This window comes from Aphelocoma coerulescens, chromosome 5, assembly GCF_041296385.1.
Source record: "Aphelocoma coerulescens isolate FSJ_1873_10779 chromosome 5, UR_Acoe_1.0, whole genome shotgun sequence".
NCBI lineage: Eukaryota > Metazoa > Chordata > Aves > Passeriformes > Corvidae > Aphelocoma > Aphelocoma coerulescens.
In genome coordinates this window covers 29,691,965-30,592,476 of record NC_091019.1, presented here as the reverse complement: position 1 = coordinate 30,592,476, position 900,512 = coordinate 29,691,965, and the positions used below count along the sequence as shown (strand labels likewise).

General features: G+C 41.7%; 21 protein-coding genes across 57 annotated transcripts; 12 read left to right on the top strand and 9 right to left on the bottom strand.

Annotated features, from left to right (window-relative positions):
* Positions 1-1,363: 1,363 nt before the first annotated feature.
* On the bottom strand, positions 1,364-26,013 carry GANC (glucosidase alpha, neutral C). 3 transcript variants are annotated; one of them, XM_069017433.1, is made up of 24 exons: positions 25,937-26,013; positions 24,774-24,836; positions 23,180-23,288; positions 22,518-22,645; positions 21,802-21,984; positions 20,922-20,967; positions 19,411-19,477; positions 17,975-18,071; positions 17,193-17,373; positions 16,214-16,367; positions 15,592-15,827; positions 14,492-14,618; positions 13,481-13,560; positions 12,456-12,599; positions 11,959-12,055; positions 11,478-11,579; positions 10,792-11,035; positions 9,027-9,091; positions 8,409-8,485; positions 7,118-7,192; positions 6,593-6,706; positions 5,937-6,049; positions 4,348-4,451; positions 1,364-3,461 (listed from the first exon to the last, which is right to left on the bottom strand). In XM_069017433.1, exons 1-24 carry the CDS (start codon positions 25,963-25,965, stop codon positions 3,352-3,354), a joined length of 2,745 nt encoding a protein of 914 aa, XP_068873534.1. In that variant the 5' UTR covers positions 25,966-26,013; the 3' UTR covers positions 1,364-3,351. The 3 variants fall into 3 exon arrangements, 2 of the variants coding, with proteins under 2 accessions (XP_068873534.1, XP_068873535.1); XR_011151381.1 differs by lacking the exons at positions 1,364-3,461; positions 4,348-4,451; positions 5,937-6,049; ... (1 more) ...; positions 7,118-7,192; positions 10,792-11,035; XM_069017434.1 differs by lacking the exons at positions 1,364-3,461; positions 4,348-4,451; positions 5,937-6,049; ... (6 more) ...; positions 11,959-12,055; positions 12,456-12,599 and adding an exon at positions 12,600-12,683.
* Positions 26,014-26,083: 70 nt separating this feature from the next.
* TMEM87A (transmembrane protein 87A) lies at positions 26,084-50,428 on the top strand. Its single transcript, XM_069017436.1, has 20 exons — positions 26,084-26,312; positions 27,765-27,822; positions 31,339-31,436; positions 32,244-32,360; positions 34,005-34,058; positions 34,163-34,219; positions 35,792-35,909; positions 36,619-36,680; positions 38,599-38,782; positions 39,585-39,684; positions 40,404-40,497; positions 41,387-41,459; positions 42,502-42,606; positions 43,750-43,808; positions 44,026-44,129; positions 44,481-44,554; positions 45,745-45,806; positions 46,785-46,840; positions 48,067-48,097; positions 48,436-50,428. Exons 1-20 carry the CDS (start codon positions 26,181-26,183, stop codon positions 48,475-48,477), a joined length of 1,680 nt encoding a protein of 559 aa, XP_068873537.1. The 5' UTR covers positions 26,084-26,180; the 3' UTR covers positions 48,478-50,428.
* A 2,160-nt stretch (positions 50,429-52,588) lies between these two features.
* LOC138112054 (uncharacterized) lies at positions 52,589-53,226 on the bottom strand. Its single transcript, XM_069018742.1, has 2 exons — positions 53,135-53,226; positions 52,589-53,093 (listed from the first exon to the last, which is right to left on the bottom strand). The coding sequence occupies exons 1-2, from the start codon at positions 53,224-53,226 to the stop codon at positions 52,589-52,591; spliced, it is 597 nt and encodes a 198-aa protein (XP_068874843.1).
* Positions 53,103-78,433, top strand: VPS39 (VPS39 subunit of HOPS complex). The gene is made up of 25 exons (XM_069017430.1): positions 53,103-53,297; positions 55,044-55,109; positions 56,346-56,410; positions 57,165-57,207; positions 58,231-58,325; positions 59,546-59,644; positions 60,312-60,404; positions 61,918-62,101; positions 62,623-62,743; positions 63,103-63,223; positions 63,990-64,119; positions 65,297-65,439; positions 66,815-66,958; positions 67,531-67,672; positions 67,933-68,019; positions 69,999-70,072; positions 70,667-70,765; positions 71,020-71,137; positions 71,614-71,742; positions 72,215-72,317; positions 73,271-73,316; positions 73,673-73,822; positions 73,980-74,114; positions 74,673-74,764; positions 76,028-78,433. Exons 1-25 carry the CDS (start codon positions 53,225-53,227, stop codon positions 76,101-76,103), a joined length of 2,628 nt encoding a protein of 875 aa, XP_068873531.1. The 5' UTR covers positions 53,103-53,224; the 3' UTR covers positions 76,104-78,433.
* Positions 78,434-82,100: 3,667 nt separating this feature from the next.
* Positions 82,101-106,379, top strand: PLA2G4F (phospholipase A2 group IVF). 3 transcript variants are annotated; one of them, XM_069015977.1, is made up of 20 exons: positions 82,101-82,211; positions 86,521-86,593; positions 87,898-88,034; positions 89,357-89,485; positions 90,931-90,971; positions 91,556-91,598; positions 92,783-92,849; positions 93,138-93,307; positions 94,982-95,095; positions 95,609-95,646; positions 96,572-96,707; positions 97,418-97,554; positions 98,650-98,872; positions 99,427-99,541; positions 100,723-100,860; positions 101,335-101,442; positions 102,344-102,538; positions 102,872-103,038; positions 104,072-104,258; positions 105,498-106,379. In XM_069015977.1, the coding sequence occupies exons 1-20, from the start codon at positions 82,101-82,103 to the stop codon at positions 105,725-105,727; spliced, it is 2,559 nt and encodes an 852-aa protein (XP_068872078.1). In that variant the 3' UTR covers positions 105,728-106,379. The 3 variants fall into 3 exon arrangements, with proteins under 3 accessions (XP_068872078.1, XP_068872077.1, XP_068872080.1); XM_069015976.1 differs by having other exon boundaries at positions 98,641-98,872; XM_069015979.1 differs by lacking the exon at positions 105,498-106,379 and having other exon boundaries at positions 102,901-103,038; positions 104,072-104,155.
* A 12,087-nt stretch (positions 106,380-118,466) lies between these two features.
* Positions 118,467-139,062, top strand: LOC138111508 (cytosolic phospholipase A2 epsilon-like). The gene is made up of 21 exons (XM_069017429.1): positions 118,467-118,493; positions 118,792-118,875; positions 120,766-120,838; positions 121,645-121,781; positions 122,587-122,718; positions 125,649-125,689; positions 126,118-126,160; positions 126,480-126,543; positions 127,814-127,980; positions 128,122-128,214; positions 128,578-128,615; positions 129,776-129,911; positions 131,311-131,447; positions 132,448-132,670; positions 133,331-133,445; positions 134,427-134,564; positions 135,034-135,141; positions 135,592-135,783; positions 136,309-136,475; positions 137,331-137,511; positions 138,633-139,062. The coding sequence occupies exons 1-21, from the start codon at positions 118,467-118,469 to the stop codon at positions 138,869-138,871; spliced, it is 2,535 nt and encodes an 844-aa protein (XP_068873530.1). The 3' UTR covers positions 138,872-139,062.
* Positions 139,063-145,292: 6,230 nt separating this feature from the next.
* LOC138111507 (cytosolic phospholipase A2 epsilon-like) lies at positions 145,293-179,080 on the top strand. 2 transcript variants are annotated; one of them, XM_069017428.1, is made up of 21 exons: positions 145,293-145,386; positions 145,821-145,856; positions 151,928-152,000; positions 156,130-156,266; positions 156,965-157,096; positions 157,692-157,732; positions 164,118-164,160; positions 164,608-164,671; positions 165,988-166,130; positions 166,278-166,367; positions 167,078-167,115; positions 168,752-168,887; positions 170,749-170,885; positions 172,057-172,279; positions 173,159-173,273; positions 174,052-174,189; positions 174,461-174,568; positions 175,365-175,482; positions 176,125-176,203; positions 177,239-177,425; positions 178,284-179,080. In XM_069017428.1, exons 1-21 carry the CDS (start codon positions 145,360-145,362, stop codon positions 178,490-178,492), a joined length of 2,274 nt encoding a protein of 757 aa, XP_068873529.1. In that variant the 5' UTR covers positions 145,293-145,359; the 3' UTR covers positions 178,493-179,080. The 2 variants fall into 2 exon arrangements, with proteins under 2 accessions (XP_068873529.1, XP_068873528.1); XM_069017427.1 differs by having other exon boundaries at positions 145,294-145,386; positions 175,365-175,556; positions 176,034-176,203; positions 178,284-179,079.
* Positions 179,081-181,712: 2,632 nt separating this feature from the next.
* Positions 181,713-206,462, top strand: LOC138111506 (cytosolic phospholipase A2 epsilon-like). The gene is made up of 20 exons (XM_069017425.1): positions 181,713-181,780; positions 183,697-183,769; positions 191,161-191,297; positions 191,597-191,728; positions 192,076-192,116; positions 192,874-192,916; positions 193,463-193,526; positions 194,905-195,065; positions 195,294-195,386; positions 196,030-196,067; positions 196,747-196,903; positions 197,361-197,497; positions 197,968-198,190; positions 199,354-199,468; positions 200,170-200,307; positions 201,145-201,252; positions 202,357-202,548; positions 203,017-203,183; positions 204,616-204,799; positions 205,644-206,462. The coding sequence occupies exons 1-20, from the start codon at positions 181,754-181,756 to the stop codon at positions 205,880-205,882; spliced, it is 2,469 nt and encodes an 822-aa protein (XP_068873526.1). The 5' UTR covers positions 181,713-181,753; the 3' UTR covers positions 205,883-206,462.
* Positions 206,463-209,551: 3,089 nt separating this feature from the next.
* LOC138111503 (cytosolic phospholipase A2 epsilon-like) lies at positions 209,552-245,594 on the top strand. 8 transcript variants are annotated; one of them, XM_069017418.1, is made up of 20 exons: positions 209,552-209,632; positions 211,423-211,495; positions 224,342-224,478; positions 227,801-227,932; positions 229,022-229,062; positions 229,500-229,542; positions 230,282-230,345; positions 231,051-231,214; positions 231,475-231,567; positions 232,079-232,116; positions 232,736-232,871; positions 234,920-235,056; positions 235,528-235,750; positions 237,189-237,303; positions 237,817-237,954; positions 240,980-241,087; positions 241,994-242,185; positions 242,592-242,758; positions 243,911-244,097; positions 244,309-245,594. In XM_069017418.1, the coding sequence occupies exons 1-20, from the start codon at positions 209,606-209,608 to the stop codon at positions 244,515-244,517; spliced, it is 2,424 nt and encodes an 807-aa protein (XP_068873519.1). In that variant the 5' UTR covers positions 209,552-209,605; the 3' UTR covers positions 244,518-245,594. The 8 variants fall into 8 exon arrangements, with proteins under 8 accessions (XP_068873519.1, XP_068873520.1, XP_068873518.1 ...); XM_069017419.1 differs by lacking the exon at positions 209,552-209,632 and adding an exon at positions 209,659-209,737 and having other exon boundaries at positions 237,880-237,954; XM_069017417.1 differs by lacking the exon at positions 209,552-209,632 and adding an exon at positions 209,659-209,737.
* Positions 245,595-252,110: 6,516 nt separating this feature from the next.
* Positions 252,111-306,496, top strand: LOC138112053 (uncharacterized). The gene is given in 42 exon segments (XM_069018741.1): positions 252,111-252,659; positions 253,899-253,988; positions 263,108-263,180; positions 266,386-266,522; positions 266,999-267,130; positions 268,199-268,239; positions 269,620-269,662; positions 270,464-270,521; positions 270,930-271,096; positions 271,212-271,298; positions 272,262-272,299; positions 274,147-274,294; positions 275,159-275,295; positions 276,243-276,465; positions 277,909-278,023; positions 278,816-278,953; positions 279,888-279,995; positions 281,834-282,025; positions 282,795-282,961; positions 284,258-284,444; positions 285,596-285,838; positions 289,535-289,623; positions 290,276-290,359; positions 293,013-293,085; positions 294,019-294,155; positions 294,558-294,689; positions 296,157-296,197; positions 296,884-296,926; positions 297,556-297,628; positions 297,823-297,992; positions 298,133-298,213; positions 298,929-298,966; positions 299,628-299,763; positions 300,448-300,584; positions 301,002-301,224; positions 301,915-302,029; positions 302,349-302,486; positions 303,698-303,805; positions 304,338-304,529; positions 305,001-305,167; positions 305,549-305,735; positions 306,288-306,496. Coding segments are annotated over 42 exon segments (5,646 nt in total).
* A 13,885-nt stretch (positions 306,497-320,381) lies between these two features.
* On the top strand, positions 320,382-352,489 carry LOC138111500 (cytosolic phospholipase A2 epsilon-like). 8 transcript variants are annotated; one of them, XM_069017415.1, is made up of 23 exons: positions 320,382-320,438; positions 320,556-320,657; positions 321,001-321,087; positions 325,530-325,605; positions 334,095-334,231; positions 335,040-335,168; positions 335,833-335,873; positions 336,446-336,488; positions 336,904-336,967; positions 337,364-337,458; positions 337,912-338,079; positions 338,204-338,293; positions 339,039-339,076; positions 340,232-340,367; positions 341,835-341,971; positions 342,287-342,512; positions 344,056-344,170; positions 344,589-344,726; positions 345,631-345,738; positions 346,793-346,981; positions 347,882-348,048; positions 348,784-348,970; positions 351,805-352,489. In XM_069017415.1, the coding sequence occupies exons 2-23, from the start codon at positions 320,631-320,633 to the stop codon at positions 352,113-352,115; spliced, it is 2,709 nt and encodes a 902-aa protein (XP_068873516.1). In that variant the 5' UTR covers positions 320,382-320,438; positions 320,556-320,630; the 3' UTR covers positions 352,116-352,489. The 8 variants fall into 8 exon arrangements, with proteins under 8 accessions (XP_068873516.1, XP_068873509.1, XP_068873510.1 ...); XM_069017408.1 differs by lacking the exon at positions 320,382-320,438 and having other exon boundaries at positions 320,564-320,657; positions 321,004-321,087; XM_069017409.1 differs by lacking the exon at positions 320,382-320,438 and having other exon boundaries at positions 320,564-320,657; positions 325,533-325,605.
* A 3,304-nt stretch (positions 352,490-355,793) lies between these two features.
* EHD4 (EH domain containing 4) lies at positions 355,794-385,891 on the top strand. Its single transcript, XM_069017416.1, has 6 exons — positions 355,794-356,036; positions 363,804-363,980; positions 368,339-368,436; positions 375,437-375,849; positions 378,689-378,853; positions 381,324-385,891. The coding sequence occupies exons 1-6, from the start codon at positions 355,801-355,803 to the stop codon at positions 381,858-381,860; spliced, it is 1,626 nt and encodes a 541-aa protein (XP_068873517.1). The 5' UTR covers positions 355,794-355,800; the 3' UTR covers positions 381,861-385,891.
* Positions 385,892-395,898: 10,007 nt separating this feature from the next.
* Positions 395,899-487,155, top strand: SPTBN5 (spectrin beta, non-erythrocytic 5). Its single transcript, XM_069015975.1, has 67 exons — positions 395,899-396,009; positions 398,590-398,757; positions 399,280-399,399; positions 399,855-400,012; positions 400,907-401,135; positions 404,040-404,671; positions 405,658-405,796; positions 407,181-407,413; positions 407,850-408,003; positions 408,491-408,691; positions 409,846-410,052; positions 411,192-411,383; positions 412,112-412,264; positions 412,803-412,933; positions 413,605-413,856; positions 414,407-414,694; positions 415,344-415,590; positions 416,425-416,564; positions 417,534-417,633; positions 418,186-418,356; positions 418,447-418,611; positions 419,365-419,591; positions 420,151-420,337; positions 421,542-421,742; positions 422,754-422,870; positions 423,432-423,595; positions 425,343-425,475; positions 426,297-426,442; positions 427,620-427,734; positions 429,665-429,775; positions 430,928-431,107; positions 434,500-434,703; positions 435,942-436,091; positions 446,905-447,009; positions 448,033-448,218; positions 452,238-452,393; positions 453,029-453,220; positions 453,842-453,937; positions 456,637-456,755; positions 457,399-457,513; positions 458,177-458,290; positions 459,558-459,679; positions 460,315-460,477; positions 462,340-462,528; positions 463,309-463,386; positions 464,824-464,996; positions 466,054-466,144; positions 466,780-466,926; positions 468,509-468,646; positions 469,360-469,616; positions 469,819-470,005; positions 472,422-472,634; positions 473,000-473,196; positions 473,771-473,975; positions 474,678-474,872; positions 476,012-476,167; positions 476,666-476,883; positions 478,517-478,706; positions 479,483-479,659; positions 480,541-480,645; positions 481,635-482,255; positions 483,228-483,299; positions 484,844-484,930; positions 485,335-485,426; positions 485,595-485,680; positions 486,181-486,316; positions 486,902-487,155. Exons 1-67 carry the CDS (start codon positions 395,899-395,901, stop codon positions 487,074-487,076), a joined length of 11,679 nt encoding a protein of 3,892 aa, XP_068872076.1. The 3' UTR covers positions 487,077-487,155.
* A 1,578-nt stretch (positions 487,156-488,733) lies between these two features.
* On the bottom strand, positions 488,734-519,847 carry PLA2G4B (phospholipase A2 group IVB). Of its 2 annotated transcripts, XM_069017403.1 has the most exons (21): positions 519,823-519,847; positions 513,889-513,961; positions 512,718-512,894; positions 511,952-512,088; positions 511,156-511,287; positions 509,913-509,971; positions 508,122-508,164; positions 506,865-506,928; positions 506,289-506,416; positions 506,056-506,166; positions 504,879-504,916; positions 503,861-503,996; positions 502,786-502,922; positions 502,304-502,526; positions 501,580-501,697; positions 500,374-500,511; positions 499,081-499,185; positions 498,434-498,619; positions 495,246-495,412; positions 494,543-494,729; positions 488,734-492,280 (listed from the first exon to the last, which is right to left on the bottom strand). In XM_069017403.1, the coding sequence occupies exons 1-21, from the start codon at positions 519,841-519,843 to the stop codon at positions 492,042-492,044; spliced, it is 2,619 nt and encodes an 872-aa protein (XP_068873504.1). In that variant the 5' UTR covers positions 519,844-519,847; the 3' UTR covers positions 488,734-492,041. The 2 variants fall into 2 exon arrangements, with proteins under 2 accessions (XP_068873504.1, XP_068873506.1); XM_069017405.1 differs by lacking the exon at positions 512,718-512,894.
* A 21,322-nt stretch (positions 519,848-541,169) lies between these two features.
* On the bottom strand, positions 541,170-550,744 carry LOC138111498 (acyl-coenzyme A thioesterase 1-like). The gene is made up of 3 exons (XM_069017406.1): positions 549,204-550,744; positions 547,663-547,865; positions 541,170-546,626 (listed from the first exon to the last, which is right to left on the bottom strand). The coding sequence occupies exons 1-3, from the start codon at positions 549,655-549,657 to the stop codon at positions 546,024-546,026; spliced, it is 1,260 nt and encodes a 419-aa protein (XP_068873507.1). The 5' UTR covers positions 549,658-550,744; the 3' UTR covers positions 541,170-546,023.
* Positions 550,745-550,827: 83 nt separating this feature from the next.
* Positions 550,828-559,691, bottom strand: JMJD7 (jumonji domain containing 7). The gene is made up of 8 exons (XM_069017407.1): positions 559,609-559,691; positions 558,873-559,026; positions 557,721-557,974; positions 557,164-557,220; positions 556,662-556,757; positions 554,337-554,413; positions 553,109-553,268; positions 550,828-551,451 (listed from the first exon to the last, which is right to left on the bottom strand). The coding sequence occupies exons 1-8, from the start codon at positions 559,673-559,675 to the stop codon at positions 551,363-551,365; spliced, it is 954 nt and encodes a 317-aa protein (XP_068873508.1). The 5' UTR covers positions 559,676-559,691; the 3' UTR covers positions 550,828-551,362.
* Positions 559,692-559,803: 112 nt separating this feature from the next.
* MAPKBP1 (mitogen-activated protein kinase binding protein 1) lies at positions 559,804-662,657 on the bottom strand. Of its 4 annotated transcripts, none has more exons than XM_069017399.1 (31): positions 662,613-662,657; positions 661,448-661,785; positions 633,424-633,515; positions 609,323-609,385; positions 608,694-608,751; positions 605,458-605,628; positions 602,432-602,569; positions 601,624-601,806; positions 600,307-600,467; positions 597,924-598,113; positions 596,788-596,934; positions 595,694-595,878; positions 595,492-595,583; positions 594,998-595,123; positions 593,253-593,323; positions 592,684-592,805; positions 591,728-591,803; positions 589,092-589,203; positions 588,463-588,526; positions 585,309-585,434; positions 578,722-578,870; positions 577,969-578,018; positions 577,194-577,430; positions 576,067-576,236; positions 574,303-574,448; positions 573,737-573,907; positions 572,809-572,887; positions 570,940-571,250; positions 569,070-570,131; positions 565,783-565,868; positions 559,804-564,792 (listed from the first exon to the last, which is right to left on the bottom strand). In XM_069017399.1, the coding sequence occupies exons 2-31, from the start codon at positions 661,562-661,564 to the stop codon at positions 564,499-564,501; spliced, it is 5,049 nt and encodes a 1,682-aa protein (XP_068873500.1). In that variant the 5' UTR covers positions 661,565-661,785; positions 662,613-662,657; the 3' UTR covers positions 559,804-564,498. The 4 variants fall into 4 exon arrangements, with proteins under 4 accessions (XP_068873500.1, XP_068873501.1, XP_068873503.1 ...); XM_069017400.1 differs by having other exon boundaries at positions 569,220-570,131; XM_069017402.1 differs by lacking the exon at positions 569,070-570,131.
* Positions 662,658-679,699: 17,042 nt separating this feature from the next.
* Positions 679,700-738,869, bottom strand: MGA (MAX dimerization protein MGA). 10 transcript variants are annotated; one of them, XM_069017389.1, is made up of 26 exons: positions 738,534-738,869; positions 728,401-728,530; positions 726,962-728,103; positions 720,729-721,659; positions 720,306-720,393; positions 720,075-720,170; positions 716,310-716,438; positions 714,851-714,949; positions 712,814-713,451; positions 711,804-712,161; positions 710,670-710,893; positions 709,678-709,818; positions 709,193-709,268; positions 707,308-707,828; positions 705,512-705,809; positions 703,166-703,798; positions 702,282-702,581; positions 699,162-700,861; positions 692,354-692,478; positions 690,972-691,023; positions 689,134-689,319; positions 688,331-688,442; positions 686,610-686,840; positions 685,765-685,941; positions 685,172-685,324; positions 679,700-684,194 (listed from the first exon to the last, which is right to left on the bottom strand). In XM_069017389.1, exons 3-26 carry the CDS (start codon positions 728,023-728,025, stop codon positions 682,894-682,896), a joined length of 9,633 nt encoding a protein of 3,210 aa, XP_068873490.1. In that variant the 5' UTR covers positions 728,026-728,103; positions 728,401-728,530; positions 738,534-738,869; the 3' UTR covers positions 679,700-682,893. The 10 variants fall into 10 exon arrangements, with proteins under 10 accessions (XP_068873490.1, XP_068873489.1, XP_068873494.1 ...); XM_069017388.1 differs by lacking the exon at positions 738,534-738,869 and adding an exon at positions 731,030-731,113; XM_069017393.1 differs by lacking the exon at positions 738,534-738,869 and adding an exon at positions 731,030-731,113 and having other exon boundaries at positions 703,166-703,213.
* Positions 738,870-751,519: 12,650 nt separating this feature from the next.
* Positions 751,520-793,091, bottom strand: TYRO3 (TYRO3 protein tyrosine kinase). Of its 2 annotated transcripts, none has more exons than XM_069017386.1 (19): positions 792,687-793,091; positions 789,203-789,386; positions 787,048-787,148; positions 782,877-783,047; positions 780,127-780,213; positions 776,050-776,165; positions 773,021-773,198; positions 772,418-772,560; positions 771,006-771,150; positions 766,699-766,828; positions 765,764-765,864; positions 764,737-764,832; positions 762,927-763,007; positions 761,176-761,268; positions 760,337-760,458; positions 759,920-760,029; positions 758,325-758,484; positions 756,838-756,974; positions 751,520-753,969 (listed from the first exon to the last, which is right to left on the bottom strand). In XM_069017386.1, the coding sequence occupies exons 1-19, from the start codon at positions 792,772-792,774 to the stop codon at positions 753,594-753,596; spliced, it is 2,619 nt and encodes an 872-aa protein (XP_068873487.1). In that variant the 5' UTR covers positions 792,775-793,091; the 3' UTR covers positions 751,520-753,593. The 2 variants fall into 2 exon arrangements, with proteins under 2 accessions (XP_068873487.1, XP_068873488.1); XM_069017387.1 differs by lacking the exon at positions 792,687-793,091 and adding an exon at positions 791,415-792,193.
* A 4,036-nt stretch (positions 793,092-797,127) lies between these two features.
* On the bottom strand, positions 797,128-819,829 carry LOC138110785 (transmembrane protein 151B-like). The gene is made up of 2 exons (XM_069015974.1): positions 819,673-819,829; positions 797,128-800,396 (listed from the first exon to the last, which is right to left on the bottom strand). Exons 1-2 carry the CDS (start codon positions 819,760-819,762, stop codon positions 798,966-798,968), a joined length of 1,521 nt encoding a protein of 506 aa, XP_068872075.1. The 5' UTR covers positions 819,763-819,829; the 3' UTR covers positions 797,128-798,965.
* Positions 819,830-843,468: 23,639 nt separating this feature from the next.
* Positions 843,469-883,246, top strand: RPAP1 (RNA polymerase II associated protein 1). 4 transcript variants are annotated; one of them, XM_069017381.1, is made up of 25 exons: positions 843,469-843,508; positions 846,458-846,734; positions 847,660-847,808; positions 848,347-848,439; positions 850,405-850,585; positions 852,661-852,837; positions 855,674-855,877; positions 859,361-859,476; positions 859,892-859,990; positions 860,450-860,551; positions 861,375-861,542; positions 863,882-864,064; positions 865,777-865,911; positions 866,090-866,269; positions 868,242-868,399; positions 869,722-869,892; positions 870,657-870,858; positions 872,784-872,893; positions 874,744-874,939; positions 875,866-876,015; positions 876,450-876,592; positions 877,831-878,635; positions 879,382-879,558; positions 880,236-880,292; positions 881,049-883,246. In XM_069017381.1, the coding sequence occupies exons 2-25, from the start codon at positions 846,545-846,547 to the stop codon at positions 881,202-881,204; spliced, it is 4,302 nt and encodes a 1,433-aa protein (XP_068873482.1). In that variant the 5' UTR covers positions 843,469-843,508; positions 846,458-846,544; the 3' UTR covers positions 881,205-883,246. The 4 variants fall into 4 exon arrangements, with proteins under 4 accessions (XP_068873482.1, XP_068873484.1, XP_068873483.1 ...); XM_069017383.1 differs by having other exon boundaries at positions 843,479-843,508; positions 846,510-846,734; XM_069017382.1 differs by lacking the exon at positions 843,469-843,508 and adding an exon at positions 844,745-844,763.
* The last annotated feature ends 17,266 nt before the right edge of the window (positions 883,247-900,512 follow it).

Below are 900,512 nucleotides of genomic sequence, written 5' to 3'. Positions count from 1 at the left end.
CACTTCTAATGGTGAAAAAGGTGCTAATTTGATGCTACTGAGGTCAGGTACCTGCCAGCTGGGTTTGGTTCCTCTGGAAGAGCAGCTTGGCAACACTAAGATTCACCTGCTAGTAGCTACCTCCCATGAAAAAGGCAACTTTTTTTGTAGGGGCTGAAAAGTTTATAAAGAGCCTAGCATGGAAACTGGGCCACTTGACACTACATTGCAGGACAGTTTGGCAGAGCCATGTCACTCTTTGCAGCATATGCAAGTAGTGAGATGCAAGGGCCTTTCACTACACAGCTACAGCAAAAATGCTCATTTTGCTGCCTGTGCATATGTTTTTTTCTTTCATATTCTCCCTTTCTACCCAGTATAACAGTACATCTCTTATATCTCATATACAGAGCTCTGTTTCTAGAAGAATTGTCAATAGTAGGGGTAAAACATTTGACAAACTCTTTGCAGGCTGCTGGGGAGGATGAAGTGAATGATCAGCAGTGGGTTTTGTTTTTTTTCTAGTGGGATGGTCAGCAAGTGCCAGGGTACGACCTGCTGCTACTGCTATAGCTAACAGATCAGCCAGTGCCTGCATATGGAATGGAAGGTGGACATGCACTTCTCACTTCTGAGCCAATGTAGAGGAGTTACACCTGGTTAAAATATAATTTCTCCTTTTCTTATTTCTTACTGGACAGATGGGCTTGTTATGTAAGGTTTTTTTTAACAGGAGTTGCTAGCAAAAGACAAATGGTGTCTTTAAATAAACACAATTTTCCATAGAGAGCGGATGTGCTGTCTAATACAAACAACAAAATAAATTCTCAGGAATTAAATCCCATAGGCAATGGAATTTACTGCAAGCAGAAGTACCCAAATAGCTGACCTGCTCAGACAGAGTAACAATGAACTAATCTTTAGTGAACTAATCTAAAATGTTAATATTGCTATTTAATTTGTATGAAGGATTCTCTCCAGTTGTTTTCACTAATTAAATTCAATTATTTCTTTTGTAAAGATATACAAAACATTTATTTCTTCATTTGTGGCACAAATATGTGGAACTACATGTGAGTGACTACAAATAGCAATGTCAATCATATTATTTGAAATTTATTTTCTCAGACCTAAAGACACAACTGCTAATATTTTCAGCAACTAATTCCTACTGAAATCCATAGAAGTTAGGAATTTCATACCATGGAAAATTTGACCCATGAGTACTTACTATAGTGCAGATATCTTACCAAGGGCCAGAGAATAAAAGCAAGTCATTTGCTTTAACCAGATACCCTTGGAAGAATACTCACTAGTGATTCTTAACAGTAGAATGAATGTTGGAGGAATAAAGTTGAAGGAAAGAAGGAATAAGACATGTAACTTGCTTCATTATCACTTTATTTTACTTTCCAACTTGAGAAATAGCAGTTAAATTATTTCATTAAATTGCCTCAGATAATAACTATATCCTGTCAAAAGCACTGCTATGCTTAAACATAGGAAGACATCAATCAAAGCTTAGAAGGTGATAGAAAAATAGGGTCTCTCTCTCTTTTCACAAATGTGAAAGATCTGTTTGCTGCTGTTCTACATGGATTAACATGTCTGCATTAAGCACAACAGTATTTATGCTGCCAGTTCCTGGAGTGGAGGCTCACACTGTCTCCTGGAAGGTGCTGACACATAGCTCTGCAGAATAAAAAAGCAGGAACCTAAGGGTCTGGTGGGGAACAAACTACGCTTGAGTAGTCAAGAGCAGAGTACTCACAGTTTGCTCTCACACTTGCTATTCCCAGAAATCTGCTCTGAGAGGACAAACAGCAGCAGGTGGGAATGACTGACTAAGCTCAGGGGGAGATCAGTAATGTTACGTTACCTTTAGCTGGCAAAAATGGTGACCATCCTTCTCAGTTTCCTACGAATGAATTTCCTGACGTTTTTAGAAAATACTTCCTTATCTTACTATAAGAAATTAAATGAACTAGAAATCCAGAAGAACCAGAAATCCAACTGATGGCATGTTCATGTTTGACTCAAAGCAGAACTGGTTTTAAAATAATAAAGCTGACAAGTGTAGCAAATGAAAAGGGTAAACAAACTGTGGAGCAATGGCAGCCTGTGAAAAGAGGTGCCTAATACGGAAAGGCCTGAGGGAACAGGCAGGTTGTAGTGGATCTGCGACTCAGAATGTCTCTGTTTTGCAAGGGAAGCAAGCATGAGGACACACCAGTTCTGTTTGCAGAGATGGTGGAAAAAGGAGGCAAGGGAACATCCGGCTGAGTTGTAACAGAGTGGAGGAATAAGCATAAAGTGGGATGCCTAAATGCAGAATCAATCCTATTAAAATTAAAACTTGCTTCATAAATGCCTTGCTCAAATCTCAGCCAGATACTAAGAAGTGACATTAGTAAAACTTGTGTAAAGGATGCCAAACCTTGGCAGGACTTGGAAGATGTGGAAAAGCATAGCTCATTCACTGGGCTGGCTTAAATCAATGATGTTCCACCATCAAAGCCAATTCTTTCCCAACATAAATTTTTTTTTAAAAGTAGTACTTGCAGATGAAACGGGCCAATAACATGGAAAATGTTTCTGTGCAAGTACAGCTGCCTAAGCCAGTACTGCGCCTATGAGGACCTGTGCCTTACTGAAATCCAAGTTTCAGAGGTGGCTGTTGGAGAGCTCTCTGCACTGCCACATTACCATCTTCTACTACTGCACAACTGACTGGCACAACCTACCCAAACCTCACCTCCAGTGCCTGAGCTGTTTGCAAAGCCTGCTGTTTACTTTCCTGTGCACACCAGCGACTTTTGCATTGTCATAAGGACTGGAAAGCAGAAGTGTCTGTGATCACACTGGGTGGCTCCTGTGTTTGTTCTCAGAAGGCAGCTGGCGGGCAGAACTCTGGTGATAACCCCTGTGTCTGTCCTATCTGCTGATGCTGCTTGTTGAACTGGCCCAGATCTCCTCAAGTGCTCCAGTCTGTCAACAGTGGGATTTTCAAATACTTATATTAAGGCCCGTGCCAACAAGCCACAATCTCACCCCATCAATTCATGATTTTCATTGCAAGTGAAGGCAGAACTGAAGCTTAATGCTTAACTGAAGCTAGCCTAATGCAAATAGTATTTATCTTATTTCCCCAAAGACACAATCCTAGCGCTATTACTTTTGCTGAACAGAAAAGTTATCCAAGTTCAAATTAGTGCTTTAAAAGAAAAATTGTAAGAAATGTTAGTTTGGGTGTGTTGGTGGAAAATTAAGTTTGTTGATTTGACTGGATTCAAGTGAACATCTGAAGTCCTCCCAGTTTATTTCTCCTCAGCCTCTCAATGAACAGCTTCTCTGAAGAAGTTGGGTCTCCTTTCAGCTGATACAGATCTCCCAGTCAGCATCAACACTCAGGGCTAAGTTTTCCAGTGTCATCGCAGAGGTCTTTGTATCGTATGTGAAAACCACTTCCTTTTTTTTCCCATCTGAACAGGACAAGAGAGTTTTCTATTTAATTTAAGAAGAACCCTTCTGAAACACAATTACACATGACTCTACAGTTTTTAGTTCTGACTGTCCCTGCCACTGGCAGAAAGGATTAATTAAAAAAGAAATAGAAGTCAAATCTTCCCAGCACACACACAAGAATGCAGTGGAATAAGAAAGTAACTTTTTTTCCCCCTGATCTTTCAAACTATGGTACATCAAACTACGGAACTACTCAAGGATTTTTCTGAAAAAAATCACCCTGGTTTGTGCACAGGTTTTCCCCCAAGCACCCTTGACAGATGAAGGCAGAAAGTCCATTTCCCCATGACTCTCAAAGTGAAGGGACATGCTTGGAAAGCAACCAGAAATCATAAGCTCTTTCTGTAGATGCTACTGCCTATCCATATGGGATCCCTCGCGACTTCTAGAGATCCCCATATAGTCAGGAACTCCAGAGCTTTTGGATCAGCATAGAAACAGAAGAGTAAATCTGGGTTTGTCTGCAAGTTTCCTGTTCTAGAGTAGGCAGGTTGACAGACCTGAGCAAATGGGCCTTCATTTGAAATGCCATCTCTGCTCGTGTTCTGTGCAGGAAAACGTTGCCTGAACTTGTTCATTCCAAACCACTTTTACTGATATATTTATCACCTTACAAAGCCAGTGATCTTCAGTTCTGCATGTAGTATCAATGGTGAATAGCTGCTGCCTCCCTTCACTAAATTCTGTCCTTAATATCAAAGAAGTAGCAAAGAAAACTAAACAAAGAGGCTTCCTATGCTGTAACACTTCCTTTACAGACCTGTCAGTTTGACACCTCTAGTGAATGGCAGCAGAGCAACAGAATTTCAAAAAACTGTAGTAAAATAGATGTCAATTCATTACCCTTGGAACTGGCTGTCACAAAAGTGGGTTGCTTTCCAAATCCCAGAACTATCACCCGTTCAACTACACATGTGGTGTGGTACTGTCCGCTTTCATCTACACAGCTGAAAAAAGGAAATTATTTCATACACATTAATTTCTTTCCATCAGTATAAGTTCAGTATCACACAAATATTACTTCAGTCTCATCCTGAAAGCTTCCTATGTTGGTTTCCTTTCCTCTATTAACTTTTCTCTTAAAAACAAGTAAAACTTTCTTCCATTGTCAGCTAATTTCTCACTGCATATCAGATTTCAAAGTCAGAAGAAAAACAGTTTGAGAAGCTATCTTATAGAAAAAAGCATGGCTTTGACAACCAGAAAAGTTCTGGATTTTCAGAAAACAGTAGAGAAAACTCATAAATATAAATGTAGAGCTAATTTTAACATTTTTTTCAAGTAAGGTATTTCAATCTGAGACAAAATTATGTTTAATTTTGTAACTAATTTAATTTTCATTAAAAAGCTCTCAAAATGAAACTTTTTTTGTAATGTACAGAATATTATATCATTCATCTCAAAATGACTTTTTTTCCAACTTCTGGATTTGGTAGCTATTTAGCACCCTTTTTCTTTCTCATACTGAATTTTTAAGCTTCCCAGATTTCATATTCCAGATAAAGAGATCTGAAGTATACTTTTAACAACATTATACAAGCTAAACTAGTTTTGCTCTCTATTAAATTTTGTAGCATTTAAGACCACCTCCTATTTTTGAACCTTGAAGGACTAAAGAACACCTGTAGAATCACCATTTATGCACTACACAGCCCTATGTGCAACACACCTCAATAGTAAAAGTGTTACAGTGACATATTTGGCATCTCGTTCCTTACAAGCAGCTAAGGATCTTTTTGGCTTTTAGGTGTTGTCACTGAGCCTTTGCAGGTGGTACCCCTTGTGCCTCCTTTCAAGTGCTTCTCTTCATGCTAATTATATATGGTGAATTTGTTGATTACTTTGGAAGACTGCAATGGTGTGGTTTTGGTTCCCAGACAGAAGCACTGAACATCTCCAGTTGGAAGGGACACATAAGAATCAAGCCCAACTCCCTGCTCCTTGTAGGACTACCTAAAACTAAATCATGTGACAAGAGCATTGTCCAGATGTGCTTTGAACTAGGAAAGGCTTGATGCCTTGACCACTTCCCTGGGGAACATGTTCCAGTGACTGACCACCCTCTCAGCAAAGATTCTGTTACAAAATGCAAACACTCAAGGTGTTGCCTACTTGCAGATCTCCCGGTTTATCTTTTTTGTCTCTCTGATAGGCTTTACCCTTTCTAATGACTTTCTTTATATTTGTGTCAATCTGCAGAATCTCGAGTTTGACTAGACTGCAACAATATGAGGCAACTCAGTATTTCATATGTTACTGCCCTCAGACTTATGTAGAACACTTCTGCAGTTTTATGACAGATTCTGCACACTGGGACTTCACTAAGCAATAGATGAGACTAATACTGCTACATTTGTATGAAGGCCTCATGAACTAGAACAGGCATTTCCAGTGACAGTGTGTTGGTGACTTTTGTCCATGATTGCTTTTACCTGGAAGAGAGAATGTTCTTGTGGAAAGTGAATTTCCGATACAGGAACTGCTTCTTGTGGAGATATTGAAATGAATGCCCATCATCTATGTAGAGCTCACCTATGGCATAGGCCTGTGCAACACACCAGATAGAGCACAAATTAACAGCAGCATCTAGTGTTGAATAATGAAACTAAAATGTCTCACTATATGTTATGCTTCATATTGAAGGTGTGTGTTTATTTTTCTTTAGCACCTTGTATCCCTGGAAGGCTCAGGCAATCCAGCTCTGAGACTGCTGGACATCCTGGTTTTGTAAATTGATGCAGGTGCCATGTGTCACCTCTTTACTAGCAAAGACAGTTGTAGGAAGTTCCCTCTCTGTGCCCAAGAGGAAGTCTGTGGCCTGCTCATGCTCTGTTCCTTCCTCCAAGGGACTAGACAAGGGCTGAGAAAGGTCAGAAAAATGTTCTGCCTCTGCTATGCTCAGATAATCATGTTTGGAGGGAACAGTGGGGGAGAGGCGAGAGTCCCCTCAAACAGCACAAGTGGAGAATAGCCATTGGGCACTCAAATGTAGATGCCATTGTGCTGATCAAACAAGCAGCAAGGGCCTACAAGGGTCTGGTGGAGTAGAAGATAATCGTTGTAAAAAGGGAATGCTATCTCAGAGTACCTCTGTGTCTAAGGCCACGTGGAGTTCATACGAAATATCTATCATCCATTCAGTGGATTTTCCAGCTGTGGTCTTTAGGGGTATCACAGTGCCCCCCCGCTGGAATACCGGAATCTGCAAAACACAAAGCCAGGGCAGAGAGGCTCCTGTGCTCTGATAATGTAATTTTAACAACGATCAGAGATGACAGAAGTTTGCTCAAAACTTAGAAATGAACTTTTACCACAAATATATAAAGATAATGATTCAACTAATAATGGGAATAGTAGTAACTTTATGTATGTATATAAGCAAAATACTTTTGCTTGTAAAAGCAACCCTTTTATCATGTCACTGCACCACCAGGATACAGCAGTGTTCAATCTAACAATAAGGAGATGGGACTTTTATACAAAAGCTATTTTAGATTACATTTCTGCAAGGAAATTGAAATGTCGCTTTTCTGATTCTGAATAATGACATAACAAAAGCTTGGGTTTTTTTCTTCTGCTCAATGCAAGTATTATTTTAGAAGAAAAAACATACATTCTCCAGTGTTACTGGGATCTTCACTGTGCCTCCATCTTCCATTCGCTTAAATTTTCTGAAATCATACCAAATCTAGAAAAAATGAAAAAAGAATGATCGTAACACATATGCCAAGATCTGTTCCCTCTGCAGATGCAGTCCTTCTTAGCCTATCACTATTCCTAACAATGTATTTGATATGGAAGAAAAAGTATTTATTTTTAAATCAAATGGCCTTCTGGATGAAAAGAAAAAATTATCATTTCTGAAGCACAAAAAGAATCTGACCCTTTTTACAGTCTGCATAATGTCTTGTATGTCTTAAAGCATCTGGAAGTGCGGAACAGTGAAACACTTTCTAATTTTTTTTTTTTTTTTTTAAATCTAATTCTTGAAGAAGCATATTTATATTGAAGTGAAAATTAACAAAATTGCTAATACTGGGTGACAAAAGAGAGCTGCATCTGAATCTCCCATGCACGACACTTGCCAGAAGGTTTAATTGCTTTAAGTGTGCCAAGCAGTCAATTGCCACAGAGATCTTGATAAAAGTATTTTCCTTAACTTGTCTGGAGAGCCTAGTCTGTTTTTCTCCTTATACTGAGAAGAATTCTAAGCATCCTCAGGTGCATTAGTGGAGTCACAAGGCTCTGCATGGTTTCATACACTCCCTTTGCTGCTTACTCTCTAGAGTCTCAGGCTTTCCCTTAGCAACTCTTTTCCCCAAATAATTTCCCTTCCTCCACAGCTGCTGTCACCAAATGCTCTTCGTAGGAGTGGACCACTGTGCCATCCTGTGGATAAATACCTTTACTTCGGAGAGGAACTGCTCTCTGTATGTGTCAGTCTTTGCTATACATGTCCCAGGCTAATGAGGCTTGTACTTCCTTGTTAAAATTTCCCTCCCCACAGTTTCCCTCTGATTTACTTATGATCTTTCTCCAAAGTTCCCTTTTTCCCAAAATAAAATGCGAAGTTTAACCCAAAGAGAAACACATGAAAGAAGGAAATTGACAATTTAGCTGTTTCATGGTGATTGATAAGAAGCAGCAAGCCTTGAGGGGAGATTTAAACTGTAGGTGACTTGAAATTTGCGCAGCAGCTCTTGAAAAAGCAAGGAAGTAAATTTACTGTGAGCCAAGCAAGCAAGGCATCAAGATGGAAGGAAGGGTTCAGAGTGGCACAGCATGGCCAGCCAAGACTTGGCACAGCAGGAGTGCTCAGCAGTTCTGAGATGGGGAGCTGGGAAGGTTTCTGCATAAAGTACTTCTTTGGGCAGAACAGTTGAGCAATTCATGTACATCCTTACCTCCTCTGACCCTGGAAACAGAACTGTCACTGTCTTGGCCTCTTTTTCTGTGACTGGATGCACCAACAAGGCATTTCCTGGAGAAAAACAAGCATGGCTGTGGTCCTCAAGGCTGCATCTCTCCAGAGCAGAACCTGTGTGCTCTGGGGCTGTCAGCCTCCTACAGCCATTTTAGGAGCTTGCTTGGGCACGTCATATGCTTAGGTTCACTTCCTACTGAAAAAAAGGCCTGTGTAGGGAGCTGATGGTTGACTGACTTCAGCAGCCAGCCATACCACAGTCAACACCAATCATGTTTCCGTGGTAGTTGTTTGCTATGCCATTTTTGAAGGAGACTGATTTTAGCTGCTCCACTGAACTTGATGTTTCAGGTCAAAACCAATCATGTTTTTTAAAGTGACTAGTGAGATAAAACTCAGTTTTTGCATCTCCTATGTCATCTATTTTTAAAGTGCAGTTGAAACTAGGTCCCTCAAAGAGGTCTCAAGTTCTATATTCAATAATTCATATAATTAAGTGTAATTTTTAAAAATCTTGAGTGTTTTTATGTTTTCTTTTTGTCATGCAACACCTCAGAAATATTTAACTCATATTCCAGAGAACAAGATACCTGCTTACCCAGCATGTACTCATTTTCCACGTCAAAAGTTTCCATTTTCTCTGGAAACTCTATCCAGAGAGACCTGTAGAAAAGAAAGATAATGGAATTCAGTTACACTTTTCCTCTCCAATCAACCTGTTCAAGTCCTTCTGGTATTTTCAGGCTCCATTTTCTCCCTCTCTTTACAAGGCACAGTTATCAAGAACTGAAGATAGGGCAAGATCCTCTTTTTGTGTCAGTGACTCAAAGTAGCCCTTTGATTCACTGATTAGAGTCCCCAGTACAGCATGAGTGAAGACACTACTGTACACCTAGCTTTACATCCTCATTTTCTCCCCTCCTGCCTTCTTCCTTTCAACCCTGCACTACATCTGCCTTCCTTCTATCAGAGGACAGATGAATGAGCCTTTGTGTCCCAGTCTACCAGCAATGCTGGCACCTGATGAGCTAGATCCTGCAACACAGTCCTTCCTGTTCTCAGCAGCTCACTGCTGCTTTTATAGCAAGTCTCCTCCTGGTCACGCCTGAAAAACCTGCACCAGAAGCTCATTTTCAGTCTTACTCAAAAAAGGGTAGTAATAACCATCTGGTTACAGAACAAGAGTTGTATATTTAAAGTCTGAGACATTATGACAGTAATAGCTTGTTAAGAGACAGGGTCTGGGTTCCCTTACACAAAAGCCTGGCTCACCTGCTCACTCACAGACACCCACTTGTTCACTGTAGCCCTACTGCTCATGTGCTTGCTAATGAGGCACACGTTCCACTCTGCTCGTCTCAGTGAAAAAAATATACTTCCTCTCTAATTCTGTACCTACTGCAGCAAACTTAACACAATAGAAGTGTGGTTTAATACTGTGGGCAGTTCACATGTCAGCAAAAGCTTCATTTCAAGAAAGACAGAAACCCACTTTCTATGTCCGTGCATAAAACAGATGCATTTACACGTACATATGTGCAGACAGACACACTATGTCTGTAATGCAAATCATCTTCAAAACTCAAACCACTCAACCCTTGTCAAAAAAACCTTTGTGTTTTTAAAACTTATGAGATGTATCTGCATAACAAAAAGTAAAAGCCAACGTGTGCAAAAGAGCAATTCTAGGACAACCTCAAAGACACAGAAGTCAATACCAGGGAGATTAATGACACTCATCTCTTCCTGAAAGTGCTGCAGTCAGTTCCATAGAGGTACATTTTTAAAAGGTTAGACAGCAAGAGAGCTAATATTTATTTTCTAATTTAATTTCCGTTCTAGATTATTAAATTATCTCCTAAAAGAAACATTATAAGGAATATTGCATAAATAAATGATAAAACTATTAATGTGAAATAAGATTTTATTACAGTAACAATTAAGCAGTAGCAAATATTTTCATGAGAGGCAAAATGGCATTTACATTTCTAGGTCAGTAAGTTCAGAGTCCATTAACACTGTTTTATGTACTGGTTGGACTACTATGGGATGTTCTTTATCATGATGAAAAGTCTGAAGTCCACACTACTTTAAAGGGTTTAAAGAATGTGATGTGTTTATTGAATTAGTGTGTTCCAGGTGTCATTTGGGAAAAAACTCAAAACATAATTTTCCTCTGAGAGCCCTAACAAAGCTTGCAGAATGCATGAAAATAGAATTCAGTATTATTAGAATTTTTGTGTGGTTTTCTCCCTTTTAATAGTCAAATAAGTAACTACAAAAGTAAGAGATGGCAATTTAACTTCCCTTCTCCAAGTAAGTTCCTGCAGATAACCCCTAAGCCTCCTGACTGATGCTCTTACCTCATGACGGGTTCAGCCGCCGTGTGTGCCCGATAGAACAGAGTGTATAAGTAGGGCAGGAGGACGTAGCGCTCTCTAATGGCTTTCCTGATGATCTGGGTGCTCTTCTCCCCAAAGAGCCACGGTTCGCGCCGTTTGCTCTCCATGTTAGAATGACCTCTGAAGAAGGGCTGGTAGGCTCCAGCCTGATACCAGCGAACAAGTAATTCTGGTTCTGGATCTCCAATAAACCCTCCCACATCAGCTAGATATTGCGCAGACAAATAAAAATACACAATTGTGGAGATTGCTCTGGAAAATGTGAAGCTCTCCTCTAACAAACATTCCAAGTGTATAAATCCATGCATTTCACAATTTGTTCACTGTTCTGCTGTTGGGCAGCTGCTTGTCCAAAATCTCAAGACAGCTTTTGAAGGCTGAGTGACTTTCCCAGTGACAGAGGACTGTCACAGTGATGCTACAGAACACCACCTGAGGACTGCTGCTCCAGATGGGACACAAACACTGCACAAAAGTTAGTGGAGACATGATGGTGAGAGCCAGGTTTCAGGCTTCTGAAACCAGACTAATCTGTGAAACTGCCTGGAAAGGCACAGGGCTGTTGAGCTTTCCACCGTCTGTGTTGAAGTCTACCTTGGGAATACAAGCTTGGTGGCACCATTTATGCACAGTGAGAAACACATTACCTCCACAGAATGAAATCCCTGCCATGTTGATGGTAAGAAGCATTGGAATAGATATTTTCAAGTAACTCCACTCTGCTGTGTTGTCTCCAGTCCATACTGCCCCTGGAAATACCCAGTTTCAGTATTATGCAGGAAAATTGAATGTATACCTCAGTTTATGCTTGCAGTTAAGGAAAGAAGACAAGAATAATCATGAACTACTTGTGAATTGCTGTACATTGCAACTTTTCTTTTCTTTATACATGCATGCTCCTGAAATAGGCAGTAACAGCAGGTATTGGTTTGTCACAGGACACAGGCTGCTATTCTCCCTTTGACTTGTACACACCTTGCCAGCCTTTCCTAATTTTTTAATCACTTGCACTCTTATGAGCTCAGCACATCAGTGTTTACAAGACAGTTTCTGTCCTCTCTCGACTACTATCCATCAAACTTAATAGAACAAAGCAGCAAGGAAGGCATCCAGCTAATCCTTACTTACCATACTTCTGTGATCCAGCAAAGAAAGATCGTGTGAGGACAAATGGTCTCTCTTTTCCTGAAGAACGTCTGATGAGTCCTTCTGCAGTTGCCATTTGCTGAAAATCATGAATATAAAAGTCAGGAGGACAAACTCTTTAATTAGGGTACTTTCTACACTGTCTTTTTAGCCATTCTAAGGCAGAAAAATTAAGAAATCTGTACCCGTAAGTAATACCTATTATTAAATAACACATTCTTATTAGAATATACATGAACAAAAAAAGTTATTGATGTTGTACAGTCACAACCAATGTAATTTACATTATTATGGTAGAAAGGCACAGATGTTGTCACATTTTCTTGAGACCAATCACAGTTTATTTCAAATATTGCAACATCCAGCACAGCGGAGTTTCAGTCCTTGATGAAGGTTACAGAATACCTGCTACTGGGTAAAGTACCACATCAGACATACTCCATGAGAATAACTGCTGTTTGTGCCTCCAGATACTCTACCTGATAGAATCCGTAGAGGTTGTGTACTTCCCGATGCTCCCAGTTGTTGTAGTGCACAGCATCTTTCTGCATTGTTAGCTCTGCCCCCTTGAAGACTGAAGGCTCATTCATATCATTCCATACAAAGAGGATATTAGTGGATGCCTGTGACACAGGGATGCAATTAGGTCATGGCAGAGCCGATCCTGTGACTTAAGAGTGTTTATCTCAAGTGGGTGTCAGACCAGTCTGGGGAATGAGCAGAAACAGCAGCACAAAAGCAAGACTTGGTAATTACACTTTTCAGGTCACTTGAAAGTCCCCAGTTCCAGTCATTCATCTCATCCCTCCTAGAGGCCCTTCTAGTCAGGGTAGCAGCCTGCAAGCCCACTTGATCTTTGCAATTCTTACAAAACTCAGTAGGCACTTGCTATTCCTGCTTCCTGGTGAGGGAAAAGAGGCAGGGAAAAGAGAAGCATAAAACAGCCACGAGGCAAAATCAGAGAAGGCCAGAGGTGAAAAGCTGGAGAGGAAAACCAGCATGGGAAGTATGTACTATGCATGTCTGCTAGGGAAGTGGTTTCAACAACTCTGCTGCAAACCAGAACTTTAGGGCAGGGTGAGGGGAACTGGAGGTGTTCAGCAATGGTCACCCAGACACTTTCAGCACTAGGCAGGAAGGTCAGTATGAAGTGACTGAGCTGTGAGAATGCACTCCCACATCGCTCCTTGTGTGCTATCAAGTTAGTAAAGGCTGGAATGGCAGCAGCTGTTTTAGATTATGGGTTCTTAAAATGCCTGCAGTTTGTCCCTTCTACTGCTGCAACTGAGTGAGCATGTTCTCTGGTCACAGATGGGTTCCAACTATCTTAGTGAACATACGTCTATGGAGAAAATCCTTCTATGGTACTTCAGCTTACCAAGATATTTTCCTATACACTACAATAATAGAGCTACAAAGGCCAACAACTTGCTTAGACAGTATCTTTCTTTTCTCCCTTTTCAGGCTTTCTGGGATATGTAGATCAGAGCAAATAAATACAAACCTTGTATGTTTTGAAGGCAAATTGATCTGCATACCATTTTCGCACTTCAGGATTTGTGAAATCCAGGTAACAAGAGGAACCTGTGGATGTGGGAGATCCCAGTCATCTACCTAATTTTATGAACATTGTCTTTGCACCTAAATACAATGGCCTAAAGCTACAATGCTTTTCATAGGCAGCAATAATGTAGTTGCTATTTTTTTTGAAATTAAAGCTCAAGAGCAAATTCCAGGCTGACTTGGAACTCAGTACACCCCTTGCCATGTTCCAAAGGTCAACTCACAGAGATTCTGGAGGTCTGAAGCTCAGTACCATTTAAGGATGACTGCCAGCAGTTTGATATATGTTCACGTGTGAACAAGAAGTCAGGGAAACACAGCATTCCCGGTATTCTGAGCTCAAACAGGGAAGTGTCACTGAGAAGCTGAACAACTACATCCTGCCATGCAACTAGAAGTTGTAATATGTCCTTGATTTTTCCCATAATCATTCCTTTGCCAGGACTGTGGGCTTCCTTTCTGTAAAGAAGGGGGACAACATCCTCTGCCTCCCTGCAATGAGATTGCCTCAAGAAAAACATGTCAAATCACTGTATTACTATTGAATCAAAGTCTTCAGGATCGGGGTTCACTAAATTTCATCCAGCCTACATAAGCTGTGCTCACTGCAACAGACCAGACTGCACTTCTGCATCCAAGACAAGCTGGGAAGAGGAATGGCTGTTCTCATCAACAAATCCAACTCTTTTAGTTCTAGGCACTGGGACTATATGCAGATCCAGTACATATAACAGAAGTAGCTATACAGCTGAGGCAATCAGAACACGACTATACCAAAACCCCACATTATTATTAATTATATTAACTTTTAATTATTATTATAATTATTAATATTTACAAAAAATGCAAGGAATATAATAATTTAACTCTGCTTCCATGGATCTAAGTTATCCTTTTCTGCAAAATTTTTAAAATAAACAGCTTAAAATATATAGAGAGAATGGTTTCTTACCTGGCCAACAGATCCCCTCAAAATCTTGTCCACTTCTGTCTTTCACAAAATAGCCCTTGTCTTTTGCCTGTGCATACAGGGTATATGAGGGATCAACCTTAATATGAGGATCTACGATGACCACAAGCTGCCAGGGTAAGAAAATAAAACACATCATTAGCATCAGCTGTGCTTAATAAAACAGTACGAGCTCACTTTTGATGAAAGGCAGAGAGACTTCATCTCAGGTAAAGAAGAGAGCTATGTCACTAATTTTAAAAAGCAGACACCAGTTTTTTATACACTGTGCTAGACATACGTACAGGACCTGAATTTACAAGGAGTGCATGAACTCACCCGTCTGAAATAAAGGACAAAACCCATGGTTTCAGATAAAAGCAAATACTCCAACCCCTAAAACCATTATGTTTAATTCACTGCTGTATTCTGTGAATGCAAAAATATCTGACTTCTGTGTTCATGTGCCTGCTTAAAATCATATGCCTTAAGACATTTAAATTCATTTTAGTTTGTGTGGCATACAACAGCAACAGGTACTGTATTTTGCAGTTACACTCTGCTGCTTTGCTGCAGAACTGAGAAAGTACTATAGCTCCAATTGAGAGATTATAAAATTTGAATGCTATTTCAACAATCCCCAGTTCACTGACTTTTGGCAAAGATCAAGCATTAAGCAATTCTACAACTCAATAATTCCAAGGAAAACATTTTAGCTGTAAAAATAGAAATACAGAAACTCAAAGAAAAGCTGAAGCAACCACAGAAACTATCAATGGTGAAAGCTCATGTTAAGAAGAAAAATTTTCTGCTGTGTTCATCAATGACAACACCGAGCTGCTTCTGTAAGATGGGATTTCCCATAGGTCAAATTTAGCTGCATCGTCAGGATACAGAACAAACTACTAAATAATAAAATGATATGAGGAACTGAATTAAACAAGATAGCTTGCATGCTGGAAGCATCACCGTATGGCAACACAATCTAGTTTACTGTGTTGTAGTTAACCTGTTTCCAGTATCTGAAGTACCCTGGTTAAAGCAAGATTGGGTAGATTCACACTACAAAGAAATCTTTTCTTTCTTCCTGCAATATTATTTACCTTGCGTTTTTTCTTCCTGAGATGTTCTTGCATCTTTCTGGGGTTCTGGAATTTCTGTTTATCCCAAGTAAAATACCTCTTGCCATCTGTGTGCTCTATATCCAGCCATATGACATCATAAGGAATGTCATGTGCATCAAAGCCAGCATCCACTGCCTTGACATCTTGCTCATCCTCGTAATTCCACCTGCACTGATGGTAGCCCAGAGAAAAAAGTGGGGGCAAGGCTTGAGTGCCTAGAAAAGAGTATATGAATGAAGATAAAACAATCAATAAATTCAGTCTTTCCACGTTATAAGGTGGCCTGTCTTGATAGTGACTGGCAGCTCTAGCTCCTTGTGTTTCACCTCTTCATCTAAGGGTGCAGATTTAGATAGCAGTAATTATGCTGGCTTCTCAATTAGAGCCAAGTTTGGCCAGCTGTAAATGCCAGGGAAAACAAGGATGGAGGCCTGTCTTCACAAAGCATGAGCCTTTGATCTACACACTGCAGTTTGGGAACAACTGGCCTCCTGCACACAATGGGCTAGGTAAATATTGACGCACTCCTGGGTACAGCGTGTTCCTCAGAGAATCTCCCGGGTAAGTGTGCCATTCTGACTCCAATTATGTGAGTTAGTACCTGTCAGTTGTGCAAACTGCTTGAAGATATCAAATGCAGTGGGTCCCATCAATAGGAAAACATCAATGATCCCACTTTCTGACATCCAGCGTACATCGGTTAGAGGCACTGCTCTCTGCTTAGCAGTCTCTGCAGCAGATCTGGACGGAGTGTGCTTAGAGAGAAAACAAGTTAAAACTGAATCTCTCTCTCTAGCAAACTTTTATTCAATGAAGGATCAAAGAGGGAAACACTAAATTTACTAACACTTACCTGGAAGCTATTAGGAATACACACTGAATGTTTCTTATATATCCTTCACAAATCCTTTACCTTGTATACCACTTAGACAAAGTAGAGTAACAGGTAATGAGAAAAAATGGGTAATGAGTGGCAAAATAATTAAAGACTATGCATTTTCTGTAGGATCTTTGAGTAATACCTATATCATAACTAAACTTAAAAAAATTTAACCACATAATGCAGTGCTGGAAAAGCAAGATTTGCTTTTTCATCATTGTTTCAATTTTAACAGAATTCATATGTTCATGTTTCAAGAGTTGAGTGAGTTCCTTTCCTGAACATTTTATGTTTCTTCAAGGTCAATTACAGTCCACAGAAGAATGTGTGGCAATTCCAAGAATTTAAACAGTCATAAAAATTCCTCAAATCCAAGTGATTGTCAAGATTATTGTTCACCATTTTTTCTGCTTGCTACATCCACCTGTGTAGATTTTTTCTGGGTATTTTCTCTCTGCCTCCTCCTGTAGACTGGTTAAGATACAAGATCTATAACTCGGCTCTTGAAAGGAGTCATCTCTTTGTTCTTTTCATTTAATACAACAAATTTAGCAATAGGGAGGACAGGAGGAAGAGACTAACAATTCTTCATTAGTGAGCAAAAGATAAATCTCCAACAGTGTTGTTATATTCCTGTTGGCCCTGTCCTGAAGTGTTTTTCTTTAGTTATTTAATTCTGAGGAAAGTGAATAACTCTCACCTCAGCTACTGCCTTTGTACTAATATCCACCAGTGTTTCTGAAGAGTTCAGCCAGAAGATCCCTGAAGTTCTGTTAGGCTTGTGTGCTAAGAGAAGGGGCACTGAACCATAAATGCCTATTTTTTCATGTATCTTGTGGCCGAAAATATCCAAATTATAAAGCCGGTAGGCATCGCCATCACTAGGACAAACAAACAGATGTGTTTGTTACATGTAAGCATCTTGCACTAGGCCAGTTTTAACTCTACTGCTGCGCCACTAAACTTGGTGAATATTCAGTGAGTGCTCTGTGTTCTGGTCTTTTGTTTAGCATCCAGAGCTGTCTAGATAGCATCCAGACTGTCTAGATTACTGCTTCTTTGCTTTGTTCCTCACTGTCTGAAACAAACAAGATTTTTGCTGACAATGAGACTACTTTGCTTTAAATCCTAAAATATGGTTTCTGAACTCTCCCAACTTTCCATGGAATTGCTGTTTTATGAGTTCTACTGAAACATGACTGATCCAGCAATTCAGAAAAAAACTGCATGGAAAATTGAGAGAAAACAGAAGGGGCCATTCATGAAATTGCACACTAGGGAAAGCAAAACACCTTACTCCACATGGATAGGGGCTACAGTTCAGTTTGCTGTATCATTAAACTAAGATATACACTATTTGATATACATATCTCAAGCTGTTGTCTGCATTAAATTATTAATACAATGTCATAGCTCTCCTTTACAAAAAAAAAAAAAAAAGACACTGCATTCACTAGCAATCTCACACCTTGACGCCTTTACCTGGTGTTTTTGAGGACAAGTGTTTCTGTGTGTTGTGGTATTCCATAAACATGGTCATATCCATGTAAAGAGAAGTCCATGCCTACAGAACTAGGACCTGCGGAAATAACATTAAATGATGGGAACGCAGAGTTCCATTCTTAGGCTTATCTGAAAGGAATAGAGCACAGCAACCTAACTGGATAAACCAAAAGAAAATAGGTTTTAATGTTTCAATAATTAACTCTTTCATGCTTCCTTTTAACTTCACTTCCATTATTCTGTTCTATAGAGGTAATGTTTGAAACCGATTTTATTGCATGTCTTCTGATTTTAAACTTCTTAAGAAGATTAAATGAATCACTTTAACAGAAAAAAACCAACCCCAAATCCATGTAATCACGGGTCACTTCTTTATTCTGTAGTGAAACTGCATAAAATTATCTCCTGTTTCCCACTGGTCTTCTCTGCAGCCTCAGCCAAGGGAGTAGCATGCACAAGAGTCCCTACCAGTGATATCATCCTGTCACACTGCTGAATCCACAGCAACTTTTGGCAGGCAACCAGAGATCCTGCAGACTGACAAGCAGCAGCTTCAGGATCAGAATTTGACCATATGGACTTAATTCCTCTGACAGAGAAAACAGAAAAACAGGGTGCTGGCCTAAGACATGAGAAACAGCATGAAAAACAAGGGCAACAGTTTCCTGCCCTCTATGTCTTGGCTGTGAACTGAAGAAGTTTCTCTCGCCAGAAGGAATTGCTTTCAGACTTCCCTCTTCCCACTGCAGCTGCTGGGTAGTGCTGGTTGCTGTAATAGTCTGCACGATAATGGTAATGGACAAAGCTAACCAACTTAATTAATATAGAATACAACAGGATGGACAGCAGATCATCATATATTTTGGTAATTGATAGTTTAAATTGTATTTGAGCTACTGCTCTCATGTCTATAACCTTCTTCTTATCACTTAAGATTGCTTAGTATTTCCTTTTTCAGTCCACACTTCAAGAAAGTTTCTTTGTGACAATTATTAATGCTTTCATCATGATTTCTTATATGTAAGGAGAACAAACTACAGGTGAAGTCAATGTTATGTACTAATACTAATAAAAAAAGAAAAGAAAAAGGAAATAATATATGATATACATGTACAGTCAGACAATGCAGATAGTGTTAATGCTGTGTCAGAAATGGCACTCAGTGAGTTGATGAAACGGGCCACATTTAATGTGTTCCCTCTTAAACAAAGATATAATGAATATTTGCAGAGCTTTTGTCAAATTGTTACCCATCACTGCTTTCTGATTAAAAAAAAGTTAAGGCAACTGAAAAGCAGGAGCGAGCGAGACATTGATAAACATTAAACAGCTAAACAGAAAGCAGACAGAAAAATGAATAAACATGGCTATATACAAAACAGTAAAGCTGTTTTCAGAACTGGACTGAGACTTACCATGAGCTTTGATGTCTAAGAAACTGCCAAATTTCTCTTGCCAGAGACCTAGATCCTCTTGTTTTTCCTGTACAAATAGAAATAGCTAAGCCTAGCAAATGAAACTGCTCACGTAATGTATTTCTAAGAAAAATGTTTATTCACATGAGATTTATACACTGTTAACTGCTTTTTTTTTGCCACATATGGCCAATATAAATAAATCAAAACCACAAATCTGATTCAGCTGCAGGAATTTACACTGAAGAACTGATGTGCACGTTGTACACAACCAGTCTGTGACAGCATAAAAGCGATATCTGATGTCTTGAATAGAATCACAGAATGATGGAATAGCCCAGTTTGGAAGGGACCGCAGAAGATCACCTGGTCCACCCTTTAATGGTAAAGGGAGCTTTCATGAGATTATCTAGAGCAGCCTGTCCAAACAAATCTTGAAAACCTCCTGTAATAGGGCCTATACCACATCCCTGGGCAGGTTGTTCCAGTGAGTGATTATTCTCACTGTAAAAAATGTGTTTCTCCTTGATGTTGAATAAATTTATGAAATGCATGGGTAGAACCAAACAGAAAAAACCATACAAACAGAAACAAACCCACTCCCCCAAACAGTAAAGGTCAGACAACAAAAAAACTCTCCAGACACTCTGGAATGTCTGTAACTGATACTGTTAGCCTCCTTGTGTCTTGTAATTCATTGTCATAGAATTTACACTTCTTGCAGTGTCTTTCCTAGTTTTCTTTTCTACATTCATCCCACAATAAGTGGACATGGCCTCTTGCAGCTGTGTGACTTCCCTGGCAGCAATTAGAGTTCAGACATAAGTATGTTGAAGGCAGCACAGCTCCTGCCCTTTATAACAGGACAGCAGAGTCAGCAGCCATCTGCTCTGCAGGAGGCTAAAATTATATCACGGACACAACTCAGCCTCCTGGGAAAACTGCTATGTGCCTCTATGCACTGCCAGGACCTGGTCTATTTTAAGAGAGAATTTTATTTCTGTATTAAGCCTGAATGTATGTGGAGGCACATTTTTTTGACTTATAAAAAAAGTCTTGTTCTTTTGAAACTCTCTCTGCAATGAACAGGGAGTTTGAAAATGACAAATGTCACAAAACTCCCTTTTACACATCTACTCCAGATCACATAAGAGACCAAAAGAGAAATAAATAAATAAATAAAATAATAAATAAAATAAATAATAAATAAATAATAATAAAATAAATAAATAATAAATAAAATAAATAAAGAAATAAATAAAAGGCTAAAGAAAGGCTACAGATCTAGCTTTTTGTGCTAAATCTACCTAACTGATGCCTTCTATAGACTTTGTAAAACACATAAATCTTTCTCCAACTATGAATTTGTAAAATATCTCAATATGTTATACCAGGTCCTTTTTGAAAGTGGGTAGACTGTATTTGTAAACATAGTATGGGGCAAAATGAAATGTGATTTTAATTTTCTTTTACAAAATACTCATACTGGAATTGCAGTAAGCATGGGTTACCTTAGAGGAATCACTTGTTTCCTCCTCATTTTGTGCTGTAGGTTTTCTAGTGAAAACATATACATAGAAACAATCAGTTTATTGTTAAATTAAGCAAGGATTTAAAACAGAAAATTAAAATAGCATCATGCATTGCTTTATACATTATGTAAGAGTTTTGGTGGAGAATCATTGCAAATCATTTTAATATTCAATGCCTTAAAATAACCTTCACTCAATACTTGAGTTAGGTTGACTTCTTGGCCTTTCATGTTTATTTCTATCTGCATCAGCATTTTACGCCCCCAGAAGCTCCTCACTTCTTTATCATTCCGCTAAGGGCTCTCTGTTAATTTCAATGTTTAAAATAATGCTCTATAAGAGAGATGCTTGCTATGCCCATTTTTTAGTCATGACATGTCCTGTACTGAGGTTTCTCATCCTTCCAGCACTTTGTAGTGTGATTAATCTATGAAATCTTGCAGCTAGATGGCACATTGCAAGTTGAACAAATCTTGACTTCAAGTGCTTATAGAGTGAATAGCACTTACTTAAGGAGTAAATAGAGTGATAAAAAAGATTAAAGTAATAACCTCATCAAACTACTGTAACTCATTCCCAAGAAAGACAAGGGTACCAGGATACTTTAGTGTTTTGCAGAACTGGCCATTAAATGAGGTTAGCATCTTGCACATAGCTGCTGCAAGGGGTTAAAACAGTCTGCAGCTAATTGATCCAGAATTTGTTTGTTAAAACTTCACCGTGTATTTACTGTACATATGAAGTAAAAGAGAAGACATGATACAGTGCCCAAGATCTTTCAGAAATTGCAATTCCATAGACTTATCTCCAGCTACAGCACAACCAGTATATACAATGATGTGACAGACAGATACTGTACCTATCACTGGGAGGTGGTTGTAGGTGCTCAAAATACAACAGCCCATTGGAATTTATGCTCATAACAGTCTCACCCTTGGACTGCAGCTCAACCTGGAAGGGGTTTGCTGTGACTTGAAGTTTGTAGTCCTCATTAACACTTGATAGTACCAAAATACCTGCCTCCTTGTGGGATATGAAGAGTCTGGCAAATAAAAGCAACAACAGCTTTATATGAATCAGCAGCACATAAAATCCACTGTTAACTAAATAACAATTTGATACAAAAAATGGGCTAAGAATATCTGCATACATTACACAAACCTCAAGGCTAATGTTGAGCCAAAGAAGGCCAGAAACACATGCTGTGCTCAGAGTTCACTGCATAGTGCAAAAAGTGGCTACAGAACTGCCATGAAAACTATCCTGAGCTTGCATTCCTTTCACATTAACAGGTAATGCCTTAGGTAGAAACGATGCATTGAAACAAGTAGGTTATTTTCTGATTGGGTCAAACAGGCTCAGGTTTCTTATGTGTATGATAAAACTTTCTCCTATGTATTTAACATGATTTTTTGAAAGTAAATTAACCACATGCCTTTTTTTTTTCTCTTCCTGTAACAACTCTATATTGTAGAGAGACAACTGTACTGTAACATAAAGGAGGGAGAAATGAAACGAAGCTGTATAAATTATTAAGATGCTAAATCATCATCCCTTAAATCACCCATCACTTACCTCTGGGTGGTAGGTTCCTTTATAAGAACATCAGGAACTTTGTATCTTGCTCTGAGAGGAGATGCCTCATCAATTTTGAGCCTGAAAATATTGCCTTCTATTTCATAAATTTCTACTTGTAGAAGAACCTGTGAGCAAACAAACAGATAAACTGGTAAGGATGAAAAATACCAACTTATTTTTAACCCAGCATCACCAAACACTTACTGGCTGGAAAAAAACTGAAACATGCCTGCTTTCTGATTTAATGTTCTTTAGCATTTTTGAGTAAAAATCATCATCCGTATAAATTTACACCAGCTCACTCTACTTCACCCCTTTGAAGAAGCAACACCTTTAAAATGAACTCTTTATCTTCAAGTCTCTGATATCTAGCATTACAGAAAATGAATTTATTATTCTGAAATAGTGGAGAAAACTATGAATGAAAAATATTTTTCAGATAAAAAGAGTTCTAGTCAGAACCCTCTTTTTTTGTAAAGCCATTAATTTTTTTTTAAAGTTAAATGCTGACCAGAAAGGACATAGTTCGATTGATAGTTTGCATTATCTCTCAAATATTTATCACTGAAGAATCTCAAAACCTGCAAATATTATCAGTCTTTTTGACAATATTCACTGCTCTTTCTGTAAGCACCCTCTTATGCTAGGTGGTATCTCACCTTATTCTCCTCATGAATAATTTGGAATTTGACATTTTCATCACTTAATGTGACTGAATCCAACAATACTCGATACAAGGATTTTCCAGGATGTAGAAGTTTCTGGCGCCTGTCAAGACAGAAAATTATTTTTGGTCTCCCCAGCTTTTGTGGCTTATATCATAAGAGAGGAACATAATATTGTTAGAAATGTTTACTTAATAATTTTGTATTCAATTTTTCAAATACAATTAGCACTTCAAGTCAAATGGAAAAAGAAGGAATATAGTTCTGAGCACACCTGAATGCTTATGAATGAGATGTTAGAGGGGTTCAGGAGTTCACCCATCACCACTCTACAAGGTTTTTTAAGACAGTAATAGTCTTAATCCAAGTGTCCAATGCTTAGCTGTACAGTTACATTGTTGTTCTTTCATTTATCCCTGAAATTTCATGTGAATAATCTGTTTTTCATCTTCTGTCATATATCCCCTCAACTCCCCGATGGACAGCTCCTACATTCTGGGGTGATGAAATAATGTGTGTTTGTAATTTGAAACTGAATTCTCCATGCCAAGCCCAGGTTTTATGAACTATTTGAAGATAAATGTCTTGGAGGCTAACTTAAAGAGAAATTTTTTCATTAATAAACCCAGTATGTAAGTGACTAATTGGTGTAACAATGGGCAATCATTCTTTTCAGTCAGCACAGGATAGAACATAATGGAGGATGGGAGGAAAAAAACCAAGGTCAATAGATAGCACAGTTAGAAATGGGATGAGAAATATGACTTAGCATAAGGGTAGCTTTAAGGGGCTAGTTAGCTAGGATTTAGATTTGACACTGAATTCTGGCCAAGGTACTTGCTCAAGAGGACTATAATCACATACGCTATTGTCACAGACTAATGGTTTCTATTGAGTGTTCTGCTGCTTTGAACTACAGATAGAACCATCCATGTCAAGGGAACAACCTGCATCTGAGTGCACCTATAGTTAAAATATTGCTGGGGCTTTGTCAGATGAGAGGACTTGTAGATGCTAAAGAGGCTGGCAAAGAAATTTTCCTATTTTTACAGCCACCTGGGGAAAGTCTCCTTTTTCCTGCTAACTGGCTGGGAAAACGGTTTGAGGTTCTGTAAACTATATTGCAGGTGTAAGCTGTTTGTGTTTTTGTTTTCCACACTAGGAAAAATATTTTGGAAATGGGTGTTATGCTGTTCAGCCAATCGCTCTGGGAGGCAGATGGTCAAGCGCCCAATGGTGTTATGCCACTCTTGCGAACAAAGCTATATAAGCTGATTTATATAATTAAATATATAAAGGCCAGACATTTCTGGCTTTAGAACCCGATCCTGAATTTGTGTCGTTCTTCGCACCGTCCTGAGGACAACTGCGACAAGGACTGATCCTTTTGAATTTTAACAGAAGACATTTTGGATGCAAGATTACACATTTTAAAGTATGCTGATTATTGCTTGCTGACAGGTGAGTAGAATGCTCACCTATGAAAGATAAATCCTGAAGGTAGCAGACTTGCTGTGATTAAAAATCAATGTGGAACTACTTCCTATATCTTGTTTAAAAATAACCACCACAATACAATTCTCCATACCTGTAAAAAGCAATCTGGTTGCATTTCTTAAAGTTGCTTTTGTCCACAGCCTCATCTTGGACACTAGAAAGAGCAGATAAAGTGTTTAAATGTGTTTAAATGAGTACATCAAACGCCTGCTGAATGATCAGATGGTGGGTGTCCTATTCAAGAGTGGTCAGGATTAAAGACAGTGCAGAAAACTCTGGTCCAACATAAAATGTGATGGACTTTGAACTACTGTGTTTAAATATGGGAAGAGTTTCTTATACATTTAGTTTCATGTTGAACCATTTCCTTTTAAACTTTGAATTTTTGAGAAATGATTGAATCTATCAATCTATCTGACTGACAGAGCTAAATTTTAGCATGGCTGAATTCTTGGGGGTTTGCATTTTGAAGCCAGACCTCCCTCTGCAGTCCTTGGAGTTTATTATTATTTCCCAGTAATAAGAATGGAGAAATGGGGAGTACTGGCAGAAAAGAAGAAATCCTGCACCCTTTTCTTCAACCTTCAGTGGGACTGATAAAGGAGGGAGGCTTCTGATGGTCCTGCTGCCAGCTCTATGTTGTTTTAGGCTTGACACAACTTCTGGATTTATTAGATAACAGTAAATGTTTTATTTGCCTGAAAAGAAATGGGCTGTCAGTAGTGTCTTATTATGGAAATACTTCCCAGATCGTGCTGGGTTCAGACACACATGGAAGAGAACAAGGTATTAGTTCTGGCAGATAGAACACTGATGGTTACAGAATACTTATTAATTACATGCATGCAATATAGACAATGCAGACGCCACCCACTGAGGCTCAGTCCAATTACAAGTCCTGGATTATTTTGTGAGATCTCACAGTGACCATATATTTAGATCACTTAGCCCTTCCCATTTTTTGCTTGAAGACACGTACGTCCTTTCGGGCTTTGCTCCAAGTTCGTGTGCCTCTGTTGGCGCATTTAACACGGTGCATCTCGAACTACCCCTCGCTGCCCCGCTCTGCCGCAGGAAGGCTGTGCCCGGGCAGGGCGGCGGGGACAGCACGGACACGCCCGCCCCCCACCCCCGGCCCGCTTGATGGGGCCGGGTCCGCACCCCGCCGCTCCCCGCGGAAAACGGTGGAGCCACCCCGGCAGCAGCGAGAGCGAGGACAGGGCCGGCCGAGGAGCGCCCACCGGGCTGCGTTACCTGACTCCCCCCGGCGTCCCCGCTTCCATGGCGGAGCAGCCCCGAGCCACCCCGCGGAAAGAAAGAACGCCGCGGGCGCCGAGCACGACCGGGCCGGCAAGTGACACCCGGGGGCGGTGACAGCCCGCGCCGAGCCGGGGAGCGGCTCCGCCCAGCGCCGCTCTCGCCGGCCCCCGACTGCCGCGTCTCTCCGCGGAGAGCGGAAGAGGCGCGGCCAGCGCGGCGGCAGCCTCCGTACGGCGGGATGGCGGCGGCGCCGCGTTCCGGGGGGCGGCGGCGGTCTGGAGCCGTCCTGCTGCGGCTGCTGACGGTGCTGCTGCTGGCGGGCACGGCGGGCGCCGGGCAGCGCTCCAAATGGCGGCTGCCGGTGTTCCTGGTGAGTGCGGGGAGCGGGGCTGGGCCCGTAGCCGAGGGGCTGGCCGGTGTGGCGACGGTCGGACGAACGTGTGCGGGCGGGAGGCCGCGGCTGCTCCGCGCGTCCTCCTCGGCGGGACGGCTGCGGTCGGGGGCGTCCCTGCCCGGGCCGCGCCTCTGTGGAGCCGCACTCGGAACTGGTGTGGGAGCTCGGGGCCGTGGCTGCCTCCTGCGCCGCTTGAGCTCTCGCTGGCGGGGTCGGTGGTGGCGGCAGGAGCGAGAAGGCTCGTGCGGGAAATAGTCCGATGGGCGGTGGAGGGAGAGCCGCCCCTGTGAGGCCCGTGGGAAGGCACGGAAGGAGGGAGGGTCCTCCCCAGCTGGTGCCCGGCCTCGGTGGGCCCTGTGCGGGGGAGGCCGCCCCGCGCCCCCCGGGCGGCCGGGCTGGCGGCCCGCACCGTCGGGTATCGCCGTGGCCTGGCCTCGGCAAAGCTGGGCCGCTGCAGCGCTGGACTGAGAGAGGTGTGGGCCTTAGGAGAGGTGAAGGGATTTCAGCACTTCTGATAAACCCCGCGTGCTTGAATTTGTGTGAAGGAAAGCTGTTCTGCCTCAAATTCGGTCGGACTTTATCAGGCAGTGAGAGTAATGTGCACTTTCTGTGAGGATTTTGAGCTTCAGGAACAAAACTGAAGGATCGCGGTGAACACTCCTGTTGGTTCTTAGAACAGAATTTTTTTTTGTTGGATAGTACAGGCCATCTCATCAGCAAGAAAATAGTAATAATTTCAACAAATGTCACATGAAATTGGTTCCATTTGCAGATCAAAAAGCCTCAAGCCTCTCGAAGCATCTTTAAGAGCACGTTGAAGGGTGGTGAAGCATGACTGGAAAGTCCAGTGCGTCTGGCTCTAGATTTAACACTTGCTTTCATTACTGTATTGACTTAAAACTCAGAATGGAAGATTGTTTACTTAAGCTCAGTGACATTAAGCCTGATGCTAAAAGATTTTTACATTTTATATGTTTTTCATATATTAGTAGCTCTCTAGACTATTATTGTATAGTTATATAGTTTTTTAGCTAACTTCTCCTACCCTGTTTAGACAAACACGTTCCTAGAACCGTATGATAATCTCGCTTCTTCAGGGAGCCAAGGACATTTCACTTTCCCATGTATTTAGACATAAACAATGCAGGGCTAGAAGCAAGGGGGAGGCTTCCGTAGGGGGCTGAACTGAGAGAGGAATTACTTCGTTAAGTACTTCTAACTGGGGATTCTCGTCAATTATGCTAATTTGCTAAACTTACAAAAGCGTTGAAGCCCTATATCATGTGTGCACTCTGCCATAAGTGCACCTGGAGGACTTTCAGTAAATGATAACTGCTTTTTATAATTTTTAACTTGTTTAGCGTGTGATTTTAGGGCTGATAAGGCACCAAGCCCACTAATATCTCTTCCTTTTTTGTGCCTTTTCAGGGGAAGAAGTTTAGCTTTGGGAAGATTCTCTTCAGCAACACCACCATTTTCCTGAGATGTAAGTGGTTACAGAGGATTACCTGGTCTCTCTGCTGTTTGACACCCTGCCTGTTTTTAACATATGGATCTCCAAACGCTGTGAAGTGTTTAACTGCACTGGCTGCAGTGACAGCTAATCTAGCACTGTATCAAAGCCATAGCTCTGATATGGTTGAGTCTGTTAACAGCCTTGGAGCTTCCCAGTTGTGATCTGTTTAGGTTGTAGCAGAAATGAATGGCTCTATTCATGCTTTTTTTCTGGAGAGGGCAAGATGGGCGATGGGAGCACCACTTTGTTTCAGATAGTGGATGGTCAGGTGTGGGATGTGCTGCACTCTACTGTGAGGTGTGCTTTTCCTATCTAAGATTTGTTAAATTCCTGTGTCTGGGAGATCTGATGCCAGCTGGACAGGGGCTGTTTGTATTGTAGGGTGACTGATGCGAATAAAGAAGGCAATGCTGTTTGAAGCCTTGTTCCGTTTTGCTGAGTGCTTCTGGGAGTGGTAAGGGAATGTTGCAGACTATGGTGGAGCTCTCCTGAGAGGTGTTTTGTCTTCCTGATCCCAGTGTGTTGAGTGTTCTACTGAGCAAACATGTTGGCAGCCTTCCCATTGTTCTGTGTATTGCTCTTTGCTAATCTGGCCAGGTTTATGGGTTATGTAGGTTACTGCTCCAAGGAAAGTTGTTGTGAAATACCCTCTTACCTGTGAACATGAGGACAGCATCTAGATGGCAATAAGATGTTATAGAAGTGACTAGCTGATTTAGAAAGGTTTTAAATCTTTGCCATGCACTTTGAGAACTTTAAAGTGGTTGTTTTTACCATGAGGGAAAGCTGTTTAGTCTCTCTCTGGTGTCTGTACTTACCTTGTTGTTTTTTGGGTTTAATTTTCAATACATGCCCTTCTTGGGACAGTGTTCCAAGCAGAGTCGAAGTGCCTCTGTTGATCCCACATGAATCTGAAACAGGAGGCTAGGATTTGAATGGTTATTAGTGAAGGTCCATCACTTCAGGATTAGGGCTTTCCCACTTGACAAGTGTAGCTGAGACACTGAGGTTCACATCTTACAGTGAGACAATTGCAAGTGTACAGCTGCAGGATCAAAATTAGAAATCTGCTGCTTGGGAAAAGGAGGAGGGGTTGAAAGGGCATTTTGGTGCTTTGGTAGGTTTTAGGCTTTCTTGTCTAAAGTTTAATAGAAATAGCGTACTTGTAGTGACATGGCATGTAAGATATGGGTCTCTGAAGTGTGTGGTAAATCTGCTTGTGCCGAAATAACCAAGAGAGGGAACTAAGGCATGGAAAAAAATTTTATTTGTTGTAAGGCAGATCTGTAAGTAAGAATTCAACCCTCTGGCTCCTGATGTGGAATTGAATTACACTGTACTGTCAACCTTTAAGCAGGCATTAAGCCTTAAAATTCCTTAGTGAAGACACCTGTTTTACACACCAGTGTGATTAAAAGATTTACATGAATTTGGAAAATGAATCACTAAAAGAGGAAGGAACAAAGGCTGTGAACTTACTCATTTTCTCAGCCTAGATGAAACTTAAACTGCATCTGATACTGGGAAACTTCAACTTTGTGTGGTTTTTCTTTTCTGCCCATGTCTCTGTGCAAACTGGTCTCCTTTTGATTCCTGTGTGTTGCCTCTTCCACCTGCTGTGTGATGTTTGTGGGGACAGTATGACAAACATGATTGCATGGGTTGTTCGTGGTTTCCGTGAGCACCTGCATCTCCTTATCTCCTTTTTTTCCCCTCTTCTTGGTTTTTGATTTTTTTTTTTGGTATCTGTATGGCATCTTGGTGTCTGATGCCTTCTGCTTCTGACTGGGAAGACTGTTGCTGGCATATAGTATTGTCGATAATGAATTTATTTTTATCTACTTTTCTGAAGTGCTGTTCTGGAAGGCATTTAGTTTCTTGTATAGGATCATGATAGAAATCCTGCTCTCTGTAAATGAGTACAAAGACTGCATTCAAATGGAATGTTTCTGGCTTTTGTTTGAAGGCTGAGGAACTTAGATTTCCATATTGCTGAATTCAGTAGATGCCATGGATGCTTTTTCTGACTTTTGGAGTACTTCCTTTTCAAGGTCTCTGTAATTTTGATGTTTGCAGATATTGTGGATTGTTCTAGGGACCAGTTTTACCTTTATGGGCACTACTGCTGAATATATGGTTGCTTATTTATTTTTCACAGACAAAAAGATATTTAAAAAGGTATTTTTGAATCTTATTTTTTGCTAGCACTTTTTTTGAGATACTCCTCATTTGATCAGTTATATTAGAAGAGCCTATATCATCAAAGAATTTGCCATCTGTCCATGTCACTGCAATGCTTGTGCTGCCTTTTAGTTTCTTTGTTGTGCCCTCTGCAATATCTAGGGCGATGTGGAACATGTATGCCTTGTTTTCATGCTTACTAGGTGTCATAAGGAAACTATTTTTCAGTGATTTTGCTTAAATTTTTGGTTTTAGAAACTTGGTTATTGAGTTTTTAGCTGTACATATACATGCTTTAGTAGTCATGAGGTGTAAAGTGGGATTAGTCAATTAATTCTGTGGCAGAGTTTTCCTTCTAATTGCTTTATCTACCTGTAGTGGTCCTTATGCAAACATTCATTAAAAGTGTGCATGTAACAAAGTTGTGGCTGCCTCCTCTGAGATGAATGTTGCCTGTAAAGTTGTGGGAACTTCTTAGCCAAGTATTCTGTTAACTCAAAAGAGTTTTGCCATTTGGTGTCTGGGAAAACACAAACGTAATCATCTAAATGGCTCTTCCAAAACTCTAAATAGTCACTGCTCATTTTATTTAAGGGTTGAGCTTGCCTTCTTAATGTCAAATTCTCTTCATGGGGCTTTAGTTTATGAGATTTGAAACACAAAAACCTTTCCTTAGCAGGGGGAAAGTCTTGTGTTTCATTTTTCATGCATGTTATTCTTTAGTAAATTAAAGTGGAAAGTCGTCTTTTTGCTGTTTTCGGTAGCCTTGCAGCTTTGACAGCATGGGCTAATGTACAGATTGTCTTTGGGGGGTGGATGTTGATGGGCAAAATCTTACCTTCATTTTCTTGGTGATGTTTTTGGTATATTTAAATTATATGTGGAAATTGCTTAGTATTATCCTGTTCCTAGCTTTCTCTGCCTGTTACGTGTGCCCCTATCTCTGAAAGGGAGGCCCTTTTTTGTGTTGTAGTCACTGTGAGGCACTGCTGTTCTCCTTGTTTGGTATTTGCAGTTGCTAAAACATCCTTGATTGTCTTCAGAACCAAAAGTTTCTAAATGATCTTCTGCTCTTTAATAGAATTGTATAATGGTGTAATGGAATTCTGTTCGCATGCATCTTTCTTTCACTGAACAGTAATGAATTACTCAAGGAAAATATTTTTCTATTGTTTTGCTTTCAGTTTCATGTTTAAAATTTAATTATGATGGTTTTGCACAGAATGGGAGGAAAAGACTGGAAGGAGGATGGTGTCTTACATATCTCATGTTTGATTTTTTTGGTTTGTTTTGTATTTTTTTTAGTTGAAGGGGATGAAAAAGCTTGTGAACCCTCCGAAAGTTTCAATGTTACTTGGTACTTAAGATATTCTGACTGCTACAATGAAGTCTTCAACTTTGGGGTAAGAATTGCCTGGAAAAACATAGGTTATGATTTTTAGGGGTAAGCAGACCTTGGGAGGAGGGGATTAGAGATGTCTCCCTTGCATTCACGTTATGATTTGGGGCTGCAAGACACATTCTTCCACTGGAAGATAACAAATTTCTGGAATAGAGTTGAAATGATCAACAGCTTGCTGCAGTTGCTGACTTCTTTTGGGCTTTGGGACAGATGGAAGTGTTTGTCAAAATTGTTTTAAACCCAGGAGCTTAAGTAAGTACATTGACTCTAGAATGAAGCGTGCGAGTTTATGGTAGTTGAAAATATTTGCAGTAATGCTTAATGACAGTTAATAGAAAAAAATAGAATATTTACATGTTAAGTCTAAATCCTGTTCTTTATGGATGCACATTGCAAGTATTAGCAATTTGTACAAAATGTATAGTGTTTCTATCAAATGTGGTAGAATATAATTGTGCTTTCTGTGGTTAATATTTTTCCGTGTTTACTTGAACTATTAATTATGACACTTATAACTACTAACCTAACACAGGACTGAGTCTTCACTCTTTAATATAATAATGCAGAGTTTGTTTGCGTAGACTGAAGTTTATGTTGTCTGCTGCACTTCCACTTAATAATTCTTACTCAAAGCCCGTGTACCATCATTTTTATAGTCTCGTGTGGTTTTGATATCTTTATTGTATTAAATTTGATTCAAGAGTGTGTGCAGAGTGAAGCTGTGGAGCTCTGCAGGTCTTGCAGCTGTCTACTGAGATAAACCATTTGAAATACTTGATGCTAACCTACGTTCTCCTCTGTTTGGCAGGATGAACAAGCAGATAACTACTTTGGGACTACGGCTGAAGAGCATCCGGGTTGGTCAGGATACTATGCCACTGCTTCTCTCTCCTTTAAAAACTGCTCTGAGCTCTTCAGGCCTCAGGTATGGGTAGAAACCTCAGAGTTTGTTCTGTTGTCTTATACAATATGTAGAGAAGGTGGTAATTCCTATTAGATCTGTTAGCATCCTATGTAAGTATCAATGTAGGTTAGGAGGTACTTCTTTTTGTCTGTTTGACAAGCAAGCTGTGATGATGGTTTCTTAGTTTTGCTTCACTTCTGGCTTGCAATTCAGCATTTTGCTCACGGTGGTGAAAAAACCCCAACCAAATCATTGTAAAGTGCAGTGCTTCTTTTTGTTTGTGGTTTTCTATTCTGAATTTGTTTCATTTACAGGAGGCTACTGCTAGTTGAGTAGAAGTGGCAGCAAAGTAAAGATCCCACTAAACTTGAATCAATAAAGGACTGGCATTTATTACTTAATTAATGTTCATTAAGAATAATGGAAATGAGTGTTGAAAAATGAGTTACTTAAGCACTGATAGCAGCTTAAAAATGAAAAATAGTAGTGCTAGAACATATTTGGAACAATTCAAGTGAAAGTGAGAAGACAATGCAAAATTAGGGTAGGGAACTAATGTGCTGACATCAGCTCTACACCAGCTGTATATCAGCAGGCTGATGACAGTACCAGTATAATATGCTGTCTTTCTTTAATGATACACTTAAGAATTGAAGGCAAATTATGGAGTGTTGCATCTGTGTTCAGTCATTCCTCATTTAGACAAAAGATTATGGATAGAAAATACTGGGAAATCTCATAATTATTGAACCTAGTGTTTCGGGTTGCTTTTTGGTATTTTTGGTTGCATGTTTTTTTGATTAAGATGAAAGACTAATGTCTAAAAATGACTTTTAATAATCTGCTTGCATGTTGCTTATTCCTTTGATGTGTGAAAATGGCTTGAAAGGTTTTTAAAAAGAAAGAAAAAACTGTGTGCTGCCTGTTTTTTGTGTTTAATAATAAAGAGATGTCAGTTCTACTTTTACTTGGTTTTGTAGAAGAGATCTTGTGGGTTTAGCTGTATAACGTGAATTTGGGCATCCTAACTAAACATGCTTGTGAAAGTCTTTAAGGTTTTAAAAGTCTTTAAGTAAATTTTCATCCAGTTCCTCTGAAAAGTCTACTGAATTTTAAACAATATATTCTTCTCAGATACTAATTTCTGAAATTTCATAGAAATTTCTCCTCTAGATAGTTCAGCTTTTTTCTTGTGGTATAGCAGTTTCACTAGATTTCGAGTCATCATAGTTCGGGAGAGTTAGCAAAATCTGGATCTCTAATAGGAACTCACTGGTCTAGGGATTTATTTTTGCACAGATTAAGGCAGAAATATCAAAATTCTGTATCTATTTGTGTAGACTTTGTCTAGTAATGGGGATACCCAACTGATTCATATTTCAAAACCAAAATTAACTTCACTACTGTCACGTCTGGTTTCTAAAAATAGATACCTGTTATTTGAAGGGAGGAAAAGTAACTCTCAAATTACAAAACATTAAGTATTCAAGACTCTCTGCATAAATGGACAGTTATTTGATTTAGAAAAATGAAAGCTCTCTAATACAGCTGTTCAAAGAATAATCAAGTTTATTGGAAGCTGTCGTGTTAATGTGTGAAGTGCCTGTAAGTGTTGAAGTGCCTATAAAGTGTCTATAAATGCTTTACTTTTCTTATATCGTGCAGATTTTCTATAAAGAATTTGTTCATCCAGAGCCTCTCTCACCTGAGAAACGAGAGGTAATTTTCCTTTCCTTCTAATGAGTGAGTGTAGTCATGGAAGAGGTAATTTTGGCATATTTATTTATCAATTTTTCTGTGGTTTTTTTTTTCTTCCCCCTAAGGGCTTAAAAGATAAGAAGGAGATTGCAGGAAATCACACGATGGTGACAGATAAAACTGTATGTATATTGAATTGAAACATGTCTTGTAATCCAGCAGTTTTGTTTTGGTATGCTTTTTAAAATTTATATATCTTTGTTTAAGAAATTGCTGGTAGCCTATTCTATGGTTTTTTGACATCTGGAATTTTTTAGCTTGAAACTAGATAGTGCTGTGTGGAAAAACAGAAAACAGAGTTAACTGCTTCTTCTATATGTGAATTATAGAGCTGATAGCATTCAAACCAACAGTGTAAATTAAAAAATAAATTTACTTTTTCCAATGTAATTGAAATTATCTTCTTTAAATGATGACTAAATTCTTACAGAATACATTTGGTTTTATCTTTAGTCAGTTTTTTGAAACATTGTACCTAAAAAGTTGACTGATTACTTTTGATTTTCAAATCCCTTAGTATTTTTATTACATATTATGTTCAAGACTTAACCAGGAACAATTTTCAAAATAACTTCAAATTAAATGTCCTGGATGCCAAGAAAGAAAATACATTTCACTCCTTGTGTGCTTAAATGGTCTTTTACTTTAAAGCTAAAGCATAAGTTGCAGTGTGTACAATTGTGAAGTAAGGAATCAATGCAGCAAGAGAAGGTGATATTTTAAAGGCAAAATTTGTGTATATAAATTTATCCATTTTCTTTTAAGTTTACTGTGTTTCTAACCAAGTTTTATGTTTAGTTAATATTAGCATAAACTCTTTTTTTTTTGTACATACTGTTCTATTTGCTTTAGGTCTTGTAGTCAAGAGGTTTCTTAAAAGAAATGCATGCTCTTAATACTGAATTTCTCTTGGAGAGGCTGTTATATAAAAAAATCTTAGTTGCAGTTCTGCAGTAATCATGTGAGTGGCATACATGTAGATGGTCTTAGTTTTAACTTTATAGCTCTTAGTAAATATTGCAGTTTCTGAGATGGCTAGAGATTCCTCAGTTGTGGAATTAACAGTTTTTTATGCTGCAACTCAAAGAGATCTCTGATTTGTTTTATGGTGCAAATATTTATCTGGACAAGGTTCCTCTGTTAGTTCACTGTCAGGATTTGAGTCTTGCAGGTATGAGAGCTGTTTCAGGGACTGTAGTAGTAGTTTCCACAGGAAATGACTACTGTGGAAATCTTTTCCTCTCAGCTACTTCTGTCTTACACTGTAAAACTGAGCCTTCACCAGGGAGATGAGTTATTTGTAACTCTGCAGTTTCCAAGCAATTGAATTCAGCAGGAATCTCTGTGGTGGTCCTAACGGTTCTAGACTGGAAAGGAGTATGATGCTTTCTTGAATTCTTCGTAGCTTTTGCAGTACCTTTGAGTGCTTGTCCAGTAAGCCAGTATTAAATTTGCAAAAAAAGACCTGATCACCTCCGAGGTCTTTGAGGATTCTTCTGGAATCAAGCAACTAAATTTTAAGTGTTATGTCTAATAAGTACATTTAAAATTTACATATCAGATATTTATTAAAATGTTTTAGGTCTTGGAAGAGATGAACTTTACATGGAAGATACCACCCATATATGACTACTTCTGTCTTCTTCTTGTCTGCTTGACTGTGCACTGTTTACATGTAGATGTTTGGTTTTCAGGCAATGAATGCTGTTATCAAAACTTGGCGAGATGGGCCATATATATTTATTGTGCAAATTGGAGTTAAAAGAACTGAAAGAACAACACCTTCCTCATATGAAAACAAGCACTTTACAAGTAAGATAGCTCCTTTATACAGTAAACTGAAGATACAGCACCATTTTTATGTATTTCCAGTCTAAGTATTCCAAGGTACTCTTAGTATATGCTGTATGGTTCAATTTCATAAGATACTGTCTTTCACTTCACATAGGTAGAGATATTACTACAGCTCTTATAAGAAAAGATGTGATTGCTTGTGTCTTGAAGATCCTAAGACTGTTCTGTCAGTTTACTGGTGAAAATCAAGAAGAGTCAATCCCAAGCATTTCAATTTTGATGCTTGGTCTTTTGTTTCAGAAATGTGCAGACCAATGCAGTGATTTATATTAATAAGTCAACATGTAGAAAAAGATCGTAATTATCATCTTGATATTATATTATATTTAACAGTGCATTGATAACCTATTCGAACTTTAGAGAAGTTTAAAAGTCCCCCTAAAAAGTGAACTTATGTGAATTTCTGAATTTTCCCTATTATACATGAATCTCCAGCAAAAATTACTCTTAAGTACTGCCATGAGTTACTTGGTAATGGGGTGTGTAATTTTAATTGCGTGCTTTTAGCTGAGTATGTTATGAGTTAACTTTCTTTATTAAAGTGCAAGTTAGATTTAAAGGCCATGTGAAGGTGTGGAATTTCTTTACACTTAGTGAAAATCAGTTAAGTCCTGACTTCCTCCTTTTGGTTCTTGTTCAATTTGGTTATTGGATTGTCTTTTGACAGTGACAGTAGAACTGAAGGGGCCGTATGAGTATCTCTCACTTGCAGACTACCCTCTGATGATTGTAAGTAAATCAGCTTTTCTTTGATCTATAAAATTGTCAGTTGATTTTAATGTCAAGTAAATACTCTGCTGTCATACTTCAGGAAACACAGAGCCAGTGTCTTAGGAGAAAAAGTTACTTAACCGAGGTTTTTTTTCTGTTTGATGGGTTGTTTTTGTTTGGTTGGGGTTTTGTTGGTTTGGTTTATTTTGTACTGAGTACAGGGTAGGGAAAACAGACAGATTTCAGTTGCTTGCATGTGCTGTCAATACTGTCCTTGTCTGGATTGTTTGAATTAGTGGTTGTTTATTTGTAGTTCCTGAAATTATCAGTATTATTAGCTCTAAACTGACAAGTTTTACTGGTGCTTTTATTCTCCTTAGCTCATATCTTAGAAAATTTGCTATTCTATTCTTTTGTTTGCAGCTACCCTTTCATTTGTCACTGCTTTCTTTGTTCTTTTACAGCTTAATCTTCCTTCCTCCACCAGCTGTCTTACACCCCATGAGGAGGTCTTTAATACTGCCTAGCAGTGAAAGCATAATTGAGCTACAAAGAGCTAATCCCCTTTTCATTCAAAGTGTTATTGACTTGGTTTCTAGTTTCTTCTGTTGAGAAGGCTAAACAATAAAGGAACTTAAAGTGTTTATGTAGTGAAGACAGACTTTAGCAGGGGATCAATAACAAGTAGGTCTCTAGCCTGACTGTATTGGCAAGAGCAGCCTGTCAATAGTGGAGCCTGGCAGCATTTCTGAAACACGCGTTTTACTTCCTGCAGAAGCAAAAAGCCTCCAGCAGCTCTATTGCAATGTAATGCACTGGTGGGAATATCCCATGTGACTGGATTAGAAAAGAATCTGTATCTCTAAATGTTTCCATAATGGAGCATCTGCATGTGGACTATCTTGCCTAGGTCCTTACCATTTGAACTGTGTAGATTAGTCAGGTGTGAAAATGTGCACAGATCAGTAAGCTATTCTCCTAAGGAAGGTGTTTTCAGTTTGTTAAAGTTTTGATGGATTGTGCAGCTAATAACCAGCATTTGCTTGGTTTTAAAAAAAAAAAATCTTCCTTCTGAAAGAGGAGGCTGCTTGATTATTGCTGTCCTATGCTTTGGCTAACTACTTCTTGCCATTCACTTAATGTTTTACTCTCTCCTAATTCCTCTTCTTAATCTTGGTGTCCTTTTGAAAATTTTAACTTGGCTTGGTATGATTAGAAAATTCAGTATTGAGTAACATTGTCAAGCTTATTGTTTGCTGTATGAGACATGCCATGAAAAGTTCTTCTGAAGCAAGTAACACTGAACCAAACAAAAATCACAAAATGTTAATATTTAAATGAATGTCTGGATTTCTTTCTCAGCTGCAGGTTTTTTGCTAGCCAAAAACTTGGGAAACCGAGTTTGCTGGAAATGAACTTTTGAGAAAAGTTGTCAATTTATTTGAACAGAGGGCTTACAAGCATTAGTTGCTTATCTTTGTTCTGTGGAATGGTGTGTAAAGGTGGCCTGTAAGTTTATTTGAGGAATAATGTAAATGTATGATGAAGTTATTAATAGAACAGTACATGAGAATGGAGTTTCTAGTACTTGATGATTTGCTTGAATTCTTATCTGGGTGTTTGAAATCTAGTAGCATGTACCTTCCTTAGAAGAAAATGCCAGTGAATAAATTGGCAGACTACTCTTCAAGGGAGAAATTGCGCAGAAATTCAATTACTCTGATTCCCTTTGTTGGCAGTGAAAAATTAGACTATCACTGTTAAAAGAGTCCAAAGAAGACAAATGAAACAATGCTTATTTCTAGTCTATTTAAAAACTTCCAAAGCTGCTATACTTGGGAAGAAAATAGAGTTGTCTTACAGGTGTGGAATGGAAACAAGGTAATTCTTTTTCCGGGTCTGAAGCTCCTGTTTCTTTCTTTTTTTTGTGTAATAGTTTTTCATGGTGATGTGTATTGTGTACGTATTCTTCGGGGTTCTGTGGCTTGCGTGGTCAGCCTGTTACTGGCGGGATCTCCTGAGGATACAGTTCTGGATTGGTGCTGTTATCTTCCTGGGAATGCTCGAGAAAGCTGTTTTCTATGCTGAGTTCCAGAATATCCGCTACACAGGGGAAACCGGTAGGTCACAGTTGCATCATGAAGTTTAACTCAGGGGCATAGCACTAATGGCTAATGCTAAATTGGGGTGGCAGGTACCTAATTAACTATGGGATTACTTGAGGATTGTTTCAAAACAAAGAACAGGGAACCAGAGTTCTGTATTTTTTATGTTGTAAACATCATGCTCTGTGTTCTTCTAAAGCTAAAGTGCTGTTGCTTTCTCTGACTCCTGGATGTAGTGTCTTAGGTACATAGAATGCTACATTCTGCGCTGCAGTGCTGGCTTTAAGTTTAAAATAGGACTTGGTCAGCGTAGCTTGTAATTAATTTCTCACAATTGGTATTGGCCTTGGAAAGATACTTTGAAACTCCTTGTTCAACATGACAGCATTGTAGATAACTCTTAGTATTCAACCCATAGCCTCATAATCCATCTCAAGAGATTCCCTTTATGTAAAAAGGAATCTCTTTTCCTTCTACTTTGGTTTTGAGTTTTCAGGCTGGATGCATACAAATGAAACTCTGCAAGTAAAATATCGTTATGACTTTGCTAACTGGCCATACCCATGGTGCAGAAGGTTTTGCTGGTTGACTTGTTTGGAAGAGTATCCAGGCTGGATATAAAATTTTTCTGTAGCTTTTTTTTTTATGCCAAGTGACCTATCTTTTCTGAAAGCTAACTCCAGATGTAGGTAATAGATTATATACACTTTAATAGCCTGCTTTCTGTGTCTGCTCTCATACTACAATTGCATGCAGTAGTTAATAAAACAGAAATTATATTTTAATGACCCAACTTCCTCCTCTTTGCTTTTGGTAGTTCAAGGAGCAGTAATACTGGCAGAACTTCTTTCTGCTGTGAAGCGCTCGTTGGCTCGAACTCTGGTCATCATAGTCAGCCTGGGATATGGGATAGTCAAGTGAGTAATTCTGTTACGTGTTTGTTGTGTTCTGTTTAAAGGGTTTTCACTATTGTTTTTTAAGAATTTAGGATAGTATTCATCTCCATCTATTTTACTTGTTAAAAAGTAAGTACTTTGGTTAAGTGCTCTGAAGATCTAGACTTCTTTACTAGTAAACAGAGATGTACAGTTCCATACTGTGATTACTTTTCTTTCCATCTACTTCTGTGTGCTACTGTAGGGTGGATTTCTGAGTCATTGTTGAGATGCTCCTAAGTGGAATGGGAGCTTTATGGGCCTGCCTTCTGGGTGAGGGGGAGCTTTTATAAATGGGGTAGGTCAAGAGTCACTGATAGGGGAGGGGATCTGCTTTAGTAAGATTGTGGCTCATTTGTCTGTCTACAGCTGTATTCAATGCTAAAAACACGTGCTAGGTGGTAATGGAAATTTTTGGCTAGTGTGGGTTTGCTGGGGGGAATGGGAGACTTAGTGAAATGGTCATAAAAAGCTAAACAGGTTAACTAAGAAACAGGACTGTTGCCAGTCTCTCCCATAGTCATACCATAAGAGAAAATGAATAGTAAGTTTCCAGCACCATAATAATATTTCTGGATCTAGATGTGGATTGTTACAAGGACCTTTTATTCATACACTTCATACCTTATGTTTAGATTCAAGTTGACATGACTTCACTTTTTGTTTCCCACTTAATCTGAATTTCACTTTGTTTTCTACAGGCCTCGCCTTGGAGTGACTCTTCACAAAGTGGTTATGGCTGGAGCCCTTTATCTATTATTTTCTGGCATGGAAGGTGTTCTTAGAGTCACAGGGGTCAGTAATAACTGCTTGAATTGTCCCATATGCAACAGACACTACTGATTGTATTTACTTGTGTGAACAGCTGTTTCCCCCCCTCCCCCCAACAACAACCAACCCAAATTCCCACTGCTCCAGTTTTGGAGGCTGTGCCTGGGGAAGTGTGTGTGAGTGGTGCTGCCACTGGATTCGTTAAGTGCATCTCAGGATGTAGATTTCTGTTATCTGTTTCTGGGATGAAGTATTTAACCTATCGTGTATTTGGTACTTTTCCAGTTTTTCTATGACACTGTGGCTCTGATAGCAAACTTGGCCCTGTCCATGATTGATGCCTGTATTATTTTGTGGATATCCTTTTAAAAACTGCAGAATGCATGACCTTATTCTTAGTTTATTATTTCTGTCTTAAAAGGAGTAAAAGGTGTTTTGCTTGTTTCTGTTAGGACTTTGATAAGTTTATGATGTACACGCAAAGGCAAGTTTTGCCTTTTTAGTCAAGGTCATGGTTGAGTGGAGCTTTCAGTTTGTCCATGGATAGTGTAATAGATGTAATTAATACATCTCTAACAAGCTAGTTGCTAGTTTTTTGTGATGGAAGTGGCCAGAGCAATTAATGACAGCAATTGCCTCAGCAGAGACTCCTTTTAACAGTGCTAGATTGACTTAATCTGGAAAACTGCTTCTTGCCTTGCTGGTGGAGAACTGAGAACTGACAATGTGGTATTGTCAGTTCCTCTCTGTGCATTGGACTAAACTCTTGGTTCAAGCCCTCTGTTTCTGTAGCAAAACTTGGAAGTGTTGTGGTGGCGTATTCGTGGTTTCTCATAAAACAGCCTGACCCTCCTCACTTCTCTACTATGTTTTCTTTTCAGTTTGTTCTTATTGGCTCTCTCTTTGTCTCCAGGCCCAGAATGATCTTGCCTCCTTGGCTTTTATTCCCCTGGCTTTCCTAGATACTGCCCTGTGCTGGTGGATATCCTTCACTGTTTTACTTGATGGGGTGTGTTTTCTTTTGAATTTGTTTTTTTCAGTCTTTTCTTGGCTGAACTTTTTTTTTAAAGTAAGATGCAAGTATGTATTTTTTTCTACTTCTGGTAAAGGTTAGAGAAGTTCTGTAATTGAGTGTTCAGGTAAGCTTCTGCTGCCTACTGCTTACTTAGTTTTTGTTGAACTGGATGTGTCTGTGTAAAGCTGCTCCAGAATATAGTCTGTGTGTTATCAGTGTCTCATTGTTGAGTATGAAGGTAATTTGTTCTAGTGTAGCATGTTACAGTACCATAGCAGCAGCCTTTGAAGAAATGACTCAGTTCATGTTTTGGAGTGAAGGTTGTTTAGCATCACCAAACCTAAAAGTCTTTCTGAAAAATTTGAACTAGTCTTGAAGTAAGTGACAAAATGAGGCAGTGTTTATTTTTTTGGTGTCTTGACATACTCATTCCAAGCAACCATAATCTTGTGTGACTTTAGCAACTGACATCAAATGCTGAACTTGTGTATAGCAAAATCCCTGTAAAGTGGTCTTAGTGAAAGCCAGTCACAAAAACTCTATTTAAAATGTGAATAGCTTGCTGCCCAGCTATGACAACCACAGTTCTCCCCTATGATGATGTCTCTCCTATCCACTTGTTTTGTCACTGTGGAAAAAAAAAAGAAATTGTGAAGGCACCCATGTGCATTAAATAGAGTTTAACTAATTTCTAGTTCAGATTTTACTTTTCATTTATCAAAAGCACAGCCGACACTTTCCTGAAGGAATGGGCTATAGTCCAAAATAGAAGTTTGGATACCATCTTTGTCTGACAAGAGTTACAGGTGTAGATAAATAACATGAAAAGGACAGGTTTTGCTAACTCTGGTACCTTTGTCATAGGATGAATCCTTCCTTCTACTGAGAATGTTGTAATTTTTTGGAGGGCCAAGTGTGTGATTGAGAGAGCTGTTGATCATAAGGTCTGTGTCCTCCTAAGTCTGTGACCAGCTTGTCCCTTCAGAGACTTTTCCTTGACTTTTCATACATATTCATCAGCTTAACTCAAACAATGAAGCTGCTAAAACTTCGAAGGAATGTTGTGAAACTCTCTTTGTATCGGCACTTCACCAACACACTCATCTTGGCAGTAGCAGGTAAGCAGAAAATTATTCCAGTTAAGTAAAACCACTTTTCCTTTCCATATAGGGCTTGATTTGGTCGCTAGAGCAAGGTTTTAAGTTTGGTGACCTTTCTGTAAGTACAGTCAAAATTCTTGGTATTTCTAACATTTGACCCATTTCTAACAGTGGGTCTTTTCCCAGTGTTATGTCAATATTTCAGAGACAGTGGATTGTTAGTCCTGATGTTAATAAGATCAGTAGTTCTATGCAGCTCCTCTAACAGAGCACTTTAGTCCCACTTCAAGCTGCCGGGGCAAAAGTTCATTATTATCTTATGCTGTTAACTTCACAGAGATACTGCAATTTTGCTGAAAAGTATCACTGTATACTATGGGATTTTTAAGATATCTGAAAATCAGAGTGATTCTTGGGAAAACTGTATTCTTAGATTTGTAACATAATACCCTCTCTATTCTGGAAGAATACAGATTGAATTTCTTTTTCCATTTATAGTAGTGATGAACTGAACTTCAAGAATAAATCTGTTGGTAATTCCAGGTACTCCTCTATCAATACAGTGAGCAGAAAACCTCTAGACTGTGCTTTTTTATTTTAAGAAACAAGTGAAAAAGTACATTTCTTTTGAACAATAGCTCTGATGAAATTCCTTTCAGCACCTGGTTCTTAGTCATCTTAAAATACTTTAGTGGAGGGAAGTCTCTTCTAAAACTGTGCTAAGAGCATAGTTTGAGTGTTGGAACTGTTGTGGATCAAGATCTGAATGCTTAAGGCATTCAAGCAGCTCAGGTTGTTCAGTTACTTCAAGGTCAGCTTTACTTGTCAAGTGATAATGAAACCATGGTTTGAAGGCTAGATAAAAGTGATATAGGAATAATGAATAGGAATTAGGAGTTGGGTAAATACTTCATATTTGATTTATGCGTTGTCTGTGAAGAAACAAGAGTAAAAGATACAAGAGTAAAATATATGCCTAAATTTCTGTCTTAAGGTTGGTGCAATAGATCCATCTCTTGTTTTCCAAAACTATTAAATTGAATTTCAAGACTTCAGTATTCAGGTCTTTGATCTTTGTTTGGGAAACACCATCCTGTTAATGGGGTATTTGAATTGGCATCTTTTGTAGTGATAAGCAGCTTGTTTGTTTGAATATTGCAGCATCTATTGTATTTATCATCTGGACAACCATGAAGTTCAGGCTGGTGGACTGTCAGTCGGTGAGTTTATATGAAATGCTTTCTACAGTTGCTGCCTCTTGATAAGTTTATATTTGGCAATGAGATTTGCCATAAAGCATCACATGCTAAAATTCTCACTGTTGTGGGTAATGAGCCTTTTTGACAAATGCCTATAGTTCAGCCTTGGAAAGAGATGAGGACATGAAATTTCTTGCTTCACAACATTTTTCATTTGTGCTGCTGTTTTTTTTGACAGGACTGGCAAGAGCTATGGGTGGATGATGCCATCTGGCGTTTATTGTTTTCAATGATCCTTTTCGTTATCATGATTCTGTGGAGACCATCTGCTAACAACCAAAGGTTCAGCTTTTCTTACCTCTTCCTAAAAATACTGGATTTTAGGAATGCTTGTTTATTCAAAAAGTACTGGTGGGTGATTTTTAGTTGCTGTACACTGATCAATAAGGATACTAAGCAGTTTGTGTAAGGAAAAGTAAACCTAGAGAAGTCACGTACATAAAATCTAGTCTGTTTCTGGTGGTCAACTTATTTAAAAAGAAGCGACTTAAACTTTGATCATGTAGTTTAGCATCAGTCTTAAAAACAATGAGCTTCACAGAATAATCAAGCCATGTGCACGTTGGGGTAATGGATCTCTTGGGAGACAAGAGATAGAGTTCTAAGACAGCTTTCATTCTTTCACTTCTAAAGGTTTGCTTTCTCACCGCTGTCAGAAGAGGAGGATGATGATGAGCAGAAAGAGCCAATGTTAAAAGAAAGCTTTGGTAAGAGAAAAAATTTTTCCACCCAATTCCATTGTTGAAGAAACTTCTGTGGAGGGAGGTGTCCTGCTCTCTGGCAAAAATGTTATTACTGCAGGAAAAGCAGAGTCAACTGCCATTGATACACGGAGTTCTAAAGGAAACACTGGCTTTATGTTTAGTATTTATATTGCCTGTTTAATTCTGGGGTTTTCCATTGACACTGAAAACACTGCTACTGCTGTGGTTGCTTTGCCATGTCCAGTGGACTTGGATTAAATATGTCAAGTCTTAGGTTTTAATCCAGTCATGATGACAAGGGTCTCTTGGATATTGTTGCTAGGCAGTGGTTTAGTGTGCAATTCTCTTTTAAAATCCCATTTAAGAATTTTCATTTATTATCTGTTCTCTGAACTCTGAAATCTTCTTCATTTTCTACGTTAGGGCCTAGCATAGGAATGTCCAGTGTAAACACAGGCGTTAATATGTTAATTGATGAAATTGTCTGTTGTAACACCTCTCTTTATAAGCTGTGTAAAAGGTAGGGTCACATGCCTACTGCTGTCTGTCCACAAATCAGTTATGTTGGGATATATCAGTGCTATTTGTCTTGTTTAGGAGGTGAGGAGAAGTGTGTCATCCATTAGGTGCATTTGGCAAAGCAGCGCTATCTGGCTGTCTGCCAGGCTGGGAGATGCACATTTCTTCTCAGCTTCTAAGTCAACCAAGTGGCTGGTGAGGAGTCAGTAGGTAAAAAAAACTTTGGGAGTTGCCTGTGTCTCAGAATGGTTGAGGCTGGAAGGGACTTCTGGAGGTCATCCTGTCCAAGTCCCCTGCTCAAGCAGGGTCACCCAGAACAGATTGCCCTGGACCATGTCCAGATGGCTTTTGAGTATTTTCTAGGATGGAGATTCCACAGCCTCTGGGAACTATGTCTGAATTCTATGCTGCTGATGTCTGGCTTAAATAAAAGGACTAGAAATTTATGTTTTCTAGGTAAAATTGTAAAAATTCAGGAAAAACTAGGTACTCCCCCTGTCAGGAAAAATTACTATAAGCCTTTCAAAGGGAAAGCAGTCTAAATCATTAGCTTGGCTAACTCTGTCTCATTGAATCTGAGGAAATATCCTGAATGAACACTCAACACTTTCACTTACAGTCTGTGAATAATTATGATTCAGTTACCCAAATCTTTTTTCTTCTTTTGGCTTCAGAGGGAATGAAAATGAGAAGTACAAAGCAAGAACCAAATGGGAATGTAAAAGCAAACAAAGTTGTGAGTATGACCTCTGTACCTCAAATAATATAGATTCATTTCTTCTTTGTTTACTGCCATTAGTAGCACACAAATATGCCAAGTTTTAAGCCAATAAATGGATGCTTTTTGGTTTGCTTCAGAGTGTGAGTGAGTCAGAGTATCATAAGATAACACAGTACTTCTGAAAAGAAAGTAAATTTGAGGTTTCTCATGAGATTTCCTGTAAGTACAGTGGTAACTTAAGAGTTCAGTCTGTTCTTTAGGAAGGTTTCTGCAATTCAGTATAGATAGAACTGTATAGTACAATATTCTGATAGGGATTAATACATTATTTTAACAAGTTTTTCAGTCTGAGAGGGAGGCTGAGCCATGTTTTAAATAAATTGCCTTCTGTTTTTGAGATTTGTGATTCATTACATGAATGGGATGATGTGTATATTTTTATGTACCTACCTAAATACTTTGGGTGAACGTGCATTTTTTCCATGTGACTTATAAGCAAGATATTTTCACTTTCATCAAGGAGGCTGAAAATATGTCTTGGAATCTTTTCATAGAATTTATGCATAAATTTAAAAGTGGAAAGAAGCTGTAGGAATTCATTATAATAGCAATCATATTTTTGTCATTAACATTGTTTTTCTCAAAGGTTGGTTGCAGCTGTATACTACTTACCTGAGGACAGATAACATGAAAATCAAACTCTTCTATTTTGGCGGGGGGAGGGGGCTGTGTGTGATGGTGAGGACTGTTACAGAGTTCACAGAAAGTGGGTGGGTTTTTCTTTACTCTTTTTTTTCCTCTTGGAATGTGTTTTCTCTAATCCAGAAATCAAATTGAAGCGTTTTTCTGTTTGTTTGTTTGTTTGTTTTTAATTTTTTAACTGACATTATAGATACATTGGTTTTTGTCAAGTAGGTTGAGAAGAAAAAGGCTTGCATATTTGACAGCATTGTGGGAAAACTTTTGTGTTCTGTTTAATTTCTGTACTTGTAGCAAGAGGATGACCTGAAGTGGGTAGAGGAGAACGTTCCTTCATCAGTGACAGATGTGTGAGTATTTTTATAGTCACAATAAAGGCAGGTTCCTTGCCCACAGCAATACATTAGAAGGCCTCATAACTTGTATGCTGCACTTCCATGAGCAGAGGTTGGGTTCAGCCTGGCACTGGCCTCTGACCCCTCGGTGTGATTACACTTGGCTGTGTTCAGTCTGCTGGGGTTGAACACAGTCTGACTTAAGGAACAGTCTCTTGGAATGTGAAACCATAGACTGGTTTGCACTTTACTAAAGGTAAAACAATATAAATAAATCCAGGAGACAAGGAACAAATAAACACTCTTTCTAGTACTCTGGAAAGACCTTTGAGTATCTTGCTGACTGTAAACCATGGCATAATGTAATCCAGTTTTGAGCTTTATTTGGAACATCTGTTGTCATTTTTGTGTTTATGGTAATGTAGTCAGCTGTATACACTGTCTGTATCTCTTCTGCTTTTAATAACTTTTACATGCTAAGAGTGTCAGTGCCTGTGTCTACATTTTTCATAACAAAACCAAAGTTCATAGATTAATTGTGTTCACAAATTTGAACAGGTAATTTTGGCAGAGGATCTGGATTGAAGTACAAAGCTTTGCTTGAACTTAGGTAAAACAAAAAAATTAGGTGAAGTTTTAAGAGGAAAAAAAAGTGCATTTTTTCAGTTGAATTTGGTTTTCCCAGATCTAATACTTAGGTTTTGAAGACTGATAGGATTCCTTAAGAGAAAAAGGACTAGACCAGTGTAAGCTAGGAAAGGGCACTTTGAGGTAATCTGCTGCAGTTTTTTCTGTTTCTGAGAGTGTGATCAGGGTTTTGAATAGCCAAGATCCCCACAGATGGAAGATCTATTGTAGCTGGGAAGGCTGAAGTGCCAGTGGAACTTGTTTGACTTCTGGGACATGTTTTTACAACATGGTCCCATATTGTAAATGTCTTCAGGGCAGTTCATCAGTGTTCCTGTATGAACGAAGCAGTTTATTTCATGGCAACTTGGAAATTGTTCAGTTGATAATGAAAAGCATGACAAAAAAGAATTTTAAAACTGTAAAGGTCATTGAGGATACTCCTTGGGCTCTTCCTTTTTTGTGTGTCTTTCTCTAATTTCTGCTAAATGGAAAGATTTGCCTTCACTGTTTCTTTTCTGTGCCCTAAAAAGCAGCATAAGGTTGAAAATGGTTGTCAATATGCTCTTACTATGTGCTCTAATTATTTTAACTTTTTTTTCCCCCCACTGCAGTGCTCTTCCAGCTCTTCTGGATTCAGATGAGGTCAGTAAAGAAATCTTGAGTTCAAATTAGTCTTTCGACATGCCAGAGGAGTCATGAGTCAGATGATAAGGTCTTGGCTTATTAGAACTGGACTCTGATTGTGTCAGTGCAACAGCAAAATGCTACAAGGGGGGAAGGATAGTGGGAACAACCATGATACAACTTGGTAGAATACAAATATATTTTAAATATGTATTCTAAAATAAGTGGTGCATCTGCTGTGTAAGTTGGACTCCTGATTTAAAATGCATATGAGTGTCATTTGTTGTGAATGTGCATTTTCTGAGTAATGTAAACCTACTGGGGAAAATTACAAGATTGGGTATTTTATTTTCCAGGAAAGAATGATTACCCACTTTGAAAGGTCCAAAATGGAATGAAGGAGTAGCTTTTTCTCTTGGAAGCAGAGACACTTCTTTTAAAGTCGCTTGGTGGAGCAAGTGCATCCTGCTGATTTGTCTCTTGATCTCAGCCTTGAAAGTTTGATGCTTTAATGTCATGGAGGGTGTCTTGCTGTGGAAGAAGTTCACAAGGACATTATAAACCTTTTGGAAATTTGAATTTAAAGTTGCTGCAAGTTTGGATTTTTAAGCAATTTACATGTATACTATTCCAGCACCTTCTGTAACTTTTCAAATATTTAATCTGTGAAACTAAAATTCCTAATGTCTGCTTGAGGAGTTTATATTTCAATGTTACAATTGACATTTAGAGGTGAACTGCCTGTACCTTTTTGGGGGGAGGGTGGGGACAGATAGAAATAAGCACTGAAGAAACAACAGACCCGTTTTCTGGTAGATACAACTGCTGTTGTATGTCATGTGTCCAATGTGCATGAGAGAGTTTAGAGAGAAGCTCCCGTCAATGAAGAAAATTAAGATGCCAGGAGGGAAATATTTGGAAAAGTTACAGTGATATGAGTTTTTAACAAAATCAAGTGCAATTTTATTCATAACACTGTGTATGAAAGATTTTCTATTTTAAATGCCATTGACCTGTAGGTAACAGCTGCCTAAAGCTAACATTCGCTGTTGTGGCACATCTCATTGCCGGCAATGTGGTGGATGCCTGGAAAAAAGATTTGCCCCTACCTTTCATATGTTGCATGATTTAATTTTTAAAAATACCCCAACAAATAAAACAACCAAAACAAACATCACCAGAGCCACTCCTGCAGTGCTCCACACGTGCTTGACTACACATGTTAAGCAGATGCTAACTGGATGTTTCAGTAGAACTCTTCTCCCTTTACATGTAACATCTCCCACCAAGAAGCTGGCACTCCTCCATGAGAAGAGGCATTGCTTTCTAGGGGTGGAAGCACTGCCTACCTTACTTGAAAGAGGATTTATGGGGAAGTCCACAGTGCTGGGATAGTTCTGTTCCCAGTGTCTGCTTAGAATCGCTTCCCATGTAAGTGATTTGATGGTGGGCTTTCTTGTCCCATCTGGTCACTGTGGCCAGGAGGTACTCTGAGATCACTGTGTTTCAGTCAAAGTTGCAGGTTTCTATTCTATATAATTGCATTTTGTTTCTCCTTTTGAAATGAAAAAGAGCTTTTGGACAATGTTCTGTTTTTTGCTTGGCTGCAACAGCTAAAGTTGCAATAACTTCCTCATGGAAACCTGTTGTGGACTGTATGACAAAAGCTCTAATTTGGGTTCATAACCATTAAAACTGATGATTAGGAGGCAAGCAGCAGCTAGATATCTAGGAAGCAGATGTGGCGGCTGCTGCTGGAACAGCATAGATCATCAGATTTTCTTGTTCTTCTCTCATAGCTATGTCAGCAGAAGTGAACGTGTGCCTGTACTTCATTCATTCCACTGTAAGGTCTGGTAGCTTAGCTGTAGCTGCTCTTTATCAGCAATTCAAGCTGAAACACAGCACTTTACAGTACAGTTGCTGAGGCACAAGGACATTATATCTTCTGCTAGCTGTGCTGTGGGGGCGGCAGATGGACAGAGAAAAGAAGCTGTGGCTATAGCACCTCACTGCTTCTGCAAGAGTTGCTGGAGCTCTTCTGCCACCCTCTTTAGGCCACAGATAGAATCTTTAATTAGAAAACACTTCTAATTTGCTATGCTTAATGGATATAGGTGAAAAAAGTATTACCTCCATGTCCTTTTGGGGAGAGGAAATTTTGTGAAATAAAGCTACACAAAGCTTGCTATTTAATGCTTTTTTTTGGTGGTTCTGTTTTAATTTTTAAAAAAATCCTATTGTTTTGGGTTGTTTGGGTTTTTTGAAACAAATAGGTAAAAATGTTCTCTACTGGAAGCACAAAAGTTTGTATGTACTATTTAATAAAGGCTAGGCAAAGAGTAGAAAGGCTTACATTGTGTCCTTCCACTTTCTTACTCCCTGTTCTCTCACAAGTATTACCACCTTCACAAAGCTGCCTGATTTTAGCATTTTAGTCCATGGTATATATAATGCAGTTACATCCAACAGTTCTTTTATTTTTCTTTTTAAGATTGAAGATAAAGTGGAAGTCTGTCATTTGAAAAGCTAATGGAGATAGGGCAAATCATAAATTTCTGAAAAAAGTAAAAGAACTAAACAGTTTCCCTAACTGTATTCATAGTTTAATTAATAATTTAAAAATAAAATAAATGTAATAGCAGTGTGGTGCTTTCAGCCTCTGACTACTGGTGGTCTTAGGCAATCCTTGCAGCTTTCTACCCTTCCATTCTTGGACTCACTTCCAGCAGTATTTGAAGTTGTCGAGAATTCCGTGGGGAGCTTGTTGACCCCTTAGTTAGCAATTTTTGTTTTTTCACTTGTTTAGCAGAGTTTCTGTATTGTTGGAAAGTAGCATCTGCTTCCTAGCCAAGAGCAGGCATGTGCTGGGACTTGTTTGCAGTCTGTGGGAGAAGTGTGAGAGCCCAGCTCCCACAGAATTGTGCAGGCTATGGCATTGTCATTGCAGGAGAGATGGCAGTGGATGAGATGTGAGTGGGAGCAAAGGGCGTGTGTGCAGTGTTGCAGCAAGGTGGCCTCTCCCTCAGTAGCACGTTTGGTCAGGTACATTGGTTCTACTGAGGGATCTTTGCCTTTTCTGAAACCTGATTTTGCTCCTAAAGACGTGTTGGCTCCATGGCTTGAAAAACACAGAAAAGCTTCAGCAAGCTAGCTTGCTAGAATGCTTGTAACCAAAAATCCTGCAGGTTGTTACCATTCACTATGTAGTCAGGGAAGACAATTCAAATTTATAACCATTCTTTCAAAAACAAACGATGCAAAAGGGAGAAAAGATCTGCTCTTAGGTCTGAGATCAGCAAGAGGTTTTTAGGAAGCTGTTCATAATAATGTTCTACTTGCAGAAGAACTAAATGTCTGATAGGAGTTATTTTAGAGCTCTTGTGCCTGGTTAGTTCTGTATGGATTTGTTTGTTTTATTTGTGAGAAGTAGCTGTTGGAATTGTAGTATATATGTGCATACCATATGGAAAACTGGAAACAGTGAAGAAGATGATGGTGACAAGATGTCCCTGCTAGGAACTCCAAAGGAGAGACTGAGTAAGAGATCACATGGAATGGTAAAGAAACACAAGAGGCTTGATAGGCACAGAGTGAGTCAGGATCATAAGACCTAGGGAAGGTTATGTTTATCTTGTTCTGCAGATGTAGGGGTGTGTGAGTTTGTGGGCTTTATTTATCCTCGTGTTTACTTTATATGGCATTTTATGTTGTATGCTACTGCTTAAGATCTGAAGAGGGTAATGCTTCACAAGTCATTTGCTCTCTGGACTACAACCATATGAAGTCATTATTACCCAGTGTTACTGAAACTTAGATTTCACTAAATCAGTGTCACGTTCCTTTTCCTTATGTAGGGATCCTAGGTCGGAGAGACCAGCTACATGCTTGAGCCATAACACCTTTGGCAATTTGCAGTTTTGCTATGTGAAGGGGGATGTGACTTGGCACAGTTTTGTGCTTCAGCACAAAATGTTCATTCCTGAGCAGGAAAGAAGTTGGATGCAAGAATGCCATGCTTGATCTCCCATTCCTGTGTTTTGATCTTCCAGCAAAGAGCATCCTCAGTCCCTGTTGTCTAAAAGTGGTCTCTGTTGGCAAAGATGCTTGGAGAATTTGGTGAATGTTGCACCTCTCCATGACAAACATAAATGGAACTGTGGCTGATTCTGAAAGGGACAAACTAACAAGTAAAGATTTTCTCCTGGAGACTGAACTTCACTGGCCAAGTTTATAGGATAAATGAATTGCAGTAAAACTTACGACCTCAAAAAATAGACTTTGGCTTGCAAGATATGCCTTGCTGTTCTCATCTGGTGGCCGTAGCTTATGCAGGTCAATTTTTGCCGTTGTATCGCGGGTGACTTTCCTACCTTTTCTGGTTTCTGGTAGCCAATGGCAATCGGACACTTTCTGTAGTGACGTTGTGGGAAGATGAGTGTTTCCTACAGGTTGTCCCTGGTTTCTTACAAGTGTCGCCTTTTCGGGCTGTATGAAGATGCACAAGGGTTATGTCAGGGTCTCCTCGGTGCCGTGCCGACCCGCGTTTCCCGTTCGTGCCCGAGCCGCCGGGGCGGGCTGTTTGATGTCACGGGGAGCCCGGTTTGTCGGGCTGGGACAGGGCCCCGTTCCTGCTGGAACGCCTACGGACAGTGCCAGCCCCCTCGCGGGGTTCGCGGGGCGCCGGAGGGACAATGGGGGCGAGCTCAGCGCGGCGGCGGGGCGGTGCCGGGACAATCGGGGCGGACTCAGCGCGGCGGCGGGGCGGTGCCGGGACAATCGGGGCGGGCTCAGCGCGGCGGCGGGGCGGTGCCGGGACAATGGGGGCGGGCTCAGCGCGGCGGGGCGGTGCCGGGACAATCGGGGCGGGCTCAGCGCGGCGGCGGGGCGGTGCCGGGACAATCGGGGCGGGCTCAGCGCGGCGGCGGAGCGGGGCGGTGCCGGGACAATGGAGGCGGGCTCAGCGTGGCGGGCGGGGCCGCGGTGCGGAAGCGGCCCCGGGCGGGCGCGGGCGCTGCCGGAAGGGGCGGGAGCCGGGGACGCTTTCGTCGGGACCGTTCCCGTCGGGGCAGTTCCCCGGCCCCGCCGGTGCCGCCTCTCCCTGGGCCGGGCGCTGCGGCAGCCGGGGCCGGAGGAGCCGCCGCCATGCACGACGCCTTCGAGCATGTGCCGATCCTGGAGAAGCTGCCGCTACAGATCGACTGCCTGGCGGCCTGGGGTGAGCCGGAGGGGCCGCGCCGCAGCCCGAGCCGCTCCGCTCTCCCGTCCCGGGCGGCGTTCTTGCGGCTGCCCCGCCCTGCCCTGCGGCGGGCTGTGGGTGCCAGCGCCGCCCGCGCCCGGCCAGCGGCACTCGGAGCGGCCGCGGCCCTGCCGCCTCTCTGGGCCGGGCCGGCCGTGCCGGGCCGCGGGAGCCTCTTCCCGGGTCCCGGCAGTGCCGGTGCCGGGGGCTGCCGGGCCGAGCTCCGCTCCCGGGGGTGCTGGCGGTCGCGGGCCCCCCTGCCCTGCCCGCCCGGCCGCAGCCCGGCTGTGAGGAGGCTGCCAGGGCTCCCGGGGCTGTAACCCTGGCCGGCTACTTTCTTGCTAAAAAGCATTCCCTATGTTTTGACTTAAATTTATTTTGGAGGGCTGGTGGTGTCTTGAAGTCTTAGATTTCGGATATGTTTGCACGTGTTAGTGATCTATGATTGAGGGTTATATTTTTGGGCATACTTGAGAGTCAAGATTTTGGTCAGGTGACTGCACCAGCTGTCCTAATGATTAGGCTTGATAAGGCCTTTCAAAGCCCTGAGCAGGTACCATCAGATGTACTCCCGTCGTGCAAAATCGGCAATTAAAAAAGCTCCACACGTTATAGTATTGTGACCCTGATTAATTGTTTTAAGAAATTGTTTTAAGAATTATATCCTGAATTATAATGCCTCAGTTATACATGGATTGTTTATGACAGAGTTATGTACTGGAGAGGATGTGAAGAGGATAGTTTATTCCTGCATTGCAGCTTTTATCTTTTTCTCTCTTTGAAAGCATTTATTTTGCTGAACTAGGAAAAAAAGCCTAAACATATAGACTTACAGCAGTATGGTTTTGTAAAAGACGTGCAACTCTATCTCTACAATGTTTTTTTCTACCAACTAGTAGAAGAAAGGTTTTGCAGGAAACAAGATTTTACTAAATGCAAATTGCTTGGGTGATGAGGGAGTACTAGATGTAGAAAGAAATATTCTTGTATGCTGCTTTCCTCTATGATAGTCAGTGAGGAAGAAATTCAGTTATATTTCGTGACCCTTTAAAAATTCTGTGGTTTTTGTATGGTGTAAATGCTGTAAAGAGGAAGAGTCTGAAACTGCCATAGAGTTTGTATATAAAGGCCCTCTTTTGTAAATCTTGAATGATTCTTGGTTGTCCAAGCAATCCAAATGTCACCTAAGCAAAGCCGCCACTGTCCTTCCAAACATAGCTGACTATTTCAGAGAGACACTGTAAAAACCTATTAAAAAAACTAGCAATCTAACCCACATAAACTCCTTGTTTTTCTTTCTGACAGTACTTCCCATTATGTAGCACTGTTCCTCTCTGAGAGATAATAATGTCTGAAGAATAGTTTATTGCCTCTTTTGATTGCACAGAAGATGCAGTGGTTTGCTTCTTTACCTTTGTATAAACTAGTGGAATGTGATGGCCAGGCTGTTTATTCTGTTTTACTGCCTGATCTTTGCCTAGCCTCTCCTGAGAGTTAAAGCTATTTCTGTGCACTTCCACTGGAGAGATGATAGGAGAACTGTGTAGTCACTGCAGAAAGTCCTTCTTGGTGTTTGAAGCAAGTTTCCGAGTGTTCTGATAAATGTAACACAGCCCCATCATAGGCATTGTGAAGAAAATTAACTCTAGCCCAGCCAAAACCAGCACAGCTGTGAAGGGTAGTATTTGTTGAACTAATTAGCCTCTTTTTCTCCTGTCTCTGTAGAGGAATGGCTCCTTGTTGGTACCAAACAAGGGCATCTTCTGCTTTACAGGATCAAGAAAGATGTAGGTAAGTTGATTTTAAGAATGGCACAAAAAGTTGATTATCTTACTTTTATTTTCTGCTCTTTTGGAGGCCGTAGTCATTTTAACACAAGTGTGATTATTTGCTGATTCTCTCCTATGTAGCATTTCCTGTATGTAAAATATGTTTTATATCAGGTTTCTCTGTGTTTAAATTTATAGTAAGCTACTGTAATTTTTATGATTACAGTGCATAAATATGTGTAAAAGCAGTGCATTGTGCCAATTGCCAGACTTTTGATGTGTGTTATCTTTTAATGAAGGACTGGATTAGTGAAAGAGCAAATATATTCAGTGGGTCCATGAGCATCATAGATGGGGAAGAGGGATACCTGCCAACTAGTTCTGTCATGTATTTACTCTTTCCCTGCCTCTTTGACAGTCTTAAGTGCTCATAGTCTATTCTAGGAATGCCACAAATAGAACTATTCTATTTTTGGTTTAGTTACAATTGGTTTTCACTAAAGAGGTTGTATTTCACATTACCAGCTATTATGTAGAAACTGATGTTGTTGATGCAGGGATATTGTGTAGCTTGGCACAGGAAAGTAAACACCAAATGTAAGTTTCCAGGCTCATCAGCTCTTGGAAATATGTTCATTTGTAGCTACGTGGGTTCTAGAGGCTGGGTTCAGCTTGATTTTTCTGAAACTTGCAGGCTGTCTGTCCAATTGGAGCATGCTAGTCTTGAGTTGCTAGTGTTTTATCTCACATGGTAAATTTCTCTCCTTTTTTGCATCAATGCCAGGAGAGGTTATGTCATCAGAAAGTGTCTGTAAGTCTTTCTCCCTAAAACTCCTTTTAAACCCATGTGATGTAGTGTTTATTCCTCGTCTATTTTGCAGTGATGTGCATCCTAGCAATTTAAGTTACTGATATTTGATTAGTGTGGATAAAATGTTTAAGGGTATCTTTGTATCTCTGGGTTTCAAATTACTTAAATATAATGCTTGTAATGTAAAACTTGGGCAAGGCAGAAATGTAACTATGGTTGAGGCTCTCAGCTGGGTACAAGAAGTGTAATTTACATTTTCACCTGTGTAGAAGGTCCTCTGATGCATTTAGGTATGATGTAAAAGTTAGCCCGGATATGTTAAAGTGTCATTCTTCCAGTGTTAAGTGGCCAAGTTTGCTTTCATAATTATTTGTAATTTACTTGGTGTAAGATATACACAGTCATGAGCAACTTCAGTTGACATACTCTCTTCAATTTGTCTGATAGGTTGCAATAGGTTTGAAGTGACACTAGAGAAATCCAATAAGAACTTCTCAAAGAAGATTCAACAGGTAGGAAATACCATCTTCTTGGTGTGGGGACAGTTTTCAGCCAATAAATGAAATATCAAATGTACATCTGCAATCTCTGCTATGCTTAACAAAGTTTCCCAAAGCTGTAGATTCTCCTGGGGTGTAACAGCCAGATGTTTTGCCCTCTCTTCCCATAACAGGAATAAGCTTGGTTTGATTGCTAAATCAGAAACCAAAGAATTGGAACCTCCAGGTTTATTTTTGGCTTTTGTTAGCGATAAGTCTTCAGTTGTTCTGACTGAGAATATTTGTAAAAGTGATGGTAATACACCAACAGGCTGCAATGTATTATTTGACTCTCAGATGAAATCCTATAGGAATGTGAATGTAATTCCACTTACTTGAAATATAGAAATAAAGTAACTGTCAGTTTTGCTGCTATTTTTTTTGAGAACTTGCACTCAATGATTATATTGATTCCTGGGAAAATACCTTAAAGATTATGCATCCTCTTTCAGGATGCAACACTCTATGTATCCTTTAAAAGTACTTTTGTACTTGTAACACACCAAATGTTACAGCTTTTTCTACTAGCCTAGGTTGCTAGTGCTGTGTGCCAGCTTGTGAAAGGTGAGTGTAACTGAAAAGAGTTGCAATAGGTGAAGGAAGGTTGTGCATGGGAAACTGCCTTGCTGTTCTCATTATTATGAGATTTTCTTAGACAATCTATAATCAAGCCTTGTTCAGAGTTTTAGTTTATGATTGGAGTCACTAACAGCATTCTCCCTTTCAGATCCATGTTGTTTCTCAATTTAAAATTTTGGTCAGTCTATTAGGTAAGTAAAGAAAAGTGTTTTAATATTTAACAAGCTCTTCTTCATGCAGTTACCTGTGTGAATGTGGCACCCTTTCCACACACCTGTATAATAGTCTGGTTGTTGAGAAGTCGTCGTGTAGAACTTAGCTTTGCATTTTGCAGAGGAAGCATTAAGTAGCAAAGATAGAGAAGCAGCTTTGCTTGTTGTAAGCCAGCTTGGAGAAGAAAGCTTTAATGCTGATTTGTGACTAGGAATGAAGAAGTACATGCATGCTCTAGAGTGCATGTATTATGTACATGTATTATGTCTGTGTAAAATACAGGTTGTATTGGCATCTGTATGTACACGAATATGCATGCATGTGTGTGCACTGTATGATAGGAACTAAAACTTCTGACCAAATTGCTTGGTGTATCAAACATACTGTTGATGTCTTACACCAAATTCACTTTATATGTAGATGTGGTCTTTTACTGTCTTGTAGAAGACTTAAGTTTGCTTGGCTCTGGCTATCATTTCTTAACTTACTATCTTCTAATATCTTTTTTTGCTTATGTTACTAGTCCCTTCTTTATCATCCTCAAGTCCTGGCTTTTCCAGCTCCAGCATGTGTAGCTTTCTGCTGCTTGCTTCCTCATGCCTACAAAAACTTGACCACAGTACCCTCCATCTTCAGCTGCTCACTTTCCACTAATTTCAGGAGCCAGTTCAAAATAGTCTTTGTTCATGCAGTCTTCCATCTTGAACTTGCTCTGTTCTGGCCTGCTTGCTGTCCCTTCCACTCTGCCTTCCCCTGCTTGGTTAGCAGTACCTTCCTGTCGTTCTACCAGTACTGGTGTTAGTCATCTTTTCTGCATTTATTGTATTTGTATGTGCCCTAGCATTTTTCAACTTTTGGGAAAACACTTCTTTTCCTTTCTTGCAGCTCTTAGTTTCACAAGTTCTTTTTATATAAACATAAAATACAATAACTTATTTGAATTAGCAATGACTCTACATGTATCAAATATTAAATAATAATTGGAATTTTGTTTAAAACAGAAAATAACATTTACGTCCATGACCTGTTGACATTTCAACAAATCACCACAATTTCCAAGGCAAAAGGTGCATCTCTCTTCACTTGTGATCTCCAGGTAAGGGGAAGAATACAGCTGCACAGATGTCCTTACTGTTTGTAATAAGGATTCCTTTTTCATGTTGTTGTATAGATTAGGTTTGTTAATTTTGTGTTAGATGAAGATTTTTTGGGTACTAATGCTTTTTAAAAGTAGTACCTACTGCATTTGCTTAAGGCAACAATTTTTAATTATTTTTCTTACACTGCTTGATAAGGTGTTTTCCTGTGCCTGTTGTGATTGTAATTTTGACATAGAACTTTCGATACAAGACTTCAAGGCATTTTTGTCCTATACTAACTCTGGCTGTCTTCTGTTTTGAAAGGTCTGCTTAATATAAAAGCTGTTCCCTTTCCTTGCATTGCCAGTGTACTAGCTCATCGTGTTCCCTTCTGCAAGCAACTCTGTCACTGGGCTTTTTTATGTTTTTGTTTCTGTTTGTTGGCCCAAGGAGTCCTAGAGCAGTTGTGATAGATTCAAGCCATAAAATGGTTCTGTAAGGTGTAACAGTTCTCTGCTCATATGCTCTGGTTTATTAAGTCACTCATTTCTATTTAAGTGAGTTTGTCGGCCTGCATAAAAGACACCTTTTTTGTAGTCAGAAGAGATGGTTTAGTGCTCTTCATAGTTTTTTATCTTTTTGCCCTGTTGGATCTTGGTGTTAAATAATTTTCTAGGAAGTACTTAGGGTTTTCTAGACATAAAAAGTAATGTCTTTCCAAACACCTTTACATCTGGTCATTGCAAAGTGGCTTGTTGTTTGTGTGTCCAGGCACTTAGCTTTCCTAGTATTTCTTGTCACAAAACTTCCAACAGGTTAGAAGTTATTAACTGTTTTATCTGTTAGTATAACACATTCATTGTGTTATTCCATCTCCTCACCTCTCCTATACTGCATAGAGTTCCAACTATTTATCCTAGTTTCAGGGTTGGACTGATAGCTCTCTACTTATCTTCTGTTTGTGTGTGTGTCAGTATGCCTTTGGTGCTCTTTTATTTTCTGGCTTTCCTTGATGTCACAATCCCTGTCAAAGTTAATTTTTAAGTATCCTGCCACCTCTCCTGCCTCCTTCCTCCCCCTCCCATGCTTCCTTTTTAGGGAATGCCCTTCTGGCATGCATGAACAAAGCTGTTCTTCAGTGGACAGCTTTGCTTCTAGCAGAGGCTTCTTTTGGCCTTGTCTTATCTTACTTGCCTCTTTGTGGGTGCCTGTGAGTTAAGCCTGTCTGTTTTCACAGCAATCAGATACAGGGGAAGAGGTGCTGAGAATGTGTGTGGCCGTGCGTAAGAAGCTACAGCTTTATTTTTGGAAGGACAGAGAGTTCCATGAACTACAGGTGAGTTGTGTTCTTTCTGTAGCCAGGATGTCTCAGCAGGGAGGGGAGTTGCTCTTTAATGTTTGCTATGCAGTCCCTGTTAGTGGGCACTGCTGACTTTCAAAACATTGATGGTTGGTTCTGCAGAGATTTAACAGTGAAGCAGCAAATAAAAGTGAAAATACATATTTGAAATCACAGTTAATGGCATTAATACAGTTAAAATTAAAGTAATGGCTGTGTCCTATATTTTAACATTCTGGTTGTAGTACTTTTTAAGTCAGTGAAATGTATAAGAATGAATACCTTACAAAACCATTATGGAAGTGGGTGCACTTCTACTCAAAATTTTTCAAGTATGTCATTAAGGCAGAAGATAGTTACTGACAAGTGTAGAGAGCTGCAGTTGTGAATACTGGAATGGGAAAAAAATAACAAAGTGAAATGGGTAGAGGCTTTTTCAGCTACAATGCCCTACTAGAAAATGATCAGCTGACTCAGAGCACACCTCTTCACTGTGCATGAGCCTAGCCTTTTAGCTCAGTACTGCCATTCTTTGAGCAGTAGGTGTTGGGAACAGGTGGTGGGGAATATGATGTTGACAAGAGAGCAGCCTGTTACACTCTGTGTTGCCAGATTTGACTTCTGCTTTTTGTTCATAACAACCAGTTTAACCTGTTTTCCTCAGGGGGACTTCAGTGTACCTGATGTACCTAAGTCTATGGCCTGGTGTGAAAACTCCATCTGTGTAGGCTTCAAGAGGGACTATTACCTGATACGGGTAAGATGGGGCTATGTAATAGTGTTTTAAGAAGATTTGGATAGCAGTGGACACTATGGAGGCTGCTCCTGTGTTCAGGAATTTAGCTAACAGATTTATGACAAACAGCATCTGCTACTCCTGCTATTTGTGGTTTTGAAAGGGGCAGTCTAAGCCTGTCCTTTTAAACTGATATTTTGTCAGGAACTGATCCTCTGTTTGTTGCTGTTGAGACCAGTGTTCACAGCTCTTGCAGAAAAAAATGAATTGGAGAAGATACATTTTGCTTTGGCAAGAGTTTGTGTAAGCTCAGTTTGCATTTTATTTAATATATTAAGATATCAGATTAGTTCTAAAAGGAAAAAGAGGAGACCAAGAATAACTCATCTGGTATACAGAGCAGCTTAACTATTCTTTAATTTTTCATTCTCTAGCTGAACTGTAATAGTTCGTTTGAAAGTCTTTGAACTTACTGTTAATTTAATATTATAGTTTCCACTTAGACTTCATTTACAGCTATAGTTTATTCTTTTTTGTGCCTTTACAATTGGCTTCTGCAGATATTATAGGAAAATAAGGTGAAGATGAGGTGCACCACACGTACATGTACGTACATGAGTGGCAACACTGCTCTGTAGTCAACAGGAAAACTGCACATAATTTTTACAGTCACTTGAAACTGATGCTGCTCACAAAAGAAGGGATGCCTTTCTGCAGTGGTCTCCTAAATGTTGATTCCTGCCATTCTAGTGATAGGAGTTGTGCAGCTGCCCAGGCAACCAGAGTGGAGACCAGCTGTTCAAGTGTTTACTGTGGGTTGGCTCTGGTGCTTGGCTGACCTGTCCTTGAATAGCTTCATTTCACTAAATAGGCAGGAAAAGTACACATGTTTTTATGGTGGTGTTTTCAGGTGGCTAGCTGTTGATATGTTAAATGATTGAGCTGTAATGCAAGGGAAGCAGTAGAAGGGAAGTGTAGCTGGAGTTGAAGAAGGATTCTCTGTTTTGGTGGCATTGGGTTGCTACTATATCAGCTCATGAAGCAGCAATTTTTTATGTGTTCAGTTCCCACTATAGCATGTGGCCAGAAGAATGAGCGACTAGGACAGGGGAAAAAAGGCTGGGCAGGTTTCTAGGCTTTTAGTTAGTTTTTTTATGTGGCAGTGCTCACTCATGCCAGAATAAAACAGTGTTAAAAGTTTTGGCCTAAATGAGGTGCTTGGACGCTTCAGCTGATTTTGCTGCTGTGCTATTATGCATTTTATAAACTGGTATGAGTGATGTGCTCAGCTGCTATTGCAGTAGCAGGAGTACATTATCTCAGACACAAAAGTAATAATTTATTTCAGAATTATGTATAAGCAGGATAAATTAGGATATCCAGAAACTTTTATTGATTCTCTTTAAATTTGCACTTGTCCTGTTAGTGATTATCCTGGGCAAATCCCTCTAGGGCTTTTTGCTTTAGTATTATGCAGCTTTGAAATAAAAGGTTATTTTGCAAAACATTTGTTTTTTGTTCCTCATTATCCTAGGTGGATGGAAAAGGATCTATCAAAGAACTGTTTCCCACAGGGAAGCAGCTGGAACCATTGGTAGCTCCTGTAGCAGATGGAAAAGTTGCAGTTGGCCAAGATGATCTAACAGTTGTGCTTAATGAAGAAGGGGTCTGTACTCAGAAATGTGCCTTGAATTGGACAGATATTCCTATAGCCATGGGTGAGGAGTAGCAGTTTGGTTTTGGTTTTTTTTAAACTTTTATTCTTTACTCTTTTGTATGTGATAAAATCATTATATTCCCAGTATTTTGAAACCAGCTGGATTTGGAGTGTGACAGTTTCTACAGTATTCTAAGTTGTACTCTTGGGAAGGTTTCATGTGTTTGTTTTTGCTTCTTAGCCTTCTTTGCTTGTGGTCTGTGGGCCTCTCTCCTTATAAAATAGGTGTATTCCATGTCTTTTATAAAGGGACAAGGTCTGAAATGGAAGATAGTGTGTTAAAACACTAGTTCTGGGCACCTGGGTGCCTCAGAATTTCCTTATGTTGAAGTATTAGAAAAAGGCTTGGTAGTAGTCTGTTAGCAAATTGCTGTCAGTGTCAGGCATTGAGTTTTGTTTTGAATACGAAAAAGGGACACTTTTCAAGGGGATGAAAAATTGAAGAGAAGCCTTAAGTCATGGCTTGTTTCAAGGAATGCTTGAGAACAATCAACCTAAATTTTTCACTTGTTTCCTGACTAGAACACCAGCCTCCCTACATCATTGCTGTTCTGCCAAGGTACGTGGAGATCCGCACTTTCGAACCCCGGCTGCTGGTGCAGAGCATCGAGCTGCAGAGGCCACGCTTCATCACCTCTGGAGGGTATTGATCCAGTTCATTGTCACTGCTCTCAGGCTGGCTGGCTGTATGTAGCACTCTGAAAAACTGGCAGGAGAGCAGCTTTTCTAACTCTCACCTTAAGATGTACCATTGAAGCAGCCTGCTGGGCTTTTCATGGAGATTGGTGGAGGCCATACCTTGAGGAGTAAAGGATAGAGTTGAGTGTCTTTAAGAATTTGTGACACTGGAGCTACAGTCTTCTTTCTGCTTTGCAATAATGCTCCAGTTGCTCTTGGATTGATCCATGTGTGTATTAACCAGGATTGGTTTTTTTAAGATAGGGTATTGCCTCTTTCTCAGCACTGAAACTTAATAATTGACATTTTTTGTCTTGTTTACAGCACAAACATTATATATGTGGCAAGTAATCACTTTGTTTGGAGGCTCATTCCAGTGTCCATAGCCACACAGATCCAGCAGCTTCTGCAGGACAAACAGTTTGAGTTGGCTTTGCAGTTGGCAGTAAGTACTCAAAAACTTGAGTTTGCATTGGATGCAATTGTGCAAAAGTACACAAAAGGATATTTGTCATCTGCTTGACTGTAGTGAGTCCACTAATCAGGCAGTCCGTGTAACCTCCCAGCTGTCCACTTCGCACAAACTGGTAAACTCTAGACTTTTTTAACTGAGGTTTTAGTTTTGTGCTGCCATTATTCCATATTAATTTATTGTGGTTTAGATTTTGAGAAATCATCTTGTATATGAAAGATTATCTCAGCTGTTAAATTGGTTGCCTTCTTTTAGATTTTGAAGTCAGTTGGACTTCAAGGTCTTCAGACTGCATGTAAACAGCTTGGAGTTGTGAGTTTTGTTTTGTCACATGACTTTTTTTTGGTAATATTACTCCTGAAACAATAATCTGATAGAGATGCTGATGCAGTATCTCTAATTATACTGCTCTTACTGTGTTAGGATTTTTTGATTTCTGGAAACTCCCCTTAATTAATTGCATTTTGAATTGCTGACTTGAAAAAAAAATTGAAAAGGCAAATGAGTGAAGAGCCATTTGCTGTGACAGAGCAGGTATATAGGTAAGCAAAAGTAGCTCTCAGACCTTCCAGGTTATCTCAGTGATAAAATAAACACAGTCACCATCAGTGTTCTCTTTGAGAGATTATCTTTTTTCTTCCTCTCTCCATAGGATAATGTTCCTCTTACTTCTCTAGGGTGTTTCTCTCTCATATGAGGCCCAAGAGTTTTTAATGTTTGTTAATTTGTATGTATGCAGGAAATGAAAGATGATTCAGATAGTGAGAAGCGACAACAAATTCACCACATAAAGAACCTCTTTGCCTTCAACCTTTTCTGCCAGAAGCGTTTTGATGAATCCATGCAAGTTTTTGCCAAGCTTGGTACAGGTAAATGCTTGGGTTGGCAGTTAGGAGGAATGAAATCAAACTCGGTGGCTATTTTATGGGGTTTTTTGTTTGCTTTCTGTTTTGTTTTAGTTTAAAACAATGCTATCTTGTGCAGATCAGTCACCTGTGAACAGCAAATAGCCTAGGCAGCTATTTATTTATTTTTTGGTGGAGCTGGTAATTCATTACTTAATAACTTAATGAACTATACAATTAAATACAATGAAATATGTAATTAACTGCACTTAGTAAATGAAATCAAATCAGGAGTTTGCCCTTTTTACAGAATGTATTTGTATTCTAGGGTATTTTAAAGCATACATAGCATGTGCACAGACCCTTTGAAGTTGAATGTTTCAGCAGCTGCTAAAAGCCTACTTGTAGCTTGGAATGAAAAGTAAGGAACATCTGTAGATTTGAAAAATCGCTGGACTCAGATGCGGCCCCTTAAGCCTTGGGTTAGCCAAGATGCTGAAACCAGGAAACTTTTCTGTGCTTTTGGAAGTCACAATAGTTTCTGGTGCTGTTCCTCTGAGTCGTACTAGGGCTATTGGAAGAATACTTGAAGACTGAACTGTGTCGTAGAACAGTGCTTAAGACTGAGATTCTTTTTACTGGTGACAGACATCTCATGTGCATTTAAACCTAGAACTTATTTTCATGACACTTATAATTTTTACTTAGGAAAACTACAGTGAAAGACAAGGACTAAGAACTCAAAATATTTTGAGCTTGAATTAGAGGATAGTAATTTTGAATTTGCTTAAACTGGAAACAGTTTTGCATTAGTTACAGATGGTACTATTTAGTTCTTTTTTCAAAAGCACAGTAAATCTTCTCTTAAAACATTGCTTGTTCCTAGAAATCCTGTCTTACTGCCAGAGTGGTTAATAGTAGAATTCTGCAAGAAGAGCAGTAAGATTATTATAATGGCTTGTCCTCCAAGCGTGCCAAATGCACAGATTGGAAGTTCCCATGCTTGGACTTGGAAACACATTTTTCTTTTGCTTCTTTTGCATTGTACAGCTTCTTTTCTGTAATGAGCAAATTTTGTTTAGGCTCTAGAAACTTGTGGATGCACCAGTAGACTACAGACCTCTCTGTTAGAATGATAAGCTTGCTCTAAGTTTGCAAAATTAATATGAATGGTTACTAATACTAGTTATTTTTTGCATAGATCCCACTCATGTGATGGGTCTGTATCCTGACCTCCTGCCCACAGATTACAGGAAACAGCTACAGTATCCCAACCCCCTGCCAGGGCTTTCTGGGGCAGAGCTGGAGAAGGCACATTTAGCTCTGATAGACTACCTAACTCAAGTGAGTGCTCCTCTACCTGGTTTTAGAGCAGGGTTATTCAGTTCTAGCATGCTTTGATGGTTATCTTTTATTACAATTGGCGATGGGTCAGTAGCTCTCACCGAGGAAGAGGTGACTGGTCTGGAGAGATGGTCCCGAAAGGAATCGCCTTCCCGAGGCTCAGTGTCTTCCCTCAGCTGCTGGCAGGAGGGCCCGTGCAGAGACTGTCAGCTCCTTAGTGATTCTCAGCTCGTGATTCCAGCTCAGCTCTGCAGGGCACCTCCAGGCCAGACCAGGGAGAGAGATGAGAGGCTTGAGTAGCTGGTTCCACACAAGGAGCTTTATTATCCGTACTCCGGCGAAGGGGAGCTACGGGTGAGCATCTCAATCTCGCAGGGGCAGAGGGCCAGCTTTTATAGGGATACAGGGGATGGGTCTCAGAGGGTAAAGGCCAATGGGTTACAAAGGATCTGCATAGGGTCTCCCAGAGGATTCTGGGTCTGTCTTTTCTCCCAGTGACCAAAGAAGTGGTTGTCTTTCCAGGGAGTCCTGCTGGCCGATTGTGCAATCTCCTTATCTCAGCAGACATCCCTCCAGGGCAGGGGCTGGGTATACCCCACAATCTTTGATGAGCAGGAAGCAGTACCCCTACTCCAGCTCTGTCATGTTAGCCTTAATGGGTTGTCTTCATGGCTGGAAAATACGGCAGCAGCTCCTGAGTAAGCAGGGGAAGTGGAACACGTGAGATACCCCACAGATATGTGGAAAACATCATGTGTGACTGGACAAAATTTACTTATGGATCAGATCTGAATACGAGTCCAGTATTTTATTCCTCTTATCCTTCTGAAGAGGACCTGAGCATTTCATTTTTTTGTTTTGTTCAGTGATTATTATGAAGGGCACTCTCTCCAGGAGATAGGTTGAGGGCATGCAGTAAAAGGTGGAACAGGAATTAATGGGTACTGTAACTTCCTGCCCTCTTTCCTTTGTCATAACTGGAACCTGAATTGCTTGGTTGCCATCCTTACCAGATGTGTCTGAAGGAGGATAGGTTTTATGCCTAGTAGTGCAAAATCTAAATTGTTTTCCAAATGTTTCCTGACTTCTCTGAAGTGTCTGTTGAGGTTAACAGAATTTCCTTCTGACAATTTTCTCAAGACTCTGGACATTTTGCAAAACTATAAATATGCAAAACAAGTATATACACCTGCCTGTGGTTGTAAAGTTTGTGTTGAATAGTTAGTAACAATAAAATTCCTTGGGAAACAATTGATTAAAACAAGTTATTAAATTGGCTTAATTTAGTCTTTGTAGTTGGTACATTATATGTACTGAGGTGAGATGTAGAAATCCATGGCCTTTTCCTGTTAAAATTTCATTTGATGTCCTGCAGAAAAGGAGTCAGCTAGTGAAGAAGCTAAATGATTCTGATCATCAGTCCAGTACCTCACCCCTCATGGAAGGAACACCCACGATCAAATCCAAAAAGAAGCTGCTACAAATCATTGATACCACTCTGTTAAAGTGTTACCTGCATGTGAGTTTCTCTGTGACCTAGAGGTTTTGCCATGTGAGCTCCGTTGGAATTTCAGACTGAAATATTTAAGAAGGAGGATAAGGAGCTACTTCAGAAATTCTCCCACAACTGTCTGTCTTTGATCTAGAAATGAATTGTAAAATTTGAGTTTTAACTAGTTTGCTCACTGGTCAGGAAGCAGTTTCATGGAATGAGACAGATGTGTCTGTTCCTGGTTGCTGCCTCTGTCAAAAGAAAGTGGCTGTGGTTTTGTATTTTGAAGTTCTAATGAATGCTTTTATTGCCTTGTACTATTAAATGCAAGAAAGTACGATCTTGGCTCTTACGATGTTTTTCAAAGCCTGACCTCTGTTCTTAAAGGGGAGTAGCTTTGATATGTTGTTTTCTTTCTGTCCCCAAAATTATGGAAATTAACATGGACCTTACTGTAAGGTGTTAAACTGTCATTTCTTACTTTTCTTATACTATGAGGCTTCCTTCCTCCCCTGTCCCCACTTCTAACTTGTACTTTGTACTATAGACTTAGAAGGTGCACTTCCAGTGAAGTTTAAGTGCTCCCTTTTTGCTTGCAGACAAATGTAGCACTGGTGGCCCCACTGCTACGTCTGGAGAACAATCACTGCCATATTGAGGAGAGTGAGCATGTGCTGAAGAAGGCACACAAATATAGTGAGCTGATAATACTGTATGAGAAAAAAGGTCTGCATGAGAAAGGTAAGTATGAGGTTGGGAGAGGAGGAGGAGTGGAAGCATCATGTATTCTTTGTATTGTGTTTTGACTTGTCTTCGAGCAGGCAGTATTCTGAAGAGAATGTTTAATTGCTATCTGGTGATTAAACCTGTTACAATTTGGTCTGTATGTTCAAAATAAACCTTGGTTTTTTCTTCAGTAGCATAACAGGAAAAATGCACTTTTTTGTGGTTCATGTTGGAACTAGCAGTTACAAAGGAATGAATTTCTTTTGTTTTGAAAGCATTACAGGTACTGGTGGATCAGTCAAAGAAAGCCAACTCGCCTTTGAAGGGTCATGAGAGGACAGTGCAATATCTGCAGCATTTGGGTGAGTGTGAGGAAGAGCAGTATTTTTGTGAAGTTGTCATTCTTGTTGGGCTTAGTGGTTATTCTACTGTTTGGCAGCTTTTTGGAGGCTGTCAAGCTGAAAGGGTATCCTTGTTATCTTGTTTGGTTTCTTTCATAATGCAACCTTCAAATATTAGCTCAAGGGTTTCAGATTTTGTTGAAATGTAATTCTTTTAGGGAAACACATTCCTTATTTCTGATTAAAATATCTACTGGGAGAAAATGGGCCATAGTAATTTGAATTTTCTTCCAGTGATGATTTATCATTCCGAGTGAAGTAGAAACTCTTCTTTAGTTGACTGTTTTCTATCGATATTTGGGCATTTAATGAAATATTCTTAGATGGTTCTCAAGTAATTACAAATTCCTCCAGGCTTGTAGCTATGGTCTTTTAAGTCATCAAGTTTGTATTACTTATGTGTAGTTGATACTTGCCTTGTGTTAATGGAATAAGCACTTATTGTTTATTGCATTAAAGCAAATATTAATCATTAATTGTGTGATCAGCCATCAAATATATGCTTTATCAGTGTGCAGGAGAATTATGTATTTGATGGGGTGGTAGATAGTTTTCTGTGTTGCATTATTCTTTTATCTTTTAAAATAGTGTTATGCAGGACTTTTTCCTATTATAGCTCATATTTAAATGAAGGATTTGTTGCTGAGGCAGTTTAGAAATTCCCTGCCTGTGACCTCTGTGAAGCCCCATGCAGATAAATGTTATGTGCTGAGGGAGCCAGTTGTTCTGTTTTGTGGTGCAGTGATGTTGACCTTCTAGTAAAATGATCAGTAAGGTTTAGTAGTTATTTAATGACCTCTTCCTCTCCTCCTGACATTTTCACTGTTTTGAGTAGGTTTTAACTTCATGTTTGATTTGCTTGCGATTTCAACAAAGGCAGCTTGATCAGTGCTTTGGCAGGGAGCTATTGTAATTAATGTCACACTTCTTTATAAGGAGTTAAGACTCTCTGTTTTACATGAGAACTTACTTCCATGATTGTCCTGTCCTTTTTTAAAATTTTCTCTGTGAGGCCAACATGCCCTGTAAATTCAGAGAGAGTTAATAGAGTTCTGCAAAATTCAGACCCACAAGTTTATTGCCATTTGCCAAGTCACACTTTTGTTTCTGAAACTTTGAGATTGGCTCTTCTGGGGACTTTTTCAATTGTTTTACTTCACAGTGCACATCATCTGCATTTTTTATTTATTTATTTAATACCGCTAATATGAAGATGCTGCTTTTTTAAAATATTGTGGGATGGAGAAGAGCAAACAATGCCTGCCTTTTTACAGGGTTGCTATAAATTTCTGTTTCTTCTATAGTTGTTGCCTTGTTCGGGCAGTGAACGCTTCAGGAGTTCTGAGCAGGAGGGTGAGGGGAAAGTCATGTTTTCCTAACATGTTTTATTAGTATTTAGAACCAGATTGACCAAACAATAGTATTCTTTTTAAAGGGGCAAGTCCTACATTTTGCTAAAAGCTGAGAAGCTGTTACCTGTCATGTAGTTTCTATGCTAGCTACTTCAGTACTAGGATGGTTTCCTACTTGTTATAAAGTATTTGACCATTTGCTATAGAAGTCATTAGACTGACAGGCTGGAAATGGACTAATGAAAGTTACACAAGTGAAAAGTACAGTGCTTTCTCTACCCTAATAAAAACAAGCTGAAAGGGAAGACTTTTGGAATGTGGTTAAAGCAACCAATCTTGGTTTTGGGCTGAATTCTTTACATTTGATGACACTTACTATTTGAGTTATCTTTGTTTCTGTTTGAAATCATGTTTGTGAAGCAATGAAATTGTGGCTTTAACTTGGAATGAGTGATTTGCTTGACTTGAGCAACAATTGGATTCTTCATGTAAATTAAGCTTTGCTGGCTCTGAAAGCATCTGCTTGTGTTGTGAGTAGATAGATGTTTAGGATTTTAACAATGAGCACTGCTGCTTTTTGTATTCCAGGCACAGAGAACTTGCATTTGGTATTTTCCTACTCTGTCTGGGTGCTGAGAGATTTTCCTGAAGATGGACTGAAGGTAGGTGTGGTTGAAAGAGGCACCTTGTAATTGAGATTCTTAGTACAGTAAATGGAATTGGGATAACTCATTGTAAGAAGCTGATTAATGCTAAATCCAATTAAAGACATAATTTGTATTTTCTGTGTTTAGTGCTGTGCTAATGTTAGCAGTAGATAGAGCAGGTCAATCTTTCCCTTTTTCTTACGCTCTTCCATTCTGGGAGCACCTTATATTGTAATAAATAGCTAGGAACCTTTGATACAACACTTCATGTTACTGATGTCACACTTTTGCACAAGAGCCTAATGGAGTATTTAAATGTCAAATGTTGATTTGCTTATAAAATTGACTCCCTGTATTTGGGAGGTGTTGGGCTCTGTAAGAGAAGAGTGTTCGCTAAGGCAGAAGTGGGGATGTTTGTTAATCTTTTCAGATATGAAATAACTTCTCAGTGCCTGAGTAAGCTGCTCAGTTGTTTTTTATACATCTTGTGCTTACTCTTTGGACACATGATGATATGCTGGGCTTCAGTGCCTCAGAGAAAATACACTGTGGCACTTGAAAAAAAAAAAAAGAAAATCACCATTCTCTGAATAAAATTTTATTTAACAGATATTTACAGAAGACCTCCCTGAAGTGGAAGCTTTGCCACGCGACAAAGTGCTCAGTTTCTTGGTAGAAAATTTTAAAAGCTTGGCTATTCCTTACCTGGTAAGAGCTCAATCTCTACTAGTGCATTGTACATTCAGTACAAAATGTTGCATGTAAGATTTTAGTTCTCCAGGAGTTGGAGCCTGATGCTGTCTCACGGAGTACTAGCTGTGCCATAAGTTGTGCAAAGAAAACATAATTAAAATACACGAAATCCTGAAGTCAAGCTTGGTAAAGGCAACCATGTTGCTTGCTTATAATGAATTACTTCCCAGAGGAAGTGTCTACAGCTGAGCCTTAACATGTATTTACAGGAACACATCATTCATGTCTGGGAAGAAACCGGTGCGGACTTTCACAACTGTCTGATCCAGCTGTACTGTGAGAAAGTTCAGGGCTTAATGAAAGAATATCTCAGTTCTTTCCCTGCAGGTATGTTTAGCCTTTTCTGGTGGGAGGATGAGGGGTATGGGACAGCACAGGGGAGCCTTCATATTCCATATTTTTGTAAGCCTTCCCTGTTGACATCCAGCATAAGATACCTAAGTGATGGAGGGAGCTGGAAAACAGAAGCTGTGGGTTTGTAGGGCAGTCTAGTTCATTGCTGGTTCAGAGATCTTAAGGGATCAAGCAACGTTTTGTTCACAATTAAGTGGACAGCTACTGCTCTTTGACTTCTGTGTGTTAAGGGTAGGGAAGGGTTTTGAATAACTTGAGTATTGCTTTAACCAGCCACTTGATGTGTTTTTAGGAGCTGAAGTTAATTTGGCAGGTGCACAACAGTCCCAACCCATGTAACAGTTCTCTCACCATTTAGTTCCCCTTCATAGTGATTTGTTTATCTTCTTCTGTGTACTAGTGTAGTGAAATGATTGTAATAATTTAGCCTATGTTGTTTTTTTATATAGATAGAGCTCCAGTGCCTGCTGGGGAGGAAGGAGGAGACTTGGGGGATTACCGGAAAAAGCTGCTTCTTTTTCTGGAGAAGTCTAGCTGGTATGAACCTAGTCGACTTATTAGTGACTTCCCCTTTGATGGTGAGTTCTGTTTCCATAGGTTAATTAAACCCTAGCTTATTGCATTGTACACCAAAACTTCCTCACTTATCATAGAATCATGGTAACTAGAAATAAAGAAGATGACTGTAGCTGTAGTTGCAGGCCACTGGTGTGTATACCATCTCTGTGTTTGCTGGCACAGCTGGGTTTACCAGTTTCTGCAGGATTCCTGTAACTGTTGACCTAAGACCTTCTGGTATCTCCCAGCTATTTAGCCAAACTTTTTGATGAGTCTGAATTACTTAATAGATCTGAAGGTTGTTGTTTCTTAAGGTTACTTAAGAATTCATAAAAGGTTTCTGAGAAGACTAATGTGAAATACAGACTTACAGTCTCAGTGTGACTTAAACTGTAGCCTGAGCACAGATTAATAATTCCTTCTGTTAGTATGGTCACTAATTTTGTCATTTCTCTGTGTAACTATTGATTTAATCCTTCATGCTATCACTAGGTCTCCTAGAAGAACGTGCTCTGCTCTTGGGTCGTATGGGGAAGCATGAGCAAGCTCTGTTTATTTATGTTCATATTTTGAAGGACACCAATATGGCTGAAAAGTAAGGACTTAAAATTTTTTTTTTTTTTTGCAAGACTTAGTTTGCTTACTGCCATATGGATAGGATGTGTAGTGTATGGATAGGATGTATGTGGAGCACAAACAACTTAAGTCTTCGGGATCATCCAGGTTTTCATATTTTCTTGACTTCTAAGCTCATTTGGGTATCTGTTTGTTACAGATGATGCTGCTGTCCCTTGAGGTTTGCCTTTTCATGCTCTTCTGTTGTTGTGCTTTAGAGCAATATGACCATCATCAATGAGTTACTACTTTCCACCTGTCCTTAGTCTGTGAATTTGTGTGTTGTTTTGCTTCCTTTCTGTTTGGAGAGACATTCACTGGCCCACGTTAAAAAGCATCCTCTTTAGTAAAGATACAGCATTTTTCTATGTGTAATGTGCTAGGGAACCTCCTGAGTGAATCAGAAGTACTCAGGTAAAAACAGAATTACCCAACACTGGCAGGTATATCTGAAAACTGGGGCCTGTTTGACATAGTTGTTTTTAAAGCTTTTTCAGCAAATGCTTGTTAGAGGGAATTCAGCCTTGGTGTGCAGTGTACACTAATGAACAGCTTCTCTTTGTGATTCAGATACACTAATTAGATATATCCACACATAGGTTTTTATGCTGTAATGTGTTGGTTGGAGAGATCTTCCCCCCCCCCTTTTTCTCACACAGCTGAATTAAATTTGGCTTCTGCATTAAGGCTTTTTAAGTTGACTGGAAATGGAATGCTTGCACAAAACTTTGCTTCTCTCAGCACTGTAATGCAAAGTAAAGGGTGTAATCCTGCTGTGCAGTTTGATGAATTGATCTGAATCAGATGTGCTGTCACCAAACTTGGATGACTTCAGTAGTCAGAGCATTTAAATGTTAATTTCCGTAAAATGATTCATTGGGTTCTATAACTGTTTCTGTATTTGACTTGACTCTTTTCTGTTGATTCTTCTAGCTACTGCCATAAACATTATGACAGAAACAAAGATGGCAACAAAGATGTAAGTAGCTTCTTGTTCACTAAGGAAGTAGAAGGCTATTCATACTTTGTTCAAGACTTGAAAGTTGTTGCTCTGTATAGACTTTTCCAGGGTTTGTGTAGTGTATGGGAATTTACGTATAATCTCTTGGAATTTAGGGATTACTGGATGATTGTGGGGTGTTTTTTGTTGAGAGTGTTACAGTGGGTTTTGTTGAGAGTATCAGTGGATTTTAGCATATATCAAGAGGTGTTCAAATCAGCAGTTCAGAATTTTGGATGGCATGGGTACAACTTAGTACCATTGTTGGGTTCTACCAGCCCTGCCAGTTGTGGATACGTGCAGTGGTTTCAGAGCTTTCCTTTCGTGTGCTGCAGGTCTATCTGTCCCTGCTCCGCATGTATCTCTCCCCACCCAGTGTTCATTGCCTGGGACCGATCAAGATGGAAGTGCTGGAGCCTCAAGCCAATCTGCAGGCTGCTCTGCAGGTTTTGGAACTGCACCACAGCAAATTGGATACCACTAAGGTAAGTCAGGCCTGTAAGTACTCGGTTTGTGCTGTTGGCAGGAGATTACGGAAGGCACTGGAGTAGGCAAGTGAATGGATTTTGTCAAGCTAAGTGTGTCAATTTCGATTCTATTTTGGTCTCTATTCCTTTTTAACTATTCCTAACTTTGTTCCAGGCTATAAACCTACTCCCAGCAAATACACAGATTAGTGAGATTCGCATCTTCTTAGAGAAAGTCCTTGAAGAAAATGCTCAGAAGAAAAGATTTAATCAAGTGCTCAAGAATCTTCTCCATGCAGAGTTTCTGAGGGTAAGCATCCCCTGCCTGTTATTTAATGGAATAGTGTTTTAAAATAGGTTCAATATTTGAATGTACTGTTCCTTGTAGGGGATGGGTGTCCTCTAGGTGGTGCTGTAATGCACCTGAAATTAAATGGGAACCCTGTAGCTTGAACATCTTTTTTGCCGGAAATGGTGTGCACTTTCATTTTAGTTTGGATGAGGTATTTGTCTTTGCTCTCTGTGCTGTGGTGTGCAATGCAGAATCATCTCAGACAGCCTGGACTGGATTTCTTTCAAGTGAAGAGAACCAGAGGAAGCAGTTCAGTAGTTCACCCTAACACCCCTCAGTGATTAGAATGCCTTAGTCTGTGGACTAAGGTGAAAGTAAAACCTTGCAATTCATATAGTGTGGGTATTGGGTGTTCGATACCATCTGCTCTACTCTACAGACCTGCTTCTTGTGTGCTGCACAACTTGGTAATGTAGATGTGGCCACTGACAGTTAAACATTGTGATGGTTTGCAGTTTCATCAGACCAAGGTGTGGCATTGCTTTTTGAGCAGCTTGGATTTTTATTCTTCTTTAGGTCCAGGAAGAGCGGATCTTACATCAGCAAGTAAAGTGCATTATTACAGAGGAGAAGGTGTGCACTGTTTGTAAAAAGAAGATAGGTAACAGGTGAGAGAGCTGGGTAAACTGAGTCAAATATTAATCTGGTACACTTGAACTAAGAATGTTGGAAAACAGAACGTTTATACAGCCAGAGAGAACAGCAGTATGAGGGAGCCATTTGAAGAGTGTTTGAATTACAAATTACATTAATCAGTTGGATCATTAGGGAGACCTCAAAGCTTTGGTCAGTGAATTTGCTGCAATAGTTTAATCCTCCTTTCAACAAAGGAGTATAAAATCTCTTCGGAAACTCCTAAGAGTTCTTACTTCACGACTCTAGAAGGCATACAATTACCTCTCATACTGAATTTTGAAAATTTCATAAGAGCACTGCCTTTCTAAGAACCTGCTTCTTAACTAGAATTAAGAAGGATGATATGAAGAATTTTAAGCTAAGATACAGGTGTAGTTTTCTATATCTGATGGCTTTATGGCTCCCTGACTGGTTTGTTTTGTAGTCTACATATGAAAGGATGTTTAAAAGTCGAACTAATTTGCTTGATGATTTAGGTGCCAATGACCCTGAGATGAGCTCAGTTGGTTAGAGCATGGTAACACCAGGGTTGTGGGTTCAATCCCTGTACTGGCCATTTACTTAAGAGTTGGACTCTTATCCTTGTGGGTCCCTTCCAACTCAGAATATTCTGTGAATCTGAACTTTTCTTCTACCATTCCTAGTAGGTAGTTTTGGGTTAATATAGAATGCAGATTTTATTTGCACTTGGTTTTTTGGTCTTTCAACTGGAGGGAAATGCTACATGACTTAGTCATTATTTTCTTCTTGATGTGAGCCCATCTGAGATATCAGTAGCATTAACAATGATAGGGAAAGGTTCTTTTCCCAAAACATTTTAATAAACATATTGCTATGCATATTAAATATTTTGCTCTTAGCATGCAGCATGTAGCATCAGAATTGAAGTTTGCATATGCAATATTGTTTTGGCTGTCTAGAATTTTCCTAGTGCTGTTAAGTTCAACAAGATTTTGAAGGGCAAGCATGTCCCCCAGTCTTTAACTTGTTCCCAGTGACTTCCAAGTAAAGTGTGCCTACAGAAATGAAAACAGATTTTAAAAAACCCTAAGCAAACTTCTTACAAAATCCATAGAATTCTTTTGTCTGTTTCCTCTTAGTATATTCAGGCTGTAGTTTTTAAAAGTGTCACTATCATGTGTCTCTCTTTGATTCTGCACAACTTGGATGCTCTTGTTCAAATATGGAAAACTGTTTGTCTTGACAGCTGATGTTTGTGTTTGTTCTCTTTACAGTGCATTTGCTCGATACCCTAATGCAATAGTTGTGCATTATTTCTGCTCCAAAGAAGTCAACACACTGGACACCTGACCTTGTCATGGTCAACAATCCCAACATTCACATGGAGTTCAGTACTGATGACTAAAGAAGTTGATGTGTCTGAGATTTTTGAGGCTTGTTGCTAGGTTTTCTTACACTGGGTAGAAGTCACTTGTATCTGTGCACTGACCCATCAGTATTGATTTACTAGAAAATGACTTTAACCATGTTGTTACAGTGCTGGCAACTACACTGGACCTCTCAGTCCTCAGATGAAGAACAGAAACTTACTTTGGTAGTGAGTTTTGTAATACACTCCAGCCTTGCAAATGAGCTGTTAGACAACTATTGGACATTCAGCACAAATCAAGTTTTACAATAAAGCATACTTTCTTAGGGTGGCAATGTTGTGATTTGGCCTTGTATGTAAATATTTTTTTCAAAAAAAGAAAATTCCCTGAAAGTCTTTGCAGTTATATCAGCATTGCCTGGAGATCACCAGGTCTTTGTTGTAGAGGAGGCTTTTGTGTCTGTTTCTAGACATGGGAAGTGTAACTTTTGTCTCAGTGACAGAAATGTTTAATTGCTGGCCAAAGGACTCTCTATTGATATTCAGTGGTTTTGCCTGACCTTCTGATAAGTTGTTTCACAGGAGATTGTCAGACAAATGATAGATACCACTAAGAAGCTTTTTTTTCTTTTTATTTTAGTTTGAGAGCTAGAAATTGAATTAATTTGTGTGTTGTTTCACTGATTGTGTTCACTCGTTGTGTGAGTGGAAGCTCAGACTATTTGAAGAAGTTCACATCTGTACTCACAGCAAAAAGCAAAGAACACCCTGTAAGGCAATTTCTGGAAGGAGTGAACTCTAGTTATTGCTTGAGCTTCTGAACTATGCTTGAGACTTTTGTATATAAATTCTTTAGTCTCTGGTTCACTTTCCAACACTGAAGTAAAATCCAGACTGTTTCAACATCTGTGTCTTTTAAATGCTCTAGAACTGCATTCTGCTCAGGCTGGTACTGTTCTTAAATTACTCTTGGGCCAGAAGTCTTAACACAAGAACTATATTGTATCATACTCGCTGTAGACTGTAGTATTTTTGTCTTAACTTATTTTTTCAGAAACATTAATCAGTAGCAGATTGGTATGAGGGACAAAATGTTTGTTGCAGAAAGAATCTGTGGAGTGGTAATGAAGAAGCAGCAGCAGCAAATAACCCACCAGAGTGGCTGTTTGACTCCCAACATCCTGGTCTAGCAATACTTGTAAATCTGCCATTATTAAGTCATATGGAGCATGACCTGTAACTACCAGGTATCACATCTTAATGGACGAGCTGATTAGTAAGTCTTGTCTGCCTAAGGTGTAGCTGAATCTCAGTTAACATCATAGGTTTATTTAAATCATGTGAGTGTTTTTTAGGAACAGATCTGCTGTAAGCTGACAAGAATCCTAATTCACTTTCATTTGCCAGTGTTAATAGTTTCCCTTGCTAACTGTTTTTTCCTTTTTCATATGCATTTGTATTTATTGTTCATGCATTCTTCTGGATTTCTTGGTCCAGTATTTTGCTACTTCTGACTTGGATGTCTTGGGCAGTATCGCTACTGATTTCTTTCTGCAGAGGCTGCGTAGAGGGAATCTGTGGTGTTAATGTTTTTAAACCTGTATTTCTTCTATTTGAAGAAGAGAGCCTAAAAATACTTACACTAGATTTGCACATTCTGTATAGATCTTTATATACTAGTTCAGGTATGGAGGGAAGATGGTTTGGGAGAGTTGTGTTTACAGGTCATAGAGAATGAAGAGAGGGTATTTTAAAAGACCCTGCATTCTTTGTATACAGATATAACAATACTACTCTGATTTTTACCTATCTTATGTTTAGTGCTGGTAGTATGATTTTTATTTACCTTCATTATCTCTTACCAGGAGAGCTGTACTCACGTATGAGGATCTTTATTGTGCTCTTACTTACAAGACTAAAGTTGTGCCTCTGTTCATCTCCACTGCATACCTTTTACAGAGATGTGGTTTGTGCTGTACATTTTTGTTGTTTCATATAATGTGCTTTGGGTTTACTAACCATACAGCAGGTTTATCTAAAGCAATAGGTTGTAATAAATATCGTGAACCAGTGTGTGTTTCAGTCATTGTGCAGTTAAGCTTCCCTGGGCTGATGTAGATTTTATTTTTAATTTGTATGTTAGACTTCATCTTCTGGAAGACCCAATGCAGTATCTCAGTATCCCTTTTGCTTTAGTATATGTAAATCAAATGTGGCCATGTCATCAATTCTTAATGTAGGTTTTTAAATCTACAAGTTTATTCGTGCTTGTGAATGTTCTCAAAATCCTAGTAAAACCACTTTTATATTATCTCTTTGAGTAATGTTTTTGCAAGTCTTACACCATTATACCATTAAATATGTACTTACTAGAGAACACTAAAATTACTGACAAATTTTTTTTTGACTGGTGATTCGCTATTTTGGCCTAGGGAGGGATGTTAAACTCTGTGTGGCCAAATCAGGAAATGTTTAGATTCACAGGTTTGCAGTTGCTTGGGCTGTAGCTCATAGAGTAGTCTGGTGTTGGAAGTAGAATATAGATCCTCAGTTTCCCATTCTATAAATGTGGGAAGTACCAGCACAGAGGAAGTCTTTTGTCTTCATGTTCACAGAATCACAGCATGTGTCAGGTTGGGCGGAACCACAGCGGGTCGTTTGGTGCAAGCTCCCTGCTCAGGCAGGGTCATCCTGGAGCACGTGGCACAGGATTGCTTCCAGATCCTTCTTGAATATCTCCAGTGAGGGAGGTTTCACAACCTCTCTGGGCAACCTGTACCCGTGCATGGCCACCTGCACAGTAAGGAAGTTCTTCATTTTCAGGTGGAACTTCCTGTGCATCAGTTTCTGTCCTTTGTCCTATTGCTTGACACTACCAAGAAGAGCCTGACTCCATCCTCTGACACCCTCCCTTCAGATACTTAAATGCATTGGTGAGGTCCCCTCTCAGTTGTCTCTTTCCAAGGCTGAACAGGCCCAGCTCCCTCAGTCTTTTTTGTTAAGAGAGATGTTCCAGTCCCCTCATCACCTTCACAGCCCCCCACTGGACCTGCTCCAGTCTCTCTTGTACTGAGGAGCTCAGAATGGGACACAGCACTCCAGATGTGGCCTCCTCACCAGGGCTGAGTAGAGCAGAATCACCTCCCTGGACCTGCTGGCAATGCTCTTCCTAATGCACCCCAGGACACCATTGGCCTTCTTGGCCACGTGGACACTGCTGGCTCAGGGACAGCTTGTTGTCCACCAGGACCTGCAGGTCCCTCCAGCAGAGCTGCTCTCCAGCAGGTAGGCCCTCAGCCTGTGCTGGTGCCTGGGGTAATTCTTCCCCAGGTGCAGGACCCTGCATTTGCCTTTGCTGGATTTCAGACAGTTCTTCCCTGCCCATCTCCCCAGCCTGTCAAGGTTCTTCTGAAGGGCAACACAGCCCTCTGAAATCTCAGCCACTCCGCCCAGCTTTGTGTCATCAGCAAACTTGCTGAGGAGGCCTCTGCCCCTTCATCCAAGTCACTGATGAGTAAATTGAACAACTAAGTATATTGGTATTTGTGGAGAAGACTTAAAAAAACCCCAAATCAAATCCTATCCTTGATTACATCCATTCAAATTTTCATCTCTTCTAGTTACATACTGCATTTCAGCTCTCCTCTTAGTGCTGCTAATGGGACAAAAAGGGGTCCCTTGTCATATCTACACACATTTTAAATAATACATGGTATAGTTGATGATGGCATTTCATGCTTTCTGACAAAAAAAACCAAACCGCAATGTAGATACACATCTACCTTTACCCCTGTGGGCATGTGAATACAAGCAGAAGTAAAATTACCAGGTGGGAGGCTTTCTTTTCTTCATCTTTTGATACCATTTTGCTTGCTTGTTTTCTTAGTCTGCTGGGAGAGAACAAAACCAAGTAGTTTTTCTTTGGCTACTAAGTTTGCTGACAACAGTGTCTGTAGATGGCTAAAACTGTGCAAAACCACTGCTAACGGGTGATCTGTTGTTGACTATGAAACAATTCGTAAGCATATGTTCTAAAAAGCTTTCAGTTTTTCTTGAGAAATTTGAGAGAAATTCTGTAAACATGAGATCCCTGTGCTGAGTGAGATTTCATTGGAAGAGGAGAGAGTGTCAGAAGGCAGGTAAGCCTAATTTATATGCAGTTGGGCACTCAAGACAAAACAGAGTGTTTATACACTGCCTTTAATAAACTAGAAAAAATGTGATTTCTCCATGCTCTCACTGTACTGTGAGGCCACCTAGATTTTCCTTGTAATTTATAGTCAAACTGTGTTAGATTAAACGTAAAAAAAAGAACACTTCTGGTTCTGCATTTTTTTGGAAGATAAATAAAACCTAACGTGATAATCATAGAATGGTTTGGGTTGAAAAGAACCCTGAAGATATTCTAGATTTAAGCCCCCTGCCATGGGCAGGGATGCCACCCACTGCATCAAGTTCTCAGGGCCCCAACCTGGCATTGATCACTTCTAGAGATGAGGCTTCCACAACTGTTCTAGGCAACCTGTTCTGGTGCCTCACCATGCCCTAAGTAAAGAGTTTTTTCCTGACATCTAATCTAAGTCTATCCTCTTTAAAACCATCCCACCTTGTCCTATCACTATCCACTAGTGTAAAAAGTCACTCTCCCTCTTTAAAAGCCCACTTTAGTGGAAGGCTGCTGTGAGGTTTCCCTGGAGGCGTCTCTTATCCAGTGTGAACAGCCCCAGCTCTCTCAGCCTTTCTTCATAGGAGCAGTGCTGCAGTCCTTCACTTTTAGTGCAGTGGTAAGTAGAAAAGCAAAGAAATTGCTTTTTCAGCCCAGTTGTCTGCTGCACCATTTAGTAGGACACGAGAGCTTCATGGCAGTGGGTGGCTGTTTCACAATGGCATTATGTTTGCATTTTGCCCATGTTGACTCTTCGTTTTGTGAATTCACCACCTAGTGCTGACTTGTTTGTGTTTGAAATGTCCAAGCTTATACTTTTATTAATTTTCTTAAATTCTAGTCTGGTGACTTACACTAATGACAGGAAATGATTAAGGAATGGGACCTTGCTGAGAATGTGTCACATTCTCATGTTTGCATGGAGCTAATGACATGCTGCATTACTGGCTTTCATACATTTTCTGCCACTTCAATTGTTGTAACACTAAAGTTTGGTACTTGGTCTGCAATTTCAGTTCATAAATTTCGGCTCTTTGATAAAAGGCTCCAGCAGGACAACTGTCAGCAGGTGCTAATAAGCTAATCACTTTTAGTAAACTCTTTCCTTCACTACTTAATTATTTTTTAAGGCATGATAGACCCCTAAAAAAATCTGTTCTGTCTCTTGTACAATTTTTTGAGAACCCTTGGTGGAAAAATCAAGACTGTACTACATGTAAATGAGGAAAAATGGGAGACTTGTGCAGGCCACTCATAGTGAGAGGGGAGATATGGTGGGGAATTGATATTCCCTGAGGCATCTTGTGGCAGACCAAACTGTGGTGTTGCTGCTGTGGCCTCCCTGAAACTGAACAGCTGCAGTCAGTGACAAATTTGATTTTACTTCAAGCCAGATTCTTTCTATTTAAAAATATTGGTAGATTGTGCTGAAGCTCTGGAAAGGGTTTAAAATGGCCATAGTTGTACATCAGGTTGCTGGAACTCTCCAAGAAAATCTGGACTGGGGATTTTGATGTCACGGCTGGATCACAAAGCAGTGCTTCCTCCTCCCCAGGGCTTCCCAGTTTGGTGCTGCTTCGCTGCCCTTATCTTGTAGCAATATTGGAAAAACCTGCCAGCGAGGTTTTGAGCTGGCTTGTTTGGCAAGTGTGGGCCACACCTCCGCTTCTCACAGCTGGAGCACAGCCCAGCCCTGCGCAAAACTTCAGATGAGCCTGTGGCAAAGAGCGCTTCGCAGCCCGGCGTCCGGGGACTCTCCTTCTTCTCCGGGTTTCCCTGTCAGATTTTCTGCAGACGGCAGGACGTTTCTCCCATGTTCCATGAGGTGCTGCGGGGCCCATTTCCACCCCGAGTGCTGCCTTTTCTGGCAGCGGTGCTTTTCCAAAGGAAGGAGAGGAAAGAGACTGGGTTCTATCATTGGCGGGTAAGGCAATTCGCGGTGCTGTCTTTGAGATGGCATTCCTTAGCTGATGTGCTTGGGAGTGCCTTCCTGTTGCTGCACGTGGGGAAAACCAGTCCTGCATTGCACAGGAATTAAAATATTTATTGTTATCTGGACTTTTCCCTTAATGATAATGGAGATTTCAGACTTTTATTAAATTTAGGGTCTGCGTGAGGAAATCCAGAGCAGGTCTGTGTTTTGTCAGGTTTTGGGGAGCAGAATGACGCTAATGCCAAGTACTTTTTTGGGGGGAGAGTACAGAATACTCTTTTCATCAGTAGAGACAAACTCATGCTTATGTGTTTTCTTGCAAAATATCCTTGATTACAGTTGCCTTCTTTTCTCCTTTCTATCTTGTCCTACAGAGATTAATGATCTGAAGTAGACAAAGACTAATGATGGCTTCAGCTCCCGTTCATAATGCAGTGCAACCACAACAGATAAAGTGGTTTTGACGTGTTTGTCCCTGGAGTGAAACGGTTTCATTGTATAGGATGATTGGGCCAATAATGTCAATTTTGTCTTAAGATAAATGTTTGTGAAGGAGCCTTTGGCTGGAGATTCGATCTATAAGCTGATCACCCTTGTTGTGTCCTATCATGCCAACCCCTCAATATAATACTTAAAACTGAGGTGACCATTAGTTGTCACAAGACAACTTGCTGCTTGTATACCTTTCTGCACTTCTGCTTGCTGTGTGAGAAAAATTATCTTTTTGACTTTTTAATATTATTGTTTAGTACTTGGGAGATCAGGTTAGAAGAGACTCGTGCTAGCCTCCATTAACCTGCAAGCCACTGGATATATTTTTCCTCAAGCACTCACTATTTAAATAAAAAAATAATTAACATTGCTTATAAAAATTTTGCTGGCCGTAGGGAGAGATTTTTGTATTGACTAACTGATAGTAATTGAGCAAGGGGTGGGGCAGCAGATCAGCCTTTTGGCTTTGTAGGTGAATTTAACATGATCAGATCTCTAATTTTCTACAGTTTAGCCTCAGTTTCGCTTCTAAAGGCAAATGACAATAAACTGAGAGTGAGCCTGGTGTTTGCCACTGCTGTTGTGTTACTGAGCTGCTGGCGCTGCTCATCTCCTGGCTAACTGTAAATCCTGCCTGCTAGAAGGCTGTGGTTCTTAGGCTCCTTTCATGATTGCAGATGCATACTCCTGAGGGAGGAGGGACAGTGTAAGGGGTGCCTAGGAAAGTCAGGGGTTTGCTTTGGGGTTTAAAGGCAAACTTGTGATGCTTTGGCCACAAGGATGGGCAGCAGTGTTTCTTTGGGAGCAGGAACAAGATGGGGAGAAAGTGCTCCACTGGTAAACTGGACATTTCTTTGAGCTACCTGATTTTCCCAGTAGCTGCGAACACGAAATATGTCTTAGAAGTTATGTTTTTATTTGCTCTGACAACTTTTTTGTAATGAGTCTGGCAGGCCTATGGTGAGTCCTCTGCATGCACTGAGAGCTGTGGAGTGGATCCCAGCGCTTACATGCCACTGTATAAGGGCAGGTATCCTGGACTATATGAAAGTAAAGACTACTTGGTCCTGTAGCTGGAATGAGTTGTTTTACAGTCACTTCCTGCTGCATCAGCATCTTCAGTTTAGATGAAAGGTACAGACAGTTGTAAATTAAGTATGTGAAAATTCAGCCTTGTACCATCATTTTAGGATTTAAAGGGGGCTTTTCTTTTTTTGCTTTAGATGCACTCCTGAGCTCTGGAAAAGCAGTGATTCTGAAAAATCATTAAAATGCAAAGCAGAAGTTAGTTGCTTGCATCAGTCACATACATTGGTGTGCTGTCATGTATGCTGGTACAGGCAGAGCTGTCATCATTATTCCTTGCCCACTTCCCATACAGATTTCTTGCCTGCCTTTTCCCTGATCATTCAGATAGAGCATAGCTGATACTCCCATGCTTCCTTACTCTGTGAGCTTACCTGGCAACACTCTGTGACCTTGCTGTGCCTTTGCTGAAAAATAAGTGCAAACAGTGTAAGAGAAGGTTCTGGCATAACTGATGGCACAGGCTTGGGAGCACAGTGGAATTTCTGTGGAGTCATATGCCCTTAAATTATGATCTGGGTGTGGAAAATGTATCCTCATCTGTGTAACGACTGGCTGCAAATCAAAGGTGTTAGAGACATTTGGAAAGGACTTTTTTCTTGAGCATGTAAGTACATTTTTGACAGATGGTGTGCCATAAAAGAGGGATAGGCTATCTTCATGGTGCTCTGTGTTCCCTCTGCTGATAGTGTCTGATTTCCAGCTGATAGCCAGGCTATATGAGTGAGGATTGCTTTCACAGCCATGGGGGTGTAATTAAGTAGCTTCATGTCTCAACAAATTGAAGAGTTGCAGCAACTTTAGGAAGCTGGTGAGAATAACATACGCAATCTTGAATTTCTCTCTGTAATCCATTCACTCTGTAATCCACTTGATGAAGTGGAAAGGTGGTCAGCCTTTGCCTGAGAAACTAGTGTCAGGGATCGAATAAAAGAAAGGTGATTAGGAAAGGTTTAAAGAGGAAAAACTAGCATCTGAAGGGTGGAACTCATGGTGAAATTCGATGTGAAGGCATGTCTTGTTCACAGAAACAAATAAAGGAATGAGCATCTTCAATATGTCAATTCTGCAAGTAAGTGGCCCTTAAGATTAGTAATAACTGGATTTTATTTGCACAAGTTTAATTGGTATCTGTGTGTGAGATATCTTAGGTGACTCATGTAGTTTTTGCTCTTTGCTTGTTGGTCAGGGTGAATGGTTCTTACTTAATACAAAAATGTTCAGTATACTATGTATGCCTTGGTTTTGTTGTGTTGTTCAAAGCCTGTTTTGCAAAAGCTGGCAAGTATCTCCAAGAGATGAAAAATAAGGAAAACTCACCAAGGATGTGACTGCTTAACAAACGTAGTATAATTGTATTTATCAGATAAGGAACATTCGAGAAGAGTTTAACAAATCAGGATTCACTGGATTCTATGACATCCCAGTTAGTGATATGCAGTGCCTACATTTTTTATATAATATTTCAAGAATAATAGAATTAAATAATGGTTTGGGTTGGACAGGACCTCGGACATCATTTGGTTCCAACCCCCTTGTCACAGGCAGGGACACCTTCTGCTAGACCAGGTTTCTCAGAGCTTCATCCAACCTGGATTTGAACACTTCCAGGAATGGGGTATTCACAGTTTCTCTGGGCAACCTCTTCCAGTGCATCATTTTTCAATCTGCAGTATTTTGTTGTAAGTGAAGATCCTGTTGAATTTAATTGTAAGTGAATACTTAGCGTATCTAAAATTAAATTTTGGTCTCAAGCCAGCCATGTTGAAATTACGAATGTGAAGTAATGAACATTTGTGCAAAGCATTTTGAAAATGTGATTTAAGAATAGGAAAAGTTCTTAACTGGCCAGGATTGTGTCATAACTGATGAAAATGAGGCAGAATCCCATTCTGTTCCTGAGCCTTATAGAATTACTTCTGTGCAGTCTCTGTACTAAATGACCTCAAGCTGTTCTCTTTTGCCCCCTGCCCTCCCCCCACTTCTCCTTCATGATATTCTAGGATCTAGTCAGACTTTTTTTTCCACTTCAAGTCCTGACATGTAGATACTAATACTACTTTCTAAAAATAATCTCCCAGAAGCTTTCAGGAGTAAGGATTACATTTTTATCTATGCTGGTAAAGTGACATGCATATTTAGAGTGCTGATACCAGTAACAGTCCAGAATGAAAATGGATTTAAATTTTGTTGTTTCTTACTCAAACTGCCATAAAGTGTTTTGGCAAGAAAATGTTTTGTTTTGGAGTTTTTTTCTCATTGTAAACAGCATATACCTTCTATGACTTCAGACCCTGCTGTTACGATTCTTGCCACGTCTGCTTTTACTCAAGCATTACTGTGCCCTTGGCCAGTACTCTTAAACTAGCTGTCGTGAATGTATTTGAGCAACTTTAGCTCACCAAGAATATACTAACAAAGCAATTAAAAACTGATCTATAATTAGAGGAATTCCTAAATAAGGACCTTGTTTTCTGAAGTCCATGAGGAGTTACTGTAAGACATCCCTCATTGCGTTGCTGAAAGGGAATTGAGTTTCCTTCTAGGCTCCTTTAGTCGTCCTCCAGGACACTGAAAGTGTCACATGTGTTCCTAAACTGATTCATTAATATCTTGTTTTGGGCTGGCTGGTTCTGATCCATTTCTCTGGTCTAATACTAGTGTAGTTACAGAATAGGCATTGCAATTGAGCTAAATGCTGAGCTTGTTTCTCTCTTTTCAGCGGGAAAAGCACCCTTATTACAACCTAACAGTAAAAGTCCTCCGAGCCAGAAACATCAAGGGTACAGATGTGTGTAAGTATTTACTCAAGGTATTACAAAAACATGTCGGTTCCTCGATGCATACCTCTAGCACAGAGAGCATTGTGGGAAGCCTCTTCCCTATGCACATTGCACTGCCTTTGTGTCTCAACAAAAGCTTCTCATGGAAAGCATTATATCTATAACATAAAGAATATTATATCACATCACATCAATTTTAAAACTTTATGTGAGGCCAGTCTGCAGATTAAGCAGTTGCAGAACAAGATCAAATAAGTCCTGGAAGTGTTTTGCTTCCCTGCTCCTTTACCTGTTCTACTGTGGCCCATTCTGTATCCCTTTCTCTGGATTCAGCCTTCTGGTTATGGCAAGTTTCACCCTGACTTCTGCTGAACAGTCTTCCTGAACCTGGAAGTAGAAATCTTTAATTCCAGCTTTCAAAGGTTTATTTTCTCAGTTGTAGCAGTGCTTTATTTCATGTACCTTCTATTTGTTTGTCATTGCAGACTCCAAAGGAAGTAGGTGGTTGACTGATAAACTGCTTTTTATCTCTTCCTGGTTTTGATAGTATGGTATATATTCCCTTCCATTTACACACCTGTGTAAAGATCTCAGGGCTGAATGGGGCATTTGGATCTTTGAAAGTCATTTATATTAAATTACTTCAGATTAAATCGAGTAAGGTAGTCTGCCTTAAGTTTATATCTGGTATCCAACATCAAACTACTTGGAATGCCAAATAGCTGTTCAGGGAACAGAAAACCCTCCTGAGAGGCTGAGGGCCAGAATTATGCTGTGAAGAGTTCTTCTCTATGTCCTGTCTGTTCAGCTGGAGTGAAGAATGGTCCCCATACTTGCTTTGTTGAAGGGGCCCTAAATGGAAGAAAGAAGGACTCTCGGACAACCATTTATTTTCAGGGAATGGAAACAGTCAGCCCAGCTCCTGGCCAGAATAAACCAAGGGTATAGGAGTGGTGGATGTTGTCATGTTGGACTTTACTAGGCTTAGGCTCTTTCAGTGGTGCCCAGTGACAGGACAAGAAGCAATGGGTCTGGTATCAGCAGTAATCTTTTTTTAAAAGTTGATCTTCCTCATTTTAAATAGTATCCTTTTTTATTAAGGGATTTATGATTTGGATGAACCAGAAAAAAGAAATATAGGCACCTAATACTCAATTTCCTTCTGTTTAAAGACATTTACTTCATTAAAGTATTTTGCTTTAGAAGTCCAGCCTTAAATTTGCACTTTTCTATGATGCAATCAGATCTAGAAAATGAGGGAAGGAGTATGTTTGAATAAAGTTTTTCTGGTGCCTGTCTCTCACTCTCTGCTCTAGTGTCCAAGGCAGACTGCTATGTGGAACTAAAGCTGCCCACTGCATCTCCCAGAGTCTCCCGAACTCAGGTTGTTGACAACTCTGAGAACCCAGAATGGAATGAAACTTTCCAGTACAGGATCCATAGCGCTGTCAAGGTAAGGACACTTTGTGGAGCCGGCTGGACTAGTTGTGTTTTTGTACTGGCTTCCTTTTGATACTGCCTTCCTTGGATACTTGTGTTTTTGTACTGGCTTCAAAACCAAGGCTTCTTTATTACCCTCAAAACTAGTGTTGCTTGTAAGGTGTCAGTTGTCCTCAGTGGTACAAAAAGCTGTACTGTGCATGTCCAGTGATACAAACTGCTGTGGTTAACTGCACTCTCATGTAAATTGCAGCTGGAATTTTCCATAAACGTCCTTGTGATGCAGCTCGGAAAGGGAAGTTATGGCACTACCTGGTGGAGTTCAAGGAAATTCCTTGATTAAGCAAGTTTCTATTTCATGTTTGCTGCTTCTTTCACAGGAGCTAAATTTCTACTCACTGCCACTTAGTTCATTCAGTCAAGTTTTTCCATCAGTTCCTATGATTGAGAAAACCAAATTCACACTCTTGGATAGAGACTGTACATCTACTATCTATGTAGGACCTAATACAGTATTTTTAATAATTGTCATCATTCATTCTCAAAGTAGACACTAATGGTAGGGGGGAGGAAACTGTACTTTAAGAGATCAGTTTTAGTGGGGCACTATTGCTTTGAATAACATCCCAGGCTTTGGAATAAGGTGTCTGTTAACAGGAAAATATCCCCCTCACTGGAGTACACTTGGTGTACTTCAGTACCATTTGTCACCATTTTGGTTGGTGACAAATGTGGAATGGTAGTTGACTTGACTGGTAAGAAAACTGAAAGCTAAACATCAGAGTGTGGGATCGTTTTCTTTCCCTCCAGGCTCATGAGACCTCAGCCTGGTTACTGCTGGAGACTGCCAGCACAATTCTAAGTTCAGTCTTGTCTCCTTGAGAACTAGTTGCTGCAAGACTATTATTTGGGTGCCGTATGCCCTCATTGTGTATATTTCAGTTTCTCTTGAATTTACCAGCTCTGAGACAGTGCTGAGCAGGAAGCAATTGGTCCCTATGACATCCTGGACTGAGTCATCCTGAAAGAGTGGAAACTGCTATTGCTTCCTCAGGCGAATCTGTGCGTGGAGCTTGTGGAGAATACTGCCACGGTTCAGCTGGGGCCTCCCTCTAGCTGGGAAGCTGAGAAAATACTTTGGCTAAAGGGTGTCAACTAGGAGCATTTTTTGCTTAACTATGCTGTAAGCCCTGCTGAGAGTACTTGATTTTCCTCAGGACTGGGAAAGGGGAAGGGTGTTGATTAATGCACAAAGTGTCTATTGTATACAGCTACCCAGGTTTGTCAGTGTTTCTGCCCCTTCCTCTTAGGCTTCTTGTTTCTGTTTGCTTTTAGAACATTCTGGAGTTGACCCTCTATGATAAGGATGTCCTTGTGAGTGATGAGCTCACCTCTATTGTCTTTGATGTGGGGGGCATGAAGCCGGGTCAGCCCCTGCTGCGCACCTTCAGGTTGAACCCCGAGGTGAGTCCCTGGCTCAGCTGGGAGTGGCTGCAGCTCATCACTGCACAAATCTGGCAGTGCCTGCTGTTGGATTTATCTGTGTTGGAGAAGACAGAAGGGAAAAATGAATCAATGACTGATGACAGCACATATGGTTTTACTGTCAACTGAGGTGTTTCCAAGTTCTTTAGTAACTTTATGTGTGTGTTTTCCACAGTCTTTGGGATGCTCCAGCTAAATAGAATTTGGGATTACTGCTGTCTTTCAGAAATGTTAAAACATCTTTAAATGGGATTAGTTTTTCATGAGACTTAGAGGAGCATAAGCTGGTTTTAAAATGAAAGGCATTTGCAGTCCATAATCATTGTGGGGACTGCCTTATTTAGTTTTTCATCATCAGTTTGCAAAAACCAAGTTCATTGCTGCAAAGGTTACCACTATATCTAATAAGTAAAAAGCCTGAGAGAAGCTTTTTTCATCGGGATTATGTTTAGTACATTTAACCTCTGCTTCATGTGGATGACACTGGTGTGTATCAGCTGCTCTCAAGCCCTGTGCCCCTGTTTATGGACTTAGAAGACAGCCTGTTTTACATGGGTAAAGCCACATCACCAGACTGATCTATTTTGTAATGCCACAAACACATTGCTACAATAGGTCTGGGTTAAAGGTGAGCTAATGATGTGTTTTCTTGAGAAACTGGGGTTCAGCACTGCTGGTGTGGTCAGAAGCAGACTAACTGGTGTGCAGTTCACAGGGAGGTGTTGGACAGTGCCACAGGCACTCCAAATGATCTATGATCATGGAAAGAGGCTTAGTAACTCCCTTGTTCCCACTAACTCTGTCCATTTGCTGAATGCTTAAGTCATCTTGATCTGTAGTTAAGGGACTGAAAATTTCAACTTCCCCAAAGAAAATAACCCAAATTGGCTTCTACTTTGTTATTTTAAAAGCTGTGTTAGGTCTGATATCAAATATTTGCTGTATGCTATGGGAGGAGAAAAGACTTTGGCTGGAACAAAGTCTGTAGAGGACAAAGACAGCGAGGAGCTAAGAGTGCAGGCTGCTGAAATAGGAAACGGGAGGAAGCCCAAAGCCTCACGCAGAAGCTGTTTGCAGAGATGGTGCTGCAGTGGTTCTTGAGCCAGAGGAGGATTTGTTCTCTCATTAGCAGAGTAATGGATCTGAGAGCAAACTCTCACTTCTGTGTGCTTTTGTCTTCAAATATAGGTGTGTCTGGCCATATAGGACGTGTCCAGAGGGAGAGGGGTGTTTAAATAACAAAAACGAAAGGCTAAATTTAACCATTTCAAATTTTAGCTGGAGCTTTTATAAAAGGGAGAAACCCTGTTATTTTAACAGGAGGTTACTATAACTATGTAACAGGAGAAAATCTCAATCTCTTGGAAAAATGTCTCATATATTCAGGATCAAGGGTCACCAATGTCTGACTTTTATTTTCAAAGGCTAATGAAGAGCTGGATGTAGAGTTTTACTTGGAGAAATGGTGAGTCTTACCTGAAGAGCTGAATGAACTTGTGCTCTGCAGATATGTTGTCAGTTGCATTTTCTGTGCAGGGACAGCCCATAAAAAGGCTAATGCTTTATAGTTCTCTGTGGTGTTTGAGTTGATTCACTAATGGCTGACCGAAAGTATCCTTAATGCTCCAGATACCAAAATTTTGGGGTACCAAAAAAGAAATAAAATTTTGCTGGACTTCATGGGAAGTAAGTGAACACTTAATGGATTAGTTATTTAGGAGGGGAAAGTTTTCAGTTAACCTTGCAAAATACACAAATGAATATTTTATCGATCTGATAGTCTATCTAAGTTCAGTTTTTCTCTAGGTTATCAAAATAACTGAGATGGGGAGATCTTATAGAACATGCTTATATTTGCAGATGAATTTTTTTCTTCAGTTTTTCCCAGCCCCCATTATTTTGTGAAGGGAAATATACTTGGTGTTTGTCTGCATCTCCCACACTGAGGACCTTTTCACCCCACTGCTTATTCAGCCAATTAGTTTGTGAAGTAGGATGAAGCAAAATTAAAACCAGTCATCACTTACAATAAATCTCTTGCTTTCACAGCTCAGATGCCCCTACAGAGGTACTGACCAATGGAGTCCTTGTGGTGAGTACATGGAAGCGAGAATTATGTGTGTTGTGATTTACTCCTGAAGATAAGTTTTTGGTAGCAAGAGGAGAAGGATTGTTGAGAGTTACAATCCTGCTTCCAAATAGCTCCTATTCTCTCCAGGATCTACCTCTCTCTTTTTTAAAAATTTGTTGGTATAAAAATCTTCCTCCGTTTTTAAACTTGATACCAACTTACAGAAAGGTGCAGGGTTTTTTTTTGAGGTCTTTGTTTGTTTGTTTGTTTGTTTCCCTGTAAGGCTGCTATAAAAATTGTAAAAAATGTCTTTAGGAGGCAAGTGAGTCTTGACAATTGTACTGTGTTTTCTAGCCTAGACCCTGGCCAGGCAGAGTCCCTCTTGTTTTAACACATATTATTTCTAAGCTTTTATCAATGCCATTGTTAAGTAGGGGATCACTCCCTGTTCTTTTTGGTTAATCAATCTAAGAAAATCAGTGTGTTATACATTAAAAATACAGATGTTACTGCCTCTTTTCTCCCTTGAAGGAAAAGGGACTGGAGTCATGTTTTTTTGTAAGAAGAAAAGGATAATGGTTGCAATGTAGAGTTTCAAATTTTTTCTCCTGAAAAATTGGTGGCATTTAACAACACAGTTCTGAAAACTATTTCATAGGAAGGAAGCTTTTGTGTTCCAATTTCCCTTAGAAAATCAGTCTTATATTCAAGCCGTGGAGTAGTTTCTTATCTTTTAGGGGAATTGTGGCCAATTAAATATCTCATCTACTGTCCTAGAGGGTAAGCTGATGGCTCAGTGGTGTAAGAGACTGAATTTCATGAGGACATAGACAAGGTGGGACAGAAATTTATGAAGTACTTGCTTGGATCTGAACAGATTCTGAATAGGTACTCATGCATACATTAATAAAAATTAAAAAACCAGAAAAAACCCAAGGTGTAACTTGTAACTATGAAGTATTGCTTGTATAAAAAACCCCCCAGTACCTGAACGAAAAGGGTGGTTTTTATTTTGGAACAAGAGCAAATAATCCTGTCCTACTGAAACAAAACTTGGTCTTTATTTGAAATAACAAAACAATGCTTAATGTTTTTTTGAACAGCTTGCAGCTGTAAACCTACAACTAATGTAGCAGGTGAATTAAACTTCAACAAAGAAGTGAGCTAGAAGTTGTATAACCAGAGCTGGTTTCTTTTTTTCACAGGTTCATCCTTGCTTGACACTGCAAGGCACTGTCAACAAAGAGGAAAACACAAAAGAGAAACAGCAAGGTAGGGCTGCTTGGAGAGTTTAAGTCAGCACTACTCTTCAACATGTTTGTTCCTTGAGAGAGAGGGGAGACTTGATTCTCTGTCTATACAGTGCATTTCAACTTACTGACTACAATATTGACTTTTAAAGTAATTTTGCTTTTACTTTTCAATAATTAATAATATTGGGTATTTTCTACTGGGTACCACACAATAAAGTTTTTGCTTGTGTTTTCATAGTCTCAGCTACACTTAATAAGTACATGATTTTCAAAAAATGGCTCCTAAACATCTTTTTGTAATGCGCAGGATGCTGTGAGGTCAAGGTGTCTGTCCCAGGGGCATATCAAAAGCAGTTGTCTATTCCTTGGACACCAGACAATGAGAAGGATTATGGAACCTCATTTGTCTTTCATGTGGATAAGGAAATGTGTCCAGAACTACAAGTGGAGCTGGAGCAAACCATATCTGTCCTACAGGTAAGCATCCATGCTGATTCCACAAAGTTTACAGAGAGAGAAGTTTTTCTCTATCATTGTTTTTTACATGCTACTATTTTTTGTTTGTTTGTTTTAAAAATGTCAGACTGTGCATTGGATCTTTGACATTGTATAAGGAGGTGAAATTACCTTAAGAGTATGCCCTCCCCAAAATTTTAACACCTGTTCAAACTCAGGGATTAAAAAAATCTGACTCTGCACATGCTTGCTACATGAAGACAACTTTCATCTTTTTAGGTGCTCTAGAGGAAGTCTTTTCTATTAGAAACTTGTAGATCAGTTGCCACTTGCAGAGTTTTATTTAGCTTTGTCTGTTTCTTTGCAGTTTCTCCAGGTACCCATGTAGTGACTGAATATTCACTCTCCAAAAATGACAGCAAGGAAACTCTTTATTCTATGACATTTTTTATCCCCACAGCAGTTGGGGTAGCATGATTGCACATGGTGATCTTGACTACTCTAGAGGCAGCTGTGGAGAAGAGGACACAAAGAAGGATATGGAAGAATAGCTTTGCCAGGGGGTTTGTTAGGCAGCAAACATGAGCAGAAGAGAGAGAGCTGGACTTGAGTGGTGAAAAACTCAGAGCCAGGCAGGCAAAAACACTGTAGAAGTCAACCATGGAGATTGCCCCATGTGGTGAACCTCAGCCAAACCACCCTGGTAACTAGGAGAACATACTCCTTCAACAGCTGGCATAGAGCACACAAGTCTTCAGTCTTTTCTCTCTTATCAGATGTAGGATAGTGCCAAGAATGTGGTAGTGTTGCTTGCCCTGCACCTAAATGCATGTCATGCAAGTTAGGAAGAGGAGAGTGAGCTTAGAGGGACATTGGACTCAGGACAGCAGTTACTGGTCTGAAGACACCTGTGGGTAGTTCCTGGTTTGACTTCAGTTTGTGGTGTGAGAAGGGTGACAGCCCATTTTTTCTCTAAGGTGCAGTGTCCTCCTGAGGACTGAGCCCTCTGTTTGGTGTGGGGGCTCCAGCACAGCTGGAGGCTCTGTGTTACCCTCTGATAGGAGGGGTTTTCAGTATCCCTCTTTACATTTAGGAGTCTGCACAGAGCTCTGTATTAAGAGATCTTACCAATTGCTACATGGCAGAAAACTCAAACATTTCCTGGCAAACTTTAATTTACTCTGCTTTTGAAGACTCTTTAAAAATTACATGCTGCCACATGTCCCTGAGGAGATTATCTTATTTCCTATTTTGTGGTGTTTTTTATGTATGTCTAATAATGTTGCCTTTTTTGGTATCTTTCCCAAATCTTGCTTTGAAGACGGAACACAAGTTTGTTTGTGAGTTTTCTGACGCATGCCAGAACACAGCTATTCGTGGGGGAAATTTTGTACTTGAAGATTTTTTGGTTGTGACAGACAGGTATATTAAAAAAACCCAGTAACAACAAACAAATAAAACCCCCCTAAAACTAAACCAACCCAAACAACAAAAACAACAAAGAAACTGTTTGAGTGGAAGAAATACCCCTGCAAAGACCTGTCAAGCAGAAAGCAGGATGCCCTTGAAAAGCCTTGGACTTTTCATAAAGATTTAGCTATAGTGATATTAAGAATTGCTTGCTGTTTTGACACATGGAAGTCATAACTTTCACTTTTTTCTGTGAATCTCAAATAAGATTTTGGTTTTTGTTAGGATGGCGTGAACCCTGATATTGAAAAGCATACTACAGTTCTGGGACTGGGGACTGTACCAGTTAATTCCCTTCCTATTGGAGAAAAAGTTGATAGAATCGTTTCTTTGGGAGAGGTAATGTCAATATTTTGCTCTTGCTTTAACATGCATGAGATAACCTTTTCCTCCATTGCCTTTAGGTGTCTGGAAAGTTAGGCAACATGGGATTCTCAGGAGTGCTGTTTTTTTGGATGTCTAGAATGAAGTAATGAGATTACCCAGTGAAATTCTTCCAAATATGTTTTCATGGTTGGGTCTTGCAAAATAAAGTATAAAGTTCATCACTTTCCAAAGCAAAAAGCCTTTTCAGGGTGTGAAAGAAAAATATCAGAGGAGGAAAAAAGCAGGACACTTGTAGAAGAAATAATTTTCACACTGCTCTCTGAGTATGTTTTTGCTTTCTGCGGAGACCAATAAAAATGTCTGAAATAGGTGCAAGGGAAAGGTGTTCCAGAGATACAGTTTTGTGGGTGAGGGTGCTGTCAGTCTGGATAGTAAATGGTGACTCTGTTGATGTCATAACCTCCATTTTGTAGTTCCACCTGTGTAATTGCTATCAATTGCAAGATGTGTTCTCTCTTTTCACAGGGAAGAAGTTTGGATATGAGTTTGGAAATTGAAGAGAGGTGAGTGGGAACCCCAAATTCCTTTGAAAATCAGGAAAGGCCTTTATTCTCATAGTAAAGGAACTGAGTGACTCTCCTTGCTGTTCTGGGAAGGTCTGTTCATTGATCTCTTGGGACAGATTAAAGAAAAATATCTTTGATTATTTTTCTTCTGAAGGCTGCGACTCTTCACTCTGCAGATACTGTCTAATGGACTGGTGTTAATCCTGCTGAGATCTGTACAAATTTTGTGTTCCTAATACTTAAATGTAAAATAGCTGTTGGTGTAAATATTAAGTAGTTTTGTCAGGCACAGATATTTCCCAGAATATGTACAGTGGTGTACTGACAGATAGGAAAGGACATCTCTGTGTGTGAAGAGCTTGAACTACAAAATAGATAAAGGGTGCAAGAAAGGAGTAAAAAGGAAAAATTACAGAAAACCAAGCAGTTGGCTTGTAAGTTGATAGGGTCATTTGGTATCCAGTCATCAACTGAAGATCCTACTCCTGTTTTACAAACTCATAAGAAGTTAATTGGTATTCAGTTGTCCCCTTCCACCTCTTGAGTTCAGAAACTTCTGTTTTAAAATGCTCTGCCCCTCATTTCACTGTTCATGTCGATCCAGTGATTTCAGTTGCTCCTCATACAATCTTCTTCACCAAGAGTCTTTTCTTCCTTTGTGAAATTCCTGAAGCTTAATCTGAGTACTGTTTGACAGAAGCTTTGAATTTAAACATTAAAGGAGAAATACAATATGGAGAATTTTAATTTTTAATTCCAAAACTTGTTGTACAAAATAACTGATGTATACTCTAAAATTTCACCTGAGAGTGTGATCCAATTCAGATCAGCACCTAGACTGTGTGTTCATAAAAATTGGTTTTCCATGCTGATTACAAATCCTCCAAATTTTCAAGGTGTTTTTTCTTAACTTCTATTTCAGCACTTGGGATCTTGATATACGTCTGGGTTTTGATCTCTGTAAGGAGGAGAGAGAATTTTTGGACAAAAGGAAGAAAGTAGTTTCTGAGGCACTGAGGAAGACTCTCGGCTTAAAAGAATCCCCTCCAAAAGATGAGGTATTGGGCCCAGTGCTGTGGTGAGATTGGTAGAATCCTTTACACTTGGCTGATAATTAGGCAGTGCAGGAATCCTTGCCTGTAACCAACAGAAAACATGGTTTTCATTCACTATAATGTGAGATACATCCCCGGTACATTTCAGTTCTGGAGTCTCAAATGTTGTTATATTTCTTAAATTTTGAAGGGGATGTGTATGTTGTGGAACACAAAATGCTAAAATTTCAGAATGTAAGTACTTTACTTGAACTCTTGTATCTTGGGCTTTGGGCTTGGAATTGTGATGGGAAAGTCTGTTTCAGAATGTTTAAAATGAAACTCACACCACAGGAATAGATTCTTAATTGCTTATTTGAGGATACTTACATCTACATAGCCTGATACGTTGCTCGGTGGTATTTGGCTGCTGTTTTAAGAATAATTGCCTCTTAAATGTGTATTGTATGAAAGTAAATGTGTGATAATATACATAACAATTTCAGTAAGCCACTGTCCCTAAGATGACCCCTCTATGCTTTATAGTAAGCAATATATTTCAATTACAAAATAGAGAAAAAAGTTATGAAATCAAGCCTGAAATTGAAATGTAAATAAAAGTAGAGATTTTTATCTTGATTTTTTTATTCAAATGAGGCTGAAATTGGATTAGTTCTGCAATTTATTGGCAATCAGAAGTCTGTGGTTGTGACTCCTGAGTTTGCTGTCTGCAGGTTCCCGTCATAGCGGTACTGGGGTCTGGAGGTGGGATGAGAGCACTGACATCGTTCTATGGCAGTCTAGCTGGGCTGCAGCAGCTGGGCCTTCTGGATGCTGCTATATACCTGTGTGGGATTTCTGGCTCTACTTGGTAAGCTACATGCAGTGTTGATTCAGAAACTTAGAGGTGAAGGTAGTAGCACTGATGCAAAATAGAGCCAAAATTACATTTGTGCCATCTGTAGGCAGACAGCAAGTCAAGTATTTTACCAGTTTACACCTGTGAGTTCTGCTGGTGATCCTGAGCAGTCTAAGAGATTCATGTCCAACCCATACAGCTACTGGCTAAATTTATGAATCTGCTGCTTGTGCAAGTCTGACAATTGAATATTAGCATGTATTACACGAATGAAACTTTTGTGTATTACTTCAGAGCACTCAAAGAGCCTTCCTCATTCCCCTGCTCTTGCTGAGAAGATAACTGAGGTGGTGCAAGTTGCTGGAAGCATGTCCATGCAGGCCACTATGCCCTCACCTTCCAAAATGGTGTAAGTGGCTGAAGAGAGGCAGAGCACTGTCTTGCCCTTTGGTGGACTGGAGCAATGTGCTGCAATATTAGACGTGGCTAGAATGTTTCAGTCGCTTGGTTCTTGGAGTTTGTGATGAAGTCATCCCTTGTTTTTGGAAACAATTTCATAGAGGAGTTGTGCAACCTGACAGTATCCTGAAGGAAGGAATCCTTCCTTCCAGAGCTTTGTGTGGTAAATTAACCCCTCTGTGCCTGATTCTCCACCCCTTTTGATTCAGAGACACTTCCACAGAAATGTAGGCATCTGTTTGGATGGATAGTCAATGGTCCAAACTAGCTGCTCCTTTAATCAGACCTGTGTTCTGACGAAGGCTATGACCTCTACTGCTGCATGCTGCACCCTTGCTATCAGCCAGCCTATCATGGTTGTTATGTTCTGGAGTTAACATATGTTTATGAACTGGTTCATGGGTGCTACCGTAGCTAGCATGGCTTCCTGGAACATCCTTAGAAGGGAGGTTAGCAATCAGAATGAAGATGTCCTGTAGGTGTCAGGGTTTTCAGCACATTTTAGAGTTCAAAGATCCTTTATTTATGAATTCTTTACTCTTCTTTTAGCTAGACTTCTCAAGGGCTGCAGCAGTAATTACAACTAGCTAAAATTATTGTTTACGCAAGGGTCTTTATTACTGATGATATTAATAAAAGCATTTTCAGGTGTTTATCGACATTGTATCAAGACCCTGACTGGTCACAGAAAGACCTTCAAGATGCAATCAGAAGAGCTCAGAGTACTGTGTCCAGCAGCAAAGCAGGGGCATTTTCCCCAGAACGACTGAAATACTATTTTAAGGAGCTGAATGCGATGGAGATCAGTGGACGGAAGGTTTCCTTTACAGATTTGTGGGGCCTTATTGTGGAATATTTCCTACAACAGAAGGTAAAAGAGTTCATGTTTGAATGTTTACTGCTGCGTCTCTTTCAAGTGGGAATCTACCCACACACATGTTTAGAGTCAAGAAACCAAATACTCTCCACCTTTGCGAGCTGTTTTGGTATAAGCAGTGCTGTGGAATAAACATAGTATCTTCTTTAGGAAAGAATTTTTAATTCATATGGATCAGTGTTATAGAAAAATACAGAGTTTATTTGGAAAGATTCTTATTAAATTAATAGCTTTTGTACTGGGCAGGTTAAACCTGACAGAATGATGTGGTTTTGCAGAATGAAGTTACTGTGCAGTATTTTCTATGTAATTGAGATTGGAAATTAGAAGGGTAACTAGTTTATTAATAACATTAAACGTTCTAAATATGCAGCTGCAGAAATATTTTGGACAAATCTAAGCATATGTCTGAACAGTGGAGGGGAAAAGGGATTTTGAATTAGTAGTGTTGTTAATCAGAAATGCTAAGCAACAGCTTCCAGTTATCAAAGTATGGGTACAGAACTTACCTGACTTGAGTGTGCTCCTCCTTCCTTGCTTGTGTCCAGGAAGATCCATCAAAGCTGTCTGATCAGCAAGAAGCAGTGAAATGGGCTCAGAACCCTTATCCTATCTATGCAGCTGTCAATGTGAGACCTAATATGAGCAGTGGTGACTTTGCAGGTATGGACATGGAAATTTATTTTTGTTTGCTAAAGTCCATAAATTCCTTTCATCAGTTCCTTGGGTAGTGAGCAGATGATAACAGGAGATACAGCTCAAGCAGCAGTTGGTACTGCAAGAGGCAATAGGAGACTGATTGGCAGAGTATTATCATTCTGATAGCAAATGTCTTAATTGTGGCTAAAATGCAGAAATGAGATTCAGAACTGTTGGCCACTCCATGTTTTTCTAGAAACTGCCTGAGATTTTCAGGAGCTGAGAAGGTTCCTGTAATACATGTATCTCTGTCTGAATCAAGGAATTAGAGTCCTTGGTGGTAAGGAAACCACTTTCTTCTATAATCTCAGACATAATATTTGTGCAGGATTCGTGTAAAGTGATGGATTGGCCACCTTGTAGTATGCATCATCAAAATTGTATGTTTTAGTGGCCTGAGTTCTTACCGTAAAAATATGAAGACCAGTCCTTCATTGAAACTTTAAACATGATGCAACAAGTGGGGAGAGATGAGTGAGACAGGAACACAAATGCTTGTGTCCATCTGTGTACCAGTATGGGATTTGTTTGTTTGTTTTATTCGGGAGGAGTGTGTGTGTATGGCAGTGAATTCAATTTGATCCAACCTGCCAGAGTTCAAGAAGCATTTGGATAATGCTTGCAGACACATGCTGTGTTTTGTCAAGTTGTTCTGTGCAGGCCCAGGAGTTAGACTGGATGACCCTTCTTTTTCAGCTCTCTGTGGAAATCTTTCAAGCATGAGGGGACACTTTGATAAGCAGACAATGAAGTCTGACACAGTGGGTCAATGGAGTTTTCAAGTCAGTACTGTAGGAGTTTCTGGGAAATGGTAGGCAGTGCAAAGAAAAGCTGAGAAAAATAATGTAGCTTCCACTTTGGATGGAAAGGGAGCCATCAAAATGGTTTAAAGTAAAAGTAGAATAGGCAGGTTATCTCCATAGTAACAAAGTCAAGATGGAGCAAGACGGAATTAAAGCCTTCGTGAGAGTTTTTGTTAATCATATGTACATAGAGGCTAGAGAAGAGGGGCAGGGAAATCCATAGTGATTGTGAAAAGTGGAGGGAGAGTTGCTTCTTTCTCCCTTGTGTGAACAGATATCAGGTAAATATTTTCACTCATGTTTACCCTGAGATGAGTAAATATCCTGTTGGCTTGTTCTTAGAATGGTGTGAGTTCACTCCCTATGAAGTTGGATTTCGCAAATACGGAGCTTTTGTTCGAACAGAGGATTTTGACAGTGAGTTCTTCATGGGACGGCTTGTCCAGAAACATCCAGAGCCCAGGATTTGTTTTCTACAAGGTATGATCTTATGGTAATGCTTAAATTTTCATTTAAGGAGATGGAAAGGAACTTTGCTGCTTTGGGGACTTATGAATGCAAGTCCATGCCTTTTTTCCCTTCCAAAAGAACTTGAAGAAGTGAAATATGTCAAATCTTTCTCCAGAGCTTTAGGTGTTGGTTCATAATGTTACAGTCTGATGTCCTGAGTCTGCAAGATGACTCTGTTGTAGCTGCCTGTCAAGAATGTCTGCTGTCGGTCTTCCTGTTCTCTTGCTGTATTTTCTATGCTTTTCTCTTGGAAAAATTTCTGCATTATATTGTAACATCATAATTTGTCATGTGATTAATGCCAAGATTTTAACTCAAACTGTTAGAATAGTAGGGATCAAATGGCAGCCCTCTCCCATGAAAAATGGCAGCTGAATTACAGGCCTTCTGGTTATACCATGAAAAACCTTTTGAGTGTTAAATTCTGCCACATTTTCCCTGCAGGAATGTGGGGCAGTGCCTTTGCTGCAAGCTTGGATGATATCTGCCTGAAGGTGGTTGGTATAGGACTGAGCTTTCTAGATTCTTTCAAAGATGTTATCAAAGTTGTAGGTAAGAACATCCATGAAAATAGTTGGATTTTTCAAAAGATTGCTGGTTTTGTAGTGATCACAGATATGATGTAAAAGTGTGCTGTATGTAGTTTTCAAGATTAGCACAAAGGGTGGATTGGGACACATCTTTTTTACTGTGTGTTATTCCCATTGATCATACTTACAGTGAAGAGAGAAATTGTTTCTTTAGTACACTTTGTCTTCCTTTTTTTAAAAAGAATTTGTTTCTGACTTTGAGTATAAATTTGGGCTAGTTCTGGGAGCTGTCTTAAACCCATTGAAGTGCAGGCATCGTAATCCTGAGAAGAGGAGGAATAGAAGCTGGATTGCTAAGCAGGAGGTGGAAAAAGAGGCTTTCAGTTTCCCCCTGCTTTTTGTAATATTGGATAAGATGGTTGTATGTTTATGAATTGATCTCCATTTGTTCATTGCAGAGAAAAAGAAGTGTTTTAGAGGCTGAGACTTGTTCATGTGCATAGTTACAACCTTACAGTAAATAGCGGAAGAGGAGATTTTTTTTTCCCTCTGCCTTTCCAGCCTTGGTTCCCCCACCACACCCCACCCCACCCTTTTTGGTTTTGTGTAATATAAATGCTATTGTGTGTGGTTGACTGATGTCTTATGTGACAGAAGTGGTTGTCACTTGGTAGCAAGTGTTTCTTTGTGTGGGTTTGAAATTAATAGGGCAATGCTTCATGAGTAATGCTCTTCCTGTTAAACAGGGCTAGTAAATCACCCAGCTATGGAATATGCAACTCATTTAAATTTCATTACAATACCCTTATTAGAGGACAAATTCAGCCTTAGGACAACTGTCTAAATGTTGTAGGAAAAGGTCTGATTGAAATGTTGGAGCTGGCATTTTGTGTATGTTCTGCATCCTTCTGTGACTGCTGCAGATGACTGCCGAAGATTCCATTTCCGAGACCCAGCACGACTGAAGACTCGCTTGGTTATACCTGGGGGCCCCTTGCTACAAATTTTTCAGGATTTCTTCAAGTCCCGGGTCACATGTGGAGAGACCTTCAACTTCATGAAGGGATTGTATCTTCATAAAGATTATGTTAACATCAAGAAATTTGTGACTTGGAGAGGTAAATGAGTCTATACGTATCTGACTATCATAAAATATTAACACACTATGTAATATCCCAATGTCATGGAACATAAGGGAGCTTGACTTAGTTCTGCTGAAGCCAGGGAATATATCCCTTCCTACACCGTAGCAAAAACTTAGATGAACTGTATTTGTTCTGTCATTTAAGGCAAGATCATCATCAGACTTTCCAGGTCTGTCTCAGATGAAGGTGCATGTTGGAATGTCTTTTTTCTTCTTATACCACTTATAGGAGCTTTGTTTATTTCTTCTACAAAGACATGTGTAATGAATCAATATAGTTACTTGTGTACCTTGGAGTGTCTTACAGGTACTCACCTGGATGCATTTCCCAACCAGCTGACTCCCATGGAAGAGAGCTTGTATTTAGTGGATGGTGGCTTTTCTATCAACTCTCCCTTTCCTTTGGTACTTCAGCCAGAGAGGGATGTGGATGTTATCTTGTCATTCAATTTTTCCTGGGAAGCTCCATTTGAGGTGAGAGATGTAGCTCAGCATTATGACTGAACATAAAAGCACAGAATCATGTTCACAATGGCAGCAGATCAGTTGAAGTTGAATACAGACACTAATGGACAAATGAATGAAAATAAATCCTTACGTCTTTCATGGAATCACAGAATGGTTTGGGTTGGAAAGGACATAAGGACCATCTCACTCCAACCCTCCTGCCACGGGTGGGGACACCTTCCACTGGACCAGTTTGCTTAAAGCCCTTTCCACCCTGGCCTTGAACACTTCCAGGGATGGGGAGTCCACAACTTCTCTGGGCAACCTGTTCCAGTGCCTCACCACCCTCACAGTGAAAAATTTCTTCCTAATATCTAAACCAAACCTACCCTCCTTCAGCTTAAGTATATTTCCCCCTTGTCCTATCACTACATGCCCTTGTGAAAAGTCACTCTCCAGCTCTTGTAAGCCTCTTTTAGTACTGGAAGGCATTGTAAGGTCTCCTTACCGCCTTCTCTTCTCCAGGCTGAACAGCCCACCTCTCTTGGCCTGTCTTCCTATGAAAGGACATTTCAAACGTTATTTTGCTATGCTTTTTCCTGTGAAGGTCCTGAGAAAATAGAAAGTTGACAACTGTAGGAACATTCAAAAATTTTCAGAAGCCTAAACAGATTGCTAAGTAAAATAAGAGGATTTGTTTGGTCCATAAGATCATTGTTACTTAGATATATGCTTCTAAAGAAAGTGGCTATTGGTGATTTTCTTCATGCAAACAAGTTATATTCTGTATATACAAGTGTTCATTTTTAAGTGCAAAAACGTCAAGGTGAGTAGGTTTAGAGTAGGAAAGGATAAAAAATTTCAGCTGCAATCTGTTGATGTTTGTTGCAGTTCTGCTCTTCATTCTTCTTTATTACCACCCAGAGAAATTGTTTCTGGTGATTTGAAGCTGAGTTTCTGTCTTTTTTTTTAAAGTCTCTTCCCCTTTGAGGACTGTAGTTAGATGATCTTAGAAGTGTTGCTGGTGTTCTACTGCAATTATCTATTTTCCTGATAACAGGTTTTAGAGCTGACTCAGAAATACTGTGAGGAGCAGGAAATTCCTTTTCCGAAAATCAAATTTAGTGAGGAAGATGAAAAGAAGCCAAAAGAGTGTTACATGTTTGTGGATGATGATAATCCGAGGGCTCCTATTGTACTGCATTTCCCACTGGTGAATGACACCTTCCAGAAATACAAAGCTCCAGGTAAGAAGGCTGCATTTTAAAGCATTCTTCTAACAATTGTTTGTGTGTGCTGATGGAAAATTCAGTGAAGGCAGTCCTTTTTTCATTCTTCTTAATATTACTCTGTAATTATTAAATTGTTATTTACATTTAAGGCAGAATCAGTTTCCACTAGTTTTTTTGAAGCACAGGATGAGAGAAGAGGCTTACAAACCCGGCCCCTCCTCCCCACCCCCTGCTATCCAAAGTCTGGAAGAATCAGAATTAGTCTAAATTTTGGTTCTTTCTGAACCTTTCTGCCCTGATACCTGATTCTATTACTTCTGATTACTCTGAATATATGGGAAAAGACTATTAATCAAATTAAATAAGAAGATAATTTGTTTTTTGAATATGAATAAACCACTAAGCAGTGACGTGTTGGGGACCAATATGTGTCAGATCATGTAACTCAGTGTTAAGTGGCCTGTGCCCTTGTAGTATGAGATAACTGATAAATGATCCTTGCTTCATTTAATGTGATTAAAATAGACTTTAAGACCCCCCTCAGTCTATGAAGCAACAGGGAGACCTTTAAGAAGACACAGGCAAAAATCAATGTCCTTTTTCTTCCATGTGGGGAGGAAACAGCATCCTGAACAAGACCTTTGTAATAGGTAGAAAAGAACATGCAGGACTGGTGGAGGGGGATGTGAGGCATGCTGTTAATTTTATCTGTGTTAATGCTGTAGTGATTGCCTGGCCCTGGCTGCATATCCTCATTGACAATAAAGTGTTTCGGTGAGCTAGGCTTGAATGTGACTCAAGACTGCTATTTCTATGGCAGCAACAAGCAAAAGTGTCTGTAGTAAACTACTTTAATGTTGATCTTTCGAGACTGGTATTTAAGTGGCAGGGTGCTGCTAAGATCAGTTGAACTCAAGGTGTGACCTTTATTTCAGTGTAGAATAGCACTTCCAAGAAGAATTGAGCTTTATATTTCCTATTTTGAGCATAATAATTGCGGATGAACTAAACATTTTATCACAATGAAAATGTATTTTAGTACTGTATTTTGGTGGAAATGGAAAGGGTAATAATACCTTGACTTCAGCCTGAAAATATTTTGGAAGGAGCTGAAATATCTGAGGAGGAGCTTTGGAGGAAAAGTTAAGTTTCAACAGAATTATCTGTGATATCCTCCTAGCAGAATTCAACTAAAATCATTCTACCCCAGCAGAAGGATTTTTGTGATTTTTTTTTCTTTCTTTCTTGCTGCAGGAGTTGAACGTGAGTCAGAAGAAGAGAAATCCTTTGGTGACTTCATCATTGAGTCAAAAGATTCCCCTTACCGTACACTAAATTTCACCTTTGAGCCTTATGATTTCAGCAGATTAGTGGAAGTGAATCGCTACAACATTCTGAACAACAAGGACACTCTCCTCAAAACCCTAAACTTGGCTCTGCAAAGGAGGAAGTTGAAGAAAGTCATCAATAAGTCAAATGCATGAGCAGTTTCTAGGGCTGAGGATTCAGAGAGGCAGCAGTGTACAAAAGCCGTGAGATTCAAGACAGAATACTGAAAGTGAATAGCTGGAAACTGTCCTCTTGGAGAGGGAGTAGCACACCTGCTGACACTGAAAACTCCTTCCAGCTTATGTGCTCTGATGAAAACTCAAGGGATGTACAGTACTACATAGATGTTGCTTCCTCGTGTGGGGGAGAGTGAGGAATTACCTAGCTCAGTATCTCAAGTGACAGTGGCTGATTCCAGATGATTTGGGAGGTGTATTCAAACTGCTCAAGCATCTGGAGAATAATCTTCCAGACTTTACTGAGTGATGCACTTTTTTTTGTCGAAGGTGTGTTGGTGTTCAAGAAAACAGATTCCTTCTGTACTTTTATCTCTTGCTTTTGAACCTCACGAACCTTTATGATTCACATAATCTTACACAGAACTCCACAGATAAAAATTACACACTGAGAGAGAAAATGTCTCCTTTTGCTTTCAAGTTGCTACTGGCTGATGCCCATGTACTTTCAGGACTGAACAGTCATTACCTGCTTTCCATTTCGCCATTCACGGTTTCAGTTTCCTTCCTACCCTTCTCAAGGATTTTAGTGGCTTTTAGTCTTCCAGAAATTCAATACTGAGTAGCTTATTTTGGTAAACAATTTGTTTTTGAATTAATAAATAAATAAAAATAAATGGTTTTTATATTTGACAATAAAAGCACATTGTGGGATTTTGTTACTACTTCCTACAGTTTGATCATCATGAGATGATGAAAATGCCGTAAGTTGCACCTTCCTCTTTCTGTGTAAGAGGAAGGAAGGCTCCTTTGGAGGGTTTGAGTTAGATATCTTTTCCTTACACTTCAGCTTGTAATTCACCCAGACCGTTGTTGAAGGAATTTTTGTGTCTATGTAATTTAGAAACGTCAACAGTCATGAATGTGAATTAATAACAACTTATGAATGTGAATTAATAAAGTAATGTCAGATGCTGCTGTGCAGTGGGATGGGATTCACCTTACCTTGCATAAAGCCCACAGGAAAGTACTGAATTATGCAGTTGAAAAATATGTAATGCAGAATAGTGGCAAGCAAGCACTGTTACTTTTATGGCTTTTACATCGAACTGAATGTACCGATTCTGTATTTAAAACTGAGGACAGGAGGTTTGTCTTATGAAAGGATGTAAGGGCTTATAGACGGGTATGATTCTTTATACATTTTTTTATGTGTTCCTCTTTTCATAAATATTAGTTTTGCTCACATGCTCTTCACAGTTTTTCCTAAGTACACTTGTCAGAGACAACTATGTTGACAGCTTGTGGGTGAAAAATCAGGGGCTGAGCCAAGAAAGAAAACCTCATATTTACTGTTTACTACAGACCACCCAATCAAGGGGAGGATGAGCAAGATAATACCAGTTACTTCCTAAAGAATCTTAAAAATGTGGAAAACTCATTTAAACTGATAAATCAAAAGTGACAAAGTTTCCAAGGTCAAGAACTGTGGTTTTTGCAATCTTAGTAAGAGTTGGGAGTTGTGCTGGTGAATTCAATTGACTCACACTGGAATCACAATCACCTTGCTTTAACTGTCCCTACAATAGAATAATTTTAAAAAGAGTTTATAAAAACCTTTGGGTTTTAAGGTGGACTAAGTGAATTAACCAGGTGCTTCAGCCTCTGATCTGGTCAACTGTGATTACCCTAGAAAAAGAGCACACTGCCTGCATCTGCAAGACCAAGTACTCACATCAACAGGTACTACAGATAAAGTAGTCTTCCATTTGTGGGGTTGCTAGATTGTCAGGGATAAAGCTCATTTTTCGTTCACAATCATACGGATTTCTTTTCCTCTGCAGATGATGACCATGTTCTAAGTGAGTGATAAGCTTCTCTAGCTGAAGCTTCTTTTCAGCTAAGTGCTTAGCAACTAAGATCTTGCAAAAGTTCACTTGCTGTTGATGCTGTTGTATAAGGAAACAATTGTTTAATTTTTTCAAAGAAAATACTTTGGAAGATTTTTATAATAATTTCTGTTTTGGATTTTTGAATCCTGAAGTAGTGAAGGAACAACATAAAATGGCTAACAGGATATCATTCTCTCATAAGAAAACAGGGACTTCATATGAAAATATCTGCTTTTTTGTCTGCCCTTGCAGTGTCAAAGGCAAACTGCTGTGTGGCAGCAGATCTTCTGACAGCATCTCCAGTCACTTCCTTAACACATATGTTATATCTGCAGTGATTCCAAGAGGAATGAAACTTAAAATTCAAGCACCATAATGCTGTGAAGGTAAAAGGTGTCCTTCTTTGTTAGGTTGCTCAGGACAGCAGCAGATAAACAGGAAATCCAGGGCAAAGGAGGGAGCAGAATCTTGTGATAGGGTAGCAGAGAGGGCAAACCCCATGTCCCCTGCTGTTGAGTGTGTTTAAGCCAGCTCTGTGGAACAGAAATCTTTGTAAAGGTCTCAGTGTCCTAGAAAAAGCATTGCCTGGGAACATGCAGGAGCACAGAACAAAAGGTTGCAGTGTTTTCTTAAGGGTGCTGTACTTTGGAATAGGATGGTTGAAGAAATTTTTCCATTTCTCCAATAAATTTGTTCATAGCCAAGCAATGCTGTTACGTAAAACTTTACTTCTTTACAGTTCTGTGCAAAATCTTCAGAGTTTATTTCTGGGTGTGGTTTATCTGGAGCCACACCTAGAAATCTTAAACTGGGACTATTGCTAACTCTATTGCTTTCGATATGGCAAATATTGCACCAGGCTAGACTTTTAACACACGTTTGTGCTCAGTTGCTGGTTGAGGCACTTTAATCAGCAAAGAAGAACAAATACAGGAAGCAATGTTTGATCAGAAATGTTTAAAGCAATGTTTAATGGTATTGATATGACTTGGATTTGAAAAAGGTAAGGAGATCTAGAGGTGTTGGAGGTTGAAACATTTCCAGTGGAAAAAGGGAAATACTAATATTGTCAGACAAAGAAAGTTCTGAGATGGTTTTGTATATAACAGTTTTATGTTGACTGGTCACCCATGTTTGAGGAAAATTAACTCATAGCAGATGTATGGGTGAAGGGGTATGTATGGGAAAGGGAAAACCTGGCATTTGAGAGGACACTGGATGACTGTAGGTTAATTTACTTGTCATGGCAACAGTTGAGACTGGACCTGGCTGTTCTACATGAAAGCAACCTAGAGAAGGGAGATAAGGCTAGAGGACCAGTGGTGGTGTGAGAACAAGTATGTTAGGGAATAAACTGAGGCTGAACTTGAAAAGAATGTTTCAGAGTTTTGTGAAATCTATGGAAAACTTGGCAATAGTTAGGCTAACTTATTGGTGGACATCTAAAGTAGAAGCTGATGAACTGATAGAATAAATGATTTATGCAAAGGTATGTCAATGTAATTAAGAAGAGTTCTTTTGTTTCACATCTCTGTGATCAGGGCTCAACAACCTGTAGGAAGGGAAATGCTGGTATCTCCTTAGGCTCCATATGAGCAAAGGGAGCTTGTATTGTTTTCCCCTTAGAATAAAATCTACTGCAGGAGCTGGAGTACAGTCTGTGCACTGGCACACATACTTGGGTGTTTTTTCATACTAATCACATTTTTCAAATCCTCTAAGGGTAGTAGTGTCTTCTTACATGACACTGCAATGACTCTCCATCTCCTCCTCAACAAGGCATCACTTGCTGCATTTATAACCTTAAAATATCATAAGACAAGACCTTGAGCTAGAGTAGACTGCTGCATTTAGCAGGCTTGCTATGAAATGGTATTTGGTACTAGCTTATTTCCTGCAAATGTATCCAACAGACTTTTCAATTTCAGGGCAAAATACGTCGGTTAGAATTGGGGTTATTAATAAGGGAAAATATGGGAACATGTTTTGTTAAAAATTAAAAGATTTGTAGATTATTATTATTACTATATAAATAATATACATTATATAGATAAGACATGAATAATTAATTATTTGTCATGTACCCCATCTTTCCTTTTGTAGTTTTGTGGGTTTGTAATCATGCCGATGTTTTTGACTATTGCACTTTTTTATCCATGGTTGCAGATAAGCTCAACAGTGCATCCAGGTGGTGGATTTTGTGATTGTGGTTGTTGTTTTTTGTTTGTTTTCTGAACTGGTTATTGCCTTGCTGATCATCACAGTTAAGTCAGCTAAGAGTTGTATGTCACACAAACCAGAAATTGTGTTGAGAATTCCACAGCAACTATGATTCATGCTTTATGTGCTTTCAACCAAGGGTGTTGATGGAAATATCAGGCTGAGTTTACCTTAGGGGTAAACACAAAGAACTTCAAAGGTTGATTAGCTAGGTGTGGTTAAAAAATGCTGCTCAGAAAATTACAGTCAAAAATTTAAATTATTTTCTCTTAAAAAAGAAAATCTCACAATATCATAGGTAATTAAATTTTAAATGAGACCTTCAGCTATAAAACAAAAAACCAAATCATGACATAACCCCAATGGGGGAAAAATATCTTTATAAAAGGCTAATTATGATTGCTGTCCCTGCCCAATTTGACCATCACAAGCATTTCCTTCTACTTTGTAACAAGTAGAAATTAAAGTGGGTTTTTGCAGTACTGCTGTGAAGTTACCCAGGCTCTGTACCTTTGCAATATGTTCTTTTCCATCTCTAGTGCTAAAGGTTCTTATTGAAAAGCAGCTGTACACCTCTAAATCTAAACTGTAGTGTAACCACTGTACAGCTGTAGCAGTGCTGTGCCCTAGTCAGAATTAGTAGACTCATTGCAGGCACATCCATGATTTAAATGTAGGGTGTGGGGATATTTTTCCTTTAGCATTCCACCACAGTGCTAGTCACCAATGTGGCAGAGCAATGGAGGTTCCATGCTGTTAAGATTATTTCCCAACTCACTGGGGTTTTTTTGTTGTTGTTGTTTTGTTTTTTTAAGGATGTGTTTGTGGTTTTTGTTCTTGTTTTTGCTCTTTTGTTTTTTGTGTGTGTGTTTGGTTTTTTCCTGTTAGAAAATTGTGGCAGTTGAAAAGCAGAGCTGGAACTGAGAAGCTTGGCTGAGATCAGAGTGCATGGGACTGTATTTTTCAAGTGCTTTGTGAACGCTTTGCTTGCAAAAGTTAGCCCCTCTTTGTAATGAGGTGTGCTGGAAAATGGCATCTGGACAGCTGCCTTCACTAGTCCATTGTGAAACATGGCAAGTTTAAGCAAGTTTTATCGGCAAATTTCACCTTGGGCTTTTCTGTGGAACCATTCCTGGAATCTGCATAATGATGCATATGATGCTTTAAGGATTATATTACACCAGAGGTTGATTTATAATGTGTCAACAGTATTAAAGCAATATGTCAGGAAGAAATGAGGGTGAAAAAAGTCAGAAAAACATGTATTCTGGTTGAACCCAAGCTATTCTATGATTTTATGATATTTGGGGTTACATGTGAAGGTCGTTGTAGAGTTCACAGTATGCATCAGGAAATGGAAGTCAGCTGCATTCAATTTGCAGCTATTTCAAGTTTTCTCTCCTTTTGCTATTTTCTATCTGAGTCTCATAGGGTATTTATTATTTGGTCAGGCATTGAAGGCAAAATCCCCTATGTCTCTTAACTGTCAGAGAATCAGGTACTGGCTGCTAATTGAAATGTAACTATTATAGAGACATAATTGTGTCTGTATTCCAAGAAGCCTTATTTTGTTAACTCTGTTTTCTTTAGGAAAACAGTTAGGATTATTTGGAAGAATAAATTTCCAAGAAAACGGTAGTGTTTTTTTCTCTTCTTTTTTCATGGTCTTTTTTTTAAGGCATCAAGACTTAGGAGATCTTATTCCCTATGTATGTGTATCCTACTCTAATATTTTTTTAACCTGTGGCTAATACCAACAGATTTTGACTTACTTATCAAAGAAATATACTTAGAGGTCTGTAAAAAGAGATAGCTGGGTAGACAATTGAGGTTTTTATTAGTGCCCTTCTCACTCATAGTGACACACACCCAAGCAGAACACCATGGTCTTTGCACCATTCTGAAATACTGGTAAATCCACTGATTATCATTTTTTTTTCAACCCAATGAAATCGCTTCATTAATTATTTAAGTAATTCCGTAGGATCTCTGAGGCCCACAGAAATCCTTGTTGTGTTTCTGAGCGCTCTTTCTCTTCCTACAGTCAGCCCTTAGGGGGCAGTGGCACTCTGTCATGGAGAGTTCTGCAGGTACCTGGGTACCTGCACCTGAGCTCCATGCTCGACACCACCCTGGAGGCGCCGCTTTCTGTTTGGAAGTCTGGCGCGCCTGCTTGTCCACAGCATCTGGTCCAGATGCTCCTCCTCTGTAGTCTCCTTCAGTTCTGTAAAGCTGGGGTATTTGGTGATCAAAGAGATAGAGGTTTGCCTCTTCCAAGAATTATTTAAGAGAAAAGTGAAATTAATGAGTTGTTACAGTGTGACTTCATTAAGGAAACTCCGGTTGATCTGGGGCTGAAGCATGGTAATCCTTTAGCAAATGAAGAAAACACGCTTCTGTAATTGGAAAGATTCTTTACACAGAAAAGGTAAAATGTCATTATCTGTTATGATCCCATAGAAACTTATGAACATACTAAACACTTCCTATTGCTTAGTGGAATCATGGGAAAAACTCTGTGGTATTTTGGAAATTCTCCACGGCTTTTGTGTTTTTGCAAGGTGGAATTGTAGAACTACTGGAGTTTATCTGAAAATCTGAATTTTTTCTTAAGTCCCACTTTTATGGGACCTATTCCATTGTGGTAGAATTTAAATTGGTCAAAGCCACTTTTTTACTTTAAGGAGATATTCTAGGGTGCAGTAGAGGGATAGTAATGGAGATAGATCAGTTCATGGAGGTCATGGCTCCTTGCATCTGGAGGACTGACATCTCTCAGCTTCCTTGCACAAAGAAGGTAAGTACAACCCAATGTTTCCTTCTCCCTTTGGTAGGTGCAGAGCAAAGTTCTGCAGGTGTGGGCAGAAGGAGTGGTCCTTCTCACTGGCAGCTGTTTTTTGTCTGAGGAAACAAATATGGTGCACTGTAAGGATTACTTTGACAAGCTACTTCTTGTAAGTACAATAACCCAGACTAACAGACCAGGTACTCCAGGCTTTTTGCATGACTTTTGAATGGAAGAAATATGCCAACAACTGAAATTAGTACTGTAAGACTTGAATCTTCCTGAGTGATGTATTTTCTTCATTCTGACCTAAAGCAGAAGGTCTAAATGTTCCAAGTCATAATTCCCTCTGTTTGAGACCATGACCAACCATAGTGCAGTTGAAGTATCAGGCCTACCTGAGTACTGCTACGAGATTCAAAGTCTTGCTTGCAAGGTCAGCTGTCTTAAGACCATGTAGAATCATAGAATAACTTAGGCTGGAAAAGACCTTTAAGATCATGTGGTCCAACTGTTAGCATAATGCATCCAAATCCACCACTAAACCATGTCCCTAAGCACCATGGCTATGTGTCTTAAATACCTCCAGGGATGGTGGCTCAGCCACTTCTCTGGCAGCCTGTTCCGGTGCTTGACAACCCTTTCAGTGAAAATCTTTCCTAGAAGCCAATCTAGACCTGCCCTGGAACAACTTGCAGCCATTTCCTCTTGTTCTGTTGTGTGTTACTTGGGAGAAGAGTCTGACCCCCACCTTGCTACAACCTCCTCTTAGGCAGTTGTAGAGAGCAAAATGGTCTCCCCTGAGCCTCCTGTTCTCCAGACTAAACAATCCCAGCTCCCTCAGCTGCTCTTCATCTGACTTGTGCTCCAGACCCTTCACTACCTCTGTTGTCTTTCTCTGGACCTACTCCAGCACCTCAATGTCCTTTTTTTAGTGAGGGGCCCAAAACTCAAGGTTTGGTCTCACCAGAACCAAGTACAAGGAGGCAATCACTGCCCTGGTCCTGCTGGCCACACTGTTTCTAATACAGGCCAGGAAGCCTTTGGCTTTCTTGGCCACCAGGGCGCAGAACCAGTCATGCATATGTAAGTGTCCAGATAAAGCATGTGAACAGTTAGAGCATTGTTAATGGGCATTTTTAGACACTCTGTAGACATAATAGCTGCCTTCCTTTGCTGCACTGTGTACAAGTGCTTTCCAAAAAAAAACTGGACAAAAGAATAATGCTTCTAACTGTAAATATCTGTCAGAGTGGTGTAGGATGATAATCATAGTCACTGGAGAGAGCTGGGCCCTTCCAAAGGGCAGTTCACCCCTTAGGTGCTATCAGAGAACCTTTCAGCCTGGTTCTTTTCATGAACTAGGGATGGTGACTCAGCTGCAATTACAAACTCATACTCAATACTTACCTCTGTCTTCCCATGTCTTTGTAGGAAAACCCCACAACTGTAATTAAAAAAGAGTAGTAACAGTGAGTGCCTATAAAAAAAAAGCACTGGAGATGTCTTGAGGTCTTTTCTTCTTTTGCTTCAGGACCATGATAAATTGCATGGCCTGGAGGCTGTTAACTCATGCACACAATCACATGCTTGACTGCTGGTGTAGGTTTAACTCTAGAGCTTCTAATGTGATAGAGGTGATATCTTCTGGTCTGAGCTGAAGGTCAAAGTGGATTCTGGGTGCTGTGACTTGACATTCCTTCAGGGGTTCTTGGGGTCACCCCAGTAGCATCGTTTCAGAGGAAGATGCTGTTGAGTAATTCAGTCCTTGGGAGTTGTCTCCTCAGCAGTAACACAAAGCAGCTCGTTCGTTTGCTGTTGTTGTCACTCGTGTCAACTGGCCTCAGATTGTGCTGATGTACTTACGGAATAACCTGAGAAAATTGACGTAATTGCTTTGTAAATAAGGCCTACATTTGCAATGTGAATGTGAATATTTTTAATAGCCATACTGAATCAGGTATTAGAACAAAACTTTAACAGGATATGAGTACTGTGAGAAATGAGACAACTCTTAGTTAAAAATTAAAATAATTCATTAAAAATGGAAAAATTGAAAAATTACAAAAATTAGCAAAATATGAAAATTTGGGATCCTATGGCTCGAGAGATGGTATGCCCCAGGAGTGCAGGAATTTTAGATCTTCTGGCTGAAACAGCACCGGACCTCAGGTAGAGAAAAAGGGCTTACAGTACTAGGCTGGCTTTTGGCTGGTCCAAAAGAAAAAAAAAAATATTTCTAAAGGTTCCTTAATAGGAGTAGGCTTTCCCAGCACTGACCTCCACCTCAGCAAGGCTGGAGAGAAAAGGGGCGTGTCTCTGGCTGGCCCGTTGTTTTATAGTGCCTTTGCTCCGCCCACAGCCCGCCCCTTCAGTTTAAAGTGATTGGTGTTTTCCCTTTGACAGATTATCTCTGTCCACCAATGGCTCATCCTTGCCAGAGGGGTGGTATTCGTTGAGATAAGGGTCATTAAAATTCAGGTTGCTATGGAACTTGCCTACAGGATAATGGCTATGGGGCTGGGCTGTTTGTTGGAACTGGGGTTTTGAAATTTGCCTTGGAACCAAAGTACAAGTAAAAGCACCTAAAAAAAGTAGTAAAATACATCCAACATCTTAAAACACTTGTAAAAGTATACAGTAAACACAGGAAAGATAACTCTTATGGTGTACAAGTGATTAATGGAACTTGATTTTTGGTACCTGGGCTGATGGGTTAATTTTAACATTCAATTTAAAAATACTTAACTCAAAATTAATTAATTAAAGCACTTAATATGCAAAGACCAAGCTAATTAGGGATTTCATGTATGACAAGTACAATTGTGCAACTGTTGTACAGCAGACAATATTAAGTCAAACAGTTTGTTATCATCTCACTAGAAAGATGTTTCCTGTGGAATTTTCTGTATTATCAAAGCAGGAAATGCAGTTTAATGCCTCTGTTCTTCATTTTACCCAAACACTTTATACTGAACAGTGCATGAAGATTTAATTTCTTAAGGATTTAATTTGATGTCACTTCTGCTTTTGTCAGAATCTAGGTCAAAAAGGATTATTATTAAGGTTTGGGATGGCTTATTTGGGTCATGTAAATGAAGTCTGATATTTAGAGATGGTGCCCAACAGCTTTGCTTTGGCAGGTTATGAAGAACAGAGCACAAGTATTTTTAGAAATGAAGTTGGACCCTGTGACTCCAGTGGTGCATCAGAGCTCAGATCAAGAGGTCTCTTTGCCATGGCACCTTTCTCTCAGAAGTTACCGGACTTGTGAGGCTTGGGAGCCAGACTCTGAAGGCTTTTCCCCCTTTTCTTTATATTAGATATTAAATATTTGATGTCAAATTACTGTAGAAAGCCTGTGAGAATTTGGAGAAATGATTATCAGTTTCCATTTTCTGTGAGAGGAAAGTGATTCTGAGCCTGTGTAAAAAGCCATCTGGGATCCTGGTGGCAAATGGGCATCTCCAGTGCTTGTAGCTGCCTCTCAAGAGGGTGCAGAGCCTGTGCTGGTCCTGCTGCAAGCTTCTGCTCCTCTGCCATCCCAGGCACCCTGCTGCAAGTTATGTGGCCCAGCCCAAGGACCTGTGTGACTCCAGACCTCCTATCACCACACAGCCAGTACTGCTGCGGGCTGCTGTTGTTATGAGGGCACTGGTGAAATACCACCTTGTCTTCCTGTGGCTTCCTGACTGTGATTCACCTGCACCATGGTTTGTGATGCACATTATCAAGTCATTTACTATTATTGCTGGGCTACATCTGCTTTTGGGTAAGAGAGTTCTTTAGCTGGATTCTTTTTTTCTAAATATATGCAGAGTAAGCAGGGGCAGTGTAGTGACACAGCAGCTTCAGCAGTTAGTATTGCTTAATTTGATTTATGAAATCCACAGAAGGCCCAAGTGTGGACATTGTGGAAAGGGTTCATGTTAAGTGGGGAGCATGGCATGTTATCTAACTGGCTCGCTGACTTTTGTCCCTAAAGAGCTGAGGAGAATCCACTGTCATTGAACTGAGACATAAAATGACTTCAGAGCCTCAGCTGAGTGATGTAATGGCTATTGTGTTCAGTCTCTTGTAACCTTGTGAGCTGAATCTCTTGTTTTAAATTAGAGTGTTACTTCAAAAACGTTATTACATGAACAAAGTTAAATAGTTCTCTATTGTAATAACTGTTCCACAATAGAACAAAACAGCCCAACAAAAACCTTTTTTGCATAAGTGGTAGGACAACCTAAAGCAGAAACATTCATGCATTGAATGCTTGAGTCTATGAAAGGCAAGACTAATTATAATAATAATTTGAAACTTTATCTAAGGCAGTTCTCATCTAAGGCAGCTCATCTCTACAGCACAGTTTGAATACTCAAATACTTTCATTAGAAATGCTTGAAAAATGAGATTTTTATTTTTTCCTAAGAAGTCCTGCTTTTAAAAAGGGTTTTCAGTCTGACTTTGAAATTTGAGAATTCTAAAAAGTAAAGTTTTAAAAAAACTTATTTCAACTGCAACTTCTTAGTATTGCATAACACCTATTTTTAGTGATTTTAATAATATTTATTGCAATAGCTGGCTTCTGTGCTATTTTTGTATTTTAGTAATAGTACTAGGTCCTTTTGTTTTTATGTGTTGAGTGCTGTTACAGAAAAATAATGGGGAATTATTATAAAATTAAAAGGAAATCAGACTTGACGATTTTAACAGGGATCTTTAAAGACTGAAAAAACCTGTAGGTAGCTATTTTTCTTAAAGCTTCTGAGATTCTAATATCATTTAACAGAAAGCAGCACTTTAGCTAAATGACATTTCCATAACAAAAATTCCGGCTGGTTCTGCTGACCTCTTAACATCCTCTATGCAATGGAAATAAAAGAGAAGAAAAGCTACAAAGTGATTTCTTTAACTATTTGCCAATGCCTGTGAGATCCAGCCTCCACTTTGTGGCTGTAATTTGTAGTGAACTTGGTGAAAATCCTTGCAGTTGTGCATCTGGCTGAAGAAGTTGGTGGGGGCTGGAACTGCCCCAGGACATCCCTCTGATGCCTTGACGGGACTGCCTGAAAACAGAGGCTAGACAAAATTGAGAGGATAAAAGCAGGTATTTATTGAAGGGCCTTCAAGGTACACTTTGGGCAGTCAAAAGCTTTCAAAGAGGCTACACCCACAATGGATGACAGGGTCATGGGTTTTTCACACTTTTGTAAGTTTGATCCATTTAATATTGGGGTTAATTCTCCAGTTACAATTTCAGGTAATGAAGTCATTACCCCAAGTTTGTTCCCCCCCTTTAGAGACTTTGTGTACATATTTCGGGGCCTGAGACAGTAAGGTTTCCTTGAAGTCCAGGCCTAGAGAGGATTTGTTTTGTCTGACCAGAATGGGAGAACAGGAGCTAATAGTCTATATGGAGTCTTAGAGATACACACTAAAACATTACAGGATATGAAAAATATAAAAGCTAAAATCCTAATAAAAGCTAAACACCTCTGTGTGTACTTATTCAGAGCTTATGGTGGTGGATAATGACTTCATTCTGGGATTAGCCTATGATAAAATGTTTGACCCATCTCCTTTTTCCCCCTAAATCACTGTGGTGTTAAAAAGAAAAAAAAAAAGAAAAGGCAAGTCTTCATGTGGCACAGAACAAGTGCATCATCTGTGCTTTTGAAATCAGTGGGAGGTGGAGCCATGAGTCAATCTATACAACTCTTCTTCCCTGCCACAGCTGCTTGGAAAATACTGTGGTCCAGGAGCACCTACCAGCTGGGAGACACACAGACTGGAGTGTTACTGTGGTGCTTTTTATGAAACAAAGATACTGATGGCATCATCGGCCTGTTCACCTTTGGTAAGAGAAGATCAGTGGCGGGGCAGAAGAATCTCTTCGGCTTGATTTGAGATTCATCAAAAGGAAATGCTTGGGAAAAATTGATCCTAAAATTTCAAATGTGTCTACAGTAGGCAGATTTATTAGTAAAAGCAGCAGGTAGATGGTCTCTGTGAGATGGATATATCTCATCATGAAGAGGAGAAATGGGAGAAGTGCTAGGGTCTCCTGATACTGCTGTGGTGAATCTGAGTAGAAACTGAAAATCACTGACTGCTGGGTTTCATCACTGGCCCCTCTTTTGACTCTTTGTCCCCAGGATCGGTTCATCCAAGCAAACCTGCACAGGAAGATTGGAATCAGGAGGAGGGATCATGAAAGACCATGCAGCGCTGAAGATGAGGTACTGTATAGAGGGCAGCTTCTGGATTGCAAGGAGAGAGCTGCAGGGCATAAAGGATGGCATTGTTACCTGCAGTCTTTGTCAGCCTTTCCAGTCTCTCCCCAAGCTTAACTGTTACTGTGAGAAGTGACATTTATTAACAGTTAGTTAAGGGAATATTTGCTTCTTCTGTGAGTGTGCTCTCTAGAGTGCAAAGCATTCACTGTGACTTAGGGTTTGGGAAGATGATGAACTTGTGGTTTAAATGCTAGGCAAGGAACTGGGAGAGCTGGATTTTAGTCTTGGTTTACTGTGGTATGATTATATGATGGTAGTCATACCTCATAACACCCAAGGCTTAGTCCTTAAATTGTTTTTCCTTTACTTTATGGAGGCAGATCAGCAAATAAAATGGCTTACTCCAATGTCTGCCACTTCTGAACCCTGATTTTTATGAAGATGAACTGGTTTTGGAAAGTACTGAATATGGTACATACAAGATATGTTACAAATTTTTCAGTTTTATGAGTAATGGCTGGTTGAAAAGATATGTAGTAACTTAAAAATGAAAATAGTATGATATGTTTTTTCTCCCCTGGGTTTTCTCAATCTGTTTCCCAGCTGTATTCAGTGCAAAAATATGAAGCTAACTCTTTCTTAGATCTGGGAGACCAGTGAATTAACTAACTGCTAGCACTATGGAATAATAATTGTGTTTGTGTCTTTATAGTTGCTTAGTACTTAAGCCGTCTCATGAATAAGTTTTCTTTAAACTCATGGATATAGATGAGGATGAAAAATTAATCCTCTGTATTTGGGATGAAATGTTGAGCTTGCAGCAATTAGGACCATGTTCTTCTTTCACTCTCCATCTCCAGAAACACTTCTGCCAAAAATTGTGCTGAGGTTGATGGGCTTCTTTCAGACCTTCTGGTTTTGTTCAAAGGACGCTTTCTGAGAGAAAAGTGTTGGATTGAGAATCTTTTCAGTAGGCTGTAAATAACATTTGGCTTGGTGACTTATTGATTTCTAGATGTTCAGTCTGCTTCTGTCTGTCAGGACAGTGGTGTATCAAAATAAGAGGTACACAAGCAGGTCCTAAGCAGGCAGTTTCTCAGAAATCATGATTCTTTGGAGATTTAATTGCTTCTTTCAATTTAAATAATGGAGATACTGCTTCTGCATGTATTATTTTACTTTTGATGTTCTTCAACACTGTCTTGTTTTTCCTGTAACCACATGTAGGGTTGCATGTAGCTGTGATGGGGAGTGGAGTGAGAGCAGAAAAAATGGAGAGAGTTGTGGAGCCTTCAAGCTACTCCCCTGTAGAACCCTACACTATGGGATGTCAATATTGCTATGCCTCAGTGCATCTCCTTGGTAGATCAATCAGGTCAGCCTAAGTTTGTCCTGATTAAGCAAAGACATTCTGAATCACCTGTTTGTGCCTTTGTGCCTTTGTTTTTTTGTGTATGTGCATTCACATACAATTATAGCTTTTCTTGCTTATTAGTGTTTAATTACATAATCTAACACACTGCCAGTTTTACTTTGTGTTCTCAGCTTTCCATTTTCTTACATTGTTTAGAGCTTTATTTAGTGATTCCTGCTTTCTTCACTCCTGGTTCTTTTAAAAACCCTGGTTTATACACACATATCCATTCTGCTTGCTGTGTTAATGAGGTTTCATTTTGATTAATGTAGAGCCTAGTTATGAATGACAGGTCATCTTTACACAATGTCAAATCACAAGGAAGTATTTACTCTCAGAAAACGTCTCAAATAGTTAAAATGAAAGCATATTCACTGTGTTAATGACAGAATGCCCTTTGTGGTGTTATAGGATAAGCCATGTTATTTATATCTGAGTTAATTGCTAATAATTAAGGTATTTTTCCCATTATTCTGCAGCCAGAAGTGCCTCAGTTGTGCTGGCTTTCTGTAAAAATTATAAGCATGAGAAATCTCCACAAAGCGGATCTGTGTAAGTATCACTGCTGGCATATTTATAGCTTAGCAAGAAAATTACTGTCACCTGACTTTATTACTCTTGTACACCTGTTGCTTGGATTACAGTAATATTTCAGGAGGTTTTGGGTGAAGAAGTTGTATTTATTTTAATTTTCATTTAAATTCAAAATAATTTAGAAAACACTTAAAACCAGAAAGGAAATAGACTAGAAATTCTGTGTTGGAGAAGAAGTTATCCTTCCCTTTATCAGCTGCTCTGTCGTATTTCCCTTTCTTCTAATTCTTCAGTGCCTCTTTTTCCAGGTTGCCCAATTTCCTTCTGAAAGGAGCATCTTTGTGAAAGATACAGGAAAAATCAGTAGTTGCTTTGGATGCTGCTGTGTTTGTGTCTTCATTGTTCTGTCAGTGTGGATGGCTTGTGCATTACAATTAGAAGTAAAACTAAAATTTCCATTTAATTTTAAAAAGTGACATTTCAATAAGTGAAGTAGTATATGAATTTTTTTGGAAACTGCCAAATATTTGAAAACAGGAGTTAAAAAATCACAAGAGCCAGAGTACTTAGTTCAAATAAAATACTGTTGAAATAAAATACTTTGGCTCTTGTTATCATACAGAATTAGTGGTTTAAAATTGACTTTGTTTGAAACAGATATAAATCTAAATAGAAAAGTTAAATAACTCTAAGCTCAGAATATTTTCCTTTGGGTTTAATGAAATATTTAGGACTCCTCAGAGGTTAAGCTTTTCTTTCCCTGACTGGGAAAAAGAAATAATAACAAAGTGCTGCTGTACTAATTATGCAACTTGTTAACACAGGGAGCCAGACTGATTGCTATGTCAAGCTGTGGCTGCCAACAGCTTCATGTCGGGAAGCCCAGACAAGAACTGTACGCAACTGCAGAAACCCCGTCTGGAATGAAACTTTCCACTTTGTGATACAGAGGGAAGTAAAGGTGGGATCTGCTGCTGTGACAGTGAGCAGGTGCTTGCTAAAGAGGGCATCTTCACCTGCTGTGTGCAGGCTCTTTATGAGAGGCTTGAGGCTCACAGAGACCTTGAACTCAGTTAACATGACTGAAAGAAGTAGTTTAAACTCAGAAGGTAGTGGAGTATCTGGAATTAGGTTGAATGCTTCTTCCTGTCCCAGAACAGAAATAAAAAACTGTTAAAATGTTTATAGAGTTAACAGAAATAGATGAGCAGTCAGAGTGCAAGTGATACCAAGTCTAGACTCTGAGTCAACTTCTCATGGTTTAATAGTGCTGCATCTTCTCATGCTTCCATGGGCAATTTGAGCCTTAAGGAACTGTGAGAGGAATTGCTATAATTCAGATCTGGTTAAGAAGTTGGTAGTGTGATTTAACTTCCATTTGTAAAGGGCTAAGAATTTCCCCTTTATTATTACTTTTTGATGAAATGCCAAAATTTCTCAAGGTAGTAATTTTGAATCCACAAACGATCTGAGGAATAGCATGTGTAACTCTGCTCTGCCTGGTGCACGTTACCATCATACATGTCACTTATATTTCCTCTTCTTTTGAGCTCTTTTTGGCTGCCAGATCTGATGATTTACCTCTGCTAGGGTTAGTCCCTGACTCTGCAGTCTGAGCCACACGGGCTGTGAGCTGAGCTCCATGCTGTCACAGGAGTCTGTCCACATGAACAACATGAGGGGTGAATGCTGGCTCTTGCTGGACCTTCCTTTTGGGCTCAGTAGTGCCAGAATGTGTCATTTACACCCTTCTCTGCCTCTCTCAGAACATCCTGGAGCTGACAGTCTGCGATGAGGATACTTTTACACCAGATGACCAGCTTATGACTGTTCGCTTTGATGTGGCTAAAATCCAACCTGGAGAAAAAGTTCGCCTGCATTTTGAGTTGAATCCAGAGGTGAATGGATAGAGAAAATAATACTCTTGTTTAGAATTTTGTCTCAAGTTACTACCTTTATTAAACATTTAATTAGTGTCACACACAAAGACTTTGTTAAAAAGGATGTTACTAAAAAATGCTTGGGTTTTAGGAGAGGGGTCACAAACATCCCCTGTTGTGACTGGAATCAGATGCAAAATGCTTCTCCTATTAATTTTTTTCCCTTTTTTTTAATATTTCAAAAATATATTTTGAAAAATCAGAGAACAAGAGTAAAAAATTAAGAAGCTGATGTTTAGAGGGTCTCATCACTTTTGTAGGAGACTGGCAGAGCAAGGGTGGGAACCAACCTGCTCCCCTTTCCAGGCAGTTGCCCTTACCCTTTGGCGCGTAGCTCATAGGGGTATCTCCTCTCAGCTTCACCAGGGATTTTGGCCAGTTATTTCAGATAATGTGCTTTCTTAATGAAGCATTTCATTCTTGTAATAATATATTAGGGTTTTTTCCTCCTCTAATAAACAACTTTAAGAAAAAAAAATCTCAGCAAGTCTGCTTATGCTCCTTTGTTACAGCATTACAAATTTATTTTAGAGGGGCTGAGCCAGCACAGAAGGGGCAGGCCTTGACGAATATCATCAGTATTTTATTTTTTTCTAAGTGACTGTATGACCTAAGAGTTTTATTTGCTGCATGCATCTCAAAGAATATTGTATTTGGTTGTATTAAAGAGGAGATAAAGAGTATCTTATGAAACACTGAGTGGATGAAGTTGCTGAGAGGAGAGGTAGAGAAAATGCACTCGTCTTCAAAGAGAGCAGAATATGTACTCAGATTACTTTCTGCAAAATGTAACACCACCTCTGTTTGGAGGGTGTAGTAACAGAACTTCAGGGCTTTTTCACTCTTCTGCCAAGGGCTTCAATCTACAGTTCCCAGGAACTGATATGCTCCGTTTATTTCTAAATCACTGTGTCAGACAGGCTCTTTGGGAAACACTCTTGTCTGTTTTTCATATTATTACTGCTTTGGAGAGTGTTTATTAGCTACTCTTTTAGAAGGCCAATCCTTACTAAGGACTGCTTTCTAAACCTGTTCCAGCTGGCTACAGCCTTCCTCAGAAAAAGCCTCATGTGACTGAGATAATTCCAGGTGTGATTCAAGCCCTGAGTTTGCTCTGAGGCATGTGCAGAGCTGTCTTAGCCTATTAGCAAGGTGGAAGTGGTGGAGGTCAGACCAGGTGAGCTGTTTCTCAGGAACATCCTGGTCAAGATGCCCTTCTTTGGTTTGTGACAAATCAGGCACCCATGAGGCATCACAGATTATGGTCTGTACATGGATTTTTAGAAGACATAAGGTTTTTTGTTTTTTGGGTTTTTTTTGAAAATTACTTAGTAATGCAACAGGCTGGGCAATCTTAATAATAGGCTGTAGAGCCACCTCTGCCCATAATGATTTCTTTAATCTACCAAGGTATCTCAGAAGGAGGGCTGAGGAGGTCAGATGGGTGATGTCAGAGCAGCAGGATCGCTTTGCTGTGCCTCCTGTTCTCTGTGGCCTAACAAGTATTTCCATTGCTATGCTCTGGGTTTTTCACCCACAAATATGTGAGTGGGACTTAAATATAATATGTGTGAGTGTAAAACAGCATAAGAAGGATGGGAACATAAGGCAAGCACAATTAGGCAGATGCTATGAGCCAGGTTGTTCTGAACCTTGTTTCTGCTATTCTTTGGACAAAGGTGGAACAGGCCATCAGATAGGGTGGATAGTACAGTCTGGGCACAATCAGATATTTGATACAGTCCGTCTTGCATCTTGTGAGGTGACTGCTTTCTAAAATCTGTGCCTCAGCCTTCTATTACAATCTTATAACCACTGTAATTCTCATGAAATAAAGACTTTGGGAGAAATTAGCAAGCAGAGCTACCTACTGCTGGGTTACATGCCACAGATGCAGCTATAAGAGAAGCCATCAGAGATGTCTTATTTACTGATGTGAACTAGTAAATACAAAATTGCTCTTCACTTTTACTATAACGATGAGTTTACCATGGCAGCTGCATTGTCAGATTTGGCATGTTTTTCAAAGTCATTTCACAAAGTTAAAGTATGATGTGCAGCCAGACAGAAGTGATATTTTTCAGTGAATGTTAGTTATTCCGAATATGAAAGAAAAAGTATTTCATCACTTGGCCGAAAGAGATTTATATCATCCAATAACTAGTGTTTTCCTCCCTGTGGGTGATTCAGAAGATCTCTTTGATATACTTTTTTTAGTGTGGTATTTCCTGGATTATCTGTATCCCACAGAGCAGCAAGTGGCTGAAGCAATACAGTTATTCAGTCTCTTTTATATGTTGGTTTGCTGCTCTGTTGCTGTTCTCATTCTTATACTTTTCCTGTCTCTTTTCCTCTTGATTTGTCTCTCCTGAGCTCTTTCCCTGATTTCCCTTCACAGCTTCAGTCTTCTCTCTTCTTCCCTTCACCCTGACAGTTTTTATTTTCTAAGTTTGTCCCTTCTCCCACCCTTTTTTAATGTTTAATCACTTTACTTTGCAAGTTCTTTTGTTTTAACCAAGGCATACTCCCTATTTATTCACTGTACTAGGTCCATTCATTCTTAAGTATGTTGTCCTACATCATTCACCTGCTAGTCTTCCCTTCCTCAGCATTGATTGGCCCATGTCTTATCATACTAATAAATAAATAATAGGACCCTTGCTCCCTATTCTATGATACTTAATCTTCTCTTTCTTGGCGAGGACAGCTGGTTTGTAAACAGCAGAGCAGTGGAGAGGTGAAATCAAAGGGTGGCCACAGAAAACTGTATCCATTCATATTATGATGTAGAGAGTGTGGGAACAGAGAGCATTTTAAAAAACTTGTCAGAATTGTATCAGAGGAAAATGTTTTTTCATTCATAAGTTAAAAATAAATCCTATTTTCAGAATCAGGAAGAACTAGAAGTGGAATTTCTGCTGGAAAACATGTAAGTAAAGCCTAAATGTTACAGAGTTTCTCATCAGAAAACTGTGTTTTAGAAGGAGTGGTAATGCAGCATTGGAGAAGTGGCTCCATGTACCTGCTTTCAGATGTCCCACCTCGACATCTTCCCCATTGTTGCTTTTCTCGCCTGAATTTGAGTGACAGTCTCACTGTTTCTGGCTGAGAATGGGTGTTTATTTTGTGATTCAGCCTAAGCAGAGATGATACTCAGTAGGACCAATAAGAAAGAAGGAGAATCCTTGGGAAGGTGTGGGACTGTGATCTGGCAGAGGCTGCAAGACAGAGGGGAAAGATAGAAGTGCTGATGGTACTTGTCAGCTAGAAAAACTGAGCTCAGAGAACTATTGGCTTTTGGAGGTTTATTGCTTATATATGCACTTTTAAATAAACCTTTTTGGTTTTGCTTTTCAGACCAGGTGTATCTGAGAAGATAATTACTAATGGCGTACTAGTGGTAATTATAATTTTTTTATATGCCAATCTTACAGTAAGGCAAAACTGAAGGATGTGGTTGGAAGATAGGGAGAAAAATTTCTTGTGTTAACTGTTGGGGACTGAATGGTATTTAAATGTAATGACAGATCCCCAGTTATTCTGGCGTTCTTGACCACAGTATTATTCACAAGATTTATACAAGATAATCAGCTTCTACAAATTCTTCATGTCCACAGACCATCATGGCCAAGCATGGTGTTTCTACAGGACCCCTACAACCTCAGTGAGAATCCTGAACTGTTTCTGTGACCAGTGATTTTACTGCTTCTCTCTTCCAGTCTCGTGAAGTTTCCTGTTTGGAAGTACATGTGAATGAAACAAAAATGAAGAGTTCTCACAAAAGTGAGTTTACGGATTTAAATTGTTTGTCACTGCTTTTTTGTGCTATGGGAAATGCAGCTGAATTTGGATAAATATTTGGTCTGGTTTAGTCTATCAGGGCTACTTGGGGTTTGAAGGGTTTCCTGAATTACCTACTTGCTAATAGTGAGAATCCTCAGAAGAAGGCTTGACTGTGTAGCTTAAGAGAAACTGTGAAGGTGGCTGGGAGACTTGGAAACATCACTGCAGTGTGATGGAACTGAAGTACCTTTAGCTCTGTTTTCTGGTGAAAACAAAAAGTAAAAGAATGGAGACATAACTCTCAGGAGGAGAAAGACTTCAGTGAGAGCTCAGGGGATGTGAATGCTGCTAGTGGCATCCACTGCTGTAACACACACTCTCTGTCACCAGGCAGGGTGTCACAAATGGTTCAGGTCACTTAAAGAATCCCTGGCAAAGACATCAGCAAATGTAGATTTAATATAAATTTGTAAAAGTGTGACAAAGTCTGATGGCAAGGTTCTATCTATTATTTACTACATACCTGAAACATACAAAGAAAAATCAGATTAGAATCAATCTAGAATTATTTATGTGGAGACTGGGGATGCAAAAAGATAAAGATGGAAAAGGAAAGGGTACCAGGAGTGGAGGAGATCCTCACACTGAGCTGTGAGTTTCAGGGTGGACCCTCTTGCCAAACTTAGCCTCAGACTTGATCGTTTGTCTAAAGGATTCAAAACCACTTAATCATCATGTAATTTAACATTTACAAAGTGATTCAGTGGGATTTCCTATAAGCACAACAATAAGTAACTTAATTAGGGATGTAAGATGGTCACATTCATACTACACCTGCTATGGGGTATTCAAATCAATTCCCACATGCTTTCACACAAAGAATTATGCACAAAGGTGCCTGCTAAAAATTCCCCTCAGTTTAATTCCCCTTAATTTAAGTTGGTGAAATACTCACAACAGATGCCTTTGCATTTCTCAATGGATGAAGGGTTGAGCCTCGAGGAGTCAGGGATGGCAGTCCAGACTCTGCCATTGGCTTTTGGGATCAGTTCTCTGAGTATCACAAACTTGAGAGCTGGTCAGTTCTGAGCCCCTGCAGTCCAGGGGAGCTCAAGGGCCAGGTACTGCACACTGGTCACAGGGGACAAAAAACACTGTGGTCCAAATTAACCTTAGTTAAGGCTGCTGGGCTTAATTTGGGGCACTTTTATTTGCTAATTTCAGGGCTAAGTGCAGTTAACCTCTCCCTGCGGTTTGCTTTTGTTCTTAGGGAGAGATTTCACATTCACAATGAAAGGATCTTATGAAGAAATCCAGGATATTTCCAAAGGTCCTCATTCCAGACCGGGAAGCAGTGAAACCACCAGGTTCCACTATATCAAGCACAGTCAACCCAGACTGCTCATGACTCTGCCAAAGGAGCATTTTTTCTGTTGTGTATGTTTTGCTTATGGATGGTGATAACACCTAACATAAATTTTGGGAGAAGAATCATGAGTTAACCCTTATCTGGTGTTTTTGTGTCTAGGGTTTATAAATAATATTCTCCTTATAACATTTTCCCCCTCTTTAAATCAGCCTGGCTCAGGTAGGAGGGAAATGGATGTGAGTAATCCCCTGGCTGTGCCTCTCCATTCTCTGGACTTGGGAAAGAAAGTGACAGTGATGAGAGTGAGTATCCTTTGACAGTACTTGGAATCCTTTCAACAAGGTAAACTGTATGTATGTGATATCTGGTCATGTATTAATTTTGTTACTAAAAATGCATTAGCGAGTTATTTGTATGCTTAGCTCTGCCTACATTTAGAAACGTAACTATGATTTGGGGGAAAATAGGATATTCAGAATTTCTGGCTGCTTTAAAAGTAGTTTAAAAGTAGGATGTTAGTGAGGATTGTGTGCTGGAGGCCTGAGAAGAGACCAAAAATTTATCATTAGACTATATATGTGAATAATTGCTAGTACTGCAGAACTTGCTTTTACAAAATTTCAATTCTATTTAAAATTTATGGTGTTTTCATTCTTGATTTCCAGGGGGAATCTTATGAGGTTTCTGTGAATGAGGAAAATAGGTAAATCTTTTATTGCTTTTGAATGATTACTTGGGCCACCTCCTTTCATAGTATCATCTTTAGATGAGAGGAAGCTACATCTTAAAGTAGATCATTTCAAAACAGGGAATAAAGATGACTAAAATATGGGGAATGGTTAATAAAATGCTTTAAAGTTTTTAAAGCTTTTAAATTGGTTTGTAAGAATTTAGAATGGAATAGATACAATAGGTAGCTAGTTATGGGGTATAAACCATCACAATGTTTTTCCTACTGTTGACACTTTGTAATTTTGATACTTAAACATCCCTGTCTTGTAACATTTATCTATAATACATGCACGTTTATGTGTACTACATTTCTAATATGTTTCTAACAGTGTTATGCATTTACAAGACATGTACAGGTCATTTTTCAATGAAACACATGGGCAGTAATTAATTTTTTGACTGGCTTGTAGAGATTTTCTGAAGGGCAACATTACCCCCTGTTGATGAGTTAGCTTCATTGCAAGCCTTAGTTGCAGGTGAATGATAAATCAGAGGTTTTTACTGAATGATATTCAGAGAAGATACTGAGAGCTTTTTTTTTTTTCCTTTCTCTTCTGAAAAAAACCTCTGAAACAGGAGCCCTGTGAAAAAAAAAGGTTATAGAACGAATCATGCACATGATTTTTATAATAATGTACAGAAGGGATAAATTTAAGAGACATCTTCTCACTCAAATAGAGCACAAATTCTTTGTAGAGATAAGCCTAACTTGGTATTAGGGTCCTTTTAACTAAAGTGTGTTAAGTTTAAATAAGTACTTAAGTCCCCTTTGTGCTTCAGGAAACAAATGCATAGCAAGAGAATGTGAAGAGGTGTCCAAATACCAGAGTTCAATGTGAAACAGCTTGAATCCAGCTTGTTTGCTTGTTTTAAACAAGCAGAATATTTTATTTATGTAACTTCCTTATCGTTGTGTGAAATTGTTCAGGACATAATTCTGGTCTAAAATCTCCACAGGAAGGCACAAACATAGGGTCTGGGAAGTGCATACACCTGCTTTCAATTGCGTGGGGGGACTTTCATGTATATGGAAGCATAGTTACTTTAAACTGGTTTACTGTTGTTGGTTTTGCTGAATGTCTCCAGCAGAAATGGCTACAGGCAATGCTTTGTCCTGTTCTTATCCTCCAGCTGTAAGAATTTAGATTTGCGGTTGGGGTTTGATCTGTGCGCAGAGGAACAGGATTTCATCGGTAAAAGGAAGAAGGTGGTTGCTGCTGCTCTGAAAAATGTTCTTCATCTAGATGAAGACCTGCAGGAGGATGAGGTATGTGGGACAGCATCTTGGGAACCTGAAGTATTATGACCCACTTTGGGACAAGTGGATGTGATGTACTTGCATGACTGCCCATATAGCTCTTCCACATTTCTAGACTAAACTGTATAGGCCAGGTTGTCATTTGCAGCTTAGACCATATCCAAGTTTTTGGCACAGAGGATGAAAGAGGAACCGTCAGTAGGTCAGTTATAGCTCCTTTATTCTCTGCCAACCTCTGTCCTCACTCAGGGGCACCCAAAAGCTGTATTTGTTGACGAGCTGGTGTGTATAACCAAGCCTGGTGAAATCTGATGGCTCAGACTGAGACCATTTCTCCTCTTTGGCACCTCTTCTCTGATACCACAAGTCTCACAGGGAAGGCTGCAACTCTCCCACAGCACACTGGTACAGTAGTATCTGTCTTGTGTGGTTTTGGTGTTACCTCTTGCTTCCTCCTCTCCTGGGGATCCCTGAACTCAGAGGTAGCTGCTCCATTACTGGTGGACAATAATCTGTTATGGACTGTGGTGTTTGGAGCAAGAGTCTGGGACAATGTGCCTGAGTGGTGTTTCCTCTACTGCTCTGTTCAGCTCCCAGCACATCCAACCCTAGATGCCGTGTGTGCAGGACAGCCTTTGTCAACCAAATTAAAGTGCTCATGAACTTAAATAACAAGTAGAATAGGACTTGTTGTTATTAAATGAGAATAAAAGGGTTTTGAGCCATAATAATCAAAAAAACCCCAAAGTAGATGGTAAAATACAGTAAAGACAAGATTAAAGATAATGGCATCCTATATTCCTAAAACTGAATATTTGTTTTATCAGTTTTTAAGTGCTGCCTATACATAAAAGGGAGGATGGATAACAGGATTGCTGCATCCCTGAAGAACGTAAAACCAAATTATATATAGCACTGATATCAGGGAAGGTAGAGGTAATCTGGGTTAGAAAGGGGGTGTTAAAATAGATCTATAATGCTGGGCACCATCTGTCTGGGGAATAGAAAGTCTTGTATATATACTTAGAGGAAGAAAAATTATGCAGGCAGGTTTAGTGCTGCTCTTCTGACCTTAGTTATACTCAGAGCTTTAAAATGTGTTTTGAGGGAGACAGCTGAGGAAAAATTAAATACATTGAGAAAATCTGAAAATATGTTTTCACATACAAGAACATTACTTACAGCTCCTGACTTTCCAAAGCATCACTGATCAGGAAAATGCTTTTGGCATACACTAAATTCCACCAAAGTTTACACAACTCAAACACACACCTAGGTACTGCCCTGAAGAGGGTGAATTAATCAAAACCTACCTGAATCAGGTGTTGCTGTTACTTTTTGCTGCATGGCCATCACTCATATGTTTCTTCTGGTGATGAGTGACTCTGTGCCTTTGTGTATTGAGCAGGTGCCAGTGGTGGCAGTCGTGACTGCAGCAGGGGGAGTGCGGTCCATGACGGCTATGTTTGGCAGTCTTCTGGCTCTCCAGGAGCTGGGGGTTTTGGACTGTGTGTCATATATCAGTGGCTTATCTGCCACAACATGGTAAGGAGAGTTGGGCTTGTGCTTGCCATTTGTGTTAGCAAAGTGATAACCTGGTGAACAATTTTGCCTTACTGATGAATTTACTCAGCTTGATGCTGGCACTTGGCTTCCTTTTTGGCGCTTTTTTTGTGGGACCACTCAGAGCTGTCCTCCTAGAAGAAACAAATCTAATGGGAATTACAGTATTTCTATAACTGCACTGAAGTGTTTGCAGAAACAAAAAGAAAAGAGCACAAGCCGGGATGGTTTGCCTGTAACTTGTTATTTAGTTGCATGCAACACTTCAAAAGTCCTCTTGTAATATTTTTCTGGCTCAACTCTTACACATCTTTGAAAAACAGACTTTAAAAGAACAGCCCTGGGAAACACAGAATGTCATTCATCCACTCAGTGGTGACTGCCTTGCACAAACCTGGAGGGGTCAAGGGATTTAAAACATTTTGCCTCTGAAGGGCTGCTCTAAAAGTATGTGAGAGAGAACAAGTGGGGTGGGGATGAGAGGGGATGACTGGAGTCTGCTTGAGCTCTGGGAACTGACAGCTCAAGCCTGCCCTTCTGTATGCCAGGAGTCTGAGGTGACCCACCTGCTGCACGCCCAAGGAGGGGGCTCTCTCACTTGCCAGGGCAATATTTGCTGCTAAACTCCAGCTTAACATTTCACACAAGGTCTGACCCACCTGAGGGAACTGGCCTCAGACAGAAGCTGTGGCTTGGACAAATGGTAATTCTAGTAAAAGCTTGAGTTAAGTTATCAGTGTTGCTTTATTACTCTTCTGATTCTGAGAAAAAACAAGTTAGGATGATTTTGAATGTATCTGTGCAGAAAAAAAAAAAATCATTATGAAGTCTAAATTCTGCCTCAGCTTTGAAATGCTCTTCCAAGGTAAAAGTTGGAGGGCAAGAACCTCATGTAGCCTGAAACAAAACACTTACGTGTGTTACAAGCCAAATGAATTGTCATGGGCCCTGTGATGAACCACAGTATCTTTCTTTTATCCAGGACCATGTCAAAGTTATATGAAGATGCAAATTGGTCACGAAAGGATCTCAGTGGGCCAATTGGTGATATCAGGAAACACGTGACCAAGAGCAAGCTGTGCTGTTTCTCTTTGGATCATATGAAATACTATGAAAATAAGCTTTGTGAGAGAAAGCAAGAGGGGCACAAGGTGTCCTTTACAGATTTATGGGGACTCTTCATTGATTGTATGCTACATGATCAGGTATTTTATATTCTCTCTCTCTCTCTTATTTCAGAGGGTTTCTAACTTCCCATGTCTAAGGTTGTGGATTCAGTTAGAGAAAAGGCTCTCAAAATGTCTGAAGAACTTATTGTTTGGCTTTTTAGAACAAAGGTAACAAAGTAACACTAAAATGTAAGCATCTGGAGGAGATGTCTGAGCATGTAAAAATTCAAGATGTTAAGGAAACCAATTTTTCGTCTTTAATTTTGGGTCAGGTGATCATTCTAGTAACACACAGAGGAGAGAAGGCTCTGACAGAGCTAAGTTCAGGCATAGCAATATATACCCATAAGATGTGTTAAAGGAAGTGGATCTGGGCTGACTTTTCTCTGCAGCATCTCCAAGACAGCTAAATATCTTTCTTTCCTTAAAGCAAGTCATATCCCTGTGACTGTACAGACACGTTTCTTGCATTTTTGCCATGTCCCCCATGCCAAAACTCCCATAAGCACAATGCCTTGGCGAGGGCTCATGGCAGATAACACATGAATGCATTTGTGTGACCAAACAACTAAAGCACACAGAACAAAACCTGCTGAGGTTTAGCAGATACTTCATTGATAGTTCGTGTTTAGATACTGTAATAACTCCATGCATCATGTTAATCTTTTAACAATGACTTCTGCTCTTTGTAAACAGGAGAGTTCTTACAAACTCTCGGATCAGCAACTAGCAGTAAATCAGGGGCAGAATCCACTCCCCATATACCTGTCCCTCAATGTCAAGGATGATTTCAGCACTTTGGATTTTAAAGGTACAGATTATCATATACCCTCCTATAACCTGAAGAGTTTCCTTTTAAGGCTGATTGATTGCCAAAACTCTTTACTGTAAGTCCAAGCCAATAAATCTTTTAAATAATTTCTCCTGTTTTCATATCTGCGTTCTGATTTGGATGAAAAACATGCATCCTAATACTATGGAACTACCAGTGCTGTAGATACTGCTCGGTGGGGGGATGGAGATGTCTTTTGCTGGCAGCTTTTAGAGCCACTACTTTTCTCACTCATCCCCACCTACTCCCCACAGCCCCTTTCAGCTGCTGGGTCTTCTGCCCAGGAAGCAGTAGTCCAAGAGAGCTGTGAAGAGTGGGGAGGAGGGCAAGGAAGGGAGGAGAAAGGAAAAGATGGAGAAGGGTGAGAGCAGGAGTCAGCTCCCTGCAGCCAGAGAGGGATCTGAGGAGGGGCAGTGCCCTGTGCCATGATCAGCGACCCTGATCACTATTCCCATAGTGTTTCCAGCACAAATGAAGCAGGATGTCCTGCAACTGAACCTGGTCATCTGCTCCTAGGCACAGTTGCCGTCCCAGCGCAACTAGCCAAGGTTTCTGTGTGGGGAGGGTGTTTGGTTGGGTTTTTTACCCTCTTGGCAGTGATTAAGAGAGTCTTAAGAACAAATAGTAGCTGGTGTCATTGCTGACTCAGGGGAACTAAAAATGCCACACTATGTGCAGGGCCTTTGCAATCAGTGGACTTTCAGCTCCAGGTTTGGCTTCTTAGTGCAGAAATGGACCTGAATCCCAAGATGAATGGATTTTGGTGGAGGAGATGAATTTGGCTTTTGCATTCATGTATGCTGAAGGGCACCTGCTTGTTTCAAAACACGGTGGTTTGAACTGGCTGTCACCACCATGGTGAAGCTGTAGGCCTTGTTTTGCCAGCTTCTGATTCTCTAAGCTGATTTTTACATGTGTTTGGGTGGCTGCAATAAACCCACTTTGATGCCTTATTTGCAGAGTGGGTGGAGTTCACACCTTACGAGGTGGGTCTCCTGAAATATGGGGCCTTTGTTCGTTCAGAGGATTTTGGTAGTGAGTTCTTCATGGGTCACCGGATGAAGAAGATCCCAGAATCCCACATCTGCTTCTTGGAAGGTAATTCATTATCTCAAGAAAACATGACCTTAAGAGCTGGCTACACAGAGGTGCTCTGCAAGTTGGAATACTAGTACACCACAGAAGGTATCTGATGCAATTTCAATCTCAAACGAACCAGCCAAAAGTGACAAAAGAGGAAATGAATTCTTGAGACAAATGTGACTAATTTGCTGAATGTCTTAGGTTAGACCTAAATGGAACACACACACACACACACACACACAAACTGATCATCTGAAGTATTTAAACTCACAGCTTGACTTTTATAGACAGCCAAGATTCAGAAATGGCCTGGTTGTAAGGCAGATATTGTGTGGAATGGCATGGCATTTGATATTTATATGAAAATTCATAATATTTCATAACTAAAACAGAGACTGGATCCAAGTATGTTGCCATAGCTGTGCCCTAAGAATTCAAACTAATATTAAGTATGGCACCTTTTCTTTTTTTCTACACTTTCAAGGCACATGGAGCAATATATTTTCCCAGAGTTTTATGGATGCTGTCTACCTCTCAGGTCATTCAGAACACTTTTGGCACAGATGGACTCGAGACACTGAGCGTGACATTGGTTAGTTCTTTAGATTACTTTTCTCTTGCATCTGTATTTTCTTCACACCTCTCTGAAATGTGAAACATGACATTTGGTAAAGAGTTTGTTTTTGTGCCCTATTTCTGGCTTAGGGGACACCAAGCCCTTGAGAATGAAGGAAAAGCAAGAGACAAACAGTTGTGCTGTAAAACAGGAAAATACATTGTGCTGCTTGTCGTGCTGCTCATTGTGCGACATCCCTGGGGAGTTTTGTTAGTCATGAGAGGGTTACCAGAGCCCTTTGGGGAGGGAGAGGCCAGACAGGGAACAACAAGGTGGTGGTGTGATGCTGAAACCCACTGCCCAGAACACTCTGCATGCACTCAGTCACAGATGGGGCTGGAGGCCACGGTGATTTGGTTGTTACTCTTATCAGAGAAACACTCTGACCAAATGCAGACATATACCCTCTTCTTGTTCTTCCTGCAGGGGACCATCCTGCTCTGCCCGAGAAGCCTCATGAACAGACAACCTGCTTATCCATTCCCAAAGGTTACTTTTCCAAAAATCTTCGAGAGATGTTGACTGGACGGCCAGTGGTTTCAACTTACCATAATTTTCTCAAGGGCTTGCAGCTACATAACAAATATTTGGACAATGAGAGCTTTTGCATGTGGAAAGGTAATTGCAAATTGCTTTAGATATATCTTTGAAGGAGATTTGGGTGCTGATACTTGCTGAGGACACGTATTTGATAAGTTTTATCATAAAGGCAAAATTTGACTAATATTATCTGATTAACATGTTTGTGGAATGGGTTTTGCCAAGCCCCAGATGATTTACTCATGGTCTCAATTCTGTCTTGGAGAAAGCACAGCAGCCTTGCTTAAATTCTTTTCTTCCTAGGAAAACCCATAAAAGAGTGATTTGAAACTTCCATGGAAATTAAATATCCACAAATTTACATGTATTGAAAAAGCAGAGTAATTTATCACTTTGGATGAAGCTGAGTTTCAGAACTGCTCCCTCTTACTGATATCAGAGTTGATCTGTAGATACTAAAATTGTGTCAAATACTTAACTGTGGGCTTTGTGTCAAGCACTAATATACATCATCTGTCTTTTCTTTCTCCTCTTGTTACGCTAATTCTGAAAAAAATTGACTTGATCCTGCAGTAATTAATAATAAAAGTTTTTTCCTTTCAGACACAGTGCTGGATTCTTCTCCCAACCAGCTGAATGAAATGAGTGACTATCTCAAGCTGATAGATACAGCTTTCTTCATCAACACCAGCTGCCCACCCATTCTGAGGCCAGAGAGGAAAGTGGATGTCATTCTCCATTTAAATTACAGTGGAGGATCACAGACTCTGGTGATGTTTTGAAGAAGTGATTCTTTATCTGTATGACTCCAGCAGCTGAATTGCCACCACAGCTGTCTATCTCTCTCTCTCTCTCTCTCTCTCTTTTTTTTTTTCTCTCTAGAAAATGGTCTGGTTTTTATTAAGTTAAATGATCGTATCAATGATACTATTCAATGCTGTGACCATGATGTCACTGCCTTCATCAGGGCTGTTTCAGTGTCTGTCTGGGACAGGCATATGAGCACAGACATATAGAAGATGTCCTGTTCTATGTATCTGTCATCCTGGTACCAAGATCCTCAACAGTTAGTTAAATAACAATGTACAATGTAATTAGTACATGACACATAATTTTGAAATTTTTGGAATGAAAAGTTTTGTTTTTACGTTTGACTCTTGGTGTTGGCATGAGTTTTAGTCAGGATTTTTTTTCTGCATTTGAAGAAGCCTTGAGGGGCTCATATGATTGAAATTAATGTAATTTATTTGTAAGAGGACATGAAGACATAGACAGATGCACTGAATGCAAATATTTAAGAACCTTTGATCTGAGAAGCCACACATAATCAAAGTTTCTTTATCCAAATCCTCTACTGTGCCCACTAAATCACAAAAATTATCTGCATGTCATATAAATTTCAGTAAATAGTAACTTTGCTTTAAAGTGTTGGCAAATCAACCAAATTTCTATTGCCCAAGATATATTAAAATTAAGATGGTATGTTTGTTCCAGTGCATAGTTAGTGCATAGTTTATAAACATATGAATCAATCTCAGATTGTCTACTGCAGCAAAATATTATGGGGCTTGGTGGTCTCACTTCAACCTCTCTTTGTGTTGCATCTCTCTTCTCTGTTGAGCCAGCCACTGGACCTATTCTCAGAGTACTGTTTGGAGCATGGGATCCCATTCCCCAGCACAGAGCTGAGCCAGGAAGACCGGGAACACCTGAAGGAGTGCTATGTGTTTGAGGATAGCTTAGAGGCACCAATCTTGGCCTATTTTCCATTGGTGTGTGATACCTTCCAAAAATACAAGGCACCGAGTAAGTTGACAGCATTAATAATTTTTTGAGATTGTCTCATCCAGTTTATCCATGGAATTTTTTCCTCTTCCAAAACAAGACACTGGCAAGCTTCTGAGTTGGCTAAGTTATTATATTCCCAGTCCTGTAGTGATGCATATAGTATTGGCCAGCTAATCAGGGATTGGAATGAAGAGGTTTAAAAATAAAAGCATGTATAGCTGTACCTTGAGGGAAACCCCCTCTGGCACTTAAAACAGGTCATGTACCTTTGCTAATAAAGGAGAGGAGACAGCTACTAAGTTATATCCACTGGTAGCTAACTCCATCACCTAACAGTCTCATAAAGAGATAAAATGTTTACTTGGTTAACAAATCTAGAATTCTCCAATTACTTTTTTTACATGAAAAAAAATTGAGAATAGAAAGTGCTGAAAAAACATATAAAGAAGCAAAGGCTCTGCCAGGGTAACAAGGCTGATTGAGACCTGTAATTTTTAACAAGTTGCCAGATTGTTTTCTTTAGTTTAGCAATAGAAGAAATGCTTGTTTCACCAGAAAAAAAACCTACTTGGAAAATTGAGTTTCAGTTTACAAATACTTTTACATACATCAACTCCAATTTTTTTATTGCTAATTTTGTATGATCCAGGAAACTTTCCTCAAAAAAGAACAAAAATCCATGAACAATCTTATTGGAAAAGACCTCATGCTGTCCATTATCTTATTTGTTCTGCTGCACATGCTTAAAATCTCAGCCGCCTGATAGAGAGGATTCCCAATCCAGGAGCTCTCTGGTGTAATTTTCTAGCAGCTGGTAGATAAGGAGCTGTCATCTCAGAACTCAACTGAAAAGCTGAACGTACAAAATTCAAAATCTTAAAAAATGAAATATTCTGATGCATGACCTTAATTTAGAGAGGAAAGCATTTTGCATGGAAAGTTGTTCTGCCAGTCAATTCTGGACTGCAGCCAAGCAGCGAACTAGTGGATTTTATTAGTGCAGCTGACATAGTTACTATACAGTAATTAAATCTTGAACTATTTTCAGGGGATAATTCATCTCCTTGTATCTGTAACTGTGTATTTTGCACTGCAGTCTTCCACCTCAATCCCATTGCTGTGCTTTGCTCTGATTTCAGATGTGGAGCGTGGTCCCACAGAGATGGAGCAGGGAAGAGTAGACGTGTCTGCCTGTGCTGCTCCCTATGGCACTGGCCTGCTTACATACACTGAAGAGAATTTCAACAAACTCCTTAACCTGTGCAGCTACAACATCCTGAATAATAAACATTTAATTCTTCAGGCTTTGCGAACTGCAGTGGAACGAAAGAAGCGACTTAAAAACTATTCATCGCTTAATTCAAGTAAACACTCTTAGAGCATGTTTTGAAAAATCTCATCAGAAGGAGATACACAAATGCTTTGGTACTGGACTAATAAATATTCGCCTGCTGCAAGCTCACAGATGTTTGTGATGGCAACAGAATTTGTGATACCAACTCCTTTGACTTCTGTAAGAGTGAGATGGTCAGTGTGTAGCTGCTGCTACAATTTTATTCCCCCTGCCATCCGAATAACCGACAGGGTAGTGTTCATGAGATTCTCATACTTGTCTTAGAAAAATGGTTGCTTAAGAAAGTGTATTTAACTGGTCATTTTTAGATCTTATTTTCTTATTGTTGTATGCAACAATATACATGCAGAGTAGTAGCTACTGTTCAAATACCAAGTACTCATGCATAATCTTATTAAAAATAAGAATTTTAGAGTTGAAGTAATTGAAGTATGGGGGTTTTATTAAGTTCTATGGACTCATGTCAGCTAGTGAGTTGTTTGGGAAAAAGTTATGCTTGCTTCTGATATCAAGAAATCAAATATCGAGGGAACAGTGAGCTTTGTTAATAACCTTTGAGGACGGATGAAAGAAAAGCTGTCATTTCAACTGTGGAAGACAAAAACTGGAAGGAAACTGCTTTCCTTGAAGGAAAGGAAGGAAACTGGAAGGAAACTGGAAGGAAACCTGCTTTCCAGTGCAGGTGACTGGAATGATAACACAGGAGATAACATTATCTGGTGTTACCTCTAAGACAGTCCTTTTCTGTGCATCGGTTCATTTAACAGGAGATAACACCAGCAGTATCTGTCAAACTTTGCTGCAATATGAATCAAACCAGTAAGTCACCCTTCATAAGAGGAAACTGTTGGCAGTAACCTTTTTATCTCCTTTTCATGGATCTAAAATGGTCAAGTCTAACAACTTTCCTTTTTCTCAGTTACTGATACTCTGTTTCACCAGCCCTCTTAAGCAGAAAGCCAGTTTTTCACCTTCTTTCCTGGCCCTTGGTTAGGATAATTTGATGTTATGTGTCACCAGTAAGACTGCAATAGTTTTCTGTTAGTAAAGAAGAAAAGAAAGATGTCAGTCTGACAGCTCAGTTATACTCATAAGTCTATTTTTAAACAATAATGAAATGGGGTTTTTAAGATGTGATTATTTTCTTTTGCAAAGCATCTCTTAAGTATTTTAAAGATTTTCAAGTCTCACTACTAGAGCTCCAGGAAGATGGAATATAAGCAGTTCAGTGTGTGCCTGGTGTATTCCACCCACTGGTGTTTGGTGGTTGCAACACTTGGCATTGGGCCTTCAGCTTTACTCACCCAAGGTGTGGTGATGATGTGTGTTTTTGGCAGCAGATCTGGAAAATTAGGATGGCTTAGAATAAGTTGTGGAAAGGGAGTCCGTTTTCAGAAGTCAGGGCGTATTTAGAAAGCTTAGGTTGCCTAAATAGTCTAACTTAGCAGCTCAACATTTTGACTTAAGTCAGACAAATGCTGGTGTTTGTGTTGGGATCTGGCTCCAGGCATCTAACACTGCATGAGACTAATGCTTTAGCTGGGAGAGCCAAGCTTAATGGTTTTGCCATGATGGCCTGTGAGTTTTCTCCAAAATGGACTCATTTTGTTTCTTGTTTGGAGAAGGAAAGCTTCTTTTTCCATTCTACGAAAGACCATTGATGCTGTTCACATTGCAGCCATACTTCAGAATCTTGCCTGTGATGTGATGGTGAAAGGCAGCATAAAAGGACAGGGGAAGAGATGTTTGTTTGAGTGGCTTGCCAGTTATTCATCAAAAATAACAAAAGAGACACATTCATTACTGCTGGTGATATATTTTAAGGATGGAGCTGAGGCTCATGCTCAGTGACGTATCAGCTGGATTTTTCTGAGTGATTCAACATTGATGCAATTGTTCTATTTCAGATCCAGGTAGGCTAGCAGCAATTTTTTTTTTGAAAACACCTGTTTGTCACCTGTCACACAAGCTCTGTTAAATGTAATGTCATGATCCTGGAAACAATTAGCTGTGAATCTTTGTAGTCCCTATTAGGGCTCAAGCATCTCTCAGGCTGACCGCAGATGAAGTTACCCCCTTAATTAGCTGGTAATATGAGGTGACTTCCTGATATTCTGAGAATTGGTTCACGTTGAAATTCACTCTAGATTTCCCTGTAAAGGTCCTGGGCCATGTGTCTTGCCTAATTATTGGATAATTAGCTGACACATGCTGGTGCTGGTATTCCTCACACCTGTGGTCTGATGGGGTTAGGGCAGTGAAATAGCTGCTTGAACAGTGCCTGAAGTGTTGAATGAACCTGGAAAGGTCAGGCAACCTCAGAGTGCTCCTGCAAAGGTAAAGAGAGGTGCTGTTGGGTGCTCAGATCTACAGAACGCAGGGAGGGGCAGAGATAAAGGTTTTGAGCTACTGCTTTTTTAGATGAGGACTGCATTTGAAATTCTGTTGCAACAAATCTGAAGGCAGGGTTGCATATATATAACAGATGGGCCAACACTTCAGTGATGATTTTTTGAAAGGTAAAGCGCCCAATTACTTCATGTGAGTGAGTAGGAGTGAGATTTTATCTCTCCAAAACATATCGAGGGCATGTGGAGTTGTTTTAATGCAGTTTCTCAATAGTCTTTTGAAAGCAGAAGCCCTTCTTTGTCTATGTCATAATCAGAATAGTGTCTTAAGCAAAAATGCAACCCTCCCCCCCCCTTCGGCTAGTGTGAGCTGTCTCTTCAGTGACTGAGAAAATATTGTAGAGTTTTGAAGAACAGGTGTTTTGAAGGTGTGGTACATAGAAACATAAAAATATAATGCCAACATATTAACGTGAACGTTCTCTCTCTCTATATGGGGGGGGAGGGGGGGGATATTTTTGTTTGGTTTGGGATTTGGGTGTTTTTGTTTGGTTTTTTTTATACTAAAGAGCTCCTTAAAATTAGTGGCAGGCCAAAAAATACCAAGCCAAAGGTCAGTTTTTCAGAGTCTGAAATCTGACACCTTGGGGTAGGAAAGTGACACTTTTCATCCATTGTAAACCTTGTCTGTGGAGATTATTGAGTTTAGGTCCTTTGTGTAATCAGAATTTGGCTTGAACTGCTTGCTCTTGTTTGACTGGCAGGATGACATCTTTGTAGATTTTGTAGCTTGTGGAAACATTATAAAAAAAGAAGGAAAACAAACTGAAAGGCAATGCCCAGGGAAAATCCCCAGCTACAGATCTGACACTACGTTTGTTAAATTGCTTAATTGGTTAATACTGAGTAATTATTTTCTAAGGTTACATCTGGCTATCATTTTTTAACACCTCTAGCATGTGCTTTGAATATTTACCCTTCTTGTTATGTTCAGGCTGTGTAAATGATGACCACTCCCATTGTCATCCCAAGGGTGGTACAAGGATACTCTTCTCTTGCAATATGATGAAGTCCCCCATTAGTCATGCATTTCTGTAGTCCTGGATTATCAGAAGGTGACAGAATGGTATATAAGGTAATTGTGGGGTATTGAAAGCAGCTGTTACTCCTACCTGCAACCTTTTGCAGTTAGGTATACAATTATCTGAATGTCATGTTGGGGAAACTAGTGCTTGCAGCAGGCTAGTTTAGATCAGAATGATATATTTTCTCCACTTTACCTTAATTAATACATAAATGTAAAATCATATGCATGTAAATGTGCACTTGAAAGTGCAGGAAAAGCAGAGGAAAATTACACCTTCCTTTTTACTCTCCTTGTTATTGCTCAGAGCTTTAAAGAGACTGTTGAGTGTTCCCTCATCAGTTACCCAGTCTCTCTAATCTTCAAAAATCCAAGTATGAGTGCAAGTAGTACATATATGATGATCTCTGGCAACTTAAAATTATTACTCTGGAAATATGATTGCTAAAAAGAGTCAGTATATGGCTCTTTAGACATTGGGTAACTTCAGACATGAATTTTCTCAATGCATGCTTTATGGTTGTCTTTGAAATTGTCCTTGACTTGTGGAAGAACTAATGAAAATCACAAAAAACTTGATATAATACATGAGTCCTGAAGCAGTAACCTTTTTGAAATGATAATCCTGGGGACACATTTCTACCTCTAAAAGTCCAGTGGGACAAACTGCAAATTCATTATTTTTTATTTTAAGCAGGCGGTGTAGTAGACGTCAGTGAACAAGCCATCAAGTGTTCTCAGTGCTGACAAGGACTTACTGTTACAGGTGTTGTGAGCATTCAGTGCTTAGCTCTATCACATATTCACTGCATGAATGAGAAACTGTTGAGATGGTTATTCTTGGCTGGCACAAAGATGCCAGGTCTTTAAAAGATACTGTGTTCCAAAGCCTTCTTGTGTGACTTGGACAGGTAGTCGTTAAGGGAGACAATGCCAGGTACAACACTTGATGATGGTCATGAGCAGGAGAGGGAGAATTATTAAGGAACATATTTTGGGTATGGCAGTGATGACATTATTTTGAGATGAGGAAAACAGTCTGAACATCAGGAAACCACTCAGAGGGTAAGATGCACTGACTCTGGAATAATTTTATAAATAGTGAAGTGCTGTCTCGCTTATGGATCTTAAAAGTGTGGGAAAGAGAATGTAGTGTCAGGGAGTCTTGTACTGGCTGTGAAGCAGCTGGGATGGTATAAATGTGTATAGGTGTATCTATCTGCTGGGACAACTAGGCAAAGTTGAGCTGGATAGCCTGCCTTCTTCCATTTGATAGAGGAGGTTTTGCAGATGTTTTTAATGAAAACAGATTCCTACTTTAAATTTTAATACTGGAATATTTCCAGGGAAGCACTCTTCTTTCAGAAGCTGGAAAGAACTAGTTTTGTGAGAGTGCAAGTAAGTGGTTCTCAGGTGTGACTGCTCCACCTGAATTTGTTCCTAAGCGTTTAACACAGATATAAAGTAATAAAGTCAGAAGTTACAGGAGATATTTTGTCTTTGGGGTAGAGATTCACATGTTCAGTGGAAGTATCTTTCGGTCGTTCCTTCAAGGAGTATTTCAGATGCTGTAGATTCACATTTAGGTGCCATTTCCCTTTGATTCTGAGAAGACAGTGTAAAGTGTGCCTATGGAGCAAGCAGCTAGCCATTAAATACTTCACATGGAAACCACCAGAGAGTACCACTGCATATTTTGAATAAGATCTTCTGAAGAAGCATCACGTGTATCACACAGACACCAACATAGAAGGAAGCAACTTGTATGTAAAAAGAGGATTTTACTCTAGTGACATTCCTTAGACAACACCTCCTCTCTTCCTCTGTGCAGAATTGATACCAGCCTCCATGGCACAGGGGAGTGCACTTAGGTGACATCCACTGCAGTTTGCAAGGTGACTTTCTTTGCCTGCCTCAGGTGAATTAAACACCGATATAAATAAGATTGATTTAAAATAATCACTTCAATTTCATGATGCAAGAGTGAGTACTTGCTGTCTCCTATCATCAGTCAGAGAGGCCAGAAAGAGTCTGGCAGAGCCAGAGTCTGATCTTGCATGCTCCAAAACCTACCAGCCTGCACATGTATGCTAGTTTAGGGCTACTTTAATACACTTTATGGGCAGTGAGTCACGACACATTGGTGTGAAGAGCAGTCAGGGAGGGTTTTGTGTCCCGGAGTTTCTCACAGGGTGTCTGCTGGGCTCACTGTGAGAGCCAGCGCACACAGCACCCGTTGAAGTAAGCTCTGAGGATGAGTGAAGTGCTGTGCTCTCTGGGCCCATGCAGGAGAGCACAAACCTTTCTCCTGCCTCACCCTTCCACTCCCAAGTTTCACCTGCTGCCTATAGCTCCTCTCTTCCCTCTTGTTTGATTTAATATCAAACTGCAAGATTTCTGGACATGGATTAACTTTTTTCCTGTATATACAATGAATATCCAGGCAAAGAATACTCAGCATGTGTTGAGGTTGCTAAATGCAGCACAGAGATGCCCAAAGTAGCTTCAGGGGAGTGTGGGTGCTGCAGCCACTCAGTGGTGGCAGTACAATGGAGTTACCTTGCTGAACTGCAGGGCTTACCTACCTGAACTGTGCTGCTATGGGAAGACTGCTACAGGTATTTGAGTTTATGGTTTGGAAAGAAGCTGTTGGCATCTCTCTCTATTACCCTGCAGCATCATGGTGGCAGTGTAGAGATACTCAGAGAGCTGTGATTTAATTAGTCAAAAGCACTTTGCTTGGGGGCTAGAGCCGCTGCATAAACGCAAAACTTTTCATTACCAGTAGTATTTCAAGAGAGCAATGCCTGGGCTCAGAAAGGGGCTTCAGCATTCTCCCCAAACATCACAGTGGGTGAGAAAAGGAATTGCTCTTCATTCTGCTGACTCAGTTGAGGTGCTCTAATAGGCTGCAGGAAGCAGGGAGGGGACTGCCTAATGACTGGAAATAATCAGGGGGTGGGGCAGGAGAGCGTCGTCATAAAATCCCTATTTCTCCACCCCTAACCTGCATGAGGAGTTCCTGCCGGCCGTACGACTCGGTAACTTTTAACATTGGATTACATGCAACTGGGGCTGCAATGGGATCAAATTTAAGTACAAGTGAGGTAAGCAAAAGAAGGTGATAGCAGGTGTAAAGTGGGTAAAATTGTCTGGTATTCCAGTGAAGTTGATCACAGAGGAGAACGAGTGGTTTGAGTTGTATGGACAGTCCAGGGAAATGGAGTTTGCTGTTCCTCAGATCTTGGTGCAAGGATGGCTTTCCTAGTCTAGGCTTCTACAGAACCTCATGGCATGCCTGTATTTTCAAGCTACCTTTTAGGGCTAACAGTGCTGCTTATTGTGCTTCCCTCTAAACATAAAAGGAAAAAAGAAGCTGGCAGAGAGCTGTGATGGTGATTGGTAAAGCACCTGGTGATGTCGTTAAAGAGCATAGCTCTAAATATGTCCTTGAACGTGAGATGTTTTGACTATCTACCTAAAGTAAGCATTTAACATGTAGTTTAGTTTTCTTAACTTTGCCTTGTGTTGTTTTTCCTAGACTTTTACGAGCACCTCAGCACCAGCGGTGAGAACGGTAGGTAGCAATTAGCTGGCCCTTCATTAAATGCTGTCCAGTGCTGAATGTAGATTACCAGAAAAAATTTTAGGAATTCAGTGGCTCGGGGGAAAACTGTTGCAGAGTTTACTGAGCATTGAAAAGCTGAGCTGCGACTTCAGCTCTGTAGATGAAATATTGCCATGGCTTTCCATAAGCTCTGAATAGTCTGGCCTCTGTTGGTGTCTGATGCTTATGCTGTCAGTGTTGCACTTTATCTGGGCTGGTTTGTATTTCACCTATATTAATTTTTTAATTCCTCCTTTCTTTTGTGTTTTGATTTCTTTGGGTGAAATACTCCCTTTTCTTATATTTTATTTCTTTTTAAGAAGAACTTTTAAATTGGTCTTTCAGTTGTTCTTAGTGCTCTGGTAGTCCTTGCAGCCTTTCTTTGCAGTGTAATGATCAGTCCTAGAGCTTGCAATTCTCTGTGCAGCATGGTGTTTACAGGTAAAATTGTGGAATAAACGTGGTGTGTTCAGCCTCCTGACAAGCCTGATCTTATCAGCCTAGTAGGAGTGGGAGTAGTGCCCAAACTCCTCTGAAGGTGAAAAAAGAGCAAAAGGTGTTTTGTAAAGGCTGAATTGAGAATTAATTCTTTTCACAGGCCAATGAAAACTTGCTGGGCAATTAGCAGACATTTATGTTAAGAGGTATTAGCATAAAGGAAAATAATCAGATAAGCTGCTATGAGCCACTGAATGGGAGCAATGGCAGTGGCAGCAGGATAGGGCTGACACTTTTCTGACACTTGCAGTGGGTTTGGGGCTGCCAGTATCAGTTGCAAGTCGCTGGGGATCTGGCTTTTGCCCCTCATTCAGTGATGTGGTGGTTTCCCAGCTTTGCATCCACGTGGGGAAATTAGAGTGATACGGAGAATCTTTTAAATGGTAGTAAATTCAGTTTGCCTTGTGAAAGTTTGCTGTTATAAATAGTATCTGATGCCTGTTTGTGCCTGAGAGCCACTTGTTTTCTCTGTTCAAAGTGAAATGCTGTGGTAAAGACTTCGCAGAATTTCTTCAAATGCTAGCTTTTAAAATGATGTTTAGGTCTCTGTGTATAGTCATGCAGCCCTAAGAGATATGCTAGAATCATAAAAATTCTTAATTTGAGTCCTAGCCTGTGTTTAGAGAATCAATCTGGGTTTTTTTTTATCCGTAGTGCTTTTTACATTGCTAGTAAGTCCCTAGGTGTGAGACCTGTACAATTGCATGGCTTTAGATTGTTACTCTTACCTTTAGGGTATTTAGGGTGGCAGAACTGACCTGAACACAGTATCTACAATTTAGAGCAGGACCAAGAGACCCTTTTTTCTTCCCTGAATCTCCAAGGTTCACAGACATAAAATGCAGGAAGGACTTGAACTTTTTTCTTCTTTTTTCCTTTTTTTTTTTCCCCATGAGAGTTGATCTTTATGGTAAGTAAATAAGCCTAGTATACCTGAGTTGCTTTTTGTTACTCAGTGGCTCAGTTAAGGAAATGAATTTTCATTGTCAGAGTGAGTTTCAGGGCAACTGATAGGATGTGTGGGATTTCAATTTGAGCAGCTTTATTTGGTGAGAAAAAAAATAATTTCTGAGAATAAAAATTTGGTGAGAAAATTTGGGTGTGCCCTCATGCTGAAAGTCAAAAAAGTAACACTTTTTAGATCACACAAATTACTGTACCATATCAAACTGATAAAGGCTGGTGTGGTCTTGAGGAAAAAAGCCATGCTGAATGGTGGGGATACTTGACCTGGTTTCTCTTATAAGATTTGGATTCGTTCTAACACACACATTCAGCTGTGGAGCTGCAAACAGGAAGAGGGGAAAAAAAAAAGCCCCACATGAAAATTGCAGTCTGAAGCCACAGAAATTTTGCATAGCTCTTGGAAAGGAACAGCCATCGAGTCAGTGCTGCTCCATTTGTTTTTATTCTGAAACAAACTCAAGGACTTCTACTGACTTAATAAGACCCAGCTATGGGGTATTTTAAATGGGTGAAATAAAAACAAAATAGCAGTACAAGGAAAAGTGTTTCTTATGCATTTGACCTTGCCTGAGGTGGTAAACATAGTAATGTAATGAAATACTGCCTGCCTTTGAGGCTCCAAAACACTTTGAAGTTAAAAGGTGCCACATACCTGACCCAGGTCAGAAGCAAGGCAGTGATCTGTGTTTTAAAGCCCTGCCACTCTTTCTGACAGGGTGAGTGATTTCTTTGTTGTTTTTCACCGTTTTTAAAGTAATGAGAATTCTATTCCTTTTTGATGAGAAACTTAAGGGAAGAGTGCTCTGCCCCAAATGGATACTCGCTTTGATAACTGCCTTTTCTCTTGATGTAACTTGGGAATGTTGTATGAGTTTCACTCTCGTCTCCTCAAGAAAAAAATTCTTTGAAAGACTTTAAGCTTGGAATTTTACTTAAATAGAGCCGGTTTAAGAGACCAGTTATATAACTCATTCATATGGATGAGTAATCATATATGTGGACACTCCTACTGACTTCCCTTGGACTAGATATGTGAGGATTGCACAAGTGTGCCACAGGACTTAATTGAATTTTTATCTGACGTAGGACAGTGTGACCAAGTCTTGCATTTGCAGCCTCATGTATTTAAGTAGTTTCAAAAGTGATTATTAAAATGCCTGGCTTGTGTTTCCGGTTTATGAGGTAAGAATCATGTCTCAGATGAAATAAATATAGAAGCTGAAAGTTGAAGTGTATGTAATAACTGGCCTGGGAGGCTTCTGGCCGCAGAACTCACCTAGCCTGTGATATGGACATCATCACATTAAAGGGAAGGATGTGGAAGTCCTTGCCAATTGCTGGCAGATTATCATGTTTAGGACAAGTTTTTCTGTGTGACTTTGAGCGAGTCACTGACAGCTAGACTTGGTAAAGCATTCAGGCACCTAAAAAAGTTAGAAGTTGTGAGGTCTGACTTCCAAGACTCTAGTATGGGAATGAACTCCACAACCCAGAGTGAAGCAATGAAGATTGATTCTGTAAGTTTGGAGAGTAGGATATGCCAGAATGGAATTATAAGAGCTGAGCAAGGAATTGCATAAATAAGTACATCCAGGTAACAGGGACAGCTGAGAACAGAAACAATTTTCATACTTGCTATCTCCATGTGGCACTTGGCTGCAGGGAGATATCAGTATCGCTTGAGATTCACAAAGTAAAGGTCTACATGTTTGTTTTCCAAGAGCTGAGCCAAGGTTATTCCTTTAAAATGGTGCCAAGCCCAGTAACTAATGGCATTTCCATGGCATGGGGAACTTCTGCTCAAGTCCATTCTTCTGTATTCAAGGGATACAACCCACCTCCTTTCTGGATAAGAGAGATGTTCCACATCTTCTGAAATAACACTTCTGAGGTCAAAAACATTTACAATTTTTTGGATGGGGAAAGCAGAGACCAAGCATAAATGTAACAAACATGTCAGTAGATTTGTCAGACAAGCCTCAGCTGTAGGTCCCTGTGTCTAGGAGCGCTTCTCTCTTTTACATATTTCTGTTTAATTCATATAGAAAAGCAACTGTAGCACTTCAGCTGTACAGTCTGGGCATGGTATCTTTTGGTTGCTTTTGATTGGGGACTGTAATCTTTTTGTTTGTTTGTTTGTTTCTTCCCCCAAAGAACTTTTTGCTTTCAAGGTGCATCTATCTGAGTTATCCTTTGTGGACGTGTTTCGAACAATGGAGCATATAGAGGTGTGATACAGTCTTTGTGACAACTGAAATGTCCCACACCTGACAAGGTCAAGGGACTGCAAACTGTGCTCCATAAAACTGCCCTGTGCAAGAGTCTGGACAGGTCAGATAACGTAGAAGAAATGTGCCCCAATCAGTGACTTCTCTGACCCTCCTGCTGCTGTCTCACTGCCCTTCAGCTCTGCCCTTGTCAGGCCCCTTGTCAGCTCAAAGGGAAGCACAAGAGGATACTCTAGGGATTACTCAGGTTATTTCTTGGAGGCGATTTGTGTTCTCTGCTGCCTTTTCAGAGGTGCTGAGGTTTTCATTGGTGAGGACAAGGACCTCCTTTCATTACATTGAGTTATTGTCCAATGTCATGTCACGGTCCCAATTGCTTGACACTCTGGCAAAGCACTGTGAAGCACTTCAGGATAAGCCTTGTGATACTGCTGTAAAGACAAATGATTTGGCAGAATGTATAGCCTGTATGAAGGAAATAATAGCAAGGTACATTTTATTAGTTGACATCAGTGTATAATTTTTGCTCTTGCTGCTTTATGATTAATACAGGCACTTCTGATGCCTATATTAAGCAATAAAGCCCATGTGTTTGTGTTAGGACACTGTATTAACTTTATGAGGGTATAGTGTTTCTATGAAAATTAGAGTGAGAGGGTTTATGGATAGAGTTAGAATCACAGAATATTCTGAGTTAGATGAGACCCACAAGGACCATCAAGTCCAACTCCTGGACCTGCACAACACCATTCCCAAGAATCACACCATGGGCCTGAGAGCGTTGTCCAAACTCTTCTTGAACTCTGTCAGTCCTGGTGCTGTGACCATTTCCCTGGGGACCCTGTTCCAGTGCCCAACCACTCTCTGGGGGAAGAACCCTTTCCTAATATATAGCCTAAACCTCCCCTGACTCAGCTTCATTCCATTCCCTCGGGTCCTGGCACTCGTCACCAGAGAGAAGAGATCAGTGCCTACCCCTTCCCTTCTCCTCATGAGGAAGCTGCAGACTGCAATGAGGTCTCCCCTCAGTCTCCTCCAGGCTGAACAGACCAAGTGACCTCAGCCGCTCCTCATATGGCTTCCCCTCAAGGTCCTTCACCATCTTTGTACCTCTCCTTTGCACATTCTCTAGTAGTTTAATGTCTTTCTTATGTTGTGGCACCTAAAACTGCCCCCAGCACTCGAGGTGAGGCCACCCCAGTGCAGAGCAGAGCGGGACAATCCCCTCCCTTGCCTGGCTGCAAAGCTGTGCCTGATGCCCCCAGGGCATGGTTGGCCCTCCTGGCTGTCAGGGCACTGCTGACTCATGATCAATTGGCCATTGCACAGGACCCACAGGTCCCATTCCGCAGCGCTGCTTTCCAGCCTCTCATTCCCCAGTCTGTATTAGTATCTTGTTCTTACCAGCTGGTACAGATAGAAAGATTAGATAAGTTTTGGGCACAATAAAACCTGTTTCTGTTCTAAAACAGGACCAGTAAGTGCAAAGCAAAGTATCAATTTGAGCAAGTGTTGAGAGAAATGATATCTGTACATACATTGGCTTTAAAATGAAAGATGGTATATATGAGAGAGAGGAGACAGCGTGTGTGAGAGAGTAAGATGTTAAACAGTTATCTGCAAGGTGAAATGGGGAAAAGCTTAATTTATAGCCTGGGGAATATGAAGATTCATTAGTATGAGCTGTGGAGGATATGAGTTATTATAGACTTAATGTATCTGAGCCCAACGTTTCTGATATCTAGTGGAGTTGTGAGTTAATCCCCAAGATCAGCTCTGGGATGATTTTTGTAGCTTTCTGCTGGGGATCAGAGCTGAAGATCAGAGGTCCACTGGAGTCTTCATGAGAAGTAGCTCATTGCTGTCAGCTGCGTTTCTGGCTTTTTTGGCTATGTGCAGGAGCTTGTGCTGGTGCATGGCAGACAGCTCTATTTCACAGCTCCTGTGACAGTGTTTGGTGTCCCAGAGACAATCTGTTCCACTGCAGGCAGTGGTGTGTAAGAGGTGAGGACACCCACATGTGTGCTGTAGGGGTGTTTATTGTGATAATAAGGGAGCAATGATAGGAAGAAGTGATCTTTATCAAATCAAACTCTTGGCACCTATTGTCAGCTCAAGTGATTTTGAAATATGTTGCTTCTACTTCAGGCCCGAAAAGAGTTCTGTGCCAAAAATTTGTATAGATTTTTGACTGTTCCACTTGGTTTGATAAATTGTATTGGCTCAACCTTGAAAACCTTGTTCTATCTACGTCCTTAGAACTTCAGGGTTACAGTAGTCTGTGACTACAGACTATAATAATAATGTCATCTTTTTCTTCCTTTTTTCCTTTTCTGAATTTTTGTGCAGGCACCAGTATCTCCTTTCAACTTGCTCACTGTAAAAATACTAAGAGTGAGGAATGTCCGGAAGGCAGACTTGCGTGAGTACTTATACTATTGTTGGGTGGTTCTCATAATTTTTTAAAGAAAATATTTGGGCAGTGTTACTGTTCTCAAATTGTGCAGGAATAAAATCATGTATTGCTGTAAGCTTGCAAGAATTATTTTTATTTTGATGCTGAAGCATTGCTGTCTCCTCTTAAAGAGATTGACTCAAGCAAGGTGATGCATTTGACATCTTTTTTTCATATCTTCCTGTATGAGATATATTTCCTACTCTTCTGATATCAGCTGCTGATCTGAGGTCTGGTCTGTAAACAGTGAAAATCCCTGTATTTTTAGTAAGAAACCTGAGTATTTCCTGCAGAATTTCTGGATGGAAGAAAGGAGGAACTGGTAATGCAGATGTAACATCAGCCATAGCAGGAAAGCCTATGAAAATAACAGAAGTACAAGCAAAAACATTCTATTACTTCTGCAGACTCTGGACATATGCAGGAAGTAATGATAAAATCCAGTCTGTCTTGGAATTTATTTAACCTACAGAATGGAGCCATTTAAAAGTCAGAAAAAAATTAACAGAGCACTACTCTCAGCGCTTGACAGAAGTTTAAGTGAGGGATAGTGAGGGGAAGTGAAGAAGGGCTATCTAGAATACAGATTTCAAAAGAAAAGTGTCATGGCCAGATCACAGAACAGGAGTTAATAGTGAGAAGAGCCCAGGACAGTAGAAATCTCTGCAGTAGGGAAGTCTACTGAGTCTGGTGATATCCACTTGAGGAAGCCCTGTAACAATTCACCTTCTCTGCCTCTGCAGACTTGTGGGCAACAGCTCGTTGAACCAGAGTGTGTGATAGCAAATTTAAAATTAATATCCTCAGAGGGAGAATGAGACTTGAAAAAGATGGAAAAAACCAGCTTGGTCACTTTTTACATCTGACACTGACTCACCCAGGGGAGGAACTGGTTTAATTTTCCAATTCACTGAAGATCTTCCTCACAATTTCCATTCCACAGATGTGGGTCCTCAGTAACCCACTCTTCTATCTAGGTGCACTGAGACTTGTTCAGGTGCCTTTCAAAATGCAATTATGCCACTGAATTACTTTCATGGAGAAATACGAATGATGAAACATCTGTTTAAAGAGGTTGGAAAGGCATGAAACAAAAAGGTGAAGTAAAGACAAAGAGAATAAGAAAAGTAAAGCCTAAAGACCACATGAATAAATCTAAAAGACATAAAACAAAGAGAAAACTTCCACACTATGTTTTCCAAAATCTTGCTGAACATGGCTCAAAATAAATTTTCTTTTGGTAAGCTCAGAATTTCATGCAGCACATCATAGTTCCTAACAAAATTTTAGTTAATGTAATCTATATTGTGAGATTTTTAACTTGTGTGATGGATCAAGAGTAGAGGGAAAACTTACCAGAGGCTGGATTTGGTGGTTTCTGGCAGGAGGGATGTGGTTAGATCACATGGAAGTTGTGCTTAACAACAGTATTTTTGAAAGACTGATTACTATCAGGCAAGAAATCCCTGCTGCACTTACCTGTAGTATTCTGGGTTGCTTAAGCATCTTCCACAATGTATTACTACTGTGCTTATTTCTCTTTTTCCTGTGGTTCATTAGACAAAGTGAGATCACCTTATAAGGTGTAGAGCTAGGAGATTCTTAAAGTCCTATTTTTATGTACAGAAGCACACATTCTGTGAGCTTACAGTTGTATGCACAACTTTTTATTTATCAAAATCCAAATTATAAAATACCTAAATGGTGTTTTGCACCAGCCAGATACATGCTCTGACTAGGCTACCAGTGCAGCTGCATCCACATGAACAACTGAGTGTGCATTTCTGTCTCCCTGTACTTCTATACTGCCTGTTTGTGTTTAATTTCCTTGTGGTTGTCCTTCTCGGGGCAACTTGCCCACAGTCACTCGTTATCACAGTGAATCATGAGGTGTTTTTTTTTTTTGCTAAACCTGTTGGCATGTCTGCCACACCATATGGCTTTCTTACTTGGTGTTCTGGTCTCAAGAGCAGATGAATATCATATCTTGATCCCCTTGAGATGCCCCAAATTCAGAACTTGGGCATCACAATAATTTATTTAAAGTGTATCTGGCAGAGAGATTTGTAAACTTTACAGAAAGCGTATTTTCTTAACAGAAAATTTATTGTCTGAAGAAACTGATATTATTGTGAAAAAACTGTCCATTTCTTTGCCTGCAGTGCGAAGGCTATTTCATGCAGTGTTTACTTTTTCTAAGGCATCAGAACTTCAGCTAGTTTTCCTTGAAACCTCAGTATTTTCAGCTATGGGAAAATGTCCCTTTTTGACCTGTTTCTAATGGTAAAAGTATAATGCTTGCTACAATTCAGAGCTAGCATTTATTTCCTCCACTTGAGATTTCCAATTTTACTGGTTAAATCTTGCTGTTCCCTTTGTATGTCAATTTATTTTTTTTTCCCCCATGCATTTTCTCATTATTGTTTTTGCTTGATTTATTGAAGTGAACCTTTCTTCTTGTTCATTGACTCTCATGTTCCTATTTACTTTACCAGTGAAAAATAAAAATACTTTAGAAGTATTCTTCCCTACTGGTATTTCAGAACCAGATAATTTTAATAGAATTGAGTAGAGACCTAAAAATCTAGACCATGTTTTGGATCCTGACATTGAGTGCATTGTGGGATCTGGGGCAAAGCATAGAATCATAGAATGTTTTGGGTTGGAAGAGACCTTAAAGTTCCGACCCCCCTGCCAGGAGCAGGGACACCTTCCACTAGATCAGGTTGATCAAAGCCCTGTCCGGGGTGGGGGATGGTCTTGAACAGTTCCAAGAAATTCAAGTTTTCTCAAGGTACTTATTTGCGTAATCCTTATATTGCCACTGTGAAGTAATCAGTGTGTCTAATCCTCTTTGCAAATGGAAACTGTAGCATTTAATCACCATTAACTATTTGCATTTTTATCTGCTTACGTTTGTGCCTCTGCTGAACATCTGATCAGTCACAGTCTTCTGATCAGGTGTGGCTTAGACCTCTTTCTGGAAAGGCTTTCCTTCCCACGTTGTGATAGCATGGTTAACTACACAATAAAGGCACAATTTGGCTGGTAGGAAAACCTAAATCTGTGATTGTTACTGAAAGACAAAGAGGAAATACATGAAGTAGTTGTTCTTAATATGATGTAATAACACTGTTACACATTTTGAGCATGATGCAGGGATTGACTATGAACTGAATTATTTGGCTCCTCTGATTCACGAGGTTGTTGTAAGAACCAGGTGACTGGTTGAGCATTGCTAATGTGAAATAGGGAGATTGAATTACAGGTGTGAGAGAAAGGCCATCAGCACCTGTATCATGCTTCTGTTAAGTCTCACTCCCTGGCATTCTCCCTCCAAACTTGAGGAGTCAGAATATAGGAGAAGCTGATGTCTTCATTGGCACTCATGGCTTCCTTCCCCAGATACAAGTGGCAGCAGCATCCTTCCAGTCTGGAGATAAAATAGTAGGAAGGAATTGAACAATTAGTAATTTAATTATGGTGATGAAACTGATTTTGTTTTCTGAAAGAACTGCTGAGAAAGACACAACTTCTAAAAACTTTGTCAAATAAATGAATGAATAAGGAATTGGCACTTTCTGATTTGTGATAAGGAAATCAAACTTTTCAGCTTTGATGGGAGAACACCTTTTGTCAAAAAAAATCTGTTGTTCTTCACTTAAGCCAGCACTTATTAAAGGCTTTCTTTAAGTTAAGACACCAAATCTGAGGAAGAAATTATAGAAGACAAGTCTCTCTATAGCCCAGATTGAAGGATGTGAGGTGTGTTGCCTGTCCCAGCCACTTGGATAATCATGAAGATAAAGCTAAATGCAGCATGTACTGTATGTGGAGGACAGTGCCATTTCAAACCTAAAGCAACATTAAAAAAAAAAGTATGTCTGACTAAGAGTGAAAAGGTGGAAATGGGCATGGCAAATTTGTGAGGATGTCTGTTTCCCTGTAAGTGCTTCATTGTATTATTTACTCCTAATCCTGTGTATTTTAGGAAGAAAGCCCCAGCTGTGCTATCTTTGTCTTATTAGGGTTAAATGGGCACTGTGCAGTAATTCTCTAGATATGTTTTAACTGCGCTCATCTTCTCCCTGTACAGTCACCCTTTCAGATTGTTATGTGACACTGTGGCTGCCTACTGCCTCAGCTGAGAAGGTTCGGACCAGGACCATCAGGAACAGCAAAAACCCCGTTTGGAATGAAGCTTTCTGCTACAAGATCGACCGCCGTGTCAAGGTAACAAACATCGATTGTTTTCACCATTTGGTGTCTGCAGGTCATCATTAGATTACCCAGAGCCACAGTAAACCAATACATACACAGCCAGTTTTAAGCACTGAAGGTGTTAAAGATTCCTCAGGAAAAAAGCCCTGTTGCTTACATCCTCATTAGTTGTTCTATTCCTGTTATTTGCTACTTAAACATCTATACTGCAATAAGAAGGAATTAAATGCCCTTCAGAATACAGCCTTACTATCCTATCCCCAGTCTTGACATACAAGTGAAACCCAAGAAAAAGATTGCATAAAAATAATAGCAAAATCTCTCAGTTCTGCATATTGTGAAAATCCTTTAAACCATCTTTATGTATCTGTGACTGTTTTATACACTTAGAACCAAAGGCCATAAAATAAATGTAGAAGCACTTAATGCAGTTATTTATCACAAATGCATGAATGTTCTGCACGACCTGCTTGTCTTGTCTGCCTGGGGAAATGAAACAAGCCTGCTTCTTTTTTGTATATAGAGTTAACAGTAATGTGACATCTAATAATGCCAAATCTCTTGCCCTTTTCTCTTCCCCTTTCTCCTTTTCCCTCCTTCCCATAAAACTGGAGGAGCAAGGAAAGAAATCCTGGTCTTGAGATTTTCCTGCCTTATAGAGCTCTTGGATATAGTAATAACTCCATTATATTCTTAACCTCTTTGTGCAGAATGTGCTGGAGCTGAAGGTCTGTGATGAAGACACGGTCACCAGGGATGATGAACTCTGCACAGTTCTCTTTGACATAGATAAACTCACTGTAGGACGTACTGTCCGCGTCAAGTTTCAGCTGAATCCACAGGTGAGCAATGGAATTGGTGAGAACAAAAGTAAATTCTCTCCTTCCATCTCAGTAGATCCTTTTACAGTGTCTCATTTTAGGAAACATCTACTTAAACTGTATTTTGCTGCTGTTCTAAGAAAGACTTCAATGCTTGCTTTATACTAGCTTTTGTTGGGAACAAATATCCATGCTAAAAATCTAGGATGGAACCAGCTAGAACTAGTTATCCAGAGTCTTAATTCTGAATATTTCTGGGATGTTTGTTGGCTCTTGGTGTAAATTCTGAATTTTCAGCCCCTTTTAATTGTAATGGTATTAAAGAGGCTAATTCTTTTTGTGTTGGGAATTAAAATCTGAACAAATGTCTGTTTCAGCAGAATAGCAGTTCTTAAGCATGCAGACATGCTTATAAAGCATTTAGATTTCAAAAAACTAGTTTTAGCAACTGCTTTTTCAATATATTAAAATTCAATATCCTCAGCTGACATTATGGTTTTCTTACATTCTGGGAATTTTCCTAAGTTCTGTTCTAAATGCATATTTTGAAAATTATATGTAAGCTGTGAAGAAAAATAAGTAATCAATCTTTCTTTTTTTCTTCTCCTCTCTTCAGGCACGTGAGGAGCTGGAAGTGGAGTTCACATTGCAGAACACGTGAGTAGAGTCCTAAATTCTTAATAAAGTGTTAAATTCAGTATAAAAATAGTCTGAAAAGCTGGTTCATATATGATAGTGCTTCTTAAACCTGCAGTCTTTAAAAGCAGTAGCTATATGTTATCATTCAAGTCTAGTAAAATGGAATTTTAGAACGCATATTTTTAGATTTCAAATATATGAAATGTGATTTTTTTTCCCTGTTTGAATTCTGCCTCTTGGGCACCGACTTCTTCCTGTTCTCTTTTTTCTCATTGAATCAATGAGATACACAAGGAAGTAGGAGGACAATGACAATATTCAGGAAGTTTTGACCCTTAGGAGGAGTGCCAAGCCCAAGTGCCTTAATTACCCCCTTCTTGGGGAATCTGGTTTTTCAAATCCATGGCATTATAAAACGCACTTCCATAAGCTGATCTATTCAATTCATCTGGCTACACATGGGGAGCTGTGGTAGAGAAAGGAACCAAATATTCTGCATAAAGTAAGGTCTGAAGACCACTGTGGGAGTCTGAGGACTGAGGAACCAGGAAAGCTGGAGGAGCCAGCAGTAGCTTCACTTGGTAGGCTTGAAAGATGTTGGTGGAGTTTTTACTGTTTGGAGGAAGTGTTTGTTTCAGGTAATTCATGCTGTGAGTCTGGGAAACTGCCACCTGAACTGGAAAGAGAATCTGTTGCAGGACCATGGGTATTCTAGTCTGTCTCCAAAATACGCTTCATGACTCTGAGGAAGACACTTGAAAGGATTTCTGTTACCAATTCAATCCATGTTATTGGACTGAATGTATCGTTAACCTTAGAGAAGGTACTGCTCTTAGATGGTACTGCTGGAACCTTCTGAAGGCATTTGGGGCACTTCAGGAGGCCTAGCAGGATAATATGTGGGTGGTCACCTTGAATTCCTGACAGCAGCGGAAATAAGAACTTGCTAGTGAAAGGACAGTAGCTCAGTGTTAAGAATGGAGAAGGAAAGATATCACAGTGTTCACACACAAAACAGCTATCAGAGCTAAAAGAGTCTCCGAATCTCTTACGGAGAGTCATCAGGGTGGATTGTTTGTTGTTTACTGTGCACCAGAACTGGCAAAATGCCCAGCAGCATGAAGGCAAATGGTGCCTGTCACACCTCAGGAGTGTCACAACATCAGTAATGGCAATGGGCAAACTCTAGTAGGCATCCCAAATATCCTTTCTAGGGTCCTCCTTCCTTTGCAGGTTACAGGATGGCTTATGGAGTTGGTACATAAAATCTCGATAATCCTATTTTCTGATGGGGGAGATCGAGGGAGGTTGTCTGGCTTGGATGTTGTGCACAAATGGGTTTGCATACGGGAATGGAGGCTGGAACTTGTCTTGGAGCATGTGTGCCATCAGGTCTGCACCAAACTCTTCGGTCTGACCTTGCAGCCAAGTGCCTTTTCTTGGAGTTGTATTCAATATAGTCAGAAATGGGACAATTTTTTCAAGTGATGCCTGAGTAGGAATTCTACTGGTTGGAAGATGATGGTTGGAGCTGTACCAATAAAAAGGATGCTTTGCAGTATCAAGGAAGATGTTTTTAAAAGCATGACAGTCATGGCTCAGTTGCTGCAGCAAGAAGGTGTCTGATCTACTTTTTTTCATTTGTAGTATGATTCCTGAGTGACCAATGTAGTAGTTGTGGCCTGAAAAACTCCACATGCAAAGGCAGGAAGTTGCTGCATTAGAAGTGAGGGAATGTCCCTGTAAGGTCACAGTAGGACTGAGAAAATGGGCTTCCTGTGGGAAGGCAGACAGACCTTTCTCCTACTATCCCTCATTCATACTTCTTGCATTTGTGGGGTGATCAATGCTGTTCTGCCCATCAGCTGAGTCTGGAATAATGGTCTAAGCACATCTGAATTGATTAAATATTGTGATATGGGTAGGATATTGAAAGGGTGTTCTTTTCCCTCAGTTTGGAACGTGTGATATCAGGAGTAAGTAATAAAAGGATTTGTCCATTAAAATTGTAGACAATGGATTGCATAGATAAACTAGAGAGCCCTGGAAGGGTCTGAACAACTGAGGTGAAATAGATGAGATGGATCACCAGAAAGCTATGGACCCAAACCAACCTCTCCATGTTGAACAAGCTCATCAGGTTTTGGCAAGTTTTTTTTGTCATTGGTGGATGGGAGAAGTGTTGACAGAGTTTAGAGATAATTGGCAGAGGGAGAGAGCCCTCTGATAACAAGGAGTACAGCATGTGGGATAGTTTCTAGAAATCCTGTATTGTGATGGGAACAATAAGAAAGTATTTGGGGGGGGGGGGTGTGGGGTGTGTAATATGGCAGTTTATTTCTGAAATGAATAATTAATCCCACGAGCAATTTTTCCTGATACTATTTATCTGTAATTTTAAATTTCTTCCTCATCTTCATTCTAGATTTTACTAATTGCAAAATTTACTACTTTAGCTTGTTCTTTCTTTCCAGCATTTAAGATGAATAATATCACACATGAAGTGTAACCCCAGGTCAAGAATGTTTCCTGGGGTGCACCTATAATAGTGGCTTTGCCACTCCTATTTTTGTTTGCCTGTAACCTCACTGCAAAGGTTGTGTTTTGTGTTACTTTTACCAAAAAGAATGTTATAAAAATTACCTCATGATACATTGGAGGGCTTGTACAAAATTTTTTCCTGCATCCATTCCCATTACATTTTATTTAAAATGAAAGAAAAGCTTCGTTTTGGTAGTGGGTTTCCACAACTGCAAGGTGAATCCCTCTGTAGTTTTGCCTCACCCTTACGCCACTGCTGCAGTACCAGCAAATGCTCGCCTCTCTGCTGCAGTGGCAGGCACTGAGGGCCAGATGTTTGATCCTAACGACACAGAGAGGAGGGCATGCTCCTTCCTCCAAGTGCCTTTTCAACAGCAACCGAGCCAAGGGATTGCAAATGCCTGCCCAATGTTTTCTGGGCCCATAACATGAGCCCAGCTGGCGTGAGAGCCGCTGCACTTGGGCAGCAGTGACAGAAAAGGTAAGGCCATTGTACACAGGTTACTGATTCATGTGCTTTAGTGCTTTTTGTGTTATTTTCTGGTGACTATCAGTAGTAACCTGGGCTTTCTCCCCTGTGTCTCCACTGGCAGAGTTCAGCATCAGAACGAGCCCATCCGTGTTGCTACAGGGACGGGGTCCCGCTGGACTCGGTGGCTGCGCTCGCTCAACATCCCTCTCCCCTCTGACTTCTACTGAAGCCCACACCTGACACTGGGGGGCCACAAAGAGGCTTCTGGTGACCTGCAAGGTAATTTAAGTTTCCAAGGAAAGGTCTGAGAGCCCCAGCGTATTTGCTGTACCTGCTGATTTTCTTTCTGGTCTCTTTTATCTTTCAGATGTCTCAAGCTGAGGAAATGCATCTCTAACAACTCTTAGAAGAATGAAGGACCACTCTTACAAAACCTTTCATCTCCACTCCCTCTCCCTTTTTTTTTCAAATGTGAAAGACTATGTTTAAAACAAAGCCCAATTAACACAAATAAATGTAAATAGGTGTACAAAAAGCTGTATAAAATATTAATTATTGAAATATGGCAAAAGCAGGATTTTTAGAAAATAAAAGTATTTTTTTTCCTTTCTGTAGTTCTGCTGTGTTATTTTGAGAAATACCCCTCATGTGAAGGGGAACCAGCAGACCATGATAGCCATTTGGTTTAGACACTGCTGAGAAACCCTCAGGCTGAGTCTCCACCCATTGAGGGCCAAATGTACTGTTTGTATTTCTGTGTGGAGGAGCACTGAAGGCAGAAGTTTTAAGTTGAGAAAGAACCTTTGAGGTGAATACAGATTTCTTTACTGAAACAATACCCTCCCCCATGCTTCTCTTGGGTTGTCAGAAAGCTCAGAATAGTAGCCTGCATCATTATGGAAGCTACCAAAGGAAGGGAAAGCTGGATCTGACATGAAAGCTACCTATCTACATATTTTGTAGATAGGTATCAAAAAATACAGATTCTCTGGTGAAAGGGAGCACAGTTGCCTATTCTAAATGAGAACTGCAATATGAGAACCTGTGTGGCTGTAAGTTCCTATACAAAATTGCCCATTTCATTTTAAGTCAAGCATAATCCAAAAAGAAGGCAGCAGTTTGATGTATACCAGGTGTTGGGAAATGATCCTTGGGCTCATAGAGTCCACTGCAGCCTTAGGCACGCCTTCAACAGACTTTTAGTGAGGACGGATGCCCAGAGTCTCTGTCTTTCCCTGCTGCAGGCCGTAATATGCTCCCAATTCTTAGTGAAACTGAGGTCTGCAATAAAAAAAGGCCACAAATCACAAACTGTAATGGAAAAGAGAATGGGAGCATTAGTGTGTGTAATGAGGGCTGTCTGAGGTTGGTTGTTAGAGAAATTGTCAGCTAATCCCAACAAGTGGAAGTTATTCAGTGCTCCAAAGATAGGCAAAATATTCAAAGGTCCTTGACAACCTGAGCTGTTCTGCACCCAGCTCAGCTATATTTCTAGCCATGGCTGATTTCCTAAAATTCAGAGAAAGATGAGTGCCCTTGCTCTTCTTAAAACAAGGGTATGGATCACCAGGTTGAAAAGAAGTTAAAAAATAAAGCATCTGTCTTTTGCTGTGACCAGCAGAAGCCTTAGAATTTGGGATAAAAAAGTTAAAGGAGCAGCATGGGGAGTAACAAACAAGTGGCACCAGCTGGGCTTCCTTACAGTGGTGGCACCAGAGGTGACAAACCAATAGAGACATCTCAGCCATTGGTCCTTAATGACTGAGGTGTCCTGGGTCTTCCCACGAGCCTTCCAAGCTCTGTTCTGTACAACAGTGCAGTTCTCCCACCCTGTTTGAAGGTCATGCCTTGAATCTCCTAACTTTGAGCCTAACTTTATACTTTGCTGATACCAGTACCTCAAATAATACTACACTTTACTGGATGTTTACCTCCCTGAAGAGATATCTTTACCTGTCTTTGCACTTTCATTCCCTCAGGCTGTCTTTTAATATCTATCATGCTATTTCTTGCTTTCCTTAATTTTTTAATGAAGTATTTTGGGGATGGTGACACCATATGTCCTGTAATGTTACAACTATTTGGCACAAAATAGTAATTAAGTACAAAAATTTGTGTTTGAAACAAAATTTGAGTGGCACTTACACCCTTTACCTGTGTGCGGGTGGAAACACTGAGTATATTTTTACCAATTCCTGACCAATGTTCCTTGAACTCTTTTAAAATAAATTTCAAAAACAATCTTACAAAATTTTTAAGTGTGTAACTGGGTTTTTTCGACAAGAGGTGTTTGCTTGAGTTTTGTTGTTGATGTTTTCTTATAATGGAAAGTTTTCCCTGAATGTTCTGCACTGTATTTAGCCAGTTCATATTTTTCTCTTAAAGGAAAATACTGACTTAGAAACAAAACTTTAAACTGTTTAAGAGCTTTGCAATTTTGAGTGAGTACTAGCATGTATGTTTATGCTGAAATCTAATTGTTGTGATAAATTTTCACTCTAAGTGGATAAAAACAATGTCATTTATCTAATTTTGAAGGAATTGTAATGTCTGGTTTCAGCTGAGATAAAATACATACATCAAGTACAGAACTAAATGAGACCTCAAAATGTGTAATCCATGGCTTGTAAAGTTTGAATAAATAGCTCATACTCTCTGCAGCAGGTTGGGGAGTCAGTGCTCAATCCTTGTGAAGTTACATGTATATGTATTCCCTTTGGAGTAATCTGAGTTCTTGAGACTTTATATGAATTTACATCTGTAATTTAATGAAATGGTAAATTATAAGATATCCTTAATGAGACACTGCTTGATTTTTCCAATGGGAAAATAGTTTAGAATATAAAAATTGTTGGCTTCAGTATATGAATTCACCCCTGCCCTTAGATGTGGAAACACATCTATACATACAGTGATCTGTTACAATCTCATGTGTGATTTGCAGATCATTTAATAGAGATAAGTACAATTTCTTCTGCCATGATGGTAATTTTTTTATAAGTTGTGGAAAGCTAGGGAGTTGTATTAGTTTTTGAAGTACAAAAACTTGGATAAAACTCTGTAATGCTTAAAAGAATCAAGATGGATTTAACAGCTGCAGCTGTTCTCAAACTCAGTATGTCACTCATTGCATGGTTTACTAAAGCAAATGTTTAAGACAACAGGAGTAGAAATTCCAGCTTCATGTTTAGCATGAGTGGATGGAAAAAATTGCAACTCAGCTCATCACCTAATCCTATGCTTTTAAGTATTTTTGAGTGAGAATATTAAAGTCAGAGATGTCAAAGGTGATGGGGGGGGGGGGGGGAAAACTAATGTGTTAACCATAGGCTTAAATATTTGTCTGAGTTTTCCCACCCGTGACATTATCTTCCATTTTTTTTTTTCCAGTCTGGATTATCCTGATGGCATTATTACAAATGGAGTACTAGTGGTAAAATATATATTTATTACGATCTTTCTTGTGTCTGAGTAACAAGTGTTCATGTTTCTAACTCTGGAAACTTTGAGCTGTGTCCCAAAGCCAGTACTGCCACCTACTTTCTTCTATAAACCCATAGGCTCAGCACTATCAGGAGTTAATGAAGAAAGTGTTACAATGCTCATAAAAACAGTCCCATATCTTAAAACACTCATTAATTTGAACACAGCTCATCTTTGCTTAACTGTCTCTCCAAGTTCAAGCAGCTCATGAGTTGTTCCTCTTCATTTCAGTTTTGGAAAGAAACACCCTATCATTATTGCCCTCATGTTATCTGAAGACATAGATAATAATTGTCTTGCTCATTGATCAGACAGAGGGGTTGGTTGGGAACAGTATGAATCACTTGCAATGACATCTAAACTTCTCTCAATCATCATTTATCCTCTCTTCCTGCAGGCACGTGAGGTTTCCTGTTTGGAGGTTAGAGTGGATACAGGGAAGCTGAAGCAGCAATCCACAAGTGAGGTTATTGCTTCATTAGCCTATTGTTCTTGTGTTGTGATTCAGTCATTATAACAGACATTGAAAAAATTAATAATCTGTTGTGCATGTTGCTCTGTGTCACATAATACTTAGTTTTGCCATGCCCCACCTTGCAGAAAGATTGTATCTGTCAAAATTCAAGTTTGTCAAGTATTTAGTTATGAGGCAAATCTTAAACTGATGCAAAAATAGAGCCACGCATATTAGAATGAGAAACTTGGAAAAATTACATTGGTTCTCTTTGTTTATCGCTTGTTCAAAACAAATTTTTCTAACTAAGTGGAATCTTTTAAAATTATCTTATAACTCATATGTAGAAATCTTATCTCATATGTTTGATTTGGGCTTGAGCACGTACAAAGTTTCTGCACATTTAGGGTTCTGAAGGAGGCTCTTTCTTTTGCTTCTTTAGCAAAAGTAATACACCTAAGTTTAAATGTAAAGTTGTATCACAGGGGTCTCTGCAAATTGTAGGAAAGTACTCTGCTACCATAGGATCACCAAAACAGTACTTTGTCTATAAAATGTAGCTCTAACAAATACAGCGGGATTCTTCACTAGTTTTTAAGTTGATTCAAATGAACAGTAGCTTGTGTAAAGCTGCTCCTGAGGCAAATCTCAAAAACTCATGACTCTTCTGAGTTAATTCATGGATGGAATTCTATGAGGAAAATGGTAGCAATGATTGAGTTGCATTATAGGAAGTTTCAGACTGAGATGTAACATGGAGAGGAAAGGTTAGCGACCTAACATTATATGTCTTTTGGCCCTGATCTTGCAGTAGAACAGCATATGATCTCTCTGTAAACATAAAGGCTTTTCTGTACAAGAACACAGCCTTCAGGTTGTTTCAGTTTTGGTGACATGAGGGCACATGCCAAGTAGTCTGCTTGAGTTTTGGGTTTATAGAATTATTTGACTATTGATCTTAATATTACAAAATGTATACTATGAACCAGAACAGACTGCCATCAAATAAATGCCTTTAAACTGACAATCCTTTAAATCTAAATCTTGGTTTAATTTACTAATGGACAGCATCTAACAAATGGCAAGCTACAGTATTTTAAAAATCTATGAATTCTGTATATTGATTATTTACACAGATTCACCAAGATATTTTATATCAGTTTTCAGTCTGTTTTGGCTACCTGAAGTCTACTTAGTCATTGTGGTATAAGGAAAATTCAACAAAAAAGTGTGCAGAATAGAGGTGGATTGGGTTTTTTTATTAGATATGTGTGTTTGCTTGTAATAGTTAAAATTCTGCTTGTTTCTTGCCTCTCTGTTTAGACCCTGAGCTCACATTTACAGTGAAAGGATCACATGAAGGAAGCCAGAAGATTTTGCTGGACTCTGGCCCCAGCCTTCATATAATCATATTTCACTGCATCATAAATGACCAGACAAGACTGGATGTCCTATTGCCAGAAGAGGTAAGTTCTCCTTCTGTCTGTTATTATTCAAAATTAGAACAAGAAGTTAATAGAACCAGTAAACTGAACTAGCCTTCTTAGTGGAGAAGTTCTAGAGATTATAAACCTTTTATATGTTAATACGCAATGCTTTTTACATTTCTTCAGCTGGCTGATGGAAATGAAACAGAGAAATCTGGGGTCCTTTCCTTCCCTCTGAATTCACTCCCTTTGCAGAAGGAAATAATACTAGAAGAGGTGAGTATTTTTAAAATGTGCTTAATATTGTCCCACTGGAAATGAAGTTACCAAGTAAACAAAATCACTGTATAAAATTGTACAGCTATTTATTAGAAATGTTAAAAAAAATTTAAGGTTGTCATATTCACTTTTAAGGAAGAAGGTGTTAACAATTACTTCAATAATACAAAAATCGTTGCAAACCTGCATCCCACAGTTAGGATTACATGGATTCAAGGTACAAAAAATGACTGTTATATGCACATGCATTCAAAATAACTTTTTTTTTTTTTTTTTTAATATTGGTGTAATACTGGAATGGCTAACAACTGAAAAAAGACCAATCCAGATCATGAGCTTAGTTCAGATTTTAGTTTGTCTAAATATTGATATTGGGGGTTCTTTTGTGTGTATTTTTTAAAATTTTATTCTAACAAGGTAACTTCTCTCACTCTTGTTCCCCTTCTAAGTGTGCACACTGGGAACTGGTGTAAACATGCAAGCTTGTGGCACGCTCTCTGCCCCAAACACACAGGCTTATTAGAGAAGAGAAAATTTGATTCCAGGGCAGGGAGTGAGGCTTCAGTTAATTGTATAAAAATAATGCCCTTAGCCATATGATTTATTATTTGAGAACCACCTCTCTTAGTCTGAGCATTGCCTGAGCTTGAAGGAAAGAAATGTTTTAAAATTTGGTGGTAATTAGCTTCACCTTTCTCATTTTCTAGGATAATTCATTTCACTTGTGCTTGACAGCAAGAAAATGGTAAGATAGCCTCTTTTTGTCCTATCATCCAGGACTACTGTAAACTAGTTCTGTAGGCTTTTTCTGTGATAGGTGGAGAGATGAACACATGCCGTGTGAGTGCTTTGTGTTGTGCTCACGTGGTGCATGAGGTAAGTGCAAGTCAGCTGCAGTTACGGGACCGTGCAGTTCAGCAGGAGCTCGTGAGCCTTCATGCAGAGTAAATGAGCCTGTTCTGTGCCTCTTGGTCTCAAATACGAATAAAACTGTACTATTCACATACTAATTTTATTTTCCATTTATGCCACTAGTCAGATCTGCACAATGACTGAAATAAATTCTATCAGTTTTTAACTTTGCAAAATCACCAAAACAAACATAGGGTAGCCTGGCTTCTGCCCCTTCTGCTTCACTGAGCAGAATGGGAGCTGAAACCTGACTAGCTGCACCTCTGCCAACCCCCTTGCAGGGACAGAATTGCACCAGTGATAGGTAAAGTTGAAGACAATGAGGTTTTATGGTACAGCTGAAAACTTCCTACGTTTCACAGCACCCCCACTATTGGGTGATATACAGAAGGGAAGCAAGGTGGATTTTCACAGCATGGGAGAGCTTTGTGTAAATGGAGAGCTACCTGTACAGCCTCAGCCCATAACAAAATATATTGACATGTAAATTTAACAGACAGGGATATAGAAAGAAAGCAAGAAAAATTTTAATCTACTGCTAAAAGAGTTGTTTGGTTTTTGTAACGTAAATCATTTGACCTTATTCTGTTTTCAAAATGACACTGTGTGATAAATCAAAATTGCTGGGGAACAGAGGTTAGTAGCATTAATCCTTGAAACATTCATATTTGTGAAATATTGGTGAAAATTATTTTCAGGACAGAGTTTGCAGCCACCAGAGGGTGATGTGACCCAGAAGATTTGGTCAATATTTAGTGTTCTTCTCACTGATAAGGGTATTTATGTTGCTGAAGGCACATAACATTAGCTGCCATTTGATTGGGTTTGCACCTTTTTCCTGAATTTTTTTTGCTTGTGCTTCACACTTCTCAAGGGAAAAAAATAATATGTGTCTGCACACGTGAAAAAAAGAAGTGATGGATATTCTTGTGTATTTGCAGGATGAACCTTGCAAATGCTTATCTAGGAATCCGGTCAGGCCACAGGTGAAAGGCTGGATTTCCCAAGGCAGAGAGTGACCAGGGCATGATGCTTGATTTGAAGGTCAAGCTCCATCACATAACTCATTAGAACTCTCACTTTAAATGCTGCTAGTGGATTGTCAGAACCTGAGAACAAGTGGTGATGTCATCACTTGAATTTTCCAGGATGTCATAGTGTAAACAGGAATGGATACAGAAAAAAGTACTTCTGAAATTACTCCTTTTGGTGATCTTTCCCTGACTTGTGTGTCTTGTCTTTGACTCCATGTTCACAAGAAATCTAAAGTACCTTGGAAACTCCTCTTCATCCTCACTGCTATTTCTTGCTGGCAGTAGAAATATTTGTTTTTCTTCCTTCCTTTATCAATATGCAGACTTGGAAATAACTTGTTTTACAGATTATTTGTTTTTTGATTACCTGTCCTACAGATCTTGAAATCAGCTATAATTGATGTGTGCATTGATTTGTCCCATTGTCTGTTCCAGCTCAGGAGACCTGGATGTACGCTTGGGGTTTAGCCTGTGCGTGGAAGAGCAGGCCTTCCTGCGGAAAAGGAAGAAATATGTTGCTGCTGCTCTGAAAAAGATTCTTAATTTAGAGGAGGATCTGAAAGAACATGAGGCAAGCCAATACAGTCCCTGGTAGCAACTGCTCTCAGGGTATCAGGGCCTGGCTCACAAATTCAAACAAATAAAATCCCAGTTTAATTAATCCTGCTGGTGTGGGCCAGGCCTGGTCACCTAGGGCAAGGGATGAGCAAGAGAAGCAGGGGCCTGTTAATGTGGCAGAGCAGGGGAGGCAGGATAATGTCTTTGCATACCCAAAAACTTCTCAACAACTCCTCAAACTGTCCATTCCTGTTTATTCTTGGTATTGCTCATAGGAGGAAAATTTATAGTGGGCAGACACGGAACAGCTGGGGGATGCTTTCTGGGAAACAGAGGGCCTTAACTCAGTGACAGAGACATGGTGGCCATGGCACATGTGTAAAGGGTTTTGAGAGGAAGAAACAAAAGTTTTCACACAGACATCTGAATAAAAATTCTTGGAGGGGTTTCTGCAGCAAAAAAGGTGTATTGTTGGGAAAAATGTGGGATAGAATAAAACCATCAAGCTGGCAAAGAAGAGTGGTTCTACAGCATCACTAGTTGTAGATGAAATAGCTGATTTTAGTTTAGCTGTATCACTCTAGACCCTGTTCCTGCCTCTGTAACTGAGTAATAAGTTTTGCAACTGCTGATGCCTGACTGGGTTGCTGACAATCAGAAAAGTACAAACATACCAATAACAATAACACTCTTTAGCTGACAGTTAACAAAAAGGAGTTATGTGGAAAATATTATTCAAAAATATTAGTTTGGATTTCAGAGCAGAGAATAGTATGGGAAACAGAGTTTTCAAGAAAGCTGGAACAAACATTTTTACACAGCTGTCTGAGATTCTCCTCGCACATAGAAAACTGTTTTCTTAAAAGGTCTAATTACTCTGGCTCTCCTGTTCATGTGCTCAACTTCAGAATTATGGGTAAATATCCCTTCTACCTTGTTAGCTGACTTATATTTGAACTGAAAAAAAATCATTAGAGTTTTAACTTAAAATAGATTAGAAAATGTAAACTCCAGAATATAATTTTTGGAGTTTATTTTGATCTTAGTTAAGATTATGAGATTTTCCTCATTATTATTTTATAAAATTTCTTAGATTTAAGATCTTAAAGAGTTTAGGGTAGGAACAACATCTGTTTTCTGGGTTTTCTGTGCTTTTGTTTTTTCGTAGAACAGGAGAATTATTTTCTTCATGGTCTATTCATTGACTTTAGAACACAGATTCCTTTATGAAATTGGAAGCAAATACTTTAAAGGTATAAATAGACCTTTTCCATGGGGCGTGTAAGCATCCACACTCTGGATGCCATCGGAAGCAAAGGGTGTACTAGATCAGGAAAAGATTAGGAGACAAATAGTCTGTCTCTTCAATTACACTTGGACGGTGGAGGGGGAAACCCTACCAATGACTGTGCTTCAGGACACAAAGTAATTAATGGCCTGGGGCCAGGAAGGCTTTGGCTATTGTGTGGTCTGGCTGATTACAGGGTGCTGTGTGTTCCTCTGTGACACTGGTCATTGTTAGAGGCAGAATCATGGATCCATAATCTGCTCCGGTGTGGTAAATCCTGTATTTTCTATGACGGCTTCTAATAATACACTTTGAGAAAAATTCCAGGGTGGTGAGGTTGATTTCCAGTTATATGTTAAGTAAGCAGCTTCCCACCCCATCTGAGTGGGCAAGACATAAGTCTTCCCTCTTGCATCAATCAGGTAGCAGCAAACAAGCTTTTTGCAACAATCACATCATTTTCATGCCAAGTAGCATCCCTGCTTGTATCAATGCCTGCAACCTGTTATCTGATTTCTGCAGTAAGGGTTGTTTGTGTCTAATACATGCACGGCTTTTGCTCCTTCTGCCTTGCTATGTGGAACAGGTGCCAGTGGTGGCCATTACGACAACTGGGGGAGGAACGAGATCACTCACAGCGATGTATGGCAGCCTGCTGGGCCTCCAGAAACTCAACCTGTTAGACTGCATTTCCTACATCGGAGGTTTATCGGGTACCACATGGTGAGAATGACCCAAACGAGCTTTATGTGTTCTCTGCTCAATATTGCTGGCTCTGTACAACACCGTTAGCTTATATGGCACTTAGCAAAGAAAAAGCATTCCCATTCTCCCCACAATCTCCTCTCTGTCCACCTGGAGCAAAGAAACAAAACATACGGATTAAGAGATAAATCACCACATTCATTAACTGCTTTTGCCACCCCACTGACTCAGTCTATGCCTGATATTTTCATCTAAATGCTCTATTGCCTTTTCATATTTTATCAATTATACCTTAGACTAAATGCAATGAATTTGTCTTTAGACTGGAAATTGAAGAAAGATGGGAAGAAGAATTTATGCCTGCCATTTGCTGGTTATTCTCACTTCCATTTTGGATTTACAGTGCATCTCCCTCTGGTAAAAGATGTATTTGGGGCTAGTGGAATTAATACTATCACAGAAAGTCCAACAAATTACATCAAGTTACTGACCTTGGAGAGACTGCAGCTATGGTGGCTCGTTGTGAAGTGCACTCTTCCCCCAGTGGGCATAGAGCAGATTATGTCATACTTAAAATAAATGAAGTAATTAATCAAGTAGGTTCTAGGTACCTCCACTCCTCTACACCTGTTTGGAAGAGGAGAATTTTTTTTCACTGAGGTGTGTGTCACTTTATGTAAGTCCAAACTTTAATGGTAGGTTTTTCCTTTAACTTCTTTGTTTTATGTGGAGATCTGAGTGTGTCTGTCTGTGTTATGATTTCAAGGAGACAAGTAACAATGGTCATAAAAGGACATGCCCAAAACGGCACAGTTTTCTTGTTGGCACAAGCCATTAGCAGACATATGGGAACAAATGCAGGACTAGAGCAGAGTAGTAGTGACTGCTCCCTAGAATTCTCCCCACCTTCCAAGAAACGGATTTGATGAATAATTGTGGAACCTTGTTATTTAATAGCCTTGGGTCTCCTTTTCTTCTCTCCCTTGAATTTCAAGATAATTTTTGAGCCCATTTTATCATATCCAAACCAGCAAAGCTTGGAGGTTTTGTTTGCTCCTGAAATGAGCCTATTTTAAGTGTGTTTACCTTTTAGTTGTGAACCCTGTAAGAATTAAGTTGCACAAAACTTTTCTGAAAACAAACCACAGCATTACTCCTCTTTCATTATTTTCTTCTAATGTTTCTTCAGGACCATGGCAAACTTATATGAAGATGCTAATTGGTCACAAAAATATCTGGAGGACGCAATCAAGGAAGCTCGCAAGCAAGTAACCAAATCCAAGATCTGCTGTTTTTCTTTGGATTGTCTGAAGTACTATTATAATGACCTGATGGAGAGGACTAAAGAAGGACATAACACTTCCTTCATAGACCTTTGGGGTCTTGTCATTGAATCCATGCTACACGATAAGGTACTCCTTTCTTCCATATAACTGCTGAGCTTCTATAGCTACAGTGGAGAAGAAAATAAATCCTGGCATGCCATTCAGTACTACTAATGCAAATAATTAGTTTAGCAGTTGATTAAATATTATATATTCAGATCCATCATTAAAACACTGCTCTGGATTTGAAGAGAGCTTGATGAACTGAAGGAACCATGTCATACCAGTCAGAGGTATTCTTCCTCCTTAAAGAAAGAAGTACCCTGAGAAAAAATACTTTGAATTGTAAATAAATCACTTTGGGCATAAAATATTCTGACTAGAAGAGGCACTTAAAAGTTTGAAATAATTTACTTCTCTATCATAAATGAAGACAGATATTTATAAAGTGACCTAGGTATAGACTGCATATGGAGATGGTTCACATAGTAAGAAAGACCATTTTCTAAATATGGTATAAAGTTTTAAGAAGTTTTATTACTTTAAAAATAGTGTATCTTAAGTAGTTTCATTCTGGTTTAAGTTTATACAATGAAGTTTTAAATTGTCATGTGCAATAGAATATATTCATGAAAATGCAAAATACCTTAAAATATTATCAATTCTTTGCAAAGACCCAGCCAAGGAAAGAACTTTACTGTTCACTTAGCTGCATAATCTTTCCTGAAATGTTTTTTTTTTTTTCTTGCTGAATCTACAATCAACTTCTCTGCATATCTCAAAATCTGAGAACCCATATAAGGTGCAGCTGCTTCTTATGGGATACTTGCCAAGTTTGGAATATCCCATGCAGATATTTCTCAACAATCCAGTGACCTGGAATGGATAAGGCTGATAATTCACATTATAGTATTTGAAGTGCAAGTTGTTTTTCTCATTCCATTAACCCTTTTTAATCAAAACCAGAAAGATGAGCACAGACTCTCGGACCAACGGCAGGCAGTGGATAATGGCCAGAACCCACTGCCCATCTATGTGGCCATCAACCTCAAGTCCAATTATAGTGCCCAGGCATTCAGAGGTAATGGTTATGATTTAGATTTCTTAACAAATTTATAATTTCAATGGTCTAAACTAAGATGATATAGATACAATCTTTAATAATAAAATAGTCTTTTCATTCTAATTGCAAGTAACGCCCCAATAAACCATTATGTTTTCAGATAATAGTGACTGAAACAAACAAACAAAAAAAAAATCCAAAGTTCTCTAGTGTTTAGAATTTGAGTTCTTCATTTTTCTAGAAGTGGAAATGTAATTATACCACAAAACCTGTCAAAGTCAGTTTATCCTGTTGCAAAAACCTTGTAATGAAACAAATTCTTACAATGATTCCACGTGGTCTTATTTTAAACAATTAAAGAAAAGACTTTGAATTTTTGGGTCCAGGGTCAGGAAAATCACTATTTCCTTTACTATTAATTTTCACAGTATTTGTTTAACATGAGCAGCTAAGTACATGACACCAAGTGAATGCTAAGCTCTCTGGCACTAGAGCCCTAAAGGAAACAAGTTATGCATGAGCAACACATACTTTGGGGTAAGATTAACTATATTGAGGGAATGCTTGTGGTTTCATTCAGACCAGGGCTTTTTTGCTGGAGGTTGCTGTATCACAGCCTGGGACTGCCCTGCCATGGTGTGGAAGGACCTCATATCGTTGATACTGCCGGCAGTACAGATACAGCCACGGCTGGTGAATGGCATGCTATGAATGAGCCAGTGTTTGCTTCCTGGATCTCTTCTGTTTAGTGCTAGCTAACATGGTATTGCTTTTTCATGATCTGCTGTTGCCATAGAGTGGCTGGAGTTCACTCCTTATGAAGTTGGTCTCCTGAAATATGGAGCATCTATTCGCGCAGAACACTTTGGAAGTCAGTTCTTTATGGGAAGGATGGTGAAGAAGCTCTCAGAGACTCGGATCTGCTATATGCAAGGTGACTATTGCCTAGGGGGGAAGGTGGTCTACTGGAGAGACAGCTGGCATGGGCGAGTACGTGGTCTGTGGTGGACAGCACTGGGAAGACACTGACAGGTTGAGCAGGTGTGAGTTTACATTAGCAAGGACATACCTACTAAGTATGCCCACAAAGGCATCCATACAGACAGAAAGGAAGTATCCAATGGGAAGAACTGAAGGTATGTATCAATTAAGATTCTTCCAAGGCTACTCCATCAATCAGCTTCTCTTCCTCTTTCACGTTGCAGGCATGTGGAGTAGTATATTTTCCATAGATGTGATGTATGTCTGGAATTTGGCTGCTGATTCAGAAGATTTTTGGTGCAGATGGACCAGAGACAGAGTAAAAGATATTGGTGAGATTTTAAATTTTTTTGCACCACTGGTATATATTGCTTATGTTCTGTGAAGATGTCTAATGCATAAAGAAATGCTGTCAAAGTGAGAAAGTAAAAGATGAGGAAAGTAAAGCAGAGATGTCAACTAAGAATTTTTTTCTGCCTGATTTAAAACTAAATTGTGCTTCTTTGGAAAAGCTGTACCTTTTTCTGAAGGTCAGACAGACAACAAAACCAGTCTCCAGAAGACATATAAAAGTCATGTTATATCAAGAACACATCTTAAGATTGTTAAATTAGGATATGGTCCTCCTTGGCCAGTAATGACACGGGTAGAGAAAATAGCTCTTGCAGAGGGCTGTTTTCTCCACTGAACTGCCCATGGAGAAAGCTTGCTCTTGCTGTTAATTGCACAGGGAACCTGGAGTGACTGGTCTCCTAAATAAGCTGGTGTTGCTGCTGGGTGGCACTGACATGCATTCTGAAGGTGTCCTGTTGAAAGGCCAGTGCTGTCCTCCTGTATGTGTTGGGACTTGTCTCTCCCCTCCACCACATGCTACTGTAGAGGTTGGGCATCATTTGAGGAAGCTTAGAGTAGAAGGTGGTGCTTACTGCCTGGCAGCCTGCTGCCTGCAGGTAGCTGTCATTTAATTCACTGTCTAATGCTGAATTTTATTTGGTGGCATAGACCTTAAGGGCTTATAACTGTGTTTGGTTTACCTTTGGAGTGGGGGATGGTGATACTCCATTTTTTAAAATATTGATAATTTCAGAAAACTATCCTAAACATAAATTTCTTCTTTCCATCTTGCAGCAGAAGAACCCTTTCTGTCTGTGAATCCCTATGAGGTAGACACATGTCTATGCACTCCCTCAAGTGTCCTCTCCTCTACTCTGCGAGATGTCTTAACAGGACGCCCAACAATTGCACAGTATCCTAATTTTATCAGAGGCTTCCAGCTGCATAACAAGTATCTGGAGAGTGAAGGATTTTCTACCTGGAAAGGCACAGTAAAACAGCCTGTTTTCAGTAATATTCTAAGGAGGTTTGGGTTTTGGAATTCACTTAGGATTTCCAACAAAGAGGAAGAGACAAGATTGACTTCTGAAGTGCCACTTCTTCCTTGAAAAATGGAAAACATTAAAGCCAGATTTGAATAGCATTTCCATCTTGGTGGGGGCTGTTGAGGGGTGAAATTGTATCTGGTGATCTGGGAATTGTGTTCCTGTGCATAAAGTGAGCTCAGCCTAAGGAAGCAGGAGAGATCTCCCCTTTAGGGCTAAAGCAGTCTGCAGTGCCCAGGAAGAAGGGAAGAAAAAAGCAGTAGCATGTCACTTACTGCTGTAAATAAATGCAACTAGAGTGAAAGGAAGACAGGAACAATAAGGGGCAAAATTCTCCATACTTCACTCTCTACCTTCCTTCAGAGGAGAAATCAATCTTGTGCTTTATTTGTTGTAATGAGAAATAATTTTGTTTCAGACACAGTGATAGACTCCTTCCCAAATAAACTGATGGAAACAGCAGACAATGAGCTCTCCCTTGTTGATACTGGCTTTTTCATTAATACCAGCTACCCTCCACTTTTAAGATCAAAGAGGGAGGTGGACGTCATCCTGCATTTGAATTACAGCGGAGGGTCCCAAACACTGGTAAGAAAAGCCATGGTATCTGAGATGTTTTTCCTTCATGGTCTCTTGGTCTCTAGCGCTCGTCAGGTAAAACACCTAATTTTTCAGTACTGGAATGATAATTGGATTATTGTTATCTAATTTATTATTTAGGTCATTAGGTGATTTATTTCTCAGTAACTAAGAAGGATATTAGAAGAAGATGATGGATATAGGCATTTTTAAATCATCATGGTCTTCACAGCAGTGGATTCAAGAATTTTGAAAAACTGATGGATTATATTCTGGATTATATTATAAAATGATAGAGTGTTCTGAAACTCTGCTACTGATTTGGGTTATCCTTGTACTGAACAAATTACAAAGGCAATGGAAAGTCCTGAAAATATTTTAACAGATTAAATGAGAAAACCTGTGTCTTGGCCTTTATACCTCATACCAGTCTTAGGGAAATGTAGTGGCTAATGCCAGATTGATTCATAATTAAAAAGAATATGATTAGTCTTGCATATATAATGATAATAATATAAAATTAAACATAGGTTTATAGTAAATATAGCTGTTGAAGCTTTTTTTTTTATGAGGTCATAAGATATGTTGATAAGTGTATTTGTTAATAGGGAGTCATTATCAGGCAACACGAATTATGCAGAGGACAGAAAGATCGGGAGAGTGGTAAATAATGAAGAAGTCAAGACAAGGATGCAGAATAATCTGGACTGATGTGTTCCTTCTCCATTCTTGCAGTTTCTTTGCCTTACCCTTCTGAACCAGTTTCAATCGAGTTATAAAATTAGACCTGTGTCTCTTGGATTCATTTTCAAGTTCAGAGAAAGTGACTATTTTCTTGTTTTGCCTAAAGCAATGTGGAAAGTAAGATAAGTTGCAATGTCTGGTGTGGTTATGATTGTTTCCATCTGAAATGTAATGTCTTTCCAGAGAAAGATTCAAACCTTAGAATATTCCTGTTAACTGCTGGAGTTTAAAATATCTAGGTCTCTGGATCAGTTTTCATCATTATAGTAATTTTATATGTTTTTTTTTTCATTCATCTAGCCTCTGGATCAGATTGCGAAGTACTTCTCAGAGCAAGAAATTCCATTTCCCAAAATTGAGATAAGTGAGGAAGACAGGGAAAACTTGAAGGAGTGCTATGTGTTTGAGGAGGCTGACAGTCCACAAGCTCCAACAGTGCTTTTTTTTCCCCTAGTAAATGACACCTTCAAAAAATATAAAGCTCCTGGTGAGTCATCTTTGATAGCAATTTTAATAAAAAGTTGTTTTCCTAGTGAATCCTTTCCATTTCATATCTAAAGTATCACTGTCATCTCTGACCTTTCCAATGCCAGCATGGATCTCATCACTGACAAACATAACTGGTCTGTGTCGGCATGTCTGAACTATATGAACTCCAGAATCTTTTCTTAAAGCACTTGAGATGAATATAGGCACTTATTTCACAGGAACTACTAGAGACAGTATGAAGGCAAAAATTTCAGTATATGTACACCATGACGGGTAGGTTCTCAGGCTGTTTTACTCTACAGACATGGACTTGTTATGCACTCCTGCTTGCCAACAAAGATGAGGAAAAACCTTCTGCTGATTTTGGTGTTAAGTCCATTCATCCAAGTTTTTTTCCACATATTTAAAAGTGATCTCCCAGGCTGAGGCCTGAGATCTTTGGTTTTAATTGAATAATATCCTCTGAGTGACATAATTTCTCCTGAACTTTCAGTGAGATGGTTATTATTTTGTCTAGTTCAAGAGTATCTGGTTTCCTTTCTGCTTGTGCTTTTCTAGTTTGGGTAACAAAGACTATGTTGTCCCAGCAGTGGTCTGGCATTGCTGCTGCTAATGTTGTTCTAACTTCAGGCTGTTTGGGTGATGTAAATGTCAAATTATGTAAAATCATATTTGGACAAAGGCTTGGTCCAGATGCTGAAGAATACAGTGCTACTAGCACAGAACTTTTACTTCCCTCTGGCAAATTATATCTCTCCTTCCTTCCTTTTCTACCTATAATTATGTAAATACTGATAGGAGCCACATACTGCAATAAAACCTTATTGGTGAGTCTCCCTGTGGTTTGTCCCCTTAGGTGTGGAAAGGAGTCCTGAAGAGATGGCTGAAGGCAAAGTCGATGTCTCCAGCATCCTCTCCCCATTTACGACGAGGGAGGTGTGTTTCAGTGAAGAGAATTTTGACAAACTGGTGAAACTGACTGATTACAATGTCCTGAATAACGAGAAGTTGATTATTCAGGCCTTGCGCTTGGCAGTGGCACGGAGGAAGCAGCGGAATTATTAGCCACCACACACTAGCTTCAAATTTCCATGTGGTATTTCTTGGGTTGTCTATGTTTCAGTGAGGTCAAGACGTTTGATTCTTATCGGTGATACTTGCAGTAGAAATCACATCGTCCTAAGGACATTCTGGACTCCACCCTATTTACATGGCTCTTCAGACAAAAGGATTGGAATTTACCAGTTGTTTAACCCAAAACAAACTTCAAAGCAGCAAATTCGTTATTAGTTTTGTTACCAAGTTACTTTACCAATTGCTATACATATTCAATATAAATTATTACAGTGTTGTGTAAGATAATAATGAAATATGTGGCACATTAAAATTTGTATCAAAATAGTATTTATGTGGTGGGTTTTCTGTGTGGCAGAAAAACAATCCCTTGAAATGAAATTTCTTTGATGAAAAACTAATCCACTGTGCTGGTCTTGTTTATTTAATTATTGAAGGTTATCATCTCTGATTTGATTGTCTGTCCACTATGAGATTTTTATTTAACTGTCTTCACAAATCTTTGAAAATAAGCTTCTTAAGTTAGCATCAATGTTGTAAAAAATTTATACAGTTTTCACCAATAATAAAAAAATACCCCTGAATTAGGTCATCTTTGTTTCAGGAGATCAAACATATCCTCTCTGAGCTGCTGTTCACAGAACCATTTATATTCAGCCTAAGTAGTAGACATGTTGCCCAACTTTCCTTCACTTTTCTCTTGGAGTTTCTGCTGACTGTGCTGTCTCACTCATCTTTACCTGCCTTTACTGTTCCTGAAGGATGACCTTGTGATTTCTCCCAGTGTTTCATAAGACGGGAAGTGGCTGCTAGCTGTCTGCATAGAATAGGGCAAAGCAAGAGACTCTTTAGGGATCCTTTCCAGACATACCTTTTATACCTGTTCAACACTTACAGGCAAATGGTCTTTGCAGGGATTGTCCTGAGAGATTGCTTTCTCATTATCAAACATCCTAGAGGTCTTCTGGGGGACAGTAGTAGCCAAAGGCTTCTCTCACAACTCTCCACTGGGCAGGTCATAAGCTCAGTCTTTCACAACATCAGCCTTGCACTGTGGAGCTGTGATTCATAAAGAGATTAGTCACAGGAGCTCAGAAAATGTTTTGGATTATCTTACTTTTGTTAATGAAAGACTCCCACCATTGCAAGGAAATGCAGACAGAGTCAACAGGGCAGAATTAGTGTTGAGATCAGGATAGTCTTACTATGGTCAGAAGTGACAAACTTGTTTGCATGGAATGAAGTTCTAGGTAATGGATGGAAGAAAAGGATTTTTTGATTTTTTCCTAAAAAACACCCCCAGCTGATAGGGCATCTAAGAGCAATTTGGGTGGAGGAGGAGAAGGGGTGGGCATGCTCACTTATGAGCATGTTCATTGTGTTCATACACCTGAAACTCTTGAAAGAGCATAGTGTAACACTGTAACAGGTACAATATTGTATGTTTAAATCTAGATTTTTGTCTCTCCGTATCTGAGGCAGCTGTAATTAAGGTTCTGCTTCAATACACTAGAACAGCTAACTCATGGGGTGCCCCTGGCTCCTTTCTAGAGATATATTTGGGTTTACTGTCATGGTTTCCTAGGCCTTTTTGCCAGGAATGAAACAGAGTAGGATGGAGGATGTTTCACTCTATTTTACAGGGTAAACATACTCAACAATGGGATGGAAAAAAGCCAGGTAGGTGCAATATGCAGCCTGAACCTGATTAACACTGCTTTTCATTGTGTCCTGCTGGCTGATATGGCACCTGCCTTTCCCTTTTTGAGAGTTCCTACCACTCTCAAGCTCTTCAATTTCCCCAGTGTTTCAATATTGTCTTTTTGAAACACAGTACCAATAGTGATTGTTTTATATATATATATTTATTTTTTAATTTCAAGATATTCAAGATCACTGATAAAAGCATGCAGACTTGTAACTGAGCTTTTGCCATCCTCTAGGAATATCTTCCTTTTGGGTTACCTTCCTTTGACTACTGCTTTTTGTGATCTTTTAGTTACTCATCTTTAATGTGTTTAAAGTTTGTCTGGGTGACATTTGTTGGAGCTAGTTCTTAGGTTAGAATGTCTTAAAATGCCAAATATTTTAGGAAATTAAAATTATATCATATCATTGAAATTACCTTTATCAACTTGTTCTCAGTTCATTGCAAAGAGAAATGAGATTATTTTGAAATTGATTGATCTGTTAATTTTTATAATAGCAAGGATTATTTTAAAAAGACAAAACCAAAACCCAAACTCTCATTTTTTTACTTCTTGTGTACTAATTTTGTGTACTGCCTCAATGAGGCAGGGACCACCTCACATGATGTGTAGTCTCCTGTGCAGTGAAGTCTTATAAATGTGAAGACATAAAGAACATGTGAGAACATGAGGAGTAATTAACATTGATTTCAACATTAATTTCACCCTCCCTAATATGTCCTCTTAGAGGTTGTTCACTGTAGCATCTTAATTCAGATACACAAAGTAAAAAATTTTTGAGAAAGTGAGTGAGCTTTTAAAGCTTTTTCTGTACAAGGGAAACTCTCTTACATGTTCTACAGGTGACTTGGGAATTGTTTCATGTGATATTTGTTGCTGCAAAATCTGCTTGGCTGAAAGACAATTTACTGCCTGAATACAGCAGAATAGAAGGTGAGATGGGGATAACAAAATTTCTTTCAGATGTGTCTTTACTTAGAGACCACGTACCATCTATAAGCAATAAAAGCTACAAAAAGGCTTTTGTATGCACATTGGTCTGTTTGGATGCCCTTGGCCAAAGAAGTCTTGGGCAACCAGATGGTCCCTGACTGCTGCCAGTCACCTCCCCACAAGGCACTGCAGTTTGACAGCACACCTGTGGGAAAGAGCATTGTGGCCTCCTCAAAAAGTGATGAGGATGCTTGAAAGTGTAAAACATTTGCTTGGTGCCTATAACCATGAAGGGAAGATCACTTTTCAGTCTTCACTTCCCTCTAACCACAACTGCAAAGACCATCCATCTGCAGTGTCAGAACCTGGGTGCTTTGGAGCAGGTGTGCAGCCCGCACTCAGCTCCCGGGCAGCGAGGAGGAGGAAGAGGAGGAGGAGCTGGGGATTGCTCAGGTGGCGGTGGCGGGGTGAGGCTGCGCTGAGTCAGGCACTCACACACCTGCCTGCCGGCTCCTGGCCACTTAAAGCACAAGGAGCTGCCCGGCTGAGACTCCTCTGTACACATCCACTACCACGTTTCACACCTGGCTCAGACAGGGAAAAGACCACGATGGGGCTGTTCTACAGCAAGAGCCAGGTAAGAAAAGGCAAGAGGAGAGACCCTGCAATGAGCTGAGCAGGCTGCCCTTGAGAACAGAGGGGACCTGCTGTAGGAGCTGATGTTCCACCTGTTGTATCTTCAGCTCTGAGAATTAACCCTGACCATGAAGAGTTTCTTTCAGACTGAGTTTTGTGACTGCTTTGTGTTTTCACTTCAGGCATGCAAAAACTTTAGTGATGTAGTAATTTACTATTTTGAAAATTCCCAATTGAAAAAAAAAACAAACCTTTTTGCTTCCATCCAGCTGGGTTAGGCAAAACAACACACTGAGGAAAAATAAGTAATTATCACTAATGTCAATGAATGCATAGGGAGAATCAGGAAACTAATATTATGTGAGGTGTTAAGTATAGCTCTCTCAAAAATTGTGGCAGTTTTGGGGCATAGGGGAATGAATGGTAACATATTGTTTCATACTGATCTATGTATTTGTTGCAGTGATACTCCCTGCTCTATAGGTAGTGTGCATGAGGTGTCTCTCATATGTGCTTGTTGCATCACTACTCAGTTTTGCTCTTTCCCTTTTGCTCCTCTTGGTTTTTGGTGTGCTTTACTGGGAGGTTTTATGGGATTTGTTTGTCTGTTGTTGGTGGGATTTTTGGCTGGGGTTTTGTTGTTGTTTGCTTGATTTAGGTGGTGGCTTTTTGTTTTTTTTTTGTCATTTAGAGCATTAAATGTGTAATTTTTCCTCCTTTTATTCTTTTAAGAAGGCAAATTACCTAGGGAAAAAGTACCTCAACTTCAGTCCCTACACATTCAGTACCATGTTTGTCTGATCCTTGCTTAAGATGAGAGGATGACAAAATCAAACCAGTTTCCTCACAGGTTTGTTAAATATCTTTGGTAACCACTTTTAGGTTTAGGTGGTTTCCCAAAATCATAGAATCTTAAAAAGGCTTGGGTTGGAAGGAATGTAAATCATCTAGCTCCAACCCCATCCCCAGGGACAGGGATATCACCCACTAGGCCAGGTTGCTCAAGGCCCCATCCAACCTAGCCTTGGACATTTCCAGGGATGGGGCATCCACAACTTCTCTGGGCAACATGTTACAGTGCCTCAGCATCCTCTGAGTAAAGAGTTGCTTCCTAATATCTAATCTAAATATCTTCTTTTTTAGTCTAAAACCATTCCCTCTCATCCTATCACTAGCTGTGTAAAAAGTTGCTCTCCATCTTGTTTATAAGCCCCCTTTAAGTACTGGAAGGCTGCAAATATTTCCTTTGATACATTCCTGAGAGTTTTACTTAAACGAAGATTGAGTGAGCTGAATTATTCACAGAGAAATAATTACAGAGTTATGGCTTTCACTCACTCCTCCTGAGAAGTTTGGGATAGGTCTCTGGAAGGCACTTTCCAGGTCATTGTTTTTTAAAAGCCAGCACTTCTTTATATCAGACATAAGAATGTAATTATGTAGCTATAAATCAACTGATGAGCAGCATCATTACACCATGATATCATTACTAATTCCTGCCCTGCTAGATAGTTTGCTGTTTGTTGTGAAATATAATGGATATATATGGCATCCTGTGAATTTTCACAGACCAAGATGTGTGTCAGTTGTATTAATAACACAGCAAGGTTCTCTATCACACATTTCTCTGAGGCTGGGTTGCAAGAGTCAGATACTTGAGGGCTGAAAGAAGTTTCCTCAGTTGAGGGTTAGCACAAGTTTCCTCAGAATGAAAAATGGAGGACATCAGAGGTTTGATCTGTGGCCATGCCTGGCTAAAAACCTTCTGGGAAGAAGACAATGCAGAAGGAGGAAGCTCAGTTTAGAAATGTTTTTGATGGTTGGAACTGAAACACTTAATTCAATTCTATCTCTGATTGTGCTTCTGTTCTTCCTTTTTGCACTCTCATCCCATGCATCTTGTGTGCTGTTCAACAGACAGAACCATCGCCATGCAACTTGCTCACCGTAAAAATCATACAGATGAAAAATGCCAGGAAGGCAGACTTGTGTGAGTATCTTTGCTGTATACCCCTGGAGCATCCTCAGGCTTGTAAAACTACTCTGAATATATCAAGTGTCACAAACACTACAGACTATTTATAAAAGGAGAGAGATAGAAGATGTGTGATCCTGGTATGCTGAAGATGAGGTAACACAGTTAGAAGATACTATTTTTTGTTTTATCTTTGTTGATATAACACTGAAGTCTAGCCACCAGTTGTAATGCAGAACATGTTTTTGTACAGAATGCATAAAATATTTCCCACCTGAATCTGTAAATAAATGTTCTTCTAGTCACAGGAAAGATTGCAATAAGAACTTTCTTTCTATGGTTCCTTCTTAAAGTAATGTCTACCTTGTCCATTGTGTAACCCTGCGCCTATCAAAGACTATTTGGTGTGAGCTCAGGAGTGCACACTTGACATCTCTTACAGATTATCAAATTTGATTTAGCAATAGGCATGGCTCACAGTTAGCTTTTCCTATTCTTAAATATTTTTACAAGCTGTCCAGGAATTATAGTTACACAAATATTTATGAATGGTCCATAAGTACCTGAACTGCAAAACATTAGAAAAAACAGCTTGAATGACAACCATCTCCTCGTTTATACAAATACAAAGACAAAGGTCTGAATGCAAAAAGTTTCTATATGAACAGGACCAAGCTAAAGTTGTTCACATAAAAAGATCCAGGACAAGAGATTTTTGTGCCTTTCCAAAGTTATTTGCTTCGAGTTCTGCAACAGTTTGTCTAGAGACCAAAGGAATGTGAAGAAGCGTTTCTCACTGATTTTTATTGAAGAGCAGTAAGATGCTTTGTTGTTGATGAATGTATGGGGAAGAAGAATCCATATCAACCTTCCCACTGGACGACTTCTACAGTGTGGAAACCATATTTGAAGCTCAGTTTTCATCTGGAGAGAAATCCCTTCCTAGAGCTGAAACCTATTTGAATGTACAAATGTGCACGCTGAACTGAAAAAAGAAGTGTGGAAAACGGCAACCCTTAGATATCTCCCTAGATAATGATGTTTTATTAAAACATCTGCATGATAATGAGTTTACCAAACTTCCTCTCTAACTTTTTCTCATCTAGATCAATGATTTTCATTTTCATCTTTAAGCTAGTTTTGTTCTGAATGGAGTTTATTATGTTTTGATGCTGTCCTATTCAATACTATAAAGTTTCTCAGGCACGGGACTGGTAGTGAAATGCTCAGCCTTTTCTGCTTCTCAGTCCAAGCTGTGTCCTGCCAGCCCATAAAGCTTTCTAAAGGAGCACTTTGAATGACAGAAGTGATTTTGGAGGGGAAAAAGTTTTGCACGAAAAAACCAGGACAAATACTTGCAAAAGGTGAATGCTTTGCTTTTTTGTGGACATTCATCATGCAGGAAAAGAAAATCATATCAGTCAGGCAGCACTGCCTTGCTTATGTTTAAAGGTTGAATCTAGTTTTGACTGACAGCTGCTTAATTTCAGTAACACTTGATTTTACTGAGTGTGACATTTGTCAGCTGTATTTAGCAGAAAGATTTTCTTTTAAACTGTTTGAGGACATATTTTTCTATGCAGACAGACTTGTAGAAGTCACAGATTTCAATGACAGGCTCTTTATCATATAAAAGAAATCTGTATTTCGAAAGTCTAAATGAATTAATTTAACCTCTGCTTAACTTTGCTGACAGTGTAAAAGCTAGTGCAAATTGCATGTTTGTAACTTTAGAGGCCTTCCACTGAGAAGCAGCAAAATGGGAGTCTTGAGATAAAAAAAAAAATGAACAAAATTTTGCTGGTTTGTGTAAAACCAGGGCAGCATTGTTGAATTGATTCAGTCATCTTTACAGTTCCCTTAAGATTAGCTTGACACAGCTTTACAAACTCAGAAGCATGTGTCCTCCATCACCAGCAAAGTAGACTTCTGTATAGGACCATTTTTCTAACACTGATTTTTTTCTCATTCTTTCTTTTCTCAGCCCTGTTGCTATTACTTTCTTTTTCCTGCAAACTTTTATAGATAGAACAAGTTGGCAAGTGTCACCTATTTTTTTTTTACCTTACTGACTTTTGACATTTAAAATCAGCTGCTTCTATCTCTTGCCAATTGTGTCTAACCTTGCACTAGGTTTCTGTAGAGCTTTCAGATCACTTTGTCTAATACTCATCTAGTGCTTGAAAGGTCTCCCAACGTGGTGCTGCAGGTTAACTTCATTATTAGTCTATCTGCTCCATTTTCCAGGTAATGGAGATGGGAAAATTAATCCAGAACAAGAGAATCTCAAAACCTCGCTAATATCTCTTATGCAATATATAGTAAAAGACCTTTAATGGGAGTTCAGTGCATAAGAGAGCATTTTTAACTAAGACAATTTAAAGTGTTTAATTCTGCTTTTTAAACCCCAAATCTTTCTAATGTATCCTTCCCACTGATCCTTCAGTGTGTAATTTATAACACTAACTTCCAGTCATGTATTAATGCATATCTGATATCCTTGATAACACATGTGAATTTAGTGCCTTGTTTGTGTTCTCCACATTCCCCTTTCTCACTGAACACACCCACATCCTCATCAGGCTCACTGTGCCTCTTGATACTCCTGGACCTGTGATTGCTTGCCAGTTCCCAGATTTGGGTGTGTCCCCCATAAGCATCCTGACACCCTAATGGGGTAAGACTTGGATGTGTATCAGTCCAACCCACCCTTAAAAACACAGCTTTGTCTGCTGAGAATTTTCAAATTTCAAGATCAACTGCTCACCTTGGGCAACCACCATAGCTCCGGAACAAACAGAAGGACATGGCTTTTCCCAGCATGAGGTTCAGCTCGGGAATTCCCCATGGCAGGAGACAATGAATGCCAAAAGTTTATGCAGGTTTCAGGCAGAGTCCGGACAAGTTCAGAGAAGAAAAAAATATCATGTTAAAGTAGGATCAGGAAGCGTGTATCTTAAATTTTGAGGGCGGAGAGAGCATTAAATGATGTTTTCCCTCTTATACTCCCCTTAGACACCCATCTCTAAATGTGATGCATAATGTCCTCTGGCACTGATGTCCTTCCTTGATAAGACCAAAAGTCTTTACCAAAAAAAAAAAAAAAGAAGTCAAAGAGACTAAAAAATAAGATACTGCAGAGAAGTTAAGTGTTTATGTGCAACTAACAAATGGAAAAGCAAGGAAACAGAGTGTTAAGGGTTAAACAATGTGAAAGTATAGAGTTAAAAATATTCTTAATCATTTGCTTAGTAAGACTATGATACTTTTTAAGCTTTTACAATTTTTTTTCAAACTATGCTTTTTAATTTTGGAAACTTCAAATTTTGGATTTTTTATATGAGACAAATTTGGGAACTATCCTTTATAAAATTATTAACTACGTTTTATATTTTTAACAAAACTTTTTTTTAATGGAATTGCAGTAGCAATTCTGCCACATGTGAGATCAATCCATGTAAAAATCCCTTGAGATCCTGAAAAGAAATATAGTCAGTGAAATACATTATTGCTTGAGGAACTGTTTCACTACGATGCTTATTGCAGGAACATGCAGACTTCCTCTGGTGTTCTGTCCTCGCACTGTTGTTATTGTTTCATTGTTATTTATTGCTTACTTCACCATTTAAGCAGTTGCAATTACACACCAGCAGCCTATTGTTCTAGGTGCTGCATGAAATACGGTTATAAAATCAGAGGATGTGGACTGATGAAGGCCAACAAGGAAGGTTGTTTAGCAACATCTCAACAAAGGGGTGTTTTAGGGAGGGATCTACATAAGACTACTAATACTGATTTAGGGATACTTGTAGGGTGCTCCACCCAGTGTGAAGGGCTGGGTGGGAGAAAGTGTGAAAGCTTTTTCTTGAAGTTTACCTATTAGAAGATTAATATTGAATGCTCCCCGGGGACAGGAACTGATCTCCTTGGATAGAATGAATTCTGATAATCTGACTGTAAATGGCCTTTTGGAAGGTCACAGAAGAAGCCCACGTTCTTATTTAAAAAAGAATATAAGAAGTTTCAATGACATCAATTATCTAATATTCTACCCTCTAGAAGACAGCAATGCTGACCTATCCACCTGCCCTCAGCCAGATATCTACTCAGCTATGAAGTGGGGGAAAAAGAAGAAAAGTACTTCTCTCAACTGGTGTTGATAGCTTGTATTTTGTGGCTTTGCTGGGTCCAAGTGCAGGGTGACCAGGTCAAGGAGATGCTCTGGACAAACAGTGTTTGAGACCATATTCTTGGTTCAGCACAACAAGAAAACACTATACCATAAGTGTCATGAATAATCTACCTCCCAGAAACAGTGAGGAGCTAAAGGCAGTCCATGAGGAGAAGGATGCTCAAGGCTTCTGCCCAGGTTACAGGTGGGCTGAAGGTTGCAGCTGTTAACATCAAAAAACGAGATGGAATTAAAATCTTTGGTTTAGCCCTGCTTGAATCTGAGCTCTCTATGAGGCAGGTGAGATTTCAGCTCGAGCCAGACAAGCAGATGCTCTGCTGTTTGGGATGCAGCATGGGGCTATGGCTGTGGTGTTTTTTAGCATGGGTCATGTTGTTGTAATGCTTCCTAATGGTAAAGCACAATTAAGATCCAGTCCTGCCTGCTATTATCCTGGAAGATAATTAGACACTTAGTGTAATAACTGGACGAAGAGACTGTGCTTTCATAAATACCTGCTGCCACACCTGCTTTTGGCCGGATATTGCCCCACAGAAATACCATGGCTGCCATCCCAAGCATGTTTGACAGCTGTTCACGTGTCATGGTTGAGGGGAGAGACCCAACAGGTCACTGGTGTGATACTGTGCTGTGTGTATCTTGTGAGAGCGTAGTTGCTGAAGTTAGGTGGTGGTTAGGCTTACGTACCAGGGTGATGGGGGTTTGCTTGCACGTGGCTGGCAACGGGAACCTCATACGTGTGCATGAACAGGCAGTGGGATATTGCAGGGAGACCGACCAGGCAGGGCACAGGGTAGGTTGAGGAGTGCCATTTCACACATACCTGCTTACAGCTGGAGGTGGTCAGGCAGAATACTGGCCTGAGGTATCAGAGATGTGTAAAAAAGGTTCCTGGGTGTTGTAAACGCCTCCCTCTTAACACCTGGAAAATACTTTAAAAACAAGAGGTAATCAGCTTTCAGAGGACATTACTGGAAGTGCAAAGGGAATCACCAAACACATTTTGAAGATGGGAAGAGGGAAGCACGCTTGTTTAGTGGCTGTGTCAGAAGTCTCCCTGAGAAAGTCAGAGATCTAAATGAGAAGTCAGGGCTCTGCTGTCTGACAGGTAGTTATTTCTTAAAGGTGTATGATACAATGCGGTAACAGACAGTGATTACTTACAGAGAAAAAATAATTGATGGAGTTTCCAAATAAGACTTTGTTCTTTGCAACAGATGAAGTCAGAGCATGTATTACTAACTGGGAAATGTCAGCAAAATAAGCTTTTGTTCACCCATAGACCTACCCATTTGGATCCTTCTGATCCTTCTCCTAGTGGGGACAAGAGCCAACAGCAATCTGAGCTGATATCAGTCTGGGCTTCCCAAGAGCCAAAAGAGATTTTTATGTGGACATTTCCTGTATGCACGCAGAATTTTGGAAGCTATTAGAATTGTTAACAGCTCAGCTGATTTCTATGTATTTTGATGGTTTTTTTAGAAATCATATCTCTTAATATGACAACTACTTCATCAGTCAAAGTTACCCTTCTTCCATTCAGAGTTACTCAGAAAAGATGACTTAAGCCTCAGAGAAGTCAGAGGAGTAAGTAAAGGTTGATTTTGTTAATCCTTGAGTTACACGTGGGGAGTCAATAATGGGCCAAGTCAATTATTTTGTGTTTCCCGAAGTCCAGTCTGCCAGTAAAACTGAGTGTGACAAGACTTAGGCCTATTCAGGTGCTGTTCAGATGAAGGTGTGTCTGCTATGTGATGGCAGGAATGGTTGAGTACATGGCATTACAAATAGAGGAAATACAATTCTACTAATGGGATTGGCATTTATGGCAATACTCCCCAGTGCTATCTTTGGCACTTGTGTAGGTTGTCATCCCTAACTAAGAGATCATGTTCTGTAGGGTGATCATCCCTGACTTTTGAGTGTGGGTCTACAAGCTTGTTAATCTAATGATTCATACTTGCCTTTTATTTCCTAGTAATGATGACAAATGTATTTGCAGGTAGATTATTCTGACCTCAGAATGAAAGTGCTTGTTGATGACGCAAGCATTGCAGACTGCTGCTAACCACTGTTTCCCACTAAAGCTCCTACAATGGATTTGTAAAGCCACACTTTACAACTGGCCTCTTCAGCTGAGAAAGGAAAACAAAAACACTGAAGCTGCCCTCCCTACATCTGGAAACATTAGAATTCATAGGTGAAATTTATGACCTGAACACACCTCAAATTTGGAAACCGCAGAGCAATGCAATTTTGTGCAAAGAAGCCATGTCAGCTCACTCTGTGATGGGAACAGCAGACAAGCTTTCACCTGCACATGAAGTGTTGCAAATACCTTTGCCACCCTGGCTGAGGCACAGAGATGCAGGTGAAAACAGTGACATTAAGCAATACCCTTTTTTAATACAGCTTCATTGCTGAAAACTGTGCCCCAGTATAGCTGCTTCTCAAAGCAAATGTTATCCATCAAACTGTTCAACCTTTCAATGCTTTTCTTATAATCTTCTTCACAGAAGATTAAATTCAACTAATTTCATCTCCACAGGTGATTACTCTTTTCTTGATTTTTTTTTTCTTTATATTTTTTTTCTTGAAAAACTGTGTTCTTTAACTTTCATAAGGGAAGAAAGTTAACTGAAAGCAGATGCCTTTGTAAATGTGCCTTCTGTAACAGCAATTTGGCTTCATGGCAACCTTCAATGCAATGAGCTCTTACCTCCTCCGCATTGGCAGCCAGAGGTCCTAGAGAAAAGAAATGATGCACAGAAAGTAGACAAGATAGAACTTACAGCCAGAGTTATTCTAGACATATAAAGGCATGTTCATGCTTACCTGTAGAAGCCCAGTGTGTAGTAGCTGGGCTCTGTCCATGTGCAGCCCCTGTCACAGCTGCTAATGTCCACGGTGCCCAGCTCTGTGAGGCCACTGTGTTTATGTGCCCCTATGTGTATGGATGGCTCTTCAGCAACACAACTGAGTATTTTGAGTATTTTTTTTCCCAGGAATTGAAAAAAAAGTAGTTCTCAAGAAGAGCACACTGACAGGCATTCACAATAATAAAGCAAGATGGTTGTCTAGCAGCAGCTTGATGGTACTGAACTCTGTGTATTGCTTTGTGTACAGAGCTAAAAATGCACATAGAGCACCACCTGACAGGGAACTAGATTGTTTCATTGGTCTATTGCTTTCCTGCTTTCCCTGTCTTCAACAGTAAGTCAGTCTGATTGCTACGTGAGCCTGAGCCTGCCAACAGCTTCAGTGCAGCATTTCCGCACCAAGACTGTGAAGAACAACAAGAACCCGACCTGGAACGAGACCTTCCATTTCACAATTCAGAGCCAGGTTAAGGTAAGAATGCAGATACCTCCAGCAGCTATTCTTACCAAGCATACCATATAGTCCTTCCACTCCACGGGTCTTTCTGAGTTCCCTTGTGAAGTATTCACACTCACTGTACCTATTTAGATTTTCACGGTTTGGTAAGACTGTATCTGCCTGCATATAAGACTGTCAAATAGAGTACACAGAGACCAACTGCAATATTTTATTTTTTCCTTCTGGAGCTTCTTTCCCAAGGTTCTTCAACTAAAATGAAACATCTGTAACATGTTGTATTTGTTAAACCTTTCATATTTATTTTTCCCCAGAACATTCTAGAGCTTAAAGTGTGTGATGAGGACAATGTAACTCAAGATGACCATCTTCTCACTGTTTTCTTTGACGTCTCCAAAATCCAGCTTGGAGAAAACATTCAGCTAAGTTTCCAGCTGAATCCACAGGTATGGATGAAAAACAAGGACAAAGCAAAGAGGGTGTGGTCAGTGAGAATATGCTTATGTGGAGAGCACACCAAAAGGGAGCAGCCACCAAGAGGCCCTGCAGTACGCATTCCACTTGTCCTGCAAGGCCTACACTAGGAGTCTGCTAAATTAATGGATAAGACGGTAGAAGAATATGATACTAGAAGTATAACAGATACAACATGAAGGAAATTAAGTCTGTGGCATGTGCAGTAACAAAAGGTGGACACTGGTTTATAGAGACCACTGAAGAGCATAGATTCCTGTATGGTATCTCTCTTCACAGGAGACCAACCTGCAGTGACTGCCTTTATTTTCTTTTGCAGGGAAAAGAGGAGCTGGAGGTTGAATTCACAATGGAGAGCAGGTGTGTAAGATGAAATAGGCAGAGGTATAAGATGGAAATACAAGGTTACTACTACAAATCAATTCACACTTGCAGCCCCCTAACACTGTCTGAATAAAACAGAAGCAAGCACAGGTGCTGGTGGGAGCATAGAGACATCCCTGATAGCAGCTGCTCACCAAGCTGAAAAGCACATTCTACACAGAAGGAAGTTTTAAGTTTCCCCTATTGTTCCTTAGTATGGGATCCCAGATGTTTACTCTGTCATAAGAATATTTTCTTTCAGTGTTTCTTTGCTGACTGTACAGTTAATGGAGAGAATTAGCATGTAGATCAGTTCTAGTGCTGCTGTGGATTTTTAGGGCAAATGGTATTTTTCTCCTTTTTTTAATGGCATGTTGGATGAATTCACCAGCTTTTTAGCTCTGATGCCACAGGTTTGAACTGAATAATTTAGGGCAATAATGTAATTATGCCATTCCTGTGTAAATTTTCTTCAGTGTGTCAGAAAATGATCCTGTCTGATACAGTGATGAGTTCCTCTGTTTAGCAGATGTCCACAAACATTTTAAAGTCCAGACTCTAACCTGTGAGAGGCAAACTGGATTGAATATGCTGGAATACGTGGAATTTCTGATGCTGTTTGTCCATGCTGCCTGTCCAAAGATGGACTTTTAAACATAAAGATAATGCAATGATGCTTAAAGAAGAATCAAGAAAAGGAGAAAAATAAGAATGTGCTGATTTTGAATTGATTGTTTTCCATTTTGTCTTTCAGTCCAGATCCTCCTGAAAACATTGTTACTAATGGAGTTCTAGTGGTAATTTTTTATTTGATAATCCTTTCCCCCACTGTATAGGAAAGCTTGTTGCAAAGCTGGTGTTAAAGGTACCAGGCCATGTGGTGGCATGGAGGCATTGACCAAGACACAGCTGGTGCTGGCATTGGCTTTCCCCTGTGGTCCCAGCTAGAGACTCACACTGGGAGAGGTGAAAGCTGTGAAGACTGTGAGCTGCCGCCAGTGCTCACCTAAACTGAGCTGGGCTCAGGGGTATGACTTCCCTCCCTCTGCTCAGGGAGAGCTGGGAAACCTGTTTGAAGAGCCTTCTCTTGTGGCTGATCCTCCCTCACGCCCTTGCAGGCAGAGCGAGAAGATCCCTTCTCTTTCCTCATCCCTATGCATTCTGCTATTTCCCATGGGAAAGTCCAATCCCAGCTCCCTAGACCTAGTAGTGGGATTGCAGGCTGGCAACACCTGTCCCCTGAGGTACAGGCCCCAAGACCCTGTGGGCATGTGTCCAGTGGATGAGGCAGAGCTCTCCTGATAGTGAATGCCTTTGTCTCTTGCCCTGCTTGTCTCTTGCAGTCCCGTGAGGTTTCCTGTTTGGACGTGCAGGTGAACGATGGGAGGCTGAGGAAGGACACTATGGGTGAGCATTTCACTGACATATGGAGCAAATCAGGTTGCCATTTAATGGCAGAAACACTCAGTGTTTTACACTTGAACATCCTGGTTTAAAATTATTTATGATACAAGAAAAAATCTGACTGATGCCAGTGGCCTGTGCAGGGGGGTGTAGGTGATAAAAAATATACAGATTATTCCTGAATGTGGTGAGATAAGCATGTGGTATAATTTCCCCACAAAATATTTTCCTCTGCAGTAACATCTTGCCAGATACTTACAATTTTCCAAAGCATTTGTGCAAGGAATTGCACAAGGAATTGTTTATTGGGTCCTAAACTGAAGCTAACTCCTGTTGTTTCTGGATTCTGGGACAAAGAAAATGGTCAGAATGAGAACTGGGCCTATTTTACCATCTAACTTCATAAAATTTCTTTAAGTATAACAATATAAAAATGCCATTAGGTGAAAAACAAGACACAGTATATTAACAAAGACATTTGCTGCACACTTAAAGCAGTGTGTCACTGCCATGTCAAGCCCATACTTGTGGAACTGTGTGCCTCCTAGGCAGTTTTTAAAGTGTCTTGTTCTGACATCTCATGATGACAACAATCCAGCACACTGCTTAAGCACCTGGATGATCCAGTTGAGCTCAGCTGTCACAGAGAAAAAGTTTGCTAGATGTGACTGAAAATGTTTAAGTCAGGTAACTCTTCCGAAGGCTGATTACATAGTTTGGAGTGTGTATCTTTATAGAATATATTTCACCTTGAACCTTGTGGGTTGATATCTTTCTATATAAAGACCATTTTTAGTTACTTGAACAGACATACCTGATGCTTTTTACATGAAAGGAAAAAAATCACTAGACATGACTTTTTAAGTGCCAGAAGTATTTCAAAAGAAATACTGCAGGTTGAAGGGAAGAGAAACATGACAGAGGGACTGAGATTTAAGTGATACCAAAGAGAACTGCGGTCTGATACAAAAAACCCATGTTTTTCCCAAAAGTCCAAAATTTTCAAAGTATCTCACAATATGTAATACTAAAACATTATTCTAGTGTAATAATAAGGTATTCTTCACATTTCAGACTTTCAGAAGAGAGTGTCCCCCCAAACTGTTATTGGCTGTGAATCATTACCTAATGATCAGAGCCGTAGTCTCAGCTATCAGAAATATGTCTAAGTGCAGTGGTACTATAGCAACAATCACTATATGGCACGTTCTGTACACCATCTCTAAAACTGAAACCCTCAGATAAGTCAGTCTATTTATTCTTCCTATAATTTGCGTATCAAAATGACATTGTTACTTTAGAAAAACATACATGACATTACTGTGCAAGCAAATTTTCCCCACTTTTTGGAGAACTTAAGTTTGAAACACCTTTGCTTCAGAGAGGAAGTTTGCACTGACTGTGGAGGGGTCGTACGAAGGAACCCAGACGCACACGCTGAGCTCCTGCCTGTGCGCGGCGTCCCCGGCCAGGTTCCACTACATCAAGTACAACCAGTCGGCGCTCACTGTGGCTCTGCCGCGGCGGAGGCGGCTCAGCAGGGTACGTGAGCACCCCTGACACGGGCTCTGCGGTGTGCATCCCACTGGGGACCTCTAACGCCTGAGTGTGAGTGCAGATCTGTGTGTGCTGGGAAGTCCTAAGTGCATGTATGTATGTGAGACAGGAAACTTTCACCTTTTTTTCCTTTTTTACCCTTTTTTAACTTTTTTTTCCTCCTTTTTGTAGAAAAGGTAACTTGTTTATTTTGTGTCTTACCATTTTTTTCAGTCTATATCAAGTCAAAATGAAAGGGATATGAATGAATCTGTGATTCTACCTCTGAACTCGCTTCCTATACAAGAGAAAATAACAATAGGAGAGGTGAGAACAAGTCTTTCTTAACAGTAAACAGCCCAACACACATTCAGTTTGGTGGATGATTAGTCTTAGAGCTCAGTGATTCAGTTCCTGTCAGACATGAAGCAGTGTAAGGTGTGAATGACAGTCACTCTGCAACTATGCAATAGTTACTTTTTCTTTTGTTCCGCACGTGGTTCCAGGCATGCTCTGTGCAACCCTGTTCTGAGTTTAAACTAACTTCCTGAGGACATGTCTAATATGTAAGTTCATCACATAGTGTGCAAGCTAACAGTAATGGATATGACAATTAGGAATTACATTTGCAAAAGGAATGTCTGAAGTAGAAGATAAAACAGAGATCATCCATATGTGTGTGGTTCAGATGCCCAGCTTTCAACAACCTTCCCAAATAATGAATGTTAAGCTATTAGAAGCTGAAGGGCCCTAAACCCACCTAGCTTATGTGAATGGCTTACTTTTATTCAACCCAGACTCTGCTGGAACTTGTGAAAGTCTCTCACAGTCCAGACCATTGCTGGCCAGATTATCCAGCCATGTTGCTGAACTAAAAGATAGTGAAACTCAGACCCTAGATGGAGTGGGGGAGGAAGGCGCAGGAGTAACGACCTGAGCATGCTTACACTGTTTGTATTGCGATTTTCAGGACAGGACAATTGACTTGTACACAAAGGCAAATGAATGGTAAGTGAGTCTCCAGCAAGGCCTGATCTTGTAACTGGGAGGCATCTGCTCCTACACAAAGCTCATTTGAAATCAGCAGGGGTCAATGCAGGCTCAGTTGGGAGCAGATGTGTGAGTTCATTATTGGGTTGTAGGCTTCTATTTGTGAGGTTCTCCTTTTAAATTGATGGCAAATTCAATCATGGATCTCCTGTCCTCCAAATATCCAAGCTGCTAGTGCATCTCAGCAAAAGGTCTTGATCTGTGTGCACTACTATGCCCACAGATGGAGAGACCAGCTCCACAAAGAAATCACATTTCTGAATTATACAAACAAAATAACTTCAAGGCATAGGTAGCTGTTTTTCTAATCTCCCAGCTGCAGTGCCTGTTGACAGTGGTTATGTAGTTACAGGATGCATGGCAGCACTACTGAAACTTGAAAAATTAATTATATGAGCAAATAAAACCAGAAGTCTGTTGTAGATACCATAACAGGACAGTGTGTTGTGATCTGCTCTGCCTTCCCATTTGCATCCTTGTTTTCAGCTACAGCAATTAGCAGAGGCCTGTCTGCGCTGTTGTTGATTCTCATTTATTACATTATACTGTCCCCAAACTGGTCTGTATATACACATAAGCACAGCTGGAGTTGTCCACAGTGACTAATAATATAACAATATCTGTGCCCTGGTCTCAGGACTCAGGGTCTGTGTTTCAGGCCAAGAAACCTTGATGCCCGCCTGGGGTTTGACCTATGCACAGATGAACAGAATTTCCTGCAAAACCGAAAGAAGGTAGTTGCTGCTGCACTAAAGGATGTTCTTCATCTGGAGGAAGATCTGCAGGAGCATGAGGTAACCAGTTAAGGGCACTGCTGGAGGATTTCTCTCTCCTTTCCCTCAAGCCTGGAGATGAGGGATGATTTTTTTTACCTCTATCTGGATAAGGAATGAGGACTGCTAATATCAGCTTGTCCTCCAGGGCACTTTGCTGCTCAGCTGGAGAGTTCAACAGTCTGTTTAGATGAGCAAAATCTCCGTTTCCACTCAGCTTACAAGTGAACCATTTGAAGATGTTTCAAACCAACAGTTTGGACTGTGTTTCTTAAAAATCCTCCCTGAAGTGCCAAGACCTAGTATACTCCACAGGGATGTATAGCATAGAGCAATGTTGTTTTATCTCTTAATTTATGTGTTTTATTTTACTAGTGTCTGGATGCTGTTTTTGTGTTTCTGTAATATTTTGACATTATTTGCACCTTAATGCCACTCTTTCATCTATGATTTCTGCTCTTTTTTTTGCGTCAAACAGGTGCCTATAGTGGCTGTGACCACAACAGGATGTGGCATAAGAGCACTCACTGCCATGTATGGCAGCATTTTGGGTCTCCAAAACTTGCGTGTTCTGGATTGTGTTTCATACATCAGTGGTTCATCTGGCACAACATGGTGAGGAGTCATTTTGATACTGTTGTTTGGATCTTGTTGTGTTAAGAAAAGCCCATGTTTTATCTTATCTTATCCGAAAGGGTAAAGGTGATCAAGGGAGTTATTACTTCCATCTTTGGGCTATGAATGCCAAGATTACCTGTGAAAGGACTACTGTGCATCATGACCTATCCCTAACCAAAAGAGGAGACTTTGTTGGAAGTGTAAACATCCTTAATCCTATGCAAACTGATCCTTTATTGTTATTTACTGTTTGACAGAAAGAGTGTAGCTGCTTTTGTTGGATCTCAGATGAAGTGATTTTTGACTGGTTGCCTTTAGACTTGTATTTCTGCTCAAAGAAAGCTCAAAGAGGAGAGCAACTAAAAGATAAAATGATAAGTGCCCAAAACTCTGCAAAGTGTATTCTCTGAGTTTCAAAAGCATCCTGTTCATTTTTCCCTGCATTCCATCATGTTTCCTGTCTGCAGGACAATGACAAAGCTATATGAAGATGCTGATTGGTCACGTAAGGATCTTGGGGAACTCATTATTGAAGCACGGAAGCAAGCAGCCAAGTGCAAGATGGGGGCTTTTTGCTTGAAAAGTCTGAGGAATTATTACAGAGAGCTGAGCCAAAGGACCCAAGCAGGACATAAAACATCTTTCATTGATCTGTGGGGGCTCATGATTGAAGCCATGTTAAATGACGGGGTAATGTCTACACATCTTTCTTCTCATAAAGTTGTTGACTTAATATTTATGACCACTGGAAGAAACTAGAGCCCTAGGAAGAGACCCTGGTCAGTAACACTGTATTTGGTCCACAGCAGAACACCACTTATTGACATTAATAACTTGGAGACACAGTGTTATGTCTACACTGGAGCCTGAAGTGTGATTGAATGTAGCAGAAATGCTCAGGCTAGCTCTAAAGTAACCAGAATGATGATTAATACTACAGCTGTGCAAGAAATTTTTAAGGTTCTTAGGTGTTTTTTATAGCCCTATGCTTTTATCTCTCCACTGCAGCATTATTTGCACAAGCTGCACTCGTAACTTGAATGTACTGCAGAGGTACCCTTTACATCCAGCCGTTTGTGACTTAGTGATAAGGAAGTATACAGATCCAGAGCTGGTGAGATATAATAGCTGCAGTGGGTGCTTTACAGCTACTTTGAATTTGATCTCTCAGGATTTTCAATTTCTAATTTTATTGTAATGATACAAGCAAAAACTTTCTGGATTTTCTCCAGACTGATAATAGCTGGAGAAAAAGCTATTTTATTTCAAATTTCTGTAAGCATGGTTTACGTTTTGCCTAGATGAAACAGAAAAATTAAACATTCTCATATCATATTTCACACAGTGTTTCCCGCCTCAGTGCTACATAGCAAAATTTGCTAGAATTTAATTTGGCCAAAGTATACTCAAAATCTCCATTTCATGTGTATGTTGTTAGTATTGGACAGCTCAAGGACTTTTCCTCTGTGGATGCTAACTTTCAAAGCGGTATTTAAAAAAAGAAATCTTGATTAGAAGGGTCATTAACATGCTGCCTTGAAGAACTCGTATGATTAACAGATGAAGTATATGGTAACAGCTGAATTACCCAGATATGCCGTATATTTTAACTTACATTTAACCATACAATATTAGAACAAAACATGAAGTGATTCATTGCTGTCATTGTATATTGAAAGCAGAACATGGCTGGTTATCTTAACAGAAATGGTTCCTGCTTTCTTGTCCTGTTATTCAAGCACATGGAAGTAAATTTAGGAGCAAATTCAGGAAAATTGTCTTAGACTTTATAAGACAATGTCTTTAAAGAACTGATTATAATCTAATTCTTTGTGGTTTTTTTCCAAATCCAGAAAAGCCACCACAGACTTTCTGATCAACGTCAGGCAGTGAACCAAGGTCAGAACCCACTGCCCATCTACCTTGCCCTTAACGTCAAGGACAAAGTTGCCACCAAAGACTTCAGAGGTAATGTTTGAATTCTGAAAAAGAGCTATATTTTCACCCAGGGGGATACATTGTGGGGACACATCATAAATAATGATGAGTTGTTTTAAATTCTCACTCCAAGCCCAGAGAAGTAGTGTTCAGAAATGTAAAGAGTAACTGGGCTGGCACATGATACATGTCAACAGTTCAGTATTTTATAAGATCTCTTGGCATATGGTTGTGTATTTTCAGGTATTTACTTCAGACTAATAATACAATATAATTCTGTGGCACAGTCTCAGAAATTATATGAATTCTTAAAGAAAGTGATTCATTAGATCTTTAAGTTTACTTAATATATGTTTTGGTCCATGATGGGAGTGGGATCTACATGATTTTTTAAGTCCCTTCCAATCCAAACCATTCTATCATTCTGTTTTTCATAGTCAGCTAAAGGCAATAGAAGACAATGTGTGTTTTAGTCCACCTTCCATGAGAAAACTTTGTACTCACTAGACAAAAAAGAAAAAGAATTTAAATTTTCCCCAGCCCTGACATTGTTCATTCACAAACCTGTGCACAGTGTGATAGCTGATTCAGCAGTGGCTGTTGGCAGGGTTTGCTCAGGACATGTGCTAAGCCAGTTTTCTTGTGAGAGCCAATGCCTGAAAGGCTTATTCCAAGCCTGACAACCGGACTGTTTTCTGTAGTGGAGTTAACCTTGGTGCATGTATTGGCAGAGTGGGTGGAGTTCACCCCGTATGAGGTGGGCTTCCTGAAGTACGGCGCCTTCATTCGTGCAGAGGATTTTGGCAGTGAGTTCTTCATGGGTCGCTTGATGAAGAAACTCCCTGAGTCACGAATCTGCTTCATGCAAGGTAACTCACCAACCTGGGGGAGTGACAAGATTTTAACAGAAACATTAATGAGTCACGAACTCACCCCCAGAAACCTGCTGTCAGCAAGAGGCAGCAGAGGTACTGGGTCAGTCAGCTGACGCTCCCCAGGGAAGTGGTCACAGCACCAAGCCTGCCTGAGATCAAAAAGAGTTTGGACAATGCTCTCAGGCACAGGGTGGGATTCTTGGGGTTGTCCTGTGCAGGGCCAGGAGCTGGCTTGATGATCCTTGTAGATACCTTGCAACTCAGGATGTTCTATGATTCTGTGTTTCCTGAGACTCATTCAACTGCCCTTGCCGGCAACGGTGGTTTTATCATTTGGTCTAAGATAAAAATAAACTGAAATGACAAAGAAGTTGTCATGTACCTTTGTGACTGCTTTTGAAGCATCATCATTTCCTGTAGCCTGCAAAAACTTTTCAAAGTTGGAAATGTATGACACTCTATGGAAGCCAAATAAAAAGTTAAAAAGAAATCAGTGGGACAAGAGAGAAGGGAACAGAGAAGCAGCTGGCTGAAAATATTTCTTTATCAAAGGAAAAAGGAAATGAAAATAGGAACATGAAAGCTGAAAATAAAATTTTTAAAAAAAGTTCCAGGTAACCAGGTAAAACATGGTGAGAGGGAAAAGACTGAATTTTATTCTGAAATAAGTTCACCTTTGGAGTCAACCACTGAAATAGATGCCTGAACTTCTGCAAAAATTGGATAGAAATATGAAAAAGTTAGAGAAGAGCTGGGGAAGGAGCAGAAGGCAGTTTTAAAAGAACTTGTGTTTACGTCTTCATTGCTTATTATACCTCTCCCACTGTCTAGGAATGTGGAGTAGTATCTTCTCCAAAAATCTCTTGGATGCCTGGCACGCAGCTGACAATTCAGAGGACTTCTGGAACAGGTGGACCCAAGACAAAGTGACTGAAATAGGTAAAGCAAAACACCTTCCTCCAGGCCCCTCTGACAGGGTAACTGCCCTCACATTTCCCATTTTTTAAGCTTTTTTGTCATCCTGTTTCTCTCAGTCTCTGGGTATGGGACATACCAGAAAAATTCAGTTATTTGATTTTACTGAATAGGCAGTGGTTCGCTAGTGAGATTGTGACAAGAAGGAAAGGCACCATCAGACAGGCCTTGGTGTAAAGGAGATAGGGAGGGACACATAAGATGGTCCCTAAAGTATTGTGTTTAGAAGGCTTGGAAAGAAACACTTCTGTCAAAGCCTCATGTCATCTGTTTGTTAGAAGAAAGAAGCTTCACTGTTTCCATTTCAACATCTCCTTGCCCTGAACAGCACGTCTGTCCCTCAAAATCTGACTAAACTGAAAGGCTTAGTAGACGTCAAAGTCAACATAGTGGAGATCTTACACCAGCTGAGAGAAGCAGCTCTGAACTGAAAGACCATTCCTTGAAAATACTCATGAGCATCTTCATGATAAAATTCAAGAAAAGCCAGTGAACAGACTTGGGTCCCATTTCTGTGGACTATGTTTTCAGAAAAAACCCGCCAAAGTCTTATGTTTAAGTTTATATAAGTAATTTGCAAGTTTTATTGAATTCAGGTGTCTGCACCTGAACCAAATAGAACAAACTGGCTTTTTAAAAGTAAAAATATTTAGTTTGAAAGCAAAATGCTAAAATTTTACTATGCTTTTCAAAATAAGCTTTAAATTTAACCTACATGGAATCTAAAAGCAGTAATCCCTTAAAATGTATTAATAACATTATTTACCCTGTTTGTTGTTTTCTTGGAAAAGTGAATTACTTCAGTGTGTATCCAAATCATACAGTTTTATGAGAAAAATGTTCTTTTAGTCATGTGTAACCAATCAGAGTTTAGAAACACAAGTAAGTTTATACTTTTGTCATGAAATTAACTGGAACTCATAGCAGATCATAGGGAAAATAATGCAATGCTGAGCTGCGAACACATGATTACAGAAGACTCATTGACCCTTTCTCCTCTTTGTGTCTTGCCTCTTCTTGATTATGGTTGTAATTCAATGTCATTCCATTTATGCTGTGTATCTCTAGAGGAACAACCAGACCTGCCTGAGAAGCCATATGAAATGGCTACATGTGTTTTCACTCCTACAAGCGGCCTCTCCACGACGCTCCGGGATATCCTGACGGATCGCCCTGCCGTTTCCAAGTACCACAACTTCCTAAGGGGCTTCCAGATGCACAACGAGTACATCCAGCACGAACATTTCATGAAATGGAAAGGTGTGGATGGCTCTCCTGCTTACATGTCTCATTGGGGTAGGCACAGGGGCTGGGAATTAGCGAGGGACGTTTGCATGTCCTGAAGAGAACTAAGCAAGTTTTGTGGTTACCTGTTAGTGTTCACTGAGAGGAGGGAGAATGAAGGAACTCCTCACACCTTTCACTTTCACTAACAGAAATGTTCAATTATTGGGTCATTGGGTATTCAAAGTCCTCACAGGAACAAAAATTGCTACGGTTTGGGTTCTGCACAAAGTCAACATCTGCATAGGTTTTGGTGCAGTTCATGGGTTTAGAAACACCAACAAAATATGAGTGGAGAGGCTGAAGGACCTTAGGATTGCTGCATACTACCCTAAAGCCAAGGGGAGATACTGCATGGGAGGGGAGCTCACCTTCCTTTTGCTTTCCAACTTGACAGATACCTTTCTGCAGTTTGCTAATCGCTCTGAATTTTCTACTCTTTAGACACTTTGCTAGACGCCTCTCCTAATGACCTGAGAGGCAACTCGGAACACCTGGAGTTGGTGGATGCAGCTTTCTTCTTTGAAACCAGTTACCCGCCCCTTATGAGACCAGAGAGGAAAGTGGATGTCATCATACACCTAAATTACACAGGTGGATCGCAGACGTTGGTGAGAAGTCTCAAAACTTTTTTTTTTTTCCAACAGCTTTTGCTTTGCTTTGCACAACTTTCAAACAGAGGTCTGTGAAACATGGAACTTAGTGGAATTTAGTAACATTCTGTTTTCAAACCTTAGAAGAAAAAGGGAAATTTCTAGAGGGGAAAATATGTCTATTTTTCTCAAACTACTTTGGAAATATTCCTAAGTTCTTCACCAGTGAAATACAGACAGGCAAAGTGAAGTTAAGAAAGTCAAGCTGCAACATCTATTATAGTCTTATATATAATATTTAATAGCACAAATACAGCCAGGAAACTTTTGTGATCCAAGTGCTGAATTTAATCTGCATTTTGCTTTTAAATGCAAGATTTTTTTGCTTTTTTATTTTAATATTGATTTTCTAGCTGTCCAGGAACAGCCTAGTGAGTAACAAATTTCTTAATCTTTATTTTTATCTCTCTTAATAAATATATTCTTTCTCCTTAAATAGTGGACTTGGAGCAAGCTATCAAATGCATTTACTATGTTTGCAGAAATCTGATTTGATTAAAATGGTTATATAGATTTTGAAAGCAGTATTTACCACATATATAGACAGTTTTAGACCTCAAAATACAGACTTGAAATTGTAAACCTGTCCCTGTGGGACACCCCAAAACCCACAAAGTTCAGTGGTTAAGGTTCTCTCCGTTTTTCGAGTGGAAGACGCGGCAATGGTGCAATTTCACATGAAAAATACTTGTCTTTGTACTGCAGTGGAAATGATAATATCTTCTACTATATTTCTTTCTAGTATTCTGAAATCTTTTGGAAATGCTTAATTCAAAATGAGGTGGTACTTTTTTGTTAGATAATTTAACAAAATTGGTCATCACGAATGAGCTTTCTGGTGAATGTTTTTAGTGCTATATTTTGAGGTCTAAAATATGTTATTTGAAAATCTCATGTTATTTCTAAAATTCAAAGTTACAGATATGGGTAGGTTGGTCTCTAAACCCTGCTGAAGTTTATTGAGGTCAACTCACAAGTTATCCTGCTATATAAACAGACAATGGGACTGGGAATCCTACTGTCTTGGACTGCAAATTTAGTTTTGTTTACATCCGCATTTTTTCTGACTTAGTTCTCCTTTAATTAATGGTCTATAACATGGTTTGAATTTATCTGTTCTGTTCCTGTATCATATTCCCATTTTAGAGACATGCCTTAGTACAGATTTAAACTCTCTTTACCATCTTGATATTAGGCATTTTCCTGGAAGACTATTTCCAAATGGCTCCTCAGGCAACTGAAAAACAGTCCTTGGGTCTGCAGGTGCCCGCATTATTTCTGGGTGTCTGCCTCTCAGTTGTTTTGTGCAACTTTGCATGAACTACTGGGCTTTGGCAGCAATCTGATCTTGGCTATCTTTTCTGTTCCCTGTGCTGCTGCTCTTGACCAGCCCTTGGAGCAGGCTTGCAGATACTTTGCAGAGCAGGAAATTCCATTTCCCTGCATTGGACTGATGGATGATGAGAAGAACCTGAAAGAGTGCTACATGTTCGATGGTGCGGACACCCCAGGAGCTCCTCTGCTGCTCTATTTTCCATTAGTGAATGACACTTTTCAAAGATATGTAGCACCTGGTAAGTTAACAGTACCCAGATAACTTTATTGACTCAAGGAACAATCCCAATCCCACTCCCTGGGTGTTTTTTCCTCAACCCAATACAACCCCCCTTTGTTTGTTTGCTTGTTCATACTAGTGAATAGATTGCAAAACGGGATGATTCAAACTGTTTGCAAAATCTGGTGAAGTCTTGTGCATAATTTTGTGTCTTGGTGCAATTCAGGGAAAGAAGAAATGTGTTCCTCAATTAGAGGAATGGAAACCAATCTCTTGTAATTTCCAGAAGTTTACTTTAGTGTGTAGAAAAAGCATATTTTTCAAATTATGTGTAGTTTTATGACAGTCAGATCTAGGTGAGAATCACAGTGTAGAACAGTTCTGTGGAGGGTCACTGTGCCTTCTATTTAGACCATTGATTATGCTGGCTGAATATACTGGAATATCAAAGCAATAGTACATGAAGTGTCCTTCTGGATTAGTATTTGAGATGGAGGCTTTGCTTTTAAGATCATTTCCAAGCCTACTAATATTCTGCTTCCTCCTGTCTTATATATCTCTATTCTTACTGGTTTGTGTTGTACTGAAGAACCTGTCTGGTAAGACTTGAGCACCAGTGACCATACAAAATGATGTGCCATGAGCTGGCCAGTAGACGGTGCTGATTGCAATGGAGATGACATTTAGCGACTTGTTTTTTATTCCAATAGGCTTTGTTCAGAAGTAGATTTTTCAAACATCATAGCACTGCACTTATCTTTATAGCAATTGCATCTGTGATCTCTCCAAGTTATTCTTGACCTATTCTATCAAAGTATCATGTGAGGGACTATACAAACACATTTCTTATTTCCTCTTGACAGGCATGACACGCAGTGCTGCTGAAATGGAACAGGGCAAGGTTGATATCTCCAGTTTCTCCTCTCCATACTCAACCAGGGAGGTCTCACTGAAAGCAGAAGATTTTAACAAGCTTCTGAAGCTAACTAATTACAACATAATGAACAACGAGAACATGATTCTTCAGGCCTTGCGCATGGCTGTGGCACGAAAGAAACAAACCCTGAGCCAGCCAGCATCACAGGCACAGCCCTCTGCTTGAACAGCATTATTCTCTCCCTTACTAAGTATTTACCAAGACAGCACATACATGATAAACACTTCACCATATTGGCAGGGGCCATATCTTTCTAAGTAACCTTCTTAATCTGATCCAGAGTTGTGGTATTAAACTCAGCAGTTTCTGTTGTTAACACCATCTCACTGTTCAAAAGATGAAGATTCAGCTGTGTGTGATAGGGAAACAGCATTAGCTCTCTTTGGCTGCAATCTCTTATGGTCTTGGTGGCTAGTTGCTAATATTTTTTCATATGCAAAATATTTTAGCATTTCACTGGGACTATTGGTAGCAAATCCATAAAGCCCTCTTCAGACACAGAAGGTGATGACCATGCAGTATCAATTTAAGACATTTTACTTAGTTTTGATAACCTGAATTAGATGGCCTTCTACCTTTAAAGATTTTGTTTCCCAGGTGCTTTTTTTGGTCATAAATTGTCATGAAATAAATATTTTATGAAGGATGTTTGATTTTTCATATTTGTGTTGGATAACAGAGATATGGATCAGTAGCCATTTAGGTCTTTGATGACATCTGTGCTTATCAATTCAGTTGAGTGTACAAATTTGTTTTGAAGGACTACTGCTATTTCCTCTCACAACCATGTCCTGTCCCAGATCACATATGTGTTCTGCAGTTATCTCCCCAAAATGCAATCTTGCTTTAGCATCATCTGGAACTTGTCCATTATAGTGTATTGAACCATTATGAAAACAGAGAGCATGTGAAAGGGATTGCAGGATGTATGGTAATTGAACACTGGGTCATGCAGTAAGATACCACTTTCCTCTTCACTGCATCGCAGTGTATCCCCTGCTCAAACAAACTTAAGGTCAAAAAAGGTCCAGCAGAGAGAGACGTGGAGCTTCTGTTTCTAATATGCATTCTTCCTTAGAGGTGAGTAACTGGAGAGAGAGAGAGAGGTATTCTTTTCTATATCTGGAGCTGGTTAAGAGGTTGGTTTTTGCTGGTTTTAGGTAGTAGCCCCACAGAAGCATTGCAAAAGAAAGGCAGATGCTGGCATCTGGGAGTTTGTGAAGGGTCAGCCAAGATGAGACTTACAGGAGTCCCTCAGAGCCTGGCCTAAAACAAATAGGGAAGAGCTATAGGAGAGTATCTTCCTTCCACAAATTTTTCAACAAGGTACACAGACAATTTCTGCCTTATATTCTAAAATCCCGTCCACTGTTTTATCTGAGCAGCCACTCATGAGCTCAAACTAAGGCACCTGAACTGCTGAAATGGGTATCGTGACTGACTCCTTAATGCCTGCCAGGGAGGGTATCATTATATTTGTCAAAGTCCTCCTCTGATTGCAAAGTTCTGGGCATTCCATCAGCTTTGCAAAGTCTGCAGGCTCCCTGAGGAAATCTGGTCCAGTTTTGCTTCTCAGTTGTTGCTCCCTCTTGGGGATATTTTAGTCAGGATTAGATACTCTGACTTTGCCTGTGAACTTTTTAATAGTAATGGTGAACATCTGCTCCTTCCTAGTTTTACCAGCCTCAGACTGGTTGGAAAACACATATTCCTGAGACAATGGAAACAGTTCTCCTGAAGATGTCTTGTATTGCTTGCTTCACCTTCTGTATGTTGCGTCTCAGATTTTGTGATGCACCCTAAAATCTCAGATGATCCCAAGCAAACCAGAAATAGTAGTTTCTCAGCCACTGGCATGGTGTTTCATATGTTCACACTAGATGTTTTGTCCCAAGTGCCTTTTCTGGCACTACTACTAGATTCTCTTCAAGCAGAGGCAGTCGAGAACCAGTGCTTGGGATACGGTCTCTCCAGCTCCATGCCCTGCACCACTTATTGTGGAGAAAATTCCTGCAGAGAGAGCCCTTGGGTAGGAGAGGTGACAGAGGCCTAGAGACTGGCCTTCCATTTTCTTTCCTTGTACTAAGCTAAGGCAGTGAACACATTTTTTGTATACTTTCGTTATTAATATTTCTGCTGTTACTATGTGTTTGTTTTTCCATCGTTTTTTGCTTTCAGTAAATTGTTATCTCAACCCATAAATCTCTCCTTTTGTCCCTCCCTTACTGGATGGGAGGGGGGAGGGGGAGTAGTTTATTTGGAGTTTAATTTCTGGATGGTGTTACACCACCACAGGGTGGCCCAGTCATTCCCTACCTCCACTGAACACTGCTGGGTTAGGTCTGCATGGCCAGGTTTTGGTAGCAGGGGTCTACAAGGGTGGCCTGTGTGAGAAGCTGCCAGAAGCTTCCCCCATCTCCAACAGCATCAATGCCAGCTGCCTCCAAGATCGACCCACCTCTGGCCAAGGCTGAGCCCATCAGAGACAGTCGTAGTGCCTCTGGGATAATGTATTTAAAAATAGGAAAGAAACCTCTGCAACACCAATTGCAGTGGGAGAGAGGAGAACATGTGAGAAACAGGCCTGCAGATACGAAGGTCAGTGAAGGAGGAGGAGGATGAAGTGCTCCCGACTTTGGAGCTGAGATTCCCCTGATGCCTGTGCTAAACAATTGTTAAATAACTATTTAACTGGCTGTTAAATGACCATGGTGAGGCAGGCTGTCCCCCTCAGTCCATGCTGGCCCATGGTGGAGCAGATATTCACCTGCAATCCCTGGGGAACCCCATGTGGAGCAAGTGGATGCCTGAAGGAGGCTGTGATGCTGTGGGAAGCCTGTGTTGAAGCAGGTCCTGGCAGGACCTGTGGGCCTGTGGAGAGAGGAGGCCACACTGGAGCATGTGGGAAGGGTGTGTTTCTGACAGACTGCACCCTAATGGAAAGGACCCACACTGAAGCAGTTTGTGAAGAAGTGCAGCCTGTAGGAAGGAGTCAGGTTGGAGAAGTTCATGGAGGGCTTTCTGAGTAGCCTTCTTAATCTGATCCAGAGTTGTGGTATTAAACTCAGCAGTTTCTGTTGTTAACACCATCTCACTGTTCAAAAGATGAAGATTCAGCTGTAACTGAAAGGTTATTGCTCCACGATTTTCTGCCAGAAATTTGAAGCCCTTGCTGTCATTTTTACATCATAATTGGATGGCACTGCATTATGCTTAAAATATCACAATGTTAACATTTAGAGATGAATCAATATGTGCCTTGATTTGCAGAACTTGCGGGTTTTTTGTCTTGGTTTCCTTAGAAGTTTTGTGTTTGTGGAAGGCTTCTGAAAGCAGGAAAATGTATATCCCTCTGACAAATACACAAATTAAATTTTAGAAACATCTATCAGTAAGCAGCTCCAGCCCCTCTGTCTCCAAGAAAAGGAGAATAAATACAATTTTGTTGAAGAAAAGGCCTTCTAAAGTTATTTCATTCACAATACTTTTGTTTTCTGATTGGAGTGCTGTGTGCCTATGTGTAGCTACTATTATCTTCTCTGGTTTGTTCCTTGCTAAGGCTGCTAGAACATAGATATACATGCATAAGTGCTATGTGTTATCACTCCCTTATCTTGAATTGCTGATGAATCTTGGCATCTTGGTTTGTACAGCCTTTCCCTAACATACACCTCTGGCATTTAGCTATCAAACCAACTCTGCAAACTCCCTCCCCTCCTCTCTTCATACTTTCGCTTTCATGCAATGAGGAAGGTGGAGCTGGGATCAACCACTTGCTTCTCAGCAGGTGCCTCCTTAAATTTTGCAGAGGTAGTTTGTGAATCACAGCTGTTGCCTCTAACAGTGAAGTGACAATCCACCTCTGAATTGTATGCAGCTGGGAGCAGGATGGGCTCATACTGGAGTGCTCGTCAGGTAAGGGTGTGAAAGCTCTAGGAGCTAGAGATGGCCTGGGGTGGATTTGTAGCTGGGATTCTGGTTGGGAGAAGAGGATTTGTGAGCTTTTATTTCCAATTTCATGTATGTATTTACTTATTTATGTAAGGATGACTTTACTGGTATTAATTGCCTTGGGGCACTAATGGTAGTGAAGGCACTCTTGGTAGTGAAGTGCAGCCACAGGGGGTGATTCAGAGAGAGGCCGGGAAACATTCTGAAGTGCCTAACAGGAGCTTTCTGTGAATTTGGGCTGAATCTGTGGTTTGAATCAAGCATTAGGTAAGCTGTGCTCTTACACAGTGCAGCATATGCCAGCTATGACTATAAACATATGTGGTGCCCAGGTAGGTGTGCTAGCAGACACCTGCTAGTGATGTACATAGGAAAGTCACTGCCTAAAAACAGTGATTAACAGTGAGGGTCCTAGTTCTATATTTGTGCATGACTGAGATTTGTTTTGTGCATCAATCTGTCTGGGAAGTTGGCATTTTTCATGTGTGTGTTTGTTTGTTGTTTTTTTGTTCTGTGGAACATAAGTGGAAGGGAAAGCCCTAAAACTGTCTCCTGGGTTCCAGGGAATGCAAATACTCTGTCTTCTTCTCAGTTCTGAAATTAATCTTCAGTTTGCTATGAGCGAGCTATTTGATTATTTTGTGCCCTGCTTCCCTGGTTATAAAATGGAGATTTTAGAGCTCCTCTCAGTAACATGGATGTGTGTTAACATAAATGTGCATCGATGCTTGCAGATCTCAAATGGGACATCCCAATGGCTTAAGAAATAACACACAGGGATGCCTGATCAATCTGGTCAAAGAAACACTAAGGATCTACAAGTTCATGCTTCTGAACAGAACCTGGCAATGGTTTTTGTGTGGAAAGTATGCATACAAAACAAGGAAAGAGACTGTCTGCTCTTCCCTTTGCCCTTAACCACTGAAACAGCATCAGGAGTAAAAGCAGAGGTTTCTTAGAGATAGGGGGGTGAGGGGAGGGACAGGAGACTTTTTCCACCCAGAACCTAAGCCCGGACAGAAGACATAAAAACACATCTTTCTGTTTTGGAGTTAGACATAAAAAACAGACCAAAGTCAGCTTATCATAAATCCAGAATGATTGGAGAGTTGGTAACTTCTCACCTCAATATATTCCTAACTGCAAAAAGAAGAGGAGTGATGTAACTTCCTTAAGGAATTTGATGCAGTCATTTTGCTAGCAAAGAATGGGAGAGCAACTAGGTAATGCTTCCAGTGAAGCAATAAGCTTAAGTTTTAGGTACTAAAATCTGCAAGAATTAATAATAGTTTTGAGTAAGGTCTGTTATTTGTCTTTCCTTCTGCACTTGATATTTCAGCTGATGATCCTTTCGCAAATATCCAGCATCTGGTTTGGGTGAGGAAATTTTGTTAACATCTCTTCCAAAGCTGTTTTCTTGCATCTGCTTTCTTTCATGTTCTGCTGCATTGTGCTGATGGTGCCTCACTCACCAAACAGTTCCACAAAAAAATTATTTCTTCTGTCAATGACATATATACACAGCAGAATATTCCCTCAAGTTATTTTCATTTTTTTAACTCTACGTAGACATGATTTTAACTTCCAAAGCAGTACAAGCAGTTCATCTTCCAATTTTGCTGCACGGCTTTGAAAATTGCAACAGGAATTTGTGCATGTTTTATAAAGCACAGAACATGCACATAAAGTATGTTTTATGAAGCATAAACAATTCCACATTAATGCAGGTAACAAACTTTGTCATTTTTCTGCAGAGTGACGAATGCCCTTGCTGTTCATTCTTTGTGAAAATCATAAGAATGAAAAATCTGAGGAAGGCAGACCTGTGTGAGTATTGCAGTCTTTCTTTGCACTCCCTAGTAGTTCAATTCTGAATGCAGAGAACATGTGCTTGCTACCAGCACTGGAACTGGTATCTGTGTATGAAGTGACACCTTAATTCAAATATTGATGCATATTTGAATTTGGACTATGCTTAGAGTACAGTTTAACATAAACAATACCTTTTGGTTTATAGCATGTTCCTATTGTTAGTGGAAACATCAAAGGTCTACTGTGGTGTACTGTAAAGTACCTTAACTGCTTACAAGGTTCAGAGCCAGCTTTGATGAACAAATTCAGGTGTTAATTCTCAGTTTCTGTTTTTGAATTTCTTTTTGCTTTAAAGAAAAGATAGAAGGAGCATTATATATCTTATTGTCAAACAACTTCTTTTTCTTTCAAAACTTCACTGAAATGTATTCAAGGTAGACTTTTCAGGATAAACAAGTACCATTGAAACGTTTCTGAGGACTTGGTGGAATGGGTGAAAGTGGAAATGAAGAGAAAAAAAATCCCAGCAGTTACTCAGGTAGGAGAAAGAAAGCTCAATATCTCAAATATCTGACTCAGAAAGAAAGAACAAGTCAGGAAAAAAATGGAAAGGAAGTGAATATGAAACTTTGTGTAGCAAATAAGACCAAGTGAACACAGGAAGTATATGTGCCTCTATGGAGATTACTACTAAATTCTTGCTTTTCTGCCATGGTGTCAAGCACGGGGTATTGCCTTTTTTGAAAACAGCCAATCTTCAGAGAAAAGCGAAAGGATGTTTCAATTCCCTCTCTGTCATTTCTATCTCAGCTGAACTGTTTTCTGGCATAAATGTTACCAGCCCAAGGGAATTTCTAAGTTGCCCTGACAGGCAATAGCATCAAGACAACCATTTGCAGAGCTGACAACCAAATGTGTGCCTCTGGCCTTAAAATTAGAAATGTTTCTCTCTTTTTCAGCATTTTATAATGGTTGGAAATTATGATCTTTACATTCTTAAGGACAATAGAACTTCCAGAAATCCATAACTACTTATCTTAGCTGTTTATCTTTTATTAGTCTTTATCCTGTATCTTCATTTTGAGCAGATGATTGATTACCTGACTTCAGGTTTGAAGCTGTAACATGAGATTTGCTTCCAATGCCAGATGTGGAGGAAGGTCTTTGCTAGCAAGAGCCAGAAGAAGCAGTGCTAGGTGACAGGGTGTGAGAGGAGCTGCTTCTTCCATTCCCCATTCCAATTGCCTTTCATTATTGTGTGGTATGGAGCACCACATTTTATTTTCCCTCTGAGAATCAGGACCAAGTTACCAGTGTCAGAGCAGAGAGTCAGTGAGTTTTTATCTCCCCTGTACCCATATGCTCTCTCAGAGCAAATAATTTTGCTGGTGGAGCCATGCCACATGGTGTCATACACAGCACAAGAAATGAGACTGTGTTAAAAAGCATTACATTGAATGAAAAAAACAGTGTGAGAGTGTAGTACAGTTTTTATGTAGCTCACATTTATTTGTTTTCATTACTATTTCCATGTGATTTAAAGTTGCTAAGAGAGACAGAGACGAGGACAGAGTTGAAAGTTGGCACAGAAATAATTCCAGCTGTAAAGAGCCATTGGTGCTCTGTTGGAGTCAAAATCTATTTTTGGAAGACTGCCTGTCAAGCATGAGTACACTTTGCTTTCCTTCAGCTGTGGCATTGCACACATAATGGGCCCTCTTTGTGCAGAGGGACCACGACCTGCAGTGTCCATGTCTCCCGACACCTTGCACATGTCATAGAACATAGGACTTAATTTTTTATTATAGGTTAGCTGTGGCAATCACCTGTAATCATCATCTCTTGACCTTTCCCTTTGTATCAGACAAAAGGTTGTGTCTCTACATGGTGTAAGTGTAATAACAAGAATTAGGCTACTAATATACGTTTAAGTCTGTTAGGAATAAGGCTTACTCATGAACCAGAAGGAATTGCTCATTCATTATGTAGGTTATCAGGTAACTATAATCTGAGTAGTACATATCATGAAGACATAGCTGTTGCAATTTCTAGGCATCTTTGAGTTTGGCTAAATTTTCCTTGTGAAAATTTAAAAGAATAGTGATACCAGACCGGATCAAAATCTCATTTGGATTGAGACTATGTCCCCAGAACTGACATATAATAAATACTTTGGGTCACAACAAATAGTGAACCATGCTTTTCCCTGCCCCATTCTCCCAAGAGCTCTGTGGTTCTTGACGTCTGTAGCTTAGAGATCTGGCTTCTGAGTAGTGTTTGCATATAATTGTTATATCCCAAATTATTGGCTTCTGGAGGCCATTAGGGGATCTTATTTTGATACTTGTCATCTCACTTTGCTCTGGACAGGAACCCAGATACTCTTTTTCAGTGTCACAACAAAACACCATTCCCAGTTTCAGGATGTTATTCTTTGGGGAGGTCTGTGTGGTTATATTGCTACCTAAATAGTTACTGACATTTCTTTTTGCTCTTTGCCTTGCATGGGCAGCAGAAAAGCCTGCATGAGAAAACTTGGTCCTTTTCTGGCTGGTGTGAAAAGGTCTTTTTTGCATATTAGATATATCAGCTCTTACACCAAGACAACCTCCCCCTTGTATTTATTTCAAGAATTGCAGAATGCTAATCATTATATGACTGCCTCTGTCTCTGGTTTTAAAACTGAGTGACAGCTTTGTGGCTGTCACAAATCTTAAAAAAGCAGCGTTTCTGCAAAATCTGCCTGGAGGATGCGATTTCTTTGCAACTGTCCAACAGGGTTTGCTTGGGACACCAGCAAAATGGGGAGTCAGTGATAGCATCATGAGCAAAAGTCACAAGCTGAGGTGCCTGGGCTCTCCGTGTTTTTGTTTTCCACCAGACAAGATCACTGGAAGAGGGCATAGTTTTTATCTTCATGTCACACAATTATTTCATAGAAGCCAACTTTATGCAGGGCTCTGCATTTCCACCATTTAACCATAGCACAGTTACTTTCTGGAGAGACTTCTCTGCTGCCGAAGTACTACTGCATTTCACCCCATGTGCTGTTTATAACAAGAGCTAGATGGGTGTTGTGTAGATTCCCTAGAGCAGATCTTGTTTACAGCGTGGCTGCCCAGACCTGCCTTGTTGTGCACAGTCCCATTGGAGCATGCCTGGCACTCACTGATCCCAGAGGCTGCCACTGCAGTCACAGCAGGCCATGGGCTGGCACAGCTGGCAAATCTGGTTTTACATGCCGCTTTTCCCAGTGGTTGGGTTCACTGATCTTCCAGAAGATAAAATATCTTCTACACTGCCAATTGACATCTATGGAAGAGAAACCTGTTTGCTTCATGGGCTACAATTAAAATATAAACTTTTGTACACATGTGTATTTAACACAAATACCCCATTCAGGAGACAAAAAATGTCTTTAAATTTAGTTACTTGTCCTATGTGGTATTTAGAAAAGTCCAAGGCTACAAAAAGTTTTTATGTTTCTTTTCTTTAGTATTGAAAACTAATCTCAATTAGCATTCTCCTTAGATAAAGCTTTAGGCTTCTCTTTAGCTATAGTACTAAATCTGGGCCTGGTTAAATCTGAGCATGTTGCTATGTAATTACATAGCAAGCTCACAATGCTACACTGCCTATTGATTTTAAAAGTTGGAAGGTAGTAGTACCAATGTTTTTCCTTGTATCACCTAAATCCTGTGTAGCACCATCAAAATAACAAAACCCCTTTCAATGCCATGTTCTCCAAAGGAAACTGTTGTGTGTGGAAAGTACTGATTGAAGACACGATCACAACATGCTGTGTATACTTCCTTTTACTTTACCTCTGACTGTAGCACTGGTGTGAGGGGGTAGCAACAGTCTTTGTGCAAAGAGGGCAGTCAGGCACCATGGGCAGTGCCAACAGGCAGCTGCCTGGGCTGGCCGGTGCTAATGGAATATTCACTTTGGGGTGAAATTGCTTCCCATGGTCATTGATGTTTGCAATGGTTAAGAGTAATCTTGGGACGTGGTCCTTTCAAAAAGAGCCCTGGTGTTTTTTCAGGGCACGTCATTTAGGTTCCTGATGTCACTACCTGCTCAGACAGGCTGCTTCTGCATTAATGGAGAGAAATCCTAAAAGAGTCCAAGACAAATGCTTGGCAAGAAGAATCTGCATAAGGACTGAGAAGTCATTATATGGATAAATGCCTGCACAAGGACTGAGAAGTCATTATGTGGATAAATGCCAAGGTGCAACAATCCTGTAAACAGGGATTTCCTAACTGGTTAAGAAACTGAAACAGGTATAAAAGCAGCCAGTAATCACAAGAAGATCCTCCCTGTGATGTCATATCCCGGAGCAGAGCTTTTCTTACTGTAATTGTAAGCAGATTAGATCAGTTTCAAGAAGTAATTGCATAACTACTGAGGTACCTGTTGAAATGGAGGCCTGGTCTTGACTGATGTTTATAATAAAGTCATAACCACAGTTAATAATAGGAGTAACAAATGAATGGATAATCTCAGTGAATATTATGTGAATCAGTTTCATAGCTGCATTTCTTAACAACCTCTGTTTCTTTCTATTTGATCTTCTTTTTGGTTTCATCCACTCATGCTAACAAAGTCTGCTCATGCTCTTCCTCAGTTTATTGTGACCAAACACATACATAAACCTAGTTTCCCTCAGGTTACCTGTTTTGTATTCTCTAGTCTACAAGATTAATTACATTTTTTCCCTTTCTCAAGTCTTTGATAGCCATGATGGAGTGTAGCGTATATTGTATTGTATACAATTTTCCTGTGTTGTATTCATGGTAAATAGTGTGGAGACAAAAAGCCTCCTTCTGTGCCTTGATAGCAGCATAAGCTGCCACTAAAAAGGACAATGCTATTTATAATCAAAGAGATCCTTACTTGCTCTGCACATTCCCTTACAGCCGTGGAAATTATTGCATCTCTTCTGCTAGATATCAGTGGGTTGTATGTAGGTGTACATGCATCACCTTGCAGCCATGCTGGCTTCTGCGTGCTTCTGTGTGCAAGAATTGAAAGTTGTTCTGGTGGTCAAAGGTATTGTGTGTGATGCTCCTCTCCGGCTTCCTTTAGATTCTTGCTGTAATCTTAAAGAAGAAGAGTTTCTCAAAACCATAGCTCCTCATTTCCAAAGCCAGGGCTTCAGCAAGGACACTAGGAGCCTCACATAGGCATTAGGAGGTTGAACTGATCGCTGACTGAGATACTGGTGAAAGTAAAGAACCTTAGGTAAGTGGTAGGCTCATCTCTGCCTCAAAAGCAAAGGTGAGAGCAGCTACTGTGCTCTAATACTGTACCAGTGCAGGTGGCATTGCAGCTCTTGTCCTTCATTGAACAGGTATGAACTTAAAGACTGCTGCGATGGTGCTACGTGCTCCTAGTAGACTTCATTATCCTCTTGTTTAGTGGGGGCTTCTAGTTAACAAGTGGTTGAAACAGCTTTCAAAATATTTTATAATATTTTAAAATGTCAAAACCTGTTTTAAAACAGGTTTGAAAAGGGTGGAGGCAATGGAAATGAACAAGGGAGAAGCTTGGGTGGAGAAGAGAGGCTGGAATGAGTAGGTGGTGATGCCAGCGATGTAGAACCACACGGTGCTTTGAGAGGACACAGGTCCACGTGGTGGTTCAAGATCCTTCATTCCTCCTCTGCCATTTGGCTTGCAGAGTTAAAAGGCAGTGGCAGACTCTGCTCAGGAAATACCTTTCTAGTTTGGACTCAGAAAACAGATACTTATGAAGAAGCATGTTCTTTGATTCCTGAATAGGATTTCTATGTTTGCACATTTCCTTGGGCTGAGCTGTGTAATGACTTCTCACCATTTAAACAAGTGAGCTGAGCATTGCCTTTCCACATGCTTATACTCTGCCACATCTTCTTTAAAGTTATTGTACATTGGAATATTTGATCATCCTTGATAAGGACCATATTTTACTCTATATCCTGCTTACTGTTGCACAATTTTGTGTTGAGTTTAAGACAGAAGTATACTTTGCTGGATGCTAAACCTGAACCACAAATTAAATATCAATACATCTGTGTTGACAGTACTATTAGTTGCCATTTGGACATTCAAAGAATTCATAAATAACATGAAGATTGGTAACAAAAGTTTACTCATTACAGGAATTGCTTCAGGATTTTTTGAGGTATTTGTTTGATGGTTTAGGAATGGTACTTTCCAACTTAATGCTCCCACTAATACTCTCCCAACAACTTGCTTCTCCCCTGAGCAGGCTGGAGAGGAGAATTGGAGGCACAAAAGGTAAAGATTACAGGTTGCGATAAGAACAATTTACTGGAAACAGCAGAGAGATAAGAAAGGGAACAGTAAGAGCAATAATATTAATGAAGAGACTCCCTTTGCCCCTCTCCCAGCAATAACCTCTGGGTCCTGACCATGCTGCTCTTGGCTACTGCAAAAATTAACTCTGTTCTGGCTGGAACCAGGACAGGGTGCGAAGGTACAACTTCTCATGTTTGGTGTTTTATTGTGAAAAATACATTTAAATACCTTTAGATACATTGAATCCCAATAGATTTTCTCACACACCTCAGTGCCTGTCCTGGTTGTTCTGGTTTCATCAAAACAGCAGTATCTGCTTTTCATCCAGTTATGCATTATGCAGTGTGACTGATATCTGTCATTAGTGATTCATTCTCTCTCTGCCCTCTGAGCAGAAACCTGTTTTATTTTATGCATCTGTCTCTCTTAGCGTCCTTACCAATGGATGTAGACGAATGCTGCTGAGGTGAATGGTATGATAAAAGCACAGTGCAATATGGCCTTCTGTATACCTTGGTCACTGTGGAGGTTTTGAAGACCTGGAGTAGTGCCAGGGAAAGCCTTGCCCACAGGCAAGGTTCTCAGAGCTTGAGGACCTTTATCAGTGATGGTCTCTGGAGCTTTGGGCAACCTTTCTTCTGAACCAAGGACACTGATTATGTTGTAGATAAGGACCAAGAACCCAGATGGGATTTGCTATTATGTGGGAGGTCAATGCAAAGTAGAGAGGCTACATTTGGCACGGCTGTGATGATACATGAGGGTGTCCACATGGGACTGTGGCTCCTCTCTTGGGCACTTTCTCTGACTGTACCCTCAGCAGGAGACAATAAAGTAGTGCTGCAGTAGTAGCCAGTGAAGGTTGAAAGTAAGGTTCACTCAAAAGTTTTGGTGCTTTTGTTTGCATCATATTCTGCTAATAAATTGACCATATTTCTGAATATCTTCCTGAAAAAGGCGTTCATCTTTTCTTACTTGTTCAGGACCAATCTTGACTATGTTTTTTTAGGAGTTCCCTTTCAGTTCAAGAATGAAAACTAGACAAAAGAAGTCGAGGTATGAATGTTTCTTGTTACTCCAATATATCTATTCTTAATGTTTTCATTCATTCTTATTCACTGTAGACTGTAGGCTTCTAGACCAGTTGTGAGTCCTGAAGGACTCCAGCCAGAATATAAGATCATTTAATTTCATTGTAAAAATAGGATTAGTTGTGATTAAAAAAACCCAAAAACAAACAACAAAACAACAGTTTGGAGGCTGTGTGTTTTTCTGTGGCTTACTTTGATGTGAAAGAAACTGATGGCGACATCTTCGTAGAAAAGATGTGTAAAATATGGAGACTTGGCTGTCAAAAACAAAGTGCACATTGACAAATGCAACTAAATCATAGCATTTACGTCAGGATGACCCACTGCTGCAGTGGAAGCTTTTAATCCAGGCTGAATGGAATATTTTCTTATCACGTAAACCAAAATAATCAAATTTTGATTTTCTCCCCTGTGTTATGCCCAGCAGGTCCAAAATTTAATTCACAAAATGGTGACTGACATTTACAGACTCTAGGCAGAATTCTCAGGCACACAAGGACCTATTTACACAGTGGGGTAAACACTCCTGCTTCCTGTGAGTTGTTTCAGTCTGTTATGGCATTTTTCTCACCAAACTGATCTATCAGCATCAGTGTCTTTACCTTCATATTTATTACTGCAAACCATCCTGAGAGAAATGAGGTGGCATATTGCATCCTATTTTTGTTACTTAGTTATAATCATGTGCCTTATTATTTTCATGCTGTTTCCCTAGGCATAGCTCCTCCATGTTCACCATAGAAAAAAAGAACATCTCAAAGTGTCTATTTTTATTTATGTGCACAGTAAGCTCCTACAGCCCATCAAAGCTAGCTTCTTCCTGTAAATGAGATTTTGGGATATTTTAAACCTCACTCATCATATTTGTAAATATTTTCTGGTTTTCAGAGAGATCAAACACAGCGAAAGGAGAATACCTCATGCCAGTCAGCCAACCTTGTCCTCACCATTATATTGAGCTACAGCTTTTTGGTAACTTCTATTCAGCACCAAATTTACTTTAAAGAAAAAATATCTTGAAGAAATGTCCCTGAAATAAAGGTTATTTATTCAGTAGCAAAGTTTTTGTTTCAAAACTTGAGTCTCAATAGATAAGTTCAAATCAGAACTCCTGCTTCAGTGCACTGTCAGTGCTGCAGCTTAGCGTCAGTCCTGCATAAGATTACATCTCCCATGATATATTGCACCTGTTTTTCAGAAAAAACCCTGGAAGAGAGTAAAAGTACCATAAGTACCTGTTTTTATTAAGCATGTCAGAGGCATTTCTGTGTCAAAATAATGATACTTAAGGAAGCAAAAGGTTTTAGCTACACCAAAAAACAGTTTTGTTTCTATTCCCTTACTGGGTGAACAACATTCTTGTGAACAGTTTCTGAAAAAAAGAAAATCTGTGAGTGTTGATTTGGTGGTTCAGCTCTTTCTGGTATTGATTTTGTTAGCACCCCTGTTTTCTTTGAAATCCAAGGCATTTGTGTGTACTGCTTGCAGCCTGTTTCCAAGTCTGTTTCTACTCTGTTTTCTTTTGATAATGGTTTCTTTAGATGCTGTAACTACCCTCTGTGTCTGCATCAACAGTGTTGATGTCTGACCAAGACTTAGATTTTGGCTAGTTTATTTTTAACAGGAAATGGAAGAACCTTCTTAAAAATCTTATCTAGTGATAGAGCTGAGATTGCACCACATATGACCCCTAGATGGTCTAAGGTAGAACAAAGAAAATCTGTTTGATAATACCTCCTTTCCAAAAATATACAACTTTTTGGGTCCTAGGGGCTGATTATCTGAGGGTGGGAACAGTGAAATAGTGGTAAGGCTTTAAAAAAGTCTAAAAAGAGTATGCCTATGGAAATGCATGGTTTGTAGTTCAGCTGTGCATGGGATTCTCTGCATTACATTGTGTTGCTTTTTGTGTTGTTTCATTTTGATGATTGTATTGTATGGATTTAGGCCTCATTCCTCAGACACTATACCTGTTTGGAATGAAAAGGTGGCAACTCTTCCAAGGAACTTCCAGTTTTATTTCATATGTGTCAAAGAAGGAGGTTTGGAGCTGTTTTGGAGACAGCACCCAGCTATCTGGTAATTGATCTCTTGGCCTGGTGTACCATATAAGTATATCCTATCACTTCTTTCCCTGAGACTCAACCCTGGCAGGGAAATGGCTTAGTTGTTTTCCATGCACTGTAATTGATGTGACATGATTATCCTGTTTTCTGCCTTCCAGCGTAAACATGGCAGCAATTCCATATGACAACCTTGTGGGTTCACCTGGGCTGGTCCTCATCTCCTGAAGCAGGATGAAGTTTAGCTTGTCTGTCACTGTTTCATGCACGTCTGGCTACTAATACAGTCTGAAATGAGTTACCTATAAAATTTACCTTTTCTAGTTGCCTAGAAAATGTATAAAATCACTTTTGTTAGAGGAAATCCTCTAAGAGCTGGAGCAGTCTTCTAATTTTTCCCTCTGGCCACACAGAACCACAGATCATTATCCTCTTTGTATCAATCATTTGGACATTACAGAATTGACTATTTGACTATCTTTTTTGGTGTTGTTTAATTAGCAAACTCAGGTCTTTCAGCTCTTTTTCATATGCCAGGCTGCCTAAATCAATCCTCTTCAGTTTGGGTATGTTTCATAGCTGGTAACAGTTAAAGCATTTTATGATGGAGGCAGGAAAAGAGTGGAAGAGAATGCAACATGGGAGACACTGAGTGAGCATCCGCCTGTTCCTCTCCAGGGCTAAAAGTGTATGCAAAAGGATGTCAGTGCTAAATCTCACCACCTGCACTTATGTTTAACATTGTGTATTTGGGATCTGGTCCAAAATGTAATTAAATTTGAGTTGTATAGGTAAGTTGTCAGATGCATCCTGCAATATTATAGTTCTGGGGTATAATTTGTTATTCTTTGTGCAGTGTCCTGCCTTTAATTGTTTGTTTTCAGAGTCGGATATCTTTGTCTCTGTCTCCATTCTTGTCTTAGGCTATGTTGAGACTGAGACCTCACTGGTTGCTAACCTAGTTGGTGTTAAATGTGGATCATCATATTGTGGGACTCTGTTTTTGTTCTTATTAAGGGTGATCAGCCTTGCTAAAGACTAGACTAGCCTCTCAGGTTGGGTGTAGGTCTATTGTGTTCAGAGAGGATGAAGAACTGAACCTACCACAACTCTATCTAGATACATGAGTTTAAGTCACAAGTTTAGCACTTCTTTGATACTCTAAAAATAATGAATGCCTTTCTTCTAAATCAGGAGTCATAGCTTGTAAGAAAAAGATATCCCAGACCATAAATGAACACATTCTCTAAAACACACATACATCATTAGTGCATAACTGCAGATACAGCTGCTGAAGAAACAGCCTGCTTCTCTGGCACCATCTGAGGAACTACCTATGCAAAGTTAGTATTATCTTTTTCAAATGTTAAAAATCAATGAAAGAATTTTAAAAAATAGTGTGTGGGAGACAGATAAACAAAATGTTTTCTTACCAATAAATTGTTATCAAACAGATATATTGCATATATTCTATATTTTAAAATTGCAAATGCAGATGTCTGTAATTCTTGCATGTAATATTAGGATATTTTTAAACTTATTATTGCAATGTTGAAGTAATTTCTTACCTACTTTGGGCAGTAAGGGGGAAACAATCAAGTGCATGCTGAAAAAATGGAAGATGTTTCATGTTCAGACAGTATCAGAAGACTTGAAAGATAAATCATACATACCCTGATTACACAAATTGCTTTAAGCAACACCTATTCTTTGCAACATGGTTTACCCCACAAGTTTAAAGAAAATGTGGAATGAGAACCAAGAGACTGGTAGAGAAAGAATAATATAATTACTGATCAGACACTCTCTTCCTGGGTCACATCCAAGCAGATTACAAAAGAGGAAAGGAGGGTTATCACTGTTTTATGCATGGGGAAATGCAGATGGAGAAGCGAGATAAATTTAAATTAAACCAATTGCCCAGAGTGACTTAGCAGTCTGGAGCAGAGGTGGGACTGGGGCCAACATGTCATGAGATGTTTTCCAGCAGGTTACCTGATTGGTCATACTGCTTCTCAGCATTTATCCCACAGTGCCAAACTGCCTGTTATTATACCCAAGTCTGAGCTATACTGTGAATACACAACAAGTTCTTGAAGCTGGAAACATTGAAGACAGCTCCAGTTGTCCAGCAGACAGAAGAAATGTCCATTCTCTAGAAAGGACAGCAGATTTGCTCAAAATGGGAGGGCTGGAAAGGGTGGATGACAGTGTAGAGAGACAGTCCCACCATTCTTCACTATATTGTCAGGGTGTCAGTTTGTTACCACAGGTTCACTAGGCATAATTCTTTTATGCTCTAAGGAGCAAATGCCTTGCATTGCTGCCTGTTAAAAAACAATGATCTTCTTAGCAGTATCAGAGAGATTCCTAACCACCACCAAATACTCTACATACATCAGACTGACACACAGAAGGAAAGTTAGTTGCGCAGATATGCAAGTACCCAACCTGCCTCTCACCTGAAAACTCTGGCACCCCACAAGAGACAATTCATCAACACCCTGTGGCAGTGCCCAGCACACAGAGCAACCTGGTCTAGTGGGAGGTGCCCCTGCCCACAGCAGGGGGGTTGGAACTAAGTGGACTTTAAGATCCCTTCCAACCCAAGCCATTCTGTGATTCTGTGGTAGCTGTGATCACCAAGCTAGGTCTGGGTGTGGTTTCTGGGAGACAGAGCAAACCCAAAGTAACTGCTGTGTATTAAGATTTAATGCCATTCTTGTAGCTAACTGTGTGACATTACCACCTTTATCTGTTAACTTACCACCTTTATCAGAAATTAGAATTTTCTTCTCTTTCAGGGGTCAGAATTTAAATCACAGTAAGATAAAAGTGCACCCCTATTTTTGCATATTGTTTTTCATGGTAAAGGGATGTGATCACGTGTTGGGTGAGACAGTCAGCTCATTACATGGACTGGATTACAGACATGTGGGGGCAGCAGACCAGATGGGGAAGATCCTCTGTACCCATACCCTTTTGAACTCTTCTGTTCCCCTCTCAAAAGCAAAGAACAAAGTCAGCCTCTTGTGTAAGTGCTCAAAGTAAGTCTTTTACCCTTGGAAAAGGTTCTTTTAAAATGTGTAGGCATTTTTCTTCTCTGTCACAGAAATCTCTTGAATTGCAACCAACAGGGGACGTAGCACTAACAGGTTTGTTAGTAAAACTAGTTCTGTGTACTCTTTTCTTACCAGTTGCTTGAATCTCCATTAATGACCCGAGATCCCACCTGCAGGAGGTAACAAATAGCAGTGAATGCTATTGAATAAGGAGCTGTCAGAAAACTTACAGAAACAACACCTCCTTTTTGCAATGTGCTGTATATATTCAGTGCTATAAGGCTATGCTTTAAGATATTTGTGGTAATTTGTTAGTTACAACACATCTTTTTAAATACAGTTAGCCAAACTGATTGCTATGTAAGCCTGTCCTTGCCCACTGCTTCCCCGGAGACTGTCCGGACCAAAACCATTAAGAACTGCAAAGATCCAGTGTGGAATGAAACATTTTGCTTCAGGATCCAGAGCCAAGTAAAGGTAAGATGCAGAGTGTGCTTGTTTTTCTTTTGGGGCAGAGATGTCATTGTGTGATCAATACTTAGGGTAAAATAGAAATAAATATGTGTGAAGGACTACAGGGATATGGTTTAAGGGATTTGGAGTAGAATGTAGCAGCAAAATTAAATTTAATTTTCTGATACATTAAAAAAACCCAAGATATTTCATAACTATTCATATAGTGTTCTTTCGCTTTTTGCTCCCCTCCCCTCCCCTCCCCTCCCCTCCCCTCCCCTCCCCTCCCCTCCCCTCCCCTCCCCTCCCCTCCCCTCCCCTCCCCTCCCCTCCCCTCCCTTTTTTCATCACTGCTTTTCAAGAAAAAATGTGAAAATTTCAGGGTAGATTGAATTGTGAAAATATACATATGAGCTAGGTAGTGAAAGCATCACAGGGCTTTACTCTTTTACTATTCCTTTATAATGACCAGAAATACAAAAAAGTCACAAAGCAACAGTTGAAGTTTGAAAAGAGAACTTGATGAACTTTTATCATGATGATGAATGTTAAAGCTTAAGAAGATTTGCGAGTCCCATTATCTTCTCCCTCCAAAAGACAGCATCAACATCAGGGTTTAGGAATCCACAAAGATAAGTGGTAGGCCAAGTGAACCAAGCTTACTTCACACCAGGGGCAATCAGTCTCTGCTTTACAGCTTGCACCGTTCATTTCCTAGTGCTGGTGCCAGATCAGGACTCTCTCAAGTGACAAATCAGCAGGCCAGTCCCCTGGCTCTCTCAAGCATTGATAAATTCCTCCAAAAGAGCATTCAGAGTAGCTCAATGTGCTGCAATACCACAGGGTCTCCAGTGAACAATCCCTCTTGCCTTTGACTGCAGCAGTTTCCCATGGTAGGTGTTCTCAGGCTTTCTTCCACTGTTAGGTGGTACTGGCCTTGCTTGGTATAGCTTTCAGCTTTCACATGTCTGCCCATTTGTGGCCTACAGCCAGTGCTTTCCCTGCAAACCTAAAAGAATTCTGACTTCTTTCAAAATGACAGTGAGGCACAATTTCATGAAGCCCTGAAGGTTTATCAGAGAGGTGAAAGGCAAGGGACAAACATCTCAGCATGGGAACAAACACTGATCTGCAACTCTTGCACACGAGCACCTGCTCCTCCTGAAAGGATTTTAAAAACTGCAACACCACATAGAACAGCTAAAAAAATATCTTGGCCGCAGAAGCTGCTTGAACTAGTCCTTCAGGGAGTAGTGTTTGGGAAGACCTTATGTCTACTTTCAGTAAATTTGCAGCAGGAGACAAGACATGTGGCATTAGCTGCAGTAATTTTCAGTGTGTGGCAACAGCAGCATGGTGGTGGTGGCTGTGGCTTGAGTGTGGGCTGCAAAAATGTATCCTGGGGATCTGGGACAGCTAAAGCTCAGCAGTTAAGGCAAGGCTCTCGCAGGTTTCTCTGTACACACTGCAATTCCTCTTGCTCATTAGCCTCTGAGCAGAACCAGAGTCTGCTGGTCTGGTTATTTTCTCCTTTCCTGTCTTGTGTTTTGTTGAAGTATTAATCTTCCCAAATCCTGGTAGCCAGAGCTCAGTAAAACCACATCATACACTCCCATTGGGGAAGAAAAGACCAGTTTGGGCATGTTTGTGCTGGTTCTCACCAGGAACAACAGTGTTTACTGACAGGCATTTGTTTTGATGAATGTCTCACACACAGTTGGCTAGAAAGGGCTTCCCAGGCTTGCACTGTGGGCACAACTCCCACAGCTGCAGGAGGGTTGACCCTTCCCAGAGCTGGTGGCACACAGCCCTGCCAAGGGCTGGCTCTGCTCCTTACCTGGCTCCCAGTGATGCTGCTCTCATATCCTCTGTCAGGAGAGATAGATACCGTGAACTGCCCAGACACCCCTGGCTGCTTCCCACACAGCATCCCAGTGGCACAGCCAGAGATCTCCCTTGGCCAGCCAGCACCCTGTGCATACCTCTCCTGGCTGGCTGGGAGTAACTGGGACTTCGAATCAGTTGGTCACTCAGAAAATAAGTCAGTCATTTTAGCCAGATAAGGACATTCTCTTGCAGTATCACAGCAAGGTAAATTGATCTGCTCTTCAGTGCAAGCCCGCCTTCTACTAGCTGCAGACCATTGCTTTTAAGCATATCACCTCCATCACCGTCCATAATCCTTTACAAGCTATTTATGGCTAGCCTGTAAACCAAGTTGCTGTGGCTGTTTGTCTCTGCCTCTTGACAATATGTTTCTATTAGCAAGTGCCATGGACAGGGCTGACCACAGAGCGATGCATTTACATAGGTGGCCTTATAGATCAGCAGTATTTCTGTCTTCGGACAATAAATTGCAAACTCAAGGTCATTTGCCATCTGGAGTGTCTTCCTTTCAGTGTATTTGTCTAGTCAATAACTCATCACATTTAGGTATGGACCTTTCTGAGACACATTATGAACGTCTAAGACAGCAAAGTTCATGCACTCACTCTGTTTTATCTGTGTGTTTGTGTGGAGACCATGAGCCTAACTGTGTGTCTTTAATAAACATCAAGCCTCTTAGCAAGTTCCAGTTAAATCTGATGCGTAAGTAAGAATCGGAGATAAGCGCTCCCTGTAATTTACATGAAAATGAGCTGCTGAATACATTGAGGGAGGCCTGAATTATTGCCCCACTGAGAAAACAGCAGTTAAAGTTCACTTGCTCAGCACTCTGGGAGGCATCTCTGAGCCAGCCCATGTCCAGCTACCAATCAGGCACAGGAGAGGTTGTTACCCTCTCCTGTCCATCCAAACAGACACATGACAGGGGAGAGAAAAGAGGAGATTTATTTAGTGGGATTTGTGCAATTTAACAAAAGCATATCCCTTTCTGTAGATTCCATGGTAATTATCTGCATGTGATCTGTTTAATAATTTACAGGATAAAATTATGCAACCATGAAGTAATTATATGGTGCATCCTAATGTATTTTAATTGCTGCTAATATCCAACGATTTCTTATTCTATCAACAGCAACAAAGTCCTGACCACTAGAAGGTTTCCTACAATTCAAAGAAAACTGGTGACCTCAAACCAAATTAGAGGCCAAACATGTTTTTCAATATTCAGTGATTCTACTAGCCTTGTTCATTTAATTTACTTTGCAGGACCATTCAGCAACAAACCCAACTCTGTGTTAAGTTCAGTATATCTTTCTTCCTCTCTGCATGGATGCAAAGTTGCACATGCTCTCTCACTTCTCCCCATCCTTTCTCTGTTTTCCTTAACATGCTGAGCACATCATCTTGTGCCTCTGTAAGGTCTCAAAATAGGATCCTCATTCTGTACCTCTGTTCACAGAATGTTCTTGAGATGAAAGTCTATGATGAAAATGCAGTCACTAAAGATGAGCTCCTCTTCACTGTTCTCCTTGATATTGCTAAAATCCAGCTTGGAGAAACTGTTCACTTGACATTTCAGCTAAATCCAAAGGTGAGTGATAAAACTGCCTTGGCCACAGGAAGAAAATACGTTTTTTGGTATTACCTCCTAAGTAAGTTCTTTTAAAGCAATTGTAGGTAGGAGAGCTTGTTTCCTCTTGGTATGCACTTCATATACCCTGTAAAGAACCTTCCAAACCTTAATCAGCAAAGTAGACAAGGACATGATCCTGAAGGATTTTGCTAGCTCATCAAACTTCTTAACAGGTGTTTTTTTTCTGACACCAGAGTTGCTTTTTTCCCCTCTTTCTTGACTCTGTTGCTCAAATAGGTTTTGTTGGACATACAAAACTTGGTCACCATTGCACAAAGTTTCTCTGTTAGAATTTCCTTTTCTGGCACAAGCACTTAGGAGTCTGGGCATACTCTAGCACAGATGTTACTGTATTCACTGATTCCTTGCCCTGTGATTCTTTTGAACATACCTGAAAATAAACCCAAAGATCCATACTGAGGTGCTAAAACCAGTTGATAGCCAGTTGCTCAAACTGTTTCATTATTTCAGTGTGCCTGAATACATCCATGATGACTTCAATGTGGGACGTGGGTATTCAATTTAGATACTTCTATAGATTTGCTATTTCACTGACTTGTCTTATAGGGGGTATGTGGGTATTCAGCTCCACAGTGCTTTCGGCAGGCAGTCTACCTTAACTTGTCTGGGCACTGGTCAATGTACTGTCCATGTTATAGGAGTCCTTTTGATCAGAAGAATTGAGAATGCCCTCTTCTATACAGCAGTATCAATCCTCTGATAACATTATACAGTAAAACTCCAAGCCTTTAGACAGGCTTAAGCCAACAGTTATTGCAGGACTTAGGACTGCCTGCCCTTCTACTCTTCCTCACCACCAAACAGAACAGGGCAGTTGGCCCAGGGACTGATGGTTAACAAAGGAGGGAGAAGACTTCCAAAATCACTCTAACTCAAATGCTTTCTCTCCTCGCACTATACCTTGGAGTAGGAAGGAAATTTGATTTGATTGAAGAACTCTTTCAGGAGCCAGAATAATAACTGACAACCATAGCCAATGAGAAAGAAAATTAATTCATATGCTTATAACAAATTAATCTTTTACAGACACAGGAGATGCTAGAGGTTGAGTTTACATCGGAGAGCATGTGAGTAACATCCACATGGAACTGTAGAAGTGTCCCTTTGCAAGGAGTCAAACACATGCTAGCATTAATATAATATAGTTTAAAATGCTCAGCACAACAGCAAGAGCTAGTGTTGGTGAAGTTAGTTGCATATTGGCTAAAACTCTGTCTTCCTTATCTACCAAGAATCATCCTAGTTATTAATTTATCCTATTACTTGCTGGAAGAGGGAAGATAATAAGAACTGCAGTCATCATACTTATCACAACTATTGTTTACCATTTTCATTAAAAAAAAAAGGGAAAACACATTTCAGATGTCTCACATTTCAGATCAGTGACATGTTTGAGACTATGCTGGACAAGACAAACATCAAGGAAAGCATTTTTCCTTGGTGTTAATTTAAGGATGTATTTAGGTGATACTAGTTCTGACTGCATTTTTTTTTTCTCTTTCAGTCCAGTCCCTCCTGAAAAGCTTGTGACTAATGGTGTATTAGTGGTAATTTTAAACTATTGCTCTTTTATCTTTTTTTTCATGATAGTGATGGGAATCGTGAATGTGGCAGGTGCCCCAACACCTCACTGCAGGCAGGGCTGAAGGGGAGGGAGATGGGGGTCAGACACAGGTAGCCATCCTGTTGCGCTGATCCCTGTGGGAGGATGTGTTAGGAAAGAACGTGCACAGTCATTTGGGATGCCCAGAAACCTGTTCACCACCACAGGCTGGTATCAAGCCTATTGACAAAGCCTGAAGTAGTCTTTCACTGACTTACTGCTGCTGTGTCATTCCTTTGGGGAACTTCTTTTGTACTCCCTCATGGCCATCCTGTTTTCCCCACTTCCACAGGATGATATGGAAGTTTCTTTCTCAGCTGCTTTCTCATTATTTAGAGGAGTTGCACTTGACTGTCCAGCTTCACCAAAGCAGGGTGGCAAGGACAGCCCCGTGATTTGGTCAACCCATCAGTTTACCCTCAGGAGGTCTCAGCACACTCCCACTGCTCCTGTGTTATTTCCCTCCTCTTCCCAGTCCTGTCCAAAACCACCACCATTTTTCTTTCAGTTGAAACCTGTCACATCTTCAGAGTGCCAAAATCTTTCTCTTATCAGCCTAACAAACACAGGGTGGACTGTTTTCCAGATCCCAGGGACTCGGGTGACCAGACAGGTAGCAGTGAAGTGACTTGATATTGCATGTTTTATATACTTTAATCTCTCATTGTTCATCCCTGCTACAGTCTCGTGAAATTTCCTGCTTGGAAGTCCTGGTGGACAACAGATGGACAAAGAAAGAACCTTCAGGTTAGACCCCAAAGTAGAAACAAAACCCCCCTTATTTTATGGTTAACTGATTTTTCCTCGGTTGGTTGGTTTGGGGGGGGTTCTTTTTTTAGGGTTCTTTGGGGTTTTTTTTTGGTTTTTTTTTGTTTTTTTTTCCTTGTTGTTGTTGTTTGTTGGTTTTTTGTTTGTTTTTTTTTTTTTTTTGCTTGTGGTTTGTTTTGTTTTGTCATTTTCATATCTGGTATTTTCCTACTTTGTTCTTACAATTAGAGGACAGGAACTGGGTGATTAGGAGTGTATACACAGGTTCACAGATCCAACACAGTGTGTCTGTGCTAACTAACTGTAAAAACTGGACTTTGAAATTAAAGGGAATGATTAGAATGACAATGAATCTTATAAATGCTGTAAAGTAGAAGTAAATATATATTTCTCTCTCAACTTACATTTTGTCCAATTTGCCTGTATGTCTGATTTTTTTAAAACATCTACTGCAACTTTATAAGCTTTTTGGGGTTTTGTGGTTTGTTTTTGATTTGCTTGTCTGCTTTTCTTCTCCTCCTATTTCTTGTAATGTTCTCTTGTTGGATAAATAGAGTTTGGAAGCTTTTAAGCATTGTGGAAGGGTTTATATATAAATTTCTGAAAGACCATTTAGTGTTCCATTTCTGGGATCATAGTCACTAATTTCTCTGTATATTTTTGATGTTTGGATTCTTTTTTCAGAAAAAGACTTCTTGTTTTCAGTGAAGGGATCGTACGAGAAGAGCCAGACCCTGTCGCTGGGCTCCTTCTGGCAACCTGTGAAGCCCCTGAACTTCCATTACATCAAGTACAGCCTGTCAGAGCTGTGCATGGCTCTAGCAGAGAAGAAGCCTCATTTCTGCTCGGTATGTGGTCATTAGCTTGAGCAAGCACAGTAAACTCATGGTTTTCTACACTCGACTGAGGCAAATAGAAAGAGTTTGTATTTTTAATTAAGAGCTACTTCAGCTCTGAAACAGCATTGTTACCTCTAAGACATACAAATATTAGATGCCAACTTGAATACTGCTGGACAAGGATCCCATTTGAAAAAAGTAAGTTGGAGACAGTGCTTTTTTATGGTGTATACGTGAAATATTTTTCTACATCATAATTTATTTTTCAGTGTACTTCAGGTGAAGAGAAAAAAGATTGCCATGCATCCCTCATTATTCCTCTGGATTCACTTCCATTCAGTGAGAAGGTGGAAGTAGCAAAGGTGATTGATACAAACTTCTTAGAATAAATATTAAGCTATAGACTAATGATCAATGGGCATGAGTTAATTAGATCCATGTGAAGTAGGGGTTTATATATATAACTGTTAGTGCCCTTTGATTCCTAACAATTTCTAGCATTATAGACATGTACATTTTCATATGAACCAAACAGAAAAGAAAAATCACAGCCAAACACATGACAAAGGGATTTCTGTGATCACCTGGGGGACTAATGCAAATCAGAGCAAATGTAAATGATGAGGCAGAATGGAACACACTGGCAGAGCTGGTGTTGGATTTTGCTGCATACTGCTCTCTTTATCTTTAGTATAAAACAATATAAAGAAAATAAAGTGGACTTGGAGAAGTTTTAAGATTTAGATGGATTCTCTGATTCTTATGGCTTTGTAGCTTAATGTTGCTTTTAGAAAAAGAGAAGGCTTTCAGAGCTGATGGTAAAGAAAGAACATAACGTAATCTCCAGTGCTTATATTGTGGTTTTTTTCCTAGGATGAGACAATCAATTTACATGTGAAGTCAAATGACTGGTAAGAAATTCTGTCTTCAGGCTTTGTGGTTGTGAAAAAAAGATGCTTTTTTGCCTTCTTACCTATTTCTGTATCTAAGGGAGAAAGTATTTTGTCAATTATTATATTTACCTATTCACCCTATGGTCATTACCCATGTCCAGAAGCTGGTTAACTCTGTGCTAGGTGAATTTTCCTGTTATGCTGCTATATAGGAGCTCAGTTTAGATGGGGAGAATAATGTTTTTCTGGTTGCAACATCTGTAGAGCTATATATTTAGAAAAAGATGTGTTTACACTTCACTTTCCTTACTTGTGAAGTAAGGAAATTATAAAATCTGGAGGTCCTGAGGCAAGAAATCCTAAATAGTCCACTGTTTATAGTATCCATATATGGATTGCAGTATTTATGTTAAACACTTCCTGAAAATTATTGTAGTAATAAAGAATATTTCTTTCTGTAAGATTTTGCTTTTTGCATTTTATCAGCCTTTTCTCTACTTTATCTATACCATCTGTGATGTGCTTTTGTGGGGCCAGAGTAGCAGCTTTTCTAAGCCTAATAATAGAGTTGCAACTTGTAAGCAGACATTAATTTTAAGATTGTGCACACCCTATTTAACCCTGGACTTTGTTTGAGGTCCAGAAACTTAGATGCTCGCTTGGAATTTGATCTGTGTACGGAGGAGAAAAATTTCCTACAGAAAAGGAAGAAGTTTGTGGCTTCTGCTCTGAAAAAAGCACTACATTTAGAGCAAGACCTACAAGATCATGAGGTATGGGGAAGCACCACAGGGACTGTAACATGCTGTGTAACAAGAATATGTTATGTTCATAGCCTTTTGCATATTGTTTCTTAACTAGCCCTGATACATTCATTGCACCATGTAAAGCATTTTCTACATTTTGTACTTTAGATGAAGCAATGTGAGAGCTAGGGTTGTATCTCTTGCGTGTATCCTCTTGATACACATTTTTCCAGAAAACATAATGCTATAAATCAGCATTTGTTCTCTATTTCTTTTTCATCTGTGCATTATAGACCTGGTTAGTCTGACTGTTTTAGCTGATCATTCAGTCACCAAGACCCCATAAGGTATTTTATATTATCAGATTTTTGGAGGGACAAAATCTAACAATTGAAGTGATGCATAATACTGGCTGATGAGAAGGCGTCTTATTATAGACTCTGTCCTCTGGTGCTCATCATCTCAGCTGTAGTTCCTCAAATAGAACAAAGACATTCAACATTTTTTCTCTCATCTGCTTGTCTGAGTTAGGGTTTGTAATGTCCATGCTGGCATGGGGATGGTTGGTGCTTTAGGGAGGGAGAATGGTCTGTGATCAGGAACTTGAGAAAGGAAGAACCAACTTGAGAGTTTGTGGGATATGCCCAGCCCTTGCCCTGGAGGGATCTCTGCTGAGACGAGAGATTTCGCAATCGCCCAGCAGGACTCCCTGAAAAGGCAGCCACTTCTTGGTCATGGCGAGGAAAAGTGGACCCACAATCCTTTGAGAGACACTATGCAGATCCTTCTGTAACCCACTGGTCTGTCCCAGACCCTCTGTAACCCATTGGTCCCCTGCTGATCCCCTGTATCCCTATAAAAGGGAGCCCCCTAGCTCTGTGAGGGAGAGAGCTTGTCCCTGGCTTTCCCCTTCGCCGGAGGGAACCAACAATAAATCTACCTCTGTGCGGAACCAGCCACACGGGCCTTCTCGTCTCTCTCTGGTCTGGCTTGGCCTGGAGGATGCCCTGCAGAGCTGAGCTGGAATCACGAGCTGAGAATCACTAAAGAGCTGATAACCTCTGCAAGGGCCCCTCTGCCAGCAGCTGAGGGGAGACACCGGGCCTCGGGAAGGCGATTCCTTTCGGGACCATCTCTCCGGACCAGTCACCTCTTCCTGGGTCAGAGCCACTGACCCCACCACCAGCTGTAATAAGAGTTGGTTAATTTTTTCTCACCTGTATTTTCTCCTTTGTCCAGGACAGGTGGGCCAAAGGCATATTCGGTAATACATGACAGCATGGTTCTAGACATTATAAATGATATCCCTGCTCACAAACTGATAATATTACTACATTGTTTCTTACTGGCACAGTAATTTCTTAAGTATAATAATTTTTAGGGGAAGTACTTCTAAGTATTATTTTCAAATTTTCCACCAAGAGAATATTTCCTTATAGTCAGGTAAATCCAAATCAGAATACTTTGCTTTGACCTGAAATGTTCAATTTGAATAAGGAAACTGTTGAGTATTTCTTTGATGCAATTTCCTGGAAATGTGTGTGGAAAATGTCAATTGGATCATCTTCTCTCAGTGGGCTCCTTAGAGAAATTTGTCTTCCGGTAACATAATTTACATTTCCATACAATTTGGCTTCATCACTGCAATTATATACTCTAGGTACTTTGTAGGAAATGTAATCTAGCTATTATGCTTGACTTACAGAGAGGATAAGCTCTGCTCATTATCAAAACAGAGCTCTCATGAGATATTTTGCTAAGGACAATGCAGTGTAATATTGAAATGCCTTGAAACAATAAGTTTTGAGCTGCTTTGATAAGCCAGCATGTAAGAATTTACAATGAAAAATGATTGATTTTTATCAAAATCCTCAAAATCCTCAAAATCAGTTAGTTACTTTTTTTTTTTTCCTGTGCAAAATACACAGTTTTCATTTGTTTTTCTTCCCTGCCTGGGGAAATGGTGAAATGTTGGAATTTTTTGTGGGACTGAAATACTACATTTCACTCAGCTCTGATCACTTGTGCTGGTAAACAAAGTGTTGCTTACCACGGCTGTGTTGATGATTAAACAGGTACCAGTTGTAGCAGTGATGACAACAGGAGGTGGCACTCGGGCACTGACATCTCTGTTAGGCAACCTGTTGGGTCTTCAAAAGTTGGGTCTCTTGGATGCTATTTCATACATCACTGGGTCATCTGGTTCAACATGGTAAGGAGATCCTGAACATGACTCATCACCTCTATAGTCTGCTGTGTGAGATATTTCTTCTCTTTATTTTGGTAAAGAAAGGCACACTGCTTCAGTCTCAAGGTTTCTTTATTGCTGCATTAGGAGCACATTGCCCTAGCCAGTGTATGGCCTAGGTGCTGCCTACAGGGACCAAGATTTTCCTTGATTCTTTGTTTCAGGTCCAGGATCTTTCCTACAGAGTCACCTGGGTGCAAATCACATCCTTGTGCATAAACCTTAGTAGCAAGGAGGGGCTTTTTGCAAGTCCTCATGCTTCACTAGTGATTTTGGAAAGTCCTCTAAATCAAAAAATCTTTTACATAATAAACTAAGCCCAAAAGATGCTTTTAAAGAACCTCAGCTAGTTAATTTGATGTGGACCTTAAATCTAAGTCTGAAAAGTGAAAGTTTCTCTAGCATATGACAATGCACTTCCTTTCTTTTCCCCAGGACTTTGTCACATTTGTATCAGAGTGCTGACTGGTCGCAGAAGGATCTATCAAGACCGATTGGTGAAGTCCGCAGACATATGACCAAGTGCAAGCTAAGCTGCTTTTCCCTGGAAAGCTTGAAATACTATGCAAAAGAGCTAAAACTGCGGAAGCAAGAAGGATACCAGATCTCTAGTGTTGATTTTTGGGGGCTTCTGCTGGAAAAAGCATTAGATGATGGGGTAGTGTTTTCCCTACATTTTCTCTAACAGCTACTGAATACTATTGTATGGAAAATGAACCTCCAAGGACAAATGCCTGAGAGCATGCCAGCATTATCCAGCAGATGATTTCTGCTTACTAACAAAGGGGTTTTAGAATTGTTAAGGTTAGAAAAGACCTTTGTGTCCATCCATGATCACTATCATGTTCACCACTAACCCATGTCCTCAGGTGCCACATCTACACAAGTTTATAGATCATGATTCCACCACTCCCCTGGGGAACCTGTTCCAATGCTGACCAGCCTTTCAATGAAGAAATTTTTCCTAATATTCAATTTAAACCTCTTCAAGCACAACTTGAGTCCATTTCCTCTTGTCTTATCATTTGTTACTTGGAAGAAGAGACCAATCCCCACTTGTCTACAACCTCCTTTCAGGGAGTTGTAGAGATTGATAGGGACTCCCCTGAGCCTCCTTTTCTTCAGGCTAAACAACCCCAGCTCCTTCAGCTGCTCCTTGTAAGACTTTTTCTCCAGATCCTTTCCCAGCTCCATTGCCTTTGCTCCATGTCCTTCTCTGGACATGCTCCAGCACCTCAATTTCTTTCTTGTAGTGAGGGGCCCAAAACTGGACAGAGCACTTGAGGTGTGGTCCCACCAGTGCCAAGTACAGGGGGTCAATCACTGCCCTGGTCCTGCTGGCCACACTAGTGCTGATCCAGACCAGGATGCCATTGGCCTTCTTGGCCACCTGGGTGCACACTGGATCATGTTCAGCCACTGTTGACCAGCATCCCCAGGTCCTTTTCTGCTGAGCAGCTTTCCAGCCTCCTTCCCCCAGCCTGTAGGACTGCCTGGGGTTATTGTGACCCAAGTGCAGGTCCTAGCCCTTGGCCTTATTGAACCTCATATGATTTGCCTTGGCCTGTTGATCCAGCCTGTCCAGATCCCCCTGCAGAGCCTTCCTGCTCTCCAGCAGATCAACACTCCCACCCAGTTTAGTGTTGTCTGCAAACTTGTTGAGAGTTTTATCCCCATGTGTCTCTTAATGCATAATTAGCAGCCAAGGGGCTTCTGTAGACCAGAAAACCTATGTCTCCTTCTTCAAGTATGAGTACCTGAGTACCTAACTAAAGAGCCATACTGTTGGTTTATTTTCCTGTGTTCATCCCTGTGAGAACTTAAATTTCCATGTAAAGTGGATGTATTTATGAGAAAGAACAGGAGACCATTTTTTAAAAAAGTGTCCTACAGCTGTACCTGTAATTAAATAAGCCTATGTAGATATGTAAATGTTTAGATCACTCCTTGGTTAAAAAAATGTTTGGACACAAAATGAGTCTAGAGAATGATGAAATTAAGAGGGAAACAGGTATGTATTTTGCTGTATTTTGGAAGTCATAGAGTATGCCAAGAGGGTCCCTTGATTTTGCTCTTTGTCTTTTATCAATTCACAGAAAAATAACCACAAACTCTCAGATGAGCAACAGGCATTGAGTCAGGGTCAAAATCCCCTACCTATCTACATGATCCTCAACATCAAAGAAGATTACAGCCTTTCAGAGTTCAAAGGTGATGGCAAAAATGGGCTCATTTGGTGTTTAAACTATCTGCATTATCAAGACTTCAACCTCTTGTACAGCTGACCCATAGCATTAATTAACAGTTTCTTTTCCTCCGTAACTTCCTTTTCCATTTCCAGACTTTGTGCCTAGGTTATGGGAGGAATTCATCTTCTATGGGGCAGGAGAAATCTTGGGGAAGTGTTTAAGGACATCCAAGGTAGTCACAAGCCTTAGCTCCACATGTGGGGTAACGTAGGCTGACCCCTCTTCATATAAACTTCACTTATGTTCTCTCTGGAGAGGGTCATTGGAAAGTTTTGAATGAACAACACTGTAAAACATTACTGAGTGAGTGGCTGACACCAGCTGAATGATAACTCCCTACCCCGAGGAAGGCCAGTCTGTGGTCATCTTGCAGATAGGGCTTATCCTGCAGCTGCCTTTTTGCCTTTTTATAGCTCTGCCAGCAGGGAAGTAGGGATAGGATTGAGATTTAAAAGTTTGCTTTATGTCTCTGCAGAATGGGTGGAGTTCACCCCTTATGAGGTTGGGTTCCTAAAATATGGTGCCTTCATTCGTGCAGAGGATTTTGGCAGTGAGTTCTTTGTGGGTCGCCTGATGAGGAAACTTCCTGAGTCCCGAATCTGCTTCATGAAAGGTGATGTGCTGCATTGCAAAAATTTGAATTGCATTAAAATGTGTTTTATTTTTAATATAATAGAAACCCTGCATATTACAACCAGTGCCCTGCATCATGCATTGGACTGAAACCAATTTTACACCAGGGTGTTCTCACCTCTGATTGAATTCCTTAGACAATGGAGATGGGCTAAAAGTACTGAGAGGAAATTTCAAATCACACTATTCATTGTTGCTTTTGTCTTGAATAGTGATGCTCATCCCTGAAGTTTCAGGGCTGCTTGAAGAGGTTAGGTTCATTTTGAACCAACCAGCAGCAGAGTTCCACGTGAAAACTTTGTATTTTGAAACTGATCTTACAATCAAATTTGTCTATGAATGGCATGATCTGAGAAGCCAAAGTAATGTTGTTACTGAGTTTATTACAAAATACGGCAATTTAGAGTAGTTTTGTGAACTGCTACTGACACTTTTTTCAAGTTTAATAGTATTCTAAATCCTTTTTAATTTTGCTACCATGACAAATCATTAAAATTTATCATTCTTAATTCAGTAAATAGAATAGCATCCAGTAATATATGAAAAATAGCTTTCCAGTTTTTATTCAATTGTTTTAATTTTGCTTAATACTGGAACTCTCTACTACAACCCTTGTATGTTGGTTCTCTGGGGTAAAGTTTCTGCAGACAAGTCTGTCTGCTCTTAAACAGATGTTTGACATGTAAATGAGCATAAGACACAACAGGACACCAAGGATACGGGTCAAAAGTTGTTAATTTCTAAGGTGACAAATCCATGCAACCAGCAACACCACATGGTACTCCTTATTTGGTGTTCAGAGAAGCTGTGAATGTCTGTATTATGCAGGAGGAGTCCAGAATCATATTGTTCAAAACATGAGATAATAGTTAGGCATAAGAAAGAAAAGACTGTGCTTAGTCACACAAGCACTAAATCTCACAGCTTTATTAGCTGTGCTAAGAGCTTTTAGTGATTTCATGTGTTAAGGAAAGAGAAGTCTGAGAGAAAAGACTCAAGAAAACACGGGATCCAAGAGTATGAATAGAACTGCAAATGGCAGGAGAAATTCATGCAAGGTAAATCCCACTGGTGGCTCTGAAACCCAGTACTACAGATGCAGCCACCAGGACTAGAAATCCCAAATCCAGGAGCTTGCGATGCTGGAGAATATGCTGAAGAAGAGATACCTTCATTCTTCCCTTTTTCTTTTACTCTTCCATTAAGCACTCTGTTAGAGGTAGGTCACAGAGCTAGGTGAGACTACAGAGCCTTCTTCTGAGAATGTTGTGCCTCTGTTGCAGTTCCTCAGTAGCAGTGGGGTAGTGTGTTCATACCGGAGGTGGCCAGGTAGCAAGCACACCCAACATGTCCAGCCTGCGCTGAGCTCTGTTCTCAGCCTTAGTGCCTGAGCCTGGTGATCCCGCAGCCACGGGTGTGTCCTTGAAAAGGATAAGGTGGCGAGTTAAAGCAATGTTGCCATCTAGTGATGCCACATGCAATGCCCTCTTGGGTTACTGTTAAAATGTACTGTTAGTTACAGCATGATAGTTCAAGGATAAAAGCAAGGTGTCATTCGCGGGGAGATGAAAGGCCTTTTGTAAGAGCAGTGGCTAGAGCTGGAAAGACTGGATGAGCTTATGGGGATACAAGACCCTCATGTTTCCAGAAGAAAGTCTGGGGTGCATGAGAGCTTGTCTGCTCTTTTCAACTCTGTCAGCCTAGTGAAAGACACCATCCCTCTTCACAGTTCTTATTTCAGCCAATATAGGTACAAAGAAAATTCAGTGCAAGAGGTTAGGGCAACACTGCTATATAATTATAAACAAGTTCTGAGGACACAACAGTGTTTGAAACATATTAAAATGCAGGAACAGCGTGTTACTCCCAGGGCTGAGGGAACAGGAAGTTACAGAGTGAAAAGACACCAAGAGAAGACAGGAGAAACCAGAGGAGTTGCCTTCTCACAGCAGAGTTGGACAGAAGCTTCTCAAGCTGCTGGGAGATAAGGTTTTCTTGACAGAAACTGGCCAGTAATTATGTGCAAATGAACTCTGGTAGCCAGCTAACTGTAAATCCAGAGAGCCCCCACTGATTTCTTGGTTATGCATTTCTAACATATCTTAAGTGAGTCTATTCTTACAAGGACTTCCTGTGAAGCAGAAGGCCTTTGGCTTTCTGTCCCACTCTAGAAACACGCCAGGTTTAAAAGGGAACTGTATTTCTGTTAATAATTTATGGGATGAATAACTATTTTATTGTGTAACTCAAATTATTGCATCCTGTACAATGTATGGCTTTTGCAAATCTTTCACTGGTAGAGATTTTCAAGACAAAGCACAGCACTGCCTACTCTGATCAAGTTCCTCTTGTTGCCTGTGACAGAGCCATGGAGGAAGAGATACTTTTCAAGATCCAAGGGACTTTTGAAGATTTCTGCACTGTGGAAACATTTTTAGATGTTCTTTTACCTGGGATGGCAAAAGTGGGAGAAAGACTGTAGGAATGAGAACAACAAATAGGAGAAGAGTCTCCTTCAAAAGTCCTTGTGCAAAGTGAAATCATAGAGGGACAGCAAAGACGTCTTGTATTAGAGGACTTTGCTGCAGACTGTCCCAAACTGTGGTCTAACCATTTGATTCTTGACTGTCTAGGAGCAGCAGCCAAACCTTTAACTGAGTATCCATTTGCATATGACATATTTTGTGGAGCAGACCCTTGTTTTATAGGAAATGGCATGGTTTTGCTTACTTATGACAGTTGATTATAGGATGGAAAATGTTGGTTTGTATGTGGCAATGAATTACAGTGGCTGAAGGCCTCACACAATGTTTTAAACTATTTAGGCTCCTCCTTGAGGACAGAATGCTAGTTGCTGAAATGAACTTCATATAGTTTTGGTAATAATTTGGAAACCTTGAGGCTTTCCAATACCCCTTGCAAAGCTGAGAAATTATTTTTTTTAAAGGGATGTTTTCCATTAAAATGTTTCTGAAGAAGTTTCCCTGTTCTCTACCATTGCACAGGCCTATGGAGCAATGTCTTTTCATACAACCTCTTGGATGCCTGGCATTCGTCAGATCCTACACAAAGGCGCTCACTGAGGTGTACCCAACACAGCACTGTTGATATTGGTTAGTTATGTTTCTGTTTTACCTGTTGCCTCATAAATCCAGAGGTTTTATGTTGTCAGCTGTATCTAACTAGGTTTCCCCTCTGAATTTATTTGCAGCAATATTATTTCCATTAATCTCTCTTAGACTGAATTTATGCAAATATAAAACTACTGAAGGTTTTAAACAGACTGTCTTTGCCAGGGGCCCTTCAGCAAACCTCTATGTTGTAACAAACACCCCAGTGCTGTATTCTGTGTCTGCCTCAGCAGCTGGTACTTTTCATACATTGTTATTGAAGACCTGGATATATCAATTACGTGCAACTCCATTTCAATTTTCTTTGCTCTTGTTGCAAACCTGTCTTTTTCTAAGAGGCCTTGGTTGTTCTTCCTGTGTTCAAAGTCAGTTAGTGAGTTTGGTTTATGGGTTTCTATCACTTTCTCCATGGAAGTGTTGCAAAGCCCTAAGCTCAATAAATGCCTGTGATAAAAAGTCATTAGCCCTCTTTGCCAATCTCATGAGGTGCTGTTTAGCACAACTCTTTTTCTCTGCTCTTTTATGGATGTCTAAGTGTCCTGACAGCTTTCCCTTTCTCTTTTTTTGCAAAGCTGATTTTTATTAATTTTGAAAGGAACAGGTCCAGATTCTGACCTTCACACAGGGAATCAATCTGTGAGTTCTATCAAAAGAGTAGATCACTTTTTCCAGCTTTAGCAAGTTTGTTGCCACTCTGTTTCTCATGGAATATGCTTTATTGAAGATTGATTTTCTTCTTATTCCTATTTTGACATCGATTTATTTGTATGCTGCAATGCCTTATTAGGATCTTCTTTTCCCTAGCTAATATGAGATGTCTTCTGTTATTTTAAGTATTGCAAAGAATTGTATCAAAACAACAATTTTTTCACCTCCTCTATCTTTCAGGAGAAGAGCCTTCTCCATCAGACAGGAGACATGAGTTGGAGACTTACTTGGTCACCCCTGAATGTGGCATCATGGGCATCATTCGGCGGATCCTGACGGAGCGGGTGTTGGTTTCAAAGTTCTACAACTTCCTGAAGGGGTTCCAGCTGCACAACGAATACCTTCAGAGCAAAAACTTCTGTATATGGAAAGGTAAACATCCTTGAATGTAATTTTTTACCTTCTTAGATGGTTGGTGTTTTCATCAGTAAAGAGAAGGCAGAGGATGAATGTTTGGAAATGGATATTTCAAGATTAACTATTTAAATTTCATGCAGTTAAATCAGCTTCAGGAATTCCCTTGACTCCAGGACAAGAAAACTACTTCTCATTTGGGGTGGAAGAATAGCAACATGAGAAATGAAGGAACTCTTTCTACATTGAAAAGGTCATTCTTTTATGTGTGAAGGCTGAACTTCTGTAGTGTGTCAGGGTCTTGGAAAGTAAATGTAATGGAGAGCCAAGAGGCATTTTTTTCCCCAATTTTTCCTTATTAGTCAAACAACAGATATACTGTTTCTTCAGTGAATCACTCATCATAACAAATATTTCCTTCTAGATACCGTACTAGAGAATTTCCCCAACCAGCTGACAGAAACAGCAGAGTTCATGTGCCTGGCAGACACGGCAGGATACATCGATATAAGCTATCCACCGCTCATGAGGCCAGAGAGGAAAGTGGATGTTGTCCTGCACTTAAACTATTCTTCTGGATCACAGACCTCGGTGTGAAAAACACTCGATTTTCTTTGATAAACAACTGCTGCCTTTTAGCTCTCCTTAACTCCTAAAGATTTAGAATAATTTATGTAGAATAAACTGATTCTGGGAGAAAAGGATCCTTGGTCTACAGCTCCCTATGCAGATGGCTAGGTCTTGCAAGTGATGCTGGTAAATCCCCTGAGAACAGACGTACTATCAGATTTCTAAATATTTTATTTGAATTAACCCTCTAACAGCTAAATGCTAGACCTGTGTGCTCCTGTGATCTCCATTTGGCTATCCAGACTACACTCATATGGCATGTTTATCTGGTACTAGTTACCACCACTGATGAACTCATTTTGGTTGTGTTGTGATATTCATATAAAGTTATCTACATGCAGTATAATTAGGAAAAATTTGTCCAGCTGTCTTTAGAACAGTAACTGGATTTTTTTGTCATCGTTCAGAATTGTGGAAAAGAATTGTCCTTTGACAATCTGCTGTTTCAAATGCCAGCTAATAACCTGGTCTATAATTCCTGTTACTAGATATGGATAAGGCAGAAATTTTTGAAGACTAAAATTTTTATACGTGCCAACCAGACTCAGGAAGAAAAATCATATTTTCAAAAATTGCTAACACACCTGCAAGGTTAACATTCCAGTTAAGGTGATGTTTGCTCCCAGATCACTGTTTGCTTACATCACTTTTCAGAACCATCCTAAGGCATCTAAGACAGAGGCTTTTAAATACTTTATGCCAAATCAAAAGAATATTTGTAATTTTGCATTTAAAAACTTCACTATTTCAGATTCTTGTCCATTCCACTTGTTTCAGGATTTTCTTCAGAAGAGATGTATTTCTGTATCATAAGCTGCTAGGCCACCCTTCCCATAATCATGGACATTTTACTTATCTTGTAGATAAAGGCTAATGAGGAGAAGGTAGAACAATAATCAGGAGTGCAAGGTGGAGACTTGAGTCTTGAATCGTTGTTCTGTTAATAGCTAGTAGTTAATATCTCACATAAGAGACAAGGACAGAAGAGATACTGATAGCGAACCCTGCTCCCATATCTTTGTGAAGATCTTTCAATGGATGCATTGTACATTAGGAAAAGTGGTGGCATGTGGCAGAATTTCTGACCTTTTCTTTTCTTTTGTCTGAATTCAGCCTTTGGAGGAAGCCTCCAAATACTTTAAAAAGCAGGGAATCCCATTTCCCAAAATCCACATGAGTGAAGAAGAGAAGAAAAATCTAAAGGAGTGCTACATCTTTGAAGACACAGAGACTCCAGAGGCACCGACTGTGGTGTTTTTCCCCCTGGTGAATGACTCCTTCAGAAAATACAAAGAACCTGGTAAGACATAGGATGATCCTCCCACCACCTGGCAGCCCTTTGGCTTTGGGATGGGAGACATGGTGTAGCGTGATCTTCTCCCTCCCCTGCTGTGCCTCCCATGGGAGAGAATTGCAAATGCCAAGGGAGCAAGGAGTAACGTTGTGCCCCACCTGGAAAGTGGGAGGTATCTATATCTATACCCCACTGATGATTTTTCTTTCTTTGTCAGGTGTGGAGCGCAGCCCTGATGAGTTGGCGCAGGGTAACGTGGATGTTTCCACCATTTTTTCCCCCTACTGCTTAAACAGCTTTACCTACACAGGGGAGGAGTTTGACAAGCTGATAGAACTGACCAGCTACAACATTCAGAACAACCAACATCTCATCCTTCAGGCTTTGAATTCAGCCATAGAGCAGAAGCGACAGCACAAAAAATAAACATTCTCCTGAGTTTCAGAAAGAAATCTGCATGATTTGTTTTGGTTTGGGTTTTTTTTTTTGATTCTTCTCTAGAGAAGAATCAAGACCTGTCTGTAAACGAGCACAGTAGACTGTGGAAAGTACAGACTTGTCTCAGCCTGTGGCTCCTCTCTACCACATGGTAGAGAGATCAAACAATCAAACAAAATAATGATTAGACTTGTGCTTTATTTATGTTGGGTTTCACTGCCAGTGAACTTTTTTTCATGTATATACATGTATATGAAGTAAATTGAAGATCAGGAAAGATGAGGTTTATTGAGAAGTTCTTAAATGCATGAATCTGGGACAGTAGTACAAATTCCTTCCAAATTTGTTATACTACTAGAAGTTGTATGTGAAGTAAAGACAAATGAGCTATGGATATTTAATTTATTTCAAATCTAGTGCAGCAGGAAAATACATAATAAATGTGGACAATTTCAAAGAACATGAAATCTACACTTTCCTATAATGTCAGCAAGAAATTTTGCTAGAAATAACCTGCCAAGCGAAGGATAAAAGAAAATCTGAGACTTCACATGAAAAATACACATTTTCTATACTTCTGAATTTAGAAGTTTTATTACACCAGCAGTATGTAGTTTTTGAAAATCTCTTGGAAATGACTGTTTCAAGCCATACTGTGAATCGGGATCAGCTCTTCCAGTGCAGGTATAACTATCTAATCCAGGGTTCTACTTTTCAGTGAACATTCATGGTATTTAGAGGATCCAGCTCAGTATCCACATCCTGTTAATTTCAGTGGTTTTCATAGTATTTCTTGTTATTATAAGATGGGATGCTGTGAGAATTAAAACATCAAAAGCGGGGAGAGAGATTTTGTGGTCAGAAGGCAAGCAAAGTGCTTTACACTGATATCCATGGGTAATTCATGGGTAATCACATGACTTTGTCAGCCCCTGCCTGTCTAAAAACAACATAGGATATACGCAAGTACTATAAATAGCACAAGGTAATTTGTTGAAACTGTTTCTTTTTGAGTTGAAGACCAAAATAATTACTTGTTTTAGAAAAGATTTTAATAAGACAAATACTATGTAAACCTGTTTCATTACAACAAATATCCTAATCTAAAATAAAAAGATACAATGCTTAAGTCAGTATCAGTTGCCCTTAATCACTTCAGATTTAAATAAAACAAAGCAGCTTGTCTGTGCTGAAGTAACATGTATTGGCAAACACAGAGCTATGAATAATGTATCATAGCCAAAACCGAAAATGAATTCTTAATTCAAAATGAAATATGAACTTCTAAAAGGCTGAAAAATTCTCTTCCCTCTTGCTATCATGATCTCTCATCCTTCAGTGATTCCTTTATGCCTTGTCTTCCTCTATCCTTTGTTGTCCTTAGTCTCCCATGCTCACCTCGGATGACCTCAGCCCCCTTAGGGGTGCTGTGTCCTTACCCCAGCTGCTCTTCCAGGCCCTCACACCTTCATCCAATTTGCAGCCTGGGTTCAAACCTCTAGTGTGCTGAAATGGCTGTTTACTTGTTGGTGCTCATCAAAGGCTCCCCTCTTTGTGATCTCCATTGCCGAGTCATCTGGTCCCTCTCGGCATTTCCTCTCCTCTGTCCCAGCTCTAACTCCCTCCCAGGCTTCCCTGGTTATCATTATGACAACCCCATTTGTGTGACACATGTGTTTGCTACTTCTCCCAACTGCCCATCTTACAGCTGAGGTTTCAGGCAGCTTCAAGAGCTGCAAATGAAGTTCCTACCCCTGCCATCCGAGTCCTTTGATGACACCAGAGTTCAAGAAGCCTGCCTCTCTCTTCCCATCCCCGCCTTTAACTATACCCCTTTGCTTCTCTTGATGTTTTCTTGTTTTCTGGTTTAACAGTGGGAAGCCCCATTTACTTTCAGTGTGCCACTGAGGCATTCTCTGCTGCACCTGCCAGGGTGTTTGTCCCACCTCCCAGCAGAACACTTGCAGAAGATCCTTGTCATCTGTTCTTGAAGGCCAGCAGGGAAGTTTTGTGTGGCTTTGTCTGTGGGCATTTTTTCTTTCTGGTTCAGCTTTTAATGGGGTATATTTCCTATGCTCTGACTCTGGGCTGTACTGAAGCATTACAAGAACGTAGGTAACAGCTGCAGACGTGGGCATTTGAAAGTGCTTTTTGGTTTTGCAGGTTGGGAGTGTCCCTTTTTACAGGAAAGAGGAATGATTTAATGGAATTATCCCTTCAAGGAAGGAAACTAACTAGAGGGGAGAGAAGCACTGCAAAAATCTAGGTCCATGCTGTATCATGGTGTTAGCACCAGCAGGAGTTAACCTGATTTTTCCTAAATGTTTTATGAGATAGAGCTCTTGGTAGATGTGGTAATAGGAGCTACAAACACTAACATGCTGACCTCCTTAGTTGTAATTAATATGTTTTGCATCTTTTCTGTGTCTGCCTTTTCCTTCTTACCTATTCATTATCTATAGTAAGTGAAGGGATTAGCATGCAATTGCACCTGTGCCCCAGCCCTTCCGATTATCACAAAGGTGCATGAAGAACTGGGCAGCTCAGTGAGCTGACTCAGACCACACGAAACTAAGGAAAGCAGCAGTGGGATTCTTTAACTCCTCACAAGGTGTGTGAGAACTCGGACAGTCCTACTGGGTGAGTGCCACTGAAAAACAGGAGCTAATGGGATGGTTGGCAGCAGCACTTTGTGCTGCTCTGTAGCACAAAGAGTGATCAAATGAGATTATTGCAAACATTCTGAGGGAAGTGAGCTAGTCATCCCTGAGACTACAGGTTGCACCATGTGAGTGATGGGAAATGTGTTTGCCATAGCAGATACAGGAGAACGTGAGTGGTAGAACAGGGCTCCTGTCTTAGAAACCCTGTGCTAAAACCTGCTCACATGTGTGCAATATCCACTGTCTTACTAGAGTGATAATACCACAGAGGAGGCCATCAGGGCCTTATTTCCTCATGCCCTAGTCAACAGTTAAAACAGCTGAGAGTTCTGTGTCATTCATGCCACTGAAGCTTTGTACCTTTGAGTTCCTCCTGAAAGTCTCCCCCTTGTAGGGCTCCCACTGAAGCCCAGCACTCCTGCAGTGTTCATAAAGTACTTCTCCAGCATTCCTCCCACACCTCCAGCTCATGATATCAAAACTCTGGGATATGATGTCTTGTCATGTCTCCCATTTTTTCCTCCTTGGGTCCTGAGGTCTCCTTTGCACTCCCTCCAACCCACTATTGCTTATCCCCTTTTCTCCATGCAGCTGGACATCTCATCCAGATGTCATAGCCTGATCCCAGCTGCCCTAATGCTTGTAGTATCCATGCTTGTTCCAAATATGACCAAACCTCCACCATTCAAACCTGAAGCTTCTGGAGGCACAATTACAATACAAAGGCAATATGAGACAAAGGGGAAAGATTAAGAATGATTAAGACAGATTAAGATGGTATGAAACGCAAGGAGGGAGAAACAATAGAAGGAAAAAACAAATTATAATACCTGAGAAAAAGTGAAAAATGGAATTTTAGCTATGATGTATTCAGATGAACAAAGAAAGAAAACACACACTTTGAAACTCAAGAAGTCAATGGTAAAGAAAATATGTCAGGGAATGGAAAGAGGAAAATAAAAAGGAAATTGAGAACTAAAAGGTGGTGGAGATACTTTATCTCCATTTTAAATATATATATCACTCTATTTTTTTCAAGCAGTTTTGATAGGCTGGTCCTTTAAAAAGAATAGCAACTAAAAATCTCTAATCTAGAAAATGTCATGGCACTAAGTCTTAATGCTGAGGTTCTGACCATCTGGGCTTACAGATATCTGATATGCACACTGTGAGTACTTCCTAGCTGTCAGCTCTTCTTTTTTTCTGCCCTTAAATACTGGGAAAAGATGGTTCCTTGGCCCCTAGCAGTCTAACTTCCTGCCAACTACTGCTTATTGCAGCCTTCTCTCTCTCAGCTAATAATCTGTATATTAGTTTGCTCCCTTCCTATTTCCTTTATTCTGCTGAGAAAATGGAGCCTCCTTAGAGACTGATAACTATCAGGTAAGGAGCTGCAAGTTTCTACATATATTAATATGTACTCTTAAATCTTGAGCAAGTTGTTTCTTCAATTTTGCAATTTCTGCTATTCAGCTGGATGACACCCAGTCATAAAAGCAAGTCATGCTCCAAATTTCTCCTTGAGCTGCATTTCTTTTAACTTAATATCTACTTTGTAAATATAGGCTATAACTTGGTTTTGACATTTAATAGATGATATGATAGCCTAGAATTTGTTGAAGATTAAATGCTTTGGTCCCACATACAGAAAATAATTCAGAAAATCCTTCACAGATGCTTAACAAACACCTTTTCTGGTCATTCTTAATCTCTAGTCCATAATCTCTGCAGGAGCTGATGGCCTGTAACCCACAGCTGGGTTTGGGCACGAGGAGGAAGGACTGTGGTGGTCATATTGCACTTGTGCTGGTTTTCAGCTCATGGGGATATGATAAACTTGCATGTAGTCTGCAGAAATGTGGATAATGAACAGTGATGCAAAAAACTTTGGGAACTGCTCTTGTAGAACTGTAGTCCTGGGAAATTTTCTCCAAGTACAGAACAACATCCCATAGTGAGAGATCTCCAGGCACAGAGGACTTTTTCACTCTACAGGTAACCACTGAGGGCTGTACATTTGCAACATGCATAAAATCTGAGAGAGATAAAACAAGAGTATAAATTTACACTTTGATTAGGCAGCTCTAAGAGTGGTATGGTAAGTTCTGGGCTTTATCCAGTGCATCAGTAACTGTAACATGAAAGAAATGTATACAGGTATTTAACTGTGAGCACAATGATGTACAAAGTCATTAATGATGGTAGCCTCTCTACTGGGACAGGAATACCTCTCAGTATCAGAGGTTTGTTCTAGTTATATGCTAGATGCATACAAATGCTGGTGCATCTATACAATGGATATAAAGTATGATCTTAACAAGAATACATTCTAGTACTTTTAAACTTTTTGGTTTAAAATTCATTTCCCAGAAGATTCATGCTTACTTGTTTCAGGGGTAAGATAACCAACAGCAGTAATTCCCCTGTCTCCTGTGAGTTTTCCCTCCTGCTCCACATCTCCTTCCTTCACTAACTGCACAAGTGATGGCCTAAGACACCACTCCTCTCCTGCAGGAAGAGGACATAGCTGAGCCAGAACTCCCATCTGACTTTGCTCTCCAGTGCTGGTTTTTTGTATAGAAGTATTTATATGTCTGAGAGTAGGGAGGTGGCTGCAGCCAGTCCTGGTTGTGCTTCCACCTTTTTAGAATAATCTCAGGCTCACTTTGCCTGGCCTGTTCAAGGCTGGGCAAACATATATTGTTGCAAGGCATTTAGCAGTACACTGGTTTTCAATGGTTTTGGTCCAGTCCAGGACTGGGATTAAAAGGAATCACAAAGCTACATTTGAACTTGTTGAAAATTTTAAGTTTGTAGTGTAGCTCCATTTTTCTACAGCTTGTCTCTGCAGTCAGATGTAATACAGGTACCTCTGCCAAGTGAGTGATGCTTCTTCAAACCACATTGTAAGATGAGTAAGAAACAAGCAGTAGAGGAAGTACAAGGTTGTGCTGGTTTTGGCACATTCTGTGTGATAAGCAGGTAAGACTGTGATACCACTACACTAAAGGAGTAGTGTGCAATTTGCTGCTCGGGCAACTACATCTACATCTTTGAAACAGCTGGGTGATTTTCCTTCACCTATCCTTAAATGACTGAAACACGTAATGTAACGAAAATATTTCCACTTGAAGCATCTGCTTTTCATTGTCCAAGTTGAAACCATGCATCTTCGTACATTGAGATTTTAAATGAGATAGCACTAGGTCAGTTGTTAATGAGAACCTTGCAGTTTTCTTTCTTTATGGTGTTCCCTGTGGAGTGACTCAGATGGGAGCAGAGCACCTTGATTTAGCTGAAGGCTGTACAGATCATTATAGATAGCCAAGTGTGCCTGTAATGGGGAATTCACTCTGCAGACATGGAAGTCTGTACACAGAATTAATCTTTCTTCTCCACAGGCTTCCTTGAGGACAGAGAATCACAGCTTTCTTCAGGTTCACCAACTTTAGAGGGATTTCTTTCACTCATCATCAGTTATGCTAATGGTTCTCTGAACTAACCAGCCTTGGAGAAGTTGTTCTGCTCTAATGACAGGTATCCTGGTATTTTTAGTATCCCATGGCAGGTCTTCCAAGGTCAACCAGGTCTTCTGTTCTGACCAGATTAAAAGAAAAAAAGAAAAGAAAAAAAAAAAAAAAGATGCTTGTTCTCTAAATTAATCTGCAAAAGGAGTTCTCCAGGATGTAGCTCAGAGTGTCCGTGACCTGAGGCCAAAAGATGCTCCTGTACTTCCAGTGTGGGCAGAGCTACTTTTCATGCTGGGAATGCAGATGCTATGACACAGCCTACTGTTACTGGAGCTTCTAGTTTGTTATTCATTTGTTTTTCTGTGTTTGAAGATGGTAATTTTTACTGGGTAAGCCTGAAGATGTTCATCTGCTCTTTTGTTCATGTTCTTTGGTTGAACAAATCTCTGTAAAATAAAAGTGATAAAACTTAACCACTGGATACTGTATTCCATTCATCTTGACAGGAGTTTCCCACAGTTGTCATTTAAAGTCCAACTGCCTTTCTCTGGAAAATAACTCTTATCTGCTTTGCACAGCTATTACATATTTTCTTGTGCCTTTCTTGCCGTATTTAAGGTACTGCTGGGTGCAGCAGTAATCCTGGGTCATGCCTCGAGCCATAGGCACTGACTTCAAGACTTCTGTTACCCTCTGCAAGCATCCACCTCCTTCTTCCCTGCTGTCTTATCACACTCAATCCAGTGCTGCTGCTCCCAGCACATCGATCACCTCCTCTACTTACAGCTCACCTTTGCAAAATGAAGCCCCGGCCCTGTACCCACACCTTGGCCTCTCTCCCCTGGGAAGAAGGAACGGAGCAGCCCAGGAGGGGCTGGGAGCTGCATGTCCATGCAGTGATCTGTCAGGTAATGGGGATGGCCCTCTCCAGGGGTTACTCCATGGCACAGGGCACTGCCCCTTTGCAGGCACTGAGCTCAGGTTCCCCCACCTGTGAGGAGGCTTTCACCAAAGTGCACAGGGCTGTGCCAGCACACAGGAAAGTCACTGCCAGTTATTTACATGCACAGGCCTTTTTCAGGATCCAGTTTCCCACACAGGAGATGTCCCTGCTCAGGGCAGGGAAGAAGTGGGTTTTAAGGAGCAGGCCTCAGTGGCAGTGCCCTCCGTGCTGGGACTCTGCGCACACAGAAAAGGGTGGCAGCAGTGCAGGACCTGTGGGGCAGGTGCAGGCTGGGAGAGGTTCCCAGCCAGAGGAAGGCACCACATTCCTTCTGGCTGTTGTGCTTGTGCTGTAAGGTCTTCCCTGGAGCAGTCTATCCTTGGTGCTCCACTGTCTTTGGCAGTGGGAGGGGAGTCCTTCACTTAGAGAGATGAGATGGGTGGGGCCTCAAGTCATTTTATAAAATAACAAGTCATTGACTCCCACAGGAACACATCCTGCAAACATGTCTTGGGAAGTGCTGCCAGTGGAGGTACCAGGAGCAGATACTGAAAATGTGTCTCTAGATCTGCTGCCTACAGAGGTGCCACGAATAGATCCTGAAAATATATCTCTCGAATTGCTGCCTGTGGAGGTGCCAGGAGTAGACCCTGAAAGCATGTCTAAAGGATTCCTGCCCGTGGAGATGCCAGGAGTAGATCCTGAAAGCATGTCTAAAGGATTCCTGCCCGTGGAGGTGCCAGGAGTAGATCCTGAAAGCATGTCTAAAGGATCCCTGCCCATGGAGGAGCCAGGAGTATATCCTGAAAACATGTCAAAAGGATTCCTGCCCATGGAGGAGCCAGGAGTATATCCTGACAACATGTCAAAAGGATTCCCGCCCATGGAGGAGCCAGGAGTATATCCTGACAACATGTCAAAAGGATTCCTGCCCATGGAGAAGCCAGAAGTAAATCCTGCAAATATGTCTCAAGAATTGCTGCCCATGGAGGTGCCAGAAACACTTTATTACATGAAATCAGGAAAGACCATGATGCCATCAGATGCACTAGAGGTAAGAAAAAAAGCTTTAAAGTTTCGCTTAAGGTCCTCTGCATTTGAAAGAAAACAAAATCCTGCTTTGTGGGTGTGTTTGTATTCAAGCTAGCATACGAATTTTCTGTCTGATGGAACTATACAGCAGTTCCTCTACCTGAAGGAGTTTAAGGTGACATTTTCGCTACAAGGCTGTCAGTGGCAAAAGTCCTCCTGAATCCACTGGAGCCAAAGATCTCATCTTCATAGACAAAATGAGAGAAGTCAGAGTAGTATGGGGACAGAAAAAGATAAGAAAGGGGAAAAAATGAATGGGGAGGGAAACTTGCTCTGGGGGACTGAATTATCAGCCTTTTTTCTTCTGCACTTAAATATTACTTTTATTAAAAACTTCGTATTTCTGTATAAATAGCAAGATTTTGACATGTATAATAATGTGTCAAACCCATTTTTTTTGCTATTGAAAATGGGATAAGGACAGGATAGAGACCAGGAATAGAGAATTGAATTTCACCTACACATTCCCTTTTGGGTTCTGAATTTTTTCATTTTGCTTTGCATTCTCTGTATTGTTTCAAGATTTGCATTTAGTTTTAGCTGTAGTACATAATGCATTGTTCTGTGTGCTCCCTGACTGGATGAAGGTGCACCACTTCAGGAAGTGCTTTGGAAACAGAAACAGAATATTTTCAACATTTTCTTGGAGAAACTGTTCTTTAATGGTGCTCTACAAAGTGCTTCAAAAGGGGGCACCCTAAATTGTAGAAGTATTTTGGAACTTCTCTTTCCTGAAAAAGATCAAAACATTAGATCTAAAATTTTGCAACTGCAATGTTTCACATTCTATGTTCAAACTCACAGAAGATACTCTGGGGTATTTTAAACCAAGGTTTAATATTGCTAAGAGCAGGAGCAGATAGCCAAAAGAACACATTCAAAAAAAAGGCAAACCTTTTTCACAGAATAATTGCAGAGACACCTTCTGGGTATTTTACAGCTGTGATGGTCTTTCTTCACTGACTTATTGAAAGGGTACCCCTTGGGTACACATGGATTTTGTGCCAGTGTGCCCCAAAACATGTGGTGGTTTGTTCATTAATCTGAGTGCGATAACACAGCTGGGTGTAACCAACAGCCCTTCTAATCGAGGTTTCATCAGAAATTGTTGCAAGTAGAAATTAATTATCTATTGTGATTATGCTGCTGCTGTTGTTTTAGTGTCACCAATTATTGTTTCTTTCTTTCTTTCTTTCTTCAGGATGAAAACTCAGGCTTCAATCCCTTGGGAGATGGTGAACAGCAAAAAAGGAGCGATGACAGTACTGTGCCAGACCAAGGTGATTTCAAGGTATTAAGAACAAGAGAATTTAGAACCAAAGAGTGCTAAGGGTTTTGTTTTTCTCAAAAGGGGAGAAGGCTCATGTAGATAAAGAATGATGGCAGCAGCTTGAGTGTTGCGAGGGAAACGCCCCTAAGTCTATTGTTTGAATCATTTTATTCCTCTTACGTTTATGATTTTCATAGAATCATAGAATGGTTTGGGTTGGAAGGCACCTTTAAAGGTCATCTTGTTCCAAATTCCTGCAATGAGCAGGGACACCTTCAAGTAGACCAGGTGGCTCAGTTTCCCTAATTGCTTGTTTTATTTCTCTGTTACATTTTATTTGGAGCAGGCTGAATAGCTAGTATTTTAATCTCTCACTTACTTGTAAAGAAATCCACTGGTGAACTTTCTGTTCCACAATACTTTTTGTAACTGAAATGGCCAAAAGTGACAGTGAGGCATGCCCTGCTGCAATGGCTTCAGTAGCGTGATCTCCATCCTCGCAATTTATGAGGAAGTCCTGCACTATTGAACCCTGATCCTTCACCAATTCTGTGCTCCATCAGGAAAGAAACTGTAGTGGGATTTGGTAAAAGGAGTGATGATTGTGATGCCATGATGATTTTTTGCCATTTCTTTTATACTCCTTTTTTACTGTTTTATAACTTCTGTATTCTTAGTGGGTTTTTTTTGCCTACATTCTTGGACTTGTTTGTCAAGCTAGGAGACTAAACATTTTAGAAGCTTCATAGTTAGGGATCAGAAAGCCCCAGACCCCAAGGTCCTCTCCAGAACACATTCTGTAAACTGAGATAGAACCATCCAGGGGAAGGTTCCTTGGGGAGGGGGGCTCATTCAATCCTCTCATTGAGGAATTTTAGATAAATATGCTAATTAGTAAGACCTAGAATGTTATACTCGATCTATCATGGGTGTGCATTGCAGTGTGCATTTCAGTGCATTCGACCTGGATGTGTGCACCTAAAGATCTTTAAAATAAATACTGAGGTAAAACCCCTTTTCCCCTTCTACCCATGTTTGATTCTTGATTTTAAGACCTGGAAAAGGCATCACTTGAATGTGCTAGGGCTATTTCTTGTGCATGAGTGTCAGTCAAAGATTTTTTTTTTGTTAGAAATTACTGGTTTGGGTGGGAGTTCTCATTCTGCTACTGTGCAGTGAGTCTGGGCATTATTTCCTATCTGTCAATAGAGAAGTTCAAGAGTGATTAATATAAAAATTTTGTCCCATGAAGTACCTGCTTCTGAGGCAGAGAGTTCTGTGAAAAATTCTTGCTATAATCCATGCAGACAAGTTCTACTGAGGCAAAATGAAGCTGAAAAGGAGCTTTATCTGAAAGTTGAAGTCATATTGGGAACAGGCAGACAGGTGAGCTTTGTGGTAAGCTACTTACCAGGTAGTTCTGCTGCAATTTGGGTGCTCACAATTAAACAAATTTTTATTCATATTCACAATACTTTTTGTTTATTCACATGCACTCTTCAAAGTTTAGCTGTTGTGTTTTCCCAGCATTAGGATAATTATTATTTAAAAAAAAAAATTATTGGTTTTAAAAGATTATACTGTATTTTCACAGGATATATCCTATAATAAGTCTAGGGTCTTTGTGGCATTTCATCTTGCAAATATTTAGGTTACAATGTCTAGTACCTACAGCCTGGGGAGATACTAAAATTCTGGACCATGTCTAGGATGAAGAATTCTGTAGGTAGGATGAAGAATTCTGTAGGTAGTAAAAGCAGGCTGAAAAAAATTATTGATCCATTTTTTGGTATCATATCTGTTCCTTACAAGGAGTCAGGAACTTAAAAGCATGATGAGAGAAAGAAAAAAGATTTAAGCTCCTGGGTTATAATTACTTATGATAATTATACATATGAGAAGTAATTTCTTGTCTCCATTTCCTAATCACACACAGTGATGTGTTTGTTTTTCCTTTGTGTGCTCAGGATATAGACTTAGATCAAAGACATGTAAGGGTCAGGAAGTTTCAAGGGGACAGGCAGGACAGTAGTGGACCAAAATAATCATCTGATATATTCATAACCTTCTTCTAGACCACTGTATTGCCCCTGTCTCACACTGAAGGATTATTTTTTACATTTTAAAATTCCAAAATTCACGACAATGCCTTGGTGATGGACTGAGTTGCTCTTGCATGTGGTTACAGAGGCACTGTTTTTGTCTGTGTTTGAATACCACACACTGTCCTAGGCACTTGCATGATCATTACTTGACTACATCAACAATCATATGTTCATGTGAAGGATGCAGATACATTTTTCTCCCCTCCTAAATGTTTCTCAAATATTAATTCTTCATCACTGAAACTACCAGAAGACTTAAATATGGGGGTCTCTGCCTGCTCAGAGGGATTGTCTGTGAGAAAACTATGACAGCATTTCCCAGCAACTGCATGTGTCTTTACACCAACATGCTGATTTTTATCTGCATTAAGAAATCTGTGTTATTTGGGCCTTGGCTGGTGCTTAGCCCCATGCTAAAGCAACAGGCAGAGCCAGCTCTGGTGTTTCAAACATCAGTGTTTATCCCAAAATATTTGAGGATTGCAGCAGGTCTCGTATAATAATGCATGTGAGGGAAGGGGAGGGGAGCAATTGGATGCATAGTTCTAAATTCATCATGACCCATGTTTTAATAAGGCTAAGATGCATCACATATCAGGTCAAGTCATACCTCATTTCCCTGCCAGACATGGGCTTCTTGTTCTTTCAGGGTTTGTGCAGGTGGGAGAGCTGCAGACCTTTAATGGAAGAGGTGCAGGCTAAGCTCTCACCCCTGTGCAAAGCAGGAGCTCAGGCTTCTGCTGGGTTTTGGAAGTTGGAAGCAGCTCTTGAGATCATGGAAAGAGTGGGGAGCTGCCACACTGTAGAGCAAGATAAGGAGCAAGTTGTGACATCTGCTTCTAGTGCAGGTCGGGCTCGGTAATGTGAACAGGAGCTGAGGCAGGCAGGAGGGCTGGGTCCCCGCTGGCACCAGGCTCTTTGGCATGGGCTCCTTGACTGCCAAAAGGGCCAGAGCCTGCTGTCAGGAACAGCTCCAGCCCCAGGCTCAGCAGCAACTGGAAAGGCAGGAATCAACAGTTCCTGAGCCACCCCCAGCCCCACAGTGCTTGCAGCAGCATGGCTCCAGCAGCAGCTCTGCTCACCTGCAGAAGCTGTTCTGAGCCCAGGCACCTCCTCTGCCACCCCGAGTGGTGGTATGGAGATGCCTAAAGTACAGACTGCTGGAATTACATGTTCCAGCACACCTCCCACTTCAAAAATGAACCTCATAAAATCAAATGAGGCCACTTCCCATCAGGTCAAAACTTTGAAATATGGTTTGTCTAATCCATATTTGACATCAAAAATGCAAAACATCTGTACCTGAGATAGAGATATGTGCCCTTGAGAATCAGTGGTCAGAAACAGAGATTTTCAGAGTGTGATGCATGTCCTGTGGTAACGTCTACCTTAGGATGAGAATCCAGAAATGTTCAATAGCTGTCAGATGTATACATTAATTTTACAGCTATCTGGAATTAGGTGTAAAGAGTCTCAGCCCTCAGGTGGTTCATGCTTAGATGGTTCTTTCTGTCATATTTGTTCTGCTTGGAGAGGGCAAAACACTACAAAAGGGCACTGGGTTTTTTTTACAGATGGACTATCCTATTGCTCTGGATATAGTTTTGCATATGGAAATAATTTTGAACATGCAGTTGAACAGTTTAAGTTTTCAAATAGACCTATTTTTCAAAATCTGAAGAAGTCTGGTTGTCAAACATCTGCAAACACTAAAAGGTGAAGGTAATGTAAACAGTACTGAAAGGGCTATGCACGTAGCCTGAGTTATCAAACAAATAAAACATCTCTGCAGATTTATATAATAAGTAATAGAAATAATAAATAAATAATGCATGTATTTATTCATTAAATATAATTATACATCTCTGCATTGATGGGATCACGTTGCAGTGAGAGTATCCATGTTGCGTTGATCACAATTTGAAGTTTTGCTTTTTGGAAATGTCTGTCAACCACAGTATAATGTGCACAGTCTCATTTCTCAAAAGTTTTCTGAGTCCCATGATGGATATATGTATGAAGAAGCAATTACCTGAAGGATACAATTCTTGTGACCTTGCATATACCTGTCATGCTCCTGTGGACACGGAAAAATTTCCCCTGCTGGAACCAGGGTTACTGTGGCTGTATCCCTGAAAGGGGCTTTTCCATCTGGATGTGGGCATTTTTAATTCATCGATATCCAACCAAGAATTCTGCTAATCCTGGTGAAAAGGTGGTCAGATTAGAAGAAGAAGATATGCTACTAATAAAACCCATGAAACACACAGCCTGTGAAAATCACCACTGTGGCAGCAGTGATCACCAGCATCCCCAGCTCACGCACAGCCCCACAGCCCTTGGTTGAGGTGCCCAGCCCCAATGCCTGGAGGAGGTGAAGGAAGGAAGCAATTAGAGCATCTTTTCCATCATGGGGCCTGATTTTGTCAAGAATGAGGAAGCTTCAGAGAGGTGGCCAAGGGCAGCAGGTCTGGGCAGCCTGCCATGGGGGATCCCGGCACATCCCACAGCATCCCATGGCTGTAGCAGGCTGTGGCAGGGATTGGTGAGTGATGTTCACAGCCTGAAGCATCCTGACTGCAACTGTAAAAACCTCACACACAGTCTTCAAGGAGACCTGACTCTCAGACAGCTCAAGGTAGACTTTCACACACCACCAGCTCTAGATGCACCATCGGCAGGGAATGATTTGGTCCCTGGCCACCATCTAGTTAAATTAGCACCTGGAGATGAAGAAAGGAGTGCCCTGCAACATCCTGGGAGTGATTTCATCTCAGCAGAATCCTTCTCCAGGCCAGGAATGCAGGAGTACCTTAGACAAGGCAAGGAAGCTATCTTTGCCAGGAAAGGCTGCTGAGCTAGTAGATGACATAGAAACACAGAGGAATTATTGCGTGATTGCAGGAAAAATGTGGGGATAGAGAGGAAGTTTTTTTTTATCACATAGATAACACACATTTTTTCAGGTTGGTCTGTAGAAATGGCTTTTTCAGCCACCGTAAAAATAAATTGACTGTCCTAAAGGTATTTTTGAATCTTGTCTGATCTTTGCAGGATGGTGTCTGGAATAGTATGCAGTGCAGTTGCACTGAAATAGGTAATGGTACCAGAGACTGTGGCACATAGTTTTCTTTGCTTCTTCATCACAGTTTTGCACCCAGCATGACAAAGACCATCTACTCATGAGACCAGATGGAAGACACTCCACATTTCATGTAGAAAAGCAGCAGCTGAGTATCTGGTTGGAGGACAGCTGCTTATGGATGATGATACAGTTTTCATACACACAAACTGAATATGATTTTCAGGATCTCTGCATTATTCTTCTGTTAGTTTATAACTGCTTTGGAATAAATACCAATCCAAAAAGAGCAACAATCAAGTCTGAGAATGTGTTGACTGCTCCTGAAGGTTTAAGAGTAAATTCTCCTCTCTGGATCAGTGTTGTTGGATGACTGGTCTCTGTTTTGGGAAGGCAGCTACAATATTCTGCTATCTGATGGAGCATCTATGCTAAACCAAGCACCTAACACTAAAAAAAAAAAAAGAAAAACATTCATCCAGCACACATTTGACTACCACTGTGGAATTGTGTGACTGGGGTAGTCTACAGTAAGTGAAGGGGTGAATGTTCATACTATTGATATCACAAGCTGGAAAGATGTAGCTAGCAATTGTCCATGCTGGAAGAGTCTGTTAGATGAAGAAGCCTGAAGGCTGAAGAAAGAAAGATACTTAGACAAAAGCAAGTAAAAAAAAAAAAAAAGGTAAAGAAGTAGAGTCACCCACTGGTTTCATGGACTCTTGCCTCATTAAGCAGTCCTGCCATTTTAGAGCCACTTGTGATGTGACAGGATGTATTATACAGCTAAACTAGTGGAGTAATTTACAGCAGTGCTTCTTGAAGTGGATGCATGCCACACATACCTGCATCTGAATATGAGCATGACTTTAAAGAGGGCTGGGATAGACCTGCAGAGGCACAAATGTTCCAGGAATGCAGACAGCCTGCATCACCAGAGTACTCATGACAGAGAAATTTCTGTTGCCCAATTCTTACTCCTCAGCTGGGAGAAAGTGGGGATCATTCAGATGACAGAGGAATCCCTTACTTACACCAACATTGTAACTTACTGCCAATTATCATATCATGTTGTTCTTTTTTATGGGAAGCACAATAAAATCAGAAGAAGAGACTATGAGGTCTGTTCTACGTTAGATGGAGCTGCTGTTTGGAAAATCACAGTAAAACTTCATTTCCCTGGGACTTCAGAGAAACTAGCACTGTACACCCTGCTCATGCACTGGCGTCTCAGAGTGCTGTACCACATGCAGCTGTGTTACACACACAGGAGCACAAGTTGGGAAGCACCAAACTGAAGACAAGCTGACAAATTGACAGTTTGCTGTGGCGGAAACCTCTCCATATATGGAACATCATTACATGGCAGCAGCGGTTTTTTTTGTTAAAGATCTCAGGTGTTAAGTAAACAGAATAGCAGAACCTCCGTCTTTTGTTTTATACATGCATGACTGCTATTTTCTTTGTCTCTATAACTAGACCCTAGTACCTAGTCACAGTTGCTATTTAAATAAATTTCTTTTGTTTAAGATGTTGCTGGAATTAATTAAAATAGCAAATCCTCCTGGGAGCAGAAGAACTAGCAAGGCCTGATCACCAGGTGAATTCTACTCTCCCTATTGTCTTTGCTACTGCCACTGGCAGGTGCTGGGGCTGCCAGGACAACTGATGCCTGGCTCCTGCCTTTTCCTCGGGTAACTGGCTGGTGGCATCTGCATCCCTAGTGCAAGCACAGGTCCTGATTTCTGTAGCTTCCGTTAAGCCACTGATTTTTGGGGGTTTTTTTTTGGGTTATTTTTTGGGGGGTTGTTTTTTATTTTTTTTTGGTGAAATTTCAGTAAATCCTTTTGTGAATGCTGCATCTCTGAGAATTGATTTCCCCATGCCACATAGGGAAAATCTGGCTAACATGTTAGAAATTCATTGCATGGGAACCAGGAAGAAGGTGATCAGATGGCAGAAACCATCTAATACTCCTTAAAAAAATCCCAACCCACCTTTTCTCCTATCTAAGAATCTCAAATTGCTTTGCAAATAATAAATTCATTGGTTCTCACTCAAGCAATGCCACTTTTCAGAGGAAGCGTTGCTGGAGATGATCCAGGAGCTGGCAGCACCCTGTGCAATCTCTGGAGACAAATGCCTTCGAGAATTTCCCCCATGTTTATGCAGCTCCTAAGGACCAATGAGTTTCTGCCTTCTAGGGCATATGCTGAGGTGCCTAAGCTCATTCCTAACATGTGAGTGTGGTGATCCACCTTTGCTAATTACCCAGCTGAAAAGAAGGGTAAATTAACAGGGTGTAGAACTGTATTAACATGGTTATACTGTTTCTAAACTCTGAACCACTGTCATTGCACGGGGTAGCTCTGAGGACATATCCTTCCATCAATTGTTTGCAATTTTTGTGGCTTCTGTAAGGTTTTTTCTATTTTGAGAACAATTGAAATAGAAGGTAAATAGATTTCATAGGTTGAATTTCATGAAGAAGCACTAAAAAAAGAAAAAAAGCCATAGAATTCTCGAGATACATTTAAGAGCAGTGGAAACAGCACTGGAAACAGCACTGGTTTTTAAGAACTCTGTAAAAAGATTTTAACATAACATGATATGTTAGAGGAGAGAATAGAGTATTCTAATCACATGTTGGAAAAGTAATTTGTTGTGACGAAAGAGGCATAATTATCATTCCATCTGTAAACAAGGCCCTTTTTCTCTGTTCTCTTGAGAAAAAAAAATTGGTTTTTTTCCAGCTTTTCTACTGTCTTAACATCTATTTCATCTGCTTGTTTATAATTGTTATAGGAAGTCTCTGAAGTGCTATAGAAATAGAAGGATGCTCCTAAATGAGAGGAAACCTGTTGATAAAAATAGTAGTTATCAAAAAGAATGATTTGTGGGGCTCTGCAGTAACCGCTTTTGCAGGTGGAAATGTTTCTAGGAGTGTGAGGAAATAACCATGTGTCACAGCCACAGGAAATGCTGATTTATTTATTGGCTTGGTCAAAATAGTCTTTTGCAGATAGCTCTGAGCCAGAGACAGGTTTATGGAATGAGCCAGCAGGAAATCATCTTCCTTAGATGAAGGAACTCCATTTATCTTCTAATAATAAATAGGAAGAGGTCCCTGCAGCCACAAAACCTGGAGAGACTTGTTTTACAGAAGACTAAGGCTGAGATGTTCAAAGGGAAAAAATGAAGTTAAGCACTTTCAATCTTCAGGGTTTTTTTGGAGGAAGGTGGTATGCTTTATTTTTCTCCAACCCATACCTAACTCTTTAGATCCTAAATCCTCTGGAAACAATTTTCAGCCATTGGCTTATCTCACAGTTGTGATTTACAAAAGCTCACATTACTGTTACTCTTTTCCCCGTACAGTTGTAAATTGAAGGAAATCTATGTTTTTGAAGCAGAAGGCAAAAGCCCCTCTTAAAGAGTGGTGCTTCAGGTTTATCCCATGGGGGTCCGCAACAACTGATATTCTCCACAGCACTTTTTTCAATGCTATGGGACCTCATGGGTGGTTACTAAGGAGATTGACTGTAACTTTGACTAAGACTGATGGCATTTTGACAACTTCATCATGGTGTTCACCAGTGCATTTACTCTGTTCAAGAGACTTACTGTAGTTACGTTTTAGACTAGACTCAGCAGTTTCAGAGCAAGAGGTTTTGCAAGCATCTCACAGGCTGTGTAACTTGTCAGGGATTTATCCCTGTTTTTTTTGCTCTGATGAGCAATCTGGAGTCCAGAGTAACAAAACAAAAAGACAGTGAAATATATAAAATGTTAAGACATTTTTAACAGCAGAAGCTTCATCTGCAGAATAGTGAGATAGCTGACCAAATTTTACCAACTGTATTTGTGTTTTGTGGCACCTGGTTAGTTTGAACATTTGAATTTTTTTCCCACCAAAGGCTTATTCAGACCCCCTTCTCACTGTTCTTCTCCAGATAGAATCCTCTCCTTGTTTCCTGTTGACCGTAAGGATCATCCGGATGAGGAATCTCCAGCGAGTAGATGCATGTAAGTCTTAGTAGATGCATGCCAGTCTTAGTGGTAACTCAGAGAACAGGCAAATTATATCTTTCATAATTTTATAACAACCTTTTCTTAGTGTTTCTGAAATAACCCAGTGTTTATGTAAATTACTTGTTATAAACCAGGTCAGTCCTTGCTGCTTGCTGCTGTTTCATTGTTCTCCCTGTGCTTTCTGACTGGTTTCAAGACTTGAATGTATTTCTGGAGATAAGTACTTTCTCTCAAAGAAAGGAGAGTTTCTGACATAGGTAGATGAAGAAAGACTGCATTCTGTATTTTCAAAAACAAAGGGTAATTCAGCTGGTGGGTTGTAACACCTTGGGAAATATGGCTGGGAGAAGCAAACGTTATCAACCTCCTCAATCTTGGTTCTGACAAAGATGAATTGAAAAGGAAAAAGCTTTTTACAGTCATTACCACCAGGCTAATGCCATCATTAATTACCCTGAAACAACAGTAAAAAAACCAGGCTAACTGAGGGCTGGATGCTTGGTCCTTTCTAACGCTCCTGCAGCAGACTTGCAGTTGTGCAAGAGTGTGAGTCACATGGCAGGAAAGTGGTGGGAAGGGAGTAAGTTGGAAAGGAAAACACCACTGTTTTGTAAAAGAACATGGACTATCCACATGTGCACTGAGGAGAGGTGGTTCACACAAAATAAGACAAGTCAACAGTTTGTTTTGTTTGAGTAACTAGAGCTACGTGACTACCTGTGAAAGGATGCTGAAACTAGTTCGAGAGTGAGCATGGAAGGGAAATTATGTAACCCTCATGATTCTCATGATTCTCCTGTTTCTCTGTAAGCAGCAGTGATTGGCTCTATAATGTCTTGCACAGGAAGAGTCAGGAAAGATTTTCTGAGAGACAAAGATCTGGATTTACCATGCAGTACCATTCCCGTCTTACCCTGTGGTTGTCACATGTTTTTCTGGAAGGTGTATCAGAGGAATTCCCCATGTCACAGCTCTCAGTGAGATCATGTCGCTGGGCTGCATGCTCTGCACCTCCCTGCTGGTCCATGGCTGTGGCACATGTGTGATGATGCAAGAACACAGAAAGGTCTCATCAGGGGCTCATCTCAGATCTTCTGTGTGTCAGGCAACAAGGCAAATAACGAGGCTGTAGAAAGAGATTGTGCAAGCAGAACTGAGGCAATATTTTGCATTAAATACACAGCTGACTAGTTTGGCTGCATCTATTCATATAATTAAGGATTGCTTGATATGCTTTGTATCTTAAAGATACAAGAATGATGAATCACATCAGTAGAATAAAGTACTTGCCAGCCAAACAGCCATCAGTCACTGATCTCCAATGATAAATCCAAAGTCATGTAGTAGTTAAACAAAATCACTTTTAATGCATTTGAAAATCAGTAGCATTGCTTCTAGGTTCTCCAAATATATTTGAATACATATTTTTACAGTTTCAAAATTCTTCAAAGCATTCTTGTCTCCCTGGAATTTCCCAGATTGAAAAAAATAAATAAAAACATTTGAGGAAACAGAATAATGACTGAAACAACTTTTACATCCAGAGGGACTGAATAGGCTACAGTCCTTAAGAGTGGAAGTTAAATTATTTAGGAGGACATGGAAGCTCTTGCTATAAAAAGGAAGAGGCGACAAAGGTGAATAAGGAATCATTTTTCACAATTTTTCAGAAGGAGGCTGAGACAAGAGTAGTGGGAAGGTAGAATTAAAGCAGATGATATTATTCTACAGAAGAACAGTGAAATTGTGGTCAGAACCTTATTTTTAAATCCAAACTAAGATACAAAATGTGAAATAGAGTAGAAAATGAAGAAGGCTAGGGCCTACTGAATATTTTCCAAAAAAACTTTTCCATCACAAGAATTATTTTTTAAATCAGTAGGAATATGATGATTTCTCCACAACTTTTTTTAGAAAAAAATTGACAGAATTAAACTTTTTTGTTGTTGTTTCCACATTATAATGTTAAAAAGTAGAAAACCTATAATTAAGGTGTCTATTGACCTATCATAATTCATATGTCATTTTTCAAGCAGTTCTGAATTTCAGTTTTTCCCTCTCACTTGGACAGAAAAGCAGCAAGGCTTCTTGAACACTTTCAACAGCATAAAATGCAGCCTCCAACCACTTTGAGACAGTCAGTAGCTGTAGGGTGACACTGGGCAAAACCTGGTGGAGAAGGAAAGAAAAGAAGAGAAAAAGGCCTTGTTGCAGACAGGAAAGATTTTGCTTTTCCCCACAGGTCAATGTACAAGCTCTTGTTCCCTTCTCTGCCTGCAAACTCCTTATCTGCTGCTGAAGGATCATCTTCATTCACTGCTGCCATCACTTGTCTCTCTCAAAAGCCTCACATCACAGGACATCCATTCTCAAAGCTAGTTACCTTTTGCATGACATAATATCTGATCTTTTTACTGTTGAAAACAGTGTCAAGAAAGGTTTTCATGGTGCTGAATTACCTTGCATAACCTTCAAGAAGAAACACAGTAAATGGCATTTTTGTCTGTGGCTGTTTGAGATATGCCTAATTTAGGTGCCTATGAGAAAGGGGATGTAAAATCCTTCACTAACTTTCTCCTGGTGCCTTTTGGGAGAAAGACTTGGTCCCTTTCTTCCCGGAGGTGGCAATTGGTTAAATTTCAATGTCTAACTCAATGAGCTCCTTCTGCAGGAAGCCTCTGCCATCTCATACAGCAGGAGTAGTTCTGCAGCTCCTTTCACAAACCCTCACAAAGAAAATCACTGAGGGCAAGGCAGAGATGAAGACCTTTTGCAGTTGTTCTCAAAAAGTGGAGGAGGATCCCAGCCCCTCTAATCAGACAGCAGCTCAGGGTTAGTGTGTGTGTGCATGTGTGTGTGCATGCACACATGAGCACAGGAAAGCTTGTTGGCTGAGAAACTGAAGTGTCTGACTAGAAGAAAAAATGCTCACCCTTTTATTTTAATACACAATATCACTGTTGTCTGTAACTCATGCAAGGAAGAACAGAAACCACCTTCTCTTCTAGGCTATCTTGTGGTCTGTGCTTTTCCCCTCTCAGAAGGGAATCTTAAGGAGAGTTACATTGCATCAGACATTTCTATTTTTAAATAACTTATGCTTATTGTTGGTACCAGTTGCTGCAGTAACCTTTCCAGTGTCCTGCAGCACTGCTGCCTTTGCCATGTTGGCACTAGTTTTGCCTCTCCCCCTCCCCAGTAAGCCAGGCTGATTGCTACGTGTCCTTGTGGCTGCCAACTGCGACGTCTGAAAGGTCGCGCACTAAAACTGTGAGAAATTCCGACAATCCAGTGTGGAACGAAACCTTCTACTTCAGAATCCAGAGCCAGGTCAAGGTAAGGAGCCAAAGTTGTCTGCTTGAAGCAGCCTGAAGATTTTGTATATGTATCTCCTGAACTGTGCCCAGGAATTGTTTAAGAGACAGCACATGATAAAGACTGCTCAAAGCATTGAATAGCAGAGGTGACAGAGTTCCTATGTCTGTTCAATGGTGCTGCATAGGATGGCCAGAAAGTGAGCTCAGTTTTGAAGTTTTAGGGAAATGAGAGACTCTTATGAGTCAGTGCAAGATGGATACAGAATCTGGGAGTTACCTAAGCTGTTGTATACGTATAGCCAATGTATTTTGTTACAGCAATTAAAATGAACTCGGCAAGAATGAATATGCTGTTCAAGTATGTTTTACTAAAGGGGGATGATATTTAATTTCTCAGCTTTTCTTCTCAAGCACATCCTCAGCAATACTTTTTGCCTGGAGCTAATGATGTCCAGCCTGAGAAACTATAAAAAACTCTCCTCCCTGTTTTTACAGAACGTGCTGGAGCTCACAGTGTATGATGAGGATTTTGCTACTCCAGATGACCATCTCCTCTGTGCACTCTTTGATACTGCTAAACTTCCACTTGAAAGGACGGTGATCCTGTACTTCAAGCCTAGCCCAAATGTGAGAGCAGCTAAGCAACTAAAGCAACTAAGAAACCAGTGGAGAGTTACAGAACACTTTCAAAATCTTTCTGAACCTGCCATGGATTACTTATCCTAATAATGAGTACATGAATTGCCATTCAAATTACAAGCACAAAAATGTGGTAAAAAATCTGAATTTGAGAGTCTGAACCCCTCTTTCCAATATTTTATAAATTATTAAAGACCATGGTACTGAAACAGTGCAGTAGGTAGGGGAGGGCTCTAATTGCGAGCTACCTCTGAGCAATACCAAGACCATACAGCTGTTGTAGGGTGAATAATCTGTACATTTTTTCCCTCATGTATTTCCTAACGTGAATAATTCCCATAGTTCATAACCCCTTACCCCTTTGCTTGTGTCTACTTTTGCCCCAAAAGGGAAAGATGAAGATGTCCCTATGTGTGTCCCACTATGAATGGAAGATGATTCACTCTGTTTACCAGTTTCCCATCTATAAAATGGGGAAAATAATCTTGATTCCCTTTGAGATCTAAGGATGAGATCAACAAAATATCTCATATGCAACTTCTTGCTACCAGGGACAGATTCTGGTACCCAAACTAGGTCATTCACAACCAGCTCATACAGATCAACACTGCCTGGGGTTGCATAACAGCAATTCTGAATCACTCACTTATACTGTCCTCTGTTTATTACAGAAAAGTAATGGGTGTAAAGTTTGTTTAATTTCCAAGATAATAGCCAGTACAGTAAGTCATGGCAGGACAGTGCCAGGAATAGTTGGGAGAAAAGGATGGAATTCAGAAAACAAAGGAAGTTGCAAGTTGTCTTTGTGCAGCAGCTTCACACTAAGAAATAGAAGTATAGGTTGTTTTGATGATATCTTGAAGACAGAAGGAGATGAGGCAGGAATCATTTAATGATCTGGCTGAAATGTTGATTCAGACCACCCACCCTGAAATATTTATCACAGGCTACTCATTGCAACCAATAACTTCAATATTGCCTATCAGGGACTCGTGTTTAGACAAGGGACAAAGTATTATGCAGCTACTTAATTTAATATCTTGTTCTTGCTTTCAGGCCAAGGAGGAGCTAGAGGTTGAATTCAAATTGGAGGTCGCGTAAGTGATACAGAGACTATTTTAAAAATGCCAAAATCATTAATGATAAAACAAAGAAACAGTATTAGAAGTCATGATTTGTGATATTTCTGTTTAAAATTGCCAGCCTTCTCCTAAATCATTGCTGCAGTCTCCAACACCATACTGATTAGCTTGTTCTGTAGCTTAGCTGCTTTCAAAGACACACATACAAGTTACCCAGAGACCTGTGGATGCCCCATCCCCAAAAGTGTTCAAGGTCATGCTGGATGGAGCTTAGAGCCTGGAATAGTGGAAGGTGTCCCTGCCCATGGCAGGGGATTGGAACTAGATGATCTTTAAGGTCCCTCCCAATCCAAAATATTCTATGATTCTATGACTTGTCTACCTGGGGACATTTCAGAAGGCTTTCTGAGTGTGCAAGCATTCCTGCCTATTCATTTTTCCTTGCCTATTTCAGGCTGTGTATTGGACACACTTCTAGTGTTGAAACATACTGGTTAGGTTTCCAGTTTATCTCCAATTCCTTCAGTTTTCCCTTGCAGTACTGTTTGAATCCTAGTAGTTGTGTTTTCCTTCTGCCTGGCACAATCACAATGTGATGGAAACTCTTGTAAGGATGTAAGGCTCTTTCTCCAGCACAGCCATCCTGCCATCCATGAATCACTATTTTTATCTCTGTGTTGCCAAAAGGTTGCTAAGGCATGGCAGAAATAAAGTGACCAGCCCAAGATCAGCTCTCATACTATTGGGGAGCCAAGGCCAGAAGTCAGGTCACTTCACACCATCTCCTGACTTCACCTGAATGATCTGGGAAGCTTTTTTTTCCCCATGTAATTGGTACCCGTTGCCCTGTGCCACTTTGAAACAGGCTTCCGGGGGAAGTGGTCACAGCCCTACCAGAGTTCAAGAAGCCTTTGGACAGTGCTCTTAAGCACATGGTGTGACTCTTGGGGTTGTCCCATGCAGGGCCAGGAGTTGGACTTGGAGATCCCCATGGGTCCCTTCCAACTCAGGATATTTGCATGCCAGCAAATACATATAACTGGCTTCCCAACAAGGATATGCTGGTTTATCAGCATGTTACTGCTGCAATACATTTATTTTATGTGTTACAGTGAGAAGAATTTGACGGCCTAACAGTAGATTCCATTTCAGATGATCATGAGATTGCACTGTAAAAAAATAGCCATGATACACAGTGCTCAGCTTTGGTACAGAGATGAGTCCCCTCAGAGCAGTGCTCAGTCCAAGCAAGCAAGGAAAGGAGCTTGTTATGTACCTGATGGAGTCCCTCAGACTGTTGTTTTTTTAAGCAGGAAGAAAGGGCAACATCCTGGGTAAAGATGAGTGGGATTTGTTTAACTTTAAAAAATCTATGTTTTTCATTTTGTTTCCCAGATCTGGTCCTCATGAAACAATTGCTACCAATGGAGTGCTGGTGGTATGTGTCTTTCCCAAGATACTTTCTTTAAGTGATTGCTTAATGTAAAGGGAAAGGGAGGCTGGGGGTTAGGGAAGCCAGTAGGCAAGTTCTTTATCTTTCTTTCCTCTTTCCTATTTAGATACTTTCAGAATGGGATATTTTATTTACCTCTTCATTGGTGATATCCCATTTGTCCTATAATTCACCACACCACACACCACACACATGCACAATTTTCTTCTGGTACCAGTACTTCAAAAAACATTATCAGAACACGATGATAAAAAAGCTGTGAAGCCACTTATTGATAATCTACCTAGCCCTTTCCTCCCCTTGGAGATGAGCCATGCTCTGTCAGTAAGTTCTGTGTAAAATACTGACTTATCAAAAATACATTATGTGGAAGAAGAGTGACTGCCATAAAATAAAATCCACCCCCAAAATGCAAATAGCAATGCTTCTTCAGAAAGCCCTGCCTACTGCTGACTCTTCATCTCTCAGTAATATATCTTTATTTATTTATTTCCTAGTTTAACCCTTTGTATTTATGCTATTATCCTGAAAACAACAGGATTGATTTTCTTCCTTTGTATATTCCTCTCACTGTGCCAAATCTTATGTCATTGTCACACATGGGATGCCTGTAAGTCCCTCCAAAGCTTTGCCTTTTCTTTAGTCAGTGGCTAATGGGAAAATGCCCAGAGATGCCAGGGAATCCAGAACTCCAAGTGGCTCCAAGCTGAGGGGTCCACAGCTCCCTATAATGAGGATGGGATGTGATGATCTTTCTCACAAATTCCTGCAATCTGTCTTTCACAGTGTCGTGAACTTTGCTGCTTGGAAGTTGAAGTGGCAGAGAAGACGAAGCAAAAATCAAGTAAGATTACCACTTTATTATCTATTTACCAGTAGTTGCATGCTTACTGATGAGAAGATGCCCCTTTCATATAATGTGTTAGTGTAATAAATAGTGCTTACAATATTCAGTGAAGTTAATGTCAGGTAAACACATTAGGTTATTGGAGACTCCAATGACCTCATCTAGATATATGTTAATAAGGCCTATTAAATGCACAATAAAGTTGAAATCCCAGTTCTGTATCACAGCAGGAATATTCAGAGTCCCCTTTCAATCAAAAGAGTGTCCACTTGCTCCTTTCCCTTCAGTGCCAGCACTTCCCACTGGGCAAAGCTGTGCTACCTGCACCTCATTTTTAATCAAGCCAGCACATTTTTCTGGTTAATCATATTAACATTTCTCATGATCTATGTTTTGCTACTTTAGAGAAAGAGCTTTCCCTCACTGTGAAGGGCTCCTTTGAGGGGACACAGGATATTGTGCTGGGCCCCAATGGAGTCGTCAGCCCGTCATGTCCCACTGAGTTCCACTACATCAAGTATGCAGAGCCAACGCTGGATGTCATGCTGCCAAAGAAGAGGCACTACCACCCTGTATGTTGGAGTGGCCTCAGTGATGGAGGGATTTTGAGTGTCTCTCAAAAAGTGGGAGGAAGGAGAGAGGGTAAACCCGTTACTGGTTTTGTCCTAAAGCGTGTTGTTTTCCCAGTGGTCCTGTAGGTACAGTACAGAGACGGGCTCCCCAGTTGTGATGCTGAACTCGCTGCCCATGGGAAGGAAAACGACCATTGCAGAGGTAAGCATCACTTCCAGCTCTTGGGAATAAAAGGTCACTCTAATAGAAACCACTCCTCGTAATGTTGTCTCAGATGGCTGCTAAGAGTGTCAGAAATGTTGATTTTTTATTAGGCTTAGAGAAAACAGGAGCTTTGTTTCTCCAGATGTTTTCTCCACAGAGGCAGATTGTCCCTGAATTACTCTCCATTACATGCCAGTAGTGGAGACAGAGACCTACAAGGATGTAAGAAAATATCATACTTCCTTCAGTACATCTCTCCCTGTTTACCCAAAGATTCACTGACTCCTCCTTTGCTTAGAATCCAAACTGAAAATTGCTCTTCGGGCACAAAAGAGGAAAACACCAATAAACCTGCCCTTAGTCAACCATATGCTTAAGAGGCCAATATATTGAAATATGCTGAAAATATTAGTCACAAAGTATGTATTTGAAATAATATAACGAAAATATTACTTTAAAAAGACCATTAAAACATCCTCTCAGAACAAAACACATTTTGTCACTTAATATGAAGATTGAAATAATGATTTTTAAGAGAGGATAAAGTATTTGCAGAAGCAAATGCAGACTTTGCAGTCTCTTCACTGTGAGACTATGGCCAGGATGTCAAAGATGTGCTGTGTACTAGAGCATAAAGAATGGAAAACACACAAAAAATGGTAATTCAGGATGCCACAGAAAACTTGAGTAGCACAGGAAATGGGACTTACTGCATGAGTCTCAGGAACCTCCTACATCAGGATGCTTATGGTTTCTGCAGCCTGGAAGGATTTAGGATCTGTAGATACGGATGTTCCATTAATGATAAGTGAATGCTTTTGGAATTATGTGCCGAGATCTCAGACATTTAAGTTTGTGATTGGCAGACCTTGCTGGGGTATAAATCAAGCTCTGACTCCAAGACAGAAAGGGAAAATATAAAATTTAAAATAAAAAAAATGACACATTCTTGTTTTCCAGGAGAAAAGATTTGATTTGAATGTGACAGCAAAAACTTGGTAAGAGATTTTCTTCTATTCCTTAAGACTTGGTTCATTGATTTTGCTGTTGTTTTAGCCACATGGAAATGACACAAACAAGCCTGAAAACTAGAGTGTGCTTATAATAAAACATAAAATACATGCACAATGTATACTACATAATTACCCTTAGGAAGATTTGGCTTTAATCAGTAAATATTGATAAAGCATTAAAATAAACGTGTTTATTTCAGCATTATCCCTTTCCTTCTGACTACATAATTTTTTTTTGGTTAATGTCAGTCTCTGAAATTCACAAAGAACAAAGCTAGCCAACAACAACAACAAAAGAATAGTCAGAAGTAAACATTAAATCTAATCAGAAATTAAGAATTTTTTTTTCTTTATTGTCAGTATTCAGTGGCAATAAAACTTGTATTCTGTTAAGTCCAGTTGTACTATATATTGAGTAGAAACTAAGGTGAATAAGTTGGCTTGTGGTTTGACATCTATAGACAGGCTCATTAACACTCATAAGTAAACATGGAGATACTTCAGGTTATCTGTAGCTGTGTGGAACACACAGAACTGGGCAAACTGGTATTTTTGTGTGTGTGCCTGATTAAGAAAAAAAGGAAAAAAAAAATTTAATTCAAACAGAGTTTTCTGTTATTCATTTCAAAATGGCAAGTGGTTGGTGATAACAGGAAAATCAGTGTTATTCCACAACAGGAAAAACACCACCTGCTTATTTATTTCACTTTCAGAGCACTTTTGAAACAGTTTGTTTGTGTCTTGATTTACAATGGAAACTGGCTTTTGCAGCTCCAATTACCATTGTGTATCTTCATTTACAAATAAGATCATAATAATTTGGCTGATTTTATCCAAATCTGGTGGTGGAGAAACTCATAATTACATTTCTTTACTAGTTTCATTGAAATTATGGACCCAGTAGAAGAGAGAGGTTCTGTCACTGGAAGAAAAAGCAAATCCCTGCCATTTGACAATGCCTGGCCAGGTAGCTCTGACCAGACCATGCCCATCTCTTGCCTATTGGTGTTTTGTAGGAGCAGGGCAGGAAGAGCCAGGAGGGAGATTAGTGAGCAGAAGAGCACAAATGCCCAGGGAAATAAACTACAACCGTGGGGTCTTAAGGAATGACTTAATTCAATTTCAAAAGAGATGCCAATGAAACCTTTCTCTGGGGAGAAGTTGTGCCTTACAATTTTTGAGTCAAGGTTGATAGAACTTCCAGGTTGATAGGAGTAGAACTTCCAGCATTGACCCCTGAAATAGCCTGTGCAGGTGTAGACACAACAGAGCAGCAGGGGTGGAATCCTGCCCAGTGACCCATCTCTGGCCATCCAGGAGCTGGATGTCACTGAGGTCTCCCCAGCAAGACGGGCTCCGTGGCCACCCTCCCCAGCGGTGCTCACCGCTAGAGGGGGATGCGTTCCCACTCCAGTTGCTGAAAAGGAGAATTTTCCTCCACGTTGAAAATGCCAACCTTTGAAAATCGGGTGTTATTTTAGATTTCGAATGAGAAAATAACCTGTGAAATAGGAATCTATACTTTCACTTTTGACCATTTGCACGGATTTTCTAAACTTGGCAGTCTTTTAGTTGTAGAATATTTAAATATTTTGTTTTATTTGTAAATACTGTACATTGTTTCTTCCAGTTAGCAATAATTGGGCATAATGCCACTAGTTAGTCTTACTAATTAACATAATTTTCTTAAATAGTAAAATTATTCTTTCTTGCTCCTGTCAAATTGCATCGTCTTGTTTGAAGGGAAGGGTGCTGTAGATTATCTTTGATCAAAGTCCCAAGATTGATATGGGTGTGTTAATATTTAATATATGTGTCTGTTTTTATCTTAGCAATTGTTCATGCCACCAAGACCTGGACATGCGCTTCGGGTTTAACTTATGTTCTGAAGAGATGGCTTTCCTGGGGAAAAGAAAGAGATATGTAGCAAGTGCTCTCAAAAATGTTTTTCACCTACCACATGATCTGCAGGATCAAGAAGTACGTGTGTGCTGAGGGGATAGAGCTTGAATCTCTAGTGCTTTCATGTACTCCTGTAAATGAGTGGTCAGCAAAACAGGCCACACATACCTGCTGTGCAGGTACAAGCTTGTCCGTGTGTCTTAAGTACATTTCCTTCTGCTGGCAAGGTTTGTTTTACCGAAAACACTGGTTGCAGTCATCATGCTTCATTACTATCAATTTGGAATTTGTCATGGTTGAGGTGTGTTCATTCCTGCCATGCTGAGCTATAACTGGCTTGGTTCAGAAATACTGAATACATTACACAGCAAAGATTTTTTTCCCTTGTTCCAATTTCACCACTTTGTGAGAGTTTAGGACAAACATCTCTGAGTGCTTCTTATATGTTCTGTTCCTTGCAGTTTTGAAATTCCTTAAAATAAATATAATTTAATTTAAAATAACTTCAAGATACAGAAGAATAACTGAGGGTAGCTTAACAACATTGGCTGTGAATGGAGTGCATTTCTTCATTAGATTATCACACAGGTTTTCATACATTAGTAGTCAGTGTGTGAAATAAGAAGAGTGGTGGAGTGAGAGATGTAGAGAAAATACATCGTTGTTTCCACAGAAGGTTTCTTCTTATTCATCTGTGCCCCTATTTGCCCTAGAGATGGGTAAGAACCCAGGTTTGGCCTAATCTCTGAACCCACGTTTATCCAAAGGGAAATAAGTGGCAGTAGCAGTTGTTGCTTGGTTTTGGAGTCTTTCCTTCTGAAAAGGGACCTGGGCTCAGAGCTCAGGACCTGGGCTGGCTGGGGTGACCAGACCCCACTGCAGTTTGGGATGCAGTGTTGAATGCTGTCAGTGTGAATGTCCCATCCTCCCTCTGCCCAACAGGTCCCTGTCGTGGCTATCATCACGACAGGTGGAGGACTGAAGTCAATGACAGGATTGTATGGCAGCCTCATGGGACTCAAGAAGTTAAATCTCCTGGACTGTATAACATACATCAGCGGGCTGTCCGGCACCACATGGTAAGCCAGCTCAAGCAGGAGGCCTGACCAGGCCTTTTGAGGATCACATTTCTGCTGAGGGCAGCTTCTAACAGCAGACAGGATTGGGAGATTTTCTTCAAGCATCATATAAACAAGTTTCTCAGTAATAGGCCATTAAAGATTAGCTTGACTTGGTGCACACTTTTTCTATAAGCAATTCTTTACTGTACCTATCAACTCCACATGTGCAGCAGTTAAATGTGCATATGACAATCACACTCATCAAGATGCTTTCTAGGTAAGTAGTTAGTGTGGATTAACTGTGGATGCTCATAGCGTCATGCCTCTTCCTTTCTCCCCTGATGTCCCAGCTGTTGTGGTTCCTATTAACTTCTGAGACTGGCTGTGATTTCTAACTGGAAAAAACTGCTGGATAGTGCACACTTACCCCTGCAACCTGCCAGTTTTGTGTTCCCCTGGCCAGTGTTATTCCCTGCTCACAGGACTACAGTTGCCTAATGTCTGATTGTCCCATGTAGAAGAGGTTGGTAAAATAGAGGATGATGTTAAAACAAAGCATAGTGATATCATAAGATTAACACTAAGTTAATCAAAGCCAAGAGACAGCAGCTGATACAAATGAATTTAAGGTTCCGAAAAATAAGCAAAGAAATTTTATTATCATTTTCTGCCTAATTTGTGCTTCACAAATGTACCTATGTTTGCACCTGGCAGTTTTATCCCTTAAGCTTCTGCCAGTTCTGCTTAAAAAAAAAAGGTCAAGAACAAAAACTGCACTTCATTCTTCAGGGCAATCTGAAGTGACAGAAACTCTGGAGTGTTCATTCTGCTGAATGGAGTAGCTAAACCAGAGTATGTGTGAGCAGAAGGAAATGTCTAAAGGTAAACCTCTGTTCTGAAAGCACAAAATTTCCAGCCTATTTTTGCTCCTTTTGACTTTTGCTGTCTGTATTGTCTTTCTCCAGGACCATGGCCAACTTATACAGAGATGCCTACTGGTCACAGAAGGACCTGGACTCACATATTGGTGAAGCCCAGAAACAAGCAACGAAGTGCAAGATGGGCTGTTTCTCAATGGATCGCATGAAGTACTACAACAAGCAGCTTTGCCAGAGGAAAGAAGAGGGATACAGGACATCATTTATAGACCTTTGGGGTCTCATGATTGAGTACTTACTGAATGATGGGGTACGATGTATATTCCATTTCTTAAAGAACCATGTGTTTTTCCCTTAGTGGATGGAGAGGAAACTAGTCCATCATTTCAGAGAATGTACCTCCAAGCAGTGTGTTAACAAAATACCAGATTTTTAACACTCCTTTAATAGTTTTCCTAGAGAAATGCATCCTATATGCTAATAAATTAGATTGTGGATGCAGCCATTTGAACTCTGGCTGCTATTTAAATGGAAGTGAAGGCAATCTTGGGAAGTGCATCTAAGATGAAAATTACTCATGCAAAACGAGTTCAAAATGCAAAGCAGAGTGAAAACTATCTCAAGCAACCCTGAAACAGCTAGAATGTTCAGTGAATTGCCTCCACTGGCAGGTAACTTGATCTGCAAGTACACTGGAGGCAAGTACATATTTTACTTTTGCTCATAAGCACTACTCATATGGTTTAAGTGATGCTAATTTTTGTAAGTAATTACAGATCTGCTTCTCTGTTACCTGGAGGGGTTTCTACCCCTACAGTAAAATAGCCCGCTTCCTTGTCTCCCCGTGTGGATCACAGTTCCAGGATGTGTGCTTTGGCACTTGGAAAGTGGGAAAGGGTGAGTGGTTGAGGATTGAGCAGAAGTGTCCTCCAGCAGGGGCAGAAGTGCTACAGTTGTTCTACCATTCATTAGGGATTATTTTTATATAAGTACATGTATAGCATTATGTATAAGTAAACAGAACATAAATGCATACAGAGAGGAATAACAGATGTTAAATAAAGGTGTGAGCTAAATAGATGCCTCTCTTTTAATCTCGGATAGATGAGGTCCCCCTCAGAATTTAACCAAACATTTTCCCCTTTGAGCAGTGCTGACTACTGCTATGTAACCATTAACTCTCCCTAATTTTCCAGAACTAGCTGCTGTTAAATTTTCCAGTAGTTCATGAGATTGCATGTTTTTTTATAAACCTCTTCAATGACAATAATGCTTTTTCAGAAAAGAAAAAGTGGGTGGGGTGCAAATAATTTGCTGCCAAATTTCAGTCCCCTTGCAAGGCTGGACTGTGATAGCTTTGTGTGGTAGGAAAGGAATTTAAGTATCAACATGCTCAAGGGCTTCCTTCAGATTCAGGAGAGACAAGGATAGCTCACTACACTCTTCAGCACAAGGAGCAGACCACCCCTCCTCCTACATGTCAGGGCAGTACTTCCTAGGAAATACAGATGTGTGAAGAAATAGTTGCCTCCCTCCTCATCTTTTTGTGAATCCATGCACAAAGCCAGGCTGGAGCCTAGGACCTGTTCTGTGCTGGTTGGGGGGCTACCTGCAGTGCTCTGTGTGATGGAGCTGCCGGGGTATGTCCTGCATGCTGGGGGTGGAGCTGCCCGGCTCCTCCAGCACTGGGGCCAGTGAATTCACCATGTGTTGTTTCCATCTCCTCTCACATAACACTTTTTCTTCATACCAGAAAGACCCCCACAAGCTTTCAGAGCAGCAGGAAGCACTGTGTGATGGCCAGAACCCACTGCCCATCTATGTGTCAGTCTGCGTCAGGGACAGTTACAGTACCAATGATTTCAAAGGTAAGGATGTTGTTTTGGATCCTTTGAGGCTGAAATTGGCAGCTGAATTCCTGTCATCACTCTTTTCTTCTTGGTAGCACTTGGAGAAAACAATCCTGATGTGTTAGCTGCTTTTTGGAGAAATAACCATCACCTCCGTGCCTTACAATTTTAATACAAGGGTTTTGGGGAGCAGCATTTCACTGTCTAGACATACACACTAGAAATTCTGCCAGAAAGGCCATTTTTGAAGTATCATCACATCCACCTAGAATGAGAAGTATTGGAATTATCCAAGAATTGCTTTTTCTCAATGGCCAGGTATTGTTTCTGTATGAAGAATGACCACGTGGTTATCGTACAGTTTGGGAAGGCTTTCAACTTTCCAGTCTCCCAACTGAATCTGTTGTTTTTCTCATTGTCCTCTTTGTTTGGGTTTTTTTTCTGTGGAGAATCAGATGGAAGAGAAGGGGAAAAAGAGAATTCAGATCAATTTTTTTGTTGTTGAGGCAAGAAAATGAATCATTTCTGAATGGAAACAAAATTATGGCCCATGAAATTTCTGTCCCGGTTTTCATTCACACTGCAGTTATATCAGACAACTGCACTTCACTTGGAGAGGATATCCAAGAAAGCCAAGAACTAGTTTTGTCTCCATTAGTACCACACATAGCATACTTGGTCTTAAGTTATGAGTGAGGCTTTGCAAAGGCAAAATATTAAACATAACTCAGACCAATGTATACCTGAGCTTCCACTCTCCCCACACCTGCCTGGGAACCCTCTAAGTGTCTCGTTGTGGCTGTATTGCAGAGTGGGTGGAGTTCACTCCCTACGAGGTGGGACTTCTGAAGTACGGCGCGTTCATTCGCACGGAGCACTTCGGAAGCGAGTTCTTCATGGGCCGCTTGTTGAAAAAGCTCCCCGAATCCCGCATCTGCTACCTGCAAGGTGATGTATAGCATTGTCCTGGCACAGAGGCACTTTGGAGGGGTGTAATGCTGTTAACCAGTGGGTAGATAGTTCTGTCCTAACGTACTGAACACTGTCTGCTGGGAAATGGGAGTGGTAGTTTATCCAAAAGAATACAGTAAAAAAACCTGCATATTTTTTCAATTTCTTGTCACTGTCTTGGTAGATGAGTTGTCTGTGTCTTAGAGGTGGAATAGATGAGGCTCCTTAATTCTTTCATTGTAAAGTAATAGCTCCCACTTCTTTGGTTATTCTTCTGATTCCTCTCTGAACTCCAACTTAAGTCCAATTGTGATAGTCATATTTAAATTTACAATGACTGGTGAAATGGTGGCACTCTGTTTTGTCAACAAAGCCACCAGTGCCCCTGTGGGGAGGCAGAGAGGGGCAATCCTGGATGGAGAAAAGAGTGCACAGTGGAGCTGGAGCCCACTGCATGTATAAGCCTTTACAAGCTGTGGTGTGAAATCTTGTCCTACAAACCAAACATATGAAAAGCCAGTTCATCCCCTTTTGAAACAATTCAGGGTGTTTGAAAGAGTTACTGATCAGAGTAAGTGCAGAAAAAGATAAGCTGGAGAACGGAAGATGGGGATGGAAAGGAAGTGTTTGTGATGTGTGTTTTATCTGAATTCTTTATTTTGCCTGTTGAGTGAGTGGGTCTTTTTTCTTCTTGTCTCACATCCTTTTCTTTCCTTACCATGTGGCAGAGCCATGTAGTAGGCTAGGCACAAAGTTGATGGTAGCATGAACTGAAACAATGACACAGAAAGCTAAGAGAAATTTAATAGAATGGAAGTTTAGAAATATTTGCATTAAGCCCATTAAAAAATTAAGCCAGGAGGTCAAAACAGAAGAAAATGGGCATTTTCTTGTTAAAATGTGTCCTTGTGTTCACTAATTCCTTTTCCAGGTATGTGGAGCAGTATATTTTCTGTGAACCTGTTACAAATATGGGGACTGTCCCACAGTTCAGAGGACTTCTGGAAGAAATGGACACAAGACAGAATAGAAGAAGTTGGTGAGAAATTATTTAGCCTTTCATTTATGGTCATTTATTTTCCTGTATGGCTTTTGGCATCATCTTGTCAACTTTGCTGAAGCTGGTATTGACACTGAACCATGCTGTAAATCAAATTCCTCCTGATGGGAGAGAATTTTCTAAAAGTCCTTGCAAGGAGTTTCAAAGATAAACTGAGACTTTTCCTGGAGTTTCAATGCTTCCAGATCTTTATTAAGTCTTATCAGAGGAACAGAGCCACTAGCGTGACCCAGGTACAGCATAGAGCACAGAAAGCAGGAGAGAAGTCTCTCATTATCAAGATTTGCACAGCCTTTTAAAGATAATTTAACCAATAGTTACTAAAAATGTATATTATTTTCACTTTCCTACCAATTATTCAGTAACATGGGCAGGAACTGAGGAATTCTCTATCCAATCATTCCAAGCTACTTTTACTGCAGAACATGGAGTAGTAGAAGAAGGAGAAGAAGGTTTAGAGAACAACAATCCTCCATTTTGATATTTTTTACTCTTATCTATTTACTACAAAGAGAAGCCCAAAACCTCTAAATTTTTCACCCTGTGACAATCTTACATAGTAGTCTATCACCTAATTCACACCACTGTATTTTCTAGTTCTTGTCTGACCGTTGGTAATTTTTTCCAAGGTTGGAGGTTAAAACAGTGTTGTTCAGGGGGGTAAGAACCCTTCAAAATAGGCAGAGAAATATTCTCAGCACTCTGGGTTCCTACATGGTATCAGAGGATCTTACTAAGTGATAGCAACTTCCCCTCACACTGTATAGACTAAGAGGAAGAAAGTAATCAGGGAAAGGCTGCTGTAGTTACAACACTTACTAAAGCTCTACTGGTTCCTTCAGAGGATGTTTTAGAGGGGTCAGATGTTTCTCAGGAAGTGTTTTGGCATTACCGTTCTCACTTATCCATATAGAACCAAGAACCAACAGCAGAGGATATGGTAATTTTTACTGCCTATGCAGAGAATAAACCTTAGTATCAATTGGTTAATCAATATTTCCTGGGTTTTTATTTTATTACTCAGTACAGTAATCACTGCATTGGATTCATACTGATACAAAGATAAATGAGGCCCAGAGGGTATTTTCTGAAGCAATATAGAAACCATGATTTTATTGCTAAATCACTTAATATGATTGTAACTATAATTACAGACATCCTGAAAAATGCAGAAATACATCTGTGCAATCATGGAAACCACCAAGTCTCTCCTGCTGCACTCTCAGCCTCTTGGGCTGGCAAAGCAGATTGTCATTTCTAGAAACCACACCTTGTGCCATTTCTGCTTTTCACCCACATGCCATCTATCCACCCCCTAAACTACCCATAGTTTCTGAATGTGAATGTATGCCCCAGGTTTTCCTGGGGTGTTCTCACTCTGCTGATTAAGCGTATGCTCATGTAGTGATTATTGGGTAGCAGCTGTCACTGTTGCAATAGACCCTGTTGTTGCTGTTGTTGCCCATCTGACTAAGCAGTAGCATATTTATCAGCCCCCTTTTCTCCATGCTTGCATCTGTTTCATGCTATCTTCCTGTGAGGATATTTAATTTCTGACTGAACATTTTCTGAATTGCTTGATTTCCTCAAGGTGTCCTTTTCCCAAGACTAAAGATTGCTTCTGATGAACTGTCTTCAGGCCAAAGCTTAAGACCATCAGCAGAGCTTTGTCCAGCAGCCACTCCTTTCCTTCAGAAGAGTTTGTGTGTGTTTAGTGAATCATCCAAGAATAGCCCCTGAGAACTCCTTTGCACCAGGGCAACCAACAGGGAATATTAGTTAACAAGCAGTTCAGCATTTTTTCTCCCCTCCTCTAGATGAAGACCCAGTGTTGCCCACAAGACCCCACGAGCTGAGGACTCGCATGTACACCCCCCCTGGCCCCCTGTCCAGCGCCCTTCGGGGAGCACTGACCGACCGCTTCTCTGTCGCCCAGCACCACAATTTCCTGAAGGGCTACCAGCTGCATAACAACTACATGGAGAACCAGCACTTCTGTCGGTGGAAAGGTGATGGCAGCTAATATTTAACTGGCATCATTTTCAGGTGCTTTTGGGGTGGGGAATTTAGGAAAGAAGCCTGTCCGGCTTGGCAGGGGATAAAAATCCTCCCGAGAGAACATTTATTTTCTGAATAGAGAGAAGACACTAAGACTTCAGTGTTGCCAGGTATTTAAGACTTAATGTTTGTATTCATTTGCTTCAGCTGAGACCTCTGCAGTCCAGACTGAGAGGGTAGACTTGAAGCTGGCAGAACCAAATTTAAAGTGGCAGAGAGCAGAGTGAACATGGGAGGAGGCTTAATTTGGCAAGATTATACCTCTAGCTTCAGAGGCACCTGAAATATCCAAGAAAATATCACCTATAAGAGAAAACTGGAAAGGAATGGGGCTTTCTAGTCCAAAGAAGTGGGGACTGAGTGGGAGGCACGAGTCTGAATGTATAAAGGGTTGAAAATATTTCGTTCTCCAAATCAGTGAGAGAAGATGAAACAATGACTGAAATGAAGTAAGGCGGATTTAGGTTAATTATTAGACCTAGCTGACTGGCGCTAACAAGCATGACATCTTAATGGAATGTATTGCCTGCAAACTCAACACAGATTTTTCAGAATAGGAGCTTAGGTGTTTTGCAGTCCTTCTCATGCCTGTTTGACAATCCAGTAGTGTGGCAATTAAATTAGACCAGGCCTCTGGAGTGGTCAGTTCCACCTTACACTTCTTTTTCCAGTCAAATTATCTGCAGATCTATTCTTACTCAAAAAATGTTTTCCTTTTAGACACTGTGTTAGACTCACGTCCCAACCAGCTAATGCAAAATTCTGATCACCTGGGCATGATAGATGCTGGATTTTTCATCAATACCAGCAGTGCACCACTTTTAAGGCCACAGAGGGAAGTGGATGTCATCATATATCTAAGTTATACTACTGGATCACATACATCGGTGAGGACGTTCTTGTTACCATGTGTTGTGTTTCCTTTTACTTGTAAATGCCCAGCCTGTAGCATCTAGAACTGCTGGTTTTATCAGCTGTTCAGTTTATAACATCTTCCTTCTCCTACATTTTTCACTGTAGTGATTAATATTTTTCCTATTTCCTGGACTCTTTCTTGCTGGTTTATTCAAGGGGGTGTCAGCATGATCTCTTCCAGAATGATGGGAGGAGCCTCTTCTGCTTTATGCTGAATCAAGCAGGCTTCCAGACCCTGCACAGGAATATTCATAAAGATGAGGAAGTGATTTCTTCTGACTCAAGTTAGAATATAAAAAGGGTTAAGTGGATATCAACAGCAGATGATTTCTGGGCTGACAAATAAGATGCTACGAGTAAAATTCAGTGATGAGCATCTTCCTGCAGAAACCCCATTTCATGGAGATAAAGTTAATTAGCTGTCTATAAGGGTTGGCAGAAAAGAAGTTTGGATCTTTTTATGTCAGAAACTGAGATTAGTTGAAAACTCACTATTAAGTACTTTGGCCTGCTTAAGTAGAATTACATTTTGAGAATGAGAACAGCTGTGGTAATGCTAATAAGCTGTATGTTGCATGAGACAGATGTAATGAAGTTTTATTTCAGCCTCATTCATTGTCTAGATAAAACTTACAAAAAAAGGCTGCTACCATTTCAAGTACTTTAGTAGAAGCCTTTTTCTGCTTGGTAGTGTTCACTCTTAGGTGGTGCAGAGTAAATAACACAGTGCATATTAGGACATGATATTTTATTAAAATTTCAGGGAAAAGATATAGCATAGCCCAGTACTTCAGGCTTTCTCAGTAGAATATCAGGCTCAATTAACACTGTGTCATAATGCCTACACAAGCAGAGACATAATTGCACATCCAAACTTAACTTTGTTATCTCCTGGCTTCCAAGCACATAATAAGATACCTTAAACATTTTCTTGCTGTGGTTTTCTTTTCTGTTTAATTCTAGACAATATATTAAACACAGGCTCTTTCATTTGCTGAAACTCATGCTTTACCCTAAACTTCTGAAAATTGTTTCAATTTTTTTAAAAAAGCAGTGTCCTGGGTGAATTCTTTAATTCTGCAACTGGGTTTACAGCTTGTGATTAGCAATGTGGTTACTATGTGTGGTAATTATGTGTAGAGTAACCCTTGATAAGAAGCAACTCACCCTATGGATCTGAGTCACTAAACCTTAATAGTAGATGACAATTTGGGGTCTTTAGACAACGAAGTTGATTTCCAGTGCTGACCATTTTTGTGATCCTCCAGTCTCTAGATAAGGCATGTAAATACTACTCAGAACAGAAAATCCCATTCCCAACAATTTCTTTGACTGACGAAGATAAGAAAAATCTGAAGGAGTGCTACATTTTCCAAGATTCAGATTTGCCAGGATGTCCGATTGTGATTTTTCTTCCCCTTGTGAATGATACCTTCCAAGAGTACAAAGCACCGGGTAAGTTACAAGAAGTGGCAAAACATTAAACAAAAGACACCACTGCTTCCCTGACTCAGCCAGAGCTTCTTCTTTGCTGCTGGCCATCTTTGCTGGCTGGGTTCATGGGGGAGCACTTTAGCTAATTAAACTTGTTTTCCCCATCCCTGCCAAAGCTGTTATGTTCAGTCATGTCTTCCTCGTGGCCCTAAGAGAATAGACACAGCCTGTGTCTTTTGGATGGTGTTTACCTTCACCTCTCTCCCATTTGTTAGTTGAAGTGTTCCTACCTAACTGAAAAAGCTTTTTTTCCTGTGAAAAGTATAGCTCTCTCAGATTATTTCCCCCTGAATATATTGTCTATTGTCTGGGTATTTAATTCTACGCTTGAGGAACCATAGTGTCACGTATGAATGGTGGGGGAGCGAGAACCTGCCTTTCAGGCTGAACTCCTGCAATGTTAAGATCAGTGTGTCTCATTTTGGTACAGCACCAGCCTGGGGATCATTTTATTGACTGGGCTGTATTCAGGGCCTGTCACTCTTTTTCTGCCAGGCCACCTGCTTTGTATTCCTCTTCTTTACTGCACGTTAGTAGGATGCATTTGCTCTGCTCCTTGGTAGCAGGGAGGTTAAGTCCAAAATTCTGCTGTTGTGGAATTTGCGTGACACAAGAAACAGAAAGGCAGAGATGGATCCTGTTGGCAGGTGCCCTGCACCTTATTCAGCATTGCAAGAACTCTCAGTTTCCACGTTTCTATTGCTCCTTTCTTGCTTAAATTCTATTCTCTTACTAGCAATTAATCTTCCTCAGCTGAAGTTCATAGAAATCCCAGCTGCCCATGACAAGACCTGCAGCACATTGATAGTGGCTTTTGGAGTGCCCTTTCAGGCTGACATCCTTGCCTGATCCATGGCTTTAATGAGACAGATGTTTCTGAGTAAGCTGTAGATGAACATTACAATGCCATCCCTCACTTCTCCCTTGTGCCCTCCTCACTTCAGACCCACAATGTTCTCTTGACTAGGGTGGCAATAGATGACCTGCATTGTGCATTTAAACCTTATGAATTTTCTTCAGGAGAAAAGTCCCACTCTTTGAGCTTTTGTGGACAGTTTGACACTGCTTGAGATACACATCGTGTCACGGCAACAACAACTCTTTCCCTCCAGGTGTCAAGCGCTGTTGCTCAGAGATGGAGGAAGGCCAACTTGATTTGACCAGCCGCTGTTCCCCGTACTGCATGTTCTCAGTCAGATACACCGATGAGAACTACCGCAAGCTGCTGAATCTCAGCGAGTACAACATCCTCAACAACTCTCAGATGATTATGCAGGCCTTGCAGACAGCGATGCAAAGGAGAAGGCAGAAAATGTGCTGATTGCCTATCCAACTGCCCTTATCTTCTCAGAGGAGTTTTTCATGCTCTAGGACCCAGAAGGGACACAGCTTTTTCAAACACTGGCCATTCTGCACTGCAGAAACTACCCCAGCTGGTGCAGTGACTTGCTGGGGTTTTTCCATTCCCAAGAAGTGGTCTCTATAAGCAAAGACATTGTGTGGGAAATTTTTACATGTTTTGTTCCATAAGTTAAGGTTGTCTGTAGAACACTCTTTGCCTAAAATACTTGTTAGATTTATTAAATAGCATGATTTTAAGCCTAACTTATTATAATACATGACATAAAGGACAATAATTTTTTACCACCACAGTGCTACAGTTATACAACCCAGCCAACACACCTACAGGCCATAAGAAGGGAGTATAAACTTCTGCTCCCACAATTCTGCTTTGTGGAACACAAGGTGCAACCAGCCCTGGAAAACAAAGAGGATCTGAAACACAACTGGAAGCTGGTATCGGATCCCTGGGCCAACTCTGTTTTGCAAGTGTCCCAAAGAGCAGCCACAGAGGCTGGAAATGTAAGAGGGACAAGTGTGTGCACACAACCAGCCCCATCATTTGCATCCACATCCTGGGCTCTCTTGGGCTGTGAATGAATCATATGTGATGGGAAGGAGCAACTTAGGGGGAAGTGGCGTAAGACTTTTCACATAAATTTTTTTTTTAAAGCAAAGGGTGTTAATTTGGGCACATATCAAAATTCTGTGTTAATTTATGTCAGTTTTAATTGGTTTGTACTGAGACAGTATATAAAACCTCAACACTTTAATTTGAAGCTTTCAAAATAAAACACCCTGGGTCCTTTTCCCCCTGTTATTTCTTATAATAAAATACCATTCTTAAATTTAAAAAAATAAAAAAGTACTTGAAAATATTTTACTTCCAATAGACAATGAAAACTTTGCTGTCTTACTCCATGAAAACAGTTTAGGTCATATGCCTATTAACAAAACTTATTATTTGTTTGGTTCTGTCTGCACAAACTGAGCAGAAGTGAGTCAGTAGTCTGCAACAACTAAGACCATCTTAAAACAATCCAAAGACCATGCATGGGATCTAGCACAAAACCACCAATTACATTTGTTTGGGCTTGCATTTTTAAACTTCCTTCATTTTTCATTTTATTGAAAGTGCCTTTTTTAACTGTTCTGAACTGTGCTGAGGGTGAGCTGTAAAAATTATTTATAAATCCATAACAACTTTTGCATTCCAGGAGCAAGTCAAATTGAAAACACGCTTTATTAATAAGTTTTACATCCTAAAGACAACTGGGAAAATTTTGAAGAAAGTGTCTATTCAGTCAGAAAAACATCTATCAACTAGATATTATAATGTGGGACTAAAATAAACCAGGGAAAATGCTTGGGTAAGTTGAAACATTTCATGTTAATATTTTACAAAACATCTTTGTTTTGAAACATAACTTCTTTTTAATAGACTGCCTACCTCGTCAGCCCAGGGAACCCAACCTGAAAAGAACAGGTTTCATTCACAGCCAAATAACATGTTTGGCTTGTTACAGAATGATGCTCTGAGGATGTTCAAGGAGAGATGACAAATTATCTTTACAAATTGATTCACAATGACTTTTCCAACACTTCAGTCATTTATTATATCAAAACAAAACTTGCCTTTTTGTGCAACTGTAGCCTAATGTTGCAAGCCTAAAGATCACAGCATAAATATTAACGTTTGAAAATCTTTAGGTTTTGAACAACTGTGCACTTCTGCTGATATTTTTTTGTTTGTTTGTTCTGTGGTAGTTTCGCTAGTCATGATCAGAAATATGACACTATGTGCTCTGCATATAATCCTGGGAATTGCCTCCATTTTTACATGAAAACCCTCTTGTGAAAAAACTCCGTAGTTTTTAGTGTTAAACTCGTGCCGCCTCCAGTTCTGAAGAAATGTTATTTATGTGTAAAAATTGTGTGTATACACTACCAGACAATAAAGGCTTGTTTGCAAAATGAACATTCTGCCTTGCTCCGCATATTCAGGCATTTCAATAATATGCTTCAGGTTCACAGTGTGTTCCTTGTTCCTGGAAAACAAAACTGTTTTTATCTCTGCAAAGAGCATACCAAAGACTTGCTTGTATCATGGATAAAGGAATGTCTCAAGGGACAGATTGCAGGAGTACAGAGTGAGCCATGGTCCCTCCCTCCTGCAAGGGCTGTCTCTGATGTAGATTGCAAATGATGTTCATGAAAATGAGAGTTTTTTGGCCACTGGCACTATGGGAGTGAAAGCCTCAGAGGGCCCATCCTGGTGGACAGTCTGGTTTATAGCTTTGCCCTCTAAGCAGATGTCATAGTAAAGCACTGTCTTTAAACATGACTGACAGATGCCAATGCTGCCAATTTTCTGTGACCTAATGCAAAATGCATTGCATCAAGCTACATCATTGCAGCTGGCACACAGGCGAAACTTGCTAGAGTGTAGACACAACCCTTCATGGTGTTATGAAATACCGTAGCCTATGGCAAAAATTTATTCCACCAAGTTGGCTGTGATGACTGTTGATATTATTTTCCAAGGGAATGTGCAGAGGGGACCTGTGCTGGCCGGTGGCAATGTTTGACCGGTAAGCTCAAGAATGCTCAGGGAATGAGCACTTTTTTGCTCATAGACAATGTACTGGGGAAGCAGGAAAGCCAAAGGAATCCCTTTCCCCAGAAAGCTAGATATGTTATGATCTGTGGATGATGCAACAGTCTTTGGCTGCCTTTTCTAATCCTCTTCCAGTGAGCTGTGAGCTGTGCCAGTTCTGATGGCCCAGGCGTCAGCTGTGTGTGGACAGGGGCAGGTGTTCTGCCCCAGGAGTGGTGTCACAGTTGTGCTGAGGACTTTGGAGAGGTCAGGGTGTGTGGGGACAGTGTGAGGTCAGGGCTGAGTTCTGCATCTGGCTGGCAGGTTTCATTGGGTCAGACAGGAGCACTTAAATGCAGCTTGTTTGCAGCCAGAGTCAGTCTGAGCTGGAAAACCATGCAGAAGTATTCATGGGGGTGGAGCTAAGCTAAGGAAAGTCATTGCTTCAGGACTCCAGATCTAAACACAAAAATAATAATAACAAGCCATAGGAAAGAAGAGAGAAGGAGTACAATGACTTGAGGAGATACCCAGCCCTGCTGGACCTTGGCTGAGTAGATATAAACCACCAAAGGAGTGTGCTGCTCTGCATGCCTAGACCTGGGACTATAGGGGCATGTGGTTCAGAAAGCCTTAAACTCTTTTTTGCAATAACCAGGTTAGTCTGAGAGCAATAGTGTTGTGTCTCTCATTTGGTTTTTTTTTCTTATTAGCTGTTTTATTTTATCTGCTTACCATCACAGTTAACCTAAATTCAATTTATATACTGTTGCTGTATCTTATTACAGAGTATGTATTTCTGTGGGCTTTGAGGGCTTGCTAAGTTGAAAGTTCAGTGCTCAGGTAAGAGGGCATCCTTCTCTAATGTTTAGTTATAGACTTGCCATTGGCCAGTGTAGAGCAAAGTGACTCAAACACAATACTTCCACCTGCTATATAGGCAAAGGTATTTTTTCCTACTTATTTGACCACAGGGTTCAGCTCCCTACCATAAGAAAATGGGAGGGGAATAACTGGTTTTAAGAAACCAGTCAGAGGTGGGGCTCTGAGTCAGTTTATAATATAGTTGCTCACCTGCATATGAGACATTTTGAACTCCTGGTGTCTGTGGAAGCTAGGAGATGTGAGATTGCATTGCCACAGATAACACTGGACGTGTGTGTGAACGCGAGCACGATGGATCAAGATGGCATTTTGTCTCAGGTAAGAAGGGTGCAGAGCAAAGCAAGGCATCTGGGATCTTAAGCAGTTGTGCTGCATGTAGTGCAAAGATGATACTACTTTCTTGACCTACCATTGACTATAATGTCTCTACACAGGATGAAGGAAGTCAAGGCTTCAAGACCTCAATATCAAAACTTTAAAAATTATAGTAAACCACAGGAAGAAAATGCAAGCTTCTTGGGGAGCAAGAGCTTATTTACAAGAGGAGCATTTTGAATATTTAGAGAGTTTATTAATTTCAGAGACATGATATACGCAACTTATAGAATAAGTATTAAATAACATGGAGGTGTACTTCAAGGCGAAAGATTAATGATAGGGTGTGTTTATGGGAGACAGGTTTGCTGTTCCTTTAACAGCCAGGGCCAGGACCTGCTTCCCCTCCCCGTGTGTCATGAAGGGTGGACCTTACCTGGCTGCTACGCCTCTGCTCAGGCTTACTGGGGCAAGCACAGCCCAGGCAATGGCACCGGGCACTGCAGGAAACCCCAGTTCCTGCCAAGGCTCTACAGCCAGCACTGACCATGGGCTCCTTGTCCCTGTGGCTCTGAAATTCCTAACTCCCAATGAGGACTGCCTTTAAGAGACATGATGGTTTTTCCAGGGATAAGGTTGGCCCTTCTCGTTCCAGGACCTGATCTCCCAAACCTCTCAACAAGGAGACGGAACTATGCAGCTGAATCCTGATGGGAAACAGAGGACTTCTCTTATAAAGGTACCGCAAAGGAAAATTTCAAAAGGAAACTGTAAAGGGGACTTTCCTGCTGGGTGGCGGCTGGGTGAAAACAGATAGGGTTCAGCATCTGCCAAACAATGTAATTAGCTACTGTAACCCATCCAGCTCCCTCCATGAAACACTGTCCCGCTTATTGTTTTGATCATCCCACTTACATAGTCTTGCTTCACGTTACATTCTTAGTGTGGTTTCCTGTCCTTGGCACATGGGGAACAACCTCTGTTTAAACAAGACTAATATCTTTAAAAGGATGGTCTTCAATAGGCTTTCTCTACATATGTCTTGCTAAAGCACAAGTTCAAGTTTACTGCCAGTGTACATGGCAAGAGCTAGGAAATTATGCCATTTATTCTTACAATAGTATGGCAGAATCTTAAAGTTGATTTTCAACACCTGATTTCCTGAATTAATCTCTCTTCTGGCCTCTAGTAAAAACTAGTAGATTCCCAGGAGACTTCAGACATGAAATCTTTCCTCTAGGAAATGAAAGGACTAGATGTGCTAGAAAAGTTTCTTTACTCTTCCTCTCTCTAGTTTGAAGCCATTTAGTAATAATTAGGAACTCTCCCTTGTTCTCCTTTGTGATGAGTAAAGTTGCTGAGCAGCAGGCATTGTGCTCACAGTTTAAGGAGCAGCCAACCTTTTCTTGATTAGCTGAATGGAAAACCCAAAGATGAGAAAATATACCCCCAAATACAACTCTTCAGGGGTCACAGCAGTTTCAGAAGAACACACCAAACACCTCAGATATTTTAGGCAAAACTCACAAAGCTGACAGGATTTTGGTCATTTGTTATTTATAGCTCTGTGATGTCTAAGCCAAGGCTCCTTGGTCAGGAAAGGGCACCTCCACATGCCTGAGTATTTTATTCAATCTGCACTGCATTCTTGGCACATTGGGATCACCATGAAGGTGGCTTCAGGGAATCTGATCCATGAAACTGAGTTAAGCCCTTCCAGGAACTGCCTTTTCCAAAGCCAGCCACTGGCAGCATCAGTTATTGGTTCTGTAATTACTGAGCACTTTCTGTACCTGCCTCATTTCTGTGCCTTTAGGAGTTAGGATTTAGACATGAATTCAAGTGTCCTTGGTGGTCTGATTCACAGCTACTCTTGGGACCCTTTGCAGTGGTTTGACATCCTTGATTTGCACATCCAGTGACCTGCTGTGCAGCTGAACAGTATGAATGTTCTTGGTGCCTTTTCCTATAACAGGATACTTTGGTTACCTGGAGACTGATTTTACCTGTTTCTTCATTAGCCTATTTGCTAACTGCCGCCAGTCTCAACAACATGTATTCACTAGCCCTGGTTGCCTGCATTGATACACTCAGGTTAAACATTTGGAGTGACATCACATGGACATATATTCCATTAAGCCTATGAATGCTGATGCACTTCACTTTTTATAATACTATTAACACAGTACACACCAAACTGTTCTGCTCACAGTCCAACTAAAATTCTTGCTCTCCTTTCCTGCAGTACCTGTGTCACACTTTTATCTCAGTGGGTTTAATGAAGTCAGTGTCATGCTAATGCCACTTCAGGGCTGGCAATAGTCTTTCATTGTCATTTTGCAGTATAGGTGGAGTCTCTACCTGTCCATGGCCCCGTAGTTGTGCTAAGTGACTTTTAGGTCTTTTGGAGCAAAAGTTTCCTGCTGATTTATATTCCAGCATGTTGTATCTTTCCCCCCCCTATCCATGGTGGTAGAAATAAAAGGTTATATGGAAGTTATTTATTTGTTTATTTCATGGTAAAGGGAGAGCAGATACGAGCTCATGTTTGGACTCCAATATAAGATCAGAGCAGCAATATGAGAGGCTAAGAAGTCATGCATGAGGTCAGAAACATGGGCTAATATGAAAGAGGGAAGCCAAAGGGAACAAACAAGAGTTTCTTATCAGGTGTAAAACATTGTTTACACTTCTTATGCAAAACAGTGCAAAGAAACTTGAGATGTGAAGAGTTTACCTACTTCAAAATTAGAGATAAACTTTTCACAATAAAAAAGTCAGAGGTGACCTTAGCTCACAAGGGCAGCCATATGCCTGTAAATGAAAAACACATGAATAGTAAGTAGCATGGAGGAAGTGCAAAGCAGCAATCTCTTTCTCTGATCCTAAAATCTGTTTTGGGATCGGAGGTCAGCATTCAGCTCTGCAGAGTACTGTACATTTAAAAGAGCAGGAATATGAGAAAATCATATCCCATAACCCAGGAGACCAAATGTATGTAATGACTGGATAAAAGTAATCACCACAATAATACTTTTATCACTTGAAAAAGGTCTGAAGCATCTCTTCATTTTCTACCTTGGAAATTTAAAAAAGCTGGGACTGAATCTTAGCACTTTGTGCAGTAAGATTTTAGATTAGAAACAAATAAATGCCCTAATAAGATAAATCCTCAAATCATGCTACAGAATAAAAGAACTATTTCAGTCTAGTCTTGATTTAGATATTAGCAGGGAAATAAATGTATTGGCCCTTTCATAATCACATAGAAAATTCAACTAAATTGTTCCTGATTTGGGTGTTTATCTCCCTTGATCACTTCTGTCTTCTAAATATGCTGTCTAACTTTAGCATTCATTCCTGTCTTTTGTACGTTTTTTTTTTCCCTGCAGATAGAATCCTCTCTATGTTACTTACTGACTGTAAGAGTCATAAGAGCAAGAAATATCCACCAGGCAGATGTCTGTGAGTATCTGCAGTGCACTATATAGTCCCTGTCACCTCCATGGGCTAATAGCCAGTCCTGCTCCAAGAAAAGGTGCTTTCTAGGTTTCTTCCAAGAATGGAGAAATTTCCATCATTGGTGTGCTGGTTCCAGCAATGAACACAGTTTCCTTCTTTGCATCAGTCCTTGTTTTGTGGAGAGGTAACTCCATAAGGTCACAGCTGTGCCTATCACACACATTTCTCTGTGTCCCCAAAGGGAGCAGTAAAAACTCTGCGGTCTGTTGAAAGCAAAAAATGGGGAAAGATCTCCCATGTTTTCCTCTGGAGTATATTTATGTAACAAAGAACACAAAATGGTTGCACTAATTTAGTAAATACTGAAAGCTGAGTAGCCTTATCTCAAATTTAGCTTGTACTCAAAGCTTTCTCAATGCTAAGTAATCCAAACTACCATACCCTAATTCTCTGTGTGCCAGCATTCCCAGATAAAAGCCCATCAGATGTTGTTACATTTTGTAGCTCCTCATATGCCGGCCTGGAACAAAAATATAATAGAAGATTGTATCTTTACTCATGCAGAAATCAGGAAGCTTTTTTTAATATTCTGTTTGGCTAAAAGAGAAGATACCACTTTGCTTCCTTAACACTTGCTGCATTTGTCCTGGATTTTTTTTATCCTTGGCTAAACTGATTGTTTGATGACAAAGAAGGAGGAGAAAGCCCTTCCCGTTTAATGTATTTATTATATTTCTCATCCCATTTATTTAAAGAGTCATGTCACCCTTCTTTTTTCTCCATTCCTCCTACCTAAATGGTAATGTTTATGTTGAACAAATATGCCAATATGTATCATAGTGTCTCTCTTTGAAAACAAAACTTCATATTGTTCAATTCATTCCTTCGTCTAGAGCAAATTCTCATTTTAGAGGTGTTTGTGTTTTTAACATACAGTGAGCCATACTGATTGCTACGTGAGCCTTTGGCTGCCAACTGCTTCAAATGAAAAATTTCAGACTAAAGCCATCAAGAATTGCAAAGATCCAGTCTGGAATGAAACCTTCTACTTCAGGATCCAGAGTCAGGTTAAGGTACTGAACTGGGACTTTTCTGGTAACTGACCTAGGGAGCAACTGAGAGGTTTTATCCTTTTGCAAAGGGACATAAGCAGTTTTCTCAAGAGGCAAGGAAAGATGCAGAAAGATGTGAGAATAACTCATATCCTCATGATGGTTTTCCATGCCATGAAAGAAGATTTTCTCCCTCAGGCATGGACAGAATAAGGCATTTGAAATGTCTGTGATTTCCTCTCATTCCACCCCATAGGCTGGTGCCAACACGCAGTTGATTTCCTCTCCATTTCCTTCCCTTCCTGTTCTTTTTCTTTATGTCCTCCCACTTCTCACAGCAGCTGACTAAAACAGTTGTCCCCAAGATATCCTGCTTCAAATAAAACCTGACACATTCCTAAACTCTTTTCTTTCCTTTCCCAGAATGTGCTGGAGCTGGCACTCTATGATAAGGACGTGGTTACTCAGGATGACCACCTCTTCACAGTGTACTTCGACATAGCCAAACTTTCCCTGGGAGAGGAAGTCTTCATGCACTTCAAGTGTGATTCACAGGTGAGGTCTGAAATAAAAATGGAATAGCTTGGCAAGAATGTGTTTGTTAGCTTTTCTGTCTAAAATACTACTTGTAAAATTTTGCCTTTTTTCCTTCTTGCGTGTCAGCTGCATAGCCACATAAAAGTAAGTTGTTTTTCTCCCTGACATGGGAAAACCTCTTCACACCTGGATCTGTAGGCACATGGAAGGGTTTGGTGTTGGCCACAGAGGCTCACAAATTTCAGGTGTCTTGGCCAAATTGTCACTTTGCTGAGCCTGCCCCCATTGAGGGTCAAGGAGGGTGTCCATGCCTGTACCTGATGCTTTTGTCATAACTTATTACTTAGCCTAATAATTAGGAAGCTAAAACTCTGTGATCAGAACTAAATGTCAAACCAGACTAGTTGCTAATTATGGACTGTGACATGGATGTTGAAATAAAGTCTAAGCCATGCCACCCAGCTTGGCAGAAAGAAATAATCCTATTTTGAATGTTCAGGGAGACTGAAAGTTGTACATCCCACCTCCCAGCATGTTCTATCATTCTCCTTTTCCATTTCCCTTCTAGTTTCTTGTGCATCTGTCGTGCACCATTCAGTTGAGGAATTACCTTATCTACACACACCCAAGCTCCACACTGCAGTTCTTTAAATGCCTTATTTGACAATTTCATTCCTTGCAAAATACCTAAGCAGTGTGCGGACTTCCACTAAACTCTGGTGAAATTAAAACTTTGGCTAGTTGTAACCCAGCTGATTACTTTGAGTGGTTACAGGTGTCATATCCAAGCCTTTTCTTATTGTATTTGCACAGCTACAACAGTTAGAGCTCATACCCTTCAAGCCTTTGTAATTTTTTTTGTCCTGTATTATTAACTTTTTGGTGCCTTTAATTCAGTGGGTAATTTGAGCAACTAAGTAGCCTACAGCATGATCTCACTTCACTGTTCATCACCCCTTCTGTCTCCACTTTTGTCTTCCTCTTACCTGTGCTTTCTTTCCCCTGGGGATTATACTCTTTTTCACCACTTCACAGACCAGGCCTTAATGTCAAATTTACATTTGTCTGTCCCAAAGCCCTCAACTTGTTGCCAGACAAAGATGTTCTCCTCTTCCACAACTGCTTTGCATGTCACCATTTCTCCTCCTGACACCAGAAGGCTTTGACTCTCTCCGTCAGCAGATCCCCTTTCTCTTTGCTGGCAGACTTGGAATGAGACAGCATCTCCTCTGAGGTCTGTCCTTCAGGCCCCTGCAGAAGCAGGCAAGCCAAACAATTTCTGTGTTAGAAACTGCTATGACAGCCATCCACAAGCTTCCTATCAGTAAAGAATCTTGAGGTTCAAGATGTGAGGTGGTGTGTGCCTCTATTTTAAATGCTCTGCCTGTCACAAACAGTGCACACATACCTAGATTGTGAGAATGAGAACTTGCATTATGAGAACTGCCAATAAACCAAAAACATTTTCCTTTCTTTATTTTCCAGAGACAAGAGGAGTTGGAGGTGGGATTTGCCCTGGATAATATGTGAGTAAACATGAAATGCAACATAACCTGAAGCAAAAAGAAACAGCAATTCAGAGGCATGAAAGAATCTGGTCTGATTGTCCAGAGTGCATCATTCCCAAGGAATCTGTGCTATGAGCTGTGTCGACAAATGGGAGCATGCCAGGATGACCTCCCACGAACTTCAGGCAAACAGGGAGAACATCCTAAATCCTTTTCTTTGTCTACTGTAGTGAACATTATTTAAGACCAGAATGTTGCTGGTTTGTTATGCATTTGTGTTTGAGATCAGCAAGAGGGTCCACCCCTTCGAAACACAATATGGAATAATGCACTGGACTTGTGATCCAGAGCCCTTATTGTTCCATCATTCAATGAACTGTGGTTTTTTTAAAATTGGATTCTATGTAACCATCCATGGCCTCAGCTTGGGACTCAGCATATAAACACTACATGGTTTGGCCTCAGAGCACCTTTGGCATTTTTTTTGCTGAGCTCCAGGACTGAATGAGCCAGTAGGATTACAATTGTTCCCTGACATAGTAGAGTGAGGAAAGTTGTTCAACAGGTTTCCTGGGACTTTTCTTTCAAATCCAATATGCAGCTAAAAATATGCAAGAGGAAAATCAGGAGAAGGGTGGGGCTTAGGAACTATACTGTAATTTTAATGAGTTATTATAAATGTATTCTTTCTTTCTGGGTCCTAGTTCAGGCCCTCCTGAAACCATCATTACTAATGGAGTGTTAGTGGTGAGTGTTGTATTTCATCATCTTTCTTGTCCTGCTGCCACACTTGTTTCACTTGACTCACAGTCATCATGACAACATACCCCTTGAATGAGAAAGCCAGCACTGAAACATTGCCCTTTCCCACTTCACCATGACACATCCTTGTGGATGGCACCTCTGGAGAGGCTGTGACTGGAACAGCATGGACATCCCCCATCCCAAAACCCCTTTGCTGTTGCAAAGGAAACATGTGGAAGTGGTTTAGGTCTGAGACATCAGTGCAGCAGTGAATTCTTCCTTAGACATCACTCCTCCCAAATTCCCATATTGCTGAAGTGAGAGGGTTTGTCCTATCCCATGCACATATCATGTCCTGCATTCATAACTGTGGATTTTACACAGCGACTTCTCACCCCTGACATTTTCTCATTTATTATTTTTGTTTGCTCATGAATTTTTTTAATATCAGTCCTCTGCATCTCTGGGACCCTGAAAGCACTTTGTCCTTATCTTCTCCCTTCTGCCAAGCCATGTTCATCCACACTGCACTCCCACCTTGCCCTGGTTGTGTCCTATTTAGACTAGGAAACAGAATGTCACATCAGAAAATTCCCTGCCATGAGGTATTTTACTGTTCATGTCTCTTACAGTCTCGAAAAATCTGCTGCTTAGAAGTTCAGGTGGTTGAGAAGAAGACAAAGAAGAAAAAGGAGAAGAAATCAAGTAAGGTTATTTCTTCATCAGCTATTTTTAACTGATGTGCTAATATTATGAACACAATTGGCTTAATGTAAGAATTAAAAAACCCCAACAAATCCAAAACATGGGAACAGCCTTGTGATAGACTCTGTAAGAATTTTTGTTTTCAGTTTTGATGAGAAAACTAATCTGTGTCTGCTTTTGTGTCGTTTCTTTAGAAAAAGAATTCTCCTTTAAAGTGCAAGGCTCTTATGAAGGCACCCAGGACATTATGCTGGGATCTAATCTGGTCTTCAGCTCCTCCTCTCCTGCTAAATTCCACTATGCCAGATACAAGCAGCCAATGCTGGATGTTACACTACCAGGGAAGAAACGACCTCCCTCCTCAGTATGTTACAACTGAGCTTTATAAAATATAATAATGGCATGTAAAATATCAAACACCACAAATAGTAACATTAATTTGCATTGTGGGCAGAGAGTAACGCTCCTTACAATATAAACCTGGGTTTATTTGTATTTTTTCAGCAGTCATATGTGTATGATACAGGTTCTCCAAATGTGGAACTTCATTCCATTCCAAGTGGAAAAAACATGATCTTAGCAGAGGTGAGTGCCTTTTTGTGGGAGAGGCTGAGAAACCTGACTGTGGAAGTCTGCATCCCCCTGATGATTGCCATGGTACTTTCTGACAGTGAAAGCCTGCAGACAAAAACACCACAGTCTAACAGTAGGTCATTCAGCAATTGAGCCAGGTTGTGCCTTGTTCTCTTTGAATAGATGTGGGTACATGGGGCATCTTGCTGCTCCATTTGAAGCTCTGCTCTTGTCCTTCTCACACACCAGTGGGGCACCTGAACTGACCGAGGTAGCGTCAGACTCCTGCTGATGCTGACCATGCTTTACAAAGCACTTTCAGACTCATGGTTAAAAAAATCCATATAGAATGAAAGGATCATGACTGTTGTGGGGTATAAGCCACAGAAACGGGGGAACAAATGCTGCTGTGTAGAATCATAGCGTGGCTGGAGCCTGGCTGGCTGCCTAAGAGGTACTGTCAGTAGAGACAGGTAAGGCATAAATTATCATTACTCTGTAAACAGCACTTATCCTCAGATGTTACATTTACTAGAAAACGTTAGAAATTACTGAACAACTTCCCTTTCAGTAAAACACAACAGTCAATTTGCATAGGCTGCAGGATTATTCAGAGCTCCTGATTTGTACCCACATTGCTAGGATGGCACAACCTAAAATTCCTCCTCAGGCTGCATGGAAGAAGCATGTTGTCAGCACTCACATTGCTCACATTCTTGCTTTCCAGGGTAAAGGATTTGATTTATATGCGAAGGCAGAAGACTGGTAAGAGACTTGGCCCCTCTTGGAGGTTAACTTGTACTTAGTTGAACTCATCTCTCTCTAGGCTCTTTCCTGGGGAGGAGGCACTCACAGCAGGACAGTAGGTCGTGTGACCAGGTGATGTGGTATTCACATGAGCTGGAAGCAACTGTATGTAGTGTAGTGTAACACATGTACATAACCTATACTGAGACATGAGTAATGAAAAATATCCATAAAATAGAAAAAATAATACTACAAGCCAATTATGCTACCCAGTGTTATGCTCAGCACAGTCTTTTACCTTTTCTTTAACAATGGGCAAGATCACCTGGCATTGTTGATTATGAAGTAGGAAAAATTTCTGCCTAATTCAAGAAAGTATGAGAAGTTTTTCCTACAGCTCTCAGTGCACACTAAAATATGAGAGAATCCAGAGAGCAGGTATCTCAGAAATTAGCTGCACGAATGTCTTCCCTTTAGGTTTTATTTTGATAGCTGCTTAGAAATTTATCAGTCCCTTTTTCTATCCTTCTTTCATGTAGCATTGTATACCTGCTTGGGAGTGTAGGAAAGGGACCTAAATGTATTTTGTGGATCAGGTTTATTTTATTGCATTGGAAACTCTGAGCTTGTCTACCAATAATAAAATGGAATATTCTTTTTTTCCTGATCTCTGCTCCAGCCCAGACCACCTTGATGTGCGTTTAGGATTTGACCTCTGCATACAAGAGCAAGACTTTCTATGCAAAAGGCAGAATTATGTTATTCCTGCCCTTAAGAAGGTCCTGCAGCTGGAACAGGATCTGCTGGACCATGAGGTCTGTAGGGAAAACATTTAAAACATCTCACGAGTGCTTAGCATCTCACTCGTGAGTGAGAGCATAATGGCATAATATGACCTCTTTTTCTTCACAGTTAAAATTTTTCTTTATCTTTCCTCAGCTTAAAACTTCTGTATGCCTCCAGTATTGCCCCATCCCTCCAAATTCACCCTGCTGTTTGTGTCCTTTGCAGTTGCTATCCTGATTTTAACCCTTTTCCTGCTACACCTTCCTTGGAAGCCAGACTAGGTATTCCTTATACAGGAATGGATTCTTCCACAGTCTTTACCCTATTATTGTTATCCTTGTTGATAGTCCCTCCTCTCTCTGACCTGTGAGATTTCTTTTTAATTCCTGCTTTTTCAACTGATTGTTTTCTCTCTTATTGTCTCTTCCGGTTTGAATTAATGCATTTTTATTTGTTTCATACCAAACATCTGTGTTGAACACAATGGAAACAAGTGTCAGACGTCTACGCAAAAATTGTCATTGCTTCTATTCCTGTTCTCCTTTATAAAATAAATGGTAGCTTATCTTTCAGTAGAAATAATTTAGAAAGAAGCCTGTGCCTAGGCAGACATGGTGGTGTCAGGCTTTATGTATCAGGAGGCCTCTGCTGAGAGCCACAGTCGGGTGCAGCCACTGTGTGATGCCGGCCCTTTGTGTCCCTGTGTTGCACAGACCCCGGTGGTGGCCATCATGACCACGGGAGGAGGGATGAGATCCTTGACCGCACTCTATGGCAGTCTGAGGGGGCTCAAGAAACTCAATGTCTTGGACTGTGCCACGTACCTGACTGGCTTGTCTGGTACTACATGGTGAGTAGGACCAGGCAGCCCTTGGCTGGAGTCTCCCTGATGACACCGACGTGCTGAAGGAGGCTGGGGCTGACATACAGTAGTCTACCTATAATAACTTCTCAGCAGTCCTACTTTTTGATCTTATTCCAAAATTGACAGAATAAAGTCTTTCCATGGGGGGAAAGTCACATAATTTGCAACTACATGAAGACAAATGTTTTTCTAAGAATGGTTTATGGAAAATTGTTCAAGCTGTTTTGGCAGGGATAATGACTGGGACTTCAAAGGGAACATGACAGTTTCATAGGGAACTGAAGACAGGAAACCTTAATTTCAAATCCAGAACTTAAAATACAAACATAAGATGTAGCTATTACCTACCTCAAACCCTGGCATGCTTTTTTTGCCTCTTCAATATGTATTTCCTCTTCCTAGGACCATGTCAAACTTGTACAGAGATGCTGACTGGTCACAAAAGGATCTCGACAAGCAAATCAGTGAGGCTCGAAAACATATGACAAAATGCAAAATAAATTCATTTTCCTTGGAATATCTGAAGTATTACAAAAAGCAGCTGTGTCAACGGAAAAGAGAGGGCCGCAAAACGTCTTTTATAGATCTCTGGGGGCTTGTCCTGGAGTCTTTTTTGCATGATGGGGTAAAGTATGTCATAAAGCAGCATTTACAGTGGCTTGCCAGTTCCTGAAAATTTATTTCTGGAGAAGATATTTATCTGTTTGCTCTGAGAAAAGCAGTTTGTTACGAGACGGTGCATGCAAATGCACAGCCATTTCCAAAACATTTGGTGCCAGCCTTGTAGATACTCATCCATGGTGGAAATCAGCATGCTTGGTTGTGAAATTTTGAATATGTTTTTCTGAGAAAACTCCAAGACTAACATTTTGAAACAATATTACAGTTTAAGAATTGTTTTTCATATTCTGCAAGTTACTTGTTTAGAAATAACAGAATTGCAGACATTATGCATGCCCATGAGATGTTAACAAAAGGACCTGCAGACTTTTGAAAGGTATGAGGTCTTACATAAAGTTGCAGCATAATGCAATAATGTGTTTTATATCAAAAGTATTGCTTTCCATTCTTTGTTGTTTCTTTCCATTTTCATCTTAACGCATCATCAAATAATCTGGCATCAGATTGGATGTCTGCAGGTATTTCAGTAACAACACTCACGGGAATTTTGAAAAATATGGAATATTTCAGAAGATAAGCCAAGCACACGTTATACATTAGAGGCAGGAATTTTTCTGCCCTGCAAGCTTAGATGAAGAGAAAATATTGCCATGCTAATTTTTGTCTCAGTGTAACCATATTTCTGGAATCACAGAAAGACAACCACAGACTCTCTGATCAGCAACGAGCCATTGATCATGGTCAGAACCCACTTCCTATCTATACTGCAGTTAATGTCAAGAACAACTATAGCACTATGGATTTCAAAGGTAATTAGGAGACTTCTGGGAGTCGTTTATATTTATGGTGGTAAATCGTGGAACAGTCTTTTTAGACAGCCTAAAAAACCCCCTCTCATTTGAGGACCATAACCTCAGCTGATGTGTATTCATATAATATCCTTGTGGTCAGGTACAAGTTAGACTGTCTATGCAAGACCCAAAAATATTCCAAAGCCTTTTCATGTTCATGAGTTTTCATCTGCAGCATTCTTATAACTCACTGCTATTAGTCCAAAATATTAGACACAAAAATGGTTTTGAGGGCTGTAATAAAACATTGCTCTCTTCTTCATGTTGTTTTTTACAGAATGGGTGGAGTTCACCCCATATGAGGTTGGATTGCAAAAATATGGAGTTTTTGTTCGCGCTGAGGATTTTGGCAGTGAGTTCTTCATGGGACGATTGATGAAGAAGGTCCCTGAATCCAGGATCTGCTTCTTGGAAGGTAAGCTATTAAAAACAGCAAATTATTTTATTGCTTGTTCTGTTTTGAGGGCTTTGGTTTGGGGGTTTTGTTTGTTTGTTTTTTAACATGAGCTTTATAAACTACACATGAATAAAGTATGGTGCAGGACTAACAGAGCAGTTTCACCAGAGAGGATAAGTATCTCTTTGTTGAATTATTACTTACTATAATGGATTCAGTTTACAGTAAGGAAGAAAATTCAAAGGGACAGTCAAATAGGTATTTACATTCTTAAACCCAGTTTTGAATTAAAATATAGTATGGCCTCCAGTACAACAATAAAATTGAGGTCTCTGGGAATCCATGGTTCAGCTCATGCTATTCCAGAAGGCTGAACGTCCGAGCCTATTGCCTGTCTCACAGGTAGTCAGTATTTTGTATGCTCCCTATAAACACTTTACATGAGCCTTCATACTGACCCTCGTCTGCATCAGGGTGTGTTTGAGCATGCCAGGTCCCCCTGCTCCAGTCTTTAGGCCATGTGTCACTGGCTCCAGTTTCCACACTGCCCAGGCAAGGTTGGGGGGAAAACAACACAGCCATCCTTGAAACATTTTTGTTGTTGACTGAAGCAGAGCATGGATATGTGTTTTCCTGACAAAGAGAAAGACTGTCAGAATCATGACTGATTTCACTTCTCTTTGACTGGCCACTCCACTGAGCAGGAAGGAGACACTGTACTATTTTAGCCTGAGTCTGTGATGGATTGTCACACATTTGCACTCCCTGAACTAAAAAACAGTGAGAACTTGAGCCCTAATAGATAACCAAAGAAATTGCTTTTCAAGCTCAAAAATGCATGGTCAAAACTGATCCCTTGGTTTGTTAACAGGCTTATTCTCAAAAAGGGAATCCTACAGAAACAGAGGCTGTAAGGTTATGTTGTAGTTATGCCCTTGTCAATATAATTCCACATCAAATCTCTTGGATTGCAAGCTTTCATCCTTTCTTTTTATACAAGCTTCATGATACTTGGGTTTTTTTCCCTAAGTACCTTCATCCCTAAGTACCATAAGACAAAAACTGGATACCAAAAATAAGGTTTAAAAACCAGCAGCCAAATTAAAATGACACATCATGTTTTTAAAACAAAATAACAAAAAACAAACTTCAAAATTTCATCTCATTATAACAGTTTTGAGATTCATGATATGTGCATGTTTGAGTTAGAAATCTCTTTCCTTTTCCAGGCATGTGGAGTAGTTTATTTTCATTCAATGTGTTATATATCTGGAATTTGTCCCATTCCTCGGAAGATTTCTGGCACAAGTGGACCCGGGACCAAATTGACAATATAGGTAAATGACCATACTTCTTTCTCACTGTGTATTTATTGTTAGATGGAGTTAGATGTCTCATACTGCAAAGTACAAATCAATAATTTAAAAATCTCTGGTCCTGTGATCTGTCAGGGGTCAGCACTGATGTTGGTAGATAATTAAAATGTTCATAAAGAATAAGACTGATCTGTAAATTATTAATAAAGCAAAATGATTTTGACTGCTTCAAGTGGGAGCTACAGTAATACAAAGGAGCACAACAGCTGTCCTTTTCCAAAGCCTGCATTCAGTCTGTTCCACAGATGATGTTTGGAGCAGACTCTCATTGCTGTTTGACGCTGTATCTTGGGGGCTTTTATCCAAGCCCAGACTGTGTAAGGAAATGGTATTTGTCTAGTAAGAGTAGCTTCTTATTTTCTGTTTTGTTTCGTCTCTCGTGCTTGTTGGTCCTTTTAAAAAGAGAAAGCATCAGGGTTTATTACTTACCTTGACTTCTTGAGGGCTGACGCTGCTCCAGGCAGGTGGAATTTACTCGCTTTTCCCCGGGCAGAGGAGGAGCCCCCGCTGCCGGTGAAGCCGCAGGAGCTGCGGACGCGGCTGTTCACGCCCCCCGGGCCCCTGGGCAGCGCCCTGCGCGCCGCCCTCGCCGACCGCGTCTGCATCGCCCAGGAACACAACTTCCTGAAGGGCTTCCAGATGCACAACGACTACCTGGAGAACCCGCACTTCTGCAGATGGAAGGGTAACAGGAGACCTGTGGGCCTGGGGAGAGAATAAACAAACTGAACAAAACAACCCCCCAGATTTGATATTAAACCCGTTGTCTGAGCTTGGAGGCCAGGTTTGGGCAGGATCTCTGTTAGATCGATCTGTGATTGATCATGCTGCAGGATATAGCATGGCGTGGTGTTGAGCTACGTGTCAGTGGTTTAGCTGGTGGCACACACCTCCTGAGGCTGGGCCACCCGGTCCTTCCTCTCTTCAAAGACACACTCAGTGGGGAGGCACAAACCCCCTTCATGAATGTTGTTCCTGCAGGTCCAAAACTGCATGTGACTGGAGCTGAGAGGGCGGAAGAGAAGGCATATGGCAAATCTCCCTTCCCCAAGGACTGTAACCAGTTACAGCTCTGTGGACATGGTGTAAGGGTGGAAAACAGGCTAACAAGTTTTTCACTATTGCACTTAGAGCAAGAAAAAATTTTTTCTTTCAGATACTGTGTTAGACACATTTCCCAACCAGCTGACACAATCAGATGAATTCCTGTCTCTGGTAGATACTGGATTTTTCATCAATACAAGCGTCATGCCACTTTTAAAACCAGAAAGAAAGGTGGATGTCATCCTGCATTTAAATTACAGCGCAGGATCCCAGATACAGGTGACAGTAATTGAAACAGTCTTTATTTCTTCTTCAATATGTGTATACCTAAAATTTTTTAACACTTAGGTGCTTTTTATATTGGTCCTACTAAAAGTCTTAACCTTTAACATTTTTATCTTGATGATGAAGTGTGATACATCATTTGTAAACTGCACGTATTCTTGTTTGTTCATCTTGTACAATAAACTGTATTGTGCTAAGACTCAGCAAAAAAATAAAACAAAAAAACTTCAGTGACACAGTGCTTTCCATCAGGGGTTTAAGAGCTTTTGCACAACAAGCTTAGAAACTGTCCACTTTGTTACTGGACTCCAAGAAATCCTGAGCCTTATTTGAATCTTATTTTAAGTCTTACTACTGCTCTGTTCCCTGATCCAGGCTTTGGACCAGACCTGCAAGTACTGCTCTGAGCAGGGAATCCTTTTTCCTAGGGTGGACTTGAGTGAAGAAGACAGGAAAAAGCTGAAGGAGTGTTACTTCTTTGATGGTGCTGAGACTCCAGGAGCACCAGTGCTGCTATTTTTCCCACTAGTTAATGATACCTTCCAAAAATACAAAGCACCAGGCAAGTATTCAAACATGTTAAAAAGAAGGTTTACATCATGGACAGCCTATTAAAAGGAATATATTTAATACTCCAGCTCTTAAATTTCACTGTTGATTCTTTTCAGTACATCAAACCTTTCTGTTGCTCAAAGTTAATTTTTTTTAACCATGTCAGATTTGATGCCAGGGCTGTGATGTTTCAATCCCTAAGCTAGTTATCTTGCAGGTAATTAGTTTGCAGGTAACTTTGATGTATCTACTAATATGTACATCCATAGATACATACTGTAGGTACCTTCAGGTACAGCTAAGAACTACACTGCAGACCCATGTAAGAATAATCACCTTTTTTTCTCCCCTCATCCTGTGAAGCCGGTGGTATCCACTTGAGCCAGGGACTGAGCTGTCAATTTGAATAAGGAACTATTTGGTTTTTTACAAAGAGAAACCCAAACGGGTAATTGTGAGCTCTCTCTGTGGAGAGATACCTCCCTTCCTTCCTCTGTTAAGAGTTTGCTTGTTTATGACCAGAGTGATTTCTCTCAGCAGTGATTTCTCACCCTCCTCCTAGGTCAGAAGCGCTCGGAGTCAGAGATGGAGGATGGCAAAGTTGATCTCTACGGCTGCTGTTCCCCATATTCAACATATTCCCTCCAATACACTGAGAAGGCGTATGACCGCCTGGTTCAGCTGGCTGAATACAACATCCTCAATAATGAAGATCTCATTATACAGGCCTTGCACACAGCAGTGGCACGGAAAAGGCAGATAAAGAAATAATGTCAGATGAGAGGGTGCTTTTATGTCCCTTAACCTGCCGAGAGACTGAAGGTCTCTTTCTATTAGCCAGCAGGCTTCAAAGCACTCCTGCTCAATCCTACTAAATGGTGATCTCAGGTGAACAATAAAGACTGAAGAAAAACTTTTTCTCCACAGACTTTCACTGCAGCAAGTCACTGCAATTCAGTTACAACAATGGAGTACAAATCATTGTATGGTACAGAGGATGGGCAGCCACAAAGAAGAAGGTGCTAAAATGATAATAAATATGGTGCTCGTTGCCCTGAAAAAGAGCTTTAAGTGTTTAAGCTTGACATCTTCAGGGCAGACCACATTAAAAGCATATTTTATTAACTCAGCTTGTGTTTTGTATTTGCGAGGTGGCGGTGAGACAAGCAGCAACCTTTGGGACGGGTTTGTGACTGGGATCATGGCACACTGCATGCTTAGAGAAAAGCACATGCTGTATGGAGAATAGCACTGTGGAAAGGGACCTGTGGGTCCTGGTTGATGGCAAGTTGGATATGAGCCAGCAGTGCCCTGGCAGCCAGGAGGGCCAAGTGTGTCCTGGGGGGTATCAGGCACAGCTTTGCCAGCCAGGCAAGGGAGGGGATTGTCCCACTCTGCTCTGCACTGGGGCAGCCTCACTTGGAATCTTCTGCGTGGTTTTGGATGCTACAATGGTGACAAGAAAAATATTAAGCGATGAGAGAGTTGAAGGGCATTGAAGTTGATGAAAAGCATTGAGGGGAAGCCATATGAGGAGCATCTGAGGTCACTTGGTCTGTTCAGCCTGGAGAAAAGGAGACTGAGGGGAGCCCTCATTACACTCTGCAACTTCCTCTTGAGAGAAAGAGGATGGACAGGCACTGATCTCTTCTCTGTGGAGACCAGTGACAGGACCCGAGGGAAGCTGAGTCAGGGGAGGTTTAGGTTGCTGTTGCAGTGCATGAGGCAGTGGCCACAGCAGCAGAACACTCGGAGGACTGATGGACAGGCCTCCAGAACACCAAGGTCTAATCCTCACCCCCACGGTTATGGCAAGTTCCCATGTTCCTAGTGGTTCTTAGTATGCATGTTTTAAGTTTATTGGTTCAGGAGTTCTCCCCCCAGTTTTATGTATAAGTTTATGTTTATGTATTTCCCCTAGTTGCTTATGTATTAGTTCTGGAAAGTTCTCCCTTCTTCGACGCCCCATTGGTCTACTCATGTAATTCCCTCCCTTAGGTTATTCCTATTGGTTATTCCCCTGTTATCTCCTCCTCCTCAGTCGATCCCCATTGGTTGTTTCCCTTTGTTCCACCCCCATATAAAAAACCGTGTTCTCTCTCACTGCCTTGTCTTTTGTCCCTGGACCCTCCAGTGACGATGAACCAGCTGGAACCCATACAAAAGACCCCTCTCTCATCCTTCGCCTCTGCCAATGATTTTACATGTTCTTTGTTTGGGGCTTGCTCCTTCCAAAGGAGCCAACTTTCCCTCCTTGCTGCAGCTGACAGCTTTCCCTCCTTGCTGCAGCCAACCCCTGCCTGCTGCAGCTGACACCAAAGATGTCTGCAGCTGGATGCTGTGCTGCCTCAGGCAGCCCCAACAGTGTCAGGTTGCATATTAGGAAAAGGTTCTTTCCCCAGAGAGTGGTTGGGCACTGGAGCAGGGTTTCCATAGAACTGGTCACAACATGAAGCCTGACAGAGTTCAAGAAGCAATTGAACAATGCTCTCAGGAGCATGGTGTGATTCTTGGAGTTGTCCTGTGCAGGGCCAGGAGTTGGACTTTGATGATCCTTGTGGGTCCCTTCCTACTCAGGATATTCTATGATTCCGTGCCATCCTGTGGGTGCAGATCACCTCCAAGGGAGTCTTTAAACAGAGGCAGAGGGGACATGGGCCGTGGGTACCAGATCAACCAAGAAAGCAGGAGTTTTGATGAAGTTTTTCCCTGCTTGACTATCAAGTTCCTCTGTGCACTTCCTTACTACTTCTTGGCTATTCATCCCTCTTCCCACTCCTGGTGTGAGTTGTAGTAGCATAATAACTGGACATATAAGCTGAACAGAACAACTCTCTGTTCGCTTTAAACTCCCTCAAAACAAGAGCAATGATGTGCAGGTCCTTGAATTCATCAGCTGTGCCTGTCCTTGCTTTTGGATGGGTCCTGCATGAACTCAGCACCTGCAGAATTAGGAGCACCCACATGGGGGAGAAAGGGTTTTACGTGGTCAGTGTGAGAAGGAAGATTTTGTGTTTTGCAGTAGAGCATCCTCCTTCTGGAGGATATCATATCCTGCTCCAGAAATATTATTTTTCCCTCTCGAGATAGCAGAAATTTATTTTAACTATAGTGTTTCTGTTAGCCTGGTTTGATCCAAGAAGACAGCAAGGACGGTGCAGATCTATAAAGATCCCAGGAAGTTCTGGAAAGGTTTGCTATACCAAGGACATCATTCTGGATGACAAGCTGCTACAGGATGATCTGTGCCTCCTAAGATGTAATTTCTCTCGGACTGTCTCTTCATCAAACCAGCACAGATATGGACATATGTAGCAAAATTTGCCTTTTTGGACCAAATGTGCCATAACAAGAGGTTGTCTAATCTGGGATTCCTCACTCTTTTCAGGAGGGAGGACACAGAAGAACAGTTTATTTGCATCTGTAGCAAAGATCCTCCAGCCTCTCACAAAGATCCTCTGCATGCCTCTCACTACCTGCTTTATTCCTTAGGGTTGAAATGCTTTACTTGTTCATTAAAAAAACCACCACCAACAGTGGAGAAATAGTCTCATGAGATTAAAAGACACATAGACCTGGATCACACACTCACAGCAAGTATACAAGAACATTTATCTCCAAACATATGGATACACTTATTTTGATGAAGTTCACTGCAGGTAACCTACGGCCTACTTTGAATCAAAAACATAAAACACATGAACACTTCACAGACCGAATCAGTTACTTTATGTTTCTCTCAGACCATTGATTTCTCAGTTATTAACAGATGGTAGAAATTCCCTAATTCTTTGTAAATATCTTGTTGGTTTGTCAGCTTTTGGGTTGGTTTGTTGGTTGGTTGGTTTTTTGTGGGTTTGTGGATTTTTGGGGTTTGGGGTTTTTTTGCTGTAGGGCTTTTAGAAGGTTAGGTTGAAAGGTTAAAGCTAGGTTGTGTTGGGTTTCTCAGTGTACATAGCAGTAGACTATCTACAATTTGTAGCCTACTAAAACCACCTGTGATAACATTTAAAATTCTTTGGAATGCAGAGGATATAGAATAGAATATGAAATGCTGTGCTCGATGCATCCCAGGATGCCAGTGCACACTGCTGGCCCATACTGAGTCTGCTGCTGACCAGCACCCCCAGGTCCCTGTTCTGCAGGGCTGCCCTGTTCTCCAGCCACTCCCCTCCCAATTTATACTTGTCTCTGGAGTATCTGGTGTCTCTCTGTGTTGGGTTTACCTGGCAGTGTTAGTAGCAGGTTGGGCTGCTGCTGGGGTGGCCTCTGTGGCTGCCAGCCACATTTCAAGGCTAATATGGAAGATTTTATCTCTGCTTTCCAAACAAGTAGATAAAGATATCCACAGTGTGCTTGGCTGAGTCGTGTCACTCTGAAGCATTAAATAGCATCATCAGTCTGGCAGAGGGAGCAGGACACGGTGTTTCTGCAATGACAGGCCAGCCAAGGACAATAGTGCTCTGTGTGCAGCTCTCAGTTTTAGAATACAGAGGAGAAGAAGTGTCAGTGACAGGGAGGGGTGCCTGTGAAATACCTGCCTTGTTCCTGAAAGGGAGCTCTCTGGATATAGTCATGCTTTTATTTCTGTACTGCTGGAAAGTTGTAGCTTGCATAGTGTGGTTTGTCCAGGGTAGATTCTTGGAAGATGTTTCTTGTGGATTATGAACAGGTTCTGTTTCTCAGCAATTCTTGGCTTTGCACTTATACTTCCAGAATTGAAGTCTGAGAATTGGTGGTGTAGTCGGGCTGAACTGATTTTCTCATGACCAGTTCACTTTCTTTGCACAGTAAGTGTGCACATCTCAGGGAACGGTTCTTACAGCTACAAGCAGGGCAGATGTAATTTCCTTACAGAGTATCACTAATGCTTCCAGCTCCAGCCTTTCACAACCCAGTGGGGAGCTGGGTGTTTCATATGCAGCTCTGTGCTTGCCTTTTCTTCTAGGATGCCCATCAAATGGATAGGCTTTTTGAAATCATTGTGGTCATTTAAAAAATGTCTCATTTTAAACATTTTCTGATAGGCCTAAGATTCAGCAAGTTTGAAGGAGGATTTTTACACCTTTCATTCAGCAATGTAATAAATAAAGCTGGAAGGTCCTAGGAGAGATGAAGAAGGCCTGCAAAGCTGTTGGATGTTAAAGCTAAACTTGGAGGGATATCTAGCTTGATTGCATCCTTTGCCTTTGCAAGCCTTGTTTGCAAGTACACAGTAAACATTTAGCAGAACATTGAGGGACAGTTTTCTGGGCTTTCCCACTCTTGCTTGCTAAATGGTCCTACCAGCTTGCACTTCTTTAATAAGTCCATGTCATAACACTGTACAGAGCTATTAAATTGTTTAACCCTGGTGAATTGCTATTAGGCCATGGAAGAACAAATAAAATAGCAAGTGAGCTTTGTATTGTACTAGATTATTCATCTGATTTCTTTCCATGACTTATAAAAGCCAGAAGTACCATCAGATCATCTTCATAGACTTGTTAGATGTCAGACTGTTATCTGCCATACCGTTGCTGAAATGTCAGTCTTGGTCATCTGTGACTGACCAAAGTCTATCTTGAAGAAAAATGATCCCTCTTCTATTATATCAGGAATGGTGAAGTCACCATATTTCATGGAGCTATATTGTGGTCAGTGATCATCTTCCAGCAATGAGCATGCACCTTGTTTCCAGCCTTGTTTAGTTTGGCCAGAGCCCAGACATTAGCACATTACCTCTTTTCCTAGCAACTTAAAAGCCATTGCATAACCACTGTTTCTTTATGAGGATCAATTTTATAAAATATACCTAGTTTACATCACAGTCTTCTTTTTGTCAAACCAGTAGATACAACCCCTCAAATTCTGGTTATAAACCCCCCTTTATTTGATGTATTCAGCTGTATCTCTTCTCTCGCACTCCCTCCAAGCCTTCATTGTCCCTCTATCAAATGCAAATTCCAGTACCCTTCCCACTACTGCTATACACTGAGATTAACATTGCTTTGTTATTCTTATAGTCTTACATATAAATGAGTTCCCAGTTTCTATATATAGAATCCAGTTGTCCTCATAGGCCTTTAGAGACTTCCCATGTTTGTCTTCCATAAGGTGGTGGGTTAGTTTTTCCCACACTCCAGTCCTCCCTTTCATATGGGGGAGTAAATTGTAACATACATTTGGCAGTTCTTTAATCAAAACTCGCACTCCAGTGTGTTGGATTTTACCATAGTTAATCAGGCCAGTCTATCAAGCAGGTCTGATCATTCTTTATGATTGCCCTGTCCTTAGCAGTACTCCATCAATCTGTTCTACTTCAAATCTGGCAAATCAGGGTGCCTTGTTTATTTCCAAAGTATTCATGAGAATGTTCAGCAGAGTTTGAGACTGGTAAACTTTTTTAAATTCCTCAAAAGAAAACTTTTCAGTGATATTTATCACTGAGGACTACTTCTGAAATCAGTTACAAAAAATGTTCTTTACCTTCCTAATATATACTTTCTTTTCAGTCTTTGTGTTAAAAAAACCTTACTATCTTTGCACAATAGACTAAAAAAATGTGATACTGCAGAACAGAAAAAAATCTGTTTCTTCATTTTGAAAAACACTATTTCCTACAGACTGGCTTCCAGAGACAGCTCAGGGCTCACCAAAACTGCTCGTCACCTCCCGGGGAACCTCTGGCTAATGCTAACCCCAGAAAGATCTCTTCTCCATGCAGTTACCTTGCATCACCCTTTTGCTATCGCATGCAACTTTCTGGGAGGACATCCTGTAATTGCTTTGACAGTCTTTGCAGACTTATTGCTCTCTGGCCACTTAAAGACAGCTTCAGTAACCTGCCGTGTGAGACCAGTGCATCCATAGGACAGGGCACATTTTGGTCTCACAGTGGCATCACCTCTGCAACATACCTAAGATAAGGAAATTAAAGAATTTCTGTGCACAGTACAAATATAAGTAAGACTTTTGCAAAGTTTAATAAACAAAGAAAAGGAAAAAGAAAAAAAGAAAAAGAAGAAAAAGAAAAAGAAAAAAAGAAAAGAAAAAGAAAAAGAAAAAGAAAAAGAAAAAGAAAAAGAAAAAGAAAAAGAAAAAGAAAAAGAAAAAGAAATAGAGAAAAAGCACAGTTTTATCTCTTTATAAGTACCAACTTCCAACAGCTTTCCTGTCCTTTTTCCCTGTTCTTTTATTTCCCACATGGCTAGGCATTCAGTTCACATACAAGTGGTATAGGTCCCTTACTAGGCCTTCATGCAAAGTATTTCAAACAAATTTTTACTCCAAATCTCCCCAGGTGTTTTATACACACGCGCGCACACACAGACATATATATGGAATCTGATTGGGTGGAACCATCTGCTGTCCAGACAGTAAATTGTGCAGTTAATGACTGTCCTAAGGACAACTAATTACACATCAGCAATCTTTTTTTAGAAAAACACTCCCTTGTGTGGTGGAGTGCAGTTTTCAGTGTATAATTGCTTTGTACGCTGAAAGTTATATATACTATAAATATGCATACATTAACAAATGCTGTACAAAATGTATGAAGCATAAATGTAAAGAATTTATGCAACTTGAAATCAACTCTTCATTTAAAAGAGGTATTTCTATCAAATACTTCAGGGATGATGGAGCATTTGGTGTGCATGACTACCATTCCACATTTTGAGGAATAGCAAGAGAACTAAGAGTCGTAATATATGATAATTGATTTTTAATTAGTCAGATATTGTGTTCATTGGGGCAATGGCAGCCAGGATAAACAAATAAACAAAATACTGGCACATTACTACATCCCCCTTGCTATTTTTAAAAATTGGCACAATATTTGTATTTTTTCTGTAGTTCTGCAGTATACCAAGAATTAAAATAGCTGAAGCACAGATAGTCAAGAATCCTAGACTGTGTTTTAGGAACTAATTGGTAAGAATAATCTCTGTTCTGTCTTATTACATGTTGTATGACTATGTGTTCATTTTCATTATTCATTGATGAAACACGTAAAGTGTCTTGTTTTCAAATATAGAATACAAGTGTTTTATTATCACCCCTGCTTTAGCTGCATAATTAGTAATTATTTTGCTTTTTATATGAAGTAGTAAGTCCAAACCTTTGACAGCATTTTGCTTTCTCTTTATATACATTTCCTTTTTATTTGCAGATATGAGCTTATCGTTGTCTTGGACTTATGGAAATGAAATAATTCATTTTCCTTTCATGTCGTATCTGCGCAATGTGATCTGAGTAGGTTTTAGTTGTTACATCACATAGGGTCAAAATATCAAACCCATGTGAGAGTTTATGCAAGAGCTATTTGGACAGGTTTCCACATGCTTTAGTAACGTGTGGCTCCCTTACATTTATTATAATGGCTATTCAGCAATGTTTGCCGCTAAGAATTTGTTCTTCTTTAATCTGTGTTTTCTTGACCTGACCTAAGAGTCGTGCTTGACTTTGATGTCTGTGAGTTTTAGCACAGTATAATGTTGCAATGGTGATTTAATTTAGCATGTAATAGGATGTACTTACATAGTTGCCTATCTCGATCTCCTGGAGAATGTTTCTTTCCTTACGCATTTGTGAAACACTTCCTTAAGATGTTTTGCAATGGTTTCTTTAAAGTCTTTCCATACCTAGCTGTCAACATAGTTTAATCTTTGTGATCAGCCCTTTTGTGAGTAAGTGGCCACACTAGATTCCTGTACAGATTTGTATTTTATTCAGCTAGAGCATGTGGAATGATGGTGAGACTCTTTTGCTTACCAGTCCCAAATTCTCCCATACTTGGCTCCACAGACAGCTGTGAAGCCTTTTGGAGTCCCCAAGAAATGGCATTGTTTTGTTAATACCCATGTGGAGTCATGTATGTAGCATCACTGAGACCCCATCCCATGGGCAGCTGGCACAAGGCACGGGTGATAGCTCAGATGGCACAAAGGGCAGCTTTGACTCCCAACAGAGCCTGGGTTTGTTAAGCACTGCTTACATGACCTACCAGGTGCCCTGGAAAGGCTATCACTCCATCTTCCCAGTGACAACATGCTGTATATGGGGCAAGATTGGCTGCCATGCGCACCAGTTCAGGTTGCACAACGAATGAACAAGGCTTCAGTACATGAGGGAGATACTGGATGCAAGAGCTTCTGCAACAGCCAGGCCTTTCTCATACAGGGAAGAGGCACAAGGAATTTCAGCACTGCAAGATGAGCTGGAGTGAGTACATCACCTAACCCCGTGCTTCCTTTTCCTCTTCAGCCTGCAAATGGGATGGGAAATGCCCATGGTGGATGGCAGCCTTTCCTTATCTGGGTATGCCTTACCTAAGGATGTCCTCTTCCCATAGCTTGTGTTTTCTCACCAGGGCTCTCATACCAGAGACATCTGCATCAGATGTGGGCTGTGGTCTCATAGTGCACTTCTTATTATCTTTTGTAACATAGAAAATGACAGAAAAGTTAGGAATTTCGTTATACCAAATCCTGAGGCATTAGGAAAGCAGTCTCCTGATGTCTCCTGAAACGTGCTGGCTGTACATCTCTTGGCTGAAGAGGCAAGGCACTCAGAAAGGTGCTGTGGCCACTTTTACACTGAGGAGGTAAAAGACAATGGGGAAGGCTTTGAGGAGCTGCCAGAATCAGTGTTGAACTTGTCACCCCTTGGTCTTGCCTGGAACTCTCAAATAACAGTTCTCATGGGAAATGGCATTTTTCTCTCTGTAGTCAGGAAATGCACTCTAGTAACCAACAGATTTATGCATGAACTAGTTTTTTTGTAATGTACTTTATCCCTTGGAGCTAACTGCAATGAACACTGGAAATTTAAAGCTGATGATAGCATATGATGTCACATATGTTAGACGAGGATAGTAAGCTCAAAGGCATACCTCTCCAGCAGTTGCTGATTTTATTAAGATAGCAAGATACCATGAACTTAACTACAGCTGAAAAGGTTTGAAGCCGGTTATTTCTGCATAAGCAGCTTTAGCAGTCCCAATGTCTTCTAGTGTTTGATGGGATACTACGGTGATGCTGGTAAGAACTAGAACACTCAAGGCAGGGTATGCCTTACAAAGACTAATTTAAGAAATTGATATATAAGCTCCATAATAAAGAGGCACTGCATTTATGCATATGCACAGGTCTTCTATGTGTCAGATCAGAAGAGAGATTATGTTCTGTGAAAGAATAAACAGACCAAATAACCCTGCAAATATGAGGTACTATCAGTATTTGTCCAGGACATTAAGAACTTCTTGGAGACTTTCTGAAATATTTTCTGAATACTCATTTTTTATGAGTCTGAGTGAAGTTAGCATACATGTAACAACAAATATCTATACTCCCTATTTGTCATGGGGAGGAGCATACAGAGACCTTTTAAAAGCAATTTAATATTTCTAGTGGACAGAAACACTCCTTTTTCTGCTGATTTTACTTTATGGTCCAAATTTTCTCAAGCCATTTCACTTTTTCTATCCTAATGCCTTCATAGTTTAGTGGTAGACTCGGCAATGTTAGATTAACAGTTGGTCTCAATGGTCTTAGAGGTCTTTTCCAACCTAAAATATTCTATTAATCTAAATTTGCACTACAGATAAGTATGTTTATGTATACCTTTCTCATTATGACACGTATATCTGTCTTGTTCAAATAAAGAGTGTATGGGTCACCAGCAGCAACTGTGTGGATCAGGCAAGATTTCACAGCCATTGCCATATTAAAGCCTGATTCTTGTGAGTGATATCCAGCATTGCCCTTGTGGGGATTGTTATGACCTCTTGATTTCTGACTTGGACTTGAACATTTTTGCTTTTATTCAGATGGGCCACAATGTAATAATACTTTTAATGCCTGAAGCATCACACTGATGCACATTAGCTGCATTTTCCTGTATCCCTGAGTAGAACATGGCTGTTTCTAGTAAAGATAATAATCAGAAATAAACCAGGAGGGCTTTCTGTGAGGCTCCCTTTCTCCTATGTTCAGAAAGGTGGTCTGAAAAATCTGAGACGAACATGTGCTGAAGCACCTGATATCAAAAGCCCATGGTATAAGGATGAGACATAATGAAGAGTCTGTAGACTGCAGAGAAGCTGTAAAGGATGGGAAAGAGACTGAAGAGAGCAGTCATGAAGAATGATTGACAAAAGTGGAAAGAAAACACAAAATCTATCTGATCTTTTATTTGTCTGTAGCAGTCACTTTAATAAATCTTTGAATAATTAAATCTGACCCAACCCATGTCTTTGAGCATGTTGAATTCCTAACTCAGTTGTAGTTGTAGTTGTAGAATGTGTGTATTGTAGTCTTAGACACCATCAGACTAGTCAGGAGAAAAAAAATCATTGCAGAAAAAAACCTTAAATGAAAATCATTTCAAGGCAGAGCAACTTTGGGTGAACTATGTCTCCCCACTAGCTCATCAGCTGACAGGCAGACCCCAAAATTGCCATAAGTGTGGTATCTAGGGATGGCCCAGCAAAGCTTCTCTGTTCCTTGAGCTGCACTAAATGCATCATTTGACCACTGGGTCTCTGCCCTACAAGTCGGGAGTGCAGTTCCTCAGAGAGTTGTTGCACTCCTCTCCTGTCAGTCTTTTCCTCTGACATTTCCCATTTGTCCCAAACTTGTCTCAGATGCTTATAAAGCTGCTGCTGAACCTCCACAGATTGCAGCCTGGGTTTTCACAGGAAACCCAGCTTAATATTAGTCCCTTAATGCACCTGGGCATGAGCTACTGCTGCACAGCCTGTGCTTTATGGACAGCAGTCCCAAGTCAGGCTGCTCCACCACCACGGGGGCCTTTGGTGATCCTGAAGATGAATAGGGCTGGAAGTTTGTACTGGTGATGCCTTAGGATTTTAGCTTCTATATTTTTCATAGGTCTGTAATCCTGCAGTTCTTTAGTGTATAACTCTAAACTCCACATAGACTGTTAGCTGCTGTTCTCCCATTTTGGTCAGACAAAACAGTTCCTCTCTAGGTCTGGGAATCAAGGACACCTTACTGTCTCAGGCCCCAAGAAATGTAAACAAAAGTGAGTTGATGGGGAGCAAACTTGGGGTAAGTGACTTCATTACCTGAAGCTGTAATTGGAGGATTAACCCCTGATTTGCAAATAGACCAAACTTACAAAAGTGTGAAAACCCATTACCTGTCGTCCATTTTTGGGTGTAGCCCCTGGGTGGGTCTGCCCTAAACATACCTGAAGGCCCTTCAGTAAATATAACTGCTTTTTATTCTCAATTTTGTCTAGCCTCTGTTTTTAGGTAGTCCCACAAGGCATCACTGGTACTAGCCACATTGAATTTTGCATTCTCTGCTACCTTGGTAATCACAAAACCTCTTCTTTGTTATTTGATTGGATACCAGAGAGGATTTTTAATTTATATGCTAATAGAACTTTTGCCTAAGGGTGTTTTGCAGCTTCGCATTGCACCAGGGTGAATCATGTGCTAACAACAAAACCAAGTTCCTCAATGTCAGGTTCCCTCAGCATCAATAACTGTGGAAACAAGTGACTAAAGGGGACGCACTGATTACCCAGGGTGGGATTCATCTCAGCTACCTTCAGACATTCAGAAGTTAGGTGTCTAGTGTGGTCTGGACGTTTAGACTTCTCCAGAAAAATCCAGTACAGAGGTGTTTAGTCACTACTTGCAGTTGCCACGCTCTCTTTTTCGTCCACTCAATACAGAGAAAACACAACCAGTTTCTAGTATAACTTTTAGATGACTTAGGATGTGTTTGCCTCAAAAGGAATAGTCCTTCATAGCAAAAAACAATTTTGAACTTTGATCTAATTTAGGAAATTCAATACCAGTGTTGTCTTTGAGTCAAAGGTACCTTTGGCTACCTCTGACTTGAGCTTAAAGAACAGGTATTTCATATAGGGACGGCTTGAGTCAGGAAAGAAAAGTTAGTTGTTGGGCAACAAGCAACTCTTAGTCAGCTTCCTAAGAGATGCTGAAGGCTTCTTCCCCCACTTAATTTCCTTTTGTCTTAAAAGCAAAGGTGCAATATGACAATGTCAATGAAAACAGGATTTCATGCAAAAACCTCACACCCCTTAGCTTCCATATACTTCAGAAGCAAGACCTCTGTCTGACAACCTCTGTGTGGCACAATTACAAAGAGGTTGTAACAAATGTTCTCATTCCTTGGTTGTGGTACTGAAACTCTTCTAGACACTTCAACCATGGATACAGGTAGGTTGTAGCAGAAGAAATAGAAAATGTGTGTGTTTTTGTGTATAGAGTTAGTTTTTGTCTAAACTGTTTCATGTCACCATTCTCACAGAAAAAAAGATTCTAAAATTTTTTTACAGAAATTCAAGTTCTCACATTAAGTAAAGCATCAGCCAAGGAATGGGAGAGACTTGTGACTCTCCTTAACCTATTGCTGTAGATTATTTAATTCTGGCTTCAATTAATCAGTACCAGAAAGTTTAAATACAATGAAGGTGAGAAAGGAAGTTAAAAGCAAACTTCTCACTTGCATTTTGTGATAAAATAAATGTGCTTATTTCAAAAAGCAACAACTAAAAAAGATAACGTAGATAAAAAATTAAACCTAGGAATTCAAACTTTTGGAAATATGGAATATTGCATGTAAGATGATTGGATTGTCTTAACTTGTTCTTCTTGTAAGGACAACTTTTCATATTGATTCCTCTGTTTGTGTAAGAAAAGTATGTCATGAGGCTTCTAGAAGTCATTGGGTTTGTGTCTAGTTTCTGTCAGTCAAGGTCCCCGTACAAACTCATACCACAGTCAGAGTGGCTGTGATTTCACACGTATGCCCATCTCTAAGAGGAAGCAGGATGCTTTGTCATCCTATTAATCTCAAGTTCTTTCATAAGCACTAATTTTAATCATTCAGGAGGACCTTCAGTACAAACGTATGTGCCCAATAATGCTTGCATAATGTCTTAGAAAATTTAATCACTGAGCTTCCTAGAGGTGTGCTGAACCATGCAGATCGTCATTAGATTAAAAAAATCCAACAACAAAATGTACAGGATCACTCCATTAAATTCCAATAATCTGCTAATAGTGTCCAGCCAGATGATGATTTGAATATAGTTGCTCAGAAATCTGACTACTTTTGCATCAGAAAATAATATTGTAGTTTGTGGAAACATTTAATGATTTTTCAAGATGAAATGTTTGAATCTCATTTAAATTTGTTAAACTGCATACTGTATTAAATGTGAAGCCCAGAAATAAGTAAGACATTTCAAATGGAAAAGTGATACAATGTGGTTTAGAGAGCAGAGAAATGTTGCTTATCATACCTTCTTTAATTTCTTTTGAAATAGAACACTACAAGAAAAACAAATGATGCAACAGCACTTTGCAGGGAAAAATGTTCCTTCAGAAGAATTCTTATTATCTTCATATGTAAAGGTCTTCATTCTAATTATCATCTCCATATCTGTTTTTTAAATTTATTTTTTATTATGGATGCAATTGTGTGTGGAATTCAGGTGTTTGCATGGAGAAAATATGTTGATGTGTTTATTAGGCTATTGCTATCCTCACTTCTAGAATATCACTGTAAGGCTATCTTGCATAGATGATCTCTATCATGTCATCAGTCAGGTTACAGCAGCTACTGCATTTCCTCGAGCCCCAGGTGGGAACGATTTGGTCCCTCAGCACGCTCTGCTCAGCCACAAGACCTGCTCACACCTTACAGCAGCTGCTCTTTGGACAAATAATGTGGGTGGGAAATTTCCCTGTTTCAGAAATCATGGACGGGTGGAGCTCTGACTCAGTGTAATAAAACACCTGTTCAGCAGCTTCTGACACTTCTTCAAGATTGTAAATTTGTTTCAGGAGGCACTGGCACCTGTGGAGCCTGGTACTAAGGTTCCATTTACAGCAGCTGCTTTTAATGTAGCAGTGAGCTCGATGGCATCAACCTCTTCCTTACCTCAGGTAAGTGGAAAACAGAACAACCCTGGCAGGAATCTCTTGAGTTTTTGTGTTAGATTTTGCTGTGAACTACAACAGGTCAAGTCCCCTGTTATCTGTAGGACATAAATTTCCAGGAAAACAAGATTGCCCTTTCTTGGATATTTGCACTTATCAGGACCTGGAGTCAGAATCTTTCCATATAGCACAGATCGTGCTGCCACATTCCTGACACATTCATTTTATTCACCACAATCAGGAGGTGCAAATTGCCTGTTCCACATTGGAATGTTACACTGAGGAATTGAAATAAGTAAAAAAAATTGATCTTTACTCTCTTTTTCATCCTCTGTTCTTCTTCCCTCAGCAGCATTCAAGCAGAAAATCAAGCCCCTTGGAAAATGAAGAAAGAAAATGGATGATGCACTATGTAGCCCCAAGTGATGATGCTAAGGTACCAACTTCAACAAAGTAAAAATATTGGGGACTAAACCAGTGCTTTTTTTAGCAGGGTAGGACTTTCCCTCCCAGATTTGATTATTAAAAATTCACATGCTTATATAGAAATAGGAATATTTAATGAAAGAAAATTTTCTTTAGATGCAACATCTGCATAGTATTAATTTTTTATTCCTTTATCTATTTACACAGAATGTGTTACTTTAATGGTTTTATTGCTTAGAGAAATCCCTTAGTGAAAATGTTCTTGATTTTTTGTTAAAATGAGACTGACTTCGGCCTTCTTGCAATGCTATTTATTGACTTAGTGGAGCTTTAGCCCAGAAAGAATGGGAAATGCTGGCAGAGTCGGAAAGTCAGAGCATGGTTGTTGGTGAATCTTTGGGGTTTGGTCATTAATGCTAGTTTTCAAAACAAATGCCCACTTTGATCTCTGTGCACCTCTTTACAATGCAAGAACAACTCCAGCAACTTTTGCAGGGCCTCTGACAGAGATATAGTGGCATCAAACACGTAGCACCTCTATCAGTGATGAGTTTTACAGCTGGCATTGTGTCAAGCTGCCTCAAAGTAAAACCTGGGGGCTACAAACAAAAAGAAGTACTTTTGATGAGATCTTAAATGATGAGTGATTCAAGTGCCAATAGCTCATATATGGTTTTTTGTTTGTTTTTTTTTTATGGAACCAGACTTCAAAATGAATAGAAAACTACAAGCATTGTTTTGCCTATATATGTCACAACCTTATCAGACTGATTGAGCAAACTGATCTCTTGTTAAGCATGCTGGCAGCTCCTAAAAATGGATGTTAGTGTACAAAAAGGTGACAAACTACCACTGGGGAGTGAAACTTGCTGTAAATGGCAATGTAACATAACCAAATCTGACATGGCATTTAGGTGTTCCTCATTTGCTCTGTGTGTGTGCTAAAGCTCAGCAGGAGAATGTACTAAAGCAGGAAAAGCAGCTATTGGGGAAAACAATGACCCAATCTCCTTAGCAGTTTAGTAATGATTTAATGTGTTCAGACTGAAGTTGTGTTTTGGTTTAGAATATCCATGGCTAAAAGCAACCAACCCTTCTTTACCACTGACATAGTTACATTTACATAAAGATTAATGAATCCAGCATATGTTTTAGAACATACATGAAGTAATATTAAAAAAGAAATCCTGTGGCCATAAACTCCTGCATATAGGGGGCTATGGGACCCTTTCCACAGCTTCAATTCATTATTCATGCCATAATTTCTCCCTGCAAAATGAACTTCTGAAAGTTGTGTTTGCTGTCCACAGGGGTTTAACGACGAAGATATTCTCAGATACTCTTTATTTACCTCCTGGCTTTGAATATGTCTTCTCTCCTCTGTAGTAAATCTTGGCAGAAAACTGGCGTTAAAGGCACAGACTTGTCTCAACTGGCCAATTTCTGCCCCTTACTGCTCCTGGGTTTCCTGGGTAGCTTTTGGTAATTGCCTCAATTTTTGCAAGTCATAGCTTGCCATCTTCAACAGGAGGATAATCATTAGTAGAGAGCTATTAGAAAGGATAACATGCTTGTAGCAGACCTTGAGTTCCAGAAGTAAACAGGTATAAAGCTTTCCTAAATGCAAGTGCTCAAACATTTGCTTAAGTACTCGTTTCAATTTGAGAGGACTTTGCATAGCTGTGTGATAAACTGAATAATTACTAGATTTGGTTTAGGAAAACATGCCTGGGGCTGTGCATGGAATTTAGCTGTTGCCTACATGTAGTGCAAAGCCAAATATGCTCCACTGCTAAATTTTCAGGAAAATGTAACAACAATTCACAATTTTGTGGAGCTGGCTCAGCCTGTGTTCTGATAATGCTGAGATCTTACCTCCCCTCTTTAGAACACAGCCATGTTTTACACATCCTGTGTTTTACATATGACTGAGCAACAGGGATTAATTTATTTTTTAGATTTGGAATACACCCACCCAGAAGCTGAGATATTCTATTCTTTGTAGCCTGATAAAGAGAACTTAGCCCACTTGTTGTTTTGGATGTGCTGCTTCTGCACCTCACAGCAAAAAGTGTTAGCATTTTAACCAGTCATCTCACTGAAGATATTCTGATATGATTCCTTGTCACAAGCTTGAGCTTATGGGCAAGCCTTGTGGTTATATTAGGCACTGGCTATCTTCTATTTAACATGCCTTTCAATTACCCAGCATTTTATAAAGGCATCAATCTTGCCATTTTATTGGACAACTTCGTAGCCTGGAAATTATTGCATTTTTTGTGCAATTTCCTTTTATGACCTTCATGTCTTTCGTTCTTATAGAGATGGAAATTATTTGAGAGGTTAAGCTAAATTTGTCATGATGGATTCCCCATGGTCCAGCACTCTACACACTTCAGCTGATGTACTGTCTTGTCTCACTGATTTCTTATACTTCAATCTTTTTATCAATCTTTGACTTTTGTCACAGTAGCAGCACCTCTGTATGTGCTTTCTCTTATTTCACTCCAGAGTTTCTCCCTGTAATTTTAATTGAAGTTTCTCAGAAAATAGATAACGTCTCCTAATTATTTCATCATCTTCCAGCAGCTCTCCACTATTTCACTGCAGATTATCTTTTCCAGATTTTGGTCATTAGCTTTCATGACAGCTTCTTTCTTTGGCCACCCCTTCTTGTTGATGATGTTTCATGTTGTGACTTTACTGAGAATTAGTGATCTGTTTGTCTTCTGCCATTATCTGAACTTCTCCTAGAGCTCTTTCTGAATAACAATGACCACCTACCTACTGGTCACTGAAGTGGCCACCTATTGCTTGATCCAATATATACTGTGCCTTCAGTATTATTTGTCAGTGTCTTTTTGCAAATACACAAATGGCATCATAACAAGTTTGGCCATTTTGTAACTTCCACAGACCCTTGCTACTAGAACTGCAAACTAACACTTCCCTGTTCCTAAATCTGCCTCATTTTAATGCTGTAGTATTTTGTTTTCATTAATGCTTTGCTCAGAAGTCCTTAAAAAATTCCTTATTATTTCATAGCCTGACTGACTCAAGGTGAGTTTTTTATATGCCTATTATTTATAGATATACTATTTATACCTTCCCCTTTTATTGGAGATACCCAGTTCAGGATCTGCTGATAACATCTTTGTATGCAGATTAAAGCTCTTCACGGAGCAGTAGCAGTCAGACCTCAGGAATTGAGAGTTTGCATTTTCTTTCCAGTGCAAAGCCCCATCCTCAGACATTCACTGCAGTCATTTTATGTTACTCCTTCTATCTAACAAGACCTGTTACTACTGTAATCATACATCAACTCCAGAACTTATTAATGCAATCTGAAATTTCTGAAATTCCTTCTTTTCTTCTGCTTCTGTCCCTAAACAGTGATAGAGGGAGCCATCCCCAGTGCTCATTTACCCTTTTCATTCAGTCTCTTTAGTCCAACCATGATGCAACTCTCTCTCCTTTCTATAAGCCTCAGCTGTTTTGATAAATTTTTTTGCTACTCTTCCCACAGTTGGGGAATCAATATAACCATGTCTGCTGGAGCCATAGTAAGCATTGTCTATTTTCTCCTTGTTTTTGCTGATACCCTACTTGCTCTAGCTGCTGCTTGGGAACCTGATGAGCATGTTCTCTGAAGATGTAAAATCCATCAAGCACAATGTGATTGTCACAACTTTTACTGACCCAGATGGTCAGGCCTGGCACCTTCAACAAGGAATTGGAGATAGCCTTCTTTGAAATTAAGGATTTTAGTCAAAACTATTCCATGTCTATCGATCAGATAACCATCCTTGGTAAGGAAAACCTGTGCTCCCAAAAAGCAAGCTAGGAGTGTTTGTCCAAAGCTGTGTGTTGTGTAGTCCTGAGACATTCCCTAAGGTGCTAACACTCATCCTTAGTCATCTCTCTCTCATGGAAATGATTCTTTTAAAAACAAGCAAGAAAACATAGAAATACCTATCTTTTTCCCCCCTTCTCTCCAATTACCCAAGCACTGCATTAAAAGTGGAATCTTTTGTATAGGCCTTGATTCTATCTACAGCACAAAAGAGGCTCTTGGTCAATAGCCAACCAAATTTGAAGCATCTCTTATTTCTGGATTCATTGAATTTTGTCTTCATATTGGCTGCTGATGGTCATGTGTACGATTTAATGCTACTGGCTAAATGAACTTTGTCAGCTTATTTACCCCATCTTAACTTTCCTATTCATCTTCTCTTTCCACACCTTCTCTTTGTGTGCTTAGATAACTACAGGCTTTTGGGGTCACTGAAGTTTGTGGGGAAAAGTGCATTTTGCTGCCTATTTTTGCTGTGATGCCAGCTGGAAGAGACAACTTCAGCAGAACCTTCATTCTTTTCAGTGTTTGATTGCATTACAGTCAACACACATATTCAAAACTTTAAAATACATCTCCTTTGTTATTTTTTTTTTCAGCAGGAAGAATTGACACCTTACTCCTTGCTTACTGTAAGAATCATAAGGCTGAAAAATGCTCATCAGGCAGATTTTTGTAAGTACCAGATTTTCTTATTGATGTTACACCATTCTCAAATTACTGTATCAGCCCCTGCTTGTGCTAGATACTGCACAAATACAAAACACCAAAGTCATACTAGCTAAGAAATCACAGTTGAAGGCAATTTATGCCACAGAATATTTAATTGCAATTTCAGGGGTTTATTGGGTTTTTTCCCATTATTTATCTGACAAGTTGGCTTTTTAGGGGTTTGAAAATATCTTAACATGAGTTTTAACACACAGATGTTTATATAACATGTCCATGACAAATGCATAGAATATAGAGCTGAAATACTTACACACCAGTCTGTCCTGATTCTTTGGTTGTCCTGAGCATCATGACATCAGCTGACTCTTGCCCACCAGTGAAAGATGTCTAACAGAAATCTTTTTGGTACATGGTATGTTACAGCTTACATGCAAAGTGTTCTGAAAATTTGTGATATTTGGCCAGCCCTTGCCTGGTGGCTCACATTCACAGAGGTTTTTCTCTAGAGAATTTTCTCCTGCTGTTCCTATGTGTGTCTCATGAACTTGACACATCACTAATAGCACCGTTTTGCATTTCCCTTTACCGTACTGTTCTTCCTTCTCTTGTTTTGCATTTTCTTTCCTTTTTGGGAAATCATGATGAAGTTTGCTGAATCCATAATATCTTACAAATAAAATTTCTCCCCATCTCTTTGTATTTCACTCACTTTGGTGTTTCAAGAGCATGGATGTCACCCTTGTCAGTTTTCCAATCAAGTGGAGAGAAGGGTTCAGTTCATGTTGTCTGTAATATTGGTTTGCAGAGAATAGAAAAAATACTATAGTATAACAAAGAAAGTCGAACTAATTTTTGTTCCTTTTGAGACCTGTGAAACACTGCATGTGTATGCAAGACTTCACCTTCATTCCTTTGAATTGTTGATTTAACTTCTCTTAGTATCAACTTTGATCTAGAATGGAAATTGAACAAGAAGATAAGAACTATGATTCAGCTGCTTATGCAAAGGGATTGCATGAAGCAAAATGATGCTGCAGTTTCAGAAAATAGTGTTACAGTTGTGACCTTGTCCTCCATCCTGAGGACAGGGAGATTTCTGAGAAGTCTCACTTAGTGAGATGTAGACATTTTGAAAATTCTGGTTATCACCAAATTGTACACCCCTGAAGTAGAGCTCAGGATATGTGGGCTCAGTTTTTAGCCCTTCACGGACTTGTTGCATAAGAAGTTTAGGCAAATTTATGCATCCAAACATTCTGTGCCTCTGTTGCCCTGTCTACAAAGCATAGAATATCTTCTCCAACACATTTGGTTTCTCTCTTATCTATTTAGATGATGTGCTCATATTGAATCTCCTACTATTGTAGAGAGATTTTAATTTAAGATGTGAGGTAAGGCCTAGAAACAGTGAGAAGTATTCTCAGATTCTTTTGTTAATTACCAGTAAATAAGACCTGGGGACCAGCTGGTGAAGAAAAAGATGTCTTTTCTTTCTGTCAGTAATTCCCAATCTGCTCTGTGAGCCTGTTTGAGCCTCTCTGTTAAGGATGTCATAGAATGAAGCACCGTAGACCAGGATGCTGTTGAACAAGGAAGACAAATACCAGATAGCTCTTTGTTGACTGAGCAGCAACCTACCTCTGCTTTCAAAGAAGTTGGAGTCTCACAGGAAAAATAGTGTGACACATTGTGATTTAAAAACTTCAGGACAATTCAAGAAAGATATATTGTACCTATCAAGTGCTTGATTTTGCACTGCTATTGATGTTCTTTTAGCTTAGTGTTTTGCTTTTAACATTTGAATGCATTTGAAGTATCAGAAAACTAAAATAACTACACATGCTAGCATGTGCTAATGAGAATAATGAAATTATGTTTATTTAGCCTTTTCTCAGCAATATGATCTTCCCCCTGGAAAACTGATCATAAGCATCTGATACAGATGCTAACTGACTGTGAGATATCTGTAGAGGACTGACAATTTTTGTAATAACGTATTTCAGACTTCCCTAGATTTTCATCCTCCCTGTATCAAATCCAGGAGCAAGCCACCTTTTTAATCAACTGCAGACACTTCTATGACTTGCTTTTACTGCCTGCATTCTGGCTTCCCATCTTTTTCAGTATGTGCAGTGCTCCATTCCACAATTTTCTCTCAGTTTGTTGCAAGTGCAGTTACACCAGTTTATTTGGTCATAAAGTTTCTACATTTTTCCTTGACTTACTTGCCAAATCCTGGCTTCAGGGAATACCACTTCTGTATATTTCCACTGATGTTCCTCACTGTCACGTGCACCCAACTTAATCTTGGCTGTTTTTTTTAAACTTGCACCTCAGGATCCATGGGATGTGTGTTTCATGAGCCTTGGATGAAATCCAAGCTTATCCTGAAATCTGATGTCACACCTTTGCCTGTAGACAACACATGATGGTGGAGCTTGGCACACAAAGAAAAAAATTAAACCGAAAAGAAAACAGTCCACTCCTCCTCACTGGATCAATTGGCCCCTTTGATATCCCTGCTGTCACCCCACCCCTTTTGTGGTCTCTTCTATACTCCAGTGATGTTCCTCTCCAGCATCTGCTTCATGCTACATATAATTGGTTTCTGTCTTGTCTTATCTTACCATGCAAATGCTCTTGACAGACCTGGGCTAATTATTTTCCACTGTGCTCCTAACTAACCTTTATGCCAATTAGTAATCATGGGTCAGACTCAAACATTTCTGGCACTCCCTGATTTCACTGTGGGCACTGGAGAGGGCACCCAGATAAGATCACTCACACTCATCCTGCTGCCCTGCAGGCACTGAGTGTCATCACCAGGCTCCAATGCTCTATGCGGTTTGGCTGTGAAGGTGGTGGGGGTACTAGAAAGGAATAAATTCGATTAAAGTTTGAGTCTCTTGCAGTCTGGCACCTGTTTTGCAGTGGTATTCCCCTCCTCAGTCCAAGACTGCATGCAGCCCTGGGTAAAATAATGACTTTTTGGGTCATTGGTGTGTCTGTTTGCTCCTTTTCAGCTGGAAGTCACTGCTAGTGCTTTTACAAAAGCTCGTCTTTCCTAACTTTATTAATGGTGCCACTTCTTTTACAGAACTCCCTATGTGTGGCACACATATCTGGTCAGGATGAGATGGCAGGGAAAATGGTGTATTAGCTTCTTTTCTTGCTGCTGACACCCCTTCCAGTGACTGTTTCTCAAAAGAATGGGAAAGGAGCTGGGTGATGGGAGAGGAGGGCCATGGTGGCACAGACTCTCCAACACCTTCCAGCTGCTCTCCTTAAACAAGTGAGTTATTGGGTGGCCACACAGAGCTGCATCAAGCTCCCAGCCTGGCCCACTTTCACCAGCATTAGCACTTACTTGTTTTATGGCAGCCCCTAAACCCCACAGCTGAAGCTGACACCTTACCTTGCTCCATGGACAGACAGAGGATCCGTGAGGGGATCTGCCTCATCTGGCATGCCTGGAGCCCAGGCACCAAGAGAGGGGATTTGCCCTGAGGCAACACAAGTGGAAGCAAACTTCTTTCAGTTCCTTAGCACAGGTGACAGACCTGCAGTGGTATCATCTCTGCACCACTACTTAGTGCCATGTGAAAGAGCAAAACTCTGCTGGACTCCACTGGATCTCACATAATCCTGAAGACCTGAGTAAAGAGGTCTCTGTGACAGCACTGCTCTCTGAAACTGTGGCAACCTGCGTGGGTACCAGCTGATTCCACATTCCAAGAGCTGACCTTTGCTGCTGGAGTGCAGGTTCAGGCTCATTAACACAGATGAGGAGAAGAGTGGTGGTGTCAGGCCTGGCTTGGCCTATTTGGCCTCACTGGTGCTGAGTGTTTGCAATGCTCTTCCTGGACTGCACAGGTGAATTTGAGCTCTGTCCCCCAGTGAGAAATTACTTGGAGTGAGCTTCAGGCTGACAGGTGTTTTTTTTTCTAGGAGATAGTAGCTTCTCTGAGAAGATCTGTCTTGCCAGATCAAAAAACTGTCAGAGCTGAGGTAGGAAAGTTAAAGTCTTGAGTTAAAATGTGACTGCACTTATCAGGTATATTTTCTACTGTAGAAAACAGGCACATGTGGAAACTTTTTCAGCTGTAGAAACAAACCTATTAGTCTTAGCTGGGTTGTCAGAACAATCACTTCTCTCCCTCAACTCTTTCTTTTGTTTTCAGAACTTCCTTTGGTTTTCCACCTTTGGATGAAAAGAGACCTTATATTTATAAAAGAGGAGCTCAGAGACTTTGTCCTCTAAGACCTTACAAAATAATTTTCTGGAAGCTTTTGTATTATCCCTTCAGAAGAAATGAGTCAGTTCTGCAGCAGTACACTTGGAGTCTTTACAAATCAGAGTCGTTCTCCAGAGACATTAGGGGTTATTTTTGCTACAGAAAATAAGTGCAAGCAAATTAGGGAGAGTACAGCTAGTGCTGGTGGTACTAATGGTCCTGTCCCAGGAAAGCAAGTGGTGCCGGTGGGAGCACAGTGGAGCAGGAGCAAGAGGTGACTCAGGGTGTGAAACTTTGAGCTGGGATTGCAGCAGGTACTGCACCCACTGAATCTTCTCCAGGGAGAAAATCCTTTTTTGCCACTTGACTTAAATGGCTGGACTGGGTGAAGGGCTCACTCACACGGGGACTCCGTTCATCCCTGGTCAAGGACATCACTGATTAAGCATGGTAGATCTATGAGCTTTTGTTATTTGCACAAATAGCAAGCCACAGAGAGTAATATTGTGCTTACAGATGGGTGTTGCACCTGGATGCTGGTAGAGACCTGAGCCAAGTTCAAATAATCTCTTAGATAAACAGCAGTAGGAGGTAAATTCTTAATACTGTTTGTATTGTACTAAGCTGGTGAGGGAAAATGTTCCCAAATATCATGTCCAACAATTGAGAAATGAGAGCGGTGAACTGTAGTAAACTAGGATTCAAGGAGAACCTGTCTGTGCAGGTGGAGAATATTTCACTAGAAGAAAACTATTTCTTCGTTTTGGTGTTACGAAATGCAGTACCAGGACAGGTGGGATTTTGTAGTTTACATTCATTTTTCTTATGAGACTACTTTTTCATATATGCTTTGGTTTTCAGTGGTGAAATTTCCTCCTTACCTGTGATGCAGATGAGTGATTTTAGCACATTATGGTTCATTTCAGGTACATCTTACAGGACTGTACAGAGTAGCACACATGGCTGAAGTTCTGAACTACTTCTTTTGGTCTTGTATTTTATCCCCATCTTTAGCTCGAAAACAGAGTTGAGAAGCAGTCTCACCATCATACAAATTAAATCAGTAGTTACAAATTGGAAAAGGACATCAGGGTCACTTAGTGCTGATTTTCAAAGAGACTGAGTTCAGATGTCTCAGTGTTCACATGACGTGACATTATGTCATCAGGGAAGTTGCAACACTGAAATAAGGGCCTGGCATGGCATGAAACTGCTAACAAAGCCCAGCAACTGCATTAGAACTAGAGAATGAAGAAAATGTAAGTAGATTTTTTTTTTGTATTAGCTCTCAGGTAGCAATGAATAAACTGGGACATTTTCAGTAGCTCTCTTGTACACTGTTTTCAGGGGTAAGAGGGAGCAATGTAAGCTGACTAGTCATTTCAAGGGCTGCCATTCCCATATACAGGTAATCGTCATAGTATTCAGCAGACATTCAACTGTCCTATTTTTATTTGCCTCACAGTTTGGCCTCGCTTCAAGTGAGCTGCCACTTCTACAGAAATACATAAGCTCAGTTAGAGTCCCAGCATGGGGATACTCTCTGTACACTTAAAGGAAAACAGAAAATCATAGGAATCCTATGGAAAACAATAACCTCTCCACATTGGTAGGGACTGTAGATGAATTGTGGCAAAACCACATGTGGCATAGTCCCCTTTCTTCACAGGAAGGGAATGTATTTTGTCCTAGTGGTATCACCTCACCCCATCTTTAAGGTGAAATTTACATACAGCAGGAGTTACTGACACTACTGTGTAATTTGTCTGTGACCACTGGCCTTGTTACAGCAGTCACACAAAGTGGCTGAGGTGTAAAGGCACTTCTGGAGATTGTGTAGTCCAGACCTCTGCCCTAAACAGGATTCGCTTCAGCAGGTTGCTCAGATCCATATCCAGTCAGGTTTTGAACATCTCCAAGGGTAGAGGGTTCACAACCTTTCTGGGCAACCTGTGACAGTGTTTGACAGTGTCATGGTAAAAATGAAGTTTTTGCTTATGTGTCAGTGGGATTTCCTGCATTTTGGTTTGTGTCCATTGCCTTTTACCTTTCACTGGGCACCACTGAGGAGGGTTTGACTCAGACTTCTTTATTTTTCTCTCCCATGATCAGGTATTTACACAAATTGATATGACCCTCTAAGCCTTGTCTGCTTCAGGCTGAAGAGTCTCAGCTCTCTCAGCTTCTCCTCAAAGAGCAGATGCTCCATTCCCCCATTTTCTTTCTGGACTTTTTTGTTCAGCTCCCTTCAGCACATCCTTACCTCTCTTGTACTGGGGAGCCCAGAGATGTGGCCTTGTCAGTGCTGAGCAGAGAGGAAGGACCACCTTTCCAGCTGCTGGCAACACTCCCGATGCCGCCTAGGAGGCTGTTGGCCTTGCTTGCCACATCACTGGCCTGTGTTCAGCCCCGTGTCCACTAACATGAACAGGTGCCTCTCTGCAGAGCTGTTGTCCAGCTGGTCAGCCCTCAGCCCATCCTGGTGCTGGGGTGTTACTTCCTCATGTGAAGGGGTTTTGCATTTCCCTTGGTGAACTTCATGAGGCTCATGTTGGCCCTGCTCCCCCACCTGTCCAGGTCCTTCTGAATGGCAGCACAGCTTTCTGGTGTGTCAACCACTCCCCCGAGTTTTGCTCCACCTGCAAACTTGCTGAAGCTGAGCTCTGTCTCATCACTCACATTGTTAATACAGATGTTAAACAGCATTGGCCCCACTATCAGCCCCTGGGGTGCACCAGTAGTGAGTGGCCTCCAGCTGTACTTTGTGCTGCTGATAACAATCACTTGATCCTGGTAGTTAGACCAGTTTTTAATCCACCCCACTTTCCATTTATCTATCCTTCATCAGTACTTCATCAGTTTGACAAAGAATTGTCAATAGCTGAATTTTGCATAAATATTTATGAAATCAACACACACACTGAAAAGTAATTTTAGAAAGTAGCCTCACTAAGATATCTTGTCAAAGAAAACACTCCCAAAAATCAGTAAATTCCAGCTAAAACAGTAACAAAAGACATTCATAAATGCTGCACCTGTCCATTCATGCTTGGCTCAGAGATTTAGCAGTGCCAGCTTTCTCAGTTATATAACAAGTCTTATTTTATACAGTGTGTGATGGAAAAAATTGAATTTAAAATAAGAGCAAAGCATTTTTGTTTTCAAGACCACTTTGATTTTCTTTAAGAAGAAGAAAGGAAAAGGATATGCCTTTGCAAGTACAACAGAAATATGGAAATGTATCCTTCCTGCGCCATATGATAACTAGACACTAAAAGGAAGAGAAATTATGTCTTAAATCAGTTTAGAAATGTTGATTTCTGAATTACATCCCACCTTATCCACTTTGGCAATTTTGGGGAGGCTGGATTCATGTTTCTGGAACACTTGAGATAGGCAGTGGTACGTGCATTAACGAGAGGAGGATGGTCCAGATGCCCTGAAGCCACATGTAGTTCTTGGCTATTGTACAGGCTCTGTAGCTCAGAGGCAATGACACCATTTGTCAGGACGAGTACATCATAGCTCAGCAGCCTCACTCCACTCCCTTCATCCACAAGATGCAACTCCTTTCCGCCACTTGACTTTTCCTGAGAAGAGATGTGATGAAGGGAATTAGATTCCAGGTCTTTCAGGCATCAGCAAAAGCCAGGAAAAGGCTGCAGCTCCTACTGACCTCCTGAAGCAGCAATTGTGCTGCTGGTAGGCCTCTCCCTTCCTACCCCGCCTAAGGAGACAATGATCAAGGTCACTGGAATAATTAATTTTCTGTCATAAAAAGTTAATAACCAGGTATGTCAGTCATTTACTGTCTGAATCAGACTTAAACCTGATTCTTTTGATGTTTCTCACAAAGTTAAATTGCTACAGAGACAATTTATGTACAATCCCTCTCAGGGTCTGAAGCTCACGCTGTGCTGCCTCTGTCATGGTTTTGCGTTCCAGATTTTGTTGATATGGAGCAGTACAAAACTCCTGAATATACACACTGTTCTATTTTCTAGCTAGGATTGTATTTTTCCTTTTAATGTATAAGATTATGCATAATTGTTTGAATGCACTGCTTATTAAAAATAGTGTTGTGATGAACAACTTAATTTTATCCAGCTGTGTGATTTCTATCTTCCTGATTTGGCCAGTGTTTATCAGAAAGAACTGGCCATCTCTCACCCACGTTGAAGCTGTAGAGCATTTCAATGTCTCCACTGCTTGTATCATGCTTCCTCTGCCAGATATTTTGTGCCTATGTTTCTACAGTAAGCCAATCTGATTGCTATGTGAGCCTCTGGTTGCCAACAGCTTCAGATGAGATATTCCACACCAAAACCATCCAAAACTGCAGAAATCCTGTGTGGAATGAAACTTTCTATTTCCGGATACAGAGAAAAGTCAAGGTAAACAAGCCAAAAACTCTTTCTTATCTCATCTCTACACGACGTCTTTCAGTTTAGCCCCAAACCCCTAAAATAGAAATGTCTTCTCGTGCATTTCTGGGTTTACTTAAAATTCCCCATGCAAGCTGAAGCAAAACAATTCTGGCTTTGCTGGAATCCAGTTTGCTCCTAACAGATATTTGTTATTTATTTATGGGTAAAGAGAGTCTGACCTCCTTGGGGAAGGCTGATGGAACCCATGACAGTGACAACACAGAGAAACTGAAATGAAAATATAAAATTACAGTATAACAGAAAAATACATCTTCTTCTGAGAGGACATGAAATAATGGCAGGAGATAATGCTAGGAAGCTGCTAAATTCTAGTATGATTAAGATCTTTACTCAGTTTGCTGCTGATAACTGCACTACACTCAAATACCTATGAACAGGTGGCTGAAAGCAGAGTGTCCAAGGACCTAGAAAGATGATGATTGATATGAAGTGTTCTCTATTGCCCGTGCTGATATGAAACAATATAGGACTTTTGGCAATCCATATTCCTCCCTAGAAGACTGCATTTTTTATGAGACCTACTTAAAAGCATAACAGCTGACCCAAAAGAGATCTCAGTTCAGCTTTAATTGCTGAGACTAAGAGCTGGTTCTTTATACTCACTTTCTTACTCTTCCTTCTGACACTTTTTCATCAATACTTTTCTATTTCCTCTCTGTAAAGCAGACACTAAGCCTGGAAGAGCTGCAGAATGTCATAGTTCTTGTATGTCATGCATGCTAGTGAATTGGATGTTTTTCATTTTTTTTCCCAGAATGTTCTTGAAATTACTGTTTCTGACGATGACGTCATTCGTGATGATGACCGTGCAATTGTGCTTTTTGATGTAGCTAAAATCCCCCTTGGGGAAAGAGTTTTTACATCATTCCCACTAAACCCAGAGGTAAGAGCTCGGTCAGACATTTAGTGCAGCTTGGTGTCCATTCTCTCCCCTCTGTTTAAGGAGGTGTACTGTCTCTTCTGCTTTTTTCCACTAGGACCAGCTTGGTGGTAAAAATGTAGCAAAATTTATTAATATCCTGGAAACTGCATATCAGTGACAAAATAGATGGCCTTCTCAAATTCCTGTTGGTTTCCTCTGGCACAGATCACAGCCAAGTTCCCAAGCCCCAGAGTAGATGCAATTTTGGGGAAGTTTTGCACTTTTAATAATCTGATGGAAAATGATAGTTTATCTAATCCTCACAAAGACTATAAAAACCTAAACAGTGCAAGCACAGGGAAATGGCCTGTTTCCACAATATTTTCCTTAACACTAAACATTAACATATCATGTTCAGCTGGCAGAAAAGAAAGTGTGTTAGTTAGGGAGAAAGGTTTGTTAGGGAGATTTATAAGCACCAAACACCTTTCGTTCTGTGAGTACAATTGAGAACTTTTCCTTGGAAAAGAAACAGCTGCCTCTGTCATTTAATGCTGATAATAGCAAGCACAAACCAGAATATTTTTGCTTACTAAATGTAAAGGACACTGTGCTTGCAAAAATTAAGATCACTTTGAAAACCTCTGCACGTGCTAATTGAGGCAGCATTTTGTTTTATTTTCAGGGGAAGGAGGAGTTGGAAGTTGAGTTTGTATTGGAGAGCATGTGAGTAAAACCCCATTATTATTGGAGTAGTGGCTTGGAGTTATGCATTAGTGCAGGGAAACCTTTTGTAGATGCAGTATTGCCTCAATAGCCAGAAACAAGTTTTTCCAAACTTAATATGTGCATTAAAAAATCATTGTATGAAAGGAAAAAATGGCATGATGTGGAGAGGAGTTGAGAATTTTTAATTCTGTGACTTTCTCTTAAGATTTTTGTATTACATAGTTCAGAGTTGGCTGGCAAATCCCACTGCGGGAAGTCTACAGATTTACTGGACAGTATTCTCTGGGAAAGTCATGGCTGAGGCAAATGTTGCTACCCAACTTGTGTTGCACCATGCCTGTGCTACTAAGGCTGTTGCAATGACTTTCCAGGTGCCTTATGGCAGTTCAATAATTTCTGCTGGGTCATTATGGGGTATCTAGTGTAAAGGGAACATACTTACAGAAACAATAAGATGGAGCAAAGAAAATAATAGTAATAAAAATTTTGAGAGAATAATATGTCCTGTTCAGGACGGTATCCAGAACATATTGTTTATAAAATACATATTTTTTGTTCTTGTTTTCCAGCCAGGGTCCTCCTGAAACCATCATCACAAATGGGACAATAGTGGTAAAATAATGTTTTGTTCTTTTGTGTTCTTTCCCACATCATTCCTTACCATAGCTGACTATAATGTCAGTGAGAGAAACACTGCAAATCTTTATTCTTCAGTGATACTTTCTCTTAGGAGCTTTATCTTTAAGGAGGCCAGCATGATCTTAGAGGAGCCTTCTGACTATTTTAATTTCCCCATGTTTTGTCTGCATCCATTGAAAATTACAATGTGTTTAGCATAGCACCATCTTCCCATGTGACAATAAATTAGTTCTCACTTTCACTGTGTCTGGCAAAATGTCCAACACAGCTGGCTCCCACATTTAAGCAATGGCCTTTCGTACAATGACTCTTCCAACATCTGCCAGCACTGGTGGTGAGACAGTGGGATGAGTTATCTAATTCTCTGTCCTCATCACACCAATTGTAGTGTCGTGAAGAAGCCTGTTTGGAAGTTCACTTGGACGGCAGAATGCAAAAGAAGCGTTTTTCAGGTAAGATTATAAATTCTTAAAATTAATGTTAGTGATTTTACCATCCCTAACAAGGCCTGGACATTGCATCATCAAAGTACCAAGCTTTAACTGATCGCATTTAAGGTGATTTGTAAAAAATTTGCAGTAGGGAATGCCACCAGTCCTGCAGCAGGTATAGGTTCAGGGTTCTGACTTCATGGATAGTCTTGTGCCAGACTAGAAATGACTAGAATCAGATGCTTATACAGAAGGTATCTAAAACGCAAGCTGAGATTCTGCAAACCTCTGCTGCAGTACTGCTAAACCCTGAAGAAGCTTAATTCCTCAGGCGTTGTAGTCCATGGTGTTAGCTTTGCTCAGGATCTCTGTCACTTCGACTTATGCATATGCACAGAAACACCTCGTTTTTTGCAGGGGTTAGCCACTCAGCAGCTGGCTCCTGCCTGACCCTGGTCAAGATCCAGAATCTAGAAGTTCCTCTGCCCACATCCCCTGAGGGGCTGGATCTGGTAGGCAATCTCAGAGCATGCGTAACACACTCTGGCAGGATTAGCTAAGCTGTTTATATAAATAGGGTCATCTGCTGCAGAGTCAGATCTTATTTTAGGGGACTGAGAACTTCTTCAGCTCATTATTTGTCCTGGGATGAGGATGATTTACCGTGCAAAGTACCTGGATATATTCACTATGTCATGATGCAACTGCAACAGGAAAGCAGCAGTCTAAAATTCCGTGCCATTTATGTCACATTCCCATCTGACTTCTTGCTCAGCACATTGTAATGATACAGTCACCTGAAATGTTTGTGATTTGGATCACTTTTAGAAGATAGCTTTCCAAGTACAAATGAAGAGGAGAAGGAATTTGCTCAAAGCTACCTTTTGCTTCTTTTTTTTCTCTCTCTCTTTTTTTTACAATTATAAGTAACTTTGTTGTATGCATTTTATCTCATTGTTTTAGAGAATGAGCTAACATTTACAGTGAGAGGATCCTTTGAAGAAACCCAGACAGTTTCAGTGGGCTGTGACTCCCGCTCCCCTATCCCAGATCCCACTTTCTTCCACTATGCCAGATACAAGCAACCCTCCCTGGATGTTGCACTCAGAAAGAAGAGGAAGCTTCCCGCCTTTGTACGTTACCCCAGAACATGGTAGACAACACAGACAGTCCTATGACCTGACATTTACGTGTGAGTAGGCAGCAAGAGGAGAACATTTCTGTTTTAACCAAAAAGCACTCCATGATCCCTTTCAGTGTGCTTGCATGTCATGTGGAGCAAGGAGAAGTGTCCCTCTGACAATCCCTCTGAAGTCACTCCCCTCCGAGCAAGAAGTAGTTGGTGAGGTGAGTGCCTGCTGGCCATGGGGAATCCTTTGCAAGCTTTTTGAAATTTTTTTCTGATTTGCAAGAAGCAGAAACCAAGGGCCACTTCTCTTTATACAGAGACAGCTTTTTTCTAACCTCCCTCCAATATAGGGCAATGCATCGTGAAGTGAATTATTTGGAGCAAAATAGAATGGGAAATCCAAGGGAGAAGGGAGAAGAAGAAAAATGTCTAAACTGTTGCTCATTATCCTTCTACTGTGCATGCACTTAACCAAGCTGGAAGTGACTGGGTGCCACTGGGACAGAGAAGTGAGGCTGCAGCCTGGGCCACTGCCACGGAAGGCAAACCTGAGCCACACGGATGGGGTGCTCTGTCTCTCTGGCTTCCCCTTGTATCTAACATTGTTACGTGAGAGGCTCTGGTTTCAACATCTATCTTCAGTAGTGGATCCTGCCAGAGAGCTGAGCTGTAGCACTGCAGCTCTTCTGGTATTTATTTGTGTAACTAACTAGTACCAGGCAAGCTACACCTGAGTTTTGTGAGAGAGAGATGTGGACTATAGATGATAGTACTAAAGTCTTAATCTATTAAATCAGTGCACATCTCTGGTTACTGTTGAAATACTGAGAAGGAATCTCAATTTTTTGAGATTTGGAGTTTTGCAGGTGTAATGATGACCCAAAAGATCTATGTCTGAGTGGGAGAAAGGGACTGTTCTAAACAAAATATTAATATTCATCATTTTACCTTTTCAATTTTCAGCACAGAAAATTTGATTTACTCCTTAAGGTGAAAAAATGGTAAGACATCTCTGGTTTTCCCCTTGCTTCTTTGTATTTAGATAGTTGTCAGACAAGTTCCAATCCCTTTGTTACTGCCTTTGTCCTGAATGCTGGTCCATCCTCATTTCAGACTACAAAATAAAATGCATTCAGTACATAATGTGAAGATTTTCAGCAACCAAGTTTTTGTAATAGGACAGGAAGTTAAGAAATTATGAAGAACACACCAATTTTCTATTCATATTATGCTGCAATCAATATTACATGGTAAGGGCCACTGTACATACTCCAATACCTCTACATTTTGCTGAAAAATGCAGATTTTCAATAAAAGCAACATTTCAGAACTAATTGAAAAAACCCTTTCTGTTTCCCAAAAGGTCTCTTTAACTATATTCTTTCACTAAAAGATCAAAATCAGAGCATCTGGGTACTTTAGGATGGGAAAAAAAAAAAAACAACAAACCTGCTCTTATGGTTTTAATGTCTGCTGAAACAGATAAATGCAAATAAACTCAAGTGACTGACCATTTCTAAACCAAGGAAACACACTGTGTTTTGGAATATCAGGCCTTAGTAAAATTTATAAGGTGAATATGTTACATTATGTACCATATTGTAACTGGAGAGAACTTCCAGAAAAGCAGGTGTATCTGCTATCATGCTGTTTATTTTCAGTAAATATGCTATGAAATACACATAGTTTGCAGCTGTCATTTAAAAACTTCTTCCTTAGAACGCCTATGCAAGATTTTCATAGCAGCTTTCAAACCCCATATGTAGTGCTATAAACATCAAAAGAACATCTGATCATGTAAATCTACAACTTCAGTTGAACGTTTCGCGGTATCAGCGGAAGTTTGCAGAACTTTTAAAAGCCACCTTTAAAACACTGCCCTCTGCAGGCGTCTGGATTTATGTCTGAAAAGAAACGACTGTTATTTGCAGCTATATTTAATTCCAGGCATCTTTAGCAGGGAGAAAAAAAAAAATTCCTTTCAGTTCAAAGGCAGAGGGACTGTTTTTCTCCAAGAACAAACCAGAACATTTAATATCTTCCTGCTTTGCTTTATATAGACCTGGTAGTGAAGGCATGTCTATTTATGAGGTAAAGCAATTAAAATGCTGGCTTAGACTACAGATGTGATGTATGATACCTGATCCGTGTTCCAGCCAGGATGACCTAGACGTACGCCTGGGGTTTGATCTGTGTGTCCAGGAACGGGATTTCATTCGAAAGAGGAAGAAGGTAGTTGCAGCCGCTTTGAAGGACATTCTCCACCTGGAAGAGGACTTGCAGGATGATGAGGTATCTGAGACATAATTATTCTCTGCTTTCTGCACAGTTGAGTGTCCAAATATAGCATTGGTGGTTACATTTTCCTGGAAACCTTGTAGTTTCATGTACAAACTATAGCTGAGTTCTTTTCTCTGTGGCTGACTTCTCTATTCCAGGGTAGAAATGAGTATTCATCAGAAACATTAATAAAAAGGCTGTAGCTCTGAAGCTAAAGAATCTAGCCTTGTGTTCAGTAGTAGTTTGCATCATAATGCAGAGAGAGGCTAGGTGCTCTCAGAACCAAAGCCAAAGTTTCTTTTACGCCAGATCTAGCCAGTGGATTCAGCGCTTCATTCCCTCGCGGCTAAAACTGGACTTTATTTTGTTTGTCCTTTGTGCCACCGCTTAGGTTCCCGTTGTGTGAGCACAGCACACTGCCAGTCTGACTTTGTCTGCTGTAGCATGTTCTTGCTCAGCAAACAGGTTTGATAACAGAGGTTTAAGGGCAGGGGAAAATCAGGTGTTGGTTGTTTTTTTTTTAATTAGGCACCCATGACTGCAGTGTGAAGGCTTAACTCAAATGCAATCAGGATAAATTTTGCTTGTTTTGACCTAAACTGAGTTCAGCTTTTTTTGCACAGCTGGACCTTTCAGACAGAAGATCTTGCCTTTAAATGCCAGCACTAAGCCATGGGTTGTTCCCTTCCCCTCAGGTGTATAGCCACCCATACTTTCCTGCAGAACAATCTCTCTAGATTCTCCTGATGATTTGTACTTGACATTCCTTCACTCCAGTGTAGCTGTGTTTACTGTTAAAGGAGCCAATTCATATTCATGAATTAATTCTTTTTCTAAGACTTCCAGTCCCTGGATTTCTATATGATCACAGAAGCAAATAATTGCAGCTCTCTTGCATACCTAGTACTGTATATACATATGTGGTAGGTGGAGTGAGCATGGTTCCTCTTTTCCTCCAGCAACTGTAAAAGGGAATGGTGTCACCAGCTGGTTTCAGGGATTCTGAACTGGCCCGTGCTCTTAAATCCATCAGTCATGACGTTTCTAGTATGGCCTGTGAATTAACTGTACAATAGTTTCAGCAAACTTCAGGAGAAAGGAGGTTATCACTGCTTGCATGGAAACTGTGAGACAGCACTGATATTTTCTGGTCTATTGTATCTGATAATAATCTGATTCAGATGAAAGAGTGCAATTTCCTCTAATTTTTTTGCAACTTTTTGTTACTGGTTTTGAAATAGAGCACTAAAAATATGATAATGGATTTCATGTTCTAATACAGAGTTGCTTGACAGAGGTAAATATGAAGTATTTCTTACTCCTTATATGCCCCATTATTAATTCATGTTTTTCTTCACATTGGACTGGTGGCATTTTTTTATTACTTTATCAGTGCTGTAACTTTCTCCTTCTAATCAGAGCTGTCTCTCTGCTTTCTCAGACCATGTCACTAAATGCATGTATTTTGGGATGGAACAGGTACCTGTGGTAGCAATCATGACAACGGGTGGTGGAACCAGAGCTCTGACAGCCATGTACGCTCACCTCCTCAGTGTGCAGGAAATGAAAGTCTTGGACTGTGTCTCATATATCACTGGTTTGTCTGGAACAACATGGTAAGACCAAGATAAGTACACAGGAATTTTCCATAGATGACATCAGGAAGTGATCTTGAGTTGTGTGATCTTGAGTTGTATGGTCTTAACTATCAAGAAAAGGCTTTCTTTTTCTGCTGTGGTTTTTTGTTGTTGTTGTTTCTTTTAGTTGGTATTTTACCACATTTGGAATTAATTAAATATGTGGATAGTACCAAACACATGGTGTTTTTTCATGTAAATGAAGACATAATACACAAACCTTCATAACTTCCCAAAGCTCTGCTTCAGAACTCACACTTTTCCTTGTGGTTTTTTGTTTGGTTTTTTTTTTAGGACCATGTCAAACTTGTATGAAGATCCTGACTGGTCCCAAAAGGATCTCAAGGAAACACTCAATGATGTCCGAAAGCATGTACTTAAAAATAAGTTTGTTACTTGTTTTGCCCCTGATCGTCTGAAATACTATTTGAAAGAGTTGTGCCAGAGGAAGCAGGAAGGACATCAGCTGTGTTTCACAGATCTCTGGGGACTCATAATTGAAAGCATGTTACATGAAAAGGTACAATAACAGCACCTTTCTCTTCAGATTTGATATCTAGTGAATATAACAGTGAGGAAAGACATTAAATCCAAAAAATAGTTGAGATTGGAAGGGACCTCTGGAGTTCATCTTGTCCAAGCAGGATCAGGAACGGCCAGCTACCCTGACCTATGGGCTTTGAATATCTCCACAGGTGAAGACTCCACAAATTCTCTGGGCAACACATGCCAATGTTTGGCCACCCCTATACCAAAGAGGTTTTTTGCTTGTTTGTTTGTTTATTTTTCTTATAGATGCCTAAAGCATGTGCCTTGGCAGTACCATTCATTATGTTTGTTGGCTGTGTTATACAGATTTTAACATCACATCTGGTACAGAAAGTATGGGAATGAAAATAAGTAATAGGAAACTTACAGTATGAACAACTTTTAGTTTATTCCTCACAGAATCTAAAAGAGGCTTACAAGAAGATTTGAGAGGGACTATTCACAAGGGCATGTAGTGATAAGACAAGGGGGAAATGGCCTTAAACTGAAGGAGGGGAGGCTTAGATTTAGGTATTAGGAAGAATTCTTCACTATAAGGGTAGTGAGGCACTGGAACATGTTCCCAGAGCGGTTGTGGACTCCCTATCCCTGCAGGTGTTTAAGACCAGGTTGGATGGAGAGCAACCTGGTCTTGTGGAAGGTGTCCCTGCCTATAGTAGTGGGATTGGAACAAAGTGATTTTTAAGGGCCCTTCCAACCCCAATCATTCTGTGATTCTGTGAATTCACACAGAATTCAGGCTCTATTTTAATCTTCATGAATATTTCTTCCCCACTAGGCCATTTATACTTTGGAACGAGTAAACATTCACCCTGTAATATAAATAACCCCACACACATCCACATTTCTACTTCCTCGTCACAGCATAGTGGTAGAGACTCCCTGGGACTCTGTTCAGGAGGGAGCTGCAAGTGTCCCCACAGCCCTGTCCCCTGACCAACAACAGCCCAAGGGAAGCCTGGTGGCACAGCCATCCTTCCACAGGCTGCTCTGGTGAGCGGGAGCACCTGCAGCTCTGCTTGTAGGATCACACAAACCTTGGTTCTGCTCCCAAACCATCCTGCCCTTTCCACCCTGCCTGAGCTCTGAAGCAGAAGGGCCAAGGCTCGCTGAATCTTAACTTTTCATGAGCCTTGTTTCTGTCACAGGTCTGAGGAAAAGGTGTTTTTCTGGGAAGTCAGGGATGGGTTTGCACTTTCATAATGAAATATTTCCTGTCAAGAGTGCTTTTCAAACGTTTCCAGACATTTTTTCTGAAATAAAAAATGTGGATAACAGCATTTTCTCCTTACCATATTCTTTCAACATGAATTTGGGATTATTTGTGTACTGAAGGGTTGGGGCAGGGGAGGGGCAGGGATAGGGATGTGGCAGCACCTTTCAGAACTAAACAAGTGGGGAGCATCCTAGTTGGAGTCATGTGTGCACTGCATTGTCAGAACCCACGTTTAGATGAAGTGGGAGGCTCTTTGTGTCATCCAATTGTCCTCAGCTACTGTCATTCTTCAAAACAGGAGGACTGCCATAAGCTCACAGATCAGCAGCAGGCACTAAATCAGGGTCAAAACCCCCTGCCCATCTACCTCTCTCTCAATGTGAAGGATAAAATCAGCGACCAGGATTTTAGAGGTAACAATACTCCAGAACTGTATTTAACATTTAATCCCAATTGGAGTCAATTTAGGATTAGATAAGGATATCAATTCAGTGTACAAATACTCTGAAAGGCTAATCCACCTTAGAGGAGAAATTTAATAGTTAGTATTTTGAACACCTGAGTGTAATGCAGTATTCAGGATCTAAAGCAGGACAATGGAAGACATTATGCACTTCTATAGAAAGTGTCAGAAAGTTTACAGAGATATATAGATTTAAGAGGACAATTTGTTCTGCATATTCACCACTGCGAAATGTACAGTAAATAAATGCTTGCTTCAAAGCGTGTCAATTAGAAACCAGTCTGCCTTAACCTGGCCAATATCGTGTTTTATTCAAATAATTATTCCTCTGCTGCTGTAATCAGTCTCTCTTATGCCTTTTCTTTTAGAATGGGTGGAATTCACCCCTTATGAGGTAGGATTTCCAAAATATGGAGCCTTCATTCGTGCAGAAGATTTTGGCAGCGAGTTCTTCATGGGTCGCCTGATGAAGAAAATCCCAGAATCCAGAATCTGCTTTTTGGAAGGTGATTTGTTGTTCTGGGAAAATGTAATATAATATAATATAATCTGCTCCTGCACTCTTCTGAAATTAAACAGTTAGTGTGGTTTTTATCTGCCTGGAGCAGTATATGATAAAATACTAGGACTGGTAACAGGTCACTATCTGCAGGATTTTTTATTTTCTCTGTGATCTTACTCATCTTAACAGATTTATTGATTTCATCTATGGTTATGCTTACTGACATGAGACCTTCACAGTACTTATATATCTTTGTCAGCAACAAAAGTTGTGTATCATTGGTGCTGAGTTAAATCATCAGTTTCTTTTGCAGCCTGAGTCTCTAAAATACACCTTTTTATCTACAAAGTTCCTGCTCCTTCTTGCCCTGAGTAATTCTTAAGATAACATTTCCATTTCAGAGTGCAAATAAGTCGTAATGTTTATCTTTTTTTCCATCTTGCATTAAAAAAGTGAAAGCAGTAAGGAAATCTTTCTTCACTTTGCAAAAGCAATCTCTTGCCTCATTGTTCTTTCTACTTCCACCAACTGCATAAAGGAAAAAGGAAGTTTCAGGGTTTTTTTTTGAGAAGTTGAAACTTTTTGCTTGTGTGGAGATTTCACTACAGCTAAGGGTGAGGTGTAAGGAAGCAACTCAGAATCTCTCTGTCCCTGGCTGCAATTTCAGATAGGGACCCAGGTCTTCCCTTCTGTGATCAGAAGTGCTGTCAGGTCACCAGCCCCTTTCTACACCTTGGCACTTTCTTCCTACCTTCTCTAGAGTGATGCAGGGACATTTCTGTCTCTGTTCCCTGAAGTGTCCAGTGACACAGTTATTCAACAGCAAATGTATTGCAAATTTAGGTTTACAGCAAATTCCTTTGTACCCCATTTATTTTCAAATATGTCACATATATCCTATGGCACAGGGGTCTGGAGCAGTGTATTTTCCTTGAATCTCATGGATGCTTGGTATATATCTGTTAATTCAGAAGACTTCTGGCACAAATGGACTCGAGACAAAATTACTGACATAGGTGGGTTATTCTTATTATTTGATTATTTTGTTTTATTTTTTCTTTTTTATTCTTTTCCTCTGTGCTGCTATTCTCTTACTGAATTTTACAAAGCCCTTATGGAATGTTCTCTTCAGGGATTTCCATTATCCACATATAAACCATAAGGAAATTCATGCCATGTATTACATATGGCAATTATTTCAGTTGTATGTGAAAAGAACCCACAGGATTCATCACAGAAAAATAAAAGAGACAAGGGCTCTCTTATGAGATGTTTTCTGAGCACAAGGGTAAAACTAGAGAAAAATATCCCCATAGGTGGAAGATGCTCATGTAGCATTCCACAGTCTTCCAGATCCTCTCTCAGAAGTTGAAGCATCAGGGAAACAAGAGCAAACAACATCTTTGCATCTCTGAAGTCTACAAAGCATTGACACAAACTTCAGCACTGTTGGAAGTCATTCCAAACTAGTCCTGAGGATGAGATTTGCAAAACATAGTAGAAAATTAGGAAAGATCTGCAGGGTCAGATTTGAAGGACAAATACACAAGACAAACACATTACAAAGAGAAAAGATGGCAAAGAAGAGAAGTATTTTGAAAAGGCTTATTTGTTTTATCTTCTAGCACTTGTAAGGAAGTAATTTCTGGTTGTTAAAACAAGGAGTCTGTATTTTCTAGTAAGGAACATTAATTATGTTTGTGTGGCTGAGAGATTGTTATTGTGTGGCTTTTCATGTGTCTGAGAGAGAAAGTGTGGCATGGACTAGCAAAGGAAGACAGTTAAGTGCAAGATATTTAATGGATAAAATCATAGCAAAGCAAAGAAATTTCTGGTAGGTGAGGTGAACTCTTTGCAGTACAAACAAAGCCTTTATCACTGTGAAGTGAGAAGAAGAAAGGGATTTTTCAAAGCTTAGCTAAAAAAAAATTGAGATTTGTGAAAATCCTGGAAGTAAAAAGAGAAAGAAGTCCAAGTTTTCCAAACATATTAAACCAAAGGATGACTGCACAGATTGACTTCAACAATGAAACAAACCACATACATAAACTGCTTTTCTTTCTTCTGCAGATGATGGAGCCCTATTCCCAACGAGACCAAATGAGCTGGATACTCGAGTGGTTTGTCCTACTGACAGCTTTTCAGAAATTTTCCGAGATGTTGCAATGTTACGTCCAGCAGCCTCAGAAATCCATAACTTCCTGAAGGGCTTCCAGATAAACAACAACTACCTGGAGAGCGAGTTTTCCAAGTGGAAAGGTATGGTGACAGCACCCTGCTTTGAGTTACAGTTTAAACCATCCTTGTGAAAAAAACCAATCCTTAAAAAGTTATCAAGCTAACTGCTTTTTTTGTTTCATTCCGATGTTCTGATAGTATTTGATGCTGTTTGTCACTGAAAGCTAAAATTAAGTAGCAGGGGAGGCTTCAAAACAAGTTTTTAAAAACAATTCATGAAGTCTCACAACTGATAGATGAGAAAAATCCCAGTTAGTCACCCAGCACATCTGCTGCTGTGCCAGCCAGCCAGCCTGCATGCCTGCAGCAGGGCACTGGTGCTAGCGTACACTTATCTCTTGCTCAGCCAATACTCAGGGGATGTGGGAGGGAACTTTGGTTCCTGTTACATTTTTACTTCTAAGTAAGCTGCAACCTTTGTAACACTATTCCCTGTTATCCAGGTAGGGAATTTTTTTGCTCAGTCTGGCACCAGATGTTCCATGTACGATTGTAGCTGTGGGGCCACTCTCACAGTGAGCAAAGCACACAACATATTTAGTCTTTAGTGTGTTGACAGAGAGAGGTGCCATTTAATTTGTTTCATATTAACAACAACAAAAGAAAAGAAAAGAAAAAAAAAGAAACAAAAAAAACCCCCACTCCAACGTGATCAGAGTCACGCACAAGATGAATTAAGTCTATTCTCCTGAGCCCCAAGTTAATTGCTTTTAGTCAGAGGAAAGCCAAGGAAATTGCAGAGTAAAGATGAAAAGGGGAAGCCAGATGAGGAACTGAGAAATGACTGAACTGCAGCCATCAGCTATATAGGTAGGTCTAGGAGGCAAGAGAAGCTGACGTCTCTTTTTGTTAACAATAGACTTTCCTCAGCACTTCCCTTGCGTTGGGCACCTCCTCTGAAAAAATGTGCTTCTTTCCTAGACTGTGAGCTGGACTCCCAGCCCAACCACCTGACAACAGCAACAGACTACCTCATCCTGATTGACACTGCATTTGCCTTTGCTACCAGTTACCCACCCCTTATGAGGCCAGAAAGGAAGGTGGATGTCATTTTGCATTTCAACTACAGCTCAGGTTCACAGACAGGGGTGAGTCTTGCACATTCTTCTTTATTGATTTCTCTGTTTCATCACTGAGTTGCCAGAATGGCTGATCCTCTACTCATAGTAACTTCTGTTTTTTCCGAATATCTGGGAAGTGTTAATAAGTTAACAGTCTACTGTTAACTGGGGGTCACATATCTTTATGGAACACTGCAAATGTTATCAGGAAATAATAAGTTAGTAAACTCTATCTGCCCATTTTTACATATAAGTCATTTTAGTTGATTTGAAGGCAGTCAGATGTGGAATGAATGAAGCTAATTGCCTTTAAACACTGTCTAATATTTCTCAATGCAATCATACATATTCCTATGCAAGGAAAAATGTACCTTCAGGACAATATAACTGCAACAATAGAAGGGTTTGATGCAAACCCAGAAGACCAGATACGCAAATAAATGCAACAACAGTTTGTGTTTAGGAATGTTAAATTCCTTAGGAATAAAAAGTTGTCTAAAGGCAACTTTTTCATAGCCAAATGTGGCATGTAGATTTTCGAAGACAGGCACATATACTCAGATCTATCTCACTTAACTCTGGCCTTCCAAGCCTTGGCTCCATAAACAACCTACACCTAAATTGGGTATGTACCATAATCTGCCAGAACCTGTCACTTACCCCACAAATATTCCCAGTGAAATTAGGTTTTCGTCAAACTCAAAGTTCTTCCCATATGTTCTGATGTTTTCTTTTGTTTTGTTTTCCTCTTGTGGCAACCAGCCCCTGAAAGATGCCTCTAAATACTTTGCAAAACAGGGAATTCCTTTCCCTACAAAGGTGCCAGATGATCAGGAAACTCCGCATCTGAAGGAATGCTACATTGTTGGTGATAAAGAGAGCCCAGAAACACCTATTGTGATATTTTTCCCTCTAGTAAATGACACCTTCAGGGAATACAAAGCACCTGGTAAGTTTATGGTTACCCATCACATTAACAGAGGCAGCAGCCACTTTCTTTCTGTTTTTTACTGGGATAATAACTGCTCTTCAGATCATGCTGTAATAACAGACTTGAACCCTCTTTGCTTAGATCTGAACCAGATAAAGAAACCTAAAATACGCGATTTTTCCTAAGCAGTAGAGAAGCATCTGGGATCAGCCTTTGGCAAATATTTTCCTCTTCAGATTTTTTTTTGGCTTTTCATAAGCAGACTATAGTTAATTGAGGAAAAGAATATTCTGTTTATCTGCAGTAGCAGAAATTAGCAGCAGTAATTTCCTCTCACACTTGTCATCCTCTCCTGTTAGAGAATGATCTGAGGAGCCTAAGGATTTCATTGTTTGAAATAATTTCCAGGCTAACAGTTAGGCAGATAACCTTGTAAAAAAAAGCATGCAGAAGCAAAGTGATGAAAATGTAACATTGAGGCATAGCAAAGTGATGAAAGTACAACACTGAGCCATTCCAACAGTGTCTGTTCACTTTGAAATTTAAAGAGTTTCAATTTTTTAAAGAGTTTCAACATTGCCAGTCACTTCTAAACAGGTGAATTCTAAGTTCTGGTACCATATCCCACATGTCATACTACTCTGTTGGCACCAAAATCTCAGTTACTCCTTCTCCAGATGCTAAAATTCCTAACTCAGATTGTGAGTTCACTTCAAAGCCCCACAATGTACTTGAAAGCCAGAAGTTCTAGGTTGGTACACAGTACATTAAATTTAAAACCAAAACAAATGCAGAAACTATTGTCCCAGTTGTATCAATTCTTATCCTTTTATATTAAGTAAGTTGTAAAAAATAATATGGTACTTTTGCTTTGTTGACTGAGCTCATTTCGTGTTTGAGGTGTACAGCTGGGGTTTTGAACAGGACTCAAATAGACCAAGGGTATTTATGCAGGTACACACACCATTCTACTCCAGCTCCTTACCACTGATCAGATAACCAAAAGGTTACTTTCTGCAGTTGCCCTTTGTAGAGAGAATTAAAGAAGAAAGAAGTACAAGAAGAGCTGAGAATTAGCTTCTGTACTGCTCTTCTATACTGCACTGCTCTTTTGTACTGCTCTGTGAGGGAGTTTGCCTGCCTTCTTTCCCTCAATAATTTCCAGACACGAGGGATGATGTGCGTAAGTCAGTTATCTACTATCAGGTGTATCTTCTATCAGGTGTACATCAGATAATGTGCAGATGTTAAATGTGAACATATATTATCAGGGAGTCTAAAAGGGGTGTTTCTAGGTATGAAGAAAATTAATTTGAATATCTGCATGCTGTCTGCATATTGCATACACTTGAGGCAAGCTTGTGTTGCCCAACCGGTTCAGCTGGTAGCTGCACGCTGAGATTAAACAGGAAAAGAAGGGGTTCTCCTTGTCCTCCTCAGGCAAAGTGTCAGCTGAGCTGGCATGAAAGGGTTCTGTCCATGCAGCTTTTTGGGAGAACTGACACCTCACAGCTGAGACCTGGCCTCCACAGCAGCAGGATGGATGCCGCAGAAGGTCCTGTGAGGCTGGAAAAGGATGTCTGCCCTTTGTTAGTCACAGGCAGAGATCAGCTTAATTTATAGTGCTTCAGTACCATGCCCTAGCCCAGATCTAAATTGTACAGCATGTGAAATATTAGTACAATCACATGAACAGGCAGGTTTTTCATAGGCAGCTCATCCATCAGCTCATTCAGAGGGGAATTTAGAGTCTGAGCAGTAAACAAGTAAAACTGACATATTCAAACTGGTTAAATTCTGTACTGTTAGGCTATTCCATGATCAAATAGAAAGAGGATTCTCTGTGTAAGATTTACTCTGCTTCAGTTGAGTGGTACCAGTTCACTGTAACTCTGTCTGAGAGGAGTACATCTTTTGGACTCAGACAAACCCTTCAAGGAAAATCAGAACCCTTTCTTCAATGTTGTTGGATCCATGTTGGCAGAGAAGATTCCCCGAATGCATGAGGTCTTATCAGTGAGATGCTGACTTTTCCCAGTGCCTAACCCCTGCTATGGTTCAGGTGATGCAGGTTATCTGTGACTGTGGAGGGCAATGTGATGGTCTCACTGGAGGCTGACAGAAAAATTCTCATGTCTCTGATACTTTCTCTGACAGTTGCCTATGATTTCTGGGTTGTTAATACTCTCTTTCCCTCATGCCAGCTGTCAGAAAACCAAAGGGTCTGTGGAAATGATGAGGAAGCATAAAAATGTATGTGAACCCTCATGTCAGGCTGTCCTGATTTCATCTGGGAAAGAGTTAATTTTCTTCCTAGCAGCTAGTATAGTGCTGTGTTTGGGATTTAAAATGAAAGTTATGTTGTTCTTCCTTTTCTGTCCCATTAAACTGTCTTTTATCTCCACCCACATTTTCTCCCTTTGCTCTTCTGGTTCTCTCCCCATCCCACTGGTCAGGGTGCACTGAGCAAGCAGCTGTGTTGCTTAGCTGCTGGCTGGGGTGAAACTGTGACATGGGAGTACAGACTAGCACACAGCGGTGGATCTCTGTGTCTTCAGGTCTCTGCCCCAGACAGGGATCTTCAGCCATCCTGTAGCAGTCAAAGGCATATAAATCCAGTAATGTTCAGCATCCAATGAAATTAATTGACCTCTTCCCTTCCAAGAACCTGTTTATTCTATATACTAGCAGATAGATAGAAGTTCAGCCTGCTCATGTGCTGTGTCTCATCGGTGCAAAGTCGAACAAAAAACTAATATAGTTTAGGGTTGTGATGCCCTATTTGTGACTGAGAAACACCCAGAACCTAATTGTTCTTTTGCAAATTAACCATGTCACTGCTTGTCTGCTAGGTGTGAAACGTAGTCCCTCAGAGATGGCAGAGGGTGAGGTTGATGTTGCCAATGCCTGTGGCCCATATTACATAAACAATCTGAGCTATTCAGAGGAAAATTTTGACAAACTGGTGAACCTCAGTTACTACAACGTCCAGAACAACAAAGATTTGATTCTTCAGGCCTTGCGTACTGCTGTGGAGCGGAAAAAGCAGCGTAAGAAAGAGCAAGCACTGCAAAAACCACCCGATGGCTGTGGCATGCGTGTGCCTGACAGAGAGGGAACCCAGCACTTGGCTGACTGCCCAGCACCAGGGAATATGAAATAAAGTCTCTATGAGTCCTGTCGATGAAGAAGGAAAGGAATTTTATTAAGAAGTGAAGAAAAGCCAAAGAATGCTAAGAATAGCACTTCATTTGTCATCAAAAATGTTAAAGCCTGTCTGTCAGTGGAGGGAATAAACTCAAAAAACCAGCTCTTCCTTAATGAACGAATGTGCTTCCCTCATTGACAACCTTAGGAGGGCAGCGAGGTGAGGCTGTGCTCCACTGTACTTGCAGAAGTGACCTTCCAGGCCAGGGCCAAACTGCGTGGATAAGGAAGCGTGAGGAAGTTTACACTGACTGTATTTGTGTTCTACCTGTGCTATAAAAACAGAGGATTGCCAGTCCAGAAATGCAGCAGAGAACAAAATCCATTGTCTCTAAAACAAAATCAAAAAAACCATTTGTGAACTAAGGAGTCTTTATGTGAATGTAAATAAATATTAAATTTGTATAATACACCACTTCTTTTGAGTAGGAGTTAGAGCAAATAAACATTTTTCATACCAAATACATGTTAAAGCCATTTATTTTAGGTGCTTCTTCCTCTACTAGCAAGACAAAGACAACATCCAAACATTTCATAGCTGCTGAAAAATTATTGAAGAAGAAAGTATATCTGCTCCACACCTAGATGTAAACTGCTCTGGGATCCTGGGACCCCTTGAGCTTAGGATTACAACTACGACCCATCTCTACAAGAACCAACTCATGTTAATTTATTTTAGCAATCTGGGTTTAAATGCTATTGATAATACCAAATGTTTTTTAATATTAATAATATTAAAGTCTTTGAGACTATTACATAGAAATGACACAAGAAACAGAGAAAGCAAAACTAAAATTGTATACCTAATATCATTCATGCAAGCGTGATTTTTTTTTTTTTAACTTGCTGTAGAGTATGGCAACTGAAGTAAACAGAACATCAACTTTCAATTTTCTGACACTTTGGTTGTGACATTAACATGGCTTCTTTCCAGTAAGCAGTCTGCGTTTTTGACAGATGGAATCTGTAAAAGTCTATATTTATTCTTCTTTTACATTTTTTAATTCAATGCTATTGGTTTACTTATTAGACAGCTTATGTCTACAAGCTCCTATTTCCTACAGCTTTCCCTGCTCCTCAGTTCTGCTGTAGTATTCTTTGTCAAGAAACCCTGTTATTGTGGGCCAAAAATGGAAGTCTTACAAATTCCTTTGCCCTCAACGTTGAGGGTCTCCTCCTAGGTGGTGCACAGAGATGTAATCCTTCTGTTTGCCACTTAGGTCAGTGAACACTTTACCTGCACCCTACAGGAGCCCATAGAGCTCCTGGACTGTATGGCCAGAGTTTATCTCCCATGGGAACGAGAGAGCAAAGACAGAAGTCCTGCTGATGATTGCTGGATCTCATCACAATATGGGACGGGATGTAGCCAGAGGGCACAGCCAGACCTGGGAATTTGGAAGCACTCCCAGGTTCCCATATACAGTTAGAGCTTTGTTGTCTGAAGGGCAAAAATTATTTCACCAACAGCAGGAAGCATCTAGGCAGGAAGTCTGAAGACAAGCAGACTGAGGTGTGTGAGTGCAAACACTTCCCTGCCCTTCCTGCTGCTTTCTAGCAGACACGAAAGGGTCATGGAGAACAATGAACACTTTACCCCATTTCAAAAATCTTGCATGGAATCCTTACTCAGTATCTCAGTTTTCTCTGTTCAACAAGAAGACAGAGGAAAATGTCAGGCCTGATCAAGGAGGTGGAACTGCTTCCACACAAGGCACAAATAGATAAAGAATCTGCACCCTAGAAAAAGCACAGGAGGAGTGAAAGGCAGAGAAGAGAGAGATGCACAAAGTCAGTGCACCTCTCTTTTATCACAAGACCTGGAGGGGATCAGATGAAACTAGCAGGCAGTAGGTTTAAAGAAAGTGAGGTAGTTCTGCACACATGTAATTAAGTTTTCTTGTTGATAAAATTTTATGCATTCAAATAACTGATTGATGCAGTCACTGGAAAATTTTTGGGGACTGAAAAAATACAATGCTTCTGCATCTGCCTCAGTCCTGCACTGAATCATAAATTCCCAGAGACTCAGAGGATAATCTGAGACAGTATTGTACCTGCCCTGTGAGATATGTAAGGTTCTCCAGTCACTAAATACTGGATGTAGCACCACAGACAAGGGGGAAAGGAACCTCACTTCACACTGCAGTACTTAGGTTTTCCACAGCTCAGATATTTTTGCAGATAATTAATAGGAGCAGTCAGACCTCAAAAGTTGAGGTGATACAAGACTAATTTAAAAGAAATTACTGAAGTAACATAGAGAAGGTGTAAGTAACTACAAGGATAACTTAATTACCTATGAATTAATCCACGGAGAAAAGTAATGACAATTAAAAGAATACAAAACCAAACTACGAAAAGGAGATTTTAAAAAATGAGGAAACCAGTCAGCAAGACCCTATGTGAAATGGTATAAAATCTTTAGACTCAGCATGGAAATTGCAACAAAAGAGTTGCAAAACATATGTGCAGCCTTAAATAAAATGCAAAGCAAGGAACCAAGAAAAGGCAAAGTGGTTAAATGCCCAGAACTGAGTATTGCTAAAGTCTAACATCTGTTCTTTGAGGAACAGTGTAGAGAGGAAGGAGATGAAAAGAGCGCATCTAAACCTGCTGATTTATTTAGAAAAGACCTGGACCATACTGAGAAAATGAAGTATTCAATATGGAAATGAGGAGGAAGAAAGGTACATAGATAAAATGTGAAACAGTAGATGTGCTGGACCAGCAAGAGGGGATTTAAATGATACGGATGCTGAGAAGGAGCCATAAGTGTGTAACACAAAAGATACATTTGTAAATAGGGTTTAAACGCAGTTTCAGCAAAAATTTCCACTCTTTTTTTTTTTTTAACTGAGATCCCAAGTTTTTTATTTCTATGTAGTTAGTGAGCACACATTTAATGTCAGAGGATAAAAAAAAATTTGTTTTATTCATTTTCCCAAGGCTGTAGTGAATCTGGTATTATACTCCACTAAAACCTCCTGTAAAATCAATGGGCAATGTTATCCTCCTACGTGGCTTAACACAATGCAGGACCTAAGGTTAAAACTAATGGCCGTACCTGCTACACGCGTCTCGCAGAAACATTTCCATGTTATGCTAAGATTTTTCATTGTGTTTAAAACGGTTGCCTGATGTCGTAGCTAAACACCACGGCATCACACACTTCTTTGGCATCCAAAGACATCAACCATCATCAGAAAAACACGGAAAGCATTTGGGCGATTCTATGTTCAGATCGGAGCTGTCAAAGTGTTTCCGGATTTCATCGCAAGGGGTTGAGATTTTAGCGCAGAGGAGCAGCAGGTACAATTAACCTCCAGAGGCGGACTTTTGGCAAAAAAAAAAAAAAAAAAAAAAAAAAAAAAAATTAAATCCTCGTATTCTGAAAAAAAACCGGACCAACTTCCCCTTCAGGAAAACCCCAAACCCACCAGGCTCCGAGGGTGTGTGCTGCATGGAGAGGGCCCCGCCCGGCCCCGCCGCTGAGCGGAGCGCGGCAGCGCTGCTGGCACCGCCTCTCGCCGCGCCGGGCCGGGCCGGGCCGGGGCGGGTCCGCGGCGGCGGCTGCGTGTGCGGGAGGCGCGGCGGCGGCGGCGGCAGCGGCAGTGCGGCGGGACGGCAGCGGCGGCGGGATGTTCAGCTGGCTGGGGAAGCAGGGCGGCGGGCGGGAGCGCAGCGGCGGCACCGACGTGGTGCAGACGGTGACCGGCGGGCTGCGGGACCTTTACCTCCGCAAGCTGCTGCCGCTGGAGGAGCACTACCGCTTCCATGAGTTCCATTCGCCCGCCCTGGAGGAGGCCGACTTCGAGAACAAGCCCATGGTGCTGCTGGTGGGGCAGTACAGCACCGGCAAGACCACCTTCATCCGGTAGGTGACCCCCGGCATGCGCGGCCCCTGCTCCCGCGGCCCCGCTCGGGGAACGCCGGCCGGCGCCCTGCCCGCCTCGCCCCCGCCGGCCGCTCGGTCATCCTCGCTCACCTCCTGCCCGGGGTGGTGCTGCCTGCGGTAAATCCCTCCCACGCTCTGGCGGCGCAGCCCGCGGCGAGCCCGCCCGTGCGGGACAGCGCTGCCCCGCGGGTGCGAGCCGAGGCCGGGCAGCGCCGTGCCGGTGGCGGGCGGCCCCGCAGTGGGGTGACAGGGCTGGCGCCTGCCCGCGGCCGGCGACCCTCCCAGCCAGCGGGGCTTACCGAGAGCCTCCGTGCTGTGTCGAGTGGTGCCGCTCCCGACCCTGTTACACGCTCTGTAGTTCGCCGCTTGCTTCCTGTTCAAGAATATTATCTCTATTTCATGTTCTGCTGATAAAGCGTACCCTCGTTGTCTACTTCCTCTTAGTTCTTTTAATCTCTAAGTTATTTCAAAGGAAAACCAGGAGCTTCGTGTTAAAACGGTATGACTGCACCGGCCAGTAGGGATCATTTAACCTTACCTCCTCCCCATTCTTTCCCGAAAGTAGCTTAATGCACAGATCGGATGTGATGGTAAAAGTGTAACGTGACAAGAGTTTTGGGCAAAAAGCACGTGCTATCTGGAAAGCCTCCCCTTCCATGTGCCTTTATTTTGATCAATTACATTGAAGAAGCAGTATCACTACTAAGGCAGCTTAACAGTGTTGTCCCTGTTGTAGTATTTTCTGTCTTTCCTTTGTTCCTTATTTCTAAGTTTCTTAGTGACTCATTTTCAGGAAGCTGAAGCACATCTCGGGTAAGCACAATATTATAAACCTGCGAATATTTTGCATATGTTTGAGTTTCCCTCTCACATGCACCTTGCAAATCAGTCTAAGGTTGTGCCCAACTCTTCAAAAGACACTGAGTGGTCACTTGGTTCACATTTTGATGTGCTTATATCTGAAGTTCATTATAGTCCTTCTGTAAAATTTTAAAATATTTCTTTCAGTTCCAAAGACTACCGGCAGCCTTGCCATAACAGTGTTTTCTTCTTGCAGTGCAAAATACCTACCTCCCCTCTCCACTGAAGAGCAATGTTTACCTTTAATCACCTGAGAGCTTTTCAGATGTTTGCAGAACTAATCATGTGTCTTTTCTGGTTTTACAACTAGCTAATTGAAAGCTTGAAGCTGAACATGGTTTCTTTACTGATTATTACTGAATTCCCACAAACCCATAAAGAGGTGTTGCTCAGAGGAATATTTTTAAAATAGAAACAAGACTGTAATTAAAAGAAAAGAAACTTAGTTTCAGGATCTCCACCGACAGTCACAAGGTGGTGTGTGGGGGGGGGTGTTTGATTTGTATTTTTCTAACATTTCTCTAGGCATACTCATTATTTTCTTCTTTAAAATTACAGTTGCCTTGTTAGTCTGTATATATTTCCAGATAAGTGTTACTTGGCTTATGGACAAGGGATGGGGAGAGCGTGGGTAGTACAAAGGGAGGCAGAAAGGTCCCAAATATGTGCATACCAGAACTTGTTCTGCCTGTCAGCAGAGTTGTTCTGTTATTTGCAATTCATAGAAAACTTTATTTCTCCCCTCCTGTAAGAGTTTGCCTTGGTTGAGAACACTCGTTCTTGATTTATGGGCATCCAACTTTTCTGTCCTTTATAGCTGCCTGCATTTGACTGAAGTGCAAGTCAGTATTGTGCTTAAAAACATTAATATTCCTTGCAGTGCCTTATGTGTCTTTTTGCTACTGTTGCTTTGTGAGTAACTTATTATCACTGTAACAATAAAATACCGAGCAAAAGGTTGACTGATACTAATGTACAGTCGGAAGGAGAAAAGACCTGTAATTTATCACACCTCTTTCCAGCTTTTATTTTAGCATTTCTTAGTACTGGATGAAGATGCCCAGACAATTTTGACAAAGATGACGTTTTCAAATATGGTTTCTCATGTGTTGAATTAAAATACCTGACTTGATGCAGGAGGTGGCTTCTACTGTGATGTACCCTTCTATTCACCCTCTTACCCCTTCCTCCTGTCCACATTTTAGGTAGCTTGCAGAGCAGTTTAATCTTATACAAGGTATTGAAGAAGGCAGGTATTGAGTGTTGAGCCCAAATCAGTGGCAGAATATCTGTTATTGCTTCTAAAGGACCTCACTATGATCAACATTCATTACCTCAGTGTTCTCTATAGAGTAGATAATAATTGGTTGAATCAGCGTGAAAAAATGCTCCATTGAAGATGGGCAGCAACTTAGACAATAGTGTCACAGTGACTGTTACTCAAAATCCAATTTAGAGGAGAAAAAGAAGGGCAAAAAAAGAGAAGTTCTCGTATGCTGTGTGCAAACTTAGAAGAAGACATGGGAAAATATTATAGTGTCCAGATCAGCCAGAAATAAATTTCCCCTCTAGTAGGCTGAATCTCCTATGGAAAAATATCATGCCCTTTCAAGATTGTTTTAATTCTATCTTTGTTGTAGATTATTTTTTCTTAGAATGAAGTAGCACTACAGGGTTTTTATTCCTGCAAACCTTTTAATAAGCAAACATTATTTTAAATCTTAATTAAAACTGCTTTTTGTTCACATTTCTCCACTTCATCGTCAGGAGGGTATATTAGGTCTGCCTAAGTGTTTACTACTGGGTTTATGTGTGAACATAACAATTCTGTTTAGCTGCCAAATATTCATTTGGGATTTGCTTTAATTTAGACATTATCGTGAGAACTTCACATTTTCATACCTCTGACACATCCATATCCACCCAGTTCCTTCCACTAAGTCTTTATGGAAAGCACTGATCTACCAGTGACTAAAGGTCCCTGGGGATTAAGATATGCAAACAAACACTTCCAGGTTTCTTTCAGCTCTTATGTTTTTTCACTCAGTGCTGTTTATCCGCTTTGGCACTTGGAACAATGCAGTGAAACCTGTCAGTTTTGCTGTCTAAGGTGTAGTGTGGTGATAGTTTTATTCGAGTATTTGACAATGCTGATGATTCAAGCAAATATATCCCAGTGTGAATGCTTGTCCAATTGTGTTTAATGAAGTGGGAGCATGGTGAGAGCCAATTGCTTATCTTACTCTGAGCTGCTTGGCCTTGCAGCTTCTGTAATTGTCTCAATTTCTCATGCCTGTTTTGGAAAAGAAATGGGGAAAGGAAGGGGAGGAGAATTGTACTGTATGAAAAAAAGATAGGAGGTAGTCAATGCAAATAGATAGTTTCTTTTCTTCTAACAGTTAATTAAACTTCTAGTCTAATAGTGTTTAACTTGTCATTTATTTTTCTATTTTAAAAGTGTAGGAGACTGTTGGTTTTTTTAAAGAACTTATCAACATGAGACAAACCAGAAGTGAATTCCTCAGAGTGCCAGGCTGTGCTTTTACTTTGCTTGCAGGTATTACTCAGAGGTTAAAAATTGAAAACTTCCTGTGATTTAACTCAGCCTGACTTTTATGAAAGCACCCTTTTGTATGCATAATGTCTGGAGTCTGCAAGTGGGTGCAATTGCTTGTGCAGCTGCATCTGTTTCTTCGGGGGTGAAGTGGGGAGTAGGTCCGTCTTAATTTCTTTGGGTGAAAGCTGTATCTTCTTTGTTACATGAAAGCTTTGACTTGTTTAGAGCAGAATTCTTACACTAAAGCAAACATCTGCTAGTTTTGCTGTTTAAAAAAAAGCGGAGTGTTTGGTGCAGTATGTAGCGTGGAGGTGAGCAGCCCTGTAAAGGAGCCGTGAGTTTATCTCCTGATGCATCACAGGGTATCCCCGTTCAGTGCTGCTCTGTCCAGCTCACTTGCATTTGTGCATTAGCGTGGCCTAGCTAATGCATTTAGACTTCAGATGATAATCAGTATTTGCAACTGTGAGTAATATTTTCTGTCTCTGGAACTTTGTAAACTGGTTTCCCATAGTCTGGCTATACATCTTGCAGAGGAACATAGATGAATGTTTATTGGCAAAGCTGAAAGGTTATAGCCCAGGTAAAAACAAAGGGAGAAGAATCAACAGGATGTCTGTTGTTTGATCTAGACTGTCTTTGGGGCATTGGCTATTTTTAAGCATTCTTCCTGTGAACCTTTTTGAACTCCTTCTATGCTGAAAATTCCTGAGAAGAGCATGTAGTTGCCAATGCTGAAAATCCAGGTATTTTCCTGTTGCTAATGTAGCATTTGGTACAGAAACATTGGCAGCTTTTCAATTTACAGTCGACTGCTCTTACCTTTTGTGTGGGTAAGTAAAACTGTTTATTCATGCTGAGAAGTGTGTTGAGGCTTAGCTCACCCCACAACTCCAGCTTGCAACCAAGCACCACACAGCCACTCACACCCTGCACAGTGAGATGGGGGAGAGAATCAGAATGGTAGAAGTGAGAAAACTCATGGCTTGAGATAAGGACGGTTTAGTAGGTACAGCAAAAGCATCACAAGCAAGGCAAAGCAAGGAATTCATTCACTCCTTTCCATGGGCAGGCAGGTGTTCAGGTATTCCCAGGAAAGCAGGGCTCTGTCGTACACATGAGTGACTTGGAAAGAGAAAATGCTATCACTTCAAGTGTCTCTGTCTTCCTTCTTCCCCTAGCTTTATATGCTAAGCACGTTGCCATATGGTACAGGATATCCCTTGGGTCAGTTGGGATCAGCTGTCCCAGCTGTGTCCCATCTTAACTCTTTGTTCACCCCCAGCCACTTGCTGGTGGGGTGGGGTGAGAAGCAGAAAAGGCCTTGATTCTGCGTAAGTGCTGCTCAGCAGTAATGAAGACATCCCTGTATTGTCAACACTTTTCAGCACAGATCCAAAACACAGCCATATAGTAGTTATTGTCCCAGCCAAACCCATCACACTTGAGCACAGCCAGTGCTCAAGAACAGGTTTATTTTAGTCTGTACTAATTCTTGATGTGCAATTGTGAGCCAATCTTAATGGAAAATACCTGTGTTGCAAAGCGATTGGTGTGTCTGTTGAATAGTTGTACCAGGCAGAGCATTGTGACTGTTGGGTGGGGCTTGGTATTTGGAAGGAGGTCTTGCCTTCCTGGATTGTTATCGCTGTAAAAGCCTGTTTTTTAAAGCTGCCTTTATGACATTAACTTGGAAGTATCATTGCAGTTCAGTAGCACTGTATTCTGGTTTAGTCATTTCAATAAACAGCTAATCTGAATTTGCGCTATCAGAGCAGCAAATAGAGATGTTGGAAATCCTGAAAGTACTCTGTACTTGTAACTCTTTAATTTTGCAAGTGTTACATGTGCAGCAAATTCATGAGCAGGCCATGAGATTACTTTTTTAGGCATCTAAAAAACTGAATGTCATTATTCATGCCATGATTTATGAGCTTATGATAGATGGCAATTATCCTGTTATCCTGGAGGTGTCTGCTCCTGTATTCAGATCCCACAATGTAGTTTTCCTTGACCTGGGATGTGTGACTTCACTCCTGGGCATTTGATTCAATATATGTTCTTTACTGCTGCTCTTGCACCATCTTCTTGTATGTGTTGTCTGTCACCTTATGAGTTGCTGCCTCTGTCAGCAGAAGCCTGGGAATGAGAATTTGTATCAAGAGAAGAGCTTATTTACGAGTTCTTAGAGATCCCTTTTAAAAGAAGGACAATGAGAAAAAGCAATGTTTGAAGTAGAACATTTTATCATGGCAGGTTAAAAACCTTTTTTTAAAAGATGAAAGTGTAATCGATCTTTCAGAATCAAAGCCATGGATAACTCCAATCTGGAAAATTTTAGTGGCTCTTGTGAGTTAGCCTTGGCATCCTGTTTTAGAGAACTCTGGTTTGCAATGATGCTCTGTGAAGAGGCAGGAACACACTTTCGTGTTTCAGGTGTTTGCCACAACACTTGAAAGTCCCGGATTTCCATGAGAGGTTCAACTGGTGAGCAATTAAAGGAGTTTTGTCTTCATTTCATTACATGATCTAGTTTGTACAGTGAGGGATCTGCTGCATTTTACAGATCTGTGTGGGCAGAGAGGTTTGAGTGTTCTTTCATTTGCTTTTGGAGAGGGGTCAGTTTTATTTCCCTGTTACTGTGCATTAGCTGCAGCTTATTCTAGAGATAGAACAGATTGGCATGTTCTGGCATGATTGTTCTTATGTTCCTCCTTCCTCACAAGTTTTAATATTGGCATTTTTTAAATTTCTTTTTTTTTTGGAAGCAGAAATCTGCAGGAAATCTCATGTAAATAACTGTTCCATGCTCCCTGGTCATAGGTTGAGCTAATTGGAGCCAGTTTGCTAAGGCTAGTGGAAAACAGTCTTTAAAATATGTAATATATATTTAGTTCCTTAAAATCAGCTTCTGTGCTCTGATCTATGAAGTTTGTGAATGCTTGGATACTTTATTTAAAGACAGAGATTGTTCAGCAAGTATAGGTACTATGTAAAATGTTTTTTGCAGCAAAAGCAGCCAGGAAGTCCTCTCAAATCAGTATTGATTTAGGAAATTATAGCTGAATAGGCATAGCACTGTTGGATTAAATAAAGAATAAAACTTTATTAAAAGAGCAGCATTAATATAGATGCACTAAAACGTAACTGTAGTTACGTGCTGTAGTTGTATGTAGGACCACCACCTGTGCCTGAAGAAGAATTCTTATGTAAATCCAGTTTTGATTATTTAAATACTTAAATTGTAGTTGATTAAAATTGTGGTGGTTTTTTTTTTAAGAACGGCAGGGTGACATTGTTTTAGTCTTGAGTGCCAAGATGGTGCTGTTGTGACTGAGGACAATAACACTCATGCTTTAAAGTTAAGCAGGGTTGTCTGTGTCTCTCTGAACAGTGCCAGTTGTCATAGAATGTGGCTTGCTCGAAGGACTTGGGGCTGCTTTTACTTCACACTTGCCATCCATGAAGGGATGCAGACAGGCTTTTTTTTATGTAAATAAATGCCTTGGTTCCATTGTTTTAATACTTAAATATGCACTTAATTAATTTCAAACCTTGTTGTCTGGAAAGTCAAGGCTTGGTCCCCTGAGTATGTGCTGTCTGTGTCTTCTGTCAGTAGACTACTCAAAGGGAGGTGCAAGATGGTTTCTGGTGGCATAGCACTGCCTGACTTGATGCCTTTCGGAAGTTCTTTACTGTCAGGCCTAAAGTTCTGCAGATCTGACTTAGTTAACAATTACTTTTTGATATGCAGGTCAAAAGAAAATAAAAATTTCCCAAACAGCTGTAACTTTACTGTCTCATAACAGCTCTCTCTGCCTCTGGTAGGATGAGTTAAAGTTCATGAGATCATACCAAGTTATTAAAGGGTTAGATCTGTCAGCCAATTGGGTCTGCTCACATGCAGTTTCAAACCATTCCCTTTTTGTACCAGCAGCACTGGTATAGTCTTGAAAACACTCAGAAAAGCAGCCATGTTTTGTAGTGTAACCTACAGCACCTGGATCATTGATAGAAGCATCCACTTAAATGGTTGAGGCATTTGAGGGAGTACTTTCCACACTGTCTTTGTAAAGGGATTTACTTTATCCTTTTACCTAGATGTTGTGATAAATGAATGCAGTTCTCTTCCTCCTTCCCCAGTTAACAGAAATAATAAAATGCAGGAAAATGTAATCTTCTTATAGAATGTACATATCCTTGGAAATTTTCAAGCAAATTATAGGTATTTGCTTTTGCCGTGGATCCCAATCATTCATTCTTTTGGAATATTTATGTATAAATATAGTTATTATGTATAAATACATTTGTGTATTCTCCACGTCTAGATATCTGCTCGAGCAAGATTTTCCAGGCATGCGGATTGGTCCAGAGCCTACCACAGATTCCTTTATTGCTGTGATGTATGGAGAAACAGAAGGAAATGTTCCTGGAAATGCCCTGGTTGTTGATCCTAAGAAGCCATTCCGGAAACTCGGCCGCTTTGGAAATGCTTTCCTGAACAGGTGAGATCATCTTGCTTTCTGTCTTCTGATGATTCAGTTTAAATTCTGGCATGTTTTGTTTTGAGCAGCATGGAATAAATATTCAAACAGAAGCAGGAGTGGTGGCAGTTCAGGTGAATTAAATAAAAAAAGGCACTACTAGGTAGGGTGGCATTAGGATAGAGATATTCAGTTACCTGAATAGAAAATAGTTGTTAAAACCAGTTCACAGAAAACTGTAGAAATGATCCACTGGGCTACTTGTTTGTGAGGCATTACGCCGGATGGAACAGTTCAGGATCAATTTATGCAAAAATTCTGTTCAATAAAACTGAGAGGTTAGTACTATTATTAAAAATTACCATTCAAAAAAAAAAAAAAACAAAAAAGAAAGCAAATATTTTCCCTTTGATGCTGTCTTGATCCTTTCCACTGATTTCACTGGATGTCTTGGTATAGCTGTTTAAAATTGTGAATTGTTGGGATATGTAAAAAGACCTACAAGAATGGAAAAGATTCAAATGTTCCCCATGGATAAAATAAAAACTCCAGCTGTTAAGTGTTTAATATCGACTACCTGGTGTTCAAGTAGTTCCATAGACCAGGGAGATAGTGTTAGCTTCTGCTGTGTATTTGCAAAAAGGGAAGAGTTGTTCAGGGGCTGTGAATATTTTCATAGGAAACTTGAGTAGCATGCTAAATATTTCCAGTTGAGAGTTAGTTACTAATAACTCTGTTCTTATTGTCCAAGCAATCACCTTGTTTTCTTCCTGTATTTGATGGTAGCTTGACATGGAGGCCTCAATTTGCAAGCCAATTAATCTAAATTGGTTCTTTTTAACAATAAACTTTCCTGTTTGGCCGATAAATACTGGCATGCGTGTGAGAAGTTCATCATGTACAGTTTTATCTCTTGCTGTGCTTACTCAAAGAAGAAAGTTTATAGCTGCTTACAGTTGGCTTGGCTATTGCTTTGCAGAGATAAGAATATGTGCTCTGGGAAGCTGTAGTCAAGTCCCTTTTAAATAACAGTTTTGAGATTATTGGCTAAGTTCTGTCTTCCAGATCACTATTCTGTTTCTCCCTTTCCTCACCATTGCGCTCTGTCTACAAAAAATTAATATACTGTAAATTGTATTTTGCTTAATATTCAAATATTTGCACAGACCATTGCAATGATACGTATTAGGATGAGTGGCGATGTAATTTTTTGCCTGACTATTATGAAAGCAAAATTATTGGATGGCTAAAGAGATGTACTTTCAAAGTAACTCACTAAATTATTCCAGTTCTTTTGGTGACCGTGATATGGCTATATTGAAGTGCTGTGAGCACCCTTATCTTCCCCAACAGTCACTCTCACTCTTTAGTTATTCAGCAGAGATCTAGGTGCTTATCCTTTCCTGAGCATTTTTCAAAACTTACCAACTCCTTTCTCTTTATGACTTCACTTACTGAAGCCTAAGACAATTTCATCTATCTTTGAGTTCCTACTAGGTTACCTGTAATCATACTACATATTTTACTTTGCCTTTTCTTGTTTGCCATACTGACTTTTCTTTTTATCTGATACTATGTTTTTCACTCCTGCCTTAATAGACTTTTCTCTACTTCCCCCCACCCCCCTTATTTTTTAAGTGGTTTCCCAATCCTAGTGTTTTGTTTTGTGGAGGAACTTAAGTCTATGAACACTTAGACGATTGAGTGCCCTTTTCATTCAAGTGTAACAATCCAAATGACAGGAAACAGGGACTGAGGTAATGGAAAAAATGAAACAGACAATAACATGGTATCACAATCAAGGCTTGTACTTGGTAATTAGCTGCATTAATTTATTGATGTTACCTTGCTTTTGTCTTTTTCCATGACCCTTTCTGATTGCCCCCTTTATCTCACTGCTTGTGAGAGATTTTCCTCTGGCAGTCTCTTATTTCTCCTGTATACTTTTAAAAGAAGTTGGGGAGGAAAGGGAAGGGAAACAGGACCTAGTGTGCCCCTGGGTGCTGGTGAGGGAAGAATATTGCATTATACCAAAAAAGCATGTAAATGAATTAGTGCTACTGAGAAAAAATGCATGGTCCTGGTCTATTCTCATGTGTCATAAGCAATTGCAGTCATCTCATTCATACAACTGTTTTTGTAACACTTTTTTTTGGTTTAAGTCTGTTTGTCATTTGGGTGGATAGTATATAGTTCTGCTTTTTATGATGCAGCACTGTCATGACCTGCATGAAGTGGGATGTTAAGAAATAAGTCTCAGTGTTAAAAAGAGATATTTAAATACCACTATCATTACAGTTTTAAGTTGTCTGAAATATTAGTTTGAGGCAAGATTTTTAACCCATCTGTCATCTTTATCTTGCAGGCGTACTCTAAAAGTTAACAGCCAGTTAATTCTGAGTTCATGCTTCTATTTCACATGTTTATCATGTACTTTTTTCCCCCCATTGCCACTAATGACTCTGCAAAGACTGCAGTGTCTACATTTCTAGGCCTGTAGTTCTCTATTTTCTTGCATGGTCTTTTCCAGCAGTCCCAGTTTGGGTGGTGCCTGCGTCATGACACTGCTGTATTGTTCTGCTGGCATAACAGTGTCTTTCTTCCCATAAGACAGGTCTAGAAACATCTTGGTGATACTGAACAAGCACTGGGCTTTCTAAGGTTGAAGGAGAGTGATAAGAAAAAATATACATGAAAATTTAGTCTTCACACTTCCAAATTTTTGAAAGCAACTTCATGCTGTACATACTAGTGATGTACATAATTTTGTAACAGTTCACATGATTAAATGTATTTTCTTTGTCACTTATGCACATCCACTATGCTTCCACATAATGTGTTTGCTTTGATATAGCACTGCCTTTCGGTTTTGGCAAGTTCAAATAATGTAATTTTCTCAAAGAGTACCTCACTGCTCTTTCAAAAATATTTCTCAAGCTAGTAGGAAATTAGCCCTAATGGAAGAGTTTCCTTAAGGTATGAGGTATTTTCTATAGCTGGTGTCCCACTAAAACAAACATTTTACATTATGTTTTACAGACCCTAAGGTTCTATCAGGCTTAGGTGGCTGCTGTTTCCTTATGCCCTCTTGGGTTTCAGAGAGAGGCGTAGGAGATGCTGCCATTTCTGTTTCATCCAAGAAGGGACACTGTGTGCTTTTGTTAAAGGCTCATTGCTACAAGGTCTCTTGAAGAACAAGGTGAAGTGAGGTGTTAGGACTTCTTTTCCTCCCAATTTCCTTTGAATAATTTATATTGTATAAAATATCATCTAGATTTTGATATAGTTTGCATTTTGTATCTGATGTTTGACTGGCTGAACTCTTCCTCACTCATATCATCTCTGGCCTTAAAGGTCTTGTTTGACCTTGTCACAGCTACAATTTGCTGTGATACCCTGTGTTTTAAGGAAGTGTGCTTTGTGAACCCATAGGTTGACATAGGGCAGCCCCATCTTAGAGCCTGAGGCTACAGCTTAACCCTGTGTGGGGTGGCCTTGCAGGAGGAGGGTGGGTTACTCTCTGTGCTCATTAGTATCTTCAGCTGCTCCCTGATAAGAAGATTAACCTCTTATGCAGTCTCTTAAAGGCAGGTTATGATGAAGGGCAGTGAAGTTCTTCAGTCATGAACTATCCCAGAAGCATCAGAGTAGCTTGCATGTAACACACCAAGTGTTCTGCACAGCTCTGAGTCCTCGTGAATTATTTATTTTTCCATAATACCACCATTGAATTTGTCTCCTGTTGCAGGGGCAGGAGGTTATTGTTTAGAGCATACTATGTGTAATTTGAGCTCCTGATTCCAGCAGCGTGATAGTTTTGGCTGGGTTTGTGGGAGAAATACTGGTGGTTTTCACTGGTGCCCCAGCTGAGGAGGGTGGTGGGTTAGGGAGTAGGAATCACTCAAACTCTGCTGGATCAGGCAAGGGGGAGATATGGCAGGGACTGAAGCATATTGTCAGTATGCCTTTCTGCATGCTCCCCTTTTCAGTCTTTGAGTTTGGGCATAAGCTGGAATACATGAAGAATTTTCTCTTGTGTGTACTTATTTTGGTCCTAGCAAAATGCTGGTTTGATGGAATCTTTTTAATGTTGCATTTAAGGCCCAAGTTGTCAGCTCTTGTAAAATTCAGAGTCTTATCAGCACTTAGACATAGAGTTTTACAATGTTTCCCTATGTTTTCTTTTTTGAGACACTCTCTTTGTATTTTTTCTTAAACATGTATGGTTGCCAAACATAGAGGTTTGTCAGGATTCAGCAACTTTTTTGAATCTCACTTGAGTCTTTCTAAAATCAGGTGTATAATTGGGAGCGCTCAAGCGACAATCCGTATGTGAGCAAGAGCTATTTTGAATGGGTTTTTTCCCTCCTTTCCTGCAGGTTCATGTGTTCTCAGCTACCAAACGAGGTCCTGAAGAGCATCAGTATCATTGACAGCCCTGGCATTCTCTCTGGAGAGAAGCAACGCATCAGCAGAGGTGAGTTGCAGAGCTTTACAATAACCAAACTTACTAAATTTTTTCTGCTCTACTGGACAAATTAGTATCCTAATCTTTAGGGAGCCTGTTTTAGTGATAGTGTATGGTGATCTGTCCCATACTTTCTTACTGCAAGCCCTGTACAACCCATATTTTATGGCTGGATGTAGGGTTTGGAATTTTTTCTCTTGAAAGCTGGTGGGGATTGGTACTTCTGTCATCCTGCTGCTGTGGCTGCAAATGGCTACAGTTTCATGGTCCATTGACTAATTAGTGCTTTGTCACTCCTGAGAAAAAGCCTTATTTTCATTGTTTTAATTGCTTTCCGTGAAGTAATAATGACTCATATATACCATTGAAGTTCATGAATGAAGAAATGTTTCGTAATAGTTATAGGTTGGTCATGTCTAAAAAATTCGGGGGTGGGGCTATAAATAAGGTGGGTTTATTCTGGGGACAGCTGCTAGAGTTGTTTCTTAAGGTTGTTCAGTCATGCCATAATGTAATTCAGTCAAAAGAGGAAGTCAAATAGTAGAAGGAGGAAGAGCGAATGAGAATATTAATACTATGAAAATTCTGCAGAGACCTGAACACGGTTTATAAGCTGTTTTAAACATTAGCCTTTCTTGAGAAACTATTTAAACAGAACAGTGTAATGTAAACAACTTTCTTCCTTGCAGTCTTCAACTGTATTTAAGTGCATGTCACTTTTCTGTGGAGTTGTAAATGGTGGTGATGCAGGGTGTGGCTTATGCTGCCCTCTGTTTTCAGACCTTTGCTTAAGAAGTGGAAACTTGTGTTTCATGCCTCTGTCAGAGGAAATAAACAATTCTTTAACATATCACACCTGGGATTTTTTGAGGAAGTCCTGGTACAAGCACGATATATGGCAGCTATGCAATAATAGTCTTGTCTTTACAATAAACTGACAGAATAATGGACTAACTTCTTAGGACTGTAAATCTAAATTATGCTTACTTAGTAAACTGGTCTACCAGATGCTTCTGGATTCTTTGTTCAGTGATGTTTTGTCCTCTTTATTACTCATAGTCATGTAAAGCATTCATCATGGGCAGAGTGCTGGACTTTCCTTTATGTGATGTGTTGGTGAAATAGTAGAGATGAGCAGCATGAGAGCTCTATGTCTCTGCAAGCAAAGGCTGTAATGTTGTGAAACCAGAAATAAAACAAATGCTGCCTGTTGGCACTCTTATTTTAGACAGAAAAAAATGAGTGTATAACTAATGATTTTTAGTCCTGAAAAAATCTTTTCATAAAATGCCCACTAAATATTTAGGTCCCAGTTTTCAGTTTTCACAGTCTGATAAAATGAGCAGTGGTCTGCTTCTCCACTGCAGATTCCAGCTCCCTTTTTCCTCCTCAAGTTAAAACTAGGCATCTTACCTCTTCTTTGCTTGTTAAATCAAGAGAAAATTATGTTTGGCAGCATTCAAGTATCTGTTGCCACTTTTGTACCAGTATGGAAGGGAACATGAAATAAGCAGAAAACTAGAGTATCATATTAATATACCACTGAAAAAGTGAGCAGTTGTGTAACCAAATTCAACACCATTAGGGAATGCTGTGGAAGTCTCAGACTTCCAAGTGCAAGACAGAGTTGTGTTTCTTGCCAGGTTATGCTTCACTGGTAGTCCTGTGTTGCCTGAAGGACCATGACTCTTCACTACCATCTAGAATTGCTCCTGTGGTTTAATAAAACATGGCTCTTGTCCCCTTATTGTTCAGAAACTCCTTGTCTTGATGTTATGTGTCTTATCAATCATTACAGCCTTGCTGGCCTGCCCTTTGATATGATAGACTTTCACCTAATTTCACATGGCTCAGTGATAACCTCAAACTCTTACCTGTTTCATGGGCTTTAACTTGATTAGATTCCATTTCATGAATTTTGTGTCACTTGTTGAAGTGTCACTTGTTGTAGTTCTTTTATCAAAGTGTGATTCTCCTGTATGCTGTTGGGTTTAATCAGTGCGGTTGTACCAAATATGAGGTTTTGGGAGTTGGCTTTAGAACACTATTCTCTCACTGTTCCAGGCTTTCAGGGCAGGTTAAATAAAGGTTTCATATACTGAGGTATCAGCATACATGAAATTATCTACAATGACTATGGATTTATTGCATGCACCTATTCCACACTATCATGATTAGGAAATACTACACTACCTTTGGCTGAAATATTGCATAGTCAGATACATTTCCTGTAAATGGCTTTTGGGCTGCTTATGCAGTTTGCATATAGGTGGTTTTGTGGAGCACAAACTTGACTTGTCCTGTGATGCTGCACACAGCAAGGTTTATCTGACCCGCTTCCTGAAAGGGTCAATCTGACTTAAACATATTTATGCTATAAGTCTAATTTAGCATGTTTTGCAGTTTGAGTTGCTTTGTTGGCTTTCTAAATTATTGTGTGCAAATGTAAGCAGGACTGTACAAGGTATTTTCTGCTGTTCCTAAATGTGTCTCTGTCAGAGAGGGTTCTGCTTTCTAAAAGTTTAGTTTGTGTTTGACATTGGTAAGCTGCAGCTTTTCTTGTTTAAAAATGTTTGATGGAAGAATAATATTACAGGGCCCCGGTGTAAGACCTTGTCTCTTTGTTGTTGGTGTTTTTTCCCATCTTCTCACTAGCTGCTGCTTAATAATTTACCTATGAACGAATGTAACATCTGTATAATATTCAAATTTGACAGGTATCACTAGGAGTAAATTGAAGCCTTCTGAGACCATGAGAGGACTCAAATGTTAACTCTCATTTTAACACACAGGAAAACCATAAAGGGACTATATAGAGAACATGCACCATTTCCCAGCATGCTCTATTTTTAGCTCTGGAAAGCATCCAGCTCACAGATGAAGGAGCTGATTGCTTGAAGGGTCAAAAATATGCACAGAGTGCGACATTCAGAGAAGTCTCAAGACACACCTTTCCCGCTCCCGTTGTTGGCAGGAGGATGTGCCAGAAGCTTCCTGCCTGTCAGTTCAGGGTCTGTGTAAGTGGCTGGAGGAGAATGTACAGACGTGTGCCAGCATTGTCCCCTGGCCAGACAATGCCTGTCCCTGTGCCACTTCTCCAGCATCACTGGTGATGTTCACAGTGCCCTTGGCAGACAGCAATGTCTGTGTGGCCTGCAATATTTGGAAGGAAAAATGAGTGTCTGGCAGGATGTGGGGAGGGGGTGTTTGGTTTATGATTGAGTGGTGTGAAGGCAAGTGTTTCAAAATGTATGGGGAAAGAGTTCCGGGGAAAATGGATATTAGTTAATTTGCATTGTTTAAAACTGGAGTTACTTAAATACAGTTCATTTCCTCAGTTCAATTTGCTTGTAAAAATGTAGTTATGGATTAAGTAAAATGGTATATATTTGCAGCCTTGTGCCAGGCTTTCCCTTGTAGTGAGATATTGTACATTCTCCTTATTAGTCCACCAACAGGAGTGTAATAAGATTGTTATCCAGGAGTGCTGGAGTGAGACAGGCTTTCATTAACAGAGCTGGAAACTTGCACTCCTGATAGCAGAAGGTTCATCTTTCTGTATGTGACTGAGCTCTGTTTGAAAGAGTAGGATGTTTAGAAGCTCATTTGGGGCGTTAGAAGAACGCCAGATTGGGCAGGGAAGAAAGGCTGCACTCGTTCATGTCCAAGTTGTGTTGCAGCCTTGGTTGTGTGGTGCCAAGACAACAGTGGCAGATGAGTGCTCCAGCACCCTGCACACACCTGACTGACCTTTTAAGTGGGTGCTGTTCCCTGAGCCTAGAGGCTCCTCATTGCAGCACTCACCCGAGAGGTACCTCTGCTGCTGTGCCAGTGTCATCAGCCCCAGGGGTGTAAGAACTGGGCACTCTGCCTGTCTGTGCTAAAAGAGGATGGGTGGAGCCCATCAAGCCTCCCTAATTGTTTTCTGAATTGCAAAAGCTTTGGAAGATATTAGGGCAAGTCAGAAATTATTTTCCTTGGGCCCACAGGGAAAGACTACCATTTGTTTAAGTCTGTGTCACTGACTGGCACAGACCACTGGCCAGTGCTCATACTGTACGACTGCAGGCTGTATCTTTGAGTATGGCTGGTGGCTGCCAGGCACAGGGCTGATGCTCTGCTCTGTGCTGCTGACACATGATAGCTCATGATCAGTGTTTCCAAGGCTGGTAACCACGAGCAGTTCCTTGTCCAACTTTTTCATCTCTTCTGCACTGTTTCAGTTTGTTCTCCTCTGTGGTCTCTGCTCAGCCCATTACTGGTGCCCAACAGTTACACCTCTGTCAGAGGCACCAGCTCACTCCCTGCCCACAGCCTGGGACAAAGTCAAGAGCTCTGTAGTGCTGCAGTGTCCCTTAGCTGGGTACAAGGGTGACTCGTGACTTTCTAATATACATTTGCAAGTAGGTGTTGCACCTGGTGACACATAGGTCTTCTCTCTGGATATGGTTGTTGACATCAGTCATTGGGAACAAACCTTTGAAAAATTTTGAGAAAATAGCAGTTAGAGCAACCAGAGGCTGAGAAATATCAGCACCAAAACGTTTTTGGTCAAGTTTTCCAATCTGATCAGTGTTGACCTAGTACTGCTCAACTTGGAAAGGCCTGATCCGTACACCTGTATGGAAATACTTAACCATATATTACTTCTCTGTAGTTCAGATACACTCTAATGGAAAACTGCTGAATTGGTAGATAAATGAGGTTCACTTCTGATGACAAATTTTCATTAAAATCATTATATTTTCAGATTTTTTAAGTCTTTCTTAGCCATTTTCAACAAGCGGACTGTTCTTTCTCAAAGCAAATGCTTCATTAATATTTAATGGTCATCTAAAAGAAATTCATTTTATTATACACTTATTGGCTGTACAGTTGTTTTTTCAGTTCACAGTCCAGATGTGTGGTGGGAACTTATATGCTTATGTAACCCAACTTTTAAGTCACCTTCTTACATAGCCATTTGTGTAAAAACTTAGTAAAATTTAACCTGCTTCAATTTGCAATTTTATTTAATTTCGACCATATTTCCTTTTATTTGAATGAAATCAGAACAGGCTATTTTGTAGCTCAGTATTAGTGCCCTTTTGCAACTATGCTGTGACATGCAAATGACATTGGAGATCTTACTTCTCCCTTTCTTTCTTGCTAAATTTTTATAAATTACTCATACTGACTTTGATTAGATTCTTAGGGTAAAGTGAGAAGACTTCTCTTCCAGAGATGTTCTGTGCAGCTTTCCTCCTTGTCCCCTCACATTGCATCTCACATCCAGCCCTTCAGGAGCTGGTCACAGGAAAGAATTTATGAAAGCCTCAGAGCAGCATTATCAGCTTTTTAACATACCCCCTCCTTTCAGTTTGATGTGTCTCTGCTGGAATTTTAGCGGCGTTTTATGACTGATTTTGTTTTTTTGGGGGGGGAGGGAGGCAGGTAATGCAGGTAATTGGGGATATTTTCTTACTTTTAACTAGAATTTCTGGATTTAGTATCATATGCTATTTGTAATTTTTAAACAAAAGGTTTAAGACTGAGTTAGTTCCCATGTTGCTAAACATGCACGAGTATGTTCCATGACAAATCTGGAGGGTTGTTTTTCCTGTTACATTCGTGTATGCCTGCTTTTCTTGATGTTGGCACCAGTCAGTTTCTACTGGAAAAGAAAAAAAAAAAAAAAAACCAAGCAAACAACCAGCTGATTTGCTTTTGGCTTCCCTGTTGAAGACCAGCAACTTGAAGGTATAATGAATAATGACTTGACTGAACCAGCATTAAGAAAAGCTAAGCAACTTTACAATGTTCCCTCCTACACCCTTTTATTTACACTGGTTAAAAGATGCTAGGGAGAATGAGGAGTGGTGAGGGGTCTTTTGCTTGTATCTGGAGCAGGTGTATGAAGTGTTTGTTTCTTGTATGAGTAATCTAATTGGGTTTTCTTGGTTGGGGGATTGGAGATTTAAAGATTTATCTTGCACAGATGAGAAATAATCAAAGACACTGTGGACGGCTTAGTGGTGGTAACTGAGCTTTCTTTGCTGTTGGCATTTAAATACATGCTGCTGGGATATATTAAATTGTTGATTCTGTGTGTATTACTTTATACCAGTCTTTGAATTGTGACTGCTCCCTCTTTCAGGTCTGATCTGTTTCTGAGAGGAAGAGGAGGGGTGGGATATCAGCTCCCAGTACATCCTTTGCTGTTCCTTACTCATTCTAGATGAGTCACATCCACGCCAAACCCAAAGCTGCATCACCAGTGGTGACTCTGTGGATTAGATGTGTCACTTCTGAATGAGGAGTTCCTGGATACTGTTTGTTGTGTGGATTAGGTAGCATCTGAACCTGTAAAAGCATTTAGACAGGTGCTATGAATAGGCTTTCCTTCAGAACGTGATAAAGCTTGTTTCAGTCAATCAGAAAGGTCACTGCTCATGTTCTGTAACCTGCCATGTCCTCAAAACCATCAGCAGTGCAGTCACGTTACTTGTAAATTGTACGTCTGAGTCTGCTGTGGCAGAAATAACAGCAAGTGTTCCAAGATAAGGAGAGATGAGTTTGAAAATGGTTTTAGGATCCAAATATTTCTGGTTGCTGACTTGCACTGGAATGCTGCACCTGCACCGTTTTCCTTGTTAATTCAGATAAGCAGTGCTACAGAAGTGACCAATATGAGCAGTGATGAAGAGAGATTGTGATCAGAGCCCCACAGTCCTGGTTAGCTTGGGTGCTGTGCTGGAACCAGACTCCTGGGAAGAGACAAATGTGGATGTGAGACAGAAAAAAGGGCAGTGATAAAAAACAAAATATGTTAATAGTGAGACTGGTCTAAGGAAATGCAGGATACAGTTTTTCTGACCTCAGTGTCCACAGATACTATCGTCTGAGTGATCAATCTCCTCTTTGCCCCCAGATAGAGGCTATTATCCCCTTGTTCTCTATCCCCAGCCCTACCCTCTCCAAGACTCAGGTTTCTGAATGGTAAGACTGTAACAGTGTGTTCTTCCTTCAGGCTACGACTTCTGCCAAGTCCTCCAGTGGTTTGCTGAGAGGGTTGACCGAATCATCCTCCTTTTTGATGCCCACAAACTGGATATATCTGATGAGTTTTCAGAGGCTATTAAGTCATTCCGGGGCCAGGATGACAAGATTCGAGTGGTGCTTAATAAGGCTGACCAAGTGGACACACAGCAGCTGATGAGGGTCTATGGTGCACTCATGTGGTCCTTGGGAAAGGTGATCGACACGCCAGAGGTCCTGCGGGTCTACATTGGCTCCTTCTGGGCCCATCCTCTCCGAAACACAGACAACCGAAGACTCTTTGAAGCCGAGGCACAGGATCTTTTCAAGGATATCCAGAGTCTCCCGCAGAAGGCTGCTGTGAGGAAGCTCAATGATCTCATTAAAAGGGCAAGACTTGCAAAGGTAAGAAAAGATAAGAAAATAAAATTAAACGAGCAGTCTCTGCTGCTCTTTCAGTGTGTCCTTTCTAACCCTTCCCAATTTTTCTCTTGCTATAAACCGTGTCATTTTAGCAAATGGATTGAATTGTAACTTTTTCAAGGAAAAGATAGCCATTTGGGGTGAAAGCTGTTGGTAGCAGACAGGAATTCTAATTTCCTGTGCAGTTATCAGACAAAGTGCATTTGCCTTGAAACACATTTTAATGTGAACTCCTAATCAAAAATGAAGAGGACTTGCAATCCCATTGGTATATGAGTAGTTGTTTGGGGATGTGTACAACTTCCTATGTTGGCTTATTTAACTTTCTGAATATGAAGATAGACTTCTGGGGGTTTTTTTTGGTGGGGGTTTTTTTGGGTTTGAAGGGGGGAGTGGGAGGGGCTCTTTGGGAGTTTTTTGTGGTCTGAGCTTTAGGGCACCCTGTAGAAGTTGCTTCTTTGAAAATTCCTTTTAAAATCACAAAGATGTTGTGTTAAATGTTGCTCTGATCCCAGAGCAACCTCAGATCCAGTCTGTTTTGTAAGTGTTCATAGCATTTTGTTTTCATTTGTTACAAGCATTTTGGCATTGAAGGAGTGTCAGTTGAATAATTTTTAGATATTTCTATGAAATGTAAAGTAAAAATGGATCTTTATCCATTCTGTAAATACAGAACACAGTGCTCTTAGGGATACATTAGACAGTCACAGAAGGGGAATAAACTGTTTATCTGCAGGAAAGCAGCAATGTAATCCAGTGTTGTCTTTCTGCCTTCCAAACTGATCTCAAAGTACTGACAGTCAAAAATCACTTTTTTACGGCATTGCATGGGGGCTTTCTTTTATTCTCTTTTTCTTTGCTACCCTCTTCTTAATCTCTTCTAAAGCATTTACAGTAACTAGAAACAAACACGAACTCTTAACATGCTGTCAAATTTGGGCATTAGGCTTTTTTCTTTTTTTTCTCATAAGTCCTGTGACTCACTATGCCATTTTGAAGATGGGGACTGTTCTTATCTACAAGAAACACATGTGCATACTGGCAGACCTTAGGCCACTTAGAATACACATGTGAAACTGTTAACACTTGTGAATTATAAACATACTTTTCTGGGTTTGATAGAAGTATTATTTTAGACATAAGATCCATAAAATTACTTACAATTATTTATAAACTTTCTTAAAAATACCGTTATTGAATCCATTCTGTAATTTTGGAGAAAGACTCATATCTATACTCTTAGAAAATGTCATGGGTTTATGCTTCTTTATGCTCGATTTTTTTTTCTCCTCTATAGAAATGTAAATTTATTTGCAATTAAAATGCATATACTCTTTTTAGATATAAGGAAGTGTTCTTGTGTGAAAGTTGTGAACTTAAGATGTGCACATAAAAACTGGTTACATGATCTCTCCTTTAAAAACAAAGATTTTTTTTCCCAGTGTCCTTCTTAATAAGTAAGGAAATTAATGTGGAAGCAATTGCTGTGTGTAGATTGTACAAGGTTTGTATAGAATGCTATAATGCACATTCTGTCATGGTTTGGTAGGTAATAAGTATTATACTGGCACAACACCGAAGCAATAACTTGTTTTACTGATGCTTTTTAATGGTAGTTTGTCTTCCCCCAGTCTTCAAAATTTCACCTGTTTATTGCTCAACATACCTAATTTTTAACTCCTTTTTTCTGTGTATGTGAAAATTGTAACTTCTGTTTTGTGGACAGCTGCATTCTTTTTAAATGAACAAGGACCTGAGTTCTGTAACGACATCCTGTTGTGGGGGTCATTTGTCTGCCATGGTCCTGGCTAGGTCAGAGCTTAGGACAGCAGTTTGATAACATCAAGTTGTGATAGCCATGTATTACTTCTAAAAGAAGGCTGCCCTGGTGCCTTCCCTCTTGTGTGCAAAATGAGTATCAATGTCCACACAATGAGCTGGATAAGTGAACTGACCTCAGTTAGGAAGTGCAGCCACTGTTTCTGTTCAGGACCTGATCACTTGCTCTGTGGCCAAGCAAATCCTTTTGGTGGGGAAAGGTGATGGGAGAGTAGCAAGGGGGAAGAGATGAATGGTTCAGAATAAAGATGTAAGGAAGGTGGCATGGGCAGGATGGATATTTTGATGGCAATGCAAGAACCAATGTGTTTAAAGACTTGTCATCCTAAATTAATGTCTTTCCTTATAAGCTGAAAAGGCTTTACTTCTCTCCCTAAGGCTTCACAACGCAGCCATGGCATGCTGTTCCTATTGGAACTGGCTGCTTTTTCATCTGCATAGGTGGCTGCATATAGACTACAGGTACTCACTTTTCAGTGAGTAAATAGGTAGGAATGCAGTGTCACTTCAAATAGATAGCCCTGCCACTTAGCATACTTAGATTACTGGAGGAATTATCCCATTGATTCCCACAGTGGTTGGTGAGGCAAATGAGTTACAAATCATATGGATGGACCAGTATGGCTGGAGCTCTGTGTATTGTGTCAGGACATGGGCTTGGGGTCTTGCTTTTTCTCTTGCTGTTGGTAGTCATAGAATGCTGTACCAGGCTTCTCCTTAAAGTTGCAAGTGTGCATCTGTATTTCTATGAAATGTGTTTCCTTTCTCTCTGCCCCTCAAAGGAATGCTGAAAGCAGCAAAAGCTAATAATAACTAACTGATACCTAACTGTTCGTGTAAACACAAAGTTCCAGAAACAGTAGTTGATAATATCTTTTCCTTAGGGAAACATATTTCTGTTTCTTTTTATGACCTAGGTGAGGAACACTGCTGTTAAGTGTCAGTAAACAGTAGTTTTGATTTCAGTTTTGCTTCTTTTCAGGTTCATGCTTATATCATCAGCTATCTGAAAAAAGAGATGCCCTCTGTATTTGGAAAAGAGAACAAGAAGAAAGAACTGATCAACAAATTGCCAGAGATCTACATCCAGCTGCAAAGGGAATACCATATCTCAGCAGGTGACTTCCCTGAAGTCAAGAAAATGCAGGTAAGATGGTAGATTACCATTCCACTGAAATAACTTTGTAACAGGATTGCCAAATTGGACAAGGTAGAACAGAGTATCTCAGCGTTATAGCTTAGGGTCTTCAGCAACAGAGCAGTTGAAGTGACAGTCATTTGTCTGATATGAGATTAGAGTGACTTGGAAGTGGTACAGCCCAAACCAAAAAAAATGGTAACTTGCTTAGTGTGCATTCACTGATACAGGACTACATAAAGAATATGAAAATAAGGAATCTGACCTTCTGTCCTTTTAGTCAGTATTTGGTCCCTTATGGCAGGCTGTGTGCAAATAAAATGGCAGTGAACACTCACAGGTTAAGGGGCTTCTTGTTTTGAATCCTAAATGTGGTTATATTTATCATTTTTGTAATGGTATCAAATATTTGTGTCGGTGAAGATATTCTTAGTCATAAAGATATTCACTTTTACTCTACTCTGTTCCTCTTTCTAATGGTAGTGTTAGCTGGTGAGTAATAAAGGCAATGTGTTACTTGAAAAGTCCAGCTTAAAACCTTTTGCTTCTTTCCTGTCCTGTTAAGATTATGTTCTGTGAAGGAGAGAGAAAGAAGTTCTTGGTTTATACTCACAACTAACTTTTAAATACCTTTTGTCTCTTCCTCTTTTGGACTTTCTGCAGTCTTTCAACCAATTTTCTGTCACTTTCTTGCCTGTTTATTTCTGTTCTCTGATTTGAGATGAGTTGTTTAGAAAGTATCCTAGGGAAAAACAACTAATATTGTGTTAGCAGTGATTTCAACTTTATTACTCAAGCCTCAATTGGCAATTTTTGGATCTCAGATCATAGGCTTCTTGAGTGGCCTCTGAATTAGAGGATAATTCAGCTTGGAAGCTGAAGAACAAGAGATCAGGAGCGTGCAGTTTTCTCTGACTATGGACTAGTCATGAGTGGGATGGAGGATGTTTTCCAGATGTATCGTTCTGACAGTATATGTGGTACACTTGAATGGCTAATCACCAAGAGTGATGATTGGCTGGTTATCTACAGGAAGGCACAAGTTTCTTTCATGAACTGAACTATTTAACTTGGGAATCAACTATTGGCATGAGATAGCAAATCACAGATGAAGCACAAGATGTATTTTAGCTAAGTTTTCACAGACAGGATTGTTGGAAAGGTTTAATGAGTTAGGCTTTGAAAGGGGACTTTGTGGCAAAAGCTGTCTCTTTCTTCCCTTGCTGCTTTTGTTTGGAATGCAAAATGAGAGAATGAGAGATCTGAATATTGAAACAAAATTTGAATGAAACTTTTCCGAACTTATAGTGCATGTCAGTTAAGCCTCAGCAGCAGATGGCAGCAAATATGTACAGGAGAGATCAGTCACTTCTGATGAGTGAGTCACTTCTGATCCTCACTAAAGAGGAGCAAAATTGTGTGAAAACAAAATTGTGCCAAAACAGATCGCAAGTTGACCTTTGCTTCCTGAGATTTATTGCACAACATATTCTGATCAGGTGCTGTAAATCAGGTGGTTGTGTATAAATGTTACCTGAACAGAGTTGCTGCTTGACTGTTTTTACCCCATGGTCCAGGTTTGGGTTCATGTCATTATCATTTTGATATGTATAGGAGCAGCTCCTTCAGGTGATAGATGGGATTTGTTAAAGCAGTTTAACATCACTTTACGGAAGGTGGGAAGTGGTAGTGGTGGTGGTGGTGATGTTTGAACAGTTTCCACTGTAACTTTTTCTTCCTGGCAAGCATTTTGCATGTAGAAATAATTTAATAATTGCCTAAAGCATTTTTAATTTTCGAATGCTGTGATGTAAAACATGCTTGGGCTTGTGTTGGAATAGTACATATCACCTAGGTAAACATCTCTCTGAGGTTAGTAGGGTGAAAACTGCACAAATTCTGCAGGGACCATCTGACTTCATGAGTTCTGGCAGCACTGCTACAAAACCCTGCTGCTGTTATGCCAACTCAGCATTTCTTCTGTGGTAAAGGACACCTCTTCCTGACCTAACCACAACCAAGAAGTTTAATCTATAGAATCAGATCAGTCCTGCAAACATTTGATTTTATTTTTAACTTTAAACACTTGCACAAGTGCTAGCAGGACTGAGGACTTACTTGCATGCTTTCTTTGACATTTGGAAGAAAGTCATCAAATGGAAAGTTGCTGGGTAACACTCATCAGCTGCTGTGGTTTAATCCACTGCATTTTGAAAATTGTATTGTAAATGTAATTTAATAGTCAAACTCATACACTGTTGCAAAATTGTCTTCGTGTGTATGATCAAATATATTGGTTGTATGGTACATATGTGTCACTTTTGTTCCTCCTTCACGAGGAGTTTCAACTATAGAAAAAGCATGAAAAGATACTTATTTTAATTGAATTATTACTTGATTATTTTAATTTGAAGCCCATTCTTTAAACTTTTCAATGTATTGGAATAGTTTTTAACTACTGTCACTGCGTCATTCACAGGAGCTGCTGGAGAATTGTGACTTCACTAAATTTCATTCTTTGAAACCAAAGCTAATTGAAGCTGTGGATAACATGCTGGCCAACAAAATTGCCTCCCTGATGAACCTGATCAGTCAGGAAGAGAGCAACATGCCCACAGAGATGGTACATGGTGGAGCATTTGATGGCACCATGGCAGGACCTTTTGGCCATGGATATGGGGAAGGTGCTAAGGAAGGAGCTGATGAAGAGGAATGGGTTGTTGCCAAAGATAAACCTGCTTATGATGAGATTTTCTACACTCTGTCACCAATCAATGGCAAAATATCTGGGATTAGTGCAAAGAAGGAGATGGTGACTTCTAAACTACCCAATAGCGTCTTGGGGAAGATCTGGAAACTTGCAGACTGTGATGGCGATGGGATGTTGGATGATGAAGAGTTTGCATTAGCAAAACATCTCATCAAGATTAAACTGGATGGATATGAACTGCCTGGCACGCTACCTTCCCACCTGGTGCCACCATCTCACAGGAAACCTTTCCAGACAGCAGAATGAACAATACAAGGAGAAGAATGAGGGTTTTGAAAATCCCACAGGAAGTTGAAAATACCAAAATTGGAAATGAAGCTTAGATCCTTAAACCTCACAGCACATTTCATGCAAGCTACTGAAGTTGTAAGCATGGCAGCAGGGAAACATTAATGTAGCTGTCCCTGCTGACCTTCACTCAGACATGCTTATCACAAGTGCCTTATAATAGCTCTGTCATAAGGTGAAAATGTTTTTGTAGTCCTGTGTCTGTGTCTCACTGCCTTTACAACCATAAAGCAGAAAAGATCATGCATAAAAATTGCTGACCTTCACCAGACCTAAATACTTATCAACCCCAAGCTTCTCCAAACTATTCTAAATAGCACACTGAAGCTCAAAATGTTAAATTCACTTGCCTATGCAAGGAATATTTAGATGCTAAAAATGTACTTAAGCCATTGAGGGAATGTCAGCATCTCTATAGACTAAGAAAAGGCTAATATAAAAGGAAATTTTATTTTTGTTCTTTTTATTATGTAATTGGAGTTAGAAAAAGAGTGATGAGGAGAGTCGCGTAAGTGCTCAGAATATGAGCAAACTTGTTTTAAAACTTAAGATTCTAGCTATAACTGCAAAATACTAAAATTATTTTTTCAATCTGTCATTGTGTCTTATCTGAAGAACAGCTTCTTCAGTTTTACACAGCACTATATATTCAGTATTATGATTAGAAGAACTGAGATCTTTGTTTCTTGAATTTAGTTTTCTTTGTGGTTTAAGCTTAGCTTCTCTGCAGACAATGAGTTCCCGAATGGTTCAGAATGACAGCAGAATGGTTTCTTAAGCTAAAAACCCCATGTTTGCATTGAAATTAAGCCTCACTTTCTGTTCAGAAAAGGTGTGTTGCTCAAAGTCAACCTCTTCAAAGCACATCAAATTGTTTTGGGATATTTTCATTGCTATTTAATTTCTATTTACAGCTAATTATACAGTTACATCTGTGTATTTTTTAATATATAATATATTTAAGAGAAGTTTTTAACTCTTCCTTTTGCCGACATGTAGCTGACAACCACAAAAGAGAGATTCAATTCCCATGGCGGCAGAATTGAAGGATGGGGAGGCTAACAGGAACTGTTACATTGACTGTAATAAATGATAGACTCATCCCTCCAAATATTACTCCTTTATTGAAAACAATCCTTGAAAAGAATGGATGCTCAATAAACATTTATTTTCCAACAACACACAATCAAAGTTGACCCTACTGTCTGCTTACAACTGATTTTTATCAGTACCTTAAAAGTAGGCAAGTTTTTGGCCCTGTGAACTTGAGTCTTTCAGGGAGGGCCAGTTCTTCCTAAAATCAAATTTGGCAGTCAGTTCTGGTCTATGTGTATGAGCAGGAATCGACTTGTATTGCATTTGTAATAGGATATACCCTACACATCAAAGGTACTGTAGTTCTGAGCACTTTTTTGTTAAGTCTCAATAAGTGGCAGCAGTAGTGCCTTCTGAGACAGAGCAAGCCAAAGAGTGCTTTAACGTCCTTGCAATGGGGGCGGGGAGGGAAATAGTTTGGATATTGTCTTCCAGTTAAGGTTTTAGTCAAAATTCTGTCTTCGGTTCTGTGGGTGATCTAAGAAAAGCCTCAGCTTCTTTTTTCAAATCATATATTTGTAGGTTGTCAGGTTTAATACTTCACATCTTTCTGGACCTCTCATCTTTCTGCATCTGTTCTATTCTGAGGTGCGATTTCCATGAACTTTGTCAGGGCTCTCCCATGGGAAAACTGTGATGCTATTTTAAGTAATGGCAGAACACCACCTTTACCTTGCCTGGTTTCTGGACCTGTATCAAGGACGTCCTGGCATAGCTAAATTGTTCTGAGGACTTGATTTTTTTTTTTTTTTTAATTCTTAGGTATTTTTCCTATCATTCAAGCACACCAGCTTTATTTCTGTTAGACCTAAATTAGGAGCCAAATTAACCTTAGTGCACCTTTGTGCACTAGTAGAGCTGTGAAACTTGACCCTGAGTCTACCTGTGTGACTGTATATCTGCAGAGTAACTATTTTCTATGTAATTTATTTTTGATTGAACAAAAAGTAGTCTATAGACATTGCAGGTGTTAAGGAAAAGAAAAAAGGCTGCAGAAGTAGTAATGTGTGGTTTTTTGTGGGTAGTGTCTGCAGTCAACACCACTTTATACACTACTGACCAGCTTAGTACTAGTGACTGGCTTAATCAGGAAAGCCACCAGGAGGAAGAATGCTACTGTAGTGTAGGCAAAGCTGAGAGGATCTGGGAAGCTGCTGATCTTCTGACTCTGCCTTACCTTGCTGTGCAGCAGCACAGGGCTACAGGGGTGGATCCGTGTTTGAGTTCCCACCACATGTAACTTCCAGGGGTGATGCTCCAGACATACTGGAGCCATGTGATCCCATGCCATTAGAAATATCCTCCTTCAGTGAGAAGAGCAGGATAGTTTTGGTGGTTTTATTTTTCTAGTTTTATTGGTAGTAAAATGGAGAACACAGCCTTTTCCTCAGTCTCTGTGACAGTATGTTAACTTGGTCTTAAGGCAGACAAATTGAAATGCACCATTTTGATAAGTTAAAATATTTTGTCTAGGTGGGGTTGTAGCATTTTGCTTTGTGTTCCAGTAGAATTTGGAAGATGAATGCATGAAGCATCTATAGCAGTAGAGGTGGATTTTCTCTGGCTGTCTGGAGGAATAGAAGTGTTCCATGGGCAGCATCCACAGCTAAATAAATGTATTTCTAGGTATGTGGTACAGTGAACTAGCATCACAGTTAGATGATAGGAATAAAGTACATTTCATATGAACTTTAAACGACAGCTTCTTGCACAACTAAACTGGTGGAGTGGGTTGATGTTGCCCAGGGAAGGGGATCTCTTCTCACTGTGTCCTCACAGGTCCATGGACCTCCCCCATTTGCCTTGCTGGCTGCAAGCACATTCAGTTAGTTACACCAGCCACACACAACTGTTTGGATGATGTTCTGTGGAGTTAGTGAATCTGTATGTTAAATGCATGAGAAGTGAGCAGGATTGCCTTCTCTCATGATAGTATGCTCTAGTTAGTTATTGATAACAGCAGCATGAGGTAATCTTTGGTGTTTAGTTTGTTGCTAATATCAGCTGAAGAGAGGTGAAGATGTTGGATTTGTTGAATGTTTTATGCCTAGGATGCTAATAACATTTTCTGCAAGAATGTTCAAAGCGGTCTGTAATTTATCCTGTGAAATCTGTGCCCACTGATGTTGCCTACTGTCTTAAACTAAAGTAGAAACTGCTGCTTTTTATCTTTTCTCCAGCTATTCCACAACACAGTTTTAATTGGCAACTCTAGTTCTGTTCCTTCAGAAGTTATGAGGTTTTGTTGTAGATTGGAACTGAAAATGTGGGGCTACCACTCATAACCACAATACAGGACACCAAGAGACTTAAAGCTGTGACAGCTTGAAATTGGAGAGTTCATGAAGATTTTTAAGTCAGGGTGAGGTCCCATTTGTTAGTTGGGTATGGTGTGGATTTGTGTGGAACCTGGTCTCAAAGCAGCAGGTATCTGGTCCCTGGCTTTCAACATTGTTTATTGCCAGCTCTTGAAATGCACCCTCTTTTTGTCACTTCCTTCCCTTCACAATGTGCACTCATTTTGATGGCTCTTTATATTGATGGATCTCAAGCAGAGTTTGAAGTGTATGGTTTGATGGATATGTGTAACTTAGCACTGAGAGAATGAACATGAACTTCATTTTCTATTTCACATGCTCACCTTTTCTAATATTTTTGTTAAATACTGGTTTCATTTCAAAGGCACTCTGATTTTTGAGGAAAGGCTTGATCTGTGCAGTGTGCTTCAGTTTGTCCCACTAGGCAAACAAAGTTTTAAGTTCATTATTGTTGCACTTTTATTACACAGTAAATTCTTTGCAGATACTGTAATATATTTTAATATGCTTTGTAATCATTTTTAGAAAGCAGTGATAAAAATTGCTGATTTAATAAACTAATATTGAACTACCTGAGATTTTGGTTTGTATGCTTCTTTCTAGAAGATAATCTTTCAGTGACTCAAATTTTGTCATCCTGCCTACTTAAGGTTCATAGGCAGAGTAGCTATTTGGCAAGCTGCTGATTTTCCCACCTCAGTTTATGTGTCCATAATAGGTTCTGGCTATTTCTTTTCAGTGCCCTTGAACTTGTTGCTGAAATTACTGCTTGTGGCAGGGCTTGATTTCAGAATTAAATTTATCTGTAAAGAATTTTAAAAAACTCACACAAACCTCCAGCACCTCTCTGTAATTAGCATGTTATAGCAGAATGTAATTTTGGAGCTTCCTAAATGTGGAAGTTTTGTAAAGTCCAAGTGTGGAAAACAAATCTAAAACTTCCTGTGTGGATTGAAAGTTTGAAACTTGAACTGAGAGGTGGTACTATTAACTTCAGTGGGGGTGCTAACCTTGAAATGTAAGAGTAGATTAAATAGCACCTTAGCAGAAAGCACTTTGATGTGTTTGTCCCAAACAATCAAAAGACATCTTCCACACCCTGCTGCCAACTACCTGAGATTATCCAATTGTATCAATAGAATATTAATTGTAACATTGTGTTTAAATGATTTCCTCCTGCCCCTCTCTTTCTCCTCTATGCACGCATCTTACTTGAGGCATTTTCAAAGATAGTGTGCACCATCAGGATGCTACGGTTTAGCTATTGCTCCTACTGTGGTCAAATGTCAGCTGCTGTGGAGTTCATAGGTAGCAGTGTTGGCAAACTGGGCTCTTTGGCTCCTGGTGCCATATGTCCCATGAAAGCAAGTGTTTCATGTGCAAACAACATGTGGGGGTTCCTGGAGGCTACATAGCTCTTGAGCTGCAGCGACTTGCTGAACTGCTCCTCATGAAAGTGAAAAATAATCTGAAGGTGAGGTTTTAGTGGGGTTTGGAGGTGGGAGGGGTGGCTTTTTGGGTTTTAGGGTTTTTTTAATAGAATGTTGTTTTACATGCTCTGCATATAAGACATTTCAGACTTTGGAAAATTTACAGCACACTTCAGCAGTTGTTCTCTCTAATCCTTAGTTTGTATTTGGATAGCATGAAAAGTAGATGAGTGTCCATGCTATCAGTTTATAAGTTTTGCAGTAATTGTTGCTTCTAATATTTGGCACTCCTAAACTGTGAAACATTTATGTTTTAACTCTGGTGGCAGTACTCACCTTGATAAATAGGAGTACTGGTGTGCTGCTTAGTTTCTCCAAACCTTATTTGCTCCCACGTCTGGTGCATTTGTAAGGTCTTTGAAGCAGACACTGCTCTGGGTTTCTCTGATCTCGCCATGCTGCAAGTCCTAACTGGGAGTGCAGAGGACCTTTTGAAAGCTTGGCCCTTGGGCTTGCCTGCCTGACCTGGGGAGGAAAACACAGGAGAAAAAGTTGTCTGCCTTGCCCTGCTCAGACAGGTGAAAAAATGCATCTGCTGAAAGTGCCTTCCATCCCTCAGGGACCAGAGCAATGAGCTGGAAATAAATATCCATACCCAATAAACACCTGTTGTGATCAAAACACATCAGGAGGATGAGGTTGTTTTTCACCAATATGTTCAGAAGTCCTGAATCTATGCAGCTTTTCTGACCTGAGGGAAAAATATGGATGGAAACCATGGTTTTGAGGCATACTCCTCTCCTTTTTCCCATTGGAGGACTTCATGCTAGCACAGATTTGTACCTAGTGATAGACTGTGGACTCTCTTTCTGGCCCAGTGAATACTGGAAGCTCACGAATACGAGGTTTAACTTATTCTCCTACCTATTCTTTTCTCTGAGATGGAGCTTGTCCATGTTCTTTCCAAAGTCTTGCTAGCTCAGCAACCCATATTCCACTTCAGTCTGGAGCCCCAAAGAATTCATTGTAGTGAAAGTAGCTCGTGAATGGTATGTACCTCGCACCAGGTGCTGTATTTCAGAGATACTGTAAGATTTCTATGTTCACCACTTTTAAATTTTGTAAACAAGGAGCTGCTGAAACATGCTGCTCATGCTTAGTGGTTTTCTTTTCAGATAATTCTGTGGGTTTTTCTCAAAATGCATTCATTTTGTGTCTAGTCTGAAAGTAAGAAATTAACAAACAATGTAAGTATAACTGGGAAGCTCAGGGCTTGGCAATTTCTGCCTACAGTGGAGAGTAATTGCCATTTTTCTTTATTTTGTATTACCATGTCTTAGCTCTCATCTCCTAAAATTCGCACCTCTAACTGTTGATATGGTTTTGTTAAACATTTATACAATGTTTTTGCCAATGACCTTCAACCATTCCACATGACCTTCACATGGAAACTGGGGTGGCTGGGCTGGTTTGCAGTCAGTGATCTGCTGCTCAGGGCAGTGGGGGACCAAAACCTGAGAGCACACCATGGTGTGCCCTGCTCCTGAGGGTAGGTGCAGTGCTCTAGCACTAAGGGTGCTGGGAGCCATTTCCATATGTGAATCCCACAGTTTTGTTTCATCAGTAAATGGAGCTAAATGCTTTATCAGCCCAGTATACAAACAACCCCCTACAATAAATACAGCTGTGAAGAAGAAGTTTCACCCTCATGCAAGAATCATCCTCAGTAGCAATAAAAATAAATGGAAATATTGGAATTAAATTATAAAAATACACTAGTTAGATCTAGCATTGCCAACACAGTGATTTCTAAGGCCCATTTTCAGTTTGATGTTCAAAATATTAAGGATATACTGTCACTTGAAACCTTTTATTTATGTTTGTATGAAATGGAAAGAGACTGAAAGTCCTTTGTTCCATGTGTTGATCTCAAAAACCCTTTGAAGCTCTTATGTTAACTATTTGAGGTTCAGAAACAGAAGGGAAATTTCAAGATAATATAAACAGCTCCAAGGAGAAAATGTCTTTAACTCATGACTAAACAAGCAAACATATATTTTCTGTTTCAAAAAGATGGCTGAACTTCTTCATGCCAGGAAAAATAAATCCATCTGATTTTGCTTTAAGCTGTCTTCTTTTTCAAATGCAGCGAGGGGCTCCAGTTCCTTTGGATGATGTAATTCGACTGTTCTGCTTGAGTTCTGCTCCCTGTTGATGTCATGTCGCTGCTAGCCAACTATTCAAAGAGAAAAGCAACTTCTAGTTTAGACTAGAGCATGAGGAGGCTGAGGTTTATAACAACCCAGCATCCTGGGATGCCGGGTTAGATCCTCCCAGGCGGAGCTCAGCTTTAAGAGGAGCTAGGGCTCCATCCACCGTGGACTCCCCTGCCTGCAGGTGGGTGGCACCCCGGGGTGGCTGGTGACAGCAGTGCTCACACAGCAGGTATGTAGGGGGCAGGGAAAGGGGGTGCCTGGGGGTGGTGTGCTGAAGTCCTTCGGGGAAAGAAGCTGAGAGAAGTATGTGGCTATTTTGGGACAAAGTTCAGCTGAGAAGCCTGTGAAAGCAGGGAATCTGTGCAGACTGAGCTGGAGATTGCCATGCCTCTCCTCAGCTGCTTTTGACTAACTCCTCCCAACTTTTCTTCAGCTCTAGTATTCCATTCCCAAATGAGTGAACAGCTTCTTGAATAACTTACTGTCTGCTCCTCTCCTTGTTCTTGATATCCAAAGTATATTGCCTCTGTGCCACAATGACATCTGAGATTACGTGTGAGTGCATGGTTGGGAATGTGGTTAGATGTGGTTAGGAAACATTCTGGGATCATGGTTCGGCTCACCTGTGTCCACACTACGTTGCTGAGACTGAAGATCAGCTGTTTGCTGGAGCTGGGGAGGGAGGCAGAGGGAAGGGCCACCTGTGGGGCCCAGATTGCTGGCCCCAGGAAGCAGGATAATTTCTGTACTTACTTGGCACATTGTGGGCTACAGTCTTGGGAGGGGGCTGCCTTTATACCCCGTAGAGTCAATGTCCAAATGTTTTGAGACTCTTACATGTGGAAGTAACATGGCTGGAGACACAGTGGGAGATAAAGGGCTGAGCTGTCATGCACGTGTTTACACTTGACATGCTTATTTTCTTTGAGATTTGGGGAACTCTCTCCTTAGCAGGGATCAGACAGGATTTTCATGTACCTTCAGAAAGGTGGGTATGCAAAGCATACATAGTGGAGGGTGATGGGCTGTGCCAAAGCTTTCACCTGAGCCATGTGAATAGACTCAGCCCCCTGCAGCAGCAGGCATGAGTATGGTCACATGGCTTTGAAATCGGAGCTGGCTTTGCTCGGTGGTAGCGCAGAGCATGGCTGTAGCAGCTTGGTACAATGAAGGGCTCATGGAGCTTGGAGCTACAGGACTGCCAGCTACAAATGGCCTTAGTGGGGGTGCTTTGGCCCAGGAAGGCGTCTGCACCCTGCTGTGTACGTATACTCGTCTGTGGCAGATCCTCCATCCACGTGGGCAAGGGCAACGATGAGGAGAAGACAGTGCTGCTGCCTGGAAAAGCTGCCCTGGGAAAGCTCATGGTGATCAGCCCTCACTTGAGGTCAGGGGTGGGAGTAGGAACAGCAAACTCAGCATCTGCAACCCTGTGACTGTCACTTTTATGCTTTTTATGGCAGGGGAATCAAACATTTCTTCCCATCTTGGAGAGGAGCTGGGAATTTACATGCATGTTATGAGAGGAGGACAATGATGATATTAAAAAAATTCAAATAGATAGAAATAAGCATCACGTCCCTCTTTGATTTACATGGTGTTGCCACGAGTGGAGGAGCAGTGGGGGAGGGCTGGGAACTGTGGAGTTTTGGGGCTGCAAGACAGGCTGCTTGTTCATGAGATCTGTTTGATCTCCATAGTCTCCGTTTTCCTCTTAAGCAGAACAAGATTGTGGGCAGATAAGAAAGGGTGTTAAAAAAAATCCTAACACATCCTACTGACAGCTATTTTGCAGAGGGAGATCCTACATCAGGATCCTTCCTGTTAAGAAACAAAGAAACACATCTTCCATCATGGAAAACCACTTCAGGCAAACAAGACAAGGGAAGGGTACTCTTTAGGCCCTTCTCCTTCCTGAGGTCTGTGGCAAGGCTTCCCGTCTCTGCAAAGGCAACAAGAGAGGACCCATAATTAGCCTAGAGGGGTGATTTTTTCCTGATCCCTCCAGGAAGCTGCACACAAATATTGTTATGCCCTTCCTCTTACTTTGTTAGGACATAAATAACTGAGGAAATGGCTTTATTTATCGGTGTCACATAAGTGTCCACCATTTAACTTTGAACCCTAGATAGATATTCAGGAGTCAGTGAAATTTTATACCATATCTTTGATTGCCTTGTATCATCATAAAAAAACAAAGACAGTGATTTGAGCATTTAACCATATAGATAATAATTAACTTGCAGTAGGGAGAAATGCCTACATCCAGGACCAGTTCACCCACTGGTCCTCTGCCTTCTATTTGAAAGGAGCAACAATGTTTTCTCAACACACATAACCTAGCCAACCTGTGCCAGATTCAAACCAACAGTTTACAATCCTACCTTTTTAAGGATGTGGGTAAAACTAAAAGTTAATAGTGGGTATTTTCTACCTTGACTTCAGCAAGGCTTTTGACACTGTCTCTCACAAAATCCTCATAGACAAACTCAAGAAGTGTGGGGAATGGACATTGAGATGGATTGAAAACCAACTGAGTGGAGGATTTCAGACAGTTGTGATCAGTGACACAGGGTCTAGTTGGAGGCTTGTCATTACTGGTGTCTCCCAGTGTTCACTACTGCACCCAGTGTTGTTTAACTTGTTAATCAGTCACTTGGATGAAGGGGCAGAGGCCTCCTCAGCAAGTTCACCGATGATAGAAAACTGTGAGAAGTTGTCAATACCTCAGAGGGCTGTGTTGCCCTTCAGAAGGACCTCGACAGGTTGGAGAGATGGGCAGGGAAGAACTGTCTGAAATCCAGCAAAGGCAAATGCAGGGTCCTGCACCTGGGGAAGAATAACCCCAGGCACCAGCACAGGCTGAGGGCTGACCTGCTGGAGAGCAGCTCTGCTGAAGGGACCTGCAGGTCCTGGTGGACAACAAGCTGTCCCTGAGCCAGCAGTGTCCACGTGGCCAAGAAGGCCAATGGTGTCCTGGGGTGCATTAGGAAGAGCATTGCCAGCAGGTCCAGGGAGGTGATTCTGCTCTACTCAGCCCTGGTGAGGAGGCCACATCTGGAGTGCTGTGTCCCATTCTGAGCTCCTCAGAACAAGAGAGACATGGAGCTCCTGGAGTGGGTCCAGTGGAGTGCAGTGAGGATGAATGGTCAATTGGAGCATCTCTTTTGTGAGGAAAGACTGAGGGAGCTGGGCCTGTTCAGCCTTGAAAAGAGACAACTGAGAGGGGACTCATCAATGTCTATCAGTATCTGAAGGGGGGTGTCAGAGGATGGAGCCAGGCTCTGCTCAGTTGTGCCAAGCAACAGGACAAGAGGCAATGGGCAGAAACTGATGCACAGGAAGTTCCACCTGAACATGAAGAGACATTTCTTTACTGTGTGGGTGAGCGTGCACTGAAACAGCTCCCCAGAGAGGTTGTGGAATCTCCCGCACTGGAGATCATCTGGATGCAATCCTCTGCCCTGTGCTCTGGATTGATCCTGCTTGAGCAGAGAGGTTGGGCCATTGGACAAGATGATCTACTGTGGTCCCTTCTTACCTGACAGATTCTGTGAAAAACAGCACAGAAAAGAGCAGAATTACAAGAAGGAAATGAGTTTACAGAAGAGACAGTTGCTGAATTTGTATCTCTATTTTCCGGCCATCTTATTTGCATTTAATGATGTTTAAGAATTACATTGTATTAGTTACATTGTATTTAGATTACAGACATTGTGATACAATATATTGCATTGTGTTACTTGGCTAGTCCAGGTCATGAGCCAAGGAATTTGGAAGGAATATTTTGAGAAAATATAATATAAATATTCTTTTTTTTTTTTTTTAGCAGTTTTGTGTGACATTATATATGACATTTCTCTAGGGTGCATGTGAAGACGCAGATTTTACTGATCAAAGTTTTATCTGTCCTGAGTTTGCAGGGGTTCTTAATTTCTTCTTGTGCTTCCTCCTGTCCCTTTTGGGTGCTAGTTAAACTACACTCGCTAAAAGGGAAAAGACTACTATTCCCTTACCTCATCTCTGAGCTTGACATCTTTACTTACAGCCCCTGATTTCAGATGCCTGCCCATTTTCTAGTACTGATTCCCAGCAGCAACTCTGATTTCTGGCAATGATGCCAGGTAAAGGTGTCCTGTGCATGTGTGACCTCGTAAAGGACAGAAAGGCCTCATTGCTATCTATATAAGTCACCAGAATTATTTCCCCTTTTGTTATTAAAGAAAAGCCCATGAATGATAAACTTTGGAATCAGCTGGCACTGCCAGCTTGACCCCAGTTTGCCCTGCCAGCAGCAGGTATCTGTGCACAAAAGCTTCCTCGAAGCAGTGCTGAGCAAATTCCTAACGCTTCACTGTTTCACCTTCTCATTTGCTGTATCCCAGTTTAATCACTTGGCTATTACTCTGATCTTTGTACTCTCTACTGTGTTTTCATTTTCAGACTCCGTTGTCAGGTTCAATTTTCCAGGGAAGAATTCCTTTAGAAGAGCAGAACCTCCAGTGCAGTTGTGCAAAATGTTCTTTACCAAAGCATCAGAGCTATGCATGACTTTTCAACTGGTTTATAGCAATTTTGGTGAGGCTCATATACTAATTTTGAACATAAGAATTTAACAAGGCCTGTGACGACCTTTACCCATTGTGATGGGTTAGCTTCTCTCAGATCAGGTGAAAGGTTCATAGGTACATCATAAATACTTGGTCTCTGTTCCTGAAAACAAAGGTCGCTTTGCATTAAAGCAGTGAGGTGAATGTAGGAGTGGATCTAGTGGAAGTCATTCTTCAGAAAAACCAGCTACTGAGTGTTAGAAAGGACTTCCTCCAAAACTGGGTAAGTCCCTTTTTTTTCCACTTTCTTTGATCTTTTCTTTGCTTGTGATGAAACAATTATGACTAGTTTTGGCTCTTAGCACTGTTTATGCAGCCTGCAAATGCAGATAATCTATTACAGATCTGTCTTTAGGTAATCGTCTACCCATAAAGGGAGAATTTCTAACTTCATGAAAGAGGTGAGCTGTTACATGAGGCAGTAGCTCAACAAATAAGCTTCCTTTGTACCTGAATGAAACCAGTTCCATCATTATTCAGGGTGACTGCAGCGTTTGGATAGCAATCCTTAAAAAAAACCCTGCAGATGTTCTGATAAGCATTTGGCAAGCTCAGAAATGGCATTATGATATGGGTTACCTATATGGGTTATTACATGGGAGTGAGTTAATATCACCTCTCCAGCAGGGAAAGGCAATTCTTTGAATATCTGCTCTTCAAATGGAGAAAGTAGGCAGCGCTGAACTAGCCCACAAGATAAGAAAATATTGTGAGGATGTTCTCCACAACTCTGTGTCAAACTTTGCTAAATTCTTCCTTCCATTAGGCTTTCATCTACTGTCATGATCTACATGACCCACATCTTCCCTGTGTTGTTGCTGAACCGTCAGGCTTCAATGCTGTCCCTGTTCCAAGGAATTCAAGCACTGAGGGTTAAGAAATATCTGCCCCAGAAAGAAATAATAAAAATGCAGTAACAAATCATTGCTTCTGCACTTTCCACTCCTTTTAACATTGTAAAATGGCAATTCTTTTTATACTAATCAGGGCATGGAAAATTATCAGGCAAGGGATTCCCATTTGCAGTGGCTGCTGTTGCTGGTTCCCTATTGCTGTCTTCTCATGCTAGGACAAAGTCTTCTTTCCCAGTATCTTATGTTTTACGAATTAAATGGGTACAAAGCCCATAACTGTTCAGAACTTCACCTTTGCAAAACAAACATCAAATTTTGGGAAGTAGGTCACCCTGCTCCACGTCTCAGAGTTTCTCAGATGTTTCAATTTTTCAGTCTCTTCTCCCTTTTTAGTGGGTTGATAGCAATAGACACCTCTCTCCTCTCCCATCACTGAAATAATTTTCTTGGTTTCCCAGCCAGGCTGATACCCAGGTAATACTTATAATTATGACAGTAGTTCAAGCAGATGATGTTTGGTCACTAAAGGTGTCTGTAGCCACAGATCTTACACTGATTTTTCTTTTTTTTTTTTTTTTAAGTGATCCTCTTGCCTTCATAAAAGCAAGGTCACTGCTGTTACAAATTTACAATGTAATCCAAGTGTCTTCAAATGAACTCGTCAGTTGAGCTGAAATCCCTTCACAGACTGTAAAGGGAAGGCTCCTCCCTTCTATTCTTTCTGAATATTCAGCTTGGGTGCTGTGAGGAATTACAAGCCTGACTTTTCACTGGTATGGATGAGGTAGACAAGAGTGGGGAAGAGGAATAATGCTTCCTGACACCAGGCTGGGACCTTGTTCATGTGATTATGGACCTGTGTAACCATCCTTACTGTGATAGATGTGCAAAAACTGAACCCATGTGAGGAAAGAAACAGCTTGGTTCCATTTCCTTTCTAAACAGTTATTTGATTTTTGTTGGGAATACAGTGGTCTGAAAGCCAACAACAACATCTCAACCAGTCCTCAGAGAATATAACACATTTTCTTTTTGGAAGCAATTTGCCGATTCCTCCTTCTGGCAGTGTCTAAGACCAGTTCCCTGTGATGTGCTTTCAGCACACACATGGAAGTTACTGATGGCTTTCAGGTAGTGGTGGTCCTCATGAGATCAAGGAGTCTGGGTGGAGACTGAGAACAAGAAAATAAAGCTGCATAGATACATGTCACATTTTCATCCTGAAGCTAGAGATTTGTTTTAAAAGGGTCAGCTCAAGTAGGTAAAAAATAAAGTTGGTGAAATTAAAGTGCAAAGTGCAAGAAAAAGGAAATTCAGGTATTACACTGGGTGTGGTATTGAATCTTGTACCTGTTTCCTATAAACCTTTGGGTTTCCTATATGCACTGGGCATGTGACTGTTTTTTGTAGGTGGCCTGGCAGATCTTTTCAGCACTCAGCAGCCCACTGAGGTTTCTGACTTCCTAGATGACCATGGATACTGAATATGAAAAGGATCATATCAAAAAGCTGCAGGAGCAGCGTATGTCCATGCAAAAGAAGACCTTCACCAACTGGATGAACAACGTCTTCTCCAGGAATAATGTAGGTAGCTCCTTCAATTTGGAGATTTTTTTCCTGGGGTTTATTTTATTTTATTTCACCCACTGTATCCTTTTTTAAGTTCTTTTTAACGTATTTTTTTCTGAATGTTGTCACATGCAAACGAGGAAGGCTTTGACTAACCAGAGTGCTCCAGCCTCTAACCTCTACCTCACAGTCCTCTCTGAAATCAAGGTTTACTTTGTAGATCCATCATATTGTAATGTCCATTGTACACTGGAGATCCTCTCAGAGGAAAATCCTTATTTGCTTCTTTTTCCTGCAAGTAAATTTTCTGCAGATGTCAGGGTTTCCCCAAGAGATGCTCAATTCTTAACTGCCTGGCCAAAAATTCAGACTTTGTGCTTTGCCTGATCAGTTCATTTTGAGTTGCTCTGAAGGCTCTGAAAAAGTTGCCTTAATTTTAGCAATTTCAGGCATACTGCCATGCAAGTACAGACCAGTTTGCTTTCATTACCTCTCAGACTTCAGAGCTAGTGTGCAGTTGATCTGTGTGTGCAAGGTAACGCCAGCATATTCCAGTCTCCAGATTTACTGAAGATAAAGTTTCAGACACAAATGATGTAGCTGTAGCAGAAGAGAATGACATCATCCAAAGCCAATTCAATTTTCTAGAGTCTGTAGTTGATGGTAATGAAAATGGACATTGGGGGCACCAAGAAGGACCAGGCCATTGGGTCCATTGTAGCTCATCACCGTGTTTCAGTGCCAGATGGCTTTTTTCAGTGTAACATTTTAAGTTTGTGATTCATACAAAGGCAGCTGCAGAGCACAACAAACTTTCAAATTTATTTTTCTTAGCAGGAGAGAACAAATGCAAAATACATTCGCATTTTGCCACCTGCAGAAGGTTAGGTTTCTATGGTGTAGGAAATGAGTTCTGTTTAGCTATAGACATATGCTTTCTCATTTTAAAAATGCCTTCAAGTTCAAAGATAAAAATGTCAGTCTTAAGTTCCTGCAGTGTAGTTGCTCGTGAATCATAAAAGCCTTGGGAGCAAAGCCTGTGAGAGCTTTCCGAACCATATACGGTAGAGGCAGCAGAGCTGGACAGCTTATCTAGGTCTGCCTGGCAGTGTAGTCCCAGCTTTCCAAGGCATGCTTTAAGGTGATTGGATCGTAATACAGGGCACTGCAGTGCTCTCAAGTGTACCCTTGACCACTTCAAGTCTAGTACTAAGGATGCTATTGGATTGAGTTTGTTAAACTATCTGTGAGTGGTATCTTTATGAGAAGAATGAGGCAACAAAGCTATTAAAACAACAGCTGGGTGAGACATAAAGCAGATAAATGAAGTCTGCCTTTTTACGAATTCAAATTGAACTATTCTTCATTTATAGAAGTATCACAGAATATAACAGCTTTAATTTTTTTTTATTTTAGTACACCATGGGCAGAATTTTAAGTTTTATTTAATATGCAAAAAGAAATAAAGTTGGCAACGAAACTGGGAGGTTTTTTTGTGGAGGTAAACAGTAGAGCATGTTGTAAATCCTTGTTCCATGCACAGTACAGACTTAAAGATTCTCTAAGTTGCTTTTACACCTTTAGTGTTTTTTCCTTTCTTTGGAGAAAAGATCTCTTAAGCTAATTAGTAACTGATCAGAAATTAGAAGGTGCATGCCTATTGTCTGTCCTTTTTCCTCTTAATATTCCCTCAATTAAAAATATACTGTCTTAACTTTCTTCTTTCTTGCTCTCTCTCTCTCTCTCTTTCTCTCTTTCTTTCTCTCTCTCTCTTTCTTTTTCTCTCTCTCTTTCTTTTTCTTTCTTTCTTTCTCTCTCTTTTTTGTTTTTTGAAGAAAAAAATATTATTTACTGTAATTTCAAAATCACTGTAAATTATTCTTAGGTGTGTGATATGGTTTTAATGTCACTTCTAGATGGTAAGTGGCATAAGGCCAAAAGGAAACACCCAAGGCAAGTTCTTGTTAGGTCAGAGTACAGACTGTGTCATGTTGTATCACCTAAGCACTGGGTGACCTCATTACTGGCAGCAATAAAACATATTTTGTAAATGATCTTAACCTTTCACTTAGTGTGAGACTCTGGCTGAAAATATGGAGACTTTGGGTGGTAGTGCAGGCCTAAGCAGGATATGACAAACTTTGTTGAGACTATGGAGTAAAAGATGAGTCATTGAATGGGATTATCAGCTCAACTTTGAAATGAAATGCATTGCTCAGAATAAAATTATTCTGATAAAATAAAAGATTCACTTGAATTGAAATAAAAAATGTCAGCATTTCCAAAAGGTTTGATTTTGAAAATGCTCAATTTTTTTTATTTTTCAAAATCCCCTGCTTTTTTCTTTTTTTACTCCATTGTGGGTTTGCATTTTTGCTTTGTTGTTTTTTTTTTTACTTCAGACTACTTTCATAAATAATGTCAGGCCTCCTGCAAATCCATTTGTTCTGAATTAAGACTTACCATGTGTAAGTATGTATCATCATAGAGAAGACTCAGTGAAACATCAAGAAGGTGTTGTTTAGTTTTAAAAGTAGAGGGTTCTCTGTGCCAAATGTTAAGCTGGAGTCTGTACTGTCTGGCTGGTCTTTACAGGTAAAGATTGAGATAGAAGATATTTACACAGACTTGAAGGATGGCATCTCTCTCATGAAACTCCTGGAGCTGCTCTCTGGAGAAGCTTTGCCCAAACCAAGCCGGGGAAAGATGAGAGTGCATTTTCTGGAGAACAACAGCAAAGCCATCACATTTCTGAAATCCAAGGTATGTTAATGCTGATATTAGAGATCACAACTGCTTATGTATGGTACTAATTAATTATAGCATCATACTCATTGTAGTTTCTCTGTCTAGTACACAATAACATATCCTCTGAAAGCAGGCCAGGGATTTTATTAAAAGAAAAAAAAAAATTAATCAAATCTTAATATCTTTGTTATTTGAGTAATATGTTTTAGAAACAGCTAATGTTCCTCTCCTTTGGAGGAAAGGAGCACTGAAATATGTTTCTTTACTCTCTCTAACCACCAGTTTTCAGAATATATATAGGAACTTTAAATCTTTGAGGCCACTATCCCTTTGTCAAGCATTTGCAGACAATAGGATATGCAGATAATGCAGGATAATGCAGATATAGGAGCTTGCAGGTCTGTGGACCTATGAAAAGGTGTAAACATAAAACCTTTTTGCTTAAGAAAACAGCCTGAACACCCTCTCCAGTAACAGTTTTTTACACTGAGAGCTGGACATGAGTGCTTTTATGCTGAACAGGTACTGGTTTATTAGCAGGTACAAGTAAAAGTTATTGGTCCTGAGAATATTGTAGATGGTGACAGAACCTTAATCCTGGGCCTTATCTGGATCATCATACTTCGATTTCAGATTTCATCTATCAAACTTGATAAGGTAAAACTGTATCTTTGTCTTTTTGCTTGTGCAATTGAATCCATTTTCTTTTCTCGAAGAGACAAAACAGTGACTTGGAGATAGAAAGTACATTTATGTTCTTCACCCTCTTCTACAAATATTTTACAGACTTTTGACTTCATGTCGAATTTCTCTGTCAACAGTTCTCTCTAGATTTGAGTCTCATGATGCTCCTTTGCTCTTTCTCTGAAGAAGCATCTGCTTTTTTAAATTATTAACATATACTCTAAGAATATGAAAAACAAGATTCTATAAAGGTATTATGAAATCAAAGTCAATAACTTCTAATAGCACACCTGAATACATCATATTCAGGATCTGTGAATTGGACAAAAGTAAGACAAAGTGATCTTTGGGAACATAAGCATAAACTCACGGATACTACTTTCATATATTGTTGACACCGATTTTTCTTTTCCCTGCTCTCTCTACAGGAAGAATTTGGAGGCAGAGCTGATGTTCTATTTGCCAATGAAGCCTTATTACTCTGGTGTCAGCATAAAACTGCCAGCTATTCCAATGTGAGTGTGAAGGACTTCTCCAAAAGTTGGAGTGATGGGCTGGCCTTCAATGCACTCATACATGCTCACAGGTAAGATCTGATGGATCAGTTCAGGCAGAGTTGCTCATTGCTGTTTCTAGCTCTGACACGAGTTGTTCCAGGGTCTGAATTACAAGTTTTTGTCAAGAAAATGTCAGATTCTCTCTGCCCTTTCTCACTGAAGACTCTTCTTTCTTAAGTGGATATTCTCTCCTTCTTGGAAGGAAGAACCAAAAGCTCCTGCTTGGTAGCTTCTTTAGCTGGATATAGCTTTGAATTTCCAGGGGAATATCACATATGTGAACAAAGCTGCCCATTTGGTCTTAGCCCCTCAGTCATGTTCCCATTGCTCTTATTCTAAAATTGTTCTTTTAGGCACTGGTTTTATTGTATGAGCTTTGTGAGCATGTATATCTTCCTGTTCAATTGGAATAGAGTAAGCAACTTGTCAGTCTCTTTCTTTCTCCCTTCTCTTTTCCCTTGAAAAAGTGTGACAAAAGCAGCCAAAAGCAGGAGAGAGAAATGACCTGTGGTAACCTCAAACACTTCTTTGTCCTCAACAGTTCTGCTACATCTTATACAGGATACCATAGTGGGATTTTGTAACTTTCCAACCTGGGAGTAACCTCACTTTTCTGGAGGTGCCTCTCTAGTGGGCTTTGGCTTTCACCCATCAGGGAAGAGGAGAAATAAGAGAAGGGCAGAGATTTGCTGGGAGTAGTAATTCAATTGCATAAAGGACAATTTTCTTCCTGCTATGCAGGCAAGGGGCAATGCTCTTGAATGAAGTTGAGGGTCAAAGTAATTTCAGCATTAATGTCACATAACATTAACAGTTACATGACTATTAACTTAGCCTCATAAACAGTTTATGGTTTATGATCTGAAAGAACTTACTGCAAATATAAATCTTCATCTCCCTGCTCGGTTTTTCTCCCTGCCCAGGCCTGATCTTATCCACTATAGCTCACTGCGGCAGGACCAGCCTATTAAAAACTTGAACAATGCTTTTGATGTTGCTGAGAAAGAGTTTGGAATCAGCAAACTGCTTGATGCTGAGGATGTGGCAGTGCCCTATCCAGATGAGAGATCCATCATGACTTATGTGTCCCTCTATTACCACTACTTCTCCAGACTGAAACAAGGCCAGACAATACAAAAGAGACTTACCAAAGTAAGTGTGTGGCTATCTTTGGAAGGTGGAAGTTAAAAACTTAATTTGGAAGTGGGGGCGGTTTTGTGCAAGCTCAACTTCAGGATCATTTGAACTGAATCAAAAGGCACAGCCATCTGAAAGACCTTGTACCTTGAGACTTGTACCTGGAGCCTGTACTCTCTGATCTCCAAGAGGGTTGCAATTATCTCACTGAAAATCAATCCCTTTTTGACCTCAGTTTCTGTTTGAGAACTGATGGGGCTCCAAGGAAGCTTGAGGCATACAGATCTCAATAATATTGGGAGAAGATTAAGACTAGGCAAAAGCAGACCTAGTCAACGATTTTCTCATTTAATAGGAAAGATGATCCCTTATTCTGTGGAACTATGGATTTTGATTTCCTATGAAAATCCTCATCCTTTCTAACTCCTTAAGTAGAAAATGAAAAACAAAAAAAAAGCAACAAACAAACAAGCTAAACAAAACCAAACCAACTCAATACCACCACCAATAACAACAACAAAGAAACCTGAGAGAATGCTAGCTAAATTAGTTAAATTTTTTAAGCATTTTTATAAAATGTTTATTAAATTTAGCTAAGCTAAATTTTTTTCTGTTTCCATATGCACTTCACCTCACTTAAAATTGTGAGTTATATTAAAAATTACTTACATCATGCTGATGGAAAACTAAAGGAATTTTGTAGTTGTTCCACTGATAATGACTTCCCTTGAGAAAATTTCTATCTTCAGAGAAATCTGTTCTTGTTTTGAGAAAAACACAAAAGAAATAGCCTGCAAAAAACCTACACATCCCACATGAACATCTGGACTCAGAGATCTGCCTGTGCAGTTGAGAGGGAGGATACATTGCTTAATGGGAGGCAAAAAATCCAGATGAGGCTTCCCTGGTGGTGACAAGGTGAAAAGGTTTTGCAAAGCAGGGTTTGGTGAGCTAAAAATGTGGTCTGGGGCAAGGATTAGATGATCCTGTAACACGGCTCCTCATAGCACCAATGATGGTGTTGAGGGAATGTCTGGAGGATGGTCTTTGTCAGAAGACTCAGTGTTAGGTAGTCCTGCAAGGAGCAGGGAGTTGGACTCGATGGTCATTATGGGACCATCCAACTCGAGATACTCTAGGATTCTATGTATTAGAACAGCATGTTCTCCAAAGAGATGCATTAGATGAGAGCAGGACTTGGAATTCAGTCAAAGTTTGGGCATCAGTGAGGAGAGTGGGCAGTAGGACTTCACTGCCCTACACGAGTCACTGGATTTTGGCCAGGAGAAATTATTTATCTTTTGATAAACATGAAATGGTCCTTGAGCCCACAAGCATATATTAGAGGAACTATAAGGAGCAACTAGGCCATAACTTTTGTATTTTATGAATAAACAGTTTGCTTACTCTGTCATTTTTCAATTCTCTTTGTGCTCCACTGCTTTTTTCCATTTTCTCATAGTTATATTTATTCTTTCTTTTCTTTCTCTCCACTTACCTACTTCTTTTTCTCCCTTCGACTCCTTCCCTATTTTTAGCCTGTCTCTAATATTGCGTTCCTGTCTTCCTGCATTTCTGACACACACAAACATTCAGAAGGAGAAGGAAACAGATGTTAATCTCTTCATGTCCTTAGTCCCCTCAAATAGGCAGCTCTGAATTTACTAATAGGATTGGGAGGGAAGCCTGAATGTATCAAGGAAGCCTTTGAGTTCAGACTAAGTGTGTGACCAGGATGGCAGAGAGAAACAGCTCGGGGAGGCAAATCTCCTTTCCCTCTCCCATCTGAGGTGACCATGCATTTGCTAAGATCTTTCAGCAAGAACTGGCTACGATGGCAGAAAATACAGAAGGGAGCCCTGATGTCACAGGGCTGCTTTTCCTGCACTAAAGGCTGGTGCTATTTTACTCCTATTACAAGACTGCAGCACTTAGTCATTGCCAAGTGCACTTTCTGGTAGGCAAAAGCAGATTACCACTTGGAAAGTCTGGGTCTTTTCTCACTGCCATCTCGCTCACTAATCTGCCTGGCTGGGGCAGGCAAACTCAGCAGCATGATAGAGGCAGGCAACATTGTTCAGTACTAAACCTGACATTTGCAGGAGTAACTTTACTAAGTTAGGGTAAAGAAAAAAATAAAAAGAAGTAAAAAGACAAAGATGGAAAAAGATGTAAAATGGAAAGAAAGAATGATTTCATTCTAACACCTTTGATTTTATTAGGGATTTCATTCTAGATGTTTGCTCCAGTATTTACCTGAACTTGAAATAAAGGCAGGTCAGGCCCCAAATGAAACAGGTGAATGTCTTGGACTTGAAAAGTTAGTGTTGAATCAGAGTTAACATCTTTACCAAAGCCCTGTTTGGCCATGAAACATTTTCTAATAATTTTTATAAAGACAAACAGTTCCAATAGAAGAGATTGAGAAGGGGCTGTTTGACCACAGTCTGCTGTGTGCATGTGAGAGAACCAGGATCTTGTCAGATGGTCTCCTAAGATCCTAAGTGGTGAAGCTAAGAGGGTGTAATTTCGTATTAGGATAAAATTGTTTGGGGTTGAGGAATGAGACTGGGAAAAAAAGTCTGGGTTTTTCGATTGTGAAAAAAAATCTGAACCCTCAGTTTGTGATTCTTGCTTTCTAGTCATCCCACACAGGAATTGCTAACAGTCTCCACATACATGCTGTTAATTCCAAAATTAATGTTTTCTTAAATAAAAACTGATAATGAGACATTATATGATATTTATTTATCTGTGTTTTATGGAAGGCTGTTTTAGGGTTTCACTTGGCCTCAGACGTGACAGCTATCACCACATCACTATAAAAATGTGACCACTGCTGAAGATGCTGCTTTCTGTTCACCCACCTTGCTTCATTCTGTTCCTTACGTGGCTTGTAACTTTATATTCCCACTACAGATTGTGTTCTTCCTGGAGGAGATAGATGACTTGAAGCTTCAGTATGAGCAGATGGTCTCTGACCTCCTGAAATGGATTAAACAGAAGGTGGTGGAACTGGATGACCGTCATTTCCCCAACTCTCTTCAGGAAATGTGGCTGCTCATGGCCAACTTTAAAACCTTCCGCACTGTGGAGAAACCCCCCAAATACCAAGAGAAGGGCATGATTGAAGCTCATCTCTTCAACATCAGGACCAAGCAGAGGGCCAATAATCAACGGCCATACTTGCCCCCAGAGGGGAAGATGCTGCAGGATGTGGAAAAGCACTGGATCATCCTGGAAAAGTCAGAGCACAGCCGAGGAAAGGCACTGCAGAAGGAGATGCTGAGGCTAGAAAGGCTGGAACAGCTAGCCCAGAGGTTTCTGAAGAAGGCAGCCCTGCGTGAGTCCTACTTGGAAGACATGAGGAAAGTGATCGGGAAGCAGGACTTCTGGCCAGAGAGTGTGGACAGGATGGAGGCTGCCAGTAAGAAGCTGGAAGCCATTGTGGCAGATGTCCTGCCCAGGAGGGAACGCTTCACAGCTTTGGATGAAATGGCCACCATTATCAGCCAGGAGAACTATCATGGCAAAGATCAAATCGTGCAGAAGTGAGTGACGGTTGTGAGATTTTGTAGTGGTGGAGGTGAAAATTAGTTGAAATTCTGTGGTGTGGTGGAAGAAAATTAGTTATAACTGTGAATCTTGTCTCTGCTCCTCATGAGTAGAACAGTCAGGAATTTCTTCTACCTGTGAACAGTTTCAGCAGATAAGGCAGACGCTTCATCTTCTTCAAAATTCTGACTTTTTTCCTTGAATGGTCAAGTCCTCAGACTGATTTAGGGCGAGAAATAATTTTGGGTATTTTTGTTATATATGAGAATATACCTAAAAATCTCTACCAAATATTCTATTTGCCATCAAAATGCTTAGAGAGATACTATTTTTTTCCCAAAATCAACGCAGTTCTATTTCAGTCTGCAATTTGGGGAGATACAGATTGATTAAGGCACAGTATTCTCAGATTTATTCCATTTTGGAGCAAATATTGAGAAATTATAAATTCTCTGATTATCTCATGTTATTATGTAACCTGATTTGTCAGTATCTAAGGATGCCATATGAATAACTTCTCTTGTGGCATTTTAGTGGTTTTCTAAATTAAGACAAAATCAGGACCTTCTGTGAAAACTCAGAAAAAGAGTTATAAAAGAGTAAATCAAACTCTGAGATCAGATTGGGACTTATGATGTGGTTTAGGTTGAAGTTTTACTTTAAGCAGCCATTTCAAGACCACTTCTTTGTTTCCGAGCCTTTTCACTGCATCAAGGAAAAGCACTGTAACAAAGAAAAGGATGTTTTATGAACATTCTTAAAAACAACGTCTAAATTTTAAAAAGTCAATGACACTTGATGTGCCAGTCAAACCTCCTATAACAACATTGCTTTGACCTATGTTTATGGCCTGTCCTCTTGCACTGATGTCAAGAGCCGTGTGTGTTCATTTAGCTCCTCTAAAGCCGCAAGCACTGAGAATCCTCCAGCACTGCCCAAAGTCTTTGGTCCAAACTGTTAATTTCTTTCTCTTCCTTTGTAGGCAAAAGAGCATTTCAAAGCAATGGCAGGATCTCCTGGATCAGCTGCAGAGAAGAGAGCAATCCCTGGGAACAATGCAGGAAATTCTGGGCCTCCTGAGGGACATAGATGCCATTACAGAGGAGCTGAAAGAGCTGCAGGTACAGAGCCTTCTCCACCAGCACATAACTTGCAGTACTGCCAGTGTGTGTCCCCATGTTCCAGGGACTGTCTAGTGACAACAGGAGATAAGCCTATCAGCTATAGAAAAAATACACTATTTTTACCTAGATGCCTAACTGAGCATTTCAGTTCATCATCACAGGTAACTACACAAGAAAAAAACAGGCTTTGCTATAGAGAGTTTCCCTAATCAGAAAGCCAGGTATCCTACTACATGGAATGCACTACAGGTTTGAGTTATACAGTAAAATAAAGATGGGAAATAATATTTTCTAAATTTACAAGTGCAAAAGCAAAAGTGGAATAAAACCATCTTCTGTTTCCATTCCACATAATTCTTCTGAATTAGCTTCTGGAAGTACCTGCAGTAATTACACAGATGGGAATTAGCTCAGGCTTACAGGTATATAAGATCATGAGAAAGGAAAGTTCCACTGTAAATGCATAGTGATTGCTCTTAGAAAGTATTTCCAACTGTTACCAGAGTGTCAGAGCGCAAATCTTCTCTTTAGCATGAGAAATAACTGGGTTCATATTTATTTTGTAATTTAAGGAAATATGTATACATCCTTTGCCTTGAAGACAGAAAAATCCTTATGACTACAGGTTGCCTTGTACCCAAGCTGAAAGAGTAACTGTGCTATATGAAGTTGTGAATTTCGAATTAAAGATAAGAGCTATCTCTTAGTTATAAATATTTCTGTCCTAGTGTTAGGAGACAAAGAACATCTAATGGTAGTAGTGTCGTTGGAATAACAATAGCCTGAGAATATGGGAAAAGATTGGTATGGAAAGATAGTACCCTAGGATTAGCAGTTGTATCCATTGATACAAGTAGAAAGAAGACAGACTGGTAAGAGGTTCTCATCAGTCACCAATTAATTACTATAAAGTACTTATTTTCATTATTTAGATAGACAAGTAAGCTCCTCAAATAAAAGAACATTGCAGTTATGGCATACCATAGAATGGGATATTATAGAATTCTTCAAATACAAACTGTGAATCAATCCGCCTACAGATGGGTCTGTAGCAAAGGGATATTCATTGTGTCTGCAAATTCTGAGGCCTTGAGTGCTTAATCAGAAGAAATATCTTAGGTGCAAAACCAGATGCTTATTTGATGAGCCTTTTACTTGCACTGAAGCAGATAGAAACTCTGGATTGTTGCCATTAGCTTGTGGAATTGAAAGAAGAGTATAATTTCTCTATATAGGCAGCATTTTAGCTTTACCTAACTGACATTCTTGGACATTTAGAAGCTATGAGAGAAAATAGGAACCTTTCATCTGATTTATTTGCACTGAGACCCTGGATGCACTGTCTGAAGACGCCTTTTTTTTCTTCTCACTTTGTTTGTAGGTGCTAGTGAATTCCCAGGACTGTGGGAAGCAGCTCCTGGAAGTAGTAGATTTGCTGCAGAATCACAACTTGGTTGACTCGCAGATCTCTTCCTATGATGGCAGATTGTCACACATCACCCAGAGGACGGCAGAGATCAGCAAGGACAGCACAGTTAAATCAGAATTGCTTTATGCAAAAGTTCAGATGCTTCGTCAGCTGTACCAGAAACTTACAGCTCAGAGCAAGTCACGGTAGGGCTGTAGTTGTGGCTCTGTTCTTCCTGATTAGGTTGCCCAATCCTAATTCTTTAATCAGAAGGCACAGCTCGCCAGCATTTGAAAATTTTTCATTTCTCTAATTATGAAGACATAACAAAAACAACTTGATTGTCTTGACTGCAATTGACTGAAAGGATCGCTCACTTTCATAGATGAAGATTAGCTGAATTCTCAGCATTTATTAAAACTTGCTTTATGAGAAGTCTGAATAGAAAATGATTATCTCCTCATCTCCTGGAGAAAGAAGGAAAAGTAATTTTGTATCTGTCTTATTCCATAAATATGACATAGTATATAACAAAGAGGAACTGAAGGCATTCAAATTCTGGATTTTTAAATTTTTATTTGATTATTCTACCACTGTCTTCATGGAATCCTAATTCTGACTGTCATACACTGTTTCCTTCAGTAAATCTCAGCTAGAAGAGGCTTTGAAGCTTTTTGAATTCTTCCGTGACTGCAAAGAAGAAGAATCATGGATCTCTGAGAAATGGAAGCTGGCAAGGATGACAACATTAGGGAAAGATGTCAGCCAGATCACAGCCTCTATTCAGAAGAACAAGGTATTGTGCTTTGCTGCTGCTGCCTTGTCTTTGTATTAAAGCGGGATTTTAGAACATCAGTGTTTTTCAGTTCAGTCAGTGCAGCACTTATAAGAAAGCTGTCACACTAATCCTTATCTCAAGTGTCGTGACCAGAGTTTTGAATTTTAAAAAAATGTATGGGGTAGGGATTTTTTTCCGAAAGAGGGGAAGGAAGGGGTAGAGGAGGACTATGCTCCATACTGGACTAGAAGTGGGCCTTCTTGTGAAGACACTGGCTTCCATATTAGCTAACATTTGATGGGCGAAAAAAAAGGTTGCTTGTTTCCATGTTTTTCACCTTCTTTTCCTGGCCAAGAGAGATGAGCGTAAAGAGAGAGACGGTGAAAAGATAAGACGTGGGTCTCTTGGAAATGTATGCATGACAGTAGCAGAGAGTAGGATCCACTCTTTTCTCTTGGCTGGTAGGGAATGAGCTGTGCTGACATGTTTCCTGTCCTTGTGCTAGGCTCTTGAAGCAGAGTGCAACTCACACAGGGCCATATGTGCAGATGTGATGAGGAGGGGCTGGGAGCTGAGCCAAAAGAACCCCATGCGCCAGGACGATATTCTGAGGCAGACAGACAACCTCCAGAAGCTGTGGCAGCAGCTCCAAGATGAGGTGGCTGACCGCAAAAGCCGCCTACAGGCAGCAGCCCTCATCAAACAGGTAAGAGGGTTCTGCTGGGGTGTGTGGTAGGGGGCACATGGGTGTGGCTTAGTTCTGCCCCATGCCCTGACCTGGAAAGCAACAGAGGCAGGAGAGCCTTCACCTGTTGGTCTACAAAAAGATCTCTGGGAGTGAAGTCTCAATCCTCTTGCAAGCCAGGCAGGCAGGAGATTTGAGCAGCTGGGAATTGCTCTAAAGGTAAAAGTGCTAATAGAAATAACTCACATGATAGTGCTAATGCAGAGTCTTTTTAGAGGGTGGGATCAGGTAGCTGTGTGACATATTTCTAAAATGAAAAAAAATTCCAAAGACCACCAACAAAATAATGTGTTGTAAGACTTAGATTGACCATGAACTTCACAAATCCTGCAAAGCATTTGACACTTCCATTCTGACCAATGATTTTATTCCCACAAACATTCACACATCTGCAAATAAAGAATTTGTATAAAAGCAGTGTTCTTAAATCTTATCACATTATCTCAGGCATTCTCATTCTCCCCTTCTTAAGATGATTTTGCTCAGTATGTTGTTTCCATGAAATGTTTGAACAAAACTGAACAGCTTTTTTCTTGAGAAAGTCTAAATTTTCTCCTCTCTAGCAAGATTAACACCATTATGGTGTTTTAGTTCTTTCTTTGTCCATCATTACTACGTGTTTTCATTTTTTTCTGTTGTACCTTTATTCTATACCTAAAAACCTTGTTTTACTTTTCTACAACCATAGCCAGGCAGACTGCAAATTATGGAAAATAGTAAACTTCTGTTGTAGACCAAATTCATTGCTTGTTCCTTAAACATTTAGAAAATATCTGTTGGTATTACATCGTGCCTACTAACATCATCCATTGTTATGTATGATGCTGCTGTTATGCACCATGAAGTTTTAGCTAGTTAGGAGTTTTTAAAGAGCTGTATAGGCAATCCTTGAATCTCTTTACTCACTGTGATTCTGTGAATTATCTGTGTTGTGAGCATGAAATACCTCACAGGTTTAGAGCTACCTTATCCATAGCTTTCACAACACCTGGAAGTAGCCTTACAGCTACAGACCTAATGGTGTTTCTCCTTATTCATAATTTTACAAAGAGGAAGGAGCTGGATATGATACTTTCAGGATGAATCCAAGTGTTTTCTTCCCTGTGTTCCATCAGTACTTTGCTGACATCGATGAAGCAAACTCCTGGTTGCGAGAAAGGCAGCCCCTTCTTGCCAGCAAGGACTATGGCAAAGATGAATCAAGTGCTGAAGCACTGTTGCACCGTCACTTGCGCCTGGAGAAGGAGATTGCAGCCTATTCCTCTGAGATGAGGCGCCTCAAAGAGCAGGCTGACGTTGCAGCACAGCAAGCTCCAGCTGCAGTAAGTAGATGAGGGATTGTGTCACATTGTGTTGAAGAATGTAAACAAAATGGGTTTTCAATTATTTAGTTTTTATTTATTTTGCCAAAATAGAATAGTCCAAGTTAAGTTTTTTATTAGAACTGAGGGAAATTTTTAGGTGACGAAGAAGGTCCTTGTCTGCTCATAAAACACCTAGTTAGTATTCTTTGAAGCTCTAGAAATATTCTTATATATATTAGTTCCCTCTACTGGTCCTCATAAATACATTCTCAATCTGTATTCTCATAAAATTACTAATTTCAATAATCTTTAAAAGCAGACATTTAACCAAAACATCCCAACAAATTCTTTTGGTACCCTAATGTAGTGAAGAGCTATCCCACAACTCCAGAAGCAATTCATACCATCCCTTATTTTTAAGGCAGATGAGATGAAATCAATCTCTTCAGGTGCCCCTCTTTTTCACTGACTAGAAAGAGAACTTTTGACTTGAGATCAGCTCATTTAATAACAGAATTCAGGGAACATGAATGAATGAATGGCATATTTCATAGCTTGCTTCTTTTAAATGTCTATATTCACTCAATGTTTAGCCCAATAAATTTGAGAGCAGTGGGCATCACTTGTGGTCTTTCCTTTACCTCATCAATCCAACATTAATTTTTATTAGAAAAAAATTGTATTACTTTGCTATGAAATGTGAAAAAGCACATGACAAGATGGTGTTGATGCACAAATAGAAGTATTGATTCACAGGTTTTGAAACTGGAAGTGTTCAGGTACTAAAACATCACCACAAAGAGAACTATGAGCATAGTCAATTGTCTTGCTTTGTTGGCACTTCTAAAAATAAAAAAGAGCCCTTACAACCAAGCAACTTTGATTTGGGCAGAAAATGAGAATTTTTACTCAATCAATATATTTTAAAATGAGCTAAATGAAACTTCTTTAAACAAAACCAAAATGTTTTTCAGTTTTTTGATTCATTTTTTCAGAATAGAACAGTGGAAACAGTTTCCAAAAAATACTGGAAATTTTTGGTTTCAAGGGTCAGAATGTTGTATTTGAGCTATCAAGTCCAAATTTTCCTTCCATGTGAAATTTTTATCCAAATCAGAAATTTGCATCCATTGATTTTGTTAACATTTTCTTAACAGATGACAAAGAGGGAAGCCCCAAGTGACTTAAATCAAAAGACAGCTAAGCTACCATTCAGTCGAACCTGGGCAACATCTGAAACTGCATTCACTGGAACCTCAAGTCCAGATGATCATTTTCTTCCAGAGAACATCTGGAAGACCCAGGAAGAAATAGATTCACTTTATGAACATCTACAGAGCATGGCTGAGGTATAATATCCCCTTCTGCTTTGCAGTTCATGGAAAAGTCAAGTCCAAATCAATTCAAATTGAAATTAAGTGCTGTGCTGGCTTCTGCTTTTCAGTTTAATAATGTGCCTCATCCTGTTAATTCCTGTAGGGTTTCAAGGCTTGAAATTATAATTGAAATTTTATATCAAAACACAATTTATGTCAGCAAATTTCCCATTTACATTCCAATATTTTTGGTCCATGAAGAGAAGATTCTTTTGTATAATCTTCCCTCCCACATACACCCCTTAATGTTTGCTTGCTGTAGCTCCTAAATCACTGGGCTGTCTTGCCTGACACCAGAAAAAATAAACTGTAACCTGCATTTTCAATTTGTTACTTTTCTTTACCAGCTGCTCTAATCATGCCCTAAAGACCAACACAAACATGCTGTATGTGACTTTTACATATTCTAGAGACCGCTGCCTTAAGTCTTCAGCCAGCAGCAGCAAGTAGCACAGCAGCCTCCCTGCCTGTCCAGGGGCTGAGCACTCTCCAAAGTATACTCTTATGCTTTTAAACCTCTGTCGCTCTGGGAAGAAGAACTGTGATCTTAAAATTTCATGTTCTATTCTCTCCCAGTAGTGTCTGGGAAAACTACAAGCTACCACCTGTGTATTGTAGCTTAAATGCAAGGATTTTTTTTCTGTTGCTTCAAAAGGTAAGGAGTTATTACAGCAATAGTTAAGTCTTCATCTGTTCTACAGAACAGAAAAAAGGCTCTGGAGGAGATGATTGGATATTATCGCTTCTGTAGCTCTTGTGAAGAATTTCAGTCATGGATGAGAGATAAAGAGAACATTTTCCAGACTCTTCAACCTCAAGCAGACAATGTGGAGGTCATGCAGCAGAAATATCAGGTACCCCTTTTTCCTCTTCACAGATGACACCTTTTAAATCAAATTGGCCTTTAAGAGAAAAGATGAAGTTGAGAAATGATGTTTTGAGAGCCTTTTCATTAATTTCAACTTAGAGAGTCCTGCATAGATCAGATATTTCTTTTGTACAGACTATGCCAAATTACTGAAGCTGATGTGACTCTGTCCCTTTATCTTCCTGTGAACATGGTATCCTATACAAATATCATGGTACAAAATGATTCTTTCTGTGGTTTATCTTACATCATTTAAAAAAAAGTACCCAATTATGAAAAAATCCATCAGTGCACTTGTGTCCCAGTGGAGTGGGACATATGTTCACAGATGTAATGTGCACACCAGGGAGGTCAGGGGGCTGCATGGGACTTGTGTGCACAGGTGTGCATGGAGTCAGCAGGCAGGCAAATGGAGAAGCCAACTGTGAAAGTGGGACATGAGTGGATATAAGAGATTATTGAGAATTGTGTCCACAGAAATGGAAAACCCCTGAGTTCTTCATTCTTGTATTTTTCCATTTTAGAGATTTTTAACGGAACTGGCTGCAGGCAAAGGCCAGCTGGAAGACATTGAAAACTTAGCTTCTAAATACAGAAAGATCAGTCCCAGCAAATATTTTGAGATCCAGACTTGGATGGAAGAGATCAACATCAGGTAAAAGTGCTACAGATAAGTAGAGGATTGCTCATGGGGGCAATTGGAGAGCTGACCATTCATGTCCTTTCTAGACAACAGTGCCACCAGCAGGAAATGGGCAGCCCTCAGCTGTCTGTAGTCTGGCCCTGAGCCCAGTGCCATGTCTTCAGGACTGAGGAGTGCTCCTAGGACCCTGACACCAAGTCACTTAAACTGTAGAAATTTGTGTGTGCATGTTAAAGCACAATGTGAATTTGTCCACGGGTGATAGTGATGTATTCAGAGTAGTTCTGCAGCACTGCAGCTGATTTGGTTACTTAAGCATCAGGGTGAGGACACACTTCACAAATCATGAAAGGAACATCAAACCATGTTTGACTTCACCAGGAGTATTTAGTACCTGTTGTGAATGCATTCCTGGCACCCTGTCACTCAGTGGGCACAGCCAGGGCCTGATTTTGACCATAGTTGTTTATTGCATCATGTTCAGAGTGTCCTGGCCACCTGAGCACGGTCCCCTTGTTTGAAATGGCACTGATATGAACTTTGCTGTTGTGAGGGAGTGCTAGTTTTCACCCCCGCCCAGCCTACTCAAGTCCTGATGAAATCTTTATACAATACTTTTTCTGAACAGAAAACAGATATCATTCATGTATAGCAATGGCTATAAATTTTTATCTGTCTTCAAGATGGCAATGCATGGAAACTCTGAAGGAGGAGAAAGGCTCTGAGCTGATTGGAGTGGCTGATGTGAGGACATTTCTTCAGGACTGTCAGAGCATAGGAGTGCTACTGCAAGACAAGATGGTCCAACTCAGGGATCTGGAACCAGGGAACACTCCTGCTGGACTGGAGTCAGACAAGCGCAAACTGTACACAATCGAGAGAGAGGTCTTGGTGATAGAGAGGAAAATTGAATACTTGAGGAGTGTTGCAAAATCGTAAGGAACATTCTCTTTGTTTCCACTTTCTTTGCTAGTTCTCGAAGATCATGCTGTAAATTATGGCTATGAAGAGAATGAGTAGCTTTTAAAGTTTTTCTTTCTAGAAACCCAAAGAACTCACTTGCCTGCTGGATTGAGCTGATTTCTCTTGAGTGTGGCTGGGTGACTAGGGAGGTGTTTGTTTCCAGACTTCACAGCTGTAAGAGGATGAATACCAAAGGATTGTTTATGTCTCTAAAAAATTATCTCTACTAATGTGAGTTACCTAATTCAAAATGTGGAGGTATCACTTAGGTCTCAAAAGAGGGTAATCAGGGGAAGTAAGGGTGATGGTAGGAAAAGAGCAGATAACTGTGCACAGGAGTTCAAATTTGAAATATTAAAGATTTTTACTTCTTTAAGTTTTCTGTACACTCACAATGGGAATATGTTGCTTTAGCTGACTTTCTTTTTAATGGAACTGTTAATATCCAAATCCATTCATTTTAAAGAGTACTGGTTCAAGCTCTAAATAAATGTTCATACAGTTGAATGTATTTTATTGAAGGATCAAGGACACCAACCCTGCAGAGAGCAGGACCATCACTGAGCAGGTAGAAAACATGGAGAGGCTTCTGGCAAAGCTCAAGCTGGAAATCCAAAAGAAGCGGGACATTGTGCAGTGGGCCCAAAACCAACAGTCCTTCCTGCAAGACAGCCGTAGGCTCCTACTATGGGCAGAGGGCATTCGGGAGAAACTGAGCAGTGAAGAAATGGGTCTGGATGTGGGATCTGCAGAGCAGCTGCTGAAGGAACATCAAGACCTGCTGATAGAAATTGGCTCTCAGAATGAAAGGTAGAGAGATTCTGTCAAGGTGGGCAGAGTGGGGTGATATGACAACAGTACTGTGAAAATGAAACATATAAATCATGTATATAAATTGTGCATGAAAGTGATACCGAAATTTTATTCACATGCACTTGAACTTTAGTGACAAAAGGAGACTGCAAACACAAAATCCCGTCAGCTTTTGCATACTTATCCTGATGGCTGATGTAGGGGGAGGGAGGAGCTGTATGTTTGCAGGGGTAGAATTCCACAAACTCTCCTGACGCTCTCAGAGAGTACCATTTGTACTTTATTCCAGGTCCCCCATTTCTTCTCAGGCCTTATACTTCCATTTGCCATCATTTTCAGTTCTTCTTTTGCACTGTTATAGATTTCCAGATACTGTTGGCCCTCTTTTCCCTTTTAGCATGAAAATCTGCTTATGTGGGCTTTCAGTCCAGATGGGGAAATCTCGCTGCCTCCAGCATGTATCCCTGAGCAATAAAACAGCTGTATTTTGTGGTGCTTAACCAACAGGAAAAAAATAAAAGGGAGGGAGGGAAACTTGGTGTATAGGCACTGCCAAAAGAGCAAAGAGCTGTGATGAAAGAGAATTCATATTCCCTCATGCAGTGAGGTCTCTTTTTTTTTTTTTTTTTTTTTTGACTCTGGGAAGATTTCTGCAACTGGAAGAGCTTGGGCGCACTGTAATCCACCAACAACCCAGTAACAGTAGGACCAGAGATGTCCACCAGACCATGGAGAGGCTTGCCAAGGAGAACAAAGAGCTGGAAGAAATGTGGGAGAAGCGATGGAAAAAGCTGCAGGATGGCCTGGAATTGCAGAAGTTCAATAGGGAGGGAGACCGTATCAACGCAGCCCTCTCTGGCCACGAGGCCTTTCTCCGGGGGGATGACCTTGGGGTATATACAGCAGCTGATCTTGTTTTCTCCTACTTCTTCTCCCTATCCAGGGAGTAGCAACAATCTTCTTTATTTGATTGGCTTCTTCATTCTTCTGATCACAGCGTTTCCATATTTGGGAACCTGATTTTCAGGATCTTATTAACATTCTTATGTTCTTACTCATCTTAATGAGAAGAAAACTCATTGTCCCTCAAAAAAAAAAAAAAAAAAAATTAAAAACAGCTAGAGCTGCGATTTGTTGCTGTTTGTACGTGTCATATGGTTTATATAAAATTGACTCATCCATGGAAAAACAAGGTTTCAGCTTGAACACAGTAATTTTTTTTTCAAGTAAAAATGTAGCCTTTTTTTAAATAAAAGCTTTTCCTTTCATTAATTTAAGAACATTAAAGCATACGAAGTGAAAAAACAAATGCAGACAATATTCGCAAAATCATTGAAGAAGGAGGTTGTTGTCTCTCACTGCCTATGTTTTCAGCTGAACCCAAAACATTGATACCTTGGGATCAACTGAGCAGAATAAAGTTTTGCTAGTTAGTCTTTTGTATTGCTCATCCCTAGATGGGCCAGAGTGCTGGCATAAATTTAGAATGCAGATTTTCTTAAAAGGTGAAAATTGAACCATAATGGAAACCTAGAACAGAGAAACCAGATATGTTACAAACCTGTGCTTGTTTGTAGCCCTTGAACATCCTTGGGCTCACGCAAAATGTACACTGCATGTCCTGCCTGAAAGAGAAGTGGGAAAGTAAGGTGCAATTTTTTTTTTCACTGCTACAGAAACAATATGAGCAAGAAAAGTCTTGATCAAATTTTCTTTCTCAAATGCAGGACCATGTAGATGCTGTTCGAAACCTGCTGAAGCAACATCAGGAATTTGAACAACTGCTGATGGCTCTGAGGAGACGACTGGAAGCACTCAATGAAAACGGGGCGAACCTGCTAGAGAGCAGGCACTTTGCATCTCATGTGTGAGTCCAAACCCACTCCTTTTTTATTTAGCTTTAATAAATGATCCAGTGTGATCAGGGTGAAGGGGAAAACTTTCTCTGAGGAGAAATTAGTTGACTTCCAATCCACAGTCTGATGGATGAGGGGGCAAAGGGAACTTTTTTAAAAAAATTAGACTTCTTGTGCTATCAGGAAAAATAGGCAAAATGCTTTAGGTTAAAAGTGGCATTTGGCAGACACTAGAATAATTTGTCTTGTATCATAAATTACAGTGATAAAGCTTTCTTAAAGTGAACTCATTAGATGCCTGTAGAAAAAGAATTCCTTCATTCATCAGTATCGTATATTAGAAATATTGTTTGCTTTTAAAAAGTTACTGAAGACTTCACAAGCAAAACTCTTCAGGAGCAGCTCCTTTGTATTTTTGTCAAAGTTGAACTGTTACCTGTAATTCCTTTTTCTGTGCTAGAACCACTAGGATCTAGTAAGGGGACCCGTTTGCAAACAAGAATTAGAAATAGAGTATCAAAAGACCATGTTCTTGTGGTCATAAGTGATAATGTTTTGAACACTCCCTCCACAAATTTATAAAAATGCCCTTAAGATCTGATTTCTTGCCAGCATTACTACCATCAGAAAGCCATTCCAAAATCTTATTGCACTTACAGCAAAGAGGAAGTTATTAGTTATTTATAACTGATATAACAATATTATGGAATATTAGGGGCAGAGGGAGGTTGCAGTGTTTCAGTGTGTGACTGCAATTCACTAATGTGACACAGCCATACATGAGGAAAATCCAGAGCAGCTGGTAAGAAATACCTGCTCTCCAGGTAAACCCAACATGGTGGTGGGACAGGGCCATATATCCCTTCTTCCTGTCAGCAAAGTTGTTGAAACTAGATTACATTTATATCACAGTCATGGCTGCAGCATAAGCAAGGGGAACCAATATTAGTACAGCATTGGACTTCCTGTTTTTCTTGTAGTATTGAAGAGAGAATGGTCACTCTCCGGAGAAGGTGGGAGCAGCTGATACAAAGCAATGCCAAGAGAAAACAGAGGTTGTTGGATTCCCTCCAGCTACAGGTAACTGATACAGCACATTCGGTTGGGCATCTGTGAATTTTGAATTTTACCCTTTGTCTTAATATGAGACAAAAACTGCTGAGCACTCCTACCGCAGCTCACTTTCTTTTTGGCTGTGGGACAGAGTTTCGTTCTCCAGAGAGCAGGTGATGCATTGGTGACAAAACTTTAAAAGGTATAACCATAGCAAAATTACAAAACAAAAATGGAGATTTTGAATGAAATATATCAACAGAATGTTTTTTCTACTGGATAAGTTTATTCTGTTCATTACTTATTACTGATCTGGGCCTTAGTACAGTTGCTCTAAATTTTGGCACCAAACATAGCTTTCAGTGGTGAGATACAAAGTTGTGCTGGAGGATTGGTCCTCTTCTGGTTAAAGTATTCTATCCATGATGCAAACCTTCACTGACAATTACAGGCAATAGATTAGTAAATGTGATAAGAAAGGGATCAAGAGATATTATGATGTCTTAAAACCTCATCTGTGGTTCAAGATCATACTTCTTCACTAGTTAAATCAATTTAATCCTGTTTCTTTTCTGTAAGGAGTTTAATCGTGATGCTGCTGAGCTTTTGATATGGATGGAAGAGAAGTACAAGATAGCGTCAGATGAATCCTATCGTGATCCTACAAATGTTCTACGCAAACTGAAGTGGCATGAGGCTGCTGAGAAGGAAATGTTGGCTAACGAGGAGCACTTTACAACACTGATAAAGGTGAAGGCCCTCTGGAGCTAAGTTTTCCATTTTTTCCCAGAATTCATAAATGCTGATCTGCTAATAAATTGATGCACTGTGTTTCTCCAGAAAGGAAATCAATTGATTCAAGACAACCACTACGCTGCAGTTTCTGTCCAGAAGAAGATGTCAGAGCTTCAAAAGAACTGGAAGGAACTGTATGGCAAGATGATAGAGCGAGGTGACAAGCTGAGACAAGCTGGACAGCAGGAACAGCTCATGGAACTGCTGCAGGTCAGGAAGTCTTGAGCAACAGAGGGGAGGAATGGTCTAGGAGCCTGATTCCTCTATTGTGTGTACACCACATAACAGAGGAGAATATTATCCTGATAAAAGTGGTTTTTAAGGTCTCCATTTTGCCTGCAGTCCCAGGAAAGAAACCCCAGTATTATGCCATCCAAGCTCACTTCAAAGTTATGATCATGGTAACAGTGCCAGCAAAGCATCAGGCTGTTGAAGTCGGGCTCAACACTGCATCTTTTGTGGCCATCCAGTACCGGGAAAACAACCCAGACTCTGTAGGGGTCAATGCTGTGCAAACATAACTGCTTTCCTGGAGGCAATCTGGGGCCTGCAGGGATGGCACTGTATTAAGCACATGGTCATCTGGTCAATTTTTTATAACAAGAGCAGTATGCTGTGAAGCTGTTTTGAGACCATTATGAATGGAACTGCTGTTGTGTTATAGCTACAATCTGAAGTCTTCGAAGATTGTTCGACTCCTTTATATTATCTTGCTGAAGATATCTCAAAGAGACTGTTCTCAGTGATGTGCTTTAGTGTCTCAGAGAGAAGAATACTCCAAAATAGTTTGCAAAACAAAATATTCCCAGAAGATGTCTCTTAGAGACATCCAGCCATCGTATTACCAAGAAAGGACAATTGGATTTAAAAAACTGTGTCCAGGAAGCTGTCATAGGAGGGAGTGAGGGAAAGAAAATGTTGTTGAAAGGACAGTATGAGTGTGTTGTCATCTTTTCCTGGCAGGATGCCAAACAGAAGATAGAAAAAATTGAGAAAATTCTTCAGGAATCTGAGACAGGCCACGATTTGCGCTCCAGCCGTGATCTACTCAAGCAGCACAGACAGCTGGAAAATGAGACACGTGAGCTGGCAGAGAAAATGAATGCCATTGTATCTCATGCAAGGAAAATGGCCACCACTCACTTTGACTCCCAGAGGATTCTGGAAGAAACACAGAAATATCTGAAAAGGTATGGTGTCCCTCTGTTTTTTGTCTCCACCCACCTCTAGTGTCAAATAGCATTTTTTATTCTACCTTCTGAAAACTTCTCTTGGTTGATTAAGTTTAACCCATACTCAGGAATGATTTCTCCTCCCAGCTGGAGCATAACTATGCTTCGATCTGCACCTACACAGCTGCCTGTTGACCCACCTCAACCTCAATGACTGAACATTGCTCCTTGCTAGCTGCCCTCCTCCTCTAGTCCCTTTCTTATGCACAGGTCATCCACTGCTTTGGAAGAGGTACAGTGATCCAGCATTCAATACATCACTGGACAAGCCTAGGACTTTAAAAGTGTAAATAATTTTTTCTCTGCTTACATTTAGTGTTATCATATAGGTCTGCTTGCCAAAGGTAGCCTTCCATAGAAGTGCTCCTTATATGTGCAGCCAGTACTAATCACTGAAATTTAATTGCGAAGAAGTGTCCAGTGTTTCGAAATCTCCCCAATGGTATCATAGCCTAATTCCCTTGGCAGAATGAGGACAAAGCTTTGTTTTAACATATATTTAATGGATGATCCATAGGTTTGAGTCTTTGCAAGCACCTCTTTATGAGAGGCGTAAGCTGCTGGAAGCTGCTGTGGATCTTTACGAGTTCTACCATTATCATGACATGGAACTGAACTGGATCAATGAGCGCTTGCCTATTGCCCATTCCACCAACTGTGGGAAGTCCTTGGATGTGGCTCAAAACCTGTTGCAAAAGCACAAGGTAACTCCTTTAATCAAGTGCATTATAGCATGGTGGCACACTGCACTTCACCTCAGCCTGCAAACCTGCACCTGCACAGTCAACACTTCCAATGAGTACATTCACTGATTCCAGCTCTAGCCCAGCTAAAATGGTTCAGTGGGTCGGCACAAATCAGCAGTGAGGTGATGGTTTTCAGAACAAATACAACATTCCTGTGAGAACTGCAAAAATTTGTCATATTATAGAGTATTATTAATCTGAGAAATTGCATGACTCTTCCCATTAAAAGAGGATAAAAAGCTAGTGTATCTGACACTAAATAGAAAAAAAAGAGGGGTCTTCCCTATGTAAGTTGAGCTGGGCTGAATATTTTGACTGTAGCATACTCATCCTATTGTAGTTTTTTGCTTACTGCTTCATTATACATGCAATCTTGAGGTTTGTCCATAGTGGATTTTGTAGAAGAGCATATAATAGGCATTTAAAAAATATTTTAAATCTGTACTGCTTTTAAAATGGTTTGAACAAGATACAGTGACTGTATTTATAAATATAGGTTAATACTGATTTCCGGGGAGTTTGATTCTTTGTAGCAGTTCCTCACGGCCAGAGGGGCACCTCAGCTGTCCTGCACCACAAGCAGTGCTGGATTTTTCAGCACCTTAATTGCAAGTTTCATGAGAAAGGTTGTAAGACTAGGGGGGAGGATTCATGGAGCAGTAGTTCAATAATTTTCATGGTACTGATGACAATGTCTCTCTCTGCATCATCCTCAAGACTCTTCATCTTCTTGGATATTTTGTTTTTCCATCAGCAGCTCAACACTCTTTTCCGATCCCCCAGCTTTGTGTCTCACCCTGTGATCTGCTCCATCTACCAAACCTCCCTGGCTGCTGGACAGGGGAAGGAGCAGATGCACAGTAAAGAGAGGACACCAGGAGGACTTTGGTGTGGGGAAGTTAAGGGATGTGTGCTGCTTCCTTACGTACCCTTCCCTCCTCTCTCAATGGCAGTACCAAGAGCAGAGCATTATGTGAGTGGGGCTGGCACCAGTGACCAAGGTTGCAAATGTGGTAGAAATAAGACAATCCTGGTGTCCACTTGCTGTACTCTGCTCACTGTCACCAGCTGCCAGTTTTGCTTAGGATTAGGAGCACACAGAATTTATTTGTCCTCACATTTCCTTCCTTTATTCCTATTTTCTCTTTCATCTCATTCCCAGGAACTGCAGGCAGAAGTGAATGCTCACAAACAGCAAGTCCAACGGGTCCTGGATAAAGGAAAGACAATGATTTTAGGCCAGCACCCATCAGCTCAGAAAATAAGTGAGAAATGCCAGGAGCTTGTGACTGCCTGGCAGGGCTTGGAGAAGTCCTGTGAAGAAAGGATGAAGCAGCTGCAGCACTCAGTTGGCTTCCAGGAGGTACAAATTAAAGCAAAGAGTTTACACAGTAGCTTCTTCAGCAAACAGGAGGACCAAAGTGTTAAAGTGAATAAAAAAACCAGCTTTGCTGGGCCTGGTATTCTCTTCAGTTGCTTGAGTCCAGACTCATGGGAATGAATGAAGGGCTAGATTGCATAGCTGAATGTAGCCCCCACTCCAGCCCTGCTGCCCTACAGGCTTCCCTTGGGTTCTATACCCAGCTTTTCTCCTAGTAGTAGCTCCTTTCTCTGTGTCTTTATACAGTCTCAGGCTTTGACTTAATTAATGTAATGGATCCTGTACTGGCCCTTCTAACTGGAGAATCATAACATGGAAATCAAAAAAGGGGGTATTTCTTGTGCTAGCTGTTCTTTACCTGTTTCAGGCAACAATGTTCAAGGCAATAAAGTGTTACTGAGGAACACATAACGTTCATTTACTGTCAGAGCAAGTTAGGGATTTTGGCTCTATTCTTTTCTATGAACTTCTGGACCTTCATGCTTAGCTTGTGTAAAAAAAAAAGCATGCAAGTACTTATCTAGATAATCCAAATTTTCTGTCATCAGTGGGTCATGTAGGAGTGCAGTTATTCAGATAGCACATGCAGTTTTGTAGGCATAAACAACATTTGCACAGAGTTCACAGGCCCAGCTAAAGTATGTTCCCTGGGATATTTGATCATCTGGCCCTTATTTCCTCTATCCGTAAAAACACTTTTCAGTACTCTAGACTTTATGAAGCCGGGTTCTTATAGTGAATTGAACTTCTCAGGCAGGGGAAGGAGAAATGTAACCCTGATATTACACACTTCGTTATCCTGCACTGAAGTCTTTCATCTGTGACCCCTTCATTGTTTTATGTTTTCACAGAGAACAATGAACTAAATATTTAATAAAACGTTGCAGTAAACTTTACAGTGCACCATCTATTTAGAATTTATTAGGTAAAAAAATAACATGAGTGTTTTGAAAGTTGAATTAAAAGCTCACTTCTTTTCTCTTTAACTCATAGTTTTTAATGAATACTTCAGATCTGGAGGCTTGGATAGCAGAAAAATATCCACTTGTGACAAACAAGGACTATGGTAAAGATGAAGATGGAACACTGAAACTCATCAAGAAACATAAGGTATTTCTCTGCTTAAATTCTGTAGGCTAGCCTGACCTTTTGGTCTCTCTGCTGTCATAAAATTTTTTGTCTCATTGGTAGTTGAGTGCCCAGCCATCTACAAGATATTTTGCATTGATATATGTCTACAGATGGATAGACTGATAGAAGAGATCAGTGCAGTTTACTAACATGTTTGGAAAAATGTAGTTTGGGGAAAAAGGAGGATGGTGAATATTCTTATCTTTTTCTGAGGCCAAAGCTGAGTATCTGCTTTTCAGTTTCAACAGATGCATGCAGAAGCCTTATAATATTTTCCTAAAATCAAAGATACAGATAAAGTATTAATCCAGGAATGCTTTACTTTTATTTGTCTTAATCCATCTAATTTATTTTGATTTCTGTACTTCTTTATTTTTTTATGTTGCTAGAAAATAGTCTAAAATTGATCAAGTCTTGGAGATGCCACATCCTTCCCAAAAGTACTTCTCTTTCAATGGCTCAATCACTACACCCTAGGCTGTTCACTAATAGTGGATATCTTGGGCATCTGGCTCTCAATTCACTGTTTTTCTTTGTCAGGCACTGGAACACGAGATTGCAATTTACCAAGATTTGTTGAAAGAACTGAGTGAAAGTGCCCAAACTCTTCCTCTTGGGGGCTCCATCCAGTATGTTGAGGTTGATGCACCCAAAGAACAAGTTCATTCAAGACTTCAGGAGTTACAGCAGTTAGCAGCAGCAAGGTATAAAATAGAACTGCCCCTTGGATCCTAAATTAGATTCAAAGCCCACTGAAATCAATAAGGGATATCTCCAGTTACTTCACTGGAATTTATATTCACTATATTATAAATAATTTATTAATTATAATTATAATGTTTTTGTTATTAATAATTACAGTTTTATAATTAAATTCTATTAATTATCTCCTCTTTTTTCAATTTTATTTAGGAAATTGCTTGTTTTTATATTATAATTCTGTACATTTATGAGCTTTTCATTTAAGCAAGACCTCTACATTTTATTCAAGGAGTTTTGCTACATATTAAGAATTTGATACCTACAAATTTCTTCTTTAATCACCCTCCTGTAAAGTGAGTTGAGGTGCCAGATTCTGACTTGCGTTTGTGGTATTTAGACTCTGCTATCAATGGGAAAAAATATTTTAGAAGGTTCCCTTAATGCTACTTGAAAATTATTTAATTTTTACATATCATAAGGGAGACAATAATGGATACATTTATTTATATGCTCAGTGACTGTGCTAGTATAGGAAGGCTTTTATTCTTGAATGAATAATTCTTGAATGAATAAATATTCTTGAATGAATGAACTTTTCATTTTGCTTTCTTTCATTTATTATTACAGCAAGATGTTTACAACAGGAGAGTTGGCTTGTACAGAGGGTTTTAACACTTCTAGTTTGTTGTCAGAAAGGAAAAAATGTCTGAACAACTTAGATTGTTTCCCCACAAGTATTTCACTCAGCAAAGGAATGGGGCTCTGCAAGCAGAATAACAAATAAATTAATCTGAATACTAGAATAATCAAGCCTAAAGAAAGTGCTGGTGTTTCACCTTTCATTTTTATTCTTGTTTACATTTGAAAAAGTAAAAGCATCAATAGAAAGCCCTGTGAATGTCAGAAAAAGAAATAATCTAGAAATATCAAAAACATTTGTGTGTGTTGAACACAGAAAGGTTTTGTTTTCATTCTTTCTAAATGTTAAGCTGGGTCTCATGGTGCCTTATTGGTGCTCTGGTTTGTACTGCTGGTCTGCGTTCTCCTTGGGCTGGACTCTTAACGGGTTGCATCTCTTGCGATGAACATTTGGGATTCAAACTGGAAAGCCAGGTTCTTCTTTCCTGGAGTATTTGCACAATGGCCAGGCAGTGCTAGCAGATGAAAATTTGATATATTATTTGTTGTGGCAGCCCTGTAATATGTCTGGTTGAATTATAAAATTATCTAGACCATTGGAAATATGTAACAGGTTGCAGCGATTCTGCCAAACAGGCAATATGAGCAGAATTACAGCAAAAGGCTTTCATAGCATCTGCTTTCCTGATGCACCACCCTCAGAAACATTTCCTTCTCGTTTTCATAAGCAATTCAATTATCTTTAGAAAGACAGATCAGGACAGATCTGGAAAAAAAAAATAAATAAAGGGTATTATTTGTCATGGGAAGAAAAAAGCCAGCAAAAGCAACAACAAACCCCAACTGAAATCAAAAACAGAACAGGGAAAGAGCTTAGATAGGCACAGTGCTCTTCTGGGAAACCCAGCTAATGAGATGAGCATCACCTGGCTGACATCTGTCATCCTACAATCATAATATCCAATTTTGAGAAATAGTCAGCTCTTTCATTAAAGAGAATGAGTCGTGATGATGAGAGGTTTCAGGGATTCATTGGAAGAAAGCTACTGATTTCCGTTCTCTTACATTGTTTTGGTCTAATTATATTATCTTGTCTCCTTCCCCCAACAGAGGGAAGAAGCTTGATGAAACTCTTGTCTTGCATGAGTTTCTACGAGAATATGAAGACCTGGAGGACTGGATCACTCAGCAGAAACAAACAGCCAGCTCTGAAGACTGTGGAAATGATTATGAGCATGTCTTGGTGAGTTTCTTGAGTAACAGATCAAAAATCAAATGAATTGCATGTAGTGAGACTGTAAACAGATACCAAGGTTGTTCTTGAAAACATAAAAGACAGAGTAAGGAGTAAATATAAATAACTGAAGGACGGGAAGAGATAAGGATGAAGACTGGGTGGGAAGGATTGAAGAACAGGCAGCACTGCATCCTGTTATCATGAGGGCTGAGGTGTCTGAAACAACTGCGTGCTAAAATGTCTACACCTTCGGAGAGCAAATCTTTTCTATTTTTAATAAGCAGATATTTCAGTATGGTATTCATTTAGGATTTTATTTTTTTAATTGTGATTGCTGATGTACAGACATCTCTAGGTATACCTTTTCACATGGCACAGAAACCAATCTAGTGTCAGCCTGTTACAAATCAACAGCCATTCAGAATCTTCATTCTTATAATTTATTTCAAAATATCTTGTGTCCTAAACCTTAAAATCAGACTACATTATCCATTTACAGTATTGAATACACATTTGCATTCGTTAAGTGAAAACACATAATTTAATAATTTAAATTCATCGTACATAGAATGTTTGTTTCCATTCCTAGTAATAATGTTTCTGCCTCCCATCTGCATAACAAACCTCATCTTTTGCTAAGAATTTGAAGCTCCTCACGGTCTTTGAAGGTAGAATCCAATCATTCTCTGCAGTTTCTCCATCTCTAAGTATTATCAGCTTATTACCTGGTTTTGGCTGTGCTGTGGCCTGATAGATGAGCAGGTGTGTTTGGAAAAAGAGAGCACTCAAATGAGTTTTTTTGGTTATTCTTGTTTTCCCTTCAAAAGCAACTTTGTGCCAAATACGACACATTCCGACACCAGTTGGAAGCAGCTGGGAAAAGAGTTGTGGCTTTCCAGCAGCTGGCAGACAACTTGCTGAACCAAGGGTATTCTGAGTCATGGGAAATTCGGCAGATGCAGAAACAACTAAGGTAGGAGCCTTGTGTTAGCTCTAAAATGCTTTGCTCTTTCCATTTGCTCTTGAGGAGGAGGCAGTAACAAGAAACTAGAAAAGGAAAAGTCATGTCCTCCTAATTCTCTAATTGCAAACTATGTGGTTGTCTCACTGGCACAGAGCTGCTGCCAGCCTCACTTAAAAATAAACATCATCTACTTGCTGTTTTGGGTTCTTCTAAATTGCTTTGGAGGTGCTTTACAAATAAGGATGAGTGAACTTCCTTTGCCCTTTGAAACGGGATCACCAGCTGAAAGACTTGGAGTTTAGATGCTTTTTATTGCTTCTTATTTTTGAGTTTGAATGCCATGACTGTTCTGCAGAATAACATTAAAATGCTCTGAGCTTCTTAGTTCTGGTATCAGTCCAAACTGGCCCAAAGGAGAAGTGTGTCTGCCGGCAGTTGTGGTCACCACAATGTAAAAGACTTATTAAGCTATTAGACAGCGTCCAAAGGAGGGCCACGAGGATGATGAAAGGGCCTTGAGAGGAAGCCATATGAGGAGCGGCTGAGGTCACTTGGTCTGTTCAGCCTGGAGGAATCTGAGAGGGGACATTGCAGTCTGCAACTTCCTCATGAAGGGAAGAGGAGGGACAGGCACTGATCTCTTCTCTCTGGTTACCAGTGACAGGACCTGAGGGAATGGCCTGAAGTTGTGTCAGGGGAGGTTTAAGTTGGATATTAGGAAAAGATTTTTCACCCAGAGGGTGGTTGGGCACTGGAACAGGCTCCCCAGGGCAGTGGTCACACCAGCCTGACAGAGTCCAAGAAGTGTTTGGACAAGGCTCTCAGATGCATGGTCCTGTGCAGGGCCAGGAGTTGGACTTCAATGATCCTTGTGGGTCTTTCCAACTCAGGATATTCTCTGATTCTATGACTCAGTCCTCCAAGTACTGCATAAAAATCCTGAAAAGTGCAATTGAGAGGGGAACTCTTAAATAGGACCATTTCTTTAAGTTCCTAGAGCAAGCAGGAGGACAGAGCAGGGTGAGAGCCATGCTGCCGCTCAGAGAATCACTCCAACAGACTTTAATGGCAGGCATGAAAAACAAAACAATAAGAGGTTTTGTTTCCAGTCTTTCTTCAGACTGTTGGTCTCCTTTATTCCTAGTTTTATGTTTTACATGGTTCTTTTCCCCATCCTACCTTGAAGGAACTCTTGGGAGGAGTTGCTAGAAATGACCAGATTACGAGGTGAGCGGCTGAGAGATGCTGAGGCGATTCACAAGAGTTACCAAGATCTGACAGATGCTCTGGCCCATATTGAGGTAAAAATTAATGGGAAAATCTCATATAATGCAAAATTTATTTCAGCTTTTTTTATGGAATATGCTTATGATTCTCAGTACTCTTACTGCTGACTTCAAAAAAATTCTCAGTGAGAAGCCAGTGTGGTTACTCATAGCATTAAAAAAAAAAAATCCTGGATAATCCTTAGACTCTTGACTGGTTACTTTAGGAGAACCATTGGTGAAACAAGGTAGAACTGGAGTTGCTGATCTGTGAAAAAAGTTGAGAAGATCAGGGCTTGAACTAAGCTGCCTCACAGTGCAGTGCATACGGTACTTTTGTTTGCAGTCATCAGGCTAAGAAACTACTGCCTTACTACGGCAGTTCTTTGTACACTGTTGTAATTTTATGTGTGCTGAAGAACTGTCCTGAGAAAAAGGCATTTGTTTGGGTTACAGTGACCATTAGCCTGGAAGGCTGTCAGGCAATCATGTGACCTGATGTGAAAAGCTGGGCCAAAAATCTTTTCCTCTCATGCCAGTGCCCCAGTACTGGCAATAATTTCAAAGAGTCCCAGTGTGAAAACAAGGGGGAGAAGTCCCCCAAAATAGTCTTCAGCGTTCTGTTTTATCTGAACATCCTGAAGAATTTCACAGAGAAACCACATCCTTGCTGTAATGAGAGGTGTGGTTTCCCTAATGCAGATGTTTATAGGAGGCAGTGATCCAAGGGGTTCCACTGTTTGCAAGGCAATAGGGCTTTGTTTGGTTACATGCGATGAATTTTCTACTTGTTTGTGCTGGCAGAGGCTGCCCTATTCAACCGTGTTATTCCTGTTTTCTTCCCTGCCATGAATAGAAATCCAAACATAATATTTCACTGTATACCAGCTGGGATTTTCCGAACCTGGTGCCTATTTAACTACAGTGATGAAGTAGTTAATGCTGAGACAGTGACAAGTAAGGGTTCAGAAACACTTCACAGATCAGCTGTTGGTTTATCCCCATGCTGCGTTTGGTCCAGGCAAACACTACACCCGCTACACCCTTCTTGCATTGCATATTGTTGGTATCTTCACACCAGGGAGGGAGAGCAGTCATCTCATCCACCCCTTCCTGTGTGTGCTGGTCAGAAGTGTATAAGAGAAAGCCCATTCTCACAGGAACATAGTACTAGAAGATCTTGCTTAAGTCACCAACTCCAGTGCCATCATAATATAGGCAACTACAGCATGCATCTCCTTTCATAGCACCTTACCAAGATGCATTGTTGGTATCCCAAACTAGTGATTCTATTGCAGAAATGCTCTTCTCCAAAGGTGAAAAATGTTCTGCTAATTTTCTCTAAACTGACCTGGAAAGAGTTTCTAATAATTTTATTCTAGCAACAGTGCTGTTCTCCAGCTGAAATGCCTTTTCATTTTTCATGCATATCTGGGTAACAACTAAATCCCCTCAAGAACCTTTGCTGAATTAAAAACATGTTGAAGTTTCCATTTATGTAACGGTCCCTCCATGTCTCTCATCTTTATAGTAATCTTTCTTGTGCATCTATAACTAAAATTTTATCTAACGATGGTTCAGAGGAAGACCACCTGTATCTCAAAGAATGGGCTGAAGCTGTTGCTTGTTAATGTTGCTTTTAAGAATTCACTGTCACTGCAGTAGCTGTTCAAGATTGATTTCCAACACAAAGCCTCTAAGACATTTTCTTGTATTGTCTGATCAATAAAAGACACGAACCTTCATTTCTAACCATCCATTTGAATAGCTTAACCATTAAGATATTTAAAAGTGAGTTACTAGGAGAGATTTTTCTGCCTTCCTTTTACCTATCGTAGTTGAATAACTCAGTGTCCTCAACTGTGCAGTATGAGTTAGAGTACCCAAAATTATTCATGTAGGCTTGTAGTGAGTTTTGCTTGGAAGTAGGAAAAAACCAAAGCTTTCTGTAATTGCTTCCTTCTAGGAGAAGTCCAAAAGTATTCCAGATGATGTTGCTAAGGACATGAGAGGTGTGCAAACCCAGCTCCGAAATCATGTGGCCTTGGAGCATGAGCTCTCTGGGAATGAGCAGCAGGTAATGACAGTCACTTGTGGTCTTTAATATGTAGCCAAAGTTCAAGTTTCCAAGATGAGCATAATAATAATTTGGTATTGTGAACCAAATTATTACTGTCTCTCACAGGAAGGCTGGAAATCTCTAGGAATTTTCCTTGATTTTCTGGGGCTTTTCATATATTAAAGGTCTGATGGCAGTGATAAACTAGGTGTTTAAAACTTTTGAAATAAGGCACATACTGTAATAACTACTGACTATTGAAGTGATTCATGGGGATGTTTTTGAACACGGTTTGAAATGCAGGATTATGCCAGGTTTTGTGATATGCTTATCATCTTCTTCAAAATGTTCCAAGTGATTACAAGGAAAAATCCAGAAGCAGAGAAAATTAATATTGATACAAATTGGACTGTGAGAAAGAAGGATAGGCATCACAACACAAATATGTAAAAAATTCAGCTCAAGAGAACACCTGTCTTGTATATGGGAGACTTGATTGTCTTCAACAAGACCAATAAACCTAGTATGAGTTTTCTCTTCTCTTCAAGAAACTTGTTTTTTCTTCTCTTGTTTTCTCTTCAAACAACTGCTTTGTTTAATGCATGTAAGAGTATACAGTAGTATATACAGTATAAAGCATAGCATGAGTTATATTGAGATTACTGAAGTAGTTATCCAAGTATTACTTATCAGTGGCCTCATATATTTTGGCCTTGGGGGAGTAACATTAGACTTGATACCATCATCTGCTTGTTAGTTTAAAGGGAAAAAAGCATGAGACATGCATGAAGAGAATGTAGTCACAGTTAAGCTATATGGTCAATGAGGGAAAAAAGAAATGGTTGGCTATTACTTGCATTATAATAGTCATTATAATACTACTTGTATTATTCATATAATAAATGGTATTGTAAAAATGGAAAACAAAATCTGGCTGCCTCTGAAAAATCACTGTTGTGATGAGCCTTGGTAAACACTGGATGTCACTATTACTCCATAGAACAGAAATTGTAGAAGTTTTTGTTTCATATGAGAAAAATTAAGTAAGAAAATGTTTCTTGAATTGTATTTTCATGTACAGAAAAATAGCCCTTATCAGAACTTTTCTAATACTAGCAGGATCTCTGTGACACTCTCCTTCTTACCCTCTTCTTTCACCCCTGTGTACAGCTGCAGGAGCTGATCCACTCTGCAGATCAAGTGCTGCCCCACTGCTCCAAGAAGCAGGTGGAAGACCTGAAGGCAAAGCAGCAGGCAATAGTGACCAACTGGAAGGCCCTGAAGTCCAAAGTGGAACTGCGCAGGAGACTGCTGGAACAAGCCTACAAGCTCTACGAGTTTCAGGCACATGTAAGTGCCTTCTTCTGCCCTCTGTCCCTTGCTGCTCAGGGGAAGGTTGCCTGCAGTGGGAGTGAATCAGAGGTGCACTTCCAAGCTGCAAAAAGCTGCAGGTGCTCTCTGTGTTATCAGGCAAGCATTCAGTGCTTGTAGATGTTTAGAAAGGTCTTATAGGATAAGGATCTTTTTTATAGGATAAGGATTTTTTACCTTCTGTAAAAATGGAAGCTTACATCTAAATGTGTAAGGAATAATTATCAGCTTTCAGAAGTGGTCACTGCTTTGCAGGAGTAGCAGTAGTCTTTTCAAAGACTTTTCAATTTCCACTGAGTAAGAGTGGCAAAAAGAGATGTTACTTTCCCGTTTATAATGCATAAAAGTTTGTTCTCTCTCTGTCAGGGCATGCAATAACCCTTGGCTAACTTATGGAATGTATCAAATACAACTCACTGATTTTTACACTAACCTCTCAAGTTGCTCAAGCAGTGACATGGGTATATCAGCATAACATCATAATCAGCAATGCACAGTAGATTTTTCTCCAAAGAACTCAGCAGGTCACTGAGCTATGATTTGCCATGGAATACTCTGCAAATGTCAGTAGTCTCAGTGAAGACACTTGAGCTACACCACTGCAAATCAGTAGATATTGCTGCAAGCACTGCAGGTGCTAAACCAGCAAGACTTATATCATGAAGGGAGTTGCTAATGTAGATCTCTAGAATACATTTACATTCTTTTATTCTTGAACTGTTCCAGGTGTAAATACTGCGCTATTTCCAGATACCTCTGGTAGTTCACATTTTGTTTCCATTTTTAGTGGGAAGCAGAGAGTGTCTGGAGTATGTTCACCTGGAAAAAATGTGCTGCAAGTTTGTCTTAGGGTTATAATCTGGGATCAAGGCCACAACAGAGTGTATGTGGTTCTCCTTTTGTGGTTCTCTTTTTTAGCATGAAAGGCATCTTCACATTTGATTAATCCACTTTAAGTCTCTTACAAGTGTTTAAATCAGCATTACCTGTCATATTTTATAAAAAGAAATATTATATAGTTAGAGAAAAAATATATTTATGGCAGTTGGGGGTTTTTGAGGATTTGCTTGGTTTGTTTTTTAACTGTTACAAATTCCATTATCATACGCAGAACTATTGATTGGGAAAATTAGTGTGATTCTACTGATGTAGGTGAAAAGTTCATTTGCCCACTGTCTTCCTAACAGTCTCTAGGACTGATAGGAAGAACAAGGCAAACTTTTAGAATGTATTCTTCTATCATAGATTCTTGAAGTCTTCAACCTGGAGGCATCTTTATCAGGAGGTGGATCTTGGTGGATTTAGCCATTAAAATGTAGTCACTCAGAGTTCACTTCTTTATTGATTTACTTCATAACTTACATCATAAATTTAGGTTTTGACTTCAGATAGAAAATGTCAAGTTGTCCCCATCCTGTGGGAGTGTTATTCTAAGTTTTATTGATAGGATGATGTAAAACACCTTTGGTTTAAATTTAGTCTGAAATGTGTGATGCATCCTGTGATATGAATGAGAAATCTACAGCTCATTTCTCACTCTGCCAGTGTGTCCTTTGATCTTCATGACTCTTAATATCATAAAACAAAATGACAAAGCCAGGTGACTGTATTCTCAGTGACATGTCTAGATGGGACTATGCCTCCGGCAACTCCCTGTCTCTTTGATGTCAGTCTGATGGCAAAAAGTATTCCCAATCCTCTCAATTTCCCAACAATAACTCCTGAAAAAGTGAAGAGCTGGTTCTGCAATTTGGTAAGCCTGCCTTTCTGCCCAGATGTGACAAGGCAGAACCATGCAGCCATGGCTAATAACTAAGAATTTCAATAATTCTAGGGTAGGTTAGAGCAACTTTGCTGCAGAATATCATCCATACTACTGAATGCAGAAGCAACTTTGCTACCTTTCCTCTTTCAGCTGTGCCAAGAGGTACACAAGCTTAATGTTAGTCACAGCTGTTCAGAGTACTTTATTTTCATTATATTGTTCACATGCACTCCACAGTTTAAAAATTATGCACAGATTAAGTGAAACAAGAAATTTCCATAAAATGAGAATCCTGCACAATCATCTAGTGTATCTCCTTACGACCCATCAAGTGCAATTTTAATGAGACCAAATAGCAGAGCTGGTCCTAACTCAAAACACACAGCACAACAGAGGGTTTCAAATCTTCCATGGAACTTTGTCAAGGAAGATGAGCATAGACACAGACTCAAAGTATTTCTGAATGATCTGAGGCTCTTATCCTGAAGTTTGTGCTAGGATCTGCATGATCTCAGTCAGGCTCTGCTTAGGAGTTTCCTGCAGACTGATGCCTACTCTATTCTTAAATATTGCTGGAAGTGGCAGTCTAGTAGCCTCTTACTGGCTCTTGACTTGTTCCATTGCATGGAACAATATATCCTGAGGTTTGTGGAATTTTTCCTAATGCTTAGCTTAAAATCTCAGGGAGTTTTAGACATGTGCAGTGCCAAGTGCAATGTCAGTGTCTACAGTGACATCCAGCTGTGTGAATGAATTAGTTCCACAAACCAAAATGGTGCCAACACATGTGCACTACATGGGCCCCTTGAAAAGGACCACAGTCTTTTTAAAGTAATTTAGTATCTGTGATCACTGGCTTTAAAAAAAAGCAGTATCTTGGCTTTAAAGCCTAAACTCAGGACCCCAAATTGGCCGGTTTCAATTTTGTGCGGTGCTTTTCCAAATTTATTTTTTCCTGGCTGTCTTTACAAGGTTTTGATTATATGAACAAAAATCTATGGGTAAAATGGAGCAGCCAAGAGTCTATTTCCATTACATTTTCAGTGGAAAATCCAGCAACCATTTAAAAGAGAAAGTTTTTAGTTTTCTACAGTAAAAGAGAACACTTATTATAAATAATAGTCTTTAAAAATATATTTTAAAAACCTGAAAGACCATTAACTACCTCAAAATTGAATCAACTAATCCAAACATAGTTAAACTATAACAAAACTTAAGCATCATATATTGTCTATTCCTTGCAGTCCTAGTTTTTACCAAGAGCAAAACTCCTACTGCAGATTCAAGTACAATGCCTAAAGTAAGTGGCTGTTGAAGGTGTAGAATCAAATGGAGGAAAAGACATACCAAGAACATCAAATTATTTTTACTTGCACAATTTTCTTCAATCCCAGTTAGACAATAATCCTCAGGGATTTGTTTTAGAATTTTCTTGCTCATGATTGCTTCATAGAAGTACTCTAAGCACTAATGGAATATTTTATTTCTTATCTATGATTTTATTACCTATTATTCACTTAAAGTTGACGAGTCAGCCTATGATTTTCCTGCCTGCTAACCTAAGCTTGAGCCCTAACCTCAACTTTCATATTTTCTTGGGTTCCAGGTGTGGGACTATGTCTTATGGACAGCAGAAATAATAAGAGAAATGAGAGCCAAGGAGACTATCCGGGACATATCTACTAGCAGCCTGAGACTCACCCAGCATCAGCAGCTGCTGGCAGAGATCGAAGCACGCGAGGAGAAGTACAGTCATGTTGTACAGCTAGGACAGTCCCTCTTGCAAGATGAGGAAATGCCATCAAAAGAGGTAATTGAAACTCCTCTGAGTGCGGTCATACATATTCAGCTACTGGACCCCAACCTAACTACAATTCTATATTGTATCACACTGTGAGATAAAAAAACATGTGTACACTCACTTGTCCATGTGCATGACCTACATTTGCTTCAGTGTTTTACCTAGCTTGGGCACAAAAACATCTGTTCCATTTCCTACTTCAGCAGTAGATGAGTGGAGGCATCTCCTGAAAGTCCCCTGCAGCAGAGCTGGACTTATTCAAGAAGTTTGCAGTGTTCTGAGCAATGGAGTAAATTCTACCAACTTCCCAAACTGGATTTTCACACAAATGCTACGCTTCATATTACACTGGTATATCCACACCTGAACAGTCTGGACAAAAACCTATCAACCAAAGAGTGAAAACACTCAAGCATATGAGAGAGTTTAAAGATTGATTGAAACATTTTCTGTAGTCAAGAATTACACTAGTAAAATATACTCCCTAGAAATGAAAGATTTAAGTCAAAATGTCAGTTTACCCATGACAAATAGCTTCTGAGATTCTCACAGCATTTATTTCTTTTCCAGTACCTACCAGTTCATTTCTCCCCTGACAATTCATTAACATGTCTCTCGAGTTTCTTCAGAAAAATGCAGAGTTTGTGCAAGTTACTCTCCCATATCACCAAGCTATTTCCTGAATATTTGCTGAATATTGCACTGTATGAATATGGTAACTAGAAATCTTGCTGACTGTAAAGTCCTTTGCCTGTAGAAAAAGGTAGGAAAAATCATTTATAGAAGGCCTCTGATATACAGTGTTTGAAAACTGAAATTATATGAAGTCTAACCTTGTGGCATGTATTCACTGGCTAGAAGAATATGCTAAGTTGATAATTTTTATTTTAATATCTGTCACATAAAAATTTGAAATGCTGTAATAGCACACAATGTTTAACGATAATGAAGAATTAGGATCCGATTCTAGAAGTCCCACTTGAGAAACAGTAACCTTTCTTTGCTCTTGGCTTGGACTGCAGTATGTGCTGTAAGAAGCACTTCTCCATTGCTGAAATGAGGCACCTCTGATAATCCCTCTGCCCAAACAGTAGTGCTAGAACTTGTTCTACTTTTTACTGTTTAATAATTTTGTTGCAATTTAAAGGGATTATCCACCACTCCACTTAATCCTTTCTCCTCTCAACTTACCCATATCCATGGGATATAAAGACTAACATGAGTTTTTAACTGGAAATTTTGTTCAGATTCAGCAGAAGCTACAGGCTTTGTTGGAAGAGAAGAAAAATGTATACAATGCATGGGGACAGAAGAAGGAGTGGCTGGAGAAAATACACCAAGAACAAATGTTCTACAAGGACTGGGATCACCTTGACATGCTCCTGAACTCACAGGAGGTGAGCAGTTTATAAACTCAAAATAAGCAGTTAAACTCTTCAAGCATGTAAACTCTTTCAGACTAAAAAGGGCACTACTGCTCACCTAGAGCTTGAAATCTTTGTGTCTGCGTACAGACAAGACAGTCTCTTTTATTGGTATTTTTTGTGTTGTGGTATCACTTGGAGACTGTAGCAACATACAAGATGCTCTCCATTCTCATGGGCTTAGAAACAAATAGATGAACCTTACCTGAAAGGTAATTCACTGCAAATAAACATAAGAGGAAGCATATGAGAGTCACAACAGAAGAGGGAGACAAGAGTCCAATATTAGTTCACTTTATAAACAGATCTCAGCATGCCAGCTGCTTAACCACTGGCAGATTTCAAAGAGGCTTCAAAGAGGAAGGAAATTGTGAAGAGGATTTGAAGGGAGTTTACTTTGCAGGTGTTGCTGGAATTCTCATCTCAGGCTGAGAGTTATGCTGGGAAAATGCAACTAGTGGAAAATGGATGTTAGCAGTGTGAGTTAATACAGGAAAGTGAATTGACTTCTCAGTTCTACAAGGGCATTGATAGGAGTGTGTAGAACAACAGTGAAAGAGTTTGTAAGGAGTATTAACTTCTGTTCAATGAAATTGAGAAAAACAAGCTAGTGAAATAGGCCCTCTCATGAGAAAATAGGGCAGATATAATTAATGCAAAGAGACAGAAGGATGTTCTTACTATCATCATTTTACAGTTCTTGAAATAGATTGACTTTTTTCACCATTACTGAATTATATTTTGTATTTCTTGCACTTTCTTTGATTCATGTAACAATTTCCAAAGGTTCCAGTTCGAGGTCTGGGATTTGCTATTACAGAACAGAGTGCAGTCACTCTCCAAATTCATGAATTGATAGATTGCTGCAATTGTGTTGAGACTTGGCATGCAAACCACATCAATGGGTTGCAGGCTGCCAAACTGAAGGATTGACATAACGCTGGAGGAGGTTGAACCTCTGGGTCATTTTTCATTAAGGAAAATAATCCTTTATTCTCCAAGACCACTGACAGCAAAATATAATGGCTCTCATTTCTTGCTGAGCTCTGTTTTCCGCTAGCGCTTTGCCCCGGCACTAAATCCTTTTGGAAACTGACTCTGAGCTGTGCCATGCAGTGATACTTAACGTTCTTTGTGGCACAAAGGAACTTTCTGCTACTCCTTCCTTGAAGGAAATACATGTTTGCATAATTCCTTGTAATTGGTTCTTCTGGCAAGTGTGACCTGCATTCTGGAGTTTGTGACATGAAACAGAGATATTTACCTAGGTTCAGGTTTCTGGAGTAAAATATTACACAGTTCTGCCCACTCTTTGTTGCTTATATGGCAAATGACATGATTTGCATTATGCCTATCTGAATTCCCTACCAAGCAGTGGTACACCATTGTTAAGCTCCTGCATAGGAGCTTATCAGGGAAAATTTAAACTCTACAAAAGTTTGGCCACTGTATTTTTTCTCTTTTCATTTAATTGGTATCAGCCAACACACAGAAGCGCTCTCACTACAGCATCTGTTTGCTCTATGTAATGCACAGGTAAATGTGTAGGAAGGTGCTGTGGGTAGGTGATTATTTTGCCCCTCAGTTGTGAGTCCTGGTTGCAAAAGTCTATATTACTCATACATGAAGTGGTAATGCACCTGACATTTCTGGTATGGCCCCAGCACATTCTCTACAGGTAAATGGCACCTCATATTACTTCTTTGTACAGATGAATTTGCTATTGCCACAGGCTATGACGGTAGACTGCCACAAAAAGGGTTGGGTGTTCTTCAGAGGCTAGGTAAATTCTCCTGGTGGGATCAGAAACCACAAGTTTCTTTAGCCAAAGCAAAGCCTGAGAATGAAGACTGTGACCTCCAGGACCGTGAAGGGCAGTTCTGTCGTCAGAATCTTTTTTCCCATAGTATCCTCTCTATGAACTTCCAAGGAGTCTGGTCCTCCATTTTCCTCACTGACACTGAGCATCCAGAAGGTGGAACTTTTACTATCCAGTAAAGCATGGATACTCGGCTGCCCCTTCCAACAGCCCTTCACACAGACAACACTTTACAGTCAAGCTGTCTTCTGCAGCTGCCACTATCTGCTGTGTAGATCAGTATAAACAATTTGATAGTGGAGTGAGGTTCCTTAGTCACTACTTGTGTTTCACTTCTCTGCAGTTGAGCTCTTGGAAGAAAAATCTGCTCCTTTTAGATTGAACTCTGTTACTACTATATGGAGTTAAATGTGGCTGCACAGTGATGCAGACAAGCAGGATGATAGGAAAGCAGTTCTTTGAAACGTTTTCCAAAAAACTCAGCCAAGGCATCAAGTGAAGACTCTCAAACCGTTTTCCAATGGGAATTTCATAATTTGCTGCTTTCAAAAAGGACAAAAGGAAACATACATTCAAAAAGCATTCCTGTCAGACAAACAAATAGAATGAATGTTTCCACCCTTTGAGTTTCTTCTGACTTTTGTGTTTGGGTCAAGGCTCAGTTACGTGCATTTCACTTCTTATGTCTGCAAAATGTCTGTGTAAGAAAGAATGTCATAATTTTTCAATCCTATTTTGCCAGTACTTCATATGCCACAGACCAGAAGCAAGAAACAGGGGAAGGAAGAAGGTAACAGAGGAATATTTTAAACTAAGACCTACTACTGAGAATTGCTCTTTCATTCGCTGTCTGTGCCACTGTGACAGGTTTGACTTTAAGCCAGCATCTTATATTACATCCAAGTTACTTAAGCCTTCAAAGGATTTTTGCAGAATGTCGTCTATCATTGTTCTGTGCTAAAGAAAATAGAGCAGATGTGAAGAAAATTAGGCAAACATCTATCTTTTAAAATTTTTTTATTAATTCAGTTGTGCCATCAAATGGAACTTCTGTAGGAATCTCTTCTAAGACCTGCAAACTGAGATCTCGTCATTCAGAGTGCAGACAATTAACAGCTGAAAAAGGAAAAGAAGGAAAAAAATCATTTTTGCTTTGAGCAGAAACTGTGTCCAGTACTCTCTGCTCTGTTCTGATCTTTTCACAGCAGCAGATCCATTGCTCAGGTTAGCTGCTTTTCTTTTTTTCACAGACGAAATAACAGCGAGTTCGCAGGCTGTCTCTGGCAGACGCTTTTGGCTCCCTCCTACTCTGTCTGCAGTCTCACTGTCAGAACACTCAGGGAGCAGAGCCGTATGCTCCGTAATTTATCTTTCAGCCCATCCCACACTCATATCGCTTTGCAGGCATGACAAGAGGTGGTAGCAGTTTTAGAAGAGCTGAGACTTCTTATTTTGAATGTGGATTTTTTTAGTTCTTTTTTTTTTTTTCCTGGAGAATGTTTATTCATCTCTCATTCCTTTGCTTCAGAGGAAGAATGGAAATTTCCAGTGCCAAAGGAAAAAGGATTAGGACTTGGTTTTAAGCACAGGGGGAAAGGCAAGCTTCTGTGGTCTTGAATTTTGCATCACTTAGGACTAAGCTTCAGAATGTCATACAGGGACCATCGCTGCAAACCTTCATCTGCAACCTATGTTTCCACTGTGGAAGTGCTGCTTTCTTCCTGTAGAATGAGCCCACCTCCTCCTTTTGAATCTGCTGTGCAGGACAGGCCTTTTCAAAAGATGCCAGCACCAGCTTGGCATCCTCCCACTGGTCTATCGATTGCAGAGCTTGCTCCTGGAAATGCCATCTCACCACCCAGCAGTACGTCTTACTGCTCAAGGCTAGATGTCATCCTGGCACACACAGAGCAGAGGAAAGGTTTTGGGAGCACTATTCACTGTGTCAGTCCTGATGAGACATCCACATATTCCAGTGCTTGCAAGGATCCTTGGGGCCATGGATATGAGAGGTCTGGCACTCAGTCAACATCTGCATCCTACAAGCAATATTCAAAAAGAGAAAAAAGTGTTCGTCGTGTTTCTCCCAGAAAAAGTGATCCCTTGAAGCTTGCTCTATCTTTGCCCTCAGATGTTCTTCCCTGCAAAGCTCCATCAAGCTGGACATCACGCCTAGACGTTGATCTGTCTGCTATTCCAGCTGCTTCTATGCTCCACAGCAAAAATCTGCATGCATCCCTGGACCCCTGTGATTCACTGCCATCCCGACAAGGCTCTAGCCAACGCAGTGTCCAAATGTCAGACCTCCACACTTCAATGAAGCTTTACATTTCAACATGCAGCTTGACGATAAAGCCTTTTCGAGCAGGTTCCCATGGAAGCAGTCACGCTCATTCAAGTCTGCTCATGCCACAATTAAACAAGGTGCCTGAAACTCACTCTGGTCTTCCAACACGATCCCAGAAACCAAAACAAGGTTTCCCTTCAGGTGGGTCTCCAGCCCTTCAAATCACAAGATTTCATGTGACTTCCTCGAAGTATCCTGGCCTTCCCCAGCAGACTTTATCCAGAGATATATGGCTGTCCCCAGCTGTACTGACTGGAAGAGAAAATTCAATTAGTGGAAATGAGGTCATGAGCAAGGATTTAAGTCCAGAGCTGATTGTCTTTCAGAATTATCCCTCATCTAGGCCAGAGTTTAGGAAGACTCCATGTGACAGTCTAACACCTGCTCACCACAAGGTTTCCAAAATCACCCTGATACTTGCCACACCTTGGACTGCTATGCCTATCCACGTGGTAAGAGAATTTAGAAGAAGCCCAAATTCAACAGTCTTTATCAAAACACGTGATTCAGATAGAGCTGGTCCACCCTTTCACCCTGTGGAGATTGGGGCTGGCCTCTCTCTATCAGTGAACCCAGTTTGCTGCTCAGGATTGCTTTCTAGCCATTGGACAAGATCTGGTTTGAGACCTTCCCAGGAAGCATGCACTGTGAAAAGTGTTTGCCCTGACAACCTTGTGACAAACGTACCAGCTCACACCACAGCTTCAACTCACAGAGATGCAGAGGGTCCAGGGTGTCCATCTATCGCCGTCAACATTGCATCCTTTGGATCTGGGAGGAGAGTGGTGAAGATTTGCATTCCATTCTAGGAACATTTGCAAACAGAAAATCCAAGTTGTGTTTAATCAAGTCATGTGGATTTCTTTTTGCGTGCATCCTGCCATGTTCCAGCTCCCTAGAGATGACTAGGAGACAATGAGAAAACTACTTGTGTTCTGCTGTGTCCAAGGCTGCAGCTACAGCTTGATCCATCCTGAGTGAAAATAAGGACTCTGCTCTGATCAAGCACTTAACAAGAGTTTCATTTTAACCATTAGAATGCTGCTGTTAACACAGCCTGCAAGTGCTTGCGGAGTTTGCATGATTGGCCATAGTGCTCAGCACTTTGAAGATTCAAGACTTCAGAGCCAAAAACTGCTTTTCTCCTCTGCTAGGTTGGACTTGATGATCTCAAAGGTCTTTTCCAACCTAGTCAATTCTGTAGTCAGTCTGGGACCTGGAAAAAAATCCTCAGTGTAGTTTTTCTTAGTTCTTTTCTGTTTCACTGTTTTCATTTTCCTACTTGTCAAATTATGCTATATTTCTAAATGATTAATTCCTGGTTTTGTAACTTTAGAAGTAAGGCTTGTTTTCAAAAGCCGAAGTATTTAAGTGTGTAGGAAGACATCACTTTTTTCCCCTCTTAGGAAAGGAGAGGTACCACCCTTTCCTGAGGGAAACAAAGGGAACTTAATGTCCACAGCACATTCAAATTTGGATATCCCAGCAAAGTTTCTAGCAGTGAAACTATGGGGAGTTTCAGAGGAATTTAGTCTGCTTTCAGACAAATGTTTCAAAAGTAAATATTTAAATTATGATGTTGTATGGATGTAAGATTCTTGTCTAACACTTAATACTTACAGGGTAGGGATCAAGACTGTGAATTTTGAAGGAGGAAATAGGTGTGAGGAAGGAACCATAGCAGTTACTGGGAAAACACCAGTTTCATCTCTGTGTTTTTTCCATATACATTTCCAATATGGGATAACTGTATTCTTATGCCAAGGAGAAGCATGCAGTGGGGAGAGGGAAGGAAATTGTAAATATATTCAACATTAGAATTTTGCATATAGATGGTGAGGACAGATGCCAATAATACATGTCAGTATGATAGAAAAAAAATGTATTTTTTCTTTTTATAAACAACTTCAGTGTGTTTTATTCCTCTTGTGGTTGTAGTATGATACCTTCTTATAACTTTTACTGATATGAAGCATAGTAAAACATTTTTGTGACCCTTGTATAGTCATGGTATCAAGAACATTTACTTACTTTGCTAAAGCAAATTTCTGATTATTTTCATTAATTCTTTTTAGTATTTACTTTTATCAGAATTAAGTAAAATCAAACCTTATTCTTCTCTGTCTTGCCAGATAGTTTGGACTTGATTACATGCTTTAAGTTTTTAAAACTGGGAATAATTCAGGCTTTTAGTACATGGTTAGAGCAGAAAAATTTTTTGTGGAGTTCCAGCAATCTCAGCAGCAAGTCCATGGCAGGAAGTGAGGGGCAAAATCTGTGGAGCTTGTTATACTGTGAAGAGCAAAGGCAGAACAAGGAAGTGGATTTGCACAAATATATTTTATTTTAGAGAAAAAAAACTTGCTCTTCTTGGAATACAAATTTCTTTTGGGGCTGTGTCATTTTCCAGTGAGAATAAATGCGAGGTTGTGGCATCCAGAGAGCATAGTTATGATAATGACTAAAATGTTTCATTCAGTATTTCTCCAAAAGCTAGAATTGGCAGATGCTGTCACATACCTGTGTATATAGTATTGGTTTATTTTAAATGGTTTTTTTAATTGGACTTTGCTTTTAATTCTGCATTAACTTGTATGAAAGAGGTCTTTCTGGCAAAAACTATGCAATTAACTCAGAAATAGGGAAAAAACTCCAGTTCAGTAGGGTTAAAACCTCTGTTTCCATGCTTTAAATTGTTAATAACTTGAAAATGTATTCCAGAAAATCTCAGAAATCTCAAAAACCATTTTGTGGTTTCAAGCATCTTTGGAAGTCTTCACTTAAAAATGAATCTGTTCTATAGTGAGCCACCAAGTCTTTTGTGCTTTTTGTGGCTGAATATTAAATTTCCAATGATGGGCCATGATTCCTAATAGAAACAATCTTGAAAGAAAGCTTATACCTGCTGTATGCTGTGGGAGACCCTGGTCTGTTACCTGAGGAGAGCTATGCAGTGTTTTGCATTTGAAATCAATGTGTCTCATTCAAAGCAGGAGTCAGGAGGCCTGTCTAAATATATGCCAAAAAGTGATGTAACTGGTGACAGGCCAGCATTGTGGCATGGGAGCCAATTTTTATTCTGCTTTCAGACTGGTATAACAAATGCTTACATGAAAAAATTGTTGTGGTTCTGATTATAGCAATGGCTGTCATAAGATTTCTGTGTAAAAGACAAATGGAAATTTTTTACCTCAGCAGCTCTCCAGGCAGGAGCACTGTTGGTGCTACAGGGGCTGCTCTCCTCTGAGCACATTGCCATTGCCTCACCTGCAATGTATGCAGCCACTTCCCTTTTGCAGCAATTTGCTTTCTGAGCACCAGTTTTCCTACTCAGTGTCGAAACTTCGGTTGCCAAGAGCATTTGCACTGACTTCTACTTGGAGGACTTGGTCCAAAGCTTTCAGTAGCCAGGAGGACTTTTTCCCACTGCCGTAACATCCGAAGGAATTGAGCTTTGAATGCCCAGTGTCATTTGTGCTCAGTGGATTTCAGCGGGAGCAAGGCACTGAGCTCTCCAGTGGCAGCTGCTTGTGAGTCACCACCCCACGCCCCTGCTCTCAGATGTCTCTGTTCTCTTTCTCTAGGGAAAATAATCTCTTTACCAGTAGATGTCCCTTGCCTTTTTCTTCCATCAGAGATATATGAGCAGGAAAACAAATAGCTGACCCTTTCTTTCAGGTATCAGTTTCACTGCTAACAGTTACTAAACAAAAGTCCTGGAGGTAATTCCTTTTTGACCAGAAATGGTAGATAAACCACAAAATATATCAAGAAGCTACAGTATTTTTAAAGCTGTGTTTAAAAGAGATGCGGCATGTGGCTGTATGCCTCTGTACCCCAGAGAGCAGTGGGCTAGATTAAGCTAACTTTTTATTTCTGTGTTAACAGCAGCAGTGTAAATATAGATGGTAATTATAAGTGTTTTAATAAAGCATTACAGTAGACAGACCTGGAGCCCACACATTTTTCTTCAAAAGAGAAACTAAATCCAATAACACTCTAAAAATATATATCTCTCATAATTGCATACACTTGATGAGTAGGATAGATCAAAGGATTAAAGTTTGAATGACAGAGTATCTGCCTTCTGGTGGGGGTTGTGGATAACACAGAGGCATAGCAGAGGCATTAATCTATTTCTTTAGACATTCTGGTGATTTATGGGCCGGACTTACTATAAACTTAGGCCTTTTGTACAGTGGCCTTTCTCTCTTCTTGACAGTGATGACTGTGATCGGAATGGATTAGCATAGAGCAGTTTGAAAATCTGGCCTGGGCATGATATTTATCTGTGCATTTTTCTGTATATGCAAAATATTCACACCCCAAAAATGGGCCAGAACATCAGATCAAGTCTGGCTGTCAGTCCTTTTATCCACAGCCACCAAGAAGGGTTTAGAGGTGGCAGCAGTAAAAAATTCCATCAAGCAGCTGAAGATCAAAGCATCAAAGCAAGGTAGTGACTGAAATGAGGGTCTGTCCAAGGCAATCAGGGCAGGATCAGTGCAGCTCAATGCAGCTCAGGAGGCACGGATGTCCAGGGCTGAGCCTCAGAGAGATTCCCACATGGGAGCAGGGGTCCATCCAGGACCTGTTAGTGCAGTCAGATCCTGACAAGTAGGTGTGGATTACCCTGCACATGGGCTTACACTTGGAAAGCCTCTCCTGCAGAAGATGCCCTGTGGGGTTAAACAGTTGTCCAATACTTCTGTGCAGAAATGAATATCATGACTGGTTTTCTGAAGTAGTTGCCAAAGAATATCTTTTCCCTCTTACAGAAAATACTCTGTAAGACTGCTACAGGACTGTGATGTTTTTCAAAGCAAGAGTGATCTCTCCAGATGTTTTTTTTCCTGTGCACATCTAGGGCTTAAAGGCAGAGATTTATCCATGTCCTTTACTAGCCCTTTTCCAAAACATTTAGCAGTTGTGTTGTTTCACTGATTCTGTTCTGTTTCTTTCCTGCCTCTTAATTCTTTCACACTATATCATTGATCTCAAATTCTTCTTCCATCTGTGTTAATTGCACTTTACCCAGGCAAAGTTACTGATTGAAATTTCTCATCCTTGTCCAAATACTTGTGGTTCCATGAGCTCACAAAACGGACAACACATTACACACTGCTAATAAATACAGTCCCTCACAGCAATGTGATTTCCCAAACTCTGTCCAGCCATAGTCTCTGCAGTGTGAACCTTATCCATGGGTCTTCTTTGCTCATGTCCCATCAGAGCCTATAACTGGGGATTTTATCCTTCTGTTGTCTCATCACTGAAAAAGAAAAGAGCCTGTGGGCAATTACATCCAATGAAAAAGAATAAATTCCTGCCAACCTGCAGAAAAGCATAGTTTTTTCTTGTTAATAGATTACTATATTCTTTTGCCTTTGGTAAAACTGAGTATAACAGAATCTATGGGACAAGTAATTGGGCAGTCATTTTCCTTAACACCAGAACAGAGTAAGGGAACATTGCAATGCCTTTGAGATGTGTATGAATTAGTTGGAAAATGTGCACACTTGCACAGTGTTAAAAGGTGCAGAGGTCAAATTCCTTAAAACTGCATTTGTTATTTTAGACTAAAATGTTTCTGCATCAGAGATTGGCAGAACAGACAGTAAACAAAATTAGTGCAGACAAGCTGGAATGATGGCCTGGAAAATGACAGATGTAATGCACTTGGTACAGGTACAAGCTATGACATTTTTTCAGGAACAATCAGCTGCATAAATACAGGATAGGGACAAGCTGGTCTGACAGCAGTTCTTCTGAAAAGTTTCTGGAGGCTCATAGTAGACTGCAAGGTGAACTTGAGTTCATGGTATTGCATAAAAGACAAGTATTATATACAGGCACATGCTTAAGATTGCAGCTTGGAAGGCATTCTGCTGTCTTCACAACCTTCACTCTGGCAGCCTTATTGCTTATTGCCACTGGTTACATCAAGTCTCAAAATAAGTGGAAATGGAGAAAACCCAGAGGGGAGCAATAATTGGAATCAAAAAGGCACAGCTGTTGTGGAGTGATGGATCAGATCACTGTCATTTTAACCTAGAGAAGACAGAAATCCCAGTATGCAAAAATCTACAAACATGTACAAGGCTGAAGCAAACATAAAGGGAATGATCTCCTGAGTGTGATGAAGAGGGCAGTATATAACAAGGTGTACTGATATCTAGCCTGAAAATGCATGGCTATTTAGAAAATCCTGCTAATGGCTGAGGTAATAAAGCATTGAAATAAGTTGCTCAGGCAGGCTGCAAAGTGTCTGTTATGGGAACTCTTCCAGGAAGGAATCATATGGATATCTGTCAGACATGACAGTGATCTTGCCTGGGATTACAAGGATAGCTTAAACCTCTGGAATTCACTGCCTTGTGACTTAATGATTGTGATAAGGACTGTCAGGTCACTTTCCTTAGCTAGACCTCTTAATGCTTATCTTTCTTGCTCAAGACCATGGACTTCTACTAATTAATTTCCAGTTTCGGTTGTCTCCTGTTCCTTTTTCCCCCTCTCAAGTGCACTCCCAGCAGCGGAGTTAATACCTCTTCTCCTATTCATGAATCAAGATTATGGGATAATCGACTCACTGAGAAAAATAATAATTTTTTTAATAGGTTTATTTGAAAAGCAGTGACCTCGGAAGGTCTGTAGATGAAGTAGAGCAACTGATAAGGAAACATGAGGCTTTTGAGAAGCTTCTGGCATCACAGGATGAGAAGGTAAAAACATCAACAACTAATATTCTGCCAGCTATAATCCTATGAGATAAAATTATATATATACTTTTTTCTTTTTAATATGGTAACACATTGACTTGGTGACTGGCATGAAATGCCTGATATGCCTGATATGCTTGAACCAAAGATAAAGTGGGGAAACTTAGGGAAATATAAGATGCAGAGCACTGGAGAACAGTCAAAACACTCCATGCCCAAGTCCTGTCTGTATTGCCTTGCAAGAGATAGGAAAACCACTCAGCAAGCAGAATAGTGGGACTTAGAAGAAGAAATATTTAAAGCAGGCCATATTGTGTTATGGATATCAGAAATTTCTGCTTTATCAATTTAAAAAATAGTGACTTTTAAAGCAAGTAAAATAGAGTAAGTATTTTACAAAATGAAGCAGATATTTTTGACATTAAAAAAAATTGTCAAAGTACTTAAATATGCATTTGGTATACAATGGTTGTACCGAATGGGCAGCCTCTCTGCACCTTTGGAATAGAGACTGAATTGCCCACCTGTATGTAAAGGAATCTGCCTGGCTGGTGGCCACTGCTCTAACTCACCCAGGCTAGGGCTAAACTTGAACCTGGGACTGTGCCTGGGTTCCCCAGAAGGAATCAACTCCCAGAACACCTGCCAGCTCTCTGCCAGACTGATTGCTCATTTTGAGAGCTACATTCCAACATTTGGTTTCCAGAAAGTAATAAAATCTGAGCACTTGTGGATGTCATGCTTGCTCCATGACTCATTGCACTGGGTAATCAGTGGCATAGGGATTCCTGGAGCTACAACTTTGATTCATTTATGTAGCCAGGATGCACCATAAAGTCCAATGATAGTAATGTCATAGGTGTAACATAGTACAGGGTGAGGGGGAATGCTGGTTAACTTGTCCCTGCTGTTCTTGGTTCGTTACAGAAAAAAGGAGAATGTTTTGTCTATGGAAAGGAGCTTGATTTTGTTTCTTTGACATCACTTGGAAGCATAAAAGTAATTTCAGATCTCTTGCCTCCTCAGATGATATCTCTTCAAGAACAGGCAAGCAGGTTGGAAAAGGCTGATGGACTGGAAGGGCAAAAGATTCAGCGCAAACTGAATGTCATTTATGAGAGGAAGCGTCAGATCAAGGATCTGTCCCAGAGCAGGAGAGAGAAGCTGCAGACTGCCCTTCTTCTGGCACTTTTCTACCAAAACTTGGAAGAGGTAAGAGGGTTTTAGACTGGGATGGGGATGTAAAGCAGAGGAACCGCCTACCTCTATTGGATGAAGTGCTCACTCTTGCCAGACATTATTAGGTGGATGTATGATCTACTCTGGTACGGCAACGCCTGCCACACTCATGCAAAACGATGCTCCAGTGCCATTCCTGTTACTGTACTATTGTTGTGGCATTGTGCCCATTACAGACACTTTACTCATCAAAAGCTCTACCAAAATAAAACAGTTGAAAGGAAAACTGCAAGCTACTACGTATTTTTCTTTTGGTGGTAAAGAAAATATATTTCTAATCAGGGTGAATACAAAGCAGAAAGTATTATGGCCTGGGCAGCAAACTTTATTAGTGGATGTTCACTGAAGGCCTTCAAAACACTGCTGTGGCTTAGCATAGCTCTTGAGCTCCTGTGGCCTGGCCTGTGCAGAACATGCTGGTCTCTGTTCTGGCCTTAGTCCTGTAACTGAGTAGCTCTGCTCTGTCACTACTGCTGGAAAGACAAACTAGGTCAGCCTTTCAAAGGGCAGCACCACATGTGTGACTGAGAACTGTGCTGGCATAAACAAGAGCACACAGACCCAGGGGCACATTTTCAAACACTCTTGCTGGTGTGGTATCCACCCCTTCTGCTGCTGGGTCCCATGGAATGTCCTCAATGGTTTAAGAAAAATCTGCAGGTGTCGGTCACCTCCCAGCCCATGAAAAAGACACGTGTCCTGACACAGGTCAGATTATGGTTGTCACCAAAGGAGAATGAATGCCTGTAGTGCAACGGCTGCTGATGGCCAAATATTTCTATTTTCCTTTTTTTTTAATGTTTGGGACTCCTCACCACTCCCAAATAGTCAGACATTTAAATAGCCTCTTCTTTTTCTTTTTTTTATCTTTTTCTTTTTCCTTTTCTTTTTCTTTTTCTTAACTTCATCAGAAATTATTTATACACCCAAACATTAATTTGTATTATTTGTTTATACTTTTACTATCACATGACAGAAAAGTAATGAAAATGCACCAGTCCACCTTTTGGACTAGCAGAGGGGAGTGGATGGACTGGATGGTGCATTGCACAGGGCTTATAATTTCAAAAGAGAAGTGTATCTCTGACAGAAAATTCACAGGACTGCTAAAATCCTCTTGGTAGAGAAATTGTCAGTGTCCTTCTAGAAATACATTCAACCCATTAGGTAGGAATACTTATACATTTCTTTCCATCTCTCTGTAATTGTCAAATCAGTGCTTGGGCTGGTGTCCCCCTTCATTCTTGAATCACACACTAAGAGCAGAAGATTTGGCCCTGCATAGTGAGGAACATTTCCCTATTCTCATCCACTTTCTCCACATAAATTCAGCCAAGAGTTCTTTGGGGAGTTTTTGCTCTCAAGTCATGTGCTCATTTACCTCACCAATTTAGAGTCATTGCCTGCTGCTGTAGAATGTGAAGGTCACCAAGGAATTAAAAACCAAAAATCTTACAGTAATATCTTTCTTTCTCTTTGTTGCATAGGATGGAATGTTTAATTTGATTTTAATTATATTCTAGGTGTGTACAAGTTCATGTGTGAGAATGGTTCCCACAGGAATGTTAGATTCAGAGATGAGTTTTGAGTTCAATTGTGAAATCAATTAGGTCATTGCTTATTCTTACTTATTCAGAGAACAAGACCTATAGCTCAGGTCCCACTACCCTGAAAACTCTCTATCCTGCAAGCATGTTAAGTAATTTCTATTGATATAACAGAAATTTTTGTGTCAGCAGAAATCAGTGATCCCTGTCATCATTAAAATTCTCCTAGTTGCTCTCTAGAAGCATGGAGAACTACACACATCAGTACAATGACCCACAATGATTAACTCAGGAGATCACACACAGTTTACAAAATAAGACTCACCCTTCTAGAGTAGAAATATGGTGCTTTTGTCTGACTCACAGAAGTGAGACAGACTTACAGACTACCCTATTGCCAAGAAGTCTGTAGCTCAGTGTTAATGTGGAAGGCAAATGTGCAAGTTGCTACTTAAAAATATGTGTATTTGAACTGTTGTAGGGAATATTATAAAGTTAAAAGTTTTGACTTCTAAAGCTGGCTCTGAGTTTTAACACTGACTCTGAAACTTGCTCATCATAGTAGTAGAACTTCCTTTCCCTTCCACCCTGTACATAAGAATAAAAAACCATTCATACCTTTATCTTAGGGGAGTGAGAGAGAGAATTAGTTGTTATCTCTAGATGTCTGGAGCAGGCACATCCCTTTATATGCTTTACATACTTCTGTCATTAAAAATCAGTTTAATTTACAAACAGTTTGTGCTCAAGAGGTTACAGTAACTCATAGTTTGAAAATGTAAGTTTCTAAATTGGTAGTGCCTACATTTTTTATGATTCCCACAGAAATAAGCCTGGTCTTGTGCCTATACTGAGCATAACACTAGTCTTACTGTTGTCTTCAATGAAGTGAAAATGCCTGTCCAGACAACCATTAAATCTTTCCATAGAAAGATCTTGGGAAAACAGATCAGCTTTGCTTCACATCTGAATGTGGGCACGAGGCCAGCACAAGGATCCCTCACTCTCTAGAGCCATCTTAGACAAGACTTAAAATAAACCAAGCCACTAAGAGTGCAGATGTTCAGTCTGTCATTAAAGCCACTGCTTCTAATTAAAAAGTAGGAGAGAAATTGACCTTAAAGTGGCTTTATCCTGGGGATTGGTTTGTTTGTCATTCTGACTGTATGGATGAGCCTCCCATTCAAATGAAGAGTCACTTAAGTGACATTGAAGCACTAATGTGTGGCTGGGAACGGGAGAAGGCCATCAAGGAGGGTGTTGGAAATGAAAGCAGCAGATAACAGTGTGTAGTCCTGGGCAAGTTTGACACGGCCTGAGTCTCTGTGCATTGGAGGGAAACAGTTTCTGGAGAGCATGCTGCTAGTGAAAGCTATTTCTGTTATTGTTTATAGAATCTCAGCAGCTGAAACAACATTTCAAATCATTAATTAACAGAGAAAATCCTCCAGCTGACAAGTCTGGTGTGCATGTAGTGCACAGTTCCACAAGGACAGCCAAGATATTTTGAAACTAATAAAGCTGCCCTTCAATTTGCAGCTCTTATGTTGTCAAAACATTACATTACTTCAGTGCTCTGAGGACAACAGGATCAGTTACAACATTATGTCAAGGGTTCAATTCCCAGTGTTTTGATGGATAGAAAATATTTCCTTCAGTGCTAAGGGCTAAAGTGCAGCAGAACTTAAAGAAAATTGTGGAAAACTTGCTGTCCTATTCTTCATTTTATTCTGCATAATTTTAAATCCCCTAAAAAATAATTTTCTAAGAGAAACACATAACTTTTGCTTTGTTAGTGCTCATAAATCATCTGCTTTTCTGAATCTGATATTCCTGACCAGACCATTTTGAATTCTACGAAGTATAAAAGCAAATACAGTTGTATTTCCTTTCAAATAATCTGACTAGTGCTTGGGCCCCCTCAGTAAATCTATATTTGCTTTGCATTTTCCATTTACACCTCACAACACCACTGATATGAGGAAATGTTAGTGCTGTTTTATAGGTGAGGCACTGAGCTCTAAAGAATCTTTACCCAGTTTGCAGGTAGGTCAGTGGCAGAGATACCAGATGAAACTCAGCGCCCTAAACCCTCAGACTCAGTGGTCATAATCTCATTTTAAATGTGTACTGAGTTAAGCCTCAAGGATTCTCTGTATACAATCTAGAAGTTTGTATAATCTGTTTATGCCTTGTGAAAAAATCTGAGGAATTCAAGGAACTTTTCATTACTCCAGTGGTCAGATAAAAATTAGTTTCTCTCCTACCTGCTTTTAACAAAGTAGAATAAGTTCAGAAACTGAAGAGCCACCTCAGCTGCCACCTCCCACTCAATCTATCCAGCCCAGGCACAGACACTTGCACAGAATAGTGACATATCCTGGGAGGAGGCCCCAGGCTCCCAGGTAGTAGTTGTGCTGACTTGGATGTCTCTCACTGCTGCAGGCAGAAGATTGGATCAGTGAACGCATGCAGAAGCTGGAGGATCCTTCCATACAAGACCCCAGCAATCTGCAGGACAAGATGAAGCTGCTGCAGAAACATCAGGTCTTTGAGGCAGAGATTCTAGCAAATGAAGAAATCATCACAGCTGTTAATAAGGTAACCCTCTCACTCTGTCAGTGTTTTTAGAGGTTATTACTGCTCATCTAAAGAAGGACAGATTGATGAAATGTAAAGGAAGAGTAGCTTCGTCATCACTTTTGCATCAATTTTCCTACTTGTGTGACAAGAACACAGTTGCTTTGCCATGGAAATGTAACACTGTTAATTTACAACAGGGAGATACTTTTAATTGCTCCATCCAGGCAGCTTCCATCTTTCCTTATAGCCTAAATAGGAAAAAATACACTGACTTATTCCTTGCCTGACGTGATTACTCCCACAAAAGGCAAATAGGATTTCATGCCCAATTTGTGAACATTCTTGTTGGAACTTGGTGAATCATATAGCTAAAGGGCACAGTCATGTGTAATACTTGGTGTTCCCATTCCATGAATACCTATCTTGGCAGGGAAATATTAAAATCCCAGTGTTCTATGATTCTAAATTCCCTCCAGATATAAAGCTTTCCAGCTGGCTTTATCATTTGGGTGATAAGAATTTATATCAGTAATCTATTGTTCAGTCCAGGTTAGGAAGGTGAAAGAGTCCTCCTAGGAAGGTCATGCAACATGGTAATCCCATTAAAAATTAGTGGCAACTTTAATTTCTAATTTCTTCCTCTGCATGTGAAGAAAGGAGAAGCCCTGGTATCAAAAGGCCACCCAAAATCAGGAGAGATCCGTCGCCAAGTCCGTGTGCTTCAGGAGCACTGGGAGAAGTTGAAGAGAGCCGTAGCTGCTCGTGGAAAGATGCTGGAGGACAGTCGGGACTTCCTAGAATTTCTCCAGAAGGTGGACCAGGTGGAAGCCTGGATCAGGGAGAAGGCAAGTGGATTTTAGTATTTAACCCAAGCAGCACACTAAAGACTTGCTATTCAGCAAAGACATTCTGAAAAATGTGTCATCTTCCAGGGCATTTGCTTAGTGATTTTTGCCTGGAAGAATCATGACATGTTCTACAAACAATATGAAAGGAATGATTTAGCAAATTCTGTGGAGTCTCTCCATACCAGAGTCAGATGGGCAGTATTAGCCCAGCTTCTCATGTGAACTGTGCACATGAACAGTTTGTGATTATTTGTGGCCATCTCATGTGTCTCTACTGAGACAGAGAAATGAAAGCAGATTAGAATGGAAGACACTTGATGAATTTGGCAACTGGCTTTCACCGTCATTGTATATCAATTCTGAAAGTTTCTCTTTCTAGGAGTGAAGGAAGAATCACTTTTATTCAGAGGTTGCTTCCATGGCCAGGAGTAAATCAAAAAGGGAGTTAGGACCAAGCCTCATAAATATTTAAAGATCAGAAGAGACTATTTCAGAAGCTGTAGGTTGGTGATTTAAAGACACATCATAGAACTTATTGTATCAGGATAAGCACTGAGAGTTGCTGTGTTCTTGTACTCTTCACCTAAATATTTGTCTGTTTCCTGCTTATTTCCCCAGGAGGTCATGATTAATGTAGGTGATGTAGGAAATGACTACGAACACTGCCTGCAACTCAAGAAAAAGCTGAATGAGTTCCGTGGAGCAACATCAGGGGTAAGAGGTGTTTTCCATGCCCATGCCTTGTGTGGCTGCAAGCAGCAGTTAATTTTCAGTTCAGTTAGCAAATACAGTTCCAGTACTCTGAGGAGGTGTAAGGTCAAAGTGATAGGAAGCATCATTACCTCAATAGTCATTTTAAAAGACAGACTTTTCACTTATTATGCCTTCTACTTTGAAGATGTCTAGGCAGAGCTGTCAGGCACTCATGACACAACCTAACATTTCAGACTGCATTAAATGGCTGGAAAACTTGCTGTGTGAGCCTGAATTTGAGCAAATTTTTTTGGTTCATGTGGTCTGCAAAGCCCCAGTGATTTCCACCCAAAAGTGGTTTAAAAATGGCTGCTTCAGCCATGCTTGTTTGAATCTGAGGACTGACCTAGACCTCCCATGAACAATCCTAAAAAAACTGTTTTCTCTATTTCCATCCTTTATTTCTCCATTTCCCTCCTCCTGAGGAACAGTCTCATTCTCATACTTCTTCATCCAAATTAAGCACATAAATCTGGGGGGGCCTTTGTTTATACAGCACACGTGGTTACTCATGAATCATAACATGAATAACCAGACGTTTAGTAAAATAGGAAAATGGCTTACACTTCGGATAACAGCCACATGACAAGACAGCTGCACACTTCACCTTTCAATGCTGAGATCTCTGACCCTCTTTCATGGTGCTGAGTCATGCCAGCTGCCTCTTCTGCCCCCAGTGAGATGTGCTAACTTAGGCACCAAACCTGGGGAACGGGGCCTCCTTGTCATGGGTTCAGCTCCCACCGTAAGACTGTGAGGCTGTATATTGAGGGGGATGCATTTGCAGCAGCCTCTTGTTCTCTCTGTGTGAACTGCTGCAGATGAGGAGTAAGAGGTCTGTGTGTCACACGGGAAAGATTACTGTGCTGATTTGCTAGTCAGGAAATTGTGAGAAAGATCTGGAAAGAGATGTGTTAGGAATCTGTGAGTGATGTTTACTCTAATGGAGTCTCTTTATCCTTTGTTTGCCTGCTACCTCATTGTTGATTCTTGTTAGGGCAGCTCCTTCTACTTTTGTTGCCTAATAGCAGAAGGAGACAATCCTCTTCTGTGCAAAGTAGCAGTGTAGATATGCCTGACACCAGGGAGAAAACCCTGAGCTCCCTATTCCAGAGCCCAGCAGGATTTCGTGACTGTGCATTCACACTGGATTTGTATAGAGAGCCAAGTTACTTGGCTGCAGCACCAGGGAATTAGTAAATTGAAGAGGCATTCATTGTACTCACCAGCTGACTGTGAGCTAAGGGATTGAGCAAGGGCTCTTCTACAGCTTGTACCAGCCAAAAGAAGGATGATTAATAGGGCAGAAACAACCCAGTGCTCCAGTCAGCATAAGCCTCTGAATAGGAAAGTTTTTCATAAACTAAGGTAGATCTTACATGCCACAGGAAACTCTTGGCCTCAGACACTATCAGCTTGTAGCCACCACTCCTGTAACACTCTGAACATGACTCCTGCAGATGAAAAGCTGGGACAGTTATGTAGTTATGCCCTGATAGCTGATGCTCAGTTATGCAGTGCTTCCTAGGGTGATACAAACAGGAGGAGGCAGCTTCTGGCACAGTGTGTGCATCCATCCAGTCTGGGTTTTCCCACCAGAAAAATCTGAGATCAGGGTAGGGAGCAATCATCCTGCATTGATGGCTGCTAGACTTTCTATTCATTGTGCTGCTATTATTTCCCAGGAGAGGAGACTGCAGGGTTTCTGAACAGTATCTGGCTGTCTACTGGTTTCTCTTGTTTACTTTGTGGCTGTGTATAGTAGGAAAGCACATATGGAAGCACACGTATTGGTATGGATGCAGCATGAACAAAATACACAACAGAGTGAATACTTACATTAGCAGTGTGCTGGCATCTTGCAGCTGTGCTTCTTTACACCAGTGATTGTCTCCCTGCTAAACTTGTCATTTATTTGTCCCAGAAAAATAAAGAATGTTTTTGAATCTTGGAGCAGTGTTCAGTGTTGGCCATCCGTAGTACTCCAAAAGAAAAATTATTCCACTGTAGTCCAGATTATATGGGCAATGTGCAAATATTATCCATTCCATGGTATGTGCATGGGAAGCAAGTCACCTTGAAGACTTAGCACATGTTTTAAAATGCACTGATGTTGCCTTAGAAGCAAACACAGTGGTATAGGTTGTCTGGGATTCTCAAGGCTTTGTGGATTTTGAGCCTGTTGTCTACAGTACAGAGGGCACTCCTGGACAGAAGCTCATCTAGATAAAACAGCGAGTAGGCCCAGGAGCCCAGGAGCCACAAATCACTACCTGTCTGCCAGAGGAACAATCTGCCACACACCAGCTGTTCCACAGCAGCCACCTATGTAACCAGCAATTGCACCTGTGTTTCTTCTCCAAACGAACACCTGCTGGAATATCTGGCTTAGAAATGAGTGTCTGAGGGTCTGAGGGCTCTTACCTAGACCAAGATCATTGTTGCATCTAGAGCTATTAATGTTCCTTCTTGCTTTTACTGTCTTCTCATCAGGGTCATGGTAACACCAGCAGTTGTAGTAGAGCAGACTCCATGTGTCTGAAATATTAGTGAGGTAAAACCCTTTCTTGTTGCTACTTCTGTTGTTTTTCACATCTCAGTGGAATACACAGTCACAAGCAATTTGAACATGTACCTTTGTTCCCTTTCTCACTTTACAGGAGTCGACAGTGGACGATGCTCACATCAGGGCTATCAACACCCTGGCCATGAAGCTGGAGAGACAGAACAAGGAAGAAACAAGGACAATCTATAAGCGCCGAAAGCAGCTCAATGAGAAGTGAGTATGCTTTCAAATGTTCTGTGTAAAGCAAAAGGAAGGCTGGAAAATTAGATGTCTTCAGCTGAGATAAATGGAGGAGCTGGAACATTTGTTTACTACTTTAATATCATGACTACCAAATATCAGACACTGCAGTTGTCTTTCAAGACTCCCAGAGCAGGCAGCTTAGAAGGATTTTTAATCCAGAAGTGCCAAAGTAATGTTTCTAGCCTTGGGGGCAAATACTCTGTTTCACATCACTTGGCACACAAGGTTCATGAAGCTTAGACACTTCCATCTATTCACCCAGCTGTCCTGGTGAATTGCCTAGGGCTTTTGCTGCTCCACAGCCCACTGTCTAAGAAACAAAAGCATGAAGGTATTGATGTGAGGTTATTGAGAGTTTAAGGAAACTGCGTAAGTACTTTTTAGCTTTTAACCCCCATGACATCCTGAAAACATGGAATAAATACAACCAGATAGTCTTCTCAGGCTAATGCTTTATCCCTGTGACAAACCTCCTGTTATGGGGAATTGGGGATCAATACATGAGGTAGTTCAGAAAAACCTGTGTTTTTGTTTAAATATGAGCATCATGAAACTCAGTTGCAGAAATCCTTGCCTCTGAAATACATCTCTAAAATATTATTTCCAATTAAAGGTGGAACAGTTTTCATGGTAACCTGAATGCATACAGGAAGAAGTTAGAGGGAGCCCTAGAGATTCATGCCTTAATCAGAGAAATAGATGACATCACAGAAAGAATTATGGAGAAGGTGAGTTTTCTGATTTTGATTAATTCAAAAGGAAAAATGTTCTAGCAATCTTATTCATTCAGAAAATTGAGGTAAAAATGCCTATCCTGAATTATAATTTTGATATTAACAGAATAAAAAGCTATATAAAAACTAATTATTTCATCAATGTAAGTAATTACATTGATGGCAAGTGGTACTACCTAAGGTTACAAAACTGTTGGCTTGAAATTTTTATAACTTTTAAAATATATTTCTTCATTTTATGGGATTAAATTTCTTAGGATCCTGAGGGTCAAGGGTTTTTTTTTATATTTTAATAACACACAACTGACAATTTCTGTGCCACAATTTATTGGGAAATATTTTTCTGGTTTGGGATATGAAAAACAAAAATGAAAAGAAAGATTGAGAAATGCAGGGAGGCACGCCTGTCTTTCTTTTACATGTGAATGGCCAGAGGCACCTTGAGTAGGATTATGACTGTTCAAAGAGATGTGGATTCTTGTTTCATCTCTGTAAGGGGAGCAGGCAATGTGCTCTACTGACATTTAAAAAGACAATAAGAACATTCAAAATGGCAATGCAAAGAGGTGAACGAGGAGACTCTTGGAAATAATTAAGATACAGATCCTTCTGTTTGGTGTCATCTTCACCATTTGCTCATTCTACTGCCCTCTTCAGAGTGTCTTGATACAAGCACTGGATTATGGAAAAGATGTGGAAAGCGTGGAAAACCTGATTCGAAGACATGAAGAAATGGAGAGAGAAATCAGTGTTATTAAGTCCAAAATGGAGGTAAGAAGTAGGGAAGTACAGAGGATATAAAAAAAATTTCACTTTTTCTTCTTGAAAATAGGGTGCAAAAATCATTATTACTTTTCAGATTGATTGGCAGGAATTTTCAGCAGTGCAAGAGCAGCATAAATTTCTTCTCATGACAATACCATGCTACTTAATCCTGCTTTATCTTATCAAATATTATTCTTCCTGATGCACCAAATCTAAGCAGAAAAGTCCCTTTTTAATGTTATCTGATTCTCTGGCCCTCACCTACAAGCCAGACCAGACTGTCCTGTAGATTTTGGAAAGTGTGGACTCCATCTTTCCTCCAGTTCCTGTACTGAGTTGAACCAAAATCAAAACTTTGTTTCTGTTCAGGACTTAAATGCAAGCCCCACACTGCAGTAGGTTCTTGATGCAAACATCAAACACAGAAATTTTAGGTTATAATAGCCTGCCTGATCCACTCCAGCTTTTTTTTGCATCATTTAGGACTAAACTTGAGCATTAAATATGGGTCTGAGCTCCTTTATACTTGTGTATTTTTAGTAAAAAGAAATACATTCTGTTGAATCACAGTAGTATAAATCCTATGACAACCTCTCACATTTTTTCACTGTTGGCCAGTGTTAAGCCCTTTCATGTACAAAATATGAAAAATGTTTTCTTCACAATAGTATACAAATAGTGACAATATGTGTGATACCTTCAACACTGCTACTTTGTTAGCTAATTCTCATAGGAAACGTGGGTGATTACTAGAAGGCATAAGCAAGGTTGTATGGGGGAGAGGGGCGAGGTTTGGGGCTGGGTTTTTTTGTATAGTAACTGTACTTTTTATAAGGATTAAAACCAGCCTGGCATATATTCCTTTCTGCATAATTAAAATTCTTAATTTTCATCAGCTTGATGGAATTTTGCAAGAAAGTTTTCAACTTTGAACCTGGGTTCATGAGTGTTCATTACTGTTCACCACACCGCTCATAGAAGTTAGAATCAGCACTTCATTTTCCTATCTGTTTGTCCATATTCTGCAAAGCTGTTTTCTTAATTGTAAATTAACATTTGTGCATGCAAAGCCATGCACACAGATCTTTCCTTAAATAGATGTTTTCTCACAAATGCATGTGTATTATTTTTTTCCATATTACATGTCCCTTTGTATATTTTGTTATTGTAATTTAATTACCTGTCTTTGAGAGCCAGGGTCTTAAAATGAACTATTTTTCCTGAAAGGCAAACTCAGGAATGAATATAAACCCCACTATAAATCTCTTTCCAGTCATTGGAACGGGAATCTTTCCGCCTTTCCACGAGGAATCCATCCATAAATGACAAACTGACTATGAAGCAACAGGAGATGAAAAACAACTGGCTACGACTCCAGGGGCAGGCCAAACAAAGGTGAAGACTTAGAGTGGTTTGAATATCTTTCAGGAGGAGCAAAGCTGCTCCCTGGGGTCTAGACCCTACTTGCCAGAGGTCTTTTAAAGGTTTTTAAGGATTTTGTACCAAGTTTATACAGGCAGCTAGACACCTGCATTGGAAAAAGTGCGACTCGATGCACAAAAAGTTCCACTGATGTGACTTTGGGAAAACGAATACAATGTTTTTGTGGTTTATCCCATTAAATAATGTTACTAAAATACCTTCAGACTATCAAATTAAATCTATCATAAAGCCTTTGCGAAAGACTTATTTTTGGATGGTTCTAGAAGATTTTTTTCTCAAATCTTACCAAAACAAGAAAGGCTTAATCCTGATCTGTAATCATTGCTGTAAGCAACAGCCATGAAGAAGGCTTTTTTACCTCTCTTGTACTAATGAACTGATGTAGAAAAGTTAGTAAGCATGTTGTCTCCAAGGCAGTGTGCATCTCCTGTGGTTTTGGTTAACATGAGGATTCTTAGGAACTGTAGGGGAAAGCTTGAATTTATTTCATTTGGCTTCTGTTAAGATACTTTCCTCTGCAAATGGAGAGGGAGAGGCAACTAGATAATTGTGTGTCAGATAATGCTGAACTGCACCTTGTGTGGCAGGAAGGAGAAGCTGGCAGCCTCGTATCAGCTGCAGAAGTTTAACTTGGAGATGAAGGAGATACTGGACTGGGCCCAAAACACCAGAGCTTTAATGGAAGCAGGGGGGCTGCCTAAAAGCGCAAATGAAGCCGAAAGTATGATTGAGGAGCACCAGGAGAGAAAGGCAAGTATCTTCTGTGGTTCCAGTTGAACATACTGGGAATCTTTCCCATAGGAATTAATTCCGGCAGACACAGCAGAATTTTGGTGCATACATCTGTCAGTAACATGGTGAAAAAACTGTTTGCAGTACCAGGCTGGGGCTAGAAGTCATATATACTGACAAAACTGTCTCATGGGCTGTTTGACAGCTTGTGTCTTTTCAAAAAGGCTCAGGAGCCCTATGAGTTCTCACCTGTACTGCTGTCCAAGCCAGATGGTGAAAAACAGGTTCAGTCTTACACCATGCTCACTGCTTATCTCTTTATTCAGATTGCCAAAAAAGTTAATGCCAGTTAATCCTTGCTTCGAGCTAGATTTTTTCATGAGAATTTAATTTACCTGAGAAGAAAATAAGAACAGCCGTTTGTTTCACACAGCAAAGTAAATTACCACTGAATGCTACACATTCAGTTCTGAAACACTTCATATCCCAGTAATAATTACTTTACTAATGTTTTGGTGGCTAATTTGGCTAATACTTTTGGGTTTTTTTCTAAAAGGAGTGATATTTTAATTAACATTAGGAAAAAAGTCAGTATTTTACTTTTTCCCAAGAATCACTGTTGAGCAACATTCTCTTTGCAATTAAGTTACTTCTAAAAACCATGAATTATTGCTAATACCCAGTGCTTTGTGGGTCCCATTACTAGCACAAACAGTTTGTAGATTCTGATTAGTTTTCTAAACCTGAATTTAGTATGAAGTACCTGAAATCCCCTCCTTCTTTAGAGTCATCCATTTTAACAATAATTTCTCATACCACAGACTTAACGTTTTTGCTAATAATTCTTTGTCATATTAGAAATATCACAAACCACTGATGTAGTGTGCTCCAAATTTAAATGGTAGCAAGGTCTAAGTCTTTAATATCTGTTAGTCAAGGAGCCCAAATGCCCCTAAGGAGACAGTCACAGAGAAAAGAAGGAATTCAGGCATTATATTCTTATGTTGACTAAATTACAGACAAGACAAGAAGGAGGGGTTTTTTATTCAGGTTAGTGGCTCAAACCAAAGTCCTTAAGAGAGACTACAGCTGAACGAAATATGCTAATATGAATTTTTTAAAAAATTGTATTACTGTTTTATAGCTGTGTTACCTATGATTGGGCAACAACACCACCCCAAAAATCCCTAAAAGCAGCAGTTCTAACTTCAGAAATAGAATAATACATGCCCTGGTGCTCAGTGTAGTCTATGAGTTAACACACGGCATTATTTCAGTACATAGTTATTTTCATTTTCAAATTGCATACATTAGAAATTCCACATTCAGTTTGGAGGGGTCATAATTGCTTGTTATACTTTCACCTTCAGGATTCAGTATAGGGGTATAACTCATTCCTCAGAACAGCTCCAAAAGTTAAATGTGTTTTCTTTTAACAGGACAAAATAAAGTAAAATCATGTCTTTAATGTAAAAATCTGATGCCAGCTTATTTGTCAGGAGAGGAAAAATTCTAGGCACTGTTTCTTGAAAGAACCATTTTTATGTAGGAAGACTGGGGGTAGGGGTCTTCTGTGATATTATGGATGTTAGAAATTGTGTTCATTTATATCTCAGCATTTTTAATCTGTTTCTAGCTAAATCCCAATTTCCATTTGTAAGAAAACAGCTGTTCATAGACCAGTAAAGTCATTTATTGTTTACGCTTATCTTCTCTTAGGCAATTGTATGCTCTTCCAGTAACATAGTTCAAAGATGAATGATTTTCCATAAAAACACTAGTGCCAGAAAGTTACAGCAGAACTCTTCCCCTTAAGGCTTGTATTCTGAATAACTGGCTTTTCATAAACCCTTGACATCAACCTTAGTAATATATTTTAGGAGGAGATTGAAACCCGAGTGGAAAGATTCAATGCTCTCAGTGACTATGGTAAAGAACTTGCCAATGCTGGTCACTATGCAACCCCTGAGATTCACCAGTCCCTCTCCAGACTACAGCAAGCCTGGGCTGAACTGATCCAAGCATGGAAAGAGCAATATATAAAATTGTTTCAGGCACAAGATTTACAGGTGAGTAAAAAGACATTCAAGAGAGAATGCACATGCCACTGACAGTTTTTCTTGATATAAATAGCAAATTTATGAGATGGTAGGATGAAAGATGTGCTAATAATACCCAGTGTTTAATCTACATTTCACTGTTTTCTGGAAGGCATGCTGAGCACCAAGCACATTCAGTGGTGACAGGTCTTTGAGAAATTTTACCTCTACAAATCATAGAAATTTCTGTGGAATATGTGCTCATTTGTTTTTCAAAGACTGTAAAACTTAACAAAATTCAGTCAAACTCTCATACATCTGGAAAAAGACACATACTTATAACGCAACATCACTACTCTTCCAAATTCTATAACCTTCCCAAAAAAACATGGAACCAGACAAGTATTTAAAAAAAAAAAAAGAAGAAACATTTAGCATGGACAGAATAATGTATTTTTTCCTGGCTTTTTTTTTTCCTAATAAAAGAACTATTTTGGCTGCAGTTTTCCAGAAATACTTCCCTGAAACAGTCATCTCACTTTAAAAATTTCTGCTCAGAGATTCTACAAAGGAGAATGTCAAATACTTTAAATGAGAGCTGGGCTACTAATCCCATCTAAAACCATCATATACATGAGAACGTAAATCTTATGGTATGGGCAGTTTCTTTATGTATTACATCAATTTTTAAAATAGCCGTGAAAGTTTGGGTTTTTTAGTGTCGTCTGCTGAAGTCAGATTAGCTTCTATTTTACAGCATTTCAGCATATGTTCATGTTTGTGACTGTTGGGTTTTCTTCCCCTATACAGAAATTCTATGGCTACGTGGAACAGATTGAGAGCTGGCTCAGCAGCAAAGAGGCTTTCCTAGCTAATGAGGACTTAGGGGTATGTGCTCTGAGAAATTACAATTTTCTCTGCCATCAGTCTGGAGGAGAGGGGTCTGTGAAGTACAATGACGTGCTCTGAATTTTCCTGCGCTCTTTCTCCTTCTGAAGTTACTGCCCTGCTGTGTTGGTAGTTTAGGGTCAGATTTCTTTCCTTGATACTTTTCACAGGATGGGAATCTCAGTCCTAAGAGTAATGAAACAATCCAGCTACTCTGATTATAGACGAAAATGAGACTGCATAGACACATAGAACCCTAGAATGGTTTGGATTGGAAGGGACCTGAAAGATCATCCAGTTCCACCCCCCCTGCCATGGGTGGGGACACCTCCCACTAGCCCAGGTTGCTCAATGCTCCGTTCAGCCTGACTTGTCTCACCTGACCCAGATACCTTTGCCAGCAGTGTGCAAGTCATCACTGCTCTCACTGCTGGCATAGCCAGTGTAGCTTAAATTACCTACCACAAATATCAGTAACGCCGCAATAACTGAGGCTGCAGATTGATGCCGGGGTTGCAAAAGCTGTGCAGGATGCTGGATATACATTCAGACACTTAGCTCACCCTACACCTCGTGTAGGTAGTGCTACTAAATTAGTTGTGTCTGCAGGAGCTACAATGCTATCTCAGAGTTCAGTGTATTTACAGCCCCTTCATTACAGTATATGAGACTTAGGAGGACTCACCCAATCTCATTTAGCTCAGCAATGTGCAGAAAATGCTCTGTGAGTAATTTCCCATCCGATGACTCATGTAAGCACATAGAAGTTTAGATTTTTTTCTGACACCTTTGATGTGAGCTTTATTGCTTCCTTCAGAATAGTGGAGAAGCAGAGTTTACTGCAGTAACAACATTTTGACACCACTGATTCTATAATTAAAGCGCAGAGGGGTGCTGAAAAGAGAACTCTGAGTCATTAAACTTGGGATTCACAAACATTACAAGAAGTGTTTCTCTCCAGATTAACTGTAATGTCAGACTTCAGTTCTCAGATTCAAATCTGGATCTGAGCTCTTCCAAATTCCGTGAGTTGAAACTGAGACTCTAATTTTAACCTCTTTCTGTGACATATTTGTTCTCTTAACTCTGATTTCAGTTTGGCATCCCACATTTGCTTTCAACATGGCATCTGTCTTAAGACTGATTTAAAATTAGGTGCTGATGTTTTAATTCTTGAGAAGTTATGCGTTCTATGCAGCACAACAACAAGCATGAGCAGCTAAGCATCCAGCACGGAAATAATGGCCTCAGACCTTGCATGGAACATTATTTAGGTCCCAAGTGTCAGATCAATGCAAATCAATTCCAAAGAACAATAAATTTTCTTGACAGCTAATTTGCAAATGTGGGGTAAATGCCATTTACTTCCTGGATTATCAGTGGTTTGGATGGAAAAACTCTGACTGAAAGCAGCTTCCCTTTGTGAATTCTATCTAGGACTCAGTGTCTAGTGTGGAGAGCCTGCAGAGGAAACACGCACAGTTTGAAAAAGCCCTGGAAGCTCAAATGGAGAAAATCAATGAGATGGCTTCATTTGCTCAGCAGCTAACACAGAACAAGCATTATGACTCAGAAAATATCAGCAACAGATGCCAGGCTGTTCTGAGGAGGTGAAGTCAAACCCTTCCCATGCCAGCCACCAATCTCTTCTGCAATGAGACCCTTCTCATGTTATCTTTAAATGATTTAAGAGAACTATAAGCTGGTTTGCATTTGCTCAACTTCATGCTTTGCACGGTGTCTTCCCAAATTGGCCATATTTCATTAGGAGGCTTCCAAAATGCAATTAAGTGGAGGGGGAGAAGGATACAGAAAAAGGCAAAAAAATTCTCTGTAATTCTGTATTCTGGCCTGGCCTTAGGGACAGTGCTGCAAACAGAAGGCCTGCCATGCCATTAAATACCTCATTATCATTAAATACCTCATTATCATTAAATACCATCAAGAAAGGTCATTGGCTAGACAACCACTTTTCTGTGCTCCAATGTGGTTGATCTTTAAGCCCCAGTCAAATTATCCATTAGAGCATTTGCAAATTTTCTGATCAGATCTTGCCCTTTCGTGTGAATTACTTTATTCCTGCTAGCAATTTGCATATTGTTCATCTTAAACAAGCTCTGACAGTAAAAGCAGTTGTATTCACTGCTGTGGTAGATGAAAAGAGCTAGGTAAATGTTATGAAAAGAGACTGGAGATCCCTTATGATTTAAGTGAGCATACTGATTTATTAATATGATCTAATTTGATATGATTTATTAATATCTCACACCTGCATTAATACAAATAAAGTGCTGCAGGTCCAAAATTGGAAAAAAAAAATTGAAGTATGGTGTGGTTTATCAGTGACAAACAGCATCATACTTACATAAGAAACGTGCTGAGTTTACATTCTCTTGAACCCTGAAAAACAGTAACGGTGATTTCTAGAGGCAGACATAATATATACAAAATTTGTATGTAGTTTAAACATATCTATCTGCTAGCAATCTTTCCTATAGTGTCCTTGGCATCTTCTCTGACAGCCCAGATCAAGGGGGTCTTCATATTATGGACATCTCCCTCCTAGGGAATGGAGGATTAGGTCACATGTATTTTAGAGGTGAAATTTGAAAACCCTTATCTAATTCACTCTGTGACTTTTACTTCACACATCTGTCTTCATCTCAGAAAAGAGAGACTGCTGGAGAATGCTGCTGCTCGCAGACATTTGCTGGAGGAATCAAGGCTTCTGCAGAAGTTCCTGAAGAATTCTTTTGAGGTACAATTACACAAGATTCATAATATTCTGGTTTCTTAAAACATACTGTGCTGCAAAGATCTGAATCTCCAGACAGATTTACTGCGAGAAAAATCAAGCAACTGAGTCTGGAATGAGATAATATTGGGAAAGCTGAGGATAAGAATGGATATTTTTTCGTCTTCCCTCTAGTCTAGTCTAGTCAATGAAAGCTCTACTGTACATTGGATTACAGCAAAATACAGAACAAAGAAAGGCATTAAAAAGGAATTAAAAGGGGAAAGTGCCACCATTAAACAAAAACATGAGAAGGCATAAATTAGTTGTTTTTTGTGAGATACTGACAGTGGGTTAGAAATCAGGGGATCATTGTCTGTGCTCCCCCATGCACACATGTGCCCATGAATTTTCTCACTACATAGGGCCTGTCTAACAGAGACAGCTCCCTTTCCAGACAAGAGGGCTGGTCAGCAGAGATACAGCGGTGACTTCATCAAGGACAGGAGGAGCTTAGGGAAGCAGAACCTCAGAAGGACAATTCACTTAGGTCCCCACTCACTATTTCCCTGTTTTATACATATAAGAGGAGAACCTGGCAAGCTGGAGTTGAAGAAACACTGGCAATTTTTTAAAATTCTGTTCTTCCCTCCCCCAAGGTGGCTGCCTGGATTAATGAGAAGAATAGCATTGCCCAGGATGATAGCTGGAAGGACCCAAGCAACCTGCAGACCAAACTGCAGAAGCACCAGACTTTCCAAGCAGAGATCATGGCCAATAGAAATCGTCTGGACTCCATCAAATCTGTGAGGGAAACAGGGGTTTTGGCAGGGGTGGGCAACTGGGATGAAAGACTCTGCAGACACTGTGAGTCACAGTGATCTCAAACAAGGGAGGGGGAATCACTGTACCCTCACTGGCATTGTCCATGTTGTCTCTGAGTATACTGGGAAGCTTATTCTTTTAGTCCATCAAGAATTTTCTGTGTCCATCTGTTTCTTCACTCTCTTACTATCTAGTGTGATCTTGCTGTGCATATTCACTGTGCATGCAATGGCAACAGATGGCTGCTTGCAATAAAAGATTGAATCCACTGGCTTTAGAAACATCTCTCTGGGTGAATGACACTTTAGAAGTATCCTTGTTTCTTTCCAACCTACCTGACTGGATGTACAACTTTAACAAGTCATATAAGATGTATCCAACAAAAAGGATAAAGAAGAGTTTTCAAGTGCTTCCTTTGCAGAGACATGCTAGTAGGCGAGATATAAAGGAAGCCTGACAAGATTTTTCAGATATTTGGCAGAAGCTGTGATCAGATGATAAGTTTGGAAGGACAGACTGTTACATGTTTATTAATTTTATTTTCAGCACAGGGCTTACTAGATGTATTTTGCAATAGATTACTACATTAAAGGTAGATTCCCCCTCCAGATTCACCTGCATCCAGTCTTAGAAATGCCTCCTCTTTTCTTTTCTTTTCTTTTCTTTTCTTTTCTTTTCTTTTCTTTTCTTTTCTTTTCTTTTCTTTTCTTTTCTTTTCTTTTCTTTTCTTTTCTTTTCTTTTCTTTTCTTTTCTTTTCTTTTCTTTTCTTTTCTTTTCTTTTTTCTTTTCTTTTTTCTTTTCTTTTTTCCTTTCCTTTTCTTCTTTCCTTTCCTTTCCTTTCCTTTCCTTTCCTTTCCTTTCCTTTCCTTTCCTTTCCTTTCCTTTCCTTTCCTTTCCTTTCCTTTCCTTTCCTTTCCTTTCCTTTCCTTTCCTTTCCTTTCCTTTCCTTTCCTTTCCTTTCCTTTCCTTTCCTTTCCTTTCCTTTCCTTTCCTTTCCTTTCCTTTCCTTTCCTTTCCTTTCCTTTCCTTTCCTTTCCTTTCCTTTCCTTTCCTTTCCTTTCCTTTCCTTTCCTTTCCTTTCCTTTCCTTTCCTTTCCTTTCCTTTCCTTTCCTTTCCTTTCCTTTCCTTTCCTTTCTCCCCTCTGTGTGCAGACACAAAAAGAGGGGGTTAAAGGGTAGAGTTACAATCCTTGGTAAGATTATGTTTTCAAAGGCTTGTTTGCACAATCTCTTTCACATTATTCTATTATGTCCTACCTTCTTTGTTGGGAATAGTCCTAGCAGTTGCTCTTTAGAACACCTACGGACCTGGTATAGCAACTTTCTCTTGCTGTACCTCTTGCTTGCCTTGCTGTGCAGTTTTTGCCCTAATTTCAGTAATCCTTTTGTCTTTATTATATTTTTCTCTGTTTCTGCAACCTCTATCTGTTATGTCAGGAGGTGATGGCTGCAACTGGCCCTTTACATAACAGTGCCAGTAGACTTTGATTATGAAGGCAAAATTGATATATTCTGGAGCATTCAGCAAAGGAAGAATACTTTGCCTGTTCCTTCTGATACAGGAAGGGGAGAAGATGCTTCATGAAAGGCACTATGCCCCAGAAGCCATTCAGTCCAGACTACAAGAAATGGAAGAGCTATGGGAGGAACTGCTAGCAAGTTGCCAGGATAAATGGACCAAACTGCAGGATGCTTACAAGGTAATACAGGGATGCCAGTCATTTCCAGAGATAGCACAGCTGCCTTGCTATTTGTCTTGCCTACAAGTATGTCACTTGATACAGTCCAACTTGATTCCTCAAGACCAGTAGTGCAGAGAAACTACTACGTGGAATGGAATTGGCAGGAGAATTGGAGATCTCTATGGAGGGAAAAGGATTTGTAGGCTGGGCTCCATTCTGCTTTCTGCTGCTGGTTTAGATTCAGATTCTGGAGAGAGATACTGAGGGAAAATGTGTTTATTCATTTGTGTCAACTCTCTGCAACTGTCTCAAGGGCACCTTTTCTCCAGCATATTGAGAAAGAAACCTACAGCTGCTTTTCATTCTTCTAGCTCCAGGCACATGAATTCTCATGACTGCGAGTTATGCTTGGGCTATCAGAAAATATGGGGTTATAAAACAGAGCTCTTCCTTTAAATGGTTTGGGGTTTTTTTAAGATGCTATGTCCATGATCTGCATTTGTGCAACACAAGTAAGATAAACTCTTGATGTTTTATGCATCTGTTCTTGTCTTCACCAAGACTGAATTCTCTTCTTCATTTGCACCACCATCGTATATGGGAAGAGTTCACTGAGCACTGGGAAGTTGCTCCATGTTTCTGTGTAATCTTTACTGAAAGTGACTGCGATTTTTACATCACACTGTCTGTCCTAAAGGTTTAAATTATTTTTTCTTCTTGCTTGTTCTCAGGGTCTTCATTTTCAGCGAAATGTAGAGGATATGGAGAAATGGTTGGAAGGTGTGGAAAATGACCTGAAAGCACCATATAGTGACAATGATCTGGTGGTTTTGAACAGTCATCTGAAGAAACAAGAGGAACTGGAGGAACACATTGCTGCCCACAGGGACCAGCTGCAAGAGCTTGTGGTCACAGCCCAGCAGTTCCAGAGGGAGAAACATTTCCTTGCTGATGAACTAGAAGAGAAAGTGGATGAACTGGTGCAGAGGTGTGTGATGAACTAGAGGAGAAAGTGGATGAACTAGTGCAGGCCTGGCCTGTCTTCTGCCATCTTTTTTCTACTTTTATCACTTTTTTTCTTCCCTGAATATTCTTTTTCCTTTCCTTCTCTACACTATTCTGAAATGAGTGTTTTGCATTCATTCTTTATCAATCTGTAGTCCTCATTGGATTATCTTTAAAACCTACAGATACAAAAGGCTACGTGATCCTCTGCAGGAGAGACGTGGAAGTCTGGAGGCAAGCAGACTTCAGTACCAGTTCTTCCGAGATGTTGATCAGGAGTTGGCTTGGGTTCATGAGAAGCTCCCCATGGCTTCCTCCAAGGATTATGGCAAATCCCTGGCAACTGTTCAGAGTCTACAAGAAAAGCACCAGGTAGTGTTATGTGACGTTTCACAGTCTTTAGAATCAAATAGAGAACACTGAACTCAATTTGTCTCTAACAAACTTCATCTGCTGTGCTTTGGCTAACAGGAGCCATGATGCCAGGGATCACTTTTATCCTTTTCTTTTTCAATAATACGTCCATAACTTGGCAATATGTGAGATGCCATCCTGCTTATCATTGCAGTCGTGCAAGTACCACACCATAGGCTCTTCTGTGGACATGTTGGCTCCTTCTTTGAACGGAGTTCAAACCTGGCCCTTTTCAATACAAAATAGACTTGACAAACTTGAGCATATTTTCATAGGTTCTTTGGTGATAAAAAAATTCTTTCAAACTCAGTAAGTACATCCAAGAAAGCTCATTCCTCAGATGTCTCAGGATGAGCTCCCAGGAAAACGTTTTTCAAAAAGAATTTTTCTGATCTGATGGGAGGGAGTTAACAGGGAATTATTATGCCAGCTGACCTTCATTCCAGTGGTAGCTTTCAAGACAGCTGCTGAATTATTTCACAAGGTTCAGAGGGGCCATCAGAGAAAGCAATGCCTGGAATACTGTCATCTCAAATACCAGTAAACACCCTCCTGATAGTTCTTCAATAAGGAGCACTGTCTCTTTGCAAACACAAGGTGGAAGAAAAAATGTTCCTGCTAAAAGTTTCCAGCAGCTATAGGTATTTAATATTAATATTAGCATATGATATCCCATTCAAATGCCATGTCAAGTGCCTTTAGGGGAAATCTGTGCAACCTGCATTAGGATTGGGAAAGACAGAAGATCATATAAATTGCCAATGTGTGTGATATATACAGTCAGAGAGAGAGAAAGCCCAAGCATCTGGTGCAATCATTGTGCAACAGTAAGAAATGAAAACTTGTTTCATCATGATTAAAAGTATAAATGTTGTTATGTGTGCAATTATTCCTAAAAATTACAAGCTCATTGACATGGTAAGAAAGTAATTAAGTTCACTGAAGAAAGAATGCTTGAGCTGAATTAATCTGAGAAAATATTTCAAATAACTGAAGGAACAGAGGAGATACTGCTTTAGGCTAAGATTATTTTTTGTCAATTTGCTAAGTCTCAAAATTTTTCAACTAACTGTGAGAATGGGAGATATGTACCATAAAATCAGTGCATAATAAAATTCTCTGACATCTTACTTACTATTCTTCTGGAAAGAGGATTAAAATATAAGCTTTTAACTCTCAACATGTTATTAGCTAGAGCCTCTGCACCTTCTTTTTAATGTTGCTTTACAAGCAAGCAAATGTCGGAGCTAACGTAACAATCAAGAATTGAATATGCTATTAGTTCCACCTTCTATTGTTTGTCCTAATGAGCCAGATTTGCAAAATTCAGTCCTTGGTTTGTTATCACAAAAGAGATTGTGTGTGAACTGTATTAACCTAAGAGAAAAAATAAAAAAGCTGTTAAGCAAAACAGAATTTACACACAAATATACTATGCCTGCAAACAGCTGCTTGGCTTGGAACAGATATGGTGTCACTTTTCAACAACATCTTGAAATTAATAGGGGGAAGTTAAAAGCAAGATTAGAATCAGAGCTCTTTTCCAGCCAAGTTTGCCACTTGAATTGAAAAAGCAACTCCTCTCCTCATAGAGGGCATCTCTTCTACATTAACACAGCACTGCAGTCTAACTCCAAACCTTCTTATTCATAGCTATGAAATTAAACAGAACAATGATAGAATTGTGGGGCTTGTTTCTGCTCAAGGTGCTCAGGCACAGTCAGCCAAAGAATGCATGTATGCTCACAGAAAAATCACTGTATGGACCTTGCCTACCCAGGAAAATATCATAGGGGAGAGTATATGGAGGGATGTATATAGTTTTTAAAACTACTCAAAAGTGTTCAGAAATTAGTTTCAAGTAAAGTCTTTGAGAATTGATTCAGGTGGTTTTCTTCTCTCCTTGTCCTGTTGGCTGCCTGGTAATTGTGTATCCACAGTGTTTACAGTGGCTGCTATGCAAAGCTGCATCTTCTACAAAGGCATTGGCAAATGATAAATATTAATGTGCAGGCAAATTGGCCATTCTTCTCTAGACATGTTTTAATTCAAGAAATGCCATCTAATGGAATGGATGTAGGTATATTTCAGTGGAATCTACAAGTAAGAAGTTTGTGATTAGAACCCCTTCCCTTGAGACTCTGAGGCAGATATACATCAAAGTTCAAACTTCATGGCTAAATTTGATTTCTATGATCACTCCTTCACCCCAAAAAATTTCTCCACTTCAAGCATGCACTAATAGTTTGTACCTCTGACACACCTTCGTGAATAGAAAGCAAATTTTTAACGGGATTACATGACTACATTTTCTGGAATAAAAATTCCATAACTTTAATTTTTGGTCTATTATTTTACTCTTTACTCTTTCCAGAACCTGGAGAATGAGATAAACAGTCGGGATGCTTTGACCAAAGCAGTGCTCAGTACGGGACAGAAACTGGTAAGGGGAGGCCACTCAGCCTCTCGCAAGATTATGGAGCATCTGAAGGAGCTTGAGACTTCTGTAGAGACCTTGAAGGCAGAGGCTCAAGAGAGGAGACAGAGGCTTATGCAGTCCTATGAGGCCCATCTGTTCCTAAATGAGGTAAAGATGGTTCCTGAGGGATTTATTTTGGCCTTTCTTATTTTCAAACATCTGACACCTACATTGTTGAATGGATGTAAGTGCTGAGAAAGGAGAATTCACACTGCCCTGTTTTTTCATATCTGGTAAATATGGATACAGTGGAGAAATGACAATTATCTTCCCTGCTAATCCCAGTGAGTAACATGTAGCTGCAATTACTGGATTCTGGGTACACATTTTTTGGAACAGTGTCTGATAGATTGCATTAGAGGAAGACACCTAAGGTGCTCTCTGTTTTCACTGACGTGTCAGTGCACCACTGCTGTCAGTTTTCCTTGACTTAAATGAAGCTGCATTAAAGCTCACCCCTGTATTTTATACAGCTGCTGGACGTGGAGGCATGGCTGGCAGAGAGGAGTTTCATCCTGGAGACCTCTGATTATGGGAAGAATGAAGAATCCACACAAATTTTACTTCGTAAACTTGAAGCTACCAAACTGGACATGGAGAGTTTTGGGTCCCGGATCGAGAAAGTACAGGAGACAGGTGCCAGCTTGATAAACAAAGACAGTCCAGAGAGGTAGGAAAGCAAAAACAGGTTTCTCCTCCAGGTCAAACAGAAATGCCCAGAGAACACAAATACAGAAAAGTTCAACTATGTTTGATGGCTCATTCAGAAATAAGGCTTCAGGGGACATCCATCTCTGCTTTATCATCATCACACATACTGAGCTCCCCAAAAGCTTTTTGATTGTTTTAATGTTTTCGTGAGATTTTTTTTTAACAACAGACCAATTAATGCAGATCAGCTTCTTTGTCCATTGTCTTCTCCCAGGAACTGTCATCTACTTCTAATTTACCACAAATGTTCGAAAACCACTGTGTTTGGGAAAGGAAATTAACATTCCTGACTGTTTTTCATTGGAAGTTCATTTTTATATCTGGGGAGGAGGAAGTGAAAAGAGCAGCCATTTGTATGATATACTTTAATTTCCTGAACTAGCTGGCTTTAATGGCACAGCATAACTCACTCCATGATGTTACCTGGTTTATTCTGTATTTTAAAGGTGTTGCAAATTAAACATGTCAGAAAAAACTGTGTTCAAAAAGAACAATAAGACAAAAACATACCTTCTGCTTCTTATTCTTTGCAGTTCAGTAATACTTTCAAAGCTCCAGGGGATCCTAGCAGATTATCAGTCTCTCCTACAGAAGTCTGACACTCAGAGAAAACGCCTGCAAGAACAATTCCAGCTCTATCAGTTTGAAAGAGAATTCCAGCTGGTGGATGCCTGGCTTTCCAGTAAACTGTCTGTAGCAGAGTCCGATGACTATGGGCAGGACTTAGATGATGTTGAGGTAAAAGAAAATAAAAGGTTTTGCATGTATTTTGTGGCAAGGCAGGGTAGCTGCTGACAGTGAAGCATGTTACAGTGACAAAAAATAAGCAGACCAGTTATCTCTGCAGCAAGAAATCAGACTGACTTCTGTCTGCTTATACAGACTCTCTGAGATAGCATCCTCCAACAGAAAATTAGATGGATCAGAAAGTCAGCTTTTTTTGGGATAAGGTGAGGTCAGCACACTTCACTTCTTGCCCTGCTTATAAATTTGACAGGACCAAAAAATTTGACTGTGGGCAATCCCCTCATCACAATTTTGGTCAAAAACACTGGGCTGAGGCAGTCATACCTCTAGCTGCTGATTTCAAAGATAAATTTCTCCTTGGGGCACACAGTGCAGAGAGGTATAATTAGTAGTGTCCACTCCTCAGTAATTGCTTCATATTGTAGACAAGTTCTGTTCATTAGCTTTTGATCTGGGCAACTTCTGCTTGTCAGGATGTGGTTAATTTTTCTCTGTGACACAGGATGTTAGATGATCAAGACAACAGATGTCTTCTGACTCCAGATCATTAGGGCTTATCAAGCCATTTGCACTAGTAGATTGCAGTGCATAGCTTTTGTGTTATAAAGAGCAGAGAAAGCAATTCCTTCTGTCTCTCTCATAGAGGTAGGCAGAAATTCTTGTATCTAAATCTGTGTCCCATTTATTCTGCAGGTGCTGGAGAAAAAGTTTAAAGATTTTGTAAATGAGATGAAACCTCTGGGACATTCCAAAGTTGTCTCCTTAAATGAGTTAGCATCTAAACTGGATAAGGAAGGCCACAGCAAGATGGATGTTATCCAGACGAGAACTAAGCAAATCAATGAAATGTGGGAGAAACTATGCAATGCCATTCAGATAAAAACAGAGGTAGGAAACACATGAAAAACTGGGGCATTGATTTCCGTGAAGTCTCCCATTCCCTGCTTTCTTTCCCAAACCAGTGCATTGCTCATGTTGAAACACAAGGTTTACAGGGGCAATGAGTATATTTTGTTCCATTTTTTCTAGATTCATTTCCCTTTATAGCCACTGCTTACCCTACTGCTCCTGACAAGGCTTACATTTGAAAGGTGTTTATCAGCTCCAAATAATTGTTTTCCTTAATTCACTGCTAACTCTGGTTTCCTGAAAAACAAAGCCAATCTAACAGTTTATCAACCACTAACAGGAGTCTGGCTCTGACACTTATTGGTCTCTTTATGGAGCTACTTATTAAATAGTTTGCTAAACAAGATCAAAATTCTCCAGGTTTTTTGCTGAGTTAGCTACTTGAAATCAAAGAAGGCATGTGGGAGAGAATGAGATGGAGGACACAGAGCAAACCCCCTACCTTTAGGCAGCAGCTGGGTGTTAAATCAGCTCATGCCCTCTCAGGAAACTGCAGTTACAGATCTGTCTGGAAAAGCAGAGGTGACACACAGAACTCAACATTTTTTTGTTTTAAGGAGAACATAAAACATCAGATGTCCTCAACCCTTTTTTTCATTACTGTTTCATATACATGTTCCTTATGAAGCAGCTCAAGCCCACTAATGTCTTTTAGCAGAAATAAATGCATGACAATTGCTTATATAGAGTTTGACTATAAAGTAGTATTAGAACATTTTTTTTAATCCTCTCATTTCAGAAAAACATGATTTTTGTTCCATTCCTTTTATTTTCACTGTTTGCAGTGTAGACCTTTTTTCCAAGCAAGTATTTTAGGACGCCTTCTGTGGTGTAGCGAGCTACCTTTACAGGGCAATCCATGCTCTCCATTTTGATCATTCCTCTTACAAAGGGATAAATTGCTCATTAGAGACATCTGTTTCTTTCCATTGTCCAAGGGAACTTGGGGGAATTAGGGTATCTTAACACCTCACTTTCAGGTGACTTAACAGGAAAGGTGCTTCATTCCCTCTCCTGGTCATTTTGTACTGCATTATGACATATTAGGGTTACCCTTTCCCATGTTGTAGACACAAAATGCTATAGAGTATTACCATTAAATTACTTCTTTACTCCAGAACCTAAGAGCAGCCCGTCAAGTTCACCAGTATGACCACGATGTAGATGAAGTAAAGGGCTGGATGCAGGAGAAAGAGGCAGTGGTGGATATAGAAGATTATGGGTATGATCTTCCAGGTGTACAGACACTTCTCAGCCATCTTGAGGGAGTAGAGGTAAGAGGATCTGTGATGCAGCAGTAGCAGAAAAGCACGGAAGGCAAAAAAAAAGACTGATGCTTGACTGATGCCTCTCAAGGGCCTTGCTTGCAAGACAAATTTATTGCACCCTTAAATAATCTTTGTGCCTCAGAGAAGAGGGTCTTTTTCTCCTATTTATAACATTGTGATATTATATTATTAATGCTTTTGCTTCTAAGGATGAACTTCTCTTCTAAAATCTATTCCAAGCTGTTATTATAATTGCAAAGGTGTCATCTGAACAAAGGAGACTTCAGCACCACATTTACCAAAATAATCTGTGCATCACATCTAAAGCAGCTTCTTTTATGTTTGATAATGAATGCTATAAGGCATTAAAGGAAATCTGAGAGGCATTAATATTCCAGCCCCCGTACAGCCAGAGGGTAGAAAATCTATGCATCATAGCTAAATCCACTTTTGATAGAGCTAAGTAGTGACTTGGTCTTACAATCCATTCTGTCTCTGTTCCAGAGAGATCTAGGAGTCATCATGAAAGAGCTGGAACGGATTCGAGGAGAGGCTTGGCACCTCAGCCGCACATACCCTCAGGTTAAGGAAAACATCATGGAGAGACTCACAGATGTGGATGAGTGCTGGGAAAACTTGGACAAAAAGTTTCTTGAGAGGAAAGCAAGACTGAGCCAGGCAGAACAAGTCCAGCTCTACTTCAATGACTGCAGGGAGCTGATGTATGTGTTGGGCCCTGAGTTTGGCCTTATTTCTTGTCTTTCCCATATAAGATTTTCTAAATTAAACCTGTTAGTCATTTGATCCCTTCCCCAAGTGCTCTGCAGCTTGCTTCCAAACCTCTTTGAATAGTAATCCATGGCATCTCCTCAACAGCACTTCACAGAATTTACCAGATGTCAGAGGTGACCATGACACCTCAGCACAGTGTGCATGACAAAGCCACTTTTTTAGATTGTTTCCTAAACAGTCTCGGAGAGTTCAGTCACTGTGGATAACTTTGATAGTTTCACAGTTCCAGTTGAAAATACTGTTGATTCTGTAGGAAGACAGGGTTAGGTAGTGAAGTAACTTGTACACGTGCATAGACACCAGTGCCCCTTTTTCTGAGAGTCAAAGCAGTTGCATTGAAGATAATCTCCTAGAATAGATAATGAAAAAGTTTACCTATGACAGGAGTAGAAATACAAAGACAGTGAAGTGGTTACCACTGACTATTGGACATTTACTGTGCTAAGGGATAGATCCTGAGCTCAGGTAAATCATGCATTAGTTTGTGCCAGTTGAGAGTTATGGAGTAGAAAATGTTTCTTTAAAAGTATCTACCAATATACTTCTTTCCATGAGTGCTCTTTGTGCATATGAAGTACTTTGAAGCGTGGTGGTAAGGTTTTGATGGGCATCTGAGAGTCTCTGTGTTCCTGTACAATGTACAAAAATACTGTTACCGTGTGTAGCCTAGTCAGTTGCAGTTAGCTCTTTCTGAGAACTTGAATGCACAACACTTCAGTACGTGCAGATGCTGCAGCTGTCTTTTTAATAGGCTATGTATGGAAACAGCACTGGGAATATTATAAATCCCCTACATGTTTGAACAAACCTTCATCAATGTATTTGTGTATTGCTATGGTTTAACCCCAGTCAGCAGCTAAGAACTCCAGAGCCACTCACTCTCCCTGATTCCCAGTGGGATGGGGAGGAGAATCAGAAATGAAAAACAAGCAAACAAAAAAATACCAACACATCTGTTGAGATAAGAACACTCTAATAACTGAAATAAAGTAAAATATAATACTACTAATAATGAAGATAATACTGTTTAAAAAAAAGTAAAATAACCCCTCCCCCCCCCCAAAAAAAACCTATTGATGCACAATACATTTGCTCACCACCCACCCACTGGTACCCAGCCTGTCCCTAAGCAGCCATTGGCCCCTTCTGACCAACTCCCTCCAGTTTATATACTGGTTATGGTGTGCTGTGGTATGGAGTATCCCTTTGGCCAGTTCGGGTCAGCTGTCCTGGCTGTGTTTCCCCCCCGCCCAGCTGCTTGTGCACCTCCTCACTGGCAGAGCCTGGGAAACTGAGAAGTCCTTGGCTTAGGGTAAGCACTACCCAGCAATAACCAAAACATCAGTGTGTTGCCAACGTTATTCTCATACTAAACCCAAAACTCAGCACTGTACCAGTTACTAAGAACATAATTAACTCTATCCCAGGCAAAATCAGGACAATATTAATATCTTTTGTGAGCAAATAAAAGTCTGTGTGCATGTATCCACAGCCATGGGATGTGTGCATTGCCAAAGGTCCAAGAGACTCAGATTCCTTTCCTTTTTACCCTCTGTTCTGTAGGGCCTGGGCCAATGAGATGCATGCTCTGGTGATATCTGAGGAACTGGCAAACGATGTCCTGGGAGCGGAACTGCTCATCAAGCGCCATGAGGAATACAAGCGTGAGATAGAGAAGCAGTGGCTGAAATATGAAGAAATGCAGAGGGCAGGGGGTGACCTGATGAAGAATGGACATTTCATGTCTGTGGAGGTGTGTTGAAGAGTTACATATTCTACAAACAAGAGTGAACAAAAACATGAAACAGGCAGCAGGTGCAGCTTTGTCTCTCAGAACAGAAAGACAGGACAATCAGGTTCTTTACTATTAAAAGCTGTGTACTTCATGTGATGCATAGAAAAAGAAAACACATTTAAGTTCTTGTGCTACATCAAAATCACCTTGCATTGATGATGCCCCTGAGTTCACTAGAAGATATGTAATTCTTCAGAAATGTCCCAAGGGGCAAGAATGTTAAAATTTTTGTGACTCTGTTATCTATGTATCTTTAGACTGCCCAAGACACTGTATGTAGATCCAGAGACCACACCATCAAAAACATCTTCAGAATTTATGCAAGATTACATTAGTTCTGTTGTAGAAAGAACAAGAAAACTTTCCACAGTTGAAGTCTCTCCATTGTTGCCTTGCCATAAATGGATGTATTTGTTGAATCTTCTGGTTCTCACTAGTTTCATAGTACAAATTGCCTGGGTATAAAGTTTCATCTTGGGAAATCATATGGCAGAATATTTGTCATACAGTATGTGGAATATGCCTAAAATTGTATTATCTAGCTACACAATTTACATGCTAATTCAAGTAGGAAAAATGAGGACTCAGACATCTTTTCTAAATTATGCTAACACCACAAAGTTATCTATAGGTTGTCTTCTAAATCATGAAGGCAGATTACATGATAGTTGACTGTCCTGTGAAAGTCTGATTGGATTTTTCGACTCCTGTCATTACATATGTTCTTTTTCTAGATTGAAGAAAAACTGTTAGAGCTGTCAGAGCTGATGAAGAAGGTAAAGGAGAGCTGGGACATGAGGAAAGTGTTGTATGAAGAAAACTGGGAAATCCAATTGCTCCGCAGAGAGCTCGAACAAGCAGAAGCGTGGCTGGCTGCCAAGGAGAGCTTTCTTTCAGATCCCTCCTATGGGGTGAGTAACAACCATGCAGAACTACTGAGCACTGTGTTCCTCTCAGCAAATGCAGAGGGCCATGGATCAGCTCAGGCCTGAAATTAACCACAATCTCAATAGCAATGCATCCTTGAGATTAGAAAGGGCAGGAGCTCTGTCCTCTTGCAGAAGTGGGCCCAGGGCAGTTGCTTCATTTGACATGGTGATGGGCTCCTGGAAGTGGTGGCTTCCAGGGAGTGGTAGAAGACTTGGGAGAATTCTAGACCTTTTTTTCATTTTACTTGCTGAGGATTCAACTTTCTCTGTCTTGCTGAAGAGCCTGTTTCAAAAGGAAAAAAGGGATTTTTCCCACCTTGTTCTTCCCATTAAGCAGAGAAGGTTTTACACAGTTTGATAGCTAGCTTGTAAATTCTTTTTTAAACACCAGCATCCATATTTTTGTTTGTTTTGTTGGGTTCTTTGTCATTGTTGACTGTCTTCTGATAGTTTATAAGGTTGGAAAACAAAGTCAAGAACTTGGGTATCAGAAACTAAGCAGAGGACATGACAGAAGTCTCAGATGCATTTGTTGCAGGGCAGGAACAAACTCTGTGTCTAGCACAAGCTAGAATCCAAGTACTTAATCTGCACATAAACAGTTAGAGCTGTCGATACTACATAGCACTACATGGCCTTGCAGAAAAGTCTGTCTGCACAGCAGACAGACTGCAAGACACAGACCTTTACTTTAAATGTAAATTCAGATTTTTCATGCACTAGCAGGGGTTTAGACATTCAATTACAAAATTTGCAGAAACCTCACTTGGCTAAATGGAATGGATAAATCTGAAAATCTTAGGCATAATCTCTTCTGATGGACTTGATTTTGGACTTCTGTATGTGGTAATTTTTCCACTCAGGATTCAGTGTCTGAAGTAGAGGAATTACTGAAGAAACACCATGATTTTGAGAAGATGCTTGCAGCACAGGAGGAGAAATTTGCTCAGCTCAGCAGGAAAACTAAGGTGAGTAGTTGGAGGCTGATGAGCTGTGTATGAAACAGGATGATGTGGGTCATTGATTGTTTGAATGGCACTCCATGTAACAAGGAACTCCTGTGCTGAGATGGGATGAGTAACCAAAGCTGAGATATTTCAGACAGAGCAAGACCTATATGTGGATCAAAAGAGATCAACTACCTTGAAAAAGCTGTAGGTGAGAAGTGGAAGTTTTCTTGTGCCAGGACAGTGAAAAGGGTATGAGAAACAGGGGAATCCCTTGCTGCACAAATGGAGAGAGAGATTTTGCTTCATTCAGGATTTCAGAAAGGAGCTGGCACCATCTGACAGTGATAGAGGATAGCAAAGGGCTGAAAAGAAAGGGAGACCAAGGCACAGATAGGCCTTTTTCCTCTGGCATAAGGTTTTTACAATGGATTGTGTTAAATACCAAAGATATTCAATAACCCTCTCAGATTCTCTTTCATTGTGGGGGAGGTTTTTCAAATTATTTTCCTGTAATAACCAGTAAAACATAACAGTTGTGTTTGACTTCAGGCTGAAAATTATTCCATCTTTCCTTCAGTGATTTGCAAAGTGGCTAAGTGAAAGGACAAAAGTCCTTTCCCCCAAAATTTTCCACAAGAACAACCCTGGATATTCAGTGTTCTTACAGAAAACTTAAAGAAGCAATGCCACAAGAGAAGGAGTGCTGTTTCCCTTGAGTGTTTTTAGAAAAACCAGCCCCCAGAGAACTTAGCAAGGGCAGGATTAACTGTATTTGACGTTAACTGCCAGGCATATTCATGATTTAGGCAACAAAATAATGCTTAGCACATAGCAATTAGATTCAGATCTAACTCTAAGAATGCCAGTGGAAGTACAGACCTTAAGGTTCAATGCCAGGAGACAGTTCATTTGAAAAACTATTCCTGTTTAAAATAACAAAATCTTAGGTAAGTAGTCATGAATGCAATGAAGGTGATTTTAAAAAATGTAATACTGCTGTCCTACAGAGAGAGATGAATCTTCTGAAACAAGCGGACACAGAAGAGAGTGAGCAGAAGGATAAAAGCAAAGTTGTACGGGTTCCTTCTCTAAAAAGAAAAACATCTGACAGAAGGAATGCACCACCAAAAGTGACAGAAATAAAGAGCACAACGCCACTGCCACCTGTGCCTGTACCCAGCGTGTCCTGGAGGGTCCCACTTGAAACTATTTTCTCCCCCGTTGAAAAATCTCCTACAAGGTTCCAAGAATTCACTTCTGAGGAAGTCCCTGAAGTGCTGAGCAGCAACAAAACAGAAATGAAAGCTGAGACAAGGCTCGGTGAGATTATCACTCCAGCTACACCAAAGATGGTGAGCCCACAAGCTGCATCTTTTGAAAGTCACAGTTCTTTAGGCTCTCCTTTATCTCCTACTCCTACAAGCCAGCAACACAGCAGCAGTTTGTTAGAATCACAAGCCACAGACCACACATCTCCTCAAGGACAAGGTGCTATAGGCTCCTCTTTCTCCAGCCTGCAGACCAAACTGACAGCAACACCACCCGCGCCTGGACAAAGGTCACTAGATAACTCACCAAACTTACTGCTGTCTAACTCCTCTTGGGAGACATTAAAGAACACATCTTCGGTAAGTGCCAGAAATTCCTGGCTCTCTCTTTGCAAAACCACTATCCTGTGCTAGTTAAAGTAAGGCAATAATAGGAAGTTCTGTGTGAAAGTCACAAAGAGCACCATACAGTGGGCATTTCAGTGAGTACACTCCTGGATTCAAACAAGAGGCATTTTATGTGCCTTTGCAATTCAAACAGTTTCCACAAAGACAGTTGACTTAAGCAGTTATGTACAGCTTAAAACCATTTTTAATTTGCTAAGCTTTATAGCCTAGGTATTAACAACTCTATTGGTTTATGTTTTTCTTTTCCTGAACTATAGGCTATTCCTGCTGCTCAATACTCAGCAGAGCACTTAACAACAGCCAGGAGATGGTGTCTCCCAAAGAGGATGATTTATCTACACCCTCTGTGTGAGGTGGCAGTGCTCAGTGTCCACTCTGTTTAAAAGTCAGAGAGAGGCAGGACTTCATAGCACATTTGTCAAAGAGCTGACCTGGTACAAGACTAGAACCAACAACTCCTGTTTGCTCACCCTTGCACGAAATTCACTTTTAACTCACAGGCAGATAAAATTAGAATTTCTTTTTGCTCCTTTACTCTTGAGAGGAACATGTTTGTCACATACCCAAGTGTACCAGTACAACACCATACATTGGTGTAACTCAGTAATTGTGGAGGTGGTATGAATAACTTGAACAATTTATGTTGTAAAATGTATGTAATAATATAAAAATAATATTAGTTAATTAACACACTGTGATAGAGTAATTTCCATAAGCAAATTGTTCAAGAAGGATTTGAATTCTCTTTGTTTAGGGGGTTTATCAGAGATAGTGAGGATTTCCTGCTGTGCTGTCAATGTAAAGGCTAAAGGAACCAGAGATCAGTCTCTTTGCATGGAGTTTATCTAAAAAAGACCTTCAGAAATTTAACATAGGCCTAAGGGCCATTTTAAAGTTAAGCAGCAATGTTCTTGTATGTCTCAGGCTTCTGCAAGTCTCCAGCGCATGGAGGGTTTCCTAGAGAAGCGAGACCAGCTCCTTCCGGGAAGACAACAGGTAGAAATAAATTCCATCATTCTGGGTTATTTCACTTTTCCTTGAGTTATAGTCCAGATCTGGTCTGACTTCTTCAGGATAAGCTCTTGCTGAAGAGGAGCTGAGTAGTGTGGGTTTGCTTCAGCTATCCATAAAATGCATGGGGAAGTGTCCACTGGCTTTGGCAGTATCTGATCTTTAAGAGAAAGAGACAATGGAATTTTTGCCTGTCATGGGAATCATGCAGAACAGGGTCTGTCTAAAGTTAATGGATTTATAAACCAGAGTCTAGGCTGTATGAACACGTTAACTACATTTTCCTAATTACAAACACAGGTTTCAATCAACTGAATTGGGAGAAACAAACAAACAAACAAAACAACAACAACAACAAAAAAACCCACAACAACCAAAAAACCCCATCACCACAAAAAAAACCCTAAAGCTTCATGATCCTGTAACAGCATGTGATAGTTTGTCAGCAGTGGAAGCCCTCAATCTCATGCCCCCAATATTTGTAATTTCTAACTGTGCTAGAACAGAACTAAAGTTCTGTTTATCTTTGAAGAATTAGTTTGTTAAATAGAGGTTTGAATGAAACTGAAATCTAAATTCTTACCCTGGGAAATAACACCACTTCAGATCAGTAGCCTAATGATCACAACAGGCCAGGAAATTTTCTAATATTCACCACCAATCTGCAGACATCAGTGTTTCCTGAGTGTTTGCACATAAACATGTCTTGGATTATTTGTCTCACGGAGTATTTCCTCTGAAATTTTTAATTTGAAAGACCTCCTTTAAAAAGTGACTGGTATGGACTCCATCTTCTGGAAGCAAAATTTAGTTTTTCTTCACTACTGGACACACAGAATTTAGTCTTCAGGGATACTGAACTTCCATATTACCAAACAAGAAAAGCTATGACTTATCTTCCTCAGAACTGTTTCCTTCCTTTTCTCTGAATGACCAAATTGTCAACTTGATTCACTGGCATAACAAAATATGAATACAAGTTATAGGATCCTTCATCAAGAAGGGTCTTATGGCACCAGGCTAAGCTTTCAGTGGTACATAGTTAGGGTTGGAAATAGCTGCTACTTTTGCACTTTGTTCAGTAGCATTCCACCGGGGTTAGTTCAGCAAATGAAGAATTCAGCAGCCACATTAGATTGTAACCACACACTTGATATAAGTAGCCTGTGACCAGCAGGCAGGGGCTGGTGTTCCAGCTATGGAAAAAGTGGAGTTTTAGTGGCCAAAAATTAGACAGAACTTTGATTATCAACCTCCAAAGATGTTGCTGACCACATGGTACAGAGCTTGCTTGAACCAGGTTATGTCATTTGTTCAGTCCTGACTCATAGAGACCCTTTCTTGGATCACTCACACAGAAACTATAGTAGGCTCTGTTTCTCTAAGAGATAACAATGACTGTGACAACTTCTGTGATCATAAAATAGACAAGTCCTGGCTTCCTGTGGAAGTTGTATATGAAAGATTTCACTACTCCTATAAAATACATACTTTGTAACTGAATTTTATTACCATTTCTATTCATGTAGCCACACTCAAGGTCTTGGAAATCCTTCTATGTAAAACTTGATGGATTAAAGCTTGATTTCTATAACGATGACAAAGAAGCATCTAAGGTAATTTGGTTTTTTAATCTTTCTAGCAAACTTTGTGTCTACATATGTAAAAATGAATTTTAAAATGTCACCTTTGGTTTGGGGCTGGGTGATCTGTTCCCTTTCAAATGTCAGCTGAGTGAAAATTCAGCAATTATTTAACTGATACAACTGAAAAACAGAATAATAAGCTTCCAGAAATTTTCAAATATATACCTTAAAAGAAGTATCTTATTCAAGAATTGCCTTCAAGACATAAAACAATTCTCCATGGCTCCTCTGTGGTTGGTCCTATTCAGTGATCCTAGTTATAAAGTTAGGAGCATAAAGAGATGGATGTGTAGTCTGCCTGCAGGTTGGTATGGAATTGAATCCTAGCAGAAAAGACATAGAAGACATTTTGTTTTCATTTTATCCCCCTTCAGAACATATCCACAGTCCTGTCCCTCGGCATTTCTGGTGCCAAATGTGAGAGGCTGGTGAATTACACCAGGAAAGAGAACGCCTTCATGCTGCGGTGAGTTTTATGGAGAAGGGCACAAATAAAAGCCTATGCAGCTGCCTGCCCACATCACCTAAGGCTGAATGTTGTTAGGAGGCATAACTGAAGTGTCTTACACTCACAAGCACAGAAGGTATAAGGCAAAACTGACTAGAATTCACCTTTTCCTATCCTTATTTACAGGCTGAGAGATGGGGCAGAGTATTACTTTGCAGCCCCTTCTCAGACACTGATGGAGGACTGGCTGCAGTTGCTACAGAATAATATAGGTATGTTCTCACTTCCTCCAAGAATGAGCTCTGCTTTTAGCAAGTGATGGTGAGAGAAAGAGAAGAGAATGACAAGGTGTCCTTAGTTTGGGGCATTTTGAGCCATCCTTTTTGGCTCTGTTAGAAAGCAATACACAAGTCACCTGCTACCTTGTGATGTAGTGACCTGGCAGAAGAACATCCAGGGTGATTTGCAAAGCAGTCTTTCAGTTGTACTGTGCCACAGTACAGTTGTACTGTACTGTAACATCAGGTTATTCCCTGGGAGGGGCATAGGGCTGTATTCATCCTTCTAGTAAGGATCTTTGGATCTTGATCAACAGCTTTTCTTCTGGATCTAGATATCTTTCTAGACATCTCTCTAGGCAGTGGCTTATTGGGAAGGAAGCCATAGCATAATTATAACTATGATGGTCAGAAAAAAGTGTTATGGACCCAGAAGTGGAAAACTCTGCCTCTAATATTACTTCTTTGTTGTTGGTTTTTTTTTTACTATGTAGGACACGGTAACAGATCCCATTCTGCAGTGATGGTGCAAACTTTCATTTCAAACACAGAGACCTCCCAGAAAAGAGTGTGGGACTTTCCAGAGAGGGACTCTGCTGAAAGACTAACCAGCAAAAGCTCACTCCTGAGGTATGGGCTCTGTGCTGCAAAGCTGAACAGATGTCAGTGCTGTCTGTGCTCAGGTAGCAGTCACCTACAAAGAGACTGCCCTGAGGTCAGAAAGTCCTGCTCCCCTGTTACTAATGTCACAAAAATAATGTGGCCAGCAGGACCAAAGCAGTGATTGTCCCCCTGTACTTGGCACTGGTGAGGCAACACCTCAAGTGCTGCATTCAGTTCTGAACCTCTCACTTCAAGAAAGCTGGAATGTGTCCAGGGAAGAGCAATGAAGTTGGAGAAGGGTCTGGAGAACAAGTCCTACCAGGAGAGGCCGAGGGAGCTGGAGTTGTTTAGACTGGGGAAAAGGAGGCTCATGGGAGACATAGGCATGGAAAATACAGCCACAGCCGAATTCAGAAATTTGGCCTGTTTAAATCAATTTTACTTGTTTTTGTAGTCTGTACAAATCTTACAGGCTGTGATGTGAAATCCTAGTCCTGCAGCTGGGCAGACTTCAGCTGCTGAGCTAGAGGCTTTACAAGTCTTTAAATATAGAGAGTGACTTAAACTCCTCTATATTATACCTGATTTTCTGATGATGCATTTTGTTGGTAGGAGAACACCTTCCTTCAAAATCAAACCAGAGAGAGAGTCTGCAGAATTTTCCAGAGATTTTAAGGAAGATGGACCTACAGTGATACGAGCCTCAATCACCACCCGAAGTCTAGAACAAAGTGAAAATAAAACAAAACTGCTTCCATCTCTATTAAGAGCAGGAAGAGAAAAATGACATTTGCCTCAATGAATTCCAGACAATTATAACTTAACTCAGCCCTCTAGAAATGTATTGATACTTTAAGTTAATTGCTTCCCACTGAACTTTTTAAATTATGTATTAAATCTCATAAAATCTTTAAATATAATTAAACATGATTCAATCTGGTATGCTTCTGTGTGTACGACAACCTTATCACTTGCCATTATCAGCCAAGTGTTATCTACTCCAAGGTACTAAACCAAAGGGCAGGGGGACCTTTAAGCCAGACAGCTCAAATGAAATGATTCTGTGAGACAGGAATGGAGAGCACTGAGCAGAGCATGAGGTGCAAACCATAAGTGAACTACAGCTATGTGTAAATAGATCTGCAGAGACCAACAGAATAGATTTAAGAGGCTTGGGTGGTCTGTGCACCCAAAGGTAATGTTGGATCCTACATCACTTTGTGGTCTCAACAGTCTTTCCTTTTTACAACACATTAACCAACAATTCTCTATTTGCCAATTCTTTCTGGATGAAGCTACCAGGAGAAAAAAGTCCTGCAGTGATACTCATTTTTAATGGAATCTGAAACTTAAATAAGGCATGAACAATCAGTGTTTCAGTGTAAAAGGAGAAGAAAAGTAGGAGAGCAAGGAGGAAGTCAAGTCCCCAGTCAGCAGGCTTCATATGCTAAGGTATGGTGTAATCATGGGAAGGAATATATATTTTCCCTCTACTCATCTCTGTTTCTGAGCCAAAGAAAAGTTACCTAGCATGAAGCTGGAGAGAAATGGCAATTTTTCCCCCAGGACAGTAGCTGGGGGCTCTTCCCTGACAGGTGGAAGATAAAACTTCAAGTCCCTAACTCCTCTGGCAAAGACTTCAGCCTTCATCCCTTTTTAGGCAGTCTGAAGCATGACTCACTCTCTGAATGCAGTCCTCTCCTCTGCACTGACTGCTTCTCCAGTGGTAGAGCAGGGGAACACTTTACACCAAGTTTACGTAAATACTTTATGGGTACATGCAACATCTAGAATTCAAATTTGTGTTCAGTCTGATTCAGATCAGTCACAGGCATCCAACAAGGTGAGGTAATAATTTCATTTTTTTGGCTAGTCCAGTTCTCTCCTCTGCTGTACTCCAGCTGGAGCTGCTGCCTGTCACAAAAAAAAAAACCAAAAAAACAAAAAAAAAAAAAAAAAAAAAAAAAAAAAAAAAAAAAAACCAAAAAAACCCAGCACATCAAAGTAATGGGAAACTGATGCACTTCATTATTGTTGATCATTTTAACTGATTATAAAAAAAAAGCAAACAAAAGCCAAACCAACTCCAGTATTTTAAACTTACCATTTAACTGAACAATGCTGGGCCTTGGCTGTGGCTCAGAACAGCTGCTTCCTTGCCCTGACTTGCGCCTTTCCACTGAAGAGGATTTTACCACAGGAGGTAGATTTTGTTCCAGGCTCTCCATACCTTTGTAAACCAGAAGATCTTCTCCCAGATGTCTTTCATTCAATCTTGAAACCAGTAAATGCCCTTTGAAGTTCTCAGCAGGCATTTAGCATAATTAGTGCTTATACAACTGGAAAAAACCTTGTCTTGTGTTTAAGCACATAAAGACTTTCATGGGTCTGGTGTTCTTTTGCAATATTTTATTTTTAATTAATATATTACTAAACAGTTAAAAGACACAAGCAAGTGATTTCTATGAAGAGCAGCTAATAGTTATAAGAACAGTCTCATTTCCTTTGTGTTTGGCAGCAGATAGCAAGCTCTGTACTTGTGGGGGTTTTCCCAAAATGTTCATCAGAGAGCAGTGATCTGGGGTGCATTTCGGACGAGGTTTTGGCGGGCATGCAATCATCTTCAGTGCTTAAGCAAACACAACACCAGACCAGCAAGGCCTGGTTTATAAGTACGGCACATGCCTATTTTTGGTGAGATGCAGAGAGGCAGCTCTCTCCTGGAAGAGCCTGCTTTGGTTTGCATGCACTCTGCTCAGTGACAGCACAGCATGTGGCACTAGGCCAGGCAAGAATGGGGCCAAGGAAAAAAAAAATCCACAGCCTCTGAAGAACAAACATATAGAATTTCAGAGGCCAAAATTTTAGACTCCATGTTTACTCTAGAGGGAATAAGGACCAGTCTTGAGCACAGATTACTGATCAGCCTTACGTCACTGAAACTATGCCCTATATTTCTGTCGTTTGGGGGCAGTGCAAAATCAGTATGCTCTGAACCAGAGCTCAGGAGTGCTTTGGAGGACAACCTGTGGCAGCCACCACTTCCACAAGCTGCACAGACAAGACTGTGCAAGGTGTAGGTCCCTCCAACCTCCAGAGTTCTCCAGCAGCCTCTGTCCTCACAAATGCCCTCCAGGTCCTCCTACTACACCATCAAGCCAGCAACACACTCCTCCAGTGTCATAGAATCATAGAACCATTTAGGTTGGAAAAGACCTCTACACCCATCCAGTCCAACTGTTAACTCAGCACTGCCACCTCCACCACTATGTGTTCCCATGTGCCACACCCACATCATGCTACAAAAACAAAAAGGCAACCAAAATAAAATGAAAAGGCACTCTGATGGGCAATGATACAGCCCTCACATAATTTCAGGCTCTGAAATGCAAAAATATATTTGAAAAAATGTTATCATTTAAGGCTACAGAGGTACCACATGGGACACCAAGGAGATGAAGGGGCACATGCCTCTCTGTGCCTCTGGCTGCAAGATTAGACAGCAGTTCCCAGCCTGACTCTAAGGGTTGCGAAACCTTTGGTGGCAGTTCTCCTAGCAGAGTCACACCACCTTCCCCACCCACAGATCCCTTCCTCCCACCCTCCTTCCCTCTTAAATAAGAGGATTTAACAGTCTCTCAGAACAGTAATTCTCCACCAGCTGTGGGTTACCTGAAAACCTTGTGGTTTTGTGGCTCCTTCACATTTTACTGGGCCTTTCTGTTTGCATTAGCAGCACTATGAATGCACCAAACATGCCCCAGTTATTGGTCTGTGGAGCATTTTGATAGACCAAATTTTCTCAATGTGGCTGAGCTGCCTCGCTGCTGGGCACGTGCTGCCAAGGTTCACAAGGGTTACAGATGGTTCTCTGTAGACCATGAACATAACAGGGATATCTTTTCACAGCAGCAGAGCTTTCTAGGACCAGCCAGGGGAGCATGGAAGTGGTGCACACCCTGTGCACACGTGTGCACAGAGCCATGTGGGCTTGTATGTGCTACACATGCTGCTCTCTGTGTGAAGGTAACAGATCCAGCTGGATCAACTCTCAGCTCAAAATGGCTCTTTATGTTTTGTCTTGCAGCCAGAATCTGATTAGTTCTTATCTTCTCATGACCTGAATCCCGCAGTACAGTTGCATTCCAGCTGTTAAGACTTCTCAGGTTCTGGATAGTAGTCCATAGCTCAGCAAGCAAGCATTGTACAAGAAGCATTGCTGAGGCTTAGCATTGACATTGCAGCAGAAGCAGCATTTAGGAGATGCAGGCTTCAGGCAATCGACTCTTTTATAAATGCTCTCCCTTTGAGCTTCAATATTGCCTGTGCATACCAAAAAGGCAGACCCCTCTTTCTCTTTCTTTGTCTAATTTTGGATTTCAAGTACAACTAATTCTACATTGCAAGTAAATTTCCAATGCAGAAGAAACATGTAAGATTTCCTTGGAAGTCCTGATGAATATGCTGTGTTTGGAATAAATAATCCAGAAGCAGATCCAAATCCTTCAGTGTGAGGAAGTCTGCAAACTTCTTTGTGGAGCTCTGTTTTATATTGCTCAGCATCCTTTCCTATCATCTTTTTAATGTAGTGAAAGGCTATAAAGATGTTCCAAGCTTCTAGTTCAAGGCAAAGTCCCTCACTGCATTCCAAAGCAAATGAAAACCAGGTGTCATTTTCCAAATATTTTCTTCCAGCAAGGAGGAAAATGTGTGTCCTATTTTTCTTAATTTGTGCTCTATTTTATGTAGCACCTACTAAAAATACTTTGCCTGTGATGTTAGGGATTGAAGACTATAAAGGGAAAAAAATCTTCTGTGTGTGAAAATACAATGGCTATGGAGTCTTTTGGTGACTGATGTTGTCCTACATTCAGTTTCCATCTGTAAGGAGAACCAGCCTATATCTCAGTCATTATCACTAAATTGAATGTACTTGAGTTTATGGTAATTATTCCTCTCAAGCTTCTGCTATGAAAAACTTGTTTCAGGCTCTTAACATTTTAATGCATAAAGGCACTGCTGGTATAAATCAATACAATCAGTTGTGCTTTATGCAGAACTTTTCCTCCAGCCAACGCTCAAAAGAACTGTGCTCACTCACTGCAGCCACCACCCTCTCTCTTGAAATGTAACCTCCCCCTTTGGGGCAGTCTGGAGCAGTGCTTCTGTGCCAAACTCTTGCAGGGCAATGGAAAAAAGGAGTAACTTCTAAATCAGCAAGGGGAATCAGCCAGACAGAGTGCAATTGTCCACACTGCAGTTTGGCCACTGTTCACATATATATGCCTGACTTCAAAGCTGAGCCCACCAATTCAGTGCAAATTCTAGTTGCTCAGCCTATCTGAAAATCTGGACATCACTGAATGCAAATGGCCAGGACTTGATTTGTAGTGAAGTATTGAAAGGACACCGACAATGGGCTCAGGGTTGAAGGGACAGGCTCATACAAAGAAATATCACCACCACCAAACTCTGTAACATCAAGGAGATCCTGGGAGGTCTCTGCTAACCAGGACCTTAATTTCTTAACAAGTAAGAACACATTGTGAGGCTCTTGTGGACTGAAAATGTGGGGGAAGGAGATTAAATAAACCCTTTTGAAAGCTAGGAGCTTGAACATGGCAAGGTGAGAAATGTACAGGTTTCCTCAGTTTTCTGCAAATAATGAACACTGTGATGTGTGGTAATGTGACTGTGATGTGTTGCAATGTGCTGCCATAGCCTTCAGTGGGGAACAGTACAAAAACCCAGCCTAGGGGTATCCAGAGTAGCGGGAGAAATTCCCAGTCCTTCTGCTTCTCCTTCGTTCTACAGCGCTCCTGATTGCCTGGAGGAGCAGGTCTTTGTTGTTGAGGATGTTGTATTTGCTCAGGTTCACAAGTTTATCAAAATTTTCAGAGGAGTAGATCAGCCTAATGAGGTAGTACGGTGAGCAGCTGTTCTCCAGGTTTACTTTGCCTTCTTCCATCTCTGAGTGGCCACGCTTTACTCCTGCAGAGAAAGACAAAAGCCAGCACAATGAGCTGAATCTGGAGTACTATCACATGGTGTTGTAGGGGGCTGATCTACCTGGCCGGACCCACTGTTAAAAACAGCCCCCAGGATATACTGCAAACCCACTCCACAGCTTGAAAGAGCCATTCCTGGTCAATTTTCCAAGCTACTCCTCTTCCCCCTCCTGCTAAAGCTCAGACCTGGAAATCCCTCAGTAGAGCTGGCACAAACTCTTACATTCCTCCTTGTCCTGCTCCTGCAGACACCATTCCTGGGCAGCATGTCCATGGGCCCACATCCTTTCCCAAAGCCTGTAAGTCTGACTCTCAGACAAAGACACACACCTGGAACACTTTTCAAAATCCATGATCGCCCCTGGATTAGTGGTGACAAGCACACAGCTGCCAGCTAGAGTGAGTGGACAGCCTAGTCCATACGAGGAGGCCTTGTGATGCTAACCACAGAGGACTACCTATTGCAGAGTGCAGAGGGGCAGAAGGACCAGAGCATCCTACATCAGACTCTCAGCAAACTCCAGCCTGGCCTCAGGTTATGCCTCTTGGAATTGGCAACATCCACACTCCCTGTTACGTCAATGCTTTTGCTGAAAAGGACCCCCTAATTACCCGCACCAAGGACTTTGGCAGTCTCATATTTATGTTTCTACAAATTTTTTAGCTACATTTCTTTGCTGGTTTTTTTGCCTATCTCCTTGCAGTCTGAACCAAATATGCCCAAAATACTAATGTAATGTGAGATAACTATCAGCAGGTCTACAAACAGACTGCTGAGATATTCCTTATGATGTCAACCAGAACCTCGTGAAAAAGACACAAGAATTGTGCTTGAGACACAGCAGGTTTTAGTCTAACAAAGTGGTTTCTGAGCAGTGTGATCTCAGGGTGCTGAGCACAGGCTACCACTAGAAGTGGCTGAATTAAAAATATCCAATATTGCTTCACTGAGTCTCACAACATTCAGAGAGACGTATTATCTATGCTATCACATCCATAGCCACATCCATAACTGCTGCACTGCAAATGGGCACTTCACAGGCTGAGTCTTTTTAGAATTTAAATGGTTAAAAACAAGAAAAATAAGTATCCACATTCCACAAGATATCTCTCATCCACCTAGAAACAAAAAGCTCCACTGTTAAACTTGAAATCCATGAAAGCAGGTTGCCAAGGGCCCTCCTCCTCCAACCACCTCCATCCGTTGCTGGTTGTCAGCTTGATGGATGAATCACTGACTGCTCAGAGACATGCAGGTGAGTGTCAACTCTCACCAGTTTGGGCCTGGAGTACTGAGAACTGGCAGTAGCTGCTCTGCTCTGCACCATCTCATCTATTTTTCATTCAGAGACATTCCAAAATCCTCACCTGCTTTACCTGCCACCCACTGCTCAATGGTTGGATCTCACCACACATTGCCATTTGGACTATTTCCAGCCTCTGTTGAACAAGCCTAGTTCCCTCTACAGAGTATCTCCTCTTTTCATCCACAGAGTTTCTAAATGTGATTTTCTCAATTTGGCTCTTACTGTACATATTCACTGAGCATCACTGAACATCAGAGCAGAAAAGTACCTTTACTTTTTGCTGCTATTCTTACCACTCCCAAATGCTCCCACAGAGACTTCCATTTCGCTCTGGCGCCACTCAGGGCCACAACAGAATTTTGGGTAAAGCTGGAAGGAGCTCACCCCAGGCGCTTGAGCAGAGATAACTGCACATCCCAGGCTGGCCCCACATCTCTCTGCTCTGCCCCAGCTCCTACCAAGCACCAGATGGAGCCTCTCCCACCACAGCCACATGTGCTTCCCCTGCCCAGGTCCCTGTGCCCAAGCCTACCATCCCTCGAGGCCTGGGAAGGAGGTTCCCTCCACCCCTCCCTCTCCACCACAGGCAGCTTGCCAGAGGAAGGCAGGGGTGCAGAGCCAACCCTAGGGCTGAATGGCCCAAGGGCCAGCTCCTGCTGCTGCTGCTTTCCAGCCCGCCAGCAGGTCCTTCAGGAGGCCCTTATCTCCCCTGCTCTCTGGGCCTTTCTTTCCAGTGCCAGAAAAGCTCCAGCACCCCGCACATCTCTCTTGGCAGGACACGGCATCAGGCGCAAGTGAGGAAGACCTGCAGCTCTGCTGCAAGGGACAGTGACAAAAGCCATCTGCCACAGAAAGGTTGCTCTTCTGCCTGCCATCAGTGGACACATGACACATACCAGGGGTAGAACACAGTGCATAGTTTGGTTGACTGCATTTACCTGGCTCCTTGAATTCCTTAAAGGTGTCATTCACCAGGGGGAAATGGATTACTATGGGTGCTCTGGGGTCCTCTGCATCTGAAAATATGTAACATTCCTTTGGGTTCTTCTCCTCTTCTGGACTTAGCTCCACTTTGGGAAATGGGATATTTTGTACCTTGCAATATTTGTATGTCATCTCTAATTGCTGTGGACACAGAATGTCACAGAGTTAAAGCTCTAAGACAAGAATCAGGTTTACTCAGGTATCCTGGAAATACTATGGCATCTTAACTCATTCCCTAGAAACACTATGAAATGCATGTGTAGTCCAAAGTAGCCACAGTACAATGTTACTTTTGATCACCACTCAATGTAAGTCAGACAATGCCTCTTATCACCCTAGAATGCTTTTTACAAGCCCAAGTGAATGACCCAAAGTCACACTCAGAATTTGTCATGACAGACCAGGAGAGATCACGGACAGGTCTCCAGCAAACAATTGTTACTGCAATTCCCTGAGGATTCTAGGAAGTATATGCTGTAATCCTCTACAGAGAAAAGAGCCTAACAGTTTCTACAGTTCCATTCTTGAAGGAAGTTTCTTTCCTCCTTCAAGGTACGGTGATATGTGACTAAGATTTAGACAGCCACTCACTTAAAAGTTTTAATAAGACAAGAAGAGTTTTACTCTGCAAGGAGCAGAGTAAGTCAATCTTCTCACCTTGAACACATTCCCCAAACCATAGTCAAGGGATATAATGACATCTACATTCCTCTCTGGCTTGAAAAGTGCTGCACCACTGGTGTTGATGAAATAGCCAACATCTATCAGACAAAGATATTTCTGCAGCGGTGTCAGAATGTTGGGGAAACCGTCCAGCACAGTGTCTGAAAAACATTTTGAATATAGTTAGTGGTGCATTGTTAGGAAAGGAGGAGTGAGTAATTCTGTCTGTGTACATGCTAAGGGCAGCTCCTTGGTTACCCTCAAAACCAGGGTCACCTCCCTCCACAACATGAGCCCACAAACACGGCCCCAGGAGCATGCCCTTCAAACTGCACATCTGGGCACACCTGGCCTGTTTCCACACTCTCCCAGGCACACTCACAAAGGCAGGCCGTGGGGTAGCCAGACAGAGGACAGGTGAGACACAGACTCCACTGACCTCACAGCTGCTCTGGGGAGTCATTTTTCACAGAATACAGACTTCAACAGATTTTTTTTCCCCCTAAGAACTGGGAAAAATGCAAACAACAAAAACAATTTCACAGTGTAGCAACACACCTAACAAATGCAATACATCATTGCACTTTTGCACTGCTCTTTTTTTTGCTTTTGCCTTCTCAGGGTTAGACTCCTCTCTCAGGTTGAAAAGTCTGACTTCAACTCACTTTTAGTGATCTCATATGAACTATCTTAGCCATGCTGTAAAAAAATACCACATCATGCATACAACATTGCCTACCAACAGCTTAAAATACTGCTTGAATTAATTAAACCTCACACAAATGCCAAAAGGGGATTATACCAACTGGTAAGTTGAAATCTAAAGCCAGTTTCTGATAGCTAGACTCTTACTTCTCTGCTAGCAACCTCACCAGCTTGCCCTGTAGACAGCAAGTCCTCTGTTGTTCCTTTAGTACGCTTTCAGTCCCATGGAACAGGGAACATTTTGCCATGGTTTTAGATATCAAAGTAGCGGTTTAAGAGTGTTCCTCAAGTTCACAAAATGAGGTAGCAAAGCCCAGAGCAGAATACTTGAGCCTTAAATCATTGTATTTAGGCATTTTAAGAAACTGTTGATTACAGAAATACTGCTGGTAAGTTCCAGCATTTCAATTCATTCAATCGCTCTGCTTCCTTGGCCTCATTCTGTAGTGTTGATTTAAACCATGCAGAGTAATTCTAGCTTGTTCCATAGCCTGGAATGTTTCACACCAGCTTGAAGTAATAATTTCTAATTTTTCCATTCCCTCACTGTCAAGTCTTCACAAAATGTGCTTATTATTCTCAGCAAGGCTGCTGAGAATTAACAGATTCAACTGTAATAAGAGACATTTTCTTGCAGTCCCTCACAGAAGAAACAGCATACTTTTTAGTTTTATTTGGCCCGGTGAACATTTTTATTAGATGAAATTCCATTACCCCTGTTTTCTTATCACAGAGGTGGAACTTTGCAGCATTTATTCATGGCTGTATATGTGAACTGGAAGTAGATGTTTTCTTGTGAGAATCCCTTCTTCCATCCCACATCCAAATAGAGACTTTAAAGAAATCCTGTCTCAGAAATATCCTTGAAAGCATGAACTCTACTGTAAATGCATGACACTAATTCCAGACTATTAGTTCAATTTCTCATCAGGAAAATTAGGCATTGAAAGTCTTGTTTTAATGTCAGATAACCTGAGCTGCAGGGAAGTCTTTAAAACACAGCTCTATTCTCAAGACTTCATCTACCACAAGACTGTCATTTCTCTTCACAGACCTGGCATCTCCTCTTGCTCCTGGAGATGGATCCATACCTGGGTTTAGCTTGGTCTTTTGCAGGCAGCCAAAAGAAGATAGAAAACCTGATAATTTTTCCCACTCCAGACTTCCAGTTTCCCTTTTCCCACTCTGGATTTCATGCTTTCCACATACTTTACTTTATTTGTAGAATATCTACCCTGAGATAGTCACTAGTGTTCTTGTGCTCACTTCCTCAAAATCCTCCTTGAAATCTCCTTCTACCTATTTGTCTTTACAAAACTGATAGTCAGCAAATGTAAGGACAGTTATGTTTTTTAACATTTACTGATGGACAATTTCATCCTTCATCCACCTTCTGAAGCTACTTGCTTGCTCCTTCTCTCACCTACCCTTCTTATGCTGCTTGGTTTTTCTCCTTCTTTCATTTGTTTTCTTAGAGCAGACCGTTTTAGGACACAGACTTTTTGCTTACTGAGCATTTTAAAAGCAGACAGCACACTGTAGGCTCTGCCTTAATCCACAAAAAAGCACCACCATCTCTCACTATTGTCAGCAAACTGTGTAGCAAGGGTGGAAAGGGACAAAGCACATTGTAACTTGCATAAAATGGGAGAGAAAACACAACTTGCCAAAGAGAGGGGCTCAAAGAAGGCAGAGAACACATGCTTTCTTGCTGAAGTCAGATTAACCTCCATAATGTGGGGTCCTCCCACATTGCTACCTGTTCATGGAATAAATGAAGATGCTGGGATGATAGGAAGGTTTCTGATGCAGAAAACACTCAGCTTCATCATCTTGCTATCATTTCCCAGATTGTTTCATAGGTTTTGAGGTAAAACTATTTTGACTGTTTACTTTGCCTGCCTACAGAGCACAGGCCACAGAAAATCACTGTTCAATTTATAGGTCAAGTCTATGTGTCTGTTGTTTAATATATACAGTGTAAACCTATGTGACTTTAACTTTCTGTAGTTGGATTTTGGTATTTCTGTTTCTGAGGGGTTAAAGAGAGGTCTCTGGATGGATAATTCATCAGGCAGAAATACCAGACATATAGGCAACCACATGCTTGCAACTAGTCCTTTCCTTCATCTGATCCACATAATAACCTACTATTTTATGCTTCTGGTGTTACCTCTGCTTCTTGACCTCAAAAGATTCTGCCCTTCCTGAATCCTTTGACTACTGTACCTATGCAGGGTGACAAACTTCCTGTAGAAAAGCATTTCTTGACAAAAATTACAGGTATCTTCTGCAAGTGAAAGAGCAGATCATGGACTAGTTCATTTTAACCTGTTACCCTAAAGAAACAGACACCATGAACATAGGTCCAACTCAGCTGATTTCCAAACCCTGAAACAAATATGAGTTTTCCAAAGACTAAAAAAAAAATCTGAGATGTTACCTGCAAAGTGCAGCTAACTCTTTGTTGCAGTTACCTTTCCATTCAATAAATTTTTTCTGATGGATATAATCCTTATGAAACTCTAAGCCTCTCAGGAAGTTATGCGACTGTCCCAGTAGTGGACGCTTGGTCATAATGTCCTGAAACATTTCATACAACTTTCCTGACAAACAAGATGGAGGCTCAATGACAGTAACATCTTCCTCAGGAGAATGTTTTTCTGAAATAGAGAAGAAACCATGAAATACAGAAAAAAAATCAGCAATCTGCTCCGCCAGACACCTTTGCTGGCTAGCTGCCCTTGTTGTCTTCCTGTGGGTCCCTCCCATCCCTGTTTCTTGCAGGCTGCTGGAAAACATGTGCACATGACCCATGTCATTTTAAAAAAGAGGTCCTTGGTTTTCTTTAAAGCAGGCACAGTTTTTGTGTTTTACTCTTTCAAATGACATCCTGGTATTGTACTTTTGCCCACAAGTAAAAGCCACTCTTTTCATTTGCAGTCATGGGCAGAGTCATTTAACAGACCACAAGGAAATTTTAAATGAAAAACATTTGTATTAACATGAAGCATGCCTCTAGGGAAAAGAGAGAAGAGAGAAGAGGACATAGCAATGTTAATCTGATACAGATTAACATCATGCTGGAAGATCCACGGTGAGGCAACACTTTAGAAGCTCTTACCTATATCTACCATATCTTGGGACCATCGTTCCCAGAATTCATTTGAATTTGAGGACCAGTACAAGCCATCCAGCAAATTCCTAGTAAAGATGTTTGTCCACAGACCTGCAAATCAAACCACATGGGAGAAGTACTGCACTACCACATGTTAACCACTGACTATTGCAAATATCCATGCTACACATAATTAGTCCACCCAACCTGACCCCATCATGACACAAACAGCAGGTCTCAGAGAGTTCAAACATAGTGGTGTCAGCACTTCAGTGCTCTTTCTCAGGAGGTAACTACACACAGAACATTCACTGCATAGTACAGAGTAACAAAATAAGAGGTATCAGTCACCCAAATGATGTTGTAGGAAGTTTCCTGTGTACCTGTGAGAGAAAGTAGGCTTTGAAAGCATGGTGAAGCCATGTAAGTATAAAGGCCTTCTTTAAACTGCTTTATTACTTAAATCGACCTAAGACTCATGTTTTCCTTCCAGGCATGTTTTGTTTCTGTGGAGTTCAGCTGGTTCAGGTTCAAAATACAATTGGCTCCATATGTGAGTCTGCTTTTGGAAAAGAAAGAACGATCCTTTCTCATTAAGCTCTATGCCAGGTACTCACATGAGGAACAAACTGAATCTCTAGCAGACTCCACAGTGAGAGAAATATGGGGTTTTTCTCCTCTACCCTTGTTTTTGGTTTCAAAACTAAAACACTTAAAAGGAATTTAAATCTGCCTGGGACAGATGGGTTCCTCTGACTAGCTGCTTTTTCCGTTTTCTTCACCTTTGGTGGCAAAATCGCCAGTCAAAGCAGTTGTTGGAGGTCAAAAGGGCTTCCTTCATCCTTATGGGCAGAGAAGATTAGTGACACCATCCTCAACCTACAAAGCTCAGGTGGCTCCTGCCTTTGTGGGTTGTCCTAGATGACATATTTTGTCCTCAGCTCCTTCCAGTTCTACCTCAGTAATGCGTTGTCTAGAAACATAGTTTATGAAGCTGAAGAGCTAGCGACTGGTCAGGGAAGGAACACTTACTATTTCCTCAACTTGCCTCTTCCACCATCTTGTTTGGTTTAGAAAATGGAACAGAAACCATGCTGCAATTTTCCCAAATCTACCCAGGTGAAAATGGACAACAGAAGAAAAGAAGATATACAAAGAGCAGAAGTGTATGGAAGGGATAAAAAGCCCATTGAATTAAGAACTAAAGCAGACCTCCTGGCAAGGAGTGTTGTGCCTGTACCTAGCAAATATCATGCTTTCTACGATGCTGTGATTAACTATATTGCACTGCTATGTCACCTTCCAGATAGCAGATCCGAGATTCTGGCAGCTTCTTCACTCGCCTTCCCATGAAGAACTCGCTGTCAAAATATTCTGAAGGAATGGAGGCTCCGTATTTTGGTATGGCCACTTCGTAAGGAGAGAAATCTGCCCACTCTACAAAAGAATTGACATGTGGTATGTTTGCTGCAATAAAAATAAAACCCCAAAACCTCCCCATGTGGATAAAACTACCCACAAGCTCCAAGGATCTTGCTTGTCTCAGCAGCTCTGTACTATCTGTACCTTTGTACTGCAAGCTGCTACTTCCATAAAAACTGAGAGACTATGTGCAACCTAAAGGAACTAGCTTTTTCCACTCAGAAAAAGTCTAACATTAGGTTCAAATGCTTAGATATCTATTTCTATATAAAGATTCTGGGATCACACTTGCCTCTCTAAATCAAGAGCATCAACTGTACTACATGCAAGAGTGATGTGAATTGCAAGGAGTGACTGGCATGAGAGCTCTACTAACCCAAAACTGCCAGTCTACAAGATACCACAAAGCAGCCTGAAGACATATCAACATCACACTGGAAATCATCACAGTGTGGCATGGATGTGTGGTTTCCTGGCTCAAGCTGTCCTGCACAGGCATTACAGTAGAACAGTAGCTATAAACTTAACCAAACATAAGGATTAATTGCTTTTCTTTCCAGTATCTGCTGCTTTTAATACCTTCTGTTGAATGTGGCCTGTGTCCATTCAAAGGATGTCATATCACACTCATCACAGCAATCATACTCCACTCCATTTTCATAGCCTCATCAGTGTAGTATTTAGGAAGTGACAATTACATTTCACAGCACCCCTAGAAACTAAGGAAGTGTCAAAGCTATTTTATAGGCATGGTAGAAGAAGATCAGATGGTTTGCCCACACTCACTCACAACATCTGTGGCAAAAATAGGACTTCACCCCAGATTTTTAATTAATGTCCTGTTTATGGCTGAGGATGTTATCCAGCAGATCTGTTCTTTCTAACAAACAGCCAACAGCTTGCAAAAAAGACAAACATTTTATAAAATATGAATACTGAGTCAGGGCAACAACTGAGTCAGGGCAACAACTAATTCAGGGCAAGCAACAGATGCATTCCCCTTTCTTTCTCCACACATACACACCTCCCTCCAAATTCTCTTCAAGCCATACCCAGAATGAGAAGAAACTCCAGAACACCTACCTCTAAATTTGAAAGTACCAAACTTCTCCTCTTTCACATTGAGGACTGCATAGAAAGGCAATGGGTTTTGTCCATGCTGCAACGCCTTGCGCTGGTCTGTGAGTTTGTATTTTCTTGGCTAATCAGTGAGATAAAAAATCACAGTAAACCTCTGTAAGAGCATAACACTGCCACAATCTACCCAAGTAAAGACCAATAACAGATATTTTACAGCACAGAGGAATCTCGAAGTCACATTTTTGCAAGAGACCTTTTCCTTCGTGTTCCTGCATTTTCCTTCCCAGTTGCCTTGTGGATATCTAGTAACTTCTTCATTAGAATATCTAAGAGCCTTGACTGCCTGCATCCCACAGATCTTTACTAAGGCTGAGATTAATATTCACACAAGGACAGATTACTCTAACTTTTAAATGTTGAACTAGAAACAGACTTTAAAAATCTGAGTTTTCAGGGAGGATGGGAGGTGGGAATTCCTCCGTTCTTTCTGGAAGTTTGCCTACTGAAGTTACTAACTGTTGGGTGCCCTAGGACAGAGGCACCTTCAAATTATTATCTACTCTGGAAAATCCTGGCTACAAGATCCCCTGTCATAGTTTACAAACCACACCAGGATGGCTCAGTCTCTTTGGATTTTTTTCACACACTACATCATGTCCTCAAAGAGTAAAGCTCTAAAGAAAATAAATGGCTGTTTTCCAAATGTGTGGCAGGACCATGTACCTACCTGTTCATGTAAGAACATCTCCTGAACAAGTGACCACAGAGTTGTAAAAGATGACACATGTCCTGCTTTTGCCCTTTCAGCAAGTTCCTTGTGGTAATATTTCAGATGGTCTAGAGACATAAGGTTGAGTTTGCATTTTGTCACTTGCTCTTTTACTGCCTTAAGTGGCCCCTCCAGAGACTTCTGTGACCAGTCAGCATGCTCATACAGATCTGCTAGGGTCCTAAGGAGCAGAAATGTTAGAAAATCATCCTTTTATTTAGATGATTTTGGAAAATTCATACATTTACACGATCACTTTAATCAATGAAAGAGAATCAGTGAGCCTAAATGGAAGTTATAATTGAGAGCCAACAGTAAGAGCTTAATGAAGGAATCATGTTAACTTGTTAACAGTGTAAGCCTTTGAAAGAGATGCATCTCTCACTGTGTGGAAAAGTAGTCACAGTCATTCCAAATCCAATCTCATTTTCCATACACACCATGTTGAGCCAGAAGCCCCGGTGAGATAGGTGACACAGTCCAACAGATTTAGCTTCTGAAGAGCTAAGAGATGGCCAAACATAGCTGACATTGCTCTGAGACCTCCACCTGTTGCCATAACAGCTATTACTGGGACCTGTTCAAAACACAAATATTATCCTCAGAGAGTTACTCCCTTGCTACTTGGAAAAGTCTGATTACAGCTCTCAGAATTTCTTCAGCAGATTCATTAGAGGACAATGAAATTAAATCACCAGTTAGCCAATCTTTACCATCTTATTTAAATTAACCTCCAGAGTATCTTAACTCCAAGGTTTGGATGAGTTTGAATATGCAGTCATTTTAACCTTCCTTCCTATTTTTGATCTTTATAATTGGAATTGCAATGCTTAAAAATAGATAATGATATGATTTTGTTATAAATAACAACAAATTGCAATAAATGCAATTAAAATGGGTCAAGGGAGTTCTTTGAACTCTGCTGATTCTTTGGACAGCATTCATTCAAGAAACATAATTCCAGCAAGAAAACAAGTTTTTCCTTAAAAATTCACCCTGGATCTTGGCAACAAAACATACTTCAGCTTGTTATAAAATGTTCTAATGTTCTTTCTTCACCACAGATAATTTTTACTTTTTGTAAAAAGTGTTCTGAAAATGAAGAAAAAAAAAGTAAGCCTAAAGAAGTGACATTATACTGATTTAATAAATATCTATACGAGGTGAATTTCCCATACTCCTGTTTTCCTACTGGTTTGGGTTGCCTGACTAGGCTGTATCTAACACAATGCCTCATATCTTGCTGACTGATAGCACCATACTGTTGGAAACTGTCTTTGAAGAGTGGTACATCATGCCTGTGGTAATTTGGCCCATTGAAAAAATGGAGGCATGAATTGCTGAGCTGTAATTTACATGGGTATGGGATATGTCACACTGAGAGCCTCTGTTCTGCTGCCATTCAAATCAATGGGGTTGTTATCTACATGCAAAAACTATAGAAATTTTGAGGAAAGTTGTGCCAATCCTAATTCAATAGACCCACATCCCATGCTTGGATTCCAATGCACAGACCTCATGTCCATGTAGATCTCTTTCCAAATGAAGAACCCTTTTCAGGGCACCGGCAACAACTCTCTTCCTCTTATGCAAGAACTCTTGTTCTTCTTGGCACAGATCATACCCTAAGCGCACATCTAGTTTTCCTGTGCTGAAACATAAATAAATCCAGAGGCACAGGATTGGTGTTTAAAATGTATATGGATCTATTTTCAGCAACTGCAATCTAGTTCATTCATAAAAAATCCTGATTCCTTGTTCAGATTTCTACAGAAATGCATCTTTCATTTGCAAAGAAATGAACTGCTTTGCTTCTACATGGTCTCTTTATTGTTTCAGTGTAAGACTTACTGTCAGCAAAGGATAATAAATATGAAAAACAAAGAAGGGCTTCTGTGACTTTCAGTAGCTTTGTAAGCTGAATCCTTTCTATTTCTGCACCATATGACTTCTGAGCAAAGGGTGACTTACACCTAACAAAGTCTTTCATGGGGATTTGCACTGAAGATTTATACAGAAACTGTACAATGAAAAAGATACTTGAATAATTTTTGTTTGTTTCTTGTCTGATGCATTATTTTACAATTAAAAATTTTCTTTATACTTCTTTCTATTGATATAACCAGAGCCACAAGTCTATTTTCTTAAGAGTATGTGGGTCTTTGGGTAATGTATGGATGCTGATGTTTTGTTATTTCGAATTCTCTTTTCCCTCTGCCTTCTTCCTGTGACCTTTTTGAAGAAGCCTCCAGTTTTAGTCTTTGGTTCTTTGATGCAAAGGACACTCAGTGACTAAGTTCCTCACCGTCTGAAACTCTCCTAATTTTTTTTGCATCTTTGTGGGACTCCTCTGCCCCAAGGACATTTAGCTTTGCTCTGTTGTGGTGACTCTTTAATGGTGACTTAACTATTGTCATATTTTGCCCCTAGTCTTGTGCATTCCTTATATCTAAATAAAGGATACTCTGTTCTAGATTTCACAGTTCAAAGAACAATAAAAACTACAGAAAAAAAACCAAACCAGTCTTCTTACCAATCATTTAGTTGGAGGTACAACTGTAGTGGCACATTCTGTAAACAAAAAGATGAGAGCAGGAATATGAGTGAGTGGGAAAAAGAAAAGTTTTGAATCCAGATTTTCAGTGCCTCCTGGAATGTCCCACTACCACTACCCTGCATACATTGTTTGGGGTTTTTTTCAAACTGTAGCAGGAAAGAGACAAAAACCAACTAAACACCAAACATATTCTACAAAGAAGCAAAAGAGGCAGGGAGGGGTCGAAGCGGCTGAACAAATGGGCTGTGAACCAGGATTTCTCCCCCACTATGAATATTCATCCACAAAACAGCCTAACCCAGCAGCAGCATCACATTGCCACCCTCTGCCCCCAAAGCATTGCTTGCATTTACTGCCACCCAGTAAAACCTACACTGAAACATTCCTGAGGATGAAGATAAAGACAGTGATAGAAGAGGAAATACAAGTCACAACACCCTTCGAAAAAGCTGGTGATAAAAGAGTCCAAAAAGAGGAGGTGGGGAGTCATTGGTGGCAAAACAAACATTCATTCTCCCTTCTCTTTATGGGAAAGGCTGCTAAGAAATCCTTCTCCTCCTTTTGCCTCTCATTTTCAAGGTATGGAAAAGGATGTCTGGCTATATTTAACAGAGATCACATAATATTCTTAGTTGAAAGGGATCCTCAAGGAATATCAAGTCCATTTGTCCACACAGCAGCATTACTACCGCCTTTAAAGCAACTTAGAGTTGTATCTCTCCACCAGTTACCGTCACAACTGTACACTTGTAAGAACATGACAGCATTGTTTCCTGAGGGCATAATTCAACACATCTAACTTTAGCCATCTAAAGTTTAGGTGCACAGACTGAGCTAGCACCCAGGCTTGATAAAGAGCAGAGAGGCATCCCAAAACCTTGCTAGGTTATAGAACATTCTCCTTTAATTGTAAAAGTACAGCAGAGGTTGGTCTGAAATGCATCTCAAACTTGCCAAGTTGAATCCCCAGTCATTGATTTTATTGACAGAAAATTCATATTTCTCTGAGAAAATTAATCTTTTTCACAGAAAACCTATATTTGCCCAAAATTCTCACTCAGATTTACTACCTGGTTTGTTTGGGTCTTTTTTTGATAGTGAGGGTTATTCTACTCTTCTCTCCAGAAGATCATATAAATTATGAAACACTTACATGTCTTATGGGAAGGGTTACTTTCACTTTATGTCCAACGGGGAGAAATTTCAGTGGTACTGTTAAGGTGTCACTTAAATTGCTGCTGTCATCTTCCTTATCAGAAACTTTCTACACAAAACAAAAAACATGGGTTGTATCCACAGAACAGACACAATGCAGTTCTTTGCTGGTTTGGTCACACAGGAAATAAGCAAGCAGTATGAGCAGTACCACTGTATAGTGCCTGTTACCTGCAGCCTGACTTTTAGAACTGGCTCCCAAGCCTTCACGCAGTGGAAGTAGAAAGTATCGGTGTCCTCTGTCGTCTTCTGTGTTCTCTCATGAGATGCAGGCACCGTAAGTACGAGATTTTTACCCTCTAGTAAAAACAGATTTGTTTAGACAATAATACTGCTGTTCAGGCAAAATAGCTAAAGTTGGCAAGCTTTCTGCTGGAGTAATTTTCTGTGGTAGCTCCTCTGTAAGATACCCCACTGGCCAGTCTCCTACAGCAAAGGACCTCGTATTCCTGCCTTTACCCCATGGCTTGGAGTGCTCCCAGAGGCAGCACTCTCTCTTACTTCCACCAGCAAAGTCTACTGTGTACAAACTTGATTGCTTCAAGGAAAAGACACAGAGATCAGCTCAGGGCAGTTCAGGGCAGTTCAATATATTACATTTTATTATTTAGATCATATATCATTACCTATATATAATTTAGAACATTCTTAGTTGTCTCTGTACTATAAAATGCCTCCATCTGGGTCTGCAGGACTATAATAGGGTTGGTTTGGTCATATCCTCAGTTCACAGAGAAAATGCCATACCTTTCAAGTATTTCCTGCTTTCATTAATGTCCACATGCACTTCCAAGCAACAAATCTCACGGGACTGTAAAAGGGGAATGGAAAAGGGTGAAGAAAGCAAACAACACATCTTCTGCAAATAATGAAACATCATGCAGACAACCACTACCTATAATATAGAGACAACTGAACTGGTCTCAGTGCTGGGAGCAATCCAAGAGAAAATTCAGAGCTCATTATTCTAGGACAGTAGCCCAAGTTGCACTGCTTCAGAGTGTCAATACAGTGGTTCATTGTCAGAGATTGTTCACCCATTCAAATTATCCCAAAATCAGGAAATTCTGTACAACACATAGGTGCCCAAACACATATATCTAGTAATTACTTAGGAAGGGTGGGGGAAAACACCTGATGATGAGTTTCTGTGTATTGTGGCAGTGATTAGTCTACAAAGCATCTTCTTACTGGCCCTGATGTAGGGAAATCATGGATTTATTCCACCCTACCCACCACCTGAGTCACTCCAGTTCACCTTTAATAACTCATGCCAGGACACTTTTCCAAGTCATTTCAGGAACAATGCATGCCAATCATTGCAACTCTTACACCTCACACAGAAAATGAGGGGGAAAGAATAAAATATGTGTTACTTTGCCTCAGGGGTATCAAGGGCTAGCATCTGGGAACCATGCACAGGCTTGGAGTTGGCATGAAGTACTTGGTACTCCTTAGCTGCTGGGCCAGCCTGAGGAGACAGGTAGTGTACCACATGCTGACTAATACCAAAACAGGGCTCTATGTTTCAACAACTAAAATAACTCTTTATTAAAAACCTCATTTCCCAAAAAGCTGTTACATAGGTACTCTTCCAGTCATAAGCACACTGAATACCTACTATTGTCTCCTACAGACCTTTTGTAACCTTTGTTTTTCCTGCCAAGTGCCATACTGTGTTACAAGAAACACAGTTCTCACTTTGAACACCAACAAATACAGGGTTCTGCAACATTAATAAACCACAGCTAGGCAACATATTGACATCTGTAATAGCTGAGGACTTCAAGAAACACAGCTTCTGCATGGAGAGGGCAACAGCTGAGCTGGAACAGGGGGGGATGGGGATGGGGATATGGGGACTGTCCCATATCTCTGACTTTAAAATGCACACTATGCTCTTATCAACATGGTAGTTGTGTTCTCTCTGCAAAATGCAGGAAAGAGGAGAGGATCAAAATGAAGCAGAAGTCACTCCAAGACAAATTCTCATGTGAACCTTACCACTAGAACATCATTGGTAATGAGACGCTCTGGAGGGCTGGCACTGAAAAGACAAAAACAAATAACAAACAAAAAAAAGCTGTGTTAATATCTGGTTTTTGTTGTGTTTTGTTTAATTTTTTAAATAGCAGTTTTATGACCTTTCCCACTTAAAATTGAATATAGTTATGTTATCACAATTTGTTTTCTAATAAGGCAAAATACATGATCCCCTGCTAAGCATGTGAACCAAAATATAGCAGCCAAACAAAAAGAAAGATGGGAAAAGCCATAAAAATACTAATGCTTAAAACTATGTGCCAAGTTACAGCAGAACAAAGGCATATTGAATATATATATATGAAATCATGTCCTGCTATTTAGAAATGACCATATGACTTGGGGAAAGCAAAGACTAATATTAACATGCAAACATTCATTAAGAAAGACATTTCTGACTAGTCCATATTATAATTTATGGCTGATCACAAACAAATGGCAAATAAGAACTAACTCCCACTGTGCTATATATGTATGACTGCAAAACACAGAGGTAAGCAATAAAAAGTCTTTGTCCCAGATATTTTACCTTGTAAGACCTTGGTCTGTCACTGAATGGATGTGGTTATTTAATAATATGAGTAATCTGTAGAGTCTACTAACAGCATCTTTCACTAAGGCAAATATTCCAACACCCCTATGTTACACACATTCATAAATGCTTTCATATATCTGAAAGGACCATTGAAGTTATGTAGTATGTAACCTTTGTGTGTCCAGGGTATTTTACCAAACACCATTTCCAGCCTTAACACTTCTATTTCAGCTGTAAAATGTATTTAAATAACTAGGTTTGATTTCCAAGGATGGACATCCCCCACATGCCCCATAACTTGAATGGTGAAAGATGTTCCTCTTATTTCTAGTCTGAATCCAGTTCCAAACGCTGCTCCTCATTCTGACCTTTTTATACATCTGGCTCTGATTACCAAGATGATTACCATCATCATACATGATACCTCTCACAGGTAAATTAAATACATTTCCTTGAGTTTCACTGTGGGAGAAATTAACCAAGAACACGAGTGATTTTCTTCTGCAGTTTCTTCATGTTTAAGAATAAGAAGTCTTATTTACAGTTCCTTCTCCTGATCATGCAGTTAGCCAGTTTTCACTGGACTACATTTTTTTTTCCACTGATGTTAAGCTTAAATATTCCAGAATGTGTCGTTTAGGGGGTTTTCTTCAACCAAACATGTGATAGGATTTAAAAGACAGATGAAGTTTATCTTATGCGACTTTTTCTCCTCCAGACAATGCTGATTACCACTTTGAGGGGGATGGTCTTATTTTCATTATTTGTTGATTGTATGTTTTTTCAGTTTAACTAAGCTATTGCCTGATGGATGACTTTTCTAATACTGTCTACATAACTCCATGTATATATTGTTATAATAATACAAGACAAGTTTTATGGTCTCTGAGAGATTCCATGGTGTTCTAGGCATTGTTCAATTAATATCAACAATTTGAAGAGCACTCATAAAGTTTCACGTGCATCTTGTGTAAAAGTTATCACATTGTGACAATCTTTTTACATTTCCAGGATCTAGATATACATGTTCAACAGAAGTTTTAAGATTTGCATGAAATATACTAAAAAGTGGAATTAGCTAGAGAAGGTAAAAAAAAATTTTTAAACTGTAATTTAGGTTCACTGCTGGAACAAAGAGCTGGAAGAAGTTTCTCATCCTCTGAGATATTATTACTCTCTGGTAGATCTATACCTTTTAAATTTGGAATTTTACTCACATTCTTTCCATCCAGAATTCCACTTCCAAACTTTCCCATTTCTTTGAGCACCTTTCTGTCTAAAAAGAAAAGGGTAAAATAAATATATATTATTGGAGGCTGAAAGAATTTGGCAGCACAGACATACTTAGAAAGCACTTTGAGGGCTGACATCTCTTCTGCTAATGATACCAAAAAAAGTTTTGTGTTGTGTCCTTCCAAAGCTGAAATTGCAACAGAAACCACAAACTTCTGAAAGGCACATAAGATTAATAATCTCCCATTGTGTGATATGCAGAATTATACATATTTCCAAAGATACAATCAGAGAGGGAGAGCTTGATTGAAAAGCAAGTATAATGGCTTTCTACAAGATAGCATGCATGGGGGAAAGGCATTGAAGCCCAGCAACAAATGTGACTAAGACCAGAGACATTTCCACATACAAATAATTTAAATCACATTTGAACTGAATCCAGAAGAGATGAATTAGGCAAGTGACTGAAGTGGTTATTGAATCATTGTATTTCCCAGTGATTCACCCACTGGCTGAGAAGTGCACAGCACCAGCTGGCAGGGTCACAAGGAAAATCCATGTCAAGAGCTTTCAGCATGTGGGAAGTAGCTGTTTCTATGGACTGTCTCCTTCCTGCAATGAGTGTGTACCAACACCTCAGCCACAGCCCAGACAAGCCCAGGAGTTGTCACAGACCTATCCTGGTTTTGTTTACTGGACAACTCTCTTTCATGGGCTCCTTAATAAAATACCAAAGATGTTAGCAGGACAGACGTTCCTTTACTATGGGCTAGAGAAATCTGAATCACCTAGAAGGAAACCCAGCAGGAACACCAACAGCGAAAAAAGCATGAAAGAATCATTCCATTCAAGTGATAAGTGAATTGTCCTCAGGTTTTTAATAAATAAGTTGTCATTTAAGAGGAAATGTCCCCTAAGCATGACAAAAGCGGAAAGGTAAGGAAGTATTTATTTGGAACATAAAAGATAAAAACTATTATTTACAGATGCTTCCTGTTAAAATATCTTGTGCTCACAGAGCATGAGAGAAAAGCTGCTTAATTTTCTGAATTTGTAAAAAGATATTCATGAAGTCACAAAAATACAGCAAAATTGTATCTGTTTTGATGAGGTATTGATAATGATATATAAGGCTACCTGTTCATGAAGATCCAAACCCTACTTAACATGGAAGACAATGTGTACAATGAGGTCTTGTCAATCTCTCCCTGTGTTTTCAGCCCTTACCTCTGATTTCAAGGCAAATGTCTCATGGATTTTCTCCCCAGGTCTGATTCTAGCAACATTAAAAAGAACTGTGAACTGCATGTCATCTTTGGTGAGTGGATCTTCATCACACACTGCCAATTCTAAAACATTCTGGTAGTAGAAAAAATAAATAAGAACACTTATTGAGCTTCTGTTAGGTCAGAAACAAAAAAAAATTGTTATAGATTATTGCAGCTGTTTCACTAGCAGAAGAGTAAGAACAGAGAAGCATGTCCTTTCCTTCAGGAGTCTGCTAATGCAGAACATTATTAAATCCAGTCTTGGGAAACTTGTGAAATAGAAAACAACTACCTATAAAAGAGGGTTCCCACTCTCCCAAGAGAGTGCACCACACAGATAACCCACCCAAAGAACACACTTAGTTTCTTCCTTCCCAAAGTTCTCCAAATTCCATCATTTAGGGAAGGATTAAATTCATTGCCTACACCACAGCAACTTCTCTACTCTTCCCTTAGAACCAGTAGAGGGAAAGCTCTTTTGAAGTTAGCCATGCCAAAATAGCACAGAAGTATGCTACAACAGTGCTTATTTCACTCAGGTGACAACAAAGGGAGTCTGGACTAGCTTAGATACAGGCATTTGTATCACCAATGTCTGTAAATAGCTGAGAAAAACACTACTTATGTCTACTGTTCTGTGCTAACCAGCCTGTTAAGCAAGCATTTTCTTAAGTTATTTAGCACAGCTGATCAACATGGTGTCAACTGAGGATTCACAGCTATTCAAAATGGTGACATTTCTATTTTTTTACTACCTCAACTTCTCTCTGGATCCTAAAGTAGAAAGTCTCATTCCAGACAGGGTTGTCAGAATTCTTGATGGTTTTGGTCTGAAGCTTTCCAGGTGAAGCAGATGGCAGCCACAAGCGTACATAGCAGTCTGATGCAGTCACTGCAGCAGAGAAAAATTAAAAACCTGATGCCAATGTTATAGAGGAACAGTAGGGCTAGGCCACAATCCTGGAGATTAATAAATATTTCTACTGTTTATTTTTAATTAGTAAAGAGACCATTTGGAAACAACCAAGGAAAACCATCTAATTCTTGAGTAACTACAAACTGCAAGTGTACACATGCACACACAAAGTACACTAAGCGCCATGTTTCCCATGTGAAGAGAAAGAGGAAAGTGGACTATGCCCACTGAAAGTGGACTATCCCCAATGGGAATTCCTTACAATTCCAGTCAATGATGTTAAAAAGTTAAATTGAATCTACAGCTGGTTCCAAAAAGGGCTGTTAGGATGATTACAGGAGAATGCATATTACAGCAAAGATCAGAGTCTGGCTTGCTCAATCTAGCCCACAAACATGCAGAGGGGACATAATGGCTGTCTAGAGGTGTTAGGCACTAGGGCAGATGATCTGTTGCAGCTCAAGGCCAGCGTGGGCCCAAGAACAGGAAGGCAAGTTGGAAATCTTCATTTCACTTCCAGCCTGTATCTATTCCTTATGGTTAGTGCAGTCAGTGCCTCGAGCAGCCATCCTTTGGGGAGAGCCGGGGTGGGGAAGCACATTTACTTTGTGAAGCTTGACAACGGTGTGAAAGGAAATCTCCAAGGTGATGTCTTTCAGAGCTGGAGTCAGGACTTGACGGAAGATTTCTACTGCAGCCCGAGATGCCTAAATACTTCAGACTGGTATCAAGCAGTGAATAACATTGCCCCGCAAGGTTTTGGCACGAAAGTGGAACTGTCCCTTCAATAGAGTAGATAGAAGAGATCATTGAAATTCAGAAACACAGGCCTTTGCACACTAACACCTTTCTAGTGTCCACCTCTGGATGGTGCTACGTGGCATTTGCCACTGGAGCACAGGAGGCCTTTGGCAGGCAGTTACTCAACCAACAGGGGATTCACTCCCTCTGGTCTCCCTCACGTGTAGGCTCAGCCCTGCATGGCAAGGCACGGATGGTGTCAGCTGTAATTCGAGTAAATCATTGCAAAGTGATGGATTTTTTTGCTGAATGAGTCACTTATTAACTAGAGGAATACACAGACCAGAAGTTTCAAAACTGACAAAAAGGCAGCTCAAGGTCTCGGTCCTAACTGAGGAACTCATGGGAGACCTCTGCAAAAATGGCAGCTGAATGGCTGGTCCACAGCACACCTGGAGGAGGAGACATAGGAGGCTGTGAAGGGGAGATAATGAGTTAAAGACACTTGAACACAAAAGTACACAGAAAAGTGTTTTGCCTGCATGTTCAGCATGGGCTTAGGGCTGGACCTGCAGAGGTCCTCCTTAACCAAAACTATCAATATAATTTATTGTGACTGGTCATCCAAGAACAGCAAATACCCTGAAAGATAAGGGATTTTAGAAGGCTTGAAATTCTCTAATTTACCTTTTATTGTTATGTATATTTGGTACATTTCAATAAAAGGTCCTTAAATTCACAGCCTGCATGGCAAAATTCCTGCCCAAGCAGATTCAGAGATTATGGTGTCCTAACAAACTCTACCTTCCCTTCTTGGCCCAGAAAATTAATCTGGGTGTCTTGGTTTATACCAGTACCCTGAAACACCACTCCAATCTAATGATGCATCAGACATTGGATCTAATTATAGCCCTGGTATTAGTATTTCTATTGCTGTGCTTTATGTACATTGCTTGCATACCTTCAGAACTTAAGAATATTGCTCACTGTGTAAATTCTGGAGGTGACTAAAAACACAATCAAACCACAACTCACACAGGTCTCTTGACTTGATGTTCTTAGCTTGTATGATTCTTACAGAAAGCATGTGGATGGGGCAAAACTTCATCTGCAGAGAAAACAAATGCAATAATTTTATCAGCTCAGAATACAAAAACAAGATGTATTTTGAACAGTACAGGGGACAGTCTGCCCTTGTCTGAAGTGAGGCCCTCAAGGGGAAGTACACCACGCTAAGATGAAAACACAACGTCACACTGTGCTGTTTGCTAAGGAGCCTGAAAATGAACACAGAGAGAGAAAACACGGGCTCAGACAATGGTATGGAAAGCTTTCATAGTCACCCCAGAGGCACTTGTTTTCAGGCAACCTGACGCATGTATGGCCACAGTGATGGTTGTACTGCCAACACCCCAAGGGTCCTGTGCCATCGGTAGGTCAGAATGGGGCATTTGGAAGGGGATACTAGGAACTGCAGCTGCCTGCCCAGGTCATGGCACAGCTGACACTAGGCCAGGACACTTACCAAAATGCTCTATAAACTTCTGATTTTGTATCTGAACTATGACTAAATTTCCATGACACTTGCAAGGAGGGCAAGCTCACCAAAGGGCCTTGCTGACTTTAAAGGAACAAATCACAGATGCTTCAGACAAAATAAAAACTGCCCTGCTTTGCAGGCATGGTATCACAGAATTCCATATCATTATGTATCCTGAAAGTACCTAGTGGGAATGGAAGCACTTCCCTTCCAGACGTGAGATTTATTTCTATCACAGGCAAGCTATCATTTTTAACACTATTGCAAGTTACTTGTTCCTAACTCTTAACAATTAAGTTTTCCAGCCTAAGCTGTTCAGAAAATACTTGCCATTTTCAAAAGATGTTCTGATAAGCATGAATGAACACATATGTAAATGTAACAATCTTAATAAAAAAAGCAGGGAAAATACTCAATTATTTTTTCAAATTGATACATTTAAATTTCCTTTTAATTTTCTTTTGGTTTTTGTTTTTTTTTTGCATGCCATATTAGCATGGCTTGTCAGCAATACTAAGTAATAATAACATGCAGTTATTACAGTCCCCCTACCACTAAGAAATTAAAACTTAAAGCTTAAATTACCAACTGAAATATTGTCTCTATTTGCCTAAATAGGAAATTTCATTACACTGTCACTAAATAATTTGAAAATTTTATTTTGAAAGTTAGCACCATGATTAATTTTCCTGACAAGGAAATTATTAACTTTGTAGATACAAACTGTTGGGGAAGGAAGAACCTCTCTACAGAAGGAGTCACTCACTACAGTTAATCTGAAATTCTTTTAAAATGAGATGGAGACTATTGGACATGTCTATTAGAGATGAGAATAGCCTGTATTCAGTTTCATTCAGGCTTGTTTAGAAGTAATTATGTTACATCAGATGGATATCATCTGAACTGTGAACTAGCATGTTCAAATACAGGCCTAATATTAAATTTTATTATGTCACTTAAAAAGTTACATACTTTTTAAATTCAAATTAATATTTAAGAGTTGCCCTGAGCAGAGAAACCCTTATTAAACCCATAAAATCACATTAGTCTGTCACTTGGCTTGTATAAAAATGCAAAACAAATTTGTTCCTGTGTGACAAGAACTCTTTCTAGCATGTCTTCCTCCAAATTTAAAACTGATAAATTTAAAACTTTTTAGTTTAATGCACTGTGGACATTACAAGTTCCAGTTAGGACACTTCCATATTTTTCCAGTTGCCCAGTGGAAGAATTTGACTTTAATTTTCCCCGTGCAAATAGTTATTTAACATAGAACTACAAGCTGGAACACTCATTCAGCATTCCTAGTGGTTTTCATTTACATGAATTATTGGATTATGTAGACAATTACAGAGGTGACTGGTTTTAATTAATATGTTAATTCTCTGTCATTTTGTAATCAACCTCCCCCTTGCTCAACAGAAGCCCAAACCATTTTCAGAATCTGCCTTCACTGAAGAAACAGATGTTGGCATAAAATTTGCTTTGAACCTTTTGTGATGAAAATTTCCTAATTGCTTATAAAAATGGTGCATCAGCAGGTCATCTTCAGAGTACTCTCAGATGGGATCAATGTCGTTTTCATCCTGTGCCACTACATCCAGAGAGCCTCACTCCTCCTCCCTTTCCCTTCCAACAGCAATCACTTTCCTTAAACATCTCAGCGTTTGCCAAATGATGGAAACATCATCAAAGATGACTTTTCGCTCCTGATTCGGTGCAGCTTAGTCCTGGTGTTGTTGCAGGGTAAAAGGCAAACAGATTCAGATGGGAAAATGTGGCCATAATAAACCCTGAGGGCTGTGTAAATCCCACAAGGAAGCCAGAAACCATCCCTCTCCCAAGACAGCAGTTACTCCAATCTGTGATAACCATTCAGAAGGGGGCTAATTCCTTTTTTCATCCGATAAAGGCAGAGCTAATTTTCTTCAATAGTCCAGAGCAGACTCCTAGGGTCTGGTTTGGATGGTCTAAAATAACATCTTTGCCTAAAAGTGCTCGTATTCCAGAATACCTTTCTACAAAAAATAATTACAGTTAGAGGTACCATTTGCTATTTTTATAACATGAAAAGCAACATGTAACTTCACAATTAATGCAACTTGATGAACAGAGACACCATATCCAGACAAGCCTTGACAGACTTGCACCTGTATTGGTCTTGCTGGTTTTAGTTCACTTCCTTGGGAGAAACGTGGCTATGGTTTCTTGTACAGCCGTGCAGAGAGTAACAAAACTCCTCTGTAAATATCCAGAGTCAAAGGAGCTTTCCCAGAAGCGCATCATTCTATTTTTGCTGGAAAATTAGTAGTATGACATTGAGGCCCACAACAGAGTGCAGGATTCAACTACCTGTGTACTGTTGCATCCTAAACAATAATACTCCAGGCCAATAAACAGTGGCATCTCCAGAGTATCAAAGGGAAGGCTAAAAGTTGGCAAAAAAAAAAAAGAAACCAACAAACATCTTTTCACTTGATAGCATTTAGCATTAAACTATATTTCTGTGCTCTCAAACCAAGCTTTGAGAGAGTAATTTCTGTTAAAAAGACAGAAGACTCAGTAATCAGGAGATAAAACTAGCATGTCAGAATTGCCACATCTCTATCAAACATTAACAGACTGAAAATTCACATCTGTTGCCAACATCTCATTGATTGTAATAATACACACTCACTGACTTCCTTCCATAGGAATGTTGATCACCTTTGGCAGCATAATTCTCTTGCTTACAGCAGTTAGTCTCTTTAGGTTTCATTCCAAAAAGACAACTTTGAGTGTATGAAATCTTCTCAAAGCTCATAAATATTGAGGAGCCTACCAAGACAGCCTATGGATGGAAGTAAAAGAAGAAAAACCTACCAAGAGCTCATATGTTTGATTTCAGTCATTGCCTCTCCACACTGCTCCTAGAACAAGATCTCATGGCTACCTTCACCAGAAAGTTAGTATTCTAGTGAAGTTTCTGCAATCTGTGAACCTCATCCCATAACTACCTCCTCTCTTTTTCTTTTTTTTTTCAAATAAGTCCTTGGTTTGTACATGTTGGCAGGCTGATTGGAACGTCAGTGTTTCACTCTCCCTGCACCAAGCCTAAGCAGTTCTCTGAGCAGAGGTATCACCATGGGATAACGCCAAATTATCTTAAGCTTTACATGAGGATTTTGCTGTCTTCTGACATTTTGAAAATAGCTATAGGATTTATCACTCAGCTTTATAAATATCTCTCAGACATGAATAATTACTTTCTTTGATGGATTATTTCTTTCTTCAGTGGTGTACTAGAAGCTGTACAGTATCTTGTGTACAAGATCTCACGCCAAATGTAACCATTTGGCATATTCCTACCATTATTTTATGTTAGATACTTAGAATTTGGTCCAACTACAATTTGGCAATTTACCAAATTGAGATTAAATCTATAAATTTATAAACTATAAGAAAGCTTCATTACAAGCCTGCTTCTAAAGCACTCTTTTCCACATGGATCCTCTAACATCTAGTGTGGGCTGAGTTTATTAGCCCTTCCATCAGTGAGAACACTGCTAGCAATTTGTCCTTCCAATCTGCTGCCTACTTTCATTAAAATTAAAGGAATGAAAAGTTCTAGTGGAAAAAGTGAATGACTGAAGAAATATAGAAAACTATGAGAGTCTCATTTTGCTTGGGAATCACAATTGTCAAAAATTTTATCATTGGAAGCTGAACAGTTAGTGAGGGAATCTAATTTGTCTTACAAATACATACTGTAATTTCATGTTATCACTGATTGATTCCTTCAAGAGTCATTGTGGATTTGGGATGTATTGCCTGCTCATATCTATTACTCACCCTTTTACACATATGAGTGGGTCCCTGGGGACTTTGTATTGACAAAATTTCTGAGTATTTTACCAGATGAAAATTATTCCATAGTCCACAAAATAAAACTTCTAAAGAGGGATTATTCTTGTCTGAGCAGAAGAAAAGACCTTGTTATGAATATGAAAAGTTGCAAATTAATACTGGCAATCACTTCTGTGTCAATTTGGTAGCTTTCTTAAAGAGCAAAAACTAATTGAGAAATTAGGAGGTCTTCCTAGTTAATTCAAAGTATCACGCATTTCTAAACATGTGGGGTTTTTAACACAAATGAAAAAAAACACAAAACACAAAACCACTCTGTTCTTATTTCCATATCTATTTACCAATTTACACATACTGAAACACACACTTGCCTGACACAAGAGCAGAGCTACCTGCAGTACTGAATTAATCTCTTTCCTTGGGAACGGATGCTTTCTGACCTGAAACTATGCTTGCACTCAAACCTTTTGGCAGCAGTGCCTGTTAACCAGGAGTCTGTCCATATTCACAGAACTCAGTTGCAGCATTGGGATGAAATGCAAGAACTTTGTCATTGAAACTTTCTAGATAAAATTATACCTGAGCTATCTACCCATCTACCAGCTCCAGAAATGTCTTACTAGATACAACATTGACCTTCGATATTGACAGATAATATTCATATCTACAATAGATAGATACATGTGTATCTAACCTGTAGATGGACTAGATACAAGTTTTATCTGGAAAGTACATGACATTTACAATTTATTTTCTTTGCCTGAATGTTTGAATATTTTTAATCTATCCCTTGAGCTATTCGTTCAAGCTACTGATATTTTTTTAAACCTTAACTTTTTTCTTTTATTTGCTGCAAAATTTGACATAGTGTTTGATACATAAAGAATTATTATCTGTAAATAATTCATGTCTTGCATTCAGACAGCGCATCCATTTTTTTCTAAGATATACATGAGAAAAGTTTTCAGCTAATAGTACTGTTGATTTATACTAAAAGCTACCAGTTAAAATCTCTGAATGGAACTTACGATTAGAAAACTCAAGTCCAGACACGAAATACTTCCACTAGAATTGCAAACACTGTAAACATAATGTTAAAAATAGCTAAATCTAATGAGCCAAACAGCTCATTAGATGTCTCCCCTGAAGCTAAAGGAATATAGATTATGCTTTGTTGCCTAGATAAAGCTGTTGGTTTATTTCAGCTAGGGCAAGCAATGAACGCGTCCTATCCAGAGAAAAGCACACAGGAGGGCTAAAGCACTTTCATTTTATGGGAGGTAAACTCTTCAAGACCAGCCTCCTCTTCCTTCATGGACTTCCCTCCGGCATGTACGCCACACGAGAAGAGCAAAGGGCCCCATTTTCTCTGTGTTTTCGAAACTCGCTTACACATTAGTTACTGCACGGTGAAAGGGGAGAGCGGTGAGACTGCAAAGTTCAGGATGCCCCTGCCACTCCGCACCAGCCTCTGCATCCCAGCAGATGCACTGAGGAGGGAGTTTGCTCAGCAGAGCTGGAGCAGAGAGGCCCAACAGCAAGGTGCCAGGCCAGAGCAAAGCACGGGGCTGCCACTCTCTTACCTTGGCTGGTGGGCTCCCCATGGCACGAAAGATGGCAGCAGCAACTGAAACCCCAATTTGGTTAACAGATCTGTCAGCTGACAAACACGCCAGCAGCTTGTTGTGCTGCTGCTGCTCTGCTGAAATAACCTGAAGGACACATATAATTTATACAGGCGCCGAGCTCCACCCTCTGCCTCCTCTGTGTGGAGGAGAGCCTGCCTACATCTGAGAGGGAAAGATCTGCGATGTCAGAGGTGAGCAGAAAGACTAACACTTTTTTCTTATCTCTCACAATGTCCGTGTGCCCCAACATCCTCCCACCAGGTTTTTGGGTTGATTCTGACATGTTCAGAAAGTCTTCCTTCACTCCCAACTCTTCTACGTATCTAGTCAGAAGATTAATTTTTAGTAGCTTTTTAATTCTTCCACAAAATACTCCAGGGGAAAAAAAAGCCAAAGGGAGAGGAGAGCTGAATCTCACGTATTAGACTTTCTGGTGGGACACCAACCCCCTTCCAAGTGCTCTTTTCAACTTTTCCTACAATAGGGACCCAATATATTCCCAATGTATCATTGGGAATCTTTCTGACAATCAGTAAATCAAGACTCCTCAATTCAAAGTACCTACTGGCTGATTACCTGGCCAATACAGAGATGCTGGTGAAATTGAGATAAATACTGGCAGAGAAAGGGAAAGCTGCATGCCTTCTGGGCTTTTCCCCTCTACCTGCTTCTTATATGAATATAAAAACTTCACATCTCCCAGCTTCCCATCCTGTTCTCCCATCAACTTGCTGTTGACAGTGCTGGGTCCTAAGGCATCCCCTGAAGATGGCAGAGGCATGGCTTCCTGCACTTCTCCCATACCTACTGTGACCTGCTGACAGGGTGCCTGTCAGGACATTGCTCCAGGCAATCTGCTCTGTCTGTACCTTAATCCACACTTGCAATTTCATGCTGTGCAGACCCAGACTTGGAAAAGGCCTGGAGGCCACCACAGGTTTGCAGTAAGGTATGTTCTCACTGGGGCATAGTAATACCAGATAGGATCAAGCTTCACAAAACAGCCAGTGGACACCTTAAACAGTCAGAGAATGTCAAGAGTTAATTTTCATCAAATAACACTTATGAGTTTGGCTTTTGACAAGAGAAGAAAAAATTAATTATAACCACAATAGTTGTTTAGGAAAATAGGTTTACTTGAAATCTTTGGCTTTAGATTTTTCATGAAACTCAGGTGCACACTGTGGATCATCCTTAAGCCACTTTAAAATATTTTCCACAAAAAAAAATGTCACCAGTTAAAATCAGTTTTAGGCAGATGCTTCTGGGCTTCTGCAAGTGACAAACAACCACTCAAACTAACATTTCACAGACTCTGCTGTAGCTGGAAAGGCAGCCACCATGCTCACTACCATTGAGGACTAGATGCAGGCCTTTGCAGGGTGAGAACCTGAGTGCTTAGCCAGGTTGAAATCTTTGAAATACTAAAAAGAAATCTATCTCAAACAAAGGTCGGCTGTTTAAAGGTCTGCTGTTAAAGGTCTGCAGCAAATCAAAAGGCAGTTAAAACTCACAGAAAAATCAACCAAAACTCATTAGAAACCAATCTGGAGTTCAGAGCAAGCCTGCAGGACTCCTGCCGTAACACTGTTTTAACAGCCTCACTTGGGCATTTTTTTAGGACCAGTTAAGACTGCAATGCACACATTCATCTTCTTGCTTCCATGGACATAGGAGTCTGTAACATCCCATTTCCAGAGATAAGGAAAAAAAGCTGTGAGTAAAGGAAAAAAAGCTCTTATTCAGAGTGTTGGTTTTCCACTTTTGTATTGCTGTTGCAGCTTTGATCACCCATTCTGCTGCTATAGTGAACTGAGTGTACATCAACAAATTTACCTCCTAAAGAGAAGGCAAGGGGAAAACCAGCCAGAAAACAACAAACTCCACTCAAAGAGTGGTATGTCTGCCTGGAAACAGAGCAATGCATTAAAAACAGAACAGCTGCAGCAGGGAGACCCACGTCTTAATGGAACAGGAAAGAAGAAAAAAAGGTCCCAGAATGCTTTCAAATCAAGGTGCAAAAGTTATTTCGGAGAGCTATGGAACTAATTTTTCCAATCGCCCTTCCAAGAACTTAATGTTTCCAGTAAATCTGCATGGCCAAAATACATAAAACATTTTGTGTTTCTTGTCAACAAGACACGCTGACAAGTACTTCCTCCATTTCCTCCTGGACATCAGGGAGATGGGCTACATGACATCAGGGCTTGCTGCAGACATGAAAAATGTACAGAACAGGCAAAGCAAGACAAAGTCAACTGCGTAAGGAAGAAGCAACAAAACTAAAGGCTAAACCTGAACCGAAGAGGGCAGAGCAGAGTATGTCAGTGAACTAGCCAATAATCAGGCAGTACCTTCAAGGGGGTACTGAAACTCCTCCCCCTCCCACTTTTAGAGGGAGGACATAGTCATGCCAGGCTTATACTAGTAGAGTTAGAAAATATGATACTGTACCTGCAGTATCAGATTGTAAAAGACTGTCCAGGAGACAAAGAGAAGAGGTATTCTAGAAAGATTTTATGTGTTAATTAGGCCAGTCTCATTCCACATTTGTGACTAAATCTTACTTTTTTTCCAAACTAATATTTTGTAAGTACTTGGAAATAAGCAGGGGGGGAAGGGGGAGGGGGAAGGGATAAAAAGACACATCAAATTACACTGAGGTTAAGTTAGTTCATACACTACCTGTTGGCATGTGGGTAATGCACACAAGAGACTATGTGAAACAGAATCAGAATGGAAGGAATGCAAGCCCATGCTGCAAGCTCAGCATGAAAGAAATTAAAAGTCAATTAATACAGTGTTCAGCTACATGTAATTTACCCAGTAGGCTGCTCACTAACTTATGGAGCTGCCAAAAGCTAAGCAGCAGAGTGGCAGCAACTCCAAATGATTCTGAACTGGACTATCCTACAGATGGCATAAACTAAAAAGCTAACAGGGACAGAAACTACAAAAGATTCAGAAGTCTCATGGAGATCATTATTTGCCCCAGCACTGCAAAATGGCACTGCAAAATTTCAAACTCAGCTTTGGTGTACAAAAACTGCCCTCACCGAAGCACTCGCTTCACAGTTCTTCCACCCCTGGTCCTAAGAGCTTCATGAGGAAGGATGGCAGTTACCAAAACACTCTCATACAAATATAAACCTCCCATAACTTTGTTTGATTAAAGATTTTCGTTCATTCCACAAAAGCTTTTAAATTGAGATAAGTCTTTCTAGAGCTAGATGCAGCCACACCACTGAGTAGGTGGAGGTGGAAGACTGTGCATCTTTGAGGAGATGTATTGTTTTGCCAGACAGAGACAATGGGAGGTAACAGTCACTTTCTTTTTGTCTCATAAGTCAGTTTGTACCTTGTTCAGCTCAGTGGCTAGGTTAGAAAAATTACAGTTATCTAAGAAAATAATTGTGCATAGTCAAATTCAAACCAATTTTTTTCAAAACATTCTCAGAAATTGAGAAAAAAAGTAATTTTTTCCCTATCTCATCCCCAAAGTATTTCTTTCCATATTTATTTTCTTTAACCACTGTAAAAAATAAGCCAAACAACAAAAAATAAAACTTTATTAAAATCTATCTCAATTTTTCAATTCAAAATTACCATGTGAAACTAGAAGCTATAAAGCAAGCTTCAGAAATGCCATATTTAGGACATGTAATATTTAATTTTGAAATAAAAGCATTCTAATTTTTCATTTTTTCCCCCTTGCCTCATTCTGAGCAAACAACACAGATAATCTGAAATTATTTTAGATCTTTGAATACTTTTCAAACAACCATTTTCAGTACCTGATGTTAATTAGAACAAAATACCAGATTGTCTATATGAGCAGCAATCAGGTGATAACATTTGTAAATGAACTGTCCTTCTGGCTATAATGATCTATACCTGTTTCAGAAAAGTAAAAGGTGTGATATCCTCTTACCTATCTCCTGAACCACTGTAATCTTAAACAAAGACAGCATACAGTAAATCCAGTATCACTGGCTCTTTTTCCTGGCCAGAGTAAGAAAGCTACTAATTTCCTTAGGTGCTTTGCAGGTGTGGTTGTAAACATGGCAAGATAGTGATCTTTGCAGCTTCACGATGGGAGTAAGCTGCTTATTACTTACCTGGGGTATCTGAGGACTGCAGTGTTACCTTTCCAAGACACGTCAATGTAAAGCCACACATTGAAACCTACTGTGTTTATGTTTAGATATTGTTCTTTTATTTTAAACCAAGTGATTGCAGAGCATCTAATTGAAATAATACTTGAGTAAGATATTTCAATGTCATTCCACTCAAGCCAGTTTCTCAAACCTTTATCTTTAGATCTTATTCAAATAGCCTGACACTGATGTCAGTATAAAATTGCTTGTGCAAAGACCTCAGAAGAGTTAGGTAAGTATTATACTTCACCACTTGGCTGACAGGAACACTTGACTTATGGTTATGGTATTCAGCTTCAAATTATCAAGAGAAAGGTTTCTTTCTTAGTTGCCACCTACCTCTCATATTTATTTAATGGACACGTTTTTAGAATCAAGAGAGTAACTCTTGTTTTCTGTTATTGTTTTTCATTCTCTTTGACTACAAGTTCTTTGGGGCAGGATCTTCTAAGGACATGTTTGCTACTGAAAGTTATTATACTGGGCAAGAGTAATTAAAAAATGAAGTATGATTGTAGTGATTCTATGACACATACAGCAGCATTTCCTTTCTGTTTCTGTCCAATCCTCTTTCAACCCTGTATGTGGGTTTTTACAAGGTTCTACCTTTACCTGAGCACAGCCCTCAGATGTTGGCTAAGAAATAAATAAAAGATATACAATAATTTATTTCAAATAATATGGAAGTCATTAAGGGTTGAATTAATGTGTTCCTGCCAGTAATTTATTGTCTAAGTAGCCCTCCAAAAAGGACAAGACTAAAACAGTAGCAGGCATCCTCACTGTGCTATTCTGTAAGTTAGTATTGCCAATGGCTAGGCTTCTTAACTAAAGCTAGCATCAGCCAACCCATGTCCTGGCTTAGGTAATCTGGATGACTTTATTGAAGTGTAAACGTAAGAAAACCACTGAACTGAGCATAGAGACCAGGGAAAAAAAATATAGAAGCAGCCAATTCAGGGAGAACTGAATACATTCAAGTATATCACCAGTAGCTCTGGAAATACCTGCAAAGTGTGCCTTTACAGCAGGCACACTGATCATGAAGAACAAGCGACTACTGACACAGAGTCCTTGGTAAATATCTGAAAATGCTCAAGTCTTAAAAATAACTAATGGCAAAGTTTCATGTTGCAGCAGGAAGTCGAAGAGCTAGTTGTTGCTAAAACAGGAGATTTTGCTCCAGTCCAACTCCCAAATTTAGAAAGCCCTGCTCCTACATCGCAGTATTGCGCTCTGGAACTCCTCTGGCAAAATGCTACGCTCCTTTGAGGGGCTGAAGCAATAGAAAACTACTCTTCTCCTTTTCCTGAGGAATTTCCAGGACTGCCCTTCTGTAGTGGCATGTGGCCATTACCTCAGCTTGAGCTCAGTAGTGGGAATCTGACCATGGATGAAGAGCATTGTCTGCAAGAGCTGTCTAAAGCATCAGCACTCAAAGGGAAATGAGTATCAGAGGTGGAAAATAGATTAAACAATTCCATTGCACATTCCTGCAAGTGGATCATTACTGTCCACTGACCCCAGTACCAGAAAGTCATGGGGCTTTTCACACCCTTTTGTAGGCTTCTTCTAAGGTTATTGAAAGATTGTCAAATTTGAAAACTGAGTTTTTTCCTTCCTTCCTTCACTTATGTTCTTTTTTTTCCAATACAAAAACTCTAGACTTCAACCAAGCTATATGAACAATTTAAAACAGAATAACCAGAGTTTGACTTAGTCATTAGAGTTATTATGAGCCTTGCAAGCTTATTTACAGCAATTAAGAGCCCTGTGACTCATTTTTGGTGGATTATACCTTCCGACAGCAGAAGACAACTTCAGGGGTTCTACAGAGGATTTTAATACGAAAGCTCCTTCTGCACTGATGCATATCCCCACAAAAAAATATTTCTGATGAGAAAAATGTCTCATTTAGGTGTGTCTCTTCTTCTATTCAACTTTTACCATTTCTGTGACAAAAAGAAGTCAAGGTTTTCCTAATAGAGCAACGAGGAATTTGCCTTGCTGAAAGCACTCTCAGCTTAATTCCAGTGGTGTAAAAGCATCTTTCTGTCACCTGCTCCTCTTAAGCCAGTGGAGAAGGCAAACAAGCATGAGCAGGGAGCCTGGCACTTGAAACACAGTGAGCATCTCAGCTGGTCTCAGGAAAGCTGCTCTAACCTGTGCCAAGGCAGAGTCATCCACGGAGCTTGATATTATCTCTGAATGTCTCTGTGCACGCATATTAGGTCAGGGTTAATTCCTCTGTTTCAGCAGCACATAAAACATGACACTTGCATAACACTGCAATTTTAAATGCTTTCATTATAGTAGAAAAAATATTTTTTACTGGCACAGATCCTTTTTAACCTCTTAACTTATATAATGCCTTGGGAATTCTGAAGCTCCAAAGATTTTTCTGAAGTGCTTCTTGAAACCTGAGAACTTAGAATAGAAAATCATACCAAAGCCAAGAGAAATGTATAGCCTTCAGCATCTCAAGGAACTCGGGTGTTTTTAACTGTAGGCCTCCCACATTCATGGTCTATGTGGCAGGTAACACATGATATGGCCAACAAGAGAAAATTTTTGTGTAGGTCATGAAAGGCATTGCATCTGTTCAGAGCAGAACATTAAATTAAGCTACATACACTGCCTCATTTTCCAGAGGATTCCAGACCTATGTGCCAAAGGCCCAAAATTAGATCTCCTGGACCTAACCAAGGAGAGTCTGAGCTGGGGGAGATGCATTCACTCAGAGACTCTAGCTCCCAAGGGCAGAGATCTGATGGAAGACTAGATTTCAAATGGTCACCTCTTCCATAAACAGGTCCAGGAAGGAAGCCTCACCCACAGCCTGCCAATGCAGCAGAGCACAAACCAGTACTGGTGCCTTCCCTGCAACACACACAATTTGTACTCTGCAACCCCTCCCCATGCAACAGACATTGCAAAGTGGCAGAGACCCTTGCTTTGTATGATTCAAATCCACTAATTGTTGGTCTTCCCTACTGTGTAGTTACACACATACTGAATGCATTTGTCAGCCAAGTACTAGCAAGTAAACTGTGAACCACAAAAAGGTAAAATGTTCTGCACCAGTGCTGGGAACTGGAATGCTCATCCCACAGAGGAAATCATGTTGGCACACCTCCCTAAAAAGATTTCACTCCCATATATAAGAAAGATTTTGAAAAATTTCTGGGTTGATGCTTCAGCTGGTATGCCAGGACCCTGACTACACAGCTGTTCTGGCTCAGCAGCCACCTGGGCAGGCTGGGAGCTTCAAAGCTAAGAGATCTAGGAAGCTGGAAGTAAAGGAATTGACCAACAGCCTAGGAACATCTAATGGGCATCTCATTCACCTGCTGACCAGCCTAGGGGGTAGCCCCTGGTAAGTGGGAGAAGCCAGCGGTGTCCTGTCATCACAGAATGATGGGTAGCCAGAGGAACAGGCCAGGTGGGTCAACAAGGCGTACAAAAGCATGACAGCTTTCCAAGCAGGTTTCCATGAAGCTGGAGAACCAGCCAACCCAGCAATACTGAATCCAATCAACATTTTTAAACGGAGAAGGGTTGCATCAGAAAACATATGATCAGCTCTGTTCATCAGACACCGCTTCCTCACGTACGCTAAAACTGGGAATGGGAAGTACCTGACTGTTGATAACACACCGCATATTTCCTCCTCCTCCTCCTCAGACTTGATACACAAACAGCTGACAACATGGACAGATATGTGGAGCATGGAATGCCTTGTGCAATGACTTGCTTACAGTAAAAAGAGGAGAGAGGAAATAAGATTTAAAATGGTAATGTAGCCCCTGCTCTTTGTCAGAAATCCTTTGTACATCTTAGGTAAGTCAGTGAGAAATTTGTAGAGTGAAATGAAAGTAGCAACAACCAGTTCACCTGAGATCACAGAAACTGCTGCAAGTCAGAAGACAAACTGATATTTTAAAGAAAATATATAATGATTATATTGTTGTAGAATACACCTTCAATTTATGAACACAAACATTTTATACTAACACTCTCAATGTTCAGAGAAATTTAGTATATTCCCCATCAAGTGTCTGTCTCATGAAAGGCATCAGTTTATCCAAGGTCCAGAAAGCACCAAAAGGTCCAGTAGCCATGGCACAGATCAGAAATGTGTCCCACCCTCTGAATTAATACTTTAAGACGCTTCTCGTTCCACACAGAACATTGTTAAACCTTATGTGGCTCTGAATCAAATGAAATGAATGGTTGCATTACATTATTACAGATGCAGCTAAATGCTCTTCACTTGTCCCAAGCAAAACATCCTTCAGCTCTGGGGGGAATAACCTGGGAGTCAAAGTTAATTAATGGTTTCACACGGCACCAGGGACAGTCTGTAAGAAGAAGTGAGCAGGGCAGCTTAATTTTCATTCAATATACTCATGTACTAGGAAGTCTGTATTAATAACTCCAACAGAAGATACTGTGGCCTCCATTGCAAAACCAAGAAACAAAGATACCGTAAAGCAATTTGATGCTTTCCTAAATAGGAGTAGATCTTAACAGCTATTAACAACCCCTTTCATTTGAACATTTGAAAGAACTGTACAGGTGAATCCATGCCAATCCATTTCAGCCTCTAGTGACAGGAATATCTATTTGATATCTTAATTCTAGTTCTGGTCACGATCATTTGAGCTCCACTTCCTTCCTTCTGACATATGTAGTCATCACCATTGTGGTCTGTCTGTGTCAGGACAGGTTTTCATGAAAAACATACTAACAACAGAACATCTTGGGGTTTTTATTGCTACCTGTGTAGAGTTCAGCACAGGTAAAATCCTCATCCCTTACACTGTCTCCTGTCCCTCACCACTCCAGATTACTGAGGGAAGGTAGTCAAAATTCAGACAGTCAAAAAACAACCCATAGTAAAATGCTGAAAGTTCAAAGCCATGTCTTTGCTGTTGGAAAAAAGATGTGCCAAAAAGATTAAGAGACATCTTCCTGATCTGCAGCCACAGGTAATTCACTAGTAGGTCTTGTGCTTAGACAATTCCAGCTTTTCTGCTATCCATTTAGTCGTTATCGTATGCATTTAAAAGCCAAAAGCTTTGATCTTCTCAGACACTTGCACACATTCCTCTCAGGAACAGTGTAATTGATATTAATAGGATAATTCCCAGGTGAAGTGCCACCTCAGGTGCACTAGTGCTTTATGAATTGGAGCACAACCAAACAACAAAGGAATAGACACAAAACAGCAAGCAACCCATTTTCCCCTCTCTGCTCCCCATGAAAACCAAACGTATCACATTTTTTCATAGGTTTAATTATTGTTAAACTCCTGTTCCTTTACTTCTATTTTTTCATATGTGTTGGTGTTTGTGTTGGTGTTCATGTAATCTATTTAGACTACAGATCTTTTTCAGAGCAAGGTTTACACCTTATCTAGGAACTTCTATCACTTTTAACAAATCACTTCTCTCTTGACTTTTCACGTGCCACAGTACCATAAATGTCAATAAATTCTATTTCTGATCTTGAAACCTGTGTTAAAGCTAAACTATGTATCTTCCCTCCTATACCTTCCTTTCACATGGTGACCCCTGACTTTTCTCAGCCTCCACACCACATTTCCCTCCCACATGATAACTAAATTTAAATCAAAACTGGATGATTCTCCTCTATGTGTAGCTCAATCAAACACCAGGAACTTGATTCAGGAATTACTGGGAAAAATGCATCTATTGGGTATGTCCAACTAAGTATTCATAGATGGCCTTTGTTTTAAAAATCTTTTTCTTCCATATTCAAGATTTTCCTTATATATCAAACATATTTTAGAAACCTGGAGTTGACCTATATCCACAAGCAGTGATGGTCTATGTGCTTCATAAAAAAGCTTCAGATGAAGAGACAAGCTGTTCCCATTATTTCAAGAAGACTCTCTCTTTAATCTAACAGTGTTAGAAACTAATACTGAAATGCCCTTGGCACTGATATACAGTGCATCTCTTCCAAAAAATATGGAGCACTAGAGCTTCCCAGGTACTACCTTGCACGAGACAACACATACAAGTTTCCTCAGAAGGAGGCTTGGTTCCAGGGCCTGAGGTTCATAAAACCACAAGGGGAGGAAACACCCATCCTGCCGCTGTTTCACAGCTTTCTTTCCTGAGCAAACATTTTGAAGGCAGTTCCTGAAGACAAACCTTGAAGGATTTCCTCAGCCAGTTTCCATTTCTTATTGGTAATTCCTATAGTAGAGGCACCAGCCCTTCATTTGCATCTCATCTGTGTCAGAGGGTTTCAGTCCTTCCTGTTTATAATTTATATACCATCATGGCAGCAGTGCCATTAGGATAATTATAGTTGTGTTAGGACTTCCCTGCACACCACCAGGAGACGCTTTGTGTCTTAGATAATGAGGTCAGCAATTTCCAAGATCTGCAGAACAAGGACAAATTGTTTTGGCAATAGGCCCAACTTACTCCCAAGTTTGACCTACCACCTTCTCCAACAGGAGACCCCGTCTGCTCTTCTCCATTACTGTTCATACCTTCTGCTTGAAGCTCTTCTTCCTCCAGGAGGAACCATACCATGTTTTATCCTCTGCAGAAGCTCCCATACTAAAGGCCACCACCAGCACAGAGGCCAATGGAGAATTCTTGCAGTTAAGATAATCACAGAAGCAATGGTGAGGGGAAATAGGAGAAATCATAGGCCAAAATTATATTTGAGTAAGTTTTTCTAAATAAACATCAGTGGAACATACTTCTAAGCGGGTTTTACATTGCAAGTAACAAGAGGAAACACAAAATAATCTGCTGTTCACAAATGTACACACAAATGGACTCACAAATGGTCTTCCAAACCCACCCATTGTACTGTTGCTGTCTCTGCAAGGGACAGGACATTTCGGCTCTACTGTAGCCTGTGACATCTGACAGTCCAGGTTTTATTTAGCATTTAATCTCGGGTCACATTCAAGGCCAGACTAACGCAGCTAATTCCTCAATTTGTACCATTGCACTGAAATTCATACTGAGGCACCTGAATTTTCAGAGCACTATGCTTTGTAGACCTAACAACTCTAAATATGACTTGACTGTGCACTTAAATTGAAGACATGGCCCTCAAAACAGGCACATTACAAGTGAATTCCTGGTCCAAACAGAATTGGTAGCAAAACTATCACTAAGAAATACACATTTTAAACCAGTGCTATCACTCTCAGCAGCTATGCAGGGAGTAAGCTCCATACAAAGCAGAGCAACTGGCTTAGGGAAAGCATTGCGACTACCTAATGTGCTAGCAATCAGAACAAAGCACCGTGCACTCTTCATGGGTGTTAAGCCATTGTCAGACATGTATCCTTCCTATAAAACATTAATCCAACCTACACGGACTACCAGGGTGTTAGCATAGGGCCTGCTACCCCAGGCTCACTTGCCATTCACAGAAGAAACAGTGCACCCCAACACTTAGCACTGCATGAGATTTTGCAGCTTTTCAACACGCCCTGCGCCAGATATCATCTGCTCGGCTAAGGCTCCTACTGTATCTGTACACAACTGTTTCTCTCACTGTTGCTATAGCTGCACATTATGAAACTCCTTAAATACGCAATACATCAGGTTTTGGCACAGCTCTCTTGAGCAGGTGGATTGTGCAATGCATTCTTCAGAGCTAGCAGGGATTAAATAGCATTTTGTGGGTCCCAGGAGCTGCAGTTTACATTGCTCTGAGCACCATAAGGCCAAGTTTCCTCTGTTCAGCAGAGCCAAAGGGTGTTGCAAATTCAGATATACAGAGACAGAAGGAGAAAGGAAGAACTATGACTGAAGTTTAGGATGAGTCCAGAACAGATGAATTTTTAAATTTCTAACTTGCAAGAATTTAAGATAAAGCTTTCTATACAAGCATGTTCCCAAATTCAGACATCTGGAGAAAAAGTGCTTCCGGGTTAAAAAAATTCTGATGTATTCCAGGAAGGTCCAAGAAGCTGAGAAAGAGATGTTTTGTGTAAAATATCCTCCTAAAACTCTCCTACTGTGAAGCTTTTGTGACCTTGGCACTTTTGCTCAAGCGTCTCCTTAGATAATACCACATAGTTGGGATACTTCGAAAACTTGGATTTGCTAGGCTTTAGTCCTAGAAGGTTTGGTGCCTTAAAACACAGTGACACCATGTGGCCAATTGCTTGGGCTGGAAACGATGTGCTAATGGAAGTGGCAGTGTACAACTTCCTCAGTTTTCTTTGGTTTTATTGAATTTGTCTTAAGCATGTTTGCAACTATATTGACTAGTGACAGTAAACTAGGCTAGAATCGTCATCTGAACAGGTAAACAAAGCCAAAGCCAATGACTGTTTGGGATTTCAGCATATGTTCAAATGTCTAAAGTTTGCAAAATTGTCTGATAAAACCCACCTGTAACTTCAACAAGTAAATACCCAACAAGAACAGTTTGCACGTATGTTAAAACATCATATTCACTTGGAAGATTGTAGAACTATGATCCAACATTCTCAAAAAAGTGCAACTGGAAGTTGCACCTAAATATCTATGGTTTAATTCTGCAATAATATCACAAAAACTTGCACTTAATTTTGAAAGTGGAGATATATTTGCCTTGCTCCTATGGCTTGTTTTGCTTCCAAGTAGATGCAGACACCCCCATTTATTTTTACAGACATTTCTGAGCTAAGTATTTAAAGTCACAAGTGGGAATATTGCTGCTAGGAATGTTCTCAGTAGGTTTGTTACCACTCTGCATTATATAATATGATGACTGATGTGATGAATCATCTCTCCCTAGCACAGTCCTTTTTTCCAAATGAGCTGCTGCACATTGAAAAGCTTCAGCTCATGACAAATGATAAGAATGGGCAGATCTCTTTGAAAGACACACACACACACAGGCAGGCAAACAGGCAGATAAAAACTGACTATGGAATATCCCTCAAACAGAAAGAAAATAATCATTAATTAGCTCTTCACAGGGAATATATTCACTCAGTAGTACTATCAAAAAAATAATGTTCATTAAGAAATGTGTATTTTGAGACAGGGTTCAGAATATCTTGCTCTCAAGAGCCGAAAGGAAGTGAAAATACAACGACTCCCAGTTGCACAGGCTTTGCAAAGTCAGTGCCAACATTGCTTTTTTTACTGATTAGTTAGATAACATGCTGCTGTCATTTTCTTTGTTGCATATTGAACTCCTGGTGAGCAATTTATGTCATTACTATCACAGTGCATCAGAATGCAAATGAAATAGGTTATTTTGCAAGGTGATGTAAAAGGCTGTTCACATACATATATAATAGTTTCACCTATATACATAGTAGTTAGAGCCTAGGAAGCACCAGCTAGTTAGATACAGGACTTTCTAACTGTTCAAAACAAGAGTTTGAGTTGAGGAAAATAACTGACCTGACCCTTCAAATTTTGTCACCCTGACTAGTGAGATTATGCTGCCATCTTGTGACCTGTAAATTTTACTTAGCTACAAGTCACAGAATTTTTTCCCCTAGACTGGGAGGACGGTGTACATGATCTCCCTTGTACAGAGGTGCAGTAATAATGCTTTGAGAAGCTGAGCCCTCTTTTATATTCAGATCCACATAGTCTCCCCCTAGCTTTTTTATCTGTCTCTCATGGGCTGCACCCTTCAATGTCAACGTGGTTGCTAGAGGAAGTGCTGTCCATGGACAGGCCTGAGTACAGAGTAGAGGCAACCCTGCAGAGGGGATGAAACCCACAGTTTAAAGGACTAGGGGTTTGTAATAAAGGCTACAGAATGTCCCCCTGCTGCCAAGAGAATCAATCATCTGTTCTGGAAACCACCATTTAGCCAGCAGCTGAAAATTACAGTATACACTGAAAAAAAAAAAAAAAAAAAAAAAAAAAGACATATTCTTCACAGCTGAGAAGCATAATTATAAATGATTACATAGTTTTGTACAATGAGGATAAAATTTTCTTCTCCATCTTCTCAAGTGTGAAGCTTGTATATTTATGGTAACATTTTTCGTGCTTGAAAAATACCCGTGTTACAATTTGCTGTATTCTGAATCTAAATAGGGTTGTTCCATCTGGTCACTTTAAATAAAATAGCTGTAAGTCAAAGTGGGTATGCTGTTCCCTGAACAATACAGACTTCAGCTGCACAGTGACTGCTTACACAGCATTTGGAAAACCTGGGAAAAGGTTAGTATGGCTGCAATGACATTGAAAAGCAAGCTGGGATCCCCTCTCCTAGTAACAGCCCATTCTTTCCTTACACCCCAACTACATGGGCTTCCATCAGTGCATACTCCCAAAGCACTTTGGAATTGAAGACACAGAATGAAACCTCGAGGTGCTGACAATCCAAAATGCATCTGCAAGCAGGCTTGAGGGCTCTGAGCCAAGGCAGCTGCTCTGAGCTCAGATACATTGCTTGGGAGAGCCTACAGATGGCATGCATAGCTAAAAGGTTCCCTCAACACCTCTACCTGGAGACAAACCATAGGTCTTTCTTCATTACCAAAGCCTCAACCATCATTATATACCCAAATCATATTTTCTATCAAATCTTTGTTTGCCAAACTAAACCAAAGCATTCTGCACTTCAGTTCTGATTAGAGTTTTCAGGACATACTGTATTTCCTTCAGAGTATGGCATAGCAGAATAAGAGCTCCCAACTAGCCACTGAAGGTTATGTTTACCCATCCAGTAAACCACAATTCTAGCCTATGGAAAGAGGAAAAACGAATCTCTATACTCACCCAGCATCCATTTCTGTAAGATGCTGATCACTTTGGCACCAATCTAATACTTGTAGATGCGTAAAATCCCACTGATAACAATCGGAAGTCCTTCAGGATATGTGCCATTTTTTCTCATAGTAATCTCATGGCCAAAAATCCTGGAGACAGTGTTCAGGACTCCACCTAGTGAGCTGAAACAAGGAGTCTTTGGAGCAGACAGATATTGCTAAAGAGACCTTTCCTTTCCTCTGACAGGGGTAGAAGAGCAACTTAAGAGAGCTGAAGATACTCTGCTGTCAGAAAACCTTTATGAATCCAGACTAAAGTTCAGGGATTGCTGATGTTTTTAGTGGTGTGGAAGTAAACCAAGGATACATTGGAAATCCATAGCTGGCAAGGACATACCCTTTCTCTCTCGCAAACTTAGCCCACATACAGAAATGGACAGCTACATGTTAATGAAAGAGGTAATATTTCCCTGCAGGACTCCTTGTCATGTCAGCATATGGCATCTCCATATTCTTAAAGCCCAGCTCCAGACATACAGATATTTTATTTTTACATAACACCCACCTCTGCAACAAGAGTTTGTGCTGAGTCTGCCATTTCTTCCTCATTTCACAAGGAGGGCTTAAGAGCTACCAGAAGCATCGAGCGAGCCCTTCTGCCCTGAACCAAATATAATCTTTCAGTCTTTCTAATATATAATCTCCTCTGTAGCAGTAATATTTCAGGCTCTTCCTTCTCTGATACAGTCTGCTCCCAGAATGGATTTGGGTTGCAGCAGCAGTCCAAACAGTCAGTGGATTAACAGAGGAGTTAAGCCCGTATCAGTGCTAAGTGAAGTTGTAGCTTGAAAGTCGACTAATCAAACTAAAGCCTGAGACCTGATAATTAATAACTTTCCTTTCAACTAACTCCATCACAATAATCTGATCACCCGTATCATAGGAGATCCAGAACTCATTTTGCAAAATTTGTCAAGAACTCAGCAAAAAGCTGGCATTCTTCTAAAGAGAGACATGAGGAAAGAAAGAAAAGCAGAATTTAGAAAACCTGATAGAGGAAAATAAACTAAAATAGGAGGAGAATAAAACGAAGGACCGTGAAGAGATAAACTGCAGAAGCTCAGACCTCTGGTTGCCTGGGGGCAACCGCAGAAGAGAATTTTGGTTTGGTCTGTGGCTCTTCCCTGAAAGTGGAGGTAGGTACATGCTGTGCCTGCTGTTTCTATGGTACAGGCAGGAAGACAGAGCTGAGGGTGCTGCAGAATTACCAGCCAAGCAAACAGTATCATGACATCTAAGCTCATCAAAGCATATCTTGTTTCAGAGAAACATTTTTAAGACGATTATTGGCTTTTCAGAAAATAGAGCTTTTTTTTCTTCTCTTTTTCAGCTGAAAAATCTGTTTGGAGGCACATGACCACATCCTATCACTTTCAGAGGCATGAAAATATTGAAAACATTTTCAAATATGCTTTCAGTTTTTACACCTCTTCAATAAAAATCTAAAATCTATGAAGAAAAATCTTGCAAAGATAAAAGTATTCCTGACTGTCTCCACATGGAATCTTGCACTGGAGAACTGGGGACCACAGCAAGGAGATACCATCCTTACTGTCCACAAACACTCATCTGCTCCCAGAACAACTATATTTCACATAATAAGTAACATTCCATCTAGAATCTCCTTGACTCTGGCATCTGTACATGTGGTGACCCTCAGAAAAATCAGTCCCTATTTTTCATGGGTAGCAGGAGGCTCTATCTTCCAGGAATACCACCTCATAAGAAGAATTCTGCACAGACAGAATAGCAGGAAAGCAGCTGAGACATGCACAGGCACTGCTCAAGTCACAACCATATGTACAGTGATTTACCCTGAACAGCTTGCTCAGAGGTCACAAAAGAAATGTGTTTTGCTACGTGAGTGCTACATGAAATGACCCTGCTGCCAAACCTGGCTAAGAGCTGGAAGAGCTGCAGAGTGTCCAGAGGATTTATGAGACTAACCTCTGCATTCCTTTCTGATCCCAGGAAATTGCATTCCTTTGAGGTCTGGACTGATGTTCATTGATAACACAAAATTATGTTCTTCGGCAGGGAGAAGAAAAGTGAAGCAGAAGCACTGGAAAGCCAAATAGCCTTATGTGGAGAACTGAGTGGAACGAAGAAGGACAACAACTGTCTTAAAAAATTCTACTCTCCTCTCAACCCAGCTGAAAGGAGAACCTGCACATGCAAAGTACTGAGAGCAAATTACTTAAAAATTCAAATGTTCTGAAAAGTTCAAGCTCTCTTTCTTAAATTTGTGAATTGAAAGGTAGAGTAGTATTACCTGCCTCAGCCCATTATCCTCCTCTGTGTGGTGACTGTCATATGGCTAATAGGGCAGACACAAATGATAAAAACACCCAGAAAGTGAATGGAACAAGCAGCAAATGAAGCAGAGAGAGAAGACAGCTCTGGCCTGAGTATGACTGAACTCTCACTGCTTAGTAACTACTAGGCACTAGCACCTTTCAGGTTCAAAGCTTTCTCTCAGGCCTCAGAAGAGGAAAAAGCCATGTAAGGAGATGAATGGGGTTGGCTTTTCCCAAGCAGTTCTTTTGCTAGCGGATAGTGGTTTTTAGGCTATACAAAACACACCTTAGTAGCCAGACACAACTGAAAAAAAAAAGAGAAAAATTTGTATCTATCTCCAGTCTTCCTCCCCCCTCTTTTGGGCAGAGTATTCCAGATGCATCAGAGGAAACACAGACAAGGCACAGCTTAAGCCATATATCCTAAGGAAGCTAAATTAGCAAATGACTCACTTTGCTTTGTATTATCTGAAAGGCAGCCCTGATAAAATAAAGCTCTCATCTCATGAAACAATAACAAGACTTTAAAACCTATTGGTCTAATGTGGAATAAAATTTAAGCCTGTCTGCTGAACCCATCATAAGCACTCGTACTGACAAACAACAAGCTGCTGGCCAGAACACTAATCTGGAAAATGGGAGAACCTCATCAGGCATAGCCAAGGCAAGAGTTCCAGCCTTCTAAACCCCATGGAGAACCCCAGCTTTTAGGTTAATGGCTATTTCAAGGAGATTGTTACCACCAGTCCTTAGGAGGATAAAACGGAGTTATGCAACATTGTTAATCTTTTCCCCAGTGGGAGAAAAACTATTTTTTTTCATACCTTTCTTGCCTCAGGACTCTCTAGTGGTTAGAGAACAAAAAACTACATTATTTTCAAGTCTGATGAGTGACTGGAAAATCTGAATGGAATCAACAGGAGGTAAAATAAATAAAACTTGTTCCTCGGTTTCTACATTGACCTCAAAGTGAGAGAATTTGAGAAAACTTCTATAACCTGTCACTAGAGCTTCAGTGATGGAAAGCAGTTACTACCTCTTCATAAAAGCATTCATTCTCAACATCCCAAGACAATAAGTGTACTAATAATGACTGATTATGAAACCTCTTCATTCAGAAAGCAAACAAAACACAGGTTTCAGTGACTTGTTTGTAAGTAGATCCTGTGTCCTGTGTTAGCCAGTGATACCATCACACGTTGTCGTCTTACAGAGAAAAGTGGATTCACCTCGTGGCTGAGCAATGGGAGCTGTGCTGATCCCGGGAATCCCGGTGCAGGCAGGGGTCACCGTACGCTCACCTCTGGCACTGCACAGTGAAACCATCCAGCTGGAACCTGAGCCACCGTGCTTTCACTTGCACATGTCTGGATTCTGCCAGAAGGAGATTTATGCTGGGGACCCTATATTCACAAAAAAAACCAATACAAGTTATTACAAAATAGATTTTTTTAATCACATAATATCTCTACTTGGAAGTCACCCATAATCTTCTGGTTTTCCTTTGCTTTACACTCTCCATTCCTCCCCTCCTTTCCAACAGACATTTCCATGTGCCCACACACTCACATACTTCCCTTTACGAGGGGGAGAAATTTAAGAATTGTCACTCCTTGAATGCGCACTTTTTCTTTCTTTTCTTTATATGCACAATTTATATCTCTACTTTGGTTAATTTTTGATTTGTCAAAATTTGAGATGGGTTATGATTTTGATTTTGGATATTTCACATACTGAAATTCCACTGCATGTACTGGACTGGAGTGGAATATTTCTACATATTTTCCCATCATAAACTAGAAACTAGGAAAAAACCCACTCATGAGACAGTACTGGGCAACAGGACTTGTAATGGATCACTTTTTAAAAGCTACAATCTTTGAGCTGCGTATTTTCTTCCACAGAGTTAAAGGATGATTATGAAATTATTTGATAAGAAGTAGTAAAAATAATTTGTGAGAGTGTAAGACGCAATAAATTAGTGACTACAGGCATTAAACTTTCACTGATCATAAGAACTAGATGTAACTCAGACTGAGATGGACAAGAAATCTTTCAGGAGCTGTAACAGGAATATCACTATGGCAATCATAATTAATTTTTTATGGTCACTTTTTAACAAAATTACTTTCATGGTGAGTTTTGATTTAAAAGGTAAAACCCCTGACCCTGATAAAATCTAGACAATTTTGAAATAATTAACTTCCCTTTTCTATGGGGATGTTCCTGACAAATTAAATCTCAGATTCTTCTGCAGGATACTATTTTGCCCTTTCTCTTTCCATTTTTTTTCTAAGACAATGGGAGTCATAGTCAAACTATCTGATTATTGCAGATGTTCTTTTTAATCAAGTACAACCAAAGCTGTCCCGTGCATTACTTTTAGTAATGGCAAATGTGAAAACAACAGCTACCTCAAGGTCTCCTTGGAGTAATTCTCAAAAACTAAATTAGGCCAAAACTTAAACTAACAAAAACTACTTCAAGTTAACCATTAGTCCACACTGAATGACCCATGTAAATGGCCATCCACCCCCCAAATCTCACTTTCTGCTGCTAAGGTGCCACACATGGTGCACTTTTCAGTGTCCCTCATCACACACAAAACATGCTGCAGACAGTCATTAGCCATGGTAAATATACTGAGCATGTCCCATTCTCAGTGCTAGTAGCAGAGTGTCCTCTATGGTTTTACAACTCTTAGACTGGCAGAGACATTTCATTGTACCCAATCCGCACTGCAGAGCTGTCCTTCTGACCTGCCTAGAGGTTGTTTGCTAGAAACAAGACCAATGTGAGGTAATTTCTCAACAAGATGACATAGTATTACCTAGTCTTCACCAGCAAAAGCATCGTGGTTCCTCACTGCCAGTGTTATCACACACCCTTCTGGCTTTGGCCTTAGGTACTGCTGAGAGTGCTCCCCCTCCACCAGCACATCATGCAAAGTGGTTGGAACTGCAATGGCCTGGTTTGTGGTCAGTGGGACAGAAACAAAACTGTCAAAAAGAGAGGGGAAAAAAAGAAAGCAGACCTTATGCCCTCAGGTGAGGGAAGACAGCCATAGAAAGAACAAGGTTCCCTAGAAGACTTGCAAGAGCAGGATTGCCCCTGCACACCGCTGATCTAAATGGAGCCTAGGAGGTCTCAGCTTTAGAGGGAGTGGTATGCAGGCTGCCATGGAAGCAGTAAATTCTGGGCTGTTTCAGCAATTCAATGTGATTATTCCCACCAAAAAGAACAGACCACTGACCTCTTTTTCTTCTGCTATAACACTAGTGACATTGTTAGGTATCAAAGGAGTCTTCCTGCATCAAGATGACATATCTCTGATCTGAAATGATCCAGAGATAGGAGAATGGCTGGAGTCAGAGCACTGTGCAGCCAAAATCAATCCATGTTGAGTTAGTGCTGGAAAATGTCAGACTGCCACTGTCCAGGGACAGACTCCTCTAGATGGCACAGGATTATTGATTGAACACTATCTTGCTGAATTCATAGCATATTAAAATTACAGTAGTGCATTTGAACTTCCTCTTCTAGATGAAAGCAGAGATATGCACATGCTCTGTTCCTATCCAGGACATTTCCTTTGAACTATCTATCCAGCTCATCTCTTATCTGACATTAGTATTTCACAATTTTCTCTCCACTGTCAGGGATCTCACTCCTTCAGGACCAGATCCACTGTAAACAGGGGCAGCACACAATGAGCCACCAAGCACTCACTTCACTGGATACAGAAATGGATCATGATTTAGAATTAGCTGGACTAGTTATTACAAACATAACTAAAAACTGTACTAGTTTCTTATTTATCCTGGCAGGGTATTGCTCACCCCTGTTTCTCTTGAAACCCCCTGCATGTTCCTGCTGTTTCCTTCTTTGAGCCAGCAGAACATTTTAACCTTCTTTTGGTTTTGTTTTTTTTTCCACAGGATTACCTCTTAGTTAGATCATTAATCAGAAAAAAAAGGCAAGGCTGCCCCTCTGTGCAGCAAGGTATTCTTAAAAGAATTAAAAAAACATAAACCCACACCTTTCACTGAAATTACTTTAATGCAAACATAAATTTCCAGTCTAAATGCAAAATGTTGAAAGTTCAGCAGCTTAAGTAATTGAAAAGATACAATCCTAAATAAAGAGAATATAACTAATTTAATTATTTTTCTCTAAGTGCTATGCAGAGTCAGGGTAGAGACATTTTTAGGTTTAATGCAAATTTTGCACAGACAATTTTTTAAGACTCAGCATTTCTAATTTTTATCCTGGACAATGAAAAATAGCAGGGATATTTTGCAATAAATTCTGCAAGGAACACTAGTGCATTGGAAATATTAATCTTTCTTCTCCCTAAGCTTAAACAAAGCATCACTTTCTTTGTGCTTAATACTACATTTGGCTCAGATTCCATTTCTGAATAACATCTACAGAGCACTAAAAAGTGCAGAATAGTGATTTTATTTTCTGCAATGGTAGAATTATAAAGTTTGTTTAGCAAAATACTAATATAGAAAAAGTGTTTACTATTTGTATTTTGTCATTAAACATTGTCCCACATCATTATCCCACAGCTTGATAACAAATGATCTGGTAATGTATTGAAGAACTGACTAAGCTTTGAATTTAAACAAAAACCTAAATCTTTAGACTTTCAAACACACACAGGGAACAGAAACCAGAAATGGAGAAAAGTGACTTCTAAATTACACCACACAACATATATTCTCATCTGTCACTTCATTCCTCCTCTTCTGTGGCCATGAAACAACCTTGCTTGTAGATGCCACCCAGAGACACTATTTCACCTGAGTAAGAAGCTCTGAGTCTTAGAGAAGCACATTTGCACTGAAATCTCCTTGCTCAGCACAGGCCCTATTAAAATTCTACTGAAGTCTCAAATACCCACCACTTCTGCAGAGACAGACACTTTTTCAAAGATGTTTCACCTTTTATGCACCTGTGGTTCACTTTTTGCTAATAAAGGCATTTTGATTACCTTCCTCCTGCAGTTTCCTCCAAGTTATACTGTGTGTGTATCAAAATGCTTCAGGGTCGGTTATCAATGCAAAGATGGGAAATTTTACAAATGCATTGGGCAAATCAGCACTTTCCATTGTTGCCTGATTCCATGGTAGCTAAGGAAATCATCCTGCCCTAAAAAAGCATTGCAAGATACATTGTTCCTTTATAGTAAACTTGTTCACAGCAGCTTACATGTGGAGAGATTCTCACTTCCTAAGAGACTTGTCACGAGCTTTTCTTATTCTCATAAAAGCAGTGTAGTGCAGAGTGCTAAACAGGGGGTAACAGAATCAAGACGAGATCTTTTAGTTCAAGCTTGTCCTCTGATACTCTATTTTATCTGAAGCACTTTTTAATTACAAGCAAATTACAAGAGTGGCTTTTCCCATCCCATTTCTATTAGATTTATCAGTTGAGCTTGGCAGAGGATCTCTTGCAGCTGGAAGTCTATTATCCTAAATTAAATAATAACTTTCACATTGTTATTAAGTAATGTTGTCTCTATTCAGCAGGCCTGGAGAAACTATACAAAGCACTCGTTGACTCAACAGCCTGCAATTAGTAGAATATTGTCTTGAAAAAAACCCATGATCTTAGCCCTACTGCTCTAAATCATCTCTTCAGCAGAAGAAACATCTAGTAGTCAAAGTCTTCAGCAAAAGGCTGAAGAACATGCTTAAGAACAAGCAGAAGTGTTTTATTGAAATTAAGCCATTTCCAGTTATTTTGTATTAGTCTGACACCAGTTTCCAGTTTCTATTTCCTGAAGATTAGTTTCAAATTTGAGCTTAAAAGTATTCCCAGTGCAACTGAGTTGGCTTGAATATTTTCCTGTATGTGACACAGAGCTGCTCACCTAAATCAGCTTTTTCAGTCTTTCTTGTCAGATGCAATCCAAGTGATAAATAAAGGGCTTTTAACTGGGTAGCAAAGCTTTCATTCCAGAGCAACAAAAGACGTGTGCTATCGTCGTCGATGGAGTCACCAGTTAGCTCCCTTCATCCTCTATTTTCAACACTGTTTTCCATGAACGTGACTGCTGAATGTGACAACACAACAACTGGATGAAAGCATCACTGACCACACTGTTGATTTACTGATGGAAAGTATTTTTATTTGTAATGGTATTTTCCTATAGATAATGTATTTTCTTGGAAGCTCACAATTTTGTAGTTCAACATATGGATCTGTAAACTGCCCACTGAAGGCTAGGAAAGCTTGGTTTCCCCTCAGAAGGGATTAAAATAGATGTGAGTTATCCCACAGACTAGAAGACAGCATACTGTTTTGTATAAACCTCACTGTGTTCAGTAAAAACAAAAAAACATAATTACTCATACCACAGAGAAACTCACAGCCTAAGGCCCTGAGTCTGAGGAAAATGTGCATGAGCAGCCCAGGGGTTTTTGACTGCTTCAGTAAAACAGAAAAATGAGGGAAAAGAAAATGTCCCTTACTCAGATGGAACTGTTTAAATGTGTTTGACTTTCTTTGTTGCTACATGTTACTCTGCTGCCAGGTCCAACCCACTTGTTAAACATCTGGAACAACCACAGTCCATGCAGGACATAGGCACACAAGGGACAGACAGAAGTCAAGGAATAGGCAACAGCATAAAACTTGATGGAAGACCAGTATGGGTGAGGAGGAGAGGGATATGCCCACTCTAACCTTCAGCTATGTGGTACCCCATCTACCAGTCTGAGGAACAGGGGAGGTCAGAAAAATCAGAAGCACCTGAAGGGGCACAGTCTGTGTTGAACATATTGTATGAGAGAGTCCCCGGCCTGCTGAAGCTCAACATGCTCATTTTGAGTAACCATTGCTCCCTGAAGCAAGAAAACTGAGGACATGGTTCTTCCCTCAGCAGGATCCAGGCTCCTACAGGGATTTCATCTCAGCAGGAACTGGAAACCAGGGACTACACTGTCAAAAGCAAAATCTTGCTGTCTCAGTGCAACACAAGGCTCCCAGCTACTGCTTGCTTCTGTTGTCAGGGTGCAAGTCTTGACTGTTGCAGGAGAGAAAATTTGCTCCATGGATGCCATTTGATATGTAGCTGCTGTTTGCCACTATCCCACAAAAGCACAAGGTAGATTACAGCCCCCTTAGCAGGTTTGGACACTGGTAAAATGTGAGAAAATGCACATTCTTCCCAGAAGGTGAGGTCAGTCCTCTCTTGAACAGTGGCATTTCTTAGCTGTCACTGAGCCCACAGCTGTCTGCTATAGTGGCAGGACCACTGAGAGCCCACCTCACTGAGAATTCAGCAGCAGCTATATTGTTCCCCCCCAAAATGGAGACAAACTAACTTTCAGCATATGAGAGCAAGTACTTGGCATACATGTATCACCCTCATCTTGAGCACTGAGCAAAACTGCAGTCTCCATCACTTCTCTTCCCAACAGGAGGTGAGGACTTCTGCTCATGAACTCCTCAGTCGGGTGAAGTGACAGCTTGTGGCTACACCAGGATTGTTCCTTAATGTATTGACAGGTGTAAAGATGGTTGAAAGCTTCATTCAGATAATCTCAAGCAAACAGTGCATACACACATACAGTGCACATTACACTTACTGAGCAGTGCAGTGAAAACTTTACCCCAATATGTAACTTACATGGAGTCAGCAGGAGATACAACCAGAGTAACCTGGGTAAGATTCACTTCTGGGTTTTGAGGTACCAGAAAAAAAATGTTACCACTGCACTTCAGATTAAGCCAGAAGAGTGCTTCTTCCCTTAGCTGAGATCAGAACTACTGTGTAGGAACCCAGAGTGCCAAGAATATTTCTCTGCCTATTTTGAAGCGTTCTTACCCCCCTGAACAACACTGTTTTAACCTCCAACCTTGGAAAAAATTACCAACGGTCAGACAACAACTAGAAAATACAGTGGTGTGAATTAGGTGATAGACTACTATGTAAGATTGTCACAGGGTGAAAAATTTAGAGGTTTTGGGCTTCTCTTTGTAGTAAATAGATAAGAGTAAAAAATATCAAAATGGAGGATTGTTGTTCTCTAAACCTTCTTCTCCTTCTTCTACTACTCCATGTTCTGCAGTAAAAGTAGCTTGGAATGACTGGATAGAAAATTCCGCAGTTCCTGCCCATGTCACTGAATAATTGGTAGGAAAGTGAAAATAATATATATTTTTAGTAACTATTGGTTAAATTATCTTTAAAAGGCTGTGCAAATCTTGATAATGAGAGACTTCTCTCCTGCTTTCTGTGCTCTATGCTGTACCTGGGTCACACTAGTGGCTCTGTTCCTCTGATAAGACTTAATAAACAACTATCTGGCAGCACTGAAACTCCAGGAAAAGCCTCGGTTTATCTTTGAAATTCCTTGCAAGGACTTTTAGAAAATTCTCCCCCATCAGGAGGGATTTGATTTATGGCACAGTTCAGTGTCACTACTGCAACCTTTTTACTATGAAATGGGAGACAACAATATACTAGGAAGAAAGATAAGTGTACTAATGTGTTGTCCAACAAAAGTGCTGTTTGTATCTAGGTTAGTTAAAGGTGCAAGACTAAACAATTCAATGGAAAACTCCTGTGAGAGTACTTCCTTTGATGAAAGGAGAGGGTTGCAGATTGAGGGCAAAGACAGCTCAGCACAAATGCGACACAGATAATGGGATGCTGGGTTTCTTTTAGACTACAGCACACAGACAGACCAGATGGTGCCAACATACAGTGAAGTTGGGGCCAGAAGTCAACTGAAATTCAACTAAAAACTGGGAAATGATTTGGGGAATGAAAATAAGCAACTATGCAACAGCGGGTTTTACAGGAAGGCAGTCCAGGAAACTTCTGGTGAGTTTTCAAAATCCAGCAAGTGCTGAAATACCAACCCTGGCCAGCACCTTTGACAGCTTCCACTACAGCTTGCTCTTAGGGATGTCTGAGTCCATCAAATGTTGCCAGAAAAAGGCCTGTATCCTGCACCATGCATCTTCTTGGGCTTTAGCATGCTCTCTCCACTGCCCTCCCCAATGCACCAACATCCCAAGCACCCTGTGGACGGAAACTTTGCACAGAGGCAAGTATGGTGGCTCCAAGAGGTGCCCTGCTCCAGAATAGGAGTAAAACTCCACTTCCCGACCGTGCTGCCGAAGGCGCTGAACAGCATCCTGGCAATAGAGGTCACTTTTCCAGTTCATGTCATCCAGCCCAGACAGGAAGAGGAATTTGGCTAAGGACCTCTCCACGGGGATGCGACAATCCCAAGTTGCTGGGTCCGTGTGATCATCTAAAACATCTGAAAAATCTACTAGTCCAGACTCATCACTGATCTTCATCCTCCCCAGGTCATATGGGTGGACAGGAATAGTGAAGCCATCCCCCTTCAGAGGAATGAAGGAATTAAAACTACTTCCAGATATGCTGACAGCTGCCTTGATGCCAGGTAGAAATGTGGCCATGGAAAGGGCTAGATCACCTCCTTTAGACAAGCCCAAAACACCAATCCCAGTATCTTTCACCTGAAACAGAATTATGGAAACAGTATTATTAACTACTCTTTATTTCTTTATCTCCAGTTCTGCTTTCTCACTCCTTATCCAACAAAGACCACTCAAAATTTGCCCCTTCCCTCTCTCTGTTCAGGTTATATTACTCCCTCATCCATCCCACTGCTGTGCCTCCAAAAGAGTGACCATGAATTCTACAGCTCCTCAATGTTTCTCCTCCTGTAACACGTTTCCCTTCTGGTGACCTGTATAGACAAAGTGTCTTTGTTCCCTCCACATCCTGGCTTGGCCTGCTCTCTGTATGGTGTCTTTTACAGCTCCTCTCTCCAAGCCACTTTTTCCTGGGTTTACTTGCATTGAATTTCTTTATTGCAGTTTCTTCTATACTCTCCTACAGCTGACCTGTTATTTTCTGTTTTGTCTTGGAAGACATAATGTTCATTACACCTCAGGCTAAGTGAGCCCAATAGCTATTTAAATCAACTTATTTCTAGTGAAGGCCCTTCACATTGAATTCTAGTTTTTTCAGAACTCTATGAGGAACAAGACAAGACAAACAAGCAAGGCTGAATTCTGCTCTCACACTGCCTACAATCCTGGTGTCCATGTGACAGAAAGTAAGTAACTTTGCAAAACAAATACGCTTTAAATAGCATTCCATTAAAATTGATTTCTACTTGATTTCTTTTGGCCACTTTTGGGTTAAATATGATGATACATTGCCATAAAGTGTCTTTCTTGTCCTACACACTTGTTCAAACACAGCTTCAGCTTCTTAAGATATGCCACGCCTCCAGTGCTACAACTGTAAGGGATTCTGTTGTTATATGACTGTCCTGCAAAACTTACTCAGAATCAAAAGCATGTAATGTCTCAGAAACAGTAGAAAAGCCAATGGATTTTTTTCCCTTCTAAAATTTTAAAAGATGCAAAACTAGTAAAAAATTACTATTTCCTCCTTAAGCAATTTTGTACTTCTAGTCCAGGAACCAATAAGAAAACTGGAAAATAGTTTCCAACAGGAAGAGCACCATAATTTGTCTCTTACCTGCTGCTGCTTCCGCAAAAAGTTCACAGCTTCCTCAAAATAGCTCAGTTCAAGAATCTCTGGCATAGCAGGGATATCTTCAAAGGACATGTAAGCAAGAGCCAGAGTCACAAAGCCTCTGCTAGCCAGGAGACTTGCTCTGTATTCAATAAGACCTCCTCCAGATCCATACAAATCAATAAGTCCAGGGAATGGGCCAGGTCCTGCAAAGAAAGGAGGGTGTATATATAACCAAAAACTTCCTACAGGTGTCCTTTTGTGGTGCCCCCTCAGCACACATCAGGAGAGTAGATATCAGAAGAAAATCATCCTCTGAAGCTTTCCATGGTGGCTATCATTCTCAGGAACACAAAAAATTACTGTAAGGACATGAATTTGCATCTTTCTTTTCCCTCTTAGGAACTCATTACAGGAAGCTCATGTTGGACATCCTTCTCTCATCCTGAATTTCATCTGGCATCAGCCTACAAGTCCTCAGGCCACTGAGGATCAATGAACAAACAGTATTACTGCACGAGTGGCAATCCATCTTCCTTAGGAACTATGCTAGCAGATATGCCATGGAGGGGATACTTGGGTTATGAAAGATACTCACAAACACCAGCACCAACCTGTGCCAATTCAGGCTTCAGTAAGATCTGGGTAACTACCCCTGAGCGCCTCAGCTCTCCTGCAGCAATAGGACCTTCCTTTCCTGATGCTGCTCTACCTATTCTCATGGTCAGATTTCCCTTACAAGATGTGACATTGCTGCAGCTGCAAGGGACTGTTAATTACAAAGCAAGACAGCCATGTTTAAGTTCCATTCAAGGAACAGAAATACTTCAGGGCTTAAAGCAGCTTTGCACAGGATCCATTCTCAGCACTGTTTGTGTACAGTGTTGTGAAATATGGCACCTGCTTAATTAAAGATCTTGCTTTTCCCATTTATTTTCCATCTTCCTAAGTATCTGATGCAGTCCAGCTGCTCAATCAGGTCAAAACTTCTTTTTTTGGCTTTTCCTTAGCTAAAGAGAGACAGAGAGAGAGACAAGTCCAGCGCCTGCAGGAAGATCTGTAGCAGCTGCTGAGCACATGGCTCTTCAGCCTAGGCTGGCTGCAGCCTGAGTCCAGTGCTCCCACCATGCCTCCTTATTCACTCCATGGCCAGAGCTGTCATGCATCACAGCTCTGCCAAGCACCAGGGGCCTCTTTGTCCTGTCAGCTAAACAGAAAAGCTAAGAAATAAACACTTTTTGACAGAGGTCTCACTGCAGGAGAGGCCAAGACACTCAACTAGAACAACCATGAGACACCTTGTGTTACCACTGCTGCCCTCCCTTCCTCCCTGCACCACCTTACCCCCGCCTTGGCCTTGCCCCGCCGGGCAACACCTGCTCCTCTGTGCTCTGCTGTGAAGATCCAAGTATTTGGACCAAACACAGGCTGAGGGAAGTGTTAGCTGAGGCTTTGCTCTGGGTTGCTGAGTGCATTCAGGGACCACGGGGCATAATACATGGTGTCAGTCACACCTGGAAAACCGGAATGGAATTAAAACTCACCAGGAGGGAGGAAGAGGGTTGCTTTGAGACGACCTTCTCTGACGGAAATCCTCTTCACCCCCTCTCCTAAAAACCATCGTTCATTGGTGCATTTTCCCAGCAAGTGGCTCATGTCCCCATGGCCCTCGTACACCTCCAAGTCCACACAGAAAGGAGTCAGGACGTTCCTCTTAGCCAGCCGCTTATGGGGCGTTTTGGACTGCAGAGCCCAGAGCAGCCCCATCGGCTCCACTCCCAAATAGCTGCCCCCCAGCGCTGGGGTGCGGCTGAGGTCGAGCTCCCCGCTGCTCCCAGCTCTGTAGAGCGCGTGGGCTTGGAAAAGCTCCCCGCTCTCGTCCACCAGGCTGGCTCGGAGGGTGACCGCCTGCTGCGGCTGCAGACCGGCCACACGGATCTGCACAGGGTCATCGAACAGGCACCTGGGGGAAGGCAGGACGGACACCCGCACCGCCATCCCAGCTCGGCTGCACGGAGAGCTGCGGCCCTTCTCTGGGGCGAGGCACGGGCCGCCGAAACTGCGTGCGACACCACCCTCAGCAGCCCGTCCCTTCTCGGGATTAGAACCTGTGCCCGAAGTCCAGGAGGAATCACCGTCACCACTTCCTTCAGTCGGCCAGCACGGGCTGCTGGGAGACGTAGTTCAGAGCACGCCTGCCTCCAGACTCTCCGGCACGGTGGCACGGTGACACCAGCCACTTGCACGGGCACAAGCTGTCACTTGTTCTTGGCGAGTGCTTTTACTTTTGATTAGAGAGACTAAATTAAAAACCCCAAGGCATCAAAAAGAGATATCTAAATTGCTGCGTTCCCCCTGCCCCCCAGCTGCAGGAAATTCCAGATTTGACTGCAGAACTGGCTTGGGAGCCTTTGCCAAGGCACAGTAAACACAAACAAGCTGGAAAGCCTAAGTAGCATGACATTTTAATCTAGCCACAAAACAAAGCCTGTTCTTAATCCCTCTCGAGCTTTCTGCAATTTTTGGATAAGCACCACAAGTTAAAATGAAACTTTTTGCTATAACTATGGTTCTTTTAAAAAGCAAAAGAAACAAAATAAAACAATTACTATATTTTTCTTCCCAATAATTAGTTTTCCCCATATGCTAATGTTTCTAAGGAACTGTTTGAAGATTTGACAATAAACACCAGCTCTTGGTTTTCATAAACAACAATACTACATTTTTGCAATGCCTGTGTATTTAATAGCCTTCTAGTCCTACCCTGGAGGTCTCAGACATGTGAGTAGTCTCATCCCATTCTGTGGAAATACAAATGGGAATTATGGCTGTTTGAACCAAACCCCTGGTTCAAACAATTTGCCTGACCATGTGCTGAGCAGCAATAAATGGCAAAAAAATGAAACAATCAATGAGCTTACAAGCTGCAGAATCACACCTCATGCCATGAGACCACAGATAATATGCAGATTGACTGCAGATCTGGCAAAGCAACTCTAAAATCATCCCTCAGGATGCAAGAGAATGCAGCTATGATTAAATACAACAGTGAAAATAAATACAAAACAGCAATAAAAACATGCAGCTTAACATGGAAAATAGCCAACATTGACTTTTACATGTCCTCCAGCCATTGTATACTTTGAAAAAAAGAAACTAGTACAGAAATAAGCTTTTAAACTGACCTATTTATTGCAGAAGTTGTAGTTTCTCACCATCAAAACACCACAGCCACTGAACTTAGAGAATTATAACAGGACAGACTTTTGCCTTAAGTAGAATGCATATGTTGGACTGATGCAGTCTAATGCACAGGTGGGTGACAGAGCAAATCCTTCCTTGTCCACTTGGGTTGTTATGAAAACAATCTGTAGATCTGAACAAATACTCAGGGCTTCCATTCTGGGATTTTCAAAACCTGGACTGCCTCTCATCAAATTTTATTTTGCTTACCATCACTGAGGCAACATGCAAAGGTCCAAAAATCCTATTATCAAAGTTCTACTTACAAGCCAAAAACTCTGGCCAATTGGTCTGGAGTCTGAAATCAAGCAAAATAGCCATGATGTGTTTGGGAGGCATTGCTGACGATAATTTAATATTCTGTTCTTTTTGCAGGAATCATGTTTGTACTCCAGTCACAGGTGCTGATGATTGTATCACATCAGAAACAGACATCACAAGCTCGAGTCTCCCACCTTTGCTATAGCATTTTCACAGTTTTTGTGATACAATCTAGTAGTTGATAGTAGCTGTACTTAATGTCATATTCCATGTCATACCAATAATTCACTGAGGAGACAAGAAAAGGGAAAAACATTTTAAGGCTAGAATGCAATGATTTACAACTGTGCTCATAGAGTGTTTTACACAGTTCAGTTAGCACAGGCTTTTCCTTATTACTGACTGAACTTTGAAATGAGCAAATCTTTGACTACAGCCAGAAATGATGTTAGCAAACAATGGAATTCTTCAATAACGCGGCCAACACAACTCTATCTTAACCCAAACCAACTTCAGACTGTGTACTGGAGATTCATTAGAGCAGAAGCTGGAAAAATGCTTAGGTACAGAAAATGTAAGCTTCTATTTAGACAAAAAATACCAAACTGCCAAGTTTAATATCTGGATGGGAACCTCTCTTCTTGTGTAAAGGATGGCAAATTCACCACTAGTTCACAGTGGTCATCAAGTAGACAGTGCTTTAATTCTGCCTCTCGTGTTAATTTTGGGGTATGTCTCCTAGGAAAATTAATATTGTAATATTGTACTGTAATATTGTACCAATGCTTTTTGGAGGAGGATATGCTGTAGCTTCAGACATTCACTGGACCAGACCCAGAGAATATTGATTTTTCAAGACTGTACTGCAGTTAACAGACAAGAGGACAAATAAACTCTTTGTGATTTCTGATAAACAGAGAAAAAAAAAAAAAAAGAGTGGACAGGGGATTGCAGCTGGAAACACTCTACTATTTCTAAAAATTCTTGAAGGACTGATGCAGCAGCATTGGGCAAAAAGAATTGGAAATACTGCTTTACTGCTAGCTTGTCTTTTTATCACAGAATCACAAGAACTGAAAAAAAGGGCTTGCAATATTTGCAGTGTTACACAAATACTGATGTTATGCTGTTCAAAATACTTTTTTTCTTGAACAGCATTATCAGGATTATTCCAGATAAAGGACAAGCAAAAATTCCAGCAAAATCGCTTCCTCAAACCTTGCAAAACTTGCCCGACATAACAATAATACTTTGCACCACCCCCACCCCTCCATATGTACCAAATGAGCAATGCTGGAAATTCTGGAATTCACTTGGGGAGAGAGGGGAAAAAAAGAGATAGGGAGATTATGATAAATCCTACAAAGAAAGAGATAACAAGACTTTTGGTAAGTGCAGGGGAACAGCAACACAAACACAACCTTATCAGCAAGGCAAGAGACTGCGTCAGAGCAGATTTCAGCTCATATGAAAACAGAGTATCTTCCATGTTGTGTCTATATTCTTGCCTAAATTGTTTACTTTCTAGTTTCCTTTTCTTCCTGCAGCTTTTATTTTTTTTGCCATATGACAATGGTACATGCAACATGCAGTTTCTTTGCAAAAGGGATGTAGATGACCAGTTGCAGGGAGCAAGCTAGACAGACAAACTGCTTAGCTGCATGTCTCAAACAGAAATGGATCAGGTTCACTGCATTAGCTATCCTTCTCCAGATTTGACAACTAGAAGACTTGCCTTCTGCTACATCCCCAGCACTTGTCAACATAGTTATAAATTATAAGCAAAACAGGCTGCAAGAAGGCAGTCCCATGGGACCAGTCAAGATTGTTATTCCCTCCTGCAGAGAGGCAGAAAACCTTAAAGGAACCTTTGGTCCCACTGATGCTTTGCTGTGAGATACCCACTATAGTTCAAAAATGGATCTGGAAATTGTGTCTATTTTACCTGCGATACAGCCATGTGATTGCTGAACATGATGGAACCAGAGAGAAGGCAGATACAACATCTCACCAGCTTTCACTGTACACTGCAAAGGTTTTGCCTGAGCATACTCTGGATACAGTTCTAGATCTGGGTTCAAGGGGTCCAGAGGGATCCAGGGCACCTAAAGGCAAAAGATTGTGTATATGGTACTGACCCTGACAAAAAATTCCAGCAAGCTTCAAGAAAAACAACTGATAATCAAACTCACTAGGTTACAAAATATGTACTTTGTCTAGCAAAACATGTACAGTTACACAGTTTTCCACATTCAACTGGGAATAGGTCAAGGATGCAAAAATGTGCCTCCTTCAGTGACACATTTCTAATTAGGAAAAAGGCAATAAATGTCATCCATGAAATTGCAGTCTCGTGGCATGCTTTCAAAACACCTCCAGCCCCTTAAGTTACTTGTTCCTCCTACATTCAGTACTTAGATATTTTATCTGCACTACTCTTTTTAGAAATTCCTTTTTTCTTCTTAAGCTCTCTGGTCTAATTTTTACTCACAGCAGCTAAATCACCCCTTCTTGCTGGGAAGTCCCTCTAGCCTGCATTAATTTTTTCTCTGCCCTACAAAATTATAAACCTCAGCATTCCAACCTTACTGCATTACAGCAATGAGATTCCATAAGCACCACTCTGGAAACAGAGAACAAGCCCCAGCTCAAGTTCTGTTGTAGCATTACTCATACTTTGCAGAGGGATTAGATTCTAGTGAGGTTTGTAAAGTAAATGTTTAATCCAGATCTAAACATTTTAATCAAATAAATATTGCTACTAGTAAGAAAATACAGTTTATTCATTCAGAGAGGTATGTTTTATTGCACTGGGTGATTCCACTGTAGACCTGAGTAGAGGGCCAAAAGAAAGTGAATGTAGAGGGGTCTATTTCAGGGATAATGCAATCAATTCCTTTATTGCTGATGCATTCAAAAGTTCTTTAGTGGATCTGTTTAAGTCTGGTGCAAGGCAACATTTTATGATATTAATGGTTTCAGGTGTGCAGTAAAAATTTTTTTCTGGAAGCTGGGTATCCTTTGCTAATAGTAAAATACAAGTGAAATATCTGGGCATTCTCTTTCCAGTAATGAAGAATTTCTAAATATTAGTCAATATGCTTAGTTTGAGGGCTCAGCAATGCCCCAAACTCTCCCTACTGTATTAACTGCATTCTTCATAAAATTTTTACCTTCTCTGCAGTCTTCTCATCCACAATTTCAAATGAACCATCTTCTGATACGTGGTAGGTTGCTGGCTGATAGAGCTCTGGAACCAGAGAAAGAATTAAATGATACAATTCAGAGCAACGAATGGCAGTGCATGTCCAAGTAATAGAAAAATTAAGAAAAAACCATTTTCAACTTACAGTACTCACTATCCTTCCCTTTTTCTATTTCAAATTTTATCTAGTTTCTTAATATACTTTTTTTTTAAGTCAGTCTGTATACTAAGCTGCCTTCCTGTTTGGAACTCTAACCTTCTTTCTTCTCAGAAATTATTCTCTTCCAAGCCCATTTGTACCCCAGTCCTATTTTGTTCCAGTAACTGTCTTCTTTCCTTCTCATAAGTCATAAATGCACCCCTGACTTAAACATCATTCTATAGTTGGGTATTTCTTCTTAGGTCAGTCTAGCAAAGAAGAACGCACAAGAGTTATTAGTGGCTTGTGGCCAGCCTTTCACTTCTAATTTTAATTGATAGGGCTCATTAGCTCCTTCAGATACTGCCAGTTGCTTTTGTTTCATTGCTTCAGCACATGTGGTTTCCTAAGCCCTCCCTTGGGAGAGTTTCTCTCCATTGATTAACCTAATGCTCAAAAAGATGGAATTCTATTTTTATTACACACTCTGAAATCTAAGCATTATCTCTGTTCTATGCTATAACAGTAATTTGTTTTACAAAGCAGGACTCCTATCACACACATGGATTTCATACATTCACATACATATGACACCACCTGTCCAAGAAAGGCTGAGGAGCAGGGGTTGTTCAGCCTGGAGAAGAGAAGGTACTGGGGAAACCTCCTTGTGGCCTTCCAGTACCTAAAAGGGGCTTATAGGAAAGACAGAAAGACTTTTTACCAAGGCCAGGACAAGGGCTAATGGTATCAAACTGACACAGGGTAGATTTAGATTATATAAGGAAGAATTTTTTTACAATGAGGGTCATGAGGCACTGGAACAGATTGTCCAGAGAAGTTGTGGATGCCCCGTCCCTGGAAGTGTTCACGGTCAGGCTGGATGGAGCTTTGAGCAATTTGGTCTATTGAATGGCAGGGGCATTGACTCAATGATCTTCAAGGTCCCTTCCAACCCAAACCATTCTGTGATTCAATGACTTCAAGGTTGTAAACAAAATAAAAAGAGTGTAAATAAAATATTGTAGCAGCACAGGTCTAGGCAAAATTATATTTGGGTCATAGAGCACTCTGCATTCACTTAATCTGATGGTTTGAAAGTCAAGGAATGGGAAAATTAAGGCATAAACTTAAGCTATCTATCTTCTAGACAACACTGCAACAAAAATTACTGCTGTGCACATAGGAAAGCAACATAAAGAAACAGAAAACAGGCAGTGTGAAGCAAGAATGCTGCCACAAGAATCTCTTTTTTCATTTCTCAGTTATCAGAGATTCAGTTAGTAGCTTGAATATTTCATTAAAATACAGCTAAGTTTTTAGCTTCCTGGCTTTTTTTCCTAGAGAAAAGCAGGCAGGAAGAATCCAAACCTGTAAAACATCAAAGATGACATGCTACAACACTGACAAAATACTTAAATAATTCAAATATTCTAAAGCTGAAGAGACTGCCATGAGTATCACAGAATCAATTAGGTTGGAAAAGACATCAAGAGATGAGATCTGAGATCATCAAGCTATGACTGAACACCACCTTCTCAACTAAACCATGCACTAAGTGCCACCTCCAGGCACATGTCTCCACCACCCCCCTGAGCAGTCCATTTCAATATCTAATCACCCTTCACATGAAAAAATTCCTCCCAATGTCCAATCTAAACCTGCCCTGGGCACAACTTGAGACCATTACCTCTCATTCTGTTACTGGTTGCCTGGGAAAAGAGCCTGACCCCAACCTGACTACAGCCTCCTTTCAGGGAGTTCTAGAGAGTGAAAAGGTCTCCCCTGAGTCTCCTTTCCTCCAGGCTAAACAACTCCAGCTCCCTCAGCTGCCCCTCATAGGACTTACCCTCTGAAACCTTTACCAGTTTTAATGTCCTTCTCTGGATTTGCTTCAGCATCTAAATGTCCTACCTGAATTGAGTGGCCCAGAACTGGACGTAGAACCAAGATGTGAATCAATGAGCCCATTACTTTACTGGACTGGAATAACATTTGTATTACAAACTACCTGCAGCATGAGATAGAAACACACTGGAAAGTGTAAGACTGCATAAACATCAAAATGTTATCACTGCTTCCTTTTTTAACATCTTTCAGTGTTTCAGTCTGTCCTCTTTCCAACCTCCAGACATATAGCACAGCAAAATGATATACCGTATGGGATGAAGGGACGGTCACTTGGTGGATGCAGCAGAAAATATTTCTCTCCAGATACCACACAGTACAAGTTCTCATAATGATCTTTATGTACTAGGATTGAGAAAAAAAGAGAAATGTGAAGAAAGAAAATCAGTGCTATTTCCTTCTCTGCAGAAACTATAGTAAACTGAAAGTGTCTGCTTCCCCTATTATTATCAGGCTGCTTCGTCCTCTTGCAGCCAGTGGGAGAGGAAAGTCACAATATCATGCTGCAGCAAATGCATTCAATGAAGCAAATTGTCAGCGCCTTGCCTGACACAATGCCAGGTAGATGCACCCAGAGACACAGCAGCAGGAGGCTGCAGAAGGGCAGAATAAAAAATGCAAAAAGGCATGTTAAAATAGAACTGCCTTGTCAGAAAAACCACACCATCCTCCTGAGCCACTAACTCAAAACATGCCATCTCAAACCTATGCTGAAATCACCAGAAGATTTACAGTGCCATAGGATACATACAAGATGTCACAGCAGCAGACTCCCCAAGCCAGAAGTTCACAGCATCAGGCTTCTTCCCTGTATGGTTAGGGAAAAGAGATATGACATCAACAACAATGAAAAATTGTGTCATTTTAAAAAGCTCTTCAAATAATTTTCTGCCAATTTCTGCCAAATTCTGTCCTGTAACTTGTAACTTCATTCATAACTATGACAGGTTTCATTGCAAATAGCACTCTGTGAACAACAGCAACCTCCTTCTACACTGCAAACACTGAGCCAAAACACAGCTCTAGATCAGAGAAAAGCCACTCGATGTAAAGAAGTGTTACATGATGTTTTTTCAGTTGTGAGGGTCCCAGTACACAACAGAGATACTGATTCCAAAGTAATCCAATGCCAAAACTTGGATTACACTATTATGTATTTTACCACTCCTGCTTTCTAAGAGGATGAAACCAAACTGAGCTGTGGCATTCAGAAAGAGAACAAGCATTCACCATGTAGTACATGTAGTGTGATTGTTTTAAAGTTTCATGCAAAATATTTACTGAATATGTGAGAAATAGAGGGTTTACCCAGTGCCTCACTCATCCATGGTATGTCAGGCTGCACATCACAGACAAGTTCAGGGAACTCCTCAGTGAGGTTTGAACACTGCTTCTGCACATAGAATACGTTGGGAGAGGTCACTTTCTTCTCCACAATGTCCAAAAAGTCCATAAAAGGCATTTGGCGCTCCTCTGGCATGACAAAACGGTCCTGAAACACTGCATCTGCATAACCATTTGGTGTCACTGCCACACTCACCACCTTGGGACCTACTACCTCCCTGCAAAACAAGTGAAGGATTTATATCCAGACCCACAGTTAGCTCATACAATACATACTGGTTATTTTAAAGACACGTTTCAAGGGCAGCAAAAATAAGATGTCTGTCTTTCCATGGATGGGTGTCTCTAGATTAGATTTTCTGCTGTCTGGTAAGGACTCTGGCATTCTGCTCCAATTGCTCCCTGCACTCAAGGCAACTCTAGTTTCTTTTTCCTCTAAATTCTCTCCTAACAGGACAGTTCACAAAGGAGCTCCTTTTTCCTCCATGCAGACAGAGGGCCCTCTTCAGCCACTTCTTTTCACCAGTCATGGCATATTATTGGGGCCATTCAACCCAGCTAGGTCCAAGGGTTCACACTTTCAAAAGCAATTGAGCAGTGGGTGGACAGACACTGATAGATACCCACCCCATGAGGCTAACACTCCTTAGTTCCATAAGATATTTAGCTTTAAACCCCACAGAATTAGATCTGACCCACAGATTTTAGGTCAAACCATATATTCTCTCTTAAAGAAGGAATTTTCTTTAAAATTTCAGTCATTGTTAAAATGCTCATCATTTAGTTTTTTGAAGAAAACAAGCCGTGCTCAGTCACAAACAAGCCAGTCTGTTTTTACAGCGTTACAGCCCCACTCCAGCTGGCTGGGTTTCGATAGCTGAGTCTTTTGGCTGCTCACAGCCAAAACACCTACCCCTCCTGGCAGCATCAGAACTGGTAGGGCAGTGAGTGTGCAAGGAAGACACTTACACCTGATCTTGGAAAGACTGAACACCCTCACACAGAACCAGGAAGGAATCTGAGCTAATCTTACAAATAAAACAAAGATTAACCAAGGGGTTTTTAGTGAGGTCACCTGAAATTGAACACCATTCCCTCTCCACAGCTCGCTCATACCTGAGGTACGCTGAGGTCCATTTCTTCAGAGCTGGCCAGTGGCTGATGGCGTTGCGAATTATACAGGGTTTATTCGGACTCACCCACTCTCGATAAAACTGCAGCGGGGATGGAGGCCTATCAAGATAGGGTATGGACTCCGGCCAGCCCAGCTCTGTCCAGGCAAACGATAAACAGTGTTACTCAGCATCCCGAGACAAGCACCTCCTGCCAGCACACAGGCTTCATGCGCCACACCACGCTGATGCCAAGCAGTGCCCCCCACAGATCCAGAAATCCCTCTGTTAAAACCCAGAGAGTATTAGGGGGGTTTCAGAGCCAGATGGAAACCTCAGGCCAGCGCTTGAGGACAAAGTGATAAAGGGCCTGTGCTATAGGAGGTGCACCTCCCATACAGAGGTGGTACCACAGGATCATTTTTTGGAAGCTGGAATAGTGCTTTGTTTTGCTATTTTATACACAGAGAAACAACCATTAAAAGACCGTTTTCTCGAGTTTCGCTTTCTTTTTGCGGCAGCCTTTGCTTCACCTTGACCTCGGAACCATCATGCTGGCAGCAGAGTGGGTGCCGCTGCTCGCCCCACGCCGCTGCCGCTCGCCGAGGCGGCCGCGCCGAGCTCTGCTCCCCCGGGCGGGCCGGGCCCCGGGGAGGCGGCGGGGCCGGCCCAGCACCACTGCCCGCCCCGGGCGGGGTCACCGCGGCCTCCCCCTCCCCGCTCCGCGCTCCGGCGCTCACCGCGGGCCTCCCGGGGGAAGGCGGCCAGGCAGCCCCTCACGGCCCGCAGCGCCGCGCCCTCCGCCATGCACGGCCCGGCCCCGCAGGAGGCGGCCCCGCCCGCCCTCGCCCTCCTGCCCGCCCCTATCCCTGCCCACCCCTTCCCCCGGAAAACGAACCTCGGGCGCAGCTCCGAGGGAGTCGCGCAGCTCGGTAACAAATGGTCACGTTTTTATTGAAACAGTTTAAGACACGAAGTACAAATGGATACAGAGTTAAAAACAGCTCCCGCGGGAGCCTCACAGTGGAAAAAAAAAAAACCCCAACAACAACAAAAAAAACCCCCAACAAACGGAATTTTAATTTTTTCCCAAATAATAAGTAAAAAAAAAAAAAAAAAGGACAAAGTATTATTTTACCTAAAGCCAAAAGTATAAAAACACGCATTTATAAATAAAGCGGGGGGCGGGGGGGCTTGTTTGTTTTGTGTTTTAGAAGAGGGAAGGAAAGGGCAGTGCGGGGGAACAGGGGTGAGGAGGTGCCTGCCTGGAGCGAGGGCGCAGGAAGGACACGCGGGGCGGACATGGCTTGTTCCGAAGGCGGCTGCCCCGCGCGTGTCCCCCGTGGTGACACGAACACAGCCCCAGCGCCCCGTGTCATTCACACGCACGATCTGAAACATGAGACACGCCGGACTCACCCAGAGAAGGAAGCACCTGCTCTCTCGGGGGACTGCTAGACCTGTCTACCATTTCAATGAGGTTTTATGTCATTTAGTGTCCTGGATGCTACACATCCAACGGGGTGGGGGGAAGACACTGTATACATGCATGAATTTACCAAGGGTGTTTAAATACCTGCATTTCATTTTTTTTTTCTTATATATAATTATATACATATTTGTTCTTTTTAAAAAATTAAGTTGGTATGTTTCTACTCCCGGAAAGAAACGTCCCAATTCCTCTGAGTCATGATGAAGTCTGTAAAACGGGGAGGCTGGGGAGGGGGCTGCTGTAAGGCCATGCCCCATTCATCACCTGGGAGGTTGCATGGAAAGGAGAGGACAACCTGAGAGAGGAGGTGGAAGAAATGCGGACTCCCATACACACAGCTCCTGGGTGCTGCTGAGGGATGGGGAGGAGGAAGGTGTTACCTGCCTGCAGCAGGAAATAAGAGTTTGCTGCCCTCTCAGGTTGCAGCCCTTCCTACTGTCCCAGTTCAAGAGAGCCCTAGAACAAACTGAGGGGTTCCACAGGCAAAGCAGTACTACTTACAAGATGGAAAAGAAACCTAAAACTTCTCATATTGATCAGGAATGTTGGGTTGAAGGGGGAAAAGTATATGTAAAGAGGATAGGTAGGTCAAAATTATTTTTTCAGGCTTTATGTTAAACAAATAACTTATCTTAATCACAGGTATCTTGCTGTGCCTATGCTAACACCCACACAAACCAGTAAGAGGGATCACAAACCATTAAGGATAGACTCAAATTTATTACCTCCTCCAACAAGCCTCTTCACTTCCCAGGCAGTTACCATTCATTATTTCTCTACCTGGCCCAATGGACAGCCTGTGGTGAAACATGTTCACAAGGTGCAAATGCAATGCATTTATGCTCTCTTTGTTCTGTAAACTAGGGGGTTTAGGAATATTTCCTACTGCCAGCAATAGGAAGTTAGCAGGGAAGAATTAGTTGGATCAGTCTTAAATCATAAAGAGCAACACTATCTCCTCACCCCTCTCAGCAACAAACTTGCGGCACCAGCGTCTCCTTTACTGGGCTTCTACTACTCAATTCAAAACATCAAAACCTTGAACAAGCAGCTCATGATTTTGCCATTTAAGAAAAAAATAGTTGCTTAGAGAACAGCAAGAAGCAAGAGGCTCAATAGAACATATTTTAAAACAAACTCCTTCCAATTCATTCTTCAATTACAGCTCACCATCTCCAAGTCCTATATCTACTTTCCCAAAACCTTTTGGTACTGTATCCTTCACAGGTATTGGCCAAATGGTGTTCTTCAGACCAAGACCATCTCTACTTCTACTCTATTTTCCTAAGTCTTCTAAATATACTATTCTAAATTTATTTTAAACTACACAACCACTCTCCAACCGATCTACTTGCCCAACACTTTTCTTGCCATCATTCTGATCAGATTTTACCTCTGGTTTCCTGTATACAGCCATGACCTCAAGTAAAATCCATTCCAGGAAACAAAACCCACTCTGATCAGCTTAAAAATCAGATTTGCTTCACACAACTTATTTCCAAGGAGCTTTGTTTCATATGTCTATGCCAGCTTTGCTGGTTGTTGCCCTTTACCTTCGTGGTAATTTCATTCTCACCACTGGCTCTTCTGTATCATCTCTGACCTTTTTGTCACTATCTCAAAGTTTAAATTATAAAATGGTATAAAATTGCACAAGGAAGTACTATAAAGAACCCTCAAACCATTATCAACAGTACTGAAATATACCTGGGTTCAAGGGACTGCTATTTTTCCTGAGTGTCTTGTGGCCCCAGTACAGCAAGAAATTTCCTGTATACTAGGACATATGTTCACAGTCTGAAAATGGAGGAACTGGTCACCTCAAAAGCAAGCTTGACCCATGCTAACTCCCATCACAGATCCAACATGACTGTCATCACACATTCCACTCATGGCATCTCCAGCTCACGTTTTCACTCAGAGAAACTGCCAGAAATTTCCTCTCTGGTTTCCAACTTGCCTTCCTTTGCAAAACCTGTCTGTGCAAGAGAAGCTGCCCATGGGACCAAGCACACCAGCTGATTCAGCACAATACAGTGCAGAGACAGGACTAGAAAATAACCCCTTTAAAGTTTCAGTACAAGACCATGGAAGTAAAGGTTAGCAAGGACACCTGAAACATGATTAGGCAGATTTCAATTACAGGCAGAAGTAGCTGGAAAGCTCTCAAAAGAGTTCCCCATACTGCCATGTCCTGAAGCACTCGGTAGTGATCAGGCAGCAAACCTGGGGATCACAGAGAGATCTGGGGAGAGACAGAACTGCAGATTATTCAGCCCTAGAGTTACTCAGGAGAAACAGGTTTTCCTATGCCAGCCTGGCCAGACCAGTAGAAAGAAAGGCTGCACTGCAGATCTGCAGTCACAGAAAGACAGAGAAGTCAACAGACCGCATTTCCAAGTGCCACAGGGTTTCAGACAGAAGCAGCCAGAACAGTAAAATGAAAGAAAACTGCTTCCACCCTGTAACCTGTGCAACCAAATGATGCAGTCTGGCTGCCTCTGACTGACTTCCACAGATGCTAGCAGTCTGTCTCCCACCAAAGGCTTGTTGCTTGCATTAGGTTTATGAACTGGGATTACACTGCTCTGCCTTAAAATAAATGCAAGACAGACTGGAGATGGAAGGAATAAAACATTTTGTGTATTTGCCCCTGTTGTTGAAAGGAGTGGGAGTAAGGGGGAAGGTGCTGAAGAATTTCATTGGTTTAAAATTTTTTTTCTTAGCTTATATCATTGACCTAAAAACATACTGGACAATTTTAAGCCACAACAGACACAAGTTAGCATGGGTTTAGAGAAGCTCCACAGGGCAAGAAGAATATTGCACATAAAATGCAAGAAGAGAAGATTTTCTGTTTCTCAGACCAGAAATTCATGAAAAGCAAAGAGGCTGGAGGCTGGGGAAATGGTCTCATTTGAAAATATCTCATTTGAAGTTCTTAAGAAATAATTTTCTGAGGGGATTTGAAACAGCTTTACAAAAGGCAAGAGAATCCCAGCTTTCTTGGGATGTAAATATCCTGTTTTCCTGTAAAGGCAAGGAGAATTCATTTTCCTGTCACAGTGAAATGAACAAATGACACAGATGACCCATGGCACCAAAGATCTCTCAAATTCAGAGTCACACTGTAAGAGATGGAAACCAGCTTTTTCATGTCACTTCTCCACAAATAAATCATAACAACATCAAAGTCAATATCCAATTCCTAATCATGAAAGGTGGCTGAAACAAACTTTTGTATTGTATCTAATTTCAATTTTTAAAATGTCTGCAGAAAACCCAGTCTGAAGTATCAACGTAACATCAAATTCCAGACTAAAAATACCACTAATGAATTCATAAAGTAATCTCCAAAGCATGGCCCAAGGCATATAGAGCCTTTCCCTGGAGGTGAATGCAGATAAAATACAGTGTGGGGACTGTCTTGACACAAGAGGAAAGCAGACAGGGTTGTCATAACAACAGCAGGATTACTACAGGGAACAAAACTAAGGCAGGAAAAGCAAGAACAGCAAGACAAGATCTAAGCAAAGAACAGTTCATTAATTGCACAGACACTCCAGCCTGTCTCCCTGTTGGGGGTTTATAATACAGATTGTTTCTCGCTGGGATATGGCAAAGGGATTGACAGTTTTTTTAAAGGACAAAGATAACAGCCACAAACGTGGCATAGAACAACAGTCAAGAGAAATAAATTAATAAATAAACCCATAAAAAGTCTGATTCTTGATTCTCATGAAGTCTCGGGGAGGAAGGGATTGGCTTCACATGGACTCCTTTGCTTTTAGTCAGCAGTTCAGAATTTGGATAAACTGGATTTTCTTTGTCTTTTTAGGTGTCAAACATCCTGACCTCCTGGCTATGAAGAAATTTCAAGGCAATTTCTCCAAACTCCTCTTTCAAGACTTTGTTTAGAGACAGGAAGTTGAAGAGCATTGGGAAACAAATACTAAAACTGTGGCCAGCACATTTCTAAGAATTGGAACAAGTCAGTTGTTGGAGCCTGAGGAAATCAATTTATAAAGGTATCCCCACCAGCCCTAGACCAGCTGATGGTAGCATTGGTCGGAAGCTCTCTCTGTGGTCCTCTTGTGATTACTTCTGTGTATTCACAAACACCTGAAAGCCACCCCTCTTAGAGTTTTTTGTCCATGCGCCGTTCCACAGCTTGCAGCAATAGCTCCGAGTACTGTTCCAACAAAGCTAGTGTCTGCTCATCTCCTAAACTCTTGGGACTTGGTAGATTGGCACCACATCCCTCATTCAGTGGGCTAGTGTTATCTTGTGGCTTCACCGGTGCCTCCTTATCTTTTGGAAGCTCTTCTGCATCCTTCAGAGAGTCCAATTCTTTCTTCATTGAGGAGAATGTCTCCGTCAGGAGGCCTGCTATTTTATCTTTGTCAGTAGAAGATTCTGTATCATTTAATACCTGAAAACAAAGAGGGGGAAAAAAAAGAATGCATTGGGGTTTAGGTAGAGCACCAAGTAAGCCATTTTAGCCCTTTAAGGAAGTGATGCCATAAAGATTTTCAGACCAATCAAGTCTACTTTTCTTCAAAATTTGAGACTGCCTATTTAGACATATTAGCAGGATATGCATCCAATAGTCCTAGCTGCAAAAATCCAAAGGCATTACTCCAATAGGACAGATATGGGAAGCACATTTTTGGGTAGTGTTCCCCTTATAGTGGGCTTAAGGAGGTACTGCATCTCCCAGCTACAGCACAGGGCCACAGTCTCCTGTCCCTCCTGTCTGCCAAATGCAGCTGGTCCCAGGAACAGAGCAAGGTCAGAGAGCTGATGCAAGTGCTGTGGCCAGAGCTGCAGAGGACCATGTGGCAAATGCTCACCATCAAAGTCTCACACTCATTACAGGAGACTTGACAGATCAGTGCTAAGCAAAGAAACAAAGAGCTGTTATATTGCTCTGCATGTAACTGGTCTGATCGTGAGAGGGACAGGCAAATAGCTGCATGTTCCTATCACAGCTGGATTCCCATGGTATCCCACATTTGCTAATCCTTTTCCTAGGCATCAAAGACAAAGAACACATGAGGATAATAAAACTCAAAGCTCCTATAATATTTCATATCCCTGAAATACTGTATAACCATTAATTAATTTCCTATTACCCCTTTGAAAAAGAGCATAGTATTATCTTCAGTTTACAGATAGGCTAAACAGACTGAAAACTTAATTGATTTGCTCAGAGTACCACAGCAAACCATTGGAAAATCCAAAAGCTGGAAATCAGGAGCTCCTGCATCCCTGTTTCAAGTTGAAGATGCAGTCAAGTGGACAGCCAGGCAGCATGTGTCACTGAACACACAGTCAAGAGAACACCTTGAGGCAGCAAGCACTTACATTCTGTGTAAGATGTCTGTGGGCTGTACCAGAGCCCGTGTGTGAGGTCACTCACCCTGCGGTAAAGGTGAAGGGCTCTGCGCATGCTGTCCTGGAGCTCGGATACCACGTGCTCACACTGCTCTATGCTGATGCCTGATTCTGGATGGGAGGAAAACATAAAAGCTCAGGTTAAGGCACAGACACTCCACTATCTGCAACCTCATAGTTTCGTAAGGAAACAGGTTTTTCAATGCATATCTGAAAGATCACATGCACACAACTTCTCATTCAATTTTCAGGGCTGGTTTGAGCAAATCATTAAATAGGCACATTCTGCATGAGCTTTTCTTCAGACTAACTAGGCATGCAGCTTACTTCAAACACCCCTATTTTTCCAGTCTTTAGACTCTCCAAAGTCAGCAATGTTTTTCCTCAAATTGCACATTTTTGCTACAGTCACAGAGAGTCACAGACTACCCATGTGATTTCCAATTACAATTAAAGCCATGTTTGTATGAGGGCTTCCAGTGGCAAGAGGGACTGATCCAAGGAGCCTCTACTTTAGCTTCCACCTAGTGAGAAATCTACAAGCTCCCCCTCAAGCATCCTTCTGCACAGTGGACAACTAAAGCACGGAGGATGATACTGAAACATTGCAGTATTCTCTAGCAAGGACTGAGGTCCAGAGGAGTGGTAAGAAGCAAACTCAATCACAACAGAATTGCATTGCTGAGCAACCCATGACACGCACTGCTGATACACCATAATTCAAAAATGAAAAATAAGAACAAGCAACTGAGGGACAGCATCTTCTGCCTGTCCCCACCAGATATTATCTCCAAAACATGAGTTGAAGGCCTGCAACCTTTTATACAATAAACACTTTCATGAGTTAGACATAAACCATGAACAAAGACATAGACACACAAACACAATCTTCAATTTGCAAAGGCCTGGACAAAGGCCATTCGACTTCTTTTAGTTACCCAAACCCAATACTTTGTCACATTAGCGCTGTAATTTCTGCAATTCTAAGAAAACCATCTTTGAGCAGACTGGAGAGCACCTGAGCTAATTTTATGAATAGATGATCTATAAACAAATACAGCTTGAAAAACATCTCTTTATACATAAAAAAATAACATCGACAAAGAACAAAGGGGTATGAACAAATCCTTCTATCTGCATTCTTTGATCCTACATCACCCATGGAGTCTGAGCACAGTGGGCTTCAGTGCAATCCAAGATTCTTGCCTTCTGCCCCCCTCCTTTCCTCTTTATGTTTGAAACCCAGCTGTTTCTTATCATGATCATTTCTGGATTTCTCCTCTGATCATTGTTTTTATGCTGGTCTCCAGCTCTGGGAGGTGCCAGTCAGCAGAAAGGTCACAAAACCTAATATAAATGCTTAACTAACAGGCATTTTCTGCCTCTCGAGTGTGCAGAGCAGAGCTCTTCAGAAACGAGCAAAGAATATTAAACACAGCAACAGTAATTAAGCACATCTACAGCATATTAACTGTAGATGTCAAAATGCTTTAACAAGAACAATTAAGTCTCTTTATTTGCAGCCATTACATGAGCAGGAAACAGAAGGACAGAAAAATTAAGTGGAAACCCAAAGTAACAGTGCAAGTCAGAACGAGTCTCTATCAACCCTATAGTTTTAACCTAAACTGCCACATGGTGATTTCCAAAAGCCACAGTAAGTTGTTCACAGTGATAGCCAACTTGGATCTAAACAGCTTTGCCAGCATCTACCACTAAAAATTTGGAAAATGTGGTCTGCAAGAAGCTTAAAGCTGACAGCTGCCTACTGAGAAAAAAATATTGGGGATCCACAGTGCTACATCATTCTAACTCACTAAAGGATGCTGTTAAATATTCTGTCAGGGTGTGCTATGTCTTGGGAGCCATTAAAAAAATAAAATCAATACTGAAAAAAACCTTGCTCTTTCTCTGCGCTGTGTTAATTCTGCAAACTGACCAAAAACCATTTGCTATGTAGTCTGATTCCCAAATCTAGAAGAGAAAACTCAGCCTAAAGAGTAAAGACAACTACCATTTTGCTGTAGAATGTGATTCCACAGCTTCAGGCTGCATCTGGTGCTGGAAGAAACCTCATCCCTGTAGGGGGAGTGTCTGAAAGTTTCAGATGCACTCACTGTTCCTCAGAGCAGCTACAGTATGGTAACTGCAAGTCCCTTAGCCAAAACATCACATTCCCTGTTTTACATAACAGTGCTTCAACCTTAAGGTGTTTGATCCCCCTAGAAATGCAAAAAGAAAAACAACAGTGCATCAAAACTACATTATCTTTCTACAATGCTTTGGTGCAGAAATATTGTGCTTCCCCATTCCAATGAATGGTGCAGCAGCCTGGCACCACAGAAGGTAATTGATCACAGGATCACAGAGCTATCTCTTCCCAGATATGAGTAAGAACAACATAACAAAGGAGATAGAAAACTGTATAGCCCCTGAATACACAAGGTATCAGTGCAGTGGTTAACATACAGCTTCCTAATGCACAACTCAGAAAGGCATATTTCCTTTCAGATTGTGACTCAAAAGAAAAACCTCAGCAGATTATGTGGGACTAAACAGTGTCTTCTCTGCCACTGGAGGTTTTCCTGCCTTGGAGGGCAGGATTTTTGCTTCAATTTGAACTTGCCTGCTAGTTTTCATTTGACTGAAGTACCTTAAACTGAGGCCTGCAACAAATCTTAGAGCTGTTTTCAGCAGATGAAAGTTTTTAATCTTGTACATTTTTCTCCAAACTAGAGATAATTCAAAAATTAACCCACATTTTTTAGGTTCAAACCCTGCACGTGCACTGCATACTCAGTTTGCAGACGTCCTCAAAGCAGGGTGATAACAGCACAAAGACCTGCTTGCTCTCATAGGCAGCTACAGCAAGGAGCTCACCTCCATCAAGCTTTATCTCAGAGGAGAAAATCATACGCAAACCCTTCTGGACCCTGTACACTTGCATATTAACAAAGGAAAGTTTGAGCTGCCTGGCATAACTTCACTGTCAGTATTATCTGTGCTTGCTTGGTTCTGCTAGCACATGTTGGCCTGCACCTTCATTTGCTGGCCAAACATGCGCTGAGAGGAGTGTGGGGGATGTGACCTACACACTCAGGGGTGTGTAGGGGATTCCCACCATGTCAGCTTCTAGTATTGACCACAAAGAGGTTTGACACCCTAGAGGTAATTGTACAGCTAAATCACTAAAAACACAACCATGCTGAGGTCTACAAAACATTCAGCTAAGAAGGACTGTCAGACATAAGACCCAGAGGAAATGGAAACTAAAGATGGAGAAAAAGATGTTAGATTGAAGAAGTGTCTCACCATTGAGGGGATGGTTTATGGAACGAGACAGGTGCAGACAGGACGAGACAGGCCAGAAGCTGGACGTAAAGAAATGTGATGGGATCGTGAGGCGGTTCACAAAGACAGGAGACAGAAGGGGGAAGATAAGAGATGGGTATCCATGCACACCTGAGACCTGTGCCAAGGCAGTTACAGATGTAGGAGACCTCAGCCTGATGGGGTCTAGTGGGCAAAGTCCAGGTTGGCTGTCTAGCACACAGGCGATGCCGGTGATCCGCTCCCTGCCCCTGGGCAGTGTGCTCTCAGGAGACCTTAGGGGCTGGCCCTCTGACACCTCCCTCAGTTTTAGACTAGTGACCCCTGGCTCATCCTGGCAATCTGTCCTTGAGACTGGATAATCCACTGGGCTCTCCTTAGCAACTCCTGTTGGGATCTCTCTACCAGGAACCGGAGACCCAGCAGTTTGATTCTCCCTCTTGGAGGCTCGGACCTCAGGAAAAGAGGGTTTCTTTTTAGAGGCCCCAGCAGGTGACTGCGGAGACTGTGGCTCAAGCAGGGCTTTTGTTTTGGTAGTGGGTGAGAAGGAGGCCAGTGTGGGTCTATCAGGCAATGGCTTGGGAATGTCAAGAATCAGATGTGCTCTGTTTGATGATGCCAACTTGCTGTGGAAGGACTTGGGAGATGAGCAGTTTACAACTGGCTGGAGTGCAGGTTTCACTGGAACATTTTCTTTCACTGGTAGCTTAATCTTCTCAGCATCTGGTGTGGAACTAAATTGTGTCTTCTCTGGCACTGGAGGACTAGTCCTCCCATCAGTCAACATTTCAGTGGAGCAACCAAGGTACAGATTTTCCCCTACAGATATGCTCCTTGACATCTTAGCCCGGAAGCTGGTTGTGGGGTTCATGTAGGACTTTGGTTTTGCAGCCCTGACATCTTTGGCCAGCAGAGCCCCAGATCCATCCATCTTCAACATACTGGCTGATAACACCCTGCAATTGTTAGGTCTGGGATCCTTCTCAACCACCAAAAGAGTCTGAGGACGCTGCTTGGCAGAGGATATCACTCCAGGACCCTTATCTGTGAAAATTAAACAGACAAACATACCAAAAATAGACAAGAGCCTGTGAATTTAGGAGTGAATTCCTAAATCAGAATTTAATGTGGCTCAGCTCAGCGCTGTGAGATGTGTACAAACATAATCACTAGTTCAGGTTAGTATCACCAAGCCCCAATATCTTTCTTTTTTTTCCCACCCCTCATCCTGCTCACACACTGCTGCTTTCCTCATGAGATAGATTTGTTCTTAAAGTGCATGGTCAGAAGACCTCGGACCACTGTGACTCTTAAGAGAGGCCAGAGGAAGCAGGCAAAAACTTATATATGCTGTTGTGGTGATCAGGTGGGGTTTTTTGTTTTTTTTTTAAAAAACTTATTAACAGTTAGTGAGTTGATTGTTTCAAAAATAGAGTTATTTCACATGGAAGGCATGGATACAGCAAGATCCCTGTTACTGTCTCTTCCTTCCCTCTTTCTCTCCTCTTCACCCTGGGGAGCTTCAGTCTTAGCTTGGAGCAACCACCCACAGCAAGAGAGAATTTCTTTGCAAATACATCATTTCACCCTTGCCAGTGCTCCTCCCACAGCTGCCAAAAAAATATCAGAGACTGATAATTAGAAGACCAGTATCTGCATTACAAATTAAAGATATTAAATTATATTTTTAATTAATACGGTTACAAATATTTTCCCTTGACAGGCTAGGAGTTAGAAGACATGTAAAGCCTGTAGCTCAGAATGCAGAAAGACAAGCTTAATTTAATTCCTCCACTCAAATGTCCCCATTTCATTCTCAGGTTCATACCATCATTCCAACCTGTGTCCTTACCCTCATGCACGAGGTCATGCACTGACTGTGCCTTTCTCATGACTGCATTCACAGGCCCTTCTGGAAAGGAGGCAATAACCCGTCCAGGAGCCATACCAACTCTGCCGGCCTCCAAAGCTGATCTGCGTTTCTTCTGCACATAAATAGCTCGATTTGAATTTACACTTTCCAGGAGCTGGCTGCTCTCCAATGCATCACCAGGATGGCTGCTGTCATTTTTCAACAGGTTTGGTGTAAACTGACTGGTTTGGGCTGGTGGCTCAATGGGCTTTGAATCCAGTGTCAGATTTGATGAAGAGAGTGACAGTCGTCTAAAGAACACAATAAAGAAAGCCCAGTTAAAACAAGTGAGTGTGTTCCCCTGGATAGACAGGAACATGCATTAAGTTTCTCTGGAACAAAGAGCCCCTCCCTGTCTGGACTTTTTTGAGTCAAAAATGTCCTAAGCTGTTACCACTTAATTCTACTCAACCCTGCAAGCTCTCTGGTCTTCAGGCATTTGACTATAGGCTGCGCAATCACAGATACCATTGGGTTGCTGTTTCCAGGGAGGACACTATAAAAAGTGAAGGCAAAAGAGGAGGAAAAATTTCAGGCATAGGAAAGACTAGGCAAAGTCAGGTCAGGTCTTTTCTCTCAGCTCACCTTACTAAAATTTAAATCTCTTCAATTCTAAGATAACCCTAAGAGGAAGTAAATACGCTTTCCTAACATTATGAAAGCGTAATGACTTGGAAAGCTGGTCAGTATCTTTAAGAGGAAAACCTAATTTCCTCTTCCTCTCCACTTCAGACAAACACTGTGGGCTTACTTCAGAAAGGAGGCAACTTTCAATCTGTCATGTTTAAACATCTGAACAGATTAAAAGCCCAGAGGTTTTCATAACCAAACAACTACTTTCCTTGTTACATCTCTAAAGCACAAGTGACTTCCTTCACTCAGCACTGCAACTCTCCAGAAGCTTACACAATAGCTAACCACTGGCTTTCTTCCCAAAAATACAGTCTCAACATGAGACAGACTAAGAGGCGCTCCTGACAGCAGCAACAGCAGCTGAATACAGTAATAACAAACAAATTTCCCTAACATGCTGAATCTGGATACAGCTGGTGAACCTTAGAAGACACATTTGAATCTGCTTAGTCCTACGTAATGAAATTCATTTGACCTGAGATTTTAGGTTGTCATTTTACAGGAATACAGGAGTATTTGTTTGTTTTAAAGACTTATGAACTCAAATCAATAAAACCATTGACCTCATTATTTTTTAATTTGTTTTGTTGGGATTTTTTTTTTTTTTTAATAACTAGGAAAACAGCTTGCAGAGGCCTTTTGGGGTGCTTTAGGGTTGAGGGGTTTTTGGAAGAGTAATATCCCTGTGGGGCTTTGTGTGAAACACCAGAACACCCTGTGAAGGCATGGGATCAAGAAACAAAGCTGAGTAAGAAATGACTGTAAAACAAAGGAAAAGTTGACAAATCTACTTTCATTGTCCAAGCTGAATGAAATGCAAAAGAATAAACAGAGCATAAACAGTGAAGAGTAAATTAGGTTATTAGTGATTCCGCCAACTTAATCAACCAAGGCATTAATCATGAAACAATTAAGCACATTGTTGAAAGAGGAAAAAGAACAAAACAATAGTGTTACATCAGGAAGAAACAGAATAGCTAAAGTGACCCAGGACAGCTTGTCCAAATCACAAGAGTCTGCAACCAGCCTGCCAGGTCCTGCGCTAACACTTCACTGTGCCTAGGCACACCAAGGCCAGAAGTTTTCTCAACTATTTTCACCCAAGACCTAGCATGAGACCGAATCATATCAGCATAAACAGACAGACAGAAACACTCAAAACAAGCAGAGCCATACCTGAGAGCCGGGGACTGGGAAAGAAAGCGAGAGGAAATGCTGAGGTTTTCGGTTCTTTCCAGATTCCTACATGAGCCACCTAAAAATTTTGGTTAAAGGAGAAAGAAAAATGAGCAGTTTATTTACAGAAAATTCTCACACATAGCTTTTCTTATCATAGAGACTATAAAGTGTTCCCTCATATCCAAAGGGATTTTTTTAAGCTAAAGCCACAGAGAATGAAATAATTATATTTCCTTTGCCTTTAGTGTTCTACTTCGATTACTCTGCCTTAAGCTGCTACTCTCCCTAAGGGTACGCCTCCTCCTTTTTTGCTTCCCTTTGTGTCCTATCCTGCCTGTAGGGCTGAGAGGCACTGGCATTAAGCAGAAAACAAACCAAAGAGGAGAAAAAATAAAACCAAAAAAAAGAACCCAAACAACTCAGATATTGCTGCCTGCAACCATTATAAATTCTAAAAAGATATGCTTTGTTCTGGAGTTGGTGGATAAAGACAAACCAGCTCCTTTGCCACTCTGATGTCTCCTCTTATTCTCTCTCTCCACCCAGCATTTCAGCCTTTTCTTTTGTGACATTGGCTATGCCTTGATGCACCACTAGAGGCCACTGCGTGTCACCTATGGGGGGGTGAACGCGCAGTCAATACCTTCCTTCACAACAGGAAAAGCCAGTCCGGGAAAAACGTAACAGCTCTTCAGGATTCCAAACTGACACAGAGGCCAATCTCATCACAAATGTACACACAGACCGATGAAGTTATCAGATGTCACTCTTCTTTAGGCCTCTTACGCTGTTTTCCACTTTTGTCCCCCTGCCCATTTACACACATCCACAAAAGCCTAGCAGAACTTGTAGCCTGGTTTGGCTTATACAGGGGAAAAATCAGGACTGACCTTACAAAGTCTCCCCACTGAACATAGTGAAGTACCTTTTCCATCACTGTTGCTCAGGGACCCAAAATGCTCCTTGAGGAACTTTTCCTGATCAGGTATCTGAGGAATTTCTCCCTCCGGCATGCTAGTACCCACATCCTCTTCTCCTTCTTCTCCATCCAGGTCTGAGACACCATCTACACTTAGAGGTTCAGTGCCTTCAGAATCTGGGAAAAGGCAAAAAACCCACAGTGCTGTAAACACTTAATGAGAGTAACATTAGCCAAGTTCAAAAAAACCAAAAAATCAACCAAGATGCTACATTGAACCTAGAACATTAATCAGCATTACATGCAATAATTCTCTAATCGTACCATATCCCACGAACAGCATAGGCTACGGCATAATCAGTATTAAACCTGCTTCCTTGGCTAGCAAGGTAAGAGAAAGCCAAAGGTGCACAAGGAAAGAAGTAAAGGGCACCAATTCCTGCTTCTACAGTGGCTTCCCTGAGGTGTCTGTTCAAATGCTCCAGTACCCGTGTGATTAACAGGAGTGTGACCTCAGGCCAGCTCACGGAGAGCTCACACATAAATACATTTATAAAGTCTTTGCATCTTACCTTCATTTGGATGGTCTGGGCTGGACAGACGACTGCTGCTGTAATCTACAGAGCAGGCACTGTCTGGACTGTGTTTATCTGGACACCCATTACTGTGATAACCTCTGCAGAGCTTCCCATGGGGCAGTGCTTTTACCTGGAACTCACTACAAGAGAGACAGGAAGATACAGCACTAGAAGAGAGATTTTTTTACACGTAAAGAAGCACATTTTAACTTTTACAAGGCCTTACCTGTGTTAGTAACACCTTTTATTACAAATGTAAGGCTTTAAAGAGAAAAAGAAGTTTATTTCTCTCATCATAATACACTATATTTTTTGCATTTCATTAAGCTTGGACAGTGAAGTCCCAAGGGGACTGTCTGATTTTCTGGGTGTTGTCAGTTCCCATGATTATCAGGCACCAGCACCACACTGCTCTGGCTTGATTTCCAGCACAGGTGAGGAACAAATGTACAGGTTTACATGATGAAAAAGGGACTAAAACCACACCTATACCTGCAGGAGAGAAACCCTAGTTTGCCATAGATTTAAGCTCTAATACACTTTTTTTCCCATGTTCATGACCTGCTTCTTTGGGCAAAATATACAAGATTCTGGCTTTGAGAAAGACTAATTTAGTGAACATCATACAAAAATACAATCTTGCATGACAGGGTTACTGATTTCTGTTGTGATCTCATGAATCTTATTTTGTCAAAAGTCACCAGCACTGTTCTTTTGCCTGATGCCTAAGGACTTCAGTTTTCCCCTTTTTTAAATACTTTGGTTTCAAATGTACTCCAAGGCAAGGTAGGATGCAGAAGGCAATCAACAGAACTGAATAGCAACTACCCCTGGCAGCTCCCAAACTCTGTAAACCTTGCCACGTGTCCAGTCTGTATCCAACATCACCAGAGGGCCTCCCTTTCTTACATGATGGAGCAGCACATGGGTCTACTCTGTCCAAATGTTATCATCACAAAATTAAAAATGAAAAATAAAGATAAACTAGGCGAAACCTAGCAGCCTCAACTGCAAAATCTTGGCATGCACTCTTGCATAAAAGTCTGTCTAAAGCTATCAGCCCCACTCTCTAAAACATAACAGGAGAAGAGAAAGGAAATTAAACAGGTACTAGCATCAGGTTAAGAGGGAAATGAAAGAATAAAACTCAGGGAAGGGGAAAAAATGGAGCACAGAAAAAATAAATTATATAGAATTAAAACAGAAGAAACAGCAGAGGAATAAAAAAAGGCTTCCACTGTCTCCAGTGTCCTTTTCAATTCCTTCTGTAGCATGCAAGTCATTCTATTTCCCATAAAAGAGTAATCACACACTACATTTGCTAAATTCTTGCCCAGTTTTCATAAGTAAGCATCCTGTCATTTCTCCTGGGTAGGCATTTCACAGCTACATATGTGTCACTGTCAGTGAGTTTTCCAGCTTCCAAGTTTTCCCTTGCTATTTTCAACCCAGATAAGGGAGAAAGCAAAAAGGCTGCTCCCAAGTTGTTTATTCAACAAAAAAAAACAAACAAACAAACAAACAAACAAAAAAAAAAACTTGAAGGAGACTGCTAATGTGCAGTTTCCTCAGAGGAAAATTATTTTAATGGTGCCTTCTTAGTTTCATATTCCTTTAGCATCCATCTGACATAAAACTCACAGCTAAACATGCCTGACATCAATCAGGCAGTAAGTCAATTCAAAGTTACCACACAAGCTGCAAGAAAATCAGAACAGAAACATCTGAGCCATGCACAGCAGAGAGCTTATTTTTAACCTGCTAGAGTCTGTGGGATGGATTTCATCTTGCTCAGGATAGATTACACATTCCTCACTCTCAGAAGGTTCCAGTTCCTGAGAGAAAATCCCCTCTTCACAAGACACAAGCCGAATCACTTGGGGTCGCACACAAGACCCGTTATCTTGGGGAGGTATTGAGCTGCCAACCTGGTTTAATTAAAAAGAGAGAAAACTAGATATAACCAGTGTTTTAACTTACATCAGCAAGTGCTGTGCAGGGTTAGAAAGTATGCATTACAGCACAGAATATGATCAGCAATCTGAGATCAGAAAACACAGCAATCCTATGTCTTTTCTGCTCCTGATTTACTAAACTTGTCAGACTACTGCTGTACTTTCCTGTTTTGTTTCTTGTTTGCAATTCCTTAAAATTCTTTGGTAAAGTACTCTTTGACCACACATCAGGAGTGTAAGCAATGTGGCAGCAGGTTCTTCCATTACCTTCTATGGACTGATCAGACAATTCACAAAACTGGCCCACAGCTGAAAAACTGAATTACTGTACACAACAATCTCAATCCTCTTCTCAGTCACACAGTTATAGGGGAAAAAAAACCATTAATGAAGCTAGGCACTGGGACAGACTGCTACTGGAAAACAGGCACTAGCTTTCTGAGGATGAGCACACATTACTTGCTGTGATCCATCGATACAAAGATCAGAGAGAATTTACTAATCTAGCACAGCCCACAACTAAGGAAATCTATGAGCCACATTTCAGTGGCTACTGGAGTCAAGAAACTGCATCCCAGCAGAGTGAGCTAACAGTTAACTAGGTTTTTACACACCTGTAATTCCAAGCTCAACTTCTCAGCTTGTTTTTGACATAAGAATTCAAAGAGCTAAAAGAAAACATGAGGTTGTCCTGTCATTGAAGAGAAGCCTTGATCTCATATGGTCTCTGCTGTAAGACAGCAGAATCACACATTGCAGGAGTACTAACTACAAAAGAGTTATCTAATAAAGTTCCTCAGAAGCCACTTAGAAAACCTTTAACAATAAAAAGAATGGCATCAAGTAGTAATAAATGGAGGTAATAACAAATAGATGCAGGACAGATAGATTCAGAGTGGGTTCACCTCCTCAGAGTACTACTGCCCTTACTTTGTTGATGTGCACAGGAAGGTCAGTGTGCTCTTCTCTGTCATCCCCATTGCTGTTTTGAGACAGCGAGTCTCGACTTGGAGAACGGGAAACAGAGAAGGACTCCAGCTGACGCAGGTCAAGCATGGATTTCACAGTCATCTCTATGCTGCTGGTTGGCTGGGACCAGCGACCACGTTGCCGGGGCATCTTGCTCATTGGTGCCTCAGAACGCTGGATTGCTGCTATCTCTTTGGCCTGAAGGAAATTAAAAGACAGACTGTCTTAGGGACTGAGTTTTGCTGATGGAAAAACAGGAGAAAAAACACAAGACCCACAGAAAAACACAATTATGTCCATCTCAATAAAAGTCTCAAAACTGTCTGAGAGACAGCTTGAAATTGCACCATTAATCATAAAGCATCAAGTAAAAATGATACTTTTGTTGCTGCTTCTTGCACAGTTGAACAGTTAATGTCTTGCTCAGATCCAAGTATATGAATAGCTTCAGCACCACATGAGATTCAAATCAAAAAGGAAAAGACAAAAGCATAACATCTGATGGAAAGACACTGATGTAAAAATCCCAAGTGCAACTCTAGATTCTAAACACCCTAGTCTCTTAAATTAGGCTGTATTTTGCCATCTCCAAATCATTCTTCAGAGAGGCCTCTCAGTGGTTTCCCACCACAGCTGCACCATTCTGACACATGCAATGCAGTTTTTAATCTCTCTGGGAATTTCTTCTTCAGCTTCCCTATAACAAGAAATACAATCTGAAGGTTTAGTAACTCACCCTCCTCATTTCCCATTGGGAAAGGCTTCTTGAGAGGGTAAGGTCTGGATCTGGAAAGGTAAACAGATATGCACCTAGTTGACATCCTAGCCAGCAGTCTAGCTTTTGAACAAGCTCTTATGTCATCTTTCCATAAAGGCAGTATTCCTACACTTTTTGAACCACTGTCAACACATGCTTTCCCATGGGCTGTGCAAATCATTGTATCAAAATTTTAATGGAGACATACAGTTTTATGTAAGATTTTTATTGAATCAGCAGACCACTGCAGGACACTTGCCATAGTGCAGTGCAAAGGCTTGGGAAAAAGTCTGCTCCAATACACTGTAACATCTGTGGTAAAAATACATCAAATTAATAATGGCAATCTCTAAGTTTTATCAGACATCTCTAAAATGCTCTCTTTTGAGGAGATCTCTTGATCTCTTTTGGCTCCTGCAGACTTTTAATAGCTTGTAGACCTGAGCCCATGAAACTTTTTAAAAACCAAATTTTTTTAGCCAGTTGGAACTAGCAAGAAACTTGCCAATTTAACAACTGTTTTTCTAGACAGAGAACTCTGAAATGTACCCCTCTTCTGATGCAAAAATGGGCAGCTTCACATTACCCACTGGTATCTATCCATCTGCTTCTTTTTTGCTCTCTCTCTTTCTGCCTGTACCTTGTTATCCCCAAGCGAGTCTCTCTCATCTCCTCCCTTCACATCCATGCCATTTTCCTCCATCTCTGCCCACATCCCTCTCCCATTTATACCTGAGTCTCTCTCAGTGTTGCAGTTGGACTGAACATGGAAAGACTGCAGCCCTCGTAACTCATCTTCATCATTCCCTTCATCTTCACCATCCTTGTCGCTGTCTGATGAGAGTGCAGGCACAGAGGACAGGGCAGAGATGGACTCATGCCTGAAAGGTAGGAATTAGGAGGAGTATTACGGTTTATGCAAGAACTGCCCACCATTTCAATCCTTACACCAGTTCTCCACCTTATCTCCATCCGTATTCAGGAGGCTCCCTCAACTCTCTCAAACAGCCCTCGCTCTAGCACAACCCACCTCTGAGAGACTGGGCAAGCTAAACCCTGCACAAGGACGTGCAGAACCTGCCACAGAAATGTTCTCATATGCATGGAAGGTTGACAGAAGTCAGAAGTAAACAAGTCTGAGAAAGACAAGTGGAATGAAACTGGGCCTTCCATTTCAGACTCTGCCAGCTGATAAGGTCAAGATGGTAGATTATATTTGAAAGGCAAATATTTTTCCCACCCTTAAGCATTTCTTCTCTGGAACTGATTTACACATCAAAAATGTCAGATAGTCTCTGAAAGTAATTGGGTTTACAGCAAATTATCCCATAACAGAGGTTCATTTCAAGGATTGCTCCAGGCAGAACCTGAAGGCACAGCCCACACACCATAAGAGCACCATGCTGACTATTTTAGCTTTCAAGCACAAGGATCACATAAAACATATCTTGGGCAGATCTTTGATTAAAGTAGATCAAGACAAGTTTTACCACAGACCTCAAGAGGCACTCCCAGCACAGAACAGCCCACTACCCATCAAGGACATTCAGTAACACCAAATTTTACCCGCCCTCTTTCTCGTCCTCTTCCCCTTCCTCCACTCACTACTTCAGCCCACAGAACCAAATGAACAAATGAACCTTTGGACAATAATTAAAGAAAGAAAAATCCCCAGCAAACACATTTGAGTAGCCCCCACTCCATGGCCTTGCGCTAGAGTGCCAATTCATCATTAATGACATTTATAGGATATCACTGGTGGGTGTTGAGTGCCAAGCATTATTCATGAAATAAAAATAGCTCATCCACCAAATACAGAGCAGTCTGGCAAGGGACCAATTTCTCCAGCAGCTGACAGATAGCAGGCAGTATTGAAACACGGTAAGAAGCAGCTAAGGTATTTTAATCTTTTCTCTTCCTGTGTAGTGGCAGAACATTAATTTCCATTTTTTTAGGAGTAATAACTACCCAATAATTTCAGATGAGCTTTGAAGTGTTCTGGCAAAAAAAAGTGAAAGTGATTGTAGCCTGCAGAGTTCTCAAGTGAAAAAGTTTCGTTTTGGTCATCCACGTCTACTTTTGACATTTGAGTTTGTCAGTCTCTTCATCTTTTCTATTGTCTTCTTGTATGCCCATCTTGTCACTCTCAGGTTCCTGTGTCTAAGCAGGGGAATCCCAACAAAGCCCAAGCACCACAGTATGTTTGAGATTATGCCATGTTTCATCCTATGACATATATTAATTATGTTTATTCATGGTAGGCAATATTAACTTTGTATCAGTAACTTTGATAGCATCCATCTGCTTGTATTCATCATGGTTGTTTGAGGAGTTTATTGAGACAGAAGGGCTGGATTATTAGACCTGTAAACATCTAGCTGGTTGAATACCTCACAACAATGAGGTGGTATGGCGAGGCAAGATTATGTGCTTGCCAAGCTCCTATGGGTACTGTCATTGGCATAAATGGAGAAGGGAGGATTGCTATCCATGTCTTTTATGTTACATATAGAAAGATGGCCCCTGTCCATCAGATAGTGACTGAAAACATTAGTGAGGGGGGAAAAGGTATGTTCTAGTATCCTTAAAGCAGCAGAGTAAGAGAATGCAAAACATATTTTGGAAGTCAGATGGGTGTTTATTCATACCTCACAGGAAGTGATAAACAAGTTAGGAAGTAACGTATTTGATACACATAAGGTTATCTTGCATTATACCAGCAAAAATTCTCGCTCCTCTTCCACATCCTTCTTTTTACAACTCAGGTATGCTTTTCAAACTCAGTTCTGTAACTTGAAGGGAGACAGATGAATGAATGATATTTTCAAAATGATCCTAGGCCCACTGACTTGAAACTGAGATACTCCTGAAATGAAAACTAGGCTCACAAGATCTTGAGTGTTTTAACTGTTGTTCTTGCCCAAGTCAATCCTTCAATTCAGACTTCACTATTTCTCCTTTCTTTCCCTGCCTTCCCCCATGTACTTTGGATTTTCTCCTAAGTCCCCTGCTGCACACATCTCCTCAATACTCTTCCTCAGTTCTTTTTCATGCTTAGATGGGAGTCGGTGTAATGTACAGTGAGTTTTCAAGCCCAGAAGCTGTTTCCAAATAAGCACCACATGAGAGCATTTTGAAAATTAAGGAGTAAGACTTCTGGGGTTTGCTGAATTCTTGCTGAGAGCCAAACCCCAAAGCATCATTATATGAGAATGAATGTTTCAGAGTAGCTATTCCAGAACAGCATGTACAGACATGTCCAATTCTCATGATACATGTGACTCAGAGTAAGTGTTTTAATTGTACTTGCTCATCTTCTTTGTTGAGGAATGATCCCATTCTAGCATCATAGAATCATAGAATCATTAAGGTTGAAAAGACCTTCAAGATCATGAAGTCCAACATCTGACTGAATATCACCATGCCCACTAAACCATATCATGAAGTGTTATGTCTATTCATTTATTAACACTTCCAGGGGTGGTGACTCAACGATTTTCCCTTGGGACCCTGTTCCAATGCTTAATGACTCTTTCAGTGAAGAAATTTTTCCTAATTTTCAACATGAATTTCCCTTGAAAGGGAAAGAGCTTGACATCATTTTCCCCTGTTCTATTGTTAGTTGCCAGGAAGAAGATGCAAACTCCCAGCTCACTACAAGCTGGATCTTGTTCTATATGGGGCAGCAGCATCAGTTGCCCTTCAGCTCCCAGTTTTTGAAGGGTCAGGCAGTACAGGGTGAATGGCAGGGAAGGACCTTAAATTAGAAAGTCTTCAGGACATGGTATAGACTTAAAAGCACCAGATGTCATTATGGAGTTCTAGTATTAAGACATCTGATAATAAGTACTCTGTATTATTTTGTATGACCTGAATCCAACCCTGTTTTGTTTTCTCAAAACAAAACAAAGCAGACAAGAATGACAACTATCCATTTAAAGAGGTATGTTGTCAGCATTCCTACTCTGATCTTGTGCTACTTAAACCCTCAGCTTTAGGGATGTATTTATGAAACTGTAACATCCTGTGTGGTAGGTATCACTGGCAGATTATGTCCTCCTGCTTCCCCCTCAAATGTTGAAGTGTTTTAAAAGGAGTTATTCTGTTTTTCCCCACAGAAAGATCACAGTCCACTGACTTCAGAGTTCACCTAGTGTTATAATTGCAGTAGTTCATCACAGACTGAAGCACCATTTCTGACAAGGCATCAAAAGCCTGCCTCGGGGAACAAGGCAGCTTTCCTGGACTGGACAAGACCGACTGAGAATTTGATAAGGAGCTCTTCTTTCCAAATATATCTGACAGCACACCGTACTTCTTCAGCATACATATATAACTTTTATGCAATTTAATTTGCATAGCATTTTTATCTCCTGCTATTTATAATAGAGAGTCAAGGAAAGCTACAGATACAGTGATTTTTAAAATTAATATGAAAAAATATAAATGCCCAGATAAAAAATTACTATAAGCCTTGCAAACATTCCACAGTAAAAATCAGTTTAAAACTTGAGACAAGCTTTTCTAAACTATAAATGCATACTTGGACCAAAACCAAAACCCTGCTAAATGGCCTTTACATGATCCCTTCACTGAAAATATAAAAGCCTTAAAGCCAAAATGTACCAGCAATATCAGCTGAGTACAAGTTCTGTTATCATCAACTATCAAAGCTCCTCATGTTCAGAAAAAAAGCACACATATGCAATGACCACAACCAGAAGCAGAACTCAAAGGCTCTCAGGCACAATATGGAGAACTGTGGGTCATATAGATCAGAGCAGTTCTAAGATAATACAATATCCCATAAAGGTGAGTCAGAGAAATCATTCAGAGGAGAAACTTTAGTCTCTAAAATTTTTGGAGGGACTGAAAATGCTGAAGCTCTTCAGTTCAAAGAACAGGTTGGATGAAGAGAGGTTATGAAAAAGGTTTACAAAACCATGGGCACTACCAATAGCTGGCAGCAGAACAAAAGATCACAATATTCAGAATCACAGGACTTTCAATAAAACTAGTAGGAATGTGTTTTAACAGAGACAAAAAAAGTCCTTTCCACAGAGAGCAGTGAACTCCAGGAACTTGCCACCAAAGAAGGCTGCAGAGGCAGGCAATATTATGAAGTTCAAAAAGAATTTATACAAACTCAATGGACAATGGTCCATGACCAGATAGTAAAGGGAACACGTAGAGATGTACCTCCTAACATCCCTGATCCTGATGTAACAAAGGAGCATGAGGCAAATGGACCACAAAGGACCATACAGCAAGGCTCACAGAGTGTCTCGCTAAACAGCATCTTCCACTGCTACGATCACAGGCAGAATACTGGGCTTTGTGAAGCACTGGTTTTACCCAAAAAGGCACCTTGTGTGTGTTTACACTGCTCATGTTACTCACCTGGGTCAGTTCCTGCCCTGACAGTTGCAACTGGATAGAAAGCACTGTCCTGAATTGGAAATCTTCATCTCCCACTGCCTCCTCAGATCAATTTTGTTACCCCAGTATTATTTTGATTATTCATCTGTAATACACTCATACCATGGAACTAGCAGAAAGTGTTACTTCCCCCACCAAATTCTAGCAATACTGTTCTAAAGAAGATCTAGTAGAACAAATTAATTATCACCAGGCAGGGAACTCTCTCATACTACTGCCAGTCTTTTGAGACAACAACTTTACACCACAAGTTGCAACTCAACTCTCTACTGCAACCTACACAGACAGGCTCTGGAAACAATCAGAACAGATACAGGGCACCTAGAAAATAAATCTCACTCAAGTTCATTAGTTTTCCTTCTCCCACCTCAATAATGCTGGTCCAACAGGCTCTTCTTCCATTGTCAGTACCAATCCAAAATGCTCTGAAGTTATGTCTTTGCTGATCTCCAGTTACCACAGAGGACAATCAAAACTGAAAACAAGCTTTCAAAGCTGACAAGCAGATTCAAGGCTTGCAAAGAGGCTACCAAACAAGTTTAATAAAGTTCTGGGCTTGGCGTGGCTCTAGCACCGCCCTTCAGCAAGCGTCTGTGATGGAAACAAGTATCACCTCACGTGGAACAGGACTGGGATTATCTGTCACAGGCTGAGCTGTGGTAGGGTAAAGCTGCAGCTGCTGGAATAATGGAGAGACTGCTATAAAAAGCACATTGCTTGACAGATCCAGAACTTTATGTAGAAAAAAGGCTTCCTGAGTTTTCCCAGCATCGTTACCAAAAGCACTTACTAGACAAGACTCATTTCAAGAATGAGCAGATCAAGACTTTCCAAAACAAAACTATGCAGACAGACTTGTTACAACATTGCTTGCTCCCAAAGGGGGTGGAAAAGTCCTCGTGATACTCAACAACCAGTGTGGTAAATCCTCTAACGCTTTGAGTACTTTTATATCCAGAACTCCATTTGTAGTCATTTGGGACATAGGAACAACAACAAAAAAAATCTGTGTTTATCCTTTTTTCCCCCACTGTGATCTCATATCATTTTGGTCAGGACTCTCCCCTGCATTGCTTACAGTCCAACTAGTCTCAGTTACTTACAAACTACAGAGAAACCAAACACATTACACTAATAATCAAAAATGGCCTGTCACTCTTGTTCTGTTTAAAAACAGAAGCACTACTTTTTAAAGAAAGGTCACCAGATAAATTTAGATCTATTTAGCTTGTAGGCTGCAGTAATTTGTTTTTAGATACATTGTTTACCAAGCAAAAAATAATATTATTTAGCTAGCAAGAGCTTTTTCTATTTAAATTATTTTTGTGTTTATTATTCATATTATAATTATTTTAGCTGGGTTTTTACAAAGCCTCCAGAAAATAGTTAACAAAGAAACAGCAAAACTGTAAGGAATGTTTTAGAATTATGATCAACATAGCCAATTCATACAGCTCACAGTTGTACTTCAGTACTGACACTGCAGAAAACAGCCTTTAAATTGCATGAAGCTTAGATCTAGAGAACTTTATTCATGAAGGATCACAGCTTCCCTGGTAGGATTCTGTGTACCATCCTCACTATTCCTAGGTGAACTGCTTATTAAAATTTCTGACCGCATGATTAAATTAAATTAAGGCACAAGAGGCACTGCATACATATTGTAATTAGTGAAGCACACTAAGTCTGTCTGAAGATCCCAGTCTGGTTTCTATATCCAAAGAAGAGGGGTACAAAACCCAAATTCAACAGAGGAATACGAGAACTTTTGGAAGACACTATCAGTGAAGACAGCAAAAACCTTACATTGAATCTCAGTGCCCCTCTTTCACATTCCACCCTACAAAGCCAGCCATCTCTTCTCAGTCTGCTCTGCTCACCTCATGAGTCCAGCTGCCTTGTGAGGAGGAGACTTCTCCGCCTGCTTCCCTCTCTGTTTCATGTCAGACAGTCGCTGCCGCATGTTGATGGTCATCTCTGAGCTCAGACGCCAGATGAAGATGCAGCTGAAAGAGGGAAAGGTCAGGCTGGCACCAAGTCTCAAGTTAAGTTTATTGGTACTAATTCCCACTGCAGAGACAAACAAGACCCCTTCTGTCTGCAGCAGAGAGATACATGCAGAAACAGCTTCAAAAAAACTCAATCCCATCACAAGCCTCATGACAAAAGGGTTGAACCTGCCTGTCAAAGACTCCCTATGAGCGAGAGCAACTGCAGAGATATTTGCACAGACCTATCTCTGATCCCATACCTTTATTTGACTAGCTGCTGAAAGAAATGCTGTAACAAGTCCCTCCATGGTGGTAAGTGGCAGGGTAAGTGGAGCCTACAGATGTCCCTTGCATCCTCTACCAGTGGATGAAGTCTCTGACTGCCACTACCCCCGCAAAGGCAAGGCCTTCCTAATGCCCACCATCCCATGGAATCTCTGCACTGTAATAACAGTTAAGCTCATGTGGCAGTACTTTTTGCAGTCAGGGTGCTCCTAATATTTTACTTGGGACTCCATACAGGACACTTGCACAGAATTTACACAGCCATTAGCTCAGCACGTCAGAGCACAGTGCTAATAACACCAAGGCTATAAATTCAATCCCTGTATGGGCCATTCACTTAAGAGCTGGATTTGATGATCCTTGTGGGCCCCTTCCAATTCAGAATGTTCTGTGAAATTTGACTGAGTTTGGTCAACAGATTCAAAAGCATTTAAGAGAAGGAAACCAACAGTGTGGTCTCATTTCATGAACTTCTTCAGAAATTCAGCTTAAAAAAATATATTCCTCATCACATTAAAGAATACCATATCTCATGTTCAGCTACTAGAAAGTAAAATGACCAGCATTGTCTTTGAAATTTGACCCTAGTGCTAACTAATTCTTTTCATCTCAGTCATCTTTCCTGTCTAGCTGGGTATACCTACACTGATGTAGAAACAGAGATGGTGTTTTGGCTATCACTTATAAAATCCTGCACCCTGCTTTGGAATCCAAAGAGGATTTAATTCAGGACCCATCAGTGCCAGTACTCCAATACACAGAAGATTTTTCAACTACTGACTTTTCCCTCTTTTCTTGATAGCATGTAAACATTAATTTGCTTTGCCATTTTGAACAACGACCATGAACTTTGGTCTCCCTGACCTGAGGCAAATGTCAAAAGTGCTAGGATACTGAATACCTGAATGTTCTTCATTTTTTTCTCTCATGAGGAAACAATTTAAAAGGTTTTAACCATATCACACCTAAAAAGCCCATAAACCCCTATCTGCAGTCTGTGGAGATTTTAGACCAAAACTAAAACTTCCCTTCTTGTCCCCAGTGCCATGCTCAGGAGCACCACTCCCAGCTACTGAAATCACACAGAGACACTTCCCATTGCCTGTGAACACAGTGTCATCCTCCCACTGGAGCTTTTCAACCAGGAGAAAGGGCTGAGGCACTGTGTCTGGGAACCATGGCAACCCAGGGCAGCCAGCTGTTTCCCCTCAAGGAGCAGCTCTCTGCAAGTAACAGCAACCATCATCTGCTGCTGAAAAGGTAGTGAAATGGAGGAAACAAAATTCTGAAAGCAAATCTGGCTTGTTCGTTTATCCCACGCCCCCAGTTATCAAACCTAAAGACAAGCAGCAAACAACCTGCACTCAACACAAACTCTACAGAAGCAAGCACACACCTACCCCTTCTTTTGCTGGGGTTGGGGAGGGGGTTTTGTTTTGTTTTTTCTTACTTTTCTCACAGGAATCTCACAGTCCTTGTGTCCTTTCTCATCTCTGTTTTTCTTTCTATTCTCAGCTCTATTCTTTGCACATGATGCTGTGTGTGAACAGACTATTTTCCCTGTTCTCCTTTGAAAAAGATGCTTTCTCATCTCTTTATAGCAGACTTCTTCATGCATCCTTTCCTCACTTCTCATCCACCTCCTGCATACCCTTAGTGAAGAAAATTACCCTTTTTCTCATGGAAATGTCAACAAAAGAATGTTGCACTAAATCACAAGGATCACTGGGGATTTCAAACCTTCTATGTTTCTGGAATTTGTCAGAAGTTCACAACAAAAGGACTCTCTCTCCTGCAACTTTTTTCCCTAAACTATTTAACCACATGAAAGGAAAAGAAAGAGGAAAACTAAATAATTTGTTTACCACTGAAAGACAGAAACAACCAACTGATGAGATTTCATGTGATATATTGTATGTTCTGTAACAACTCACCCTCTAAAACCCTCTTTCCAATTCAGTTGTGTTTTATTAATTTAAAAAAAAAGAGAGAGAGAGAGAGAGAGAGAGAGGGAGAATCTGGGTTGCTCTGAACTTGCAATAGCACCCCAGGAACCATCTTTCTCAAAAGAAAAATTTTATCCAGTTCAGCTGATTTAAGCATTCACTGATTCCAGAAATAGTGGCTCCACTCACCTGTACAATCATCATACTAGGCACATATTCTCCTTTTTTCCTTGGGCTCAGTCTGGTGATTACTTAAGCTTTTGGTGAACTGATTTAGCTCACTAAATGTGCAGAAACTCATCTCAGGGGAGTAGTGATGTAGTGACCTGAATCAGCTGAATGAGGGGTCAGCTGTACCACTGCTGACTCAGGGGAGCGGGAAGAGGGCCATATGGACAGGATCAAAAAGCGGGGACAGGCCTGTCCCTTTTGCTGCTAAACAAGCTCTTTCACCTGGTGAAACCTCATCAACAGGAGTAGTGCAAGAAAAAGTTTTGGCACTACTAGCAAAAATAGCACAAGATGCCTTATATTACAGACCTGAAGGCTGGTCAGGAAATAGGTCACATCTCTGTCCCCTTTCCAGCAGAGAATAGTATTTACACTCAGAAAAGGAAAATACTTCACATGGGTATTTCATAACATAAACTGTGAGCTTTGCCAACAACACACATTTAGGATTCAGAAAGCTATCAGATTTATTTGGAATTCATAAAACATCCCTAAAAAAAAAAATTTACCTTTCTTAAGGACATCCTAAATCCAGTATGAGATGGCATGAGCCAGTATTACAAACAAGCAAAACCTCTTACCTGTCACCAGAAACAGAGATCAGATGTTTGCAGTCATTACTGAATTTCATCCCAGTTACAATCTCTGTGTGAAGTAAAGCACAAAAAAACCAATCTTCCCTGAATTATTGAAATGGACAGAAGAGATCCTTAGCCAAATAGGCTAGCTATATTCAGTAATTCACACTTCACAGATCAATATGCCCCAGTTACCATAACCATTTAACCAAGAATCTAGGCTTGACATAGGAAGGGTACCCCATGGCAAAATATACATGAAGACTGAATTCTCCTTTTGCCTATAATAGAATAGCTCCTGCATGGTAGGAGCTGAGGGTATATCATAATGAAACTGAGTACACTGGAAAAAACACAGACTACCTTATAGGCTATTAGAAAAACGGTGTAAATAAATACATGGCCTGACATTTGTGTGTGTGTGTGCACTTGTGTGCAAAATGCAAAAATTGAACTTGCAATAAAATAGGCTATTACAATTTCATCCGACTACATCCAACTACAACCTACTCAAAAATACCGATTAGGTAAACTTCTGGGGGGGAGGAATCTTCAGAAAGCTTTGACTAGTATCAGACCCTACTATATAGTCAGCAGAAAAAAATGCATTTCCAGAAGTTTACAAGCCTTACCTGAGTGTCCATACATGGTTGCAACACACTCGCCAGAATAGAAATCAAAGATGGAGAGGTTCTTGTCAGAACAACTGGTTGCAATGTAAAGACCAGAAGGGTCTGTTTGCACCTGGTTTAGGAGACAAGAGGAATGCAAAGATCTGGTGAGAAACTACCTTCAAACTACATGAAAATAGTCCAGAACACCCAAGACAGTCAGAATAAAATCCAAGTAGCGCCCACAGGATTCCAACTGAGTACCAACCTATCCAGCATTCCAGGACAAATCTCCTACCTAATCCTGACTACACTTTTAGGAGTCTCTCCAACCTCATCAGAGACTGAAGGCACTTAAATTAAATGCCTTCATGACTGTGAAGGCATTGCCACCAGTGGACAGACTTCTACCTCTCTCCTACTTTCTTCTAACCATTGGGGTCTTACTTTCTTCTATGTTAAAATCAAAACAAAACAACAAGAACACCCCCAACCCCAAAACACACACACCATAAAAAAAGAAAAAAAAAATCCCAGCTGACAGAGTTAAGTGAAATATTACAGGATTCAAGTCTTCAGGAGAGAAAGCAAAAAAGAACTCAACACTGCCAAGAAACACTGATAATGATGCTGTCACAACTCCAACATTTGCAACTCCCATTTTTCAGCTATTTTGTTCATTGTGTGCTTTTTCATACACACCTATTTGTTGCTTTATCTTGGATCAAATAGAAAATCCCCTGAAAATGCCTGACCAGGTCTAAAGCAGCACTACACAGCAAATACAGTTACTGTCACCCAATGTCCTGCTCTGTCTTTTATAGAGTTTTAAGGACCTGAGAGGGAAAACTGTTTTTCAAGGGAGACATGGTATTTAAATAATGGTAATTCTTCTGGTTCCTTATGTTTATTTTGTTGATGTTTGCTTCCAGCATCACTGTTTGGGTTCTACTCATTAAACTGCAATGTGTATTATGATCTCAGAATAACATGCCAAGGAAGTTTAAATTCCAGAGACAACCATAATCCCTTGGTTACATAATTGTCTTAAAAATGAGCAAAGCAACAGTAAAAGTAATTGAGATACACATTAAAAAAAAAAAAAAAAACACAACACCAAAAAGGATATTAAAAATAAAAAATCCAGCTCTCAGAACATTTCATGGTTTCTTGTCTGAGAAAGATCTAATCAAGCACCTAAGCTTATCAGCAATTTAAAGTGTAGCATCAATTTTTCATTTTCTTTACTCTGGCTTATAAAAAATTTGTAGGAATTATAATAGGCAAAGAGAAAGAATTTTTCATTCCCTGTAAAACAGAAGAACTGACACTAAACAAAATTGTTTGTTTTCCCCTCCCTTTTTACCCAGTTATTTACACCCATCAATAATTTCAGCTAGAAGGGAACTACAACTATCATCTATTCTTGCCTGACCAATTCAGAGTTGACCAAATTAAAGCTTGTTATTAAGTGCATTGATCAAATGCATCTTCAACACTCTCAGGCTTGGGGCATTGACCACCTCTCCAGGACATCTGTTCCAGTGTTTTACCAAACTCTCAGGAAAGAAATGCTTCCTAATGTCCAGACTAAACCTCCCCACTGCAAATTTGAACCATTTCCATATATCTTGTCACTGGATCCCAGGGAGAAGAGCTCAGCACCTCCCTCTCTGTGTCCCCTCCTCAGGAAGCGGTAGAGAGCAATGTGGTCACCCTTCAGCCTCTTCCTCTCCAAACCAGGTAAGCCCAATGTCCTCAGCTGCTCCTCAAAGGACATTCATTCCAGGCCCTAATAATAATACTACTGCATTATAGCAGTAGAAAAATTATCAGTGAAAAATAAAAATACAATGAAGAAGCTTGTTTGGCAACTTAACCTGAGAGATATTTTGATTTTGTCAACTGGTTTTCCCTCTTTATAGATCGACAAGAATGCAGTTCTTCCACTCAACTGTGAATCTTGCACACATCAGATTTACCAGGGTAAGCCCTGGATAGTGGCAGAAACAGGCACGCTACGCTGGCCCAAGGCCTGGATGCTCTCAGCAGGTAGAAAACATCAACAGATGCTCTCTAAGCAGTACCAGGCTTGTCCAGAACTCCAAGACCCAAGCTTTTCAGGGCAGATGCTATTTAATTTTATCAACTCAAAGAGTTTCCCTTGTATTTGCCCTCTGAAATCCACTTCACAAACACTGATCAACAGGCATTTCCACTTTAAAAACTAACTAACAAAACTAACTAATTCCACTAACAAAACCAGTCAAGAAACCCAGAATGAGGTCTCTGGAGTAGAAAGTAAAATATCAAATTAAATGGATTAAACCATCTCCTGACAGATATTGGTGCAGTTCCACTTGTTTTTACAGCATGGTCCAGTGACTTCAGAAACAGGACAGAGAGAAAAATCATACATCAGCTTCAGCATTCATTGACTCTTTTCCTGTTTTAGCCTCATGAAACCCAAATACATTACCAGCCCTTAAGGGTGGAAATAGAAGGAAGCAGCAGCAGGGTAAAGGACAGAGTATGGAGCAAGCAAAAAAAAAAAAGAAATTACTGTATTCAGATTTGTATTTCATTTTCTTGCCCCTGAGCTGCATTCAGAGAAGCTGAAAAAAACCTGAAAATGGAAGGAAAAGAAAACAGCTTACTTTGATAAGGGTGCCATCTTCACCTTGGGATCCCTTGTAAAGCTTCTTCTGCTTCCCACTGCTTATGTTGAAAACCCTGAGGGAGTGACATAAGATAACATGGCTCATTTTTGCCCAGGTACTGCTCTGGGGCTCTTGTCACCAGGATCCTTTTCTCTCCCTGTTCCTCATTCTACATAAAATACAGGAAACAGGGCCAAGCTACAGGAAGTGGAGAAATTATCTCCATGAAGTATTATCACCAATCAGTTAAATGGTTCAAGAAACAACCTCAAAAGTAAGGCAGAGGAAGATCATCTGAATTAAAATTGATGATTTATTCCCAAGCCAATAATCAGTCAGTCCTCACTGCTGTAAAAATACCTGGCCTCCTTTGTACTAGATCAAAGACAGCAAGACACTTTATTTATGTTAGAATACAAAACCAAATCACATCCAGTAGTGATATTTAGCTATGACCAAAACTCGTACCATCTCATACAGCTATAATAGGAGACACACAACTACAGAGAGACTCCTTTGCTTTCATTCAGACTGATTGGAGAAATGGATAAAAAAGGAACAGAGAACAGACTCCACTTGTTCAATGACAGTCACATTTAAATTAGTTTTAGGTTCCCACAATCCCAGGTATTCCACAGGACCTCACAGCTTTTCACTAAGTACCTTCAAAACCAAAATTACCACAGTGCAGAAGTTCTTGCCCCACAGCTCAATGATGTGCCAAGGAAGGCACACTTGCTCTCCCAGTAGAAAACCTTTGCAATGAGAAGCCAAGAGTCCCATGGGCATTGCACACAGCTTTTTATCAGTGAGGGGAAAGGCAGAGTTCAACCTCACAGTGCCTCAGATCTGTCTGAAAATGCTGTATCAAAGAACTTAGAGGAATAATGATGGAGATGGGGCTACCTTGTTTATGACTGCAAAAATATTTTCAAGATGAGAAGGAAACTAACCTTATGTTACGATCCTGGCATCCAATAGCTGCGTATTTCCAGCTGGGGTCCACATCCATGTCATAAAGTGTGGTCTTCCTAACAATGTGATGTGTTCGGGTAAACTGGACCCCTTCTCCTGTCTAAACACACGGATAAAACTGTGTCAAAATCAAGTAGTTAATCCATTTTTAAAAACAAGCAAATCCAGATGAGTCTTCTCACGCAGCCAGCACAAAACAATCCTTCCCAGGGAGCTGCTGGGAACAGATGAGACTGGAGGCACATGGAACTCTTCCCTCCAGCACATACTCTTTCACCAGTCCTCACAATAGGTCTGGCAGTGAAAGAAAAGCAGATATCCTAACAGTTCTGTGTTTCACATCTTGCTGGGAGAGGTCAGGCTGGGAGTAGCTGTGTGCTTCACAGAACTAGTTCTCTGAATGTAATCTCTTCTATCGAGTCAGCAGGAGGCACTGAGGCTGAAATAGCAACAAGCTCATACAGAAATTCTGATATCATTCTTTGAAGTAACTCCTTTGTGGAGAGATTATAAATTAGAGCTGTACAAAAAGCTGTGATAAGGTTACCTTTTGTGCAGTGCGGAAATAGATGCTCTTGTCCGCCCCACAGCTTATCATTCTCACTTTCCCATCGTTGGCTGGAGAGAAGAGGCAGGAGACAAAAGATAAACACATACACAAGGTGGAGGAAATGTTTCAATTTATACCACTGCTCATTTATTCCAGTCCTGATTAGCTAAGACTGACTCCTCCCCAAGCAGCAAAACAGAAGCCCCTTCTCAGGGACGTTTGTCTTTTACGCTCAGAGTGCATGAGGCCTTAACACAGAGACTTTACAGGACAGATTAGGATGTAATTCTGTCTTCTCCCTCACCAATATGCTCATACCTTTGTGTGCCACAGCACTCTGTGGCAACATGGCACATGCACACTCTGTAGAAGCAATAGGCACTTTTCAGACCTTAGACTTGGTCACATGTTTCTTGCTGCCCTATCTAACTGCAGGGGCAGGCTTCCCTTCTTCCCTTAGGACTCTTATGTAACCAATCAGCTCCTTCAGCAAAGCAACACCTGATAAAACTCTAAGTAGTGACAATGCATCCAACATCACACAGGCCCTTGGACTGCACCCACTTAGAGCATGCCTGCACTTGGCTCATAGACCAGCACAAAGGCTTTAGCTGCCAGGCCTTGAGCCCACTTCCCTCATCTCCCAGGAAGTCAGCTGGCTGCATTTAAGGCCAGCTCACTGATATGACAGATCTGTCAGAGCAACTTTTGCTGGCCTTGGAGCTCCTCCAGAAAAAAACTTGAAAAAGTCACACAGTTGCTTTGGGGAGCCCGTGCTGTGAAGCTTCAGTGAATCCCTTCACTCAGGAGCAGTTTTAAAGCTGAGGTTCTCATCCTTGAGCCCCAACTGAGCTACGCTGCAGCAGCATTGCAGCCACAGCTGTGCCTGGACACATACCCCCAATGATCTGAATCCTGACCCAGCCCATGGACTCACCTTCCTGACCTGAACTCCATCTTGCCTTGCTGCTATGAACTTGCCTGGCAGGCACTGAACTGTAGCTGTCCCTGACCACTCCAGACTGATCAAGACCTTGAATTGCTTGAATTCATAGTCTTATCACTATGGATTTGTCTGGTGACCTGGACTACTGGCTGTACCTAGTTACCGCCACTGGACTTGATCTGTTCCTGTTCATGTCCTGTGGTACTTTCCCACTACCAGTGGAAAAGGCCACTACCTTTGCCTGCCTTCCTGTCACTCCTGACTACTGGCTTTTCCTGACAGAGCAGCCAACTCTTGCTGTTCCCAACTGGTATCTGACCATCAGTAGCAACTGGGTGCTGGGGATAAAATGTGCTCCATTACCAGGAATGCAAACTCTTACAGTGGTTTGCAATGACAAATTTACTTTACTCAAAACTTTTTTTTGGTGTGTTTGGGGATTTTTTTTGGACAACTGTTCACAGTTCTCCTAAATAAGAGCAACATGTAGTCCTCTGAAATTAGTTAAAGGGAGTAAATAATTACAGAAAACAGTTTTCCAAAGAAATGCTGAGGACTTTCAGGAGAGGTTTTTTCTGGGAGGAAGAAGGAGAGGAAAAGAAAGCAAAACCAGAAAAGAAGGTAAGTATCACCTTCTTTTAGGACTGCAACTAAAAAAGATGACCAAAAAAAAAACCCCAGCTGCAGCTTCAAATTGACCTAGCCCAGTATTTAAGTAGCTGAAATTATTTTACAGACACAACGGGATAACAGCAGTGCTCAAACCCAGCTTTGGAGGGAGGCCATAATTTTCTACCTGCAAACTTCACTGCAGTGATGGAAGAAGAATGTTCATCCAGGGTTTGCTGCAGGCTATAGTCCTTCCCAGCATCCAAGACATGAATCAATCTATCCCGACTGGCTGAGGCTAAGAGCTTTAAACCTGTCAGAAAGTTAAAAAGATTGCAAGATCATGATTTAAAAAGTCATTTTTAAAACAGCTTCCCAAGTCATCTTAGGGACAAAACATTATATTGTAGCTAACTGCATAGACAGACACAAAGTAACACTCCTGAATTTCACATTATAATACTAAACAGAAAAAGTTTCAATCTCAACATACAATATTCCAATACAAAGTAAGAGAAAGAAGACTTTTTCAAAGGCTGGCCCTACTGGCCCAACACTACAAGCCTGCTCTGAAATTCAGGAGTAGCTCACCATGATAATTCTAACATACCATAGTTGGACATTCTGACTTGCTCAACATTACATTCATAGGCAAAGGGGAATCAGCTCAACTGCATTTACCTGTGTCGGGTTTGGAGTATTCCAGACATAGGATCTCAGAGTCATGGGCTTCCACCTTCAGCATTTCCTTCAGAGACTGCAACTCATATATTCTAAGATACAACATGGCTCATTTCAGTATGTTTATTAAATTAACAAGACCTGTTTCTGATTCTCATGTCTGAGCAGACGGCAATCTGCATAAGAAGGTTTATGGGATTACCTGAGTGTGCCTATCCTGTCCCCCGAGGCCAGGTGCTCCCCGCTGGGACTCACACAGACAGTGCGTATCCCCACCTTCGTATCCAGCACTTGTGCATCAGCTTTCTCTGCACTTCCTGCTGAGTTGTAATCAGTGTCCAGAAGTACCTGAGTGTTGTCATCTACATAGATGATTTTCATCAAGTCCTGGGGACATAATACACCCAGAAATATTTACTAGTTACAAAATATTAAAGCAAAGCATCTGCCTTAGAAACTGAGCTCCTGGCCAACATAAACATTTTATTGGCAATAATGCTGTAACTGGTAGGACCTCTTGGCTAGCAGCAAGCACTAAGCACCTTCATATTGTAGGATGAAAGTTTCCAGCTGTACCTCACGATCACCTGTTTCAAAAGACTCAAGCTAGAAACTAACAGCATCTCCTGCACTACTGATGACCTCTGGGATTAGTGATTACAACATATTAGGGCAAGCAGCAGGAATCTGAAAGACTTCTAGGGATCATCTAAGTCAGAGAAGTGACAGAAGACTTCTCTGTCTGAGAAGTGACAGAAAAAGCAAGAATTTTTTCCCCTTGCTTCCTGAGATCAGGGCTGCTGTGTCCACAGATCTTCCATGATCTGAAGCAAATGTCCATATGTAATCACTGTTCTCTATGATTATGCTCCCTCTTATATAGATGAAGTGAGTGCAAGCTGTTTTTCATTCAGTTCTCCCAAACCTCTGCTTCATTTAATGCACCTTTTCCAAACAAATCTTAAAAGTGGTTACACATCACAGAGATGCAGAAAAAGAGAACCAGCTCTCCTGAAGCATATGGCCCTTATGGAAGAGATTAAGCTTGATGAATCCTTGGGCAGTTTATGAAAACAGCAATAGTCCCCAGGACTGTTTCAAACAAACTGTCCTTCCACCCAGCACTCCTTTCGTGTTTCTTCAGGTTCATACATGTAACCAGATTTGTGCTCAGTTTACAGAGAAACCTGTGTTGACTTGAAGATCCAAAGAAATTTGGGCCTTAACTTGGGAATACCTGTGTGTGAAGAAGAGCAACCCCAAGGACAAGGAGGGGATCCAAACCTAGGTTCTTACATTGCTGAGGATGTTGCGGTGCAGGGCTGTGCCATGGATGTTGGAGCTTTCAGTGTTCCACAGACGAATGGTGTTGTCAGAGGAGCAGGTGATGAAAGAACCAGGGGGGAGGCAGGGCTGATTGTTGTCCTTCACCTCTGGATACATCTAAGGGCAGGTAAAATCAACCCCTGAATAATACTGCCTGGCATCTGCCATTCTAGATACTGGTAGCAAATTTCAAAACAAAATGAGACAAAAGAGTTGTCTTCTGTTTTCTAAACGTGAAAGCCAGACAGTTCTGATAAAAACCTATTTGCAGACCAGAGCTTCATACTGCCTTCAAAAAAATGTTCACTGAGCTTCCCTGATCACAGAAAAACCTCCTTAAGAAGCATGCAACAAGCCAGTATCCTTTGTTCAAAGAGGGCACCTCAAATCCCAGACAATGACCATGCAGTAACCACCTTGCGCTGTTGTTTGCAACTTTCATCTACTACTGTCTGTTTATAATTCAGAAGGAAAGGGTGAGATGCAATTAATAAATAATAACAGAGTTCTCAACCTCTTCCACTTTTTTTCCACTTTCCCCTTTCCTGACCACCGTTGGACATATTTCAACATATTAACAACTACACTGTTTCCTATACCTCCTTTTCTTCCCTCTGTCCCTCTGAGGGAAAGCCAGCTAGACAAACAGGAAGATGACAGACACTTGAGAGACTATTTCCATATGTTCTGGTGAATATGTTGAGGACCAGAGTTCAGACTTTATCACTGTTTCGTGGTTTTTTGAAGCACTTGCTCACCACAGATCTCAAGCAATTTTTTTGAGGTCAGCAATAATCTCTTGTGCATCTTCTAAAAGGAGGCTCTGTATTCAGCTTTGTTCAATTCTGCTTCTTCTCCCACCTCTCACCTTTTAATGGTGAGATTTTTTTTTCAGTAGCACACTGCATCTCACACAATCAGTCAGCTGTTGCAGTGCAGCCAAAGAACTGTTCTCAGGCCCAGTAGCAAACACACCAACCACAGGTGAAAATTTGAGTCAATTCTTTCCCTCTACAGTAAGTGTTTGCATTCAAATTTGGCAGCTTGTCTGATGACTTTCTCAGCTGCAACTCACAATCCAACACCTGCGTCTGCAGACAACATACCTCAATGTTCCACACACAGGAAGAGTGATACAAAGCAGAGTACACCTTGCCCACTTTCTTCGGGTCTTTGACATCCCACACATACAGGCTGTGGTCATTGTATACACAGGAAAGCCACTGGTTGGTGGGGTCAAAGGTCAAGGCAATCGTGTCTGGATACTTCGCATCAGCCACACCAGAGAAAAGACGGCTGCACAAAGAGAGAACAACAGCCTGGTTAGTTTGTGCTCTCTAGGAGTCAGGGCAAGGAGCTCAAACAGGAGAGCTCAGATTCTCCACAGGGCACTGTTGAGGTGAACAATACACTGTGGCATATATAGAGAGAGTAGCTGGCCAGGAAGACCTGTCTCTTGAACAACCGGAATCCAAAAGAAGCCTCAAAGTCCCATTGCAAAAGTCTTTCTCCTTGCCATCCAACTCAGAGTCCCACTACAGGTGACTGATTTTCCCTGAAGAAGGACCAAACAGGACACTTGATGATTACTGGAAATCATCATAATTTGCCCTGCATAATCATGTAGCAAAATCCAAGTCAAATAATCTCAAAACAAAGGGAAGAGAGAGTATCATCTTTTGGTGGGTACTATATCTTGTTTACTGATAGCAGGAACTGCTCTTGCCAAGTAGAAGAACAAGCACTGCACTCAAAACACAGGAGCACATCAGCACGAGGGACAAAGGAATGGTTCATTTCGGTGGCCACTTGCCTGACCTGCTTCCCTTCCACCCCCACCCCACACACAGGCCAGCGTGGTGCTGCTTGCAGCAGCTTGTGAGATGAGCAACTGCAGATGGATATAAAACATAAAATGCAGATGTCCTTTCTAGTTAGGCAAGCTCTCTGATGGTAACTTAGAAAGGAATTCTGTAGAGCCAGTAAACACCTCTTTTCCCAGGTGTGGCCCAAGATCATGTGGCCATGTGAACCCTGTATCTCTTCTACAGGCGTTCTCTGTTCAGTCCTGCTGCCAGGCAAACAAAGGAGCTCTCTGTTGCCCTGAGGTGAACTCAGCCATCCCACAGGCTGCTAATGATATTGAGCAAGGTAATTATAGACAGAGTGTCAGGGTGTTGAGAACTGGTAATTTTAAAGCACCATGAAGCCAAAGTGCACGTAGCACACCAAACAACTGAAGCCCTGCTTCTGCACTTGCAAAGATTTGAAGGCTGGAAGAGCAGAAGAGCACAGCCCAAATTCTACTGAAAAATCAAGTAATTGATACAGTCGTGGGCAGTTCACTGCAGGCAACTGGCATCCCACAGAGAGGCTCTGGCATGCTTGGGAACATAAGGAGTCCTGTGTTTTAAAGCTTCTTTGGAAGTAATAAATTAATTTTAATATGTTGTTAGATTGTAATCAGCACTACAAATACATATTTAAGATGCATACGAATATTTCTGCTTAACTGATGCATGAGAATAGCAGAGTTTTTCAAAAAGTCCTTTTATACAACTGCTTGATTTTAGCACTACCAGAAACTGTTTACATTTTAAACTGAGAGAGTTCCTTTTCCAGCTCCCTTACTGGAACATCATTATCTCCCACTTATCTTCTGGAGGAGGATTATACAGTTCACTGTTTGAACCTTTACCTAAAGTTCCCAAGAAAAGTTTAGAGTATATATCTGTAGACACGGAGACTCCAGATACCCAGTGGCATAATGGCTAGTGGATTCATATCATTTTTAGATTTCTTTCCCCACTAGAGACAGAAGTGAAAGAGGGCAACAGAAGAAGACTGGGAAAGCCTCCAGCCAGGACTGGCAAACACCCTCTACAAGAGGCAGACTGAACTGCATAGAAATCACATTACTCACCTCAAAAGGTAAGAAATAGAAAGCCAAGACAGAAGATACTGGAGCAAGGTAGGAAAACAAGACAGCAGAATGCACAAGATTGAGGGAGAAGAAATATTACAGACAACAGTAGATTTAAGTCTATAAAAGATTGCAAGAGAGCTTTTGAGAAAATGCCCCATGAGAGCATGGGCATCTCTTAGCAACATCATTGCTATGGAGGAGAGTGATAAGCAAAGGATGTGCCATGGTACAGAAACAACTGAAGCATGCCACAGCATCTTGTGCCCTCTGCCTGCCTGCTCATAGCAACCAATGCCAAAATGCTCAGGCCTGGTGGCAATGCCAATGCCACCAGACCTGAGCAACCCCAGGGAGATGAAGAGCAAGATAAGCTGTGTACTCCAGCAACCAGGTTTGGGCTGTAGTCCAGTCATACAGGGCAAGGCTGCAACAGCTCAGAGAGATCTGCAACAGGCTGCCAATTTTAATCCATAAAAAGAGCATGCTCCAGATAGCAAAGGTCTGGGGAACAGTTCTAACCCCCACAAGCCTCCCTTGCTCCCTTCCACCCTTCTCCACAGTACCTGGCCTCAGTCACACTTGCGATGTCTGTTCCCAGGAAGTGTGGCTTCGGCAGAGTGGTGACAAAGTGAAGGTTCAGAGGGTTAAAAATTCGCACGGTGCCGTCAGCGCAGCCACAGAAGATGTAGTCGTGATTCACAGAGATGCAGTTTGCCACAGTGGTCTAAGGAGGACACAGCACATGAGAGGGCAAATGAGAAATGTGCTCTCACATTAAAGGTCACCAGACACACGACAGGGAGAACAGCAAATTGACAGACAAAGGAGTCATGGTCAGAAAAGCTGTAGTGAAGTCGAACCCTGAGAGTAAGGAAAGGCCTAAAAATCAATTTTTCCTTTCTGTAGAACTTTCCAGCCAAGGTCCACTGCAGATCCCAAGTAGTTAGAAAAAAGCCCAGTTTCTCTGCCACCCACTATGATGTGAGGTCAGCAGAGCTACATATTTGCTCCAGCTGAGTCCTACTCTGAACATTGCTTTTATTTCCGTGACATTCAACACCACTGGCAGGCAAGCAGCACCTCACCCTGTACTAGCACACCAACACATTACCTGTCAGGAGAAGACAAGAAACAGAACAAAATGGATTTTCTTCCCCTCCCTTTGGGATCTGTACGAATGGCAGAAAATGGTACAAAATGGAGCATCGTGAAAAGGGGATGAGTTCAATGCAAAAAGTTTTTTCAACTTACTGTGAAGCTGTCTGTATTCTGAGCGAGAGTGAAAGGCAGATTTTAGAGAGGAAAGGAAAGGAAAGAAAAGAAGAGGCATTTCACTTGAGTGAAAGCGTGGACAGACTTTTTCCCTTGATTTTAATACACTGGATCCTTTCAGGTGGGCATGTTACATTCAATCAAAAGGAAAACAAGCATGATCATATTCTTAACTATGGGCCAACCTGGTGGTTTAGAGTAGCCAAATCAACTAGCACCTTGGCAACCTGCATTTGAGATGCACAAGTCAAGTAAGAAACTGCAGACTGGACAGAAATCAGAATCCTTCTAAAACTCCTATTTGGCCAGGCCAAGGCAGGAGGGACCATACAGGCAGGAGTTGCCATAAGGACATTGCTTTGCCAGTAGAGCAGTCACTGCAATGCTGAGACATGAGAATGAAAGAGCCTCAATGATTAATAAAATCCCTTTGCCAAGAAGTAACACTATTTTTGCCTGGCCTTCCAGAGTAAAGCACAGGGTGGCAGAGGCAAAATTACTTTCATTGCTGGTGGTCAGCTTGTACCTCTGAGTGCCTTTATTATTTGTTGCTCCTGCTCTGCTTCAGCAGGCACAAATACTGCAGAATAAGAGGATGTAAAACTCACCCTCAGCTCCACCCACTTGTCTAGCAGCCTTTTTTCATTGAATTCACAGAGCAGGCCTGAGGATGTGATACAGAAAGTGCTGTCAGCTTTTTTGCCCCTTCCACAAGCCACGTCCGCAAAGAAATTGTTCCTCAGTTCTCCAAGCAATCCCGAGCGACCCAGCAAGGGGACTGTGGCATTGACCTACCAACAGAAAACACTTTGTTAGAAATTCAGCAAGGCACTTCAGGCAGACAGTGATTTTTTTAGAACATCAACCCGAGTGCTGAAGTGATTCAAAGAAAGAACTGTCAACAGCCTACAAGGAGAGGTTTTACTTGCTGTTCATGTTTGCAACTGTTCATGAGCACACAGAAAAATCATGATAGGTGGATTCTGCCCCCCAGAGAATAGCAGAACAGCTAAAAGTTGAAACACTTTGGTTGATGCTGCAAAATTACACTCACAACCTTCTGAGATGCTCATACCAATATCAAATAGCTCTCCCTACCTCTGTGCTCCAAGGAGTTAAATGACTGCAGCTCTTTTCTAGTTTATTTGTCCTTCAGTATATGTGACTACTAAAGAACAAGCATGCTTCTATGCAACTCCAGGAGCCACACCCCTACCTCAGTGCAGGATAAGACAAGCTTTTGGTGTTATCAGCCCATTGGGAGACTGAGACTTGAGAGCCAGGGGTGGAAGGCTATCCTTGCATCCCAGCAAAATCAAAAAGTTCCCACTTCCCACAGCTCACTGAAGCAAAATCCACCTTGCTCTAAGATGGAAATGGCTGTTTACAGTTCAGCCTTGATGCACTTTCTCTCACCTTGGAGGTTTTGCTGTCATCCAGGTACCAGAACTTGATATGTCGATTTCCAGCAGTGACAAAGTAACTGCAATCCTCAGAGAATGACACTGCTGTCACTTTACTTGAGACTTTGTTGGCTGCCACTACAATGTTTTTCTGGAAATATAATTGTTTAGATTACTTAATTTCTTCACTCAGAAGCAAAGGAACTAATTTCAATTACAGGCACATATCCAGTACAAGCACTGCAGCAGGGAAAAGATGAGGCTCAAACTATTCCCCATTCACCTCCATATACAACCTCCCCAGCATTAGCTGGGAACATTGATTTGGCAGACAGTACAATTCACATTTATATTCAATTCCTCTTCCACATTGACTATGACCAAGAACAAATCAGCAGGCACCAGTGCCTGCAGGAACTTGGTGTCTGAGCCATGACAAACATGTTGGTTTCACAACCACCAGAAGCCCAGAGCAAACCCATTTCCCATCAGCAAATGCAGATGTAGGCCACCACAAGCAAGAACTCTCCCAGCCCCCAGGCAGCAATGAGGGCATGGCACTCAAGATCAGGAATAGGTATTTTTCATGGAGAAAACAGTACTGGTTCTTCCATAAACTCTCCCTTCTCTTTAAATACATTATACTTTATCAAAAGACCCAAAATACATAAAGACCATGCTTGTACTGGAAGAGAAAAAGCAAAATGTGTTATACCTCAAATGTGCACCTCAAAATGTCAAAGAGTTTGGGAAAGGAGGAAGAAGACACAGGGACAGAAAAGAGGATGGACACTGCCCAAGCAGAATGGCCAGATAGGAGGAGGAACTCCCTGTTCACAGTGTCACTGCTCAGTTTTCCTCCCACTGCCTTGCCCAGATAGAAGTGAGAATAAAAAAGTTTTCTGCTCTGTCTGTTGTGGGTTTGCAAGCATGCAGCACATGGCTGACAACAATGCAATCCTTTTCATTCTTTCTGTGTTTCCTTTACCCTTCCCTTCAGGGATTCAGTTGCTCCCAGTCTTCCAGACACAATTCCCTCAGCACACAAACCCCGCCACTCAAAGGGCCCCACTGGACTGTGTGCTGACAACTGAAGAAACCAGCACCACAGGAGTCTAGCCTGCTGCACCATCACCATGGAGGATGCCCCAACCCAGAACAAAGGAAAAGCAAGTGGGACAGCAATTATAACTTCTTTCAAAACACCACACAGAGAAAAGCTTCGGACCCTTGCAGACCTCAGCATCGGGATCATTGCTATGGTCTTTCTTTAAGGAAGCAAGGGAATCCTACAGACAACATGGATTTTCTCTTCCATCACAGTCAAATGACTAGGTCTACCACTCAGGAAAAACAGGGAAATCCAAGGAGCAGCATATAGGATAGATGGGTTGTGGTTAAAAATGCAGGAAAATGTTTCAGGAGAGCTTTAGTCTCAGTCTTTATTGACTTTGGTCAGGTAAAGTATCTCTAGTTTTGGTGTACAGCCCACAAAATAAAGGCCAGCTGGACCTCCCATCACAATCTGGAACATAAGCTTAAAATGTGTGTTCCTCAGCACAGAAGAGTCAGACAGTCCTTACCTCACAAGTTCTCATGTCCACAATTATACAGTGAACAGAAAAATCTGCATAAGCAAGGGAAAGCAAAACTACTTGTACTGTTCCACATATGCCATGCATTGTGACCCTGTCCAAGTCACTACTTTCATTTGTATAACTAGAAAGGATCCAAAGGCTGAGCACTCAATTTTCAACACAGACATAACACTTATGTTCTCTCACTACACACAGTTCAGCCATATGAAAAAAAATAGCAACGTCAAACTTCAGCTCATACAGAAGACAACTAACAGTGAGATCTCAAATTACAGCACAGGAAATGAGATGAAGAGAGTAACATACTAAATGTATAATACAAGAGAGAAGAGAAGGCTCTGGGGAGGCCTTATAGTGGGCCTCCAGTACCTAAAGGAGGCCTACAGAAAACATGGGGAGGGACTCTTCATCAGGAAGTGTAGTGATAGGGCAAGGGGTAATGATTTTAAACTGAAAGAGGGTAGATGTAGATTAGCTATTGGGAAGAAATTCTTTACTGTGAGGGTGGTGAGGCATTGGAGCAGCCTGCCCAGAGAAGTTGTGGATGCTCCATCCCTGGAAATGTTCAAGACCAGACTGGACAGAGCTTTGATGAGGTTTTCACCTGGTCTAGTGGAAGGTATCCCTGCCCATGGCAGGGGGATTGGAACTAAGTAATCTTTAGGGTCCCTTCTTACCCAAACCATTCTATGATTCTATGATCCTGTGAGATTTAACAGATGTATTGATTTGTTTTCTTAAATCTTATCTCTTTTAGAGAGGGTTACAGCACTTGAAGAGGTAGCAGAGCATCTATTACTACAGAGGACCCCCAGCCTACTAAAAATAAATGTTTATTTTCTTATCTACAAACAACAAATGCTTAAATGTTTACTAGAGGAAAGACACAGGCTTTGTTTCTACCAAGTGTTGCCTCAATCCAGTGACAGGCAGAGTGACTTTCATCAGCTTTCACCCATTATGAATTCCCTATGTTCCCTTTCTCACCCATCAAGGATAGGATCAGAGTACCACAAACTTCAACATAAAAAAAAAAATCAAAACAAGCCAAGAGCATCCACTACACTGCAAAAGAAATCTCTGGCCAATGAGAGTTTCCTTCCTTAACCTCATAAATTAGTTTTTAATAAGCCTCTAAAAAAGCACAATAGTTTGGCAAGGTTTCAAAGTCCAGGCTTTTCTTGCTGGACAGCAAACTGTCACACATCTCCAACCATAAAGAATATCCCTTCATGGAAATTACTTAGACCTTCCCTAAAGGACCATAGCTTTCTCTCATGTCCAAATTTGTCTGTGCCTATGAATGTCAAAAACTAAACAAAAACTACAGAATTAAGAAAAGCAGAAAGCAAGATAGAATTGAAATAGTTTACAGTCAGACTGGAAGCTCTTTTTAATTTAGCAACACCTTGTGGTCCACCCAACCTCCTAGAAAACTTACCTTCCATGACCACACGTTGACAATCATGTCATGCTGGTACCCCACTGAAACAATGTACTTGGAGCTGGGGGAGAAGGCCACACAGGCCACACCGTACTTGTGTTCCTGGAGCTCAGCCACCTGGGTTCGCTCAGCCACATCCCATACCCGAACTGCTGGCATGTGCCCGCTCTGGAAGGGACAAGAACAGACACAGAACAGGAAATTTAACCCTGAGGTCAGTTCTGACAGATTTGAGCATGTAAATGGGCAGAAGCTTGGAAAAAGATGTCTAGATGATGCACTCACAATAGGTTTAGAGGTTCCTGATTCTTTAAAGCCCAGATTTAGACTAAGAACAAAGGAGTATATGCATTTCAACAGGTGTGCAAACTAATACCACCTCCCCTGCTTTAATCCTTTTCTTATGCTACTCACAAAATACTAGTCCCTGTTCTAGCCAGGGACTAGAACAATACTTTTGATGCACATTCCTGGTCTTTGTAATGGGAACTTACAGCCTGCTTGTGAAAAGGATTGTAATAGATTGTTATCCCTAGACTCAGTGAACCAAAAGCCCTCACATCCTCTGCTCCTAACACAACATGGACCTGGGATATCAAGCCAGGTCCTGCCATACAAAAACATGACATGGCTGTTGTGGGAACTCTCACACAATCTGAGGGAAGCCTCTGAGGGAGTAGCAGCATCGTTTCTGTCACAAGGTAACACATGGATGCATTCTGCCCAAAAGAGTAGTGGCAGGGTAATGTCAGAGAAAAAGACACGGCAGGAACAGAGCCTCTGGTTTTATGTTTGTTCTCCAGAGAAACAGAAATGCCAATTCAGCACTTTCTGCCAGACAAATCTTTTCTTTTGTTTAATTGTTTGTTATTAAGCCAAATTAAAACAAGGCGCACAAGATGAGCTGAAACGCTGGCCAAGAAATGTGCTTGATGGGCAAATCTTACTCCAGTAACTGCTCACAATTTCACATTGAAGTCTGTCAAAACAGTAGCTTGTAAGATAACATATCCATGGCAACATGGCAGAACCGTACCTTTTTGATTAGTTTTAAGTTAGTCATTTGATTGTGTGGGCGAGGCAAGCCTCATCACAAGTAAAAGCCAAAGCTTTAAAAGCTTCAAATTGTGCATGTTTTAATTGCCTTGTTCAAAAGCTCTGCTAAGCAACTGCTTGTGGCCTGGAAAAGTGCCATGGTGAGATTTAACTGCAGCTGGTACAGTTCTCCCTCCTGCAACGCAGAGCTCAGGTCTCAAGGTGGCTAGCAAGATGTTACAATGAGCTGAATCACCTGCTCTTCTAAACAACTGCTATATTTAAATACATACATACATATAAATATTTCCCAGTACCTTAGCATATACCCCAAGACCTTAACAAACTGAACTTGCATTTCATCTTTTAAGAAATGCTCACCAAAAGGGAACTCTGTGTGACCCCCATGGACAAGGACTCTACAACTCCATGGGGAGAAATAAAAAATAATAATTAAAAAGAAAAAAAAAGAGTTTTCTTATGAATTTGAAATATGTAAAAGCCATTTAATATGTATGGCAGCCAAGGACTAACCTCCATGTTCTCCTCCCTGAAAAGCCAGCCATGCAGAAAACTAAGGTGTTATTAGGCAGAATTAGCATAAGGCAGCTAAAAGGGAGATTGACAAAGTGAACTCAGAAAGCATTTCCCTATGAGACAGAGGTTGAACTACGACACGACTGCTGACACCAGCAGGGGACACTGCTACACTAAGCAATAATTCAAATGCCAGACACGTGGGAGGATACTGAAAAAAAGAAATGGTTTTACAACAGGGTAAGAGGAGACATGCTTTGCAACAAGGGAAAAACAAACAAAAAAAAAAACCAACACAAAACCCAAAAAAAACCCCACAACAACAAGAATAACAACAAAACCCCCACAAAGTTAGAGTATAACTGGAACAACTTTTTTTTTTTTTTTAATATTTTGAATTTGCCATGTAGCCCAATGAATTCTCAAACAGGAAAGTTTGTTAGCAAGAAAAGTACCCCACATGAAAAGAATCAAGAACCAGAATTTTTTTTAAAAAAGGAAAATAAAAGAAGGCACCAGAATCATTAGAACTGAATACCATGGAGAAAATTTATCTATTAGAATTTTATATTATTATTATTAAAATATATATTAGAATTTTAATATAAAGGGGGTTTATTGTATTAAGATTTCTAGAGAGTAAGGAGGCATTAAAACATATTACAGCTATAAAACCTCATGTTTTCACTAAAAAAGTAATGACAACATCTAATGATGGAAAATTTATGCTTTTTCTGTGTTGTGGTAGCCTCCATCTAAAAAAACTCACTCTTGTTTCTACCCTTGGTCTGATCCATACAGGATCCAGGCTCAGCTTTGGAGCCACCCAGTGACATGACAGCTGCCATCACAGTGACCACACTAGGGACCGCTGGAGCAAACAGGCTCCACCTCGACAGCTCCAGCACAGCACTTCTCCTCCCTGTGGCTGAGGCTCAGGAGGAGACCTATGTCACACATGCTCCCTCCCCATCTCTAAGAGGCACAGGGACTAGTGGTAAACTGCCATTAATCACACACAGGAGCAAACCGAGCCCAACCATATGGAGGTCAGCATTTCTGTGGATTTTTAACATCCAGCAATTCCAGCCTCATGACCAGCCCATGTCTTGAACTTCTAATGCAGAACAGACACACACTGCACTCATCCTCATTCTCCCCCTTGGGCATGTTGGGAAAGAGGAAGCAACTGTTGCCCCTAGCCAAACAAACAATGCCAAACCACAGGCACCAGCATCTTCTGTGACTATTCCTAAAACTCCACTCCACATGCACTTTTCATTTTTTCCACAACACTGTTACTGGCTTCAGTTACTTCCTGAAATCCTAAAGGGACAATGCTAAGCTCAGGCTGAGATTCAGGACCATCTGAGTACTCTTCATTGATGCTAGAGTAGAACCATGCTGTGTGTCTTTTCACTTATTTTCACTCTACCTTCAGCCTACAGGTGCCACCCCAGAAGACCCATGCCCCAAGCTGACATGTTGAAAAGCTCCCAGCAGGAGCACCCAGAGCCACCCATAAGCCAGCAGGTCCACTGAACAGTGAGGCAACTCTGAAACTCATTCCTCTGTGTGAAAGCAGCTCATTTCTTCTAAGCCCCTCTGCCCTGCTTCAAAATGCAATGGACAAGGTGCACCCTCTCTCCTCTCATACTTACCTCTCCTGTAACCAAATATTTTCCATCTGGAGAAAAAGCAAGTGCTGTAATTGTTTTCCTAAAACAGAGAAAATAACACTGAGAAACATTTCCAACATGTGACTTAATTTCAATACATCATGACTGGGGAGTAGGTTGGGATGAACTGAAAAGACACTACAGTCACCCATAATAGCCTGACATAATGGTTTTGCTTTGCCATGGGGATTCTGTGCTGCCCAAGTGTCAAGCAGCAGCTTATAGCAGCAGAAAAGCTCCAAAAGTTGAGGTTCATCACTGCACCTTTATTCCAGGTGCAGGACCATGTCCCACTGCTGGCTTCAATAATGATGTCATCTTTTTAGGTGGAGAAAAAAAAAAGTCAGATACCATGGAGCTGTAGTAAGATCTCCTTCACATCGTGACCATTCCTTTTGGGATCACAATGCTTATGAGGTGGTACTTTATCAGCAATAGCACCTCATATGAGATGGAGCTGGAGTCAAAGCAGCAGGCAGCCTGTCCCCAAGGCAACTCCTTACCAAGGGGAATTAGCCTGAAGCAACAGCAGCTCCTGCACTTCAGTCAAACCATAAAAGTCTTGAATTCACCTCTCACAGACAGCAAGTCCAGCTTAAAGCTTTACTCACCTGGAGCTGTTTAGAATATGGTGTTGCTTATTTTTTCTAGGATTGAACAGCACAACAACACACCTAGATGGAGGAAACAGAAGAACAAAAAGGGATGACATCACCACATGCATAAAGATAACCAAAGAGCTATCCTTGCTGGAAAAGAAAAAAAAAAAAGCAGCAAAAGTAGCCCCAAAAGCTGTTTTATCCCCTAATCACAGGCTGAGCTGAGGTTAACTAGAAAAAACAAAGCAAAAGAACAGTCCAGAGGGAAATCATAAGTCTCTCCATGTTGAGGAGTACCATTTGCTAGTACCGTAAATAATTACCTTTCCAGCCTCCAGGAGCCCTGAGTCTGACTGTTCAAGCTGGAGAGAAAGGTTGACCATGAAAGCTTGTGCAACAATTCTAATGGTTTATGTCTCTGGCCATAAAAGTGACCCTGTGTACCTGGACACCAAACCAGCCTGTTTGCTGTAAGAACAAGAAGGTAAGGAAGAAGGAAAGAGGGAATATTTTGGAAAAGATTTTGGGGGGGGACAAAGGGGAAGTAAAGGCACTAAATTTCTGTGCCTGACTTTAACAACAGACAGGACAGAAACCACTGAGTATAGCACAATAAGTGACTGGCCAGTTGAGAAGTGAGACGTATGATGCCAAAAAACGATTGACCCAAGAAGTCTATCTGCATAAACAACTTGCTCAGGGGCCTTGCAGATATCTCTCAGTAAGATGAACTGCAAAAGCAAGCAATACTAAGCTCCTGGTAAGCAATATAATCACCTCCACTGGGAGCAAAACACCTCTATTGCTGACTGGGGTGGGAAGGAAGGAGAAGAGGCCCCGTCTCCCACTACTCTTGCCCATGGCATATTGTCTCTGTGCCTCAGCCCACCACAACTAGACCTACAGCAGTGACAGGTACTGCAGCCTTCCCTACTCTCCACAAACACCCTATACACCATTTTTAAATCTTCATGTAACAGCTTTGTCTTGTAGCAGAGCACAGTAACAACCAGTAACAGAAAATGCTGTTATGGGAATAAAAGATAGAGTAACAATTGCTCTGATGACCTATATTTCACTTCACCTCTGAAATAGAAACTGTGGGTTTTGCCTGTCCCTCTAGGAGAACACACTGCTGGAGTTTGGAGAGTCCCAGCTCCTCCTGTCGGGGGAGCACTGCAGGATGCCCCTGCTCCACTGCCAGCAGCCTTTGCTGCACTGGGGATTTCACCCACACCATCCTGCTGGAGCTTGCTTACAGCATGTGCCAGGCTACAGACATCAATAACAGGGAGAAGAAACATGCAGGACATGCAGAAGTGGAGGAGGTGGCCTGGAGTAGAGGAGTATGCCTGAAACAGCCAAGCAGAAGGGCAAAAAGCTGAGGCATCACAGAATTCCGCTTCACCTACAGACCTCACCAACATTTCAAGATAGGTAGCACACACTCATGCACAGGACGAAGCACACCTTGGCACCACACTGCCTAGAACAAGAGCCGCATCCTTCCAGGCCCCACTCCACAACCCCAGCAGCAGGCAGGGCTGGGAGGGTTACAGGCATAGCTAAGGGTTGACAGAGCCCTGCAACATCTCTGGCATCTCCTCACCTAGCCCTGGCAGCTGACCTTTCCCTTGGTCTGGCCAGGCTACACTGCCAGAAGCAGTGTAAATTTTGAAATGGAAAAGAGAGCAGGAAAGAGGAGAGACACACCAATACCATGAGCTGAGAGTCCTTGGCTGAAGCTGTCACACTCCATTAACATTACTAGCTCAAAGCCAGCATCAAAGCACCAAGGATGCACAGGATATGCCCTCCCCTCCTTTAGACTACTCTACTGCTCTCCAACCATGCCATTTCACCCACCCCTATCCACTCATGCCTTACCCTGAAGGCCAAGGCAATAAAGGCAACAAACTTTCTTGATAGTTAAAAGGCAGATGGCCATGGTTTGGGATGCAACCTTGGGGAAGAGCAGAGAAAGTGTAGGTAAGCAGTTTATTCAGAACAGGATTGATCCTTTTGCACTTTTTACCCTGGCGAACCAAACTGGAGAGTTTCAAGTCAAAGATATGCTACATATTTCTGAGGGATTAGTGCAAAGAAGCAGGTGGTTTGTGATCCATTAACAAGTCAGGGAAGGTTAAGCCTTGCAAATCACAAGATATGAAATAGGAAGTTAGCAGATGTGAAAATGTGTCTAATCCCGAGCTTCCAGCTAATCAGAAAAGCAAAGCAAAACCCCATTATGTGGAGTTGGATAGGGTTAATGGACCAAAATCCTGCAGAGTTACAAGGATGAATTGTGCTTAAAATAAGCTTCCACACACCAGAAAGAATAAAGGGAAGACATGAAATCTTGGCAAAGACTTTCCTATGCAGCTCTTAAAATTAAGTTTCTATTTTATTGTGAGGAGCTCAGCAGAGAAACCAGACTTCAGAGAAGTGGACAAAGTTTAAAAAACAGAGGAAAGATATAAAATAGAAACCATGGTCTTCAAACCAGGCAAGCAAACAAACAGCTTCCTAGAATAGTGTAGTGAGCCACAAAGGCCCAGGGCTTTGCTATTATCAACTTACTGGCAACTTACAATCCTGAATTTTAGCTCAGTAGCACCCCAGAACAGGCTGTCTGCCAGCAGGCTTTTTCCCCCCTCCCCAGACCTTGGCCAAGTCCAGAGCCTACAGGCAAGGTAAGAGCTACCACCCAGCTCACACACTGAGGCAAATCAACAAACCACTCCAAGAGCCACACAGCCTCCAGTACCAGAGCAGCCATCACAAATGTGGGTATTTTAACTTTATCTTAAGACAACTCTATGCTTGATTCCCTAAGTCTGACCCATAATTAACAAACACTGTCTGAAGGGGTAGGGGGATAAATCACAGTATCTCCTTACTGGTGCACAACCATTGATTCATACCATGAAATAGTAATTTTAACTCATAAGCTCAGCAAAAGAAGACATTTTGATTTGTCAGTTAATAATTAACATAACTTACTAATTAGTTATGATCTTCTTGCCAACAAAGCTATTTATCCAGGATTAACTAGTCTTCTGAACTTGCTTTCTTAAATTAACTGCTACCCAACAAAAGCTACCCTACTGCAATGCTGTCCCATACTGATTTTCCACCATTCCTCTCCTGTCTGCAGGAGGGCAGACACAAGGGCAATGAAGACTTCAGCCAGCTCCAAGGACACTCTATTCAGCAACATGGCAAACCACAAACCATCAATCATACAGTGGGGCACAGATACTCTTCTGGGAGTCAGGAGCATCCAAGTTTGAAAACCAGCTCCCTCTCAAAATGCTTGGGAAGGTTTCTAGTCCATTCCATCCTAGAGAGTACACTTCCACAACAGGCAGAAACTATTTCTAGTTCTTTAATCTCTTCAGAGTGTTCAGAAAACGGCCTCAAGTTGCATTAGGGAGGTTTAGATTGCATATTAGGAAATATTTTTTCATAGAAAAGCTTGTCAAGCACTGAACCAGGCTGCCCAAGGACATAGTTCAATTGCCATCTTCAGAGGTATTTAAAAGACATGTAGATGTGGCATTCAGGGACATGGTTTAGTGGTAACTTAGCAGTGTTAGGTTAAAGGTCCACGATCTCAGGTTCTTTTACCTGATTCAGTGACACAGGGTGGCCTCCATTGCCTGCTCAGACACTCACAGCTCAGCTCAGTCCAGCAGAACCTGCAGCACCTTCCTAAACAAGTTCGTTCAGAGCCCATTAATACTCTGGGCATGCTCCATTTTAGCAAAGGAAACCAGTCTAGCAAAATGAATGGAATGGAGACACTGGATGATCAGGTTGCTGACCCACCTACTCCACACTGCCTCCTAATCCAGTAAGGTTATCAAGCCCTCAGGAGAGTCAAAGTATCTACTCCTTTCCATTTATGCTTGCTTTAATCTTACAGTAGTTAAAATAATAAAAACAACTACCATGGAAAATTAATTGCATCAAAGAGCATACGCCCATCCAACCATCCTCCACCTTTGTCTGCTCCTTTGTAAGACTGCATTCAGTATTTTACAGCCAGAGGGATAGGAAAAGATGCATGGTAAGAGAGCACTGATCTTTTTGTCCACAGCTTCCAGCTGTGCATGTAGACAAAGCAAAGTACTTCAAACCCAAAGTTCCACAATGGTCACATCGCCTGTTCCACACACTCCACCCCTTTCCCAAACTGAAGCTTTCAAAACAAATTCAAGTTCTCAAGACACCTTTGTCTGAAGAGATATTTTTGAATGCTAGTACCAACATGCAAACTAAAGCTAGCTCCAGAAACACCTCACATGAGACCTACAGAGCCCGGCACACATTAGCTGTTGAGAATATCAGCATGCTTAGCACTCCTGTTTCAGCACAAACCCTACCTCCTCTACAGCTGCAGGCAGGGCTTGATGATCACAGCACCTTTTTAATCCACAAATATATTCTGATTTCCAAGACATTTATAGAAACTATTTGCTGCTGTATGGATTACTGCTGTATAAACCATGTATCAGCCAGCTGAGATCAAGTGTCCTGGTTGTTTGCATGCTGGTTCCTGCAGAGGCTGTTGACAATGGCACACATATTCAAAGGTATTATTTCTAGGTCTATGGTGCCACCTCACAACCTTTACGTACACCTTCCTGATGAAAGCAGCTTTCATAAACAGCTTGGCTGGGGAATCTTTCCCAGTATGCCTCTTTCTTGTGGGACGTTCGGGTAACACAAGGGAAGGACAGAATTAGCTCTCACAGCAGTATCAAAGGTTTTTACAGACAACATGAGCACTGTCCATCAGGTAGCCAACAAAAAAGGTTCCTTGCAGAGCTTTCCAAACCTCCATGAAGGCACTATCTCGCATGTTCACAACTGTGCATCATATATGCAGATGAAAAATGGGGAGGGAGGGAGGAGAGGGAGAGGAAAGGAGAAGGTAGGCAGGGAATGTCACAGTAGTTTCCATTGACTCCAGCAAAACCAAAAAGATCCACAAAATATAAAAAATAAGCAATTTTCCTAGGCTAAATATAGTAGCAGGAATGGAGAGGAATCAGACGTCAGTATCACATTTACACAAAGTATCTGACTCACTAAGTCAGCAGCAATGGGTCACTCCATGCAGCTCCCCCCACCTTTACTTCTGACTTTTCTCCTACTGGCATCACTTCTGCACTTACCAAAATCAAAGGTTCTGGGCATTTTACTCTTCTCATTGTCCTACTGTTTCCCAGAACATCCCTCAATTATCAGCTGCCTTACCCCAGCCATCTCCTTCCTCACCCTTCTTGAACAAGCTGACAAAACCCAAATTTCTGCAGAAGTGTTTTCCCCTCTTCTTCCTCTGCAAATCCCCCTTCCAAGGGATTTGGGAACATTAAAAGGCTGCAGTAGCATTCCTTTCCAAGCTACCAACCAACTCAGCATTGCCTTATCTCATGGGACACATGACTGTAGGCAAAGTTCGTGTGTCAAGTCCTCCTCTCCCAAATGCATGGAGCCTCTGCTATAAAGAGGATGCTGTACAGAGGAAAGAAAACTCCATTAAGACATCAAAACAAACATTAGCTTTCTTCCCCCCCCCCACAATATACTCCTTTCATGTCACTGTAAGAATAAATGAAAAGAGCAAGCAGTCCCATCCCTTCAAAATCGGTCCATTTCTCAATTTCTAGCTCATACTTTGCTCTCTTCCCCCCACCCAAAGCTATTCAAATGAGAGTGCAATAGCTTCCTATGCACTAAATGCATGGGAAAAAAAAAGACTTTGATAAGAACAGAATCTTTTTTACACTGCATTGGTTGCCTAGGGAAGCTTGATCAGAGCAAAGCAGTGTCTACAGAAGCTGGTGTTAATTTTCTATGTGGCAATTCTTCCTGCCAAAAAGATTCTTTAATTCACAGCCAGTACTGGGAGAGGGTTAACAGTGATGAGAGGATGTGCACACTGACTATATAACTGAATAGGTATTTTCATGCAAACTCTATTAATTACATGCATGCTGAGAAGAAAGACCTATCTGTTGAGAGGTTAAGAGCTGGGTGTCACTGCCTGAGCAGAAAAGCCTCCAGGGCCCCCTGTACCAATCCGTGATAGAGAGAACTAAAAAGGTGGGAGCCTGAGAGGTGCAGCTAAATTCACACTTCGGAAACCAGTGCAGGCTAATGAAAAGCCAAGAATACTGAACAAGGAACCCACTGTGAAAAAGAAAGTCAGTGATATATTTAGTGTCACTAAACTAACAGTGTAGAAATTTCTGACTGTCAACCAGGTATATGCTTGCTCTATTTAAAAGGCTGCATGGCACCCCAAATCTGCAGGAGTGGGAGCTCAAACACATCACACAAGAGGCTCTGCTCCAAAAACCACAGGAAGAACTGTGACAAACTGAAGTCCGATTTCTTGGCCTCCAATAGCCCAGCCCTAGGGAAGAACAGGGCATATTTTAAAATACTTGTCCAGACTCTTCTCTCAGCCTCCAGAAGTCTGACTTTCAGAGATACCTTAAAACAGTGGGCACCCACACCCAGAAGAGGGAGAGCAGCAAGAGGAAATTGTGGCAGTGCTGAACTGACAAAGATTTGTAGGGATAATCCCCAAACAGAAAAGGGCAGCCTCTGTTCTCACCACCATTTCAGCTACTGAATTCACCTTGTCCATCACACTAACTGAGCCTCAAAGCTGAGGGCCCTGCAAAATCTCCACCAATACCTATGTGACCTAATGACATCCACAAAAACAGGCAGCTTGCTCTCCCTGTCATCTGGCAAGGATGCTGCCATCCTTGTGTTCTGCTGCTGCTAGTGTGTTTTGTGCCTGTCTACCTGAACAGGTCCTGCTGCAGATGAGGGGACAGGGCTGAGTGCCCAGAAAGCTTCTCCTCAGCTCCTGCTCCGCACAGGGAGGGCCAACACAAACTCCTGCCATGCACAGCCAACAGCTTCCACTGGCTGCTCTCAGCAGCCCCTTTACACCTGCCAGACTATATCTTTAAAACAGCCACCTGTGTCTCTGGCCTCAAGCTGCAGATGGCAGAGAACAGATGCACAGATCTGAAACGGCACCCAAAACACTTTAAAAACACTTTTTAAAAAAAGAATGGATAAAAAGATCCCAAAAGGAGCAGGGATTGTGACTGTAACATTGACCAACCCAGGCCTCTCTTCTTGCATACACGAGGCACCACTGAAGTTTCAGCTTTACCAGGACCACAGATGAGAAACTGCAGAAGTTTTCATTCCTGCCTCCTCCTACAGTGAAGGTGCTGCCTATCCACATGGACTGGCTACAGTGATTTCTAGCAGGTCCAGCTGATCTCACTGCAATATATCCTCACCCCCCTGGAACTATTGCATGTGGAAAATTCTTAACCACTGAAGGTTTTCATGCTATTTCAAGGTCTATTTTTAAGGAGGCAGAGCAGAAGAAGAGGAGGATTTTTAAAACTGGCAACCCTTCTGACCCTGGGCAAATATAAGGCAGGGTGATGACTCAGGAAAACACTTCACATGAAATGGATGCAGAGAGGAAAAACAGCCTGGGTCCTGTCTCCCACCAGGTAAATTGTACACAACCCCAGAGCAGCCAGACTGGAGCCAGCGACATGGCAGTAGTGCCCTCAGGAGAGTGATGGCTTTTTACAGAGCTGAACAATAAGGAGGCACCTTTTCTGGGAGGCAGAGAGCTAAGCCAGACAGAGATTGTGAAAGACTTGGGCAAGAAGTGCATGTAGGGAAAGCAGAGGGGAAAAAAGGGCTCAGAGGAAAACCATGAAATTTAAACCAGCTTACCAACTAGGAACCATTACAGTTGCAAAGAAGATAAAAATGTTTCCAGTTAATTGTTATGGCTCACGGCTACCTAGTCACCAGTGATTCAGCAGGAACTTCACCTTCAAAACAACCCCATTCCCTTCAACATGTCAAAGCCAGGAGAGGCAAAAAAAAAAACCCTCATGAATGAGAAACTCTGTCCTAGCAGAACCAGGGATAGACCTGCATTGCAGAATATTCCACCTGTCCTCCAGCCTGCAGCAAAGGTAGGTAGAAAAATGAAGCCATGCAAAGCAGCAGCTGGACTTATACAGACTGAAATGTCTGTCAGTCTGCACATCTGACAAGTTTCAAAAGACACAGGGCACCGATGACAAATGCCTGTGCAGACACACACACATATATATGCAGGTATATACATAGACACATGCATACACATGGCTCACAGCTGACTATAATGTACACATGCACATAGAGGGTGCACATTTCTCCCTCCCTCTCTCCAAAGCCACTCACTTCCCTAGGGGCAGGGAAGCAATGCCAGCAATACACCTACAGGAAGTACCAAATCAGCTGGGCTAGGAGTTGCAGAGCTGCTTTTTATTTCAGCACTCTAAGCAAACACCTACGGAATACTGCAGATGAGCAGCAGCCTCAGGGGTTAGAGCAACGGGCAACTGATGATAGGAAGACTGGAGGAATAAATGGATCATTGAGATAGTTCATGACTAGAAAATGTGCTGATCAGACAGACAAGAAAGACTGAGAAGCACTAGGAAATGGAGCCTCGAGCAGAACCTGGCTGGTTCAAAGCGTGAGCAAGAGATGAAACAAACAGCCAGAACATAGCTGGAAACCTGAAGAGCTTTGCATGCAAGGCAGAGAATGCAAATTTTTCCAGGATGAACACTACAGAATCACAGCATACTATGTTAATTCTTGGGAAAGGACCTGTTTCCATATGCTGAGGTCTCCCAAAGTTACAGCTGTCCTAGGCACAACAACAAGGAGAAAAGAACAACTATCTGTCCTGACAGACCAGCCAAGACACCTGCTTTGGGGATCTCTTGCTCCCCAGTTGTGCTCCACCCCTCCACTTGCTCTCAAGATCCAGTCCCTCTTCAATCAGTATCTGGCTGACAGCCCCAGATTTGCCATTTTCAGCAACAGGCCACAAGCATTTTACTGAGTCTCAAAGGCCTTGGACTTCCTGGGTTTGTGTGCTCTGAACTTTTCTTGACCTGCTTGTAGCTCTGTTTTACTTGGTTGAGCTGTGACAGTAATTTCTCTAACTGACCAGGTGTCTATAGATGATTTGTTTTACTTCTGTTTATCTTTTGTGGAATACAACCACAGCTTTATATAAACAACATTGACCAACAGCTATTTTATGTAGACTGAGATATTTACAACTAAGGAGTGCATAGTGGAGAAAAATGCAGGCATGGTATGAGAGCAGAGGCCTTGAGAAGTGGAAAAGCAGGACACAGTGCAGAGGAGTGCAGGAATGGGATGATAAGAGAGGAGGTACGTGGCTTGGCATTGGAGACCAAACGGCTGCGAGCAATTCACTTACTGTCTGTTAAAAAAAATACAGGCCTGGAGCTGAAAAAAACAAGTTTTAGGGGTAGCAAATAAAATAAAGAAAAATATCCAATGGGTGTTAACAACACCATATATAGCAAATTCCAGAAGCAATGTGGAGCTCTATAAGTGCAAGATGTGCAAGTATATTAGCTAACATATAAAAAATTACCCAGATGGACCCTGGAGTAAGGAAGAATCCAACAAAGCCCACATCAAAGCCCTTCCCAGAGAAGGGCTACAAAGCTGAAGATTTACCCTCAACAACTGACTTAAAGATCCAGAGGAGTGGCATAAAGGTGAGCATAACACCAGGAAAACCAAACAGAAGCAAAGAAATGTATTACAGTTTTAGTTGCATTATCACAATTATTGAGATATTTCTATATAGAATTACCCTGATGCATTATTATTCCTTCTTTTCCTGTCATAATTAGTGGTAAAGTAAAATGATTCTTGAATTAGAGTGTTACAAATTCAGTTATACCAACAATAAATCCTGCCTTTCTTTGTTTATGCATGTACACAGCCCATAAATAAGGGGTGCTTTCTCTTTGCCCATGAACAACAGTGAGTATAACAAAGCCCAAGGGAAGCACCTCAGAGAAAAGACAAGATACAAGGGAAGAGAAAGCAATGAAAGACAAGTTGAAGAAAAAAAATCTTTTAAAAATCAAAAAACCAGACAAAGAGCAGTTTGGAGGGAAAGGCAAGAAAAAGATAAAGAGAAGCAAAGTTTACAATAAAATTCCTGCAGGATAATCAAATCTGTCATCAAGTGCTGAGCAAATTCAGCTCTCCAGCCCAATGGTATAACAAGAGAAGATGGGAGTTCTCTCTGAAGGTACCCTCCTGGGAGCAAGCAGCTCCTTGTAGAGATTTGCAGACCCAGCTGGGATTACAGAGGGAAATCTGTCTCTACACTTCAGGTTTGCACCAACTTCCCTGCAAGAGCAGCTGACACCATGCCATGAACTCTCAAAAGCTGAATATGTGTCTTCCTTTAAAATCAAGTCCCAAAGGAAAAATATATCCTGCTTTCAAGTAATTGGCCAACACCTCTGTTTCCAGCAGCATGCACAGCCAGAGTATTCCCTCATTGTGCCTGAGCAATTCAAAAGCAGGGAGAAAGATCCATAGATCAAACTAATCATCTGGGGCAGACCAACATGACAGCTCACTGCTGATGCCTCAGGGCTTTAACTGTTGTACCATGAGCAAAAAGTGTATCAATATTAAAATGGCATCATTCAAAGGAGCAAAACAAAAAAGTAATGAAATTTAACCCTGTCTGCTAGCCCCCTCCCCACCACCACCTCCCTGGATGGTCACACGTGGGGTAAGGTACTGGGCAGACCCCTCCAGGACCCATTGACCCATTATTGATCTCCTGCATTCCAGAGCAGGCAGCAAAAGCCCCCACTGCAGCGAAGAAACTGGAGCAGCTTTTCCCCTTGAATGCTTCAATAAGCATAATCCAGGCCATATCTCTGCAAGACTGTCAGAAACAACAACAACCAAAAAAAAAAAAGCAAAACAAAAAAAAACCCAAACAAAAACAAAAACCCACCACAACAAACAAAAAAGCTCTACACCAAACACACACAGAGGAAAACATGCTTCTTGGAAAGCATGAAGTTAAAAAATCACTTTCTCAAAAAGCCAGTTGTTTTCTGCTCCTCTAGGCATGGGCAAAGCTCACAGTTGCTTTGGGCAGCAGGCTGCCAGGTCCACAAAAAGGCACTAAAGCCTCCTCCCAGCCTTGCCTACTCAGCACCCTACAAGGTCAGGCTGGCAGATGCTGAAAGAAGGGGCAGGGGGGGCCTGCTTCTCCCCACAACTGTCCACACCACAATGCACAGGAAGCCTGCTGCAGCTCCCAGGCCCAAACATCCAGAGCTCATGCCAGCTCTCTGTCCCAGCCTTGCCACTTCTCACAGAAGGAACAGCTCAGACACTGCCAGATTGGCAAAGTTTAATTCTGCCCACGTTGTCTTTTTAGAAGCCTTGTGACAGCTCTGCCTTTAATGAAAGATGAACATTTGCTTCTGCTTTACCTCTATCTCAGCATAATACCAGCATTTTAAATGCATTGAAATTTTTCTTCAGAGTAGTTAATGAGCATCAGTTGTCAGGAGATCTGAAAAGACAGCTTTCCTGAAAGGAGAAGCAATCACCATAAGACTTAGTTTTGGTTGTATATCTACATCTCCTTGTCACAGAGAAATGTTCTCAGGTTAGAGTCCAAGACTAAGAGTACTTCCTAAAATGTATTAGGTCAGCATTGCAAAAGCGTAACAACTGACTCCAAAGGCAAGAAATTGGCCAGTATCACCTCTGCCTGTCCTTGGCTGCCAGAAAGAACCAGGTTCAGGTGCACAACAGGCCAATGTGTGCATGCATTGCAGGGCACATCTTCCAGTGCAGCTTGAAGGCAGCCAAGTCCTACATCTGGTTCCTTAGCAATAGTCAGGGCATGCTTACAATAAACAAAATACACCATTTCTTGGCACTTCTTAGCTATCCTAACACGACGCTCTTTCACCTTTAACTCATTGCCTTCTGAAACTGAGTGAGGCCCAAGACCATCCACAGTGCCAGATCTTCCAGAAAGAAGAAAAGGAGTGACTCCCTGTTGTTCACACCTGGAGATGGGATATGTCCTTTGGACTGTATGTACTTCTTTTAAGTTAAACTCTATGATTTGTGTCAAGGTTGCCAGGAGACACAGTGCCTGTTTTGAGATTCTTAGAAAGGGTGGAGCTCAGCTGAGGCGGCTGATATCTCATTTTCATCCCAGACTTTGCTATTCAGCCCCCACTCCCCCCCCTCGCTCTTATGCAAGCTCAGTACTTGGCTCCCAGGCCAGTGGTGTTGCTGCACCAAGGCGCTGGTTGCTAGGAGGTGTAACTGGAGAGACCCAGAGCAGGTAGAGCAGAGAGCAGGCTGCTACCTGCCGGTACACAGGCATTTGGGTACTTGTGCTCTCTGCTGTCCCCCTCCTTTCTCAGCTAATGGGCAAACCCCAGCAGGTTGCAGAGCTTCAAGCTGGGAAAAGGCCTATGTGTTCCAAAATAGCTGAGGCACAGAGAGCTTTGCAACACTTATCTTCCCTATTTCACTAGCATGCAATACCTTTCCAAACCTGTGAAAGCTTCCCACTTGCAGAGCTCTACCTGAGGGTTTAGATCTGTTATTAAATAAAGCAGTCTTGCTTATTCTCTTGCCTCCATTTCTTTGCACATAAACTGCAAGTTTATGACCCTCACTACAGGACTGCTTCCCTGACCTCCTCCTCCCCCACTTTTCTTTTTTTTTAAATAGAGACTTCCCTTTAGTTCACATGCTGGTTAATGAGATCAAAGCACAAAGTAACAAACCAGCCATCTACATGGGATTATTACTAGCTTGCTGCCCAATTTAAAAATACAGCTGACATACTCAAGGATTGAGGATAGTCAGGGTTTCTCTTAAGGCAGGTTAAAGTCAGATATGACCAATATAATAATTAAAACAGCAACTGCTGTAGCAGTTGTGACAGGCACAATGGCACTTTCCTTTTGAGGGAACTGGAATATTTGCCCTGGAACTAGGATGGCAGCAGTAAGAAGAATGTACTACGTAGTCTTCCTTAATATGGTTTGTCAGGCAACCCAAACAGCAACAAACTTGCAGGGCTCCTCCAAAAACCCCTACCTTTCCCTGCTCACAGCCTCAGGAATCCAGCACAGGGAAATTTCAAGGGCAGTTAAGTGCTTTTGCTGTGACAAGAGTTTTCATTGCAGTCTTGCAAAGACAAAAGCATTCCCATTTCCCTCTTCTCACTTTCTTCATCACTAATATTTTTGGCAACAGCAAGAATCCACACTAACATTAACGTTCTTGAGGACTCAGCTAATACTCTTAGCCCCCCAAGAAACACTGCACAGGCAGTGCCTGGACCTGCCACACCAGTTGTGTGAGACAGTGTGGGACAGAAGCTACCTAACTACTTGCCCTACCCACAGTACCAAACTTCATTTACAGCTCACTCACACCACTGCAGCATCATATACTGAATGAAACCCCTCTCCAAGATTTCCATCACTGGTGGAAAGAGCACATGCACACTGCCTACAGACAGTGCAAGCAAGGAGCCTTCTTTGACCCATAGTAAGGATCCTGCAATTCATTCTTACACTAAAACCATCACCAACTTCACCATAAATTAAGCTCAGAAGTTGCTTATAGTTAACACAATTGTGTGTAATCCTGTAGTACTGAAGAGTCAGAGCCCAAAGGTAATTAGTAATCAAAGAATTTATACCACTGAAGAGATGCTTACACAAACTCCATCCTATTTTCTTCTACAAACATTCTTTCCACCACTGCCCCATTTTGCTCTCCTCTCTCTCTAAGAACCAGGCTTGCTCAGCACTTGGAATAGGTGAAAACGAGGACACAGAAGGAGTGGAGCCAGTAGCATCTGGTGTTTTTTGCCATAATCATGTCCTTAACTTTCTGTGTGTACACATACCACAACGTCAGCTGAGCTCATGTCCCATCCATGGAACCAGCTGTGGGACTCTGAGCAGGAGCATCACACTGCAGAGGCTCTGAAAGGCAGCACAACGTGTCTTTGTGGGCTTTAACATCTCGAGTGATGGGTAGTGTGCAGTCTTGGGAGAAGAGTGTTCAAACTAGCACAGGTAAGGATTGGTGTACAACACAGCATCTTTCACATTGTTCCTTTTTTTTAAAATACAGTCATCTACTTAATACCCAACTCCTATTATCTATAGCTCTATAAGGGAGAAAATAGAAAACTGTTACTTTTATTTTTAGAAAAAGGTGAAAGCTGAGAGAAATAAAGTGATTTTCTCTACCATCCACTCCTGTCACAGACTAAAAATATAAAGAAAAAAAATCTATTCCCTATGCCCTACAATACACTGGCTCTTCCCCATTGCTGCCTTTTTTCAGGAAAGTCTTCCTGTCCTTTGGACAAACTCTCAGTATTATTCCAAATATAGAGCAACATAAAGAATACCAAACAACACACTTCTGGTGAGACCCCACCTGATGTACTGCATCCAGGTCTGGAATCCTCAGGACAGGAAAGACATGGACCTGTTAGAGCAGGTCCAGAGAAGGACCACAAAAATGACTAGAGGACCTGAACGCCTCTCATGTGAGGACAGGCTGAGAGCTGAGCCTGGAGAAGAAAAGGCTCCAGGAGACCTTACTGTGGCTTTTCAATACTTAATATCAACTTACAAGAAAGATGGGGACAAACTTTTTAGTAGGGCCTGTTGTAGTAGGAAATGGGGGGAATGGCTTTAAGCTAAAAGAGAATAGATTTAAATTAGGAAGTTTTTACAAAAAAAGTTATGTGGTGAAGCACTGGAACAGGTTACTCAGAGCAGTGATAGATGAGCAAACAGTTGAAGATGCCCCTGTTCACTGCAGAGTGGGTTGGACTAGATGGCCTCTAAAGGTCCCCTTCCAACCCAAAGTCTGTGATTCTGTGATTTTCCTGCCCCCAACTCTGCAAGTTTGAAGGTGGGAATAGGAAAGAAGAATAGAATTACCAGCTCACCTCTGAACTGAACTCAGTTTTCTGCTCACCTCAAAGCAGATTCCCAGATCCTAGGAGATCCTCAGGCTGCTCTTTGTGGGGGAAGACATCTGCCTCCTCTCATATATTCCCTTTCTCTACAGATCTTCTGTGAACAAATTTGTGAAACAATTCCCAAAATGTTTCATTTCAGTGGGACCATTCCCTTGAAAAATTCTCAATTCAATCTATCAAAAACCATCTGGTAAAACAAGTAAAGGCTTCCTGCTGTGGCTTTTAGGGGTTTGGTTGGGGTTGACTGGGGATTTCTGGCTTGCGTTGTTTTGTTTTTATGAACAGCAGCAAAATTTTACCAAGGGCTACCAGACTTCAACTTTGATTCATCCTTGAGTGTAGAGAGTGGGTACTGCCTGTCACAGGTCCTGGCACTGAAAAAGCTGCAAAAGGAGGCACAGATTGTGCTCCTTCTGGGACAGGGTGTTCTGTAGCCAGACGGGGATGCAGCAACACTCTCCTACACTGAGCTCAGCTGCAAAGTCCAGCTCCTTCCAGGTGCCTGACAGAAAGGAGGAATTACAAAAGCATGGACGAGCACAGGCTGATCCCAGATAGACTGGGGTACGCAAAGAAATTTTTGGGAGAAAGGGCTCATATCACATGGCTTCTCTTGAAAGACAGGGAATAAACAGATACATTGGTACCTGGAGCCTTGAAGGAGGATGCCATATGAGACTTATTGCTGATGCCAGATCCTCAAATAGTAACTGTAGGATAAAGCATCACATTACACCTCTATTTGTCCCAAGCTGTAGCGACTGGCTACAGAACAGCAACCCACCCCCTTGTAACCTGAAGGCTGGATTAGCATATGGCACTCTGGACAAGTCCCCAGAAGTTCTGTGAAGAGGAGAACAGCACTCTGTGTACAGCACAGCAGCAGCTTGTCTCAAAGGGACCTGGCAACACCAAACATCAGCACTGCCCTGACTAGTCTTTCAATACCAGGAGTGACACAACGTAAAAGTCACACAAGGTCTGAAGCCAAGCATTCCACAAGACTCCCGCTGTCCATCACAAGAGCCACTCCACAGCTGGCAAAGATGGCATTAACCAACTCCCCATCCAGCATCTGAGCTCTCAGACTCAGGGGCTCAGCTCCCAACACGTTCCCTCCAGCTGTCTGACAGCACCCCAGTGCTGCAGCCTTCAGCGCATGCAGCAGCACTTTCAGCAGACTTGACACAGTCTCCCTCAGGTTTAGTAAGAAGCTTTTCTGTCCAGCTATTTTGAGGTTTTGTCCTATTTTTCTCCCTTTTCTGCTGGGCAACAGGTTTGCTGCAGGTCTGAAGCTCCACAGCTAACTCATTATTTAAGATTCTACCAAATGCTAAGTCCTCTGCTGGTTGTCAAAGCTAAATAATTTTAATTAATTAGACAAGAGATCAAAAGCAGACACACACACCTGGGGACTGGCTGAAGAAAACTGCCTGGAAGTCAATTTGACAGGCTTGACTCCAATTCTGATAAAGACTTAAACCAGGGGAGTTTGCCCACAGCTCCAGGTGATTGCTAGTACTGTTTTGTTTGCTTATTCACCTTCTCTTCTGCCAAACCAAGCAAGATTACAGCTGAACTGATCAATACACAACTGTTCAGCAAACAATTCTACTTTTAAGGTGTAGTTTTATTAGAGAGACATGGATTCACTGTGGAAGAGTCTCCAGTACTCAAAAAAAGGGAGACCAAGAAAAAAACAATGTAGAAATTCCTGTCTAGCTGTTACGAACATGTGGAAACAGCTCACACAAGAAAGACTGCCCATACTCCAGCTGGCAGGACCTTTTCGGTCTGAAGTGCAATGATGGGGATTCAGAACTGGATCCAGCTGCTACCTAGATTTGAAGAGGGCAATTGCTCCAGACTGTATGACTGTTACTTGTGAATGTCATGGGTCAACTGCAAGAGAGCAGGGGAGAAGCCATAGTCCCCTTAAACCCACCTGTGCAAATTAAAATCAGTTACAGTTATTTGGCCTGAGAATAAAGCACTGTTGCAAAGGATATCTCCATTCTTTGGTCCCGGGTGCAGACTTTACTCTCTTGCCAGAAACTAAGACTGCATCAGCCTTCTTCAGCCCAGCCTTCTTCTCTACAGCTACTTCTTCAGCTACACCCTCCCCTCCTCCTAATATACATTAATAAAGGCAAGTAGTGAAAGGAAGTATGCTACGTCTCAGGTCTTCATGCCTCAGTGCAGATACAGTGCTTTCTATCCACTGGGTATTTAAGACAGGGAGATGAGAGAGACAAAGTATCCCTGCTTCTTTCTGAGAAATCTGCTATTGCTGGGGAAGGAAACGGAAGGAAGGACTTGGCTACTTTTTATCATCTTTTGGACACATCTTTTTGAAACCCAGTGTTGCTCACTTTTGACACAGAAAATTTTGTTTGGTTTGGTTGTAATGGCCCAACTCAAACCAATCTGAAGTACAGATTCAAATTATGTTTAATGATCTCAGTTAAGGGGATTTTCTTATCTTCATCTCTGAGCCCATCACCACAATTATGCCAGCTGGAAAATCTCCCCAGATGGCATGTTAAGCACAGCAGCCTCACAGAAGAAATGTTTTAACAACACTCCAGGTTCCTGGGAGATGAGGAGGGGAAAGAGATCTAACTCTTGAAAGGCAACTATCCTGTTTCAAAGAGAACAAAGCAAGCTGCCTCTGATGTGACCAAAGATGCTGAAATTTGCTTTGAACCATACACAAGAACTTTTCTTCATTTTATGGTAGGTTTCCACATCTTAACAACACCATAGGATTCTCCTTTAGGGGAAAAAAAAAAAAAAAAAAAAACAAACATAAAAAGAAAGCACAGAAATTCTCTTTCAGAGCTTTGGGTAAGTAAACTTGAAGGAGGCAGCACCAGCAGAAGTGGATTTGTCTACTGGAAAGCAGCTCAATTATTTCAATATCCCTGTACCAATTCAGGCTGCATTTAGGATACTGCCCAATAGCACTAGCGTTTATACTAAGCAAAAATCAGTGAAGAACTATGCCTGCACAGAGCAGTAGAGCTTTGCTCAAACTGCACATGTACCATGTACTGGCTCTATAAGGAAGTGGATTCCTTCTGTGCACCCACAGTTTTCTAAAGGCAACTACCATTATGGCACTCAAGCAGTGTGATCAATCAGTTAATAAAAACAGGCACTGAAATAAGGAATACTTGTTATCTTACAAATTAGGATTTCACTGTCCATATCATCACCAATTTTAACCTGGCCACAATGGTCATAAGTCTTGCAAAGATCCCAGTTCAGAACAACATTTTGCCTCATTTGCCATCAGTCACCTGTTAGATTTGCCTCTCACAATTTGTTACTGTACCTCACTGACCAAAAACTTCCACTTTAAGGAAGAAAGAAGGAGCAAGACAACATCACACCTGGTAAAATTACTCAATGTTTATCCTAAATGTTATTCTTCCATTGTGGGTTATATACAGCTTAAGGTAAAGGGAAATTGTTCTAAGCTGATAATTTATTACCTTGTGCAGTAATCTATCTATATAATGATGGAAAATTATGACTAAAATTTTCCAAGAAACTCCACATGTGCATGGGCTGGAAACCACTCAGCCTTACAGCCTATCTACCAAAACTGGAAAGAGGTATTTGAGAGCAAACCAACAATCATTTCTGGAAAAGAAAAATCCTCATTCTTTCAGCTTCCAGAGGGATTTACCACTCAGCTATGTGAGAGAGCTACACATGTGTTGAGCTGGCTCCTGAACAGATTAAAACCGATTCACTCATTTCCTGTTCATCCCCTTCCTCCCTTTGCTGTGATAGAGACCATCATCACTGCCTGTCAGTGCAGGACCTGACAGCCAGGAGTATGACTCAGAAGGGCTGACAGAGTTAAATGGCTTCCACTCCTACTGCAAATCAGCTGAGGATGAGGGATGGAAGAGGGGAAGACACAGTGAAAGGAGATGGGATTGTGGCTGGATGCTGCTGCAGTGCAGGTTGGCACACGAGAGGCTGCTGCACTGACATCCAACACAACTGCATTAATTGCTTAAAATAAAATTTGACCCAGACAACTGTGCAGTTTTCTGATTTGAACACTCATACAACTATTTACTTCTGAATATTACTTGTCCTCTCATAAAAAAAAACACCAACAAAACAACCAAGGTGATAAAGCTGAAGAAGGAACAAGTCTAACTCTTCAAACAGATCATGCAGCAAGAAGCAGCAAGAAAAAGACTCAATATCTTCATTTTAACTTTGATCATATAGCTCCATCTTCTATTGTTCCTCCCTTCCTATCTACAAATAAAGATGATTCATTCCGAAATAGGACAGAATACAGGCGCATCCAAATCACATGTTCAGCAAACATACTGTGCACACACACAGAGCTAGCCAGGGGCCTATGTCCATCCTGGCTACAGTAATTTCTGAAAGAAAGCCAGAGAAACTCATTTTACTATGTCACAGAGAGAATTCTCTATATTAAACCCGTATCTGCCTTTAGCAGGAGCTGCTGTATGCAAAGAACTATGCAAGAGCTGAAAGGGGGAAAAAAACAAAAGAATACGCAGGTTGAGATTGATGAACTCGGCACACGTGCTATGTATCAAATACCAGTCTTCCCAGCAAGGAACACTAAATGTGAAAAATCCTGTAATGTATCAGAGTGGCTCCAAATTGATGAGCAGAGCTAGAGGGATGCTTAAGCTAACCAGAGCATAACAGCATAGTGTTTAAAAGACATTGCACACTAAAGGGACAAAGTGCTATGTTCCAGCTCCTCAGAAGAAAAAGCACAGGCTGCTTCCTCAAGCAGGCAAGTGCCTCATCTGAAGATCAGGTTCCCAACCAGCTATCAGCATCAACTGAGAGCCAAGAAAAGAAGAACAATGAGAATTAAAATAAATCAGTCTGTCACATGAACCTACAAGGCTTAAAAATCAACAGTAAACAGAACACCAAAACCAAAACCAGATAAGCTGACTAAAGCTATCTCAGCAGCTGGTCTAGAATTTAAATTATAGACATTTCACACACCATTTTTTTCCTTTTTTAATGTTAGTCATCCTCAGCCGATTTTCTTAGTTTTGTTTCTCTTCTTGTTTCTAGGAAACAAAGCCCCAACTAGCTACTGCAAAAAACCTCAAAAAAGAATAAACTGAGAGAAGAGCAGGGAAAATGCAAAGCAGGGGAATAGAAACAAAAAAAGGACAAAGCATTGGTCCTTCCACATGAGGTAAAAAATTTGGTACATTTCTGTCCCATCCCCTCCCCCCCAAGTACAGCTTTGTTACTGCAAAACATGAACAGAGATCCAATTAAGCAACTTTGGGTTTCTTTCACTTGACAGTATAAAAACAGGTGAGTGCAGGCAGCAGATGCAAGACCTTTGCAGACAATACAATTTTCTCTCATATGTTGTTTTATTTCCCAAGACAACAGCTTTACATCAAAGTGGTAGCCTGGAATATCTGCAGCACTCAGTGCCTTTAGCCCTTTACCGCTGACATGAAGAAAAGGTCTCCTATAACACAAGGATCCCACAAAAACATACCAGGGTCAGCACAGATGCCGTCACACACTGCCAGAGAGGGAGCCTCATGAGGGTCAAAGCACAGAAAGCATCATATGTGCAAAAGCCAGTGGGAAGAAAAGGAAAAAATAATGTAACAGCTCTTTGGCACCACAGTGGAGTTGGAATGAGTTTGGTTGCATTGGGAATTGCTTCTTTCAGTTTAAGAAACATCCCAAGAGATTCAGAAACTCCAGGAAAGTGAAAACTCAGAAAAACAATCACCTTTTTTCTTTTTTTAAATTATTTTAGGCAAACCAGAGACCCAAATTAAGATTATGCTCAAAGAATGCCAAAGCTTTTTATGCACAAGTCCTCATTCACATAATTGCTTTATACCTGATGTGGATGAAGTCAGGATGCCTGGGGCAGCTGTTTTGATCTCAACCAAATCAATCTGGGTATGTTGAAACTGTTCTTAGGAAAATACAGAGTTGTTACGTAAATTCAGCTTTTAGGGGTAGGACAGACTGGAGGAGCAAAGCATCTGCATGTCAGCATTGCAAAACCTCAGTACATGAGCAGTGGGATGGGGAAATCACTGGACCACAGTCGAGGATGACCAAGTTGCATGGACAGGTCATGAAACAACTGTGCATGAGCCACGCCCAGTCTGCTACGTCGGACTCACGTAAGCAGTTTGGTGTCCAGTAAATGCACAGTTCTGTCTGAACAACAGAACCCAGATTGTCATAACCACTGTCACAGGGTCTGGTTGGAGCCTTGTCACTAGTGGTGTCCCCCAAGGTTCAGTACTGGGCCCAGTGTTGTTTAACTTGTTCATCAGTGACTTGGATGAAGGGGCAGAGGCCTCCTCAGCAAGTTTGCTGATGACACCAAGCTGGGCGGAGTGGCTGAGATTTCAGAGGGCTGTGTTGCCCTTCAGAAGGACCTCGACAGGTTGGAGAGATGGACAGGGAAGAACTGTCTGAAATCCAGCAAAGGCAAATGCAGGGTCCTGCACCTGGGGAAGAATAACCCCAGGCACCAGCACAGGCTGAGGGCCTATCTGCTGGAGAGCAGCTCTGCTGGAAGGGACCTGCAGGTCCTGGTGGACAACAAGCTGTCCCTGAGCCAGCAGTGTCCACGTGGCCAAGAAGGCCAATGGTGTCCTGGGGTGCATTAGGAAGAGCATTGCCAGCAGGTCCAGGGAGGTGATTCTGCTCTACTCAGCCCCGGTGAGGAGGCCACATCTGGAGTGCTGTGTCCCATTCTGAGCTCCTCAGTACAAGAGAGACATGGAGCTCCTGGAGTGGGTCCAGTGGAGTGCAGTGAGGATGAATGGTCAATTGGAGCATCTCTTTTGTGAGGAAAGACTGAGGAAGCTGGGCCTGTTCAGCCTTGAAAAGAGACAACTGAGAGGGGACTCATCAATGTCTATCAGTATCTGAAGGGGGGTGTCAGAGGATGGAGCCAGGCTCTGCTCAGTTGTGCCAAGCAACAGGACAAGAGGCAACGGCAGAAACTGATGCACGGGGAAGTTCCACCTGAACATGGAGAAAGCCTCTTTACTGTGCAGGTGGCCATGCACTGGAACAGGTTGCCCAGAGAGGTTGTGGAATCTCCTTCACTGGAGATACTGAAGAACCATCTGGATATAATACCATGCCATGTACACTAGGATGACCCTGCTTGAGCAGGGAGGTTGCACTAAATGACCCTCTGTGGTCCCTTCCAGCCCTACCCATTCTGTGAGTCTGTTTAATTCAAACAGAAACAAAAATAAACAAAATGAAGCTAGTGTACCAGAAAGGTCAGAATTCTTCCAAATCAAGAGACATTCACTGGAAATCAGAATGGGGGGAAAAAATCCCAAACTGAACAAGATGAAACTTGCATCAACTTAGTAAGGTCTGCATGAGTACCTCTCTCATGACTCCTTAACTAAAGCTCATTCTAGATTGTTAACTTGAGATTGTCTTGACTGCAGCAAATCACAACAGTATCACAAAACAGGCCAGCCATGGCACAAAAGCAGCAAGTCATATAAGCCATTAAACTTTTACAACACACATCTAATATACTCCTGCCCAGGCCATGAGATGTTACAACCAACAAGTAAGGACAGGAATTCCCCTGTAAAGCCCTAAGGAACCACATAACCTTTTAATTAGCCAAAAGAAACCCCAGATGTACTCACACTTGATTAAATCAACATCAGGCATGCTCATCAAAGGACATTGCTATTAACAAAACTAACCTATCTTCAGCTATGCAAGGGCCCAAAATATCTGTTTACTGCACTCGTTTTCTTCTCTCTCTCCTTGCCAACTTCAAGTGTAAACATATTCAGTGTCAGAAAAGATGAAGAGGCAAAACACACTGGAATATATTTGCCTGACTCCAAAGAGTTCAAGCATAACGGATGCTGTTGAACACTGATGTGGACCTCAAATTGTCTACAGATTAAGAGACTGTCCACTGACAGAAAAAGAGACAATAGGCAGAAATTAAAACATATGAAATTCCATTTGAACACATAAGAAAAATAAAATTTAAAAAAACCTTAAATTTCATGTTTTTATTTTGTTTGTATTACTGTCAGAGTAGTTAAACACTGGAACATGATCCCCAGAGAGATTGTGGCATCTTCATCTCTGGAGATACTCAAAAGCTGTCTGGCCATGGTCCTGGGCAACCTGCCAGAGGTGACCCTACTTGAGCATGAGGATTGGACTAGATGATCTCAGGAGGCTCCCCCAACCACAACAATGCTGTGATTTGGTGAACTAGGATTATCACCAGGACAGGCAAAAATTCTAGCCAGTTTCACTGACTCCATCTCTCATTTTAGCCACAAACACAGAATCTTTAAATATTGCTAGCACACCTCTTGTATCCTTGAAAACATCATCTACAATTGATGTGGAAGTTCTTTTCTTCTAATTCCAGCTTTCATATCTTAAGGGTATGTCCACACAATATGAGTTGGAGATAGTGCCCTTTGTCTTCCCTTTTAGCTTGCTGACCAGCAGAACAAACAAATTCGAAGGAGAGCCAAACTCATACTGATTCCAGCCCTCACCTATGTCTCTATAGGTAGCTCTTTTGCTTTCCATCAAAGTCTCCTTCTAGATATCGCTATTTGAACTGAGACTACAGCTGACAGATGTGTTTCACTCCAAAGAGCCCACATATAAGCAGGTTCAGGCTATAAGCCTGAAATCTCTCCTCATATTTGGCTGAGAAACATGGTAAGTCATAAATCACAGGGAATCTACAAGAAAGCTTTTGTCAATTCATTGAAAGCATCACTTGCTCCATTAGGTATTTATTGGATTGAGAATTGCACTGAGTTATGCTTAGGTTCATCACACTACAGAACCTAGTGAAAAGTCCACAAAATGTATTTAGCTCTCAGCTTAGAGCAAGAGGAATGAGAGTAGTTCCATTAAAACTTGATAATGCAACCCCTTTCCCTTGCCAATTACGCTAACAGTGCTGAGTCTCATCATTCTCTGGTGTTTAAAGAGCAGTAAACAGGCTTCCTATAGAAGATGATAGTGGAAACACCCTGAATCTTTATGTTAATGCATCAGTCGTGGTTTATTTTAGCTTTGAGGAATGTGGTTAGTGACTCACCCTGCTGGATAAGCAACGAGGCCAGTTCTGGGGTCACAGGCTAATCCTCTGCCTCCTGACACGGTTATGCCCAACACCTTCTCCAAAGTCACCTAGAACATACGAGAAAGAAAACAAGAAGTACCATGAAACGTGACTGCAATTCAAATAGACCCATAACACAGATGCTGATGGTCTGGTTCACACATTGGTTCCCTGGTTCTTAGAAATCCACCAAGAAGCACCCAGGTACATAAGGTTGTTCCCATTCAACTTTCAATATAGGCATAGGCAAATACTGCTAGGGTACAGAGAAGGAGTTATCAACCCACTTATTACCTTCTCTATGCCAGAGCATTGCAAACAGAAGATTGCAAGTACTGTGAAAAGCTGGGATGCACATTCATTGACCATGGATTCCCATCCTCCCAGTAAGTGCAACATACCACTATCTCTGGATATCTCTAGAGATACCACAGTCTCTAGAGCTTGGCTCTTTCCTGAAAACTGTTTCCAAGCTGACCCATTCTCTTTGTTGCCTCCATCCAGTAGTGGGTCATTCAGCCTGGTCCCAGCCTTGTTTTCCTAGGAACTAAATAGTCAGTTTTTCCTACAGTGCTTGAATTGGAAATCACAACTAGTGGTCGAGGGCATCCCTTGCCGGGAATTGTGAGACAGAATGCCATAAACATTCCAAGCCTGTTGCATACCAATGACCCTTGCAAGAGACTGTTATCTAAAATGTCCCCACACTCCCCTCAGGCAAAGATATCAACTATTTTTAGGAAAAGAAAATAAATGCAACCGGGAAGATCTACTCGGAAGATATAAAGACCTCTGTGGTAAATAGCTGATAAAAGCAAAAAAAACAAAATGGGAAGGACGGGTGACAAAAGGACATGACACAACGTTTTGGGGAGCACTCCCTGGCATAGAAAGCATCAGAATTCAGTGATCACCCCAAAGCAAAAGGTTGCAGTGGGATTACACTGCACAAAACCTGGTTAGTGGCATGAAAGAATTCAGCCTCTGAGCACAAACCAGTTCTTAGCCCTGGGGCTATTTTCAGCGACACAAAATTATTCTCTTTCCTTTACATTTGCACAGCTTGATTTTATTTATTATATATTTGATGCATACATTCCTCCTCAGTATTGCTGTCTGTGCAAACTCAAGGATTTTACTGGGTCACAGTCTTCTGTTTTTAATTATCATCATCATCTAAGTCATATTTGGTTAAGGCCTTAGAGGCATGGACACAGCATAAGAAGCTACTATTGTAGTAATTACTACTGTCTTTAATAGCTGCCCTGAAGACGAACATCTTGCATTTATACCAACGTGGTGCACAAAAGGCAGAGGCGGGGCAGGTTTCCCACGCCGCCCTGACCATACACCTTACCAGACCTGAGGAGTTCGGCTGCAGGGTGAGACACAAGGTCTCACTGAGCTCATGGCTCAGGTTACTAGGTAAGGGGACAGAAGTAACCCCACACAGAGAACCACCTTGATTCAGCAGGTTAAGCAGGGCTGAGGTGCTGCCACTTAACATGAGCCATCCATGCTTTCAGCTAGTTGAAATATGGCCCACCTTCAAGCCAGTGACATGGACAGTGGAAGATTTCATATTCCAATCCCTCGAACAACTTAGTCCTTTTTTCCCCTCTTATTAATAATCTACCCCAGATACTTTAAGACATTATGAGAAACCACCAAATTGTTCCCTTCCCTTGCAAATTGAGAATCTCTGAAAATGTGGCTTTTACAAAACTCCACTGGATTTTTGTTAATTAAGAACATGCAATTAAAAATGCAGTTACAAACTGACCAATAAAGAAAGGAACTAGTTTTGTTTTAACTTAATACTGGAACAAAAATGCGGAGTTTGAGGAGAGGAGTGGGGAGGCCAGGAGGATATCTACTCTTCCAGACTTGTTAATAATACTTCAAAACACATATCCTTTTAAAGCAGCCTCAAAAATGTACAGGAAGAACTCAGTGCTTCTGCTGCTGAGATTCTGGCTCATATCAGCAGTTCCCAGACTAGGAGAGGTTTAAATTCCTACAGAAAATACATTCTTGACAGCAAAGAAGGAAGTGGAAGAGACATGTGCCATTCAAGTAGCTCCATCTACATAAGGCACCAATCTCTTGATGCTGTCAGCAAACATCAATTTAGCAACGCTGTGATTACACTGCTCAGCACAGGCTTTAGCTCAGTCTGGCTATAATTGCCACTATCCTAAAAGGCACTGCTTGACCTTGGCTATGCAGATATTCAGCAGCAATTCAGCAACCTACTTTCACCAACAGGTATGTTTTTGCTCTGCGAGGACATTTATTGAGCCTCTCAGTGTGCAGTCTTACACCACAGCTGAGCTGTTCTTACAGCAGCCTGTCTTGGAGGGGACAGTTCCTTCCTCCCTCATCCTACTCAGCACAGTGACACCCCCCACCATTTCCCTCACTCCAGACAGCCCTAGCATGGCAATTATCTGTCCAGAAGACCAAACCAGCAGAAAACCATGTTCTACTTTTTGTTTTCTGTTTACCAGCCTGGGAAAAACCAAAGGAAGCCCAAATTCAGGGAAAAAAAACCCCAATACCCTTTCCCTGGCAACTAGATCAATCCAGCTGCACATCCAAAGCCCAATCTGACTCCTCCAAGTCTTTAAGAGGAAGAGAAACCAAATGGGAGCACTACCTGATTTGTCTTGATACTCTCACATCATCATCACCAAAATGTCACCCTTACTCCAGCCTCCTCTCTCACTCTAGAGTCAGTGGAGGTCCCCCGCTGCTCTGCCAACAGATTTTTGTGGCAATGCTAGGATGTGGAAAGTTACCTTTCTCCTATGGTCAGCACACAGCTTGACATAAAAGGAGTAGCTCATTCTTCCAGTCTAATTATTTTACTGTCAGTGAGTATCTTCTGGTCTCCAACAGATCATTTGTTCCTTTAGAAAAAGGCAACTGTCAAGGCCACACCTCTGGTATTGACAGACCTAGTGCCACAGAAGGAGATACCTGTCTCTAGACTAAAGATTCATAACTAACTTTCTGAAAAAGGCTTTCCCTCTTTTGTTCCTAGTCGTAACTTCAAAAACTTTCTAGCGTAAAGAACCTGAAAGGCAAACCCATAAAGTCTATCCAAAGGCAGCACCTTCACATGATAATACTCGAGTATTAAAACCAACTTACATTGAAAAGGAGTGCATATAAATTTAAAATGTGATCGTACGAGACTTGTAAGCTCTACTCCCACAAACCTGCCCACAATACACCACAGCTTTTTCCCCATTACCAGCTTCCAGACTGGGTGACATAAGGGCAAGAGACAGTCAGCTTGTCACAAAACTTGAGAATGAAAAACATTTCAGAGAAAAAAACAATAGGTAACAAAATAGTATGAACTGGATTCTTCTCAATTTGCCAGCTAAAACAAATGAATGCTTAATATGGTTAATTAGGGCAAAACACATCAACTTTAATTTCCTAATCTGGAATTAAGATTTGTCAGCAAAGGGCACATCTGTTGATATAGGTCTGCTATAATCCCACTTCTGAAATTACCACTTACAACAAGGCAGGAACTCACTTCCTCCTGTGGTGAAGGCAGTCTCCCAGTCCCACACAGCCATAAGCACTGCCATTCAGACAAGTCTCCCAAAGTCATACTTCAGCACACACCAGTCAGAAATGCATTATCTTGCACACCTTCCCAAGTCTGACACGAGCTAACCACAGGACCTGGAGAGTTCCCTTGCAGATCAGAGACACTGTTCATTACCAATAGCTCCTGTGTTTGCCCAGTTTGCATCCTACAGTTGTCAGACATGTCACTGCTTGCTCAGGTCTTCACAGGCAACTAATGGGCCACCTCAACACCCTCATCCAAACCTGGGAACAACTGCAAGACTAAACCTGTCATTTGTACCTAAATTAGAGGCAGGAGAGGAGGCTGACTAGCTGCATTTGTTTCTTCATCTCGAGGCTTCTATTAATAGCATTTGGCACTTTCAGTCAAGGTTCTCTATGCGACTTGCGAGAGTTACTGAATTGATCCTTACACAAGAAACACTTCTGCAGCTCATTTTGCACTGCCACTATGCTATCTGAAACCATCCCATCTCCATTCCTTTAAGGTCAACTTTTATTCAAATTTCGAGGCTCAATACACACTTAGGCATCAAAATCTGTGCAGCTAACACTTGTCTTGCAAAATCTGATATTCAGTCATTTTACAGGCTTAAATCTAAATTTGGTTACTTGGAACTGCACAAACGTGTAAAGAAATTTTAGCACCTAAGCAGATCCCTTACCCTGTTCCTTCCACATCAAATTCCAACAGATAGGTAAGACCAAACCAGCAGAGTCCTGAACTGCAGGACTCAAGGTACCAACAGGTATTCACGGCAGCTGGGCCTTCCCAGAAAGAGGGATCTCACTGCAGCCCAATCCCACCTGGAAGTCAAAGGGCATATCTGAGAGCAGCCCTTGCTTCTATCAGGCACAGTCCCACACAGCCCATGGGGAAAGCCCATGCCTGGGGGAAAAAGCCATGCCATCTCTGCCTTCCTACTGAGGTGCAGATAATCATTTTGGAAAGACTGATCTAAACAGCCTTTGCCAGCCTCATTTGACTTTTCAGAAAACTCAATGTCTGACCAGCTGCTCCCAGGTCTCAGAGTGAGTTTCGTACTTGCTTGAGCTCTTTCTGTTGTTTTGAGGAAGTTACCACAAACAGTTGCTTCCATATGCTGTACGGACAACACAGAAATCCTTGAAGGATCAGCCCAACTTCACCCCCCCCCCCACAAACACTTTCCTCTTTCCCATAATTTGCATTCTTTTGGGACCATCTACACTTGCAAAGCCATACAGGGATACAGGAGACAAACTGAGGCCTGCACATCCAGCCAGGATGCTGTTAGAAAGCAGTAGTAAACACACCCAGCACAGCAGTAATTTCCACCAGAACGGGTGCCAAAAGGGACAACCTAGTCACACTGATAGTCCTGCCTGACCTGTCACAGGCGCTCTGCCTACAGCTGCATTGTTTTACTACTGAACCACTGCTGCTGGGTAGGAGCTCCTGTATCTGTGCCTGTTTGCACACCAGCAGATTACTGTGGTCTACCTTCATCTTAAAGAAGGAGTGTAAAAGAAATTTTCAAGAGAAAGCCATCTTTAACACCAGGCATCCCTCAAGGAGTTTTGACTGTAGACTGAATAATGCTGCTACTCACCTCATCATTCTCCCCAGGCCAGCAAAAGACTAAGCAGGAGCTGAGCAGTATTTCAGCCCCTCATCCCCATACTCATAAGCTAAAGAAATTAGAGTTTTCTGACTTGGTTATCTCACCTCCTGCCTTCTTATGGTATCTTCATTCTCTTTTGGGCCCAAAATCTCATAGTTCACTACAAGCACAATTTATTTAAACATGGAAATAAAAAAGCAAAGCATTTGAGAGGATTTGTGCTACTCTCCAGCACTCAAAATGACAACCAAGGGGAGAAAACTGATGTTACTGTACAGGGCTGCCCACACGCCCCAGTAACTACAACATTAGTCAGGAGGCTACAGCCTGAGAAAAGCATGTCCAGCAAGCAGATATGTCTGTTCCAGACTTCATGAGATTGGCCACCTTGGATCAGAGACCAATATCTAGCCTTGGTTTCTTTTTCCATTTGCAGCCAAAAGCAAAGGAAGAATGGTGTAAAGAAATGTATGGATAAAGTTTAAGAACAGGGAAAATAAATTTGATTCTTTCTCACCTCCTGTCAGTCTTCCAGTCTTGAAATAGATATTCTCCATTTATAACTTATTTCAGTAGAATTCTCTACCATCAGCTTATCCACTCTGTCTATAAAAGCTTAGCATTCACTGCATCTTTTGGCAATGAACTCCACCAGTCTGGTATATTGCAAGATGAACCATCTTTCATTATTTGTTTTAAACCTCACTTCTAATAGTTTTATTTCACGTGCCCCAATCCTTGTACGGGAAGAGACAGTGAATAGTCAGTCCCCATCCACCACCTCTAGGTGGTTCATGATTTTGTAAGGAGCTATACTATCACCCCAAGTCATCTGTGCTCCAAGTACAAGAGTCTTCACTAAGTCACTTTGTGGCTCTCCTGAAAGCCATTGCATATCCTTTCTCAGTTCTTCTGTGAAGCCACTTCCAGGCCCACTATATTCTTCCTGAGATGGAGTGGAAACACCAAGACCACATGCAGCTTTCCAGGCATGGCCACAGCAAGTGTTTACAGAGCAGAATAATATAGTCCATTTTGTTTTCCATTTTTTTCCCATTAATACCTTACTCTCAATCTGCCTTTCTGACGCCTAAGATCATTTACAGAGCACAACAAAGAGGTCATCCCTGCTCAGCAAAGCCACAGATAAGAACTGCCTGCTTCTTTGCATTTGGAAACTTATGCTCCATTCTGTCCTGTCTGCTCCCCTATGGAATGGGAAATCCTATTCTTGAATTAATAGTTTGATTTCAATGTGCCCCTTTCTCTCCATGCCATTGTGAGCATTTATGATCAAGAGCATCCTCAGAGAGAGCTCCTGCAGCACAACTATTCCAATCCATTCCAGAATGGCTAGTTCTATAAATGTCCACAACCAGACAAGTTCTATTTTAAAAGCCTTCCCATGGGCCTATGTATAACACAGTTAACATTTGAATCCATTTAATTAAGTAGCAGCATCGAGTCAGCATGACAAGACAACATCCATCAGAGTTCATCTACCATCCACTGCACAATGTGCCTGCCTTCATCCCTCTCTCCTGCCTGAAAGCAGGCATATTAATAATATATGTGCAAAGGCACACCTCCTGAAAAAGCGGAGGATGCAGAAATCCCTGAGATACATGGCCCATGAGGGTTACTTTGAAAAGCCTTCTGTAGCACATCAAGTAATCAGTTGTAGCTAAGTAGCGATCTTGCATGAGAAGTGGCTACATATTCATCTGTTCTTTTGTCTTAAAAGAAAAATGCCTTTACTGGTTGACTTGAGAGCCCAGTGGTCCTTGGTCCAATACACTGACACAGCGAGCTCCAGCATCAGGCCTGAGTTCCACAACAGCACTGTGGTTTGCATGTCTGTCTCTACATTCTGCTCCCAGGGTTTTCAGCACCTCTGCATGCACTCCAACATGTTTTCCATGCTGCTACACAGCAAAGTCGTATCAATGCACTCAGGCATCCAATACGTGAAAATGCTGAAAATGTAGCTGTACATTGTCAGCGTCAGCATTTAAGAAATAGCTGTCTATCTTACATAAGTGAAATTTGATACAGAGCGCCAAATCTCACAGCTGGCCCTGTTTGTACATCTCTGCTGCTGCCCCCGAGCCCCACTGCAAAAAAGCACGTCCAACCTCCAGGGACCAGTGCACACGTTGTAGGCTCTAATCCATCGTCTGAACACACTGTCTGATCTCCTGTTACTGCTGCAGAAAAACAAAGGCTTGAAGTTTTACATTTAGTTCTGCTGAGCTTTGTTTGGCACATAAAACACAGAACACTAATTACAGTATACTGTTCTACTTAAGGGGCTGTCAGCATTTCCACTGCAAAGCCTTCATTTCAGGGCTTTATAACACAGCTGTGAAATATTCATTTTGCACTTCGGCTTAACATGCAAAGGTCTGGCTTTGGACCAGGCTCCTCTGCCTGACTTTTTTTTGGGAGTTAGGGTTTTTATTGTTGGTCTGGCAGGGGGAGGGCTGAAGATGGGTGGATGGAATTAACTGCAGGAGATGTTTGACTTACAAAAGCACACAAAGAACGAACAAAACCACTCAGCTCCATAGTTGGTTTCTGTCCCTCACCTACCCAATGTATTCCCTTGCTTTTGTATATGCATATAGAATATGCACTTTTAAATTTCTTTTACACATATATATATATTATATATTTTTAAGAGGTTTTTCTATCCTCTCCCTCTTCTCCAGCCTGAGTCTTTCTTCCCTCAGCAACGAATGCTAGGAAAGAGTAATGTCTTGACAAGCCTGAAAATATTCCACCTGCAAAAGGCAACAGTAGCAAGCCAAGCTCCAGCACACAACCCATTCCGAAGGTCTCTGGCTGACAGAGCAGTCTCCATTTCTCTCGCTGTAAGCCTCCTAAGCCTTGCTCACAGCCACTATTGCACACTCACACCAATTGCCCAGCTGACCCTCCAGGAACTACTCCAAGACCATCAGATTGGTTTCATGCAACCCACTACACAGATATGTTCCAACATTTTAAGGTGTTTCCAGCCAATGCCCAGTTTAAAGCAGTATTCATGAGGGAAAAGCATTCAGAGCTATGAACGAGCCCTCACAATTAACCAATTTAAAAAAATAAAGTGGAAGAGAGAAAAAAAAAAAAAAAAAACCAAACACAAAGCAAAACAAAACACAAAAACACCTGACCAGAACATCATAGTCTGACACAAGCAGTTGCCAACTGTATGCAATTTGATTTCAAGATAACCACTTTAAGAACATTAGGGAACAATCTCCCACAACATAAGTAATGAATGGCACTCCTTGGCACAAGAGTGGCAAGGGTAGAAACAAACTTGATGAAAGGTTTTGAATCACTGAGTTTTGGGAAGCATTACATTTGTAAACCTGTATAAAAGAAGAGGTGGAATGGGGGGTATTCCAATGGAAGCACTGAGCCTCAGCTCTAATAGTTCTGCCAGGTGTGTTGCACAGGGGTTGCAACAGGGGTGTGCACACATTTATTAAAAATGACAGACAGTTGGACAAATGGAACAAATCAGGGACGAAGGTGGGAGAAAGGGAACATAAGCAACCAAGGGTCCCCACAGGCTGTCTTTCCACAGCGTGCGTGCATTCGTCCATCTCTCCACAGAGCCTCTCTGGCCTGCTCTCCCCTCCTGTGCTGGCTGCTTTCAGTCCAATTCCAGCTGTCAGGGCTGCATTCCTGACCCATCAGCCCCAGCTGTCAGGGGCTACGTGCTGAATCTGCACTCTGCCTTCTTCTTCATGCACCTGAAGAAAGGCAGTCCCAGGCAGGCCATAAATACCATTGCACAGCCCCGGGGAGTGGGTGGGAGGCTATTAAAAGCACCTCTACCAGGAACCATAGCGAGGGAACTTAGAATTGGCAGCAGAACACACCTGCAAGTGTTCCTGCGGCCTGCAAACAGGACACGTTGATAATTTCCTACCAGCTTCTACAGCACAACATAGCCATCATTAAATAATCTTCTGTTTCTTCATTTAACACCAATTTTCTCTTCCCGACCGCCACAGCAAGTTCAATTTCTTCCTAAATACTGCAGGGATGAGGAGAGGCCCATATAACCTTACCAACTCTGGCTAAACACATGACAAGCAGCAGTTTCTCCTCCTTCTACCATTCAGTCATCATTGTCACTGTACAAGCAACACCAACTCAGACTTTCATGAGATTTCACAAAACTTGCACAAAATCTAAGCTTCAGAGATAAAAGCATGATGAATGGACAAGAGACAAAGAGTGTGTAAATTGTCCACCATTGCTGGTGTTGTCACGATGCTATTTTGACTTTGGTGTGGGAAACTCTTTTTCACTGATGTAAGCAAAGTTTGTGAAGACTGTGTGATGAATGTATGAAATGAATGTAAAAAGAAAAAGCGACATCAAACAGGTTACAGGTATTGCTGGTACATAAAGAGTCAGTGCTAATTTGTTCCAGACTAAGCATCTGCACATGGAGTCAATCAGACCAGCTCCACAGGCAGTTAAGCCCCATGGAACACAATAGAGACACCTCTGTGTGGGCAGGCTTCAAAGAAACCCTTCCTTGAGATCTTGGGACCTGGAATTCTGCAGGATCAGTCCGCCACAAGAACCAGATTTTTCCACTTTGCAAATGTGCATTACTTTTTCATAAGGAAAGAGAGCAGACAATATACCAGGCTTTACATAGGGTATGCTTTTGCCCTCCCACATAGGCAATTTGTCTGGTGATTTCTTTTCTTTGTAGTAGAAGATGGAGCCAATACACCTTTCCCTGCATCAAGAACTACCTATACAAGGATTAGGTACAAATGCGAACTTGCAACACTCCCCTAATCTGTCCCAACAGTGGAGATCAATGGAAGCAACTTCTGACTTTCTGGCAGTCTTACATATTGGTCTCCTCCAAATCCATGCACAGGGGCCTGAATATAGGAAAAGAAAGTGCTTCCGTGAAGACAAATAGCAAAAAAAAAAGCCAATACAACTCCCTTGGGCAGAGTTTCAGTTACTCATATAAGGGTTTAAAATCAAGCAGGAACAAACAGTTCCCTTAGTGGAAGGGTCACTGTTCATCATCATTAATCATCACTTCCCAGATAGGAAAGGCTCCTTCCCCTCTGTTTTGCCCAGGCTTTAGCACTCACAAGAAGCAAGAAACAAGAATAAGAAAAAGAGCCAAACAGGAATGTGGGCACAGGCTGGCAAGGCTGCTCCCTCTGCGGCTCTGCTGAAGTCCCTCCTCTTGGTCCCAATCCTGAGCTGAGCTTGCTCCTAAATGCAAATAGGCAACGGTTAAAAGTCCATAGCTCCTCAGGCATACATTCCAAGGAAACCGTGGCAGAACCACATAATTCTTGACTCTGGAGAAGTCAAACACAGGGGCCATAACACGGCACTTCTAACACTGATACCGTCATGGCAAGGAGCTCTCTCCTAAATCACCTCCTGCAGAACTCTATAAACAACGCGTACATTCGAACTAAACTTGGACACAGGGAAAACAGACTGAAAGAGAGGGAGCAGAAAGCCTTCCCCACAGTTAACCCTGCTGAGGGGAACCACGGAAGAAAGCCACATCTCAGCACTTCAAGAAAAGCATCATGTTACAATCTCCTTCCCCTTAATTTCTTCTCTGGGGCATATTTTTGGTATAAACGGATCTGTGAACTGTTTGACAAGGCTTGGGGGAGAATTTAGTGGTTGATCTTGAGTCCAAGAGTAGAAACACACAGAGCTGTGCAGGATGAAGAAAAGCCTTTTGATCAGCCTGGCTGAGGCAACACACATAATTCATTTGTGATTTCTTTATTCACCCATGACCCCATGCCAAATCAATTAATTTTTATCCTTCACCAGTGATTTACACAGCCATTCTGTCCTAAAAGTCTTCAACTGCCAGATGTCATCCCTACCTACCCAGCCCGCGTCATCATGAAGGCAACGATGAGTTCTAGAGGGCACAGCTGTAGGAAGTCTTAAAGAAACTGGAAGTACTGTCTTACAGAGACTCTCTCTATATAAAAGGCCCACCTGTTCATGCCCAGATTCCTTACACAGAGCAGGTATCTGTCCCTGCCACAGGAGGTCAGAGAGCTCACCTCCCCTGACACCTGAAGGATCTTGCCTGTAACACCTGAACTGCTCCAGGACTAGACACCATGCATGCATCTCCCTAAGATTTCAGTTAAGTTACAGTTCAGATGTTATGGGGGAAAGTACATACTTGCATCCTCGGGGAATGAGAAAATGGTTTTGTTGTGAGCTGATTTAAATTACGTTAAAAAATTACATATCAGCAATTTAAAAGATGCTAAGATGGGAATAAATACAACAGGAAGGACAGAGTAAGCATGAAGCATTTATCACACAGACAACATCCCCATGGAAGGAGGCAGGAGGTAAAGAGATTAGTATTCCATCTCTCCCTGAACATTGTCTGAGCCATTTGTTATTTGTTTCACAGTACTTGCAAGAAGTCCCAACAAATGCAAAACCCTCCTGTACTTACAGCAGGCAGCAACGTGTACTCTCATACAGCTGGCCATATACAACCAAGTATAAGAGGACTGGCTGGCAATACCACACAAACACTGAGGGTAAATGTCTTGAACATGCAACAAATTAGCAACAAATCTGGGAATAATCTCACTCCCTCCCAAATTCCAGCAGCTATCTACTGTGTAGACTATGCTGCACCGTTGCAGTACCTCATTCCTGCTTGAGGCCAAGGACAATATTTTCAAAGAATGCTTAAAAATTAATCAAAAGAAAGCATGAGAGATTTCTTTATTTTGCCTGAGCCAACCAGTATATACAGAAGAAGACATTCAAGCTCCCTGCCCACCCCCCACCAACACTCACTGCCTAGCTCTAGGCAATCCCTTCCTGCACTCTTCTCTGCCCTCTGCCCCAAAGAATAAGCTTCTTACAGAACAGCCTCTATCAGCATCTTGCCCTTCATGCATCCTGGAATTAAGAAGCTCTTCACATCTGTCCACCAACATGCATATTGAGCAACCAAGAGATTTGTCCTGTCAGCCAGAAAGGACACCACGTCCCCCAGGGGAAGTGATACATAGGAACATGGGCCAAAGACTGAGAAAGTAAGCTGAAGAGAACAGCACAAGCATTGACTTCTATCGTCTCCTCAACAACTCTGCTGCCACTTCCTCCTGTTCCAGTACAGGGAACAGTGTCACTGTACTGACAGTGATCCCATCACTGCCCCTGCTGCTCAGTCACCACCACAGACAACTCCAGCAAACCCATATGTGCTCACTCAGGTACCACTGAGCCATCTTTCTGCTGCAAAGATGCAAAATTGTACTCCAGGAGAAGCAATCATCATCCACAGTCACAGCAGATGCAGAATTCAGTTTAGTCTTTTCCAAACAGTCAAAATTTCTTACAAGTTTTATGACCTAGACCCAGCATCCCAAAGACCTGAATACTCTTCCTGTAAGTCAGCATCAAGAAACACCATCAATCCTCTCACTTTTGCACACACACAGGAAACCACCACTAGACAATAAACCACACAGAGACAAAAGGTTATAAAGGTAACTACAAAGCAATCCTAAACAAACTCATTAAGTTGTTCATTCGACTCACTTTCCTTCTTCACTTACTCTGCCCTTAAATCACTTCTTCCTGTGATTTTTCCCAAGCACCTTTTCCGTTTCTTTTCCTGAAGGAAACAAAGTCTGTAAATGAGGAGTACAGCAGTCCAACATAAGCTGACATATTTGAGTAGCTGTTAAAGGTGACTTAACAGAAAAAAAAAGAAAAAAGGAGTAGGCTCCCATCTAAGTCCCTTAAAACCCTAAAAGAGAGGGAGTAGCACTGGAAAAGAAGTCTCCTCTAGCTTGCATTTAGGCTCAGGAGCATGGTAACTGGTAGAATTACCAAATGTGAGAGCTGAGGAAGTGAAACCATACTCAGAGGAAATGATTTTTATCCACAGACTTTAAAAACCCTTGTTTTTGTTACCATGTGGTTTCTGCCATATTTCAAGAAAGCAAACCTTTGCAATAACCACCATTTCTTGTTTAGAAATTCAGAAAGCCCTAGATCCAGGTACATAACCAACTCTTGTTGCTTCGACACTTCACAAAGCACTGCTGCTTTTACATGTTTAGTTCTTAGCAAAAATCCCTGTTGTAAAAAGCAGAATGCAAAAGCAGAAATTATGGAACTCCAGTCTTCAGCAGAGAGCCAACACTCCCAATTTCCTGGTAAATAGTTTTAGACACATTCACTTACACAGAAGCATTTAGCAGAACTTGTCTGGATAAGAAATACCTTTGAGTGACACATGTAGTTCAGAAACAGCTGAACTACAGTCCTAAGTACATTTCTGCAGTTAAAACGAAGAAGATAATGACACTTGAAGAACAAAGCAACACAAGAGAGAACATCCCTGTTGACTGACATTTGTGCTGAACCACTGTGCTCACCCTGCTCAAATTGTATTTTTCTCCAGCAAAAAGAGAGCTATAAAGCTTCTATGCAGCTTGTGTCCACTCCCTGCTGCAGTGCACTGGCAGAGAGGTAGTGGGCAACTGCTGGATAAAGTTTTACTGTCACCCCTGCACCGGAACTACCTCCTGCATGAAGCCAGGCTGCAATTCCCATCATGAACCAGAGAAGAGGTGTTGGATGAAACGGAGCTGATGGCCTGTCAGAGTTGAAAGAACAGCGCTGATGATTTGGACTCTTAAAAAAAAAATGTAGAAAGAAATGACTGTAGAGAATTGTTCACGGAGCACTGAACCCCTGAAATGTTCCTGCATGTACACAATCTTGTCTCTCCTCTTCTAATTGCATCAGTGTGTTTAAGAAAAGACATTACTTCCACCTGCAAACTTTGCTGCAGATTGATACCTGCAATAGAGCATTTGGGAGACAATATTGTGTAAGGATCTACTTAAAAATTAGCAAAGTCAAAACAACTACTTAAGAGTTTAAAGATGGAATTAACATCACCCACAAGCAAAGACTAAAACTGGCTGCTCAGTGCTTATCAGCACTTTCTGCTATTTCTACAGAGGTCCCTTCCTACATTCCCTTCAGGTGAGATACAAATCTATTAGTGACAGAAAGGACCACAGAAATCGGCACAATCTGCCACAGCAGCTGAATTGACCGAGCAAATACTAGCACTGAACAATCTCAACAAAGAACCAGTGATCTACTTCTAGATTGCAAGAGTTATATTTACAAGCACTGCCTGGGAGAAGTCCTGAGCACACTCCCCATGGTTTAAAAGGTGATAGCAGCATCCCAATGCACCTGTGAAACCACAAATGATGCCACTTCAAAATACTGCTCCCTCCAATGTGTAACAACATGATGATCAAGGCAGCTCCACAAGTACCCAGACTACCTGTCTAATAGTTTGAGGAGGAAAACATCAGACAGTTCAAGCAAACTCACCAACAGTTCTGGAGTCAAAAAATCTAAGATTGTAACAGACCAAACTCTGTGGCATTGGGCCATCAGGTTGCTGCGAACTGAATCCTATGGAATTTCTCACAGGTATTCTACCACAAGAGAAAAGAGCTGAGATCTTCAAGCAGGAAGCCAATGCTCCAGACCCAAGTACCTATGCTCTTCCCTGAAGGCATGCTGTATGGCATTTTGTTGTTGCTTTCAGCCTTTTCCACTGCAGACAGAGTATCTGGGAAGTCTTCTTGAATCAGCTGTAAGGAAGGGAAGCCCTGGGTCTACCACTTTCTTCTATTTATACCAACAACATTACTGCAAGAGTTCAAACATATTTTATATATAGCTCTGTGGCTTATTTCCAGGCAGAAGTAACTCAATGCTGGTATACATATGTTTAGACCACAGCAATTGGAAACAATGTCCCATAAACTCTGTTAACTGCTGCTCCACTGTAACCAGAACAGGCTCTACAACTGCAGAAACACAAGCCATGATAGGAAAAAAAAAATTAAAGTTATCCACCCACAAGATAAGTAAGCCAGTTGCCACCTGCACAGCACTGACAGACTTCCACTGTAGCCCCAACAGATTTATAGCTGTAAGTTAACAGCCAGCTCTTGTCACATCAAGATATAGTGTCTGACCGCCAAGAGACCACATGGAGGTGACCAGGGTGTGGGCCAGCATAAGGGCAAACATGCAATACATAGAGCATCTGCCAGTATCCGCTTGCATTTTGTAAACTTAAGAGTGGGCGAACAGAAGACAGTTAGATTTGCACAGCTCTATTTGCAAACCCCGTACTGAAAATATCAGCAGTGCTACCATATTTTAATGAGTCTGATTTGAATCCAGTACCCGTAAGCTCACACACTGAAAAGGAACAAGAACAGAAAGGAGCAGAGCCCTGGCCCAACACCCAAAGGGTACTTACATCAGCACTGGCTGCAGGGGCCTCAGTGACACGTAGATGAGGAAGACACTTGCTAGAAAACCTTGCAGGTTACTGATCCCAGTGCTGAGCCTAGGCTTTAACATGGCTTCAGGTGAGCCAAGCTTCAAACAGCAGCCCACATGTAGACAAGCACCAGGTGATAATTACCATGCCTTTCACCAGCTTATCCCTCTCACAGGCTTTCAACACGACCCTGTCAGTCTTCCCAATACACATAAAAACAACCTTTCATCACATTTTTCTCTGTGACAGCTGAATACCAGTAGGGTGGAGGGGGAACAGATATGTGATTAACACGTTTTTTAAAAAAGCTTGCCTTTCTTATGCCTGAACCCAATGGGACTGAACTTTAAAGAGGAGGAAAGCATAATCAACACTTCAGAAGTATCTAAAAAGGCATGACACCTTTGGTTATGGGAAGTGGAAAAGTTAATGACCACCATCTCAGGTCTCTGAAGAGACAGGCGTCTCTTCTCCTGGGATATAAATAACCTAGCTTTATTCCTGTGTAAACCTGTTTGTAACTTCAGGGATGGAACTGCCCTTCCTGAACATGTCAGGTCAGCATCTTGCTTGGATCAGAGAAGGCTCCGTCACTCTGTCAGGGAGCTTCTAGATGGGGAGAAAAAGGGAAACCAGTTTCAGGGATGATGATAGGGGTATAAAATAAAAATGGAATTTCTCTGGTTAACTGTTTATTTGGGGAATGTGAATGAGGGAAAGATAAACAGTCTCTGTTCCAGGCTTCACAGGACTGGTTAGCAACACGTTCAGGAAATACGGATTATTGGACAAAGTGCAGCTGAGCTGGTCAAAACACCGTGATGAAGACAACTGCATGATATACATATAAGGCATGCACACAGATACAGTTATGTGCATTAAATGAATCATCACACATAGACTCTGATCTTGCAATTGGCCACAGGGGCACTTATCTTTACATCCTTTGGGCGAAATTAACTATTCATACTACCTCACCACACAAAATTAAGCTGAAGCACCCACAGGAGTGGTGCCAGAGTTTGCATTCAGTTTTCTTTTAAACTTTTCAAGGTCATCACAACTCTAAAAATGCTACTAAGAGTTGTGTAAAACTGTGTACATTAAAGCTGTAACACAATACCACTGTCACTTTATAAGCAGGGGAAAAGAGCAGCCTGTAAGTTACTATACTAACAGGCACACTAAGAAAAGTAACATACACTCAACCAGAACAGAATATGTTCTTCCTATTAAACACATACACACAGAAAAATAGAAACATAATCATACCATCATCCAACCAGGCCTCAGCATTTAAGTATGCTCTACAAGGCAAAACCCTGCTTGGCAGCTGTTTACAGTACTTTCCTTTCTGGGGACCTGAGAAAAGCATCCAAATGAAATCACGGTAGAGAGTGGGAGAGCAGGACATGGGACAAAACGCAGGCAGCAGACCTGGAAGTAAATTCCTCTTTCAGAGAGATGGCCACAATGCATAGGCAGCATTCTCTCTGCTGTCCAGAGAAGAGACCCTCTCCCCAGCAAGGGAAACCACCCACTTTGACATTTTATGATGGATTTTGTTTCTAAGCCTTTTCTTCTGTCCTAACTGGTTCTGCAGCTACAGAGATTGCTAATGATTTATGGTTCTGCCATCTCCTCAGCATGAGAGCTCCACAACTCAACTAATCCCAAATGCTACACAAGTATGTTTCAGGCCCACAACTCCGTTCCCAACAACCCACGGCAGGAATACCAGCTCGTCTCTGTCTAGACAGTTACAGTACTCTTTACACAGCCTCCTTCTCTCCTCAGCTAAGGCTGCCAGCTAAGGAGGGCTGGGTTGCTCCTCCCAGTACAACAGGCCCTCAGTGCCAGAAAAAACTAGGAGCAGAAAGATTCTGTTGCTTGCCAGCAAACCTTTAGGCAGTAGGTGATGAGTGTTCCCAATTGTTTTAAACCTCTGGAACATACTGACAGCAAAACTAAATGCCTTATTGCAACAAGCACTCTTCCCAGGGGAACATCACATGTCTGTCCACAGTGAGCAGTATTTCTCAACCCCTGGTAACCTCAGAGATCCCCAGGTGCCCTGTAAAACACTTATCTTTCACCAAAGAGGCAGATTTTTCCAAACTAATGAGACAATTCAGTTTCCTTGGCAGAAATGCAAAGCCAGAAGCTGCCCAGTGCATCATATCCTCTACCACGGAGGGCAACGTTACTACCCAGAGCAACCTGGTGGTCTTACCCAGCCTTGCTGGTCAGCCTGGAACTTTGGTCACCAGAGTTCCACCAGGAAGGTCCAAGCACTGTATGGGACAACGCAGACTCTGAGCATATTATAGAGGGTTTGTCTAGACTGGGAGCTTGGTTGTCTCCTTTTCCCAAACGTGTGTTTAAGTTAAGCTTTGTAGGCTTACCAAAGGCCACAGGCCCCAGTCAATGCAGGGCCCTCCCCAGGCACCGGGTACCCACAGAGCCAGAGGCAGGGTCACAGTGCCCCTTTCCAAGCACACCACAGCATGTCCACAGCCACAGGAGGCTGCAGCACCTGAAAGAAGCCAGGGCAGAAGCCATGAAGTTGCCAGCAAGCAGGCAGGCCAGGCCATGCAATTGCAACCCAGGTGCTGTGCGGCCCACTGGCTCTTGCCCCAGCTCCAGCAGGCTGTATAGAAGGTCATTAATCAGCCCCCTGGCCATTTTATTAACAGCTGTGTTTACACAATGACACTCCTGGGCAGAGACATTCGTTCCAAGGGCCTGGAGCAGCTTCAACACACAGCAGAGATAGTCCAGGCACTGTATCTTCTCCCCCAGCACCACACTCATTTTTCCACTGATGGCTCCATCAAAAAAGTATTTTTTGCAGGTCTCAGACATCAAAAAGCTTATTTGCAGCCCTGCTATAGAAAATGGGCCAAGAACTTCACAAAGCAATGTCCATAAGCCACTCAAAACAGTGACACAGAAGACCTGCTCTTTCAGAAGTTACAGCCAAAAGAAGCAGCAGCAAGGAAGCTGAAGAAAGCTGTCTCTCACCCAGAGCACCTCATCCTCCCTCAGCACCAGTTTTTCACGCTGCTGATTGCATGCTAATACATCTCAACAGCTTAGCTTGGGAAGGCAGAGACAGGCAGCACAAACCACGGATTATCAGGGAGGAAGATTATCCTCCTGCTGCAGAGGACAGTAGAATCCCAATTCCAGCCTCAAAAGCTGCTCCAGGCTTCTAGAAACAGCTCCGTTCATTGAGGCCTACCACACACTCATCAGAAATATTTGTTCATACATTTTATTAAGAACACTTTATGTCATCTTGTGCCCATTCCCCTCAACCACCACTCCCATAGCAGGGGTTGGAGCACAATCACTGGGCAAACACTCTCCAGCCAGCCCTCACAGTTTGGAAAGACACACAGAACCATTTCTGAAGCCTGTCTGACCATGATTCAGTCCAAGAAAACTAGATGAGTTCGGACACGATGGGCTTAAGCAGAAAAAGCAGATCCCAAATTTGTCAGTTCCAGTTTACAGTTAGCAATGCTTTTGGACCCAGCTGCTCGAGAAGGATGACACCCACGAAGCAGGTTTGAAACAACTGTGCACAGAACCACTATATCTAGTTCAAAACTGGGAGATAAGCCAAACACAAGCCCAAGTTATGCAGCTGTTTTAAAGCCCTGGATGCTGGGACACTTTGCAGTAAGTGGAAAAGTATCCTGTCTGCTTTACACTGAAGGGAAAAAAGAGGCTCAGAGACAGTCTGAAGAGCAGAGCACAGAACCCAAAAATTTTAACTGCATTTTAAAAGAAAATTACACAGCTCTATTTCAAGGTTCACTCTACCTTTATACAGATCAGCAGCACAGAAGCACTGGTTAAGAGCATGAAAAACATCACTCTTAGCCCACACAAAGCTCTTGCAGAAAAGACTAGTACTGATGAAATATAACTGGCAGAAAGAAGTCATTTCACTGGTGTAGCCTGTTTCTCTGAGGGACAAGACTGTTCAATAGACTCTTTTGATACTGTGTTACCATTAAGACAGCTTGGTTTTGGATCTCAGCTTGCAAATTATTTCTAGCACAGGCAAGTGCTTAGCCAAGTACACCCTGACACTCATGCCCCTTCAGAATACCTCCAACACCATCCCTATCCCCTCATGGTTCCAGTCACAGCATGGCCATGGCCAAAGCACAGAGCACAGTAAGTTCTGAACACCAAGACCTGCCACCAAATAAGGAGGCAGGTCTTGCAGACACTCCTTTCACCCTCAGTCTTATTCAGTGTTTCAGCATCTCCAGTATCTAGACTGCATTAGGGACTGTGCAGTGAACTCAAGTTCCTTTGGTGCAAAGCCTGGCCTGAGCAATGATGTGCTTTTTTTTTGCAAATGAAAGCATCCCTAGTACAAACAAGACTTCAAAGGCAAGCAGCCCCTTATGTGCTACTCAAAGGTGAGCGGCCAATTTCAAAGCCCTTGGGAGACCTCAAAGGCTACCACTGTTGAACACAGGAGAGGCAGCTAACACTTCAATACTGGCACTTCAAACAGCTGCCCTATGCTGGGCCTGTCTGTCAATAGGGAAGGGTTTCTGAACAGGCAACACTGTTTTTCACAGTGCCTACTTGGGAGAAAAACAGGAGCAGAAAGCCTTGCAAATCTGTATCCTTGAATCCATGGACACTGCCATAAAGTTGCTATCTCCTTTCAGAAACCCCTCCATCTGCCTGCTCTCAAGACATTTGTTAATGTTATGACTCTCTGCTATAGTGCAACCTCCAAAAATCTACTTTCTTCCACAGAAAGGAGTCTCTCTGGATCCATGATGGGGCAAATTTCAGACTAACTGTGCAAAATGTCAGGGAGATGCAGAAATTAAAGAAGCATCACAGTAAGGAAGGAATGTCATTGTTAAAATTTCATGAGGTAAGAAATCTCATATTAGTTGTTACATCACATTAGCCATCTTGACCAAGTGTGAATTTTAACACTGTATTTGGGAGAACAAGCAGGTCTGATTTTATTTCTATTGACTTGGAAACTCTGAATACACCAGTCTTCTACAGTACTATTTTCAATCAGTTTCCCCACAGTAACTAACAACAGTACTGGTCTCCTGGGACACTAGCAAATTTACAAGGCTTACTGGGGTTTCCACAGCTCTAATTCTTATGGTGCTTAATCTGCTTCAGCTCGTTGGAAAGTCATCATCACTAGCACTACTGAAATCATTAGTGACAATAGGACCAAGTCAGCATTTACAACAGCACAGTTTGGGGACTTTTAAGCAAATAATCTTAAATGAACACAAGTCCCCCTCACATGGGAGAGGTGAGAAACATCCCTGGTAATCTGCAAGAGGTTGGGCTTTGTGACTAAGGCTAGGACTTGGCCTTAGAGGATCAAGATTCAATTTCTAGGTCTGCCTCAGACTTCCTATGGGAGTTTGGAACCATGTCTGTATAGAAAAAGCATGTTCCATTCCCTTCATACCTTTAGTGTTTTAAGCCTGAAGCTCCTCTGGGATAGGTCTACTTTATCCCTTCTGTCCAGTGCTCACCAAAGCAAGGCAGAGAGATGGGATGCTCCTGCAGTCTATGGTCATACAAATACGAGACACCTTTGCATCGATATTTTTGAATACAGATCACACAGCACAGCTGATTTCAACAGCTGCAGGCCTCAGTTGCATTTTCCTCACACAACACACAAACATGCTCAGGGCAAGGCTAAGCAGCACTGTGGTGAAAGGAAATAGTAGGAGGGTTTTCTGAATTGCAGTAGCCAGCCTTTGGTGGGTACAGCCTCAGCAAAGCCCACAGGGTTTCAGGCACAGGGACCAGCCCACATCTGGAGCTGGGAACCAGAGCAGCGAGCGTGCCGCAACCCTGCCACGCACATACCAGAGCTCATAAACCTCCAGCTATGCGGAGGCAGGTACGCCAGGCACAAACAGCAGCCTGAAGTAACTGAAACTGGGCTCGGTGATAGTTAATTATTCAGTCCTTAGCTGGGATCACTCAGCATTAATGTCAAGACTAAGCACTGTTTGAGTGCCATGTAAGCACCGCTCCTGGCACCAAACATCAAAACCTTTGAAAAAAGCCAAAGAGTAGCTAGTACACATTGTTTGCTTTCACACTCACAGAGAAAATTGTGCCAAGGCTAATCAAGCAACTTCTCCCTACAACCTGATCAACAGGAAATAAAATATCTACTTCAATTTTCCAGGCCACCAAAACGCTGACCACCACTTTCTCAGCCAGAAATGGAGGTGGTGCCCTGTAGTTACTTTCCACTAGACACAGAGGACAGTAAAATAACATACAAGTCATTTTACAGGTGCTTGCAGATCCTTGATGATAGAAAATCAGATAGTGGCCCAGCCTGGTCTAACACCCAATCATCACTTCAACTGTTCTGCCCTTCTGAAACAAATGAGGTGATACACCACAGGTAGGGCCAAGCACGAAGCTAGTGAAACAGATGGTATACTCTGAAGGAGGTCTCTTTCCACTGTGTCTGAGGATGTCTTTCTCCACCAGCCCCCTCAGCACCACACTGAACAACAGCTCTGACTAGCAAGCAGCAAATGTACCACCAGCAACACCTCTAACCAGCCCTGACCTCTGCCATCTTACTATCCCAGCCAGATCTTTGGCAAATACTACACGCTTGATGGCCATGGGCAAAAGGGGGGCTGTGTGTGCACAGGTCACCCAGCACAGCAGGGACAGCAGTGTAAAACATGGCTACGAGCCTCTCCAGTCAGGTTAGGCAAGTCCCACGTGCCCTCTCAGAGGATCCAGCTCATCTGAAGGAGGTGAAGAACAACATTCAAGGCAGAACCACAGCAGCTCTGAAAGGCTATCCAGGTAAGCAGTGTATGACCATCCACAGGAAGCAAGAACCATTTAAACCCACCAGGCAAATGACCTGGTTTGTGTTATTTATACTGACTTCACCCCAGCACATCATCATGCTTCCCCTGCCACAGAGATGTCTTCCTGCTATCTTTCACAGTAAAGACAGCACATAATTTAGGGATGGATAGAAGGATGAATCTTGCTAGTAATCTTGCCTCAAGATTGGCAAGAAGTATCACAGTGTTTTATGGATACAACTGCAGGCTGCAAGACCAAATACGTTGAATTGTTATATGCTTTTATATCCACCATACTTCAAGAACCAAAGTCAACTGGCTCTGCAGTCCACTGGCAGAAAAACTCTGGCTTTGATATTCTATGTGTATGTAAGTCACATTTAACACTCATGTTTAGACCAGGAGAGCTAGCCAGATCACCCTGTATTTTCAGGACAAAGCATACCATTCACAGAGTGAAGAATGGAAAAAGAAAACACTGTGTGTGAAACTATTAACAAACACAGAGTCATCTTGAGCACCACGTATCTGAGGATGGAATAGGGGACACCAGAGCAATCCAGCAGGGAAGCATTCAACTTCTCAGCTATGACACTCTCAGTTGTTCCACTGACTCTATCTACAGATACAGACACACCACTGAAATGCAAGTCTGGCTGTGGAGAAGCCAACCAGCCTTTGTCCTCTAAGGGACACTGTTATAAGCCTGACCAGAGACAGACATGAAATCCCTTCTATCTCTGGACAGCAGGTCCTAAGCTGTTGAAGCAATTGGGTGTGTTTAGACTGAGCAGCGCAGAGCTGTGAGAGAGATCCCTAGCTATCAACGGGGGTCAAGCAGTATTCATGGATGCTGAAGTAGAACAGACACAGCAGCAGACAGCCAGACCATTCCCTCAGCTGTGCCCCTGGCTGCACTGTTTCCAGAGATGGTGGGCTGAGCACCGCTCAGACTGCAGTGGAACAAAGAGGATGAATGAGGCAATACTGCACTGAACAGCTCCTCAAAAGCACCATCATTTTGTAGAAGACCCTTCCAAATCCTGCCAAAAGAAAAGCTTATGCCAGCATCAGACAGGCTGCTCTCTAACTCCCTCACACACTCAGGCTGCTCAGCCCCACACCCAGCTCCCTTGGGAACCCAGCAGGTTCTGCTGCTGCAGGACCAAGTTGTTCCCAAAGACTTACAAAGAATCCCACTCTGCAACAAGACTCAGCTGCACCTGGAGTGATTTAATAAGAGGTGATAATTTTTGATGCATTTATATCAGTGAACCAAATTTGTGTGGTTTTTTGGTTCTGTTCCAGTTCAGGTTCAGCAATTCTCAGCTGATCCAGTTAAGACCGGCAGTGGTCTAACACTGATTCATGTTGGAAGCTATGATCTTTTCAAACAAAAAGGACTGTGTGCTGAAAGCAGGAAGCTACAGTCAGGACAGAAACATTCCTCCATTCTCCTGTGTCCAGGACAGCCGTGGTCCTAGCTGAGCCCTCCAGCTTCTCAGGGGATTAAGCAGCTGGAGAACCTCATTGGGAATGACAAGACATGAGAGGTCTGAAGCTTCCATGGATGTGCTTTCCTCTTAAATGTGTGCAAGCTCACTGGCAAGACACAGAAGTACTTGTTTCTACTGGCTGGCAGTAAGAATAGACCATGCCCCACCAAAGGAGGACAGGAAACCCTGTCCCACTAGGAGCAACTTAGTCAGGGCTCATTTTCAGAACAAAAGCTCTCAAGAAGGTTTTGCAGAGCCACCCAGTCCAACCCAGCATCATGGGGCAGGAACAGGGACTCCAGCTGCACATGTTTGCATGCTGCTTGGAGAGGGGGAGACCACAACACAACAGTTCCCTGCTGAGGAATTCAGGTTTTAGTCAAAGCACTCTTTTAAACAAGCAACTTGAAATATTTCTGGCTCAGAAAAAACAGGAGAGATCAAAGAAACAAGCAGCAAATTCCAAATGTGTTTCTTTGATTCACTGACTTCCCGTTTCAGGGAAAGCCTGTAGCAGGTTTTGTAGCAATTTGTTTCTACATTGACATTCACAATCTCATTTGACTTAGGATACACACAGACACCAACCCCCTAAAACAGGCACAGCTACATCGGCTGAAAAGAGGTTTGTATTTACAAGTGTAGAGCTCAACAATATAAACAGCCCCTGCAGGAACTGTAGTTCCTTAGGTACATTACTTCTGTGAGCAGGGTACTACAGCAACCAGGACATTTTAACAATGGAAGATGGGTCAGCACTTAGCTCTGCAGGGTGATTCAAAGGCACTTAGTGCCCCGTTTTTAACCCCGTGTCTCTACTGGAATCACAAGCACGGTGACCAGATGCACGGCTGGATTTCTGGCAGGGCTAGTAATCCTCTAGAAATTGAATGCAGGCCAATCAACTTATCTGAGGAAATTTTAGCTTCCAACCGCCACACCAATACATTACAAATCCCAACAGTCAACAAGCCTTAGACTTAAGTCACGGTACTCTAGGTCTATATTGGTTCAACACAAAAAACAGGGATCTGGAGAGCACAGCAAAAGTGGATTCAAGCCGTGAACACCAGAAAACACACAAAAAAAGAAGTCTAAACACAAAACTAGTCAGGCAGCAACAAAAATCAGGACTCCCACAAAACAAAAGCTGTTTTCAAAAAGCAGCAACAAAACCAAACACTACATCCAATTGGTCAACAAGCTTTACTTAGAGCTCCCATTCCTTGCCCCCCTTTTTCTTTTTTTAATATCCATGATTAGCTACTGGCTCCTTAGTTTTACTCCTGTAGAGATCTCCTGGAGCTTTACAGTAAAACCATACATTAATTATAGCAAGTAATAAGTCCTAGTCAAAGTCACAAAACAAGTTCTGTCCTGTACAGATCCCAAGTAACACACTGCATGTCCTGCACAGCCATCATGCAAAATATCTCTACTTACCCACACTCCCCCTTCCACAGCAATGCACAAACAGGTCTCTACAGAGCCAGCCTCCCACAGGCTGCCCACGGCCGGCCCAGCACGATGCAGCTGCTTTGCTGAAAGGAGCCAATTTCACAGGCCTTCTCTTCAGCATGACAAACTGCCCAAGGGGTCTGTCCCTAACCACTGAGACAGCCTGGCAAGCCTCACACGCCCAAAGGGTGCTTTAGGAAAGAGCCAGGACACTTCCCACTGGAGGGAAAAAAAAAAAAATCACAGCTCATGGAAGTTTAGGCAGTGCCACTGAGGGTGCTTGTCCATCTTAAACTGAGCACCTGGTTGCAATAAAAAACTTGAGGGACTCTGAGGACTGTTGAGGGCTGGTTCTTCACCTACATCTGCATATGCAAAGCACAATATCATCTTCCAGGGATTAATTTAGGGCAACAGTCCAGCTCCATCCTACATAACCAAGCAGTATTCAGTTGTGGTGACCAACTTCATAGGCCCTTCCATTCTTCCACCTGACCAGTTTCACACAGCTCTTGGAGCAGTCATTTCTCAAAAAGTCCAAGAGACAAAGATGCCTGAAAGACTCCTTCCTGCAGGTCAAAAAAGGCCCTTCAGGGGTGATGTGTATGACACTCAGTGTTAGTCCCAGTGGTTTTTACACACACACCAAATAGCAGACTGAAATCTGTTTTCTGCTATTTTAGAAAAGTAGAGCTGCTTCTCACCTTGGAAAGCAGAGGAGCACACATGTAGCAGAGGAAGCATCTCCACAGACACCCAACATATGTCAGATCTTTGGTAAAGAGCCCACTCCCTTTCACCTTTCCCACTCCAGCTGGCCCACTGATGGCAGACCCTAACTCATTTGAGCTAATTCAGAGCAGATCACTTTAGGAAACCAACACCTGCCCCTAACTCCTCATAATGTCAAACTGATTCTACCAGCAAACTCCCCATCAGTTCCTTTGCATCTCACTGATTAACAGCTCTTACTCATAAGATAGACAAAATCCAGCCCTGAAACCCTAATTCAGTGGTAAAGAATGAATCCACAATATCCCTCCCCAGAGGCTCAGACAGCCCTGGCTGCACACTGGGAGACAGCACAAAGGATAAACTGGAGCTCTCCCAAAAGGCACGTGTAAGGAAAGCAAAATGAAACGTGTACCAGAGAATACCCAGGATATGTAGCAGCAGGTCACAGCCCAGAAAAGGAGTGTGCAGACCACAAAGCCAAAATCAAATGCCTATCACACATGGGGGTACAAATACTACTTCTTCCAGAAGAAGTCTCTGCAGAATACGGACCAACAAACTGCTCTTCAGCAACACCAACAAAGTACGTTTCACTGGCAGTCCAGAGGCTGCATTAAATGCACATACATGTACACACTGAGGTCAAGCACAAGCACCAAGGACTTTCCCCTAGACAACTTTAAGGAAGCCATGCAGGTTTTTCTCTTGCTTGGCAAGAGAAGAATACTGTGTTCCTTGGTATTAAAGAGCAATCTCAGGGAAACTCTGACCTGAACGAGAGTTCTGAGAACAGGATGTCATCCTGGGAAAACCATTTTTAGGTACAGTGTCATTTACTTCCCCTGAAGTTTTATATACCTTCTTCACTTCAAGAAATTTTGAAGCATTACTGTTTTGAGACCAATGAATACACTTTTCAGATGTGTATTACAATATTTCTTATTTATTAGCAAGTCTTTTCAAAAGGGGAGGGATTAAGTTTTCTATTTGTGGAGACAGAGAGCTACACAAAGGCTGAGTTATTTGCCCAGGGTTAGAGGTGAATCAGTGGCAGGGACAGAACAAGGTGCCCTGACTCAGAGGCACCTGCTGTCAGCACAAGGCAATGCCACCCAGCTCTTGTGCTCCCCGAAGTCAGGCTTAAGTCATGCTCTCCTCATAGTCAATTCCCAGTGAGTGAGTGTCTGTCAGGAATTCTCCAAAACACCAAGAAGAATGATGGATTTTTCTGGTAGAACAAATTATACCCAACAGAAGATAACCCCAAGGAAAGATGGTCTGAGGCACACAGATGAAAGCACATCCAGACCTATGGAACACAGACCCTATCTGTCTTGAACAGACACCTCCAAGACATGTGTCACAACTTTCGTATCATCCTTCCCTTCTCCATAGGCTCACAGAACTCTGCTTTGCAGGGTGAGAACAATTGCTTACACTGAACAGGCGTTTCTGTATCCTCAGCTGCCAGTAATGCAGGTTAGCAGCTGGTAACATGGAGGAAGAGGCAGCACTGCATTTCTCCTGTCAGTCACCTGTAACAACTCCACACACCACAGTGTGGGAAATCCCAAAAGCTTCCTGATACAGACTGGGTTCATATCACACAAGCAAAAAGAATGCTTCAGAAGAGGGGCACAGGCTTTAGGAAGGATCTGTAGCACAGCAAAGATCCCAACTAAAAGACAGACCAGTCATGCATCAGTTCCTCTGCATAACTCTACAGTTACACCAGGTCTCCCAAAGCAGCATTATCAGTACAGATGGAAACTTAGACAACAAAGTTAAAGCATGCTGGCTGCACCACACAGCACTCACCTTGCTGCCTATATCTTCTCGCTTGTTCCCAGGCTTGCTTCTCCTCAGCTTAATGGAAGGGGAGCGAAGCAGATTTTTGATCCGACTTGTTATCGTAGACCCTTCGACTGACATCATCTCCAGGTGCCACGGAGGTATTCACCCCACACACAGACGGTGCCTGGGGAATGAGCCCAGGTTTGAGGCAGAAACACCACTGTGCTCAGCTTTGCTCCCACACATTCACATATCTCTCTCTGCTCGGGAACTCCACTCCTGTTACACTGCAAAGCTATTCACAGAGGCTGGCAGACTTTCCTTTTGCAGATTCCAGAGGATCAAATCAGCAGTAATCTAAACTGAAAGATGCATCGTGAGTCAATACGAAATTCACAATAAATTCTAGCCTCATTCTTTGCAAGAAATGTAAATGCAAGAGCTTATAGTGATGCCTTAGGCAAGGCATAAATAGGGACAGATGCAGCATTATTATTTTCAGAGGTTTCTGCACAAATTATCATACATTTAATATCAATTAACACATCCACACCAATTCCCAAATCCAAAATTTAGATTTTGCACTTCAGTATCATCTTATGACAAAGAAAAAAATTGCCACCCCTTGCTTTAGCTTCACACACATCCATTCCACCTTACGCTTCAGAGCCTGGAAAGCACAATGCTGTACTTGACTACTAAATGCCGAGTAGCAGAAGAACCCCGACAACACACATGAGGGAGTTTTTAACTCTCACTGATCTATCTCTAAGTCCACACAATTACATAGTGTGTGATACCAGATAATAAAGGCATATGATGTTTCCACGTCCCCCCACCCTCTATTTACAAAGTGGATCAAGTAGGCACCTACAGCTGCTGCCAAGGATTACAGACCCCCGGCCAATACCTTCACCTTTCCCGAAGCGCCGCTGGTGGCCGGGGGAAAGAGGGATGCAGTCAGAGCCTGCAGTGAATTAACCTCCCGGCTTCTGTGCAAAATGGGGGCGGGGGGAAGAAAGAGAGAGACAGAAAGAAGGGCAGAGAGAAGAGAGGAGAGGAAGAGAGAAACGTCCAAGCCAGCACAGCCAGCAGCCTCCTCCCTGCGGCGGCAGCACTGCGGGCGAGGGGCCGCGCCTCCTCCGCCCGCCCCAGCCCGCCGCGCCGCGCCTCGTTGAACCTCTCCTACCTGGCGTCCAGGAACGGCGATCTCGGCGCCCACGGTGCCCCGCAGCGCCTGCCCATGCAGCCGGCCTGCCCCGAGGAGGGGCCGCGGAGCGGGCCGCCCCCGCGGGCGGGGCGGGGGCTGTACCCTGGGCGGCGGCGGCGGCAGGGAGGGGCGGCAGTGAGGGGGCGGCCCCGCAGTGCCAGGTGCCGGCCCCGCAGTGCCAGGTGCCGGCCAGGCGCTGGGGCCGAGCCCGGGCCCCGCCCGCCGAGCCCGGGAGCGCAGGGGCGCGCGCCCGCCCGTCCCGCCCCGCCGCTGCCCGGCCCGGCCCGGCCGCCCGGCAGCGCTACGGCGGCCCGCGCGGGCCAAACCGCGGCGCCGGGGCGGCGGAGGGAGACGGGCGGCGCTGGCGGAGGGATCGCGGCGCGGTGGCCGTGCTGGGCTGTGCGGGGGCGGCCGTGCTGCGCTGGGCCCCGGGAGGCCGCCGGCGCTGGTCGAGCTCCGGCGCGCTCTAATGGGGGACCCGAGGGCGCGTCTCCGCAAAGACTTGACACAAGAGCCAAGTGAGACCCGGGAGAAGGTCAAAGGCACGTAAGGGACCCGTCCTGCCGTTCCCGCCGCCCCTCAAGGCCCTTGGTAGCGGCCCCCGCCTCCATCGTGTCCCGTAACCCTGTCCATCATTTCCCTGGTTGAACCTGTTATTGTAGTGTCTCTGGCAGAATGGAACGCGTGTTGGCTTAACATCCAAACTTAATATAGTCGTTCCCAAGAATAACCAAACTACCCTTACTCTGACACTGCCACCAACAGCTAAGCAAATATGGAGCATCCCTTGGACAGTAACACCAGAAATTTGGAAAATTGTGCCATACATAAGACAAGAGGTAGGACGACAACAAATGTCATTTAACCCATCTTGGTCTCCTTGGGCTGAACTGCTGGAGCAAATTAGTGTGTCTGCAATTCCAACCTCATTGTTTGTGGACCCTCTGACTTTTGTTGTTCTTTGGACCACAAGCATTTACAAATCTTGGGTGCTTCCTACCCCTTCAGGATGGGTCGTCACACCGTGCCTGGGGGTGTTGCTGTCGCAGGGGGTGTCACACTGTCCTGACTACCCCACACACCTGTCTGGCCATTCCTGGCTTGTCACCACATCCTGCCTGTGCCACGACAGGAGCCCTGTGGGGAAGTGACGGGGAAGGGGACCACGGGACTGTGTAACCCTGCTGCTCTGGGGTGGGAGAGGGGACAGAGGATGTCAGCTTGTGCCCCCACAGTGTGGGATGGCCAACACTTCACATCTAGTGTGTGGATCTTTTACTGGGGCTATGATGTTCACACAGGTGGTGTGGAGGCTGCTGGCAAAGCCAAACCCATAAGCAGCTGAGCTGGGTATTCCTGGATGACCACTGGAGTCCACAACCATACAATGGCATGGTAGGACCCCACTGCGTAGATTTCCACCTTTGATGAAGTCCTGGAGCTCCTTTTCTCCTCAGCTCTTCAAAGGTTTTGCTAGGAGGCTGGCAGCCCACTGTCACATCAAGACACCCATGGAATCAGAAATTTGGACATCTGCTGGCTCCTAGCAGGTGAAAGCCTAGAAGCAAATACACGTCAGGCCAGCAATAGGGTTTTGCCTTGGAGCTGTCTAATACCTGTTCCCTGTGGAAAAGTTCAGAAGCCACTATGCTAATTCCTGTGCTTCCAAGTGGGAAGAGAGACAGCTGCCCTGCCATGCCATGACAGCTACTAACCACATGAGAGGAGGTGGGGAGGCAGATTTCACAAGCCAGCAAGGCTGAATTGCTGTCAGAGGGCATACATTTAGGATGTAGTTCCCTCTCTCAGTTCAAAGAGACCGTGCATATCAACACTGGTCACACCACAGCCCTAAAGGGGGGAAAGGAAACCAACCTTTCATAGCATGGAAAAGTCCTGCAAGCTCCCTCTTCCTTAACATGCCCTGACATTTATTGCAATTTGTCCTATGTCCTTGGAGTATCTTTCTGGCTCCCTATTGCCTACTGTGGGTGACCTGCTCCCTTTCCTGTCTTTGGTGACTGCCCTGTCTTCAGTGATAATTCAAACCCAGAGTATTCAGCAGTTGGAGATGATCCTTCCAAAAATACAGGCCATGAAAATTTGCTGAAGTTCAGGCAGAGATTTACCATGACAAATGACCCACATGGGTTATGGTCTTCCCCATTGTGGCCAGCACACTGCCACCATCACAGCTTGTGACTGTGTGAACCCGCACCACCAGAATTTCAGGAAATGTTTGTTTGCATTCCAGGCGGGATTCTGAGCAGGCACAAGGTCTTGCAGGGCTAGGATCTTAAGGTTTGTCTGGTCAGACTGCATAAACTGATGAAAACACCCAGAGGCATAACAGGACATCCTTCTAATCTCTATCAGTAACTTGCAGGAAGTGAATTTAAAATGTCAGTGTCTAACCTTCGATAGTTTTTGTTTGGATACACATGCCATAGAGAAATCCATGCTTGTTGCTGTGTCAAAATGTCACAAGGTTCTGGGAATGATGGCTTTTTGAAAGATACCGAATTTTGTGAGACTTACAATACAATTGTAAGAGTTGGTAATGTTGCAATTGTTTTTAAAATAAAAGTAATTGAAGTCCATGGAGCTGAGAGTATATGTATAGAATCATGGAATCATATAGGTGTCTTAGCTTTCGGCCCCAGATGTGGTCTGCAACCCAAGAGGTGGAACATAAGAAAAGGATTCTCTTAGAAAATGTGAATATTGTCCATTCCTACCAAACCTCTTGTCCTATTGCTCAATCACAGTGTGTTTTTGCTAAGGGTGAGGAGAAACTCATGAAGGAAACCAGACCTGCTGCTGCAGCAAAAATAAAATCCCTCTTCTGTGAAGATTTATACATATGCTTAGTTTTATCCAGGCTATCAACTGTAGTGAGTGGAACTACTCACAGTGGATATGGAGTTTGAAATGTGCACCAGCCTGTGCAGGACTGGGACCTGGCACTGCACAGGAGAAAAAATGTAGTCAGTAGTTCTTAAATTTCTGCTGTTCAACACTAAAACATCAGAGTCATCACATTTGGGAGAAACATGCATACATTTGAGAAAGAACTGAGGGATGTCTTTGAAAACAAAGGACAGCTGAAATGTATGCTTGGGAGATGCTGTTTAAAAGCAACTAGAATTGTTCCTCTTTTGTTGGAAGCTGAGCACAGCATAATGTGATTTGTGATTACAATTCTTTGTGTCTGTGAAGTGACTGAAGAGACAGGCTAACTCTGAAATATCACTGGACTTCAAAATTCATTGAAAAGGAACTGGGACAGGGAATGGATGTTTCTGATTTTCAGACTAAAGCATACTACCTTTCTAGTTATTTCTGAAGCAACATGAAATCTCACAGTTTCTTCATTTTGTCCTAAAGAGAAAGATCTTGGCAGTATTTTTTAAAGAAACTTTTTCTATGGTTTCATTAATAAAAACACTTGCTCTTTTTTCCTTTGATCTCAATAGTACAAAAGGGAAACAGGCAGGAAACACCAGTTTCCTCTAGGTATTGCAGTACAAGTCTTACCACACACCTGTTTCATTGTTAGAGGTATATGATTTTCCAATTGTAATATCAAATTTAGGAAAGGTTAGTGCAAAACCCTTGCACTGACTCTACAACTACTGGAGCTTTAGCTGGAATGAAACCAGAGAAGATGATGCTGTCCTGCATGAATTCTGTTCTCCCAGCCCTATCCTCCAATAAATACCGAACCACTTGAAATGGAGAAACTGCTTTTCATCCAGTGGCATGTCTAGAATCAATTGGTAAACCTGCTGCTCCATGACAAGCCTCCTGATGTTGCTCTTGCTCATGGTGTCCAAAATAAGCTCTCCCATGGCAGCAGTCAAGCTGGTAATCTGCTGGCCATTGCGCCAAAGCTCATTTAAGGTCTGTGTGTGGCTTGTGCGGGGGCAAGCACTTCGCTCTGTGCTCACCCACCCCAGCGATTGCTGCCATTTCTTTTGTTGTGCCATTATTGCCTCCTCACATATTAACTTTATTTCCAAATAAGGTTTGTATTTTTACAGTATGTTCCTGTAGGGCCCATCTCCACAGGGCAGAGGCTTGACTGAGATCAGTTAATGATAACCAAAAGCAACAGGACTTTCAGCTTCACTCTAGAGGTCATGAATTCTTCCTTGACAGAAAGGATAATGTACCATGAATAAATTATGTCATTTATCTTTGGCATTTCCAGCATTTGGTCTTGAATGATGCGTTCTTAAAGAAGTCTTCTGAGGGATGCTTTAAATAATGAAAGAACAGATGCCTCAACAAATTAAATGTCATATTTTTAAGCACTAGGTAATGAAGTATCTGAAAATGTTATTCTCTGTTGCAGAAATCCTCTGTGCTTTTCTAAGAAATAGCATTTTGCAATAGTTCTGTAATCCTGTAGAACTCCAAGCAAAAGGAACATTTTGGAAGTGATTTTAAAAAAATTATTTTCCTAGTTAAAAATATGATGTTAAAAAAAAAAAACATTAAAGAAGACACAAAGCAACAGAGTAGAAGTGCTACATGAGCCCTCTCAGCGTGAAATTAAACCTTCCCTTGAACTTGCTCTCCTTACAAAGCTCTTCTCACTACCTTTGGCCAGGCAGGGAACATGGGGTGAGTCTCCAGCCAGCTGTGCTGACATGCTGAGGGCAGATGTATCCCATGACTGCATCCACTGAGTGCTTCCCAAGCTCCCTGTGTGATGGGGGCTGCAAAGTGCTCTGTGCCTCTGAAACCCTGATGTTCTGATACCACTCTGCAGCCAAGTCCCTGAGTCGTAGCTTGATCATCTTGGGGTTTTGCCATTTTAAATTTGTTTTCTTAGTCAGAGAAACAGATCCAAGAAAGGATTTCATTTTTTCAGACACCGGTGTGCTGGAGCTGACATGCTCTCCTGGTATTAGAGGGATCTCCAAACTGGAAGCTGTGGCAGCCAGCATGAGCAATTGAGGCCAGCTCAGCGACCAGGTGAGTTAGTCAGGGACCAGCGTCACTCTCATGCAGATTCAGAGCTCCCACACAGCTCAGAAGATGGGTTGACCTTGCTTCACATGTGCCTGCAAAAATAGTGAGGACAGACATTTTGCACCACACCCTCACTGCTATGTTCCTGAGCAGCTTTCAGGCCAAGTGAAGAGCAGAGAACACATTTTTCCCACAAGCTTTAAACTCTGTGGAAGAAGAGCATTTGGTCTTCTTCTGTAAGAGCTGCCTACCCCAGGACCATAGCAGTGCTTTCCAGTTAGGATAATGACTACCATTTCAGCCTCGCAGGATGTTGATTCAGCAGGGTCATTATGCCTTTTTCCTTCTGTTGACTTCTTGTTAGAACAGTGAACAGCAGGCACTCAGATGTGGAGAGAGGGTGGAGGAGGAAGGATAAACAGCTCTGGTCTAGTCCAGAATAAAAATAACTATATGAGAAACTAGACAGGTAGAGGGTAAGAGAAGAAAAGCATCTACCAGGCAGTTCACATTTAACTTTTCTCCAACTAAGAAAATGACTGTGAACTTTATAATAATTTCATTATTAACCTCTTAATTAGATTTGAATTTGCCCTGGCAAAATGCACTGAGAATTCTTTTCTGGACACACAGAGGCCTCCAAAGCTCAATGTACAGCGTATCAGGTGATGAAACCCAAACAGAGTTAGTTGCTTTTGTTGACTTGTTTTCTGGTAGTGAGCTTTGTCCTTCCTCTCTCTCATTTATTGCCACAGCTACAAGGGATAAGCAGAATGAGTTTCTGGAAATTGTTTCCAACCACAGCTTAGGTCTTTTTATCAGGCTCCTGGTACCTGACTTGAAATGTTTAGAATTCAGCCAGCAGTTACACAGGATCTTTTCTTCATGTGTTCCCATGGAAGTCATGTAGACATCTATGGTTTATAATGCATCCAAGGAGGATATGCTTATATCATAGATCCCAGCTGTGCTTTAAAAAAAAGAAAAATATACATGCATGAAAGCCATTCAGCTGGTTGCCAGGAAATTGTGCTGATAAAGAGAAACTATGGGGAGTACAAACAAAATGTGCAGTATAGAAAGTCCAGCTGAAGATAGAAATTTACTGCTTAGAAAAGGCTTGTGTCCACTAAGGATTGATAGTTTCTGTAATAAGACAAAATGTGCACAGATGTACTTGGAAATCCCAGGCTCAGCTACACTCACTTTTTTTCTGAATTAGGAGAATGTCCCCTAAAATAAAGGAAAAAATTACAAATCCATTTAAATTTTGACTCTGCTATGGCAACAGGTGAACTAGTCTGCTCATGTCTCACTGCTGTATTTCATGGGATCAACAAAACCCATGCCCTCAATTAAAACTATTTTTAACATAATTAGCAAAGTGCACACAAGTGTCCATTCAGCTGTCAAAGCAAGGCCGTGTTCTGACTCACCTGGTGCCTGAGGCACGTGGGCCTCCAGCATGCAGTGAGGTGTGCTTCCAAGCCTGCTGTGGCATGGCAGATGTGGTTGATAAAAAAAATTATGTGCCAGCTGACTGAAGCCTGGAGGAATGGCTGCTCTAGTTCCCACAGCCACCTTGGGCAGCACGTGTGGTGAACAGCCCTCGGGAGAGCCTCACCATCTCCTGAGTGCTGCAGGGGCAGACAGGCCTGGCAGGGCACTGCAGGGGCCAGTGGCTCCCCAAGAGAAAGGCCACAGTCCCCACTACTTCTGTTCCAGTCTCCACTAGTTCAACGCTAGTTGTGCGAACGCCTATCCCCACTAGCTGTGACCTGGCCCACACATTCGTGCATTAGCCAGCTTGTGGAGGGAGATACCATCCTATTAAATTTCCACCAGAAGCAGGACCTGTCTTTGCTGTCCATTTTTCGGGATCAGAATGCTATGCGGTAGCTGCTGAATGTAAACGTGTTGCGCTTCCTGCTGGCTACGTGGAGGTTATGAGGGAGGACATACATCAAGTACTGAGGCAAAACTCAGCCTGGACACTGCCTGGGGCCAGTGAACTTGCCACCATCACGGCTTTGGCTGGTCAGACAAGCCACGACATGTTACCCAGGCTAATCCACAGGGGTCCTTTCAAGTTTAGATCTAACAGAGTCTGGGCCCATTTACACACAGGACCAAATGGTTTGGCAGTCTCAAAAGCCCACGGTGAGACTCCAGTGTTGCATGAACTCTGCCCTTTTTAGAGCATAGTTACCTGGGACCTTAGGTGTGGGTAGAGACAAGAGCAGCGCCATGCAGATAGGAGAAGGCTGTCTCCCATTGACTGGATAGGTGCCAGTGCTGGCAGGCACACAGAGATTGGATGTTGGATACTCCTACTTGCAAGGGGACTCCAGAGCTGAAAACCACGTGATAGGAAAGCATTTGACTCAGCTGGTACTTAAATAAGGGATGCCAAATCCTTGTTGCCTTTTGTAGGAGTTGTGTTCCATTGTTCTCCCTAATTACTGCTCTCTGGAAATACTGTACCACAGGATGAAATCACCATTGAACTCTGTGAGGAAGGATAAAAGCTTCCCTTAGAGCAATCACTTTATACCTTTCCCACTTTTGGGCTCATAAACCTTTTGCAGTGAGTGGGGGTGCAGATATCTACAAACTTCATCTTGTTTGCAGTGGGCTTAAGCGGTTTGTGAAAGGTGGTTGAGAAGAGCTACTTTGCACAAATGTCTTAAAAGTACCTGCAAGGGCTCACTGAGCAGAGGCTGAAAGCTGCTGCTTGACTGCTCTAAGATCACCCAGAGGCCTGTTCACTGTAGAAGGGTTGGGTTGGGCTACGTTATGTTGGGCCAGGTTAGGTCAGAGAGAGCTCCTTACTGTTACAGGCACAGAAAGGGATCACAAAATAGGGTTTTCAGCATGTGTCTAAGCAACTGATTGTCCTTCACTTGTCCTCCCTCTGGCACCATAAGCAAGAGCATACAAACTAACACCATATTCACTCCCAGACTGTTCTGCAGTGGAAAACAGTTATTTTCCAGGTTCTGCCCTCACAGAAGAGACTTTGCAGATTTCTATGGGACTAAACATCACACGGGAACAATGCCACTGCATCGCTTGGCTGATATCTCCCTGAATGTTCTTAGGTGTTTAGGCCAGCTCTGCACAGACTGCATGGATGGCACTCAGCACACAGGCTGGCCCTGGCCCAGGGACCTGAAAGCAGAGATGCTTGCAAACCCCTCTCTGCTGAGCTGGTGTTCCCAATGGCCTGCTGTCTAACCTCCCCCTGCTCCCCAAGAGTATGTAGGTCACTGTTCACATTGTTTTCCTCTGAGCCTCAACTGCTCCTGTTTTACCACTTTGTTTGCAATTAGCTCGTACTTTTGTAATTGACCTAAATAAGCCTGTTTGTTTCATTTTCCTCCATCCTATGCCTCATGTTTCCAGAGAGCTGTAATTAATAAGAACAATGCAGCATGACTATCTTCTACAAGCCCAAAGCAGGCAGTGCCCTGGCTGGAGTTAGTCTTGCTCTTGGTGCTCTGTAGCAAGCTGACAATGTAAACCAGAACTCATGCAGCTTTGGATTTTGCCCTGAGAAAAACATGGCATGACAGATCTTACAGCTTGACTGTGCTGTATGGCCTCCACAGATGCCTTTTATTATTACTACTGTTAGCAAAATTAAAGAACTAGAGAAAAACTGTGAGCAAGCAAATACGAAAGTCCCTCTGATGGCAAGTGATGTCAAAGCGTTATATCACAAGCCATGAAACCCACCCATTTGTATCAGTTCTCGCAGCTGCTCGCTTTGTCTCCCACAATCACACTTAGCACGGTGATGATGTTCTAAATTTCCTCTCATGTCACAACCCTGTCCTCCCCATGAGGTCTGAAGTGTGAAGGGTGGAAAATCAAATGCAACAGAGCATTCAAATTACCCCACTAAATCTCTCATGCTGTTGGGCAATACTCAGCTGGACAGGTTTCTGGCACTGCTTTTTGCCTCAATTTCCCCATCTGTTCTCATGAACTCCTGCTTGGAGGGGAGCATCTCATGAATGTATCATTTACTTGCACTATTTTTCACCTTTCACATCCTTAAAAGACAAAAGTAAATATCAAAACAAAACCTTGCAAGAGAGCTTTTTCCAAAACTTCCTGTTGTGTTCCAGACCCTCCCACAGAGATGTTCTGCTGCTTCCCACTGGGGTGCCCATCTCTGTGTCCCCCTCCTGCAGGCAGGGCTGTGTTGGGGTCCGTATGTCAGGTTGGCACAGAGGTCAGTAACGAGGCCCACAGGGGTTCTTACAGAGCCTGTAGAATAGGGCTTAGCACTGTGGCATCCCTGAACACCAAGCTCCATCCTCTCACCTCAGAGACGCTGGAGGAAAGCACAGGGAATGAAATGCAAATTACATGTCATGCTGTTTGGAAACCAAATACCAGAAATGCTGGCACGGCATCTATTTGTAGTTTTCCTGACCCACTGCTGGTATCCTGCCCAGCCCTACCTAGGAGTATGCAGTCAATGTCAGTCCCTTTGCTTGTGCTTGGTTCTCTAGAAAGACTCTGAGAGGACTTTGGTAGGTGTTAACAGGCAAAGCACAACTCGGTCCCAGGGGAGACTGGGACAGCAGCAGCAAGCAGGGAGACAGCTTGGAGATAAGCACAACAAGAGCTGTGGCACTTGATTGTAGAACTGGGGTTTTCCAATAAGCCTAAATTTCGTACCGCTCGAATGTAATTTCCTTGGGAAGTAGGGCAACAAATTACCATAAACCCCTTTCTCAATCCCTTCTGTTTAACCTCTGGCTCCTTGACGCAGACTTTGAGATCCAGGTTTTCCTCTTCCTCTGTAACATACTTTGGCTTGCAAAATTCACCACACAGAACAAAATCCAACCTTTCCACTCCCCATGGCAACCATAATTCAATTAAACGAGACAAACCTTGGACAGCAGTTGGTCCTTGGACAGGACGTGGTACACTAAATACGATACCAGCAGGAGGAGAGTGAAACACAAAACTCACGAAACAATCCTGTTAAAAGAGAATTGGCAAGAGGGTGCCCTTCAGGACAAGGACACACACACACACACACTCTTCAGTCCAGCACACTTTACATAGACGACAACAAATAAGCAGGACTGGGATTAATGGCAACATTTGCATGCTTGTAAGTCTATCTGAAGAGCACTCAAGCGCACATTTAACGTCTATGGATGGATGCATTTGTTCCCACTGCTAACATGCAAATACAGGTCTGACTAGGGATGCTTTCCTTAAGCAGTGCAAATGCGGGCAGAAAACACATGTCAAATACAAGAAAACACAGCCCATTAGTCATCTGGCAGGACGACTGACTGAGAGGGGAGTATAAAAGTATAGCCAGATCACACTCTCACGGTGGTGAAAAACAGAAAACACGGTGACTAATTACCAAAGTCACAGCAAACCTAAATATTATTCTCAGAAAGACTAGAATTAGGAAGGCTAGAAAGCTGGTAGCAACAGCCCAGAAATGTTGCCCAGGAAGAGGCACTATCTCCATCCCTTGAGGTTTTTAAGTCCTGGACGGAGAAAGACCTGACCAGCCTGGTTTAATCTCATGACTGCCCCTGCCCTGGGCAGGGGGCTGGACTACAAATCTCCAGAGGGCCTTTCCTATGTGAATTTTCCTATGATCCTGTGAGTGCCTATGATTTGGCATACAGAGGATGCAACTACTGACATTGCCATGACAACAAACTGGGTTTCTGCTGGTGTTGCAGCTTCCTGAAAAGAGAAGAGTGCACGCTTCCTTGAGAGAAATGCTTCCAAAACCCCCAAGATTTATAGCACTAGATTCATTCGAGCTTTGCTTTCAATCTAGTGAAAGAATTAATAGGTTATCAGCTTGTTGCACAGTTCATTTCTGCTTCTGTTTCAATTTTTTTTTTTAAGGCAGTGAAGAGAAAATTACATGCAATCTTGCAAAAAGAAGATAATTACATCCTCCCCCTTGGGGAGACAACCAAAATGTCTTCAGCAAACACTCCCAGTGCCAGTGGGAGGCAGCCAGTCAGCAGCCAGGGCCAGCTTCATGTGGCTCAGCACAGCCAGCCCCGTGCTGTAAAGCATATTCCTTCACCATTTGCCCTGTGGTCTTCCTAAACAAAAGCACATGAAGTGAAATGCATCCCATGTTTTGCTCAAATACTGCAAATGAAATCTCAGCTGCAGTAACTGGGAGTTGAAAACTGGGATTTGGGCAGACTTGAGGCAGTGGTGCTGCTGTGGCCAGTCACACACCCGGGGCGGCGGCAGGGCTGTCTGACCCATGGGGGATACACTGTGCTGGGTGCCCAAAGCCCCTGCAGGCTCCAGAGACAGCAGGCTGAGGATGGGGATGTGGGACTGCCACAGCTTCTGCCCTGGCAGTGCCCATGGGGGAGCCTGGAGACACGAGAGCACTGCGGCCTGAGGCGGCGCAGCTGCAGCAGCAGCTCTGTGTCCAGCCACACAAGGGCTCTGCTCTCTGCCACGTCCGCCTCGCACCCGGGTGCCGGCAGCACAGAGCACCTTCAGAGGCAGAGGACTGCTTGGTTTCCTGCACACTTCCCACTTCCACTGTCTGCCTCTCAGCCAGAACCAGGGATCCAGCCCCCTGGGACCCACCTTCAGCCAGGAATAACTTCTGACTTGAGGCAATTTTAGTAGGTCACCAACGCCGCTGGCTTTTTCCTTTGGCAGTTATGCTTTTCTTCCTCACCCTATGAAAATCAAGTTTTCTTTCAAACATGAATGTGCCCCTTGTAAGCTGATCTGCAATATAATTATTTTCTCCCTTGCTCAGCAAACTTTGTGAAACTGGACATTTTCCCCATCAAAGCCAGACAATAAGGCCTTGTCTACACTGGAGCACAGTAGTAACAATTCCCACTGTGGCTGCCATCAGTTCAGCTCGCCTGGTGGGAGCCATTTATTAAAATTTCTTCCTGAAGACTAAGCCTTCCAGCTCAAGTTGATTGCCCCACATGTCAGAGCCACAAAACATATGTGGGTTGAGACTTTTTTGCCATGGACATTCAAAAGCTGAGGAAGCCAATTCAAAGCTTTGCAAAAGCAGTCACAAGCTGCAAGTCTGATTGAACCATTTTTTAAAACCAAGTAGCCATTTTAATCTAGAAGTGCAGACACTGCTTGGGGAGCAGGAGTTAATCATTGTTATTGCAAAAGGTTTGCCAGCACCTCCTTTTTCTGTCATGCTTTTATATCCAGTAACCTTAACAGGAGTTAAAACATGATCGCCTCAGATCTACACCATTAAAACAGGTATCAAAATAACCAGAGCAGGAAAATTGTACTGCTGTGTTATCCATCTCATATGTGGAAACCTTCACATGTGTTTGAAGTTTGCTGAAGCTTGGCCCATCTGAAGTTATCCAGCCCCATAACCCATCTCCCTGTCAGAGAGACCACACCACCACCTCCCACACACCCCAAACCCAGCCAGCCCTGGCCAAGCCAGCAGCTGCCCCCACCCTGAATCCAAGGGGCACGTGCTGTGGGGCTCCCACAGGCCCCCATCCCAGTGTGCTGCTCCCACACAGGGCTGCCCACACACCCACGTAGCTGTGACTGCCCACTGACACCCCCATCACATCCACATCTTACACAGGGGGAACCTTGTCCAGGCCCTGCTGCCTTTCCAAGGCTGAGCATACAAATGTAGCTCCAGCCAGGCCCCAAAGGGACACCAAAGGTTGATCAAATCATGTTTTACTCTAGCTACATAACATTTTATAATAACATCCAGGTCCAGCACATCTCTGAAATAAGGCACAGCATTAGCTCACCTTTTCAAAGCTCAGCACTGCCCGTGCCTCAGGCTTAGGCAGGGACAGACAAGGCTGTCTAACCAAGAGCTGTGGCCCCATGGGGGGCCATGGGCTTGTGGCTGAGGACAGCACAACTTCACCCGTGCCAAGCAACAAGCAGCTCTTGCAGGAAGAGGCACCTTTAGCTGCTGTTTACACAAACAGCTCTGGCCTTCATTGGATACCATTTGGATACCAAAAGAAACCAGACACCTTGTCTCCACTGAGGTTTTTCCTTCAGGAGAAAAGAAATTCAGCAAGGAATTCCAGGATCCCTTCAAAAATTTTATTGCTGTTTTAGGACACCTGAGGCTAGAACATGTTTTGTGAATAAGACAGCACAGCTGGCAAGCCCTCAGCCATGCAGAGGGCAGGGTGAGCCAGAGGGAAGCAGAAGAGAGCAGAGAGGGATTGGCATGACCCTGCTGCTCTTCAGAAGCATGTGCTTAGCAGTTGCCTTGGTGCCAGAAGGCGAGTGCAGCCACCAGCCTGGGTTTGAGGTGCTGGTGTGTGTGTGTGTCATGGCAGGCCAGGGTGCAGTGCGGGAAGCAGCAGGGTCTAAGCCCCTTTTCCTTACACAGAGGATGGGGCTCAGAGGTCCAGGCCAGAGCAGGCAGAAGGACTGGTGGAAGAAGGGGAGAAAGATGAGCCCCTGCCTCTCAGGCCAAGAGCAGCTTGCGCAGCTCCTGCAAGAGGGTCTGGCACACAGGGCACTGTGAAGGCAGCAAGGGATGGCTGGTGCAAGAGCTGGCAGCAGCTTCCCCACTGCTGCTGCCAAACTACTCAGTCAGCTCCAGCACAGACCCACCCTTCTCCTCTTGCTGCTGCAGGAAATCCTGGCCAGGCACTGAAATGGAGGCTACAGCGGCACGTGCTGCTGCAACAGCCTTCAGTGGACAGTGCTGTGCTGTCCTAAAAACACCTGTAAAGCTCTTATTGTCCCGCTAATGGGCTTCTTGTTAAACAGAACAGTCAAGTAGCTACAAATCAAACAAGTCTTGATCATATTTTCACACTGCAGAAGGTCCAGGGGAAGGGTGGGGGTCATCAGTCATCCCATCCCATGGGCTGAAAACACACTGTGCTATTCCATAAATCAGCGAGCTTGTGTCATGCATTCATCCTCACTTACGTTTTTTTTATGTAGATTGGGTCCAGCACAATTTAAAAAACAAACTCTGGCCTCTTTTTTTAAGATGATTGGTATTTGCACTGGGGTTATTTTACAATTTTTGTCTAATAACAATCACAGGTCACTGGATTCTGAAGTCCAGACATCCAAAGTCCGTTTTCCAGGTCCAGTGGCACCTCAGGGGCATAAAGAGTTTTATATCCTTAGAGTGCTCAGTAGCCTCAGCTGCAAACTGGAGCCCACTGCTCATGTAAGCTCTGCAGACCCAGGCAAGCCTACAGACTTTGCCCAGCAGCTTTGTGCCCTATAGCTCCATGCACTGGAGAAGCCAGAGAAGAGCTGTACACCCACAGGTTTTGCTGCTTTGCTGGGGGCAGCCACAGCCCTGCCCCAGCACAGCTGGGGTTTGACCAGAGGGACAGACCGGGAAAAGCTGGGCAGGCTGTTTCATACAGCTGTAGTCTAAGGAGTTAATCGGTGCTGAAAGCCACTAAAAATGGCACACAGCTTATGTCTGTGTATCTTTTTTTAGCTGCTATTTAATTGCCTGGTTTCAGCCCACGAGGCACAGCACGCTGCAGCACTTGCCAGGGGCACCGCTCTGCGCCACACGGGGGAACTACAGGGAGCCCTGCGCTTGCCAGGGACGGGAAAGGAAGTCAAAGGCAGCAGGAAAGCCTGTCTCCTCCTCCTCAGAGCTGGTCCCAGCAGGCTAGAAGAGAGATTGAGCCCTGCTCTTGCAGCCCTCCCGCTCACACCCACATAGCTGTGACTGCCCATTGATACACCCCCATCACATCCACATCTTACACAGGCAGGGATCTGCTCCGCCCAGCAGTTACTCCCATGCTGAGCTGAGGAGTGAGGGACGCAGAGACAGATGGGTGAAATGTTGCCTTCGGGTTCAAGTCCCTCCACTCTGATTTCCAGCATCTGCTTTTCACTAGAGAGCCAGGTGCAACAGCTGTAACCTCGAGGAACCACAGTCCTGTATGCTGACAGCCCTACAAAAAACAGGGAACCCTCACAAGAGCAAGACGAACCAGGTAAGTGACCACCATTACAGCAAGGACAGGTCTTCGAGGTTCCTTTGTGTCACAGGAACTCTGCTGGCAGCAAGGGGCTGCTAGAGAGCGGCCCCACCAAAACAGGGGACAGCAGGGACATTCCCAAACACACCAACACAGGCCCGACAGCCCAGGCTGCTGGGCTGGATGCATAATTGGATTAGACAGATAACCATAGGTCCCAAAGACCTCACTGGCACCAGGATATGCTCATGCTGTCGAGCGTGTGGGAGGTTGTGTGGCTGGAAGCTTGGGGCAAAGGGCTTCCCAGCTGCTTCAAACACTGCACGGGAGGTTTGTCCTGGCAGCCTGCGAGGCCCAGGTGGCTGGTCAGGAGGACACACAGAGGCTTTCCTCTTCATCAGAAGAGACTCAAGCAAGTGGAGACTAAATCCTTCTAGGGGTACAATTCTGTTGACAGAATGAAAAGCTCTCACCTGTCACACACCTCCAACTCCCAAGAGACACAAGATGGACAACTGAAGTGTGAGCCGAGGCAACACAAAATCCAAATGAACAGGAACAGCCAAGTACACAGTGGTGTAATGATGCCTTCTTGGTCTGTAGCAGCAGTTAAAAGGGCAAAAAGATGAGGCACTGAGCTTAAGTGACAACAAAAGGCATTACAATTCCTCCATGACCATGACCTCAAATGACAGTTATTAACTTAGATTCCATTCATTGCTAATTATGCACAAACTGCTCCTGCACATTTTTGGATTGCATTTATGGACTCAAATCTGACTTTAGCATCAGTTATTGCGCAGGTTCCCTGTAACTTCACTGTCTGTTAACAGAGTTTATTTGTTGCACCATCTGCATCTCCAAGAACACGACAAATATGCTGGAAAACACAGATCCCCAGCACAGATTGTTGGCCTCTATTGCAAAGTTCTTTCCATTGCAAGCCTGACTGGATATACTTTATGCTTATATTCCTTTCTATTCCAAGAAGTAACTTTAGCCTTTAAAATAAGGAGTAATAGGATGAGGCCTTGCTGAAGGGTTTCACGAGAAATTTGAAAAAATATGTTGACTGTGTCAACCATTTTTATTCATTCTTTCCTGTGAGGTCTGATGTTCCTCTTTAAATAAAAATAAATTCTGTGACATCTCTTCTCCAGTCAATTGTTTACCCTCATGTGCAGCGTTTCTCTTCATTGTATTTTCTTGTATTTTCTCTTCTCAGGTCTGTAAAACTAACATTTGTAGACATTTACTACATAACAAAGAAAAAAATACCACCCCCCCCCAAAAAAAATCCCCACAATCCCCCCCCAAAAAAGCAACCAACAACAAAAACCCACCAAAAACCAAAAAAAAACCAAAACAACAAGAACAACAACAAAAAAACCCCACCAAAACCAAACCAAAAAAACACCAAACTAACCCCAAACTCAAAACCACCAACAACAAAACAAACAAAACAAACCAAAACAAAAAAACCCAACAACAAACCCCAAATAAACCCCCACACACTTGCAAGTGTGTTGTCTTCCATTTACTGCCTACGGAAGCAACAGCCAGCTACTCATTACAATCTATTTCTTTTTAAAAAGCCTCTCTCCTCTGACACTTCACTTGAAGACAGATCTGCAAACCTCTTCCATTAGGACAGCCCTCGCGTTCAACTTCTCTAAAGGAAACCCATACAAAGGATAAACCCAGGCTTGGGGTTGGGGTAAGGAATCTGGAGAATGCTCTTCTGTGGGCTTAATCTCTCAACTCTCGGGTTTGTTTTCTTTTCATGCCATGATCAAATGTTAACCCCCTTGGCTTCCTACTCAGGATGCATCGCATCAAAAATAAAGTCCCTTTGGTACCTTTTCCACACTCAGCAAGTCAAAATCCCCTCTTACAAGCGATGCCATTTCCTGCATACTGCTAAGACTGAAGGGAGAAATCTCCGAGCCATCTGATCACCAAAACCCAGATGTTTGCGCTGCCAAAATTTCTGCCTCACAGCATTCGTGTGTCACTTGCTCAGGTCCAGTGCCACGTGTCACCAACAGCACATCACATCATTTCTGCTCCCTCTCTCTCCCTGGAAGAAACTTTCAAAGCCAGTTTCTAGTTGACCTTGATTGGTTTATTTTAGTTTTACACTTTGTCCCTCACATACAGGTAAGAGTCTTGTACTGTTAGATTTCTACAAAAATATCAATTTTTCAAAAGCAAAAAAGAGGGAAAGATATATTTTAATATATAAAAGGAAAAAAGCTAAATCTGACATTTCATTATATTCTTAAAAACATTCCAGTCTATTTACAGATGTGTAAAAAAAACAAAGAAAATCTCCAGGTCTCTTGGTCTAGCGAGAGCGTGCGCCTTGCAGGGGTTTCCTTGGTTCTCTTGTTTCCAAAATCTTCTCATTAGGTGACATATTCTATGATTATTGCCTCAAATGACAGCATATATCATTTTCAAAAAGTTTGGGAGCTTAAGGGAAGAGCAAAGAGTCAGCATTTAAATCCATAGCAAAATACTGTGCTGCAGACACACGACAGTGAAATGAGCAAAACCCAAGAGCATTTCAAACATGCTTTGCCGGCTGGTAGAACCCATCAAAGATCTTCTTTGGAACCGCGACAAATGCCACCTTTTACAGCCAGGCTGGGGGCTGTTCTTAGTTAAGTTACTAATAACATTTAGGGACCAAAAGGTTTTGCTGTTATCTTGACACAGTACATTTTTTACTGCAGTAAAATCTTTTTTACTGCCCAGTGCCAAAACAGTAAATTCACATCCAGAAATTTTACACTACCAGATAATGAACGGAACATCCTCAAAAGTACAGCATTTATTTTAGATCATGTGTGATCGGTTATCATGTTACAGCCTTCTCTGTCCCACAGAGAGTACACAATTCTGTGTGCTAATTAAAATTGGCTGTTTGGAACCATAAAAGGGTGAGATGTAGAAACAAGGGTCAGTGATTAGGAATTTAAAAGTTATCACAGCACATGTCTTGTTGCTGTTTCTCACACAGGACGAATGAAATCTATTGGCAAAACGAACTGCCACAAGTTTAAAAAGTAAGCAACTTCAGCCTATTGGAAATGCTCAGAACCAGATTCCCAGGTAAATACATTTAAGTCTGATGTAGTGCTAGTAAAATAATTTAGTTACTCCAGATTTCTACTAGTTTAAAATAAGGTCAAAATTCCTTAATAAGGAACATATGTCTAAGTACTTACTGGGATTGTAAATCTCCTTTCCTAAGGCAGTCAGTGACAACTCTAACATCCTGCAGGACTCTCGTATGACCTAAACTCTCTTTTCCACATCACTAATGCGAGACTTGTATGAAATATTAGAATAGTAAATATGCAAAAGGCAACAGAGAGTTGTATGTAACTACTTTAAAACACACTGCTTAGAATGGCCAGGTGAAAAATCTTTTTTACGTAGTCTCTGGAGTAACTTTACACACACTGAGCTTGAAGGGCTTCTCTCCTCTGTGGCGTAATATAAATAACAAAAGCATGAGGAAACACCCAAGGTACTTATATTCCTTGATAGATCTAACCTAGACATGGATCCAGAAGATGCAGCATACTGAACAGGGTGTATGGTTGTACAAACACTGCTCCCTAACTGTGGAAGAACATCACTCACAGCACCTGCACAACCTCAGTGCTGGAAGGATGGAATTCCTGTATTACTGCATCATTGAAGATGGGTAATTTAGAGGGCAGGGGGTGATCCCAGCTGCTGTTGCTGGAACAGTTAATACAAGGAATTACATTCCTAAACATAAAACAGAATGCACCATCAAATTCTGTATAATTTTCACGGCAACATTTTTTACCTTTTCAGAGCAGTTAAGAAGCCCCCCAAGCGCACCGTAACTTATATTTACAAACTTGATAGGAAAAGATTGTGTATACACTCATTAGCAAATCATCTCTCCGAGGCTGAAAACTTCATTTGTCAAGAAAACTATGAAAACAGAAATTGTGTACAAAAATATAAATATCTTTACAGTCTGCAGGCCCCTCACATCCAACAGTTGAACAGTGAAGAGCATCTACAGGTTATTGAGTAAGCAGTGGCAGAGAAGAATAAAAAATACATCTTGTGATTCAATACTGCCCTATTTCCCTGGTAATGAGCATTTTTGCTGACTTTTTGCTATACACAGCTTGTGCAAATGCAGTGAGAAACCTCTGAGTACCTTTCCTGAATTTATAAAGAAATGAAAGGTTTGGAAAGCTATATACATATTTTCATATTTACATTCACATGTACACCTCGCTCACTTATGCCAGGCTACAAGACTCCTGAAAGCATTCTGCGTTTTCACAAAGCAGTACTTGGTATTAACATTCCCAGCCACCACACACATCTTGAAGAATGACAGAAGGAAAGAAAATAAGACCTGGGAAAACACTCGAGCTACTTCAGCGATGTATTTAAAGATGTAGCAATAGGGTGCCCACATTTTCTTTCAACTCTCTGCAAGTTTTCCTTACAGATGTCCTAAGCATCAAAGGGGGAAATATTCATGTGGGGGCAGGAGGTGAAAGTGAGGACAGTATTATTAAAGTTAACATACTGTCCTACTTCCAATTACATTGGGAAATATATTTTTCTTCCCCAAGCAGTGAAAGTTAGAAATGTTTATTAAAATTTTCTGTGCATAAGCTCTTAAAAAGTCTCTGCTAGAGAACTATCTAGCACCAAAGAAAAAGCCTTTTCAATTCAGCCCTCTCCAGTCTCAAATTTCCCTTCTGCTGCTCTAGGTATCAACCTTGAGAGTAGCTACAACCTGATTTCTGCACATTTCTCATATTCCACAATTAAAACAAGCAAATGTGAACAATGCCATTTCTGCATAGATAATTTGCCTGGTACAAAAACAAACAATCTTTTTTTTTCCCCAACATGACAGCTGCCTCTCTACTGGGGAGAGAACAAGTCTCTTTCAACAGCCTCAGTTTCTCAGTCCCTTGACAAACTACTTCTGTGAAGAACCCAATCCTGGAAGGATACCATCTGCCCAGCAATGGTTATAGATCATCTTTTTTGTCTTGAGAAGGGGAAGGAGAACACCCAGAATACAACAGTGAGGTAAAAATATATCAACATGCTTAAAGTTTCACAACACTTATTTGTCAGTTTGGGGCCTGCCCTTCAGATGAACACAGTGCTGATGCCGTACAGAAAACAAGTGTTGCAGACAATGGAGGCTGCTGAACAATGACTCTGGTTCACACTGCTCTAGACCTCTGTTCCAGTCTGATAAAACATATCTGCACTTATTTGCCTACTGAATTTGAAGGCAAGGTCCCAGTAGCATTCAACTTTGCAACCACAGGTGCTAATGCAGGCATCACTTTGTTATCTTGTCCTTCTTGAAGAGTTGCAGGTAATGAATTTTTTACCCCACTAGGTGCCACTTTTGCAACTACAGGTGCCAGTAAGGGCATCACTTTATTACTCTGCCCTTCTGAGTCCACTGGCAGACTTGCCACTTTTAAACCAAGCGGTGCCAGCTTGGGCATGGGCCTCCATGACGTGTCAGCATTACTGGCTTCGGGATTAGTCTTCATCTGCAAAACTGGTGGAGTCACATTAGCAGCATCTGACAAGGCTGTTACTGTTTTGCCATTCCCACCACTGGTTATGGACAGATTGGAAAGTGGTTTCTTCACTTCAGTACCTATCACTATCTTTAAGACATCTGCCTCAGATGAAGGCTCCCCAGAGTTCTTGTCCCCATCATTAAGGTCATCATCTTCCAGGTGCAACAGGAGAGGGCTTAAAGAGCCACCACCTTCTGGAACTTCAGAAAGGTCCTTAAAACTGCCTCCCAAATGGCCAAACTGGAAGGATGACCCATCTGCAGAGGAGAGATCACTGGATGTTCCCCGACGAGCCTCTGCATCTTTACGAGAGAAATCTGAGCTGAGGGCACTGGGCAGCTCTGGCATGGCTGAAGCATCATCGTTCAGCTGCTGGTTGAGGAAGGCGATTTCATTGAGCAGCGAAGTGAGGGTTTCATCCATGTCATCACTCTCCTCAATGCTGCTCAGTATCTCACTTGTATCCAGGTCTGCTTCCTCCATTGCCGATGCTACTTTCCTCAATTCCATTTCTATCCTCGAATCTTTGATCTGGAGCTTGCGGAATGACAATTCTTTGCATTTTAATCTTTCCCCTCCAGAATCACCATCTTTCCTCCTGGCTTGGCTTCCTACAAACTCACCAATGCAGAGCTGTTTGCTGAAGGACTCTGAAGGTTCCTTTTTACATGGTACATTCCAGAGTTGTGGAAGGCCATCTTTATGCTCAAAGAAAACTTTTGTTGGACCTGTGGTATTTCTTCCATCTGTGCCACTGTCTCCCAGACATGGTTTGGCTTTTTCTTCTGAAAGGACACTGTCACTCTTCATAGGTTCAAGGGGTACTACAGCCAAGGATTGCTCAGAAGCTGGAGTACTTGCAGCTGCTGTTACATTAGAATTTTTGTTTCGGTTTGGGTTTAGATTCGTGCTTGCTTCAGCAGCCAGTGATGTCACATTAACAATCTTTGGCATCATGAATGAATCTTCGCTTTCTGCAAAAGCACACAAAGCAGCATCCATCAGGATACATGTTAACTGCAAGCTAATTCCTAACTAAGCATAATTTGCTCACCTTCAAGTCTTCCTCAAGTAAACTGCAATTTAAACTTAATTACACAACTCTTGTCAAGTGAAGCTTTAACACACCAATAGTTTAATTTTCAACTTGTGGAACAAGAGCAAGCTCCAGTGCAACTAACTGCAAATGCTTACAGTTTTGATGGTGATGCACAAGGCAAACAGAATGAGAATTTTCCCTCTTACTGTTTTTCATCCTTTCTTTTTATGATCGCATCTTGCAGTACTGGTTTTGTGCACTACAGAGGCATTCCAAGGACTAAATGATTACTTATTTTCTGCCTCCAAGCCGTTCCCTGTTAACAGCACTTAGATTTTTCCCCAGCCCCAAATCTGAAGTGAACTTTCGTTTTTCATTATGACCAAATGACTACAAGGAAGCAGGAAGTGAGCTGCTTGCTTTTAGCACAACAGATGGCAAGCAGAACCCTGCTGGCAGGAACCACCCCACACCTAGATCCAATGTGCAGCACGGGGTTCTGAAAGACAGCCTTCCCATGGGCAGCAGAGCTGGCAGGGTATGGGACAGGGTTGTGCCACAGCAAGAGCCTGGATGTTACAGGCAAAGATTTTCAGCAGTCCCATCACCACGCTGCACTGAAGCTTCCCCAGTAGGATGCATTACAACACAGACAACCCAGTATCCACTTATTCTGTCTTTCCTGAGGGCAAGGAGGCTCAGTGGGATGAAGGAAAGTTAAAAAGCTCTAACCCATAATCTCCTAGAGGCCCCTTCTACACTGTTCAAAACATTTAATAGTGATTTTCTTTGAATAGCCAGATAGTAACACCTACCATTACTTCCTAGGGAGAAAACAATTTACCTTCGGCTTTGCAAGGATAATGTTCCCTGCATGCAAGCACAAAGATCCACGAAAAACAAAGAGCTTACCTGAATGGGGTGCCATAGCTGATACCACTGTTGAGGGCGTTGCACTTCCAGCAACAGTTGACAGTGTAATAGGAACAGTAGAGTTAGTAAGGATTCCTTTTACTTGGACAGGAACTGTTGATCCTGGCAGCTGAATCATCACTGAAGTAATACCTTATCCAAGAAAACCGGAAGAGGGGATGAAGTGGAAACCAAAGCCTTTCAGATACTCAGATACAGTACTCTCAGATACTTCAGATACTCCTGGAACACAGGAGCTGGGCACTTCAAGGTAAGACTTTACATTATAGTAACATCTTAAAGTAGAAGAAACAGAAATGCAGACTGGTTGGTTGTGTGATTAGGAATTATTCCCTATGTTTCTCTCATTTCTGAATAGCAAAAATTTAACACATTTTACTTAACCTGTTGATAAACTAAGTTTGAGTTAATGACATCAAATCTCTCTTATCAAACTACTACCTCAGTCAAGTTGTAAAAAAATCTGAAATATTAAAGCAAAAATTCAATAACACGTTACTTCATAAATTGCTCTACACATCTAGGAACAGCATTATACTGATTTTCTTTAACATCATCTCACATGATCCTACCTGGCTGTGTTGTCATGGCAGTACCAACCCCTCGAGGCTTTAATTCAGCCTGCAACAGCGTGGAAGGAACAGCTGCCACCTGCCCTGGGACCAGGGGGCTCTTCAGCGTAAGCACCTGCCCCTGTGGAGTCATCACCACGCTTGCAGCAGTGAGTGTGAGAGAGGCTGAGGAGTCCTCTGCAAGAAAAGAAATGTGTAAAACACTCATTTATTCTGGCACAGCACCCTGATGGCAAACAGCACCCTGCAATCCAGCATTAGGTACAACTCTGGAAGGAGTCATTCTTTCATTCCTTCCTACATTTATGATGTGAAGATCTCCACAAATGTTGAACACTTCTCTACAAGTCCTCAGCTACAAAAAAACTCTCCAGTGTCTGACAACTCTGCCATTTAACTTAAGATCAAGCCTCCACCATATTGAGAGCTAGCTTTTTGAGGAGGGAGGTTTTAAAAACTGAGTCTGTTCTAGCAACTCCAGCATTCTGGGGATTGAACTTCAGGTTTTGAGTCAGCAGAAAAAGAACCACCTCGACTCTTAGAAATTACTGCTGGATTGCAGTGAAACTCCTTTAGATCAAAGGACAACTTAGTAAGAATTTATTTCCCATCATTCTGAAACTCTGAAGCCATGTTCACCTGAAGACCTCAGCCACGCTGGTCTCATCCTTACTGAAAGCAAGTGGTTTCCACACCTATCATATGGACATTTCCCGGTCCTATGCACAATTCTGTTTCAGGAGTGAGGCTGCCTGCACAAGCCAGCTGGCATTTTGCCCTCCCACAGGGTGCTGCTTCAATGGCTGTCTCCCCTTGATGCAGAACATGCAGCACTTTTGGCCCACCTGTGGCCCGGACTCCTCTCCTGGCAAGGATCAATGGCTTGCCCCTTCTGTTTGTCATCGCTATTGGGGTTGGCTCTCTGGTGGAAGCAGAGGATCCTTGCTGGGTGCTTGCAGTTGAGGGTGCAGCTGGTTTCTGTGGCTCAGGTTCTTTCTTCTTTTTTTGTGCTTCTATTGCTTTTTGTTTAGCATAAATATACTCCAGCTTCTTCAGGACAACCTCCTCTGTCTTTCCTACAGAAAAATTATCAGAAAGTCAGCCTACCTTCAAAATCTCTTCCCAAAACTAAAATGCTGAAGGCAGAACTAATAATCTGTTAAGTTGACATTATTCAATTACTATAAAACAGATAACCATCATCCCCACCAAGTAAATAACATACTTAATATCAGAGGGAAGCAACTACCTATTTATTCCAATTTTTCTTTTCTTTCAGAAACATCCACACATTTTAGAATTTATCTGCCACTTTGATAAGCAGAAATCATCCAGCACAAGCACAGGCTCTTGCTGAACAAGTACTAGTTGAAACACTCACAGCTGTGAAAAAATCTTCCCACCTCTCCTAATGATAAGCATACAACTGCTGGGCAAAATGTTACCTTCACCTGGCATGAAATTTCTTGGACTCAAGGATCCTGTTACTCAAATGACATTTGAATGCAAACTCACATACAGTTTACCACCGCCATGAAAATTCTAACCTTGGACAAACACACAGATTTTATAAATAATCTGTTTTCTGCATATGCACACAGTTTAATACGACCAAAGTTCAAGTAACTACACTAGCTTGTTTTCTGCCCAGTGTTTACATTTTAACATCATGGTATATCTTTAATTAAGTCTATATTTAACTAATTGTCTTGAGAGAGGACTTTTTCCTCATCAAATCTGAGGTCTTCACTAGGAATGCAAAAGATCATATAACTACTTTGTGAAGTTATTTACTTTCATTATCTGCTCAAAAGGCCTCTCATACATTTCTGAATTACTAGACTTCATTAAAAGACTTTTGACTTTTTATAAATAAAATACCTCATAAATGCATGAACCAATTCACATAAATACAAAAGATTTAAGTATCTTTCATTTCTACTTTACAGGTATTCTCCTGTTTATATTCCCAGACTGTAAGACGATTAGAAGAGTATTTTGTTTGTTCACACGTTTTGGCGCTGGTTGAAAACGTGTCACAGCCTTCCTACACTTCCAAATGAGACGGAAAGACACAGTAAGTACAACATGAAATGTCTGGATGAGCAGCAGCTTAAAATCTACTGCAGTTTTGTTCTGTGTACAAAGCTGATGCTTTCTAGCCGCTAGGAGCACTGGTTCTTGGGAAAGCAGCACAAGGAGTCATTTGCAAAGCTGTGCGAGGAGTTGGGAGTTTTCAGTACTGACCAAAGACAGCTGTGTGCGACTGTGAAGGGCAGAGCAGAAAGGGCATTTCAGGAAGTGACCAATGACAGAATGAAGTGACACCACCACCCCACCCTTCCAAAGGAACCCAAGCCTGTGGCTCACAGCACAGAGAGCGTTCTACACGTCCTTTAGGCATAGAAAACAAAAGCCATTTTATCAAACTTTGTTTGGCATCACGAGTCTGAACTTCATGCGAACCAATGACGCACCTGGATCCGCCAATTACTCCACCCATCCTCGCTCCTAAAAGCTTTTTCTTTCATTATTACAGAGGGTTTGCATCCAAAACCAGTCTCACCTGAAAGCGTGGATACTTTTCGAATTAGACCATCTCGTTTGCGTGTCAGCAATGTCTTCTGTCCAAGAAACTTATCTGCCTGATCTGTCAGTCCTTGGATTTCTTCAAAGGCCTAGAATAGTATCAGGGAACTGATTTATAAACCAGTGACACACACAATAATAATTTTCCTTCCCAGAAACCTTTACAAGGTTTATTTACAAATATTTGTAATCCTGACAAAATAAGATTGAGAGAAAGCATGTGAAGTACCATGAATGCCAGCTTTCCCTAAATGCCAGCTGAAGACTGATAAACATCTTGTTTGTCCTTCCTCCAAAGGTCAGCAATTTTTAAGAAAAATCCCAAAATTTATCTCCCAGTTTCTAGGTACAGCTGTTAAGCATAATTATGTGTCTACCATTCATGTTTGGTTTCCTGTCCTTTACATCTTCACAAATAAGCTTTTAATGTCAGTATAATGTCTAACAGAATGCTATCTTCTCAAGCATTAAAAAAGTAAGCCTTCAATGGATTTAAAAATTTCCTGATGTACACAGTCAACCCCTAAAGAATTAAGACATAACCTTCCATGATTCACAAAGAATACATGGGGAGGGCTAATCCAAAAATATGCATCCGTGTCATCAAGACTAAGCTTCTAGGAACACAGATTCTTTCAGGTATTGTTCTATTCTAGAGAGTCCTGCAGAGATGACAGAAGTTCCCTCTTCACTGGAACTCGCTTCACGAGTTCATACTAGCATAATTACTCTGTCCAGATTAAATGATTCTCCTCCTCACTTAAGCTCCAAAATACCTACCTGCTTGAGAATGTAGCATTTGGAGACCTTAGGAAGGTTCTGCAGCCCCAAAGCTTTCTTCAGCTTGTCAAAGAGACCTCTCATTTCATTACGTCGCCGACGTTCATTTGCCGTGTGTGTCTGGCGGTAATGAGCAAAGGCTTCTGCCTGGGACTTCAGCTTTCTTTTCCAGGTCTGATGCTTTTGCTGGAGAAGTAACCGGATTGACCAGTTTAAGTAAAGAAGGCAATGCAATGGCAGACAATGTTCAAATGCACGTGAGATTTACAGCCTTTCTACAGACACCTGAAGATTCCATGTCATGCTATCCTGCTACTATGTCTCCCTGGAAGTTCAGAGTCAGAAGCACAAGCAGTAAGAAATGAAATACTGACCAAAGAAGTGACCAACACAATCACAACAACCCTAACGGAAAAGGTCGTGAATCCCTTCTGTTCATAAGGTTTTCTTCTTGCAACATAAGGCTACATAGATAAACCACAGGATTACAACAAAATCACACGTTTGAGCCAAGTATTTTTTGTTTTTTGCTTGTCAAGAATGTCTACTAATGAATGAAATAATTACATCAAACACAAGAGACTTGAATCTTTCCTGGAGTTAAACTAGTTTGATTTCCATTTTCTTTCATAAGTTCGTATGGGTTGGTGCCAAGAGACATTGTAAGTCAGAATGTGGAAGATGGCATTGACAATTATCACCCCAGACATCCAGCAACAAACAGAATGTGGCCAAGAGCCTCTGGTTTTGAATTTGCTTAAGTTTCTAAAAGGACTGCCAGACAATAAGCAAAATTACTGATCTCTACAGATTTAAAAGTTCGTTATGTCATCATTACTCTTCCAGGTTTTGTACAACTATGCTATTTATTTAATGGGGAAGTAATTAACGCCGTTTTTTAGATATTTTTAGGCCTGCCTCAAACCCCAGAGCATCAGTGGAAAGACTCCTCAGATTTAGTGATACTATTTCGGAGCCTGATGGCCTTAGGAGGAATCTGAAGACTTGTCTCCTGAAATCTGGCTCCTGAGAGCCATTTTGCCCTCACAGGCAGACATGAGCACAGTACAGCTGCATCCGCTCCTGTGTCAGCCATGAGTTCCTGTCAAAGGAGGGCCTTGCAACGTAAATCCAAGGGCAGAGAAGAGGATACATGGAGAAGGTGAGGCAGACAGAGAATCCTGGAACCCATCCCTGTCTCAGGCAAAGGCATACATCCCAGTCTGCTCTAACAGGTAAGACTTACACCAGGTTCCCACCACACTCAAAGCCCCACCCCACCACAGCAGGAAGCTCTAGAGCTGACGTCAAGTATATCACAGTCAGTTATGGACAGAGAAACTGGCTTCAAAGACACTGGAAATACAGCACAAGATTCTGAAGGACTGCAGTGAGTTTTGGTTTGAAAAGATTCTGTGATATCTTTAACTTGCCTAAACACATATTTAAACTTCTGTTTTCAGAAACCCTTCATCCAGTGCTGTGCCTCTACAATCTTACATACTGTCTTCAACACACAAAAATATTTATTATTATTTTAAGTGTGCTATAAAATTATTCATGCCAAGAACACAAACCCTAAGCAAACGGAGTCATAAATGAAAGGCAGATCTTCCTCCCATAAAGCTGAATCTGAAACCCACTGATGCCAGCACCAGCCCTATTGCTTTAAGGAGATTTGGACTGAGCACCTCCCCTCCCAGCACATTTAGTTTCTTGCATTTAATCACAAGTATCTGCAAGGCAGATAAATCACATTAAGAGCTGCATGTGAGATGAAAGTTTATCTTTAAAATGGAGATGTGATACTAAAAGGAAAGAGGAGAGCAAACATATACCTTTGAATGTTTTTCTGATAATGTTTCATCCGAAGAATTAGGAGGATGGTATCTGGAAGAAAGGTAAAAAGTTTTTCCCAATGCTACTCATCTCATACACTCTATCCTCATTAACTACATTCCAGCAGTCTAGAATTGCTCATTTTTATGCCTTGAAATTAACTTTTCTGGTATAACGGCATAAAAGCAGGATACTGTTGAGTTCTCTCAAGAAAGTGAACTCTTTTCTCCAATGCCATCATCCTGGAAATAACTGAGCTGCGCTGAAAGTTGTGAAATTATCTCATAGTGCAAAAGAAACTATTTCACTCTATGCTGAAGAGAGTAAATTCAGCTTGTGACTGTGAGCTGCATGAAGTTTATTCTTTAATTACGTTTTGGTTTTGTTTTTAATAAACACTAATTTAATATAGACGGCAGAGTAATCCCTCCCCCACCAAGAACCACCAGTCAAAATCTTCACATTTATTACTATCCTAATATACAATAACAGCAGCTTCCTCATATCCCAGGAGCTGCAAGAAAACAAAAAAAGCACATATTTGAAAATTATTTTTTACAAAACACGACATCTGTTTTTCTCTCTCTGAAAGATCTTCAAAACTTAAAGCAAAGTCACCACCTAAGGATAAAAGTTGAGCTGTATCTTTAAAGGAGAGAAAAAAAACAAAAACTATCTGGTGGATAGCAGCTTTTTCAAAGTTTCTAAAAAAAATTCTACAAACAAAAAGAACTATAGATGCAACATTCCCCATTCTTTTGTTTGATGCAACTGAGAAACAGCCATGACTATCATTACATTCCTCAAGTAAGCCATGTTTTTATTTTGCCTTTGTCATTATAAATGCAAGGGCAGCAACAGTAACAAAAACAAACCAACCAAAAAAATTAAGCCAAGATATCCAACCATGGCAGACTATACGTCAATAAGAAAATACTTTCTTTGCTGGGGCAATGGTCCCAAAGACAAATCTTCCATTTACAGGGTCAGGGATTAACCTAATGACTTTTCCTGCCCAGAAGTCCACCAGCAAGAATAAACAAAGCTTGCAAAATCACATTGAAAACAAAGACAACCCTGCTAATTTTCAGTTTGCAGGAGGGGAGGCCATTCACTCATTAATTTTACATCGCAAGATCCATCTCCATAAACAAAGTAATTAAAGGGGGGGAAAAAAAAAAGGCTAAGACACCTTGAAACTACTCTTAGCTCTGCCAGCACCATTCTCACAGACACTGGGAAGCCCCAGTGCCGAGGAAGGCCTGACAGAAGCCTTGCTTTATGTTGCCATCACATTACACCTGTTGTTTAATGGGATCACTCGACGCCAGCCCAGCAGTAGGATACACAACTGTATGCAGTGCTCTCCAGGGGTGCTTACTTCTGGTCGGAGGGTTCGATATTAGCAGCTGTGGCCTTCAGACGGGCAATGTTAATCTTCTCTGAAAGCTCCTCCACGGTCTCAATGTCCACCTGCTCGTCATCCTCTCTGTATTCACACGCATCCTGGAACAGGTTTTGTTTTGTTTTTTTAAAATGAGTATCTACTCAGCAATAGCGCTCAGGCCAAAACAGTTTCACTTTAGTCTCAAAGGAGAGATTACATCATAACATTTAGAACCACCAAGGAATCAACATCTCCAGCTACACTGGCCAATAAACAGTGCTTAGCAGGGGCTTCCTTTAACTGCCGCCTCCAGGAATTCCTCCCACTAGCAACTCTGTGAAATGCATTTTGGTAAGGGCAGAACCCATCTCTGTTGTTTATGCTTTTATTATGGGTGAGAGAAAAGCTTTCAGAGAGTTTTCCTGCCTCTATCTTCAAGTAAGATTAAACTGCCTTTGCAACCTACTACCGTAGACTCTTTCTAATTAATTTTTTTTTTTACAAAATTTGAAATAGTAATCACCTTAGTAATGGTCTCTCATATCTAAGACAGTGTAAGTCAGAACATCATACAGTCAGGCTTCTTTGGATCATACAGTAAACTGCTTACATGATGAAGAGTCAGATTTTGGCTCTTTCCAAAATGCTACCTAATCATTATTTTAAGTATTTATTATATTCTGAAGAGTATGTTTTTCTCCATGCTTGCCTGAGCAAGAAAACTTGCTATTTTGCGAAGAGAGAGATAAAGAACAACTGCAGTTCTGTAGCAACAAGAGTTAAATATCAATCTTGTGACCATCTGTAGTTCCAGGTGATACCCCCTCTCCCAAGAACACATGCCTATTCAACCAATTGTTTTGTATTATAGTTTTTAGTGAAGTTTTTTTTATTATAATCTTTGGTCTGATTACAGAACTCTTTCTCCTTAAGCAAGAAAATGTAATTACATTTTCACTCTCTACTCTATTTCACCCAGTTCCCTGAACTATCCTGACTAAACTGTTTCAAAACTATTCAAATAAAGATAATATTTAAATCACAGAACTACTGAACAGATACTGCCATTATGTTGAAAATACTGCATGAACAAGAGGTAGTCACAACATTGATCTATTCCTTTATACAAAGAGCACTTCAGATTCCTGCCTGCTCTCTGGGTCATTCATAAACCCACCTTGATGCTGAAAGCCTCCTGATACTTTCTCTAAGCTTTTCCACTTTATACAGTTTCTGTGACCCTTACATGCAAGGGATGCATACTGGTTTTGTTCACTGGGCAGGACTACCATGTCTAAACTACATTTGGACATCATTACATTGATGATGGGAACGTGGTCAGGCAGGGTAGCTCAAAAAAGATGCTACAACCCAGAGAGTAAGTAAGAGGAAAAACACCCCAGGAAATTCACTTACCATAGAAACACTGTCTTAAAGCTTTTCCGTGCTGGTAAGTTATATTGGGCTAATCAAAGGGCTGATAGCAATTATCAAGCTAGAACTGCCCTAGAACTAAAACTTTCTACATGCTATCATATTAGAAAAATGGTATTTAAAACCCAATATGTGGCATCCTTTTCATGAAAGATGGACAAAAAAAACAGACATAAAAAACTCGGCAGCCCACCAAGAACTTCACATCTTTTAAGTTTACACATTCTGAATGTGGACATAGGAAAAACAAAAGTAATTCATTTTTTCATTCTTACATCTAGCAACAAAGGGAAAAATGCTTCTGGTTGGTAATCTTTCCTCTTTACCCTTGAATTCCTATCAAGAGGAAAAATATCACAATCATGATCACCAGAAGTAAGTCCACTTAAGTTCTGACATTAAGAACAGCTATTCCTATATAAGTAGTGCCAACCTGCCATAGGCTGAACCTTATCCATAGCCCAGCATGATTCTTGAAGATGCTTTTGGAAGCCCTACCTTTCTAGCATCAGTCAATCCATACTACTTTCAGTCTTTCCAAACTACTTCTTGTAGTTACATAAATTCTAAATGCCTTTGAGTAGGAGTAAAACACCATATGGAAGGAATGAAGGCATAAAGAGGAGCAATACCACTCTACAACAGCGTTCTAAACTTGTTATGGAAATGACAGCACTTTTCCCTCTCTGCATTTCAATGCCTGGTTCTAAGCCCTCTCCTCTGATTTTTCTCTCTGTTCCTGGCAGCCTTAACCCCTATTGCTGATACCTAAAGAGCAAATTGCCTGATGGTAGAGGATCCTCAGAGACAGTGCTGAGGAAGGTGGTTTGATGACAGTGGATGTCATTACACATTACCCAAGTAAACATGTAATTTCTGGAGCTGCTTTTTATGCTACAGTGTCTGCAGGTTTCACACATGGTCTGAACTAAAAGCTGAGAACATGCAAGAGATTGTTAGAACTTGTACTGACCATAAAATATATTAGTTGCACTTTTTATTAAACTTACCGTTTTATAATAGATAACAGTCCTTTTAATTTCAGTGTTCGGCTCACAAAAAGAATGACTGAAAAACACTTTTAAACAACACTTACAACACAGTACCTTGCCAGACACAGAAGCTGTGTTTAGACTAGTAAGCTGAACTGTGGGACTCTTATCTGTAGCATTACAATACCAGAACAACCCCTGGCATGGTTTTGGCTTAAGCCAACAAGGACTCGTGAACAATTAGAAGTCTCAGTCTGTGACTTAGCCCAGGCCAAGCAGTCCTTCTCAGCAGGAACTCTGTGTGCAATCATCATGCCTCGGGGATCAAGAGTTTAACATCATCTCCCAGACCATCACACTTGAATTTGTTCAGACAGCAGGTCCTGATACTCATTAGTCTGCTTCTGTAGATATTCCCAAAGGTTTTTATTCACATCACCAAACCCACAATGATTCACCATCCTAAGCCTCTCTTGATGCAGCTCAGGGTAGGAAACGAAAAAGGGCAAAGATACCATCCCAGAAAGCTTCTTTCTGTTGAGTAGAGGAGACTAGAAAAGTCTCAAAGTCAAGGACACAAAGTCAGCACCAGGTAAGAAGGTAATCTGAAGGGCATTGATGTGCGAAACTAAGAACAATTAACCAGTGTGGAAAAAATATGCTAAAAAATAAACAGTAATAGCTACTACAGCTAGGTAGCAATCATCCTGACTCTCACTGGAGTTCTCTTGAGGTTTCAAATGGCCATCTCCTGAGCAACTAAAACCAGTACACATTCCGAACTAATAGAAACAGAGCTGTCTTAAGTATTTCCACTAAACAAAACTATTAGAGGACATGCATGTACTCTTTGCCTCTTTGTTTCCACTAAGTTAATGAAGCAGATAAACATCCTCTACTAGCCTGTTTATGTGCTCTGACTTCATCCAGTCTGACAAACAATACCAGTGCAATCTGTCTTGTAAGCACTACACTGAGGAAAGAGTACATCCCAGTGAAAAATAACGGATTTAAATCCAAAACTGATTTCTCCATTAGGCACTGACATGATAACTCAACTTGCAGGCAACAGAGATTAATAAATCCAAATTCCAGAAAGGTTTTTATAGTCCTCTGAGATCTCATTCCTCAGCTTTACTGCTCTAGAACCAAGGCTAGCTTATCATATTTGTGTGAGTTTGTGGTGAAGACATACCCTTAGACAGCTTTCCAAACCATATTAGTCAAAACCTGCGCAATACATTTCTTCCAAAACAAACATTTCTTACAACATCTAATAATTACTCTTTTGCTTCATCAGCCTTTAGCAGGATGAAAGAAAATACAGTTTTCAAACATCAACCTTGATAACAGACTACTCTGTGACCTAGACACTATTGTTGGTTTACCAACAAATTCCTAAGACTTGTGTCTGGAAAGTCCATCTGGCATCAGGAATGAATTAACTGCAATTCTCAAAACTTGGTGATTACTCTGCTCAAGTTATTGAAGGACATAGGACATACGAAACTGCCACCACCTGATGGAAGACAAGACAGCAACAATTTCGTTTTCAACTTAAAAGAACTTCCAAAAATAACATCTGTGTTCAGTTTTGTCACTTCATACAGCTGAGATGCTATCATCTTGTCTGAGAACAGTGAGCTGGAATATGAACTGATTAGTCTGTTTTTCTGGAAGCGGAAGAGATTCTCTAAAAGCCAGAGTTGTTCACTTGGCTATCATGGAATAATAGAATATCCCAAGTTAGAAGAGATCATCGAAGTCCATCTCTTGGCCCTGCACAACATCATTCCCAAGAATCACACCATGTGCCTGGAGAGCATTGTCCAAACTCTTCTTGAATTCTGTCAGTCCTGGTGCTGTGATCATTTCCCTGGGGACCCTGTTCCAGTGCCCAGCCACCCTCTGGGTGTAAAGCCTTTTCCGAATATGCAGCCTAAACCTCCCCCGAGACTCAGGTTCATTCCATTCCCTTGGGTCCTGGCACTGGTCACCACAGAGAAGAGATCAGTGCCTACCCCTCTGTTGGGCCCTCCCCCCCCGGTGTGGGGTTCAGGGGGAGGAGACCCTGGAGTAGAGGCACGGCCTACAGGGTTTTCCTACTCCCTGGTCAATCCTGTTCCCCATTGGTTATTTTGTGTTCCCCTGTGTGGAGAGGACCCTGGGGATCCCGTGATTGTGACGGTTCTTCGGCAGGACGCCGGCCATGCGGCTGGAGAATAAAGATCTCTGAAACATCTATCAAGAATTGGTCCTTATTTCTTTCCACAGGCCTCACTGTCTATACATGTTGCAGAAAACCCCGCTGCAACACCTCTCCTTTTTCCCTCACAAAGAAGCTGCAGACTGCAATGATGTCCCCCCTCAGTCTCCTCTTCTCCAGGCTGAACATACCAAGTGACCTCAACCACTCCCCATATGGCTTCCCCTCCAGGCCCTTCTTCATTGCCCTCCTTTGGACAATCTATAATAGTGTCTTTTTTATATTGTGGCACCCAAAGCTGCAGCCAGGACTGCAGGTGAGGCCACCCCAGTGCAGAGCAGAGCGGGACAATCCCCTCCCTTGCCCGGCTGGCGATGCTGTGCCTGATACCCCCCAGGACACACTTGGCCCTCCTCGCTGCCAGGGCACTGCTGACTCATATCCAACTCGCCATAGATGCGGACCCCTAGGTCCCTTTCCCATGGCACTGCTCTCCAGCCTCTTGTTCCCCTGGCTGTTTGGACACCCAGGGTTGCCCTGTCCCAGGTGCAGAATCCAGCACTTGCCATCATTCAACTTCATATGGTTGGTCTCTCTGCAGGGCCTCTCTACCTTTGAGAGTCAACAGCTCCTCCTGGCTTAGCTTAATTAGTATCCCTTCCAGTCCTGTGCCCAAGTCATTTATGAAGATGTTGAAGAGCACAGGGCCAAGGATGGGAGCCTTGCAGAACCTCAGGAGTGACCAGTCCCCAATCTGCTGTTATCCCATTCACTATCACCCTTCATGCCCAATCTGTGAGCCCATTACATGATGTGTTTATCCAGCTGAGTGCTGGACATTTTGTCCAGAAGGATCCTGTGAGAGAAAGTACCAGAAGTTTTACTGAAAGATTAAATCAACTGGTTGCCACTGGTCAGCAAGGTGGGTAACCTTGGGGACCTTCCTAACTTGTTCCTTGAGCAGCCTGAAGTCTGCTCTCCTCATATCCACAGCTGAAGTTTTGCTGGCACTTTTCCTCCTGCCACCAGAGATTTGAACTCAATTGTTTCATGGCTGCCATGGCCAAGACAGCAGACAATTGCAATTTCACTCACAGGCCCTTCTCTGTTACCAAGCAGCAGTTCCAGGAGGGCACCATTCCCAGCTGGTTCCTGTAGCACCTGTACCAGGAAGTTATTGCCCAGGTGTTTTAGGAATCTTCTGGACCTGTTTGTACCAAAGAACTCTAATCTGATTTTCAACTCCAAGAGGAGTACATAAACACAAAAGAGCTAAAAGAATTCTATACTTTCAAAATCCTGAAGACACAAACATTATCTCTCCTATTTTAAATTTGTCTGTTCTTCAACTCTTCTCCAGCTTAACCCTTCTCTTTCCACTTGTATCTCATCCTGAGAAAAGGCTTGATTCATATGTCCATTTGACTGATTCATGAAACTACAGTTTCGTAATTTTAAGTAACAATGCACTGTTTCTTAAGTCATGTAGTGATATGTAAGAAGTAAAGGAATTACACATTGGATTGCTTTATTTTAATTTTTGGGTTAAATTTGATGAGAATTTTATGAGCATTAAAATCTGAACATATCTTAACTACACTAACTACAAAGTTTTACCCTTATTCTGTGATTTTTGGAGCAATTTGTTTTCTATCAAATAAGGAATGACAGCTTTCACATACTATTTAAATGTATTATTAACTTTAAAAATGAATTTAAGGATGGATTAAAACGTTCCTTCCAGATATAAATGTTAATTAAGACTATAAAAACTAAATAGAAGAAAACACCTTAAAATAACAGAAATACTTCACTGGCCACTACATTTTTGGATCATTAAGTCACATTTCAAGTAACCAAATTATTTGAGTAAATATTGGAGGAAGACAACCTGCAACAGTTTTATTACAGATTGCTCAATGTAACTCCTGTTATCTGAAAAAACAGGCAATTTCTACAAGGCCACGACACTGTTACCTAAAAAAAGCATGCAACTAAAAAAAGACATTTCCATTTGGAACCCCAATTTACACTTCCTAAAGAGACTGAAGTCCAAAACACAAACATCATACTCTGTCTTGCAAATCCATGGGTTATGAGACATTAGTTGGGCAATTAAAAAAAAAAAAAATATATATATATATCCTTCCATAAAAAGTTAAATGCTTACCACTTTTTCAACATCTATTTCCTCGTCACTTGCGGAGTCAGAAGCACCATCCAGCATCTCATCAGCAGAATCATCAGTTTTATCATCCTCTTCTTCCTCCTCCTCATCTTCCTCTTCATCCTCTTCCATATCATCAGCAGTTATATCAATAGTGGGCATGTAACCCTTTCTGTGTGCCCTCTGTTCTGGTGCTGTCAGGAAGTTACTTTTCTCTGATGTATCAGCTTGGCTATCCACTTCACTTCTATTTTCTAAAGGGGGTACAATGCTAGATATTTTGCTCCAAGAACTGTTGACATGTGTTAGAATATCGTGGCCTATTTTCATTTCTTCCAGAGAATCAAAAGCAGCTCGTTCTTTGCTGTTACTGCCTTCCTGCTCAGCTATGTTTCCTTTGCTGTCCTCAATATTGAGTGTATGCTTCTCTCCTGAAGCATTATCCTGCCCTTTTGCAGAACAAACTTCAGGCCTACTTCTTGTTTTCCCTCCTATGTTTTCCATTTCTATAGAGCTCTTGTACTCCCTCCTTTCCATACCTGGCTGCACAGCATCACCCTGGCATTCTTGTTTGTTCTGAAACAGTTCAGTCTCTCTCTGTTCCTCCTTGATCTTCAGCTGTATATCTTGCTCTTGTTGACTATGCAACTGTCCAGAACTTGCTCTGTTGTCCTCCTCCATCTGTGTCTCTGCATCTCCTTCCTCCTCTTTTACTGGTTTCTCTTCGTGTTCAGCATGTGTTTGTTCCTTCCCAAGGTTCTTCAACTGGGCAGTCTCCTGATTCTCAAGACTCTGTGAATGTGCATTATTATCCAGAGGAGCAACTGAAGACTGATCTGATGACCCACAAAGAGTTTCAGAGTTAGCTGAAACTGCCTCCACAACAGTTTTGGAACTGACAGAACCCTCTTTCTCTTCAGAATCCCCTTTTTCTTCCTCATCATTTGGCTTCTCGCTGATGTATGAATGGTCAGATGATACAACATCTACAGAAACATCATGCTGAGAAGAAAAGCTATCATCACAAGAACTCTCTAGCACCTTTGAGTTCTTCTCCATCTCTGATGTAGTAGAATTTGTACCACCACTAGGTGTGACTGTGCCAGATGCTGACTCTTCAACAGCATTTGACTGGTTAATCGACAACTCATTTTCTTCTTGTTTCCCCTCTGGCACTGTGACCTCAGACTCTGTAACTTCAGGGTCACCTGAGCATGGAGCCTTCCCGTTCTCCTTCTGCTGAGCAGCACCTGAGTCCTCTTTCTTGCATATTTTCCTGTAATCCTTCTTCATCTGAAGAGATGCAAAATGGTGAAGAATAGAGTTGGGCACAGTCTTCTGTCCTGGGAGCTGAAGTAAAGCAAAACTTCCAGACTGTAAAGGTATGAGATTAGCAGTGGTGGCTGGCAGACCACCTGAGCTGCAGGTTATTTTGGACTCGGAGGCTGCTTGGTTTGGGACATTGCTGGCAGCAGAGGAGGAGATCCTCAGAGTCAGAGTGCCTGCCTGTGATACAAAACTTGTTACTGAAGGAAGAAGAGAAGATGCTTGAGTGGCTGGGTTGGATGGGGGGGATAACTTGGGTACTGCAGTTTGTATAGCTGAATTTGTGGCAGGAGAAGTGGAAGACACAGAGGAATTGGGAGAAACAGGTGACTCAGGAGGCTTAGAAGGTGCAGGCAACCGGATTCCTACAACAGATCCTGTGAGGAAAACAAAACATCAACTGAGACTTTGTCGAAGCAACTTTTTTCTTTCAGTTTTAATGTTTGATGCTGTACTAAAAGCAGACACCACTCCCAAGGATCATAATGGAATCAGGCATTTGACCACAAGTTCTCAGTGGAAAAGTTGGTCCTGCATAAAGACATATAAATTCCAATTTTTTTAAGTAACACCCCAATAAAACCAATGAATTGGCCCCTCTAAAACTAACAGATTTAATGCCAAGTTCTAGCATTAAGCTTTTTAATCAAAAAAGACACAGCACTGAAAGTCCTGCATTTTACTTTCCCATTTATTGGAAAACAGGGAAATTGGGGTTTTGCAAAATAAAAAAGTAAAAAAATAGTATTTAATTTTAACTTTTTTTTTCTCTCAGAAAAAGACTTGCAAAGAGAAAAACTATGTCAAAATTACAAAATTATACCACCATCTTTTTCACCTTTATGAACTCTTCTGCAGTGTTTCAACACTCCGTAAACAGGGAAGAAAAATATTACTAATGGCAACTAGTCTCTCTTGTTCAGCAAAAGCCTCAAAACAGAAAGAAATTAAATAAACTTGTTGACTGATTCTTTACTATACCTCATGCTCAAACCGCAATGAAAGCTCAGCATTGTTTTCTCTCCTTCCCAGAGTTTTATCTACTGTGCTTGCTCTCGCTCTCCCTTCCACCCCACTCTATCTCCCTCTCTTTGAGATGTGTTTTGATACAGAGAGAACAGAAGAAAAGGTCCTACTACAGAGTAAACATGCATTTAAAGTACATTTGGGTTAGAATTTACAAATACATACAACAGCATACCCAACCTGCAATTTCTCATTCTTCCAACCCTGTCTTCAACTGTGCACTACAGAAACAGCTGAAAATCACGCTTATTTTTCATCTCACACTCTTAAGGAGGAAAAAACCTGGCAATTTTGTACGTTAATGTAAAATTTCATCTGAGTATCTTCTGTCAACACACTAACCAACCTGAAAACCTAACAAAAACAGAGCAGCACATCCAACAAAACATGGGTAACAGGTAATACTTTTTAAGAGAATCTCCAGCAAGAACTATTTTTGAATCACCAGGTCGAGTCTCTCTTAAGTTGGGACAGTATGATGGACATGGCTTCATTGCCACACACACACATAGGCCTTTTTACTTGCTGCAAAGAACTCCCAAATTTTGGTGACTTAGCTATTAACCGCACTTTCTGAATATTATACACATAGTATTTAAGTTGCACTGCATCTGAATAATTATACTATGTTCTTCAACTACTCACACAGAACCAAATTAGACCCTGTTCAATTGCTTTCAGCACCTGAAAGGAGCATTGCAAAGATATGTCTCCTTGTTCATTTCTGAGTAACACACTGGTCAGTCATGAAGGAAGCACTGGACTTTGTACCTGGATTGCGGAGCATCACTGGCTGCACACTGGGCTGGGCACCCGCAGCTCGAACCTGCTGCAGGGGAACAAGCTGAATGATCTGCCCATTGGGATGTCTGAACAGGTTCACAGCCCCAGGGCTCCTGAGAGGCTGAAGGACCATCCTCTGCCTCTGTGCCAGCTGCGTGTTGTTCAGCGGTCGCAGTGCAGAAGGTGTCTGGTGCACTGGAATCAGCAGCAATCGAGGTCCAACACGTTTGTCTGTTCCGGGAGCGATCTTTGGGGGAGTCTTACTTGCAGCTTGTGGAACGGCATCATCTGAAATATTTTAACAAATTACATAAAAATCAGTTTAAGAGACTGCCTACTGATCAGGCATTATTCTTAATAAATACAAATGCAAATATTTTGCAAACAACCGCATCTCTTTTAAGTTTATTTAAAGGCAAGTTTTACTCTTTTTATTCACAGAACGCATAGAACCAACCAGGTCAGAAGAGTTTTGGGGTTTTTCTATGTAGTTCCACTGACATTTCTCAACCATGACACAGGAAGAGTAAATCCATACCTAATTCCTGGACTCTATGCCAACCATGAAATTCTAGCAGTCGTAACTGTGCTATACATTTCTATAGGTCAAGGAATGGTGTGAGGCTTCCAGCTCACTTCATAGCAGTCACTGACCAGATAGTTACATTTTTTCCCTTCTCTACCAGTTCAGGTTGGAATACAAAAGGCAACTTAAGAGATGACATTTCTTATCCTGCTTTGGAAAGGTGAACGAGGCAAGTGAATCTGTATTTAAATTGAAACCAGTTGCAGACTGTATTACAGCTATGAAAAGAGGCAGAATTAATAAAAAAAAGCATTTAGAGTAATAACCCAAAGCACCTAAGCATTACCTCTTTTTGGGTTCTGTGGAGGACTTGAATTAACTCCTGACAGTATCACTGGAACAGAGACAGCAGAGGAAGTTAGTGTGGTCACCACAGGTGTAGCTGCTGCAGCTGTTGTTAGTACAACTGTTGAAGTGGATGTTGTGACAACAGGACAAGTAACAGTTGGTGGTGTTACTACAATTTTTGGGAATGACGTAGCTGCTACTGCTGCAACCACCTCTGTTGTTTTTGTTGTGTTCACAGTAGCAGTAGGAGTGGTGGATGGAGTAGCAGAGGTACTGATTCCAGGTGTTGCAGGAGCAGCTGTGACTGTAATTGCAGGAGGAGAGCAGGGAAGTTCACCAGCTTTTGTCTGGTTAGGAGTGGACACAGTAGATGCTGCTACACTGCTACTTTCCACAGCAACTGGAGAAATGGTGCTGGCCGTAGTGACCCCAGGAAAGACTGTGCACTGAGCTGGAGATAGCACTGAAGGAACCACGGGAGCAATGACCGTGATCGGTGTGGGCTTGATACTGAGCAACTGTCGCCTTGAGGCAGGCTGGCGTGTGCTCGCTCCAGGAATCTTCTGCTGTAGAGCTCCTGCTTTGTTTATCACAAACTTGGTAAACACACCACCAGGTGAGGGTCGGGCAGCTGCAAATAAAAACTTGCAGGTCAAAATTTCAATAGATTTCCTCTTCGCCGTTCATGAGGGGCTACAGTTGTAATTTCAGCATGAATTTGAGCCTCCTTTTTCTAGGTACCTTACAATTAAATCAAAACCTTTATGGCAGTCCTGGATATGCCTTACATGTTAGAAATATGTCTGCCTTTTTCCACTACTATAGCTCTTTACTGCATTTCTTCCCAGACAAACAAAAGAATCAGGTCTTGAAGGCTTGTTCTTCATTGTGAAACTATGGACAATCCTAACTAACAGTGCAGGACAACAAACACCTAAATGAAACAATGAGTTTCAGTCAACTATTTCCTAAACCTCAAATTCTTTGTGTAACAGCTTGTGTCATCTTCCCCTTTTTATTGCTTCTTGGTTTTCATCCCCTTCTACTGTATTCGTCTTACACAGGCACAGGGGAAAGGGATGGGAGGGATACAGAGTTTCCCCTTCTAACTGCAGCAACATTCAGACTGCACGCTGGATGGAACAAATTTAACTGATGGAAATTAATCACCGTTAAGAAGACCCTTTACCTCATCCCTTGCTCTCCAAGGGACCAGAATTTACTGCATTTACATCATTCCAGATGCCTACAGATGAGTACAACAGCACTGAGATTATGGAGCAAGCCCAACTTAAACACTGCAGTTATTTATGCATACAGCATGTCTCCCCCAGACTGTGCAAGAACTGGTACTTTTTACTTAAATCACTATGCAGCAATGACTTCACCCATCAATGAAACACAGCCAGCTCTTTCAAATTGCATAAACACACGAAACAACAAGTTTTATTACATGACAAGAAAAACAACACACCCATTTACGTAGCAATGAAAATTTAGGCAGAAAGAAACAAAATAATCAATCAGAAATTAAAGTTTTTCCAGGACACAGGTAACATCCTTTTCCCTTGCAAAGCTTCTTCATATCTTTAAATTATGTGTGGGATTATGTGGATGGGTACTAAACTTCTTTTTTTAAACTCATGCAAAATGTAATAGTTAAAAGGCAACTTCCTCTCCTTCCATGCTGGGGTAACCATTTCACTACCAACTCAGATAAACAAGTAACTCATGCATCTTCCAATCTTTTGTTTTGGTTTGTTTGTTTTTTTTTTTTTTTAACTCAAAGTGCTAAGTCCAACCCTGTTTAGCTTGTGAAATCCAATGAGATTAGAGGCTGGCGTGGTTATTGGCTGCACACCTGTTGATTCGCTAATCCAGATTTGGACCATCTTGTCTTTCACTGCTGCTTCACACATCTTTGGTGGTCACAAGAATTATGAGTGCAACATCAGCAGAAAATCTAACAGCGAAGAACCACGTATTAGTGATACTCATTTGAAGTTAATCTGTATTTGACGAAAAGCAATTAAAAATGATAGTAACGGAACTCCAAACAAAAATCCCGGTTAATATCTGGCGAGTCTCCATCCACTCTCGCCTCTTGAAAATATGCTCTAGCAGCATTAATAGAACAACTAATAGTCAACATCTGTAATCTTACTCTGAAGTCAATATAAAACTTTCTGCTTTAAAGAGATTATTTACTGCAGAGGCATCTTAGGCAGGCAATGCAGCCAAAGGCAGCATGCACCGTTGCACAGAAATCAACATTAACGCTGTACACTCACTCTGTACTTCAGCTTCAACGCAATTTAAAACACAGTAATAAGTTCCAACCTACCTATCTGTCTCTGTGCTGGGACATGGGTTTTCAGAGTCGTCACAGTGGGGGTTGAAGTAGTGCTGGTGGAAGATGTAGTTTTAGGAGCTGATGTTGTGCGCCCCTGGACTGATGGTGTCCCAGAAGCAGGTGTTTTAGCACTGGGTGCTACCTTGGAGATCACAGTACTGAGGGCTGCGATATCAAGTACTGTGGGCTGCAGCCTGCCTGTGATATAAGCTGCTAGCCGACTGGCAGGATGTAATGCCCCCATCTGTCCCAAAAGCAGTTTGGCCTGAGGATACCTTTTATCATTAACCTGAAAAAAGGGGAAAAGGGAAACTTTGTGAAAAGAATGCTAATTCACCACTTCTGGAGAGGTGTTTCATTCCATGGGACTCTTAAATGTCCTTTTCAAAAAACCATTGCAATTCAGAATGGGAATTCCTAATTTCCTTATTGCCCAGGAGAACGTCAAACAACTCTTGTTTTATCTTTGTAATACAGATTTTAAATGCTGCTCAGACTCTGACATAAAACCAGAGAGTCCAAGGAACATGTGAAATCACTAAAATTAGCTAAGAGTGAAGCTAGCATCTGTTTTTCCTATCCCTTACTTATGCTGTAGTAGTCCTGAATAAAAATAGGTTCCCTAACTGAAGGACAACTTTGGATAAAATTCTCAAACCTAATTAAGACCTAGCATCACAAAAGAAAGAATACTGATGACATATACATTGAGACAAAACTCTAAAGAGCTTGTAAAAGCTGTACTAACTTTTTCCTTATCCACACTGTTGTTTGATACTGTAATTAAGGTATGATGAGCTCACTAACTTCAAATTTCAAGTTGTAGTGGTAATGGACTGCACAGGAAAAGAAAACAGAACATCTTTCTGCATGTCAGGCTTTCTGCCTAGTGGACAATGGAAAGTTTTGGTAGTGCTGCATTTTGCTTTCAAATTGTTTGATAATACCTTCTAAAAGCCAAATGCATTTAACACACTACTAAATAAACAATAGTTTTTATGGATCAACTTTTACTGAAGGTAAGAAATCTCCTAATTTTTTTCTCTCCACTGGTTTCTCTTTCTGAGAGTGTCATATCTGCAAAGTGTCACAAAAATATATTTTACTCTCATTTTCTAATTCATATGGTTTTCCTGAAAGTGGTTTTACTATAATCACAAATAGCTATGATGGAAAAAGATCTTCATCCTAACCCTGCGGTTCCTACTACTAATTCTTACCACCAAGCCAGCAACAAAAAACTGCAGGGAAAAGAGCCTTTGAATTTAGGATTATGAAGTCTCTTGATGAAAAACATATATTCTACAAAGAAGATTCATGATGCTAGTGAAGATTAACAGTAAGCTGTAGCAAAAAGCAATTTAATGTTTACATTTTCGTTTTAAAGTTTTGTCCCAGTGTATACTTCCACAGAAAATATTCTTTTTTGTGGACTCATACAGTCATTCACTTAGAAGCATTATGTGTCAAATGCACCTTCAGGGGGTTCTAGTAAGAATTAAAAAGATCCTGAGAGAGATTCTGCACTTGGGTCAACAAGACCCAAATTACCAAAAAGACAAGTTAAACCATCAGATTTCAGGATTCCAATCTGATTTCCTGTTATTGAGTAAATCTTGAAAGGGACAAGCTTATGGAGAGGAATGCCACCAGATTCTAAGAACTCCTGTCCAGACAGGCACAAGACTATGTAGACAAATTAAAGAGTGTTCTCCCCTTCAAGGAGTTCTGGGATAGTACTGGATGAAGATGCATCTAATCTCCACAGTAAAGGCAGAGGGACCCACCTGAATCAAGCCCGAGGGGCTCGTATTAGCTTTGCATTTGTAGACAACCAGCTTTCCTGCAGGAGAAACCCCTGCATAAAAAGGCAAGCCTCTGCCCCAATGCAGCTTCTCCCGCAGTTTGTCCACTGGCTCTGCCCGCATGACCTTTACATTCTCTGAGTTATTGCATGACGCCACTGCGCTATCAGGAATCTCCAAGACAGGGATCTCAGGCTTCTCGTCCTTGTGCTGGCAGGACGGCACTGAAATTTTCACTTTGGAGGAGCAGACAGAAGGATGGTTCTCATCCTGGGCCTTGTATTCCGAAGCCAATTCAATAATGAAGCTACCCACTTTGAGGCACTGTGGCGCGTTACTGTTGATATGCTGTGATAAGATGCTCAAGATCTTATTGTGATCTTCCTCCAAGTTGCAGTCAGAGATAATCTCGATAAGTTTGGTTGGTTCACCTCGAGTGGTGTGATGAACATAGGAGGTGGAGAAAGAGTCCCCCTCACTACGGGAAGACCACCAGCTTTTCTCTGAGAAAGAATTGAAATAGGTTTCTGCAATACTATGGCATTTAATCACCTGGATAGTCAAACAATTTCATTCTGCCCACACCTCCACCCTTGTCTCAGCTCAGCTGTAGGCCAACAGCAAGTAAAAGAACTGTTCAAAGAATCACCTCCCCTTGTAGAGCTTCACAAGCAAGCCAAAACTCACTGCAAAACTAATGTAATTATTTCTCACGGTTCAATCCCTGCAGCCATACCACGTCAGGTTGTATCCATTGCATCACAAGCTAAACAAAGCTGGGTTGTTTCAATACATAGGTGAAAGTTCTCCAAACACACCAACACAGTAGAAAGCATCACTGGTTATTCAAGAGATGGCACTTTTCTCTTGGATTCAGAAAAGCACCCGTGTCCTATAATGGCATGAGGGGACACACAGCTAGCAGAACTGTCTTTTGCACAAGATGTGTAAACAGAAGCATGACCTTTGATGTCATTACAGATACAACGTCCCTTTTTGCAAAACTGTAAGGATGTTGAGCCCTGTGTCCTGGCCATTTTAATTTCACCTACCAATGCATTGGCATTTTCAACTAATTGTATTATTTTTCCATTCCCATCCTTAAATGTAGAGTGTGCTGTTGTATTCATTAAACAGTAAAAAAATAAGCTCAAAAAGGCAGTATTAGTTCATTAGCGGATGACATAATGCCTCTAGTAAATGTCTCATTTTAAGGCTCGTAACATGATTTGGGCCGCTTCAGACTGAAAGAGAACACGGATGTCTAGCCTACTTCTTCACGAACTAGAAACTCAAACCCAGTATCTGTAACATAGCAAAACTTCAATCTTTCAACTTAAACTGAACAAACTCAGTTATCAAATAATTCCAAATAAAGCCCAGGCACTTCCTTGTCCCATACAATTCTATGTGAAGAATATGAGGATCCTATCCTCCCAGTACTACTTGGATATTTAATTTTTCAGTAACTACAAAGTAATAGTAAAGAAAAGAAGAGGGAGAAAAAAACACCCAGACAAAGCAAAACCATTCATCTCCATTTCTTCCCAAGTACCTAATCAACTCTCTCGAAGACAAGTGTTGTGCAGTTTTATCTCTTATTGCTAAACAAGCTACTGCAGCACAGGTCATTTTACATTTAGAGCAGCAGCAAGTACTGGATATTTAGTCTGCTGTACCTCCATGTGCCTCCCTCCCCCCCAGCTACTAAGAGAATTGTATACATATCATAAGATTTTTATTAACAACTGTAGTAACTCCCCCAGCAAACAGACTTCTATTTCATCAGTAGCTACTTTTTTTAAGAAATACCACAAAAACGTGTAACTACCAAGAGGTCGAATTATACTCACGACTCAGCTCTTACCTTTGGATTTATTAGTGTCTTTGTCTACCTCACAGGTTGACTTCACAGGAGGCTGAAGCTCTGGTTCATGCTCCTGCTAGAGGAAAGAAATGCAAGGAAATATTCACCCTATACATCTCACTTCCACACTAAAAATTACAGCACAAAACTAAGTTCACCCCAAATCATAAATATATGCTGTGCTTGACAATGTTACAGGTTTCATCTTAGAAGGGCTCTATTAACAATGAACATTCGAGCCTTACATAATAATGTACTTGTGGCAGCCAGGCATTTCCCCAGATGAGACAGTGTGTATCACAGTAACAGCGTAAGTTTACCAGCACTGCAAAGCGATTTAGGCTCCGGCTTCCACAGCCCTACCACCATCAAATGCAAGTCAAGCTCTCATGTCATGTAGGAGTTTCTGGGGAAAAAATTACTTAAACATTTTCAATATTTCTGCCTGCTCTATAATATACACTAGTTACACTGTAACTTCTTACCTTTACACTACAACTCTGTGAATCACTTTTGTCTTTTTGCTGCTTTTTCTCCTCTCTCCTGTGTGCATAGGCTCGCACTCTTGCACAAGTCATCAAACTTTCAAAGTACATGTAGACAGGATCCTTGTCCTCCTCTCGAATCTAAAAGAAAAAAAAATAGACAAAAACTTCTCCTCTCTGTTCGAGACGCACATTAGATTCACCAAACAGCTTTGCTTTCTAACACTTCAACATAACTGCTTCAATAGTAAGAGTCAAAGAAAAGTCCAGCATTTAAAGCTAGATCTGCCCTCTCAGTATCATCACATAGCCCAATCTGCCACCACCAGCCGCCAAAAATTAAAAAAAAATTCTTTAAGTGAAGAAACAAATTTTAAGTGTCATGCATTGTTTAACATTATCTGGTATACATTAAGTAACTACTCTGGTATGTTTGTTCTTCAGATATAACTACACTCAACTCTACGGCTGTTTTTCCTCTACTGCTGTTGTTGCTTTTTTCTGATGCTAAGGTGAGAGGAGACACAAAGCCAGATTCTTAGAACACTGGCAGTGAAACCTCAAGAGAGGACAAAAAAAAAATATTCCAGAACTACACTGAACACTCTGTGTCTGTATCCAAACATTTTTTGCATGTAATTCATACTTAGATAGGCTACATTATGTAGCTAATTACTTTTACAAATATTACAGTACTAATAATAATCTCGACAAAAATAGCATATAATACTGTATTTTTAAATGAGGCTATTAGTGAATAATAATCACCTTCCACCATCTCCATATTGCTACAGTAAATTCTCAACAGAAGAGGGACATAGTTAAAGATTTGTATACAATCAATTCATCCTATCTTATCAACACACCTATGGGCAGTCAGTCCTAGGCTTTCACCTCAAACTTCTCTAGAATTGCCTAGCACAGAAGCTTTTGGCAGTATTTGTTTTAATTTTCAGTACAAAGAAAAACATGCATCTCTTTTTTTCTCTTACCACTGGATTGGGTCTAGGAGTGTACATTCTGCCCGGTTTTGTTCCACTGGAAGATCTGTTCTTACTAGAAAGCAAGACCTCTGGGTTGGGCAGTACCATAGATTTAATTGGTTCAATAACAGATGGTGTTGGGACATAAATTGGCTCTGGATCTACTTCACCTTCTACTTTCACCCACAATGGACAATTCCTAACAGGTGGTTCTGGCTCTGAGTCACAGATAGCTGAAAAAAAGAGAAAAAAACAAAAATTACTTACAAGTGAAACACCATCTATCACAGCAGTAACAGAATTTTTTGTTTGCGTTTGAGGTCTAGCCATGCAGCTAGTTCAAACTGCCAGAAAATTCTGCTGGTTGCTTTTCTTGCCTCAAATTCTAGTCGAAAGTGACTGGGATTTGTCTACAAGAAAGAAGAAATAAAAATAAAAATGTTTCTACACTAGTCCTCGTTTCTCATTTTTACTGTGATAGAAGATACACAAAAACACTGAAAATTAGTGACCTTCACTGATGGCGCATACTGAAAAACTGGGTCACACCCAAAAAAATCCCAGACCTGTATACTGCAGCTGTATGGAAGAAATAATTTATTCCAGTAGAACACCAGAGAATACTTTGTTTTAGCTATTCCTAAAAGTATGGTTAGGAAGAAACTGAAAATGTAAATTCATACACAATTTCTAACAATTTGGTTTTCTGAGCATACCTTAGGCCAGATCTGAAATTACCATAAATAACTGTATTTTCAATGAAATCCATGAACTATACAGCTACATACAGCAACTGAAAACACAGCTCTAGATACTTAACTCGTTAACAGGGAAAGATAAGAGCACTGTAACAGTGAACATTACCAACAATGATAGAAGTAATTATCTCATATCCATAGTCTTTCAAGACATTTGGAGAGTTGAACAAGAGTTTAAACTACCAAAACGAAACTCCAGCTATTTGATTCAATAAATAACTACATAGTGCCCAAAATGCTGATCATAAGTAAGAATTTAAAAAAAAAAAAGGAAAGGTGTTATTTCCTGTAAGTCAGATGGATTTAGAAATGGCATCACTACTACATCCTAATAAAAAATGCCCACCAAGATTGGTTGTTTCCTGTAATCTCCACCAATACTCACTGTATTCCACCCTTTTCCTCTTCTTCCTGTCTTTCTGCTTCATCTCCTCTTCTTCCTCATCACCCTCTTCTTCCACATCTTCATCCTCTTGCTGTTGTCCTTTTGTTCCGAACAGCACAAGCTTTCCACGCACAGCCTTTTTCATCATTTTCTTATGTTTTGATCCTCCCTTCACCAGCATGACCTTTCTCTTGAGGCAGGTGCACCCAAACATACAGTCTGGCCTGCGGCAGTGGGTAGGCTGACGTTTCTCCAGTGCCAGACTGGCACATATGCAACCCAGTCGGCAGAAATCATTGTTGCAAGGAGGTGCTCGTCGTCTTATTATTTTGTGGATAGGTTTGCTTTTAAGAGATGCCTAAAAGAAGTTTTAAAGAAGCATAAACTTCAAATTTTAGTACGAGAAATATTTTAGTAAAATTAAATCAAGTATAAGCAAAATTGCTATTCAAGGTTCATTTAGAAAACCCCTCCAGTTACATCTGTCTACATATGAAAACTTGTCCTCTGTACAAAAAGAAACCCAAAAAAACCCAACAGAACAGAGTTTGCATTTGAAGTCTTTTGAGAGGCAACTGGAGACAGCAAAACCATCCTGGTAATAAGCAGGATGTGAAAAAAGCAAAAGAAGTTATCATGTGACAAGCAGATTACATGACCAGGATTTTCTTGCAGTTAGCTCAACAGAAAACATAAAAAGGAAAATAGCAAGGAAATGCAGTTACTGAGTAACAATTGTATTAACCCAAATTTTTAATGGTGAAAATTTTAAACAATTCAAATTATTAATAATTTGTATCAACACACTATTATCACAAGTAGTTTTTTCACATACTGCTAAGTCAGCACTCCTCAAGTTTCACTGCAAAGACTACACCACAAAGGAATCTCATGCCTTATCACGATCCTTAGAGCTTCAGTCTTATTTTCTGCATCTCTGTGCAACATCCATAAGTGGGCAGATTAACAAAAGCAACAGTACAGAAAAGAAAGAACCATTACAGAGCTACCTGAGCTGTAAGTAGCGTTGCCAGAGAGATGTCTGCTCGCTCTTCTGTAATATAGGTCCGTGGTTTCCCATCCCAGAGAGCACAGTCTTCCAAGTCCATTAACTTCACCTGAGATTTAGACAAACCTGGTGGACGAAGTGCTTGGTGATGCTGCGGTGCTTGACGCAAACTGATCTGCTTTGGCAACGTGTTTTCATCCACAGTTGGCAGAGCAAAACCATCTGCTTGGTTACTCGAACTGCTAGCAGGCTTAGCAGCCTTTTCCCCTGATGAGTTCTGTTTCTGCTTTGCAGGAAAAGGTGAAGGCAGAATAGGCTTGTAAGATGATGTTATTCTACTGATTGCAGATGTCTGTCTGGTTTGAGTCTTTGTCTTCCTAGAGGTAGATGATGGAGGAACAGGCTTGAATGTGTAAGATGTTGATGGAATTACAGTGGACTGCTTCTTTAAAACACTGTCGAGCGTTCGAACATAGCTAGTGCTCTTAGTGGGAAGCTGATACACCACAGGAGAAGTGGGAGTGTTAGAAGAGAATCCCATACTTGTTTCCATCAATTTCCCTTCATTTTCCAGGTACTCATCCAGCTTGTCACTACAGAATGCTGAGCGATTCTTCAAAGAACCTTCTGAACTGCCACCTAAATAAATGAAGAGTACTTTAACTCCTGAAGTTAAATCTTATCATAATTAAACACTGTAGGATAGGTAAATACATCTCCAAAAAATGCACTCCTCTACAAGAACTGTATATAACATAGGCACACCAAATATAATCCATTCTGAAACACAACCAGCAGCCTGCACAACTGTTTTTGTGGAGATCTTGCACATGTATTTGTGGTGGGTTGGCCTTGGCTGGCCTCCAGGTCCCTGCCAAGCCACTCTATTACTCCCCTTCTCAGCAGAATGGACGGTTGATAGTACGCTGCAAAAAATCTCATGGGTCAATATAAAAGCAGTTTAATAAAGTAAAAGCAAAGGCCATGTGTGGAAGCAAAGGAAAAGAAAAGATTTGTTCTCTACTTCCCATCAGCAGGTGATGCTCAGGCACTTCCCGGGAAGCACGGCTTCTGCAGTTACTCCAGAATACAAACATCGTAAGTAACAAATGCCCTGCCTCCTTCTCCATTCTCTTAGGCTTCTACTGCTGAGCAGACATACATCATGGAATATCCCTTTGATCAGTTTGGGTCAGCTGTTCTATGTTCCCTCCTAAGACCATGCCCACTCACTGGCTACTGCTGAGGGGGGAATGTTGAGAGGCAGTCTTGGTGCGTGCGAGCACTGCTCAGCAGTAGCCACAACACTGGTGTGTTACCAGCACCTTCCCAGCTGCCAGTGCAGAGCACAGCACTGTGAGAGCTGCTGTGGGGAAAATGAACTCCAGCTCAGCCAGACCCCCCCACAGCATTCATGCACAAAACCATTACAGGGCTTCTGTGCTTCTATTCTTACGTCGTGCTATACCAGATAGGCCAGGTGCTTAGGACAAATAAAGTATCTGGAATATTCCAACACAACACTGTATAGAAGTGCAGAAGGTACCATTTAAATATTTGATCTAAAGTAAAAAGCTGGCAAATTTTCAACAGTCCATTTGAGGTATGGCAAAGTAATCAAACATGTGAGGAATACGTGCTCTAACTGGAGTTTAAGATACACCAATATAAACGAAAATTACTCAGGTTCATTAGGGTCCCTGAGGCAACAGAATTCTAGAATTACCACACTTCCATATAAACTTAAAACACAAACAAAACCAAAACTATTACACCTTTGTTCTTCACTTGAGCCTTCTGCATACAACAGAACACATATTTTTATCTTACTCTAAAGTTTCTCTCTTCCCTCATTAATCTCCATTCTGACTCTGGAAGCAGTACTAAAAAACTCCTTAATCATAACAGTTTCAATATAAAAAAAATAAATCTCTCACTAAGACACACAAATACCAGATTGCAAAGTCTATGGAAGGTCAAGAAAATGGCCACATGTTGGAAATATGTACATTGATCTCTCTCTTTTTACTTTTTTTACCTTCATTTCTGGAAGCACCATGAAGCTTCCCTCGCCAGCCTTTGATTTTTGTGAAATCGTTTGTCTTTCCCGTCCTGGAAACAAAAGGAAATCCACTATCTGGAAAAGAAGAAATCTAGCCTCAGTTTATGAACCAAGTTTGATTGTCTTAGCAAACTCTGCTTATTCCTTTTCAGGGATAGGTGAACAGTAGCAAAATCAAAAGGTTTGAAGCAACTTGATTTTCTTTTTTTTTTTTTAATTAACAGAGTATTTAACAAGGCCAAGCTTCCTGTAGATTTCTGCTCTATGGCCGAGCATCTGCTATCCCATACAAAAAGTGTTTCCTTTATTTTCAGTTTTAGCCTCCTTAGCAATGTGCAAAAGCAGTTGGCTCCAAGAGACTAATGGGCCAATCAACTAATTAGTAGGCTAAAATGGAACAGGCAGGTTTTGAGCTGATACTACAGCCTCACTCAGCAAGAAGAGTAATTTGATTCTCTCCCCTCAGTTGAGCCAATGACCTCTATGACACCTGCAGAAACTTGATTTAATGTTCAGTGTTCTGACAAATTCAGATGAGTTTCAATTAGGGGCATGGACAGTGAATAACCACAAAAGGAAAACAGTAACATCTCTGTCAAGTTATGCATCAACTGTGGGAACTAAGATGGAATGTTACAATATTAACAGGGATCTGTGTGGCCATTTAACATATTGTTAGGCTAGAAATAATTGCATTGGACACTAAGCTAACTGGGGTCTTCTGAACTGAATCTTCCTCTCCTGCAGTGTAAACAATCTGAAATTCAACATCTGCCTCTACCAGCTCTTAAAAGCACTAGACTAAGAAAGACCTAAGTGATCAGAACATTACAGTAGGAGAAGTAGTTAAGTAGAAGGCAGATAAGTATATAAGGTAAGATGGACTTCGTCCATCCAGTTCACTATTAAAAACAGTACCTAACAACAGTATGAGAATCATAGTCACAGTATAATGAGAAATCCACTTGTTTGGATACCAAGCAAGTTTAAAAAAGAACAATCAGTCACAACTCTTGTAATAAATAATTATCATGAAGTTATAGGGTAGCCCCTGCATGGCATCTCAAGGTCTTCTGGAAAATTCTGATACTCAGCTCTGTTAAAGACAATTTTTTTTTGTTTGGTATGTGAGCAACATCAGACAAATTCAGATTGCTTAAGCCTTTTCTGAGCAATTTGAGAGGTCAGTATAAAATAGATACTATTACTGGACCACAGCCATTCCAAAATGGCAACCCCAAACACAATCCAGCTGCAATTACTCAGGACTCCTTGCCCAGTGACCACGTAATGATCTAAGGAAGTTCTCCTATTTTGTCATTTTAGTTTTAATCTCTTTAGATACCAAGTTGAACTAAATAGCCCTTCCCTTCTTCTCATGCCTGGTAACAAAAAAGTGACACTTGAGATTACAGCAAATCCATATTCTACACACCTGGAGAATTGGGGTTGGTACCTGGATAGCTCCACAGAGAGTAATTTGAGTAGGAAAGTGGAAGCTGCACACCCAAATACTTCAAGTCGATGCTCATTGTTGGGTCCACAGAATTCAACTTCAGTCCCACTACAAGAAGCAAGCATCAGTAAATGTCTCAATGCAGCAAGATGTTAGAAAAAAGAAAGTTAAGATATTTACTAAAAGATAAAACATTCAGTTACCACGGGCTTTTCTGGCATTCACCCACCATTTTAAGAGACTTGAAAAAAACCATTAGTGCTATAACAGTTACACTGGATTTATAGCAGGTATAAATTAAAGAGCATTTTACACTATGGGAATTTGAGAAAAAAAACTGAATTACCTTTCATAGTTTTTTTGATTGCTACTGAAGTTTTCAAAGAAATTTATTAACCACAGTGCCAGTGTTGTAATAGATCTCATAATAAAACCTTTTGTCTGTTTTTCTGAAGAAGTCAGCACCATTTACATCTTTGAAGGCTAGAGTTACTCTCTGAACCCAACACAGCTGACTGACACTTCATATCCCTAAGTTACCAAGCCTGCCAGCAGTACTTACACGTCCCCTTTTGCACTGAGCTAAACTCATGCAAGAACATATACCACGCATACATCAGTTTCAACCAGCAGTAAAAGACAACAAACCACATTTTAGGTCTGAAGAATGTGTGTGTGTGTGATCGACTGTTATGATATAAAAATGAGTTTAGACAGCAATTTCAGGACTCGGGTTAACAAATTCTCCAAAGCTCAGCACGTTATGGTTTTCTCCAGTCTTGGCACTTCACAATAAAACAGCTTTTTTTTTTCCCCCCCAAAACAGGTGGCAAAATGGCTATAAAGAAACTAAACAATCTCTGTTGTTATAGGCACTGAAGTATTTGTGGTGGCATCAACATGTTCCTTCACTAACAACCCCCAATACTCAAATGAAAGATTTACTTAGTAACAAAAGCTATCTTTGTCAATGGCAAAACAAATATAGAAATGCTGAGGAAAGCAAAAGCTAGGAAAATTGATATTGCACCTTCTCAGAAAATATTGTTACACTGAATTAAAGAAATCACTGTCTATCAAATTCAGCTCACAGCTGGGAGCTGAGAACATCTGTTTTGATCTTTAGCTATAGAAACTTACAAATGTTGCTCCTGTTGCCCACAAGTTTGAAATGAATACATTAAATGTATGCATCTTGAAACTGAAAATGTATGACTTGACAAGGCTCAAGAAACAAAGTAGTGTTTGCATGTACAGTAGAAACCTTGTGCTAGCTGTACATGTTTATGTTCACAAGTGGAAACACAGTGACCAGATTACTAGCAGCCTGAAAACAATTGACATGAAACAAATCTCAGGCATGGTTGTTTAAACAGATACTGTTATCAAAGACAGTCTAGTGAGATGTAATTTTCGTATCTACATAGGGAAAATGAGAAGCAAGTCAATCTGGCATTTTGTATAAAAACATGTCAACTGACAAATGTCAAGATGCCAACCTTTTCTTTTCTCTATTCAAGTACAATGGAAAGAGTAGAGAGTTTATTTTTCTTCACACTCCTTTCTGTCACCTGCAAAAACAAGCCTATCTTTGTTTTACACTCAAACAAAAATAAGAACATCACGCATGCACAATATCTATTATTTCAGTTCAGAATCATGAAATAAAAAACAGACAAAACCCAAGAGGGATGAGTCCAAGAAGTGCAACGTCTAACGACGGCAGACAGTATGAACAGAGTACGAACAGTAACAGTTAAGTATTATGTCAGTAAAGACATCCCCATACACAACAGGTGAACAATCACTTTTTAAAATTTCTATCATCTCCAGAGCATTGCTAAATTTCAGTTGCTGTAAGCAAACAGTAGCAAATGAAGAACTTTAAGAACTCTCTCCTCTCCATCAGCTGCAGCTGATTAATCTGAAATATGAAACATGGCTACAGTGCCTTCAATTTTCAAGACTATAATCAGGGATTCAAATTAGCTCAGATAAAAGAAGCATCCCATTGCATTTGCAATGCTCCAGCAGGAGCGTTCCTTTTAACACACTTAAGTTGGATTTCCTTCTTTCTGAAGCATCTTCCTGCAATTCTGCCTCTAAGATGTAGACAGCCTCGATGACCCTGTTATTAACTTCACAGATCAAGAGCAATTGTGGGGCTCAGGTACAGCTTCAACATTTCATTAGTAAATCTCAAAAAGAATCCTAAACTTCTCAACTACACTGCTGAGAATCAAAACCAGAGTTAACATCAAAACTGCTATGTCTGTTCCTTCCACAATCTCAAGTTTGCAAGGTAAGAGATCTGTAACTATTTGGTAGATGAAGGTAATCTGGAGAAAGTCTGGTTCCTTGTTCACATGCAGCAGAGGAAGTCTAACAAAAGTATTCATATTGTAATTCACTTTACAGCCTGATCAGACTACATCTATTGTAGTAACCTCTTGCTGCCAATAGTTTTCCCGTATCTTCTTTTCCCTCTAAAAATTAGCTGTGGTTAATCTCCATCATTGCTGAATTGCAATTTCACTATTTAATAGGCTCAGCAGATTACCATCCAACACTGAAAATGATGGTCATAACCACTCAAGAAAATCAAAATTCTTCAGATGTCTCTTTCTTAGCCTAATGCTTGACATTTCTTGTCCATTTTGTAGCATCTCTGAACTGCTCAAAACCCTTCAGAGGGCAACTCACACTTCAGCTGGAGAAAAAGCATGTGGGTTGTACATGTTCCCAGTTGCAGGGTCATCTCATAAGTAAAACAGCCCTCACTAGTGCTGTACTTGCCAAGCTATCCATGGTTGCCAACACACTGTAATTTTATGATACTTTCTTGGGTAAAGGTAACACCTAGGAGGTCCACAATAAAATCCTAAAAAGGCTTAACATTGCTAGTTCTCATCATACCCCATGCATAAACCATTCAAGATAATCCAGCGTCCTTCACCACAGAAGCTCTGTGAGGGCCCGGAACAGCTCATATCAGAGTCAAGATCAGTACCTGGAGTCTCAGTCCCTACAGTATTACAGTTATGTGTTTGGAACACTCAGCACGAGAACCTCAGGAGTATGAAGTACAACACTTCCATGTGTATCAATAATTTCATCACCTGCTCTGATGCCTACGTTAATGCCATTGGTCTCAGGACTATTATTGCTGATGTCTTTCAACATCATCAGCAGAAAGAACACGAAGCTCCACTCTGTGGATCCTTGACTTTCCTCCATCTACCTCAAGATAACATTGCATATATAGATCACAAACTGCAAGTACCTCAGCTTGGCGCTTTTACATGGCTAGTGAACTGGATGAATAGGGACTCAAAGAAATCAGGACTCAAAACACAGTAAATGTAGTCTTAGTTAAGTGCTCCCAGATCTCTAGCTATTCTAGTACCAGGAAATGCCTACTTTTATGAAGGAGTAAAACCAACTCCATCTGCTTTCAACCAGGTTTACATCATTACAAACCAGGCACTGTTGGAAGGCTCAGCAACTTTTGCAAGAGGCACATAACATGCAGACTCTTGCTCTCCTGTTGGAGATTCAGGATTCACCTTTTGACACCTCCAAATTTTCTAGTTTGCAACAGAAATGTGTGCAAATGAAAAGACAGGTCCCAGCTTTATTAGGCATATACAGTATTGGCACCAGTAGGAAATTATCAGCTCAGTATGACTAAGTGTAATGATCAACCAGGTGCACCAGTATGTACACCACCACTCTACCACTTACCTTCCTGAAGGCTAGGATGTATTACTTGTTTATGCCTCAAGGTCTTCAGCTCTTCCATCAACTCCTTTTCCAGTACTTGTATCCTTGCTTGACAATCTACTCAAAAAGTAAGAGAACATAGAAAAAACATCTGCCATGCAAAAAACCTGACTTCATTATTAATTTTTCAGTGTATCTTTACAAATTCCCTTATTGCAGGGAAGAGCCACTCACAAAAAAAAAAAAAAGTACCTGGATCACTTGTAGTCGACAGGGGAGCCTGAAGATTCTGTGATTCTTCTCCACCAGCTCTATCAACAGTGTTAATGTCAAGAGCTTCCTACATACATGAAGAGCCTTGAGTAAGTTAAGATACCTTAAAACACTTAGATGCAAACTAGGCCACATCAAATATCACCAAATTACTCAAAACATGAGACTGTTTCATAAACAAGCATGCATTTTTTTATACAGAACTCTAGGTTCCACTACTTTTTCCTAAGCTGCAAGAAGAAGTAAGACAATGTTATAAGTAACACAGGGTCAAAATACAAACAGATTTGGAAAGAGGCCACAAAACTCCAAACTCAGGTTAAAAGAACATATAACTTCAGCTTGTAAGCACAAAGGGCTTTAAAAGGTTTTTGGATTTTACTCACAACAGTGAGATTTTACCTTTGATGCAAAGGACACAAAAAGAACACCATCAACATCTTCAAGGTCCGGTTTAACATCTGGAAGGATACTGCCAGGCCCCAGAGAAGTGTTCTTGCTCGTTACTACAGTTTTCCCTACACCTTTAGGTGGTCGACCAGCCTTGGAAATTTTCAGTTTCCGTGGCCTTCCTCTTTTATTTGTAACTGATGATAAGGTGGTTTGATTGTTACCAGAGCCTTTGAGGGACATAGGGTTCTTCAGTATCCCAGGCCTTTTTCTGCCACAGATCTCCTTATCCGGAAAGTCACAACTTACTGAGCCCCTGAGATTAAAATTAGGTGTTTTGGATAGAGCCCACTGGGCCTCTCCGATTGAACAGTATTTCTGTGACATTTTACTCCCAGGAGATTCTTTTTTCATAACTAACTCCTCAGGCACAGGGACTGTGCCTGAGCAGGAGTCTTTGTGATTTTCAAAACACATGGGCAAGGAATCCAGGACTGCACTCAAAGGTGATTTCTCCTTTTTGCAAGAGGAAAGCATGGTCTGGGGCAGCTCAGATATCTTCACTGTACTCTTTGTGACTGCACAAGGTTCCAAATAGACCACAGGCATCTTACCACTATCCAGTTTTAACATTTTTGCTTTGGCAACGCCTGAAGGACTGGTTAGCATACGCTTCCTAGACCTGAATTCTCCATCAATTCCATCTGTTTCATGGCGTCTCATTAGGTGTTTTTGTACAATGGGATCATCATCCTCAGTGTTGGAATACTCATCAGTTTCTTCATCTGTGTCTTCCTGTTTCACAGTTATTTCTTGTGTGCAAATATTTGACCCGTAGTCATAGTCATCTACTGGCTCCTCCTTAACGACTACATTGAAGTGTCCATTTGGGTCCAGTGGAGATGCCACACGGGAATTGCTTTCGTAACTGCTAGCAATGGAACTGGGGTGGGAGGGAGGGGACAAAACCAAAACACAACGTAAGATCTTTATGAATAATCTCCTTTACCACAATTCTGCCATCTCCCATAATCCTTTGTTACATATTGTAAAAAGCTGCCAAAATGCTCCCAGATATAAGTCTGTTAAATAAGCTGTCACTTACAAGCTTACGTTTTTAGAAGTAAACACTCGAGCAACCCCAAGAAGTTGCCATTATTAAGAACAATCCAACTTCTTATCTGAAGGCAGCAGCACAACTTCCTTCCTTGCTAATATCAGGGTGACATTTGCACTTTTTCCTCTTTTACTCAGCATGAACTTGAGCTGAGTAAAACATAAGCTGTCATATTTGAAATGCTCAAGAAGTGGCCTTAGTTTGCTGTATATCTCGTTAAGACACTAAAGCCATTGTGCTTGCAAGTAAGAAGCCAAGTGAGCCCTTAATGCACCAAAATTTTAGTTAATGCATGCTGAAGCCATACTGACAATTCCTAAATTCAACTGTTATTTGAACACTTACAGAATACTAATATCCTACTGAATCCTGCTGCATTTTCCACTAGGTCTGAGTACTAACCTAACGAGAATTCAAACTAGCATGCATTAGATACTGAAGACTAACAGTACAGGCAGCTACACTCTGATGATGGGCTTCTCTGAGAAGAAGAAAGAACTTCACTCAAAGAACTACAGTCACCAGTTTTGTTTAGTGTAACAGAACCCGGCTCCTTGTCATAAGAGAAAACTGCTAAGGTATGAAGCCAGAAACTCATATCCAGAATAGAACTCAGAAAAAAAAGTCAGGACTTATTTACTCAATGTATCACACAGTATTCCAATAATACCTTAAAATTTATTATATGATAAATTACATATAATTTTAATTACATTAAATTATTATTGTCAATTTCATGGTATTAAAATGTTATTAAAAGTAAAATTCTTCATTAATGATGAAAATTTCAAATAAAATTTAACATAACTGTAGTACTAATATATAGAGTGAATATTACTTTACATATATTGAATGTATATATGTATGTGTGTATATTTTATCATTAATATTATCCACCCCTCCCCCTTTAAAGTGCTATGCTCAGTTGAACCCACAGCTGGAATCAAGAAAGGGAAAAAGAAGTGGAGGAAGAAGCTGCTTCCTTCCAGTGTAGACTGAGGACACACTTAATGGAGAAAAGCTGGGACACAGGGAGCTGGGAGTATTCCCCTCATGAAGAAAGACTGCAGCATTTAAACAGGGTGCTGACAGTCAAGATACAGATTTATATATTTACATATGAAATTCTAAAGAACAAGAGAAGCCATCTAGAAAACTTGCTGCAACTCATAAGGACACTAAGTAACCAGCATTAAGCTTAAAGTAAAAACACGACTTGTGAGGAAACAGCAGGCAGCAGGAGAGTAGATACCAGTCCTGTTTTGTCTACTGTTTTCTCTGGACAGTGAGTTGTCTATCAGAAATTTTCTAGCTTTCATTTAATTAATAATGTGAAATGTAAGATTAAAAAGCTTTTCTCAGTCAGTGAGTTTACCGTGAAAGAAATGCAGACAGACTACTTATAGGTTATTGGCAGCTGGAAATCCAGCCACAATACTAAGCTAAGAGGTTGATTCAGTACAGCTGATCCACAATTAAAGTAAATATGGTTTAGACACATCAGCTCTGCTACCTTAAAATTCTTGAAAATAAAAAGGCAAAAAACCCTAGCAAACTTGCAAGCCACAAATAAATTTCTCATCTGAGTTTTACTGTTTCCAGTTGGAAGCCCAGTAAAGCCCGGACTTCTCTAGTCATTTTCCTTTATCTATTACAAGGTGTGTACATGCAAGCTAAGGATTACATTTCAATTAGGGATCTGGACAGTATCCAAACCAAAAAACCATGGTGTAACACTGAAACTTCTAGACAAAAACATTGTTTTATTCTGCATAACGCAACCATAAACCAGGTGGTGACAAGCGTGAGGCATGACCCATGTATGTATATGCACAAGAAGATAAGGGATTTGCACAAAATGCTGTTTTTAAATTCTGATGCAATAACCACCTTCTCAAAGAATAAAAAAGTTGCTTTTTAACACTGAAGCAATTTCATCTGGCCCTTAGTTTGTAAAGTTACCTGTAAAATAAGTAGTCACAGAAACTTCTCTTCCTCTAATCTATGGGAAGATGAATCAAAGTTTGCTCTCTCAAAATACTGAACTTAATCCAAGATCAGGTAAAAACGGTGAAACAGTGTCTTTACTAGCTCTTTCTTCACCTGATATGGAATAATGCTCATATTTAAACCAACTTTCTTACAGCCCAAGTAATGTATTTTGCACCCTTGCAATATGACAACAAAAGCAGAGAAATTGCCTTTTTGGTGCTTTCCAGATTAAAAACCATTAAGCTGCTCATTCTCTGACAGTACCAAGACACTTTTTTTTTGTAGGTACATCATTTTAAAATACACTCGGGAGGAGTTGGAGGGGGAATCTGATTTCTTGTGGAATTAATCTAGCAATCTATGGCAGAGGTTTGAAGGATAATCACTTTCCTTCTTCTCACAAAACAAAGGCAAGAAAGGAAAAAAACCAAACTGTCAAGACTAAGCACAAGACAACTAAATTAGAATAACAAGACTACTGGAGCATTAAAAATCCCACAGATTTTTTTATTTTTGAAGAAGGAAAATCAAAAGACCTTGGAAGGGAGAAAGAGTACATTAGCCTGTAAGACCTAAGAACCAGTAACGTTTGTTTGTGGTACCTTCCATGGCCTAAACATCTGAGTGTGTCCAGGCATAAGCATTTCTATAGAAGTATCCACAACTCAAACATTTGTTTTCTTTACAACACATCTAATTAAACTAAACATACTATCAGACCACAGAAGCAGGAGGGAAAGAACCCACATAATACTGTGGATAAAGAAAATAGTCCTTTATTTCTGAAGTCCTCTAATAACTCAGGATTAAAATTACTCTTCGATATATGCAACCTTTAACATGGTTCTATTCTCAAAAATGCCAGAAGATTGAGTATTGGTGGGGAGTATCACCCTCAACAGCACTAGGAACTCCACTTCTTTCACAGAGGATTATCTGAGAGGTAGCAGTTTCCAACTTGCTTCTCACTCAAATCTAAGCTCAGCAGAAATCACTACCCTGCCTAAAAGCAAGATAGTGTCTATCAAGTACTACTAAGAGCTTGCCCACCACAAAAAACCCCATACTGCCCAGACTTCATTAATACGTAAATATTAATGTGTTTGGTTTGAGAAAGAAAAATGCCACTCTCTCAGTGCTGTCCTTGAAAGGCTGATATATATCCAAACTCAACTGTATGGCATGAAAACACTGTGAACAGATTCAGAAGAAAGAAGGAAAACTAATATTCTGAAAAACTCCAGCACTTACAAAGATACTTTCACCATTTCTTGGATAAGATCAATTTTCTCTTTCCAAGTAAAGAATTTGACTTTTTCACACAGATTACAAGAACATGTAACAAAAAGCTGGACAATGCTTGAAAGTAGTTCTAGGACAGTAGTATCATTTATTCATCAAGTGGCAGGTGCTTCCAAGCCAGACAACAGAAAGATCTTTTGCAGCCTTTTCCTGTCTGCGCAGCTTTTAGCACTTTTCAGAGATCAACTGCCTTGGAGGCAGAACCAGAGAAGGAATCTAACGTGCTCTGCACTAAAAGAAATTAAATCTGCCAACTTGCATCAGCTATTTTTAAGGAAGGTCGTTGAGTCCTTAAAACAATGCTTTTTATTCCTTGGGAATAAATAGTTCTCAAAAAAATTTGCTTCAATGACCCTCTCCAGGCAAATGAAATATGAAAGCAAAATAAAGCTGACAATAATTATTTTCTGAGTTTTACTTCCAATATGCAAAGTTATCTAAACCCTTCTCCATGGTCTTAGGAACTAAAAAAAGCCCATCCTCTCTGTAATAGGTGTATTTTCAGTATTTAAGATGGGTTAGAACAGCATTTTTTGAGAATGAAATAAGTCTAGAAGACCTTCTTTCTAATAGACTGACACATGAAAATACTGCAAAAGAAAGGCTTGGGCACTCTAGAACTCAAAACTAGTCTAGTACTCTTAAGAATTATTACAAATAAACTCCATAAAGTGCCAAAGTATGGATAACTTTGTAATTTGAAGTTTTTCTCAAGTTACTCAAAAGTTACTCAAAAGGCAAGGAGATCCTTCTTGCCAGACAAAAAAACAATTGAGGAAACCTCTGTCCTCTCTAAAACACGCTGCAATTGTACAGTAATACAGCCTTTATATAATACAGTTGTACAGTAATACAAATACAATTACATCACAAATATAACACTTCTCCTGTAAGAACTGACCCCTAATTTCACCATTAACCATTAACATCATCCTGATATCCTGCAGTTAAATTATTCTCTTGTGTACTGGTCTATGAAGGTTGCTTTTGTCACTACATCTTTGGCAGAATAAGCCTGGTATTTTAACAAAGTGACATGAAGCAACATGGCAGAAAAGAAACCTCTATTTTTTTCAATCATTTCTTTGCATTCAAAGTATCTCTACATGCACATTAACTATTCACTAAGCCTGCTCTCTTCTATTGCTTGGATTTTCATAACTAAGTCAAAGTGCAGTAAAATAATAGGTTTTGCCAGGCTTGCTTTAGAAAAACCAAGTTATTCTGAAGTACTTCCCTTACCTCAAGCAAGTATGAGGCAACTGACTACAAACAGGCAGGCTACCTCATACTTCTTCATGGAATAAAAGAATTCACACCAAGCAGTTATTGACAAAACAGTGGCTTGCTGCCAGCTACAACTGCCTTGCAGCAATCCCTACATGTGCCCAACCTAAATACCCACACATCATTCACTTTCACTAATGAAAACTGAAGCTATAGATAGAGACAGCACGTCACAGTGGTGAGCAACCCTAAAAGCAAAGGCAGTGTTTTGATAACTGCAATGTGCTGTCTAAAACTCTGAAAAAATTAATTCAGCCTTCTAAAATGCTAAGAGAGTTAAAAGAAATCCCTCGGTGCTTCTTAACAACGGGAGCTAAAGCAACACAGAAAATAATACTGAACTCTTGCATTCCTCGGACGCCTTAGATAGTCAAGACTGATACATGATTGAGCAAAGAAAAGCTTCTATTCTATATAATATTAACTGTTCTGCCATTTCAGGTCATGCAACCTTTAGCTGTAAACCTGTACACCGAGCATCCTGTTATTTATTTACAAAACATCCCACTTAGCCAGCGGTTGTACTAAAAATGCAGTGTTAACCCACCTTTCAGAGACTTCTTGTTTTAACTTTGGCATAACACCTGAAGGCAGGTCACTGTCCAGGAGACCCAGGAAGTCTCCTTCTGCATTAAAGGACTCTTTATCCAGCTCAACGTCTGATGGGTTTTGGCCAATGAATGAAGAATCTAAACTTCTCTGATGCACTTCTAATGCATCAACTTCAGCAGGGTGACCACAAACGGCAGGAGTGCTAAAAACATCACCTCCTACCAATTCTAAGTTGCTGTTCTGTTTCACATCACGCTGAGGTCGACTATTCAGCCCATCATCTCTGAACCCTTTAGCAAAAGGATTGTAATCTATTTTCAGCTGGGTAATCTGGATGTTCTGGTAGGCTGTAACTGCGAAGAATTCTGTCTGTGGAAAGGTAAATGTATGGACATCAGGGCCATTAAGCTGAATGACTTCTGTGGCTTTGTTTGCGGGCACCAGGTGAAGTCGTGGCAGATAACGGTGCATAGAATGCAGAATTATGTGACCTTCCTGGTCCAGGGTATTGTTGGTAAGTTTTAGTTTGTAGAAGGATACTGGCTGGTGCATCCAGAACTGGCCAGTGGAAGGGGATTCTGGATGAATAAACACTCGCCCTAGAACATGTGGTTCTGCCTTTCCACTGGGCTCCCACCAACGGCCATTCCATTTGTATCGGTGATTGTCCACAGGGGATATGTCCATGACCAGGATGTACTTCTGACTGGAATTCAGCCCTGTAATCCAGTATCGGCAGTACGGAAACATGCGCCTCCCCTGCTTCGTCAGGATCATCTCTGTGTTGCGATGGTAGAATTCATTCCACATGTTGTTGTTATCTAGAGTGACAGTGATGCCCCCTGAGACACAGTCAGCTGGGAGGCAGGTCTTGACTCTGGGTTTGACTGGAGTTGATACACTACTGGCGAGAGCACAAGCATCACTGTTTGCTACGAGGATTCCTTGGTCAGCTTTTCCATTTCCCTGCTGTTGTTTCAAGATGACAAAGAAAGCAGGTGCTACACCAGACACAGTCCCACCATCCCGGCTAGCCAAGACAATCTGCTGTTTCTCCATGATGAGCACTCTCACAAGCTCTCAAACTGAATGCAAATTCTACAGAGTTCTGATAATCTTTCATGTGTGTTCACCATTCTGGAAGAAAAGGAAAACACAGTTAAAACTATTCCAACACAGCCTAAAAAAGTAATTAAGTCATGTAAGATATCCTTTTTGCAATAGCTCTCCACATTAAGAACTTTAAAAAATAATCAGTACTGTAAAACACAGTACAACTAGGGTGTAACAAATCAAGGCTGCATGTGTGTATGTAATTTTGACCATACAGACATGGGGGCTATGACACCTTTAAATTGCTTTTTCATTTAGGCTTTGCAACATCAGAACTCCTTACTTTGCTTGGTATTTCTATGCAACCTGTTCTCACATTACCTCTACTCTGCAGATCATTCGCTTAACAACATCAGGCAAAACATGCAGAAGTTTTCACGAGAACGAATGGCATATTTCTGACACAACGGCGAAAGTCTTGCCAGAAAGAAGAGTTCCCTGAGGTCTCCAACTTGTCAAAAATTTAAAGGGAGAAAGAAAAAAGAAAGTTAAAAACATTTTCTCTGAATTTCTTTCTTGAAATCATCTAAGTTTGTGTTTGGAATTTCTTTGCTTACATCCCCCACCAACCCCAAGAAATTCTAATTGCCTGTCAAGGGCAGAGAGAAAAAGAAGGGACAAAATACTTCAAATGGATAAACTTTGGCAAAAGACACAAGCTAACCCCCAAAAGGCCATGCAGCTAAGATTAAATGGACAAATGTGAAGCATTGGGCTGCCTTAGCTTCCTTTATCTTCTCAATTATGGAAATAATTTAAATCAAACAAGAAAACATTTGTACCGTTATGATTAACATAATCACTGTTTAGGGAACTAAGGAAGTTACTTTTATCTGCATATACACAATTCCACCTTTGTGTGTCTACCTCCCAAGTTAAGGATTACGTCAACACTGTAACAAAAGATCATAAACTACTTCGTTTTTCAAATAGCCTGTATATTTCTCTATGTGAAAATTTAAAATATGCACTTCTGGTAACTCACAAGAATCCTATTTCCACATCCAGATGTTTGTATTTTGATCCTTATTGTATGTGGAATACAACACTGACAAAAAAATGATTGGTTCTTATATCAAGTATCTAGCTGGTGGGAACCAGAGACCAAAGTTAATCACCACTGCTAAAAGCTGAGATACATCCCAGTGTCCTGAGGGAATTGGCTGATGTGCCAAGCCACTCTCCATAATATTCAAGAAGTCATGGTAGTCAGGTGAAGTCCCAGGTGACTGGAAAAAGGGAAATACTGCATCTATTTCTTAAAAAGGGGTAGAAAGAAGTATTCTAGGAACTACTAAGCTGCCTGGGAAGATCATAGAACAGATCCTTCTAGAAGCTATGCTAAGGTGCATGGAGGACAGAGGTAATTTGGGCCAGCCAGCACAGCTTCACCAAGGACAAGTCCTGCCTGACCAACCCAGTGGCCTTCCACAACAGAGTGACTGCACTGGTGGACAACGGAGGAGTTACAGATGTCCTCTATCTGGACTTCCATAAAGCCTTTGAAACAGTCCCCACAAAGTTCTCTTCAAATTGGAGAGAAATGGATTTGATGGCTGGACTGTTTGGTCCCATCCAGAGGGTAGTGATCAACAGCTCAGAGTCCCAGGGGATATTAGTGACAAGTGGTGTCCCTCAGAGGTCCATATTGGCAAGGTAAGTGAAGCTAACATTTGTATAGTAAACATACAGTCAGAAAGTGAGTTCACATTAATGCTGTGCAGTATGCACCAAAACTGTATTAGCTCATAAAGGAAACACACTATCAAAGGGGTTTCAGACATGGTTTAAGATATGTGGAACACCTGTAGCTTTAGATTTACTTGATTACTTCAAATTTACTGGATTAAATTATCTTACTTAAGACATACCAGAAAAAAAAATGACAAAAAACTTCAGCAACCACGCATTTAGCAAAAATTCTATGCATATAAAGACCTACAGAGTAACAGTTCCTGTTACATCTGGTGACACACAGTAGCCTGTTTCATTATAGCACGTAGACTCTAATCCAGTATTTCAGGGGAAACACGTGTATTTGTGAAAGCTAAAGTTCTAAACAGCTTCAGAGATTTCTCTACACGCAGACCTTGTACTTGAGAAGCAGCAGCCAAAACCACTCACAAGCCGCACTGAGACCCGCCAAAAGCGGGACGACACTCAGACGCGAGAGCGTCCTTCTCAAAAAAACAAACCAAACAACCTAACTCCCCACCCGGCGACCGGGACGCGGCTCCGCGCACGGCGCTCCGGGGCGGACGGGCACCAGGAGGCACCGTGGGAAGCGGAGCGGCGGCAGCGCGCGAGCCCCGGGGCAGCCCCGCCCGCCTCCACCCGCCGCGCGCTGCCGCCGGCAGCCCCATGGCGCGCGCCGCGCCGCCGTTCAACACCGACCGACCGACCGACCGGGCACCTGGAGGGGCCGCCCCGGGCGCGGCGGCGAGGGCTCCGCCCGGGGCCGGTGGCGTCACGGCTGCGGGCCGAGCGCAGCACTTGTCCCTTTGAACGCCCTCCGCCCCCCGCCCGCCCCCCGCTCCCCTCCCCGGCCCAGCCGGTCGGACCCTAACCAGAAGTCTCAGGATGGAAAGCGGCAGCGGCCGCCCGCGGCGGCCGCCCAAGAGCAGCGGGAGCCGGAACCACCGCCCGCCCCGGCTGGCGAAGGGCAGCGGGACGGGCGCACGTGGGGAAGCCGCGGCTCTTCGCCGGAACCCGGCGCAGCCCTGCCCGGCGGGACGGACGCTGCCGGCGCTCCCGAGGCGGCCCGCGCGCAACGGCGCCTCGCGTGGTCGCCGGGGCGCGGCCGGCGGGCCCGGGCCCGGCCGCCTCGTGCCCGCGCCTGGTGTCAATTTTCGCAGTTCGAGCGGCGGGCGGAGGGCGCGCGGAGAGGCGCGCGGGGGTCGCGCGCGAGGCGGCCGCTGCTCCCGGCACGGCCCCGCTCCCCGGTCGTTACCGTGCGCGAAGCGCGCGCGGCCTCCCGCTTCCTTTCTCACGCGGACCGTGTGTCCGCCAGCTGGGGACAACGTGCGTGCGCACCGTGCTGACGTCATGGCGCCGCAGCGCGCGCAGGCGCATAGCGGGCTCGCGTCCCCCTCCCTCCCGCCTGCCCGTCACGTGCCCGCGCCGCGCGCAGGGCCCGGCGTCCGGCCCGGCCCGGCCCGCGCAGCGCCGCGCGCGCGGGGAAGCTTCTCGAACGGGCGCGCGCGCGCCTCGCTCACGCGCCGGCGGCCGTCGAAGGCCCCGGTCGCGCGGCTCCACCTCCCTCCGCGCCCGCGCGAGGAGTGCGCGCGAGGCCCGCGGCGCACGGCGCCCCCCGGCGGTCGGGGCCGGCGCCGCCTCAGCCCCAGGAGCTTCCCCGGCGGGCCGAGCGGGGCGGCACCGCCCCGCCATTCCCATTCCCAGGGCAGAGGCCGCCACCTTCGGGAAAGGAGCACCGCTCTCGGCGCAGGCAACGCGCACCGCGCCTCTCCACATTTCGGAACGCTGCCGCCGGCAGGAACCGGCCGCTTCCCCGGGAAACCCTCAGCTGAGGAAGCAACGAAGTCAGCGGTATTTCCATCGTCTGAGCAAGTTCTCTGAGCGGCCAAAGCGCGGCTCAGACTCTGACCCTCGCAGCTGAAGAAGGGCCCCGTGACTCTGAGAGGGCTGACACAGACCTGTCACACCGCGCCCCTGAGCCGGGCTCTGGCCGGTGTTAAGGCGCGCTGGCGAACGAACAGCCCGGGCTCAGCGCGGCTCTGACGCGGCCTCGACAGAGCCCCCCCCCCCCCGCAGAACTGCACAGAGCAGGTGCCCATGCCCAGCCCGGCAGGCCTTCACATACACCATGGGAAGTACATGTTATAAACACCTGACAATAGGCCCATTAAAACAGAATTCTTGATGTTAAGGGAATTCACACTAAAATGCATCTCGGCTGCAGACAGAAACGCCTCCATGAAGCCCCTTCCCCCCCCATCCCTTTCTCCATTAGGTTATTTATTTTACAACACTGCATCCATTATGAAACGACAGAGGCTTACACATGGTGCCAGAAGGCAAAGACATCAGTTACCAGGGTGACACCAAGGTCCAGGCTCACCCACAGACCCGAATTTTGCACTGACTGTTACAAAACTTTGTCAGGACTGTTCCTCAATCTATTTGGGGTTTTTTGCCTTATTTGAAAATGGGCAAAACAAGAGCAACATTACAAAAGGCCAGCACCTCTTTGGAGATTTCTTGGCAACATAAGTTTATGCTATAGGAAATTATCTCAGAAGCACAGAACTAAAGAAAATACATTTTTAAGAGACTTGATAAATGTGCATCAAAACATTAACATAGGTGGGTCTGTATAGAGGCCCAGGGGAATGCCACTGGCTCTGTGCATGTATGCACACCTCTGTCTCTAATGGGCAGGGTCATGTGGGTGGAGGGGTGCTGGACATCAGGTAAGCAGGGTAGTCTCATACACCTGAGAAAGAGCACGTGCCAGCACTGGGAACAGCACCCTGGCCTCTGGAGCTGCCGTGTCCACATGCCAGCAACCAGGGAGACCGGGATTCAGGAACCAACCTAGAGTGCCTAAGCTCAGCTGCTGGAGGGTATCTACCCAGTACATACATGTAAATATAGAAATTTATATATACACACACACATATATGTGTGCAACCTCCTCCTGCTCAGATAGGGAAGGGAACAGGATATGGCTGTCTCTGCTGTGCTCCTGTATCTATGTGTCTGCCTGATCTGTATGACCAGACATGTTTACATGTAAATGTCAGTGTGCATGTGCTCTATGGGCTTGTGCCTACCAGCAATTTATTTTCAGCCTTATTACTGGTCATATTTGGGGGCGTGGAGCTGCAACAGCCTCAAGCTGTTGGATCCAGCACAGTATTTTTCCTGTAACAAATCCAGTCAGAAATAATCATACCGATTTCAGGAGTAGTCATTTTATACCTACAGTCATCACATATTCTGTAGAGCGGTCATCAAGTTTTAGGGCCACAGGATAGCAACTCTGTTTTCGTATTAACCAATTTGCTTCTGAACAATGACAGTACAAAAATAAGTAGGTTTTTTTCTCAGCAAGAGAGTAATTTGTACAACTGAGAGCAGACACAGAACTGAAGAGCAGACAGAGCCCCATGTTCATGGCCCACAAGCCACTTGTTCCAGTGATGATAAAAGAAACAAACCGGAGACTGCTGACATTGCCAGAGATTTTGCTACAATTTTACCTAAGGCAAGTAGAAATGCTTGCCCACACCAAAACTGAACCCCTGGTTTATCAAGAGAACAGATTCATTGGTAGAAGTCACAGCACTACTACAGACTCCCACCAGCTTAAGTAACCCAGTTCTAAGAAGCTTAAAGCTGATAAGAAACGGCAGTACTGCAGTAAAGAACAACATCTCATTTAGATCAGTACAAACAGTTTTAAGGACTTGTTTGTGCTAAACATGAATTGGCAGCACAGAAATGAGCTGGTTTGAACCTACTGAATACTGTCCCCCCTGATCAGAGGGAGTTACAACCATCCTCTCAGTGGCTGGTATAAGGTATTTGAGATGCTCAAGTTCACCACCAAGAAGTACACTCTTCCCCCAAATGCTTCTTTCAGACATATTCCCTTGAAGGTATGAACTACAGCCTTTACAAGCTGCATTTCAGCACCCAGTAAATCACACTCCTCCCTTCAGTAACACCTACATAGTGCTGTGCTATAAAGCACCCGTTCAAGCCTACATGCTACATGTAATAAGAGACTGTAACTGCTAGAGCTGCAGTAACAAACTGTTCTTCAGCCACTCTTATGTCTAAACTGTGGTAAAGATTCAGTAACAAATCAGGAATTGGAGGGTCACAAGTCCCAAGCTTCGCTAAAGATGTTCATGTGAGAGAACAATATACCTTGTAGAGTATATATACATGTAACTATACATAGTTAAGCAAAACAGAACAGCTGCCGACTTGTGAAAAACACAGAAGAGGTATCAATTACATTTTATGTTAGCAATCCCCTGAATACAAAGATTGCTACTACACAAGTAGATATGTGACAGGACATTTCTGTCACACAGTATAGTCTGAAAGACACTTACTACGGGAGCACTACTGGAGCATAAAGCTCTTAAATTCAGTTGCTAAAAACAAGCACTAGCTGAAACTACACTCACTAGCTGGAAACAACAGCTATCAAAACCAGCTGTGCCAGTGTAACACACCCACAGCGGCAGACAGCAGTTTATTACAGCAGGCTACAAGTTTATCACTCACTATGACCAGACAGCCCTGACTGGGCTCAAAAATCCAAAATTTTGGCCATTAAAAAAAAAAACCAAAACAAACCCAAAAAACCAAAATCCACAAGCATTTAAAGAGCTGAAAATCTAGTAATGTTACAGTCAGAAGTGTTGGGCAATGTGCACACTAGAAGAGTTAAAATACAAAAAACATACTTTCTTTAGACAATGTTTGGCCACTTTGGAGAATGATTAACAGCAGCACCCCACAGGAAATTCTGTTAATCCAACCAAAACTCTGGATTAAACTGCATATAGAAAGGTATCTAGTGCCACTTTCTATGCCGTAACTAGCCCCACTGGCCTCCAACTGCTTCTCCAGACAAATAGTAGTCTCCCAGAGTTGAACGTTTGCTGTACACGGATGTCTTTAGTAATTAGCAGCATCTATGTCAGCTCCAGACCTGTGTCTTTAAGCAACAGAACTCCAGCCCAAATGTACTTTAAATAAAGTTTACGTAATGTTATTTTTGATAGGAAACTAGCTTAAATTCTTTCTTTAGCTTTAGTGAAGAAGTATAATTCAGTGCCAAGAAGATAAAAGATGAAAGTGGTGGCAGAATCTAGCCAAAAAATGAGATTAAGAAAAACAATATTGAAAGAAATGGACTGTTGCAGGAAAAAATATTTTTTCAGACATTTAAAAAAAACATTTTTAGCTTTCTTACTGATGCAAACATGCTGAAACACAGCTGCAGTCAGAAAGCACTTATCCCCACACAAAGTCTGACACAGCTTGTGCACTGCCAGATTTCACCCCAGAGCATTGCTTTATACTAAAACCAAATTCACTTCACACTCAGAGCCCCAACTATTGCAGGATCAATAGGTGGTAGTTCAGAAAGTGTTTCACCAACTGAGAGTTACATGCCTGCAAGAGCAGCAGCTGCTTTTGGAGGAAGAGGGCACATACCTGGGGTGGAGGGGAGGGAGAAACTCCTGCTTCACCTCTCCAACACCCATACCATGCCACAGAGCCCGAACTTCCAGCTCCCCATAAAGTCAGTAGTTTGTCAAACAGCATTAATCCTGCAATGTATAATGCACAATATTTTGCATCTTTTAAGAGTTACCTGAACTTTTGGGAAACACTTCCCAAACACTGAGGACTGCACAATGGAAACACACCAAAGTAGATGTGGCACTCAGTGCCATGGTCTGGTTGGCAGGTGGTGATGGGTCAAAGGTTGGACTCCATGATTTTGGAGGTCTTTTCCAACCCAAATTATTCTGTGATTTCTGTAAAGAATGAACCACTGGTGAGAGGGCAGGGGGAAAAGCCCATGTTAACTAGAAATAAATGCTCTTTTTTATCTGTATACAACATGGTACATTTATGTTAAAGTTTTTTAATTACTTCCCATATTTCATCAGTCAGTGATACGCCCATTACTCATACATTCAGTGAATGCTGTATTTTTTAATATACTATTGTTTTAACTACCAAAAATCACAAAATAAAACAATAAAGCAATGCTTTATGCTTTTTGCCATGCAACACTGGCAGAAATTAGCTATAATCAGCAGGAATAGCAGCATTTTGATGCATTTCAATCCCTCTATGACCATCATGAGGAACATTTATCACATACATGAATGTTCAGCTGGGGATTTTGTCTGCATCATAGGACAAAAAAAATGAGGCAAATAAAAAGCCCTCACCTGAGCTCAGGACTATCCTACATATTCAGCTCTTTTATAGCAATACTCATTGCTACAGTCAACAATGGCTCAGCAAGTTAGAACTGCCAAGGAACCTGTATTCCCCTTCTAAGTTATGGTGAAAAGGAAAGTGACGCAATTAAAGCCCAGACTGTTGGCAATGTGTTCCAGGTTCATATCCATCTTCATTACTGTTTATTGACTTACTCTGTGGTCAGGCAGACCACACCACATTAGCAGAAAGCACTGTACAAGAGTTAGCAAAACAGCACAATTCCAACATCACATGTATTAGTTTAACAGTATCTGGGTCACAGTCTTGTCATTCTCCAAATTGGCTTTTCCTGAAGATAATGACTGGAACAAAGAATGCATTTTTATTGTACATAGGTTTTATCTGTTTCCCACATTCATTTTCTCTTTTTTATGCTGTTCACATTCCTTTAATGCCTTTCTGTTTCAGGCTTGATTTAAAAAAAATTAAAACAAAATAACTTTCTTCTGGTTGCTTTTTTCTCATGACACGCCTTCATCATCCTTCTCACACACATCTTTCTCACTGCATTCTTCCTTATCCAGTTCAGCAAAAGACATACCAAGAATTTATTCCAGGTACTAAAACTAGCCAAAATCCAACAGTGAAAGCACATTCCATTTTTGTGTGGAGAAAGAAGAGCAACTCCACCATCATAACTTGATTCTTGGTTCTAAGGTTACCCAGTCTTAAGAAAGACTTTAAAAAAAGCAAACCAACACAGCACAACACATCCTTAGTTAGGGAAGAATAAGACACGAAGTAAGCCCTGCTGGTGCCACGGCTAATGATACTGCTCCCTATGCACATGCGATGGCTGAATTTGTTTTGTAGATCCTCTGCTGTCTATGAAACAGCAAACAGACAACAGCCTCCTCATAGAGAAGAGCTCTTTCTCACTCCACTAGGCAGAGACCTACTCCATCTGTTTGTAAGAAAACTGTCTTGGACTTCCTATTCCTTAGGAAACCAGGTTTTAAAAACAACCATGAACTTCAGAAATGATCTAGGGGATTTGTGTATAAATGAAGAAGTGGCCTAAAGTCAAAGACAAAGAATTTCCTTTTTTTTTTTTTTCTGGAAGGTGACTAAAAAAGTTTATTCACAAGTGGTTTCCTCCAGTTGCACGTTTCCCTACCATGGCAGGCTCAACAGCATCTGCACCAATACTGAGCCAGCAGTGGGTGAGGTTAACAGCCAGCTGCTGTTAGATGAAATACAGAAGTGAATGAATGCTGCCCATCTCCACCAGACCTAAGAAATATGGGGTTTTTTCCCCACATAAAGGCGCACAAAAATGCTCACCTACAGGAATACTTTTAAAGCAGAATCAATTTCCCTTTCCAGTCCTCAGTACAGACTCACAAGGCACTGTGCCTGAGGGCACTGAAATCGTACTGCAGCTGCATCGGGCAGAACACCTGCAAGCGACAAGACCAAAGCAGCAGTCTGCCCTTCTCTTTACACCGCCCTCGCTTTTCAGAGTCTGCAGCAACTTCAAATCTTCGGGGCTCTAGCCGATCCCATCAAGTGCGATTACAGACGGCCCATGCCTTCACACAGTTCACGTCAGGAGCAATGCAGCGTGACTGTTGTGTAAGACTTGACAACTTAAGAAGTCAGGCAATACACTCCAACCGCGTAATGGGAAACCACTCATCTCCCCGGGCTACTGAGACAGTCGCTGACCCTCGTGCCTACCTACTCCTCACTGAGCTCGCCTTCGCGCTTCGACTCCTTTTTAAACTCATCAGCTCAGGACGAGGAGTTTCAAACGGGACGGTACTAAAGGCCACCAACGAGGCCACCAACGAGGTCACCGCTGCCCCGCGCGCCCCCGCGGCCGCCCCCCGCGACGTGCCGGAGCGCACGCGCGCCGCCCGCGGGCCGCCCCGCCCCCGGCCGAGGGGCCCCGCTCCGCCCCCGGCCAGCCCGCCGGCCTGTGGCACCCCGGGGGCACCAGGGCCGCTTCCCGGGAAAGGCTCTCCCGGCAGCCCAGCCCCGTCTCACAGGTGGCGCCGGCCACGCCCCCACGGGGGGCCGGTCCCCGGGACAGCGATGGCTTAGGGAGCAGCGGCAGCTGCCCGGGGCCGGGCCTTCCTCGACCCTTCCCGGCTGGAGAGCCCGGATGCCGCTCGGTCCCTTTAACAACCCCCCCGGTCAGGTGACCGCTGGCCGCTACCCATTACCCGCGCCCCCGGGTCCCACCCGCTCGCGCCCCTGGACGGAGCGCCGCGGGGGCGCGCGGAAGGGAGCTCGCGGCCGCCGGTCCCGTTCCCGTCCCGCGCGCGACCCCCTCGCCTCAAAAGCGGGCGCGGCGGCAGCGCGCGGACAGGCAGCGCGCGCGCGCGTGATTGGGCGGCCGCCGCGCTCACGTGACGCGCGCACGCCTCGCGCCACCTCGAATGAAAAACTTCCAAGGAAGGACGGACAGACGGACGGAAGGAAGGGGGGGGCCGGGCGGCTCCTACCTGACTCCGCGCGCCGCCCGCTCTGCGCGCCGCCCGGCAACGCCCCGGCCCACGCGGCCCTCGCCCGCCACGCGCGACCTCCTGCCGTCCTCATTGGCCGCCGCGGCCCATCACGTGGGCGGCGCACGCTCCCCTGCCCCTTCCCCTGGCTCTTCTCCCGCCCCCGCGAGGCCGGTACCGGTGCGCGGCCGTGCGGGCGGTGCGCGGGGGGCCGTGAGGGCCGGCGGCGGCCGCCCGGTGCAGCTGCCTCGCGACGCCCCGCCAGCGGCGCGCCGCCGATTGGCCGGAGCCGCCCGCCGACGCAGTTCCGCTCCCCGGGCGCCGCCGGGCCACGCCCTTCCCGCCCCTCCCCCGGCCGTGCGCGAGGGATAACACGCCGCTCGCGCGTGGGGCCGCGCGGCAGCGCCTTCGGCGGCCGTGCCGGGTGCGCGCCCCTCCGGAGGGGTGTCCGGGCCCTGAGCGCGTTCCCACGGCCACGCCGGCCCCGGCCCCGCGGGCGCGCTCCTCCCGCGGCACCGCACTCCCTTCGGCCGCCCGCGGCGCCTTCCCGGGACTCCTCGTCTTTCCTCCGCCTTCTGCCCGGCAGCATTTGTAAATCACGGAACAAGGGCTCCTGTGCGGCGGGGTGCGATGTTCCGGCGGTAACTAGAGCTACGAGAGAACGCCGACGGTGCGATGCTGGGGTTCATAAGGATTTCCCACGCTGTGGATGCTGCTGCCGCTCGCACAGGGCTCTCGGACCTGGCAGGGCTCCCGGGGACGGGCGCGTTTGTCGAGCGCCCGCGGAACTGGCACTCACATCAATCCCCGAGTTACCGGGAAGCTACCTGAAGCTACGTGTGAGCTAAAAGAGTTAAATAAAGGTCCACCAGCATAGAGATGTATTCACTAATACCTCTTAATATAACAGCCCTGCGTGGTTTAGGCAAAAGATGATTCTGGAGATTTTTATCCAGAAAGTCTGTATTTGGTATACAGAGAAATAATGAAACAAATGTTGAAGGAAAAAAAAAGTACATAAAGAACCCCCCCTGAGCTCTGGGTAACATGGGCGTGTGCAGGTTGGCTGAACTGTGCGGCAATTGTAACCAACTGAGCGCTATAACTGTGTCAATGGAAAAGGCAAGGCCTCTTGTGCAGTCTTGAGAAATAATTTCATGTTGGCTAGGGCAAAGGAAGATCACATGTAATGGAAACTAATTTAAAATTTAAACAAAAGCTGGTGGTAAACAGCACCATAATGTAGCCCTGGGCTGAAATTTCTGTGTTGGAGGTCTTGGCCTCAAAAGGTGCTCAGCAATCTACAGCAATCTGCATTCCCTAGGCATTGTGACATTACTGAGAATGTGTGACAATATGGCTGGGGAGTCCATGAGGGATGTAAAAAGGGAAGTGTCTAATTAGGTGTAGATTTATACTTCTGCAAAATTGAACTTCATGTTGAATTGATACTGAATTGAGTGGTTGGTTCTCAGGTCACTGAGAAGCTCAGAGATAACTTCCCTCATGTCTTAGGTAAGTATATTTGAGGAATCTGTATACAAAGGTTACAGATATTTTAGCTGGTACATAAGCTAAACATTTGTTGGGCTTTTACAATCTTACAGCCGAAGTTCAGAAGGGTTTGGGTGTCAATGGAGAAAGCACTGGTGGGCTTAGGACCTGTCTTTTTGGAATTTCTGAGCAGATCGAGGGATAGCCTCTTTGAAATTCCTGCTGCTATAAGGGATGGAGTGCCCAATTCCCAGCTGCAAGATCTGTTTTAGTTAATAGGCCAAATGGAGGAAATGTTATGCAAATAAAATTTACTGTTTGGCATTAACTGTAATGATGTTGCAGACATAGAAAAGGATAAAGAAGTAATGCCAAGGCAATCAAAGATATTGGAGTTTTGGACAAATAAAAGATAACACATGGAGGGGAAGTAGGTCTTTGATAATCTCTCAGGGGGAAAAGACATGACTAGAGTAGTTTTGCAGGAAACCTGATGGTGTTTGTGAATATCACAGAAATGAGCCAACTGCATGTTACAGCTAAGAAAAAAAAAAAAAAAAAGTGTTGTTTTGGTTTCTAAGTGCAAAAAATGTCCTTTATTGGAAAGAGGTAGATCTCGTGAATGCTGTGTTGAAGAAGTTCCTATGCAAATTAGATTGGGAAATCTCAACTTCAAAAATGTGCACATCATATAAAGCAGAGATGCCCAAATTACATAGCGAGGTTTTGCAGAAAAATCCTTCTGTTTGTTGGCTATTCGTTTTTTTGTGGTTTTTTTTTTTGTTTGGTTGGGTTTTTTTGTTGTTTTGTTTTTGGTTTTTGTTTGTTTTTTTTTTTTTTTTTTTGAAAGCTAAGTACTGGGAAACTAAAGTCCATTAGAGATTTAGGAACTTTAAATAAGCAAGAAAAATAATAATCCTCCTCTCCCCCTCCTTTCCCTTCTGAATAAAACCTTTAAAAGGGGAAGGTGGAGAAAGAGCAGTCAGTACCTGTTCTTCCAGGGGTGCGCTTGCCCAAGGACCACACTGCTCTTCCACATCATCTGTTTACCCAGAGGCTCCCACTCACTATCCCAGTTCTCTCCACCCTCCTGTTCACACACCGCTCACTGTGGGCCTCTTTCCTTCACTTGAAATCAACACCCAACTTTTTCAGTTCTTCCATCCCCACCCATCCCATTAAGAGTGATAAAATGCGCCTGGAAATCCAACAGGAGTGTTCCCACTGAGGAGCATATTTAGGAAATAAACGCTTTAGAAAACTGAGCAGAAACAGGCACATCCTTTTATAGGAAGAAATTATGCAGGTTTTGAGTGGGCTGAGCCCGTGGGAGGAAGGAAGTGTGATACAAAGAGAAAGGGTGGTGCTAAATCTGGTCTATGCCTAAGGCTGGCATTTTATTGCCAAACCCATTACCTGCTCTGTTTATTCCTGATGACTGTAGAAATCAAACCCCTATAAACAAATTTTGTTCTCCCATTAACAATATCCATTTATAATTAGTCAAAATGTAAAAATAATTACATTTATAATTGCATTTAACAACCACCACCACCCTTATGTTTGAAGTATGTTATTTAAATGCTTTAATCAATCATTCAAAGCCTGCAAAATGTCAGAATTAAGGGTGCAACTTCCTGGGCACTGAGCAAGTCAGGATCATATGAAGAAAATAATATGTGAATTTTTCATGAAATCAGCATTGCACACATAGGAACCAGATAAAGGTTGCTGAGATAATTGTGAAGCTGACATTTACTAGCTTTCCAGCATGGATTTTGGATTCCAAACAATGACCTTCTTGTCTTAATACATGGAAAGGGTTCATTTATGATGGCTGCTTTCTAAGAGTTTCCCTAATGTTGTTCTTGTTGGGCAAAGTTTAATAAAGATCAGTTGTCTTGGTTACATTGGAGCCGCTGCTGTTGTGCATCCTCATCACAATTTAAACCTGAACCTTCCCTTTATGCCGGTCACCAGGGCTGCAAAGGTAGCAGTGTAATTGTACAGCAAGAAAGGTTCTTTCCAAAGCCAGAGGCCAGGAATTAGGCACTGGGACTGGAGAGGTAAGGTTGGTAGGACAGCCTGTCCAGGTTTTCTTAAATAATTCGACAAGGAAAAATGGCAGGCAAAGTAGAAGACCTGCCCCTTAGCTTTATTGCTGTTTTTGTTTGACAGAGGTGATAAAGCCCCCCAAAAGCTCATCGAGGTCTCCAGACCGCCCCCCCTGTTGGAAAACATACCAGTTTAAACATTTCTATGTATGACTTTCGCCAGGTTTGTTCATCTTTGCTCCAGGGGAAGGGAACTGAAGCTTCTTTCCAGGGCATTGTTTCTCTAGGTGAAATGCTGATGGACTCAGCATTTCAACAGACTGGGAGCAGCCCCAACAAGGTAAGGCCATCGACAGAACATCAACAGAACATCAGCGGCCATCTATGAACATCTACCCCAGACTCCGTCTCTGGCAGAGTTGGACGCTTCTCCTCCGGAAAAGACTTATAAGAAAATCAAGCAATGAAGATCTAATTAATATCGGAAGTGAAGTAATCTGCATCCAGTAGGAGACCAAATACTAAGACCTACACAACTTGAGACCAATGAACACTGACCCAATTAGTTTGCGTGAGTTTTGACCGTATAAAAGATCTGAAAAATCTTGTGCAATGTGTCATGCAATGATTCTCTCTGCACACCCGCGCTATGTGTGGATGAGATGATTCCTGTGGTACATCCTGGCCAGATAATAAAGTAATGCCTTGACTCTCTAACATTAAAAACGTTGTTGGAGAGTTTTTTGTTTTTCCCGCAGTTTCAGTGACACCCCTTGCAGCCTTCCTTCTTACGTCTTCCTGTCTCTGGACACTTGCAGGAGCCCGTGCTCCTGAGGCTGGGCTTCTGCTCTCTTTTACAGAAGACTGCAAGGTGGTGGCCAAGTCCTCTTCTTTAGAGGGATCGTCCCAGCTTCCCTCCGCGAGGGCCAGGGACAGTTGCGACCTCTGAATTCCCAAGCTGTTGCCTTCTCCAGCCCAAAGACGGCAAGGTGAAACAGGGCTGCACTTCAGCTCCTCACCCTCAGTCATTCTACAGGGAGGAGGGAGACCTGCGGCAGCACCCACAGGAAGGGAGCTGCTGGCGCCGGCGCGTCTCTCTGCAGTTCACCCCTGGCACGGTGTTTATTGAACCCAGAAACTCCCTGGGAACGAATCAGCGATGAAACACTGGGATTTGGCTTTCTTGCTGTGGGCGAACTCCTAACGGGCACAAACTACCTTTGGCCGCATGCCAAAGATCATCGCTCGCCGAAGGGAGCAGCCCCGACCATCCCGGCGGAGCTCTCCCAGCCTAGCTTTCCCAACTGCTTTGTTTGCCGCAGTTTTGGCTTTTCTGCTGCCACAAGCCTAGCTGACCCGTCTTTTTTTTCCTTCCTTTTCCCGTTCTGAAGGGACCGCAGCCTAACAAACCCTTTCCTGCCCGAATGGTTCAAACCCACCGTCCCCAGGCCTTGGGCTGCCCCTTCCTCACGGTGACGGGCGACACCGGGACGCGAGGGGTTAATGCTTCCCCCACCCAAGCCCCGAGGACGGAGGCTGCCGCGCAGCTCCCGGGGTCAGATCGCTATCGCAGCGCCATCGCCCCGAGCCCCGCTAATAAACGGGGGCGGGGGCCGGGGCACAAACCTGCCCTGAGGCGCTGTGGGGGCGCGGCGCCGCGGGGAGGGGGGGCTGCGCTGCCCCAGGGGCCCCGGGCGGGCGCGGCGCCTCCCTGCCCGCGGCCCAGGGCTCCTCCTCCGTGACCGTACACGCGCCGCGGAACCCAAACGCCGGTGGCTCGTCATCCACGTGAGCACGGAGCTGTCCTGGAGCCCCGGCAGGAAGCTCCCGCTGCAAACCCCTTGCACACGTCTGCCGGCAGCAGTGCTAAAGCAGCTGCGGCGCGGAGGCACCCGATGCCAGCGCTCCTGGCTGACTTTCCCGACAGCATCCAAACCTCTTCCTGGCTCCTAGAATTATTTCCTTTTAAACTGAAAGTGTTGTTTTCTCAGATATGTGAAGCCAGTAGTTCTCACGCTGCAACATCCTCATTTAAAGCAGTTTTGAGAGCCCCAAACGATATTACAGATCTAACAGACAGACTCTACCTGTGCCCTGCAGCCTCTCCCGATGAAAGGAGACATGAAGCAGGCACAGCTCGTCCCTCCTGCAAGGGGCAGAGCTCTGCCCCTGCAGCCCAGACTGCCACTGGCACAGTGGGGCCAAGGCCTTGGACCTTCCCCAAAGCAGGAGGCCTACCCGGTGGGTAACACGGAGGAAGGAAAAGGGAGAGAGTGGAGATGGGGAAAGGGAAGAGGCAGGCACCAGGCACTGGGGTACTGCTCAGAGGGCGAGCAGTGGGGGCACAGATTTTCTGGGTGGGTTGGAAACCCTTCATAGACCATTGCGGACCATCTAGAGGCTCCCACGCATTTGCAAAATTTTTGCCCTCCCCAAGGGTGTTTCAGTGGTCAACAGCAGGTGAGAGGAGACAAAGCCATTGGCTGGCCCACTTGCGCATGAGGGCACGCTCTTCCCTCCCGTCTCCTGGCCCCAGCAGCACTGCCCTGGCAGGACTAAGCAGCAGGATGGGTAGTTTTGCCATCCAAAGCAACTCGCTGCCCTAGGCACTTGTCTGCTGCCCATGTCCTACCTCTGAGGCTGATGCAAAGCAAAAATAAAGCTCCTAAGGCAGGCATGCAATGCAGAGACCAGCTCAGACACCTGGCAGCAGAGCACCAGATCTCACAGTCTGGCCTGAGGCAAGGAAACTTACTTGAAAAGCTACAGCTGCATCAGTGTGCAGTGCAGTCAGAGCATGTTCACAGACCAGAGCAGCTGGCATTAGCAACCTGCTGCTTGCGCTGTACCCATTTGGGCAAGGGTGGTTTCCTCAGTCCAGCTCTTCACCAGGCCTGGGAACTGGCAGCCCTTGGGCAGCCTGTGAGCAGTAGATGCATTCTCACAGATATCTCCCAGTGTGGCTTCAGCCAAAACTCCCCCATGCAGTCAGGAAGGACTGTCAGGACATTCACTATGAGTGCAGCATCCTTGTCTAAAGCAGGGACACGCTAAGGTGTCTGTTTCAAGCCAGTATTTTCATGTTATATATTTCACTGACATGCATCCAGAGAAACTACTAAAATGGCACAGACAAGGCAATCATCAAATATGCAAAGCAGTTTCTTCATAGATGGTGCTGATAAACAACATAACCACATCACAAAACTGCACAAGCAGCCTAGGGAGCAAACAAGCAACGAACTCTATGTGGTCTGAGAGCTGGCACTTGAAGGTGTCTCTGCATCTCTCCCAAGCCTGCTTCATAGGGCAGCTCACCAATTCTACATCCAGAAATTTCATCAGGTTTTTGCATGCTGAATGTCAATATGAGAAAAAAATTACTAGTTTGGGTCCAAATTCTCATTTCAGATGCTTCCTGTAGTTTTGCAGGGGTCAACAGGTGTAACTGAGCAGAAGTAAAGTCTGGCCAAGAAAATCTCCCAACTCTTAAGACTGCATGGAGCCAGAGAATCAAATTTTCTCTCACTCTGCAATCTGCCACTCCTTGACAGCTGAATTACAAGAAAAAAACATTCATAAACATAAGCAGAATTACTCTTCACTGTTCACCGGCAAAGCCACTAAGCAGAGTAAAGCACTGAGGCTGTCTCAAGAAGTGTGCCTGCTGCCAAGGACCCTCAGAACAGTTCAGTGGCATGGTGGCAAAGATCCTGAATTGATCAGCAAGGGGAAGGATCCAGCTGGTCATGCACAGCATCCATGTGGGTCCAAGTGCTAGCAGGGATCAAGGGCTGCTGGTGGTACTGGGGCTGCCCCAAGCCAGCCAGGATGGTTGTTCTCAATCTGAGTTGGGGCAGGGACTGGAAGGAGAGTGTGGTCATAGGGAGATACTGAAATTGCATTTGTGGGATGCAAAATAGGATTTCATGGCTGAGCTGGCAGCAGGGAGAGCTGCAGGGGAAAAAAAACCTGCAGGGAAAGGTTTCCCCTACAGACCTGTAGATTATTAAATGACTGTCTTCAGCTTTCTGAAGGGCCTGTGTTCAACTGCCTTTATGGGCATATTTCTGAGGATCGTAAACAATGTGAGGGATTTTATAAATCAGGCAAAGTTATATGAGTCTCAAGAGCAGCTCCAATTCCCTCTGTCGGAGAGGAGACTGATGTTTCCGAGACACAAATGTCATGCTACAGAGTCAAAAATGTCCCCAACTTGCACATTATCCCCAGCTCCTGTTCCCAGCATCCTCCCTACAAGCAAAAGCTCAAGTGAGAAGTAACTGCGGTAACAGAAGCCATTGTCTGTGGGTTCACCTGCACTGAGGGAAAGGCGTGTTGTGCCCTTTAACCACACCTGGTGAAAACAAGGCAGTGCCTTGCTTCCATCTGTGCTAGCAGGTCCAGGAAAAGAGAGTTGTGGGAGAGACAGAGATATACCTCATCCTACTACTGTATAGCAAAACCACAGAAAGCCTTGTCTTCTTTAAGATTTAATCCCCATTTGCACTAATGTTGAGCTAAGAACAGCTTTTTCTTTGTTTCCCATATTCAGTGTCAGTGACGCCCTATAAGATGTTTATGGAAAAAATAAATCCATTAATTGTTTCTCATGAAATTTTAGAGCCTTCCCGGAACAAAGGAAAGCACATATTTTCTACATTCACAGATTTCTGATAAACAGGCAAGCTGTAAAGCACGATGTTGAATTCTTGCCAGCCTTGTGACGGCGTCATCCCCTGGACTTCCGTGAGCTGCTGCGCAGTGCCCCTGCTGTGGGATCAGCATCAGGGCTCAGCAGTGCTAAATAATGCTTCAGCAGCTGAACAGGCTCAAGGAAGAAAACCAACGTCATCCCAGCAGATCGTCTTCACCCAGGAGAGGTCAGGGCATGGTATATAAGCAGACTGGGTGTATTTCCAGGTTACAGACTACATCCTTCCCTCAGTTGTGTTATTTTCATGCCAGAAATCAAGCTCTGATGATCTCGGTGCCTTTCTCACTGATTTATACCACTATCAGCAATGGGTGGTTCAGACCGGTAGTGCAGGAGGCCTCTGGGATGAAGTCTGCTCCACTGAGACAACAACGGTCGAGGAGTGTGTGAGCATAAATCCCCCCAAAACATCCCTGTGGGCCAACTGTATCTTTAGTTCCAGCACTGCAGCTCCCTACCCTACAGCTTGACAGAGCTCAGCATACTGGCAATATTTCCTGGAGTATATTAAGAGAGGAAACAGAGAAATACTGAGCCATGCTAATTTCTGCTATAAATGAATGGGTTCAGCCCCTCTCATTTGGCTCATTGCCTGATGATGCCTGCAGAAAAACTCACTGGCTGGTAGGGCAGCAGCCCTGAGCAATTTCAGTGGTGACCCAGGGAGACTTCATCAATAGGTGGAAAATATGGGAAAGATTTCACATAGTGAGCCTGATCATTGCCTCAGGTACAGCCCAGCATATCAGCTTCAATGGAAGTGCATTGGCGTAATTGGGAGTGTTGGCAGACAAGCTGGAGTGAATCAGACAAGGGGGAGGGAGTGTGAGAAGTCACCGGCTGTTTGCTCTGCCAGAGATTTCCACCCCCACAGCAGTGCTGGTAGAAACATGTGCCTGTGCTTCATCCTCTTCTGTGCATCATCAGCTACATCTTCGCTACCCTCAGCAGCACCACCCTGGCTGATGGGGTCCCCAATTACAGCAGAGAGGGAGCAAACAAATATTGGGGAGACGGTCTTAAACTGCCCCGGCTGTCTGATGAGATGCCAAGTCTTGAACTTCAGATTTGATACAGGTTTGTTTTTTTACTTAGCAGGGGTTCTGGCAACAGCAAAGTGTCTGCTTCTTTCTGGAATGCAGTTTGGGTCCCCTGCATAAGCCCCAAATGTGCATCTTCCTTTGCCCTTATACCCTGCAGCTCAGGTTTAAGGTTCATGGTCAACAAAAGGCTGTTAAAGCTCCGTCCCTCCTCATATGCCCTGCCACATGCCTGCACAGTATTTCTGGTCCTCTTTCTCTTTGTGTATCTTTGTGTAAGAAGCGGGATTCTGTAGACAAATAATACCAGGAAATGTATTAATTAGCCCTGAACCTTGCCTGATGTTGGGGAGGCATGCTGCTTTACATCATCTAGCACTGTGAACCTTGGGGGTTTTTAGCTTTTTTAAAGGTAATTTAATAAGAAAGAACAGTGAGAGGCAGCAGCAAGTGACCAAAGGGCTCTCTGCTCTGGCTAGCACCGCGTTGCACAAGCGAAAGTCGCTGTCGCAGAGGTATTCATTGGCAGAACAGAAGTAGAGAGGCAGCAGCAGTCTCCCACTCAGGTAATGACAGGGTAGCAGCCAGGATCATTGTCTTATATATTAACTAAGAAAGCAAAGACTTTGCTGCACTGCCATGTTGCAGTGTACAGTCTGCTTTTCTCCAATGACCCGCCACTTCTTTCAGCTCCTCCTTTCCGTCACCTTTACTGGCACTGTCTGTTTATCATTGCAGCATGTGCTGCAATCTCCTGTACTCCAGCTGGATCATCTATGCATGCAAGCCCTCTTTCTTTGCCACGAATTTCTGCTTCCTTACGCCACAGGCTGGCAAGAGCCAGCTCCTATAAAGACTCTTCTGGAAACTAGTCCAGTTCCATAAAATCTATACTGAACTGAGCAAAGCTTAAATCAACAAGTGCCATCTATTTCCTAGGGTCACACATTTCTTTCAGTTCTATTTTGAGCCAATGAAAAGAAACTGGAGGAAACAAAAGCTGTTTAGATACCTTCTGTGCTGCTGAAATACCTGTTTCCTAATTTCAATCCTACTGTCAAATATAACCAAAAGATATTCTGTTTCACGTAACTGCAGTTGGGAGTGACTTGGCTTGGCGTGCCTCAAGCTGGAGGATCCATGGAGTAATTAGGAAGTGAGGAGTCAATCATCTTTGTTGTTGCTAGACCTCAGTGCAGTGACTGAGGTCTGATTCATACTGACGCTGAGTTCCTTTCATATGACAGAAAATGCAATCAAAACCCATGTCCATCGGTCTTTTCTGTTCTTGGACTAAGTAATTGATTTCTAGCTCTGTTTCCCATGGTAACAAGGCTCTCTGATCACCAGCTGCATGTGTTGGCCCTAATAGCTTTTGAATCCACTGCTTTATTTCAGCCAAATGTGATGGCAAGATTGAGGTCTGAAGGATAATTAAGTTCCTACAAGTTTTCTGAGAAAAGTCTGCATGTGGCAGACCGTATTACTTCCACATCAGTACCTTCACTGCAGATGGAAATTCAATGAGTATTGGACACCAGAGACTCCACCAAGGGAAAAGGTCGTGTAAGAACCTTAAGTAGGGGCAAGCTTCACCCAGGGCTTGCAATCACCCATTGGATCCAAATCCACAGGAATATAGTGTTTGTAGAAAAAACTTGCTATTTTAAGGGAGCACAGCAGGTGTGAAATAACAAATCAGTTCCACACAGAAATCCCTGGTAAAAAATAAGAGGATTTACATAAGTTGGTGATTGTTGAGCATCAGAGGAGGATAAATACTACCAGCAATGTACAGAATGTAAATCAGGAAAATATCTACGTGCAAATATTGTTCCTTTCACCGATCAATGAGACTCAGATTTTTACTCAAAATTAATTGCATTTCACTTCAAGGGAGTGTTTTTTACAAAGTCAATACTTCAACACTTCCCTCCAAACACAGGTCAAGAAGGAAGGTGGCTGCTCCCAGGGTAGTTGTGCAGTAGCTCCAAGGTATATCCATGCACTCACTGCAAGCACCTGCTGAGCTGTCAGCCCTGAACACAAGATTCCCCACACTGATGAGGTACTGGATCAGGCTGGAGCATCCCCATATCTGCAGGCTGACCTGCCAGCACAGCCCACAGTCTGAGGCTCATCAGTCAGCCCTGGCACTGGAGGTGACAGGGGCATGTCTCCTCATGCACTAACTACCCCTACACAACACAGGCAGTGTTGTGAGCTTCTGCTCTGCTCTTGCTAGGTTCTGTGGGGTCATGCTGCCTCACAACTTAGCTGGTAACTGCCCGGAGTGGCTTGAGTCTCTATTAAAAAGAAGGAGACCCTGTCTCATCCTCTGGGAGATGTGGATGAAGGAGTGTGGTCAGGCTTACCCATATGGGACAGAAGTTGCTTCAGCATAAACATGCACATGTTGGCCATCCCACTGCCCCAGCAGACTGGGCAAGGGCTGCTGCTTGGGAAGATGGGAGGGACTGCACTGTTGTACTGGGGTGGTGGAAAAAAAGGGTGGCTGTGGGAGAAACATTTTATTTAGGAAACGGTGTGCTAGGCTGGTGCCTCAATCAGAGCTGTTAGGCTGGAGCTTCCCTGGGGTCAGGATCACAGTGCTGTCTCCAAACATGCAGGGCCAGGCCAGCTCTGTACATCCTCTTTGTGATTTAAGAGCAGAACACTGCAGGCCACCTGCGGTGGACCAGAGCACCTCATCCTTTACCAAAACACACAGCCAGCCCCCACCTCCAACACCTGCTTGGGCCCAGCTGAGGCAATGCCCTCTCTGTTCTGGTATGTCATATATAAAATTTCACATTCTGCTTTTCAACTCCCTCTTGACAGCTCATCCCATCTGTCCCCATTTTAAAATCTCCTTCCCTCACTCTTTTTTCACTAGTTCTTCTGGTGTTGCCTCTTCCACCCACAACACAGCCTCATTTGTACCTGGTCTGTCCAGGCTTGTATGCAAAAGGATTAAATCATCATTTGAACCAGATCTAAGGGATATCACTGGGCACTGGAACCCTAAAATATTAACTAAATCATCTGCTTCATGCTTCAGAAGTCGTTTTTCCTGCATTGCAGATGGGGGGGTGAGCGCTTGTGCCGTTTCCCATCACTCTTCCTCTCTGTGTGAGCTGCAGGCAGAGGGCGTGCAGCATGCTGCTTGCTTGTGAAGAATAAAAGCATGAGGTACACCTTTTCTTCTCTGCAAGCTGGAAACCCAGGGGCTCTTTTATGTTGTGCTTGGAACATTTGAGTCAGGAGCTGAATTTTACCCACCGCCCCCAAACCTCTCTTCCACTGAGAGTACTGGCAGCAGTTGGATGGGTGCACACGACAATTTTCAGGGAGGAACTGATGCAAAGGTCTTGCATTCCCGGGTAGGAAGCAGCACATCCCAGTAAGGGCTTTTCCGCAGGTTCCTATGAAGCGGTGGCCACAGAGTCTGTCTCTTTCTGGAACCACTGGCCCGTACCCATCAGATTTTGGTCTTCACAATCTCACGGCTGGAGCAATGCAGAGTAACTGTCCCTTGGGCAGGCCAAACATGTTCTCTGCCTCCAAGAAGTAGCCCAACCATGCTCAGTGAAGGTAGAAAGATGACTTTCAGCTGGGGCTGACTATGACCCCACACAGTGAGCATCATCACATGTTCTGCCACTGATAAGAGGCTGGGACTCAAACACAGTACAGATTTTATTATTAAAAAATGCATAAAAACTAAAGACATGCTTCCCAGAGTTAGAGTCTATATGTACATCTGCGCTTCCTAGGCAGCTGCAGGGAGCATAGCCCTCTGCCCTCACTGCAAAAGTGCACTGCACAGGTTTTTGTCACCCTTTGTTAGGTGTTATCTTCTCTCCTGCATTTACAGCATTCCAGCTAAGTGAAGAGAAAACCCTGCACCGCCTGGGGTGTAAGATGGCAGAATTTGTATCTGTGACTGAGAAACCATACTGCATTTCTGGAGACACCTGTAGGACATCTCTGTTCAGTAGGAAACTTTACAGAAAGGACCCATGCCCAAGTCCCAGGCTGAAATTCCCCTTCCCTAGGAAGAGTTCTCACTAAGGGCTGAAACGTGACCTGAATTTTATAGTTAGACCCCAACCTTACAATAAGCAAATACTGGGTATAAAAGGGTGGAGTGTTCTCATACCAAGTCTGCAATCTCATTTGACTTTTTGGTCCCACCTTTGCCAACTCAGCAAATGCTGACATTTGTGGTATTAGTTTGAGGAAGTGCAATGTGGAATCCTAAGTAATACTGCCAAGTTTTCAGCGCAGTGAAAATAAAAGAAATTAAGATCTAGCAAATATTTACGATAAGTAGAGTAAGATGTAACTGCACTTCCTTGCTGGGAACCACTGCACAAAACAAATGCTGATTTATAGTAAAATATTAAATTATTAAAAACCACACAAGCACTTGCAGTTACAGTGAGTCAGACATGCTGATTGGAAAACAAAACAAAACCCAAAGAGCAAAACCATTAATTTTGCCCCGTCTGGAAGGCTGCAGTGATACTACTCCATGTTTTATGCGACTTTTACAGCATGCCAGAAAACCTCCTAAATAGGAAGGCCAGTGGTTCTCAAGCTTTTTCATCATGAAGCGTCTCTCTTCCGAAAGAGATCTCCCACTTGATCCCTTCTCCCAACATGCACATCTTCCTGAAACTGATTTCACATGTCACTATAGCAGCTACAGTTCCTGGTTATTTGAAGAAGTCATAGGACTAATAAAGAGAACGATTTAAAGGATCCAGTTTTGAAGCAAATGCTGAATCCCACTCCTGCTGAAACTGAGCAAGTCTGTCATTCTGTCTCTCAGTCTTCTTCCTCTCCTGGAGGGCAGTACTTAGCATTAATTAGCACTGTTTCCCCATACTGCTGTTAAGTCCTCTCTACACTGCTTCCTTTCCATCCCTTTGAAGTTGGATTCTGCCCACACACAAGCCAGCTGCTCTCCCTCCCTTTGCATTTTAATGTCAGCTGCAAGTCTAGTCAGGCCTGAACTGGCATCAAACAGAAGAAAAAGAAAGACATAAAAAAGGTACATGGGGAGAAGAGGAATGCTGGATTTTCTTTTTTTTTTCTGATTTCCTTGCTCACCAAAATGTCTGAGACTCTTAAAAGAGCCCTGGACTGAGGAAGTGGCAAATGTCACTGCATGGAATGAGCCAGATATTCAAATTCAGTGCTGGGTAGGAGCAGATCCGCTGATCAGTTTGAGAACCACTGAGGTAGGCAACAAGTCTAGGCAGTACTGCTGAGTGAACACGAGGGGAATTTTGCCCTCTTGTCCTGAAAGACAGTATAAATACCTACTACTGTTTTCAGAGGTACCAGTCCCAAAGTCACGCAGCCAGGACTGAAGACAACATCTACACAAGAGCAAGCACTGACTGAACAGAAGGTATATTGAGCTCTGCTCCAGCATTCAGTGAGAAGGAGCAGAGCACAGACTCTGACTGCTGCCTTAGCTCTGAACTCCTTTCAGCAGGATGTGGTCACCCTGTAACCCTACTGCCTCCCTCCCCCAAATCCAAGGGGTTGTTTGGGTTGCAGTTCTTCCAAGCTATTTGCCACTGCAGCCCACACAGGTGGTGAAAGCTACAAAAGCTGCCCAAGAGCCCTGACCAGTGCTGTTCAAAGCCATTCCAGATCTGGTATCAGAGCTCCAGGAGACACAGCACCATGCTGCACACATCCAGTCCCAGGGAAGCAGAGTGTCACTGTTATGTACAGGCTAGCAACTTTTCTCTCCTTCTGTCTCTAACTCATACAGAAGGCTTTTGTCCTCCCCTTCTTGTCCATCTGGATGCCTTTCACCGTCAGCATCATCTCCAAGGCACAAGGGGCTCATAATGTAGCGATAGTCACTTGTGACAGCAGCAGCTGCCCCAGCAACAGTCTCTTCAGCATCCATATTTCCAAAGGAGGCGTGCAGGGCAGGGTCACTTGCAGACGCCTCTTTGTCCTTCCCAATGTTGACATAAAGAGGATCTTGACTGGAAGAGAGTGTGGACATCCTCCCACGAATCATTTCCAGCTGGGACCGGAGCACTCCAAAGCTGGGGCGTAGCTTGGGCTCAGGATGCCAACATCTACACATGAGATCATAGCTGCAACATAGAGGGAGACAAGAGCACTGAGAAGCGGAGCAGCCATGCCCTACACCTCTGAGCTCTGGGCAGTGAAGCTTAAAAAACACTGATGCTTCCCCCAAAACCTATCAGCTTTGGCCTTGCACAAGTGGCACAGCATGGATGGCCATTATGGATCTAATTTCTTGTTTCTTTCCATTTTCAAGGGCATTCTCCCTTTGGTCAAAATAGTTATTTAGACGGTATCAAAAACCCCAAAAGCCCTGTCAAAGTATACTGAATTTCGTGGTAAGGCCCTTGTTCCGCTGTCTCTAGGGAGCTAGAATAGGACCATGAGTGTGACATCACCTAGTAATAGCTTTTGAATTTATTCACAAAATAGCACACTCACAACCTCTGCCACAGCTGAAGCCATCCCTCCAAATTCTAGTTTGTCATATATATATCAAGAGCAGATAAATCACAGGAAGAAAACAAAGATCAAGCTGTGGGAGGTGCATGTTAGTTCCAGAGTATTCTTTCTTTCGTGCCATGTTAACTCAGCACTCCCAGAGTAACAGAAGTGTGCTGCTGTTGCTGCCTGACAGGATGTCAACAGGACTGGAAAAAGGCACACTGGGTTTGTTTAGAGGGCTATTAAAGAATGGACAACACTGGAAGAGGGATGCTGAAATGGCCTTTCAACTATGGAGGTACCACCCCTGTGCAGAAGACATGTTCAGGGCCATTACCAGGCCCAGGTCCCATCCTGCAGCCTTTCTCCTATGGTCAAACGCCAGCTACCTCAGCTCTGGCTGCCCCAGGGCCAGCATGAGGAGACAATCACTTGGCCAAGCACGGGCCAGCAGAGCCAAGGAAGGGCAGCTCTTCTGCCCTGCGGCCACGTTCGCAGCTCAGTGTCTGTGCTGGCTGCCCTCCTGCCGGCCAGGCCTCCGGCCGGAGCACTGCACTGGAGCACGGCCAGAGCCATTGTCCTGCTCCTCTTTGTGCATCACCCACAAGACTGGCAGCTGCATTCCTATGGTGTTATTGTTGCCAGTTTTTCAGGGAACAGGAACAAAGCACAGTGCTGGCACTGAAAAACACTGCATACAAATGAACCTCAGTTAAACTTGTAAATGGAAAAAAATCTGATACGGCCTTTACTGGGAAATAAAGCATTTCATGATGGGTTTTATTTTACTTCTTATATTCCTTGCTTGTGATCAGATTCACAAGACTGTTTTGATCTCACACTACTTTTACAGAAAGCTTCTATGATTCAGTTGCCTTAATCCTGATTTACATCCCTTACAAACAGTAGAGATAATTCTAAATGCTGCAGATGAAAGAGAAACTTCCAATTCTGTGGCACCAAATTAAATACTTTTTTTGACCCTTGCTGTCAATCAGCATAATTCATTTGAAGGAAAAGTAGAAAACTACTGGCTGTACTGAATCAGCCCAAAAGTCCATTTGCCCCAGCACCCTATGACTGACAGAGCCCAGTAGCTTGGGGAAAGCATGTGAGCTGAGGGTGAGTATGTAGTGAGATCTTTCTGGTATTCTCTCAGGTCTCAATAACCTGCAGCTAAAGAACCTCACAAAGCAGTGGTTGTACCTTTTCAGTAGTTTTTGATGGATTTTTCTCCAATGTCTACCTAGCAGGTTTTTGAGTCTCTTCTCTACTTTCTGCATCTCTAACACCCTACAGCCATAAGCTCCACAATTTGGAACCAAAGCTACTCAGAGCAGTCAAGATGCAGACATGTAATGAATTTAAGCAGTGATATAACAATCTTTTCATTTAAACTCAGTAAAAGTTAAAACAAACTGCTGAGAAGATAAAGTGTACAGCTTCAGTAACAAGAGTACAGATTATTCCCTATGTGGAAAAAAAGAAAAATGAAAAAGCAACCACATGAAATAATCCACCATCAGAGCAGGGGGGAAGAGGGAGGAAAGAGGACTTAGATCACTAAGGTCAGTGCTCATAGTTATGTCTCGCTTTGGGCACAACACACAGAAAACAGACTTGCTTGGGCCTCAGTGAAATGATTTCACCTTGTCCGGACAAGGCAAGTTTTTACCCTGGGATAAGTTATGGTGACACTCCCTGGGAGATTCAGCCCGATGTGAGGAGACCAGGAATCTCCAACCAACACTCATGGAAGAAGGATTCCTGAGCAAACACTTCATGTGACCTGCTGGCCAAGAGTGATCCCTTGGCAGCAGGATTAAGGCAGGAGCACAAGCTGCAGCATGTGGCTACCTGCTGCCCTGTGAATTATCTAGGTCCTTCCTGTAAGTCTGACAATGTCTGCAATTAGAATCTTCAAGACTGTCCTGGATTAGTTTCCAGATGTAATTTAAGGTGGGACACTGATCTACACAACTTTAGATTGTCCTATCTGCTCTCTTCTCTTTCAGCCTGCTATTTCTGAGAGCAGTAGATTACAAATTTTGAAAACAGGGCCAAGCTTTCAAAGACACATGAAGGCCATTGCCTCTGCAATCCACTTTCCTTATGGTCTTGCTGGATTGCCTCTCTATTCAGCCCTCAGGGTGTGCCATGGAACTCATCCCTTTGCTCAGATGCTGGCCTGAGAAGGCAGGGTTCAGTGATTCTGGAAACACAGTTACAGTTTCCACAAAGCCAAGAACTGCTAATGCTGACACTGTTTAAACCCTTGAGCCAAGCTAGCTGCTTGTGTAGTTACCACAGGTTCCTGGGAGCTCTGCCAGCGAAGAGTATCTAGTATCTAACCCAGAGACTTTCTAGTGAATGGCTCTGTGTACTGGAAAGTGGATAGATTCAGATCAGCATCCCAGCCAGCTGCCTCTGTTTCCTTCCAGTGAGCCAAACTTCCCAAGAAATCGTATGTCAGCAGGGTGAGGAGTACTCACACATCTTCCAGGCACTCCGGGGGCTGTTTCAGCCTGTTTCCACTGATGAGGTAGTTGTAGATTTCTGCATTCTCAATGCCAGCATAAGGGGTTTGCCCTCGGGTCACAATCTCCCACATGGTCACCCCAAATGCCCACTGAAAGAGAACAGCACACAGAACAAGTGAACAGACCATTCCCTGCTCGCTGGGGTTGGTTTCAGTATGCTCAGACTGTGCTGGGTAATGTCATCTGAGCAGCAGTGATGCAAGGACTATCCAAACTCTAGCTGGTAAACAGAAATGACCCACCAGATGCTGCTGATGCTGACACATTATCTTAGGAGATAGTTGAAGGCCCTGCCTGGCCCCATCATGCAGTGGAACGGGGGAAGATTTGGGAGCTACTCCTGTCTTCCACCTGCAGACCTCTCCTACTTATGGTTCTCTAAGGTATGTGGTATCAGTTTGTTGGTTCCCAGCTACAAGAAGATTTTGGTTTAGGGCTCACAAGTCAGTTTCTTAATTCATTTAACCTGATTCTGAGTTCCTAGTAATATACAGGTACAACTGAAAGCAGAGTTTAGCCAATAAGCAGGGCAAGGAACAAACCACCTATGGCTCACATTCATTCCTGCTCTACTCTGCACAGTTGTACATTTCATCTAAACTGCAAGGTTTATGAGGTGCAAAAAATTATTATTTTCATAAGCAAACCCCTGTCCAGTGTCTAGTGTAAACTGGCTGAACTAGTGAACCCCAATCACTAAACACTGTCTACAGTGAATGCAGCAATGGCTGGGCAACACAGTAGCCACATTACAAGGCACTCTTGGTTATCTCTTCAAGGACATTGTGACAGGGATAACTGGAAAGGCAAGTCCACAGGACTGAAGGACAAAACTAGTTTGAAAATAGATCAAAAGGCAGCAAGGAAGAGGGAAGATGGTATCAGAAAAAAAAATCCCGAAAGAAAAATAAGTAACAATTTCAGATGAATGGGTTTAGCCTTGCTCCCCAGGGGCAAAGTTATGGGGAGTGTCTAAGCACTGATGTATTCAGATCTATGGAGTTCTGCCAATGCCTTCTGCAGCACAGAGTACCTTTGCTGCACTTGTACATAAGTGTGTTGGTTACATGCATTTCAAATGTCACCTTCAAACTGTCAGGCAGAAGAGAAAGGACAAAGAGTAAGAGAGAAGAAACTGTATAAAGAGAGGAAAAGGAAGAGAAGGAGGGGAAAAGTGAAGAGGAGGATGGGGATAAACACTGAAAAATAAAGGACAAAAGGACAACAAGAAGAAAAGGGTTGATGTCTTCTGCCATTAACCTCTCTCCTATATTTTTAGCCTTGAGTTCTGACAGCACCCAAGGCAGAGGTAGCACCATCCCTCAAACACAAGGTCAACCTCCCTTTCCTATCACCAGGGCCTTTTCCTACCCTCAGTGGGACTCCTCCACTTTAGCAGGAATACAAGTGGTCCCCAAAGGCACTAGAGCAAACCTCACCACATCGCTGTGCGTTGTGTACAGATTGTCTGCCAGACTTTCCAGAGCAAGCCACTTCACTGGCAGCTTGGAGGCACAACCCTGGCGGTAATAGTCTCCACTGTAGATTTTCTTAGAAAGTCCAAAGTCTGCAACACTCACGTTCATGTTCTCATCCAACCTATGGGAAAGTTTTCACAATTGAGGAAAGGAAAGCATTTATTTGCTACCTCTGGCAAAAAAAAAAAAAAAAAGTTCAGAGAACTGAGGTATATAGTTCACCAAGTATTACACAAAAGGAGAATGATTTCATCTACTTGGTGACCAATGTGAAATAGCTTAGTGGTCTCAAACTAGTTCCTTCAGACTAACAGGGAAATAATTATGAGTAAGGAAGTAGCTATGTTCAGATGGTCTACTCTCTTACACACACAAAGGAAACTCAGATACTTTCTGTCGTTTCCAAGATTATCAGAGCACATCTGCAATACTCACTGCTATCACCAAGGCCTGCACCCCATACTGGCAATAAGAAAACATCATAAGGTGATTGCCTAGACTGCCTGTTAAAACTGCTTGAACTAGATCTGCAACATCTTCTCTCCAGGCCTAGTTACTGGTCTAAATTGTTCTGTCACCCTCTTAAACCTATACACGTTGGCAGATAGTCCAAGTAAAGCCTACAACGACTTCATGCTCCCGGGCCTCATAAAGGACTCCCTGCTTTCCCCAGAAGATGTGCTGAAACAGGCATTCAGCTTCCTCTGGAGGATGTCTACAAAAATAGAAAATCAGTATGGGTTCCTCATAAATGTCAAAGCAGGCTAACCCATCATTTTTCATCATGACTATCAGGCTCTTTGTCTGTACATCTGGACATTAAAATGCCTTTGGAAATCTGTGTCTCATCATGGATTTTATTGGTTGTTGTGGTTTTGTTCAGAGGCAGAGTTCTGTTCTCACAATGAGTTGTTCCTTACTCCATTTTCAGGGAAGAAGCCAAGTGGAAAGGATAAAAAAAGGACTTTTCTTCCTTTCAAAGCAGTCAAGGTAGTTTGGTGTCAAGAACAGTGAAGTGGGGTCATACGGTGTGCTCACCATGCGATTATTTTTAAAGGCATTCTCCACAAGCTTTCAAGGAAACTACAATTCTTATATTGTGATAATCAAGTCCTCAAAATAGATACCAGAAATACAGACTTCAGGATGCAATGAAAGTTCTTTTCTACTAACACAGCCAAACCCATTCCCTCCTGTTATTTTATATTGTGGAACAAAAAGCCTATGCTGACACACAGCCACTAGAGTGGCTAATTACAAACACGTATTGTAGTCAGCTCTATGAAACTTTATGTGCAGACCAATGATGGCAAAGTTCCTTATAAAAAGGGTCTGTTTGAAAGCTCAGTGGGACTTTAGGAGTTGCTCCCTGCTCCCAGTAGCCCCACCACTCACCCCACCACAATGACCCTGACTCCCCTATGTCTATTGTCACTTATATGCAAAGATCAGCATTCTTAGACAGGACCCCTCACACTTCTGTCATGCAAAAGGTTTTTCATCCTTCCCTCACCCACTGTGGTCTTTCTCTTCTCTAAAACTCATGAGTCACTTACATGCAGTTCCGAGCTGCAAGGTCCCTGTGTATGAAATTTTTTGAGCTCAAGTACTCCATCCCACTGGCAATGTCAATCATGAACTTGAGGAGTGTCTGAACAGGCAAGTTCTGTAAGAAAGAACAGTTTAGCTTCTGCCACTGGAGGCTTTCAAGCACGTATGACAAAACTGGAAGGTTTGCTGCCACTTTACAGAGCAGGGATGGGGGACATAGGGAGGGGATGGGATAGAATGGAGGAGCTGGGCCTCAACATGCATGGAAGGAAATGCTTTAAGATCACATCTCATTACTTTTTCTGGTATTAAAATCCAATCATCTGCCAGTGCCTTTGGGAGACCAATCCTGAGCTGCTCCAAATACATTCTCTGAAAATCCCTACCCTCCCAGAAGGAATTCTGCAGTAAGACAGACTTACAAATGGGTTTTCCCCAATTCGTGACATCAGCAGAAAAGCATGGAGGTCTCCGTGCTTCATGAAGGGCAGGATCACCATGGGAATTGGGAGACGGCCCTTGGGACGGCTTCGTAGACTGACTCCTGATGAGGACACACACAGCGAAAGGGTGTTAGCAAACAGATCACTCCCAGGGCCATCTTACAGGCTGCTGCACCTTCCTCTTACAGATCTGGAGGAAAATGTGCCATTTTGGTGGGTAGATTCCATGCTCCAAGCTTCTATGACTTTACGCCAGGAGGTGGTAAGATGCCTCTAACCCTGTTTACTTCAGAGGCTGTACTAAGAGCCTAGTGCCTCTCAGCTCGTCTTGCAGGACCAACTATAGATGTCTCTAGGATCACTCCAGACCAGACAGCCCTAACCCCAGCTCTGCAGAGCAATCTCCACATTCTGGAAAATACCTGCACTCCAAAGTGCCCACCCACAAATGTCTTGCTTCTTACTCAGTATTTTGGAAAGGCACAATCTTCCCTCCTATTTATAGACTACCAGCCCACCTGCTCACATTTCACAGCAGTTTAGACATGTCTCAGCCAGCCAAAGTCTCCCTGATTCATTTGCAAGAAACAAAGAAATGGCTTAAATAGGAGATGGTTGTTACTGGTGTGTGAGGGCAGGTGTGGGGAGCATTGCACACACTCCAACTCCCTCTGGGCCTGGGAAGGAGCAGTGCTGACCTGTGCAGGACTCCAGGCAGCACAGAGGAGGCTGCACCAGCACTGCTGGGGTAGTGAGGCTGTGTGGGATAATGCAGGAACAGGAGGTGCTCTGTGGCACGAGCAGCAGCGCTGTCTTACCGATCAGTTTGGTGACGTGAGGGTGGTCAAACTCCTTCATACAGGCAGCCTCTCTCAGGAACTCCTCAATGTCAGTCGAGGTGAAGATGTCCGCTGGAAAAAGTGACTGTAAGTTTGCTTTCTTTGTAGGTGGCTCCAAGGGACTTTACAAATAATGATTATCAAAAGCTTGTTCTTTGTGGTGCAACACATCTTCTCAGACCTATAGCTAGATAAGCCATTTTACAACAAAGCAGAGCCTGACTCTCTCTCTCCTGGGATGGGCAGCAATAAGCACATTATCAGGGACATCTGATAAATTGGTTCTTGGCAGAGTAAAGACCCACTGGTTAGCAGCTCTTTTCTCAGTAAGAACTTTCCTTGGAAGCTGCGCAAACTGTGTGGGGGTTAAAGATGTAAGAATTAATTAGGTGAAAGAACCTAAACAACAAATATCAGGGAGAGGAGACACCACACAAATGAAAGAAAATGTTGAAACTGAGGAGATGGCCTCGGAGCCCTTGACTGGCACAGCAGGGCCCAATACATCTCTGACAAGGATGGCATGAAAGATCAATGCTTTTATGTCTCTTAGCACAATTGAGTCTTGTAAGGTCCTAGAGCTAAGATTTCTTAAATAACCACACTACCGGACAGCTTGGGCCAAATTCAGCAGTGACATACATCAGAAAAATTTTGGAGTAAATTATTTCTCATTGCTATGACTCCAGATTTATGGAAATATTCAATATAATCAAGAAGTATCCCAGTCGACTACTTCCACCACCGCTGCTGAATTTAGCAAGAGTCCGCCAGTCCTGCTGCAAGATCAGACTCAGACCTGTAGGGGAGTATTCACATTATCTGCTTTAGGCAAGTAATTTCAATATGATTCAGAAGACAAAAAGGAGATTCCCTTTTTACAGTCAATGAAGAAAGGAAGGTGCCTCTGGAGGCTGACAGATTGTTCCTAAGTTAGATGCCTGAAGGGAGACATTCTAACTACACAAAAGCTTGCAAACTGATTAGAATTATTGTGAAACTGGATAAAATGATACAACTTACACTAGAATGGTACTAGGGTATTTAGTACAAGCTGTTATTCTGTGAAGCAAACTGAGCTCCAGAGATAAGTGAGTGTGACTGCTTTCAGTCAGTCACAGTTAATTTTTGCCTTACAGGCAAAAGGGATCAAATAAGGTAGGTTAACTTATATAAACACATATATATTCATGTTTCCTTTGATTTATACCTATCTTTTAATTGCTTTTCTTGTTACAGACTTCTGCCTGATGAAAGTGTTAGTTGCCCTTGTTAGGTACACTCACCAAATGACAAATCAGATGGGAGCTGGACTGCTCAGTCAAATGTGCTGACTGAGATGAGTTAGTTTGTCACTGCATTCAGCCCAAACACTCCTCTGTTTATTCCAGGCTACGTGCTTGCAGCAATACTGTCCTTTCACTGCTGAATTATTAGGGCAGAGCAGACCTGTCTGAGCTGTCTGTGCTGCATGATGTAGTGGTTTTGGTTGCATTCACCACGTGCTATGTGCTGTAGAAGCAACTAAGGTGGTATAGGTCCTTTCCTGAAGACTGTCCACTACGAAAAGACTGACATGAAAGGGATGGGAGACAACATGGGTAGAGTGGCTGAGTGGGAAGCTCACAGAGGAATAAAGAGCATCAGGGAGAGAAGAATAGGACAGACAACATTTAATCTTTCCAAGCTCTCTTTTCTTAAGTAATTCAGGCAGCCGTGCTTCCACATACCTTTCAGCATCTTCACTGCCACTTTCTGGAAAGAGCCATCATCTAGCTTCAGTAGTGCCTCTCGAACTGACCCAAACTCTCCTGTAAAATTATCAGAGTAGGCAGTGAGGGAACAGCTTCTTGTGAAGAAAGTATGATTCACAGCAGGTTCACTTCAGGGGTCACTGGCAAAGAAGCTGAGTAACCATAAGAAATGCTTCATTTTTCATTCTGCAGTTCCAGACAGCAGCTTTCAGCATATGTGTGTCTAGAAGAGCTATCACTACCAGCAGACAGGGATCACTGTGCTGGCAGTCCAGAAGGCAAAGGAAAACAAGAAGGGAAAAAAACAATCCTGACCAGTTAGATGATGCAGAGACAGAGTTTAGGCTGGGATCACAAGCAGACATTTCTGAGGAAGCCATATCATGAGGGACGAGTCTGAGTGAGCTTCTGTTCAGAGAGGAGGCCATTAGGCACAGCAGCAAGTGGATGGGTTGGCTGAGGAAGCTCTCAGTATTGACAGCCATCAGAGCAGAGCAATGGTGCCTGGACTCAATCATTTGAGACACAGTCAGCCTTATCTCTCAAAACTCAGAGAATGACTTCTATGAATCACAGCTGACCAGAGAAAACATAGGAGTACCTACTTGTGTGTGAGTGATATGATGATTCACAGAAGGCAGTGTTTGCCCTGGTGTGTTCTCTAAGGGAAATAAGAGGAAATGCAACAGGCCAAAACGTCTTCAAAATATTTTAGCCTGAAGAGGCTTTATACCACAGCCTAACAGCCTCTTTGCATTAGATCTGGCTCTAGATTTGCTCTCCCTAATTTTGTAACCACTTATCCCACCCAAAATGCACTAATATGAGGAACTCTGACACTGAAAAGAAGAAAGCAAAATATGGCACTCAGGACACCTACCCCAGAAGCATTATCTTTCCACTAGCTTTTCACCAGTGTCCTTCACTACTCTATGGCACATGCTTACTTCACATAAACCATGAGCAGTGGATCTGACCACAAACCAGGAAAATGGGAAGGAACAAAGGTATTTTGTGCTGCTTCCATCCTGTGGAGCTGTTGCTCAGCTGTAGAGTCAGCAGAGCCGAAGGTAATGCAGTTATGTCATCTTATAACCTGTAACCTGGGGTTGTGGGAGTGGGGCTGACAACTCAGACCAGATCCTGCCAGCTGGCATCCCCACACCAAGGCCATGCCCTGGTGCCCCTCTGCAGCCAATTTCAGTTTGTTACCTGCCATGGGGGCAGCCCAAAAGAGTTGAAGCAGGATCCCAGAAACTGGCCAAGAGCTAACACTCACAAACAGATGACACAGCTGTTTAATTACTTAGCATTGTTATCCCTCTGAGACCACTTCTGCAGGAAGGTCATCTTCCTGCTCTGAAAGAAACACATTTGTTCTAGGAGGGATGTAGTGGAAGAATGCTCCCCATAGGAAAGGGTCAAAAAAAACCTGCAATAAAACTAGTCTTATAAAGGAAAAGGTGAAGTTTAATTGAATATTCCTTTGTTTAAATGTCTGAAAGAAATTCACACACCAGTGAATTAACACTACTTTGGAAAGCTGAGCGTAGACTGCAGTTCATGATTGTGTAGAGCCATATTACAGGAATGGTTTAGCCAATATCCTCTTAGTTATGCTAAGCCTCTGAAACATTTTATCCCAGTGGAAGGGATATTACCATTTAAATTTCCATCTACAAGCTGGAGAGAAAACAGGCTGCTTGTAATTGCTTCTCCTTACTCAACAGTAAAAGTATCACAAGTGGGATTTTCAGTGTAAGCCTTGTTCAGTTTTGGTTCTTACCCTTGCCCAACATTCTTCCCAAGGTGAACTGCTGCTCCTGGATTAAGACATCTTTGAGTTTTGTCTTCAACTCATCACTGATCCCTACACTCTCCACTGAAAAAAAAAAAAACCAACAACAAAACAAATGAAGCATCAAATAAGGGATATTTAAATATTCCATCACAACATCAAGAGTCACCTGTTCCAATCTCCAATCGGATTCCCACACTGTAAGGCGGAAAAGCTGAAAAAGACAGAATTCTCTTCCATGTCCTCTAGCCTCACCATGGACAAGAGGCCAACAACTTTCAACCATCAGAAAATGTACTTAGAGTACTTAAAGGGAGAGGGTGTGATAATACCACCCTTAAACACTCCAAGAACAACAGGAATACAGAAATAATGTTAATAACACTGAGAAGACAAAATCCAATCCAAAGAGCTACTGACAGACACTGGTTCACACAGCTTAATTTAAGCTGATAGAGCTGCACCATTTTAATGACTGGAGCACCATCCTAACCCAGCTATGCAGTGCTGTCACAGGGAGCCATGCCCTTCCTGAACCAGGAGACAGAAACGGATCACCTTAATGGAACCTCTGGCCATTCCTGGGACTCAATCTCCTGTTTGATAAGTTACTAATTCCTGGCTCTCCAAGACTGATTAATTGGTTCATGCTTGTAGCACAGCTCAGCACACTGAGTTTAAAGAGTACTGCTAATATTGTTAAGCCATATTTATCTCACCACTGGATTATAGTCCAGTCAAAGGAGTCCCTGTAGAGTGAAACTGGGGCAGGGGAGCGGCAAATTTGTGTCTTGCATTAATATACACAATGACCGTAGCTGTAATTAGCAAGTGCTATGTAATTGGCATGGCAGCAGCAATTCTGGCCCTTCACCTCTGCAATTCACAGTGTCTAAGCCTCACTGTAAATTAATCCTATGTTTTTGATCAAAAAACATCAGTTTCAGTGAAAACAGAGAGAGAAAACATGCAGAACATTCTTCCCAGGCAGAATCACTCAAGTCACTTTACTTACATGTTGCTTCAATGAGCTCTGGGCCCTCCCTGTTGAAAGACCTGGCAGCTCTGAAATGGACTGCTGGATCCCCTCTGCCAACCACACTGCCAAAGGCATGGCTAGAAGGCAGAAAAGACACACAGAGCCATGATTACATGGGCCATTCACTTCTAAAAGGGTGTGTTGGACAGTAGGGATGATTTCTCACCCCTTGCTGTATAAGTACTGCAGACTGTCTTGTTAAAGAGGGTGTATCTGGAGAGGGGGAACAACAGGTTTATGCTGCTTTGCTGATGCACCTACAGCCTTCCAGAACAGGGGAATCACTCCTCCCGAGTGCCTGGGAGAAGCTGCAGGTTGGGATAGGTTGCAGGAGTCACTTAAACAGAGATGCTGCTGTGACAGGGAGGTCTGGGAGACTGGAAAGAACGGGAACCTTGTTTGCAGCAGGGAGCAAACTGCAGCCAAGTGTCAGAGGTGATGGAAAGGAAACTTTACTGCAGATCCAGAGGGTTCTGGGCAGTCAGGAAGTTAAAATCAGCTGATAGACTGAAAACCAGCATGGGATAAAGGGCTCAGCCTGTAAGAATACAGATGTTTCATCTGTGGTTCTTTTCTCTTTGAATCTCCTAAGCAGCAGTGCTAAGAATTACCTTAATCAAGTTCATACTTCTATAGTCTCATAAGGCCTAGCTATTAACATACATTTTTTCTACTGTATTTTTGGTGTTCCCATTTTGATGAAAAGGCAGGCACCCCAAAACTGTGGAAAAAAAACAGTAACAACAAACCCCCCAAAAAATCCCAACAAAAACCCAACCAATACAGTTATCCAAAGAAGTTGCCAAAAGTACTCCATCCACAATGCTTTTTTGAAAAATAATTGAGTCAGAAACCACAATAGAAGAGAGAGCAGAGATCTCTCTATCCAGTACAAGAAGAAACTCCCTTACCCAAACCGAGTTTCCTTTCTTCTTTTTCGAAGGAGAATGAGAGCCAGGGCAACAGCTGTGACCAGAGCTGTGAGAATGCCCAGTGCCACAGGAACCCAGGACGTCCCATAAGGAGGATGTCTCTGGCCACCTAGATGATGGAGAAAACACCAGTCAGGAAACAGAAGACTATCAATGGTAAACAGACCAATTTCTCCTTTTGCTTTTAAATGGGAAACTCATGCTGCTGGACCTGGTGGATCTTTGTATACTGGAATTTGGCATAAACAGGTACACAGCCAATCATCAGGAAAACTAGCTCTTTCTCACAGCAAAGGCAGAGCAGATGCATCTAGTTATCAGAAACTACTGGTTCTGGGCCCCGAGAAGGTAATAGGTGCTGCACCAGATTATACTATTTCACATGAGCTCATGATGTGAGGTGCTTCAAACTGGAGCTTCATGACAAAAAGATTGCTTAATGTGAGCATTCTGTGTGCAGGTTTCACCCTGTCCTGTTTGAGAGAGACATCAGAACCTTGACCAGGCTACTCAGCACTACCTGAATGTCAGCCAGGCAATGTTTTGAAAGACCACAGAGAAGGACAATTGCCTCATGGCAATCTGGTTAAACATATTTACATTTTTCCTCTAACCCCTCCCACAAAGAAAAGCACCCTGAGGGACTTGGTATTAGCTGTAACTTCACAATGTTGTTTGGTTGGTTGCAGCTTCTCAGTGTCTCTCCCCAAAGAAAAGGTAAATTTTAAAGTCCCCTGTGAGTCAAGAAACAAGTTAGTCAGCCTACATGTTCCAAGACTGAAATAATACTTGCTCCCAGAATATGTATACTTTTGAGTACAAAATGTCTACAGAAAAAATGGAGATGCTGCCAATCTGAGCAAGCTGCCAGGCAAGGAAGATAAGCAATACAGTTATGAATAAAAAGAATATTACGTATGCCTGGCAAAAAAAAGATAAATTAATCCAATTCCCTGAGAGACTTCTCCTCCAAATACAATTACTGAAGATTAAATGTGAATTTGAATGGGTTTATTAAAATCTAGGATAGCCCTCATATCTCCAAATTGTTTAAGAGCTAACAAGAAAAGGTACCAGGTCCCTGAGCACTTCCTTCATCTCCATGCTCACTTGCTCGCCCTCAGCAGCTGACTGCCCTTTACCAGAAGGTAAGGAAGAGTCATCTTTGATGATGTAAGTAATCCTGTTACACGTCATGACAGTATAAATAAACCTGTTCCTAAAAGAGATGTTAGGTTGATGGGCTGGAATTTGGATGAATCTCTGCACAGATGCATATGAAAAAGAGTCAGACAACCCTTACTGGCAGAGTCCTGGCAGGCAAGAGGCTTCTGAGGCTTGATTACCAGCTACATTGATGAGCCTTATCATCCAAGTTTTTAAAGAAGTAATATTAGTCTAATAAACAGGTAGAGCTTAAGGACACAGAATCGTGGACCAGTGAGGAAGCAAACTAGTACTTCTCCACTTGAAGCAAATTATCAGATCCTTAGTACTTATTTTCCAGTATCTTATCTCCTTCAGTGACTCACATATTCTTTTACCACCCAGAAGGCTTTACAGGCTCTGATCTTATGATACTCCCTCTTGTTGCAACTTTCAACCCAGCCTTCAAGGCTGTTGTGAAGAGGGAGAGATCAGAAACAGAAGCTGTATTTCTCAAATATAATAAAGGTAATTCCAACCCTCTCCACAATTCCCAAGCCAATCACTTGGGCTGTTCCTGCCTAACAATCAGAAACAGCTAACAACACTGATGTAAAAGGTCCTCTCTGCTAGTTAACAACAAGGTTTCCTTCCCCTGCAGTGAGACAAACCTCCCAAGGCTTATTTTTCTAGTTTCTGTCTGTTGGCTGCTCTGGTGAGAGAGCAGGGATTTAGGTCAGCTTCTAGGGAGCCCCTCCAAAAGGAGTGTGGATGAAACCAAAACTAAACTAAATTATTCTCCCTGTTTCTGAACTGCTGGGAATCAGGAGCCCATCCCACAGTTTATAGAAAATGTGTCAGAAATAGAAATTAATGTTGAAATTCACTGCTTCTCCTCCTCTGCCCCACACATCATTGCTTCCCACTCGTGTCACTGAGCTTGAGGGAGGCTGCAGCCCACAGGTTGCCTCTTCTCTCTCAACTCTGTCTCTCTCCCATCTCCTGCATCCCCTTTTTCAACCAGCATGTGCCTTAAGAATGCATGAGGCAGAGAGAAGACTATTATTAGAAGAGTTTAGAAGAGTATTTAGGAGCCCTTTGATGATGAGTCCTTCTATTTTGCAGAAAGTTTATGTCTCAAAGGTGTGCAAAGAACATAATCCAAGAGTCTTCTCCAGCCTACAATTGTGAAGATTACAGAGAGGAAAAAGCTATGAAACCATTGCTCTGCAATGAAAAAAAGAGGTTTTGACTGAGAAAGTTTCTGAAAATATTAAAACAATCTTTGTTAACAGCACACAAGATCTCTGCATAAGTAGGGTGGAGCTCCCACTAGCTTCACTGTGATGACAAATTTGAGTTAAAGTTTATATGAGCTTAGTCATCCTTATTGCCGCACTGGGAGCTGGTCAGAAACCACCTCTGGCATTTCTCACATAAAGCAACCAGTGCCAGTTTGCTATTTTAGGAAAGCAAGCGACTTATGTTTTCTACCAGGCCTGAAACAAAAATGCAGTATTTCTGCAGCTCTGCTGCCTAAGGCCTGTCAGTGTTTCCACAGTGAACTTTTACTTCCAGCCTGCTATGCTTGCAAAGAAATATATGTGCTTCCAGACAACATTTGGCCAAAACAAGCACCACTCCTGATGCTACTTTTTTCGAAGTGGTTTGTAAATAAAAACAATCAAACAACAACAGATAGTGCTGTCAGGATTATCCCATTCCAGCTCCCTGTAAAATGCAAACCCTAAACATTTCCTGGGGCTTCCTGCCAGTGATGGCCATTTTCCAAATGGAACTCCTAGCTCCTTCCAATACATTTATCTGTATTTGGGTACCACAGAAAATACCTAATCAAAACGTAGGAGGAAAAAACTGATGGAGCCAGTGACCAACCTCAGTAGGCTCAGCTCTGAACCTCCACACCCCTTCATTCTGTTTTAAATAATTTGAGGGCTTCGATCCCACTGTGACTGTGTGCTCACACTTGACCTTCAGTGCTGACTTCATCACAGGAACTGGGCTGCCAAAGGGCCTGAGAAATGTGCATGTTAAAACCAGCACTAAATGCACTCCTGCAGGTAAGAATACAGTTCTCTACTGGTTGCCCATACCCCCCACCTCCTGCTTGCTTGGGAGCTCCCCTCTAGAGTCCCCCTGCCATCCCTAAGTGTGGAGGGATCAGGAGAGCTCAATGTGCATGTGATTCCTCAACAACATGTGGAGTGGGAAGATAACAAGAGCATGTGGGTCAGCAGCAGAAATTAGAGATTGCTATCCTGTCCTGCCATGGGCACTTGGAAACAAAACCTCAGGAGACTGGGGGATTTTTGTATGTTCACACCTCACTGACTTCTTATCACCAATTCCTATCTTTATTTGGAATGTCTTCCTCTTAGTTCTGTTACAGTTTCCTTCACAAGCAAGAGCATTCTCTTCCTTCTACCCATCTCCCCATATACCATCCTGCCCTGCTTCATAGCCTGACTCCTATTTCCCATTCACTGTGAAACACAAGCAGGAAGCAAATCACTCCAGGTGAGCCTAACTGCCCTTCAGCACTAGGAGTGCACTCCACACTTGCCTGTTGCTCCCAACAAACCCTTCCACGTGGTCCAGATTGCAAGTTACAGCATCTGTACCATCATCTTCCTCTTCTACCAGTAGCTCAGCTTTTCCTTGGAGACAGCTAAACTGGTTTAATATAAATACATTCAGAAAAACCATTATGAACACCCATGTGGCCATGGTTTAAATCAGGCTTCACTAAAACTAGTCAGGAATGGCATAAAACTAAATCAAAGAAGAGAATCTGTGTTAGAGGAGTTTTCTGTCACATTTACTTGTGTAAATCTGTATAAACCTTCATTTGCATACTTTCTTTGTGTCTGCCCTTCTGCTCTGCACTAAGCACAGTAAAACACTGTTCTGAGAAGACACAGTAGAGGCCAGAAGTGTTTTGTTTATACTAGCTCTTTAAAGATTATTGAATTTCCAGTCTCCTTGATGAAGTGTGCTGTTGTATAAGCCCATATGTCTCAGTAAGTTGTGAGCACTAAAAGAAAAAGACTCAGAAAAAGTAGCAGTCCCAGTATTTCTGACTTTTCCCCCAAAGTGAAGAGAAAATAGTGGACACTCACCCATGACCTCCTGGGCTTCAAGCAGGAAGAGGTCACTCCACGGCCCGCACCCCGCAGAATTCAGCACACACACCCTGATAATCAGGTCTTTGAGAGGATTCCACATGGTGAGATTGGCTTTTGTGTCCTGCACGACCATCTCCCCCTGAGTGCAAATGACAACAAACTGTGAGCTGTCTTAAAAGGCATCTAACGTGAAACTTCACCTTTAAACCAAAACAGTACCATGTACTTCACTGGCACTACAACAAGGGTTGGGAATTGTGACTCCTCAGTCCTTAGCTCAGTTTTGCCCAAGATTTGGGCTGTTGTCTTGGGTTTCTCTTCACAAAAATTGCTAGCAGTTTCCCAAGGCATAAGGCAGATAGGAGGTTTAATAATTTCTTCCTTTCAGGTACTCCCATGCACGTTGCTATAGAAATATGGTTTTCTCTGCTATTAAAAGATATACCTCCTTCTAGTGATTTACTGTAAAGCATCTGGTGGTTTTAATCCAAGGGAGGAGTCTGTTTGTCTGTTTTAACTTGTTGACCAAATCGTAAATGGCTTCTGAATTTCAGCGCCAATTTTCACTTAGGATGGGAAGGCCAACATATTTTCAGTAGTTTTGTGGATCTTCTTCATACAGCAAACCCATGAGTATTTGGCTGCCACCACTGACACAGTGTAAATTCAATGAGAACTCAAAACACCATCACTCAAAGTCAATGATGCTGACCTAGTATGAAATGGGTCATACAAAATAGGAAGTAAGTCTCTTTTCCCTCCAGCTGTCTATTATTACAGGCTTGCTCTTCATTAATAAGCACTGGGTAAATACCTATTAGGAAGCTAGAAACCATAAGAAATACTGTGAACTTCAAAGGCTGATAGATACCTGGGAAAGGTCAATGCCAAAGAACAAATGAAAGGCTCTCATGCTGTCAGGGTCCTTTCAACTCCCTAAGTGTTAAGAATCCACAACCTTCCTTCTGTGATTTACAGCACAACTCATTCACTTGTTAAATACACCTTTGCTGCTAGGATTTGGAAAGCCAGGGCCCAGTCACAGGAGAGAGAAAGCCCAGATCCTGCACTGTCTGAGCTGGACAGTCCTAGAAAGAGTCAGAGAGAGACAAAGTGGATTCTCTCTGTGTTGTCCTTCTTGTACAAGGAATGGCAGAGAACTGGTCTGACTGCAGAAGAACATTCAAGTGAAGGAATTCTGAATATGTCAGGAAGGAGGAAATGGCCCTAAATCTTGAAGTCAAATACTGAGGCATTCCCTAAAGTCAGAACAGATCCATTTACACAAAAGCAGTGTCACCAATCTAATCCCCTGATATAGATGAGGGACCTTAATGCCTAGAAAATTTAATATGAACCTTCTGCAGCTCTGTGTTCAATGGCTCAGTACCTTCTCAATCTGTTACCTGAGTTACATTATCCTGAATCCATTCCAGTCTGTATCCCAGGACATTTTCTTTCAGCACATCTGGAGCCACACCTTCCCACTCCAAAATTAGACCAGGATCTCTTTGAATAACATGGATATTTTGAGGGGTGCTGTTTGGAGCTGAAAGCAGAGAACAGAACACAATCACTCTGTGCAGGAAAATAAGGCACTATCCACACTGAAAATGGCATTTTCACCCTCTTTCCCGAGATCATCCAGAAAAGAAGAGGGTGTGAGGGGAGAGAACAACTTCTGCAAGCCACCAGCACTCTGTGGCTTCAAGTGGAGAAGACAGGTCAGCAGCTCTCATTTCTCTCAAGATCCCAAGAATCTCACAGAGCTAATGGGACCAGCATGCAGAAGCCCCATGGCTGGGTCAGCTCCTGTATTATGCATCATTGCTGTTAACCACACTTGACTGGCTGCTCTTGTTTTGTTCTAGGAGACCCTTACAGTGGATGAGCAATCCAACAGCATAACGCTTCCCATATTTCAGAACTAGCAAGGAGTTAATGACATTTACAATTGTCTCTTTTTCAGGTTCAGAACTGCTGTCCTGTTCCTGTCTGCTGTTTCTTACCAAGCTCCAGGGTCTGGAAATAAACCCTGTCGGTGAAAGGGGAGCTGCCCATCTCATTGCTGCATTGCACACGAACGCTGTAGTTGGTGGAATGCTTCAGGCCTTGCACGCCGTAGGCAAAGGGTGGCACTGGGGTGACTTCAGTGGAGACCTCCTGGCCATCTGGTGACTCAGCTACCTGTGCCAAGAGTGAAACAGAGATGACTGTTACCATAAACAATATGACTAACATGTCCATATGGGTAACAACCCATTTAACTGTCAGTTTAGGAAAGTGTAAGAATAGTTATAGTACCAGTGATGCTTAAAATACTGAAAAGGGAGTTGTCAAACTAAAAATCATGAAGTGACATCACTTGGGCAGTACAAAAATTTTCCACCAGATGAAAATTTGGTTCCATATTTTAAAACATTTCTTCCCCTATGTTATAATTTCTACAGTTGATTATTATTCCTTTAAAGAAAACTAAATGTGCTTGTCATTTTGAATGGTAGCAGCCGGCTTCTGAGGCTTGTTTAAATCTGGGCAATGAAAACTATGGAAACTGGTAGAGCAACATGCCTGTTGCCTACTGTCACCTTTTGCCAACCTCTTTTTTCCAGAAGTTTGTATACTTTCAATTTTTTAGTGGATGAGAGACATGCTAGACATAGGTGGCTTGGTTCAACTAACCTGTTTCAAAATTAACTGAAAAGAAACTTCTTAGCACTCCTGCATCCCTTCTTTTTCTTTTGTTTCCAATTCTGAGCTTTAAAGCAGCATGAATGTCAATTTAAATCTGATATCACTGTGTGCTTCTAATGCACAGGCAGGTTCAGTGTTCCTACTTTTGTACTGACAATAGCAGAAATCACTGCACAGCTCCCAGGCTCAGACTTTCTCCTCAAGTGCATATGAAATAGCAAAGCTGAGAGTAAAAGCAAGATGTACTGACAAAAGCAAAAGAGTCATATGGACTTTATATATTTTATATGGCAGCCTTTCTCCCTTTCTCACTGCCCCTCCGCTCACTCTCACATACATTTCTGGCACACTGATTTATTTGGCTGGTAGAAAGGAAGAATCTCAAGTTTCCTGAATAGAAAAGCATGTTGTTAGTCATTATCAGTCTCATCCAAAGCAAGGAAAAAACAAGACAACTTTTGTGTAAAACCCTGTCTGCTGGATGATGTGTTTCTGTTCAACACTCCCAAGACCTGGTGCTCTTGCACCTGCCCCTTTCACACCCTGGAACTTGGCCTGTGTTAAGTCAGAAAACGCTGCCATTCCCTGCCCTGTCCCCAGAAGCAATCTGCTTGTCTGAACATGGTGCTCCTGGGGCACCTGCTGCAATGCCTGAGTGCCAGAAAAACACAGCAAACTTCCAATCCTCCTTCTCTTTCTGGGAGAATCCCAGCAGAAGTGCAACCATGAGGAGCCAGGAACACGTGCATTTTCACATGGAAATGTAGGTCAGTGCCTCACACAGAATGTCTCAATGTGGGAGTCAGAGGAAGCACGGTTTTCTGACAGTGCAGGGTCATTGCCAAGTTACCCTGCTCCCAGACTCCATCCTCCCCAAATAGAACAGAAAAGGCTTAGAAAAGGGGTGAGAGACTGCTGAGTGGACAGAAACTGGGCTGCTCTGATTCAACCTCTTTTCCACATGCCCCATCCCCCACCCCTGCCCCTGCCAAAAGTGAGAGGGACAACTTAAACCCCAGAATGATTAGCATTGCAGCATGCAAGCCAGAGAGAATAGGCTGTTCCAGCTGGAGATAACTGGCATTGTAAAACAGAGGAAGAAAACAATTTTCAACTTCGAGCAAGAACAGAAGCAGCAACAAATACCAGAGACCAGGGCCAGCTGCCTTCAGGAGTTCCTTCTACAAGTTAAAACTAGATTATTTCTTTTACTTCTGAAATATAATAAACATCAGAGCATGAAATCTCTGTTCCCCCCCCCCCCCCCAAATAAAAAGAGGACTGCAAGTAAATTAGCCAGACTGCTTCCAGCATACCTTGAGTTTATAATCCTCCTCTGCATAGTTGGCAACACCCCATAGAAATTCCACTCCAGCTCACAATGCTGCTGTAATCAGGTAGGGAAAGCATAGGGGCCTGGCAAATAAATCCATGGGGAACGTGCCTAGCTGTGTTTGCACAGCCCACTTTGGGTATCACCATTTATTTTCTCACTTGGTTACCTGTTCTTTGATCTGGTTCTACAGCTAAGTATGCAATGATAGAAACTAACTCTATCTGAGGTCGGACACATACCATTGTTCTCAGGAACTTCAAGAAGCAGACCAGTTTTTCAGATGCGGAGTACTCTGTACCTGGGAGAGCTACAGAATATTATCAAGCTAGATTTTCTAGGAAGAACTGGTCTTTGACAATGGAAAACCAATCAAGATTTAGAGACAGGGCTTCAAATTGCTCTGAAACATGCAGGCCTGATCTTGCATCAAAAAGCCCAGTCTGTCTCCTACCTTCATCATTCCTACCTTTCCTGTACCACATCCTATACTTTGCAAGCTCCTCATCCCTTGGATTCATTGGTATGTCCAAATTCCTGCACTTCCTCTGGAATCCCCACAGCACAGGCCTGATTTGGTGTGGGATTCACAGGCACCTGCACTGGAACCAGCTACCATGGGCCACCGCTCCACGCAGGAAGGGTGCACACCCTGCAGCCACAGCTGCTCAAGGGCACTTCCCACAGAGTGTTGTGTGTTTCATGTGTGCTGCAGTGTAATGACCTGCATGGAGTAGCTGCCACGAAGCAACTGATGTGATAACCTGCTGGCAAGGAGAATGTGGCCAGTCTTTAACACTTAACTTTTGAGCATGAAGTTCATGACCTGCACTTTGGCACCTATATATGCCCCGAGTTGCCTCCTGTTAAGTTTTTATGCTTTAAGGCTGTGAAGTAAGAATTGAAACACTGCTGATAAGATGGGAGAGCAAATGATGGCCCAGGAAATGTTGTGGCTCAGGAGAGTCCTGTTATTCATGCGGGGCAGGGCACAATCCAGAGAGGCCATACCTGAAGAGTGCAAGAATGGAGGGGTGCACGGCCATCAAATCCTGGCACCCAGACCACGCTGGCATTGCTGCTGGTGACTTGGCTTACAGTTACATTGAGAGGCGGGAGAGGCATGGCTAGGAAGGAAACAAAGAGACCTTTCAGTGTACACAGAACTGAGCAGGTATTCACATGGAAGTGGAAGAGGCTTGAGGTTAAAAATTATGCAATGAAATCACTAACAGAAATGTGGTACAATATCACATCTTTAGAGAGTGTCCTTGACTGCTGTGAATGAAACTATTATCTTAACATTGAACAAGCTATTGTCAGATATTCTCTCATTGTCCAGCACACTTGCTGGATGCACACAGGTTGATCTCTTTGATAGCAATGCCAGTGTGTGATGTTCACCCCTTTGCTACTCAGCTCTCTTTCCTGCCCCCTCCACTGCAGCGCATGACTCAGCCCTGCACACGGTTGCCTGTGGACCCACATTGTGAACTAAGTCAGGGCTTTAAAATCCCACCTCAGGTTCTCAGTCCAGCCTCTGACACAAGCTCTGCCAGCACCAGGTGGAGGGTGGTTTGATGTAGTGACCTGAATACCCTGGAGCTGGATTTGCAGTAGACTGCTTTGTGCTGCCTCCAGGTGTCCATTGCAGACTCCCACTGAAACACGCTGGGACAGAGCCTGGACTGAAAACTGCCTCCTCAGCCGTGGGATGAATAAACTCTGTTTTACAGAGGGGAAATTCAAGCCAAAGGGAGTGCCTGCCACACGGTTGATACCACTCTACAAATTAAGGGCAGGGCCAGGAACAAAATCAGGATTCCAAGACTGGACAGTTAATCAGATGCTTGTGCTTCCTGCCACCACAGCACCAAACTGTTTGGTTTCCTTTCAGGATCCTTGATGCTTCCCTTTGACTTCTCCTTTCCTCTCACTGTAATTTCACATAGTTAATTCCTATCCTTCCACTCACCATCTCTTTTTCACCTCTGAGTTTTCATTCAGGTACCTCCTGACATTCCTGACAAAATTAGCAGCTTCATGAATACTAACCTCTCCCCTGACCTTCTTCTCATTTTAAAAAATTCTACACTGATGCTGTAATACTTTCCCTGCAGCATTTCAACAAACTGTACCCTCAGGAGTCTTCTTTCAAAAACCCATCCTCAGGACGAGGCTCTGCCTGCAGATCAAGTTTTCCACATCTCCTGAGTTGCATCCATCAGAAAGCAGCAATGGAAAAGTAATTGCAAGCCAGGATTTCTCCAGCTGCATCTTCTACCCTGCCAGAGCACCCTTGTATTTCATTGCACCAAGGACAACCTCAGTACTGCTGCCTTCAGCATCTCCACAGGGCCATCTTGCAAGAGAAATGCAGAGCCCAAAAGCCCAGGTCTCTGCAGAGGGCCTGGAAGAGAGGAATAGATGGTGACACAGATTAACTCTATAAAGCCTTTGTTGGCTGGTTAACCAGTTACCAGGACCCAGGGCAGTGGCCTGCCACCTAGATAAGAACAGGGTGTGTGGGTGTGAGGTGGGGCAGCAGACCAAGGGTCTAGGATGGAAGCTGGGCAATGAGTTCTTTGTGAGTTAACTTAACTTTCCTGCATCTTCATTTCATTCTCCTTAGATGTCAGTGTTCAGGTTTGTAAGCTCTTTATGGGGAAAAAATCCTGCTTTTACTGCTTACTTGGGTACTGCTGAAACATTCTCCGTAAATCAAAGTTTTGCAGACACACTCGTTAACTTTTGGGTTTAGCAACATGTGATTTTCAACGCAGGATGGCAGGCCTGAAGGAGCTACGTGCTGTGCCACCAGGGAGAGTAAATAATCAACAGCTAACACACCCCCTCCCTCTGTAAACGAGGGGCTGAGGAGGGCAGGCTTGCTAGCACCTTCCCCTAACTCTGCAAGCTGTAGAAGGGCCAGATGCATTTCCCCACCATCTCTTGGGAAGAAACTGTGGGCGGCTGTTTCCGGTTGTGCTCTGAAACACGGGATACAACCCTAAAAGTGTTAGCTGCACATATAAAGGAGAGCAAAGCCTGTCAGAAAACAGGACCTTGAGCGTTAACATAATGAGAGTTAACTTCCTCTGTGCTTAGAGAGTGGCTGAACAATGGGGCTTTGTACATGGCTGGGGACTGTGGGCTACAATAACAGTAATTTTCTGCTTGGAGTACACCCAGCACATTGTGGGCACTACAGAGAATAGATAATGAACAACAACAGGAGCAAATAGGAAGAAATGTTAACAGTTTGTCAACGTCCTAGCAAAAATATTTGCCTCTGGAAACACAGGAGAAACTAATTGCTTAATAAATGGTAGAAGGATTTAAGAGTCCTTATTAGCAGATGGGTTTGTGTAAGAGAGGAAGGCCCTGAACATGCATGTGCAGACAACTACTCCCAGGAGCAACTTCATTGAATTCTGCACGTTTATAGGATCAAGAACGAAATAAACATTATTTGAGCCTGCCCTATTTCTGCTGCGTAGGAGCTTTGCTTTAATTTTAACAAGTCTGTACTAGACCTTAGAACTTTTTCTATTCAGAAAAGCCTCATCACTTAGGTAAATGTATAACTACTTTTTTAGACACATCTTTGAGGTATTACAGACGTAACTTTTATGACTACAGCACTGGACTTGCTGCTAGATTTTTTTGTCTCTAGGACATGCCACATACTGGTGCAATGTTAGTTGAGTCACTTAAGCTTGCTCTTTCTCAGCTCTAGAACATGTGTGTGTGACACAAGTGTGTGATGGCAGTATGTCCCTCTTAAACAGGCTGTGTGGATTCATTAGCTGATGACTGACCCCTGAGAAGCACTTTTCAGCTAAACATAATTGCTGGGAAATGAGAGACTTCTGAGGTCTTTACTCCTTCATCTTATTAATGGTTAAAAAAAAAAAAATCTGTATTAACACTAAAAAATTAAAGAGCTTGTTTATGCTAAATGTCTTCTCAAATTATGGCTTGATGAGATTTTTTAAAGTGTAATAGCTTTGTGAACTAAATTCTATCCCAGGATAAAAATATCCGTAGAAGATAAATTCCACAACAACTAACTCCCCTGGGTAGACAAGCCTTTAAGGCAACAACTCCAAATGGCTTTAAATTAAGTTATAAATCTTACTAGTCCAACATTCTGCATTCTTGGCATAGCAGTAACCCCAATGTCCTGAACAAAAACACACTCCAAGAGTAGTAGATTACAGCTGGATTTTGATCTGTCCTTTAATGAACATTAGCTACTACAACTGTGAGTTCTGATACTGATACAGACATAAAGGATTGCTTGTATTTGTGCTGAGCAATAAGCTACCACTCGGAACAAATTATTTTTGTGCCATGCCTCTCCTGGAACTGATGATTGTGTAATTAAAAGTGCATTAAAGCATGACTAAAAATTCAAATACAGAAGCATCTCAACATGAAGAGGAGGAGAAGAGCTGATTGCTTTGATTATCCCTGTTTCAGTCACCTGGAGGAACAGAGCAAATGTCACATCAGCCTGGAGACTTCCAAATGGCAACTGGTCATGCACAGGCTAGGAATTACTTGTTTTCAATGAGCTTTTAAAGAGCAAAGAATTAAAAAAATAAAATTCATAAACTCAATGTGGATGAGCAGACCTTACTGGCCACTGGTGATCACCTTCCTTGACTTTTTCCAACATCTAATGTGATGCTAATAAAAGCAAACAGAAGTAATGGCCTCTTCAGCTCTAACAAGACCCATCTATTCCCAAGAGGGAAAGATTTCCCTGCTGCAAATCTATATCAGCTTCATCTCTCACAAACAACTTAACTGCCCCAGCTCTCTCCTTTTCAAGGAAAAGCTGTCATTTGACATCACGTTTCCACTCCTGAATCAGATGTGGATTATTCTCAACAGCCTGGGATACGGCCCTGCATAGGAAGTGGGAACTGCTGTTAGAACACAAAGCATTGTTTTGACTGCTGAGAGCTCCAACTGGTGCTGGCAGCTTTGAGGCAATTCCTTGCATTAAGGAGCCCTACTTTCCCTCCCCAGAGAGCAAATCCAAGGCCCTTGCCCAGTCTCTTGCACCCAGTCTCTCACCTTTGATTTGAACAGTGGCAGTCCGAGATGAAGACAATCCCTTTACGTTGTGAGCTTCACAGGAGAAAACTGTGCTTTGATTAATACCTGGAGATCAGCCAAGAAAAGGAAAGGAAACAGAAATAGCTATATAATCCAGCTTCAACTTCAGCAGAATTTCAATTGTTTGTGACATCCAGCTCAAGCTCCTCAGGCAGTTGGAGAGGTGAGCTGGGTGCCAATCAAAGGCATGCAGATTTCAGTGTAACTAATGTGCTAAACACATTTTTAATGGAGGGACTGTAGCAACATAGAAAAGCTTTCATGGAAGTGTCAGAAAGCACTGAAAAAGAGGGATGAATCTGTTGGGACAGCAGCTTACAGTGCTCAGGTAGTAGATGTCTGCTTCTCACATTCTGGTGAGCATCTTTGGAGCAAGGATTGTGCTGAACTAGGAGCTCACACAAAGCCCAATGCTTTGAGCCTCAGCCTTCACCTGAGCAACATTCATCTTCTAACTGGCCTATAAGCCCAGGCAAACTTGCAATCAGATGCTGCCTATTGCTAGTCAGTGCCCACCTGTCCCTCACCTTGCATCAGACTTTTGAAGACACACACAAGGAAGTAGAAGTTAAATGCACTGAAACACTTTCCAGGGGTGATACAAGTAAGAACATCTTCTGTGAGCATCCCTCCATCCCATTGCATCATACTGACTTCTGGCTGCCCCAAGATGCATATAGATATTGCAAATTAATCAGAACTGAGATAGATTTGCAAGGCTGCCTGGAGAACTGTGTCCAGCAACTATTGTCACTTGTCTGGGCCCTCAGTTGCCTTAAAAGGCTCTATCCGGGAAAAGTTAAAGACTGGCACACTGTGGGCATACAGTTTAGGGAGGAAAAACATTTCAGAGCTGCAGAGAGCAGCTTGCACAGTGTCTTTGACCTTTGATTCATCTCCCACGCCCGAGACTAACAGCATTGCAAAGGAGGTGTAATGGAAGAGAGGAGGGAGTGCTATTCTCATCCCTGGGAACCAGAGGAAGATGCTGCCAGCAGGCTGAAGGCCAGGCAGAGCAGCAGAGCAGCACCTGCTGTGGTAGGCCTGTCCCAAGACAGAACCTAACACAGCCCTGCCCTGAGGAAAATCCAAAACACACCACAAACCAGGAACTGCATGTTCCCTAGCACCATGCCAGCACTGCTTTCCAAAATACAACATTGCTGAAGCTTCTAAATGCTTGCTTTCTATCCAAGTACTTTGTTACTATTTTCTTCAGAGCGTGATACTTTCCTCAGCTAGCAATGCTCATTTTCTTACCAACTGTCTTTTTTGACACACTTTGGTAATTCAGCCATGCACGTTGTGTCCTGCTACATGTTTTCAGCTGCAAAGACAAGATATGCCAAGGGACACCTCAAAGTGCACTGAAAGAGTATGTGCCCAAGGGACATCCCAAAGAACAATGAAAGCAAATAAAGGTGCCAAAGACACTTAATGGCAGTTAATTTGGAGAATCACTAGATGTCCTTCTTCAGACCTCCAAGCCACTGCCCCTCAACAACAGAAATTTTCTGAGGCACCATGGGATGAGTTTAGTGGAGAAGGAGTGACTTATTTTTTTATTGTCTTTTCCCTCTTGCCTATCCATCTTGTCTGTTTCCATTTCAACAGGCAGATCATATCATAAGGGAGCAGTTTTAATTTCCAACTTAGAATAGCATCAGTAGCTACGTAAGAGAGGGAGCAGATGATTAAAACCATTTCAAATCACAAATCATGTTTTGATTTGCATTTAAATATGGTTCTAAGGGAAGCCTGAATAGGACTGGATAGCTCAAAGGATGGCCAAAAACATACAAAAACTCACCCTGGGTGTAACTGTATTAACACTGATAAAGAGGCTCCAGACATGGTCTTAGTTGTAAAACCTTTTCTTTCTAAATAACTAGTTCAACTCTGGGTCAGGGCTGCTGAGAATAATAAAACAGCAGCAAACAGAAAACATAACACAAGGCTGTTGGACAACTAACTAGAATCAAGTTACTTTTAAGAGGTAACCACAAGAATAGTTGCAGTCAGTTCCTGGTAGAGATACATCACCCTTTTCTAAAAGTGGTCTGAAGAGAGGCCCTAACACCTACTGGCTCCTGAGTTCTTCTGCTGACCCTGCTGGGGAAAGCTCTGCTCTGGGGCAAACCTTGGTCTTGAAGGGCATCAACCAGCCCACTTCAGCACTGATACAAGCACTCTTGAAGTGTCAAACAATTACATGAGGCAGTCAGATTTTAATGATAAGAGCATCCAGCAAGCCTGCAAGAACAGAGATGGGGGTGGGTAAGAGAGGGGAAAGCAGTGTGTGACAGGGCTGTGCACAGAAGGAGGGTATGGCATCTGTTACATGTGAATGCTTGGAGAATTCCAAGAGAAATGGCACCAACAGAGTCACTCAATATAACCATGAACACCCTCCACGAGATGGAACAAGAGACACGCAATGCATCATCTGTTCAGTAGCATCTTTAACGAGAGTGCCAGTCACACCCAAACTCTGTGTGCCTCAAGAGCCTGTGTGCCTCAGGCCAGCAGAAAACACACTGAGCAACCATCACCCCTTGAGATAATCTTTGTATGTGATCATGACCACTCATCCATAATGCAGAGTTAAACACCACTCCCACACTATTTGGCTACCCAATGTACAAGGCACAATCAGAAGAGAGCTCTTCTCCTCTTCTGATGCTCCCCTGCAGTGCCAGCAGCCTTACCTGACACATTTAAGATGGATGGGGAGACATCTGGAAGCCCCACTCTAGAGTCTCCCATCCACCAGACAATTGTCACTGGTTCAGGGGGACCAACAGCAGCACAGGCCATATGAAATGGGGCATTAGGGGACACGGACACATCCTCAGGTTCCACAGTAAAGTAGGGCACACCTGGAAAAGCAACAGACAATTGACAATAACTGGAGCAACTGCCCCTTGTTTATTTCCACTAATACCAGTGCCCAACACTGGACATCCATCTGTCCAGCTGCTATGTTGAATCCGACAGCCCTTCACAAAAACCAAGGGTCAGATATGCTGGATCACCTCAGGGCACGAGTACCTAAATACTACCACTAGAAGTCAGAGAGAAAGAGTGCTTGCTTCCCACAATGCCTTTGAAAAACCACTTTCAATTCAAGACTCCCTTATGAAACAGCTTTTAGTGGTAGTATTTTCTCAATTTTTCAGCTGGAGAGACTGGAGTTCAAAGAGGCAACAGTCAATAATTTTAGTGGTGGCAGACACCACTTTAAAAGACAGCTAATCCAGCTGCAGATGCTTCTTGCCGTGCATTAAAAACTGAAGCTTGAGAAAGTGTTGAACTACTGGCTTTAACAAACCCATGAATGAGGAAAGAATCCCTGCAGTGAGAGACTGGGAGCATTTACAATGCTCTCTCTGGAGCTTAATTGACTGGAGATGCCTTCCAGCACACTCTAACACCACGACAACCGGGCTGCCTTGGAGTCAGGGGTAATTTGTTTCAGAGCTGTAGGCTATCCACGGACACAGCTCTTTTGGTAATTATCTGTTCCCCACCATGGAAAGACTCCTGGCTGGTACAACAGGTCTCCAATTAGGCCCATGGGGAGTGAGATGCAGCTGCAATGCTACCTACCTTAGGTCATCTCTAAGTTGCAATAGCTGAGTGTAATTCGACCCATTAAGAGATGTGGCTCCTCTTGCGGGAAACGTGAAAACTCTCACGGTTTCAGTGCTCCAAACCAGGAGCACAAATTTCACCAACCATGCAGGACAGCCAGTATGTACTTCTGGTGATTGGTGGAAGAGCTGAAGGCCCAGAGAAATGTTCAGTTCCCTTCTATACAGAAATCTTTGTGTGTCAAGCACTGCTACTATCAACTGCACTTACCCCAAAATCTGGTATTCTCAGCTGGAAAAAATGTGTTCTGGAAGCTGATCTGTTGCCTCACAGAAACAGAGGAACTGACAACATTGTGCATTCACATGCTGAAATTACACAGTCTGTCCCTGGCCAAAGGCCCAAGGGCTTGCACTGGTGTGGCAGATGCTGAACACCTCCACCAGCAGGCAATTATTTAGAAGCCTAACGCTAGATGTTTCCCCCAAGCTACAGCCAAAAGTGCTTTCCTCAGTCTTTCACTGACTGTGCAGTCACTGTTGGTGTCTTTCAGGTGGCAGATCCTTTGTGCCTTCCTTGCCTCCTTCCTTTAGAGTAGTAAGTAAATGAACAGACTAAAACAGGTCTAAATCCAAGTCTGTTGAGAAATGACAGTGCCTATCTGTGCAAAGGCTAGTTCAGGACAGGTATACCCATCGTCATGGCATACTGCTTGTTTTTGCTGACGTATTTTACTTCATTTATTTACTGCATTCACACATAAACAATGAGTAAGCTTTTGAGATACCAGCTGTGACACCGCTGCCTGCTTTGCCCTCCTTCTCTGAGGAAGATTAGAAGGGAAAATAATCACCATTTCTCCACCTGTGAGCAGGATCCCTGCCTGCTGTCCATTTGTCATGACACCCAAGGTAAACTTTCAGGAAGATCCTGCCCAGCTCGGCAGGTTTTCTCACTTTGGGAGCAGCTAAACAGAGCAGACAAGACCACAATTAAAAACTTTCATAATTGAGGGAGTGACTCATCCAGCTGAGGAACTCGAACACCTCTGTCTGTATGTTACCTGGACACCTCGCTGCCTGTGACACATTTAGCCTCCTAGTTCCTGGTACAAGAGGTGAGTGCCAGCATGTCCCTTTCACAGATGTCCCATGGAGGCACTGGGCAGCCAGCAGCCAGGCAATCAGTGGCGAAACAAGGAAATGACCCCACCTATTCCCTCTTCCAAGCCAGCATCCGACCTATAAGGCTGATTTTTATGTACAGCTCAGTTTTGAGACAGTGCTAATTCAGGGGAATGTGTCCACACAGGTGTGGCTTGGTCTCTGACTGTAGCCACAATGGGTCTAGCAGCCCCAGGAACAGCCACATAGTCAGAGGTGTAATTTCAGATGGAAAGTTCCGTAAGAAACATAATCCATTTTTTTAACACTCCACAGTGCACCTCTGAGATCACCTCTCCAGGCATCAAACACTATCATATTCTCAGTAAGGCCTGAGACTAGTTTCTAAAGCAGGAAACAGGTTCAAAATAATTTTGTTCTTGCAAATTCTAAGAAGTGTTTAATAAGATCAAACATTTTTATTACAAAGACAGTTCAAATGCCATTGCTAGAAAATCTGGCAGATACAGATTACCTAAGCAGATCTCAAAGCAGATATTATACAGCATAGAAATCCAGTCAAGCTGACTTAAAGTTAGATCACCAATAGTCCACATTTGTTTGTGTGCCACACTGAAGCATGTCAGCATCTTCTGAAGGCTGCAAATCACCAGAGTAAAGATCCTCTCTCAGTCAGAGGACAGTTGTTATCGATAGAGCAACCACTGCTACACAAAGCTGGCACGTCTCAGGAAGAAATACATAGAGGTAACAGTGAAGGTAGATCTGATAGGCTTTTGTATTCCCAGGTGTTTTCTTATGCTAACAGCTGACACATTTTTTAAACTCCACCCCTTATCACTACTTGTTAATTTTTAATTTTATCTACCAAGTCCCTTTACACATGACTACATGCCCAGTTCAAGTTTAACTACCTTCTGCCATACTTGCTTTTCTCCTAAAGGCAACTGGTTGCATTTGTTTCACTTCTGCTGTAAGCTTTGGCCTTCATTCTCAACACACTCCACCTTACCTAACTGCAGCTGGTTTTCTGTGACTTTGATACTTTTTGCCTGTGCAGTCCAGAAAGGCAGCACATTTTCTTCAGACAGCTTAGCACACTGAGTTACCCAGTCACTCCTAACACACCCACCATGCAAATGCAGCCACCTCTGGAGCAGGCCACGATAATTGGATAGAAATAGAAACTCAGTACAAGAGAGTGTTTTAAGCTGTAAACAACATTCTCCAGTTGACACTACACCTGAAAATTTAGGTGGACAAAAGCCTGGGATTGATGGAAGGCAGAATGTGTTACTCTTCTTGTGAGAGCTGCTATGAATGTTTCCATGCTCTGAGTGAGCAAGACCTTTGCTGTAAAACACCCAGACCACATCACCTCCCTGCTCCCCCCTGTTTAGGACTGTCAATTCGCCTCTGGCCCAAAATGTTACCAAATACATCCAAAAAACTACTTCTTGCTGCAAATGCACTGTTCTTGTCAATTTCTTCACCAAATACAAAGCCATCCTATGACTAGTAGCTTCTGAGGATCTATCAGAATCATGGCTCAAGGGAAATGAAACTAGAGAAAGTAAGAAGCCACCAATCCACACTGCCTTGGGTGACTTTTGGGCAGCCATGCAGAAGCTATTCTTACCAGACAACCCCGGACAGAAAAGTGGCTCATGGAGCAGTCACAGCTATGAAGTGTTGATGTACAGCACTTCTCACAAAGCTCACAACTGGGTTAAAACTGTACCTTGCCCACAGAGACCTGTTTGGCTGATACACAGAAACAGGCTGTGACCCTGCTTTGAGAAGTGGGTTGGACCAGATGTGCCTCATGGATCCCTTTCAACCTGAACTACTCACCATTCTATGAATTACTTAGAGATGAACGCAACAATGGATTTAAAAGCTGGAAAGAAATGTGTTTGCATGAAAAGAATTGTTTCCTAACATGCCAAAATAAAACCAGAAGGCAGTGAACTGACAGCTCTGCTCTTTGAAGCAGTTCTTCTATTTCTTACTCCTGCTCTGTAGCGATCTCCCTGCAGTTAGCAGCAATGGTTCAGAGCCAAGAAGCCTGTCACTGGAGCAATCTGCTCTCACTACTTCAACCTAGAGCATATTGGTGGGTCAGCCCTGAAAGGAAACCAGCACTACTACTCCTCCTTACCTTCCACTATGAGCCACACTTGTTGTGATTCTTCCTTCTTCCCCCCGTTCTCAACCTGGCACCAGTACTTCCCAGAATCTGTCCGCTCGACGGATTTCAAGCTGAAAAAAGTCAAAAGCCATATCGATATTTTATGTGGATAAAGCATGTTTTTGCCCCAAAGGACCCTCCAGTGTTTGGCAAACCAGATGCATGGAAAACACCCACTGAGACACAGCCAGCTCTGAGGAGGAGATCAACAGCCAGCCAGCACAAAGCACATGGCAAAACAGCAGAGATGGGAGGCTCCTCTCTAAGTGGGTGGAGAGAGCCCTCACAGAGCAGACAGTCTTCCTCCAAAACATCCTCGCAGAAAACCAGTCATCTGTGTCCTCTGAGGACAGGAAGGGGTCATCTCAATCCTGAATCGTGACTCTAGCTAGCCTTTGAGTGCGACAGCTTGGCCTACAACATCTGAGCTAGCAGGAAACTCCACGCTGCAAACCTCCAGTGAGCTCGACTGCTTTGCCTCAGGTGACAGGACTGGCAACAGCCTCATGTGGGAACAGATGGGTCAGAAAAGAGCCCCCCTCGCCTCAACTGCGCTCAGTGCTATTCTGATCCCAAGAGTGGCTGACTCTGCAAAACTCCTTAGGCCTCCCAGTTTGCGATTTCAAGGGGTTATGCTGGTGCATGGTGAGCAAGGGCAGAATTTGGTGCCAAAGCAAGAAGGTCTCAGCTACCAAAGGCACCAGTGTGACTCTGAGAGCCTGTCAATGCACCAGTGCTGACTGCTCCCCACGGGACGCACAGCCATGCTCCTGCTGCCATGCAGGGATCCTCCGCAGAGCTGATGCCCACCTTTCTAACGCTAGCAGTCCTCCTTGGAGAAGGGGAAGGACGTCTCAGGAAGGAAGACAGAAAAGGGAGAGTGTTTGCCGAAATGCACAAAATGGACCCACTACAGCCCGATTTTCAGAGCTGGACCTTCAAATGGCATCAGCTGTCCTGCCCATATTCTGAAACACAGTGATCACAGCAGAGAGTCACACGTGGGTGGTAGAAATGATTTCTTTAGGAGAAGAAAGGAAAAAGGAGAAAAATGCATCAAGATTTAGCACCCTAACTTATCTCTGGTGCTGCAGAGAGTTCTCAGTGGAGTAAAACGAGACAAGAAAGGAGAGTAGACTGAGATTGTGAAGGGCAGCATTAACTAGTGGAACTGGGGGGAAGTAAACAGTATAGTTTCAAGACAAACTGTTTCCACAACATAATGTTATGCAATAGTTTTACTGTGCACAGATGTTTTTTCCTACTAAAATGTTTCTAACAGACAAGCTTTAACACAGAGACTTTAGTTGGTGGAACTGGAGACTCTGTGCAATGTCAATCCAAGAAACCTAACAGGAGATGAAGCCAGAGCTCAGCAAAGAGTGATTCTCAGTCAATCAAAGCTTTGAGCTCTCATGGTGTTGGTATGTTTGCCTGTACAAGCTCTTTTAATGCATAAAAAAAGACAGAGCAGAACCTTGGGTCTTGTTTAACTCACTACTTCCAGAACTAGCTGACATCCCTCTTCTGCTGGAATAAAGGCACAGAGATCTGCTTTTCAGAAGAGTTTTGTGCCTCTGAATGGGGCAGGACTGATACTATGTAGTGTAAATGTATTAGGAATGAATTAGAATTCATTGCAAAATGAATCAGAGATGGTTCAGAGGACGAACACTCCTCCCCAAAGAAAGGAAGGGGATGTAGTCCTGGGAGTCTCATTTCAATCAACAATCCTCACCCTTCAGGCAGACTGACAGCTCAAAAGAGAGAGTAAGAGAACAGGATGAGTGTGAGAGAGAAAACCTATTTATACTGCTGCATGGCAGAACAAGATGAGCAAACAAAGCAAGAACATCCTTTAACCTTGAAGTCACGTCTCGAGCATCGCAAGCATTAGCAAAGCACCTGTCCCCACAGTAGTCAGAAAACCAGTATGGTTCTAGTGGATAAAATCTCAGCGTTCAGTGGCTTCAGTTCTGCTCTCAGTTATGCCCTTGCCACACAGTGAACTGCAGACCACAGGACCCTGCCCCACTGAGGGCACTGCAGTTGCAGAGATATAGCTGACAGCAGAAAACTGTGCAATAGTTTCCACGATATTCTTCCTTCTCTGCATCTGTTGTACCTGAGGAAGCCGATCCAGTGCTCTTCATCTACTGGAATGTACACCTGGTCTATGCTTTGCACCACTGCTCCGTCCTTGATCCACAACATCTCAGGATCTTCCATCCCCTCGAGGCTGCAATTTAGTTTCACGGGTTGACCCTGGGACACCTTTAATTTGATTGGAGGTCCTGTAAATTTCATACCTAAAAAAAAAATACTACTCCGCCCCACCCCCAGAAGAAGGGGGGTTGGAGTACAGCAAATTACTCTAGGTTGGTGGTCTGGAATTGCATACCCTACCAGCACACGCTGCAGAGGAGTGTGTTAGTCTCAGCACTGCTCTACTATGTCTGCTAAGCAATAGGCAAATGCAAGCACTGAAAGCACAATTGTTGGAGAAAAGTGGTGGTTCAGTGTGTACATGGGGATATTTTCAACTCGTGTAACAGCAGGGTGATGTTCTGCAGAGCAGTGCCCAAGCAGAGACGCACAGAAACGCCGGGAGCTTCGCTGTGCCAGTGATCCAGCAGCGTTAACTGCATCCGTTCAACACGCTAGCGCACCCCCCTCTTTTCCCCAGGCCTGAATTTAAGCTACTGTGTTCTTCTGCTGCTACAAAATCATCATGCTTGCTCCATTGTATGCATTTGTAAAGAGCTTGGATACGAGAAAGAATCAATTATGTCTTGTTATTCAGCATACACTGTTCTCCTGCATTACAGAAAGCTTCTCTACAATTTGCAAAATCCATGAAAGCCTATTCCACAGCATACCTCACTGAGGAGCAGAACTGTTTAGAGAACAGATATTTCTGTCGCGGGATGTGGGTGTGTGCTAAATGAGCCACCTGGAGGACCCTTCAGTCCAGCCAAAGGACCACCTTGTACCCAGAGCTACACCACTGCAACCCCAAAGCAGCGGGGCCAGAGCTGGCGAAGCTGCTCAGGTTTATATTGACACAGAAGCGATCAGAATTTGGCCCGGAGCACTGTTATATGTGTGGGTGGATGGGGAGTGTTTCCCTCAAGCAGAAGCAAATGTATGGAATTTGTTACCATGAGAAGACACGGAAGCCAACTATCTAAGTGCATTTAAGAAAGATAGGCATATAAAGGAGGAACCAGAAGATCAAAGGAGACCATGGGAAAGCAGGAAGGTAGAAAATAAATGTAAAGGTAGTTTTGTTAGGGAGAGTGGCTATTCCCTATGCAGTGGCACAGGACTGACAGACCAGAACAGGTCTAGCCTTGTCCAGTATTATGCCCTGGCAGTGGACTCCACATCCTTCAGAGAAAAATTACTCCATCCCTCTTGCCTGGCCATATATCGCAGTACATTACAATTCCACCCAGTTCACTGGTTGGTCAGCTTCTCACAGGATGCCTTGCTAGCCCACAGAGCCAGTCAAAAAGCGCTGCTAAGTGAGCAGCCCTGTTGCTCTCAAACTCTGTTAAAGCCTTACCAGTGATCCAACACAGACTTCGGATGTGCCACTTCCCTTCTTGCCAAAACACCACCCTCCCACAGCCACGAGGGCACCACCTCACAGGGCAGAAGAGCAGCAGAGGAACTGACAGCGCGGTTGTGACAGCTGGGAGAAGGGGAACCAGCACTGTGTGACCAGCCAGCGCTCTGCCACCAGCAGCCTGTACCCAGATGAGTACCAGTGGTCTAGGAGCAAATGCGGAACACGGGCAGAAGGTCTTTATTCCTTTCCTTAATGAGACTCCCCAGCTGGTTTCCCCACACTCAGTCTTTTGCCTTTCTATCTGCTGTTATTCATTTAGCAAATTCACAGAGAGCACTGGGAAATGGACAAGCTGATCATTTGAGTTTAGTTGCTACAGATCATTTGCTGGGCTAACAATTTAATCACCTTGGGTGAAGATGATCTAACCTTGCATTACTTAACTCCAACGTAACACAAACGACATGTCCCAGTGCATGCCAGAAAGCATCCTCCCTTTCACCACTCAATACTGGAATATAACATGAAAGCTTCATAGCAGCTCTCTCTGTGTTACAGAAAACTGATGTCAGGCTGCTGAGCACACACACAAACTGACAGACATTTTCATTACAGGTGCCTTCATGGAAAAATCAAACTACTCAGCATCCTTCAGACTGCCCTTCTGAAAGAGTTAGCCACAAATTAAACAAAGAAATATTGTTAGAGACCCTTCATGGTTTTTAGTTTGCATAGAAATCAATGGTGTAGGAAATTAACATACAGTACAAGTGTTCAGTCAGAGTTGTACATATTGTCCAAGTATAATCCTCCATCAATATCAACCAAAATGAAGAATTACAGATCAGGTATCTTTAATAACTTCATAGGTCAAAAATGCAGTTTTGGCTGCAGCATCTCTTCCTGCAGGTATCAGGAAGAATCACATAGGAGGCAAATAGGGATTTTAATTTCCACCTATTCCTCATTTTACTCTCCCACTCACTATTTCTCATCTGACAACATTCTTGACTGTGCAAGAAATAATTTCATCCAAATAGGTTCTGCCAAGCCTACCTGTAAGAGCTGCAGATTGTGAAATGTATAGATAGGAAATAAAACTGTATTCAATTTCTTTTCAAGCAGTTGTCTGAATTGACAGCAAGTGAACACACTAGTTGTCAAATACATGACACATCTGTTTGTTTGTTTTTTCAACTCGCTACCTCTGAATATTTTAATTCCTAGGAACGGAATATGTTGTTTGTGATGTTGGGAGTGGAAAGAGAGGAAGACGTCTGCTCATGCATGCCAGGGTAAAGGCTTTTTGCTCCTCAGATTCCTTAGGACACTGATCTAGTGATCCAGCCTGTGCCACAGCCTCCCCAGCTCCGTCTCACTGCGCGCACATCGCTCCACATACAGCGCGGAGCCCAAACTCCCGCTGAAGTCGGGAGGAGGTTGGCCGGGGCGCCGAGACACTCCAGCACGCTGCCTTTCCCTGCCGACTGGGGGGTGGAACTTCGGAAAATGAGTTCACGAGGGAAAAAAACAGCAAAAGCCACTCAGGAATGCGTTAGCGCCCGGCTTTCCTCGGCGACGGCCCGCGCTAGGCACACAGCAGAGCAATGCCTCCGCAAACACCGGGGAGGATTACTCGCTACTCTACTCGCAGGCGGGCGAGGCTCGCACAGCCCGGGCTCCCCGCCGGCTCCCGAGCGCCACGTCGCTGGCTCCACAAACGCGGCGGAGCCGCCCGTGCCCGGCCGGGAGCGGCAAAATGCTCCGGCCCCGACCCCCACCTGTGGCTGCCCGAGGCCCCGCGGCCGCCGCACCGGGCGGACCAGGCACCCCGGGGCCGCGCCCGGCCGCTCCTGTCCGGCGACCCTCGGCGGGCTGCCGACACTCGGAGGGGCGGCGGGACGGGGGCTGCCCGCGGGGGTCCCGGCCGGCGGCAGAAGCCGTGCCCCGCGGCCCCTCCCGCCGCACCCGGCGTCTCGGGGGGCAGTGCCCCGCCGCTACCCCCCGCCGCCGGCGGGCTGTCAGCCCCGCTCACCTGCCACGGCAGCGACGTCCCGGAGTACCGCAGCCCAGAGTCCCAGCACGAGGAGCCGCGGGATCGCCATGCTCCGCTTCAGCTCCATCGCTCCCGCACCACCATCCTCCCCCCTGCTCCCGGCGCCGCGGGGGGCTCCCACCGCCCGTGCGGGCGGCGGCGACAGCGGCCGGGGCAGCCCCGCGTCGCCGCCCGACACCGGGCTCTCCCGGGAGGCTACGGGGACGCTCAAACTTCTGGCTCCGGCCGGGGCGAGCCGCGGGAGAACCTGCTGCGGGGCGACGGCGCGGGTCGGTGGGGTCGGGTCGGGTCGGGTCCGCTCCGGTCCGGTCGCCGCCGCCGGGCGATCTCCCCCTGCCGGCTCGGCCGCCGCGGCGCCACTCTGCGGGTCCGTCCGTCCGTCAGTCAGTCAGTCCGTCTGTCCGCCCCTGCCCAGCCGCCACCGCCTCCTTCAGGAAATGGCGCTCTCGGGCGGTCACCGCGCGCTGTGCTCCCCCTCTGACATCACGTCATGAATATGCATGAGCCGGGCGCCCACCGCCCCCGAAGCGGCGAATCACCGCGCCCGCCTCCCCGCTCCGCCGCCCCGGGACGGGACCCGGGCTCCGAACCCCCGGGAGGGCGGGGCGGCAGCGGTCGAGGAGGTGTGTGGGGGCGGCGCCCCTCGAGGGCTGCTCCGCCGGGCGGCCTGGTTTCCAGAGCGCCGGGAGTGGGTGACCCACATCCGCGGGAGCTGCCGGGGCACCGGTTATCCCCCTACCTGCATGTGGCCCCTCTAGAGCCCCGGCGCACCATCCAGCCCCCAGGGCAAGGGGACTTGGGGCCACCACCGGGACTCAGCCCTCCCCCAAGCCGAGGCTCTGCCGGGATGAGCAGAGCCCCGCCTCATGTACGCAGCACCCCCGGCCCCATCTCCCTCGGCCGGCCCTCTCCAGCTTCAGCTCCTTCCTTCGGCCACACTCTCCTCACCGTTCGGCCCCTGGCTCCTTGGATGTCGGTAATTCCATCCCGGCGGCTGAGCTGTGGAGGAGCACCGGCAAGGTGAGGAGATCCACCCGTGCCCTTCAAGCAGGATCAGCTCGGCCTTGACTACTTTACCACTAGCGGAAAAGTGGGGAGAGAACTTAGGAGGGAGATCTCCGCTGCCACAGGGTTACTAGCACGGCGTGGAAAAAGTCACTTACAAACAGTTTTTTAAAAAATCTGGCGCTGCCTTTTCGTAGGAGTTACGGTGAGAATCTGGGTTGAAAGGCGCCATAAGGAGAAATATCATTACAACACGATGCAGCTCTTAGCTCTGCCACAGCCATCAGCGTGCAGCACTTGCCCAGCAGCTCCTGCAACACCCTGGAAACCTGGCTAAACGGAGGAGTGCAGGGAAACTACATTATCCGCAGGAGGGGGATGGAGAAACTGAGGCACAGCAAACTCATATAATTCCATTGCAAACTCTAATCTTCACTCCCCCCTCCCCAAGTCATTTGCATTTCTGATAGGAATTCCTGGGGGACTGGAGCAATGCCAAGAAGATTTCATTACTGGAATGGAAATGTCACTCCCTCCCCGGTGCCTCCTGCTGCAATGAGGCAGCTGGGAGGAGACATTGACAAAGCCATCCATTCGAGTGCTTGTAGGAAGTCTAGTTGCACTTGGGGACAGTAAATCGCTGGCATCACTACAGCTCTTGGGCTGAGAGGTTCTGTGCTGGTGCTTGCTAAAAACCTTCATGCACACTTGCTGTTGCTGCTGTGTCTCCCCCATGTACCCACCCAGCTACATGGTGTGTTTCTGCATGTATGGCAATAGCACCCTCCAGAAGGTAGCCAGTTTTGCAGATTTTAGTTGTCTCATGAGAAAAAAATAATGGCCATTAGAATAATGACATGCTTCTATGGTATTTTCCTCCTAAGGATTTCTTCTGCCCTACAATTACAGAGGCTTACACTACACTGGTCCCATGGGCTCTGGAAGTGCTCCAGTTATTGCAGCACGGCACAGGCCAGATTCTGGGCTGGTGTAAGAGAGCAAAGCTTTGCTGGAAGCGGTAGACCAAGGGGAATTTTCCCCACCAGGGAATCTGACTTCAGGTCTTCTTAGAAGGGCTTTGTGTTAACAGTGACAAGCAGGAAGAGCCATATGAAAGCTGGACTGAAATCCTGCACACACTGCCAGTTGGAGTGCAAACTGCAGTGGGAAAACTTACAGAGGAGTGCAATATTACCACGCAAAAATCAAAGGAACTGGTGAATCTTAAATGTTTTTAGGACCTGAAGACAAATAAACTCTCTTGGCCTCTTGTGGCACTGAATCAAGCACCATGGCTTTATTCTTCAAGCTGTAACATCAGTGACACTCCTCACTGTTCACACAGACAGGACACAGCTGTTTGCTCTCTGGATTACATTCTTTCCTTACTTCTGCTGCAATAATGTGTTGCCACATCTCACCAGACATGCTGGGAAGTGTAGGTATATTCCAGAAAATGCCTGAAGAGCTATACAATAATCCAGAGGTGAATGCCTAGTACTGGGAAACTTCTGAAGATGAAGGAAAAGAGAAGAAATTACAAAAGGAAGGGGAAAGAGAGAAGGCAGAAGGAAGAGAAGTATTTGCTGGACTTCCTCACCTTCCTCTACTGTTCAGCCTCTTGTAACTACTGAGACCCAACAGGACATCTGGGACAGGTTAACCCAGTGAAAAAGCACCCCAAACCCCCCATTTCCACATGAGAAGCCATAGCCCTAAAAGTTCCACAAAAACTGCTGGCACATGCCACTGTTTCATTGTCAAAGTAGTCACTCTGCAACTGGATACAAAATCCCTGTTTAGTACGAGGTGTTTTCCATAGAGCTGCCTGGTTTGCACTGGAATTTGAGAACTTGTCCATTCCATCCTCTGAGTTGGGATTTGAAAAGCAGCATTAACCCCTCTATTGCTAGGGGGCAGATCCCTCATCCTGCATCGGGAAGCCATGGCAATGGCAAGAGCAAGGATGAAGTGGCATTCAAGGGTTACAGGAGTACAGGAGTAGCTCTGCTCTACAGTGTAGGAGACCCAGGATGGCTATTCAGGTGCTTCCCGAGTGGGAGATCTGTGGAAGCCAGCATATTTAGTCCCAGACTAGAACAAGAGCTGCTCCCAGCTTTTTGGTCACCACCAGAGGCTACATACAGCAAGTGACAGGAGGAAGCTCCATGTGTGTGAGGGCTTTTGCAGCTTAGGGATGGCTTCTCAAATTAATGCCCCAAAGCTGGGCCAGAACACAGTGACTGAGGAAGCACAAACCCTGAGGACTTTCCAAACCTTGCCAAGGACACAGCTTGAGAGCTACTGGATAATACAGTGGCTTTTCAGGTCACTGAAAAAGATTAAACTGAGAATAAACTGTCTCCATTCTCTGCCCAACCCATCATAATGGATTGTTCATGTCAGATAATAATAGTGTTTACGTGGCCACTTCTGAGGACCCAAATATAACTCTCCATCTTGGCATACATGTGGGACAAAACTGGTCATCCCGAGACCTTGGGTACGATACTTAAAGTAACATGTGGCTACAGCAGCAACAGCAGCTCACAAGAAGGCTGAAACTCATCCTGCCTGTGTCTGGGCTAAGCTTACCATAACTGAGTTACACTGCTCATTTGGTAATTATCTTAGCTACAGCTGAACTCTGTTCCCTTTTAATTTATATTATTCTACCATGTCTTCCCTTCTCCCTTCTTGTCATCCTCTTTGCCACCTTCTTCAGTAAGCAACTGTGTTGAAATATTCCAGCCTCTCTGTTTCAGCCTCCTCCATCTCCTACATCTTTCATATGTGTTGGTTTTAACTTTCTGTGAGAATAAAGAGAAGGACAGGGAACGCTATTAAAGACTTGCATTTACTTTGTCTTTAGAATACAAGGATATCAGGTATGAGTCAGCTTTCAGGCCTGATCCTTTCCTAGTTCCCAAACTCTCCCAGCTCTGCCTGGGTGTTGCAGGTAGCACAGTGTAAATGGGAGACTAGGATTGGGTCACTGTATGGTGGATCTAAATTTGGATTTTTCTGTAAGTTTCAAGGTTATCCAGTTTGGCCCCAGCCCAATCATAATCATTACCCCAAGCCCAAACATTGTTCCTCCACATGTCTGGGATGGTTATTTTTTTTATAGGTGATAAACTAACACATCATATGTGTTATCTGTCTTTTATGATAAATGCCAAGCTGTCAGAATGAAAATGTCACATAAATCACACATGAAGTATTTACATTAAAAAAAGATCAACTCATAAGAATTTTAAAAACCTTTCTGATGGTGCCATCATTTGCAGCAGGTTAGCCAGGTATTGCCAATGTTTCCATTTCTGGTGTTGGAATAAACACAGCACATCAGAACAGACTCATCAAACAAAACCAAATTGTATTTAACATGGGGCAACAGTCAATGCCATAAGAAATCACCATATAAGTATGCAGAGTTACATATAATCTACACATATTAATATGACTTTACAAATTTCATATTACATGTTGATACACACAAAATGGACTTGGGAGGAAGCACTTGTTGCCAGCCCCTCTGGGGGCTCGGTTTCTTACCTGCTTGTAAGGTAGGGCGAGACAACACTTTGTTTTTGAAAGTGACTGTATGTATTGCGATCGATCGTATTGCATTCTCCTGTGAGTCAGAGTGGACAATAATCTCCACCAGCCATGTGACAAAATGGTATGGAGCTTGCTCAGCATACAACCATCCCTCGTGGGACAGAGGTTTGGCACGTGCAAGGTCCCTGGTGGGTCCTCAGTGTGGCCACAAGCTCCTTCGACCAGCCCCTGGACCTCAGAGGGGGCCAGGCCAGCAGGGCAGAGCCCCCAGCCCAGAGTACAGTGGCATGCTCTATCAGGACCAGACACCTTCTGGATTTGGAGAGGCTGGGACTGATCCTGGAAAGTGCTACACCTGCTCCAGGGGAAGCCTTGCAGGGAGAGCCTGGAGCCCCAGCAGGAGTGGCCAGTGGGGCTGGCTCCCAGCTGTGCTCCCTGCCTGGGGCTGGGGTGGCACCACATCTCGCCTGGGAAGGTGGAGTGGGCTACAGACCAAAAGCCCTCCCCAGGGCACGAAGAAAGCTGAAATAATGTAGAGCAGTCCCACAACTGCTGTAATAGACACTGTGGGTGGAAGAGCTTCCTAACAGCTCCAGACTCTCTGTGGGCGGGTTAATACCATATTTACCTTTCCCTCTCCAGCCCCTCTCCCCTTGTCAAGCCTGCGCTGCTGTGCTCAAGTTGAAGGAATGAAACAACCACAAACCAGGCCTACTCTCCTAAAAATAGTGGCATTAACAGGGCACTAATATACATTATGGCTCTCAACGATTCCTATTAGGGTGGAGCTGGACAAGGTTAACTACAGCTGGAAATGCAGCAGTGTCTCTGCTGCAGACCAGGCAGGGCAAGGTGAGAAAGGGCATTTTGCTGCATCAGTGTATGTCACTGCTCCTGAAAGAAAGTCCTCAGCATTTCTCAGGGGCCTCATTTGTGGCTGTGTGAGCAGTCAGTGACATTTGTGCTGTGAATACCTTACTTTTGCCCAATGGAAGATAATTACACCCTGAAAGATATCCTCCTCACTGGCAAAACCCCAGAAAAACTGGAAAGCAGAAGTGAGAGAACTGAAAAAAAGGGAAGATGAGGGTAAAATGAGAGAAGAACATGAACAAAGGAGAGAAGGAATGACAGAAGAAGAGGAAAAAAAGGCTGGTGAAAACATAAAAAAAAGCACCTTGTTTGGGGTTTGCAGGAGGTGACTCAGTGCCTGCAGATCTGAATTCTCTTTCTGACTTGACTCTGGCTGGCTGTGTGCCTTCTGCCTTGCTCTATCCGGGCTTCTTACCTTGCAAAGCATCTAGGAGGGCAAATGTACTGGCAAAGCACAAGCATTTAAAATCCTCCAGCAGCCACAACAGTCAAATGCTGTGGCTGAAATGTAAAAAAAAGCATGAGAGTGGGATGGGAGGAGAGGCGGGGAATCAAGGAGCAGAGGAAGGGTGAAGAGTGAAAGAATGAGAGGAATGGGGAATGAAAGACTTGGGAGACCAGGTGGAGGGGGAGAGAATCTTGGAAATGAGGTTAGGTGTCGGTCAGAGTCTCTATGTCCTCTTGCAATGGCAGGGGGAAGAGCTGAAACTTGTCCTGCTGACCTGCTGTAGAGACTGATGCTTGCAGGCTCTCCACTGGTGTCACCTCTGCAATCCCTGTCCCAGAGCAGAGGAGCCAAGTAACCATGGAGGCCTGTCACAGAGAGGTTTCTAGACAGGAGGAACGCCTGACGTAGAAATGCCGCCTGTCCTGCCCCTCTGGCCTGTGCACGATCAGGACAGGGAAGAATCGGGCATCGTGGTAGGTTGGGGGGTTCTCGTTGACAGCCAGCTGGCTGGAGTAGGAGCAGCACTGCTCATCCTGGCAGCCCCGGTCTGCAATGCTGCTGCTGCGGCTCCTCCAGAGGCCTGTCCTGTGGGAGCCATGGATGCGGCAGAGGGAGAAGCGGCTGGTGTTGAGGGAGAGGCGGGAGTTGCCACTGCAGCTGTGGAAAGCGTGGCGTGAGAAGATGGAGGAGGTGCTGGAGGCACGGTTGCAGCGTTCACAGCCGTGGGCCGTTTCGCCGTACCGACACACCGTGTAGCTGTTGTAGGCCGGGGAGTTGGCCAGGTCCATGAGCATGGCCTCCGAGTAGCTGGGAATCAGCTGCCGGTTGGTGCAGATGTGCCACTCCAGCTCGGTGCTGTCCTGCGTGGTGTCCCGGGGCATGCGGTACCGGTACAAGGGCTCCTCTGCCGTCGTGGGTGCCGTGTACTCCAAGCCCAGCAGCTTCTCCACGTGGTAATGGACGTAAGCAGTCCGATACTCTATGAGTACCCTGAGCGGCCACGAGATCATCAGGATAGCTGCCACCCAGAAAGCATAATGGGACACGTACCATGGGAGGTGATCTGGGTCTCCGTAGGCCATCATAAGCTCTTTAAAATCCACATTTTTGAGCTGCATGCCTTCCCTCACCTCCATGTAGTCATCTAGCCCCTCGATCTCCGTGAAGAAGTGAGCTCTCTGAGTCAGGTAAGAGTTCTCGGACTCAATGTTGGCAAAGCTGAAGCACTTGGTGAACCTCAGCTTGGTGGCTGTATAGCTCTCCAAGCCCAGGAGCTCCTTGGAGATGTCCTTGTATCCACAGTGAGAGTAGTCAAACTCGGCTTCAGCCACGTGTGTGTTGACCCTCTCATGGTAGACCTGTGTGGTGGTGTAGGCATCACCGTTGCGGTAGCGGGTCACCTGCCGGGTCCGCCGTACGAAGTGGTAGCTGATGGCCTTCCACCAGATGCATGGAGTGGCTTGCTGCATGCGGTTGATGCACTCGTACACACTGTCCACATCTGCCTTGTACTGCAGCTCCCTCTTGACGTGGCAGTGCCAGCACTCCACCAGGTACACCACATACAGCATGGAGAGGAAGGCCAGTGGGATGTAAACATAGCCGTCCGAGCACGGGCTGTCATGGTAGATCATAGACTTGCCCTTGAAGGAGCTATCGAAGCTGAGCTTGGTGACTCTGGCCAGCTGACACCAGGCCACTGCACCCAGGCAGCCATACATGAGGATGGAGAGGAGGAGGCATTTCCAGTGGGACTCTCGGCACATGCAAGCACTCAGGGACTGTTTCACGGGGCGTTGCTTCAATCACACCGCCGTGCAAGGGGAGAGAAAGACAAAGAGAGAGAGCGAGGAACCCATCAGTCACGCTGCTTTGCACAACACACACAGTGGTTGCTGCCTTCACGACTGTGTCTGGCTTTTCTCTCGACTGCCTGAGGACTGGGACACCTCCCTACTTAATATAAATGTCAATATAAACAGAAACACCCTGCCAGCGACAGAAGGCTCTGGACAAAGCTCTTTCCTTGCTTCCTTCTGGCTCTGGGGAGGGAAGTTGTTCATGCAGCAGTGACTCACTGTGCCTGCACCCCGGTCAGATGGACACCTCTGCAGGGGCAAGACAGGGCCACATCTCCTTCTCCCTGCCTGCAGCAGCACCATTTACACACCCTGCCATTTTCAGAGGTCGAGAGCTCTTCACATCAGGTGAACAGCCAAAAGTGTGGGGCTGTGGAATTGCCCCTTTGCTTTGAGAGTGCCCCGTGCTTAAGTTCCCACAGGCTCCTGCTGGGGAGGCTCGGGAGCAGTGTCTGTCGCAGAGCTGCGGCTCCACAGGTTGTGCCAGCATAGGAGGACCAGCACTTCACCCAGCTAAAGCTGCTGCCTGACTCAGAGCTGACTCACATCCAACCCTGAAACCTACCAAATGATCGACACAATTTTCTTGGAGATGAGCCATCGGGAAAATGACTAGATTCAAGCACATTTAGTTGAAAAAATTGTCAAGATTACAGCACGATGCAGCATTGCTTCAGGCTGGTTAGACTAGCTCTGACCTAAAATACTTGAAAGCTTCAGCGTTGAAGCTAAGGGTGTATGCGTGAATATTTAAAACAGCATACTCCTCTCTTTCAAGTCCCAAAAGTCGGGTTGGGAGCAGAGCTGGGTTCACACTCCTGCACTCCCACTTGGTCCCCTGAGAGGGCATGATTGCAGTCCTTACCCCAGCCCCGGTGCAGTGAATCAGCTGCATTGTCATGAGATGTTCAGCTATAAAGAAAAATGCCAAATGGAACCAAGCAGCTAGTGGAAATAGGGTTGAGTCCCTGCAAAGAGCAGCAGCAGCAGGAGTTACACCACTGGCTGGCAGCTGTCTGTCTGTAGAGAGTGCATGAAGAGAGACCCCCAGTGCCCTAGCAGGTAATGAGGAGAGCTGTTTGCATCCCTTCTGCTACTGCCATCCTCTGCCTCTCTCCTAACTGAGGAAATGACAGTGAGAAAGCAGATACACACTGATACTCATGCATCATCATGCTCTCTGCCGAGCCTGATTTCATGTAAAAATAGAAGCACACTGTTACTCCTTCTCCCAAGGGGCCACCTCTAATGCATCAAACTGCTCCATAGATGCCAACAGATGCTAGGTTCAGGAAATGTCTTCTCTTTCTTTCTCCACAGATAAATTTCTCCCCCAGTAAAGCTTATCTTGGACCTACAGCAGTTAGGATTCAGTAAGTGATCTTGAACCAGCAAGGAATTTAAGGAGCAGCATCTTATAACTCAGGAAATAACAGCGTGGCACCACTGGAAAGAGGAGTTTGCTGTCTCCTCAGTGAGATGGAAGCACTGGCATCTAACTTTGCAGGGCTGTAGGGTCAGATTTAATACTACTTTGCTTTTTTTTTGAGACAGAAATCCACTTCTAAGTAACCATAGAGGGTTTTACAACTTGCTGTGAACACTGCAAAACTAGATTTCATGGGGTTTGGTTTTGATTTCATAGCTTTTAATCTTACACTGTGTAAGTGCAGAGTAATTTTATTGATTTTAGGAAGCTACACCAGTATACAATTGCAGGGATGTAGGGCAGAACCTGGCCCCTGATTCTTCCTGATGCATCCAGAAGGAATCTGTAAAGAATTTATATTCTTATCCCAAAACTTCGGCATGTGCACGTGTCAGAATAAAGTATAATTATTCCGGGCTGTATTCTGGCTTCTGTATTCTCTTTACATCTGCTAAAACAGATGTAGAGAAGCTAAGTGGGTTATAAAGTACAGGGTACATAACTTCTGTAGATAGGGCAGTGAAAAAATCTCAGTATTGTTAAGAATAAGGCTGTTTTTCTTAGCCTTTTGCAGGAAACTTAAGAGGAAAGCCACAAGGCGGCTCCAGGCAGTCCCTAAATCAGCTAAAAATAACTAGAGAAGTTTTGGGAGTGAATCCCCTATGTGCAGTCGTGGAGAGTTTCATTTGAAACTCTTGTCCAATGCCCACTGCTCAGTCTCAGTGTGGTTACTGCCCCAATGTAGGCTTCTGCCCCAGGTACACTGGACCCCAGGTCAGAGCCCCAGGCTCTCCAGACTCATGGGAAATCCACTGGAAATTACTGACTTTTATTCTTTGTCTCTTCTTGACATGAAACTAGTTTTTAACTTCTATAGTAATGCAAAAATATAAATTGTAATGAAGAAATGCAAAGCCCTATCCTTTTATTTTTTTTTTCTCTGAAGGTTTTCTGAGGTGAAGAAAACTCTAAACACTAACATCTCTCTACTCCAGGTCCTGAGACTGTGCAGAAGGACCAGCAGGAAGATATCCTAATGCATGAATTTGTGTTCACATTCAAGCTTCCACAGGTACCTCTCATTTAAAATCGCTTATGGTTCACACAACGGAGAGTGCCAGTGGACCCACCAAAAATGCCCAGCAGTCAGTTTTAATGCAAGGTGAGTGCTTAAGTCATGCATGCAGCTCCAGGAACCCCATTTTTTTCTAGGACTTGTTGGAAGTGCTGTCAGCCTGGCCCTGGGCACAGCCAGGCAACAAGGCTGTCCCATGCCAGTTAGGACACTTTTTGCCAAAGGCACTGCAATCCCACCTTCCCTTTATCTCACTTGTCTTGACTAACAACCTCTCTGTGGTCCAACCTACAACCCACAGGCTGGCTTCTGCCCAAGGGGTGGTTCAACCAGCCCTGCTGGTTAGGGTGGCTGGCTATCAGAGGCCATATCAGAGTGGGCAAATGCCTCCTAATGTGCTTAGCTCTGTGAAATGCCATCTCCCCTTTGGGGGATGAGATAGCTCTGGTTCCACCAGTCCTAGAGCAGCACCCAGCTGGGCTGGCAGTAGAGGTTGCAGGTCCAAGATGACATTTCTGTATGCATCCTCTGGAGGCACTTAAAAAATGGTCTTCAATCCACTGCACTGAAAGGGCTAGATCAGCCCAAGACAGATTTTCTCCACTATTGTCACTGCAGCCTGCAAAAAAGGCAGCTTCTCTCCTCTTTGCATTAGTGAAGATATGCAGCCATGGAGCCCACTGCCACATCTGATTCACACACCTACCAGTCCAGGTCAGCAGGGCCTTCATGTTCAAAAGCCTTTGGTAAAATACACAAGTTTTTTCACCTGGCTTTTCTGACTCACTGTGTCATTCCTGCCGTTGTTCCTAAGCAAATCCCTGTCTCTGCAGGTTTTCAGTTATAAAAGCATCTCTCATCCAGGGTCTACCCCCACAGCTGTCCTGCCTATTTCAAGTTCTGACCATGTTTATCTGGCCTGTAACCCCCTATTTCTCCTTCCCTTTGGTGAAATAATTATCTAACAGAATTATACTATTAGAAACACTGTAGGAAATACATGAAATACAACATAACTACAATAAAGGTATCAGACATTTAAAAAAATCTAATAAGGAAATATATCTTTTCATCTCTCTCTGCACAACAAATGCATTAACATCTTAAACCAGTGCTCCCAGACTTTATTAATTACCATACCACCTTCTTACAAGAATGATGCTTGTGGTACTGTGTGGAATTTTCTCCTTTCCATGCATAGTGTTTTAGATTGAAACAGGGCAAGCTTGTATTTCTGGATGAGTACAATAAATGCTTAAGGAAATTAATAATTTCCATGATAACTTGGGCTAGCTAGTGAACAGGAGTTGCATCCTTTGTGTTGTTTTGATGTGGAATAGAAGCATAACCCCTGGAAAATCTTCATAGAGAAACATAATTGAAGAAAGCAAAGACAGAGAGCCTGACAGAAAGCCAGAGACAAACAGAGACTAGAATAGATGGAGGCTCAGTTGCCAGATACTTTGTCTGCCAGCTAGGACTAAAGGGCTTGGTTCTCTAACCCAAACCAAGAGAGCTGTCCTCCCTCTCCTGCTTGTGGGGGGCTTTGCTTTGGGCTTTGCTTCCAGCGTTGACCTGAGAAATGTCCTGACAGATTAAATGAGGCACAGGCTGCCCACAGAAGTTGTGGATGACCCATCACTGGAAGTGTTCAAGGTCAGGTTGGATGGGCTCTGAGCAACCTGGTCTAGTGAAACATGTCCCTGTCCATGGCAGGGGGCTGGAACAAAGGGATCTTTGAAGGTCCCTTCTAACACAAACTGTTCTGTGATTCTACAGCCATGTATTGTGAAGAGGAATGGATTTGTTAGATCAAATGTTTCACCTAAAAGGTCCCAACCTGCTCTGATGACAGCACAAATCGTAAAGATCTCCTGTTTTGGATGGAATGCCACGAAGCAGCACAGCTGAGCTGTCAGTATCACTGTTTATGAATTTCAATTTGTGTTAAATACACACGCTGTAAATAACATCTTGCTAATCTCTGGCATGCTGCTGAACTGCTTTCAGAGGCCTCCCTTCTCATTGCACCTGACTGGATTGGAAACTCTTATCAAAACTATTCATAATCACATGCCAAAATTCACACTTAAAAACAGTAACAAAAAATATTTTCCAAATTCTTTGGTAGATCTTAGCATGAATGAGCAAAATGCCATGAGAGGTGGTATGTGTAGGGAGGGTTGTGGGTGTCTGTGCTGTGAACCTTGTGGAGAGTGACAAGGTTTAGGGATAGCCTGCCCTGAGCTGTCCCTGGCCCCAGGCAGTCAGTCAGCCCCACAGTGCTGCTCTGTGTTTGATTTTTTTGACCCATCATTTCCAGAAAGCTCAGACAGAGCAAAGGACCTGTGTACCACTCAGTCAGCTCCATATGGTCTGTTTGCTGACTGGTGGTGTGGAGCATTCTGAGACACTAAAATGATAGATGCTATTTAATTTGTGGCCACAGTTGCTGGAAAATAGTCTGGAAAGTCCCAGCTGCTGATGGAGAACTGGAATTTCAACTGACACCTGTAGCAGACAGGAGTTTCCAGGCTGGCAACATTTTGATTATTTCTCCTTTATGAAACTTAGCTTGCAAATGATAAAACATCCAGGCAGTGGCTGAAAAGGCAATTGCCTTCAAAAGCACCCTCTGATGGCAGATGCCCAAGATCAAAAGCACGTTTACAAGGGCTGAGGTGGAGCCTCCTTTGCACAGGCATACCCACCCAACTCCTCCTGGCTCGACAGCAGCCAGGTCAGGTTCTGGCTGCAGCAACCATAATTAAAACCACCTAACCGTGCTCCGTGTTGTAGGAACGTGCAGATTTGGGCTGTTGATCTTGCCTAGTGTGAAGGGGTAGAGAGAGTCGAGGGGGCACACACAGCCTGGCACATCCCCTGCTTAACATCTGGAGCTGAGCGTGCTCTAGTGGCAGGAGCAAAGGCCTGGTGGCCAGGGTTTTGGCTCTCTGACCCATGCCCTGACTCCTCACACGTGACCAGATTTAAGACACTAGTAGGTAAGTTGTAGGTGGTAACTAGGCTAAGTGAGCCTGAAAGTGACTGCACTGGGGGTAGCCAAGAATGAAAAAAAATTACTTTGCCTCAAACTCTGTTTTTTTGTTAAAAGGCATATTCAAAATGTAACACTGATGCTAAAGAATGAGAACAACGCATTTCTGGATAAGCAAATTGTGCTTGTGACTCTAGGTCCCCTTTCTCTTGATGGATACATAGAATAAATTAATTCCTCAAAGCACAAGTTAAGGTGGTCTGGCTATCCCTGTTCTTCTAAAGGAGCACCCCACATTGCAGGAGGAGGAAGGGCCACACTCAGAGAAGCCCATCCAGACTGATTCTACCAGCCCAGGTTTTTGAATGCCTAACCTCTGGTGCCTCTGTTTTGCCAGTGTTGGCTGGCTGCTTTTGCTGGCCTCTGGATACAAGCGTGCCTGATAGCAGGACTCACCCCACTAGCCATCCACTAGTTCAGGGGTTCTTACTAGAGAATAAACAACCAGACAGTTCTTCAGCCCTTACAGGTAGTCACAGAAATTTCTCCTACCAACTTTGCATGGTTATGCTGGGTCTGGAAGGTTCAGCTTATATTACAACCCAATTTACATTTCGACCTTAAGACTGGGAGACACTCCTTCTCATAGCTCCTGTATCTCACAGGCAATGCAATTGCACTCTACCATCCTATGGACAGCCCAAAAACTAGTGGCTGGTGTGAAAAACGAGGTTCACTCTCCTGTGAGAATTTAAAGGGTTTAATATAAAGACAATAAGAGACACATAAAATAAAGCAAAGGGGTAATGGCAGGGTGCCTTGGCGCTCTGCCAAGAGCACACCTGATGCTAGAGAACACTGGTAAAAGCTCATCTTCCATAAAGACACTCTGTTTTAACTGATAACCTAAAAGAAATGAAGAACCTGCAATTCCCTTTGAAATTTGTTCTGGTGATGAACTTCTATTGCCTTTGTTAATTTTGCCTCACTTCAGCCCCATTCATGGCAGCGAGGATGCCCACTCTCCAAGTGATGAAAGACTCCTTTCATATGACTGCCTTCTCACTCTGAAGATACTTCTCCATTCTAATTATGACATCTTTTAGCCTTCTTTTAGAAAATTTAAAGAAGCCAAGGTCTTCAAGTCCTTCACTTCACTGCTCTAGCTCTTTCTGGTGCTCTGTTCTCTCTTCAGCACCTTGAGATTCTTCTTAAGTCTGCACCTTGCAAATAAATACAGGACTTCAGCACTTAGTTCACTGGCATCATACCAAAACATAAAATCACCTTCCACTCCCACTCATTCCCCTTTATTTACTGTCATCAAGGGTTGCATTTGCAGATTTCTGCCCAGCAACAACCCAGGAGTTCATGTTCAACCTCTCACTCCCTTGGCTCCCAGGTATTTTTTGAATCACTGTTTCTGAGGACAGCGGAAAAGTTGGCTGCCCTCTCCACCCTGAAATGTGTAACTTCAGATTTGGCTTTGGCCTGAGTAACTAAATTATCAAAAGAAGGAGATCCCTAAGGAGAATTGTGCTCATCTCACCATTACAGACCTGCCTGCAAATGTTTGTGCCAACTGTAAATGTTACCAGCAGTGATGTTTTGCCTAATTCCAGTGAACAGTGTCAAATGTGGTAATTATTCCTGCAGAACTCTGCCAGTCTAATGGCTAAATACCCCATTAACTTGTACAAGACAACTGTTTTCAAAAAGCTAAGTGTCAATCACATAAACAAGGCTGTAAGCATTACGTGGACACTGAGGTGCTCCTCATATTTCCAGTGCTCACTGCCAGGAATAATTCCATGAGCAGTCCTGCATACCATACTAAAAGAAACCCTCCCAAAGCTTCAGTAGAGCACATTATCACCTAGCTTGCTGCTACTGTATGACCTTCATCAGAAGCTGTATTTTACTCCAGAAGTAGCTGTGTAGCAGTGTGGGCTTGGAGCATCTCTCTTCCTAGCTGCCTCAGTAGTGCTCATGGCATGCAAATGGTCATGGTGACACTGAAAAAATTGTTTTGTCCCCTACCAATTTTGACTGGCACAGTAAATTTGAACTGAAAGTTGCCAAACTGACACCAATAGAAGGGGGAGAAATAGCCTGTGATGCCTAGAGGAAATACACCAAATTAGTCTAGAGTCACGTTCTTTAAACATTTGATCTATAATTTTGCCTTATCCTCGCTATTTCTCCATATGCGTCTATTGACAAAATGACTTTTTCATCTTCTGCTAGATTTTATTCTTCAGTCTCCTTGAAAACTCCAGCATGAGCTGTATAAGCAGAAAATATGCTGCTGCAGCATGAATTTATTCTGTTTGTTTTGTGGACAGTTTGGGGTCCAAGCTTGACTGTCTGTGCCTGGACAGGTACCTGTGTTCCCCAATTTCAAAACCATTAAAATTCTCCTTTGGGGAAATCATGTCAAAAGCATTTCCTGTCCTTTTAAATCCCACATGTGTTTGTCCTTGGTGGCTGACCTCAAGAGCTGCAAATCTGCTGAAGGAAAATACTATCATGTCTAAAATGAAAGAATGAGAGAAAACAGAGTGTAGCAAAGACGTGGCCTGAATGGAATTAGAGAAATGAGGGGGAAATATGGAAGGTGGGAAGAAGTGAAAGAGGGAAAAGGATAGCCAAGACACGCTCCAAATGCCAGTGCCACTGAGACAGGGGGAGGGTGCTGGCAGGTGAGGACAGAGACCAGTCAGCCTGGGCAGGGGCAGGAGGGCCCAGAGAAACGACCTGGGTGAAGAAGAATGGAGGCAGCATTGAGCCTGACAGCACCAAAGCATCCTATGAGCCACCAGTTATCCCGGCCCATCCATGACCTGGAAAGCAGATACTCCTGAATGGCTGCTTTCTCGCTGCTGGGAACTTCTCTAAAAAAACAGACCTCTCTCCTCCCCACAGCCTGGGGGGTAGGATAGGGCTGTGATAAATCAGACCAGAGATTCCCACGGAGGTGATAGCATGCTGCAGGGTCAATGCTGCAGCTGTGTCTCAGCAGGATGTGGCATCACAGCACACTCCTGCTCTCTGCCAAACCTGACTTTGGGGCTACAGGGTGACTTTACTGTCTTCAACAACAAAACGACCCCACATCTTGGGATTACTCAAGTAAACAAGGAGTTAATCTTGTATTTTTTTTCCCCCTCTTATTCAGCAAGAATAATCTTCCTGTCCATGGGGAAAAAGGAGTGGGGGAAACAATGACAGAGGACTGCAAAAAAAGAGATGAAATCAGATAAGAAAGAAGAAAAAACGGTGGATAAATAAACACCAGTCATAACTGAATTTGCCTCTATAGATTTATGCTTGTGATTAATATATCCCAATATGATACTTGAGAGGGAAAGAGTAATCAATAACCACAAGTCAAACACTTTGGCAAGTGGTGACCAGAGTCTGGATGAAAGCAGAGCTTTTTCTCTAACTATGACAGATTCTGAAATCTTGGTCAAGACAGGGGAAAATGTTCCACCTCTTGATGGCAGGACAACACAGAGAGGACCACTGAGTCCTTGCTAGACAAGCCCTAGGCTGTGCTGTTAATCAGAACTGAGGAGAGCCCTGACACCAGCCTCTGGTGCTGAAAAAGGCTTCACCACTTCTGCAGTGGACAGGAGTGATACAAGAACAAGGAGATTTCAATCCACTGTCCCCAAGCAGTCACAACAGATGTGGGTGCAGCTATCATCTTCCAGCTCCTTAGGTGATCCTGCTGAAAGACCAGCCTAAGAAGTCTGGGGTGACCAGGGAAATGACAATTGCAGGAGAAGTGCCACCTCTCACTGCTTTCCAGGGCTAAATGAACTCCTAGGTCAGATGCTCATTAGTACAGTGAGGAAGGAGCCTGATGGGCTGTGCTAACCCAGACGTTGGTGTAATGATGGGCAGAAGTGCTCCTCCACCATCTGACCCAATCTGGGCACTGCATGGGGTATCAGTAATAAGGCCTGGTAAGGAGAAAGGAAGATATTACAACAGTCATCTCATCAATCCCCTCCTGGGGAGCCTGAAACAAAATGCCTCCTGCCATCCATCTTGAACGGCAAGAAGCCCATTACCCCTAGCTCCTGCTGAGCCAGTAGCAAGGAAAGGGAAATACAAGGGATAGAAGGCAACCAAAAAAAAGCCATTTTGCATCAAAGATAATCTCCCTCCAGTCCCTGAGCACATAGCAGATTGGTTGCTGCACATCTATTTGCTCATCTGCCATGAAACTCCTCTAAGAATAAAAACTTCCTGCAGGCGGGGGCCATGATGTCAATGCATAGCAGAAATGCTGTTACTGGGTTTGAAAATAAGAACCTGCATCAAGCACTCCACGTGTTTGTAGCGTCACTGGCTCAGGCGTTCGCTTTGGCAACTGCCCTCCTGTGGTGAGCAGGGATCGCCCGGTTTCTCATTGTTTAAATCCCGGCGGAGACATAATCTCCTTCTTCCATCAGCGGAGCTGCCAGGGGGAACACCTCAGGGTAGGCAGGTGCACAAAATGGTGGCATTAAATCCTTTCTGCAGCAGAACCTATTGCAGGACAAGTCAGAACTATGAAAAGACACAAATCTTGCTGATCCACCTGAATTTCAGATCCTAGGACACACCTGAAATACCATACAAAGACAGTCTGTTATTTCACACCAATCATCCTCATGAATTCAAGTCAGCAGCTGAACAGAAGGAAAGCAGAGGTCAAGACAGAAGGAGATACAGTACTCTAAAATGTCAGATTCAGGATTAGGTCCTGCAGGATACTTCTGAGTTCTTCAAGTAGAATTAAAGGAAATCCCAGAAATAAAAGACATTTGGATCCCTGCCAACACATATGCCGCTCATTGCAGCAGGATGGGAAAGCCACTCGTGACAATACAAGGGTGCATATGTGATTGTTGTGAAGAATTTGGCCCTAAACACATCCATAAGTGATGCTTCCACACCCTGCTCCAAGGAAAACTGTGCAGTTCCATCTTCAGTGCCAAGGAATCCTAGCAACAAAACGGTCACCATTTACAAAATAGAAATTAAGGCTATTTTTGTGGCAGCTTTTTACAAGATCACCAAAATGCTGCACTAACAAAATTACTGCTTTCCCACACGAACTGCTGATGTTGCTGCCACTGGCTTTCGACTCTGTACCAATAAGAAGAGCCTATTTGGAGGCAGAAGATTTTTCCCAGTAATGCCAACACTGGGTATGAGTCCATCAGGAAAGGAAAGCTGGGGTTCAAGCTGCCTCAGAGCAAGACAGTAACTCCAAGAACAGTTCTTTTTTCTACATTTTAAGCACCCATCATACTTAGCTCATATTGCCTACTCCCCTGCCTTGAATATTGGTGGTTTCTAGTAGACACAGGGTAAATTTTACAGGTATAAGGCTTACCTCAACACTTATCAGTTAACTGATAAAAGCATCACATAACCACAGGAAAGCTCCTGGGATGTGGTTCCCAGACACTGTTGTATTAGTAAGGCCAAGTGAATGACATGAGCCATAGGTAGCTGTGCCACTTGGTTTTTTGCAGCCTGCCTCATGCCCCACCACAGCCAGCCGCGCTGCACAGAGGTGTCCAGGCAAGTGCCCTTGCCCCTGCTCCCACACTGCAGGGACATCCTAAAAAACGGCTGATGGCAGCATCCATCCATCTATTTGTCCTGTGGCTGCAGAGTGGGGTGATCCTCAGCTGTGTGCTCCATCCTGTGAAAGCCAGACCCAGCTCCCTGCACCCTTGGCATGCTGCTGGCAACACAAAAGTACCACAGCCCCCGGGATCAGCCAGGTGCAGCTTGCTGATTGGTGCACTGGTATTACCAGTGGCTTTGCTGAGATAAAGGGAAAATTGACAGCAGTCAAGGAAAAACGGGAGGGATAGCGGGACCAGCTCCCACTGCTTCAGCCCTTGAGGGATGGGGACAGCAGGGACAGGAGAAGGGGAGAGTAGCTATCAGCGAGCCTATGCTTGTCCAAGTCTCAGCTGGGTTCAACAGGAATCCTGTAATGTTCGCTTTGCTCCCACCTTTACCCAGGAGATGCAGCTCCCCAGGGGTGAGAGAGGAGCAAACAGGGAGAGGGGGCTGGCTGTGCTCAGGCAGGTGTGTGTTCTCCTGTGCTGTGCACACCATCAGCCTGCAGCCCAGGATCTTAGTGCCACAGTCCAGTGCTATATGGAAGCTTGTTCCTTCCCACTCCCAGGTTCCTAGGGTCACTGGTGCTCTCTTCATCCTTGAGGAGCATGTCCTGTGTCTTAGTGTTCTCACCACTGCCACAGGTCTTGTGTCCTGCCCAACCTTCCCTCAGTCTCAATGTGGGGAAGTGAGGGATTGATCTAAAGCCAAGCTGGACAACAGCTATGGACCAGTTTCTCTGGCAGAAAAAGCAGAGAGCCAGGAAAGATACCCTTGTGAGGAGGAAACTGGAGGAGTGTTAGTTCCACACCAGTTCTCTAGTTTGCAGCCTAGTCATTGAATGCCTATTTAGATACTTTGCAGGTGAGAAAAACAGTTCATAATTATGAATCCCTTTTAATCTTTGCTTGGTCTAAAGGAACACCTTGAGATTTAAATGAAGGATATAGAGGGAACTCTCAAGTCCTTAGGAGAAATACGATCCAGGACAGATCCAAGCTCCAGTGAAGTCTGGGGAAGTCTTTCAAAGGGACCTGTGAACAAAGGTTAGCCCAGAACCATGGCGTTTTATTTTTATTCTCCCTTATTTGCAATGCCATCCTTATATTTAGCAGAACATGGCTCTGTGATTTGAACTGTCAACTTCCAGCCTTCCCATATGTGACTTCCCAGACAGAGCCCTTCGACCACACCTCAGCAGAGGCAGTGCCAGCCCCACGGTGCTGGGCTGCTGCAGCTCAGGCTGTGGCCATGTCAGGTCCCTCGTGCTGCTGAGCTGAGCATCCCTCGCAATAACACCCAGGCACTACTCAAGCTTCAGCTGCTCTGCTAGATTTGGGGAGTTTGCTTAGCCATCTCTGCACCTTGCTGAACACAGCTGTGACCTCAGCGCTGTCAGGTTTTTATAATGGTGCTCTGGTTAAGGTAAGGGAGTACCCCAGCAGCTAATGCTTCCCTGGGAGAAACAAGTTTTCATTATAAATATCACTTCTCTCTCTCACTTCTCTGTGACACATTCTGCAGCAATACGTGACAGCACAGCAGGTGAAAACTTCACTGAAAATTCATTTAAAAACCTAATGGTTAAAAGGGATCCTGAGAGCCAGGACACCTGGCTTTTATTTCTTGCCTTGACTTTGACCCATGTCATGCTGTCAGCACACTTTCTTACACCTCCTGAAGCTGAAAAAATAGCACTTATAAAGTGATTTCACATGAGCATTGCAGCAGCACACTCCAGGAAGGTACGTCACCTGCATGTGAGCCATTGCACCCTGCCACTCTGAGTACCAGGTGGTGGCAAGCAGAGGATTTAGCTCCTGCCCTGGCCTGCTGACAGGCAGTCCCCTGCAGAGAACCATGGAACACCTCAGGCCTGAAGACAGACTGTCATCCCCACCCTTTCAGCACATGCCCTCACTACACTCCTCTTTCATCAGGTACTGGCACTTTTGCCTGGCCATCTCATCTCCAGGAAGCCATAAGGGAGTGGTTCTCTTTATTTCTGGTGTTTAGAGGAACTCACATGCTGGCAAGACTGTACTGGCAGATGCTACCACCCCTGCCTCCATGGCGCTCTGTGCTCCCTCTGCCCATTGCAGGGTGGGGGAGATGGCATGGTTTGTTCCTGTGGGCCTGTTGTACTCCACAATTCTCAGGCCAGCTCCTAAGGGCAATCAATTACATGGGTATGAAGAAGGCCTCCAGCCATAAACCCATTATCACAAATCACTTCTCTCCCAAAGCCATGACCTGCAGAAGTCTCTGACTGATCCCACTCTCTTCCCTGGTAAAGTCACGTTATTCAGACTCCATATTTGCCAGTCACCTCAATTACTTACCCTTGGCTTCCTTGCCAGGAGTGGGACCCTTTGTGACCTGCTCTTTGCCTTTTGCTGTCAGCTCCTACCTTGCCAGGCCTTGCTCTCACCAGCCGGTGGCTGTTTCCAGCCCATCTTCCCTGAGCCCAGTACTACAAGTCTTTCCTAAACAAGGCCTCTGCTGGCTGAATGCTGAACTGGGATGTGCAACACCTCAGCTGTATAGGAACTGTGCTCTGTGTAAGTTGGGATTCTCTCTACATTATTCACCTGATGTAAAACCACAGAGGTCAAAACTACAAGCATTTCAGGGGGTGTGAGCCCCCTCTCCCAGTGGCATGTGTAGCACCTTGAGAGAGGCTGCCAGCTACATCAGACACTGCTTCACAACCTTAACTCCACACTGGGAAGGCTGCCAGCCTCCTGTGCCATGCACGGCCAGGCTATTCCATCCTTCCCACTTGTCATCTGTCTTGCCTGTTTCAGGCAGGACACTTTTCTTCCTTGCTTTTACTGCAGGGGAGATGTGCTGTGGGCAGAGCAGCCAGAGCTCAGAGAGGAGCAGGCAGGGGTGGCTGTCAGAGGCAGCCTCAACCCCTGCCCTGCCCGGTGCTCTTGGCAGAGACCCAGCCAGCTGCACTGTGGCAGCATCCTCACTATAACATATAACTCATGGGTGGCTCCCCTGTGCAGTGCTGATGAAATGAAGTTGCCCCATTAGTTTTGGAGAGTTAACAGCTGTTACAACAACTGTGACCTCAAAAAGTTTCACTATGTGCTATTTTTAACTTTGCAGGTCTTAAGCTCAGAGGAGCACAATGAATGATTGGAGTCTGAAAATGAACTATATTTTCCATTATTAGAACTTAAAAACTAATTAACTACTTAACCATACTTCATCCAAAAAGTAGAACTCCTGAAAACTCAGACACAGCCTTATCTGCCATGTCACTACAGTGTCACTAACAACTGAAGGGCCTCACAGTGCTCATGATAGCTCAGCAGCCACTACTTTTGGTGTAAACTCATGACAGTGTGTTAGGGCACACAAAGAAACAAGCCCTACTCACTATGGACTACTTGGGGATATTTTACTCTCTGTTTCCACAAAGTCCCTGGTCACTGGCAATGATTTGAGCTATTTTTTTCCAAGGTGTAGAAACAGATGAGAGGAATTAAAGTGCACTGTTCCCAGGGAGAAGATACCTCCTACCTCACTCTTGCAATGGCTTGCACTGATTGCAAAGCATCCTTGGTATCCAAACTTCCCTCTTTGAGGGACATCATCCTCTGGGGTCTCTGAAGTGAGAAAGGGAGAACAAGGAGAGTATTTGGGGCTTCCAAAAAGTGTGCAGATGCATTGCTTTTCCACCAGTATCAGGTGACTGTCTGTCCACCTGAAAGAACAGCATTAGAAACCAAGTCTGAAGGGGACCTACCACCGAGTCATCTACTCTGTCCCTTTCCCCTGAAGTGACATCTACACATTTAACATCCATTTGCCTAAATTGTCCTTGTAACCCTCCAGTAGCAGAACTCCACAAGCTCGACAGTTGCTGCAGCTCAGTGCTTCATTGAGAAAACTCCCTTGCTGGAGGGATTGGAAAAGTCAGCCTGAAGGAGCAATTCACTTCATTCTCAGCCACAGTGGTGAGGAGCAGAAGACTGTTGTCTGTAGTGGCCCACACAGCTGGAGCCCAGGATGCCCTTCAGAGCTCAGATACATTCACTTGGTATTTCCTATCTATTTTTAAAAAACTCTTGACAGTTTCTCATGTGAACTGCAGAGAAGACAGCCAACTCCAGAGCACCAAGAAGAGACATGTGATCAGAAGATAAAGTGGGACAACAAAAAGAACAAAAGCAGAAAAAAGATGCAATGGCTCAGCATGGATTTTCTTATGACAGAATCTGCAATGCAAATACTGCCTGAAACTGCAGGATCGTGAAAAATACTGCCACTCCTGATGGACATTTTCCTTTGTCTCTACAAGACAAATAATTTGGAACAAGGAATAAGGAGCACTCTTTGGTTTATGTCTGCTGAATAGACCAAGGGCAGGAGGGGAAGAAAGGGGCCTGTCCTATTTGACCTTCGTTCAAGAGGGGGAATATCATGCACCTTGCCTTAAAAAGATAACTGGTCAATCATACTTGGGATGGTGACAGCCTTCCACCAGGCTAACCAGCACCTATCATTCAGGGGATTAGCTGAGCAGGTTTTTGCATGAGGTTTGGAAGAGCCAAGGAGAATGAAAAGTGCAGTTTCCCTTGGAATAATGTCTCACATTTCCTGCCCTTCTCTGGGCATCAGTGTCTGTCATGTGAGTGCCTTGTGCAGCTTTTCAAGGGAGAGGTTTACAAGGAAATAGCCCCTCTCTGGAGATTGATACTCAATGCTCTCTCTGCAGCTTTTGTTTAACCTCTCATCCACCTGGGTACAACTCAGCCCACAGATGGGGACAATTTAAAGCTAACTGAGGTGAGAAAGGGAGTGTTATTAAGGGCTTTATGCCTGATGTTTTCAATGCCATAAAATAAGCCTCGACAAATAAAATACATGTTGGGGCAAAATGATAAAAAAGCTGGATAACTAAATGGAGTCAATGCCCTAAGCAGAGGGTATCTCTACAGTGGCATACTGAAGAGGAAAGGTCCCAGCTATCTTTTGACCCGAGAGCCTGTAAAGCTGTAGCCTGCAAACAAGCACTGTGTATGTTTTCTTAACATGTAACACCCCTTTGGCACTGTTGTGACCACAAGTACCACTTTATAAATTCGCCCCTGTTGCGTTTCGCAGTGGTAACATGAGGCAAATGAGGCAGTTTTAAGTGGTTCCTCTTTTCTGTAAAATTTCCATCAGAAAGCCAATGACTGTGGGTTTCACGAACATTGACCCATGAGGTTTTCCCTTTTATTTAAATAGCTTAACTGATTACATTACGTCATACCCATTTTAAGTTCTTAAATATGGAAGAGAAGATAAAAACAGGCATGGACAACTGCTGTTTGACTTTGCCAGTACAGACAAGACAAATACATATTTCAAAATGTCAAGTAGCTGCTGCTTTCAGCTTTCTTCAGTGATTACTTGGCTTTGGAAACAAAAAATGAGGTTTGTACTGAGCAGCTTTGTTTTCCTGAAAAAAACCCCTCTCGATTTCCAACTAAGTTTTAAAGATTTAAATATTTAAGACCACTTCCCTATTGAGTCATAAATTGTCAGAAATTAAGAAAAGTCACTATCAACTCTTCGGTGCAAGTATAGGCTGTCACAGTAACAATAAAAATAGCCAGCCTACTGCTTAACCAGGGCAGTACAGAGCAGCAGGTTCTGCTATCTGAGAGAGGAAAGCAAAGGCAAGTATCTCCAGAGAACCAATCTTCAGCAATAACCGCTGAAACATTTGGAAAAAGGAATCCTTTGCATACCCTCCTCTGAAAGATCTTGATTCCTCTTCACAAGAGTTGGTGGAATGGTAGAATCCTACACTAACAACAAAAGCACATCTATTCCAGGACATTTCAGCTCAAGAAATTAATGTTTCAGTGGAAAAAACCCAAATCAGAACACCGTCAGGTAATCTGAGGGCTTGCTCTGACATTCAGCAAAGTCAGCAGGAACCCTATGTGGTCCTTGGCAGAAGAGGGCAATGGCTGAGGCACGTAACTGAACTGCTGCTCTCCTTCCTGCTCCGCAGCTGCACCTTCGCTTGTCCTTCTTTCAAAAATAAAAACTTAAGACTTCAGACACATTCTCTGTTACTAGCTCAGGGTTGTATCTCACATTGATTTAATACCCAATAAAGGCAATTTTCAGTCATTGTTACCATTTAGGTCCATGCACTTGATCTAAGTGAAATCCATAAATGACAAGGCTTAACAGAGGAGCCCATGAAATGCCCGTTTAATACCAATACAGGGCATTTACATGCCATTGCAGGCCCAGGTGCAGAAAGACTATTTACATGGTGATGGGGAAGGCATGAGGAAAGACCAACATTGTAGGACTGTAGTGTTAAGATATCACAGGCATTTGAGATATAGACTCAAATGTGCAAATGTTTGTATTGGAACAGAAGAAGAACTGAGAACAGGATGAATGAAGCAAGATAAAGATAGTGCTTAGCAGAGAGATCAAGTGCTTTCATGTCTACAAATGGCTTAGATGTTTTTATGGTGGACTTAATACATCGGGAAGCCTTCAGTAGCTCCTGGTCCTAGACCAAATAAATCAAAAGATCCCTTCCAGCATTAAATATCTATCGATCATCTGCAGGGCTGTAATTACATTGGTGTGCTCTACTGCTGGAACACCAGCTGTATCCTGGATCCAGTCACAGCTCTTCATGGCAAATTGTGTCGCATGTGCTTAAAAAGCAATCGAACAGGAGAAAACCCTAATTTTCACCCATGGATGACAGTTTTTTCAACCGGAGCTGTAAATTCAATTTTCAATTATAGGTAGTTTAAAAACTGCTATTTGCTTTTAGGCAAAGTATCCTGCAGCTTCACTTAGGCTTAGTTGAGGCTACTGGATTTTGACTACAGGATTATGTGACTGTCGATGAGCCATGGGACCTGTTAACAAAAGCTTTAAGCAGACTAACTGCACACAGCAATGTTCCAGGGCTGCTTTAACTTCTGTTTTCAATTTTCTCTGCCTTTTTTAAGGCTGATCTCTGCATTCCTAGGAGCAAGTACATCTGTTTTAAACTCCGTATTATGAAGAAAGTTCACTCGCTTCCATGAACTGCACATGGATTACATGACGTAAATGGCAGACCTGTCAAAACTGTTGGAAGCAAAGTCTACATCAGGCATCGAAGAAAATCCCAGGTATTTCTAAAGCAGGACAGCTTGCTGTCTCAAGTGTGCAGGATAGTGCACATACATTGTCACCTACTGTCAAACAGCCCTGCAGTTCCGTCTGGCCAACACCTTGTGGCTCAGGATTCTGTGTCAACACTCAGACACATCCATTCTTCCCCCTCTATGATGTGCAAGGCCACAGTAAGCATTTCACAGACGATCTGAAGAAACGTATTACGCTGTATTTTCTCCACTGTTTTCTGTTGCAGATTAGGCAACAGGAGTGCCTAGGCCCCAAGGAAAAGGAGAGGCATGACCTCCTCCTTTACCCCCAAACACCTGAAAGCCACAGAGCCCCAGACTGCAAACCCCTTCTCATGCTCCGTGCGCCCCTCCGGCCACCTCCACCAGTGACACGCAGAGCTGCAGTCTCCTTGACCATTTCAAAAGTCCCAGGGAAGAGGCAGGCTCTCCTAGGCCAAACCCCAAGGGGCTCATTTAGCCAAACTTCCACTGGGCAGGCCTCCTTTCACCCCCGCTGGATCGTTTCGGTGCAGAGCCGCTGGCCCAGCCGCCGCCCTGATGCCGGCAGCCTGGGCAGGGCTGGGCGCCGGGGGCCCGTCGGTAAAACCCCGCAAGCAGCGGCCGCCGGGCTGCGGCCGCCTCGCCGGCGCGGGGGGCTCGGGGCGGCCGCGGGGGTCCCGCCGGCGGCCCCGGCACTGCAGGGCGCGGCGGGGCAGCAGCGCAGCGCACCGTGGCTGCAGGTACCCGGGCGGGCTGTAGCCGCGCTCCTCGGTTCTCCCCGCGTCGCAAACACCCCCAGCCGGGCACCTCCGCCGGTGGCTCCCCACAACCCCACCGCCCTGCACCCCTCCCCGCGCCGAGGCTGCCTTTGCCCCTCCAGTCTCCCCCGGCCCGGGGCGGACGCCCCCGCCGCCGCTCACCTCCTCCCGCTCGGCGGCGGGGGCCGCCGGCGCGGGGGTGCTGCCCGGCCCGCTCTCAGCAGCCGCCTCGGCTTCCCCCTCCGAGGACATCCTTGGCCATCACCGGCAGTGGCGGCGGCGGCGGGGGCTGCAGGACCCCGAGTCGGCGGAGCCCCCCGCGGACCGCGCCCCGCGCCGTGGCCGGGGCTGGGGCGAGCCGCCCCCCGCGCCCAGGGCCGCCCTGCCGGGAGCTCCCGACTCCCTCCACCATCCCAGGCAGGCGGGCAGGGAGGGAGGGAAGGAGGCGGCGGAGGGGAGGAGAGAAAGACGAGGCGGAGGAGGGGGGTGCCCCTGTCGCTCCCGGCCCCCCCAGGTGGGCAGGCGACTGCCCGGCGGCTCCCGGCGCGCCTCTGCGGGCGTCTGGGAGCTGCCGGGTGTGCCCCCTTCCCGGGATACGACCTCGCAACCCCTACCCTTCCGGGGTGCCCTCTCTTGTCTTCTTCTCAGGGTGAGCCTCGCTCCCCAGCCCCGGGTGGCGCGCCGCCCGCCCCGGGTGCACCCCCGCCGCCGACCACCCCCTCTCAGCGCATCTTCACTCCTCCGCCGCCCACAGCTCAGCCTCGGCCACTTCTCCCGCTTTTTCCCAGCGCCCGGACTTCGCCCGGGCTGGCGGCGGGACGCGGCCCCGCAGCAGCAGCAGAAGGGACAGGAGGAGGAGGAGGAAGGCTGCTCCGCGGAAGCGCTCGCTCTCGGAGCAGCCCGACTATGCCCCGCTTCCCTCCCTGGTCGCTGGACCTGCGCACCGGGGGCAGAGGGCAGCGCTGTCGGGACGGAGCTCTGGGGCTGCCCCCGCACCCCGGCCCTGTTGCCCACCTTCACCTCCTTTTTCTCGGAAGAGTAGCTGGCAGTAGAAATGGAGTCACACAGCTGCTTCTGCCCCTTCCTACCCTCCCTGCGGCCTGAGCCTCTGCTCTGGTTTTATCTGCCTCCTGCACAGGTCTTCCCCCACAACTGCAGCCTCCTGCAAACTCCCTGCCCTATCAATATTTCTTCCTCCTGTTAGCATCCTGTGTTCAGCGTATCCAGTCATGATTGGTTCTCCTGCTGATCAAGACTGGTGTACTGCACCATCTTACCTTGGCATGTTTGCTTCATGTTTCATTTCACTCTTGTGAGGCTCATCTTATTTGATCCATTTCTCTCTCTCTGCCCTAGAGCAGCATATATTTTAAATCCTTCATAAAAATCTTGCAAACAGGCAAGTGAACACTCTTGAAACATCAACCCTCACTTTAATATTCATCAACTCCTGTCACAACATGCTTGCTGCTTTTTCAGGCATGCTGCTCTGGAAAACGCCACTCCAGTTTCAAGGCACTCAGGCTGCATAAGAGATTGTTTAGAAGGACTGTAGGGCAGAGAATGGTTCTTGGTGTGTGAATGCATAAAGCAAAAAACCCCAGAACCTGGATTTTCTAAAACTATTGGGTTCTGCTAAATATGAATTTTAGGATATTCACTGCATTGGAGAAGCCTTGGCTGATGCTGGATTGAGAAACCTACCCATTCTTGGGGGTGCAAATGTCCATGAGAAACAATTAACAAACTCCCTTTGCCTCACATATTTCTGGCTCACACTGCAGAGCAGCAACTGCCACTGCAGCTACAGATCCGTGTGCCTTGTCCTCCCCTGATGACATCTCCTCCTGGCAGAAACAGCATTTGTTTGGCTGCATCCAATATATATCCAAAGTAGTCTGGCTTTTACTTCTCTCAGACCTGGAGAGGAGCTGCGAGATGCGCAGTGGAAGGGACTACAATGCAGGTTTATAAACCACATGAAAATGCACATTTAAAATACTCAATTTCCTTTCTGTAAGTGGTACACTGGGAAATCTCTGGAAGATAAATTAGTCAGCCGATGGGCAGGGAGTGGGTCACATCTAGGACACAAAGGAGCCAAAAAGAATGCATAAGAAGTGCCTGTGACATACCCACCAAGATCTATAGGGCAAGAGAGATAATAAAAGTGTTCTGCCTTGTCAGCTTGTGTTTGTCTAGGTGGTTTTAATGGCCCCTAAATAGGCTATGGAATGGGTGCTGGGGCATGATGAGGTGTTGTGGTTAGAACAGAAATGTGCCAAGTCAGAAAACTGTGCACTGAGAGACGGGATGAACTTTGTGCCAAATTTCTATTTGTAAGGACTGTTTAAAAGCCCTAGTTAAAGGCAACATGAAGGAAGATAGAAAAAATGGGCTTTAGTGTATCACTAAATACAGCTGTGAAGAAGCATCCCCATTCAGTAAGGCAAAAGGGTTGACAATTTTCAGAAGTTGGGGCCCCCATTTGTACAGACAGGAGGGAAAGGCTGTGCACCAAAAAGGTGTCAGCTGGGCAAGCCACTCAGCCAAGGAGTAAGAGCATCATATTCAAAAGCCGAGTCAGACAAGGATAGAAAACAAAGACCTGGCAGAGCTCAGCCTGTCAGATTTGTCTGCCATCCCAGTCCAAACGGTTGCTTTTATTTATTAAATACATCCAATACCCACTGGACTTCGGGGCTGCCTGAACAGCTTCATGAATTTATTTTCATTTCCACAGACACTCTGTTTTTGATGTTGAATAAACCGTGATTTATTTCATCTAAACCAATCCTGACGGATGTTCGGCTAACAGCTGCCAAAGCGACTGGCTAATTGGCCCTTCCACCTTTAAGAGATGAAGTTGCCTCTGAGGATATTTAGCCCCTAGTTGAATTCGATCTGGAAGGCACGTGCATACACATCTTCCCACCTGCCATACCGTCAGAATTCTGCTGGTACCTGAAGCTAAAATATGGGGAAAATAGCCTAGAGATGAAAGAGATCTGGAGAAGGGAAAATGAAGGTTACTATCCCTGAGATTTAAGCTTTGGAAATGTCATTTCTCACTGGGTGTCTTTATTTCCACTTCTGTAGCTCCAGATCCAAGGTATCAATCTCTGCTATCAAGGTCGCCCTCACAAACTGAAGGAACAGGGCAAAAAAGGAAGTTTGAACTCCAGAGACTACTGCAAATCTATGCAAAGAAGCTCATTTTTTAATTTCAGAAATGCAGGGGATCAGTGTCACTGCTATGAGATGCCTGAAGGGGCTATTTTTGGTCTTTAGAAGCTTTATATTCTATTCTAACACAGATTAATTATGAATATTTATGTATATAGCACCAAAAATGGGATAAGCAGTTTGTGGTCTGGCTTGCAAAATATGTGTATCATATTGCAAAAATCAGCTCTCTCTTCTGGGATTTGTGCCTGGTCACTCAATCTTTCTAAACAGCCAGCAAGGAACAGAGACAACATGCATGTGTAGCTTTGCTGCCTCTATTCAGAGCAAGAAGAAACTGGTGCAGTCAGGAACTGCAGTTTGTGTCAGTTTAAGATCAGCACCCTGTCATTCAGAGCATGCCACTGTAAAAATGTTGGTAATCCTTTCTCTGCAGCTGGGCCATTGCACTGACTTAGCAGGCAGATTTTTGCCCTGCTGTTTAGTGAGAGATGGCATTTGGGCTAAATTTGCAAAGAGCTGGTACCATTTTTAAGATATACCTGGAAGCCTGGTATTTGTCTTTAAGATGAGACACATATGAAGATCCTGAGCATTTCTGGCCATCAAAACTTATGGAGTACTTTATTGAAAAACTAAGCCTTCTGTTCCAGGGGGACTCCTACCAAGAAAACTGTGGTATGAGGGCTTCAAATTACATCTCTGCTGCTCCAAAACCAGCATAAATTAATATATGGTGTTAAGGAACTGCCACATACTGTCCCAAAGCTGACAGTAATGTAAAGACTATTTCCAACACAGATGGTTTGTTAGTTCACTTATGCAAATAGGCATATTGGAAGAGAGGAGCTATTGCTAAATATAAACTAAGTCTTACTCTCCTATGACTTGTATGTGCTGCCAAAGAACTATGCAGACTATCTGTAAGGAGTAAATACAGTGATCTCAACAGGCTTTCAATATTAAAAAAAAAAGTGTATTCCTAGTTAATAATAAGCTCTGCTTTTTAAAAATTACAAAATCAAACATCTACTGCAGTTACAAGTGTCATATCACTGTATCTATTTATGAGTCTGTGTAATCCAAAACATGTCTATTATCTTTTGCTAAACCTGTAAAGAGAGAACACTGTGTTGCTTCAATATTAACGCTTAGTGAAGTATTTGTGAATCAAATTGTGGATATAGCAAAAGAGAATCTGTCTGGACCATTCACAAAATGAACTTTGATATCCTTTTAGTAAGTAAAAAGCTGAAGGGAGACATCAATAATTTATTAGTACTTGGATTACATCCTCCAGTGCTTGTAGTTTGCTGCCTTCTTGGAGGAAAAGAGGACAAAGGCAATATTGGCTCTTAAGCTGTAAAGTCTTTGTATGCTCTTATCTGTTGGTGCTGACAAAGGATGCCGTATATCGAGGGGCATTTTGACAATGAGTGTGATGATCACAGCTCAGAGGATCACAGGGGGGTGAACCATCAGCCTGTTGTCATGTGATGCCTTTCCAATTATCATCATGAAATGAGCCATGTGGTACTGGTACCACCCTGGCACAGGGGCACCCCTGCTGTAAACAGCCGGCTTCGTGTCCTGAGGGGCCTGAGTTTTAACAGCCCATCTCTACGCTTAAGGCTTTTTGCTTCCCTCCTGTTCTCTCAGATGTCTGTGCCCTGTCTCCTGCCATCTCTTTCCTGGTGGCAGTGATGCCTATGCTCAATCTTTAGATTTAGAAATGTTACTGCCAGAAATTGCACTGCCATTCGCTTTTTCCTTTCAGAATGAAATGTTCTCTGCTCTCATCTATTTCTCTGGCTTGTGTCTTTCAAATTTGGCAGCTGTCTCCTATTTCTCTCTTTCCCTTATCTTACTCCTTCTGACGTGCTCTTTCCAATACCTGAACAATCACCACCCCCCACAACTTGTTTTCCAGATTTTTCAACCTCTAAGCCCTTAGAAATCTTTCCTAGTTCTTTCCCTATCACTGTCACCAAGAGCTTCATCTTCCCTCACAGCATTCTCTTGAGTTGTTCCCAAGAAGCACTTAGGAAAAAGCAAAGGTTATTCCTCTGCTGTACTGAAGCACAGTTCAACATCTCCTTTTTTCTGCTTCACCAACCTTCACTGATGGAGACAGAACAGATACTCTCCATCCCAGGTAGGACAGGAAGGGCCATGGGCAACTGTAGGAACCCAGAGTGCCGAGAATATTTCTCTGCCTGTTTTTAAGGGTTCTTACCCCCCTGAACAACACTGTTTTAGCCTCAAACCTTGGAAAAAATTACCAACGGTCAGACAAGAACTAGAAAATACAGTGGTGTGAATTAGGTGATAGACTACTATGTAAGATTGTCACAGGGTGAAAAATTTAGAGGTTTTGGGCTTCTCTTTGTAGTAAATAGATAAGAGTAAAAAATATCAAAATGGAGGATTGTTGTTGTTCTCTAAACCTTCTTCTCCTTCTTCTACTACTCCATGTTCTGCAGTAAAAGTAGCTTGGAATGACTGGATAGAAAATTCCGCAGTTCCTGCCCATGTCACTGAATAATTGGTAGGAAAGTGAAAATAATATACATTTTTAGTAACTATTGGTTAAATTATCTTTAAAAGGCTGTGTAAATCTTGATAGAGAGCCTTCACTCCTGCTTTTCTGTGCTCTATGCTGTACCTGGGTCACGCTAGTGGCTCTGTTCCTCTGATAAGACTTAATAAGCATCTATCTGGCAGCATTGAAACTCAAGGAAAAGTCTCGGTTTATCTTTGAAACTCCTTGCAAGGACTTTTAGAAAATTCTCTCCCATCAGGAGGGACTTGATTTATGGCACAGTTCAGTGTCAGGCAACCTGAGGGGTCTAGATGTGCCTCTGCCCTTCTCTGTGCACAGGGGCATTGTTTCCCGCAAGTGTTGACATTTCCTGTTCGAGGTGTGCTGAAGAGACCTGCACAAAACTGGACAGATGTTCTGAGAGACAGGCAGTAGCAAAAGGTCATGTCTATGATCGTCCACCAGCATCCTCTGAGGCTGATGCTTGCTGCTCATGTCATTCCAAGCCTAAGCTGATGTACCCTGCTTTTCAGTGGGACTTGGTAATTCAGCCTGATGCTAACCAGGTTCTGTCCACAAACTGCTTTGGAGAAAATGAGGACAAAACTCTTTTTACAAATACTGTAAAGACATCTCAGTATTAATGGGCTGCTATGGACAATCATGAGGAATTTGAGCCCACAGATTCTTCCTCCACAGCACTGAGGGGCTTTGTAAATCAAAGGGAATACCAATGAAAGAATCTGCTTTCAATATTTTGTTATCTTATATAGGAAAGAGAGGTTCTCAGGCACAGTGACTGACCAGAGGAGCAATCCTAGGCTAGGCAAATGACCAGCAGCTTCAAGCACCAAAATATCACATGTGTGGCTGGAAGATGAGGAAATACCTTTCATCCTTATCAGGAAATACCTAACTATCATGGGCCTCGGTCAACTTCTTTCCCAAGATGAACTCAGAAGCCCAAATCCATTCATTAACCTCCACAGCTCATGACTTCTGATGCAAAACAGCCATCTGGTCAGTGTCGTTCCAGAGCCAAGTCGATAATTTGGAGAGTTACCAACATTTTCCCTTGGGAAGAAAGCTGGGCAGTTGCTGCTGCTGTATGTCTCTAGAAGGCAGTCTGCCAGCATTCAGGGCTGTTGTCCAGTGCCAAACAGACTTTTAAAAAGCATGGCCCTCAGTGGCAAATCATAATGGAAAGGTGCAACACATGCACCTGAGCAATCAATGCTCCCACACGGTGACACTGAGCAAGCACTGCAGTGATCTCTGACATTTCTCCTGTAACTGTGCTGCCAAAGAAAAGGGCTCTTAAATGTTGGTGTTGCTAATGGTACTACTTGCCACTAACAGGAGGGGGGTTCTCTTCCAGTGAGCTTTACTTTGGTCCCTGTCATCTTTGCTTCTGATTTAGGCAACTGAGAGATCACAATAGCTATAAATACCTCTGAAAATGAATTAAAAAAACCCCAACCCACAACACTGAAGAGAACTTGTTGTCAGGCAAAAAACAAGCATAAGAGAGTACTCTAGAAAGGTGCCTACATGTCAGCCTGGTAGAAAAGCATGTACAGGTGAAGCTTTCTGCTGATTTCACGTCCATCACCAAATACCACCAGTGAGGGAACAGTCCTGTCCTGCTGCCATACATACACCAAACCTCACAAGCACTGAGCCTCTGGAAATACAGGGTGCAAACTCCTATCCTGTGGAAGACTGGCAAAGTAATTTCTTCTATTTATATGGTGGCAACAGAATTTAAAAGTGATGCAGCACTATGTATCAGAGCCACCTCTAGGCATTAGATATCTCATGTGATAACAATATAGTTCTGGTAGCTTCCTTAGAATACCTCCCTTCCAGGTATCTCTTCCATTTTGCTTAGCTGTCCTTTTGTTTCTCATTAGGCTGCTTGTCTCTCCCTACCACAAAGCTGGGTGAAGCAGTGTGTTGCCATGTGAGAAGCAGAAATACACACCACTGGCACACTCCTCTGGGAATCCACAGCTTTTCACATCACTCCTAAAGAAATGGGAAACCTGCTCTGGCCTAATAAAGGTTCATGGAAAAGTACTTAAGAAGACGAGGCACAGCTACCCATCACAGCCCTTGACATTTCCAAAGACAAAGGTGAAAACCCAATTCTGTGTGACTGCAGTTAGTTCTGCCAGATCACTTAAATCATCAGGACATTGTGATCATCACTGTTAAAAACTCTTGGCAGATCTAGCTGCACTAGTACAGCTATTTAGAGTCAAATAATTCAGGCTTGGGTCCACTAGCAGTAGGAACTGCTGCTGTGCAGGCATCTACATCAAATATTCACAGGATCATTGAACGCTTTGGGCTGGAAGGGACTTTAAAGACCATCTAGTTCCACCTGACCTTCCACAAGACCAGGTTGCTCAAAGCCTCATCCAACCTGGCCTGGAATACTTCCAGGGATGGGACACCCACATCTTCTCTGGGCAACCTGTTTCAGTGCCTCACCACTCTCATAGTGAATAATTTTTTCCTAATATCTGATCTAAACATATCCCCTGTCAGTTTAAAACCATTTCCCTTTGTCCTATCACTACCTGCCCTCATAAAAGTCCCTCCCTAAATCAAGAGCATTGCAGAGGCCATGCTTTCTGTTCCCAAGATGTGAGAGTTGAAGCCTGGGAGAGGTGAGCTTCCCATGGCACTCCTTTCAGTGTATACGCTCACTAGTACAGATGGGTTTTGGATAAAGCATGTACACATCACTCTCATCCTGTTCAGATGCAAAAGTATAAGGTTTCCCCCATGATACAGTAAATAATCTGAAAAGAAGAAAGGAACAAATTCTAATGCCAACAAAACAACCAGTTCCTCAGGAGATGTGCCATGGAGAGTAATCATGTGAGCATATCCAGTGCTTTAAACTGTCTCAATTGCTTGAAATCTCAGGATTAGGCACTTTGACAGGCTTCCTTTAAAATCTATGACAGTGGATTTGAATGCATTGACTACATCACTCAAATTTTGTCAGATAGATCCACAGCAGCAGCCAAGGGAGACACTGTCGTCAGCTGAGAGAAGCTGGATTTCAGAAATGTTGTTTTCCTCACCAATAGCAGGGGCAGAGGGCATTGTAAGGCAGGGTCAGCTCAAGACCATGTTCATTTAAGCCTTCTGTGAAGCAGTGACTATCAATGACAACACATTCACCATCTGTGCAAATACAGATTTTCACCTGCAACACACTTCAGAGGCAGTGTCTGAATGACCTGACTTGAGAAATACATTTGCTTCACCACCCATTCTAATTTCCACAAGAGTCTATTCTCTGGAGTCCCAGTTGTACAGTGACTTGCTTTTAACTGGGTTTTATTTGCACGTTCTAATGAGGAGAGGAAAACCCAGTATGATAGGGATACAATATATAGACAGAGCAAGAAATATCTGTATTTGCTGAAGAGGTGTGTTATTTCAGGATATTTTCATCTAGTCTGATAAAAATGGTATTTCTATAGAAACAACTGATGAAAAAAACAACAAAGAGGAAATCCCATGCTAACTCTCTAAAGGCAACATAATGTTCGGCAGATGCATTACTAGTGATGAGTAAATACTCTGCTGTTTTGGGTTTTTAAAATACACGATCCTTCCCTCTCACTTACATGGTTAAATCACTTCACATTAAGCATGGATGTATGCTTTTTATTGGTGAACAAGTAGAGATTTCATTTTAAATATCCCTGCTTCACCTAGTCCCAGGGATGTCCTCTACTCAGTGGGGTATTGCTGTCACAGAATAGCACAGGTGACAACTTACTACTGAGCATTTTGTCCTACCAGACTCAACTCTTTTTTACAAGGACTACAAAATGAATAGCTAGAGTGGACAGCCCATAGATCAGGTACATGAACAATAAAAATCATGTTATAACATGAACTACATAACTGACTGAAGCCCCCACACAACCTGACCTAAGAGGGTGTGAAGGTGACCACATGGCAACCACTGGGTAACAAAACAGTGAACCCATGAAAAGCAGGAAGACCCCAGACCCTAATTTTGCAATTGGTCCAGACTGTCATGTGAGGGATGAGGAGTTTAGATTGTAAGGGTATATAACTGTCCAAGGATTTCTTTGTTCGGGGTCCCTCTTTTAAGGCACCTAGCTCAGGTTACCAGATACAGTGACTGATCTGTGCCAATAAATCTATCTGATGAAGGTAGGAGCCTAGTGTCAAAAATTTCTTTAACAAAAGCTAACATAAGTAAGGTTTATATCTTGGACTGATGCCTCATGATAATTTGTTTTCCATTCACCAGCAGCTGCTCACCACACTGCTCTCCAGCTGCTCTGTTCTCAACTTCAGTTTCTGTCTTCTGGGCAGAAGAACGATCTGCTTCCACGGTCACCTGCTTTTTAAACAACTCATCTTAATATTTATCATCTCTGCAACACAGATAATACTGCTACATTTGCAGATTTACCTTTTTAATCCCACCAAGGTCATTGCCATATTGTTTTCCTTGTTCTGATCCCTTCCCTGTTATAATCCAATGAGAAACCATTCAGCTGTAGACACTCCTGCTTCTCTCTCCTTTGGAAGACCAAAACCATGTTTTATAAGGTCATGTGAAACTGACTTGTGGCAAGCTAGAAGAAGGGGATGAGAGAAATTTTCAAGGCTTGTGAAAAGACTGACGATCTTCTAAAATCCCATAAAATAGCTCTCGTTGAGTGAGGAATATTTGAGTTCACCTCCAAAGACTCCAAGAGATGCCCTGCTGGGAATTCCATTGCTAGAATTGCTTAGCAAATCCATGCAAATGTGTTGGTACTTATAATTTTACAGGATAAATATGAAGACACACAAGCATGATTTATTGATAGAGCATAAGCTATATATAGTGCCCTTAACTGTATTATTAAAACTGAAGGTAAATAATTAATGGAGTGAAGGAAAGATACATACAGCTCTGTCAGTTTTGATGGGAAGCATTCCTGTCTTGCGGTAATTAAAATTGAATATATTCTGAGTATATTTGTATGTCTTTCTGGCAAAAAAGATTATTTCCTCATTTCACCTGCATGCTAAGAGACACTGTGTGTGGCCACAGAAGCTGTGCAGCCAGTGTGAGAGGAGTCAGGGAAGGAAAATGCTTCTGGCTGTCAGGCTTGAATGCCACCCCACACTCAGGGTAGGATTACTGTCCGTGGCGTTGACCAGTTCTGTCTGGTTGACTCTCAGAGTAGTTTCAGGCAAGGTGTAACTCAAAGAACACGTGTTAGTTGTGCCAGGTTCAATGCTGCCATGCCCATGAGAAGCATTTCAGAAAGGTACAGGCTGGATTCAGCAGCAAGCAAGAGACAAAGTTAATGTTTTATGATTAGAATCAGAGGACTACTCAAGCAAAGCAAAATTCAGCTAGCAGTTGGTTATGGTCTCCATAAACATTTTTCCTGGCTTTGAGAGGAAAAGATGGGCTCAAAGCAGGCTCTTTCGTGACTCAGGCCATCTTGTTTAGTGAACTGACTCAGTTAAAGACAGGGAGGGTCAAATATCCTGTAACACCTTTAGGGTATCCTTTTCCACTGGATGGAGAGTCATTTATTTACACCATTTCCATGCTAACAATGTTAGTGAGGTGAAAGTGACCTTACAACCAGTTGTTAAATTCCCTGGAATCAGAAGCATAAGCAGTTGTCAGACAGTCTAAGCAGTCCCAGTGCTTCACCCAAACACATTCCAACACAACCACTGCCACGGCCTCCCTGCCTTACTGTCCAGGGGGGAGAACTGAACTGTGTTCATGGGGTCCATGGGAAACTGTTGGGGTCTCCTCCCCCTGCCATGTAGCCCTGGAAGAGGGGCCCTGAGGGGAGACACGGGGTTTCCCTGCCCCTGCTCAGCCTCGTTCCCCTTTGGTTGTTTTGTGTTCCCCTGTGTGGGCAAGGACCCTCGGGTCCCGTGACTGTGGCAGTTCCTTGGCAGAGCCTGGCCATGCGGCTGGGGAAATAAACATCTCTGAAACATCTACCAAGAATCTGTCCATATATATTTCCTTTCCACGGGATTCCTGGTTTAGTACATTGTGTTACAGAATCCCCGCTGTAACAGGAAACCATTCCCAACTTCAGGCCCAGGAAAGCCTTGAAGCGGGAGAGAGAAGTCTTCTACTCGCACCACTGCATCTGCCCCACGCTTTTGTAAAACCAGTGGCCCTCTGATGCTCGGTATGAAGATGAGTAGTGCAAAAACTAAAACCTTGGTTTCTCATTTTGCTTCAATCATAGGCACAATCTGTTGATTTCAATAGATTTTGGAGCAGCCCTACATGACCTTCACTGCCCCAGAAGCAATGACACACAAAAGGCAAAACGGTGCCAAAGGACACGTTAAACTTCCCACTTCAATCAGCCAGACCTGTGGTAGCAACTGTGTCCTGGAGCCATCAGCATGGTGGGTGGTTCCACATAAAAAGGATGAGAAGCTTCCGCTCTTGATGTTTAACTGCAAGAAGCCTGCACAATTATTTCGAAGTGTTTCTTGCATCCCAAACCAGCATAAATTGGGAACAACAATATTAAGTGGCAGATGGTGGTGGTAGGGTAGCAGTTATTTTCAGTGAGACGGAGAATTTGACACCCCAGTTCTCAGCAGGCACTGCTATTCCTGAACTAGGTTTGACTTTAATATGATTCCTTTTGCTTCAGGGAGCGCAAAGCAGAGCTCCGCCAGCTGATGAACTGCAGTCTGGCAGGGCAGCATTGGAGGAGCACTCCTAACACTCTCGAGGTTCCCTTCTGCAGAACTCCAAGTGTAATTAAGAGCAGATCTATTTATTTCTTCTGCTAGGAGCATCTCGAAGTGCACCAGATGTAACAGCAGTAACTGCTCAAACACCTCTGCCAGAATCGTATGTCTGACCATAAGGTTAGAATCATGGTCACTCTTTGTTATGTAGTAAGCCTAATGGGGCATCTTCAAGTTGATTCCTACTTCAAGGAGTGCTCAACGACCTAAAATAGTGCAGTTGTCCACTTTACCATGTCAGGAACATGGTTGCTCATCAGAAGACACGAAGCTGAGGGAGATGTTTGCTGCTCAACATTTTAAAAATTGAAATTTTTGTTTCAATTTTTATGAATTAATCACAGCCCCGTTTCCCTGACAATGTAGTTAAGGCTGGCTATCTGCTGACAGGATGAAAGATTATCTTAGTTTCTATAGATATAAGTGCTTTCAATGACCATAATGGATAAAACTTGTTCCTGACTGTAATTCTGCTTTAGCATCACAGCTTTCTGAAGGGATAAACCCCCCCAGTGCTTCATTTGTTATGGCATCAGAGACCTTGTGGTGAGTCCTTCCCAAACAGTGAGACTACCTGCTCCAGCCCAAGCCCCAGTGAGGGTCTGTGCCTGTTCCCATCCTCGGAGAATTCATTTCCCAGGTAAAGCGGCTCAGAGTTGACCAAGCACTAAAATCAATAACCAACATTAAAATCAGAGCTCCTGCAAGTTCCAACAGCTCTCTCATAGTTTCTAATAAAGCTTGGCACGTATTACAAATGAGCAATCAGATATGAATAATAAATTACAGCCATGTTCATAGAGCTTTATGTATCTGCTCTCCCAAAACACCTCCGGTCTCGGGCATGGCAACTGTGCCGACGATGACAAGCTCCTGCCTTTACAAAAATGCATTTCTGTGTGTGCAGAAATGGGGTTGTGGGATGCAGCTGGCCTGTGTTTGGACCCAAGGAAAAAGCCCTGGGGAAGCTGCCTTGGGCCGCACAGGGCGAACTCACAGCCGCGGCTCGGCGGCGGGACGTCCCTCCAGGAGCCTCGGGCCGGGCGGAAGCAGCGGGCAGCCGTACCCACAGTGCCGGGAAACAGGGCGGCGATTAACGCGTCCGAAGCCGAACTGCGAGCCCAATTCATTCCGTCCGACTCCCCGCGGGCAGCAGTGCCGGGGCCGCGCGGGCGGAAGTGACGGCGGCCGGGCGGAAGTGCCGCCGGGGCAGGGCGGAAGTGCCGGCGGGAGCGGCGCGGTGCCGGCGCAGGTGAGTGGCGGCCTGGGCTGCCGAGGGCAGCGGCCCAGCGGGGCAACGTTTGCCTCAAAGCTTAAACGCTGCTTCTGGAGAGCATTTGGGAGAGCACTGTGGAGCTCCGTACTTTACGGTGTAAAGTAAACGCCGTTCGCTGTGACACACTGGTGCTGCACTGGTGCTTAGGGTCCCTCACTGTCATTACTGACCTTCCTGCCCAGGCTCACACTTGGACTGAAGTTGGGTGATTCAGAAGTGGATCTTGGCCCCTTGAAGCAACCTGCGGCTTTATTGCCTTCTGTGCTCTTGTGTTTTCTTTTAGTCTGACTGAGATCTCTTGTCCCAACCATGCCTGTAAAACTTCCTGCAGAGCTGATGGGTTTTTCAGACAGTATCCACGGCAGGTCCAGAGCATGACAGAAAGCTCTTTTTTGAGACTTCTAGTATAGACAGTGTGCACAACAGCAGGTGATAGTGTGGCCACATAACAGTCATTATGGTGTGCAGTGTAGAAGTGCTCACGGACCTTGGACAGCCTTTCTGACCCCTTACCTGGGTTCCTAGGACAGTATCTCAGTGTGGTGCTTATGCTGGCTGGCTGGCAGTCCCTCTGGGCAAACAGGTTGTGTATGGTGAGCTTTTAATAGGCAGATGCAAGGCTGGAAGTAAGCAGGCTGCAGGATGCTGGGGTTAGTGCTGATCCTCAGGAGTTTGTAGTTGTCCTGCATGTTTTCTCTGAGCTCTGGTGGGTAGGAATGACTCCTGCTGACAGCCAAGGGAGTGTTGCTAATGTGCTTTGTTGGCTTCCATGGGACATGGAAAAAGGTCCCCTTAGAAAGCAAGGTGTTTTCCCTACATTCATTCTGTGTGCAGGTCCCATGTGTGTTGAAGCAAAGGCTTTGAGGAAAGGCTTCCTGGAGGAGCACCCAACCTCGTGAAGAATGGCTGCTTAGTTGTGTTCTTGTGCTGCCAGTTTCCCAGAGAAACAAAGGCAGTTTCAAGACCCGCTGTATTCCTTGATTAAGTGTTTTGATAGGGAGAGACTTGGAGAAGTTTGCGTAGAGGTCTGTGTGGAGGAGGCTTCTTGCAGAAAGCTTAGCAGCAGCCTTTGCTTCCAACTGTGTGTTTTGTGCCTGTTAACTCTGGCATCCTCCTCTTTTGGGCTTTGAAGCCTGTGATGACAGGACATGGAACACTTGGCTTGGGATGTGTGTTCCACTCGTTATGGATCTCAAAGAGGGACCAAGCAAGTGAAGTCTGGCTGTGGGAGCCCCGTTGTGGCAGCAAGCTCCATAAATAAACAGCAAGTAGGTGTGTGCTTTTGCTAGGAGTACACAAATAAAAAAGGAGCTGTCTGTGGGGGTTGCAGTTTTTGCTGTGCAGTTGCAAGGGGAGTAGGCTGGAAGGGAACATTTCGCATTCTCAGCATCAGTCAGAGCCGCAGTGAGAGCCCAGGTGGTTTTGTGTTAGGCCCTTCCCTGACAGTAGCAAGGTACCACAGCAGGGTGCTCCTTCCTGCCCTGAAGCCGCCTTTGGTTGATGGTTTTACACCAATACCTTGCAGAAAACCAATCAACAAATGTAAAACTTCCTGGCTCCCTTTTTTCTCTACTCAACCAACCTTGGCCAAGAATGAGATCCCTGCAAACAGTATAAATATTCCAAGTGTAGGTCATAAATTCTGCAGGCAGTAACTCTTGTGTCTGTGAGCATCTTTCCCCTAAGGTTTCTCCCCACATATTTTACAATCAAGTATGGTAATAGTATAAGAGAAACCATGGCTTCAGCACAGTGGCTGTGGCTGCATAATTATTGAACTTTGTTTTTGTCTGAGATTAGGACAAACAAATGCAAACGCTTTGCATTTTCTCATGTGTTCTGCCTATCCCTATGGCAGATAACTGTAGTTTTAAAAACCCAAGTCCACTTTCCTTTCCAACTTCACAATAAATCATGCCTGAGTCCTGCTGAGCTTTTAAAAGTGAAAGAGATCAAATATGTACAAACTATTTCAACATACTGAGGGTGGGAGGGTGCCAAGTCTGGAGTGCCAGTGCTGATCAGTGATTGAAATGAGTGTGAAATATATTTGCAGTTTAATTGCTGCCTGTGAGAAATGGATTGCTGGTCCCAGGCTCTGGGAATCAGAGGTGGGGAGTAAGAGCCACAAATATTTTCCTGCCTGGTAGATGGGAGGTGGAATAGTTGCCTTCCTGGTGAGTTGTCATGTGCAGAGAGGTAAAAGTCTGTATAAATCTCACCCTTGTTTTTCAACCCCAGACTGGTCTGGGCAGTGAATGAAGATGCTTGGAAATAGCCCAGCTTCTGCCAATAAGAGGGCAGTGAAAGAGAACTGAAGCAGGAGGTCCACATCAGGAAGAAAGACATTTTTCACTTGAGAGATCTGAGTGAGAAGGAGAGCAAACAGAGTCAGCGAGTGCATTGTTCAAATCTGTGTGGACAGGCTCTTGCATCCAGGTTGTTGCATCCATAACAACAGGGATGTTAATGCTGGGATCTGAAGATGGCATGCTCTGTAGTGATGCCTGTGGAGGGAGTTAAAGCAGACCGATGCATTCACAATATAGTGGTGGGCAGCCCCAGTGCCACAACAGTAGGACAAACCCCAACAGAGATAATTATTCACCCTGTAAATTTAGGTTTTCAAATTTCAGCAGAAAAGGTGCAACCCCCCTCTTCTGAGGTAAGGTTCCTGGGAGCATGGTGGAGGGGAGGAACAGTTTGTGTTCACCCCAAATCCTTGACTTCCTTTGAGCAAATTAAAATTCCTGGATTGAAGAAGGAGCTACAACATGCCCTTTCCCTGCTGGTAATTTGGGGAAAACACATCCTGGCTTTCTCCATCATAGCCTGCCCTCATGATTTAACACACCAGAGGACCACCTGGGACAGGACCCCTGTCCATGTAGAAGTCCTAAAATTGTTAATATTTGAGGCCAGGTTATATCAGGTTTTAGGGCCAATACATCAAACAGATCCACTTCATATCAAATGGGGCTTTGTAATTCATAGATTATCAATGCATATGTGGCAGTGGGGACCTGAAGGTCTGATTTGCCTTCTCAGGTTTTATTTGCACAGCTTTAAAGATGAAAAAAAACTTTATTCAGTTTGGTAGCAGTGTCTCTGTGGCTAGTCTAGCTCTATAGGGAGCTGAAAAAAATCATATGGCAAGAATCAGTTATTCTAGTGGGACCTTTCAAAGTTTTGAAACCCATACTGGCCAGAACCCCACCCAGTGTGGGGGTTGCACAGGGAGAAGCCGTAAGAAGGTGGTATGAACAGTTACAGCATCACTGCCATATGCCTCAGATAGATGAGGGAGCAACCAGAGTGCTCCAAACACAAGAAATGCCTGTCAGTCTACTGGAGCAGGAGCCTCCCTTCTTATATAAAACCTACCCCTCAAGTTGAGCCCCACCTGAAAAGTGTGTGATTCCCTGATGTATCCTCCAAAAGAGAGGGAAATACTGAGCAGTGTTCTTGCGTGTTGTTTCAGGGGGCAGAACTGTGCAAGGGGAGAAGAAAGTGCTCAGATGGGAGAATTGGTATCCATGTGCAGGGTGATTGTTGGGGAGGCTGACACTAAAGAACCAGTGTTTATTTTATGGACCCTCTGCTGTTTTTAAGGGATGCACCAAGTGGCTCCCATTTTGCGAACAAAACCAGTGGGTGATCAATTGGGTTGCCAGTGTGGCAGTGAGAGAAATGGGAAGATATCCTAAACTTGGCTAAGCAGAAGTGTTCCTTGGTGGGATGGATTACTGCCCACCTGTCAAATAATCAGGTAGATTCACTGAGCTGTGGGGCAGGTATGGCAGTAAAGGGAGAAGAAAAATGGGAACATCTGCTAGTGTGGTTACGTGTCAAGGGAGACCACTCAGGATTTAAGGACCTTTTTAAGGGACCTGGTAACACAGGGTGGCCTGTCACTTGGGAACTGTGTAACACTGTCATCTGAGTCTGCAGCCCATGTTCTACAGGACTAGAGAAACAACACCCCTTGCAGGAGGCACCCCTTCACTAATGACATGGAAAAAGCCTCAGGGAGACGTGGCAGGTGGACTGTATAGAGCCTTTCCTGAAGTCAGAAGGAAAGTAGTATGTTCTTGTCAGGGTGGAAGTAATGTCAGAGCTCACTCAAGCTGAGGGAGTAGCAAGAGCAGCAGGGCACAGCACTGTAAAGGGACTGAAGCTGTGGTTTAGTTATTTGTCGTGGCCCCAGTCCCTCCAATCCTACAATGGTAGTTACTTTACTGCCAGGGTGGTTCCAGAGTGGGCAGGGGATGAAGGAATACAGTGGATCTTTCACACTCCATACTACCCCCAGGCAAATGATATTGCTGAATGCAGGAATGGACTCTTGAAGAGGACCCTGAAACCTCATGAACCTGGATGGGCAAGAGGGTATGCTGGGGAGTTAATGGGTGCCCATAACTCACAGCCTTTTGTCTTCAATCCCCACCCATACTCCCTGGAACAAAAGAGACCTGCAAACAAAGACCCTGCAAATCCTCTCCATTACCTAGGACAACTGGTTTAGGCAGAATTACCAAGAGTGGGATTAGTACCCCTGACCTTAAAAAAGCCACTTAACTTGTGTGCCTGGGTGGTGGACTGTTCCCTCCTTTTAATCATGTTTTGTTTTTATGCATGTATATGTTTTGCAGATTATCTGGAATCCACTGGTGGACCTATGCTTTCAACTGTTGAGTGAACGAATAATTTTGTGTATTTTTTAGTTTGATTTTCCTAAGCCTATTTTGCCTTTTTACTAGAAAAAAATGGTGTGGGGAAAGTTTTTACTCTTATGTTATGGATGTATGATTTTGTCTCAAGCGACTGAGAATCAGAGTACTGAACCAAATTTAGCTTGGGAGTTGATACAAGGATTTATGCATATTTGGAATCATACAAATCAAGGAATATGCATTAACCTCCCCAACTCTGCATCAGAGGGGTTTAGATTTATGATGATTTGGTTAAATTTTTCAGAGATACTGACAAGAGAACTGGATAATCTTAAAAAAACAGGAGGAAATATTACGTGGGGAACGGTCGAGTCCCCGTTCCTAGAGCAGAAAGAAGGACAACAATGGGATGCAAATGGGACATGGGTAGAATACAAGAAAGCCTTTTACCAGCTCCCACGCGACTCTACCTGGAGCCGTTTATGGAATCAGACATGCTATCGGTCATTAGACACCCACCCTACTGAGACCTTGCACAATGTCACTTCTATCCCTTGCACGGTGGTACCATGGTGGGATTCTCCGGCTGAGGGTGGGTTTTTCGAACATGAGTACAATTTACATTGGGATGCAGGATGGTGCATACAAATCCCTGATAACCCAGGAACCGCACACCAAGTTAACCGAACAAATTATGAGTGGGCCTGGTCTCTGAAACAAATCTTTGACCCTATATCTACCCTACAGTGGGCCTCCAGGGCCCCCACAGGGAAAATAATAGAATGGGAAGTGGAGAAATCAGACTGTAAGGACCATCAGACCACACTACCTAATGGGGAGAGCATCTGCTGGAAAGTGAGGAACCATAGAAGCATTATCCAAAGTAAATCAGAGACCTCCTTTCTGAATTGTTCCCGTATATTAGATTGTACCACAGGAGCAGGTGAGCCTATAGAAACCTGGTACATCTCGGAGCTGAGAACTTTTATCCGGGACATGTGTACCTGTTGGGACTATCCCAACTACGGCTATCTAAATCAAGATACCCGATGCAATGGGTCTTACGAAAATTCGGAGACAGCACTATCCTGTGGCATTCCCGTTACACATGGCCCTGACCGAAGAAGGGTCTGGAATTCAAGTAGCGAAGCACAGGAAGTTCCCCAAGGTGACCTGTATCAGTGTTCACAAGCCAAATATCCAGCTCCACGGGGAACGGTATGGGCATGTTCAGATGGGAAAATGTATTCCCACTTGAACATGTATGATATGGCTGGACTCCAGTGTACTATTGGGTTTCCTACCATGTGTCCATCTAAAACATTCAATTATACACTTTATCGTAACAACAAAGTACGGAGAGAAATCCACAATCCAACAGATGCAAAAGGGTGGATTGGGGGGATTCAAGTCCCTGACTATTATACCTGGAGACAAAATGTTGCATTAGACTTAGAATCATTTTTTGTGTCCAGTGGAGTTATCCAACGGCACAAATATGTCTTGGAGAACTTAACAAGGCAAGTCCATGTGTTAAGCAACTGGACTGGACGTTCGCTCGGGGAACCAAGTTTGCAGGTCCAGCAGGCATCGAAAATGGCTTTGCAGAACCGATTAGCCCTAGATATGTTGTTGTTGAAAGAGAATGGAGTGTGTGGGATGCTAAACCTAACAGATGGAGAATGCTGTGTCACTGTCCATAATGCCACCACCACCATAGAAGAGGCACGTCAGAAGATGAAGGAGATTGCTGAACAAATGGGAGAACTGTTTCAAGCAATGCAACCGAAGGACTAGTTTGATGGACTGAGCCTGGATTGTGGATCACATGAATACTAAAGTGCCTTGGATTTAAGGGATGGGGAAGGTGGCTTGTGTACATTGCCCTTGAGATACTGCATGGATTCTTGGGTTTGATGATAGGTTGAAAAGTCACGTCAAACTGTTTGCTTGTGATGAGTTTATTACGGTTATAGAGGAAAGGGATAGAGTTTCTAGCAGTGTATAATTCCACACCATTCACGTCATGGCAGGGATTTGGCTGCAGCAGGAGGAAGCCAGGGGCTGGAAGTGGAAGGGTGGCCATCTTTTGCCATGCTTGGGGGAGTGCAGAATTCAGGGGCAGCCTGACAGACCTAGCCCCTGTCTGCTGCTGGCAGTCCCTTCCCTGTTCCTCTGAGCTGTGGCTTTTCTGGTTTGGTGCTCAAAGACAGCACTGGTGAGCCCAAGAGCTGGTGAACTGCTCCAAGAGAAAGAAAACAGAGAAAGCAGCAGCGCTGCAGAGCCCAGCTGAGCCACGTGGAGCCCAACCCGCAGCTGCTGTGACTGCAGCAGCCACTGGAGCTGCCACAGGAACCACTGAGCTCTCCAGGCCCGCTCCCACAAAGTCAGGCCCAGGAGGAGGGTCCTCTGACCTGCTTCAGAGCCCTGTCAGGTCCCACCAGGTTTTGTCTTGTCCCTGTTCTTCTATTGTTTTTGGTCTGAGGGGGGAAAGTTAAATTGCAAGCCTCCCCAACATTCTGCTTTTGTTTTCCCACGTATACCATGTTGCCAGTGCAGGGCCAGTCAATGTTTTGCCTTTGTCTGGGAAAACCACTCTGGATTTGGTCTTTGGGAAGTGTTTTTGTTGGTTCAGTAGTGAATACCCTTTTGTGGGTAAAACACTCTCTTTTGTATACTCTTTTATTAATATTGTTGTGGTTATTGCAATTTTTCAGTAAATTGTGATTCCAATTTATAATCTCTCCTATTGTTTACTCCACTACCAGAAGGGGGCAGGGGAAAGGGGGCCGCTCAAGTAGGTTTAATATTCCTGCTGGGTTTTAAATCAGCACAGAGCTATAAGGGGATGAAGGAGATTGTTGGGACTTGTGAAAAGACTGGTGACCTCATCAAACAAAAAAAATCTCATAAAAAGCCTCATAAAATAGCTCTCGTTGAGTGAGGAATATTTGAGTTCACCTCCAAAGACTCCAAGAGATGCCCTGCTGGGAATTCCATTGCTAGAATTGCTTAGCAAAACCATGCAAATGTGTTGGTACTTATAATTTTACAGGATAAATATGAAGACACACAAGCATGATTTATTGATAGAGCATAAGCTATATATAGTGCCCTTAACTGTATTATTAAAACTGAAGGTAAATAATTAATGGAATGAAGGAAAGATACATACAGCTCTGGCAGTTTTGATGGGAAGCATTCCTGTCTTGCGGTAATTAAAATTGAATATATTCTGAGTATATTTGTATGTCTTTCTGGCAAAAAAGATTATTTCCTCATTTCACCTGCATGCTAAGAGACACTGTGTGTGGCCACAGAAGCTGTGCAGCCAGTGTGAGAGGAGTCAGGGAAGGAAAATGCTTCTGGCTGTCAGGCTTGAATGCCACCCCACACTCAGGGTAGGATTACTGTCCGTGGCGTTGACCAGTTCTGTCTGGTTGACTCTCAGAGTAGTTTCAGGCAAGGTGTAACTCAAAGAACACGTGTTAGTTGTGCCAGGTTCAATGCTGCCATGCCCATGAGAAGCATTTCAGAAAGGTACAGGCTGGATTCAGCAGCAAGCAAGAGACAAAGTTAATGTTTTATGATTAGAATCAGAGGACTACTCAAGCAAAGCAAAATTCAGCTAGCAGTTGGTTATGGTCTCCATAAACATTTTTCCTGGCTTTGAGAGGAAAAGATGGGCTCAAAGCAGGCTCTTTCGTGACTCAGGCCATCTTGTTTAGTGAACTGACTCAGTTAAAGACAGGGAGGGTCAAATATCCTGTAACACCTTTAGGGTATCCTTTTCCACTGGATGGAGAGTCATTTATTTACACCATTTCCATGCTAACAACGTTAGTGAGGTGAAAGTGACCTTACAACCAGTTGTTAAATTCCCTGGAATCAGAAGCATAAGCAGTTGTCAGACAGTCTAAGCAGTCCCAGTGCTTCACCCAAACACATTCCAACACAACCACTGCCACGGCCTCCCTGCCTTACTGTCCAGGTGGGAGAACTGAACTGTGTTCATGGGGTCCATGGGAAACTGTTGGGGTCTCCTCCCCCTGCCATGTAGCCCTGGAAGAGGGGCCCTGAGGGGAGACACGGGGTTTCCCTGCCCCTGCTCAGCCTCGTTCCCCATTGGTTGGTTTGTGTTCCCCTGTGTGGGCAAGGACCCTCGGGTCCCGTGACTGTGGCAGTTCCTTGGCAGAGCCTGGCCATGCGGCTGGGGAAATAAACATCTCTGAAACATCTACCAAGAATCTGTCCATATATATTTCCTTTCCACGGGACTCCTGGTTTGGTGCATTGTGTTACAGAATCCCCGCTGTAACAGGAAACCATTCCCAACTTCAGGCCCAGGAAAGCCTTGAAGCGGGAGAGAGAAGTCTTCTACTCGCACCACTGCATCTGCCTCACGCTTTTGTAAAACCAGTGGCCCTCTGATGCTTGGTATGAAGATGAACAGAAATCTAGAGATTTCAGTGCTTTCAGTGGTCATAATGGATAAAATTTGTTTCTGGCTGTAATTTTTCAGTAGTATTGCAGCTTTCCAAAGGTATGAAAAAAAACCCAATAAAAAAGTGCTTCACTTTTTACAGCATTAGGGCACTTGCGGTGAGTCCTTCCCAGTCCACCTGGTCCAGTCCAAGCCATAGTGAGAATATGTGCCTGTTCTCATGCTCAGAGAATTCTTTTCCTAGGTCTATCATCTTTATCCATCTCACCAGTGTCTACCGGTAGCTGAAGAGGGGATGTCAGAGGATGGAGCCAGGCTCTTCTTGATGCTGCCAAGCAACAGGACAAAAAGGAAAGGGCAGAAACTAATGCACAGGAAGTTCCATCTGCACATGAAGGAGAACTTCTTTGTTGTGCCTGTGACCAAGCACTGGAACAGGTTGTCCAGAGTGTCGTGGAATCTCCCTCACTGGAGATACTCAAAAACCTAGATGCAATCCTGTGCCATGTGCTCTGGAATGACCCTGCCTGAGGAGGGAGGTTGGACCAGATGACCCGCTGTGGCCCCTTCCAACCTCTTTCTATAAAAACGCTGAGAGTTGACCAAGCACTAAAATCAGTAACCAACATTAAAATTAAAGCCCCTGCAAGTTCCAACAGCTCTCTCATAGTTTCTAATAAAACTTGGCACGTATTACAAATGAGCAATCAGATATGAATAATAAATTACAGCCATGTTCATAGAGCTTTATGTATCTGCTCTCCCAAAACACCTCCGGTCTCGGGCATGGCAACGCTCTCCGATGATGACAAGGCACGGCTCCTGCGTTTACATGAACGCATTTCTGTGTGTGCAGACAGTCGCTGTGGGATGCTGATGCCCCGTGTTTGAACGGGGGCAGCTGCCTTGGGCCGCACAAGCCCAGGGCGAACTCGCGGCGGGACTTGGGGGCGGGAGCCCGGGGGCGCCCGGCGGGGACGAGGGCGGGGGCCGGGCCGGGCGGAAGTGACGGCGGCCGGGCGGAAGCGCGGCCGGGGCAGGGCGGAAGCGCCGGCGGCAGCGGCGGTGCCGCGCAGGTGAGTGGCGGCCTGGGCTGTGGCGGCAGCGGGGCCTCTCCGGCCCGCGGGAACCCCGGGGCGGCGGCGGGGCGGCCCCGGCCCGGGCCTGGCCTGGCCTCTCGGTGTAGCCGGCAGGGGCCCAGCACTTCGCCTTTACCCTGGTGTAAAGAGGAGCACGGCTACAGGCGCCGCGCGGTCCCCGGTCCCGTGGCCGTGCCCCCCGTGCACGGAGATGCTGCGGGATATGTGCCGCTGTGTTCCTCCCTCTCTCCCTCATTCCCCCCGTCAGAGAGGCTTCGCCAGGCCGTGTCGCCGTTGCCTGTTTAAGACTTGATTCAGAGTCGTTTGTGAAAGTCCATGAGGGCTGTGAACGCGGTGGGAATGCATCAGTTCTTCAGTGTGTTAATAACAGGTTGTTGCTTTTCATTTTATTTTGTGCTGTTTTGGTTCCTGTTTATTGCAGAGACTCTCGAGACAAGCTGGGGACAGCAGCGTTTCTCTTGGCAAGGTGCTGCGTGCATGCACACGGTGTGTGCCCGACACGCAGAGTCACAGTCACTGAGTCTTATGTGACTAGCATGAGATGTGGAGCCTCTTGGGGAGAATTTCTTGCAGCTGTTGACTCATGTGGCTGGGGTTTTGCTTCTGGGAGGAGTGTCTTTCCAGTGTCTGCCTTCTCTGTGGCAACTAAAAGTCCCAAGAAGACTGTTGGCCATTACAGCATTGTGTGCAGAAAGCATTTTTGTGACAGAGCAGAGATTGCACATCACCATTTTGCAAAGGAGCCAGTAATCCTGAGTGAGGCTTTCATTGCCTGCTGATCTCAAGTGGGGAAATTGTACTTTTCCCCTGGCTGCTGGGCTGCCCAGGAGGGACTGAGATTTGACTCTCTGCTTCTCCTTTTAAATTCTTACCACAACCAACAAGGTCTGAAGAAAGAGGTTAATTTGAGGCACTAATTGTGACAGCAGGACCTTGTATTCCTCTTTCACCCAAATCTGATAATTTTATCAAAATAATGCGAAGTTGTAGACTTGTGAATGGGCAAAAAGACCTTCCCCAGGGCTCAAAAATGACAGTAGCAGTCAGAGATTATTTTTTTGCTTCAACAGATACATCTTTTCTCTTTTGACTATTTCTAGTTCATACATGTTACTGTGATGTAAAAGTCTCCCTTTGCATGCTGGGCTCTGCTGCGGTAGAAGAAAAATGCACTGTAAATGCAGATGAGCCAGAAGAAATTAAAAAGCCTACCAGTATTGGATTTTATCAAGTAAGTTGATACTGTGTCCGCATAGCAATCACTATGTGACTGCTTGTAGTCCTTGGACAGCCTTTCTGACCCCTTACCTGGGTTCCTAGGACAGTATCTCAGTGTGGTGCTTATGCTGGCTGGCTGGCAGTCCCTCTGGGCAAACAGGTTGTGTATGGTGAGCTTTTAATAGGCAGATGCAAGGCTGGAAGTAAGCAGGCTGCAGGATGCTGGGGTTAGTGCTGATCCTCAGGAGTTTGTAGTTGTCCTGCATGTTTTCTCTGAGCTCTGGTGGGTAGGAATGACTCCTGCTGACAGCCAAGGGAGTGTTGCTAATGTGCTTTGTTGGCTTCCATGGGACATGGAAAAAGGTCCCCTTAGAAAGCAAGGTGTTTTCCCTACATTCATTCTGTGTGCAGGTCCCATGTGTGTTGAAGCAAAGGCTTTGAGGAAAGGCTTCCTGGAGGAGCACCCAACCTCGTGAAGAATGGCTGCTTAGTTGTGTTCTTGTGCTGCCAGTTTCCCAGAGAAACAAAGGCAGTTTCAAGACCCGCTGTATTCCTTGATTAAGTGTTTTGATAGGGAGAGACTTGGAGAAGTTTGCGTAGAGGTCTGTGTGGAGGAGGCTTCTTGCAGAAAGCTTAGCAGCAGCCTTTGCTTCCAACTGTGTGTTTTGTGCCTGTTAACTCTGGCATCCTCCTCTTTTGGGCTTTGAAGCCTGTGATGACAGGACATGGAACACTTGGCTTGGGATGTGTGTTCCACTCGTTATGGATCTCAAAGAGGGACCAAGCAAGTGAAGTCTGGCTGTGGGAGCCCCGTTGTGGCAGCAAGCTCCATAAATAAACAGCAAGTAGGTGTGTGCTTTTGCTAGGAGTACAATGTAATGTATTTGCAAACAGTTTACTTGCTGCCTGTGAGAAAAGGATTGCTGGTCCCAGGCTCTGGGAATCAGAGGTGGGGAGTAAGAGCCACAAATATTTTCCTGCCTGGTAGATGGGAGGTGGAATAGTTGCCTTCCTGGTGAGTTGTCATGTGCAGAGAGGTAAAAGTCTGTATAAATCTCACCCTTGTTTTTCAACCCCAGACTGGTCTGGGCAGTGAATGAAGATGCTTGGAAATAGCCCAGCTTCTGCCAGTAAGAGGGCAGTGAAAGAGAACTGAAGCAGGAGGTCCACATCAGGAAGAAAGACATTTTTCACTTGAGAGATCTGAGTGAGAAGGAGAGCAAACAGAGTCAGTGAGTGCATTGTCCAAATCTATGTGGACTGGTCTTGCATCCTGCCAGGGATGTTAATGCTGGGATCTGGAGAAGGTGGTATGCTGGAGGGGGAGGTTTATGTGATACTGTGGCTCAGAGATCCTTGATTGGCTTTGATAATTGAGCAAGTCAAATCTGTTGTCTTGGATAAGGTGTTATTCTGACTTTGCAAATCCAAGGCCATGTTGTTGGCATTCTGGCAGTGATGCACTTTTTGTCTGGCTGTTTGCTGGCTGGATGCCATTCTGCTCCTAGTTGGCTGACAGACCTTGTGTAGGCTTGTCTAGTAGTCTGTTGTTCAGTGATGAAGAACAAGTTTTGTTCGTGTGGGACTCCAGTTCAAGTGGATGTGTCTTTGGGCGATCCTGAAGTTTGGGATCTGTAGTATGTACAGAAACATAAGAGCGGGACAAGAATGAGTGATTTTCCCATGCTGTCCCCATTCTATCTCCAGGAAATCCTGTTCTGTTACCAGTTTTCTATGTGTTTGGGTTCTATATGAAAAGCACGTGTGGCTGGGCTGCAAGAGCAGGAAGGCAGGATGTTGTCAAGACCAAAGCCTGGGGAGTCTGAGGCAGACCTGCTGCACTTTCAAAACCAGTTCCTGGCAGCCAGAGCTTCACCTGCAGTGAAGATTGTGAAGAAAGCAGACAAGAGGAAAGGGAAGGAAGGGAGCACAGATGCTGAGAGACCCCCACTACAGGACAGCAAAGATGTAGTCATGTTGGATGGTAAATTTGTTTGTTTCTTTGAACTACTAAGATTCTTTGCACCTTTCGCTGTTCCTCACTGCTTGCCTTTCACCTCCCTTTCAATCCAATGCTACTTTTCCCTTGCATTTGTGCCCTTCTTGCAGTATTATTTATTCCTTAGCCTTGGAATATTAGCTTGTCCAATCTTACTAGCATCCAATAGAACCACCTTTGTTGCCTTAGTCCATATTTATAAGCTATGGTACCTTGCCAGCAGGAGGTGTTTTCTGTAATTTGTACTGTTTGGACACTGCTTATTTTGCCGTCTATCCAGACCTTGTCCTCAGTGTCTTTGAGATTTACCTCTCCTAGCAGCTCCAGTTTTCAGCCAGCAGATCTGGCTTGCTTTTGTTTTCTCCATCAGTAGTAGCTATAACACTTCTGTCATATGCTTGATCTCAGAAGCACAAGGTGTTTTTTAAAAGCAATAATGTAAATCTTGCAGTACTTTGTTCCAGGTAGAGGAAATATGATCTGTTCATAGTAGGTGGAAACAAGTTTGTTCGTGATCATACAAATCCCTCACTTTTAACAGTTTGCAGTGGAAATGTGCTTTTCTACTCCTCAACACAACCTGCAAGGATGATATTTGTTTCTGTACAGCCTTGCTTCTTCCCTTAATACTTGCAGTCAGACCTCAGTATCCTTTCCTGCTTATGGAGCTCTTTGGAAGGGCCTTGTGCCAATACATAAATAATAAAATCTTCAAGCATGTTTCTCTCCACTACACACTTCAAGTTAGAGACAGGGGACTTTTATTTGTCTTATTGCTTCCTCATCTTTGTTTCTCATCAGAGGAATAAGAGGTGCTGTTAGGAAGCTTTGGTCTGTTACCTGTTGCACAGTGGTTATACAGCAGTAACTTGACTGCTTTGTTTTTCTTCTTGTTGCTTCCCCTCCTCAGGTTTTCCTGATACTCTCCCACCTCTAACTCCAGCTCCTCCAAAAAAGTCCAAGATCAAAAGCGCTAATGTCCACTTCGAGGATGAAGATCCAGAGGACAGATTGGAGAGTCACGATCGACACATTACAGCAGTCTTCAGCAAAATTATTGTATGCCTGTTTTTTGTGTGATGATCTAGTGTTTGTTTTTTTGAATGCTGTGAACTAAGCAGGGGTGAAGGGCTCTGTTGCTGCTTTTTATTTCTACAGTGTAATGAAGCAGCACCATAGACCAGTGTCCTGGAGCACCTTGAAAGAAAAAAGCTCTTTGGGTGTATTTTTGCTCTCAGTTAAATATAGATTCAGATCTGCTCTCCAGCCCCAGCTGTCTACTGGTCACACTGCTTGCGTGCAGGCATGTGCTATAGTGTGGATTTGGGTGAATTTCGGGACTCTAATGGGGATGTTCTCATTGCTTTGCACTGGCCTAGGTTTTCCTTTATCTGATTCTTTGAGTGATGTGTAGAGTTTGGCAGCCCAGTCTTTTGGAAAACAGCCTCACTTTGTCTCTAAAAAAGCACAAGGTATTCTGAGCCTGCTGACGATGTGAGCTGCAGAGCTGAGAGATTTTGAGTCTGCTCTCAGCTAAATTATACAAACATGTCTGGCTGTTGCAATGGTTTTACAGGGTTTGAATTTTTTTCTTCAGGAACGAGACACAAGTGCAGTAGCAGTGACCATGCCAGTGCCCACAGGAGACCCATTTCCAAGGACATTTCACCGCTCTGAGATAAAAAGTGAGGTAAGATTAGGAGCAGATGTTTTATGCTACCTTCATTAACAATTAAACTTTCTCCCAGTAAAGCCTAATGCTTAATGGGGCTTGGTAGGGCTCAAAATAACCAACTTGGTATGCTGGAGATTATGAACTAACTTAATGTATTTCTGCATTGCCACCTGCGTGTAGGAGAGAATTCTTCTACCAAGCTGCCATCAAGTAGTTACTCCATACCCTGCAGTTAAATAACATTGGAATCTTCTTGGTTTAGCCTCCTTCAGCTAACTTCACTAAAGTGAATCAAATCTGCAGTGCTGTAATAGTTGCTCCTGTTCTGCTTGTTTTTCCCTGAGGAGCAATCTCTGTTAATTTGTCCACCAGGTTCTTACTGAAGTTGCACCTGATTTCTCCTGGCTTGACATTTGAGTATGGTCAAATTATGAACTAACTTAATGTATTTATGAACTGGAGATTATGAACTAACTTAATGTATTTCTGCATTGCCACCTGCGTGTAGGAGAGAATTCTTCTACCAAGCTGCCATCAAGTAGTTACTCCATACCCTGCAGTTAAATAACATTGGAATCTTCTTGGTTTAGCCTCCTTCAGCTAACTTCACTAAAGTGAATCAAATCTGCAGTGCTGTAATAGTTGCTCCTGTTCTGCTTGTTTTTCCCTGAGGAGCAATCTCTGTTAATTTGTCCACCAGGTTCTTACTGAAGTTGCACCTGATTTCTCCTGGCTTGACATTTGAGTATGGTCAAATTATGAACTAACTTAATGTATTTATGAACTGGAGATTATGAACTAACTTAATGTATTTCTGCATTGCCACCTGCGTGTAGGAGAGAATTCTTCTACCAAGCTGCCATCAAGTAGTTACTCCATACCCTGCAGTTAAATAACACTGGAATCTTCTTGGTTTAGCCTCCTTCAGCTAACTTCACTAAAGTGAATCAAATCTGCAGTGCTGTAATAGTTGCTCCTGTTCTGCTTGTTTTTCCCTGAGGAGCAATCTCTGTTAATTTGTCCACCAGGTTCTTACTGAAGTTGCACCTGATTTCTCCTGGCTTGACATTTGAGTATGGTCGCTCAGGTTGTCTTTTGCAGCTTTTTTGATTTTGACATAATTTTTTTCTGAGGCTGTAAAACTGGAAGCTGTGGTTACTATTATCAGTTGCTGCTGTAGCAGCAAGGACTGCTAGCTGAGTGGGAGTCAGATGCTGGGAACTGATATGTGATTGACAGCTGTGGTTGCTTTGAGGAGGTAGCTTATTTTGAAGGACAGCTTTTTTGAAAGTTTTAAACTACCAGTTTTGTTTATCTGATGCGGAAGTGCACAAAGCAGCTACCAAATGTTCAGACTGCCTTTTAAGTTGCTTCTCTGGACTGGGGACATGCAAGCGATTTTTAGCTTAGTCTCCTTTGGATTTCTTGTGCATCCCCTGTGCGAGGCTGTTCAGAGCCATGCCCTTCCATCACCTAGGCAGGCAACACAGTAATTTAGCCAGGATTATTTTAGCACCACTTGCCCACTTCTTACTGTGTAAATCTCTTCACCCTGCTGCTCACTAATCATCTTATAAGAAGTCTGTTCCAAGCATGTGGTGAGCACAGTGAAGTACAGCCCCATTTATACTCAGAAATCCAAGGTTTTCAGCTATGCAGAGCTTCCACACAGCAGGAAAGCTGGAATTGTTGTGTTTGGTGACATTTTGGGTGTATTTGCCTTGCTTGAATTCACTTACAATTAATCATCTTCCTTCTCTAGGTGCCAAAAACATCCATGTTTTTGTCTCTCTGTCGTAGCAGTAAAGTGTGTGTTAAAAAAGAGTCACACGTGCACAGAAAAGGTCAGCAGCCTCCCTGTATCATGTCCCAAAGTCTGGTCTGAGGTTGTCTTTAGGATCAGATCAATACATTTGTTAGTGGCAGGTGTGCAGAGAGACTCTGGAGAGGAAGGTGGACACATGGCTTCCCTGTTTGTAGGTGCAGCTGGGAGCTGGAAGAAAAAGCATCTTTGCACAAAAGATGGCAGCGAAAAGAACTGCTGAAAAGGCAGCGTCGGCTCCCTCTGCTGCCGAGTGCGTGCAAGTAAGATCAGCTGCTCCGGATGCCTTGGATCCTGAGAGATCCGTGGGAGAGCCACCTCTCCCCAGCAGCAGGAGAGGTAAGTGGAGAAGGTTCTGCTTATCCTGCCGACCGTATTTACATAGCCTTAGTAACCATAACATCAGTGCTCCATATTTTTAAATTAGGGTAGCATTGTTGTCCTCAGTTTAGGAATCTCAAGGTCAGTTGGAATGTCTGTGTTGTGGCAATGATTTGAAATGGTCTGAGATGCAACTAAAAATTCTAAAGAGAAAATTCCAAGATGCATTCTGAAAATTGGGTTAGCTTTCTCACTCATTTCCTTTTTGCTTCACACAGGGAAATAGATTTATTTTTCAAGGTTCTTGTCCTCCTTTTCCCTTCTGTTTGTTATATGTAAAGTTTTTCTTGTTTCATCACTGATTTCCACAATTTTAGGAAGAGGGTGGTTCTGTGTTGAAAGCGTTTGAGACCACTGTGATGTGGGTTCTCACTCCTACTTAAATGTTTGAAAGCTCGGTTTTCTGTCACCAGATCTGCTGCCATGAGACTGTGGCTTTGCTCCATAAGGAGTGCTGTGAGGCAGTGCTGATGAGTCAGTGCTACCTCCAGCAGTTACTTGTCTGACAGCAACGTGACAAGGCAAGATGAAGCCAGTTCCACTGTTACCAGCATCTCCAGGCTTTTTATTTTTAATTTGTGTTGTCTTGGGCAGTCCAGTTTTCTTAGGACCACCCTGTATCTGGGTTTTACCCTGACACAATATTTTCACATTGAAATAGAGGCCAGATGTCATTTGAAGATTATCACCATTTGTCTTAAGTTTGTGTCAGCCCTGCTCTCTGTCAGAGAATTGGTAAGAGAGCTGCCAGCTGTGCTGTGCTGTGCATGCACAAATCCACCATCCAGGTCACTATACTGTGCTTAATTTATGTCCTATTACGTTGGGCATGTGTAATTCTGTCTGACAAAGCTGAAAGGGAAATAGAGAAGCCTTATAGCTGTGATCCTCTTCAACATGAATGCTTCTGAAATGTAATAGCACGACAGAGAGATTACAAAATGGCTTGGCCTCTTCAGCCAGACTGTTGTGGCAGGATCACTAGAAGCAAGAGAAGAGGGGGAGCTTAATTTCTTGTTGTAACAACATGTTTGTCCCAGGTAACCCTTAGTTTAGTTGCTGGTGGTGGGAAGCTTACTGAAGCTTTTGCCAGGTCACTCTGTCTTATCTCTTTCTGCTCAATATGCAAAACAACTGCTGTGGAAATGACATCAAATCTTCCTGGTGTTATGTTGAGAGTCATTGCTGCTGTTTGAACAGGGATTTGATGCTTTCAGGGCTGGCTGTTTTAGGGGCATAGGGATGTTCCAAGTCAATATATGGAGCATATGAATAAAACATAAGCACTAAAGCCAGAAATCCTTGTCTAGTGGGTTACAGGAGAGCTGGACGGTGTCACACTGACCAAGGGAGCATGTTAGCTGGCATTATGGTTAAATGATATGGACATTTAAAATGGGTTTAGATCAGATGGTAAAGGGGACTCAGTTTTGTTCAGGGTAGGAAAAATGCCCCTTGCTGTAACTTCTAATGCCTTTAACCCTTAAAGGTGAGTACAGGACATTGTTAGAGGTAAACATGCCTGTGTTGAGAATTGATCCTGTATCACTCTGGAAGCTGATTTACCTAATAATTTTAATTTTCTGTCTACTCAGCAGATATTTACTAGGTCATGGTTGAGCTGACATAGAGATGTGGGTTCAGGCATTCTTGGGCAGAGAAAGAATCTAATATTCACTAGCTTGGAAGAATGCTCTGATGCATCAGTTGTGAATTATGCTCCAGTTTACATTTTCTTGCTGTTGCTTTGCATTAAAGAAACATAATTCCTTTCCCCTGCCATCCCTCCTCAAGCTCCCTAAGAAACAAGCTGAAAGTTATGTCAACATATTTGTTGTGACATGGGATTAAAGCACAAATGTTTTAGTTTTGTTTGAAGCTGAACTAAACTTCTTTACTCCTATTCTAACTTTGCTACCAAGGGAAAAAAAATAAAAGGAGAAATTATTCAAGCCTGTGAATGACAGAATTGAGATTTATTTGTGATGCTGTAGACATAAATTACTAACTGCTTTTTCTGCTGCTTCTTATAGATAAAGATGGTGACTTTTTGACCTCTCAGCGTCCTTGTCTCATAACGGGAGAGGGTCTTGGAAGCCAAAAGAGTGAGCAGGAAGCTCAAGCTATTCACAAAGAGAACTTGGAGAAGCTGCAGTCCATGTCTGAGGAAGAGATCCTGCAAGAGCAGGCAAAGCTTCTGGCTCAGCTGGGTATGTGCTTCCCAGGGTCAGCTCTAGAGATGAGGCAATTTATTGGATGTGTAGGTGTCCTGAAGTCTTAGCAAATTCATGGGGCAACGATGGGAGCTTGGAATTCCTGCTTGGAATATCCATGTGTGGATAATCTTACTTCCATGTCATGTCAGTAGCTTGTGAGTAAGACCTAACTATGAAGGAATTGAAGACTGTTTATTTCTCAGTGAGGGTTGGTTTGGCTTAAGTCTTTCTCATCACCCCTCTGTGCTGTGGGTTAAGATGATCCGTGCACTTAATGCCTTGCACTCCAAATACATGGTTGCACATAAATGTTTAAGGTCCTAAAATGTGATTCTCTGAAGCTGATAAGAAAGCGGTGTCATAGCAGTGCTGAGGTGAGAGAGAACCCTTGGTCTTCCCCTCCAAAATACCTAAAACTCAGGCCAGAACTATCAGTACCCAGTTAAGGAGAACATATGGGCATGTGGGAGATTTCAATTTAAACCTATACTTGGTAGAGCAGAAAACCTTGCAATTAGCCTTGACTTTTTGAAGAAGTGTTTTAATTATCAGGCTGTTGGGTGCAGGCATATTCTGGCAGGAGTCTGGTCTCTGGTTTGGAGCCCTGTCCACAGTGGTGCTCTGGGAATGCCTGTCACTGGCAGCTGATGACAAAGTAGAGGAGAACACTAAATGTGGTATGTTTGATAAGACTTTGTCTGATCTGGGGTACTGCAACACTTGTTGGTGTTGGTTTGATGAATTTGTATGCTCAGGAAGAGCAGATGTACAGATGTAGGTGGCAGACAAGGATTTTTTTAAGTTCTCATGATTTCAGGTTCTCTAGCATCAAATTTAGCTGTGAGAGGCATTTTAGATGCATAAGTCTCTTGTGGGTTCAGCTTTAAAGATCGTATTAATGATCTTGACTTCATTGCAAGCAGCATGGGTATAATTGGAAAGGTGGCAAAGAACTACACAAAATAATTGCAGCCTGATTGTTTAGGTACATCCTTCATTCAGAGACCCGAGTATTTTATTTGGCTTCACGGCTTATAACAATGGCATGTGTACGAAAAATGCCCTGTTTATGCACTTGCTTCTTGTGACTGATTTGTGATCTTTGCTCCTTGTCCCCACCACTTCGTCCTTTGGGATATTAGTGAAGTGAATACTTAAGGAATTTAAAAAGGAGGGGGTGCATTTTAAGTATTTTTGAACAATATTTTCTGAAGCAATGTATTTTTATATGCCTTATAGATTAAAATTGTAGGTATTTTAGTGTTTTGAGGCCTTAAAGAAACTGGGAGTAATTTTGGAATTCCCAGAATATCTGTGACTAGAGAATTATACATGATGAAGCAACTCTTAAACTAAATTGCTGACTTACAGATGGATTTAGGAACTGGACAGGCATAGAGCTGTGAATTAAGGAGACTTTTTCTCCATATTCAGGAGTGTGAATGATTTGTGGGTGTTAAATGCTGTCCGGTCCCTGAATTAACTGCTTAGTTATGAAGCAGATGATACTCCATGGTGTGAAGTATGAGAATGGGTACACAGTTCTGTGCTGGGCAGCGTCTTATTGTTGGTACTGTTCTGGTCTTGTTCATGGAGACTCTGGGCAAAAGTAGACTTAGTTTCTGACATACCATGCACAGATGGACATCAGTGACTTTTTTGTCACTGTGTGAAATGATGAAATAATGAATACAGTCTTTCCTTGCTGTATACAGTGAAGTGTGAGAAAGTGAGAGCTCTGCTTGCATTCAGAAAAAACAGGAATACTTTAATGAGACTGGGCTAAATGCCTGTCCTTCACCAAGGACAGTTTAAACTGCATCATTGAGGAGAGCATGCAGCAATCATAAGTGTGGGATAGATGTTTCAGAGACATGGAAGTCATTTTTGAGATGACTTATCTCAGGTACAGAGCATTTCTCAACTACTTGTCCTTTGTCCTCAAAGAATAAATAACCACTGTAGGTGTTATGTTCTTCTACTTTATGTATCTCTGACACGGCTTACTGGAGTATTTCTGTACCTTGTTGAGGCACAATGCACAATCTCTTACTGTTCACCTCTGGCATAAGCATCCCAACACCATATTCTAGATGAAGAGTATTCAGAGACAGCGCACTCCATCCAAAATGATGTGGGATATCTGTAACAAATCTGAAAGTAAAATGATGATCTTAGAGCCATATGAATATAATCTATCCTTCAAAATACATCTTCCTCCCAAATGTTTCTCTTCAAAGCATGAAGAGAATGGCTATGTCTTTTTTCTGGGTGTTGTCAGACCATAATTGGAATGGGGAGTCAGTTCAGAACAAACAAAGGTCACCTTGTAACATAATATCTGAACTATGACTTGCGGTTCTACTGCAGTTCAGTAAAGACCAGGTAGTTCTTTTTGTGGTGTCTGTCCTGTGTGTTCTCCTAGTGTTCAGATTGATGCCACTGAGTGGTCCACAGGTAGGGACACAGACCAGAATTCTCTCCACAGTTAATAGTCTTGTTTGGATGTGCCATTTGAGTGGCAGTGAGGGGAAAAGAAGCAATTATCTTTATTTGTAAACTGGGAAGACAGAATTTTTGTGGTTGCTTTACCCTGAAAGACATTTGTCAGTTCTTTCTCTGGTGTCTCCTCACCAGTCAGTTGCACCCAGCTGATGTGCCTAAGAGGTCATAAAGCAGTGAAGTGCCTCAGTTTGAAGAGAAGTGACAGTTGGTAGGAGAAAGAGACATGTGGAGAAGACTGAAACATAAATAGCAGGAGCTATAGGCATATGAAGTATTTTGAGACTTTCTGTCACATATCTGTCTGTCTCTTTGTCAATACTTGCAGATCCCAGTTTGGTTGCTTTCTTGAAATCACAGCGTGGTAACAATGAAGACCAGAAAAAGGAATTAAAAATGGAACTGAACAGACCGGAGGAATTTATGGAATCTCTGCCTGTGGCTCAGCATGGTGTAAGATCATCTCTTTCCATGCAGGAGTCAGGTCTGGAACCTGTAAGGAAGGAAGAAAATATGAAGGTAGAAATTACAGGTAAGAAACAAAGTGCATATTGTTAATTTTCTGAACAGAAATATTTGTATGGTGTTTACATCAATCCACATTGATGGTTGTGCTACTTTGTAGTCATCCAAATCTGAATTTTATCATGATAATTAAAAAATATGTATTTTGAGATCACAAAAGAACATCTCTAGATGGGCTCCACAGATTAGAATGGTGATACACTATGTAAAGGAAGTGAGCTGTTCATTGGGAGGTCTTGCTTTTCGAAATTTGTTCTGAGGCCTCTGAAGGGAAAATGTGTGTTAAACTAGGCATCATTGCTCTTCTGTTCAGTCCTGTGAACAGGAAAACAGAAGAGTGGAGTAATGAGATTCAACTGGTGCTTGGATAATTTGTTCTAACTGGTACTGGCTGGGGACAAGAGAGTGTTGGGTTGGTATTTGTTCACAGGATAGCACAGAGATGACAAGCATTCTCATGTTAGGGAAATTGCTCATATAGAGCATCTATGTCTTAGCATGACACTGCTCCTGAAGGCCCTGCTCTGTGTCTTGTGTCTCAGAAGCCACACAGTGATTTTCACAGGGTAGAGTTATTTTCTTTGTGCTTTGGATGGAGGGGGAAGTATGAAGATGTAGAATGTCCCGCTTCTTGTGGAGTGCTATGGAGCGGTTGCCTCTTCTGACAGAACCCTTTAATGCTCATTATATCTCTATGAGGAGAAAGCTGCTTATCTCCAGCAACTAGAGTAACCAACCCCATACATTCTCATGGCAGAGAAAGGAAGAGTTTTCCCTTTAGGCTTCTGCTCTTATTGTTGCTTTCCTCACTGCGTTTTTTCTTTAGCAATTTCTTTTTCTCTGTTGTGATTTTTAAGCTCTTAATGTCATTTTCCTCACGCTTTTGTTCCTAACATACTTCTCCCCCAATTTCATGTCAATTTTTGCCTTCCTCCATCTCTCAATCCTCTTTTAATGCATTGTTTGTATTCCAGTATAACCTGCAGACTGATTAAAGAAGTCTCTGAATCATTTTGGGATTTCAGCTTGATGTTTGCAAGAGATTACAAGCATTTACCATTTTTTTGCTGAGAGGGATGAGTCTGTCAGTGTATGTATGTGTGTGTACACGTGCAGGAGAAGTAAAGCTCAGCCTCTTTTTGAGGAAGACACTTCACTGAACAGTCCTTTTGCAGTTTCTCCCCTAGTTTTACTTTTCCACAGATCCATCTTAGTCAAAAGGACTATTTTCAGTTCTTTTTAGTCCCAGAAAAGTGAGTGCACAAGTAGCACCAGGTCAAGTGACATCTCTTCCTCTCCTGGGAGCAATAGAAACATGTTGTTCAGCCTGTAATGGTAATAATAGCAATGCTCTTGAGAATAGCTCTGTGTTTAGAACGTTGTGTGCTGACATCTTTTGCCTCCTATAGAAGACAGCACAGGAAAAAAGAGGAGTTCTCCCAGGATATTTGAAACAACAAAGAAAGGGTGAGCTGAAACACAGTTAAAAAAACAAGGGAAGCTTTTCTAGTACTTTAGTTTATGCCTGCAGCCCATCCTGGCCAACAGGAGATGTAAAAATGAATTTAACATTAGTGCTTACTGTTGGGATTTCAGCATCTGTTTATACTCAGAGGTAAACTAATCATGAATAGCCCAGCAGAAATGGTCACGCCAAATTTCCAGTGATGACACAAAGCAATAGGATTGCTCAAAAGTCAGACCTCCCTCTCTAATGAGATAAAAGGCTACTGTTTATTAGAAAAAAGATGGTGAAGCCTTTATCCAGCAACTTGTAACCTTATCAAATGGAAAAGTAAATTCTGTCACTGAGAGAAAAGGGGAAGCAAAGCAAAAAGTGAAGAGGTTGGGTGGTAGCCTTTAATGTAGCCCAAGTCTGAAAAAGTTCAGTGCAAATGTTGCATTCACACTGCCAGCTTGTGCTTCTCTAAAGGGTTTTCTCAGTAACAGACTGCTGATGCCTTGAAATACATATCCATCTTTTCTTGTTGACAAGATCATAGTACTAAAGGCTGGTAGTAACATGCACAATCTTATTCATAGAGTGATTAGCTCAACCCTATCGATTTAGTGATTAATAGAGAAAACATTTTGTTAGATTACAAATGTCGATATATTTTGTTTTTCTGCTGATTTTATTTCCTCTCGTGTTGCATCTACCACCCACAAACATTCCACTTTCATACATTTCAGATGCTTTTTCCTTCTCTTCAATTAAAATGCATGCTGAGCCTTTGGCTGAAATTCTGCAGAACAGCTTTCTGGCTGAGCAAGATAACTCTGTGCTTGGTTCCTTGCCTGATTCAATTCCACATTGATCATAAGGGTGAAGCTTCATTCTGGAGAGGATGAGTGCCCTCCTTGAAAGTTTATCTCCTGATTGGAGGAAAGTAAAAGGTTAGGTTTCAGGCCAGTTATCAGCAGGAAAAGATCTGATGAAAGAAGAGCATCTCAGTGGGACTCGTTGTTCCTTGCCAGAGAAGACCAGAGTACCAGGATTAATAGCTGCAATGCAGATGAGCTCTGGGCTGCTCCAGCAGGAGTGATGCTAATGCTTTTTATGCTGCAAGACTGCCTGTTACTGTCCTTACATGTGCTTTTTTTTGAGATAGCAAAGACTTCTTAGCTCATCTCTTCTCATTCTGGTTTGGGGTAGTATCCTAGTAGCAAAGCCTTACCTTTCCTGGTTATATCTCTTCAGTCTCTTCACTTGTGAGATTCTTCAATGTGCTGATTTGTCTCCTTCCTAGGGCAACTCTTGTGATGTCAGGCACAAATGTCTTGGTTCTCAAATTCTTGTAGTCGAAGCTCTTTATAAAGTTAAATTAGTAATTTCTTCCTGTAGTACTTGCACCTTTGAAATTCTTGTTGAGCTGTCCAGTTTTCCCACTGAGCTGTCTCTGGAAGGCTGTGCAAATTTTCAGCTGTTTTGATCTTCTCTTCCCAAGCTGATTTTCTCAAGCCTTTAGGGAGGGAAACTAAAGAGCAGCATCACAAATGCAACCAAAGCACAAATACTGTGTTGCCTTCAGTGTATCTAGGCTGAAATCATACTGGCTTCCGATAATTTGCTGGGACTCTGCATTAATACTTTTCAATCATTTCATGACCCCCCTAAAACTCTCTTCCTTGGGTGATACTAGTTTGCTTTTTCAAAAGTAGGGCTGATATTATTTTTTCTGCACTAGTTCTGATAATTTTGCCTTATTTGTGTCCTGACTTCTGTTCAACTTCTCCTAAATTAGCCTTGTCTGTGAATTTCATTACAGTGCTGTTTACTTCCTCTTCTTGCTCTCATGAAAGATGAAAATAGCTTTAAACCTTTGATGTTCATGCATCAGACAACAGTCAGTTTGAAAATGGTTTTCTTTTATTTTACATAATCTTGTATTTGAGTCTTTAAGCCAAGTAGCTTGGCAAAGAAGAAGTAGTATTTCCTTCATCACTGCCTTGGAAGGTAAGACTGACATTTCTTTCTCCCCACAAAAAGATGATGATCTGCCTGTGAAGCCCAGGAAGGAGTGGATTCACATGGACAATGTAGAGTTTGAGAAGCTGGAATGGATGAAAGATTTGCCCTCACCTCGGCAGAAGAAAACTAAAAAGGTTGGAAAGCAGAAACTGATACTTTGCATGTTAGTGTCTGGATTATGCTTCTCAGCAGTAACACTTTTGAAGGCTTCAAAAATGAGTCCTCTGGCTACTCAGTCTGTAGGATTTCATCAGGTTGAAAGATTCCCCATTTTCTTCCACAGGATGGGATGATACATGATCAGTTCAGTCTGTAGCACTCAAGAGAGCTAGGAGGTGAGAGTCTAGCCATTGTAATCTGGGATGAAACAGGTAAAACTGAGAAAAAAGGAAAGATAGGAGTGCTTTTTTTTTTTTTAAGAATTTGAGTCCTGAGGAGTTTTTGAACTGCCATCTTCCAGCAGGTGATGTAAAAAGTGTTATTTTAAGAGATGAATGGAGTGGACAGCAATAGAAATAATAGTTTTCTCCCTCCACCATTTTGCTGTAGGGAATGCAAGCTCGATTCAGTTTAAAAGGAGAATTGATTCCTGCAGATGCTGATTTGCCAACACATCTAGGCTTGCACCACCATGGAGAAGAGGCAGAGGTAGGTGGGTGTAGTATAATAGAAAAGGTACACACATTTCTGTTTTCTGTGTTTGATTGGTAGATTCCTTTTGTGTCAAGCTTTTTAGTGACAAAAAAAACCCTTTGAAAAGTGCATTTTTCTTGAGAAACAAACTCCTGAAGACAAGTTGTGTCTGCATGCATTAACTGCATTACTTCCAGAAAACTGTTGCTGTTTTTTCTCTTTAATGCTCTTAAAGTTCTGTGGTGTTGGAAAAAGGTGCACGTACTTCCTTTCCTTAAGAAGTTCAATTTTCTCCTGTGACATCTAAGATTAGAATCTCTTCTGCAATTGCCACAAAGCGGCAAACAACCTTGGCTTGCGCTTTGTCTTCTGTTAAGCAGTATGTTGCAGTTAATCTTATTTTAAGGGGCCTGTTTTTACCTGTAGCTGATGGGTGTTTTTGGTTTCTTTGTTTTGTTTCCCCCTACCGTTTAGAGGGCTGGTTATTCTCTGCAAGAGCTCTTTCATTTGTCTCGCAGCCAAGTTACACAACAGAGGACACTGGCTCTACAGGTCTTAGGTCGTATTGTTCAAAGGGTAAGTCACTTTATGGAATTCTTCCCCATAATTCAAGTTTCTGGTGAGTCAGGGTCCAGATTCTCTGGTACTAGTTGTTTGGTTTTTGCTGTTGAGTGAAGATGAGCAAAGTCACCAACAGGGCATTCTGTTTCACTGAGGATCCGCACTGCTAGATAAGCTAAATGTTGGGATATAACAGAGATGCAGGTTTCTCTGGATGGTTCCAGAGTGTTGTTCTTCCAACAAGTTGTTTCAAGTGCTGTTCAGCAGCAGTGGTGTGGTTTCAGTTCTCTTGTTAATTTGGATGCAAGTTGGGTTTTTTTTAATGTTACTTTTGTGACAAACCTATTCTTGGCATTGACCCTTCTACTCCTGTTGTCTGAGCCAGCTTCATGATGTGCATTTTCTGTAGGAGGTGAGAAAGAACCAAGCCTACTCACAGAGCAATGTGCCAAGAGCAGAAAGCAAAATGAATACTTCTGTGCACATTTCCACCTAACTTTTGGGGGAAGTGCTAACATTCCCCCTAATGGCACTGGCGGCAGAGAAGAAGAAACATGGCGGTTTTGAGAAGGGTGATGGGGCAGAACAGGATGAAGTCAAAAGATGGGTTTAGACTTTAGTAAGAAGGGTTTCTTGCATTAAGGAACTGTATCTGCGTGCCTCTGTAGAATGAATGGAGGATAAAATAGAGGAAGAATAACCTCCACAGAGTTTAGCAGCTTTACAGTCGAAGTGGTAGGAGGCAAAGATGCAGAATGTTGAGATGTGACAGCCCAGAGATGTTATCCAGCTGAGATGAGACAGCCTTAACCCTGGCTCTGTTTGGCACACTTTCCAGGCCAGGGCTGGAGAGTTTGCTTCCTCACTGAAGGGTAGCGTTCTGCGTCTGCTGCTTGATGCTGGCTTTCTCTTCTTGCTGCGCTTCTCCCTGGATGATGCAGTGGATAATGTCATGGCAGCATCTGTTGGTGCTCTCCGGGCTCTGCTGGTGTCACTTGATGATGAGGTAAAATAATCATTAATAGCTTGGGTTTGATTTCATGCTGAGCTGTTTACAGGAATCAGAACGAGAAGACATGGTAAGTAGCTTGAACAAAGGTTTACTGGATGTGTTAGCTTAATGGTGAATAGAATGCCATTGCTGTGCTTTGAGACAGATCATGGAGTGTTTATCCCAGTTTGAGAGATTCAGGTATCTTTTTTCCCTCCTGTTTGAATTAGCTCTGCCCTATGATTAAATTCAGTGCATGCTGCTAAGTTGCTTCTTCTTTTGATATCTTTGCAATCTGGATCAGGCCACTATTAATGTGTGTGCTGAGTTTTTTTTTTTAATATGGCCTTTTATGTTGTTTCTTATTTAATAGTTTTTCTGCTTCTTAGCAGATTAAATATTCTCCACGCTTTCCCTTATCCCTCATAGTAATGCTCTTTTCTTTTTCTCTCATTGTCCCATTTTCTGCTGTTCCCATGTGCTTTTGTAACACTGATACATACGTAATTTTGCCTTTTCATGTGTTTATTTTCTCATTGATGCTTTTCACCTGTTAGAAGATTGAGACTTCTTTTAGATGTTCAAGGCTGCTAGACAGCCTGGAGCAGCCAGATTAAGATGTACTCCTGGTTGGACAGAAGCTGTTGTAGTCTGTTATAGGCAAAGCATGCTGTGGACTGTGTTGCAAGTTCCTTCCTTGAGAGCTGCTTTTGTGTTTGATTGCAAAGGGGCTGGTGATAGAAGAGATGGGGTAGAAGCCCCCTGTGATTTCTACCAGGCCTGTAGAGCTATCCCTAGTGGGAGGCAAGAGAAATGAAGCAGTAGGTAGCTTTCTCCACATTTTGCTGCTCTTCTATCTATGAGCCTAATGAAGTTCTGCTACATGAGGCCTGCCCACCCATTGTAGGTAATTAGTACTATGAATCAGCTTCTTAATGTACTTTTCTCTCTTCTGGTGTTACTCTGGTTTGTAAGTGTCGGCAATGATCTGATTTTTCAGGTCAAAGCTTATGGCGTGATGTCCTGTGTCAGCAGGGCTTGCTGACTCTTGCTGCCAGAAGCAGCACTCTAAATACTGTGTCAGTATGTTTTCTAACTCATAGAGTCCTTCCTAGAGTCTTGTTTTGCTGAATTTCAGAAGGTCTCTGAGAAAGCAACAGGGTTGGAAGCCTGGCCTTCTGCTCCAGGATTTGTAAGACAAATAGGATTTATCTGCACTATAAGCACAGAAGATCGGCACACATAAAAATGATGCTGTCTGAAAGTTTTGTTCATCCATCAATGGCTATGGGAAGGAAGCAACTTTCTTTTTGTTTCCTTTGAAGATCCATCTACTTCATCTTAGTTCTTTTCCTTCTCTTGGTGTAAGGAAGACTATAGTCCTAAACTGTATTCCAGATAGACTCATGGCTTCACCGCCTCAAGTTAGGCCTCTTCTGACCATGCCATTCACCCACCATCTTTAGTTAATATTGTGATGGCATTTTTTTGAGGTTTTTTTAGTGTCTAATAGTAGCTTGTGCTTCCTTGGTACTTGGCAATTGAAGTCTACCACTACTTTTCTGACTAATGTGGTATTTGTTTCTGATTGTGGGTGCAGGAAATGGAAAATTATAGCAGTTATTAAGCAGTGCAAGCATTTGATTTGGCTGTCTTTCATATTCTAAAGCATTTTGGGGGAAGTAGGTCTGTTATGGGAGCAATCCCCTCTGAAGAATTGAAACTATTATCGTAGCTGGGCTATTACCGTAGAACTTGAGAGTACCTGACACTGTCATTAGCTGTGAACAAAGAAAGAGGGCTTTGTATTTGCTTAAGGTGAGGGATGTTCAAACAAAAGTGAAGCAAACATGAACAAATACACCAAGCAGTCTTTATTTTATCATATGAATTTTTGCGTGATCTTTCTGTGTTACTTGTGACCTAAGTTCCACACAAGTTCAGAAATGGGAATAGAGCCAATAAATACCAAATTTCAGTTTAATGCCTAGAGCCTTGGTGGTTGGTTGGTTTATTTATTTATTTATTTATTTACTTATTTATAATCTTAATTTTTTTTCCAGCTAAACTAAATTTCTGTTATCTGTGTAGTGAATTTAATTCACATTGCGGTAATTCTTTATAATGGTGTTCCAAGTCTGTGTGTGTCAGGCTAAAATCATTTCTCTGAAAAAGCATTGAATTCTACTTGTACATGTTTAGAATACCTTTTATTGTGTTCACATTTTTTTGGGACTATATGGGAATCAATAAAGTATTCCATATTCAAAAGCATCCCCGAAAATATTTTGTCCTTGTCTTTTTTGTTATTCTTTGTGAGAATTTTATTTTATATGCTTCAACATTCCCTATAGAAATATCTTGATTGGACTTTCTCATGGTACCAAGGGATGGCTGCATTCCCCTTTGTCCCTAACAATGAGGAGGAAGAAGAGGAGGAAGAGGAAGAGTTCAATGGAACAGAGAAATCTCAAGATAAAAAATTAAATGATGAAAACAAGCCAGACCCAGATGTGGCCCGATATGATGTTGTAAAGGTAAGCACAGAGTTAGTTTCTTTTTATGAAGGTAGGCTCAGCACAGTGCAGTGTGTGCTGTTGAAACACCTACCCTCCTGTGCACGCTGGACAAGAACATTCTGAACAAGAATTAGAACTCTTGCCTTGCTCCTGGTTGTTATGTTTCTGCTATGTATTACCAGGAGGATAATTTTATTGGTCTCGAAAAATTGTCTCTCAAGTTGAGACTTGACTTGTGTGATTTCAGTGTCATTAATATCTCTTAATTTCCTCTAGGGAGTTCAGCAACAAATGCACTGATAAGACTTGCTGAAAGACTGCATAGAGACATGACTTTCAGGCTCATTTACTTGGGTTAAAAATGAAAACGTTCCAGCCGTTATTAAAATGTCTGTATGCACTTTTTAAAAGTTAAACAAGAATATTACAGCTAGATAGTTCAGAACTAGCAGATTTGTACAGTGATACTCTTTTTTTATTTGACATAAGGTGGCTACTTACCATTTCCCTAAATGTCATATTTGCATTTCTCAGATTAAGAGTTTTACAGCATTCAGAAGGAATTCCTCCCACATTTTAAGCCTAATCCCATATTTTTGATATGAGCTCTAAAAATAGCAAACTTTGTTATCTCAAACTCAGCCTTGGTGGAGCGAATGCACCCTGCTGCAATCATTAAAATCTGTGATCACATCACTTATTCCTTGTGCTTGAGCTTGTGTTTGAGGGGCATGTAGTCTAAAAGCATCACTGGGTGAATGAATTCCTGTACTTGGGCATTTGGTCTTGTTTAGAGGCTTCATGATTTCAGATGTGTTCTGCTAGGTGTGGGGCACCTAGCACCTACAGCACTCTGTAACAAAAGAGTCGTAGATAGATGGGACATCAGTTAGTGATTCTGTAAACAGTTGCATGGTTCAGCATAATTCGGCTTGTTCCAAGTGGCCTGAGCTCAGAAGGTATTTGAGATAAAATTCCCCTGTTCCCATTACTGTGAAGTTCCATTTCACACCTGCTTATTGCCTGTTACTACCCAATTGTTCCACACACTTGGAAAAGGAGTATTTAAACTAGCTGCTGAACATGATCAGGCCTAGAGTTACAACTTGCTTGGCTGCAAATTTTTAAACGTATCAGTAATACGAACTCGGGTATTATGGATTTGCCTTTTCCCAGAACCAGGAATGCATCACACTGTTACATAAACTGATGATTTTTTCCTGGCACCGCCACTGATCATAAAAAAAAAATCACGTCATCCCTATGCATCTCTTTTCTTATTGCAAAATAGGAATTCCTGTCTGTTCTCTGTTTCTGTCAACTTCCTCTGACATGACAGGTACTATCAGACAGAGTGCTGCATTAGCTGGAGGTGGTGTCTAGCCAAAATTATTTAGGAGCATGAGAACCTTCTTCACCAGCAGTAGGTTTTAACAGTCTTTTATAGGGAAGGTTATTTCCCTGTCACTTAGAGTTTTATACTCTGGGAAACACAAGTATCCAAACTCTCCATTGGTCTGATTCAGAACAGAAGTTCAGTTGTTCCTGCTCTGTTCAGATAACTCTTGCTCATTTGCCAGCATAGTTGCAAATCCACAGAAACTTATTTATGACTGCTAATTTTAAAACAGTCTCTGCAGAAGATGCAATCTGCTTTTGGCTTCCAGCAACTGATGTGCAGAGAGTACTTGTTTAGAGCATAACAGGTTTTTTTTTTTAACATCTTTCAGGGACTTTTGAAGACACGGATCCAGCACCGGCTGAGGTACATCCTAGAGGTGGTGCGACCTGTTCCAGCAGTAGTTCTGGATATACTGCACATCCTCATCCATATAGCAAGGCACTCCTCTGAAGCGTGCAGCCAGGTAAATCTCCCACTGTATAGGAGCTTGGGAATGATAGAGAAAGGTTTGGAAAAGGGAAGAAAGATCAGGTGAAGTTATGGCACGGAGATCAGACAAACATGTCTGTTTTGCATGTCTTCTGCATGTCTGCATAACTGCATACCTTTAGTTATTTGTGCTCCCTTCCATTTCTCTCCAGCTGCTTGACTGTCCTCGGTTGATTGAGACCATTGTCAGGGAATTTCTCCCTACTCAGTGGGATCCCAAAGTGGCTGAACCAGGGTTTTTACTTACCAGTCTCCATGGAGTTGCTTGCGCCAGTGCTATGAAGTTCATCAGGGTGTTGGCATCTGGAGGCCGAAATGCAACAGCCAGGCTGGTGAGTGGTTCTTGCAAGAGCTCTTCTGATTGAAAAGGCCTTTGTTCTTTATGCCTTACTTTCTAAGTAAAGACAGAAGACTAACTGGAGGTGACTCTGAGCTGAAGCTGAAGAAATCAGTGTGAGGAAGGTGCATCAGTGTGTTTTGAAGGAATTGTTGACAGAGTCATGATAATGATGCTTCTCCTAAACAGTGGTAGAAGAACTGTGTCAAGCTTTACTCTGCTTCTTTATGGTTTGCATAGTGCACTCATGCAAAAGTCACAGAGCCTAGCATGGTAATACTGACCAGGAGCAGATGTTTAGAGCATGCATTGATGTGTGTTGCTCTGTACTCTCCCATGTTTCAGTGATAGGCAGCATAAGACTGTATAAACCAGGGACATAATCAACTATCCTTTTGTTTTACAACCCTGGTTCAACTTTTCTGCCATTAATTTGACATTAATTAACTCTGAGATAATTTGTCAGTGTTTTCAGCTCCTCTTAGCTTCTGGACAGGTTTTCCACTTCAGAGATAATTGCATTCCCTCATATAGGTTGTCATGCTGATGCTGTAAGTGCATGAAATCTACCAAGAGCAGTGCAAAGAGCACTTCTTAAGGTTTTTGCTTCGGTATTGTTAACAGCGCCTAACAAATTGACGTCCAGGAAATTGCTAGTATCAACAGAACACCAGCCTGTGCTATAAAATATAGGGAATAATGATGGATAGTGGGATATTTAAAGACTGTAAGTGGTACTAGGAACATCACAGAGTAAAATTCAGATGTTTTTCTACTTCAGGCTTTATGTACTCCAGGTATTTCAAGGCATGCAAAAATTGCTTAGAAAGTTCCTGACATTTAGGCTTTGCTGCTGTTACACTCTCCTATGTTCTGTTACATGCACTTAAACGTGGGAGTGGAAAATCATAAATAACTAAATCAGAACCATCAATGTAGGAATTTATTTTAGCTAACAACAAAGTTCTTCCATCTTCCTCCTGGAAGTAAATTTGACTTTGTCCTCTGTTCTGTAGGAGAGGTGTCAGAATTTATAGTTTTGACTCATCAGCTCCTTTGCTTTCTTGCTGGTGTGCATTGATTTTCCTACAAGATGTCTCTAAAGCATTTGAAATTTAAATTACCTATAATATGTCCTTGTGCTGTGAAAAAGACCTTGTTACCTCATTTGTTTAGACAGAGCACATAGAAGCTTTTGTATGTGTGGGAGAAGGAAAGTGAAGCTCTTTTTTATGGTTAAGTAAAAATACCCAGATGTAGGGGAGGATAAAAATTATTTCTAGAGAACTGCAAATGAGTCATGTCATGCTTAATTGAATACCAAAATAACCTCAGAACATTTCTAAGGCATCAAAATTCTATAACCTTATGAAAGTAATAGGCAGGAGGTACCCTCTGCATAAAATAAACACTGAATTATAGACAGACTTAGGTTGTAGAACCTCTGAAACCCATCTAGTGTGACCTCCCCAAAAGAATGTCAGCATCAGTTCAGTACTTTTGTAGGCATCGCTTTACACAAAGTATATCTTTACATGTAATCTTGACTAAGAGAGTTGTATTTACAACTGTTTAAAGAAGGATAATCATATATTTTTTTAAAAAATCAGTTAAATGCTGCAGAGAGCATCCAAAACAAGAGTGTGTGTGGGATAGACAAACCTCCATCAGAAATTATTTAGGTGTAGTTGATTTGTGTTAGGAATGGAGTAGGTACCCCTAGGCATCCCTTCCAGGAATACTTCTCTCATTGACCATTTAGTGATCCTTTGTAGTCTGCTCCTTAAGATTGTACAAAATGAAAGCAGGTTTGAGCAGTGCAAGAAAGTTCAGAATGAACTGAACTGAAATCTGCAGCTTTTTGTGTGTGTCAGAGCAATGAGGTAATGGTGCATGCAGCTGATGCCCCTTACCCCTTTATCTTTTTTGTTCTTCATCCTTTTCTTTTTCCTTTGCTTGTTTTACAGCTTAACAAATTTGAAATGAAGAGTCGGTTAAGTCGCTTCATTGCTGAAGACCCTCTGGATCTGCTGCTGCCGAGGGAGGAAGCCATCAGGCTGAGCACCGAAGCCTTCCGGCTGTGGGCTGTGGCTGCTGGCTATGGGCAGGCCTGCGACCTCTACAGGTACAGCTCAAAGCTGGAGAAGTGGGGGTGGAGGGCACAACAGAGATAATGGTCATCCTGCTCCAAAGGGGCAAAGAGAGGCATCTCCAGGCTCAGTCTCTATTCCCCTTCAGGGTGTCTTACTTGGCCTTCTCTTGCCTCCTGCAGTAAAACTCAGTTTCTAAAGGTATTTATGCTGAGTATTCCCTTTTTCTGGTTGTTCACTATCTCCTATGTTTAAGCACTTCTATTTTGTTTTTTCTCCTTTACAGTGAGAGACCACTGTAGCTTTTTAGGGCTGCATCTTTTTCCCCTTGAAGGGATGAATAATCTATGCTTATGACGTCAAAACACATGGTTTGCAGTGCAACCAGGACTGAATCTGCTTGACCTAGGGGCAGTCTGTGGGCAGCAGTCACCATGCTGAGTGGGGCAGACTGGGGCAGACAAACTGCACGATACACTGACTTCCAGTTCAGGACAAGTACTTGTGCTTGACTGCCAAGGTCTGCACTGGTGTAAGTCTGACCTAGCTGAAGCATTAAATCTTCTTCCTGTAATTACATTGAATTGGAAGAAGAGGGATGGCTATGGAGTTGCTGTGAAGTAGAGTAAAAGGGAGGCCAGTATTGAGTTTCAGAAGGGAGATTCTCATCTACAACAGCATTTTGTTTTCTTTGGCACAATCTGGTGTATGATATAAAAAGAGTAAAAACTGTATATACTATTTTAGCACTGTAAATAATGTTGAGGAAAGAAACAGCAAAAGATTCCTTAAAGTTGCAGGATTATAAGTGTGACTGAGAATCTGAGAACTACTCCCCAGCAAGAATAAAATAAAAGTAGTTTTTTCAAGAGATAATCAGAGTACTTGGAAGCAGTGTATTAGGTAGGTCCCATTCAGATGAAATTGGAATAGCAGTAGTCTTCCTTTGTCATCTTTTTTCTGCGTCGGTTTAATTTTTTTATTGTGGTGGTGGTGATGGTTCTCATAATCACATTTTAGCAATCTTTATAAATAAATGATTTGAGAGTGTAAAGAAGATAGAGCCAGATTCTGCCAGTGGAAAGTGAAGAACCAATGTGCAAATGGAAATACAGGAAATTCCACTGAAGTGTTTTTGCTGTAATCTTTACTAACTTTACTGTAAAAGTGATCAAACACTGGAGCATTGCTGCACAGCAAAATACTGAACTCTCCATTCTTGCAGATATTCAAAATCTGACTGAACATATCCCTGGGCAATCTTGCTCTTGCTGACCTGGCTTGAACAGGGAATTGAGGTACAAATGATCTCCAGAGACCCTTTCCAACCGTATGTGTTCTGTAATTCATACTACAGTGATCTCTACCCTGTGCTGGTGAGGATACTGCAGTCCCTGCCCGAGTTGCTCAGCAGGAAGAGCCCTGTGGTTGAGTTGTCTGTGCAGCGAGCTGCGGCAGTGGTTACTCTGTTGACACATGTGACACAAACAGCAGGCTACACGGCAGAGCTGCAGGCCAAATTGAGCAGGTAGGCTCTCTCTGTCACCATTCTGTGCACCTCAGTTGTTGGCATCCTGTCTTTCCTTTCTTTGGTTTGGAGACCTAGCTGTCACCTTTTTCCCCCACCCCTCATTTGGAATCATTTACTCTCTCACATGTGAGCCCCTGCATGGTGGGGTGTATTCCCTCTGACACAAGATCAGAAGTAGTGTCTAGTCTGACAGCTGTATGCCTGCTGGCCTGGCCAGAGGCAGGAGTCAAAATCTACATGAAGCTAGAAAGGGCAGAAAGGGCGCTGTTAGCCAAATGCCCTGCTGAAGGGAGCTAGGAAGCTGCTTTGATTTTCTCTTGGGAGTAAAGAAAGTAAATGCCCTGAGGTTTGGAGGAAAGAACCTCTCTGCAGAAGCTAAGATGGGTCAGGATTAAGAAGTGATTGGTTTTGATAGACATCGGAGCAGTAGGATTTGCTGCAGACACAGGTACTTTTTCTGGTGGAAAGCAATAAACTCTTCAACTAAAGCTGAGTACTGAGGTAGCGTTTCTGGTAAAGCTAGAGCATAGCTCAGGGGCAGAGTAGCACACAAGAATCCTCAGCTTTTGTAAATCCATTCTACATTTATCCTTTCTGCCTAAGTTATTTAGTCTGGGTTGTGGGATTATGGAAAGACATTTCCCCCCTTTTTATGCTGTTGGATATCATTTTCCAGACTACATCTTTCTATTAATATTGATAGAGAGACAGTTGTTTGACATTTATTTGCTATCCTGTGTCATTCTTCCATTGTGTTTCAGCAATAACTCAGAAGATAGTGAACCTATTCCACCTCCTCCAGTAACATGGAATCAAGTGTCAGGCTTACAGCCCTTCCTTGAGACAAGTCTGAAAAAAATCCTTCAGGAGATATCCCAGATAGAAGCTTGGCAACCTCTCCAGCCTCTGACCACAACTTGTGTGATCTTCTTGGGAGTTTATTACAGTGCTTACAGCCAGCAGGTAAGGCTTGAAAATACAGGTTGTCTTCTCATCTCACCAGCATCAGCTTGTGTATTACCTCTGAAAACTTGAACTTACAGGCAGTACTGAAAAAGACCGATATTGAGGCATCTATCCGAGCAATGATTTTGTTTACCACAGCTCATATCTAGGCTGCATGACATTCAGGGTCACATAAGTCTGCTGACCCTATATGTTAGCAGTGCCAAATACCTGTCTTCCTTTTTTGTCCTTTCATCCTTTGCGACCAGGGTCTCAATCAAGGTATGTGGTAGTGCCATGATTGTTCTGATTTACCACAGAGATCCAAAGCATGAAGCAAATACAACCTAATTTAATTTGGCAGTCCTTTTTCCTAGTAGGATAAATCAAGTCATGCATTTTTGCATTTGCTTTGGTCTGAGAGCTTACATGTGGACACCTACACTGCAATCATCTGGGTGGAAGATTGAGCATTAAGGGTCATGCCGTATGAACTTTGGATAGGAAATAATAAAGATAAATTTATTTGTTGCCTCACTGACATTCAAGGTCAGATTCTGTAACACACAGCTGTAGTATGTGATCATCTTTTAAAGTGAGTTTTCTGAAGGTGACACGTCAGTGTGATGCTGTTAAGAATAATGTCTTACATTTTAGCTACCTTAAAGGTTCATGTTCTAAGGATAAATGCAATTTTCCTCTTTACTGCCCAACTGACATGTCTGAGTTCCAACTTGGGAGAGCTGTGTTGAAGGTGTTGGGGTAATTTAATGGCTGTAGTTATTCACACTTGGGCAACTCCTCTGAAACTTGCCAAAAGCAACTGAGTTTATTAGCTATGGCTGGGGTGGAAACTGCCAGTATCTCTCAAAGATGACTTCAGTGCCCCAAATGTTGGTGTACCTTTCACATACTGTGATTATGTCCTGAGCATTAGAGAACCAGGACAACCAAGAGGTTAATGCTCATTTTTAACCTTTACAGATATCCCAGAAGAGTGACTGAGGAAACAATTTCTTGAGTTCTTGAATTGTGCTGGGTTTTTTAGTTTCCACTTAAAAAGAAGTTCAGACATCTACCTGTGGTTAGATAATTAAAAAAAAATGGTAAATAGCATGTTTGAATAGATTAGTGCAAAAAAAAATTAACTTGTATAGTAATTAGATTAGTGTATACTGGGACCTTCTTGGAATATTTTTGTTAGACTATTAAAAACTAAGGTTAACACCTTCACAAAGGTTTTACTGATTTCTGGAGGTGGATTTCACCTGGGGGAAAATCATATTTTATGTAATAGAAATGAGTATTTCTGTATCCCAAAGCAGCATTTGAATGAAGATAAAAGGTGTTAAAATTTGCCAGCATGTTCCTTCAACCTGGAATATTGCTTACTAGGGTCAAAAGAATTTGGATGATTCTCTAAAAGCCACAGTTCGTCCTCTGTGCAGTGTTCATTCACAGTCATGCTTTGGTGGGTAGGTCAATCACACTTCATGCAGCTGATTTTTTTTTTAAAATTTTTTGTTTGTTTTTGGAAACCCTTATGGTGCCACTCAGCTTTCTCAAGGTAGTTCTGATCACCTTTGTGTCATCTTCAATTTAAATAGAAACATGTAGATGGTATGGGGAGGGGGTTTAGCCAAGTTTTCATTTAGGGGGAATCTTGATTCCAGGGATCCCATATCTTGCTTCCAACCAATTAAGAATCTCTGGCATGCATTTTAATATTTGAGTGTGAGAACACCTTGAGGTGCCAGCTGTCAGCTTCCACACTACGAGCAGTGAGGCCAGCTCTAACCTAGAGCAGTACCACTATGTACGTGATGGGGTCTGGCAAAAAGATAATAAACAGAGGAAGCAAATAAATCAGTCTGTCTTTTTGCTATCATTGGATGCTGTGGTCATTCACTCTCTTTTTCTGTCATTCTTCATGTCTTTTACAGCCATCAGTCAATCCAGTTGACTGCTTAGAGGAACTGGAACGTTTGACATCAGAGGTGCTGCAGCCCCTTCTCAGCCAGCCAGCCATAGACAGCATGTGGGACTTGCTCAGGTAAAACCATTCCCCTGCCTAAGATGCTGTTGTCAGAAGCTAAGGGAGCCCCATTTCTACACTGTACTGTGTGACAGCTCTCCCCCCTCCCTCTTCTTCTCCCTGTGCAATGTGCCCCACATATGGGAATTGGAGTAGATTAGGGCTCTGTCTACACCCTGCTCTTCCCCCTTAAAGAAAAGGCATGATGGCTGCAGAGGTTCTGCAGCTCCTCCTTTTCTTCTGGTGCTGCTGCATCTCTGCTTTACCTTGTAGCTGGGGTTTTCATATCAATTTCAGATTATTTTAATCACTCTCGGCTTTGATTCTTCTTTGGTTTAGCCAGTCTAAAAAAAAAAATAAGCAACACAACTAACATTAGTTGAGTCCCTCTTACATGATGAGGTGAGTGTGTGTGTGCATGTACTGTTTATGTGCTCTGTGTGGTGCTGTTTATATAAAGGAATGTAACTAGATTCACATCTTTAAGCTCCTGCAGAGCTTCATTAGGGCTGTGAAAACCCCTGCAGAGAAGTGCAAGAACAGATACCAAACTGTTCTTGCAGACATTTGGATAACATAAGCTCTGGCTCTGGGAACAGTTAAGGACTGCAGATATTCTGTCTTTCTGCTGTAGAGGGAGCCTCCTTACTAGGTTGTGATTAATCTTCTGGAGTGGGGATTCTAAAAGGCCTAATTTGCAGTCAGGGAGGCATCCATCTGCCTCTGAGAACATCTGATACAAAGGGCACTTGAAATTTTTGGTTTCAAGTGGTATTTGAAGGGTCACCAGTTTAGCCCATGTTCTTTCATGACTGAAACTGAGATCTGAATCTTGGCACCAAAGCTTCCAACACAAGTGCACTCATTTGAGCCTTCTCTGCCTGTCCTTGAGGTCTGAAAACAATGGATTTGGTCAGGCTATAAAAGCTGATCAGCAGGAATTCTCCTAGGCTGTTCTTAACACTGGCTGGTAAAAACCAGAGTCAGCTAATCTCTGCTCTAATATTTTCGCTATTTTGTCTAAACTTTCTGGGCAGTTTAGGTCCAGGAGTTCAGGGTGCTTCATGAGCCCTACATGTGTTTATGCATCTCGTACATGTAATACCAGTGGTAGAAAGAGCAATGCATTTAAGCAATTACTTTTCTCCCATGGAGCAGTGATATGGATCTTTGACAGGGTTTGCCCTATTACCCCATTACCAGTGAGCAACTTGCTTGTGGTCTCTTTTCCTTGTGGTGGTCTTACCTGTACAGACATTATGTATCTACTGTGGGCCCCACAAGCACTGCTGGTGTGGGAATTCGTAGTTCCACCTGCAGAGAACACACACACCAAGAGTGATTTGCACAGTCATGTTCATGTACATTAAAGCTAGATTCTTTCTGAATACAATTTAAAAATATTTATTTCAGTAGTACATGAAGGGCAGCATTTTTGCAATGTCAGTTTTAGATAATAATCTGTTTTTTTCGCTTTGCCTACAAGTTTATTATTGAAATGTCTTGAGTGGCTGGGCAGCCCTATTAGCCTGGTGTGTGTATGTATGTGGGGAAAGGTTAAAAATCAAGCATCCAATGCTTTCAAGTATTTGACGTCAGAGATGCGTCACTGCATCAGTATTTCTGCTCATCATGACCAATTCAGCTGAAGAGAAGAGTTCCTGACAGCTCGCTGGCATTAGCGTGTATGGCAGTAGTGCTTAGTGTACCAGCTGTGACACTGGTTTTTTGCTTTCACTGTCTTCAGGGCTTCCATTTTACTGCAATGTGTGGTACAGTTCAGATAGATAGCAACATTTCAACAAGATAATTCCTCAGCACTGTGAATGCTTTTGACGTAATTCCTCTCTGTTTATTTGTTCACACAGGCCATGTTCTGCTTTGTGCAACCCTCTGTCCTGTTCCCCAGCACCAGAATCTGTTGTCAGCATTGCATCTCTGAGTTGCACTGGAGGCAAACCTCCTTTGAGCCTGGTTGGTTCCAAGTCACCTTTCCCCTTCCTTACTGCCCTCCTATTTCTCATCAATAACATCACTCACATTCACAAAGGCTTGACCAGCAAGGTGAGAATAGACTTCTTCACTATAAATTCTAGGTAAATGATGATAATACTTGTGAGTGAGGTTAGTATTTGTACCTGCCCAGGCATCAAAGAGATGTTAGAAGGATTGTTAAAAGCAAATTGTTGTGCATTTTTATTTTAAAAATATTAAAGTATTATAGAGAGAAACAGTCCCACTTTCAGAACAAGTGGGATGGAGATCAGAAAAATATCTTGTCTTTGAATTCCAATATGCAGTTGGCACCAGGAAGCTGGAATTACAGAGCAGATGATGCTTAAAGGATGGATTTATAAAGAATGTTGAGAAGAGTTGAATAACTGTTGTTTGAACAAAATATAAAACTTGAGTGTCAGTGGAGGAAAAGCATAGTTGAAGCATATATAACAGAGAAAAATGGTGTAATATTAAAGAAGAGAATGAGTGCTACAGTGCTACAGAAGAGGGTCCTTCCTACTTTGGTTTGTTCTGAATTTTTAGAATAAGTGAGTCATGGAAGATTGCAAACCCCAAAGAGCAAATGGCTGAGCCCTTGAAAGATGGAATACCTAGCATGAACTTTCTCAAAGTCTTCCTGTGTCACCTCATGTTGAATTAGCTGATTGGTTACTAATGGAAATATCTGGCCAGATGAGGGAGAAACACTTTAAGCCACTGGCCAGGTTTCTGCCTTACAAAGCACTATGGAAAATGTAGGCAGTGACTGTCAGTTATCTGTGATGGGGATGATCATGATGGCTGCAGGTGAGCCCTGAGGCAGAAAAGCAGATATTTATAAGGCTGTTTTTAAATATGTGTTTTGGAGTAGCCAACAGGAATTCTCTCATGGGAGGAGGTAGGGGGTGGGGCTTGGAGAAGGCTGTGTTTTGCTTTCTTCCAAACACAAACTGTCTTAATACTATTTTTCTCCACTTGTGATTCCTTTACAGTACAGCTCTGTGCTGGGCTTCAGAGGCTTGAAGGATTATCTGCATCAGAGCTGGCAGACTGGACTTCCCTCTGTGACTCCTTCATCTGCGTGGATCTTACGCCATGAATATCACCTGCAGTACTTTGTGTTAGCGTTGGCTCAGAGAATGGTATCCTTATTAGTCCTTTCATTTCTTTCCCCTGAGGAATTGACTTCACTGGCAGCTGATCGTTCTTGTATCTGACTTAGGTCTGGTGACTCTTCTGCTGACTTTTGTGCCCCATTAGCAAATAATGTCTTTCTAGTTACTGATGTGGGGATTTAGTTCCAAAATACTTTGGATGAAAAAAATCTACTTTTGCCTTTCTTTGGGATAGAGTAGGAACAAAGTTCTCATGTGTGTTGCTAAAAAATTGTCGACTATCTAAGGCAGTCAGGGGAAGCAGAAATATCTCTTGGTATGAATGCTGACAGCTCTTGCAGTCTGTCTCAGTCTTTCACTTTCCAATGAGATCTGTGTCTTGTTTGACCCTCCTGTCCTTGCTGAATGTCTTGTTGACAAATGATACAGTCCTTTTATCTGTTGTTTTGTTTCCTGTGCAGGCAGGCACTTGTCCGGATTACACCCAGCATGCCTCACTTCATCACTGTGTTGCCATGGCATTGCTAAGCCGTCTGTTGCCAGGGAGTGAGCATCTGGCTCACGAGGTCCTACTGGATCTTGCCTTTAATCCAGAGTTTCTTCCGTAAGCTTTGCATTTTTTCCTTTCTCTAGTCTGATATGTGGGAAGACATGGGGAAAATAGAAAAAACACGTTGGCACTGCAATTTTGTCATAATTTTTGGCCTGTAACAGGGCCTGTGGTTAAGTTTCACTTACTCATTGGCATATTCTCCAGGCACAGAGCCTTCTAATCAGGCAAGCAATGTGGTTGCATATTTTTCTATGATGTACTGGTGTTGAGAAATGTGACGAGTTTCTTTTGATTTCCCCTGTGACAAGGCTTGTGTGATTCCTGATAGAACTGATCCTCCCTAAGGCCAAGCATCTGCCATCCTGACAGTAGTGAGTCTAGAAAATAAATGAGAATTTGTCATAGCCTGAAAAGCTTAATGAATCTTCCTCAAATCCTTATTATTCAAGTTCTTACACAAATATTTGCTGATTTGACAAATGCCACGTCTTCCACCTTACACTGGAAGAGCATCATGAGCATCTCAAATATGAATCCTCATCATGAGCATCTCAAATATGAATCCTCTCATATCTGGGCAAGAAATGGTAGCAGTTTATCTTGTTCATTTCAATCTATTTGAAATTAGCCATGGTGTATCCCTGAAGGAGGTTGAACCAAGGTGCTATAAGGAGATACTATGTTTTTTCAGAAAGAAGGAAAATTTGTTAGTGGATTTGTTTGTGTGGTGGTGTTTTGTTCTTCTTTTTGGGTCAACAAAATAGGGAGTCTTTGGTCTGAGATTGTGGTATATGGATTTGACAAACACCTTTCACATGCACAGTTTCTATCAGTTCGTATGGTTCCCCTGACCTTGCTACTGCCAGCTGCAAAGCTACTGTTTTGAACATTTTCTTAGTGGTTTGTGTAGGCCTTACCTGAAATGCAGTTTCATCTCAGCACTCTCCTGTCTGTGTTGGTAAGTAGGCTGCCTCTGGACAAGGGGTTTCAGCCTTCACACTAGACTGGCATTGTGTGGAGAGTTTTCGTGGCACAGCCTCAGTGTTGTTGACTCCAAATGTGGTTCTCTGAATTCCCTGTAAATGCCAAGGTAGCTGATGCTTTACAGGCCCCCTCTGTATTAGAATAGCTCGATGATGTAGAAAGTGCTGAGTGATCTGCATATACTACTCTTCCTGTTCCAGGAAGACTGTAGAGATGAATTTTTATGTGGTGTGTTGTTTGTTTGGCATTTCAGGTTTTTGTTTGTTCATTTGTTTCTTAAACTGTTTGTTGTCTTTACCTTACAGTGAAGGGAAAGCTGGAGGGCCAGAAGCAGCTGACTTCTCTGATATTCTGCATCTGGGCACCAGTTCCAAACTGGCACAGCCTGGCTCTGCAGCAGCATTTGTTCCAAAGGTTACTCGTGGTGCCCTACTGAGAGAATCGTACCAGAATCTGCCTTCCATTCGTTCCTGCTACCTCTCTCACTTTGCCCACTTGCAGCCCACCCTTACACGTTCTCAGGCGTCCTACCAAGGGCGGAATTACCTCATCCAGTCAATGCTGCTTCCTGAGGCCAAAGGGCCCATCCTGCCTTCAGACTGGCCATTCTTTCCACTTATCAGCCTCTACAACAAAGTGACTAATGCGGAGACACGTGGGACTATACTGAACTCTCTCCCACTTGATCTCGTCAACACTGTGACCTTGAACCTGCAGTGGGTCTTGTTGCTGGAAACCTGGCGTTCTAAAATCCTTCAGAGCATCCCGACTGCTGCCAAACTTGCACGGCTCATGTGTGTCTTCCTCACAGGCAGTGACCTCTTTCTAGAAGCACCTATCCACCGCTACACAGCTGCCCTTCTCTCTGTGTATTGCCAACCCAAGGCCCTGGACTCCCTGAACTTGGATGCTCCTCTCCCTGGTTTGGCATCCTTCCATGATCTCTATATAAGTCTCCTGGAGCAATTTGAGGGTGTCTCCTTTGGAGATCCACTCTTTGGAGTCTTTGTTCTTCTACCTCTACAGAAGTGTTTCAGTGTTCATCTGCGTCTCTCTGTTTTTGGGGAGCACACAAATATCCTGCGGGCGCTGGGAGTGCCGTTACAGCAGGTAATCCTAGCTTATGGTAATTGCCTGTCACTACGTATTTCTGGCTCACTGGGCTCTTGCCTGTGATTCTCCAACTTTGATTTGTGTGTATATGTGGAGGGCAGGAGCTGTGAAATAGCTCAGCCTTCAGTGGAAACTGTCCCAAACCTTGCTTGGTCTAACCATTGAAAACCTTCTAGTTTATAGGTTGTATGTTTGAAGGGCTGGTCGTACCCCGTGTTCTGCTACCTTTCCCTTATATAAGTGTTTTCACACCTTGGTAAGAACTTTTTCCTTACCCATGCATAGACAAATAGTCATTTTCCCTCTCAATGATCTTTCCACATGTACTGGAGTTGTGCTCTGCTGAATAACTCTGCAAGAAAATTTGGTGTGTCAAGTGTAGGACTGCATTTCTTTTGAGTGAGCAGAGCACAAGAGATAGAATTTAGTGGTGCTGTTGGAAGTACCCTGTCTTCTTACTTTATATGTACTCATCTGTGCCAAAAATCAGCTGCAGTGGTAGGACCAGTAAAACATCTCTCCATGAAGCTGAAGATGTCCTGACAACACTTTGTCAAGGCAGGTCGCATCAGTCCGGGTGGGCCATAGCAGCTCTGCTGCAAATGGGATTCATGGCAGTGGGGTACATCGCGTTCTATAGGTGGGCATGCACAAGGAAGGGCACCCTAGAAGTCATGAACTTCCTCTCGCTGCTTAGACCCTGAAAAAAGTTGTAATGTTGCCTCTGGATGGGTTTGTTGCAGTTTCCTGTGCCTCTTGAGCGCTACACTTCCCCTCCTGAGGATAACCTGAACCTCCTGCGACTCTACTTCCGAACGCTGGTCACTGGTGCACTGCGCCACACCTGGTGCCCTGTTCTGTACGTGGTGGCTGTGGCTCATGTGAACAGTTTTATTTTCTCCCAAGAAAGCACAGCGCAGGTGGGTAATGGATAGCAGAGCTTCAGGGCTGCAGTTTGGGTTTTGCATCTGCTCTCCCTGTGAATCCAGTGTGGCTTCTGATGAATCACTGACCTTTGGGACTTGAAAACAAAAATTGTAAGCAAATGTGTTGAGGACTGGTCAGCTGTTTGAGAACCCACATATGAGGCAGCAGCTTTTGTTCATTATACCCTAAAGCACTTGCATTAATGGTAGCCAGTTCTACTGAAATCTTGGAGGTCAGCAATTACATGTTCTGTGGTGTGGGGGGAAGAATAAACAGAAAGCATAAGGAAGGTGATCAGGCAGAGAGAGCTCGTAACAGATTTGGCCTCTGCCACAGCAATCTTAAGGTGCAAAGGACTTTTTTTCTTTGACACTGCTTGAGTAACCAAGCAGAAGCCTCCCTATGGCCTTGGGGCCTCTATCAGTGAATAGTTGTGCTAACACCACTTCACATATGATCTGCAGTTCTACCTGGAGGTTGAGAAGTCAGCTGAGATTCAGATCAGGGAAAGGAGCAGAGAGGCAGGATTTAAGTGATAAGACATCTCAAGCACTTTCTGCTGGAACAAGCTGCTCATCATTATAATGAACAAATCATCCTGGAGTGCTGTATGCCCCTGGGCAAAGGTATGACTGCACCATATTAAGGAAAGTACGTGTTTTGTTCCCAGGAGACAGATGCTGCTCGGAAAAGCATGCTGCGGAAGACGTGGCTGTTGGTGGATGAGGTAGGATTTGTAAGATTCAGTTTGTGTCTCTGGGAATTAAGTTTTCCATACATGGTGGTTTTACAGACTTACATTTGGCTTTTGAAATTTGTGTTTAATTACCTTGCTAATTTGAGAATGAGAGGAGATTAGCATCAGGATTTTGGCCTGCAATAACTATAAATACACTTAACCAGTTCTTGTAGTAATTGACCTCAAAACACTGAGCCCATTGGAACCTAGATGAATCTCCTGTACTGTGTTGTCCATGCCTCTTGTCCAAGCAGCATTATATCTGGATAGCTAGCAATACTAGAGGAATGATTATAGCACAATTATGAATAGGTGGCTAGCAGTGATCTGTCTTAAATCTTAGTTGGATGCTACCCCTGAAAAGAACAGGACAGATGTAAGGTTTCTCTTTTTTTCAAGGAGCTTGCCAAGATCTATCCTTTGTGGGACAGAGCTGGATCATTTGGCCCTGGGTGATTAGTGTCCAGGGTAAATTATTAGATCACACTCAAAAATCCACTTGGGTTTCTGGCAAGAAGTCCTTGTGAGGGGCTGTTGAGGAGACAATGGAGTTGTGTTTAGAAGAGGAATTCTCATGCCAAAAAAGGTGAATTTTATTGGAAGAAATTTGCCTTTTATAGCTCTTCTATTGAAGATGATGTGATTAAATATCTTGGGCATGATGGAATCGTACTATTTGCAGATTTGCTGTGTTGTGTTTGAGACAGTGGAAAAGATTGGATACCTTTCTGTTTCTTTCTTCAGAACTTGAAAAAGCACCTGCTGTACTACAGACTACTGAATGCAGAGAGTCCTTTGGGATTTGACCTTTATGAGCAACTCCCTCCCATGCGACTGAAGTACCTCCAGATAGTGACACAGAAGGAAATTGTGGAGAATGCACCAGCAGTAGACTCATAGCAGAGCACTTGTGCAAGAAGAGGGCCAAGGTGAAGAATGGAAGAGCTCAATTTATACTTCACTGATGAAACTACTTGCAGTTCAGATGATTTAATGTCTTACCTGGACATTCTTGGCATCTTTGTCTAGTGAAGCACTAGTAGAATGCTCCCAGCCCTGCAGAACAACAGACATGTTGTCAAGATATGACAGCATGTGTGTGTGTGGCCTCTCTGTGATGGATGCTGGAGCATTTTCCTCCATTCTCCTTCAAGTTGTTCTGCTTCTTCCCAGAGAAGGTGAGAATGTGTCTGCAAGGCACTGGACTGTTGAATAAACTGAAGGAAGTGGAAAAGCTGTTTTGGTCAGTCAGGCTGGAAACTGGGTTCTCCAGGTAGTGTCTGTTTTCCCCAGATCCTTCCATTGCTTTTTTTGTACCTTGGATTTTGAATGGTCCTTTCCTCACACTGTACCCTGCAAATAGAATGACGGTGCGACAGGGAGGAATCTGATCCTGAGAGTCTTTTTTTTTTTATGTATAAGCATACATACAAGAAGTTTCTCCAAGATGGTGTTCTGTGCATACACTCAGTAACACAGAGGTATTGTATGAGACCTCTAAGAAATATGAGTTCCTAGTGCAGAGGTACAAACACTGAATATCCTCTCTTGGCTGTCTTTTGGATGGTCTCTAAACTGCTTTCTTTTCTCCCTTAATTTGGTTACATGTGTAACAAGATCAAAAATAATTTCTTTGCAGGCCAGAATGCTTGGCAGTAACCACCCCTCATTAGAGAAAAAAAAAGTATCTGCTTGTTTAGCTAGAGTATGTATTGGTTGCCCTCTCAGGAGAATGCAATTTAAATTTGGAAGTGGAGTTTCCTAGCTCAAACGTAATTTTTAAAATGTCTAATTTGATTCCACTTCTATATCCAAATTCTGAATTGCAGCCTCAGACACAAGGGCTGCAAATATAGGCACCTAAAAGGCTCATCACAAGTGCCACATCAAGCCCAGAATTTACTCTAGGTGTATGATCTCACTGGATGTTTTCTTTATATCCGGTAATTTTTGCATGGTCACTCTGGTAGGCTTTTGTTTGGAGAAATTGACTTTTATGAACAAAACTTTAAAAAGAAATTTCTGATGTTTTGTTCTTATGAATAAATTCCTCTGGAAGGTGCAGGGTGATGCCTGGTCTGAAGACCTAAGCCCCTGTCTTTACCTGTCAAACAGGCCAAGCTAGCTTCCCTCTGAAGAAGCCACACCTGTATTAGCCTTGCTCCAGTGAATGTCCCAACAGGAGTTTGAATCACTGTTAATAGGCCTAACTTGTAATTACTGAAATTGTTCAGACAAGAAACAAATTCCAGACAGCAACTTAATAGCATCAAAGAATCATTTAGTTAGGAAAAGACCTTGTGTCCAACCCTAATACAGTATCTTTCTTTCACCTGACAGTCAAGTGTTGCTGCCCCCTCAAATGCCCTCACAATCACATAGGGATTAGGGCATTTGTGGCTGATGCTGTCTTTGTATTGGCAGTTTTCTAAGTGTACCAGTCCCCTTAGGTTGCCAAAAAATAGTCAGTTTCATCTTTTTCCCCCTTTATTTCAGAGAGGACATGGGCAGAACTGGTGTTTCCTTCCAATCTCTTTTTTTTTTTCCTTCCCTTTTGATCTGTGGTTTCTGTCTGCAGCAGATCAATGGCATGCAAAATAACAAAAGCACAGTGGTCTAACAGGATTTTTTTATTGTTGCTAATTATTTTAAAAGTATTTGATGTGATTAAAAATTTAATCAAAGTCATTCAAGTTTTAATCTGTCTAGATAGTGAGAGCCCAGCAGCTGTCTTTCAAGAGCAATGGATAGTAAAATTTAAGGACCCCTAGCCGGCCGTTTAAGAGCAGCCTTCATCAAGGACTTTACCTTTTGCTTTTCAGACCTCTACTTATAAAATCTCTTCCAATCCTTTGTGGGATGCAAAGTTGAGTTTTGTAATGTGTACAGGATGTAAATAAATATTTTGATAGCTCTGCAGGAGTTTTTTTGAACTATGAGAATGCTGTCCTTTGAGTCTTTCTTGTATTTGCGTAGTTCTGTTTGCAGTTTATCAATATCTTGGAACAGCTGCCACCTTAAAGAAATCTACTAAATTTTGGAGCTCTGTAAGAAAGCTCCTCAAGCCAAAAATAACAGCCTGCTTGTGTGATGGGTCAGTAACACAGGGTACCAAATGCTGTGTGGGAAGGTGCAGGGTGGTGTGATGTGATTTGACACATGCCCCAGGTGGGAAGACTGTCCACAGATGGTATTTGAAATTATGATGCAAGTATCAGCAATGGAGGGAAGGAAAAGAAAGGATCCCAAGTAGTTCTGCAGGCCACAGTCATAGTAGAAGATTCCAAGGATGCTGCATGTGAGCTGTAAGATTTCAAAACGTTGACTTTCACTTAAGATGGTACATGAATTTTTTAAGGGTTTCGGCAGCCTTGTCCGGGATTCCTCCACAGAACGCTAGAGGGCATTGCTTTATCTAGTTTAAATGCAAGATTTCTCGGCTTCAGTGCTATTGGGACCCGAAAAAAAACAAACAAAAACCTAACCAACCCTTATACATCGTTTGAATTTTCTGCATTTTTTATTTTTGCATGTACTTTTGGGGCAAGTGTGGAGAATTAAATATTTTATGTGGTGGGTTGCTAAGAACCATGCAGTGCTTTGCAAGCAGGAGCAATTTTGAAAAATTATGGTACATTGAACATAAGATTTAAACTTAAGCTGAATGCAGTCTGAGGCAGGACCAAAACATGCCCATTCTGTTAATCCAGTTTAATCCTGGTCAGGGTAAGTGAGGAGATGAAGAAAATTAAAACTGTCCAAAAAAGTGGATGTGACTTCTTAACTTCTTACTGAAGCCTTAATATTTCTTTGAGAGGAAAATAATTCTGCTGAAATAAGGCCCTCAGATAGGTTTCTGGTGTTGAAGTGATTCTAACTCAGAAGAACATATGTTTTCTGTAACTCTCATCAGAAGTCAACAAAACCAGCTACAACAATTCCTGCCTGTCTTTTTAATTCTTAAAAAGAGCACCCCATCTTCTGGTCCTTCATGCCTAGAATATGCTTGGTTTCATCCAAATTACTGATGATGTCCCATGTGGATAACAGTGGGATCTCTGTTGATACAAATTTAGCATGGACTGTGCTGGAAGGCAGGAGCAATGTGGTTTTAAAAACAAATGGTTGATTGGGCTGAAGATGAGTTGAAGATAATCCTTTTAGCATTGCTGTTGAGTAGGCAGGTGAGAGGGTGGGGCTGTCACAGTTTTGCATCCTATGACTTTGATGGCATTCTACTGAATTTTCTTTTGCATTTTGAAAGGGAACAGAGAGCTCTCCCATCAGCTTGGAAGCTCGTTCTTTTCTGCCTGGAAGAAATTGAGTTGATTTGTGATCCTTCAACTGCGTGAGTGGTTTGAAGTCCTAGAGTTTAGAATCCAAATGTGGTGACTTGGCTCACTTTGCTGAGTAGGGACAGTTCCCAAAAAGATGTAGGCAACTCGGTAGCTGGCAGTACTACACACTGAGGTAGGATAAGACGTGACAGAAGAAGGTAAAGGGTTAGGCAAGGAAGAAATCAAAACAGGACTGAAATCATACTGTATGGGAACTTTTTAACAGTTCACACAGAGCATTATATAATTGAAGGACTTTTATTCCACTGTATTTATTGACTACTTCAGTTTGACAGTGGAATTTAATAATCCATTTCTAGACTAATGCATTCTGTCTGGCCACTTAATGCCAGGCAAACCCTAAACACCTTTTGCTGATGAAGTCATGGACAGAGCAAGCCATAAGATGGGGATGTATAAATATACTGTGGGTCAGACAAACACGTTTCTTTTGGTGTCAGACATAAAGAAGAGCAGAAAGGCGTGTTAATCATTGCTTTTGCTTCTTCCTAGTTTTACAAAGTTCTTGGAAACTTCTCACTGATGAAGTGCTGCTGCCTCCAGCTGATGATCATATTTGGGAGGCAAAACATGTTTATTCCCCTCGGCTTACAGAAGCTCACATAAGCTTTACATTCACAAAGCTGGCTTTCTGGTGTTTCTTGTTTAAATAACTTTGTGGTAATTTACTGGCCTTTGCCCTAGTTTTTAAAAACTGGCTTCCATCCTGCCCTTTTAATGGAGAATGTGCTGTGAAGCCCTGCTCACAGAACTGCTCTGTTTTGCATGGTGAGTGGTGGTTGTAAGCAGAGGTAAATTTGCCACAGTGCGTTCCCCTCCCTCCCATTGTAATCTTGAGTCTCAAAACAGCTCAGCAATGCTGGGTTTAGGCTTCTAGCCAGCCCCAGCATAAAGATCTCCAACTCAACCTGAGGACTGTGCTAAAGGAGCAGGCATTGCACCAGCTGTGTTGTGAGCCTCCAGCCACCCCTGGCCCCAGCAACAGCTCTTTGCAGGTTAAGAGAACAGAGGATATTTTAGACAGAGTGACACTTGGCCCATCTTTGGGTTCAGTTCTTTATTTGTAGGTGGGCTGTAACCAGCACATACCAGCAGACACCTGTGGCTCCAGAGACCAGATGAATGTCCTCTAAGCTGTCTCTGGGCAACTTTTCTGCAGTATGTTGCTGTCTGTTGAGCAACCAGCTCATAAGCCCAGTCAGGGTGATGAATATTCCCAGAAAGTACTGTATATGGACATTAGAATGCAGTCTAAGGCCTATGAGGAAGGCTTGAGTCACCCACCCTCTGCATTGCCCTGCCCTGATCTACCATGGATGACAAACCAGAGCAGTGATGTTACTGCTCATTACAAAGCAGCAGCTTGTCCTGGCCACAACAAAAACAGGAGGTTTGTGATGTAGAAATACCACTGATGTCAAAGCACAGCCACATAGGTGACAGTGTATGCTGAAATCTGAGGCATTAGTTGATGACTAAGGCTGGAGGGAAGTTTTGTGGAACAATCTTGGGTGCTGGGAGCCCGTCCTGAGGGGCAGCAGCTCAGGGGCTGTACAGGTAACAGGGAACACCTGGGCCCAGCACCGGCCCTCAGGGAGCGCGGGGAGGGGCGGCAGCAGCAGCGGGAGGCAAATACCGTGTTTCATGCCTTTTATCTGCTTCTGTGGAGCAGGGGTGTCTGCCTAAGGGCTGTTGAGGACACAGATCGGGTTGGTAGAGTATCCATGTGTTTATTGTGCTGGGACTGATGTGCTTGCTCTCTTTTTGGGTCTGTGCTGACAGCGCTGTGTCAGGTTTACCCCAGGGAAAGAGGGAGGGCTGCCTGAGTCCTGAGCCTTGTGGCCATCCTGCCCTCAGCAAGGCCGCGCTTTGGGGTGGTTTGTGAGGCCCTGGGTGCAGTGAGGGGGCTCTGGCAGGACTGCTTGCTGCGGAAACAGGAGGCAGGAGAAACCCAATCTTTGTGGTAACTGAGGGAACAGGAGTGCAGGTGCTGGAGGTACAGCACAACCTTGTTCCCTGACCATAGTGACCAGTCTGAAGCTTTGAAAAGGGACAAAGGGAAGGACTGAGTGAGCCAATGGGCTTGGAGGGTAGCTCAGCTTTTGCTTCTGGGTCTCTCAGGTTGAGAGGAATTTTGTGGTTCCTCCCCTCTCTTCAGTGTCCCCTTCCTTCAGGACTCCATGTGTTCCATGTCTTTCTTGTTCTTCACTAGACTCTCCTTCCCTCTGTTTGCCTTTTTACTTTTACTTTTATTTTTATTTTTATTAAAAGTTCAGTGTTTTGGCTGTTTGCAGAAGCAATTGGTAATTCAACAGTTAAACTCGAGAGCTGAGAGTTTGAGGTGGAAGCTCACATCTCTTGAGTTGTTCATCTGAGGGTCTGGGCAGATGTCCATAAATAACATGTACAACATGTCCATTTGGAAACCTTACAGCAAAGAAGACTGTAACTTTACTTTTAAGACTCAGATTGCCGTCTGGTGTAAGCACACCACACCATTTGGGTCTGATCTGTCGGATATTTGATGACACTAGCAATTAATGTATTGGATCTGTCTTCTGAAAGGGAGACTGACGCTTGTGTATCAAGTGACTATTTACTGTTACTGCTTCAACCACGGTAAATTTTTGCTGCAAAAATGAATAAACTTATCTCCAAAACAGTATTCCAAGTTTCCTCACTGCACGTGGACTTTTCTTAGCAGCTTTCAGCACAATGCACGTTCAGGGCAGCTCTTTAATATCTTCCAAGCAGCAGGAACTGCAAAGAGCTCTGAATTAAGTTCAGGTATCGCATTGCTGGCAGTGAATTTTAGTTTCAGAGGGTGTAACACACCATGAGGATACAATGACAGCCACTGTGAAGGTATGTTGTTAGCATAGTTCACAAAAAAAGCAGCTTGCTACTCCTGGCATCAATGTATCTTTCAATATAGATTATAAAACACAAATTTAGAATGATACAAAAGTTTCTTAAAACCATCATGTATCTCTTGTCTCTGACATGAGTGTCAGCTCACTCAGAAAATGCTAGTTGTGCTGCCACCCAGAAGACACCACAGATGGTGGCTCGTTTTTGTTCCTCTTGTCTGCTGCAAGATTGATCATGTTTGGATCGATGAAATTATTTGGGCAGGAGCTGCCATTGCTCTCCTCCTGTCTGTCCACTGTTAAAAGCAGTGGGAGGAAAGGAGATGTAAGATATACTTTTTCGTGTCTTTCTCTCTTTGGTACTGTTTTATTAACACTTAAAATATTTATGGAGGAGAGTGTGGGCTTGCTGACCATGCTTCCTTGCAATGAGCTCTTATCATCAAGTTTTATATTTTATAGCCTTCTCTGGGCTTATATTTTTTTGGTAGCAGTACAATTTTCAAGTTAAAATTAGGATGCAGAACTTTGGGTATTTGTATTCAGCAGTGACTGTGCAATGCGGGCCAGAGGTTTTCATTCTCAGCATGCACAGGTGCCACAAAGGCCAACCATTGTGCTGTTGGGAAAGTTAGCAGGTGCCCACCTGCACTTTGCAGAGCTCCTCTAGATTCAGTATATAAATGCCAGTGTTGCTTTAGGGACAATAAATTGTTTTCTTGTATGAGTCTCTTCTGCTTCCAAGATACTCATGGGATTAGGAAACTTCTGAATTTTGCAATTTAGCTTTCCCTTTGAACCAGCAGTCTTTGCTTACTGCTTTCTGTAGTTACTTATTTTGGTAGTTCCTATCCTAGCTGCAAATGGAGGAAAGAAGCAATAATTCTACAGCTAGCATGGAATTCTTGGCCTCGATTTAAACAGAAAATGCAATTTTATAGTCAGACTAAACCTTTGCCAGGAACAGATCCTCCTGGGAACAATGTTAAGGTACATGGGATATTAAGTGGGTGATTAGTGACAGCCAACACAACTTCACTAAAGGCAGATGGTGCCTAACAAACTTGGAGGTCTACAGTGTGGTTACAGCATTGGTGGATTAAGAGAAGAGCAACTGACATCATCCACTTGGACTTGTGCAAAACATTTGACACTGTCCCACATGGTATCCTTGTCTCTAAACTGGAGAGGCATGGATTTGATGGATGGACCATCTGGTGGATAAGGAATTGCCTGGATGGTCATGGAGAAAATATGAGGCACTCCAGAAAGACAAATAGCCCGAGGTTAAGGTAATTTTTCATTATGTGGGAGACCCCAATTACTGTGTTAACAGCTCTTCTAATGTGAAAATTTTTCCAGATTTTCTGAGGTTTTCACTTCTCATGTCACTGACAAAATTGTATCCAAAAAGGAATTCTTGTTTTCTGGTTCATCCTCAACAGACTATTTATGAAAAACTAATTGTTTATAGGAATAATGTTTTTAGAGTGTGATAAATGTATTTTGTGGCTTAGTTCAGGCTTCTTTTTTGTTAACCACATACTCTTCCAACAACTTGTACTAAATCAGTAACTAGAGAATATTCCCACAGTCTCGTTACTGCACCCTGTAAGCTAAACTTTACCAGTGCCTTTTTGGCTTGCTAACTTTTCCCCAGTGTGAGAGGAACAAGAAAGACTGACCATGAATCCTATTGGGGTTGTGTTTTTTCAGCTCCAGTGCACAATGTTTTACCAGAAAAACATTGCATGCATTAAAAAAGCTGTTGTGTGCTCCTGTAGGCTCATCAAAGACGTGTCACCATGAGAAATGACTTGTTCTTGGATCCTCTTTCATAAGTTGTATTTGGCTTTTGGTTATGTAGTCAGACTGCTCAAGTAAATAATGAAGATCAGGAAAATGGTAACCTAGTAGGCTTTTTTGGTGACGAAAACTTGGATGTTTTTCTTTGACAAGATGCAGGTGAGAACATCTCTGTAATCATCTGCATATTAGCCTTGATCTTTTTCCCAGGGAATCTACTCAGATCTCAGTGGGAATGGAATCATGGCCTCTGATTAGTAAACCCAAGGATTATGAGAGGTACCTGCTGTAAGTAACTGTAATTGAGTGCTGCTTTGATAAGAAGCTTTCCTTTTCATCTGCAAAATAATAACATACTTGCCTTGACAGATAGGTGTGAACAGAGAGCTCAATTCAAAATAAACCTTGACTGTTAGTACCCAGAGGCCCACCCTGACACAGGCACTCTCTTATGTGTGTGCAGGCATGCTCATGTTAGGACACTATGTCTCTCAAAGCTAAATCTTTCTGGTGACAGATGTGATTGTCCTCTTACATTTTTATTACAGTAAAAGTCCACACTATTTTACTACAACCATATTTCAAGTCTTCTGTAGTTTGATCTCTACGCCTTCAGGGTTTTATTGCTGCTTTATTCTCTAAGAGATAATTATTGACTGTTTTGGGAGACTAACTCCTTACTGAACAGCACAGTTGATGCTTCTGTTGTTTGGTTTTGTCTGCTCTCTCATCCACTTTAATGGATATCCATATGGAATGCACCCCAAGGAGTTTTGGGACATCTTGTGTTGCTGTTTATAATGACCTTTTGAAAACATAGTATGTTATGAATCCTTCTAGGTGGAAGCTGGAAGTTCTGCTTGGGAAGGACCTGTGTGTTTCCCTTAAATGCTGATCAAAGAACTCTATCCTTATGTTTTGAAAATTTAGTGGTTTGGAGCACCTATATTTTCACCTGCTGACCATTGATGTATTCAGTGGTCATAATTCAGGTAATATCCAACGGTCCCAGTCTTGTCCCTGTCTCTCTTTGAATCTTGTCCCACAGGCTTATTCAGTGGCACAGGTATAAACCTTGTGCTTTTCAGCTTTTTCATTTATTTGTTAGCTCTCAAAATCTGGGAAGCTCTGATTTCTAGCCACTCGAGTGTGAAAAAGGTTCAATGGAAACTGAATTGTGCTAAACATGGTAATAAATGCCTTTTCCATTTGTTGTGGTTTAGGAATGGTACTCCCCCATTTAGTGCTCCCACCAAGACTTTCCCAAACCAGATGCCGCTTTTTCCCCTTCCTCCCCTCCCGATTGAAAGCACAAAAGGCAAAGATCATGGTTTGAGATAAGAACAATGCTAGAAACTGCAATGAGATAAGAAAACAAACAGGAGCAGCAGCAGTATTAATAACAAAAGGGGTAGGACAAAGAAACAACAAATAACAACTGGCTCTTCCCTACTGTGAGCCAGAGTCCCTTTTCCCACCCTGCTAATTATATGAATTGGTATCAAATACCAGTAGAGTCTGGCCACACCACACTCCTGGCTACTGTAAAAAATTAACACTGTTCTGGCTGAAACTAGAACACCACTGCACTTTGCATCTCCAAGTCCCTTAACATATACCAAGGTTCACAACCCCCACGTGGGAGTGGCAGTGAGTGTATATGAAAAGATCACTTCACCTAATGCTGAGATAGGGAGGACTCTCTTAGTGTATTACAGCACACAGAAATGCCACGCACTATTTTAGCCTGGAGAACAGAGTGCTGTATTTAGATAAATCTGCAAGATTGATTTAGGTAGTTACCTAAATTGGATTGTCTCCAGGCCAGTGGGATTAAGAACCCGCTTTTTGCAAAAAGCTTTATGAGATCTTTAATGATCATACAAGGTCAGGACCTGGTTTTATGTCTCATCTGAAAGACCATGAACTTAAAACTACTGATCTGTCACTGTCTGATCTGACTATCTATTCTAGAGACTGTTTTATTTTAGAAGAGATTTGTGTAGCCAGGAGTCTAAATGCCATCAAAGCTTTTAGTCCTTGCTCTATTCCTTGCCTGAGGAGGTTTCTAACAAGTTTTTATTATGAAATATCATCTTGGTTTGTTTTTCCCTTTTCATGGCAGACCAAAGTGGAGCTGCAAATAATATTTTGCAGTTTGTATATCTGTCATTTCCTGCTGTGCACAGAACTGCTTACTGATCTGTGCCTGAAACTTAGTTAATTCCTGGGTTGATCAGGAGGGTATTCAGTTCTCAATACTTTTTCTGGGTAAGTTCATCTTTCTGGCTACCTGGCCTCCTCTGTGTGGGGCCCCTCATTGCCCCTAACTGTGAAACTGCAGCCACAGCAAACTGTAGCAGGAGTGCATAGACCATGCCAGTCCTGCTTTAACCATGTCATAGGTAGCTGGTTTCTGTGTGCTTGTGTACCCATGTTAAAAACCACTCTGGTAAAACCCTCGTATAAGCAAAATCTTTCTGGCACAGTAGATGCACTCTGAAAAGGCATGTGTGAGGAGGTTAAAGAAGCTCCCCTTCCCAACTATTCTTGGCATCTTGTGTGTAACTTGGCCAGTTTTCTCCTCTATAGCAGAGGTAGAGTTGGGACCTGGCTCATAACTTCATTGTTTATGTGATGTGGCCATCTGATTCCCACCCTCTTGCATACACCCTTTTATGTGCCCGAAGATTTCCACATTGCCCTCAAAAGCACACCCTCTGTACTGCTGCTTGATAGCACAAAAGTGTGTATTCCTGTGGTTCCTGTCAACAGCCTGTTTGGCCTGCAGCAAGCAAACCTGTTTGTGCCAGATGTTATCTGAGACAGGAGAAAATGGACAAAAGAAAATGCTCTCCTATTTCAGAGTGCCCAATGAATGAGCTGTGCCAAGTCTTTCCATCTATTTATTAGGAAGTTTTGCTTAGCCCAAAAAGGACATGGCTCTGCGTCATCCATGCTTTTAGCAGCTTCATTTTAGCAGCAGCAGAGGAGGTGAAATTGAAATCAGAAGGTCTTAATTTGAAAGAGAAATAAATCTGTTGAGAAACAAAAGGCTTTTCTCTCTCGAGTCACCAATATATTACTACTTTTGATTTGATTTGGAAGCTATTTAGGATGCTGCAGTTATATGGCTAGCTGGCAGTCTGGGTAGCCTCATCACAGATGTGCCTGTGGATGGCAGACGGTGAGTTGGTCACACCATGCTGTTTGACTCATGGATTCTGAAGGTCAAATGCAACAGCCTTGTTTGAGGGACTTGGTTGGCACCAGCAGTGAAAAGGGATGCATGAGTTTGTAGTGAAATATAGCATCAAATCAGTCCTTTATGAAGAGGTGGGTGGAGAAGGAAGCCAAGTACACAAAATGAAAATATATCTGGTGGTACTGTACATTTGTCAGAGTTTCTGAATCATCTGGGGAAATTAGGTCAGCCAGGCCTACTTGTCTAGAGAAAACTTCTTGTCTCAGATCTGAGATGGCACAGCAAACTTGAAAAGGCTTGCTTCAAGATTCTGTGACCTGTGCATTCTGCTGTTTAGAACAGACCAGAGTAATGCAACTTCCTGGCCAGTTCAGGGCTGACCAAAGTAAAGCAGGTTATTAAGGGCATTGTCCAAAGGCCTTTTTGGTATTGAACACCTCTCTAGGAAGCTGTTCCAGGGTTTGACCAAACTCTCTCAGTAAATCAGTGTTTTCTAATGTCCAGTCCAGGCCTCCTTTGGTGCAGCTTTGAGCCATTCCCACATGTCCCTGTCTCTGCATCAGAGGGAGAGGTGCTTAGCACCTTCCTCTCTGTGTCCCCTCCTCATGAAGCTGTAGAGAGCAATACAGTCACCCTTCTTCTCCAAACTAGATAAGCCTAAAGTCCTCAGCTGCTCCTCAGGACATTCCAGCTCCTTTACCAACTTGTTGCCCTGTCCTGGACACATTTGAGGACCTTCACATCCTTCTTAAATTATGAAGCCCAGAACTGTGCACAAAATTCAAGGTGAGGCTGTACCAGTACTGAATACAGCAGGGTATCTATGTATATTCCCCTGCAAGGCCTCTTGTCCTTCAGGAGTCAACAGCACCTCCCAGTTTGGTACCATCAGCAAACCTGATAACGGTGCCTTCAACTCCTGCATCCATGTTCTTGATAAATGTATTGAACAGAAGTGTTCCTGGAATTGAACCCTGAGGAACACCTTTAAAGTTGATGCTTCAGAATTTGATCATTGACTTGCCCACCCTCGCCAAGTTTTTGTTTCCCCCTGTGCCCAATGTATCTCGAGGCAGTCCATAAACACTAATGCAATGAGTAACTTGATGCCTGTTTGAAATGTTTTGCTTCTTTCTCCTGCTTGACAGATGAGAAACTATAGCACAAACTGCCAAGGTGGCTCCCTAGGCTCTCACTGAAGAAATTGACAGAGGGATAGTAATCCCTGTGCAAGTGTCCCATCATTGCTTTTGTGGAAGTTCAGACTTCACAGCTTTTGGACATTCTGGTGACTCTTAGGCTGGGATACCTGAAAAAAATCATTTGATACTCACCTCAACAAAAATTTACTTTTTCAAATATATTTTCAATCCAATGTATTTTCAAACTTAAGTCCCTGGCCTTTAATGGAGCTTGACTGCAGGGACTGCTCTTGCTCAACCTTTAGGATCCTGATGAGGTGAATCTGCCACCATGACTGACTCCCAAGTCACTGTTGCTGCAAGTGCACACAAGTGCATTCCAACTCGAGTATGTTGATAGACTTGTTCCTTCAGGAGGGAGTTCTGGGGAATCCTGCAATCCAGTCAATCTGAAACCATAGAACAGAAAGCAAATGTATGGAGTACCTGTGTGTTCCGTGGGAACTGGTAAGTGAATAGAAGTGGGCATCTATTTGTGTCTCTGCTGAGAGAACAGCTCTGCTATTTCTGCCGTGTCTGCTCAGTCTGGTTGGAGCCAGCCAGCCAGTTACACATCCCTACTGACAGGGGCTCTGTGAGTCCAGACTGGCCAAGGAGCAACCTACTCTTCTGGTGTGCCCCTCCATAAAACAAGGAAAGGCATGGGAGGCTGAAATTGCCAAGTCAGGGATGCATATGTAGGGAAATGGTAAATAGCAGCAATAAGGCTGAGGAGCAGTGTCCTGGGCAGGCACGAGTATTGCTGAAGGGCTTGCTGTGTGCAAGGTCTTGACTAATGACTGGGGAAACAGCAAATAGCCCATTAGTTCACTGATGCTGCTAATGTGGAAAGTGGTGTTGAATACCACATAAATACAAAGGCAACTAAAATGTTGAAATCTGGACAGAAGTCAATACAACAGGATTCAAACAAGAGAGATAATATGAAACATGGCTTAACTAAAAAAAATAAGCCTGTACAAAAAGAAGTTGAGTGGTCAGCTTGACTTCCTTAGGAACAAAGTGCCAGTTGAAGTTGTTGGGTTTGGGTGTGCACAGTGGCCTCTTCCAAGGGATTGAGGTGCCAATAAGATGGGTTATTTTATGAAATTTGGAGCTGTCATCCAAGTGAAATTCCATGACAAATCTCCCCTGAAAAAACCTGCTCTCTGAATGAGTAAGAGAGAGTTTCAAATTCAGAGTCCAGCGCAATATTTCAAATGCGGTGATGTGGTCTTTTGGGTAGAGTTCAGAAAGGAGTCAGAGATACTGAAGAACTGTGAGGATCAATTTGGGAATACTGAAAAGAACAAAGTAGGTCATTGCTAGACCGTACACAGATAATGATAATAAAATAAAAAGAGCAGTTTTATAATGGCTTGTAACCAAAAGAAGAAGAGAAATAGTAAAGACAGAAACTGTCTAGGGAGAAGTGTTCCCAGAAGAGCAGTGGGGATTAATGGGAGGAAAATGTGCACAGAAACCATCCCTACTTTTAGTTGTTTTGTTTTGAATGAAGGATTTGTACAGAGAAGGCCTAAGGCATCTTATGCTACAGTAGCCAAAGTTCCAGAAATTCACTGATCAGCTTGAGACTAGGAGTAAACTTGAAGATGCGATTTCCTAGTGTGGAATGTGCTTGGAGGCATTCTTTGCTTCTGCTTGAGAATAAAAAACTTTGAAGAGCAGTGACTCCTCTTGGATCTTTCCCATTTGCACTTGGTTTTTGTTTGTTTTCTTTCTTTTCTGGCTGGAACAATACCTCCCCTACAGTGTATATTTTGATGGGGTGTTCAGGTACAAATGTATTTTCCCAGAAAACCTCAGGCAAGTCAAGCTGCAGCAAAGGGACATGTTGTGGTACCAGATTGCGTGGCACTGCAAATCCTCTCTGGACAGAAGTGCATAGTTCATGCTGATTTGCCTGAGTGATTCCTGGAGGCAGTCCATACACTTCAGAGGTTGTGCTGGTAAGTAACACCACTTCATCTCTTCAAAGGATCATGGACATATTTGTTTTCTTAACAAGTTATTTTCTCTGGCTAGGAAGGGCAATGCTTTCTTTCCTTTCAAATGTCCCTGAGCTTTTGGTTGATTTTTTAGCCATCTGTTTTTCCAGAGGTGATCTTACAGCACTTGGCCTCTCCCAGTTTTCTCTATTCTCTGTAGCCTCCTCTGTGGAGTGCTAGGATGGAGGGATTGTATCCTTGTGCCCCAAACACATTTCTGTCAGTCTATTTCACCTAATTGGTGCAGTTGCTTTTGTTTGACGGAATAATTACAAACTCACTTACTATGCCTGGAGGAGGGGCAGGAAGAAATCCATCTTTTATGTCATTAAAAGTACAGACCAAAAAACCCAATCCAAACCAGATTCCCTTGAGGGTATCTGTGGCTTTTAATGTCATTTACATGTAGCTTGATTTTTGCTAATGAATGAGTTGTTTGTTTAGGGCTCTTAAATGAACCTTCAGCTTCAAGGGCTGCTGCTGAAAGAAGGGATGGGAGAAAGGAAAGGGCAGAAGAAGAATGTATAATGCCAAGAGGACGCTCATGTGAAGTGTTCTTTTTTTTTTTTTTTTTTTTTTTTTAGCTAGAGGAGCTGCTCTACTTTGTAATCCTGCAGCAGCTCCTCTGTCATTTGCAAGGTCAGGATTTTCCGGCTCACTTGGAGAGGATGCTCTCTGACCAATGAGGCATGAAATAGCAGTTGGAGAAGGGCTTGATAAATATTGATTCAGAAATTGCCATGGCTGCTGACTTTGCGATTGGCCTGTTTACCCAGCAAATGGAAGAGGAATGGAAAGAAGTTGTCCATGTCTCAGTGATGGTGGCACATGCATTTTTCAACACTGCCCTAGATATTTGAGGGGAAAGGGTCTGAAAGCTCAGCCCAGCGAGATTTTCAGGACAGCATTAATCCATTACAGCAGATTAGGCTTTGGAATCCTTCCTCCTACCAGGAGCCTTCCCTTCTTAGTTTCATTAGACTCTGTGTAGATGGTTACACTGCCCCTCCAGGAGGAGGAAAGTTTTCCAATGCAAGCAGGATAGGCATTTTGCTACTTTGGGGAGTATCTGTACAGTGTTCTGTTAGGCCTGAAATGAGTACACACTCTCTGTGCTCTAAGCTGAATGAATTATGTCCCCCTTAGCCAGCTCTGAGCCTGAGTCTGTGGTTCCCCTTCGAGTGGTTTATATCTCTTACCCTGCTGGGTCTCAGCACTATAAAATGTGAACCAGCAGTGTGATACCACACCACTTCAGTATTTGCATTATGCTGTTGTGCCACTGCTAACCTGCTATAAGGAACCCAAAATTCAGGTTTCCTGTATTGCCAACCAAAACCTGAATTAAAAGCCAGAATTATGGTAATTAATTCAAGCTCAGTGCTATGCTAATGCAGTTGCCAGATTGTTGAAATGTCTCAGAGTACAGGTGAAAATGAGCTTAACATCTGACAGCTGTACTCAGTGGAGGCTCCCCTGGGTGAACTGTTTCCAAATGCCACCTGAGTTTATGGCAACCCTGGCCAATGTTGCAGGGTAGTCCCTTTCCTACACACTTGAAAGGAATCCTATGCTTATGCAGTGATTCCTATCCATAATTTTCCTGTTAAATATTAAATTCACACACAAATTTTAGGAGGCTATCACTGAGTCTGTTCTGCCACAGGAATTTTAACACCTGATCCCTCTGGTCTGTACTTTCAGTGTGTTCAAACCTCTGCAAGATTAATGGGTATGATTTTGTTTCTGTTTAATTTCTGCTGCTTGACAAAGATACTTCGATTACAGAGGTGGCTGGGGACTTTTGTCAGAATCAGGAGTTCTCCAGATTAAGTGTGTTGAATGCATGTAGTACTACAGAGAAGGCTGGGAAAAGAAAACTTTTGTTCTGAAGTTCTTGTGGTCAAGACAAACAAAAAAGAAAAGGAATGGGAGAAACCAAGCCCTGAGTTCAACTGTGTGGAATCTTTTTTGTGTATAATGGGTCAGTTGAAAAAAAATGAAGGCAACTTTTGTAATATCTTCATTAGTCAGTTTGAATCTTCTGGTGTGTTTTGACTAGATTTGTTGTTTGAAAGCCCTAAATTCACAAATAAATTGGAGTGATGAGACTGAGATCTTGTTCCTCAGCACTCCCGTCTGATAGCTCAGTTGTCCTATGACAGCACTAAGTTCTATTCTCCAGCTCTTTCTGTTTGTGCTCTCAATACCAGACAGAGCTCAGGACCCAGAGGAAAAGCTCATCAGTACGATTTGTGTGTAGCCTGTCCTACGACAGCTCCCCAGGCCCAGAATCACCATCCTTTGACATACCAACCCACCAGCCTCCTCCTAAGCCAGCCCAGCCCTTTCACAGCTGGGACCCCAGCCCCACAGGGACAGAACTGAGGTTGGTTCCTTTCACCACAAGGCATCACGGTGGCTTGTGGTCTGATTGTAGAGCTCTCTTTGCTTAGCCCCGCTCACCTGGCACACAGGTGTTCCCTACTGCTCCTGTATCCTTGATGTTGTCAGCAAGTGCTGCCAGTCTTTCTGGCCATGCACCTTGCCTTTTGCTGCCTGTGGGGATTAAGCCCTTTTGTACCCTGCTGCTGTGTGCTGGGAGACATCCCTCAAAAGCCAGTGGGTAACTTCATCCTGACCCTCTAGGGAAGAAAGGGAATTGAGGAACAGAAGTGTACAAAAGCTGGTATAGGCTGCATAGTGACAGGGCTCTGCTGATGCACCTCCTCATGCACCCGCTCCTCATGGTTGCTCTTGGAGTAATAACCTTCACAGGTCACTGTGCAGTAATACCTAATTCCTGATAACCTCCTTCAACCTGCTTGGGTAATGAGTTGCTTCTAGGGAGGGACACATTTTTATTAAAGTCCAACTAAAAAGAAATATTGCTGTGGGTTGGGGCAGGGCTGAGGGGGAGCAGGGGCAATGGTGTATGGTGAAAACAGATTCAGGAGGCTTATGGATGTATCTTTCAAAGAAGCACAGGGCATACAAAATTATCACTGGAATAAATGACACTGCTACATTTTGGGAAACCCAGGCTGTTAAAACATAGATAAAGTGACAGTGCCTGGCTCCTGCTTTCTAAAAGAATTGGTTTTAAAAAAAAAAAAATTCTATTGTGTGTTGCCCAGAGGTCAGAACATGAAGATTTTCAAACTGACTTATCAGTTTTATTTCAGCTTCATATTTAACTTGGAATGATTCTAGCAAGCATATGTTGTACTCAGCTTTGAGAAAAGTTCATATGGTATTGTCCTCCATGACCACTAGTCAGTGCATGCTGAGTTTTCAGGTCGTTTATGGTGCATTTTGTGTTTTTTAAAAAAAAAGTCTAATGTAAAACCAAAACTTTACTTTCCATGAGGCAGCAGTAATGTAGCTGTGTATTGCTTTTGAAATTTCATAGCTACTTTTTTTTTTTACGGCTGTACTAATGCAGGTTTTCTACAGTTTGTGGGTTTTGTACACCAGTCTGTTGTTACAGGAGAGACATCTGATTACTAGGTATTTCTGCAAACCAGCTTGGTGGTGTTTTACAACTTTCTAACATTGCTTATCAGATACTGTAATGGTAAGAAACCACTTCTTATCCAATCATGAATTCTCTGAAATTGAAAAGAGGGGGTTGTGAGCCTGGCTGATATGATGTTATGATCATGCAAGTGTAGTAGGAATGGATTAGTCTATTTAAGACTTTCTGTTGCAAGACTGTGAAACTACAGACTAAGCAGTAAAAGCTGAAGAAATGGCCTCTGTCAGAAAGATGGTGTAGGTGAGATGTTAATCCCCAGATTGTAAAATAAATATGGTAATACAAGAAGTCAGAGAACCTTTCTAATATTTTAAAACAGGGGACTAGGTGCTTCTTGTCTTCATAGCTGGGACATTATCAGATATGTTTGCGGAATCTCCATGTTTTTCCCCAAGAAGTCCCTGTCCTTTACGCTAAAGATTCACTGGAGTTAACAAGTCCCGGCCATTGCTTTTCTAGATTTTCAGTTTTCCACATGCAAGAATGTCACTTGATCCAGCAGGCCTTGCTGCAATGGCTGGTGTTTCTATGGATCAGGTTTTTTGGGGATCATTTGGTTATCGTAATTGAGCTGTTACATTAAAAGGAGACTCTTATTAGTATAGCTCCAAGTTCTAGATGCTGTTCACATCAAGGATTTCATAGCTCTAACCTTTCTGATGCAGGTGTGACAGGTGCCTGTGCAGTGGTTCTGTCTCTACTTTGAGAGGCAGAGAAACCAAGGCAGGTAATAACAAAGTGACTTCCAGAAGTCAGGTTTGGAGGAAGTAGCAAGTGGACTTGTTGGGAATGGTTTGCAGGTGTAACACAATGATGTGCTTCTTTAAGCCCTGCATGCACACTCATCTCTACCCACCAGGGAATTAAACTGGCCCATGGTGATGGAGAACACATGCTCCCAGGCTGTTGTGATGTTTCCCAATCATTCTTAACACACAGTGAAGAGGAAATGGTGGAAGGACAATGGGAACAAAGGCAAAAGACCTTGAGCCATGTGTGTACCAGAATAACCTGCTCCACATGTCCAGTGGGATGCTGACTGCTTGTTGCTGTTCTTTGGGACAAGATGGGGTGGGGGTTCCTAGTGTTCATCAATAGTGTTCAGCAGCTGGTTCAATTTGGATCTTTGATTGCTTGTAGCCCTGGAGCCCTTGAAGCGTGTGTATGTTTGCATGCAGCCTAATTAGCCCCATTATCATTGTCATTAATGGCTTTTAATGAAGAATAGATGGTTCTGTCAA

Coding starts and splice junctions, on each gene's coding strand:
- GANC (XM_069017433.1), bottom strand. CDS start 25,965: ATGGAAGCGGGGACGCCGGGGGGAGTCAG. Junction 11,580..11,958: donor TGCTGGATCACAGAAGTATG/GTAAGTAAGGAT, acceptor GGGTATTTCCAG/GGGCAGTATGGACTGGAGAC. Junction 6,707..7,117: donor TCCCAGTAACACTGGAGAAT/GTATGTTTTTTC, acceptor TGTGTTTTGCAG/ATTCCGGTATTCCAGCGGGG.
- TMEM87A (XM_069017436.1), top strand. CDS start 26,181: ATGGCGGCGGCGCCGCGTTCCGGGGGGCGGCGGCGGTCTGGAGCCGTC. Junction 27,823..31,338: donor CACCACCATTTTCCTGAGAT/GTAAGTGGTTAC, acceptor TATTTTTTTTAG/TTGAAGGGGATGAAAAAGCT. Junction 38,783..39,584: donor CCGCTACACAGGGGAAACCG/GTAGGTCACAGT, acceptor TGCTTTTGGTAG/TTCAAGGAGCAGTAATACTG.
- VPS39 (XM_069017430.1), top strand. CDS start 53,225: ATGCACGACGCCTTCGAGCATGTGCCGATCCTGGAGAAGCTGCCGCTA. Junction 59,645..60,311: donor GAGAGTTCCATGAACTACAG/GTGAGTTGTGTT, acceptor TGTTTTCCTCAG/GGGGACTTCAGTGTACCTGA. Junction 64,120..65,296: donor TTTTGCCAAGCTTGGTACAG/GTAAATGCTTGG, acceptor TTTTTTGCATAG/ATCCCACTCATGTGATGGGT.
- LOC138112054 (XM_069018742.1), bottom strand. CDS start 53,226: ATGGCGGCGGCTCCTCCGGCCCCGGCTGCCGCAGCGCCCGGCCCAGGG. Junction 53,094..53,134: donor GAACTGCCCCGACGGGAACG/GTCCCGACGAAA, acceptor CCCTTCCGGCAG/CGCCCGCGCCCGCCCGGGGC.
- PLA2G4F (XM_069015976.1), top strand. CDS start 82,101: ATGTTCCATGAGGTGCTGCGGGGCCCATTTCCACCCCGAGTGCTGCCT. Junction 93,308..94,981: donor AAACCATATCTGTCCTACAG/GTAAGCATCCAT, acceptor GGTTTTTGTTAG/GATGGCGTGAACCCTGATAT. Junction 102,539..102,871: donor GAAATTTGTGACTTGGAGAG/GTAAATGAGTCT, acceptor AGTGTCTTACAG/GTACTCACCTGGATGCATTT.
- LOC138111508 (XM_069017429.1), top strand. CDS start 118,467: ATGGCATCATCGGCCTGTTCACCTTTG. Junction 118,876..120,765: donor CATGCAGCGCTGAAGATGAG/GTACTGTATAGA, acceptor ATTATTCTGCAG/CCAGAAGTGCCTCAGTTGTG. Junction 137,512..138,632: donor CCAAAAATACAAGGCACCGA/GTAAGTTGACAG, acceptor CTCTGATTTCAG/ATGTGGAGCGTGGTCCCACA.
- LOC138111507 (XM_069017427.1), top strand. CDS start 145,360: ATGGGATCAAATTTAAGTACAAGTGAG. Junction 166,131..166,277: donor ATGTCCTATTGCCAGAAGAG/GTAAGTTCTCCT, acceptor ACATTTCTTCAG/CTGGCTGATGGAAATGAAAC. Junction 177,426..178,283: donor CAAAAAATATAAAGCTCCTG/GTGAGTCATCTT, acceptor TTGTCCCCTTAG/GTGTGGAAAGGAGTCCTGAA.
- LOC138111506 (XM_069017425.1), top strand. CDS start 181,754: ATGGGGCTGTTCTACAGCAAGAGCCAG. Junction 192,117..192,873: donor GAATTCACAATGGAGAGCAG/GTGTGTAAGATG, acceptor TTTGTCTTTCAG/TCCAGATCCTCCTGAAAACA. Junction 203,184..204,615: donor CAGGTGGATCGCAGACGTTG/GTGAGAAGTCTC, acceptor GCTCTTGACCAG/CCCTTGGAGCAGGCTTGCAG.
- LOC138111503 (XM_069017417.1), top strand. CDS start 209,663: ATGGCCTGGGGTGGATTTGTAGCTGGGATTCTGGTTGGGAGAAGAGGA. Junction 227,933..229,021: donor CATTTCAGCTAAATCCAAAG/GTGAGTGATAAA, acceptor AATCTTTTACAG/ACACAGGAGATGCTAGAGGT. Junction 231,215..231,474: donor AGAAGCCTCATTTCTGCTCG/GTATGTGGTCAT, acceptor TTTATTTTTCAG/TGTACTTCAGGTGAAGAGAA.
- LOC138111500 (XM_069017415.1), top strand. CDS start 320,631: ATGGCATCAACCTCTTCCTTACCTCAG. Junction 338,294..339,038: donor AGCAAGAAGTAGTTGGTGAG/GTGAGTGCCTGC, acceptor TTCAATTTTCAG/CACAGAAAATTTGATTTACT. Junction 346,982..347,881: donor CGAGTTTTCCAAGTGGAAAG/GTATGGTGACAG, acceptor CTTCTTTCCTAG/ACTGTGAGCTGGACTCCCAG.
- EHD4 (XM_069017416.1), top strand. CDS start 355,801: ATGTTCAGCTGGCTGGGGAAGCAGGGCGGCGGGCGGGAGCGCAGCGGC. Junction 356,037..363,803: donor GGCAAGACCACCTTCATCCG/GTAGGTGACCCC, acceptor CTCCACGTCTAG/ATATCTGCTCGAGCAAGATT. Junction 363,981..368,338: donor GGAAATGCTTTCCTGAACAG/GTGAGATCATCT, acceptor CCTTTCCTGCAG/GTTCATGTGTTCTCAGCTAC.
- SPTBN5 (XM_069015975.1), top strand. CDS start 395,899: ATGGATACTGAATATGAAAAGGATCATATCAAAAAGCTGCAGGAGCAG. Junction 408,692..409,845: donor CAGCAGCCCTCATCAAACAG/GTAAGAGGGTTC, acceptor GTGTTCCATCAG/TACTTTGCTGACATCGATGA. Junction 473,197..473,770: donor AACAAAGACAGTCCAGAGAG/GTAGGAAAGCAA, acceptor TATTCTTTGCAG/TTCAGTAATACTTTCAAAGC.
- PLA2G4B (XM_069017403.1), bottom strand. CDS start 519,843: ATGGGGAGCCCACCAGCCAAG. Junction 512,089..512,717: donor CCGTTGTCAAGCTTCACAAA/GTAAATGTGCTT, acceptor TCTCTGCTGCAG/TGACTGCATCAGACTGCTAT. Junction 506,167..506,288: donor TTCTAAAAGTCAGGCTGCAG/GTAACAGGCACT, acceptor TGTTTTGTGTAG/AAAGTTTCTGATAAGGAAGA.
- LOC138111498 (XM_069017406.1), bottom strand. CDS start 549,657: ATGGCGGTGCGGGTGTCCGTCCTGCCTTCCCCCAGGTGCCTGTTCGAT. Junction 547,866..549,203: donor AACCCTCTTCCTCCCTCCTG/GTGAGTTTTAAT, acceptor CTTTCTTTGCAG/GACCTGGCCCATTCCCTGGA. Junction 546,627..547,662: donor TTTTGCGGAAGCAGCAGCAG/GTAAGAGACAAA, acceptor ATTCTGTTTCAG/GTGAAAGATACTGGGATTGG.
- JMJD7 (XM_069017407.1), bottom strand. CDS start 559,675: ATGGCGGAGGGCGCGGCGCTGCGGGCCGTGAGGGGCTGCCTGGCCGCC. Junction 557,221..557,720: donor ATGGATGAGTGAGGCACTGG/GTAAACCCTCTA, acceptor CTAACCATACAG/GGAAGAAGCCTGATGCTGTG. Junction 553,269..554,336: donor ATGAGAAGACTGCAGAGAAG/GTAAAAATTTTA, acceptor TTTTGCCTTTAG/GTGCCCTGGATCCCTCTGGA.
- MAPKBP1 (XM_069017399.1), bottom strand. CDS start 661,564: ATGATGTCAGTCGAAGGGTCTACGATAACAAGTCGGATCAAAAATCTG. Junction 602,570..605,457: donor TCAACGTGTGGTCATGGAAG/GTAAGTTTTCTA, acceptor TTATATTTCCAG/AAAAACATTGTAGTGGCAGC. Junction 572,888..573,736: donor GAGCAACAGTGATGGAAAAG/GTACTTCACTAT, acceptor CAAAATTTTTAG/GTGGCTCATGTAGGAATCTG.
- MGA (XM_069017389.1), bottom strand. CDS start 728,025: ATGGAGAAACAGCAGATTGTCTTGGCTAGCCGGGATGGTGGGACTGTG. Junction 716,439..720,074: donor ACATCCTAGCCTTCAGGAAG/GTAAGTGGTAGA, acceptor TGCTTCTTGTAG/TGGGACTGAAGTTGAATTCT. Junction 702,582..703,165: donor TCCACAGAACCCAAAAAGAG/GTAATGCTTAGG, acceptor AAAATATTTCAG/ATGATGCCGTTCCACAAGCT.
- TYRO3 (XM_069017386.1), bottom strand. CDS start 792,774: ATGGAGCTGAAGCGGAGCATGGCGATCCCGCGGCTCCTCGTGCTGGGA. Junction 780,214..782,876: donor ATCCATCTTAAATGTGTCAG/GTAAGGCTGCTG, acceptor GCTGATCTCCAG/GTATTAATCAAAGCACAGTT. Junction 758,485..759,919: donor CTTGCAGCTCGGAACTGCAT/GTAAGTGACTCA, acceptor ACTTTCCCATAG/GTTGGATGAGAACATGAACG.
- LOC138110785 (XM_069015974.1), bottom strand. CDS start 819,762: ATGTCCTCGGAGGGGGAAGCCGAGGCGGCTGCTGAGAGCGGGCCGGGC. Junction 800,397..819,672: donor CCGCCGCCGAGCGGGAGGAG/GTGAGCGGCGGC, acceptor GTGTGATTGAAG/CAACGCCCCGTGAAACAGTC.
- RPAP1 (XM_069017381.1), top strand. CDS start 846,545: ATGTTGTCAAGACCAAAGCCTGGGGAGTCTGAGGCAGACCTGCTGCAC. Junction 864,065..865,776: donor CCCGATATGATGTTGTAAAG/GTAAGCACAGAG, acceptor AACATCTTTCAG/GGACTTTTGAAGACACGGAT. Junction 879,559..880,235: donor CCCAAGAAAGCACAGCGCAG/GTGGGTAATGGA, acceptor TTTTGTTCCCAG/GAGACAGATGCTGCTCGGAA.